Source organism: Macaca thibetana, chromosome 6, assembly GCF_024542745.1.
Source record: "Macaca thibetana thibetana isolate TM-01 chromosome 6, ASM2454274v1, whole genome shotgun sequence".
Lineage (NCBI taxonomy): Eukaryota > Metazoa > Chordata > Mammalia > Primates > Cercopithecidae > Macaca > Macaca thibetana.
In genome coordinates this window covers 175,764,212-176,721,289 of record NC_065583.1, presented here as the reverse complement: position 1 = coordinate 176,721,289, position 957,078 = coordinate 175,764,212, and the positions used below count along the sequence as shown (strand labels likewise).

Sequence of the window (957,078 nt, the reverse complement as noted above, 5' to 3'; positions counted from 1 at the left end):
TCCCCATTGGCGCCACAGACCAGCTTTACCAGTGGGGATGGCCGTGCTTTCCAAGTGCAAGCCCTTAGGAAGGTAGAGGTGGGCAGGTAGGGAGGAGGGAAGATTTAGGAAGGAAGAGGAGCTTCAAGAAGGCAGCCTTTGTCTTCCAACCAGAGCTGCTGAGGCTCCAGACCATCCTCTCCTGTGCCCCACAGTGGCTATTTGGGTCCTTACCACTTCCTGTCCCCCTCCTGGCATCTCACAGGTATTCAGGCAGCTTAGCATCCTGGGCTTCAGTTATTTCTGCTGTTGAGACCACTCACGCTCCGTGGTGTCAGCAGCCACGTTTGACTTGCTCATGTGCTAGTGGGTTAGAAATGGGGAGCATCTGCTGAGGGATCTGTCCTATGGCCTGGCCTGGGTGTGGACGGCTGTGGTCCCCCAGGGCTTCGTGGATGTTGCGTCTGAGAAGACTGGAAGTTGGCCAGAGGCCTCATGGGGACAGTCTCAAGGTGACAGAGGCTGCACCCCGAGCGCGGCCTGAACTGGAGAGGCACCTGCGCCTCTGACATGGCTTTGCATAACACGCAGCATCTTCACACCTGCTGTGTTCTGCTGGTTCCAGGCCAGTTGCCAGAGCTCGTACAGATTTGGTGGGGTCCTCCCTCTCAATGGCAGGTGTCGAAAGAACCTGTGGACATGGTCATAGCCACCCCAGACGTTCACTCCCTACCAATTCCCTGGTAGTTTCCCCAGCCTTCCCCCATCTGTACTGAAGAACTGACATCCACCATCTGGTTTTAAAATGTTTCGAATTTGTAATAATTTTATAGATACATATTTTCTAGAGAGTGATGTAACATCCATAACAATCTAAAAACAGATTTTCTAGGAAGTTACCGTGAAATCTACAAAGTCAATAAAACATTTCATCTCAGGTGCCGAGCTTTGAGGAGAGTATCAGGGTTTGGGCTCTGCTGCCTTTCCCCAAAGAACTCACTTGGGAAGCAGTCAGGTACGTGGCATCCTGGGGCCTGGCTGGCATCAAGCTTGTCTGGTACTGTTAGTTTCAGCAGCATTTCTTCTTTAGCTAGGCTGTTGGAAGATAAAAGGGGAAGGAGGAATTTCTGGGCCTTGGTGACTGTGAGGAGCTGCAAGTGATGCTGAATGCGATCTTCCAGCTGGCCTGGGGCCCTGGTGGAGACTGAACATGGAACGAGAGGCAGGTTTTGTAGGTAGACAATGGCTTCCATGAGAACTACTGAGTAGGCAGAAAGAAAGATGGGTCTGAAGCTCAGGAGAGAAGTGGGGATGGAGGCATGCATTCTGGAATCGTAGACAACAGCAGACATACTTGTTCAGCAGGAGGAATACGCAGGTGGTTCATCGTCTCATCATCAGTCATCATTGGACTTTGCTTTTGGCTTAGGGCATCGTTTCTTTCTCCACTGTCCCGTGATGGTGGCTTTTTACATTTTATATTTGGGGAAGCTAAGATTCACAGTCAGGTTGCTGTTCAGTGAACCATTAACTATTATTGTGCATGGGCACTAATGTGGACATTTTAATTGTCATGTATCTTTAAATATTTTCTATTTTTCAGATTAGAAGATAATTCTGAAACAAATGCCAGCCACTCTTTAATTACAAAAATGACGGATGAGCTGTATCACCATGTGCCTGAGAATCATTGTGTTTTAAAGGACTTGGATCATCTTCCTACTGAGACGTAAGTTCCAGGACATCCTGACAACTGTTGAAACATTGATTCTGCAGATTAGCATAGCAAACTTAGACATTTTCTATGTTTTAGATTTTATAAAGTAGTCTTAGAATACCACTGTTACTACTCCAAGAGGAATTATGAGATCAGTTTTGACAATCTCTGTGAAAGCGTGGCACATCTGATGAGGCTGTGAATATCACATTCTGTTTGCCACAATTCAGTGTATTTAATTAACACTTGCCGTATGTCACGGTTGTCCCTGCAGACCCACCAGTGATACGCAGCTAGCCCTGGCTCCCAGAAAGCCGCAGCCTTGCAGGTACAGGAGAGTGAGGTACAGGTGAGGGTCACAATGCCTGCTCCGAGTCTGGCTCTGTTTGCAAGTGGCCCCAGCTGCTCTGTGAGCTCTGCAGTACACCCTTTCCTACCCTCTTCTGCCCCAGGATTGTGCTGGAAGTGCTGGTTGTGTTCCAAAGCATCAGCAAGCAGTGTCACCACGTGTCTTGCCTTGGAGCTGAGACACAGGCAGTGGGTGGAGAGGATGCTGCCGTCTCGCCAGCGGCTGAACTACCTGCGTATGTGGAGTAGGTGCGCGCTCACTTTCCTGTTTTGGAGGGACACTGTGGGGCAGGAAGTCATCACAGATGCAGTTCCAGTCCCCACTGAAGACACACACAGTAGGCCCCTCACTGAACCCATCGACAGGTGTTGATATACTTGGAGTTCACAACTGATAGTATGAACCCAACGTATCTGAGACAGGTCTCAATCCTTTTAGAAAGTTTACTTTCCCAGGGTTAAGGATGTGCTGTGACAGCCTCAGGAGATCCTGACAGCATGTGCCCCAGGTACTTGGGGTGCAGCTTGCTTTTATACATTTTTATACATTTTAAGGAGACATAAGACATCAGTCAGTAGGTGTAAGGTGTACATTGGTTCCATCTGGAATGGCAGGAAAACACAAAGGTGGGGGGCTTCCAGGTTATAGGTGGACAAGAGACAAAGGATTGCATTGTTTTGAGTCTTTCATAAGCCTTTCGGTGAATACACAATTGACTTGTGAGTGGGGGTAGAGGAATAGTGACTTACACCTCAGTGTGGCTCAGTGAAGCTGCATTTTACACAGGGCAGAGGAAGCAATCATATAGGTATTTGTCTCAGGTGAGCTGAGGGATGACGCCCTGTCCCACCCCTGGGAAGATCAGCTGGCAACTGCATTGCCAGGGTGAAATTCAGCAGAAGTCTTTCTGGGTAGAGATCTTGAGGCCCACGAGGCATTTCCTTGTGGACAAACTGTGAGGGAGGTCTGTATGTAGCTTTTTTCTCTTGTAGCCACCTTATTTAGGAATAAAATGGGAGGCAGGTTTGCCTGAGGCAGTTCCCAGCTTGACTTTTCCCTTTGGCTTAGTGAGTTTGGAGTACTGATATTTATTTTCCTTGCACGGTGGAAACAAAAGTTAAGTTCCCACAGCATGTTTCTGGTCATAAAAATATTGCCAAACTTCTAAAGAAAGACCCAAAACACTTACAGTGTTAAACATTGAGGCACATGTGAGCTCTATGGACATTTAAGAAAGATGAATAAAAACAAGTGAGAACTACTCAGTGTTTGGCGAGGCAGTGAGTGACGGCAGTCCTGTGGTGGTTAAATGAGGCAGTAAATGTTTGCAGAGCGAGACCTCCCCAGGCCCGCCCCCTTCCCCCCACCCACAGCTCCAGCACCAACAGAAACAAATGTGTGGGTCACTGAGCACTTTTGTACCGACATGCACTGTCGAGCACTTGTATGATGATGGTAGACTTTACAAGTTCTTATAATTTGTATTCATTCATTCATTCATTCATTCATTTTCCAACCTGTTCATTCCAGTTCAGAGTTGTGGGTGGCTGGAGCCTATCCCAGCAGCTCCGGGTACAAGGCAGGACCCACCCTGGATAGGACATGGTTCCTTCGCAGGGCCAGTCACACACCCACACTCACTCTGGGACCATGGAGATGCGCCAGTTCACCTAATGTGCACGGCTCTGGGATGTGGGAGGAAACTGGGGGATGGGAGAAAACCCATGCAGAACGTGCTTCTCCACACAGACCGTGGCCCTCACGGTGTATCGATTTCCTTTCTCACTGATGTTGTGATGAAACAGTGTTGAATGAAATGATGTTATCTGAGGACTGTGAGGACTCCCCATGCTGATTTTCATAGAAAGTTATAGTACATACTATTTTAAGTAGTGCTTGTAATTTGGCCTATGGAAATGTGGGTTCTATCTACCTAAATAAATATTTGGATTTAAAGTATAACAGCAGATTAACTGGATTTGGATTTAAAATATAACAGCAGATTAACTTAATAGCAGATTAACAGCATTATGGTTCCTTCACTTACAGTGTATATTTTAGAATGTGCTACATCCTTAAGAAATGACCATTTTGGATACATTTCTAGAACTTTTGGGTTTAGTGGTATCTGTGTTTTTAAAGCTTTAAATAGATATCACTGGATTCCCCTCCAGAAGGGTACTACTTAATTTACACTCTTACCAGCAGTTTATAAGACAAGGTCATTCTCTTATTACCACTCTCCAAAACCAGAATATTTTTAAATGTCTCAACTAGTTTCATGGGAAAAATAAGATCTTACTTTAGTTGGGATTTCTTTAATCTGGTGGCATTGAGCCTGCTTTTGTATTGAGGCCATTTGTTTTCCTCTGGTGAGAGTCTCTCCCTAGATGTCAGAGGGCAGGTAGCAGGGGGGCTGCTGGGCGCAGACTGGGCCTGCCTGGTGCCCCGTGAGTGTGCAGAGCCCCTGGCAGCCCTGACGTAGACCGTCAGATGTCTGAGAGTCTCAGATGATGACTGATGAGCAAGGAATGCGGATGTGCAGGATGGGCCGGGAGCAAGGGCTACACGGGGCACTCCCGCCAGCCACGGGCCTGGGGGCTGGAAACAGGTATTGGGCTCTGAGGATTAGGATAATTATTTTTTGAGAAGTTGGGACTTAAGGATGTTGATGTGGTGAAACATCTTTTTCCTGATGAAGGTGGAAAATACCAACGTTCCTCAGGTTTGAATTTCCTTTCATCTGTTTTTAGTATCAGACTACTGTCCCCTGTGCTCAGCCTGATCCGGTTCCTCATTACGCTGGAGTTGGTCAATGGGAAGAATGCTGTTCATGGGAAGAATGCGCGTGAGTATCAGCAGTACCTACAGTGAGTATGTTCCACTTCTCTGTAGTCGCATTGCATCGTGGGCCAGATTGGGGGTGAGCCTGTAGGAGTGAGACTGGGGCAGCATGAGGGCCACCATGTCCTTGGTGGCCCCACCGCCATCTCAGGCAAGGGTCTGACAACTGACCTACAAGAAGAACTCACACAAATGTCTCAAAACCACATTTTGTTTGTTTGTTTGTTTGATTTTGGAGACAGAGTTCCATCGGAAAAAGGCAGGAAAACACAAAGGTGGGGGCTTCCAGGTTCTAGGTGGACAAGAGACAAAGGATTGCATTGTTTTGAGTCTTTCATAAGCCTTTCGGTGAATACACAATTGACTTGTGAGTGGGGGTAGAAGAATAGTGACTTACTCCTTAGTGTGGCTCCGTGAAGCTGCATTTTACACAGGGCAGAGGAAGCAATCATATAGGTATTTGTCTCAGGTGAGCTAAAGGATGACGCCCTGTCCCAACCCTAACCCTAACCCTAACCCTAACCCTAACCCCTAACGCTAACCCTAACCCTAAAACCCTAAGCCTAACCCCTAACCCTAACCCCTAACCCTAAACCTAACCCTAACCAACCCTAACTGTAACCCTAACCCTAACCACCCTAACCCTAAAACCTGACCCTGACCCTGACCCTGACCCTCACCCTCACCCTGACCCTGACCCTAACCCCTAACCCTACCCCTACCCCTGACCCTGACCCTAACCCTGACCCTAACCCTAATCCTCACCCTCACCTAATTTTTTTTTTTAATTTTTTTTTTAAGGAAAGCTATAGCTATTCTGGGTTATCAGATTCTAGTCTTGTTTCTTGTTTTGGGGCTATTTTTACCTCTTTGTAAACTGGATCCTGCCATCTGATGAATTTTGTCCCACAATGATACTTGTGGAATAAGAAGCCAAGTATTGTCTCTCCTACTAATGTATCTATTGTCAGTTAATTTGAAAGTCTCCAACCCTGGAACAAAGTTAGAAGAGGTAAGTTTTGCTCCCCAAAATGCATAACCAAACTGTGGTACATTCATGCAATGGAATACTATTTAGCCATAGAAAGGAACAAGCTATCAACTCACACAAAGACATGAGTGAATCTTGTATGCACATTGCTAAGTGGAAGAAGACAGTCTGAGGAGAATACACACAGTGTGACCTCATTTAATGAGACACTGCAGAAGGCAAACTACACAGATGAGAAACCATTGGCTCCATGGGGTGGGGGTTTGAAGCATTCCATATGATACTTTAATAGTGGGATATCTACCACAATGCATTGGTCAAAATACGCAGAATTTTACAACCAAATGGGTAAATCAAACTCTATTCAAATTAAATAAAATTACTCAGGATGTGGAGTATCCTAGAACAGAATACATCATGTGAAAAATAATGTAACTATGCTACAAATTACTATGATTTGGATGTGGTTTGTCCCTGCAAAAACTCGTGTTGAAATTTGACCCCCAATGTGGCAGTGTGGGGCGGTGGGGCCCAGTGGAAGGTGTTTGGGTCATGGGGACGGATCCCTCATGAATAGATTAATGTCCTCCATGGGGATGAGTGAGTTCTGCTCTCACAGGAATGGATTAATTCCTGCAAGAGTAGGTAGTTAAGAAAAGTCTGGGTTCCTTGGCTTCCCTCTTGCTTTCGTTCTTGCTATGTGATATCTGGTGCGCCCCTTGCTCCCCTTCCACTTTCCACCATGAGGTGAAAAAGACTGAGACTCCACCAAATGCAACTGCCCAATCTCAGACATTCCAGCCACCAGTATTTTGAGCCAAAAGGACCTTTTTTACTTACAAATTACCCAGCCTCAGGTATTCTGTTACAGAAGCACGAAACAGAGTAAGACACAAATGTAGGAAAAAACTCAATGAAGATGTAGGGAAAATGGTGTTGACCTAAGTCACTTTGAAAATGAATAGAATCCGTATGCTGAAGGCAAACGAACTATACTTCATCACTGGATTCTATTTTATAAAGTTCTTTCCAACAGAAGCAATTGTGAACAATTGTAAAACCACAGTATCTGTATCTGGAATAAAACAATGACTTCCATAAGTCACAGATGGTAGGAACCAGGTCTCTCACTGTTGAAGTGGGAGGTTACAAATTACAAGGGGAGAAGGCTAGAATGATTCATTGATAGTAGATCAGAGGTAGAGACATGAATGAAAACTTATGTTTAGTTTAATATACACACAGTTCTACATAGAAAACTTTATAATTAGGTGTGTATAGGTAGGTTAGACCCACACATATACTTCCTAGCATTGCTAATGAGGAAAAAGTGCTCATTCAACAATGTGCTCATTCGGCAGCCAGATGTAAGTTTTCCTACCATTCTGAAAGGAATCAGGCTCTTTGAAGAAATGTCTGATACTAGAACTGGGACAGTAAATATACGAGTCGGGATAATCTTGAAGTATCAGAAAGTAAGTAAGTACTAAAAAAAATTAAAATATATCAAAGAAAAATAATAGCCAATAAAAACAGCTACTGATGGCCAACACAGGAATGAATTGTAGTGTTGAATAATAACTAAAGCTGAAAGTAATTATCTAGGTGTCTCTATTTGTATACACAGGTGAATAAGAAAACAGAGTTGATAGAAATCTCCTTTGCAAAAGAATTCCAAGTAATTGATGTAGACACTCAGCCATCAATAATGTGGAGCCAACTCCTCACTCCGTAAGTGTGGGCTCTGCACAGTGACTTGCTCCAAAAGAACACATGCAGTATGGGCAAGGAGGAAAAATAACTTCACAGTGGAGAAACCTGACAAACAGTAGCTCTTCCAAATGATCCAAGTGAACATCAAAGGTGACAGTTCACCTTGAGAATATGCAGTGACAATGGGGGACATTCTGCAAAATTCTTGACCAATCCTCCTCAGTACTATCAAGGTCATCATGACATGGAAAGCCTGACACACTGTCACAGCCAGGAAGAGCCCACAGGGACGTGATGACTACATGTCATGCGGGATCCTGGATGGGATCCTGGGTCAGAGTAAGACAGAACCAAGGGCATCCAAATGAAATATGAACTTTAGTTAATAATAGTCTATCAGTATTAGTTCATTAAGTATGACAAATTATGTAAGATATTAATAAGCCATGTGAGACACGCTGATAGAAGATGTTAATAAGAGATGAAACTAGGTTGTAGCTACATGGGAAATCTCTGCATTTTGGGGGGGGGCAATTTCTGAGTAAGTAAAAAAAAGATGTAAAATAAAACTTTATTGAAAACAGTTATATTTTTTGAACACTTCCTTGTTTAATTATTTATACCACGAATTACTAGTAATTGACACTGTTAACTAGTACTGTTTTTTTAAATAAGAGCATTTACGACACAAAAAAATTAACAGTGCAGATTGATATATAAATCAAAACAAATGCCCTTTACATGTTTTCTGTTAGAGTAGTCACACATATGTGTAAACTTAATTATCATATTTTTTTCTTGTGCTGTAGTTGTGTCCTGGGTTCATTCTCTAAAATGCTGTTCGCCTTAGACCAGGAAAAAAAAAAATAACCTTACAGACTCTGTTTCAATTCATGGCTAAATATTTTCAAAACAGTGACTTTGTAAAAATATGTTCCAATGGAAAATTGATTCATTGTGATGGGATCACTTGTTCCAAAGAATTCTTGTCTTTATTTCGTGTCCATGGCTACCTTTTAGCCATAATACAACAGAATCAAATATTAGCCACTGGGAAAAAATATTCAAAGAAAGAAAGTACGTGAAGAGAACTTATGACCATGATGATTCAATGTTTTACCACAATGCTTTCTAAAACACAAGAGTGTAAAAGGATATTCAAAGTCAATTTCCTCAGTAAGGCTTTGCAGAAAATGAGGAAACTAGAGAAACAAAAATGGCAGGACATCCTACAGGTGATTTTAGATGTTGCTATGTTTTATGGGAAAAAAATACTTTTACCTTTTAAAGAATCACAAAGAATTATTGGAAACCCAAACTCTGGAATGTTTGCAAATTTAGTTGAGCTTCTGTGTAATTATGTCTATATAGCTAGCCACAAAGTTGATTATTTTTTTTAAATCTGTGCCTTATTTGTGTAATAAAATACACAATGAATAATTAATGCTCATAGGAAACCATGTTAGACCTTGTGAAAGGAAAATCAATCTTGGGGACCCAAAATCACTAAACTAAAGGGAAAAGTCAAGCTGGGAACTGCTGAGGGCAAATCTGCCTTCCATTCTATCCAAACTCACCCATCTGCTCACTGAGAGAAATGCATATCTGATTGCCTCATTTGAAGAGAGTAATCAGCAACGCAAAAGGATGAAACCATTTGTCTCTTACCTACCTATGACCTGGAAGCCCCCTGTCTGGCCTTCTCAATTTTCTGGACTGAACCAATGTACATCTTACACATATTGATTGATGTCTCATGTCTCCCTAAAATGTATACAACCAAGCTGAGCCCCTGCCACCTTGGGCCCGTGTTGTCAGGACCTCCTGAGGATACATCACAGGCGTGCATCCTCAAGCTTGGCAAAACACACTTTCTAAAAAATCTGAGAGCTGTCTCAGATTTTCAGGGTTCACACATGTAATGTAGGAGGTCAATGTTTATAAAACAGACATTGTTCTATCTACTATTACAAATATGCTGCCAATTAACCTTAGACTTTCTCAACAAAATAAAAAATGTTGATGAGGTACAAATAATATATTTAAACTTAAATAATGTTGCAAGTTTTAATATGGCTACTTTTCAATTTTTCAATACTATTTTTTACTACTTTAACACTGTAAGAAAAATTAGTAATTAAAACATGAATAAAAGTGTTTACAGCGGGGTGCACATGTTTCCTCCAGCCTCTGCCCATCCCCAGCTTTCATCCCAACTGTCCTGATGGTGGCTCTAAGCATTGCTCCTTTCTCTGTACCAAGATCTCTCCCCAGAAACAAACCTAAATCTTACCATACGTTATGGCACGCTGTGATGATGAGCAGCGACGAGCAGCCAAAGCCTCAAGGCAGGGAGGCTTTTCTAAAACAAGACTTGTAGAATGTAACATGTGAAAGTAAAGCCCATAGCAGAGCTCCCTCCTCAGCACATGGGGAGCAGACAGGAAGCTTTTGCCTCACCTTCCTCAATGGCCTGCAGCCACATCTCCCTAGGTCAGTCTTAAGGACAACGAAACTCTGGTCTTCAAAGTGGACACGCTACTAGGTGCTCCAAAGCCATGGTGACCCACTCTCGGGTGGGTCCCGAGGAGAACAAAGCTCTGGTTCTAATCCTAACCCTAACCCTGTCCAAGACTTCGACCCTGAACCTAAACCCTGATCCCTACCCTGGTCCCTAATTCTGATCCTTACTTTGACCCTAACTTTGATCTTGACCCTGACCATGACCCCACCTCAAGCCATACTTCTGGCCCTGACTCTGAGCATAATCCCTGTTATTATGTTTACGATCCATCTCTAGTCTTACCCTCTAGTGGTAAATAGCTGTACCCAAATGCACTTTTAAATTATTTAACTTCTTTTCCTTGAATTCTCTAAGGACATCCTAAAGGAAATGTCGTTATGTATTTTGTAGTCCCTCTGAGTGGCATGGCTTCAGATAAGTTCTAATACTTTGCAAGACATAAAAGGTTTAGAGAGTGACAGCACTGGGTTGTTTGGGATGCATGTTGGCATTCATGATAGTCATTGGTGCTGTTCTCTAAATATTTTTAGTTCACTTTTTATGAATGCATTCTGACTGTTCCATCCCACCTACTTAAATTTTCACATGGCCACATGACTGTGTTTTTTTTTTTTTTTTTTTTCTTTGCCAATGGAGGTGAGAAGAAAATAACATGTGACTTTTTCAGGAGCAATTTCCAAGAAACAGAGTTCTACTCCACATGCTTTTCTCTCTTTTCTGTGGCAATGGGGATCTTATTGATGGTCCCTTCTTCCGTCTGGATTCCTGTGTTAGGATGATACAGCACAGAGCTACCTCTCACCTGACCCATGATGAGATGTATATAAATGAGGAAGAAGATTTTTGGGCCACTGAAATTTGGAGGTTGTCTGTCACCACAGTTTAACCTAGCTCCCATTGACTGATGCAGGGCTGAAGAATGAGTCCAAACTGGATCTGGACAAGACATGTGAAGAGCACTCCAGGTTGAGTAAAATTCAAGTGTTGTCTCAAGATAACAGTGAGCATGACATGTTATTGGGTGGGTGTGGGATAAATAAGGTATATCAGCTGAGAATAATGAGAAACTCAACTTTAAAAGACGGTGCTGATTTGGACTGTGGAGAGATTCAAATGCCCTGCTTAGCATTTGAGATTGTGATGATTGAACAAACTAATTAAAAGCCCTAAATGAAGACTTGGGATAAATATCTGAGGGTGTCTAATATCCCAATTTTTCATCCTAGAATCGGCAGAGTCCTTCACCCCATTCTAGTGAGACTTCCAAAAGAAAAAAGACCTACATTTCTTCAACAACCCACATCGAGAGACTTTCCTGCACTTTTGACCTGTGGCTAACACTCCTCACCTTTCATTCTGTCATCAGCATTTTGGAGAAACACCTTTAACTCTCTATGATTTACAGGTTATTAAGTGGCCCTTATAATTCCCTCCAGAGGTGGAAAGGACTAATGATGATGGTGTCTGAGCTCACAGCAGCAAGCAGGCATGTGTGCTCAGCAGTCACGTGGCTCATCTGCTAGGAGCTTACTAAATACATATTGTACAACGTTGCTTAACACAAGGGGAGACGCTCCTGACTCAGAGGGTTTAATTGTTCACCAACTTCTTTTTCTGCGCTCTTGGGCTCCTAAAATGAAAAGAACCCTGGGGTGATAAAAATGAGTCAAAGGGGTGCCAGCTGTATCACAGCAAAATAGATTCCTAAAAAATCCCTGGCCTAAGATGACAGCCTTGGCTGGATAAGTTTGAATGTGCTGATAGCGGACATGAGAGAGTGAAGGTGGTTGAAATGTTCATATTAAAGAATTTCCACCCAGATTGCAAGAAAAGAGAGAGGAATGGAGATGGCAGCATGAGTTCCTACAATAAAAGCAGATGTTCTGAGATCACTTATATTTGTTCTGACAAAAATAAAACACAGAAACCAAAGTTTAGCCTGAGGCTACAATTAATTGGGCAATAAGCCAGAGGCACATATGGCATACACGGATTTAAACATTTCTCCCTTATATTAATACAAATACTAAACTTACAAATAAATTGATTCCAAATAAAACAAATATTTAAAAAATTTGATGAATAAACACTGGGGTCTACAGTAGTATTTGAAGGAGATCTCAATGACAGGTTTGGTTTTTGAAGGTTAGAACTGATGGTCTAGAGAATTCATTTCATTCCAGAGAGAGAAAGGAGGAATTTCTTGGGTTCCTTCAGGAATGAGTCTAGCTTTGCCTCATCTTTGTTTGAACTATGGATACGGCAGAAGAAAACACGATGATTTCACCGATTTAAGGTGCAAAAAGTCACTGGGTTCTCTAAGAAACCTGGGATTCTTCTGCTGGAAAAATAAGTTTGTTGAGAAAAAATGAGTTGAGGAGGCTGTTACTGAAGTGAAGCTGAATTGTTTTTACATAATCTGCTCATTACCCACTCTGTAGTGTGGATAAAAATTATTCCAGCAAAAGGTCCTCTTACTGTTCCTGGAATGCAGTGGATAGAGAACAGATTAGTTTTTTCCCCTCAGAACACAACCACTAGAAACATTCTACCTCAGATGAGATATTGCCTAATTATTTTCAAAAGACAGTGAAAAATGATGGATGTAAATGTTTGCTACAAAATAAATACATGCTAGAAACAGAAGCATCTGGGTCACAGTTATATTAGAGCTACCTGTGTTCCCCTATCACTGAGATTAAAACAAAAATGTCCAATACAATCATTCACAGCATGGGAGAGGGGAAGGTGAAGGATGGAAAGGCCGGTCATAAAAGGATCAGAATTTCAGTCAATAAGGAAGTGGCTTTGTGCATTGTCTGTTGCTGTGTGCAAGGTGAAGCCTGGGGCAAGAAAACGTGCAGTAACAAGGGCTCCTTTGTCCATCTCACCTCTCTAGTTACCAGGTTGCAGACATGTTGCATTTTAATTGAAAGGTTGATATAATTTTTTTAAAAGAACACTTGCAGTGTTTGAAGTGACAAAGGCTGCTGTGACAAAAAAGCAGGGAAAGGGATTAAAAAAAAAAAAAAAAAGCAAACAACAACAACAAAAACCCCACAAAAAAGCAAACAACAAATAAACAAAAAACAGAGGAGGAAGTCGGCTGTGACTACTTCCAGGAAGGGACTCAAAGAGGCAATTAGAAATTTTATTTGCTTTGCAACTGTGGGTTTTCCAGCCTGCTTCCTTTCTAAAGTATATTACTTTGTTTTTGGTTCATGAAGTTATCCCTTTCTGTTTTCTGGAACAGCTATGTATTTTCTTTATCTATCATCTATCTACCTGCCTATCATCTATCTATTTACTATCTATCTTTTCTACCTTTCACTATCAAGAGCTTGGGTCAAGCAGGATAGAATTGCAGTGTATGTTCACTCTACCATTTAAAACAAGAACTCTCGTAGGCATTCTCCATCATATCACAAACCTGAGCTTTCTAAAACAGGGTATGGCAAACTACCAGGCATGGGCCATGTCTGACCCAGTCTGCATTTGTAAGTAAAGTTGTACTGGGACACAGCCACATACATGTGTTATATGACATCTCTGGCTGTTTTTATGGTACAATGGAAGAGCTAAATCATTAACAGAGAGACCATATGGCTTGGAAAACTTAAAACGTTTAACATTTAGCCCTTTGCAGAAAATATTTTCTGACTCTTGTTTTAAAAGATCTTTGTTTAGAATGCTACCTATTGCCTTCTGGATAGAATCACAACTCTTTACCACAATAGACACAGCTTGAACCCTGCTTCTATATCCAGCCTCATTTATTATTTCCACTTCTCCTTTTTTTCCTCGTGGCCATGATGATGGATTGTCAGCTTCCCAGATGTGCGAGAATCTCTCGTCCCTTCCTGACATTCTCATGTTCTCCCTCTGCCTCTAGAGAACTTCCTGTCCCATCTCTCATGACAAATCCCTTCTTCAGCCCCTTTGTTCCTTCCTTAAGGATACCCGTTTGGCTCTATTTTGGGTGACATGCTCCTTCTGCATCTCCCAGAGCCATCCTGTGTCTGTCAGCTACTGCATTTCTTTGCATCTCTGTGTCATATATCACCAAATCTGCCTAAGCTTTCATGAGTCACTGCATGACAACTTCAGACTCCACCAGCATTGTCCCCACTAACCACCAGGCTTAGACATTTGTCGAGTATGCTCAGAGTTGTGGGGTAGTAGCAGTAACCAGCCGGGGAGAATCATCTCTTACATCAGAATCAAATCTGTAGATCTCTGCCATTCATAAGTATTTGGAGTTTAAAATTAGCATAAAGATTTTCCTTAAAATAAGAACAAATGGCTTGAATAGGCTTTTGAAATGTATGATTTTTCCTCTGGTTCATTTCGGTGTTCAGTATTCAGACATGAATCTAAACACAACTCTGCTCTTAGTAGCTGTGTGACCCTGGGAAAGTCGCTCAATCTCCCTCTGCTAAATTGTGTTGTGTGAATAATGAGAAGAGAGTTGTTATTTGTATTTAGTGAATAATAACAAACAAAAAGCATTTAGCTTTCTGGAACCTGGCATGTAGATCCTCATGAAATACCAGCTCTGTTGATAAAACTAGACGAAAAGGAGCTTTCAAAGTCAACAACAACATCATGCAGTGAAGGACATAGATGAGAAGCTGCTGCTGCAGCCTGGAGCTCCTGGGGGCCCGTTTTGTCCGTGATTTAGCAGGAATGCACTACCTTTCCATGAGGAGACACTGCCCACAGAAACCAAGGCCATTCTTTGAAGACAAACATGTTGTAATAGTGTTTACGTTGTGTAATTGTATAATATAAATAATAATTATTACCAATGTAAAATTGTTTACATTATTATGTTACGACTATTGTACAGACCTTTATACCTAGATACTCTGAAGTTGGTGGTCTGTGACTGGCATTGAGTGATGACTGACACACTCTGACCTGGGATAGAACAACACGTGCCCCTGCAGTTTGCTGAATTTCAGGGCATCACCACCTTTTTTCAAGAGTGTGTTTTCCTATCCTCTAGAGTTTTGCCCACTTAAGCCAATGGCTCCAAGGATGAGAAGGTAAAAAAGCCTTTTCTTTTCTTTTCTTTTCTTTTTTTTTTTGGGCCAAGAGAAAAAATCACATTTCAAACTGTCTCGTGCTGGTCACTGGAAAATTAGAAGTGAACACACTCCCCTCCCAGCCCAATCACAGCTACTAAATAACCAAGATCTCCTGCAGGTGCCTTGGCTTTGTGAGCCTGGAGTTGCTGGCTGGTACTGGGCAGCAGGCAGCAGAGCTGGTCCCATTTCTCCATGCTTTCCCCATGCTGTGGGGGATACAGGCACATTGAATAACCTGGGTCCTAGCCTGGTGCTGGCTGGGAAGATATTTGATGTCAGGTTCATAGTGGACTTCTGAGTTGAAAAGAGAGTATGGGTCACCCAGCCCCACTTACTCATTTTACAAAGAATGAAAATGGGGCTCTATTCCAGACATGAGAGTACATATTGTAAGACTGTGCAAGCTTGCTGCACTTGTATCCGCTCAGCACACACTTACTGAGTGCTGAGTGTCTCCAGCATGAGAGGGGCTCTAGTCCCTGGGGTCCCACCCTCCACAGACAACAGCAGCACTTCGAGGGACAGAGGTGCAAAGAACAAGGTAGGGGCCCTTCTGTTGGAGAGGCAGCTAGGGAGGGTCCTTAGAAGAAGTGACAGCTGAGCTGTTCTCTGAAGGGTGAAGCTGAATTACTTGAAGTTTAGGACAAAGGAGTGTCTGGGGAAGTGGAGCCTATGAGCCAAACGCATAATGACTTGTCCAGAGAAGCGTAACAAGTTCCATATTGTTTCTATGCCAAATATGAACAGGAATCAACATAGGAAAGAGCAGGATCCTGGAGCCAGGGCCTTGGATTTCACCCGCTGGCAACGGGAATGTTCACTGTGAATTTTGGGGGTCAAAACATTAGTGTTTTCTCTTATCTCCAATTCTCTGTGTCTCTTTCTGTCTCTCTCTCTCTCCCTTATCTTTAATTTTTGTATTATCCTAAGAACACACAGATGTATCAGACATGGGGATTAGCAGCTTGCCTCTTTCTGGATGACTTCAGGGGAGCACTTTGGCCTATGTGAGCTTATTTACAATAATTCAAGAATCTTGCAAAAAAAAGTCATGGTAGCAGAGGTTAGAAAATCTCCTAGTATTTCTTCTGATACTTTGAATTTATGATTAATATGTTTAATCTTCATCTTCTGAAAAGTCACTAGGTGCACAGTGAGACCGTAAAGGGATTCTGTTTCTGTGGTTTGTGTCTTCAACAGTTGGTAGTTTTGCAGCAACAGCACTGCATGTGGGTTTTAGGCTGATGATGCTCAACAGTGGACAATTCTCTTCACCTGCCTGGGCCCCACTGCCCACCCTTCCATACAGTGCAGGGTCACAGCTGAGCTCTTCGAGACACCTCGCAGGATCTCAGCTTCTGAACTGTCAAGTGTCTTCTAGGTGAGGCTTAGTCTCATAGCCTTTGTGGCTTCCTCCAGGTAACACTTGGTTTTTTGACCTAACCCTGGTATTTGTGTTACACAAGTGTGAATGTGCTCCCTGTGGCAGCGCTGAGGAAGGATTCAGTCATCATAGATGCTGAAACGCAAACGCAGTGTGTTTTTTTCCATCATCTCCAGTCCTATATTATTTTTACACATCAGCCCATTTGAAAAAGAAAACAAAAAAGCCTCCTGTTAGAATTAAATCCCTTCTGGAGATAAAGGGTATCTTTTAAATCTTTAATTTTGTTTATAGTCACATTTGCTCCCAGTGCCGGCCAAGATCCACTAGAGGGCAGACACACCCGTGTGTATTTGTGTGGTGCTGGCTGAGTGGTAATAAGACCAGTGCCTGCCAGGATCCACTGGGGGCAGAGACACCAGCGTGTATTTGTGTGGTGCTTGCTGAGTGGTAATAAGAACAGTCCCTGCCAGGATCCACTAGGGGGCAGAGACACCAGCGTGTATTTGTGCGGCGCTGACTGAGTGGTAATAACAGTGCCTGCCAGCATCCACTAGAGGGCAGGCACACGCATGCGTATTTGTGCGGTGCTTGCTGAGTGGTAATAAGAACAGTGCCTGCCAGCATCCACTATAGGACAGACACACCCGTGTGTATTTGTGTGACACTGCTGAGTGGTAATAAAAAGAGACACCCTGCCAACCTGGAGTCAACCTCCAGTGCCCAAGCCAGCGGCAGCAAGTAAGAAAACCTCAGTTTCCGTATCTGCATCAGCTACACAGTGCTCGCACACAGGAGGCATCAGCCAGTTTTCTCAGTTAAAGAGACAGAAGCAAAGTGTGTTCTCACTACTTTTTCCTTGTACCATGTTATCTAATGTTTTAACTTAATTGAATGAATAAACTCCCTATGCATCTGGACACACGCATGGAAAAGTCACAAACACAAAAACACAAAATAGAATATTTTGCCAAGAGAAAATTTCTTTGATATGTAAATTTCACTTTTTTCTACCTTTTGGTGATTTTAATGTAATGAAATTGAGAAGTCTGTGCCTGTAAAAGACTTTTTAAAGAGCATGATAGTTCTCCATTTTGAAAAAAAATGGTAAAATATCTTCTACTATAGATAGAAGTTAATTGGCTGAGAGTAATAAACAGAAGATTTAAAAATGACTTTTACCCCTGCTATTTTGTCAAGGGCTACAGTGAATTACACACCCTGGCTTGGGTTTGCACACTACGTGCTGGAAGCCGGCAGTCATGCAGGCCATGCTCTCCCACACTTAGAAAAAAAGCCCATGAGAAAGAGCTCCATCAAGTTCACACAGAATGACCTCCAGCAAGACCTGGAAAATGCTCAGTTCCACAAAATACCTGTGTCCAAATCCTTTCAGCGCACAGCTCTGGCATCAGGTTCCCGTGAGGACAGACCCCGAGATGGATTTCTGGTTGGAGGCTGCTGCCAGAGGAGACAATGTGACCACAGATGGCTCATGCTGCTCCCACGCTGCAGGGACCAGTGACTTGAGGGTCCTGCTCACTGTCCTGTTGGGGAGCTGCAGAGATTCACCCCAGCTGGGTGGACTCTGCTGTGTCTCCTGTCAAGAAGCTCCTCAGTTTACCTTGGTTTTTCCTTTTTAAAATTCTCTGGTGTTTTCCTCTCCAGTGGGGGCTGCATCTCACCTTAGAAGAAAGGATTTTCCAGTCGGGCGCCGTGGCTCATGCCTGTAATCCCAGCACTTTGGGAGGCCGAGGCGGGCAGATCACGAGGTCAGGAGATCGAGACCATCCTGGCTAACATGGTGAAACGCTGTCTCTACTAAAAATATAAAAAATTAGCCGTCTATGGTGGCGGGCACCTGTAGTCCCAGCTACTCTGGAGGCTGAGGCAGGAGAATGGCGTGAACCTGGGAGGCAGAGCTTGCAGTGAGCCAAGATCGAGCCACCGCACTCCAGCCTGGGCAACAGAGCGAGACTCCATCTCAAAAAAAGAAAAAGAAAAAGAAAAGATTTTCCAACTAGGGGCTGTCTTGGTAGCTGGTCCAGAAGAAGGTTTCCCCTCTCTGGAGTGAGGTCCAGCCAAGTAACTCCAGCAAGAACTCTCACTGAGTGGGGCTGCATCTGCCCTGTTCTCCTCCCATCCTCATGCAGACTGTGGAAACCCATCCATGCCCTATGTAAAGTCCTGCATCTTGGACTATAAAATGGCAAAAGCCGAATTTAAAATAGATGATTATATTGACTCTATGAAGAAAAGAAAGTTCTGAGGTAGACAATTGGTAAGCAAGCAATTATGTGTAACTTGTTAGAACACTAGGGTGTTTATTTCTCTCACTGATTATTTTCTGTTTAACAGGAGGGAGCCAGAGGGAGAGAAAGCTGACTGGGAATTGAGAGGCATAAGATCACCTCAGTCCCAACAATTCCATGTAAATGATGATGCGAGGTGGGCTACTGGCAGGAGTCCCTGGAAATCCTCACAATCTCAGCTTTTAACTTCTGTAAAACATTATGTCATTTATGATCTCTTTAACAGATAACTTTTTTTCTAATTATAAAAGTGTATAATCTCTTTGGAGGATCTTTGGTAAATATAAAATGAGTTATAAAAGAAAGAAAAATTATTCATAATTTTATCACTCTAATTTTGAAAATTATATTCCTGCATTTTTAACTAAATGTAGACATTTTAGATTGTACTATACATTAAATATCGTATCCGTTTTTCATTCAATATTAGATTATAAATGTTTTACATAGTATAAACTATATATGTAAATCAGCTATTTCCACACCTGGATGCTTGATTTAACCCTCCTTATACTGTTAGCCATTTAAATGATTTCTACTTTATCCTATGAATAACACTTCAACCAGTCATTATTCTTATATATAGCTCATTCAGTCACTCATAATCTTGTTGAGCATTTATTTATAATTTAATTGCCTATTACCTGAGTGGATTGTGGTTATATGTTTATATGCTTATTCCAAATACAGTGCTAAGATCAGCATCAGAGACAGGAAAATATTCACGGGTTTTGAAACTAGAAGGAGCCAAACAAATCCATGATCCAGCTTCACATACTCTCACCCAGCCTTAGTTCTCTCACACAGAAAATGAACACAATGCTGTTTGTCTTGTGGCATCACTGTGAAGTTAAAGGAGACACCGACTGTACTTGCAGCATTGCACGGACAGCGGGAGGCTGGGCCCCCACCAGCTCTAAGGACAATCACCAGTGGATGCCCCACAATCCTACTGTCAGGATGTTCATATGCCATATGCCCTGTGAGTGTCACTTACCCAGTGAACACATATTTGTTGATTATAAATTACTCCCATGCTCTTTACATGTTCACAAATCTATTTTTTATAAAAGGTACAATTATGAAATTAAAAGTTAACTAAAGGGGGATGTTTTCATTATCTCTGAAATTTAACCCCCCAAATCTAGATTGTAAAGCAAGGAAATGTGTTACGGCCCAACACGTGTCATCAATACTTTTTCGATGTTAGTGGGCAGGGGAGGGTAGTGGAAGAGAAGGAATCAGAGCTCTGATGGGTGCACGTTGTCTTCCCTACAAATCCATTTCTTGTCCGGCCTTCCTTCCTCAGTGGGGCTGCTCTATCCTTTTACACACATTTGAACTGCTCCCCTGTGGGCCATTCTCATTTGCTTTACTTCCTAAATTCCATGGGACCAGCATTTAAGAGGAGAGGGGAACCACTCTGGAACTGGAGGAAGTTCGCCTTACGTGATATGCCTGCCTCCTTCCTCTACAGTGAATGGTCTCTGGTGTCCCTGGGTGTTCAGTTTCTTTCCACTCATGTGTTACTCTCTGTTCAGGTGGCAAATGGCCCATGACCTTTATGGTATTAAAGACAAAAAAAAAAAAATAGAAAGTTGTGTTTCTTTTAACTTTTTATTTTAGGTTTGGGGGTACATGGGAGGGTTTGTTATATAGGTAAACACATCTCACAGGGGTTTGTTGTACATGTTATTTCATCATCCAGGTATTAAGCCCAGTACCCAATAGTTATCTTTTCTGTTCCTCTCCCTCAAGTAGACCCCAGTGTCTGTCTCCTTCTTTGTATTCACAAGTGCTTATCATTTAGCTCCCACTTATAAGCGAGAACATGCAGTATTTGGTTTTCTGTTCCTGAGTTACTTTGCTAAGGATAATACCCTTCAGCTTCATCTATACTAATGCAAAAGATTTAATCTTGTCCTTTTGTATGGCTGCATAGTATTCCATGGTATATATGTAGCACATTTTCTTCATCCAATCCCTGATTGATGGGCATTTGGGTTGATTCTATGCCTTTGCTATTGTGAATAGTGCTGCAAGGAACATTTGCATGCATGTATCTTCATGGTAGAATTATTTATATTCTTCTGGGTATATACCCAGTGATGGGATTGCTAGGTTGAATGGTAGTTCTGCTTTTAGCTCTTTGAGGAATCACCATACTGTTTTCCACCATGGTTGAACTAACTTACACTCCCACCAACAGTGTATAAGTGTTCACTTTTCTCTGTAACCTTGCCAGCATCTGTTATTTTTTGACTTTTTAGTAATAGCCATTCTGATTGGTGTGAGATGGTGCCTCACTGTGGTTTTGATGAGCATTTCTCTAGTGATCAATGATTTAGAGCTTTTTTCCATATGCTTGTTTGCCATGCTTGTGTTTTATTTATTTATTTATTTATTCTTTTTGAGACAGAGTCTTGCTCTGTCACCCAGGCTAGAGTGCACTGGCACTATCTCCACTCACTGCAAGCTCCGCCTCCCGGGTTCCCGCCATTCTCCTGCCTCAGCCTCCCAAGTAGCTGGGACTACAGGTGCCTGCCACCTCGCCCGGTTAATTTTTGGTATTTTTGGTAGAGATGGGATTTCACTATGTTAGCCAGGATGGTCTCGATCTCCTGTCCTCTTGATCCACCAGCCTTGGCGTCCCAAAGTGCTGGGATTCAGCCTCAATCTTCAGCACATGGCTGGCCAGTTATCCCAGCATCATTTATTGAATAGGGAGTCTTTTCCCCATTGCTTGTTTTTGTCAGAAAAGCTATGTTTCTAAGGCTTTGCCCAACATACTTTTAACTTTTGACACATCTTTTCCCCGGTCAATAGGCTCCAGGAAATGCGACAGGATTCTTGGAAATAAAGAGCTGACCCGGCCAGGCGCGGTGGCTCATGCCTGTAATCCCAGCACTTTGGGAGGCCGAGGCGGGTGGATCACGAGGTCAGGAGATTGAGACCATCCTGTGAATGATGAAACCCCATCTCTACTAAAAATACAAAAAATTAGCCAGGCGTCGTGGTGGGCGCCTGTAGTCCCAGCTACTGGGGAGGCTGAGGCGGTAGAATGGTATGAACCCAGGAGGCAGAGCTTGCAGTGAGCGGAGATTGCGCCACTGCACTCCAGCCTGGGCCACAGGCGAGACTCCATCTCAAAAAAAAAAAAAAAAAAAAAAAAAGAGCTGACTCTGAGACAACACAGGTGAACACAGCCAACCTGCTGCATAAGAAGTAAACAAAATGTGTGTCTTTCATTCAATATTAAACAATGATAGACTGAGTATGTAAGCATGTTACCATCACAGGTATGGAAGTGCCTAACTATGACTTAAATTGTAGAGCCTCAGATTTTAGATCTGGAAGAGCCAAGGGTTTTAATCCATGCTGGGAGAGGCTCAAGGTTACTCTGGAGAAACACGCAGTTTGGGGAGGCTGGAGACTGAGGGGTGGGCTCCCATTCCCCAACTCCTTCAATGAGTCTGATCTGTTTTATAAATCAGTTACTGGAAAATGTTTCAAACATGTCAACCCAATTCCCTATTATTTGGTCAAAGCCATCAGCCCTCAGGCTTCTTGCCACTGCAGCTGTGGGCTCCCACTCTCCTCCTGCTCTCCTGCTCAGGTTGGGGCAGCCAAAGACCTTCTCTTGCTGGGGAGAGAGGTTAGGGAGGGACCATTTTTCAATTATTTGAGGGTGTGGTTCAGTTGTAAACAGTGTAAGTTTTAGAATTTGTGTTATTGTGATGGCGATGACCAACTGCAAAATATTTCCCATTTGCCTTGCAATAACAAGAGCATGTATTTTACGCAATTGAAGTTTTTGGATCCTACTTATTTACTTTATTAAGAATAGTGACATTTGAGCAGAGAAGAGTTCTAATTTTGCATCAGAGTCAAAAGTGAAAATGAAAGGAACTGACCCATTAAGGAACAGGTATGAGCTGTTTACTTCATTCCTGCCCGTCCTGGTTGATGTTCAGCTCTGGCCCTGCATCCCACTTTCAAACGTGGTGGATGCCTCACCTAGGAAAGGCCCTCCCCACGCTGGCTCCCTCTGCTCACCCGACTGTAGTTACTTCTCTTAATCCCCCATGAACACTGTTTTCTAAGTTGGGTGTGTTTCCTGTAATAAAAAGGTATTGTTGCACCACTTATTGAGGACTTTTTGGATGCAATGCTAAGCATGTCATAGTCACGAGCTCATTGTACAAACTACCCTTTATAACACTCCTATGAATTTATATTCCCATACGAATTGGTCTGAGGAAGTGGCATGCTGGAGAGATTAAGTAATTAAATGACAGCACACAGTTAATTACTGAGAGGATTTGGGTTTGGACCTGGATCTGTGATTCAAACACTCATGTCTATAATCACAAGTGTTGCCATATCATTTGCATTAGGATTTAGAATCTCTGCTGGCAGGCCAGCAGAGGTAACCAATAAGAGGTAAATGCCACATTTAGTTCTGCACACAGTGCAGAACCACTGCACTGCCTCTCAGAGAATGCCAGGCGCTCCTGTGTTTGTCTCAGTGTCTCCAGCTTGAATTGCTTCACCCCTGGCTCTCGGCAATGCTGCTCCTCTTTCCTGCATGGATCACCTGTTCCTGGAATTCCTTTCTCCCATTTCTTAGGTTGCCACTTTACTGTGGCTTCCTGATCTAAGGTCAAGCTTTGATGCTGTGCATGTCCCAAAATGCCTGTGCACTATTCTCACACTGGGTTGATGGTTTAGTTGGGTTTAAAATATATATATTTCTCTCAGAATGTGAAGGCCAAATTTCATTTTCTTATTATATCTAGAATTTCAGCAAAAAACTTCAGTGCCATTTTCGTTCTTGATTCTTTGCAGGTGATCTTTTCCTTTCACCTCTCTGGAAGCTTTTCAGATCTTTATCTCTGATGTTATCAAATTTCACAATAATGTGTTTAGTGTAGAAGAACTTTGAAATTCATTTTGAGGGGAACTCAATAGATCTTTTAAATCTGAAAATCATAAACTTTATTTCTGGAAAATGTTCTTAAGTTGAGATATAAGTCACACACTACATTTTACTCATGTAAAGTGTTCAATTTAGTACTTTCTGGAAGTAGCACAGACTTCACCACTACTTAATTCTAACATATTTTCAGCACCCAAGAAAGAAACTGCACTTTCCATTTTTTCCTCCTCCAACCTCTGGCAATCATTCCTTTTTGAGGCTGAGTAATATTCCATTGTGTGGAAATACTTCATGTTATTTATTCGCTCATCAGTTGGTGGACGTTTGGGTTGTTTCTACTTTTTGGCTATTATGGATAATGCTGCTCTACAAGTTTTTGTGTGGACATATGTTTTTAATTCTCTTCAGTATGAAGACTTGAATAGAATTGATGGATCAAAGAGTAATTCTATGTCTTACTTTTTGAGGAACTGCCAGATTGTTTTCCAAAGCAGCTGTACCATTTAAATCCCATTGATTTCTTTTCTGGCATTTTTATTCTTTCCGTCTGCTTTTATTTTTTTCTTTTTGTGAAATTCTATTTTAAACTCCGAAGATGAATTGGGAAAATCAAAGCAGCTTCTTCAACAAATAAATTACAAGAAAATGATATACAGGAGATACAGGGGAAAGGTATAAATTATATAGACTTAAAAACACATCAGCTAATCATGATGTATGAATTTTATTTGGGAATATAGATGGAACAGAATCGTCCATGTGTTTCTGGTTATTCTGAAGGGTTATAGATATACAGGGGTTTGTTATATTCATTGTTTATTAACATATATGTTTAAAATTCTCCATATAAGGGTTTTAAAAAATTCCATTGGAAGCCTTATGTTTTAAAATGTACTCAGAATTTGTTTTAATCAGGGATGTTAAGACCTGCAGACATGGAAGTGACTGTCCCATGGAAATATGTTCATACTCATAGATCCCTAGAAATAGGAGGCACAGGGACGCCCCAGGCAGAGGCAGGAGAGGGGAAGGCACGGGCAGGATCCTCTGCTGTGCTCTCTGTGGGACAGCAAGGGCAGGCAGGGCAGGCAGGCTTAGGCTGTCCAGCATGAATAGCTTCAGCAGACTCTGGGGCATAGGGGCCATTTCTAGTTGCCTAGTACCTCACCCTGGGGTGATTAAGGAAGGGCGGTATTGTTTCCTACAGTATCAGAGCCAGATAAAGTAGGTGGTTAGGAGTATGGGTTCTCAATTGGTAGTTTAATTGGCTGGCCCTGGGAAAGGCAATCTTTTCCCAGTAAACACCAGATGCTAGAGCGTCAAGAAAACAGAAAATAAGAAAATATAATGAACTCATTCTGTGTGCACAGATGGAGTCTTCTTTTGCTTCCCCAAAGGAAGCGTCCACAGGAGCCTGGCACTCCTGGACCTGAGGAAACCCTGAAAATGTTGGTATCTGCAGATCCTCTCCAAAAAGAGGTCGCCAATCTCCTAAGACTACAAGCTGATCCCAGCATTCTGGGAGCCAAGAGGGAAAAAGAGTCCGCTGATCTCCCTGCTCAGTAAATTGGCTTTCACTAAATACTGTCTTTGCATAAGCAGCATTATCCAGTGTCCCGGAGCTTAGAAAAGTTCTGTTTCAGTATCTGAAGAAAATAAATTGTTTCTTTTCCCGATGTCAGGGAGGAGCATTTGACTGCCAGTGTGGACTGAGGGGTCTTGGGATCACAGTCTTCCCAATGTGCTTTGAACCGACCCTCTGTGTCTGCCTCACCGTCTCCTCAGCTTACCTAGACACTTGGGAACCCTAACACAAGCCCTTCTAGGAGTCTGTGGTGTGGCTCAGCTGCCTCTGTAGGCATCTCTTGGGGTTAAACATTTTCCACTCTGCTAAGTCAGTGCCATCTGTTCTTTGGCTTCATCTTCAGAAGACCCTGAGCCCTTCCCCACCCTCCTTGCCCCACCCTCCACACCAAGTCCGTGGTGCCCTTGAGGCCACAGGGTTGCTGCCATAGGATTTTTGTATTGAGTGCTCTCATTCCAAGCAACTGTGAGAGATTTCTATGGCAGGGCCTCCGGGTTCCTGTCAAATTAAATTGTAGTTGAGTGGTGGGTGCTATTCAAGAAGCATCCCCCTTTCTCCTCCCTAACAGAGCCCTGAATTATTCAGTCACGTGGTTTGAAACATGGGGTGGGTCCTGGTTGACTTAACCTAACCAGTACTGTCTCACCCTATGTCACAGTTACTGGTTCCAAGGTGGGTGCATAACTGAGGCTCATGCCAGGTGCCACACAGCACTCCCTTGGTCCCCCTAATGGACTTGGGGATGGGCAAGGGCCTGAGTTGTTCCAATTAGAGTCAAAATCAAGTTGTGCTAGGTCGTTAAGAACAAGAATGTGGCCGGGCGCGGTGGCTCAAGCCTGTAATCCCAGCACTTTAGGAGGCCGAGGCGGGTGGATCACGAGGTCAGGAGATGGAGACCATCCTGGCTAACACGGTGAAACCCCGTCTCTACTAAAAATACAAAAAACTAGCCGGGCGAGGTGGCGGGTGCCTGTAGTCCCAGCTACTCGGAGGCTGAGGCGGGAGAATGGCGTGAACCCGGGAGGTGGAGCTTGCAGTGAGCCGAGATCGGGCCACTGCACTCCAGCCTGGGCCACACAGCGAGACTCCGTCTCAAAAAAAAAAAAAAAAAAAAAAAAAGAACAAGAGTGTGCTTGTTCATGCTCCCTCTTTGGTGAAGAATGCAACCTCAAAAATTGTTCCTGGAGATTTTGCCACACGCAGAATTATTCTGACTTCACTGAAGGCAGAGCAGAAAATTGGGAAGAGACTGAGTCCTGGTAGCATCCATGAGCTTCTGTGCTCAGATTCACCCTGAAGCCTGGCCTGCTTCTGAGCTACCCACCTGAGTCAATAAATTCCCTTGTATTTAAAGTCAAATTGAGCTGGATTTTTAGTTACTTGCACCTGCAGGTGTTCTGTGAAGCTGGTACTGTGAGTTTGCATCTGAGAATATTTACAGTGTTTCTCTCATGGTTGAGTCAATCATTTCAAGGATGCTCTGAGGGTAAAAAGAACGATCAATTGTGAAGCAGTGAATTGTGCTGCCAGGCACAATTCATTGGACAATAGAAAGCCTCATTTCCTGGGCAGTAGAAAGTTTCATTGTACATAAATTACATATCTCGTTTCTGTCTCAACCTCCTATTTTTTCATATGCAAAGGAGATAAGAAAATCCAAATAAGTCCAGCAGCTAATATGCCTCTCAGGCATGATCCAAAACAGAATTGAATTATGTAAGCCTTGTTAAAATTCATCATCATCATTCATATTTCTGAATATTTAAATTAGAAAGTCTGAAAAAGTAGTTTGTTTCAGAGGTAGTTTGTATGTATGTAGGTATTTTTTCAGGATCAAAAGTTTATTTTTTATTATCTAATTGAGTTTAATTTACATATAACAAAATTTAGTAATTTTAAGTGTACAAATCAATGCATTTTGACAAATATACATATAGTCATGTACACAACACTACCATTAAAATACATTTCATTACCCCCAAAATTCCCTTGCATGCTGCTGTAGTCAGTGACCCCTGCCCCACACCACAGCTCCCAGCAGTTGCTTTCTTACACTCTAGTTTTGTCTGTCTTAGAATATGATACAGGCCACATGCAATGACTCAAGTCTGTAATCCTAGCACTAGATTGAGAAGGGGGGATCACTTGAGCTCAGGAATTTGAGACAAGCCTGGGCAACGTGGCAAAACCCCATCTCTAAAAAAAAAAAAATACACACACACACAAATTAGCCAGGTGTGGTGGCACACCCCTGTGGTCCCAGCTACTCAGGAGGCTGAAGAATCACCTGAGCCTGGGAGGTCAAGGCTATGGTGATCTGTGATCACATCACTGCACTCCAGGCTTGGTGATAGAGTGAGATGTTGTCTCAAAAAAAAAAGAATTTGATATAAATGGAATCATATAAGAATATTCTCTTATACCTAGTTTCTTTCATGTATTCTAATGCCTTTGAGATATGTCTATGTGGTTTCCAGTGTATATGTCATTCTTATGTTGGGCAGTAACCATTGTAGGAATATATTACAGCTTATCTATTCTTCACTGATAGGCCATTTTAAAAATATTTGGCTATTAAGAAGAAAGTTGTTATGAATACTTATATTCAGGCCTTTGTGTCAACAGATTTTCATTTCTCTTGGTTGAAAACACAGGAGGAATTTTTTTTTTAAGTTATGGATTTTTAAATGATTGTCAGTTGTCAGTTACTTTAAAAAAATGTAAATTCTTAAATTTAAAAGTTTAGGATGTCTGACTACCCTGACAAAAGCAAGCAATGAGGAAAGCATTTCCTATTTAATAAATGGTGTTGGGAAAACTGGCTAGCCATATGCAGAAAACTGAAACTGGACCCCTTCCTTACACTTTATACATATATTAACTCAAGATGGATTAAAGACTTAAATGTAAGACCTAAAACCATAAAAACCCTAGAAGAAAACCTAGGCAATATCATTCAGGACATAGGCATGGCCAGACACTTCATGACTAAAATGCCAAAAGCAACTGCAACAAAAGCCAAAATTTACAAATGGGATCTAACTAAACTAAAGAGCTTCTGCACAACAAAAGAAACTCTCATCAGAGTGAACACGCAACCTACAGAATGGGAGAAAATGTTTGCAATCTATCCATCCGACAAAGGGCTAATATCCAGAATCTACAAGGAACTTAAACAAATTTACAAGGAAAAAAAAAAAAACCCAGCAAGAAGTGGGTGAAGGATATGAACAGGCACTTCTCAAAAGAAGACATTTATGTGGCCAACAAACATATGAACAAAAGCTCATCATTACTGGTCATTAGATAAATGCAAATCAAAACCACAGTGAGATACCAACTCATGCCAGTTAGAATGGCGATCATTAAAAAGTCAGGAAACAACAGATGCTGGAGAGGATGTGGAGAAATAGGAACGCTTTTACACTGTTGGTGAGAGTGTAAATTAGTTCAACCATTGTGGAATACAGTGTGGCAGTTCCTCAAGGATCTGGAACCAGAAATACCGTTTGACCCAGCCATCCCATTACTGGGTATATACTCAAAGGATTATAAATCATTCTTCTATAAAGATACATGCACACGTATGTTTACTGCAGCACTATTCACAATAGCAAAGACTGGGAACCAACCCAAATGCCCATCAATGATAGACTGAACAAAGAAAATGTGGCACATATACACCACGGAATACTATGCAGCCATAAAAAAGGATGAGTTCATGTCTTTTGCATGGACATGGATAAGTTGGAAACCATCATTCTTGGGAAACTAACACAGGAACAGAAAAGCAAACACCACATGTTCTCACTGGTAAGTGGGAGTTGAACAATGAGAACACATGGACACAGGGAGGGGAACATCACACATGGGGGCCTGTTGCAGGGTCGGGGCCTAGGGGAGGGATGGCGTTAGGAGAAATACCTAACATAGATGACGGGGACAGGTGCAGCAAACCACCATGGCACATGTATACCTGTGTAACAAACCTGCACGTTCTGCTCATGTATCCCAGAACTTAAAGTATAAAAAAAAAAAAAGTCACAGGATGTTTGTGATAGTATCTATTACACTGATGTTGACATCACACATGGCTGACTATTTGGAGACTCCAAGTGAAATTTCTTGCAGTTCTCAGTGCCAGGAAAGTATGTATTTCTGGATAAAAACTCAAAAATTTTAGAAAAACATCCAAGTTTCACAGTCTAGAGCTCTAACACTGGAATATTTTCCAAATTTAAGGATTAATGATTTACCTAAATCTAAAAATAGTAGGTTGCAGATGTATTTAAACAGTGTGCCTAGGTAGTATGTTTATATATTAAGATTAAAATCATCTTCTAAAGTTTATTAATTCTAATATAACCTTTATTTTTTCATGTAGACATATCTTTCTGATTCCCAGGATAATTTAAACAATTAATTCAAAGTAACTATTAACTTAGTTCTAGATTGGGATATCTATTTATGCATTTGAAGCTTTAGATATGTATTTCAAATAAAAAATGTGTGCTGGTCATGGCAAGTTGTGACTTAGAGACTCGGGTAAGTTTTTTTTCATGTGAACACACCGCTTCCAATTGTTGTTATGCCCAGAGCAGACAATTAATAAATACCCCTGGAACTGAATGAGTGATTAACTGCAAATATCACAATACATCTTCTTAGTGGGCATGATAATTAGACATATTTAGTCCTTGCTGTGACCTAAGAAAGGAATTCTTTTCATTAAATGTTTAATGTCTCACCCTGTTCATACAGCTGGAGTTACTGATTCAGTTTGATGTGAATTTAGTCTTATAATAAAAGGCCCATCATTATAACCTGCACTTATGCTTCCTATAGTATTGGAACTTCCAACTTGTAGGCAAAATAGATATGCTTCATATTCTAAAAAAACCACAAGAAATGTCTCTTTATTCATAATAAACACAGAATTAGGTATTCTATTAAACTGAACAATAGAACTCACTGGCCATGACTGCATAAACTATATCACAAATTGTCTGAGTATCTGGAAAGGTCAGTGGGCCATTTCGCTCCACGCTGTGCCATGGGCCAAACACGAGGGCTGTCAGTGACTCACTGCGTGGGTCACCTAGGGCATGTGGTGTTAACCCCTAACATCAAGCTAAACCCAAATCCCTAATCCATAAATCGAACCCTTAATCCCACACCAGCCAAATCACAACCCCAACCCCAACCCCAAGCCTAGCGCCAGCCATAACCTTAACCTCTAACCCTAACCACTAACCCTTAAACCTAACCCCTACCCAAAACCATTCCCCAATACTAACTTTAACCCTATACCCTACCCCTACCCCTACCCCTAACCCTAACCTCAACCCCAACCCTAACCCTAAACCCTAACCCCAATTCTAACCCCAACTCTAACCGTAACCCTAATCCTTACCCCTAACCCTAACTTCAACCTAACCCAACCTCAACTCTAACCCTAACCCTAACTTTAACCTCAAACCCTAACCTGCCAGGGTGCTCACTTCCACACCCATTCAGGTGCCGGGTCTCGCCTCTATTCACCTTGTCCCTCGTCCGTGCCCCTCTCACTCCAGCACCCGGCTGCTGCCCCACTCGCTTCGGTGCTTGCACCCTCACCTACCCGGGCTCCGGGACTGCCTCTGCTGACTACTGCGCTAAGACCCACGCTGTCGCCGCGTCCCCGGAACTCCGCGGAGTCCCCTGCGCACTGGGCCAGGGACGCTGACCCGGCGACCTCAGCTGCCCGGTTCCCGGGGACCTGCCCTGTCCAGGGCTCCCGGGGCGAGAGAGGGGCGGTGGCGACGCTGCAGGACGCAGTCTCCTCGGGCCTCGCCCTCTCCGTCGCGGCGGGGCCGGGGTATCCCCCCGAGGCTCAGAGGGGCCGGCCTGGGTGGGGCATCTCCCCGGTCTGCAGTTTTGGTTGTCCTTTTGTGGCTCAGTTGTAAGCATCCCACTGATCTTATATCTTCCCCCCTTTTCCTGAAGGTCTGTTTTTCATCCTTCATTCCTTTTCATCATCTCCCCTGTTTTCAAATGGACTCTTAAACCATGCGTAATGCGTTAATGTTATCACTTCCATCTACTCAATGGCAACGTTTTATCGCGTGTTGTTGTGACTTCCATTTTTGTTGTGTATTTGGTTCCTTGTTCTTTTTCTTTTCTTCCTGGGCTGGTTCCTCGTTCCCTCTTTCTATGTATGAGCGGGCGGTTCATTCTGGCTTGTCGAAATCTTCCATCTTTCGGGGTGGGCGGTGCTGAGCGGGCCCCAGGTGTGCGCCCTGCTCCTGCGAGGGGTGTGAGCGCTCATCGCGCCCATGGCCCCTGCGGCCTCTGTCTTGCCGGCTCCCCGCAGGCGGGCCTGGTCCCCACGCTGTTTCTCCCGCTTCACCTCCTCCAGAGCAGGTCCCGGCTGCCTCTGCCACGTCTGGGTGTAGACCCGCGGTGTGGGCAGCCCTTCCTTTCGCTGCAGTCGAGTCTTCGCTGTTACCGTTCAAGTTGTCCCTGGGTGGATTCCGAAAGGACAAGGGGGAAACGGCCGCTCTACTCCACGGCATGTCACTGACCTTCTGTTACATTTTATTTTGTGTTGCCTTTGGCAGTTTTGAAACTGACCAATCCTTTTTTGGAAATAAGAGAAGGTATAAAACCAAAAATGTTTTTTCAGTTCCTTTCCGAAAATGTGTTCATTTTGGAGCCACTTGCGAGGACAAAGAGTTTGGAAAATTTAAGTGTGTTTGCTTCTTCACTGTGTTTTGCTAACAAGAATAAAAAAAAAAAAAAAAGCATCAAAAATGGCCTTAATAAACGTCTTCCAACCTCAAACAGGATTATGTTATCAGGTTGTTAATTTCAACAAATCTTAAGTTCCTACCGCAGTGGAGAGACTTTAGCTCTGTAAAGAGCAATTGAGGCTGGGCACGGTGGCTCACACCTGTAATCCCAGCACTTCGGGAGGCCGAGGCGGGCGGATGACCTGAGGTCAGGAGTTTGAGACCAGCCTGAGCAACATAGTGAAACCCCATCTCTACAAAAAATACAAAAATTAGCCGGATGTGGTGGTGCACGCCTGTAATCCCAATTACTCGGGAGGCTAAGGCAGGAGAATCGCTTCAATCCGGAGGCGAAGCTTTCAGTGAGCCGAGATCGCGCCACTGCACTACAGCCTGGGAGACAGCAAGACTCCGTCAAAAAAAAAAAAAAAAAAAAAAAGAAAAAAAAAAGCAGTTGAAACACTTCCTCGGCAAGAAATGCACCGTCATGCGTGGTGGGGGAGAGTCAGGGCAACGGGGGCTTCCCGAAGCTCATCGCCCAGAGAAGCAGAGTTTCAAGTTTGTTTTTCTTTCTTTTTTGGAGACAGGGTCTCGCCCTGTGGCCCAGGCGGGAGGGCAGTGGCGCGATCTCAGCTCACCGCAGTCTCCGCCTCCCGGGCTCAAGCGATCCTCCCGCCTCAGCCTCCGGAGTAGCTGGGACCACAGGTGAGCCAGGCAAATTTTATTTTTACTTTTTGTAGAGAAGGGGGTCTCACTATGTTGCCCAGGCTGGAAGTTTATTTTTAAGGAAATGGCGTTTACCTAAACACCGTGAAGCCTGGCCCTAGCACTGCTGCGCCTCCACCTCGGCCCCCACTGCACCCGCACAGGTGACGGTGCTCCGGAAAGGCGCCTGGGGCCCGGCTTCTTCATCTCCAGCCTCCGCACCTGGCAGAGGGAAGGGCTCGCGCCTAACCTGAGGTCAGAACTTGGTCGGGACCGCGGGGTGCAGACAAGGACGCGGGAACAAAACCTATGTGTGTGTTGGGGGGTGTTGCTGCGAGAGGGGGCAAGGGCGGGGACGCCGCGCCGGGCTCAGGGCCGCGGGTTCGGGTCCTGCCGGGCGTCCCACGCGCCGGGGACGGGCACGAAACCGTCCACCTGCCTCAGACCTCGGCTGACCTCTGGGCCGCAGGAGGGCGCGGGGGTCTCTTCCGCCTCTGCTCGCTGCTGTGTCCCCAAGGTCAGAATCCCGGCGGCGGGGGCTGCGCAAACGCCCCCCACCCCCGCCTCGCTGCCGCCCCGAGTCCCCTTCTCTGGCTGTGGGAATTGGGGTTGGGCTTTGCGAGCCCAACGGGGCGCCGCCAAGAGAAGGAGAACCTCGGAGCGCTCGGGGCAGGCGGGCCCAGCCCAGGCTCTTCCCACCCCTGCCGGCGTGTGAGGGGCAGCGGCGGGAGGACTAGGAGGAGGGGGGTGTTAAAGAGGAGAAAGAGGCGGGCGGGGGGTGAGGAGGAGACGGGCCGGGGCGGCCCCGCAGGTTTCCGAGCAGCTCCAGTAACTGAAACGTGAAGGGGACCTTGGCGCCCGGAGCTGCTGCCCAGGTAACGGCGCTGCGCCCGGCGGGCAGATGCGGGGTGGTGGCCCCAGTCCTGGACTCTGCGAGGGGGTGCGGGGAGTCCACGCTGCGGCCGCGCAGACCGGCGGGGCGGTTCCTTCCTGCGAGCGCCGGAACCGGGGAGGGGGCTGGTGAAGAGGACGGGGCGGGGGGGCGGAGTGCGAAGTTTCCAGAGGGAGGATTTGAGCGGCTGAGACCCGGGGCGTGCCTGGGGACGCCGGAGATCCGCTGCTCCCCCCGACGCTCACCTGCTGCCCGGCGCTGCGGGAGGAGAGCGCAGAACCGGGAGCCCTGGAGCCCCCGCCCGACTGCTGAGCGCCGCGTGGGTCCTACGCTCCCGCGCCTTTTAGGGAAGCCCCTAAAGTTGGTGAGCCCCCTAGAAAGCAGTTCCTTTGTGGCTACGTCCAGTAACAAACAGAAACCGCCCCCGCCCCCCAAACCCCAATTGCCTTCTTCTGTTTCCACCTGTTTCAGCCCCCACGCTCCTGTGTGCTAGGGGGGCCTGGTCAGACTGCAGACCCCGCCCAGCAGGAGGAAGAGGAGGCGGCCGCCGTGGCCCGGCACCCCAGGGGGAATGGAAGTCGGGTCCATATGAATATCGCAGAACGTGAAGGGCCAGGCAGCGCCCCCACCCCCCAACCCACGACGGCCGGGCTCACGGGCAGCCCCTTATATGTAACCCCTCGTGTTCACAGGCAGCCCCTCGTGTTCACAGGCAGCCCCTCGTGTTCACAGGCAGCCCCTCGTGTTCACAGGCAGCCCCTCATATGCCGTCCTTCATAGCCTGACATTTGTGGGGGAAGTCTCTGCCCACACCTAACACCTTAGCCTCTCAGGTAGGAGGGGCAACTTGTGCGGGGGTCGCTGAGGGGTGGGGGGCGTCAACTCTGGAAGAGACCACAGCTCTGGCCAGGACCAGGATTGCCTCCCGGCCACGTCCGGCTTCTGGGGGATTCCCTTTTCTTTGCAACTGGGGTGGGAGTGTACAGATGACCGGCTCTAGGCCTGCGCTGCAAACCCGAACCCAGGTTCCTGTGGAAATGAGGCTCGTAGGCCACATGGACTCGTGTGCAAAGGCCTGGAAAATTAACACTTTGAACAAAATCAGACACGTTTGAGCATTTGTGGCGAGTTTCGGTTGCCAGGGGCCCCTAGCAAAGGGAAGGCTGGACTGCGGCTTGTCTGGCCTCCCCCGTCTCCCTGTGGCTTCTGTAGGCGATGTGACTGAATCACAAAACGTAGGTATCTTGCAGTGCTGTGTAAAGAAATATAAGTACCGTGAACAGTTTCCAGCATGTGATGCACGAAAAGCCGGGTTCCCACGCTGGCGTTAACCGGGGAAGGGTCAGTCACGGCAACCCCGGCCTTGCACCCTCTGTTCCCAGGATGGCCACGTCACCCTGAGGACCCGTGTCCGCACTGGCTGTTGGTTGGGGCTGTGAGGGACTAAGGTTGTCTGGGGATTGGAAACGCAAGTGCGTGTTGGAGGCTTGGCACACTGGGGACCTGGAGTGGGGGCAGAGGCTCTCCAGGACCTCCCTGTGGCTCCAGAGCAGCAAGTGGCCTGGTCTTCTGCCAGGCACAGCCGGGCACAACTGGGCACTCCCAGCCGGCCCACGTGGACTGTATCTTTCTCCTTGTATTTGCTTTCTCCTGAGCTGTGTATCTTGAGTTTTTGTTGTTTGTTTTTGCTTTACCTGCATTCATTTTCTGTTCTTTCTAATTCGGCATGCTTTTTGCACGCTGGTGCTTTCTGCAGCAGGGGATGGGGGTGAGAGGTTTTGTGTGGATTGTGTCTGAGGCAGTGCGCCCACAGAGCATGCAGATCAGGAGAGATCTGTGAGGAGGGCCAGGGTCAGGGCGTGGTGTGTGGAGCTCTTGACCCTGGGGACTGCCAGTGTTCATGTGGGTTGTGTGACGGTGTGTTTGTGGGGCGGTGTATCTTATGGGGTGTGTTGCAGTGTGAGGTGAGTGAGGTCAGAGGGGGTTGGGGGGGACGCTTTTGAATCTTGAGACCTTCTATCAACCCAGAGCTAACAGTTTTATCACGGAAAGATAATCTCCTGATAACATTGTGTATTTGTGAGTGATGTCACATGGGGGAGATGGTGCCTGCCGCCTGCGCCCTGCCTCTCCGGGAACAGCGCGTCAGGGGTGTCATTTCCATGACAGTAAATGTAGATGTGCGTTGTTGTTTTTCATGTTTACATAGACGAATTTGGGTATGTACTAAAAATAATTAACACCTACTTCTCTCTATTGGTGGAGTTTTAGGGTGTTTTATTTTACATTCAATGGAATTTCTAAGGAATATTAGTATATCTTACAAAGAAAAGATATAGATAATTTTAGGACAAGTGATAAAATGTGCTTTTAAGAGGCTTAATATTTTATTTCCTAGAGGTTCACAAGAAAAGATAATGGAATAACTCAGTTTGGATGTGTCCATGATTGCCTAGCATTCAGTTTTGGTTCCTTTACCCCATTTTGGAGAGGTTCCTGATACCAGACAGGCAGTCCAAAAGCCAACAGGATGACAGATTGTCTCTGGTTCAGTTCCTCTATGTAAGTGTTAGAAGCAAAGACTGTGCATTTCACCCTTAATTCTAAATGTGATGAAAGGAGAGAATTTGCAGTGATTTAATTACTACAATAAAATGTACTAAAGTGACAGTTGACAAACAAAAGGGGACTAACCACTCTATATTGCCCAGATAATTCCCATTTAGACTCGACACACATACACAGAGACACACACACTTCCCCATGGAAAACAGGTCCAGCTTAGAAACAAATTAGTAAACTACAAGAGGGCCTGGGACTTCCAGCATGACTGAGGAGCTTGGCAAATTCTCTTCCCCAAAAGCAACCACAAAGCTGAACAGAATTTCCAAAAACAGTCATTTCAGGATTCTGGAAATGGACTAAAGGCTTGCAAGAAACAGAAGCGTTGAAACCCTTGGCAAGAACAGTGGGAGCCTGTGGCATTTCAGCGGGGACTGCTCCTGTTTCCCCAGGTCCATGGCATGGTAGCACTAGAGGGGAGAGCAAGACACCAGGAATGCTGACTGATTTGGGGGAAAGTGTGGAAAAGTCCATGGCCAGCTGTTGTCAGAAACAGTGGAGTGTTGGGCAGACAGCCGAGGAAGGCCAGCATCAAGGCTGCTTGAGGTCATGCTGCTGTTTCGGGCAAGCAACAGACCAGTAGATCAGGTAGAAATTCAAAGAAGAAGCAACCCTGTTCTCCAGTGGTTCTGGGACGCTGGGAAAAAGCACAAGGCTTCATGTAAGCTCAGGGGAAAGCAGGCGGGGTTCTAACGACTTCTCATTCCTAGATGGATGTGCAGACTTACACAAGCAGAAAGCGAAGGTCAGGACGGGCTTGTAAACTTTCCGTGGGGTCCACACATGACACTGACATCCATCAGCAAAGAAAGAAGGCCTTTCCAGCTCAAGATGTTTGTTATCAACTGACTTGTGTCCCCCAAAATCCATATATTGGACCCCCTAATCCTGAATCCCCAATGTAACTGTGTTTGGCAATAGGGCTTTTTTTTTTTTCCAGTCGAAGTCTCGCTCTGTCACCAGACTGGAGTGTAGTGGCACGATCTCAGCTCACTGCAGCCTCCGCTTCCTGGGTTCAAGCGCGTCTCCTGCTTCAGCTTCCTGGGTAGTTGGGACTACAGGCACACGCCACCATGCCTGGCTAATGTTTGTAATTTTATTAGAGACAGAGTTTCACCATGTTGGTCAGGATGGTCTCGATCTCTTGACCCGGTGATCCGCCTGCCTCAGCCTCCCAAAGTGCTGAGATTACAGGCATGAGCCACCATGCCTGGCCAGTGATAGGGCTTTTTAAGAGGTAATTAAGGCTGCATAAGGTCATAAGGAAGGGCCCTGATCCAATAGGACTGGCATTCTTATAAGAAGAGGAAGGGACACCAGGGGCCACACAGAAGACTATGTGAGGACATTGCAAGAGGCGGTCATTTGCAAGCCAAGGGGAGGGGCCCCAGGAGACCCCAACTTTGCTGATACCTTAATAGTGGACTTCTGGCCTCCAGAACTGTAAGAAAATACATTTCTGTTCTTTGAAACACCAAATCTGATATTTTGTTATGGTGGCCCTAGATAACTAACATAATGTTTAAGCACAACCTCTGACTCACCACTGGCGTGGGCAGATTCAGAAGAAAAAGACCCAGACTGAACAGGGCTTCCCTTAGACTGTAAGCAGAACAGAGGTGGGGGCTGGGTCTTAGTTGTTTCTCTCTGTATATGCAACAGCCTCACAGAACTCAGCACACAGAAGCTGTCCTGTAAATGTCAGATGGACAGATAAACAGGTGAGACAAGGACTAACTGGAGGCTCTGCCCACATCAGGACCTTGGAGAGCTCCAGACTTCAAGATGGGATCTCCCTCTGCTCAGGATTCCAATGGCTTCAAGGTCCTTCTCAGATCAGCTTTGCCCTCTTCTTTGATTGATACTAAAATTCGATACTTTTACCTAAGATAGAGGTCACAAGGAGCTTCGTTTCAGGACTCGTGAAAAGATGGTAGGCCCAGAACGTTTAAGTATATGGCAGGATTCGATCCCTGTGGATAATCTCAATGCCTCAGACTCCAATAGGGTTTGATATGGCATCCATATTGGTATTTCTCCCATGTAGGAGCCCTGAAGGTGTTTCAAAACAGATGGATAGATGCAACATTTGCGCATGTAAGGGCATCATGAAAAACTAAATTATGACATGGTTTGAAATAGGTAGAAAATGGACAATTTTGTGAATAACTTATTAAAAACAAAATGATGATCCCAATACCATTGGATGAGAATCTATAAAATATAACTGAGTTATATAAACTGCTAGCCAGATGGTGGAGCCCAGAGGGGCAAGGGCCAGCACTTTCATGTCTTTTGAACAAGGAAGGTGGTGCCTGTCAGGTAGGAGAGCCCTGCCTCCTCTCAGAAACCCCCCCAGTCTTCGTCCCATTTGGTCCTGCTGTTCTTACCTGTTGCCTCTCCATATCTCTTCTTGTTCAGTTTGGTCCATCTCTCTCTGGAGTTGTTCCCCATCTCAGTCTCCCTGGTAACTCTTTCCTGTCTGTGTGTGAGAGTCCCTTGGAGAGAAGGCAGCTCCACCTTCTGCAAGTGGTCCCTGAAATACCCTCATCCCTACCTGCCCCAGCTCCCATGTTGGTATATAAAAATATCTTTACAGTAAAAACAGAGCACACTCAGCCCCATTGCTGTTTGATGTCCTGCACAGCCTCAGGACTCTGCAGGTAGTCTCCACCAAGAAGAAGGCCCTCACCAGATTTGGTCCCTCAACGTTGAACTTCTCAGCCTCCACAACTAATTGTACTAATCATCAGTTTATTCATGAAGCATGACTTGGACTGAACAACATAAGCTGGGTCAAGCATCTGAAGATGCTTTTGAGGTACTGAGGCAACATCCAACTTTAGATCCTCAGAACTCCTGATTACAAAAATTACCTGTCTTTCATCAACTGTTGTCTTCATATCAGAGGAAATTCCAGCTGCTATGAGTGTTGCCTAGAGAGGAACCTGTCTACAATTGGAGAACTATAATGGCAGGGCTGTGGACTTCTATTTTAAAGGAAATATTTATCAACCTCTGCAGAGCGTAACTGAAAACCAGCTGGTACAACCTGCTCTTCTCCAGCAAGAGGAAGAAAAGGCAGGAAGAAGCTCTGGCTATTGAATGCCTTCACAAATCCCTGTGTAATTCTGAAATGGCATCTTGACACCTTTCAGTTTGTAACAAAAAACAAGGAAACTTCCAAACTTTGGAGGAAGAGAAAAGGCAATCAGAATACCATGACTTTCCAGAAATGGCCAGGGCACTGAGGAGCTGTGGAGGAACTGGGGAAATCACCAAAACCCAGTGCCATTTCAGTGAGGCTATTCTCCAAAAACTCTCTCCATCTTATTTCTTGGGGAAAGAGTTCTTCTACTTACAATATGATCAACGTGATCAAGAATATATTGGTTTCTATAACTGTGATACAGATTATAACTATACAAATGCCAATTACCAGAAGCTAAACCACCCTGATTCCTATAGTCTCACATTTCATGGTTTCCTGGTATCAGAAATTGCTAGGAGCCTGAGATTTTTTCCCTTGAAGCAAATACTGAAGATAAAAAACCAATTAACTTCATTGTTGCTATCTTGTATCCAATGGCATAAAATCTATACTAACTTGATTAGAAATTCTGCCAATGAACAACTTTATTGTTTCAAATGATGAAACCCATTCGATAATATAGGCTCAATGGCCTTGCTCTTACTGTTCTCTATGCAACTTTCTTCTGCACTAAAGTGCCAATACAGATACTGAAGACATTGATTTCAATACATAGATATATAAGTAGATATTTAAATATGCAATATACAGATACTTTATATATTGATTTAAACATTTTCCTCTCATAGATGAAGAATCACTCTAACATATATTGATGGCTTCACAAAAAATCTTTTACAAAAAATAATTGCATGTGATATAGTGTTTGTGCCAAAATGTGTTCATGGCTTTAAAGACTTCAGTGGAAATGTCTATTCAGGTCCCTAGCCCATTTTTGAATTGGTTTCTGTTTCCTTGCTAAGTTTGAGCTCCTTATAGATGTTGGATATTGACCCCTTATAGATGTTGGATATTGACCCCTTATAAATGTTGGATATTGACCCTTTATAGATGTTGGATATTGACCCCTTATAGATGTTGGATATTGACCCTTTATAGATGTTGGATATTGACCCCTTATAGATGTTGGATATTGATTGACCCCTTATAGATGTTGGATATTGACCCCTTATAGATGTTGGATATTGACCCCTTATAGATGTTGGATATTGATTGACCCCTTATAGATGTTGGATATTGACCCCTTATAGATGTTGGATATTGACCCCTTATAGATGTTGGATATTGACCCCTTATAGATGTTGGATATTGACCCTTTATAGATGTTGAATATTGACCCCTTATAGATGTTGGATATTGACCCTTTATAGATGTTGGATATTGACCCCTTATAGATGTTGGATATTGATTGACCCCTTATAGATGTTGGATATTGACCCCTTATAGATGTTGGATATTGACCCCTTATAGATGTTGGATATTGACCCCTTATAGATGTTGGATATTGACCCTTTATAGATGTTGAATATTGACCCCTTATAGATGTTGGATATTGACCCTTTATAGATGTTGGATATTGACCCCTTATAGATGTTGGATATTGACCCCTTGTGGATATATGGCAGGTGCTTTTTCCCAGTATTTAGGTCATCTCTGCACACTGTTGATTGTTTCTTTTGCTGGGTAGAAGTTTTTTGGTTTGATGTAATCCTATTTGTTTAGTTTTACTTTTGTTGCTTGCACTTTTGGTGTTAAGTCCAAAAGAAAACTGCCCAGACCAATGCCATATAATTTTTACTCTCTGTTTTCTTCTGGCAATTTTAGAGCAAGTTTATCCAACCTGTGGTCTATGGGCTGCATGCAGCCCAGGACAGCTTTGAATGTGACTCAACACAAATATGTAAACTTTCTTAAACATTATGAGATTTTTTTGGTGATTTTCTTAAAGCTTATCAGCTATTGTTTCTGTGTATGTGTGTGTGTGTGTGTGTATTTTTTTTTTTTTTTTTTTTTTTTTTTTGAGACAGAGTCTTTCTCTGTCACCCAGGCTGGAGTGCAGTGGCATGATCTCGGCTCACTGCAACCTCTGCCTCCCAGTTCAAGCGATTCTCCTGTTTCAGCCTCCCAATTGGCTGGAATTACAGGTCCGTGCCACCACACATGACTAATTTTTGTATTTTTAGTAGAGAAGGGGCTTTTAAAAAAAAAATACTTTAAATTCTAGGATACATGTGCACAATGTGCAGGTTTGTTTTATATGTATACATGTGCCATGTTGGTGTGCTACACCCATTAGCTCGTCATTTACATTAGGTATTTCTCTTAATACCATCCCTCCCCCCTCTCCCCACCCCACAACAGGCCCCTGTATGTGATGTTCCCCACCCTGTGCCCAAGTGTTCTCATTGTTCCATTCCCACCCATGAGTGAGAACATGCGGTGTTTGGTTTTCTGTCCTTGTGATAGTTTGCTCAGAATGATGGTTTCCAGCTTCATTCATGTCCCTACAAAGGACATGAACTCATCCTTTTTATGGATGCATAGTATTCCGTGGTGTATATGTGCCACATTTCCTTAATCCAGTCTATCATTGATGGACATTTGGGTTGATTCCTAGTCTTTGCTATTGTGAATAGTGTTGCAATAAACATACGTGTGCATGTGTCTTTATAGTAGCATGATTTATAATCCTTTGGGTACATACCCAGTAATGGGATCGCTGGGTCAAATTATATTTCTAGTTCTAGATCCTTGAGGAATCACCACACTGTCTTCCACAATGGTTGAACTAGATTACACTCCCACCAACAGTGCAAAAGCATTCCTATTTCTCCACATCTTCTCCAGCACCTGTTGTTTCCTGACTTTTTAATGATTGCCATTCTAACTGGCATGAGATGGTATCTCATTGTGGTTTTGATTTGCATTTCTCTAATGACCAGTAATGATGAACATTTTTCTCATGTGTCTGCTGGCTGCATAAATGTCTTCTTTTGAGAAGTGTCTGTTCATATCCTTTGCCCACTTTTTGATGGGGTTGTTTGATTTTTCCTATAAATTTGTTTAAGTTCTTTGTAGATTCTGGATATTAGCCCTTTGTCAGAGGGATAGATTGGAAAAATTTTCTCCCATTCTGTAGGTTGCTTGTTCACTCTGATGATAGTTTCTTTTGCTGTGCAGAAGCTCTTTAGTTTGATTAGATCCCATTTGTCTATTTTGGCTTTTGGTGCTATTGCTTTTGGTGTTTTAGTCATAAAGTCCTTGCCCATGCCTATGTCCTGAATGGTATTGCCCAGGTTTTCTTCTAGGGTTTTTATGGTTTTATGTCTAACATTTAAGTCTTTAATCCATCTTGAATTAATTTTTGTATAAGGTGTAAGGAAGGAATCCAGTTTCAGCTTTCTACCGATAGCTAGCCAGTTTTCCCAGCACCATTTATTAAATAGGGAATCCTTTCCCCATTTCTTGTTTTTGTCAGATTTGTCAAAGATCAGATGGTTGTAGATGTATGGTATTATTTCTAAGGGCTCTGTTCTGTTCCATTGGTCTATATCTCTGTGTACCATGCTGTTTTGCTTACTGTAGCCTTGTAGTATAGTTTGAAGTCAGGTAGCGTGATGCCTCCAGCTTTGTTCGTTTTGGTTAGGATTGTCTTGGCAGTGCAGGTTCTTTTTTGCTTCCATATGAACTTTAAAGTAGTTTTTTTCCAGTTCTGTGAAGAAAGTCATTGGTAGCTTGATGGGGATGGCATTGAATCTATAAATGACCTTGGGCAGTATGGCCATTTTCATGATATTGATTCTTCCTATCCATGAGCATGGAATGTTCTTCCATTTGTTTGTGTCTTCTTTTATTTCATTGAGCAGTGGTTTGTAGTTCTCCTTGAAGAGGTCCTTCACATCCCTTGTAAGTTGGATTCCTAGGTATTTTATTCTCTTTGAAGCAATTGTGAATGGGAGTTCACTCATGATTTAGCTGTCTGTTTGTTATTGGTGTATAGGTATGCTTGTGATTTTTGCACATTGATTTTGTATCCTGAGACTTTGCTGAAGTTGCTTATCAGCTTAAGGAGATTTGGGGCTGAGACAGTGGGGTTTTCTAAATATTCAATCATGTCATCTGCAAACAGGGACAATTTGACTTCCTCTTTTCCTAATTGAATACCCTTTATTTCTTTCTCCTGCCTGATTGCCCTGGCCAGAACTTCCAATACTATGTTGAATAGGAGTGGTAAAAGACGGCATCCCTATCTTGTGCCAATTTTCAAAGGGAATGCTTCCAGTTTTCACCCATTCATTATGATATTAGCTGTGGGTTTGTCATAAATTGTTCTTATTATTTTCAGATACATCCCATCAATACCAAATTTATTGAGAGTTTTTAGCAGGAAGGGCTGTTGAATTTTGTCAAAGGCCTTTTCTGCATCTATTGAGATAATCATATGGTTTTTGTCTTTGGTTTTGTTTATATGATGGATTATGTTTATTGATTTGCATATGTTGAATCAGCCTTGCATCCCAAGGATGAAGCCAATGTGATTGTGGTGGATAAGCTTTTTGATGTGATGCTGGATTCAGTTTGCCAGTATTTTATTGAGGATTTTTGCATCAATGTTCATCAGGGATATTGGTCTAAAATTCTCTTTTTTTTGTTGTATCTCTGTCAGGCTTTGTATCAGGATGATGCTGGCCTCATAAAATGAGTTACGGAGGATTCCCTCTTTTTCTATTGATTGGAATAGTCTCAGAAGGAATGGTATCAGCTCCTCTTTATACCTCTGGTAGAATTCAACTGTGAATCCATCTGGTCGTGGACTTTTTTTTGGTTGGTAGGCTATTAATTATTTCCTCAATTTCAGAGCCTGTTATTGGTCTATTCAGGGATTCAACTTCTTCCTGGTTTAGTCTTGGGAGGGTGTATGTGTCCAGGAATTTATCTATTTCTTCTAGGTTTTCTAGTTTATTTGCATAGAGGTGTTTATAGTATTCTCTGATGGTAGTTTGTATTTCTGTGGGATCAGTGGTGATATCCCCTTTATCATTTTGTATTGCATCTATTTGGTTCTTCTCTCTTTTCTTCCTTATTAGTGTTGCTAGCGGTCTATCAATTTTGTTGATCGTTTCAAAAAACCAGTTCCTGAATTCACTGATTTTTTGAAGGGTCTTTGTGTCTCTATCTCCTTCAGTTCTGCTCTGATCTTGGTTATTTCTTGCCTCCTGCTAGCTTTTGACTGTGTTTGCTCTTGCTTCTCTAGTTCTTTTAATTGTGATGTTAGGGTGTCAGTTTTAGATCTTTCCTGCTTTCTCTTGTGGGCATTTAGTGCTATAAATTTCCCTCTACACACTGCTTTAAATGTGTCCCAGAGATTCTGGTATGTTGTGTCTTTGTTCTCTTTGGTCTCAAAGAACATCTTCATTTCTGCCTTCATTTCGTTATTTAGCCAGTAGTCATTCAGGAGCAGGTTGTTCAGTTTCCATGTAGTTGTGTGGTTTTGAGTGAGTTTCTTAATCCTGAGTTCTAATTTGATTGCACTGTGATCTGAGAGACAGTTTGTTCTAATTTCTGTTCTTTTACATTTGCTGAGGAGTGCTTTACTTCCAACTATGTGGTCAATTTTGGAATAAGTGTGATGTGGTGCTGAGAAGAATGTATATTCTGTTGATTTGGGGTGGAGAGTTTTGTAGATGACTATTAGGTCTGCTTGGTGCAGAGCTGAGTTCAAGTCCTGGATATCCTTGTTAACTTTCTGTCTCGTCGATCTGTCTAATGTTGACAGTGGGGTGTTAAAGTCTCCCATTGTTATTGTATGGGAGTCTAAGTCTCTTTGTAGGTCTCTAAGGACTTCCTTTATGAATCTGGGTGCTCCTGTTTTAGGTTCATGTATATTTAGGATAGTTAGTTCTTCTTGTTGAATTGATCCCTTTACCATTATATAATGGCCTTCTTTCTCTCTTTTGATCTTTGTTCGTTTAAAGTCTGTTTTATCAGAGACTAGGATTGCAACTCCTGCTTTTTATTTATTTATTTATTTATTTATTTTTGTTTTCCATTGGTAGATCTTTCTCCATCCCTTTATTTTGAGCCTATAGGTGCCTCTGCACATGAGATGGGTCTCCTGAATACAACACACTGATGTTTCTTGACTCTTTATCCAATTTGCCAGTCTGTGTCTTTTAATTGTGGCATTTAGTCCATTTACATTTAAGGTTAATATTGTTATGTGTGAATTTGATCCTGTCATGATGTTAGCTGACTATTTTGCTCATTAGTTGATGCAATTTCTTCCTAGCATCGATGGTCTTTACATTTTGGCATGTTTTTGCAGTGGCTGGTACTGGTTGTTCCTTTCCATGTTTAGTGCTTCCTTAGGAGCTCTTGTAAGGCAGGCCTGGTGGTGACAAAATCTCTCAGCATTTGCTTGTCTGTAAAGGATTTTATTTCTCCTTCACTTATGAAGCTTAGTTTGGCTGGATATGAAATTATGGGTTGAAAATTCTTTTCTTTAAGAATGTGGAATATTGGCCCCCACTCTCTTCTGGTTTGCAGTGTTTCTGCTGAGAGATCTGCTGTTAGTCTGATGGGCTTCCCTTCGTGGGTAACCCGACCTTTCTCTCTGGCTGCCCTTAACATTTTTTCCTTCATTTCAACCTTGGTGAATCTGACAATTATGTGTCTTGGGGTTGCTCTTCTCAAGGAGTATCTTTGTGGCATTCTCTGTATTTCCTGAATTTGAATGGTGGCGTGCCTTGCTAGGTTGGGGAAGTTCTCCTGGGTAATATCCTGAAGAGTGTTTTCCAACTTGGTTCCATTCTCCCTGTCACTTTCAGGTACACCAATCAGACATAGATTTGTTGTTTTCACATAGTCCCATATTTCTTGGAGGTTTTGTTCATTTCTTTTTGCTCTTTTTTCTCTAAACTTCTCTTCTTGCTTCATTTCATTCATTTGATCTTTAATCACTGATACCCTTTCTTTCACTTGATCAAATCAGCTACTGAAGCTTGTGCATGTGCCATATAGTTCTCGTGCTATGGTTTTCAGCTCCATCAGGTCATTTAAGGTCTTCTTTATGCTGTTTATTCTAGTTAGCCATTCAACTAATCTTTTTTCAAGGTTTTTAGCTTCTTTGTGATGGGTTCGAATATCCTCCTTTAGCTCAGAGAAATTTGTTATTACTGATCTTCTGAAGCCTGCTTCTGTCAACTCATCAAAGTTATTCTCTGTCCAGCTTTGTTCCATTGCCGGTGAGGAGCTGCATTCCTTTGGAGAAGAGGCGCTCTGATTTTTAGAATTTTCAGCTTTTCTGCTCTGGTTTCTCCCCATCTTTGTGGTTTTATCTACCTTTGGTCTTTGATGATGGTGACCTACAGATGAGGCTTTGATGAGGATATCCTTTTTGTTGATGTTGATGCTATTCTTTTCTGATTGTTAGTTTTCCTTCTAACAGTCAGGACCCTCAACTGCAGGTCTGTCGGAGTTTGCTGGAGGTCCACTCCACACCCTATTTGCCTGGGTATCACCAGTGGAGGCTGCAGAACAGCAAATATTGCAGAACAGAAAATGTTGCTGCCTGATCCTTCCTCTGGATGTTTCATCTCAGAGGGGCACCCGGCTGTATGAGGTGTCAGTCGGCCCCTACTTGGAGATGTCTCCCAGTTAGGCTACTCGGGGATCAGGGACCCACTTGAGGAGGCAGTCTGTCCATTCTCAGATCTCAAACTCCATGCTGGGAGAACCACTACTCTCTTCAAAGCTGTCAGACAGGGACATTTAAGTCTGCAAAAGTTTCAGCTGCCTTTTGTTCAGCTATGCCCTGCCCCCAGAGGTGGAGTCTACAGAGGCAGGCAGGCAGGCCTCGTTGAGTTGCGGTGGGCTCCACCCAGTTTGAGCTTCCCAGCTGCTTTGTTTACCTACTCAAACCTCAGCAATGGCAGATGCCCCTCCCCCAGCCTCGCTGCTGCCTTGCAGTTCCATCTCAGACTGCTGTGCTAGCAGTGAGCAAGGCTTTGTGGGCATGGGACCTCCCAGCCAGGCTCGGGATATAATCTCCTGGTATGCCGTTTGTTAAGACCATTGGAAAAGCGCAATATTAGGATGGGAGTGTCCCGATTTTCCAGGTACCGTCTGTCACAGCTTTCCTTGGCTAGGAAAGGGAATTCCCCAACCCCTTGTGCTTCCCAGGTGAGGTGATGCCCTGCCCTGCTGCGACTCACACTCCGTGGGCTGCACCCACTGTCAAACAAGTCCCAGTGAGATGAACCCAGTACCTCAATTGGAAACGCAGAAATCGCCTGTCTTCTGCGTCACTCGTGCTGGGAGCTGTAGATCGGAGCTATTCCTATTCGGCCATCTTGGATTTCTGCCTCGAGAAGGGGTTTCATCATGTTGGCCAGACTGGTCTCGAACTTCTGACCTCATGATCCGCCTGCCTTGGCCTCCCAAAGTGCTGGGATTACAGGTGTGAGCCACCGTGCTCAGCCTGTTAGTATATTTTATGTGTGACCCAAGACAATTCTTCTTCCAATGTGGCCTAGGGAAGCCAAACAAGTGGATACCCATTTTAGAGTTTCTGGTGTTATGTTACAGTCTTTGGTCCATTTTAAGTTGATTTTTGAATATAGTGTGAGATAGGGGTCCACTTTCATTCTTCTGCATGTGGAAATCCAGTTTTCCCAGCATCATTTATTGAAGAGAATGTCCTTGTCTTCTTGGCACCAGTGTTAAAATCAGTCACCTGTACATGCGTGGGTTCATTTCTAGGCTTTCTGTTCAGTTCCATTGGTTAACGTGTCTGTTTTTCTTCTTTTTCTGGTCAATTTTGTGCTATTTTAATTACTATGGCTTTGGCGTATACTCTGAGGTCAGGTGATGTGATACCTTTTTTTTTTTTTTTTTTTTTTTTTTTGTATTTTTGTAGAGTTGGGGTTTCACCATGTTAGCCAGGATGGTCTCAATCTACTGACCTTGTGATCCGCCTGTCTTGGCCTCCCAAAGTGCTGGGATTACAGGCGTGAGCCACCACGCCCAGCCGGTGGTGTGATACTTAACAACTTTGTTCTTATTGCTGTTGGTTGTCCTGGCTATTGACGGTTTTATGAGATTGTATATGAATTTTTTATTACTATTTTTTATTTCTATGAAACAGACATTGAGATTTTGTTAGGGATTACATTGAAATTTTAGGTTGCTTTGGGTACTATGGACTTCTTAACCATATTAATTATCCAATCCACGAATATGGGATATCTTTCTGTTTATTTGTGTCATCTTCAATTTATTTCATCAATGTTTTATAGTTTTCATTGGCAGGTCTTTCATCTCCTTGGTTAAATTTATTCCTGGGTAGTTGTTTAAAGCTATTATGAGTGGGATTGTTCTCTTGATTTCTTTTTCAGATAGTACATTGTCAGTATATAGGGAGACTACTGATTTTCGTGTGTTGATTTTGAGTCCTTCAGCTTTACTGTACTTGTTTATAAGTTCTGAGAGTGTTTTACTGGTGATATAGTGTGGCTATGTCCCCACCCAAATCTCCTCTTGAATTATAGTTCCCCATAATCCCCATGTGTCTTGGGAGAGACTTGCTGGGAGATAATTTAATCCTGGGGGGTTACACTCATGCTGTTCTCGAGATAGTAAGTTCCCATGAGATCTGATGTTTGTTTGTTTGTTTTTGAGACAGAGTCTTGCTCTGTTGCCCAAGCTGGAGTGCAGTGGCACAGTCTTGGCTCACTGCAACCTCCACCTCATGGGTTCAAGCGATTCTCCTGCCTCAGCCTCCCAAATAGCTGAGATTATAGGTGCATGCCACCACGCCTGGCTAATTTTTGTATTTTTACTAGAGATGAGATTTCACCATGTTGGCCAGGCTGGTCTTGAACTCCTGACCTCAGGTGATCTGCCTGCCTTGGCCTCCCAAAGTGCTATGATTACAGACGTGAGCCAGCACACTCAGCCCCGAGATCTGATGGTTTTATAAGGAGCTTTTCCACCTTTTGCTCTGCACTTCTCCTTCCTGCTGCCATGTCAAGAAGGATGTGTTTACTTCCCCTTCCAACTGAGTGTAAGCTTCCTGAGGCCTCCCCAGCCATGCTGAACTATGAGTCAATTAAACCTCTTTCCTTTATAAATTACCCAGTCTCAGGTATGTCTTTTATTAGCAGGGTGAGAATGGACGAATACAGTAAGTTGGTACCACAGAGAGTGGGGCACTGCTGTAAAGATACCCAAAAATGTGGAAGCAACTTTGGAACTGGGTAATAGGCAGAGGTTGGAACTATTTGGAGAACTCAGAAGAAGACAGGAAATGTGGGGAAGTTAGGAACTTCCTAGAGACTTGTTGAATGGCTTTGGCCAAAATGCTGATAGTGATATGGACAATGAAGTCCAGGCTGTGGTGGTCTCAGATGGAGATGAGGAGTTTTTTAGGAACTGCAGTAAAGGTCACTCTTGCTATGCAAAGAGGATGGTGGCATTTTGCCCCTGCCCTAGAGATCTGTGAAACTTTGAACTTGAGAGAGAGATGATTTAGGGTATCTGGCAAAAGAAATTTCTAAGTGGCAGAGCATTCAAGAGGAAGCAGAATATAAAAGTTTGGAAAATTTGCAGCCTGAAGATGTGATAGAAAAGAAAACCCCATTTTCTGGGGAGAAATTCAAGCCAGCTCTGGACATTTGCACAAGTAACAAGGAGCCAAATGTTAATCACCAAAACAATGGGGAAAATGTCTCCAAGGCATGTGAGAGACTTCCACAGAAGCCCCTCCCATCACAGGCCTGGAGGCCTAGCAGGGAAAAATGGTTTCATCAGCTGGGCCCAAGGCCCCCCTGGTATGTGCAGCCTAGGGACTTGGTGCTTTGTGTCCCAGTCACTGCAGCTGTGGCTAAAAGGGACCAAGGTACAGCTTCAGAGGGTGCAAGACCCAAGCCTTGGCTGCTTCCCCATGGCGATGAGCCTTCAGGTGCACAGAAGTCAAGAACTGAAGTTTGGGAACCTCTGCCTAGATTTCAGAGGATGTATGGAAACACCTGGATGTCCAAGCAGAAGTTTGCTGCAGGGGCAGAGCCCTCATGGAGAACCTTTGCTGGGGTCGTGTGGAAGATAAATGTGGGGTTGGAAGCCCCATACAGAGTCCCCACTGGGGCACTGCTTGGTGGAGCTGTGAGAAGAGGGTCACCATCCTCCAGACCCCAGAATGGTAGTTTCACTGACTGCTTGCACCATGCACCTGGAAAAGCTGCAGACATTCAATGCCAGCCCATGAAAACAGCCAGGAGGGGGGCTGTACCCTGCAAAGCCATAAGGGTGGAGCTGCCCAAGGTCATGGGAGGCCACCTCTTGCATCAGCATGCCCTGGATGTGAGACATGGAGTCAAAGGAGATTAATTTGGAACTTTAAGGTTTAATGACTGCCCTTTTGGATTTTGGACTTGCATGGGGCCTGTAGCCCCTTGGTTTTGGCCAATTTCTCCCATTTTGAATGGGCGTATTTAGCCAATGCCTGTACCCCCATTGAATCTAGGAACTAACTTGCTTTTGATTTTACAGGCTCATAGGCAGAAGGGACTTGCCTTGTCTCAGATGAGACTTTGGACTTGGACTTTTGAGTTGATGCTGGAATGAGCTAAGACTTTGGAGGACTGTTGGAGGGGCACGATTGTGTTTTGAAATGTGAGGACGTGAGATTTGAGAGGGGCCAGGGATAGAATGTGTCCCCACCCAAATCTCATCTTGAATTGTAGTTCCCATAATCCCTGCATGTCTTCGGAGGGACCCAGTGGGTGGTGATTTAATTGTGGGGGCAGCTACCCTTATGCTGTTCTCATGATAGTGAGTGAGTTCTCATGAGATCTGATGGTTTTATAAGGGGCTTTTCCCCCTTTTTCTCTGCACTTCTTGCTGCTACCATGTGAAGAAGTATGTGTCTGCTTCCCCTTCTGCCATGATTGTAAGCTTCCTGAGGCCTCCCAGCCATGCTGAACTGTAAGTCAATTAAACCTCTGTCTTTTATAAATTACCCAGTCTCAGGTGTGTCTTTATTAGCAGTGTGAGAATGGACTAATACAGGTGGAGTCTGAGTTTTCCACATGTAGGATCACTTTGTCAGTAAACAATGGCAGTTTCACTAGCTCTTTTCTTATTTGGATGTCTTTTGGTTTTTCCATGCCTGATTACCCCAGCAAGGACTTCCATTTATATTAATATATTGCATGGATATAGCAAGAGTGGGCATCCTTGTCTTGTTTCAGATCTTTGAGGAAAGGCCTTCAGTTTTTCAACATTGAATATAATGTTGACTGTGGACTTCTCATAAATGGTCTTTATTGTGTTGAGGTACATTCTTTCTATTCTTAATCTGCTGAGTTTTTAACAGGAGGGGATGTTCAGCTTTATCAAATGCTTTTTCTATGTCTAATGGGGTAATCGTATGATTTTTCATTCTGTTAATGTAATGTATCATATTTGCTGATTTGCCTATGTTGAACCATCCTTGCATCCCAAGGATAAAGACATTTCTCAAAAGAATACATACAAATGGCCAATAGATATCAGAAAAAAATGCTCGACGTCATAGTCATTAGAAAACTCAAATTCAAACTACAATGAGATACCATAGCTCACCTGTCAGAATGCCTTTTTTTCAAGAAGATGAAAGACAAGTGTTGGCAAGGATGTGGAGAAAAGGGAACCCTTACACATTTGGTGAAAATATAACTTCGTACAGCCATTATGGAAATTAGCATGGAGGTTCCTCAAAAAACTAAAAATAAGCCATTGCACTCCAGCCTGGGCAACAGAGAGAGACCTCATCTCCACAACAACAACAAAACCTAAAACCAGAATTACCCTGTGATCCAGCAATCCCACTTCTGGTTATTTACCCAAAAGTTGTGAAATCAGTTTATCAAAGAGATGTCCGCACTGCGGGTGTTTGAATAGTGTTTATTGAAGCACTGTTCAAAATGGCCAAGTCATAGAATCAAAAACAGCAGCAGGTGAAATGGATAATGAAAATGTGCATATACATCATTGAAGACTTTTCTCCCTTAAAAAAGAAAAAAATTCTTACATTTGTGTTGACATGGATATAACTGGAGAACATTATGCTAAGTGAAATAAGCCAGGAATGGAAAGAGAAATACCACATCTTCTCACTTACATGGGGAATCCGAGACAACTGGACTTACAGAGGCAAAGAGCAGACTGATGGTTACAAAGGTTGGGGGGATGGGAAGTACAAAATCTCAGAAAGAATACATATATTTTTCTTTTTTGATTTATATTGCATAGTGTGGCGAATCTAGTTAATAACAGTATTACACATTTAAAATTGCTAAGAAAGTAAATTTCAAGTGTGCTCAACACAAAAAATGTTAAGTATTTGAGGTGCTGGATATGTTAACCAGCTTGATTTAATTATGTCACATTGTATTCATAAATTACAACATCACTTTATACCTCATACATTGACACAATTTTTAAATAAAAACAAAAACAAAAACAAAACAACAAAGATCACAGTTGCAAAGAGGCAAAAAGGCATAAAACCAAGTCACAAAAGTAGTAGAAACATCCAGCAATGATATGAAATGAGTGTTCCAAGGACTTCAGATAGGCAGCTTTTTCTTTCCTTCCCAGGGTCTGGCTCCTTTCAGAGTTCCGGCCTCTCGAGTGATTTCTCCAGAGCCCACTCAGTGACACCTCTTTTTGACACATGCCTCTGCCTGTATATTCTGCGACCAAACAGGGTTTTACTTGTGTTTGGTTTGGTTCAGATGCAAAAGAGAGCTTGGCATATATGCCTGGGAAATGGAAATGTTGGAAAATCTGGGCCTCTGAAATAAGGATTGCTCAGAAAGTCAGTATTTCTTCCCACAACCAGGGGAGCCACAGCTAACTGGCCCTTCTCTATCCAGACAGGCCTGGTCCTATGTGGATTTTAGTGGCTGTTATGGACCCCTCTGAGTCAAGGGCAGGGGGCCCTTCCCCTGGTCGCGTTGGCCTTTCCAGGCCCTTTCCCTGCCCTGTGTCCTGTGGTGTGACAGTGACGACCATGTTCCTTTTGGAGCAAATGCTGTGAGCTCAGGAGTGGATTCAGGCTCAGCTTTGAGATACTCGGCACAGGCTTTTAAAACCCACTCTGTCCTAATAACATCACCTATATATTCGGGCCTGGAGGAGCCTCAAGACTGCAGAGGCCAAATGTTGTGTATTTTTTGTGTAATTTGTGCCATGAAGAACCACCAGGGTCTGAACATTGTAAAGCAAGAGGCAGAGCTCCTGATTCTCTGGGAATGTTGTTCTTAGGAGGGTTTACAGAAACACTCGCTGGAGGCAGGTAACTTCATCCGGCTATTTCAACATGGTGAAGGACACAGCATTATTTTTATTTTTAGAGAGCACCAGGTGCCATTAGCAAACTGTATTTGCCTTAATCTCTTCCGCAGTGGGTAGGGCTGGCCAGATGCGCCCGGCTTCTGACTTCCTCTTGAGTCAGACCGACGTGGGGGCTCTGATGCTTGGGAACAGAGACGGGCCTGGGACATAGGAGCCACTCCTTGTCCAGAATATGAAGTTCCCACCTTCAAGGGACTTTCTGAATTGGTAAATATGAAACACCATGAAAACAAACCAATAAAAACATTTTCACATCTACTTAAGCTGTAACTGGGAGCGACAATGACGTGCTGCTGAAGCAAATCGCCCCTTTGATTTCTGTGCAGCCGACCGTGTCCAGATGCCCAGTGTCTGTGTGCTCCGAGGCCGGGGAAAATAGGGTGCATCTAGCGAGTCCAAGCAGAGTCCACCTTTGCCGTTCCACCAGACACCGCAGAAAACCCGCCCTGAGGCTGCCGCACCGCCTGCCCGCATGGCCTGGTTCTCCCTCCACTGAGCAGATTCCTTCAGCGCCACGTGCAGCAGAGAGGGAACGTGGCGAGACGTGGGCCGTGAAGCTGCTCAGTGCAGCCCTTGAGTCTCGTCCCACCCCACAGCTGCTGTCTGGTGGTGCGGCTCCAGCATGAGGGGCTGGCCTGAATCCCATGTCTCCATCAAGTTGAGCCCCAACCCCCATTCCCCAGGAGGCCCTGAAACACAGGAGCCCGGTCACACTCATTGTCCACTCCCCAGGAGGCCCTGAAACACAGGAGCCCGGTCACACTCATTGTCCACTCCCCGGAGGCCCTGGAACACAGGAGCCTGGTCTCACTGTCCACTCCCCGGAGGCCCTGGAACACAGGAGCCCGGGCCTCACTCACTATCCACTCCCCGGAGGCCCTGAAACACAGGCGGCCCAGTCTCACTCACTGTCCACTCCCCTGAGGCCCTGGAACACAAGCGGCCCAGTCTCATTCACTGTCCACTCCCCAGAGCCCCTGGAACACAGGAGGCCGGGTCTCATCACTGTCCACTCCCTAGAGCCCCTGGAACACAGGAGGCCGGGTCTCATCACTGTCCACTCCCTGAGGCCCTGGAACACAGGAGCCCGGTCTCACTCACTGTCCACTCCCCGGAGGCCCTGGAACACAGGAGCCCGGTCTCACTCACTGTCCACTCCCCGGAGGCCCTGGAACACAGGAGCCCAGTCTCATTCACTGTCCACTCCCCAGAGCCCCTGGAACACAGGAGGCCGGGTCTCATCACTGTCCACTCCCCAGAGCCCCTGGAACACAGGAGGCCGGGTCTCATCACTGTCCACTCCCTGAGGCCCTGGAACACAGGAGCCTGGTCACACTCACTGTCCATTCCCCGGAGGCCCTGGAACACAGGAGCCCGGTCTCACTGTCCATTCCCCGGACGCCCTGGAACACAGGAGCCCAGGCCTCACTCACTATCCACTCCCCGGAGGCCCTGAAACACAGGCGGCCCAGTCTCACTCACTGTCCACTCCCCTGAGGCCCTGGAACACAAGCGGCCCGGTCTCATTCACTGTCCACTCCCCAGAGCCCCTGGAACACAGGAGGCTGGGTCTCATCACTGTCCACTCCCCAGAGCCCCTGGAACACAGGAGGCCGGGTCTCATCACTGTCCACTCCCTGAGGCCCTGGAACACAGGAGCCTGGTCACACTCACTGTCCATTCCCCGGAGGCCCTGGAACACAGGAGCCCGGTCACACTCACTGTCCACTCCCCGGAGGCCCTGGAACACAGGAGCCCGGTCTCACTCACTGTCCACTCCCCTGAGGCCCTGGAACACAGGAGCCCGGTCTCACTCACTGTCCACTCCCCTGAGGCCCTGGAACACAGGAGCCCGGTCTCACTCACTGTCCACTCCCCAGAGGCCCTGGAACACAGGAGGCCAGTCTCACTGTCCACTCCCGGAGGCCCTGGAACACAGGAGCCCAGTCTCACTGTCCATTCCCCGGAGGCCCTGGAACACAGGAGCCCGGTCTCACTGTCCATTCCCCGGACGCCCTGGAACACAGGAGCCTGGTCTCACTCACTGTCCATTCCCCGGAGGCCCTGGAACACAGGAGCCCGGGTCTCACCCACTGTCTACTCGCTGGGAAGCCCTGAAACACAGGCTGGGTCTCACTCACTGTCCATTCCCCAGAGGCCCTGGAACACAGGAGCCAGGGTCTCACCCACTGTCTACTCGCTGGGAAGCCCTGAAACACAGGCTGGGTCTCACTCACTGTCCGTTCCCCGGAGGCCCTGGAACACAGGCGGCCCAGTCTCATCACTGTGCACTCCCTGGCAGGCCCTGGAACACAGGCGGCCGGGTCTCAACTCCCTCGATCCTCTGCTTTCAGGGCCAGAGCCTGGAGCGAGGCCTCACCTCACTCACAGATCAACCTGCCTGGCCCCTGCCCCAGGAGATCTGCAGGGTCAGGCCCACATGCCCGTTCCTTCCTAAATGGCTTGTCACAGACTCCCCACCTTCCCTGGGTCTTCCCCGGGCCAGAGGCCCTTTAGGCTTGTGCTTTTGTGGTCCAGTGTCTCCGGGTAGTGCCAAGGGTTGCTGAGATTGGACCTGAGGCAGCTCAGCATTTCAGGAGGAGTGTGAGGCGTGGAGTGGGGGACACCAGGGCTCCCTCTGCACGCAGGCAGATGACCAAGAGGCATTCTCATAGTGGGGCCTCAGTGTCCTCATGTCTCAGAAGGGGGGCTGATGACAAAGTCTCTAAGTCATTCCAGCCCCGGCGTTCCTCAGTGCTCTCCCAGGCCAGGGTCTTTGCTGGGGAACTGGGGAGCTGTTGGAAGGTGAGGAGCTGTGAAGAGAGGAGGCTGGGCTGTGGGGAGCTGGTGCAGGGAGAGGCTGAGCACAGGCCCCAGGAACAGCTTGGCCTGACCCAATCCCAGCTCCACCACCCGCTCCGTCTCGGGCCTCACCTGTGTAACATGCGGTGCTGAGAGTCCGTTCTCTTGAGTGCTGTTGTGAGAGTTAACTGAGGGGATGCGGGGTCGGAGCGCAGCATAGGACTTCCGTCCTCCATCGGGGAGCCCTTGATAACCCTGTGGCTGTCATCAGGGAAAATCCATGTTTCCACCGAGGGGAGCAGAAAAGACGCCTCCAGGACACAAGGTGAGAAGAGATGCAAAGCGGGGGCCCCAGGATGTGCATCCAGAGGTCGGGAGGGTGGTTTGTGGAGTCTGCCCCCCACCTTCCAGGCCACCCCAGGCAGAAGGCAGAGTGTGTGTATACACGCGTGTTTGGGTCTTGCTTGTATGCACAGGTGTTGTGTTTGTGTCTGTGGGGGGCAGGGCAGGCCTAGGGATTTGGGAAATGGATCCAGTTCCCATCCCGCCTGTCCAGCTGCAGGGCTGCAGCCTCAGCCCTCAATCCACAGAAAGTCTCCTGGCATGGTTTTTGTTCTTCCTTCTTTTTCCTTTGGCCTCATTTTTTTCCTTCTTTTTTTCCTTTCCTTCTTTTCTTCCCCATCATTTTAACAATTTAGTCTCTCTTATATTCATCTCCTTTTATAATAATAACACCTGTTTGGCCGGGCGCGGTTTAGTCTCTCTTATATCGAGACCATCCTCCTTTTATAATAATAACACCTGTTTGCAAAATACCACGTAGGTTTTCCAAGGATGGCCCTGCCCAGTGTTCCAGTTCCCAGGACAAGAGTTCCTTTTCCTCTATCCCCAGCCCCCGTGCCCCCTTCCTTTATGGCAACACTAGTGCCACCATATTGGGAGTAGAAACTTCCATAAATGCTTCCTCGTTTGATCTTCCCAAAATCTGGGGACAGAACTGGTAGACGGGTGATCACAGCATCCTGCTGCTCTGGGGGGTCCTGGGCCCATCTGTCCTCTCCTTCAGACCTGCACAGGGCCTCCTCCTCTTCCACGTCCTCCTCAGGTGCACTGGGGACTGCAGAAAAGTCCTGGCTGCAGAGGGCAAGGTGGGAGGCGGCAGAGGGCGAGGTGGGAGGCGGCAGAGGGCGAGGTGGGAGGCGGCAGAGGGCGAGGTGGGAGGCAGAGGGCGAGGTGGGAGGGCAGAGAGGTGGGAGGCAGAGGGCAGAGGGAGGCGAGGGGGAGGTGGGAGGCGGCAGAGGGCGAGGTGGGAGGCGGCAGAGGGCGAGGTGGGAGGCGGCAGAGGGCGAGGTGGGAGGCGGCAGAGGGCGAGGTGGGAGGCGGCAGAGGGCGAGGTGGGAGGCGGCAGAGGGCGAGGTGGGAGGCGGCAGAGGGCGAGGTGGGAGGCTGCAGAGGGCCAGGTGGGAGGCGGCAGAGGGCGAGGTGGGAGGCGGCAGAGGGCGAGGTGGGAGGCGGCAGAGGCTGAACACACCTTCCTGATGCAGAGCCTTCCCTGTGGCTTCTCAGCCTGCGTTCCGCCCTCCTGGGAGAGAGACAAACCTCACAGGGTTTGCTATGAAAACACCGGGTGGATGGCGGCCAGACCTCACATGGAGATAAAGGGCCCGAGGAAAGGAGCACACTTTGGGCAGGGGAGAACTCTAGTGCTTGCAAACGACTGAAACCCTGGCGTGGCAAAGTGTTCTCCGGCCAGTAGAGAGCGGCGTGATGGCCATTTAAGCTGGTGTCAACCTGAAACCTGGAGCAGTTTCACTGTTAGAACATCTGTTACATGGCACGCAGGCACCCCTAGGAGCCCAGATGGGGCCTTTGGCACATCCTGCTTCCAAAACATGATTATCCATAGAAGGACTTTCTGCAGCTTAAGCGAAGCTTGATTTTCTCATTTCCAGCCTTTGCTTGCTCCTCTGTCATTGCAACCCAGTGTGGCCTCGTTTTGCACCACGGGGATGTATAATGAGCATTCAGCCCACAGGAACATTGACAACATACCCACACTCTCTGCCGCTTTTGTGGCTTTCACTCAAACAGGAGCCAGTGGGGAAACCCCGAGGTTTATGGCCTCCCATAATTACAGGCGTGTTTCACGCTGCGGCATGTGGACCTCAGCTATTAACAGAAGTTGGAGATAAAGCCTAAAAACCAACTCTGCTGTGAGGTGGAGGTCAGGGACGGGTCTGGGCGGGAGCCCACCTGCTCACCTCCCTCACGCTCTCCTGCAGCCTCCAGGCTTCATTCTCTGCCATGATGAGTTTTCATTCTCATCGAAGAGGTGGAGATTAAATGGTGTCCTCACCCCAAAAGGTGCCCTGCCTTGCCATTTGACCACAGAGGGCTGCTGGGAGTGAGGAGGTCTGGCATCGGTCACGGCAGTGAGTCAGAAGACACAGGGTCCCTGCCGGCTTTCTGAGTATCGGCTGCGACCCAAGAACTCAGTCACTGAGCAGCTCCTCTGTCGGGCATCGCCACCCCTCACTTCTGCTGCTGGGGAAACCTGTGTGCTGGAGACATAAATACGAGGAGGAGGAAGAGGTGGGGGCTGGCTGGGAGACTCCATGAAGAGGAGGCCTAGGAGGGACGGGGTCAGGAGGTTTCCTCAGCAGAGCCTGCTGGCAGCGGGGGAATTAGCCTACACCAGGAGTGGCAGGGTGCCACACGGAGAGGTGGAGGATGGAGGATGCACTGGGCAATGTCTTAAAGCCCCAGTTAACTGGGGGTGCAGTGAGGAGCTGTGGAGGGTTTCATGAGCTGGCGCTGCCCCAGATGCAGGGTCGACACCACCCTTCTGTGTCTGTTCCCCTGTGCTTAGCGTCCTGTGTGACCCGGAGTGGATGCCCCGTGTGCGTGACGATGCTGGGTAGGTCAGCCTCGTGTGCTGCAGGGTGAGTTGACTGGCAGAGCCTCCTGCAGGTGTCTGGGCAAGAGGGGACGGGGCCGAGCTAGTTGGGGCCAGGGCCATTCATCACCGCCCCAGCATACCGCAGCCCCTGGGGACACAGAGAGGAGGAAGGGGGAAGGAGAGAGGGTCAGAGGCTGTTCGTGTTGTGGACAGAAGTAGGTGTGTGGCCCCAGCAGGTTGGGTCTGGCTCAGGGGAGCAGTAACGTTGGAAGGAATAGCAGCCCCTTTGAAACTGCCACCTGCAGACCTCCCTGACGGGCTTGGGATGAGGCTGTGCAGGCAAGAAAGATGAGAGTCCAAGGAGGGCTTTTCCTTTTTGTCCAGTGGGGAGAGACACTGAGAGAACTTCCTGTTCATAAGGAAGCGGCCGCAATCCAGTGACCAACTTGAAGGAGGATGCGCACAGACAGGTGTTAGCATATCTTGCTTTACTCTGAAGGGTGGAAGTTCATTAGAGTGACTTGTGGTGGATTCAACAGCATTAAAATGCCAATGAATTAAGGTAATGGCATGACACAGTTATTCATTTGTTGTTCACACGGTCATGGCAGGTGTGTGGCCTGCAGGTGGTTCTTTCCTGTGGGCCATTTAGAGACCCAGGTCTCTTCCTGCCTGTGACTCTGCCTTCCCCGGAGCAATGGCATCTGTGTCCCGGTGAAAATGGGAAGAGGGCATGGAGGAGGCACACCTGGTCCTCCCACAGGAAAGACCTGTGTCCCATAGCCGCACGACAGCAGGGGAGGCCACAGGCCTGGCTGGACAACTCGCCGTTGCTGCCCAGCTGCCTTGCCATGAAGTTCCCAAATCTGAAAGCCATTCATCAAAAGTGCAGAATAATGTTCTGTAGTTAAATGTGACTTTAGTTAATAATCTTTGCTTGTCTTTAAATATTTAATAATCTTTGCTTGTCTTTAAATATTTAATAATCTTTGCTTGTCTTTAAATCTTTAAATATCTGTAGATTAGAAAGGTGTTTTTGGTCAAAAGTAAAAATCTAACCTGGTATTTTGCATTGCACATTAGCGTTGCTGTCTCATTTGTGTTGCTGTGAGGTGCTGGGATCTGCGTCACTGTGTGTCTGGGGGCGTGGAGACTGCTGGCCCCAGGACTTCTTTGCCATTGTTCTATTAAAAATTCCTGACATTCCCAGAACACTGCAGGGGTTTCTCACCCCTGTCATGGGTTTTCTAAAGGCTGATTCCAGGCTGGCTCCAGGCACTTTTGTCCAGGGGCAAAGAACTGGAACCTGCCAAGCCTCCCAGGGCCCCTTGGAGGCAGGAGGCCCCTCCCTGGCAGGCTCCAAGTGCCTCCCCGCCACCACCACCATTATGCAGCCTGAAATGGGGACAGAACCCCTGGTGTTGTCCGCCAGGGCCCCCAACTCTGGGCACTTCAGAAAAGCCCCTCCAACCTAAGGGAGGAAGGAGGAGGACATCGGTGCGTCTCTGGCCTCTTGGCAGAGTCTTGCTTGTGTAGGACGCATCAGGTCGGGAAACTCCAGACACATCTTCCACGGCAGCTCAGGTGGCCTGGAGCCTCCTCTACCAACCCGTTTCCTCCTGTCCTGTTGGCTGCCCTCAGGTTCTTGAGTGGACCCACCTCACATGTGCTGGGAATTGTCATCCTGTCCTTCTGCATCTAGGGCTGCCTCGAGGTCACCCGTTCACCCTGGAGGAGGCCAATGCTTGGGGCTTTGTGTGAAGCCAGCAGCCTTGGGTGCTGCCCACTAGGGGGTGCATGGGGGCTGAACAGATGCCATCTCCAGGCGGCCCTCTACTGACCACGTTCCCCCAGCAGCCCTCCCCAGGCCGCCCTCCGCTGGTCACCCTCCTTGACCCTCCTCCGCTGACCACCTTCTCCTGGTCGCCCTCCCCAGGCCACCCTCCTTGACCCTCCTCTGCTGATCACCATTTCTTTTTACAGGGCAAAAGGTGGCAAAGCTGTGATGCCAGTCCCAGCAGGTTCCTGTTAGGAATCAGGGTTCCCAACTCAAATGCCAGTGTGGAGGCCCTGCCTCACGTCTGCCTGCTCAGCACCTCTCTTCCCCTCTATGACTTGCATTAATTAGGCATTGAATTTATATTCTAAAGCGGTTCTAAAGTTTTGGATGCATTTTTTCCTAGTATATCTGGAATAGGTTACCGGGGATTGCAGTTAAGTGTTGAGTACATGCCATTTTTTAAAAGATGACAGTGTAGGAGCTGCCTAATGTATCAAATCCAAATAACGAAGATGAGATGGTTTATGGCAGAGAGGAGAGTGTGGATTAGTAGTGAAAAGAGTGAGGGTAAACCTGGATGGACCGGCCTCGGGTTAGTAAAGAAAGACGGAAACGCAGCAGCCTGCCACCAGGACCAGCAGCAAACCTGGGGTCCTGCCACCCCAACAAGAGAACAGCAGGCTGTTCTCCTCTGTGTAGTCTCAGGCGTGCCCGCAGAGGCGGGCAGGGAGCTGGGCTGAGCAGGGTTAAGGGGAGGGAGAGCCCTGGTTTCCGTGCCACCATCTCTCCCATAACGCTGTGCGGTGTGTGTTCTTTGCCCGGTGTCTAGATCCTTCTGAGCGTAGGTGCAGCCAGCCTCACAGTGCAGAAGGCCCTTTCCTTTCAAGGCTGCAGAGCCCTGGCTGCTGCATCTGCTGAGTCTTCAGTGCCCTGAAAGGGATGCCTGAGGAGAAGAACCAGTGGGGTGGCTGCCAGAGCCTGCCCCTGCCCAGCCCGTCTGACAAATGTCAAACAATGTTTGACATTTAGGACATGGTGATGATTCCAGATTGGAGAGCCCGGCCCGCAGGAGCCCCACGTGTCCTTCCCACAAGGGCCATGGCGCAGGGCACCCTGCCACTTCGTTTGTGCTCAGTAATCTCGAGGAACGGGGGTTCCTGTGTGTCTTTTTATATTTCCAGAATAGAAACCTTCAAGAAGTTGGAGGGGGCCATTTTGGAAGGAAGCAATGGCAGAGGAAAGAGGGTTGTCCTAGGTAGCATGGGATGCAATTACCAAACAATAGTGGTTTTCATGAAACTAATTAGATCATCTTGCAAATAAAATTCCCTAGGGTAGACATGCTCACTCTGCCCTGAGTGGCTGTTAAACTGTGCTTTGGTTCAGAGTGGGGGACGGGAGTGTGTTTCTCTGACAGGTTCACAGTGTGCGTTTGCCGGTGAGCCTGGCTCGTCAGTACCTGCATGGGATCCAGGGGACTGGCAGCAGAGGGGCCAGGACCTGGCTGGGAAGGGAGGGTGGTTGGGACTGGGCTTGTCCCCAGGTCGGGGTTCAGGGTGGGGTCCCCACCACCCCAGCAGACCACAGAGTGGAAAGGCCGGAGGGACCTGGCCCGAGGCCCCTCTGTGGCTCCTGCCTTCTGGGCCAAGGGCAGTGGACGAGCTGTCAGCCTGCAGCATCCAGGATGAGTCTGTTGAGCAGTGTGGCCGCTCTATGGCGAGAGGCACCAGGAGCATAACGGACAGACGACACTCTCAGATCAGTGTGAAAGGGTGCAAAATAACTCAATAATTTTTATATCGATCAGGTATTGCTACGACAGTATTTTCTTTATGTTGGGTTACATAAAATATATTTTTCAAGTTGATCGGTTTATGTTTGCCTCTGTTTATCTTTTTAAGATGAGGCTCATAGAAACTTTCAGTGAGGTGCTTTGAATTCTCTGTCTAGGCCCACACTCTTGGGGGAACGGGCTGCCCTGGCCAGTCAGTCCAGATTGTGTCCTTGGAGCTAGGTTGATTCCAGTGGTGACTTGGACGCTTTGTGCACACAGGACAGGTTTACCGATCCTTATACAAAGCAGAAGGCATCCGCGCGGGCGGCCCAGGAAGAGCCCTACAGGATGTGACCTGGGGGTGCCATCCTGGCCCTAACACCCACGACCCACCACAGCTTGGACATGTAGCAGAAAAAAGCGAACACTGGGCTCCCCGCCCCCATCCTGTAGTAGCGAACACTGGGCCACCCCGTCCTGTGGTAGGATATGAGGGCACTGGGCTTTCACCCCGTTCTCTAATAGGATATGGGGAGCCCTGGGCTTTTACCTCATCCTGCAGTGGGTGTGAGGGGACATTCGCTGGACTCAGTGGACCTTCCTCACATCCTGCATCCATCTATTCCTAGAGGGTTTTTTTTCAACTTGATAAATAATTCACATTTGTTCATACAAGAAAATTACACCATAGCTGTGTTGTGGGATGGCATTCCTGGGTCCTGTGGATCACCTCATTCTCCATTGATCTCCTTTCTATGGTGACAGCTGCCGGGTCAACGTGCAAGGCAATTACAATACGTTTCTGCCTTTCTTCATCCAGTCCCTTGTCCCTGTTCCTCATCCATCTTTCCTCCCCATCGTTTGCCTCATTTTGCTTCCTCCTCCATTTTTCACCTCCCGCCACCTTTGCCCAACAGGGAACCTCGGCAGAAACATCCCAAATCCACTAACAACAATTTTGTTCTTGTGGAAGAACATACAGGACGCTTTCCTTTGTGTTCCTGTCCCGGGTTCTCAGCTCACGGGTCCCAAGGAGGGCCCCTGTGTCCTGTGTGTTCGACTCCCGTCTCAGGTGTGCTGCAGTCAAGTTTCGGTCACTGTGTGAAGGCAGCTGCAGGTTCCCAGTATTCTCCAGGGACCTCGTTTTACATCATGTCCAATCTTTCCCTGTCACATGGTCCCACTGACATGTGTGCCCAGGGAGGAGGGGCACTGGGTCTTGGTGACTGCTGAAGACCCCACAGGCCCTCGGTGTTGGCACGCTTTCCCCCCCGGAGACCTACACATCCACCCGTTTTCCTTCAGGACTTAGCACCTCCCACCTCCAGCCTCCCTTTCTTGTGTCCCACTCCTCAGGTGCCTTCCCATCCCCCATTTCTGCTCTTGGCCAAGCCCATCTTCCTGGAGAAAGCTGGTCATGCCCAGCTGCGCAGGCGCGAGAACAAATGTGGCGAGTGCCCAGGCCTGCATCCGCGGCCACGCCGGGGTAGCACATAGGGCAACCCCTACCCCTCATTCTGGGCTTCTCAGGCCACTGCTGACCACAGCTGGCTGTCCACCTGGGACATGGCACTGTGGCTTTCCCTACCAGGGCCCCCTTTTACCTTGTTAACCCCCAGCAGGTCCCTTGGACCATGGCTCACTCTCTCGGAAGATGGGTCAACGGGCTTCCCCGCTGAGCACAGCTGCACACTGTGTGCTGGTCACGGCTCACTGTGAAGCGGCTCTGTTTGCATCTCCACTGACTGCACGGTCAGCACTGTGGACCCAGCAGCAGCCTGCCCTCTGGAGCTTGAGCCCTAGTGGAGAAGCCGGATGCTACCCAGACAACCACAGTATTCACATGAAACTTACACCGTGACAAGTGCTACCCACCCACAGCCTAGTGCAGCAGGTGCCTGGTCACAGAGAGCCCAGGGCAGGCTTCCGGGGGATGGCTCTGGCTGAGTTCTGCAGGGAGCCAGAGCTGGATGGCACCCGAGGGAATAGCCAGTGCCCAGGGTGGGGCTGGTCTCCCAGTTCCTTGACCTGCAGAACGGGAGTGTGGCCCTTCGTCCAGGTCCATCCAGTGTGTCTTTCCCTTGCACTCCACTGAAGGCAGGGCTGGTGGCCTGGACTTAAGGACGGCGAGGAAATGTGTGTGGAAGTGGTTTTTGAGTCTTCCGGCAGTGTTGGAGCCCAAACCCCACAGCAACTGCCAGGCGGAATGCACTGCAGTGTCTGACCCTCCCTGTCTGTCACCGGCCGGCTTGATGTGTGGAGACACAGAGGCTGCCCCGAAATAACTCACATTCCAGGGCAGGGTGGAATGTTTGCCTCCCTGTGCGGGTCTGTGTCTTGCTTTGTGCTGGGCTGCAACCCCGTGCATAATGAAGGAATATGAGCAGACTGTGCCCTAGTCTCCCACTGAGCTCCCTGGAGGGGCGATGGGTCTGCAGGGTAAGAATAGGTAGATTTTTGCTGGCACTGTCTGGTTTTAACTATTTTTACCTGAGAAAAAACTTCAATTCATGTGCTCCATGAGTATGGGGCTAGTGATCAAGGGCTTTGTTCCTACATGTACCTCAGAAGAGGTGGCAAATTCACCTTAGAAACTTTTATTTTAACATGTTTCATTTTTTTTTTATTTTACTGCTCTTGCAGTTTTCACGTTTGTTTAAATTTGAAATGCCAGTGGTTTGAGGAAAAACACGTTAAGCGTGGAAGCAGAACTTCGGCAGATGCGGCTCTTTTCCTGTCTGACTTTAGTGAGGCTTTGAGCTGCCTCGCACAAGCAGGCAATGATCCGGCCCTCGCCCATGTTTACATGGGGTCCTTGTCCGCTACGTGTGAGTTCCCCTCTCTGGTGTTGCTGGAGGGGATTTGCTGAATACTAAGTGTCATTCTTAAGGGTTATACAAATTATTTAGTAATGCGCAGTGTTTCTCAGCAGCCATGTGCAACTAATACCGCATGAATTCATGAGTATTTCTGGAACCAGGAGACTTTTTAAGATCATATATTCGTTCATTCAACGAATCTTTATGGGTGTCTGTTGTGTGCTGGGCACCATTCTAGGGGCTAATATTCCAGTGGGAGAGAGAGATGCTAAACATGAAACTATAACTGGATATCAGCATAAGTGATTCACAGGGTGTGTTACAGGGAAGCCTGGATGAGAGGCAGTGGACAGGGAAGCCTGGATGAGAGGCGGTGGACAGGGAAGCCTGGATGAGAGGCCGGTGGACAGGGAAGCCTGGATGAGAGGCCGGTGGACAGGGAAGCCTGGATGAGAGGCCGGTGGGCAGGGAAGCCTCGATGAGAGGCAGTGGACAGACACATTCAGGAGGGAGGGGTCGGGCTAGGCAGAAGTCAGGGAGTGTGTGCAGGGCAGAGGGAACCGTGGGTGAAGTTCTGTGTCTGAGTGGCATGTGGAGAGGCCTGTGGCTGGAGGAGAAGCACTGGGGCCTGGCCCCGTCTCTCACACTCACACACGCCTGCTGCTCCAGCCACCATCCGTGGGTTATGGATGCAGTAACATTCGCGACACTACAGAGTCCACACCCCGGGGCCCTGGTTCTGTTTGTCCCCAGAGAAAAACAGGCTGGCCCTGAAACACTCCTGTTTCTTCCACGGCTGACGCTGGCGAGGACACCTGCAGTGTCTGTGAGGGTGCTGCCGTCTGTCACTGAGGGCCAGGCCGGGGCAGGTGCCATATGTACAATGTGAGGGCTCAACACACAGCCATTTCCAAGGCTGCGCTGACTCCACGGGAGCGTGGGGGTCTCTGAGATCCCACATCCTGTGGGTGGCCACAGCGTCCTGGATGGACCAGTGCTGCAAGAGCTAGTCTGCCAGAATGTTTCTGCAAACTCAGAAAGATGTTTTTGCTTTTTCATGAAATTACAAATTTTAAAGTATCTACTCCACCCATATTCAAGAAAAGTATAACAATTCCTCAGTATAGGACAAACAGACTTTCCACTCTGATAGGTCAGGAAGGGGGCGTCTGATACCCCACCTCCTTCTCCAGATGCTGCACCGTTTACTCCCTTTGTAGAAAGTCGGTCTCCTGTCTTTCTCTGTCTGCCTCTCCCCACTCTCCTCCCCTTCCCCCCTCACCCCTCCCATGATCCCTTCCCTCTCTCCCCCGCACTCTCTCCCCCCCGCCACCCTCTCCCAGGATCCCTTCCCTCTCTCCCCCCACTCTCTCCCCCCCCCTCCCCTCCCCCCCCTCCCTCCCTCTCTCCCCCCTCCCCCTCCCTCCCCCCACTCCCCCCCTCCCAGGGTCCCTTCCCTCTCTCCCCCCGCTCCCTCTCCCCCTCCCACTCCCCTCCCCTTCCCCCCCCCACCCCTCCCATGATCCCCCCTCCCCCCCACTCCCCGCTCCCTCCCCCCTCTCCCCCCCCCTTCCCCCCCCCCTTCCCTCCCTTCCCTCTCCCCCCCACTCTCTCTCCCCCTCCCTCCCCCCCCTCCCCCCTTCCCCCCCACCCCCCTCCCACCATCCCTTCCCTCTCTCCCCCCACTCTCTCCACTCTCCCCCCTTCCCCCCCCACCCCCCATCCCCTTCCCTCTCCCCCCCCCCCCCTCTCCCCCTCTCCCCCCCCCCCCCCCTCCCCCCCCCCCCCCCCCCCCCCCCCCCCCATGATCCCTTCCCCTCCCCCCCCCCATTCTCTCCCCCCCCTCCCCCCCCCCCTCCCTCCCCTCTCCCCCACCCCTCCCAGGGTCCATTCCCTCTCTCCCCCCACTCTCCCCCCCCTCCCCCCCCCCCCCCCCCCCCCCCCCCGCACCCCCCTCTCCCCACCTCCCCCCCCCTCACCCCCCCAGGGTCCCCCCCTCTCCCCCCACTCTCTCCCCCTCCCTCCCCCCCTCTCTCCTCCCCTTCCCCCCTCCCCACCCCCTCCCAGAGTCCCTTCCCTCTCTCCCCCGCACTCTCTCCCCCTCCCTCTCCCCCCTCTCCTCCCCTTCCCCCCCCACCCCTCCCACGATCCCTTCCCTCTCTCCCCCGCACTTCTCTCCCCTCTCCCTCTCCCCTCCTCCCCTCTTTCCCTCTTCCCTCTCCCCCCCTCACCCCCCCCTCCCAGGATCCCTTCCCTCTCTCCCCCCGCACTCTCTCCCCCCCCTCCCTCTCCCCTCTCTCTCCCCCGCACTGCTCCTCCTCCCCTCCCCCTGTTTCCCCTCCCCTTTCTGATTGGCTCTGTCCCCTTCACATTGAGCAGCTGTCCCCACCACTCTGTGGATGCTGCTCTGAGGTCACCAGTGATCTATCTGTTGCCAGTTCTCCGTTCCCGTCTTGATAGACCAATAGCATTTGGCCAAGATTTGTCATTCTCCCCCTTTTAAAACACTTTCTTCCTTGGACCTGGGACATCATTGTGTGTAGAGACCACATATGGTTCATCCATTCTTCAGTTGATGGACACTCGATTTGTTTCTGTCTTTCGGCAGTAGTGATTAATGCCATGAACGTTGGTGTACAGATATCTGTTCAAGTACCTTTCTTCCTACCTCACTGGCTGTTCCTTTGCAATAGCCTTGTTGGTTCATCCATATTTTGGATTTTGCAACCAAAGTTTTTATCTAGAAATCTGTCATAATAGCGCATTATGTTTTATAATCAGTTATAATTCATGATTGGGTGGTTACAGTACTGCTAGTATTTTGTATTGTGGTAGAGTATATGCAATAATTACAATTCTAACCATTTGTTGAGTGTACCATTTAGTGGCATTTAAATACATTCACAATGTTGTGTAACTATCACCACTATCTATACCCAACACTTTCCCTATCCCAGACATCAACTCTGTACCCGGGTGAGAACTCCCCATTGCTCTCTTCCCCAGGCTGTGATAATGTCTATGTTCTCTCCCTATGAATCTGCCTGTTCTAGTTCCTTTATGGAAGTGGGATCATACAGTATTTGTCCTTTCATGTCTGCATAAGGTTTTCAAGGTCTATTCAATTCATGCTGTCACAGATCTCAGCATTTCAGTCCCTTTTATGACCAAATAATATCCCATTGTGTGTAGAGACCACATATGGTTCATCCATTCTTCTGCTGATGGACACTTGATTTGTTTCTGTCTTTTGGCAGTAGTGATTAATGCCATGAACATTGGTGTACAGTTATCTGTTCAAGTCCCTACTTGCAGTTCTTTCGAGTCTGCAACTAGGAGTGGAATTGCTGGGTCCTATGGTACATCTATGTTTAACTCTTTGAGGCACCACCAGACTTTTCTGCAGTGGCTGCACCATCTTACATTCCCACCAACCTGTGGGTACCAACTTCTCCACATCCAGGCCAACACTCACTTTCCATTAAAAAAGTATATTATTAGAGCCATTCTAGTAGGCATGAAGTAGTATCATTATGGTTTTGATTTGTAGTTCTGTAATAACTAATGTTGAGCATCATTTCATGTGCTTATTTGTCTATCTTCTTTGCAGAAATGTCTATTCAACTTACTTGCCCATTTTTAAATTGGGTTGTTTTGTTGTGGAGTTTTAGTTCTTCGTGTATTCTGGAAATTAGGCCCCTATCAGGTACGCGATTTGCAGATATTCTCTCCACTTGGCAGACTGTCTTTTTGCTTTCTTGAGAGTGTGCCTCAATGCAAATCCAGCCACGAAGATTTACTGCAGTGTTTTCTTGGAAAGTTTTATAGTTTTAGCTCTTAAATTTAGGTCTTTGATTCATTTTGAGTTAATTTTTTACAGGTGTAAGGTAAGCTTTAACTTCATTCTTCTGCATGTGGATATCCAGTTTTCCCAGTGCCATTTGTTGAAAAGACTGTCCCTTACACAGTGAATGTTCTTGGCACCCTTGCCAAAAATCATTCGACTGTCTATGTTAAGTGTTTATTTCCAGGCTGTCTTTCCTATTCTGTTGGTCTGTAAGTCTGTCCTGACGCTCGTACTGTACTGTTTTAATTACTGTAGCTTTGGGGTAAATTTAAAATTCAGGAAGTATGTATGAGTCTCCTAATTTTGTTATTCTTTTTCCAAGATCATTTTTGCTATTTGGGGCCTCTTGCAATTCCACGTGAATTTGGGGACCTGCCTTTTCACTTCTGCAACAAAAGCCATTACAATTTTGAAAGAGATTGCATTGAATTTGTAGATCATTTTGGTTAGTATTTACGTCCTAGCAATGTTGTCTTTCTATCTATGAACATGACATTGGCTTTCCATATATTTGTTTCTTTAATTTCTTCCTCAATATTTTGTAGCTTTTAGCATATGAATCTTTCACTTCCTTGGTTAGACTTATTTCTAGGTATTTAATTCTTTTGGATGCTATTGTAAATGGAATTGCTTTCTTAATTTCCTTTTCGTATTAATTGCTGTTGCATAGGAACACAAATACCGATTTTCACATGTTAATCTTGTACCCTGTAACTTTGTTGAATTTTTGTATTAGCTCTAGTAGCTTTTTGTGTATTCTTTGGAATTTTCTCTATATACGAACATGTTACCTGTGAATAGAGAGAGTTTTACGTCATCCTTTCCAACCTGAAAGTCTTTCATTTATTTATTTTTTGTTGGTTGTCCCTGTTGCTGTCGCTGGAACTTGCGGCAGAGTGTTGAGTGGACATGGCAGCAGTGGGCACCCTTGTCTTCTTCCTGATCTTGGGGAAAATGTTCAGTCTTTTGCCATTGAGTATGATGTTAGCTGTGGGTTTTTCATAAATACTTTGTATCACTTGAGGAATTTTCTCCCATCCTTGTTTTCCAAGAGCTTTTTTACGAATTGAATTTTCAGAATTTTCAGAAGCCTTTTCTGCATCGATTGAGATGATCGTGTGGGTTTTCTCCCTTCGTCCTGCTACTGCAGTGCACGACATTGACTGATTTTCTTATATTGAACCACTCCCATGTTCCTGGGATAGATCCCACTCGGTCGTGGTGAATAGTCCTTTTAACATACTATTTCCTAACATCTTTTTGAGGTTTTTTGCACATGTAGTCATAAGGGATATTGGTGTGTAGTTTTCTTTCTCGCGACGTCTTCATCTGGCTTTGGTCTCCGAGAAGTGCTGGCCTCCTACCATATGCTAGGAAGCGTTCCCTCCATTCCAGTTTTTAAAAAGAGTTTGAGAAGGAGATCTATCACTCCTGTGACTTCTAAGCATGGACACATTCCCTAGCCCAGTCCTAGTTCCTCCTGCCCTCTGTCTGCACACGTAGTTCCACCTGTCTGGACACACCTGCATGGTAGATGGTTCTAGAACCACATCTCCAACCCAACTGCTACTCCAAGAACCAAACTCATACAGCAGGGAGTCCACTCAGTACGTTCAATAGGCAGCTCAGTCTTCATATGGCATTTCCTCCTGGACATGCTTCTCCAGTCTCTCCCATCTCAGTCAATGGCAACACCTTCCACCTGCTGGTCAGGCCCCAAATCCTTGAATTGCTGTGTTGCTGCTGACTCTTGACTGCAGACAGCAGAATCCGCTGTAGCTAATTTAAGCAGTGAAGGATATGTGTGAAGCCGTTGGGTAGATCATAGCATCCATGGGAGAGTCAGGAAACCAGAACAGCGAGAAACAACCACAACCCTGGAGAAACGCCCAGCCACGCTGTAGGACTGTTAGGGAAACCCCCACTCATTGTCCTCTGCTGCTCAGCACCAACAATGCCAGGGACAGGACCCAGAAGAACCGAACACCTCAACACCCATCTGCTGTGTCCAGCCCGATTCCTGGGTTCCTTCCCCATCTCACGTAGTGCATCTCCTGGCAAAAATGCGCACATCTGCACACCAGGTGCAAGGGATCCTGGAGTGTGGCATTGCAGCCTCCAACTTCTGCACACTGGAGGGCATACTAGGGGGTGGTGGCAGGGCCACTAATTCAGTGTCTGCCTCTATGCTGTTTGGGTTCTTTCTCTCCACAGCCAGTTTTTCAGCAGTCCTGCCCCCTCTGCCTTTACAGGTCCTGCTTTGACCATTTCCCACGATCTCTGTCATTCCCCCGTAACCCAACCTCATCACTTTCACCAAGGTCAGGCATCCACTTCCTAATCTCCTGCCTGGGCCTGCTGAGCTCTCTGAAATGTAAGTCATAACAGGTCGCCTCCTTTCCAACCCCATCCCCTCTCAGTGTCCCCACATTTGCTGTGATTGTGAGCTCACCAGATCTGTCCCCCCCATCCCACCCCACAGGGCCTTTGCGCAGGTGTCTCCTTTGCCTAGAAGTCCCAGGTAGCTTCCTCTCAGTGTCTGCTCTGCCTGCCCCATCAGAAAGGCCTTCCTTGACTGGATTTGTGTTTTCTGTCCATTGGCTTATTTCCCTCCACTGGAATGTCAGCTCCCCAAAGATGGGGGCTGTGCTGTGACTGACCAGTAGTAGTTGATGAGTAAGTACTTTTTAAATAAACCAAGCTATGTTAGTAGTCCATGTTTTGGAAAATCATCCGTAATACCATGGACCCATGGCAAAGAAGGAACCAGATCCGTAGAAACTGGGGCCGGAGAAGCTCACAAAGGACTCCTGGGCTGAGAAAGCCCCACACGGTCCTACTTTCTTTCTGCATAGTGGAGGCGTGGCAGGGGTGAGCTCCTCCAACTCCAGAAAGAGTGAGATTCCGGGCTGCGCCCTGACCAGGCGCCTGGGTCGCTGCTGACCGTCCTGGAGGTGCTGAACAGGGATGAAACCGTTTATTCCGGAGGCATGCCAGCATTCTTAGGTCCTGCTCTGGCAGGAGCTGTGGGGCCACACAGGTTTAGAAAGGTGGTTTCCATCCTGCACAGCACCCTGGGCAGTACTGTCACGGGGACGAGAGGAGGATGAGGCAGGGGTGTCGGGGCCATCAGGTAGGGGTCGGCACAGAGGGACACCCAGATGCCCAGCACAGAGGACAGGAGCAGGTCAGCTCAGGCTCAGGGATGGGGCTGGAGGTTCTAGGAAGCAGAGCAGGTGGGCAGGGCAGGGAACAGTGAGAACACAGGTGTAGATGGAGAAGCAAGGAGGGCGCAGACAGGGATCCCAGGGAGGAGTAGACAGAGACTCAAGGGAGGCTTGACAGGGATCCCAGGGAGGCTGCCTACTGCATAGGAGGGAGGCTCTCCGCTGTGTCCCTGACCTTCATCCACTCTTTAACCTGTGACGGAAACGGAGCATTATCTGTAAATGAGCACATCTGTGCTGCAGTTTTTGGGATGGTGCCAGGGTAGGGGTGAGAGACAAGAAGTTGAGGGAGGTTTCTAGATGGAGGTGAGGTCCCTGTGAGGCCCTCCTGGACGGGTGGACTCGATGAGACCCTCCCTAGCTGAGTTCCCAGCAGGAAGCCGGTGCCCAGAGCAAGAACCCTACAGCCGCCTCCCTGGACTAACGGACGGGAGAGGGACTTTGTTTTGGGAGGTTCTTTGTAGATCAAGGCATCAAAATTGCACCTTTGGGGAAAGCACGTTCCAGAGCGCCAGACACCCGAGGCGCCCTGAGTGGGGGGGTGGCGGAATTCGGGGCCCCAGCTAAAGCCCTCCATGCTCCAGGCCAGGCGCAGGGCGGCCCCTGGACGGAGGGGAGGGTCTGGGCCGTCCACACCTGCAGAAATCCGGCGCCTTTCGGCCTAGACCAGGGGAAATCGGGTCCCGTCCGCGTACACTGGCAGAACTCAGGAGTCAGATCCTCTGCCCTGGAACATTCGGATTTGTGCGTCCACGTTATGGAAACCAGGGGCCCGTCCGGGGGCGCGGGCGGCAGCCACAAAATGGCAGGTCCCGAGCTCCGGGCTCCGAGAGAACAAAAGCAGAAGCCGCGGCCGCCCGCGCTCGGGGAGGAGCCGCCCAGGTGGGCGCGTCCGGGGCCAGGCGGGAGCCGCACAGCCGGGTCCCGGGAGACGCCCCGCCCAGGCCGGACCCTCGGAGCCTCCTCGGGGAGACCCCGGCCCCGCCTCTCTCTGCCCCGGATCGGGCGGGGCCCCGGGAACGCGCGCGGCGAAGGCGGCGTCGGCCCAGCGCGCGGCGGCCTCGGCGGAGTCAGTTCGGGGGACTCGGGGCCGGGATGGGTCTCAGCGCAGCCGACGGCGGGGGCGGCCCGGGCGCCGGGGTAAGAGGGGGCCCCGGGGTATGAGGGGGCGCCGGGGTGTGAGGGGGCGCCGGGGTGAGAGGGGGCGCCGGGGTGAGAGGGGGCGCCGGGGTATGAGGGGGCGCCGGGGTATGAGGGGGCGCCGGGGTGAGAGGGGGCCCGGGGTGAGAGGGGGCGCCGGGGTGAGAGGGGGCGCCGGGGTATGAGGGGGCCCCGGGGTGACAGGGGGCGCCGGGGTGAGGGGGGCGCCGGGGTGAGAGGGGGCCCCGGGGTATGAGGGGGCCCCGGGGTGAGAGGGGGCGCCGGGGGGGGGGGCGGGGTGAGAGGGGGCGCCGGGGTGAGAGGGGGCGCCGGGGTGAGAGGGGGCCCCGGGGTGAGAGGGGGCGCCGGGGTGAGAGGGGGCGCCGGGGTATGAGAGGGGGCCCCGGGGTGAGAGGGGGCGCTGGTGGGGGCGGGCGGGGTGAGAGGGGGCGCCGGGGTGAGAGGGGGCGCCGGGGTGAGAGGGGGCGCCGGGGTGAGAGGGGGCGCCGGGGTGAGAGGGGGCCCCGGGGTATGAGGGGGCCCCGGGGTGAGAGGGGGCGCTGGTGGGGGCGGGGGGGTGAGAGGGGGCGCCGGGGTGAGAGGGGGCGCCGGGGTGAGAGGGGGCCCCGGGGTGAGAGGGGGCGCCGGGGTGAGAGGGGGCGCCCGGGGTGAGAGGGGGCCCCGGGGTATGAGGGGGCCCCGGGGTGAGAGGGGGCGCTGGTGGGGGGGGGCGGGGGTGAGAGGGGGCGCTGGGGTGAGAGGGGGCGCCGGGGTGAGAGGGGGCGCCGGGGTGAGAGGGGGCGCCGGGGTATGAGGGGGGCGCTGGCGGGGGCGGGCGGGGATCGGGTGAGGGCGGGTGGGGGCCCGGCGTGGGGGCGCGAACGTCCAGCCTGGGGGTCCCGCGGCGGCTGCTGCAGGAGCGGGAGGGAACTGCTTCAGGTGCCCTTTTCCTCGTAGCCTCAGGAATACTCGGAGGAGAAAGAGGCTTTCAGGACAGATTCGCCCTCTCGGTGCCTGAAGGGGAGCCGGGGGAGGGGAGTCTGTGAAATCTCGTCGCCAAAACTGAGAGTTGCGAAGTTACTTTTCAGTTCAGGCCGGTGGGACAGAGCAGTGACCTGTGGTGGCCGGAACAAAGAGAATTTTTACTTAAAAATACCAAGATTGACTTTTGTGTTGGAATGCCAGTTGATTTAAGTAAGAAACATTTCCTAGTGAAACAAGACAATTATTTCAGGTTTGGGGAAAGAGTGATAAAGCTGTTTTCAGGTTTTCATGTGAGTTGCAAAAAGTACGTTGGGTTTGCCTTTCCCTGTTCCGAGTGAAACTAAAGAGTGGTTGAGGTGTGGTAATTACACTCTACTTCTGTTACTCAACAGCACTTTTGCCTAAAAAGTTTAGTTGGTATGTCTAGATGTCTAATTAAGAATTAAAACCTATAATTAAAAAATTAAGTTAAATGTCATTGAAACGGGGCATAATGGATACTTTTGGCTGAGCCTTAGGCAGCGGGTGGGCCCTGAATCAGGATTCCTGGGAAGGTAGGTTTCTCAGCCTTCCGAAGAGATTTACTGTAAATCTTCATGTAATGTGGACAAAGGTGAGTTTTAGCTTTCAATTTCCCTGAGCCTGCCTCGAATTCACAAAATTCCAGGCTCTGTGGGTCAGGGGGAACTTGAGATCTTTTTTAGGAGGCCGACGTTTCCGAGATTCAGTGAGATATTCAGCATTTCCATTCCCTGTGGGATCACAACCCACTGGGCAGCAATGCTTGGTGACCCCCACCGAGAAGTGGGTTCAGACTTCTGTTTCTGAGGAGACACCAGGTTTTTATTTCACTGTGTGGCATCTGGTGTGCAAATGCAGGTGTGGCCTGGGCTGGGAGCACACAGGTTCTGACCTCGCAGCCAGCCAGGAGGCCAGGGCGTCAGGTCCCCTGTGTTAGCCAGAGGCCCCTCATCTTTTAGCCTGGTAGAGGGGCGCTGCTGGCCTTTCTAGTGGGTGGGTCTAGTCTGAAATCGCCTTTGTGGGCTCTGTGGCACTGGCTAGCTCGCCGGCCGGCCGGTGGTCTCACAGAAATTCTTCATTACCTGTAAAGTATCCAAAAAATGCTGAGCTGAGGAAGTAATTTGCCCCAAGGCTATCTGAGACCTGTGTTCAGAGGTTGTATCATCCAGCCAAACACAGGAGGCCCCAGATCCCCAGATCTCAGAGATTTTTGTGAGAAATCATTTGAGTCCAGCTCAGACACCTCTGCCTCCCTCCTTCCAAACAGAATGAGTTTGTTCTCTCTTTGCGTTTGAACAAAAGTCAGGCCATCTAGAGCCTCCTAACCCTCACCTCAGACCTCCAAGGTGGGGCTTCTCATTCTGTAGACAGTGGAAATTGAGGCTTCAACACCTGCCTGGCGTCTCCCTGCCGAGAAGCAGCAAAGCTAGGTTTGAGCCAAACTCAAGGCCCTGGTTCTCCTTCTCCCCTCAAGGTACCTGAAATGTTGGTGCCTCTCCTGGCTGACACAGCATCAGTGCTTCTGTGCCCTGGGGCAGCAGTTCTGTTCCCCACCTGGGTGCCCCCACACCTGGCACAGCCGCTGCTCCCTATGGACAGGCCAGTGCTGTTGGGTCCAGCCAAGACCGCAGGTGCCACGTGTGTGGTGAGGGGCTCCCTTCTTCCAGCATGCTGTTGAAGACGGAGCCTCAGACTTTGTCTGACCTGAGAACCCAACATGCTTCTGGGCAGGGGGGGAGTGAAGAGGAGTAGGCTGGGATGAGTGGGTGGCAGGTGGAGGGGGTTGAGAGGTGGCAGGTTCTGTCCCGAAAGTGTTGGTCCTGGGCCTGGGAGTCTGGACTCTGGTGAGCAGAAAGCACCCACCGTCTCCCTTTACCATATGGGGGGCCCTGGGGGTAGGTGTATGTGAAGTGGGTAACAGGCTTCAGACCCCGACCTTGTGTCCAAAGAACAGGCTTGGGATCTTGGAAACCAGCATATCCACCCTCCATGAGCTGTTGTCCTTTGGGCCAGTAGCTCAGCCTCTCTGAGCTTCAGTCTGTTCATTGTTTGCAGGAATCATCTGTGCCCCACCTACCTCTCCGAGTACCCTAGAGTCAAACTTGAAAAGAGATGTACACAAGCTGTTTACAAGGAAACAGTTGCACTCTTCACTTACTTTACCGTCCTTTAACACAGTGTTCCTGAATTGAAAGCTGCCTGTGTCGTGATATCTGGGACACTTTTCTGGGCCGCAGTTCACACCTGGGCCCAGGTTCTCAAAGACAAAGCTTTTGAATTATTTTAGATTGATCTTACAAAATTTTCCCTGACAGAAAATCACACTGTGCGAAAGAGATACTTTGTGGTGAATTTCTTTGACATGTTAAAACTGCTTAGGTTTCTGAGGCTGACACAGCGTGGATGTGGGTTCTGCACTGGAGTCGCTGCAGTCAGCCAGGTAACAAGAATACGCCTCCCCTGGAGAAGCTAAGCCTGCCCACATCCACCCTGTGCCCCTCAACTCTGGTACGCCTCACCTTGAGAGGGCTTTCCGGGCACCCTGCCTGCATCGTCAGCCCAAAGCCTCTCTGGCCCTGAGGAGGGTCTGCGTACGATGGTCGGAGCCCACGTCACCGTGCCCTGTCTCGTGCCAGACCCCGTGTGCCCAGGGAGCATTGCCGGTTGCTTCATTCCCCAGCTTCTGTGGTGCTCAGCAATCTGTCCATCGTCTCTGGTAAAGCCCGGATTCCCTCCCTTCCCAGCCTTATTCTAAGACAAATTTACCTTTGGTTGCTACGTAGATGGGCGGAGCCTGCCCTGTGGGACTCTCCTTGCAGGCTTCCCACCTGAACATCATTCCTGAGACTGTCAAAAATAGAAATGACCCTCCCCTTTGGTGTCTGGTGGAGGGAAAGACCCACTTTTCCAGTGTCTAGTGGAGGGGACCACCCACCCCTTTGGTGTCGACTGGAGGGGGATGACCTACCTCTCTAGTGGCCATTGGAGGAGACCACCCACCTCTTCAGTGTCTGCTGGTGGTGATGCCCTCACTCCCTCGGGGTCTAGTAAAGGAGGTACAGTTTGGTGGAAACTTTTGCTGAAGTTCTCACTTGCCTTTAGGCAGTGGCATATTTCCGTGCATTCAGTGGGACATCGGGGATTGGAATGAGTTTCTGAAAGCTCGTGGTCCCTAACTCTTGGTATAATAGAATGAGACATAGGACGTTTGGTGTGGGTGGTGGTGTTATAGTGCTTTGGGATTCAGGCTGTGCACACACTGGCCCAGGTCAACTTTTGGTTTCCCCAGTGAAAAGGAGGGGAAGGCCCTGGTCCTCACCTTAATCACCTTTAGTGTTGAGTGGTAATAGCTTTGCAGTGTGCTTAGAGCAGTGTGTGGAGCACAGGAACTGCTCAATAAATGTTAGCTATCATTCTATGATTCTGACATGAGAGAGAGGGAGATTTTTCTAGAAATAAGGAAAAAAGAATGAGTTCCAATTTTTTGTCAAAGGTCTTAGGGAAAAATATTCAATGAAATTATTTTCATGTTGTTTATAGTCAAAGATATCACCAATAAATAGGAATTACAACTATAATATGTAGTATTTTAGCAAAACAATCACGTAATATTTTAAAGAAGTATTTTGTAGAAGTGCCCAAATTATTAGGCGATGAACCCCACTGAGTTCCAGGGTTCCTGAGTTTTCTTTATGGATTGTTGAGAAAGATAAAAGAAGACCACCTTGGAGCCTGTAGGACCACATTGGACACAGGAATGAGTATTCGTGTGTCTGGAGGCTGGAGCATTCCATGGCAGCAACCCAGAGAGTCACAGTGACCACTAAAGCCTCCAAGACAAAGATACCCTCTCCCCAAAAGACAGCATGTGAGAAGAAAAGCATAGGGAAGGGGGTTGTTTGGGAAAGATTACAGCTAGGGTGGGAGTAATAAATGCAGGGAGAGCAACGGTTCCAACAAATGAGAAAAAAAAATTAGCACAATTTCCACAAGGTACTAGGACTAACTTCTTGAAAAGAATTTAGCAAAGTGAAATTTACATAACGTAAAATCAACCATTTTGAAGTAAACAGTTCAGTGGAGGTCAGTACATTCACAATGTTAGGCAACCACCACCTCCTTCTGAATCCAGATCATTTTCCTCATTCCAAAGTCAAAACCCTTTACCTGTCATTCTAGCTCCAGATCAATTTCATCATTCCAAAGTAAAAACCCCTTACCTGTCATTCTAGCTCCAGATCATTTTCCTCATTCCAAAGTAAAAACCCCTTACCTGTCATTCTAGCTCCAGATCGTTTTCATCATTCCAAAGTAAAAACCCCTTACCTATCAAGCCGTCTGTCCACATTCCGTCCTCCGCAGCCCCAGGCAACTCATCTGCCTTCTGTCTCTATGGATTTATCTATTCCAGACATTTCATATCAGCGGAATTGCACAATATGTAGGCTTTTGTGTCTGATTTCTTTCACTTAGCATGATGTTTGTGAACCTCATCTGTTGCAGCATGTATCAGTATTTCATATCTTTTCATGGCTGTATGACTCTCCGCTGAATGGATAGACCACAGCTTGTCCATTCATCTGTTGATGGACGTTTGGACGTTTTCTTTTGGCTTCTGTGGATAGTGCTGCTATGAACATGTGTTTATAAGTTGTGTGTGTGTATATATATTTGCATTTCTCTTGCATATATACCTGAGAGCGGAATTTCAAGATTCGATCATAGTTCTGTGTAACTTTTTGACAAACCACCAGACTGTGCCCACAGCAGCTGCACCATTTCCATTCCCACCAGCAACTGCACAGGTGCAGTTTCCCCACATCCTCACCAACACTTGTTCTTTTATATTTTTTACGTTATCGTTATAGCCATCCTGGTAGATCTGAACCATTATCTCAGTGTATCTATATATCTTTTGACCCATTTTCTATTATTCAGTTTATCTATATTTTCTTTTGTTGCTCATGCTTTCAGTGACTTTTTTTTTTTTTTTTTTTTTTTTTTTTTTTTTGAGACTGAGTCTCGCTCTGTCGCCCGGGCTGGAGCGCAGTGGCCGGATCTCAGCTCACTACAAGCTCCGCCCCCCGGGTTTACGCCATTCTCCTGCCTCAGCCTCAGGCGCCCGCCACCTCACCCGGCTAGTTTTTTGTATTTTTTAGTAGAGACGGGGTTTCACCGTGTTAGCCAGGATGGTCTCGATCTCCTGACCTCGTGATCCACCCACCTTGGCCTCCCAAAATGCTGGGATTACAGGCATGAGCCACCCCACCAGCCGAATGCTGTAGCTTTATAATAAGTTTTGAAATCAAGTAGTCTGAGTATTCCAACTTGGTTCTTCCATTTTTTTTTTCAAAAAAAATTTTTGGGGGGACCGGGTATGGTGTCTCACGCTTGTAATCCCAGCACTTTGGAAGGCTGAGGTGGGTGGATCATGAGGTCAGGAGTTTGAGACCAGCCTGGCCAACATAGTGAAACCGTGTCTCTACTAAAAATACAAAAAATTAGCTGGGTGTGGTGCTGTGCACCTGTAATCCCAGCTACCTTGGAGGCTGAGGCAGGAGAATTGCTTGAATCTGGGAGGCGGAGGTTGCAGTGAGCCAAGATCGCGCCACTGCACTCTAGCCCAGGTGACAGTGCGAGAGTCTGTCTTAAAAAATATGTGTATATGTATATATATATGTATATGTGTGTGTGTATGTGTGTGTGTATATGTGTGTGTGTACATATATATTGCAATTTTGAGGCCCTTGCAATTCTATATGAATTTGAGGATCATCTTTTTCATTTCTGCAAAAAAGACCATTGCAGTTTTGATGGGGATTGTACCGAATTTGTAGATCACTTTAGGTAGTCTGGACATCTTACATGTCAAGCCTCCCAATTCATGAACACATGATATCTTCCATTTACTTGTGTTTTCTTTAATTTCTTCAGCAATGTTTTGTAGTTTTCAGCAAGCAAGTCTTTTACCTTTATATTTAAATTTATTCCTAGGTATTTTATTCTTTTAGATGCTATTGTGAATGGAATCATTTTCTTAATTTCCTTTTCAAAGTATTCATTGCTGGTGTATAGAAGCATAACTAATTTTTGTGTGTTGTTCTTGTACCCTGCAACTTGGCAGAATTTATTTATTAGCCGTCTAGCTTTTTATGGATGTTTTATATCAAGGATTATGTCATCTGAACACAGAAATGGTTTTACTTCTTCCTTTCCAATTTGGATGCCTTCTGTTTCTTTTTCTTGTTTGATTACTCTGACTAGAACTTTCAGGACAATGTTGAATAGAGGTGTAGAAAGCAGGCATCCCTATTTTGTTCTTGATCTTGGGGAAAACTTTTAGTCTTTCACCATTTGCGTGTGATATTAGCTGTGGGTTTTTCATAAATACCTTTTACCATATTGAGGAAGTTTCTTTCTGTTCTTGGTTTTCTGGGTCTGTTATCTTGAAAGTGTGTTGGAGTTTGTCAGAATGCCTGTTCTGTGTCACTTGAGATGATCGTGTGAGCTTTTTTCTTTGTTCTGTTAATGTGGTGTATTACATTGATTGGTTTTCTTATGTTGAAGAACGCTTGCATTCCAGGAATAATTACCACTTGGTCACGGTGAATAATCTTTTTAACATGCTGTTAGATTTGGTTTACTAGTGTTTTGTGGAAGATTTAGAACTAACTTTTTGACTCCGCTCTTAAATCTCATTATGTTGTATGAAAATACATCTTAAGAACGTAAATTTTAAAATAAGAAATGACCTCTTTGAGAAACAAGTTTGTGCCAAAGGCCAAAATATAAAATTACTAGAAAGTCTGCAAAAGTTAGTAAAACGAATGCGTAAGACTTCAAAATGTAGCTAACTGGAAAAAAGTCTGTAGGGGAAAGACTGTTGTGAAGTTAATCCATATAAAACCCTCAAGTAGTCCCTGACATATACTAGAACTCACATCAGTTTCTGTCATTTTGTTACTGTTATGAGTATAATTAAGCTACATTTTTTAGGATTTGACTATATTTTGTAAATGGAAATACCACTACTAAAACCAGAATGCTATAAACATAATGATATCTTTTGTTTCCAAAGCTGACCTACTAGAGCAATGTAAAAATAATAATAAAAGCAAGATATTTTGGTGGCAAAGTTATCTCAGGGTAGACACTGCAACTGCCAGTGCTGCAGGCGAGTATTCTCGGGGCAAATGGATTAAACGTGTGGCACCTGCCCCGTCTCTCTTGCCCCTGCTCCCGCCTGTAAGACACGGGCTCCCCTGTGCCTTCCTCCATGAGTCAGAGCTCCCTGAGGCCTCCCCAGAGGCAGAGGCTGCCGTGCCTCCTGTATGGCCTGCAGAATGCTGAGCCAATTAAACATCTTTTCTTTATAAATTACCTAGTCTCGAGTATCTCTTTATAGCAGTGTGAGAACAGACTAATACAGACAGCACCGACACTAACACTAGCACTAATACTCCACCAATGGCTTGGGCCCCCTTGGGACTCCTAGGGTGCTCACGGATTTGGGGCCCTGCCTGGGCTGACACCTGTGTGACACATGACTTTTTTCTGCTGAGGCTGATGCTGGCTGTTTGTAACCCTCAGGTCTTGGAGCAGGTGGTTATGGTGAGCAGATCTGGTAGAGTCTTCTTGCTAGCACATCTGGCTGAGGCTCCAGGTGAAGCATCAGGAAATTTGCACCTCTCCATTGCAGAGTTACCACTCTGTTCTCTCCCTGGGCCCGATCCTTCCCTGGCCTAGAACAGGAGCCTTGCCCTGGGATAGCTGCAGCATTGTCTGTCTTCAGCCTTGTGAACTTAGAGCCAGTGCATGGGGTTGGACCAACACCACCTTCCCCCCCAGGTCCTGTCGCTCCCACCGGGCACGTCCTGTGAAGTTCAATGCCGTGTGAGTGGGTTTTCCCAAGTGCTTTGTTCTAATTTTTCCTTTCCCATCTTCGTTCATGGGCTGACACTTTTCTCAGGACTTTTTTTCTTTTTCTGCTTGGATTCAAACAATAAGCAATTGAGGAGAGAGTCTAGCAACCCCTACTCTGGTAGAAGAGGGAGTTCAGCCCAGCAATGATCAGAGAACACACCGCACGCAGTGGTTTCCCCAGTTTTCCCTGCGTTTGTCTTTATATCCCTGAAACTTGCTTGTGTACATAACTGTGTACATTGTCCCACCCTCAACTCTGGATATACGGCCATTTCCTTTGCAGAATTCCCGCCAGATCCTTTTCTGTTCCTTCTTAAAAATTGATACGTAATAGTTATACATATTTTTGGGTGCATGTGATATTTTGATACATGTATACAAAGTGCTATGATCAAATCAGGGTGGTTGGGATATTCGTCACCTCAAACATTTTTCTTTTGTGTTGGGAACATAGTGATTCTCTTCTAGCTATATACAGTAATCTATACAACAAATTATTAACTATAATTTGCTTACTGTGTTATAGACTACTAGAACTTATTCCTTCTATCTGACTGTATTTTTATACCTCTTAACTAACTTCTTTCATGTTCCCCTTTCCTTTCCCAGCCTCTGGTAACCACTAGTCTACTCTCTACCTCCATGAGATCCATATTTTTAGCTCCCACATGAGTGAGAACTTTTGAAGTTTGTTTCTGTGCCTGGCTTATTTCACTGAACCACAGCCTAGTCCCAACACCAGTTCCTAAACAGCCTCAGCCCAGTCCCAGCACTGATTCCCGGACACCCTCAGCCCAGTCCCAGCACTGATTCCCAGACCCGTCCCGGCACTGACACCCACCCTCAGCCCAGTCCCAGCACTGATTCCCACACCTCAGCCCAGTCCCGGCACCCGGACACCCTCAGCCCAGTCCCGGCACTGATTCCCGGACACCCTCAGCCCAGTCCAGGCAGTGATTCCCGGACACCCTCAGCCCAGTCCCGGCACTGATTCCCGGACACCCTCAGCCCAGTCCCGGCACTGATTCCCGGACACCCTCAGCCCAGTCCCGGCACTGATTCCCGGACACCCTCAGCCCAGTCCCGGCACTGATTCCCGGACACCCTCAGCCCAGTCCCGGCACTGATTCCTGGACACCCTCAGCCCAGTCCCGGCACTGATTCCTGGACACCCTCAGCCCAGTCCCAGCACTGATTCCCGGACACCCTCAGCCCAGTCCCGGCACTGATTCCCGGACACCCTCAGCCCAGTCCCGGCACTGATTCCCGGACACCCTCAGCCCAGTCCCGGCACTGATTCCCGGACACCCTCACCCCAGTCCAGGCAGTGATTCCCGGACACCCTCAGCCCAGTCCCGGCACTGATTCCTAAAGGCAGTGAACCCCTCAGCCCAGTCCCGGCACTGATTCCCGGACACCCTCAGCCCAGTCCCGGCAGTGATTCCCGGACACCCTCAGCCCAGTCCCAGCACTGATTCCCGGACACTGATTCCTAAACAACCTCAGCCCAGTCCCAGCACTGACCCTCAGCCCAGTCCCGGCACTGATTCCTGGACACCCTCAGCCCAGTCCCGGCACTGATTCCCGGACACCCAGTCCCAGCACTGATTCCTGGACACCCTCAGCCCAGATCCCGGTCCCGGCACTGATTCCTAAACAACCCTCAGCCCAGTCCCAGCACTGATTCCTGGAGCCCAGCCACCCAGTCCCAGCACTGATTCCCGGACACCCTCAGCCCAGTCCCGGCACTGATTCCCGGACACCCTCAGCCCAGTCCCGGCACTGATTCCCGGACACCCTCAGCCCAGTCCAGGCAGTGATTCCCGGACACCCTCAGCCCAGTCCCGGCACTGATTCCCGGACACCCTCAGCCCAGTCCCGGCACTGATTCCCGGACACCCTCAGCCCAGTCCCAGCACTGATTCCTGGACACCCTCAGCCCAGTCCCGGCACTGATTCCTAAACAACCTCAGCCCAGTCCCGCACTGATTCCCGGATACCCTCACCCCAGTCCAGCAGTGATCCCGGCCCAGTCCCGGCACTGATTCCCGGACACCTCAGCCCAGTCCAGGCAGTGATTCCCCGGACACTCAGCCCAGTCCCGGCACTGATTCCTGGACACCCTCAGCCCAGTCCCGGCACTGATTCCTGGATACCCTCAGCCCAGTCCCAGCACTGATTCCTGGACGCCCTCAGCCCAGTCCCAGCACTGATTCACTCACAGATGTGCATGTGCCAGTAATTTAATTGCCGGAAAAAACTCAACACTCTTAAAAGAAGACGACAAAATCCCTCTGTCAACATGCAGTGTCCACCGTATCCAGCACGTAATAAACATTTCTAAAATAGGGATCCTTCAAGGAAGAAAATCATTATAAAGGGGTGTAAATGTTCCAATATTAATTACGTTGACAACCAGTAACCTGATTTAAAGTGGTTTTAAAATAATTTTCTTCATCTCAATAGATAATAAACCTGATTTTTTTACACAATTTTGAAAAGAGGAAGAGGGCTCTATTAATCACTGTACAGTATACACAGTAATTATGATAATAATCCATTTTTCTGGTGAGCAAGGCCCCATGGCAGCCCTGCCCAGCCTCAGGCAGAGACTCTGGTAAGTTGTTTGACGTCCTTCCAGCTGCATTTCAACCACCAGTGCCGCTCGACTCAGATTAAAAGGTGAAAGATGCTTTAGGAAAAGCACAAGAATCATGCGTAGTTTAAATCATATCTGTGGTTTTTCACTAACACTATAAATTACAGCCTTCCTGCTGTAAGACAAAATCAAATCAGAACAAGATGCCAGCTCCCTCCACGGTGGAGGAACACTGCGCAGTGGGCGAGGGCTGTCCCGGGTTCTCCTGTCCTGAAGGTGGAGGAACACTGCGCAGTGGGTGAGGGCCGTCCCGGGTTCTCCTGTCCTGAAGGTGGAGGAACACTGCGCAGTGGGTGAGGGCCGTCCCGGGTTCTCGTGTCCTGAAGGTGGAGGAACACTGCGCAGTGGGTGAGGGCCGTCCCGGGTTCTCCTGTCCTGAAGGTGGAGGAACACTGCGCAGTGGGTGAGGGCTGTCCCGGGTTCTCGTGTCCTGTGTCCTGAAGGTGGAGGAACACTGCGCAGTGGGTGAGGGCTGTCCCGGGTTCTCGTGTCCTGAAGGTGGAGGAACACTGCGCAGTGGGTGACGGCTGTCCCGGGTTCTCGTGCTCCTGTCCTGAAGGTGGAGGAACACTGTGCAGTGGGTGAGGGCTGTCCCGGGTTCTCGTGTCCTGAAGGTGGAGGAACACTGCGCAGTGGGTGAGGGCCGTCCCGGGTTCTCGTGTCCTGTCCTGAAGGTGGAGGAACACTGCGCAGTGGGTGAGGGCTGTCCCGGGTTCTCGTGCTCCTGTCCTGAAGGTGGAGGAACACTGCGCAGTGGGTGACGGCTGTCCCGGGTTCTCGTGTCCTGAAGGTGGAGGAACACTGCGCAGTGGGTGAGGGCTGTCCCGGGTTCTCGTGCTCCTGTCCTGAAGGTGGAGGAAACACTGCACAGTGGGTGAGGGCCGTCCCGGGTTCTCCTGTCCTGAAGGCGGAGGAACACTGCACAGTGGGTGAGGGCTGTCCCAGGTTCTCGTGTCCTGTCCTGAAGGTGGAGGAACACTGCACAGTGGGTGAGGGCTGTCCCGGGTTCTCGTGTCCTGTCCTGAAGGTGGAGGAACACTGCGCAGTGGGTGAGGGCTGTCCCGGGTTCTCGTGCTCCTGTCCTGAAGGTGGAGGAACACTGCACAGTGGGTGAGGGCTGTCCCGGGTTCTCGGGTGACGGCTGTCCCTGAAGGTGGAGGAACACTGTGCAGTGGGTGAGGGCTGTCCCGGGTTCTCGTGCTCCTGTCCTGAAGGTGGAGGAACACTGCGCAGTGGGTGAGGGCCGTCCCGGGTTCTCGTGTCCTGAAGGTGGAGGAACACTGCGCAGTGGGTGAGGGCTGTCCCGGGTTCTCGTGCTCCTGTCCTGAAGACATCTCCATAAGGCTAATTCCCGTCGCGGCTGTGGATTCCCAGCTGTGACTGGGGGCCCTGCCCAGAGGCTGCTTTGGAAGCATGTTAGGTGAAATTTCAAATCCAGTCGTGCAAATACACAGCATACCTCCACTTACCACTTTTGTGTCTACTCCTATTTATATTGCTAAATGGAATCTGAAGGTGTTCAAAAGAAACCATGTTGATGACTTTGGTGGAATCTGCTGTCAGATCTACAATTTAGAAAAGTTAGTTTCGGTCATCCTGTCAATGGCATCATCCAGAATTAGTTATTTCTCTTTTGGAAACAAGCGTGGCAATGGTTTGGGGAGGCGAGGTGTGCTGTTTAAAGACAGGATCCCGACAGACCTGGCAAAGCAGCTGGCCTCAGACAAAACGGAATTCGCTTTTCGTTGGAAGTTGGTTGGTTCTGGTTTCATTCAGCAGTGCTGCTAGCAGCAAAGCCAGCAGACCCTTGGAGGAACAAGAATGCGTTTTTCCCTTTGAGATCTGAGAAGCTGTACGTGTAATTAAGCCGACACATTTTGAGGACATTTTTTTTTCTGCCTAATCGTCTTCAAGACAATGTAAGCAGGAAGGAATGGTTGTTGTCACCTGCTGTCCTGCAGAACTGTAACATACGGCAGCTGCAGAAGCTGGGGCCGTGGCCCGAGCGTGCACCCCTGCCTCTCTCTCCTGCACAGTCGTGGGACCAGGTCTTGATGGAAGCCAGCAAGTTCCCTGATTGGACACAATGATAGAAAAGTTAGATTTGGTATAATTGTAGTAAATTTTCTTTAGATTGGTGTGATCTTTTCTGCCTAGTCATGGTTTGGAATGAGCAAATCCTTACTTCCAGCTAAAGTCATGTTTTCGCATAAAGAATCCAGCTCAGGACTGATTGTGGTTAACATCAGTCTTGCACACTTCTTGTTGAGGGCCTTCACCACCGTAAAAATTCCGAGGACCTTTGTTTTGAGTGTGAAAGAACTGGGCGTGGTGTATTGTGGTTCTCCTCCTAGTTGTTTTCAGTTCCTTGGGAAAGCACGAGAGCTGCTGCCCCGGGAAGGGCATCTGGGCAGGTTGGGGTCCGTCTCTGAGGGCCTGACAGCTCCCCCATCCAGCCCTTTGTTTTGCAGAATAAGGTTCCAGTCCTCGGATTAAAATTTTGCTGTTTGATTTCATGATAGAAATTACCTTAGGCCTAAATACAGAGTTATCTTCAAATACTTGCATATTTATTTATTTATTTATTTCAAGGTATTTTGTTCTTAGTTTGGCAGAAAAATCTGCCGACGGTACTTGGCAGCCGATTTAATGAACATGTGGAACTCCACTTTGTAATTGTCCACAGTGCTCACATTTCAAAACCTGAAACAAATTTAAGGTAGAGGTTTTTCTCAGGACCCCGCTCTGCAAACTCCACGTGCCGCTGAATTCACAAATGGTTCCTCCTGCCGCAGGGTGAGGGCTGAGAGCAGATGTAGATGTGGAAGCAAGAGCCGGAGCCCAGGGTGGCTGCACAGGCAGGGGTGGGAGGAGTGTAGGTGCAGTTTCTGAGTTCTGTGTGCACGTGTGTGCCCACAGGGAGACCGAGGTGCCACCTGCCGCTTATGTGTGTGTGTGTGTGTGCACATGTGTGTGGTGAGAGACGAGGTGCAGGGCACAGTTCTCATGTGTGTACGTGTGTGCCCATAGGGAGACCGAGGTCCTGCGTGCAGCTTCTGTGTGTGTGTGTGTGTGCGACGTGTGTGCCCACAGGGAGACCGAGGTCCTGCGTGCAGCTTCTGTGTGTGTGTGTGTGCACGTGTGCGCCCACAGGGAGACCGAGGTGCCGCCTGCAGCTTCTGTGTGTGTGTGTGTGTGTGTGCGCGCGCACATGTGTGTGGTGAGAGACGAGGTGCAGGGCACAGTTCTCATGTGTGTATGTGTATGCCCACAGGGAGACCGAGGTGCCGCCTGCAGCTTTGTGTGTGTGCGTGTGCACGCACGTGTGTGCCGACAAGGAGACTGAGGTCCTGTGTGCAGCTTCTGTGTGTGTGTGTGTGCCCACAGGGAGACCGAGGTGCCGCCTGCAGCTTGTGTGTGTGTGTGTGCACATGTGTGTGGTAAGAGACGAGGTGCAGGGCACAGTTCTCGTGTGTACGTGTGTGCGCACGCGCAGGTGTGGAGGTACTGGATGTTACCCATGTGTGGAGACTCGTGCAGGGTGCAGTTCTTACCCGATTCTCTTCCTGCCACGGTCTGCTCAGTGCAGACGTGGGAAGAGGCTGGAATGTGCGGCTTCAAGGGCCGCCCGCTGGGACGTGCCGATGCAGACCCACCTCTCTGGGGCTTTAGGGTTAGCTCCAGGTCCTGCCCATCTCTGCCCGCTGGAGGAGGGTGCCAGTCCTGCTGAGGCGGCCCACGTACCCATCAGGCACAGTCCCTGGGGCTCACTGGACAGGGCCTACTTGATGTTTGCTGTCAGGGACCCTGGCCCCAGAGACCCCATGCTTGGCCCCTCTGGGGTCCACTGCTGTCCTGTGCTCTGGGCCCCATCCTGGGCACCCAGGCCCTGGCTCCACCCCGTCCTGCCATTGTAAGTTCCACAACGTTGCCCCTGAGGCCTCCAGCGAGCCTGGACAGCCCTGGCCTTCCCAGGAGGAAGGAGGGGCTGCCAAGCCTGAAGGTTCACCTGGGAGAGTCTTGGGTGCTCCCTTCCCCATCTCCTCACACAGCGAGACCTTCTCACCCTTGGGCCCTGCTCAGATGCCCGTTCTTCTGGGAAACTGGCCTGGACGCTGGGCGCTGCTGAGGACTCACCTGGGATCCCACCTGCCCATCCCTGCCCTGGGTCTGGCCTCACCCTGGACTGTGAGTCCCTGGAGGGCAGGGTTGCCCTGGGCAGGGGCTTGGTGGGCGTGTGTCAGTGAGGAGGGGAACTGAGCCAAGGCTTGCCCCGCACTTGCCCTGGTGTGGCCAGGAGCTCTGGATGGACCTCGGTGGGGCTCAGCAGAGGGCAGCTTGCATCACCACCTGGCACAGTAGCTCCCAATCCAGTGATCCGGGTAGGGCTGGGGCATCAGCCTGGGTTCGGGTGTGCCAGGTGTGTATACCTGGGCTTCGGGGAGACAGGAATTGGAGTGTGGTGGAGTGGAGCAGCACCTTTCCATTACCGTAACCACATGGGCTCAGGGAATTAGGAGAAGAGGCCTCGAAACAGAGGCTCCCAGCTTGACCCCAGACGCTGGAGCACTCGGCCATCCCCTGCCGCCAGGGCCTGCGTCTCCAGTGGGCTTCCCGAGTGGATTGGGTTGGATATGGGAATCGGAAAACCATTTCAGGGGAGTAAGACATTTGCTGGGTGAAGCTTTTCACCAGGACCTAGGAATCTTCATAAATCTACTCAGGTGATAAAGTCAGTACGTTAGGAACCGGGGATGACGTAGCTTTTGGTGATTGCTGAACTCTTCAAAGAGTGTAGAACAGAAACCCAGGGAGGCAAGGCGTGCTCCGTTCCTTCCCCCTTGCCATCCTTCGTATCCTTCCTAGCACCCTCTTGTACCAACTTTGGGCCAACGGAACCTTTAGTCTTAGAAGCATCTTCAGCATCCCCAGCGGAGATGGTGTATACAGACCAGGTGCAGATGGCTGGGTGTAGACAGACCGACCTGCACACCAAGCCTGTTTGAGACGAGGCTTCCTAGACAGGTTTTGATTCAATGATGATTTCTGAGTCTGCACAGACAGGAAACCAGAGATGGGCACTGGTACCTGGGCCGGATGCCAGGAGCCATCACTGGGTCCTGATGGGCCTGAGCTGCTGTGACCAGGTAGCAGCCCAGAGCGAGCCTCCTGGGGGGTGTGTGTTTCACACCTGGCCTTCTCACTCACCACCCTGCTGTGCTGAGAAAGTGGCCATTGATGGGAACTGGGGCAGAGCAGGGGCAGTGTGGATGCCCCCACTGTCCCTGGGGCCCTGCTTGAAGGAGCCATGGATGTCTGCTGCCCATGGATGTCCTGCTTTTTGCAGGCAGATCAGGAGGTCAGGAGTTTGAGACCAGCCTGGCCAACATGGTGAAACCCCATCTCTACCAAAAATACCAAAATCAGCTGGGCACGGTTAGTGGAGGTACACACCTGTAGTCCCAGCTACTCGAAAGGCTGAGGCAGGAGAATCACTTGAACCCGGGAGGCGGAGGTTGCAGTGAACCGAGATCACACCACTGCACTCCAGCCCGGGCGACAGAGCGAGACTTTGTCTCCAAAAAAAAAAAAAAAAAAAATATATATATATATATATATATATATATATATATATCCGGCCAGAGGCAAAGGCCACAGCAGTGAATTAGAAGTACCTGCCATGCCCCTCCAGGTACCACACCCTGGGCTGCAGCATCGTGAGCATCACTGTGTGTTGGTGCCAGAGGCACATGCTAAACCACAGGTGACACAGAAGCTGGGGCTGGGCCGGGCTGTGTCCGCTTTGGGCATGGAGCTGCGAGCCAGGGAATGCAGAGAGGGTGAGAAACAAGCATCTTGACTTTAAAATATCACCCTCCTTTCAATAAAATTTTAAACTTCATTGGAAAAATAAATCCTTTATTGAAGAGTGAAGCTTTAAGATGGGTTTTCAGACACCCTCTTCCATTCCTGCTCCACCACCACCGCCCCATTGGCCAAGTGATTACATAGAATTCAGGGCAAAGCTCAGCAAAGTGCCAAGGGACTGGCGGGCACTGGAACTGCACCAGCTGCTCTGCAACACACATGCACACACCGGCCGCTCTGCAACACACACGCAAACATCCGCACAATCTGCAACACACGTGCACACATCCGCACCGTCTGTGCCTCAGTGAGGCTCATGATCTTGTAAACTGGAAGGCCCTCGGGTTTGAAGTCAGCACACGTTTGTACATTTGGCAGAAACAAGAATCCTGAGTTCTACAAACACAAGAAATTGGGCTGAGCTGAGCTAGTGGGCGTGTGCTTGCAGGTCCCCTGCCCTGTCTGCTCCCTCTCCTGGCCCCGAGGCCTGGACACAGCTGGCAGGAGTTCCTCTGTCCACACACACCGCGCCTGGCCAGGCTCACACTCCTTCAGAGTCCTGCACACACACTGCAGCTCCCTCATCACAAGCAGCCATCTGCTGGCGGCACTCCCAAAGGCGGTCCCCAGAATCAGGGTGCTGCACACACCAGGCCAGGAGACGGTGCACACCCTGCCCTCGAGGGACACAGGACTCATGAGCAGTCGAAGGCTGCTATGAATAGACCTGGTTCGTGGCTCACTTGGCTTACTCAGTGCCTCAAGCTACCCGACTCTCGGTCTGCAGGCAGCTTCCCTGGGGCAGCTCTGGCCCAGGCCCTGAGTGGCCCCAGTGGGAGCCGTTCTGAGGAGGGGGTGCAGGTGGGACCTGCTGAGTGGAGCATGGGGCCTGCCCCAGTCATCGTGGAATCAGGCAGAGGCAGGGCCAGGGCTTGGCAGCGAAGTGCACCGGCCGTCTCCTTCCTCACGTCGGGCAGTTCAGACGGTGGCCCTGGACGGAACTCTGGGCTGCTGACCACATCTGGACTTGAGGGTGGGGGAGGAATGGGCCTGGATTTGGGGATCAGAGAAGTAGGAGGACGCCTCTCCCGGGACGGCCCAGGGCTGGCATTTCAGCTCCTGCGGAACAGGCCATTCAAGACGCCTGTCCTAGATCATGTTCCTCTTCCTTCCTGCCCATCTCTCATGTGTCAGTTGAGCATTTGCCCCACATCCCGAAGCACAGCCGTCCCGGTGCCCGGTGGGTGATTCTGTCCCCGGCCTGAGACAGGCCCACTCATTCTCGTGGACTGTGTGTTTGCTGTGTGGCTCAGGTGTGATCTGCGTTTTTGGAAATTAGATCACATCAGCATTTCTGCACAAACTCAGACTGTATTTAGATCATTCCTGTCAACAAGTAAGTGGCCCTGTCGGGTCGGTGGGAACGAGCCAGTGCGCGCGGGGAAGGGAGCTGACCCGGGGGGCGACGGGGCCGGCAGGGGCCTCTGCTGGTGGGATGCAGGACTCAGGACCCCAGCCCTGACCTTCCCCGACCCACGCAGTTTCCAGAAGCTGAGCTTGCTGCAGGCACCTCCAGTCGCAGGCCCGGCCGACAAGACAGACCCTTCTCCCACTGCAGGCCAGAGGAGTCCCTGTTTTATTTTCAGTTTCCTTAGGACATTATCTGTGTGATTAGCTATTCAGCGGCATCTCTGATGTAACTGTTGTGCCATTAAAAACTGATTTCACAATTTTTAACTTCTTTGGCTTTCACTGCCTGGCAGATCTTTTCCACACACGTGAGCCTTGTGGCATTTCCTCAGGGACTGTTACCTCCAAAAACAGCACTACAAATTTTTAAACAAGAATCATTGTCTCTTCATAAAAGCATGTTGCACGAAAATGCCAAGAGGAAATCAGTGGCCAATGATACTGTTTTTAGGGTGCCAAATGGGCACAATTCAGCAACCTTGAGGAAGGCACCCTGAGAGTTTCGCCATCAGTACTGTTTAAATGACAACAAAGTCATCAACACAATTAAAATGTATTTGCTGTGGATGAGCTTGTTTTCTGAGAACAAAGTGGCGCGCGGGCCAGCTCTGTCCTCCCCATGGGTGGTTGTCCCCTCCTCCCTGTACAAACCCAGGAGAGCCGGGAGGAGCAGCTCCCGCAGGACTCACAGGCCCACCCCAGAGACCCTATGCTGTTCAGGTGCAGGGGATGAAACTTACCCCAAATCCAGGCTTGGTTGTGCCTCAGTGTGATAGGAATGGCAGCCCATATTTACAGAGGTGGTATATAGAGCCCCCGCCCCAGGACAGGGCCACGGGTCTGCCTAATACGCCTGCCTCTCTGCCGTGGGACAGCACAGGGACAACCACCAGGAGCTCGCCCTGCACCATGGATTCGCTTGCACCTTTTGTCTTTCTCAGTTAACTCACATCATGCCAGACACAGGGCATGGGACTTCAGTGTGGATCCTTCAATGCCAGCCTTGGACCGTCGTGTGCACCTGTCTTGAGTTCTGTCCCTAAAGTTTGTGAATTCTCTCTTTCGTTTCAGGATCTGGAATCTCTTGATGCCTATATCCAGAGGACGCTCTCTGCCTTGTACCCACCTTTTGAAGCCACGGCAGCCACGGTGCTCTGGCAGCTGTTCAGCGTGGCCGAGAGGTGCCACGGTGGGGACGGGCTGCACTGCCTCACCAGCTTCCTCCTCCCAGCCAAGAGGGCCCTGCAGCACCTGCAGCAGGAAGCCTGTGTGAGTACCTCCCCTGTAGCTCTGAGACGGCGGGCAACCTGGAGGAACCTGCTCTTTCCCCTGGGATTGGGCCCATCAGGGCACTGGCTCAGTCCTTTCCTCTGGCTTCTGGCTCCTCCCACCGTTATCCCAATGAAGGGTCAAACAAGGCTGCATGTCCCAGAAACAAGGGTTTCTCAGGCTTTCCAGGAGTGTGGAGCCATCTTTGTCCCCCACCCCCAATAAACTTGCACTGCACTCTTTGAAGGAAGGAAACAAGTCATTCTCCAGAGCCGGCACCTCAGAGCTAAGTTACTGCGGCAGTCACTGTGCAGGCCCACCCGGAAGGGATAGTAGTGAGCACTTCAGAGCTAAGTCACTGTGCGGGCCCACCTGGAAGGGATTGTGGTCTCAGTTCCAGACCAGCAAAGTAAGGAGATACCATGCTAACGCCAGACACACAAAGGTTTTGGTTTCCCAGCGTGTATACAAGTTATGTTTACACTATAGTCTAAGTGTGCAATAGCATTAGGTCTAAAAACAGCATACATAACTTAATTTTAAAATAGTGATTAAAAAATGCCAATGTTGATGGCTGCTGGCCGATCACGGCCGTGGCAGCTTCTTAAAATGAGACCACAGTGAAGTTTTCCACGTTGACTCTTCCTTTTATGAACAATTGCTCCAGCAGGAAATACTGTTTGACAGCATTTTACCCACCATAGAACTTCTTTCAGAATTGGAGTCGATCCTCTCACACCCTTCTGTTTATCAACTAAGTTTATGGAATACTCTAAATTCTTTGTTGTCACTTCAGCGGTGTTCACAGTATCATCTTTTTTTTTTTTTTTTTTTTTTTTTTTTTTTTTGAGATGGAGTCTTGCTCTGTCACCCAGGCTGGAGTACAGTGGTGCAGTCTCAGCTCACTGCAACCTCCACCTCCCGGGTTCAAGCGATTCTCCTGCCTCAGCCTCCTGAGCAGCTGGGATTACAGGCGCCCGCCACCACACCCAGCTAATTTTTGTGTTTTTAGTAGAGACGAGTTTCGCTATGTTGGCCAAGCTGGTGTTAAACTCCTGACCTCAGGTGATCCACCCGCCCTGGCCTCCGAACAGATTCCATCTTAATCAACCATGTTCTTTGCTCATTCATAAGAAGCAATTCCTCATGCGTTCAAGTTTTATCCTGAGATTGCAGCAGTTCAGTTACATCTTCAGGCTCCACTTCTAATCCGAGTTCTCTTTCTGTTTTCCCCACATCTGCAGTTCCTTCCTCTATGGGAGGCTTGAACCCCTCAATGTCATCCATGAGGGTTGGAATCAACCTCTTCTAAACTCCCCTTCATGTTGATATTTTGGCCTCCTCTCATGAATCTTAAATGTTCATAGTAGCATCCAGAATGGTGAATCCTTTCCAGAGGTGTACAGTGTGCTCTGCCCAGATCCATCAGCGGAATCACTCTCTATGGCAGCTATAGTCTTACAAAATGTATTTCTTAAATAATAAGACTTGAAAGTCAAAATTACTCTTGAGCCTTAGGCGGCAGAATGGACGTTGTGTTACCACACATGGAAACAACATTTATCTGCTTGTACACTTCGTCAGAGCTCTTGGGTGACCACAGGTATTGTTGGTGAGCAGTAATATTTTGAAAGGAATCTTTTTTTCTGAGTAGTGGGTCTCAACAGTGGGCTTAAAATATCGAGTAAACCATGCTGTGAACAGACGTGCTGTGAACAGACGTGCTGTCATCCAGGCTTTCTTGTTCTGTCCATAGAGCAAGGCCGAGTAGACTGAGCACGATTCTCAGGGGCCCGGGATGTTCAGAATGGTCCATAAGCATCAGCATACAAGAATAAATAAAGATATTTATCCTCGAGGCCAGGATAAAACTGTAGTGATCGCCAGGTTGTGGGTGTTGCAGCGAGCTGCTGGAAGGTGCCTGGGTAGGTTCTAAAAAGCACGGCCTTTGTTAACCAGGACCACTTAGCACTCCACCGAAAGTGAATTAGGGCATTGTTTTGAAGCTACCACTGGGCCACTTGGTTTATTAGACTCCTTGAATGTCTTTTGGTTAGAATGACAGGGCTAGGGGAGGGGCCAGGCACAACCTAGATTTGCTTCCTTGTGTGAGGTGGTCTGTTCAGAAGACGTTTTCCTTTGTGAGGACGTATCTTTTGCACATTTCAAGGATGTCGACTGATGTGGGGAAGAAACAGAGGTGCCTGCCGGGAGGCTGGATGACAGCACAGGGAGCCTCGCTGCTTTCCTTGGGTCTGAAAATGCCTGGCTGCTTTCAAAGGCATGCCTGTTTCACCTGCTTTCCGGGAAGTTGCTTTTTGCTCTCATTTTAATCAAAACCATCCTTCTCCCCACCTACTGAATCGCTTGTCTTCTGGAAAAGTCATGTGAATTATGGTACTTTAATATGGATGCGTATGTATTAGTATTTAATAAGCACAACACAAAACTTAGAGACAGTCTGCTTGACATTTATATTACTTTTTGCTTTGGAATGATAAAAATTAAGTTTGTTCATTTCTATAACAGGAGAAAAATGCATTTACCTTGACTACTGTGAATATATGAATACAAACATATTTTAGTTAATATAAATTCAATTCTGTTTTTATTCATTTATCCACTATTGTCAAAATATGTGGTTGGGAAATCATTATTAATAATATTAATATTGAGATAAATGGTCATATGAAGCTAAGACTTCAGTGATTACTGTTGCCTGTCTCCCAACCCTCAGTCAATAAATGACATGCTTAATCACTTATCAAGTTATTTGCCACTTTGTTTCATCACAGTTTGGGACAAAAATGTGTCTGGAGAAGTTTAGAGAAAAGGGCTGGGCATGGCGGCTCATGCCTGTAATCCCAGCACTTTGGGAGGCCAAGGCAGGTGGATCATCTGAGGTCAGGAGTTCAAGACCAGCCTGGCCAACATGGCGAAACCCCATCTCTACTAAAAACACAAAAGTTAGCTGGGCATGGTGGTGGGCGCCTGCAGTCCCAGCTGCTCAGGAGGCTGAGGCAGGAGAATCGCTTGAACCCAACAGACAGAGGTTGCAGAGAGCCGAGATTGTGCCACTGCACTCCAGCCTGGGCAACAGAGTGAGACTCTATCTCAAAAAGAAAAAAAAATAGTTTAGGGAAAAGTAATCAGAAAAATATAGAAATAGGATGTTTCCATAAAAGAGAGACAGAAGTGATCTGGGAATTAGAATAAAAAAATGAAATCAATCAAATAGAAATCGGAAAAGGGGGAGGGAGTAAACAGAATAAAGCCATGAACAGTGAAAAGCACAATGTCTCTGACACAGGTCCAAGAAATAATAGAGCAGCAAAATTCAGAGGATTACTGGGGTAGCAATGTTCATAACAAACGAATATCATAAAAGGCGAAGTGCATCGCTGGGTCTAAAGAAGATCTTTCAATAATAATACTAGTGACAAAAAGCCAGGAAGACCTCAGCTGTGAGCCCCGAACAACATAGTCTGAAAATGTGTGAAATATAAATGGACAGAATTGCAAGGAGAAATCCAGAATTACCGTAGGAGATTTCACCTCTCTCCAAAGCAGACGGGGCAAGCAGACCACGCACTACTTGGAATATATGTTAAACACAGTAACTCTCTTCCACTAAGGGGCATACGTAGAGTGCTGAGCCCCACAGCTTTAGGATCCATATCCTTCCCAAGTACACATGGAACACTTTCCAAAGTTAACCAAAATCTGATAAAATTCTTGCCCATTTAAAAACATTTATCCCAAGGATACATGATTAGAGAATATTGGAGAGCCCACATTCTTCTTCTTCTCCTCCTCCTCCGTTTTTTTTGTTTGTTTGTTTGTTTTTTTTTGAGTCAGGGTCTCACTCTATCACCCAGGCTTGAGTCCAGTGGTACAATCATGGCTCACTGCAGCCTTGACCTCCTGGACTCAAGCGATCCTCCCGCCTCAGCTTCCAGACTAGCTGGGACTACAGGTGTGCACCACCACACCTGGCTAATTCTTTTATTTTAAAAATATTTTGTAGAGACTGGGTTTCACTATGTTTCCCAGGCTGGTCTCGAACTCCTGGGCTCAAGCGATCCTCCTGCCTCAGCCTCCCAAAGCACTGGGATTACAGGTGTGCACCACCATGCCCAGCCTACCTTCTTCTTAAGTGTACATGTAGCTTACCAGGATCGACCATTGTCCATAAAGTGTCAACAAATACCAAATAATTTGTATCTAAAGGCCACAGTGCAATAAAACTAGAAATCAACAAAAACAAGAAACCCTTACATTTGGAAAGTGTTTTAACCCATTTATGGCTAATGTTCCATTATTGGAACACTAAGCTTGTGGGAGTTATTTATATCCTACTGCTGAAGGTCATTGCCAAGGTCTGATTTTTCACACACACACAAATTTGCAACCTCCGGCACAAATGGGTTAATGTACTGCTAAATAAAGGATGACAAAACCCCCAAGGAAATTGTCGGAATATTTAGAGCCAAAGAACAGATGTGTCCGGTTACAATGTGGAGGAGCATGAAGACCTTTACCACCAAACAATGAGAAACCTAGAGAAGCCCACACCATTGCATCTTCCTTCAGAGCCACCCATGAGGCATGGATGTGGAAAGCACCTGAAAGGACCACACTGTAGAGAGACAGTGCCTTCCTAAACGAGTAAATAACAGAAGCCACTTTCGTGCCTGTGGCCAGTCACTGAGGCTGGAGGAGGGTGGAGAGGGGAGCAAGCCTACCAGAGAATGACCTTCTTTGCTGAGACAAGGAGAAATCAGCAAGATTTAGGAAACCTCTGAGCTGACAGATTAGCATCTGGAGGAGCCTTGAATGCAGGATAATCTTCTCTGCCAAGTAATTCTCTTAGAGGGAATTTTGCTGAGGAAGTGGAAATTGAAGGGGGGGACTAGAAAGCAAAAAGAAATCTCAGAGTCTTATAGTCACATGGGCCAGGTGCACTGGCATTATCATGCCTGTAATCCCAGCACTTCGCAAGGCTGAGGGGGAGGGTTGCTTGAGCCCAGGAGTTCAGTAGCATCCTGGGCAAGATAGTGAGAGCACATCTCTGCCAGAATTTTTTTTAAACTTAACCAGTCATGGTGGGTAGTGCATGCCTGTGGTCCCAGCTACGTGGGAGGCCCAGGTAAGAGGATTACTTGAGCCTGGGAGATCAAGGCTGCAGTGAGCTCTGATTGTACCACTGCACTGGGCCTGGGCAACATAGCAAGACCCTGCCTCAAAAAATAAATATAGTCATACAGTACCAAAGAGTTGTAATCTCCAACTCGTACAGTCTCCTGGTCTCAAAATCTCGTCGTCTAACAGTCTTAAAATTTCAATCCCATGGTTTCAACATGTCTCAGTTCTTATTCCAGGCTCCCCCTGGAGAGAGAGATGGACTCACCATCAGAGGATTTGAAACCAGAGATAGGCTGAAATTCATCAACCTTAAAACCAAACTCCACCCAAATAAAATCTGATAAGAAGGTCCTGGTGGCCAGTGACGTCTGAGGCTGGGCTGAAAAGTGGAGAGAGATCTCGTTGCACTCTTGTAGCTTTAATTCCAGGGCTTTCATAGAGGAATTAAAGCCGCAACCCTGCCCCAGTTTGGCTCTGTTTCCGAATGCATTACACTGATAAGCCCCTCACCTAACTGCCTAACAGAAGAAAGAGCATTTCCTCTTGAAAAGAAACATGCCTGCATTAGACAAAATCTCTGAGATAAAATTTAAGAATTGTGTGATTTGCAGAGGTGCCAGATTTTATCAATCCATAAACAACAGCAAAATTCTCAATAGAAACAGACCACCCAGGGGCTGGAATTATCAGGCAGAGACTTCTTAAAAATTATAATAAACTGGCCGGGCGCGGTGGCTCACGCCTGTAATCCCAGCACTTTGGGAGGCCGAGGCGGGTGGATTATGAGGTCAGGAGATCGAGACCATCCTGGCTAACACGATGAAACTTCGTCTCTACTAAAAATACAAAAAATTAGCCGGGCGTGGTGGCAGGGGCCTTTAGTCCCAGCTACTCGGGAGGCTGAGGCAGGAGAATGGCGTGAACCCAGGAGGCAGAGCTTGCAGTGAGCGGAGATTGCGCCACTGCACTCCAGCCTGGGCGACAGACGAGACTCCGTCTCAAAAAAAAAAAAAAATTATAATAAATATATTAAATAACTATAAGTAAATATGGCAGATGAAGTAGATGAAGAGGTGGAGAGTTTCAGATTTGGAAAGTATTTTGAAAGAAGAAAATGGGCTGGGCATGGTGGCTCGTGCCTGTAATCCCAGCACTTTGGGAGGCTGAGGCGGGCAGATCACAAGGTCAGGAAATTGAGACCATCATAACTAACACGGTGAAACCCCATCTCAACTAAATATACAAAAAAATTAGCCCGTTGTGGTGGTGGGCATCTGTAGTCCCAGCTACTCGGGAGGCTGAGGCCGGAGAATGGTATGGACCCGGGATGCGGAGCTTGCAGTGAGCCAAGATTACGCCACTACACTCCAGCCTGGGTGGCGGTGAGACTCCATCTCAAAAAAAAAAAAAAAAAAAAAAAAGAAGAAGAAAAAAATGGAAATCTCCAAACTAAAAAATACAAGATCTGTAATTAAAATGCTTAATGAATGGGATTAATGCAGATTGGGCACAACAAAGAAAGGATACATGAATTTGAAGACCTGTCAAAGAAAGTCATTCAAATGGAAGCACAGAGAGAAAGGAGAATGAGGAAAAAATGAGCAAAACCTTAGTCACTAGTGTGATTATCAAGCAGTCAAAATGTGTATAATTACATTTACAGAAGGGGAGGAAAGTGAGAAGAGGGCAGGACAAATGAAGAAGTATTGTTGGAATTTTTTTCAAATTTGTTTAAAACCAGAAACACCTGGATCCAGGAAGCTCGTCATCAGCGGACAGAGGAAAGAGGCAAACTGCACGCCGCAGGGAACAGTGAGAATGACGGATGACTTCCTCGGAAGCACTGGGCTTCCGAAGACAATGGAAAATGTCTTTTTATGTTGTCTTTTATATATGTCTTTTAAATGTTGAAAGAAAAAAATTCTATATCCAGCAAAAATAAATTTCTACATCCAGCAAAAATATCTTTCAAACATGAAGGCAAAGCAATGACACTTTTGGGTTAACAAAGGAATAGACCAGCAGAGGTGCAATACAAGAAATGCTAAGGGTGGTCTTTAGGTTGAAGGGAAATGATACTAGGTAGGTGAAGGGTACGAGAAAGGCTAAATACGTGAGTAAATATGAATGTCTTTAAAAGATTATTAACTACTTAAATCAGGGTATCATGGGGTTTTTAATCAATGTAGAAGTAAAATATATGACAACAAAAGCACAAAGTGTTGCAGGAAGTAAATGAAATTAGGCCACTGAAAGGTTATTACATTGTTTTGAATTTTAAAATATTAATTGAAGTGAGGCTGTAGTGAGTTAAAGATGCACATTGTAATCTTGAGAGCAAAAATAACACAGAGATACAACTCAATATTCAAGAGATAAAAAGAAACCCCAAAAATAGAAAGAGAAGATGAAAGGAAGAACAAAGAATAGATTAGACAAATAGAAATTATATAACAAGATGATAGATTTGATTCAACCATATCAATAATTATTTTATTTTATTTTTTATTTTTTAATTTTTTTTTTGAGACAAGGCTGGAGTGCAGTGGCGCAATCTCGGCTCACTGCAAACGCCATTCTCCTGCCTCAGCCTCCCGAGTAGCTGGACAGGCGCCCGACCCTGCAATTTTTTCTATTTTTAGTAAGACGGGGTTTCACCATGGTCTCGATCTCCTGACCTTGTGATCCGCCCACCTCGGCCTCCCAAAGTGCTGGGATTACAGGCGTGAGCCACCGCGCCTGGCCCAATAATTATTTTAAATGTAAACCAAACACACTCCATGCAAAAGGCAGGAATGGACAGACTCAAAAAAAGGCAAGAGCAACTAAACGTTTGTTGTATAAAATGCCCTTTATTTTTTATTATTTATTTATTTATTTATTTTTAGATGGAGTCTTGCACTGTCGCCTGGGCTGGAGTGCGGTGGTGCAATCTCAGCTCACTGCAACCTCCACCTCCTGGGTTCAAGCAATTCTCCTGCCTCAGCCTCCCGAGTAGCTGGGATTACAGGTGCGTGCCACCACGCCCAGCTAATTTTTTGTATTTTTAGTAGAGATGGGGTTTCACCATGTTGGCCAGGCTGATCTCGAACTCCTGACCTCAGATGATCTGCCCGCCTCAGCCTCCCAAAGTGCTGGGATTACAGACATGAGCCACCGCGCCCAGCCAAAATGCCCTTTAAATATAAAGACACACAAAGATGGAATCTAAAAGAATGGGAAAAATGCCACTAAGCATAAGAAAGTATGTGGTAGTATTAATATCAGATAAGTAAGATTTCAAGACCGTGAGTACTACCAGAGACAAATAGGGACAATTTGTAGCAGTGAAAGGCTCAATTTATCAACAGAGTGCCTAATAATAGAGCTTCAAAATACATAAAGCCAAATAATTGCTAGCAGTAATGTAGATTTTTTATACTCTCAGCAATTGGTAGAACAATTGGAAAAAAATCTAAGAATATAAAAAATCTGAACATTAGTAATAAACTTGACGTATTTGACGTTTATAGAACAATGTACACAACAAATGCAGAATATGCATTCTTTTCAAGCTCACACAAAATAAAGTACATACTGTAGATAATTTTTTTCAAAGTATCAATAATTTTCTAAGGACAGAGCTCATACAGAGTTTTTTTTTCTGACCACAGTGTTATTAAACCAAAGCTCAATAACATAAAAGAGATAACTAGAAACTCACAAAATACTTGGAAATTATGTATTTCTGAATAATCCATGGGTAGAAAAGATTACAATATCCATAAGGGATATTGTATCCATAAGGGATATTGGCCTGTATTTTTCTTTTGTCTGACATCTTGGTAATGCTTCTTCGAATGAGTTTCCCTCCTCTTTAATTTTTTGGAAAAATTAGAAAAGGAGTGGTGCTGTTCTTTAAATGTTTGGTAAAATTCACCAATGAAGCCATCAGTTCCAGGCTTTAAGAGATTTTTAAATTACTGATTCAATCTACTTAGCAGGCGTAGGTATATGCACATTTTAAATTTCTTCCTGATTTAGTCTTGGTAGGCTTTGTGTCTCTAGCAATTAATCTAGATTATCCAATTTATTAATGTACAGTTAATAATTTTTCATAATCCTTTTTATTTCTGTAGAATCAATAGTAAGTAATATCCCCTCTCTAATCTGATTTTAGTAACATAAATCTTTTTTTAGTCCACCTAGCTAAAGGTTTGTCAACTTTTTTTTATCTTTCCAAAGAACCAATTGTTGGTTTCATCCATTTTGTATCTCGTTTTTCTATTCTCTGTTTCACTTATCTCTGTTCTATATTGTTCCCTTTCATCTGCTAGCTTTGGGTTTAGTTTTTTTCTTCTTTTTCTAGTTCTTTAAGCTGTGAAGTTAGGTTGTTGATTTGAGATCTTTACTTTTTAAAAATATAAGCATTTATAGCTATAAATTTCCCTCAACACTGCTTGTGCTGCCTCCCATAAATTGTGATATATTATGTTTTTGTTTTCATTTCATTCTAAACATCTTTTCATTTTTTTGTGATTTCTTTTTTGATCCATTGTTGATTAATTTCCACAATTTTGTGAATTTTTCAGTCTTATTTCTAGTATTGACTTCTAACTTCATCTCTTTATGATTGGTGAAGATAATTTGTATGGTGTCTGTCTTTTTAAGTTTATCGAGACTGAATTTGTGGCCTAAGATATGTTCTACCCTGGAAGTTATCTCTCATGTGCACTTGAGAAGCATGTGTATATCCAGCAAAAATACCTTTCAAACATGAAGGCAGAATAATGACGCTGCTGGGTAGATGTTCTGCATGTCTGTTAGATTGAGTTGGTTTATGGTGTTGGTAAAGTCCTCCATTTTTAAAAATCTCTCTTCTGTCTGGTTCTTCTGTCCATTGACAGTGAAACAATGAGGTACTGAAGTCTCCAACAATTATTGTAGTGCTGCCTGTATCTCTCTTCAATTCTGTTAATTTTTGCTGCATACATTTTGATGATCTGTCATTAGGTGTGTAAATGTCTATAATTGTTATATCTTCTTGCTGTATTTAACCTTTTATTAATATATAAGGTTCTTCATGGTATCTTGTAACATTTTATGATTTAATGTCTATTTTATGTGATATTAGTGTAGTCATTCCTCCCGTCTCTTGGTTACTATTTGCATGGATATATTTTTCCATCTTTTTAGTTTGGATCTGTTTAATGTCTTTGAATCTCAAGTGAGTCTTTTGTGGACACCGTATAGTTGGATCATGTGGGATTTTTTCAAAAATCCATTTTGCAGACTGGATGTGGTGGCTCACACCTGTAATCCCAGCACTTTGGGAGGCCAAGGTGAGTGGATCACCTGAGGTCAGGAGTTTGAGTCCAGCCTGGCCAACATGGTGAAACCCCGTCTCTACTAAAAATACAAAAATTTAGCTGAATATGGTGATATGCGACTGTAATCCCAGCTACTCGGGAGGCTGAGGCACGAGAATCACTTGAACCCAGGAGGCAGAGGTTGCAGCGAGCTGAGATCATGCCACTCTACTCCAGCCTGGGTGACAGATACTTAAAAAAAAAAAAAATTCAGTTTTACCAGTCTCTGTCTCTTGATTAGATAACACATTTATATTTAAAGTAGTTTCTGATAAACAGGGGCTCCTGTCATTTGGCCATTTGTTTTCTATGTGCTGTATAGCTTTTTTGTCCATTTCCTGCATTACTGTCTTCTTCAGTGTTTAGCTGATTTTTTTGTAGTAAAAGGCTTAAATTCTTTCCTCGTTTCCTTTTGTGTACATTCTATAGCTATTTTCCTTTTGATTACCATGGGGATTACATTTATTATCCTAAAGTTGTAACACTAATTTGAATTTATACTAGCTTGACATTAATAACATAAAATAATTCTGTTCCTTTACAGCTCTGTGTCACCCCTTTTGGTTGCTGATGTCAGAAAATTACATCTTTATACATTATTAGTATAAAGTATTACTAGTTATTACTAGTAGTATAAAGTATTAAGCATAAAGCAATAATTCTTATAAATATATTAGTGTCTTAAGTCATGTAGAAAACAAAATGGCAGTTATAAGCCATTGTTACAGTAATACTAGCTTTCATAATTTGCATATAATTACCTGTATTGAGATCTTTATTTCTTCATAGTCCTTCAAGTTACTGTCTAGTATTCTTTGAGTTCACCCTGCTGGACTCCCTTGTATCCTGTAGGGTGGGTCTAGTGGTAACAAACTCCCCAGCTTTTGTTTATCTGGGAATGTCTTAATTTCACCCTAACTTTTGAAGCATAGTTTTGCTAGATATAAGAGTCCTTGTCAACAGGATTTTTTTCTTTTATCATTTTGAACGTTTTGACCCACTGCCTTCTGGACTGAAAGATTCTGATGCAAAATATGCCAACAATCTTATTAAGGATTCTTGTATGGGATGAGTCACTTCTCTCTTGCTGCTTTCAGGATTCTGTCTTTGTCCTTCAAAAGCTGGATTATAATGTGTTTTGCTGTGGGTCTCTTTGAATTCCTTTACTTGGAGCTTATCAGGCTTCTTGCATGTTTGTATTCATGTCTTTCCTCAAATTTGGGAAGTTTTCACACATTATTTCTTCAAATGTTCTATGCCATTTTACTCTCCTTCTGGAACTCCCACTTTACGTGTGCTGGCTGCTTGATGGTGTCGCGCAGGTCTTTCAGGCTTTGTTCACTTTTCTTTTTTCTGCCTGCTCAAATCTGCCTTTGAATCCCTTTAGTGAATTTTTCATTTCAGTTATTATACTTTTCAGCTCCAGAATTTGTTTGGATTCTTTTTAGGATTTTTAATATCTTTGTTGATATTTTCATTTTTTCATACATCACTTATTTTCTTCACATCTTTAGTTCTTTGAGCATCTTTAAGACTGTTCTTTTACAGTCTTTTCCTGTTAGGTCTGCTATCAGGGGCTTTTCCAGGGACAGTTTCTGATTATTTTTTCCATTGAATGGAACATACTTTCCTGTTTCTTTGAAGGCCTCGTGACGTTTTGTTGAAAATTGGACGTTTGAACCTAACTATGCGACCACTTTGCTTGTCAGATTTTCCTCCTCCCTTGGGGTTTGCTTTTTATGTTGTTGAAGCAGCATTGCTGTCTGGGTGAATACCCGGGGTTCGTCATCTCACAGCAGGATTAATGACACGGACACACGTGAGGAGTGAGTCTGAGAGTGGAGGTTTAATGGAAAATACCCGGGTTCGTCATCTCACAGCAGGATTAACGACATGGACACACGTGAGGAGTGAGTCTAGGAGTGGAGGTTTAATGGAAAAAAGAAAGAGAAAGGAGAACAGCTCTTACTGTCAAGACAGAGAGGAGTGCCCAGAAGGGAAATCTGGCCAGATGCAGAGAGCCCCAGATTTTACAGGCAGGCTTGAGGAGGTGGTGTCCCATTTACATGGGGGCCACCGATTGGTTGGACCAGGTGTGACATTTACATAGTGTGTGGGCTGGGGAGGCTGCCCACCCCACCCTAATCTTATTATGCAAATGGCCTTTCCGCTTGGCCAGCGCAATCTTGCCTGCTCCTTACTGTACACGTGGCTGGCAAAAGAAGGGAAGATGGAGCTGCCATTTTGAACATGTCTGGTCCCAGGTAGCCTTTTCCTATTGGCACAACTGCCAACATTCACCTGTGTGAGCTTCCAGCTCACTTGTCTATGTCTGCAGCTCGATTTTAAAGCTGCTATTTGTTAGAAAAGAAAATGATTTGGGAGCTGCTTTTCATTGAAAGGAAACATTACTAGACTTTCTTTCCCTCACTATCTGCCTAATTTCTTCTTAATTCCTAGATCATTGTTTCTGCTTATTGTTGGGTATTAATATTATTATTATTATAGGCTGCATCTGTGCCAAGGCCCAGCCCGAGGTGTAACCTTAAGGTCATTTCAGTTCCTTCTGAGCCTGGTCCTTTCTTTGAGCATACATGGTCATTTTCTAATTTTCCTTGTATATGCATTTTTTTAAAATGTCCTAGTCTTTAATGTCTGGCTCACAAAAGGGGAAAAGAGAAAAAAATGAAACGAGGGGCAAAAGGGCACCACCTCTTTAACCCCCGGAAGTCACTTCAGTGGCAGTGGTGGGTGGCGGCCGAGCGGTGGGAAAGGTGCAGCAGCACTGGGTGGCAGTGGTGGGTGGCGGCCGAGCGGTGGGAAAGGTGCAGCAGCACTGGGTGGCAGTGGTGGGTGGCGGCCAAGCGGTGGGAAAGGTGCGACCACACTGGGTGGCAGTGGTGGGTGGCGGCCGAACGGTGGGAAAGGTACAACAGCACTGGTCTTGCACCTCTTTGTCTGCATCTCTGTGGTCACCAGCCACGGTGATCAGAGCACTGTTAAGGAAAAGAGTCAAACTCTGTAAAATGTTTGAAGAGATTTATTCTGAGCCAAACACGAGAGACCATGGCCCCTGATACAGCCCTCAGGAGGTCCTGAGAACATGGGCCCAAGGCGGCTGGTGCAGCTTGGTTTTATACATTTTAGGGGTATTGAGACATCAATCAAATACATTTAAGAAATACATTGGTTTGGTCCAGAAAGCCAGGACAACTAAGGGGTTTGGTGAATTTAAACTTTTTCTGGCTGACAATGGGTTGAGTTCTTCTAAAGACCTGGGATCAACAGAACGGAGCTGTTCAGCTAAAGATAAAAGATTGTGGAGACAAAGGTTCTTTTGAATCTTATAGTGGCTGCCCTTAGGGACAATAGATGACAGATGTTTCCATTCAGACCTTTAAAAGGTACTAGATTTTAGTTAATCTCGTCAGGATTGGGAGGCCTGGAAGAAAAGGATCTAGCTATGTTAATAGAGGGTCTTCACAGATACAATTTTTCCCCCACAAAGGACAGCTTTGCAGGCCCATTTCAAAATATGGCAAAGAAACGTGTTTTGCGGTAAAATATTTTGACTTCTTTCTTTGTCACATGATGTTATGCCAGAGTCAGATGGAAAGTAAGTCGTGATCTGTAGGCTTAGATAAAAGGCCCATGATGAGAATTTATGGTTTGTAGGGCATGAGCTTCCCAGACCCCTCAGATAGGCATTTAGGCAAGGTAAAAAAAAAAAAAAAAAAAAATCAGAGCTTAGTCCTCAGCACTGATCCACTGTATTTGGATGACAGGGGTTTGTCTTTTTTGTTTCTTGGGGTTTTGTGGACACTTTGGTTCTTGCAGGCTGCTCCAGGAACAAATGTACAGCTGCCTGTGGGGCTAGAGGTGGGGCTGCCTGCAGGTCCAAGAGCTGGAAAGGACCACCATCAACCACTTTTAGTAGACGCCAGAGTTCCAGAACAGTGACGGCAGACAGATGCTGCCAGTGCAGGTGTTGTCCAGATGGGGAGACAGACTTCAGGTGTCTCCTCCTCCACCGTCTTCCCAGAATCCTCCTCGCAACTGGGATATTTTGGGGAAAAAAAAAAATCTAGACAGGTTCTACATTCATATTTCTTCCTTAAAGTTTTTAAAATTCTTGCTGCATTTTCAAGATACTGTAAGACAAAACAGTGTAGGTGTGGTTAACTCAAGAAAGATGGTAGAGCTCTTCAATTCAACAGATAATGCTTGGGGCCTCCTGTTCTCGTCAGGGTCCTATCAGGAGACAAACACCGCACAGAAATTTAGTCAGGAGAGCTTCATGCGGAGAGCTGTTATCTAGTAACAGGATGAACCATAAAGGGTGTAAACCAGAAATGAAATTCTAAGTCCCCAAACCAACTGAACAGACCCCCCACTCCCTTGGCCAAGGGGATCCCAAAGAAACTGGAAGAACGAGTTCAGGCCATGAAGGAAGGGGTTCAGACAGGCCTTGTCATTCTGTCATGCGCGTCCGTGTGGAGAGACCAGCAAACAGGCTTCGCGTGAGCAATGAAGCTTTTTAATCACCTGGGTGCAGGCAGGCTGAGTCCGAAAAGAGAGTCAGGAAGGGAGATAAGGGTGGGGCCGTTTTATAGGATTTGGGTAGGTAAAGGAAAATTACAGTCAAAGGGGGTTGTTCTCTGGCGGGCAGGAGTGGGGGTTACAAGGTGCTCAGTGGGGGAGCGTTTTGAGCCCGGATGAGCCCAGAAAAGGACTTGCACTAGGTAATGTCATCACTTAAGGCAAGGACCGGCCGTTTTCACTTCGTTTGTGGTGGAATGTCATCGGTTAAGGCGAGACAGGGCATTTTCACTTCTTTTGTGATTCTTCAGTTAACTTCAGGCCATCTGGGAGTATACGTGCAAGTCACAGGGGATGCGATGGCTTGGCTTGGGCTCAGAGGCCTGACACATCCCCCCTCCCTTTGGAGTTTAGGTACAACTGACCAGCATTAGTATTAAAATAGACATCAAAAGACTCACAAAACAGATTCTGCAGCAATAAGATACCAACTCTGAACCTGCGGCGTCACATGACAACAGGCCCTGAGGAAATGAAATTATTTTACTCCAAAATAGATTTATTTGCCATATTCTGAAGTGGCCTTGCAAAACTGTCCCTTGTGGGGGATATTTGCATTCTGTAGAGAGTCTCCTTCCCTTTCTAGGTCTTCTCCTCACCCAGGAGAGGGGTTTAACCAAGAGTCTGACACCTTTTAAGGTACAAAAGGAGACGTTTGCCGTCATTCTCACTGGAGCCTGCTGCTTAGAAGCTTTGTCGACAGAACAAGAGCCTTGGCTTTATCCCCCTTTTGTCTTAACTCGAGCGTTTCCTTCTGCTGACTTCAGTTCTTTGGGCAGAGCTTACCTCTTCCAGCCAGCCGCCAATCAGAAAAATTCTGAGTCCACCGCCCCCGCGCTCCCCCTTTGAGATGTCCTGCCTTCCTGGGTGGATCCAATATGTACCTTACATGTACTGATGTATGTCTTTACCTGTAACTTCACTCTCCCTAAAATGTATAAAACCAAGCTGTAACTAGACCAACTCAGGCACACGTTCTCAGGGTCTCTTGAGGGTGTACCCCAGGCGGTGGTCACTTACACTTTGCTCAGAGTAAGCCTCTTTAAATACTTCATAGAGCTTTGCTGTCTTCATCAACAAAGGTCAGTGAGAGCTATGAAGTATTCCCTAGGACTGAGGGAGAGCTCCCAAAGAGGAAGTAAGCCTTCCCTAGCCCCCATCAAGATAGTGGTGGGCGAATGTGCATTATGTATTTGAAGCTAAAATAAACTACTTAGGGTATGTACGACCATTCTTTTTCACTCATTGCCTGCCTTAATGAACTAATTGCCAGTCCTGACCACTCACAGCTGGAGGCTTCAAAGGATGCACAACTTAGAACGTTGCCAAGCAGGCAGTAAAATCAGTGGGCAAGAGGACAGGCTTCACCCGGAATGTGATCAAGAGTCACACATGCTCATAAGTCACTCAGGAAAATGTCTGTGTAGGTTTTCCCACCCAAGAGCACATTAAATCCAGATGTCAGAGTGAATATGGAGAGAGAGTGAGTGAGAGAGAGAGAGAGAGAGACAGAGAGAGACAGAGAGAGAGAGAAAGGAACATGCTTTCTCATCAGAAAAAGACCTACTTGGCTCAAGCAGACAGTGACACCACAAAGAGAAGGAAATTGGTTGATGGGAGAAACATCTAGAGAATTTACGATTCAAAAACATCAGAAGAAAAAACAAACCAAATGAAAGCTATTCTTTATATTGTCTTTGCCGAGGGCTTATAAGCATAAGCGAAACACTGAGAGCCAATAGAAAACTTGGCAGACTTGAAGAGATAATTTACAGAAGAGGTGTTACAATTTAACATCTAAAAAATACATAAGGAGATGGTAATGAAATAATATTAAGCCAAAAAAGAAGTGTAAATTTGTTTCATATCACAGTAGAGGGAAGCTCATCCCTTAGTGCCTCCTCATGCCCTGGGAGGTCACCTGTCCCATTGCCCAGAATGAAGCTGAACTTTTAGGAATACTCACATTCCTGGTGTGATATGCCTTTGTTGTGATCGAAGCCTGTTCATTGTCTCAGGAATTTCAGGCTCCTGGACAGCTTTGCGAAAGCTCGTTGTAAAGAAGGACCCTTTGCTTGTTTTTAGCAGCTGAGCTGCAGCACGTGAACAGTGAAGTCCAGTGGCCTCCTTTTAAATAAGAAAATCTAGTTCTGACACTCTCGTTGACGCTGTGTCGAAACAACATAGAGTGCACCACTTAGAGAAGGCATCAAAATGAGAGAGAGGTTGACCCTGTGTGATCTGTAGTTTTCTCAGGACTGGAGCTATTCAGAACATGACTACTAGATTCATCGTATCTGGTCTAATGTGGCAGCAATTCCAGGGTAGCCAAAAGATGTACAATCTAAACCATGGCTGGTTTGGCCGAGGAGAATCACAGAATTCTGAATTGTATTGAGGCAAAGAAGAATAGTGTTCTCTCTCTATTTGTTTCCTTTTCAAAGCCGTGATGTACATTCCACTTGGAATACTCTTGTCATAGTTCAGTTGTTCATGTTACGTACATTATTATGAAATCACGGCTGATGCCCCACCCCTCTGCAGGTTCCCCCTGAAGAAGCCGGTGCTTTTTTTTTTTTTTTTTTTTTAAATACTTTAAGTTCTAGGGTACCTGTGCACAACGTGCAGGTTTGTTACATAGGTATACATGTGCCATGTTGGTGTGCTGCACCCATCAACTCGTCATTTGCATTAGGTATTTCTCCTAATTCTATCCCTTCCCCAGCCCCGACAGGCCCTGGTGTGTGATGTTCCCCACCCTGTGTCCAAGTGTTCTCATTGTTCAGTTCCCGCCTATGAGTGAGAACATGCGGTTTTTGGTTTTCTGTCCTTGTGATAGTTTGCTGAAAATAATGGTTTCCAGCTTCATCCATATCCCTGCAAAGGACATGAACTTACGCTTTTTTATGACTGCATAGTATTCCATGGTGTATATGTGCCACATTTTCTTAATCCAGTCTATCACTGATGGACATTTGGGTTGGTTCCAAGTCTTTGCTATTGTGAATAGTGCCGCAATAAACATACGTGTGCATGTGTCTTCACAGTAGAATGATTTATGATCCTTTGGGTATATACCCAGTAATGGGATCGCTGGATCAAATGGTATTTCTGGTTCTAGATCCTTGAGGAATTGCCACACTGTCTTCCACAATGGTTGAACTAGTTTACACTCCCACCAACAGTGTAAAAGTGTTCCTGTTTCTCCACAGCCTCTCCAGCATCTGTCGTTTCCTGACTTTTTAATGTTCGCCATTCTAACTGGCATGAGATGGTATCTCAATGTGGTTTTGATTTGCATTTCTGTGATGACCAGTGATGATGAGCATTTTTTCATGTTTCTGTTGGCTGTATAAATGGAAGAAGCTTCTTCTGATCATCTCAATTGATACAGAAAAAGCATTCGACAAAATTCAACACCCTTTCATGATAAAAACAAAATACTCTAGGAATAAAAGGAAACCGTCTCAACATAATAAAATCCATATGTATAAAACCCACAATGAATATTGTCCTCAGTGGTGGGAGACTGAACGCTTTTCCACTGATATCAGGAACAAGGATACGCACTTTCACCACTTCTATTCAACATGGTATTTGAGGTTCTTCCCAGAGTAGCTAGGCAAGGAAAAAAAAAAAAAAAAAAGTAAAAGGCATCCAAACTGGAAATTAAGAAGTAAAATTATCTGTTTGTAGATGACATGATCTTATATGTGGAAAACCCTAAAGATTTTATAAAAACTTTAGCTATTAGTTCTTTGTTGGATATATAGATTGCAAAGATTTTCTCCCACTCTGTGGGTCATCTGTTTGCTGATTATTTCTTTTGTTGTGCAGAAGTTTTGTACTTTAATAAAGTCCCATCTATTTATCTTTGTTTTTGTTGCATTTGCTTTTGGGTTCTTGGTTATGAAATTTTTACCTAAGCCAATGTCTAGAAGGGTTTTTTCTGATATTATCTTTTAGAATGTTTATGGTTTCTGGTCTTAGATTTAAGTCTTTCATCCATCTTCAATTGATTTTTGTATAAGTTGAGAGATGAGGATCCAGTTTCTCTCTTCTACATGTGGCTGCCAATTATCCCAGCACCATCTGTTGAATAGGGTGTCCTTTCCCCACTTTCTGTTTTTGTTTGCTTTGAGGAAGATCAGTTGGCTGTATTTGGGTTTATTTCTGGGTTCTCTATTCTGTTCCATTGGTCTGTACACCTATTTTTATACCAGTCCCACGCTGTTTTGGTGACTCTGGCCTCATAGTATGGTTTGAAGTTGGGCGACGTGATGCCTCCAGATGTGTTCTTTTTGCTTAGTCTTGCTTTGGCTGTGTGGGGTCTTTTTTGGTTCCATATGAATTTAGGATTGTTTTTTCTCATTCTGTCAGTAATGATGGTGGTATTTTGATGGTAATTGCGTTGAATTTGTAAATTGCTTTTGGCAGTTTGGTCCTTTCACAGTGTTGATTCTACCCATTCGTGAACATGGGATGTGTTTCCATTTGTTTGTGTCATCCATGATTTCTTTCAGCGGTGTTTTGTAGTTTCCTTGTAGAGGTCTTTCACGTCCTTGGTTAGGTATATTCCTAGTATTTTAATTTTTTGCAGCTATTATAAAAGGGGTTGAGTTCTTAATTTGATTCTCAGCTTTGTCATTGTTAGTGTATAGTAGAGCTACTGATTTGCATACATTAATTTTGTGTCCTGAAACTTTGCTGAATTCATTTGCCAGTTCACGGAGCTTTTTGGATGAATCTTTAGAGTTTTCTAGGTATATGACCATATCATCAACCAAAAACAACAGTTTGACTTCCTCTGTACTGATTTGGATGCCCTTTATTTTTTTCTCTTGTCTGACTAATATCCAGACTCTACAAGAAATGCAAACAAATCAGCAAGAAAAAAAAATAAACAATCCCATCAAAAAGTGGGCTAAGGATATGAACAGACAGTTCTCAAAAGAAGATATACAGATGACCAACAAATATATGAAAAATGTTCAACATCACTTATTATCAGGGAAATGCAAATCAAAACCACAATGTGATACCACCTTACTCATGCAAGAATGGCCATAATCAAAAAATAATAGATATTGGCATGGATGTGATAAAGAGGGAACAGTTTTACAGTTGTTGGGAATGTAAACTAATAAAACCACTATGGAAAACAGTGTGGAGATTCCTTAAAGAACTAAAAGTAGATCTACCATTTAATCCAGCAAATCCCACTTTTGGGTATCTACCCAGAGGAAAAGAAGTTGTTATACAAAAAAAACACTTGCACACACATGTTTATAGCAGCACAATTTGCAACTGCAAAAATATGAAACCAGCTCAAATGCCCACCAATCAATGAGTGGATAAAATGTGAGAGATATATACCTATATGTATAGATATAGATATATATATATATATGATGGAATATATATGAGATGGAATATATATATATGATAGAATATATATAATAGAATATATATGATAGAATATATATAAATTTATATATGATGGAATACTACTCAGCCATAAAAAGGAACAAAATAATGGCATTTGCAGCAACCTGGATGGAAGTGGAGACCATTATTCTAAGTGAAATAACCAAGACTGGAAAACCAGACATTGTATGTTCTCACTCATAAGTGGCAGCTAAGCTATGAGAATGCAAAGGCATAAGAATAATACAATGGACTTTGGGGAGTCGTGGGAAAGGGTGGGAGGTGGGTGAGGGATAAAAGACTGCACATTGGGTACACTCTCCACTGTGATAGGTGCACCAAAATCTCAGAAATCACCACTAAAGAACTTATTCATGTAACCAAACACCACCTGTTCTCCGGAACACTTATTGAAATAAAAAAAAAAATGAAGGCCAGGCACGGTGGGTCATGCCTGTGATCCCAGCACTTTGGGAGGCTGAGGCAGGTGGATCACTTGAGGTCAGGAGTTCAAGACCATCCTAGCCAACATGGTGAAACCTCCTCTCTACTAAAAATACAAAAATTAGCTGGGTACGGTGGCGTGTGCCTGTAGTCCCAGCTCCTCGGATGGCTAAGGGACGAGAATCACTTGAACTTGGGAGGCGGAGGTTACAGTGAGCTGAGACCGTGCCACTGCACTGCAGCCTGGGGAACAGAGTGAGACTCTGTCTCAGAAAAAAAGAAAAAAGAAATACAAAAGAAAAACCTGTTAGAAATAGTAATTCATCAAAGTTTGAGGATACAAAATCAACACACAAAAATCAGTTGTGTTTCTATACACTTACAATGAGCAATCCAAAGATTAAGAAAACAATTTCAGGCCGGACGCGGTGGCTCAAGCTTGTAATCCCAGCACTTTGGGAGGCTGAGGCAGGCGGATAACCAGGTCAGGAGATTGAGACCATCCTGGCTAACATGGTGAAACCCCATCTCTACTAAAAATACAAAAAATTAGCCGGGCATGGTGATGGGCGCCTGTAGTCCCACCTACTAGGGAGGCTGAGGCAGGAGAATGGTGTGAACCCGGGAGGCACAGCTTGCAGTGAGCTGAGATCGCGCCACTGTACTCCAGCCTGGGCAACAGATCAAGGCTCCACCTCAAAAAAAAAAAATTCATTTATAATAGTATTAAAAAGAATGAAATACCTAGGAATAAATTTAACTAAAAAGTAAAAGACTTGTTCACTGAAAATACAAAACATTGCTGAAAGAAATTAAAGAAGATGTAAATAATTTTAAACACATCCCATGTTCATGAATTGGAAGACTTAATATTGTAAAATAGACTGGGTGCAGTGGCTCACGCCTGTAATCCCAGCATTTTGGGAGGCCGAGGTGGGTGGATCACCAGGTCAGGAGATCAAGACCATCCTGGCTAACACAGTGAAACCCCATCTCTACTGAAAATACAAAAAAATTAGTTGGGCGTGGTGGCAGTCGCCCGTAGTCCCAGCTACTGGGGAGGCTGAGGCAGGAGAATGGTGTAAACCCGGGAGGCGGAGCTTGCAGTGAGCTGAGATCGCGCCACTGCACTCCAGCCTGGGTGACAAAGCGAGACTCTGTCTCAAAAAAAAAAAAAAAAAAATATATATATATATATATATATAGTAAAATGTCAGTACTATCCAAAGTGATCTACAGATTCAGTGCAATCCTATTAAAGTCCCAATGGTGTTTTTTGCAGAAATAGAAAAGCCCATCTTAAAACTCATGTGGAATCTCAGGAGACCCCCAGATAGCCAAAACAATCTTGAAAAAAAGAAAAGTTGGAGGACTCACGCTTCCTGATTTTAAAACTTAGTACAAAACTACAGTAATCAAAGCAGTGTGACACTGGCATAAAAACAGACACATAGACCAGTGGAATGGAATAGAGAGCCCAGTAATAAACCCTCATGTATATGCCTAAGTGATGTTCTACAGGGGTGCCAAGACTATTCACTGGGGAAGACAGTCTTTTCAATCAGTGGTGCTTGGCAAACTGGATATCCACATGCAAAAGAATGAAGTAGGGCCCTTACCTAAACCCCGTTTACAAAAACTCACTCAAAATGGATCAAAGACCTAAATGTGAGAACTATATCTCTTAGAGTAAAACATAGAGGAAAAGCTTTGTGACATCTGATTTGGCAAAGATTTTTCAGATATGACACCAAAGGCACAACCATCAAAAGTGAAAAATAAATTAGGCTTCATCGAATTTTTAAAAAGGGTACCATTACATAAAAAGGACCTTATTGACACAGTGTAAAAGCAGCCCTCAGAATGGGGGAAATATTTGCACATTGTGTATCTGATAAGGGATTAATATCCAGAATGAATGAAGAACTCCAAAAGCTCAACAACAAAAATAATGCAAATCAAAAACGGGTAGAGGGCTGAACAGGTGTTTCTCCAAAACAAATATACAAGTGGCCAATAAGCCCATGAAGAGATGCTCAACATGATTAATCAGGAGGGAAACACAAATCAAAGCCTCAGTTAGACACCACTTCCCATCCATTGTGATAGCTACTGTTAAAGGAAAAACACCACTGGGAAACAAGTGCTTGCAACAGTGTGGAGAAATTGGGGTCCTTGTGCATGGTTGGTGATGACGTGAAATGGTGCAGCTGCTGTGGAAACAGTTCTTCAAAAGAGTGAACACAGAATCACCCTGTGATCCAGCAGTTCCACTTCCGGGCACCTACCCAAAAGAATGGACATCAGGGATTTAAACAGGTATTTGTCCACCTGTGTTGACAGCAGCATTATTCACAATAGACAAAAGGTGGAAACAACCCCAGTGTTCGTGGATGGACGAACAAAATGTAGTGTGTACACATAATGGAATATTGTGCAACGCTGTGGATGGGTGAATGGATAACAAAGTGTAGTGTGTACACATAATGGAATATTATGCAACGCTGTGGGGGTGAATGGATAACAAAATGTAGTGTGTATACACAGTGGAATATTATGCAACGCTGTGGATGGGTGAATGGATAACAAAATGTAGTGTGTACACATAATGGAATATTGTGCAACGCTGTGGATGGGTGAATGGATAACAAAATGTAGTATGTATACACAGTGGAATATTATGCAACCCTCAGAAGGAGTGCAGTTCCAATACGTGCTACCTGCGGCGTGAATGGACCTTGAGGATACTGTGCCAACGGATAGGAGCCAGTACTGGAAGGACAAATGTTGGATGATTCCACTTGTGGAAGTAGTTAGTCAAATTCATCAAGACAGGAAGTGGAATGGTGGGTACTGGGGGCTCAGGGGCAGGGGAATGGTGAGCTGGTGTTTGATGGGTTCACTGTTTCAGTTTGGGAAGATGGAAAGTTCTGGAGATGGATGGTGGTGATAGTTACATAACTGTGTGAATGTACTTAATGCCACTGAACTGTACCTCGTAATCATGGTTATGCTGGTGAACTTCACATTATATCTGTTTTAACACTCACACGTGCACACACACCCCCTCCTCCCCACAGTCTGACTTCCCTCCTGCTCTGGGCTGTGCCACTGCCTTTAACCCAGACCAGTTCCCTTCCACAGCGAAGAAACCCTATGCATGTTGGAAATAGGGTTTGGAAATAGGGTTTGTCTCATCAAATATTTGATATGTAGAGACTTGTAGACCCCTATGGGAGGGCAAAAGACATGCAAGGCTCCAACACCCTCCCACTTCTGTTTTCTAACACTGAAAAAAATCTGGTAGTGCAATTACAAGGACAAGTCACAATGATTTTTTCAACAGTCGTGCATTTTACATCAAATCACCTCTTCACGGGAACATGCCCTGGGCACCAGTACAGCTGTGCCAGGCAGTAGGATCGGGGACGGGCTCTGGGGTCAGACTCAGGGAGGTCCTCATGGACCAGCAGGTACCTGTCTCTTCTGGGGTGAAACCTGTGGAGAGGCCGGAGGTGGCCCCACCAGGTGTCCAGCCCAGGACACAGCTCCTCAGACAGGCTGCCTCGCAGCACCTGGGAGGGTGTCAGGGGGCTGCTTCTTGAATGGCTTGCTCACCAAGGTGAGGAACACGTGCAGACGTTTCTGAAAACTGGGTGGGCCGATGTCTGCATGGACTGTGGGTCTGGAGTGCAGCAGCTCCAGGGCCCGCCCTGACATCAGACGATTAAATGACCACTTGGATTTGCCAGTGGCTCACAGAAGACCCTGGGACGCACCCCCCATACCCCCCCCCCCAGCTAATTTCTTCCCTCTGAAGTAGATGAATATTTTCTAGTTTTCTGCATTACGTTACTTTCATCTATTCAGGTTATTTTCTGAAATGAGGGTGTAACTTTACATTCTTTAAGTCAGATTTGCCGTATCAATGATGGCTCCGTTTTATGCCCCTGTTCGGTATATCCTCCCCTTGAGTGAAGTTTGAGCTTAAATTCTGATAAAAGTTGAGGAACTTGTTTTCACTTCCCTCAGCCACCTAGGATGCTCATACTCGATTTTACATTCCAAGAATTCAAGCCCAGCAAGATGAAAATGATTAGAAAAAGGCTTTTGAGAATAACCTTTCACCATCTGAATATGGGTCCCTTTCAGTGGCAAATGCACTTTCAAGTGTTTAGTGCATTTTTATTGCCATTCTGGAAAGCTGGGATTGTGACTTCCGTGGAGTCCCTGAGGCCAGCATAGTAAAGCTGAGCTGCGAGTGAGAAAAGACACTCACATCTCAGGCCTGTTTGTTACCAGTGCAACACGTGATTGGTGGGTAGGCTGAACATGAACTTGGTATGAGATTCTCTAGAAGCAACTGAAACCCAGGCGGGGCTCTAGGCCCCAAGATGTTTACTGTATTTTAGTTTGTCAGAGCAAAATTTGGGGAAAATAAATACCCAACAGTTACGTGATCTGTCTGCAGTTTCTAACAGCACAGGAAATGCTCGTGAAATCACGCTGGGTGAAAATAGCTAAAGTACACAGTTGTAAATGGAGTGGGATCTCAGCTATTTAAAGGGAACGGAGAAAATTCTGAAGTGAAATTCACCAGCATCCTGGCACCCGCACTCCTCGCTGAGGAGGCCGAGGTAGCGCCCGCAGCGGCTGGGAGCCGCAGGGAACGCCGGAAGTGCAGAGGAGGGAGCCCCCCTTAGGGTGGTCCTGACCAGGGCTGGCAGGGGCAAGTGTGGACGCCCGGCCCCTTGCCCAGGCTGGAGCCACTCTGAGGGACAACTCACCCTTCAGAGCGCCTGGTGGGCTCTGGCTGTGACCCTCGAGCAGCCTCCTCTCCCCTGTCCTGCCCACCTACCCCCAGCCTCCAGGTAGAACTATACGATTGCTTTTATTTTTTTTTTTTTTTTTTTTTTTTTTTTTTTTTTTTTTTTTTTTGAGACGGAGTCTCACTCTGTCCCCAGGCTGGAGTGCCTCAGCTCACTGCAAGCTCCGCCTCCCGGGTTCACGCCATTCCTCCGGCCTCAGCCTCCCAAGCAGCTGGGACTACAGGCGCCCGCCACCTCGCCCGGCTAGTTTTTGTATTTCTTAATAGAGACGGGGTTTCACCGTGTTAGCCAGGATGGTCTTGATCTCCTGACCTCGTGATCCACCCGTCTCGGCCTCCCAAAGTGCTGGGATTACAGGCGTGAGCCACCGCGCCCGGCCTACGATTGCTTTTATAACTGACCCCTGAACCAAAGAGAAGCCCATGATTTTTCTAGTCCTAATGACCTGTTTTATGTTCCAAGGGACAGTGCATCCCAGTCCCCGTGAGACGCCTTCCCTGTGGGAGCTCAGTCACTGACCTTCCCCTGAGAGGTGGAGACCCAGGGCACGGAGGAGCCCAGGCCGTGGCCGTGCCCACCACTAACCTCCTTTCTCTCTTGTCTCAGGCCAGGTACAGGGGTCTGGTCTTCCTGCACCCAGGTTGGCCGCTGTGTGCCCATGAGAAGGTGGTGGTGCAGCTGGCGTCCCTGCACGGAGTCCGGCTCCAGCCCGGGGACTTCTACCTGCAGGTCACATCGGCGGGGAAGCAGTCAGCTAGACTGGTCTTGAAATGCCTGTCCCGGCTGGGAAGGGGCATAGAGGAAGTCACCATCCCTGAGGCCATGTACGGCTGTGTCTTCACGGGGGCATTCCTGGAGTGGGTGAACCAGGAACGGAGCCACGTTCCCCTGCGCACCTGCTTGCTGACCTCAGGCTTGGCTGTCCACCGAGCCCCCTGGAGCGACATCACCAACCCTGTCTTTGTCCCCAGCCCTGGAGCCATCCTGCAGAGCTGCTCCAGCTGCACAGGTCCCGAGCAGCTGCCCAGCAGCCCCTCAGAGGCCCCAGCCCCCACCCAAGCCATGGCAGGCCCCCATTTCCAGGGAAGCACCCCTTCCCCCGACACCCTGACCCCACCCTGCCGCCGAGGGCGTGTGGGCAGCGACCAGCTCAGGCACCTTCCTTACCCAGAAAGAGCCGAGCTGGGAAGGCCCCAGACCCTGTCTGGAAGCTCAGACAGGGACTTCGAAAAGGTCAGCCCCTCAGAGCAGGGCCCACGGATGCCCCCTGAGAACTGCGGGGGATCGGAGCAGAAGCTGGACCAGGAGGAGGGTCCCAAGACCCTCACCTTCCACACAGACCTGGACATCCCGAGCAGCAGGAGGCGGCCGCCAGGGGACTCCAGTTGTGTGCCACCTAGACGCTGGTTCAGGGAGTCGTACATGGAGGCCCTGCGGAACCCCATGCCCCTGGGCAGCTCTGAGGAGGCCCTCGGGGGCCCGGCCTGCAGCTCCCTGGCTGGAGCCAGCAGGGACCCGGGGACTGGGACAGCAGCCAGTGGGACTCAGGAGGAAACCTCTGGTCCCTGGGGAGACCCCCAGCAGACCCCGAGTCTAGAGAAGGAGAGGCACACGCCCAGCCGGGCAGGTCCAGGAGCCACGGGGCGGACCCTTCCCAGGAGGTCTCGGTCCCGGGAAAGGGCGCCCAGAAGCTCCGGAGGGGCCCAGGCTGCAGCCTGCCACACCTCCCACCACTCAGCCGGCGCCAGGCCTGGGGGCCACCTAGGAGGACCAGCTGTGGGGACCCCAAACTGTGTCCCAGTAGAGGGTCCCGGCTGCATCAAAGAGGAAGGTAAATGCTCCGTACCCCCTCCCCTGCACACCCCACAACCTCCCCCGCACACCCCACAACCTCCCCCGCACACCCCACAACCTCCCCCGCACACCCCCAACCTCCCCTGCACACTCCACCCCTCCTCTGCACACCCCACCCTCCCCTGCACACCCCCACAACCTCCCCCACACCCCGCCCCTCCCCCACATACCCCACAACCTCCCCCGCACACCCCACAACCTCCCCCGCACACCCCCAACCTCCCCTGCACACTCCACCCCTCCTCTGCACACTCCGCCCCTCCCCTGCACACCCCCTCAACCTCCCCCACACACCCCGCCCCTCCCCCACACCCCACAACCTCCCCCGCACACCCCCACTCCTCCCCTACACACCCCCACAGCCTCCCCCCCTGCACTGTCCCCCTCCCACCCTGTCACAGTTTTGTCTGGTCACTTGATCCACAAGAAGCCAGTCTCCACATTCGTGTTGGGCTCACGTTCTGGAGACCAGAAGTCCAACATCAAGCTGTGGGCAGAGTGTCCCCGCTCTGAGGTCCAGGGGCACCCGTCCCGCCTCTTCCGGCTTCCGGGACTCCAGGTGTCCTGGGCTATTGCTGCAGCACTCTGACCGTCCTCCCCTTTGCCTCTGACTCGAATCTCCCTCTCCTTGCTCTTGGGCATCCATCGCTGGATTTGGGGCCCCTCTAAACCCAGGACCACCTCACATCCAGATCCCCAGACTCAGTTTCCAACTGGAGGCCACATTCACAGTTTCCAAGGGTTAGGAGAGAAAATGGGACGATTTAAAGACTGTTCGCAGGGCATCAAGTAAGAAAAGAATGACAACATATTTCTTAAATATTTTTCAAATATTTTCTTTTGTTTTTCTTTTTGTTTTTGTTTTTGTTTTTTTTTTTTTTTTTGAGTAAAGAAATAGCCTGTGAGTAACACAACCAGTGATGTTGGAAACAAGGAAAACGTGAACATACTGATGTGGGCTCCAGCGAGCGGGGCCACCCAACCTCGCGAAATGGACGGGCTGAGCCCTCCTCTCCGTGGGCCGCCCGCTGCTGTGCCTGGAGACAGCCGCCTGGCCGCCCACCCTCTACCCGCCTGGCCTAACCAGGGGATCGGAGGCACCACGGCCGTTGGAGACAGAAGTGTGGCCCGGCCCGTTCCAGCCACCTCACGAGGGCCTTTCGCCTTCGAAGTCAGGCTGCTGTGCCTGGAACTTCTGACGTTCCCAGAGTGCCGCACACACGGGACCCACTGCAGAAAGAGCTTTTTTGTAACAGAAGCACTCGCTTGGGGCAGCGCTTCCTGGAAGTTTTCTGTGACCTCACTGCACTTCAGCTGAAATGAGAAGTCCCAGCCCCTCCCCGCGGTTTCCAGCCCCTCACCTTTCCTTTGTATTGATTTTCTTCCATTTGTACTGGGCAGAGAAGACACACAATCGTGCAGCACACCCCTCGCACGTCACACACACACCGTAACACACCACACACAGTCACATGCCTCACACGATCACACGCTCGAGTTCCACATACCACACACATGCACATGCAATCACACACCACATGCAGTCACATGCCTCACACGATGCACGCTCGAGTTCCACATACCACACACATGCACACACAGTCACACACCACATGCAGTCACATGCCTCACGATACATGCACACAGTCATACACACCACACAGTCACATGCCTCACACTATCACACGCTCGAGCTCCACATACCACACACATGCACACGCAATCACACACCACACACAGTCACATGCCTCACACTATCACATGCTCGAGCTCCACATACCACACACATGCACACGCAATCACACACCACACAGTCACATGCCACACTCACACGATCACATACCACTCGACACGTTCCACATACCACACACATGCACACGCAATCACACACCACATGCAGTCACATGCCTCACACGATCACACGCTCCAGAGTTACCCATATCACACATGCAGTCACATCACACGCAGTCACATGCCTCACATGATACACGCACATACACACCACACACGCAATCACATACCGCACAGTCACAGGCCTCGCATGATCACACTCTCCAGATTGACACACAGTCACACACCAGAGTTCCACATACCACACACAGTAACACACCAGTCACATTCACATGCCTCACACAATCACACGTGCCAGAGTTACACATACCACGCACGCACACGCAATCACACACCGCATGCAGTCACACACGCTGCACTTTGAGCAGGTGAGCAGGGATGAGATGACCCGTTCTTCCTGAGGGGTGTGCAGGTAGGGAGCTGTCTGTGAGCTGGAGAATCCGTCTCTATCTGTGATGACGCCGCGTGCCCTGTGCAGTGGAACATGCTTTCACTTCCCACGTGAACTGGGACAAGTTCTCATGGAACCGCCTATTTTCATGCGTGTTTCTGTCCCGTGGTGCGTAGCAAGCTGAGCAGAGCAGCTGCCTTCAACGCGCAGGAAAACCTTCATCTTTGACACAGCCTCTTTCCTTTGTCCAGACGTTCTTGCGTCCTCAGCCTACGTCAGCACAGACGGCGGCAGCTTCCATTGCCACAACCCCAGCGGGCTTTCCGATGCGCCTGCCCAGCAGCCACGCCCTGAGCAAGAAGGGCGGCCGCCGGGCACAGGGGACTTCCCCAGCCAGGTGCCCAAGCGGGTGCTGGACGTCAACCAGGAGCTGCTGCAGTCCGGGGTCATCACCCTCCCAGGTGAGCATGGGCTGCCGCTTGCCCAGGTGAGCACACACCAGGCTCTCCTGTCAGGGCCGATCTCACATCTAAGCCAACAGCACAGACCCAGCTCATCACCTCGTAGGAGTGAAACCCTTGGCAGCTGCCCTGTCTCTGTCTCCACAGGGACCCGAGACCGTCAGGGCAGAGCGGTGGTGCAGGTCCGCACCAGGAGCCCGCTCTGGACCAGGGAACACTTGTCCTGCGCCGAGCTGACCGAACTGTTGCTGTACTTCCATAGCATCCCCAGGTAGGACGGGGGGCCAGGCCCCACCCTGCAGACCCGTGGGACCCCAGCTGCATGTGTGTGGCAAAGTGGGGGGCACAGGGAGGTGCCAGCTTCCATGACCAGACTCTGCCTCTCCTAACCTCATCTTTCAAAACAGTCAGCACCCGTGTGCTTCCAGCCTTGATTTCTACACACCATTTCTTGTCTTCTGTACACATCCTTCCCAGTGACACCCAAAATTAAACACACCTGGCTACGGGGTGGGGAGGGCACACTCACTCTTTTGACCAGGACTCAGCCATCCGTGTGACGTGCAGCTTCTGCCGGCTTTGAGTCAGGGTTCTGTTGTGTCCTTGGCTACATGAGTGCTGTAAGATCAGCGTCCAGACACACAGCTTAATTAGAATGGGAATTAATCCTGGAATTAGAGCTGAAGAAGTTTCTCGGAGAACACACACACACACACACACACAACATTTATTTTTATTTTTATTTTTTTTAGACAGGGTCTTGCTGTCGCCCAGGCTAGAGCACAGTGATGCAATCACAGCTCACTGTAGCCTCAACCTCCTGGGCTAAAGCAATCCTGCTCCCGCCTCAGCCTCCCAGGTAGCCATAGCGCCAGGCTATATATATAGTTGTTTTTTGTTTTTTGTTTTTTGTTTTGAGACGGAGTCTTGCTCTGTTGCCCAGGCTGGGTGCAGTGGCGCAATCTCAGCTCACCGCAAGCTCCACCTCCCGGGTTCATGCCATTCTTCTGCCTCACCCTCCTGAGTAGCTGGGACTACAGGCGCCCGTCACCACGTCTGGCTAATTTTTTGTATTTTTAGTAGATGCGGGGTTTCACTGTGTTAGCCAGGATGGTCTCGATCTGACCTGGTGATCCACCCACCTCGGCCTCCCAAAGTGCTGGGATTACAGGCGTGAGTCACCGCGCCCGGCCCAGGCTATGTATTTTTTAAGACTAGTCAAGTGTAGTAGTGAGAAGGGGGGAAGAGTAGAACAAGGTGTTTGATCTGTAACTGCGTGAGCAATCAAATGAGATAACTCACTCCCTTCAGACCAGCCGAACCCTAAAATTTTGTAAAATGAATATATCAGCTCACCCAACCTACTCTTTTCTCCTATTAAATTTTGAAGTGAAGTTTCCAGTCACAATCACAGACACAAAACTTTTAAATTGGAGTTTTCAAAACCACGTGATGGTATTTTTAGTTTTAAAAGATGTTCTAACAGTCTTAGCTTGGCTCTGGAGAGTAAAGACCCTCATGACTGATCTCAAGCTTCCGTCTTGGGAACAGGCCGTCCACATCCCGTCAGAATCATCAGAATCACCTTCTGTGCTTACGTTAAAGCCCAGACAAATACACGAAGGCAAGAAGGCCCTGAAGCCCTTGCCCCCTTGATGGAGCAGGGCCCATTTCGTCCATCCAGGAGCATGGGTGGGCGTTTAGGGGAAAGTAGCCGCAGCCCCACGGCCGAGACTGTCTGACGTCACTGGCGGGTTAGCAAGAGGAACGACGGTGGTGCCTCCAGCCGATGGGCCTGCACCTTCAGGAAGTGGAAGGCTGATGTGTATAGAGAACCCCTAACTTCTAGAGCTGAAAGGAAACCAGTAACAACTAGTCTCGGAGGTGGAGAAACTCGTTTTTGTAAGAGGTTTCACCTTCGGTGGTTAAGACCAGCTGTCTTTCCGTCCCCAGGAAGGAGGTCCGGGACCTGGGTCTGGTCGTCCTGGTGGACGCACGCAGGAGTCCAGCCGCCCCTGCCGTCTCCCAGGCCCTCGCGGGATTGCAGGTATGGCAGGGTTGTCACGTCCCTTGGGTGTGCAGAGCATCTCGGGGCCGTGTGCCACTGGGGCCGCCCACATCGTGGTTCTGAGTAGCCAGTCCATAGGCTTAGTGTGAAGATTCAAGACAGGCCCCTGTGCAGAGCCCCCTCCTTCTTGGGGTCTTCCCAATGGGTCCAGCTCTTGCTCTCCGGGGCCAGAACACAGACAACACTGGGAAGGTGGGCTTGGCCCATCCACTGGGGACTTGGGGAAGCTCCATGCTGGGGGCAACTGCAAACCTAAAAAGCAAAGCCAGCCAGGCCCAGGTGGGGGGCACCTGTCCCAGGAGGACAGCACAGCCCCATCCCTGCCCAGTATGGCTGCCCCTGCTATGCCCCTCCAGGATGCAGGGCATGGCATTGTCCTTCAGACAAAGGACAGAGGAGGAAGGGGCAGCCATGGCTCACTGCAAGGATGAACCAGGGTGGGGACGAACCTGGCAGCCCCAGACAGGGTCAGTGCTATTGCTACAGGACCCTGTAGCCTCAAACTCCCAGGCTCAAGCCATGCTCCTGCCTCAGCCTCCAGAGTAGCTAGGACCACAGGCATGTGCCACCATGCCCAGCTAATTTTTTATATGTTTACTAGAGATGGGGTTTTGCCATGTTGCCCAGGCTGGTCTTGAATTCCTGGACTCAAGTGATCCACCCACCTTAGCTGCCTAGAGTGCTGGGATCGCAGGCATGAGCCACCATGCATGGCCTAGGGGCCCTGCATTGAACCATAAGCAACATCCAGAGGAGATGGGAAGCACTGCGGATGGGAAGATGTCACTGCCTGAGCAGGGACAGATGGGAGCCCAGAGACGGGGAGAGACCAGGGACGGGGTGTCCAGGGACAGGGACAGGGAGGGGACAGGGACAGGGAGGGGACAGGGACAGAACCCGGGGTGCCCTCTCCCATGCCCCACCTGCACTCCACAAAGCTAAACCCATTACGCTGTTGCTGTCCCTGCTGAAGATGGAGGCAGAGGCTCCTATACTCACTGAGGAAACTCAAGTTTAGGGACACCAGGTGGCAGGTTGTGCCAGGAAAGATGTCAGTCAGGGACAGTGCTGGCAGAACTCACTCCACTGTGGAGTCCTCCTTCCTCTCCCCCTCCATGGGCCTCCCTCTTCTCCCCACTGGCAGTCCTCCCTCCTCTCCCCCATTCTGCAGCCCGCCCTCCTCTTCCTTCCCATGGCACTCCTGTCTTTCCCTCTCCACAGTCATCCCTCCTCTCCACCCCCACAGTCATCCCTCCTCTCCACCCCCACAGTCCTCCCTCCTCTCCACCCCCACAGTCCTCCCTCCTCTCCACCCCCACAGTCATCCCTCCTCTCCACCCCCACAGTCCTCCCTCCTCTCCACCCCCACAGTCCTCCCTCCTCTCCACCCCCACAGTCCTCCCTCCTCTCCACCCCCACAGTCATCCCTCCTCTCCACCCCCACAGTCCTCCCTCCTCTCCACCCCCACAGTCCTCCCTCCTCTCCACCCCCACAGTCCTCCCTCCTCTCCACCCCCACAGTCATCCCTCCTCTCCACCCCCACAGTCCTCCCTCCTCTCCACCCCCACAGTCCTCCCTCCTCTCCACCCCCACAGTCATCCCTCCTCCTCTCTCCACCCCCACAGTCCTCCCCTCCTCTCCACCCCCACAGTCCTCCCTCCTCTCCACCCCCACAGTCATCCCTCCTCTCCACCCCCACAGTCCTCCCTCCTCTCCACCCCCACAGTCCTCCCTCCTCTCCACCCCCACAGTCATCCCTCCTCTCCACCCCCACAGTCCTCCCTCCTCTCCACCCCCACAGTCATCCCTCCTCCCACCCCCACAGTCCTCCCTCCTCTCCACCCCCACAGTCCTCCCTCCTCTCCACCCCCACAGTCCTCCCTCCTCTCCACCCCCACAGTCCTCCCTCCTCTCCACCCCCACAGTCGTTCCTCCTCTTCTCCCACCCTGCAGCCCTCCCTCCTCCCCACACCCTGTGACCCTCCGTCCTCCCCCCCGTGGTCCTCCATCCTCTCCCCCTCCATGATCCCCCTTCTCTCTACCCCCATGGTGGTTCCTCCTCTCTCACACACTGTAACCCTCCCTCCTCTCCCCACCATGGTCCTCCCTCCTCTTCCCTAACCCTGCAGCCCTCCCTTCTATTCACCCCTGTGATCCTCTCTCCTCCCCCCCACACAGTCCTCCCTCCTGTCCCCACTGTGGACCTCCCTCCTCTTCCCTAACCTAAAGTCCTCCCTCCTCTTTCCCCTGCAGTCCTCCTTCCTCCCCCATAGTCCTCCCTCCTCTCCCCCCACCCTGCAGTCCTCCTTCCTCTTCCCTAACTCTTGAGTCCTCCCTCATCTCCCCCCTCTTCTCCTCCCCCACAGTCCTCCCTTGTGTCCCCTGACCCTGTGGCCCCCCATCCTCTCCCCCCACCCTGCAGTCCTCCCTCCTCTTCTCTAACCCTGCAGTCCTCCTTCCTACCCCCCGCCACAGTCTCCCCTCTTCTCTCTCCACCCTGCTGCCACCACTTCTCTCCCCCACACTTCCCCTCTTGCATGGAGCCTGCCTCCCCTCGCCTTAGAGTGAACCTGCCTCTTGTCTCCCTCCTTACTGTCAGTCCTGCCTGTGATTTTTTCTTACTTTCGCAGTACATGGCTCTTCTTAGAAAATCTCAGTGTCCTACCTGATACTTGGAGGAGACAGGCTCAGTCATGACCCCCCTTACAGAGTAGGATCCACTCAGGTTGGGCCCCGTGGTGGCATCCTCCAGAACTGCCTGGCAGGGTGGCTGGGCCAGCAGAAATCGGCTGGCCTGGGAGCAAGTAACAGGGACCTTGGGCTGGGCAAGGGGCTGAGGTGACTCCCCGAGGTCAGGAAGGGGTCACTGGGAGGAGAGAGCACAGGCTGAGGTCCAGACAGGAAGTGCCACGAGTTGGGTTGCACCAGCTAGGCTAGACAGGAGTCCCCAGTGCACAGACAGTGTCAGGAAAGCCTCAGGGAGGCCCAGGGCCAGGGGAGGCATTGATCAGAGAGGTTCTGAGAGATTCTCAAGGCCTCCAAGAAAGGAACATGAGGCCCTGCACCACAGCATGAGCATGAGCTGTCCCTGGTTGGGCACCTGGGCAGTGGTCTGTGCTTCACCTAGACAAAGAAATGGCAGTCAAGGAACAGATTCTAGGGGAGGAAACAAAGCTGACCCAGAGGTAACCTGGGCACAAGAGGAATCTGGAAGAGCCCATACCTGCTTAGCAAACCTAAGGTAGTGACATCAGGGTGGAAAAAAGAATATATATGTTTATTACTAGCGTTCACCAAAAAAGGTTCACAATGCATTGCTCTAAAGCTCAGTTAACTTCTCTAACACAAGGTAGACATAGTGTGAAGTGCCAAAACTCAGTTTCCATAAAATATTTTACAAGCATGTAAGTTCCTTATTGACTTTTTCAAAAGAAATTCATGTAGGAAATACGTCCTAACTCATTCTATGATGCCAGCATGACCGTGATACTAAAGCCAACCAAAGACACTAAAAGTAAAGAACGCTGCAGAGCAATATCCCTTATGAAAGTTGATGCAAAAATCATCAACAAAATAATAGCAAATCAAATTCAGTAGCAGGTTGAAAGGATTATACACCCTGACCGAGTACAATTTGTTCCTGGAATGCAAGGATGGTTCAACACATGAAAACTGATCAGTGTAATATACCACACAAACAGAATGAAGGGGGAAAAACACATGTTCATCTCAATTGATGCCAAAAAAAGGCACTTGACAAAATTCAACATCTTTAGTGATGAAAGCACTCAATAAACTAGAAATAGAAGGAAATTACCTCAACATAATAAAGGTCATATGAAAAATCTACAGGAAATATCATACTCAATGGCAAAAAACTGAAATCTTCTCATCTAAAATCAGGAACAAGGCAATAATGCCCACTTCTATTCAACATATTACTGGAAGTTCTAGCTAGAGCAATTGGACAAGAAAAAGGGGTGGGGGGGAAGAGGCATCCAAACTGGAAAGGAAGAAGTAAAATTATCTCTATTCCCAGATGATGTGATCTTGTATGCAGAAAATCCTAACAGTTCCACAAAAAAGAAAGAAATAAAATAAGTTAATTCAGCAAAGTAGCAGGATACAAAGTCAACACACAAAAATCAGTCACACTTCTATACACTTAACAGTGAGCAATCTGAAAAGGAAATTAAGGAAACAGTTCATTTACAATAGCATCAAAAAGAAGAAAGTACTTAGGAATTAACCAAAGAAGTGAAAGACTTTTTCACTGAAAACTACAAGACAGCTGAAAGAAATTAAAGAAGATGTAAATAGAAAGATATCTCATGTTCAAGGATTGGAAGACTTAATATTGTATTGAAATATCAATACTACACAAAGTGATGTATAGATACAGTGCAATCCCTATCAAAATTCCACTGACGTTTTTTGCCAAAATAGAAAAACCTATCCTGAAATTCATAGGGAATCTCAAAGGACTCCAACTAGCCAAAACAATTATAAAAAATAAAAACAAAGCTGGAGGACTCACAGTTCTTGATTTCAGAACTTACTACAAAGCAACAGTAATCAAAAAAGTATGGCACTGGCATTAAAAACAGACATATAGAACAATTGAATAGAATAGAAAGCCATGTAACTAACAATCATATACATAAATGATTTTTGAAAAGGGTACCAAGACCATTCAATGGAGAAAAGACAGTCTTTTTTAACAAATGGTGCTTAAAAAACTAGATATCCACATGCAAAAGAATGAAGTTGGACCCTTACCTAAACACCATATAAAAAATTAACTCAAATGGATCAAAGACCTAATTGTAAGGCCTAAAACTAAAAAATGTTTAGAAGACAACATAGGGCAGAAACTTTCTAACATTGGATTTGGCAGTGATATATTAGATATAACATCAGAGGAACCAGCAACAAAAGAAAAAAAAGACAAATCAGACTTTTCAAAAATTAAAAAATGTTGTGTATCAACACTACCAGCCAGGTGTGGTGGCTCATTCCTGTAATCCCAGCACTTTGGGAGGCTGAGGCAGGAGGATCACTTGAGCCCAGGAGTTCAGGACCAGCCTGGGCAATATAGTGAGACTCTGTCGCTATGAAAAAGAAAATTAGCTGAGCATGGTGGTGCATGTTTGTAGTCCCAGCTACTTAAGGGGCTGAGGTGGGAGGATCACTTGAGCCAAGGAGATCAAGGCTGCAGTGAGCCATGAGCGTGCCACTGCACTCAAGGCAGCCCCGTCTCAAAACAAGTGAAGCCTAGGCCGGGCGCGGTGGCTCAAGCATGCCACACTTTGGGAGGCACTCACGAGGTCAGGAGATAGACCATCCTGGAACACCGTGACAGTCTCTAGAGAGACCCCCCAGTACTCCGGAGGCTGAGGCTCAAAAACAAGTTGTAAGCTGAGATCCGGCCACTGCACTCCAGCCCGGGCTACAGAGCAAGACTCCGTCTCAAAAAAAAAAAAAAAAAAAAAGACACTATCGACAGAGTAAAAAGGCAACCCACAGAATGGGGGGAAATTTTGGCAAATTATGTATCTGGTAGGAGGTTAATATCCGGAATATATAGAGAACTCCTAAAATTCAACAACAACGAAAACCAAACTGCCCAATTCAAAAATGAACAAAAGGCTTGAATAGACATTTCTCCAGAGAAGATATATACATGGCTAATGAGCACATGAAAAGGTGCTCAATGTCATTAATGATTAGAAAAATTCAAATCAAAACCTCAATTAAATACCACTTCCCCATGCGTTAGGTTGGCTATTGTAAAAAAACAACAAGTGTTGGCAAAGATACGGAGAAATTGGAACCCTTGTGCACTGTTGGTGGGAACAGTAAATAGTGACTCATTGTGGAAAATAGTTTGGCAATCCTCAAAAAGGTAAACATAGGATTACCATATGATCCAGCAATACTGTGTCTGGGTATATACCCAAGAAATTGAAAGCAGAGTTTCAAAGAGGTATTTATACAACTATGTTCATAGCAGCATTATTCATAACATCTAAAACACAGAAGCAACCTTAGTACCCATAAACAGATGAATAGATAAGCAAAATGTGGCCTATCCTTACAACGGAATATTATCCAACCTTAAAAAGGAAGGAAATTCTGACATATGCTGCAGCATGTATGAATCTTGAGGACATGCTGAGTGAAATAAGCCAATCACAAAAAGACAAACATTCCACTTCTAAGAGTACTCAGAGTAGCCCAGATCCCAGAGACAGAAAGTAAAATGGTGGTCGCCTGGTGCCAGGGGCAGAGGGTAATGAACAGTTTTTCTTTAACGGGTGCAGGGTTTTGGTTTTACAAGATGAAAAGAGTTATGGAGACGAACGGTGGTGGCGGTTGCACGACATTATGAATGTATCTAAGACTACTGAACTGTACACTGAAAAATGATGATAGTAGTGTTTCACCACAATGAAACAATTGAAAATATACACACAACCGATAAAGGACTTGTCTATAGAATATATACAATCTCAAAACTCAGTAATAAGAAAACAACCCAATAAAATATGGGAAAGGATTTGAGTGCTCTTCACTGAAGATGATACACAGATGGCAAAGAAGCACATGAAAATTTGCCGAACATCATTAATCACTGGGGAAATGCAACTGAAAACCAAAATGAAACACACAAAAACAGCAACAAAGCTTAACAATAACAAATGCTTGGTACTGCTGATGGAAATGCAAAATTGTACAGCCACTCTGGAAAACATGTACTTATCACATGAGCCAGAAATCCCACTCCTAGATATTTATCCAAGATAAATGAAAACTTGTGTTCACACAATATTTATAGTGACTTTACCCATGATTGCGAAAAACTGGAAACAACCCAGTTATCCTTCAGCCGGTGAATGGATGAACAGATTGTGGTGAGGCATACCGTGGAATACTGCTCAGCAAAACAGAGGAACACACCCTTAGTCTCCACAACAGGGACGAGTTCCTAACGCACAGCACTAAGTGAGAGAGGCCACTCCTGCCTTAGTCTGTTTATGTCTAGAAGAGGCAAGTCGGTGGAGACGAAAGCAGATCAGCAGTTGCCAGGGGCTGGGCATAGGGGAGGGCTTGACTACAAAGAGGCACAAGAGAATTTTGGGGTTGCTTAATAGTTCTTTGTCTTGATGGTGGTGATGATTACATGACTATGCTTTCGTCAAAACTTACAGAACTATTCACTGAAAAGGGTGAATTTTATTGTATGTAAATTATACCTCGATAAACCTGATTACATTAAAATTCATAAGAGCAAATAATTTACATTTCAGGGCAAAGTCGACTATGTTTTATGCACTGTAGGTACGCTGGGAAACTATGACAGAATTAGTACCAATCAAAATTGGGCAATTCTATTAATGAAGTTAAAAATTAGAAAGCTAATCAGTAATATTTATTTCTTATTTATTTCAGAACAACACATCTCCTATAATTCATAGTATCTTGCTGTTGATAGATAAAGAATCTGCATTTAGGCCTGACAAGGATGCAATAATTCAGGTAATGGTTTAGACTGTGGGATCCGGAGTGATAGATAAAATTAAACATTAAGGCACCTAGATGAGATTAAACACATGAAAGAATTTAGATAAGTTCTAATTGCATCCATGTGGGAGCCTGGAAACCTCCTTCCTACCCCGTAAGTTCTCGCAGGAGCCCTGCAGAGTATGCCATGAAAAACTAAAAAATGTGACCTTTCTTCTCCACCTCATGTATTTTCTTTCCTTCTCTTTCTTTGTATCGTTCTCTTTTATCGGAAAACATCTTCATTTGGCCTCATTCTGAAAAGATATTTTTGTTACATCTAGAATTCTGGTTTGAGAGGAGTTTTGCTTTTCCCCTCAGCACTTTAAAGATGTTGCTCTGTTGCCCTCTGGCCTCCGTAATTTTAGAAGAAAAGTTCATCATAATTCAGATCACTGTTCATCTCTATGAAGTGTGTTAATTTTCCTTTGGCTGTTTCCAAGGTACTTCCTTTCTTTTCAGCAAATTGACTGCAATGCGAGCGGGCTTGGTTTTCTTCATTATCCTGTTTTGGCTCGAACTCTTAAATTTGTGAATTCATGTCTATCACCACATTTAGGACCTTTTTAGCCATTCTTTCTTTCTTTTTTTTTTTTTCCTTTCGTGAGACAGCATCTAGCTCTGTCACCCAGGCTGGAGTGTGGTTGTGCAATCAGAGCTTACTGTAATCTCCAACTCCTGGGCTCAAGTGATTCTCCCACCTCAGCCTCCTGAGTAACTGGGACTGAAGGTGTGCACCCCCACACCAAGCTACTTTTTTTTTTTAAAGAGACAGGGTCTTGCTATGTTGCCCAGGCTGGCCTCCCACCTTGGCCTCCCAAAGCTCTGGGATTGTAGGCATGAGCCACAGTACCTGGCCTAGTTCTTAAAATTTTTTTTCCTGCTTTATTCTCTCTCTTCTCTCTTTCTAGTACTTCAATTGCATATACTAATATTGTCCCACAGATCTCTAAGAATCTGTCTTTTTTTAACTTTTTTCCTCTCTAGTCTTCAGATCAGGTTGTTCTATTGATCCTGTCCTTAGGGTCACTGGTTCCTTACTCTGTCATCTTTTCAGCTGTTAAGCTCACTAATGTGGCTTGGCTCTGTGTCCTCACCCAAATCTCCTATCAAATTTTAATACCCACGTGTGGAGGGAGGGACCTGCTGGGAGGTGACTGGATCGTGGGGGCAGATGCTGTTCTGATAGTGAGGATTTCTCATGAGAGCTGATGGTTTTAAAGTGTGGCCCTTCCTTACTCTGTCTCTCTCACCTGTGCCATGGAAGACGTGTCTTGCTTCTCCTTTGCTTTCTGCCATGATTGTAAGTTTCCTAAGGCCTCCTCAGCCATGCCGAATTGTGAGTCAATTAAACCTCTTTCCTTTATAAATTACCCAGTGTCAGGTAGTATCTTTATAGCAGTGTGAAAACAGACTAATACATTCTCCCAGTGAATGTTTTAGTTCAAATATTGTATTTTTCAGCTGTAAGATTTCCAGTGGATTTTAAAATATATTTTCTACATCTTTCCTGACTTTTCCTCTCCTTTCATAAATTGCAGGCATTTTTCCTTTACCTCATTGAGCACGGTTTTAATGGCTGCTTTGAAATCCTTGTCTAATAATCCAGCATCTGGGTCATCTCTGGGTTGGCCTCTGCTGATTGTCTTTCCCTGGAGAATAGATCCTATGTTTCTGATTCTTGATGTGTCACGTAATTCCGGACATTGTAAATATTCTGTTGGGGAGACTGGATTCTGTAATAGACTCACAGTGTTACTTTGATGTGCACGTAACATGGTTAGACTCAAACCAGAAGCTCTGTCACCCACAGTGCGTTCAGTTTAATTCTCTGAGTCCTCCCCATGCATGCACAGTTCAGGGTTAGCCAGAAACTTGGGCAGAGTTTACACACACACGACGGGGCTTCTTCCACAGCTGCCCCCTTCTGGGAATCTACTTTCACTTTCCAGGGGTGTGGCCACCCCATCCTCTGTCTCTTCTTTCTTCAGGCTAGAAAGATGCCCATTTTCTTATTGTTTTTATATTTTATTTATGTTTTTAAATAAAATCGAGCTCCATTGCTGAGACTGAATTGCAGTGGTGTGATCACGGCTACTTGCAGCCTTGACCTCCCCAGGCTTAGGTGATCCTTGCACCTCAGCCTCCTGAGTAGCTGGGTCTACAGGTGTGCGCTAGCACGCTCTGCTAATGTTTGTAGTTTGTTTTGTAGAAATGGGAGTTTTGTCCTATTGCACAGGCCGGTCTTGAACTCTTGGGCTCAAGTGATCCGCCTGTCTTGGCCTCCCAAAGTGCTGGGATCACAGGTGTGAGCCTCCACACCAGCCAGATGCCCCTCTCTTTTCCTTTTTTTTTTTTTTTTTTTTTTTTTTTTTGAGACAGAGTCTTGTTCTGTGTTGCCAGGCTGGAGTGCAGTGGCATGATCTTGGCTCACCGCAACCTCCACCTCCTGGGTTCAAGCGATTCTCCTGCCTCAGCCTCCCGAGTAGCTGGGACCACAGGTGCATGCCACCATGCCCAGCTAATTTTTGCATTTTTAGTAGAGATGGGGTTTCACCATGTTGGCCAGGATATTCTCGATCTCCTGACCTTGTTATCCACCCGCCTCAGCCCCGCAAAGTGCTGGGATTACAGGCGTGAGCCACCATGCCCAGCCCCTTTCCTTTCCTTTCTTTTTCTTTTTTTTTTTTTTTTTTTTTTTTTTTTTTTTGTTTACAAAGCCACCTGCTGTCAAAAGGATGCCTGTTTTCTGTTGGAGCTCAGCCACTTCCTGCTGGCAGCGGCCCTGAGGACGGAGCACAGCGGGAACTCGCCCCTGCTGGCCCCCCCTGCTGGCCCCGCATGCAAGCGTTAGTTGCCCCCACAATAAGCCTGACTTGTCTCGGCTGCTGGGGCTTTCAGGAAACTGTCCTTATATTTTGTCCAGAGTTTGTGGGTTTTATCTGAGAAGGGCCACCTCTGCCACACCGGGAGAACAGCCTTGACTCATTCATTCCCTTTTCCTTCTTCTTTCTCCCCCTTTTTTTTTTTTTTTTTTTTTTTTTTTTGGTTTTTCTTCACCAGGGCCTTTCCTTCATTTCTCTTTGCTCCCTGCTTTCCCGTCTTCTCACTTTCATTACTGCACCCAGACAGGTGCTGTTATCAGTGCCTCCAGCAAAGCAGGGGCGATACTCCCTGAGCCAGCCTCTCCGTCCTCCGAACCCAGGAATGAGCCATTTACAGGGTTTTCCCCCAAGAGATGCATCTGGAGCCATGACCAACGAGTGCCTCTTCTTGGCAGTGTGAGGTCGTGAGCTCCCTGAAGGCCCTGCACAAATTTGTCGACAGCTGCCAGCTGACCACAGACCTCGACGGCTCCTTTCCCTACAGCCATGGTGACTGGATCTGCTTCCGTCAGGTGGGTTCAGCCCGCAGCTGCTGCACATGCCACGGTCTCTGGGTACTTTCTCTCATGTGGACGTTTTTACTCAAATTTGAAAAGACATCACCATCCCTGATCTCATGCTTATTACAGTCACCATTCAGGTCTTGGTGTCTCCACAACCACACCGTGGTGCATCTGAGATGCCAAGCCTGGGTGGGAAGGGCACTGCTGCCCCAGAAGTGTCTGTAGATCTCAGGGACCTTCACACATGGAAGCTTCCCAACCCGAGATGGGTTTAAATGCAGGAACTGGAACTCACAGCTGCTTACTTTAGCATCTGACAGATCGGGTCCTTATAATCTCCTCCCTCTCAACTCACGCCAGAGGCTGGAACACTTCGCTGGAAACTGCGAAGAAGCCATCACTTTTCTACAGAATTCATTCTGCTCCCTGAACACCCACAGAACCCCAAGTACAGCCCAGGTAAGTCCCCACACTGGCAGGTAAGTTCACTTCGTGTGACAGGTAGGTGGGGGCAGAAAGGTTTAGCCAAACATGAAAATAAATATTTGGTTCACCGTCATCTGTAGCAGAGATTTTCAAATCCTTTTTCATTATCCTGTTTAGGCTTGAACTCTTAAATTCCCTCTCAATTCACAAAAGGCCATTTCCTCCCCTTTGTCACCAAAAACGTTCCACCGTACCCAGAAGGAAAACCGTGTCACTGCACTTGACGATGTGCAGCGGCGTGAGCAGCAGCGGCTGCCAGGAATGAGTCACTCCAACAAGACAGAGGCGGGCTGACCACAGGGCTCTTGACAGCCCAGCCGCCAGGCCGAGGGTCCCAGGGTCTGTGGGTGAGGCCTGCATGTCTGTCCCTGGTCTAAATGGCAGGTTCACCTCCTACAATTGAGCTTTGAGCCCCCTTCTTCTCCCTCCCAGGGGTCTTACCCTGGGGCTCACCCTCCCTGGGACAGTCTGGACCATCAGCTTCAGGAGTGGGCACGGTCGTGCCACCAGCTTGATATACGGAAACAGGAACGTGGGTCACGCTCCACATTCCTGCCACTGTTGCACTTGGGAGGACCTGCCCCTTGGAGGAGGGGGTTAAAGGCGTATTCCGCCCCACCCCATGCAGGAAGTCACCGAGTTAATTGACCAGCACGAGACAATGATGAAGCTTGTTCTGGAAAACCCACTGCTTGTGTCCCTCAGGCTGGAGGGGGGCACCGTCCTGGCACGGCTGAGGAGAGAAGAACTCGGCACAGAAGATGGCCGGTGAGCGCTCACGGGGGCCATGCTGGGCCCTGGCCCATCAAGGCGGCTGCTCAGGGGAGTCTGCAGCCAGGAGGCATAGCGCTCTGCTCCAAGGAGAGCCCTGTCTGTGCTGGGTCCAGACCTCCGTCCTGACAGCCACGCTTTGCCTGGTCCGAGCTTTTCTACATTTACAGGCTCCAAAGATCAAGGAGCCGGCTTCTGGGGACGCTCGGTGGGAGGTGGCCAGAGTGCGCCAGAATGAGCTCGTTCTTGACCCGTGCTGCCTGGGTAGCTGTGCCCACCTCCAGCAGTCCCCGTGTATCTCAGCTGCACGCAGCCAGTCCAGCCTAGGCTATGGGTCCTCTCTAGACGCCTGCATCCCAGGCCGGCCAGGATGTTGGCAGAACGTGTGCAGCACGTCTGTGTCCCGCCTGGGCTGTGGGCCTCCTCCTGGGGCTCCCGTTGCCTTCTGACATGAGGGAACGGAAAGAGCAGGGTTTTTACCTGGGGTTGTCACCAAGAGCAGATTCCTCCAGGGGCCGCCTGGGAGCCTGAGGACTGCCTCCTCTTCCTCAGGGACACCCTGGAGGCTGCCACCAGCCTGTACGACCGAGTGGATGAGGAGGTGCACAGGCTGGTCCTTGCCTCGAACGGTCGTCTCCGGCAGCTGGAGCGCCTCCGGGAGCTGGCATCGCTCCAGGACGGGAATGACCAGGTCAGAGCTGCAGGAAGAAGGCGGCCTGGCCAGCGTCCCCTCCAGGCCAGGCTGGCCAAGGCGACCCTCCCACCTTCACACTGCGTCTTTAGGGCCTTGACCTGATTTCCATCTGGAACGAAATTACGTCAGGATAGGGCATGCCTTGCTGCTTGTGTAAAAAGAAATAAATTTTATTTTTTACCTGAGAGATACTGGATCAGTGGAGAAAAAAATTTGTTTAATCCAGAGGAGGCCAAGGAGAAAAATAATTTCACACTGTGTCTTCTGATGTGACCGGTGCGAATGGCTGGGTGTATCATCTTCCGGATGCTTTCTCCACGTGCGTGTGCACACGGTGGCCGAGGAGCCGAGGTGAAACTGCACAGGTAGAGAGGGTCTGGGCTGAGGCTGAGGACGGCAGCCGGGAAACAACCTCCAGGTGACCTCAGGAAGTGGCTCTGGAGGCCACGGAGAGGCTCGAGGTTTTAAAGAAAAGAGGACGAGTCAGGAGGGGTGACGACAGAGGTGGCTTTTCATGATTCTCTGGGTCACAGAAATGGCATTGGTGGGTTGACCACACGCTGCTGGATGACAGGGTGTGAGTTGTGGTGTCCAGTGTGCAGCGTGGCTGGGGTTACTGATGGCCCTTGGTGGACACACTGCAGAATCTGCGGTCCATATAGCAGCGGCTCTGAAATGATTGCTTAGCTCGGGGGTGCCAGCAAAATGATTACTTAACTCGGGGGGTGCCAGCAAAATGATTGCTTAGCTCGGGGGCACGGACAGCACTGTTGCCTCACTCTGGTGCTCTTCTGGGCCTGACAGTTTAAGGGGCGCACGCTCAGATAAAACATTTCTCTGTTTTGTTGCATATAAACTCTTCAAAACTTGCACATTTTTATATAAATCCTTATTATTTTATCAACAACTGTTACTGCAATGAATGTGCGGGTGAAAGCCGGTAGCATGGAGAGGCGTGCAGCAGGGCTGGAGGCATCCCCAGCCCTCCCGTCTGCTGACAAGCTCCCCTGGCCTTCAGATCCATGCGCTCGCCCTCACGGGAGCCTCCAGACAAGGACGTGCGGCAGGGACGTGAGGCGGCATGCTCGCTCCCGGCCTCCCCACTACTGACCCCAGCTCCCAGGCGTTGGCCAGGGCCCAGCTGGTCGAAGCCCTGGGGTGGGAGCAGGAACCCCACACCAGGCAAGTGGAGTCAGGCAGAGCTGCAGCCACCAGCCAGTCCGGGCTGTCTCTGTGCCCTCTGTCCTGGGGGTCTCCCTCCATCTCCCCCCCTCCCTCTGTCCTGGGGGTCTCCCTCCATCTCCCCCTCCTCCCTCTGTCCTGGGGGTCTCCCTCCATCTCTGGGTCCTGGGGGTCCCTCCATCTGTCCTCCCTCCATCTCCCCCTCCCCTCTCCCCCTCCTCCCTCTGTCCTCTCCCTCCCCTCCTCCCTCCTGTCCTGGGGGGTCTCCCTCCATCTCCCCCTCCTCTCTCTGTCCTGGGGGGTCTCCCTCCATCTCCTCCTCCTCCCCTGCCTGTCCTCTCCCTCCATCTCCCCCTCTGCCCATCCTCTGGGGGGGGGTCTCCTCCCCTGTCTCCCTCCCCCTCCTCCCTCTGCCTGTCCTGGGGGGTCTCCCTCCATCTCCCCCTCCTCCCTCTGCCCATCTGTTCCCCTGTCCCCCCTCTGGGGGGGGTTCTCCCCCATCTTCCCCTCCTCCTCCTTCTGTCCTGTCCTGGGGGGTCTCCCTCCATCTCCCCCTCCTCCTCCTGTCCTGGGGGGTCTCCTCTGTCCTGAGGGTCTTCTTCGTCTTCCCTCTGCTCGTCCTGGGGGTTCTCCCCCATCTTCCCCTCCTCCTTCTGCCTGTCCTGGGGGGTCTCCCCATCTCCCCTCCTCCCTCTGCTCTGTCCTGGGGTCTCCTCCATCTCCCTCCCCACTCTGCCCCGTCCTGTGGGGTCTCCTATCTTCCCCTGTACCTTCTGCACTGGGGGGTCTCCTCCATCTCTTTTTTCATTTACTTTGGTGTTTTATGCAGAATAACTTCCAGGTCCTGGGGGGTCTTCCCAGCCTGTCCTGGGGGGTCTCCTCCATCTTGGCCTGTCCTGGGGGGTCTCCTCCATCTCTCCTCCTCCCTCTGCTCTGTCCTGAGGGTCTACCTAAAATTGTCCTCCTGGGGGGTCTCCCCCATCTCCCCCCTCCTCCACTGCCCCCGCAGTCACTTACAGTTTCCTCTTTTTTCATTTACTGGAATGCAGCTTCCTGCACCCCAGAGAACGGGATCTTGGGATGAGCATTTTTGAGGCCGTGGTACCTAAAAGTGTCTCTACTCCCGGCCTTCACGCCTGCAGCCCTCTTTCTTCGCCAGCTGGAAGCCCTGCAGAGCTTTCCGTGTTCGTCCTCGGGGCTTCTCTGGAATCTGAGGGTCGTCCTCGGGGCTCTGGAATCTGAGGGTCGCCCAGGTGCGCTGAGGGCAGGTGCGCTGAGGACAGGTGCGCTGAGGGCAGGTGCGCTGAGGACAGGTGCGCTGAGGGCAGGTGCGCTGAGGGCAGGTGCGCTGAGGACAGGTGCGCTGAGGGCAGGTGCGCTGAGGACAGGTGCGCTGAGGGCAGGTGCGCTGAGGGCAGGTGCGCTGAGGGCAGGTGCGCTGAGGGCAGGTGTGCTCTTTGCATCTGCACCGCGCTCCTCTTTTCTGGGAATTCTGTGACACGTCCTTCGTCCTTTGTGGCGCTTGCGTTTCCCACGGCTCCACACTTCAATCTGGTCCTGGAGTTTTCTGTCCTGTCGCCTCAGTTCTCCCCACCGCCAGCTGTGTGCTGTCCTTGTAAGGCAGACATTCTCGGCTTTACCCTCTAACTCTATTATTTTTTGTTTCTGCTCTTGCTTTTTAACTCCACGGGCTTGTTTGTTTTCTGAACGATCCCCTCTCTGTGCTAATCGTGACGAGTGCACGGCCTGTGGCTTCTGCGGTGTGTTCTGGTACCAGAGGCTTTCCTGGCCCCCCTGGTTAGGAGGCCTGTGGCCCACGCGTCTGTAGCATTTTCTCCCTGGTGATCTGATTCTTTTCCTCTAATCCCGGCCTGAAGCGGGTGCCTGGCCACAGCTCAGTGTTCACCTGCTGCACTGCCTGGATCACCCCAACCCGGGAACAGACCCCGGGCCCTGTGGAGCAGGCGCCCCGGCTCCTTCCCTCCCACACTCCCTCACGCCGTCCCGTGGAGTCTTGGGACTTCACCTCTGCTCTCCTCAGGCCCTGCCAGTCCCGCCTCCTTCCTGGCTCCAGGTTTGTGCCCTGGCTGCTCTCTGCCCACTGTGCTGAGGGTCACACACCTTGGAAGATGCTGGCAGGGCTTTGGTGGTGTCTCAAGAGGACACATATCTCGCTCTGCCGTCTTCACACAGAGACTCTACACGTGACCGGATAGGGGTCAAGCTATGTACAGGTGCACGTCTGTCTCTATATTTAACCTAAGAAGTGCGTGCACACTGTGGGAAAATTAGAAACAAATAGATTTTCACACACGGGATGATGCACGTGGCGGCCTCGGCACCCTGTGCGTGGGCGTGCGCTGCAAGCTGGGTCCCCGAGCCGTGTTCGCACTGATGGTCCTGGGCTCCTCCCTCTCTGTCGTTAGAAGCGTCCCCATGTTGAACATCTCTGTGTCTCTGCTTCCTTCACAGCCCGTGGGTGTTGACTCTGGATACATTCCTAGGCTCGGATGGCTGGGTCAGGCCATTCGTCTTTGGAGGTTTCCATGCATGGGCCGTGGCACTCCAGCCGCACCTGCCTCCTGCCGGCCACCCCGCGGGGAAATGGAGCCCCTCAGCAGTGTGCCCTCAGATTTTCTATGCTACAGCTGGACATTCTCTTCACACATTTATTATTTTTATTTCTGTAGTGAATCACTTGTTCATGCTTTAGACAGTTTTTCTAGGGTTGATCCTCACTTCTGTCTGTGTTATACGGATCCTTCACGTTCCACTTGTTTTCCCAGTTTTTCATTTGTCCTCTAGCTTTGCTTATCTTTTAAACAACCCTTTCTACTCTAAGGTTATAGAATTATTAGTATATTTCATCATAGAACCTTTACGACTTGAATTTTTGTATCTAAATCTTGAAACCAGTGACAGCCGATTTTCCTGCAAGGTTGGAGGCTGGGCTCTGGCTCTGCGCCACCCCCACTCGGCTCTGCCGATGCCGCACCTGCCCCTCACCTGGCAGCTCCAAGGCTCCGTCCATGCTCCTAAGAATCAAGGTGCTGTGATTCTCTTCTTGACTCTGGCTCTGTTTAAAGACAGCGTACGCACTGGTCTGTCTCTTCTCTGCTGCATGTCTGGGGTCATTGGGTACCTTTCTGATGGTTATGGATCCGGCCAGCTGTTCTCTTCTCCACAACAGGCCTCTCATCTCTGGGCATCTGACCCCCAGTCGCCCCTGGTGTTGCTGTTTAATGACAACATGAAGGGCTTACCTCTGACATTTCCACTGAGTCCACCGGTAAACGCCTCCAAAATAAGAACCTTGGTCTTGTCACCAGGGTGCGTAGCCACAGGCGCTCTGCCCAGCAGGGCTCAGCCAAGGGCTCCCCCGTCTTTCCCAGGCAGCCTCAAGGGGCCAAGCAGCCACTTGCCTGAAGAATATTTCTGGAATATGTTTACCATATTAACCAGTTTCAAAGTGGAAAGTCCTGGGTCTATTGTTCAATGATTTTAATGTCCATTTCCAAACAATGAAAATAGCCTGGAGCTTGAGCCTCAGAGGACTGTGACCACCTCTCATCAGTCGTGTCCATTCACGGGGGTTACGCAGCCAGGCCGTCAGCCCTGTGCAGCGTGTACTGAGGACAGGACCAAGACACATCCCTCCCTGGGTCCTGCTAAATCCTAGAGTGTGACTCCTTCATGCGTTTAAATGTAAATGTTCTTCCCCTGTGTAGATCAAATCACGGTTTGGAAAAGAACTAGAGAAATTCCTCGGTCCTTTGGTGCCTGCTCTTGAGAACGGGAGGCAGCGGCAGGCAGCACTGTGGGCCGTCCCAGCCTTGGTGTTGGTGGCTACACGCAGACCCAGCCCCCGCCTGGAGACACGAACGTGGAAGCGCCAGGCTTGTACTGATAATGTGTTCCTTGGGTGCAGCAATCCTGCCAGAAAGGACTGCAGCTGGTGAAGGAGAACCCGCATCATACAGAGGAAATGGTCCAGGATTTCAGAAGGGGCCTGAGCGCCGTGGTCAGCCAGGCTGAGTACAGGGAGGGAGAGCTGGCCAGGTGGACCCGCCCATCCGAGTTGTGCGAGACGGTAAGAGACCCAGTGGGTGTGCGTCCCAGGGATCCCGGCTCCTTAGGCTGTGGGCATTTACGCCTCCCCACACAAGTTGGAGAGGGTGGGCCAGGCTCTGGGACAGAGGCCGGGCGCCTGCGATGGAGCCCCTGGCCACTGCACCCACAGCTCTCTGGAGAAGGCTCTGAGTTGACCTGTGAAGCATTCGATATTGTACCAAACAGACCAGCCAAATTCACACACACATTTCTCTGTGTGTTTAGTGGCTCAGTTACAAAATTCCACTGACTGCCCAAAACCCCAAACAAGGGCTGCAGCAGATTGCAGGCCTGCAAGCTCCCCCGCGCCCGGGACCGCACGCCATTAGGAGCTCACCTGTCAAGACAGCATTTGAGGGGGTCATGGGGTGACCAGAGCAGGGTAGAGCCATCTGCCGCGTCATGCCTCTCTCAGCTCACAGGATGTGGCACCTACACGGTGTCTTCACGTGGTCCTAGGACATCCCCCATGGTGCCCTCTGGCGTGGAGAACAGACCCCGTGGGGTCAGATACAGCCCACCTGCCCTTCGGTTGAACCCGGCCACAGCCCCACTGGCTGGCGGGGCTGCCTCTCCCTCGGCCGTCTGGTCCCCTGTCCCTAACTAGGCTGACCTGGGAACAGCAGTGCCTGAGCTGGCTCTGGGGCGGCCCCTCCTCCCCTGCACTGAGCAGAGCCGTCCTTGTCCCACAGGCGAGCAGCTGGATGGGGCCCCCGGACCCGGAGGCTTATCCCTCCTCACCCGTGGCTGAGTGTTTGAGGAGCTGTCACCAGGAGGCTGCCTCGGTGGCTGCAGAGGCCTTCCCCAGGGCAGGTGTGGCAGCGCTGAAGCCTCAAACCCTGGGGAGACCGTGGGCATCGCAGCAAGACCTGGGGCTGCAGTGCCCTCAGACCCGGCTCCAGCTGGAAGACGCCCTTTCTGAGGCCGCCCCAGGCCCCAGCTTACCACCCCTTGCCCAGAGCCCCCCAAAGCATGAGTGTGCTCAGGAGGCCATGAGGAGGCCCCATAAGCCACCCTCAGTTCCCAGCACGGACACTGAGGATGGTGCCTGGGAACCTGGCCTCCCTGGACGAGCACTTCTGTGTGGACAGGACGGGGAGCCCCTGGGCCCAGGGCTGTGTGCTCCGTGGGACCCAGTGTCCCCCCTCGGGGGCCTTTCAGGGACAGCGGCCACCACGGCCCACCCGGAGGACAGCTCTGCCTGCTCCTCTGAGCCCACCCAGACCCTGGCCAGCCGCCCCAGGAAACATCCCCAGAAGAAAATGGTAAAGAAAATGCAAAGTTTCGAGATACCTCAGCCCGACAGTGGCCCCAGGGACTCCTGCCAGCCAGGCCATACCAGTGTCTTCAGCAAGGGCCTGGAGGTAACCAGCACTGTGGTCACAGAGAAGAAGCTCCTGCTGCAGCCGCAGGCCAGGAGCCCCCCGGTCACTTGGAGCCGGAGTCTGTCCTCTCCCTTGGGGCTCCACCCTGCTGAGGAGGACGGGAAGCGGCAGGTGGGCAGGTAAGGTGGACATCCCCCTCCTCTCGTCCTAGCAGCCCTTGGGTATCTAGAAACCCAAAGCCATTTTGGCATTAAACTCTCTTCTGCAAAGTAGAAAGTAAATCCACAGACATCCCTCTGGGTCCACCTGCCCGGTCCAAGAAGAAACCCAATTTTAAACTAGATATGAGTTACCTGCCCCCATGTTCAGAAGGGACCACTGAAAACTGCCTGGATGGTGTGTGTTAACCCGCACACACTCACTCTGATGGTTAAGTAACCGTGTGACCAACTCTAGCTATTTTCAGCCCACTTACAGAAAATTACAGGCAGCCAATCAACCCCCGATACCAAGAAGAGTTACCTTAAAAATACGTTTTAGAAAGTCTCTAAGTGTTAGGGTACGAGGCGCACCCGCGCGTCCATGGCCTCACTGAAGAGGCCCTTGTCACTTGTCGAGCCTGCAAAGGACGCGTCCACTCACAGGTAAGGGTGGGTGCGCTCGGCCCCTGCCTAGGCCGGACGCCGTCTGAACCTCCATCTTCCGCCCACGTGGTGTGGCCGTGAGGACCGGAGGTGGAGATGCTTTGTCATTTGGTTGGCTTCTGCGTCTTGGGTCAACAATCTCCAACCTTTTTGGCACCAGGGACAGGTTTCATGGAAGATGATTTTTCCACAGACCGCAGGGGTTGGGGGCATGGTTTTGGGATGAAACTGCTCCACTTCAGCCCATCAGGCTTTACATTCTCATAAGGAGCACGAAACCTAGACGCCTCCCGCGTGCAGCAGCGTCCGTGCTCCTCCGAGACCCCACGGCGGCCGCTGAGCCGACAGGGGGCGGAGTCCTTGCCCCTCCGAGACCCCCGCGGCGGCCGCTGAGCCGACAGGGGGCGGAGTCCGCGCCCCTCCGAGACCCCCGCGGCGGCCGCTGAGCCGACAGGGGGCGGAGTCCGCGCTCCTCCGAGACCCCCGCGGCGGCCGCTGAGCCGACAGGGGGCGGAGTCCGCGCTCCTCCGAGACCCCGCGGCGGCCGCTGAGCCGACAGGGGGCGGAGTCCGCGCTCCTCCGAGACCCCGCGGCGGCCGCTGAGCCGACAGGGGGCGGAGTCCGCGCTCCTCCGGGACCCCCGCGGCGGCCGCTGAGCCGACAGGGGGCGGAGTCCGCGCTCCTCCGAGACCCCGCGGCGGCCGCTGAGCCGACAGGAGGCGGAGCTCAGCTGGTAACTCGCTGCCTGCCGCTCACCTGCTGCTGGGCGGCCTGGTTCCGACAGGCCGCAGACGGGCACCAGTCGGTGGCCCCGGGGGTTGGGGGCCTCTGCCTTAAGCTCCATAGAAGGGGTTTCCTCCTCATGCCCTGATCGCAGGTTTAATCTGAACGGAGAAGGCCACAGAACACTCTTCTGAAACACACCTTTAGGTGCCAAACCTCAGTCTTGACCTTGTTAAGGTAAAACTCCAGGTAGAACATGAAGTTCTGGTTTTTACCATCGGTGTGAGTGATCCAGGGATATCTGCCGGCTGGGCCTGAGTACAGGCTGGCCCTTCCGAATCGGTAAGAGGAACGCCGAGCGCTGTCCCTGAGTCTCAGCAGGTGGCTGCACTGACGCTTCTGTCTCCGCTGAGCCCATGTTTCAGGTTTGGGAGGCAGCAGAACACAGGAGGGGGACCCCCGCCCACCCCTGTGTGATTTCCAGCTGTTGCTGCCTAGTGAGTACATTGTCCATTTGGTCAAGACCAAATCAAGACCATCCTCGTTCTGATTTTGTTTCTGGATATTTACTGAGAAGGCTTTTGTGTGGGTCACGACATCGGGCCTCGGCCTTCCCGCCCGTGCTGTGAGGGCCAGTTCCTGACCAGCCGGGAGGTGCTGTGTTCTCAGAAACAGTGAGAATCTGTCAGATCTGTGATGCAGGAGTGAAGGGGACAAGTTCTGCAGCTCTGCTGTGAATGGAATGTGCGTTCAGCAGCACGTCTGCCCACAGCTGTGCTTCCCATCATTAGCTGCTTTTAACTTTTTCCAACTTAAAAAACAAGTCAATACAAATAATGGTAGAAAAATAATCTTCCAACTCCCATTGGTATCATTAGGATCGAGTTATTTAAGAAGGTTGGGGGTAAGATGCTATCGAGTAGAGCAGAAAAGCCGTGTACCTCACTATTTATTAGGGAAGGGCCCCCGGGTCACCAGTGGCCCTTTGCAAGTGCAGTTGATGGGTGGTCAGAGCTGCAGAGCTGTGGGACATGCCAGACCCCACCCCAGCAGAACCCAGAGAACCTTCTCCCGGGGAGTCCCACAGCCCAGGCCAGGCTTTCGCATTCACGCTGCCGGAGTGTGGGCCCTGCCCTCCAGGCTCAGTTGCCGAGAGCGACCAGGTGGCCACACTCCAGCCAGCTCATGAAACCGAGCCACCAGCCTAAGCGCCCTGCATTTGTTTACGGTGAATGTAAAAGTGTTTTTGGATGCTTAGCATGTTTTTAGTGGTAAAAAAAAGAAAAATACACAAAAGAATAGCACCTGATTTGGGAAGCCCGGTTTGGGCCTCTGTGATCGCACCACCGCAGTTTTGCATGCGAGGACCCCCCCCGGCCAAGCTGACCACACCGGCCAGCCCACCTCTCCACTCTCTCGGGGCAACACGAGTGGGTCCTCCGGGTCCTGCCCAGCCTGAGGATACAGAGGTGGTGAGACTCCGGGCAGCCGCGGAGAAGCCCACATCTCCCGCAGACGTGTGTTGTCAGGACGGGTTCTTCGAAGACTCAGCAGTGCATCGGAGGCCTGCCCCTCATGGGAGCCCCTACAAAGCCTGCTCGGCGGCCCCTCCGCAGGACCCTCGTTCAAGGCAGGGAGACCCCAGCCGAGGGTGGGGCAGGGGGTTCCGTGGACGGCCGTCCCTGGGGCCTAGCCTGCTGTTGTCCACCTCTGGGCCGTCCTGCGCCCCCAGCCTTGCTCTCCGGCTGCTGCAGCCCCCGAGTCCCCCTGAAGCTGCTGTGTAAGGTGCTGAGCCCCTTGGGTCAGGAGTGACTGCCGTGGAAGCCGACTCAGGAAAATCTCCTGGTCGGTCAGCAGTGGGCGTGGATCCGAAAGCTGTTTTCTCACGAAATTTCCACCACAGCCTTCCTTGCAGAAGCGCTGCTGCTGGAAGTGTTTGAGTCGTGTTACCGCTAGAATCAAACCGGCTGGAACGAGAAACGTTACGTTCAGAGTTTCCGTTAGGGAGCCTGGGAATCTCTGTCTTGGTTTCCAAGGGGATCTTTCCTCTGAAACATATGGAAATGTTTCACGTGACAAGCTTCTTTTTGAAATATTGTCCTTATCTTTTCAAGTTACTGTGTATCAGGGGAGCCGCTCCAGGTAACAGGGAGAGAATGAGCCGGGTGCAGGTGAGTCACTCCCTGCTGAGGACGTGCGGTCGGCTGGAAGTTTCTTTTCTTTATTTTGAGACAGAGTCTCACTCTGTTGCCAGGCTGGAGTGCAGTGGCTCAGTCTCGCCTCACTGCAACCTCCACCTCCCGGGTTCAAGTGATTCTCCTGCCTCAGCTTCCCAAGTAGCTGGGACTACAGGTGCGTGCCACCTCCCCCAGCTAATTTTTGTATTTTTAGTAGAGATGATGTTTCACCATGTTGGCCAGGCTGTCTCTATCTCTTGACCTCGGGATCCACCCACCTCAGTCTCCCAAAGTGCTGGAATTACAGGCGTGAGCCACCACGTCCGGCCAGAAGTGTCTTTATTGTGAATCCCACATGTGCCCATGTGCCTCCGGTCCACGTATGACCGTGCTCGTGCCTCTGGGTCTCCATGTGTTTCTGTCTCAGGCATGAATTGCTTTTAATAACGTGTCCGTGGGGGGCCATGTGCCCCCGGGATCTCTGTGTCTTCCAGCAGCCGACTGAGGCACATCATGGCCGAGATGATCGCCACGGAGAGGGAGTACGTCCGGTGCTTAGGATACGTCATCGACAACTATTTTCCGGAAATGGAGAGAATGGACCTGCCCCAGGGCCTTCGGGGGAAGCACCACGTTATTTTCGGCAACTTGGAGAAGCTCCACGACTTCCACCAGCAGCACTTCCTCCGGGAGCTGGAGCGCTGCCGGCACTGCCCCTTGGCCGTGGGCCGCAGTTTCCTGAGACACGTGAGTGCAGGCCGTGGCGTGGACGACGGGTGACGTGGTGGGCGAAGCCGGTGTCGGGGAGGCGGGGCCTACAGCGCCCACGTGTCAGGCAGTTGGAGTAGCTTCAGCCCAGGCCTGGGAGCTGGTCCTGACGGGATGATTAGACCAGCCGACAAACAGACGCCCCGCATGGATAACCTGTGGGTCTCCAGTGCCCGGTGCTTTGCAGGTGGTGTGACCAACTGCCTCCCTGCTGCCCCTGGAGGCGGGGGCTCCGCGGACACCATCATACCTGTTCCGCCAGCAGCCTGCTCCTTTACCACTTCTGGCTGATAGGCCGGAAGCAGTTCCCAGAATCACCTTCTGGGGAGGGGCCAGGCCTCACCCCTTCGCAGGCCCCCTGCCCCTGGGTGCCCCGTTACCTGCCAGAGGGACCAGCCTGTCCCGTTCTGAAAATTCCCTGCGAGGCTTTCAACTGGAAGCACGTTGAATGGACGGACTCAGTGGTCTCCCCTCGTAAGTCGCTTCTCAATGATGAACGTGGAATCTCTCTGTATGAGAGTCTTTAATAAAGTTTTTAATTTACTCTGGAAGGAAACTGACAGGCTTTCAACCAGTGCTGAGAGCTGTGGGCAGATGGGACGTGTGTCCCAGACCATTGAGCACAAATTACCACAACGAAAACAGCCGTGGACAAAAGAAGCTCATGTTCCATCTTTTCAGTGTTCTTTCTTTTTTTTTCCCCTTTGATACGGAGTCTCGCTCTGTCGCCCAGGCTGGAGTGCTGTGGCACAATCACAGCTCACGGCAGCCTCCGCCTCCCGCGTTCAGGTGATTCCCTGCCTCAGCCTCTTTAGTAACGGGGACTACGGGTGCGCGCCACCGGGCCTGGCTAATTTTTGTATTTTTAGTAGAGATGGGGGTTTCACCATGCTGGCCAGGCTGGTCTTGAACTCCAGACCTTGTGATCTGCCCGCCTCGGCCTCCCAAAGTGCTAGGATTACAGGCGTGAGCCACCATGCCCGGCCTCAGCATTTTCTTAAAAGGTGCTTTTAGACATAAAGTACAGATTCATATTGACCATAATTGTGGCAATTTTAAATGTCTTGACAGCTTTAGCTCTTGGCCATTGACCAAATCGTTCCACTGCCCCCCACGCCCTCCCAGGCCCACTGCCAGCTGTATCCTCTTCCCCCCTCAACCCCCTGGAGTCTGTGTTTTAAAGACAAATTACAGAATTCTCAGCATTGAGGTTGCAGCTGGTAAACTGGTCACCTCTGGGGCCCCCTTGCTGGGGACACTGCGATAGTCTGTAATGAAGGGCTGAGTCTCCCTGTCACCTGGTCATGGTACGAACCGCACCTGGAGGGTCTTGGGACGGGAGCAGGTCCAAGTCTGACCCGGGCTGTAGGAGCCGTCTCCGGGCCTGTCACTCCCAAGTCTGACCCGGGCTGTAGGAGCCTGCCGCCTCCGGGCCTGTCACCCCCAAGTCTGACCCGGGCTGTAGGAGCCTGCCGCCTCCGGGCCTGTCACCCCCAAGTCTGACCCGGGCTGTAGGAACCTGCCATCTCCGGGCCTGTCACTCCCAAGTCTGACCTGGGCTGTAGGAGCTGTCTCCAGGCCTGTCACTCCCAAGTCTGACCCGGGCTGTAGGAGCCTGCGCCTCCGGGCCTGTCACCCCCAAGTCTGACCCGGGCTGTTGGAACCTGCCGTCTCCGGGCCTGTCACTCCCAAGTCTGACCCGGGCTGTAAGAGCCGTCTCCGGGCCTGTCACCCCCAAGTCTGACCTGGGCTGTAGGAGCCTGCCGCCTCTGGGCCTGTCACCCCCAAGTCTGACCCGGGCTGTAAGAGCCGTCTCCGGGCCTGTCACCCCCAAGTCTGACCCGGGCTGTAGGAGCCTGCTGCCTCCGGGCCTGTCACCCCCAAGTCTGACCTGGGCTGTAAGAGCCTGCCGTCTCCGGGCCTGTCACCCCCAAGTCTGACCCAGGCTGTAAGAGCCTGCCGCCTCTGGGCCTGTCACCCCCAAGTCTGACCCGGGCTGTAAGAGCCGTCTCCGGGCCTGTCACTCCCAAGTCTGACCCAGGCTGTAAGAGCCGTCTCCGGGCCTGTCACCCCCACAGCCAAGCAGTTGCCTCTGCTTTCCAGGAAGAGCAGTTTGGGATGTACGTGGTCTACAGCAAGAACAAGCCACAGTCGGACGCCCTGCTCAGCAGCCACGGCAACGCCTTCTTCAAGGTCATCCCCTCGGCCCACCCCCCGCAGCTGCCCGGCCCTCAGCCAGGCCGGAGCTGACCCTCTCCCCCTGGCCCTTGCAGGACAAGCAGCGGGAGCTGGGTGACAAGATGGACCTGGCCTCCTACCTGCTGCGGCCTGTGCAGCGCGTGGCCAAGTACGCGCTGCTGCTCCAGGACCTGCTCAAGGAGGCTGGTCGCGGCCCGGCCCAGGGGCAGGAGCTGGGTGAGCTCCGAGCCGCCGAGGTCGTGGTCTGCTTCCAGCTGCGCCACGGCAATGACCTGCTGGCCATGGACGCCATCCGCGGCTGTGACGTAAGTGCCCCAGGCGCTGGCAGCTCAGGCTAGCTGGGGGAATTGGAGGCCGCTGGTGAGAAAGTCTTGGCCCAGCAGCATCATTTTCTTGGTGATGTGCTGGCAGATTTGCCCCGGAGAAGCCCGTCAAAGCCTTCTGGAGGCTGCAGTGGAGGCCACGGGGAGGAGGGTCTTACCTGTCTGGGCGATGTCAGGGAGCAGCAAGGCCTGAGGCCCGTGGAGCCCCGGGGTTTGACAATGGCTGGCAGATATTGGCTGCAGTTGCACAGGACATGCAAAGCAGGCTCTGAGTGACTGGGAGTCTGCTTACCTGGGCTGCATTGAAAACAGGTGGATGTGGGCGCCGCACCCCAGCCCTCTGTGGGAAGGCACTAGGGTCAAGCCCCGATTCCATGGGTGTTGGGGCCCGAGATGGGCCTGCCTTCTCCAGCCGATGTGAGGCCCCACCCTCCACGCCCTGCTCTGCCACTGGGGTGTTGCCCATCCCAGGCCCGGGGACACGGCAGCCTGCCGGAGTGGAGCCGGCGCCCCCACCCACCAGCCATTTCCCAGCTCACCCATGGCCTTTGGGGCATCTGGGGTTGGGGGCAGCCGGGGCAGCCTTCACTACACTGAGCTGCACAACCCCCACGGCAGGGTCTGGCGAGACCCACACGGCCGGTCGCAGGCAGCAGTGTGTGCGTGAGCGGCCGTGGGCCCGTGTGAATGAGCCAAGGCCAGCCCCTTGGCTGTTCCTCTGCAGGTGAATTTGAAGGAACAGGGGCAGCTGAAATGCCAAGATGAGTTTATCATTTGCTGCGGGAGGAAGAAGTATCTGAGGCACGTGTTCCTCTTTGAAGACCTCATCCTGTTCAGCAAGACCCAGAAGGTGGAGGGCGGCCACGACGTCTACCTGTACAAGCAGTCTTTCAAGGTAGCACCCGCCTGGTCCGATCGGGCGCAGGCTGAGCCAGGCCCTCCCAGGGGGTCTCGGACCCTGTCTCACCTGAGGCGAGCAGAGGAACTGGGAGGGAGTGAAGCTGGGAGGAGCCAAACTGCGATGTTTTGATTTCTGTGGTTCTTGGGTAAATTCTTGAAAACGTTAGCCCCGAAATCGGCAAGGAGACGTGTGTCTTCTCCAGTCCCATGTCCAGTCCAAGGGCTGAGAAACAAGTGTCTCCTCAGTCAGAAACTGCATTGTGGATTCTGTACAGAGGTGAACACGGGACGGGCCTTCCCCTGGCTCTGGGAGGTGCACAGAGAGGGTGAACACGGGCACAGGGACGGGCCTTCCCCTGGCTCTGGGAGGTGCACAGAGAGGGTGAACACGGGCACAGGGACGGGCCTTCCCCTGGCTCTGGGAGGTGCACAGAGAGGGCGTTGCTGATGCGCCATGGTGGGCAGGTTCCCGCTTGTGACTCGGCTGTGCTGAGGGAGGCCAGGTCCCTCCCTTCTTGACAGAGGCCATGAGGGTGCATGGGCTCACACACAAGCAGCCTCCCACACTCGTGCATAGCCTTGCACACTCATGGGCAGCTGTCCTGCACACGCACTCTCCCTTGCACGCTCACAGGCAGCCTCACACAGTAGTGAGCAGTGAGGTTTTGCCCACCCTCAGGCATCCCACACGTTTGTCATTTGGTGTCTGGGTGACGTGACCGCCAGCCCTGAGGAATTGGGGTAGCCAGTCGTTCAGAGATCTGTGTTCTTGATGGTGCTGCCACGGGTGTTTGCTGACTGCAGACGGCCGAGATCGGGATGACAGAGAACGTCGGGGACAGTGGCTCGAGGTTTGAGATTTGGTTTCGCAGGCGGCGGAAATCTCAGGACACCTACATTCTCCAAGCAAGCTCGGCAGAGGTCAAGCGTGCGTGGACTGATGTGATAGGGAGGATCCTGTGGAGGCAGGCGCTGAAGAGCAGAGGTGGGAAGATGGGGGCCACAGGGCCTGCCCGGCTCAGGGGCACAGCTAGGGGCAGGAGTCAGGGGCTGGGGTGAGAGCCGGGGGCTGAGTCCAGGGGCCGGGGGCCAGGGGGCCAGGGGCCAGGGCTGGGACTGGGGCTGGGGCTGGGGTTGGGGACTGAGTCCAGGGGCTGGGGGCTGTGACTGGGGTGGGGGCTGGAGACGAGTCCAGGGTTGGGAGGCCAAGGCTAGGAGTGGGGCGGGAGCGGAGGCGTGGGTTGGGAGCTGGGCTATCGACCTTAATGCTGAGATTCAGGCGATATGGTTAAATATTGAGTTCACTTGAGCACAAAGTCTGGGGATGGTCACCTGGGAGGACACAGACTTCAAAGGGATGGGGTCATTGCCCCAAAGTGGGGAGGTTTAAGGGCCATTTGTATAGGCACAGTCTGGGGAAATGTAACAGGATCACATCATTTTCTATACAGGGCTGGGGCACAGTTACAGCAATTCGATTGACTACAGGCAGCATTTCTTTTTTGGTAGGGGTGAGGGTATATTTTGCATTCCACATTAGGGATGGAATAGTCAAGGGTCTTCTGTCTCAGGACTGTCTGGTCTGAGCCAGGAACAGGGAGGCAAGGAAATCTCTAACAAAAGGTCAGAAATTAAGGGGCTGAGCTCTGTGACTCGATCTCCAAAGTCAGCCTCCCTAAGGGTCTGATCACTCTGAGGATCCTCCAGTAGCTGGACCGTCCATTTTCTTCCTCATGGGCACCCAAGAGGCCCACCCTGTCTGGGGTACCTGGAGGCCCTCGGTCAGCACTTTACGAGAAACTTCTTGGGGCCGGGCGCGGTGGCTCAAGCCTGTAATCCCAGCACTTTGGGAGGCCGAGACGGGCGGATCACGAGGTCAGGAGATCGAGACCATCCTGGCTAACCCAGTGAAACACCGTCTCTACTAAAAAAAAATACAAAAAACTAGCCGGGCGAGATGGCGGGCGCCTGTAGTCCCAGCTACTCGGGAGGCTGAGGCAGGAGAATGGCATGAACCCGGGAGGCGGAGCTTGCGGTGAGCTGAGATGTGGCCACTGCACTCCAGCCTGGGCAACAGAGCGAGACTCCGTCTCAAAAAAAGAAAAAAAAGAAACTTCTTGGATCGGACCTGATGGCACTCACACACGTGTCTCTCATGTCCACAAGCGAACGTAAACAAGACACTACAGCCACCCCAGAGAGGGTCCCCCGCAGCTCTGGCTCCAGATTTAACCCTCTGGTTGACTTCCTGCCCCTGCCCTGCTGGTCTGGCCCCCATGGCCCTGGGAGGCTGAGCTCATGATCATGAGAGGGCCCTCCCCAAAGAACTCATCCCCCACCCTGAGACCCCTCCCCCAGGCCTCCTCCCTCCTCCCTCAATGTCCACCCTCATTTGCTCCCCCGTCCCCCGACTTCATCACTGGGTGTGCCTCTCTGTGCTTATTCCTCCAGCCTGGCGGCTGCGAACACCACCTTTACAGGGACCACCCCCCACCCCAGACCTTCTCCCACACTGAGCTCCAACTCCAGGGCCTTCCCCAGCACCTCACAGGTAGCCAAAGCCACTGTAAACCCAGCTGTCCACCTCTACCCTACAAGCCTACCTGGCAGCTCTGGCCTCTCAGACCTAAGAAACTGAGGCACCCAAGCTACAGACACAACCAGGGATCCTGCACGCCCACACCCCGCCTGAACCTTGACCCCCTCCAGGTGCAGCCACCGCCTCCCCACCAGCCCCTGAAACTCTTCGGAGCCAGCTCTGTCAGGCACAGGGGGCCCCATGGCCACCCCGCCAGCTCCCCCTCCGGCCCCAGCCTCCTGGCTACTCCACACCCCGTGGGCAGCAGCTGCTTGGTCAGAGGCCTCATCTCCAAGATGCCACCATCCTGAAGAGCCTTCCTGGCCTTTTTCCTTCCTTTGTAGCCCACTGGTCCTGCTTCCTGTTTGGGGTCTGCCTGACTGTGGTGCACAAAGCCTCCCTGGGGTCGATCTGTCCATTTCAACCCCTCCTGTGTTCCAAGCACCGGGAGCCTGCAGGAAATAGGCCCTGCCAGCCTTGAATAATCAGATTCAGAAAATAGAACTAAGCTGATTCAAGCACAAAGCATGGGAATGGCCACCCCAGAATGCAGACTCCAAAGGGACGGGGTCCGTGCTCCCGAGTGGGGAAGCTGAGGCTTCACTTACAGAGGCAGAAACGGCTGCAGCCAACTTGACAGCAGCTCGATTAGTCCAGGTTGCTACATTCTGTGAGGAGGAGGCATGTTCTGAGAGATTCTTACCTCTGGTGCCTCCCGGTCATCCCTGACCACTTACCAGAAAAAGCAAAAGTTGCATCTGATGCTCTGCGACTCAGGGCATTGCCGGGCTCCTCTCAGGGTTCAGAATATCTTACAGTTCTCACAGCATCGAGTTCAAGTTATTTAGTTTCACAGCCCTCCTCAACAGGGTCGGGGGGCAGCTGAGCACCGGGTATGCACACAGGACTCTGCCTGGCCTGGGGATGTGCGGTGTGGCCCACAGAGCTGTCCAGGCTCTGCAGGTACAGCTGGGTTGCCTGGAAAGTGGAACCTAATGCTTCTCAGGTGTGTCGAGGACCTGGCACCCCCTCCCCATCACCTCGTTGGTCACTTGAGCCCTCTCTTGACTTCTCCAGTTTTGCCAGGGATTTACCAAATTAGTCTTCCCAGAAAACAGAATTTGGGTTTAATGGATTATCTACACACTTATTTTCTATTTAATTAATTCCTACTCTTTGTTATTTCTTGTGTCTACCTTTTTCAGTGTTTCATTTGCTTTTCCTTTCTACCTCATTTCTTGAGGTGGATGCTTAGATCATTGATTTTAGCCTTTGTTTTGTTCTCGTTTTTGTGCGGTATTTAAGACTACAGACTTTCCTCTAGCTTTAGCTGCATCCCACAAGTTTGTATATGTCATATGTTTATTAACAGTCAGTTCAGTATATTTTCTAACTTCCACTTTAATTTCTTCTTGGACTCATCATGGATTATTTAGAAATGCATTACCTAATTTCCAAGATTTTCTAGTTAACTTTGTGATACCAGTTTTGAGTATAAGACCGCTTTGGTCAAATAATATACACTAGAGTTTGTTATCCGTGGAAGGTATCCAAGTGACCGGTGGCGAACCTGTACAGGTCTGCCACAACCTCAAATCTTGTCTCCTCAGAAGAAAGAATTTGACTGAGGGACATAAGGCAGAAAAAGAGACTGAGGCAAGTTTCAGAGCAGGAATGGAAGTTCATTTGAAAAGGCTTTAGAGCGGGAAAGGAAGAAAAGCACACTTGGAAGAGACCCAAGTGGGCGCTGAGATCGAGGGTCCCGTTTATCCTTATCCTAGGACTTCCCAGGCCGGCCCGTTTCCCGTGATTCTCCCCTTAGGCTGGGCTGCCTGCATGTGCAGTGTGGGCCTTTCCCTTGGGATGTGAGGATACTCTGATACTCCATGTACTTAGGAAGTTGTACGCATCCCCGTCTGAGGCTTTCTTCCCTTTTCTGTGGGGGGACCTGAGGACGCCCCGTGTACTTAGGAAGTTGTAGTTGTACGCATCCCCCTCTGAGGCTTTCTTCCCTTTTCTGGTGGGGGGACATGAGGATGCCCCGTGTGCTTAGGAAGTTGTATGCATCCCCGTCTGAGGCTTTCTTCCCTTGTCTGGCGGGGGGACGTGAGGACGCCCCGTGTGCTTAGGAAGTTGTATGCATCCCCGTCTGAGGCTTTCTTCCCTTGTCTGGTGGGGGGACGTGAGGATGCCCCGTGTACTTAGGAAATTGTATGCATCCCTGTCTGAGGCTTTCTTCCCTTTTCTGGTGGGGGGACGTGAGGATGCCCCGTGTGCTTAGGAAATTGTATGCATCCCTGTCTGAGGCTTTCTTCCCTTTTCTGGTGGGGGGACGTGAGGACGCCCCGTGTGCTTAGGAAGTTGTACGCATCCCCCTCTGAGGCTTTCTTCCCTTTTCTGTGGGGGGACGTGAGGATGCCCCGTGTACTTAGGAAATTGTATGCATCCCTGTCTGAGGCTTTCTTCCCTTTTCTGTGGGGGGACGTGAGGACGCCCCGTGTGCTTAGGAAGTTGTACGCATCCCCCTCTGAGGCTTTCTTCCCTTTTCTGTTGGGGGACGTGAGGACGCCCCGTGTACTTAGGAAGTTGTAGTTGTAAGGATCCCCGTCTGAGGCTTTCTTCCCTTTTCCGTTGGGGGACGTGAGGATGCCCCGTCTACTTAGGAAGTTGTATGCATCCCCGTCTGAGGCTTTCTTCCCTTTTCTGGTGGGGGGACGTGAGGACGCCCCGTGTGCTTAGGAAGTTGTACGCATCCCCGTCTGAGGCTTTCTTCCCTTGTCTGGTGGGGCGCCCCCAAAAGGTGACATTCTACCATTTTGTCTCTTAATGCACAAAGTTGGTTCTCCTGGCACCTGCCTTCAGTTAACACTTGAGTGCAGCAGGTGTGGACCATCAGGAAATGCCCTCTCCCTGGCACTGGCTGCCAAGGTACCCGTTTTAGAGAGGCAGTGTGGTATATGCCAGGCCACCACCCGACATTCCCAGTGGGTGGGGAGCCCTCTCCTGCCCCGCTCATGCCTGTCTAGCCACCTGTAACAGCTTCGGTTATTTGAAAAGTTGTATGTCCCAGCATTGTGGCAAATTTTCCACGTGAAGAGAAAGTGTGCTTTGTAGTTGTTATTGCAGAGTTCTGATCACGTTTTGAAAATTGTGTTGTTCAGATTTGTTATATCCTTATTGGCTTTTTGGCTGCCTATCACTAGGAAAAGTGTGTTAAAATCTCCCATGATGATGTAGATTTGAATTTGTCTAGTTTTCTTTTTGTTCTGTCAATTTTTGCTTTCTATGTTTCAAAGCTAAGTTATTAGGTGCATAGTAATGTAGAATTGCTATATCTTCCTAGAAACAGAGCCTCTTTTATGATAATGAAATGCATCTCTTTATTTTTAGGAATGCCTTTCACCTTAGATCTACAGCTGTCCCTCTGTGTCCATGGGGATGGGTTCCAGGACTCCCCCACGGATACCCAAATCTGTAGTTGGTCAAGTTGCTGATATAAAATGGCACAGTAGTTGCACATAACCTACACACATGCTCCTATATGCTGCAAATCATCTGTACATTACTTATAATCCATAGTACAATGAAAATGCTTATAAATAGCTGTTATATTGGTTTTTTATTTGTATTTTTAACTTTTATTGTAATTGCTTTTTGTTCCAATAGTTTTGATCCTTGGTGGAATCTGTGGATATGGAACCCACAGATACAGAAGGCTGACTGTGCTTCCTGTTAATGTAGCTATTCCAGTTTCCTTTTGCAAAGTTGTGTTTACACAACACATACTTGTCCATCTTCTTACTTGGAACTTTCGGTGTTCTTATATTTGAGATACGTCTCTTGTAAAAGGCATATGTTTGATTTCACTTTTATCTTTTTATCTAGTTTGACTGTCCTTGTCTTTAAATTGGAGTAGTGTGTTTACGTTTAATGCAATGCGGGCATAAATCTAGAGTATCTTACTCTTTGTTTTCTACCTGTTTGGTGAGAACAGGGAAGTGAGAGACGAGGGGAAGGCCATGGAGGGTGACTGATGGGCAGGTCCTTGCACACACCCTCTGGAAGACAGGCACACCCAGGCACTGTCCCACATGCTGAGGGACCCCCACATGCTGAGGGGCCTAGGTGTTTCTCTGCCAGCTCCTGTCCCTTATCATTGAGGCTCCTCCTGGGGTGTGAACCACCTGACCCTTCTGTCCCGTCCACAGGAAGTGGGGGAACACCCCCCAGGCAGAGAGACCTGGGCAGCCACCGCCATGAATGAGAGCAGTCTGGTTGCCCCCAGGCCAGCTGTGCTCTGATGGCCAAGGATGGCGGTCCTTGCCTGTGTCCCAGCGTGGGGTTAGTTCTGGAACATTTGATCACTTCTGCTCCGCTCTCTGTGCTCCACCTGGAACTCCGACTACATGTATGACCTTTCTACATGTTGCTATGTTTCTCGCGTGATTTCTGTGTTTCGATTACGTCTTCCCTGCTTTTATTTGATGGATTTCCGTTTCCTTTTGAGACTGTCTGTCCTGTGATCTACTTCCTGCCACATTAATCCTGGTTACCTCCACGGCCTGAGACATCCAAACCTTTATCTCGCGGATGTTTAAATATCTGGGGTTTTCCTCGCCCTTTCCTCATTTTGTCCTTTCTCCTGGTGTGCCTGATAATTTTTTTATTAAGTAGTAGATATGATGTAGGAAATGTGCAAGGGTCATCTGAGGCCCAGGCTGGTGGGCTTTATAAATCCAGAGGATTTATTTTTGTGGGAAGAGCAGGGGTGGGTCATCTGAACGCACTCAGGGGAGGGGCTGCATGAAGTCCGCCTCAGACCTTTGGGCAGCTGATCCAGCTTGTTTGTCCCACTCCTGGCAAAGTCCATGCTCCCTTTCCAGGTCCCCACTGAATGTCTGGGAGTTTCCCAGGCCCTTCCTCCCTGGCAATCCTCAAATTCCAGGTTTTATCTCCCTACCCTGTGCATTGTCCGAAGCTCTCAGCCTCCAAGCTCCGAGCTCATCGGCCACCAGCAGTGCCCTGAGGGGTTAGAAAGGTGTCAGGTGTCCAGTGGTCTGTGAGCTCCGCATCTGCCCAGGATGTTAGCCCTTTGAGGCTGGATTGCCTTGTCACCTCCAAAACACCTTCAAAACATGTGTCCAGCTTTTCTGGTTGTTCCCGGCCGCAGGCTTGGATGTAAGGTATACAGGCAGTCCCACTGCAGCCAGAGGAGGAAGCTGTCCCGCCTCCACGCACACAGCTCTAACCCTAAAACAGCGCTTCGGAGTCGGGGAAGAGCAACGTCCTGTTCGCTGCCCAACTCCAAGCCCTGCGTCCCGGGCAGCCACACTCAGCCCCTTCCCTGCAAGAGGGGACACTCACTCTTGATTAACCAGCTTTGCACGTTACCTGTTGGTGAAGGTGATCAGTAACTCTGTGCCTGCAGCACACACACACTACACGTCTTCCCGTTCTCCCAAGACCTCTGGAAATAATTCTTACTATAATATTCTTCAGCATATGCATTAGGACTACATAAATGTAATTATGTTTTCTATCCTCATATATTTACTTACAATTAATATCATCTTTTTTCTTTGCTTAATTTGACCAAGAATAAATTCATTCCCAAACTCTCACCTTATGCTTAGCTCACCTCTCAATATTCAAACTCCTAGAAACCTGCCACTTTTGTCTTTCCCATGGACACAGCTCCCAGGCCTTTGACCCCTGCTCTAACTGGGACCTGCTGTGGGGCCCTCTCCCGCTTACCAGCAGACAGGGACCCTTCCTCACCCCCAGGTTGGACACACCGTTTCCAAGGCCTCATGGCTTCCTTATTCTTGGTTACTGCCTTGGGCTCCCTGGGAGAGATCTCTATGAGGCTGAAAACTGGAACAGGAAGCCTCAGCATCCTGGACCCCCATGCCTCATGGGAGGCAGGGTGGGTAGGCCCTGTACACCCTCCTGGTTTGGGCTGAGGGCATTAGGGGTACTGGGCATCTTTGGGGTGGCGTTAGCCCCCGAGTTGCTTTGGAAACTGTCATACTTTCTTCTGTCTTAGAACTCAGAATCCAAGAAATGGCATCCATGGGGATAGGCAACCAGCCATTCATGGACGTCAGGCCCAGCAACCAGGCCCCCAAATGTACAGTGATAAGTGACCGGGCCCACAACAGCATCATCAAGGGCACAGGTACGGTGGCCTCAGCCCCACCCTCACTCGCCCTGCAGAGCGCACTGGGCCTGTGGCTGACACGGTGGGTTGGACGGGCATGACTGCAGGAACAAAGCCTGGTCGGCCTTTCGGACGGCTCTGATCCCGTTTCTGAACCTGGGCTGCACTTCTGGAGAGGAAGCCAGCCTGACCTGCTTTCTGTCCCTTTCCAGAGTCACAAATGAGAGGGCCCACCGCGGTGTCCTCCTCTGACCAGGCCACCCCCTTCAAGCGACCACACTCCACCATCTCGGACAGCAGCACTTCCTCTTCCAGCAGCCGGTCCTCCTCCATCCTGGGGTCGCTGGGCCTGCTTGTGTCCTCCAGCCCAGCCCACAGCCCCTGGTCATCTGACATCAGAGCCTGCATCGAGGAAGACGAGCCGGAGATGGGCACCCAGGCTGCAGTGCGTGAGGGCGCTCCTGCTGTGTTGTAAGCCACGCACGCCAGGCCTGACAACCATGGGGGTGGCGATGCCCATCGCATAGCTAGAACGATACATAGGGAGCAGCATGCCAGGCCTGACGACCATGGGGGTGGCAATGCCCATCGCATAGCTAGAACGATACGTAGGGAGCAGCATGCCAGGCCTGACCACTGTGGGGGTGGCGGTGCCCATTGGGTAGCTAGTAGGGACGATACGTAGGCCAGGCCTGAGCAGCATGCCAGGCCTGACGACTGTGGGAGGGGCGGGTAGCTAGAACGATACGTAGGGAGCAGCATGCCAGGCCTGTGCCCATTGCGTAGCTAGAACGATACGTAGGGAGCAGCATGCCAGGCCTGACGACTGTGGGAGGGGCGGTGCCCATCGCGTAGCTAGAATGATACGTAGGGAGCAGCATGCCAGGCCTGACCACTGTGGGGGTGGCGGTGCCCATCGTGTGGCTGGAACAATCCAGAGGGAGCAACACAGCAGGTGTCCAGGTATTTCCCAGGATTTTAGACACTCCCTAACATTTTCAAACAAATTTAAAATGTTGTCTTATTTGAAAAACAAACCTTCCACTTCCACCCAAGACAACATCATAGGAAACAGACCTAAAACAAGACAAAAAACGGACTAAACATGAAACAAAAGATGTCAAGACACAAGACATTTGGCAGCAAAGGACCATGATCCCTGAGAGACAGGAAAACGGGAGGTGAGCCTGGTGGTGGCCTCAGACCTCCCTCGCCTTGAGAGTTCGCAGGCCTCCGTGCAGGGAGGGGCCCAGGAAGAGCCCAGCAGCCTCCGTGAGTTGAAGAGACCAAGTCAGCAGGACTTTGCAGGTCGGAGTGCCAGAGAGAGATGCCTGCATGGGGAAGGACTCACCAGGTCAGCCGCTCCAGCAGCCGGTGTGGTGCTGCCATTCTCACACTCCGACAGGGAGGCTACCAAAGCTGGGAGAGACCTTTGAAAAGACCAAAGATCCATTTCTGGTACTCGTGGGCTGGGGACAGGACCCTCTCCCACCAGCCAGACTGGGAAAACTCGCGATCTGTGAGCATGAGGTGGAGTTCTCAGAAAATCTTGCCTCAGGAGTGGGGATAATTAGCCCTAGACTGAGCCCTGCTCCTCACCCACCTACAAAATCATAAAAGCAAGACCTGAAATGATCAGACCGTTCCCAGATAATTCACTCCATCCCAGAACAAAGCTCCAGACGATCTATAGGTTACCAAAGTGTCCGCACCCTGCAAGGTAAACTCTCAGTGCCTGACCTCCGAGTGCCAGGCGTGCAGAGGAGCAGCCAAGCGCAAACACGTCAAGGAGAGTCGCCCGGCAAAGGCAACCACCCGGAGCCGGCATCGGTGCTAGAGTCACAGAACTCAAACTGTGGTTGAAACCGCAGCCCAGACGTCCAGAAAGTTAAGAAATAACGAGGAAGAGATTAAGAAGACCCAGACCGACCTTACAGGGATGAGCAACTACAATACTGACAGTGAAAACTACCCTGGATGGGGTGACAGATTGGATTTCACAGAAGAGACCATGAGGCACCTTGAAGACGCATCAGTAGAAGCTATTTGCATTAGTCGGGCCTCCAGAGAGACGGAACCAGTAGGAGATAGATGATGATAGATAGATAGATAGACAGACAGACTGACAGATGAGAGGGGCCTTAGGGGCATTGGCTGACACAATTTTGGCAGGTCAAGAGCCCCACAATAGGCCACCCACAAGCTGGAGACCCAAGGAAGCTGCTAGTGTAGCCCAGTCCAAGTCCTGAAGCCTCAGAGCCAGGGAAGGCAATGGTGTAATTCTCAGTCAGAGGCCAAAGGCCTGAGAACCTGGGGGCCACTGGTGTAAATCTGGAGTCCCATAGACCCAGTGAACTCCAAACACAAGAGATGTGAGTGCACATCATAATCCAATTGCATAAAACCAGTGACAAACAGAAAATACTAAAAGCAGTCAGAGGACAAGGGCATGTTCTGTTGGGAGGCACAAAGCTGACGAGGATGGCTGACTCCTCAGAAGCAGCACGGGTGAGAGACAGTGGAATGTACTAAGGATAAAACTGCCAAATTCACATTCCGTACCTGACAAAATCTTTCCAAAACAATGGTGACATAAAGACATTTTCATACACACAGAAGCTAACATAATTTTGTCACCAGCAGACCTGCACTACAAGAAACGTTAAAGGATGTGCTTCAGGGAAAAGAAGAATGAAGAGCATGTGCACCATTCAAAATTTTCCTCTTGTTATTTAAATCCCTTTAACCCATCTCCCATTTGCCCCAAGAAATGAGCGCTGGCAGTGAGCTGCAGTTTTTTGGTTTTTTTTTTCTGAACGGGAAATGGGTTAAAAGATGAGTGGCTTGGCCGGGTGCGGTGGCTTATGTCTCTAATCCCAGCACTTTGGGAGACTGAGGCCAGAGGATCACTTGAGCCCAGGAATTGGGGATCATCCTGGGAAACATGGCAAGACTGCACCTCTATTAAAAATAAAGTTAACTGACTGTTTAAACACAAATATTAACGTATCTGCAGTTTGTACTATACGTATAGGTGAACTGTGTGACCACAGTGGCCTGAAGGCTGGGAGACGTTGGATGTGATATGTGAAGTAAGGTGGTATCACTTGAAGGTAGATCGTGGTAAGCTAAAGATGTACTTACAAACCCTTGAAACAACCACTAACAAAGAATTACAGCTTAATAGACTAACAGAGGAGATAAAATGGAAGGTTTAAAAGTCCAGTCCAAAAATATGTAGAGAAAGAGGGAAAGGGAAGAATGGACTTGGGGGTGACAGAAAACAAGTGGCGAGACTAAAGCAGCAGCGGCCGTCGCAGCAAACGGGGGCGTAGGATGTGAGTCACAGATAGGCCTGCTCTCTGGATTGGTGACCGCATGAGTCACTTCACAGGTCTGCTCTGTGTCCAGAGTTGTCAAACTGCATGATTTAAAGATGTGCAGTGGATCGTATGTCACTTAAATCCCAACAAAGCAGTACTTTTTTAAAGTACAATCATGCACACAGCACTTCCCCGCGGAGGCAGGGGCTGTGCCCACAGAAGTCGGTTACCTCTGCGTCCTGAGTGTGGACAGCCACCATCACACAGCCCCAGAGGCTGCCCAGGCTCTAGCCTCACTCTGGCACTGCCAGGGACAGGTCCCTCAGGAACCCAAATGCCATTGCCCCCGTGAAAGCCACTTTGAGAGTGTTGCCTCAAATCAGAAGGCGTCTGTGCCTGGTCAGAGGCTGTGGACGAGGAGGCTGCTGGGGGCCCAGGTGTGCAGGGGGCAGGGCCCAGGAGCAGGGGCACAGTTTATGCCTGTGGCCAACCCACTGGGGAGCAAGGCTGGGGATACACCCAGTCCAGCAGGGCCAGCAGGAGTGACTGCACCATCCTGAACACGTCCTTGGGCCTCCCAGGACCTTGGTGCCTCCCATCTGGGCTGGCACAAGCCTCCAGTCAAAAGATGGGTCTCTCTCCTTCCTGATAGCACGGAGCCTGGATGTGGGAATGGAGCCACAGCAGCCCCACGGGAGCCCCACGGGAGCCTCACGGCCCATCGGGCTGTGGGATGCATCCCCACGGCCGGGACCCCGCAGCCTGCGGCTTGGTCTGGGCAGATGCAAAGGCCACCCTGCAGGGCTGAGGTGCCTGTGGGGAAGGAGGTACCAGCCCTGGGAGGCCATCTTGCTCCTGCTTTTTATTTAACCCACGGGGCTCTTTGGCCTCATTTTCTGTTTTTTGAGTTTCACGTGCACAGCCAAACCATCCTGGAACCAGCCCTGGTGGGAAACGGAGGCTTCCTGCTGCCAGAAGAGGCCCACCGAGTTACGTCCACACCAGCTGGACCTGGGCACCTCTCTCTCTGGCCTTCTGTCCACACTGGGGTTTGGCTCCGATTTCCAGAAGGCAGGGTTAGGAAACACCTGTTTCCAGGCAGCGTGATGCTTCTGTCTGAATCAGGCCTCATGGGCTTCACCAACAGACACAAAGGTTTCATTTAGATGGAGAACACGCATTCTCATTTCTCTGAAGTCCCGGGCCCATGAGCTGAAGCAGGTGCTGAGAAGGAGAGATGGCCACTGTGTCCCTCAGGGTCACTCGCCCGGCCACATGAGGCCATTTCCACTCAGCACTGCAGGTGCTGGGAGCTGAGGGCCCCACAGGGGACGTGGGAGACAGCCCCAGTGCGTCCCTATCCACAGTGACACCAGCCTGGAGTCATCGCCGAGCACATGGAGGGACAGCCCTGGAGCCCTGGCCTGACCCAGCTTCTCCCAGAATGGCTTCCTGATGCCTCCCCAGCCCTGCCCAGGAGGGGCTTATGGCCACAGCCCCACAGCGGCCCCCTCGCCTCGACTGCCATTGCCTCCTTCCAAGCTGCCTGAGCAGTCCTGGGCGGTGAGCTCCAGGGCTCCCACCCACACCTGAGCACCAGGACCCCCAGGGAGGGTGTGGATCCTCCCCACCCCCAGCCCACACCTCAGCACTGGGACCCCACCCCCAGCCCACGCCTCAGCACTGGACCCCCAGGGAGGGTATGAGGATCCCCGCCCCCAGCCCACACCTCACTACTGGGACCCCCAGGGAGGGTGTGGATCCTCCCTGCCCCCAGCCCACACCTCAGCACTGGGACCCCGCCCCCCGCCCTCACCTCAGCACTGGGACCCCCAGGGAGGGTGTGGGATCCCGCCCCCAGCCCACGCCTCAACTCTGGGAGCTGGGAAGGTGTGTGATTTCCTCCCCCACCTCAGTACTGGGAACCCCCTAGAAGGGCGTGGGGTCCCACTATCCTGAGTGCTCAGGGCTGGTGGTCAGCGAGGTGGTTTCTAAACCAAGTCCTAGGAGGAGCCATCCTGGGACTCTGCTGTGGACAAGGCTGGGACTCCCACAGTGAGCTCTAGCCCTCCCCGGGACCCTCCCACGGCCCCAGGGTGCCAGCCTTCGGATTGGCCCCATTCGTGGGTGGGTCTACAGGGCTCCCCAGTGCCCAGCAAGAGTGTTTTTACATTCAGAGGCAAGGAAGGGGCGCCAGCATCTGCCCCAGACACAACTGGGCAGGTACAGAGGTCATCACCTCGGGGACAGCAGGAGGCAACTCAGGAGAGGCTGATAAGACAGGACCGCGTCCCTGTCACCTTCCAGAGAAGGTCTTTCTTGTCAGATGTCGTGAGGGCTGTGGGTTCCGCTGGGTCTGCGTCCATCCCCGGTTCTGGGGAGACACCCAGGCCCCTCCTGGGCGGCAGCAGCAGCGGAGGTTTGCGTTTTGAGGGAGCCCTGAGAAGCTGGGGGAGCAGGCCTTAGAGCACGGCACGCCCTGGAGAGTCCGCGTCCCCAGACCCCTCGCGCCAACACCGTTCCAGCCAACAGTTTTTCCCTGTGGTCAGAACAAACCCCCCAAGCCTCCGGCCTCAGGCTGGTTTTCCCAACAGGCAAAAAGCTCCTTACATAAGGAAAGACCTTTCCTGGCTGACCCTAAAGTAGCCGAGGGGACCTCACATCGCCTGGCCTGCACATCGCCAGGCTGCCTGACCAGCTCACCGCCTTGTTCCAGATGCTTCTGAAGCGATGCTTGCCTGGCCCCACCCCATCAGACGTCTGCTGGGCAGCCTCACTCCCCATCCCGCCTATAGCTCCCAACGGTCTCAAGCCCCGCCGCCCCGGTAACCAAGTGCACCCAGAGGGCTGGCAGGGTCACACGGTGGCAGGGGGCCCATGGTCCCAGGGCGGTCATCTTCCCAGGAGGCCCGCCTGGCAGGTCAGAGGACAACAGGAGGCCACCCCATCTCTCCGGGTTCCCTCGAGCATTCCTCTGTCAGGAGCGGCTCCCCCGGCACCCAGGCATCCCTGGCACCCCCTGCCCCCGCCCTGCTCTCAGGAGCCCCCTGCCAGGTGCTCTGACCACAGGAAACAGGAGCCCTCAGGGCCACTGCCAGAGGACGGATTCTGCTGCCAACCAGAGGTCCTGGGGCTGGCGGCGCTGGTGTGCCTGCCCTGGGCCTTCAGCAGCCCCCATAAGGAGAAAGCTCTGGCCTGGGGACACCCCTCTCCCAAGGTCCCCCACATGGGGGCTTTGTTACTCATGCCTCCCAGACTGCTTGCTGTGTCAGAGTTTTCACACCTGCCTGATGTCCTGGCGGGGCTCACAGAGGACCGACCCTGCAGGGAGATGGTGACCCACCCTGAGACCCAGGAGAAGAAAACAGCCAGGGCCCAGGCTGCTCCCACCATCCCTGGGGGATCGGCACCTTGGCTGAGCCTGAGCTGACCACCTGGGGCATAGGTCCCAGATTTAATTACAAAACGATGGGTGAATGTGGGTTCTGTGTGCCTGTGACATAGACTGTTTTCCACACCGCCTGTGAAATGACGCAAGAGCCTTTGTGTCACACGTGTAGCTGCTACGAGACTGACGCTCTTGTTCCAGATCAGAGCAGCAGACAGAACTGGCACGTTTTAGGGTCCAAACCCTGTTGCCCACGGAAGGCACCTGACACCGGCTGGGTGGTGCGGACCCCAAGGCCCCGCCCGGTCCGGCTGGGACCTGGAGCTCCCCTCAAGCTGCAGCTCCGCCCTGCACCACAAGGTGGCCTCGCAGAGGAGCCGCCCGAGCTTTGGAGCGGAGGCAGGTGCAGCGAAGCTCTCGGTGCTGCCGGGCCCCACCGTGTGTGTGAGGTCTCAGAGGCCTTGCTGGGTTCCAGGCCACATCTGTGCTGTCACCGCTTTGAGGGGCAGAGGGTCCTGCGGAGAGGCCTGTGCAACGTGAGTAACAGCCGTTTTTCTTTTGACAGCTGGGATGGAGGTGGGTCCTCCAGGGAAAGCCCGGTCCTCGAGAGCCAGACTTGTGCACGGGCCTGGAAATGAAGCTCTCAGGCAGGGGCTGTTCACACCGATGGTCAGCACTGCTGCCCAGGGCCTGCAGTCACCCGTAATGGGCCCTGCCCCCTAGGCCTGGCCTCTGCTTCCCTCCTGGATGGTTCCTCTACCCCTGGTCCAGCAGGGACCCAGCACTGCCTGCCAGCTGTAGACCCCCATGCTCCTGCAGCCTGGAACTCTCCTGTCCTCCAGAGGTCATGGGGTGACCCAGGGTGGGAACACCAGACCCCCCTGCTCCGTGTCCACCACCCATGGCTGGGCTCAGAGTGTCTCAGAGCCGGGGTGAGCCATCCTAGGACCAGCGTACCCATGACCTTTCAGACCAGTGAAGGCCAGTGGGCGCGATGGTCCAGGTGTGTCCCCCACACAGGTCTGGCCATCTCTGCACAGAACTGGAATCTCGGTTCATTTCGGTTTTAGCAGGTCCCGTGTAGTTAGCAGGACAGCACTTGAGTTAGGTCTGAGTCGTGGCATTTCCTGTAAGGAGCCCAGAGCCATGGCCCCAGGTTGGGACGGCGGCGCCAGAGCTGGGCCTGAGACTGATCCAACCTGTGCTGCTGGAATGGGAACCCCAAGAGGACCACCCCTCTCCAACAGAAGGGAAAACAGTAAGAGAGAGGGAGGCTGCAGGGCCCCAGACCTTGGCCAACCTTCCCAGCCATGGCCTCCGCCCTCCAAGACCCAGAGGCCCCGCAGCAACACCAGGGTGTTGGGCCACACAGAGCCCGGGTAGGTAAAGGAAGGTTCTGGAAACCACTTTTCAGAACCCAAAAGGTGTCTGGGAAATGGTGTTACCTGCTGCTGTTGTAAACTGTTTACTTTGTATCAATAATGAATTGTTAACAATTTTAATTAGAAAAATCAATGGAACATGTTTTTCTACTTGTCTTGGAAAGGGCCGTGTGTCTGGGGAAACCTCTTGCACACCTCCTGAGGGGAGCCCCAGGGCCCGCATTGGCCGGCTGACGGTGGCCACCCCGAAGGGTGGGGTTGGGGCCTACCCACCTCTTCACACACTCGTCCGCCTGCCGGACAGTGCCTGGGCCCCACCACGGAGCACAGTGTCTTCCGCATGGGTCACCTCCCAGGGAGAGGCACTGCTCAGGCTCAGTGAACAAATCAGGGAGGGTCAGACAGGGAGGCTGGTGGAGCACCCATGACCAGCACCCTCCAGGCTTGCTCAGCAGCCTTCCCCTCCCACTGCCATTTCTGTCTCTTTCTGTCCCCCCCTTTCTGTCTCTCTCTCTCAGTCTGTCTCTGCCTACCAGTCTCTCTCTCTCTTAGACTCTTGTCTCTCCCTCTCTGTCTCTCAGGCTGTCTCTTTCTGTTTCCCTGTTTCTCTCCGTCTCCCTCTCTGTCCCTCTCCCTCTCAGTTTCTGTCCCTTTGTCTCTGTCTCCACTCACTTCTGTCAGTCTTCCTCAGCCTCTGTCTCATGGCCGTGACCCTCCAAAGCCCGCGGACATGTGGTGCCCTGCAGTGATGTGTACAGTGAGGTGTGCAGCGAGGTGTGCAGCGAGGTGTGCAGCGAGGTGTGCAGCGAGGTGTGCAGTGAGGTGTGCAGCGAGGTGGGCAGCGAGGTGTGCAGCGAGGTGTGCAGCGAGGTGTGCAGCGAGGTGGGCAGCGAGGTGTGCAGCGAGGTGGGCAGCGAGGTGTGCAGCGAGGTGTGCAGCGAGGTGTGCAGCGAGGTGGGCAGCGAGGTGTGCAGCGAGGTGTGCAGCGAGGTGTGCAGCGAGGTGGGCGAGGTGTGTGCAGCGATGTATGCAGCGAGGTGTGCAGCGAGGTGTGCAGCGAGGTGGGCAGCGAGGTGTGCAGCGAGTATGCAGCGAGGTGTGCAGCGAGGTGTGCAGCGAGGTGGGCAGTGGGTGGGCAGCGAGGTGTGCAGCGAGGTGTGCAGCGAGGTGGGCAGCGAGGTGTGCAGCGAGGTGGGCAGTGAGTGCAGCGAGGTGTGCAGTGAGGTGTGCAGCGAGGTGTGCAGCGATGTGTGCAGCGAGGTGTGCAGCGAGGTGTGCAGTGAGGTGTGCAGCGAGGTGTGCAGCGATGTGTGCAGCGAGGTGTGCAGCGAGGTGGGCAGTGAGGTGTGCAGCGATGGTGTGTGCAGCGATGATGTGTGCAGCGATGATGTGTGCAGTGATGTGTGCAGCGATGATGTGTGCAGTGATGTGTGCAGCGATGTGTGCAGCGATGTGTGCTGACCCTGCCCCAAGTGGCAGTGTCACAGGGAGAGGTGAGTGCAGGCACCCAACAGCCATCCAACACAGTCAGTGCTGGGAGTGAACCATCAGGCACTGCCCCCCAACAGGCAGCGCCCCCCAACAGGCAGCACTCACAGGTGTATCCCATTCCCTGCAGCATTCCCTGCCATGCAGGTCGCAGGGTTGCAGACAGGACACTGCAGCTCAGAGACAGCTGGGGGCTCATCTAAGCCCATCAGGGAGGCTCCACCTCTCCCAGCCACTCGCTCCATGGAAAGTAGGGAATCACCCCCACCGGTTCCTTGGGGAGAATGAAAGGCACAGGGAAGGGGCGAAACAGCAGCTCCATTCCTGGCCACTTGTCTCACCCCAGATGCGAAGCAAAGTGTGGGAGCGGCCCCAGAGGCCACTGTGGAAAGGGAGCTCCTTACCGAGTGAGGAGGCTCAGGGGCCTGGCCTGTTCTCTGCCCGGTTGACTGTGGGGGGCCCAGGGCTGGGCAGCAGCCCCGCTTGGATGGTAAACAGGACCTGCCCACTGGCCTCACCGGCCACCAGCGCAACACCTACCAAGACTGGCTTTCCGAAGCATGGAGCACAGGCCTCTCTGCCCAGCCCTGCCATGGGCACGGGCTGCCCTTGTGTCGGCTGGGTGCCTGAGCCAAGCAACTCCCAACGGTTGGGTGCCCCGAGGCAGGGCAGACACAGGCGTCCCAGGACCAAAATAGCAGTCAGATGATCACAAGGCCCCATGGCAGGGCCCCCAGGGCAGGCTGCTCACAGCTGCTGCAGCTAAAGATAGACGAGAAGGGCACGCGTCTTGGGGAAAAGTCGTGGGGAGCGAGCACCGTCCTGTCTGGGGCCATGGGCACAATGAGGTCACTGCGCTTCATTTCTGCAGAAGCCCTGGTGTCCCACCCCCAGGTGGCCCGGCAGAGCCTGGACAGTGTGGCCCACAACCTCTACCCGCTCCTGTTCAAAGCCAGCTACCTGCTGGAGCAGGCGGAGGTGACGCGCGCTGTGCTGGGGCGCTGGCCCCTGGAGGAGTTCCGGCTGGGAGCGCTGCTGGGTCCCAGTGCCGACCACCCCCAGGACCTGCGCGACCGAGCCTGCCGGGCCTGCCTGGAGGCGCTGGTGCGCGGCCTGGCCGACCACGTGCTGCAGGACCGGAGCCGCCGGCGGCTGCGGGTGGCCGATCTCACGGGCATCCGAGACGTGCAGGTGCAGCGGTGCCCGTGCGGGAGGGCGCTGGGCAAGTGGGGCCGCACCCGGCTGCTGGCCAGGACCTGCTGTGAGCTGCAGGCAGAGCCCCTCGCAGCCGGGCGCCCCGTCGAGGTCCTCGCCGACCTCTTCGTCACTGAGGGCAACTTCGAGGCGGTGGTGCAGGCTCTGAGGCCAGCGGGCCCGGCCCCTCTGCGGGTGCACTGCCCCTCGTTCCGGGCGGACAGCCTGAGCCCCAGCCAGCTCCTGCACGTGCTGCGTCTGGCTGGCCCGGGTGCCCTGCGCAAGCTGGAGGTGGTGCACAATGTGCGGCTGCATGCGGGCCACGTGCACCAGCTGCTGGCCCAGGTGGGCTTCCCCCGGCTGGCCTCGCTCACCCTGCCCACCAAGGCCTTTGATGCACCCCCCGCCTGCGCCTCCACTCCCGACGGTGAGGACCGCCTCCTCGCCTCCATCGCCCGGGAGCTCAGCAAGATGACGCAGCTCACCGAGCTCAGCGTGGCCTTCTCCAGGCTGACCGGGAAGATCCCGACGCTGCTTGGGTGAGTCTCAGGGACAGGACTGAGGGCCGGCTGGTGGCTGCAGAGGCAACCAGAGATAGTCCAGGGACTGCTCACCTCCAAGGCCATGAGGCTGCGTGGCCCCCAGCCTCTCACTCCGGGTGTGGCCAGAGCAACAGGACAGTGCCCCGCCAAGGGGCAAGGGCACTGAAAGAGCCACCAGGAAAGAACCGGGGTGCCATGTGTGACTTAGGGATATGGAGAGAATGCCAGTTAAAAAAAGAGAATATGCAAATTACCAAATAGACAAAACGGAAGTCCCTACATGGTGTGGGGAGTTGTCTATTGTGGATTAACAAATCACCCCAGCACCTGGGGGCTTCAAACACGGTTTCAGCTCAGAAATCTGAGCCCCTCGGTGCCTGCGGCTCAGGGCTGCTGTTGGCCAAGGGTGCCAGCTCATCCGAAGGCGGGATCCTCCCAGTCTCCCTCGAGGGAGGCCTGGGCTCCATGCTGCATGGACCTCCCCATGGTGGGACAGGAGGCTCGTGCAGGATCCTCTCAGCAGTTCTGCGTGAAGCGGGCAGAGAGGGCAGCAGCCAGGAAGGGGCCAGGCCAAGGCAGCCTCAGGCAGTGGTGAGGGGGATGCCCGGCAGTGGGTCCAACGGGGGTGCCCAGCAGTGGGTCCTGGAGGGGGAGTGCCCAGTGGTGGGTCCTGGGGGGTTGCCTGGTGGTGGGTCATGGGAGGGTGCCCAGTGGTGGGTCCTTGGGGGGGAGTGCCCAGCAGTTGATCCTGGGGTGTTGTCTGGTGGTGGGTCATGGAGGGAGGGTGCCCAGTGGTGGGTCCTGGGGAAAGGGGTGCCTGGCAGTGGGTCCTGGGAGGGAGACTGGTGGTGGGTCCTGAAGGACAGGCACTTGGCAGTGGGTATTGGGGGGTCACTGGGTGATGGGTCCTGGTGGGGCAACCTAGCAGTGGGCCTGGGGGGTACCCAGTTTTGGGTCCTGGGGGTGGGACCTGGCAGTGGATCCAGGGGGAAGGGGCACCTGGTAGGTACTGGGGAAGCACCTAGTGGTGGGTCCTCAGGTACTAGGGGGCGTCTAGCAGTGGGTTCTGGGGGCTGGGGGCACCTGCAGTGGGTCCTGGCAGGGCGCTTGGCAGTGGGTTTTGGGGGGAAGTGGCTGGCAGTGGTGGGGGTGCCTGGTGGTGGGTCCTGAAGTGGGGGCACCTGGTGGTGAGTCCTGGGATGGGGGTGGCTGGCTGTGGGTCCTGGAGCGGCACCAGGCAGTAGATCCTGGTGGGGGATGCCTGGTGGTGGGTCCTGAGGGACAGGGGGCCCTGCAGTGGGTCCTGAGGGATAGAGGGGGCCTGCAGTGGGTCCTGAGGGACGGGGGGGACCTGCAGTGGGTCCTGAGGGATGGGGGAAGACCTACAGTGGGTCCTGAGGGACGGGGGGGGCCTGCGGTGGGTCCTGAGGGGCGGGGGGGACCTGCGGTGGGTCCTGAGGGGCGGGGGGGACCTGCGGTGGGTCCTGAGGGATGGGGGTGCCCCGTGGTGGGTCCTAAGGGATAGAGGGGACCTGTGGTGGGTCCTGAGGGATGGGAGTGCCCCATGGTGGGAACTCGGGCAGGGGGCGTGCCTGGTGGTGGCTTCTCAGGTGGGGCAGGGGCACCCCGCAGTGGGTCCCAGGCCTGGGAGGGGAGGGTGCAGGACATTCAGGTGGGCGCAGGTGCAGGTGGGTGGAGGGTGAGGCAGTCTCCGAAGGAGAGGGTGGGGATGGGGCGGACCCCAGCGGTGTCCCCCTGCTCAGCGAGGACAGTGAGGCCGTGTGCCAGTGCAGTACTGCTCTGGAGATCTCCCTTGGAGAGCTCAGGACCAGAGCAGGTCTCACTCCAGCTGCCTGTGTTGGAGCTGGGCTGCCCTACCAACCAAGTCAGAATATGGGATGTGGGGCAAGGGGGGGTTTAAGGGTTAGCAGGTGAGTCAGAGGCCGGACTGGAAGCCTCCACGGCCCTTCCCAGCTCTGAAACCGTGCGGGCTTCATCCTTGTCGGAGTGGGGCGGTGCCGTTCTGTGGCCTCACCGCCCCCGCTGTCTGCTTTCTGAGCGGAGGTTCTCATGGCCACAGGCACCACTTTTCTCAGACAACACAAAAGCAGTTGTTGACAAAACAAACTTACCGTTTAGGTGCTGAGGACAAAAGCCAGACCTCTGGGTACAGCTGACTTCACCACGCGGCGGCCGGCAGTCATGGCCCACACTAAGCGAAGGCACGTGGTTGTGCTCCGGTAAAATGTTATTTGTGGACACCGAGTTTGAATTTCATGTAACTTTCACGTTTCACAAACTATTATATAAACATAACAACCACTCCTAGCTCGTAGACTGTATGAAATTAGGTGGTGGCTGGACATGGCAGTGTGTTGACCCCGTGATGGACAAACGGGTTGTTCCCATTCTCCTGAGCTGAGGGCTCAGGCGAATGGGACCCTCTTCTCACCTGCGTTCTTTCCCCTGTGTTCTGCAGCCCCCTGCAGACCCCGCTGCGAGTGCTGGACCTGGCCAACTGTGCCCTGAACCACGCAGACATGGCCTTCTTGGCAGACTCTGCCCACGCTGCCCACCTGGAGGTGCTGGACCTGAGTGGACACAACCTGGTCAGCCTGTTCCCCTCGACCTTCTTCAGGCTGCTCGGCCAGGCTGCCCGGACGCTGAGGATCCTGACGCTGGAGGAGTGTGGCATCGTAGACAGCCACGTTGGCATGCTGATCCTGGGCCTGAGCCCCTGCCACCGGCTGCGCCAGCTCAAGTTCCTCGGGAACCCGCTGTCGGCCCGCGCCCTCCGGCGCCTCTTTGCCGCGCTCTGTGAGCTCCCCGAGCTGCGCTGCATCGAGTTTCCGGTGCCCAAGGACTGCTACCCTGAGGGTGCCGCCTACCCCCAGGACGAGCTGGCCATGTCCAAGTTCGACCAGCAGAAATACGACGAGATCGCCGAGGAGCTGCGTGCCGTGCTGCTGCGGGCGGACCGAGAGGACATCCAGGTCTCCACGCCCCTCTTTGGAAGTTTCGACCCAGACATTCAAGAAACAAGCAATGAGCTTGGCGCTTTCTTGCTGCAAGCTTTCAAAAACGCTCTAGAAAACTTCTCCAGAGCACTCAGACAAATAGAGTAGTTCCTCCACTCGCACCAGCGACAGGTCTTGCATTTCAGCCTGCAGGTGCCCTGGGCTTCGGTCTTGGATCCGAGGCTTGGGCCCAGCATTCATCCCCACCACCACCACCACCAAAAGCAGTTCTTAGTGAAAATTGTAGGCGTGCCCGTTAAGCGCTGTAGAAGAAGAGGCCTTCCAGGAGAGGCGCCATGCGGTGCCCTTTAGTGGCAGCAAAGCAAGGTCCTGGAGGCAGGGGAAGCCACCGAGAGTGACTGAGGGTCAGTGGGGGCAGATGCCACATGGCAAAGGGCAGAGAAGTCCGGGAGGTGTGAGGAGCGGCCGACCTGGCCTCCGCACATCCGGGCACTGGGCGCAAGATGAAGCCTCGGGGGACAGATGTGACTGGGCGCCACAGCAGGGAGGGGGAGGGGAAGAGAGAACGCATCACACAAACTGCACAAAACAAGCAGCCCATGAAAAACAACCGAGAAAAAGAGGTGAAAAATGAACAGCAAACCGGACCCTGCTTCCTCCAGCAGGAGGCTCCCACCTGCTGCTGGTCACATCCTGCTTTCTGCACCTGCCGCTTATGGGATGCGGTGGGCCTGCAGGGAATGCGGGGCTTTTGGTTGCTGTTAGCGACTTTTCTTCTCACTTTGTGTAGCCCCCCAGAACCGTGAGGGGCATCTGAGTGGGTGAGCACAGGCGTCCCCTGAAGCGCTGCCCGGACCAGGGCGTTCAGCGCTGCGGGGAGGCCTTCGCCCCACTGCTCCACTGTTTCTCGCCAGCATTCACTGTGTCCCACAGGGCTCCAGGCTCAGAGTGACGGGAGCTATTCTAAGTGTTTAATTGAAGGCCTAGCACTTGACCAGCCCCTGGAGAAGCTGACAACCACCTAAGACACATTTGGACTTGGTGTCCACCAAGAATGACTTTGTGCAAAGAAATGGCTGAGCACTAGAATAACTAAACGCAAATAAAACGTGTATTTCAGTGCAGTTCAGACAGGCGAGTGCTTGGTGTGGTTAAGTCCTCCTCAGACCCAAAACCAGGGATCTGAGTCACTGTGTGCCCATGGCTCCGCTCAGAAGTCATACCCCATGACAGCGCCCACCACGGGTGTGTCCCCACCCCAGGGTCCCGTGTCACCCCCTCCTCAGGTGTCACCCCCCTCCCCATGTGTTTCCACCCCAGGGCCCCCATGTCACCCCCTTCCCAGGTGTGTCCCCACCCCAGGGGCCCCGTGTCACCCCCTCATCAGGTGTCATCCCAAGTATGTCCCCTCCCCTGCTGCCCCCACCCCCGCTGCCCTGTCACCCCCTTCCCAGGTGTGTCCCCACCCCAATGGCCCCCGTGTCACCCCACCCCACGTGTCTTCACCCCAGCTGCCCCCAGGTCACCCCCACCCAGGCTTGTCTTCATCCCCTTTGTGCTTCTGCCCCAGGTGTGTCCAGATCCTTCTCTGCCCAGGGTAGGGGTTTGCCTAGGAGTTGGGTACCCAGCACGAGTGCCGTACAGGAGCCTGTCTCCCAGGGGCATGTCAGGAATGGACGGTCCCCCGCTGAGTGGACAGATATGGTGACTTCCACCTCCCCACATTCGTCTCTGCCTGCTCTGCAACTACCTAAGTCCCCTCTGCACACTGCAGGCAGTGCTTACTGGAGCCTCGTCCAGGGACATGAGCTTGATGTTGTGGCCAGCTCTTGCAAAGGGGTGGGGAAGGTGCTGGGCCAACGTTTTTAATGACTTCTAACTGTAAAGCACAGAGTGGCTGCCACTGCTTTATGTCTGAATTTTTATTGTAAGACTCAGCCTCTGGGCGGCATGGTGACCAACCTGAAGGCCTGTGGCAGTGGAGAAGGGCCCAGGGTGCTGGGTGTCCTGAGGCCTGGGATTGGGTGGGGCACACAGGAGCCCACTGGTGTCAGTGGGCAGTGCTGAGGTACAAGCTCCCAACATATCCGGCTCCACAGACTCCCAGGGGCTTCCCTACCAACAGCCCATTCTGATAAGGCCAGCAGGGCTGGGGAGCAGCACGGGCGGGATCAACGCCTCCCTCGCCCGTCCGTTGCACATCTCGCACTTGCTTCCACTGCACTGATGGGCCGTGTCCTGCATGGCCGTTCGGCGTTCGCCGGGTCTTTGTCTTTGCCCGATCTTGTGACTCCAGTTCTGGGCCACACATCCAGCGTCCCTGGGCCCAGGAGCACGCCTGCTGGGTTTTGATGGAGAGCACTTCTCTACCACAGAAACCACGGCCTCCCACACAAGGCAGGCTGGGGGGGGATCAGGCGAAACCATGAAGCAGATGAGAGTGCCGATCCGACCCAGCAAACGTCCATGGCAGTTGTGGCTGGGGTGCCCCTGGTGGAGCCTCAGGGTTCACCTGCCCAGGCCCTCCCCGGCTTTCCAGGGCCAGTGGGTGAAGTCAGCAGGGTCCCCACGGGGGCCGCCATCTGGAGCCACCGTCTCTGCCTCCCTCGGGTCTTCCACAGCAGTGTGGGCTGGCGCGGCTCCTTCAGAACACGACACTGCTTCCCGTCCACCATCCTGGCAAGGAGCGGGGGCCATTTTAGGGGCTCTGACTCAAGTCCTTTCTGCTTTAATGACTTGTTCCGCAGGTCAGGAAACGATGATCCTCTCGCAGGCCAAGGAGACAAACGCAGGCCCAGTGGCGCCCCTGTGTGGCGGACGTGGCCAAGGGCCCTGGAACGTCAGGGGTGCTCTCGTCCACCGGCGCTCTGCTGCTCTCCCTCTTCGGAGCTGAGCAAGGCTCCATCAGCTGTCATCTCTGCATCCTGGAGCCCACTCTCCGTCAGCCCCACACAGCCCCGTGGGTGGGGGCACCATGCTTGACGCCCCCAGCTCAAAGCCTGTCAGTCACCCCACCCACCCACCTCTGTCAACCCAGAGCCCCTCAGCCCAGATCCCGTTCTCTGGCACCACCAGCCCTGGCCCATGGGGAGCAGCCACCTCGGAGCTATGGCATGATGCTGTCAAGAGCAGGGCCCCAGCACCCCCACCTCCAGAGGAGGCCCCAGCACCCCACTCCCTGCCTGTCAGCCACCAACCAGCTTCGAGAGGCTCTCCCAGCAGGGATGGGCTCGGTCCCAGTGTCCCTGCTGGAACATTGAACAGAGCCGTCTGAGTGCCCCAGTGTGGCACCCTCTGCCCAACTGCCTTTCTTCATTAATCCTCCTCACCCCACTCCCGACACCCAGGCCAGGCCCTGCACCTGCTCCTGGAGCAGGACTTGACTCCTCCAGCTGGACCAGGCAGGTCCTGAAAGGCAGGGCACTGCCCGAGGGCTCTGCCAGATCCCCAGGTGAGGGGTGGGGGTGGCTGTGCTGGCACAAAGGGCTCCCGCGAATCTGGAGCTCACCCAGCAAACATCCAGGCGGCGGCGGCGGCTCTCAAGGGGCACTTGTGCTGTGAGCCGCAGAGCCACGTTCAGGCTCGTCTGGTCCTGCTCCCCGACAGCAAGACCCTTGGCCTGTCAGGGGGTCCACAGAAGATGAGCGGCCTGCGAAGCTGCCACAGAAGCCCTTCGGCTTCCACCACACGCCTGCTGTCGATGGTTGGCTGACTGAAGCCCTTTGTTTTCTCTTTTCAAGATTTCCCATGAAGCTAGCAAAAGCAACAAGCTCGGCAACCCTGATCTTCACTGTTCCCCCTCCGTTAGAACGCCGTGGCATGGTGGAGCCCAGCGCTTCCCCAACTCGGCCCCCGCTGGGGCAGGACAGGCAGGGGCAGGCTCATCCCACTCCGTTAGAACGCCGCAGGATGGTGGAGCCCAGCGCTTCCGCAACTCAGCCCCCGCTGGGGCAGGACAGGCAGGGGCAGGCTCAGGAGCTGTGGGAACCGCCATGTCCCACCACATGGCCAGAGAAGCTGGTTTGGGGATTGGCATGGCTATGCAGAGATATGACACAGAGTGACAAGTACTCCAAGGCCCCTGAGAATCCCTTATTTGCCTTTTTGGTTCTTCTCTGACATCTAACCTGCATTCTCCGTTCTTGCCCTGAAGTTCCGTGAGACAGCCTTAAATCCCTCTTTAACTTTCTAGGCGTGAAACCTCTGCTGCTTACAACCGGAATCCTAAATTAACAGAAATATGGCGAGAGGAGCCTTTTCAGCCTCAACCTATAAAACCCAGCGCAGTTACTCACACAGGTCAAGGCAGATGGAGCAAGCCCAGCGCTGTCTACACAGCAGGCTGCCCCCATCACAGCCAGCCAGTGTCTAGAGCAGCTGCTTCCCCAAACACCCCGGCTCCTCCCAACATCGCACGGCCTGTCCTCGTGCTGGAACGAGGCACTGCGAGGAGGAAGCAGCTGCCGCTGATGGCTGCACACACTGCCGTCTGGTCTCTGCAATGTCACAGGTGTAGTCTTCAGATTTGCTTTGATGTAGCGAACCTAACACATGAAAGTAACTAGAAAGCTGTTTTCTCCCTTCCCCTTAAAAAGATGATCTTAGTACACTATGAAGCAATCACTTTTTAAACGATCCAACATAGAAATAGTCCGTTACACATTTTAATCAGACATAACTTCTCTTTTAACGAACACACAGGTTATTTGGTGAAGATTTTCCGTTGAAACACCCTGTAATTGGTGCAAGGTTCGCAGAATAATTTTGTCCTTATGAAATCAACATCTGCCAGTTCACACATACACACACATATGCACACATATGAAATATATATGAGAATTATATATCCTTATCGGTGACTGTTAACGAAGGAGGAAAAAGCGCATCTACCAAATGAGCTAACCAGACTAGTAGAGAAGTGCCACCTCTTCAGTTTTGTTTTCGGAATGTCCAGGTCAATCGTGATGCCTTCTAATTTATTCCAAAGTCAAGTCTGAAGCAAGCGAAATTAGAAAGTGCAATCTCAATGCCTCCCTGAAAAAGTCCTTCCTTTTTAAGTCACTGCAGCTTCATATACAATGTTCACTACAGACAAGGATTACAGCCGCCGCCCCTCCTCTGCCCTGCAGCAAACCCTCCCTCTCCCTGAGGAACCTGGACCTGCTTCCGAAACCGAGGATCTCCCAGCGCTCCGCTCCTTACCCCGAAGGGTCCTCTCTGCCTTGCTGGCTCAAGGTTTTATAGTTACTGTGACCTCCAAGAAAGCAGCAGGACAAATAATGCTTTACTCTGATGTCGCTACAAACTCAGCACACACACCAACCAGCACAATGACCCTTTTTTGCAGCTTTAAACCACTTTGGTTGAGGAATGTTCTACCGTGAGCTCACCTTTCGGTACATCTGTGGAGTTACCAAATGGCACAGCACCGTGTAACTATTCCAAACCTAACACAATCCATTTCAAAAGGTGGTGACGTCACAGCGACACTCAAACTTGCTGATGGAAGGCAGCCATGCCACACAAACAGGAACTAATATCAACCCTATAGAAAGACCATCTTCCGGCCAGGCAAATATCAACCCTATAGAAAGACCATCTTCCGGCCGGGCAAATATCAACCCTATAGAAAGACCATCTTCTGGCCGGGCGAATATCAACCCTATAGAAAGACCATCTTCCGGCCGGGCGAATATCAACCCTATAGAAAGACCATCTTCCGGCCGGGTGAATATCAACCCTATAGAAAGACCATCTTCCGGCCGGGCGAATATCAACCCTATAGAAAGACCATCTTCCGGCCGGGTGAATATCAACCCTATAGAAAGACCATCTTCCGGCCGGGTGAATATCAACCCTATAGAAAGACCATCTTCCGGCCGAGTGAATATCAACCCTATAGAAAGATCATCTTCTGGCCAGGCGTGGTGGCTCACGCCCGTAATCTCAGCACTTTGAGAGGCTGAGGCAGGTGGATCACCTGAGGTCAGAAGTTTGAGGCCATCCTGGCCAACATGGTGAAACCCTGTCTCTACCAAACATAGAAAAATTAGCCAGGCATGGTGGCGGGCACCTGTAGTCCCAGCTACTCGGGAGAATAAGGCAGGTGAATCACTCAAACCCAGAAGGTGGAGCTTGCAGTGAGGGGAGATCGTGCCACTGCACTGCAGCCTGGATGACAGAACGAGATTGTCTCAAAAAAAAAAAAAAGAAAGAAAGAAAGAAAGCTCGTCTTCCTAACTCTGCAGGACCGGGTCAGCGGGTCAGTGTCCACACCGGCTTGAAGGCTCTGAACATATCTATCTCGCTATAGAAGTAAGCTAGGCGGCCGGGCGCGGTGGCTCAAGCCTGTAATCCTAGCACTTTGGGAGACCGAGACAGGCGGATCACGAGGTCACAAGATCAAGACCATCCTGGCTAACACGGTGAAACCCCGTCTCTACTAAAAAAAATACAAAAAACTAGCTGGGCGAGGTGGCGGGCGCCTGTAGTCCCAGCTACTTGGGAGGCTGAGGCAGGAGAATGGTGTGAATCCGGGAGGCGGAGCTTGCAGTGAGCTGAGATCCGGCCACTGCACTCCAGCCTGGGCGACAGAGCAAGACTCTGTCTCAAAAAAAAAAAAAAGAAGGAAGCTAGGCTGACAGCACCCTGGACATTAGAAACAGGATAAGGATTAACAATTCGCCTCAAAAATCATTCACCTACAAAGTAGCTGACTGTATTTTCTTCATTTGAAGACAAACATGGAGTGGTTCCCACGGGACACCCAGCACACCAGACTGCTGCGGTGTGGAGCCTGCACCACTCTCTAGGCAGGGGTCTGACGCATCAGGAAGTACGAACAATGAGAGGAAGAGTTTCGTCCAGATTTACCGAAAAAATGACTTTTTAGGGGCCGGGTGCAGTGGCCCATGCCTGTAATCCCAGCACTTCGGGAGGCCGAGGGCGGTGGATTACCTGAGGTCAGGAGTTCGAGACCAGCCTGGCCAATATGGTGAAACCCCATCTTTACTAACAACACAAAAATTAGGTGGGTGTGGTGGCGTGCGCCCATAATCCCAGCTACTCAGGAGGCTAAGGCAGGAAAATTGCTTGAACCCAGGAGGCAGAGGCTGTAGCGAGCCGAGATCACACCACTGCACACCTGCCTGGGTGACAGAGAGAGATTCCCTCTCAAAAAAATAAAAATAAAAATGAGTTTCTCAGATAAAGCGATGGTGGTAGAGCAGAAAGACACGCTAGCAGCCACTGAAGAGGAGCATCTGAGCACCCTTACAGGGCGTGGGTGCCGAGAGCAGAGCCTGCGGGAGGCCCGTGTCTGTTGCAGGCAGCGCACGTCGCTCTGAGCCCGCCTCTGCCGTGCTCACGGGGTTCCAAGGATTTCAAACAATGCACGAGTGCAAAGCGTGTACAGCTCAGGGTGTAGTAACATGTGCTCCAGGAATAGTGGCCCTCACACTGCCACGTGGGTTCTATAAGCTTAGGATTTTTAACAGTTTGTCCTATTCCTGTATAGACAGGCAGGCGGGGAGAACACAGCCCTTGAAAGCAGACGGACAACGCCGCTCCCGCTTCCGCCTGGCCACAAACTATCCGGTAACTGCACACAGGTTACTCTCGGTTCTGGAGAACAGGTGCCTGGGCTCAGACTGGCTCCAACACCACTACCTGCGTGGCCTCAGGCAGCTCAGCTCTTCCACAGCTCCGCAAAGTGAGGTGCGTGGGGACGAATTCACACGGCAGGCCCAAGGCTGTGTCCTACCAGGGCCTGTGTGCAAGGCTGGCCCTTGACTGACATCTGAGAACTCGGATTCTGGGCGAGTTCCCAGCACCATTAACTCCTACAAGTGGCTCTGTGCCCGCAGTGCTTGTGCACCTGGCACAGACCGCACCAAGCCCACCCTCCTTCCGGACAAGTCGGAAATTTCCACACAGGCCAGGCAGGGGGAACCATGTGACCAGCCCTTAGCAAAAGCCGGGTGCTGAGTCTCCAGCGAGCTTGTTCTTACAGTCAGGTGTGTCCTGTGTGACTCCAGGGAGTGGCCCCTGGGGCGCCCTGCACGTGGCTCCTCTGAGCACCACCCACACACCCTCTCCCTTTGCTGATTCTGCTTTGTGCCGAGTACAGCCCTGTGCTGAGTCCTGTGAGATCTCCCAGCAGGTTATGCAACCGGGGGCTGGCCTTGGGGCACCCCCGCAAAGAATAATAGTAATACCTACTTCACAGGATTAGACTGGGGATCCCATGAGCGAAGAGGTTACAGGCTCAGTTCCCAGCAGCTATGTGTGACACGGGGCGGTAATACCTGTCCACCACGTCGGTTGCAGTAAACAATGAGATAATATATATAAAAATATTTTGTAAAGAGTGAAGAATTACACAAATAAAAAGTGGCATTATTACTCATAAATGGCAAGTATTTTTGAGTATATATCATTGCTAATAAATATCTGCTTGCTGAATACAGACACAAGCCAAATTCCAAACACACATTAGGTACCAACTGGATACAAGAAACTCTTGATGTTTCCTTCCCCTTTATGGGAGAGAGATCTTTAAAATAAAAAACCTTGATAATATAATATTACTACTTTCTATTATCATCTGTTATGCAGTTCTACATATTATCTGACAGATTCTTAATGTAATCGGTGAGAGAAAAATAATTTGAGGAGAAAGTATTTAGGGAGTGATGAAACACAGAAAAGTACTTGTGGTAAGGACCAGTATTGTATTTGACTTTTTAAAAAACCATTTTTACCCTGGAGCTAAAATACGAGGTGACACTGTTCTGCTTGATACAATACGGGCAGCTTACAAATGCTTCAGAGAAACCACATCCCCAGCAGCTGCAGAGCGTCAGGAGGAAACCCTCCGTCTCTGAGGCTTCGGGCACTTCTGCTCCGAGGGTGGCGGGAGTGGAGGTCGCTGCTGAAGGGTGGTGGTGTGGCCATGGCACAGGCAGCAAGGGACAGACGACGCCAGAGGCCCAGAAGGCTCATGACTGCCTGGCCTCGCGTCGCTAAAAGCAGTTTTATTTCATCCTTGTCTTACTTTTCTAGTATGGCTTCCTCTACTCTCTTAAACTTCTTTAGTTCCACAACCAGTTCCCAGTATCTGAGATAGAGCCACATGAGTCTGCCATTCTGGCGTTTGTTGGTGTTCCAGACTTCACCACAGTATGTATCGTGCTGAAATATGTCGGTGAGACCGGCTGCCATCTCTAGGTCCGCAGCAACGGGGTCGACGGACGCTCGCACCAGTAAGCTCTTCTCTAGCTCCAGCCGCTTGCTGCGAGGAAGAAACAGACTGCAGTAGATGTTCTGTCTTTCCGTGAGAACAGCTTCAAACTCTTTCAGCAAAAGCCTGGCTCTCCTTTGCCAGTTTTCTTCCTTTTGCAGGCAGCTCAAATACGCATTTCTCAAAGGCTGCACCTGCCTTTTTTCTTGCATCACCTGGGCCCGTTCCTGTTCCAGAAGCTTCTTCTCTTCTACCAACTTGCGCCCCTGAGAGATAAGGGCTTCTCGATAACTAGCTGTTCTGTTCTGTTCCTTTTCGAGTTCCAAGGACAACTGAGCAACAGCACGCCGATTTTCTGAGATCATGGCATGGTACTTGGCTTCCAGATCCTGTTGAAAAGCAGTAGTTCTCTGACGGCAGGCTTCTCTCTCTTTTTCTATTTCTTTCTGGGATTCCCTAGACCAAATCCAACCTGACATGAATGGAGACAAATGCACAAAATGAAAAAGTTAGGGCTGAAGTTCTATAATTTTCACTTAAATCATAAGGCAGCTAAGGATGGCATTTCAATAAAAGCTTAAGACCTCAGCCGTACCAAGATCACTTCTGTACAAAAACGTGTCACAGGCCAGGTTCTTATCTTAAAATCAGGCAAGGGCTGGGTGACCAAACGATCCTAACCCTAATCCTTTCCGTCTTCTAATTGTTTGTTGCTAAGAAGATCTCCCACTGCTTTTTTCTCCTCTCAAACCCACCACCATTTGCCTGCTCTGGCTCTAGTACAACTGGCAAAGTTTAAAATATCTGGGGTCGGCTTCAACTACCGTTGGCCGGGTTCTTATAAAAGTTGTATTTAGCTTTGCCTGGTGGCAACGAGTCAACGGCCTGAGTTGGAGACACTGCTTACATTCTGATAAGGACACATGAAAATAAAGTGGGTTAAAAAGTTTAGCCTCAAGACACAGTGGGCTTCTTTCCTCAAACTGGAGACTGCCGGAATCTCACGAAAACGGGACGGGGACTGCTGGGAGGCTGCAGTGGGCATTGCCCGGCTCTGCCCCTCACACCAAGGAGCAGCAGGGCGGCCTGCGCTGCAGAGAAATCCAGTGCCTCTAAGACCTGATGACCCACAGAGCCTGCCGGCCAGCGTGCACCTGGCTCCAGATGGAGTCACCGACTCTTTGCCCGTCCCACAAGTAAGAGTTGGGTGTGTTTCAACAATAAAAAAATGACCGTGCGATAACAGTTCCATCCACATTCCGAACTGATGCTATTGCTCAATAATTTCATACACGTTAGAGCAACTACTGCTAAGTCTGTTTTTCCAAATAGCGATGCGTTCTGCTTGGACATTCTAAAAGCAGCACGGAATTGAGTCCTCTGGAAAACAGGATTGTATGTCAAATTTTCAAAGCCCAAGGCCCCAAGCAGCAGTGTGGGTTCCCTCGTGCGCTTCTATCCTGCAACCCATCCCCCACTAACCACTCTGTGGAATCCCTCTTCCATAGCCCCTTCTAGAACCACTGGAGTTTGCATCCACTTTCATGGTTCTCTTCCTCCTTTCACTGCTTCCCCCAACCCAGGCGGCGTCCTTGGCATTCAATTCTTTTCTCCCAGGTCATTAATGGTCACCTTTTTCTCCTGGGTCATTAATGGCCTTTGTGGGAGCAATTCCATGACAGCAAGATTTCCGTTAGCCTGAAAGCCAGTCTCCCTTGGATATGCTGTTGACACCTCACCGGGTAAGCACAAAACCAAACTCATCCTTCCTCAACCAAAAATAGCTGCTAGTCCTACTTCAGATGACAACTCAAACTCATGTCATCTTTATCTCCTCCCTTTGACAAGAGCTCACAGGCAGAGGCCTGACCAGGAAAGAAGCTGCTACAATGTCACTTGATAAGCACTGAGGGGTTTGCAAAGGTATGTGAGAAGAGAGAAGGGAAGGCTCGTCTGGTTTTGGTGAAGTCAAGGAAGGCTTCATAAAAAGGTGAATGAACAAAGTCTGGAAGGCTGAGCAGGAGCTGCAAGGAAGTTACCTGAAGTCAAACGAGCAGGGCAGACGAGAGCCTTGGAGAGCGAGAGGTTCCAGGAGCCAGATGTGCCTGGGGACGGGGCTTACGTCAAGGAGAAGCTGGCGCTGCCTTTGGAGAGTCACAGGTGCCAAATGAGAGGGGCCCCCAGGAGACCCGGAGAAGGAGCACGGGATGTGCTCTGCAGCCATGAGGAGTCAAAGGAATTAACGTGACTTAAGAGCATCCAGGAGGTGTGGAGGGCTGGAGGTGGGGCTGGGAGAGGTGGGGCTGGGAGGGGTGGGGCCAAATCAAGAGGAGACAGGCAGCTGCTCCCTGATACAATCTGGGGGCGATCTCAGTCAAGTCATATCATTGACAAGTAAAACCACTGGAAAACTAACACAGACAATGATGCATACAGTTAATCATCAGACCCCAGCACACAGGCTGTGGTTATTGGGAAGTTTGGGGCTGGACGGGGAGCCAGGCAGTGGAGGCTGCAGGCAGCTTTGCAGAGGAAAATGTGGCACGACAGGCTGGGCGTCAGGAAAACCTGAATTCCGAGTCTGACCCGACAGATGGCTCATGACTCTGGGCACATGCGACTTTTCAAAGCCTCAGTTTCAGGTGGGACTCCTGCTTCTGGGAAGACGGAGTAGACGTCCTCCCTATTCTTCTAAGAAAACTAAGAAGACACAGTAGATGTCCTCCCTATTCTTCTAATTGAACTAAAAATCCTGGACTTCATCGATAAAACAAGATGACTCTGAAAGGTAGAGAGAAGGGAGACTGGCTTGGGTCCCTGGGACCCCAGGAACAACATGGGGGCAAGTCCTCTAGATTTTCATTTTGCTTCATAGATCCCAGACTTGGAGCTGAAGACACAGGTAATTAGAAATCTCAACGGGTGCAGACAAAAAAAGAAACTCCAACAGAGCCTGCTATCTTGGCCCAAAGGACCATGATAGGGGCCTGGTAAGGGAGAAAACATTCCAACAGTAATCACTCTACATCAGCCAAGTAATACAGAAAAAACTGCGGCCCCCGCTCCCACCCAGCGGCAAACACAGGGTGGGGTCGGGGGGAGCCACGTGGGGAGCTGAGGCCTTCCCAGCCAGGGGCACCAGTAGAGGCCAGGGGGCTGGAACTCCCACCCTTTCCTCGGGGGCCCACAGGGGCCAGAGGCTGAGTGGGAGCCTGGACTTCTGTCCCAACCTGGCGGTAAGGAGGCTGCGTGGCCCTTCCCCGGCCAGGGTGTTGTTCAAGAACGCCAGCTAAAACTGAAGGTTTAAATAAAAACCAGTGTTTCATCACGTAACACCCAAAATGCCCAGGTTCCAGCAGAAAATCACTCATAGTACCAAGGGTTAGGATGGGTCATGCTAAATGAACAAAGATGACCAACAGATGCCAATAGCCGGATGAGAGACGGCAGTATTATCTGACGAGGACTTCAGAGCAGCTGCCATGACAGAGAGTCAACGAAAACAAACAGAAGACATAAAGAAGAACCAAATGAAAATTCTAAAACTGAAAAACAGAACAACTGGGAGGAAAACTGGAATGATGGACTAGACATGGAGAAGCAAGAGCAGCGCGCCCCGGGCAGAGGTTCAGGACTCCCCCATGAACACAGGAGCAATCCTTTGCAGCCTAGCCACAAACATAATTCCACAATATGTAAAAGGAATTCTACAGCATGGCCACGGGGGGATCGCTCCAGAGACAAAAGGCTGGTTCAATATTCAAAAATCAATGTAATCTAACACATTACTGGCCGGGCGCTGTGCACTTTGGGAGGCCAAGGCGGGCAGATCACGAGGTCAGCAGATCGAGACTATCCTGGTTAACACGGTGAAACCCTGTCTCTATTAAAAATACAAAAAAATTAGCAAGGCGAGGTGGCGGATGCCTGTAGTCCCAGCTGCTGGGTAGGCTGAGGCAGGAGAATGGCGTGAACCCGGGAGGTGGAGCTTGCAGTGAGCCGAGATTGCGCCACTGCACTCCAGCCTGGGTCACAGAGCGAGCCTCTGTCTCAAAACAAAACAAAACAAAACAAACAACTAACACGTTACTAAGCTGATGAAGAAAAATCACATGATCACATCAATTTATTTATTTATTTATTTATTTATTTTTTTTTTTTTTTTTGAGACGGAGTCTCACTCTGTCACCCAGGCTGGGTGCAGTGGCCGGATCTCAGCTCACTGCAAGCTTCGCCTCCCGGGTTTACGCCATTCTCCTGCCTCAGCCTCCCGAGTAGCTGGGACTACAGGCGCCGCCACCTCGCCCGGCTAATTTTTTGTATTTTTTTAGTAGAGACAGGGTTTCACTGTGTTAGCCAGGATGGTCTTGATCTCCTGACCTTGTGATCCGCCCGTCTCGGCCTCCCAAAGTGCTGGGATTACAGGCTTGAGCCACCGCGCCCGGCCGATCACATCAATTTAAACCAAAAAAAAGGACCAAATTCAACACCTATTCATGAAAAACAGGAATACAGGGGAGTTTCCTTGACTTCATAAACAGCATCCACAGACAACCTGCGGCTGACACTGTACTTAGCTGGGAGAGGCTGAGTGTGTTCTCTCTGGTCAGGGACCGTCCGACAGAGTCCCAGAAGTTCCAGCTACCGCCGGAAGGCAAGACAAGAAATCAAAGGCAAACAGGCTGGAAAGAAGAAATACAACTAAAGTCTTTTTTTTTTTTTTTTTTTTTTTTTTTGAGACGGAGTCTCGCTTTGTCGCCCAGGCTGGAGTGCAGTGGCCGGATCTCAGCTCACTGCAAGCTCCGCCTCCCGGGTTTACGCCATTCTCCTGCCTCAGCCTCCCGAGTAGCTGGGACTACAAGCGCCCACCACCTCGCCCGGCTAGTTTTTTGTATTTTTAGTAGAGACGGGGTTTCACCATATTAGCCAGGATGGTCTCGATCTCCTGACCTCGTGATCCGCCCGTCTCGGCCTCCCAAAGTGCTGGGATTACAGGCTTGAGCCACCGCGCCCGGCCAATACAACTAAAGTCTTATCCCTTATAACAAAATTAACTCAAATGAGTAAGTGCTTAAATGTAAAATGTAAAACTAAAACTCTAGGGAGAAAAAACCTTCAGGACCTAGGGCAGAATTCCTAGACTTTCCACAAAGAGTAGAGTTCATAAAAGGAAACGATGAGAAGCTGCCCCTCATCAAAAGTACCACTTTGACACTGCAAACGCCCCTCTGAAGAGAATGAACAGACAGGCTACAGACTGGAAAAGGATACTTGCAAGCCACATATGCAACTAAGGACTAGAACCTAAGACATATTAACAACTCTCAAAACTCAACGTTAAAAACAAACAGTCTATTAGAAAATGGCTGAAAGACAAGAATACTCATTCCATCAGGATATGCTGATGGCAATGAGCACATGAGGAGGTGCTCGACGTTGCACACTTGAGCCACGATGAGAAAAGATGCTCAACACTGCACAGCAGAGCCATGACGAGACAGCACCACACACCCATCAGGATGGGCAGACAGGACAGCAGTGTGAGCACCAAATGCCAACCAGGAGGTGGAGAACCCGATCAGCTCTGCATTGCTGGTGAGAACCTAAAACGGTGCAGCCACTTGTGAAACATTTCAGCCCTTTCTTTTTTTTTTTTTTTTTGAGACGGAGTCTCGCTGTGTCTCCCAGGCTGGAGTGCAGTGGCGTGATCTCGGCTCACTGCAAGCTCCGCCTCCCGGGTTCACGCCATTCTCCCGCCTCAGCCTCCCAAGTAGCTGAGACTACAGGCGCCCGCCACCTCGCCCGGCTAGTTTTTTTTTTTTTTTTGTATTTTTAGTAGAGACGGGGTTTCACCATGTTAGCCAGGATGGTCTCGATCTCCTGACCTCGTGATCCACCCGCCTCAGCCTCCCAAAGTGCTGGGATTACAGGCTTGAGCCACCGCGCCCGGCCCAGCCCTTTCTTAAAAAACTAAACGTGCAACTTCTATAACACCCAGTAATTTCACTTCTGGCCCTTTATCCCAGAGAAATGAAAACTTACATTGACACAAAAACCTACACAAGAATGTTTATGAGAGCTTTATTCATAACAGCTGAAAACCGGAAAGGACCCAGATGTCTTTCAGTGGTTAAACACACTGTGGTATGTCCATGTCATCAAACACCACTCAGCAATGAAAATATCTATGAACTACTGATACAGCAACAATCTGCCCGGACCTCAGGGGGTTACGCTGAATGAAAAAAGTCAACCCAACAGGTTATATACCGTTTGATTCCATTTATATAACATTCTTGAAATGACGAAGTTCTGGAGATGAAGAACAGATCAGCAGTTGCTGGGGGCTGTGGAGGGAGGGCGGAACACAGGGCAGCACGAGGGGCCCGGGATTGGGGGATCTTGACGGCATCCTGGCAGATGTCTTGGCTGCGACACTGCACTGTCATGTTGCAGATGCTTCCATTGGGGAAAGCTGGGTAGAGGGTACACGGGCTCTCTGTATTACTGATGACAACTGCATGTGACTTACATCACCCCAAAATAAAATATTTAATTAAAAGAAACTGAGTTGGGCCCCGTGAACTCAACCAGTCCCTTTCAGCCCTAAGACTATGTGTTTTCTAGGTCAGGAGAGGAAACGGGAGGAACAGGAACGCTAGAGGGGAGAAAGCATGGAGAGATGGGAAAAGCACGGAGGGGGAGATGGGGAAAGGGGAATCAGGAAGACTGAGAGAAAAGGGGGGAAAGCAGAATGACAGAGGAGGTGTGAAGAGAGAGAAGCCCACTGGAGCGCTGAAACACTGAATCGTCTCCCAGGGGAGCTACTCAGGGTAAGAATTTCTCCAGGGACTGCTCTTTCAGGCAAGCACAGTTACACACATTTCTATGTTATGTTAAGTAAAAATCTAGTAAATGGCCTGGGCACAGTGGCTCACACCTGTAATCCCAGCACTTTGGGAGGCCACGGTGGGCAGATCACGAGGTCAGGAGATAGAGACCATCCTGGCCAACATGGTGAAACCCTCTCTCTACTAAAAATACAAAAATTAGCCGGGCATGGTGGTGGGTGCCTGTAATCCCAGGTCCTCAGGAGGCTGAGGCAGGAGAATCACTCGAACCGGGGAGTCAGAGGTTGCAGTGAGCCGAGATTGCGCCACTGCACTCCAACCTGGCGACAGAACAAGGCTCCGTCTCAAAAAAACAAACAAACAAAAAATCTAGTAAATGTAGTAAGTGATCAGGACAAAACTGGCTTCTCATCAATAAATCAATCAATGGCGCTTATGAAGTATTCATACGTCTGCCTCTTCTTCTAGACTACACTAGGGGCTGGTTAACGCTCCTGTGTGCAACAGAACCTCAAACACATCATAACACACCTTTGGAGAATCCTTACAAGAATGCCAAGTCAACAATTATCTCTCACCACACTACCTCAGCAAAAAACCAAGAAGAAAAAATAAAATATTCTTCAACCCTTTTCAGCGACAGAAAGCATCATTTCAAAAGTCCAAGAAGGGGAGGTAAGAATTTCAAAAGTGAAAGTTACCGTGAAAGGCTATAAAAGCTGGAGATGAGTCTGAAAAACAAATGGAAAATGAGTCACTTCAGGGCCTCTCCCAGCCTCAAAGCCAATTAATTATTACATTAGTAAGAGTAATTTTTAACCTTCCAATCCACTCACCCTAGCCACAGGCAACAGTAGCCTCTCCAAGTGTTAAGTGTTTTTTTTCCCAAGCCTGCAGGCGAGTGAGCTTTTCACATGGCAGCCCCTTAGCACTGGATGTGGACCTGCCCTGTCTTTCACCAAGAAGCAAGCACTGTGCAGATCACTGAGTCATAAAAACCACCTGCTCTTACCAGCCTCCTCTTCCTCTACAGCAAAACTCCTGACCTGAGACATGGAAGCAGATAAAAAGCCTCTACGTAAAATGTACCACTACAGCTAGAGGGCAGTTTTGCCTTTCTTCCATTCAATTACTCAGTCTCTCATGTTCCTAAATGCCAGCCCAGAACCATGGAACCTGAAGAAACACAAAACGCACTCCTCTGCATCAGTGAATTGATTGTGTGGTGGGGATATAAGTCTGCATGTGACTGACAGGTCCCCAACGTGATGCCAAGTCAATCTAAACTAGAGAGAATTTCTGGTCAGGCCAAGCAGAGATTTCCTGGATGAAGTCTCCGAAGACTGATTTCCTAAACATTAAACATCACTGGTTTTCCAAAACTGGTTTTCTTTTTTTGTTTTTTTTAAACCCTGTTGCCCAGGCTGGAGGGCAAGTGGTGCCATCTCCACTCACTGCAGCCTCGACCTCCCAGCTCCACTGATCTCCCCACCTCAGCCTCCTGAGGAGCTGGGACTACAGGTGTGCATGGCCACAACTGGCTAATTTTTGTATTTTTGTAGAGATGGGGTTTTGCTGTGTGGCTCATACCGGTCATGCGATCTGGCTACCTGCGCCTCGCAGAGTGCTGGGATTACAGGTGTGAGCTACCATGCCCAGCCCACTGATTTGCTTTACACCCATTTTTTCCCTCATCAGTCCTTATGAAGGCACCTGAAACAAGGAACCGCCCCCCCTGAATTGAGAGCAGCAAAGCCTTGAGAGGGAACTTAGTTATTAAAACCCACCCCACACAAAATGCTTCTAAACGCCTTGGCTGACTTAATCCTTGCAATGTGCTGAGGTTAAGTATGATTATCCATCTCCTGTGAACAGGAAAACTGAGGCTCAGAGGTTAAGTGATTTGCCCACGGTTCACTGCATGGGATAAAACTCCGCTGTCCCTGACAGGTCCCAAAGTCACGGCCTTCAGGCTCCCACATCATGCTGCCTCCCTCACCGGGGCTCCACACTCTCAGCCTGGAAAACATGAATTTTAAGAAAACCATGACTTACGAAAAGCAGCCAGTCCCAGCATTGGAACCAACAGGGCATAATTCCATCTGCTTCCATCACCACCATCTGCCCTGGAATTAGGCCGGATATTCCAGTTTGGGGGATCATTGAGGTTATTCATGGAGATATACCTTGAAGTAAAGAATAAAAACGTTAACTAGTTTTATTCAAGAAATGTTCTTCAGTTTTAACTATGTGTGCACAGCATTGAGGCCCTATGGGATTCAAAGAAGGAAAAAACAAGACCAGGGTCGGGCGTGGTGGCACACACCTGTAGTCCCAGCTACTCGGGAGGCTGAGGCAGGAGAATCGCTTGAACCCGGGAGGTGGAGGTTGCAGTGAGCCAAGGTCACACCACTGCACTCCAGCCTGGCGACAGAACGAGACTCCGTCTCAAAAACAAACAAACAAACAAAAAAACCAAGAACTTAGAGGAAAGTGACTCACAATCTGGTTGGGGAAAGTGGAGAAAACAGACATGTCTTAAGCATCTGAAGTGCAGGTAGAATCAGGTAAGTTCTCTAGTACAAATATGTTTAAATGTATGGCTGCTGCGATGGTTAATTTTGTATGTCAACTTGACGTACCACGAGGTGCTCAGATACATGGTTAGGCATTATTTCTGGGTGTGTCTCTAAGGGAGTTTTTGGATGAGATTAGCATTTGAACCTTTAAACCAATTTCTTACATCTCTCCCCTCTATTGGTTGTTTCTCTGGAGAACCTCATACAGTTGTATCAAAGATACAGAATCAATTCGAAAGAAGTGGGCTCACACCAGACACTTTCATATGAGCTAGAGTTTGAAGAGTGAGCAGCATTCTGACAGGCAGAGAAAGAAGGAAAGGGTCTTCTCATCAGGAGGAAGACTGTGAGGAAGGCAGGGAGGGGTGATGTGGTGGGGAAGGTGCAAACAGTGCTAGAAGCTTCTCAGGCCTCCTGGTGTGGTGGTGATGAATGTAGAGATGACAGAGCTCTCTGCCTCAGGCTCAGCATGCACCCTCTATAGCAAGGCTGGGGGGCTAACGTTAATAAGAATTTACTAATTTACTGAGTACCTACACGAGGTTGCACGTTTTCACAAAGTAGAGTCACTTTAAATTTGTTTACATGTGACCTCCGCAAATACACACGATTACAAAATAGTCAAGGGATGTATAATAAACAAGAAATCCAATCCAATTTCTGAAAACTTTTCATGGGATTTTCAACAAATACTTAACATCTAAAGATAGAAAATTATGATAAGCAATAAAGGTATGACAAAAATATGTCTCGGAGCTTAATACTAAGGGGTTTGTGGTAATTATAGAATTAAAAAATTAAGGCCAGGCGCGGTGGCTAACGCCTGTAATCGCAGCACTTTGGAAGGCTGAGGCAGGTGGATCACCTGAGGTCAGGAGTTTGAAACCAGCCTGGCCAATATGGTGAAATACATATTTCACTCTACTAAAAATACAAAAATTAGCTGGGCGTGGTGGGGGTGTAGTCCCAGCTACTTGGGAGGCTGAGGCGGGAGAATCTTTTTTTTTTTTTTAGACAGTCTTGCTCTGTTGCCCAGGCTGGAGGGCAGTGGCGTGATCTCCGCTGTCCGCGGGAGAATCTCTTGAACCCTGGAGGCGGAGGTTGCAGTGAGCTGAGATCGCACCATTGCACTCCAGCCTGGGCAACAAGAGCGAAACTCCATTTCAGACAAAACAAAACAAAATTAGATAGATAACTCACCCAGCACCAAAACTGCATAACTAAAAAAAAAGTCTAGGAGGTACTATGTCCATTCCCTGCAAGCCAATAAAGGCCACGTCTGGGGCATACATCCAAGAAAATAATCCTAAAGATGAAGTTACGGTCACAAATATGTTCTGTACGGTGTTATTTATTAAGAGTAAAAATGGGAAACAACCCAAATATCAATAAAATGGGACTGAACCATTGCAAATTTACTAAAATAACTCAACATTGTTAAACATCTCGCATAAGAGAAAGATTTTAATAATTTAAAGTGAAAAGACAGGAAACAAAATTGCTAATGATTATTGGTTTATTTTTCATGCCACTTCATTCCACAAAAAGATTTCAGATATCTTACAAAAAGACACACTAGAAATATTAAAATACTCTCTGAACCTGAAGCAAAATCAGGGTAAGCTAGCAGAAAGGCGTATAAGCCAAAGGGATCTACGCATCTTTAAAAGCTGACCACGGCCCTGCGCGGTGGCTCCGCCCCTAATCCCCGCACTTGGGGAGGCCGAGGAGGGAGGATCGCTTGAGGCCAAGAGTTCGAGACCAGCCCGGGAAACACAGCAAGATCCCGCCACTGCAAAAAATTTAAAAATTAGCCGGAAGCCAGCAGCTAGGGACATGGCTGAGGATCGCTCCCGCCCCTCGGAGGCCGGAGACCGAGGGTCACTCCCGCTCAGTAGAGGCCGGAGGCCCCGGGTCGCTCCCGCCCACCTCCGCGGGCGAGCGCAGCCCCTCCGACCCCATTCCCTGTGGTCTGGATGTTCAGGCCCCCTCAGTCTGGGCGATCCCGCAGAACCACCCATGGCGCTTTAAAAATGTTAGTGCCCAACACCTCCCCGAAATAGGGCCCGCTCTACCTCGGTCGGGGAGCCCAGGACCTCCGCGTCCCCCCTCAACGCCTCCGTCCGCGGGTCCGCTTTGCGCAGGCGCGGCGCCCCCACTCAGCCCCCGCCCGGGCGTGACGTAGTGCGCAGGCGCGATGTCCCCCACTACCGCCCCGCTCGACCCCGGCGTGGTGCGCAGGCGCGACATCCCCCTAGCGCGACCCCGGCGTGGTGCGCAGGCGCAGTCTGCGCAGGGACTGGCGGGACTGCGTGGCGGCGTCAACAGTCATGTCGGGGGTCCGGAGACTGTCGCGGCTGCTGAGCACTCGGCGCCTGGCGCTGGCCAAGGCGGTCAGTCCGTACCGCGGACCGGGGCGGGACAGGCGGGGGCCGAGGCGGCGGTAGGAGCGGGACGGTCCCCAGCGGGTGCGAGCGGAGCGGGCGCCGGGTCCCCGCGCCCCCGCGCCCCCGGTCCGGGGATCGGGAAGGGGCTGGGAGAGCCCTGGGCCGGTGCGAGGCGGAGCCGCGGGGCGGACTCGGGGAACCGGGGAGCTCGGTCCTTAGCAGGTAGTCCGCGTCCCGGTGAAGGTCACGACCCCGCGGGCTTGCTGGTCGTCCCCTCTGCCGCCTTGGTCCGGGCCTGGGTCCGGGAACTCCGCGGGCTGAGGTGGCGCCTCGCCTCAGTGCCTGGCGGGTGGACTCGGGGAGGAGTCGTGTCTGCCCAAGGTCACTCGGGCGGATAGCGGCCGGTGGCCGTCCTGGCTGGGCTGGGCCTCTGCCGCCCTCTGTGCGGGTTGTCCCGAGGGGCCGCCCGCAGCCCGTGGGTGTGGCGGGCGGGGCGGGTGAAACCGCCCGGGTGGGTGCGAGGAGTGGCCGGGCTCGGCCAGTGGGCGTCCGGTGGGAAGAGCTGCGCGCTCGAGCTTGGGCTTGCAGTTCCGCTTTCCAGAAAAGCGCAAATCTGTGCGTGTCCACTTCGCGACCTTGTAAGTTAAGGGTGTCAACTTTGGGTCGTGTTTGGTGGCCCTGAAAATGTGCCAGTGTTTACAAGCAGCTGTGCCAGTTTTTAAAAATCAGACGGAGAGCTCAGCGCACTGACCGGGCGAGGACGCGGGACCGGTGCTTGCCTGTGCGCTGAGTGCCTCGAGGACCGGGCTCGGCTTAGTCCAGGATGACGGTCAGGGTTATACTTCCCTGAGCCCTCGCTCTCTGAGTTCGTCTGAATGTGCCCTCCACGATTGCATCTTCAGAATCGGCCTTCTAGGGTTTTAGTTCATCAAGCTGAATTGGATAGGTTTCGTTGCTTGGTTCTTTTGAATGAACTTACCCACCCACCTCCTTAATTACGAAGTAATTTTAAATTGCAGAGTAAAAATGTCAGTAGGAACCAAGGCATTCAGCAATATTGATTTGAATTATGTCTATAAATGTGCAGTTTTCTCCTTTTTGAAATAGTTATTAAAAACCTCGTTGAATTAAATGTGAAGATTAGTCATACAGCCATCCTGTCACATCAGAAAGCATGTAAACGTTCTAGTGTGTTGCTGTGGTTGGTGCTGACTGAGCAGAGATCCCTGCCGCATCTTGGGCTTTTAAGAGCTGCTAGGAGGGCGTTGACAAGCCAGAAGTAAAGCCCATGGTCAGTGGGGCTTTTTAGGGGAAATGTTAGCTTGTGATTGGAGAAAAGCTAGGGCTGGTGCCTTTGTCCTTAACCCAGATGGTGCCCAGTGTTCCTCCTGCAGCCTCAGACCCCGCCAGCGGCGGAGGCACCTCAGACAAGATGGCAAGATAGCGAAATTTAACCAAAATTTAGTCTTGGGTTTTGTAAAAGTCTTTTTATCTATGAACTTAGCTTTTCCTACAGAAATTCTGCCTGCAAGCAGTATATTTATCGGCATTTCAGATAGGCTTTTATTCTTGAAGAATTGGAGTTTACAAAGGAACAGCGTAATCAAATTAGCAGAAAAAAAATTCATGATAGCCAACTGAGAAATGTGTTTGGAAAACAGATGCTGAGGATAATTTCAGTAAAGTCCAGAGAGAATTTTTAAATCTAATTTTGGCCAGTTCTGTGGTGTTTTTGATCATTCTATATTTACAGCTGATTTCAAGTGACGACCTTTTCAGACTTATTTTGCTTTTGGTTTCTTTTTATGTCCTGGTGCACTGACACAGCTTCCAAACTGTTCGAAAGCAATGTAATCAGAGGAAAAGTAAAAACCAAGAAACTTAAATAGTTACTGGGTTAACTGTTTACTTCAGGTGAAGTTTTTCAAATCCCTTAATATGAATATCCAGTATATGGGTTCTAGGACAAATTGATTTCTTTGAATGGATTGTTCTGAATGCGTTTAATGGTGTTCTAGAAATACATTATTTAGGCCATTATAGTAGTAAATATTTGCTTTGCTTCTTGGGATAATTGTAACAACAGTGGCATTCCATTCTGCATTCTTCATGATGTTTTTGCTGATTTATTTGAAAAATTGTGGCTTGGTTTTGATATGAAACCTGGATATTAATATTAGTTGGGAGTCTCAGAGATTTTTCCCAAGGGTCTTTAGATGGGGGCCAAGTCCAGGATCCAGAGCCAGCTGACCTACTTGAATCCTCTCTGAGGTTCCGTCTTTCCGTGGGGTTAGTGGGGTTTCTGTGGGTAATGTTTGAAACCTTTGGTGGTGCTCTTGTGAACCAGGGCTCACAGCCTGTGCACAGTAACCATGTGTGAACTGTATTTTTTTTTTTTCTCGAGAGGGATTCTCACTCTGTGGCCCAGGCTGGAGTGCAGTGGCACTATCTTGGCTCACTGCAAGCTCTGCCTCCCGGGTTCACGCCATTCTCCTGCCTCAGCCTCCCCGGTAGCTGGAACTACTGCCATCACGCCCGGCTAATTTTTTTTGTATTTTTAGTAGAGATGGGATTTCACTGTGTTAGCCAGGATGGTCTCACGATCTCCTGACCTCGTGATCTGCCCGCCTCAACCTCCCAAAGGGCTGGGATTACGGGCGTGAGCCACTGTACCTGGCCTAACTGTATTTTAAGTATCCGTTTTTAAAATAATAAACACTGAAGTTCTAGTGAGAATAATTACACGTAGTTGTAAAAGAATCAGTGAGTATACCACCGCCCCCAGTTCATTTTCCGTGAAAGCAATTCCTGTTTCTGATACCGACTCCTGGTGTTTGCAAGACCTCTGTTTCTTTAGCGGATGTGCAGGTTGTGCAGGTGCATTTTTATCAGTTTTAGACTTCTTGCCTGGAGAGGGGATTTAGTTCACTTAAACTACCCTACTTCCGCTTCTTCCTGATACGGTCATGCGTGTTTAGGTTCTTCGCTGGCTGCTTTTGTGGTTGTATGGGTTGTACATGCAGATTAGTTTCTTGCTCATGATTTATAGTTGCATTTGATTAGATGAGGACCCCTCACTTTGCTAGATTTCGGAATTAATGTCTCTGCACTTCTTTTCCCCCTCCAGCTCCTAATTCAGTTGTCTGAAATTCCATATTGTTAAGCAAGGTCTAATATTCCTTTTATATATTCCCCATTTTTTTCTTAGAGGAAATGTTTGATAGTTTCTCCTAAAAAAATTAATAATTGGCACACAAGACTAGTCTTGTGTCAAAACTAGTTTTCAGTTTTATCTAAAGACTGAAATTGGCTTAAAGTTGGGCTTTCACATTCAAAACTCTGCCCCAGATTAGATTTAGACACAGAGGGTGAGTGTCCTTGTCCCCAAGGGGATGGCGTGATAATTTGTTCACGGTTGTGTTATGGGAGCTGCCCCTTCTAAGCTGGCTCTATGTGTGTGTGGCCGGGGCGGGCAGTGGGCATTCCATGTCAGCATCCGAGAAAGAACAAATAAACTTTAGTGATCTCACTGTTTCTACTTACAGTTGGTGTAATACACTGTTGTTATTGGTGCTGTTACCTGTGTTAATAGGGCAGTTTACAAAAGTTTCAAGAAAGTTTGTATTAAAATTATTTCAAAGACTTCTTTCTTAAAATATGATTTTACTTTGTCAAAAATTATACTAAGGTGGAAGAATATTTGTTCTTTCTCATTCATTTTCTGAAAAAAGAAAAAACTGAATTAGCTTATGTCAATAAAAACAGACTAGAAATTGGAGAAATGGAGAATAATTTTTTATTCCACATAATAAGTAATTTCTGAATTGCAAATATTTCTAAATACTTGAAGACATCCCTCACATCCCCTCTTCTGATTGCTGAGTGTATTATTTCCTAAAGCTTTTTTTTTTTTTTCTTTTCTCTCTCTTTTTTTTTTTTTTGGAGACATTGTCTCGCTCTGTTGCCCAGGCTGGAGTGCAGTGGCAGAGTCTAGGCTCACCGCAACCTCTGCCTCCTGTGTTCAAGCGATTCTCCTGCCTCAGCCTCCCAAGTAGCTGGGATTACAGGTGCATGCCACCATGCCCGGCTAATTTTTAGTAGAGACAGGGTTTCGCCATGTTGGCCAGACTGGTCTTGAACTCCTGACTTCAAGTGTTCCACCCACCTTGGCCTCCCAAAATGCTGGGATTACAGGCAGGAGCCACCGTGCCCAGCCCCTAAAACTATTCTTTATGATATTTCTGAGACTATTCAGTGGTCTTCTAAAATGCAGCTAGCAGAATGGAAAATGTATCCTCTAAATGACTGGCCAACCTTAGCATATGGACAGTGTCACCTCTCACACACAGCCGCTAAAAACTAAACACTAAAACCAGTTTTCTTGGGTAAAGGTTTCTAAGACGGAAAATTTAGGCAGCAAGATGTGTCAAATTGTAGACGTTGACCAGGAAAAAGCCAGGAGCAGCCAGGCAGGGGAGAGTGTGCATCCACCATCCTCCTGTGTGATGAAGGAATGACACCTCCTCCCTCTGGGCTGTCAGAATACAGATCTCCTGATTCAGTGTCCAGTGCCTTTTGAACTGACCACAAGCCCTCATGGACGACTGGAACTGTAATGTGGAAAGGACTATGCTGGAGCCAGTTAAAATGCTTCATTACTTGCAAAATACCACATACAGTAATACGATATAGATGTCTTCCCTTCTCCACTAAGTAGATAAATAAGACTTTACAGAGGAAGTGTGCCTTTTTCATGTGGCATCTGAGTCCGTGAGTGTCCTGTTTGGAAACAGGCTTCATCCTGGTTTTCTGGAGTGCCGAGTCGGGGCGGAAAGGAGGACCGGGGGCTCCGTCCTTCCTCGCCCCTTGGGCTGCCCTTCAGGGTTAAGTGGAGAGTCCCAGCTGAGCTCCCTGGATGCACAGGAGCACCTGGTTACCTAAGAAGGGGAACAGTTTGCAAGGGGAAGTTTAAATTACTGTCCCCCATAGCATCTGTTCCTTCAGGACACTAACCCTCTGCATGTGTCTTCTGTGTCACCAGTGGCCAGCAGTGTTGCAAACAGGAACCCGAGGTTTTCACTTCACTGTTGATGGGAACAAGAGGGCATCTGCTAAAGTTTCAGATTCCGTAAGTTCATGCTTTTTGTTCCATTATAAATGATTTTTTTTGGCTTGGGGGTAAGGATCTGTACCAGTTTCTTTTCATATGAGTCATAGACATAAGAGAAAAATTTCTCAGGTGTCCAACACATGCTGAAATTATTTTCAGTGTTATAATAATCAATTGCAAGTACAAACACAAACATAGATGTTAACATTTTTACTTATATCTCTTATGTATCTATAAACTAGATCTAAATTTAGATCAAGTAAAGCAATAAATTAAAATGAACAGTATCTGCTGTGACAGATGATAAAATTCCTACTGAAATGAGGACTGTGGGGCCACTCAGGTGTGGGTTCCTTGGTATTTGGCGTGCCTGTTCTCTCTGTTGGAAAACTGAAACTTGCTGAGACGTTCTTTTCTCGTAAGCTCACGATAGCGACTGAATACTCCTTGGCAGCTTCTCAGGCATAAGCAGAGGCGCGGCCCTGAAGTAGAGTTGTGGTCCTCAGTCTGATCCCATGGGACAGACCCTCTACCATTCATAGAATCTGATTGTCAGTCCCTTCTCCACGTGCGAATGTGCCCACTTCTCCCCGCACTGTTCAGGGCTCAGCCCCAGGACAGGATGGAGGCCCTGTGTGCCTAGCAGTTGGTCCTTTTGTCTTTGTCAAGCTCCTTCACTGTAACAAGAGTCTTCGTGGTTGGCATAGTGGAGCACGTGATTGACAGGTGCGTTTTTCTTTTCCAGATTTCTGCTCAGTATCCAGTAGTGGATCATGAATTTGATGCGGTGGTGGTAGGCGCTGGAGGGGCAGGCTTGCGAGCTGCATTTGGCCTTTCTGAGGCAGGGTTTAATACAGCATGTGTTACAAAGCTGTTTCCTACCAGGTCACACACTGTTGCGGCACAGGTAAGAGAAAGGTGCCCCACCGTGCTCCCACTCTGTGCAGGTCCCGCACAGCCTCGCGCTTTCTACCTGGGCAGCCTCCTGCCTCCTCCCCATGCTCCAGCCACATGGCCTCTTGCTGTGCCTTGCTCACTCAGCTCACCCTCTCAGCGGTCTTTCCCTGGAGCCTCTTCCCTGGAGACTTGGAAGGGCTGGAGCCTTGTTGTCACTCCTAGTTGGGACTCCAGTCACACTCGGGTTTTCTTTGACCTTCTCGCCTGCTTCCCTCCCCACCCACCCCCACCGCCCCAACACCTTAAGAAAAGGAGATCATCTAAAGAGGAGGAATCAGAATTTAGGGTGGGGAAGGAAAGGGCAAGGGTTTTATTTGTCCCCGTGCTGCTGTCCTCTGGGACTCTCTGAGGAGTAAGACGGTGGTGGGCACACGCAGCCAAAGGAAGCAGGGGTACAGGGGAGTGCGACTCTGAGTGTGGAGCTTATTACCTGGCAGGAAGCACTTCTGGTCTTTAAATCACGCCCGTAAGTGCCATTGGGAAGATTTGTTGTTAACATTATCTGGAAAGATTTGTTGAGTACCTTTTCTGTGCCAGATATGTTAGGTAATAAGCATATTACAGGTAGCCTGTCACTCACGGCTCCAGTCAGCCCTTCCTGGAGTTCCCTCTGTCTCCACCACACAGATGAGGAGGCTGAGGCTAAGGGATTGAATCACCGGGCGAGTCAGGGGAGGGTCGTGACCCAGAATCTGTGGGGCCTCGCTGCTCCTCTGCTGAGGTCAGCCCTCACTGGGAGTCACCGTGTGAGGAGTTGGCTTTCTCTGAATCCCCCAGTGGGTGGATCTGGGCCTGGAAGACAAAGCTGGGGCTCCTGTTTGTGGCTTGTAAGGAGTGGTTGGTGTTTCCAGGGAGGAATCAACGCTGCTCTGGGGAACATGGAGGAGGACAACTGGAGGTGGCATTTCTACGACACCGTGAAGGGCTCCGACTGGCTGGGGGACCAGGATGCCATCCACTACATGACAGAGCAGGCTCCTGCCGCCGTGGTCGAGGTGATGGGCGGGAGGCTCTGGGCGCCCTCGTGGTCTGTTTCTAGTCAAAAAGAGTCCTGGAAAGCATGTAAGCAATTGAGCCAGATGTGGCCGGCCGAAAGAATGGCGATGAGCAAAGCTCACAAGAGGAGTCTTTTTCCGTCACGAACTGTGCATTACACGTAACAAGAAGACTTCTCTTTGATGAAGTGTTGACATTTTCATAAAATAGGTTACTTTGGGTTTGCAGATTTGTGTTAAAGTTGTTCAGTGTAGATGAGCTATGAATATCTTGACTCCTTTAAGGTAATAAGGTTTTTGTTTGTTTTTATCTTTCACAGCTGGAAAATTACGGCATGCCGTTTAGCAGAACTGAAGATGGGAAGATTTATCAGCGTGCATTTGGTGGACAGAGCCTCAAGTTTGGAAAGGGCGGGCAGGCCCATCGGTGCTGCTGTGTGGCTGATCGGACCGGCCACTCACTATTGCACACCTTATATGGAAGGGTAAGGCTGCCCCCGGTCCAGCTGAGACAGGACATGTAGTGCTGGGGCTTATGGTGACAGCGGGGAATGGGTTAGCGTGCCCAGTGAGTCCGCCAGAGATTATGTAAAAAGCAACAGAGAACAACGGTGTAGGACACATGCAGCGACTGTTGATGTGAAAGGACCAGGCATGTGCTGTGAGAAGCTGTCCCTAAGGCAATATGTTACTTCTTGTATCTATTTTGGAAAGTTGAATTGATAATCTTATATACCAGATTTTTAACTTGGGGTATGTGACACTCAACATGTCAGAACCGAGCAAGCAGGCCAGGCACAGAGGAGGCCAAGGAGGAGGATCACTTGAGACCAGAAGTTTGAGACCAGCCTGGACAACATAGCGAGACCCTGTCTCTACAAAAAGTTTAAAAATTAGCTGGGCATGGTGGTACATGCTTGTAATCCCAGTTAGGAGGCTGAGGTGGGAGGATCACTTGAGACCAGGAGGTTGAGGCTACAATGAGCCATGTTCATACCACTGCACTCCAGCCTGGGCAACAGGAGACCCTGTCTCAAAAAAAAAGAATAGGCTGGGCACGGTGGCTCATGCCGTAATCCCAGCACTTTGGGAGGCCGAGGCAGGCGGATCACAAGGTCAGGAGTTTGAGACCATCTTGCCTAACACTGAAACCCCGTCTGTACTAAAAATACAAAAACATTAGCCGGGCGTGGTGGCGGGCGCCTATAGTCCCAGCTACTTGGGAGGCTTAGGCAGGAGAATGGCTGAGGCAGGAGAATGGCGTGAACCTGGGAGTCGGAGCTTGCAGTGAGCTGAGATCACGCCACTGCACTCCAGCCTGGACGACAGAGTGAGACTACGTCTCAAAAAAAAAAGAAAAAGAAAAAAAGCATTTTAAGGCTCTTTTACCACCTCTGAGTTCCTGAATGGATTGGTTTTGTTTGTTTTGTTTTGTTTTGCTTTGCTTTGTTTTTGAGACGGACTCTCACTCTGTCACCAGGCTGGAGTGCAGTGGTGCAATCTCTGCTCACTGCAACCTCCACCTCCCGGGTTCAAGTGATTCTCCTGCCTCAGCCTCCTGAGTAGCTGGGACTATAAGTGCACGCCACCATGCCTGGCTAATTTTTTGTATTTTAGTAGAGACAGGGTTTTTCCCATGTTGCCCAGGCTGGTCCCGAACTCCTGAGCTCAGGCAGTCTACCCGCCTCGGCCTCCCAAAGTGCGAGGATTAGAGGTGTGAGCCACCACACCCAGCCATGGATTGTTTTAATTTTAATTGTTATCACTGGACAAAGACTTGAGGTGACAATAGTTACTGGGTAATCAAGGTCAACTTTGGCATGGCCAAATAATATTCTGAACAGTATTGATTCAGAGTAGTCAGTATTCTGAAGTTTGTTGTTTTCTGATGAAGGGGGACAGACCATTAATTTGCAAGTTGTTAGAACACCAGTGCCTTCTCTGGCTGAGTGCATGGACGAGTGTGTGGTGGGAGGAGAAAGCAGCTCCGTCCGGAGCAGGAGCTGTCATGTGGGGAGCTGGCCCAGGCTAACGAGGGCAACTCGCACTGGCTGAGGGAACAGCAGGTCCAGGCGGGCAGCGCTGTCCAGTGCCTACCTTTCTGCAGTGCTGGAATCTGCTTGTCTGCAGCCGTCCGCGCTGGGAGCTGCCAGCCACATGTGGCTGTTGCTAATGTGGCAGGTGTAGCTGAAGAGCTGAACGTTTGATTTATTTTAATTAATTTAGTGGTTGTGTGTTGCCAGCAGCTCCCACCTGGGCTGTGACCCCATGGTCTGTGGACCTTACTCTGGCACCAAACTCTGAGCGGAGCTGCCTGTGGCCACCAGACAGTGTGGAGTGCCTCTTCGGGTTGTGTAGAAATAGGAAATGTGTCACCAAAGTAGGAGCTGTGGCTGCTGCGTTCTCTAGCGCACCTGCCTTGTCTGTGCTGCGCGGTGTGGAACGCCTCTCGGGCGCTGACAGCGTCCTTGACTCTGTTGCTGATCTCCTTGGATTTACCTGGTCCATTTGGATCAGGTTCTTTCACCTATTCACACGAGCAAATACCACCTTAAAACCTTACAGGTTGGCTTAACACTTCCTGCCCTTTTTTTTCCTTTCTTTTAGTCTCTGCGATACGATACCAGCTATTTTGTGGAGTATTTTGCCTTGGATCTCCTGATGGAGGACGGGGAGTGCCGTGGTGTCATCGCACTGTGCATAGAGGACGGGTCCATCCATCGCATACGAGCAAAGAACACTGTTGTTGCCACAGGGTAGGACTCTAATTTCTACTTTATTTCATTTATAAAAATGAATAACTTTCATTTAGAGTTTCTTTATTTTAATGAAAATAGAGGCATTGTAGAATAACGGTTCAGACACAGGCCTTGATATAACCTTGTGAGGGTGATGGCCTCTCCCAGCCGTGGTTCCTCACCTGTGAAGGGTAAGGACGGGAGCACCTGCCTCAGGCGGCGAGAAAGCATGGCCCTCAGTAGACGGGGGTGGCTGCCGTCAGGTTCACAGCTTACCTCTCCCGATTTTAGATGAGGAAACTGCAGCCCGAAGAGTCCCATGGGGGTTTCTGGCACAATCCCTCTTGTTTTAGGGGGTACTGTGTTAATACTGATTCCTGGGATGGGTAAGTCCTTCTTCTCCACATAACGAAAATAAGTAACTTTAATTTTATACACTGTCAGTTACTTTAACCATTTTCAAAGTAAAAACTGTCCGTACAGCGAAGGAAAAAATCAGCAAAACTACAGGTTGGGAAAAAATATTTTCCAAACCTTATATCTAATAATATCTTAGTATCTAAAATAGAAAAAAAAAACCCTACTAAAAACAACCTACTAAACCCAACTAAAAAACAACCCTACTAAAAATGGGCAAAGGACTTGAATAGATATTTTTCCAGAGAAGACAAACAAATGGCCAATTGATGTATGAAAAAATGCTCAACATCACTAAGCACCAGAGAAATGCAAATTAAAACCCCAATGAGACATCATCTCATCTCACTCCAGGTAGAATGGCTGTTACCAAGAGGACAAAAGAGAGCAAGTGTTGGTGAGGATGTGGAGAAAAGGGACCCTGTGTGCTGTTGGGGGAATGTAAATTAGTACAACTATTGTGGAAATTCCTCAGAATTCACAGGACTACCATGTGCTCCAGCAACCCCATTTCTGGGTGTATATCCAAAGGGCATGAAATCAGAAGCTCAAAGAGACACCTGGACCCCCATGTTCATTGCAGCGTTGTTCACAGTTCCCGAGATATGGAAAAAACCTAAGTATGTGTTGGTGTTTAAGGAAAATGTGGTGTGTATACGCAACTGAATATTACTCAGCTATGAAAATGAAGGGAATCCTGTCATTTGTGACAACAGGGATGAACCCAAAGTCATTATGTTAAGTGAAACAAGCCAGGCACAGAATGACAGATACTGCCTGTCACTTATATGTGGAATCTAAAAAAGTCAAAACTCATGGAAACAGAGTAGGACAGTGGTTGCCAGGGGCTGGGGGAATGCAGACTGCAGCGATGCTGATGAAAGGTGTGACTTCCCGTTACAAGGTGAACTTCAGAAGTTCTAATATACAACACGGTGGCTATAGTGAATATTATACAGCACGGTGGCTACAGTTAACATTATACAGCACGGTGGCTATAGTGAATATTATACAGCACGGTGGCTATAGTGAGTATTATACAGCATGGTGGCTATAGTGAGTATTATACAGCACGGTGGCTATAGTGAATATTATACAGCACGGTGGCTATAGTGAATATTATACAGCACGGTGGCTAGAGTTAACATTATACAGCATGGTGGCTATAGTGAATATTATACAGCACAGTGAGTATCATTAATATTATAACTTGAAATTTACAAACAGAGTAGACCTTAGGCGTCTGTATCTCCAAAAAAAAGGATAATTATATGAGGTGATATGAAGGGGGTGGCCTGCCCCTCCACACCTGTGGGCGTTTCTCGTTAGGTGGAATGAGAGACTTGAGAAAAGAAATGAGACACAGAGTCAAAGTATAGAGAAAGAAAAAGTGGGCCCAGGGGACCGGCGCTCAGCTTACAGAGGACCCACGTCGACACTGGTCTCTGAGTTCCCTTTGTATTTATTGATAATTATTTTTACCATCTTAAAGATAAGGGAGTGGCAGGACAATAGGATCATCGAAGGGAGAAAATTAGCAGTGAGACATATGGATAAAGATCTCTGTGACATTGTAAGTTCAAAGGAAAATGCTGTGCCTTGATATGCATATGCAGACATCTCCACAAACCTTTTAGCAGCATTGCGCCAGCAAGTCTCGACAGCAAGTCCCACCTTATGCCGTAAGGTGGTTTTCTCCTATCTCAGTAAACAGAGCATACAATCGGGTCTCACACCTAGATGTTCCATTGCCCAGGGACGGGCAGGATTTTTAACCAGCAAGCTGCCTTCAGGCACTTGTTTAACAAAGACACATCCTGCACAGCCCAAAATCCATTAAACCTTGAGTCACCACAGCACATGTCTCTTGCAAGGACAAGGTTGGGCGTAGGGTCACAGATTAACAGCATCTCAAATACAGAACCAAATGGAGTCTCTTATGTCTACTTCTTTCTATATAGACACAGTAACAGGCTGATCTCTCTTTCTTTTCCCCACAGTGATAGATGTGTATTAATTTGATTGTGTCATCAGTTCACAAAATATATCAAATCATCACATTGTACACCTTAAATATATACGGTTTTGTTTTTTTTTTTTAATTCATCAATCATACTTCAGTAAATTGGGGGGAAAAAAACAAAATCCATAAAAATTTTAAAATTTTCATTATAAAAGTAGTATATGCTTATTGGGGAAATCTTTTGAACAGCACAAAGCTAAAATACAAACAGGGCCAGACGTGCAGTGGCTCACGCCTGTAATCCCAGCACTTTGGAAGGCCGAAGTGGGAGGATCACTTGAGGTCAGGAGTTCAAGACCAGCCGGGCCAAATGGCGAAACCCCATCCCTACTAAAAATACAAAAATTAAATGGACGTGGTGGTGCACACCTGTAATCCCAGCTACCCGGGAGGCTGAGGCGGAAAAGTCACTTGAACCTGGGAGCTGGAGGTTGCTGTGAGCCGAGATCATGCCACTGTACTCCAGCCTGGGTGACAGAGTTAGACTCTATCTCAGAATAAATAAATAAAATACAAATGGAAGTCCCTTCTCTGATCCCAGGCTTCTATCCTACATGCATAGGGTAGCAGCTCCACTGGTGTGGCCCCCAGTGATGTGTGTGGGGTGTGCGTGAGTAGGGGGTTGTGTGCACTGAGAAGACGGTGCCCGGGGGCTGCTGTGTCCATTCTGTGATCTCACCAGACAGGAGGTCCGGACGTGGGCCGCTGTGTGCAGTCACTGCTGTCTGTTGTTTCCAGAGGCTACGGGCGCACCTACTTCAGCTGCACGTCTGCCCACACCAGCACCGGCGACGGCACGGCCATGATCACCAGGGCAGGCCTTCCTTGCCAGGACCTAGAGTTCGTTCAGTTCCACCCCACAGGTAGGGCAGGACACCTTGCCCGGCAGGTGTTCAGCTCATGTGTGTCTTGTAAGCGTGTGGTGCCTACTCATTGCTCCTCCATGGTTTTATGTAATAACATGGTGTTGAAGATCAGCTTCCTCAGCTCTCAGGTCCTCACTTCAATGTCGTTTTCTTAAGGAGACTTTTCCCACACTCTCCTTCCCCTAAGGCAGTTTGGGCCAGCGTTTTATGCATTTCTGAAGAGCCCTAAACCCTGCCTTGATCATACTTGTGCCAGCAGTAAAGCAGGGATTGAGGCCAGGCGCAGTGGCTCATGCCTGGAATCCCAGCACTTTGGGAGGCCAAGGCAGGCAGATCACCTGAGGTCAGGAGTTCAAGACCAGCCCGACCAACATGGTGAAACCTCATGTCTACTGAAAATACAAAAATCAGCATGGCGTGGTGGCATGTACCTATAATCCCAGCTACTTGGGATGCTGAGGTGGGAGGAATGTTTCAACCTGGGAGGCAGAGGTTGCAGTGAGCCGAGGTCGCACCCCTGCACTCCAGCCTGGGCAACAGAGTAGACTCTGTCTCAAAAAAAAAAAAAAAAAGTAAAGCAGGGATTGTTCAGTGTCCCTCTTCGCAACGAGGTCGTCAGCTCCTCGGGCAGGCAGGTCTTCTCATTAGCTGGGGTGGCCCATGCCCAGCACGTGGCAGGGTCTCCATCAGGGTTTGCTGAGTGAGCGTTCTGAGAGCTGGGAGAATGCCGTGGAACCCAGAAGCAGCACGGGCAGATTTCGGCTTTGTAGGAGAACACGGAGCTTCCGCGATAATGCGGTGTAAAGTTAGTGCACGGCCGTGACAGAACCTCGTGTGACGTTCGGACAGAAGCAGCACGGGCAGATTCCGGCTTTGTAGTGAAGACGGAGCTTCCGCGATAATGCGGTGTAAAGTTAGGGCACAGCCGTTACAGAACCCTGTGTGATGTTCGGACGTTGGGGCTCCGCCCACACGACCACTGAGGGAGCTTGTTGTGAGGAAGATGCGCTCATCTCGGGACGTCTGACGGTTGAGCTTACGAATGTGCAGTTTGGAGACATTAACACAGAAATGACAGTTGAAGTCTTGAGTTTGGGGGAGGTTCTTCAGAATGAGTCAGAGAGAGACACACACACATCTGCCTCTTGTTTGAAGTGACTCGTCCTGGACTTCTCTGGGTTGCTTTTCTGACCTGTGGACGATGGAGACCCCTGAAGTGGTGCTAAAGAACCAGACCTGTGCCTTCTCTTTCTCTGTCAGTGTCAGCTTTCTGGTCCCTGGAAGGGATGAAAATAAGAAATGAATTTGTTGTAGGTTTTTTTTTTTTTTAATTTGTTTAGAGATGGGGTCTTGCTCTGTTGCCCAGGCTGGAGTGCAGTGGAGCAGTCTTGGCTCACTGCAGCCTTTGTCTCCCAGGCTCAAAGGATCCTTCCACCTCAGCCTCCCAAACGGCTGGGACTACAGGCATGCGTTACCATGCCCGGCTAATTTTTGAGGGTTGTTTTGTTTTTGGTAGAGATGGGGTGTCACCGTTTTGCCCAGGCTGGTCTCAAACTCCAGGGCTTAGGCGATCCTCCTGCCTCGGCCCCTCAGAGTGCTGGGATTATAGCCATGAGCCACTGCACCTGGTCTGTTGTATTTTTTTATTACTTTTTTTAATCAATAGAATGTCACTGAGTCCCTGAATTCCCTCTGTAATTTGCTTAGAGCTCCACTTCTCATGCTTTGTCTTCAATATGTGAGAAGTAATCCACAGAAAAAAAGAGCATTGAAACTTAGAAAATCAAAAGACAGGCAAGATGCAAGAATCACATTCTCGTTTTAAAAGCAAGATTGCCCTTTTTGTATACTAATAAAAATTGTAGCTTTTGAAATACGTTTACTTTCGGGTTTTTGATCTCCTTTGTTAAAATTAGAGAGCTAGGCATGCCCTGTTTCTCATCGCCTTGAGGAGTCACAGAGCCGCTGTTTGGAGCACAGACCGCCAGACTGCCCAGGTTTGGGTTTGAGCTGTGTCCTCAACTGCATGACTGGATGTTACCAAGCGGTAATTTGCTGTCACTGAGAAAGCGGGTAGTACTACCCGGAGTTGTTGTAAGAGTTAAATGAGTTATGTGGAAAGCAGCTGGAACTGCCCCTAGCAAGTGCAGTGTGAATATTAAGTAAAATAATCATTATTACTGTCCTTGCCACTGTTTGGGTAATTTAGATATGAATTCTCCAAGCTCGTATTCTTAACTAGTTACCACAGTATCATAGTGCAAAAGAATGTTCAAAAATTAAAACAAAATTTGAGGCATGCAGCGTACACTGGGCTGTAATCAGAGTATCGGCCAGAGGTCTGTGGGCTGGCCTTTCTCCTCGCTGGGGACACTGCTCTGCCCCAACCTCTGCTGCAGCTGTCAGTCTCGTCAGTGCTTTTTGTTATCCAGACTTTCTACTGTATCTTAACTGTTCTTTCTATTCAGTTTTGCATATAATGCCTTCTGCATATCTTTTTCCTCTCTCCCCCAAAAAAATCTTGAAAAAAAATAATGCATTTGAAATAGAGACCTAGCAATTGTTAGGTTATAAATGTTTGTGGTTTTTTGCAGGCATATATGGTGCCGGTTGTCTCATTACGGAAGGATGTCGTGGAGAGGGAGGCATTCTCATTAACAGTCAAGGCGAAAGGTTTATGGAGCGATACGCCCCCGTGGCGAAGGACCTGGCGTCTAGAGATGTGGTGTCTCGGTCGATGACTCTGGAGATCCGCGAAGGAAGGTCTGTGTGATTTACCACCAGCATTGTCTGAGTGGGCACACGGGCCGGGGTTGCTTCTGTGAATTCCAGCACCGCTCGCCCTCACCTTCGTGTGCAGGCACACGTGCACAGCCACCTCTCTCAGCTGCTGACAGGCGTCTGTTAGTCTGTGGTATTTTCTTAAAGACCTACATTTTAAAAATTTTAGCCAGTTTCTTTCTCAGATCTGTGGAACAGAATTTCTCTTAGTGTGGGTGAGTATGTGACAGAGTACGGGAATGAGAGACGCACACGCAACCTGAAGTCGGCACGTGAGCCTTGGGTGTTGTGTCTGATGCCCACAGGTGTTTTTCGGTAGCTTTCAAAGGGTGTGGGTTATCTGGCTTTCAGTTAAACAAGTTGCAGCTCTTTCATTTCTGACCCTGTTCTTTAATGTAATATCTGCTGGTATGGCCTTTAGAGGTTTTACATTTTTATATTTAAAAAAACAGAGAAGTCAGGCCGGGCGCCGTGGCTCACACCTGTAATCCCAGCACTTTGGGAGGCCGAGGCGGGCGGATCATGAGATCAGGAGATGGAGATCATCTTGGCTAACATGGTGAAACCCCGTCTCTACGAAAAATACAAAAAATTAGCCAGGCGTGATGCTAGGCGCCTGTAGTCTCAGCTACTAGGGAGACTGAGGCAGGAGAATGGCATGAACCTGGGAGGCAGAGCTTGCAGTGAGCCGAGATGGCGCCACTGTACTCCAGCCTTGGCGACAGAGCAAGACTCTCTCAAGGAAAAAAAAAAAAACAAAAACAGAAAAGTCAAATGTTTTTCTGGAATATGGTGGCCGTCTGTACCCGTTGGTTCCACATGTGTGGTTTCAACCAGCTATGTATTGAAAGTAAAATTGCAACCTTACAAATATGCAGACTTTTTTTCCTTGTCATTGTTCCCTAAACAACACAGTTTAACAACTATTTACGTAGTATTTACATTGTATTAGGTACTGTGAGTAATCCTGGAGTTGTTGTAAAGCTTAAATGTAAAACTTTAAATGAGGATGATGTAAAGTATAGAGGAGGATGTGCATAGGTTACATACAAATACTCTTCCATTTTATATTAGGGACTTGAGCATCCACGGATTTTAGTATCCATGGGGGTCCTGGACCCAACCTGCCACAGATACGCAGGGACGATTGTGTTTGGCATAGAGCCCTTTCTAATGCACTTACCAAGGACAGCCGCAGCAGGCTGTGATCCCTGAGACGAGTGTGAGTTCAGGGAGGGCAGAGTTTTTGTTCTGGGTCTCAGCTGTGTCCCAGCACCTAGGATTGTCCCTGGCACACAGTAGATGCTTAGAAAGATTTGATGAGAGAGCGACCATAAATGAGGGGAAATTTTCCTCAGTATCAAAACATATTGAAACTCACATGCTTCCAAGATGGCGTATTCTCAGGTCTCCTGCCGTTGCCGTTCTCTGCCTTATGTGATGGTGTTTGTTCGTCTTCCCAGAGGCCGTTCTCTGCCTTATGTGATGGTGTTTGTTCGTCTTCCCAGAGGCCGTTCTCTGCCTTGTGTGATGGTGTTTGTTCTGTTTTCCCAGAGGCCGTTCTCTGCCTTATGTGATGGTGTTTGTTCTGTCTTCCCAGAGGCCGTTCTCTGCCTTATGTGACGGTGTTTGTTCTGTCTTCCCAGAGGCCGTTCTCTGCCTTATGTGATGGTGTTTGTTCGTCTTCCCAGAGGCCGTTCTCTGCCTTGTGTGATGGTGTTTGTTCTGTCTTCCCAGAGGCCGTTCTCTGCCTTGTGTGATGGTGTTTGTTCGTCTTCCCAGAGGCCGTTCTCTGCCTTGTGTGATGGTGTTTGTTCGTCTTCCCAGAGGCCGTTCTCTGCCTTGTGTGATGGTGTTTGTTCGTCTTCCCAGAGGCCGTTCTCTGCCTTGTGTGATGGTGTTTGTTCTGTCTTCCCAGAGGCCGTTCTCTGCCTTGTGTGATGGTGTTTGTTCGTCTTCCCAGAGGCCGTTCTCTGCCTTGTGTGATGGTGTTTGTTCTGTCTTCCCAGAGGCCGTTCTCTGCCTTGTGTGATGGTGTTTGTTCTGTCTTCCCAGAGGCCGTTCTCTGCCTTGTGTGATGGTGTTTGTTCTGTCTTCCCAGAGGCCGTTCTCTGCCTTGTGTGATGGTGTTTGTTCTGTCTTCCCAGAGGCCGTTCTCTGCCTTGTGTGATGGTGTTTGTTCGTCTTCCCAGAGGCTGTTCTCTGCCTTGTGTGATGGTGTTTGTTCTGTCTTCCCAGAGGCTGTGGCCCTGAGAAAGATCACGTCTACCTGCAGCTGCACCACCTGCCTCCGGAGCAGCTGGCCACGCGCCTGCCCGGCATTTCAGAGACAGCCATGATCTTCGCTGGTGTGGACGTCACGAAGGAGCCGATCCCTGTCCTCCCCACCGTGCATTATAACATGGGCGGCATTCCCACCAACTACAAGGGGCAGGTGATGGTGCTGGCTGCCCTCCCGCAGCTGGATAGAAGGCTGGGACAACGGGGCCCACCTTGCAGTTGTCTCTTTAGATCGTAGAGGAAAAGACAGATGTTTTCTTCAAGAAAGTTCTGTCTTGTTTTCTAGATTGTACTTTAAATTTCTATTACTGGAGGATGGAGGGGGCTTAATAATTTATTCCTCCTTAGTAAATTGTCATAGATGCATCATTTGCAGCCTTTTTTCCATTTTATAGTTACTTTCCTATATGATCTCGTGTTATTTCTTTTTTTTTTTTTTTTTTTTTTTTGAGACGGAGTCTCGCTCTGTCGCCCAGGCTGGAGTGCAGTGGCGCGATCTCGGCTCACTGCAAGCTCCGCCTCCCGGGTTCACGCCATTCTCCTGCCTCAGCCTCCCGAGTAGCTGGGACTACAGGCGCCCACAACTGCGCCCGGCTAATTTTTTGTATTTTTAGTAGAGACGGGGTTTCACCGTGGTCTCGATCTCCTGACCTTGTGATCCACCCGCCTCGGCCTCCCAAAGTGCTGGGATTACAGGCGTGAGCCACCGCGCCCGGCCGATCTCGTGTTATTTCTAATGATCTTGTACATCGAGGGATCTTTCTAATTCCTACCTTTGAGTGGTTTGCGGTTCACACGGAGCTTGTCAGTCACTTAGGCTCCTTGTTGGGCAAGGTGGGCGGCAGCTGTTACTTTCCCTGCATAGATGAAGAGGTGAACGGGGTAGAAGAGTCTGGAACATCAGTGTCACCTGCTGATGTTCCTCCACCTGCCGTGCTCCCGGGTCTGAGCCGGAGTGCAGGTGGTGAGGGCCTCGGGAACATGGGACACAGGGACAGTCGCAGACGCTGACATTAGGGGTCCTCTGACCTGCTTGTAACAGCAGGTGCTCAGGGCAGAGGGAAATGGGGGGACATTCGGAAGCTTCCCTCTGAAGAAGAGGAGCTATGGTCCTTACCTCCCTCTTAGATATGGTCTTTCCTTCCCTTTTTTTCTTGGAGATTCAGTCTCGCTCTGTCGCTTAGGCTGGAGCACAATGGCGCAATCTCGGCTCACTGCAACCTCCGCCTCCCAGGTTCAAGCGATTCTTCTGCCTCAGCCTCCTGAGTAGCTGGGATTATAGGCACTCGCCGTCATGCCTCACTAATTTTTGTATTTTTAGTTGAGACGGGGTTTCACCATGTTAGCCAGGCAGGTCTCGAACCCCTGACCTCAGGTGATCCACCCGCCTCAACCTCCCAAAGTGCTGGGATTACAGGCGTGAGCCACCGCGCCTGGCCTACTTCCCTCTCTTTCTCTGGTCTGCAGCACAGACACCCTGCTGGGGGAGGTAGGCTGGTGGAGGTATGGGCACCTTGACATTTCACCTGAAATCTTCCTTTCCACAGGTCCTGAGGCACGTGAATGGCCAGGATCAGATTGTGCCCGGGCTGTACGCCTGTGGGGAGGCCGCCTGTGCCTCGGTACATGGTGCCAACCGGCTCGGGGCAAACTCCCTCTTGGACCTGGTCGTCTTTGGTCGGGCATGTGCCCTGAGCATCGAAGAGTCGTGCAGGCCTGGTAAGTGTTTTCTTCAGGAGCCAGACTGTTCGAGAAGGCGCAGGAGGTTACAGTTGTTTTTCTTTTTTTTGAGACAGGTCAGCCCAGGCTGGAGTGCCGTGGCACAGTCATAGCTGCCTCAACCTCCCAGGCTCGAGCAGTCCTCAACACCTCCACCTGCAGAGTCCCAAGTAGCTGGGACTACAGATGTGCACCACCACACCTGGCTAATTTAAAAAAAAATTTTTTTTGTAGAAACAGGGTCTCACAATATTGCCCAGGCTGGTCTTGAACTCCTAGACCCAAGCAGTCCTTCTGCCTCAGCTTCCCAAAGTACTGGGATTACAGACATGAGCCACGGCACCCAGCCAGGTTACAAAGCCTCGATTTGTTACTGGAAATTTGCTTAGTGGTCATATAGAGGTAGTCTGGGTTTTTTCCCCTAGAAGTGATTAAACTGAGAAATCCGGAGGTTATGTGGTGGTAATGTTGAGACTAGATAGAGGCTGGTTGGGGATCTTAACAGTTAAGGTGACATTTTTGGGGTTACATTTTTTTTTAATTATTTTGTAGTCATTATGTTCTGCTTAGAAAAAGCACAATTAGGGGCCGGGTGCGGTGGCTCAAGCCTGTAATCCCAGCACTTTGGGAGGCTGAGACGGGCGGATCACGAGGTGGAGAGATTGAGACCATCCTGGCTAACACGGTGAAACCCCGTCTCTACTAAAAAAAATACAAAAAACTAGCCGGGCGAGGTGGCGGGCGCCTGTAGTCCCAGCTACTCGGGAGGCTGAGGCAGGAGAATGGTGTAAACCCGGGAGGCGGGGCTTGCAGTGAGCTGAGATCCGGCCACTGCGCTCCAGCCTGGGTGACAGTGCGAGACTCCGTCTCAAAAAAAAAGAAAAAAGAAAAAGCACTATTAGGAAGTTGTTATTTTTAGGGGAAGTTCATTACATATTACTTGCCTGATAAAAATCACTTATTTGCAATGAAATTTTTTAAATAGTTGGTGTGAATGAATATGTAACATGTACTTAGAAAAATAATTTAGGCCATTCTAAAAACAAAGTACAGCTAGCCTCTATTAGAGGAGAAGGGATGACTTACAGTGAACAGAATTCCCACTCTCTACGGACAGATTGGATTTCACTTGCTGGTTTTCTTTTCATGATAGCGTCAAATAATGTGTAGGAGAAGAAATACCATGTGTGGGAGTGTGAGTCTCATGTGCACTAAGAACAGGACAATTAGCATCACTCTCACCTCCAGAGATCTTCACGGTGGTTATCCAGCCTCATGTGCTCAGAACAGTGTGAGGTGGATGAAGCACCGGTGGATGTTTGTGTGGCAAGAATGGTGGGACCCCAGGCCCACATTCTTCCCGTTACCTTTCTCTGGTGTTAACTGTTTGGCATCATTTCTGCTGTTTTAATAGAACAGGTGCTTTTTGTGTGGATTCAAGTGAAATAAAAACTAGGACTGCTGTAACTTATAAACATGCCCGCTTTTATATCTGTAGTTAGAAAGGTACGGAGAGTATTAAAAAGGTAGCTTACTTCAGACACTCTGTCTCTGGATCTGACCACAGCTCGGGAGGCCAGCACACGCAGAGCTGGCGTCTTACCCCAAGTCGCTGCTGACCATGGGCGAAGGCGGAGTTCAGGTCCATCGCTCCTGACGCCACAGGTTGTGCTTGTCTCACTCCATAGCCCTGCACTTTGTAGCAGTGAGGACTGATACCACTTCTCTCAGAGCAATGTAGAAATTTTGAGCTTCTTTTTCTCTGAAAATGCAAAAAAAGAACATTTTGTAAGAATACCCTATACTTGGCCGGGCGCGGTGGCTCAAGCCTGTAATCCCAGCACTTTGGGAGGCCGAGACAGGCGGATCACGAGGTCAGGAGATCGAGACCATCCTGGCTAACACAGTGAAACCCCGTCTCTACTAAAATACAAAAAAAAAAATTAGCCGGGCGAGGTGGCGGGCGCCTGTACTCCCAGCTACTTGGGAGGCTGAGGCAGGAGAATGGCGTGAACCCGGGAGGTGGGGCTTGCAGTGAGCTGAGATCCGGCCACTGCACTCCAGCCTGGGTGACAGAGCAAGACTCGGTCTCAAAAAAAAAAAAAAAAAAAAGAATACCCTATACTTTACATCTGAGAAACCGCTCACGCATGCAGCATCTCACGCAGAATGCTGTGGAGTCAGACTCAAAAGGCTGCACACCTGTGGCTCTCTTAATACAACATTCTGGAAAAGGCACATCTAGGGAAGAAAAGGGATTGGTGGTTGCCAGAGGCTGTTTCCTGATACGGACACAGCTCTCTGTGTACTAAAATTTGAAAAACTACACTAAAAATGGTGAGTTTATTTTACTGTATCTTTGTGCTTTAATTTTTTAAAATGAAAAGGAAAGAAAAAATGCTTGTAGCATCACCACTTCTCCCCCACTCCCCAAAAAAAAGAATACATACATATATATATTTTTTAGAGATAGTCTCCCTCTGTCGCCCAGGCTGGAGTGCAGTGGTACGATTAGGTGCACGCCACCACACATGGCTAATTTTAAAAATATTTTGTAGGGACAGGGTCTCCCTTTGTTGCCCAAGATGGTCTTGAACTCCTGGCCTCAAGTGATCCTCCTGTCTCAGCCTCCCAAAGTGGTTACATGCATCTATACATGTGTTAAAGTTGGTAGAACTGAGGCTGGGTGCAGTGGCTTATGCCTATAATCCCACCACTTTGGGAGGCCGAGGCAGGCAGATTGCTTGAGCTCAGGAGTTCAAGACCAGCTTGGGCAAGGTGGTAAAGCCCCGTCTCTACAAAAAATACAAAAATTAGCTGGGCATGGTGGCTCACACCAGTGTAGCCCTAGCTACTTGGGAGGCTGAGGTGGGAGGATTGCTGGAGCCTGGAAGGCGGAGGTTGCAGTGAGCTGAGATCACACCACTGCATCCAGCCTGAGCAACAGAGGGAGGAGACACTGTCTCAAAGAAAAGAAAAAAGAAATTGTACAACGGTCCACTGAAAGAAAAAAGTCAATTTTACTGAATGATCAATTTTTAAAGCATTATAATCAAAAGGAAAAGAAACACCAGCAATCCTAGAAGCATTTGAGCAGGCCTTCAAGAGACCCACACCCTGGTCCCCTGGGGAGGTGGTGGGCGGGGCGGGGCCTGTTTGACTCCTGCATTTCATACCTCCTACCTTCTGCATGTATTACCTGTTGAAGAAAATATATATAATGTTATTTAAAAAACTTTAAAATTTTTTTGAAGACATCTTAGAAACACAAGAGTTGCAAATCTTGGCTGTGCACAGTGGCTCACACATGTGATCCCAGCACTTTGGGAGGCCGAGACAGGTGGCTCACCTGAGGTCAGGAGTTTGAGACCAGCCTGGCCAACATGGTGAAACCCCATCTCTACTGAAAATACAAAAATTAGCTAGGTATGGTGGCATACTCCTGTAGTCCCAGCTACTCTGGAGGCTGAGGCATAAGGATTGCTTGAACCAGGAGGTGGAGGTTACAGTGAGCCGAGATGGTGTCAGTGCACTCCAACTTGGGCTACAGAGCAAAATTCCATCTCAAAAAAAAGAAAAAAAATTGCAAATCTTGAAGTGTAGGTGAGAGCACACAAGAGTCCAAATCAGCAGGTGACTTTCAAGCACACAGCAGCCACCTTCCTTCCCCTTATGCGAAGGACGGTGGGGTGGCCGGCCCCTCAGGACCACCATCTGGAAGGTGTTTGTTTTTTCCCTTAGTGGAGTGACGTTTATATACACTTAATGTATATAAATTTGTATACATTTAACTTTTTTTTTTAAAACAGGGTCTCGCTCTTGCCCAGACTGGAGTGCAGTGGCGCAATCTTGGCTCACTGCAACCTCTACCTTTCGGGTTCAAGCAGTTCTCATGCCTCAGCCTCCCGAGTAGCTGGGATTATAGGCGCACACCACCATACCCCGATAATTTTTGTGTTTTTAGTAGAAACGAGGTTTTGCCATGTTGGCCAGGCTGCACTTGAACTCCTGACCTCAAGTGATCCACCTATCTCGGCCTCCTAAAGTGCTAGGATTACAGGCGAGAGCCACCGCACCCGGCCTTCATTTAATTTTTTAATTTTAGAGATGATTTCTAGTTTATTCACTCTAAGATAAGTTAATGGATATCTACTGTGTGCCAACAATTTTGCCTTTATGTATGTTCTTTAAAATTGGCCCCAGCTCAACAGATGGCCTCAGATGTAGGGTGGGCTGGCAGTGTGTTAGCTGAGAAGACTTTCGCAGTTTCCAAGCTCCTTGAGCGGCTGTGCTATGTATTTTTGTGTCATTCTAAATCCATTTGGTTTTTTAAAATAGTTTTGAAAAGTTAAATTCTAACTTTTTTTTTGTTTTAGGAGATAAAGTCCCTCCAATTAAACCAAATGCTGGAGAAGAATCTGTCATGAATCTTGACAAATTGAGATTTGCTGACGGAAGCATAAGAACGTCAGAACTTCGACTCAGCATGCAGAAGGTAAGAGCCTGGACTCGCTCTGGAGTGAGCAGGCTGGCTGCATACCTGGCCCTGCACTGGTTTTATTTTTTAAAAAATAGATTTAGGGGGATGCAGGTGCAGTTTGTGTGGATGTACCATGAGGTGGTGGAGTCTGGGCTTTTCACGTCACCCAAGTCGTGTATGTTGTACCCAGCAGGTAATTGCTCATCCCCACCCCTTCCGCTTTTTGGAGCCCCCAGTCTCTGTTAGTCCACTCTGTGTGGCCACGTGTACTCACCGTTCAGTTTCCACTTCCAAGTAAGAATGTGACACTTGACCTTGAGTCACTTCACTTAGGAGAGTGACCTGTTCCATCTGTGTGGCTGCAGAAGACATGATTGCGTTATTTTTTTATGGCTGAGTATTTCATGGTGTTTATGTACCACATTTTCTTTGTCCGGTCATCCGTTGATGGGCACTTAGGTTGATTCCATGACTTTGCTATTGTGACTAGTGCTGCGATAAACATACGAGGCTGCACCAGTATCGAGGTAAACAGCAGTAGGACGTACTCCTCACCGTATCAAGAATATGAAAGAGACCAGGAGGCCTGAACTATACAGAAGTGCACTTTTCCACATAGCAGGTCAGCAGGCTAGGGCAGAACTAGTGACTGCTTAGCATCCAGGACAGCCTTCTCCGGTTCACTCGTGTGTGCTTGGGCGTGACCTCCGTGCCCTGACCGTCGCAGGCTGTCATGGATGAGTCACAGCGTGGAGGAGAGGGAGCAGCAGGACCACCGGAGAAGCTCAGGCCCCAGCAGGGCAGCTTTCTCTTCGCAGGTTTCCTGGAGTTCAACATAATACTGGTGCTTACATCTCAGGCCCACATATTGATCATGTCATCATGCCTGACTTCCAGCAGCTTGGAAATGTCTTTAAGCTGGGCCTGTGGCTGCCCCTGAATATACTCAGAAGAGAGGGAGAGTGGGCGGTGGGTGGAAACTGATGTGTGCAGCCTGTGCTGCTGGGAGTCGGTCCAGTGGGACCGTCTGTGACGATGGAAATGTTCCGAGTGTTTGCCGTCCAGTATGGCAGCCATTAGCCACAGAGGGCTGTGGAGAACTTGATATATAGTCAGTCTGAGAAACTGAATTCCTCTAATAACAAGGATTCTTGTCCATGAATGAGATCTCTTGTCTACTATTTGCAAGAATTTCTGCGTATTTTCTAAAAAGAAGTCCATTGCTTTAGTCCTATTCTGAAAGGCATATGGTGTTAAGACACAAGAGAACAGGTTCCCTGCTGACATTTTCAGAGGCCTGTGCCCTTCAGTCTTGAAGTAAGATTGAGCTTGAGGGAGGCTTTCTGGAACGGTGAGAAGAATAGCGTGATTAAGGCACAGAAGGCCGAGTGATGCCTTGCAGTACTTTTGTAGGGTTGGAGGCCAGCTGTGAGAGAAGGAACCATTGTATTAGAGAATGGGAACATGCCTTAGGATACAGAAATGGCAAATCCGTGAGACAGTTTGAAGTAAGAATACTAGAAACATTCTCACCAAACAAGGTGTGTCTTGGTGCCTGCTGTATCGCAGGCTCCGTGAGATGCTGGAGTCAGCACTGAACAAAGCTTCCTGTGCTTGTGGAAATGCGTTTTGTTGGGGGAAGGGATTTTTCTGCTGACTCTGGCTATTAATAGTAAGAATCAAAAAAAGAAATGAGGTAAATTGTTGGGAACAGGCCCCCAAACTGGCCATAAACAAAATCTCTGCAGCACCATGACATACTCATGATGGCCATGACGCCCACGCTGGAAGGTTGTGGGTTTTCCGGAATGAGGGCAAGGAACACCTGGCCCACCCAGGGTGGAAAACCGCTTAAGTGTTTCTTAAACCACAAACAATAGCATGAGCAATGTGTGCCTTAAGGACGTGTGCCTGCTGCAGATAACTAGCCAGACCCATCCCTTTGTTTCCCGTAAGGAATACTTTTAGTAAATCTTATGACTGGCTTGCTGTCAGTAAATATGTGGGTAAATCTCTGTTCGAGGCTCTCAGCTCTGAAGGCTGTGAGACCCCTGATATCCCGCTCCACAAGCTATTTTCTGTGTGTGTCTTTAATTCCTCTAGTGCTGCTGGGTTAGGGTCTCTACGATTGAGTTGGTCTCGGCAGTAAATATTGAAAAGGAATCGATACAATTGCTATTATTTACAGACATAATTTCCAAAAAATTCCCAGAGAATAAACTGAAAAACTAACAGAAACAAAACAAGAATGCAGTAAGGTGTCTGGATAAGAGATTTGTATCTAAAAATTAGTAGCTTTGCGATGTGCCAGCAGTAATCTGCTTAGACATCAGTAAATATCTCATTCACATTTCAAACAAAAAATTAAAAATGCCTTGAAATAATGTAACCAGAAATACAAGAAAGGATATGAAAACGTGGCTGCTAAAGGACATGAAAGAATGTAATACTAGATTCTGAGATGCAACTTTTTTCATTTGTTCTTCCTGAAAAACCATTAGGTTGATGTGCATTGCAGTGTCATGATTATGTATGAGTCCAAGGAAAATCAGATGAAATGTCCAAATTAAACCATGAAGGTGCATTGGTAGAGGAGGAAACAATTAGGGTCAGTGGAGCAAAGCAGAGTTAGAGGGAGAAGCAAGGAGGAGGAGGGATCACGGAGGTGGTATCTGTCTGTCCCACAGGAAGCAAAAGCTGACGCCCGGTTGCCAGCACACCTACAGTAAACTTCAGGTCCACTGCATGGCACGTTTCTCGCCACAGTAAAACTATGAAGGAAGTCAGTGTATAAAAAGCTTCTACAAAATAGGCAGAAGACAGTAGCCAGATGGGCCAAGGGCCCCAGCCACCCACGCCCCTCCCTCTCACTGAAGACCTTTGGCTCCAACCCCACCATCACCAGGGCTCTGCTCAGCTCCTCCTAGTGTGTGTCACCACAGGGCTGCTGGCTTGTGTCACGTTCACCACCAGACCCCACGTCAGGAGTCCTGCCAGGGGCGTGGGGAGGCAGCGTTTCCTGCTTGGCCGCAGAGCCATGTGGAACATGGTACCTCACAGGCAGTCTGCTTGGAGCCCTGGAGCCTGGCTGTATCCCACTGGAAAGGATGTGTCTGGGTCTAAGATGTGTATGTAATAGAAACAGTATTCAGAAGCTTTAGTCAAAACTTCATTTTTAAGTTCAGAGTAATAAACTCATAGTCTGAATTTCCTAATTTTTCTGTTTAATTTACGTAACTTTTAAATGAAATGCAAAACAACAGGTCTAAAAGTTAAGCAGTTCTTGGTGTGGCTGCTTCTATGAATTAAAAGTTTACCAATAATATTTTGTGTCACAGTCAATGCAAAATCATGCTGCCGTGTTCCGTGTGGGAAGCGTGTTGCAAGAAGGTTGTGGGAAAATCAGCAAGCTCTACGGAGACCTGAAGCACCTGAAGACGTTTGACCGGGGTGAGCAGACAGCACAGCGGGCTCTGTGCAGTGTTGGGCCCTGCCTTCTGTAGGGTGGGCTGGTGTCTGTGCCGTCAGTGCTGACTTAGTTCCATGCTTGCTGTCCGGATCCACAGCCATAAAGCCACAACCAGTGGCTCCACGGACTAGCAGGCCCAGGCTGACAGCTCAGAAGGCCCCTGTGACGGGTCCCGCCTGCCCCTGATGGAACTTTTTGTGTCCCCAGGAATGGTCTGGAACACGGACCTGGTGGAGACCCTGGAGCTGCAGAACCTGATGCTGTGTGCGCTGCAGACCATCTACGGAGCAGAGGCGCGGAAGGAGTCACGGGGCGCACACGCCAGGGAAGACTACAAGGTGCGCCTTCTCGCCACACCCACCTGCACCTGCCTTTTCCTCCCACCTGGTGGGACTCAGCCCCACCCCTGCATTTTCTCTGCATTTTATTTCATTTCCCCAAAAGTAAATCCAAAAAACGCCTTTTTCCCCCTGGTAACTTTGATCCCTGGGTTCCCGCCATCCTCTGGATCACTGTGACCTTTTCCTTGCTTTGGGTCAGCGTCCACTGATGGCAGCAGTGGCATCTCCAAGCCAATGTGCTTTGCTGTTAGAAGGCCAAGTTTAGAAGTGCAGCCAGAGTGGCATGACCAGGAAATAAATGCCAGTTTATTAAGTAACGATTAAGCCACTGTGTCAAACGTGCCCTGTGGAGGAAATGCCAGTTTATTAAATAACGAGTAAGCCACCGTTTCAAACCTGCCCTAAGGAGGAAATGCCAGTTTATTAAATAACGAGTAAGCCACCGTTTCAAACGTGCCCTAAGGAGGAAATGCCAGTAATAACGAGTAAGCCACCGTTTCAGACCTGCCCTGTGGAGGAAATGCCAGTAATAACGAGTAAGCCACCGTTTCAGACCTGCCCTGTGGAGGAAATGCCAGTTTATTAAATAACGAGTAAGCCACCGTTTCAGACCTGCCCTGTGGAGGAAATGCCAGTTTATTAAATAACGAGTAAGCCACCGTTTCAGACCTGCCCTGTGGCTTGGAAAAGGTATTATAGAGCCTGCCCTGTGGTCACTTGTTCTTCAGGTGAACTGATTTTTGTGCAGAGCACACGTGTTGGATTCTGCCTGGTAAGAGTTTCTCACATACGATAGCAAAAAAACACGGAAAGGGAAGCTCGGGGCACAAATGCAAGTTCAGGATAAAGCACATCAGCGAAAGGACAAAGGCTGCACAAGGCAGGCACACAGGCTGGTTCAGGACCGTGTGTGGGCGGCGGCTGGTGACCTTTCCAGCCCGCCGAGCGCGGTGAGTGGGAGATCATTTTTATTCACCATGAAATTTCACCGATTTACCCTCCACTGGAATATGCTGATGGCTGTGATCACTGCTCGGAACTTGCTCTTGCCTCCTTGTACATATTAAGAGTCTTTCCTGCGAAGTATATGAATCCGTGTTTGCCAGAATACAAAATAATAATAAATTTATCACTTTTATTTTTATTTTTTTGAGATGGAGTCTCTGTCCCCCAGGCTGGAATGCAATGGCGCAATCTCAGCTCACTGCAAGCTCTGCCTCCAGGGTTCAAGTGATTCTCCTGCCTCAGCCTCCCAAGCAGCTGGGATTACAGACGCACGCCACCGTGCCTGGCTAATTTTGTATTTTCAGTAGAGTGGGTTTCACCATGTTGGCCGGGCTGGTCTTGAACTCCTGACCTCAAGTGAACCACACACCTCAGCCTCCCAAAGTGCTAGGATTACAGGCATGAGCCACTGCGCCTAGCCAGTAGTATAAATTCAGTTGGTCACAATGAGTTTTAATTAGAATAGAAGCCAGGTGCAGTGGCTCACGCCTCTAATCCCAGCATTTGGGAGGCTGAGGCAGGCAGATCACTTGAGCCTGGAGTTCTAGACCATCCTGGGCAACATGGCGAAACCTGTCTCTACACAAAAAATTAGCCAGGCGTGGTGGTACGTGCAGGAGGCTGAGGCAGGATGATTGAGCCTGGGAAGTCAAGGCTCCAGCAAGCTGTGATCACACCACTGCACTCCAGCCTGGGTGACATTGCGAGAGCCTATCTCAAAAGAAAAATTTTTTAAAAATAAAAACAGGCTGAAAGAAAAGATTGAGGTAGTAGGTAGTCTCCCAGCGCATGCAGCAGAAAGACAAAGTATTTGGTAAACTCTTAGGTACATAAAGGGTGTCTAAGGGAACGTGCGGACACGGATTACTCTGGACTCACTGCTGGCTGCACACCCCCTGACCAGCCATGTGGCCTCCTTGGGTTCTGAACATGTTGATGGTGCCGGGGCTGAAGTGGAAATGGAATGAGTTCTAGGGCATCTGTCTCTTAGATCATTTTAATGTTTGCTGTGTTTTTTCTGTATTGCTCTGTTAGAGTAATAAGATATGTGATGGTGTTTCTGGCCTCAGGTGCGGATTGATGAGTACGATTACTCCAAGCCCATCCAGGGGCAACAGAAGAAGCCTTTTGAGGAGCACTGGAGGAAGCACACCCTGTCCTATGTGGACGTCAGCACTGGGAAGGTCAGTGTGGAGCTCGTTCTCACCACAACCCAAAATGCGCACGGCCCTGCCCAGGTTCACGGGCCGACCTTGCTGATGGTGAACGGGGAGGAGCAGGCCAGATTTAAATCAACTCCTGACAGATTTGAGGCACCACTGAAAAAGGCCTCTGACAGCAGTCAGGCTTCTGGCTGGAAACAGAATCCAGCACCTGCAAGTGGTTCAGAGGAGCCTTAAGGAAGGGCTGCTCCGTGGTGTGGGCCAGATGGAAGTCACTGGGCAGGAGCAAGTGTCCAAGGCCTGGTGAGCGGGGAGGAGATGAGGATTGTGGACTTAGGGAGAAAGTCAGCGTCTGTGGGGTGGGGACACAGCCACTACCAGAAACCAGTCCCAAGCCAAGGGAGCCCAGAAGAGACCCCTCCCCTCTCCTCCCTTGGGCTGGCCCAGCTGGAAGCATCTGCAGGGGAGCCGAGGGGATGTGGTGCAGCGCTTAGCATCCCCTGGGCACTGAGCAAGCAGAGAAGGGAAGGGCAGAAATTGAGGAGGGGTTGGGGTAAGCAGAGGGGTTGTGGTGAGCAGTGTCCTGGGAACAGCCAGCCAAGGGTGTGGTAGGGGGGTTGCAGCCTTGTTCCACACAAGCACAGTTCACCTGTGTGGCATTTCCGCTAGGCATTAAGATTCAGAAATAATGAAGATAGAAAGCTTTTACCCTTAAGCTTTTCGTAGCTTGTAAGAGATAGTCGTATAATCACTTATCTGTGTCTGTGGAAGTTACCTGTGGACTCTCACTATCATCTAGTGTGTCTGTAATTCAGGCAGTAGGTCATTTTCAGAATTTATCATGAAGGCCATTTCCTGATCGTATATAGAAATCATACCTCACTCGCTTAGCACAAGTCTATTTTTAATGTTTCCGGGTTCGGGTTTTTTGTTTTTCTGAGACAGTCTCATCTCTGTTGCCCAGGCTGAAATGTGGTGGGTCGATCTTGTCTCACTGCAGCCTCAACCTCCCCCTGGCTCAGGTGATCCTCCCACCTCAGCCTCCCAGGCACACGCCACCATGCCTGGCTAATTTTTGTATGTTTTGTAGAGATGGGGTTTCGCCACGTTGCCTAGGCTAGTCTTGAACTCTAGTGATCCACCTGTCTTGACCTCCCCAACAGGCATGAACCAACACACTCAGCCAGTTTTAGTGATTTTTCAAGAAATACATACTCATTTCAGAAAGTACAAAGAGATTGAAATAAGAGCTCACAACCAGAGACGACCCATTATGGTTTAAATTTCTTTGTGTATGTGCCTACCTTTTCCTGTGTGTGCATTTTTAATATACAATTCCTTCTCTGAAATCCTTGGGACCAGAAGTGTTTCGGATTTCAGGCTTGTTCAGACTTTGGAATATCTGCATGATACTTACTGTCTGAGCATCCCAATCAGAAGATCTGACTCCATAGCACATTTCTTTTGAATGTCATGTTGGTGCTCAGAAAGCTTCAGATTTTGGAGAATTTCAGATTTTTGTATTAGGGATGTTCAACCTATGTAAATATTTACTTTGAACTGGAAGTAGATAGTTATAAAGTGTCTTGGTATAGACAAGGGTTCTCCCACTTTTCATGACGGGAGCATTTTTGTAAAGCACTGAGAATCTGGCACAGGGTCATTTCGTTGCTCTGTTCCACTCTACGGATCTGCTGCCATTTACAGTCCCCTGTTGCGCATGTAGATCATTTTTGAATTTGTTATTGGAAAAGACTGCGGCAAATACTTTTAAGTTCCCATGCCATTAATCTACTTTTATAGTTTAAATTTTTCAAAAGGAATACATGAGATGGCTTTTTGTACATTTTTATGCTTACCACTGATTCTTCTTTTCAAGGTCACTCTGGAATATAGACCCGTAATCGACAAAACTTTGAACGAGGCTGACTGTGCCACCGTCCCCCCAGCCATTCGCTCCTACTGATGAGACAAGATGCAGTGATAACAGAATCAGCTTTTGTAATTATGTATAATAGCTCATGCATGTGTCCATGTCATAACTGCCTTTATACGCTTCTGCACTCCGGGGAAAAAGGAGTACATTGAAGGGAGATTGGCACCCAGTGGCTGGTAGCTTGCCAGGAACCCAGTGGCCAGGGAACGTGGCACTTACCTTTGTCCCTTGTTTCATTCTTGTGAGATGATAAAACTGGGCACAGCTCTTAAATAAAATACAAATGAACAAACTTTCTTTTATTTCCAAATCCATTTAAAATATTTTACTATTATGACTTTAGTCATATTTGTTGACCTAAAAATCAAATGTAATAATCTTTGTATTCTGTTACATCAAAATCCAGATATTTTGTTGTGGTTTCTTTTTTTTCTTCTTTCTTTTCTTTTTTTGAGACAGGATCAGTGCAGTGGTGCAGTCTCAGTTTACTGCAGCCTCAAACTCCTGGGTGGCTCAAGTGATCTTCCCAACCCAGCCTTCTGAGTAGTTGGGGCTACAGGTGTGCACCACCATGCCCAGCTAATTTATTTTTTAATTGTAGGGACAGGGTCTCACTATGTTGCCTAGGCTGGTCTCAAACTCCTGGGCTCAGGTGATCCTTCCTCCTTGGCCTCCCAAAGTGCTGGAATTATAGGTGTGAACCACCGTGCCTGGCCTTATTGTAGTTTATTTCTAAGTTCAAATTAATGTTGGTGCCTGAGAGCGAATGGAGAAAACTAGTATTTCCTCCCTTTTCTTGGCAGATGGTTTACTAGGTCAGTGTGTCCTCGATTATTTAAATCAGGGGTCCCCAATCCCCAGGCCACAAATTGGTACCACTCCATGGCCTGTTAGGAACCGGGCCGCACAGTAGGGGGTGGGCAGCTGGCCAGTGAACATTACTGTGTGAGCTCCGCCCCCTGCCAGAGCATTACTCTGTGAGCTCCACCTCCTGTCAGATCATTACTGTGTGAGCTCCGCCTCCTGTCAGATCATTACTGTGTGAGCTCCGCCCCCTGTCAGATCATTACTGTGTGAGCCCCGCCCCCTGTCAGATCATTACTGTGTGAGCCCCGCCCCCGTCAGATCATTACTGTGTGAGCTCCGCCTCCTGTCAGATCATTACTGTGTGAGCTCCGCCTCCTGTCAGATCATTACTGTGTGAGCTCCGCCGCCTGTCAGATCAGTGGTGGCATTAGATTCTCATAGGAGTGGAACCCTGTTGTGAACTGCGCATGCGAAGGATCTAGGTTATGCGCCGCTTTTGAGAATTTAATGCTCATGATCTGAGGTGGAACCGTTTCATCTCCAGACCATCCCCACCATCCCCACACTTGTCCATGGAAAAAGTGTGTTCCGTGAAACCAGTCCCTGGTGCCAAAACGGTTAGGGACCGCCAGTTTAAATAGCCAAATACTAAAAGAACTGGCGTAGAAGTAAAATGGGCTGCTGCTTTATTTTTAGACTGTTCTTTTTAGAGAATAATGACAATTATTTCCAAGTTCGTCATTAGAAAATAATATTAGGTTGGTGCAAAAGTAATTGCAGTTTTTGCCATTACTTTCAATGGTAAAAGCCACATTACTTTTGCACCAACTTAATATGATAAATTTGTTCCTTAAAGTGTATTTTTGGTAAGAAAAACCTTTTGTTTTTCCTTCTATTAATTTTTTGGTTTTTTTCTTGGTAGAGACAGAGTCTTGCCATGCTGCCCAGGCTGGAGTGCAGTGGTGTGATCTCGGCTCACTGCAACCTCCACCGCCCGGGCTCCAGCAATCCTCCCACCTCAGCTTCTCAAGGAGCTGAGACTACAGGTGTGAGCCACTATGCCTGGCTAATTTTTATATTTTTTACAGAGACGGGGTTTCACCATCTCGCCCAGGACTGCTTGAGCTCAAACTCCTGGGCTCAAGCAGTCCTCCTGCCTCAGCCTCCCAGAGTATTGGGATTATAGGTGTGAGCCGCTGCCAGAAAAACTTTCCTAAGGCAAGGCAGGTTTTACATTATATTTAGATTTTTTTTTTTTTTAATGATGTCTTTTTTGGCAGTGTACAGCCAGAGAATAACACATCACACACAGGAAATAGTTGTGCTTATGTGATGGGGCCTCAGCACTAGGAAGGAGTGGACTGTTGGCACATGCAGCAGCTTGAATAAATCTGAAAGTCACTATGCTGCGTAAGAGAAGCCAAATAAAAAAGTGCATGCTGTGTACAGAGGGTGTCGAGAATGCCTCCTGTGTGACGGAAAGCAGATCCGTGGTTCCTGCAGACTGGCAGGAGCAGATTCCAAAGGCACAGGAAGAAGCTTGCAGGTAGAATGTGTTCATTACCTTCTGTGCATTACACCAAAAAAAAAGCTGGTAATAAAAATGCTAACCAAAAAAAAAGGTGAAACTAGGATGAAATTTCTTACCTGTGTGATTGGTAAACGTGCAGGTTTGCCATCATGCTTTGTTTATGAAGCTGTGGGGTACAAGGACTCTCATACCTCACTGTGGAATGCAGAACGTTGCAGCCTCGTGGAAGAGGATTTGGCAGCGTCTAACGAAAGTATGTAGCATTTGCCCTTTGACTCAGCAATTCTGGAATCTGCATCAAAAAAACTGGAAAAGAAATGAAAGGACTTTATGCACAGAGTTCTTTTGACAGCCTGAATGTGTTTGCAACCAAGTTCTTCACTGTGGCATTTGTAAAACCGGAAACAATCAAAATGTCCATCAGTAGGGGATTAGGAACATTAATTTGTACAGTGGGGAACTCAGTACCAGAAGGAGGAATGAGGAAGGCCTATTGATAAGGAGCAGAGTACATATAATATAATGCAGATATGTATTTGCTTTTTCTTAAAACAGTACAAAGATGGAAAACTAAAGTGGTTGCTGTGGAGGACAGGGGTCAGTGGTGGAAGTGAGACTGAAATAGACTCTGAAGTAATACCTGGACCTTGAAATTTTAAATGTTTTACATATTACCAAACTAAGTTTTTAAGATAGTCCCTAAAATTGAAAGAATAGTATCTGAAATGAATGAATCTAAATTCCTTGGATTGCATTCTACAGGCACCAACCCTGAGATCAAAATTTGGAAGGTGGCCCTGAGCACTAGCTGAAGGGAAGCAGGAGGTGGGACAGGAAAGAGGTGGTGTCGTGGGGCGTCCAGGAGCCAGGTCCCACAAGGGCAGCTGGGCCCATGCTCACTGTGGGAGCTGGTGCGTTCCTTCACCAGCCAACGCTCCACAGGTTCAGGACGGTCAATTCCAGGCACCCCCACCCTACTCCAGGATGTACTCCTGCCACCAGAGAAAGCTCCTAGGCAGCGTCCCGGGTGCTTGTGGTGTCAGAATCCAGTTGGAATCTGATGAGTGACCGGGGGCTGGCTGGGCTAGGCAGCATCATGGGTTTCTGCAGCCCAAGTGCACATCAGGCTGGTGACAGTCACACAGCCTATTCGTGTGTCGTCAGAACATCGCTAGAACACAGCACTTCAAGTGTGCAGATTTAGTGAGCCATAGTCTAAAGACAAATAGAGCCACTGAAATCCTAAATTTCAATCAATCATTGTTACTTGTCTTATTGGTATTAATCCTTTGAAATTATGTGGGGTGGGAGTTAAAGCTAATAACTAATTATGTTAATGCTAAAACAGATTTTTCTGGCCAGGTGCAGTGGCTCACGCCTGTAATCCCGGCACTTTGGGAGGCCGAGGCGGGCAGATCACCTGAGGCCAGGAGTTCAAGACCAGCGTAGCCAACATGGTGAAACCGCATCTCTACTAAAATTCAAAAATTAGCTGGGCATGGTGGCAGGTGCCTGTAGTAATCCCAGCTATTTGGGAGGTTGAGGCAGGAGAATCACTTGAACCCGGGAGGCGGAGGTTGCAGTGAGCCAAGAGTGAGCCATTGCACTCCAGTCTGGGCAACAAGAGCAAGACTCTGTCTCAAAAAAAAAAAAAAAAAAAGAATTGTCAAATTACCACCCCTAATGCCCTGGTTCTCTAACCTGTGTAAGAGGATCACCTAGAGGGACCCCACCCCAGACCTTCCGATTCAGTCCTGGGGGGACCCCACCCCAGACCTTCCGATTCAGTCCTCGGGGGACCCCACCCCAGACCTTCCGATTCAGTCCTCGGGGGACCCCACCCCAGACCTTCCGATTCAGTCCTGGGGGGACCCCACCCCAGACCTTCCGATTCAGTCCTGGGGGGACCCCACCCCAGACCTTCCGATTCAGTCCTGGGGGGACCCCACCCCAGACCTTCCGATTCAGTCCTGGGGGGACCCCACCCCAGACCTTCCGATTCAGTCCTCGGGGGACCCCACCCCAGACCTTCCGATTCAGTCCTCGGGGGACCCCACCCCAGACCTTCCGATTCAGTCCTGGGGGGACCCCACCCCAGACCTTCCGATTCAGTCCTGGGGGGACCCCACCCCAGACCTTCCGATTCAGTCCTCGGGGGACCCTACCCCAGATCTTCTGATTCAGTCCTGATTCGGCCTGAGAATTTGCATTTCTAACATGTCCAGGGACCACAGTTTGAAAACCTCCAATGGCAGACATGGTCCAATAAATGAAGGAATAATAACAGGTAGCAACCTCAGACAGCTTCATCCCAACCAGTAAGAAAGTAAATCCTTTTGTAAACTAAGAGGAAGTATTTTTTTTTTTTTTTTTTTTGAGACGGAGTCTCGCTTTGTCGCCCAGGCTGGAGTGCAGTGGCCGGATCTCAGCTCACTGCAAGCTCCGCCTCCCGGGTTTACGCCATTCTCCTGCCTCAGCCTCCCGAGTAGCTGGGACTACAGGCGCCCACCACCTCGCCCGGCTAGTTTTTTTTGTATTTTTTAGTAGAGATGGGGTTTCACCATATTAGCCAGGATGGTCTCGATCTCCTGACCTCGTGATCCGCCCGTCTCGGCCTCCCAAAGTGCTGGGATTACAGACTTGAGCCACCGCGCCCGGCCAAGAGGAAGTATTAATATGGACGTTTGAGCAGACATTTAAGTGTCGGGACAAAGAATTAAAAACTAGCACAGGCACCCCTGAAGCATGATAGGATGGCAACAGAAGGCTGATTTAGTTTCCAAGAAATAGCTGACAGGCAGTGTTGTGTGTGTGTCTACTGCTTAGGAACCCAAAACAAACCTTCAGACCGTTTTCATGAGTACTGAGACCAAGAAAACCACTGGGCAGTGGGTGGTCTGGAAATGTAAATGTTTATGGTACTCCACTAATGAGTCATGGAACCATGTTTCATACCGAAAATATTTTGTAAATGTGGGTTTCAAGGTTTCAAAGTGAACCCGTATGTGTTAGGAGAAAGGACACACCAAAGAAGTAAAATAATTGGGTCAATATAAAATGAAAGTAGAATATTGCCCAGAGAGAAGATGTGGGTAATTGCTAACACGGATCAAAGGCACCAAAAAGGTGAGCTGTGTTTAAGATATTCAGACCCGCACCATCCTGAGCAGTAGACACGGCGGCCGCTGTGTGTGAGATGCTCAGATCTGCCCCATCCCGAGCAGTAGACATGGCGGCCACTGTGTGTGAGATGCTCAGATCTGCCCCATCCCGAGCATTAGACACGGTGACCGCTGTGTGTGAGATGCTCAGATCTGCACCGTCCCGAGCAGTAGACACGGTGGCCGCTGTGTGTGAGATGCTCAGACCTGCCCCGTCCTGAGTAGTAGACACGGCGGCCTCTGTGTGTGAGATGCTCCCATCTGCACCGTCCTGTGCAGTAGACACGGCGGCCGCTGTGTGTGAGATGCTCAGACCTGCCCCGTCCCGTGCAGTAGACACGGTGGCCGCTGTGTGTGAGATGCTCAGATCTGCACCGTCGCGAGCAGTAGACACGGCGGCCGCTGTGTGTGAGATGCTCCGATCTGCCCCGTCCCGTGCAGTAGACACGGCGGCCGCTGTGTGTGAGATGCTCCGATCTGCCCCGTCCCGTGCAGTAGACACGGTGGCCGCTGTGTGTGAGATGCTCCGATCTGCACCGTCCCGAGCAGTAGACACAGTGGCAAGTAGCCTCCGCACTGGACAGTGCAGCTATGGAACGATGCTATCACCGGAAAGTTCCATCAGCCAGCACTGACGCAGACCTTTGCAAATGCCCCCTCACACCGAACAGCACCTATCTGATAGATTGTCCACTACTCAGTGAAAAGCCTGTGTTAAAAGCGGTATTTGGTAGAAGAGCAAAACGGGAAAAAATTAAAAGGGGCAGGTCATTGTCTTCCATACTGAATTCTGGCAGAAGAATGTTGCAAGGAAGACGGGAGCCACAGGAGAAAGTATCCTTGTCCCAAGACAGGAGGGGGTGCCAGGCACGGTTGGCTCTGTCCCTGGAATTCTATGGCTGGAATCTGGAAAAAGGAAAAGTGACTGGAAAAGGAAAGATTCTGTGTGCAAATGTCATGATGCAGCCGTCAGTAATCCTGAGAAAATAAGTGAACCAAAGTGGCTTTGGAGAGATGCTGCTGGATACATGTACAGACACAATGTACACTTGCGTATGCTTGTTCACATGAAGGACAGGATGGTCATCCGCTCATTCAGCAAATACTTGTCGAGGGCCTATATGTGCCAAAGACATCAGATGCACAAGAGGGTGCACTGTGGAACACACGCGCCCAGAAACGCTTAGAAAAATTCTAAGGAAAACAGAAAAGGCATTTTCAAATTAGAGAAATGAGACCACAGTAAAGACTGACCAGTATTTGGATCCATTATGTGATTAACCTTAACACAGGGAGGAAGGTGTTCTCTTTCAGTTAATTTCTCCACGTCTGGAAAGCTTAGAACAGACCTGGCTAGGAGGAAACGGAATCGGAGGCAGGTGAGATCGCGGTGCCTGGATGCTTCCAGCGATTGGGTCAGCAGAACCAGGGGTGGGAGATGGTCTCTCTTTTTGTTGGCAGATGGTGGTCTCCGCTGTAGCTTTGTCCCTGGTGACGGGACTCAGGCAGCATCCCCCATCAATGGCAAAACCCCCGCCTCTGAGAATGTGGAGAGCACTTGTGAAGACAATGTTGTCCCACCAGCACGGCCCATGTGCTGACAGGATTCAGAGCTAGAGGTTTCTTAGAGGGCAGGGTTGCGGAAGAGGCGTGGACTGCAGCTGCATAGTTTGTGTATATATCAGGCCAGGATCTCTTGTTCTAGACACATCCATTTGTGCATTCGTATGAGTATGCACGCAGGGTGTTTTTTTCTTTTTTCCTTTTCTTTTTGGAGATGGAGTCTCGCTCTGTCAGGGAGGCTGGAGTCCAGTGGCGCCATCTTGGCTCACTGCAAGCTCCGCCTCCCAGGTTCCCGCCATTCTCCTGCCTCGGCCTTCCGCCTAGCTGGGACCCCAGGCGCCGCCACCACGCCCCGCTAATTGTTCGTAGTTTTAGTAGAGACGGGGTTTCACCGTGTTAGCCAGGATGGTCTCGATCTCCTGACCTTGTGATCTGCCTGCCTCGGCCTCCCAAAGTGCTGGGGTTACAGCCGTGAGCCACCGCGCAGGCCAGGGTGTTTTTTCTTTAAACCTTAAATTCATAGTAATTAACTTCCCTTTCAAGAGTCAGCCCTGCTGCCACTGAGATGAAAAAGCACAAAAGGATCTGGGCTTGAATCTCCTCTTACTGCATGCTTGGCTTTAGGCAAGTTACCTTCTCAGAACTATAATTTTCTCTTCAGTAAAATGTGGATGTGGTGCCTTGGCATGGTGAGGATTAAACAAAGTCACATATTTAAATGTTAGAGTGGATTCTAGCTGGTTGCATTCATTAAGTGTGTCCTCTCTTGAATGAAGGCATTTTCTGCCCCTAGAACTAAGGGAAAGCATCAGGGAACACTCCTGGGTGCCATGGGTGATGATGGCTGTGGTACTCCAGGTTGGAGACTCGGCCAACAGTCAGTACAGCCCAACTCACTGTTGGGATATGGAGGCTGAGGCCTGCTGCGGTCACTGAGATGCTCCCCACTTTTTTTTTTTTTTTTTTTTTTTTTTTTTTTTTTTTTTTTTTTGAGACGGAGTCTGGCTCTGCCGCCCAGGCTGGAGTGCAGTGGCCGGATCTCAGCTCACTGCAGGCTCCGCCTCCCGGGTTTACGCCATTCTCCTGCCTCAGCCTCCCGAGTAGTTGGGACTACAGGCGCCCGCCACCGCGCCCGGGCTAGTTTTTTGTATTTTTTAGTAGAGACGGGGTTTCACCGTGTTAGCCAGGATGGTCTCGATCTCCTGACCTCGTGATCCGCCCGTCTCGGCCTCCCAAAGTGCTGGGATTACAGGCTTGAGCCACCGCGCCCGGCCTCCCCACTTTTTTAAAATTTAAAATAGCCCAAGCTAGTCTTAAAGTTCTGGCCTCACGCGATCCTCCCACCTAAGCCTCCCAAAGTGCTGGGATTATAGACGTGAGCCACTGCGTCCAGCGCTGAGCTGTTTCTTGCTGAGGTTTCCCTGTAAGAGGAACTTCCAGATTGGGTCACAAAATCATAGTTGTTAGTATTTTCAGAGTTCTGGAGAACAAAACAGGAGCCAGTGATGGGAAGGAGAATAAAGATGGACTTCAGAAACTACAGATCAAAGAACTGTGGAAGTTTCTAGAAAGGATTCTTCAACAAGTGATATGCTTTGTCAATGAAAAGACTGAAACTCTGTGAATACTTGCAGAGATTTATTCTGAGCCAAATAGAGTGGCCACGCCCATGACACAGCCCTCAGGAGGTGGTTGGGGTGCAACTTGGTTTTACGCATTTTAGAAGGTCATGAGACATCAATCAAATCTATTTAAGATATACCTTGGTTCAGCCCAGAAAGGCAGGACGACTCGAAGTGGGGGCTTCTGGGTTATAGGTAGATTTAAAAATGTTCTGATTGGCAATTAGTTGAGAGTTATTACCAACAGAAAGGAATGTCTGGGTTATAAGAGGTTGTGGAGACCAAAGTTTTATCAGCAGATGAAGCCTTGGGGTAGCAGGCGTCCCCTGAATTCCAAAAGGGGAGAGGGCATAGTCAGCCATGTCCCACCCCCGCTTCATGGTTTTCAGGTTAATTTGGAGTGCCCTGGCTCAGAGAAGGGGGTCCATTCAGATGGGTGGGGCCTTAGAATTTTATGTTTGGTTTACAACTTTATGAAGAGAACACTAGAAACCACTTGAATTTACTATATCATGAAAAAAAAAATCCACATTGTAGAAGAGGTTTGTAGATTAACACATTAAGTGAATGCCAAAGCCACAAAATACCTAAATTTCTTTGAGGAATTTGAAAACTCTCAGGTATATGCCTTGTGGACAAGAGAGACAGAAAAATGGGACAGAGGATGAGATAGTTTGGAGAATGGATAGCTGATCAGATCTATAGCTGTGCCTAGAGTGCTGAATAATGGATTTGCGTCCACAGGGAAGAAAGTCTCAGGTGCCACTGATAAAAGACCACGTCGTTGGCTCTGGGTCCATTCAACATCTTGGCAGGCAAATTAGTGAAAATTCAGAGACAACGCTTGGAGCTACGAGGATGAAAAGAGCATTAGTGGAATGAGGCACTGAAGAACCTGAAAAGCTGGAAAAACCCCACGAAATAATGAGAATAATTGTAGTATCCTGAACCAGGGCACAGGACACAGGACACAGGACACAGGACACAGGACTGGGGTGGAAGGCGGCAAAGATCCAGAGATCATAGTGGCCCAAAGCTGGGCACTTCCCAATTCCGGGGATTGGTGCTACAGGCACTCCAGGCTCCACCGCAGAACCGTGTCCAGCACGGAGGCAGTGCTGTCTCCGGGGAGACAGGGCTGCACCACCACCAAGGGGCGGGAAGGGACCGGGCAGGGAGGCGCCCAGTGTTGCCAGCTGCACGGCGTCGGGGGCGGCGCTGAGGCAGAGCGCGGGGGCGCAGGTTAAACCTAAAGGAGGGAAGCTTTTACGGGCGGAACAGACAACCGAGAACGCTGCACTGTCCTTCCCACCCGAAATGCGTTTTCCTTTTTTTTTTTTTTTTAGACGGAGTTTCGCTCTTGTTGCCCAGGCCTGGAGTGCAACGGCCTGATCTCCGCTCACTGCAACCTCCGCCTCCCGGCTTCAAGCAGTTCTCCTGCCTCAGCCTCCCGAGTAGCTGGGAATAGGCGTGCGCCACCACCCTCGGCTAATTTTGTATATTTAGTAGATACGGGGTTTCTCCATATTGGTCAGGCTGGTCTCGAACTCCCGACTTCAGGTGATCCACCGGCCTCGACCTCCCAAAGTCCTGGGATTACAGGCGTCAGACACTGCGCACGGCCTGCTTTTTTTTTTTTTTTTTTTTTTTGGCAGAGTCTGGCTGTCCACCGGGCTGGAATGCAGTGATCTCGGCTCCCTGCGGCCTCGACTTCCCGGGCTCAGGCGATCCTCCCGCCTCTGCCCATGGAGTAGATGGGACCACAGGGGCCCGCCACCACGCCCGACTATTTTCTGCAATTTTTGTAGGGATGGGGTCTGGCCACGCTGCCCAGGCTGGTCCGAACTGCTGGGCTCAGGAGCTCCGCCCGCCTCCGCCTCCCAAAGCGCAGGGATCACAGGCTGAGCTACCGCGCCCCGCCCAGAGTTTCCGACTGTTAGCCTGAATCACATTCACGTCAAAACTTCTTTTTATACATGAACTGAAAGGCTAACTAACTCCCTACTCCATCACTTCCCGTCCCGGGTCGCAGAGCCGGACATTTTCTCCAAGCGCCTTCCCAGCACCGGTAGCCGGCTGCCTGCTCCAGAGCTCTGGCTTTCTCCAGACGCCCCGGACCGCACAGGCCCCGCAGGCGCCAGGGCGTTGCTTGGTAACTGAGCTGCGAGGGGATTGGCCGCGAGGGACCCCGTGACCATCCCGGAGACTACGCATTTCCTGCGCCCCCGGAAGTGGAGGTAACGCCAGGCCCTGCCCCCGGCAGAGCCGGAAGCGGAGTCGCCCTGAGAGGTCTCACGTCTCAGTAGACGCCTCAGCCCAGCCGCGCGCCTTGGCCCATGGCCGCCTACTCCTACCGCCCCGGCCCCGGGGCCGGCCCAGGGCCTGCTGCGGGCGCGGCGCTGCCGGACCAGAGCTTTCTGTGGAACGTCTTCCAGAGGTGCGGCCTGGCACCGCCCCAGCACCTCCCGCCTCCGCTGCGGCCGCCCCCGACTCCTGCCCCCACCGCCGCGGACCCGGTTCACTGCCGGTTCCCCCGCGGCCTTCTCTGTCCCCTGTCGGGTCCCCCGCGGCCTCCCCCGTCCCCTGCCCCGACCCCTGCGGCCGCGCCCGTCCCCTGCCGGGTCCCCTGCGGTCTCCCCGGTCCCCTGTGGGTCCCCTGCGGCCGCCCCCGTCCCCTATGGGTCTCCCGCGGCCGCCCCCGCCTCCTGCCCGGTCCCTGCCCTGTGCGTTGGGCCCTTCCAGAGGTGCAGAGTAGCCGCTGCAGACCCGAGGTCGCGGCCACCGGCTCCCGGGCCAGGCCCTTTTTCTCGCCTCAGGAGCCGCCGGGCGGAGGGGTCTCCAGGGGTGCTTGTTCGGGGAAAGCAGAGACAGACAGCCTGGGCGCTGTTAAGTGTCAGCAGCCGAGGAAGCAGCAGCGACCTGGCGTCTGCTCGGGGCAGGTGACCTTTCCGGCGGCGCCTTCTGTCCCGGTCGCTTTTCCACGGAATGAATGACCGAAACTGTAGTGACTCATGGCCAGGGAATGCCTTAGTTATCTGAGGGAATCTTGTTTGTGAAAAAGGGAAACTGGTGCAAATGTGAATTCAGACAGGCCAGGAGAGGAAGGAAGGGAAGGATTGAGAGAGAAAGATGATTGGCCTCTTAGGGGAAGACCCCGCTTGGACGTGGGCTCCTGCGGCCCTTCCTTGATTCCCGTGTCCTCCTCAGCGGGATGGGAGAGGCGGAGGTTCCAGGAGGCTCCGAGCCTTCCAGAGTCAGTGCAGGGTTGACAGGAGACGTTTGTTTTGCTTTTCCTGAACTTTGGATCGCCAGCTTATTTGGTCTTCTTGATGTTGTAGGGTTGATAAAGACAGGAGTGGAGTGATATCGGACACCGAGCTTCAGCAAGCTCTCTCCAACGGTGAGTGGGCCCGTGGGACCTGGGTCGGGACCCAGAAGCCGCTGAGTGGGCCCGTGGGACCTGGGTCCGGACCCAGAAGCCGCTGAGTGGGCCCGTGGGACCTGGGTCCGGACCCAGAAGCCTGCTCTGCTCGCAGTGGATAACTTTCTTTCTGAAGTTCATTTTCCAAGGACAAAGGGATCATTAGGACAAAGTATTATTACTGCTTCATGGTGGAGATGCTTCTGGTTTCTGTTGTGGCTGCCGCTGTTATTTGGAGTGCCTCACCAAGCCGGCTAACAACTGCGTGCATGAGCACAGGGAAAGGCTTCTTGAGAAATGAAAACTAGGTTGTAGGTTTAGGAGGGAAATAGGAAGCTTAGCTCTGTACAGCCGGAAGCCTTTTGGTAAGTTGGAGGTCCTTGAATTTCCTCGGTGACTGCATCTTGGTGACTTCTCTGAATAGACCTTCGAGGGCATTGGGGGGTGGTGGTTGGAGGGCTTGGGGAGCTCAGGCAGCACTTGTGTGGGAACGTGGCTGTTACAGGAGCCGCAGACACGGGGACTGCATTCCTGGGGAAAGGATTGGGGGTGTTGGAGGCGCTGGCAGGGGAATTATGGGGAGGTGTTCTTATCAGTGTGCGAATACTGGACGTTCAGGCGGCGGAAATCCGGGTCCTTGGGTGTTGTGAGCTCCCTGCAGTTAGTTCTTGCCAGTTTCAGCTCAATTGATCCCCCTCCCCTGCGGTATCATTGGACACATTTTACTTCATTGAACACCTGACTGCAGCTTTTTCTGTAATCCCTTTGGGGCAGTCATCTTTTCCGATTCTGTGTATAGTTTCCCTTTCCAGATCCGTGCCATTTAAGCTAGAAAAGGGGTCGGTTTTGAGATGTTGTGAAAATGTTGAAAGGCTCCTCGTTATTAGTGGGAAGTACCTGATGTTGCCAGAGACTGGACTGGGACACAGGGAGCACTACGGCTGCTGGACACTGCCTCACTGCGCTGTGCGTGGGGGGATGCTTCATTCAGCCTTACTGCCTAATGATTTGTGAGGATTTGTGTTTTCACAGTAACATGTTTACCTTATATTCTGACATCAGTTCCCGATATGTGACGTGTGGGCCACAGATGCTGGTGTATTATTTCACATGCATTTATATAGATTGTTTTCAGGGAATTCAGAAATTCTATTATCGGCACTAGTGATTGTGCTTTCTTGATTTTTCTCTTTTCATTAGTCTTAAATCCTTTTTTCTGTTTGCATCTCGGTTCATTTATACTTGGGAAGTGCAAGACATGGCTACTAGAAAAAGATGTCAAGAGAACCTGGAATCTAGTAGGCTACAATTTGGCAAATGTTAGCTTAAAACGTCCTAAATGTTGACCACAGTGGATGCAGATGGCTCTGTGCATCATCTGTGAAATGTGGTCAGATGACCACCCAGGTTCAAGTGGTTTGTCACCAGGGTGGTACGAGCCACACAGAGTGCCCTCCCCAGAGGCCATGTCGCAGAGACATTTATTTTGAGTGGTTTTCCAGTGAGTGATGCAAGATTTATGATCCATTTTAACAGCCTGCTTTTTATGCGTTTGCTCAGGTTTTTAGATTTTAGGTTTAGTTTTAGGTTTTCTGTTAAACTTGCTCACCTAGGAGTGGTGGTCAAATACTGGACCTCATTAGCGTGAAAGCCTGCCCACCTTGGCAGGCTCCACTGGAGTGCTTTGGGGCCTGCCTGGATTCCAGTCCTGGCTCTACCAGTTTTGTGTCCTCGCCGTTACTGGGAGGGAATATTGAGGAAATGCATGCGAGGTGCTTCCCGTGATCCTGGCACGGAGCAAGTGCTCAGTGACTGTCAGCTGCGATTATTAGTAGTGGCTAATACACGACCACTGTTCTTGGCCAACAAGCCCGCTCAGAGCTTTAATGGTTTTCCGTCACCTAATGATGGTGATGATGATTTCCACTTACTGAACACTCACACGTTGGGCTAGGCACTTAAATCCAGGGTCAGCATTATTGTTTGGGGGTTGGGGGCAGACACCTCCTGCTCTGACTTGTGTGTTTGGGTTCCCATATTTTCACCAGAGGGTGTTAGTCCTGCCCCACTTCAGCTGGTCCTCAAAGCATATATAGCTCTTTAATAATCAGCAAGTATCTGTCAGAACATAATGTTGGTTTCAGCTGCTACTAAATATCTACCAGGAGCCTGCTTGAGAGAGAGAATTGCCTGACAGTTGCTGAGTCCCCCATTCCTGAGATACTTTGAAATCAATGTCTGGCTTAACCCAAGCTGTGCATCGGGACCTCTCACTGTGTTCCCAATGGAGTCACTTTTCTTAGGCACCCCCCTTTACCTTGGGTTCTGAGCTTCCTCTGCCTTTCATCTCTGTAGGATGAAGCCCACTTGCCCTTCAGGATGCAAAGCCCTCTTCTCTAAAGTGCCTGCCGGGCCAGGTGCAGTGGCTCACGCCTGACCTCCCAACACTTTGGGAGGCCGAGGCAGGGGGATCGCTTGAGCACAGGAGTTTGAGACCAGCCTGGGCAACATTGTGAGGCCCTGTTCCTTGAATTGCCCTGGGAGATTTCCTCAGCTTGTGCTGGGGGCATGTGGCCCCATGAAGCCCGTAGTCACTGTCCACCCCGAGGGACGCTGGCTTTGGGGCTCACACGCCTGCTGCGGGGCAGCCCCAGGAGATGGCCGCCCTGTTCCTCCCTGGAGCTGGAGCTGCAATGTGTGCTCAGCAGCTGTGGTGGCTGTTCTGTTCTGTTTGCGTCTTATAAACCATTTACCTGATTACATTTTCCTCTTCAATTTAGCTGCTGGAAAATTTAAAGTCCGGTTGGTGGCTCGCCAGTAATGAGAGTTTAGAGTAGAGGTAAACTTTATGACAGTCTTAGACCTCTTCACTTTCTCCTCAGCCAACGTGGTTAACATTTACTTTATTTTGCTGTACTGTGTCTTTGTGTTTCCTGAGTTCCTTCTGGAATAAGGTGGGTCATTAGTGAGCACAGGTTTCTGGTCGTCTCACAGCCTCGGGCAGTGGGCGGTGCTGTCCGTGCTCCCTTTCCGGTTGCCTGTGGTAGCTCTCAAGTTGCAGGGCTGCGATTTGAAGCCTGATGTAGTGCACCGTGTTTCTGTCGTGTTCTGTGGTGGTTTGCTCCTCACATGTGAGCATTCACCCTGTGGCCATGTGTTTTTCCACCACACGTCTGCATGTGAGACCCTGTTTCTACAAAAAGTCAACAAAATGAGCCAAGTGTGGTGGTGCACGCCTGTAGTCCCAGCTACTTGGGAGGCTGAGATGGGAAGATCACTTGAGCCTGGGAGGTTGAGGCTGCATTGAGCTGAGATCAAGCCACAGCACTCCAGCCTGGGAGACAGAGCGAAACCCTATCTCAAAAAAACAAAGAAAGTGGATGCGTGCTGCTCCTGCCATTGGGTCATCGCAGCATTTTTCTTTTCTCTGATGCGCACCTTTTTCCTCATCGTGGGGTCTCATGTTTTCGTAGTTCTCTCTCACTACAGGATTGTGAGCTGCGTGAAGGAAGGTTCATAGTTGTGTTGTATGTACAGGCACACAAAATTTGTCTTTGGACAGACACATATCAATCCGCTTCCTTCTCCTCTCTGAATTTCTTTATATAAAAAAATAATTAGAGATGGAGTCTCACTGTCTTTCCCAGGCTGGTCTCAAACTCCTAGGCTCAAGCGATCGTCCCGCCTCAGCCTCAGCCTATACTAATATGAATTCCTATACTAATGTGATTGAAATTAGTGTGACTTCTATAATAATTGTTCTCCCAGATTGGACTTCTGTTTTGATAGTAGAAGTAAATTATTAGGCTATTTCAAGAAATTAATATATTACTGGTAGAAAAACTGAAGGTACAAAATAGCCTGGTTTCTCACTTCAGTTAAATTTGTGCTTCTGAGTGTTTGTATTGTAGGTGAAATTGCACTGAGAAGGTATTTGTGGCCCGTACACTGATTCCTTGATGAGACTTGTTTGCACAGGAGAGCTGCTAAAAATTACTGCTCTCAGGGAGGTCTGTGGTAAACAGGTTTGAAGAAGAAAACTGTTCTCTGCCCTTCTTTTTGCAATAAAATGTTACAAACTATCTTGAGTTCGATCCCTTTCGGGTGTTTGGGTTTTTTTTTTTTTTTTTTAAACATTCACATATTTCTTGGAATCATAAGAAATTAACTTTGTGCTTCTGAAGTAGGTTTGCCTTAATATAACACTGATGTATTTGTAAGGGGCATTTTTAAAGCTGTACTTTAAAAAATAATCTTACATTCTTTTGAAGGTTTTTTTTGTTTGTTTTTGAGACGGAGGCTCGCTGTCTCGCCCAGGCTGGATGCAGTGGCGTGATCTTGGCTCACTGCAACCTCCGTGTCCGGGGTTCAAGCGATTCTCCTGCCTCAGCCTCCTGAGTAGCTGGGATCACAGGTGCCTGCCACCATGCCCGGCTAAATTTTTGTATTTTTAGTAGAGATGGGGTTTCACTGTGTTAGCTAGGATGGTCTCAATCTCCTGACCTCATTGTCTGCCTGCCTCGGTCTCCCAAAGTGCTGGGATTACAGGCGTGAGCCAGGTGGCCAATATGGTGAAACCTCATCTCTACTAAAAATACAAAATTAGTCGGGAATGGTGGTGTGCGCCTGTAATCCCAGCTACCCGGGAGGCTGAGGCATGAGAATCACTTGAATCCGGGAGGCAGAGGTTGCAGTGAGCTGAGATTGCACCACTGCACTCCATCCTGAGGGACAGTGAAACTCCGTCTCAAAAAAAAAAAAAAAAAAAAAAAGGAATAACCCTTGTTTAGGTGTTACAAAATCCAGGCCAGACAAATCTAAACTTAATCTCACACCCAGTTCCTAGATTAGTCTCTTCTCCAGCTCAGGTTTGGCCTAAGCCTCAGGGGTCCTTACTTGGTGGGCGCCACCTGCTCCCTTCCCCACCTTTGTTCCTGTTTTTCCTCTGCTGGCTCCTCCCGGGTTGGGTGTGTTCAGAGGCGGAGACAGGCTAAAGGTCTTTGGCTTTTAGGTTCTATTGATGGGTGAGTTCCAAATACCAGCTTTCTCTTGTAGGATATTTCATTTAGTTATCTATTAAAAATACTTATTTAGAACACACCATTCATGTGCCGGACACTGTTCCAGGCACTGGGGATAGGGTAATAAATGAGATCAACGGAAATACCTGCCCACGTTAAGCTCCTGTTCTAGGGAAGACGAAAAAGAGAGAAAATACAGGTGTCCTTAGTACGTTAGAAGGTTCCAAGTACTGTAAAGAAAAATAAAGCAGGCTGGACTCGGCGGCTCATGCCTGTAATCCCGGCACTTTGGGAGACAGGTGGGAGGATTACTTGAGCTCAGGAATTTGAGACCAGCCTGGGCAACATGGCAAATCCTGTCTCTACCAAAAGAAAAAAAAAATTAGCTGGGTGTGGTGGCGGGCATCTGTAGTCCCAGCCACTGGGGAGGCTGAGGAGGGAGAATTGCTTCAGCCTTGGAGGTGAAGGTTGCAGTAAGCCGAGATCGTGCCATTGCACTCCAGCCTGGGTGACAAAGCCAGACCCTGTCTCAAAAAAAAAAGTAAAGAAAATGAAAAAAAGAAAGCAGAGATGGGGCAAGCAGGGGAGAGGGCTGGGGACACAGGGGAGGGAGCTGGGGATGCAGGGGAGGGGTTGAGAACACGGGGGAGAGGCTGGGGACGCAAGCTTTCCTGAGTTCCCACAGTTCTCTTCCCCTCTCCTGTCACACAAGGCGTGGGCCCCCTGGGGCTTGTGGTGGTTTTGCGCCAAGCTAATATCTTGTTCTTCCCAACAGACAGAGGCCCACTGAGGCTTCTCTCTCCTCCACAGGGAACAGCATTGGCCTAAACCTGCAGACACCATTGCAAAGGGAAGTCAGCTCAGGCGAACCCGCTGGTGAAGAATGATCCCAATGTGGGGACACAGAGGCCGACATTTCTTGCCATAGGTGATTTAATGTTGGGCCTCAATTTTTCACTCTCCTGTAAGAGTATGACACAGCTCGCAGCTGCAGCCTAGCCAGGGCCCGAGGGAGGGTGGATGGACTTATCCATCCCACAGGTGTTGCTCGTGGCTGGGTGACTTAACTTCTGCCAACGAAATTTGCACGGACACGGCACAAGCAGAAGCCTGGAATGTGCGGGCACTGCCAGGCCTGCCCTCTAAGGCTCTTGATTTTCCCCACGAGGTGCTGCCAGGCCTGCCCTCTAAGGCTCTTGATTTTCCCCACGAGATGCGCGTGCCCCGGGGAACAGCGGCTCTGGCTGCAGGATGAGAGGTGTGTGGAGCACACATGGTTCCCATGCTCAGCCTGGAGTCAAGCCCAGACTAGATCAGCCTAAGCCCAGCCACGCCACGGGTGCAGGAGTGAAGAGCAAATGCTAACTGTCCATGACAGTGGCTTTCAAAGGGACGTGTCGTGTGCCTCATCCCAGCAACAGTGACGGCATTTCTCTGTCAGTCAGTCGGTAAATGATTATTGACAAGCAGTGTGCTGGGAAGCTAGAGTGATTTGAGTAGATTTGGCCTCTATTCTCATGCAGCTTCCTTTCTAGAGGGGAAGGCAGATGATAGATAAATATAAATGATTCTAATAGTTGGGGCAGCAGTCATTAAAAGTAATGGCAAAAAAAAAAGTGGGAAGGAGCTGGTGCTGCAGTTCGTTAATAGTAATGGCAAAAATCTCAATGACTTCTGCACCAACCTAACACAGTAATCACGGGTGTGCAAAATGTGGCAATGGGGAAGTTCCAAGTGCTAGGATGGCATCTGGCTTCCTGGAGTCAGGAGACAGGGGTTGGCAACCTAACCAAGGTTAAGCCCCAGTGAGGGGGTGGGCAGGGAGCGATATTTCAGTGGAGACTCCAAGGACGCATGGTATTTAGAGAGTAAACCCCGATAGTGAGAGGGAGAGTGTTTTTGTCACAGAGAAGAGCCTGTGCGAAGGCTGGTGGGGCGGGAGGACACCGTGTGTTCATCCACCTGAGGGGCGATCAGCAGGCTGGAGCTGAGTGAGTTAAGAGGAGGATGTGGAGCCGGGGAAAGGCACTCCAGGCAGAGGGCACAGCAGGGGAAAGGTTCAGAGTCAGAACTGAGCCTCTGTGGGGGAACTTGGGGGAACTGGCAGAGGGCACTGTCCTGTGGGCTGGGAGCTGGCATTTAAGGGAATGGGGCAGAGGGAAGAGACCATAGGCCAGGGTAGAGGGTGCAGGGCCGTGCCGGGCACTGTGGGGCTGTGGATGGGAGCTGGCACGTAAGAGGGGAATCCACAGACCAGGGCAGAGGGCAGGGCCATCCTGGACACCTTGGGCTGTGAATGGGAGCTGGCATTTATGCTTGAGTGATGGGAACATGTTAAAAGATTTTAAGGAGGGGAGTAACATTTGGGATTAATGTGTATTCTGGGAATCTCAACACAGTAAATTCATAGTTTGAATTTTCACAAGACTTCTGTACAGGCAGAGAGAAATAAGATCGCGTCTACGGCTGGGTGTTGATTATATTAAAAATATTTCTAAGTTTTTAAACGTCATTTCAACTGGTGTGTTTCTGTCTCACATTGGACATGAATAGATTGCAAGGTTAATGGAAAGTAGAAAAGTTAACTCATGAACATAAAAGATACATCGATTTGAAAACAAAACATTTATTCATTTACTTCCGCTGCAGTTTTCTTGACTGCTGAATTTCGTGAGAAGGGATAGTTCAGGGAGGGTTGTGGGGCTGAAGACCCGGACAGGAGCTGGTGCTACCGCTGTTCAAATCTGAGGGTGGTGGAGCTGGAGCCCTGGGGAGGAGCCGACGCTGCCTTTAAGTCTGCCTGAGAGTCGTTGAGCTGGAGGTCCACGGAGGAGCTGGTGCTGCCACTGATGTCTTAGGTTGTGGAGCTGAAGACAGTGAAGGAGCCGGTGTGGCTATTCCTCTGTGAGGGTCGTGGAGCTGGAGATCCAGGGGGAGAGGTGATCTAGTTTGAGGTTCATGCAGCTGCAGACCCAGAGAGGAGCTGGCGTTTCTTTAGTTTGAGGGTTGCGCAGCTGTAGAACCCAGGAGGAGCTGGCATTTTTCTAGTATTAGTGTCCTGCAACTGGAGAGGAGCTCATGTTCCAGTTTGAGAGCCGTGCAGCTAGAGACCCAGCGGGGAGCTGATGTTCCAGTTTGAGGGCTGTGCTGCTGTAGATCCAGGGGGAGCCGATGTTCCAGTTTTAAGGTCTGTGCAGCTGGAGACCCTACGGGGAGCTGATGTTCCATTTTTAGGGCCATGAAGCAGGATACCTGGCAGGGAGCTGATGTTCCAGTTTGAGGGCCATGCAGCTGTAGATCCAGGGGGAGCCGATGTTCCAGTTTGAGGGCCGTGCAGCTGGAGACCCGGCGGGGAGCAGATGTTCCAGTTTGAGGGCCGTGCAGCTGGAGCCCAGGGCTGAGCTGATGTTCCAATTTGAGGGCCGTGCAGCTGGAGACCCGGCGGGGAGCAGATGTTCCAGTTTGAGGGCCGTGCAGCTCGAGACCTGACGGGGAGCAGATGTTCCAGTTTGAGGGCGGTGCAGCTGGAGACCCGGGGGAGAACTGATGTTTTAGTTTCAGGGCCGTGTAGCTGGAGCCTGGGCAGGGAACTGATGTTCCAGTATGAGGGCCCTGCACCTGGAGACCTGGGGGGAAACATCAAACTGGAACATCAGCTCCCCTCCTGGTCTCCAGCTGCACGGCCCTCAAACTGGAACATCGGCTCCCCGCCTGGTCTCCAGCTGCACGGTTCTCAAACTAGAACATCAGCTCTCTTGCCATGTGTCCAGCTGCACGGCCCTCAAACTGCAACATCAGCTACCCCCGGGTCTCCAGCTGCATGGCGCTCAAACTGGAACATCGGCTCCCCGCCTGGTCTCCAGCTGCATGGCGCTCAAACTGGAACGTCAACTGCCTGCCGGGTCTCCAGCTGCACGGACCTCAAACTGGAACAGCTCAAACTGGAACAGTTTGAACTCGGTGGGGCAGCTCCTGTTCCAGTTTGAGGGCTGTGCAGCTGGAGCCCAGGGCTGAGCCGACGTTCCAGTTTGAGGGCTGTGTAGCTGGAGACCCAGCAGGCAGCTGACGTTCCAGTTTGAGGGCCGTGCAGCTGTAGATCTGGGGGGAGCCGATGTTCCAGTTTGAGGGCTGTGCAGCTGGAGACCCGGGGGGGAGCTGATGTTCCAGTTTGAGGGCCGTGCAGGTGGACACAGGGCAGAGAGCTGATGTTCCAGTTTGAGCACCATGCAGCTGGAGACTCAGCAGGGAGCTGATGTTGCAGTTTGAGGTCTGTGCAGCTGGACACATGGCAAGAGAGCTGATGTTCTAGTTTGAGAACCGTGCAGCTGGAGACCAGGAGGGTAGCTGATGTTCTAGTTTGAGAACCGTGCAGCTGGAGACCCGGAGGGGAGTTGATGTTCCAGTTTGAGGGCCGTGCAACTGGAGATTCAGGGTGGCGCCGATGTTCCACTTTGAGGGCGATGCAGCTGGAGACCCGGTGGGAGCTGATGTTCCAGTTTAAGGGCCCAGAAGCTGATGTTCCAGTTTAAGGGCCATGCAGCTGGAGACGCGGAGGGGAGCTCATGTTCCAATTTGAGGGTCGTACAGCTGGAGAACTAGGGAGGAGCTGATGTTGTTTTCCTTTGAGAGCCGTGGAGCTGGACACGTGGAGAGGAACTGGTGTTCTAGTTTGACGGTTGTAGAGCTGGGGATGCAGGGAGGAGCTGTTGTCTTTATAGTTTGAGGGCCGTGGAGCTGAAGACCCTGGGAGGAGCTGTTCTAGTTTGAGAGTCGTGCAGCTGGACACTCTAGGAGGAGCTGATGTTGTTGCAGTTTGAGTATTGTGCAGCTGGAGATCTAGTGGGGAAGAGGTCCTGTGATTCAAATCTAAGGGTCTCGGGGCTGGAATCTACGGGAAGAGCCAGTGCTGCCTCTCATGTCTTAGGCTGTGGAGCTGGAGACCCACGGAGGAGCCCGTTGCTGGTGTTTCTCATTGAGGGTTGTGGATACAGGGTGGAGCATTGTTTTCTAGTTTGTGGGTCGTGGAGCTGGAGACCCGTGGAGGAGCCGGTGGTGGTGTTTCTCGTTGAGGGTTGTGGAGCTGGAGATACAGGGTGGAGCATTGTTTTCTAGTTTGTGGGTCGTGGAGCTGGAGACCCGCAGAGGAGCCGGTGGTGGTGTTTCTCGTTGAGGGTTGTGGAGCTGGAGATACAGGGTGGAGCATTGTTTTCTAGTTTGTGGGTTGTGGAGCTGGAGACCCGTGGAGGAGCCGGTGGTGGTGTTTCTCGTTGAGGGTGGTGGAGCTAGAGATACAGGGTGGAGCATTGTTTTCTAGTTTGTGGGTTGTGGAGCTGGAGACCCGTGGAGGAGCTAGACTTGGTGTTTCTAGTTGAGAGTCGTGGAGCTGGAGACGCATGGAGGAGCCGGAGTTGGTGTTTCTAGTTGAGGGTCATCGAGGTGGAGATGGCGGAGTAGTCGCTGTTGATGTTCTTGTTTAAGGGTCATGGAGCTGGAGATACAGGGTGGAGCGTTGTTTTCTAGTTTGTGGGTCGTGGACCTGGAGACCCATGGAGGAGGTGTCCTTGGTGTTTCTGGTTGAGGGTCGTGGAGTTGGAGACACGCGGAGGAGCCATTGTTGGTATTTCTAGTTGAGGATCGTGGAGCTGGAGTCCCGCGGAGAATCTGGTGTTGGTGTTTCTTGCTGAGGGTCATGGTGCTGGAGACCTGCAGAGGAGAAGCTGTTGGTGTTTCTAGTTGAATGTCGTGGAGCTGGAGACCCGCCAGGAGCCGGTGTTGGTGTTTGTAGTTGAGGGTCGTGTCGCTGGAGACCCGCGGAGGAGCCGGTGTTGGTGTTTCTAGTTGAGGTTTGGGGAGTTGGAGACCCGTGGAGGAGCCAGTGTTAGTGTTTGTAGTTGACGATTTTGGAGCTGGAGACTCGTGGAGGAACTGCAGTTGGTGTTTCTAGTTGAGGTTTGGGAAGTTGGAGACCTGTGGAGGAGCCATTGTTGGTGTTTCTCGTTGACTGTTGTGGAGCTGGAGATATAAGGTGATGCGTTGTTTTCTAGTTTGTGGTTTGCGGAGCTGGAGACCCGTGGAGGAGCCGGTTTTGTTGTTTCTAATTGAGGATCGTGGAGCTGGAGACCTGCGGAGGAGCCCATGTTGGTGTTTGTAGTTGACGGTTTTGGAGCTGGAGACTCGTGGAGGAACTGCAGTTGGTGTTTCTAGTTGATGTTTGTGGAGCGGGAGATACAGGGTGGAGCATTGTTTTCTAGTTTGTGGGTCGTGGAGCTGGAGATCTGTGGAGGAGCTGTCGTTGGTGTTTCTGGTTGAGGGTTTGGAGTTGGAGACACACGGGGGAGCCATTGTTGGTGTTTCTAGTTGAGGATTGTGGAGCTGGAGACCCACGGAGGAGCCGGTGTTGGTGTTTCTAGTTGAGGATCGTGGAGCTGGAGTCCCGTGGAGGATCCGGTGTTGGTGTTTTTTGCTGAGGGTCATGGTGCTGGAGACCTGCGGAGGAGAAGCTGTTGGTGTTTCTAGTTGAATGTCGTGGAGCTGGAGACCCGCCAGGAGCCAGTGTTGGTGTTTGTAGTTGAGGGTCATGTCACTGGAGATCCGTGGAGGAGCCGGTGTTGGTGTTTTTATTTGAGGTTTGGAGAGTTGGAGACCCATGGAGGAGCCATTTTTGATGTTTCTCGTTGACTGTTGTGGAGCTGGAGATACAGGGTGATACGTTGTTTTCTAGTTTGTGCTTTGTGGAGCTGCAGACCCGCGGAGGAGCCGGTGTTGGTGTTTCTCGTTGAGGGTTGTGGAGCTGGAGATACAGGGTGGAGCGTTGTTTTCTAGTTTGTGGGTCGTGGAGCTGGAGACCTGCAGAGGAGCCGGTGGTGGTGTTTCTCGTTGAGGGTTGTGGAGCTGGAGATACAGGGTGGAGCATTGTTTTCTAGTTTGTGTGTCGTGGAGCTGGAGACCCGTGTAGGAGCCGGTGGTGGTGTTTCTCATTGAGGGTTGTGGAGTTAGAGATACAGGGTGGAGCGTTGTTTTCTGGTTTGTGGGTCGTGGAGCTGGAGACCTGTGGAGGAGCTGGAGTTGGTGTTTTTAGTTGAGGGTCGTGGAGCTGGAGACCCATGGAGGAGCTGGAGGTAGTGTTTCTAATTGAGAGTCATCGAGGTGGAGTCGGCAGAGTAGCCTCTGTTGGTGTTTTTCTTTGAGGGTTGTGGAGCTGGAGATACAGGGTGGAGCGTTGTTTTCTAGTTTGTGGGTCACAGACCTGGAGACCTGTGGAGGAGCTGTTGATGGTGTTTCTGGTTGAGGGTCGTGGAGTTGGAGACACGTGGAGGAGCCATTGTTGGTGTTTCTAGTTGAGGATCGTGGAGCTGGAGACCCGCGGAGGAGCCGTTGTTGGTGTTTCTCGTTGAGGGTTGTGGAGCTGGAGATACAGGGTGGAGCGTTGTTTTCTAGTTTGTGGGTCGCGGAGCTGGAGACCCGCCGAGGAGCCGGTGCTGGTGTTTCTTGTTGAGGGTTGTGGAGCTGGAGATACAGGGTGGAGCATTGTTTTCTAGTTTGTGGGTTGTGGAGCTGGAGACCCGTGTAGGAGCCAGTGGTGGTGTTTCTCGTTGAGGGTTGTGGAGCTAGAGATACAGGGTGGAGTGTTGTTTTCTTGTTCGTGGGTTGTGGAGCTGGAGACTCGTGGAGGAGCTGGAGTTGGTGTTTCTAGTTGAGGGTCGTGGAGTTGGAGACCCATGGAGGAGCCGGAGTTGATGTTTCTAGTTGAGGGTCATCGAGGTGGAGACGGCGGAGTAGCCACTGTTGGTGTTTTTCTTTGAGGGTCGTGGAGCTTGGGATACAGGGTGGAGTGTTGTTTTCTAGTTTGTGGGTTGTGGACCTGCAGACCCGTGGAGGAGCTGTCGTTGGTGTTTCTGGTTGAGGGTCGTGGAGTGGAGACACGCGGAGGAGCCATTGTTGGTGTTTCTAGTTGAGGATCGTGGAGCTGGAGACCCACGGAGGAGCCGTTGTTGGTGTTTCTCGTTGAGGGTTGTGGAGCTGGAGATACAGGGTGGAGCATTGTTTTCTAGTTTGTGAGTCGTGGAGTTGTAGACCCGCAGAGGAGCCAGTGCTGGTGTTTCTCGTTGAGGGTTGTGGAGCTGGAGATACAGGGTGGAGCATTGTTTTCTAGTTTGTGGTTCATGGAGCTGAGACCTGTGTAGGAGCTGGAGTTGGTGTTTCTACTTGAGGGTTGTAGAACTGGAGACCTGCAGAGGAGCCATTGCTGGCGTTTCTTGTTGAGTGTTGTGGAACTGGAGATAGAGGGTCCAGCATTGTTTTCTAGTTTGTGGTTTGCGGAGCTGGAGACCCGTGGAGGAGCCGGAGTTCGTGTTTCTAGTTGAGGATCGTGGAGCTGGAGACCCACGGAGGAGCCGGTGGTGGTGTTTCTCGTTGAGGGTTGTGGAGCTGGAGATACAGGGTGGAGCATTGTTTTCTAGTTTGTGGGTCGTGGAGCTGGAGACCCATGGAGGAGCCAGTGGTTGTGTTTCTTGTTGAGGGTTGTGGAGCTAGAGATACAGGGTAGAGTGTTGTTTTGTAGTTTGTGAGTCGTGGAGCTAGTGACCCGTGGAGGAGCCAGTGTTAGTATTTCTAGTTGAGGGTTGTGGAGGAGAAGACCTGCAGAGGAGCCGGGGTTGGTGTTTCTTGTTGAGGGTCGTGGAGCTGGAGACCCGCGGAGGAGTCTGTGTTCGTGTTTCTTGTTGCGGGTCGTGGAGCTGGAGACCTGCAGAGGAGCTGGAGTTGGTGTTTCTAGTTGAGGGTCATTGACCTGGAGACCCGTGGAGGAGCCGCTGTTGGTTTTTGTAGTTGAAGGTCATGGAGCTGGAGACCCACGGAGCAGCCGCTGTTGGTGTTTCTAGTGGAGGGTCGTGGAGTTGGAGAGCCGTGGAAGTGCTGCTGTTGTTGTTTCTAGTTGAGGGTCGTGGAGCTGGAGACCTTCCGAGGAGTTAGTGTTGGTGTTTCTAGTTGTGGGTTGTGGAACTAGGACCCGCGGAGGAGCCGTTGTTGGTGTTTCTCGTTGAGTGTTGTGGAGCTGGAGATACAGGGTGGAGCGTTGTTTTCTAGTTTGTAGGTTGTGGAGCTGGAGACTCGCGGAGGAGCCAGTGTTGGCGTTTGTAGCTGAGGGTCGTAGAGGAGGAGACCTGCAGAGGAGCCGGTGTTGGTGTTTCTTGTTGAGGGTTGTGGTGCTGGAGACCTGTGGAGGAGCCGCTGTTGGTGTTTCTAGTTGATGGTCGTGGAGCTGCAGACCCGTGGAGGAGCCAGTGTTGGTGTTTCTAGTTGAGGGTCGTGGTGCTGGAGACCTGCGGAGGAGCCGCTGTTGGTGTTTCTAGTTCAGAGTCGTGCAGCTGAAGACTTGCAGAGCAGCCAGTGTTGGTGTTTCTAGTTGAGGGTTGTGGAACTGGAGACCCACGGAGGAGCCATTGTTGGTGTTTCTCGTTGAGTGTTGTGGAGCTGGAGATACAGGGTGCAGCGTTGTTTTCTAGTTTGTGGTTTGTGGAGCTGGAGACCCGTGGAGGAGCCGGAGTTCGTGTTTCTAGTTGAGGGTTGTGGAGCTGGAGACCCGCAGAGGAGCCATTGTTGGTGTTTCTCGTTGAGGGTTGTGGAGCTGGAGATACAGGGTGGAGCATTGTTTTCTAGTTTGTGGGTCGTGGAGCTGCAGATCCGTGGCGGAGCCAGTGGTGGTGTTTCTCATTGAGGGTTGTAGAGCTGGAGATACAGGGTGGAGCGTTGTTTTCTAGTTTGTGGGTCGTGGAGCGGGGACCTGTGGAGGAGCCGGTGGTGGTGTTTCTCGTTTAGGGTTGTGGAGCTAGAGATACAGGGTGGAGCGTTGTTTTCTAGTTCGTGGGTCACGGAGCTGGAGACCCGTGGAGGAGCTGTTGTTGGTGTTTCTGGTTCAGGGTCGTGGAGCTGGAGACCCGTGGAGGAGACGGTGTTGGTGTTTCTAGTTGAGGGTCATGCAGCTGGAGACCCGTGGAGGAGCCGGAGTTCGTGTTTCTAGTTGAGGGTTGTGGAGCTGGAGACCCACGGAGGAGCCGGAGTTGTTGTTTCTAGTTGAGGGTCATGGAACTGGAGACCCGCCCAGGAGCTGGTGGTGATGTTTCTGGTTGTGGGTTGTGGAGCTGGAGATACGGGGGGAGCATTGTTCTAGTTTGTGGGTCGTGGAGTTGGAGACCCGCGGAGGAGCTTGTGTTGGTGTTTCTAGTTGCGGGTTGTGGAGCTCGATACCCGCGGAGGAGCGGTGTTGGCATTCCTAGTTGAGGTTCGTTGATCTGGAGATATAGGGGGGGAGCGTTGTTGTTCTAGTTTGTGGGCCCTGGAGCTAGAGACCTGGGGAAGAGCTGATGTTCTAGTTGAGGGTCGTATGTCTGGAGACCCAGGGAGGAGCTGGTTCTTCTGTTGTGTAAATCTGAAGGTCGTCGAGTTGGAGATCCAGGGAAGAGCTAGTGCTGAGGTTCAAGTCTGAGAGGCTCGGAGCTTGAGCCCCTGGGAGGAGCTGGAGCTGCCACTGTCTTAGGTTGTAAAGCTGGAGACCCAAGGAGGAGCTGGTGTTACTTTTGTAGTGTGAGATTTGTGGAGCTGGAGACCCAGGGAGGAGCTGGTGTGTTTCTAGTTGGATTGTCATGCAGTTGGCGACCCGGGGATGAGCTGATGTTGTCCTAGTTTGAGTGTCATGGAGCTAGAGACCCACAGATGAGCTGGTGCTGCTGCTGTTTAAATCTGAGGGTGGTGGAGCTGGAGATCCGGGGAAGAGCTGGTGCTGTGGTTCAAGTCTGAGGCTGTCAGAGCTGGAGCCTCCAGGAAGAGTAGGTACTGCCACTGATGTCTTAGGTTTTGGAGCTGGAGACCTAAGGAGAAGGAAGGCTGGTGTTGTAGTTTGAGGTTCGTGGAGCTGGAATCCTGGTCAGGAGCCAGTGATGCTGTTTAAGTCTGAAGTTTGTGGAGCTAAACATGCAGCTGATGTTGGGGAAGTAGAGAGAGAGAGAGAGAGTGTGTTACAGTACCCCACTTGAAACTGTACATGTAGCTGAATCCCAAGCAAGTTAAGCCTGGGAGCTTCTCAGTCCTCGTGATCATTACATTCCTTTTTCTTTTACAGAGTTTGTATTTGTTTTCTGTCTCATGAGATAGGAAGACCCTGATTAATACCCTCAGGAATTGAAAAGCTTAAAAAAAACTAAGTGATTTTGCTATAATCATAATAATAGAAATTAAACTATGATTATCCTGACAGACAAAATCAGACACCACACACAATATCTTTCAATCAGTTAGTAAAATAAAATATAAATTGAAAAATAGACCCATGCAAAGCTATAAAAGTTATTTCTTGGAGAAGCGATGGATGACAGAGATTAATCTGAGAGTTACTATTAATGGAGAAACTTAGAACTTACCATTTTTCCTGTGAGGTTTCGGTGCTGATACTGATACTCTGTGAGTTCTGGCCGCTGAGTCCGTTTGCACAGCCTGGCGATGCAGCAGGTTCACAGAAGGGCCCTGTCCCAGCTGCTCCTGCTCCACTATGATGGTGCAGCCTCTGCTCTGTGTCGTGAGGGGAGACCAGGCCTTTGATCACAAGCGTATCCATGGTGAGGTTCTGTGGATGGAACCTCATGGATGTTCCTTCCTGATGTTCATCGGCCATCTTGCTATTTAATGCATCTTGTTTATAACTGTCTTCTAAATATTGAATAGAAATAAAGCGTTGGTACAGTATGGGTAAAATATAAAGAATATCGACACATTGGACACAGAGGACCTCCACCAAGTTTAGGGAATGAATCTGAAGAGACATAACTTCAGATGTTCCCTGGAGGCCCTGCCTGAGTCCCAGTCCCTCCCCTTCTCCTACAGAGGGAATTACTTCCTGCTTTAGTCTTTATTGTTCCCATACTTTTTTTCACAGTACGTTTCTTTCACCGCGTATGTGTACACCCCCAAAATATGCCATTTAGTTTTTGAACTTTCTGTTTTCTTTTTGAGGCAGGGTCTTGCTCTGTTGCCTCGGCTGTAGTTTTGAACTTTGATGTGAGGAAATTCTCCTGCGTGGCTGCTCCTATGCTGCATGGCTCTGAGCATCTGCTCAATGTCTGTTTTTGTCTTCCATTCTCCCCCTGAGACCCACCCACACTGACGTGGTTCATTTTCATTGTGTGATCTCCCGTCTCCGTTCTCCCCCTGAGGCCCACCCACACTGACGTGGTTCATTTTCATTGTGTGATCTCCTGTCTCCATTCTCCCGAAGACCCACCCACACTGACGTGGTTCATTTTCATTGTGTGATCTCCCGTCTCCGTTCTCCCCCTGAGACCCACCCACACTGACGTGGTTCATTTTCATTGTGTGATCTCCCGTCTCCGTTCTCCCCCTGAGACCCACCCACACTGACGTGGTTCATTTTCATTGTGTGATCTCCCATCTCCGTTCTCCCCCTGAGACCCACCCACACTGACGTGATTCATTGTCATTGCTGCGTGATCTCCCGTCATCTGAGGGGAGCACGGGAAATGTCTTCATGTCCCTGTGAGTGAGTGTTTGACCAGGTTGGGGCCCTTAGGACTGTGTTTTGCTAGGAACGTTCTTGGGCATTTCTTTTTACACAAGTGCAAGTTTCTTCGGGTCAGTAGATTTCAAGTTTTAAAATTTCATCCCAGGTAAGAAATGTAATTTTCCTCATAACCCACAACACACACCCTTTCATATACAAGTGTAACAAAAATATATTTCATAACCATTCTTAGCAGTGCCTGGTGTTCCTGCTACTCTCCATTCTCCCCAACACTGGCATTGATTGGGTTGTGGGATTTCTGCCAGTCTGGTGGGTGTCACATGATATCTCCCCGTTGGGCTGAGCCCCTCTTCGTGTTTTCATTAGCCGTTCCTCCACATCTCCTCTTCTGTGGAGGGCCGGTTCAGCTCTTTTGCCCAGTTTTTGTTGTTTGAATTTTTGCACTTTTCTTTTATTATTCCAATTATTATGTTTTTGAGACAGAGTCTCACTCTGTCACCCAGACTGGAGTGCAGTGGCGTGATCTCAGCTCACTGCAACCTCCACCTTCTGGGTTCAAGTGATTCTCCTGCCTCAGCCTCCTGAGTAGCTGGGATTACAGGCGCACGCCACAACACCCAGCTAATTTTTGTATTTTTCCTAGAGATGGGGTTCCACCATGTTGTCCAGGCTGGTCTGAAACTCCTGACCTCAGGTGATTCTCCTGCCTCAGCCTCCCAAAGTGCTGGGATTACAAGCGTGAGCCACCATGTCCAGCCTGCCTTTTTCTTTTTCAAAAGGACTCTTTATAGATTATACCTATTCATTCCGGTGACTATCTGTGTGGCAAGCATGGGTTTGAATCCACCAGGATGAACATGGAGGATCTCCTCTCTGGTGGCAGAAGAGACAGAGAGGGATAGGAGGGGAGGGAGAATCAGAGCCAAGAGGAGGCTGAGTCAGGTGGGGGTTGCAGGCTGCTGTGAAGACTTGGCTGCTTCTCTGAGTCGGGTGGGATTAGCAGGGGATTTAAACAGAGGAACCACGGGATTTCCCCTGTGCATTTCTGCCATGGTTGGCTCAGCTGAACACACCTCTTGAACAAGACTTGGCCGTGGACACCCAGAGGCCCTTGGGTGAGGGTTTACCTCCTGGCATGGCCACTGACACATCCACGTTTGGCGCCCACACGACTGGGCGGCCCCGAGACCTGCTCTGCCTGGGCTTCCCCTTGGTGGCGTTTCTCAAGTTTGTCCCCTCTCAAGTCTGCCCCATCCGGAAAACCAAACACCTCTCTCTCCTACATGGAAACCCCCGTCAGAACCTCCCAACTCACGGCATCCCGTCAACATCACAGTCCCGACTTTCCCACACGGACAAGCCCATGGGACCCCCTGATGGACCAGGACAGCGTCAGCACTAAGACACGCCCTGAAACTCACAGAAAGAGCGGACCAAGAAGACGGGAACTGCACAGGGCACTGAGAGCTGCAAACACCCAAGATACTGTCAGAGACGGAAAAAGGTATGGCCGTGGCTGACACAAAATGTTACTCAACATTTATCACAGGCCTAAATGGAGAACACAACACTATAAAACCATTAGATAAAAACACAGGGGAAAATTTGTATGGCCTGGGGTTAGGTGAAAAGTTCTTAGACATGACACCAAAGGCATGATTCATAGAAGATTGACAAATTAAATTTAGTCATAATTTAAAATTATAATTCTATAAAGCAATATAAAAATCTTAAAAGAATGAAATGCAAACTATGGGCTAGAAAAAAAATACCGGTTAATCACACATCTCACAATGTACTGGCACGCAGAATATACGAAGAACCGTCAAAACTTAACCATAAGAAAGTAAAACCCCAGTATTAAAGAGAAGGCAAATATTTTAATGGAGCCCTCATCAAGGAAGGTATAAGGAGGGCATATTGCCCGAGAAAGAGGCTCAACATCATAGAGATGCTGGAGAAATGCCAGTCAACAGTAGCTCTGCAAATCTATTAAAATGGCTAAAAACAGACAAAAACCACGGGCCAACCCAGCTTCTAGTGACGATGCAGAGGAACCGGGACCCTCATAAGCGGCAGTGGGAATGGGAGGGATCCCGCCATGCTGGAACGTGGTCCGGGAGTTTCTTATTGAGTTAAGCACATCCTTACCACGTCATCCAGCAACCCCACTCCTGAAATTTCCCCCAAGAGAAAACTTAAACGTGCACACACAAACCTGCACTCAAGTGTTTAGGCCTCATTGCTCATTGCCAATAACTGGAAGAAAACAAATTGTCCATCGGCAGGAGAAGGCGTGAACCAACGCGGATGCTTCCACACAGGGGGCACCAACCAGCAGTGGAAACATGCACCCCAAATGCCCCAGGTCTCCCAGGCCACATGCCTGGTGAAGAAAGCTAGTTTCGGTGGGCACAGGCCGAAGGATGCCGCCACATGACACCTTGGAGAAGACAGTGCTACCGTGTTGGGAAGCAGGGCAGTGGTTTCGAGGGGCTACGGGTGGAGGGGCGAATGGAGGCGCTCTCTGGGGCGAAGGCTGAGCACCTGCACCTCACTGTGGGCTGCGGCTGAGAGGCTGTACAGCAGACACTGGCTTCAGTACATGCAGACTGAAGGAGGAAGGCGCCCACAAGTCAAAGACAGAGGGTGTCACCTTCATGAAACAAAAACATTAAAAAAAAAAACCTCCTAAAATTAAGTATTTCTTAAGCACGTTGGACTTTGAGTTGACACAATCTGCCTGGGAGCATGGAACAAACCACCGGCTTGGCGACCCCGGAGGGACAGGGTGGAGGGTTTAGACCTCAGTTGAAGGGCTCAGTACCTGGCTATAGGAAATAACAGATTTCAAAAGCGGCAGGGAGGAAATAATTTCTGCTGATGAGGTTGCATTTCCCCAGATAGCTGGCAGAGTAAATTAAAGCAATATTGTAAAACAATGCACATCTTGATGGAATCTCAGGATCACAAGGTTGTGTTGAAAGAGATTTGAACATGTCCAGGAAAGAAGACAAATGAGCTGAATCTTGCAGCTGCCCTTCAATGGGGGAATGGGCCGGGTGGCCATGATTCTCCGTGACATTGCAGGAATTCTCCTGGTTGGATCCTCAGGAGCCTTTTCTTCTTGTCCACACTCACCTTTGGGGGTTGGTGTGGGTCCTTGGTAGTCATGACTGCACTCGGGGCCGGGGGCCTGTTGAGGCTGCTCTCCATGTTTCCAAAATGCAGGGGTTTGTTCCAGATCCTACTGCTCAGCACACAGAAAGCCAGTCACTGAGACGATGGTTACTGCCAGTGAAGAAGGCATGCATCAGGAGCTGCAGGCTAGGAGATGGGAGGTCAGCCTCAAATGCATTTTCCTGACTGACTGTATAGCAGGGAAGAAATGTGACTATGTGTAAGGAAAACAGGAATTAGGGGGAGAGAGGAAGAGGAGTTGGTCAGGAGGAGGCAGGTGGCTGATCAGACAATCATGATGGGTGAAGGGTTTGTTTTTTTTTGTTTTGTTTTTTGTTTTTTTTTTGAGACGGAGTCTCGCTCTGTCGCCCAGACTGGAGTGCAGTGGCGCGATCTCGGCTCACTGCAAGCTCCGCCTCCCGGGTTCACGCCATTCTCCTGCCTCAGCCTCCGGAGTAGCTGGGACTACAGGCACCCGCCACCACGCCCGGCTAATTTCTTTTTGTATTTTTAGTAGAGATGGGGTTTCACCGTGTTAGCCAGGATGGTCTCGATCTCCTGACCTCGTGATCCGCCCGCCTCGGCCTCCCAAAGTGCTGGGATTACAGGCTTGAGCCACCGCGCCCGGCCCTGGGTGAAGGGTTTGGTGTCTCACTGACCAGATGCCGTGATCTGCTGAGTCTCTGTTCCTTCACACTACCTGGGAGGCCTGATGGTCAGTTTCCTGAGAAAGGAACTCAAATAAGACACATGTCACATTCTCAAGTTTCAAGACCACAAGGATCCATTTCTATGTTATTCAGAGAAACCATGAACATCAGTTCTCTGCGACAATCAGGTCAGCTCAACACCAGACCCGATCTGCCATGACGCCTGCTGCTCAGCCCTCAGATAAAGTCCAGAATCCAGTGTCCTCTCTCCAACCCCAGCCTGGTCCCACACCCACACCTCCCCGCTACGCCCTGGGCCTCATTGCTGTCCCGCCGCAGAGGGGTCAGGGAGCTGCACACGCCCCGCGTGCACCTGGGCATGTGGCATATTTCAGATGCACCTGGTGTCACTGTTCGCACAAACCTGAGTGGGAAGAGATCCAAATGCTCGTTCACGGCAGATGGATGAGGGCGTCCCAGCAAGTCCCTCAGGGGAGTCAGCGAGCACAAGGTGAGGGACCTCCAGAGACATGAATGGGTCTCAGACAGTGTGTGAGTGGACGAAGCAGCAAAAACACACACTGCTAGTTCAGTCAGTTCTGTTGAGCTCAGAATAGTCCACATCATGTTGATGTTTCTAATCTGGGGCTCACATTCTTCATTCAGAATATGGCAAGGACTTTAGAAGTCATCTAAAGTATCAACAATTTGAAGTCCTTTAATACAAAAAGTATAGAATATTACCTTTGTCACATAGCAACAGGGAAATGAAAAAAGAAAATTGACTTATGTTCTTTAATGGCTAGGAAAATATTCTTAAAAAGGTATCTCAAGCACAGGTGAATCTAAGAAATGACCAATTTCATTCTTTACATAGATAAATATAAGGTTAGATCCCTGTAAATAAATGAAGCCATTAAGGGTAGAGTCCCACAGATCACAGAACTGACCCAGCATCCAGCTCTGCTCACGATTTCAGGGAGTAATTTCCAGGCACAGGTCGAGCTGGAGAAGCTGGGGACCCTCGTGGCCCCACTGTCCTTCCTGCCTCACAGGGTCTCTGAGGGGTGCCTGGAACATTTCCTCTTGGGCTTTGAAGATCATTTCACTGAAACGCGACATTTTCTAGGTGCCACGGGCCTGAGCCCAGAAACTTCACCTGCGACAGTGGCTCCCCAGGAGTGAGCACCAGGCACTGTCAGGGGTTCTTTCCCAGCACATTTACAAGGACTTGATGGGTTCTTCTTCCTTCAGGAGCAATCCCAGTGGGCAGAAGGAGGGGACGGGAGGCCTGGCAAATGCTCCTCCCCAGCTCCGTTCCGAGCTCCATGGGGCTCTGGCAGGCCTGACGTCTCATGCAGATGAGGGATTAGGGTTCCTCCCCTGCCTCGCTGCTCTCAGGCCCTCATGGCACCCTCCCCACCCCCGTGCAGCCGGCGGACCCTGCTCCCACCCAGCTGTTCTCAGGACTCTCATCCTTCCAGGACGACACCCTACCTGGAGCACCCGTTCCTGTGGCGCCCCCAGTCCTGCACTGCAGCATTCACCCTGTCACTTCCATGGCGAGACCATCCTGGAACCGTGATCAGCCCATCGGTGTCATCCACTGTCCTCCTAGCCCATTTTCTGTGCTTGTTTCTCATTCCCAAAACATCCTGAAATTACAAGAAATTAACTTTTTTCGTCTCTGTGCTTCTGAAGTGGGTTTGGCTTAATATAACATTGATGTATTTTTAAGGGGTATTTTTAAAGCTGTACTTTAAGAAATATTTCTTACATTCTTTTGAAGTTTTTTTTTTTCTTTAAGACGGAGTCTCACTCTGTCTCCCAGGCTGGAGTGCAATGGCGTGATCTTGGCTCCCTGCAACCTCCACCTCCCAGGTTCAAGTGATTCTCCTGCCTCAGCCTCCTGAGTAGCTGGGAATTACAGGTGCGCACCACCGTGCCCAGTTAATTTCTGTATTTTTAGTAGAGACGGGGTTTCACCATGTTGGTCAGGCTAGTCTCGAACTCCTGACCTCATGATTCATCTGCCTTGGCCTCCCAAAGTGCTGGGATTACAGGTGTGAGCCACCACGCCTGGCCGGTTTTTTTTTTTGTTTTTTTTTTTTTTAATCAAATACAGTTGAGGCTCTCTTGGAGATCCCACATTAAAAAGAACTGAGACAAATCAGATCTCAGAGGCAGGACAGTGCCCTGTGAAGCACATGTCCAGTCCCATCACTGTCCTTCCCTCACGTGGGCCCAGGGATGTGGGTGATGGTATTTGTTGCCCCGGTGATGGAGCAGATTTGATCTGCCTGTGTGGGAAGGGGTTAACTCAACAGGCCTGGATTGATCAGACCCTGCACGTTCCCAGGAAGGGCCCTTGGCTGGCTCCTGGGAACTGAGCTCTTGCAGTGTTCTGACTGATAAGAGAGACTTGAGCCATGTTGCACTACTTTGCCTGGGTAGTTGACCAACAAGGTGATGGATGGTAAACACCTGCTTTCCCTGTGGGTGGCTGGAACTTCCCTGACTGACCCCCAGGTTCAGGAGAGCCTCCCTGGTCCGCACCACGGCACTAGCTGTCCCAGCTCCTTGCTGGAGGAATCCAGTGCACCCTGTGTGACTCCGCTGGGAGGGGCTCTGGAAGCGCCTGGCTTCCCCAGCAGCCCTTTCCCTTTCAAGTTGGAGGGTGGTCTCAGGGACCCCCATGCAGTCTTTCATGCTTGCTTTCACCAGAAACTCACCTTGGCAGGGCTTCAGGGGAAGGGTTGGGATTTGGTGACAAGTGACTCCATGGCCTGGGGCCAAGCACAGCATCTACTTAGGTTTTCAGGCAGATGCCCAGGTATGTCTAGCACCTAATGTAACTGAGGCATGAAATGTCTGTGCGCCACGATGCTTCAGCTTGTTACGGGCAGTTAGGCCTTGTGGTGGTTCTCTCTTGGTTTCTCTCTTGGTTTCTGTGGAGAAGCCAGACCCTGCTGTGGTTGGCAAGGAAGGTGAGTGGAGATAGCAGGAGTGTCCATCCCTCAGGAGCCCTTTCTAGTGGAGCGGCTGCCTCTCTCTGATCCTTGATTCATCCCAGGGCAACCTCTGCTCTCCTGGGCAGTTCTTAGAATACTCCAGGAGACCCCAGTACAGCTGTCCGGTTCCTCCTGGACCCCAGCTCTCAGGAATGCACCATCTCTGCACTCTCCATGCGCGCCCATCCAGACGGCACCTGAGCTTCCCCATGCCTGCGCTGCAGGGTTAACATCTTGCTTGTGTTTTAACCTGTGTTGCTTTGGTTTAAAACTTGTTTGGCCGTGTTTTTGCTGAGATGGCCCAGAGAAGCTTCTACTTATGATCAGGACACCTCACAGTGCAGCCTTCACTTGAGGACTTAGGTCTCATCCAGGTCCACACAGTCCAGGGCCACGGATGCAGAAGACAGAGGAGAAGAACCTCATGGCATGAAGACAGAGGATTGATTGCCCAGGAGGCTTCCAGGGGCTTTGGCTCCTGGGGCTCCTTGTCAGCACTGGGTCAGAGCAGGTCACCCTTGTGTGCAGACACTAGGTTCCTGTACACAGCAGTGAAGAATGGGGGAAGACCAGATGGATTTGGGTGAGGCAGGGATGCTCCTTGGTGTTTAGAGTTTTCCTCTTTCTTTGCCTTGTGGGTTCTCTGTAGCTTATCTTTGTTTTTTGTAATACTAGTTTCCAGTAATTCTGACCTTTCCGAATACCTCTGTATACATATGCCTGCCTACTCTCCCTCCAGCTACCTGTAAAGCCTGCAGAAACGTATTCCTGCAGATTATCACTCTATTCAGCCTAACAGATGCTCGTGGAGTGTTTGCTGTGTGTGTGCCACGGGTTCAGGGTTCAGGTGCACCTGCCTTTGTGGGAAGAGCACAGCTTCCCTGCATAACTGCTGGAGGGTGGGATCTTCCCAAGGGGAAGTTGGGAGGTGCTCAGGCAGAGTAAATGGATTTAACTTCTGGGCTGGGAGAACATGGTACCCCCGTGGAAGGCTCCCTGAGGAAGGAAAGGAAGGAGCTGGAGGGAGGGTATGTGCGTCTTAGGAGGGGACGCACTTCAGGTGAGAGCAGGCATGGCACTAGGAGGAGCCCCATGAGCCCAGAGTGATGACTCGTAGAGGCCTAAGGGACCGTGCCAGCACCAGAGTGATGACTCGTAGAGGCCTAAGGGACCGTGCCAGCACCAGAGTGATGACTCGTAGAGGCCTAAGGGACCGTGCCAGCACCAGAGTGATGACTCGTAGAGGCCTAAGGGACCGTGCCAGCACCAGAGTGATGACTCGTAGAGGCCTAAGGGACCGTGCCAGCACCAGAGTGATGACTCGTAGAGGCCTAAGGGACCGTGCCAGCACCAGAGTGATGACTCGTAGAGGCCTAAGGGACCGTGCCAGCAGACCCCACCGCCCGTGCTCCACCGGGAGCCTGACATTGTTCTCTGAGATCGAGGGCTGTCCCTGTGTGCTGCCCAGGACTGTGGCAATTTTGTGTATAGAAAAAACAACTGTGTGTCTAATACAGATGGGGTATGAGGAGAGCCACTGGTCTTTCCTGACATTAACAATATGTTTAGTTCATTTTCAGTGAGTATGGAAGTTATTGAAGGTACAGATCACTCTGAAAATAGGCTCTTGTGTGTGAAGGTCATCAGTGAATCTTCACCCTCATAGTTGGTAAATGGTTGTGAGCACTCAAGGGTATCAGATTCTACAGTGAATCCGAGGATAGCACAGTATTCCTATTCAGTTTCAGGGAAAATCATATAAAGCCCAGACCGTAATTTGTCAGGAATGTTTGCAGTGTGGTGATGGATGTCTTCACCGTGCTTTGGGATGATTGCTGAGGGAGAACGGAAGGAGGGGTCTGGTACTTGCACCTTTCGGTAGAATTAGTGTGAATGCCACAGCGACCGAGCTGTGCTCAGGTGTCTGCCGGCAGTGGTGGCCTTGACGATGGATTTTCTGAAATGGGAATTTGTGAAGTTCTCTAACAAAAGTGCAAACTTCTTAACTTGGCTGGTGGCTGCATCCTTGAAAAATTCCGTGTGTAAAATGATACAGAACCATTTCTCAGTTATCTGTTAAATAAGAGTGCGTGTCCAGCCACGATGACTGTGGACGGCCATGGAGGTCTGGCAGGCCACGGAGGACTCCCATACTCAGCAGGGTGTGACCCCACCACACAGTGCTTTGGCTCCTCCCAGGAGTCACGGCAGCTGACACGTCACCTGGAGTGTCTAGAAAACCACTACCCTAGAGCCCCTACTGCCTTTCCCGGGGCCTCCAGCTATAGACAAGGAACTCACTGTCCCACAAAGATTTTCCTTTTACTTTAACTCCTGTTGTTTGTTTTCAGGCATGTGGACTCCCTTTAATCCAGTGACTGTCAGGTCGATCATATGTAAATATCAGCAGATGGACACGCCTGGGCTTCTTTGTATCCGACCCGCTTGGGTACCCACTTGTGTTTCCTTTGTCTGTGGGTCCGTATCACTTTCCTCCCTTCTGGAATACCACTTAGATGAGCGTAGGCCCTTTCATCCCTCTCCCCCCGTCTCTGTACCTTTTCATGTCTCTCCGTGTCTGTTTGCTTTATTCTTTATTCTGATTATTGTTAATGTACTGTTTGTTTAACCTGTCCTTTCAGTTTCTAATTCTAAAGATTATATATATTTAAAATTTCTAAATTAGTTACTTTCACATCTTATCTGGGTGTTTTTGATAGACATTGCATATTTATTTTTGTGATTCCATCCTTTATTCGAATATTTCATATGATAGTCTTCAGTTTTAAGAACATGTTTTTATTGAAAAGTGCTAGGTATTTGTGACGTGGAGCTACTTGACAGTATGTTTGAAGTCCTTGGGAGGGTGGTCTATAGCTGATTGTTTTTCCTGCTCAAGCCCACACAGAGTAACCAACTTCCTTGATGTTTCTGTAATTTTTGTTTGTTTTGTGGGTCCATGTGTAGCCTTAATGTGAGGGTCTGCATCATTTCTTTGGGTCCAGGGTCTCCCCAGCTGTACAGGTAGCCGGGTTTTTGCTTGTTTCTTTTAAGAGACAGGGTCTCCCTGTGTTGCCCAGGCCTGGTCTGGAATTCCTGGGCTCAAGCAATCCTCCTGCCTCAGTCTCCCAAAGAGTGGGGATTACAGGTGTGCACCCCCATGCCCAGACGGTAGCTGGGGTGGGAGCTGCAGCTCCAGGGGCAGGCAGGTGTTCAGGAGAGTCATTCTGTGTCTCCATCCCCTGTAGCTGGGTGGGAGGTGCAGCTCCAGGGGCAGGCAGGTGTTCAGGGGAGTCGTGTTTCCATCCCCGCCCCACTTGATTTCTGGAAGGTTTCCTTTGCTGGGAGGTGCGGCCCCCTTCACTCCTCTTTAATATGGAATCCCAGGTTCAGTTCTGCCTCACAGGGACCACGGCAATGTGTCTCCAGGTTTCCCAGAGCAGCCTAGGGCTCATTCCTTCCTCTCCCATCCATGCATGCGTTTTAGTCTTGTGAGGATTCCCTGAGTTCCTTGCGAAGCCCGTGTGTGGTGAGGTGTCTGAGTCCTAGTGCTGGTGTAGCTGGGGGGCTTTTCCAGACGGTTGTGCCCGCTGGTCAGGCAAATGTCGCCACATCACACTGATGGAAGGAGAGAAAACCTGGAAGCATAGCAGTGGCAGGGCTCAGCCTTTAGTGCTAGAAAAGGTGTTGATAATGGGGAGCTACCTCCCCCCCAGAGAGGAAGGGCCTGGGAGCCACTCCTCTGCGGAACCCTCACCCTGGTGTGCAGCTCACCCAGCACCCTTCCCTACTGGTGTCTGGTGCACAGTGGGTCCTGCACGCACCAGCATCGTCCACACACACCGTGCACGTCGTGGAACAGTCCTGTGAAAAACAGCCCCTGGTTGCACACGGGGTTGTGGACTGTTGGGAGGAAGCATCGATGCTGTTTCTCACATGATTTTTCATCCTGTGGATTTTCATTCAGTTGTGACGTATTTCCAATGAAACTAGGAGTAGTCGTATTGCAGTCCTATATTAACCTCTGTTCTTGAAAAGAGACCACGTGATTTATCGTTTTCTCTGCAGCAGTAATTCAGATTGAATTTTTCTATGGGTTTTAACCATATTGCGACTACGTGTAAAGGTAGTTGCAGATTCTTTTGTATTTGGACCTGGAGTTAGACTGAAAGCAAATAGGATGTAGGCGAGGGTCTGTTTCTAATTAAAGCAGGTTTTCCTGACAGGGCTGTTCCGAGCCTCCACCAGTGCTCTGGGTCCTGGAGAGTCAGAGGGTCAGCTCTGGGAATTAGATTCGTGTTCTAGGCCGAGACCCAGGAGCCAGAGGAGATGGGGCCACTCACCCTCCGTGCGCCTCGGAAGCTGAGTGTGAAGCTCTGCTCTTCTTTCCGTCATGGCTGCGGCCGGATTTCCTCGCACATCCTATTGCACGGCCTGCCTCACAGCTGCAAGCGCACCTTCTCATGGGACTTAGGGGGCTAGGGCTGGGGGACAATCCCTCACACCCCCACCCAGGGCAAAAGTGACAAGACTTTTAGGGATTTCGTCCCTATTCACAGACAGGCATGCATTGCCCAGCCCCTGTTAGTGATCAGCAGTGGGGCCCCGCCAGGCTCCGAGGGCGGAGGTTTGGTGTGAAGCCTCGAGTGAGTTTGCTGCGACTGATCTTTTGTTGCTTGACTGTTCCTCTGTCTCAGCCATGTTTGACCGTGAGAACAAGGCCGGTGTGAACTTCAGCGAGTTCACGGGTGTGTGGAAGTACATCACGGACTGGCAGAACGTCTTCCGCACGTACGACCGGGACAACTCCGGGATGATCGACAAGAACGAGCTGAAGCAGGCCCTTTCAGGTTTCGGTAACTCACTCATCCTGGCTTGTGTAGCGTGTTTCATTTTGGAACCTAGGAGCCGTTGAAGTTTTTTAAACCTTGTTGAACTTAACTGATTGTCTAACCAGGCTATGTAAAGTTTTTGTTGACATCATGCAGGTTCGTATTTGATACTGCTCATGTCGGAAGGCGATCCTTGACACGGATACGTTTATGCAGTTTTTTATCCAAAATGAGATAAGGGCTATGCAAGCCATTCGTCTTTTGTGAAGTGGAATGATGTTACGAGCAAAACTGAGAATGTGGCTTTTGAAATCATTTAAAAGTGGATCCGTGAAAATACCGTGGGGCAGGGCAGCTTATATTTCATGATAGATCAAAGCGTGTTGAAAAGGTGACAGTCAACCTAAGAAACAGCTGTCAGTCACCAGGTCCAAACCGTGCGCCTCAGAAGGGGCGTCAGGCAGATTGCGTGCCCATTCTCAAGTGTGCTCGGCGTGTGTGTGCTCGGCGTGTGTGCGCACACGTGTGCCGTGCACCTCAGAACAGCATCAGAGAGGCGGAGCACGTGATCATTCTCAAGTGTGTTCCGCAGGTGCGTACTGTGTGCATGTGTGTGAACGCGTGTGCACACACGTGTGACAGTGTGCCGTGGGACTAGGAGTGTTTACAGGGCCCGTCCAGAGTGCATCCATAGGGCCTGTCCACGGGCTTCCTGTGCTAGTCTCAGGTCTGAGAGGAAGCAGGGGTTCTATTTACAGAGGAACAACGGACATGTTTGGGGCCAGCCTGAGGCTCTTGGTGGCTGCACCAAGATTCTAATCCAGGCGGATTTCATCTGGCCCCTGTATGAAGCCGCTTCCGTGATTTACTTAAAAGGCTCCTTAGAAACAGTGAGGAAAATTCGATTCTACTTGAGTACCTCTGAGATAACTGGAGTCTCACTTACCTAAGCACGCCGCCTCTCCTCGCGTTTCCTCCCAGCATGCACTTTATGGCTGCCTTTCTTTCTCTTCTCTTTCTCACCTTACAAGCTTGTCCACAGGGCTGGCTATGCACACTGGGTCTCAAGAAGCAGTTCTGAGCTGACCAGCTGCGAGCCAGGATTTGGGCTGGATGGCTCTGAATTGGCACTTGGAATGCAGCTGACCTTGCTGTGTCCTTGGGTGGGGGAAGTGGAGGGAACCCTGGCCGGCTCCTCTTCCCTGGAGCAAGTAAGGAAGGGCTGGAAGGGAAGGATGCCACCCTCCACAGAGAGCGGTCCTGGGGCCGGGGAGGCCCGTGCTGCCGAGTGCGGCCAGGACCACATGGACTTCAGGACCAGCCTGGAGTTATTTTTAGACAAGCGACCTCTGGTGCCACAGACATCTTTTCCCAACCTTGTCAGGCCCCGGAGCTCCCTTTGCCTCGTGCCGGTGACCACCGGTCCTCAGAATGCGCAGTGGAAGTTGCTGTGGACGGTGCTGCCTGCTCTCTGAGGCCCTCTTCGTCCTGGTCTGGCGAAGGACTGCCCAGAAAACTGTGCTGAGCTGTGGTGGGAGGCACGGCCGGTCACACAGCCTTCCTGGTGCCCCGGAGCGGGCAGGCCTCCTCGTGTTGCACGGTGGCAGAGCCCTTCCTGACTGCCAGGCTTTCCTGGGTGCGGTGTCCCATCGCAGCGTTGTCTCTGGTTACCCTGGCAAGTTTCCTTCTGCGCTTGGTTCTTGATGTCCAGGACCATCTCCCACATCTTCCGTGGAAAGGGGCATTGTCATCCTTTTTGTATTTTGATTATTTCAAAAGATTTCCTATAATAACTCTTAGGAAGTCGGCCCCAGAAGCAAAAATTCTTCTTTTGTCTTGGCCCTTACGAACAAGTGTTCTGCTCTCAGATGAAGCAGGGAGGCTGCACTTGAGCTCAGGGGCCGGCACAGGGAATCACCAGGTGGTGGAGCCTGCGAGATTTCTCCCCGGTGTCTCTGACGGGGCCACGTGTGGATTTTATAATCCACCCGTTCGTTTTTTAAGCCTTTATTGTTAACCTCAACTGTGTGCCACGCTCAGAGACCGGAAGTGAAAAGGTGAGGAAGGCGTCCGCACGTTCGGGCACCCAGCACCCGGCGCCGGGCCGGCTGACTCAGCACGTGCCGTTAGGTTGCCGTAAACAGCCAGCGTCCGCACGTTCCACCCGGCGCCGGGCCGGCTGACTCAGCACGTGCCGTTAGGTTGCCGTAAACAGCCAGCGAGACTCTCCCCTCTGGTGGGCAGTGGGTGTCTGAGAAAGGCAGTTGGGCGGAGAACAGCTCCGCCGCCGTGGCCCTTTGCCACTGTGCCAGGCCCCCCAGAGCTGGGGGAGCCCCAGGGAGCCTCATCCTGTTGAGTGGGGGCAGCTTGTATTTTCCCTGGAGGTGGAATGGATGAGATTTCCAAGGAGGTCACGGCTCTGCTTGCTGGTTCACAACATTTCAGCGAGTCCGAAAGAGGAGAATGACCTTGGAAACGGGTGTGTCGGGGGTGGGCCCAAGGGTGCTGGTCGTCTCACATGGGCTGACTTTCATTAACAGAAACTCAGAAGCAGTTGCGGCTGGGTTTTGGCTTCTCAAATAAACATTCTTCTTTTAGTTCGTTTGTTCTTCCCTCATTTTACTAGTCTGACTCTGCCTTTGTTTTCCCTTCACTGTTACTGATGACCAAGGACGCTGGAAGTTAGTTCCAGAGGCAGCGGGGTTGCTCCTGTTGTCTGTGCAGACTGAAATTCCTGGGCCTCTGTCAGCAGCTCTGCTGTCCTTCCCCAGCCTTGGCGGGAGGCCAGTAATGACCTCTGTCCCCTGTGCATTCCCAGACAGGAGTGTCCCTGTGGCCGTGTCCCAGCAGGCTGGGCTGTCTGTCCTCAGCAGGCCGGGCTCAGCCGCGGTACAGGTGCAGGGAGTGAGGAGGTGGGAATAGTAGGGACCAGAAGAAGTGGCAGCTGTTCACAACTCTGCCATCTCTTTCTGAATGTAACGGGAGGTCCTGTCTTCTCAGCTTGCAGGGAAGGAGGGTCCGAAGCAACTCCACTGTTGCACGTTTAGGGACCCCTGAACTTAAATGGCAGAACGCCCTGACCACTCTGGAAGGCACTGTGTTCATGTGTGTGTGCTTGACTCTTTATCCGTGAAGGGGCTGTTTGTGCAGGCGATTAACTGTGAGATTCAGACAGTAGGTGCACACATCCCTGCAGAGATTCCAGCAGGGCTGAAAACCAGTAAAAACAGATCGGCACCTGGATCTTGCCTCCTGAGTCAGTAAGGCTGCCACAGTCACGAAGGCAGTGGGATTTCGAGGGAGGGAAGGGAGGGAGGCAGGCGGGGCGTGCTCTCCAAGGTGCCCGAACACACCTGCTGCCTCCACACGTCTTCAGAGCCCTCTCCCTGTGGGAGGCCTTTTTCAGGACAGGCTCGGTGAACTGGAAACGAAATCCTAGCCCTTGGTGGCCCTGCAGTAACTTGGACCTTTCCGAGGTCACCCTGCCACTGTGCCCGTCAGTCCCTCATGGCGGGTGGGGCACATCCCCCAGACACTCCCATTTCTTGACATTGATACTTTGTATAACTGGAAACCTTCTGTGAAATTTTAGTTTTCAAAGCATTGTCTGGTGACAAGCAACCCAGGGCGGCGAATCATTCAGAATTTTCTTATCTAGGTTAATAAACATAATAAAATCAATAAGGACTTTGAAAGTAACTCCACTGGGTTCACGAACTGAGCATGGCCGTCCTGTGGGGTGGTGGTTGGTGAGTGCTTCCCTGGGGTGAGTAGTTAATTCACGAGAGTGACCGATGGCAACGTCCCACTCGCTCCTCCTTCCAGGGTCCTGGTCTCGAGGGGTCGCTCCATGCACTGCAGATGTGAGCTCATTACACAGCGACGTATTCGGGAAGCGTCTCAGTTCTGAGTGCCTTTGAGTGAATTTGCACTTCCGTTCGCACCCAGCCTTGCATCGTGTGTGTTAGAGGCTGTGGGCCTTGGGAGGGAGGGGTGGGCGTTGGCACATACCTCCCGTCTCTCCCAGCCCTCTCTGACTCCAACTTTCACTCTTCAAGGCTACCGGCTCTCTGACCAGTTCCACGACATCCTCATTCGAAAGTTCGACAGGCAGGGACGGGGGCAGATCGCCTTCGACGACTTCATCCAGGGCTGCATCGTCCTGCAGGTGACGGAGTGGCTTTGCCTGGGTTTGCTGTGGTGGTGGGAGGGGTTCGCTTGCCAGCGTGATGCACCTGACCTTCAATCCAAGGAGTCAGGCGTATGTAGAATTAGTTTTTGGAGCTTGTAAGACTGAGTCTCATCTTTGGAGAAGTAGCTGGTTAGTGGAAGTGTAGACAAACATGTTTTCCTCCCCTTGGAAATGGCATAGAGCAGCCCATCTGGAAGACGCTGTTTTTGCAGTATCTGGTGGGTTAGTTACACGTATGTTCTGGTGTTCTGATTTTTTTTTTTTTTTTTTTTTTTGAGACCGAGTCTCGCTCTGTCACCCAGGCTATGGCACGATCCCGGCTCACTCTCACCTCTGCCTCCCGGGTTCAAGCGATTCTCCTGCCTCAGCCTCCCCAGTAGCTGGGATTACAGGTGACACCCAGCTAATTTTTGTATTTTTAGTAGAGATGGGGTTTTGCCATGTTGGCCAGGCTGATCTCAAACTCCTGACCTCAAGTAATCCGCCCGCCTTAGCCTCCCAAAGTGCTGGGATTACAGGCATGAGCCCCTGTGCCTGGCCAATGATAGTGTATTTTTGCAAAAACTTTTATTCTGAGAAAAGGGACACGTTTTCTGTTGTGGTCATCACTGTGTCCTGCCGTCGTTGTGTGTGAGGTCAGCTGTGGAGCCTGTGGGCACTCGGGCTGCCCTCGGTGGGGTCTCCGCGCTCTTCCTGTGCACACCAGTGTCTGCAGGAGCTTGTAATGCACCCTGACCTGCAAGGCAAGCTCTTTGGTGACGTCTTTCCTGCTGGGCTCTCTCTGAGACGCACGGAGATGGAGAGCAGGGCTCAGGGGACCCGCCTGGGAGCTCCACACAGACCCCTGCTGCTGTGTGCAGGTGGAGATCCCGGTCTCCACCCAGATTCCTCAAGGTCCTGCCTTGGTGGCCGCGCAGTTCCGTGAGAGAGAGGAACAGCATGGGGTTTTTAGAAATAATGGGGAAATTCGGAAACGTTCCCAAATTGTTTATTCTATGTAACAATTAAAATGCTAGATCTGTAAAAGTGAGTTTCCTCTGGTTTATGGATCCATCAGTCCCTGCTCTTCAGGGATTTGTTGGAGAACCAGGTCTGTGAACATGGAAGCCTCAAAACTCGACAGTGGGGGAGCCTTTCCTGCCCTGCCTCTTGGGGTTCCTGCCACGTTGGATGACATTTTCACAATGTTCTCTGAACACTTTAAAAAAGTGTAGGCCGGGCCTGGTGTCACATGCCTATAGTCCCAGCTACTCAGGAGGCTGAGGCAGGAGAATCACTTGAGCCTAAGAGGTGGAGGTTGCAGTGAGCCAAGATCACACCACTGCACTCCAGCCTGGGTGACAGAGCCAGACACTGTCTCACAAAAAAAGAGGGAAAAGATGCAGTGTAAAATCTCGTTATGTACCGTGACTGAATTGCTGTAGGATTCAGATCTTCATTTGAGACTATGTTCTGTAAGTTAACGTTGATCTTGTGTGAGCTTTCGGTAGCTGGAGTAACACTGGCGGCCTCACAGTGACCTCTCCAGCGCCTTCCAAGGCACATCCGCAGCAAGCGTAGCTCCTCCTGGGGGGTGCTGCCTCCCCAAGGCCCGGCTCCAGACCGCGTGGGGAGGGCCTGACAGCCAGTTCCCGGGCTGTCCCCACCCTTGGAGAGTGACCCTAAACACTAGACAGATGGGGAATGGGAAAGAAAAGAAAGCTGCAGACCACAAGTTAAAATTCCCTCAAAAACGTTTTGATTCATCTGCTTTTTCCAAAAGGATAAAGGCTTTTCGAAAATTATTTTTTAACAAATAATATGAACACTTTTAGAAACTCTAGAAAAACACAAAGGATTCAAAATAGAAAGAAAAATTACCCATTATTCTTCAAGCCAGCATCATCCATTGCAGGTGTTTTTGGAGTTTGGTGAGGCCGTAGCTGCTGCCAAGTCCAGGGGCCTGGTGGTGCTGTGGCGTTCCTGCAGGGTGGTTTTTTTTCCTTTGAGATGGAGTCTTGCTCTGTCACCCCAGCTGGAATGTGGTGGTGTAAACACAGCCCACTGCAGCCTCGACCCCAAGTCTCAAGCGATCCTTCCGCCTTGGCCTCCTGAGTAGCTGGGATCACAGGCGAGAGTCACCACACCCTGTCCACGTTCTGATATGCGAGGACTGCTGTTTTCTTCCCTTGTCACATTTTCTTCTTCTTCTTTCTTCTTCTTCTTTCTTTTTCCTTCTCCTTCCTTTTTTTTTTTTTTTTTTTTTTTGAGAGACCCTTGCTGTCTGTCACCCAGGCCTGAGTGTGGTGGTGTGAACACGGCTCACTGCAGCCTCAACCCCCAGGCTCAAGCGATCCTCACGCCTTGGCCTCCCAGAGTGCTGGGATCACAGACGAGAGTCACCATGCTGGCCTGAATCTTCATGATAGTTTACGGCTGCCCCAAGTCCATCATCTAGAAGTGGCACTTACTTAACCATCCCTGTTAGGAGGGTGTAGGCGGTCACCCTGTCTCTGCTGCTGATCTGGCCTGGACCCTCGGCTGTCAGAGGGAGGGGTGGGCGGGGCTGAAGGAGCCTGAAGCCCTCGTGATGTCACAAGATCCCCCGCTGTGTCCTGAGCTCCACATAGCCCAGGTGGCCCCACAGCAGAGGCGAGCCACTGGAGGGTGGAGGGCCTCCACGGGACGGTCTTCAGGGGCGAAGGAAGGGCCCAGGCCTCCGGGAGACTCAGGAGACCAGGGCCTGGGATCAGGGGCTCGGTCAGGGGCTCAGCCAGGGCTGGACGTAGTGGAGCCAGCCCTGCAGCCCTGTGTTCTTCCCACTCCCACTGTCCGTGTGAACAGCTCCGGCCCCACCTGTGCCTCCCTGTGCTGGGCTTCATCAGGAGATGACCTGTGTGCTTCTGAGATTGGGTTCCTAATGACTTTGTCCCAGTGCACCTTGCTCCTTCCGTTCACTGTCGAGATTTAATGTGTGTTTTCTCCCCAGAGGTTGACGGATATATTCAGACGTTACGACACGGATCAGGATGGCTGGATTCAGGTGTCGTACGAACAGTACCTGTCCATGGTCTTCAGTATCGTATGACCCTGGCCTCTCGTGAAGAGCAGCACGACATGGCAAGAGCCGAAACGCCAAAGTTCCTGCCTGTGAGGGAATGGAACCCAGATGCAGTTAGATGCTGTTCTTCCTTTAGATTTTACCGTGTGGGGACCCAGCTGTACATATGTGGATAAGGTGATTAATGTTTTCCAACTGTAATAGTAGCTGCATCATTATAATGCAGACATTGGATTTGGTGACTGTCTCATTGTGCCATGAGGTAAATGTAATAATGTTTGAGGCATTCTGCTTGCAAAGAAATCTATCATGTGCTTTTCTAGATGTCTCTGGTTCTATAGTGGAAATGCTTTTATTAGCCAATAGGAATTTTAAAATAATATGGAACTTGCACAAAAGGCTTTTCATGTGCCTTACTTTTTTAAAAAGGAGTTTATTGTATTCATTGGTATATGCGACGTAAGCAATAAAGGGAATGTTAGACCTGTGGTCTGCCTTCAGCTCTTCAAATCAAATAGGTCCAAGAACCAGGCCCCATGCCCTGGTCCTACAGACAGTCACTGCGTCAGATGTGCTGGCTCGTCTGGGACCTCCCAGGGTCCTGGGCACCTTCTGGGACATTGTCCAGCCCAGCGTGCACAGCTCTGCTTGTGAAAAGCCAGAGGGACTCTCACCCTCTGTTCAAGAGGCTACGTTTCATAAAACTGCTCCGTGTGGATAAAGAAATCCAATTTGGTGTAGCAGGTTGCGCATTTCCATCATCAATGATTTAGCCACGCTATCTCCGCACGTGGCCTGCAGCACGTGGCCACCCAGCACATCCCCCTGCTCACCTCGGTCCACTGCCAGTGCTGCCCGGTCCCCCTCCCTGCCTCGCTGTGCAGCGCCGGGCCCCCCTGGGTTGACACTCCTGAGCCCCAGCCTCATTCTCTGGACGCTTCCCTTCTGCAGTGATGCGTCTGGTTTCGGGGCTGCAGCCTCTGCTCAGAACACCTGCCTTGACGCTGCTCGTTCCACACAGTTCTGCACGTCTTTTCTCTGTTTTGGTCTCTTGGGATCTGCTACCTGCTCAAATCCCTGCTTGGTGTGTTGAGGGGTGAGGGGCAGGGGGCGTGGTTTCCTGGAAAAAGCCCCAGTCTCAACACTGGGCAGGTGTGTGCTGTGTGTGTGGAGGGGTGGGGGGGCTGGGCTGCATCTGTGCTCCAGGTGAGATCTCCAACTGCCCACCTGCACTTGGCCTGGGGCCTCTGGATACGGATCCCTCTGGAGCAGGCGCTCCCGGCTCCCTGGGTATGGGAGGAGGAGGGATGTGGGCTTGGGGGCCTGGCTGCTCCCTCTGGCTACACCGCCAATCTGTGCTGGCCCCTTCTCAGGTGCCCAGGCCCCATGTGGCCCCCGGGTTGGTGTGGGGCCTGCACTGCGCTGTCCTCGTCTGCTCCTGGTTGGCTACTCTGCCGGTCACACCACCTGCCAGGCTGCGGGGGGTCCTTGCCCACAGCCATCTGTGCTGCCTGTAGCCTTGTGGTCTGTCCTGCGGTCCTGGCTGGTGTGTGTGTCCCCCGGCAGCACCTGCAGCCTCGCTGCCTGCATCCCCTCGCAACCCCCACCCCTCGTGCTGGCACGTGGCCTCCCCTAGAACCTGAAGCCAGAGCTTGTGTGGAAGAAGTGGGTGGGGTATTCAGATTTCAGATTTGGGTTCTGGTGGGTGTCACTGATAAGAAACTGGGGATCTGTTGGCCTGTGCTGGCCACGGGTGGGGCCTGGCACCGTGAGTTTCCCATCTGTGGTGCCCGTGGTTAGTGGATTAGAACATCACTGGACAGGAGGCCCGGGTGTGGCAGGGTCAGGCCCAAGGTATGTGGGGCTGGGACTGACCTTGTGACCTCAGTCATGGGGATCCCAGGGCGGTCTCTGAGGATCCCCAGCCATCCGCTGGGTGCCTCGCTAGACCTTGACACCCCCGTGACTCTGCAGCAGATGACCCCAGGCTCCACTCCGTGAGGTCAGCTGCCTTGCCCAGGCCCCAGGCTCCCAATTCCATGAGGTCTTCCTTCCTCACCCAGGCCTCCACGGCCAGGCTCCCAGCAGCTTCTCCCTCGCCTCACGGGCACCTGGACTCAGTGTCCAGTAGCTGCACCCACCCCACCCTGGGAGCTGCCCTCACTCCTTCTTCAGCCTCAGGCCTGTGAAGTCTCCGTGCTTGGGGTGAGGGCAGCTGCTGCAGCCACCTTGCAGCCCTCCCAGCCACATCTCCAGGCCCTTGCCCGTGCTGTCTCGCTTTGCAGCGAACAACCCCCACTCCACACCCGCAGCTTCTCTGGCCTCTGGATTCCTACCTGGGTCGGGGAAGCCTCTGCTACTCCGAGGAGCTGCCAGCCCTGGTGAGAGACACCTGCCTACAGGCACACGATCAGCGTCTGTCCTCCATGGATGATACGGGCCAACGGCTGATGCTGAGGCCGATGTGCTCATCCTGTGTATCAGCTGCCGGGGAAGGAATGTTGTATGTGTGCGGTTAGCTCCATATTCCTAGAAAGCAGACAAGGCAGGTGAGACGGAGACTTTTACAGAGAAAAGGTCAGATTGTGGATGAGGTTTCCTTCCTTTTCGCAGCAATGAGATGTTCCTCTGATGGAGATAAAGTGTTTCTCAGCACGTCACGTGCGTGTGGGACAGACGCACAGGTTTGTGGTGTGCTCAGGTGTGTGGCAGATTCACAGGTGTGAGGTACACTCAGGTGTGTGGTGCAGGGACCCTCAGCTACTCTGCACATGGCTGCCATGGGGGCTCCGGATCTGCAGGCAGACTCTGGGAGGCTGCCTTGGAGAGGGGCCTCCATGAAGACTCACGAGAACAAAAGCCGCTGAGAATTCGGGAGCACAAGTTCTTTAGCAGAAGGTGAGGAGGGTGCTGGGGCCGCTGCACCGCACGCTGGGAGGACCAGCAGGGGTAGCACGCTGGACAAACGCATGTCAGGCCGGCCTGCTGGCAAGGAAACCCCTGGATGCAGAGCCTGTGTCGGGCTGGTGGGCTGTGGCTGTCGGGAGGGGCATTTCCCCGGGAGCTCCCAGCCACCAGGAGTCAAGGGGAGGCGGTGAGGAGCATCTTGCAGTGGAATTGTGGAGGGGGGACTCCCCTGCTCTCCTGGTGGGAGTCACTGATACAAAACTGGGGGTCCCTGGAGGGCAGTGAGCTCACGAGTTGTGGAGGATTCTCTGGAGGGGGTGCCGTGCCCCCCGCCAGCCACACTGCCAGCCACACTGCCAGCACAGACCCCATCCTCAGGCGTCTGCAGGGAGGGCCCGTCAGCTGCACACAGCCTGGGCCACGTGGGGGCAGTGCGGCTGCACCACAGAGCTCCGGGAGCTGCTGGCTGACCGGGTGGCCCTGCCAGACACAGCCATGGCATTTGTAGCTGCAGAGACCACAGAGAGAAGGGCCTTCACCCTTTCAACTCTCCCTTGTCAGGCAGGCTGTGCCCTGTGACCCTTCAGAGCCTGGGTTTGGGGGTGGAGGGGGTGGACAGCTGACCAGGTGCCCCGCGCAGGCCCAGCATGGTGAGGCTGGGTCGGGGAGGCCAGGCCAGGCCAGTGTCGCTCGACCCCTGGTCTCAAGACCCAAGACAGCAGGACACGGGGGGCACAGCCATCTCTGGGGGCCGCTACCTCCCTCTGCTCTGGGTCCTCACAGTCATCAGTGCAGACATGGAGGTGCAGGTGCACGCCGTCCACCCTCACCTGGGGCCCCTGGCCTGTGCCTCCCCACGCTCCCTACCCTGCACCTCCCCCCACAGTCCTGCACTTCCCCCCATCCTGTACCTCCCCACTTCACCCTCCACCTCCCCCACACCCTGCACCTCCCCACATCCTTTACCTCCTTCCTTCATCCTGCACCTCCCTCCATCCCTCACCTTCCTCCTCACCTGGCACCTCCCCCCATCCTTTTCCTCCCCCCCTCACCTCCACTTCCCCCCTCATCCTGCACCTCCCCCTCACCCTGCACCTCCCCCTCCACCTCCCCCCTCACTTCCCCTGCTCACTCTCCACCTCCCTCCCGCACCTCCCCCCCGCACCTTCCCCCCGCACCTCCCCCCATCACCCTGCACCTTACCCCATCCTTCATCTCCCCCCCTCACCCTCCATCCCCCCACCCTGTGGCAGGCAGAGAGCTGACTCCAGCACAGTGAACTTGGAATGATGGAATGCACCCTGGAAGCAGGAGCTCTGACGGGTGCCACCGTGACTGTGCCCAGCAGGGAGCTACCTGGTGGTTTTTAACAAAAGACAAAATTCCCCAGGTCCTTCTCTGTCCTCCAGGAGAAAGTGGTATGGGAGAGGGAACCCAAGCATGACCAGGGCTGCCCACGCGGCTCCCTGTGAGGCATCAACGTTGCGAGCCACAGCTGTCGTGGGGAACCCGGGAAACCTAGCCACTGTCAGAGAGCCAGAGAGCCATAGACGCCTGCACCGGGTCCTGGCCCAGCCCGAGGGGTCCATGTACCCCTGTCTGCCTCTGAGGTCAGGGCCCTGGCGTCCTGGCCTGGTCTGCCTGTGGGAGGCAAAGGTGTGGCCAGGAGGGGGCAGTGGTGGTCACCACTCCTAGAGGCCCATGAAGAGCAGCTTTGCCCCCACACTTCTGGGAAGACAACTTGGTTGTGTTTGGGAGGGGCCTGGCGCTGCAGCCGGCCGTGGGCACCTGCCTTGTGGCCGTCCACTGGGGGCCGAGTCCAGCTCAGATGGCTCTGGGGACCCGCTGCACCCACGACTCCTTTGTGGGTGTACCCAGAGCTGGGGGTGGCTCCTTGGAGGCTTCCAGTCCTGCCCCAGCTGCCATCCCTGCCAGGTGTTAGTCCCTCTGGTTCAGAGTCCCAGGAGGACCAGTGGCCCAGGAGAAAGGGGTGTGTCTCCAGCTGCTGGGAGTGTGGGTGGGAGCCAGAGGCCTCAATGACAGTGGGGATGGCAAGTCCTGACTGGAGGGAGGAGACCTCCTGAACAGGGTCCCCAGCACAGAGGCAGAAAGGAGACTGTGAGTGGGGGTGTCAGCTGCATCTGGACCTTTGTCGTGGGGAGGCAGGCATGCCTGACAGCCCACCTGACCGGGAGGCGGCTCGGGGATCCGCCATTGTGCGGGTGGGGTGCCCAGAGACTCCAGGACTCCACGTGGGGCTCTGCCTGCTGGACCCTGAGACTTTAGGGGCAGTGCCTCCCACAGCAGGGTCATCCTCTTTCTGCACAGTCCCACTGGCTGCCCCAGGTCCTGCAGAGACCTGAGACTCTGGGGACAAGCACAGGGGACAGGGGGTGTGGACGGCCTGTGCCGGTCGAGGGCAGTGGGAGGGAAGGAGGAGCCGTTTCCTTGTGTACTCAGAGTAACAAAGTGTCTCATTCCAGTTGGTTCTGGTGGGACAGGGTAGGTGGAAGGGACCCGTGCTTGCCCTGAGACATGGGGGTGCTGTCTTCCTGTGCAGGGGGGTGTGGCTCACCACCATCACCTTCTACCCACAGGTTCTTATTTTAACAGATCACAGAGGAACTATGTGCTTCTTGCAAAAATTTACAGGAATTGTAGACTTTTTAAAAAGTAAAAAGAAATTAAAGTTCACCTGTAACCTCACAGTTATCCAACTACACATTTCCTGTGCATAATTCACTTTACAAAAATTGGATCGAGATACAACTAATGATTTTTAAAAACACAGCAATATAGTTGCGCATTGTTCCACATCAAAAAATAAATGGGTACACCCAGGGCTCCTGGCTGTCCCAGTGGCACAGTGGCTCATGCCTGTAATCCCCACACTTTGGCAAGCCGAGGCGGGTGGGTCACCTGAGGTCAGGAGTTCGAGACCAGCCTGGTCAAGATGGCAAAACCACATCTCTACTTAAAAAAAAAATAAAAAATTAGCCGAAAAAAAAATTAGCTGAGTATGGTGGCCTGTGCCTGTAATCCCAGCTACTTGGGAGGCTAAGGCACGAGAATCGCTTGAGCCCTGGAGGCAGAGGTTGCAGTAAATTGAGATGGTACCACTGCTCTCAGGCCTGGGTGATAGAGCGAGACTCTGCCTCAAAAAAAGCCCATTTACTCAGCCGACATTTTTGAGCCTCTGCTATTAGGAACCAGAGGTGAGCAGAGCCGACCTGGTGACCCCTGGGGACACAGCGGGAGAACGCTACAGTTCCGGGCTGCCCTGCAGGAGCTACAGCCTGGGAGGGGCGGTGGCCACTTGGGGGCAGGGTGGGCTTCTCAGCTGCGCCCACCCTGTGTCTGGGAGAGACTTCTCCTGAGCCGACAGCAGAGAGTGCAAAGTCCCCAAGGCCCACAAGCCTTATTCGGAGAACAGCAGGAGGCGCGGGGCGGGTTGGGGGCGTCAGGGAGACGGGGTTGCACTGAGAGCCTGGGGAGCGCCAGTGACAGCCTCGGCCGCGCTGCTGAAAACCGGCCGTGCGGGATGGGGGGGCGCGGTTGGCCCGGCTGGGATGAGGAGCGCGGATGCTGAGGAGCGGACTCCAGGGACCCCCGAGCGAGCGGCCGGGAAAGAAGGAGGGGCGGACGGCCCCATGGCCGGCCCCAGCGAGAGCGCGAACGGGTGGAAGCCGGCCAGAGTCTGTGGAGACGTCGGGGTGCGAGGCCAGGCTGAGGGTGTCCCCAGGGATCCCCGGAGGGTACAGGGAATTCGGCCAGGGCCTGCGCGCCGGGACGGAGGACCGGAGGGGGCCAAGGACCACCGGGAAGGGGAAGGAGAAGGCGCAGCCCGAGGTAGGAGGGGCCGGCGGGCGCTCAGAGGGCGCGGGGTGAGCCCTGGGGACCTGCAGGGAGGACCTGGCTCTCGGCCGCGTGGTCCCAGGTGCCGACCGGCGGGGTGGGCGGGGCTGGGGCGTCCAGGGCCGCGCACCTGCCGCGTGGGACCCTGAAAAGTCCGGGACGAGGAACTTCGCACGGGCGACCCTGCGGTGCCTGGCGCGCGTCCGCTTCCTGAGAAGTTCAGGATCCAAAAGTACCTTAATATTCTCTATGATTCGCAAAAACCATGACTCCTTTTACATTTTCGAAACGACCTCATGGGGCAGGCGATGGGGACTCGCTGTCCTCAGTTTACCTGTTCGGGTCTGCGCCACCCGGCTCTAGGGCCAGCGGCTCAGCACAGCCCGCGGCGAGCGCTGGGGAGGGGACGGGGGCGCGGGGAAAACCGAGGGGGCCCTGGGCGCACACAGACCCCAGGGGGAACGCAGGGCCTGGAGGGGCGCAGGCCGCGACCCCCACCTCGGGGCACGGAGACTCCGGGGGATCACTGGGACGCGAAGGGCGCAGGGCGGACCCCAGGGGAACCGGATGGCGTCTCGGGTTCGCTAGGGCAGCTGGGGCAGCCGGACCCAAGACAGCCGGACCCGCGGGCGCCCTCTGCCGCCTCCCGGCCCTGGGTGCTGCGGGGCGGGGCGGGGCGGGCGGCCCGCGTGCCGGGGTGGGGCAGTCCCTGGAGCCGCCGCGGGTCCCCGGGATGCGAGCGCCGGCACCCGCCGCCACAGCTCCTGGCCAGGGCGCGCTGCCCCGCGGGTGCGCCTGAGCCTCCGCGCCCCGCCGGCCCTGGGTAAGTGTCCTGGGCGCCCCGCCGGCCCCCGCCGCGTGCCGCCCGCAGTGGAGACGGGATGCGCTCCCGGGTGCGGGGCTGAGGGGCGAGCGCCGGCGTCGGGACCCTCCTCACGCCGCATCCTGGCGCCGTCAGGCCCGGCTGCCCCGGGACGGGGCGGACACTCTGGGGTGCGGCTGGCGGGTCTCACTTAAAACTCGGACCTTGGAGGGAGCCGCGGCGCGTCCACGGTCCGTGGTCCTCGGCGTCCGCTCGGGAGTGTTCTGAGCCCTCACTCCCGGGCGTTCCGTGCGGGCCGCGCTCCCTGGGGCTGGGCGGGTGCGGGCGGCAGAGCCGGGCCCCGCTGTCGGGCCGAGCGCGCCAGGCCCGGGGGTCTCAGCCCTGGGAAGGGCCCATGTTCAGACTTGGTTTCAGTAGCACCTAGAAATTTGTTCACTGAAGTCTTATTCTGAGCGGCCAGAATTCCCAACCGGATGCCCTGAGAGCGACGTGGAGCCTGAGTCGATGCTGGGACCCCTATTGGGAGGGGTCGCCACGGGCGCGTGACTGGCAGGGGCCACCCTCTGACCTCTTCTGGGAGGCCAGGGGCCTTGTGCAGAAGCGTCCACGGGCCTGTCCCACGGGCCTGTCCCGCTGTGGCCTCCGGGATGTCAAGGGCAGGCAGGGAGGGGCTTCCTCCCTGGACCTCGGTGCGGTCGCACAGGCCGTCTGCGGGGCCCTTGCAGGAGGGTGGGTGTGTGCGCGCATCCTCCAAACGCCACCCCCACGGGGCCCCACAGCCGCCCTGGCCTGGCAACTGTCACCCATTTTACGAATGAGGACATCAAGGCAGGTCACTCATCGAGCCTCCCAGAGCGAGTGACCGGTGGCGTCTGGACTCGGGCCGAGGGTGTCGTATCCATCCCGCACAAAGCCGGGGCTCGATGCGGCCCCAGAGTCGCTGAAAAGCCTTGAGTAACAAGAACTGGAGAACAACATAGGATGCTGACCGGGCGGACACTGCCGCCTGGGGAGGGGCTTCGACGTGGCGGACACCGCTGCCTGGGGAGGGGCTTTGACGGGGTGGACACCACCGCCTGGGGAGCGGCTTTTATTTTTGTTTTCTTACTTATCTGTATTTTCTAAAATGAACAGATATGAGTTTTACCACAGGAGAAAGGTTCTTATAAAAATTCAGATTTCTTAGAGAAATGCTGTCAGCTCACAGCCTGGTGGGGTTGGGAGACCCACAGATGGCCCTAGCCGACCCCTCCGTCCTGTGTGGGACCTGCCTGCGAGCAGCACCCAGGAGTCTGTCGAGGCCCCACCCGTGGTCCCCAGCTGAGCCCCTGACTGCAGTGGTAGGGTCCTCCCCTGTCCCCCAACTGCCTACAAGGCGTCTTTGACCCGTGTCCCAGGTGGAGAAGAACGCTGCCATCAGAAGGCCGGGGACACCTGAGTCTTGCCTCACAGGGCCATTTCTGTGGGGAGTTTGGTCCAGTCCCAAGGAGGCTCCATCTGGTGAGGTGAGTTCATGAGTATTTTGTAAAATGGGACAACCTATTGCGATAGGATCCATCCTCCTGTATTTAGGCTACATAGGGCAAGAACTGACACACACTTCCCTGCCACCCCCTCGCATCTCCACCAGTAGGGCCAGGAAGTTCAGATATGCTCAGGTGACCACCTGAACACCATGAGGCTTTTCCCTGAAGTATTATCAGCAACTATTTCTCAAACTACTTTATCTTGATCCTTGTGCCAAATTATTTATTTCCCGCAACTGTGAGGCCTCCTCCTTCATGTGGCCTGGTGTTCCCAGGAGCAGGCCTTGTGATCGGAGGGAGACGGCTTGTTGCTCAACAGGGTCTTCCCACCTTGTTCACCCGTGCTGGGTGCTGAGACGCCGGGGGAGGGGGAGGCAGCTGTGGTTCTAGCCGTGGTCATTTGCAATGCAGTTGGAGAGATGTGACTGGGTGGCCCTGACCAGTGTTAAGTGGTTAATACGACACAGAAGCGGGAAAGCACCATGTGGTCTGGGGTGATCAGGCATTGAACGAGACTCAGCGGAGCTCCTTGAGGAGAGTCGCCTCACAGACAGGCAGGAATGAATAGGCCGATCTGGCAGGGGCTGATGACTTGGGTAGGAAAGACTTGGAAGCCCTGAAACATCTTGCCCAGCTCGTTCTTTCTCTCTCTCTCTCTCCCCCTCTCTCTCTTTCTTTTCTTTGTCCCTCCCTCCCCCCCTTTCTTTCTTTCTTTCTTTTTTTTCTTTCCCTCTTTCTTCCTCTCTTTTTTTTTTGAGACACAGTCTTGTTCTGTCACCCAGGCTGGAGTGCAATGGTGCCTTCTTGGCTCACTGCAACCTCTGCCTCCCGGGTTCAAGCAATTCTCCTGCCTCAGTCTCCCAAGTAGCTGGGACTACAGGTGTGTGCCACCGCATCCGGTTAATTTTTGTATTTTTAGTAGAGACAGGTTTCACTATGTTGGCCAGGCTGGTCTTGAACTCCTGACGTCGTGATCTCCCCGCTTTGGCCTCCCAAAGTGCTGGGATTACAGGCGTGAGTCACCGTGCTCAGCCGCCTAGCTGTTTCAATGCAGTGAATTATAGCCAAAGGTGCTTCTGCTTGGAAATTTTTTTTTTAAATAAAAATATATTCATTTATATATAAAAAAAACTGAGGCACAAACAAAAACCTGAAACTGGGCCGGGTGTGGTGGCTCACACCTGTAATCCCAGCACCTTGGGAGGCTGAGGTGGGCGGATCACCTGAGGTCGGGAGTTCAAGACCAGCCTGACCAACATGGAGAAACCCTGTCTCTACTAAAAAAAATACAAAAATTAGCCGGGTGTGGTGGTGCATGCCTGTAATCCCAGCTATTTGGGAGGCTGAGGCAGGAGAATTGCATGAACCTGGGAGGCGGAAGTTGAGGTAAGCCAAAGTTGCACCATTGCACTCCAGCCTGGGCAACAAAAGTGAAACTCTGTCTCAAAAAAAAACAAACAAAAAACAGGCCGGGCGCGGTGGCTCAAGCCTGTAATCCCAGCACTTTGGGAGGCCAAGACGGGCGGATCACGAGGTCGGGAGATCGAGACCATCCTGGCTAACACGGTGAAACCCCGTCTCTACTAAAAAAATACAAAAAACTAGCCGGGCGAGGTGGTGGGCGCCTGTAGTCCCAGCTACTCGGGAGGCTGAGGCAGGAGAATGGCGTGAACCCGGGACGCGGAGCTTGCAGTGAGCTGAGATCCGGCCACTGCACTCCAGCTTGGGCGACAGAGCAAGACTCCGTCTCAAAAAAAAAAAAAAAAAAAAAAAAAACAAAAAAAAAAAAAAAAACCAAAAAAAAAACAAAAAACAAAAACGAAATTGGTTATTCGGGGGTCACTGGCTGTGGGGAGGAGGCAGGCAGGCCGGCTCCTTGGATTTCCTCTGGGCCCCTCCCCTACACCACCCACAGGGAATATTTATCAGCTCCTGGTGATTTTTACCAGAACTCTTGATTTTAGGGCCTTTCCAGCACTGAGCTGGAGACACCCAGGAGAATGTGGCTTTGCCCGGGCGTTGCAGAGCGAGTAGTCACTGGTGTGTGAGGCTGAGGAGGGCAACGAGGCTTCCGTCTCAATTCTGGCTACTCGGAAGGGAGTTTGGGATGTTGGGGACAAGAAGGATCTGCACTAGCCCCACCTCCGACAACATCCCCTGCCCCCCTTCATCTTCCCAGCTGTCCTGCCACCCCCCGACCCGCTCCTGCCCTGTGGCTCTGCACTCATTTGGGGACGAGGGTTAGTTAGGCTGGTGGTGCCAGGGTTCAGGGTCTTCTGGGGCTGGTGTAGGTCACCCTATCCCCTTCACCTTCCTTGACCTCAAGGGGTGGTCGAGTGGGTTTGCTCTATGCCCGGCCCGCCTTGGGGTGCTGGGAACCGTCCCTGGTCTATTCTCCCCACCAGGCTGGGGCCAGGCTTGGGTGCGGCTTGGGAGTTTCCTGTTTGAGTCGAAAGGCCTTGCAGTTCTGATGGGATGGCCTTGCACGCTGGCCTCCAGCCACCAAGTGCCCAACCTGGTTTCTCGGAGAAGTGCACTGGGCCAGACACGCGGCCATGACGGAGGGGAGGCTGGGCATCCCACACCACCTCGAGGGGAGGGTCGGACCCTTCCGAAGCATCCGTCCCACCCGCCCACACCGCCTCCACCCACTCACGGGCATCTGTCCCTGCTCCAATCTGCCATTTGCTTTCTTTCTTAACATTCCAGAGATTTTACTTATATTTATTTGTAAATTTGTGTTCTATGTGTTACGTGGTGTTTTTTGTTTCTTTTTTTTTTTTTTTTTCCTTTTCTTCTTTCTTTTTTTTTTTTTCTTGAGATGGAGTCTAGCTCTTGTTGCCCAGGCTGGAGCTCAGTGGCGCAATCTTGGCTTACTGCTACCTCCGCTTCCTGGGTTCAAGCGATTCTCCTGCCTCAGCCTCCCGAGTAGCTGGGATTACAGGCACCCGCCACCACGCCAGGCTAATTTTTGTATTTTTAGTAGAGATGGGGTTTCACCATGTTGGTCAGGCTGGTCTGGAATTCCTCACCTCAGGTGATTCCCCGCCTCAGCCTCCCTAAGTGCTGGGATTACAGGCGTGAGCCACCGCACCCGGCCTCTATGTGTTTTCGTGTTGAGGTAAAATGCGTATAACATCAAATTAACCGTTTAAAAGTGAACAGTTCAGGGGCATTTAGTACATTGACAAAGTTGTGTAGCCACCACCTCTCTCTAGCTCCAAAACATCTTCATCACCTCTGGCAGTGCCCACCCACCGAGCAGTCACTCCCCAGTCCCCGCTCCCAGGTCCTGGCTGCCATGAACCTTTTAATCTGAGTTTGCCTACTCTGGATATATCATGCAATGGGGTCAGTGTGTGGCCTTCTGTGTCCGGCTTCTTTCACGCAGTGCAACGTTTTTAGGGTCCCTCCACGTGGCAGCATGTGCCAAGGCTTCCTTCCTTTTCACAGCTGAATAATATTTCATCATATGAAGATGCCACGTTCTGTTTACTGGTCCCTCAGTTGATGGACATTTAGTTTGTTTACATTTTTTGGCTACTGTGAATTATGGGCATTTGTGTGCAGGTTTCTGTTAGAACAAATGCTTTCACTTCTGTTAGGTGTGTACCTAGGAGTGGAGTTACTGGATCATATAGTGATTCTGTGTTTAACTTTTTGAGGAAACACCACACTTTTCCACAGCAGGTGCACCATTTTACATTTTCACCAGCAATGCACCAGAAACAGTTCCAATTTCTCCATAGCCCCACTGACACTTATGTTCTATTTAGAAAAAATGATAGCTGGCCCAGTGCGGTGGTTCACGCCTGTAATTCCAGCACTTTGGGAGGCTGAGGCAAGCGGATCACCTGAGGTCAGGAGTTCGAGACCTGCCTGGCCAATATGGTGAAACCCCATCTCTACCAAAAATACAAAAATTAGCCAGGCGTGGTGGCATGCGCCTATACTCCCAGCTACTCAGGAGGCCAAGGCAGGAGAATCTCTTGAACCCAGGAGGTGGAGGTTGCACTAAGCTGAGATTGAGCCATTGCATTCCAGCCTTGGCAACAGAGCAAGACTGTCTAAAAATAAAAAAGACATAGCCATCCTAGTGGTATGAAATGGTATTGAATTTTGGATTTTTGTTTGCTTGCATTTCCCTAATGGTTTACAGTGCTGATAATTTTTTCATGTGTTGACCATTGTGTATATTCTTTGGAGAAATGTCTCCTCAAGTCCTTTGAACATTTTTTAAATTGTACACATTTATAGGGTACATGTCTAATTTTGTTACATGCATAGATTGCATAGTGATCAAGTCAAGGTTTTTAGGGTAGCCATTACCCAAATAATGTACACTGTACCCCTTAACTAAAATCTCATCAGCCAGGCCCCTGTCACCCCCTCATCCTCCCAGGTCTCTGTCGTCCATCATTCCACTCCCTACATCCATGTGTATACAATTTCAGCACCTACGTGTGAGTGAGAACACGTGACATTTGACTTTCTGTGCCTGGCTTGTTTCACTTAGGATAATGACCTCCAGTTCCATCCATGTTGCTGCAAAAGGCATGATTTCATTCTTTGTTAATGGCTGAGTAATATTCAATTGTGTATATATACCACATTTTCTTTTTATTGATCCACTAATGGACACCTAGGTTTATTCCATCTATTTGCTATTGTGAATAGTGTTGCAATAAACATATGAGTGTAGGCGTCTTTTTGATATATTGATTTCTTTTCCATTGGGTATAGACCTAGTAGTGGGATTGCCGGATTAAATGGCAGTTCTATTTTTAATTCTTTGAGAGATCTCCATTCTGTTTTCCATAGAGACTGTACTAGTTTACATTCCCGCCAACAGTGTATGAGTTCCCTTTTCTCTGCATCCTCACCAATATCTGATTTTTTTGTTTGTTTTTTGTTTTTTTGAGATGGAGTCTCCCTCTGTCACCCAGGCTGGAGTGCAGTGGTGCAATCTCAGCTCACTGCAACCTCTGCCTCCCGGGTTCAAGTGATTCTCCTGCCTCAGCCTCAGAGGTGCCCACTACCATGCCAGCTAATTTTTGTGTTTTTGGTAGAGATGCAGTTTCACCATGTTTGTCAGGCTGGTCTCGAACTCCTGACCTCAAGTGATCCACTCACCTCGGCCTCCCAAAGTGCTGGGATTACAGGCATAAGCTATTGCACCTGGCCGTCTTTTTAATAATAGCCATTCTCACTGGGATAAGATGATATCTCATTGTGGTTTTAATTTGCATTTCTCTGATGATTAGTGATGTGGGGCATTTTTTTCATATACCTGTTGGCCATTTGTATCTCTTCTTTTAAAGTGTCTATTCATGTCATGTCCTTTGCTTACTTTTTAATGGGATCACTTGGGTTTTTTGTTGTTGTTGCTGTTGTTCAATTGTTTGAGTTCCTTGTATATTCTGGTTACTACTCCCCTGTTGGATGAATAGTTTGCAAATATTTTCTCCCATTTAACAGGTTGCCTTGTCACTCTGTTTATTATTTCTTTTGCTGTGCAGAAAGTTTTTAGTTTAAATCCCATACTACAGTCTGTGGTGTAATTTGAAGTCATGTAGTGATATGTTTAGGTTTTGTGTCCCCACCCAACTCTCATCTTGAATTACAATCCTCAGGTGTTTAGGGAGAGACCTGGCGGGAAGTGATTGGATTATGGGGGCAGTTTCTTCCATGCTGTTCTCGTGACAGTGAGTGAATTCTCATAATATCTGATGTTTTGATAAATGGTAGTTTTTCCTGCACTGACACACACCTCTCTCTCTTTTTTGGTCCTTATGAATTTTAGGATTATTTTTCTTTTTCTCTTTTCTTCTCCTCCTCCTTCTTCTCTTTTTTTCTTCGAGATAGGATCTTGCTTTGTCACCCAGCCTAGAGTGCGTTGCCACAATCATAGCTCACTGCAACCTCGAATTCCTGGGCTCAAGAGGTTCTCTCGCCTCTGCCTTCTGAGTAACTGGACTATGGGTGTGTGCCACCATGCCTGACTAATTTTAAATTAAAATATGTTTTTGTAGAGATGGGGTCTCACTGTGTTGCTTGGGCTGGTCTCAAACTCCTGGCCTCAAACAATCTTCTTGCTTTGGCCTCCCAAAGTGCTAGGATTACAAGTGTGAGCCACCATGCCCGGCCTGAGATTGTTTTCTCAAATTCTGTGAAAAATTACTTTGGTATTTTGATAGGGATTACACTGAATCTGTAGGTTGGTTTGGGCAGTGTGGTCATTTTAATGATGTGAATTCTTCTGATCTATGAACATGGATATTTTCCTGTTTGTTTGTGTCATCTACAATTTTCTTTCATCAGTGTTTTGTAATTTTCCTTGTAGAGATTTATTCCCATGTATTTTTTAATGGTTATTGTAAATGAGATTGCCTTCTTGATTTCTTTCTCAGCTAGATCATTATTGGTGTATAGAAATGCTACTGATTTGGCCGGGCACGGTGGCTCAAGCCTGTAATCCCAGCACTTTGGGAGGCCAAGGCGGGTGGATCACGAGGTCAGGAGATCGAGACTATCCTGGCTAACATGGTGAAACCCCGTCTCTACTAAAAATACAAAAAACTAGCCAGGCGTGGTGGCGGGCGCCTGTAGTCTCAGCTACTTGGGAGGCTGAGGCGGGAGAATGGCGTGAACCCGGGAGGCGGAGCTTGCAGTGAGCCAAGATCACGCCACTGCACTCCAGCCTGGGAGACACAGCGAGACTCCGTCTCAAAAAAAAAAAAAAAAAAAAAAAAAAAAATGCTACTGATTTGTGTATGTTGATTTTGTATTCTACAACTTTACTGAATTCACTTATCTAAGAGTTTTTTTGGTAGAATCTTTAGGTTTTTCTAGATACAAAATCATATTGGCAGATAGGAATAATCTGACTTCCTCTTTTCCAGTTTGAATGCCTTTTGTGTACTTTGTCCTACCTGATCGCTCTGGATAGGACTTTCAGTATTATATTGAATAGGAGTGGTGAAAGAGGGCATTTTTATCATGTTCCAGTTCTTAGGGGAAATGCTTTCAACTTTTCCTCATTCAGTATGATGTTAGCTGTGGGTCTGTAATAAATAGCCTTTATTATTTTGTGATATGTTCCTTCTGTGCCAATTTTTTTGAGGATTTTTATCATTAAGGGATGCTGAAATTTATTAAATGCATTTTCTGCATCTATTGAGTTGATTGTATGGTTTTTGTCCTTGATTCTGTTTATGTGATGTATTATGTTTATTAATTTGCATACGTTGAACCATCCTTGCATCCCTGATACAAAGCCTACTTGACTGTGGTGTATTATCTTTCTGACGGGCTGTTGGATTCAGTTAGTTAATATTTTGTTGGGGATATTTTTTGAGACAGGGTCTCACTCTGTCACCCAGGCTGGAGTGCAGTGGCACCATCTCTGCTCACTGAAACCTCTGCCTCCTAAGTTCAAGCAATTCTCATGCCTCAGCCTCCTGAGTAGCTGGGATTACAGGTGCACACCACCACGCCCTGATAATTTTTGCATTTTTAGTAGAGATAGTATTTTGCCATGTTGGGCAGGTGGCTGGCCTGGAATTCCTGGCCTCAAGTGATCCACCTGCCTTGGCCTCCCAAAGTAGGATTACAGTGTGAGCCACCGTGCACCGTGGAGGATTTTTGAGTCTATGTTCATCAGGGTTATTGGTCTGTAGTTTTCTTTTTCTGTCGTGTCCTTGTCTGATTTTGGTATCTGGGTTATATTGGCCTTCTAGAATGAGTTAGGGAGCATTCTCTCCTACTCAATTTTTTTGAACAGTTTCAGGAAGATTGGTCTTAGTTCTTTTTTTGTATGTTTGGTATAATTCAGCTTCTTTTTTTTTTTCTTTCTTTTTTTTTTTCTTTCTTTCTTTTTTTTTTTTTTTTTTTTGAGACGGGAGTCTCGCTCTGTCACCCAGGCTGGAGTGCAATGGCGTGATCTTGGCTCACTGAAAGCTCTGCCTCCTCCCGAGTTCATGCCATTCTCCTGCCTCAGCCTCCCGAGTAGCTGGGACTACAGGCACGCACTACCATGCCCAGCTAATTTTTGTATTTTTAGTAGAGATGGGGTTTCACCATGTGGGCCAGGATGGTCTTGATCTCTTGACCTCGTGATGCGCCCTCCTCAGCCTCCCAAAGTGCTGGGATTACAGGCGTGAGCCCAGCTGGTTGTGGGCTTTTCTTTTGGGGGAGGTTTTTAAATTACTGATTAAATCTGCTTTTCATTACTTATCTGTTCAGGTTTTCTATTTATTCCTGGTTCAATCTTGGGAGATTGTATGTTTCCAGGAATTTATGCATTTCCTCTAGGTTTTCTAATCTGTGAGCATGTAGTTGTTCATAATAGTCTCTGATGATCTTTTGTATTTCTGTGGTGTTAGTTGTAATGTCTCCTTTTTTATTTCTGATTTTGTTTATTTGGTCTTTGTTATTTCCTTTCTTTTGCTAATTTTGGTTTGGCTTGTTCTCGCTTTTCTAGTTCCTCGAGGCACATAATCTTTCTACTTTTTTGATATAGACATTTAATGCTATAAACCAGGGGTCCTCAACCCCCAGACCTCATACCGGTACCCATCTATGGCTTGCTAGGAACCAGGCCAAACAGCAGGAGTGAGTGGTGGACAAGTGAGCATTACTACCTGAGCTCTTCCTCCTGTCAGAGCAGCAACATTAGATTCTCATAGGAGCACAAACCCTATTGTGAACTGTGCTTGTGAGGGATCTAAGTTGCACGCTCCTTGTGAGAATCTAATGCCTAATAATCTGAGGTGGAACAGTTTTATCCCAAAACCATCCCTACCAACATCTGCAGTTGGTGGAAAAATTGTCTTCTACAAAACCAGTACATGATGCCAGAAAGGCTGGGGACCACTGCTATAAACTTCCCTCTTAGCACTGTTTTTGCTGTATCCCATAGGTTTTTAAAGTATGTTGTGTTTAATTTTCATTCGTTTCAGCAATTTTTAAATTTCCATCTTAATTTCTTTGTTGACCCAGAAGCATATTGTTTGATTTCCATTTATGTACAGTTTCCAGAGTTACTCTTGGTATTTATTTATGATTTTATCCCACTGTGGTTTGAGAAGATACTTAATATAATTTTAATTTTTAAACATTTGTTAAGAGGAGGAGAAGGAGGAGGAAGAAGAGGAAAAAAAGAAGAAAGAAAAATCTGTTAAGACTTTCTTTCTTTTTTTTTTTTTTTTAAGATGGAGTCTCACTCTGTTTCCCAGGCTGGAGTGCAGTGGCACGATCTTAACTCACCACAACCTCCACCTCCTGGGTTCAAGTGATTCTCCTGCCTCAGCCTCCCGAGCCACTAGGACTACAGGTGTACACCACCATGCCTGGCTAATTTTTGTATTTTTAGTAGAGATGGGGTTTTACCATGTTGGTCAGGCTGGTCTCGAACTCCTGACCTCATGATCCACCGGCCTCAGCCTCCCAAAGTGCTGGGATTACAGGTGTGAGCCACCGTGCCTGGCCAAGACTTGTTTTGTGGCATAACATATAGTCTATCTTGGAGAACGTCCCATGTGCTGATGAAAAGAATGTATCTTCTGCAGTTGTTGGGTAGAATATTCTATAATGTAAATGTCTGTGGAGGCCTAAAGTCCAGCTGAAAACCCATGTTTCTTTGCTGATTTTCCATCTAGCTGATCTGTCTAATGCTGTGAGTAGTGTGTTGAAGTCCCCACTATTACTGTATTGCTCTCTCTCTCTCTCTTTAGTTCTAGTAATATTTGTTTTAAATCTGGGTGCACCAATGTTGGATGCATATGTATGTAGAATTGTTATATCCTCTTGCTTAATTGATCCCTTTATCATTATATAATGACCTTTGTCTTTTTTTTTTTTTTTTTTTTTTTTTTTACTGTTTTTGACATAAAGTCTGTTTTATCTGATATGAGTATAGCTACTCCTGTTTGCTTTTGGTTTCCATTTGTGTGGAATGTATTTCCCCTCCCCCCCCCCCCACTTTACTTTCAATCTATATGTATCTTTTTAAAAAAATAGAGACAGGGTCTTGCTATGTTACCTAGGCTGGTCTCAAACTCCTGGCCTCAAGCAATCCTCCCATCTTGACCTCCCAAAGTGCTGAGATTACAGGCTTGAGGAACCATGCCCAGCCTATGTGTGTCTTTAGTGGTAAAGTGAGTTTCTTGTATGCAGCAGATAGTTGAATCATGCTTTTAAAAATCCATTCTGCTAATCAGTGTCTTTAAAGTGGAACATTTGTCTTGGCACGGTGGCTCATGTCTGTAATCCCAGCACTTTGGGAGGCAGAGGTGGGTGGATCACTTGAGGTCAGGAGTTCAAGATCAGCCTGGCCAATATGGTGAAACCCTATCTCTACTAAAAATACAAAAATTAGCCAGGAGTGGTGGTGCAGGCCTATAGTTCTAGCTACTCAGGAGGCTGGGGCAGGAGAGTCACTTGAACCTTGGAGGTGGAGGTTGCAGTGAACCAAGATTGCACCACTGCACTCCAGCCTGAGTGACAGAGTGAGACTCCATCTCAAAAAACAAAACAAAAAACTGGAGTGTTTAACCTGTTTACATTCAAGGTTAATATTGGTATGTAAAGTTTGGTTCCTGTTGTATTGTTAATTGCTTCCTAGTTGTTTTATAAGTTCTTTGCTTCTTTCTTTTCCTCTGGCTGTTTGTCATTGTGGCTTGGTTGAATTCTGTAGCAGTGCCATTTGATTCCTTTCTCTTCGTCTGTGATTGCTTTATGAGTGAGTTTTATACTTTTGTGTGTTTCCATAATGGTGAATGTCATCTTTTCACTTCCAAGTTAGGGCTTCCTTGAGCAGTTCTTGTAGGACTAGTGATGATGAATTCCCTCAGCATCAGCTTTTCTGGGAAAGACTTTATTTCTCCTTCATTTATGAAGGTTAATCGTGCTGGATATCAAATTGTTGGCTGAAAGTTTTTTTCTTGCAGCGGTTTGAATATGTCACCTTATTCTCTTCTGGCCTGCCAGGTTTTTGCTGAGAACTCCACCGTTAGTCTGATGAGGTTTCCTTTATAGGTAACTAGATGCTTTTCTCTTGCTGTTTTTAGAATTTGCTCTTTCACTTTGACTTTGGACTGATTCATGGTGCACTGTGGTAGTGTCTTTTTTGCACGATGTTTTCCTGGGGATTGCTGAGCCTCCTGTGTCTGGATACTTAGATCTCTTGCTAGACTTGGCACGTTTTCATATATTACTTTGTTAAATAGGTTTTCTAAGCCTCTCAATATCTCTTCACCCTCAGGAAGACCAATAACTTGTAAATTCAATCACTGTATATAGTCCCAGGTGTCTCACAGGCTTTGCTCATTCTTTCTCATTCTTTTTGCTTTGTTTTTGTTTCATTGGATGATTTCAAAAAGCCTGTCTTTTAAGTTCTGAAATTATTCTGCTTGGTCTAGTCTATTGTTGGAGCTTTCAGATGTATGTTGTAATTCTGTTTTTGTTTTTGTTTTTTTTTAAATACATCTATCTCCTTGGTAAACATCTCATTCATATTCTGAATTAATCTTCTGAGTTCTTTGTATTAATTTTCAGACTTCTCACACATCTCATTGAACTTCTTTAAAATCAATATTTTGAATTCTTTATCTGGGATTTTGAGGTTTCTTTTGGTTGAGATTTATCTACTGCTGGAGAACTGTGTTTCTCTGGGATTGTCATATTACCCTGCTTTTTCATGTTTCTTGTGTCTTTATGTTGCTTTCTGCACATCTGGTATAATAGTTGCTTTTTCTTATTTTGGGGTTTACTTTTGTTGTTGGAGGGCACCTTTTACTGGAGATGTGACTGGGATGTTGTTTGGGTAGGGCCCTTTGGATTTACTTCTGAGGCATGCAGCAGTGAAGCCTCTGTATGATTTATTTGGCTATTAGCAGTGTTAGTGGTATCTGTGGCTTCCTTGGTTAGGGTGTAGTTATTGGTGGCAGCTGTGGTGAAGTTGTGCTGGGGACTGGGATGCTGGGTGGGCCCATCTTCAGGCTTTAGTGGTAGCAGTTGTGAGCTAACCATGTGTATCCTTGTGCCCCATGGTGGCACACACTGGCACCTGTGTTGGCAGTAACAGGCAGGTTGATTCTTGGGCCTCTGGGTGGCTTTCTCAGAAGCTGGTTATAGTAGCAGTGTACCGTGCAAGTGAGCAGACTTCCTAGTTTCTGGGCAGCCAGAGTGGTGTGGGCAATGGTGGTAGCAGTGGTGGTGAGATGCACTTTTGGGTCCCAAGCTGTGTGCATGTGTTGGCAGTGGTTGCAATGGGCTGTGCTGGCCAGCCTCCAGGCCAGCAGCTGGCACTTGCAGGTAGATGCCAGCTGAGGTGGTAGTGACAGGGTGTCCCCTGGGAGAAAGGCTCAGTGTTCCAGATGGTGGACTGGGTTGTGGATCCTCCTGGTCCCTGGATCCCACACTCTGTCTTGTGGGCAGGCTGGGGAAGGGGGATGCCAGGCAAAGCTGGACCAGGCAAGCTTGCTTTAGCCCCCTGAGTGCATGTACCAACTGTGACAGGTGCCACTGGGTGATTTTCAGGGCCCACGGCAGAATGCCTGGATGAGGGGCAGCTGCCACAGGGAGGGTGGGGCCAGTCCCAGCAGCCAGAGCCTTGGCCATGGATGGAAGACCTGCATCCCTTTCATGCCCCAATCCCCATGTGGCTTGCTCCCCCATCCTGGCTGTTGGAGACAAAAGCTGTTCCATCAGCCTTGGCATTTTGTGCCTGGCCCACAACTCAGCTCCAGGCTGTAGACCCTGCACAGCTCAAGACCAAGCCCCCATGGCAATTCTCATCTTGCTCAAGTCCTGGGGGTGGTGCCTGCTTCCAGTGCTGGGAGCTGCAGCCCATGCCACATTTGCCTCTTAGTCCTGGTCCACTCTCACACCTCAGTTCCACAAGCAGCAGTCCAAGTCCAAGTTTCCCTAATGCCTCGGATTGGCACTGCTTGTAACAGGAACATGCACCATCTGCTAAGAACTAGGATGGAGAACGGTGTCTTGCTCTAGCTGCTTAAATTTCAGAAAGGGTGTGAGACCCAGGGCATGTTCCCTCCCGGAGCACTTCCTTCTTGGTCTCCCTAAATCCGATGCAGAGATTGGGAGGGTGGAGTTGCTCTCCTGTGTCAGGGACTGCATGAATCTCTAGTGGGAAAGTGGACTGCGGGAAGACCCGCCCTTACCCTCTCATACTGGGGAGTCACTCCCAGTTCCCAGCCACTCTTGGCCACATAGGCTGCCTGCTTTCCTTCTTCCTAAGTTTTGCTTTTTCCTGTCACTTTCCTGCTGAACTCCCATGTTGTCTCTTGGAAAATAGATTCAAAGTGTGATCATCTACACATTATTTTGGTTCTTCTAAGTGGATGAGATGTGCTTGAAATGCTTCTAGTCAACCATCTTTTAAAAAAAGGCTTTGCCCATTTTAAAATTGGGTTGTCTTTTTGTTGTTGAATTGTAAGAGTTATTTGTCTATTCTGGATACTAGACTCTTATCAGATACATGATTTGTAAATGTTTTCTGCCATTCTGTGGGTTGCTTCTTCACTTTCTTGGTAATGTCTTGTGACGCAAAAATTTTTAGTTTTGATGAAGTCCAATTTATCCATTTTTTTTCTCTTATTACCCGTGCTTTTTGTGACAAATCTAAGAATTCACTGCCACATTTAAGGTCATTATCCAATCAAGGCCATTAAAGATGAATTCTTATGTTTTCTTCGAGAGTGTTATATTTTTAGCTCTTACATTTAAGTCTTTAGTCAATTTTAGGTTAATTTTTTCGTATTGTGTGAGGTAGGGATCCAACTTCACTATTTGGTGTGTGGCTTTTTCCACCCCCACCCCCCCAATCTTAGAGACAAGGCCTTGCTTGCTGTGTTGCTCAGGCTGGCCAGTTATCTCAGCACCATTTGTTGAAGAGATTGTTCTTTCCCTGTTGAACAGCCTTGGTGCAATTGGTCATTGGTCATAATCAGTTAGTATCTCTATTCTTATGCCACAGTTTCTTTCTTTTTAATGTTTTTTTTAAAGCCAAACATTTTATTATGGCACTTTTCAAATATTTTACAAAAGTGGAGAGAGAATTATATAAAGAGCTCAATTTTGTCATCAGCTGGCATAGGTAATCAACTATCAATATTGGCTGATTCAGTTTCATTTAAAGTCCAGTCTGCCAGCCCTAGACCATTTAGACTCCACTGTCCTCCCCACTTTATAGAGAAGCAAATCCCTAACATGCCATTTATTTCATATGTGTTTTAATGTGTATCTCTAAAATGTGGATTTAAAAAAATCAGCTCTCTCTCTCTTTATGTGTATATATATATACACACACATACATACAGGGTCTTGTTCTGTCACCCAGGCTGGAGTGCAGTGGTGTGATCTTGGCTCACCACAGCCTCGACCTCCCAGGCTGAAGCAATCCTCCTGCCTCAGTCTCCTAAGTAACTGAGACTACATACATGTGCCACCATGCTTGGCTAATTTTTAAAAATTATTTTTTGTAGAGATGAGGTCTGATCGTGTTGGTGTTTTATATTTTTAATTTAATTTTTTATTTGAATTGAGAAACTTTAATATTAAGAAGTATTGATAGCAACAGTGGCGCAGCTATGGGGGGGAGAGGAGAACTCTGGATGGTGCTCTGGGGCCCTGGAGGCCCCTAAGGAGCGCACTTGGAAGGGAGCTCCCGTCCCAAGGCTGGGGCTCGATCCTCATTGGAGGAGGTGTAGCTCCGTCCCCTGGAGGGCAGGGAAGTTTGCTGAGTTTCCCTGTCTATGGCAGTGGTGAGCAGGAATACAAAAAAGTGGGAAGCACTGGAACCAAGAGAGTCTCCTTCTTCCTGCAGGGCTGCTCCAGGGCCGTATTCAGGCCAGTGCAACATCATGCCCTCTATAGGAAAAAGTGCTGAAAGACTGCGGCTTATTAATGCAGAGCAGGCAGGACGGGGGGTCTGGAGGCTAGAGGCAACAAACGGGCAGCTGGCACAGCTTCTGAGTACTGTCGCCCCACTTTGTGAACGCATGTCTCCCCTCCTGGGTCTGTGTAGCTGCCATATACTTTATGTCCACGTTTGTTGTGAACCCCACAACATGCTGTTATTATTGCTGAAATAGTCACTTATCTTTCAAAGATATCTAAGCAATAAGAACAAATTATGCATATTCAACCCTCTAGTAGTCAGTTCCTGCGCTTTTTGTGCCACGTTGTAGACACATTTTACAATCTGGTATCATTTTCCTTTGGCCTGTAATATTTCTTACTGTGTGGGTCAGCTAGTGATGATTTCTTTCAGCTTTTGTGCATCTGAAAGCTCTTTATTTCACCTTCACTTATGAATGATGTTTTCATAAGATGTAGAATTCTAGGTTTCAGGGTTTTTTCTTTCAGCTTTAAAGATGTTGCTCCACTACCTTCTTGTTTCTGATGAGGAATCTGCTGTCATCTTATTTTTTATCCTTTGTACCCAATGCCTGTTTTCTCTGGCTTTTAATATTATTCTAGGCCAGGTGCGTGGCTCATGCTTGTAACCCCAGCACTCTGGGAGGCCAAGGTGGCGGATTGCTTGAACCCAGGAGTTTGAGACCAGATTGGGTAACATGATGAAAACCCATCTCTACAAAAAATACAAAAATAAATATTATTCTACTTGTTACTGGTAATGAGCAATTTGATTATGATATACGTTGGTGTAATTTTCCTGTTTCTTGTGCTTGGAGTTCACTAAGCTTCTTGGGTCTGTAGGTTTACAATTCTCATTACATTTGGAAAAAATTTCTGCGGTTTCTTACATTTTTCTCTTATCTCCTTTCCCCTCCTATTCATTAGGGGTCCAGTTACACATATATTAGGTCTCTTGAAATACCTATTTTATTTTTATTGGGGTACTATTGTAAATGATATTAGTTTTTAAATATCTGAATTCTAGTTGTTCATTGCTAGTATCTAGAAATACAATTGATTTTTGTGTTATTATCCTTTTACTGTGTGACCTTGCTGGTCTCAGTAAATAGTTATAGGTGATTGGTTTTAGTAAAATTTTTGGAATTTGCTCTCTCTCTTTTTAAGAGACAGGGTCTTGTTCTGTCACTCAGGCTGGAGTGCAGTGGTACAATCACAGCTCACTGTCACCACAGCCTTGATGTCCTGGGCTCAAGTGATCCTCCTGCTTCAGACTCCTGAGTAGCTGGGACTACAGGTGTGTGCCACCACACCTGGCTAATTTTTTTGAAAAGTATTTTTTGTAGAGATAGGGTCTTCCTACATTGCCCAGGCTGGTCTCAAACTCCTGGGCTCAAGTGATTCTCCTGCCTTGGCCTCCCAAAGTGCTGGGATTATAGGTGTGAGCCACTTCACTCAGCCTTTTTGGAATTTTCTACATGTAAAATCATGTCTGCGAACAGATAATTTTATTTTATTTTTATTTCCCAGTTTTATGACTTTTATTTATTTCCCAGTTTTGAGACTTTTACTTATTTTCCTGACTTATTGCCCTGGCTAGTACACAAATAATTTTAGTGGGAATGGGGATACAGCACAGCTTTGCCTTGTTCATGGTCTTGGGGGGAAGCATTTAGTCTTTCACCATTAGCTGTGATGTTAGCTATAAGCTTTTGTAGATGTTCTTTATCACGTTAATTAAGTTTCCTTCTGTTCCTAGTTTGATGAGAGGTTTTTTGGAAAAATTATTATGAATGGATTTGGATTTTGTCAGATGTTTTTCTGAAAGATAGAGATGATCATGTGCATTTTCTTTTTAGTTTATTATTATAGTGGATTACAGTGATTGGTGTTTGGATGTTGAAGCTGCCCTGAATTCCTTGGATAAATCCCACTTAGTTGTGATGTATCATCCTTTTTATATATTGGTGGATTCTATTTGCCAATACCTATATTTAATTGAGGATTTTTGTGTCTATGTTCATGTAGGATGCTGGTCTTTAGTTTTCTTTTCATGCAATGCCTTTGGTTTGGCATCAGAGTAATGCTGAATTCATAAACAAGTTGACAATTAAAAAAATTTTTGATATTTTTTGCCAAGGATTGCAGATAATTGGTATTATTTCTTTACATTGGTAGATATACCAGTGAAACCATTTAAGCCTGGGTTTTTTGATGTTGTTGGAATAGATATAGAGCTATCCAGATTATCTGTTTTTTCTTGAGTTTTGATAGATTGCGCCTTTCTAGGAATTCCTCTATTTCTTTTTTTTTTTTTTTTTTTTTTTTTGAGAGGGAGTCTCGCTCTGTCACCCAGGCTGGAGTGCTGTGGCCGGATCTCAGCTCACTGCAAGCTCCGCCTCCCGGGTTCACGCCATTCTCCTGCCTCAGCCTCCCGAGTAGCTGGGACTACAGTCGCCCGCCACCTTACCCGGCTAATTTTTTGTATTTTTTAGTAGAGACAGGGTTTCACCGTGTTAGCCAGGATGGTCTTGATCTCCTGACCTCGTGATCCGCCCGTCTCGGCCTCCCAAAGTGCTGGGATTACAGGCTTGAGCCACCGCGCCCGGCCGAATTCCTCTATTTCATCTAAATCATTTAATTTTTCAGATAGTATTTGTCTTATTCTGCTTGGGCTGCCATAACAAACTACCATAGACTGGATAGCTTAAACAACAGAAATTTATTTCACACCATTCTGGAGGCTGGGAAGTCCAAGATCAAGGTACTGGCTGATTTGGTTTCTGGTGAGGCCTCTCTTCCTGCCTTACAGATGGCTGCCTTCTTGCTGCATCCTCACATGGTGGAGAGAGAGAGCGCTGATGTTTCTTCTCTTTTTATAGAGCACCAGTTCTATAAGATTAGGGCTCCAACCTTATTATCTTAATCACCTATGAGGGTACGGGCTCTATCTCCAATACAGTCACATGGAGAGTTAGGGCTTAACATAGGAATTGTGGGTGGACACATTCAGTTCACAGCGGTATTCTCTCTCTCTATATATGTGTGTGTGTGTGTGTGTGTATATAGGTATATATGCATATATATGTGTGTATATATATACGTGTGTGTGTATATATATACGTGTGTGTGTATATATATACGTGTGTGTGTGTGTGTGTGTGTGTATATATATATATATATATATTTTTTCTAAATCGAGTTTTGCTCTTGTTGCCCAGGTTGGAGTGCAATGGTGTGATCTTGGCTCACTGCAACCTCTGCCTCCCAGGTTCAAGCAATTCTCCTACCTCAGCCTCCCAAGTAGCTGAGATTACAGGCATGCACCACCATGCCCGGCTAATTTTTTGTATTTTTAGTAAAGATGGGGTTTCACCATGTTGGCCAGGCTGGTCTCTAACTCCTGACCTCAGGTGATCCTCCTGCCTCGGCCTTCCAAAGTGCTAGGATTACAGGCTTGAGTCACTGCACCCAGCTCTATAATTTTTATTTTTCTTTTCTTTTCTTTTTTTTTTTTTTTTTTTGGCCAAGTCTTGCTATGTTGCCCAGGCTGTAGTGCAGTGGTGCGATCTCGGCTCACTGCAACCTCCGCCTTCCAAGTTCAAGCGATTCTCCTGCCTCAGCCTTCCAAGTAGATGGGACTACAGGTGCATGCCACCATGCCCAGCTAATTCTTGTAATTTTAGTAGAGACAGGGTTTCACCATATTGGTCAGGATGGTCTCAAACTCCTGACCTCAGGTGATCCACCTGCCTCAGCCTCCCAAAGTGCTGGGATTACAGGCGTAAGCCACTGCGCCTGGCCTCAGCTCTGTAATTTTTCTTTTAATGTCTGTGGGATCTGTAGTGATGTCCTCTCTTTCATTCCTGATATTGGCAATTTGTCTTCTCTGTTTCTTGATCAGTATGGCAAGAAGTTTATCAATTTTGTTGATTTTTTCAAAGAACCAACTTTTAGTTTAATTTATTTTTCTTTTTCTTTCTTTCTTTCTTTCTGTTTCTTTTTTTTTTTTTTTTTTTTTTTGACAGTCTCACTCTGTCTCCCAGGCTGGAGTGCAGTGGTGTGATCTTGGCTCACCGCAACCTCCATCTCCCAGGCTCAAGCAATTCTCCTGCCTCAGCCTCCAGAGTAGCTGGGATTATAGGCATGAGCCACCAAGCCCTGCCAATTCTTCTTTTTTTGTGTTTTATGTCTTATAGACTTATTTTTATTATTTCCATCCTTCTGCTCAATTTGGGTTTATCTTCTCTTCTAGTTACTTGTTAGAAGCTTAGATTACTTATTTTAGACCTTTTATTTTCTCAAATATAAGCACTTAATGCTATCAGTTTCCATCAAAGTACTGGTTAGCTGCATCCCACAAAGTCTGGTATGTTTGTATTTTCATTTTTGTTTAGTTCACAATATTTTTAAACTTCTTTGTGACTGCCTCTTTGATCCATGCTTATTTAAAAGTGGGTTGCTTTCCAAATATTTGGAAAATTTCTGGATATCTTTATAGTTTAATTCCATTATGTCAAATAACATACTTCGTACGATTTGTTTTTTAAAAAAAAAAAAATGTTAAGGATAGCTTTAAGTCCCAGAAATATGGTCTACTTGGTGAATGTTACATGTGCAAAAACCAGATACTCTTCTGTTGTTGAATGGAGTGTTTTATAAATTTCCATCAATTCAAGTCTGTTGTTGTTGGATATCCTTACTGATTTTATTTACTTGTTCTATTGATTACTGAGATAGAAATGTTAATGTCTGCCATGAATTGTCCTTTTTGGTTTTATTAGTTTTTGCTTCATGTGTTTTGAAGCTCCGTTGCTAGGTACATTTACCTTTAGGATTGTCAGATCTCCTTGGAAAATCGATGCCTTTACTATTATAAAACACACCTTTTTGTTTCTGGTGATATTCCTTGTTCTGAAGTCTCCTTTGTCTGGGACTCATGCAGCTGCTTCAATTGATTAATGTTTGCATGGTGTATCTTTTTCTATCCATTTACTTTATCTACCTAAGTCTTTATAGTCAAAGTGGATCCATGACACATTTTTGACATTTTTATGGCACTTTCCCACCAGGTGGATATTGTGTGAGTCTGCCTCCTCTTCCAGGCTGCACTCACTTCAGGTCAGGTGAGGGCTCCTTAACTTCCTCCCCAAGGCTTTTGGCCCAGAGCCTGGCATGGGATGGTTACTGCACACAGGTCTGCAGGACATTTGTGAGGGCTCAGCTGCACCCAATGCAAAGAAAATCAAGATTCCCAGAAAAGAAGGGTGATTCCCTCTCTAAGACAGGTGACAGGCGAGCTGACCAGCCTGGGCACAGATACTGGACTGCTCCTCAGGGGCCCCGCTGGGAGGCACATGCCTGTGTCCAGCACTGTTGGTGGCAGCTGGTGGGTGTAGTCAACTGGACTCAGGGTGCTGTGAGCTAGTGACCTAAGTGGAATCCCAGGACTATAGAGTGGAGTAGAATTTTACATAGAAAAGAGGAAGCCTGTTGTCCTAAAGCACAAGGCTATCAAGGGCAGAGATGAGAAGAGCAAGACCTGCTACAAACACCACAGGGAGATCACACCACAGAGAGGAGATTATACTGCTGCCCTGCATGTGCTCTCGGGGATGATGGGATCATGTGGCCCCGTGTGTCCTCTCTGGGTGACAGGAACATGGGACCCCACATACCTTCTCAGGGTGACAGGAACATGGGACCTGAGTACCCTCTTGGGGGTGACAGAAACATGGGACCCCACATACCTTCTCAGGGTGACAGGAACATTGGACCCCACATACCTTCTCGGGATCATGTGAACATAGAACCCCACATACCCTCTCAGGGGTGACAGGAACGTGGGACCCCACGTACCTTCTCGGGGTGATGAGAACACGGGACCCGTGTACTCTCTTGGGGGTGACAGGAATGCGGGACCCCACATAACTTCTCGGGGTGATGGGAACACAGGACCCACGTACCTTCTTGGGGTGACGTGAACATAGAACCCCACATACCCTCTTGGGGGTGACAGGAATGCGGGACCCCACATACCTTCTTGGGGTGACGGGAACACAGGACCCACGTACCTTCTTGGGGGTGATGGGAACACGGGACCCCAAATATCTTCTCGGGGGTAACGGGAACACGGGACCTGCGTGATGAGTGTTTGGAGGCTGCAGGCTGCCCAGGCCTTGGCCGCGCCCCGCCCGTGCGTGGCTTCCTCGATGGCTTCCTCCTCAGGACGTCTCCCGCCATGGCGCCCTGAGCCAGGCTCCAGAGCAGGCCGCTTCTCTGGGGGAGGCCGGGACCCGCCTGCCACCGAAGGGAGGCCCAGGCGTGACCCAGCCCCGGTGCGTTCTCAGTGCGGGGTGCTGGAGAGCAGAAGTCCCGGGCCAGGGGGTCCCACGAGGAGGAGGGGGTGGGGGCCTCGCGGGGTCGCGGGTGTGGGGCTCCCGGACCGCGCTGAGGGGCCCGGGGCGTCGCGGCGGGACCAGGGCGCATGTGGCGCTTTCCGGTGACCGGGTGCCCGGTGTTTTCCAGGCCGAGGACGATGATCCCGCCGGGGGAGTGCACGTACGCGGGCCGGAAGCGGAGGAGGCCCCTGCAGAAACAGTAAGTATCCCGCCTTCTGCTTGTGTGGGTTATTTTACCCATGGAAGGATTGGGGTTTGCATTGAAAACGGAGTTTTAGGAACAGGGCGAACCAGGAAGGCTTCGGGAGCCTGGCGGGCCGGGGCTGCGCTCTGGCGCGGGGGAGGAAGGCGCGGGCGGCGCCGGCGTCCTCACCCCGCAGCCTCCCGGTGCCCGGAGCCCCCCAGCGAGGCTGGTCCCTGCGCCCTCGGGGCCCTGAGCGGTGGAGCGAGGCGGCGGGCACCGTGAGGGGCTGAGGCCAAGGACGCGGGCGGAGCTCCGGGCGGCGGAGGCGGAGGCGGAGGCGGCGGCGGCGGGCCCATGGCAGCTTCCCAGGCTCCGCAGGCGAGACCGCCACCCGCTGGGACGGAGGGTGTGGCACAGCTGGGTGTGTGCGTGTGTTGTGGCTATGAGGCTGTGTGAGGCTGTGTGTGTGTTGTGGCTATGTGAGGCTGTGTGTGTGCGGGGTGTGTGTGAGCCTGTGGGGGGCTATGTGGGGGGGCTGTGTGTGTGGGGGGTGTGTGCGCGAGTGTATGGGGGGCTATAGGGAGCTGTGTGTGGGGGGGTGTGTGTGGTATGTGTGAGACTGTGTGCGGGTGTGCAGTTGCGTGTGGAGGGCTGTGGGAAGCTGTGTGTGTGGGGTGTGTGAGGCTGTGGGGGGCTGTGTGGGGTGTATGTGTGTGAAGCTGTGTGTGAGGCTGTGGGGGGCTGTGTGTGGGGTGTATGTGTGTGAGGCTGTGTGTGAGGCTGTGTGTAGGGGGGCTGTGTGTGTGTGTGGGAGGTAAGAGGCTGTGTGTGTGCGGGGGGGAGGGGGTGCTGTGTGTGTGCCGGATGATGTCCCTGGCTGTGTGTGGGGATGTGTGTGTGGGGGGGGTGTGTGTGGGGGGGGTGTGTGCCGGATGATGTCCCTGGCTGTGTGTGGGGATGTGTGTGGGGGGGGGGGTGTGTGTGGGGTGTGTGTGTGTCGGATGATATCCCTGGCTGTGTGTGGGGATGTGTGTGGGGGGGTGTGTGTGGGGGGGGGTGTGTGTCGGATGATGTCCCTGGCTGTGTGTGGGGATGTGTGTGGGGGGGTGTGTGTGTGGGGGGTGTGTGTGTCGGATGATATCCCTGGCTGCAGGGGCTGTAGGATTCTGTGCAGATTCACAGCAACACCGCCCTCACCACCCTGATACCTGCTGTGATGCTGAGGTTAGGCCCCTGGGTGCCTGGATGTGTCAAATGCTGGGCCTTAGTGTGTGGCCATGGTGCCTCCAAGCACTGCAGGGCCCAAGGAGGAGCTGGGGCTGGGAAACGGGGAGGTAAGGCCTCCCTTGGGAAGAAAGGATCTTATTTACTGTTTACATCTTGTTTAGGTGTCTTGTTACGGTAAACAATAGAGCCCTTGTCCCACAGGGAGACCTTACCTTGTCCCTTAAGGCTGCAGTTTGCGGCCAAGGCCTCGCACTCTGTGCATCGAACACCAGCATGCAGTAGGCTCAGTGCCCAGGCTAACGCTGGCCCAGCAGTGAGCACATGCGCAAAACCACGCATGGGGCCAGGCACTCAGCTGAGGCCGGGACCAAGGGCTGCAGAAGAAACACAGCACAGCCCTGCACTGATTGCAAACAAGCTCTAGGGTGGACGGCAGTAGATACGGATGCTGCAATTCATATATAAAGGGAAGAAACATAAATACTATGCATACACATTTGCTAGTTTATTCATGAAATGTCTCCCGACGGAGTCACAGAAAACTTAAAATCAGCTGTCTCTAGGCAGGGAGCCAGCCTGAAGACACTTTCCTCTGAGTTTTGAAATAGGGGAGCACACTAGCCATTCAAAACACCAATACATAAAATGCAAAGGCCTAAAAACTCCTTTCTCAGGCCTTTGCAGTGGAATAAAAACACAAAGTAGGAAATTTAGTTCTGATTCTTCCCTAGACTGCCCTACCATGGGGACTGTATTTGTAGCTGTGTGGCAAAGCTATTTCCTCTCCTTATTTAATGTGACAAATACATCTGCTACCCAAATCTCTCAAGTGCACAGGCTCAGGAGCACATCCCATCGCCCACCCCTGAGGGACACAGCTATGGAAGCGTCTCGCCCCTTCCGGCTCCCTATGTACACCCCGCTTCATCCTCCTTGGCCCCCAGGGATGGCCACCCTTCACCTGCAGACCTCGGCCTCACCCTGTAAAAAGTTCAGTCTTCCTTGGTTGCTACAAGAACCCACTGCACATGCAGCGTCAGCCAGGATGCTTCCAAGTCCCGGGACTTGGGGACCTGGGTGAATGATGAACACGTGGAACTCACGTGGCTTGCTGTGCCGTGAGTTGTAAGCCCTTTGTCTCTGCCTCTGGGGTCTCATGTCTTCTTCCAGGATCCACGAAACAGAAACGAGTTGTTAGCTTGCAGGAGGTAAAATCAAATCCCCCACACTCACATACTGGGAGGATGAAAACCTAGATGTGGAATTGCTCAGCTAAAACACGGGCATTTGTAATTTCAATAGTTGTTCCCAAACCTCCCAGCATAAGAGGTTAGGGTTAGAGTTCCTCATCAGTGCCTCCTCCCCATGCCCCAGCACTTAGTGTATTTCAGATACTGGTGATTTTAATTTGCATTCTTGTATCGTAAGTGAGGTTTAAGAGTGACTTGCATCTCCTTTTCTGTGAACCGTGTTTACATCTTTTGCTCATTTTTCTAGTAGATTGTTTATGTTTTGTGCCTCTTGATTTGTAAGAGCTTGCAAACTAAGGAAATTAATTTTTGAATGGGTTTCAAATATTTTACCCCAGTTTTGATTTTACATATAGTGTTCTTTGCCATGCAGAAAAAAAATGAATTTGTATGAAGTTTAATTTGTCAATCTTTACTTTTTTGGGTTTTTTTTTTGAGACAGAGTCTTGCTCTGTCGCCCAGGCTGGAGTGCAGTGGTGCCATCTCGGCTCACTGCGAACTCCGCCTCCCGGGTTCACGCCATTCTCCTACCTCAGCCTCCCGAGTAGCTGTGACTATAGGCGCCAGCCACCATGCCTGGCTAATTTTTTGTATTTTTAGTAGAGATGGGGTTTCACCGTTAGCCAGGATGGACTCGATCTCCTGACCTCGTGATCCGCCTGCCTCGGCCTCCCAAAGTGCTGGGATTACAAGTGTGAGCCACCGCGCCTGGCCTCAATCTTTACTTTTGTGGCTAATTTTATATCACGATTAGGAAGATCTCCTCTACTTCAAGTTTATAGGAGAATATTCCCATTAGTTCTTTGAATACATTCCTTAAAATATATGTATTTATGTTTAAAACTTTTCAGCACTTGGGGAAGAAAGAGGAAAAAAGAGGGAAAAAAGAAAACCAGTTGTAATTTGAGGGGCAATGAAAGACAATGAATGACTTGAACAGTCATGAAATGTTTTCCAACTCAGACACACACACCCACTACACGCACACACTAGGTAAGGTGATGGAGGCTGGCATGTCCAAGCATGGGCATCTCTGAAGGCTGCTGTGTCTTTCTCCATGGAGGGGCTGCTGGGCATGTGCAAGGGTCTTGGGAACCCCTCTAGGGACCTGTTCTGGGAAACTGGAGGCCAAAACACTGTTTTGATGTTGAGTCTGGGCGCCCATCCTGCACCCCCTGCTGGGGTGGGGGCCCCCTCCACTCTGGCCATCCCAGTTGTGGCCCCTGATGCATCTGAGGGCCGTGTCCAGCGCTCTGGTCTGACTGGCTCCTCTGCGGTGGTGGGGGATAGGTCTGTGTGTGCCCCAAATTTTGTTTGGAAGGGGTGGCTGGTGAAGGCCGTGGAGCATGCCATCGGAGGTGGAGTTGGTCTAGAACCTGCCCCTGAGAGGCCCCCGCAGGCACTGAGTGAAGGGGGCAGCTGATGTGGGGAAGCTGAGCAGCCGGCTGAGACGGCCCTCCCCTTGGCATTGCCCTTGACTCCCCCCCAGCCTTGGTATCCTGTGGGTGACGTGGGTGATCCTGGATTCACAGCGCTCTCCCAGGAGTGAATGCCCTGTGCCACCAGAAGCCTGTTTGATGCTCCTTGTCTTTTGGGATTCCCCAGAGTCCTCAGCAGGGACAGTGCCTTCAGCTCACGACACTGTGGAAGCCACAGGGATTCCTTTTTTTTTTTTTTTCCTGTGTTTTGATGTTTATTGGGTATAATTGAAGTACACGTATTTCAGCTGACCTGCACGTTTAAGGTATTCATCCATGTTTCTAGCACCAGCCATTTGTTCTTTTTTATTGCTGCGAAGTGTTCTGTTGTATGGATAGACCAAATCTGTTTATTTACCTGCGGATGGAAGTTCAGGTTCTCCGTTTTGGACTATTACAAATAAAGCTACCATGAACATTTTTGTACAAGTCTGTATGTTTTTATTTCTCTTGGATAAATACCTAGGAGTGCAGTTGCTGCGTGACACAGCAGGTGCATGTTTAACTGTTTCCAAAGCAGTGGTGTCATTTCCCATTCCCAGAAACTGTGTGTGAGAATCCCAGTTTCTCTGCACCCCCACCAGTGCGTGGTGTGCTCAGCCTTCTTGGTTTTGACCGTCCTCATGGGTTGGTGGTATCTCATCAGGGTTTTAATGTGCATTTCCCTAGTGACTAATGGTGTTGAGGGTATCTTTATGTGCTTCTTCGCCATCCATGTATCTTGTCTGGTGGTGTCTGCTTAAATAATTGCCCGTGTTCTTATTGGCTTCTTTGTTTTCTTATTATTGAGTTGTAAGAGTTCTTCACATATTCTGGATATAAACCCTTGTTGTGAATATTCCAATCTAAGGCTTATCTTTTCAATTTTCTTAATATTGACTTTCAAAAGACATTTGGAAACCTTTTGAGGAAGACCAACTTGTGAGCTTTTTGTCATTTTGTGTTCTAAGAGTCCTGTGACTACCCCCAAAGTCTGAAGGATTTTTTCACATTTTCTTGTAAAATTTTACAGTAGTTTAAACCACTGTGAAGTCTAGACTCCTTTTCTGAGTTAATTTTTGGGTATGACATGAAGGTAGAGCTGGTGTCCATTTGTTTTCTTGGATATACCGTTGATCCAGCACCATTTATTGAAGAGATTTTCCTTTCCCTATTGAATTGCCTTGGTATCTTTGTGAAGTAAATTGTCTAGTGAAGACCCAAAGAAGACCCAAAGAAGTCTATTTCTAGACTCACACCATTCTTTTCTATTCATTTCTATTTCTATGTTTTCTCTAATAAGCACATCATCTTTAATACTGTGGCTTTAGAGAGGGCTTAAACTCAGTAGGGTAGTACCCAGCTGTGCCCTTCTCTTTAATTGGCTATTATGGGTCCTTTGCATTTCCATGTCAATTGTAGGATCAGCTTGTCAATTTCTGTAGAAACTCCTGTTGGGATTTTAATGTGATTACACTGAACGTATAGATCAGTTTGGGAAGAACTGCCATCTTAACAATATTGAATCATCCAATCAAAGAACATGTTATATCTTTCTGCGCATTTAGATCTTTAAATTTTTCTCAGCTGTGGTTTGAGTGTCTTTTGTTAGGTTTGTTCACAGGCATTGCATATTTCGGGGCCTCTCTTTCCGCCTGAGCTGGCTTGGGGCTCCTCCGACACCTGTTTCTGTGCCGGCGGGCCTTGGTGGATCCTCCTGCAAGTCTCCTCTGCTCTGGAGTGAACTGGAGCTTCTCCTGCATGCCCTCAGCGCTTCGAGGCTTCTCGTATCCTGTTGTGCCCTGCGTCCTCCTGGCTGTCCTCTCCCCACTGCCACTGGCCATCTCCCCATCTCTCTGGTGCCCCCATTTTGTGGCCTCCCCCAGCCGCTGTCTGCCTACTAAGGGCTCCCCTTGTTTTCTGGGGAGGCCTTGGTTGTCCTTCACTGACAGGTGGGCCCCTCCAGCCAGGGGATGCCACTGCACATGATTGCAGGTCCAGGTCATCCCCAATTCTTCTGCCTATTTACATCTTGGCTGGCAGCTTGAGTAATTTTTGGTGGGTGTGACATTAAAAAAAAAAAAAAGAAAGCAAACCAGAAAGAGGAGAGGGAAAACACAGAATGGGAGACAATAAATACAAATCATATACTCAGTAAGAGCCTGGTATCCAGAGTATTTCAAGAATCCTTACAACTCAAAAACAAAAAGATAAACAACCCAATTTAAAACTGGGCAAAAGACTTGAATAGCCATTTCTCCAAAGAAGATATAAAAATGGACAACAGGGCCGGGTGCGGTGGCTCACGCCTGTAATCCCAGCACTTTGGGAGGCCGAGGCGGGCGGATCACGAGGTCAGGAGATCGAGACCATCCTGGCTAACACGGTGAAACCCCGTCTCTACTAAAAATGCAAAAAATTAGCCGGGCGAGGCGGCGGGCGCCTGTAGTCCCAGCTACTTGGGAGGCTGAGGCAGGAGAATGGCGTGAACCCGGGAGGCGGAGCTTGCAGTGAGCCGAGATTGCGCCATTGCACTCCAGCCTGGGCGACTAAGCGAGACTCTGTCTCAAAAAAAAAAAAAAAAAAAAAAAAAAAAAAGGACAACAGGCATTTGAAAAGATGCTCAACATCGTAAGTCATTAGAGAAATGCAAATCCACACCCACCAGAATGGCTGTAATCAAAAAAACAGAATATAACAAGTGTAGGTGAGGATGTGGAGAAACTGGAGGCCCGCTACATTGCTGGTGGAAAGTAAAATAGTGCAGCCACCATGGAAAGCAGTTTGGTGGTTCCCCAGAAAATGAAACAGAATTAACATATGACCCAGCAACTCTACTGCTCAGTATATGCTCAAGAGAATTGAATATATATATTCAAACAGAATCTTCTAGATGAGTGTTCACTGCACCGATATTCACAGCAGCCAAACAGAGGAGACGACGCAAACGTCCATTAGCGGGTAGACGGATAAAGCAACGTGGCCTATCCATACACGGGAATATTACTCAGCCCTGAAGAGGAAGGAAGCACAGACAGCTGCAGCAATGTGGATGAACCTTGAAAACATTAGGCTGTGAGAAAGAAGCTGGCCACAGAAGGCCATGTCTTGATTCGATTTCTACCACATGCCTTTAGTAGGAAGGTCCACGCTGAGAGCTGACTGGGGGCTGCCAGGACTAACAGAAGGGGAATTAGAGAGACTGCTGATGGGTAAAGGGTTCTTTCAGGGCTGGAACTAAATAGAGGTGAGGTTTGCACGGCTTAGTGGCTGCCCTAAGTGACATTGAACTGTTCACTTTTAAACAGTTACTTTCATGTTATGTGGATTATATCTCAACTGAAAACAATAGCTCTGGGTTTGGCGCTGTCAGGCTGCTCTGTGACTGGTTTACGGCCTCGGTCGTTAGACAGTGAGAAATGGAGTTTGTGCCGTGGAGTTCCTGACAGACCAGATTGTTTCAGACCTACAACTTGCATGTGTCAGCTCACTCATAAGTGCAAACGCCTTGGAAAAATAAGGAACTCCTCGACAAAAGAGACCCAAACCCCTGGAAACAGCAGGCTCACTCCTGTATGTGCCAAGGTCCCAGGAAGGGTTAGTGTGGAAAGTCAGGTGGCCACATTCCTGTGGTCCTGCTGGTACCTGGCCCCTGCTCAGTCTCAGACTCCACACTGTGCCATGCTTTCTTTCAGATGATTGCATGTGGGCATGATGTCTAGAACGAGATGTCAGTTGAAGTGGCTTCTGTGCAGTGATGGTTAAATGGGTCAGCCATAGGGGACGGTCACTGTGAGGTTAAATGGGTCAGCCGTAGGGGACGGTCACTCTGAGGTTAAATGGGTCAGCCGTAGGGGACGGTCACTCTGAGGTTAAATGGGTCAGCCGTAGGGGACGGTCACTGTGAGGTTAAATGGGTCAGCCGTAGGGGACGGTCACTGTGAGGTTAAATGGGTCAGCCGTAGGGGACGGTCACTGTGAGGTTAAATGGGTCAGCCGTAGGGGACGGTCACTCTGAGGTTAAATGGGTCAGCCGTAGGGGACGGTCACTGTGAGGTTAAATGGGTCAGCCGTAGGGGACGGTCACTGTGAGGTTAAATGGGTCAGCCGTAGGGGACGGTCACTGTGAGGTTAAATGGGTCAGCCGTAGGGGACGGTCACTGTGAGGTTAAATGGGTCAGCCGTAGGGGACGGTCACTGTGAGGTTAAATGGGTCAGCCGTAGGGGACGGTCACTGTGAGGTTAAATGGGTCAGCCGTAGAGGACGGTCACTCTGAGGTTAAATGGGTCAGCTATAGAGGACGGTCCCTCTGAGGTGAGAGGCTCACATCAAGCTCCTGTCATTTTAAGGTAGGTTGGGTGAGTGGGGTCAGCTCCCTCCCTCTCTGGGCTCCGTGGTGTGGAAGTCCCACAGGGTGGTCCCTTTTTGTGGGTAGAGCAGGCTGCCATGGCTTATTAGGAGAATTGGGTAATGGCCCTCACTGCCCCTTTGTGGGGCCCCAGAGGGGCAGGCACCCGGTCTCATTTGCCCTGGGGAGTCCCTGAATATTCTCCCCTCAGCCCCAACATGTACAAGAGAAACCGAAGCTTGGAGTGGCCTTGGGCGCCTCGAAGTGCAGGCCTGGCAGCTGCACACCCCGGCTGATGCCAGGAGGACCTTTTCATGTTTTCTGGAATGTGTTAGGTTTTGTTTAGACACCGAGCCAGCCTGGGGCCAAGCGTCCTCCTCCCTCCTTAGGGATCCGTAGTGGAGAGGTGGAGAAACGTGCCCGTCCCACAGCCAGGGGTCGTGCCCTGTCTCTGTGCTCTGAGCGGCAGTTCTCGGGCTGGTTTGCTCCTTCTCTCCGCGTCCCCTCCAGACACCGAGCTGTGCTTGGCTGCCGTGCACCGTGGTTTTTAGTGTCTACGTCTGAGGCATGGGTGAGCTTTAGTCCTCTTCCCGCCTTTTGTCCTGGCAGCAGCTTAGATGCTCCTAGTAAGGTCACTGCAGAGGATGGTTTCTGCCCCAAGGGGCCTGTGGCTTCTGGTGGAGAAGCCCACCTGACCCAGACCATCTCCCCACAGGAGGCCCGCCGTGGGGGCAGAGAAGTCCAACCCCTCCAAGCGGCACCGGGACCGCCTCAACGCCGAGTTGGACCACCTGGCCAGCCTGCTGCCGTTCCCACCTGACATCATCTCCAAGCTGGACAAGCTTTCTGTCCTGCGTCTCAGTGTCAGTTACCTCCGGGTGAAGAGCTTCTTCCAAGGTAGGGCTCTCACCTGCGCCCACCCGTTCACTTGAGTCGGGTTGTGTCTCCCCTGAGTCCACCTGGGGCCCGTGTGGCCAGGTGAAATGTGTCTGCTGGGTTGCACCATGTGCACGCCCTTCTTCCCCCACGCTACCCCCGGACTTACCTGGAGACCTGGTCCCTGGCTGGGCTGTCGATTTTCCCTGGTGCCAGGTCTGGCCCTAGCTGTCCTCGACACTCTCAGGGTGCCGCAGTTTGCTGGGATGGGCCAGTTTGCTCCTCGGGTCCTCGGTTTGCTGAAGCTGCGCAGCTCCTGTGGGAGGGGCTGGGACTGTTCCTCCCCATGCTGGGCCTCACTGGTGCTTCCCCACAGACCCCAGCTCCAGGGAATGGGGGGTCGGCTTCGTGAATGAGCAGGGCTGGGCATGGTCAGGAGGCCGAGGCAGCTGACTAGGTGGGACCTGGAGGCTGCCCTGGGGTGCCGGGCACCTCCCCCTGCCCATGCCAGGCCCTGCCCAGACACAGCTGCTGGGGCTGCCCTCTCATGGGGAGGGGCTTCCAGGGCTCCTGCATCTCGGGTGAGGCCTCCCCAGGCCTGTGCCCCGTCTGTCCTTGGAAGCGTGGCATTTCCTTAGATTTCCGGTTGTTGCTGCCCCGGGAGCTGGGATCTCCCCAGAGAACTCGCAGGTGTAGACTGTGGGGCCTTTGGCGTTGCGGGAGGGTGGGAGAGAAGCTGCTTCCATCTTCTGTGTTGGGTGACGTGCCTGCACGTGGTTTGATTGCAGCACTTTTAGAATTAAAAACCCTGTGACCAGCAGCGTGTGGCAGTTGTGCCGGGCACCTGCACTCCTGAGTTTGAGTCAGGGTGGGGGCCTCCTCTAGGTGGGGGCATCTGTCTCGGCGTGCGAGAGGCTGTCAGTGCCTGGGCCCCTGCAGGCCTCTGCACATCCTCAGACACCCCCAGGGAAGGACGCGGCCCATGGGATGCGGAAAGGAAAGCCACAGTGACACTCAGCATCACCCCGCATCCTGCTGGTGCTGGCCCCACACTGAGGGTCTTCCTGGGTCCTGGCTGGCCGCAGCCTCCATGGAAATCAAATCCCACAAAACGTTAACAGAGCTTATCTGAGTGGTGAGGTCACAGCAAGTTTTAGTTTTACATTCCAGGTTTTCTAATTTTATGTCAAAAACTATTAATTTTATATTTATCTCCGTTCCCAACCTGGGCCTCCCGGTGCTCGGGGCTGCTGGGTGGTGTTGGACTCAGTTTACCTGAGAGACCCGGGTTTGCCGCACGTGCAGGATGGCAGCTTTTCCAGGAGGGTTAAGATGTGGTGCGGTTGGTGTGGTCTGGTGTGGTGGAGCAGGCACCACCCTGCACGCACCCGGGCATGGGCGCCAGCGTGGAATCGAGGGCAGGCTCCCAGGTTTGCCCTGTGGGGCGCGCCTTTCATGGATGGGGCAGTGTGGCTCAGCGGCGCCAATGGCAGGGGGCAGTCCCCGTGTCTGGGCAGCGCGGGAAGGGCTGGGGCAGCCGGTGGGGAGGCTGTGTCCCGAGCTGAAGACGTGGTGCATCGGCTTCCTGCCGCTGACACCGCACAGCCTCACCCTCTCGCTAGGAGGTTGGAGAAGAGGCCAGGTCACTTCCTCTCCGCACAGGTCCCACGGTGCCCAGCCGGGCCAGGGGTTGATGGCCTCAGAAAGTCTTTGATTCTGATGTTTCCAGCAAGTTTGGACACCTGGTTCTTCTTAACCTGCCAGTGAGTGAGCTTCCCATCCTGCGCCCCGAGCCGGGCGATGGCACTGATGGCCATCCTGTGCAGGGGCACCCTGCATGCTTCCTGTTGCCCTGCCGGGAGGTGCCCCCCTCTGCCACAGCTGCAGTGACTCTCAGGGAGCCACCGGCTTACAAGAGTGCTGCAGCTTTCACAGGGAAATAAACTTCCTGACTTTTCTACCAAGGATTGGGATTTTTGTGATCCCCTTCAGGCTGTACATTGTAGAGGAAATTCTAAAAACTTTTCTGAAGTCATTTCCACTGTATAATTAGAAACAAGTCAAGCTATAAAAGTTGGATCTTAAACTGTGCCTCTTGACTTAGAGATTACGGCTGCCATAAAAAGTTGCCTTTGGGAAGGACATGAACCAGGAGCTTTCACCTCAAAGGGTGATGATGGCCTGAGCATTTGCTTATGATGTTTAATGTTGACCTTCGTGGCTTTTTAGAATGCAGTGGGTTTATTTTTGTTTGGGGATTGGCACTTTAAGTTATAAAACTCTTAGCTTCTACCCTTCTCCTGGGTGACTGTTAAGGTTGGGATTTTCCACTCTGGGGGATTTTACTATTCACACCAGGGGAAGTCAGGCACAAAATAAGAGGGAAGGAGGTGGCGCGGAGGAGACAGTGGCTGCCGCCTTGACAGAGCTCTCTGCCCTCCTGTTGTGGGGCAGGGAGGGGAGTTGGGCCCCTTCTAGGCTGAGCCCTGGTCACAGCCTGGGACGTGGGACCCTAACACTGACCAGGAAGTGTGTGGAAGCCCCGGCTCTGTTGCTGAAGCCCAGCTGTGGGTCAGGCCACCCTCCCAGAGCTCCCTGGGGGTCCCTGCATTTCCCAGGACCCCTGCAGTCAGCGACTGAGGAAGAGTGCCCGGGAGTGGAGGCCCTCAGGCGCGGAGTCCATCCAGGCCTGGCATGGGGCTGTGTCCACCTCCACGCGTGGGGGCCGGAGCACTGACAGGGCACAGACGTGTGTGTTCTTGTTGCTGTGTAGAGAAGTGGGGAGTAGAACAGTCCCAAAAACAAAGCAGCGAGGAGAGAAAGTGGCACAGCCTCACTCTGAAAGCCTGGGGATTTTCCTCTCAGGATGACACGGCTCCCTGCTCCCTCCACTCATCACCCGCAGCGGCATCAGAGTCCTCTTGTTCCTTTGCATCCGCCGTGCTCCACTGTGGGGCCTGAACACAGGCCTGTGTCCATCCTGGAGCCCCTCCTGGGGTCAGTCCTGGCTCTGAAGCTCCCCCAGAGCTGAACGGGCACATCCGCTTCACCCCACCCTGGGTGGGCCGGAACAGAGGCCCCACAGCGCCATGAGGTGTCCTGGGATCCTGAACTCTGGAATCCCACGCTTGCTAGTAGGTCGAAAGTTCTATGGTCCTTGAGATTATGAGTGAGTGTGTAAACCTAGGCCTGAAGTTACACGTTATTAAGCCAAATCGTGCTGATTTTCAGCTTTCGCTGAAGATTTACCTTTTCCTTGATGATCGTTTTATGGACTGGATGTTTATCTCATTCCTTCACCTATTCATATAGTGAAACCCTAATCCCGGTGTGGCTGTATTTGTAGGTGGGGCCTCTTAGGAAGAAATTAAGGTTAAACAACGTCATAAGTGGGGGCGGCCCTGAACTGATAGGACCGGTGTCCTTAAAAAGGAGACACAAAAGTACTCTCTGTCCGCCTCTGTGCTGAACAGCCCCCCGAGAAGGGCTGTGAGAGCACACGGGGAAGGCGGCTGTCTGCAGGCCGGAAACAGCCCTCACCAGAGCCAAACTAGCTGCACCCTGATGACAGGCTTTTAGCTCCAGAACTGTAGGAAAACCAATTCCTGTTGTTTAGGCCCCCAGGCGGTGGCGTTTTATTATAAGCAACCCAAGCAGAGAAGTGGGGTGCCCCGCGTTACATACCACATACCTAAGAATGTGGAAGTGACTTGCAGCTGGCTGATGGGTGGAGGCTGGCGGAGTTTTGAGGTGGGTGCTAGAAAGAGCCCCGATGGCCGTGAAGCAGTTGTTGGTAGAACTATGGGTGTTAAAGACGTTGTTGGTGAGGGCTCAGAGAGAAGAGCATTGTAGAGAGAGCTGTGGTCGTAGAGAACACACGTACCCCACGAACAGAACACTGGTAGAAACGTGAGCATTAAAGCCGATTCTGGTGAGGAACGTGCCTGTGGAATGCGAGGAAAGTGGTTCTCGTTATAAAGTGGCACGTACTTGGCTGGACTGAGTTCTAGCATTTTGTGGGAAGTGGAACTTGCGAGTGATGAAATGGGATGTTTTGCTGGTGAGATTTCTAAGCAAAGTGTTGAAATCCTTGCTTCTCCTTACTGCTTATAGTGAAACGTCAGAGGAGAGACATACATTGAAGGAATTGCCAAAAGAAAAGGAACCAGAGCTTGAAGATTTGGAAAATTACCAGCCTATCCACACTGCAAAAAATGAGAAAGTGAGCCGGGCACAGTGGCTCACGCCTGTAATACCAGCACTTTGGGAGGCCGAGGCGGGTGGATCACAAGGTCAGGAGTTCAAGACCAGTCTGGCCAAGATGGTGAAACCCCGTCTGTACTAAAAATATAAAAATTAGCCGGCCATGGTGGCGGGCACCTGTAATCACAGCTACTTGGAAGGTTGAGGCAGAGAATTGCTTGAATCCGGCGGGCAGAGGTTGCAGTGAGCCAAGATCTTGCCACTGCACTCCAGCCTGGGCGACAGAGCGAGACTCTGTCTCAAAAAAAAAAAAAAAAAAAAAAAAGTGTCTGGACAGATTTGCATGCGATGGAACCATTTGATGGGGAGACTGGGTGTGAGCCAGGAGCCCAACCAGGAAGCCTCCTCAGCAGAGGCCAGGAGTAGGGATGGGACCAGGCCCTCAGAGACACTGTCAGCTTGGCCTAAGGAGAAGAGGAGGTAGCGCTCTCCAGCGCCTGGCATGCTTCATCTTTCCAGAAAGGGGAGAGTGTGCCTGGGGGTGACTCAGAGGTAATTGGGTACCTCTTCCACCATAGGCACAGGGCAGGGCTGTCTCCCCCTGGGTTTCGGCGGGTGGGGCCGCTGAGAGCTGGGAAAGAGGCTGGGCCTCTGGGCAGAGCATGGAGCCGAAGAGGATTGTCCCCAGGCCTCCAGGTCTCAGGGGCTTTGTCTTGCTAGATGTGTGACTTGCTTGGGACCCGTCTCCCCTCTCTTCCTTCTGTGACCTGCCTTTTGCAATGGGGAGTTCCATCCCATGCCTGTTCATTGTTGTATTTTAGAAGACCATGGCTTGCCTGGCTTCGCAGCTTCTTAGCTGGAGAGCAGGTCTGCTTTAGGAGAAATTGTACCTTGAGTCTTACCCATTTCTGATTTAGACGGTAGTTAAATGAAACTTTGGCTTAGACTTTAGAGTTGATGCTGGAATGGGTTAAGACTTTTGGGGCTGTTGGGATGGGATTAATGTATTTTGCATGTGAGGACATAAATTTTGGAGGCTAGGATTGAATGTTATAAACTGAATGTTTGTATCCCCTAAAACTCATATGTTGAAGCCTTAGCCCCTGGTTTAGTTGTATTTGGAGAAGGGGTCTCGAAGGAAGTGAAGTTTAAGGTTAAATGCAGTCATAAGGGCAGAGCTCTGATCTGATGGGATTAGCACACATATAAGGAGAGACATCGGAGGGCTCACGCTGTCCACAAGCACAGCAGGAAGTTCATGTGAAGATGCAGCAAGAAGGTGGCTGTCCACAAGCCCAGAAGAGAGCCCTCACCAGAAACTGAATGTGGTGGCACCTTGATCATGGGCTTCTAGCTTCCAGAACTGCAAGAAAACAACTTTCTGATGTTTAAATCATTTTGTCACAGCAGCCCTAGAGGCTGAGGCAAGCCCTCATGGCAGGACCACAGGTCTGAGACGCGATTTTTCTCATCCTGCGGCAGGCATGAGCACATGTGGGTCGTGTGCCTTCCAGCTCTCCAGGCTGTGCTCCAACCCTTTCTCTCGCCCCCTTCCTCTCTGTCACTGGTGCCTTCTGGAAGATGACTTCCCCTTGGGGAGCATTTCCTGCAAAGACTCACAAGTTTAAAATAACTTAGGGTATTTCTCTGTACTTGAGAGCCAGGAGAGGATGAGAGCTGGTCCTGCCCTGATGTTGTGAGGCCACTCCTGCCTCAGACCCTGAGGCCCCCAGGAATGGTTTCCCCAGCACTGTTGTAGTTGTATGGCAAGATCACTCTGATGATTTTAGGAGCTGATTTTACTTTTCCTACCTCTTTTAACTGCTTCCAAAAGATGAATCTGGCCAAGAAGAGCAGGGGCTCATTCACTCATTTACTCACTCATTCCTGGTGCTTGAGTTTATTCCTGAAGGAAGCTGGCCAAGGGTTGAGAGAAAACAACTTTGATTTTTCTCATGTCTGCCCAGCAAACCTCCTCTGTGGACTGATTCTCCTTCTGTGCCTGGAAGAAACCGGAATAATCCCAGGACTCTTCTGGTCCCTTCTAGGTAATTTAGTGTCTTCCACTAATGTGGCCCCAAGCAGGCTGGGCTTGTTGATTACTATAGGTCCAGCAAAACAGTTAAAACTCTACTTGTCTTCCGCATGTGAACCTCTTCTCAACCTCACCTGGTGCTGTGGCAGGTGGGAGGCTGGGTGCCAGGCTGGCTGCTGCCCCCTGGGTCCTCCCCCACCGGTAACTATGGCTTCCAACCCTCCGGTGGGAGGAGCAAGAGGGATAAAAGGTAAGGACAGGAGAGGTTCTGCATGGCTGGCATGGCAGAGAGCTGGCACATAAGGCTGGCAGGGAATCCAGGGGGCTCCGGGGGCATTCTCATGGTCTCCTGAGTGACCACTGTACCCTGGGGTGTCTCTGCCACAATTCGCCAACTCAGGCGGTGCATCCTCTCCAGCTGGTCCCTTATACTCACTTCCTTAGCCCCAGGTGGCCGTGGTACCTCTAGCCTCTTGCCAAGGTCTGCCCTCACATCTCCAGGAACCCTTCTGGGCAGGATTTAAGACATCCCAGGCCAGTGTTCAGGCAGTACGACCCCACCTGGTCCACAGGAAATGTGCACCTTTGATCTACTGGGTTAGCGTTAATTTCTGCATGCAGCCCAGTTGCCTACTGGGAGCTCCAGGAGTCTCCTTTTGCCCTTTGCATTTCTTGAGTGTAAGAGGGACACCGGGTCTCAGTGCCCCCCACCAGCCTCAGGAGGCTCACAGTAGGTGTTTGCAGGCCTCGTGAAACCCCTCTTGGAATGAAGTGAGGAGAAAGTTGTCCATCCCTCTCATGGTGCAGGTGGGGTGGGGACAGACTGAGAGTGCAACGCCCCCCCCCCAAGGAAGCCCTCCTGTCAAACTTGAACTTCTGTCATCTTCAACACCTCCTCTACCTAGGTCACCTAGAATTTCACTTGGGAACAATTGGCACTTCTTGTCCTGGGGCCTCAGCTAAAATTCAGACTGGAAAAGTTCCATATTAACGTCCTGTTCTAATGCAAGTAAAAAAAGAGCTGCTATGGTCTTTGCTTCCTGGTATTTAGAGTCTAGTGGGAGAATATTGACTACTTAACACAGTCTCTTCCATTTTTAATATGTAACTGAGACATCCTTCTACTGATAACAGCCAAAACTTCAAGATAAAATATTTTAAGCCTTTAAAAATACATTTATGGGCTGGTAGTAAATTAAGGACTACTCAGAGACAAAAACTAAGTGAAGCTGAGAACCCAGAGATAACTTTATTAAAGGACATTATTAAAGATATACTTCATGCAGAAGGAAGAGAATTCCAGGTGGAAGATTTGAGATGCAAGAGGGAATGAAGAACAAGAAGGTGGGGACTATATGGGTAAATCAAATCAAATCAAACACATTGTGTAAAATAATAATGGTGATGTAAGAATTTTAAAAAGATAAGTATATAGTCATAATATCATACAAATTTGAAGAGGATGATGAGTTAAAAAGTTCTAAGATTCTTGTATTAACTTTGGAGGATGGTTATCTAATTTATAATAAAATTTTTAGGATAATCAACCATAGGAATGGGGTTGAAATTTCAAACTAATGGAAATAAAAAAGAGTGAGAAAATATAATCAGTCAAAAGGAAAAGACTAGGAAGGGAAAGGAGAAAAGAAACACAAAAGAGGTGGAACAAAAGTCCAAATATATCAGTAACTACAATAAATGTAAATAGAATAAACATAACAATTAAAAGATAAAGATTATTAAAGTGGATTACTATATGCTGTTTACAGAAAACACATCCACACTCTCAGGTACAGAAAGGATGAAAGTAAAAGGATAGGAAAGGGTATACTGGGGAAATATAAACTGAAGAAAATACGATGAATCTATATTAATGTAACAAAATTGATTTTGGGGTAAAAAGCACCACTGGAGATAGAGAAAATCAATACATAATGATTAAACAATTCATTTCATCAAGCAGATAATATAATTTTGAATTTTTATGCTTTCCATAACATAATTTCAAAATCTATGAAGTAAATATTGACAGAACTATAAGAATATATAAATTCATCATCAAAGAAAAATATTTTAAATACTGTAACTCAGGATTTTATAGAAGAAGTAAATAAAAGCCAGTAAAGGTTATAGAACATTTGAACAATGCAAAGGAAAAAAAAAGGTTAATTTAGTGGACGTACATAAATCAGTATACCCCCAAACTACAGAATTCATGTATTTTCAAAGCCCACATGGAACTGGTAAATATATGGAAACCTTATTGGCCAATAAAGCAAGTCTCAGTAAATTTCAAAAGATAAAATATTGAAGAATAATGAGGTGGGAACTCAATGCAAACAAACTAGAAATCTGTAATAACAAGATAACTTGAAAACCCTTATATTTGGAAATAAATAAACACTTGTAAATAACGCATAGGTCAAAGAAGAAAACATGATGTAATTTAGAAATATTTAAAATGTGTGGGATGTAGCCAAAGCAATACTTAGAAATAAATAATCTTAAGTGTTTATGTATAAAAGAAGAAAGGCTAAATGTTAATGAGCTAAGCATTCAATTAAGTAGTTCTGATAAATAACAGTAAAATAAAAAGAGTCAAATAAGGAAAATAATAGAAGATATTGATGAAATGGAAAAGAAACATACAATAGAGTTCTTTTAAAATGATAAACTTTACAAAGATCTGGGAAACTGATCAAGGAAAAAAGAATAAGCAATATTAGGAATATAAAGAGAAGCTCTTATGAACAAATTAATGCCAATAAATTTGAAGTTTGAAAACATAAATGAAAAAATTCCTAGAAAATATAACTTATTAAAACTGACTCAAGAAGAAATAGAAAACCTGAATGTCAGAGGACCATTAAAGAAATTGATTTAGTTGTTTAAAATCTTTGCACAGAGAAAGTCTAGGCTCAGATAGCTTTAAAGCAATTTCTACCAAATAGTAAAGAAAAAAACAATTCCATTCTATTGAATCCTGTGATGTTGAATTGGAATTGGAGGTATTGGTGTGAACTCATGGTTTTCAATATATAAAGAGAGACATGAATATGTATGTAAAATGTGTATACACTCACCCCCCCAGCCCCCCTCCACACACACTGTCACCTGAGAGGGCCTCGGAACAGTGACACCCCAGCAGCAGCAATCACGCTTAACATTCAGATGTTGGTTTCTAAATGCTTCTTGCCATTAAAAGGAACTAGGGCTTTTGGGGGCTCTTCAAGAGCTGGAGCAGACGAAGTACAAGGTACTTTATACTTACCTCACGCCAGAAAGCAAGGCAGTGGTCACCAGCGATGAAGATGTGTCACAGGACACAGAAGCCATCTTGAAGGGGCTCCCACTGGCCATGTCTGGGACAATTTAAGCATTAAAATGAATAATGATAGTAATGGGCTATACCCCAGTGAATAAAATACGATTTTATAGGGTCACACTTACATAAATGAAGGAATAAATAAGTAAGTTTTTCCTCACAACAGGCTAATTAATCACTATAAGAAGAGAGATGACTATAGAAAGAAGAGGTGAATTGCAAATCAAATTTGGTAACCACTACAGTCATAATTCAGGCAAGAAATATCAATTAGTGCTAAAATTGGTGGTGAAAATGGGGTGAGACAGAATTTTTGTAGTCTCGAACAAAATATCTATTAATTATCAAGCAGAAAAGCCCAGCATTCACTGTCCTAAGTGATTGATCTGACCCTGCCAATAGTGGAATAAGCCGGCATTGTGCACCACCCAACAGGATGCATGAGTGGAGCACGGCATTGCTTTGCTGATACTCCGGCTGGAGGTGCATAACTTCAGTCAAATCACAAGGAAACACCAGACAGACCCAAACTGAAGGGCAGTCTGCAAAATAACTCACCTGTAATCTCCAAAAAACCCGGCAGGCCATGAAAGCCAAGGAGATACTGGAAAGGATGGAGAGGTGGCAGGGACTAAGGCAGCATGGCGATGGCTGCTGCCGCAGTCCAGCACCACCTTGGCTAAAAGGATGTTATTGGGACAGTGGTGAAACTCATCCATGGACAAGGGGTATCTGGGTGCTTTATATTATTATTATAGCTTTTCTGTAAGTTTGATGCTGTCTGAAAGCATAAACAGGAGGAACAAGGAAAACCAAAATGGAGAAGTTGCAGGGTGTTTATATGAGCTCTGAAGTGAGTCCTTTGGGGGGGTGCAGCAGAGCCCCGGCCACTCCCACCCGGGAGAAGCTGGGGGGAAGAGCAAGTGCCCAGGGAGGCGGGGGAGAACGGGAGGTCGTGGGCATGCAGTGGGCCCTCAGCATAGCCGGATGTGGGACAGCATCGTATGCATTTGAGGTCACGGGCACGCAATGGGCCCTTAGCATAGCCAGATGTGGGACAGCATGGTGTGTATTTGTATGTTTGTGAGGCAAGTCACGTCTTTTAGGAGCACTTGTCATGTTGGGCAGCTGGGCCTTTTGCAAAGAGAAATACAAGAATAACCAACACCTTCCTCAGCGCCCATCACGACCACCCTGCCCCATAGACACGGGTCTGAGCCGCAGTGTGTGGTCAAGGGCACAGAGGAGTGGGCAGTACTGACCGTGGGGACTGGAGAAGCCAGCCTGGTGGGGCTTGAATATGGCACGGCCAGGCAGTGATGCTCCGTGGGCCTTGCTGGGGGCACCATCCGAGGCTCGGCACACCTGTAGCTTTTGAAGGCCATGCCCTCCTTCTGGGTCTCTTGTCTTCACCCCTCAGGAGGTCTTCCCCGGCCTCATTTTTAACATCACAGCCTCTGCCCCTCTGACCTGACACTGCCCCCTCTGCTGCTCGTTCTCTCCTAGTGCTTAACTTGTGTGGTGCTGGGCTCTGTCCCCCTCCTTCTCTGTTGTATGCCCAGGACAGGGGTTGGCAGTGGCAGATCCCGAAGACGTGGATGACCACGCGGGCGAACGAAGGCCCATGTCCTTCAGGAGGCCCCAGGCATTGGACACCAAAGGCCCTGAGACGTACTCAGTTCGGTCTGCATCTGTTGATGGTAAATATTGCAGGACTGATGGCCACTGACTGCCTGTAGTGATGTGTGAGGACAGTGAAGGCAATGGTGATTCACAGGCAGGTCAGTCCCATGTAAGTGTTAGCTGTAAATTCATAGTTACATAACTTAATAAATTTACTTACAAATTCATTATTTATAAACAAATCAGAGACTCTGACAGCTGAGCTGGCACTCCTCGTTGATGTGAAAGTTGGCAAGCGAGGCAGCATCCATACCTGTGGGTAGACGGCAGAGGACTCTGTGAAGGTTTGGCGCCCTTTTCCGCGGTAGGAGAGGCCGGCGGGGCTGCTCATGAAGGCTCCCTGGGCGTGCACCACGGCACTGTATTCTGCCTGAGGGCGTGGGCCAGGGCTCTCTCCGGCTGCGGCCGCATGGGGTTAGTGGCCTGCAGTGTTGCCTGCTCACTCGTCTGTACACCTGTGCACTGCACACTGATTCACTGAATATTTGATGGTTAAACAGCACCCAGCACAGTTTTTTGGGTTTTGTTTTACAAAATGTTTCTTGAACCCTTGGCTGGTCCCTGCTGTGCTTTTCTTTGATATGTTGAAATGTAACAAGAATGCCCAAATAGTTTGCTTATGCCAGATGTTTCGCATCATGAAGAGAATATGGATTTGCAATGTGTGCAAGTATTCTTCTTTCCCCAGAGAGCTATTTTTGGTTGCATCTTCCACGATAACATGGGGTTCCAAGGCTAGGGTGTGTTTTCCTCTGCAGGACGAGCGTGCGACTCTGGTGACCGCAGAGCCCCCCCGAGGCTCCCGGGTTCTGTGATCTCAGAAAGTGGTTAGAGGCGCATTCTCTTGACCAGAGAAACGCGTGGGCACTGCCAGCTGCAGCCTCCCCAGTCTCCGCGGGCTCAGAGGAAATGCATTTTTTTGTGGTTCATTTTGCGCTGTAAGGAAGTGTGAAATCTCTAAAGCTCTCTGATGCTTTTTGAAAAATCTAGAAATTCTTGCTATAGGAAATTCAACAACTTGACGCAGTATAGGTCTTACGGGTGCCCCCCGTTTTATAAATATCGTGTCTGTGTGAAATGAGTGTGTTTATTTATACTCCTGATGCTTTTTCTTGCTGAGGGGAATTTGGGACTTTGAAGGGCATTTTTAACCCCCTCTGCCCCACAAGTTGTGGATTTTGGAAGGACACTCGCCCACCCAGCACTCACTTGCTGGAACCCCTTCTCATGTGCTGCTTCTCTCTGCCCTCAGTGAGCACCTCGAATGCATTCCCTCACACTCCGTTAAATATACACCCGCCTGTGTGTCAAGAGCAGCACGGCACAATCATCTGCTTCTCACACTCTTCCTCACACCCTCTCTCTTCCTGGGCATTCTGTCTTAACCCCCCAGCCTGGTGCCTGCTGTCTTCTGGGATGCCTGAGGGCTCTCCGGGACCCTCACAGTCCTGGTTCCCTCCCGCCCACAGCCTGACGGGGCAGCTTTGTCCCACAGGGTGGACTTGCCTGCTTTGCAAGGCTGGGGCGCATGCTCCTTGCAGATGAACAGACCCACATCTAGGCAAGCACGCAGCACAGCCTGACTCAGGAGCTGAGGCCTCCCACTGCACGAGCCTGAGCCCCCTGGCTCCCTGGGCTCCCTCTGTGGGCACTTGCTTTGCTCTGAGTGTTTGTCACCTGCCTGAGTGCTCCTGATGCCTCCTGGGCCACTGGGGAGAGCTGTGCTTGTCCCACGCTCCGGCACAGAGTGTCCGTCCCAAGTGTTTCCTTTAAACCTTTCCTGTGCAGAAGCTGGGACAGAATTCTGTGCGTCCCAGTGCAGAACACGCCTGTTCAGAAAGTAACTGCATGATACAAATACAACTTGTAGCCATCAAGAATCACTAAATGACATTTTCTTCCAGAATGTACATATTACATTTCATCTTCAAAAGGCCAAACGGTTTTGTCATCCAGTTCTTGAGAAGTGAAGGAAGGGAGAGTTTGAATATTTGAAAGCCTTGAGGCTGTGGTACCCTCATTTGACGTAAAACTTGCAAAGGCATTTGTAGAAACGGTTGGGGTGTGGGAGCAGGGGTCAGAGGTGCCCTCCTGGGAATGTCTTGGCTCTGAGAGCACTGCCCCGTCCTCCCGGGCCCTCGCTGGTGCCCCGTCCTCCCGGGCCCTCGCTGGAAGCCCCGTCCTCCCGGGGCCTCGCTGGTGCCCCGTCCTCCTAGGCCCTCACTGGAAGCCCCGTCCTCCCGGGGCCTCACTGGTGCCCCGCCCTCCCAGGCCCTTGTTGGAAACCCTGCTCATTTACTTCCCTTGTTACTGTTGTGCTGCATTTCCTGGATCCACAGTCAGGTCAGGCAATTCTGGCGAAAGCAGGCATCGGGGAAGGGTTGGGTGGACGTCCCAGGCTTCTCAGAGCATCTCATCCAACTCCTCCATCCAACTCCTGGATGGGAGAGTGTCTTAAGGGTCTTCAGGAGGGAGCCTGAGCTGGGAGCAGGGGCAAGTGAAATCAGGTTCAAGGGAAATTTTCATCAGGGTTATCCACCACCCCCAGGACCCTCAGAGTCTCACAGTGGGTGCAGCCCCAGGCAGGTGGTGGTGCCCAGGGGACAGCCCCCTGGAAGGTGCAGGTGATGGGGGGACAGTCCATGGGAAGGCGGGGGTGAGGGGGGGACAGCCCATGGGAAGGGGGGGTGATGGGGTTGGGGACAGTCCATGGGAAGGCAGGGGTGATGGGGGGACAGTCCATGAGAAGGCAGGGGTGATGGGGGGACAGTCCATGGGAAGGCGGGGGTGATGGGGGGACAGTCCATGGGAAGGCGGGGGTGATGGGGGGGACAGTCTATGGGAAGGCGGGGGGGTGATGGGGGGACAGCCCATGGGAAGGGGGGTGATGGGGTTGGGGACAGTCCATGGGAAGGCAGGGGTGATGGGGGGACAGTCCATGAGAAGACAGGGGTGATGGGGGGACAGTCCATGGGAAGGCGGGGGTGATGGGGTTGGGGACAGTCCATGGGAAGGCGGGGGTGATGGGGGGACAGTCCATGGGAAGGCGGGGATGATGGGGGGACAGTCCATGGGAAGGGGAGGTGATGGGGTTGGGGACAGTCCATGGGAAGGCACGGGTGATGGGGTTGGGGACAGGTCTTGGGAAGGCACGGGTGACAGTGTGGGGTGGAGGGGCAGCCCACGGGAAGGTGCAGGTGTCCGTGGGGGGAGGGGGACACGGAAAAGTACGGGTACGTTCCCGTCATGCTTGTCCGACCTCCCTGGGTGGCTGGAGGAGGAAGTGATCCAGAGGAGGCCTGCCTTGGAAGTACCCAGATCACAGAGGCTGGGCCTGGTGCGGAGCTCTCGGCTGACCTTGGGCCCGGCTTTGCGGGGCATGTCAGTTAGGGCTCTGCAGTAAAACACAACCGACCGGAGACAGATATGGGAAGGCTTATTATGAGCAGGTGGCTCAGACAACTGCAAGCTGGAGACCCAGGAGAGCTGAGGTATAGTTCAGTCCAAGGCCAGAGGCCTGCGGGCCACGGGCGCTGGCGTAAATTCCAACCCGTGGCCGGAGAAGGGGAGATGGGCTGATCCGGCTCAAGCTGTGAGTCAGGAAAAAGGGGTGACTCCTCCTGTCTAGTTGTCTCCAGTCCCCCCACGGACTGCCCACCCACACTGGGGAGGACCGCTGGCTTCACCTAGCCCATGGATTCAAATAGGACCCCCATCTGGAAACACCTCCCAACACAGAAGGCAGGATTATTTAATCAGAGCACCTGGTGCTGCAGGTGGTTGACGTGTGACGTCGGTCAGCACACTGGGCCTGTGTCCTCATTAGCTCGAGGGCCGGCTGTGACTGCCAACAGCAGCTGCCTGAGTCGGGGTTTCAGCCCAGCCCTGCTCTAGGCTTTCTGAGGGAGTCTCTGGGGCTCTGAAGTAATGGGCTTGCAGGTGGTGGGAATTCTGCATCCCATTCCCTGGGCAGGTGCAGCAGGGACTGGCAGGCTGCCTCATGCATGGGTAAGCCCTTGTGTGTCCCACAGTAGGACTGAGCATCTGGGCCCACCTGTCCTGGGCTGACCTGTCCTGGACTGACTGTCCAGGACGGTGGAACCGACTCCCGTGGTCGCTGTTGAAGCCCTCTGTGGTGAAATGCTCCCAGGAGCTGCAGATTGCCAGGCAGCTTTACTTAGGACGATTCCCTAGAAGGAGTCCTAAACCAAGTCAGCCTGGGGGCCGCCTGCTCCTCTCTCCCTTACGCCCCTGTCTGTGGAGTTCTGTCCCTTCGAACGAGGATGCTTAGGGTCGATGTGCCTGTTAAGGACTGGGTGAAAACGATGGAGAAGAAAGGGATCCCGGGCCTTCCTCTCATTTGGCCGCTTTCACCACTCAGGCCCTGCTGAGGGCTCTGCGGAGAGGCGGGGCAGTCCTGCCACTAGGGACCTTCATGAAGCACCCACGTTCCTTACCACCTTCTCCAGCCCTCACAGGAAGGAAGCGGCAGGGTTTCTGCTGGTTGAGCTCCTCCTCCAGGCTTCCTGGATAGGAAGCAGTGGTGCTGCTCAGCACACAGCCCCTCAGGGCCTTCCCTCCTGCCCCAGGGCTGGGGTAGGCTGGGGGGGCCACCCCTGCTGATCCATCCCTTGGCTTCTGGGCCCAGCTCCCCTGACTGCACAGAGGGGATTGTGGAGCTGTGGGCTGGGGCCTCATGGAGGCTTGTCCTTCTTCCCAGCCAAGGTGCTGGGATCCTGACTGTCACCTGCCCCAAATCCAGGCTGGGCCCTGTCCGCCCTGGGATGGGTCACAGGAGGCCTGAGAACCGGGTCCAGGCTGCGGTTTGGGTGAAGGACAAAGGGACGTCTCTGCCCGTTTTGCCTGTTCTGCTGCTTCTGTTTCTTCATCTCTCCTCCTTTTCAGCTCCCCCTGGGCCCAGCTCCCTGTCCAGCACTGAAGACCTGAAGTGGACCTTACTCAGCCCTGCACATAGCAGGGAAGTTCAGCCGCAGTCGCTGCACAGGGCTGGGGTGTGTGATCTCCAATTGCAGGGCTGACCTCCCGCCCTCCATCTGCACCGCCTCCCCCACCCCTACTAGGGAATTGGCTTCAGGGGACTGGGAGCAATGTGGCTTCGTTTCTGGGCATCACAGCATCACCCAGACACAGAGCTGGACCCGCCTTCTGGCTTCTCCTTCACCAGGGACAGTGGGTCAGACCAAGTCACAGGTCCAGGTGCCCGTGGTGGGGGCCAGATGAGGTGGCCCTGGGTTCCCGGTGACACCTTGCTCTCAGTCTCCTCTGTGTGAAGAAACAGAGGGCCCTGAGCAGGACCCCATGGGAAGCCTGAGCCTCCAAGGGAGCCACTCTGCTCCAGCCCTTGCTGTGGGCACAGGGTCACCCGAGGCCTCGGTGCTGACTTCACATTCTCGCTATTCCAGATGAGCCCCTTCTTGGTTGCAGTGAACTCTGCAGCCGTGGGCGGAGGGCTGGCAATGGCCCTGAGAATCTCTGACTTGGCTGAGGTTCTGCGCGGTAGGCAGAGTGCTGGCAGGACACAGAGGGTGCCCAGGCTACAGATTCGGGTTCAGGCCCAGCCGTGTGGCCTGTTCACCTCTGAGAGGGCCGCCCTGCCCGCGCCCGGCTCATCTGACACGCGGCCCTCCAGCTTCTCACTGCCCGCAGGGCGGGCCCTGGGAGTGGTCCTGGCAGGGCCCCTCTCTGTAGACCCTGTAGGACCAGCAGGCCGGGCCGTGGCTGGGAGGCAGGGGACAGGTTGGCCTCTGCAGTCTTGGGTGCACAGAGCTCCTCCCGCCCTGGCCCTGTGGCCCCCTCCTGCTGGCCCAGCTGTGCCTTGTGAGGGCCACGGTGATGGCCCATCGTTCTCACCAGCCCCCAGGGACTACACCGCTCTCCCAGCTCCCTTCCTCCCCAGCCCGTCACCACCGGCAACTGCGGTGGCGTGGGTTGGGGGAGTCTCTCCCTACATCACAGAAGAGGAGACTGGAGCTGGAGAGGTGGGGGATGGGGGCTTCCTCCCGGGGCGGACCCTCAGGTGGGACCCCCAGGCGCAGGAAGGGCGGGGGGACCTGGGGAGGCCGCGGCCGGGTCCGCCCGCCTCGTGTGCACCTGGAGCGCCCGCGCGGACCCGGAGCCCCCTTCCCCGCCACGCGCCTGGCGCTCCCGGCGCTCCTGGGGCTCCTGGCGCCCTGCCCGGGCGGGCGGGGGCGGGAGCGCTGCTCGCACGCGAGGCCTGGCGGGGCCCCATCGCGTGACGGCGCCGGCGGCTGCGGGGGAAGTGGGGGGAAGTGGGCGGGCGCCCGCGGGGGGCACGCGATGCTGGGAGAGGCGCGCCCCCGCCCCCGCACGTAGGAGTTTCTCGGGGAAAAGGCCGGGGCTGCCGGTCTGCATTGCTGGTGGGGCGGGGTCGGCTCTGATGCGGGAGCGACCCCTGCAATGGGGTTTGGCTGCACCGGCTGCCTGGGTGGTGGGAGTCTGTGCGCGGGTGACGGAGGCTGCGCCCCCAGCCGCGCCGCCCCAGCCCCCTGGACCTCGGCGGGGAGCGCCCAGGGCCAGCACGGGGGTCTCGCGGGGCGACCCCAGCAGCGCCTATGTGGGGCCGCTTCTGCCCGGGTCTCTCCCCAGCCTCGGGGTCATCTGCTGGGACATCCAGGGTGCCTCTTGCGCTGGCTTCTCCTGGGTCTGCACTTGGGAGAAAGATCTTGATTTTCATTGTTAAAAGCTTTCAGCTTTCTGAACATGCATGTTGTATGAACTGTGGAGTCTCTGGCTGAGCCTGGAGGGCAGGAGGCTGAGATGCTGGGGTTTCCAGGTGGGAAGAGGCCGCCCCTATCCCAGGGATGCCCCCCCTCGGCGGACTGTTCATGCTTCCTCGGAATCGTCCTGCTTTGGGGCAGAAGAGAAGGGGCCTTTCTTGTTACATTTAGTGCAGTGAACAAAAATCCAGTTTTTACCAGGTATGGGAGTTCAGGGAGAAGTGAGGGCTCAGAGACCAGGGAGGGAGGGGGACAGAGAGACCAAGTCCCAAGGACGCCCCGTGCCACTGTCTCCTGGCTCCTGGCTGCCTCACCGCCTCACTCAGGCCCTTGCCCCCGAAGGACACCTTAGCTTGTCAGCATCTCTGCAGCTGGCACCTCAGATTCTGAATCAGTGGCTCCCAGCATGGTCTTTCTGGTGGAGGGTGGGGTGGTAGCCCAACCCAGCAGCCGGTTCCGGGGTCCTGGCCTGATGGGGAGCAGGTTAACCCAGCGTCTGAGCTCCACCTGTGCTCACCACGGCCTGGGGACACCACAGACACTGGTCCTGGGGGTCTGGGGGCCCAGGGACTGCGGGATGAGGAGAGCTCAGAGGAAAGTGTGAACCATTTTGACTAGCGGGTGGATGACTTCACGGAAGTCCAGGAGGATGACCAGGAGCAGGAGACAGTGACCCAGGATGAGGTTCAGGCCACAGCATTTCAGAGCACTCTCAGGTGACACAATGCCACTGGGGCTGGAGAGTGGAAGTCCAACCCATCCTGAGTGAGACATTAAGCTTTTATTCAAGTACTTATTCTATTTCTTAAAATATCCAGCAGCCTTACGTCGTTTTGGGACTGTGATGGGCTACAAATAGACACACATGTACTTTTCGATGAGGCTGTGCCCCTCAAACTTGATTTTCTGTCTGGTTTGGGCTCTTCCTGAGCAGTGGGGTGGAGGCAGCCAGGAGTCTAAGCCTGGCCCCGTGGGGAGTCAGGGTGGTGGAGGGGCTGCTTTGGAAGCGGCTGTGTCTCCGTAACCCATGGAAGTGGGCGGATCCGGTGAAGAATGGCAGCCTGGGCTGGGCCACACCGGCGACCAGCCTGCGCTTGAACGGGAGCCCTGCACAGCCTGCCCACCACAAAGGATGGCGTGCTGGCCTTTAGGTGCCATCTCAAGGTCAGAACCCGTGGCAAGGTCGCATCTTCCTGAGCGGATACCACCTGGGGCTTCAGCTGAGGATCCGGGAGACATGGGAGCGGCAGGTGCCCCCCGGTCTCGCTGGGGTGTGCTTTGGTCCACGCACTGGGGCCAGCTGCTTGCCGGGACACCCTTGCCCCTCGGTCCTCTCAGAAGCTGGGGAGGGGCATCCCTCCCGTGTCTCCAGTGCTCATGAGGACACTGAGTGGGCAGTGGGCACCTGCACTGGGTTCAGAACTCAGCCCTCAGCCAGCTGGGAGGTGAACATGTCATCTGTCCCCTTCTGCACCCGAAAATGGAGAATGCACCGTCCTCAGGAGTGGGGGTGTCCTTGGGGGCTGTGTGCAGTCACCAGGAAGGGGGTGGGACTGGTGGCTGTCCTGGACCTGCCTTTTCCTGCCCTGCAGTGCTCTGCAGCGCCTGGGGGTGTGGGGGCCTGGCCTGCTCCTTTCCAGGGAGGGGGCTGCGGGGGTTCCAGGAGGCAGAGGTGATGCAGGTACAGCCCCTGGGGGCGTGGGGCCTGGCCTGCTCCTCAGGGAGGGGGCTGCAGGGTTCCAGGAGGGAGAGGTGATGCGGGTGTGCAGGGCACAGAAGAGCCAGGTGGATGCGGGGGGCCTTGGCCCAGCCCTTAAAGGGGTGCAGCCCAACAGTGCTGTGGGTCTCATGAGAGGGGCCGCAGGGACCCCCTGGGTGGCTTCAGGGGGATCTGGCAGGAAGCTGGACTTTGTCCCAACACTGGGTGTGTGCTCTGGGGGGTTAGGCAGGAGGGGACAGAGAGCAGTTTCTGCGGAACAGAGTGGGGGTTGGGGTGTCCTCAGGTCATTCTCTGCCTCCATGTCCTGGTGTCCCCTGCCCCTCCTGGCTGACCTGGGACCTGTGTATTGGCTCCTCCTGGCCCACCTTGGACCCTCAGGACTGTGCTGTGGAATGCTGCGTGGCCTGCAGAGGGGTCAGTGCAGCCCAGGCCAGCTGTCAGGCGAGAACTGTGGGGTGAACGTGGGGAGGCACAAGAAAGACGTAAATGAAGAAGAGTGGCCAGGCCGGGGGTTGGGGTGCCTAACGTGTCTGTTCTTCTCTGACAGTCGTGCAGGAGCAGAGCTCACGGCAGCCGGCGGCCGGTGTCCCCTCGCCCAGAGATAGCCGTCCTCTTGCAGGGTCTGCCGTGCTGGAGGGAAGGCTGCTGCTGGAGGTGAGTGCCACCCTTGGTACCTCAAACGCTTGACACTTGGTACTCCGTGTCACGCATGTTCAGACCCTCACCCAGGAGGCCCTTCGGTTGTGATCTTCGTAACTATCAGGACAAGTAGACTCCAGAATGTGTTGAAGAAGGGTGTCCCTGGGTCGGAGTCAGCCTCGGGTGTGAGCCTCGTGGGCTGGGACAGGGAAGGCAGCCGGAGAGCTCTCGGCCCTGTGTGCTGCACCAGAAAATCATCCTCATTCTGCACCGTCTGCTTTTGCTTGTCAATGAGAGAACCTTGTACAAAATTAAGCTTTTTTTCCCCTAAAATGAAGGATATGGTCAAGTCTGCATTGGGCTTCCCTGGTGTGGTTTCAATCTCGGGGTGGCCTGTGTGACACCCTGGAAGCTCTGGGCCTGGGCAGGAAGCTCCGTGATGAGGGGGCTTTTCACCCCATCTCCCCCATCCCCCCGACTCTGAAGTGCTGGGTTTTCCTGTGCTGTAACGCGGGGACTGTTACTCCTCTGGGAGGGGAGACTGTGGACCATTTTCCTAAACAACATAAGATGGTGGCGTGGAGCCTCCAGGGTGAATCCATTCGCCATTTTGAAGATAAAGGGGGTTGCTGCCTCCACCAGTGGCTGAAGAGACATGGGGCTGGGTGGTCCCAGGATGGGGCTGGGTGGGCTTGCAGGGAGGAGGTGGGGACAACATGGCACTTCCTGGGTAACAGGGTGGGCTCCAGCCAGAACTCAGGACCCCTGGGTGGGGCAGGAGGGCACCAGCCAACCTGCTCCAGATGAGGGTACTGGCTCCCGGATGGCAGGCTGCCCCACAGCCAGCAGCCTCTGGTCTCCCGCGGAGCTGTGCACCCCTGGTGTGTGGGAGAGGCTGCTCGACCCCTGCCGCAGGTCCTCCTGTGTGTCTCCGGGTCAGTTCACAACCCCCAGCTCGCTCTGCCCTACCCTGCTAGTGAATGGGTCTTAGCTCCTGGGGCCTGGGAAGCCTGGAGCCTAGGGGAGGGAGGCCTGGGCCTGGTTCCCTGCTGCTGGACTTCCTGTCCTGCTCCCAGCAGTGTGGGATATTTTGGAGCTACCCTCAGGGCGGACTCTCCAAGAAGGCTTTGGAAGAGGCACGGAGGGTCAGGGTCCGTCCGCCCGTCTGCTCCTGGCACTGTGGCCCTCCTGCTGCCCGGCCTGACTCCCCTGCCTAGCCAGAGCGCTGGTCACACTTACTGTGTTTCGGGGGAGGTTGAGTAGTTCCTGAAGTCTCAGTCCACCGCATCTGGTTCATGTCCTCTGGCCCACAGAAGTGTCTGGAAGTTTTCTTAGATTGCATCTGGTAGGTTATATGGTGAGGGTTCCTCATGGCATTGATAGGGCAGTGAAAGGGATTATATGCTGTTTTTGAAGCTTAAAAGTATTCAAACAGGGCAAAATAAGCAAAGCAAGCAACAGCAACAGCAAATCCCAGCTTTTAATTCTAATCTTCAATCTCTTCACAATAAACTGAAAAAAAGGGAAGTTTATGGCAGGGCACCCTAAATCCATAAACAGCCTTGAGCTGGCACAGGCTTCAGAGTGGCTGTGGCCATGGTCTGTTGATTTAAGATGAGGAAGTTAAGGATTGGAGCCACCAGGTGCCCTTTGGGGCTGAGCCGGACCCAGCATTTCTGTTTGTTTGTTTATTTATTTATTTGAGATGCTCCACACGTTCAGAGAAACTTTAGTAATGATTTAGAAATGACTCCTGAGAGTGTGGTCTGGACCCGGCGTTTCTTTGTCTTGAGTTCATTGGCTTGTCCTCCAAGCCCCCGCCTTCTCCAGGGAAGCCAAGACAGATGGGCCACAGCCTGTGGCTTCCCCTGGTGCACATTTTGGTGCAGGTGCTAACAGTGGGAGGATGGAGGAATGGGGAGAGGTGGGAGACTGGAGAGGGAAACAAGGGGGAGGGATCCAAAGAGATGTGAGCACCCAGAGCAGGCCCCGAAATGCCTGTACGATACGAGTCAGAGGTTTTCATTCTATTTTTTAGGTGGGCTACAGGGCTATTGGGTTTAGCAGGACTCATTAGTGCCACGGATGTGGTCTGTCTCAGGCTGGGATGCTGTCACTGACTGCTTAACTTCAGCTAGAATTCAAGTGTATGGTTACTGCAGGGGACATTTTGTAACACTTATTTAAAAATTTACGTACACTAAAGTTCATTCTTTTCAGCATTCAGTGAGGTGACTGACACTGTCATGAAGATTCGGAGCCATCCCATCCCTAAACATTTCTCCTTTGCTGCTGTTTTCAGTCACAGCCCCCTGCCCCTGGCCACGGCTGATGTGTGCTCTGTCCCTGCAGCTCCCCCATGCCTTTCTGTGGATGTCCTGCACACGGAGTCACACGCATGGCCTTTGGAGGTCAGCTTCACTCAGCACAGTGCTGTTGAGATTTGCCCACGGTGCTGCGGGTCACCAGCTGGTTTCTTGTTATTGCTGCGGGTTAGGGTTAGGGCTCATCCACGGTGCTGTGGGCCACTGGTTTGCTTCTTGTTATTGATGAGGTGTGGACCGACTCCATGTGTCATTCAACTTTTGAGGGATATTTGGGTTGTTTTTGGGTTTTGGTGTTTATGAATAGAGCTGCAGTAGACATTCACATACAGGTGTTTCTATGAGCGCAGGTCTTCGTTTCATGAATAGTAAGCATGTTTTTAACTCGTATCCCTCAGCAGTGAATGAGTGTTTCAGTTGTTCAGCATCTTTGGGTTTGCACTTGGTATTACTTTTTTCAAAGCCATTTTAATACTGGAATCTTGTTAGGGCTTTAGTTTGGATTTCCCTGTGACTAACAATGCTGTGTATCTTTTCATGTGCTTATTTGCATCCATGTGTCATCTTTGGTAAATGGTCTTTCGGATCTTTTGCACATTAAGAAAACCAGGTCATTTGCTTGTTTTCTATACAGTTGAGAGAGCTCTTTATATATTCTGGAAACATGTCCTTTCTCATATGTATGATTTATAAATATTTTCTCCTAGTCTGTGGCTTGTCTTTTTATTCTCTTGACAGGATATTCCATTTTGATTAAGTTTAATTTATCAATTTCTCTTTTTGTAGATTGATTTTGTTGCCACATCTCATTACCTAACCTAAGGTTACAAAGATTTTTCTTTTATGCTTTATTCTAAAGTTGTATAGTTTCATGTGTTACATTATGGTCTATGATCCACTTTTTGTTAACTTTGGTATAAGATGTCTGAGATAGGGGTCAAGATTTATTGTTTTTGCATGTGACTGTCCAGATGTCTCAGCACTATGTATTAGAAAGACTATCCTTTCCATACTGAATGGCCTTTATACCTTTGTGAAAAATCAATTGGCTGTATTTTTGTGGATCTGTTTCTGGACTCTGTATTCTGTTCTATATATCTGTATTTTAAGTCTTTCAGTAATACCACATTATCTTACCTACTGTAGCTTTAAAATAAGTCTCGATATCAAATAGTGTGAATCTTTGAATTTTGTTCTTCCTCAGAATTGTTCTGGCTCTTCTAGTTCCTTTGTTTTTCCATACAAATTTTAGAATTAGCTTATTGACTGATATCTATAAAAATCCCTGCTGGAATTTTGATTGAGATTGTGATATATCAGTAAATCAATTTGGGGAGCATTGGCATTTGAGCAATACTGACTCTCCCAATCCATGAACGTGGTATGTGTCTCTATTTAAGTTATCTTTAATTAAGTTCATCAGTGTTTTGTAGTTTTCAGCATACATATCCTGCATATTTGTTAGTCATGTTTAAGTTTTATATTTTTGTTCTTACTGTAAATGAGACTTTTTTTTTTTAATTTCAATTTTTAGTTCATTCCTAGTGTATAGAAGTACAATTTATTTTTCTAGGTTGACTTTGTATCCTATGACCTTGCTAAACTCATTAGTAGTCCTTAGAGCTTTTTAAAATAGATTCCATGGGATTTTTTAAAACATAGATTTTATTAGGAGTCTCCAGAGAGACAAAGCCAATAGGTTATATGTGAGGGGCCTTATTAAAGGAATTGGCTTAGAAGATCACAAAGACAGACAAGTTTCACAATAGGCTGTCTGCAAGCTGGAGAACCAAAGAAGCTGGTAGTGTGGCTCAGTCCAAGTCTGGAAGCCCCAGAACTAGAGAAGCTGATGATGCAGCCCCTAGTTCAAGGTCAAAGGCCTGAGAGCCCCCAGGAGGCCACTGGTGCAAGTCCTGGAGTCTAAGAGCTGAAGAGCCTGGATTCTGATGCCCAAGGGCAAGAGGAGAAAAAGGCATCATTCCCTGGAGGGGAGAGAAAGAGAGAACAGAAGGCAAATTCTCCTCTCCTTGTGCCTGTTTTCCCAACTGGGCCTCCAGCCAATGCAATTGACCCACATTGAGGCTGGTTCTTCCTCTCTCAGTCCACTGAATCACATGCCAATCTTCTCTGGAAACACTCTTAGAAATAATTCTCCACCAGCCATCTAGGCATCTCTCAATCCAATCCAGTTGACACTTGAAATGAACCATCACGTAGATTATAACTGTTGTCTGAGAATAGAGACAGTTTTATATTTACTTTTTCAATCTACGTGCCTCATTTTTCTTTCTTATTGTGCTTATAGGATGTCCAGTACAGTGTAGAGTAGAATGGGAGTGGTCAAAGAGGCCATCTGCCTTGTTCCTGATTTTAGGGGGAGACCTTTAGTCTTTCAACATTCAATATATTAGCTTAGATTTGCTTTTTTTTTCTTTTTCTTTTTTGAGATGGAGTCTCACTCTGTCACCCACGTTGGAGTGCAGTGGTGCAATCTTGGCTCACTGCAACCTCCACCTCCCAGGTTCAAGCAATTCTCTGCCTCAGCCTCCCAAGTAGCTGGGATTACAGGCATCTGCCACCACACCCAGTTAATCTTTTATATTTTTAGTAGAGATGGGGTTTCACCATGTTGGCCAGGCTGGTTTCGAACTCCTGACCTTGTGATTCACCTGCCTTAGTCTCCCAAAGTGCTCAGATTACAGGTATGAGCCACTGCACCCGGCCTGCTTTTTTTAGTTTTGTTTTGTAAATCCCTCATATCAGATTAAGAAATTTCTCTTTCATTTCTCATTTTCTGAGAGTTCTTATTGTGAATGGATGCTAAATCTTGTAAAATACTTTTTCTGCATTTATTGAGATGATCATGGTTTTTCTTCTTTAGACTGTCAATGTTGTGCATTACATTGATTTTAAAATGTTGAACTAACCTTGCATTCTTAGGATAAATCTCATTTATATTTTGCCCAATTCAATTTGCTAATATTCTTTGGGGACTTTTGTGCCTATGCTCATGAGAAATACTTTTTGTGGTTTTCGTGTAATGTTTTTGTTTGATTTTGATGAGTTTGAATATCATGGTAATGCTGGCTTCTTAAAATTAATCGAGGGTTTTCCCTTCTCTTCTATTTTCTGGAAGACATTGTGTAGGAATTGATATTATTTTTTCCTGACATGTTTGGTAGAATTCATTAGTTAAAACATCTTACCTGGGAGTTTTCTTTGTTAGAAGATTTTTTTTTTTTTTTTTTTTGAGACAGAGTCTTGCTTTGTCACCCAGGCTGGAGTGCGGTGGCGCGATCTCCACTCACTGCAAGCTCAGCCTCTTGGGTTCACACCATTCTCCTGCCTCAGCCTCCCGTGTAGCTGGGACTACAGGCGCCTGCCACCACGCCCGGCTCATTTTTTTTTAAATATATTTTTAATAGAGACGGGGTTTCACCATGTTAGCCAGGATGGTCTCGATCTCCTGACCATGTGATCCGCCCATCTCGGCCTCCCAAAGTGCTGGGATTACAAGCATGAGCCACCGCGCCCGGCCTGTTAGAAGATTTTTAAACCATGAATTCAGTTTCCTTGAACTGATGAAGTTATCTATTCTTAGGTGAATTGTACTAGTTTGTGTCTTTCAAGGAAATTGGTTCATTTCATCTACTTTATTGAATTTGTGATCAGAGTTCATGACATTACTATGTTGATCTTTCAATGTCTGTAGGTTCTGTGGTGATGTCTCCTCCTTCATTTCATTGGTAATTTGTGTCCTCTCTCACTTTTTCGTAGTCAGTTTAGAGGTTTATCAATTTTGCTGATTTTTTTTAGAGAAGCAGCTATTGGTTTTATTTTTTATTTTCAATTTGATTGATATCTGTTCTTATCATTATTATTTTCTTTTCTTTGATTGGTTTGGATTTAATTTCCTCTTCTTTTTCTAGCATTTTAAGGTGGAAGCTTAGATTATTGAATTTGTCTGTTTGTCCATTTTCCATTTCATTAATTTCCACTCCTCTTGTTTGTAATTTATTTCCTTCTACTTGCTCTGGTTTTAAATATTTTATTTTTCTTTAGATACTTAAGATGGAAGTTTAAATCACTGATTTTTTTTTATTAACCATTCTTACTCTATAATGTAAGCATTTAATGCTATAAGCTTCTTTAAGCACCTTTAACTGTATTACCCAATTTTTGGTATGCTCTGTTTTCATTTTCATTTAGTTCAAATTGGTTTCTAATTTTCCTTGAAACTTTCTCTTCAACTTGTGTTATTTAGACGTATGTTGTTTAACTTACCAGTATTTGGACATTTTCCAGGTATGTCGATGCTATTGAATTCTGGCTCAATTTTGTTATGGTCAGAGAATATACTTTTTAATGATTTCTATTCTTTTATATTTGTTAAAGACGATTTTAATATGGTCTGTCTTGATGACTGTTTCACTGCACTGGGAAAATAGGAGTATTCCACTGTCATTGTGTGAGTTGTTCTGTAAACATTAATTATATCCAGTTGACTTGTTGTGTTCAAGTTATCCTTGATTTTCTGTCTAGTCTCAACCTGAGAGAAGAATGTCAGCATCTTAAAGTACAATTGTGGATTTTTATATTTCTCTTTTTGGTCCTTTCAGATTTTGCATTATGTATTTTGGAATTCTGTTGTAGGGTACATACTCATTTAGGATATTACTATGTTTTCTTCATGAACTGACCCTGTATGTAAAATGCCTCCTTATTCCTGGTAGTTTCCCTTGTTCTGAAGTCCACTTTGTCTGGTACTAATATAGCATTCCAGCTTTCTTTTCTTTTCCCTCCCTCCCTCCCTCCCTCCTTCCTTCCCTCCTTCCTTCCTTTCTATAAATACAGACAGGGTCTTGCTCCGTCACCCAGGCTGAAGTGCAGCAGTGTGATCATAGCTCACTGTAACCTTGAACTCCTGAGCTCAAGAGATCCTCCCACCTCAGCTTCTTGAGTAGCTGGGATACAAGCATGTACCACCATATCCAGCTAATTAAAATTCTTTTTTATAGAGATAGGGGTGTCCCTTGTTGCTCAGGATAGTCTCAAACTCTTGGCCTCAAGCAGTCCTCCCACCCTGGCCTCCCAAAGTGTTGAAATTACAGGTGTGAGCCCCCACACCCACCGCCAGCTTTCTTTTGATTAATGTTTGCTTGGAGTATCTTACTCCATCTTTTTACTTTTAGTCAATTTATGTCATTATATTAAAAGTTTGTGTTTTGTTGGCAGTGCGTAAGTTGGGCCTTGATTTTTTTTTAAATCGAGTCTGACAATCTCCATCTTCTAATTGGTGTATTTGGGTCATGTATCACGTGTGCTGACCCTGTATGTAAAACGTCTCCTTATTCCTGGTATTTTCCCTTAGTAATCATTGATATTATTGGATTTAAGTCTACTGCTTTATTATTTTTCTATTTTTTTGTTCTCCTCTTTCATCTTTTCTGCCCTCTCTTTGCTTATTGGAATATGTATTGGTATTACATTTTAGCTTATCTATGGGCTTTTGGGGGTATGTTTTCTTATTTTTTAGTAGTTGCTGTAAGGATTATAATATATAAATCCTACTTTTAACAAAGTTAAAATTTTACTACTTCAAGTAGAACCTCAAAACCTTAAGCCACATAAATCCTCTTACACTTTTGCCTTATATTTGTCATATGTATTACGTCTATATACATTAAATCCTCCAGACAATATAATTTTTTTTGAGATGGAGTTTTGCTCTTACCACCCAGACTGGAGGCATGATCTTGGCTCATTGCAACCTCCACCTCCTGGGTTCAAGGGATTCTCCTGCCTCAGTCTCCCAAGTGGCTGGAATTACAGGCATGCACCACCACACCCAGCTAATTTTCATATTCTTAGTAGATGGGATTTCACCATGTTTGCCAGGATGGTCTTGAACCCCTGATCTCAGGTGATCTGCCTGCCTAGGCCTTCCAAAGTGCTAGGATTACAGGTGTGAGCCACCATGCCTGGCCCAGACAATATAGTCAGAAATATTTTAAATAACTTGAGTTTAAAATAGTATATATATTTTCCCAGATATTTGCCATGTCTGTTGTTCTCCTTTGGTTCCTGAGGTTTTACATTTCCCTCTGGTATCAATTCTCTTTAAGAACTCTCTTTAGGCCGGGTGCGGTGCTCATGCCTGTAATCCCAGCACTTTGGGAAGCTGAGGCAGGCGGATCACAAGGTCAGGAGTTCCAGATCAGCCTGGCCAACATGGTGAAACCCTGTCTCTACTAAAAATACAAAAATTAGCTGGGTGTGGTGGCGCACACCTGTAATCCCAGTTACTCAGGAGGCTGAGACAGAATTGCTTGTACCCAGGAGGCAGATGTTGCAGTGAGCTTAAAAAAAAAAAAAAAAAGAACTCTCTTTAGCACTTCTTATAGTGCAGGTCTGCTGTTGATGAGTCTTTTATTTATCCTTGTTTTTCTTTTGAGACAGGGTCTCACTCTGTTGCCCTGGCTGGAGTGCAGTGGATGATCGTAGCTTACTGTAACCTTGAACTCTTGGGCTCAAGAAATCCTCTTGCCTCAGCGTCTCAAATAATTAGGTGCACACCACCATGCTCAACTACTTTTCAAATTTTTTTTTTCTTTTTTTCTTTTTTTTTTGAGACGGAGTCTCGCTCTGTCGCTCAGACTGGAGTGCAGTGGCGTGATCTCCACTCACTGCAAGCTCCGCCCCCCGGGTTCACGCCATTCTCCTGCCTCAGCATCCCGTGTAGCTGGGACTACAGGCGCCCACCACCGCGGCCGGCTAAATTTTTTGTATTTTTAGGAGAGATGGGGTTTCACAGTGTGAGCCAGGATGGTCTTGATCTCCTGACCTCGTGATCCGCCCGTCTCGGCCTCCCAAAGTGCTGGGATTACAGGCGTGAGCCACCGCGCCCGGCCCTTTTCAAATTTTCTATAGAGATACAGGGTTGCTGTGTTGCCCAGGTCAGTCATAAACTCCTGACCTGAAGCAGTTCTCCTGCCTCAGCGTCCCAAAGCGCTAGGATTACAGGTATAAGCCACCATGCCCAGCTTTGCCTCTATTTGTGATTAATACTTTTGCTGGGTATAGAATTCGGGTAGTTATTTTTTGTCTAGCACTTTAAATTTGTTGTCCACTATCTTCTGGGTCTCTGTGGTTTCTGATGAGAAATTCACAGTCATTCAAATTATCATTCCCTGTGTGTAATGTGTCATTTTTCTCTGGTTACCTTTGTGACTATTTCTTTATCTTTAATTTTAATTTTGATGCTTAATTATGATGTATCTGAGCTTAGATATTAGAGATTGTCCTGTTTAGGGTTCGCTGATCTTCTTGAACCTGTTCATTTATTTCACCAAATTTGGGAAATTATTCTTTATGTCACCCATCTTTTTCTTCCCCTCCATTTCAGAGACTCAGTTGATGAAAATGTTAGATTTTTTAATATTTCCTCACAGATCTCTGAGACTGTGTTTGTTTTCTTCAATGTTTTCTTTCTCAGACTAGATAATTTCAGTTGAACCGTCTTTAACTTCACTGATTTTTTTCTCTGTTACCTCCATTTGCTATTAAACGCATCCAATAAAATGTTTACTTCATGTGTTTTATTTCTCAGTTCTAAAATTTCTGTTTCATTCTCTTTTACAGTGTCTGTGTATCTGCTGGGACTTTTTAGCTTTTTTGAAATTTCAAGAGTCTTTACCTTTCCCTCATGGAGTGTGGTTATATTGGCTCTTTAAGATCCTTAGCTGTCGTTATACCGTCTGTGTCATTTCAGAGGTTATTCTCTGTTTATCATCTTTTCCCTTCAATATTAGTCCCATATTCTGGTTCTCAGGATATACAGTCCTTAGGATTGTGTGACAGACAGAATAATGGGCCCAAAGATGTTCACATGCTGATTCCCAGGGCCTGTGAATGTCACTTTATGTGGTAAAAGGGGTCACGCAGATGTCATCGAGCAGGTCCTGAGGTGGGGAGATTATCCAAGTAGGTTCAGTGTAATCACAAGAATCCTTAAAAGCAGAGAACCTTTCTCACTGGGCCAGAGAAAGAGATGTGGCAACGGAAGGGTCAGAGTGATGCTGCATAGCTGGCCTTGGCCCTGAGCGAATGTGTGACGCGCAGGCAGCCTCTCGAAGCTGGGAAAGGCAGCAAGGTGGTTCCCCCAGGCCTGCAGAAGGAGCACGGCCGTGGGGCTCCTTGCTTTAGCCCACAGAGATTGTTTCAGGCTTCAGCCACGGGCCTGTCGGGAATGTGTTTGTGGTGTTGGAAGCCATGAGTGTGCAGTAATGTACTACAGCAGTAACAGGGAACTAACCCAGACTTCATCCCGGACGCTTTTCACCTGTGCCCTGAGGCTCTGGGTCCCGCGGCACCGTCTAGGGAATGTGGGTTATTTTTTGTTTTGTCTTAGTCATAGCCAGCCCAGTAGTGAGGCTCAGCTTGCAGGTTCTCTCTCCTTCTGGGAGCCTCGTTTCCATATCGGTTTGATTGTCGAAGCCTCTGCTGCACTGGGTGGGTCGGCCCGTGACAAGCAGTCCTTGGGGCCTTGGGCACAGGTTCACGTCAGTGCAGCCCAAAGTGCTTTACGCTGCGTCTCTGGTGTGTTCCACACCTGCAGCTTGGGGTGAGCCAGGACGCACGTTAGTTTGTACACAGAAGCGGGGTCCTGTCTCCTGCTCTGTCCTCTGCTTACGTCCCCCACCCTGCTGCCTCCTGGGGACTCCTCCTGGTCTTCTGATGAGAAAGACGATGTTTCTCATGGGGTCGTAGCGGCCATTCCTGCTGCGTGGTTCTGTGCAACAGGCTTGCTGCCAGGGCAAAGCGGTGAGAGAAAGGGAGGAAAAAATAACGAGAACGAGGATTGCTCTCTCCTTGCACAGCAGGGACCCCATTTTGGGGGTTCTCTATCCACAGGGATGGATTTTCTCTCCAGGTGCTTATGTGCACATAAACCCTTGCCACGGCAGGCACAGCAGCCACACAACAGCCACGCAGCAGTCACGCAACAGCCACGCAGCACATCCCTCCACCTGCCTTTCACTCTGTCTGCTGAGGGATGAGGCCCTGTTGGAGGTCCTGGGCTAGGGCCCTGACCTCCTCAGCCTCTTCTGTGGCCTCTGACAGCAGCAGTGGTAATACCGGTAACACATAGTGGTGATGGTGGTGGACGCTGGTGTGTTCTCAGTGTGATTATGTGCCCAGACGCTGTACCTGCCGGAACTCGGTGACACCATGTCAGCTTCCTGGGGCAGCCTTAATGAATGACTGCAAACCACGTGGCTCAAACAATAGGGGCTATTCTTCACAGCCTGGAGGCCAGGAGCCAAAACCAGCGCCACTGGGCTGCAAGCGAGGTGTTGGCAGGAAGGGCTCTCGCCGAAGGCTCTTGGGGAGAGTGTACTCCACACCCCCTCGCTTCTGGAATGTTCTTCCTGTGAATCTCTGCATCTCTGTCAGTGTGTCTGAGTGCAAATCTCCCTCTTATAAGGACAACAGTCATATTGGATTTAGGGCCCACACTAATCCAGTGTGACCTCATCTCGGCTTCACGACGTCTGCCGCTGTCCTATGTCCCAATACAGGAAGGTCACATTCATGGGTTTGGAAGGAAATGAATTTTGGGGGACACCACTCAACCCAGTACCACTGTGCTTACCTCACAGCTCTATTGTACCAGACAGGGGAAAGCTCAGGTTGGAAGAGCTCAGGGTTGGGGCAGAAACTCAGGCTTCCCCCACCTCCTGAACCCAAGCCCTGAACTGCTGTTGTACTCAGAGCTCAGCCCTACTCCGCCTGATGCCGCCTCAAGACTGTGAAGCTCATGGACTCACGCAGCCATCGATGACCCGGCGGGGAGGGCACCTGACATTACCTCTGCTTATGCATGGGGAGACGGAGGTGCTGTGAGGTTGTATCTGTCACACCTCGTAAGGACGGAGCCGGGGTCCCCACTGCTGCTTCTCTCTCAGGGGGAGCCTGGAGGAGCGGGGTTTTGACTCCTGGCAGGTCTCTTCCAAACCAGGGCATCCGTGGTGGCCCTGAGCCGAGGCTGCTTCATGCCAGGCAGCCCTGAGGGGCCGAGCAGACTGGAGGGGCACAGCCTGGCATGGCGCTTGGTGACGAGGGGCAGGGGTGTCAGAGCCAGGGGCACCGTCCTCCCATCGGCCAGGACGAGGACTCAGCTGTGACCCCTCTGGGCCCTGAAGAGCATTTCGGGGGACTTCAGTTTCAAACCTCGAAGCCACTGGGCAGAGGCTGGGTGGCAGTCACAGAGACCTGAGGTCCCGCTGGCCGGACGGAAACAGGAAGCTGGCAGGAGGACAGTGTGGCTGGGCCAGACACCTGAGGATGCAGTGCTCACGACAAAACCAGCAGGTGCAGAGGGTTTCCGCCGGCGCCTCACACAGGAGAGAAGAGGGAGCCAAGTGGAGACCCAAGAGTGAAGGGCCCCAAGCAGTTGTCACCTGAACGGAGGGCTGGCTGGGCCTTGGGGCTGTCCTGGGGGCCCTGCTGGGCCAGACGCCCCCATGAGCCACATGGCACAGTCTGGGCGTGATTCTCGCTCCTCAGGCAGACCGTCTGGGTAGGGACCAGCCGCCCCGTGAGTCAGGTGGCCGTGCTGACCATGCCTTGGTGGAGACGAGCCCGGGGGTCCAGTGGGGTTGTGGGGTTGTCGAAGGCGGGGATGAGGGAGGGGGCGAGCTGGGGCTGGACAGTGAGCCGAGGCTGCAGCAGATGCAGCTGAAGGAACAAACTTTAAGGGAAGAGGCTGTGAACCAGGCAGCATCCGCAGGGCATGAGTCCACGTAAAGCCCTGAAAACCAGAGAGATCGCTGGGAAGTGGCACAGTGGCCACCGGTGCCTGAATGACTCGGATCGCGTTCTCAAAGTGAATCAACGACACCAGCATCAAGCCACATTCGACGTGAGGGGCCACGTGCTGCGTAGCGGGCGTCCCCGCGTGTGCACGCAGCTGGACGTGCTTCGGAAGCTGCTGAACAGGCGAGGAGTCCTTAGCCACCCAGGCCCCCCATTCTGTGGAAGAGCTCGAGGGGGTCTTCCTCAGCCCTGCAGAGGTGGCAGCTGGGCGACTTGGACACTGAGCTTGGGCCCTTCCCCCAGACCAGCGTCAGAGCACTGGGTGCCTCCACCGCAAGGCTTCTGGGGGTCTGACGGCCCAGAGAAAGGACCGGGGCACAGATATGGAGGCCCCCAGGACACACGGCACAGGCTCACTCTGGCACCCGCGCCAGCATTGCTGGGTTCTTAAGGAAGGAGGCCACCATGAAAGACGGGAGTGAGCCAACCTGAGGAGGTGAGCTGGAGGGAGCAGAAATGCACGGAGTGAAGAAAAGACAGAGGCCGGAAAGGACAGAGATGCGTGGAATGAAGACAAGACAGAGGCCGGAAAGGATAGAGACGTGCAGAATGAAGAAAAAACGGAAAGGAGAGGGGAGGGGAGGGGAGGGGAGGGGAGGGGAGGGGAGGGGAGCAGAGGGGAGGGGAGGGGAGGGGAGCAGAGGGGAGGGGAGCGGAGGGGAGGGGAGGGGAGGGGAAGGGAAGGGAAGGGAAGGGTGGAATGAAGAAAAGACAGAGGCTGGAAAGGCCAGAGACGCTCGGAGTGAAGAAAAGACAGAGGCCCGGCATCTGCGGCACAACGTGGGGACTGCAGTCAACGGTAACTTAATCGTACATTTAAAAATAACGAAGAATGTAATTGGATTGCTTGTAGCACAAAGGGTAAGTGCTTCGGGATGGACACCCCATTCTCCATGATGTGACTGTCATGCGTCGCACGCCTGTATCAAAACGTCTCAGGCATAAATATATACACCTACTATGTACACACAAGCATTAAAATAAAAAAATTATCTTAAAAAGAAAGACAAAGACAGCTGACATCAGGGTCTTTGGAGACCAGTGAAAGCACAGCTCTGGCCACGTGAAAATCAGTCGCTGCAGAAAGGAAATTCAGACATGAAAATGGCTCAACAATTAAAAGCACGAGAGCAAAAGCCCTAACGATCCCAGAGAAGGGTTTGACGTTAAAGCTGAAGAGGTCTTTCCATGAGTAAAGGAAAAAGAGGAGGAAATAATAAAGTCAGGAAAATGAGCAGAGCCCGAGAGACGCCGGGGGTCAGAGCTCCAGGAAGATCGGACGTGAGGGAGTCATCGAGGGGGAGGCTGAGCTGGCTTCCCAGAGCAGAGGGCATGAGTTTCCGGGTTGGAAGTTCCTGCTGGGATCTCTGTGAGATTCCACACCCTCGGGGACAAGGAGAAGATCCTAAATGCTCCCAGAGAGGAGGGGCGGGTTTCATGGAAAGGATCCAGAGACCTGGACGCAGGAGGCCGGGAGGAAACGCACAAGCGCCTTCCAACCTGGAGCTCACGCACACAAGCGCCTTCCAACCTGGAGCTCACGCACACCCAGGGGCGCGGTCTGAGGTTTTCTTCTTTCAGGTTGTTTCTTGGGAAGCCCCTGGAGGGCTTCTCCACCAGAACCGGCCACAGAAGGGGTTGGGGTGGGGATGGGAGCCCCTCCAGGGGGCGGTGGGAGAGATGGGACCCACCACCCCAGGCAGAACGTCCTCAGACAGAGCGGGAGAGGCCCCAGAGAGGCTGGATGGACAGGAGCCAGGGCAGAGAAGGTGCTTTCAGCTGAGAGGCTTGTGGGCTACATCAGTGGTGTGAGTGAGCGAGCGCCTGGGAAAACGAAGTCAGCAAAGATGCAGCAACTCCAGGCCCACAGAGCAGCTCAGGCAGAGTGGGGGATTCACAGGCCATGCACACCCGGGTGACAGGAGCTCTGCAGGGGGAGCTGAGGCGGTCACGACACAGCCAGATTAGGAAGGTGGGGCCAGAGTGTGCACGGGCACAGGGCAAGGCGGGCGCAGGGCAAGGTGGGCACAGGGCGAGGCTGGCCCAGAGCGTGCATGGGCACAGGGCGAGGCAGGGCCAGAGCGTGCACGGGTGCAGGGCGAGGCCGGTGCAGGGCGAGGCGGGTGCAGGGTGAGGCGGGCTCAGGGCGAGGCGGGCTCAGGGCGAGGCGGGCTCAGGGCGAGGCGGGCGCAGGGCGAGGCGGGAGCAGGGCGAGGCGGGAGCAGGGCGAGGCGGGCGCAGGGCGAGGCGGGCTCAGGGCGAGGCGGGAGCAGGGCGAGGCGGGAGCAGGGCGAGGCGGGTGCAGATACGGCAGGTGCAGACTGGCGTCCACAGCCAGGCCTAAAGACGGTGTCTGAAGCTGGGGAAACCCGGCAATGACTCGTTACATAAGCGTGTGACTTAGCAAGACAGAGGAAAATGCCCAAACCGCCGGTGAGAAGGACTCAAAGCAGCCGCTCAAAGCAGCAGGAAGTTATGTGGTGGGAGGCTGGTGTTAGGGACAACGGCTGGGTTTCGGTGGAGGTTCCCGTGCCGTGTGACTCTTCAGACCTGGCACAGTTCACGTCGACTCTCCTTGCCCATTGCGTTCGTTTCGTCAGGCCTTATGGTGGTGACCTCAAGCTTGCTTTGGTTCCGGGCTGCTTGGACTGTCTCCCCCGTCCCTTCATTTTCAGCGTTCCCTTCTCGGTGTAGGTGTCTCTTGCAGGCGGCGGGTCAAGGGATCTCCCCCAACACCAAGCACCTTCTTTAACTGGGTCCACCTACTTCTTGTGATTCTTTAGGAGCTGATTTCTGTAATCCTATTTCGTATTTTCCATTTACTGCATGTCCTTTGGTTTCTTTTTTTCTCCCCCTAACCCTCTGTTAGACAAATTGAGCTTTCTTGAACTAAAGGTACACATTCCGCTTTTGTTCTCATGGGGATGCCTTTGAAATGAGAGCTTTGAAATGAGAATCAGGTTGATTTGCTACTTCTCAGGCTCTTCTGTCGTGATGTTCCCGCAGCAGGGCCTGTGCTGGCACAGACACGTCCTGCAGCCCTCCCCGCGTTGGTAGCACGTTAACTGTGTCTGAAACTTAATCCCGATGTCACAGATTCTTGTCTTTGCACCTAATGTTAGGTGTCCCCTGCAGCCTGGGGCACCCGATCACATCACTCACTAACCGATCGTTCCTCCTCCCAAGTGTTCCTCCAGCGGTCCGCTGTGGGCCTCACTGTGAAACCTTCTGGACGCCCTCGCGAGTGGGAGAATGCTGCTGTGTCTTCGTGCGTGGGCGGTAGCAGGCTGCGCTTAGAGCCCCAGGCTGAAGCCTTTCTGGAGTCTGCAGGGCCACGTGGCCTTGCTGCTGAGCCTGGCGGGTCTGGATCTGCTCTTTTCTTGCTCTCCTGGGAGCTGTTGCAATGGTTTGTTTGTTTGTTTATTTATTTATTTATTTTGAGACGGAGTCTCACTCTGTTGCCCAGGCTGGAGTGCAGTGGCGCGATCTTGGCTCACTGCAAGGTCTGCCTCCCGAGTTCAAGTGATTCTCCTGCCTCAGCCTCCCAAGTAGCTGGGGTTATAGGTGCGTGCACCACCACGCCCGGCTAATTTTTGTATTTTTGGTAGAGATGGGGTTTCACCCTGTTGGCCAGGCTGGTCTCCAACTCCTGACCTTAAGTGATCCACCTCCCAAAGTGCAGGGATGCCAGGCGTGAGCCGCTGTGCCCGGCCTGGTTTCTTTCTGGTGGTCGAGAGTTTTGCGGCGACGTGGCCTCTGGTTTTCCTGCTGGGGGCTCTGCGAGCTCTTCCCAGCCGAGGTCTCTCACGTCCGGGTCTGGACGTTCTGTGTCTGTTGCTGCACTGGTGTCGTCCCTCTCCATTCTTGGTTTTATCTTCTGGACCTGCGGTTATCCAGGCAGGGTCCTTCTGCAGCCACCCTCCCGGCTCTGGGTTTCTTGCTGGCTCCGTCTGGGTGGCAGGAGGGAGGCCCTGCAGGGAGCCTCCAGGCTGCAGCTTTGTGCTCAGCCTCATTCCTGCTGCCATGCTTTTCTCTGCCCCGGGGTATCTCCTTTCCTCCCTGTGTGCTGGAACCCTCTTGTCTTTGCCCGTTGCTTGGCTCCACTTTCCTGGCTGTGGCTCCTGCGCTCCAGTCCCTGTGGGCGCAGGCTCCGATTGGGCCTGTGTGGGGCCGGGCAGGGCTGGCCCTGGTTGCGTGGAGGGCAGAGGGGAGGGCAGGCGGGCAGGGCTGGCTCCTGGGTGAGGAGTTTACCTCTGAAGGGAGCACCGTGGTGGGGAGCACTTTTGCCCCGAGTCCTCCCCAGCCTGGAGGTTTGCACAAGAGGAGGAGGGTGGGTGCTGGAGCAGGCAGTGCGACTGTGTCAACCTCTCGAGTCTCCAGATCTTGCCCCTCAGGGCCCTGCCTCAGCGTCCTGCTGTCCCCCCCCCCAAGCAGGGCTGTCCCAAGGCATCTTGGGAGGGCGGAGGCAGAACAGGAAAGTGATTTCTCCCTCCTGTGTTTTGACTGGGACCCCCCCAAGCCCCGCCCTGGGCTGTGGCTCCCAATCTCCTCCACACCCTAACCCCAGATAGCCCAAGACTCCTGGGATTCCCTTGGCTTTTCTGGGGATCCTGTCCTCAAGTCCCCCTCCTGCCAGGTGGCCGACACTGGCTGCCCTGCATCCCCGTTCCCTGAAAGACACTGGTGTGGAATGCAGGCAGCAGCGGCCTGGGAGACACGAGCTCTGGTGGTGGGATGCAGCTGGCCGAACACCAGGCTGAGCAGGGTCCGAAAATTAGGGGAATAAAAAAGTCCCAGGAGAGGACGAGGTGGTAAACAGGAAGGGCAGCTGACTCACCAGCCCAGAGCAGGGGAATCTCACCGGTTCCCTGAAACGGAGCTTCTCAGCTCTGGGGCTGGACAAGCAGCTTCCCAGAGGCCACTGCAGGCCAGGTCATCAGAGGCGCCTGCTCCGGCTTCCACCCTGCCCTGTGCCCAGTGGCAGCCGAGCAGGGCCTCACAAAAACAGCTGTGAGAGCAGCCTTGCGTGTCTGGAAGCCCCCAGCCGCTCGGCAGACGGTCACCGGGCCGCGCTGCTGCTCTGGTGTGGTTTCTGGAGAAGCATCCGCAAATTCCTGAGAAGTCCCCAGGAACCAAAGTGTCCAGCATTTGAAATTTAACAAGTGGGGTGATGCTCATCCGCCGCAGGCTGCTGTCCTAAAGAAAGGCCTAGAAGCCCTTCTGGCGAGGGCTGCGCACACGTTCCTGTGAGGGACACTTTGGGAGAGGATTGAGTGAGGGGGACAGGAGGTGAAGCAAAAGGGATGAGGGTCCCCTTTCCTCCAGCTTCCTCCACGCAGTGATGCTGCCTGGCTCTAAGGGGCCCCGGTATGAAGATTAGGAGGCCATGGGTCGTCCAGAAACTCAGGCCAGAAGCGAAGGTATGAAACACCAGATGGTAACACAGGACCACAACTCAGAGGGCTCTGGGAGCACAAAGCCGGGGTACAGGGGAAACCAGTCCAGGAGGGTAAGAGAGGGATGGGGCAGCGGGGCCCTGCACCCCAGGAGCTGGGGAGTCCCAGCCCCCATGACAAGGCGGCAACCCAGACAGAGGGGCCCCGGGCCTTGGGCCTGTCCTGGCCGGGACAAATGCAGGGTATGCCCTCCTGCCCCGCCTCTGGGCCTGGCACCCTCGTCCTCAGGGGAGGCATGGGGGCTGGAGAGGACGGCCGTGCAGGGACAGCAGGCTGGGAGGGGGCATCCCACACCCACCTCTGTCCCTGACTTTAGAAGTGATGGGGGTGGAGAACCGAGCCCGCATGCCATGGCCGGGGTCTGCGTGTCTGGGGGTACTGAGGTGGGTGGCCCCAGCCTCACCCTGGCACCTGCCGGCCACTGTGGAGAGAGCTCCCTGACGCCTGAGCCTGCTCCTAGCTCTGTTCTGGGCACTGTCCCACAAGCCCCACAGAACACACTCGGCCTCCTCTCCTGGCCTGGCATTTTCTGCGGCTGCTTCGGCCTTTCTGCTAAGAGAATCCACGTTTTACCGTCTGTTGTCGCTGCTGGGCCTGATGTTCCGAAACTCCTTGGAAGTGGCTTTCGTTTCAGGAGTTCATGAGACGTATTCAATAAACAAAGGCATAGCCAGAGGCTTCACTAGGGAGGAAGTGTGCCGGCCCCGCAACCGGCCTGAGAGTGGGCACAGTGGGAGGGTAGCCCAGCTCCCCTTGCACCCACCTGCCCACCCTCTCCCCGACCGCAGCCCGCCTCTCCCACCCATCCACAGCCCAGGCCAGTTCTGGGAGGCTGGGGACCCTTGCACAGCGGGGTCAGAGTGCCCAGCTCCTCGCCCCCCTCGGAGGCCGCTGCAGGTGTCCGGGACGCACATCGGGCTCTCTGTGACTTTTACATCCCCAGGACTCTCCACCATTTACCCCTGACTGTCCACCTTAGCCCCTGACCGTCCGCGTTAGCCCCTGACCATCTGCGTTAGCCCCGACCGTCCGCGTTAGCCCCTGACTGTCCAGTTAGCCCCTGACCATCTGTGGTCACTGAGCCAGGTACACAGAGCTCTATTCAGTGGTGTTCACTTGGCCCCTGCTCTGCCCTCGGCTCAGCTGGGCTTGGACCTTTGCATCCCAGGCTCTGCCCAGCGGGCGACTTCAGCACGGGTGAGGGTCCTGGGCCTCCCTGGTGGAGGGAGTGTTTGTGCCAGCCCGGGTTTCAGGTGCCATGCGCTGTGAGCGGGGTTGCACCCGCTTGGCTGCGACTCCGTTTTAAGCTGCCGACACTAGGAGGAGGCAGTGCCGTCGTCACGGATGGGCTCGTGTGAGAAGGGCTGGGGCTTGCAGGGCCTTCTGCCCCCAGGCCTGGGTCCTGCAGGCTCCGGAGGCTGTGAGTGGCCCTCAGTGAACTGTGGGTCTGTGTGTGGCCCTGGCTTCAGCAGCCGCCCCGGTCTGTTCTGGGTGGATTTTCCCCACCCGAGGTCACTGGTGCACCCCGAACCCCCCCGCCAGCCTGCTCAGCACCACCGTGGCGTACCTCGTTCCTCCCGAACCCCACCGGCAACCTGCTCAGCACCACCGTGGCGTACCTCGTTCCTCCTGAGGACCAAGCAGCCGCAGCTCCCGCTCAATGCCCACCTCTTGGCCTCACGGCAGCTGTCTTACTATTGGTTTCCTACCAGGTGGTTCTTATCCCCAAGCCACCTTCCTTGTCTGCTCTGAGGCAGCCAGGTCAGCACGGAGCCCCCTCGGGCTCTCCTGGGTGTGGAGCTGCGGGTGCAGAGGGACGGCCCAGGCCAGCTCTGGCCCCAAGGTCTCCGAGGCCAGGGCTGGTGGCGCAGGACACACCCAGGGCGCAGGGTCCCAGGCTTAGGGATCAGCAGGGATGGCTCCCCGACCACCAGGACCCCGGCAGGATGGGCCTGGAGCTTCCGCAGGGAGATTCACTGTGAAAACGTCAGCTGCGTTTGTTTATGAGTTGTGACTCTGCTTCTGGTGAAGTAAGTTTCACACTCGGGTGTTTGCATTCAGAAAGCAGATCCCAGTTTTAAAAACCTAAGTTTTGTTCTCTAGAAAATGACATCAACTTTAGACATCAGATTGCCTGCCCAGCACAGCCGTTTGCCCTCCAGTCACAGTGACAGCGGGTGCTGCCCTGATCACTGGAGAGTGCCTGGTGCTGCTGCTCACCACGCCCTCACAGACGCTCACTGTCGCCGTTCCGTCTTCCACAGGAGGAAACCAAGGCCCAGAGAGGTGAATTAACTGGCTAAGGGCCCACAGCAAAGGCGAGGGCGGAGGCAGCATCGACACAGGCTGGTCTCTCTCAGGCAGAAGGGGGCCCAGGACACTGGGTTAATCGAGCGGGGCTGCGGTGGGCCGGGGCTGCGGTGGGCGTCAGGAGGGACTGCCCGGGGGCCGCCGTCTGCCTGCTCTCCCAGGGCCCCGGGGCTTCAGTCGGCCTCCCGCTCTGTGGCCATCCGGCCAACCACCAGCTGCATTCTCAAGAACTGTTTTCAAACGCTGGAGCTGCTTGGTGGAAGAGTCAAGGCTGCGTTTACTGTTTGTGGGATCTATAAACAGCCAGTTATTCAGCTCCCCAAGCCAGAGCGCTGCCTCGCACGCACGCAAGCCCCATGGAGCGGCCCCTGCGAGTGATCTGGCTCCAGGAGGCCGGGCCAGCTGCCCCGACGCCCGCCCGGTGCCCGCTCGCGTGACTAGCCGCCGTGTTGTGGCTCCGTAACCGTGGCAACGGCTCTCAGGGGAGCACAATGCTCCCAACTTCCCTTTACTCCAAGGAGGGGCAGCCAGGGGGCTGTGGAGGGTTGTTCCTTTTCCCTCATTTTCCCTCTGCCGTGACCTTGACAAAAATAATCTTTGAAGTACTTGCCGGCTATTTTTTTCTGCCCTGGAACTGTAAGAGATCAGGATATTTAAAGGTTTTGACAGAAGAAGTCCGGCTTTCTCAGAACATTTGCCCCGTTCCCTGTGGTGCCTGGGGAAGAGCACGGCTCCGGCCTCACCTGCCCTGGCCTCACCTGCCCCGTCCTCAGGCTCCGGCCTCACCTGCCCCGGCCTCAGGCTCCGGCCTCGCCTGCCCCGTCCTCAGGCTCCGGCCTCGCCTGCCCCGGCCTCAGGCTCCGGCCTCACCTGCCCCGTCCTCAGGCTCCGGCCTCGCCTGCCCCGTCCTCACCTGCCCCGTCCTCAGGCTCTGGCCTCACCTGCCCCGGCCTCACCTGCCCCGTTGTTCTTGCGAAGTGGCAGGTGTGCCGTTTCCTGACGTTCAGTAACAGCACATAGATGTGATCTTTTTCCCCTTAAAAAAAGTGCAGCCTTAACCTTAGAGCCAAATCCTTTTTTCCATTTGGAAAAGTGATCTCATTTTCCATGGACCATGTTAAAAAAAAAAAAACTTTTGTAGGATTAGAAAGGCAGAGGAAGAGAAAACAAACAGACTCTCGAGATGCATATTTGAAAGATGGGCCCACATGTGTAAAAGTATTTGGCGTGACAGTGCTGGACCAGAAGTCAATCTGATATTGAATCCATATGACACAGCAAACAGCATTTTATGGTCTTTAAAAAAAATTCTGCCTTGTGAGTTAAAATTAAGGTTGCTTTTGGTTGTGACTAATCTCATAAAATCTTTTTCAAGAAGACATTTTATATACTCAAGCCTTGAAAATGTCTTTGGTCTTTGAACTATTATTAGTAGGACATCATCAGTATGTGGCAACCGCTGAATTGGGAAAAGCTGTAGCAGGAGCTGGCGGGCACAGACCCTTCCCGGCAGTGCCAGGAGGGCTGGAGGCGGAGGACCCGAGGCCCTGTGCACCCCCCCAGCCTGTGCAGGCCGGAGCGAGGCCCCTCAGTGTCACCACTGCCCGGCTCAGAGCAGGCGGCTGATGGCAACTCCGTTGCCTTTCAGCAGACACCCCCCAGGCCACACGACCACGGCTGCTTCACGTTCTCACCTGTTTTCTAATGACCCCTTGGTGCACCCCACGTCATCTCACCCTGTCTCTGCCTAAATCCCAGGGGAGGGAGGGGCTGCAGGGGTCTGAGGGGCGGGTGCCAGCCTGAGGCACAGTGGTGGTTTGGGTCCCCCAGTTCCGGACACAGCTGCTGACCCCTAAGATGGGAGCCGCCATACAGAAGGGCGTCGACGCCATGGGTGCCGGCTCTGGGCCAGGCTTTCTGGGTTGCCCGGTGTCTGCATCACCACATGGGAAGGGGGTGGGATTGGCCCGTGGTCCCTCCGTGGCCACGAAGTCCGTGACCTCCATTGGCACCAGCCCAGGGCCCGTATCTTGCTGAGCACAGGCAGGGATGATCCTGGGCCCTCGTGGATACTCCCCACGGTCATCTCCAGGCAGGACAAGAACTCTAGGAGTTCCAAGGTGAAGCTGTGAACCCAGCACAGGCAGGTGCGGTGGCAAAACGCAGGTCAAGTGTGCCTGGCACCATCGTTCCACAGGATGCCAGCTCTGCGGGACACAGAGTGTGATTTAACCCTCACCACAGCCTCTGAGTCACCTTTTATCCCAGCTGGGGATTGCAGGGAAGAGCGAAGTGTCGTGAAGTGATTTCAGCCTTAGATATCTTCCTTCTGGAAGTGCAGCCGCAGCAGCAGTGTTCCCAGCCAAAGCAAGGCGGCAACCAAGCCTCCGCTGACAGGTGGGCGGGTGGGCACGATACGGCATCTACCTACAGAGGGCAGTATTCAGCCTTAAAAACGGTGGGGCAGTAAAAGAGAACTACACAGACAGGACCACACCAAACTGAAAAACTTCTGCCCAGCAAAGGAAACCATCCACAGAATGAAGAGGCAGCCTACGGAATGGGAGGACGCATTTGCCAACCATACGTCTGACAGGCGGCACAGACCCCAAATACATAAGGAACGCAGCCAACTCAAGAGTAAGAAAACAACCCGATTAAAAACCAGGCAAAGGACCTGATAGATGCTTCTCCAAAGGAGACACAGAATGGCCGGCTTGTACGTGGAAAGGTGCTCAGCATCACCAGGTACGGGGAAGTGCAAATGGAAACCGTCAGCGAGCTCATCTTGCACCATCAGGATGGCTGTTTCAAAAAGATGAAGGCAGTCGTTGGCGAGGGTGTGGAGAGAAGGGGACTCGTGCACTGCTGGCGGGAATGTAAATTAGTGTAGAACGATGGAAGGCTGCATGGAGCTTCCTCGAAAAATTAAAAATGGAACTTCCGTGTGACCCAGCAGTGCCTCTGCTGAGCATTTACCCAAAGGAGCTGAAATCAGAATCAGAGACTCCCTTGCCCCCGTGCTTGTCGAAGCAGTGGCCGCAGTAGCCAGGACGTGGAGACAGCGTGCACGTCCACCAGTGAATGCACAGGTAAAGAAAATGTTCTGTGTCTACACCGTGGAATACTATTTTACCAGAAAAAGAAGGGAATCCTGGTATTTGCAAACCACGGATGAGCCTGGAGGACATGGCGCTGAGTGAAGTAAGTCATGGACAGACAGTTCTGTGTGATCTCACTCATATGTGGAACCTGAAAAAGTGGAACTCATAGAAACAGAGAGTTGATGGTTACCAGGGGCGGGGGGTGGGGTCGGGAGGGGGCTGAAAAAGGAAGGAAGGAAATGGACAGGCGCTGTGGCTTGGATCCACCTAGAGGACCCTGCCGAGTGAAACAAAGTCAAAGCCTGCTTGATTCAGCTCAGATGAGGTCCGCAGTGGAGGCAAATTCACAGAGGCAGAAAGCGGGTGGGACGCACGGGGCTGGGGAGGGGAGTGGGGGCACGTGTTTAATGCGGACAGTTTCGGTTTGGGAGGGTGGGAGTGTTCTGAAGGTGGATGGTCATGATGGTTGCACAACGATGTGAATGTGCTTAAGGCCGCTGAGCTCAAAAGGATTGAAATTTAACCACTTAGGTCAGACACGAGGGCTGACGCCTGGAATCCCAGCACTGTGGGAGGCCAAGGCGGGTGGATCACCTGAGGTCAGGAGTTCGAGACCAGCCTGGCCAACATGGCGAAACCCTGTCACTACTAAAAATGCAAAAATTAGCTGGGTGTGGTGGCGAGTGCAAACCTGTAATCCCAGCTACTCGGGAAGCTGAGGCAGGAGAATTGCTTGAACCCAGGAGGGGGAGGTTGCAATGAGCCGAGATCGCACCACTGCACTCTAGCCTGGGTGACAGAATAAGACTCTGCCTCAAAAAAAAGAAAAGAAAAGAAAAAAAAAAAGTACCACTTAACCACTTAAAAATGGTTAAAATTGTATTTTTTTTTTTTTTTTTACTTTCAGAAGCATATTTGTCTTTATTAAAATTACTGATGCAGAACATTGGATTCCTTATCATTTCCATGGTCTTTGTTCAAAGTGTCTCTTTCCTGAGTCTCTTGAGTTTCTTGATACGCCTTCTCTTCCTTTTTGCTCAAAGGACGAAGAACGCACATTAAAACTTTTCCTCCTTGAACAGCTCGTGGTCTAGATGAGAATGGAGCTATTCCAGGCACAGTCTGGAGTATTTGATGAAATATCCCCCAGGCGCGGTTCGGGGTGTTGGATGAAGTATCTCCCAGGTGCAGTCTGGGGTATTGGATGAAGTATCTCCTAGGCACGGTCTGGGGTATTGGATGAAATATCTCCTCCACTTTATTTTCTTTTTTTTCTTTTTCTTTTTTTTTTTTTTGAGACGGAGTCTCGTTCTGTCGCCCAGGCTGGAGTGCAGTGGCGCGATCTCCACTCACTGCAAGCTCTGCCTCCTGGGTTCACGCCATTCTCATGCCTCAGCCTCCCGTGTGGCTGGGACTACAGGCGCCCGCCACCTCGCCCAGCTAATTTTTGTATTTTTAGTAGAGACGGGGTTTCGCCGTGTTAGTCAGGATGGTCTCGATCTCCTGACCTTGTGATCCGCCCATCTCGGCCTCCCAAAGTGCTGGGATTACAGGCGTGAGCCACCGCGCCCGGCCCTCCACTTTGTTTTCTGACTCATCTACATTTTCTCCTTTCTTTATAGTTATTCAAACTTGGTGTTTTTATTAATCTATGGCTGAATCTGTTTAGTCTTTGCGTCCAAATCATGTTGTCCAGCATTTGAAGAAACAGTCAGTTCCTTTGTCAGGGCTGGTCCAGTTTTGGGGTTACCGTTCTCCATCTCACTCAGCCTCCGCCGTTCCTGGTGAGTCTGCATTCCTGTCGTGAGCTGTCTTCTGCAGGCTCCTTTGAACCCGTCGCAGCTCTCGCTCATCCATGAGTCTAATCACATCTGCTCCATGCATGTTCCCAAATCATTACCCTTCTCATCAAATACTTGAATAATTCGCTAATTTTTCTTCCAGTGTTACTAAAAGCTGTTTCACTCTTTTTTTTCTTTTTTCCTTCACTCTGGGTGTCTTCAGTGGTACTAAAGGCTTTTGCATGCTTTAGGAAGGAGAGTCTTGGGGCAGAAGCAATAGGGGACCACTGTGGGGTGCTGTCTTTTGCACACTGTGTTTACCAAAACATCTAACACAACTATTTTCAGACTTTACGGTTTGTAGCGTTAACCTCTTTAGAAAAAGAGCAGCCATCCTGTGCGGGGCAGGCGATTGGTACTAAAATGATCATTTTTATGTTATGTATATTTTATTATAATTTTAAAACTTTTTTACAGTTTGGAAAAAACTGTCATAAAAATTCACTCTCTTGGTTGGGTCAGTAATACGAGGGACAAGGATGTCTGACACCTTGGGGGTCCCAGCCTGGTCACATGAGCTAAAACTAAAGTCCCCAAAAATCCTCCAAGAAAGATTTCTTCCAGCTGGCGGGAGGCTGGATGAGAAGGTGTCATGTTTTTAGGTGAAAATCCGAGGCAGCACAGGACATGGTGAGATGATTATCCAGCTTGCTAATCTGCCGGCAGGCACCACCTGCCATTCCTCCTCCGTGCCTTCGAGTAGCGGGCTCAGTCCGTTTCGGGGAGGCTGGCATGAGGCTGTCTTCACACCCCCTGCAGGGTCCATTTCATGTCGGGCTGATTAATCCAGTTACTGGGAGGAAAACAGTGATTTCCTTTCTGTGGATCTTCCCGTGGACGCATTGGATCCTTTATTCAGTGACATAAACAGCTAAGTCTCAAGTGTTCCATAGCCGCCTCCCCCAGAGAAATGCAGCAGGTCTGAGAAGAGAGCCCCTCGGGGAAATCTGGGCAAACCGAGAGCTTGTAAATAGCCCCGAACGGGTCCAGGCAGATTCACCAGACTTTCTGCTCGTGACCCAAAGACGTTAGTATGGAACCAACCTTCTTCCTCGGAGCTGCACGGGAATGAATATGTACAAATACCGCAGTTTGTGGTAGCTCCTTAGAGGCTCCCATGGATGCAGATGTCCTGTGGGGTCAATTTCCCTCTCTAGAAACATGGTGGAGTTCAGGGTGACTGGTAACGACGGGCTTCTTGTCTGACGCCAAACCATATAAAGTGTTGGCCTATTTTGTCATCATGGAGCAGCCTGCGGTGTTGCCCGCTGTTTTGTTGTGACAGCTGGGCAGGGGCTTCCTGACGTCTTCCTCCGAGTGGGAGGTGCTTTGTGAGACTTGGGTTTCTTGTTCAGACGCTCAACACAGAGTTCAAATCCCATTGTGAAGTCATCACCTGGCACCTGCACCTCTGTATCCAGAACCAAGCGGGCGGCACACCCTTCAGGTCGGTGGGAGAGAGGGCCTTCGGGTCGCCGGCACCTGACTTTCCAGCAGCCTTGTCCCGCCGCCTGCGACCACCAGCTCCTCCGCTCTCTCCGTCGGTCATAACATCTTACTGCTCCCCTCACCCACTGTTGAGTTGATCTTTGACAAGCGTTTATTTTGTATTTTCACGGCACCTGTGACTTTTCTTTTTGGAGACTTTACTGATCGAAAAACGTGGCTTTGCAGCCCAGCAAGCCTCTAGGTCTGAGGCTGCATCCTTCTGGTGTGGCTTTCCTCCTGAATCAGGCGTGGTGTGATGGCATCTGGGGAAGAACACGCAGCCTCTGGTTTGAACTGGACCCTGGATAGTGGTTCAACCTTCCCACACCTGTGACAGCCAACAAGATAGACACAGATGTGTGAAACGCTCTACAGCCACCTGAAGAAGGTAGAAATTCTACAACAAAATTAACTGGGGAAAAAAACCTAGGGAGAAAACAGGAAAGGAAAGGTGTTGCCCAGAAGAAGCCTCTTGCAGTGTGGATGGGAACCTGCCACAGCTGGGCTTGGGCCAGGGGCCCACGGTGTTGCTGGGCACTCGGGCCCCTTCTGCTGTCCCCAGCCCCGCTTCCTTCCAGCCAATGGCTCTGTGAGCTGCCTTTTGTCTGCATTTCTTGCAGGAATATGAAGGGACCAGACCAGGATCGCCCCATGTCAGGAGAAGAGCGTCCCCAATCCCCAGCCCCTACCTCATGGGCTAAATCACCCCACGTGGGAGGCTGGGAGGCACATTTTTGTGTGAGTGAACTACTCTGAACAGAATCATAATTGCACTGGTAAGGAAGAATGGAAAGTTGTCTCAAAATAAAGGGGGATCAGGTGTCTGGTCCACTTGTTTTTAGAAGCGTATTTCAGGAAAACATTAAGAAACAGAAAATACTCAAGCTGGTTAAGCCATTCAAGAGCCTAGAAAGGGATGGAAAGCTGTTCAGTTAATTCTGAGAGGTTAGGAAAACGCTGGTGCAAAAATACGATGCAGGCAGCTCAAAGGAGAAACGCAGCCTCTTCTCCCCTGTGAAACTGCACAAAACAATTCCAGATAAAATAATAGCAACTGACTCCCATCTGTGTTATAAAAGCACGGGCCGCTGCAGTTACAGTGGTCGAGGAGTAAGGTGAGACTCCGATGTTGGGAAATACCCATAAAATTAACTTAGCAAATTAATATACTAAAGGAGGAGAGTGGCAGCTTGTAGATGATCCTGATTAAACAGGCAATAATAATGTTTCTTAATATAGGCACCAGTTATTGAAAAGCTTATCTCTGTCCCAGTGATTTGAGGTGACAGCTTTTTCAGGCATCAAATTTCCATTTCTGCTTGGACCCGTTTCCGGACGTCCCATTCTAGTCCATTGGTTGATGTGTCTGTTCATGCTCCACGATTTAATTATAGAGGACTGACAGTATTTCTTAGATGTTGAATAAGATGCTCCTGTCTTCTGGCTTTTTTTTTCTTCCTGTGCTTTTGTAGCTATTGTTGCATATTTATTTTCATATTTAGTATAAACCTACCAGCTGCGTAATCAGTTTGATGCTATGTTTATTAATTAGTATTACAGCATATTGATGGATTCACTCAGGAGGAACAGGCGTCTGTAGGATGTTGACTCATCTTGCGCACTGAGGTGTGTCTTCCCATTTGTTCAAATATAATTATGCAAGATTGAGGTGTGTCTTCCCATTTGTTCAAATATAATTATGCAAGATTGAGATATGTCTTCCCATTTGTTCAAATATAATTATGCAAGATTGAGGTGTGTCTTCCCATTTGTTCGCATATAATTTTTTGTGCCTCTGGAGATGTTCTGAAGTTTTCTTCATATAGGTTTTGCACACGTCTTAAGTTTATTTATAAGTACTTTAGCTTCTTTGATGTTTTTGTAAATGGGGCTTTATCTACGATTGTGTATCCTAATCTGGCCGTTTTCTAGTTTGTAAAGGTTATGGATATCTGTATGTTAATTTTGTACTGAATTATTTTATTGGGGTTATTTTATTTTATTTTATTTTTTTGAGACAGAGTTTCACTCTTGTTGCCCAGGCTGGAGCACAGTGGCACGATCTCGGCTCACTGCAACCTCCACCTCCCAGGCTCAAGCCATTCTTCCTCCTCAGCCTCCCTAGTAGCTGGGACCACAGGCACGTGCCTCCACACCCAGCTAATTTTGTATTTTTAGTAGAGACGGGGTTTTTCCATGTTGGCCAGGCTGGTCTCGAACTCCCGACCTCAGGTGATCTGCCCGCCTCAGCCTCCCAAAGTGCTGGGATTATAGGCGTGGGCCACCGTGCCCGGCCTTATCTGGGTTATTTTATCATGGATTCTCCTGGGTTTTCCAGATGTACTATGATGTTGTCTGCAAAGAGAGACAGTTTCACTTCTCCCCAGTCGTTGTACGTCCTGTTGACTTTTCATGTCGAATTGCATCAATCCATACCTGCAATACCATGTCCGATGCCGTGGGAGGGAGATGGCAGGCTGCTGCTTTAAAGGCCCACATGGCGAATATTTTAGGCGTTTTGGGCTGGGCTGTCTCCACCCTTGGCACCCCACTTTGCGGTTGTCGTACAAAAGTATCCATAGACAGTGAATAAACGCGTGGGTATGGCTGTGTTCCAGTGAGGCTGGGTTTACAAAAGCACGTGGCAGGCCACAGTGGGTGCCATGCTGGAGGCCATAGTTGCACCCCTTGTATGGGTGGTGGTGGGAACCCCTGTTCCTTGATCTTACTGGAAACACCTGGAGTATCTCCCTATGAAGTCGCTGCCTTAGGAATGAGGTGCACACACACACCTGTTACCTGTGAAGAAGGTATTCAGTAATTCTATTTTCTCGAGCCTTTTTCTTTTTTTTCAGGAATAATTGTTGAATTTCATTGAGGGCTTTTTCACCATATACGGAGATAATCATTTTTCCCCTCAGATCTGTAAATATGGTCTATTACATTAATGGACTTCCTAATACTGAACCAACTTTTCATCCTTGGATTATATCTGCTTGGTTATTGGTGCATTATTTTCCTAATGTGAAACTGGAGTCTATTTCTTAATATTTTGTTTAGCTCATTTGCATCAATATTCAAAGGTGATATTGGTGTGTCATTTTCTTTTTTAATTTACTCTCCATATCAGAGTTAAGTGTCAATGTTACACTTCTTAAAAGGACTAGAAATTTTCCTTCACTTTCTGTGCTCTGGAACCATTTACGGGGCATTGAAATTATCTGATCTTTGAAGATTTGGTGGAATTCCATGTTACAACCATCTGGGCCAGGTGCATTTTTGTGGGGGTAATCCCTTGATAACTTTCTCTATTCCTTCTACAGGAGTTGATCTTTTAAGCTTGCTATCTCTAATGGAGTCAATTTTTATAAATTATGTTTTCCTAGGGAAATATATACTTTAGGTTTTCAAATGTATTTGTATATAGGTCTTTCTCCCACTTTTATTCAATCACTTGCCCTCTGCCACACCCAGGGAACCACTTTCTGATATTTATTACTGTAGATTAGTTTGGCCTGTTCTTAGGTGTCATATAAATAGACTCTTAAGTTAATGAACTTTTGCATCTGATTTTTGTTTAACGTAGTGTTTTTGCAATTCATTAATGTTTTTGCATAATCAGTAGGTTTAAAAATTTTTTAATTGTGTAACAGTATTCCATTTTATAATTATTCTGCAATTCATTTATCCATTATCCATTATCCATTTGATAGTTGCTAGAAATAAACCAGCTTTATTTCTAGCTTTTGATTATTATGATCAAGGCCACTGTGAACATCCTTGTTCCAGGCTTTTTGTGAACGTGCACATTTCCCTTGATGAAATACTAAGGCTGGAACTCCTGGGTTGTAGGGCAGATGTGCACTTGCCTTTATGAGAAACAGCAGGACAGTTTTCCAAAGTGACTGTAGCATTTTACATTCCCACCAGTCACACTCTCGCCCTTCAGTATTCCGTACTGTCGGTCTTTCTGACAGTGGCCACCCTGGAGTGTGGAGCAGCATCTCGATGAGGTTTTAACTTGCACGTCCCTGGTGGCTAAGGATGCCGAGTGTATTTTCATGTGTATGATGGGTGTTACTCTATCTCTTTGGTAAAGTATCTGTGCAAACATTTGTCCCATTGTTTAAAATTTTTTTTTTAAAATTGTTGATTTGTAGCAGTTCTTATAGATTCTGGATAAAGTCCTTTATCAATGTGCTGTGCATATTTTTTCTCTGTGGCTTATCTCTTCATTTTTTACGGGCATTTTAAAATAAAGCCCAATTTATCAAGTTTTTTCTTTACAGGTTAGGGTTTTTGTATCCTACCCAGATCCACCGACCTCAAACTCGTGAGGGCATTTCCTGGGTTTCTTCTGGAAGCTTTGTGGTTCTGGGCTTTGTGTTTGTGTCTGTCATAGGTCTTGAGTTAATTTTGTGTGTGTGGCATGAGATAGGAGTCGGGGTTCATTTTTCCATACGAATCTCCAGCTGTCCCAGCCACGCTGTTTCAGACCTTCCTTCCCCACTGACTGACCTAGTGCCTTGGCTGAGGGTCAGCTTGTCTAGCCTGACCTTGTCCTGCTGACCAGAGCTTTATAGGAAGCCATGAAGTCAAAATAATTTCCACAATTTTGTTCTTTTTTTTAACAGGATTTCTTTCTTTTTTTTTTTTTGAGATGGAGTCTCACTGTGTCTCCCAGGCTGGAGTGCAGTGGCGTGATCTCGGCTCACTGCAAGCTCCGCCTCCCGGGTTCACGCCATTCTCCCGCCTCAGCCTCCCAAGTAGCTGGGACTACAGGCGCCCGCCACCACGCCCGGCTAGTTTTTTTTTGTATTTTTAGTAGAGACGGGGTTTCACCATGTTAGCCAGGATAGTCTCGATCTCCTGACCTCGTGATCCACCCGCCTCAGCCTCCCAAAGTGCTGGGATTACAGGCTTGAGCCACCGCGCCCGGCTTAACAGGATTTCTTTAGCAAGGCTAGTTCTTTTGCAATTCCATAACTATTTTATTATTTTATTATTGTAGAGACAGAGTCTCACTCTGTCACTCAGGCTGGAGTGCAGTGGCGTGATCTCAACTCACTGCAACCTCAATTTCCCAGGCTCAAGCAATCCTCCCACCTCAGCCTCCCAAGTAGCTGGGACTACCGGTGTGCACCACCATGCCCAGCTAGTTTTTAAAGTTTTTGTTGTTTGTCTTTTGTAGAGATGGGGTCTCACTATGCTGCCCAGGCTGGTCTTGAACTGCTGGGCTCAAGCAATTCTCTCACCTTGGCCGCCCAAGGTGCTGGGATTACAAGCATGAGCCACCACGCCCAGCCATAAAAATTTGAGAATCAGCTTGTCACTTTCTATAAAAAGAAAAAAAAAAAAACCTTTAAAATTATGATTGGGATTGCATTATATCTACAGATCAATTTAGGGAGATAGGACAATCCTAACTACATTGAGCCTTTCAGTCCAGGAACACCGTATATCTCTTAGTTTATTCAGGTATTTTCTCAGTGATGTTGCATTGTTTTCAGTATACCAGCCTTGCACATCTTTTGTTAGATTTATTCCTAGGTATTTTATGTTTTTTGATTGGGGCCTGGAGTTTTCTTTGTGGGAAAGTTTTGTTTAGAAATTCAATTTATTTAATAGATATTAGGTTATTTAGATTTTCTAGTTCTTCTTATATCACTTTTGTTAATTTGCATATTTCAAGGAGTGTTTCCTGTTTCACTTAAATTGTTTAATGTGTTAACTATCATTTTTAGTATTTTCCTGCTATCCTTTTAATATTTGTAGGACCTGTAGTGATGTACTTTTAAACTCCTGGTGTCAGTGATTTCTTTTTTTTCTTGGTGAGTCTTGCTAGCAGATTATCCGTTTTATTAATCTTTTCAAAATTTTCAAAAATTCGAGTTTTGGCTCTGTTAATGGTCTCTATTATTTGACTGTTCTAAGCCATTTTCATGGATTTTTGACTCTTACCTTTATTTTTTCTTTCCTTTTCCTTACCTTAGATTTAACTGACTCTTCTCTCTCTAGTTTCTTGAGGAGGGACTACATACTTTTGAAACAGTCATTTTAAGCTCACTGGGATTTGATGCTGACTCTTTTGCTTGTGTACAATTGGAAGTTTGTTACACTTCCTGTGTCCTCATTATGATGCAATTTTGGGTCTGTGTAGCCGCACTTGTTCTTACCATTCTCCATCATTTTGTGGAATGTGCGGGGGGAATTTGGATTTAGGTAACTGCCATTATCCTTGGCTGCCTGGGAGTCTTCAATACCGGTATTTCAAAAGCTCTTAGAAATTGATATTTATAAACCCTAATAGAAAAATTAGCACATGACATACATAGGGCAGTTTACCAAAGAAGAAATACAAGTTACCAGTGAATGTAGGAAATGTGTTTCAATCTCATTAGTAATCAAAGAAATGAAAACTATAACGGTAAAATAATTTATCTCTTTTCAAAAATAATATATCTGTTTTCAAATTGGCAAAGATTTCAGAAAAAGAAAGGAAAATAAAAGTACCCAACATGGTCCAGATTTGAGGAAATTAGTGTATAATATACGGCTGATAGCCACAAACATCATGGGAGTCTCCGAATGTCTGTGTTTTAAAGACACAGATGGAAACATTTATGAAAGCCGTGTCCAGGTGACTCTGCCCCCTCACCCCTGCCTCACGCAGGATGTGAGACTGGGCGAGACATTCCACCTGGTAGCCTGTGCTTGCTCAGTGCCAGCGGCCGTTGCTGCCGTGGACAGATCCTGCGGCTCAGAGGCCACCGTCTTTCCTGCATCCTCACCAGTGACGGCCCCGGGAAGCTGCTGCAGGGTGGGGCTGCGCGGCTCGCTTCTCAAATAAAGGAAAACGTCACATCAAGCACAGCACAGCCACATCCTTGCCTTCTCCATCTGCTCCCTCCAAAATCCCACAATAGTTACGGCTGTAACTAAGATGTAATAATCATACAAATATTGTGAATAACATACACGGCTGAATTTAACATCAAAATGAAATGAATTTCTAGAAAGTATTTTAAGATGCCATAGTTAATGTAAGAAAAAATAAAGAACTTGCATACACTAACAATAAATAAATCAACGTGGTGTTAAAATCTGCCCCGTTTCATCTACCATCTCCGCAAAATGTGCCCACACTAGAGGGTCTTCAGAGTGAGGTGGACCAGGCCTTCCAGAAGCACATCACCCTCATCTTAAGTGGGTCCAGAGAATGGAAGGAAAGGGGCAGGAGTGACTCATGTCTTGATGGTTGTGTATACCGTGTGCAAAATACGCAGAGAAACTACAGGCCAAGTTTAAACATAGATGGATAACCCCTAAGTGAGATTAATCAATTCCAAGAGCATATTAAAAAGTCATGATTAAAGAAGCTTACCTCATAAAGTACAAGAATGATGCACCATCAGAAAATCTGTCAATCACACACAAAATAAAAATTGTGATTGTTTCAGTAGATGCAGAAAAACACTGATGGAGTTCAATATTTTTCTCTCTCTTTTTTCTTGAGACAGAGTCTCACTCCATTGCACAGGCTGTAGGGCAGTGGTGTGACCTCGGCTCACTGCAACCTCCACCTCCCGGGTTCAAGCAATTCTCCTGCCTCAGCCTTCCAAGTAGCTGGGATTACAGGTGTGCACCACCACACCCGGCTAATTTTTGTACTTTTAGTAGAGACGGGGTTTCACCATGTTAGCCAGGCTGGTCGATGGAGTTCAACATTTTTCATAATAAAAATCCTTAGAAAAGCAAAGAGTATTCCAGACAGTGTGTGGAAGGAGGTACATGGGGGGAAACGTCTGCAGAGGAAAACGGAGAGCTCCTGCCTTGTCTTAGGTACCAAGTCTCACTGTCGCGCCAAGACAAGGTGCATATTTTATAACACATAATTTTATATTTATTAGAAAAGGGAGGCCAGGCGCGGTGGCTCACGCCTGTAATCCCAGCACTTTGGGAGGCCGAGGCGGGCGGATCACAAGGTCAGGAGATCGAGACCACGGTGAAACCCCGTCTCTACTAAAAATACAAAAAATTAGCCGGGCGCGGTTGTGGGCGCCTGTAGTCCCAGCTACTCGGGAGGCTGAGGCAGGAGAATGGCGTGAACCCGGGAGGCGGAGCTTGCAGTGAGCCGAGATCGCGCCACTGCACTCCAGCCTGGGCGACAGAGCGAGACTCCGTCTCAAAAAAAAAAAAAAAAAAAAAAAAAAAAAAAAAAAAAAAAGAAAAGGGGCCGTGTAAACCATGGCTACCTTCTCATGTTGCCTGTTAACTTGGAGCCTGTGACAAAATGGTAATAAATAAACAAAAAGTGGGCATTTCTAGAGGTTATGAATATGGACTACAAAACAGAAGAATATTGTTGAAAATTTAAGCAAATGATGCTTGCACTTTTTCATTTTGGGTGAGCCAATTTGATTTTTTTTTGTTTTTTCTTCTAGTCTCTTAATGGCTTTGCTCTGGTCGTGAGTGCAGAAGGGACGATATTTTATGCGTCAGCAACGATCGTGGACTATCTGGGCTTCCATCAGGTAAATGAAACCAGAATAACCCTCCAGTCTGTTAAGTGCTAGGCTCTCTTCCCTTTGTAAATGTTTGTTGTCTTCAAGGTTTGACAAATGTCTAAAATCGGGTTTGTCCTATCACTGAACTCTGAACTCTTACCAGATAAAGATCTCCACACTCCAGCTTTGTCCAGGGCAGTGTTTCTTCCAGCCTGGGTTCGGGGTCTCGGGGTGAGGCCGCTCAGTGTCGGGGTGTTCTGGTCTAAGGGAGCCGCGGCGCCCGGACAGCAGCCTGGTCTCCTCTGGCTCGGGCACTCCGCTAGGTCCCCTGCCCCAGCAGCGCCATCCCGTTCATCCACTCCCAGTCAACGTCTTAACGTCTTCCCGGTGCACTCAGGACACAGCTTGTTCTGGAAATGCCCTTCCTGACGTGGGAGTGGTTCGCTTGGAGTGCTGCCCAGTCAGCCCCAGGTGGATGACTCCAGACTTCCAGGCCGAGAATGGGGTTGAGGCCTCGTCAGATACCAAGCCCTGGAAGGGTAACTCACCCAGGAAAAGGTACGATAAAAAAATCCCACCCGGTCAGGCGCAGGGACTCACGCCTGTAATCCCAGCACTTTGGGAGGCCGAGGCGGGTGGATCACCAGGTGAGGAGATCGAGACCAGCCTGGCCAACATGGTGAAACTCTGTCTCTACTAAAAATACAAAAATTAGCTAGGTGTGGTGGCAGGCACCTGTAGTCCCAGCTACTAGGGAGGCTGAGGCAGGAGAATAGCGTGAACCCGGGAAGCAGAGGTTTGCAGTGAGGTGAGATCGAGCCACTGCACTCCAGCCTGAGTGACAGAGTGAGACTCCGTCTCAAACAAACAAACAAACAAATCTGACTCGAGGCCAGGAGGGGAGCAAGGGAGCTGTTTTTCTGTCTCGAAAGGAGCTGGGGTCCCTCACGGAAAATCAGATGCCGGTTGTAGAATTAAGATTTCTCCCACTGCACGGCAAGGACTCCCAGGATCTGGATCTCAGGCATACTGCAGACTGATGAGATGACTGGAGAACCCAAAGAAGCAAAAATGGGGCCCTTTATCTGCACTTTCACAAGCCAATCCCACAAAAATACCCACCCTGCAGATGAGCTCACGGTGCGAGTAATAAACCCAAGGAAGCCATAGATGGTGAGCAGGAGCCAGCAGACAGGTAAACAAACCCTGATTCCTGGAAGAACTTAAGGAACAAAGCCGTCCAAAGGAAACTGGCAAACAAACAGATTTAAAACAATAAAAGATAAAAGCAGCAGTATAAAGAAAGCACAGCATATGATGAAAAAAATAACAGATATGTTTGAGAAAGATCAAAACAAAACTTTGAAAAATAGAGAGTTGTGTATTAGGGTTCAGTCTGGAGACAGAAACTCTGCAGAAATTTGAACAGTTTTATATAGAAAGACTTACGATGGGTTTAGTGTAAGGAAGTGTTAACCAGTAGCACCAGCTCAGCAACAAAGGACTAAAAGGACTCTGAGGACACAGATACAGCAACAGAAGGTCAGCAGTGTGCACAGGGCCCAGGCAGGGGCCATCTTGGAAACCCCAGCCCCACTGAGGCTGAGAGCCAGACCCTCGGTGGCACAGGCTGGGGCCATGACCTGGGCAGTGGAGAAGTTCCCAAGATGTTCAGGCCAGGGCTGGCTGGTAGGAAGCTTCCCTTTGGGACCCAGGTGAGATGCGCACCTGGAGGCTGCTGGGCGCTGGGGGAAGCTGTGACACTGCGGGGTGCACACCAGTGGAGCGGGAGGCCCCAGGGGAAGCCCTGCCCCCTGCAGTGCCCAGCACCTCTGCCTGTGAGGAAATGGTCCCAGAGCCAGCATTCACGCCGAGCGAGAGGCAGCACATGGGGTGATTAAAGTGAAAAATCCCCCTGCTCAGGTGGGAAGCCTAGGGCTGAATCCCCCCGTCAGGTGGGAAGCCTTGGGGCTGAATCCCCCTAGTCAGGTGGGAAGCCTCGGGGGTGAATCTCCTGGTCAGGTGGGAAGTCTAGGGGCTGAATCCCCCCAGTCAGGTGGGAAGCCTCGGGGCTGAATCTCCTGGTCAGGTGGGAAGCCTATGGCTGAATCCCCCCGGTCAGGTGGGAAGCCTCGGGGCTGCATCCCCCGGTCAGGTGGGAAGCCTCGGGACTGAATCCCCCGGTCAGGTGGGAAGCCTCGGGGCTGAATCTCCTGGTCAGGTGGGAAGCCTATGGCTGAATCCTCCCGGTCAGGTGGGAAGTCTAGGGGCTGAATCCCCCCGGTCAGGTGGGAAGCCTACGGCTGAATCCCCCTGGTCAGGTGGGAAGCCTTTAGGGGCTGTGCAGGGCAGCAGTCAGTGGAAGCCACAAACCACCCCGCTCACCCACACTAGTCCCTGACAAGTCATTAGAATTCATGTCTGCCCAGGCCCTGAGGCTGCACAGAGTTCTATCCAGTTTCCATGAGAGCCAGGATTTTGAATTTCCCCACAGCTGAAGTCACTGCTGCCTGCTGGTGACTCTGCAAAGCAGCTCCTCTAGTCTGCCCCTAAGTCCAACCTCCTGCCTCTGAGCCCAGGCCGGTCTCCCTGTGAACTGCAGGGACCGTGTGACCGCCGGGCTCATTGCAGTGAGCTTGTTTTCTGCACCGTGGCTCTCTCTGCACACTGGATGCCTCCTCCGGATGGCCTCTCCCCCAGCGTCCACGTGAAGGTGCAGCTCGTCAGCACACCTGGGCCGGCCCTAGTGGAGGACGCAGGGGGACATGGCTGTGTGCAGGGCGAGGAAGCACCGTGCAGTGGGCATGGCTGCCAAGGGGTGTCCAGGCCACTGTCCTGTTGGGAACGCAGTGCAGGTTGGAGACACAGCTCTGCTGTCCCAGTAGCGACCTCGATGGCTCTGAGCCTCATTTCCTGTGCCCACACCATGGCCAGCAGCGGTGTCTGCCTGCCAGGCTGTGGCCAGACCACAGGGCCACTGAGCAGGGGAGTGCTGGAAAAAGCCCTGGTGCCGGGCGCTGCGTCTCCCACCACAGAGGGACATCACTCTAGGCGGCTGCTGTTGACACCGCGTGACCACAGGCTTTGTTGAGTGTGCCCTGGTGTCTGTAGTTGGGGCACTTTCATCTCCTGACGTGCCCTATGAGAGGGGACCTGGAGTGACGACTGGTGGGTCCCTCATTCCCACAGATGGCACGAGCATCTGGGTAGCCACCCGGCATTCTCTTCATCTCCATCTTCTGTGCTCCAATCCCATGGAGCTGCCCGTGGGATTTTTCCTTTACACGCAGAGAGCTGTGGAGTGAGTCCGTATGCGTTTGCTGGGCTTTGGTGCATCCTTCACTGAACAGGGGAGCACTCGAAGGACAGGACGTGGGCAGACATGAAGGTGTGGCTCGGTGACTCTGTCAACCTAAGCAGAGCAGCTTCGGCGTGGTCTGTGTGTGCAGGGCCTGAGTCTAGAGACGGCCGCTTGCTCTGCCTTTTGCATGCTCAGAATCACCGTCAACTCTAGTCACTGCATCCTGAGCTGCCCTGAGTTCTCCAGTCGCACCCAGAGCCGCTGCCTTTAGCCATGGCTCGATGGTCTCACTCCGGGGTTCGGCTCTGGGGACAGGGGCAGGTGCCGTACAGAGCAGCTCTGATTCCAGGTCAGAGCTTTTGCTAATTGGGCTTTCTGTTTTCTTGGCGCTTGGTCATTTCCCCCCAAGCATGAGAAGTTAAAAAAAGAAAAAAAGTTTCGCCTTGATTGTGAGGAAATTGGTTCCAAATGCCATTAAATCAGGCATTGTCTCTAGTTTATGCAAAATATCTCATGAAAATATTAGAACAGCTTTGTGCTTGTGTGAGTTTATTGTGCAAAACGCTTTACAAAAAGTCAGGAACCAATTATTCCCGGTCACAGCGTGAGTGCATGATTTCAGTGTCTTCAAGCTCAGCAAGCTTAGTGAGGAATAAATGGCTTTAGGTGTATATTTTAGTTGCCATTGCCACTTGTTGATTCAAGAAGTTGTTCGTTCTCTCAAACATTAGAGCTCGTCAATCAGAGCAGTTAGAATCCCACAGGCATGGTTAGCCGATGTGTGCAAGCTTTTGCACAAAAAGGTAAAAATGTTAGCTGCTAGAGTGAGCAGCATATTAAAATTGGAAATGATTTTGTTCTAAACTCCCTAAGTGGTGGTGTAAAGCTAAAATAAAGACTGTCTGTACTTGATGAAAGGAGGGTTTGTTTTTGTACGATTTGGATAATGTTAATGTCGTGCTCTCCCCCTCCCACTTCTCCCACCGTGTATCTTGATGTCACTTTGTAGGAATCAGACTTTAAAAGATTAAGACAGACTTAGGGCAGACATGCCACACTGATGATTAAAACACAGAACTTTGTTTCCTCAACCTAAACAGGATTTACGTTTCACCCTGTCTTCAGATTTGCCTCAGTTGGAGAACTCTTTCCAGCTCTGCTGCGCACGCCTGTCTTGAGCAGCAGCCCTTTCTCACTTGTTGAATTCCCTTTCGTTACCTGACTGCGGGGTTGGAGATGATGGATGAGGCACTCGGGCAGGCCTGGGGCTGCTCAGGGAGGGTGCTGGGGGTTCACCTTCCGGGGGCCTACAAAGCTCAGGGTTGCCTGTGGAAACTCATGCGAGGACCATTTCGGTGTGGGGCAGCATGGGGTCGCCAGCACGGGGCTGCGGCTGCTCTGGTGCAGGAGGAGGCGCACTCCGCGGTGAAGAACTGGAGAGCGAGCGAGCTCCGGAAGATGCAGGGCCTCATGATCTGGTGCAGCACCAGCTACTGTGAGGACAGCCGGGTGCCCATGCAGCAGGTGCACCCAGGCCTCCAGCACTGCCATGTGTCTCTGGTGCAAGCCCAGGCCTTGGTGACTGGTGAGTTGGAGAAGTCCCAGGACCGCTGGGCTTGGGGCACCAGGCCTTGCAATGACAAAGCCGGATTCCCAACATGCAGGGAGTGAGGGCTCCAGGTGAAGCAGCAGCTGCCAGCCACGTGACCATGGTTGCAGATGACCTCGTGTGCCTCACCCTGACCATGACCGCAAAGATGGAGGAGGCTCTCTCTTCTACTGGGAAATAAGTCTTTGCCTGGGGCCGTTGGGGCTGAGGACAAGCATCTATTTTTTAAAAGGAATGGGAATTTTTTTTTCTTTTTTGTTTTTTTGAGACAGTCTTGCTCTGTCATCCAGGCTGGAGCGCAGCGGCACAATCTTGACTAACTGCAACCTCTGCCTCCTTGGTTCAAGCAAGTCTCCTGCTTCAGCCTCCTGAGTAGCTGAGATTACAGGTGTGCGCCACCAGACCTGGCTAATTTTTGTATTTTTAGTAGAGACAGGGCTTCACCATGTTGGCCAGGCTGGTCTTGAACTCCCAACCTCAAGTGATCCGCCCACCTTGGCCTCCCAAAGTGCTGGGATTACAGGCATGAACCACTGTGCCTGGCTGGGAGTTTTAGTCTTTTAAGCAACATTTATAAATGAAGAAATTAGGGATGGCAGCAAGTGTAAGGGGAATGTCGGTTGCCTCTGGACACTGGTTCCTCTGCGTTTCAGTTTTAAAAAGCTGGCACTAAAACATGTCAGAGCTCACACAGGAGTGTTTGGAGCCGTGTTTCCCATTGTCCTGGCAGAGCCGGGGCCCTCCAAGGTGCCCAGCTCTTACTGCACGGGGACCAACAGGCTGGCCGGCAAGAGCTGATGGGGTTGGTGTTTCTGTTTGTTGCCAGCCCCATTTACCGGAAGTGTCCCCACACCATTTTCCATAAGCTGTGAAACAAATGTCGTAAGATCTCTAACTCAGAAGGGGAAAGAAACCTGGGTCTTTGTTTCCTTGGTTTTGTGTTACGTATGCCCGGGTGGAACGTGGATTTGTGTTACGTATGCCTGGGTGGAACGTGGATTTGTGTTACGTATGCCCGGGTGTAACGTGGATTGGAAGATGTGGAACCCAGAGGTAGAGTGGTTTGGATAAGAACTCTGAAACGTTCCTTGTGGATCCCCTTTTCTGGCCATCGGGTTGTGGATGTGTATTTGTTAAACTTCTCACACGCTGCATCCTTCAGCCTGGAGACCCTGCGGAAACAGGAGAGGCGACGCCGCGGTAGGGGACGCCATGGTGGTTATGTAGCTAAGCTCCCTCTGACGGGCCCTGAGGCTGCCGCCATAGAGCAGCAGAACCGTGCAGTTCCTGGAGGAGAAGCGGGTTTTGATTGCGAAATATTCCAGTATCCGGAGTGAACACTAAAGGAGGAGCTGTGGCTACTTGATGATAAGAGAGCTGTGAAGTCCTGGGTTTGGGAAATCCTGTTTTCGTGGAACAGGATGGGATGGAAGCCTAAACCCCGCATTGCTTCCTAGCCCCTGAATTAACAGAGCCCTAGGAAGACAATCCCCTGGTAACAGGAAGTCAAGGAGAAAGAGGGAGCCCTGAGGCTGGGAGGAGCTCACCAGACACTGGCTGCCGGGGCATTGGCAGCTGAATGGAGGCGGCGCTGCAGGCGCTGGGCGAGCTGCATCCCTGCAGGAGGAAGCCGGTCTTGAGTCCTGGCTCACACCACAGACAGCTTCAGGGCATGATGGAAGTTTCCAGAAGTAACAGCAGAGCTAGATCTATGAGGAAAGATTTCTCAGGAAAAAGCCCTCCCCACGCAGAGAGGACGGTGGGTTGGGCCTCGTGGTGTCCATCAGGAGGGCAGGATGGCAGTGGGACACCTTGCATGAAAGGCGGCCCAGAAAGGACTGGGCAAGGCAGCTGGACAGCTCAGTGGGGATTCCAGAAAGAGACACCTCCGGGCCGCAGGCATGCACCCACGGACGCACACGCCCATGCACGCACGCACCCACGGACGCACGCACGCACGCACGCACGCGCCCCTGCACGCACGCACCCACGGATGCACGCACGGACGCACGCACGCACCCAGGGACGCACGCACGCACCCACGGATGCACGCACGCACGCACTCACGCAGGCACCCGCGCACCCACACACGCCACACACGCTGGCACTGCTGAACACGTGAAATATACAAGATGGTCCTTCTTATGGTTCAGGACTTGGAAAGTTGAAACCGTAGCAAGAAGCATGGCCTATCCACCGCAGTGACTAAAAGATAAAGAGGAAAAGGACAAACACTGGCCAGAAGGTGCAGCCGCTGGAGTGTTCGAGCCTTAACTGGAAGAGGAGCTTCCCCGCCTGGGAGGCTGCGGCTGGCGCCCGGCTGTGCCGGTCAGGAGGCCCTTGCAGACCCAGGGCCTCCTTGTGCACAGCGCCCATCCCGCGGTTCAGCAGCTGCCTCACGGTCGCGATGCCGATGCCGGGCAGGGGGATGCTGGCGGGTACCCTCCCTCCACGTGGAGTCCGCGGCGCAGAACCAGCCCCCACACGGAGGGCGCCCGACTCAGAGGCAGAAACAGCCTTGCGGGTGCCGGCGACGCCCTGTGGCCTCATCTGGGTGGGGTCCCGCGGGGTGTTTTCTTGAAGGTGACTCACCCAACTGTGTGTTCCTGATTGGGCGCTTGTTGGCCTAGGTTACTCTCCAGTTACGAGTCCTTAGAAAGGCCCTGAAGGCAGCCGCGAGGAGTACACGGGGTCGGGGGGAAGCTGGCGCGGCCCGTTTCACCTGGAGGGGTCTCCGTTCCTCTGTATGATGGCAGAGCCCGGAGGAGTGCACTGGGGGGAGGCTGGCGCAGCCCGTTTCACCTGGAGGGGTCTCCGTTCCTCTGTATGATGGCAGAGCCCGGAGGAGTGCACTGGGGGGAGGCTGGCGCAGCCCGTTTCACCCCGAGGGGTCTCTGTTCTCTGTACTCGGCTCGCCGTGACAGCGCATTCTCAGAAGGGAACTGCGGAGGCACAGGCGGTTGGAGTCCAGGCCCTTGAGTGAGGGCCTCCCCCTGCCAGCCTCCTGAGGCTGTGTCTCGTCTTGTTCCGGGAGCCCCGCGGGTCCTTCCCACTGGGTTGCCTGAAGATGCTCGTCCCTTTAGCGTGAGTTTATTATGTTCCTCTGAAGTCTTGATTCTTAAGGAGCTTCCCCTCCAGTTAGGAAGAACCACTTGGTTATTATCATGATAACAAATGCCACTTAGAGTTAGGTCACCCTGAAAGAGTCCTGAGGTTCTAGCAGCCCCTGGCAGGGTTAATTATTCGGGGGCGGGGTGGGAGTGTGCGGGCCAGGCTGCAGGTGCAGATGCCTGACTTTCTTCAGTTAGGAGAAGGGAGAGGGTGGTGGGATGGCCGGCCTTCCTCAGGCGCAGACACGCTCACGGGCAGTGGTGACAGTTGGGTCCCCCTTGAAGTCAGTCTTCGTGGCACACAGTGTCAGCCTCTGTCGCCGGACATGGACCCTGGGTGCCTGTGAGGGTCAGCCTCTATGTCAAGGCCCAGATTTGCTTCTGAGCAGGTGGAAGGATAGCGGACTAGAGAGAGGCCTGTGAACTGTCCTTGAGACTTCATGAAAGTGGGTGAAGGTTGAGGCCTGGGTGTCAGGAAGGAGGAAACCACCAACCATAAGATGTGAAGTGATGGGAAACGGAGTCACAAAGAGTCTAAGTCGACAGGAAAGTGGATGTCTTGGCCCCACAGTGTCTGTGGCCCAGAAGATGCCCATCTCTTAGCCTCCCGCTTGCCCTCAAAGGCTGGATGTGGGCACCACTTGGTGGGCAGACGGATGGGCAGGTGCTCCAGGCAACTCAGACAGGCGTCTTCCCAGGAGGGAGCGGGGGCTCGGGGTCAAGTGCTGTCTTTTCAGTGGGATTCTTTCCCTGTGGCTGTGACTTGCTTTGACAAGTGGAGTGGAAGTTTTTCGGTTACTCATCAGTGGAATAAAGTGTGTAAAGCCACTTGGGGTAAGGCTGAAATAACCTTGCTGCGCTATTTCAGACAGACGTCATGCACCAGAACATTTACGACTACATCCACGTGGACGACCGCCAGGACTTCTGCCGGCAGCTCCACTGGGCCATGGACCCTCCCCAGGTGGTGTTTGGGCAGCCCCCGCCCTTGGAGACAGGTGGGTGTCTGGGGTCCAAGTGAGTCACCAAAACCTAGAGCAGGTCACATAACACGTCACTGCCTCTGGAAATGACCCTGTCGTGCCTTCTTGGTGTGCTTTGCCTTCCACATTGACCTTAGCGCCACATTTCACCTTTCTTCAGAGACCTCCTCCCGTGTCCCTCGCTGTCCTCTGGTTGGGCTGCACCAGCTCCGTGTGGCTCGAGTGTGCTTCACTCCTGGTTGCTTGCCTGGGCTCTGCCAGGCTTGAGGTCACCGCCATTCTTGTCACCTCATCACGAGCTGCAGTCCTGGCCTCTTGTTTTGCAAACTCCCCTCAAGTCTCATGTCTGCCAGGAAGTTTCTTTGCTTCATACTAGAGTTATCCGATAAAAGTCCCTGAAAGATGGTTGCTACTCAGAGTCGGTTGCCCCTTTTCACAGAAGACCTCTGCACAGGGCTTGCCCCCAACCTCCCTGTGGCTCTGACTGGTAAGATGAGTCTGGCAGGTGTGGAGCTCCTTGACAGGCAATGACAGGCAGGGGCTCTGCTGGGACAGTTGCATCTGGGCTCTGAGGAGAGGCGACACCTGCCTGGGGTCCTGTGCAGAGGGTGACTCCTGGGTTCTCTCACATATATCCACAGAAGCCTAAAATAATTCACGAAAAGTTTCCACCACTACCTCATGTGACAGTATGATTGACCTTAAATCAAACAGCAAAGCCCAGGCACCTACATGGAAGACCCTTTTATAAAGCTAAAAACAAGCAAGATGAAACCATCGGTCCATCGTCGTGCATGCGCATGTACTTTAAAGGCAAGGGATGATGAAGGCAAAATTTGTCCGAGCGACGTCTAGAAGGATGCTGGGCGCATGAGGTGCGCGCAGTGATAGGGTTTACATGACCTTGCATATGAGAGCCATGGGTGTGTTTGTTGCGTGCTCTGCGCATGCAGTTGTGCGTGTGACCTGTGTGTTTTGGCTTCTCCCACCACCACGCCCCTTGGCCACTATGGTCTGCAGGAGATGACGCCATCCTGGGGAGGCTTCTCAGGGCCCAGGAGTGGGGAGCAGGCGCACCCACCGAGTACTCAGCCTTCCTGACCCGCTGCTTCATCTGCCGTGTGCGCTGCCTGCTGGATAGCACCTCGGGCTTCCTGGTGAGTGTGTGGGCCCCTGGCAGGGGGCTCCCGACATCTGGGGTGCATTCTGCCCTGGGGCGGAAGGAAACAGAGGGCAAGAGGAGGTGGGGGCGTTAACCCACGTGTCCCTGGTAGAGGGGCGAGGGCTGGCGCTGAGCTCTGTGCACGCTGGGATGGTGCGGGGCCTTGATGGCTCTGAGCATGCGAGGGGATGCGTGATGAGTCAACTGTAAGGCCTGCTGTGGTGGACAAGCCAGGTCGATGAAAATGTAAAACTCTGCAGTAGGTTTATACTCTAGTAGTTTCTTTATTTGTAACTTATTAAAATATTTTTTAAAATGTGCCCCACCTCTGCCAAGGGCTGGCAAGCTGGGAGAGCCTCTGGCTGTGGCTGGCATGAGTGGCTGAGCCCACGGCTTCTGCTGAGCTTTTTGGTTTCACCCTCTTCTCTTGCAAACGGATACTTGGGATTTTCACTTGTGCTATTTGACTATTTCTTTTTCCAGCTCCTCATTGAATCAGAGAAATCCTCCCCATTGGACATGTCAGGGCAAAGGCCTCCCACCCTGTCCCAGACGCCTGCCGACCTTTCAGACCCCTGAGGCACTGTACTTCCCCTGGGTCGCAGCACAGTCAACCCTGGGTCACGGCCCCTGAGAGGCCCAGTGGTGGCCCCTGCTGTCTCCTGGCTGCAATTCAATGCCACAAGGCCCTCTCACCCCAGCACCCTAGCTGGGCAGGCCCCTTGGGCTCAGCTTTCCACCCATATGTGGACCCATGACCTCCTGGGGACCTCGGGTGCCAACCATCCCCACGGCAGAGGCACCTGTGGGTCTGCCTGTTTCTGTCTCTTTCCCACCCACTGGGTGCCTGGTGGAAGGACCAGCTCTCCACAGGCCCTAGATCTGCTGCCACAAACATGCCCCAGGGCACAGCTTTCATTTAGGTAACTAGTGACAATAAAGTTTTTTTTTTTTGAGACAAGAGTCTCGCTCTGTTGCCCAGCCTGGAGTGCAGTGGCGCGATCTCAGCTCACTGCAAGCCCCACCTCCCAGGTTCACGCCATGCTCCTGCCTCAGCCCAGCCTCCCAAGTAGCTGGGAGTATAGGCACCTGCCACCACGCCCGGCTAATTTTTTGTATTTTTAGTAGAGACGGGGTTTCACCATTGGTATTTTGTTCTATATTTTGTGGAAATTAAGATACTTACTTTTATTGGCTAAGGAATGTTGTTCATTTTTAAAAATTATATAACCAATTCATGGTTAATTAAAAACTCTTATTTCTAGATGACACAAAATTGGAAGGATTTTACTGTGCAGCCAGTGGAATATAGTTTAAAATGAAATTGTCAAAGAACTGAATGGAGGAAATAAGCCAGAGAAATTAGATTGACGCTAAAATGTTGCAATGAGGTTTATATGAATAAGTGTCTGATTCTGTTTTCCCATTAAAATCCATTCATCCACAGCACCATAAAGGGCTCCTGTATTGACAGAGAACATACCAAGACTCTGCAGGACCTCACAGCTCTTCCCAGCTTCCACCCTAAGTGGTGCAGTCTGGGCAATGCGGGTGTCATGGAAGCTCCCTCATGCCACAGGGCCAGCTGAAAATGGTAGTCTTTGAGATTCGGCTGAAATTAACTGGGGAGCTTGAAGTCAGCCGTGTTGGGAATATTTATACTAAAGAAATTAGCAAACGCTGCATATCTGGGAAGTTTTCCCCCGGAGAGCTAGATGTTAAACATTTTCCAGCACACCACTGCCTTGAATCCCCCACACCAATTATGTGAGTGCTACACAGCAGGTGTTTATTATTTGTTTAATATATCCATGGACAGATGGAAAGATGGATGAATGGATGGGTGAATGGTTGGATAGATGGGAAGATGGATGGATGGATGGATGAATGGATGAGTGGGTGGATGAATGAGAAGATGGATGGGTGGATGGATGGATGGGAAGATGGTGGATGAATGAGAAGATGGATGGGTGGATGGATGGATGGGAAGATGGTGGATGGATGGATGGATGGATGGATGGGAAGATGGATGGGTGGATGGATGGATGGACAGATGGAAAGATGAATGGATGGATGGATGGATGGATGGATGAGTGGGTGGATGGATGAGAAGATGGAGGGATGGATGGATGGGAAGATGATGGATGGATGGGAAGATGGATGGGTGGATGGATGGATGGACAGATGGAAAGATAGATGAATGGATGGATGGATGGTTGGATAGATAGGAAGATGGATGGATGGATAGATGAATGAGTGAATGGATGAATGGGAAGATGATGGATGGATGGATGGATGGGAAGATGATGGATGGATGGATGGATGGATGGATGAGTGGATGAGTGGATGGATGGATGAGAAGATGGAGGGATGGATGGATGGGAAGATGATGGATGGATGGATGGATGGTAAGATGGATGGGTGGATGGACACATGGAAAGATAGATGAATGGATGGATGGTTGGATAGATGGGAAGATGGATGGATGGATGGACAGAAAGATGGATGAATGGATGGATGGATGGTTGGATAGAGAAGATGGATGGATGGATGAGTGAATGGATGAATGGGAAGATGACGGATGAATGGATGGGAAGATGATGGATGGATAGATGGATGGATGGATGGATGAATGAGAAGATGGATGGGTGAGTGGATAGATGGACAAATGGAAAGGTGGATGGATGGACAGATGGATGGATGGACAGATGGATGGGTGGGTGGTGGGTGGATGGATGGATGGATGGATGGATGGATGGATAAATAGACAGATGGGTGGATGGATAAATAGACAGATGGGTGGATGAATGGCTAGACGGACAGATTGATGGGTGCATAGATGGATGGGAAGATGATGGATGGATGGATGGATGGATGGATGGATAACTAGACGGATGGGTGGATGAATGGCTAGATGGACAGATTGATAGGTGGATGGATGGATGGACGGATGGATGGATGGACAGATGGATGGGTGGGTGGGTGGGTGGATGGATGGATGGATAAATAGACGGATGGGTGGATGGATGGCTAGACAGACAGATTGATGGGTGCATGGATGGATGGGAAGATGATGGATGGATGGATGGATGGTAGATGGGAATATGATGGATGGGTGGAAACATGGATAGATGAATGGATGGGTGGATGGATGAATGGATGGGAAGATGAACAGATGGATGGGAAATGGATGGATGGAAACATGGATGGATGGATGGAAAGATAGATGGATGAAATAAGGATAGAGAGGGGGTGGAGCCACACTGTGGGGTCATTCTTCCATAGAAGGCAGTACCCCTGAAGGCCTTTGGTAAACAAGTAAATGATACATCAGCCTTCCGTTTGTAGAGAGATATTTTATTTTCTTTTATAACAAACTCCTAGGTTACTTGCTGGCTTTTAAAATCACACTGTACACCCTAGATAAATAAAACCAAGTTGTGCCTAAATTTTATCATTACAAATGAAGAATTCAAAATTTGTAAATGGCGTGTTAAAGCTGAAACAATCTTTGGAGATAATCCACTCCTGCAAATTCCTGCCAGAGGGTTGGCCGCTGGCCCAGCTGTGGGTGGGTGGCAGGTCCCGCAGGTGCAATTCATGCCCACCTGTGCATGGCGTGGCGCACATGAACGTGCACAAGCACACACGCAGGAATGAACCGGTCAATCAAAGGCAGTCGCCACGACTCCAGAGAAACTGGGAGTGGGGGATGGTTTCAGGATGACTCAAGCACATGGAATCACTGCGCAGGCCCTGGAGTCGCAGGCTTGGCAGCTGCTGCTCTGCTGTCCCTAGCCGCTCATGGTGAGCTGCCTCCCTGTGAATTCCAGCCACTGTCACATCCTTGAGTTCTGTGTCCTGTGACCACCTTGCCAGGGCACTTTGTGAACACGCCTTCCTCTCTATCTTTAAAACACCAGACGATGCAGTTTCAAGGAAAACTGAAATTCCTGTTTGGACAGAAGAAGAAGGCACCGTCGGGAGCCGTGCTCCCCCCGCGACTGTCGCTGTTCTGCATTGTGGCGCCCGTTCTCCTCCCCTCCACAGCGGAGATGAAAATGAGGAGTGCACTTCTGAGGGCAAAGCCCAGGGCAGACACCGTAGCCACCACAGATGCAAAGTGAGTACAACTCGCCCTTCACAGCCGCATGGTGCCTGCTGGCAGCCACCACAAAATGCCTCCATGCTCAGTACTTTCTGTGTCTTCTTTCTTCATTTCCAGCCAGTAATAAAGTAAGTTTTGTGTTGTAAAAGTCATCACACAACATAGGCAGCAACGATTAGGTGAAACAATGTTTTTCAAACTCATTTGCAAACTGGCCCCAAACGTTGCCTGTATCGATTCATTCCTAAATCATCCTGTTACAGAACCAGTTTCAGAATAAGTGGCCTGACCCTGTGTCCTCAAGGGAATGGGAGGTTTGCTGTGGCCCCTGCCTTTCTCCACCTCTGGGCTGCCCGCTCTTCGCACTGTCTGTCCATGGACAAGTGGAGGTGGTTCCTGGCTGCAAGAGATGCCGGAGAAATGCGTCCCTGGTGGGCAGATGGAGGGTCAATGGCACAGCTGCCCTCCAGCTGGTCCTCGTCCCTGGCCAAGCCAGTCCTATCCCACAGCTTTCTCAGCCTTTCAGAAGTAGAAAACACCCTGTGGGTCCCCGAGCTTGTTGGTACTAGGGACCAGTTTAGTGGAAGACAATTTTTCCATGGACTGGGAGTGGGGAGATGGTTTCAGGATGATTCAAGCACATTGCCCTTACTTACTGTGCATTTCATTGCTGTTTTATTACGTTGTAATATATAATGAAATAATTATACAACTTGGCATAATACAGAATCAGTGCTAGCTCTGAGCTTGTTTTCCTGTAACTAGGCGGCCCCATGGCGGGGGGTGATGGGAGACAGTGACAGATCATCAGGCATTAGATTCTCATAAGGAGCTCGGACCTAGGGCCCTCCCTCACATGCACAGTTCACAACAGGGTTCACGCTCCTGTGAGAATCACGGCCCAGCTGAGCTGACAGGCGGCGGAGCGCCAGCGGTCGTGCGAGCAATGGGTAGTGGCTGGAAATACAGATGAAGCTTCACTCGCTTGCCCATGGCTCACCTCCGCTGTGCAGCTTGGCTCCTAGAGGCCATGGACGGGTACCCATCTGTGGCTGGGGGCTGGGGACCCCTGCCCTCGGGGATTCATGTCTGCAGTTTCCTAGAATGCGTTAAGTCTGTCTTGCGTGCTGAGAGAGATGTAAATGCTGTGTGTATAGAAACTGTGTGTTCTGCCTGCTGGGAAGACACCAGTGAGGTAGGGCTGGGGCTGCCAGGATGCCAAAGATCCAACTTCCTCTCAGAGGATTGTGCAGGACACCTTCCCCGGCCACCTGGGGGCAAGTCACTGCTCTTGCCACTTCCTCCTGGGACAGCCTGGTGGGGTGGGGGCTGAATGCAGGGCGGGGGCTGAATGCAGGGCAGAGGGGTGGTCTGGGCTGGCCCTGCCCCCTGGCCCCTGGCCCTCAGCCCCCGGGTCCTTGGCTGTTGGTGAGGTGCTCCTGCTCTGTGACTCCGAGACCCCCCGACTTGTCCTACTCGGCGCTGCAGGCCCAGGCCCTGGTAACCAAGCGCAGCTCAGCCTGCCCTGCGATCCTGCAGCCGCTATTGGGCAGCCCGCTTTGTTCATGGCCTCCCCACTCTGTGGGTAGCAAATACCGAGTGGGAAAGAAATGTTAGCAGGCATCGAATTCAGCTCCCCAACCCGGTGGGAATCTCTGCCATGGCCCCCAGGAGTGATTGGCTGAGGCTGCACAAACCCCACACAGAAAACATTGCTGGGTCCAGACAGAACCTTGAGAACAGATTCTTCCTGGTGTGACTCGAATCTCACTGCCTGGGGTTGCCATGGCCCTGTCTTGGCTGAGCGCTCTCTGCTCTATTTGCCTTGCCCCTGGGTTATGGTTTCCAGATATGTCCTGATTCCGATGCTTCTCCTCTGCGCGCGGACAGCACCCGGGACGTTCACAGCAGGTGGAGCCGTGCGGACTGGAGACGTCCCCGCCCTGTTCTGGGCACTGGCTTCACTGATGTACCTGCTGTGGCACGCGCGTTAGGGCGATCCTAAGTTGCAGTGACGTGCATGGCCTTGTAGTCTGACTTTGGATTCTACCTGCATTCCTTAACTTCCCTTAGTATTAAATTTCATTCTTTTAGATGCAGTCTCGATTGACCTTGTCAGAGTCCAGGCTCCCGAACTAGTTTGAGATCTGGGACTCAGCAGCACCCAGCACGCTGCCGTCCCTCCCGTTCTTTGGCGCCTTTGACGGGCCAGTGCATCCTCTGTATTCACACCCGTGCCCTCCATGGGAGCCCCAGGACCCACCACTGCGACCCCTCTGGGAGGACCCCGTCACACACCTGCTGGCTTCCTGATGCAGAGGATATGGCCGAGGGCCCTTTCTCCCCTGGGTGCCTGCAAAGGAGGACCTTGGAGGCTCTGGGGCCGCCGGCTCAGTGTCCAGGGTTGACCGTGAAGGGCTTCCATTGCAGGCCCCGAGGCCGCCTTCCCGGCACTCACAGTGCTCTCTGTTGTGGGCGTGAGTTCCATCCTCACCTTTGACCGCTCTAAGATAACCATTTAGACAGCTCTGCAGTCTGACAGCAGCAGCCGTTATTTGAAGGTTTTCACGCTGCGTTGGTTTCCACGTTCGTTATTCATTTCTGCTCATGAGCGGCTTCTGCCTGGGCCCTGCCAGCCCCACCTCACTGCTGCTGTCTGAGGGTGGACAGAGGGCAGCTCCAGGGACGGCCAGGACATGGGCCAGCCTGCTGAGGCCCACACATCTCTGCAAGGTTTTAAATTAAATGCATGTACCTCATTTTAAAGGATGGAAATGTAAAGTGCAAGAGATAAAGGGGAAAGAAGTAAATGCTACACAGGCACACAGAAAGCCCTGGGGTCCCTGCAGGGCTCAGGCCCAGGTCCTCCGGCACCTACAGGGACCACCCAGACCCTGGAACACTGTCCTCTGCTTACAGTCACCATGGAGTTTCTGCTGCACACGTGCAAGCCTGGTCTTCCCTGGGAGTTCCCAGCCATAGAAGCAGAGGGGACGCAGCCCCCTGGTGTCAGAGCCAGGCAGGGCAGGCCTGGCCCCACCTCACTGTGTGTGCGCACAGCCCTGTCGTCCTGGCCCTGGGGTGGAGCGTAGGTGTGGGATTACAGGCACAGGTATGGGGCCGAAAGTCACAGCACTCCAGCGGCCTGGACGACGAGACCCCCTGTGGGGCTGTGAGGGCGGGGTAGAGCCCAAGGCACATAAAGCTGGCACACAACTTCAGCTCAACAAACATGTTATTCAAACTCAGAAGGGGGAAGAAAACCAAGAATACTGACTCCCACGCGCTGAAGGTTTTTGGAATTCTCCCCACCCTGCTCTGAGCTGGATTCAGAAGCCAGCTTTCGGGATACACCTTGTGGTCCACCAGTCCTGAGCGCCACAGTGGTGCAAGGTGCAAGGTGCATTCTGCAGAATCAGAGCCCTGAGGCAGCGGCAGCAGCCTCCAGTGGCCCCCAGCAGCCACCCAGTCTTCCACAGCTTTTCCCACAGGGGTTTTGTGACATGATCTTGATCTCCCTGTTCCTGAGGCCCATTCTGTGAATTCCTCTGCTCACCGTAATTCACTGGGACCCCCACGTCAGCACACCCTGTGCTTTGCAGCCATTCATGGCCATACATGGGGCATTGTGAGTCTCGTGTTATACCTGGGCCCCCACTCAGCCTCTGGTCCCGGCCCTCCTGGAGGTGCCGAGAGGACAGAGAGGAGGGCAGCGCAGGGGCTGTGGCTGTGGGGCCAGTCAGATGGGTTTGAACTCAACTCTGGGACCTGCTGGTGGGGCAGTGCCACTTACTGTTTCTCTTTTGAAAAGCAAAAGCAAATAGAATCTACCAGGGTGAGTTGTTGGGACTTAAGATTCGGATCAGTGTGATGCGTATGTGGGTACACACACGTGTCCCATGTGAGTTGGTCTCCAACTCACCTCAGTGTTCACTTTCTGGAACATTACTACCTGGAGTCATGAGAATGGACTGTATTTTCTTTCTGGCCATCCAGGAAAAAAACATAAGCTCTAAAAATCATCCTATGATTTTATCCTTCCACTTTCTGAAGCAAATTCATTAGCCCTTCATCGGCCTGAAAAGTGACATGACTTAGTATTTTCAGTAACTCTATAGCTGAGAAAATAACTTTCCGCGCTGTAAAGAATTAAACAAGAGCCAATTATTGTGTCTGTCTTCACTGCTCAGGGGCGACAGCAATACCTGTCCTTATTAATTTCTACCATCGACGCGTGTTTAATCCGTACGTCATCTTGCTGTTGTCTGTGTTCCTCACAGAGTAAAAGCCGCCACCAGTCTGTGCGAATCGGAACCGCGTGGAGAACCCAATTACTCAGCAGGTACTTAGAACATTTCTTACCTGATCTTTTCCACGTGGGTAAAATGTGTTTCTGCCCCTTGGAGAGCTTCCCTGCCCAGCGGAGATGTCGGCGTTTTCCACAGAGAAGCCATTTCGCAGAGATTCGGAGTCTGCCCTGCCGTGGACCAGTGCTGTTCCTGGGCTCTGGTCTGTGCGTTTCTGAGGAGCCGACGGGTCCTGCCTTGCTGAGAACAAGCAGCCGTCTTCCAGGAGCTCCTCAGCTCGCACCGTGACGGCTTCCTCCCCCTCTAAACCCCAACAGGAAGGAGCAGCAGAGAAAGCGGCGTTTTGGTGCTCAGGGAACAGACTGACGCTGGCCGATGGGCACAGGTTCCCACCAGGGCTCCGTGCCTGTGCCTCCGGGGCAGCCCCAACCTTGTCCTCGACCCCAAGGGGTGCTCAGGGTAAGTGGCGCCAGGCAGCCTCCCCCAGCCCTGGCAGCTCCCTAAGTCACCGTGGAAGCCAAAGAGCAGGTGGAGGAGTGATTAAGAAGAAAAAAAAAAAGACGGTGGTGGCCTTGACCACCACGCGAGCCACAGCTAACCTTGCTCTCTGTGGAGCTGCCCACGAAGCTTCCTGGGCTGGAAGTCACGTGTATCGCTGAGGACTGACCCCGGGCAGCAGTGGCCCAGGGATGATGGGACCGAGGATGCCCAGTGGGCTCTGGGACCCGCACTCACCTGTCGCCTGGACCCCGGGTCACCCAACTCCATCCTGAGCTTGCCTTTGCTCAGAGCCCTCTCTCCTCCCTCTCCCTCCCCAGGGCCTGCCTGCCGCCCAGGTGGGCCTCCTCCCCTTTCCTGACCAGCCCAGCTGTGCACCACGGGTCTCTCCCCACCCTCCAGGTCACCATCTCACAGTCATGCAGTGCCAGTCCCAAGGCATGTGGTGTCCTGTTGGTCAGTAACAGCCTGGCCACAGAAACTGCTGGACATGGTGTTTTCTGCTGTGCAGTTCCATGGGACCATTTGCACCGCCCCTCCCCACCCCTAGCGCTAGTGACTGGTGTGGCTGACACTGGACAGCTGGCATAGGCCTCACAGAGACACCTCCCTGAAGCCTGCACCCTCACCCCACCCTGGGCCCTCCTCACTCACCCCCGGCACACAGTGGGGGTGGGGGTGCTGGCACGGCCTCCTGGGCTGCTGGGTGGGTTAGAAGGGACAGTGCAGTGTGGGGTCGGTGTAGCAGCCCCCGCAGATTCAGCCTCATCCTAATTTAGTAACCTCCCTTAGAGACCCCCACCCAAGGCAACCAGACCTGGTGTCTTCAGCTCTGTCGAATGGGCCCCGTCTTTTCTCTGCAGGGACAGGGAGGAGGAGCAGCACAAGATGCTGAGCAGGGCCTCCGGAGTGACAGGGCACAGGGAGACTCCAGGACCCACGAAGCCCCTGCCCTGGACAGCGGGAAGGCACGGTGAGGATGGTGCCAGGCCGAGGCTGCAGCCCAGCAAGAGTGACCCACCCTGCCTGCGCCCCACGCCCCGCGGCTCCTGCCTGCCCTACTCGTGTGTCCAGGGCACTTTCAGGAACTCGCCCATCTCTCACCCGCCGAGCCCATCCCCCAGTGCCTACTCCAGCCGGACCAGCAGACCTGTGCGGAATGTCGGTGAGGACCAGGTGCACCCTCCCCTCTGCCACTTTCCCCAGGGGAGCCTGCAGCACCGGCTCCCTCAGCCTGGAGCTCAGCGTTTTGCCACGAGGGGCTATCCCATGGAGGACGTGAAGCTGCAGGGTGTGCCGATGCCTCCGGGGGACCTGTGCGGTCCGACGCTGCTGCTAGATGTGCCCATCAAGATGGAGAAGGACTCTGGGTCTGAGGATGCTGCAGACGGCTGTGTGCCCAGCCAGGTGTGGCTGGGGGCCAGTGACAGGAGCCATCCAGCCACCTTCCCTACCAGGATGCACCTGAAAACAGAGCCAGACTCTCGGCAACAGGTGTACATCTCGCACCTGGGGCACGGCGTGCGGGGGACTCAGCCTCATGGCAGGGCCACTGTTGGGCGCAGCAGGGAGCTGACCCCTTTCCACCCTGCACACTGTGCCTGCCTGGAGCCCATGCACGGCCTTGCCCAGCCAGAGCCTCCCCACCAGCTCTGTGCACGGGGCCGAGGCGAACAGTCCTGCGCCTGCAGAGCTGCTGAGGCCACCCCTGTGGTCAAGCGGGAGCCCCTGGACTCACCCCCGTGGGCTACTCACAGCCAGGGAGCGGTGCCTGGGATGTTTCCCAAAAGTGCCTTGGCAACGCTGGTCCCGCCCCAAGCTTCGGAGTGCACGTTCCTCCCGTAGCACAGTGACCACCGCCCAGGCCCAGATCCGTCCGTCTACGCTCAGATGCGTCAGTGGCTGGGCTGCCCTGCGCCTGGTCAGGCCAGAGCCCATCCTAAGACGCGCTTTGCAGAGCTGTGCATGCGCACTCTGCTAGTCTGTGTGTGCAGGATTTGCAGTAGCGTATCCTGAGTTTTGTAAAATATCCCAATAGTTCTTAAATGCAAACTGGCCATAAATCTGTTCAAGCATGACAGTATTTCTCTTTGAGGAATTAAAATCTTTAGGAAAGTGATCACGGCTGGACAACATCATCCCGTCCCACGGCCGCCAAGTCCACAGTCGGGATGAAGCGGTTGGGTGACCTACCTAGCTCAGCCCTCCCAGGCCACCTGCAGCTCCCGGCCTGTGCTGTGCAGGCAGAGTCAGCCCATCGCCACAGTGTGCTGCAGAGGCCAGCACACTGCAAATTAGAAATACAACTCGTGGAGAAAGGATCTGTGAGCCCACTCATGGAGGAATCTAGAAAGTTCCAGGCAGCAGAGGCTGGCAGCGTGGGTCCCACACTGTGTGGCACCATGACAGAGTGTGAGGCCAGACCTGGACTGGAAATTGACAGGATAGCCCCTGTTCCTTCTGGACATCTCCCGAGTTCTCAGTGGGTCTCCGCAGACGGTTCTTACTAATCCGCCTCTTGGTGCATCACGTAATGCAGAGTTCACAGACTCCGGGTTTGGAAGTACAGAGAAACACAACGTAGAGAGAAGACACAGGAAACTGTGCTGTCTGTGGGGTTTCTCTCTGGCTGGCTGCCTCTACGGTTCACTCAAATGAGGGTTCCCATTGCCATCCTAGGAGAATAATTAGGGACAAGACGGACAAGTATTAACAGCATTAAAACAGTGGTAAAGGCGATATATTCTGAGAGGAGGAAATTTGGATACAAAAGCGTAAGTCAGAAAGTGAAGGTCACCAATCCACCAACCCGGGTAACTTACAGCTGCTGGTACAGTTCAGGCTTCCTCCGTGGTGTGGCCTGGAACCCCACCCGGCTGGTGCAGGCATCGGATCAGGGTGTAGCAGTCACCGCCGGGCAGTGAGGCCCACCTGTGTGGGGGCGGGAAGGCCCCTCTCCTCAGGGACAGGGCATCAGTGCCCTGACGTCAGCTCCACTGGGAGTGGCAGGAGCCACGGGAGCCGGTGGATGAGGGACCCACTACCCCGTCGCACTGTGCATTCTGCCTCCCGTGTGGACCCTGCTATGTTGTCGGCGGCTTTGGGGGATCTGTGCTTACTTAGCCCCAGGTTTAATGCTGAAGCCATTTGATAAATGCACCTTCAGTTTGTCAAAACCCAGGTTTGGTTGGCAGGACTGGGTCTTCTGCCCAACGCCAAGTGCCTGCACCTCTCAGTGGCCTGGTTCTTGGACAGTTTGCCCCCATGTGGCAGGGATAGGGATAAGGATCTCCTCTCAGAACTGAAAGAGAACAGCCAACCACCTGAGCCCAGAGTCCCAGATCCATGGTGGCCTCCTGTGACCCCCAAGCCCTGCCGAGGGGACACTCACTGACTGCTTAGCCAGGGGGCGCCTTTCAAAGCTGCCCTCCGTGCTGTGCTGTCGTGGGTGTGAGACGTGCTCATGGCTTTCCACCACCGTCTCTCCCTTACCTGATGCCTAACTCATGATGGGACAGAGCTACCCAGGGGCCAGCCATGGGTGACCAGCCACTTAAGGGTCAGTCACCTGTGGAGAGCAGGCACCTGTGAGGACCAGGCACCTGAGGACTGGCCCCTACTTCCCACTTTGGCCCTACGCTAGCACAGAGCCCCTCTTTATTCATTTCTCATGCTGAGCATCGCACACCTCTGGCCTCGGGGCGTTTATGGATTTAAGACCAGGATGGTATTTCAGAAGTTTCCCACTTCCTTCCTATTCTAACCAAGTGCCCAGCTCCTTTGCTGATTATGGAAACACCCTTAATAATGAGACCTGCAGGCCAGGCGCAGTGGCTCATGCCTGTAATCCCAGCGCTTTGGGAGGTCAAGGTGGGAGGATTGCTTAAGCCCAGGAGTTCAAGACCAGCCCAGGCAACATAGCAAGAACATGTCTCTACAAAAAAATTAAAAATCAGATCTGCTGTATCCCTGAAAAAGTCTCAATCAACATGCATGTTCCACTCTTGGAGTTCCCTGTCCTGAGGGCCAGCCACGTCCTGTGTCCTGGAACTCAGCCCTCAGCAGCTCCCTTCAGCCTGGGCGCTGCCTGGGTCCCAAACGTGGCAGCTGTTCTTCCAGTCTCAGGGCCGAGGAGGGCAGGGAGCTCAGTGACTGAGAGTCTTGTGTATCACAGGTCTTGAGTGTCCTGGAGCCAACGGCTGTCACTGGGAAAAACACCAGGCCCCAAAGATCGAATCAGAGATGTGGCTGTGTGTTTGCAGATTATAGCCGGGCCCTTCAGTGCCATCAAAGGAGCACCGGGGCCTCCTTAAGCACAGACGGCAGCCCCTGCCCAGGAGGCTCCTTCACCATGTCCTGCCCTGCAGCCTCCCAGACCTTTAGACGCGCCCCCACCCAAGGCCCTCCTGGTGCCAGGTGCCAGATTGAATGGTGGGTTGCTGCCGGGCAGGCCATGCCGTGCTGGTGCTGCACTCAGCACATGGGTGTCGGCTCTGCCGGTTTTGTGGTGTGGGGACCCCACATGATGCTGCGGCCCTGAGAGCCTGGGGTCAGCGAGGTGTCCAACATCCCTTCCCTGGTGGCAAGAAAAACTCCCCAAGTCAGCACTTTCCTTATTTCATAGCCACAACCCTCTTGGAAAACAGTGGGGAAGACGATGGAACATAGAAGGTGTGGACGTGTCACTTCTCTCTAAAATGTCATTGTTAGCACTATTACAGGTTCATGTTTTTCTGTTTATGTAGCTTTTCCCTATATAGCTGAAAAAGTATTAAAGTCAAATATGAGGTGGGAATGGGATGGAAGGAAGATCAATACAACTTACATTTTTGCAGTTTCTACTGGAAGAAAAAAGTTTTCAATACCTAGACCAACTTGTTGAATTTTTAAAACCTATGCACTATAAATGCAACTCCCTACTGCTTTCTCAGTGCCTTTAGGAAGCTTTCAAATATTTTTTGTACTGTGGTTTGTATTAAATTTGCAATATTGATATAAAGTACATGACATGCTAGTACATGTTTAGCAAAAATTGAAATATCTGTGAATGTCTGTGTGATTTTCCAAATGAAGGCACTTTATTTCCTTTAAAGAGTGTGCTGGTTAATCTGCATTCTAAGACAGCCTTTCACCACTAAATATAAGGCAGCAATAAAAATAAAACTCTAGAGCTGCAAGCCTCGTGAAGGAGGAGAAAATGCCTGCCATTTCCCTGCTCCTGCCCAGCGGCACTGCATCTAGAGAGGGTCTAGGCCCCCCTCCCATGTCACTGAGGGTCAGGGCCCCTCCCGGGTGCTCTCAGGATGCCCCAGACCTGACCCATTCTGTAAGAAGCCAGGAGGGTAGAGCTGAGAGCACTGTGGGTCCGGGGTCATGCAGGGTCCGCCCTGCCTGGCACAGGACCTGCATGACAAGCCCATGGGAAGGGGGAAGGGGGTCACCGGCCCAGGCAGATTGTGGCCAGATCCCCCAATGCCATAAAAAAATGCTGGGGTCTAATTAAGCACAAATGGCAGTCCAAGGCCCAGGGAGCTGTGCTTTTGTTTCCTTTCAGGCAGCTTTAGAGTCTGCGCAGCCCCTGCCAGACCTCTGTCACACCCTGCAGCCCGTCAGCAAACCCGTCCTGGTCACTGGTGTAAGACTCCCATGTCCTCCCCAGGGACCAGGCCAGCCCTCCCATCTGTGGCCCCACACCTTGCCCCACCCCGCCCCCCATACCCTCTGCTCTGTGGCCTCAGGCAGACGGAGTTCCTGCATTTTCACTCCTCACCCCCAGTCTGGCTTCTGCTGAGTACGCCTGTGTGGAGTTAGGACGCATACAATTCCTTTTTTTTTTTTTTTGAGACGGAGTCTCGCTCTGTTGCCCAGGCTGGAGTGTGGTGCAATCTTGGCTCACTGCAGCCTCCACTTCTCAGGTTTAAGTGATTCTCCCACCTCAGCCTCCAGAGTAGCTGGGACTACAGGCATCCACCACCACGCCCAGCTAATTTTTGTATTTTTAGTAGAGAGTGGGTTTCACCATGTTGGCCAGGCTGGTCTAAAACTCCTGGCCTCACGTGATCAGCCTACCTCGGCCTCGCAAAGTGCTGGAATTACAGATGTGAGCCGCCATGCCTGGCTGGACGCACACAATTTCATCTCACTAGGCGCTGCCCAGCATCCTCCAGAGGGCTGCACCCACTTGGCCTCCCTTCTACCAGCCACACCTCCTGGGCTCCTATCCTTCCCCCACACTGGGACCTGTATGGAAAGACTTTTTCAGTCTTGGGCTTCTGAAGGGATGAAACGGCAGCTGTTTTATGTACATTTTGTTGATTCATTCATTCAGCATTATTTTTTTAGTCCATGTTGAATATCAGGCTCTGGGCCAGTGCTGGGGATGCATTCAGGAGAAAACGATGCAGACATCAGTGCTGTCCCAGAGCTGACGTCTGCACTTGTGTGGTGTGCGGTGTGTACCCATGTGCAGGGGGAAGGGGGGCAGGCAGCTGAATGTGACCATGAGAACTCTGCGAGGCATGGAGAGGACTGGTGCTTTGCAGGTGCACAGAGCTGCGGTTAGGGGTGGCCAGGTCTTTGGGGCAGTTTTATGTGGAACGTATGGACAGCTGGAGCTGAACGGCGAGTGGAGGCGGCAGCACGGCCGCAGTGAGGTCCGAGTGACAACAAAGCAGGGCCTGGGTGGAGACGCCCTGGTCATGGCTCAGAGGCTTGAGCAGGGCCCCGTGAGCAGGGTGTGGGGACAAGGTCTCCCTGATGAAGGCCGAGGGAGGCAGCTTATTCTCTGGAGCCAATGGCTCTTGTCCTTTACCTGTTTCTTGTTGCACTTGTTTGCCCTTTTAGATTGATTTGCAAGAGTTGTTTTTATTCTGGATAGCAATCTTTTTGTCAGTTACAGATGTTGACAATGTTTTCCCTCAGTCTGTGGCTTGGCTTTTCACTTAAGGATTTAAAAAATACATCCCACAGGAGTTTAAAATTTTAGTACAGCAACTTTTATATTTTGTTCTTTATGGAATATGCATTTTGCATCTTAGGAAAATAACTATCTTTGACAGTGGCTTTTGACCAAAAAGCCAGGTTGTCTGATATTCATATCACCACACCAGCTTCTCAGGCCTCGCTGACCCACGTGTGAAAAGCCCAGTTCTAATCGTTGTTTCTTGATGCTTTAGATGTTCTCCTATGAATGTTTCAGTTTCTAATCCACTTACTTGTGTTCTCATTACTGATACATTTGAACACAGGGTCCTCCTCATCTTCTTCCTATAGTCTGTGGTGTTGCCTGCATTTTCTCTCTTCCTGTTTCTCTTTCTGTAGTAGCTAACCTTAATGTGGGTATTTAACAAGGTCTAAGCAGGAGTTAAGCACGGTCTCTCTTCTCCCCAGCAGGGCCAGGACTGTGGGCGCTTCAGTGCCCCCCCCCCCCATCGCCCCTCAAGCTTGCTCCTGTCAAGGCGGAGGATCCCTCTAGCAATGACCCTGGGTTGGCTTCTGCTGAGGGCTGAGTTTAGGAACAGTCTCCAGGCTGTTGTTGTTTTCCTAGTCCACCCTTTCACTGAGGATGCACCCCCTTGCATATCTGTGCTTCACACAGGAGTCTCTGTCCACCTCCTGCCTGCTGGGAGCCTTAGCTTCATCAGCTGTCCTGCTTCAGTGTAAAACCCAACCCCTGGGCCGCAGGACTCGCACCCTACCCACCCAGCGGCCTGCTCTAGGATGGCAAGCATCTCTGCTTCTGACGTCCTCTCCCCTTTCCACATTTGTCCCTGGTCACGTCCTTGCCTGTTCGTGAATCCACTTGTGCAATCAACATGATGCTTGTACTCAGCAGTGCCCCTGGGTGTTGGCACAATGTGGTCTGCCGAAAACAGAAGTCAAGAAACATCTTTTTTTTTTTTTTTTTTGAGACAGAGTCTCCCTCTGTCGCCCAGGCTGGAGTGCAGTGGTGCCATCTCAGCTTACTGCAACCTCTGCCTCCCAGGTTCAAGCCATTCTCCTGCCTTGGCCTCCCAGGAAGCTGGGACTACAGGCATGCACTACCATGCCTGGCTAATTTCTGTGTTTTATTGGTAGAGATGGGATTTCTACCAAAAAGACCACGTTGTCTAGGCTGGACTCAAACCCCTGGGCTCAAGGGATCTGCCCTTCTCAGCCTCCCAAAGTGCTAGGATTACAGGTGGGAGCCACTGTGCCCAGCCAAGAAAGACTTTTTTTTTTTTTTTTTTTTTTTTGAGATGGAGTATCACACTGTTGCCCAGGCTGGAGTGCAGTGGCACAATCTCGGCTCACTGCAAGCTCTGCCTCCCAGGTTCACGCCATTCTCCTTCCTCAGCCTCCTGAGTAGCTGGGACTATAGGAACCCACCACTACGCCCGGGTAATTTTTTTCTTGTATTTCTGGTAGAGACGGGGTTTCACCATGTTAGCCAGGATGGTCTGGATCTCCTGACCTCGTGATCCGCCCGCCTCGGCCTCCCAAAGTGCTGGGATTACAGGCGTGAGCCACCGTGCCCCACCAAGAAAGACTTTTAATGTTAAGAAGTTACTAGACAGTCCATCCAAATTCACTACCAGACATTGAATAACAGTATGAGTCTTTAGTTCATAATACTCAATGTTACTATATTTTGAAGAGTCCTAAAAGCTTTGGTAATTTTGGCCATTTTTTTTCCTTCATTAGTTTCAAAATTAGTCATAATTTCTAACATAATTTTAACTTTTTTTAAAAAAATTTTTTCATTGCTCAACTTGTTGCTAGATTTTCAGAAATTACAAGGAAAAACGGAAATAACAGAGCCGGGGTGTTAGCATCAGCAGGGCACGGGGCAGGGCTCCTTGTGGGAGTGGCAGCGGGGGCTCCCACAGCTCCATCTCCATCCTGTGTGACCCCGCCCTATGCTGCTGCCACTTTCCTTGTCTCTGCTGGCTTCTCTGCCACCTTCCAGACCCTTCCTTTTGTGTGGCCGATTTTCGGGAGGGGCCAGGGGCACAACCTAGCAGCTGCAACCTATGAAGGACTTTCTTGTTAGTTGGTGCATCCTTTATCAAACAGACAAACCCCGAATGCTGGTGGTTTAGCACGTGCTTTTTCCTCCTGGTGAAGCCAAATGCTGGCCATGGGCCTCTCTTCCAAGCAGCGACTCAGGACCGGCCCTCTGCAGCAGCGGCCCAGTGACACACATTCATTCTCCAAGACCCGCGCCGCTGGGCCTCTGAGGGGCCCCAGAAACATCCCGTGGCCACCCATCCCAGGGCATTGTTCCCACGTGGGTGCCGATGACTGCGCTCCTGCAGGGGCTGAGTTCGTGTTTGGGTCCAAGGGGTACCCAAAGCCGCTAGTCTGCTGGTGGCAGGCAGACAGACGCTTGATTCCCAACTTTCCCCGCTTTCGTTTCCTCGTTTACTGAATGCTCGGCGCCCACCTCAGTCCGCGGCAAAGGTGGGACGCCCCTGCCACACTGCAGTGCGGACGGCAAGGCCAACATAAAGACATGAGGCGTCAGCAGAGGACGGAGCCACAGCGGCTCTGGGGCTGTCTTCTCTCCGGAGGTCGGGAAGGGAACGGAGAGAAAACGCAGGCAGCCACGCTGGGCGGAGGCTTCCAAGACTGCGCCGGCCCTGGGGAAGGGCGCACGCGGGGGTCGCCGGAGGCAGCGAGAGGGCCTGAGTTGGGGGGGCTGGGACGGGCAAGGAGACCCCCACCCCGGCAGTTACCATGTCCTGCTGGGGAGCGGCCACGGGGCAGGTCCCCGAGCTGAAGTCGCTCGGCCAAGAGACGGGTACCCGCCCCGCCCGGAGGGCCGGACCCATGCTTCCGGCGCCGTTGCCGGAAGCGGAAGTACCCGTTCGCTGTCCACTTCCGGGACTCCGGAGGCGGCGGCTGAGGCTGCGGCGTAGGCTTAGAGGGTGAGTCGGCGGCAGGTCCGGACGGCCAGCGGGTCCCTGGGCGGTGGTCGCCGTGTTTCATCCTTGCTCTCCCTGTCTCTGGCTTCCGCGGGGGCGCGTAGGGGGAGGCCGGACCGGGACCTGGAGGGTAGGGAGGCCGTTCCGGGTCCCGTGGAGTATCCCGCTCGTGCGAGTGTCCTCGGCGCAGGTGTTCCCTCGGCGCAGGTGTCCTACCCGGCACATGTGTCCCCCCAGGCACAAGTGTCCTTCCTGGTGCAGGTTTCTCCTTGACGGTGTCTCCCCCGCACCAGGCGCAGGTGTCCTTCCTGGCGCAGGTGTCCCCCCTTCGGAGCAGGTGTCCCTCCTTGGGGCAGGTGTCCCTCCAGGCACAAGTGTCCTTCCTGGCGCAGGTGTCCTCCAAGGTGCAGGTGTCCCCTCAGGCACAGGTGTCCTCCCAGGCACAAGTATCCTTCCTGGTACAGGTGTCCCCTTGACGGTATCCGCCCCCCCAGGCGCAGTTGTCCTTCCTGGCGCAGGTGTCCCCTCTCGGACCAGGTGTCCCTCCTCGGAGCAGTGTCCCTCCGGGCACAAATGTCTTTCCTGGTGCAGGTGTCCTCCAAGGTGCACGTGTCCCTCCAGCGGAGGTGTCCCCTCCGTGAGGTGCCCCCCAGCACAGGTGTTCCCCTCGACGCAGGCATCCCCCCGGTGACGTGTCCCTCCCGGCGGAGGTGCCTGCCCGGCAGAGGTGTCTCCCTGGTGCAGGTGTCCCCCTGCCGCAGGTGTCCCCCTGGGTGCTGATGTTCCCCTCAGTAGGGTGTCCCCCCCGCTCGGTGGAGAGACTCACAGCAGAGCCAGCGCCAGGGAAAGGCAGTCAGAAAGACCCTGGTAGGGGTTGAACCTGGGTTTCTATTTGTGGCTTCTGAGTTCCTCTTTGGCTTCTTGACCCAAAATCTTTAGTCTTCAGGCTGGGATGAAAACCTCTGCGTTGTGTTTTTTAACTTAAGGTTTTCCCTTTTCCCACATTAGTAGCTTTGTTCTGACTCCAAGGTGAGCCTGCTTCTGCTTCCCAGCTCTTCACTCACATCGCCTTGGCTTCCACCCACAGCATGACAGACTTCACTCCAGCCTGGAGATGGGTCCAGTCACCTCACTGTGTGCACCAGCAGAGTGCTGGGTGTCCACTTCTTGGGTTGTTATCCAGTCCTATAATCAAAACCATGCAGACTTTAATGTCAATGGAAATGCTGATGATAATATCCAAACAAAATAAGAAAACAAAAGTGTGCACCTGCGAAGTCATAGAAGCAATGGAATCTTAGCTTTAAAAGAAACTCAAAGGGAAAAAACTGGAAGGAAACAAGCCCTGTTGGAGGGAGTTGCCCAAGTGTCAGGATTTAAGGGGAGTTGCCTGAGTGTTGGGATTTAAGGGGAGTTGCCTGAGTGTCAGGATTTAAGGGGAGTCGCCCCTGAGTGTTGGGATTTAAGGGGAGTTGCCCAAGTGTCAGGATTTAAGGGGAGTTGCCCGAGTGTCCAGATTTAAGGGGAGTTGCCCGAGTGTCGGGATTTAAGGGGAGTTGCCCGAGTGTCGGGATTTAAGGGGAGTCGCCCTTGAGTGTTGGGATTTAAGGGGAGTCGCCCTTGAGTGTCGGGATTTAAGGGGAGTTGCCTGAGTGTCGGGATTAAGGGGAGTCGCGCCCGAGTGTCGGGATTGAAGGGGAGTTGCCCTTGAGTGTCGGGATTTAAGGGGAGTTGCCTGAGTGTCGGGATTTAAGGGGAGTCACCCCTGAGTGTCGGGATTTAAGGGGAGTTGCCCTTGAGTATTGGGATTTAAGGGGAGTTGCCTGAGTGTCGGGATTTAAGGGGAGTCGCCCCTGAGTGTTGGGATTTAAGGGGAGTTGCCTGAGTGTCGGGATTGAAGGGGAGTTGCCCTTGAGTGTCGGGATTTAAGGAGAGTTGCCTGAGTGTCAGGATTTAAGGGGAGTTGCCCGAGTGTCGGGAGTTAAGGGGAGTTGCCCCTGGGTGTTGGGACTTTGTATTTTTGTCCTGTCCAGATTTTGTACATTGTATGCCTAATTTCGTAATCAGAAAATAAAGAGAAAGGAAAGGTTGCAATGTAGGTCCAGATGAAAAAGGAGAAGAGATGGGTCTGAAAGCATGTGGGCACGGAGAATGAAAAATTCCAGGAGAAGGCGAATCTTGTTAATATTCATGAAGATGAAAATCGAACAGCTGAAATCAAGGGGAACAGGTGTATCAGATTCCCGCATTGACCAGATGCTCACCAAGCAGCTGTCTTAGCTCCCCGAGGAGGACGATGGTGGAGGGAGCATGGAAGGCAGGCTTGCCTGCCATCTGAGCACCTGTGGTCTGCATCGGACCTGCATAAAGGAGGGAAGCGCAATGTTTTCTATGGCAGTTAAAAAAGGGGGAATTGGGGTTTTGGATACCCAAGACAGTAATGAGTTTTTTTGTTGCTGTTTGTTTGTTTGTTTTGTTTTTTGAGACAGAGTCTTGCTCTGTTGCCCAGGCTGGAGTGCAGTGACGCAATCTCAGCTCACTGCAAGCTCCACCTCCTGGGTTCATACCATTCTCCTGCCTCAGCCTCTTGAGTAGCTGGCACTACAGGCGTGCGCCACCATGCCCGGCTAATTTTTTTTTGTATTTTTAGTAGATACAAGGTTTCGCTGTGTTAGCCAGGATGGTCTCAATCTCCTGACCTGGTGATCTACCCACGTCAGCCTCCCAAAGTGCTGGGATTACAGGCGTGAGCCACCGGGCCCGGCTGACAATAGTAACTTTTATAGGGAATTGTGGGGCTTGTGCTGGGCCTCCAGCTGTGGTACCTGTTTGGGGGAGATGTCTGTGCTGCATTTGTCTTCACTGAGGGTCCTGGTACAGCTGCCCACAGGCCTGGCCAAGGTGCTGGGGGAAGGCTCCCGAAATGAGAAACCAGCCCTATCTTGGGGAGAGATGTGCCTTGGAGACTGACATCTACATGGTGGGTGGTTTGGGACCCACATCTAGAATCTTCCAAATGTCCATATCTCTCATGCCTATGAAACGCACCTGCTCTCCCCTTAAAGGTTTAACTTCCCCAGGTTTGTGTTACGAAGGTTTGTTTATCTTATCAAGGAGTTCCTCATCCTAGTTCAGCTTTCTTTGAGGTTTCCTGGATTAATGATCTCAGACGCTCTCCTTGTAGCTCCATTGTGATCATCTGATTGTTTGGGGGGAGGTTTTGTACCTACCATTTCTAACAACCTAACAACCCCTGCAGTTCACACAGAATACCTCTAGCATGAACACTGTGAGGATTCCACCTGCTTTTTGACCATGAAGGAGACAGACCGGGAGGCCGTTGCGACAGCAGTGCAAAGGGTGGCTGGGATGCTCCAACGCCCGGACCAGCTGGACAAGGTGGAGCAGTATCGCAGGAGAGAAGCACGGAAGAAGGCCTCCGTGGAGGCTAGATTGAAGGTAAGGCCACCTGCTCCACTCCCAGGCAGCACAGAGCCATCTGTCTTGGGCTTCAGGTTCCTGCTTGACATCACCATGCTGATTTTGCTAAACTAGCCTTTGTGGTGATGTGCAAGGAGGCAGAGCTGGACTTTCTTGAGCAGTTAGTTACTTTCAGCAGTGCATTACCAATCAGTAGCTTTGCTTAGAAGACAGTGGGAATGGTGAAAACAGCAAAGGAATAACCTTTTAAACACCCTGAGGCCGGGCACGGTGGCTCATGCCTGTAATACCAGCACTTTGGGAGGCCGAGGTGGGCGGATCACCTGAGGTCAGGAGTTCAAGACCAGCCTGGTCAACATGGTGAAACCCTGTCTCTACGAAAATACAAAAATTAGCCAGGCATGATGGCGGGTGCCTATAATCCCAGCTACTTGGGAGGCTGAGGCAGGAGAATCGCTTGAACCCAGGAGGCACAGGTTGTGGTGAGCCGAGATTGTGTCATTGCACTCCAGCCTGGGCAACAGAGTGAGACTCCGTCTCAAAAAAAAAAAAAAAAAAAAAACCAACCCAGAAACAACAACAAAAACAACACCGTGAAAGTGACTATTAACTTTTTTGTTTTTTTTTTTGAGACAGAGTCTCGCTGTGTCGCCCAGGCTGGAGTGCAGTGGCCGGATCGCAGCTCACTGCAAGACTATTAAGTTTTTAAACAACACCAGAGGAATGAGAATTAGTCTTATTTAAAGCTCTTCTACAGAGCACCACTGGAGGGCATTTTGTTCAGATTGTTTTAACTCACCTTTAACACAGAGTGGATCTGAAGCTCGGGTGCCGATTCTTTCCTGTGGGTCAGCTGTCCTGAGGCCAAGTATGGTCCTGGCTGAACAGCAGGAACCCCCCACCCCAAGCCAGTGAAGTCCTGACCGTTCTCTCTGCCTAGATGAGACCTCTTGGGAAACTAGGGTGCCTGGGGAGAACATGGGTGACATCCTTCTGAAGGTACCATAGCAGGCCACGGCGCAGGGCAGACCCGTGGTGGTGTCCGGTGTCACCAGGTGTGAGGCTAGATGAGGAGTGTCCTGACGTTTTCTCATCAAAGCTTTAAAATGCATCATTTTTCTGTTCCCAGGCAGCAGTGAAACAAAAAGTTACATTGTGAATCAATTAAATCCTTGTTAATTTTATTCTCTTTTCTGGGTATTGACTATTTCCTGCTACTCAGTGGCTCTTTCCTGAACTTGACCCTCCCGGGGAAGATTGTTCTTCAGGAGGCAGCACATGGCTGTCACTGGCTCTTCTCACCCGTGTGGCGTCTCTCCTCAGGCCGCCATCCAGTCACAGCTGGACGGGGTGCGCACAGGTCTCAGCCAGCTCCACAACGCCCTGAATGACGTCAAAGACATCCAGCAGTCACTGGCGGACGTCAGCAAGGACTGGAGGCAGAGCATCAACACCATCGAGAGCCTCAAGGATGTCAAAGATGCCGTGGTGCAGCACAGCCAGCTCGCCGCAGCCGTGGAGAACCTCAAGAACATCTTCTCAGGTACCAGGCAGATGCTCGAGGCACTTGCCATGCTCACACCTGTCTCTGCATGACTCACTGAGTGCTCTGTGTGCAGTGTGCTTTGCAGCCCGCACTGTAGACCTATAGACGGTAAGCGTGACTGTTGTCTGCTCAGCGTCTTTTTTTGAACGTGGATGGAAGTGATGAGCTGAGCACGTAAAGGCTAGAAGAAGGCTTGTAGTTCAGTGTCAGGACAGAGGCCCAGCAAACGCAGTGTAGAGGGAGTCCCTGGCTGAGTGTCGTTGCCTTGCCTGCGATGTGGCTGTTAGACTCTGTGAGTGCAGAAGAGTGAAGGTGCCGCGGCCCATGCTTAAAAGGAGCTGTGGGAGAAGCCGCCCTGCACATGGGACAGAGCAAGCAGATTCCAGAGCAGAAGGGATGAGGCGAGCAGCAGCTCCCAGGCGGCAGGAGAAGCATGTGTGCCCAGGCCAGGGCAGAGCTGGGGCTCAGTGCCATGGGGGTGTGACCCTTTCAGTCTTCTCCCTGAACGCCTCAGAAGGATGCCAAGGGCCCAGTAACCTGTCCCTGAAAGGTGCCAGCTGGCCCTGGGTGGTGGCTCCCAGCATTTGTGTTCACAGTCTCTTCCCACTTGCTGTGACGGGAGCTGCTTCCACAGCCTCGTCCCTCGCCTTGGTCCCCACTCTGTGTCAAGGTCAGCAGCATCCTTCAAGTCCCCAACCTCAGAAGCCTTGGCAAGGTCTGATTCTTTCCCTTTCTTTGTTCCTATCTGGCCTCTTGGCAAGTTCTTCCTGTTCCTCTACCCAACGTCTCTGCCCTGATGTCTGCATGACACTTCCCCGCCCGCAGCCGTCACGGGCCCCAGCTTGCCCTCCACACTGGCTGTGCTGCATCATCTGATGCTCGTCAGCTCCCGAGGCCACGTGTGAATTGGCACGGTTCTCCCTAGCTGCCCACAGCACACCTTGGTAACCTGTGTCCTGTCCACCCCGTCCCCTCCGCCCTCCTCTTATGCTTGTGGCTGCAGCATTGCTGAGCACCTTGTCCCGTTGCTTTGTGTGTGCGCCCTTCTTCCAGGGCGTGATCCGCAGGGTGACATGTTTGGCTGTGGTCTGCATCTCTTTGTGCATGCCCAACACAAATGCCACAGTGCTGCCAACTCAGAAAGCAGCTCTTCTTGGTGACTGTGGACCGCCTGGAACTGGAACAGAGTCCCTCGACGGAGTCTCCTTGGTGATGCTCAGCTGGCACCTTTCTAGTTCATTTCCTCTTATTTCGTATTGGCTGGCTACATTTCCTTCTGGTCTTTTAAACTAATGCCTAATGACCAAAAGGTGCATTACTGGAATTAGTTTTTTTTTTTTTTGTTTTTTTTTTTTTTTGTTTTTGTTTTTTTTTTTTTGAGACGGATTCTTGCTCTGTCGCCCAGGCTGGAGTGCAGTGGCCGGATCTCAGCTCACTACAAGCTCTACCTCCCGGGTTTACGCCATTCTCCTGCCTCAGCCTCCCGAGTAGCTGGGACTACAGGTGCTCGCCACCTCGCCCGGCTAGTTTTTGTATTTTTTACTAGAGACGGGGTTTCACCATGTTAGCCAGGATGGTCTCGATCTCCTGACCTTGTGATCCCCCCGTCTCGGCCTCCCAAAGTGCTGGGATTACAGGCCTGAGCCACCGCGCCCGGCCTGGAATTAGTTTATCTACAGCAGTTGGAAATAATTTCCTTTCCTTGGTGAACAAATGAGCCTACGTGGTATGCATGTTTTTTGTTACGGATACATTTTCATTGAGAAGATGTGCTTTGGGTCCCTTCAGACTTGTCTCATTGCCTATAATTCAGTAATGCGGTGTACACAGCTCCCCTCCTGCATTCTTTCTTGTGCTAAAATGTACATACACAGTTTGCCATCTTCACCATTTTTAAGTGTACAGTTGGGGACTATTAAGAACGTTCACATTGTTGTGCGACCATTGCCACCTCCATCTTCAGAACTCTTCATCTTGCAGACGTGAACATCTGCACCTATTAAACACTGACTTGGCACCCTCTGCCCAGCTCCTTTTCCCCAACGTTCTGCCTTCTGTCTCTCTGAACTAGATGACTCTGAAAACCTCATAGAAGTGGCATCACATATTATCTGTCTTTCTGTGACATGCTTATTTCACTCAGCATGATGTCCTCAGGGTTCTTCCATGCTGTAGTATTGTAGAATTTCCTTCACTTTTAAGGCTGAATAATATTCCGTTGTATGTATGGACCGCATTTTGCTTCGCCGTTTGTCTGTTGGTGGACACTCGAATTGCTTCCACATTTTAGCCATTGTGAGTAATGCTGTAGTGAACGTGGGTGTACAGATATTTTACTTTTATTTATTTCTGGTATGTACACACAAGTGTAACTGCTGGACCGTGTGGTCATTTATGTTTAAATCTTTGAGCAGCTGCCAGACTGTTTCCTCCAGGGGCTGCAGCATTTCAGTTTTCCACCAGGAATGTGCGAGGTTTCTGATTCGTCTGCATTTTCATTCTTCTCTAAGTTTTTAAAAATGTCCCTTATGGTTGGGCGCAGTGGCTCATGCCTGTAATCCCAGCACTTTGGAAGGCTGAGGCGGGCAGATCACCTGAGGTTAGGAGTTCGAGACCAGCCTGGCCAACATGGTGAAACCCCATCTCTACTAAAAATGTAAAAATTAGCCGGGCATGGTGGCGGCAGGTGCCTGTAGTCCCAGCTACTCGGGAGGCTGAGGCAGGAGAATCGCTTGAACCCAGGAGGCAGAGGACACAGTGAACCGAGGTCATGCCATTGCACTCCAGCCTGGGGGACAAGAGCGAGACTTTGTCTCAAAAAAAAAAGTCTCTTATGTTTCCTTTTTTGCCTCATTAATTGTTTAAGAATATGTTGTTTAATTTCCATAAATTTTTGGTGAATTTTACAGTTTTCCTTCTGATACTGATTTCTAACGTCATCTGCTGAGTTTGGAGAAGGTACTTTGTATGATATTTATCTTTTAAAAACCTGAGTCTTAATTTGAAGCCTAATCCATGGTCTGTCCTGAAGACTGTCACATGTGCATGTGAGAATAGTGTGTGTTCTGTTGTTGGGTGTTCTTTCTGTGTCTGTTCAGTCTGGTTGGCTTGTTGCATTGTTCAAGTCCTCTCTTTCCTTGTTTAGCTTCTGTCTACTTGTTCTGTCCATTATTGAGAGGGAGATATTGAAGCCTCTTTTAGCTTCTGTCTGCTTGTTCTGTCCGTTATTGAGAGAGAGTTATTGAAGCCTCCAACTGTTACAGAAATGAATGTTTCTCCCTTCAGTTCTATCCATTTTTGCTTCATGTATTTTGATGGTCCGTTAGTAAATGCAGAAATATTTGTAATTGTTACATCTTCTTGCTGAATCTTCTATTAATACATTATGGCCTTCTTTGTGACTAGTTTTTTTTTTTTTTTAAGTCTATTTCATATTTATTAGTATAACCACTCCTTTTCTCTTTTGGTTATTATTTACGTGGAATATCTTTTTCCATCCTTTTACTTTCAACCTATTTGTGTCTTGGGCTCTAAGATTAGTCTCTGGTGAACAAGTAGAGTTGAATCATGTTTTATTTTTTAAATCTGTTTTGTCCACCTCTTCTGATTGAAGAGTTTAATTAATTTTGCCTACCTCTTTTGATCGAAGAGCTTACATTTAAGTGATTACTGATAAGAAGGGACTTCTGTCATTTTACTGTTTGTTTTTTATATGCCATATAACATTTTTGTCTCTTATTTCTGCATTTCTTTTTATTTGTGCTTTTGATTATTTTGGTAGTAAACATTTTAATTCCCTTCTTGTTTCTTTTGTGTATATTCTATAGCTATTTTCTTTGTGCCTACCATAAAGATTACACTTAACATCTAACATTATCTCACTTTAGTTTGAATTTATATCAACGTAACTTCAGTAACACACAAAAATTGTCCCTATGTGGCTTCATCTCTACTAGCTTTGGGTTGTTCATTTCACAGAATTACATCTTTATACATTGTGTGTCCAAAAACATAGACTAATAATTGTTTTTTAATGCATTTATTTTAAAAAATTAGGTAGAAAAACAATGTGGAGTTAGAATCCAAAGTTACAGTGTTACTACCTTTTAGACTATTTTTTAATGTATTAGTTTCTTTTTTATTTGCCCCTTTCAACCAGAAAAATATTAGTCTCTTAAGTCATGCAGAAAACAAAGTGATGAGTTAAAAACTGAAGTGTTAATAATACTAGATTTTATGATTGTCCATGAATTTACCTTTTTTGAGACCTTTACTTCTTCACATGGCTTCCAGTTTCTCCCTAGCATTCTTTCTTTTCAACCAGTGGGACTCCATTTAAGCATTTCTTGCAGGACAGATCTTGTGGTAACAAGCTTTTCAACTTTTATCTGGGGATGTCTTAATATCACTGTCACTTTTGAATGACAGTTTTGCTAGATTTAAGGTTCTTGGTTGACAGTATTTTTCTTTTAGCGCTTCGAATATGTCATCCCACTGCCTCTGGCCTCCAGAGTTTCTGGTGAGAAATCTGATCTACTCATAATCTTATTTGGGAGCCCTTGTTTCTGACAAGTTGCTGCTTTCAAAATCTTTCAAAAGTTTGATTAAGTTGTATCTTAGTGTGGACCTCTGAGTTCCTCTTGCTTGGAGGGCATTGAGCTTCTTGGATCTTCATATTCATGTCTTTCATCAAATGTGGGGAGTTTTCAGCTATTATTTCTTCAAATAATGTATTGCCCATTTCTCTCTTCTCCTTCTAAAAGTCCCACTAAGCATATGTTGGCCTGCTTGATGGTGTCCACAAGGTCGCTGAGGCTCTGTTCACTTTTCTTCAATCTTTTTTCTTTCTGTCCCTGATACTTGATATTTCCCATTGTCCTGTCTTCACTTTCACTGATTCTTTCTTGCACCTGCACAGATCTGCCTTTGAATCCTTTCAGTGAATTTTTCATTTATTGTACTTTTCAGCTTCATATTTTCTTTTTTGTTTCCTTTTGGATTTTGTCTCATTATTGGTATTTACATTTTGCTCATACATGTTTCTTTCTTCACATCTTTTAGTTCCGTATACATCTTTAAATAGTTGTTTTAGAGTCTTTGTCTAGTAGATCTGCCATCAGATCTTTTACAGGGACAGTTTCTTATGTTTTCCTTTGAATGGGCCATACTTTCTTCTTTCTTTGTGTGCCTTGTGATGTTTTTGTTGTTGAAAAATGGACACTTGAATCAAATAATGTGATAACTCTGGAAATCAGATTCTTTCCCCTTCCCAGGTTGATGATTCTTGTCTTTGGTTGTTGTAGGCTTTCTGTGCCAAGGCACAGCCTGAAGTGTGCACTTCAAGGTCATCTCAAGTCTTTTCTGAGCCTGTGCCTTTGCCTGGGCATGCATTGGCCACTTCTGAATTTTTCCTGTAAATGCAGTTACTTTTGAATGTCTTTATTTATATATAAATATCTGGCTTTCAAAAAGGGGGACAGATGAAAGAGGTGGTGAAGACATTGGCCCTTTAAAATTCCCTGGAGGTGTGCGGGGGCGAGGAGGGGCCTGTGAACAGGGGAAGATGCAACAGTGGCTGCTCACCTCTTCGCACCTCTGTGGTCAGAAGCAGCAGTCAGTGATCAGAGTACAGATCTCTGGTGTGGAGGACAGGGTTGTTTTTGCCCAGCTAGGCTGCAGTCTGTGTGTAGGCAGCTCCAGGAACACATCAGTACATGCACAGCTGCCTGCGGGGCAGGACGTGGGGCCTGGGTAGCCACTGCCTAGCTGAGAGCTGCAAATGCCCAGAGTTAACCACAGTTTACAATTTATGCCTTCAGTAGACTCCAGAGTTCCAAAGATAGTTACCTCAGACACATCCTGCCATTGCAGTTGTTGTTAGCTAGGGAGATGGCTTCCTGCTCTGCCGTGTTCCTAGAATGCTGCACGCAGGCAGCCTTTTATGTGGTGGTGGTGGTGGTGGTGGTTTATGTTGCTGTCTTGTGCCTTTTCTCTAGTGCCTGAGATTGTGAGGGAGACCCAGGACCTAATTGAACAAGGGGCACTCCTGCAAGCGCACCGGAAGCTGATGGACCTGGAGTGCTCCCGGGACGGGCTGATGTACGAGCAGTACCGCATGGACAGTGGGAACACACGTGACATGACCCTCATCCATGGCTACTTTGGCAGCACGCAGGGGCTCTCTGATGAGCTGGCTAAGCAGCTGTGGATGGTGCTGCAGAGGTCACTGGTCACTGTCCGCCGTGACCCCACCTTGCTGGTCTCAGTTGTCAGGATCATTGAAAGGGAAGAGAAAATCGACAGGCGTATACTTGACCGGAAAAAGCAAACTGGCTTTGTTCCTCCTGGGAGGCCCAAGAATTGGAAAGAGAAAATGTTCACCATCTTGGAGAGGACTGTGACCACCAGAATTGAGGGCACACAGGCAGACACCAGGGAGTCTGACAAGATGTGGCTTGTCCGTCACCTAGAAATTATAAGGAAGTACGTCCTGGATGACCTCATTGTCGCCAAAAACCTGATGGTTCAGTGCTTTCCTCCCCACTATGAGATCTTTAAGAACCTCCTGAGTATGTACCACCAAGCCCTGAGCACGCGGATGCAAGAGCTTGCATCGGAAGACTTGGAAGCCAATGAGATCGTGAGCCTCTTGACGTGGGTCTTAAACACATACACAAGGTAAAGCTAACCTGGCGCCTGTGTTGTCTCTTAGGTAGAAGCCGTGTGTGAGAGGGGTTGGCAGCCACTTGCCGGAGAGCCAACCACAGGGCGTCACTCTGGGCAGGTGCTCGGGGCCCACGGCCTTGGTTTCTGGCCAAGGGGCGTCTTCTTTCTGGTCCACCTGCTGGTGCCCAGCCTCTGGTGTTTGAACACTGTTGTGCTTGGGAGGGATCTCTGCTCTTGGCCTCCAGCCCCGTTGAGCTTGACAGGGTGCAGCTCCGGGCTGGGCCATTATCCTGTCTCACCGTGTGCTCACTTGTTTCCTTACGGTGACACCCCGAAGCAGGCGTGTTTTTGCCCATTTTACAGGTGAGGACACATGGTCCCAGGTGGGGCTGGGACTAGCACATGGCCACCCAGCTGGGGAGGAGACCACCACATCACCTCCCTGGCTTCCAGCAATCCTGGGTTTGGTTTCTCTTCACCAATATCCTATAGCAGTGAGTCTTTCAAAAATAAACAGTTACAAGTCTAGATAGTTCGAGAAAACTCTATCATCCTTTTTGTATCCTAGCACGAGGCTTTGTCACTTCACATAAGGGAACATGAACCACTCTGTGCATAGATTAATTGGAAGTAGTGTTGAAAACGGTGCAGTGGTGGGGGCATTCTGAAACTCTTTTTTTTTTTTTTGTTTGAGACGGAGTCTGGCTCTGTCACCCAGGCTGGAGTGCAGTGGCCGGATCTCAGCTCACTGCGAGCTCCACCTCCTGGGTTTACACCATTCTCCTGCCTCAGCCTCCCGAGTAGCTGGGACTACAGGCGCCCGCCACCTCGCCCAGCTAGTTTTTTGTATTTTTTAGTAGAGACGGGGTTTCACCGTGTTAGCCAGGATGGTCTTGATCTCCTGACCTCGTGATCCGCCCGTCTCGGCCTCCCAAAGTGCTGGGATTACAGGCTTGAGCCACCGCGCCCGGCTCCTGAAATTCTTTAAGATTAGGTAGCTGCAGTGAAAATTTATTTCAATTTTCCATGGTTTCATAGATAGAAAATAATAATAAGTCATGTATTGGAATAATTCTTTTTATTTTTTTGCCTATCTTATCACTGCAGTGGAGAAATTGAATAAACCTCCTTTTTTTTTTTTTTTTTTTTTTAGCAGTGAGGCATTTTTTTTGGTGCTTTGTTTGTTTACTGGTATCTGCTTATAGAGAATTTGCATTTCAATACAGAAAGACAGAAGAGAAAGGAAGCACCCCCTGCAGAGAATGGTCACCGTGGCTCTCTGCACAACCGTGGCTCTCTGTGCAACCGTGGCTCTCTGCACAACCGTGGCTCTCTGTGCACAACTGTGGACTCACCTCCCTGGCTCTGCCACTCATCCTCATGGCCGCCCATTCTGTAGCCTTGACCGTGCAGGCCTCCCGCTCCGTGCCTGGTGTGTCAGCAGCCCCATGAGGCAGGAGGCAGGGGATAATGTGCCCAGGTCACACAGCCAGTGAGTGGGAAGCTGAATTCCAGTCCTGTCCCTGGGCCCTCCCCAGCCGTGGCCACTAGACTAGGCCGTGCATGGGAAGCTGGATTCCAATCCTGTCCCTGGGCCCTCCCTGGCTGTGGCCACTAGACTGGGCTGTGCGTGTGTGCACCTTGCACAGTTTGCGTCTTGATTTTGTCTTTCCACGTTGTGAGTGTTTTTCTGTCCTTGGGGAGTCTTGTGAGTTCCATCACCCCGGCCTTTCTCAGGGGAGGTTGAAGTGCTCCCACTGGAAACATTCACACATGGAATTGAGGTTCTTGGGCAAAAATATCCAGATTAAATAAAAGTCTTTTAAAATGTGCAGAATTTTAGGAAGCACTTTTTTACTCAGGAAGCTCTTGGATTTCTTATAGTGGACTGGCCCTTAATCATTTTATTCAGTGTTACTCTGAGAAAGTATTTAGGGTACATAGCATGAGGCATGTTAGTTGAATTTTCTGAGTGGTCAAACCTTAAACTTAAAAAAATGTTTTAATTTTAATTTTTGTGGGTACATAGTAAGTATGTCAAACCTTAGCCTTTAAAGAGCCCAACCTCATACACAGATAATAACTTTTTATTTATTTATTTATTTATTTGAGACGGATTCTCACTCTGTCGCCGAGGTTGGAGTGCGATGGCGTGATCTCGATTGACAGCAAGCTTCGCCTCCCGGGTTCATGCCATTCTCCTGCCTCAGCTTCCTGAGTAGCTGGGACTACAGGCGCATGCCAACACGCCCGGCTAATTTTTTTGTATTTTTAGTAGAGATGGGATTTCACCATGTTGGCCAGGATGGTCTTGATCTCCTGACCTCGTGATCTGCCCACCTTGGCCTCCCAAAGCGCTGGGATTACAGGCGTGAGCCACCGTGCCCGGCTGATAATAACTTTTTAATGAAAACTTTTCCTGAAGTGTAGCACGTATTTCCTGTCTTCTGGGCAGTAGACTGGATGTAGTTTAGGCTGTTCTTGCAGATACATTTTTATCAGTAATGTCCTGTATTCTGCTTTCCAGTCATCACCCTCTGCAGAGCACAGTGATGTTGACTGCAGTGGCTTGTTTCCAAAGTACAGCACAGCTGCCCCTCCATACCCAACGGGGAGGGATTCCAGGAGCCCCCTTGACTATCAAAATCCTCTGAAGCCTAAGTCCCCTTTATAAAAGGGTATAGTGTTTGCATGTAACTTGTGTACATTCTCTTTCCTGCTCTAAATCATCTCTAGATTACTTATAAAATTAAATACAGTGTAAATGCTATGAAAATAGTTGTTGGACTATATTTTTTGAAATTTTTATTATTTTTTATTGTTGTTTTTCCCAAATATTTTCAGTCTGTGGTTGGTTGAGTCAGTGGACATGGCGCCCATGGCTGTGGGGGCCGGCTGTGCTTGTTGTTGTTTTGACTGAGTGCGTTTGTTTATTCAGTGCCTCCTGTTTGCCAGGCCCTGCCTTGGCTCTGGAAGTGCAGTGAATAGAACACATGTCTTCCCCACAGGGAAGTCTCTTCCGCATTTGAGCCCTAGCACCTTATGAAGCTGGCACAGCAGGGTGAGGCTGGGGTTGGAGGGACTCACGTGGTCTCGCAGCCAGTGGGTGACGCCACGGCGACCCCAAGGCCCTTGGCCCCTGCCCTGCACTTTCCCCGGTTGGAGGGACTCACGTGGTCTCAGAGCCAGTGGGTTGACCCCACGGAGACCCCAAAGCCCTCGACCCCTGCCCTGCACTTTCCTCTGAGCCGTGGGCCGGCTGTGACCAGGAAGTCTCCAGGGTGGGTGGACGTTCATGTGTCAAGTGAAACAGCCTCGACACACTTGGATGTGCTCTTCTATGTCTGTCGTGGTTTGTCATTCACGTTCCTGGTTCCCCCATAGTACGGAGATGATGAGGAACACAGAGCTGGCCCCGGAAGTGGATGTCGGCACCCTGGAGCCATTGCTTTCTGCACACGTGGTCTCTGAGCTGCTTGACACGTACATGTCCACACTCACTGTGAGTAGGGCCGGCCTGTGTGCCATAGACCACCGTGCTGGTTGTACAAGTAATTGGGCTTGGCAGCAGGCAGGAGGCAGGGTGGGAAATGCCTTCGCATTGACTTCCTAGGGTACGTTGCTCAGTTGCCCAGGCTCTGCTTCTAGGCCCTGACAGGTCCGTTTGCTAGAAGAGGAGAATGGCCTCTTCTCTGGGCCTGGATCCGAAGCTTGTCCTCTGCTGGAGATGTGAGCCTGTGCCATCCTCGGCAGGCTGGCCAGGGCCCAGGATGTCTGAACCGTGTGTGGCGGCACCTGCCAGCTCTCGGCTCTGAGTCCCAGGGTCAGGGGGGGTCAGTCAAGGACCAAAGGGCAAGTCCATTTGCAGCTTGGTGACCACCAGGTGGTCTCAGAGTGAGAGGAGGGGGTCAGCAGGGTCTGCTTCTTAGACAAGGGTGTGTCCACCTAGCAAGGCAGCATTGTGACCAGAAGCAGAGGTGTCCTCAGGAGCTGGGGAAGGAGTGCTGTCTTCTCTTGGGACATGAGCTGCTGTGGTTGCTGAGTCTGGGCAGAGGAACAGGCCTGACCGGACCTGACTGGACCTGGTCAGCCTCGTTCTCTGTACACCTGGGACTCAGCGGCCTTGTCCTCCAGCATGAGGTGCAGCCAAAAGGGCATCTAGTTTCTTCTCCCTCTTTATCTGTACAAAGGTTCCAGTTAAATCCCTGCAGGCTGCCGTGGGCCCTGCCTCCCATGGGGGTGGCTCCTGGGTCCCTGCTCTGGAGTCCTCATTTGGGAACGAGGACTCTGGTGCCGTGTGTCTGGTTTCTGGAGCTGTGCATGCAGCCGACCAGGTGATTGGCATGACCCTCAGGCACCTGCTCTTCTCTCTTCTCTTCTCTTCTCCATCATGCTGAACTTCCTTTAGTCAAACATCATCGCCTGGCTGCGGAAAGCACTGGAGACAGACAAGAAAGACTGGGTCAAAGAGACAGAACCGGAAGCCGACCAGGATGGGTACTACCAGACCACACTCCCTGCCATCGTCTTCCAGGTATCAAATGCAGGGGATTGGCACAGTTCCATTTCCTAGTGGATAGTAGGACCTATAGGTTTTACAGAGTGACACAGATACCCGGGATCTTCATCCGCAGAGTGTGGTGAAAATATTGAGAGCCCTGCCTGGTGCATCTAAGTCCTCTGCTGTCTCTGTCTCTTTCTCTCTGAAGCTGCAGAAACCTGGGACGATACTTACCAAATAGTTTTGCCCAAGGTCACTTTACTTTTCTGACTGGGTCTTTATGGGTTTGGACTAGAGCCTAATTATATGTTATTTATGTGCGACTTTCAAATGTGAGTTTGTTTGGTTGATATCCAGGATTTGTCCTAAAAAATGGCACATGATTGAGTCTAAACAGGTAGATTTTGGGAGCGTCCATTATTTGTTTTGAGACGTAGTCTCACTCTGTCGCCCAGGCTGGAGTGCAGTAGCACACAGTCTTGGCTTACTGCAACCTCCACCTGGTGGGTCACGGCGTCCATTGGCTTTTAAAGTTGCTTTCCTGTTCGTTGGTTAAGGTTCTAAGTATTAGACTCACTTGCATTTTTACCACAGATTCACTTTCCAATGCCCGAGCCTCACTAGGTGTTAGACCCAGTGTGTTCTCACCACGGATTCACTTTCTAGTGTTTGACCACCCTGTGTCCTGTTTTTCCTGCTTTTTTTTCTTTTGGCTCATCATGTGTTTTAATTTGAGTGGCATTGCTGAGGGATGGAGCCCAGTTGTGTTAGAATCCTCACTCAGGACTCTGGTCAGGCAGGAGTGAGGGCTGGTGGGTGACATTTCTCTCTGAATGATACCGTTGATTATTGACAGGCTAGTCCAAACCCATTCCTTTGTTTGGAAACGGATGCTGTGAGAAACTCTGTGAGGAGAGCCCAGTGAGCTCTGTCCCCTTGTCCTTCCTCTGCCTGTGTCAGCTGCTGGCAGGGCCTGGCACACCCCAGGTCCAGATTCTTTTTTTTTCTTTCTTTTTTTTTTTTTTTTTTGAGACGGAGTCTCGCTCTGTCGCCCAGGCTGGAGTGCAGTGGCGCGATCTCGGCTCACTGCAAGCTCCACCTCCCGGGTTCACGCCATTCTCCTGCCTCAGCCTCCGAGTAGCTGGGACTACAGGCGCCCGCCACCACGCCCGGCTAGTTTTTTTTTGTATTTTTAGTAGAGACGGGGTTTCACCATGTTAGCCAGGATGGTCTCAATCTCCTGACCTCGTGATCCACCCGCCTCGGCCTCCCAAAGTGCTGGGATTACAGGCTTGAGCCACCGCGCCCGGCCCAGGTCCAGATTCTTAGGAACTCTGCATCATGACGGTCACAGGGCCAGGGAAGGTGAGTCAGCCGCCTGAGGGGCGCCATCCCTGGTGAGGCTTCACTCCACACATTAGAACTCCAGTCACGTAGTGTGAGGACTGACATGGCCCCCATGGGAGAAAGCAGTTTGCCAGGAATTAAGAAATGAGTCACTTGGTACTTTCCCAGGTGAGAAAGTTGTTTTTGTTTTTTTGTTTTTTGTTTTTAAAACTAACTTTGTTACTTTTCAGGTGGTTTCATTTTTTTTCTCTGAATTTGTACTATCCTAAATGCCACTTAGCAAACGCGGGTTTTATATAACAGCAAACCTGCACTCTTAGTACACTCCTGTAAGATTATACCAGAATTAATAAGTTCTCCGATTTTTAGATGTTTGAACAGAATCTTCAAGTTGCTGCTCAGATAAGTGAAGATTTGAAAACAAAGGTACTAGTTTTGTGTCTTCAGCAGATGAATTCTTTCCTAAGCAGGTATGTCTTTTTGCCAGTGTGCTAATGTACAAATTGAATGTTTTTAAAAATTAGAAGCAAACATTTTTTGATCCTACTATGCCTGTTATTAAAAAAAAATTAAGCCTATAGATTCCCCACGTGTCACTCCTGTGTTCTTCAAAAGCAAAGGGAGGGAGCGGAGCTTCTGGATCATCTTCCCCTTGAGTGGACCACATGCCTCCTTGGGCTCCCAGAGCCTATGGGTTGTGACGTCCTTAGTGATGCACCGGATGACACCAACTCTGTTGGAGTCAGGCTCCTCCCGTCGCCTGTTCTGAACTTCCTCGGGGTAGGGGTGGCGACTCCTGCTGCAGGGCCCACTTCGCAGTGGGGAGGGCGTCCTCGGCCGAGCTGGCCTTCCTCAGAAGGGTTCCAGGCAGCCATGACCTGGCACACCACCCTCCCCATGAGTTGTTGATGATAATTTTCAAACCTATACAGATGTGGAAAGAATGGTGTAAAAAACTGCCGTGTTCACCATCGTGCAGTCCAGAAGCCATCCCCTCCAAAGCCCCCTTGCCTAAACTGTTCTCCCCTGCCCATTCTGCTCTCTCTGCTGAAATACCTTGAGGCAAACCCCAGGCACTGTGGCATGGTATTTATGACCCTCTCTCAAGCCACTGCAGTGCCATCAAGTCAGAGACATGCACAGTGACTCCATGGGGTCATCCAATGCCAAGTCTGCATTTGGGTTTTATCTCAAATGTGTCTTTCGATAGTTGTGAATCAGATCGGACTGCATCACATGAGGGCTTAGGGTTCCTAGGCCTCTGGTAAGCAGAACAGCCCCTTCCCTCCTTAAGCTGCTGCTTGTAGATCTCTGTAGAGAGATGTCCCTCAGCCTCGTCCTCAGTCTGCCATCAGCTCCCGAGCCAGATACTGGCTCCGCAGGCTTGGATCCCACTTATTGGCAAGTGTGTCTTCCACAATGTGGCACATCAGGAGACGTGGCATCTGTAGGTCCTGTCCTGGTGGCTTAGATACTAAGCCACACTGCCCACTCAGAGTTCCCATCTGCCATCCATCGATGGGGGTCATGCCCAAGTCCCCACTGGCAACCCGTCAACAGGGGTCACAGCTGAGTCGCCACTGGCCCTCCATCCATAGAGGTCTTAGCCAAGTCCCCACTGGCCAAGTCTTAGCCAAGTTCCCATTGGCCGTCTATCCACAGAGGTCATGGCCAAGTCCCTATTGGCCATTTGTCCATGGGGATCTTGGCCTGAGTTTGTTTCTTTGGAGGTCATTGTCATGAGGTTAGATTCTTCTATAAAGAGACCGTCCCTGATCACCCTCAGCTTTTTCATGACCTGAACCACACTTTGGACAGAAATGCTGACTTCTTTCCCTTTAATTGCCAGCTTTCAGTTTGCTCCTTTCTTAACATCTCTTAGAAATAGAAACAGTGTTTGTTGTACAATTCTTCCACTCCCATATGTGCTTGAGAATGCCCACAATAAGTTTAAAAATAGAGCGGGTCACTATCTCTGTGTGTTTTCTTGACGTTTCAAGTGTGTTTTTAATTGGATGACTTCAGGGACAGTTTCTGAAAGGGACATTTTACCTGACATTTGGTGATGTTCTTAACACTATGAGTTTCTAGGTGAAGTGTACAGTAAATAAGATAAAGCTTTCCCAGTTCCTCATAATCAAATATGTAGTATATTTTTACAATCAGAATGCGGAACCATATTTTTTCTTTCTCCTTTTTTCAGTTATTTTTTACCAACTCCTCAAAATTTTTATATTTTTAAATTGTTTTTTAAGAGACAAGGTCGGCCGGGTGCGGCGGCTCATGCCTGTAATCCCAGCACTTTGGGAGGCCGAGGCGGGTGGATCACGAGGTCAGGAGTTCAAGACCAGCCTGGCCAATATGGTAAAACCCCGTCTCTACTAAAAATACAAAAATTAGCTGGGCGTGGTGGTACACACCTGTAGTCCCACCTGCTTGGGCAGCTGAGGCAGGAGAATCACTTGAACCCGGGAGGTGGAGGTTGCAGTGAGCCGAGGTCGCACCACTGCACTCCAGCCTGCGTTACAGAACAAGACTCCATCTCAAAAAAAAAAAAAAAAAAGAGATAAGGTCTCATTAGGTTGCCCATGCTGGAGTGCAGTGGTAGTTCACTGCAGCGCAGCCGGCAGCCTTTGACTCCTGGGCTCAAGTGGTCTTCCTGCCTCAGCCTCCTAATGAGCCATATTTTAAAGCCTGAATTGAAGTTATTTTTTGATCCATTTAAGTGATCAGCCTCTCTGTCCTTCCATTAGTCTGGATCGTCTAAAGATTGTTTTATTTTTAGAGGCTCATCCGGTCAGATGTTAGTGATGTGAAATATCAGGCCAGGCATGACGTCAGCATGGCATTTGAAACAGCTCCATGTTGTCCTTAGTGCTGTTTGACCGAAGCCTGTCTGTCCTCAGATATAAGGATGAAGCGCAGCTGTATAAAGAAGAGCACCTGAGGAATCGGCAGCACCCACACTGCTACGTTCAGTATATGATAGCCATCATCAACAACTGCCAGACCTTCAAGTGAGTGTGGCCGGATGCTGTGGTGGGGGACCAGTGGAGGCTGGCCTGCCCAGCCGCTGTGTTGAACCTGAACCATTTCCTTGCAGAGAATCCATAGTCAGTTTAAAAAGAAAGTATTTAAAGAATGAAGTGGAAGAGGGCGTGTCTCTGAGCCAGCCCAGCATGGACGGGATTTTAGATGCCATCGCGAAGGAGGGCTGCAGCGGTTTGCTGGAGGAGGTCTTCCTGGACCTGGAGGTGGGCCTGGCTCTTTCCTTCTACCGTTTTCGGGGCCAAAGCATGGTGATTCCTGACTGCCCTCTGGGACACAGGCTGTGAACTGTACCGTGCGGACGCCATCCGGGGAGCCGGGCTGTGCACTTGCATTCAGGTCAAATCGCTCAGAGCGCCTCCATTTTCTGTGATGCTGCATGCTTCGTATGATGCAGGGTCCTTATGCACAATTCAGTAGGTTCACCCAGTAAGTATGAGAGATATCAGACAATTTAGTGGATTACAAAATAGAAACAGATATGTAGGGACCTGTCAAAAAGTCAAATTGAGAGTGCATACACACACACACACACATCATCTCCCATAGATCAGTTTCGCTTTTGAATATAGATACACAAAAATCATTAATAAAATGAATTTAATATTGTATCAAAGGCATAACCTACCATGAAACGTAGGGGATATTTCAGAAACATAAAGATGGTTTAACATTATTTAGATGTATTGGCAAAAGTCAGAATATATTTTAAAAATAAGACCATGTAGGCCAGGTGCGGTGGCTCACGCCTGTAATCCCAGCACTTTGGGAGGCCGACATGGGCAGATCACCTGAGGTTGGGAGTTTGAGACCAGCCTGACCACCATGGAGAAACCCCGTCTCTACTAAAAATACAAAATTAGCCGGGTGTGGTGGCGCATGCCTGTAATCCCAGCTACTTAGGAGGCTGAGGCAGGAGAATTGCTTGAACCCGGGAGGCGGAAGTTGTAGTGAGCCAAGATCGTGCCATTGCACTCTAGCCTGGGCAACGAGTGAAACTCCATCTCAAAACAAAACAAAACAAAACAAAAATAAGACCATGGCCATCTGGTGGTCCTGCTAGAAAGGTGTTCCTGGGATGAGGGGTGGGATTGGTTGCTGATTTCATCAGTGTCTGGTTGTGCAAGAGAACGGAAATGTGTGTGAAAGTGTCCCCAAAGAGGCAGACACTTGTAACTTTCGCAAAAATGACTTAGAAAGCAAGAAGGAAATATTTACATTTGAAATTATTTCAAAATTTAAAAAGAATATATAGAAAAATGGACGAAGGACATGAACGGCCACCTCACATTAAAAGCAACACCAGTGTCCTCACCATGAAAGTAGATGCCCAATCTTATCCTCGAAGCAATGAATGCTCAACAGGACCTGCCTCTCAGTAGGATGGCAGGAGCCGGAGATGCGGATGCCTCTCAGGCTTGTTGAGGGCGCGAGAGAAAGGGGCTGTTTGGATTCTGTGTGGGCCTGAACTGGATTGGGTTTTGGAGGGCAGCTTGGAAATACAGCCATTGTAGTTTTAATTTGTAACTTTTACTGGAGTTTTAATTTGTATACTTCTATTGGAGTTTTAATTTGTATATTTCTATTGGAGTTTTAATTTGTATACTTTTATTGGAGTTTTAATTTGTATACTTTTATTGGAGTTTTAATGTATATACTTTTTGACTGAAAAATTCAACTTTAAGGAATTTCATCAGTAGAATTATACAGATTCACTGTTGCATTATTGCAAAATGTGAAAAAAATTTAAATGTCCATCAATAGAGAATTGGGCAAATAAATACAATAAATATATGTAGCCATTAAAGGTAAAACGTATACATGCACAGATATTTCCATCTTTAACATGTCATTTTGTGAAGCTCATCACAGAAATTGTAGTATAAATCTCCTATACTTAAAGTACACATTTGCAGATTATATAATCGAATCTTTACCTGAGTGCGCACTGCTGTTGTAATTAGAAAAGCAGTGCCATGTAGCAAAGGCGCACGGAAGTGCCTCCCTCCCACACGCACTCAGCCCTTGTGGGACGTTGAGGTGATGATTTCTATGATCTGTTTCTGCTTTTCAGCAACATCTGAATGAATTGATGACGAAGAAGTGGCTGTTAGGATCAAACGCTGTAGACATTATCTGTGTCACTGTGGAAGACTATTTCAACGATTTTGCCAAAATTAAAAAGCCATATAAGAAGGTAAGAAGGTGGGACCTAGTCCCCTAGTCACCTTCACGGAGGGCTCACCTCTCACCCTGCTCAGAATTCAGCATCCAGTGAGCCCCTCCGTGAGTGAACGTTCACTCGTTGTCCTGTCAGCTCAAGGGAGGCAAGAGGCTCTGCGGACGCCGCCTCCCTGGGACGCGGCTCTGGTAAAAGTGGCGGGGGCCCTGTGGCGCCCACTCGAGGTGGAGGGAGCTGTGGTTCCCGGACAGGCCCGTGTGCCCCATCTTCTTGCCCCTCCACGCACCCCAGGGGTTTCTTTCCACTTCAGACCCTCCTTCCTGCAGGACCTAGGTTCCTCTTTCCTCCAAAATGTCTGCCACGTTTGGCAGATGCTGCCGTCGTTATCAAAGGCAGCAGCAGCCACTGACACCGGCCCGTCTGTGGACCGAGTGCTGCTGCGCAGCACGCGCCTCACCCACGTCTGTCCTGCTGGTGCAGGGCTCCGGGTCACGGTCACTGTTCCCCCCCCCCCCGAGCCCCCGCTCCTCCTCTGCGGTGAGATTCCCAGAGCCGTGGCGAGCGAGGAGTGGGCCCAGCCTCCGGGGAGCCGCTGGCAGCCCCGACCTGGGTTTAAATGGAAGTGCTCGTGGCCGCCACAGCCGCGGAGCCTGCCGCTGACCGCGTGTTTCTCCCCAGAGGATGACGGCCGAGGCGCACCGGCGCGTGGTGGTGGAGTACCTGCGGGCGGTCATGCAGAAGCGCATCTCCTTCCGGAGCCCGGAGGAGCGCAAGGAGGGCGCGGAGAAGATGGTGAGGGAGGCGGAGCAGCTGCGCTTCCTGTTCCGGAAGCTGGCGTCCGTGAGTGTCGCGCCGTGCGGGGTGGGGAAAGCCCGCCGCCCCGCAGCCCCGTTCAGCCTCCGCCCCGGACTTTGAGCCGGTAGATGAGAGTGCGTGTGTGTGTCAGGCGGGGCCCTGGCTCCGGGTCCTGCCTGAGCTTGTGGTTGAACACGAATGACCGCGGAGGCAGGCGCGGCGCGGGCTCCCTGAGGGACGCTTCCGTCTGTCCCGTGCTGCGAGGCGCTGGCCGCCTCCCACTGACGCGCCCTCACCCAGACCCAGGCCGTTCCTGAGCTTTCAGAGTAGATCCTGAGGAGTCAGGGGCAGAGGGAGGTTCCCAGTCAGGAAGGGGCTCGGCCAGAATCCGGCCGCTCCCGGGGCGGGGGGACAGCCCAGGGCGGCTCCTCACATTCCTGCTGCCTTCCAGGGTTTCGGGGAAGACGTGGACGGATACTGTGACACCATCGTGGCTGTGGCCGAAGTGATCAAGCTGACAGACCCTTCTCTGCTCTACCTGGAAGTCTCCACTCTGGTCAGCAAGTATCCAGACATCAGGTAAGGGATGCACGTCTGCCTTAGGGTCCTTCCTTCCGTCGCGGGGTGGGTGAGGCTCCCGGTTGGCCAGGTTAACCCTGCAGCACGGCAGGGGTTCAGGTGCGGGGAGCAGAGCGGCTCCTGTGTTGCCTTCCGTCGGGCCTGGGCTGCGGTATGGGTGGATGGAGCTCGCGGGGCACACCCGGGTGGGGACAGTGGGGGCAGGGGTAGGGTGGGGGCAGGGCTGTGACAGCTCTGCTGTGTCTGGTGGGGAAGATTTGGCCTGTGGAGTGGCCTGAGCGGGGCGAGTTTAGGAAGTTTCCTCTGTGCTCATGGTGGACTCAGTAGGGCCCAAGTGCCGCTCAGACCGGACACCCTCCGAGGACGTGATTACAGGGAGTCCCCAGTGCCAGGCTCAGGGAAGGGGACCCACGCACGTCCCCCCTCTGCCATGCTGGCTCCAGGCTCCAGGCCAGCCTTCGCAGCCCCCATCTCAGGGCACCTGCCACTTCCCCAAGGGGCCACTTCCGTGGCTGCAGCTGTGCCACCTCTGTCCCATCATTTTGCCATTTCTGGTTAAACGTGGAAAACGGGGTCTTGAGCTCTCCACAGTCTCTGCTCTGGTTGGGCGGGAACAAAGATTTATAAAAGCAGTGTTGAAAAATCTTTCTGCAACTGGATTGAGAAAAGGCCGAGTAAGATGAAAACGCAGGCTTGTCTCCCGCTGAGAAGGGAGAGGCGCCGTTTGTCTGCAGCTGTCCTCACCCCCTGCGTTCTGTGGGCTGGGGTGGTGAGGCTGTGAGCCCCTGGCAGCGTGGTGCATCATGGGGGTGCTAAGCGGGCATGGGCTGACGCCTCCCCATCCCCAGGGACGACCACATCGGTGCGCTGCTGGCTGTGCGTGGGGATGCCAGCCGTGACATGAAGCAGACCATCATGGAGACCCTGGAGCAGGGCCCGGCGCAGGCCAGCCCCAGCTACGTGCCCCTCTTCAAGGACATTGTGGTGCCCAGCCTGAACGTGGCCAAGCTGCTCAAGTAGCCTCCCACACGCCCGTGCACAGCCCCAGTCCCTGCCCTCAGAAGCGCGGGAAAGCCGATTGCTCTCCTTGGCCACATGTGCTGCTTTCAGCTGCACGGCCTGTGCTTAGGCGCCAGCTTGATACACCGGGTATGCGTGGAGTGAGCGTCCCGAGGCCACGTGCAGAGGCCCCTCATTGTGCTCTCAAAGCCCTGTGTGCGCAGGGCTCTGCCACATAGCCTCTCTGGGGTGCTTGTTTGTTGCAGTGGTTGAAGGCGTGTGGGGCGCAGGGGACGTGCACCTCCGTGCCCCTCTCCTCCCTGGGCCTTCACTGCACCCCATCTGCTGTAAGTGCTCGAAACCCTGTCACCTAATTAAAGTTTCTCGGCTTCCTCAGAGAAATGAAAAGGCCACGCATTCTCTTTTCTGGTGAAGGTTTTCTGACTAGTGATCTAGCAGTGCCCAGGAACTGTGGTCAACCACAGTAAAAGTCTTCCCTCAGCTTGGAGGGCACCCTCCTGGTCTCCTCCTGTCTGACATCCCCAGACTTACTCCTTGGGTTCTTTGAGAGATGAGACACTCACCAGCTGCACCCAGGAAGCCCTGTCCCCACCCTTAGGTGAGCAGACCTCTGGCACCGGGTGGTGCCAGCCAAGTCAGCCGTACCTGGTAGACGAGCAATGGCAGGAGTGTAAATTTTAGTAAAAGTAAATATGAAAGTGAATATTTACTTGGAGTACATTTCAAGACCTGTGAATCATGCTTTTCCTGATACAGAATCCTTTAAATTCTTTTCCAAAATGTACCCATCTCTCTACAGCATCTGCCTTCAATGGTAGCATCATTTTGCACGTTAATCTTTAATTTTTTTCCAAAGCTAATCAAGGCATTACCCCAGAGGCCGGGCGCAGTGGCTCATGCCTGTAATCCCAGCACTTTGGGAGGCCAAAGTGGGTGGATCATTTGAGATCAGGAGTTTGAGACCAGCCTGGCCAACATGGTGAAACCCCATCTCTACTAAAAATACAAAAATTGGCCAGGTGTGGTGGTGCATGCCTGTAATTCCAGCTGCTTGGGAGGCTGAGGCAGGAGAATTGCTTGAACCCTGGAGGCAGAGGTTGCAGTGAGCCAAGATTGCACTACTGCACTCCAGCCTGGGCGACGGAGCAAGACTTTGTCTCAAAGGAGTGGGGATATTACCCAGGATGAGCAGGGAGCCCTGGGTCCTGGTGTTCCGAGGGGCAGACTCCTGTGCTTTCTTAGTTTTCAGAAAAGTATTGATTCGGTTGAGTGAGTGAAAGGCATTGACCTTCATTCCTCCTCTTACCTGTGTATACAGCACCTTGTTCCCTCCATCCCTGTCTCAGAGCCCCAGGGACTCGCAGGTGGGAGAGGTGGGGGTGTCAGTGGGCCCATCTGTTCCTGTGAGGACCCCGCAAGTCTGGCCCATGGGCCCCGTGCAGTGCAGGTGGGTGTGAGGACCTCCCGCGGCTACCCATGGGCTGCAGGTACTCCAGCCTGAGGACACGCTTTGTTAGCTCTCAAGATGTTTTTGAGATGGCAGAGTTGACATTTTACTTTTATTTCATCCTCACAAGATGTGAAAAATTCACAAATGAGACTTTTTCTTGAAATAATCAAAACTTAAGTGGAGTTAAGTAACCGAGGAGCAACAGGGACTCAGAAGGGGGTGCTCTTCCCAGAACATCCAACAGGCGTGCTGTTCCATGTGCCTCTTAACCCAGCTTCCCGCTCAGCAGCAGGCCTTGAGTGCACCTGGCATACGGTAAGTGCTCAGTAAATGCATATGAATTAATAAAATTCATAGTGTTCACAGTCATCAGAGTGCCCCTTATAAGAATGAAAAATGTGTTTATTTTCCCACTGAGAGGGAATTCTTGTTACTTCTGGAATGAGTCCCCAGGGCGAACAGTGGTGAGTGTGCAGCCCTCACTGGTGTTTTGCTCTATTTCTGTGTGAGGGTCACCACTGGGCCCCACGGTCACTAGTCACTGGTCACATCCACTTCAGGGGTGCCTGCAATAACAGTGAATCAAGCATTTGGCTACTCGGCCTCGGAGGCCACGCTGAAACCAGACAGCAAGCTCTGGGACCACTAATGTGCATGATTTGGGGGACAGGACGCCAGCCAGAATGTGCGGGAAGGTGTGGGAATGCCTCTGGCAGAGGCAGTGTTTGGTGCCTGGGCAGTGGGTGTCCACCCTGATACCAGGGGAAGGTTGTCTCCACCCCACGTACTACAGGACGCCGGGGTGAGGCCTGTGGCCACCTCCTAGTAGGAGAGCAGTGGCCACCCAAACGGAAGGCCAGTGCCTGCTGCCTGCGTGGGAGCGTCTGGTTGCAAAGTGGCCATCAGGGAAGTGGATGCACAGGTAGGGCTGGTGTGGCTGCAGCTCATCCCGGGGACCGTGGACCCACGCCCCTTCCACCGGGTGTGGCCTCCAGGCCACTTGGCCCTTGGTCGAAAGGGTGTCTTTCAAGTTAGGGCAGCTCCCTGATCTCCTCTTACCCAGGGGCAGGCGGGAGGTTTCAGTGAGGGATTCCCATGTCTCTTTAACGATGAGGCTCTGCTGCTGTTCATGGACTCAGCCCCCACGTCTGTCGACTGCAGTCTCAGCTGCTGTAAGGGCACCCCCAAAACGCGGGGCCCTGGCACATGGGGTTCCTTTTTGTCCAGAGGAAGCTGGCAGGCATCGCCTTCCCACCTGGGGAATCCTGGTTGCCCCCAGCCCCCAGAAGGGTCAAGCCATCCAGGCTCTAGACTCTCAGCCCACCTCTCTCCAGCCCCAGGCCCACCTGCTCTAGGCCACTTGAGTGTCTCAGGCACCTCATCCTCCTGCTTAGGCCTGGGTGAGCATTGTTCCCACCACCCGAATCCCAGCCTATGCCTTAGCTACTCCCTCACACCCTCCCCAGGGGGCTCTGACATCTGTCTGCACCGGAGGGGCTGTGCTCAGATCCAGGGGTCGCTCCACAGCCATGTCCAGCGGCTTCCTCACACCAGCTAGGAAGGGCAGCAACAGCACACGCACACACACGCACACATGCACATGTGCATGCACACGGGCACACACACATGCACACGTCTCTGTCAGTGCTAATTTTTGGGCAAAGTGATGTCTGCCTACAGGAGACTGCTCCTTAAATTCTCGTAGGTAGATGATTTCTCATTTATAAACAAAGTTTGCACCCAAAATGCCTTGAAATGTTTTTAATAGAATTGGTCTAGCAATCATTCAGGATTTTGGTGATGGGCCCTCCCTGTCTGGACACTGCCAACCCACAGCTGAGGGGCATTTAAGGCACGTCATTTTGTGATTAGAATTACACAAAGTTTGATTAATATTACAGCTGCAAAATTAACATACACAGTTTTCACTCATTTAAAATATTTTGTTTTGATGAAATTCTTTGCTTTCACAATAATCAATAGTACACAGTATATTGACTCTGTAACAAAATTATTTTTGAGAAAATACAGAAGTGAGAAATAGTGATTTCCTCAATTTGTTTATAGTCTATTACAAAGTAGGCCAAAGTTCAGTATTAAATAAATAGATATCCTAATAAAAGTTTTTACAAGTTTTCCTAAGGAAATACATTCATAAGACTGTTTACCTTCTGTTTGACAGCAGTGACAGGAACGTGGGGATTCCCAATCATGACGAGTCCCTAGCACTCGGCTCCTGGCACCCACAGCCCAGGCGCGCTGCATCACCTGGTGGGGTGCAGCCTGGCTTTTGCGAGTGAGGTTTTCTCATTGGAACTCTGGTTCCATGTTTGTGCTTAGCCTGTGTGCGGTTCTCGTAAACACAGAACGCCTGCCTGCCCACCCCGGGTGTGAAGACTGACGGGTCAAGGAGGTGTTGGTGAGACTGTTTTGTTCACCATGTGGAGATCAGGTGGTGATTACCGCATCTTCTTTGCTGACTTTGGTAACTGGGTGTCCAGTGGGGAGCGACCGGGAGTGGCCAAGCTGTTGCCTGGACTCAGCTTCTGACTCTGCAGCCAGGAGTCAGATGCAGGCCCAAGGGTCCAGGGGAGTTGTTCAGCACCTGGAATCATGCACTGCGCTGTGGGCCACGCGACGATTCTGGCTTGTTCTCCCAGGCAGACAGGCACTTGGAAGGCAACTTTGCTCCTCTGGTCACCCGGAGACCTCCTAGCAGTGCAGATGGGACAAACTGGAGGCCTGTGGGAACACCCACTCATGCCCGGAAGGCCAGGCCCCAGCCTGCTCCGGTGAACGTCAGGATAGTGGCTGCAGCAGGGAACCAGGGCTGGCCTTGGATCTGTCCAGCAGAGTCACTGACCGGGCAGGCTTTGCTGCATAGAGGATGGCTGCATTTTGTGCTCAGAGTTGGTTGAAATGGCTGCAAAGTGTGGACAGTGACCACTGAATCCCAAAAGTCACTGCACTTGATCTGACCCAAATACCAGTGACTGCAGTTAGGGTAGAGAGCTTCTCCGAAGCAGGGGTCATGGAGGCTTTTGTGTGGCTGAGGCTTCCCTTTTTCACAACAGTAAGAAGCTATCAATGGGAAATTGTGGACTTTTCCCACCAGGGACTCAATGTGCAATATTCAGTCAATATAAAACTCTTAAGAACTCCTCCTTACTGGTGACTGTCGACACTGGATCTAAGACGTGAATAGTCTAATTTTCCTGAGCAAGGAGCTGCAAGTCTGGCTTTAGAAAAGCCCTTAGGAGTGTCCCACCTCCACCGCGCAAGCAGGTTTCAGGTGGGGTGGACCCTGTGGGACTTGCCCTCTGAGGGATGGATGGACTCAGAGCCCCTCCCCGGCTCAGCACCCGCGGCCTCCGCCCACTCAATGGACTGCGCCTCCCAGATCTCAGGCTGGATGATCTCCCTGCAGAGGACCAGAAGCTCTGTCCAAGGCCTCGGCCTGGGATGCTGGAAGGGGTGGGAAGGGTCCGGGGTCCAGGACAGGCCCAGGGGTCTCAGCAGGTCCTCCTTGGAGGGCCTGAGCCTGGTGAGGGGGACGGTGCCCTGGGCCCCTCCATGCCCCCTTGGTTCGCCCTGCTTTGTTAAGGGGGCCAGAGCAGCTGCTGGGCCCCACAGTCCACTTAAGGAACGGCCATGATTCTTGGAAAGCGCCGCCCGCCAGGCCACCTTTCACCCAGCCAGGGCCCCCGGGGCGACCTCCGGGCCAGGTGCGACAGGTCAGGCCGGAGACCTCGTCTGTGGGGGACGGGCAGTGCCCGCGGCCGCCACCCTGAGACCGGGCGCGGGCAGGACGGAACCTGGAGGGGGAACGAGGCAGGTGCTGGCTCTAGGAGTCTAAATCCCCAAGCGCTGAGTAGACGGAAGACGTTCCCGCCACTTTACCTGCAGCTCAAAGACCTGGCGAGGGCCTGGAAACGGCGCTCGGCCAGGGCCGCTTGCGGGGACGGGCCTGCAGCCGCTGCAGGTCTGGCCCTGAGTCCTGGCGCTCGGAAGGTCCCTGAGTCGGTCCCCGGGGAGAGGTGCGGGGCTCGGGGGTGGGGGCCCGGAGCCTTGGGCTGGTTTCACGCAAATCCGTTTTGGGCGAGCCTCGGTTTCCCGGCAGCTGTGGGAAAGGGCGCGAGCGGCCAGCCACGGCGCGCGGGCCCTTCCCGCCCGCGGCTTCACAGCGGCGTCTCCTCCTGCTCCAGCGCGTGCGGCGGTGCGTGGCACGAGGGCGGCAGCGACGCCAGCTTCAGCAGGGCGGGGCGGCGGCGCGCGCGGGGCCGCTGGAACGAGCGCCGGCTGTGCACGCGGCGCGCCGCCGCCGAACGCGCGTGCGCACTCGGCAGTCCCCGGCGCTCCGGCCCCGGCCCCGCCCCCGCCCCGGGTGTAGGCCCCGCCCCCGGCTCGCGCTCCTGCGGCTCTGCGGGCTCGGCCGCGGCGCTCTCGGGGTTCTGCGCGGGCGCGGGCGCGGGCTGGACGGGGCTCGGGGCGCGCGGCCGCTGTAACCGCGCGGGGATCAGGGGCTTCTCCGGGGCGGCGGCGGCCGCGGCTGGCGGCCCGTGGCGCGGGGACGAGCGTCCGGTCAGCGGCGTGTCGGAGCCGGTGTCACCTGCGGGAGAGCAGGGCGTGAGCGGCGCGCGGAGCCCGGGCGCTAGGGCGGGAGGGGCGTCTCCGGGCGGTTTAGCTCTCCCCAAGCCCGGCGGCTCTCGCCTCCCCTCCCGCCGCGCACCCAGGGTTCGGCGTCCGCCGGGCCCTCCTCCCAGGACCCGGTTCGCAGGACAGAGGCGGAAGCAGCAACAGCGAAGCCCCACCCTGGCCCAACCACGTCCCACCGCCGGGGGTCCCGGGACAGCGGCCTTCTCCGTGCAGGAAGGTCCCGCCCCTGGCCGTGCAGCGCGGGAGGTCAAGGTCCCCAAGGGGGAAACCTGCTTCCTCCATCTTAAACCGCCCTGGCGTTCCCCGGGTGCCTCCCAGGCCCCCAGAGGGAGCTCACAAAGCCCAGACCCTGTGGCGCGTCCTGAGCTGGAGGCAGAGCCCGGGTCTGCGGGGCCGGCCCTCCCGGTATCCCTGTGGGAGGATAGGGGACCCGGGGCGTCTGGCTCCCCCTAGCCCTGCTCTCAGCTCCGTGGGAGCGCAGGAGTTGGACTCGCGGACTAGCTTTCGGAGCCACCTAAAGGAAATCACAGGCGGCCCTGGGGCTCTCAGCTCCGTGGGAGCAGCAGAGACGCCAGGGTCTGTCCGGGCTCCTGAGGGAGGTGCGGCCAGCAGGGCGCTAGAGGAGGAAGAGGGGCTGCTGGAGAGAGAGAGAGCCAGGTTCAGGTCCAGGGAGGAGGAGAGAGAGAGCGCGAGGCGGAGACCTGGAGGGAGAGGAGCTGCGGAGAGAGGGGTTAGGTGGCAGGAGGCCCGGGAGCGTTACATGTGTGTGGACTCGGGGAGGGCGGCGGGGGGCCGCTCCTCGGGGCCGTCTGCCTGCAGGAAGGAGTCCACCGACTTGCTGCTGAGGCGGAAGGGCGTCAGGCGGCGGAAGGTGCTGGGAGAGTGGGGAATCTGCGTGCGGGCCCTCTGCGAGGGGACCACCGTCTCCCCGGGAGACAGCCAGGGCGGCAGCCTGGCCAGGAGGCTGCGGTCCAGGGCCTCATCCGGAGAAAACACAGGGTTGTCAATTCCTAGGAGAGAGGGCAGCGGCCGGTCAGCCTCCTGGGAGCCCTGGGGCGGCAGGGGAGGCCTCGCGGGGGCCGTCACCTGCTGCGTGCCCTGGAAGGTTAAGGTCACCTGGAATAGGATCACCGGGAAGGTTAGGGTCACGTGCCTTTCAGGTTGCAGGCCCTTGCCCCACATCCATGACCCCACACACCACAGGCAGCACAGGCGAGGTCTCCCTTCCCTCAAGACACACCCCGTCTGCTCCCTGCCCGGCCCACGTCTCCTGGGACAGCAGCCTCCGAGTTGGTTGAGGAGGCACTCGAGGTGCCAGGCAGGGCCCTTGAGAACCCACAGGAGACCCCCCCCCCGCCAGGTCCCAGTGCTCCTGGTCCAATGACTGAGCTCCCTCCTGGGGCAGCAGGAGCTGCCCCTCCCTGGGCCACGACGCCTGTGCCCTGTCCCCACCTGCAGGGGAGTCGGATGCTGTGTCCTTGGTGACACTGGCCAGGAATTCGATTCCCCCGCTCATCTCCTCATCATAGTTGGGGTGCTCCTCGGTGTCTGAAAGTTCCAAGTCTGGAGGAGACAGGCTGGGATGAGGACTGGGGTCACTAGGGGGCTGTCCTCACAGCCGGTCAGCCGTGTCCATCAGCTCTGTGCCCAGAGGTGCAGGGGGTCGGGACCCACAGAGAGAAGGGCTAAACCGCAGGGCTGGGGGAGGGCAAGGAGGGACCCTACTTGGAGGGCAGCACCCCTGGAACCCCATCCTGGGTGGGTCTGCAGCTGGGGCCCTGACCGTGCCTTCCTGCCTGGGTGGCTGGAGGGTCCTGAGAGGGGAGGGCCCCGAGAGGGGAGGGCTGGGGCTGGGAGGTGGTGGCTCCCAGCATTTCCCGCAGGGCCCCCAGCGCACCTTTCTCTTTGATGGTGAAATTCTGCACAGAGTTCTCCATGGGCAGCTTCCCATTGGGGATGCTGCTGTTTCTCTGTGGGGCAAACGTGAAGCTGCTCACAGACCTCAACACAGCCACACCCGGCCCGGACTGCCCCCGCTCCAGGCCCCAGCCCCGTCGAGCCTCCTGGTGACCCGGCCTCACCCGCTTCTGGGCACGCTCCCGCTTGTACATCTTGGCTGCCTTCTTGTTCTGGTTGAGCCCCAGCTTGGTCGACTTGAAGGACTCCAGGCGCTTCCGCATGGTCCTGTGGAAGATTTCCCGGTCCTGCTTCTCGTCCTCCGTGGGCGTGAGCTCGTGCCGGCTGTACAGATGCTTGTACTGCGGGGTTGGGCACGGAGGTCACAGCTGTGCCCAGCACCAGACACTCCCGCCCTCCTGCCGCAGGGGCTGAGCAGGGATCCCCCATGGTCCTGGGAGGGGACGAGGAGGCCACCCTACAGGGGTCCCTGTGGGCGTGTCCAGCCCCCAGCCTGCGGGGCCCACCTCCTGCCGCGGCTTGTACAGGTACTGCTGCAGCGTGTGGTGCGTGACCATGTCCTCTGCGTCCCGGATGCTCCGCCGCCGCTGCTCCAGAGACTGCATGTCCAGGCAGACGGCGCTGACATTCTCTCTCCTGCATGGGGACCAGCGCTGAGCCACACAGGCTCCCTCAGGGTGGGGTCTCCTGTGCACCCCTCGCCTTCCCAAGGCGGGCATCCGGCTGGGGTACGGGGACACCTGGCCACCTGGCCAGCCCCTTCTCCCCTCGGGGCTTAGGCTGACTCCCCACAAGGCCTTCCCGGCCTCCTTTCTGAGGTGGATCCCCCTCCTCACTGGTCCCCCTCCAGAGCCCTGGCTGTGAGACTTGGGGACCCTGGCATCTGCACACCTGGCAGAGTGGACCTCCCATGAGAACTGGCCGTGAGCTGTGGAGCCCATGGCTGGAAGGGCAGTAGGGGTGGCATGGGGACCAGGACAGGCTGCTCCTGGCCGGGGGCAAACACGTCAGGCCCGGACCCCAATCCGCTGCTGCCCCTCCCTTTCACCTTGCATCCAGCACTAAGGGAGTCTGGCCACCGCATAACACAGGGGAGCGCTTGCTGGAGGGGACACCCAGCCCCTCTTTCTGCACCCCTCCACTCCCCCATGCCACCCCCAGGCCAGGAGCCACCCCAGCCCCGTCTGTGACCCTCAGCTGGGTTCTTCCCCAGGGAAGCTGCATGACCGTGGCCACGTACAGGAGGTACGAGACAGAGGCCTCCACGGTGGATGATCGTGGCGTGAAGTCCACGTTGACCATGTTGTCGGTGCTGGGGGAGCGGATGAAGGCCAGGGACCCACGGCGCTCTCCCTATGGTCAGGAAGCAGCCCGGTCAGTGGCCTGAGCAGCCAAGCCCTAGGTCCCGGACCTGCGGCAGCTGCTGCTGTTGTGTGCCCTGGGGGGAAGCGGGGAAGTGCCCAGAGCTCGGGGCCCAGGGAAGGCCTTGAGACCTGAGCCCCAGGTTCTCCCCTCACACCTGCAGAGGGGAGGAGATGCCAAAACCACGAGATCAGATTTTGAGCCTCTGTCCATCTGTCTGAGGCCACAGCCAGACTGCTGCCTGAACTGGGCAGAGGTAATGCTTGTGGGAGGACACAGTGGTCTGAGTGTGAAGGGGTAAAGCTGCCTAGGACTTGGGGGGTGTCGGGAAACTGTCGATATGCGGAATCAGAAGTGGCCCCTGTCCCTGCCAGAGGCCCTAAAACCCCATTGGCCTCATGTCCAGAAATGAATCAGGTCGAGGGAATGGAGCAGAGCCCGATGGGGCACAGAAGCCGCACAGCTGAGTGCCAGAGGACGGGAGTGGGGCTGCCTGTGTGTCCTCAGACCCCACCCGCCTGATGGCAGGCCTGGAGAGTGTGAGGCTGTGGAGGAGTACAGGGCAGGGTGGGCTTGTGGCTGGAGTCAGGGTCTCCAGGGCCAGCGGGGGCACAGGTGTGGAGGGAACGTCAGCTCACTGCGCTCAGACCTTGCCAGGTGGGCACCCTTGCCGCCTTGCAGCGGCAAGACGCTCCCAGGAGAGCCCCCGGGGTCGGGCGGGGGCCGCTGCTCCCACTGAACATGTGGCCCCCACTTCACTGCCCACTCTGGGGGGCTCTGAGGGTCATTGTTCTAAGGGCCCTCTGCCTGCTCTTTTGCTTCTAAATCCAGCGTCTTCTGTATGACCTTTGTCCCTCTGTCCCTCTCCTGCCGTCCCGTGAAGACAGCCGTGAGGGTCGGGGGAGCCACAGTGCCAGCTGCCACTCTGGGCAGGCACAGGCGAGGGCTGGAGCACCTGGGCACATGGGGTCTTTGGAGGGGCTGTTCCCCACACCACTTCCCCTGCCCCTGCCGAGCCCCACACTGTGGGGTGGGGGGCGCAGGGAGAGAGAGCAGCTGCCCTGTGTGAGAGCCAGGAGGGACATCGGGCAGGCGGACGCCACCCCAGGTGTGGAGACTCAGGCTACTGAGTGACCAGGAGGCACCCACGGGCTCCCCACATGCAGCTGAGCCCAGGGTCGTGGTCATGGGTCATGGGTCATGGGTCAAGGATGGTGGCTGGTGGGGTTGGGGGAGAGGTTCAAGGCCCGCCTACTGACCAGGGTATCTGAACTTTCTCTCGCTTCCCGGGCCTGTGGTTTGGGGGTTTGTGTGGAGCCTGGTCCAGGGGCCCTCCTTCCTGATCTGCACTGGCTAGCCCTCCTGACAGCCCCAGGCCCCCATGCCCTCTGCCAGGAGGCGCCTTGCCACGCCCCAGTCATGGGTGGCACATCTGGGGTGAATGCACGTCGGTAGAGGCAGAATCATTCTATCTGAATGAATGGAGTTTCCCGGCCCCCGCCAGCCCTCTGTGTGAGGGTCTGCAGGGTTTGGCAGGACAGGCCTTTCCCTCTCACGAGAGCACCGACCCCGACCAGCTGCTGGACGAGGGCACCAAAGCTCACTAGGGAGGACTCTGTCCTTAGGGAGGAGCTGCAGGGCCCAGAGGGAGCAGAGTCCCTGCAGCTGTGCCCCAGGCCCTGCGTTGCGCGATTCCTGCAGCCAGAGCGCCCCTGGGGAGGTCAGGGCAGGCCGGGGAGGCTGAGGCCCACCTGCCATGGTAGGCAGGTGCGGGAGCCAGTGGCGGCAGTGGCCCCGGGTCTGGGTGGGGCGCCTGGCCTCTGGTCTCTGGAGCAGATGGGCTCTGCGGACACCAAGGCCTGCTCAGAGTGGACTGGGAGATGCTGGGGCAGCCTCAGAGCCACGGCCGTCCACGGCGGGAGACAGCCCTGCTGCTGCCCCTCCGCCTGTGCATGTGGGTCTGTGGGCATCTGTGTGTGCTGGGGCAGGCCCAACTGTGTTAGGACCAGGTCCCATAACAGCCTGCCTGCTTACCGTCCACTCCCATCTCCAGGGAAAGCAAGGGAGCTCAGGGTCCTAGGACCTAACCTCAGCGCTCACCCCCACCAGCACCGCAGTCACCAGGACTCTGTGACTCAGTTTATCCCACGTGACAGCCAGCTGGGATTCCCAGGGCATCAAAGGCCCATCAGCCTCCTGTGAACTTCTGGGGTGGGCCTGGCCTTGGGACGCGGGTGCAGGGGCCTCTCCTCATTGCCCCTGTGGCGCCCACAGCCAGTGCCCGAGCCTGCTGCACCCCGACCCGACAGAGGGAGCAAGCGGCTCGGCTACCTCAGCCACGTAGCTGATGGCGTCCTTCAGGTTCAGCTCGTGGAAGACATTCAGGATCCGGTCTCGAGACTTCTGGGCCGACCGTCTCATGAGGACCCTGCTGAGGAACTTTCTGTCGAAGTGGGACCACCTGTAGGGACAGACCTCAGGTGTGAGTCTCAGGCGACAGGCGCCCTGGAGCCCAGACCGTGGCCGGCCACTTCTCTCCTGAATTTTATTTGCTGTAACGACCCTGCAGGCGCATTTAAAATGAGGGAAGCAGCCCCTGCCACGCGCCCAGGCCATCGTTCTCCCGCCTGTCCTGTTGGATGGAGGCCATTGGATGCACGTGAAACTGCATTCCGCTTTCCAGCGGCCGCCGCCTCCAGAGGGTGGCTCAGGAGAGGGTGGGCATCAGGCCTGGTCGGGCAAGGGGGCTCCAGCCACGTGGGGGGCACTTTTCAGCTGCACAGGAGGAAAGGCAGGGGCGGACAGACGTCCTGAGCCCTTAGACTTGCGAGAGCCAAGCTGACCAGAGTGAGGTTTTTTAGCCTAACAGAATTAGAGTATTTGCCGGTTATCCGGATCAGAAGGGATGGTGGCCTGACTGGACGTAGAGGAACCTTTGGGGCACAAGAAGGTGATGCCTGTCACTCTTGAACATGGGCGCAGCCGCCAGAGCTGCCCCTCAGGGCAGAGGGTGGGCCCCGGTGAGCTTGTGTGCTCACACCCGGGCAGGCCCCGTGGCAGCAATAGCAGCTCTCCTGTACAGGTTGAGTTTCAGCCACACCAGGAAGTCAAAGCTAACTGAGGCCTTCTGAGACCCCTGGGATGGCCCCTGGGCGGCCAAGGAGTCGGGTACTGGGTACCTGGAGCAGAGTCACTGTGGCCACAGAGAACCGCAGCTGAGCTTCGTGAAGCCACATGGCCACACCTCCCAGTGCCTCCACCCCCACCAAACACAGACCACTCAGAAAATAGGAACCCAGGGCAAATTGTATGTGCTACTTACTGGGTTTATTATAAGTGTCAAATGTATTTTATAATAAAACATAGGTGATTTCAGCTTAATGGACAAAATCTTTTTTTATTTTGAGACGAAGTCTCGCTCTGTCACCAGGCATGAGTGCGATGGCACAATCTCAGCTCACCACAGCCTCCACCTCCCGGGTTCAAGTGATTCTTGTGCCTCAGCCTCCTAAGTAGCTGGGACTACAGGCACCCGCCACCACCCATGGCTAATGTTTGTAGTTGTAGTAGAGACGGGGTTTCACCATGTTGGCCAGGCGTTTCTCCAACTCCTGACCTCAAGTGATCTGCCTGCCCCAGTCTCCCAAAGTGCTGGGATTACAGGCTTGAGCCCCGCCAGACAAAATCGTTTTAAATGTTGACTGATACTAACCCTATTTATGACTTGGAGGAAATAATCTATTTTCCTGACTTTCACTTCCTACATAACTTAACAATCTGGAATTAATTGGGCCACGTGAGAGGGCGTCTCTATTCCCTAGAAGGAGCACAGGGAATTCAGCTTCCATCCCCTCGCTCGGTGGCCCCGACTGCTGCCGCCAACTCCTTTCGGCAGCACCTGTGTGTCTGGGGGCACACCTGGCACCTGGCCTCACGGGGCACCTGTGTGTCTGGGGGCACACCTGGCACCTGGCCTCACGGGGCACCTGTGTGTCTGGGGGCACACCTGGCACCTGGCCTCACGGGGCACCTGTGTGTCTAGGGGCACACCTGGCACCTGGCCTCATGGGGCACCAGAGCCCTGACCAACCCTGGACTCAGACAGCTACGCATGTGGCTTCCAGCTCTTCTAAGTGGAGGATGTTCCCAGAAGCCGAGCTGTGTGGCACAGCCAGGGAAGTCCCAGTCACTTACTTGTCTCTGAGATAATTGTGCCCTATCTGTCCCGATATGTCCTCGATGGCCGAGAGGATGTGGTCGAAAGCCTTTCAAGAGAAGAAAGATGGGAGCGTCTTGGGGCGGCCAACCGGGGAACATGACGTGCCCCCCTCCCTTCCCGGCCCAGCCCCGAGGAACCCACCAGCCCCACTCACGAATCCCCCAGCCCCAGACGCAGCCTCCCCTCCCCTCCCGGCCCAGCCCTGAGGAACATGCGGTGCCCCTCGCCATCCCCCGAGCCCCGGACGTACGCGGCCGTGCAGCTTCTCGTTGAGCCGGGGTTCCCGGTGCTCACTCCTCTTCACCTTCAGCCACTGCACCAGGGGCTTGATGGTCAGGCCCTGGAGGACGGGGTCTCGTGATCCTGGTGCCAGGCAGCCCCCCACATCCTGCTGACCCCACTGGGTGCACCACACAGAGCTGCCTGCCCCGGGGCTCGCAGATGCCCTCCCTGCTCTCCGGGCGCCCAGCAACCTGCGCCCCTGCTTTGCAGAGGAGGAAGCAGCAGCCGGGGCCTCATCCACCAGCGAAGGCTCGGGAAGAGCGTTTTTAGGACAATTATGCTTCCTCCCCAGTGGGGCCACGTGAAAACCTACAAAACGGCTCCCAGTTACTAAAATTATAAAACCCAATTAGGGTCTGGAGCCTGGAAATGCTCGTCCTGAAGTGCAGGATGGGCCCAGACGCCGCTTGCGGGCCGGGCCGAGACCCCAGGGCTGGCTGGGCCGGGCCTCACCTGGAAGATGACAGTGAAGAACACTACGATGATGGTAGTGCTGACAAACAGGTTCTTCTCCTTGACCTTCTCTCCATCCAGAAGCACCACCAGGGCAAAGGCCACGGCCCCGCGCAGACCCCCATAGGACAGGACCACCTGGTCAATAGGCTCCAGCTGCACCATGCGGTAGCGGTTGAGGAGCCAGGTCTGCAGGACCACACCTGTGGGGGGATCACACCTGTGGATGGGACCACACCTGTGGGGGATCACACCTGTGGATGGACCACACCTGTGGGGGGATCACACCTGTGGATGGGACCACGCTTGTGGGCAGGACCATGCCTGTGGACGGGACCACGCCTGTGGGCGGGACCACGCCTGTGGACGGGGATCACACCTATGGATGGGACCACACCTGTGGACGGGACCACACCTGTGGATGGGGTGGCACTCAGCTCCCCAGCCGCCCTCCCAGCTGCGGGACCCCAGCCCGTCTGGGACAGCGTCTTGGTGGCCAAGCGTGTGCCGACGAAGAACAGTGGCAACCCTAGATACGGCGTCCCCATGCCACGTCCCTTGTCACCATGCACCCGGAGCCACACGCTGCCTGGTGTCTCCCCCACACGCTCCGTGCATCACACACACGGGTGCTGGGGGATGGGGCTGGGCGGGGGCAGGGCCGTCTTGCCTCCTGTTCCATCTCCCAAGCCACTGACCCTGTCTTGAGGCACATCCAGGGTGAGTCAGTGGGAAACCAAGTGGTTTCCCTTGGGGTTCCAGAGCCTTCCACCCCAGCCCCGAGGCCACCACCATTGGTCCTCCTCTGCCTCGTGTGGGGCTGCGCCTCCATCTCACTGGGCCCAGTGGAAAGCCTGCACCTTCCCGGAGATGGTGCCGGCCCATCCGTGGTCCCACGGCCGCAACCCAGCCCCGCCTCACCGATGGCCCGGTACACGGAGATGAAGACCAGCGTCAGGAGCACGAAGGCCGTGTTCCAGGTCCAGATGAACGGGTTCACGGCCGAGATACCCAGGAACATGAAGATGATGGTCTCAGCACCGCTGGCCAGCATCTTCATGGTGTAGCGCACGGTGGTGGCCGACTGCTCCGAGATGTTGGCCTTCACGTACTTCTGACAGCAGATGCCACAGAAGGTGATGCTGCAGGGACAGACGCGCTTCAGGACATGGCCACCTGGCCCGGCGCCCCAGGCCCCTGCATCCGCCCAGCCCCCCACAGCCTGGCGCCTGCAGGCAGTCCCAGTCGTCTGGTTACAGGGGGGCCTCTCCCTCCCGAGCCAGGCTGGGCCGCCAGGGTTCCTGCCCACGGCTCTGCGGGGCCACAGGCGGCTGTCATCATCATGCAGATATGGGCACCAGGGCTGCCTGCCAGCAGGGATGGCAACAAAGGGTTCCAAAGTCCCTCACCGCCTGACCTGTCTCAGGGTGGGTACTGCTGTCAGCCCACGGACAATTCAGTGGAAACGCCAACTCCTTATTTTAAAATTTAAATAAACCAAATTCTTCGCCCCACACTGAACTCCCAGTCAGCTTGGGAGCACCCACAGAGCGGGCGAGACGACAGACGGAGGGCAGGGCAGGCCTTCCACTTCCCCTTGCTGGGGCTCATGGGGAACTTGGTGATGCGGAGCCTGGGGCTCCTGCCATGCACACCCCCCGTGTCCAAGCAGCTGGCACTGCCCTCCGCACCTGGGTCCCCGTGGCTGGCACCGCCCTCCGCACCTGGATCCCCATGGCTGGCACCGCCCTCCGAGCCTGGGTCCCCGTGGCTGGCACCGCCCTCCGCGCCTGGGTCCCTGTGGCTGGCACCGCCCTCCGAGCCTGGGTCCCCGTGGCTGGCTCGCCCCGCCGGGCCCAGGAGGGCGTGGAGAAGCTCGCGTGTGGGGGAGGGACTCACGCGAGGATGGCCGACAGTGACAGCATCTCAGACGTCAGGTAGGACAGGTAGGAGATGACGAACACGAAACCGGGCTCGATGATGCGCACGTGCTTGGTGAAGCGCGTCACCAGCGACAGCAGGAAGGCGAAGACCACCCCCACCAGCGTGCCCCCCAGGCTCACCACGAAGAAGGACACTGGGGAGAGGATGCCCTTTGTGGCCGTGTTGGCCTTCCGGGCCCTTCCTCGCCAGGGGCCGCCTGGTGACTGCGCGGAAGTGCTGGGAGCCCGGGAAAGGGGGTGGGTTCCTCACTCTCCTGGAGACTGGGCCTGGTCTCAGCACCTCTCAGGGGAGGGGACCCTCCTGTGCCCCCGGGAGCCTGGCCCCAGGCCCCATCCGGCCGTCTCTCCCAGGGAGACCTGGCTGCCCTCATCCCTGTTCCGGGAAACACCCAGGAACCCCCAGGACTGTTTCAAATCGTGTGTGAATCGCTCTGGAAGGGGACGTGACATGGACAGAGGGCCCAGTGCAGCAGCTTTGAGTGCAAAGCTTTTCTCTGCATGGGCTGCGGGCCAGGTGTGGAGAGAAGAGAGTCGGCCCCAGAGGAGACACAGCCGCCCACTCCCCCGACCCACGGCTACACACCTATGCCTTTCACGCAGTCCACGCCAGTCACATTGTCACCTCCCAGCGCCACGAAAGATTCAAACACATTGTACAGGACCTGCGGGGACAGAGACGGGCAGGGCGTTGGGTGGTCCTTGGTCAGCGCCACCCCCTCTCCGGGGCCTGGGCCTCCCCAGACATGGCCTGAGTGTGGAGCCCACGGCACCCGAGGCCGTTGGAAGGAAAATCATCACAGGGCAATGGCCCCCAAAGGGGAGAAGGCCAGAGCCCAGAGCCCAGAGGCCAGGAGGACACAGGGGGCAAAAGACTGTTCTGGAGGGGACTAGAAGCTTCGGGAGCAAAGCTGGCCTCTTCCTATCCTCTGCAAAACAGGGGCAGCCGCAAAGCTCACCTGCCATTCGAATTCTGAGTCTCATTTACGGAGACAAACCCAGGGTTTCAGTTTGAGTGACTTCACTGCTGTGCTGGTTCTAGCCCCTGCTGTCTTCGCGTGTTTTTAAACCTTAGCCCAGCAAGACCCGGAGATAAAATGCGGGGAAACCTTATCCACACCCTGGGCTCCACGCCGAGCAAAGCGACGATGCAGGTGGGACCTGCCGGGGGCCGTCCTGGGTGGGCCGAGGCCCCTGGGGAGAACCTGGCTGAGCCCAGCTCTGTGTCTCTGGCTCTGGTCAAGGTGGGAGAGGACCCTGAGGCAGGCGTGTAAGTTGTGTTTGCAAATGCAGGGTGGGGCGGGGGGTGCCCATGAGGGTCCCGGGGTCTCCTGGGGCCTTCTCGGAGCTGGGCTTTTTAATGAAAATCCAGCTGGGAGGGAAGACAACCTCTTGGGAGACTTACTTCTACAGGGACGGGAGCTGCAGGGCTGCGGGGCACACAAGGCTTTGTATTCCTTGTGCGATTAAGTCCCACTTCCCAGATTCCCCTGAGGATATCTTTGCAATCTGGTGTGTGACACCCACAGGACTTTCCTCTTCCCAGAACCCTAAGGGAACATGAGAAGCTGCCGGGTTTCTTAGAGAAGCCGCAGGCACTTTTAGAGGGGAGAGGAAACTGACCACATGCTTCCTTCCGGCTGTGCCTGCAGGGTCCTCGGGGCTGGGGGAGGACGGGCAGGGGCGACGCGGGGCTGGGGCAGTGTGGGGGCTGCGGTGGCGCCAGGGCCGGGCTCAGGGCTGGCCTCACTGACGGTTCCTAAGAGGTCTGCTCTGCACGTGCCCCTCTGGTCGCCCCATGACTCACTTCCGGGAGGCAGTGGCCGCATTTGATGGGATTGGCTTTGAAACGTCACAATTGCCACTGTGAAGTGGCAACCGTGTTCCTCAGGGTTCCTGAATCTTCTCCTGGCCTTGCTGAGCGCTGACGTGGCCTTTGGGCCTCTGTGAAGGCACCATCCATCCCCCCCACCCACCCACAGAGCCTGGCAAGCTCCTGGAACGCCGTCTCCTCGAGGGACCACACACCCTCCGTGCTCTGCCGTCAGCACCAGCTGTTTCCCTCCCTTCACCTCTGTCGTGGGCCAGATTGTGCCCCTGAAATTCCCACATTAAACTCCCCAGGACCTGGGCATGTGAGTGTTAAAGAGGGGAGTACGGCACAGTGAGGTCACCGGGGTGGACCCTGATCCAATCGGACCCATGTCCCTGTAAGAGGAGGAGATTAGGGCACATTCGCACAGGGACAGCCATGTGAGGACACAGGAAGGCACCGTCTTCAAGCCCAGGACCAGGGTCCCACAGGAGCCCACTGCGCTGACACCGTGATCCAGAACGGTGCAAGAATAAATGTCGTCCAAGGCACCAGACCTGTGGTACTTTGTTAGGCAGCCCTGGCAGATTACACGGTTCCTGTGGGATTTTGTTGTTTGCTTATGCATGTATTTATTTTATTGGAGATGGAGTCTCACTGTGTCGCCCAGGCTGCAGTGCAGTGGCGTGATCTCCACTCACTGCAACCTCCGCCTCCTAGTTTCAGGCGATTCTCCTGTCTCAGCCTCCTGAGTAGCTGGGATTATAGGCACCTGCCACCACCCCTGGCTAAGTTCTGTATTTTTAGTAGAGATGGGGTTTCACCATGTTGGCCAGGCTGGTCTCGAACTGCTGACCTCAGGTGATCCACCTGCCTCAGCCTCCCACAGTGCTGGGATTACAGGCGTGAGCCACTGTGCCTGGTCATTCACGTATTTTTTAGGAACTCAGGAATGGGTGGCAGTAACTATGGGTCCAAAGTCACAGACGCTCTGGGGACCAGGAGGGTGGGATTTCAACAGCAGCATCATTAACCCTGAAGCTATGGAGTGGGCAGGCCAGGCCTAGGAACTGAAAGCCCAAAGAAGCCTGGCGAAAGCCGCCTGTGGTTCTGAGCTGGGAGGAGGGAGGTGGAGGGATGGGACGCCCCCGGGAGGGGAGTTTGGGGACAGAGTTCCACACCCTCTTTGCTGACTGACTGATGAGGGGTGAGACGGGGCCTAGGCCTCCCACGGCTTGGCTGCTGTGGAGCAGTGGTTCTGTTGCTCACCACGGTGACTGCGTCATTCAGCAGCGACTCCCCGAAGACGATGATGAACAGGACCTCGTTGACGTGGACCTCCTCAAACACAGCCAGGACGGCCACCGGGTCCACAGCAGCAATGAGGCTGCCAAAGAGGAGGAAGTCCAGCAGCCCGATCTTCAGGTCGCCTGGAAGACAAGCCGGGCCGTGGGGCAGCTGCAGGACCCGCCACCAGAGAAGGAGGGCCCTGGGGAGAGGCTCGGTCGGGGGTCTGAGCCTGTCTGGCTGGCGCTGGTGGCATGAGGAGCTGGGTCAGCCTCCTGCATCCCTCCCACAGGCCCCAGCGCCCTCCAGGGAAGGCTGGTGTCTTCCTAGGGGGCCTATCCCATCTGAGCAAGACAGACAGACAGACAGACCAACCCTGGCCCTCTCCTTCGTATTTGGGTGGATGGGGGCCTCAGCTGGCACAGCGCAGCCTAAAGAGAATCAAGCCCCTCCCGCTGCAACACCAGGGTTCCCAGCCCAGCAGTGAAGGCGTCTGAGGCAGGTGGGTGCAGGGGGACTGCATGCCGGGGAGGACGGGGGCCCATCACCTGGAGTGACGTCCCAGGAGGAGCAAGTGGGGCTGACCTAGGACAGGCCTGGAGCTGGGACACACAGCACCGTGGGGCACAGCCAGGGAGGGGCAGGTGGGAGGGCTGTTGGGGATGTGGGGGAAGACTGTGGGGATGAGCAGGGCTGCGGTGGGAGCAAGGGACCTGAAAGACATGGGTCCATGTGGTCCCCAGCTCCCGGCTGGCTTCCCTCCCTGCATCTGCCTGTGGGCTCTGGTGCACCTGCCTGTGGGCTCTGGTGCCCCTCACTGGGGAGGTTTTACTGAAATGCAGCCTCATCCTTCACAAGTCTTTGCCATTCAACCCAGGGTTCAGGCCTCATGGAGGCCATGTGGAGGTGCCAGGCTCCAGGGGACCCTCAGGGAACTGAGTGTGGCCGCATGGCCCCGAGAGCCTGCCCTCGTTCACGGCCGCAGGGCTCAGAGGACACTGGGCCTCTCTGCTGCCTTCCCGGCCGTGAGGGTCCAGGGACCAGGAGACGTGAGGGTGTGGGAGAGGCCACCCAGGGAGGGGCTGCCCCCAATGAGCCCCCCGCCCACACACAGCTTCTGCCTCTCTGCTGGGCTGGAGTGGAACCCACCACCCCTCTGGCCTGAGGCTCGGGCTTGTGGGGGGTTTGTCCCTGGAGCCAGACGGGCCCCAGGAGACAGCAGAGAGCAGCCTGACCAGGGGTTTCTTTGCTAGCGCCTGGGTGGGGACAGATTGGGGTCGTCTCTGCGGTGACTAAACCCCGAGTTTGCTGTGAGCTCCTAAGCGCCGGCAGCCTCTGGCCAGCATCACAACACCCCGAGGAAGTGACAGATGCCAGAAGAACCAGCGTTCGGGGAGTTAAAGTCTTCGCGTTGGAATGGGAACCACACAAGCCTTCTCCACCTCCACGCTCAGGCTTCAGGATGCGAATCCCCTTCAAGGTCATCTTTAAACTCAGCCTCCTGGCTCTGCCACCCCCAGGGCACTGATGGCCCTGGTGGATGTCCTGGGACTCCAAGCAGGCAGGGGTCCTGGGGTCAGCTGCGTTCAAACTCCCCGGCCAGCAGCCTTCCCGTCTGGGCAGTTGCCCATGTGCTGGCCATGCCAGGAGGGTTCATGCCACCAGACTGTGTGTTCCAGGCCTCTCTCCACCATGTGCTTTGCCTGTGCAAGGGCCTCTGATGCCTGAAGCTCCCGTAGGGCCTGTCCCCATGCTGCCCGGACAGCCCCCAGGCCAGCACTGCCATGTCGACCCTTTCCCGTGGGGCACATCTGGCCTTGAGACGCTCCACAGGGCTTGGTCAGTCGCAGCCTCCCAGCTCTCTAGGACTCCCAGGAATGGGACGGACCTGCCGGCCATGGGCATCTCTGTTCCAGGACCTCAAGCAGCACCCAGCTTTGACCACCTGGGCCCCGAGGCTGAGCGCAGGCCTCCAGCATCCATGTCACCTGGGGAGCGGCCTCCCTCGAGAGGGCACAGTGATGGCCGGGACACGTGTTTCCCACAAGCAGCGCTGTTGGAGGACAGTGGAGCCCAGTGCGGCGAGGGGCAGGGGTGGGCCAGGGCCGACGTCCTGGTGTTGCGAGTCCTCCAGGCTTCATGGTGCAGGCGCAGCAAGGACGTCCTCCTCCAGGCTCGGCCAGTCGCACTGAGGACATTCTGCTTCGTACAAGGGAAATCCGGCAGTGTCTGGCCAGTGCTAGGCGGGGACCATCGGGACCAGCAGCCACGGAGCCATGGAGTGTGCCTGGCTCTCAAAGGAGTGGCCCTGACGGCCAGACTGGTCAAAGGCTACTCCGTCCCACACTCGACACGGCTGGGAGGAAGCGCTTGGCTGGGATCTCATGGGCGAGGGGCCATCTGGCAAGGTAGGCATGACCCTCGAGGGGCCGCAGGTCCAGGAGTCTGCTACAACCCCTGAGGCTTTCCCTTGGGTCCGGTGGCGAGGGCGGCTGCCCTGTCTGAGGTGTGTCCTGACACCTATGGCATTGCCCACATGACGGGTGACACCCACAGCGCCGGCCCGAGCCTGCCATCCATGAGCCTGTCTGCACCCTCGGCAGCTTTCCCTGGGCTGCGCCTGGTGGGTGATGCCGGATGGCAAGGGCTCCAGGGAGGAGTGAGAAGGCCCCAGGGGACCACATGCTGGGGAGGGGTGGCCCCAACCCGGGAGCTCCTCTTTCTCCACTGTGGTCTCAGGTTTCAGCCCCTTGATTCCCATGGAGAGGCCGGGCCATGCTCTCCCTTGAACCAGACGGAAAATTGGCAATTCTTGTGAGTCCGGTTCAGCTGGTGGACATGTTTGAGGCTGAATTCTCCAGACAGGAGGGGAGGCCAGATGAGGGCAGCAGGTACCGGAGGCCTGTGCTCAGCTGTGGGGCCCAGCTGGTCAAAGCTGTAGCATCTCCGGCAGCAGCGGCGGGCATCAGGGCTGCACCACACCTGGCATATCGGGAGGTTCCAGCCATGCATGATCCGGCTCCAGGGTGGGAGGCGGTGCCTGAGAGACAAAGCACCCAAGACCAAAACCACACAGGCCGCTGTGGCTCCAGATATGGCTGCAGCCACATGGGTGCAGTGGTAGCCGAGCGGCTCCGGCACACAGGCTAGGAGGAACGATGCCCGATACACCAGGCTCTGCAGTCCTCCTCGTCTCCCTGGGACCTGGAGGCCGGTGAGTGTGGACGGACCCCGACCTCTGGCCAGTTGAGAGGCAGCCCCCAGCCACCTACAGCCCCCCAGACGAGCTGCTGAGATGGGAACGCCTCCCCAAGCAGAAAGTGTGCTGGGGGCTGGGGACGCGCAAGGGACCGGCCTCGGCCACGAGGGCCTATGGGGCTGCCAGTCACATTTCTCCCCCGACACTTACCGCCTGGAGGCCTGGGTGCGGCACCTCGACCTCTCTGAGCTGAGTCAGCCCGGCCCCTCCCGGGCCCCACCCTGAGCCCTGGCCGGGGCAGCGGCGGTGCAGACTCACCCATGAGCCCGCTGAGGAACACGCCATAGAGCGACAGGCCGGTGGTGGCCGCGTTCCACACGGTGCCCACGACAGCGTACAGCAGGATGGTGCCCAGGTTGCCAAAGAAGAGTCGGTTGGGCATGAAGTAGCCGGCGTCCAGCACAATGGGAGGCAGCAGGTAGAAGAAGAAGACGGTGGGCGTCAGTGTGAAGGACGCGATGTGGTCGGCCGCCCAGACGATGCCGCCCAGCACCAGGCCCAGCACGATGAGCAGGGCGCTCTCGGGAACCACGCTGGTGACCTTGTGGGACAGGTGGAACCCTGCGGGGGAGGGAGGGAGGTCAGGGCTGGGCTGCAGGGGAGAGAGGGAGGTCAGGGCTGGGCTGCGGGGGAGGGGAGGGAGGTGTGGGGACCCGTGGGGGAGGGGAGGAACGTTGGGGCAGGGCCTGTCGGGGAGGGGAGGGGAGGGAGGTCGGGGGGACTTGTGGGGGAAGGGAGAAAGCTGGGGGGGACCCACAGGGGAGGGGAGGGAAGTCGGGGTGGGGCCTCAGGAGAGGGCAGGGAGGTGGCGGGAACCCGCGGCGGAGGGGAGGGAGATGGGGGCACCTGCAGGGGAGGGGAGGGAGGTCAGGGGGGACCTGTGGGGGAAGGCAGGGAGGTGGAGGAAACCCACGGGTGAGGGAAGGGAGGTCAGGGCAGGGCCCTCGGGGCAGGGGAGGGAGGTCCAGGTGACCAGGTCCCACGGGGCTCAGAGCTGCAGGCCCCCCCGACTTTTCAGGGAGCCCAAGAGGGCTGGGAAGGAGGAGGCTACAGGGGCAGTTGCTGGCGCCCCCAGAAGGGAGTCCGTTGGAGGAGGGTGCGGGTGCTACGGGGTGGAGGCCTGTGCTGGGTGGACGGTGGGGGCCTCTGAACTGCCGTCCCCCCGCCCGGCTGGTTCTGGTCCCCCTGGGTCCCTGATTCGCTCTGTGCCTTGTGCCTCGGTGACCAAGGTCTGAGCTCACGCTGACTGTCCCTGAGGTGGCCAGAGTCTGCTCCCACTTGAGGCTGGTGTTTCAGACCCCTCCGGAGGTTGTCACCTGTCACCCCCTCTCCTCGTGCCCCCTCTCCTGGGATCACAGCCCCTGGGTGGGGCCTTCTAGGAAGGGTCTCTGGGTCCCACCAATGACGACCTACTCCACTCCCCACAGGTGAGCTTGAGGGTGGACAGCAGGCCCTGGGGACCCCCCATGGAGCCAACGTGCTTCACCCCGTCCCCCAGCACCATCGCCCCTGCCAGGACCTCGGAGTTAGAGGCTCTGCCCTGCCCTGTGGGTGGGGGTGCAGGCACCTATCTGGGCCACATCTCCTGTGTTTTAATTGGACTCAGAAAAAAAAAGGGTGATGAGAATTCCTGCGCTCGGCCTGATTTCAAAATAGTGGGAAGGCTGACAAATGAGGTGTGTCCTCCGGCTTAGGTGATGTAAGGGATAATGAGCTTCTTCATTCCCTCAGCTGCTGGTTATTAAGTCTTCCTTGAAATTTAAAGAAAAGTTGTCTCCTGAGATGGCCGAGACCCCATTTAAGCACAGAGCAGTGGGAACAGGGAGGCTCCCTCGCAGACCACCTGCCTCCGAAGAACGTGTCAGCACAGCTGGAGGCAGCGGCCGTGTCCCCCCCTTCCCGACTGCGTGGCCCGGACGAGCTCGGCCCTCCCTGCCTGTTTTTCCCCTTGTAATTATGGAGTTCTTGCGGGGCCAGGTGCTGGCCCAGAGGAGGGAGCTGCTGTTTTGGATTTGCTGTCCCTTCCCCGTAGATGGTCTTACACCAAATACCACAGGCGGCATGGGCCCCTCTGGGGAGGGTGGCAGGCACAAGCCCCACACCTGTCCAGCCACCAGCACTGCACTGCGGTCTCCCAACCCCGTCCCAAGGACAGCAGCTCTGCCTGCTGCTCCAGATTCCAAAACACCAGCTCTGGGAGGCATCAGGGTTCAGAGGTCCCTGCTTTCAGGATCGGAGGTCCTGCTGTGGACCCCTGTCCCCACCATGTGCCCCACAGGCTCTCTGAGGCCCCCGATGGCCCTAACGCGTGCCCCGACAGCCCACTCCTCAGCAGCACCCTCCCCAGATCTGGGCTCACGGGGCTGGCAGCCCAGCAGGAAAACTGGGGCCCTTCTCCTCCTCTGGGCTCCACGGCCTGGTCCCTGTGGTGGCCAAAGACAGACCTGGCCTCACAGAGCTTTTGGGAAGAGACATGGGTGGCACCTTCCAGGCCTGCGAGAGGAAGTCTGTGGCCTCTGCTCAGGGCAGCCTGGGGCCCTCTCCACACCCGGAACTCAGCAGGTCCTAGGCTGGCCTGGGAATCTGCACACTAAGGGCTCCGAGGCCTTTGGGAGTCCTGCTGGGGGGTCCCTGTGGTGCAGGAAGGCCTGGGGCAGGTGTTCCCACATCTGCAGCCTCCTGATTTCTTTATTAATGTCCAGAGAGAAGTGGAGTTTACCACCTTCTGTTCCTTCCTGAGGGTTGTAAATCCTGGCCTTGGTATCCCGAGCTGTGTTAGGAAGACCAGGGTGGTCTATGCCCAGTGCCAGCGCCTGCCCACCCACAGGCCAGCCTGTGCCTCTCACATCTGTCTTTGGTGACGTCGTCACCTCCACTGCTGCCCCACGAGTGCCTAGCAAAGCCTGGCACAGCCGTGGTGATGGTGACCCCTGGAGGCTGCCCAGCCCCTGGCGAGACCCACCCAGGCCGCTGTTTTCTACACGACGCACATTTTTTGCCTCTGCCCACGTCCCAGGCTGGCTCCTGTAGGGGTAACCGGCTCACCTGTCCTCCCCTTTCCAGGGTCACAAGACCCAGGAGATGGTGTTTGTCCAATAGGGCTTGTGGAGCAGCCAGTGGGGCACTTGTGGCCCCTCAGTGCCCGCCGGCATGTGGGCCGCTTTGAGGATAAAATCCAGTGACCACAGAGACCGTGCACCCCCAGGTGGGGGCACCGTGGCCGAAGGTCAGACCTGGGAAGCAGCAGGAGCCTCGGAGCTCCAGGACACACTCGCCCTTGGTGGCTGCAAACACTTGGCCCAGGGCCTTTTTTTTCAGGGCTTGGGTCTTTTAGCCACAGTCTTTCAAAATTAGATTCACAGCGATCACCACCATTGTGAAGCTACCCGAGACAACTGCGGGGCCAGCAGGTCAGGGATGCAGGGACCAGCTTTGTCTTCAAAAACAACAACGCAACTCTGTGCCCTGGGGACTCACACCTGGGTGCTCCCGGCACCACTGCGGACCCTCCGCCACACTGCAGTGCGGCCGCTGGTTACGGTAAAAGCCTGTTAACTGGGACACGGGTGGGTGAGGGACAGGCTGGCTTCAGACCAAACACTCCTGCTCAGAAGTAAGCCCTGAAAATCCACAGAAAACATCCTCTGACCTTGGTAGTCACTGAGAAAATATACATACATACGCACAAACGCCGCGTAGGCGAGATGGCGGTGGTTTCCAACATTCTGCCATCCGGGGTTGGAAAGAGTGTTGGACACGCCTTTTCCCATGTGCTGCGCATCGGAGGGCAGCTCCTGTAGTCTTCAGGGTGTGTGCGTGTTGAGTTGGGAGCTCACCTGTGTCCCTCTGCATGGGACGTGCCGGTCCCACCTGCCCACGGGGGAGGAGCCGCACCCATTCCCACCGTCCAGGCAGGCGTGAGCCGCATCTCCTGAGAGGCCCAGCCTAACAGCCTCTGACAACCTGTGGGTGACGCGTGAGCAACCCCCTGTTCTGTGAATGAGTCCAGTTGACTTGCTCCCCTGCTGGGCACTGATCCTTCCTACCGACACGAGGTTCTTTGTCAGCTGGAAAATCCAGCCTTTGCTTATGGGGCCAGTGTGGATGGGGCCGGTATGGATGCGGCTGGTGTAGATAGGGCTGGTACGGACTGGGGTGGTGTGGATGGGGCCGGTGTGGACACCAGGCTGGTGTGGACTGGGGTGGTGTGGACACGGGGCTGGTGTAGACAGGGCCAGTGTGGACAGGGCTGGGGGCCAGTGTGGACACGGGGCCAGTGTGGACGGGGCTGATGTGGACAGGGCCAGTGTGGACGGGGCTGGTGTGTACACGGGTCCGGTGTGGACGGGGCTGGTGTGTACACGGGTCCGGTGTGGACGGGGCTGGTGTGTACACGGGTCCGGTGTGGACGGGGCCGGGCCCTGAGTCCGTCTGCCGCAGCCTGTGTGGCTTCCAAACAAGGGGACAAACCTGGAGACATGCAGGCCCTTAGGTAACTGATTGCCGAGGCTGGAGAGTCACAGCTAATTAAGCACACAATGGCTTGGCGGCCTGATGGTTACGACAGGGGACAGACGCTTTTAGTTCTAATTACAAACCCTGTGCCTGGAGGAGGAAGGGCCGGCGCTGGCAAACCGGACATTTCTGGAGTGGGCGCCGGAAAGGGCTTCTCTCTGGGCCCCGGGGGCGCTCAGGAAGGCCACAGCCGACGCATGTCACACCCCTCAGAGCACAGAGGGACGGCGCTTGGTTAGGCCCGGGGCCTCCGCTGCCTCCAAGGACCCTTCAAGGTGACAGAGATTCAGCCGAGTCCACAAAAATGCAACAGCGCAGTCAATCCTGTGGTTTTACTTTAACAGGAGCATGTCCCGGAGGGTTAAACTCTGCCTCCCCGAAACAGCCCGGCTGAGCGGGGGGGCAGCGAGGCCAGGAAGGCGGGCGGAAGCACAGGTACCCACTCTCCGGGGCACAAGCGGCCGGGGCGTTCCACAGGCAGGCGCAGACACATGCAGGAACACGTGCACGCACAGACTCGTAGAGACAGAGACGTGCAGGACGCACAGAGACACAGAGATGCACAGAGACCCACGCAGGGCCCACCCCATTCTCCTAGCAGAGCCGTGGGTCTGAGTTCTCCGCCACCCGCCCCTGCAGGTCCAGCGGAGCTCACCAGTGCACTCTGACCTCAGTTGACCTCAGTATCACTTTGCCCGCCTGCGGGGCACCGGCGAGGAATCCCGGTAAATGTGTCGGCCGTCAAGCCCAGGGCAGAGGTAAAGGTGCTCACGGCGTCCACCGTGCAGCCTGGCAGATGTGCCTGCGTGACCCCACGCGTCCCTGCCTGTGGGTGCGGTTCCCAGTGGGTGCTCGGTTGGTGTGGGACAGGGGAGCCGGCTCCCGGGGGGCTGGGCGGGGACCCCTTCTCCGAGCAAGGCCGGGCCTCGGGGCCGGGAAGCTGCTTCCTGCCAGATGAAGTTCACACAGCACCGAGAACAGCCCGTTCGGGATTGGGCTCTGCGCTCAAGTCACAAGGTGTTTTTAGACATTGTACATTTACAACACTCAGGCAAACCTAGTCGGGTTTTACATGGAAACATGAACATTGCCAGCGGTTCCCTAGAGAACCAGGAGATCCTTCAATTCCAAACCACCCTGAGCAACAGCGCTGGGGCAGAATGAAGGCAGCCTCAGAGCCAGCCGGCCTCTGTCCAGGACGCCGGGAAGACCCCACACCCCTTCCTCTCTGGGACCCAGCCGCTCCGCCCCCTCCGAGACAGCCCCGCCCCCTCCGAGACAGCCCCGCCCCCTCCGAGACAGCCCCGCCCCCTCTGAGACAGCTACGCCCCCTCTGAGACGGCCACGCCCCCTCTGAGACAGCCACGCCCCTCTGAGACGGCCCCGCCTCCTCTGAGACAGCCACGCCCCCTGTGAGACGGCCCCGCCCCCTCCGAGACGGCCCGGCCCCCCTTATTAGCAGCCTGAGAACAGATGAATACAGGCAGGTCCCAAGCTGCCCACAGCAGCGAAAAGACCTGGCTGCAGATCCCAGCTGCCACCATCTCAGGGCTTCGCTCAAAGCAGCAACAAGCCTCAGCCACCGGAGGCCCAGTGGCGCCTTCCAGGGACCACAGCGGAACACAGGCCCCAGCAAGACACCGGTCCCAACGTCCTGGGGCAACCCGAGTCACGAGACACGTGAAGAAGAGGGAATGTGGCCCAGCTCAAATCAGAGGAGAACTCAAGATGGTCAGACCCTGGAATCAGCAGACAAGGGCCTAAAACAGCTGCTCAAGGATAGAAAAGAAACGTCCTCATAATCACTTAAAAAGGACAAACCGCAGCGGTGCAGTGGAACAGGGCTTGGCACGTTTTTTCTTAAAGGCAGATTGTCAGTATTTCAGGTTCTTCGAGCTGCCAACAGGAGGATCGCTTCACAACCACTCACTACCACTGTGGCTGAAAGCACTGTAATGACACAGATGGGCGTCGAAAGCTGCCGTAACGACACAGACGGGTGTTCCAGTTAAACTTTGCAAAAACCAGTGGGCAGCCCACGGGCTGTAGTTTGCTGACACCTAAAATAGAACTTATTAAAGAGAACCAAGTGGAAACCCTAGAATCTCTGACATAAAAACTCAATGGATAGACTTACGAGCAGACAGAAATGACAGCAAAGAGAGTGAACTGGAAGACAGATCAATAGAAATCATCCAATCGGAAAAACAAGGAGAAAAAATACTTTTTAAAGTGACCGGAGCCTCGTTGGTCTGTGGGGCAAAATCAACAGCCTGTAGCCGCAGCACTCTGGGAGGCCAAGGCAGGAGGATCGCTTGAACCTAGGAGTTCAAGACCAGCCTAGGCAACATAGCAAAACCCCGTCTCAACAAAAAAATTTAAAAATTAGCTAAGCCTGGTGGTTTGTGCCCATAGTCCCAGCTACTCAGGGGGTGAGGCCAGAGGATCCATTGAGCCTGGGGGGGGTCGAGGCCACACTCCAGTCTGGGTGACAGACAGAGCGAAGTCCCATCCTCCCCAGAAAAAAGCCTAATGTATGTGTAGCTGGAGCTCTGGAAAGAAGGGAAAATGGGGCAGGGGAACCTTGAAGAACGAATGGTAGAAAATGTCCCAGTTTGTTGAAAGACACACATTTATAGGTTTGAGAAATTTTGCAAACCCCAAGCTATGCAAATATGGGGAAAATCATACCTATGGGCACGTCATAGTCAAACTGCTGAAAATCAAAAGCAAGCAGAGAATCCTGCAATGTGTATAATGTGTGTGTGAGTTACTAATAAAGAACTTTCTTCTTGTTCCATGAAATGGGCAAGAAAAGAAGACGTGTCCACTGGAAATCTCATCCACGGCAGTGGTTTCTCCTGAATCGGCGAATTGTCTGCGCGAGGCTGGGGCCTCTGGACAGACACCTGGGCTCCCAGAGCTCTTGGGGGGCTCCCATCTTCACCCGGTGCCTGGATTCTCAGGGTCCCACCCACCCCCACCTTCCTCACACTTCACCCTCTCTTCTGTCTTGCCCTGTAAAATCATTCATTTCAAAGTAGAAATTATGAAAAACCCTCTTGATCAATCACAGAAGTTTAGCACTCCCTGTGTTTTTGCCTTTGGTTTATCAACAACTAAACAAGGGAAGGGAACAAGCTTCTGTGGAAGCTTCCAGCAAGCGAGACAGTGTCCTACGTGAGGCGCCTGGGGAGGGAAGGTGCCAGAAGCCATCGCTGCGGGGCTTCCTCTGCTCCGAACCCCGGGGAACCCAAGGGGCACGCGTCTCCCCATGTTCTTGCAGCCCCCACATCCTGTGACCCACCCAGGAGGTGTGACCTGCCTTCCTTGCCTCAGGCTCCCCTCTGTAAAGTGAGGACACAGCCCCCCGGGGCTGCAGCGAGGGCCCAGGGCGGTAGACGTGCAGGGTCCAGGACTGGCTGAACCTTGAGCCGCTGCAGGGGCCATGGGATTTGGCCCTCAGGAGAGAACTCCGTGGGCCTCCTCTGGTGTGTCCGGTGGCAGCGGCCAGATCTCAGGCTCCCCAGGCTCACGGCCCCACTGGCTCCTCCTATTGCCCTTGGGTGAGGGCTCGGGGTGGGGACAGCAGACAAACCCTCAGCTGCTGGGCAGTGTCTCCCTCGGGGGCTGTGGGCACCAGGACCTGTACCCCTCAGAGCTGTGAGGCTACTGTCTCTAAATGCGGGGGCTGAAGGAGAAGGGGTGTTCGTGCCCAGCTCCTGGCCAGCCACCGACGTGGCCCCTGCTTGGGGGCCAGGCCAGAGTCTCAGAGGGCAGGGGTGCGGATGGTTGGGTGGCACACAGCGGGGGCTCACACCTCAGCTAGCAAAGTGGCTCCCAGACCCGATGCCTGTGCCTGGCAGAGCAGCAGACGCCTGCGGGGCACAGCGGCCATGTGGGCGCCACACGGAGCACAGCGCTGAGAAGCAGGGGCCAGCAGCAGCCACCCCTCCCCTGCTTTCCCTGCACAAAAGGGAAAAGGCCTCAGAATGGCATGGATGCAGTGACCCCTTTAATAGAATGAGGGGATGGCGGCCCCGGTGGCTGGAGACCTGGAAAATGAGAAACAGCAGCCTCCTCAGTTTTCAGCTTCAGAGGCTCTTAAGGGAGGGAGGCTGCTGTGGGAGGAGCATCTGGACATGTGCTGGGGGTGACCTTTGGAAGGGGCGGGGAGTGACCATGGTGGGGAGAGTGACTGTGGGGGGAGAGTGACTGGGGGGGATAGTGCCAGTGGGGGGTGTGGGGAGTGGCCATGGGCGGGAGAATGACTGGGGGGGTGGGGAGTGACCATGGCAGGGAGAGCGACTGGGGGGTGGGGAGCGACCATGGCGGGGAGAGTCACTTTGGGGGAGGTGGGGAGCGACCATGGTGGGGGGAAGAGAGTGACCATTATGGGGGGTGGGGAGAGTGGCCGTGTTGGGAGGGGAGTGACTACCATGGAGATGAAATGAATGTGAACCACTGAGGCAAAGGCATGAGGCCTCCTCACTTTGGGGTGGGGTTGGGGTGCAGGTGGAGCCTCTGAAAGGCTTCGAAGAGTTTGCAAATGCCCTGCAGGGGGGCAAGTTCGGGTCTTGCTGACCTTTCTCCCTTAGGAGAGGAACTCCAGCGGGGCTGTGCTCTCCGGGAAATTCTTTTGTGCAGGTCGACTGTGTGGGCAGGTTCCAAGCCTGCTAACTGCTCACGTGGCCACGGACACCACCACTATCAGGGAGCCATCCTCCTCTACCTGTCTATCCACCACTATCCTGCTCGCGAAGCCAGGACTTTGTCACGAGCTTCGCCTGGACGCAGGAGCAGGGGGCGGTTGGGAGGATTGATTCTTGATACTGATGCCACCTGGAGAGGACAAAGGTGGAAAGACACGCGAAAGGCACCTAGAACCGGGGGCCCGAGATGGGGGCTGGAGACGTGCGGGACTGACTGAGCTGCAGAAAAGGTGCCGGGGCACGCAGCACGGCCAGGGCAGCCCGCACAGGGCACATTCTTACGTGAGGTGTGCCCTGTGTCTCCGTCATTTGCCCCAAATGCAGGAGGGCCCAGGGTCCTCCCAAGGGCCCCCACACTGCTCCCTGTCCTGTGGGGCCGCCCCACCAAGTGAGGCACCACTCCAGAGCCCGGACAGCCGCAAACCAGAGCCAGACCCCGGGGGTTCCCCACCCTCCGGGCGCTGCTACCAGGGACCTGTCTGGCCACTTCCCAACAGGCTGTTTTAACCCGTGCAGATCTGGTTTCCTCATGGAAGGTGATAATCTTGACTTTTCTGGGCAGTTGTGAAGATTAAAAATCAGACTCCTTCAGAGAGAGTGGGTTGACTTTGTTCTCAAACCCGAGGAAAACGAAAGATAAGACGTGTTACTTATTATCCTTGTTTTTAAGTTTTCGGGTCAGGTCAGAAGGAGGGGTCCAGCTGCTTCTCTCTCTCTCTTTTTTTTTTTTTTTTTTTTTAAATAATGTCTGGCTCTATTGCCCAGGCTGGAGTGCAGGTATGCAGCCTCCACATCCCAGGTTCAAGTGATCCTCCTACCTCAGCCTCCCTAGTGGCTGGGACCACAGGCAAGCACCACCAGGCCTGGCTAATTTTTGTATTTTTTGTAGAGATGGGGTTTCACCATGTTGCCCAGCCTGGTCTCAAACTCCTGGGCTCATGTGATCCTCCAGCCTTGGCTTCCCAAAGTGCTGGGATTACAGGTTGAGCCACTGCACTCATCCTGGGGGGATCCAAAGACACTGGCATCCCATCCCCAACCCCAACACCCGAGTCCCCGCCCCACAGACACCCGAGTCCCCGCCCCGCAGACACCCGAATCCCCGCCCCGCAGACACCCGAGTCCCCGCCCCGCAGACACCCGAATCCCCGCCCCGCAGACACCCGAGTCCCCGCCCCGCAGACACCCGAATCCCCGCCCCGCAGACACCCGAGTCCCCGCCCCGCAGACACCCGAGTCCCCGCCCACACCCGAGTCCCCGCCCCGCAGACACCCGAGTCCCCGCCCACACCCGTGTGGCTGCAGTTCTCCTTCAGCTTCCTGGCGCCCGCCCCTCACACCAATGGAGCCAGGAGAAGGGGTGAGGGGTGCTCAGCCTCGGAGCCCAGCTGCGGAATCACAAGCAGCCCAGAGCGCGCCCGGGGATGGAGACACCGCAGGGAGACGCAGGCCTCAGCATCACCATCGCCCCCACGCGGTAAGGGCAAGGCCATTAGAGAGGAAGACCTCCCGGGAGTCAGACGTGACAGCTAAAGTTTAAAACTCAACAGAGGAGTTGAAAGAGGAGGTTAAGAATTTCTCTCGGGCCGGACGTGGCGGCTCACACCTGTGAACTCAGCACTTTGAGAGGCAGAGGCGGGAGAATAATTTGAGCCCAGGAGTTCGAGACCAACCTGGGCAACGTAGTGAGACCCCATCTCTACAAAATACCAAAACTAGCCAGGCATGGCTTGCCTGTGGTCCCAGCTACTTGGGAGGCTGAGGCAGGAGGATCACTTGAGCCTGGGACGTGGAGGCTGCTATGAGCTGAGATCACACCACTGCATTCCAACCTGGGTGACAGCTATGAGCTGAGATTGCACCACTGCATTCCAACCTGGGTGACAGAACCAGATCCCGTCTCAAAAAAAAAAAAAATTATCTCCAAAGATAGAGAAAAAAGACACATAAAGAAAATGTAGGGCCAGGCATGGTGGCTCACGCCTGTAATCCCAGCACTAGCACTTTGGGGGACTAATGGTGGGGTGGATCACTTGAGGCCAGGAGTTAAAGACCAGCCTGGGCAGCATGGTGAAACTGTCTCTACTAAAGTAAATTACAAAAATTAGCTGGGTACGGTGGCCCACGCCTGTAATCCCAGCTACTCAGGAGGCTGAGGCATAAAGAATCACTTGAAGCCAAGAGGTGGAGGTTGCAGTGAGTCGAGTGCATGCCACTGCACTGCAGCCTGGGCAACAGAGCTAGATGGAAGGAAGGAAGGAAGGAGGGAGGAAAAGAAGGGAGGAAGGGAGGAAGGGAGGAAGGGAGGGAGAGAGGAAGGAAGGGCTTGAGGGCAGAGTAGGCTGGACACATGTGGGCTGAATGTGGAACCCTGGAACTCAGGCGTGGGCAGAAGATGGAGAACCATGGACAGGAACCGCCACAGCCGTTCCCAGAACCAAGCTTGCGTTTCCAGACTCAGTGGCCCGCCAGGGACCTGGCACAGCAGGTGAAGTTAGCTACACCCCAAAGCACTTCAGGGAGTGAGGAGAATGGGGCGCGGGGAGGGGGAGGAGGCCCCCTGCAAAGCAGCAGGAACGAGGAAGGCCTCCGAGTCTTGCATGGACGCCAGAAGAAGCTGGCGCAGGGCCTGATGATTTGTAAGGGAAACCAGTTCCCGCGGCGTGAATCAAGCAAGGCAAAGGCATCTCAGAGGGGCTGTGGGGGCAGCTGGCATTGGCCCCCCTGCAGTCAGCGCTCAGCCGCACAGCACTCAGCTGGCTTCCCAGGGCCTGAGCAGGGATGGGGGAGGCTTCAGGAGAAGAGGGGCTCCGGCGATGTGGAGGAGAGTGTGTCGGGGAGACAGGTGCTGGGCTGGACAGGGGGAGCCGCTGGAGGTCTGGGGGCATTGGAAGCAGGCGGATCCCCAGGTGCTTGGGCCCCTTGCAGAGTGTAGCAGCTTGCTGGGAGCAGAGCCACTTGCTGGACGCTCAGAGAAGGCTGCCAAGAGCAGCAACAGAGAGCATGGTTCCCTCCAGGCACAGCCAGATGCTGTGTGGGGAAGCAAACATGGCCATACACTGCCACCGAGCTCTAAGGTGTTCGTGGTGGGAAGGCCAGACCCCGCGGGACACACCCCAAGAGCCGGCACCACGCTTGGTCCCGGCCTGGAGACAGGGGCCGGCGCAGTCAGGCTGTCTCCAAGCCCGGGGTGGAGACCTCATTGGGCTTTACTGTGGCGACCGCAGGGGAGCAGGGCCCAGGGGACAAGGTGGGCATAGACTGCTGTTTTCTTGAGTGAACCCTAGAACCACTTGATTTTTCATCTGACAAAGCTAACCGAGGAAAAGATGAGGCCCATGGATGCATGAGCTCTCTGCCTGGCAGGGGAACATGCCCAGTGCATTTTCAGGTATTTGCTGAGGGCCCGCTACCCACGGGCTGAACAGACTCAGCCGGGAAAGGCCCAGGCAGGCGTCCGTGGGTGCCATCTTCTGTGAGTCAATGGGTTCAGCTGCCTGGGGAATCCTACGGGGGGAAGGCAAGGGAAACGGAGGTGAAGGAGCCGTGGGAAAGGCCAGGGCTGCTGGGTGCAGGGGTGCGTGGGAAGACGCGCCAGCAGCACACGCAGCTTTCTCTGGGCACTGCTGTGCTCTGAGACCTCCCATGGCTCACACTGTCTCAAAGCTGTGCCTGGACACCTGCTGTCCCACCAGGTCTTCCCGTGTCTCCCCTGGCCTCAGCCCTTCTTCCTGTCTCTGCAGGTTCCACCCTGCATTCTTGTAACCTCCCATCACGATTCCCTCCAGCCTCATAATAAGGGGTCAGATACCTGCCCATCCACATGTGAGATCCTAAAATATCCAACACGCACCAGCAAAACTGTGAGCCACAAGGAGAGCACTGTGGTCCCACTGGCCTTGCTGGGCAGGGGCAAGAGTGTCTGACTGTTCTCGGATGGCAAGGCTGGCATTTAAGTGTACAAAAGACCTAAATGTAAAACACAGAACTATAAAATTTCTAGAAGATAGCATGGAAGAAAAGCTACATAACCTGGGGTTTGGTGATGAATTTTTCGATCAACACCAAAAGCATGAGCGATAAAAGAAAAAAATGATAAATCGGACTTTATTAAATTAAAAACTTTTTCTCTGCAAAAGAAGACATCTGCAAAACATGTATCTCCTAAAGAGTTTATAATTCAAAACACACAAAGGACTCTAAAAACTCAATAGGAAAAATAAACAACCCGCTGAGAAATGAGCCAAACATCTGGGCAGACCCCTCACCAAAGACAGGCAGACGGCAGATAAGCCCCTGAAATACGCACGGCAGCCCATGTCATGGTGGAGCCGCAAATTAAAACACACGGAGACACCATCACGCCCCCGTTAGCGTGGCTGAAACCCAGGACACGGATAGCACCGAAGGCCGGCGAGGATGTGGGGTCACAGGAGTGTGCCCTCAGCACTGCTGGGGGCACAGGGTGGTGCAGCCACTTGGAAGAAAGCACGGCAGTTTCCTACAAACCTAAGCAGGCCATGACCCAATGGTCAGGCCCACAGGATTGAAATCCTCCGTCCACACAAGAGCCTGCACATGGAGGTTTATAGCAGCTTTATTCATAATCACCAAAAAACCCTGGAAGCGACTGAGATGTCCTTCAGTAGGTGGATGGATCCAGATAGTGGAATCTCATTCAGTGCTAAGAAGAAATGAGCTGTCAAGCCATGAACAGATACGGAGGAAACACAGATGCAATGAATAAGTAAAAGAAGCCGCTTTCAGAAGGCTGCACGCTATAGGTTTCCAACTACATGACATTCTGGAAAAGGCACAACTATGGAGACAGTGGTTGCCACGGGTTGGGGGAGAGAGGGATGAACAGGCAGAGCACAGAGGATTTTTAGGGCCGTGAAGTTCTCTGGATGAGACTGTAATGCTGGATCCATGTCATTGTACCCGTGTCCAAACCCACAGAAGTGCAACACCAAGAATGAGCCCTAATGTAAACTGTGGACCTCAATTAATATAATGTATCAAGAGTGGCTGCATCATGACAAAGGTATCACACCAATGCCGCCTGTTAGCAGTAGGGGGGACTGGGGGAGGGAAGGGCTGGGGTGTGGCTAGAGGGAACGTTATACTATCAGCTCAATATTCTGTAAATCCACAACTTTACTAAGAAACTTAAGTCCATTCATTTTCTAAGAAAGGGCGTCCCCGAAGCTGTGGGGGGGGGCGCTCCTTTTGGGGTGGGCTGGAGAAGGCCAGGCTGAGGGGATGAGGACAGCATTCCAGGCAGAGAGTGTGTGCGGTGGGCAGGCGGAGCCCAGGCAGAGGCACCCCTGGAGGAAGGGCCAGGCGTGCAGAGGCCTGGCGGCCAGTCTCCTCTTGACCCACCTATCAATTCTGACTCCACGGTGCCGACACTACTGTCCAGCGTCACCAAGATCAGAGCAAATACCAGTCCCACTTTTCACTAGAAGATAAAAGGGGGAAAGGCGGTTACAGAGGTTTCCACTGCAGCAAAACCCAAGAGAGCGGAAACTGAGGCTGGAGAATTGCCTCCTGCAGCGACACTGAGACTTCGGAACCTGGACACCAGGAGGGTGAGGGAGGGGGGTGTGCACCTACTGTGGGCTGCGTGGTGTGGGCTGGGACCACTGAGACCCAGCTGCTGAGACTCCAGCAAACCACAAAGCCAGGGATGCTTCTGGAACACGACAGTGGCACTGGTTACAGCCGGGACGCAGCAGCCCCTTTGGGGTTTTGACTGGCAACATTTACCTCGGGCAGTGTCTGGGAGCTCCATTTTGTTGATGCTTTTTGGGGAGGAGAAAGGCTGGGAGGAAGGCTGGTGCATGGCACAGCCGCTGTGCCGGGACGCAGGTGCTAGATGGGCCCTCACACACGGGAGCCCCACCCCCTGCTCTAACAGAGCCCAAGTGCCCCCTAAAAGCATGTGGCCCCTCTGAGGATGCGGAGTGGGATGGGAGGAGAGCGCCAGGCGCACGAGTGATGCCCAGGGTCTGTGCCACCGGGGTGTGTGAGGCAGAGAATGCGTCAGCCCCGTGGGCAGTTGGGTGGGTCCTGACCACAGGGTTCCTGAGACACGGTGGATGCTGAGACGGCCACGTCTGACTTCCCAGCACACACCTGCCGCCTCCATGCAACACATGTGCTCCTCAGGGGCCCAGGGACAGCTCTGGTGGGCAGACAGCAGCCCTGGGCCCCCCTCGCCTTCTCCCCCTGTGATGTTGGTACACAGTAACGCAGCTCTCCCATTTGTCGGCACCTCTGGCAACAGGGCTGTGCCCGAGGGCTCCTCTCCCTCCGAAGGCAGGCGGGCCACACACAGCCACTGGAGCTTCTCCTGGGAGCAGCGCTCAACCAACCCAAGCCAGTTCCACCTGAAGAGACTCCCCCACTGTGTGCTGGGTGTGGGCGGCAGGCAAAATCCAGAGAAGCAGAGACGATGGTGCCTGGCAAGGCCCCAGCCCCGGCTCGGGAGGGCACCCTGCTTTCTGGGAAGAGGTTACTTCCCTAATCACAGTTGACTCTAACTAATCCTAAAATTAACCTTCAGATCTTGAGAAAACCAGGATTAAGACAGAAACCTGGAAGTGGCGCTCACATGGGTAAACCCTTGGGGAGGCGTGCTCAGGCCGTCCCGGTGCCGATTCCCAGACGCTTCACACGCGTGCTCAGGCCGTCCCAGTGCCGGTTCCCAGACGCGTCACACACGCGTGCTCAGGCCGTCCCGGTGCCGGCTCCCAGACGCGTCACACACGCGTGCTCAGGCCATCCGGGTGCCGGTTCCCAGACGCGTCACACACGCGTGCTCAGGCCGTCCTGGGTCCGGTTCCCAGACGCGTCACACACGCGTGCTCAGGCTGTCCCGGTGCCGGTTCCCAGACGCGTCACACACGCGTGCTCAGGCCGTCCTGGGTCCGGTTCCCAGACGCGTCACACACGCGTGCTCAGGCCGTCCCGGTGCCGGTTCCCAGAGGCTTCACACACTCCCTCTTCCTCCCTGACCTGCGGTCTCCCAGGCTGTGTGCCGCCAGGGCTGTCAGTCCAGGGGCTCTGTCCCTCGGGGGGCTCTGAGGCCCAGCCTCCAGCCTGCGCCCTCCCTCCCCAGCTCCGCAGAGTCACCCAAGACCAGTGGCCACTGGCTCCACCACTCCTGGGGCCCACCTGCCCCCCGAGGCCCATCGGGCCTTGCCTGTCGGGGGCTTTGCTCACTGTGGTCCCTCGGGCAGCCCTGCCCAGTGGGTCCCACAGCCAGTAGGTGGGGAAGGAGTGCTATGGCCCACTGAGGGCCTCTGAGGACCGGGTTCTAAGGGGAATCTGTCTTCACTGTCCGGTCAGCCCCGTGTCCTCTGCACCAAACATCTGAGGCTGAATCTGAGGACAGAGCCCCCAGGAGCTGCTGTTCTTCCGCACTTTGTATCACCCCCAAAGCTCTTAGAAACAGGTGTTTTCAACTTTCGAATTCAGACTTGCAAGAAATCTTTTCCCAACAGAGAGCTCAAACCCTTGGACTTTGGCATGGCAACTCAGCAGGCGGTGAACTTGGAAGTTCCCTGATCCGAGGAGGAAGGAGAAAGGAGGAAGCTGCTGGTGCCCCCAGGCCCAGCTCCTTCCCTCTGCCCTAGCCCTGCACAGTCCAGAAGGGGACCCTGGCTTTGTCCCTGCCCAGGGCTGGCTCCCAGAACCAGATAGGGGGGACTGGCTGGGATGGCCCAGCACAAAGCCCTCAGGGATGCACTCAAAGGCCGCCCTCCAGAGACCAGGGTCTTGGCACGGGTCACCTGGTCTTTCCCGAAGGCAGAGCCTTCCATGAGGAGACGTGGGGAGATTTCTCGGCCCCCCACCCCCCACCCCAGAGTCCATGCCATCAACCTGGAGTCGCAGTCGCGGCCCTAACCATCCTCCCCAGCACAGCAGCACCAACGGCCAGGCCCACTCCCAGGATGTGCCCCTCCTGTTTCTGGAATTCCCCCTGCCCGGGGCAGCTATTACAGCCCCTCCTGCTCTGCCCGCCCCTCCCTCCTTCCTTTCAGGCCCCTGTGGACGGTGCACACATGGGAACCCCTTGGGCACCCCAGCTGCTCTCCTGACTCCGCCTGGGCACGGCCCCAGGCTCCATCTCAATTCTTCCTAGACTGACAAGAAGAGGCTTTGGAAATGGACTTGACACACAGCCAGCCCCAAGGGAAGGCCGGCAATCGGACAGAGCAGGGAGCCCAGAGCTCAGGCTGGTAAAGGTACTCGCCAACGTGAGGGAGCCACCCAGAGCTCACCCCAGCTCTGAACATGGTCATCACATGGCCAGAGTGCAAGGACCACCTTCCGCTTCTCCTCCACGGGTTCCCCTGCTCCCTAGACACACACATTCCCTGCTGCTCCTCAAACACCCACACATTACTGCCTGCCACTCACACACCCATGCACAACCCCACCACTCACACACCCACATACACTCCTCCGCCCCTTACACACACACACTCCCCTGCCACTCACACACACTCCCCCGCCACTCACACACCCATGCACAACCCCACCACTCACACACCCACATACACTCCTCCGCCCCTCACACACACACACACACTCCCCCTACCCCTCACACACACTCCCCCGCCACTCACACACACACTTCCCCTACCCCTCACACACACACTCCCCCTACCCCTCACACACACACACACTCCCCCTGCCCCTCACACACACTCCCCCGCCACTCACACACACACTCCCCCTACCCCTCACACACTCACACACTGCCCCCGGCCCTCACACACACACACTCCCCCCCGGCCCTCACACACACACACTCCCCCCCGGCCCTCACACACACACACACCCCCCGGCCCTCACACACACACACACACACCCCCCGGCCCTCACACACACACACTCCCCCCGGCCCTCACACACACACACTCCCCCCCGGCCCTCACACACACACACACTCCCCCCGGCCCTCACACACACACACACCCACACACACACACACCCCGGCCCTCACACACACACACACACACACACACCCCCGGCCCTCACACACACACACTCCCCCCGGCCCTCACACACACACACACTCCCCCCCGGCCCTCACACACACACACACTCCCCCCGGCCCTCACACACACACTCCCCCGGCCCTCACACACACACACACACACACACACAACCCCGGCCCTCACACATACACACACACACCCCGGCCCTCACACACACACACTCCCCCCGGCCCTCACACACACACACACTCCCCCCGGCCCTCACACACACACACACACACACACCCCCGGCCCTCACACACACACACACACCCCGGCCCTCACACACACACACCCCACCCCCCGGCCCTCACACACACCCCCCCCACCCCCCGGCCCTCACACACACACTCCCCCTGACCCTCATCCACACTTGTTGCCTCAGGCACTTGACTCTGGCTATTCCTTCCCTGAACATGCTTCCCCCAACCCACAGGGCTGTGGCTGCCGCTCCGCCCCAGGGATGGCTTCCTGGCTGTCTTTGGTCCTTGGTGTCCTCCCAGGAGTGCTGCCCCCTGGGATATTTGGGTCTCATTTGAAGTGGGATCCCCACTGCCTATAGGGCGTGGTGGGCACTGAATGTTTATTGAGTGAATATTAAACTGGAGAGCGCTCCTCTATTGCCCAGAGCTCTGGCTGCTGCAGAGTCCTGCTTGACTTTGCATACCTAAAAGTGGTTGGCATGCTAAGGGTATTGGCTGCCTGTGACCCAGGTTCCACTCTTTGTCCCAGGAGGGTGCCAGGTTGGGCAGTCCCAGCACCAAGTCAGGGCCTGCCCAGGGTGTGTCTGCATCTTCCCAGGCCTGGCAACATCAGGATGGGCTGGGTTTGTCTGTCTTATTCCAGAAGGCATAGCTAAGGCATAGCTAAGATTTCAGCTGACAGTAGAGCATGTTTTAGGCCAGGTGAGTGTGGTTTCTCTCCGGGCACATGACCCACTCCTGGGAAAGCTCTGTGTGGGGCCGATGGTGCTCACCATGCTGAGCCCAGATCTGCCAAAGCTCTGAGCCGATGCTGCAATTGCTTGTCAATGATCCCACTTTGCAGGTTAAGTCTGCCACTCCTTGGCAGGCGGCGCCTCTAAAGCCATTGTCATCCGGAAGTAGGTGTGCTGCTCACTGGAGGCGCTGTGGTAATTTAAGGAAATAGTTTAGCCAAGGAGCTGAGACAGCCTCTTCCTGGGCCCAGTGTCCAGATGGTTTTGGATGAAGCTTATACATGGTAAGCCAATGTTTATCCCTCCACTCCTTTACTCTCCCATGCGTGCATTCATCCATCCATTTGTCCATCTACTCATTCATTCATTCCTCCTTGTGGGTGCATCCATCCATCCACTCATCCATCCATCCATCCATCCATCCATCCATCCATCCATCCATCCTTCCACACATCTACCCATCCATCTGCCCATCCATCCATTTACTCATCCATTCACCCATCCACTCACTCATCCATCCATCAATCCACTTATCCATCCACCATCCATTCACTCATCAGCCATCCACCCATCTGTCCATTCACTCACTCACTCATCCATCCATCCATTCACTCATCCATATATCCATTCATTCACTCATCCATCCATCAGTTCACTCACCCATCCATCCTTCAGTCCACTCATCCATCCATCCATCCATTCACTCATCCATATATCCATTAATTCATCTGTCTATCCATCCATCCATCAATCCACCCATCCATCCATTCACTCATCCATTCATCCAAGCCATCCATCCATTCATCCATCCACCCACCCATCCATTCACTCATCCATCCATCAATCCACTCATCCATCCATCCATCCACCCACCCATCCATTCACTCATCCATCCATCAATCCACTCATCCATCCAGCTATCCATTCACTCATCCTTCCATCAATCCACTCATCCATCCATTCACCCATCCATCTATCCATCCATCCACTCACTCATCTATCCATCAAACCACCCATTCACTCATTCAGATAGCCATTTATCCATCCATCCATCCATCCACCCACCCACCCATCCATCCATTCACTCATCCATTCACCCAAACCATCCATCCATCCATCCATCTACCCATCCATCCATCCATTCACTCATCCATTCACCCAAACCATCCATCCATCCATCCATCCATCCACTCATCCATCCATCCATCCATTCAACTCATCCACCCTTGCATCCATTTGCTCATCCATTCATCCATCCATCAATCCACGCATTCATCCATCTATCTATTCAGTCATCCATCCATCCAGGTGTCCATTCACGTGCTCAGATCTGCAGGGCCCTGCTGGGGACAGGCACTGGGGACACAGGAGGAATAAGACAGACAATCCCTGCCCTTGTGGCACCAACTTGGTTGAGCCAAAAGACCTTAGAGGAGGAGGTGCCCTCAGGAACTGGGAAGAGGAAGGCTCTGAGCTCAGGAAAGGAGGGGCAGGAGAGATGCTGAGTATGAAGGGATGAAGCTGGGGTGGGTGCATGACTTGGGGGAGGATGGCGTCTGGCACCCCAGGACCTGGTACCCTGAGACCTGGCACCCTGAGACGTGATACCCCAAGATCTAGCACCCTGAGATATGGCACTTCATGACCTGGCACCCTGAGACCTGGTACCCCAACACCTGGTACCCAGAAACCTGGCACCCCAACACCTGGCACCCTGACACCTGGTATCCCAAGACTCTTGTCTCAAGGGTGGATGGGGAGAGCCTTGGCAGCTTCATCGTGCACTGAGACTCCTGGGTGTGGGACTCGGCCCAGATGCTGGGCAGATGATGTGCAGGATGGGAACCCCAACTCTAAGCATGCCCCAGTGCAGCCCCTGGCTCCTGGAGAAGCCGGTGGTAGGGGCGGCCACGCTAGGGGAGTTCAGCCATTTCTGCGGTAGACATGAGACTGCTTAGGTGCTGGAGCTTGGGCTCAGACAGGCATCTCAACAAGCCTGTGTGGTCACAGGGAGCGCCACACACGCCCAGAGGCGGGGAGCTCCCAGGGTGGCAGGGAGGGGTTGGGGGAGCTGGCAGCCAAGAGTGACTCACCATCCCTCTCTCTCTCTGGGCCTCTGGCAGAGCTGCCAGGTACCCACAGGGAGCCCTGGTGGTTCCTTCCCTGCCCCAGATGCTATCAGCACTTCCCAACCTTTGCCCCTTTCCTCAGGATTCTCCTGGGCGACACCTTAGCTCCAAATGCCATGGATTGTTTTACAGCCTACAGCTGATTCTCCTGTGGGCAGCTCCTGGAAAATGAGACTTCACCCCTTCAGGGCCAGACCCTCCCCTGTGGAGACTCCTGGGAGAGTCCTTGCTTCCAGGCCTCCTGTGAGGGCTCCTGACTCCAAACCCACTGAGTGCACATCTCCTGCCAGGACTGGGATCCACGGGGCCCTCTCACTGGTCCTCTCCTGGGAGGGCTGGGTCCCCTGGGGACTCTGCTGCCCACCCTGGCCTTCTAGGCCGTCCTTGTCCCCAGACCCTCCTTTCCTATGCTTCTTCAAGGAGAATCTAAGGGCAGTTCAACTGGAGTGGGTAGCAGATATGGTGGGGGGTAAGCGCTGTGCGCATTGAGGGATTCCTGCCTCCAGGACCAGAGCACGTGCAATAAAACCATCCACCCCAGGAGGTGAAGATGACCCCACAGCTGCCCTCACAGCCTGGGCACCGAGTGCCTGGTAGAGGGCTGCACCTTGGAGAAATCCACAGCTTAGGCAGGTGGTCTAGGCAGTATCACACCCCCAGTGGCAGAGACCCCCTGGGACACCCTGGGTTAGATAGCGGGGGTCCGGGATCGAGTGCCGGGTTAGGGCAACCTCCTGCACCCCACTCAGACAGCAAGGAGGCACCTGGTGCCTCAGATTTGGGACCCAGAGCAGGGAATCTGGCGCTCAGGGATCTGGGTCTTGAGCCCTGTCCAGTTAAGGAGGAGGTGCTGCAACCCCAAGGCTGAAGCTCCTGCGGAAAAGCATTCCCACACTCCCACAGGAGAGGTGCACCGCTCAGAGATGGGGAGGCTGCTCTTCTGACCCTGCGCCCCAGTGTCCTCCCGACCCTCCTATGGCTGTGCGAGGCACTGCAGACTCCAGATACCCGTCTCGCTCCCACCTGCCCTTCCAGCCAGGGCTTGTCAAGACGTGGGACAGCCTGGGCCTCCCCCCTCAAACCCCTCAGCAACACGAACTCCTCTTCCAGAGCCTGTCCCACCTGCCCGCCCCCACCCAGCCCCACTGTCCTGGTTTCCCCGTGGGCCATCACTGCCGCTGCTCAGGTCCTACCCCCTCAAGGCGCCACCTCCCTGAGCCAGCGCTGCCCAGCTCTGGAGTTTGGGTCCATGAGATGTCGGCTCCCACACCTCCTGTGCGTCCACAACCCAAGGGGTCCCCACGGCCAAACACTTGGGGACAAATAGACGCAGCTGGGCTTAGAATCCACTCCCAGCCCCAGCCCCTCCCCAGTCTCCAACATCTCAAAATTTAACTCCCCCAATTCCCTTTTGGTCGGGTCCTGTTGCTCGTGTGTGGCTGAGCTGCGAGGCGAGGTCAGTGCAGCAGAGTCCCCCCAAGGGTTGAGAACAGGATGGGACCAGGAGATCTGGCCCCTGCTGTGTCACTGATGACCCTGTGACATTCCCACCCCTGCCCCAAAGAGGCCCTGCGGTCCACCGCCCTGATGCCCAAGGGAAGCTCCTCACTGTCTTCCCAGAATCTCCCCAGTGCCATTCTCTGCCCCATGGCCAGTCGTCTGAGAACCCAGATCTGACCACATCCACTCCTCACCACGACACTAGGTGGGGACCAAAGTCCTCCAAGGCCCGTAGCTGAGTTGCTTGGGCCTCCCCCTGCCTCCCTCTGCTTCCCCAGGGACCCTCCTTGGGCCTCCCCTCTGGCTTCTGACACCCCCATCTCCCTCTCCTTCCAGGGGCCCATTCCTGGCAGTCCTGACACCTGCTGCTGCCTGAATCCCACCCCAGGGCCCCCACCCCAGGGCCCCCACCCAGTGCTGCCGGGCCTGGCGGTCTCTGCAAGGCGCAGCCTCAGCCCCCAGAGGAAGCCCAGGAAGGAAGGAAAGCCTGGCCCAGGGTCCCCAACGCGGACGGTGCAGGGTGAGGCGGGGATCTGGTGGGCACCTAAGGCCTAGAGTGACCCTGGTGTGGGTGGCTACAGGCTGGGGGCCCCCAAGGGGCACAGGAAGAAGCCCCCTCACCCTGCCTGAAGCAGACACTAGTCCCTGCCGCCTCCACTGCTAAAGACTTCCTCATCCTCTCAGTCTGGGAGGTCTGGGCTGTGGACTGGCTCCCTGGCCTTGGCCCCTGCCTCCCCTTCTGCATTTTAAAAAGATGCTGTAACAGGCAGGGGAACCCCCAGTGCACACAAATAGGGGACTTGTGGGGAGCCCCTGACGGAGCCCAGACACGCAGCCTGAGGCTGGTGGGCCAACAGCAGCACCGGTTCCTTGCCCAGGCACCTGGGCCACCTGCTGAGGCCCCAGCCCCAGCATTTGCTTGGGGCAGCTCTGGCCCTCTAGCCATCCTCTGTCCCAAGCTGCCTGGAGTAGAAGCCTCCTGGGATCAACATTGCTGTGGGTTTCAGGATCCCGGGACTCTTATTTCCCCAACTAGGTTACAAATTGAAGAAGCCTGTAGGGTTTTTATGGTATTAGGTCTAACATTTAAGTCTCTAATCCATCTTGAATTAATTTTCGTATAAGGAGTAAGGAAAGGATCCAGTTTCAGCTTTCTACTTATGGCTAGCCAATTTTCCCAGCACCATTTATTAAATAGGGAATCCGTTCCCCATTTCTTGTTTCTCTCAGGTTTGTCAAAGATCAGATGGCTGTAGATGTGTGGTATTATTTCTGAGGACTCTGTTCTGTTCCATTGGTCTATATCTCTGTTTTGGTACCAGTACCATGCTGTTTTGGTTACTGTAGCCTTGTAGTATAGTTTGAAGTCAGGTAGCGTGATGCCTCCACTATTCACAATAGCAAAGACTTGGAACCAACCCAAATGTCCATCAGTGACAGACTGGATTAAGAAAATGTGGCACATATACACCATGGAATACTATGCAGCCATAAAAAAGGATGAGCTTGTGTCCTTTGTAGGGACATGGATGCAGCTGGAAACCATCATTCTTAGCAAACTATCACAAGAACAGAAAACCAAACACCGCATGTTCTCACTCATAGGTGGGAACTGAACAATGAGATCACTTGGACTCGGGAAGGGGAACATCACACACCGGGGCCTATCATGGGGAGGGGGGAGGGGGGAGGGATTGCATTGGGAGTTATACCTGATATAAATGACGAGTTGATGGGTGCTGACGAGTTGATGGGTGCAGCACACCAACACGGCACAAGTATACATATGTAACAAACCTGCACGTTATGCACATGTACCCTAGAACTTAAAGTATAAAAAAAAAAAAAAAAAAGAAGCCTGGGGCTGTGAGTTAGAAACACTCAGGACGTGTGAGAAATTCAGCAAATGTTTGGAAAAGCAACAGGAATGCAGCTCTTTTCTGTTGGAAGAGACATTTCTGTTTGTGTAACTTGAGACTGAAAGAGTTTGGCCAATCCCTGATCATTTTAAACAGCAAAATGTGCCAAGCAGTTTAGTAGGTTCGGACCCTGGTCTGGGGGCTGTGGGCATGTGAAGGAGGCTGGGTAAAGTGGGAGAAGTCCCGCTGTGGTGCAGGCTCAGGCCCCGGCGTCTGTGAAGGCCTGGATGTGAGGGTCCGCTGGGAACACAGGTCGTGCACCCGAGGCTGGCTGCACAAGGAGGACGGTCTGGGCCAGCAGAATCTGAGAAGTCCAGAGTTCACAGGGGAGGGGTTGGGGGAGGAAGCACACAGGGAGGGCCAGGGGCTGCGTTCAAGAGGTGTGGCTGGCAGAGAGGGGATGGAGGGTGGGACAGCCTGGGGGCCAATCAGGGCAGACCCAGGGCAGACCTCAGCTGTGACTGCCGGGGCTGCAGCTTGGACAGTGGGTTGAGGGGATGACAGCGAGTGTAGAGGGAAGGTCTGGAGAGGTCTGTGCCGGTGGGATGCTTCGATGAGCTCTCACAGCTGCGCGAGGCGAGGCTCTTGCCTCCCAGGTGGGGCCAACAACCCCGGGACAAAGACAGCCGCTCACTCGGTGCTATCAGGGTGGGCCTTCGTAAAGGGCCAGCTCCCCAGGAGATGCATTCTGGGACCGCCCTGCCCCCGGGACTTGCTGCTGGAGCCGGCAGCTCCTTGCCCTCAAGGACGTCTTTCCAGAACCAGTCCAAGTGTCTGGGAGACCCGAAGGCTTTTCCTGGTGAATAACAAACTCTGAGGCCAGGCAAAGCCCCGGTCAGTGTGCCCTCCCTGCGGGCTCCCAGGCGGGGCTGGCTGGTGCCTGGTGGCTGTCTTCGGACCTTCAGATGCCAGATTCTGACTCTGTACACGGGGCTGAACTGGGAGAGGCCCCAGATTGTACAGAAATTACATATTCAGGACCAGGCGCGGTGGCTCACGCCTGTCATCCCAGCACTTTGGGAGGCCGAGGCGGGTGGATCACCTGAGGTCTGGAGTTCAAGACCAGCCTGACCAACATGGAGAAACCCTGTCTCTACTAAAAATACAAATTAGCCGGGCTTGGTGGCACATGCCTGTAATCCCAGAGAGGCTGTGGCAGGAGGTGGAGGCTGCAGTGAGCCGAGATCGCGTCATTGCACTCCAGCCTGGGCAACAAGAATGAAACCCCGTCTCAAAAAAGAAAAGAAAGAAAAGAAATTACCTATTCAGTTTACACCAGCGGGACACGCCCGTCAGAGGAAAGCAGGGTGAGCTTTAGGACTGGGCGACCGCAGAGCCCAGGTTGAGGCTGGACCTCCCTGATGCCCCAGGGGACCTTCTCAAGGAAATCACCTGTAGGAGGCAGCCAGCCTCAGAGACTCCCCCACGGCCAGCATCGCAAGCCCCCAGTGGAAAGCACAGCGAGGCCAGCGTGAGCCCGGAGAGCAGGCAGCCCAGGCCGGGAGCTGAAAGACACCGGGGTGAGGAGGAGGCTGCAGAGAAGGGAGGAGGCTGCAGAGAAGGGAGGAGGCTGCAGAGAAGGGAGGGCGCGGGAGGGCTCAGAAGAGCACTTAGGAGACAGAAAGCAAACACTCAAGGGGCCTGGAGGGGAGGGGAGACCCTGGCATAAATAGGGCAGGCGGCAGGCGTCACTGAAGGAAAAGGCACCTTCTCCAATCAAGCCTGCTGGGCGTACCAGGTTCCACCAAGGCCAAGGTTCTCTCAGCTGTTCTCCCCGAAGCCTGTCCTTCCCCTGTCCTGCGTGGGCGCCCCTCCTCGGCCCCAGCATCCAAACCGCCGCCCCCTGCCCACCCTGCCCCAGTCCAAAGCCGCTCTGGAAACCTGCGGCGGCGCCTGCTGCTCTGATCTTGCTTCTCCTGGCCCCACTCGTGTCCCCTAATCCCCCCTCTACACAAGTGACCACCTCTCCGCCACCCCTGGAGAGACCCTCCCCTGTGGGCCAACACATGAAACTTTGATCCCCACGAGCTCCTCAGGAAGCTGACCTTCCTGTCACCTTGCCAGGAGCTACCTGCCGTGCCCACATTACTGGTTCATTGGCGCAAGTTAAGGAGAAGAGAAATCTGACCGACCGGGATTTTCCAAAAAAAAAAAAAAGGAGGCCCGCCAATGGGAACGCTGCGCCGGTAGGGAGGATTCTGCTGGGTTTCATGCGGGTGGCACCGCTTTTCCTTTCTGCCCTTGTAACGCACGAAAAAGCGCCATCACTCCAAGGACGTTTCTCTAAAAAGATTGAGTACCCCCAAGGAAACCCGGCCCCAGGGACTCCCCGGGCGCGAGCAGCCTACAGTCTGCGGGGCTCGGAGCGGAGGCCGGACGGAGACCCCACAGGGACCCGGGAGCCGCGAGCCAGGGGCTCCGAGGCTGTGCCCCCGCCGGGTAGGGGAGACCCTCGGGACCCGCAGGGGCGGCTTAGCGCGGCCAGAGTCGCTCCCGAGTCTCGCTCTGCTGGACCGGAGAGCCAGACTCTCCCGAGCCGCGGCCGCCCGGCTCCGACCTGATGGGCGCGGCCACAACGAAGCCCCCAGACCCGGCAGAGGCGGCCGCAGACCCCGCGGGCAGACCCGGAGACCCCGGGGCCACCTACCGATCTTGGCCACGCTGGCCACGAGGATCCAGAGCGCGATGACGTAGGGATCCTGCACGTGGGCCCACTTGAAGGTGACCACCTGGAAGCCCCCGCTCTCGCCGTGCGCGTCGCCGGGCTCCACCTCCACGCCCCCGGCCCGCGCCAGCCCTCCCAGCGCCAGCGCCAGCAGCAGCCCCCGGCCGGGGCCCCGGGACCCGAGTCCCCACATCGCCGCCTGCTTAGTGCGGGGCTGGGACGCGCATGTCGCGGGGGGTCCCGGCTGGGCTCGGCCGTCGCGCGGGGCTGGGACCCGGCGAAGACCCGGCGCGCTCCGGTGCCGGTGCCTGCGACAGTCCGATCCCCGCCCGCCGGGGTGGCCTTTAATCCCGCGGCCCCCTCCCGCCCCGGGGCGGAGCCTGCCCGCCCCCGCCGCGCACTCGCGAGCGCGGACACCGCAGCAGCTCCCGGCACGCCCGCCCCGCCCGCGCACGCCCACCCGGCGCTCCCCAGTCCCCACCCTTCCCCGGAGCCTGCGGCCTGGAGGTCCGGGAGGTCGCGGCAAGAGCGAGCCCGGGACTGCGCGACCGCCTCCCTGGGGCTGGGGGCGAGGGGAGCACAGCGCGGGGCGGCGGGACAGGCGGTTCCCCGCGCCTCTCGGCGTCCGCTCAGCTCGTGGGGTGCCCGGGCAGCTGCGGGTGCGCTCGCCCCAATCCTTCATAAACGCGGGCCCTGGGGCTGCGCAGACCTCACAGGGCGGCCCGAGGGTGCACGGGGCCCCCGGGCCTCACGTCTCGCTGTGTCTTCAGCAGGAACCTGCATTCCGCAGCCGGACCGGCCACTTACCAGAAACCGGGGACGCCCAGACCTGGCGTGGTGCGCTGGGAAGTCTCTCTGCCCCTCCCCTCGCCGGCCGCATCCCCCACCCCAGGCTCTGTGGCCTCCACGCCCCGGCCCCTGCCTTCTGACCTCCACCCAAAACACTTCGATACCCCCAGGGCTTCACACTGATGCGGGGCCTCTGCCCACAGCCCACTCTGGCAGCACTGGCTCCCTTAAGCATCTCAGACTCCACTATGCAAACCACACCCGTTTTCCTCCAAGCCCACCCTGCAGCCTTCCAGCCCCAGACCTGGGAGGCACGCGGACTTCTTTCGCTCACCAGGGGTTTCCAAGCTCTTAGCATATGTGCTCTACCTTCAAAATTCGCACAAAACCAGCAGCTTCTCAGAGCCTGCCTGCAGCCACTTGCAAAGCCTCCTGCTGGGCCCTTTGCCTGCCCCTTCAGTCCCTCCTATTGGGACCCTCCCTCTCAGAGGAAAGGCTCAACTTCCCCCAGGAGCTCTGACCCCAGCCACTGCCTAACACCCACCCCCATGCACGCCACAGCCCACACTAGCAATCGGCCTTTGCACACCCTGCTCCCTCTGCTTGGACAGCTCTTGCCTGCTCCCTTCCTCGGCTCCCCAGGGGTTTGGCTCCAATGCCACCTTCTTGTCCCACCCCCCACCCACTCAGCTCACAACTGTGGCTGCTGAGTTCCCGCATCCCCTGCTTACTCAGCCGGGGCTCAGCTCACCTCTCAGCCCTGGGGGCTGCTGGCTTTGACCTTGAGCTGTCTGCCCTCACCCTGGGAATGTCTGCTCCACGAGCAAGGGGCTCACGCATGCATCCCCTGAGCTTAGAAGAGAGCTGGGCACACAATAGCACTCGCAAGATAGTGGCTGAGTGGATGGATGATAGGTGGACGGAGGGCAGGTGGGCGGTAGGTAGGTGCGGATGGAGGATGGATGTGTCTTCTGACATCTGAGTGTCTGTGGGGGCTGCGGGGGCTTGAGGAGGACAGTGCTGAGTTGGATGACTTCATCCTGCGAGGGCCCCAGTTTCATGCTGATGGAAGTGGCCTGTGTAGCACAGGCAAGTTGCCTTCAGATGGTGCTCACCTGGTGACTCGGCCGCTGAGTGGCATGGAGGGAGGGTAGTCCTGGGCTGGGCCGCCGTAGGGTCTGGACAAGGCACTGGGGGACTGGAAGTGTGTGACAAAGCACTGGGGGAGTGGAAGTGTGTGACAAAGCACTGGGGGACTGGAAGTGTGTGACAAAGCACTGGGGGACTGGAAGTGTGTGACTGGCCACTAGGATGGTCTTATGAGGTGGGTGCATCGGAGTCACTCTTGGCCTGTGTCCTTGCCCCACCTGCCTCTGTCCCCCACTCCACTATCAGCCTCTTGTCCCAGAGAAAAAGCCAGCAGGACAAGAACAGGATTCCCTCCAGTCATGGTTCCCGGGTGGAGCCTTTAGGAAAGACATCCTCTCTGAAGATGTTGCCCTTGCATTCCACAGGAAGGCCAAACTCCCACCGGACCAGTGTGTGCCATGATGCCCGCTGGCCCTCTGGCCACCCCACCCCCCAACCAGCCTGTCCTAAGAGCCAACAACCTTTCTCCACAAAGCTGTTCAAAGGGCAGAGCAGCAGTCACTGCCTGGACGTACAAATCCAGAATGGACACCAGTGCCAGGCGCTGGCTCAGGTGGTGTGCTGCCCATACCACCACTGCCCCCCACAGCAGGAAGGGCTGCCTGATGGAGAACAGAAAGGCAATGAGCCCCTGAAGTGGCATGGCCAGAGCAGGGCACACCCCACTGCCCACAAGTCCCTGCACAGGTGAGAAGTGTGGCTTTTTGGCAGCATCTCAATCTGTGAGCATTTGGAGGATGAAATGCAACTGCATTCCACAGTTGCTGGAGGGCTCTGGGCAGACGGGCGCTGCCCCAGCCTGCGATGGGCATGGCTGTGAGGATGCCAGCCTCATGCAGAAGCCAGTCTAGGGGATTATACAGGGTGTGGACATCCACTCTTCTACCCGCAGACTGGGGCCACGAACCCCGCCCTCTAACTGGGTTGTGGTTTTAGACAGGGCTGTGGCACCCCACCACTGCAGGGCCACCATCCATATCAGGTGGACTGTATGAACCATGCCCCTTGGAATTGCACAGTGTACAACCTGCACATCCTCATGGCCAAACAGACCCAGAGACGTGTGTGTGTGTGAGAGGGGGGTCTTGGGAAGTGTCCTAAAGACATTCCTGTCCTGTGGGTGGTGATGATCTGGTAACTGCCCTACCACCTCCTGCCTCAGGCAGGCACGCACAGCATTCTGGATCCTTCCACCGTGGCCAGGAACCCTTGTGGTCCCAGGACCCTCTGTAGGTATGGGGGTATGGGAAAGGGCTGTGGCTGTAAAATGTATTTTAAAATGTGGAAATAATGAAAAGCCAGTCCAAAAATAACTGTAATCTTATACCTAGCTGCCACAGCATCTGAGCTTCAGGATTAATAAAACTGAATACACCTAGTCCGTCACATTAATTTCCTGCCATGAATTTCACCGTATGGCTTGTGAAAGTGTCTTGTGGATAAAGAGGCGCATCCATTCATCCTGTCGTTAACAATACTCAAGAGAAGAAAGTTTTTTTAAGTAACTTCCAATGCCTGAAGCCAGGCAGGAGATGGGCATCACCGCCCACTCCAAGTTTATTTTCGACCCAGACTTGTCAGGTGCCCAGTCTTCTTAAGGAATGTTTTATTCCACTGGGAGCTGCACCTGCTGGACTTCCCTTCTTCCACACCTGCTGTGAGCCAGGCACATCTCAGCTTCAGGCAGGAGGCCCGTCTGGGGGATGCTCTTCCAGGAAGGAGACCCCCACCATGCCACCTCCCCTCAATGCCACACTTATTGGTTGTTGGATCCGTGGGATACAAATGTCTTTCTCAAAAGCAGATTTGAGCTCAGCCCTTCCGTTTCCCGGGTGCCTCTGAGGCCTCAGGTGGGACCTTTCCTCTTCTTCGGAGATGGACACACTCTTGACCAGCCTGGAGCTGGAGGCCCTGCAAGACTTGAAGCCCAGGGCTCTGGTCCGTCCTGCCCGGGTTGGGCCTGGGGTCTCCTCACCCACGGAAACTCACCTTTCCCAGCTTCCTGAGGGCACCGGCCCGGGTTGGAGTCAGACCCCCACTGTGAGACCTCTGCCGGGGTAGCTCAGGGCCTGCGTCTGAAGCGGCAGCTCCGCCCGTGGGTTGATTGGGGAGTTCAGGGGCCCCGGCGCTGGGTGGGGAGCTCAGGGCCTGTGGGCTGCGCAGGGAGGGGCGAGGGGCTGGGGGCGGCGCCCCAGGAGTGTCTCTGTGCCCCACGGTCCACCCCAGGGCGATCGCGCTGGGGACCTGGCAGGGCTCGGCCGGCTGCGGGGGGTCGTGCGCTCCCTCCCGGCACCGTCCCTGAGCGCGGCCCCCGCCGGCCCGACCCCCGTCGCCCGGAGCCCCGTCGGTGCCTGTCGGGGTTGCGCGTCCTCCCCTCCGCCCTCGGGGACAGCCCGGCAGGCCACGCCACTGAGCGCCCGTCTCCGCATCCGCATCCGCATCCGCATCCGTCCCGCTGAGCGCACAAACCCTCTCCGCTCCTGTCCCCCCGCCCCGGGCGCCTCTGCTGCGGTGTCTTCGCGGTCCGCGGAGAGGCGACCCCCTCCCCCGTGGACGCCCCTCTCCCGGCCCCCGCCCGGCACCGCGCCCGGCTCCCCCGCGCCCCTAGGTTGAGACCTCCCGTCTCTTCGCCCCTCCCCACCCGTCGCCTCGCCACGTCTCCCGCCACGAAAGGTGCTGCGGACCTGGCGGTCATGGGCGAAGCGGGCGGCCTCCCCCGGCCCGGGGCTCCGGGATCCAGGCACCAACAGACCCGGAGGGACCGCGCCGCCCAGGGCAAATCCGCCCACCCCATCGCCCAACACAACGGGAAACAGAAAACCGAATCCAGCCATGTGCAGAGACCAGCCCAGCTCTCTGGGAGACCAAGGCGGAAGGATCACTTGAGGCCGAGAGTTCGAGACCAGCCTAGGCCACATAGTGAGACCCTGTCTCTAAAAAGCATAATAAAAAACAATAGCCGGGTGATGGCGCTCACCTGTGGCCCCAGCAACTCGGCAGGGGAAACGCTTGGCAAACAAAGAGTAAAAGCAGATTCCTTTAAGCTGATAGGTAACATCTGTAAGGCCGGCAGGTGCTGGCACTCAGGAAGGCTCCTCTGAGGCAGGAACGTTGGCCACCTGCCCCCACCCTCAGCCTCATCTTTGGAGCAGGTGCTGGCACTCGGGAAGGCTCCTCTGAGGCAGGAACCTCCGCCGCCCGCCCCCACCCTCAGCCTCATCTTTAGAATGAAAGCAAGCACCTGCCTGTGGGCAGCTCAGAGGCCGCTCCTCGCACACTCTCAGAACTGGCAAGAGTTAGCTCAGCAAGGCTGCCGGCTACAAAGCCAATATTCCACCATTAATTGGATTTCTATGCACGAACAACACACTTTTTAGAAAATGGAAACATTTAATAGTACTATTCATGCAGCATCAAAAATATGAAATACCTAGGAAAAATAATCTAGCAAGGAGTGTGGCAGAAATTTGTAGGATAATTCAACAGTGAAACCAAATGGACATGAGCTTTCTTTGTGAAAAGGTTTTAAATGATGGATTTAGTTAATAAATATTAGGTGGTTTGGACTTTTTGTGTCCATTTTGATAAATCGTATTTTTTTGACTTTTTGTGTTCATTTTGATAAAGTGTGCTTTTCAAGAAATGTGTTCATTGCATCAAAAATTCATGTTTATTGACGTAAAGCACGTAATGTGATTGTCACCTCCCCTATGTCCATAAGACTCTACAGTGATGTCTCCCTTTTGTGCCTCCTGGTGATAATTTTTGTCTTCTCTTTTTTAATGATCAACATTGCTAGGAGGTTTATCAACTTTATTCGTCTTTTCACAGAACCAGATTTTGGTCTTGTTGATTCTCTCTAATTTATGTCTTTCTTCTCTTTCATACATTTTACTATTGCTTCCTTCCTTCTACTTTGTTTGCCTTTATGTGATGTCCTTTTTCTAGTTTCTTGAACTGAAAGCATAGGTCACTGGTTTCAGAATTTCCCCTTTTTAAATGTGTAACTTTTTCAATAAGCTGTGGATTTCTCCTTGGTGACTAGTTTTGCATATCCTGGAGGCTTTCATATGCTGTGTGTTCCTCATTGAGCTCAAGACATTTTCTGATTTCTACCGTGGCTTCTTCTTTGACATATGGGCTATTTAGAAGTGTGTTGCTTAATCCACAATTGCTTAATTTCTAGACATTTGGAGATTCTCCTCTTATCTTTCTGTTACTGAATCAACTGTAATTCCACTCAGCCCAGAGAACACAGGCCGTGGGACCTCAGTCTGCTTATGTTTGATGAAAGGCGCTTTGCAGAAGGAATCTGGCCCTCAGTCCTCTTGCGTTTGGTGAAAGGTGCTTTGTGGGGGGAACCTGGTCTGTGTGGGTGAATCTGCCTCAGCCTTTGATGCAGTTCTGTGTTTTGTGCTCTGCTCAGACTTAACGGGACTTGTAGGATGCAGGGACACGGCGTTCTAGGTGTGCCGGTTTGTTCCCGTTGAGTCTGAAAATCTTTATCTTCCAATGCCTTTTCTTAGTTAGTATCATCCAGACAGACGGCTGATGGCAGCCCCCCAGCATCCTCACGCTGCAGCTGGCCCGCCTGTATGGGCAGCAGGGTTTCTCCCTCTCATTGCCCCCGTGCCCGCCATGCTCAGGGATGTGGCCTGTGCGCCCCGTCACTGCTTCAGACCTGCTCAGAGGAAAACGAGCTTGCTCTGCTCTGTGTCCTTGGATGAGTTTTCTTCTGCCTCTCGGACTCGGTTCATTCCCCACGTCGTCTTTATCATTTGCGTCCCTTCAGCAAATATTTGCTTGAGCCGTGTTCATTACTGCATGAGGCACAGACATACCCTCTGAATGCAGGCAGTGCACGGGAAGCAGACCCTCGAGGGGGATGGATGTCAGAGGAGCTGCGCAGGCAATCCGTGAGCGTGGAGTCATCAGGAAGGAGAGATGCGGCCGGACTGGATGCCACATCCCACCACCCAGGCCGGCTCACCTCTGCAGGGCTGCGTTCCAAGTCATTGTTCACACAGAATTTGGCTGCAGTGGGTGTCCTTGAGTCTCTCACACTTGAGTAATCATCCAGGTCTCCTCCGGCTTCCTCTGAGGCCCCGGCCCCCTGGGGCTCCAGCGTGTGTCCCCAGCAGACACGGCCTGGCCTGCCTGGCTCGGCCTGGCATCTGCCCCCAGTGTGCGTTTGCCCCTCCTCCAGGAGATGTGCCCTTGGCCTCCCTCTCCTCCCCTCCAGGGACCCTCGTTCACTGCCTGGAGACACAGCAACAGCCCTCGCCACTAGCCTGAGGCTGGTGCTGGTGAGGGGCCTCAGGCCCACCCCCGGTCCTCAGACCCCTAGAAACACCCGGAAGTCAGGTGGAGCTGCAGGAGCTGAGACCTGGAGCAGGTGGCTGGCTGAGCTCGCACTGCCCTCACTCGGCATGGACCAGTCTTACCGTGCCTTGGAGCACCCCCCACAGAGCGAGGGTGGTAAGTCCCTTGGTCACAGGGCTGGGCATGCTCTAGGTAGTCGACACGTGTGTGCACTGGGTGTGTGGCGGGCAGGCACCATCACTCTTGCCGCTGTTCACCGGTGGGCATTCCCACTGGCCAGTGGAGGTGGCTCTGGTTGGGGTCACCTCTGTGCCTGCCCCACAGCCCTTTCACTCTGCCTCCATAGAAACAGCTGGAGATGGAGAGAATTGCTCTCTCAGGCAGCTGTTCAGTCAATCTTAGCTCACACTGGATCCCAGATCCATCCCTTCCCAGGAGCGCTCAGCTCTCCACTCTGCCCCATCCTGTGGCTTCGGCTTTGACCCAGACAGGCCGGGAGATCCCTGATATTTCTGGTCAGATGCCTGCTATGGGGAGAAGAAGAAAATTCTGGAGCTGGCTAGGCCCAGGTTCCCACCAGCCTTGGGCAAGATCTCTTGGACATTGACGGGCCTCAGTTTCCCCATGTGGCTATGGTGGCACACGCTGTGAACAGCTCTGAGCTGGACCAGGGCCTCAGTTTCCCCATGTGGTTGTGGCACATGTGAGTGGCTCTGAGCTGGACCAGGGCCTCAGTTTCCCCATGTGGCTTTGGCACACTCTGTGAGTGGCTCTGAGCTGGACCAGGGGCCTCACCCATGCCATGTACCTCAGCGCATCCCTGAAACTGTCAGAGTGGCCTGAGTGACCTGTGTCAGGCAGTGACCGCTCAGCCCTTGCACCTCAGACCTCCTGGATGGAGAGGACACTCAGCTCACAGGGCAGCCCGAGGAGAAGCCTCTGGAGCTGTGGAATGGCTCAGGCTGCCAGACTGGGGTCAGGTCCCCTTGGGCCTGAAAACAGTCACCATCTCAACCGGCCAGGAGCCCCACCTTGCCTGGAGTTACGTGGTATCAGGCCAGGCTCAGAGCATACACGGCCTGAAAGCCGTGACAATGGGCTGCTGAGCTGGGCTTTGTCTGGGCTGATGCTAGAGGACTTAGGGAGGCTCTCAGGTTCAGAGCCAGGGCCCCTCCTGGCACCGCTCAAAGTGCATCCTGCTCCCGGATACCCCCATTCATGGGCTGAGCAAAGGGCTCGGGGGTTGGCGAATTTGCCCCCATCTGTGGGGGCGAACACAGCTCTGTTGGCACAGTCTCTACCAACAGCATTTCTTCTCAAAAGAATCCAAGAGATTTCTCCAAAGAACAGCAGCTTTGTTCATGGGAATAAGTTCAGAACTCCTACTGGTGTGCACTGAAAACTGGTCATTCATGTTCTCATGCATTTGCCGCTATAGCCACATTCTTGAGTGTGAGCAAAGGCTGGGCTTGCTGTCCCTCCAGACGTTTGGGGAATTGGGGGCCACGCTGAGCCCCGGGGTGAAGTGGAGCCCTGGCGGTACTGGGGACCCACTGCAGGGGCAGGCCCATGCCTTCAGCTGGGTGGGTCACAGCCTGGCCCCCTCCTGACACAGCCTCGAAGGGCCTGAGAGGTGGGCACCTGTGGCGGCAGGAGGAGGGCTGGTTGCTGCCTCAGGATGTGTGGGGGGCTTAGCTCCTCTCACGACCGTGGAACCTCCATTGGTTTTGCTTTGAAAGTGGAGCCGCCTAGACTGGCAGGGCTCGGAGCAGCCAGAATTGGCCCCGGTCACCCTCGAGGCCCAGAGCCGTCGGGTAGGGGAAGGGCTGGCTTGTCACAGCCGTCTTGGCCTGTGTAGGGCTCTCCCTGTCTGGGGAGGCTGCATGGCCCTGCCGGGGGTTCTGTTCATACTGCTGGGCTGGGGACCAAGGTCGTTCACGGGCAGAATCTCTGACCCGAGTCTCAGCACCAAGGCCCCTGTGGCCACCCCTTCACCAACGCATAAACAGTGAACCAAGTGCCCGGGGTCAGTGGCCTTGTGGCCAGGGGGTTCTGACCTCCTCAGGGTCACCAGGCCCAAGCCCCCTCCCGGCTCTGACCACCTCGAAGGAAAAGGTGTTGCCTAAACCTGGAGACGGCGCTGGATGCCCAAGTGCACTGCTCCTGAGTGGAAAGTTCCCACAGAGAGGACTGCCTGCAGCCGGGGGACGCGGAATTCCTAGGCAGAGCGCAGCACTCATTTGCACACATTAGCCTTTCAGATCTGGACACCGCTCATGCCAGACCGGGTCGGCACAGAACAGCGGCTGGGGCAGGACTCCGTGTCCCTGAGCTCAGAGTCAAGGGCCTGGCACTCAGGGTCCCCCCAGGCTCCCTTCTGTCCCGAAGCCTCTCCCTTTACAGTCCCTGGACCCCACCGGCAGGTCCACAGGGAGGTGCAGGGCCGACGCCACCCGGTCACTCTCGACTTCACGCAGTGTCTGCACCGGATGCTGAGCCACGGCCTTCACTGTCTCTGGCCTAACCCTTCTGCCAGTGCCAGCAGCGGGAAGAGCAGTTGTCCACGGAGCTGCGTGGGAACTCACCACACCTGTGCTGACCCCAGCACACGCCTCAACCTCCCGCAGGCGGGGCTGGCTCAGCACAGGGTGGGGGGTGACTTGCCAGAGCCCGGGCAGGATTTGTCTCCCAGCCGGGTGCACCATGGCCCCATCCAGCCTGTCCCGGCCACTGCTCTGTGACCTCCCAGCCCTGTGGCCCTGCAGAGGCAGTTGGGCACAGACGGGGCAGGCCTGAGGCGACGCGCAGAGGGAAGCTGGCTGCTGGGACACTGCTGGGTACCAGTGCTCTCCTCCCTGTCTGAGTGGGGCCAGGTGTCCCCTTCAGGCCTGGCCTGTGACCCTGGCCTGTGACCCTGTAGCTCATGCACGAGGATATCCTGAGTTGACCCAACCTGCCCCAGTCACCTGCTTGTCCAGACTCCTGCGAGAAAACCCAGAGTGGAAGTGAAGACTCCGGTCAGCACCCCCATAGGAAGGGGGGCCTGGGGTGGGCGTGGAGCTGAGGGAATGGCGTTCCTCAGCAGTGCTGTGGGTGGTGCAGCCCCCTTCGCATCCCCTGGTAGCTAGCAGGACCCCACAGGCTCACTTCCGGCCCCCAGCTGTCCCTGGCTCCAGTCCTGGCAGGGCCCCTGTCTTCTTGGGGTGTGTGTTGGATTTTAGGTGTACGGAGGCCACAGATGGGAGTAAACTAGGCCCTGAGGATGGCTTGGAGATCTGCAGTGGGGTGGGGCCCTTGTCTTCAAGGCACATCTCCCTGAACCAGCCACCGGCAAGGCTGTGTGGACAGCCGGGACCACCAGGCTGGACCCCAGCAGAGGGCTGGTTTCAGCCACCTCCTATCCCTGGCCCTCACTTCACCCTTGCCCCGGCCTCCCCAGGGGCAGGACCCCTCCTCCCAGTTGAGAACCTAGAGGCCTCCCCCTTGGGGGTCGTTGTGGAGAACCCAGAGGCCAGTGAGCCTGAGGCCTCCTGTCTCTTTGCAGTTGGACACCACTGTGGGCCGCTGGCACACACCCTGCAGCCGGCGCTCGGTCCCGAAGGCATCTGTGCTCCCCTGTGGGCTCCGTGACCCTGGCCGCACCCAGCAATGCTCAGGTCTGCCGTGTGCACACAGAGCCCTGTGCTTCCCGCTCACCTCGCATGGGGGACTTGTGTGAGAGGTGTGGACTGTGGGGCCTGAAATGTGCTCCGGGGGCGGCTGCAGCCAAGGCCCCCTTCCCAAGTCCCGCTGCCCCTCCCAGACTGCACCGTCCTGGATGCCATCGCTGGGGCCCCACCACCGCCCACCCCACAGGACCGAGCCCGCAGCCCCCTCATGTGCTCCCCCCCTTCTGCCCACCCCACGGAGACCTTGCAGGACGCAGCCGTAGCCCCACCACACACTCCCCCAGGCACAGGCTGTCCTAGAGTCAATCGGGCTGTGAGGGAGACTTGTCTGGTGGTGGACGTGAACCCTGACTCTTCTTCCCAGAAAAGGAAGCCGCCAGGTTTATGGGGTGTAATACGGAGCAAGAATCAGTACGCTGGAGTGTTCTGAGTCACCGTTTAGTGGCCACTCCCCACCCGCAGCCCACCTGGGCAAGGTGAGCCAGGGACACAGGTGACAGCTTTGGGTGGAAGACAATATGCAAATCAGGACGTTTTTCCTCGTGGTTCAGAAGTGCTTCCTTGACAGGGCTTCAGCCAAGCCCCAGGCAGACGCCGGAGCCACAGATCCAGAGGCCCAAACAGCCTTTGCTGCCAGGAAACGCCCCCTGGATGTTTAGATTTCGGGAATAATATTTTCAAAAATCAATCTGGGATGTGTCTGTTGTTTTGTCTGTGACAATGAGGGTGTTTTCCTTGGATGTGTGCACAGGGTCCCCAGCTCCCTGCACAGAGGGATCCCTCGGCAGAGACAAAGTTGCCTCTGTCGCAGCCCTAATGAGCCGAGAACCCACTGGCTCGCCACCTCCTAGCCAGGCCTTTTCTCCCTGAGCGTCTGCGTTAGGGGTTCTGTGACTCTGACCCCTGAGCGTCTGCGTTAGGGGTTCTGTGACTCTGACCCCGCACAGGTGGGTGATGCTTTGCTTACGTCGGCTCACCTCTCCTGGACGAAAGCCCGCTCAACAGCGTCTGCAGGGCGCTGCCCACCCCACCGCGGGACTGAGGCACCTTCCCTAGCACGGCCTTGTGTCTATGGAAAGCCGCTGAGAAGTTGCGTGGGGTCCGGCGCTGCCCACCGTTCTCCAGCCGTGCTGGCCACCACTGGGCTCCCGGACCAAGGCCCATGGACCGTTCCCCATGCCTGTCTACTGTGAATACACTCATTGTTCTGTCTCTAACTTCCCTATTTAGAGACTGGGTATTATACACGCAGAAAAATAATAACAGCTGACGGCTTCTGGCCCCTTGTGGGTCCCCACCTGGGTTTTATCTGATACCTGTGGGAACCTGGTGCGGCTAGCCTGGCATTCACCTTCACTCCTAATCCCATTTTAAAGCAAGGAAGTGGAAGGCTTCAGTGGCCTGCCACGGGTCACGCGGTCGCAGAGCCAGGCCCTGCTCCCTGCCAGGCCCCGCTCTGCCAGCCTCGCTGTGGACGTTCTCACTGAGTGGCAGCCGTACCTGCATTGGCCCGAGGGCCTGCGGGAGTCCCATCCCCACACTGGTTGGCTGTGCTGCCTCTGGGGAGTCACTTGGTCTCTCTGTGCCCAGCGTCCCCGTCTGTCAGGTGGGGGTCACACTGCGCCAGCCCACCACTCCCAGGGAGGTCCGGGGCCCAAGGCCAGTGAGTGCAAATGTGGGCACAGCTGCCCTGCACAGGAGAATGCAGCTCTGCGTGGATGGAAGGCTGTGATGGTCACAGTTGAACCGCTGCCCAGGCGTGGGGCCAGCACAGAGCTGAGCCGGAAGGAATCCGCTCAGCCCGCGAGCTCGGGGTTGGTTGGTGGGCCAGTGGGAGGCTGGTGATTTTGGAGAATAAGGTCACGGATGCTAACAGTGTATTAGTTCACTGATTTACCCATGGTCCTGGGTCACAGGCATTCCACTAGTGGCCAGCACACCATCAGCCAGGTTTCCAGGTTTTTGGCGTGCGGCGCCTGCGGGTCTCACCCCCTTCGCAGGGAAGTCCCCAGATTCTCCTCCAAAGCCCAGAGTCACCGACGGCAGAAGCAGGGCTGAAAGGGCACCTGGATGGCCAGGTGGGCGGGCGGCTGTCGGGATGGGGGACCCTGGAACCCCACTGGCCTTGGGCAGCAGTCTTGGGGATTTCAGTAGATGCACAGAGGACAGCGGCTGGGGACGCTCAACTCTGTCCCATCACCTGTGCCTGCCTGACGATGCCGCCTCAGCCGCCTAGGGGTCTCTCAGGGAGAACGTCGCCAAGTCTGACGACTCGAATGAATAGCCGTGCCTCTGGGAGATGGCGTCCCTGACTTGGCTGCAGCACCAGGCTGGCCAAGGGACTGTTTAAACACTTGCTGAGGAGCACAGTTGCCATTTCCTTCATGCCACACCTGCCCCAGCGTGTGTCTGTGTAACGGCGTGCTTCGGGCTGGCAAGAGGGGCACGGGCACTTGTGTGTTTGCTCCAGGGTCTTCCTGAGACCCTGCTGGCACAGGCCTGGCTGCAGTCAGTTGGACGGAGTCGGGGAAGCGGCCGGCACAGGACCAGCATCTGGCCTGCACTTGTGCCTCCTGAGCCCAGCCCTACATGCGTCTCCCAGCCAGCCTGGAGCTCAGGAGACACAGAAGACAGGCCGGGAGTCAGGTGTCCTCGGTGGGACCAGGTGATTGAAATAAAGCATGTTGGCATGTGTGCATGCGTGTGCGTGTGCATGTGTGTGTGTGTGCGCGCGAGTGCGTGCACGTGTGCATGTGTGCGCATGTGTGCAGTGCATATGTGTGCATGTGTGTATGTGGATGTGTGTGCATGTGCATGCACATGCATGAGCGTGTGATGTGCATGCCCGTGTGTGTGTGCATGTACGCGTATGTGTGTGTGCACGTGCGTGTGTGTGCACGTGCGTGTGTGCGTGTGTGCATACGTGTGCGTGCGTGCATGTGTGTGTCCTCGGAAGAGACACCAGCTCTGTGTGTCTGCAGCTCTAGAGCAGGGACCTCGGCTGGGAACCTGGCACCTGTCCCATGGGCTCGCTGGGACAAGCGCTGTGCCCACGCAAAGCTTTCCCTCTCCTTCCTGCATCAGCTCGCCTGGGAGGGGCTGTGCACAGAAGAGCTGGCCTCCGGGCTCTGTCTGCCACCTCGGCAACTGCAGCCCAAGACTCCTGGCTTTGGAGCAGTCACTGCATGGATGGGGGACCAAAGCCCGGAGGGCCCGGCTGGGAAGAGGGGCTCTCCGGCTGGCTGCTTTTCTGGAAATGAAATCCTCTGCACCCTGGAAGGCAGACTCGCACCACTGGTGCCCCTGCCAGCCTGCTGACCATGCGTGGATAGCCGCACCTGGCCTCTCAGATGAGCTGGGAGGTGAGCCCAGTGATGACACCTCTGCCCTCTCCGGCTACAGTGACGGGCCTGCAGGAAGGAACTGCCTTACTTTGCCTATCCCTGACTCCCTGACCTTGCCTCCCAGTGCTGTCTGTAAGCCAAGAAAGAAAAGCTACCATGTCGGGGTGCTGTCCTTGAGGTCGCTGTGTGGATGAGCCCCCCATGGCTGGAGTCTGCACAAAACATCAATAGTAATGTGATCCCCAGCAGAGCTGTCACTGAAGTGGCCACAAAAGCCCCTTCCCAAATGGGGTGGGTGCAGGCATCAGGGCTGCACCAGGGCCTGGACACCGGGGCTCCCTGCAGCGGGTCCTGGGTGTGCGGCCGAGGTGTGTCTGCTGTGCCCCCCCAGCCCCTCCCCACCCGTGATGTCGGCATTGATCACAAAAGGAAAGGCTCTTATCAATCAGTGCTTTCCTGTCCTTCTCATTAAATCCTTATCAAGCAACAGCTCTGCACTGGGCGACACTGTGGGGTGTGAAATTATTCATTAACTGGTGCTAATTAATGTTTATGTAGACATTTATGGTGCTGGGCACCACGCACTGCCAACAGCCACCCAGAGGCCTCCATTCAAGGGGGCTGTCCTGGCTGTGTCGGCAGCTGCCTCTGCAGAGCCCCCGCCTCCCTGACGGGCCAGGCTCCCCCTCTGGGCCCCTCGCCTGCTCTGGGAAGCTGCCCGGATGCCCTCTCAGCGCCCACTCTGAGAGCACAGGGGCACTCCCCTCCCCTAAATCCGCTCGTGATCTCCACACCAAGCCCCATCCTCCCTCCCATCTCCACGGCCTCAGCCTCTGCTCTGCGCCCCTCCCCTGCGCCCCTCCTCCCTCCACCCAGAGAGGTCCAGCCTGGATGCCCACGCCTCCCGTCTTCTCACTGATCTGTCCCCACGACATGGCTCTGCCAGGGTCACCGAGGCCTCCGTGCCGCCTCATGGCAGGGCTGGAGCTGGGACGGCCTCTCTGGATTCTGGGCCCGTGGCTCTCACCCTCTGCCTCCTTCCCAGCCCTTCACCCTGGAGCGGGGTAGCCTTGGTTCTCCTGACTTTCTGGTCATGGTCTCTCAGGCCTTGGGTCCTCCCTGACTCAGGGATATCAGCTCGGAGCCACCTCCTCCGAGAAGCCTCCCAGGCTGCACCCACTTCAGGCACCCTCTGTCCTAATGCCCATCTCCCTCCTGGGCCTGCTGCCCCATCCTTCTCTCCAAGATGGCTTTGAAGCCATCCCAGAAGTGCTATGATTTCATCCCCAATAATAATAATAAAAGCAACAATGTGTGCAACTGAGGGGTCCTAATGTGCAGTGCAGGGCGTCACAGGAGCTTGGACCATGCTTGGCCTTGGACGGACACAGCCAGGAGGGAAGCATCCCGCTCCTCTCAACATTCGGTGACCCGCAGGCTCTGCAGGACATGCCAGCTCTTCTGCACAACCTCCTGGTGCAGCAGGGGGGTGTTGAGGAGTCAGGAAGGGTTTGGTCCCCTCCTCCACTCCCTCTGAAAAGCCCCTGAAAAGCCGGCGTGCCCACCGCATCTCTGAAAAGCTGGCGTGCCCACCACATGGCGTTCCCACTGCATCTCCCCAGGTGCTTTATGTCACCAAGGTCATGCCTAGGCCCTGCCTTGACAGCCCTCAGTGCCCCCAGTGTGTCCCCTGGGAGCACAGCCTCCATGGGTGGCCTGGCTCCAACCCTGTGGGTCCTTCCTTCTGCCGAGGGCACTTCCCAGGGTTGGGTGCACAGGGCTTGGGGGTGTGGCTCCCGCCTGGGACCCACTGAGCCTTGAGCTGCACCAGGCCTCGACCTCGGGGCTGGGGTCTGGGTCATCCTCTCAGGGAGGGTCTGGGAGACCTCAGGTCAGAGCATCCCACAGACCCCACGAGTGACATCCCAGCTCCTCAGGCCAAATCTCCTGGACCCCAGAAGGAGCATCTGTGTCAAGAGAAGGGCTTTGGTGACGCTGCTTGCTGCAGGGACGAGGACTGCTCCGTGTGGCAGAGCCAGTGCGAGGAGCTCAGGTGCAATGGGGAAGCTTTGGCAGCGGGAGGCAGAGGCACGGGACAGCGAGAGGGAGGGTCTGGTGTTCTGAGTGCTCAGTGGAGGATGGCTGAACGTGCCTAGGTGGTGACAGAAAAGCCATCAGGGCAGAGGGACAGGCCGAGGCCCTGGCATGCGAGGAGCAGGCGGGTGTGCGGGGTGCAGGGACCTGGGGAGGACACAGAAAGGTGTCAGCTGAGGGTCCTGGTGTGTCTGGGGTCCCCTGTGGAGGAAGGTCCAGGGGAGGAGCCTGCTGCAGGGGGCTGGGGAGGGTCTCAGCACCACGGCGGCCGGGGCCTGGGCTGGGCGGCAGGGCCAGGTGGGTCCAGCAAGTGTGCTCAAGCCGCCTCGTGGAGGGGAACAGGCGGAGTGCTGAGCAGAAGCCAAGGTGCCACCGCTCGAGGGGCCGGATGCTGCTGTCCCAAGAATGGTAAAGTGGGGAAATAGGACAACAGCGTGGGAGCCGGCGTTGGGCTTAGTTGGAGCGGCCCAAGGAGGAGCAGAGCCTGGGGTTGAGGCTGTAGCGGAGGCCAGAGGGAGCCAGGCTAGGGAGGAGGGTGCACGGGTTCTGGGGCATCACCCTGTGGGCATTTGAGGTCCCCAGGACAAGGGCAGGACACGAAGGCCAGGTCTTGAGCACAGGCCTGGGACAGCAGCTCTGGCCCATGAAGGCTGTTGTGCCCTTGGAGCCCGGGGGGCTCTGGGCAGGGCCCACGGCTGGGGTGGAGGGTCCAGGACAGACACTGGGAAAAATCGCCCATGGTGATCCCTGCCTGGCCCCGTGTCCCTTGGTGGCTCAGAGGAGGCCCGAGGTTGCACCCAGGCTCAGTCGTCTCCTCAGCCCCATGTGGTTTACCACGTCCTCATCAGTCAGGGGGCGACCAACTGCCAGGAACCACTGGCAAATGGCACCGAGGGTGGGAGCCTGTCCATCCTCTGAGCCCACGGTCCAGGCCACCGCAACAGCTTTCCAGACCACAGGCTCCTGTCGGGGATTTCAGAAGATCCGGAAATCATTTTACGACCGATTACCTCTAGCTGGCCGTGCTCATTGGAAGGAGGTGAAGGTTTGGGGAAGTAAATGCAGCCGCAAAGCCCCAGCCCTGTGCTCTGCCCGCAAGGCCGTGGGAAGAGCCGGCCTCACTTCCACTTCCACTCCTCGTTTAATTTTCACAGGCTTTGAAATCACACAGGCAGAGTGGGGAGGGCGGGCGCCGCCCTACCAGAGGGGGGTCAGATGCAGGTTCACAGATGGAGCCTGGCACATCCATCCCCGAGAGCGAGCAAACAGCGCCCCGGGCCCCGTTGTCCGTTCCTTGGGCTAGGAGGACAGGAGCAAACGAGGACACAGCAGCTTCCTGCTCTCACATGCTGAGGTGCCGGGGCCAGGCCTCTGCACACCAGGCATCCCCTCAGTAGGACTCAAGGCAGTGCACACCCCTCCAGGGGTCTCCTTCCTGCCTCCGGTCAGGCTGTGGGACCTGAAGCTCTCTAGGGGCCTTGTCTGGCCTGGCTCTGAGGTGGGTCCTGGCTGTCACATGAGCCTGGTGAGGCACAAAACCCAAACAGGGCCAGGAGACCACCAGGGAGGTCAATGCTCTTGGGGTGTGGGCTGGAGGGGCTGAGCCACTGGAACCAGTGTCCCTGCCTGCTGGCCATGTTGGGCTGCCCACTGCCATGTTGGGGTGCCCGTCTCCTGCCACCTGCTTGCAGGCCAGGGATTGTCATTGTATTTCCTCCAGGTCCTGTGCTGCTCAGGACTCCCTGACCCACTGGAGGGGAAGAGTGGCCGAGGACAGCTCTGAGGAACCTGGTCAGCCTGGGTCCTGCCCTGCCACCTTCAGCCGCATCTCCTCACCCGGTGAGAGGTGAAGCCAGCTGGACTTCCCGGGTCGAGTGGGGACTTGGAGAACTTTTCTGTCTTACAAGAAGATTGTAAAATGCACAAATCAGCACTCTGTAGCTAGCTAGAGGTTTGTAAAATGCACCAATCAATGCTCTGTAAAAACGCACCAACCAGCACTCTGTAGCTAGCTAGAGGTTTGTAAAATGGACCAATCAGCACACTGTACAACGGATCAATCAGCAGGACATGGGCGGGGACAAATAATGGAATAAAAGCTGGCCACCCCCACCAGCCAGCAGCGGCAACCCACTCCCGTCCCCTTCCACACTGTGGAATCTTTGTTTTTGCCCTCTCCACAATAAATCTTGCTGCTCACTCTTTGGGTCTGCACCACTTTTAAGAGCTGTCACACTCACCATGAGGGTCCGTGGCTTCCTTCCTGGAGTCAGTGAGACCACAAACCCACCGGAAGGAACAAACTCTGGACACGTGAGGGCCTGTCTGTGCACGAACGCAGCTGTGTGTGCTGTGAGAAAAGCAGCTCTGTGGGACAGGAGCTCTGGGTGTGGGGGTCCCAGCCAGACGACCTACTGGGACCCATGGGCCCCGCAGCCAGGCCTTAGTCAATGCCACTCAAACTAGCCAATTAGAGGCCCTTCCCGCCGGACATGCTGCCGGACTTGTCTCCCCTTCTGGACCGAGGGCCTGAGGCCTGAGACTCCTATGACCTACGGGTCAGCACTGGCCAACCACCTCAGTGGACGGAGCCTGGAGGCTGGATGTGGCCAAGGGCCTGAGTTCTGGGGGGCCTTAGGCACCCTGGTGCCTGTTTCCATGGGGTGGGCCAGGCCCGCTGGAGACTGAGGTGTCGAGAGGTGCAGGACACACGGCAGGGCGGAGGGCAGGCTCCTGGTGGCCACAGTGGCCCCTGACCCCTGACTTTACAGAATGTGGCAACTTTGTGGAGGGGGAAGAGGGAAGCCGCCTCTGCCGTGGCCTCTGGGGGTTGGCGTCCGTGTCGCGTACGGGATTGTGCTTCAGCATCCTCGGTGGGGCCTTCTGTAGAGCACTCACTTATCTGCCTCAGGCCTTCGTCTCGCACAGGCTCTTCCACGGGGTTTTGCTCCCCCAGGGCCCAGCGGCTGAAAGCACAGCAGCCTCCCTGGCTCATCTCGAGGCATCTGAGGAGGGTCAGCGTCCGAGGAGGGCCAGCGTCCGAGGAGGGCCAGCGTCCGAGGAGGGACTGCAAGGGCTGCAGGAGGGACAGCGTCCGAGGAGGGACTGCAGGGGCTGCAGGAGGGCCAGCGTCCGAGGAGGGCCAGCGTCCGAGGAGGGCCAGCGTCCGAGGAGGGACTGCAGGGGCTGCAGGAGGGCCAGCGTCCGAGGAGGGCCAGCGTTCGAGGAGGGACAGCGTCCGAGGAGGGACTGCAGGGGCTGCAGGAGGGCCAGCGTCCGAGGAGGGACAGCGTCCAAGGAGGGACTGCAGGGGCTGCAGGGAGCACAGGCAGGGCCTCCACCCTCGCCCACCCGCACAAGCAGCCCTGGAGCCTGGGGGAGTGCCTGCTACGCCGCAGGCTAGGTCCTGTTCCAGCCCCAAGCTTCCTCTCCTCCTGTCCTGGCCCCTGCAGGTCACGGTGGCTCTGGGAGTTCTGGGAAGGCCCAGGAAGGAGGAGGTCAGGGAAAGTGACTTTGCCTGTCCCTGCCGGGGTCTGGAGCAGCTGCCAGGGCTTATCAAGGGGAGTCTACCTGAGGTCACACCTGTCCTTGTGTGGTCCCAGCACTGACATTGGGCAGTCCTATGACCGTGCCTGCCAGGGGCTTTGTTCAGAAGTGGTGCTAGCGCCAGGCTGTGACTCCAACACCAGCTGCCCTGCCCTGTGAGGCCAGCCCTGGGGTCTCTGGATGGCCTTTTGCTGTCCTCTGCCCTTTACCCGACTGGAGGCTGAGGCTTGGATGTCTTAATCCCTGAATGGCCTTGCTCTCGGCTGGGGCGCCATATACTTGGGGCCAAAACCGGGTTAAGGATGGGGCGAGCGACTCAGAAGACAGCCCCTCCTACCAATAAAGTTCACGGAATTATGGGGCTTGGACTTTGTGACACTTGATTATGTCTGTTGCAACACCCACTTCCTGCTCCCAGAAAACTGAGGCAGGAGAGGCCACCCCACAGTTCGTGGGGCTTGAATGGCCAGGAATACGGTTCCCACCTGCTGCTGCCTCTGCCCAAAGACAGGATGGGGGCTGGGAAGCCTCGTGTTTAAAACCTGGACTCAGAGGGGTGAGGGTCCGGAGACCCCCAGGCAGAAGGGAAAGCCCAGGGGGCAGAAGGGACTCTCCCCAGGCGGTCTCCAAAAAGTCACGAGGACCTCACCAGACGGGGGGCCTCCCTCCTGCCCACCCGGCCCTGGGGGAGCAGCAGGGCAGCCTCTGGGGGGAACAGGTCAGCGCCACAGCCCCTGCCCCCGAGACCCTGCCCACCCTGGCCCTCCAGGACATTCTCCAAATGCAGGGTGAGGGGATGGAGCTACCTATAAGTGCAGGTTGGAGTATTCTGGGGACGGGATGTTTCCATCACAGAAGGAGGGCTCTTTTGCATCTATGACAACTGAAGCGGAGGACCCTCTTTCTCAACAGCACCCTGGGCTCTCCTCTGTGACCCAGGCTGCCCTGGGGGTGCTGGCTGGACCGTCCAGACCAGCAGCCCATGAAGCTGCTCTCGGAGGTGGGAAGGGGCCAGGCTCTTCCTCTGGACCAGGTCAGGAGCCGGGGGTCAAGGCTGATCCCCTTTCATAACCAAAGGGGGCAAACTAGGCTCTGGCCAGTGGGAACCAGGCGTGCTGCTCTGGAGTCAGAGTTGCTTCAAAGTGGGGGCCGCAGCCTGGAGGCCTAGATGATGGCTGCCGGGCTGACCGGGCAGTGGACAGGATGAGTACTGGAGGCACCGAGGGCAGCACCGGGGCCTCAGGAGCAGCTGCCCAAGGATGACTCTTCCTGGACCCTCATAGCAGGCCAGCCCCGCTCCTAGAGACCCAGTGGGCTGCAGCCTGTCCAGGTAGGGTGGGGCTGGGGGTGCAAACTGTGCAGCCCTCAGAAGCCGCAGACCTGAGTCCACGGCCCCCTCTCTGGGGGTCTTGGCACAGGAGATGGGCAGGGCCACAGGGGCCAGGCGGGCAGGGCCACAGGGTCCAGGCAGCCAGGCCCACGACCTGGTGTGGTCTGTCCAGGACAACCCTCCCACACCGGCCCACCCCTGGACCACCTGCCACCATGAATCCAATGCAAGGCTGTTGTGACACTCCCTTCCTGCTCCCAGATAACAGACAAGAGAGGCTACCCCACAGCTTGTGGGGCTCGATGGCCAGGAACGGGGTTCCCACCTGCTGCTGCCTTTGCTTTGCTTGCCTGAGGCTGAGGCACCAGGTTGGAGGAAGCCCTGGCTCTGTGGGAGGATGCAGGAGCGGGCGCCCCACCTGCCTGCTGTGTGTCAGGGCTGGTGTCATGCCTCCCGCCAAGAAGGGGGCTGGACGTGCGGGGCAGTGGCAGGACAAACCGCCGGTGCTGGATTCCACGTGGGCTGTGCTCTGTGGGTTCGTGCTGCGTCTGCCCAGCGCAGGCAGACGAGTCCAGCTCTGCCCGTACAGGCCGCCTCGCACCGGGAGCAGAGCCTCGCCAGGACGCTGCACATGGCGCCTCCTCCCTCCCGTCTCCGCAGGTGCCGACTCGCTGGTGCTCATTAGCCAGAAATGCACAGTGAAGAGGTTTCCTTGGATTCCAAGGAATAAATACCACTTCTTGTCCCACTTTAATATGCCACACAGTAATGTCCTTGGGTTGGGATGCAGCTGATGTGAGACACCTTGCTAAAGTCAGGGCTGTCTCCCTCAGTTCTGGTAGCTTCAGATCCCGCTGCTCTGAACCAGCAGAGACTCCAAGTCACAAACCTCCCTGGGAGCCACGAAGCCGTTCCCTCTCTCTCACAGGAGCCCGTCCATTACTCGTGTTTGAGACACAGCCTCCTCAGCATGTCTCCATGCTGATTCCCACTGCCCTGAGCCCTGGACGGGGGAGCCGCGGGGGCCTCTCACCCCCAGGCAAGGCCGAGCCAGTGTGAGCAGCAGCCAGGCCTCTGCTTTCGAGGGTGCGGAGACACAGCAGTAAGGAGACTGGACGTCGCTCTCGGAGAGCTCCTGATCTCTGCACCACACACCACAGATGCGTCAGCTCCCGTGGGCCCCAAAGAGAGAGAGCACTCGGCTTAGGGGAGGCTTCCTGGAGGAGGTGATGCTAGGGGAGAGTCCTGAGGGCAGGATTAGCAGGCAAAGGAGGAGGGAAGAAAGTGGCCCAGCAATCCGTTGATTTTAAACGGTGACTCATTTTTCTGCACCACTCACACTGGCAGAAAGAACGAACTGTGGTGCCAGCTTACCATTCTCCAAATGCCCAGCAGGTTCTCATGCAACCTCGGGTGGAATCATCCATTTCCCATGGGCTGGCAATGCTGTCTCGGTGATATGCCATTTCCATGTACCCCTGAGTCTAGTTCTAGAATTCAGTTTCTCTTCCCTTGATCCATTTTCACCTTCCGGTACCAATCGACCTGAAATTCTACCGGCTGAAATGGTCAATTATGCAAACCCAACAAGTGAGAAGTTATAAATAAATGATACTTCAATTTGAGTTTTAATGACATGGAAAAATGTTCTCTGTGTGATGTTAAGGAAAAAATCAAGATCTACGTATGTAAATTGATGTATCTTGTGATTGTCTGAGGAATATTCTACATGCACAGAAAAGTGACTGGGCTGAAATGTGATTGGGTCTTAACAATGCTCTAGATAGTAAGATTTGGGATGGGTTTTACTTTATTAACTTTTAGTTTTCTATAGCTTCTAATTTTTTTTTAATAGTGAACACACATGGCATACACACAAATGAATAGAGAGTTATTTTGAAAAGTGAGACTGGGCGCGGTGGCTCATGCCTGTAATCCCAGCACTTTGGGAGGCCGAGGCGGGCAGATCATGAGGTCAGGAGATCGACACCATCCTGGCTAACACGGTCGGTTAGCCACGGAGACCTAACCCGTCTCTACTAAAAATACAAAAAATTAGCCGGGCATGGTGGCAGGCGCCTGTAATCCCAGCTGCTCAGGAGGCTGAGGCGGGAGAATGGTGTGAACCCAGGAGGTGGAGCTTGCAGTGAGCTGAGATGGTACCACTGCACTCCAACCTGGGCGTCAGAACGAGATTCCATCTAAAAATAATTAAAAAAAGAAAAGTGAGTTCACTTCCTCCTCCAGCTATGACAGAGTCACTGGGGCAAGTTTACCACCTGCCGGAAACAAACCAACTAGAAAACAATACGGGAAACAAAGGTTTTCAAGACACTGGACATCAGACAACATAGGACAGTCATCCCTAAGACGGGGGAAGCAAATTAACAATGTACTACGGGATTATATTAGGTTGGTGCAAAAGTAATTGCGGTTTTTTGCATCTGTGGGAAGAATGCATGGCTGAAATAGCAGGAAGACTGGGAGGAAAGAGATGGAAGATGCTGCTGTAAGGTTTTTAACTGGTATAATATCAATGAAGGTAGGTGGTGATAAACCAAAGATGTATATTGTAAACCCTAAAGCAACCGTTTAACACAACAAAGAATAATAGCTAAAAACTGAACAAAAGAGAGAAAATGGAATCTTAGAAAAATAATCCAAAGGAAAACAGAAAATAAAAGGAGGAGGAGAATGAACACAGATAGGACAAATAGAAACAAATAGAAAAATGGTACATTTATTTTTATTTTTTGAGACAGACTCTCACTCTGTTGCCCAGGCTGGAGTGGAATGGCATGATCTTGGCTCACTGCAACCTCTACCTCCCAGGTTCAAGTGATTCTCCTGCCTCAGCCTCCTCAGTAGCTAAGATTACAGGCGTATGCCACCACACCTAGCTAATTTTTGTATTTTGAGTAGAGACAGGGTTTCACCATGTTTGGCAGGCTGGTCTTGAACTCCTGACCTCAAGTGATCTGCCCGTCTCCACCTCCCAAAATTCTGGGATTATAGGCATGAGCCACCGCACCTGGCCTGAAAAATGGTATATTTAAACTTAACCTTATCACCAATCACATTAAATATAAATGATCTAAATATCCCAATTAAAAAGCAAAGTTGTCAGATTGAATAAAACAAATGAACCAAAACCTAATTGTGTGCCGCTTTCAAGAAACACACTTTAAATATAAAGGCACAAATAAGCAATAAATAGAAGACTGGGCAAAAACACACCATGCTAATCCTAATCAAAGAAACCTGGAGGTGTTAAATTAGTATCAAAGTTGGAAACAACTCAATGTGCCTCACCAGGTCTGGGGATAAGTAGATTGTGGTATACAATGGTACACAGCTGAGCTCTAAAAAGGAATGAAATACTGATACATGTAAAACCACAGATAAATGTCAAAATTGTTTTCTGAGTGAAATAAGGCAAACCAAAGAGAGGTAGTTAGTGTATTATTACATTTCTATGAAAGTTATAGAAAATGCCAATTAGTCAATAGTGACAGAAAGCAGATCAGTGGCTGCCCGGAGGTTGGGAGGAGACAGGTGTTGCAAAGGCGAACGAGACATCTCTGGATGGATGGAAATTGTTCTTTATCTTGTTTATGGTGGTGGTTTTACCAGTGTGGGCACATGTCAAACCATCAAATTGACACTTTATATAGTTTATTGTATGTCAATTATACCTTAGTAAAGCTGTTAAACAAAAAGTGTATGCATGGAAAGTTTTATAGTAGATCTTGTTAAAAAAAAAAAGATGATATTCTAAATTTAGGTGATACTCAGTTCTGAGTGGCTCTCAGTTGGTTACCTCACCAGAATCCATGGTTTTTCATTCCTGTCCTAGAGCAAGCCCCAGAAGCTGGAAGATTTTCATCAAGAGGCCAGGCGCGGTGGCTCATGCTTGTAATCCCAGAACTTTGGGAGGCCGAGGTGGGTGGATCACCTGAGGTCAAAAGTTTGAGACCAGCCTGACCAAAGTGGTGAAACCCTGTCTCTATTAAATATACAAAATTAGCTGGGCATGGTGATGCATGCCCATCATCCCAACAACTTGGGAGGCTGAGGCAGGAGAATCACTTAATCCCAGGGGGCAGAGGTTGCAGTGAGCCGAGATCACGTCATTGCACTCCAGCCTGGGCAACAAGAGTGAAACTTTGTCTCAAAAACAAACAAATAAATAAATAAGATATATACAAAAGATTTTCATCAAAAGATGTCACATCCAGGACCCAGGCTTGACCAGGAGAAATAAAGGGCCGCTGGGCGGGTTGTGAGGGGACTCAGGGCGGTGGACCCAGGAGAAGCAGCTACAGTGGCTGTAACTTCAGAGGCAGAGAAAACACCATATGATGACAGAGAGATTTCTGATCTCTCAGCGACAGGTGATAGCGTCAGTCAGAGAAAAATGAAAACTGCAGCTACAACCTCACATCTCTAACAAGCGTACAACCTCGTATCTCTAACAAGCCTACAGCCTCACATCTCTAAGAAGTGTACAGCCTCACATCTCTAACAAGTGTACAGCCTCACATCTCTAACAAACATGCAGCCTCACATCTCTAACAAGCCTACAGCCTCGCATCTCTAACAAGCCTACAGCCTCACATCTCTAACAAACATGCAGCCTCACATCTCTAACAAACATGCAGCCTCACATCTCTAACAAACATGCAGCCTCACATCTCTAACAAACATGCAGCCTCACATCTCTAACAAGCCTACAGCATCGCATCTCTAACAAGCCTACAGCCTCATATCTCTAACAAGTGTCACATCTTTAAGAAGCCTACAGCTTCCCATCTCTAACAGGCACACAACCTCCCATCTTTAACAAGCCTACAGCCTCCCATCTCTAACAAGCCTACAGCCTCACATCTCTAACAAGTGTCACATCTTTAAGAAGCCTACAGCCTCCCATCTCCAACAGGCACACAACCTCCCATCTCTAACAGGCCTACAGCCTCCCATCTCTAACAAGCCTCACATCTCTAACAAATCCACGGCCTCGCATTTCTGACAAGTTTCCTTTTGGATCTGGGATCACTTGGACAGTCTTTACAAAGTATTTGATTACAGACTGAACTACAAGCAGTGGTCACACAGTTCAGGGAATATCAGGAGTCAGATAACATGGGGAAAATCGGTGCCACATTCAGGGATTCCTGGTCATTTCCTTCCTGGCTGAGAGCCTCGTATGCAAATCTCCAAACATCACACCCGGAGCGGAGTGCACCAGAGAGCCGAGTGAGGCCCTGCCCGGTAAGCTGCTTGCCAGGTTTACACTCAGGGTGATTGTAGCATTTTTATGGCAAGGAAAATAAACGAGCCATTACCTTTCACCAAATCGCACTGTATTTTATTCATTTAGGGTGTACACACCTATCTGCTTTTCAAAGGAATTTTGGGTAGATTGTAAAATTATGCTCAACTTACAACAAGGCAACTATAAATAGAAAAGCAGCACTGAGGTGCCAGTGCTGGGGGTAAGTACGGGAAAAACCAGGGGTGGGTCACGGGATAAACCAGGGGTGGCGGCTGGGTCACGGGATGAATGGGGGGATGGGTCACGGTATGAACCAGGAGCAGGTCACGAGATAAACCAGGGCCGGGGGGGCGGGTCACGGGATGAATGGGGGGGTGGGTCATGGGATGAACCGGGGGTAGGGGCTGGGTCACGGGATGAAGTGGGGGTGGGGGCTGGGTCACAGGATGAACCAGGGCTGGGGGGGCTGGGCACGGGATGAATAGGGGGGTGGGTCACGGGATGAAGCGGGGGTGGGGGGGTGGGTCACGGGATGAAGCGGGGGTGGGGGGGTGGGTCACGGGATGAAGCGGGGGTGGGGGGGTGGGTCACGGGATGAAGCGGGGGTGGGGGGGGGTGGGTCACGGGATGAAGCGGGGGTGGGGGGGTGGGTCACGGGATGAAGCGGGGGTGGGGGGGGGGGTCACGGGATGAAGCGGGGGTGGGGGCTGGGTCACGGGATGAACCGGGGCTGGGGGGGCGGGTCACGGGATGAATGGGGGATGGGTCACGGGATGAACTGGGGGTGGGGGCCGTGGCAGGGGATGAATGGGGGGCTGGGTCACGGGATGAATGGGGGATGGGTCACGGGATGAACTGGGGGTGGGGGCCGTGGCAGGGGATGAATGGGGGGGTGGGTCACAGGATGAACCGGGGGTGGGGGCTGGGTCACGGGATGAATGGGGGGGTGGGTCACGGGATGAACCGGGGGTGGGGGCCGGGGCACGGGATGAACCGAGGGGTGGGGGCCGGGGCATGGGATGAATGGGGGGTGGGTCACGGGATGAACCCGGGTTTCTGAGGTCACAGGGTGGCTTCCTTGCCCCATGACCTCGCTGAGGCTGGTTAACTGCAGAGCAGCCTCGACTTCCTCACCGGCGCCCCGACTGGTGCCGCCTCCTCACACTGCAGTCCTGTGAATGTTCCACGCAGCCACAAGCTCAGGTGGTTCAGGGTGTGGTGGGGCCGCTCAGGACCCCTCCCCATGGGGACCAACCCCTGTTCCACAGCTGGGGAGGGCTGGTGGCTGACACTGCGGAGATGAGGCTCTTAACAGTTGCTTCTGCCCTCAGGAGGGTAGCCCGGCACCCGCTGGGGGAGGAGCCTGACCACCAGCTGGCCCATAGTGGGCACGTCAAGCCCTGGGCCTTGACACCAAGGGGGTGATGGGCTCCAGAGTGCCCATCACCAATGCCCAGCCCTGCCCTCAAGTGTGAGTCCCTCGAGCCCCCCCCATAAACCTCTGTGCGCCAGAACCTGACAGGGACTCGAACACAAGGGTGAAGTCGACAGTCACGCTCCCTGGAATGCCTGTGCGCACACAGGCTCCCTTTAGAAAAGAAACCGGCTGCGTGCAAGGTAGTTAAAATGCAGAGCCTCTCCTGAGTACAAACAAAATCCAGGTGCGTGTCCATACTGGGCTGCGCGGAGGTCGCAGGAGTTGCAGTGTGGGCCATGGGTGGCTCCCTCCCGTACCAAAGGCCGGCGTGAAGAGAACAGCACAGGCAGGCAGACGGCAGTGAAAAACAGCCAGAAATGGACGGGGGTTCGAGGGGCCGAAGCCTGACCCAGGGTGCACCTTCTTCCACCCGGGGTGCTGGGACTGCCAGGGAGGGGTGGGCCGAGAGGTGGGGATGGGTACACGGAGGGTCCTGGGCCCTTGGGGTCTGGCTGGTAGCACTAGGAGGAGGTGACAAGCAAGGCTTGTGAGGGCTCAGCGCCCAGAGCTGCAACTCTGCAGACTGCAGCGGGGCCTTGGATCCACATGTGCTTCTGGTCTCGGCTGGCCTGACAGCCACTGGGTTCCAGGCAGGCCTGGATGGTGAGGACGGGGCTGGGCTGCAGCCACCAGATCCACGGCTTCCCTGGAAGATGACGGGTCAGCCGGACACTCTGGCTGAGTCAGGGCCTTTCTAGGTGTTTCTACACCCTGGACATGTGAGTCCCCCGAGGGGAGAGCCTAAGGAATGCTGAGACGCAGCACAGGCGGGTGAGGGGAGCGGAAAAGTGTCGGCTCACAAGCTACCATCTTTTTTCTTTTTTTTTTTTTTGAGATGGAGTCTCGCTCTGTCGCCCAGGCTGGAGTGTAGTGGCACCATCTCGGCTCACTGAAAGCTCCGCCTCCTGGGTTCACACCATTCTCCTGCCTCAGCCTACCGAGTAGCTAGGACTACAGGCGCCGCCACCATGCCTGGCTAATTTTTTGTATTTTTAATAGAGACGGGGTTTCACCATGTTAACCAGATGATCTTAATTTCCTGACCTCGTGATCTGCCTGCCTCGGCCTCCAAAAGTGCTGGGATTACAGGCATGAGCCACCGTGCCCAGCCACGAGCTACCATCTTAATGCAGAGTGTCGAAGCCTCTCTCCTCGCTGTGCCCAGCCTGGGGTGCCAGGCCGGGGTCTTGGCCTCTGGAGGCTGCTCTGCCAGGGCAGGACTTCCACGTCTCTGGAGCTTGGCCCTGTGGGCGCAGGGTAGCATCAGCAGGGGTGGCCCTCACGCCCCGGGGCTGCCTCCTTCTGCCCTCGGTAAAGGCGGTCTGTGCCACTCTGGGCCTCCACGGTCCCGCCAAGGAGCAGGCAGCAGCCCCGTGGGACCCAAGGAGCTGCCGTTCCCCTCTGTGCCTCTCTGCTGCGGACTCTGACCTTCTACCTTATTTCTGATTAAGTCTAAAAAAAGACAGGAAAAACCAACATGAGCACATCACGTCACTGAGATACAGGGCAGCGGTCAGGGCTGTGAAGTCCTCGGCTGTGCAGAATCCAGTGAGGACAGCAGTGGCGAGGGTGGACCTGTGTGCAGACGTGACCGCCTGCCCCCGCCACCCAGCAACCCCCAGCCCAGCAGACGTGACCGCCTGCCCCCGCCGCCCAGCAACCCCCAGCCCAGCAGACGTGACCGCCTGCCCCCGCCGCCCAGCAACCCCCAGCCCAGCCAAGGTCAAGGCCAGTGGGAGGAGCCGCGGGTTTCTGGACAACACCCAGCAATCAAGGTCCCACTGAGGTCGGTCAAACCACACCCTCGGATCCTCTAGCCGTACTCAACAGCACTGCCAGGAAAATGGACGGAGCATGATGTCTCTGCCAGCACCTTCACCTCTGCCCCAGACGAAACACTGTTCAGATCCCTCACCCTGCCAGGCTCACCACCCTACCTGGACCAACACCCTACACAGACCACCACACTGCCCGGACCACCACACTGCCTGGACCACTCACTCTGCCCGGACCACCACACTGCCTGGACACTCACCCTGCCTGGACCACCACACTGTCTGGACCAGTCACCCGCCCAGACTACCACACTGCCCAAATCACCACACTGCCTGGACCATTCATCTGCCCAGACCAGCACACTGCCTGGACCACTCACCCTGCCTGGACCACCACACTGCCCGGACCACTCACCCTGCCCGGACCACCACACTGCCCGGACCACTCACCCTGCCTGGACCACCATACTGCCCGGACCACTCACCCTGCCTGGACCACCACACTGCCTGGACCACTCACCCTGCCCGGACCACCACACTATCTGGACCACCACACTGTCTCGACCAGTCACCCGCCCAGACTACCACACTGCCCGAACCACCACACTGCCTGGACCACTCATCTGCCCAGACCAGCACACTGTCCGGACCACTCACCCTGTCTGGACCACCACACTGCCCAGACCACTCACCCTGCCTAGACCACCACACTGCCCAGACCACCACACTGCCCGAACCACTCACCCTGCCTGGACCACCACACTGCCCAGACCACCACACTGCTTGGACAACCTGCATTGCCACCCATGATGGTAAGTGCAGGAGTCATGAGGGCCCTTTCTGTAGTAAATGGGGGTTGGTTTGAGAGGTCTGGGTGATTTTACCTTCCTTGGAAAAGAATTTCCTCTCCGTCTGGCAGGGAGCTGGCCTGGGCAGACCCCTAAATCCAGTGATAATCAAATACGGTATGCCCTGAACCCCAGGGATCTTATTTAAATGCAATTCTGTCCCAGCAGGGCCAGGTGGGCCTGGGACTCTGCACTTCCCGCAGCTCCTGGGACACCGTTGCTGCTGGACCGTGGGGCACACTGAGTCACAAGGCCTGGTCTGGGCAGGATGGTGGCGAACCCTGTGGCCTGGGTCCTGGAGAGTGCAGACCTTTCTGGTTCTCCTGCCACTTTCAGGGTGTGAGTCAGGGACCAAGGACTCAAAGGCCCACAGAGGTGCTGAGTGTTTGGCAGCCTGGACGCGGCTTCACCTCTAGTCTGTTTCCTCCAGCGCCCTGGACGCTGAGCAGGCTTTTGCCTTTCCAGCCCCTTTTCTGGTGGTTCTCATGGAGGATGGGCCACCGCGGCTATAAACACGATTCAGGAGGGGCTTTGTTTCCTTGGAGGGTGGCAGGATTTTAATAACAGATCCCATTCTTCGGTGGTTATAAAACGGTTTGGATTTCACGTCTTCTTGATTGACAGCTTATATTTTGCGAGGAAATTGTTCGTTTTGTGTGTGTGCGCACATATATGTGCATCTGTACATGAGTTATGCATGCAGGACACACACACGGAGATACTGAGTTTCTGCCGGGTCCCTTCGCTCCCATTTTTGTTTCCAGCATCAACCATTTGTGCTTCTCCTTTTTCATGCCAGCGTGTCATGTCGTCTGTTTCATTATTTCAAAAACCAGCCAGGCTCCATGAGGCTCCACTGATTCTCACCATCCTGAGCCTCAGGGAGCACAGCAGTCAGAGCTCTCTTCCTCTGCGGGGCCACCACGTGGTGCATTTTAATTGGTGGAATATTTATTACTCCTCTGTGGGTTGGCATTTCCTGTCCTTTGTCTAGCATTTTTTTTTTTTTTTTTTTTTTTTGAGACAGGGTCTTGCTCTGTCACCCAGGCTGGAGTGCCGTGCTACAATCTCAGCTCACTGCAGCCTCGACCACCCTGAGCTCAAGCCATCCTCCCACCTCAGCCTCCCCAGTAGCTGGGACCACAGGCATATGCCACCACGCCTGGCTAATTCTTCTTATTATTTATTTTGTAGAGACATGGTTTCGCCATGTTGCTCAGGCTGGTCTTAAACTCCTGGCCTCAAACGATCCTCCCACCTTGGCCTCCTAAGGTGCTGGGATTCCAGGTGTGAGCCATCATGCCTGGCCTTGTCCAGCTTCTTTTTTTTTTTTTTGAGACAGTGTCTCACTCTGTTGCCCAGTCTGGAGTGCAATGGCACGATCTCGGCTCACTGCAACCTTTGCCTCCCAGGTTCAAGCGATTCTCCTGTCTCAGCCTCCTGAGTAGCTGGGACTACAGGTGTGCACCACCACACCCAGCTAATTTTTGTATTTTTAGTACAGACAGGGTTTCACCATGTTGGCCAGGATGGTCTCAATCTCCTGACCTCCTGATCTGCCCGCCTTGGCCTCCCAAAGTGCTGGGATTACAGGCCTGAGCCACCGTGCCCGGCCTGTCCAGCTTCTTAAGCTGCTTGTTTTGCTTATTAACACGGCCATCTCATTTTCTCATGCAGTTATTAAGACTGTAAGACTGTGAACATCCTTGAAGGGTCACTGGGCTCTCACGGATCACATCTATAGTCTCCCCAGGAGGCAGTGCCCACGTGGGGTCTGCCCTGCAAGGCCTTGCCCAGAACTGCCTGCCCTCTACGTCCAGCCATCTCTCTCTGCCCCAGCTTTCTGTCAATCATCTATCGTCTATCACCTGTCTGTATCCATCTGTCCGTGTCTGTCCTCTGTCTGTTTACCTCCCTCTATCGACCACTTACCTGATCATCTCCCAACCAGTTTCCCTCCTGTCTGTCCATCTATCATCTATTCATCTGTCCGTTTACCCATCGGTCTATCATCCGTCTTGATTTCTGTATCCATGAATCACCCGTATCTTCATCTTTACGTACATCTGCCTCTCTCTCTATCTCTATGTCTCTTCATCTCTATGTTTATCTACCATCTGTCTACCTCACTGGCTGTATAATCTGAGGCAGGAACGTTCTGGAAGGTACTGGGCTTATTTAGCCATTCCTCGATCCTTGGCTGACCTGTCAGCTGTCCGGGTTTCTACCGTGACACGAGCTGCAGCTTCGGTTGATGTTCGGGTCTCTCCGCCTCGGCCTGCAGCCCTGCACCTTCCTGTGGCAGAAACTCGAGGTCTGGGTGGAGCGGCCCCCGGCTGGCCCCGCAGCGCACGCAGCCTGGGGAGGAGTCTTGTGGCCAGGACACGAGGCGATGTGTCGTCTTCCACAAACCCTGGATGTGCAGGGCGTGTTTCCTTCCTGCCCAAACCTCTGTTTAAGGGACATTGTTCATTTTTGTTTTCACCAGGCTCTTTTACAAGGTACGATAATTATTTGAAAAAAAATGTATTCTCTGCTCATCTGTGAGGTTCCAGAAAGGGGAGAAAGCCATCCCAGCTGTAGGTCCAGGGTCTCTGAGTGACCCCAGAAGAAAGGCGGCATGAGCATAAGACTCCAGACGGGGTCCCCAAACCCGGGGACGGAAGCCCTGTTCTTGAACCCCAGTTCTTCCTCTCTGGGGTCTGGGGAAGCAGACTCAGGGCCCTCAGTTTCCCCATCAGCAAGACAATGGTCCTTGGAGTCCCTTCCCAGCATCGCGGCTGTGGCTGTGCCATGGGCCTTTCGCCAGTTCAAAGGGAAAGACAGGAGGGAAGCAAACACTTGTGCTCAGTGTTTTGGTACATGAAGAAAATGTACCAGCTGCCCAGAGGCCCTGCAGACCAGTCCCCGGGACGGAGTCCTCTCCCAGATGGAAGAGAGCCCGGGTGTGTCCGCTCCTGAGAGGTGAGAACACTAGGCAGGCGGGGCAGGGTGGAGATGCCCCAGCCACTGGTGCCAGGCTGCACATGCATGGCTGGTGGGTGCCAGGTCCCTCCCCACACGGATGACGGGATGGCGCCAACACAGGCCCCTGCAGAGGTGCACAGCTACATTTCCATGTGGCCCCAGCAGCCCTGGGCTGGGTTGGAGGACTCCAGACTCTTGTGTGCCTGCCCCACAAGAAGAACAACCCCAGGGGGTGCTGCGTGTGCAGGGCTGGGTTCCCAGAGTGCTGCGTCCACTTGCTTGCAGCACGCCCGGTGAAGCAGGTGCTGCTCCTGCACTATTTTACAGGTGACGGGACAGCCCTGGGCCACCTCTGTGACCCAAGTGATGGGTGCAGTGTGTGACTGGAGGGTCCTCTCTGTCCCTGATAACAAGACACTGAGCTCTTACTCTGGGCAGAGCTGGTCCAGGGGCCTTTAAGCAACAAGGTGACCCCTCCCAGGATGAGGTGTTATTTCACACACTTTAAATATTACCCAATAGCTTATAATTCACTGGCTAAAAGCATACAAGTTTGCTAAGACAATAACTAAGTATCACCCATGTAATCTCCAGGGGAGGAGGAATAGCTGAAAAATACCATCAATAAAAAGTTAAAAACTGAAAGGATAGGTCTAACAGTAAATTACTTTCCAGCTTTCAACACTTCTCTTTAAGAAAGCATACTGTAAAAATGAGAGAAAAAAAGATCTTGACCAGAAGGCATTTGCCGCTCATAAAACTTACAAAAAATTGTATGCAGAAAAACAAAACTCTGTAAATCAATATGAAAAAGACAAGCAACCCACATTTTTTGTTTGAAGAAAGAATATGATGTTGTTTGCCAATGCCTGAGCCAACGTAACACTGTCTTAATAAATGGTTGATAATAAATCTTGGCATCTGGTGTGCTCTTTGCACACTCATCCTGGCCGTTCTTGATCGTTTATGCCTCCTTGTAAAATTCAGGACCAGCCTGTTCATTTCTATTTGAAAAAATCCTATTGGGATTCTGATTGGAATTGTATTACATTTATAAATTGTTTTTGGAACTTATCTTCAAAGAAGCAACGAAGGATTCACAGCTGACTTTCAATGAAACCATGGGAGCCTGAAGAAGATTGAACAGCATCTCAGCAGTGGGGAAAGGAGAGAAAGCTGCCAGCCCGCAGTCCTGTGCTCACGGAAGCACCCCAGACACGAAGGAGAAGTAAAGGCATTTTCGGATAAGCCAAGGCAGATCTGTACCACAAGACATAACTAGGGCATTCTTAGGCTGAAGGAAACAGCCCCGGGTGAAAGCGCAGAGAAGAGCCTGCCGAGGGGCCAGAGAGTGGGTGACGTCATGCCGTAAAGCAGCACCTCAGTCCATGGGGACACGGGACAGGCGTCCCCAACACCGTCACAGCCAGTGTGTCGCCTCGGTCCATGGGGACACGAGATAGGCGTCCCCAACACCGTCACAGCCAGTGTATCGCCTCGGTCCATGGGGACATGGGACAGGCGTCCCCAACACCGTCACAGCCAGTGTATCGCCTCGGTCCATGGGGACACAGGATAGGCGTCCCCAACACTGTCACAGGTAGTGGCACAAAACAGGGAGGGAGAGAGACTGGAGTCAATGGAGAAAGCAAAGCTGGCCTGGAGATCCCAGTGGGAAGTGAGGGGCCTTAGGGGCCACAATCTTATTCTCTCTGGTTTCGGTGTCTAATGGAAAACCCCATAATAAACTGCAAAACTCACCTAACGAGCCACCACTTCAGACTCATCATATTGGAAAACATTTGAAAATCTAAAAAGACTAAAACATGGGCAAGAATATGAAGTAAAAGGGGCCGATGGGGGTGAACAGTCACAGCTGGTTTGAGGAGGGCCTGGCAATCTCACTGCATGCCTTCTGCAGCCTGGCACTCCTTCCTGACAAAGTACCACAGGCCGGGTGCTTGACACCACCAAAGTTTATTTCCTCCCAATTCTGGAGGGTAGAGTCCAAGACTGAGGTGCAGCAGGGTTGGTTCCTCCTGAGGCCTCTCCTGGGCTTGCAGACGGCACCTTTTCCCTGCATCCTCACAGGGCCGTCCCTCTCTGTGTGCCTGTATCCTCATCTCCTCTTCTTATAAGGACATGGGTTGGACTGGATTAGGGCCCACCCTCATGTAACTTAGTTATATCTGCAAAGACCCCATCTCCAAATATAGTCACATTCTGTGAGGTTCTGGGGGTTAGGATTCCAACACAGGAATTTTTGGGGGACATGATTTAGCCCATAACAATGTCCAAGAATTGGATGCACATACGTGTACAATTTCCACACATGCACAATATCCATGCGTATATAATGTGCATGCATATACAATTCCCCTGCATGTACAGTACCTAAGCCTGCACAATATCCATGCACGTACAACACCCATGTGCACAAGGAGACATTTACAAACCTCATGCAGCATTGTCTGTAATAACCAAAGATTGAGAACAGCTTAAGTGTTAACTAACGGGACAGTAAGTAGTGTAGAGGTCACGCAATAGCGTGATTAGTGGAAAGTAATTAGTGGAATTTTAAAAGGCTGCATTGAACAATCCGAAGGAATTGTTCAGTCCGAAGGAAAACTGAAGAAGATACATTCAGCACATTGTTGAAAAAGTGTTTTAAATCACACAAGAACAGCATCATGTGCTGCTCAGGAATTTATTCAAAAGTGTGGAAAAGACGAAAATGATGAACACCCAGTTTGGCAGACGGTGTGGGCATGGGGACCCTAACAGCTTCAGCTGCCTGTGGGGTGCAGCTGCTGGGCTCCCTCAGGCGTCTTGCCCCTGGGCAGGCCTGGGGGAGCTCAGAGGGGTCCCAGCGTGCTGGGAGCATTGGGTGAGCTGCAGGCCCAGGGCCATCCCAGGTCTGGGGCAGCAGCGGAGCCGTGCCTGGATCTCTACGGACGTGAGAGATCCTGGGGCGGCAGCGTCCAGCGCAGGCTCTGACTCATCAGGGACTGGGTGGGAGCAATTGTTGTGATAAGATCTCATAGTTAGCTCATAATAATAATAATAAAAAGCTAGAGAAATTCGTCTTAAGAAAGTTTTTGAAATTTTAAGTCCTTTGTCAGTACTGTGGGAGGTCTTAACACGATTAAGGAAGAAAACATTTTCTAGCTATAACTGCTATGGTTCAAGTGTTCATGTCCTTCCAGAATTCATCCGCAAAACCTGATTTTTAAAAAGGGCTTAAAATGTGTTTAATCAGGAGTTAGGCTAGAGCTAGTTCTAGCTGAGGCTATAGTTACATTTTAGTCTGTAAAGGAGCAACAAATCATTGTGGGATTTGTATTTAAAACCTTGCTGTGAATCAGTACAAATACAATCTTGCCTTTGGGGCTAGATAGAATTTATTGATAAATACACAGGTAAGGGTTTATGAGCCAGACATTCACGTACTTGAAAAGAACAGTCCTGGAAACGTGGATGAGGTGGCGTCTGGGGGTCGGGGACCCACCGGACCGAGCACAGAACACTGAGGCCTGTGCGTCGCTCCGCAGCCCCCAGAGGACCCCACAGCAGAGGATCCGTCCGTTGTCAAGGAGACCAGACACCCATCACAGCTTGCTCAGTGAGCCATCAGCAAAGCGACTGGGTGTTGGGATGGGGGTGACGTGTGGCCGGGCAACGCCCCCGCCAGGGCTGAGCTGGCATTGCCACTGCTGAGTGTCCACCGGCTCACGCAGAGGCCTAACCCGAGCCTCCGAAGACGAAGCATCCTAATGCCTGTGAGGAATGGGAGGTGCCTAATGCCGGCTGATCAGCCAGCGAACCCTCCCCTTATGGCAAGGGCTGTGCTTTGCCCTCAAAATGAGCTCAGACGGCACGTTCCTGGGTTGGAAGACTCAACACTGTAAAAATATGTTCTGCTATTGATTCCATGCAATCCCAACCGATTTTTTGCAAACTCATCCCGGACCTGATGGAGACAGACCAAAGTCCCTGAACGCCCCGAACATCCTTGTAGACAGGGAGGCAGGGGAGTGTGGCCTGCCTGGCACTGCACCTTGTAAAACCACGGTGTGGAGACCGTCCCACGCTGGCATGAGGTTAGATGAGTCGAGAACTGAAGAGAACAGAGAACCCTCCAGGAGGCCCACGGTGTAACAAAGACTCTTAACAGAGAGTCCTGGGAAGGGCCGCCTTTTCAAACTGAGGGTGCTGGCACCACTGAGTGTCTACACAGGAAAAAGGAGCAGGCGCCCAGGTAGGAAGATTTCTCAGATAGGACACAAATTACATTACCACAAAGGAAAAGGTTGATGAATTTGATTTCGTTAAAAGTAAGAAACCCTGTTTAACCAAAAGACATGATTTTATGGGAGTGAAAGTTGAGTGAGAGTCAGGGAAGGCGCATGACGGCCACGGCACTGGAGGGCAGTGAGTGCCCAGGCCACGCAGAGAACGCCAAGAACAATGACTGGGCCACGGCACCGGAGGGCAGCGAGTGCCCAGGCCACGCAGAGAACACCAAGAACAGAGAGAGAGAGAAGTGGACGGAAGACTCAAGCGGGCAAGTCACAGGAACATCCGTAAAGACGAGAATGGGTTCATCAGCGATGGGAAGACAGAAACTAAAACCTAAAACCCACGAGACACCATAGAATACCCACAATTCAGACCTGCTGGCACCAAGAGCAGCGTGCAGCCTGGCGTGGAGGTTCCCACACCGAGGACGGGAATCGGTGACCCTCCTCGAGCTGGGCAGGATCTACTCAGGTCCAAGGCTCACACGCCCAGCGTCCAGCGACCCCAGCTGCTAGTGACCCTCGCACACACCGTAGGCCATAAACAGGAACCCACAGCGGCTGGCAGGAGGCAGGACATGGCTCCATGGCTCAGGGAAGCCAGGAGACAGCACCGGTGCCAGCCTGGCCCACCTGCCCTCTAGCCACCGCCCCTGCAGGCCTGCACCCCAGCAACGCTCGCCTGTGGCTGAGGGGCTGCCTCCCCGAGGGGCCTGGGAGCGAGGTTGCTGCAGCTATCTTCTGCCAGCAGCCAGGAGGCCTCTGCAGCCCTGCCAGACCCCCAGAGAGTCCATCCCAGAGACAGCATGGCTGCAGGTGGAGCCTTGTGCTCCCCTCCCGCGGTTGCTGTTGTCTGAACAGCCGCACCCATAGCAATGGTTCAGGGATTCCTGGGGCCTTTTCCCTCTGGGTCTTCCACCTGTCTTACGGGGTCAAGGAGAGGGCTGCACTTGAGCATGGGTGTGCCCCACCATCCTCCTCTCACAGTGGAGTCCCGGGGCCTCCTAACCGCACCCAGCCCTGAAGCCGTTGTCTCTGGCTGCAACCCTCCTGGAAGCCACAGCTTTTCCCCGTTCCCCATCTCGAAGCTCTTCACCACTTCCAGGCCACCCTCCCTTCCTCTTCCCTAAACCCTAGGTCATCGTCAAGCCGCCCCCCGCGCCCGTGACGGGCATCCCCTCCTCGCTCTAGGGTTTCAGCTCCTGCCTCAAAGCAGCTCTCCACGTCGACCCGCACCTCCGACCCACACCTCAGTTACTGGCAATTTCAAAACGTGCACAGAGCCCCCCTTGAACTTGGCTTCTCAGGTCCCCGAGCCCCTCCAGGGGTCCTGTCCTCCACCTGCCTGGCCCCTGGCCCCTTATTCACATCCCAGACACATCACCGCAGCTCCTGTACCCGCCTCACCTTGGGGGACCTTCTGCTCCCTGAGTGCCGTGAGCCGGCCCTATGGCTGCTGGCCCCTGGCCCTCCTGGTGCCTCCTGCCCCTTCGGCTCTCCCATTTCTCCTCTCCATCATCTCAGCAGCCCTTTTGCAAATAGACCCTTGGTCTGTTGGGGCCCCTCAGGCACGGCACAGGCTCGCCTGTGGGTGTCTCTGCAATGGCAAAGCGCCCACCTCCATTTCCACACCTGCCCCTCCCACTGACCCACGTTCCCGGTTGACCCACCATTGCCTGAGGGTCAGTGGTCCTAACATTTAGAAAGACCACATGGCGCCCGGTGTCCAGGTGGGGCTGGAGCCAGGTCCTCAGCCCCCAAACCCCTTCCTCCTCCCACCCTGGTCCCGGGCGACAGTCCTGAGTGCAGACGCTGGTGCCACAGGGACGTCCCAGCTGGGTGAATTCTTTGTGTAAAGAAGAGGTCCTCAGCATCAGCTCTAACTGTCATGCCCTCTTTGTTTATCTTCATCTTAGTCCTTGCTGGGCGATCAGTTCTTTGTTAAGGTTGATACCGAGCCCCAAATCTGATTTGCCCCGAGAGATGAATGATTTTCTCTGCAGTTACTGGGCGGCTTTCTTAGGACTAGAGAGTGGTGAGTGGTTGACATTAATCTCCGCAAAATCAAAATAAAATTGGAAACAAATGTACCAAGAGCTGCAAGGCAATGGCTGAGCCTCCCCTACACGGGATCACAACCTCTGGTGGCCATCTGCGCACAGCCAGGCGGGGCCAGGCCCCAGGGTCCCTCTCTGACGGCAGCCGATGGGCTCCCTTGGGCCTGCGCAGTGCAGCCTGGACGGCATGGGCTTGGGTGGCCATTTCACCACAAAGTCCCTTCAGAGGCTCAACAGGTTTTCAGGCACAGCCTCCCTCCTCCAGACCCTGCTGGCCGGCCGTGTGGACTGAGAGCTGAGGGCGTCTGGGTCTCTGAGGGGCATCGGGGAGGGAGGCCCAGTGGTGGCCTTGGTGGTTCACTCGCCACAAGAGGGCCAGCGCTTACTCAAAGAAGATTGAAAACACACAAGGAATCGGGAAACCAAACCAGAAAAGTCCTGCTGACCGAGCCGCCCCTTCTGGAGGCCAAACAGGCACGGAAGCCCCGAGCCAGCACAGGCACTTACCCAGCAGAGAGAAGAGGGCCACCAGGGTCCACACAGCCACCAAGAAGGGGGTCCGCACAGGGAGCCACTGCAGGCTGACCACCGGGATCCCGCTGCTGTTCCGGGCAACGTGGGGCTCTGGCCCCGGGCCCCGGCCGACAAGTGCACAGGGATGGGCTCTGCCCACCAGCAAGGCCAGCAGCGTGAAGGCACAGAGTCCAGACCCCCCGGGCCGCATGCTGGGGGCGCGTGGCACCGACAAGGCGCCACGTATCCGCCTGGCTGTTCTCAACTTTTGGGGACCTGGTCTCTGCAGGGAGCCACCTCGTTAGTCCCTGGTGACCCCTAGAGCTGTGCCAGCTCTTCCTGCCTCACCCCAGCGCCTTCCCTCTGCTACCCAGACTTGTCCTGGGCAGCCTATGGCCCCCAGGCCGTCAGCAGATAAGCGCTCCGTGTGGCCAGAGGGCCTTCCTGGGTCCTTGACCTCCCCAGCGGGAGTTCAAAGCCCTTGCCCATTTTCCTGTGCTGGGAACAGAAGCGGCCCGCCCATCCCCTCTGTGAGATTAGGTTCTGCCTGTCATGTAAAATAAAAGCTGATGAAGAAACAGGGTTTAATTGGTTTCTTATCAGGTGTTTCGTCCTTGTTTGGAATTCTGCGTGGATGGGGGAGCCATGGGATTACACCCAATAAGGTCACCTGCAAATCAGCAGTGCAGCCTCCGTGGGGTCTGCACCCAGGTGTGTGCTCCGCAAAGCCCCCTCTGGCTTCAAGGCAGCAGTGGGTCCTTTGTCCCGGGCCCTCCTGCTGTCCCCACGTCTCCTCTGGCTCCTGGGCCTCACCTCCACTGACTCCCGAGAGGTTCTTCCTCCTGTGCACCTGTGCCCGGGTGGCCTTGCCCACTGCAGGTGCCGAGCCCCTACGTTAGCATCGGAGACCCCAAGGCTGGTGGGGGTGGGGTGTCCTGCAGAGTCAGCCCCAGCCTGGGGCGGGAGGCCAGGGCCTGGTGTGGCCTCGTGGGGAATCAGAGCCCTTGTCGGCAAGGGCTGTCTACACAGCAAGGGAGCCGAGCCCAGGCCAGATGAGAAGGGCGTCTCCAGTCGGGGATGGTCACCTACGGGGATTGATCCAAGATGCAAATGTGTCAGAGGCCTTGGGAGCTGGTTTTATTGTCAGAGTTTCAGAGCTTGAAAAGAGAAAACTGTCACAAACTCTGACTTGGATTTGGTTTGGAGGCATCTGTGTGAATCTAGAATTTGCAAAATGAGTAGGTGTGTATAGAAATAAATACAGCCTGCTCCACGTCCCCAGGTTCCACATCGCAGACTCAACCAAGGATCAAAGATACTTGGAAAAGAATAAAAAATAACAATACAGGAAAAAAATACAAATAAAAATAACAACACAGTGCAACAACTATTTACATAGCATTTCCATTGTATTTGGTACAATGAATAATCCAGGGACGATTTAAAGTACTGGGAGGATGTATGCAGGTTACTTGCAAATCCGACACCATTATACATCAGGAACTGGAGGTCCTGCAGGTGGGTTAACCTCTGGGGTCCTGGAACCCATCCCTTGAGGACTGCAAGAGATAAGCATATAGGTGTCAGTGACAGTCCCAAATCATGGCCCCTGGAATAAAGCTGGAACCCACGAGCCCATCCTTACATGATAAAGATGTGGAAGACTTTAGGGGTCCTTTGCAGCATCTCAAGGTGCCTCGTGACTGTGCCGGAGTAGACCCGTAACTGTTCTGTGAAAATGCTTGACAGCAACAGCTGACTCTACGCGGATCTGGAGCTGCAGCTACGGGCAAGGGCAAAAACTCCTGTGCGCAGCGTGGGAGAGGCTCAGCTGTGCCTCGGGTGCTCCTGCCACAGGCTCATAGCCTGATCCCGACTCGAGAAAATGCCTGACACACCCAGAATGAGGGTCTTCACCCAATAAGTGCCCTGTAACCATCTCGGGAGATGAAGAGGCCAGACCGCAGAAGACCATGCTTGGTTTCGATGGGACAACTGGATTCGCTCCGAGGGCTCTGAGGTCAGCAGGCGGCTGCCAGTCACACCGATGTCCTGACCTGGGAGCACGCAGGACAAGGAGGCACCCAGTCAGCAACCTACCCCCAGATGGTCAGAGAGATATTCCTGTGCTACTCTTGACACCTTTCTGTAAAAGAAAAAATTTAAATAATACATTACTTAAATAAATTAAAAGTTTGTATTTAAAAAATACACACAACTTCTGCTTCCAGCTACAATGCAGAAAGTCTCAAGAGACTATTTTCACCAAATAACCTAAACAAGCCACATAAGCTATAAATTCGCAGTTAAAAAAAAAACCCGCCGGAAAGCTGAGGATACACAGACACCCGAGTGAATTAAGCCACCAGCAGTGAGGAGCCCCCAGGGGAAGGGCGTGACTGCTCACTGCCCTGCCAACTGATGTCAAGAGAAGATCCTAAAGGCCAAAGAAAAAAGACACAGGGTCACTAACAATGTTGGAGGACGCCGTGCGGAGACAATGGGGTCTGAAAACGAAAAGGTGGCTTCTGCGAGCTGATGAAACCAGACACCACCAATAAACAAAGCCCAAATCCGCAAACCCAGAATTTTATACAGAACAAAAACGTCCTTCAAACATGAAGGGTAAATACAGATAATGTCAGACGATAAAAAGCATTTGTTGCCAGCAGAATTCAATGTGGAAATCATAAAGGAAACTGTTCAGCTGAAGGAGAACAGCCTTGGGCTGGGAACAGCAAAGGGCCGGGTCCCTATGCGGCAAACTCAGCGCCAGCAATTACTCACCGGCTGAAGCAAGCGTGTCCTCCTCCTGGCCCATGGGCTGCATGTGGCCCAGGACGGCTTTGAATGTGGCCCGAGACACATTTGGTAAACTTTCCTTAAAACGTTATGAGATTTTTTGTGATTTTTTTCTTTTAGCTCATCACCTCTCGTGTTAGTGTGTTTTATGTGTGGTCCAAGACAGTTCTTCTTCCAATGTGTCCAAGGGAAGCCAAAAGATTGGGCACCCCTGGGCTAAAGGAACTTCAGTGACAGTGCTGGGTTGTCACGTGACATTTGTATGATGCCAACAGCAAAAATGGTAGAAGGGTGAACGGGCATGAGCCATCCTCTCCGGCACGGCCAGTCTTCCCTGACACCGTAACGCTGGTGAGGAATCGCTAGGATAACCAAAGACTTCAAATCTACATGAAGGAAACTTTAAAATGCGACTGAGAGGGCCAGAAATATGTGACCAAATCTAAGGGCATAGAATACCTGGACAGAAAGACTTTCTTCAGAAAGATCAAGTTACAGCTGACTCATTCTGTAGGTTTAAGGTCCCAATAAATGGCCCAAAAGAATATTTTTAAACTACATCAACTCTTTTTGAAGTTTAAATAGGGAAAACAAAGGAGTTTCTGGCTAAACAGATCATTGGCAGGGCGCCTTTGGAAGAGAAGCAGCCATCGGGGGTCTGCCTTGTCACACTCAGGCCTGTTATGGAAACAAGGGTTATGCCTCGGGTGGCTCAGGCTGCAGAGGGGAATGAACGTCTAGAAAAAGACCCCAAAACACCAAGACTTTGGGCTATGACCAAGGCATCATTTCGAGTTAGTTGAGAAGACATGGTGGGAGACAGGGTTCGTTCTGTTCGTATAAAACAAAGAGAAAGCGTGTGTACCCCTGACAGCTCTGGAAGGGCCCGTGGAGGCCCCAGGGTCGACTGCTCCGGGAGGGAGCTGTGTGGCCAGGAGACCCATTCGTGTCTGTTTTCTATCAAACGCGTGTGTTGTTGTTACACGTTAAAAAACAACCCCCCCAAAAAACAACAAACAAACAAACAAACAGACAAAACAAGTGCAACACGACTTTTTAAAGCTGGGCCTGAGAGTCCTGGGGAGAGCCGGGCCCGGGTTCCTGGTGGGACGCTGAGCTGCAGAGCCGGCTGGTGGCTGGGGGGCCATTCTCCCTCCTGGGCCCTGTGCCTCCTCCAGAGCAGAAGCCTCCCCAGGTTCTCCTGCAGCTTCTAATCCTGGCGCCTGGCATGGAAATCGTCCAGCGACAGGAGGGGCCCCTGCTGCTGCTGCTGCTGGTGAGACTGTGTTTACAGTGCTGTTGGAAGGCCCAGATCCTGGCCAGGATCCGAGAGGCCAGAGGCCCCTTCCCACCTCCTGGGGTCTCCCCAGGTGGGAAGGGAGCAGAGGGGCTGGCGTGGAGCCACATGCGGCCCGGCAGGGTTTGACCTTGAGTGCCGAGATCCTTCATGAATCCGGGCTCCGCTTTCATCAAAGGGCACCATCCTCCAAGGGAGCTCCCCGACGAGAGGCGTTACGGAGGGTCCACAAAGGTGACCCCTGTTGCTTGTCATGGGCTTCTTTTTCTTTTTGTTTGGCTCCTAGTATATTCCGGGGTGTGTGCATCTGTCACCACAACGCATTTTAGAACATTTCATGCCCCCTACCCGCCACCTCAGCGTTCACCTCCTCCCACCTCCCCCGTCCCCGGCCGATTTGCCTCCATGGATTAGCCTGTCCTGGATGTTTCTGTGGCAACACCGTAGGTGTGTGGCCTTCATACCTGGCTTGTCACTCAGACGACATTTCCAAGACTCACCACCTCGTGTCGTGTACCAGCGCTGCATTGCATTGTGCGGGTGTACACGTTTTCATGCGTCCGTGTATTTAGGCTGTTTCTGCTTCTCGACTGTTATGAATGATGCTGCTATGAACATTCTTTTTTTTTTTTTTTTTTTTTTTTTTTGAGACGGAGTCTCGCTGTGTCACCCAGGCTGGAGTGCAGTGGCCCGATCTCGGCTCACTGCAAGCTCCGCCTCCCGGGTTTACACCATTCTCCTGCCTCAGCCTCCGAGTAGCTGGGACTACAGGCGCCCGCCACCACGCCCGGCTAGTTTTTTGTATTTTTAGTAGAGACGGGCTTTCACCATGTTAGCCAGGATGGTCTCGATCTCCTGACTTCGTGATCCACCCGCCTCGGCCTCCCAAAGTACTGGGATTACAGGTTTGAGCCACCGCGCCCGGCCTGCTATGAACATTCTTATACAGGCTAATGCCTGAACGTGAACTCATTGCTGATAGGTGTGTACTTAGGAGTGGATTTTGTACAATCTACTGATGACTTCCATTCCTCCACGATGCATTTATTCTCCTCAACCACTTAAAAGAAATCTCCCCTTCCCATAACGTTGTTTCACCTGAAAGGAGTGAGATACTAATTTGACCTTAAGTGGGCTTTATTTATCCCTTCAAGGTGAGCAGTTATTCCGATTAGACTGGAAAATAGTGACCAGAAATATTAGGCCAACTGCATTCTAAATAGTGTATTTTTGGTCTTAGGAACAGATAGGGTATCCCCTTAAGAGGCCTGGATTTTGCCTAATAACACTGAAAAAAGGAGACCCTGTGGTCTGCATGGTGATCAGACTGACAGCCAACTTCTCACCCACAACAACAGAGGTCAGGAAGCAATGCAACAGTAGCCTCCACGTGCGAAGGGCAGGTGACACCAACACCGGACTGTCAGTGCGAAGAGCAGGTGACACCAACACCGGACTGTCAGTGCGAAGAACAGGTGACACCAACACCGGACTGTCAGTGCAAACAGCAGGTGACACCAACACCAGACTGTCAGTGTGAAGAACAGGTGACACCAACACCGGACTGTCAGTGCAAACAGCAGGTGACACCAACACTGGACTGTCAGTGAAAGCGTCATTCCAGGGTGCAGTAAAACAAAGGCACTTAGAACACATGAAGGTCAAAAAGGAGACACAAAACTCACAGACCATCCCTGAAATAAGTACGAGACGTGCCCTTCACCAAGGAAAGACACCCCAGGAGGAAGGCATGGAACAAAAGAAGCAAAGACGTGCAGAGAAAACCCAGCAAGCTGATCAGCAAACATAAACAGCCATTGGTTATTTTAGGAAGAAAACTTGTGCACAGGAAAACAGCATGGGGAGTTTTCCTCTCGAAATGGCAGGATGGCTCATATCAGAACAACCTTTCCGTGAACAATAATTATAAGCTCTGGAAAAACTATAAAACACTATTGGAAGCTAATGGAGAGCAAACAAAGATGGCAGAGACTCAGTGTGGCAGCCCTTGAAAGCAGGAACTTCTGTGGGCGAGCTTCACGTACAGCTCACACCTGATGGTGCACCTTGGTCACCGAGCTGGGGTGGCATCAGCAGAGCACTGCAGTCTCACTGGCTGGACACATAGGAGGCCAGAGAAGGAAGGGTGGAACCCCATAAGGAGGGAGCCACAGACAACAGGGCCCTCAGCACTGTGTGTAAATTGCATCTTAATCCTGTCCTGGACTGAGCACCCTGGGTGAGATGCTGAGGGTCCCTGCAGAGAGGCGGCAGCTACTGCCATGAGGGAAGGTGGAACGTGGCAACAGTGCATGGGCACATGGCCTGCAAGGGTAAGAGTGACATCTTCCAGCACAGGAAACATAAGCCAGAGTCTCTGTGTCGTATTGACAACAACAGTCATACTGTGGCTGACAAAAAAGCTTCCAGACATGAAAAGAAACAGGAAAATGTGACCTACATCTGAAAGAAACAGCAGTCAACAGAAATGTGCCTCAAGATAATGAAAGATGATAAAATTAGAAGACAGACTCTTTAGTATGTTCAGGGAATTAAAGGAAAATATAGTCACAATGAATGAACAGAGAATCTTGGTAGAGAGATGCCAGTCATCTTTTAAAATAACCCATGAGAGGAAAATAGAATCTTAGGACCCCAAACTCATGGTGCTCAAGGGAAAGTAAAGCTTGGGAGTGGATTCTCATGGAAACTGCCGTCCTTTTGTTCTGAGAGAGACAGCAGTGATTTCCCATGCTCTCTCTATCTCATGTAAAACTCAGACTCACTGGGCACTGATCAGAGCCTCACAGAACAGAGCCATGTGCCTCACTGCCCACTCCCCTCTTTTTTTCTTTCCATCCTGTCTGCTCTTTCCCTTTCAATGTTGACGTTCCCCAAACTCTCTTCAGAAACAGCACAGGACACAGACCTCAGAGGGACTCATGTTTCTTTTTCCTGGGCATGTCCTCAACCTTGCTAAACAAACCTCTAATTGACTGGTATCTGTCTCAGGCAGGTTTCCCAAACCAAATGGAAATTCTGGAACTGGAAAGCACCACAGACCATACAATGGGTCAGAAGATAAATCTCAAATGTTTCCAATAATTGAAATGATAGAAAGGATGTTCTCTGATCACAATGGAGTTAAAAGAGAAATCAATAATAATCATACATCTGGGGAAAAACACAAATATTTGCAAATTAAAGAAAATATCTAAATGACCTATGGGTCAAAAGAACCACAGGGGAAATTTGAAAATATTTCAAACAAATAATAGTGAGCACAAAACATATAAAAATCTGTAAGATTGTGTCCGGATTTCATTCCTTCCAGTGGGGTCTTGGTCTTGCTGACTTCAAGAATGAACCTGCAAACCTTCGTGGTGAGTGTTACAACTCTTAAAGACAGTGGGTCCAGAGTTTGTTCCTTCAGCTGTGTCTGGAGTTTCTTCCTTGCAGTGGCTTCATGGTCTCACTGACTTCAATAATGAAGCCACAGACCTTTGCAGTGAGTGTTACAGCTCTTAAAGGTGGTGCAGACTCAAAGAGTGAGCAGCACCAAGATTTATTGTGAAGAGCAAAAGAACAAAGCTTCCACAGCATGGAAGGGGACCCAAACAGGTTGCCGCTGCTGGCTGGAGTAGCCAGCTTTTTATTCCCTTATTTGTCCCCACCCATATCCTGCTGATTAGTCCATTTTACAGAGTGCTGATTGGTGCCATACAATCCCTTAGTTAGACCCACAACACTGATTGGTGCATTTTTACAGAGTGCTGATTGGTACATTTACAATCCTTTAGCTAGACACAGAGGGCTGATTGGTGCATTTTTAGAGAATGCTGACTGGTGCATTTACAATCCTTTAGCTAGACACAGAGCACTGATTGGTGTGTTTTTACAATCCTCTAGCTATACAGAAAAGTTCTCCAAGTCCCCACTTGACCCAGGAAGTCTAGCTGGCTTCACCTCTCAACATGAGCTAAAAATAAGTTTAGAGGGGAGACAATAGCTCTAACTGCTCACATTAGCAAAAAGATTTTCAAAGAAATGATCTAAGATTCCACTTTAAGAAGTTTTAAAAAGATAAGCACATTGAATCCAAAATAAAGTCAATAAAGACAAAAGCTGTTTTTTGAACAGGTTAGTAAAATTGATAAAACTACGACAAGACTGATCAAAGAAAAACTGTAATAATCAACTACCAATAAAACTCTGACAAGACTGATCAAAGAAAAACTGCAATAATCAATTACCAATGCCAGGAGAAAAGAGAAGACATCACTACAGACCCTACAGATGTTAACAGGAAATATCATAACATCACTAATTATTTTCTGCTGATAAATTTGAGAGCTTATGTAATGAATTCTTCTGAAAATAAAACTTACCAAAATTGACACAAAGTGGAATAGAAAACTTGGATATTCCCATATCTATTCAATAAATGAACTTGTCATCAAAAACTTTTCCAGAAAGAAAACTCCAGAGCTAGATGATTTCAATGATGAATTTTATCAAATAGTTGATGAAACAACATAATGTCAATATTTAATAAAACATTTCAAAACTTGGGAGAAGGAAAGAGAAGAGAACCATTCCTAGCTTTTTATGAGGCCAGCTTAACTCTGATGTCAAAACCTGGCAAAGACATTATAAGACATGAAAATTACAGATCAGCATCCGTCATAAAGATAGATCCAAAAAATTGTAAACAAATTATTAGCAAACTGAATCCAAAAACTTATAAAAAAGATAATACATCATGACAAAGTAGGGTTTTTCCAGGAATGCAAGATGAGTTTGGTGTCTGAAAACCAAACCAATGTAACTCACCATATTGATGGAATAAAGGCGTAACCATATGAAACATCAATAGGAGCAGAAACAGCTTCTAATGAAATTCAAAATCCATGTGAGGCAGAAGCTCTTGGCAATCGAAGGCATCATGTATAAAACCTACACCCACATCATACTCAATGGTAAGACACCAGGCGCTTCTCCCCTAAGACCAGGGACAAGGCAAGGAAGTATACTCCATTTCCACACCACCATTTACTCCAGGTTGTAGCTGGACAACAAAGGGAGAAAAAAGAGGAAGAAAGATTGATTGGGAAAAAGTAAAATTATCTCTAATCACAGATGATGCAATTATTTACAAGGAAAATTTTAAGGAGTCTTCAGAACTACTGGAACGAATGTGAGATTCACAGGGTCTCAGAACATAAGATCAGTACACAAAAATCAGTTTTGTATCTCTTTTTTTTTTTTTTTTTTTTGAGACGGAGTCTCGCTCTGTCGCCCAGGCTGGAGTGCAGTGGCCGGATCTCAGCTCACTGCAAGCTCCGCCTTCCGGGTTCGGGCCATTCTCCTGTCTCAGCCTCCTGAGTAGCTGGGACTACAGGTGCCCGCCACCTCGCCCGGCTAGTTTTTTTGTATTTTTTAGTAGAGACGGGGTTTCACCATGTTAGCCAGGATGGTCTCGATCTCCTGACCTAGTGATCCGCCCGTCTCGGCCTCCCAAAGTGCTGGGATTACAGGCTTGAGCCACCGCGCCCGGCCACAGTTTTGTATCTCTATACTAGCAGCAAATAATCTGAAAATAAAAATTTAAATTATTCAGTTTGTAATACCATCAAAACCATAAAATACTTATGACTAAATTTAGCAAAAGACATCATCTATAAAATGTTGCTGAAAGAAATTAAAGACCTGAATAAATGGAGAGACAGCCAACACAGATTAAAACATTCATTACTGTTATGATGTCAAATTCTGCCCAGATTCAAATACAGTTTCCATACAATCCTGAATATGATCCCAGCGGGTGAGCACAGAAGGGCTGAGTCCAGGATGGGGAGTGAGATGAAGCCGGGGTGAGGGTGAGCAGAGAAGGGTTGAGTCCAGGATGGGGAGTCTCAGGTGACCTTGATTTTTAAAAACCAGTCCTTTGAGAAGAACAACTCATGGTGCCAGGCAGCGCTGTAGCTTCTCACGGCTCAGCCTGGGACCCCTGGCACCCGGGGACTGTGGCCACCGCCCTCACATAAGGACACCGAGGCACCGAGAGGTCATGTGACCTGGCCAGAGCCGCACAGCCAGATGGAGGCTGGGCTATGCGGGGACGCCACAGCGTGCTCTGACTTTACACACACAAATGTCACCACTTACATTTTTATTTCCCTGTCACTGTCTTGTTTCTCAAAGGACTTAAGGAGGCTCATGGCAGCACAGGTAGGCAACTGTGTTGAGTTCTCTGGCTGATCTTGGCCTGTGGCCTCTCTGTAAAGATCCAGGGTCCTGGGGGCGGCTGTGGTAGCATCTGAGATGGCCCTGGCGTGGGCTGCCTCAGATGCTGGCCTTGGCTCAGGGGTGGCACTGGCCTTGGCTTAGGGGTGGTCCTGCCCTTGGTTCAGGGGGTGACCCTGGCTTTGGCTCGAGGTGTGGTCCTGGCCTTGGCTCAGGGGTGCCCCTGGCCTTGGTTCGGGGGGTAGTCCTGGCCTTGGTTCGGGCGGTAGTCCTGGCCTTGGCTCGAGGGATGGTCTTGGCTTTGGCTCGGAGGGTAGTCCTGGCCTTGGCTCGGGGGTGACCCTGGTTTTGGCTCAGGGGGTGGTCCTGAGTGCTCCCTCCACAGCCCTCTTCCTGATGTGGCTTCAACCTGCCCAGTCCAGGTTTGGCCCCAGTTTCCCGTGAGCTCCAGGGTAATCCCTGTGCTGGCTATGATAGGGACATCTGCCCCAGTGGCCTCCAAGTCCTCCCCTGCCCAGGACTCCTCACTTGGTTCCGGGGAGCGCTGCACACCCTGTGCCTCCAGGCAGAACAGGGTTGTAGGCTTGCAGGCGGCCTCAACCCAGCCTGGAGCTCCTCCACAGCAGCAGGGCCACGGCCCACTTGTTCCCTCACACCCAAGGCAGAGCTGGGTGCACAATAGGTGCTCAAAGGTGGCTTTGCTTTGCAAATAAGAATCTTTGGCAAAGCCCCAGGATCCGTGCAGGGGCCCGCCAGAGTTCACCGCATGAGAGCACAGGTGTTAACCCAGTGCGTGAGCATCCTTTTAACATGATCCTTAAGTTGGTAGCAGAATTTCCTTCTCCGATAAGCTCTGCCATGTTTTGAATTTCGTCTTGCCTCCCGGTGTGTGTTTTAAAGATCTCTTTACGTTTGCTCTGCCCAGGTAGAGCATTCATGGAATGCCAAGACCAAGGCGCTTCCTTCTTTGCTCTTAATTCTTAAATTCGGCTGGTATTTAATATTTTCAACTTTCAAACATTCACACGCGGATCTTTACTAACCTAGATCAGATTCATTTGTGTTCCTGGTTCCTACAGAATTAGAAATTCAGGAAGAGAATGAACAAAGTAACTCATTTCCGGGGCAGGTTCCCCAACCCTGTCTTCACGTTTCAGCTGTGGATGGCAGGGCCTGTCTGCGTGGTGCAGACCCGAGCTGCCCAAGTCACCTCAGAAGGCGAGAGGATTCCGGACTTTTGCGGCCACAGCGAGGTCACGGGTGGGCGGGGAAGCATGGGAATTGAGGAGGGTGAACACACATACACCATGCGTAGTTGTAAGTTTTCAGCACGTTTACATCCAAAGTCACTTAGGAAATTAGTAACTTTGTTATTGGAGGTAAATGTTCAAGCTGCTGGTTGGACCTGGCATTTTGTTGTTGAAGCTCTAGATGGAGGCACAAGCAGCCGGAACTCAGGGACAAAACCCTCTGCCATTTTCAGTTCGTGAGGAAAACAAGCCACAGACAGACAGGGAAATGCTGCTTGGTGCAAAAGGAAAAGAAAATGAATACAGAGATGAGCGCATACCAGACCTGTTTCTGAAAGGAAGAGTGAAGAGCAAAACCTTGGCAGGGCTGACCTGGCCAGAGGCTGGGCAGGTGCTGCTGGTTTCTCTTCATGCCTCTCTAGGTTGAAGCTCCTGGTATCACCCACCTGCACTTGATTACTTTCTAAAGACAAGAGCAGAAGTTTTATAAAGAGTGAGGTACTGGTCTACTTTTTGTTTTCTCTTTTGTACCTCTCTGAGTAAAGGACGCTGAGCCAGCATCCCCACAAATGCTGAACGTATACTGAGCCAGCATCCCCACAAAGGCTAAATGCATGCCGAGCCACCTTCCCCACAAACGCTCAGTGCATGCCAAGCCACCATCCCCACAAACTCTGAATGCATGCCCAGCCAGCATTACCACAAATGCTGAATGCAACACACACCTCAGTTGGTAGAAGCCATTAGTCTGCATTTCCGGGACAATGGGAAAAAGTGGGTGTGGCCTGGGGATTGGCTGATGTGAGGGAATCGTGCTTGTTTGGGGCCTACCGTATTGGGCTCCATAGGAAACAGGACTTATTCTTTAGAGACATCTGCTCTGCTGAGTTCCCGAGGGGTCTGATGGCGTGCTGTCTATAAGTCGAGCCAGGTCCCTCCACCAAGATAATAGGTGAAGTAAACACAGCCAAATGTGAGTGTGTTAGAGTGGCTGGGTGCGGGGTGGGCTGGCTCTCTCTGCCTCCGTGTATGTTAGAAACTTTCCATAATTAAAACTTTCTGGCTGGGTGCAGTGGCTCATGCCTGTAATCCCAGCACTTTGGGAGGCAGAGGTGGGTGGATCACCAGAGGTTAGGAGTTCAAGACCAGCCTGGCCAACAAGGTGAAACCCCGTCTCTAGGAAAACACAAGGCATGGTGGCAGGCGCCTGTAATCCTAGCTACCCGGGAGGCTGAGGTGGAAGAATCGCTTGAACCCGGGAGGCGGAGCGGAGGTTGCAGTGAACTGAGATGGCGCCACTGCAATCCAGCCTAGGGGATGGAGTGAGAGTCCATCTCAAAACAAAAACTTTATTTTGCCCTCTGTCCAGTGGATGCAGCCAGACCCTGGCATAGAGGCTGCCTCCCTCTGTCCCCTGGTTCCCTTGTGTCCGGAATTGGTTCCTTCCAGTGGGTTCTTGGTCTGACTTCAAGAACGAGACCGCGGACCCTCGTGGTGAGTGTTACAGTTCTTAAAAATGGTGTGTCCGGAGTTTGCTCCTTCAGATGTTCAGATGTGCCACAGTTTCTTCTTTCTGGTGGGTTCGTGGTCTCGCTGACTTGAGGAGTGAAGCTACAGACCTTGTCAGTGTTACAGCTCTTAAAGGTGGCGCCTCCAGAGTTGTTTGTTCCTCCCGTCCTCCCGTCCGGAGTTGTTGGTTCCTCCGGTGGGTTCGTGGTCTCGCTAGCTTCAGCAGTGAGCCTGCAGACCTTCACTGTGAGTGATACAGCTCATAAAGGTAGTGCGGACCCAAAGAGTGAGCAGCAGCAAGACTTACTGCCAAGACCAAAGAACAAAGCTTCCACACCCTGGAAGGGGACCCTGGCAGGTCACAGCTGCAGGTGGCCAGATGTTATTCCCTTATTTGGCCTCAGGCACATCCTGCTGATTGTTCCATTTTACAGAGTGCTGATTGGTCAGTTTTACAGAGTGCTGACTGGTCCGTTTTTACAGAGTGCTGATTGGTCAGTTTTACAGAGTGCTGACTGGTCCGTTTTTACAGAGTGCTGATTGGTCAGTTTTACAGAGTGCTGACTGGTCCGTTTTTACAGAGTGCTGATTGGTCAGTTTTACAGAGTGCTGACTGGTCCGTTTACAAACCTTTAGCTAGATGCAGAGTGCTGATTGATCCGTTTTTACAGAGTGCTGATTGGTCCGTTTTTACAGAGTGCTGATTGGTCCGTTTTTACAGAGTGCTGATTGTTCCATTTTACAGAGTGTTGATTGGTCTGTTTTTACAGAGTGCTGATTGGTCCGTTTTACAGAGTGTTGATTGGTCAGTTTTACAGAGTGCTGCTTGGTCCGTTTTTACAGAGTGCTGATTGGTCAGTTTTACAGAGTGCTGACTGGTCTGTTTACAAACCTTTAGCTAGATGCAGAGTGCTGATTGGTCAGTTTTACAGAGTGCTGATTGTTCCATTTTACAGAGTGTTGATTGGTCTGTTTTTACAGAGTGCTGACTGGTCCGTTTACAAACCTTTAGCTAGATGCAGAGTGCTGATTGATCCGTTTTTACAGAGTGCTGATTGTTCCATTTTACAGAGTGCTGATTGGTCCGTTTTTACAGAGTGCTGATTGTTCCATTTTACAGAGTGTTGATTGGTCCGTTTTTACAGAGTGCTGATTGTTCCATTTTACAGAGTGTTGATTGGTCAGTTTTACAGAGTGCTGCTTGGTCAATTTTACAGAGTGCTGCTTGGTCCGTTTTTACAGAGTGCTGATTGGTCAGTTTTACAGAGTGCTGATTGGTCCGTTTTTACAGAGTGCTGATTGGTCCATTTTTACAGAGTGCTGACTAGTCCGTTTACAAATCTTTAGCTAGATGCAGAGTGCTGATTGGTGCATTTACAATCCTTTAGCTGGACAGAAAGGTTCTCCAAGTCCCCACCTGATCCAGAAGCCCAGCCCGGTTCACCTCTCACAACCTTCTGCAGTTTCCCACCATCGGCAGGGCTGCACGTTGACCACCAAAAGCCCGGGCTGGCCACGACTGCATCTCATCCCCTGCCTTTCCCGCCACTTTCCTTCACCCACACTCACTTCTTAATTGTGCGGCTCTCTGTGTCTATTTTGCCTCTTCAAATGCTTTTGACAGCTAAACAAAAGTATGTGTTTCCTATGTCAGCTTTACCCAAGAAGCACCCACGACTGGGGATCACTCTGTCCTTGGCACAGGTGTCTCTGGCTGCGAGCAGCCCGCCTGTTCAGGGCTGGCAAAGGCTCCAGGTGTTGAAGTGGTAAAATCATGAAGCTGCCCGGCCCATCTCTTACCCCTGCTCTCCTGTGCCGCTTCCTCCTCAGGCCACCCCACCCAGCAGCCTTGCTATAAAGATTTTCCGAGGGGTCCAGCAAGACTGTGGCTCTCACTCAATTACTTTGCGTTGCCCACTCCTGGTGCCCTTGGACACCTGTGGACAGAGAGTGGGAGAGGCAGTCCTGAAGGAAATTCGAGGAGCTGACACCAGGAAAAAGGCAATGGATGCTGGGCTGGTGGACACAGCATGTGTGTCGTGATGGTGAGGGGTGAAGAGGAGTCACTCCAGTGTGAAGCACATAATCTGAGAACTCCAAGAGTGAGCGCAGGGCTGCGGGGGGCTGGGGCAGTGTGTGGGAGGTGGAACAAGCAGGGGATGTGTCAGGAGCTTTCCCTGCAGGCGGGCAGTAGCAACTGACGAAGGCTTGCAAACAGAGGCAAGTGTACATGCTGGGGAGGTCACTCTGACTGCCAGAAGTTTATAACATCAGCAAGTGTGCAAAGCTTGGCACCTAGTAAACCTTTAATAGATGGATGAACAGAGAGGTGAATGGGTGGGTGAGTGGGATGGTAATGAATGGGTGGATAATGGATGCATGGATTGCATGGATGATGGATGGATGATGGATGGATGATGAAAGAATGAATAAATGGGTGGGTGGGTAGATGAATGGATGGGTTGATAAATGGATGAATGGGTGGATGGATGGATGGTAGGTAAATGGGTGGATAAATGGGTGAGCAGGTAGATGGGTGGGTGGGTTGGTGGCTGGATGAGTGGTTGAGTGGCTGGGTGGATGGAAGAATGGGTAGGTGGGTAGATGGCTGGGTAGCTGGATGGATGGGTGAGTGGATGGGTGGGCAGGTGGATGGATGGGTGGCTGGATGGGTGGGTGAGTGGGTGAGTGGATGGGTTGGTGGGTGGATGGATGGGTGGATGGTTGGCTGGGTGGGTGAGTGGATGGGTGGACGGATGGGTGGGTGGCTGAGTGGGTGGATGGGTGGATGGATGGGTGAGTGGGTGGATGGATGGGTGGATGGTTGGCTGGGTGGGTGAGTGGATGGGTGGACGGATGGGTGGGTGGCTGGGTGGGTGGATGGGTGGATGGATGGGTGAGTGGTTGGTTGAGTGGGTGAGTGGGTGGGTGGATGGATGGATGGGTGGGTGACTGGATGGGTGGATGGATGGATAGATAAATGGGTGGGTGAGTGGATGGATGGATGGATGATGAATGAGCGGCTGACTGGCGGGGTGAGTGGGTGGGTGAGTGGCTGGCTGGCTAGGTGGGTGGATGGATGGGTGGATGGGTGGGTGGGTGGATGAATGGGTGGCCAGATGGATGGGTGGCTGGGTGGGTGGGTGGGTGGATGGATGAGTCGCTGGATGGGTGAGTGGCTGGCTGGCTGGGAGAGTGGGTGGGTAGATATATGGGCAGCTGGAAGGGTGAATGGGTGGATGGATGGATGGGTGGGTGGATGGATGAGTTGCTGGATGGGTAAGTGGATGAATAGGTGGCTGAATGGGTGAGTGGCTGGCTGGTTGGGTGGGTGGGTGACTGGATGGGTGGGTGGATGGGTGGGTGAATGGGTGGCTGGATGGGTGGGTGGATGGGTGGGTGAATGGGTGGCTGGATGGGTGGGTGGCTGGATGGATGGGTGGGTGGATGGGTGGGGGCAGATGAATGGGTGGGTGGGTGGACGAATGGGTGGCTGGAAGGGTTAGTGGGTGGCTGGATGAGTGGGTGGGTGGATGAATGGGTGGCTGAATGGGTGGGTGGGTAGATGGGTGACTGGATGGATGGATGGATAAATGGGTGGCTGGATGGGTGGATGGATGGATGGAAAAGTGGGTGGCTTGATGGGTAGATGGATGGATGGATGGATGGGTGGGTGGGTGGATGGATGGATGGATGGATGGATGGATAGATAAGTGGGTGGATGGATGGGTGGATGGATGAGTGGCTGGACGGGTGGGTGGGTGGGATGGATGGATGGATGGATGGATGGATGGATGGATGGATGGATGGGTAAGTGGGTGGCTGGATGGGTGGGTGGATGGATGGGTGGATGAATGGGTCACTTGATGGGTGGGTGGGTGGATGGATGGATGGATAAGTGGGTGGATGGATGGGTGGCTGGATGTGTGGGTGGGTGGATGGATGGATAGATGGATAAGTGGGTGGATGAATGGGTGGGTGGATGGGTGGCTGGATAGGTGGGTGGGTGGATGGGTGGATGGATGGATGAATGGATAAATGGGTGGGTGGATGGATGGATGGATGGATAAGTGGGTGATTGGATGGGATGGATGGATGGATGGATGGATGGATGGATGGATGGATCGCTGGATGGGTGGGTGGATGGATGGATGGATGGATGGATGGATGGATGGATAAGTGGGTAGATGGATGGGTGGCTGGATGGGTGCGTGAGTGGATGGGTGGGTGGATGGATGGGTGGCTAGAAGGGTGAGTGGATGAATGGATGGCTAGAAGAGGGAGTGGATGAATGGATGGCTAGAAGGGTGAGTGGATGGATTGGTGGCTAGAAGGGTGAGTGGGTGGCTGGATAGGTCAGAGAGTGGGTGGGTGGGTGGATGAGGGAATGAACAGGTTGAATGGTTGGACTCAGGGATGGATGAGAAGGCAGTGAGGCATGAAGAGACCATGGACTTGGACAACATGCTGATTTGACCCTGGCCGTGTCACTCACTGGCTGTCCCATCTGAGACAGACCTGCAGCTCTTGGGTCTCCATCTCCTCATCTGGAAAATGGGATAATATTTCTGCCCTGGCAGGACTTGATGTAAAGGTAACGGGGTTATGCAGAGCCTGGCACCCAGCAGGTGACTGAACACGGGGGCAATGGCACTCTAAGAGTGCTCTGCTCCAAACGCAGCACTAGGGGGTGGGGCATGGGGGGGAGGTCAGGGTGTGTCCCCGCTCCCCCCCATCAGCTTCAAAGGCAGGACCCTCAATCACACAGAACTCTAGGGAAAGAGCCTTGGCCGAGGTCCCCTCCATCCAGAGGTGCTGAGGCTGTGCCCCTGAAAACACACATACTGAAAGTCAATGTTAGAGGTGGTCTAAATCTCATCCTGAAAAAACTCCAGTCAGGCGTGGCAGCTCATGCCTGTTATCCCAGCATTTTGGGAGGCTGAGGTGGGTACATTGCTTGAGCCCAGGAGGTTGAGGCTGCAGTAAGCCAAGACTGCACCACTGCACTCCAGCCTGGGTGACAGAGTGAGACCCTGTCTCAGGGAGAAAGAGAGAAGGAAAGAAAGAGAAAGAGAAGGCAGGAAGGCAGGAAGGAAGGAAGAAGGGAGAGAGGGAGGGAGGAAGGAAAGAATGAGAAAAGGAAGGAAGGAAAGGAAGGAAGGAAGGAAAAGAGAAAGAGAAAAAGAAGGCAGGCGGGCAGGTGGGCAGGCGCAAGCTCCATGCAGTATCATTAGGAAAAGAAAAGGTGAAGCGTAGTTTGTTGTATGAAATCTTTTGTGTAAGATGGGAGGAGGGTGATGAACTTGCACAAGCGTTCACTTGCATTTGCAAAAGTAATTCTGGAAGCCTGAACATGAAAGCAACAGGCACAGAGTCCAGAAGGTGTGAGAGCTGTCAGGGGATGGGGCGGCAGTGGGAGTTAGGCTGCTGACTGCATAACTTTTTACTGTTTGATTATCAAATCACACAAATGCATTGCCTTTTGTTAAAATCAAAGAAAATTAAAACCGCATCTTCCATTTGAGGGAGCAGTTAGCAGGGGTTGAGCCACTGAGGCACGGCTCACTGCACTTTCCGCTGAGCCCCTGGGGTCAGGGCCCTTTCCTGGCTAACCTTGCACCACCCCCTGGGCTTCTGCTGCAAGGTGGTGGGGGTGGGGAGGGCAGCGTGTGAGGGTGCGGGCAGCTCTGACTCACTGTTTAGAATCATTTCTCCATTGACACCCTCACCTTCTGCGTCCATCCTGATGTCCAGCTGCAGCAGCTCAGTGGGCGCCTGCCCCTTCTCTGTAGCTCCCACTGGCCCAAGTGCCCTCTCTGTGCCCGCTCTACAAGGTGCTCAGCCCTTTGGCTCTGCAGGGGCAAGCAGAGCCTCATAAATGCTGAGCTGACTGTGGGCTGCACACTCGACAGCATCTTTTTGTCAAAGATCCTGGTTTCATTGGCCAAGTGGTGCCCAACAGGCCCCCTGCCCTCCTGGTGGATGACATTTGTGGTACAGGTGCTGGCTGAACATCCTCAAGCTGGCATGGTGCCAGGCCTTGGGGGACAGAGTCCTGCCCATCCCTGCAGAGACCTGATCCCGGGGCAACCAGACCACGGGAGGTGCCCTGGACAGCCTGACTGGGTCAGAGTCCTGGGAGACTGGCTGGGCACCGTGCAGGGTCTGTGGCACCTGGGGCTGCTGTGTGGCCTCTGGGTGCTGCAGCTTTGGGGACAGCTTCACCCCTGAGACCCACAAGGCAATGACATCACTCCATAGGTGTTTTTAGAAAAATTAGTAGACTTTATTTTTGGAGCAGTCTTAGGGTTATGGTGAGCAGGAAGACAGAGGTTCCCATGTACCCCTCCCTCCCTCCCTCCCTTATTAAATCTTACGTTTGTGTGGAATGCTGGTTAGATGGATGAGCCAATATTGGTAAATTATTATTAATAGACATTGCACCTTATGCAACAGTACACACTATTCTGAGCTAATGGGTGCTCTTACTTCCTGGGCCTCCCAAGGCTGCGGCTTCTCAGGGTGGGGTGGGGCCCTCTCCGTACCCACCTTCCTGGAAGAGCGTCTCAAACATGGAGACACGAGTGTTGAGCAGACTCACCTGATCAGGATGCCAGGCGCCCGGCTCCTGCTCCGCCCCCACCTGCTTGTGAACTTGCTCTTCCGGATCCTTCCAGGCCACCTTGCAGTGCACAGAGCAGGCCCTGACACATGGAGGTGGTGTGTTCCATACGTGGAGGTGGCACGTTCCATGTGTGGAGGTGGCATGTTCCACGTGTGGAGGTGGCGTGTTCTGTGTGTGGAGATGGCATGTTCCATATGTGGAGATGGCATGTTCCATGCCAGGCGGTGGTGTGTTCCATATGTGGAGGATCTGTGTTCCATGCATGCAGATGGCATGTTCCATACGTGGAGGTGGCCTGTTCCATACATGGAGGCCCTATGTTCTGTATGTGGAGGTGGTGTGTTCCATGCATGGAGGTGGCATGTTCCATACGTGGAGGTGGCCTGTTCCATACATGGAGGCCCTATGTTCTGTATGTGGAGGTGGTGTGTTCCATGCATGGAGGTGGCATGTTCCATACGTGGAGGCCCTATGTTCTGTATGTGGAGGTGGTATGTTCCGTGCATGGAGGTGGCATGTTCCATGCATGGAGGCCCTATGTTCTGTATGTGGAGGTGGTGTGTTCCATGCGTGGAGGTGGCATGTTCCATGCATGGAGGCCCTATGTTCTGTATGTGGAGGTGGTGTGTTCCATGCGTGGAGGTGGCATGTTCCATACATGGAGGCCCTATGTTCTGTATGTGGAGGTGGTGTGTTCCATGCGTGTGTTCCATGCGTGGAGGTGGCATGTTCCATGCATGGAGGCCCTATGTTCTGTATGTGGAGGTGATGTGTTCCATGCGTGGAGGTGGCATGTTCCATACGTGGAGGTGGCCTGTTCCATACGTGGAGGCCCTATGTTCTGTATGTGGAGGTGGTGTGTTCCATGCATGGAGGTGGCATGTTCCATACGTGGAGGCCCTATGTTCTGTATGTGGAGGTGGTGTGTTCCATGCATGGAGGTGGCACGTTCCATACGTGGAGGCCCTATGTTCTGTATGTGGAGGTGGTGTGTTCCGTGCATGGAGGTGGCATGTTCCATGCATGGAGGCCCTATGTTCTGTATGTGGAGGTGGTGTGTTCCATGCATGGAGGTGGCATGTTCCATACGTGGAGGTGGCACGTTCCATACGTGGAGGCCCTATGTTCTGTATGTGGAGGTGGTGTGTTCCATGCATGGAGGTGGCATGTTCCATACGTGGAGGCCCTATGTTCTGTATGTGGAGGTGGTGTGTTCCATGCATGGAGGTGGCCTGTTCCATACATGGAGGCCCTATGTTCTGTATGTGGAGGTGGTGTGTTCCATGCATGGAGGTGGCATGTTCCATACGTGGAGGTCCCATGTTCTGTATGTGGAGGTGATGTGTTCCATGCGTGGAGGTGGCATGTTCCATACGTGGAGGTGGCCTGTTCCATACGTGGAGGCCCTATGTTCTGTATGTGGAGGTGGTGTGTTCCATGCATGGAGGTGGCATGTTCCATACATGGAGGTCCCATGTTCTGTATGTGGAGGTGATGTGTTCCATGCATGGAGGTGGCATGTTCCATACGTGGAGGTGGCCTGTTCCATACGTGGAGGCCCTATGTTCTGTATGTGGAGGTGGTGTGTTCCATGCATGGAGGTGGCCTGTTCCATACATGGAGGCCCTATGTTCTGTATGTGGAGGTGGTGTGTTCCATGCATGGAGGTGGCATGTTCCATACGTGGAGGCCCTATGTTCTGTATGTGGAGGTGGTGTGTTCCATGCATGGAGGTGGCCTGTTCCATACATGGAGGCCCTATGTTCTGTATGTGGAGGTGGTGTGTTCCATGCATGGAGGTGGCATGTTCCATACATGGAGGTCCCATGTTCTGTATGTGGAGGTGATGTGTTCCATGCGTGGAGGTGGCATGTTCCATACGTGGAGGTGGCCTGTTCCATACGTGGAGGCCCTATGTTCTGTATGTGGAGGTGGTGTGTTCCATGCATGGAGGTGGCATGTTCCATACATGGAGGTCCCATGTTCTGTATGTGGAGGTGATGTGTTCCATGCATGGAGGTGGCATGTTCCATACGTGGAGGTGGCCTGTTCCATACGTGGAGGCCCTATGTTCTGTATGTGGAGGTGGTGTGTTCCATGCATGGAGGTGGCCTGTTCCATACATGGAGGCCCTATGTTCTGTATGTGGAGGTGGTGTGTTCCATGCATGGAGGTGGCATGTTCCATACGTGGAGGCCCTATGTTCTGTATGTGGAGGTGGTGTGTTCCATGCATGGAGGTGGCCTGTTCCATACATGGAGGCCCTATGTTCTGTATGTGGAGGTGGTGTGTTCCATGCATGGAGGTGGCATGTTCCATACGTGGAGGTCCCATGTTCTGTATGTGGAGGTGGTGTGTTCCATGCATGGAGGTGGCATGTTCCATACGTGGAGGCCCTATGTTCTGTATGTGGAGGTGGTGTGTTCCGTGCATGGAGGTGGCATGTTCCATACGTGGAGGTGGCCTGTTCCATACATGGAGGCCCTATGTTCTGTATGTGGAGGTGGTGTGTTCCATGCGTGGAGGTGGCATGTTCCATGCGTGGAGGTGGCATGTTCCATACGTGGAGGCCCTATGTTCTGTATGTGGAGGTGGTGTGTTCCATGCATGGAGGTGGCATGTTCCATACGTGGAGGTCCCATGTTCTGTATGTGGAGGTGGTGTGTTCCGTGCATGGAGGTGGCATGTTCCATACGTGGAGGCCCTATGTTCTGTATGTGGAGGTGGCATGTTCCATGCGTGGAGGTGGCATGTTCCATACGTGGACTTGCATGCAGAGCTCTGCACAGTTCACACAGAGACTCAGGTGCATCCCTTGCTGGTTGGCTCATCCGGACAAGGCAGTGAAAACCAGGCCCTGGATTTATCAAGAGGGTGGGAGTCCGGGGTGCGGCACAGACCCTTCGGTCTCGGCCTGTCTGTCCTTCCAACATTTGTCAGGCAGCAGACAGGGCTGTTATGGGAAAGATGGAAGCATGGTCTTGCAGCCACCGTGTCCAGTAACAACCTCATTCCATCACATTTGCTGGAGAACATGCTCCTGTGAGTTGCCCCAGAGCACAGCGGTGGGTACAGCTGAGATTCTAGCCTAGTTTTACGTCTTGCCCCAGTGGCCAAGCCTCCTGATACTAATTGTTATTTTTGTCAATTATCTTACATTGTTTTTATGGACGCATCATTCACACACGTGTCTTCCTGCAGAACACCTGCCAGTGCTGTGCTGTGTTTCTGCGACACGTCAAAATGTTGTGTGGGCGAAAATGAAGTGGTGACAAAGATGTTCTGTTGAGGTTTCCTAGGAAATCTTTAGGGGAGGGCACAGGTGTGAGGCCTTCTGTGTCTGTCGAGGCATCAGGGTCAGAAATGATCATGATGTTTTCAGTCTATAACCTTGAAATAAAAATAAACACGGAATCATACCTGTCCCCAAATCCACAGAATGCCCCAGGCTGCTCCCTGCACATGTGTGGAATGGAGCCCAGGCTGTGCCTCGTTCTCTGAGCAGCAGCCCTGAAGTGGCAGTGGACTCACAGCCCATTCAGGCTGGAAAGTAGAGGGTGTGTGTTATTCTCGGCACCCACCACACCCACAACTGTCAGCACATTGGGGGGTCATCCTGCAGTTCACCAGCTCTGGAATTTTCTGCCCCAGAAAGAGGAAAAGCTAACTCCACACTGTCTGACACTGAAGCCTCCAGGAAGGCATCCTCAGGAGTGCCAGGCTCAGCAGATGCTGCTTTCTCAACCATGAATTCGAGTCAGGTGTTTTCTCGATTTCAGGATGACGTGATCTATGTCCTTGTCTTGCAGTGACACCATTGCCTTGCTAAGCCATAAATAATGTGATCAGGAACACATTTTGGCTTTGAAGACAGAAGCTCCCAAACCATCATTCATATGCAAGAGGGAGAGGAAGGCATCAGCTGCCCACATAGTTCACGCCTCCACCTCGGCTGCACCCTAACTGTCCTGTTGAAAAGTGTATCCGTTATCCATGGCTGTGTAACAAATCCGCACAGCTCAGCAGCTTGAGCGACAAGCACTCACCATCTCACAGTTTCTGTGGGTGAAGAAACTGGGAGTGGTGTAGTTGGGTGGTTCTGTCTCAGGGGCTCTCACATGGCTGCTGTCCAGCTCATGCCTGGGGCTGTGGTAATTTGAAGGCTCGACTGGGGCTGCAGACCTGCTTTTGAGGTCTCTTAAATGAGTTTGGCAGGAGGTGCTATTAAAATATCGAAAATAATGGCAAAGACTGCAATTAGTTTTGCACCAACCTAATAGTTCCTCTCCTTAAGTATCTCCCAGAGCCAGTGATGTGAGAGTGAGCGTGGAATGGAGCCATGGTCTTCCATAGCCTGATCTCAGAAGTGACACCCACCACATCTGCCACTGTCATTTGTCATCACAACCTAGTGTGATGAGAAGTGAATACCAGGAGGCATGGAGGCATGGTCAGGTTGTGGCACCATGGAGGCTGCTAGCACCAAAGTGAGCATATTCAAATGCACTTCCTCTTGTAGTGGTTTTTTCTCACGCTGCTATAAAGAACTGCCTGAGACTTGGTAATTTATGAAGGAAAGAGATTTAATTGACTCGCAGTATCACAGGGCTGGGGAGACCTCAGGAAACTTACAATCATGGTGGAAGAGGAAGCCAACATGTCCTTCTTCACATGGCAGCAGCAAGAAGAAGTGCAGAATGAAGGGGAAGCCCTTTGTAAGACCATCAGATCTTGTGAAAATCACTCACTATCATGAGACTAACATGAGGGTAACTGTCCCCATGATTCAATGACTTCCCACCAGGTCCCTCCCATGACATGTGGGGATTATGGGAACTACAGTTCAAGATGAGCTTTAGGTGGGGACACAGCCAAACCATATCACCTCTGTTGTAAACATTTACTGGCTGCCTGATGTATTTCTAATGTGTTGAATGCTATAGCAAAAAGTCATATATCTGACAAGACCTGAACAATTATGCTGTTTAATTTTCCAATTTTGCTGCAGAAGGAACTTGCCTAAATGAGAGGGACAGAGACTTGCCCAAGATACAAGACACAATTAGCTAGTGATAGAGTTGTTATCAGAATTTTTGTCTCTAATTCCCATTTCTATTTCAGTCCACAAAATTCCAAAGGAAAAAGCACAATCCTTGCCTTTAAGAGTCTGAAAATATTCTTAGGATGATAAATGCTTTTTAAATAAGTTAATGAATCATGGTTATAGTATTTTCCATAAAATCTCAGAGTTTCCTGTAACCAAACAAGCGAATGTTAGGTATAATTAGATATGTTCCCCCAATATCCTAAAAGAATTTTCTTTTAAGAATGTTGATGTGTTGTCATGAATACATTATTTATACTGGAAAATATAGATTACCATTTTAGTCAATAACAGGTTGTCATGAACCCCACATATCAGTGAGGGCACAATCAAGAGACAGAAACCACAGCAATTATTTGAGTGCAGAAAACTGAAATGAAGGATTGTTAAGCAGGCTTGGAGTTTAGCAGGTAACTAAAAGATATCTTGAAGGCAGAGGCTACTAGAGGAAGCTACTATGCCTGTGGCTGGGGGAACAAAGGGAAAATATTGGAACTACTACTGTTTTAAAACCAAGAACTCTGACAAGGGGCACCTGCCAGCTTTAGCTGTTGTCTCGGGGTTCAGAAGGGGGGCCCATGTCAGGTGGAGGTTGCATTTCATCCATGGCTCCATGGAGGAGACATAAAACTGACCATTTTCTGAAAAGATTGTTTTTTCCCCCTACTGCTTTGCCAGCATCTTTGTGGTTCTCTCAGTTTTGTTTTATTTTGTCTTTGTTATAAAAATAGCTTTATTTTAAATTTGTTCTTGAATGATATTTTTACTTGGTGTAATATCCTAGGCTGGGAGTTATTTTTTCTTTCTCACACCATTTAAAGATTTTATTGCATTGTCCTCTGGCTTCCATTGTTTCTGCTGAGAAGTTGGATGTCTATCAAATTTTTGCTCCTTCTAAAGTAATCTTACTTTGTATGCTGGTTGCTTTTATGATATTTATTTTTATTTTGGCTTTCTGTAGTTAACTGTAGTGTGTCTAACATGTGGATTTCTATTTATGCTATCTATTTCACTGGAGATTTTTCCCTTCAAATCTTGTATCATTTTAAAAAAATTCATAAGTTGGACTTCACCTTTCTCTAGTAACTCCTTGGTTAGCTTAATAATAGACCTTCTGAATTCCTTTTCTGACACTTCAGGGATTTCTTACTGGTTTGGATCCATTGCTGGTGAGCTGGCATGATCTTTTGGGGGTATTAAAGAATGTTGTTTTGTTGTATTACTCAAATTGTTTTTCTGGTTCCTTTTCGTTTGGTAGACTATGTCAGAGGGAAGATCTGAGGCTCAAGGGCTGCTGTTCAGATTCTTTTGTCCCACAGGGTGTTCCCTTGAGGTGGTGCTCTCCCCCTTCCCCTAGCGATGGGGCTTCCTGAGAGCTGAACTGCAGTGATTGTTCTGCTCTTCTTGGTCTAGTCACCCACTGGAGCTACTAAGCTCCAGGCTGGTACAGGGGAGTGTCTGCACAGAGTCCTGTGACGTGCTCTGTCTTCAGGTCTCTCAGCCACGCATACCAGCACCTGCTCTGGTGGAGGTGTCAGGAGAGTGAAGTGGACTCTGAGGGTCCTTGGTTGTAGTGTTGTTAAGTGTGCTGGTTTGGTAGAGGTTGGTCTCCAGTCAGGAGGTGGTGCTTTCAAGAGTGCATCAGCTGCGGTTTTATAGAGAAGATACAAGTTTGTCCTAGAGCCTGCAGGAAATTATGTCCTTTGTCTTCAGCTACCAGGACCGGTAGAGAAAGACCACCAGGTGGGGGCAGGGTTAGGCATGTCTGAACTCAGCCTCTCCTTGGGTGGGCTTGCTGCAGCTGCTGTGGGAGATGGGGCGTGGTTCCCTGGTCAATGGAGTTATGTTCTCTGCTGTGTCAGACAGGTCGTCAGGGAAGTGTGGGGAAGCACTCAGTGACAGGCCTCAACCCACTTCCACACAGCCAGCAAGGCCAGTCTCACTCCTGCCACTCACCCCCACCCCCAACAGCACAAAGTCTCAAAGTCTGTCTCCAGGCAGTGGGTGAGCAGGGCTGCAAACCTGCCCCAGGCTACCTGCTTCCCAGCTGAGAAAGTAAGCAGAGTTTTAGGGCTTCGTGCCTCCCCACCTAGACACACCAGCGGTCTGGGAACACTAACCCAGCATCAGGGACGGGGTGTCCTGGAGTTCCCAGGTGACTTGGAGTTGGGCTGCGGCCCCTGGCAGGCTGCTTGACCTCAGTTCACCTTTTATGCCCATGAAGAGCTATATAGGTTCTCTCCTCAAGCAGGGGGTGCAGAGCAGAAACTTTATTCCTCCCGGGTCTTTGTGCCAACATTTGTCCCCTGACCCCAAAGTACTTTCAAAAGGAAGGCGCTGGGGCCGGGCGCGGTGGCTCAAGCCTGTAATCCCAGCACTTTGGGAGGCCGAGACGGGCGGATCACGAGGTCAGGAGATTGAGACCATCCCGGCTAACACGGTGAAACCCCGTCTCTACTAAAAAATACAAAAAACTAGCCGGGCGAGGTGGCGGGCGCCTGTAGTCCCAGCTACTCGGGAGGCTGAGGCAGGAGAACGGCGTAAACCCGGGAGGCGGAGCTTGCAGTGAGCTGAGATCCGGCCACTGCACTCCAGCCTGGCGGACAGAGCGAGACTCCGTCTCAAAAAAAAAAAAAAAAAAAAAAAAAGGAAGGCGCTGATTTTCAGCCACTGCTCCTGGAGTTGGCATGGCCCATAGAAGGCATGTCCCCAGATCCCAGGCTCACCCACCTACAGTTACATTTCTCTTCCCTCACTACGGGCCAGGCATCTCTACACTACTTGGTTGGCTTCCGATGCCTTCAAGAATATGGTTCTATTTTGTCCAAGTGTTCCAGTTGTCCTTGGCATCTGGGTGGGTATAGATGACCTAGACTTCCATTTTTGGAAGTGGAATTTCCTGGGTTGATTTGTTTTCCAGTTTAATATATAAAGATGCACTGTGGGCCATGGGCGGTGGCTCACACTTGTAATCCCAGCACTTTGGGAGGCTGAGATAGGTGGATCGCCTGAGGTCAGGAGTTTGAGACCAGCCTGGCCATCATGGTAAAACCCGGTCTCTACTAAAAATACAAAAATTAACTGGGTGTGGTGGTGCGTGCCTGTAATTCCAGCTACTCAGGAAGCTGAGGCGGGAGAATCATTTGAACCAGGGAGGTGGAGTTTGCAGTGAGCTGAGATTACACCACTGCACTCCAGCCTGGGTGACAGTGAGACTCCATCTGAAAAACAACAACAAAAACAAAAAGACACACCATGCATGTCCCTGGCCCAGGGCAGAAGTCACAGCCCAGCCTGTTGCCATTAGACACTCTGTTCTGTGACATGTCCCACTAGTCCCACACATTGCCCAGGCCAGATCTTTACTGACCACTGGAGCCACCTTATGGCTGCAGGATGTGGCTTTGCTGACGTTCCTGTGGAAGAGGCACTGCCCCATCCATGGGCCACCCTGTGCTGTGATGGGGAGCCTGGCAGCTACACTCACACTCGGGGTGGAAAGCAAAGCCTGACCCCTCATTTAGCTAGTGGGACTCAGGAGCAGGCCATTCACTCATTCAATTCTGTCCATGCTGAAGAGACCTCGGGCCCCTGGTGAGAGGTTGCTTCCCTCAGAACCTCTCCTGGGGACAAGTTCCTGCTGTCCCTAAGCCAGCAATGAGGCTGAACCAAAAAGCAATGTGGCTGGGCCAGGGAAACCTTCTCTTCATGACCAAGAAGTGGGAATCTGCATCTTTGGCCAAAGCAGGCCTATGGGATTTAAGGACAAAGAGGCTAAATACACAAAGAAAAGTGTGTGTATGTGTTTCCTAGGACTTCTATAACAAATTATTGCATACTGCATGACTGGAAACACTGGAAGTGTATTCTGTCACTGTTTCAGAGACCAGATGTGTAATTCAAGGTGTCCACAGGACCATGCACCCTCCAAAGGCTCCAGGGAGGAACCTTCCTTGCCTCTTTCCCTTTCTGGTGTTGTCCACAATCCCGGGTTGTCCTTGCCTTGTGACAACATCACACTATGCTGGCCTTCCTTCTCTGTGTGTCTGTGTGTCCAAATCTCTCCCTCTTATAAGGGTGTCATCATTAGGCTCACTCCAGTCCAGTGTGATCTCATCTTATTTAATGACATCTGCAAAGACCTGATTTCCAAATAAGGCACTGGGAGTTGGGATTTGGACATACCTTTTGAGGGGGGACACAATTGTACCCACAACAGCGTGCCTCCTCTTTTGCACAAGCTGGGGAATGGTTCCCTCTCTCTGGACCTGATACTGCTCTTTCCCCAAAGGTCATTGATAAGTCAACATGCTCCCTGGGGCTCATGTCAGCCAGGGAGGGCAATTGATTTCTAACCACCTGTCAACATCTGCTTTACCCCCTGGGCTGAGAGCTGAGTTTCCCACAGTGACAAGGAGGTGATAAAAGACAGGTGTCCAAGTGTTTGCTGGAGAAAAAGCATTGGTTTAACTTATTTAATTAGTTCCAGAGAAGCAGTCAGACAGAAATGACACATCCCCTACAGGGCACAATAATCCAGACTGCAATTTCTCATCAGATGCTGTGCAGACCAGGATGTGGAAGAACATTGAAAATGAGAAACCAAAGGAAGCACCAAGCCAGAGTTGTGCATCTGCAAGAATTTCAGAAATGGAGGAAAAATCGAGGTGAGAATACCCTTCAGAAATGAAGGACAAATCGAGGCGAGAATACCCTTTGGAAAAGGACAAATCGAGGCGAGAATACCCTTTGGAAAAGAAGGAAAAATCGAGGTGAGAATACCCTTTGGAAATGAAGGAAAAATCACCCTTCAGAAATGAAGGAAAAATCGATGCAAGAACACCCTTCAGAAATGGAGGAAAAATCGATGCCAGAATACCCTTCAGAAAAGAAGGAAAAATCGACATGAGAACACCTTTTAGAAAAGAAGGAAAAATCGATGCAAGAACACCCTTTGGAAATGGAGGAAAAATCAACGTGAGAATACCCTTCGGAAGTGGAGGAAAAATCGACTTGAGAATACCCTTCAGAAATGAAGGAAAAATCGAGATGAGAATACCTTTCAGAAAAGAAGGAACAATTAATGCAGGAGCACCCTTCGGAAATGGAGGAAAAATCAAGGCGAGAATACCCTTTGGAAATGAAGGAAAAATTGATGTGAGAACACCCTTTGGAAAAGAAGGAAAAATCAAGGCGAGAATATCCTTCAGAAATGGAGGAAAAATCAACATGAGAATACCCTTTGGAAACAAAGGGAAAATTGACTCAAGAATACCCTTCAGAAATGAAGGAAAAATCGAGGCGAGAACACCCTAGGAAATGGAGGACAAATCGAGGCGAGAATACCCTTTGGAAACGAAGGAAAAATAGACACAAGAACACCCTTCAGAAAAGAAGGAAAAATCGAGGTGAGAATACCCTTAGGAAAAGAAGGAAAAATCAAGGCAAGAATGCCCTTGGGAAATGGAGGAAAAATCGAGGTGAGAATACCCTTAGGAAAAGAAGGAAAAATCAAGGCAAGAATGCCCTTGGGAAATGGAGGAAAAATCGAGGTGAGAATACCCTTGGGAAATGGAGGAAAAATCAAGGTGAGAATACCCTTCAGAAAAGAAGGAAAAATCGAGGTGAGAATACACTTTGGAAAAGAAGGAAAAATCGAGGTGAGACTACCCTTTGGAAATGGAGGGAAAATTGACATGAGAGCACCTTTCAGAAATGAAGGAAAAATTGAGGCGAGAATACCCTTCAGAAATGAAGGAAAAATCGAGGTGAGAATACCCTTCGGAAATGAAGGAAAAATCGATGCCAGAATATCCTTCAGAAAAGAAGGAAAAATCGACGTGAGAATACCCTTCAGAAAAGAAGGAAAAATCAACACAAGAATACCCTTTGGAAAAGAAGGAAAAATTGAGGCAAGAATACCCTTCAGAAATGGAGGAAAAATCGACATGAGAACACCTTTTGGAAATGAAGGAAAAATTGATGTGTGAATGCCCTTCGGAAATGGAGGAAAAATCAAGGGGAGAATACCCTTCGGAAGTGAAAGAAAAATTGACGTTCTCCAGTGAGGATGCACTAAGATAATTTGTAGCCAGGACACCTGGTTTAAAAGATACTAAAGCAAAGTACTTCAGCCTGAGGGAAGATACCAGAGGAAAACCTACAACCCCAAGAAGGAAGAAAGGGCAAGACAAGCAGTAAATATCCAAGGAAACACAGCATACTATTGTTCTCCTCTTTACCCCGAGTGACTTTCTTGCTCTGAGTCTATTTTGTCCAACATGAATAGAGCTGTTTGAGGATTTTTGTGTAACTGATGTTGGTCTGATAGGTCTTTTCCCATCCTTTTACTGTGAAACAGTCTATATCATTACATTTAAAATGGATTTCTTGTAGACAGCATGTAGATGAGTCTTTAAAGTACATATGATTGTTGAAAGTGACAATGAACAACATTGTGTGGTGGAATTTTCAATATGTGCAGACGTGATACAATGACTGTGACAAAGGGCACAGTGAAGGGGCCTCGGTGGGGACAAGATCCCAGCATTCCAGCCAGAAGTGGTAAAATATTAATTCTGCATAGACTGGAAAGGTGAGGAGGAGTTAGAATGTATATTGCAATCCTTAGAATGATAATACACAGAGATAGAATTCAAGGAACCATATAAATCAAAATGAAATACTACAAAATATCCCAATAACCCAAAAGAAGGCATGCAAAGGGGAAAAGAGGAAAAAATCAGAGGCACCAAATAGAGGACATGCAAGAAATGCTGGACCTGAATTCAGATGCATCAGTAATGAATATAAATGTAGATGATCTAAACATACTGACTAAAGGCAGAAATTATCAGACTGGGTAATGGCAAGTCTTATCTACAGGCTGTCTACAAAAACCCTCTTTAAATACAACATATAGGCAGATTAAACGTAAAAGGATAGAAAAAGATATGCCAAGCAAACACCAATTAAAAAAACTGGAGTGACAAAGCAGATTTCAGAGCAAGGAAAATTACTAAAAGAGGGACGTTGCATAATGACAAAGGGTCAACTCCCCAAGAAGACCTAGTAATCCTAAATACATAAGCACCCAACAACAGGGCTTCCAAATACACAAGACAAAGATGGTAGACCTGAAAGGGAACAGGCAGCTCCACACTGGGATTGGTGACCCCAACATTCCCATCTCAGTAGGCTGGGGCTGCCATGTCAAAATACCACAGACTGGGGCCTTAAAGGGCTAAAATTTGTTTTACTTGTTTTCTCACCATTCTGGAAGCTGAAGGACCAAGATGAAGACTAGTGAGGTTGACTTCTCGGTGTTCTCATACGGTAGGGGTTGACTTCTCGGTGTTCTCACATGGTATTTTTTTGTGCTGGTGTGGAGAGTGAACGATTCCTGGCTTCTTTCCGTCTTCTTATAAGGACACAAGTCCTATTGAGTCAGGCCCCCTCATATGACTTCTTGCAACCATAATCACCTCCTTACAGGCCCCGTCTCTAAACACAGTTACATTGGGGGTTACGACTTCAACGTGTGAATTTTGTGAGACACAATTCAGTTCATAACAACTCCTCTCTCAGTAACTGATAGAAAAGTGGACAGTAAATTAGCAAGGATATGGAAGAACTGACCAGCTCCAGGAACCAACTGGACCCAACTAACATTTATAAAATGTTCTGCCAAACAACATCTACATACACTTTCTTTTTGGTCATAAAATGCATGTGAACAAATTTACAATAACAAAAAACCTACAATGGAGTGAAACTGGAAATCAATAACATGAAAATGCCTAGAAAACCTCCAAATAGGTGGAAATTAAACAACACACTCGCTAGACAATGCAAATGTCGAGGAGGATGGCTCAGAAAACTGGAAATCACTTGAACTGAATGAAAATGAAAAATATAATATAGCAAAATGAAACAGGGCTTAGAGAGAAATTTACAGAACTAAATGCTTATATTAGAAGCATTTAGTTAGAAAAGAATGAAGAAATGCTAATACTAAAAACAGAAGAAAATTATAAATCAACAATCTAAGCTTCCACTTTAAGAAATTATAAAAACAGGAGCAAATTAAACTGAAAGCAGACAGAAGGAAGGAAAGAGTAAAGATAAGAGAAATCAATGAAATAGAAAACAGAAAGACAACAAAGAAAAATCAATAAACTAGAGGCTGGTTCTTTGGAAAGATCAGTAAAATTGATACAGCTTTAACCAGATTGATTAGCGAGGAAGAAAGAGAGAGAAATTACCAGTATCAGTAATGAAAGAGGATATATCACTATTGACCCACAGACATTAAGAGGGCAAAACACGAACATTATGAATTACTCTGTGCACATACATCTGACAACTTTGAAGAAATAAACCAATTCTTTAAAAGCCACAAACTACCAAAACTTGCTCAACAAGAAATAGATGGCCTGAACAGCCCTTTTGTATTAAAGTAATGAAATTCATAGCAGAAAAACTTTCTGAAAATGAAAATTCCAGACACTGACGGTTTCATTAGCAGATTTTATGAACATGTAATGAAGAAATATTACCAATTCTGCACAATCTCCTCCAGAAAATAGAAGAGAAACACTTTCCTACTCATGTTATGAAAACAGGATTACTCCAGTGCCAAAGCCAGACAAATGACAGTACGAGAAACAAAACTATGTACGAATATCTCTCATGAACATAGATGCAAAAGTCAGCAATATAGAAGAACCAGCACAAATTGTGACAGTAGCATGCAAGGCTAAACATTTGAAATTCAGTCGGTACTCTCCACTGTATTGACAGACCAAAGAAGAAAACACACATGATCATCTTCAATGATGCAAAAACAGTGACAAAATTCAAGAATCATTCACGGAAAAAGTCTCAGCAAACTAGGAGCAGTGAGGAACTTCCTTAACCAGATGGAGCGTATCCATTAAAAACCCGCAGATGATATCACGCATAGTGGTGAAAAACTGGATACTTCCTCCCTAAAATCTGGAATGAGAAGAGGAACCCCACTCCCATCCCTGCCAACATCATCCTGAAAGTACCAGCTAGTGCAATAAAGCAAGAGAAGGAAATAAAAGGCATTCAGACGGCCAGGCGCAGTGGCTCAAGCCTGTAATCCCAGCACTTTGGGAGGCCGAGACGGGCGGATCACAAGGTCAGGAGATCGAGACCGTCCTGGCTAACACGGTGAAACCCTGTCTCTACTAAAAAATACAAAAAACTAGCCGGGCGAGGTGGCGGGCGCCTGTAGTCCCAGCTACTCAGGAGGCTGAGGCAGGAGAATGGTGTAAACCCGGGAGGCGGAGCTTGCAGTGAGCTGAGATCCGGCCACTGCACTCCAGCCTGGGTGACAGAGCGAGACTCCATCTCAAAAAAAAAAAAAAAAAAAAAAAAATTCAGACAACAAAGGAAGAAAGAAAACCATCTCTATTTACAGAGAGCATAATTGTTTATGTAGAACATTCCGAGGAATTTACTGGAAAAGACACACAAACCTCACCGATAACTAGTCCATGAGTTCGGCCTTGTCGCTGGATACAAGATCAGCACACACGTGTCCACAGCATTTTTATCTAATAACAGAGAACACGTTGGAATTGAAGTTTAAGTCAGTCTCACTGACAGCCCTGCCAAGACAACGGAACACAAACACATTTAACACAACGCAAGTAGATGAATAATGGGGCAAAAGAGGGAACAACTCATTCACCAAAGACATTTGCATGGCAGATAAGAACATGAGCTACTCGACATCGTCAGCCACGAGGGAATAAAAACATACACTACTGGCGCGTGGAACCACGACACACCTCTGAGAACAGCACAAGGAAAAGGCAACGCGTGGCCACACCCAGCGCTGGCGAGGATGTGCAGCAGCTGCTCCAGACAACAAGGTGGCAGTGTATTTTAACATTATGTCTACACTTCCCTCGGGAGTGAGCAACCCCCTGCCTGGACATGCACTCTGGAGAGATGAAAGTCTATTTCACGGGAAAATCTACACATGACCGTTTATAGCGGCCTCACTCCAGGAATTAGAAAATGAACCATTTACTTGAGTCCAATGAATATTCACCAAAACAACCAATCAACTGACAAATGTGTAAACAACAACTTTGAGACCTACGTGAAACAAACAATACCTGCTTACATATTTTAACTGTTTGCCCGTTTTGCCTCTGTGGACTTCCATTTCAATTCTTTATCCTTCCAATACCTACGACTGTTTTTATTTAAGGTGTTAAATGAAACGTTTGACTGATCAAATAACTGATATGACATTTATCTTACTTTACTTTTAAAATTTCAACTTTTATTTTAGTTTTAGCAGGCACCCGTGCAGATTTGTTACATGAGAATATTGCGTGATGCTGAGGTTTGGAGGAAGCGTCCCATCACCCAGATGGTGAGCATCATACCTGAAGGAAGTTCTTTAATCCCCATCCCCAACCCTCCAGGAGGCCGCAGTGTCTTTTGTTCCCATATTTTTGTACACGTGTCCTCAATGTTTAGCTCCCACTTGTAAGTGAGAACATACCGTATTTGGTTTTCTGTTCCTGCATTAATTTGCTTAGGAGAACGGCCTCCAGTTGCATCCATGTTGCTGTAAAGGACACATTTTCATTCTTTTCATGGCTACGTAGTATTCCACAGTGTATACGTACCACATTCTCATTCTTTTCATGGTTGCGTAGTATTCCACGCTGTATACCTACCACATTCTCATCCTTTTCATGGCACGGCTGTGCGGCACTCCACGGTGTATACCTACCACGTTTTCTTCCTTTGCATGACTGCGCGGCACTCCACGGTGTATACCTACCACGTTTTCATCCTTTGCATGGCTGCGCGGCACTCCACGGTGTATACCTACCACATTTTCATCCTTGGCATGGCTGTGGCTGCGCGGCACTCCACGGTGTATGCCTATCACGTTTTCATCCTTTGCATGACTGCGCGGTACTCCACGGTGTATACCTACCACGTTTTCTTTATGTAGTCGTCTACCATTGATGGGCACCTGGGTCGGCTCCATGTCTTCCTATTGTGAATAACACTGTGATGAACATATGTGTCATTTTGGTAGAATCCTTTATTTTCTTTTGGGTATATACCCAGTAATGGGATTGCTAGGTTGAGCAGTAGCTCTGTTTTAAGATCTTTGAGGAATCTTCAGACTGCTCTCCACAGGCCTGGGCTAATTTACATTCCCACCAGCAGTGTGTGAGCATCACCTTTTTTCTTTGGCTTCACCAGCATCTGTTGTTTTTTGACTTTGTAATAATCGCCATTCTGACTGCTAAGCTGGCATCTCATTGGGGTTTTGATTTGCATTTCTCTGATAATGAGAATTTTTTCTTATACTTGTTGGTCACTTGTATGTCTTCTTTGGAGAAGTATCAGTTCCCGTCCTTTGCTTATTTTTTAATGGGGTTGTTTTTTGCTTGTCGATTTAAGTTTCCTATAGATGCTGGATATTAGGCCTTTGTCAGATGCATAGTTTGCAAATATTTTCTCCCATTCTGTAGGGGTCTGTTTCCTCTGCTGGCAGTTTCCTCTGCTGTGCAAAAGCTCTTTCGTTTAATTAGGTCTCACTTGTCTTTTTGTTTTTGTTGCAGTTGCTTTTGGGGACATAGCCAGAGTTCTTTGCCAACGCCAACGTCAAGAAGAGCATTTCCTAGGTTGTCTTTCAGGATGTTTATAGTTTGACATCTTGCATTTGAGTCTTTAATCCATCTAGAGTTGATTTTTGTCTATGGGGAAGGGTAAGAGTCCAGTTTCCTTCTTCTGCCTGTGACTGAGCTGGTTATCCCAGCACCATCTCTCGGACAGGGAGTCCTTTCCCTGCGGCTTGTTTTTGTTGGTCTTGTCAAAGATCAGATGGGCATAGGTGTGCAGCTTCATGTCTGAGTTTTCTATTCTGTTCTATATGATAATGAAACCAAATAAATGTCTCTGCTCAGACACCTTCTGACAAGGTCTGTGGCGCCCAGCACCGCGTTAGGGCCGCAGCCGCCTGCCCCATGTGCCTGGCCAGGCTCTGCCCAGTTCCCTGCAGCTGCACCAGTGTGTGCTGTGACTCATGCTCCTGGTTTGTCATCTGCCCCCTCAGTAGACACCATGGCCCTCAAGCTTTCTCCACTCCGTGACCAGCACCTGGGATGGGACCAGCAGTGCCTGTGGCTCTGGATTCATGCTTGTTGAAGGACTGACTGAACAGAGCCTCCCTTACAGAAGTGATCGGCGTGGCCCTCCCTGAGTCCCGGCCTCGCTCTGGATACCAGAGAGCAAGGCGGTCAGGGATCAGAGGCTGAGGCTAAGATGCTAGAGCAGGGAGATTGCCTGGGCGGGGGCTGGCGGGTGTGGTGGAACTGCAGGTTCTCGCCTTGACCTGCTTGTGGGGGAGCCTTTCTCGGCCCTGTCTCCGCTGGTTTTCACCCTTCGGCGTTTTTCTCCCTGGTGCATGCCATGCCTTGCACCCCACCCCAGTGATCCAGGAAGGGGACGTGTCGGCCGAGTGAGAGCCTATTTCTGAACACTCTGTGAAGTTGGTGAGAATTCAGGTGCCTATCGGCCGGGCTCCACCTGTGCACCAGGTGTGGCCGCCTCACTGTGACTTCAAAGGACCCCAGGGAGGAAGGAGGCTCCCAGCCGCACACAGGTGAGCCAGTCCCATTGTTCTGCGCGTCTGAAAAATCAATCGGGTCCAAAGTAAAAATATTTATTTAATGAGCAGAAATGTATGGCCAATCGGTTTTTAAAGGATATTGCTTCCTGCTCCTTGATACTGAAAAGCGGCCTTTGACAAAATTCATTTGCAGGGATTGAGTTCTGGGTGAAATAAGGACAGAAAATAGCACAGCACTCACCAAACACAGCTCATTCTCTTCCTTGGGGTGCTGGGAGACATGGACACCCCTCAGGGGCAAGAAGATCCCAGCGGGAGGACACTGGGCACTGCGTGAAGTCTCCCCTGGGAGCCCCAGAGAGGGGCAGGCGACGGCCCTGGGTGTCCCTGGGTCTCCCAAACGCAGGCCTGGGCTTCTCTTGGAGGAAGACTCCACCCTGCAGAAAAGAAGGGTCTGGGTCAGAACCCAGTGAGTCCGGGGCTCCCTCTGCCTCCTTCACTCCCTGTGAGATGGGCACAGAGCCTGGTGGTTCTCGGCTGAGATGGCACCCTCGCGGCACCTGCCGGGGACATGCCTGCTGGCCACCACCGAGCTCCTGCAGCTCCGGTCTGTGGAGAGCACTGCCCCGATCCCTATGGCTCGGAGAACCCATGGTGTGTTTTGTAGCATCAGCATTTGAGTACTGGGTCTGCTGCGCTCCCTTCCTAGCGCAGCTCCCCATTCAGCTCCTTGCAGGCGTCAAGACCTTGCTGCATGGCTCCTCTTCCAAAACCCACAAGGTTCTGAGTTCCTGGGGCTTTGTCCCCCAAGTCTGTGGCCGCCGCAGGGCCTCCTCCTGGACCAGCCCGAAGGGCACATGGAGATGGCGCCTCAGGGCTCAAGTAGCGAAGGCCGCACAGACATCCCGAGGACCCTGGGAGCGGCCGTGTCCTGCCTCTTGGTCCCTGAGCACCCTGGGCCTTCCTGGCAGTGGGGGCTGGTGTCTCCCGCTCTGTCCAGGTGCAGGCCAGCGCACAGCTCCTGAGGGGAGCGAGGACCCAGGACTCCGTGACGGTTCTGGACAAGGCTCTCCAGGCGCCAGGCCTCAGGTCAGAACAGGACTCAACTAAATGCCTTCGGAGCTCTGGGTGAGACGCGCAGCACCCGTCACAGTCAGTCTTTGTGTGTTGGGGTGTGACGGAGACGATGTCTCAGCCCTATGTTCTCGCCAGGCTGTGTTTGGGACGTGTCAGTTTCCCGTGATTGCTGGAACAAGTTACCCCAGCTTTAGGGGCTGAGAACAACACGCAGGACCCTCACGCTTCTGGGACACGGCCCCCACTCCCTCTGGAGGCTCCGGGCCAGGATCCTCCCGTTGCCTCCAGCTTCTGCTGTATCTCTCCACGGCTGGCTCCTCTGTGCCTCTTCTCTGTGTCTCTCTTCTGTCTCTTACAAGGACACGCATGATTGCATTTAGACCCCCCACCCCCCCGATGACCCAGGAAAAGCACCTCTCAAGGTCCCTGCGTTTATCACAGCTTTTGCCTCATAGGTGACATTCAAAGCGCTGGGGTTTTGCACAGATTTGAGGGAAGGTCTTAATCAGCTCAGGTGGCCGTAGCAGAAAATCACACACGGGCGACCTGAGCTGCAGGCACAGGTTTCCCGCCAACTCTGGAGTGGAAGCCAGAGATCCGGGCACCAGCTGACTGGCCTCCTGGTGAGGGCCCTTCCTCGTTTCCTGGTGCAACAGAGCAAGGGGAGGGCAACTCTCTCCTATGAGGGCACTGATCCCACTGGGAGGGCCCTACTCCACACGCCGCAGCACTGGGGTTGGGCTTCCACCTGTGACTCCTGCGGGAGCACAAACCTGCAGCCAGTACACCGCGTGCCTCTGGGCAGCAAAGGTCCCCTCTCACCCGCACTTCATTCTCCTGGTGCTGCCTCTAAGGACAAGGCTGGCTCCAGCAGTCTCGGTGCTGACTACCAGGAGGCAGGAGGCCCGCGCGCTCACCGTAGCCGTGAAGCCAGCTGATTACACTTCAGGCTTTTGTTTGTTCCCCACCCCGACCGGCTCCTTCATCCACACAGACTGCTCGGACCTGGACTCAGGCCAGGCTGGACACCGGGCAGACAGAGGGATGTCCCCAGCAGCCAGCACTCTCTGTCTGAGCAGACAGAAGGATGTCCCCAGCAGCTGGCTCCCCTGTCCAAGCAGATAGAGGGACGTCCCCAGCAGCTGGCTCCCTCTGTCCAAGCCCTGGGAAGGTGGGGTCCTCCAGAGCTCCCCTCCGCAGCTCCAGCCACTCCCATGCTCCAGCTCCTGCCCCCTCCTGGGGCTCTATCTCCCCATGGAGAAAGGGGGTCCCTCGGCTGGGCAGGCACAGCCTCCTTCCAGGCCTTCTTACAGGCACCTTCACATGTGCCTGTGCCACCTACGCTGTGCCCACCACCTCGGCGGATGCCAGGGTCCACAGGAAGGCATTGGGCACAACAGTCACTCAGCTGTCGTGTTTTCTTTCTCTTAGCCGCAGTCTAGGCCTAGCAGCAGTGGCCTTGGTTTGGAGCCCAGGTTGGGCACCTCTGTGATGCCAATTTTCTTTGCCTTCATCATCCCAAGGCGGCTGCTGCAGTTTCAGACATCACAGCTCTGTTCAGCGCAAAGCAGAAGGGGGACAGGGTATGTGCCACTTACACTTGTTTCTTCTTCTGGAAAATCTAAACTTTACCCCAAAATGCCACCGTAGCCTCATGCTTGCTTCTCACCAGTCTGAGCTGTAACAGATGCCTCCATCCTCTACACCAGAAATGGGCAAGGCCCAAGAGGGCTGGGAACTGCCAGTCCCCTCGAGGGCCCTCTTATTTTTACTTTTTAGAGATGTGAAGACTGGAGTTCGGAGATGGGCTTGTTCATGGCCACACAGCCAGGGAGCCTGCTCACCCCAGTGTGTGCCCAGCCGGAAACCTGTATCTGGGCCCCCAGAGCCTGGGATCCTCACAGTGAGGACCCTCCATGTCCACTGCCTGCAGGATCCGACAGAGGCTGTGATGCTGAGCCCCGGCCTCAGCGACAAAGCTCCGCCCAACGGAATGCACCCAGTGGCAGCCAAAGTGGCCCTGGAGCCTGCGGGGTTGAGGCGGTGCAGCTTGGTCAGCGGGGGGGGGGGGGGTGGGAGGGGGGACGTGGCCAGGGGCCAGTGGCCAGGGAGCAGTCAGGGCTTGTTGGCTGACCAGAGGCTCAAGGAAAAGGTGAGCTTTGAGTGACGGTCACTGGGCCATATGGGGTGGGGCGGCTCTGGCTGTGAGAGAACTCCTGCTTGGAGGAGGCCTTGGGCTTCCTGAGGCTGGTGGCCCCCAGGCAACACTCCGCCCTGGCCCTAAGGGACTCTGAGCTCTGGGCTCCCCGAAGCCTCAGAGATGAGGAGCAAGCAGCTGCAGGTCCCCAAGCCATAGTGGGGTAAGCCTGGGACTTGGCAGAGGACGCCAGGTTATATCTGATGCTGGCCGCTGGTCCTGATCAACCTGTGTTTAACAGCAGATGGCGGAAAGAGAGGCAGAGGCGGTGTACTAGGCCGTTCTCGCATTGCTATAAAGAAAACCTGAGACTGGGTAGTTTATAAAGAAAAGAGGTTTAATTGGCTCACGGTTTTGTAGGCTGTACATGAAGTATAGTGCCAGGATCTGCTTCTGATGAGGCCTCAGGAAGTTTCCAATTGTGGTGGAAGGTAAAGGGGGAGCAGATGCATGGCGTTGTGAGAGGGGGGCAAGTCAGAGGGAGGAGACAGCTCTCATGGTGAGAGGCAGAGCAAGTCAGAGGGGGGAGGCACCTCACATTTTGAGAGGGGGAGCAAGTCAGAGAGGGGAGGTGCCTCACATTGTGAGAGGAGAGCAAGTCAGAGGGGGGAGGTGCCTCACATTGTGAGAGGAGAGCAAGTCAGAGGGGGGAGGTGCCTCACATTTTGAGAGGGGGAGCAAGTCAGAGAGGGGAGGTGCCTCACATTGCAAGGGGGGAGCAAGTCAGAGGGGGGAGGCACCTCGCACCTCACACTTTTTTAAAAAAGAAATTGAGATGGAGTGTCACTCTGTTGCCCAGGCTGGAGTGCAGTGGCATGATCTCAGCTCACTGCAACCTCTGTCTCCCAGGTTCCAGCAATTCTCCTGCCTCAGTCCCCCAAGTAGCTGGGATAACAGGTGCACACCACCACACCCAGCTAATTATTTTTGTGTTTTTAGTCAAGACAGGGTTTTGCCATGTTGGCCAGGCTGGTCTTGAACTCCTGACCTCAAATGATCCACTCGTCTCAGTCGCCCAAAGTGCTGGGATTACAGGTGTGAGCCACTGCACCCAGCCACCACACACTTTTAAACTACCAGAACTACCAGAGTGAGAACTTACTCGTCACTAACGGGATGACCCATGCCATTCATGAGGCACCCACTCCTGTAATCCAAACACCTCCTCCAGCCCCCACCTCCAGCACTGACAATTCCATTTCAACATGAGATTTGCGGGGACAAACATCCAAACCATATTGCGTGGGCTCAGGAGGCAGCAGCCCTGGAAGATGCCAAGTGCCTGGGAGGTCAGAGAAAGATGCTGGAGTTCACGGGTGCCACGTGCAGGCGCAGCTCCTGCCAGGTGGCTGAAGACGCGGCTCCAGGTGGTGGCAGTGCCTCGGCCCCACCCCTCCTTCCTGGGGAGAGGGTCACGGCTCAGTGCCTGAGGGGCTGGGGGGCTTTTCTGAGAGGGGTGCATGCCCGCCTGTCAGGCACTTTCGGAAAAAGCTGGAAACCAAGATTTCCCTGAGAAGTCCTGGGCTTTCCGGTGTTGGAAACTGCAGGAAACAGCTGGCCTCTACCTCCCCCCAGGGTCCAGGAGAGAATTTGTTCTGGACAAACCCCTGTAGGCCACGTGCTTGGGGCACCTCTGACCTCGCCCAGTGCCATACCCCCAGCTGAGGCCCGGCCCCTGCTAGGGAGTGGTTCAGGGATGTGGGGCCTGGCACCGGTCTGCAGGCCTGTGGGAGCCCTCTGGGCCCCTGGCAGAGTGGGGCAGCAGTTGGCCGAGGACTGCAAGGGCTGAGCTGTCCTGACCCAGTCCTGCGATAGCAGAGCCTCCCACCCTGCCTCGGGGCTCCTGGACATCTCCTGCAGCCATGCCACTCATAGCTGGGCTCTATGCATGCTGTCAGTGCAGCCCCAGCAGCCCAAAGCGGTTCACAAGCTCCCAGACCGACTGTACCTGCTCCAGGGCAACTCCTATGAGGGCACTGAAACTTCCCATCGTTACAGGGCTCCGGCCCACAGCCATGGTGATGCCCCTTCCCACACCAGCTCCTGCAACTAGAAGGCTGCGGGCCACTCCCTCTGAGGTCTCTCCTTTCCAGACACAAGGGCAGGAGCCAAGGGCAGTGGCAGCGTCCCCCAAAGAAGTCGATGGATGGTGTTTCAACCTAAACCGGACAGCCGCAGTCTCTCCCTGGCCACACAGCGGGACAGAGACCAGGACACAGCAGCCCACCCGCTGCCCTCACACTCCCTTCCTCCATGGTGTGAACTAAACTGCACACATGGCCTGTCACTCAGACAAGGCTGGAAGGTGTGGCCCCACCCCCTCCTAAGACGTTATGATACAGGGAACCCCCAAGCCCACCCTCAACTGTGCTCACCTGAAACGGCCCAGCAAGGGCTACGCGTGCCTTCCCGTCTCACATTTGGGAAGGTCAGTGGGTAAAATGCGATATTGACAGTTCTCAAATATTGATGTTGATCTTAACTGCTAGAGATACTGTGAGGGAAAAGAGCGCTTTTGTTCAACATTTATGAATGGATAAAGGAGGAACCGAAACCAACAAAGGGGCGGCTGGCCCTGGACCAGGTTTAGGAGCTGTGGGCAGGGTGGGCCGGCACCTCCTTTCCTCTCGAGAAGGATGTGAGCAGCCGGTGGCTCGTACCCCCTGTCTCCTCAGCCTCGTTTATGCCTCTGCACTACCCGCTGGGCTCCTGCCACCCAGGGGTGTGGGGAGAGGCCTTGGCATGGGATAGAGGTCCACGTGTGGGTGTGTGACGGGTACTGGTGGATGGAGGTCCACGTGTGGGTGTGCAACTGGGTGTGAGACTGCGTGTGGGTGTGTGAGCGTGTACACGGGTGTGCATGTGCTCGTACACCTGTGTATGTACGCAGTGTGAGCAGGTGTGTGAACTGACTGTGCTGTGGCTGTGAGCGTGTACACACGTGAACTGAGCGTGACAGTGCGAAGGTGTGTGCCGCGAGTTCCACTGGCCACATGAGCACGGGCGAGGCCGCTCTGCTAGCCTGTGGATGTCCAGCCTGGCCACGCTGGACGCCCGTGTCTTCTTCTCAACACAGGGTGGAGAGAGGACAACGCAGGACGCATCTCCGAGCTTGGCTCAGGCGCCCAGCGGCAGCTGGGGTTGGGTGCAGCCGCTCTACGTAGCCCTGGCTTGGATGCTGTGAGCTGGGTGGGCCTGGGGTGAGTGCCCGTCCCTGGGGTGGGTGGAGACCCCCATTTCCCTCTCAAGTCCCCTCACTGCACATTGAAGCCTCCTCCCACCCCCACTCCATTTAAAGGTCAGAGGCGGCCCCTCAGGCTGCACCTCCAGCCCTCCTCTCTGACCACGTGGGTCTCCCTGTTTCCTTCCGCTGGCCTAGTCTCTGTAGGGCCCACTGAGCCTGCAGTCTGGGACCCACAGGCTTGAAGATTGAGGCTCAGGGCCTGGGAGCCTCCCTGGAATGTTCTAGAAAGCTATGGAGGGGCACCTGTTGGGGAGACAGCACACGGAGAGCCTCTCCTGCCTGGGTCCTGCCACAGCAGCCTGGGCCTGTGGGCCTAAAGAGCTGCTCCAGACTTTAACTGGGTCTGAGGGCTGGTGCCCTGTGAGGAACCCAGGTTAGAACCTGGGGACAGAGGCCTCCATTAGTCCTTGGGAGTGGCAGGTAGCCCATGGGGTCATTGTGATCATGGTGCGTCATGGGAGCGCGTGCTGGGATGGGGAGGGGTCATGGTGATCATGGCACAACGCACTTTCCTCTGATCTAGGTTTAGGGATGCCAGCGAGACCCGCTGAAGCATTGGGGCCCCACCCGAGGTGAGGCGTGCCCAGGTCTGGGGACTCCTGCCTTGGGGCCCCTCCCAGGAGAACCAGCCCCCTCCTCTGGCAGGAAGCCCCCAAAGCCGTGGAGGAGCCCTGGGCCCACAGACAGCATCCCTGCTGCTGGGGACCTCAGGCCTGTGCAGGTGCCGCTGCCACGGGGCTGATGGGGCCCAGCCCAGCTACCTCAGGCCCTGTTTCCGCTTTCCAGGCTTCTCCGCGGCTCTCTGCTTTTGCAGCCCCACTCCAGGCCAGAAGGCTCCCGCGCCTCCGTGGATCTTCACGATGTGGACAACCAAGGTGAGCACCGTGAGGAAGTGGCGACAGACACAACGTTTAGCCGCAGAAGACAGGATAATAAAGTTGGGTTTGGTTTATGATCTAACGTGACCATTAAAAGTGTTTAATAAACAACGTTGAAGACTACACAGTGGCAGATACATACGGCAATGCTTAGCATAACCTCATGACTGTCAATACGCACAGGCTTGAGAAACACCTGCAGGATACATGTGGGCACGTTAGTGTGGGTTAACTCAGTAGGGCGGCATATCGAATCTTGGTGCCCTTCTGTAGTGTCTATGTTTTCTTTTCTTTTTTTTTTTTTTTGAGACGGAGTCTCGCTCTGTCGCCCAGGCTGGAGTGCAGTGGCCCAATCTCGGCTCACTGCAAGCTCCGCCTCCCGGGTTCACGCCATTCTCCTGCCTCAGCCTCCCGAATAGCTGGGACTACAGGTGCCCGCCACCACGCCCGGCTAATTTTTTGTATTTTTAGTAGAGACGGGGTTTCACCGTGTTAGCCAGGATGGTCTCCATCTCCTGACCTCATGATCCGCCCGCCTCAGCCTCCCAAAGTGCTGGGATTACAGGCGTGAGCCACAATGCCCGGCCTGTAGTGTCTATATTTTCTACAGTGAAGCTGGGATACTTGCATTGTTTTCAAAGTTCCCATCGGCACTTCCATCACATCCCTGTGTGGTTCTGTCCTGGACCGGCTGCCCACTGAGGTCCCACTCACCCCTGCCCTGCCCTGTCTGGCCAGCCAGGTACCTGCCCAGGAGGAAGAGGCTCAGTGTTTGGGGCCTGTATTATGCCCTGAAAATCCACTGCTGTTGAGTGAGGGCCCATGAGGCCTTTAGTTTGCCGCTGTGTACTTCTGAAGAGCTGGGATGCTCTCCACTATTCTCTGTCTCCTGGCTGGACAGAGTTCCACTCAGTGCACACCAGGAGCAGTGATGGGGCTGGGGGTGTGAGGGCTCAGCTGTGCCCTGAACTCCTTCACAGTCTTGCAGGAGGGGTCATGGAGCCATATCTGGGTTTGCAATTTTTGGGAAGTTACGTGACAATCTGCATACAGGAATGCTGAGTGCTCAGCAGGCCCCATGAACGATGATTAAATATGACGCTGTGTGTCCCACAACCTAAGGGCTGTGGCAGAGACCAGGAGGGCCATCAGCTCCCACAGCTCTCAAGTCCAGCTCAGGGATCCTCCTTGCTGACCTCCCTGGATTGTCGGTGGAGACAGCCATCCTCCCACAGAGCACCTGCCTGAGATGGGCCAGGCTGCCGTGCCTTGGCTCTTGCTGCACATGCTGAGGTCAGCACAGAGGCACCCTCGGACACTAGCATGCCCTCGGGTTTGCAGCTTGTCAAATATCTGATGAGGCAATCTGGCCAAATGTGCTCTAACACCACTGGACCAAGAGAATGTCCTGGGCTGACCAGATGCAGCCTTGCATCCACCGTCTGCCACCACCCACTGTGTACACCCCCTGCACACACCTCTGTACACACTCCCCCTGCACATAACCTCTACACACAGCCTGTGTACACTCCTGCACATATCCCCTGCACACACCTCCTGCACACGCCTCTTGCACAATCCTGTGTATACCCCCGGCACACACCTCTGCACACACTCTCCCTGCACACAGCCTCTGCACACAACCTGTGTACACTCCCTGCACATATCCCCTGCACACACCTCCTGCACACACCTCTGCAGACACCTCCTACACACACCCTGTGTATACTCCCTGCACGCACCTCCGTACACACCTTCACACACCGTGTATACCCCCTGCACACACCTATGCACACATCTCCTGCACACACCCTGTGTATACCCCTGCACACCCTCTGCACAAACCTCCTGCACACACTGTTGCACACACCCCCGCACATAGTCCCTGCACACACCCTGCACAGACCCTGTGTGCATCCTCTGTACACACTCCTTGTGTATACTCTCTGCACACACCCCCTACGTGTACACCCTCTGCACACTCCTCCTGCATACACCCCATGTACACCTTCTGCACACACTCCCTGCACACATTCTGAGTACACCTACTGCACACCCCATGTACAACCTCTGTACACACCCGCTACACACTCCCCTACACCATCCACACACACTCCCTGCAAACATTCTGAGTACACCTACTGCACACCCTGTGTACAACCTCTGCACACACCCGCTACACACTCCCCTACACCATCCACACACACTCCCTGCACACAACCCCTACACACTCCCCTACACCATCCACACACACCCCCTACACACTCCCCTACACCATCCACACACACCCCCTACACACTCCCCTACACCATCCACACACACTCCCTGCACACAACCCCTACACACTCCCCTACACACTCCCTGCAAACACCCCCTACACACTCCCCTACACCATCCACACACACCCCCTACACACTCCCCTACACCATCCACACACCCCCTACACACTCCCCTACACCATCCACACACACCCCCTACACACTCCCCTACACCATCCACACACACCCCCTACACACTCCCCTACACCATCCACACACACTCCCTGCACACAACCCCTACACACTCCCCTACACTCCCTGCACACACCCCCTACACACTCCCCTACACCATCCACACACACCCCCTACACACTCCCCTACACCATCCACACACTCCCTGCACACATTCTGAGTACACTTACTGCACACCCCGTGTACAACCTCTGCACACACCCCCTACACACTCCCCTACACCATCCACACACACTCCCTGCACACACCCCCTACACACTCCCCTACACCATCTGCACACAACCCAGTGTACAGCCCCTGCACACACCCTCTATACACACTCTGTGCACACACACCCGTGTACACCCTCTACACATATCCCTACACACTTCCTGTGTACACCCTCTGTGTATACCCTCATCTACTACCACCATACGTACCCCCACTACCCTGCCTTGTGTATGACTCCCCAGGCTGTGAAATACCAGGGACGTTGCCAACGAGCTGGTCTAATCTGAGGTGAGGGTTTCTGGGTGCCCCCTAGACACCAGGAGAAAGGCAGGGAGGGGACACCCCTAGGGCTTTGGACTCACTCCATGAGGCGCTGGGTCACAGTGGTACAGTGACACAGTAGATGTCCTGAGCGGGATTAAAGTCTTCCCAATGAACAGGCTGAACTCTGTCTTCCTTGAAAGCTCTGTAGAAGGACCTCACAGGGATAAACACAGGGAGACCCTCCAGGGCGCGGTCAGCCATGAGCCACAACGCTGGGCCGGTGACATCTCTGGAGGTTCTGGGGTGCAGAAAGACCGGCTGTGGGGAGTGACTGGCTGGGGAGCAGCTCAGCTCCCGCCCACCTCTGCGAGGCCCGGGGCTGGACGGGTGGTGCAGCAGACAAGGCCCCGGGCGGGTACTGGGGGGTCTGGAGGGGTCCCTGCGTGGGGGTCGGGTGGCGGGGAGTCTAAGAGAGTCGGGGATCCCCGGGGCGCGGGGTTCAGGGTGGGAGCGGAGTGTGAATGGGGAAGGGTCCCCATGCGCACCAGCAGCCGCGATTCCACCGCGCCTACTAGGGCTTTCCCCGGTAGGACACGGCGTGTGTCAAGGACCCGGGCCTAGAAGGCGGCAGCGCCCAGGGAAGCCTAGACGCGGCGCTATCTGGGGCGGGGGCTGGGGTGGCGGAGCCAAGTGCCTGGGAGAACCGCCATTCAGGAGCCCCTCCCGGCCAGGCTCTTGGTTCCGCCCACGCAGGTCCCGCCCCCTAGCCCGGCCCCTCTCCCCGCCCCGCCGCGCAGGCCCCGCCCCGTCCCGCCAGACTCTTGGTTCTGCCCACGAAGGTCCCGCCCCTCTCTTAGCCTTGCCCTGCCCGCCGCGCAGGCGCCGTCCGAGGGCTTCGTTTGAAACATGGCGCGGGCTGGTCCGCGGCTGGTGCTGAGCGAGGAGGCGGTCCGGGCGAAGAGCGGACTAGGGCCTCACCGCGACCTGGGTGCGCCAGCGGGCGGGCGTGCAAGCGTGAGGGTGGCGGGGGGTGGGTACCGAGCTTCCCGGGGCGGCCGCGCCTGGTTGCCTGGGCGGCAGACCGTGGGCAGGTGGGGCTCCTCTGCGCAGGCGCCGCGGGCGTCCGGAACGGTCTCGGGCGGGAGGGCGGGGCGCGCGCGCCCAGGTGAGGACCCCGCCCCTCGTGCCCAGGTGCGGCCCCTGCCCGCGTTCCGGTCCCGGAGTCGCGGCTCCTGCTTGTCTATCGGGTCATTGTGGTACCGTGACTGGCGGTTATATCCGCTGAGGAGAGAGCCAGCCTTGCTCTCCAGGAGCGCAGCCCGCCCTCCCGCTGGGGACCCCTCTCCCGGGTTCTCCTGGGCCCATTATGCTGATTGTTGGGCTTGGCCTTCTTGAGGATGTTGGTGGCCGGTTGCCTTCTTTTTGGCCTGTTTTTGTCTGGTTTTGGCGTCAGGGGGAAGCCGAGCTCATAAACTGTTGAGAAGTGTTGCGTTCTCATATTTAGAAGAGGTTCTGTAGAGTTTGTGCTCATTGTTTGAATGTTTTGTGGAATTTTCCAGTGAAACCATATGGACATGTCAATTTCTGGTTTTGAAGCTTTTAAATGACCAATTCTGTATCTCTGGTTGTCAGAGAACCGTTCGTATTATTAGTTCACCTTGAGTCTTGGCTGTGTGGGGTTTTGCGGAGTTGGCTTATTTGAGCTAACTTGTGGAGTGTGTGTGCAGAGTTGTTCCTGGGGTTCTGTTCTCAGCCTGTGAATGTCTCTGTGTGGTCTGCAGGTGTTACTGGACCAACAGGTTCAGTCAGGTGCTGTGGGGCCACAGGCCAATACACTGAGACAGCAGGGTTTGCAGCAGAGAAAGAGTTTAATGCTGGCAGGAGCCCAGCAGGGAGGTGGAAGGAGGCCTCAATCCATCTCCCCAAGGAGATCTGAGCTGGGTTTTTTGGTTTTTTTTGAGACGGAGTCTCACTCTGTCGTCCAGGCTGGAGTGCAGTTGCATAATCTCAGCTCATTGCAACCTCCACCTCCCAGGTTCAAGTGATTCTCCTGCCTCAGCCTCCTGAGTAGCTGGGATTACAAGCGCACGCCACCAAGCCCGGCTAATTTTTTGTATATTTAGTAGAGACAGTGTTTCACCATGTTGGCCAGGCTGGTCTTGAGCTCCTGATCTCAGGTGATCCACCTGCCTTGGCTTCCCAAAGTGCTGGGATTACAGGCATGAGCCACCACGCCCAGCCTGAGCTGGGGTCTTGAAAGGAACAGGATTGTGAGGGGCTGGAAAATTGATGTTGTCAGTTGGTCGAGGTAAGGGCCATGGAATTATCAGGGTGTGGAAACTGCATTCTTTGGTGAATCCGCTTGTGGAGTCCTTTAGACCAGATGGCATCAGTCCCCAGGTCCTCAAAGAATATCTCAAATGGAAAACTTAATGTTTTATAATGTCCAATAATCTGTAGAGTAGTTCTCTGTGGAGTGGTTAAGGGGAACAGTAACATCGTGACAAAGTCCATGTGATCCTGAGGCAGTGATTTCTGATTTTTAAAATTTCGTTCTTTCTGCTTGCTTTGCATTTATTTTATACTTTTTCTAGATTCTTGAGGCAAAAATGTAGATGATTGGTTTGAGACTTTCTTATTTTCTATTATAAATAGTGCCACAAGTTTCTCTCTAAGCACTACTTTATCTGTATCCACAAATTTTGTTATGTTGTATTTTAATTTTCATCCAGTTCAGCATATTTTAAGAGTTTCCCTCGATACTTCCTGTTTGACATGTGGTTTTATTTATTTATTTATTTATTTATTTATTTTTTTTATACGGAGTCTTGCTCTGTCACCCAGTCTGGAGTGCAGTGGCACAATCTTGGCTCACTGACAGCTTTTTTTTTTTTTATGTTTATGCCATTCTTCTGCCTCAGCCTCCTGAGTAGCTGAGACTACAGGCGCTCCCTACCACGCCTGGCTAATTTTTTTTATTTTTTATTTTTTAGTAGAGACGGGGTTTCACTGTGTTAGCCAGGATGGTCTCAATCTCCTGACCTTGTGGTCTGCCCGCCTCTGCCTCCCAAAGTGCTGGGATTACAGATGTGAGCCACCGTGCCTGGCCTGACCTGTGGATTTTTAAGGAGTATGTTTTTAAGGTTCCATGTGTTTGGAGATTTTCCTGTTATTTTTCTGTGTGATTACATTATGGCTAGAGCATAATCTGTATGATTTTAATTCTTTTAAATTTGTCAGGGTTTGTTTTATGATCCAGCATCTGGTCTATATTGTTGAATGTTCCTGCCTCAGCCTCCCAAGTAGCTGGGACTACAGGTGCCCACCACCATGCCCAGCTAATTTTTTGTATTTTTTTTTAGTAGAGATGGGGTTTCACCGTGTTAGCCAGGATGGTCTCGATCTCCTGACCTTGTGATCCGCCTGCCTCTGCCTCCCGAAGTGCTGGAATTACAGGCGTGAGCCACTGTGCCTGCCCTTCTTTACAGTTTTACGGTTTTCATCTGTCATCTCCATTTTGCTATTAAACTGCTCTTGTGATCTGTATGTTTCTCTGTTCTGTTATTTTTTCTTCATTCCACGATGCTCTAGGTTTCTTTCTTTTGTCTTTCCTTTATATTTGAAAAAATGTCTTCAGCGATTGTCTTAGGGCCGGTCTGCTTGTGACAGGTTCTCTTAGTTTTTCTTTAGAGTTTTTTTTTTTTCTTGAATGTGTGTGTATTCTGTTGTTGAGTGGACTGTTATGTAAATACATAAATATCAATTAGATCCTGTTTGTTGATGGCATTGTTCAATTCTTCTGTATCCTTGCTGATTTTCTGTCTAGTGACTCTATTAATGACTGAGAGAGGGGTCTTGAACCCTTAACTGTACTTGTGGATTTGTCTATTTCTTTTTTCACTTTATATGTTTTGAAGCCCTGTTATTTGTTGAATTGAATATCTAGGATTTTTATATCTTCTTAGTGGACTGACCCTTTTAGTATATGTAGTCTTCCACTTTTTTTTTTTTTTTTTTTTTGAGACAGAATTTCCTCCTTGTTGCCCAGGCTGGAGTGCAGTGGCACGACTTTGGGTCACTACAACCTCTGCCTCCCAGGTTCACACAATTCTCCTGCCTCAGCTTCCCACGTAGCTGGGATTACAGGCACCTGCCACCACGCCCAGCTAATTTTTGTATTTTTAGTAGAGATGGGGTTTCGCCATGTTGGGCAGGCTGGTCTCGAACTCCTGACCTCAGGTGATCCACCGGGCTCCCAAAGTGCTGGGATTACAAGTGTGAACCACCGTGCCTGGCTCTTGGTCCTCTTTTTTCCTGGTAGTTTTGTTTGTTGAGACATCTGCCTTATTTGATATTACTGTAGCTTCTTTTGATTGGTTTTTGCATGGCATATCTTTTCCTATCCATTTACTTTGAACTTTTAACCTACCTGTATCTTTATATTTGAAATTAGTTTCCTGGTTCATTATTTTTATTCACTCTGCTAATCTCTGTCTTGTAGTAGTGTTTTAGGCCATTTACATTTAATATAATTGTTAAATATTAGAACTTAAGTGTGCCATTTTATTGTTTTTTGATTGTTTCCTGTGTTTTTTCCTTCTGTGTCCCTTTTCCTGCCTCCTGTGACTTACTCGAATATTTTTAGTATCATAATTGATTTATCAGTTATGTTTTGGTGTATGTCTCCTTGTATGGTTTTCATAGTGGTGGCTATACAAATTACAATATACTTATGTAATTCAGCACAGTTTACTTGTACAGACATTTTACTACTTCTGAGTGAAATATGGAAACTTTATCACCATTTAGGTCTCTATCCTCTCCCCTTTACAATTTAGTTGTCTGAAGTATTTTCTCTGCATACCTTGAGAACCATATTAATATTATGATTTTTTTAAAAACACCTAGCCTTTTCAGTAACTCAGGAGGAAATGTATTTATCTGTATGTTTCTCTGTTCCGTTATTTTTTCTTCATTCCACGATGCTCTAGATCTCTTTCTTTTGTCTTTCCTTTATATTTGAAAAAATGTCTTCAGCGATTGTCTTAGGGCAGGTCTGCTTGTGACAGATTCTCTTAGTTTTTCTTTAGAGTTTTTTTTTTCTTTTTTGAGACAGAGTCTCACTCTCTCTCTCAGTCTGGAGTGCAGTGGCACGATCTCAGCTCACTGCAAGCTCTGCTTCCTGGGTTCATGCCATTCTCCTGCCTCAGCCTCCCAAGTAGCTGGGACTACAGGCACCCACCACCATGCCCAGCTAATTTTTTGTAATTTTTTTAGTAGAGATGGGGTTTCACCATGTTAGCCAGGATGGTCTCGATCTCCTGACCTTGTGATCCACCTACCTCTGCCTCCCGAAGTGCTGGAATTACAGGTGTGAGCCATTGTGCCCGGCCTTCTTTACAGTTTTATGGTTTTCATCTGTCATCTCCATTTTGCTGTTAAACTGCTCTTGTGATTTTTTGTTATTGTATTTTTCTTTGAAATTTCTATTAGTTTCTTCTTTATATCTTCTATTTCTTTGCTAAGACTAGTTTTTCCTTTGTCTCAAGTGTTTGTAATTGCTCTTTGAAGTATTTTTTATGACAGTCACTTTAAAATCCTTGTTAGACCTGAATTCTGTGTTCTCTGTTGGTGGTATCTGTTGATTGACTGTGTTTTCTCATTCAAATTGCCATTTTTCTGGTTCTTGGTCATTTTTTATCGTATTGTGGACATGCTGGGTATGATGTCATGAGGCTCTGCTTCCTGTTTAAATCCATTACTTGAGAAGATTCCTCACTCAAGCCTGCTGGGTGCAGCCTCATTGCCGGGACAGTCGTGGGGCTCCTGCCTCACCCACAGGCTCTGGTAGACCCTACTGGCTGGGAGGGTGAAGGGCACCACCTCGTTCTAGCCAGCCGGGACAGCAGTCAGGATCCATTCTCACACCCCAGTGCTGGCTGCTACGCAAAGCCAGGTGGACGAGGGGTGTTTGTGTGTGTGTGTGGTTGTGTATGTGTGTGTGGGTTTGCTTGCAGGAGGGCTGGTGATGTGAAGAGACTCTGTCCTGCCAGGCCCCTCCTGGTCCTTTGGCCATCGAGAGCAGGCTTATGGTTTTTGGTCTTTTGGTGTTTCTGGGCTGCCAGCTTTTGTGGCACCTGGAGTGGGATGTGTAGTAAACAAACATAAACAAAACCCCAGAGTCAACCCAGGGCCTCAGTGCTGGGTTACCTCTCGAGTGCCGAGGCCCGTGGCCGGTTGGCTTCTGTTCATTGCAGTCTGCCAGTGCTTGTTCCATATATTTTCCTCCAGGGCGGTGGGTCTGATATGCGAGAGGAGCAGGGTGAAATGTGTCCCCTCCATCTTGCCTGGAACTGGAGGAGCTCAAACCAAATTGTAAATTTAATCAGAACATATTCTGGTTGGGCGTAGTGGCTCATGCCTGTAGTCCCAGCACTTTGGGAGGCTGAGGTGGATGGATCACTGGAGGTCAGGAGTTTGAGACCAGCCTGGCCAACATGGTCAGGAAACCACAAGACTGTCACGGAATGCTTTTCTTTCGGGAACATGAGCCAAAAGTCACTGCACCTTGTCCCCTCCTGACCCTGTCCTGGTGGCAGGGTGTAGGGGACAATGAGCTGCTTGTCCTGTGTGCCTGCAAGTGGGGCAGAACCACGCAGCGTCCTGCTGTTTAGCTGCGTCTGAGATGATGCCCGAGGGCTACGTGAGGAAACAGGGAAACATGGGGTTTTAGTAGAAACCCCATCTGTACTAAAAACACACAAATTAGTGGGATGTGGTGGCACGTCCCTGTAATCCTAGCTATTCGGGAGACTGAGGCAGGAGAATCACTTGAACCTAGGAGGTGGAGGTTGCAGTGAGCCGAGGTCACACCACTGCACTCCAGCCTGGGCAGCAGAGTAAGACTCCATCTCAAAACAAAAACAAAAAACCCAAAATATATTCTAAAACATAAATGTTCCTGGGAAAGTGTTGGTGTATTCAGATCTAAACTGTCTTTTTGATTGTGGAAACTTTGATCTTGTAGTTAACGTTGATCTAATGACTGCTTATGAGTGCACGTTGCAGAGGCTTGCAGGGTGCATGGAGCTTGCACAGCCCGACCACAGGTGTAAGAGGAGGCCAGCAGACAGGCTACCCGACTAGTGGGTTTCGGATGGTGATGGCTGCAAGGTGTGACGGAACTCAGCAGCCGGAGTGGGGGCGGGAGATGAATTGGGGGTTCCTGGGGAGAGGTGGTTTTGGAGGCAGTAAAGGTGGGAAGAAGCGTGTGGCCTGGAGGTACTGCAGAGATAAACATAAGCTGAAACTTCAGGTACATTCCTTGCTCGTCAGTGCTGATAGTCCAACTCCAAAGGAGTTGTACTGGGTTCTAGGTGCCTTTTTCAGATTACGAGGATACATATCTCTCTAAGAAAAGCTGAAAATACAGAAATGTGTAAGAGGGAAAGTAAAGGGATTTATTCCACAATAGGACACGTGTTAGCTTTTGTCTCTCAGTCTTTACGTGTACTGTTGGAGGAAGAAATGTTCTGAATGACCCTCGTCAGGCACGGGGAGGAAGGCTTTATTCAGAGCCATCGAGGTGGGCCTGGGGTCACAGTGCTGGGATTTTGCAGTGGGGAAGAGAGATGGAGCTCAGCTCCAAGTACAGCAGCGACCAGGGGGAGTTCATAGCCGAGGATGAGGGCAGGGGCAGTGGGTGGAAAATGACTGAGAGGACACATGAGGAGTAAGGGGATTTGAGCTAAACCGACTGGACGGGATTATTGCAAAAGAGAGGCCAGGGTGACCAGACACCACCTGTGGGATCTGGGGATAGGGAGCCTGAGCAGATACGGAGGGTGGGGGTTCTGGCCGCACTAAACTGGACTTTACAAGGAAGGGCGCAGATGGCCGAGGAGAAGGTTCGGGAGCCTGAGTGAAGTTGAATTAAACCAGGAATCTGTGTCAGTGTCTACTCTATATCCAAATACCAAGAACTTGACCTTTATTATAATAATTGTTTTCAAAAGAAAAGATTAAAATCTCATAATTTTTTTTTAATTCTCAGCTGAGCTTCAGTCATTGTCTATTCCTGGAACTTACCAAGAGAAGATTACCCACCTGGGACATTCTCTGATGAGTTTAACAGGTCTGAAATCTTTGGATCTCTCACGCAACTCCTTGGTTAGTCTGGAGGTAAGTTTTAGGTCTCTTTCTTAAAAGAAGATTTATTGCTATCAACCTCAGTGGAAAGTCCATTTGCAGCAGAAACGGTGTGTGTTTTGTAACCCTCTGTTTACACCTGTAAACCGTACACTTGGGGTTGTGTTTTTTTGTGTTTACCGTGGGCTACATTTCATATACATCGCGTTACGTTGTGTTGTAGCCCTCTGATGATGATGGTTATATCTTTAAAGGAAATGCAATGAGACCCCAGAGACTTACTGAGTGGCAGCACAGTGGGCCTGGGGCTGCCTCTAGGCCCCTGGCAGGGTCACCCCGGAGGGAGACGCCTAGGTGGTGGTGAGGGGAGCTGTGCACACCTGCCATGGCCTGATTGGCCCTGACAGAACCGTGGGATGCGCCTGCCCCGAGCCTGGTGCCTGAGCATTATGGAGGCCGCGTCTGACACCAGCTTGGGAGTTTGCTCCAAGTCAGATGCGGACCCCACCCAGGCTGCACCCAGTGCTGCCTCCTCTTTCCCCCTTCCCAGACCTCAGCTTTCTCATCTGTGAAGGGCAGACCCTGACAGTTCTCACCCTGTAGAGCGGTGTGTGGATTAAATGAAATTGTGTGTGTAAATCACTCAGCTTGGTGCACACTGAGGCCTCAGTAGATATTAGATGTGCTTAGTTGCATCACGCCATGGCACATGTGGCTTCCCTAAACGATCATCTCACCGCGTGAGGCCCAGAGAACTTCATAGATGAGAACGTGCTTCATTTTTCTACTTTTCCTGGTAACAACGTGTTTATTGCAAATGCGTTCATGAAGTTTGTTGGTCAGTGTGTGTTGCTGGCTTATTTCACTGCATGTTTCTTTTCTAAAGTGTGAACGAATTCACTGTGTTTTCCTGTTGACAGGGCATCCAGTACCTGACTGCATTGGAGAGTCTCAATCTCTACTACAACTGCATCTCCTCTTTGGCAGAGGTGTTTCGGCTCCACGCCTTAACCGAGCTCGTGGACGTGGACTTCCGGCTGAACCCCGTGGTGAAGGTTGAGCCTGACTACCGCCTGTTTGTTGTGCACCTGCTCCCCAAGCTCCGGCAGCTGGGTAGGCGTTAGGCAGGGCCGTGCGCATGCTTCCGCCCCGCGGGGTGTGGGAGTCGTGGGTGTCTGTGTGCTCAGCGTCACGCGCTTGGTTCCTCCTGGAACCAGGAGTTGGTTTTCTACGTGGATGGCTTGAGTTCCTGCAGACTCACAGCTCTAGTGGCCCTGTGTCTGGACAGGACAGTACTGGAAGGTGAGCAGCCTGGGAAGGCGCAGGGCTGGGGCCGTGGGAGCACAGCCCTGGACCAGGCTGCTCTGTCCTGTTCCGGCGCTCCGCATCGTGGCTGTTGGACTTGGGCACGTTCCGAACATCTCCTGTCCTGTTTCCTTGCATAGCCACCAGGCATCACCTCAGGTGCAGCTAAACAGCAGGACGCTGCCTGGTTCTGCCCCAGGACCCAGGAAGCACACAGGACAAGCAGCGCATTGTCCCCCACACCTGCCGCTGGTACAGGGTCGGGAGGGGACCTGAAAGAAAAGGGTTTCCATGACAGTCTTGTAGGCAGAACTTCCAGGGCCCCCACAGTTGTGCCCAGTAGGGAGGGTCTCTGGGTTGGGGCAGCTGCAGGTCACCTTCCCGTCTGCCTCCTGTCTCCCCGGAGGTATCGTTGCTGTTGCTGTGAGCACCTGGTGGTGTCTCTGCTGACCCTACCCCGAGTCACAGATCCAGGAGGGAGAGCTGGGGCCTCAGCCCAGGGGCACACTCCAGAGTCCATGGGGGAAGAAGAGGATGCAGGGTCTTTTACCTCAGTCCTCCTGTGTGAAGTGGGGGGATAAGAATGCCATGTGGACATGTCGTGGTGGGGAGACCTGAGTTCATATCTGTAAGCTCCCAGACTGCCCTGCCAGGGGCCTATAAACGTTCACTGGTTATTTCTGTTGTTAGGGTCAGACCTACCATGCACTGCTGTTCAAAACCTGCCCCTCCTCCTGAACCTAGGACCTTATCAAAAACAGAAGAATCACAGAGTCCCGACTATCTTGTTAGAAAAAAGACCAACAGAATCACAGAGGACGGAACACTTTCCCCCACTGCGAGTGCCCTGAACAGGCTGTTTTCCACGGCCGTGGGGAGCGTTCAGGTTCTTTTAGAGAACTGAGATTCTTATGTCAATTTCAAGTCAACAGCAGCTGAAGGAGGCCCCACAGCTAAAGCACCTCGGTGGGTGATGTGCCCGGCCCCTGGGTACTGTCCGTCGTGCCCATCGGGACTGAGGGCCAGCTGGGGTTTTGCCACACACCAGATGAACACCCAGCAGACCTCACCCTGTCAGCCCCGTGAAGTCCGTGTGATGTCAGTGAAGCTACACACGGGAGGCGGGAAAATAGGTGGAGGAACGCCTGAGCGCCTCAGTCAGTAGACCGGGTCGGCCGTCTTTGGCCATCGTGGAGCCCATGTGGTGCCTTGTCACCTCATCACAGGGAGGACTGGCCTGTGGTGTCTTGACGGTGACGTGATCACACGTGTTTGTAAATGGAATTCTCACAGTTTATTTTAGGTTATTTTTGAGACATAGTCTCGCTTCATTGCCCAGACTAGAGTTCTGTGGCGTGATCTCAGCTTACTGTAATCTCCGCCTCAAGCAATACTCCTGCCTCAGCCTCCCAAGTAGCTGGGATTACAGGTACATGCCACCATGCCCTGCTGATTTTTGTCTTTTTAGTAGAGATGGGGTTTTGCCATGTGGGCCAGGCTGGTTTCGAACTCCTGGCCTGAAGTGATCCGCCTAGCCTGGCCTCCCAAAGTGCTGGGATTACAGGCTTGGGCCAGAGGCTGGCCAAATTCTAACAGTTTACACGGCACTGCTTTGCTGCTTGGAGAAGTTTCTGGAGGTGCTGGAAAGAGCTGTCTGTCAGCATGCAGCACACACACCCTCTGTTCCCCGTTTGGTGACAGTGTAGGTCAGTAGTATGGATTGAAATCTGTAAAGGAGTCCTCTTGTGAGAATGCCCCAGTCTGCCACAGTTTGACCATTTTTTAGTAACTAATGATCAAAACAACTTTTCTCTGACCTTCTAAAAGTGACTCGAGGAGCTGACAGCAGGCCTGGGTCCTGGTGGACTTTACTTCTGCAGGAGCTCAGCCACCCTGGGCACTGGGGGCTGGCAGCTGGCAGTGGAAGGAGCATCGGATGGGAGGCCAGTGACTGGGGGTGCGTTTGCTGCTCTGCAAAGGCTGGGAGGCGCTCAGGGCGTCTCTGTGGCCAAAGTGAGACCTAGCTCCCAGCATCACTGTCAGGGAAGACCCTGGCTCACCCGCTCATGTGGCAAGTGCTGGGCCCTGGACAGGCCCTGCTGCTGGCCTTCCAAAGCCTGAGCAGTGTGGATAGAGCTCTGTGCTGCAGCTCTTGGCAGCGAGGAGCGCGTCCTTGGGAGCGTGTGGTGCATGCGTGGTGCGGGCGCCTGAGAGCCTGGCTGTGCTGCCTGACACTCTTCCGACTGGGACGGGGCCGTGGCATTCACAGTGGACCCCCCGAGACACAGTGTCTGTTTCCAAACCCAATGAGGATTTCACTGTTGAATTGTGAGAGACATTCACGGTGGACTCCCCAAGACACAGTGTAGTTGGGAGAGGATTCACGGTGGACCCCCCCGAGACACAGTGTAATTGGGAGAGGCATTCACAGTGGACAGTGGACCCCCCGAGACACAGTGTAGTTGGGAGAGGTTGGGGGGAAAAGCACCTGTTTTGTGGCATTTATTTGGCTGATTAACCAAGTGACTCGTAAACACTTGAGTTTGTCTGTTTCAGAAGCTGCTGTCCTTACTCTGGGTAAATTTTGGAATCTTCAGTTCTAAATCATCGCCTCTGTCATCCAGGTTTTAGATTCAGAATCTTAGTGTTTCTACAGAGAAGGAACACAACAGTCTTCCTGCACACGACAGATGCTTCCAGCAGTGGCGCTGGCAGTCAGAGGCGCTGCGGGAACCTGGAGGTGCTGGGCCCCGGGACGGCCTCCCGCCCCGCATGGTGCCTCCCGGAGGGGGCTCAGTCCTTGGCTCCACGTGGGTCATGGAAAGGCCCTGGTGGTGGAGGAGGCAGATAGCAAGGGCCTGTGTGTGAGGTGGAGGCAGCATTTGGGGAGACTGCGCCAGCAGGAGAGGCTGGGTTTGGGGTGGAGGTGAGTTTGCATTTGGCTTCAGACATGCCGCCTTAGAATTTATACAACAGTCCAGAGAAATGTTCTTGGAGTGCGGGATTTGGAACTGACTCAGAAGTGAAGCGAAGTCTTGGTGGGCAGAGAGCTGTGCGTCGTTAGCGCGGGGTGGGTGAAGGCCGGGGTGGAAAGGTTGCGGGAGGGCAGGTCTCCTGGTGCCCATGTCTCCTGGGGGCGTCATGTGTGCTGGGTGGAGAGCGCCCCAGGTTGCAGAGGCCTCTGACTTGGCACCTTTGTGTGATTTTCAGAACTCCTCTGTTTTTCTGCTTTGCACATTATGTTGTGCTGTTACTCATTTCTTACTGTAATTATGTAGTTTTCGAGGTGTGCTATAGGCTCAATGGAGGCAACTGGGAACTTGTCACAGATTTAACATTACGAGGCCGGGCGCGGTGGCTAAAGCCTGTAATCCCAGCACTTGGGAGGCCGAGACGGGTGGATCATGAGGTCAGGAGATCGAGACCATCCTGGCTAACACGGTGAAACCCCGTCTCTACTAAAAAATACAAAAAAAGGCCGGGCGCGGTGGCTCAAGCCTGTAATCCCAGCACTTTGGGAGGCCGAGACGGGCGGATCACGAGGTCAGGAGATCGAGACCATCCTGGCTAACACCGTGAAACCCCGTCTCTATTAAAAATACAAAAAAACTAGCCGGGCGAGGTGGCGGGCGCCTGTAGTCCCAGCTACTCCGGAGGCTGAGGCAGGAGAATGGCCTAAACCCGGGAGGCGGAGCTTGCAGTGAGCTGAGATCCGGCCACTGCACTCCAGCCCGGGCTACAGAGCAAGACTCCGTCTCAAAAAAAAAAAAAAAAAAAAAACAAAAAAAACTAGCCGGGCGAGGTGGCGGGCGCCTATAGTCCCAGCTACTCGGGAGGCTGAGGCAGGAGAATGGCGTGGACCCGGGAGGCGGAGCTTGCAGTGAGCTGAGATCCGGCCACTGCACTCCAGCCTGGGAGACAGAGCGAGACTCCGTCTCAAACAAAAAAACAAACAAACAAAAAAAACATTACGAGTAGGGGCTAAGATGTGTTACAAGTTCCAGAGCACCAAGGTTGGAGGCCTGGGGACCTTCTTATCTCCAGGGATTTACATAAGGAAGCTCCAGAAGTTCTGGGTGGGCCTGGGCATGCGTGTCCCTGAGGTCCAGCCCTAAGCACAGACCCTAAAGGCCCCCTGGAAGGTGCAGCCTCACGAGCCGGGCAGCCTCCCTCCCTGGAGGCTTCTCTGGGTTACCCAAGTGTGACTTAAGAATCCCACCTCACACCCGGCGTGCACTTTAGAGAAAGGGTGTGTGTGTGTGTATGCGTATGTGTGTATGTGTGTGTAGGTGTGTATGCATGAGTGTGTGTGTATGCGTGTGTGTACTGTGTATGCGTGTGTGTACGTGTGTATGCGTGTATATGTAAGTGTGTATGCGTGAGTGTGCGTGTATGTGAGTGTGTGTGTATGTGAGTGTGTGTGAGCCTCATCCGTGTGCGGCTGCTCCTCTGAGCAGCAGTGAGCTCTGAGGGACAGGCGGCCTCTTGGCACCACGCTGGGTATCTCCGGGAAGCTGTGGGACCACCAGAGCCCAGCATTCCTGTACTAGGTCAGCAGGAGCAGGGCTGGCCCTGAGGGGATGGACACCCTGCCCTGTGCAGATGCCCCAGGGTGGACGCAGCCGCCCACTGCTTGCCACCTGCGCAGTCTTCTGTGGCCTTTTCTTCTAGATGATCGCCCCGTGAGAGAGAGCGAGCGGAAGGCTTCCCGACTGCATTTTGCATCAGAGGACTCACTCGACTCAAAAGAGAGCGTCCCAGCTTCTTTGAAAGAGGGCAGGTATGAACAGAAGTGCCATGGATGCCCAGAGTGTTTCTGACTGGCCTGCTGTCAGGAGGATTAACTGAACGTCGTTCGCTGTGTGCCAGTCCTCCAGGGGTGGACGCCAGGAGGGAGGAAAGCAGAGCCCGGCTGGCGGGGACTCAGTGGAGGTGGGACGGGGCCTCTCTCCCGTTCTCCGCATTGCTAGGAGTTATTTCTAATATTGAAACTGTTGATTAAGGTAATATGTGTGAAATCAACCCAGGAAAGGGCTTGTCATGTCCCTCTTCCCAGGACTGCAGTTCTCACATCTGTGATCGCCTCTGCTTGTAGCTATTGCTTCAGTTACTTTCTTAGCCGTCCATCCAACCAAATCCCATTTCTGGCCATGAGCACATTCAGCAGGACCCACCTGCCTGGATAGAGGAGGACTCCTTCCTCCTCCACCTTTTCTGTGACGGTGCTGGGATGCGCCCTCCTGTCTCCCTCCCCATGGCTGGTGCTGGTGAGGCCACCTCCGGGGACCATGGGCGTGTGTGTGAGCCGGGCCTGCTTCCCCTTGCAGCCCCAGCTCTGCTGCCTGCATTTCTGTGTTGGGTTGATAGTATCTACGTGTATCCCAAAACCCTAGAGAGACTTTTTTGTTTATGGGTTGATTCAAGGGGCAGAAATCAGGGGACTCTGTCTGCGTCGCCGTGGGAAGTGGTTGGATTATACACTTTCTTGAGCGCTGTTTGTCTTGTCTGAAGCTTTTAATCAAATCATTTTTTTTCTTGTGTGAGATGCTTTCACTCATTTTAAACTCCTAGTGCAGGGGTCAGTCAGCCTTTTTGTGTGAATGTTTTGGGCCCTGGAGGCTGCGTGACCTCTGTCCCATCTTCTTAGCTCTGCCTTTGCAGGGCAGAGGCAGCCATTGGCAGTATGGAAGCCAGGACGCTGTGCCCGTAAAATGCCTGCCCACAGCGCAGGCAGGGGCCCGATTTGGGCCATTCTTTGCTGACTTCTGTTCCGGTATGGCTCTGCATCCTCAGGATCTCCTCTTCCCTCAGATACCCGCCCTGCAGCCCGCACCACCCCATTTCAGATCAGACCAGTTGCTGCCTGGACAGCGGCACTCTAGTACCTGCACCTTTGCTCATGCGGGCCGTGCGGGAGAAGCTGTTCCGGGCCCCTCCTGGCTGCTGGTGGTCTACGCAGCTGCTGGCGTTGTCTGTCTCAGAGGGCCTCCCTCCAGCCTTGCTCTCACAAGCCGTCGTCCCCTGTGTCTCTTCACAGAATCTCTGCTCCGTGCCTGTCTCTCTACAGGTTTCCCCCTCTTAGAAGGACACCAGTGGTCGTGGATCAGGGCCCACCTTAATGGCCTCATGGTAATTTGATTGGCTGTTTCCAAGACCCTGTTTCCAAGAAAGGTTGCATTCCGAGGCAGTGGGCTAAGGACTTCAACATGTCTTTGGGGCGGAGGGTCGGGGGCCACAGCGCCAGTCCTGACACCTGGAATCCTGCACGCTGGCTGTCATCACTTGTTAGTTTCATGAGGTTTTCTTGTGGATTCTTTGTTATTTTTCACATAGAAAATCATGTCATCTGGGGACAGTTTTATTCCTTCCTTCCGAATCTGTGTACCTTTTATTTCCTTTTCTTGTCTTACTGCCTTATCTGGGGCTTCCAGCGTGATGTTGGGAAGTCTGGTGAGAGGGAGCGTCCTTGCCTCGCCCTCAGTCTTGCTGGGAGCGTCTGGTTTCCAGCGTAGCCTTGCGTCTGCTGGCCGTGGACGATGGGTGCTGTCTTCATGTGGAGAAGCCTCCCTTCTTCTCCCAGTTTGCTGAAAGGATTCATCATGAAAGGGTATTAGATTTTGTCAAATGCTTTTTCTGCATCTATGATGTGATCTTGTGATTTTCTCCTTCAGCCTGTGGCGTGAAGGATTTTCAAACGTTGAACCGGGCCAGGCACAGTGGCTCACACCTGTAATCTTAGTGCTTTGGGAGGCCAAGGTAGGCGGATTGCTTGAGGCCAAGAGTTTGAGACCAGCCTGGACAACATAGCGAAACTCTGTCTGTAAGAAAACTTTTTTTTTTTCAATTAACTGGTTATGGCGGTGCGTGCCTGTAGTCCCAGCTACTCGGGAGGCAGGAAGACCCCCTGAGCCTGGGAGTGTGAGACTGCAGTGAGCTATGATGGCACCCCTGCACCCTAACATGGGTAACAGAGTGAGACCCTATCTGTAAGAGAAAGAGGAATAAATGTTGAGCCAGCTGTACATCCCTAAAATAAATCCTGCCTAATTGTGGTGTGAAATTCTGTTAGATTGTTGGATTCAGTTTGCTGATTTTTTTGTTGAGGATTTTTGCGTCTGTATTCATGAGAGATACTGGCCTGTGGTTTTCTTGTATTGTCTTTGGTTTTGGTTTTAGGGTCATGCTGACCGCATAGAATGAGTTAGGAAGTCATCTCTCTGCTTCCATCTTCTGGCAGATACCGCAGAGAATTGGTATGATTTCTTCTATACAGTGAGCCCATCCGGCCTGGTACTTTCTGTTTCGGAAGGTTATTAACTTGACTTGATTTCTTTAATAGAACCCTCTACAGTTTGTCTGTTGTGGCAGATTGTTTCTTTCAAGGAATTGGTCCACCTCATCTGAGTTGTCACGTTAGTGGGCACAGATGTTCATCACATTCTTTCATTTCCCTTGTAATGTGTCTGGAATCTGTGGTGATAACCCCTTTCATGTCGGTTACTCGTGTCTTCTCTCTTTTTTCTTAGTTAACATTTCCTTTGCGTGTTACGGATTTTGAACTTTTGGATCAGGGCTGCTAAACCTGTACATGGAACTCAGGCTGGCGTTTCCACAGCTACTCTTGAGCTGGGAGAGGGGAGTGGACGCGGCAGGTTAGAGTATCAGTCACGGTCTGTACTGAAAGCTGGCTGTTTTCCTGCACAGTTGCTAGCTGGGTTCTGAGTTCCAAAAAAGCTCATTCTGATACCTTTTCGTGTTTTTTATATAGTTGCTTTTTATGGAGTGCTAGAATTTGGAGCTCTTTTCTCTGCCATTTTTTGCTGACACGACTCCAAATACATTTTTATTCTGATTTACGAGATCATTTCAAACTTTTTCTCTTTTGTTGTAATACACATAGGAATAAAGGAAGCACTTATTCCGTGTGGTTGGAAATGCTGTATTCTAGTCAAAAAATAGCTTATTAGTATTTTACTTGGCTTCAGATTTACTTATATTAAAACTTTACAGTAGTATTTGATTGGTGTAAAAGTCACAAACTTCACAGAAACTGATGAAGAGAAAGGGAGTAAAAGTCTTCCGCCACCGTTCACGCTGCTGACGACGACCAGCGGCCGCGTGTGGTGCACTTTCCTGCTTTCTCCGGGTGCGTGCAGACACGTGGCGCAGCTTCACGTAAGATTACTCTTCATACCACACGCGACTTTAACCTCTAGATGATGAGAACAGAATATTCTTCATACTGAGCAGCACAGACACGAGGGTTAGTGATTGACATGCCCCCGGGTCGTCTTTGTGGACGTTCAGAATCATTGTGTCCTGGCATGGAAGCCTCAGTCATGGATTTTCTCACTTGAGATTGTCCACAGTTCCCGTCTTTGATCATCTCAAGACTGAATTATCATGGAGATGAGAGTTCAAGATGATGTGGGTCAATGTCCGTATCACACAGAGGAGGTGGGGGATGCCCACGGAACTGTGCTCAGTGTCGGGCTTCAGGGAGGTCTGGCCCCAGGACCCAGGCCCCCTTCTTTGTGCAGTGCTCTGGAGAACTCAGGTCACAGGCCCCAGGGAGTGGGACTGGCCTCGGGTGGACCAGGTGTCGTATCATGAGCCACTCACAAAAGCAGCGTTCCTGGTCACTGCCCTTGGGTTTGTTTTGTGTAGACATCTCTTAACTGCCTTCGTTAGAAACAAGGTCCCCTTTGAGCACATTCTCCTCTGTATAGAGGGTCACCAAGCCAAGGCGGGTCGTATTGTGACACACCTCCGATTTCAGCCATTATGGAAACATTTTCCCTGAATGTGAAAGTGGGCATTTGGAACACTTAACTTTCTTGATCACGTGTATCTCCTTGTGGATATGCTAGGAAAAGCGTAATTTGAATTTTAACCTGCCAAAACATAGCAGAACAGAACCTTCCAGAACTTTAAGTTTTGAACCAATCCTAGTGGTGTTCTGTCCAGTGCTGGGATTTGGACCAGTCCTGGAGGGATTCTGTCCAGTGCTGGGATTTGGACCAGTCCTGGAGGGATTCTGTCCAGTGCTGGGATTTGGACCAGTCCTGGTGGGGTGTGTTCAGTGCTGGGATTTGGACCAGTCCTGGAGGGGTTCTGTCCAGTGCTGGGATTTGGACCAGTCCTGGTGGGATTCTGTCCAGTGCTGGGATTTGGACCAGTCCTGGTGGGGTTTGTCCAGTGCTGCGATTTGGACCAGTCCTTTTGGGGTTTGTCCAGTGCTGGGATTTAGACCAGTCCTGGTGGGGTCTGTCCAGTGCTGGGATTTGGACCAGTCCTGGTGGGATTCTGTCCAGTGCTGGGATTTGGACCAGTCCTGGTGGGGTTTGTCCAGTGCTGGGATTTGGACCAGTCCTGGTGGGTTCTGTCCAGTGCTGGGATTTGGACCAGTCCTGGTGGGGTTTGTCCAGTGCTGGGATTTGGACCAGTCCTGGTGGGGTTTGTCCAGTGCTGGGATTTGGACCAGTCCTGGTGGGTTCTGTCCAGTGCTGGGATTTGGACCAGTCCTGGTGGGGTTCTGTCCAGTGCTGGGATGCTGTCATGTTATCACGTGACCTGGCCATTGCTCACCAGTCATCCTTGGTGAGTCCCTCTTCAGCATCACCGCAGTGGAAGCAACAAGACCCGCTGCCCCATGGTTGCACCAAACTGCTCCCCTCGGAGACCATGCAGGTATTTTCCTTCGCGGGGTCTGCGTGGGCCGGAGTGTACGGCTGGCTTGAGTGATGCGGATGCGTTTGCTTTTCCTTACAGACCGTGCCGCCCCAGAGCTAAGTGCACCGAGGCCTTGGCCAAGCAGAGCCTGGTCATGGACGCGGATGACGAGGCAGTCCTGAACCTCATTGCAGAGTGCGAGTGGGATCTCGGCAGGCCTCCCGGGAGCACGAGCTCCAGCCAGAAGGAGCGCGAGGCCGACTCTCGTGGTTCCCAAGGTGCGCTGCTCCCCCGCCAGGAGGCCAGTGGGGCCGCGGGCTCTGGGATGTGGTGTCACTGGCCTTGGAGTGCACAGTTGCGCTTTTCGTGGGACTTACCTTTAAGGGTGGGATCTTCATGATGTCTTTGTGTGCTTTCGAATGCCAGCCATTTGGACTACAGATTTATAAAAGGACAAAGTTAACATATTTGAGTATAGTCATACTGCATGATGGGTTAAATTGTGTCCTCCTGAGATCACGGGAAAAGGCAAACTGTCTACAGTAGACAAGAAGCCTGGTGTTCTGTGGCAGGTGGGGCTGACGTCTGCGGCAGCCGCAGGGGGCAGAGTCACTGAGCTTGTGGGAAACCCTGAGCTCAGGCTGCCGCGTGTAGACCTTCAGATCCCAACACGGGTGTCACGGAGACTCCATCGCCCGGCAGTGCCGCCCTCCACTGGGACGTGCTGATAGACTTTAGCTTCATTTATTTCACCTCCATTGTGAGTTTCTGAGAAATTTTCATGGAAACAACAGGTGGAAACCTGAGTTTGGGCTGAAATCTTAGGTTCATCTGTGCCAGGACATCTGCCCTGTGGCAGCAGTGCCCGAGCTGCCTCCTTGCCAGCACTGGGCGCTGAGTCCTTTAATCCTAGCTCCTCTGTCAGGGGGTTGTGGTACCTGTTTATGGCTTTAATTTGCATCCCGCTGCTGTTGAAATACTGGCCGTGTCTGTCTCTTCTCTTCTCTCCAGGTCTGCCCACCTTTGTTCTGGGGTTGCTTCTCGTAGTATGGGGTCCTCAGAGGTCTTGGTGGTTTTGACACAAGCCCTTTCTCAGGCACAAGTGCTGCCAGTTTCCTCCCTTCTGTGGCTTACCTTTTCATTTTTGGACCAGTGCTTTGAAGAGCACAAGTTTTAATTTCAGTACAGTCCAGTTTATGAAGAGCACAAGTTTGTTCTGTGTTTTGTTTTTTTCGAGGTGGAGTTTTGCTCTGTCGCCCAGGCTGGAGTGCAGTGGCGCAATCTCGGCTCACTGCAACCTCTGCCTCCTGGTTTCAAGTGATTCTCCTGCCTCAGTTTCCCGAGCAGCTGGGACTGCAGGCACCCGCCACCACACCTGGCTAATTTTTGTATTTTTAGTAGAGATGGGGTTTCACCATGTTGGCCAGGCTGGTCTCAAACTCCTGACCTCAGGTGACCCACCCACCTCAGCCTCCCCAAGTGCTGGGATTACAGGGCAAGCCACCACACCCGGCTGAAGGGCACAAGTTTTAATTTCAGTACAGTCCAGTTTTTGAGTACTTTCCTTTGATGGTTTGGGCTTTTGTGTGCCCTGTAAAGGAAGCTTTGTCCACCGCATGATCATGAAGATTTTCTCCCGTATTTCCTTACAGTTGTCCCATAGTCTTAGTGTCTAGGTGTACAATTCACTTTTTGGAGCTTTTGTGTGTATTGTGAGTTAACGAGTCAAGACATTCCCCCTACATGTACAGTTGTCTGTTTGTATCCACTGGTTTTGAATCTCTGGAGTCAACCAACCGTGGATCAAAACTATTTGGAAAAAAACAAAAAAATTTACAATACAGCAATTAAAAAATAATACAGTATAACTATTTACACAGCATTTATTTATTCTGTATTTTTGTAGAGATGGAGTCTTGCTATGTTGCCCAGGCTGGATTCAAACTCCTGGGTTCAGGCGATCCTCCTGTCTCAGCCTCCTGAGCCTCCCGGACTGCCAGCACGTGCCACCGTGGCCAGCTACGGTAGCATTTATGTTGTGTTATGTATCGTATTGTAAGTAGGCAAGAGATGACTTAAAGTACACGGGAGGATGTGTGCGGATTATACACAGATACGCCATTTCACGTAAGAGAGTTGCATGTCCTTGACTCCTGCCATCCCTGGGGGTTGCCCAGAACCAGTCCTCTGTGGGACTGAGGAATGACTGTACATCCAGTTGTTCTGTTGCCTGTCATTTACAGAAGTACATTCAGTTGTTCTGATGCCTTTTGTTGAAAAGACTCTTTTTCCTCATTTAGTTACTTGACACTTTTGACCTGAGACTGTCTGGACTCTATCTTCTGTTTTGTGCATCATTTTGTCTGACTTTGCTCCACTTCATGTGGCTTGATTCTTGCTGCCTTGTCCTGAGTCACGCAGGCGAGTGGTGCCAGTTCCCAGTTCCCAGCTCTCCTGTTGTTAGGAGTCACTGTGGATTCACTCCAGTGTCACCAGCACGTGATTAATCCCTCAGTCTAACAGATACCATATGCTATTCAGAAGCTTAAAATGTAATTTTTAATGAAATAAAATTTTTACAATACTCTATGAAATGTTTTATTTACAATATTTTAATAAAACAGAATCCAGACATCTATTGAGCCCGCAGTTGGTACAGTACCAGTGTGGGGACTCCGGGAGGCAGGGCCATGAGACGAGGAGGAGCAGCTGCAGAGGGTGCTGTCTGGAGAAGACGCCGTGGAGCCGGCCCCGTGGAGAGTTCCTGCCACCTTACGGAGCAGAGCTGGAGGCCTCCCGGCCTCCCGGGCCACACATGTACTTCACCCCAGACCCAGGTACTTACACGTGTCTTAGTCTGTTTTCTGCTGCTGTAACAGAAAACCGTGGACTGAGTAATTTATGAAGAGCAGAAGCTTATGTGGCTCGTGGTTCTGGAGGCTGGGAAGTCCAGGAGCACAGTGCTGGCACCTGGTGCTGGTCCTCCCGTGGCGCAGGTGGCAGCAAGCTCAAGACAGAGAAATGGAGCCAGGCTCATCCTTTATTAGGACCCCAAACCTGCAATACAGCATTCCTACCTCCCTGAGGGCTGGCCCTGTGACCTGATCACCTCTTAAAGGCCCTCCACTTAATACTGTTACAATGGCAATAAGTTTCCAACTTAGGAACTTTGGGGGATTCGTTCAAACCGTAGCAACATGAAATCCCTGTCAACTTTTATTCCCTTCAGTTCCTTTTTAAGTAGTTAAATATTTTTCACAATGTTTGCTTTCACTATGAAATTTCTCCTGTTCTCTTGTATTTGTTTGTGGAACCCTCCAAAATGTCTTTGGAAAGAATGCAGCACATTGAAAGTTATAATCCATTCATGGTTTAGATTCATGGTTGGTAAATAGGTGCTTTTTCTCTGCACGTGTGTGTGTGCACACCCTCCCTCTTCCCTACCCTCACCCCTCACCAACGCACACACACTTTCTTTTATGTGTATGGGCCTAGGTTATGGCTGTAACTACATTTTGAAAATCAAAGGCGAGAAAAGTTAACCGAGAGCGTCACGTGATACCATGTGATGCTCACCTGTGTGGAGTAAGTATCAGAAAAGCTCCTGCCGCAAGCAGACCGGACACAGTGGCTCACGCCTGTAATCCCAGCATTTTGGGAGGCCGAGGCAGGCGGATTATTTGAGGTCGGGAGTTTAAGACCAGCCTGGCCAACATGGTGAAACCAGGTCTCTACTAAATATACAAAAATTAGCTGGGCATGGTGGTGGGCACCTGTGGTCCCAGCCACTCAGGAGGCTGAGGCATGAGAATCGCTTGAACCCAGGAGGTGGAGGTTGCAGTGAGCAGAGATGGCACCACTACACTCCAGCCCGGGCAACAGAGCAAGACTCCATCTCAGAAAAAGAGAGAAGCCTCGTCTCGAGTGACCCTGGCACCTCTTGGAAGCTCGCTCATGCCCGGCTGGTGAGGAGCAGGGGACTAGCCAGGTTGTCTCTCAGCCACTGCAGGACGTGGTGGGTCATCTTGAGTTGTGCAGGCTGTGGTGGAGGCCAGGGCTGTGCCCGTTTGGTGCCTTCTCCTGCCTTCATTGTCCTTCCACAGACAAGTTCACCCTCCCCTGGGGCTTGTGTGTCCCGGGGCCTTCGTGGTCAGCACTGTGCACAGGACCCACCACTTTATGGACCGTTGAGTCTGTCGCCTGTCTTCAGAGATGGATGTGTCCTTAGATGTTGTTTGGAACGCTTTGTTGAAGCGTATTGCATGTCAGTCATCAGGGGGTGGACACGCTGAGCTGGGCGGTCCCTGTCTGCTTCATCCAGACTCCCCCAGAGTTCGCGTGTTAGCATGTGTGCTCCAGTGTGCCCCTTCCTCCCTCGGCACCCTCCCTCTGCGTGTGTCTTTGTGCAGGTGGACGGATGTGTATATGCACATGGATGGGTATGCGTGTACATATGTAAGTGCGTGTGTGTGCCCGTGTGCGTATGTACATGGGCACACGCATGCCTTTTAAAAGTTACAGTGCCGAACACTGCACCCAGAGAATTTGGCCTGACGCGGGCCCCGTCCTCTCTGTATTACAGACTCTGTGGATACTGAGGACTCGGCCTCTTCTCAGAAGTTGGATTTGTCAGCGGAAATGGTGCCTGGTTCCCTGCCAGCCCCCGGAAAGTGCAGGAAGCGAAGAATGCCTGGTGGAAGATTCCAGGCATTTTCGGACCAGGAGGGTCTGGGCTGCCTGGAGAGAACTCACGGGTCCTCCGTGGCCGAGGAGAGCCTGAGCAGACAGAACAGCTCAGGAAGCAGGAGCGGGAGGACCTTGTCTCAGCCTGAGGCCTCAGAGACTGAGGAGCAGAGGTCTCGGGGCATGACCGACACCAGAGAGGTGAGAGAAGGGCTGGGGGGCAGAGGCCCACGGTGCCCTGTTCCTAATGTAGGGGTGGTACGGCTTTGGCAATGCCGTGATTACGCCTATGGCACTGACCGTGTCCCAGGATAAAGGGAACCATCACACTTAGGTTTCCAGGGCGCTTGCTGCTGGGTTTTGTTGGACGTGTGCCTCTGTGCCACACGTTGCCCCTGCAGTGCTGTTCTGAGTGGAAGCCTGTGGTGGAGAGGGGGGACTCTGCCTTATGGCGTACGGGGCGTTTGTCTCCAAAGTTGGAGTCGGGCATCTTGGCCGGCTGAGCCACTGATGACCCTGTCGTGAAGGGAGGATCCTGGAGGTCATTGTGATGAGAGACCGAGTTCCTCCGTCCTCAGGGTGGCCTAGAGGCCGGGGGGACAACTGGCACAGGCCCAGTCAGAGGCGTTGAGACACACCTGCTGTAGACACGCGCGCAGACCCCCCAGAGGGGAACAGGCAGGGGCTGTTCACTTGGTGCTTACCACAACGAGGGCTTCAGACTCCCGGGCAGGCAGAGGAGCGGGAAGGTGCGGAATTGTGGGACGGGGAGGGAGGCATGGCTGGAGCTGGAGGCGGCTCCCTAGCAGCACGGGTTGGGGGGTTCCAGAGCTGGGTGGGGCGTGTTTGACGTCCCCGGCAGGTCCTGAGCTGGAAGGGAGGCAGAAATGGGGGAGGCGGGTGGTCTGTTTCAGGGTTATTGTTTGACTCTGGGCCGTTGCTGGGGACAGCGTCTGGCACGCTGCCAGCCTGACCGTGGGCGCCTGACCGTGGCCGCAGGCTGCTTCCAGGGCGGCTCCCTTTCAGCGCAGGCTCCGACCATGGCCTGGGCGTGTCTTCCGCTTCCCTGTCTGGGTTGAGGGAAGGAGTCTGGGGCCTGCTTGAGTTGGGAATGTGTGGGCCCCGTCCTGTTGTGTCATCGAGACCTCACTCATCCAGGACCGGTGCACCTGGCTAAGCCTCACTGGGCAGGCACTGCTAAGCCGCCCTCCACCTAGCTCAGGGCTGGGGCCTCACAGCACCTGCCCTCCCCTCCGTGGTGCGAAGGCATCCCAAGGTGTGCTCGGGGCACCTGCTGGCATTCAGGACCTCAGTTACCACACTGACTCACTGGCCTCATGATTTTGTTTCCATCACAGCCATCTCCTGGGTCACGCTCGGCTCTACCCGGGAAGAAGATGACCCTGCAGGCGGCGCTCCTGGAGACGCTCTTGGACCTGGTGGACAGGAGCTGGGGCGGCTGCAGGTCCCTGCACAGCAACGAGGCATTCCTCAGTGAGTCAGGGTGGCCGCTGCTCTTGCCCTCCAGGCAGCGTCTGTGTGGGTTCTGGGGTCCTCGGCGTGTGGTGACCTGAGAGTCATCTCAGCCCCCGGTGTCCTGTGTCCCCTCCCACAAGCGTGTGGTGGTCCCACACCTGGACCCTCCCTGGCAGTCTCCGCCTCTCACAGCGGCCAGGGCTCTTGGGAGGCACCACATGGGCCTGGGCCTGTGTGTCCCCTGCTGTGGTCTGGGGTGTTGGGGGCCTGTGACCTTGTTTTGCTCAAAATGCTGTCCAAAGGGGCTTGGTTCTGAAGGTTGTGTTCACGTGGGGATTTGGAGTTTGGAAGCTGCTCAGCATCTTCTCCCCTGACGTGGACGTGTGGCCTGTGCTGGGCCTGGACTGCAGAGCTTTTGGTCGGGGTGGGGCCCAGGAGGGTGGTCCCTCCCCAGAGAGGACTTGGGTCTGTTTGATTCTGCCAGGCAACCCGTACATGAGCACACTGGGGCCTCCCTCATCCGGGGTCACACTGGGAGACCAGGAGATGCCGTGTCCCTGGGGGCACCTTCTCTTTGTCCTGCAGCCTGGGGTGTGGCTGTGTGTGTCCCTCAGGAGCCTTGCCAGTGTGCTCTCCCGGCAGACCCTGGGCACAGCTCTGAGCTGTCTGAGTGCCTCTCGCAGTGTCGTAGCCCCTCGGCTCCTAGAATGAGGACGCCCTGCAGTCGAAGCCCACCCGGACCCCAGCCCCATAAACCTCCCCTCTCCCTAGGCTGGTGTCCTGCCGGAGCCTCCTGAGCTTGTCGTTGGTGGCAGGGGGACTGTCCCAGGCCCAGGCCACTGTCCCAGTGTGGGGTTGCCAGCTGGCGTCTGCACTGCGGTTTCCACACAGGGGCGGCTGGTGCTTGTGGAAGATGCAGCGAGTTGCGGCGGTGCCTCTGAAACCTTGAGACGCAGCGGCCCCTATTTGCCCCTTTTCTTGGGGTTACCTCTTCTCTTTCTTCAGTTCCCACCCTGCCCGCGTGTGGACGCACAGAGCCTGAGGTGGTTTTGTGGCGCCAACACCCCGTTGCCCCCTCCCTGCCTGCCGTCTTTTTGAAGCATCGTCTGTGAGATTCAAAACATACTGAGCTGATTTTGTTTATATGTCATCTTTTAAGCCTGAGTGCTAATGTAATACTTGATTTTCACTCCTAGCTCAGGCAAGACACATCTTGTCATCTGTTGAAGAATTCACAGCGGCTCAGGACGGCTCTGCGACGGTGGGTGCAGACGTCGGCTCCCTGGCTCTGGAGAGTAAGTCCCTGCAAAGCCGCCTTGCTGAGCAGCAGCAGCGGCACGCCCGGGAGATGAGCGAGGCGACGGCAGAGCTGCAACGCACACGCCAGGAGCTGGTGAGCCCGCCCTGGCACCACGTCCGTGTCCATGTGATTGGGGGAAACACGGCTTTGACTTCCAGGAACGAGGGCAGCTCCTTGAGGCCACATTGTCCCAACCACCCTCTCTGCAGCCCCACGTCTCCCCTCCCTGCCCAGGACCCGGCCACCCCCAGGAACGTGGCCTGCCCTGTCTCACAACAGGCCTGGAGCACTTTGGAGACAGCAGTGGCGCTGGCCACTTTCTCTCCTTGGAGGGGCGGGGCTGGGGAGGCGGGCAGGGGTGATGCCAGCTGGAGACGATCTGTAGTCCCCTGTCCTCTGGCACAGTCTCCCCCGTCCCCTCCCGAGAGGTCCAGTGTACCAGGTGATCGCAGGGTCCCTGCTGCTGCCCTGCCTGTGCGTCCTCCCCTGGACCACCCCCTCCCGAGAGGTCCAGTGTACCGGGTGATCACAGGGTCCCTGCTGCTGCCCTGCCTGTGCGTCCTCCCCCGGACCACCGGGCGCTGCTGGGCGCTGCGGGAGCCAGGCCTGGACGTGACTTTGTCTTGCTGACCCGTCTCTCAGGGCCTCGAATTGGAGACAGCTGAGGCCACTCTCCTTTTACGAAGGAGATGACGGCCAGTGTTCCATGGTGAGCTGGGGCTACAGGGCAAGTTACCCCAAAATGAACAGCTGAAAACCCACATTTATCCCCTTGGATTTCTGTGGGTCGGGCCTGAGGCTCAGCTCAGCTCAGCCAGGCGCGTTTGGCTCCGTCTCAGCCGTGGGCCAGGGCCACCGTCTCGTCTGAGGCCTCATGGGGCAGGATCCTCCCAGGCTCCCTCCACACTGCAAGGGCCTCCCCATGGGCTGCTGGCGTCCTCAGGACAGGGAGCTGGTGGTCAGAGAGCCACACCCAGACAGAAGCCGCCCTCCGGGAGTCCTGGTATGAGGGCAGAGCCGTGTGAGGAGGTGCACACCCAGAGGGGCCTTGTTAGCCTCTGTAAAATGGGAGTGAAGTCGGCCCGGGACGGCTTTGAAAACTGCCTCTGAATTTATCTGACAAGTACATACTATCTGTTTCATGGGAACCTACATCTGAGAGATCCCACACAGCGCTTCCTCTTTAGAGAAGAAAAAGTACAGATGACAAAACAACACAGGCAGTCTCTGATTAAACGCACATGCCCCGCCCACCCTTGCCCCCGGCCGGGTCTGGAAGCCTCTGTATTTCAACACACGTGGGTCCCCGTCCCCCCATCCAGAAGCCTCTGCATTTAAACACACGTGGCCCCCGTCTGGAAGCCTCTGTTTAAACACACGTGGCCCCCGTCTGGAAGCCTCTGTTTAAACACACGTGGCCCCCGTCTGGAAGCCTCTGTTTAGACACACGTGGCCCCCGTCTGGAAGCCTCTGTTTAGACACACGTGGCCCCCGTCTGGAAGCCTCTGGATTTAAGAACATGTGGCCCCTTCTCTGGAAGCTTCTATTTAAACACATGTGGCCCCCGGTCTGGAAGCCTCTGTTTAGACACACGTGGCCCCGTCTGGAAGCCTCTATTTAAACACACGTGGCCCCTGTCTGGAAGCCTCTAAACACACGTGGCCCCCGTCTGGAAGCCTCTGTTTAAACACATGTGGCCCCCGTCTGGAAGCCTCTGTTTAAACACACGTGGCCCCCGTCTGGAAGCCTCTGTTTAACACGTGGCCCCCCGTCTGGAAGCCTGTTTAACACGTGACCCCCGTCTGGAAGCCTCTGGATTTAAGAACATGTGGCCCCTTCTCTGGAAGCTTCTGTATTTAAACACACGTGGCCCCCGGTCTGGAAGCCTTTGTACTAACACACGTTGGCCTGCTGTCTGGAAAGTGAGCTGGGCGCCATCACCGGTGATGTCTTTTCTGTGGGACGCAGCCGGGCACACCCCTTGCCCTTCTGAGCCTGAGACCAGACGGAGCCGACAGGTGGAGCCCGAAGGTGTGCTGAGCGCCAGTGTCACCAGGGGTGAGAGTCACGTGCAGCTGTGGCTGCTGTGGACGCCTGCTTTTTCGCCCTCTGCAGTTTGCCCAACCCTGTCCCTTGGGGCAGCCCTGGGCCACAGGACAGAGCAGCCTCGGTTCCCTGTCAGGACGAGTGATCGGAAGGATCTGGCAGCCCCAGGCCCCATGGGTAAGGAGCAGTCAGTACAGTCAGGAACCCCGCAGAGGGAGCAGCCAGGCAGGCTGGTGGGCGCTGCCTTCCAGGGAGGCGCACATCTGTCACTCCAGAAGTACCCAAGTTTACTCTGCCACGTGAGGACGCTCATCCCTCGGTCGCATCAACCTCGAACGTGCTTCCTTCGGAAGCTGCAGTCCAGTGTCCTGAGGCAAAGGTGGCCCCACTCCCAGCTGCTGTGCCTGGCACGGCCTCCGAGGCAGATGGGCTGCGCCCAGCCTGGGTGGAGTCAGTCCTCTGTTCCCTGCGCCTGCTGTGGCCTAGACTCCAAAAAGTAAAAATTAATTAGCTAGGCGTACTGGCACGCTCCTGTCATCCCAGCTGTTTTGGGAGGTAGAGGCAGGAGGCTCAGGAGTTGGGGGCTGCAGTGAGCTGTGATTGCTCCACTGACCTCCAGATTGGACGACAGAGCAAGACTTTGCCTCAAAGAAACTAATGAAAAAGAGCTGGGAGCTCACAGCCCTGCCTTAAGAGCTCACTGCGTCCTTGGGAGGCAAAACCATGAGACGTGACGCTGCCAGGAGCTTTCTGGACGACCCAAAGCACCGCGTGGAGGGCAGGTCGTGCTGGTTGGCACCACTGCAGCAGACACCTTGGCAGAAGCCGTGAAATGAAGAACTGGCCAGGATAAGCCTGAGGGGGATGGTCTCAGACCCAGTGATCAGCTTTCACCATGGGCATTGGGGGCCTGGCGGGCGCGTGCGTGCTGAGGGGGCTGTCGGCGGGTGGGCTCCTGAGTGGAGGACAAAGTGGAGACACCCCCAGCACGAGGCTTCTGCTGTACAGACTCAGGCGCTCCCTCCCCTGGTGGCAGTGAGTTGGGGTCTGCTCAGCACCCCCAGCCCCAGGATGTGCCTGCTGGTGCCTGAGAGAGCAGCAGCCTGGTGAGCCTGGATCCCTGGGGACCCTGGACGCAGCTGCTGGCAGCTTGGATGGCTCACACCTCACCAGGCACCCTGGGGCCAGCTTGGATGGCTCACACCTCACCAGGCACCCAGAGGCTGCCGTGTGGCTACAGGCATGGCCCTTTCCCCTCCTTGATGACAGCTCGTCCTGTGCTCTGGGTCTTCTCCATACTTTGAGGATGTGAAAGGAGCCAGAACAAAAGGGGGTTCCTGCAGGGCCACCTGTGCCTTACACTGGCACCAAGGCCTGGGACCTACAGTGTCCGTGAGGGCGTCCTGGGAGAGGCAGGGCTCCCCCAGCCACCACCCGCTGCCCTGCCCAGCATCAGGCCTGCGGGTCCTGCTGGAGCACATGCTTCAGGGAGACTCAGGAGTGGGGCTTTCACGGGGCTGGGGCGCTCCTTTCCATCCCTCTGCTCACTCACCCCCTCCCCTGAGGGTGCTGCAGGGCTGGGCAGGCGGGCTGGGGGCAGGGAGATGTGCCATGAAACCGAATTATTGCCTTTCACATCGTGACTCCAAGTATGCAGAAGGAACCCTCTGGGGATTCACAGAAGGTTTCAGTTTTATTTTCTATACACATTTTACTGAATTTGACTTGTGCATTTTAAGTGTATTTTCTGTGTCCCCAGGATGATTTAAGACAACATTTAGATAAATCTTTGGAAGAGAACAGTAGCTTAAAATCGCTTTTGTTGAGTATGAAAAAGGAAGTGAAGAGTGCAGACACTGCAGCCACGTTAAATTTACAGATTGCTGGTAAGTTTGGTCATTTTATAAACTGTAAGCGTTCAAATGTGCCTAGGTAACGAGGAAGGCAAGCAGCAGCAGACGCAGTTGGTAAGTGGGGAGCCGAGTCCCTGCCTTGCTGGCTGGCATGGAGGCTGCCTCGGCCAGAGTTTATGGCACACACGCGTGTCTGGGGCAGTCCTGGCGTGGATGTGGGAGGCAAGGCCACCTCTGTCCTCCCCCTGCCCGGCCGTCCTCCCCTCAGCACAGGGTGTCAGGGCTGCAGCTGCTGGAGCGGCCTGGTCACTGTGGGATTCGCTGCTCCTGTCTGGTGTCCTCCCACGGTTATGCTGCCGTCGAATCGGTGAATGAGCCTGTTGCCCAGCGTCTCAGCGTTACAGATTCGGGTTGCATTTCTGGTGAACCCGTGTTTCTCCCGAGCAGGCCTGCTGTGGTCACTGTTTCATCCAGATCCAGATCTTTCTCATTTCCCTCTCTTCACTTTTTTTGTTCTGTTTTGCTATTTTTACAAAAGTGTTTTCAGTATTTCAAGTTCAGATACCTGGATTTTAAATAAGGAAGTGCCGATGGAGTTTGCTGTCCATGGTAACCTTCTCGGTGTGGCATGGAGTTTCTTGGAAGTTTTAACTCATACTTCCCTGAGAATGACCAGTGGAGCATCTTTTCCTGGTCTAACCTCTCAGGGGCTCACAGGCTTTTTCTTAAAGTCCAGGTAGTAACTGTTTCAGGGCGCGTGGGCCTCATGGTGTCTGTCCCAACCAGCCGTGGCCTTTGTGGCAGGGAGGCAGCTGCAGATGAGGCCTGTGGCCGCTCTGTCCTCTAGGGCAGCATCTCCTCACATCTTTCGCCTGTTGGTTTTTATTGGGTGGTTTTATTGAGTGGCAAGAGTTCCTTAGAGTCTTCTTTTTTATTTACAAATTTTGCTTTTCTATCTTCTGTTTCTTTAAGACATTGTTATGTTTACAACAGGTCCTTGAATAACTGTTCATTCAACATCATTTCGTCGGAAAGGTGATGAGAAAAAACAATCGGTTCTCTGCCCGGGAGAACTGTGTGTGTGGCTTGCTCTCCCGGCTCCGTGGTTTCTCTGGGGGCGCTGGTGTCCTCCCATGCCCCGAAGCCGTGCACACCAGGGCGTTGGCGTGTCTGACCCGTCCCGTCCCGAGTGAGCGCAGGTACGAGCCGCCCGCCGTGCGATGACGTCTGATCAGGGCTGGTCCCCGCTTCATGCCCTGAGCCGCTGGGATGGGCTGCAGCAGTAAATTATGATCTAACTTGTCTATTACTCGGTCTTAAATGTATGCATTGCTTCCATTTATTTTAATGTTTACTATTGGAGGTGTTTTGGTCTTTGGCGGTTTGGTGACGTTCTTGTGACTAGAAATTGCTGTGGGAGCGTCACTCTTGCTCCCGTCGGCAGCCTGTGTGGATGGTGAATTCGGCTTCGTTCTACGGTGGTTGCTTTGCTTTGTGGCCGTTTCCGGAACCATCAGCACGAAGCGAGGACTTGCTGGACTTTCCCTTACACTCCTTCTTAGCAACTTCACTTGCCGTGTGAATTTTTTATTTTATTGCTAATTCTTCCCCGAGTTCAGACCTCTCTTTTCTGACATTTCTGATTGTGACTTACGTTGTTTTTCGTTTCTTCTGTCATTTTCTTTTTGTCTTCAGCTTATTTTGAAACAGTGGTTCTGGTGTGGGTCCATTCTGGGGGTGTGGCTTTCACTGTGGTAGGGCTGTTCTTGTGCCCTGACCTTTTGCCTTACAGAAACTGGGATTTGGCTTCAGTACTTTCTGCTTCTTTTTACATGAAAATTATGCTTCTGAATTTCAAGGAGGCAGGGTCAGGGCACCTTTTCTGACCTCATGGATCAAGGATAGGGCAGTCTCCTTTTGGGGATTCTCAGGCCCTGTTCTCTCCTCCACCCTTCTCTGATGCCGTCGTCCTGGTTGACCTTGACCCTGACCCCACACCAGCTGTTCCTCTTGGTGCAGGCTCTGTTGTAGAAGGGACCAGGCAGGTCAGCTCTGGGGGATCGCAGGGCTGCCTCAGCTTTTCCAGACTGCACGGGGGCCCCTGGCTTCACCCTCATGGGAGGGGCAGGGCTGTGGTTTCCTGGTTGGCCCACTGGGTTTCCCAAGAGGGCAAGGGCACTTGGGGGCTGTCCCGTTCTCAGAGCTGATGGCCACGGCCACCCCCTGCTGATGGCTGCCTCACCCCCGCAGAAGTGGACGTGATGTGTGACTTGTGGCCGTTGGGGGTTTGTCCCAGCCTCTTGTGTTTGGGGTCCCAAGGCTTCCTTGTCCCTGGGATGCTGTAGTGTTGTCCTTGGGGTTCTGGTTTTGCCATCTAAGGACTCTTGATTTGACCACCATGGGGACTGGAAGGTCCCGAAACTCTGCCACCCTGCGTTTCCTTCATTCCTGCCCTCTGTGAACATGTCTGTGGACATAGACTCCACGTGGCGTGGCCTTTACACTGTGGATGCTGCTGCGGCACTGCTGCCTCGTGGGTGAGAAGAGCCTGCCATCGGTGTCACCATCACCTTTGCCCACCACCTTCCCCCCCCGGCTCTCTCACTGCCTCTGTCATGTGTGGTTTTGCAAGAGTGTGTCTACGTGTGGGTTTATTTGTATCCCATGTTTGGATCTGGGGAGCCACTAAATAGTATCTCTCTTTTCCTCTTGCGCTGGAAATCCAGAAGCAGGCGGGAATTAGTAGATGGAAACCAGCCACATTTTCAGTCACTGATGGATGCAGAGTCAGAGGGCACTTGGGAGACCTGTGCCACTGTGGGCTGCTTAGTGCTTTTCCCGAAACCCACAGGCCCTCCCTTCAGGGGTAGAGTGTGCTTCCTGGTGGAGGAGAAACCAGCAGACAGGCCAGTGGAGGGGCTGCCAGCCAGTGCTGCCTCTCCCTGCCCTCACACAGGGATGTGGCTCCGTGGGGGCCTGTGGAGGGCAGACCACACAGCTTCAGCCTGGGGAGGGCCCAGGGTAGAAACAGCACAGGGTGGGGCCGTGGCATTCATGCTTGCCCTGTCTTTGAGTCTCGTTAAAACTGATCTTTTCCAGCTATATTCTTTTTCTGGTAACCAAGATCTAGTTTAAATGTAGAATTCATTTTCAAAATGCATGAATGAGTTTTACTAAATAATGGTACTTTTTATTTCTTTCTCTTTCAGGACTTCAGACAAGTGTGAAGAGGCTGTGTGGTGAGATTGTGGAACTGAAGCAGCACCTGGAGCACTACGACAAGATCCAGGAGCTCACGCAGATGCTGCAGGAGAGCCACAGGTGCCTGCCCATGAGGCTTGGGTGGGCCCCGGAGGGGAGAAGGCCCAGGCACAGGGACGGTGGGGCCGGACTGGGTCACACCCAGAAGGCACAGAGGAGCAGCTCCTGAGTCTTGGCCGATGATATCCAGGACCCACTGCTGATTTGAAACTTCCATAAACTTTCCTCTCTGAAAACTGAGGCCCTTCCTGCTGTTGGATGTGTGAGGCATGGATCATGAAGTGTGACCCATGAGGTGTGACTGTGAGATGTGGATGTGAGTTCTGACCATGAGGTGTGACTGTGAGGCATGGACTGTGAGATGGGACTGTGAGGTATGTGACCGTGGGGTGTGGGCTGTGAGGTATCGACCCTGAGTGTGAGGTGTGAGTGTGAGGTATGACTGTGAGGGGCGTGGACTGTAAGATGTGACCGTGAGGTGTGACTGTGAGGTGTGACTGAGGTGTGACCGTGAGGTGTGGACTGTGAGGTGTGACTGAGGTGTGACCGTGAGGTGTGGACTGTGAGGTGTGGACCGTGAGGTGTGGACCGTGAGGTGTGACCGTGAGGTGTGGACCGTGAGGTGTGACTGTGAGGTGTGGACCGTGAGGTGTGGACCGTGAGGTGTGACCGTGAGGTGTGGACCGTGAGGTGTGACTGTGAGGTGTGACCGTGAGGTGTGGACCGTGAGGTGTGACTGTGAGGTGTGGACCGTGAGGTGTGGACCGTGGGGTGTGACCGTGAGGTGTGGACCGTGAGGTGTGGACTGTGTGGTGTGACTGTGAGGTGTGGACCGTGAGGTGTGGACTGTGAGGTGTGACTGTGAGGTGTGGACCGTGAGGTGTGGACTGTGAGGTGTGACTGTGAGGTGTGGACTGTGAGGTGTGACTGAAGTGTAGACCGTAAGGTGTGACTGTGAGGTGTGACTGTGAGGTGTGACTGTGAAGTGTAGACCATGAGGTATGACTGTGAGGTGTGACTGAGGCATGGCTGTGAGGTGTGACTGAATTGTGAATGTGAGGTGTGGAGTGTGAGGTGTGGACTGTGAGGCATGACTGTGAGTTGTGACTGAGGCATGACTGAATTGTGAATGTGAAGTGTGGACTGTGAGTTGTGGACTGTGCAGTATATGACCTGCATGCAGTGTGACCAGGGGAGACAGGCATATGAGAGATGGTCGGGCATGGCGGGGCAACCTGGTTCCCCTGGGCAGCTGTGCTTCCCCCTTCACTGCAGTTCGTGTTCAGTTGGAAACATGGAGATTTCACCTTTACTCCCTGGCTATAGGGAGATGGGGAGAAGGGGGCTGGGTGTGAGGGGATCTTCAAGGCAGAATCTTAGTTCATCTTTAAAGAATTGTGTGCTGGGAAGTGGTTGGAAGCTGGGTGCAGAAAGGAAGAGGCGAGCTGCTGGAGGAGGCAAGCACAGGTTGCTCTGGGCGGTTTTGTGGGTGCTGTTGTGTGAACCCCTGTTCCTGTGGCCTCAGCAGGGAAGGCTGCTCTGGTCAGTTCCTCCCCCTCCCCCTCCCATTCCCTCTTCCTTTCCCCCCATCTCCCAATCCTCCTCCCTCCCCCAGTCCTCAGGCTGAGGCTGCCACACTCACCTGGGTTCGAATACAGTCTGGACATAGGTGTAGCCAGGCTCTGCCCCTTCCGGGATAAAGGCCACAGACCCCCGTGGGCCCATCACAGTTAAGTTATAGAGGGGAAGGGTCCTGAAAAGACTGGGCCAAGAGGAGATGCAGCGGCGCGGAAGGCAGGGGACTGTGGCGGCCATGGGTGCAGTGCACACGGTTGTCGGCGGGGCCGCGTCACTCCCTGGAACCTGGCGGGCCTGTCTGTGGCAGGTCAGGGTGGAGTTGGGGGTCATGCTCCTTGAGCACTGTCCTGGACGTGGACAAGGTAGGGTCACGGCTCCCAAACACAGTGGGATCAGGCTTCTGCCCCCAGGATTCATGCTAGCTTCATCCAGTCCTGGCCTGCGGCTCTTCTGGTGTTCAGGCAAACAGGGCCTGACCCTGCACAGTGGTCCCGTCAGGGGGGTGCCCATCTCTGCGGCTAATGTGGCCGAGGTCAGTGGGCCTTGCCTTGTCTAATACTTGTAATGCCCTGAGTGTTCTCAAGTCATCGCTGACTGGGTGAGCAGGGCAATTTGGAAATGACAAAGTTGGTAAAATGCAATAGCACTTTATTTCTAAAATAAAAATGGTCAAAAGCATTAAAAACTAGGACTCTTCTATTACACTATTACAATGTCAAAATTATTATATTTGACTGGGAATTAGAAATATTTCAGTCCCTGTATCCTTTCTCGAATTAGAACATTGTTTTGCTAGCCATGAAGTTTATCATCCTCTTCTCATAAAACTGGGTGTAGCTGGAATAGCAGAGGTGCCATTCAGTCACTCATTAGCCCGTTCAGCTCATTCATTCATTCCATAGGTGTGAGCAGCACCTCCAAGGCTGCTCCCAGGGGTCAGGGCAGTGGTTGGGAAGGGAGGAGGCAGGTGGGCGGTAGCCAGTGGGACACAGAAGGTGATGGGGCCACAGAGACAGGTCTGTGTGCAGGGCCAGGGCAGCTTCGTGCCCGTGCAGGGAGGTGGGCAGGCCCAGCAGGTGAGGACGACACCACTGGAGAGGACGGAAGTGCCAAGAAGCCGCTTCGCTGTCGTTCTGCAGCTCCCTGGTCAGCACCAATGAACACCTGCTGCAGGAGCTGAGCCAGGTGCGGGCGCAGCACAGAGCCGAGGTGGAGCAGATGCACTGGAGCTACCAGGAGCTCAAAAAGACCATGGCCCTGTTTCCACACAGCAGCACCAGCCAAGGAGGCTGCCAGGCCTGCTGACTCCTGCCGAGAAGCTGGGCCGCCCCTTAAGCTCCCTGCTAAAGCGACATCGTCTGCACCTTGGTCCTTCTTTACTGAGTGTACTGGCTGGCAAGAGTTCTCTCTTCTGTTTGTAATTATTTAGGAGTTTTGGAATGTATTCAGGGCCTGTAGCATGGTTTTCTAAAGCACTTCCTAAAATGATATGATTACTCCAAGCCCTTTGCATGTTTTCAGACAAAACACATTGACATATTTTGAGACAAACTGACCATTAATCTTTTATCCAGTATCCTGAGATGAAGTAAATGCAGTGTTTTACTGCCTGATGTGAGAGAGAGCTATGTATGATCATTAAAGAAAATAATTTTCTGTGTAACAAGCAATCTTTAATAAACCAATACATTGTTCTGAAAAGTTACTTTTTAAGTGGCTGTATACAAATTGTAACTGAGTTTGTCATTGAGTTATTTTATAGAACAAGCTGTGCACCATGATAGGTGAGCGGGAATAATTAAGTTCAAAGACTTAACACAAGTAACACTTATAGATGTGGGGGAAAAAAACCTTGAAAATACTGTCTTATGATATTAACATATCACAGCAAAAACATCTACCCAAGCCCTGGCGCTCTCTTTTGTTTGCAGTGTAGTTCTGAAAATTACATCATAATAGGACACTAGATTTTTAGTTTGGAAACTTCGTATCTTATGTCATACTTGCTGTGATTGGTAAAACAAGGTCATTTTTTTTAAATGACGTTTAACTGATACTGGGAAGAATGAGCAGGCCTAAGAAGAAAATGCTGTGTGCTAGCTGTGTGCGCACTTGCTGTGTGTGTGCACTTGGTTTGTGTGTGTGTGCTAGTTCTGTGTTCGTGCGGTTACTGTGTCAGCCGTGTGTGCGCTTGTATGGGTGTGTGTGCATGCATTCGCCTTATCTGTGTGCTAGCTGTGTGTGTGCACACGTGTGTGTGTGCTGTGTGTGCACACGTGTGTGCTGTGTGCACACTTGCTGTGTGTGTGCTAGCTGTGTGTGCTGTGTGCACGCTTGCTGTGTGTGTGCTGTGTGCACGCTTGCTGTGTGCACACACGTGTGCTGTGTGTGCACACGTGTGTGTGCTAGCTGTGTGTGCTGTGTGCACGCTTGCTGTGTGCGCACACGTGTGTGCTGTGTGTGCACACGTGTGTGTGTGCTGTGTGCACACTTGCTGTGTGTGTGCACACTTGCTGTGTGTGTGCTGTGTGTGTGCACACTTGCTGTGTGTGTGCTAGCTGTGTGTGCACACTTGCTGTGTGTGTGCTAGCTGTGTGTGCACACGTGTGTGTGTGCTGTGTGTGCACACTTGCTGTGTGTGTGCTGTGTGTGCACACTTGCTGTGTGTGTACACTTGCTATATGTGTGTGTGCTGTGTGTGCACACGCTGTGTGTGTGCTAGCTGTGTGTGCACACTTGCTGTGTGTGCTAGCTGTGCTGTGTGTGCACGCTTGCTGTGTGTGTGCTGTGTGCACACTTGTATGTGTGTGTGCTGTGTGCACACTTGCTGTGTGTGTGCTAGCTGTGTGTGCACACTTGCTGTGTGTGTGCTGTGTGTGCACACTTGCTGTATGTGTGTGTGCTGTGTGTGTGCGCGCTTGCTGTGTGTGCGCTTGCTGTGTGTGTGCACCTGGTTTGTGTGTGTGTGCTAGCTGTGTTCGTGCGGTTACTCTGTCAGCCGTGTGTGCACTTGTACGGGTGTGTGTGCATGCATTCGCCTTATCTGTGTGCTAGCTGTGTGCACACGTGTGTGTGTGCGCTAGCTGTGTGTGCTGTGTGCACGCTTGTGTGTGTGTGCTAGCTGTGCTGTGTGTGTGCACACTGTGCTAGCTGTGCTGTGTGTGCACACGTGTGTGCTGTGTGCACTTGCTGTGTGTGCTAGCTGTGTGTGCTGTGTGCACACGTGTGTGCTAGCTGTGTGTGCACACGTGTGTGCTGTGTGCACTTGCTATGTGTGTGCTAGCTGTGTGTGCTGTGTGCACACGTGTGTGCTAGCTGTGTGTGTGCACTTTGTGTGCTAGCTGTGTGTGTACACACTGTGTGTGCACTTGCTATGTGTGTGCTAGCTGTGTGTGTGCACTTTGTGTGCTAGCTGTGTGTGCTGTGTGTGTACACACTTTGTGTGCTAGCTGTGCTGTGTGTGCACACGTGTGTGCTAGCTGTATGTGCTGTGTGTGTGCACACTTGCTGTATGTGTGCTAGCTGTGTGTATGCACACTTGCTGTGTGTGCTAGCTGTGTGTATCTGCTAGCTGTGTGTGCATGCGCTCGCAGTGTGTGCTGTGTGTGCTTGTGTGTATGCTAGCTGTGTGTGTGTGTGTGTGTGTGTGTGTGTGTGTGTGTGGATTGTACCTCTAGGGAAGTCAGCGGTGGGACTCTGCTGTCTCTTCCCCAAAGAGGACTTCCTGGTTTTCAGGCTGCCCTCTTGTGTCACCTCTGTCCAGTTGTGGTCATAACTCAGCAGGAAAATGTGTCATACCAAATTTACTTTCTGTAGGGTTGGGATGGGGTTGTCATCACATAATTTATGTATGTAAAAGTATTAGAAGATGTTACTATTAGTCCACCTTAAGCTTATAGATGCTTACCTCGTTTGGGTTTCATTGAGCTTCTTGGACCTGTGAGTTCATATTTTTCATCAAATTTGGCAAAGTTTCAGCCACTATTCATATTTCTTGTCTGACCCCCTCTCTCTCTCACTCCTCCCTCCCTGCCCCTGTCTGGGGGCAGCTTTCTGTTAGATTGTGATACTGTCTCACGGGTCACTAAACTCGATGCTTTTTCATCCTTGTTCTCTCATCCTTTCCTTGACGGTTTTATTGTCCTGTTGAGAGGCTTACTAATCTTTTCTTCCACTTGCCTAATTTGATGTTAAGCTTGTATAGTGAATTTTTTACATCAGAAATTAGATATATTTTTAGTTCTAAAATTCCATTTGAGGCTGGGCAGGGTGGCTCACACCTGTAATCCAAGCACTTTGCGAGGCTGAGGCAGGAGGATCGCTTGAGGCCAGGGGTTCGAGGCCAGTGTGGCCAACCTGGCAAAACTCCATCTCTGCTAAAAATGAAAACTAGCCAGGCGTGGTGGTGTGCACCTGTAGTCCCCAGATTCTTGGGGGGCTGAAGCAGGAGAATCGTTTGAACCCGGGAGGCGGAGGTTGCAGTGAGCCGAGATTGCACCACTGCACTCCAGCCTAGATGACAGAGCAAGACTCCATCTCAAAAAAAAAAAAATCCATTTGATTCTTTTTATTAGTTTTATATCCCATTATTTTCATGTTTCCATTAACTCCTTAACCTCGTTTTTAACAGGCTTACTAGACATTCCCAGCTGTTCCAAAGTGGTTGTACCAGCAGGCCCGACTGCTAGTTGTGTATGACCACGTCTGCCGGTCCATGTTCTCAGCACCCATTGCCTGAAGTATTAGCACCTTCACTCTGGAGGGTGTGGGGTAGACCTCCTGGTTTCATTGGCTTCTCTCTGTTCAGCACCTTTTCACAGGATTTCCTGTTTGTAAAGTACCTATTCAAGTATTTTCCCTACTTTTCTATTGGATGGTCTGTCTCATTTATTTGCATGTGTTATTTATGATTCTGGATAGTAGGGCTTTGTGAGTTACATTTGCAAACAGCTTTTCTTGTCTTTTTACTTTAATGGTGTCTTTTAAGATAAATTTTAAACTTTAATGTGGCCCAATATATCAATATTTTGTTTCATGATTAAAGCATTTTGGATACTAATTTTTAATAATCTTTACTCTGCCTTAATCATAAGGATACTCTGTTATCTTCCAAAAGATTTTACAGTTTTGCATATTTTGGATTTTAGATATAGATTCTACCCAGAATTGATTTCTGTGCCTGTTTTGAAGGTTAAGGATCCAGTTTCATTGTGTTGCAGACATAAGCCCAGTTTCCCCAGCCGTGGCCGCTGAAGATTCCTTTGTCAGGATGATTTGTGTCTGTTTCTGCATCTCCTTGTCTGTCTCTGCCGATACCACACACTCTCGGGTGCATGCTTCCATCTTACGTTAGGGTGTCTTGGCTGTTTTTGACCCTTTACATTTCATACATTTTAGAACTAGCTGGTTGAGTTGGGATTTTGTTTGGGATTGTATTGAGCCTGTAGATCAACTTGGAATCATTGACATACTTGCAATACTGGGTTTTACAAACCCTGAATACGGTATCTGTCTCTCCAAATGATAGCTCTCCTTCAGCGGGTGTTAATACAGCCTCATACTTTTCACAGTGGTCTCGTATGTCTTTTGTTACATTTAATCCTAGGTCCTTGTTATTTTGTGATGCTGTTTTTAAAAATGTGCTTGGATTTCATTTCCTTTATGTGTTGCCATTTCATGGAAATTCAATTTTTGTGCATTAATTTGTATCTAGCAATCTAGTAATTTTAATCATTTGCCTGTAGCTGTTTTCTCATTTTTAGGCACACAGTCATGTTTTCTATGAGTAATGGGGTTTCTTTCCCATTCCTGTTACTCTGGATTTTTACTTTATGTTTTTATTTTTGTTTTGTTTTTTGCTTCTCTGCACTGGTCGGAACCCCTAGTGCAATGCTGATTAGAGGTGGTCACAGAGTGGGCGGCGGCGTCTTCTTCCTGATATTCAAAGGGGTGATAAATTCTCACCATTTATCCACTTGTAATAGATTTTTTTTGTTTTAAAGCTGCTTCTATCAATAATTCGCATCAAGAATGGATGAATTTTATCACTTTTTCTGCAAGGATTGAGATGACCGCATGATTTTTATCATTTAATGTATTGATGTGGTTAATGACCATAATTTGCTGTTGTTAAAAATAAACCTTGGCCGGGCGCGGTGGCTCAAGCCTGTAATCCCAGCACTTTGGGAGGCCGAGACGGGCGGATCACGAGGTCAGGAGATCGAGACCATCCTGGCTAATATGGTGAAACCCCGTCTCTACTAAAAATACAAAAAACTAGCCGGGCGAGGTGGTGGGCGCCTGTAGTCCCAGCTACTCGGGAGGCTGAGGCAGGAGAATGGCGTAAACCCGGGAGGCGGAGCTTGCAGTGAGCTGAGATCCGGCCACTGTACTCCAGCCTGGGCGACAAAGCGAGACTCCGTCTCAAAAAAAAAAAAAAAAAAAAAAAAAAAAAATAAACCTTGAATTTCTGAGATAAATCCAACTTAATAATTATGGATTTTCTTTTACATACATATTGTTGTATTTGTTTTGTTAATATTTTGTTTAGCATTTTGTGGCCCAGCTATACCACCTACCACCTGTGTTCGGGCCCTGATTTCCTCGTCTATAGAATGGGGAAATAGTGCCTTCCTCACAGGGTTGTTGTGAAGGTAAAATGAGTTAGTATGAATAGAACTCTCAGGCAGCGTCTGGTGCATCCTGAGCACTGGGTAGCTGCGTGCTCTAATACAGCAGTTAGTATCTCTCTTCACGGGTGACAGCCACTTACGATTTTCCTTTGTAATGCTGTTCTTGTCAGGATTCGTGTCTTTACACCACTGTAAAATGAGCTACATTGTGCATTCTTTCTACGTTCTCTAGGAGAATTTATTTAATATTATAATTATTTCTTCCATGGATGTTTGATGGAATTTGCTGGTGAAGTCACTTGTGCCTGGAACTTTCTTTGTCAGGAGGTTTGACTGCTGATCCCGTATAACTCAGTGTTCCAGGATGTGGCAGAGCTGTTCACACAGACCATCCTTATGTCCCCCTTGCCTTTATGCTGCATATCCGTGAGTTGGGTTGGGCCGTGTGACTGCTGAGCAGCAGCCTGTGCGTGGGACTGAGGTGAGTCATTTCAAGGCCAGAGCAGTGGGAGCTGGTGCGTCGCGTTGATAGCTTCCCTACCAGTGACCTGGGCAGCCGCATCACAGGATTAGGAAGCCAGTTTGTCTTCTGTTGCAAGAGATCTCTTGTTATTCCCGAAGTTGGACGTCGTGTGAGTAATAAATTTTGTGTGTCCGGCCACTGAGGTGTCGGGTTTTCTACCGTCGCTGGCAGTGACTTCCCCTAAGTCGCAAGGCTGAGCAGGCTTTCCATTTCTTTTGGAGTTAGTTTTTATATGTTATGTGTCTCTAAGAATTGGTCCATATTGTCTTAATTTTCCATTTTGGGGGATATAACACACATAATTTGAATGGCTTCAGCATTTGAAGTTGTGTGTGTCCCTGTGGCAGAGACGTAGGGACAGTTGTGTCCCTTCAAGCAAGACCTTGCTATCTAGGGGCAAGGAGCGTAGGGACAGAGACCATCTCTAGCCGCCATGCTGTCAGGCTGTGCCTGGGCTCTGGAGCTGAGGACACACTCATCCAGGCAGCCGCAGCCGGTGTCCAAGCAGGCAGGGCCTGGACCTAATGCGAACCACAGGGAGCTCCCTAGCAGGCCATCTCCAGAGCCTCCCTGAGGCCTCCTGGCCACGCTGCCTCCTCCCCTTGCGCTGTTCAGGGGCATTCCTCATCAGTGAGCCTCTTGTGATACAAAGGCCACCTCAGCATCTGCCTCCCGGGGACCCAGCCCATTCTTGGCCATTCTTCATATTCGTTGTTTGAACTTTCTCTTCAGTTCTTTCAAAAAAACACCCTTTGCCTCCATTTTCTTTTCAATTTCTGATCTGATCTATCGTTAGCCATGCTGAAATAACAAAATATTATTTTATCGATTTCCCTGTTCTGTTTCTTTCTCTTGTTTTATCAGTGAATCTGATTGATCCGCCATCTAATTAGTTTTAATCTGCCATCTTATTTTGTGCTGTTTGTTCTATTCCATGATTTTTTCCCTCTCTACTTTTGCCACTTTTAGATGATCTGTCATCCCACATGTCCCTCTGCTCATTTGGAGACTGTGTACTCGCTTCTGTTCTGTTCTTACGGCATGTGTGCGTTTAATCCGTGTTCTGACCCACCCCTGGGGTTCCTTGAGCGCAAGACGCGCGTCCCTCCCCATGCTCCTGTTCTGCTCACCTGTGGGGGTTCCCAGGTATTTTTATGGAACATTTTAACCTCGCAAAGTATTGATATAGTCACTGTTAATTTGGAGTTATTGACCTATTTATTCTGTCTGCTCCACTTTCTTCACAAACCAGACATGCCATTTGAGATCACCTTTGCTTTCTGCATTTAGAATTTCTCTTAACATCTGCTGCTGGCAAATTCTCTTTTCATTGTCTAAAAATGCCTTTATTGTATCCTCATTTTGGAAAACTGTTTCACTGGGCTAGTATCTCAGGTTGGCAGCCTGTGATGACGTCGCCCTGTTTTGGGGGCTACGGTGGTGTTCACAGTGTTCATGTATCATGTCCATTCCCTTTGAATTAGACCCCACCCAAGGCTGCACCAGTGGTAGACCAGGACTCACAACTGACAGATGGCTGGTCCGCCTGCTCCTCCTTCACAGTCCTCCTGTCTAGATGAGGAAGCGAGAGGCTCCGTTAGGCAAAGGGGACACAAGGCTCTCAGCCCTGTGAGCTTCAGCCCAGTGGAGGCACTCAGCACACTCCCTACCTGGGGCCCCTCCAGTACCCATCCCCTGTTACCATCTGTTACAGATATGTGTGCTCTGAGGAACAGAGAAATCCACGTTTTAAAACACCTTTATTTGTCACTTTACCAACTGGACACACAATGTTAATGACAGCAGACACACAGGGGCATGTGCACACAGACATGAGCTGTTTCACTACAGGTTTGCAAGCCAGGCTCAACAGCAAGTCCAACAGGCGACACCACGCCTCTCACCTGCAGAAGGGACAGCACAGCCACCCCACCCCACAGACGTTCCCAGTGAGTGCGGTTTAGACGTTGGCAGAAGTGCCTTTCAGAGTCAGAACAGCCATGACATGGACATCACCTGTCACACTGATAAAGTGATACGCTCAGTACTCCCTTATGTTAATCACACAGTGTAAAAATATATTGCACATATATATATATAAATTTGTTTCCCTTTCTTGAAAAAAACTTAGTACAAACTAGTAGTTACACGATCCCTTTCAAGTTTCTCTTAAGTTGTGCAGATTTCCTTTGTGGTTTGGCTTAGTTTAGTTTTTTAAGAGGTCAAAAGAAAGAAGTCAAGCATCTCGCTGTGCCCATTATTCCCCATCACAGGCCAGGGGACAAATGCCACACCCTGGACCACCAGAGCTCACAAAGTGTTCAGTAGTAAGAGGAGGAAAGATGCAGGTTCAGTGTTTGAAGGATGTTCTGGCCTATTGATAACATCACCGTCCAGCCTCATCGTCCCCCTGTGCCATCCCCTCATGGTGTGTGGTGTGGGGTGGGAGGGTGGCCAGTGCACACGTGATTGCCCAAAGGAGGAGATTGAGCTGGGCCAGTAGAGGGACAGATAAGTGTCCAGGGCCAAGGCGTCTCCATCTCAACTCCTCCCCACTCCAGTTGTACAGCAGAAGGAGCCACAGGCATGTGTGAACACACAGGACAGGCCCTGTGCCAACAAAACACCATTCACAAAAGCAGGCAGCCACAGCAGCCCAGGGCGGGGGCCGGGGTAGGAGGTGACGCCCACGCAGGGCTGCTGTGGTTGGCCCTGAGCTGGCACCCCTGGGGTCTGGGATGGAGCGGCACCGACAGGCAAGTGGGGCGGCCACAGCACATGATGCCAGCCCAACTCCACCATCTGTGCCCAAACTTGGGACAGGATATTAGAAGGTGTAAAAATAGTCCAGTATAAACATATATCTTCTGCTACAATATTTTAAACATATAATTTGAACTTTAATTTTGGTAAAGCTAACTGTTATGAACACTACCTGGTTGCTTATCCTATAGCAGTAAATAAAAATGAGTAAGTACTCTGGTGTGAACAGTCTTCTCAATGCGCTCCCTCTGCCTTTCTCCTTTCCTGATGCTGACACACGATCAGCGCTGTCCTCCCAACAGAACCTGTCCCTCTCTCCTGGTGTCACCCCCGACAGAACCTGTCCCTCTCTCCTGGTGTCACCCCCGACAGAACCGGTCCCTCTCTCCTGGTGTCACCCCTGACAGAACCTGTCCTTATCTCCTCTTGTCACCCCCAACAGAACCTGTCCCTCCTCCTGGTGTCACCCCCAACAGAACCTGTCCCTCTCTTCTGGTGTCACCCCCGACAGAACCTGTCCCTCTCTTATCTCCTCTTGTCACCCCCTTATCTCCTGTCACCCCCAACAGAACCTGTCCCTCCTCCTGGTGTCACCCCCAACAGAACCTGTCCCTCTCTTCTGGTGTCACCCCCAACAGAACCTGTCCCTTTCTCCTCTTGTCACCCCCGACAGAACCTGTCCCTATCTCCTCTTGTCACCCCCGACAGAACCTGTTCTCTCTCCTGGTGTCATCCCCGACAGAACCTGTCCCTCCTGATGTCACCCCTGACAGAACCTGTTCTCTCTCCTGGTGTCATCCCCGACAGAACCTGTCCCTCCTGATGTCACCCCTGACAGAACCTGTCCCTCTCTCCTGGTGTCACCCCCAACAGAACCTGTCCCTCTCTTCTGGTGTCACCCCCAACAGAACCTGTCCCTTTCTCCTCGTCACCCCCGACAGAACCTGTCCCTATCTCCTCTTGTCACCCCTGACAGAACCTGTTCTCTCTCCTGGTGTCATCCCCGACAGAACCTGTCCCTCCTGATGTCACCCCTGACAGAACCTGTTCTCTCTCCTGGTGTCATCCCCGACAGAACCTGTCCCTCCTGATGTCACCCCTGACAGAACCTGTCCCTCTCTCCTGGTGTCACCCCCAACAGAACCTGTCCCTCTCTTCTGGTGTCACCCCCAACAGAACCTGTCCCTCCTCCTGGTGTCACCCCCGACAGAACCTGTCCCTTTCTCCTCTTGTCACCCCCGACAGAACCTGTTCTCTCTCCTGGTGTCATCCCCGACAGAACCTGTCCCTCCTGATGTCACCCCTGACAGAACCTGTCCCTCTCTCCTGGTGTCACCCCCGACAGAACCTGTCCCTATCTCCTCGTGTCACCCCCAACAGAACCTGTCCCTATCTCCTTGTGTCACCCCCGACAGAACCTGTCCCTCTCTCCTGGTGTCACCCCTGACAGAAACTGTCCCTCCTGGTGTCACCCCTGACAGAAACTGTCCCTTTCCTGGTGTCACCCCCAACAGAACCTGTCCCTTTCTCCTGGTCACCCCCAACAGAACCTGTCCCTATCTCCTTGTGTCACCCCCGACAGAACCTGTCCCTCTCTCCTGGTGTCACCCCCGACAGAACCTGTCCCTCTCTCCTGATGTCACCCCCGACAGAACCTGTCCCTCTCTCCTGGTGTCACCCCCAACAGAACCTGTCCCTATCTCCTTGTGTCACCCCCAACAGAACCTGTCCCTCTCTCCTGATGTCACCCCTGACAGAACCTGTCCCTCTCTCCTGGTGTCACCCCCGACAGAACCTGTCCCTATCTCCTTGTGTCACCCCCAACAGAACCTGTCCCTATCTCCTCGTGTCACCCCCGACAGAACCTGTCCCTATCTCCTTGTGTCACCCCCGACAGAAACTGTCCCTTTCCTGGTGTCACCCCCAACAGAACCTGTCCCTATCTCCTTGTGTCACCCCCAACAGAACCTGTCCCTCTCTCCTGGTGTCACCCCCGACAGAACCTGTCCCTCTCTCCTGGTGTCACCCCTGACAGAAACTGTCCCTTTCCTGGTGTCACCCCCAACAGAACCTGTCCCTTTCTCCTGGTCACCCCCGACAGAACCTGTCCCTCTCTCCTGGTGTCACCCCCGACAGAACCTGTCCCTCTCCTGGTTTGCAGGCTGTGCAGTTTCTGTTATTCACAAATACACATTTATTTTCTGTTGAACCATGGTTAGTAGAAGCTGATTGGCAGTGCATAAAAACATGCAGAAGAGAACACACACCTGCCTGAATTCACAATATTCAGAAACTGACTGAGGAAGATGCACGGGTCTGTTACGTGCAGTGGGGCTGCTGTCCAAACAATGTTCTGTGTTTGGAGGCGGCACACAGATGCAATCACAGATTCCACAGACAAACTGTAACTGACAATGGTGACCACTATGCCCTCGTGACTTAATTTTTGCTACCCCTCCTGGCTAGGTGACAGAAACGGGAGCAGAGCGGGTGTTTTCAAAGATTCGCTTTGGAGCCGAGTGGAGAAGGGTGCTCTCCTGGCTCCCGCATGTCTGAGGAAAGCCTGGGGGCCGTTGAGGGAGGGCGGGACACTGGGGAGGCCGTGCCTCTGACTCGTGGGCACAACCCTGGAAGTGTGGAGGGAGAGCGGGGGTGTGGGGCCTCTCCCTCCAGGAGCCCACGGTGCTCCAGGCTAGGACGGGCTGGGTGCCACAGCAGCCTCGATCTCATTCACGAAACCCACAGGGGCGTCCTAGGGTTCGGAATGCAGGCCACGACTTCCCTCAGAGTGAAGGGTCCGCTTCTGCGAAGGAGCTCACCTCCAGGGGCCACGATGGGAGCCATGAGCCCCGCCGCTCCGGTCACTCCAGCCAGGTCTGGGAAGGGCTGTGGTGAGTCGGTGCTGGCCGCGTGGACGAAGTGCCCCGTCGGTGAAAGGGCCTGTTCCCTGCGGGGTCGGGTGGTGCCCGGGCCGGGTGGAGACGCTTCTCGTGCTCAGGGCCGGTGTCTGGTGTGCTCCCGATGCGCTTGGTTCTTGAGGCCATTCTTGTCTGAGGCCACCCAGTGACCAGGAGTCGGAGTCCTGGTGCTTCTCTCCTCAGTGTCCCTCATCCCCACAGACCGCAGCAAGGCCTGGCGAGCCGCTGTGCCTGCCGCGCGTGTGGGGACCTGCGGACCCCAACCCGCCTGTCCCTCCGTCCTGACCCGGCGCCAGGCTCAGCTCCAGGGCGAGGTCCTCTGGAGTCACGTTCGTTCTGTGTGACTTGGCTGTGACTGTGGGGACCGGGCTGCCCACGGACAGAAGAAGGAGAAACGCAGCCTTGGACCAGGAGACGCGGCCCAGGGTGGAGGCGCGCTGGGGCCAGGGAGGCTGAGGAGGGCAGCAGTCCGAGGGTGTAAGGGTGCCAGAGTCCTTCGGGTCTCAGGCTTCGGGACCTGGGGAGCCGCCCTGTTCGGTGACCGCTCGTCCTCGGCCTGTTCAACACAAGGGCTTTGGAATTGTGATGGGCTGTGATCTGCCGATCCCGGCGACCCGCTCGTCTGTGATCGGGCGATTCCGGCGACCCGCTCGTCTGTGATCGGGCGATTCCGGCGACCCGCTCGTCTGTGATCGGGCGATTCCGGCGACCCGCTCGTCTGTGATCGGGCGATTCCGGCGACCCGCTCGTCTGTGATCGGGCGATTCCGGCGACCCGCTCGTCTGTGATCGGGCGATTCCGGCGACCCGCTCGTCTGTGATTGGTGATTCTGGTGACTGCTCGTCCTCGGCCTGTTCAACACAAGGGCTTTGGAATTGTGATGGGCTGTGATCAGCCGATCCCGGTGACCCGCTCATCTGTGATCGGCCGATCCCGGTGACCCGCTTGTCTGTGATCGGCCGATTCCGGTGACCCGCTCGTCTGTGATTGGTGATTCTGGTGACCGCTCGTCCTCGACCTCTTCAACACAAGGGCTTTGGAGTTGTGATGGGCTGTGATCAGGCAATTCCGGTGACCGCTCGTCTGTAATCGGACGATTCCACACTGCACATTCAGAGTTGTTTTCAAATGTTTCCATACGTTAGTTCTGCCTTTCACACGTGGTCCAGCCAGGTTCAGTGGGGGCACAGGGCTGGGCTTGTGCACCCCCCGCCTTCCCCAGGCCGGTGAGGTGACATCCTAAAGGAGCCACGAAGCCTGAGGTTCATTTTTCCTTGGTCTTTATTGCCAGACACCATGAACTTCCCAGCCCTGCCATGAGAAGCTGCCTGCCAGGTCCTCCCCATCCTCAGGTTGGGGTCTACCTGGGGATGAGCCTGTGGCAGTCTGTTGAGGGGCCTCGGAGACCCCCAACTTTCAGCGGACCATGCTGTCTGGGAGCTCCAGCCCTGCGGCTCCTGCTCTGCTCAGGTAGGGGGAGTCCTTCCACAGGCTGTGGCCGCAGCAGGTACACTCTTGGGAGTCAGGGGAGGCGGGTGGCGCTCATGCGTGCCAGTGAGGGAGGGCCTCACCATCCTGTGCTGTGAGCCTGGCCCTGGGCGGCCCCCTGCCCTGGCCAGAGCCTCACCGTAGCCACGGGCTAACAGGCTCTGGAAGCGTTTCCCCAAGACTGCCACAGGCTCATCCTCAGGTAGACTCCAGAACCACAACCCAGCAGGTCACACGCGCGGCTGTGGCTGTTTGCGTGCCAAGGGACAGTGGCAGTGCGCCATTGTGACAGTGGGTAGCCACACCCTTCAGCCTCCCCAGGAGGGAGCAGGAGTGCCAGCTTCTCCCCAAGTGCATAGGCAAGAGCAGGCCACCTGGGTGTGTCCTGGCAGTGTGGAGGGTCCTGGATGGGCTCTGCTTGGCCGTCTGCTGGCAGAGAAACCCCCACAGACACTGCAGGCTTGGGTGTCCTCTCTGGTGTCCTGCTCTCCAGGGGGAGGGGCCGGGAGAGGTGAGGCCGAGTCATTTCGGGAGAGTTGAAGAAGGCGCTTGGGCTGTGGCAATGGGAGGTCTGCAAGCAAGCAGGGTGCAGCTAGTGAGGATGGGCAAGCAGGAGGGCCGGGCAGAGGCCCTGTCACGCAGTGAGGCGAGGAGTGTCTCAGCACTTCGTGTCTCTTGCCTGGCAACACCACGGGGACCAGACATTCCGAATCTTCCTAGACCTGCTCTGAGAACACAGGCAGCCACCGCGTCTACTCAGGAAAGCAAAGGGAGCTGACTCCACCCTCACAGTCCGGGCCACTGTGGTCAGCCGGGAAGCCGCCCACTGCCCCCCCATAGCTTTCCTTTTTCCGCCGTTGCCCTTGGCACAGAGCTGGCCTGTAGGCATGTGTGCACACTTGTGTCCATGTGACCGGCTTCCCCACACATGTGCCAGGTGCCCAGCACCCCCGCCAGGTGGCCTCACTCTGCCCTCTGCCCAGGAAAGCGGGAAGGCCCTGTGGTGTCCACTGCATGCAGTACAGGTCTCGGGCCCCACAGACACCTCCCATGTCTGGTGTGGGGCCAACTCCGTGTTAGTTGCCTGCTTGTTGGGATTAGCTCCTGCCACCCTCAGGGCTCCTGGAAGGTGTCTGCCAGTCAGGAGGTCAGCACAGCCTGCTGTTGCCATGACAGCCAGCTCCTTTAAAACACCCCTTTGACCTGCAAACCACATGCCCAATGTGGTGTGATCCGGGAGACACTTTGGAAACGGTTGAGGACGCAGGTGTGTAAGGAGGGTCAGTGAACTGGGGCCCAAACCTGGTTTGAGAGGGGAGTGCTGGGGGCATCTGGCAGGAGGAGGGGCAGGAGGGAGGCCTGGGCCTGGCCTCCCCCCAGCCCCCTCTGGGGCACCCATCTGAGTTCTGCCCGAGTGAGCACAGGAATGTAATGAAGTGCGAGGTGACAGAGTCCCTGCTCCGGGGACACCGGCAGTGCCGCGGGGCATGGAGCGGGGGCTACTTGCCCCCTTGCACCTTCTGGTCATAGGTGCCCGCGTGCTTGTAGCCAGACACATAGCCTGACTCGTCCACCAGGTCCACACGGCCAGCCTTGCCCTTGCCCTTGCCAGAGGGGTCGAAGCGCTCCTTGTGGGAGCCCGTGAACTTGGTGGTGTCTGTGAGCCTCGACACTGTGGGCGACGAGATGGCTTTCTGCAAGAGGAGCGGGAGGAAGGGGACAGGTAAGTTGCCAGCAGGTGAAGTGGCTGTGCCCTGGGCAGGTCTCCCAGCGGTGGGGCGGTGGGCAAGGGGCAAAAACCCTGGGATTTATGCCCCTTTTAATTTTAATTCTTATTTTTACCTCTTGTGGCCCCGGGGCAGGCTTGGGCCTGCAGGGTGCCACGACCCTAACAATTGCCCTGGTCCACCTGGTGTTTATGCAGCTGGGGACCCCACCACCTGCACCCTCAGAGGGAAGGGGCTGTCAGGACAGCCAGGCCCTACCCTCCAGGCTATGGCCCCCCAACCCATGCCCCTTTTGACCAAGCCTCCCCAGACCCTACCCCAGGCCACGCCCTCCCAACCACGCCTCCCAGGACCCACCCTACTCCCCCCCGGGCCTAGCCCCCAATCCATGCCCCTTCTGACCACACCTCCCCAGACCCCACACCAGGCCATGCCCTCCTGACCACGCCTCCCAGAACCCAACCCAGGCCAAGCCCCCATCCATACCCCTCCTGACCACGCCTCCCCAGGCCCCACCCTCCAGGCCACGCCCCAATCCATGTCCCTCCTGACCACACCTCTCCAGGCACCACCCACCTGCCAGGCCCCGCCCCCAGCCCCCCTCCAGGCCCCGCCTTCCATCCCCGCCCTACTCACCGTCACCCCTGAGATAATGGGCGCCTTGCCCTCAATGAGCCTGTGCACCTCGCGAACCGCCTCCTCGCTGCTCTTGTCTTTGAATCGCTTCTTGGCGAGCTCCTCCAGTGCCTCCTGGAACTGCTCAAAGGTGATGGTCCGGCAAGACTTCCCTCTGCAGGGGCACAGGCAACTTAGGGCTGGGCGCAGGCCGGCCCAGGGCTGCCCGCGCCGGCGTGGGTCCGAGCAGAGCTGGGCGGCCATTGCCCAGCAACTCATAGGCTTCACCCGCAGGCGGCCGCCCTGGTAGCGCTGCAAATCCAAATTGTCTTGGAAGAAAGCTTGGCGGAAGCAGGTCCTCTATAAAGCTGGATGCTCACACGGCCCTGCAGGCTGCTCTGACACTGGGTGCCTGTGGGTCTGCACTCTGCTGGGGCGGTGGGGGAGGCCATTAGGGAGCAGAGCCCACCTCCTCTTCCGGGGGCCACCACAGCCCCGCCCAGCTGCGCCAGGAGTTGGAGGTCCTAGGACCTGCTGGGGCCTCCGCTCTGCCTGTGTGTATTGGGGTCCCAGGTGGAGGTGTCCCCCACACAGGAACATGGTCAGGAGGGGACGCCGCCCCCCCCCCGACACTTGGTAGCATGGGCACAGGCCCACACTTCAGACCCCCTGGCTCCAAAACCCGCCAGGCGGCCCGCTGTGCCCCTGCGCTGCCCTGGCCTCAGAGATGCAGAGCCAGATGCGGGAGGTGTGGTGAGCAGCTCCTGGTCACACAACACAGCTGCATCTAAACACACTCCACACCTTACAACATCCTCCCACCACAGGCCATTCAGGCAATTTCAGAGGGTTCTAAACTGATGCTTGGTCTCTTATATAATAATTCTAATTAGAAAACATTTTTCTCCTCTGATCAGATCTACCACAACTAACCCAAAGTAGGGTTTTTCATTGTTTAAAACAAGAGATCCTGTGGATGAGGCTCAGTTCTGCAAAAGCCACCTGCATTTCACCAGGGAAGCCTCTGGAACAGCGCGAGAAGGGCTGCACCCAGCAGGTCAAGCATTCCAAGGGCACTCCCAGCTGCAGAATCCACCACAGTGACCAAGATTCAGGAGACAAATGACCCATAAAACCCCAGCAAGCCTTTCCAGAAGTCAATGAACAGAGGGCCTAGAATAGCCAAAACGATTTCAAGAAATGAGAAAAATCAGAGGACTGACTACCCAACTCCAAAGCTCATCCAGGCTTCACTGCAAAGTGGCAGTGACGTGGGCATGGGCACACTGCCAGCCCCGCAGCCCGGGGAGTCCGGCTCAGCCACACGCATGCCATCCGCGGATGTCCACAGGTGCAGAGGCAAGCCAGAGAGAAAGGACTGCCTCTTCCACAAGTGGAGCTGGAGCAACTGGTGATCCCTGTGCAAATTAAAATGCACTTTGGTCTATACTGCACACTATATACAAAACTAACTCAAAATAGAGGCCAGTCCTAATTATGAAACTAAAACAAACTTCTAGAAGAACACCAAAAGAAGACCTCTGTGACCTGAGGTTAGGTGAAGATTTCTTAGAAATGGCAACAAAACATGGCCTATAGTGGAAAAAATGGATGAACTGGACTTCATCAAAACGTTCGAAACAGTGCTCTCAGAAGATACCCTTAAGACAATGAGAAGACAAGCCACAGAGTAGGAGACATGCCTGAGAAAGGACTTGTCTCTCAGATACACAAAGGAACCTTAAAACTCAGCAGTGAGAAAAAAAATTCCATGTGAAAAGACGGGCAGAATATTTGAAGCAGCAATATTCAGAGAAAACACGTGCATGCAGGCAAGCACACGGAGAGGCGGCTGCCATGGCGCCCTCAGGGAAGTGCTGACAAACACACGGAGAGGCGGCCGCCATGGCGCCCTCAGGGAAGTGCGGGCAAACACACGGAGAGGCGGCCGCGTCCGCGCCCTCAGGGAAGTGCCCACAAACACACGCAGAGGCAGCCGCCTTGGCGCCATCAGGGACGTGCCGACAGACAAGCACACGGAGAGGCGGCCGCGTGGGCGCCCCCAGGGAAGTGCCGACAAGTACAGGGAGAGGCCGCCGCGATGGCGCCCTCAGGCAAGTGCCGACAGACAAGCACACGGAGAGGCGGCCGCCATGGCGTCCTCAGGGAAATGCCGACAGACACATGGAGAGGCGGCCGCCATGGCGCCCTCAGGGAAGTGCGGACAGACAAGCACACGGAGAGGCGGCCGCGATGGCGCCATCAGGGAAGCGGGGACAGACAAGCACACGGAGAGGCGGCCGCGTTGGAGACGCGGCGGCCGTTGGCGCCCTCAGGGAAGTGCGGAGGGAAACCACAGCGAGACCCTGCGCACCCTCCAGGGAGCACAATCAATCAAATAAACAAACTGCCAGCACCTCGAGCTGAGCAGGCCGCCGGGTGGGGGCGTCCTCATCCACAGCCGGCGGAGCAGCATGGCAGAGCCACTGTGGACAGCTTCTGTCACAGCCAAAGAAGGCCCAGCAGTCACGTTCCTGGGTCCTTGCTCAAGAGAAATGAAAACGGAGGCTCACACATAAATGCAAATGTTTACTTGGGTCCTTGCTCAAGAGAAATGAAAACGGAGGCTCACACATAAATGCAAATGTTTACCGCTGTTCTGCTCGTCATCAAACCCCAGACAATCCAATGCCCTGCAGTGGCTAGACCGCAGTGCTGTGATGCGTGCGCACGTGGACGGCACCCCACCCCTGAGAACAAGCCCAGGATAGGCACCCCACGCGGTGGGTGCCAAGCGGCCAGGCTTGGAGCCAGACATGCAGGTGCCGCTGGGTGGTTCCCAAACCCCAAGGCGGATGCTGTGTTTAAACAGCACCTGAGGGTTCCCACACACTTTTCAGGCGTGTCCTGAAGACACAACAGACACCATCAGGAACCACACTGTGCCAGAGGAGAAGAAATCCCACTCAGAAACACACCAAGCGCTCGGGGTCCCACAGCTCAGACCCCCACGCCTCATGGGGTCCCAGGGAGGTGAGCGGAGGCCTCACGCTGTGGCAGGAGGGGCTATGGGGAGACAGAGCCCCAGGGCGGGGCCTGGACTGCTGAGGACAGCCAGGCAGGGCACATTCCAGAACCGCATGTTACAGGGTGCTGCTGTTCAGCGGCATCCCCCAGGGGGCGCTGGTGAGCCCGGTGAGCCGGAGAGGCCGTGAGCCACTCCATGGCTTGGGGGTGCACAGTGTTGGGGGCAGGTTTAGCCCCTTGACGCGCTCAGCCTGGACACCCGCACCATTCCCTGTGGTGCTGGAGGAGCCAGGCCACCCCAGGCAGCTCAGCAGTGCCTGGAACTGACAGTGCCCATTGGGCCCTGTGGGGGGTGTTGACTCTCTAGGGCCCTTGGGGCCTCTCTGTCAGTCCCGGACCATCAAAGGCGCTCTCTCTTCTATTCACACCCTGCCCAAGCTGACATGCGGATGCCAGGCCTGACTGCCAGCTTGGTGACCAGTGCTGGGGCACGCAGCCCTTTCTGACTGCCTCGGAGCCAGGCACCACCAGCATGAGTCACTCCGCGGGGAGGGGGATGGCTGAGGGGGCTCCCCCATCAGAGGCGACATTCAGATCCGGACACCTGCTTTGCCTGTGCCCCGAGTGTCTTGGGGAAAGGGCGCCTGGGTCTCTGCTCCATGCTGGTGGGGAGCTCTCCCCAGGAAACCCGGGTGCCCCTGCCTGGGGCAGTCCTAAGAGTTCTAGAACAGTGGTGCCTGCGTCTTCCCCAGAGACACTTAGTCTGGTCGCCTGGCTCTCCCGACACAGAGTGGGCCTGTTCTCCAGATACCAGGGTGCTGGAGGAGCCTCCGAGTGCAGAGCTCGGCATCTTCGTTGCCCGTGTGCTCCCCAGCCCCGCGCCCTGCCCGGAAGCCGACCCAGCCGGGCGCTGCCACTGCTCACACACGATGCCCTGTGGGGCCTGGACTTACTTCCCAGGCTCTGAGTCCCCTGGCCTCTTAGCCTGGCTCGGTCTCTCAGGGGACACTGGGACCCGGCCTGGGGCCTCCGGGAGCTGGGCTCAAGTCAGGACAGCCCTCTGAGGACCGAGGCCTGTTCCTCCGGGGCGGACATCACAGGCACTCCTGGCTCGGGACTATGCATCCAGCACCCTTGTGAATCAGGAATGCCCTCCCAGGGTGACCTCTCTGAGGCGCAGGGGCCAGCGGGTGGGGTGACAGCTTGCTGCTCGGGTTCCAGAGAAAGCTACCAGCTCCCCTGGGCTCTCTCGGCCTGCAGCTGCTGTGGCTGGAGTGCCCTGTCCAGAGGCTGCCACAGGTGGGAAGCTGGGGGCTGTGGAGGGGAATCTCAGGGGAAACAGCCTCTCCCTGTACTTAGGCGAGTCCAAGAGTGAGGGGCTGCGGCTCTCCTAGGGCACCAACCTCTGGGATCTTCCATTAGCTCCTGAGACCTGAGGAGGCTGGGAAGGAACCCCTAGCTGGTGGGTCCCGCGGGGGCAGTGGGGGCTTTTGGGGAGGCTCCTGCCTGGTAGGGACATGGCCTTAGGGGAGCCCTGTCTGGCATCGCCATCGTGCACGTCAGCTCCGAGTTCTCACTGCTCCAGGAGGGTCCAGTGGTCCTGGTCCTGCAGGACCCAGCCTGGGGGCCCCCTGCCTCCCCCAAGCCCCAGCAGGATACAGAGGACCTAGAGCAAAGTTTCCTGGGGCCGGCCGTGGTTGGTGGCAAGCCCTCTAGGCCCTGACCATTCTCCCCTGGCAGGTGACTCCACCAGTAACTGAGCACCTGGGGGCAGGTGAGGTGATGTCTGGCCACTTGGGAGGGCTTCCCCCCTCATCTCTGGAAACCGGAGCCCTTCCTGCACCCCACTCAGCTTAGCCGATGGATGACAATGTCCACTGGGCCACGGCAGCTCAGGCCCTGGGGTGGGCTGAGAGCCAGGGCCCTCCCATTGCTGCACCAGCTCTAACCCCAGGCAGGACCACCATGAAGCCCCCACACAGCGGGTCGGTGGGGTGCCTGAGCTCTGGAGGTCTGGCTACTGAAGGTCCCACCCTACCTGAGGGGCCGCCTGTGATCCGCCCACTGTTTCCCTCTGAGTGGGACACCCTAAGATTCCTCCTAATTTTGCGTTGCCGCCAGCCTTTTTGTTTTCCTGGGAAGGGGTGGGGGTGGAGCATGTGTGGTCACCGCCCTGTGGATGTCACCAGGAAGAGGTGGCCCTTGGTGGGACGTGGACTTGGGGCCCAGAGGGACCCCGGGCAGATGTGAGGGGCCCGACCTTCTCTAGGGGCCCTCAGGGGCTGGGCTGCCTCCATCTGCCCTAGTCTCCGCCCTGGCAGGGCTTGGGTCTATGCACCTGAGGTCAGTTTCTGGCTGTTTGGAAGCCACCCTCTCACATGACCTGTGCTGCCTGGCCAGGCTCATGGGGCAAAGTGGACAGCCAAAGCCACACCCACCACTGGCCGAGCACCACACAGTGCGCTGGGGAGAGCAGAAGAGATGGGTGCTTGTCACCACGCAGTGCACTGGGGATTGCCGGTACTGCACCTGCACGTCACAGGAGCCACAGGCCTTGACTGCGAGGCCACAGTGCCACGAGCTCATGAACCCTCAGTCACAGACGCACCCACGGTCAAGGGACACCCCTGCCAGGGGCTCCACTCTGCAGAAGCCACTGTCATCCTGCACTTCCAGGGGTGGCCACTAGAGGCTCCCCAAAGACAGAACTGGCCAGAGGGCTCCAGAGCTGCCAAGCACCAGCCCGGGACAGGGTGGCACCCACAGTAATGGAGGGACAGGGTTGGGTGTGGGGAATGCAGCCCACCCTTCCCCGCGGCTGGGTACCACGGGGGAGGGGGAGGGGAGCAATGCTGCCCTGAGGCTCCTGGCCCTTCCAGGGGAACTGACAACTGCTTTTCTGAGATGGACAGACAGGAGGACATCACACACAGCGCTCTGAGGACCTCACCTGCCCTGTGGTGGCTGCCCTCCAAACACGCAGTGACCTGGATTCTCTCCAAACCTGGGTCTTGCTCCTGGGAGGTGGCTGGATCGGCTTCCGTACTGGGAACAGTCTGCAGACTTTAGGACAAAGTGTCCTGCCAGCTCTCCATGCTCGGGGTGACCATAGACCCCAGTGCTGGCTGGCCTGGGGGGTGTACCAGGCTCAGCAGTCCTCCCCATTCGGGGCGACCACAGACCCCAGGGAGCCTGACCCTGCTGTTCTCAGGCCCCCACTGGCCCTGGTTTCCTCCTAACCTGCGTCCAGGTATCAGTCCCCCAAGCCAAGCCACCACCCAGTCTCCGCCTAGGTGTCTGCAGGAAATATCAGTGCATTTACTTGGGAAAACACACCACACCCAGCACACAAGCGTGGGCCCTGGGGGAGGCTGGGGCTCCCAGCGAGCTGAGACCCCAGCCCAGCCCTCCTTCCTCTGCCTCATCAGATGGGTGCCCCCACCTGGGCTAGCTGGACCCACAGGGGGCCCAGTGAGCAAGGCTGGCAGACCCTTGTCCAGAGGCTGGTGGTGTTTGGTGCAGGTGGGGAGGCAGCGGCTGAGCCTGACCCCAGGGGTCCCGAGGCACCCATGGCATGGGCCCCTCCCCAGGCTCGAGGAGGTGCCAGAAGATTCACTGTCCATGGCCCTACTGGGCCCCACTCCCACCGCTTGTGGTCCGATCCTGCTTGTGCACCTCATGCCTCCATTAATTAATTTTTTTTTTTTTTTTTTTTTTTGAGACGGAGTCTCGCTATGTCGCCCAGGGTGGAGTGCAGTGGCCGGATCTCAGCTCACTGCAAGCTCCGCCTCCCGGGTTTTTACGCCATTCTCCTGCCTCAGCCTCCCGAGTAGCCGGGACTACAGGCGCCCACCACCTCGCCCGGCTAGTTTTTTGTATTTTTTAGTAGAGACGGGGTTTCACCGTGTTAGCCAGGATGGTCTCGAACTCCTGACCTCGTGATCCGCCCATCTCGCCTCCCAAAGTGCTGGGATTACAGGCTTGAGCCACCGCGCCCGGCCCATTAATTAATATTTTGAAGCTGCCAGTGCGTGCTCTTTGCAGGAGGGAGTCATTGTCTGGGTTAACGGTAGTCTTCAACAAAAACCTGGCATACGGCTGCAAGAAATTTGTTTAAGATTTAACACATAGTAACATCAAAACAAACAAGCGCTGCCATGGCAACGAGGACTAAACAAAGGCTCGCAGATACCCCGAGCTGGCGCCACGCCGGTGGAGCCATGGCAACCTGCCCCGAAAACAGAAATCGGTGGACTTTTTCTCTGCAAGTCCTGTCAGAGTCAGCAGCTTTCTGCGGTACCTAAGGCCACTTCCTCGCGGTCCCCAGGCTCCTGAGGGAGGCAGAAGCTCCCACAAGTGACAGTGGGCACCCCCCTCTCCAAAATGCAAAACAAAAGCAAGCCAATACCCCTCAGGCCTGCTGCCCGCCACCCCTTGCTTTTCCTGGAGATTAAAGGAAAATCTCTAGTGTCGCCAGCCCCTCCTGGTGGCCCTGCCCCCCTCTGTCTTCCTGAGACAAGTGTGTGAGTTTAGGCCCCTTGCTCCTGCACACCTGGGAGGTCAGGACCCCGTGCCAGGATCACAGGGACCCTCCCCTGAAGGGAATCTAGGCTGCAGGAGGGAAGGACAGTTTGAGGGTGGGAGAGATGCGGAGGCAGTCCTGGGGGAAGCCCGGGGTCACAAGGGTCTGCGGCTGCAGGTGAATTGGGAGGCGGGGAGGTCAGAATCCCTCAGCCTCCCCTCAGGCCACGGTCCCGGTCCTGGCCACCTGAGCTGCTGCCCACAGGACAATCTGCCACACGGCACCCACCCACAGTGCCCAGCCAGCCGACCAGGCTGCCCAGGACTGGGTCTCAGCCTCAGCCCCTCCCTGGGCTCGGGCCACAGCTGTCTGCTCCCCCAGACCTTGACCCTCATGGCCAGCCAAGGCTGGCACACCCCAAGGCTGGTCCCAGGTTCTGCACTGGGGAGGTGGCCGTGCTGGAGCAGGGGGCCAAGCTTTAGCCCCCAAGTGCCTGAGCAGCTCAAGCCCTGGCTCTGGGAACAGGCCCAGACCAGCTGGGGCTCCTCTGGCCTTCTGGGGTGCCAGCACCCCCACGAGCAGGCAGGGCTCCCATCATTCTCCAAATGAGCCACAGCCGCCAAGCCCCAGCCACCACAGGGAGATCTCTGCATGTGTGTGCAGGTGTGTGCAGGCGTGTGTGTGCACGTGTGGCCATGTGCACGCACACATGCGCCATAGTTTGAAGGCCACTTTCTGCAGAAGGAATCATACCTGGCACCATACTTGGTGTGTCCGGGCAGTGCCAAGGCTGTGCGCCAAGGCTGCGCGCATGGGGCTGGCCCTGCAGGGCTGATGGCCCCTGGACAGGCTCTTCCCACCTCCCGCCCAGCCCTTCTAGGAGCTTCACCCACAAGCACCGTCTCCACACTGCTTTGCCCTGGGTCTGCTCCTGTGTATCCCAGAGCACACATTGGGCGGCACAGAGGGCACCCAGGGACTCGTCCCAGATGCGCCCACATGCCCAGGCCTGCTGAGGAGCAGCTGCCAGGGCCCAGGAGCACGGGGCTGGGATCCACGAAGGGGCTGGGTCCCCTCCAAACAAGGACACCTGAGGGGGAGGAGGAGCACTGGGGGACACATGGGCCCTGGCGGCCAAGGGGAGGAGCCAGCCCTGCCAATGTCCACACAGGCTCCAGACACCATGGCCGCTCTGCGAACCCCACCTGCCGCTGTATGGGCTAAATATAGCCAACCCAGTTTCCCTCTCCTGGTCTGTGTGCCTGGGACACGTCCCTTGGCAAAGTGAGTTCTGGGCTCAGGACAAGGGCACTGTCTGTGCCAGAGGCTCTGGCCCCCGACCTCCTGGCACAGCGCAGGTCAGCGCCGCCTGCCCATGGCTGTTGACCCACCAGAGCGGCCCTGGTCACCAGGACCTGCCAGCAGCTGGCTGGGGGTGTCTACACAAGCCTACACTGCATAGCCCGCTGCTGCAGGAGGCTGCAGGTTTCCAGCAGGGATGGCGGCTGGTCTGTCTTCCAGGCAGCAGCTGGCACGACAAGCCCTGTGGGTGATATGGGAGCCCCAGCAAGCCTGTGGGAGCTGCCTCTCGCCAAAGAGCCCACAAGTGGGGTCTGGACCTCTGAGTCAGGTGCCAGTCGCCTCAGCCACAGTACCATTGGAGGTGCGGCCCCGAGAGTCAGTCCACGAAGGATCTGTGGCCGGGGGTGCAGTGTGTGGGGTGCAGTGTGGCCAGGGGTGCAGTATGGCCAGGGGTGCAGCACAGGCAGGTGTAGTGTGGCCAGGGGTGCAGTGTGGCCAGGGGTGCAGCACAGGCAGGTGTAGTGTGGCCAGGGGTGCAGTGTGGGGGGTGCAGGCTGTCAGACGGACCCTCGCAGGCCAAGCCCCAGCCCTTGTCGGGCCCTTCTGGTCCCCTTGCCCTGGCAGGCTCTTTGTGCCTTCCTGGTCTCCAGAGGCCCCAGGGATGAGTGATCCTGGGTTAGTATGGGCTCCAACCACCAAGGTGTTGGCAAATGATGGCCCTGTCCAAGGCTGGGGAGCGCAAGGCTACGTGACTACCTGCCCAGAGGGGCCAGCCACAGCCTCCTCTCACACCGGCCGATGCCTAAGCCCATGAGGACGCTGAGGCTGGGAAGCCACAAAGGAGGTTGGCAGGGGCCACTGGGTCTGGACAGGGTCAAGGGTGAGACCAGCTTGCACCCGGGTCCCCGGATGGACCCTCCCCTCCAGTTTCTCTAGGACTGAGGCTGCGAGCTGTCAGGACGACGAACAGGACTTGCTGGCCCTGGTTGCCCCTGCCATCCCCTAGAGCTGGGGGAGCCTGCAAGGCAGTCAGCTGGAGAGAAGATCCGGGTTCAGGCATCCTTTTGAGCGGTTTCATGGCTTTTCTGGCATAACTTTCTAAACTCAAAATGCCCTCAGATGCACTCAGATGTGCCGTACACAACAGGAAGCTCACCAGGACATGCACAGTCCGGGAACACACACGACCCAGGAGACACCCAAGACCCAGGGGACATGCATGACCCGGGAGACACATGTGACATCGCCACAGACCACAGCAGAGACAGCACAGCTGCAAAGGCCACGGTGCCCATCCAGAGCTGGTAGACGGGTGCTGACACCGCAGAGGTGGGCCCCAAAGCCTTCAGCATGGGGGCATCTGACCCACGGCCCAGCCCCTTGCAAAGCCAAGGCGCCGAGGGGGAAGGCAGCAGGAGCTCTGAGATGAAAGAGTAATGAGGTTGTGGCAACGTAGGAATCTGGCCGCAAGTGGACGCGGGTGCAAACCGCCAAAATAAAGCCATTTCTACACAGGTGGACAGGACAGGGCTGGACACGGGGCTGGGGGAGAACCACTGCTTTTCTCAGGCGCGATCATGGTGGGGTGTCGGGACATGAGGTGAAATGTGCCGGGGTGGGTGAGGGTGCCTCAGTGTGCTTCCCGGCAATCATCCAGGAGAAAACAGGCAACGTGTGACACAGCAACAGGTGTGTGCACACATGACACAGAAATGCACGTGCATATGTGCACACACGATGCAGAAACATGCACACACGTGCACACACGATGCAGAAACGCATGCACACGTTCACACACGACGCAGTAACGCACGGGCACACGTGCACACACGACAAAGAAACACATGCACACCTGCACACACGACGCAGAAACACACACACATGTGCACACAGGACGCAGAAACGCACGTGCACACACGACACAGAAACGCACGCACACGTGCACATACGACACAGAAACACGTGCACACATGCACACACGACGCAGTAACACACGGGCACACGTGCACACACAACACAGAAACACACAGACGTGCACACACGATGCAGAAACACACACGTGCACACAGGATGCAGAAACGCACGAGCACACACGACGCAGAAATGCGCGCACACGTGAACATACGACAGGAACACTTACACATGTGCACACATGACACAGAAACACGTGCACACGTGCACACAGGACGCAGAAACACGTGCACACACGACACAGAAACGCACACCCACACATGCACACACGACGCAGAAACACGCACACATGCACACACGACGCAGACAAAGCAAACGGCATGATGCTGTTTTGCAGTGATGGCCAGAGCTGCATCCTTGGTGCCCTTTGCTGTTTCGGCACCTGTGGGAATCCCGGGGCAGAAGTGGGGCAGCACAAAGGCTTTGGGAGGGGCTGGGGGACACCTGAATGGCCAGCTCCATGCATGGGGACACAAGCATCCAACCTCTGAGACTCAGCCCCTGAGTCAACCCATGGAGGGTCAGGAACTCTGCCTGCCAGCAGCCAACTGCCTCTCCAGGCTTCAGGCAGGCACTGTCCCCACTCCTGGGGAGGCCCAGTGATCCCAGCCACAGCTCCCTGACTCTGGAGAGCAACATTCACCCTGAGTCTGCTCCGAGGCCAGACAGCCCCTCATAGGCCACCTCCCATGCCAAGACCCCGCACGACCATGGGGCCAGGAGAAGCCAGGGCTGCCACTCAGGACTCAGAACCGCGAGGTCCTGGAATGCCCGGACCCCTGCTTCCCGGAGGCCCAGATGGCACATTCAGACTCCCATGTCTGGGCTGCTTCTGAGAAGGGCGGGGTCTTGAAGCACAACCCCCTCGACTCCCCATGGCCCACTCCCCACAGAACCCACCCGGGGGCTCAGGGTCACAGACCCCCATGAGCCAGGTCCCTCAGCCCGTGAGCCTGGCGCACTCACTTGATCTTGCTGAAGACGATGTCCACGTCGGTGACCGTCACGTTCCTACCGTCGATCACCTGGCAGTCCTTGCACAGCTTCGACCAGTTCTTGCCATGCATCTCCCTCCCCGTGGCCCTGGTGTCCCCGTGCACCGCAAAGCGCCGGAAGGCCTCCTCCAGGGCACTGAGCTCGGGGGCCGCGGCTGCACCCTCACCGGCACCCTCTGACTCCAGCGACAGCCTCTTGGCTGCCCGGTCCTTCGAGGGGTCCCCCGGGGACTTGGGGGGCGTCCTGTTGGCAGCTTTGGCGGGCTTCGCCTTGTCAGCCATGTTGCTGTGGAGGAAGGAGAGGAGAAAGGTGTCACCCGGGCCATGTCTCAGCTGACCTGGGTGCAGCCCAGGAGACCCACCATACCAACGAGCACCAGGACGTGGCTGAGACAGGCAGGGGCGACGTGGCAAGGGCTGAGACGGGCAGGCCCTCCCGGGGCGACGTGGCAAGGGCTGAGACGGGCAGGCCCTCCCGGGGCGACGTGGCAAGGGCTGAGACGGGCAGGCCCTCCCGGGGCGACGTGGCAAGGGCTGAGACGGGCAGGCCTTCCCGGGGCGACGTGGCGAGGGCTGAGATGGGCAGGCCCTCCCGGGGCTGGGCGTGAGGCCCCTCAGACCCTCAGAGCCAGCTGCCCTGGAGGCACGCGTGTCCAGCTGCCAGGCAGAGTGGAGCCAAGCAAGGCCTTGCCCACTTGCCGTCATTGGGCCAAAGACCCCCTAAGTCAGATAAAGCCAGCAGCTTTAGGGTGGGAGCTGAGCTGGGTGCCAGGGGCTCCAGGCCGAGCAGGCTCAGGGTGTGACTGGCAGCATCACAGCCCATCCCGGGTCCTCCCCACCGCCACACTTTTCCACTGCCCCTCCTGTGGACGCCCGCTCTGCAGCTCTGGGGGACACCTCAGGACCACACCCTCCCCAGGGTCTGTGAGGGGACGCCTTCCTCCGGGAGGGTCCACAGCGGTCCTGAGACAGCGGCTCCCACCCCAGTGCAGAGCCTCTGACCATAGATGGAGCTTTGGGTTGGGGGGGTGTGTGTGGTGGCCCTGGGGGCACCTGAGGATGCTCTGCCCAGGTGCCCTGGGCCTGCCGAGCCCACGGTGCCCCAGCCAGGGGAGGGGACTGCGAGTGTGCAGGGTTGAGGCAGTGGTGGGGTCACGGGCATCGGGGCGCAGGGACGCACTCTGGACTTTGCAAGGCGCCCACCCCCAGAGCAGGCGGCTGGGCCGTGGGGTTGAGAAGACTGAGGGGTGCCGCTCAGGGAGGGTTTGGGGACGCAGGGCTACGCCACAGGGCGGGGCTGCCGAGGCCGCCTCCCCACCACGCATGGTGAGACCCACGTCAGGCCCTGAAAGACTCAGAGTGAGGTGCTGGCCTCCACACGACAGCCGCTTCCCCAAGGGGCCTGGACGCCAGGTCGGCCCTCAGCACTGCACTGAGAGCTGAACGTCTCCTCGGCCCACAGACACAAGACCCCGTGGGAGGGTCGGTGCCGAGGACACAGGTGGATGTCCCAACCCTGGGACTCAAGGAGCCCTCTCAGATCTGGAGTTCTCAGCACCAGTCATGGCCAAAGTGTGGCTCTGTCATCCTGGGGGTCCTGAGTGTGGCCCCTGCTGACCTTGAGATCCCACAGATTCCCCCTAAACAGCTGGAAAAAAATCCAGGGGTGCTGCCTACACTGAGGACCTTAAGGGCCTCAGGCCCCTCCCATTCACCCCTTTCCTGGAAGGCACCGAAAATGCAGATGCCAACCCAGCGGAGGACGCAGGGGCAGGACCCAGTCGGGGCAGGACCAAGTGGGGCAGGATCCCGGCGGGGGCGGGGCCGCGTGGGGGCAGGATCCTGGGGGTAGAAGGGCTGGGTCAGGTGTCCAGCCAGGAACAGTCTCCCGTTTTATCGCTGACACCATTTCTTTGTCTGAAACAGGAGCTTCTCACAGGCCTGGCTTGTGTTTCCACTGGGCCTCTGCAGCAGGGGACGCTGGGCAGGAGGAGCGGTTGGGAAATTCCCAGAAGCAATGGTGGGTTTTGTGAGCACCCAGAACAGTGGTGGGCGTGCGGGTCAGAGGAAAAGAACCTTCTGGGATGCTTCAAACTCAGGGCCACGTTCTGTGGTCTTATCTCCTGTGGGGACGCGCCTGAACAAAGACCCTTGTTCACACACCTCCGTGAGTCATCTGAGAACCTGCACCCCGTGGGACCCGCCTGGGAGCAAAGGGATGAGGGAAGCCCCTCGGAGCCACCTTCAGGGCTCACGCAGGACGTCCCACCCATCAGCGCGTGCTTTGCAGGAGTTTTTAATAAGCTTGGAGGTTGGCCTTGGAAGGCTGAGCGGGACATAAAGCGTCCTGCCCTCGTGAGGCCTTCAGTTGGGGCAGGTGATAAACAAATAAACAAGTAATGAAACATCAGGCAGCGAGGAGTGAAGAGGAGAAACTGAGGCAGGTCAGAGGGAGGCCAGCAGGCAATTTCAGACCCGGCGGAAGCGGACGCGCGTGAGCAGAGATGCGGGCAGGCGGGAGTCACGGTGCGTGAGGACGGTCCAGCGCAGGGCCCCTGCGCCCAGGTACCCCTGCACCCCTGCTGGGCAGGCACCACCTTCACTGGGCTCAGCCCCCCTCAGCACAGCAACAGCATGAGATGGCACGAACGAGAGCACTGTGGGGTCCGCGGGGCAGAGGGCAGAAAGGAACAGGGGTCAGGCCATCGCCAGATCTACTGAAGACGGACACTGGCTTCAAACGTTCTGAGGAAAAATGCTTCCGGCCGGGACTTGGATACCCTCGTCCACTGTCCCCACTCAGGCTGAGGGGAGGGAGGCCACCTGCAGTGGGTGTGAGCTCAGAGACGTGGCCACACCCCCTGCGGAGGTGCTTGGTACTGGGCTTCCCAGGAAGACGAAGGCGACAGCCGTCAACGGCCGAGAAGAAGGAGTAGATGCAGGAACCCACGGCCGTCATGGGAGGGCCGAGGACCAGGCCCAGGCAGTTTTGGAGGGAAAAGCGGAATCCGTCCCAACTCAGCCCCAGCCTTTCTGCACCAAGGCGTGGAGAGGTGCCGACCTCAGACGCCGGCTGCCACAAATGCTTCCAGAGCCGGCTCTGCGTGGGGTGCACGCTCAGGGATCTCACACGGGGACTCGCCTCAGAGCCCATCTGAGCTTTGCTGTTCTAGGTTCTTGTAGTTTTGTTTTACCTCAAACAGGCATTAGCTTAGCAAACTATTTTTTAAAAGGTTTTTAAATTAAAATAGACAAAATGAATCAGGCGAGACGTGCTGCTGTGGAAGACAGCCAGGCTGCTGCTGGGTCTGGAGGAGAAGGACGCGGCGGCCAACCCCGAGCGGCAGCAGAGGAGACGGGAGTCGCACTGTCTGGATCGCTTCACGAGACCCATGTGCTGTTTCCACAATGACGGTAATAGAATACATTTAATTTAAGAGAACGTGGAGGTGTCAGAGGGACAATGAGCCTGGGCGGGCACCTCTCCCTTGGCGCTCACCACCAAGTGTAGTACGCAGCTGTGCCAGCTGCTTCTCCTTGGACGGGCGGAGGCCAGGCGTCCTCCACTTTCTCACAGTTTCTGGACGCAGCGCACCTGAGCCCTGGGTGCAGACCCTCACACCGTTTCCCCCGGAGGCTGTGCTCTGTCACCGTGAGGGAAAAGAAGGTAGTGTAGCAGAAGAGACTCCAGGAAGACAAACTGCTCACCCAGGGATCAAAGGACAAGCTCCCAGGCATGCACCCACCATCTCCAGATGTGTGCCCTGAGTCCCCAGGGGGTTGCTCTGCACTCCCAGGCCTGTGCCCACCATCCCACATGTGCCCTGAGCCCCAGGGGGGTCACCCTGTACTCCCAGGCCTGTGCCCACCATCCCAGCTGTGCCCTGCACTCCCAGGCCTGTGGCTTGCATCCAGGTGTGCACCTGCACCCTCTCCTGCTGGCCGGTGCCTCCCTGGTAGGAGGGACATGCCCAGCCCTGCCCTGACCCAGGTTCCTGCTCACAGCACATACCCCTTCCCTGGCTAGACCCCACGGGAGCCCAAGTGGGGCCCGGCCAGGACCTGCTTGGAGGCTGAGCCCACCCCACTCATGCCCCCACCCCCAGGGCCTCCCCAGGGAGTCAGGAGGATGGCGCCTATGGGCTCACCCACGGGTGGGCCGCACGTTGTTGTACAACTGGCATTTTCAAAACAGGCTTGGAGAGGGCAGAAGACAAGGGCAGAGGTGGTACCACAGACCTCAGAACGGGGCAGGCAGAGGCAGACCCCAGAGGGCGACTGTCCTGGGGAACAAAGCATCCCCACTGGCCGGGAAACGCCTGCCCCAGGTGCGTCGCCAGCTCCAAGGACTTGGCCGCCCAGGCACCCCAGGCCACCTTGCCCCCAACCCCATGGGCTGTCCCTGTTCCCAAGAGGCCCCACGGAAAATCAACTGGGCCCAATTTGTCAGAATGAATCTCCTGGGAAATACCTTAAGACTGGATGCTGGACTGCCCGAAGCCAAACTTACAGAAAAGCTGACAGAACAGAAGTGACAAGTCTGGAGAAACAGCAGCCGGCCTCTGATCACAGAGCTGTCCAGGGGCTGGAAACCCGGGTGCCCACGTGGCATCAGTAAGCGGGGCCAGGGGCAGTCACTAGGACCGACCACGGCTCTGTCACTAGGAACAGGGGTCTCTCACTAGGACCTGGGGTCTGTCAGTCACCAGAGCCGGGGCCTATCCCTTGGGTCTGCAGCCTGTGGCTAGGACCTAGGGTCTGTCACTAGCGCCAGGGGTCTGTCCCTTGGGCCTGGAGCCTGTTACTAGGGTCTGGGGTGTGTCACTAGGGCCTGGGGTGTGTCACTAGGGCCAGCTGCTGTTTTAAAGGTAGCAGCAGCCTCGGTGCTCCCTTGTTCACTGCCCACGCCCACGGGGGGGTGGCGCCGACAGAGCCCACACGACCGCTCTCCACGTGGATGGCTGTGGGGTGGCTGAGCCTTGCTGGCAGAGGAGGCTGGTGGACAGGCCGTGCTCACATCAACAGGAGTGCCGGGTCAGAGGTTGAGGCAGGAGCCACAGAGCCAGTGGGAGCCACCACCCCTCTCAGCTCATCACCCCTCCCTGGGGCCTGAGACCCCAGAGTCAGCCCTCGGCCCTGCTCAGGCTCTGGCCTCCCTGGGAACCTCTGTCCTGGTCGCAGGTGTCCTGCAGGCCCCTTGGGTTGTGCTGGGCTGGACCAGGCCGGGGGTGACCTCTGAAGCTCCACCTGCCTTGGAGAAGCCACCAGCAGCTTCTCCAGCTGCACCCGCTGACCCAAAACAAAGCTGGCAGTTTCTGAGTCTGTGCACTTCCCCCTGCAGCGGAAGATGCAGGATGATCAGCCACTCAAGCCCAGCGTCCCCAGGGCACACTCGAGAGCACACCCCACCCAGAGGCCAGGCAGGCGCACACGGCCAGGTCTGCCCCAGGGTGCCCGTCCAGAGAGGTCACAGTCCTGAAAGGCCACGGTCCTGAGAGGTCCCCATTGTGAGAGGTCCCCAGTCCAGAGAGGTTGCCAGTCCTCAGAGGTCACTGTCCTGAGAGGTCACTGTCCTGAGAGGTCACTGGTCCTGAGAGGTCATCAGTCTTGAGAGGTCACTGAGAGGTCACTCGTCCAGAGAGGTCATCAGTCTTGAGAGGTCCCCAGCACAGAGAGGTCACTGTCCTGAGAGGTCACTGTCCTGAGAGGTCACTGGTTGATCCTGAGAGGTCACTGGTCCAGAGAGGTCGCTAGGATGGGGTCTCCAGGCCTGGGCTGAGGCTCTGCCCCAGAGAGGACCTGAGGTCGGGCTCCTGCTCTTCAGGGACCCTGAGGGCCAGAGCCAAGCCCAGGCTGAGTGCAGTCCCCAAGGAAGTGGGAGGAGGAGGGCAGGGCCGAGTCCTGTGGCAGCGCCCGCAGCACACCACACTTGGACCCTGGTCGTCTCACGTGGCGTCCTCCGGCCATCCTGCACGGGGCCATCGGGACCCCTGCCACTCACCACAACCGCGTGGCCTCAGACCCGGGCAGGACAGGGCAGGCTTCACACTATCCTAAGTCCCATGGGGTGGGAGGGACCCTGCACAAAGAACCTTCCGGTAAGGGGGGCAGGGGAGCAGGGGCTGCGCGGCCCCAGCCACCTCCACTCACTCTCCGCCCTCAGAAGAAGAGAGATGGGTGCACGGGAGCTTCTCGGGTCAACAGGGTGCACCCAGCACCCAGCCCCTGGTGCCCTCTGCCTCTGGGAACCACATCTTGGCCCCCATCTGCAGGATGTGGTCCCCGCAGCCCTCAGCACGGCCACTTTGGGGACGGCCACCGGAGCCCATCTGCACACAGGTGTAGGGATGAGAAGGCGGGGAAGTCACAGAGAAAACCCTCCCAGGCTACAGAGCAAACCCCTTCTGAGTGGGAGACTAAGGATTAAGGATGACAGGGAGACACAGGAGGGAGGATGGAACATTCCAGAGCACTAGGGCCGAGTATCCAGGCCACAGACGCCGGGGCCGTGGGCACCAACTTTGCCACCGAATGGCCACCGTGGGACGGAGGTGCAATGGGGCTCCCGGACTCTGCAAAGGACACTGCAGCGGAGACTCATCCTGGTCTGAGACGGCTGTCCGAGGCCCAAGTGAGAGTTAAACCACATCCCCAGTCAGTGCCCACCACCCACGCCAACACCATTTCTCTAAAGCACCACACAGAACATTCCGCCAACAGAGCATCCCAAAACGGAATAAAATAGATCCTGGCTGGCTCATCCCATCAACCACGTCCGAGACTCGGCAGCTGCAGATACGGTGAGACAGGCCTCCATTAAAGGCATATCCCATGGGGACAGCCAGGGCTCTCACGGGGGGCACAGCAGGTTAGAGAACACAGCTGGGGCTCTCACGGGAGGCACAGTGGGTTACAGGAGAAAACAGCCGGGGCTCTCACAGGGGGCAGAGCAGGTTACAGGACACGGCAGAACCAGGGGCTGGTCCCTCATCCAGCGCAGCTTCACTGAGCGCCAGATGCACGAGGACCATTCCCCACCCCAGCCCAGTCACTGCCCTTGGGTTGCCCTCAGGGCTCCAGGTCCAGGGCACCTGCAGGCAGCTGGGACCAGGCCAGCTCTGGGCCAGCGGTGGCCCCATCTAATCCCCAGAACCTGTGAATGCAACCTTGTTTGGAGAAAGGATCTGGAAATGAGATCATCCCGGATTATCCACGGCTGAGCCCTAAATCCAATGGTGAGTGTCTCTACCTAGAAAAGGCAGAAGAGAAGACACAGAGAAAAGAGGAGAAGGTGCTACAGGCTGAATTCGTCCCCTCCAAAATCCACACTGGAACCTAATCCCCACTGTGGTGGCATTAAGAGTTAGAGTCTTTGGGGGATGAGACTGAGCTATGGGGGCCAGGTTCCGAGGAATGACTGAGTGCCTTATCAAAGGGCTAGAGCATGAGGACATGGCAACCAGGCCCTGTCTTGGAAGCAGGGAAGGGCCCTTGTCAGACGCCAAGCCTGCCGGTGCCTTGATCTTGGACTCTCCAGCCTCCAGAATTGTGAGAAGTGAACATATCATTTCATAAATTACCATGCCTGGTTTTGTTACAGCAACACCCACGGACTAAGACAGTCGCCGTGAGGCTGGGACTGGAGTGACGCAGCCACACGCGCAGGACAACTGGAGCCACCAGGAGCTGGAAGAGGCAGGGAGGGTCCCCCCAAGCCTCCAGAGGAAGCTGACCCCTGAGATGCCTGGACACTGGGCTTCTGGTCTCCAGGACCATGGGGGAATGCGTTCCTGTTGTGTTAACCCCGGACTGTGTCAATTGTCAGCGGCCTCTGGACACAGTGACACAGTGGGTGGGACCAGAAGGCTCAGCATCCCTAATGGGGAACAGAGTCTGCGGAGGCCCTCAGGTAGCACTGAGAGGCCACAGGGGGCTCCAGAGGCCCCTGGGGGTCTGCTTAAGCCAGGATGGGTGTTAGGCCAGGGCTGCCAACAGCACCTGCCTTCTGAGACCCATCCAGCCTCCAGTTGCCCATTTTTAGGTGGAGAAAATGAAGGGTGCATATGTGGCTGGCGTGAGGAAAAGTCAGTTGATGGGAATTTGTTGATTTAAGGGAAGGTTCAGCTGTGTCTGCATGCTAAAGGTTGTCCTCCAGATCAGATCGAGAAGCCTCAGGAAGGTCATGCAAAAGAATTTCTGATGTCCTTGGCGTGGGGGAAAATTGTTACACGGACACAGAAAGCCTTGGCCCGCAGGAAAAGATTCTTAGAAGGCACCAGATTAAAAGAAAGGACTTCTGTTCATTGAAAAAATGTCATCAAGAGAGTGAAAAGGCAAACCCTAGAGTAGGAGATGTTTGCTACACACCACAAATGTTGGCTTGTCTCCAGAATATATAAAGAAACTGTACAGATCAATAAGAATTCAATACACAAAGCGCAGCTGGCTTGAAAAGGCCCCTCGGGGATGGGGTATCCAAGTGCCCAGTGCTCGGCGGGAAGCACTCAGCTTCGTTAGTATGACCAGGAAAATGCAAATCATAAGGCTTCCACACAGCCTTAGAAAAGGCTAAGACATTGCAAAGGCTGACAGTGGCAAGTGCCAGCAAGGACACGGGCCAACAGGAAACTGTGTGGGTGAATGGCTTCGACCCCTCTGGGAACTGCTTGGCATCATCTGATGAATGTAAAGACACACATGATCCCGGATCCAACGGCTCCACTTCCAGATTGACCCAAGAGACTCCTGCCCACATGCCCCAAAGAACATCCCAGGAATACCCACGACAGCTTCATCCCTAGTTGCCAAGAAAGGGAAACCGCGTGGACAGGCGCCTGCTGCCAGTATGGTGGTCTGAGGGACAGCGGGCGTCCCCGCGAGAGTGTGGGCAGCATAAGCGCGAGCGCCTGGGGCTCCTCGATGCAGTGTGGACGGACACTCGTGCACACTGTTGACCACGGTGAGCCGGCACAGCAGAGTGCCCACTGCGTGGCTTCTGGTTAAACGTTAAAAACACAGGCAAAGCCAGAGCACAGTGCTCAGGAATTGGTGATTCGATGAGAAAACAGACAGTGAGTAAGACCCCATCCCACTCCTGGAACACGAAGAGAGGCAGCCCACAACGACTGGCACTAGAACTGCAGGTGGACTGTGCCAGGTGCCAGCTGGGGCCCTCACAGCAGGCAGCCTGGGGACACGTGGGCACTGGCGAAGGTGGCAGGAATAAGCCTGGTGGGAGGTGAGGCTGAGATGAGCTTCACCCCAGTGGCTCCGCCCATGGCCCAGGCTCCTCTGGCACTGAGAAGGCAGAGGTGCCACCCCGCCGAGGAGCAGAGGAAACCGGCATTTGGGCAGCCTTAGGAGAAGCGGGGGCTGGTGTGCACAGGAGAGGATGGACGCCCCAGAAGCAGCCACGGTGGCCAGGTCACCTGTGAGACGCCATGGGTGGGAGATGCAGGTGGCTGTGCACAAGGCAGAGGGTGCTGGGAGCTCGCCTGTGTCATACGTGAGGGCACTTGGGCCAGGGCCTGGGTTGGAAGCCACGTCCAGACCCCATACGGGTGCTCGCTGCTCCTGTCCCCACTGACTGATGACTGATGGCCAGAGGGAGGCAGCGGGTGTGTGAAGTCGCCTGGCAGGTGCGGCTGTTGGTGGCATTCCCTGGGCAGAGGTCACATTGGACGTTTGTGAACAAATGAGCAGGTTGGGGTTACAGGTTATGGAATCTGGGAAATGTGGTCTGTGACGCCATGCGCACTGGGGGATCACGTGGAGCCCACATGGGTGGGCACCTTTGATCATGCCAAGAAGTCAGACGTGGGACACAGAGCCGGCCCGGAGGAACACACGCACCAATCCCTTCCCTGAGCCACGCTGAATGGGGAAAGGGCTCCAGGTGGCCTTAACCGCTGGGCTTAAAGAAAGGTTAAGAACCTCCCTTCCCTTCCAGAACCTCACTTTTCAACGACGTCAGCACAACTGGGGTCCTCAGAGGAGGCGCTCACCCTTCCACGATGGAAGGGAGAAGCCCAGCTTTCTGAACGGATGAGGCTGCAGAAGGCAGCTGGTATGATGAAAAGACAGAAAGCTTTGCCTGCTTCCACTCTTTTGAAAGATTTTTTATATTTCTTCCCCAAAGAAAGTCACACATTTGGACGTTCAGACATTAAATTACAATTCACAATTAAGTAGTGCTTAAGTTAAAGGAGCAACATGGAACCCAGAACAGTCTTAATTTGCATATCAGGAAATAAGATTTAGGGACAGCTGATGTTTTTCTTAATTCTTTTTCTGAGAACCGCGTGCCACTTTCCTGCGGGGTGCTGCCCTTCCCCAGGCGTGATTCCAGGGGGCTGCAGACCACAGAACCCGCCCCTCCCCTGGATCCAGCAGGGCCAATCAAAGCCATTCGCAGGCAGAGCCCTGCAGCACTGGGGAGGGGCTGCCCCACTGAGGAGGTGCTGCTGAGTTGATGTGCCCTGGAGGCCCTGGCAGGGAGACGGCCTGGAGGTGAAATGCCCAGGATGGGGAAGCCCTGGAGGGGGGAAGTCCTAGGGAGGGGTAAGCCTTGGGGGAGGAAACCCTGGGAGGGATGCCCTGGGGAGAGGGAAATCCCCTGGTGGGGGGAATGTGCTGGGGAGGGGGATTTCCCAGGGAAGGGGATACCCTGGGTGGGGATGGCATGTGCAGAGGAAGCCCTGGGTGGGGGGTATTCCCTGGGTGGGGGGATGCCCTGGGTGGGGGGGATTCCCTGGGTGGAGATGCCATGTGGGGAGGATGCCCTGGGTGGAGGGATGCCCTGGGTGGGGGGGTGCCCTTGGTGGAGATGCCATGTGGCGGGGATGCCCTGAGTGGGGGTAGATTCCCTGGGTGGAGAGGCCATGTGGGGAGGATTCTCTGGGTGGGGAATCCTTGTGGACGTTGTCCTGGGTGGTGGAGTCTTGGGGAAGGAATGGCCGAGGGGGTGGCTCTGGGAGGGGGGGTGGCTCTGGGAGGGGGCAGCTCTGGGAGGGGGATGTCCTGGGAGGGGGATGTCACCTTAGGGGGAAACCCTGTTGCCAATGCCCTAGGAGGGAATCCCTGTGTGAGAGATCATCTGGGTGGGGGCTGCCTCAGGTGGGGGATCATCTGGGTGGGGGCTGCCCTGGGTGGAAGATCATATCAGGGGCATGCGGTGGGTTATGGCCCTGTGGCACCCCCTAACACACACACACCAAGAAGAAAGTGGTCTCCCTAGGAGGAGGATCCATGCAGGGCATCTTGGGGTTTGGCTCGTGGATGCTGGGGACCAGGTCTGAGCCCCAGATGTGGCTGGGCCTGACCCAGGCAGCTCCACCCCTTCCTTCCCAGGAAACACCTTTTGCTCCAGCAGTAGGAACTAGGCGTGTGTAGATTCTGCTGCCTGATCCTGGCTCCTGGCTGAGGGTTTGTGGGCTCAGATGGACTTGACACCCGGCCGCAACCCTCCTGGGCGCAGCTTTCTGGCTCCCCCAGCCCAGGCGGAGGCAATGACTGACTCTCCTCACCCAGAGTGTTTTCCCGAAGGCACTTCTGCCTGAGGGCACCAGGCTGGGCCAGGTACTGCAGGGCGCTGACCAGCACTGGCCTGGGGCCCCCGAGAGCCCCAGATGGCATCCCTCTCACACAGTCCTCCTGTCTCACCACCAGCTATAAATAGACTCGGCTCTCTGCTGGCACAGCGTCTCCCAAGGAAGCTTTTAATTCTCAGCGTCCTCTGCAGGGAGTGGCTCCCACAGGCCTGGGAGGGAACAGACTGCCTGCTCTCCAGAGAGCTTCCCAGTCTCCATCTACGATGGGTTATCCTAATTTTCTTTAGGAAGTTCTGCTGAGCCCTGCGTGTGGCGCTTTGGCCTTTGTGCCCACGGAGGCCCCCTGCAGCCCCTCCCTCCCCGAGGCAGACCCTGCCCCCAGGCCTAGGGCAGCCACGGTGTGCAAATGAACCCTGTTGGGTCAAAAGATTTAGACCCAGGCCTAGGGCAGCCACTGCCAGTGTGAGGCTTGCAAATTAGGGTAGAGGGGTCAAAAGGAAGCCCCTTTTAGACCATTTCTATGAGCATTTCTATGCGCATTTCCACAATGAGCATTTATAACCTTGTATAATCGTTAAAACATGTATTGAAACTTCAGGGAATTCGGGAAGATGGACCAACCCCAGCTGTAAAATGAAAATGCAGCCAGTGACCAGGGAGCTTCCTCCACGCACACGCGGTCCAGTCCCCGTGACTTCATGCTTTGTGAAGATGCAGAGCGAGTTCATGCCGGCGCCTTTCGGAATCAGGGATCCCATTAGAAACCATGAAAGCTGCAGACCCCTCCCGGGAAACGCACACACCCTCCTGGAGCTCGCCTTCTGCAGCCGCTCCTGGAGCCCGCCCCTCCCCCACAGGCCCTCCGAGGATCACGTGGTGGGGAGGCGCTGGCACCCAGCTGCTGACAGGCGGGAGAGCCCAGTTCAAGGCGCCGGCATCAGGCTGCAGCTGCCTCACTCCCCTCCACTTCCTGCCCCTTCCAGGCCTCCGTCCAGCCCCATCTCCTAGTCCCAGGCCACAGGGAGCTGGGTCACCTGCCAGGGGCAGGGGCTGGCTGGGCGTGGGGGGAGACCTCTCCCCCAGAGAAGTCGGGCGGGCAGGGGTGGCCGGGGTGGGCTGAGGGGCCCAGTCCTCTATGGGTCTCCCAGGGGCCCTGCACGCAGAAGAGCCAATAAACATGCCAGGTGGATCAGCGGTGACACTGAGAGGGAACGCAAACCCCCACCCAAACAGCAGCGCCCAAACCCCATCCAAACAGCACCCCCGCAACCCCCATCAAAACAGCAGCCCCCCAACCCCATCCAAACAGCAGCCCCCAACCCCCATCAAAACACCAGCCCCCCAACCCCCATCAAAACACCCAAACCCCATCAAAACAGCAGCCCCCCAACCCCCATCAAAACAGCAGTCCTCCAACCCCCATCAAAACACCAGCCCCCAAACCCCCATCAAAACAGCAGCCCCTAAACCCCCATCAAAACAGCAGCCCCCCCAACCCCCGTCAAAACACCAGCTCCCAAACCCCCATCAAAACAGCAGCCCCTAAACCCCCATCAAAACAGCAGCCCCCAACCCCCATCAAAACAGCAGCCCCCAAACCCCCCATCAAAACAGCAGCCCCCACAGCCCATCCAAACAGCAGACCCCAAACCCCCATCAAAACAGCAGCCCCCAAAGCCCATCAAAACAGCAGCCCCCCAACCGCTATCAAAACAGCAGCCCCCCAAACCCCCATCAAAACACCAGCCCCGCCACGGCCGGGGAGGGACGCGCTTCTCACCTCCCTCGGCTCCGTTTACGTAACCGAAACCGCAGAATAAAGGGCTCCTCAGATCCTCGGGCGCTGCTCCCAGGGGTGCGGGAAGGTGTCCCGGCAGCGCCTCTCCATCGCCACAGGCCCGCGGGCGGTAGCCAAGGCCCGGGGAAGCCCGAGGCGCTGCGGGGGACGGTCTGACACCCCCACCTGCCGGGACGCGGTGGTGTCAGGACCCCGAGACGGCTCATTCTGGGCCGTTTCTATGGCCCGGGATCTCTCAAAACCCGCTGTGGGCTGTGGCTTCATTCCAGCCCTCCACGCCCTAATTTCCCACGCCTCACATTGGCGGCGGCCCCCTAGGCCTGGGAATAGGGAAACGGTTCGAGTCCCGGGCTGGGGAGGGCCTGGAGGGAAAGGCTGCAGGGGCGTCCCCGGCAGCGAAGAAAGGCCAAAGCGCCAGGCGCAGGGCCCGGAGACGGTGACAGACCTGTCCCTGGCGCGGCGGACGGTGACCCCCGCCCGCGGCCTTTGCGAAACCTCCCTGCCGCCTCCGGGCACCGAGCGCGCTGCGCTGAACTCCGGGCATCCCAATCCGGGGGCGCCAGGACGCGCGGGACGGCCCGGGAAGGGGGCTCGGGTGAGCGCGGGGGGCAGGGGCTGCGGCTCAGGTGGCTGCTGGGGCTGACGGGCCCAGTCTGCGCCCCTGGGTGTCCCCGCGCCGCGCCCGCAGGACCGAGCCCCGCGCCCGCTTACCTTGGAGACGCAGCGATTGCAGCGGCGGCGTCTCCGCGACTCGGCCGCGCGCGACCTGGTGCTCAGCGGAGCGCTCCCGCCGCGGCCCCGCGCCAGCCGGTCCCGCCCAGCCCCGCCCAGCACCGGGCCCGCCCCCGGCCCCCAACGTCCCGTGCCCGCCCCAAGCCCCGCCCCGCGCGCTCATTGGCAGCCCCGCCCCCGACGCCCCACCCGGCTCGGGGAACGCGCGGGGCGCACTGTGGCCTCTGCCATACAAGGCCGGTTCCGCGCAGGCCCCGCTGGCCACCGGGTATCCGCTCAGCGCAGGGCGCGGTCGACCCTCGGGCCGTGGGAACCGCTGGGCAGGGTGCGGCGGGGCCCCTCACCTGGTTCCGGGCCCCCCCGGGGACGACCGGACCCCGATCTCTGCGCCCCGCAGGACGCCCGTGGACGGTGCGGCGGGGGATGGATGGATGAGCGCGGACGCGGCATCCTGGGGTGGGGTGGGTTGGCGGCGAGGGGCGCGAGGACAGTGCTGGGCAACCCCCGACCGCGTCCAGTTCTTTAAAGAGCTGCAGACGGTGCAGGGAAGCGGCAGGGCCGGGCTGTGAAGGTGCTCGGACCCCAAGGCTGGGCGCAGGCCGGGGACTGGGCGCCCAGGTGGGGCACCGCGGCCGGGGGTCGGCCTGAGCAGGGAGCCAGGTCCATGCCGGGCGCGGAGCGCAGCTGCCTGGGACTGGGCCGCCCTTCCCGCAGAAGCGGAGAGCAGAGCGCGCATCCCCGCCCTCGGCCTCAGCCTCTGTTCTCCCTGCAGGGCGCCCGTGTGCAGCGCCACCATCCCGGCAGCTCTTCTAATCTCGCCTTTCTCTGGGCACCTGTGGCCCCGCGCCGCTAGACAGGCTTTGCGGAGGGGGCTCATTCTGCCCGGGGCTGACCGGCCCTCCGCAGGAGTTGGCTCCGCACAAGGTTCTGGGCCGAGCTGACAGGGCGGTTCTGTGGTGCCGGGTGCTGGGACTTGAGGGGCACAGGGGCCCCTGCCTTGAGGAGGCCGAGGCACAGCCCCCCAGGAGGAAGGGGTGCCTCTGGTGACTTCCAGCTCCACTGTGTCTGGTGCAGCTGAGCTCCTACCCCAGCCCCGACTCTGTCCCTACACCAGGTGTCCAGCAGGCCCTGGAGCCCACAAAGGCAGCAGGGGAAGTTGGGGTGCTGGGCAGGGGGTGCTGAGGCCTCAGAGCCCGGCGGCTTGGCCCCCACCCACCCCACGGTGGTCTCGGGCCCCACACTTCCTCTCCTCTCCTGTGGTTTCTCCTTCCACTCAGAACTGACCAGAGATGGGCTTCTGTGTAATTCTTCTGAGAAATTCCGCACTCAGAGCAGGGAAGTTGGGAGACCCCCCAAAGCTGTGCGGCGGCCAGGCTGCGGCTCCTGCTTCCCTCCTGCTCGGTGCGGGCTTGACTGCCTTCTTGTACCGCGGAGCCCGGGGCGCCTCCCCCTCGGGCAGTTCCTACTAACAGCATCAATGAAATAATGAAATGGTGTCTCCTTGGTGTGTTCTTACTGTCCTATTAGGCACAAGGTGACTCTTCAGTGCATTTTTCGAAACCTGTACAAACTCTCTTGACATAAACGCAGTGATTTTACAATAAAATTGCAGTGGGAGGTAACGTCAGGCTTCAGAGACAGACATGGTCCTGGAGCCTTTGTGAGGAGAGGAGAGGCAGGGGGCGCGGGGCGGCGTCCAGGGGGCTGAGCGAGGTCTCAGCAAGAGGACAGAACTGAGCCTTGGGCTGCCCTGGCCCCTGCGCAGGACACACAGTGACCGGGGCTGGGGTGGGCACCTGGTTCTACCGTCGGGAGTCGGGTGTTCATGGAGTCTACTTCCTTGTCTGCGGGTGAAATTTTGGTTTGGGGTCACGGATGTTATTTCCCAGCGGCAGTCGGTTCAGTCAGCACTTACAAAATCACCAGAAACGGGGGCACAGGATCTTGCCCAGTCGGGAGAGGTGGATCCTGATTCGGGACTCCAGGCTCTTCACCTGGCCATGGCTGCCTGTCCAGTGGCCCTTCCTGACCCCAGCTCTGGCTACACCACCAGACCTGGATGGCCTCCATTTACCCTGCAATTACTGAAAACTGACGCACAGCCAATGATGTGATCCACGCACAGTGTCCGGTTTTAAGACGTTTCCTGGGCTCCTGAGAAAATCACTACAAATGGGTTGAACAACAGGGGTTCCGTCCTAAGGCTTAGGAGGCCAGAAGTCCGATATCAAGGCCTGTGCGCTCAGGAGGTTCCCACCTCTTCCAGCTTCTGTGGCTCCAGGTGGTCCTGGGCGGTGGCCCCATGGCTCCACCTCCGCCCCTGTCCTCACGGGGCCTCCTTCCCAGAGTTTGTGTCTGTCTCCTCCTTTGCTTATCAGGACACCTGTCACTGGATTTAAGGGCCACCAGGATAAGCTGGGATAATCTCAAAATCTTTAATGGAATTACATCTACAAAGACCCTATTTTAAAGGTCTTACTCTGAGGTTCTGGGTCGATGTGGAATTTTTTGGGTGGGGAGCACTACCCCCGCAACACCAAAGCTTTTCCCAGCTCCACCTGTGGCGCCGCGCCAGTGACCAGCAGCGTTCACCGAGGCGCCAGTGACCAGCAGCGTTCACCGAGGCGCCTGCCTGCGGCTGTTTCCACGGTTTTCTGCACAGGTTCTGTGTCCGCAGTTGGGAGCACCAGGCCAGGCAGCTGTCACATAGGAGGAGGCCGGCTCTCAGGGACAAGCCCCTGCTGCCCAGCACCCTCCCCCACCCTGCCTGGGTTTGGCGTTGGGTTTTGTGGGCAGAGGTTCAGGCTGACAGTGGAGGTTGGGCAGGGCAGACACAGCGTGGTGGGTAGCACTGGAAGCCCTGGGCGGAAGCGATGGCGGAAGACGCTGGGCCATCCGGGTCTGCAGTGGGAGACCAGGACAGGAGCCCAGGTCCGTTGGGAGGCCCCATGCTGAAGATGGAAGCACAGGGAGTAGGGGGAGGAATGGACTCCTGGGGACAGACAGCAGCAGACATGAAAAGGCTTCCGACACCAAGTATGGGGATGCCAGGTCCCAGCAGCTGAGGTGGAGCCGCTCCCACCAGGCCTGCAGCTGGACCTGTCAGGCGTCCACCCACCCCTGGCAGCTGAATGTCCTTTGATGGCCTATGGGCTGAGCAGCTTCTTTGGGCCCCGTGGGGGTGTGGCCCACAGCAGGTGAGCAGTCACAGCCCCTTGAGAACCCTAAGCAGCTCCTGTGTGGGTCCTGGGCTGGGGACAAGCTACAGCCTGGGTGCATGGGGCCTGAGGGGGTGGTCAGTGTGACACCTGTCACTGAAGGAACGACATGCCTGCCTGGGTGTGGGTCCTGGAAAGGCTCATGGGGGTGTTGAAGTCACTCCCACGGGTCCTTGGCAGCTTAGGTAAAATGTCTGCGGGGATGTGGGTGTGCACGTGAGTGTGTGTGCACATGCATGCGTGTGTTTGTGTATTCCTGTGTGTGAATGTGCACCTGTAGGTGTGAGTATGCATGCTGGTGTATGTCGGTGTGTGTTCAGCTGCGTTATGTTCAGCTGTGTATTTGTGTGTCTCTGTGTGTTTGCACGAGTGTGTGCGTGTGCTTGTGTCTCTGTATGTGTGCATGTGTTTGCACCTGTATGTCCACCTGCTTGTGTGCCTGTGTGTGGATGTGTTCACATGCCCGTGTCTGTGTGTTTGTGTGTGTGCACGTGCCTGTGTGCCTGTGTGTGCCTGTGCCCGTGTGTCTTTGTGTGTGTGCATGTGTGTGTGTTTGCACCTGTGTGTGTGCACGTGCCTTGTGTGTTTGGGCTATGATTGCATCTGCTTATATTGTTTAAAGAAGCCAAGTTCAATTTTGGGGTTGGAATTGCTGTGGAACATGGAATGAAAGTGCAGGTTCTGGGTCTTGCTGCCAGGGAGCGACTCTGGCTCCGCTATCACACACCTGTGACCCAGAGAAGGGCATTTGAGCCTTGTGGCCTCACTGTTGCCACTGGTCAGATGCTGATGAGGAGGGGAAGCCACATGGGGGGTGTTCAGCCCTAGGCAGAGCTGCTTGGAGCACATTCTTAATATGCCAGCCATTGCTACCTCAGTTCCACAGCCGATGCTAGGGAAGAAGGATGCGGGGACACGGCAACAGGACAGTGTGCTGGGCAGAAAAGATGTGGACGGGAGCCCATGCCTGGCAGAGACACGGAGGACCAGAGAGAGGATGGCGTTGCAGAGCTGAGGGCCGCAGAGAAGGGGGGCGCTTGTGTCTGCAGTGGAGAGGACACACCCCAGCTGGCCGGGGCAGGGGCGGAGGCCCTGGGTGTGGCTGTCAGAGGCAGTGGGCAGTGAGCTCTGTGAAGCCGAGATGGCTCCAAGCAGACCACACGGAGCCTGGTTCGCTTCTGTCCCTGCAATTGTTTTCTCCGCTGCGGGAAGTGGCTTCACTTGTTGTGTTAATGCCCTGCACTCAGCCCAGGACTAGATGGATTCACAGCCAGATTCTACCAAACATATGAAGAACTAAAACCAATCCTTCTGAAACTATTCCAAGAAATTGAGAGGGAGGATATCTCTCTTTTCTATGAGGCCAGTATCACCCTGGGACCAAAACCAGACAAAGACAGAACAAAAAAAGAAAACTCCAGATCAATATCCCTGTGAATATAGACGTAAAAATCCTCAACAGAATACCAGAAAATAGAACCCGACAGCACATCAAAATGATAATGCACCTTGATCAGGTGGGATTTATCCCAGGGATGCAAATCAATAAATGAGACATGGCACATGAACAGAATTAAGGATAAAAACCATATGATCATCTAAATAGATGCAGAAAAAGCATTTGATCAAATTCAGTCTCCCTTCATGGTAAAAATTCTCAAAAACTAGAAATAGAAGGAACATGCATCAACATAATAAAAGCCTTACATGACAAATCCACAGCTGACATCATACTTAACGGGGAAAAGTTGAAAGTATTCCCTCTAAGAACTGGTACAAGACCTGGATGCCCACTTTCAGCACTCTTATGCAACATAGTACTGAAAGTCCTGGCCAGAGCAATCAGGCAAGAGAAAGAAATAAAGGGAATGCAAATTGGAGAAGAAGGAGCCCAAACTCTCCCTTTCTGTTGGTGAAATGATATTCTGTATAGAAAACTCTAAAGACTTGTATTAGTCCATTTTCACACTGCTGGTAAAGACATGCCTGAGACTCAGTAATTTATAAACAAAAAGAGATTTAATGGACTCACAGTTCCACATGGCTGGGGAGGCCTCACAATCATGGGAGAAGGCAAAAGGCACATCTTACCTGGCAGCAGGCAAGAGAGAGAATGAAGGCCAAGTGAAAGGGGCTTCCCCTTATAAAACCGTCAGATCTCGTGAGACTTATTCACTACCATGAGAACAGTATGGTGAAAGCTGCCCCCATGATTCAATTATCTCCTACCAGATCCCTCCCACAACACATGGGAATTATGGCAGCTAGAATTCAAGATGAGAGTTGGGTGGGGATACTGCCAAACGTATTAAGACTCCACCAAAAAACTCTTAGATTTGATAAATAAATTCAGTAACATTTAAGGATACAAAATTAATGTACAGAAATCAATAGCATTTTTATACACCAATAACAATCTGGCCAAGAACCAAATCAGGAAGGTAATCTCATTTATTATAGCTACAAAAAATTACCTAGATATATATTTAACCAAAGAAGTGAAAGATCTTTATAAGGAGAACTACAACACATTGTTTAAAGAAATCATACATGACACAAACAAATGGAAAAGCATCCCAGGTTTATGGATTGAAAGAATCAACATTGTTAAAAATTATCATACTGTTCAAAGGAATCAACAGACCCAACACAGTCTCTATCAAATTAGAAAAAAAATCCTAAAATTTACATAGAACCCAAAAACAGCCCAACTAGCCAAAGCAATCCAAAGCTAAAAGAACAAAGCTGGAGGCATCACATCACCTGACTTCAAATTATATTACAAGGGTATGCTAACCAAAACAGCATGGCAGTAGTACAAAAATAAACATATAGATTAATGAAACAGAATAGAGGACTCAGAAATGAAGACACAAAGTCCATAAAAAGATACATTGAGGAAATGACACCCTTTTCAATAAACGGTGCTGGGAAAACTGGATTGGCATATGCAGAAGAATGAAACTGGACCAACACCTCTCACCATATACGAATGTTAACTCAAGATGGATTGAAGACCTAAACGTAAGACCAAAATCTGTAAAAATCCTAGAAGAAAACTTAGGAAAAATTCTTCTGGACATTGGCCTAGGCAAATAATTTATGACCAAGTCCTCAAAGCAATTGCAACAAAAACAAAAATAGACAAATGGAACTTAAACTAAAAACCTTCTGCACAGTGAAATAAACTATCAACAGGGTAAATAGACATGGGAAAATAGTTGCAAAGTATGCATCTGACAAAGGGCTAATATCCAGAATCTACAAGGAAGTCAAACCAAATAACCCCATTAAAAAGTAGGCAAAGGATATGAACAGACATTTTTCCAAAGAAGACACAAAAGTGGTCAAAAAATATGAAAAAATGCTCATCACTAATTATCAGAGAAAGGCAAATTAAAATCACGTGCGATATACCATCTTAGACCAATCAGAATGGCTATTATTAAAGTCTAAAAACAAGAGATTTTAGTGAAGATGTGGAGAAAGGGGAATGCTACTGGGAATGTAAATCAGTATAATCTTTCTGGAAAACAGTATGGAGATTTCTCAAAGAACTAAAAATAGAACTACTATCTGGTTCAGCAACTCTACCACTCGGTATATACCCAAAGGGAGAGACTTAATTATATGAAAAACCACCTGCACTTGTATGTTTATCACAACACTATTCACAACAGAAAAGATAATGGATCAACCTAAGCATCCATCAGTGGAGGACCGGTTAAAGAAAATGTAGCATATATACACAAGGTAATACTATCCATCCATAACAAAGAATGAAATCATATCTTTTGAACAACATGGATAGAGGCCATTATCCTGAGTGAAATAACTCAGAAACAAAAAGTCAAATACCACATGTTCTCACATATAAGTGGGAGCTAAACAATGTGTACACATGAACATATGGAGTGGAATAATAAGACACTGGACACTCCAAAAGGTGGGAGGGTGGAAGGGGGTGAGAGTTGAAAAATTACTTATTCAGTACAATTGTTCACTATTCAGGCGATGGGTAAACTAAAAGCCCAGATGTCACCACTATGCAATATATGCATGGAAGAAATCTGCACTTCTACCCCTTACATCTATAAACACTTTAAAACTCTGTTCTTAAATAACTGCATCTCAGAATGAGATTTTATCTTATCTGCATCCCCGAATAAGATTTACCTAGGTGTGGATTCCTTCTTTTTATTTATGCAGCTTAATTAACTCATCATATACCTGTGGATTTGTGTCTTTTGTCAGTTCTGTGAAATCCTCAGGAATACTGATAGGACTCCAGAAATATCCAACACCAGAGAAGGCAACAATTTTTGACATCCAATCAGAAATATTAGGCATACAAACAAGTAGGAAAATAGGAGCCACAAGAAGACAAATTAGTCTATTAAAACTGATCCAGAACAGACTCAAGGGCATTAAAACAATATCAAAACTCTATTCCACATACTGTAAAAGTTAATTTGAGGCATGGAAGATATAACAACACTCTGGATCACTGTTCTAGAGGTGAAAGCTACAATGTATAAAATAAGAACTGCACTGCATGGGATTAATGGCAGATTAGATGTTAAAGAAGAAAAGATTATTCATCGTGAAACCATAGCAATATAAACTATCCAAAATGAAACCAAAAGAAAAGAGGATTAAAAAAATTTAAGCTAAATTATCTGTAATCTGTCGGACAACTTCATGTGGCTTAATATATATTTAATTGAAGTCCCTGAAGGAGAGAAGAAAACATGAGGAATGAGGGTAGTGCATTAAAAAAGATGTTTGGGGCCGGGTGCGGTGGCTCAAGCCTGTAATCCCAGCACTTTGGGAGGCAAAGACGGGCGGATCACAGGGTCAGGAGATCGAGACCATCCTGGCTAACATGGTGAAACCCCGTCTCTACTAAAAAGTACAAAAAAAAACTAGTCAGGCGAGGTGGCGGGTGCCTGTAGTCCCAGCTACTAGGGAGGCTGAGGCAGGAGAATGGCGTGAACCTGGGAGGTGGAGCTTGCAGTGAGCTGAGATCTGGGGACTGCACTCCAGCCTGGGTGACAGAGTGAGACTCCGTCTCAAAAAAAAAAAAAAAAAAAAAAGACGTTTGGAAAAATAATGACTTCTTTTTCCAAATTTGACGTAAACTATAAACCTACAGATGCAAGAAGTTGAATGCACCTCAAGCACAAGTACCATTGAATAAAATTACATCATGTCTCATTATAATCAAATTGCTTAATCCCAGTGATAAATAGAAATGTTAAAAGCAGACAGGAATAACTGTCAGACAAAATATGTAAAGGGAAACACTGGTCCATCCCATAGAAGTTATTTGAGACTTGTTGAAGCCAGCAAGCAGTGTTTTGGGCAATATTCCTTGTGTGACTAAGGAGAACGCACATTTTCTATTAATAATAAATGTGCTTCCAGTTCCACTGCTGTCCAATAAATCAAGCCTGTTGATGGTGTTGTCCAAATCTATAGTTTTATTATTTTAAAAATATGGTTGACCTAACAGTGATTGAGAGTGGCACTGAAAACTTCCACGAGTGATAGTGAATTTCTAAAAATTATTCCCTGTAGGCTCTGTGTTTGCTTTACACATTTTCCATCAATAAAAACATCTTTTTTGATGTCCCATAGTGTAGGATTGTTGGTGGTAAACTTGGCTTTTATTTATCTGAAAATATGATTAATTTGCTCTTTTTCCTAAAGATAGTGTTGCTGGATACATAATTCTAGGTCAAAAGTGTCTTTTGTTGTTGTTGTTGCAACATGATTTATCTATCTACTGTTGTTACGATTAACACATCTGCTGTCTAATTGCTTTCCTTCTGTGGATGATTTGTTGTTTCTTTCTGGTTATTTTTAAAGTTAGATTTTCTTCTGTGTTCCGCCTTACCCTACAATGTATCTAGGCCTGGATTTCTTATTTTCATTTGTGTAGCTTGTCATGAATTATTCATCATGAATACCTATGGATTCAGGTCTTTTGTCAGCAATTACCCAGGTTCAGTTATTTCTTTATAGCAATGCAACAATGGGTTCATTCAGAAAATTGGCACTGAGGAGCAGGACACTGCTCTAAAGATACCTGAAAATGTGGTAGCAGGTTTGGAACTGGGTAATGAGCAGAGGTTGGAAGACTTTGGAGGGCTCAAAAGAAGACAGAAAAGTGAGGGCAAGTTTGGAACTCAGTGACTTAATAAGTGGCTGGAACCAAAATGCAGATAGAAATATGGATAATGAAGGCCAGGCTGACAAGGTCTCAGATGAACAGGAGGAAGTTATTGGGAACTGGAGCAGAGGTCACCCTCCTGTGCCTTAGCAAAGAGCTTGGCTGCATTGTAATTGTGTCCTAGTGATCTGTGGAAGTTTGAACTTAAGAATGGTAACCTAGGGTGTCTGGCAGAAGACATTTCTAAGCAGCTAAACATTCAGAAGTGGCATGGCTGCTTCTAACAACCTGTGATCAGATATGGGAGCAAAGGAATGACTTCAAGTTGGAATTTATACCTACAAGGAAAGCAGGGTGTAAAAGTTTGGAAATTTTGCGGCTTAGCCATGTGGTAGAGAAAGGAAAAAATGTTTTCAGGACAGGAATCCAAACAGGCTGCAAAGCAACCACTTAGAGAGATTTGCATGGCTAAAAGGGAGCCAAGTGCTAATATCCAAGACAATGGGAAAAAGACCTTGAAGACATTTCAAAGATCTTTGCAGCAGCCCCTCCCATCACAGGCCCAGAGGCCAAGCAGAAAACAATGGCTTAATGGGCCAGGACTAGGGCCCTGATGCCCTGTGCAGCCTGGGGACACTGGTACCTGTATCCCAACTTCTTCAGGTGGTTCAGTGGTGGTTCAACAGTCTCCAGGTACAGCGTGGACTGCCGCTCTAGAGGGTAAGCCTTGGTGGCTTCCAAGTGGTGTGAAATCTGCAGGAACACAGAACGCAAGAGTGAAGGGGGATTGGCGGCTTCCCTCTAGATTACAGAGGATGTGTGGGAAAACCTGGCTGCCCAGGCAGAAGCCTGCTGCAGCAGCAGAGCCCTCACAGAGATACTCTATGAGGGCAATGCTGGGAGGAAATGTAGGGTTGGAGCCCACATAGAGTCCCCACCAGGGCACTGCCTCGTGGAGCTGTGGGTAGAGGGCTTCTGCCCTCCAGAGCCCAGAATGTTTGATCTACTGGCAGCTTGCAGCCTCAGCCTGGAAAAGCCACAAGTACTCAACTCTAACCCATGAGATTGGCTGCAGGGGCCACAAGCTGCAAAGACACCGGGGTGGAGCTGTACAAGGCCTTGGGAGCCCACGCCTCACACCAGTGTGCCTCATGGAGTCAAAGGAGATTATTTTGGGAACTTTAAGGTTTAATGTCTGCCCTGCTGAGTTTCGGACTTGCTTGGGGCCTGTGGCCTCTTTCTTTTAGCCAATTTCTTCCTCTTGGAATAGGTATGTTTACCCAGTACCTGTACCATCATTGTATCTATTGTATCTGGGAAGTAAATAACTTGTTTTCGATCTCATAGGCTCATAGGTGGAAGGAACTCATCTCCAGGGGAGACTTTGGACTTGGCATTTTTGATTGAGTTGATCCTGGAATGAGTTTAGACTTTCAGGGACTATTGGGAAGGGATGATTGCATGTTGCAAGGTGAGTTGGACATGAGATTTGAGGGACCAGGGGTGGAATAATATAGCTTGGATTTTTGTCCCCTCCAAATCCCATGTTGAGATGTAAACCCCAGTGTTGGAGGTGGGGCCTGGTGGGAGGTTTTTGAATCATGGGAGCAGGTTCCTCATAAATAGTTTAGTGCCATCCCCTTGGTGATGAGTGAGTTCTTGCTCTGGTAGTTCACTTGAGATCTGGTCATTTAAAAATGTATGCCCGCCCCCAACCCCACCACTCTCTCTTGCTCCTGCTCTCACTACATGATGTGTTGGTTGCCAACCTACCTTCTGCCACGATGAAAGCTTCCTGAGCCTCACCAGAAGCCAAGCAGATACCAGCACCGTGCTTCCTGTACAGCCTGCAGGGCTGTGAGCCAGTTAAATCCGTTTTTTTTTTTTTAAATAAATTACCCAGCCTCAGGTATTTCTTTATAGAAACACAAAACAGCCCAATGCATGTAGTAACTTAGAGATATATTTAGAAAACGGATTATCTTTTAAAATATGACTGCAGACTAAAATGCAGAGTTCATTAAAATACAGATGATGACTGTGGTTCTCTGGTCTTCTCTTGACTCTTGTTGTCTACTAAGATAAGAAGTCTGGGCTAGGCTGAAGAACTCAGAATCCAGGTCTGGGGTTTCGCAGTACTGTGCTCCCATTTCTCAGTACTGCACTCCATCTCCCAGTACTGTGCTCCCATTTCCCAGTACTATGCTCCCATTTCCCAGTACTGTGCTCCCATTTCCCAGTACTGTGCTCCCATTTCCCAATACTGTGCTCCCATTGCCCAATACTGTGCTCCCATTTCCCAGTACTGTGTGCTCCATTTCCCAGTACTGTGTGCTCCATTTCCCAGTACTGTGCTCCCATTTCCCAGTACTGTGCTCCCATTTCCCAATACTGTGTGCTCCCATTTCCCAGTACTGTGTGCTCCATTTCCCAGTACTGTGCTCCCATTGCCCAATACTGTGTGCTCCCATTTCCCAGTACTGTGCTCCCATTTCCCAGTACTCTACACTCCCATTTCCTAGTACTGTGTGCCCCCATTTCCCAGTACTATGCTCCCATTTCCCAATACTGTGTGGTCCAATTTCCCAGTACTGTGTGCTCCAATTTCCCAATACTGTGTGCTCCCATTTCCCAGTACTGTACTCCCATTTCCCAGTACTGTGCTCCCATTTCCCAGTATTGTGTGTTCCCATTTCCCAGTACTGTGTGCTCCATTTCCCAGTACTATACTCCCATTTCCCAGTACTGTGTGTTCCCATTTCCCAGCACTGTGCTCCCATTTCTCAGCACTGTGCTCCATTTCCCAGTACTGTGCTCCCATTTCCCAGTACTGTGTGCTCCCATTTCCCAGTACTGTGTGCTCCCATTTCCCAGTACTGTGCTCCCATTTCTCAGCACTGTGCTCCATTTCCCAGTACTGTGCTCCCATTTCCCAGTACTGTGTGCTCCCATTTCCCAGTACTGTGTGCTCCCATTTCCCAGTACTGTGCTCCCATTTCCCAGTACTCTGCACTCCCATTTCCCAGTACTGTGCGCTCCCACTTCCCAGTACTATGCTCCCATTTCCCAATACTGTGTGGTCCAATTTCCCAGTACTGTGGGCTCCCATTTCCCAGTACTGTGTGCTCCCATTTCCCGGTGCTGTGTGCTCCCATTTCGCAGTACTGTGTGCTCCCATTTCCTAGGACTGTGCTCCCATTTCTCAGCACTGTGCTCCCATTTCTCAGTACTGTGCCCACAGGTGTGAGCCAACGTGCCCGGCCCATCAGCTCTTCTTGAGCAGCAAGAGGCCCTGCAGCTGGCTGGCTGGCTGGACAGCACAGTTAAGCAGGTGGCCGCATCTCTGCAGTTGCTGGCAGCCCATCGTCCTGGAGATGTAACCCCGCCTGCCAGGCTTGCTCTTCTTTGGTTGTGATGAAGATGATGACAGTGATGGATGCTGGGCTGTGAGGGTCCTGGTTCCTTCGAAGGACATACAGGGGCTTCTGAGATGATGGGCTCTGGCTGCTGGCCTGTGGCATGTGTAGGAGCAGGAGGCTTTGCAAGGCTCTGAGATGATGGGCTCTCGTTGCTGGACTGTAGCATGTGTAGGAGCAGAAGGCTTTGCAAGGTAGACTCTCCAGGCAGGACTTTGATGCAGGGTGGGGTTTCAGGGTGGAAGACTGGATCACAGGCACCTCCACTTCTGCAGGACAAAACAAAGTCACTCTCTGAGCAGCCACCAGGGACGGAGCTCAGGTCTCCTTGTGATGGAAACCCACCAGTGGCTTTTACCCCACCCTCTTCCCTGGAGAGGCAGGGCTGGCTTCCGGGAGGATCATCACCTTGGCTTAGCCCCACTTCCCAGCTGGGTCTAGTGAGAGTCCTCCTGAGCAAGGCTCCTGCCCTCCCCATCCTTCCAGAAAGCTTAGAGATGAGTGCATCACCAACATAGGCCATTTTCTATTGTTCTTCTTGGGAAATGCATCTTTTTGAAAGACAACCCATCTTTTTTTTTTTTTTTTTTTTTTTTGAGATGGAGTCTCGCTCTGTCGCCCAGGCTGGAGTGCAGTGGCCGGATCTCAGCTCACTGCAAGCTCTGCCTCCCGGGTTTATACCATTCTCCTGACTCAGCCTCTCGAGTAGCTGGGACGACAGGCGCCCGCCACCACGCCCAGCTAGTTTTTTTGTATTTCTTTTAGTAGAGACAGGGTTTCACTGTGTTAGCCAGGATGGTCTCGATCTCCTGACCTCGTGGTCTGCCCGTCTCGGCCTCCCAAAGTGCTGGGATTACAGGCTTGAGCCACCGCGCCCGGCCAAGACAACCCATCTTTTATCACTAGATATTTTAAAAAATATTTCTCTGGCCGGGTGCGGTGGCTCACACCTGTAATCCCAGCACTTTGGGAGGCCGAGGCAGGTGGATCACGAGGTCAGGAGATCGAGACCAGGAGATCTGGCTAACACAGTGAAATCCCGTCTCTACTTAAAATACAAAAAATTAGCTGGGCGTGGTGGTGGGCGCCTGTAGTCCCAGTTACTCGGGAGGCTGAGGCAGGAGAATGGCGTGACCTGGGAGGCGGAGCTTGCAGTGAGCCGAGATCATGCCACTGCATTCCAGGCTGGGGTATAGAGCTCTATATATATATATAGAGAGAGAGAGAGAGAGAGACTCTGTCTAAAAAATATATATATACATAGATTATATATATATTTCTTTGTTTAGGGCATTTATCAATTGAATTATGTTGTGTCTAGAATTTTATTTACCCTTCTTGGATTCACTGCACTTTATAAATCTGTGAGTTGGTGTCTTCTAACAATGTTGGCAAATTCTCAGCCAAATCTCCTTAAATACAACCTCTTGCCAATTTTCTCTTTTCTCTTTCTGGGACTCTAACTAAACATAACATAGTCTTCAAACGGTATTCTCATTAATGTTTTCGACATTTCGCATTTCTGTCACTTTGTGTCTATTTCAGTAATTTGTTCAGCTCTAGATTCTAGTTCTCTAATTCACTTTTCAATTGTGTCTAATTTGTTGTCAAATCCATCCATCAATTTAAAAAATTTGTATTAGTTTTATTTGGTATTTTTCTCATTTGTATTAGTTTTATTTGGTATTTTTCCAAATCTGCTTGGTAATTTAAAAAATAGTTTTCTGTTCTCTCCAGATATTTTTGAGTTTGTGTTTTCTTTATGTTTTGGTCAGCCAAATTCAGTATCTGAAGTATTTGTGTGTCTGTTTCTACTATGGTTTCTGTTGCTTCTCACTCATAGTGCTTTGTTTTCACGTGTGGTGAGTTATTTTTCATTGAGAGTTGCTCATTTGCTTGTAGTTTTATTTGTAAGAAATCTTTGAGCCGTAGGATGAAGGTTTGTTACTCATAAGGAATGATGCTTGGCCCCTGGGAATGATCAGTGCAGAATCACTCTACGTTAAACTCTCCGCTTGGGGAGTTTCAGTCACTCACCTCGCACACAGTTAGGGACAACCTGTTGCTCCAAATACTCGGCAGTGTTTTTTCTCTCTTTCTTTCAGCTCTAGGGCTCGAGATGACTGATCACTCCTGATTTCTTTGCGGGTGGAGAAGTGAGTTGCTTCTACTTTGCCACTGCAATGAGGGTACCGCCATCTGGGGGTGCCAACTTTAAGAGATTACTGATTGGCTTGCCATTTTGGCTGTGCTCTCAGCTTGATCTTCTCTTTTTGTCTCTTGTAAAGCTGAAAATGAAGTTCACCAGGTTTCCCAAACGCCCTCGGGGCAAAGGCCAGCTGCACTCCCCACTGGGTTTCTCTCTGGGTTCCTCTGTGCCTTCAGTCCCGGCCTGAAAATTCCTTATGTCGCCTCAGTTCATTGATGCCTTTAAGAATACTTACCCTCACACTCACATGGACGCGGACACACACGCGCACACACCCCCTAACTTCTCGCACTCACATGTACCCGGACACGCACACGCGCACACACACAACCCTAACTTCCTCGGACACGCACGCACACACACAAGCCCCTAACTTCCTCAGTTTTCAGAGCATTCTCCGATCCTCGTAAGTGACTTGCCACATGACTAGAACCTCAGGCTTCATATCACTACCTTCTTTCTTTCCCCTTCCTTTTCCCTTTATGCCATCAGTCTGTATTCCACGATCTTTAAAATCTACCTTAAGTCCTTTCTGGGATTACATAAAAATCAGACAACTCTCTTAGCCACCATCTCCTTTTCTAGAGATAGGAGTGACTGACTCCTACCCACAGGCACTTTGAGAAGGGGAAGGCATACTGAAGACGTGTTTCATGTGGGCTACAGTAATTCACAACTGTAAGATGTTATCACAGCCAACATCTGCTTAAAACCTTAGTGGTGAATACTTTTTTTTGAATGAGGCTAAATCATTTCAAAAGCACCCCAGGAAGACCACATGCTTTAGAAATGATTTAGCCTCATTCAAACATAATACAAACGATAAAGAACATGCAAACAATAAAGAATGTGACCTGAAATTATCCATAACTTCAGCAGACAAGCTGTGGTTGGCTGAGTTTGAGCTTCCATAAAACACACTGAATCATCTTGTTTCAATCACTAATCAAGCTCTGCCATGGGAACTTGCTGTTTGCTATGGTTTGGACATCTGACCCTTCCAAACCTTATGTTGAAATTTGATCTCCAGTGTTGGAGATGGGGCCTCATAGGAGGTGTTTGTGTCATGGGGTGGACCCCTTACGAAGAGAGTAAAGCCCTCCCTCTGAAGGGAGTGAGTTCAGCTCCAGTAGTTCTTGCTCTAACCAACGCATGGGCTCTTGTTGAAAAGGGCCTGGAGCCTCCTCCACCCCTTCGCCTCCCCTCTCTCCATGTGATCTCTGCACATGTCAGCTCCCTTCACCTTCTGCTGTTGGCGGAAGAAGGCTGAGACCATCACCACATGCGGGGTTCAATCTTGAACTTTTCAGCCATCAGATTCACAAGCCAAATACATTTTTTTCTTTATAAATTACCCAGGGTCAGGTGTCTCTTTGTAGTAACACCAATGGACTAAGACACCCCTTGTGTCCATCAATGTTAGCCACTGTTGCTCACGGCAGGGAGTCCACGGCTCCATTTGATGCTCACATGGAAGGATGTCCACAGCAGCTGTCAGTTGTTTGCAGATGATTTGCAAGTTGACGCATCAGCCAAGTGTCCAGCTCCACTTCTCGGGCTCTGCTACTCCTCAGCCGTTTCACTGTTGCACACAGAGGGAATGGTGGGAGAAGCACGTAGAATCAGGTGCTGTTCTGTAGACATTCTACATGAACTCAAGTTGTAGCTTCTTAAGTTTGTCCTCCATATGACTGAGACAGTTTTTTACAGCACCACTTTACTTCATCTTTCCTTGAAAGATTTTAATTTTGCAATACATGGTCAGTTTCTTGCAATCTTTCCATATCTCATTCAGCTCCCCTTTGATCTCAGGGGATTTGTCTTCTCATCTCAGCTTGTCTCCAATTATGATTTTGGCTCCTGCCTCATTAAGCCCCTGTGCTATGCATCTCAAACACTGTTTTTCTAGAGAACAATTTTCCTAGGTTTGCTGTCTCTCTGGGCTTTCCTGGTGATGTCTATTCCCAGTTCTGCAACATTTTCACAGGATATACACAGAACCATCAGTCCTGCCCTCTTGTCCTCTAGGGTGCTGGTCAGGGCTGTGCTGCTGGGAGACCTTGACCTTCCTCAGGGCTCCAAGGCACCCAGCCAGCTGTGGGAAGCTGCCGGGAGCACAGGAACTCTGAGGATCCCAGGGCTCTTGATGTTTTCCCCAATCACAGGACTTTTCTTGTATGGACTTTTCATGCCTTTGAGGATTCAGTGTGCCCTATACCCTTTTCCTGTCCAGCTGGTTTTTGCGAGGTGCTTCTCTGAAGCATTGTGAGACAGCAGGTACTGAATGGTAGAGTTCAGGGTGCAAAGGAGCTTGCCTTGCCTTGGAAAGCACAGGTAACAGCTTAGAGAAAGGGCTGAGGTCTCATTTTCAGATACAATCATGTCTCGTGTTTCTTAGCTGAGGGGATATAGAAGTGGAGGGACAGCATGCTCCTCTGTTTTCAAGTGCTCAGCTTCCTATTCTGATGGCAGAGCATGGCTGGATGGTTTCCCAACTCATGTGTGTGCCTCATAGCAAATTCCTTTAGCCTTCTAGTGAGTAAACTTTCCCCCTGATTCTGGAAGTCAATGATCATTTGTTTCACAGTTAAATTTCGCTGCATTCTATGGATCGTCCTAAAGGTTTGAGCAGAAAGCTCGGATAGGTAGGGTCAGAGGCTTCTAATAGAAATCATCTTAAAATGGCAGGTGTTCATTATTTAAAATTCTTAGATAAGTACAATTGGGTGAAAATAATTCTTAGTTTAGACTTAAAGGCAAGTATGAAAATGAGCGGTCTACAATTTATACATTGTTTACTGCCGAGAAAATAAAGATGAATTGATATTTTCATACCTCGTCTGCCATGCACTACTTCTACAGACGGACACGTGGCTCACATTCTGGGGTTACTGTTGACATCAAGAGACAAGGAAACAGCAAGCATCCTAGCCCTTGAGTTTGCACTGGTGATTTTTTTTTTTTTTTTTTTTTTTTTTTTTGAGACGGAGTCTCGCTCTGTCACCCAGGCTGGAGTGCAGTGGCCGGATCTCGGCTCACTGCAAGCTCCGCCTCCCAGGTTCACGCCATTCTCCTGCCTCAGCCTCCCGAGTAGCTGGGACTATAGGCGCCCGCCACCTCGCCCGGCTAGTTTTTTGTATTTTTTAGTAGAGACGGGGTTTCACCGTGTTAGCCAGGATGGTCTCGATCTCCTGACCTTGTGATCTGCCCGTCTCGGCCTCCCAAAGTGCTGGCATTACAGGCGTGAGCCACTGCGCCCGGCCTGCACTGGTGATTTTTTAAAGAAGATACTGCACTCTCTAGAGAACCAAACCTGGGCAGATTTCAACACGACCCGTACTGCCACATACGTTACCTGAATCTCAGGCTTCACTTTCAGCACTGTCGGTTTTCATGGGCTGTCTTCTTTCTTGTTGCAGCCTGTTTGCAGTATTCAGAAAGAGAAACAACAGAGAACGTGTGATGTAATATTTGTTATACTGCCGAAGTGGACAAAATGTGTCAACGAGAGTACAGTTTAGAGATGAGCTTGTGACGGGGGCAATCGCTTCACCTCTCTGAGTTTCGGAGCCTTCGTTTTTGTGAAGATGGTGATAAGACCGCACTGCTGGAAGAATGTTGCTTTCTTCTTCTGCATGTGTGCTGATACAGCGAGATAAAGTGTGTTTTCCCTGATCAATAAGAGGGTCTTGTGGTAGCCAAGGAGGCTAGTTTGGATTTCTAGCATGAAAAGTGGGGAAATATGGGCCCACAAGAGGTCATCCCATGCCTGGCACCTTCTCACAACTCTTGCTTGATTGTGGCGAGTTCTGGCTGTCAGGGAGCCTTAAGTGTTTTTACACCCACATCTTGGGTACAGGTGTTTTGCTCTCTGCCCTGATGCGACACCAGCCCAGCCAGCCAAGGACTTGATGGTTTATGCATGCTGGCCAGCTGGCAGGAGAAGTGACCGTGTTGCTGCCCAGACTCTGCAAAGGTTTGGAGTTCGGGCTTATCTTAACTTGCAATGCTGAATGTGTCAGGAATTAGAGACCAGAAATGTGCAAAATCTTGCTGTGAAAGTTTTTGAAAGACCCACAAGCAAAAAAGTCACTAGGAGACTTCTAAATCAAAACAGCGTATCTATCACATGCTATAGTCTTCCTTCTCTGATCCAATCCTTAAAAATTATAATCGGCCAGGCGCAATGGCTCACGCCTGTAATCCCAGCACTTTAGGAGGCCGAGGCGGGCAGATTACGAGGTCAGGAGATCGAGACCATCCTGGCTAACACAGTGAAACCCCGTCTCTACTAAAGAATACAAAAAATTAGCCGGGCGTAGTGGTGATCGCCTATAGTCCCAGCTACTCAGGAGGCTGAGGCAGGAGAATGGTGTGAACCCAGGAGGCGGAGGTTGCAGCGAGCCAAGATTGCACCCCTGCACTCCAGCCTGGGCAACAGAGCAAGACTCCATCTCAAAAATAAATAAATAAATAAATAAATAAAATAAAAATTATAATCAGGATATAAATGGATCCATAAATGAGTAAAGACAGGACATCAAAGAAAAGCAAGAAGGGAAACCTTTGTTGGATCAGAAATGATGACTCCTAGAAGGAAAGAATGCAAATGGAAGCCGATGCAGAAGGTTCGGTCAGGACGTGCTGCAGAACCTGGAAGAGCCCCCCAGGAATCGCCAGTGAGGAGCAGTGGATGCTCCGCTGGGCAGGGCTCCTGATGGGACAATTAGCTGGGGGACTTGCAGGCTGAGCAGCCAGGCAGTGACTGCTGCTGCAAAACTTCCCACACCATAGGCAACAACGGGAGTGTCTGCCACCAGATTATTGCAGTGGGCGCAGTAGTCTTAGTAGACACAGAAAAGTGCAAGGAAAAAATGTACAGAAGGAAGTGACAGGACTCAATAAGCAAAGGAGAGCTAAGGTACCGCCAAACTAATCCAAAAATTACTGAGAATAAAGAGAAAATAAAATATTAATTTGAAATGAAAATAAAAGCATGGCAAAGTATGACAGGTGAAATGGTGGAGGATTTTGAAATGGAAGTTGGTGGGGAAGAATGTAGATAACGTTGTAAAACTGTGTTTAAGTCTGTATATAAAAATGCAGAAGCAGTTTACCTAAGGACAAAATGGTATTGTAGGAAGCTATAGAGGCTGGTCCTTCCACTAGAACAACCATTGAGCTATAAAGAGTAATTGCAATGAATTATTTGGAAACTCTGGAACCGGGTCAGGCATCTATGGGAGAATGCTTGAAGACAGGAGAAGCTGGGCCTGGAGCGGTGGCTCATGCTTGTAATCCCAGCACTTTTGGGAGGCTAAGGTGGGCCGATCACGAGGTCAGGAGATCGAGACAATCCTGGCTAACACGGTGAAACTCCGTCTCTACTAAAAATACAAACAAAAAAAAAAAAAAAAAAAAAAAATTAGCCGGGTGTGGTGGTTGGAGCCTGTAGTCCCAGCTACTCAGGAGGCTGAGGCAGGAGAATGGTGTGAACCCAGGAGGTGGAGCTTACAGTGAGTGGAGATTGCGCCACTGCACTCTAGCCTGGTGACAGAGCAAGACTGTCAAAAGAAAAGAAGAAAGAAAGAGAAAGTGAGAGAGAGAAAGTGAGAGAGAGAGAGGGAGAGAGAGAGGGAGGAAAAGAAAAGAAAGAAAGAAAGAGAAGAAGGAAGGAAGGAAGGAAGGAAGGAAGGAAGGAAGGAAGGAAGGAGAAGCGGCTGGTCCTTTGTGAGTGGTGGACACGAGCCAGCTACCACCTCCATTTCTTAGTCCTGCTGTGCCTATAAGAGTAGCAACCCACATTCCTGGAGCAGCTGGCTGATGTCAGAGTGAGCATCAGGGACCTTGTCCTCAAAAAATTTGACGTGGTACATTTTGGTCAGTCTGGTGGTGCCTGAGGGATCAATACGGAGACTGCCTTGGTTTTGATCCACTTGGCAGCAGTGGCTTCCTCCAGCAGCATCCACTGGAAGATTTAAAGAGACAGACCTTCCCCCTTGTTTGTAGCTGGATATTTGAGGAAATCTTTGGTAGTTCACTAACTGGTCGTATAGTAGATAAAGGAAGAGCAACTTCAGTGACAAGAAATACACATTTTGCAAAAGCAGTTTGAAAAAGTCAGAAACTGATGGTTCCAGCCTTTAACAAGAGAAAATCCAGAGTCCCAGAGGAGGAGAAGCACCTGATTTTTAGAGTTATCACATTATGATACTCATAATATCCAGTTTTTAACAAAAAATTATAGAACATGTAAAGAAATAGAATAATATGGCCTATTCACAGGAGAAAAAAACTTGGCATAAACAATGTCTGTGAAAGCTCAGACATTTGAATTATTAGCCAAAGACATTAAAGCAGCTGTCTTAAATATTCTCAGTGAACTAAAGGAAGTCGCTGACAACTAAATAAAATAGGAAAATGACATATGAGCAAATTAGATTATTAATAGAGAGAGAAATTATATATTTTTTAAAAACCAGAAAGAAATTGGAGCTGAAAAGTACATAACTGAAACAAAAAGTTCATTAGAAGAGTTCAACAGACTTGAGCAAGCAGAAGAAAGCAGAAGACAGTGACACGCGGTATGGACAGACCTCGGCAATTCAGTATTAAGCGAAAAAAGTGATTCCCCAAAGAGTCCAGATATTACATACATACAACGTCCTTTCTGTTAAAAAGAAAAAAAAGAAAAAGTTACCAATGTATTGCATGTATGTACTCTTTAGGAATATACATCTATATCTATATAGATATCTAAGGAACAAAATTTAAAGGAAAGCAAGAGAATGAAGAACATGAGCGGGGTGCAAGGACTTGGAACGGGGGCCCTGACAGCAGACAAAGACGATGTCAGACTCTGCTTTTGTTTTTGGTGCTTCCTCCATCATCATAAATAAACAAAATACAGAGTCAGTGAAGGAAGCAGGTCACTCAGATCAAGGATGAATCAGTGTTCCTACCCAGGATTGGGATTAGTGTGACTCTGGGCACCTGGGATCCAAAACAAGGGGAAAGAGGCAACCACCATTCGCTACGCCAGACCCTGGCAGTGACGTTCACAACTCCAGGGGCTCACACATGACCTTCTTGGGAAGCGATACGAATATCCCTCATATCCTTGTGAGGAATAGGGGCTCGGAGTGGATTAAAAACTTATGAGGTTACAGAACCAGCAGCATCTCCACACTGGCCTAGAACCCAGGTCTGTCTGATGCCAAAGTCCAAATGCAGGTTACGGTGCCAATTAGCTCCTGATCACTCTGCTAAGAGGAGCTTTGGATTCCTGCAAAGAGTGAGAGAGGGGGGCCTGGGATGCCTCTGGGGGATATCAGAGCAGCAGGATCAGACGCAGGTCCTGGACTGAGCCTGCAGCTAAGAGAAGCAGCTCACAGGCCGGGTCTGGGGGTGCAGGCCAGTCCCCATCAGACTCTCCGTGACTGTGGCCACTGGAGTTAAGGGCCAGGGTGTGACCTTCCATGGTCAGAATGGGGCTCTCCTAAGTGGAGTGAAAGACAAACCTTAGATCTTCAGGTGGGTCCTTCTGAATCTCTGGGGCCACAGAAGGAAAACTGGGCACTGCAGCCTGATGGGGATGGGAGGGGTCAAGTTGTGCAGCCTCCCTCTCGCTGCGCAGCCTCTTGGGAGCGAGCGCGTGGGACGTCTGCGAGGACCTGCGCCCTTAGCCTTACACCCTTTGCTGGGTGTGTGAGTGCTCAGCTCTCAGTGCAGACGTGGGACGTCTGTGAGGACCTGCGCCCTTAGCCTTACACCCTTTGCTGGGTGTGTGAGTCTCAGCTCTCAGTGCAGACGCGGGACGTCTGTGAGGACCTGCGCCCTTAGCCTTACACCCTTTGCTGGGTGTGTGAGTGCTCAGCTCTCAGTGCAGACGCGGGACATCTGTGAGGACCTGCGCCCTTAGCCTTACACCCTTTGCTGGGTGTGTGAGTGCTCAGCTCTCAGTGCAGACGCGGGACATCTGTGAGGACCTGCGCCCTTAGCCTTACACCCTTTGCTGGGTGTGTGAGTGCTCAGCTCTCAGTGCAGACGCGGGACATCTGTGAGGACCTGCGCCCTTAGCCTTACACCCTTTGGGTGTGTGAGTGCTCAGCTCTCAGTGCAGACGCGGGACATCTGCGAGGACCTGCGCCCTTAGCCTTACACAGTGCTCAGCTCTCAGTGCACAGAGACAGCCCGATGGTAGCTGCATCTGCCCTCCTTTCCTCTCCGAGCTCCTCTGCTCTGCCCGAGCTGACCTCCAGGTGTGGGTCCAGACCTGCCCACACATCCTGTGCTGTGTCCTCAGTGCTCCCAGCCCTGCCCCACTTGCAGGCTCCCTCACTCAGTTCCCCTTGGACGTCTGCAAGTGTCTCCAACACACTCCCATGCTCCATCGTATTTATTTATTTATGTATTTATGTATTTTGAGACGTAGTCTCACTCTGTCACCCAGGCTGGAGTGCCGTGGCACGATCTTGGCTCACTGCAACCTCCACCTCCTGGGTTCAAGCAATTCTCCTGCCTCAGCCTCCCGAGTAATGGGATTACAGGAGCATGCCACCAAACTCCGCTTTTTTTTTTGAGATGGAGTCTTGCTCTGTCGCCCAGGCTGGAGTGCAGTGGCGCGATCTCGGCTCACTGCAAGCTCCGCCTCCCGGGTTCCCACCATTCTCCTGCTTCAGCCTCCCGAGTAGCTGGGACTACAGGCGCCCGCCACCACTCCCAGCTAATTTTTTTGTATTTTTAGTATAGACAGGGTTTCACTGTGTTAGCCAGGATGGTCTCGATCTCCTGATCTTGTGATCTGCCGTGTTGGCCTTCCCACATGCTCCATCTTTTGACCATCAGTAGAATGGCCATAATTTAAAAAATAAAGAAAGAACAGATGTTGGCATGGATGTGTTGAAAAGGGAACACTTTTACACCGCTGGTGGGAACGTAAACTAGTATAACTACCATAAAACACAGTATGGAGATTCTGTAAAGAACTAAAGGTAGAACTATCATTTGATCCAGCAATCCCACTACTGGCTACCTACCCAGAAGAAAATAACTTATCTTACGAAAAAGATATTTGCACCCACATGTTTATAGCAGCATAATTTGCAATTGCAAAAATATGAAAGCAGCCTAAAACAAATCAGTGGATAAAGAAAATGTGACATATTCTTGTGATCTGTACATATGTACATACCACGGAATACTACTCAGCCATAGAAAGGAATGAAATAGCGGCACTCACACAACCTGGGTGGAGTTGCGGACCATTATTCTAAGAGAACTAACTCAAGAATGAAAACCCCAACATCATACTGTCTCACTTATAAGTAGGAGCCAAGCTATGAGGATGCAGGCATAAGAATGATGTAATGGTCTTTTGGGACTCAGGGGGAATGGTGGGAGGAGGGTGATGGATAAAAAACTACACATTAGGTACAGTATACACTGCTTAGATGGTGGGTGCACCAAAATCTCAGAAATCAACACTAAAAATCTTTGCCATGCAACCAAACACCTTGTTCCCCAAAGTTCATTGAAATAAAATAAAAATAAAAAGTATAACTAGGCCGGGCGCGGTGGCTCACATCTGTAATCCCAGCACTTTGGGAGGCCGAAGCGGGCAGATCACAAGGTCACGAGATCGAGACCATGCTGACTAACATGGTGAAATCTGTCTGTACTAAAAATACAAAAAATAAACAATTACCCGGGTGTGGTGGTGGGCGCCTGTAGTCCCAGCTACTCGGGAGCCTGAGGCAGGAGAATGGCGTGAACCCAGGAGGTGCAGCTTGCAGTGAGCCGAGTTTGCACAACTGCACTCCACCATGGGCAACAGAGTGAGACTCCATCCCAAAAAATAAAAATAAAAAAATTATAACTACATAAGCAAAGAGTATTGGAGGATATTTGTATAACCCTAGAGTAATTAAGGCTTTTTAAAGCAAGACAAAAGGAAAGGAAATGTTGTCATATTTGGCTTCGGAAAAGTTCACAACCTCTACACTGTGAAAGATCCCATAGGGTTCCTAATATGCAAAGAGTCACTATGTTTGATAATCCAAATAACCCAACTGGTAATTCACACCAGAAATGTTAATTCACACCGGAAAATTTGTAAAATGGTCAAAACATGAAGAAATCTTCAGTCCTAATGGTAGTAAGCAAATGCATATTAAAATATTACATATTTTCTTTGAATAAAACTAAACATATTGTTAGTATCTCACGCCGAAAAGAGTGACAGGGTTGAATGAAGTGTGAACTGCTCCACCCTTTGGGGAAGTCATCAGAAAGAGTCTGTGAAGACGGAAAATGCACATGCCCTTTGACTCTTAGCCTCCAAAATAAAGCGACCTGCACTGCACAACACTGGCTCAAAGATGCTTCCTGAAACCCTGTTTGTGAAGCCAACCCTGGCCCTGCTGGGCGGGGCTCCAGGGTCACGGCGCCCCCAGAGCTCCCATTTACTTACCACTTTGACTCAGGAACGGGTTGGACTCTCAGAGCTTACAATTTATACGAAACACTATTAGAGATCATCAGAAATACATTCAGACTCACAACTACACATGTGTTCATGGAGAGATGTAGAAATAAATAAGGGGGTCTTATCCTTGTGCTTTAGTTTAGATGTTAGTTATGAAGAAGGGAGTGAAGAATGTAGTTTCTGCAAGTAAGACAAGCACATCGAGATAGATGATTTGGTATAATTTAACAAAGTTAAACAAAACTATTTTATCTTCTACTGCATCATCCCATGATGCCAAAATGTCTCATCATAGGTGAATTATTTTCCAGTCATTTGAGTTAAGAAAAGAATACAGCTATTCTTCAGTGACCAAGCAACTGCAGGAAGCTGGCAACTTACCCCTGTGCAGATGAGCCCAGGGCGCCGTCTCCTTGCTGTGGGGTAAACGAAAATTCGTAACATGAAAAAAGAAGTTATTGACATGCAGCTGATTCTTACATAAAAGTCAAGTCTATTATTAGTGGGTTTTGAGGAACGGTACCTGGAGTTCTCTTGGGTCCTGAGTTCAGGTCTCAGAACCACTTACGTGTACACGCATTTTCATTTCTCTGGTGAGAAACTGGGAGTGGGATTCCGGTCATAGACATTTATCTTTTAAAGAAATGCCAAACTACCTTCCAAAGTGGTAGCACTTTACACCCTCATTTAACACTAGCAATGCAGGAGACCTCTACAGCTTCACTGACCCTTATTTAACTCCCACTAGCAGGCTGGAGTGCAGTGACTTGCAATTTCCCGGGTCTTCTCAGCTTCCCGAGTAGCTGGGACTACCCGCCCGCCAGTGGTTTTTTGTATTTTTTAGTAGAGACGACCGTGTTAGCCAGGATGGTCTTGATGACAGGCATTCTCCTTACAGGCTTGAGCCACCGCGCCCGGCCGGTGTGTGTCTTTTTGATGACAGGCATTCTCCTGGTTGTGGTTTTGGTTTTAATTTGCAGCTGCCTGATGTAGAACGATGTTGACATTTTTTTCCATGTGCTTATGTGGCATCCATATATCTATGTATCTACCTTGGTAAGGAGTTTGTTCAAATCTTTTGCCCATTTTATGTATGTATGTATGTATTTTTATTTATTTTTGTAGAGATGCCCAGGCTGGTCTTGAACTTCTGGCCTCAAGCAATCCTCTTGCTTGGCCTCCCACAGCAGTGAGATTATAGGAGCTTCCCATTGTGCCCCGCTCTCTTGCTCATTTGAAAAACTAGGTTTCTTGTTTGTTTGTGTGTTTTTGTTTGTTTTTTACAATTGCACTTTGAAAGCTCTTTTGTGTCTTTGTGTACTCCGGACATCAGTCTAAGACCTGAAAATATTTTTGTTTGTCTGTGGCTTGCACAGGAACGAACACCTTGCTTTATTGTGCTTTGCTTTACCGCACTTCACAGATGCTCTTTTTGTTGTTGTTGTTGTTGTTGCTGTTTTTACAAATTGAGGGTTTGTGGCAACCCTGGTCAAGCAAGTCTATCGGCGCCATTTTCCCTGCACCATGTGCTCACTTTGAGTGTCGGTGTAAGCAGCTTTCAGCAATAAAGCACTTTTAATTCAGACACATAGTTTTTAGACATAATGCTGTTGCACACGTGTCATGTAAACATAGCTTTTATACGCACTGGGAAACCAGAAGTTCACGTGACTTGTTTTACTGAGAAGTTCACTTTATTGTGGTTTTCTACAACCAAACCTGCAATCTCTCTCATGTGTGCCTGTATTTTTATTTTCTTAATGGTGACTTTTGAAAAGCAAATATTTTCCAATTTGGTAAAGTCCAAACTATGATTTTTTTCTTTAATAGGCAGTGATTTTGGTGTCATATCAAAGAAAAGCTTTGTCTCACTAAAGATCACAGAGATTTCATTCTATGCTTGCTTCTAGAAGTGCTCTATGTTCAGCTTTTAAGTTTAGGTGTCAGATGGATTTGGGACTAATTTTTGTGTGGGGAATGAAGTGGTCCTGGGTAATCTTTGTACAGGTATGAAGAACTCAAATCATTCCTTTTTCTTTTCCATGTGGATATCCAATTGTTATAGTACCACTTGTTGAACTATAATTTCTCCCCATTTAATTATTTTAGTACAATTATTTAAAGTCAATTGACCATAAATGAAAGGTTTAACTTTGGACCTTTCTTCTGGTCCATTTCTCCACATCTGTCTCTACATCAGTGCCACACTGTTTTTATTACTGTAGCTTTATGTCTCTCTCTATGTCAGCGCCACACTGTCTTTAGTGCTACAGCTTTATAGCAAAATTTAAAGTCTCATTGCCTAAGTTCTCTAATTTTATTTTTTCTCAAAATTGTTTTCGCTTGTATAGTAGTCTAGGTCTTTTGAATTTGCATATACATTCTACGACCACTTTGTCATCTCTGCTAAATCAGAAGCCTGCTGGGGTTCAGCAGGGATTGTGGTAAATCTGTAGATCAGGTTTGGAGAAAATTGCTCTTTCAATAGTATTTTTTTCCAATCTATGAATGCTGTATACCTTTTCACTCAATAGAGTATCTCGACTTCTCTCAGTCATGGTGCGTAGCTTTCAGTGTATATATCTGCACAAGATTTGTCGAATCTATTCTTTTTTATAAGATTGTGAAAGGAAGTTTTAAAAATATAACCCAGATTTTTCATTGCTGGTGGACAGAGATGTGTGAGGATGTATTTTAATATATGCCCCACATCCTTGTTAAGCGATTTTATTATCTTAACTGGGTTTTAAAACATACTTTTAGGATTTTGTTTTCTGCAAATAAGCACAGTTTTACTTTGTATTCTGTGTGCCTTCATTTTCCCTGCTGCGTTGGGCTGGCCGGAATGTTCCGGCAACGTCAGAAGTAGGAGGAGGGGGCGTCATCGCCTGTGCCCAGCCTCAGAGAGAGGGTCACCAGCCTTTCACCAGGAAATGTCATGTCAGGTACACGGGGTGCTTTCCTGTCATTCCTAGGTCACTGAGATTTGTTAAAAATCATGAATGGGAACTTGCTGGTAACAAACTCTTTTCTGCATTGATTGGCTTGATCACATGGTCACTGTTCTCTATTGGACGAACGTGCTGAGCTGTAGTAATTGATTTCTAGGCCTTAAGCCACTGCTTACCCCGGAGTGATATCACTTGGCCACAGTGCATGGTCCTGCCCGGTGCTGCTGGATTTGGTTTGCCAAGGTCTTATCAGTGGTCTTTGACTGTGTCTCCTGAATGTATTGGCTTACGAACGCCTGGCTTTGGTGTCAGGTTGATGGTGGCATTGCTGAATGAGCTGGGAAGTGTTTTTGGTGTCAGGTTGATGGTGGCATTGATGAATGAGCTGGGAAGTGTTGCTTCCTTCTCTGTTTTCTGAAAGAGTCTGTGTGTAGTTGGTATTATATTTTTTTCTTAAAATCTCTGCTAGAATTCATGCATGAAGATTTCAGGGCCTGGGATTTTTCTTCACTGGGAGATTTTAAATTAGTAGTTCAGTCTCTCGGCAGCTCTATGTCTGTTGAGATTTTCTGTGTCTTCTTGAGTTAGTTATAATAATTCATGTCACTTAACTAGAAAGGGAACTAACTTCCTTAAGTTAAAAAGCGTGTTTCAGGCCAGGTACAGAGGCTCATGCCTGTAATCCCAGCACATTCGGAGACCAAGGCGGGCGGATCACCTGAGGCCAGAAGTTTGAGACCAGCCTGGCATGTCAAAATCACGTCTCTACTAAAAATACAAAAATTAGCCAGGCATAGTGGCACACATCTGCGATCCCAGCTACTTGGGAGGCTGAGGCAGGCAAATTATTTGAACCCAGGAGGTGTAGGCTGCAGTGAGCCGAGATTTCACTACTTCACTCCATCCTGGGCAACAGAGCGAGACTCTGTCTAAAAAAAAAAAAAAAAAAAAGATGCAAAAAGCACATTTCAACCTTAGAAGAGTTAGAAGATGTATAATGAAGTATAGAAATGTTTAGGAGACCCAGTTCCATTACTCTCTTTGCACTAGGAAGTCATTGGTGCATTTCCGGTATTTAAGTTCACAAAGACACACAGACACACCCATGCACATAGCCTCACACACAGACACACACACACTACACACACTCACAGCAGTGTCCACAGGCTGTACCAGCCCTGAAGCAAAGGAGCATGGCTGACAGGTCCCAACCACAGAGTGACCTTAGACATTGTCCCAGGCCTGAGACATGGAACAGAGACACAAGCAGTACCTGGAGAAATCCTTCCTCCATTTGCGTGCATGGATCTTTCCTCGCCGCTTGGTGTTTTGAACTCTCTTCTTTGCGGGTCTTAATGAGATACTCAAAGGTGGTCAGCTTCTTGGCCTCTGGAAAGCGGAAAGGAGGAACAGGACAAGTTACCAGCCCTGCAGCTTTGCGCAGCGCCCACAGGACAGTTCAGAAAGGCAGCCAGCGCCACTGACTCAGCCCCTGCGCAGGGAGCGGTGCTCCGCCCACCACGCAGGCCCTGTGAGGCCAGGATGGGTGCAGGCGCCTCATGGGTCCAGCTCCACAGCTAGCTGATGGGCAGCAAGAGAGGTCTGCAGCTGTGACCTGGGGACCGGCACCGCTCCACACCCCCCTGCCCACCAAGGCCTCACTGAGCTGCACGTCAGTGGTGTCAGAAGAGAAGCTGCCTCTCACAGACCTGGGTCCCCCATACCATCCCCCCCATACCATGCAGCCTGAGAGGTTGCTCCAGATCCCCTGGGAACACTGGCGGGGGTCAGAGGCCAGCTCAGGAGGGGCCGCTCTGTCTGAGGGTCCAGGTGGCCTGAGGGATTCCTCACATCTTGACACGGGGTGGGGCACACCTTGGGGGATTCACAGAGACCCCGAAGTCAGAGGATGACAGTGCGGCGGCCACCCCGAGGTGCTGGCTAGCGGGTCCTGGGACCACACACTGCTGCAGGCGCTCAGAGCCCCAGGCCCAGGAGGTGAACACGAGCGCCATCAGTGCCACTCAGCACAGCCTCTGATGGGGCCGAGACAGGTCACATCCCTGCAGCCCTGCACAGAGCCCACCTCAGGAGGCCGACCAGAGCCCCATCCACCCGGCCTGCACTGCAGGCAGCAAAGCAGCGCATCAAAGCAAAGGAAAACCTGAGACACCCGTTTATCTAAAAGACTCGTCTTAATAAACGTTAATAAAATGGGCTCTGCACCTATTTCAGCCACGAGCTTCCGGGGAGGTGCCAAAATCTCCATGCTGCTTTCCCTAAACACCAACACCGTGAGAGCTGATGTCTCGTGACTATTTCTGGAGACTGGGGCAGCCGCCCAGAGGCCTATTTGCAGTGAGGAGCAGATGGCGGTGGGTGCCCTATGGAGTTGCCTGCAGCCAGCCCAGCCCGTCCCTGCAGTGTTTTGGGTGTTAGGCCCTGGCCGGGCCTTGAGCTGCTTCACATGGCTCGGGCTAGTCCTCCACGCCCCCCAGAACCTGTCGTGGTTTGAGCACACAAACTTGTGCTTGTTTATATTCAAGTTAAAATATATGTTCTTTTGCCCAGGTTTGCACAAATACCATCAAAACCAGATTTTCAGCGTGCCCTGTGGCTCCCAGAGGCCCACTTGGTGCGGGTGAGCTCTGTGGGAAACAGTTAACCTGAGCGTCATGGTGAGGCTGAGGGCAGGGAAGCAGCAAAACCTCCCAGGCGGGCCCAGGGTCTCCAGCATGGCCGGGGCTCCCTGGCCGGCCGGGCAATGTGGGGAAGGCTGTGCTTCCCTGACCTCATCAAGCAGGTTTTCTCTACAATCTACCGTGAATGTGGCTCCCATCCATCTCTGGAAGGCAGCCCCACATCACTCACCTGCTCAGGGAATTGTGCCCTCACCACGAGCACTGAGGACTCTCCAAGGTCCATCCTCCAGCTTCAAAATGAAGTCTGAAGGCCGGGCGCGGTGGCTCAAGCCTGTAATCCCAGTACTTTGGGAGGCCGAGGCGGGCGGATCACAAGGTCAGGAGATCGAGACCACAGTGAAACCCTGTCTCTACTAAAAATACAAAAAAAATTAGCTGGGCGCGGTGGCGGGCGCCTGTAGTCCTAGCTACTCAGGAGGCTGAGGCAGGAGAATGGCGTGAACCCAGGAGGCGGAGCTTGCAGTGAGCCGAGATCGTGCTACTGCACTCCAGCCTGGGCAACAGCGTGAGACTCCGTCTCAAAAAAAAAAAAAAAAAAAAAAAAAAAAAACAATGAAGTCTGAGTGGCCAGCTGCTTCTGACACAGCTCCCCATGGCCCCCCACCTGACACCTGCCCCCAGATGAACAGAACACACATGCAGGCCAGGCTGCACCTCCAGGAGCCTGCACAGGAGACTGGCGACCTTGGCCTGAGGACCACCCTCCACAGCTGCCTCAGCCTCACGGAGTGGGAGACAGATGGCCTCTCAGGCCTCTGGAGGAGACACAGCGACGACCAGGCGGGTGGTCCCAGCCCTCCTTCCTGGTGTCCTGGTTCCTGACGCCGCCAGTGCGCTCTCCTGCCAGCGCTGAGCCTGGGAGCCTGGCCTGCATGTGGCCGCGCAGTGCGGAGGACGTGGCGAGGCCTTCCATGCCCAGCCTGGGTTTCCAAAGCAGCAGCCCCTCCAGGCAGCCTATATGCCCTACCCTGCCCCCAGTTCCTCCTGGGCTTGAGCCCACTTGTGGGGAGTAAAGACCCCTCATCTTCATCCCACTGTCTGGACAGGACATGGGGATGGACAGGAGCCCATGTCTGTGGTGGGTGCGGACGCCAGAGCGTAGACCACCCCCCAGCCTTCCTGCACCAGCCTCACTCTGGGCAATGGCCCTGGAGGAGGCCGCACCTGCCCTATGGTTCCAGGACTTGAGGCTGGGGGCTTGGATCCCACCTGTGCCTATAGGACCTCCCTTGCAGCCGAAAGCAGCCCTGTAGCCACCCCCTAGGCCATCACGGATGTCCCCAGGGCCCCTGGAGACACTGGAACCCTTCCCTCCCTCTTTCCCTGGGGCTTGCCTTGAAAACCCCCAAGAAAGACAGCGCTCTCTTGCCCTGGGATCACAGGGGAGGGACCTCGTGCACGAAATCCACTGAGGATCAAACATGCCTGAGTGCCACCGCGTTCCGTTCCAGGGGAGCAGCGGGTCACCTGCAGGTGACAGACACAGCCCTCCAGCCTCAGCCCTGCCTGCAGAGGAGTTGGGGCGGCCTGGCACTGTGCCCCCTTCACAGCGCGATGAGGGGCTATCCGCCCACAGCCACAGGGCCGGTCCCTGGAAGCTCCATTAGCGTCAGCTGTGGCCATGGCAGGGGCCCTGTGGGGCCAGCAGTGACCTAAGCCCCTGGGCCCCTGGAGGTGACCCTGACAGCGCGGGGCCTCGGCGAGGGTGGGCACTCACACGGTGACCTTGCACAGGTGGCAGAACTGGTTCTGGATCACGTGTACGTGTTTTGATCTGTCGAAGATCGGCATGGGCTGAGAGTAGTTCTTCATGAGTCTGACATTGAAGTCGGCCGGGTCGATGCAGGAGGCAATCAGGTGGACAATGAGGTAGAAGAAGAAGATCCTCCCGGTCACCTGGCACGTCAAGGAAGAACCTGGCCCAGGGCCTCGTTGGCCTGGTCAGCCTGGCACGAGGCGTCCCCATGAGGCCCAAGGGCCCAGGGGAGATGAGGCCGCCAGTCAGCCCTACTCACCCAGCCCTACACACCCAGCCCTGCACACTGAAGCCCAGCTCAACCAGGCTTGGCCCTGCTCACCCAGCCCTGCACACATGGCCCTGTACACCTAGGCCTGCAGAGCTGAGCCCTGCACACCCAGCTCTGCTCACGTGGCCCTGCAAACCCTGTGCTGCACACACAGCCCTGCTCACCCAGGCCTAGTGGAGACAAGGCCACCCATCAGCCCTGCACACTTGGCCCTGCACACCCAGTCCTGCCCACTCAGCCCTGTTTACCCAGCGCCACACACACAGCCCTGCTCACCCAGACCCAGAGGATACAAGGCCACCCATCAGCCCTGCTCACCTGGCCCTGCTCACCTGGCCCTGCTCACCCGGCCCTGCACACCCAGTCCTGCCCACTTGGCCTGTTTACCCAGCGGTGCACACACAGCCCTGCTTACCCAGGCCCAGAGGAGACAAGGCCACCAATTAGCCCTGCACACACAGCCCTGTGCCAGGCGGGGACCGGGATGGCTGCCCCCATGCCCTTTTTGTTCATCCCTGTTGGACACAGGGCAAATCCCCCACAGAATGCACCGCACCCCCAGAGGCTCAGCCAGCCCAGCCAAGCACAGTCACCCCAAAGCCCTTTACACCGTGAGGGATAGAGCAGGGCCGCAGGAGGGACGCCCGGGTGTAAACACAGCCAGACGCAGCCCCAAAGGCCGGGGGGGAACCTGGTTCTTTCATACCAGAGACCCGCGAGCACTGGGAGAGAAGCACAGCCTCAGACAGAAGGAGGGGGGAGGAGGCAGGGAGCTGCACAATCTACCTGCTCCCTCTAGACCCCAGACGGCTCGCTCAGGGACCCTCTCCCCGAGACTCGCTCAGGGAAGCCCCCGCTAGACTCGCTCATGGACCCCAGACTCACTCAGGGCCCTTCTGGACCCTGTCAGGGACTCCAGACTCTCTCAAGGACCCCAGACTCACCTGGGCCTCTGTCTCCGAGCCTGGCTGCGGGGCCACTGGGGAGAGGGTCCTTGTCCCCTGGAGCCAGGAGAAGCTGGGCTCCCCATGACCGGGACATCAGCTCCCGCCCTCAGATCCTGGCTCCCTCCTCCTTTCACCCTGGGACCAACACAGACTCCCCATGGCAACCAAACAGAAGGGGTGGAGCGCGGGGCCCTCCCGTCACCCTGCCTGGCCCCTGGACCGCCTTCTAGCCAGTTCAGGGTTGACAGCCGTCTCCGCGGGGCGGCCCAGAGGCCCTCACCGTGTGGCCTAAGCTTGGCATGGAAACCCAGGCTGCCGACCTGTGGGGCACAGCGCTGTCCTCCTTGGCACAGGGGCGAGGAGGGAGGTGCTGACCTTGTGCAAAAGGCTGCGCAGGGAGTTTAGCAGAAGGCTGCCAGCAGGGCGGGTCTGGCGCCAGGTCAGGGGGCTGCTGTTCCTTCAGACAGAGCCTCTCTCTGGAGCCCCCTCAGGCAACGTTGGGACAGCTTCGCTGCTGCTGGGCTCACACTCCGCCTTGTCCTGGCACCACCCTGGGGCATGGGGTCAGGGTTTTTATGCAGCAGCCCTTCCCTGACGAGGGCCCCGTAAGAAACGTGCTGTAATGCATGGGAAGCCTGAGTGTGAAGCTGGTTCCGACCGAAACGCAGACACAGGGGCCGAAGCCCTCAGCAGGACACGGCACACACCCTGCATCTTCCAGGCCCCCCGCGGCCCCGGCCCCGGGTGCTTGTGAGCATGAGCTGAGGAGGAGGCTCTGTGGTGCAGACATGGCTGCAAGGAGGACAGGACAGAATGATCTGGATGCCAAGGGGATGGGACTAGGGAGCTGCTGCCCAGGCGGGGGTGCGGTGGGAGTTGGACAGTGCGGCTGGAGGCCAGCCAGGCTCTGGGGAACTCACATGGGGGCCAGGACTGATCGGATCAGTGGCCACTCTGATCCCACCATGCCAGAGGAGAGGCCTGCAGGGGCCCCGCCAAACGGGAGTGGACTGAGGCTGCAGGGCTTACTGTCCAGCTGGTGACACCGACGTGACGAGGCTGCATCCCGGCTGCTGTCTCGTGTACCCGCTCCCTGCAGGCTGAGCTGGGGACGCTGCACTATTTACGTGGTTGCCGGGGCAACGGAGAGCGCATCTGGAGCCTTGGGATGCTCTCAGTGGCCGCTGAGGACAATGAGACCAGGCAGGAAGCTGCACCGTGGCCCAGGAGAAGCCCCTTCCTCTGCAGAGCTGGAGCAGCACTTCCCTCGCTGGAAACCGGTGGGCAGGGAGGGCGGGGCCAGGCAGGGCCAGGCAGGGCCTCTGCCCGGGCAGCAGGTGAAGCTCAGGCTGAGGACGCCCACCCAGGCCCTTGGTCGCCACATCCAACTGCAGCCTCACATTCTCCAGGCTTTGCACACAGAAGCCCACTGCCAGGGAGACGGTGCTGCTGCAGGGGGCCACCAGGAGACAGCCTGGAGATGGTGTGGCCCTAACCAGGACCCCTTGACTTCCATGTGGAGGAGCTCAGGGCTGTCCTGAGCCTGAACCTGCCAGGCAAACCCGTGGCGCTCCCGAGCCAGTCCCCAAACCTGCAGGCGCCGAGACCGGGCGGTCCCCCTGAAGGCATCCACCCAGAAACAAGGGTTCAGCTGGCAAAGGACACCCCCGCTAAGATTCCAGGGCAGTGTCTCCCCCTGGACAGCTCCCTGGACTCAAAGCTTTTCTCATGAGAACCAGGTTGAAGCAAATCTTTCACTGCACACTACGGTGCCCTGCTGTCCATCGGCCGCACTTCGGCCAGTGAGGGCCGCGCTCTGCAAGAGGATGTCCTCCTGGGACATCCATCACCCACAGGAATGATGCTGGTGACCTTAAGTTGGCTACGTTTTGCCCAGACTGACCCAGCTGGCCACTCTGCCCATCACCCACCCCCGCGGGTGACCCTTCCTGAGCTGGCAGGAGCCCCAGGATAGGAGACACTGGGTACTGTATTCTCAATTTTCTCTGCTTCTACTTTCACACTTAATTTTATCCTGGTAGTGCTTTATGTTCCAACGAGCAATAAACAGTAAAAGAAGTAGAGTAAGTGTCTCCCTTTCACCACGCAAACCGCCTGCCCTCTGGAAGTTTCGGTCTCAAGCTGTCATGAGAACCTAGCTATGCCGGAACCTCCCCTAGCAACAATCTGTATTTTGTAAACAAACAGTGCCGCAGCACCAGCCCAGGACACACGCCCTGTGCCCTTTGTAACACTGCTAACCTTTTCCCCGCCCTGTTCTGCAGGCAGGAAAAGAGAGGAGGCGGAGAGTGAGCCCACAGCCCCTGATCCTGGGGCCCAGCGCAGTCCCCGTCACGTCTTGTCACCTTATCAGTCCCTGCGGGGCTCAGAGCTGACACGTGCTGCTGAAGGTGCAGCGCCTCTCTGTGCTGGTGAATCTTCCCGCGCGGCCGCCAAGCTCGTGCTGCCCTGGGCCACAGCACAGGACTTTGCTGGGAAGAGATTTCTCCAGATTAAACAGAGTTACACAGATTCCAATCCCTTCCACACACCAGGCCCTATGGACGTGGCGGCAGCGGAGTCTGCTTCCCTCTGCAGAAGAACAGATGCGGCCACGTGTGCCCTGAGGCACGCTCTGGAAGGGCTCAAGCACGAGGCCACTGACCGTTGGCCAAGCCTGGCACTCAAATGTCCGCCTAACCTGGGGTCTTTACTCCATTTCTTCCCCGCTGTCCACAATACAACATCCCTCACCCTGCACCTGACCTCCCCCAGGGTCAGGGGCTGCAGCCACGGGGCCTGGGTGGTCACTTCCCAGACCCGCCCAGGTCCCTGAGGTGCCAGATAGCGTGGGCACCCTCCAGTGGCCACAATGGAAAGCCACATGCTGCTGGCCCAGGGGGTCGAGGGGGTCGCTGAGGCACGGGCACGGGGGGTGCAGCTGGGGAGGCCGTCCTGAGCCTGGCGCTGGCCAGCGGGAGGGGCAGCATGGACGAGGGCTGGGACACCAAGGGCTCTGTTAGAAATGGAGATCCAGGTGTGGAGTGGGGGGTACAGGGGAGCCACAGAGGGTTCACCTACCAGAGAGCAGGTGACAGCCCAGAGGCACATGGCCAAGCCACAGGCCAAAGGAAGAGTGGAGAGAAGGGATTCTAGCAGCGCATAAGGAAATAGCCAGGTGTGGAGGGTCAAATCATCCCCCACATAGGTCCAAGCCCTGACTCACAGCACCCGTGGCTGTGACCGCAGTTGGAAATAGGGTCTTTGCAGATAGTCCTGTTAGGGCAAGGCCGTTTCAGGTAGGCCCTACTCCAATGACTGGCATCTTTACAAAAACGGGTACCCAACAGCCGCAGACACACACAGAGACAAGACGGCGTGAACACCAGAAGACGAGCCACGGACAGCGGCCGGAGCCAACCCCATCCCCTCTAGTAGCTTCAGCGGGAACAGGGTGCAGCCAGCACCCGATTCCACATGGCCGGAGCCACCCCCTCCAGCAGCTTCAGCGGGAACAGGGTGCAGCCAGCACCCGATTCCACATGGCTGGGGACCCCGGGCCCCGGAACTGTGAGACCAGATATGTCTGCTGTTGCAGGCACCTGGTTTTTGGTGCTTTGTGATGGCAGCCCCAGGACGTGCTGCGGCCACCTGGTGATGCTGAGGGAGAGAGACAGACGGTGGGCAGAGCGGCAGGGGAGGGCGCCTTCCTCTGCAGAGCGTCCACTGGGCCATGCAGTGGAATCACAGACGGAAACACAGCATTTTACACCCCTAGCGTAACTGTGATTCAGATGAGGGTTGCAGCGGAAAGCAATATACCTGAGACCCAGAGTCCACCTGTGCACCACTCTGGATTGGCAGGGGCAGAGACCCGGCCCACCCTCCCAAGGAACTGCTGCATCCCCACCTACTGGGCCTCCAGACAGAGCAGTGGGACAGGCCGACGCCACCTGCGCCACGTTCTTCTGAAACTGCTCAGCCTCAACCACACAGACCCCCAGATGGTGGAGCAAGACGCTGGTCTGGACACGCCGTGATGCTGTGGTCAAGGAGACGCCAGCAGCTGCCAGGAAAAGGCAGGCGGGCACTGTGCTGACCTAAACACACCCAGAGACTCGGTCGCAACATGCCCAGAACCTTGGCCAGATTCTGGATTAAAAATCCTATCAAGTGCATCTGGGGGCTGTTGGAGAATGTTGATGTGGACTGCCTCAGGCATGGTCCGATCACAGCCTGTCTTCTCACCTGCCATGAAGGTGCAATAAAGGAGGACACCCATGTCTGGAGGGCATGTGCTGGAGCAGGGAGGCGGGCCGTGCAGCACACGGTCAGTGACTGTGGGCTTCAGTGGCATCCTCATCCCTCACTGCAGGACACCTGGGGCCAATGGCGCTGCCATGCAGCTCTGTGGGTCTGTGGGTTTCCGGGCCCTGGAGGTGGGGGAGGCCATCTGGGACCCAGGCCTTGGGGGTGTGGGGACTCGGGGCTGTAGGTGGAGAACTCAGACGCTGGGCCACAGCAGAAGCTCGGCCAATGGCAGGGGATCTTGGGGAATGCCAGCAGGGCCATAGGGCACATCCTGGGCCTGGCAGAGACAGGCCACTACTCAGAACTATGATCTGTCCTGATGAGTGGAGGGGTGCAAGACTGGCAGTGTGTGCCGGGTGGAAACATGGGTTGCCACATTCCAGCACCCCCCATGGTAGGAGCCCGACCCCCCACACGTGTGTCCAGGCATGGTCTTAGACCCCACGGAACCCCCACTCTGGTGACTGGGCACACTCAGGGCCTCTCAGCAAAGGCCTCCTCTTGGGAAGTGAGCACTGCTTCCCTAAATCCCCTAGGACTGGGGAGGCCAGGGAGCAGACAGGGGGACACAAAGTCTTCTACTCACAGCCCCAGACGGTCACTCGAAGTCCCAGTCAGTCACTCACAGCCCGGACGGCCACTCACAGCCCCGACGGCCACTCACAGCCCCAGAGAGACATTCCCAGTCCTGGACGGACACTCCCAGCCCTGGACGGTCACTCGCAATCCTGGAGGGCCACTCATAGCCCCAGACAGACATTCCTAGTCACAGACAGACACTCCCAGCCCTGGACAGCCATCCCCAGCCCCGGATGGTCACTCCCAGCCCCAGACGGTCACTCGCAGCCTGGACGACTACTCACAGCTCCAGGCAGACACTCCCAGCCCCAGACAGACACTCCCAGCCCTGGATGACACTCACAGCCCCTGAAGGCCACTCACAACCCCAGATGGCCACTCACAGCCCTGGAGAGCCACCTGCAAACAGGACACAGGTTGCAAGACGGATGGAGCCAGAGAGCACCCAGGATGAGTCAGCACTCACGTCTCTCACTAAAGCACATCCTTGGACCCCTGGCAAGGCTCTCTGCGAGGCCAGCTGGGCCCAGCCCATTTCAGACTTGTAGATAGGGTGTGGCCTGACCTCCCAAGGGAACTTTAGCCACACAAGGCACCCCAAGACCCAGAGACTGAGCCTCAAATCCCTGGGGAGACACCCTTGAATCACTGAGCCAAACAGGGTTGGTTGAATGAGAGGCCAAAAGCCTTACTGGCAGTGTGTGTCTGTCTGTGTGTGCCCGGGTCCGCATGTGTGCTTACAGAAAACACATGTGTGCGCCCGGGTCCACGTGTGTGCTCACAGAAAACACATGTGTGCCCGGGTCCGCGTGTGTGCTCACAGAAAACACACGTGTGCGCCCGGGTCCACGTGTGTGCTTACAGAAAATATATAGCTTTAAACATACATTAAAAAGTGAGAAAGGTCTACAATCAATGACCTAAGTTTCCATCTTAAGATGATAGAAAAAAGAGCAAAGTAAACCCAAGGTCAGTTGAAGGAAGTAGTAAAAATAAAAGCAGATTTTTTTTTAAATAGAAGAAAAACAGGCAAACGATAGAGAAAATTAATAGATTAAAAAGCTGATTCTTTTCAAGATGAATGAAAGGGATAAACCCCAGGAAGACTGATGAAGGAGGAGGAGGAAGACACAAAGGGCCAGGATAGTGAGGAAGGAGGGTGCAGCACTTCAGACCCTACAGATGGGAAAAGGCTAGCAGGAAACACTGTAAACACCTGTATTCCAAGCAATACGACAACCTACGTGCAATACTCCAATTTCCTGAAAAATACAACTTATCAGCTGGGTGCCGTGGCTCACGCCTGTAATCCCAACACTTTGGGAGACCGAGGCGGGTGGATCACAAGGTCAGGAGTTCAAGACCAGCCTGGCCAACATGGTGAAACCCCGTCTCCACTGAAAAATACAAAAATTAGCAGGGCGTGGTGGCGTGCACCTGTAGTCCCAGCTACTCAGGAGGCTGGGGCAGGAGGATTGTTTGAACCTGGGAGGCAGGGGTTGCAGTGAGCCGAGATCACACCATTGCACTCCAGCCTGGGTGACAAGAGAGAGACTCCATGTTCGAAAAAGAAAAAAAAGAAGAAAAATACAACCTATGAAAATAGAAACAAGAAAACAGAGAAACAGAATAGCTCTTTATCAAAGAAATTGAATTCATTATCAAAAGCCTTCCCACAAGGGAAACTGTTGCACTTGGGGAAAAATCCAGCCAACTCTAGACTGAGGGGCCTCCTGTGGGCAAAGGCACCAGTTTCTCTGACCAGTCAAAGGCCTGGGAGCAAAACGGATGGAGGAAGGGGGGCTTCAGGGACACAGCAGCCCCAGGCACGTGGCTCCCGATGTGAGCCATGCATCTGCAGAAAGACTTGTTTAGAAAATTGGGGAAATGGCCATACGGAGAAGAAGGAATATATGATGTTAAGAAATGGCTATGTAATTTTTAAGTGAGATAAAGCATGGTGTTATAAAAATAAAAATAGTTTTTCAGACACAAACTGGAGCATTTACAGGTGAAATTTCACGATGTCTGAGATTTTTTAAGGTTACTCCGGTACACATGTGTGAGATGTAAAACAAGGTTAGCAAAAGCTTACTGTTGAAGCAGGTGACTGGCACCTGTGGGTCTGCTTGACTGTAGTCTCTACCTCTATAAACTGAAAGACACCACAGGAACAAGTTTCAGGAAAGAGGGACATGGCCTTGCCGGTGGCTGAGGTGCTCAGGCTGGCGGGCTGCACACCTGGTCACTCTGCATCCGGCCCCTACACCTCCCTGTCTGTGCCGCAGCAACACACACCAGGCTCGCCATTCACCAGAGACCTGCCCAGGATGGCCCAGCCGGAGGACCACACAGTGGTGTCACCGCTTCCCCACTGAGGCAGGCTCTAGTGAGGAGTGACACATCCCACTTTTAGAAATAGGGTACCCAGGCACCAAACGCAGGCCAACTGTCCCCAGGCCCCTTTGTCCTCACACACTCATGTCTCAGCAACCCTAGGGGGCCGGGGTTTCTTGACTGAATGACATGGTCTGCTGGAGGTAGGGCAGAGCCCACATGCTCCACAGACATGCACCCTGGGAGATGGGAGCAGACGCAGGCTCCTGCCTGCCGGAAGATGATGGGAGCAGATGTGAGCCCCCACCTGCTGGGAGATGACAGCAGACACAGGTCCCCCACCCACTGGGAGATGGGAGCAGACGGTCTGACATGGGGTCAGTGACTGCCCTGTCCACCCTGACCCTGAGCCACACAGGAATGGCCTAATGTTGGGTTAGCAGTTGTCCTGTCCACCCTGATCCTGAGCAGGGGCTGCACAGAGCACCAGTGGCCACTGGGCCCACCTGCAGGCTTGGGGGACATAGTCTGGCCCAGGGCAGGTGACTGGTGCCACCGGGCAGCCATGGACCAGATCCCAGAGCCAGGTCCACTGCAGGGTCCTCCAGGCACCCCTCCCGCTCAGACCGTGCCACGGTGAAAAGGATACCACGTAGGCGATATATTTCCACACATGAGGCAGGAGGGGAATGAAGATCCCGAAGGTGGCCGAGGAAAGGCCCAGGAAGACAGCCCAGGTCACCACCTGGAAGTAGTGCAGGGGTAACGACCAGCCGTTCACTCTGGAGATGCGGGGCGGCAAGACCAGATCTCCGTTGTTGAGCACGGCTTCTGGGGCGACGGAACACTGGCTCCCGGAGCGGGTGTCCATCTGCAGGATCCAGAAGGGGAGACCAGCCCCGTCAGCCCCAGGGAGGGCTGGCCCCGCCCACTGTCAGGGAGACCTCAGGGACTGGGAACATCATCCCCAAGGACCAGCACTGAGAGCCAATGGCCCAGCACTGCCTGGGGCCGCGTCCCTGGGAGCGGGGCTGGGATGGAGCCGGTACAGGGCCTGCTCAGGGGAATGAATAGACACGCTGCAGAATCTGACCCCGGCCACAGCCGAGCGGCTACAGAAAACGGCTCTCCAGGGTGTGGGGGCCCCTGGGCGGAGGACCTGGCCAGGCACCCGGTGCTGGTGCTACCGCCCCTCAGTTCCCCCGAGGATTTAAGTTCTGGGGAGCCCTCGACAGCCCCCACACAGCGATAGGTCCCAGAACCCATTCACGAATACACAGGCTCACCCAAGACTCCCCAGGTGCCAGAGGAAAACCCACATCAGAAAGAGGCCACACGGAGCAGAGGGGTGCGCCTGAGAGAAACTGAGGCAATGCCGGAAGAGCTCCTGAGCCGATACTAACTGCTGCAACACTGAAATCTCCCAGATCATCCCCGAGAAGCCTCCCTGAGCTTCCCAGAGGAGCAGGACCCGAGAGCTCACTTCACGGGGTCCTGTGTGTCTCCCCTTCCACAGGACAGGGTAGCCCGTCCAGCCACACGGGGCTGGGGCCTGTCCAGGTGGGCAGTGGCTGCGAGGTTCTGAACGCACACTGCGGCGGCTCCTGGCCAGTCAGGCGGGGAGGCAGGCAGGGGAGGGAGGGACGTGGTGTCAGGAGAGGGAGGAACGTGGTGTCAGGGGAGGGAGGGACGTGGCGTCAGGGGAGGGAGGGAGGGGCAGTGAAAGGCACTCAATGGCTGCTATGGGGTGGGGGATCTGGAGGGGCTGGGCGGTCTCAACAGGAGTGTTAGGAAGCTTCCCCCCGTTATGCCTCGTGCAAAGCCCTTATTGTCTCTTTGGGAAAAAACCTTCAGAAACTGAAGTTGGTATTGCATGTACTACTTTGGGAAGAGAGACACTGAGAACTAGTTCACAATTCTTCTTCCTTGCAGTCGTGAACGTCCACGATTCAGTGGCTCTGCGCTGCCTTTGGGGCTCCTCCCTGGTCCTCCAAATGTGACGCCAGGCGGATGCGGGGCCATAGGGCCCTGGGGCTTGAGCCACACAAGAATGTCTCAGGGAGACCCGAGAGACTCACAGCTGTGAAACAAGACCATGGTGCCTGGGCCGGGCGCGGGCTCACCCTGTAATCCCAGCACTGTGGGAGGCCGAGGCGTGCGGATCACCTGAGGTCAGGAGTTCGAGACCAGCCTGGGCAAAATGGCGAAACCCCGTCTCTACTAAAAATATGAAGATTAGCAGGGCATGGTGGCACATGCCTCTAATCCCAGCTACTCGGGAGGCTGAGGCACGAGAATTGTTTGAACCTGGGAGGTCGAGGCTGCAGTGAGTCAAGATTGTGCCACTGCATTCCAGCCTGGGCAACAGAGGGAGACTCCATCTCCAAAGAAAAGAAAAGGAGGGGAGGGGAGGCGAGGGGAGGGGGAAAGAAAAGTCCAAAGGTGCTAAGGAAGGAAACAGAAACACAGAAAGACAATCTTGTACATTAAAAACACAATTCCCAATTAAAAACAAAACCCAAATGAAAGTGCCAAGAAACAGAAATGATGTTGCCAAAAATCACATTGGTAAAACCCGGACGATCACATCCAGGAAGGACCACAGATCTCAGAGAGGAGGAGAGAGGAATCGCTCAGCAGCCTGGAGCCTGGAGCCTGACCCTGTGCATCTGTCAGGCTTTCAGAAGAGGAAGGTAGAGCGTCTGTGAGAGAAGAAAACACTGAAGAACTTTGAGAAGATTGAAGGCTTCAGGTCCACACTGTGCACAAGGGCCAGAAAGGATGATTGGAAAAAGAAATACATCCACACCGGTGAAAATGTGAGCGGCAAGGATGTAGAAAAAAATCCTGCAGTGTTCTCAGAAGAAAACACGAGGGAGATTCATTACAATATATGGATACCTGCAAATTGTACTGCATCCGTTTTTTAGACATAGAGCAATTCTTCAGGTTCTGAGAGCATTTTAATCTAAAATGCATCTGGCCAAAGGATAATCAAAGTTTGAGACAAAACAGATTCTTTCGGAATGTGTGAATATTCAAAGTACACCAACCATTAATCATTTCCAAAAAGAATTATTTAGAGATTTACTCCATCAAATAAATTATCACAGATAAAACATGGTGAGCAAATTAATCTAAAATTATATCTAAATTAAATCCAAAACAAAACCAAATCTAAGTGACAGACGACAGAACCATGAACCTGCACCACCGGCCGCAGGCGCGGAGCGTTGGGGTCGCGCTGTTCCACGGAGCCACGCGCGGGGGCGTGGGAACTCCATGCTGGCCAGCACCCAGCCATCTCCTCACAGGATCTCGGTGCGGCCCAGGACAGCGGAGCAGCCCAGCAGCAGGGGCCGCACCTGCCCCACGGAGGACAGCGAGCCGGGGAGAGATACCCCACGGAGGACAGCGAGCGAGTGGGACAGACCCCACGGGGGACAGCGAGCCAGGGAGAGATACCCCACGGAGGACAGCGAGCTGGGGAGAGATACCCCATGGAGGACATCAAGCGAGTGGGACAGACCCCACGGAGGACAGCGAGCTGGGGAGAGATACCCCACGGAGGACAGCGAGCGAGTGGGACAGACCCCACGGGGGACAGTGAGCAGAGGAGAGATACCCCACGGAGGACAGCGAGCCGGGGGACAGACCCCACGGAGGACAGCGAGCCGGGGAGAGATACCCCACGGAGGACAGCGAGCGAGTGGGACAGACCCCACGGGGGACAGCGAGCCGGGGAGAGATACCCCACGGAGGACAGCGAGCCGGGGAGAGATACCCCACGGAGGACAGCGAGCGAGTGGGACAGACCCCACGGGGGACAGCGAGCCGGGGAGAGATACCCCACGGAGGACAGCGAGCCGAGGAGAGATACCCCACGGAGGACAGCGAGCGAGTGGGACAGACCCCACGGGGGACAGCGAGCTGGGGAGAGATACCCCACGGAGGACAGCGAGCGAGTGGGACAGACCCCACGGAGGACAGCGAGCCGGGGAGAGATACCCCACGGAGGACAGCGAGCCGGGGAGAGATACCCCACGGAGGACAGCGAGCGAGTGGGACAGACCCCACGGGGGACAGCGAGCCGGGGAGAGATACCCCACGGAGGACAGTGAGCGAGTGGGACAGACCCCGCGGAGGACAGCGAGCCGGGGAGAGATACCCCACGGAGGACAGCGAGCGAGTGGGACAGACCCCACGGGGGACAGCGAGCTGGGGAGAGATACCCCACAGAGGACAGTGAGCGAGTGGGACAGACCCCACGGGGGACAGCGAGCCGGGGAGAGATACCCCACAGAGGACAGTGAGCGAGTGGGACAGACCCCATGGGGGACAGCGAGCCGGGGAGAGATACCCCACGGAGGACAGCGAGCCAGGGGACAGACCCCACGGAGGACAGCGAGCCGGGGAGAGATACCCCACGGAGGACAGCAAGTGAGTGGGACAGACCCCACGGAGGACAGCGAGCCGAGGAGAGATACCCCATGGAGGACAGCGAGCGAGTGGGACAGACCCCATGGAGGACAGCGAGCTGAGGGGACAGACCCCACGGAACACAGCGAGTCGGGGGCACGGACCTCACAACAGCCAGGGAAGACTCCAGGACAGCTCCTTCCCCTCAGGCCCACGCTCAGCCTCGATACCACCGTGGCCTGTGAGCACATTCACAACCCACACACCACACACCACACACCACAGGTCACATACCGCACACCACAGGTCACACACCACACACCACAGACCACACACCACACAACCCACACCACACACCACACAACCCACACCACAGGCCACACATCACACACCACATACCACACAGGTCACACACCACACCACACAGACCACACACCACACATCACACCATACACACACACACACACACCACACACACACCACACACACCACACACCCACACCACACACCACACACCACAGACCACACACCACACACCCACACCACACACCACACACCACACAACCCACACCACACACCACACAACCCACACCACAGGCCACACATCACACACCACATACCACACAGGTCACACACCACACCACACAGACCACACACCACACATCACACCATACACAACACACCACACAACCCACACCACACACCACACACCCCACACCACACACCACACACCACAGACCACACACCACACAACCCACACCACACACCACACACCACACAACCCACACCACACACCACACAACCCACACCACAGGCCACACATCACACACCACATACCACACAAGTCACACACCACACCACACAGACCACATACCACACATCACACCATACACAACACACCACACAACCCAAACCACAGGCCACACACCACATACCACACAACACACCACACACCACACCATACAGACCACACACCACACACACCACACATCACAGCATACACAACACAACACACAACCCACACCACAGGCCACACACCACACAACACACCACACACCACACCACACAGACCACACACCACACCACACACACCACACAACACACACAACACAACACACAACACATGCCACACAAACCACACAGACCACACACCACATACCAGACTACATACCATATACCACATAGAACCCACACCACACACCACGCATCACACACCATGCACCACAGAGACCACACAACACACCACATACCACACAGACCACACACCACACACACCACACAACCCACACCACACACCACATATCACACAGACCACACACCACACACACAACACACCACACACACACACACACACACACACACCACACAACACATACCACACAAACCACACACCACATACCACATAGACCAAACAACCCACACCACATACCACGCACTACACACCATGCACCACACAGACCACACAACACACCACATACCAGACCACACACCACACACCACATACTGCACAGACCACACACCACACACACCACACCACACAACACACACCACCACATAACTCACACCACACACCACAGACCACACACCATACAACATATACTACATAGACCACATAACACACACACACCACACAACACAAATGACACAACACACAATACACACCACATACACCACACAACACACACCACAGACCACACACACCACACACCACATACACCACACACCACATACCATACTACACAGCACACACATCATACAACACAACACAGACCACACACAACACAAACCACACAACACAGAAACCACACAACACACAACACCACACAAGACACAACAAACACTACACATCACACAGCTCATACACCACACACACCACATACCACAAAACATGCACCACAGAGACCACACAATTCACAACACACACACACCACACAACACACAAAACAGACCACACACCACACAACAAACTCCACAAGCCACACACCACACAAACCACACACACACACCTCACGCCACACTGCACACACATATGTAACACAAGCAAAACACAAACACCACACAAATCACACACTGCACATGCACCACATGACACGTACCAGACACCAGCCACAAATACATCACACTCCACACACCACACATGCACACATCACACACTACACATGAACCACATACAACACAGGGACCACACAATACACACAACACACAGCACACTGCATACACACCACACACCGCACACCACACACCAAACCACACACCACACACCACACCACATACTGCACACATACCACACCCCCCACAAAATACCACACAACACACCATGCTCACATTCTCACACACACCACACAATGTACACATACTCCCACACACCACACAATGTACACATACTCCCACACACCACACAATGCTCATATTCCCACACACACACCACACAATGCACACACTCCCACACACACCACACAATGCACACATACTCCCATACACCACACAACGCACACACACTCCCCCACACACCCCACAATGCACACACATTCCCACACACACAACGCACACACTCTCACACACACCACACAACGTGCACACACACACACCACACAATGCACACACACTCCCACACACGCCACACAATGCACACACACTCCCACACACCACACAACGCACACACACTCCCCCGCACACCACACAATGCACACACATTCCCACACAATGCACACACTCTCACACACACCACACAATGCACACACACACCAATGTACACACACTCCCACACACACCACACAATGCACACACACTCCCCCACACACCACACAATGCACACACACTCCCACACACCACACAACGCACACACACTCCCCACCACATCCCACAATGCACACACATTCCCCCACACACAACGCACACACTCACACACACCACACAACGCGCACACACACACCACACAATGCACACACACTCCCCCACACACCCCACAATGCACACACACTCCCACACAACGCACACACACTCCCACACACACCACACAATGCTCACACTCCCCCACACACTACACAATGCACACATACTCCCACACACAATTCAAGCGAAAGGAGCATCTGTGAGTCATGCCACTGAAGACTTGTGATGTTGGGTTCAGGAAGTGAGCACAACTGAGGATGGATGGGCCCCCCGTGTTATGACAACTGGCAACTGGACTGAAGCCCGGGGAACTGGCTGCCGTGCACCGGGACCGGCAGCGCAATCCTGTGTGGTGGACCCCAGGCGCCTCCTGTCTGCCCCCATCTGTGCATGTGGACACGGCCCCCTTCTCAGACTGGGCCTCCATCCTTCTCTGCACGAGGACCAGCCCCTGACACGCACCCCAGAGACCACAGGTGCCCATCCCACCCTATCAGGTCTTTAAGATGCCATGGCCTCCTGAGCCTTTCCTGTTCCCATCTTTGTATATGTCACCAGGCCCCGAGAGTCTGTCCCGGCCCTGTCCCTACGTTTATGACTCCGTGGTCCCCCGAGTCTGTCCTGGTCCCCGTCCTGTCTTGATGACACCAGGCCCCGAGAGTCTGTCCTGGTCCCGTCCCTGTCTTTATGACACCGAGGTCCCCCGAGTCTGTCCTGGCCCCTGTCCCAGCTTTATGACACCATGGTCCCCCAAGTCTGTCCTCTTCATCCCTGTCCCTGCCTTTATGACACTGTGGTCCCTGAGTCGGCCCTCACCCTGTCCCTGCCCTTATGACAGTCTGGCCCCCCTGACATGTCCTCGCTCTCCTCCAGCCCCCAAACGTGTCCTCATCCCCCTCTGGGCCTGCTCAGCCACACTTTTTCCACGGGGACCCTCTGGAAGCCACTCCACCCTGGTGAAACCTTCCATTCCTGTACTCCACACAGCGGAAACGGCCTTTTCTGAGGCCCCTTAGGAGACAAATCCTCATTGCCCGAGTCCCCGACGGTCTTGCTGTGTCGCCTTTACTGCTTGACTCCTTCAGGGTGCAGGGATTGCATCTGCCTTTTGGGAACACGGGAAAGTAAGCCCCCACTTTCCTTACCGCCAGAATCCACAGTTCCCTCTCACGCCAATCACATCACAGGTCCAGGCTGAAGAGCAAGAGAAAAGCAGCGTCGCTCTCGCTCACTCCAGACCAAAGTGAGAGGTGGGTGGGCCGCCCTGGTCGACACGGTAGCCACGGAACCTGTAGCAGGACGAGCCGCAGACAAAGCTCCTCAGACACCGGATTAAAGAAGGAAGAGGTTTTTATTCGGCCAGGAGCGTCGGCAGACTTGCGTCTTAAGAGCCGAGCTCCCCGAGAAAGAAATTCTCAGCCTTTTTAAAGGCTTACAACTTTAAGGGGTCCACGTGAAAGCGTCGTGATAAATTGAGCAGGCGTGGGGAACGTGGCCGGGGACTACATGCATCAGCTAACAGAACAAAAAGTTTTACAACGCTTTTTTCATACAGTGTCTGGGATTTACAGATAACACAAGCAGTTTAGGTCAGGGGTTGATGTTATTATTATTACTTTTTTTAGCTCCTAGGGCTGGGTGGTGGTGCCAAGGTTGTCTGGCTATTTACCTTACTTTTGTTTCTTTCTAACTTTTTGCTTTCTCTCTTTCCTCTCGTCTTGTGAACTAGGCAAGGTGGGGGGAGGAGGGCAGCAGGAGTAGTAGTGGTCTCCTTCCTTAAACCCAGGGCGCCTCATAAAGCCATGGCAGTTGGGAGGATGAGGGGACAAAGGGGCATGAGGAGGAGGGAAAGCGTGAAATGGACTCGGGCATTGGTGAAATAATGCATGCAGTGGTCTATTTCCAAGACAAGGTGCCTTGAACCGGTTTAGGTCAGCAAACTACAGAAAAACAGGATGTGCTAGGCCCCTGCTTGGATTGCCGATGCCTGCTTGTCGGCCTCTCCTTCCCCACCTTCCTACCTGCTTAGCTGCCCTCACCTGAACCAAAGAAGTTTAGTCTAAGATCAAAGTTTACTAACCTGCAAAAGAGCTCGCTTTGTCTGTTATCAGTCTGCCCAGCTACTCAGCTCCAAAGTCAAATACCTGAAAGCCCCTGAGCTGACTAGGATTGCAATGCACTGTGGTCCGCAACAAAATGCAGCAAGACAACTGTAAAAAAAAACCACCTAAAACCCGACAACCAACAGGCAACGTCCAGGAAGACTGCGACCCCAGAGTACTCAGCCTAGGAGGAGCCAGGAAGACTGCGACCCCAGAGTACTCAGCCTAGGAGGAGCCAGGAAGACTGCGACCCCAGAGTACTCAGCCTAGGAGGAGCCCAGGGAGGGACCTCCGCAGCTGGTTCTGAGCAAAGACGTCAGCCACCGTGGCTCTGACTGAATTCGGTGCGTTTCTTCTCAGTCTCACAAGTGGAGGGAATTTCAGCATTTTAGCAAGTTGTTTCATTGGCCGTCCTGTGAGCTCAGGAATTCGGTCACTGGCTTAACTCAGGGCACAGTTTCACCATGACCCACGCCAAGGAAGGGTTTCTCCTGAGAAGGGCCAGCAAGTGTGTTGAAGGGCATCCTCCCTCCCGTCCCTGCAGCCCTCCTCCCTCCCGTCCCTGCAGCCCTCCTCCCTCCCGTCCCTGCAGCCCTCCTCCCTCAGCACTCAAGGCATTTCCAGTTCCTGTCAGCTGGGGGTCTCCACTGACTCCTATCTGAATGCCTCCGATGCAGGTCAGCTGCTGACGCTGCCTTTGGGGATGAGGATGGGAAGGTGGACAGGGATGCACCCCTTTCTGTTAGCAGGAGCCCCTCCAGGACCCCCACCGTGAGGAAGTTGCCCACAGTCAGGGGCCCTCTTGCCGGCTGAATCCTGCTGGGTCTCACTCTGGTGCCCGGAACCTGCAGTGGCCAGAGGTCTGCTGCCCATGGACATCCTGTCTGTCAGGGGCACACACGAGGTACGCAAGTACGAGGAACAGCTGGGCTGGGGCAGGTGCCCAGGATGACACGGGGAAGGGGCAGGAAAGCCTACCTGACAGTTCTCCAGCACTCGGGAGCCTCTGTGCACTGTCCATCCAGATCTGACCTCTCTGCTCAGGACAATAATTGCTCTGGAAGCTGAGTGGACGAGTTCACGGCAGACAGGCGGACAGGCCTGGAGGACAGACATTACCCTTAGCAGTGAGCGAAGGGAAGGCAGACGCCCAGGGTCCTTTGCTCCAGCAAAGCATCAGACAAGACCCAGCACTGCACAGACCAAGTCATGTCACGCACAGACACTGTGGAGGGATATGGCCACAACCCAGGATGGGCCTGGCGCGGGCTCCTGTCCTCAACACACAAAGGCCAGACAGCTGGATGGAGGGTGCGAGAGGCCTGCAGACCCTAGTACCCGCCCAGCTCACTGTGGAGCAGGTTCCAAGCCACAGCCATCAGGGACCCAGAACGTCCAACTGGCAGGTGGAAAGGACGAGCTCCCAGCCCACGCCTGGACCATGCACCAGACATGCCAAGAGCCTGTACGCAGGTCTGTGGTCACCTGAGCCCCACCAGCCAGGGCCTCCAGTCAAGTCCTGGGAAAGGTGCAGCCGGACAGGGGACCAGCTTCACCCTCCTCCGGGGTGGCTCTGGGCTTACCCTGACAATGTCTGGGGAAGGTCCCACAGAGTCTAAGCCACTTCTCAAACTCTGAACAAAGGCCGCCAGGTCTCAAAGGTGTGTAAGCAGACCCATCACCCGACGGCGCCAACTACAAATTCCACCTGGTATCCAGTAAATGATTCCCATACACACAAGGGGGCAGGAAAACACAGCCCAAACCAGGGGAGACTCAAAGCTGAGATCAGGGAATCAGCAGACAAAGTGTAAGAACGGTGACTACAGACATGCTCTGTAGAACTGGGTAATGGGCAGAGGCTAGAACAGTTTGGAGAGCTTAAAGACAGGAAGATGAGGGAAAGTTTGGAACTTCCCAGAGACTTGCTGAATGGCTGTGATTCAAATGCTGATAGTGACATGGACAGTGAGTTCCAGGCTGAGGTGGTCTCAGATGGAGGTGAGGAACTCAATGGGAATGGGGGCAAAGGTCACTCTTGCTAAGCTTTAGCAGAGACTGACAGCATTGTGGCCTTGCTCTAGAAATCTGTGGAACTTTGAACTTGAGAGAGATGATTTAGGGCACCTGGTGGAAGAAATTTCTAAGCACTAAAGCGTTCAAGAGGTGACCTGGCTGCTTCTAAAAGCCTATGCTCACTTGCATCAACAAAAAAATGACCTGAAACTGGAACTGACATTTAAAACTGGAACTGACATTTGAAGCACAGTGTCAAAGCTTGGAAAATTTGCAGCCCAGCCATGTGGTAGAAAAGAAAAAAATCATTTTCTGGAGAGGAATTCAAGAAGGCTGCAGACATTGCGTAAGTAAAGAGGAGTCAAATGTTAATAGCCAAGACAATGGAGAAAATACCTCAGAGACATTTCAAAGACCTCTGCACAGTCCCTGCTCAGGCAAGCCTGATGGTCTACGAGGGAAAAATGGTTTCATGGCCAGGCCCAGGGCCCCAATACTCTCTGAAGCATTGGGACATGGTGCCATGGTGCTCTGTGTCCCAGCCATGGCTAAAGGGACCAAGGCACAGCTTGGGCCAATGCTTCAAAGGGTGCAAGCCCCAAGCCTTGGTAGCTTCCACGTGGTGTTGGGTCTGTGGGAAGGCAGAAGGCAAGAGCTGAGGTTTGGGAACCTCCACCTAGATTTCAGAGGATGTATGGAAAAGCCAGGGTGTCCAGGCAGAAGTCTGCTGCAGGGGCGGGGCCTTCACGGAGAACCTCTGCTAGGGCAGTGCAGGGGGGAAATGTGAGGTTGGAGCCCTCACCCCACAGAGTCCCCACTGGGGCACTGTCCAGTGCAGCTGTGAAAAAAGGGCGACCATCCCCCAGACCCCAGAATGGTACATCTGACAGCTTGCACCATGTCATCTGGAAAAGCTGCAAGCACTCAACACCAGCCCGGGAAAGCAGCCACAGGGGCTGTACCCTGCAGAGCCACAAGGACGGGGCTGCCCAAGGCCGTGGGAGCCCATCCCTTGCATCAGTGTGGCCTGGAGGTGACACAAGGAATCAAAGAAGATTATTTGGGGGCCTCAAGATATAATGACTGCCCTGCTGGGTTTCAGATTTGCAGCCTGCAGCCCCTTTGTTTTGGCTGATTTCTCCCTCTTGGAATGGGTCTATTTACCCAATGCCTGTACCCGATTTGTATCCTGGAATTAACTAACTTGGTTTTGATTTTACAGGCTCACAGGCAGAAGGAACTTGCCTTGTGTCAGATAAGACTTTAGACTCTGGACTTCTGAGTTAATGCTGGAATGAGTTAAGACTTTGGGGCACTGTTGGGAGGGCATGACTGTGTTTTGCAATGTCAGAAGCACAAGAGATTCGAGAAGAGTCAGGGGCAGAATGATCTAGTTTGGCTCTGTACTCCCGCCCACATCTCACGTTGAACTGTAATTCCCAATGTTAGGGGAGGGTCCTGGTGGAAGGATCATGGCAATGGATTTCCCCCTTGCTGTTTTCCGTTCTCACGATAGTGAGTGACTTCTCATGAGATCTGGTTGCACTTCCCCTTTTGCACTCTCTCCTGCTCTGCCATGTGAAGACACGCATGCTTCTCCTTCATCTTCCACCATGACTGTAAGTTTCCTGATGCCTCCCAGCCAGGCCTCCCAGCCAGCCTGAGGAACTTAAACCTCTTTTCTTCACCAATGACCAGTCTCAGGTGGTTCTTTACAACAGTGTGAGGACAGACTAACACACCACAGCACTTCAGCACCGAGCTGCTGAAAAGTAGTAATAAGGTCAAAATCTCAGAAGCGCTGAGAAAAACAGCCGCTGTGCAGAAAAGTGCTGTCACAGCAGCCTGGGGCCAGCGTCCCCTGGAAGGCGAGGCCACTCACGGCTGGCGTCTGGGGTCCCCCCACTGTGCTAGGGATTGTTCACAGCTCCAACGACAGGCACAGAGCGGTTTATGCTAAAGCTCACCTTCCCTCTGGGGTCTGGATTTTGGTACCTGCCTGGCAAGGGGGTGCCCTGTGACCAGACCCCAGTGACCCTGGGCACCAAGCCTCTGATGAGCTTCCCTAGTGGGCATTTCACACGTGTTCTCACAGCTCACTCCTGGGAATTAAGCACGTCCCATGTGCCTCTGCTGGGAGCAGATCTGGGCCTCACGCTGGATTCCCTTGGACGTCACCCACGCTCTTGTCCCTCTGCTGCTGTTGGCGCCCATCCCCTATAATAAATCATGGCCATAAGTGCCTGAACAGAGCCAGTGGAGACAGGTGGAATGTCACCATGGGAACCAGTGGGACCCATGGATCCAGGCTCCACAAATGCCGCTGGAGGTCAGAACAGCTGGGAGGCGCTGCACAGGCAGCCTTCCAGGTGAGGGCTCAGTCTCCAGGACTGCCCCACCGGCTGATGCCAACTGAAAGCCACACACAATCCACGCAAACCACAACTTCCCAACACGAGCCAGACAGACCACAACTTCCCAACACACAAGCCACGCAGACAACCTCCCAACATGTGAGCCACACAGACATGACCTCCCAACACGTGAATCATGCAAACCACAACTTCCCAACACATAAGCCACACAGACGCAAGCCATGCAGACCACAACCTCCCAACACATAAGCCACACAGACCACAACCTCCCAACACATAAACCACACAGACCACAGCAGCTTCCCAACACACGAGCCACGCAGACAACCTCCCAACACACAAGCCACACAAACAACCTCCCAACACACGAGCCACGCAGACTACAACTTCCCAACATATAAGCCACACAGACAACCTCCCAACACGTGAATCATGCAGACTACAGCAACTTTCTAACACGTGAGCCACGCAAACCACAACTTCCCAACACACAAGTCACACAGACCACAACTTTCTAACACATGAGCCACACAAACCACAACCTCCAAACACATAAGCCACACAGACCACAGCAATTTTCCAACACACGACCCATGCAGACCACAACCTCCCAAAACACAAGCCACACAAACAACTTCCCAACACATGAGCCATGCAGACCACAAATTCCCAACACATAAGCCACACAGACCACAGCAACTTCCCAACACGTGGGCTATGCAAACCACAACCTCCCAACACGTGAGCCAAGCAGACCACAACCTCCCAATACACAAGCCACGTAGACCACAACCTCCCAATACACAAGCCACGCAGACCACAACCCCCCAACACGTAAGTTATGCAGACCACAACCTCCCAACACGCAAGCCACGCAGACCACAACATCCCAACACGCAAGCCACGCAGACCACTGCAACTTCCCACCAGGTGCAGGCAAACAGAAGCAGACGCCTCTGAAATGCCCCCACTTCAGCATTCTTTACATCCCATCCTATGTGCACTTTGAAGACTTAATATGAAAAAAAAACATAAAGTTCAAGTTAATGTTTTCTACAGACTACATGTTGAGAGGTGAAATAAAACCTGCCAGGATTAATGTCACCTGCATTGCTCTACTTCTCTTATCAGGGCTAGTAGGAAACCTGAGACTGCAGACAGCCTGTGCTGTTTCCATTGGAGACACTGGGTCTAGAACGTCTCCTGCCAGAAAGGAGAGTGCAGTCAGCTGAGTGGGCTCTACCACCACACAGACCACCTGTGGCAGGAGCCACGGGAACAGGGTCGGTGGCCTATCATGGACCATCTGTCGGATCCAACACCAGCCTACAGACCCCATGAGCCAGGTCCCTCGGCCCGTGAGCCCAGCGCACTCACTTGATCTTGCTGAAGACGATGTCCATGTCGGTGACCGTCACGTTCCTGCCGTTGATCACCTGGCAGTCCTTGCACAGCTTCGACCAGTTCTTGCCGTGCATCTCCCTCCCAGTGGCCCTGGTGTCCCGGTGCACCGCAAAGCGCCGGAAGGCCTCCTCCAGGGCACTGAGCTCGGGGGCCGCTGCTGCACCCTCACCGGCACCCTCCGACTCCAGCGACAGCCTCTTGGCCGCCTGGTCCTTCAAGGGGTCCCCTGGGGACTTGGGGGGCGTCCTGTTGGCAGCTTTGGCGGGCTTCGCCTTGTCAGCCATGTTGCTGTGGAGGAAGGAGGGGGGAAAGGTGTCACCCGGGCCATGTCCCAGCTGACCTGGGCGCAGCCCAGGAGACCCACCATACCAACGAGCACCAGGATGTGGCTGAGATGGGCAGGCCCTCCTGGGGCGACGTGGCGAGGGCTGAGATGGGCAGGCCTTCCCGGGGCGACGTGGCGAGGGCTGAGATGGGCAGGCCTTCCCGGGGCGACGTGGCAAGGGCTGAGATGGGCAGGCCCTCCCGGGGCTGGGCGTGAGGCCCCTCAGACCCTCAGAGCCAGCTGCCCTGGAGGCACGCGTGTCCAGCTGCCAGGCAGAGTGGAGCCAAGCGAGGCCTTGCCCACTTGCCGTCATTGGGCCAAGAACTCCCTAAGCTAGATAAAGCCAGCAGCTTTAGGGTGGGAGCTGAGCTGGGTGCCAGGGGCTCCAGGCCGAGCAGGCTCAGGGTGTGACTGGCAGCATCACAGCCCATCCCGGGTCCTCCCCACCGCCACACTTTTCCACTGCCCCTCCTGTGGACGCCCGCTCTGCAGCTCTGGGGGACACCTCAGGACCATACCTTCCCCAGGGTCCGTGACGGGACGCCTTCCTCTGGGAGGGTCCACAGTGGTCCTGGGACAGCCGCTCCCACCCCAGTGCAGAGCCTCTGACCATAGATGGAGCTTTGGATTGGGGGGGGTGTGCGTGGTGGCCCTGGGGGCACCTGAGGATGCTCTGCCCAGGTGCCCTGGGCCTGCCGAGCCCACGGTGCCCCAGCCAGGGGAGGGGACTGCGAGTGTGCAGGGTTGAGGCAGTGGTGGGGGCACCGGAGTCGGGGCGCAGGGACGCCCTCTGGACTTTGCAAGGCGCCCACCCCCAGAGCAGGCGGCTGGGCCATGGGGTTGAGAAGACTGAGGGGTGCCGCTCAGGGAGGGTTTGGAGACGCAGGGCTAGCCAACAGGGCGGGGCTGCCGAGGCCGCCTCCCCACCACGCATGGTGAGACCCAGTCAGGTCCTGAAGGACTCAGAGTGAGGTGCTGGCCTCCGTATGACAGCCGCTTCCCCAAGGGGCCGGGACGCCAGGTGGCCGTCAGCACTGCACTGAGAGCTGAACGTGGCCTCGGCCCACAGACACAAGAGCCGGTGGGAGGGTCGGTGCCGAGGACACAGGTGCATGTCCCAACCCTGGGACTCAAGGAGCCCTCTCAGATCTGGAGTTCTCAGCACCAGTCATGGCCAAAGTGTGGCTCTGTCATCCTGGGGGTCCTGAGTGTGGCCCCTGCTGACCTTGAGATCCCACAGATTCCCCCAAAACAGCTGGAAAAAAATCCAGGGGTGCTGCCTACACTGAGGACCTTAAGGGCCTCAGGCCCCTCCCATTCACCCCTTTCCTGGAAGGCACCGAAAATGCAGATGCCAACCCAGCGGAGGACGCAGGGGCAGGACCCAGTCGGGGCAGGACCAAGTGGGGCAGGATCCCGGCGGGGGCGGGGCCGCGTGGGGTCAGGATCCTGGGGGTAGAAGGGCTGGGTCAGGTGTCCAGCCAGGAACAGTCTCCCGTTTTATCGCTGACACCGTTTCTTTGTCTGAAACAGGAGCTGCTCACAGGCCTGGCCTGTGTTTCCACTGGGCCTGTGCAGCAGGGGACGCTGGGCAGGAGGAGCGGTTGGGAAATTCCCAGAAGCAATGGTGGGTTCTGTGAGCACCCAGAACAGTGGTGGGCGTGCGGGTCAGAGGAAAAGAACCCTCTGGGATGCTTCAAACTCAGGGCCGCGTTCTGTGGTCTTATCTCCTGTGGGGACGCGCCTGAACGAAGACCCTTATTCACACACCTCCGTGAGTCATCGGGACCGTGGGCACCAACTTTGCCACCGAATGGCCACCGTGGGACGGAGGTGCAATGGGGCTCCCGGACTCTGCAAAGGACACTGCAGCGGAGACTCATTCTGGTCTGAGACGGCTGTCCGAGGCCCAAGTGAGAGTTAAACCACATCCCCAGCCAGTGCCCACCACCCACGCCAACACCATTTCTCTAAAGCACCACACAGGACATTCCGCCAACGGAGCATCCCAAAACGGAATAAAATAGATCCTGGCTGGCTCATCCCATCAACCACGTCCGAGACTCGGCAGCTGCAGATACGGTGAGACAGGCCTCCATTAAAGGCATATCCCATGGGGACAGCCAGGGCTCTCACGGGGGGCACAGCAGGTTAGAGAACACAGCTGGGGCTCTCACGGGAGGCACAGTGGGTTACAGGAGAAAACAGCCGGGGCTCTCACAGGGGGCAGAGCAGGTTACAGGACACGGCAGAACCAGGGGCTGGTCCCTCATCCAGCGCAGCTTCACTGAGCGCCAGACGCACGAGGACCGTGCCCCACCCCAGCCCAGTCACTGCCCGTGGGTTGCCCTCGGGGCTCCAGCCCCAGGGCACCTGCAGGCAGCTGGGACCAGGCCAGCTCTGGGCCAACGGTGGCCCCATCTAATCCCCAGAACCTGTGAACCCGACCTTGTTTGGAGAAAGGATCTGGAAATGAGATCATCCTGGATTATCCATAGCTGAGCCCTAAATCCAATGGTGAGTGTCTCTACCTAGAAGAGGCAGAAGAGAAGACACACAGAGAAGAGGAGAAGGTGCTACAGGCTGAATTCGTCCCCTCCAAAATCCACACTGGAACCTAATCCCCATTGTAGTGGCATTAAGTGCCACCAAGGACACGGGCCAACAGGAAACTGTGTGGGTGAATGGCTTCGACCCCTCTGGGAACTGCTTGAGATCATCTGATGAATGTAAAGACACACATGATCCCGGATCCAACGGCTCCACTTCCAGATTGACCCAAGAGACTCCTGCCCACGTGCCCCAAAGAACATCCCAGGAATACCCACGACAGCTTCATCCCTAGTTGCCAAGAAAGGGAAACCGCGTGGACAGGCGCCTGCTGCCAGCATGGTGGTCTGAGGGACAGCGGGCATCCCCGCGAGAGTGTGGGCAGCATGAGCGCGAGCGCCTGGGGCTCCTCGATGCAGTGTGGACGGACACTCGCGCACACTGTTGACCACGGTGAGCCGGCACGGCAGAGTGCCCACTGCGCGGCTTCTGGTTAAACGTTAAAACACAGGCAAAGCCAGAGCACAGTGCTCAGGAATTGGTTATTCAATGAGAAAACAGACAGTGAGTAAGACCCCATCCCGCTCCCGGAACACGAAGAGAGGCAGCTCACAACGACTGGCACTAGAACTGCAGGTGGACTGTGCCAGGTGCCAGCTGGGGCCCTCACAGCAGGCGGCCTGGGAACACGTGGGCACTGGCAAAGGTGGCAGGAACAAGCCTGGTGGGAGGTGAGGCTGAGATGAGCTTCACCCCAGTGGCTCCGCCCATGGCCCAGGCTCCTCTGGCACTGAGAAGGCAGAGGTGCCACCCCGCCGAGGAGCAGAGGAAACCGGCATTTGGGCAGCCTTAGGAGAAGCGGGGGCTGTGTGCACAGGAGAGGTCGGACGCCCCAGAAGCAGCCACGGTGGCCAGGTCACCTGTGAGACGCCATGGGTGGGAGATGCAGGTGGCTGTGCAGTGGTGCCCTGGGCTCAGGGGGAGGGGCTGGGTCAGGTCCCTGGGGCTGGCTGGAGCCTGGACATGGCTCCCTGGCCCTGAGGTACCAGCAGCACTGCTGAGTGGGTGGGACTGACCTGGTCTGTTTCTGGGCGGGGATCCAGTGTGAGCGGGTGAACGGCGAGTGGCAGCCATCGGCATGGTGAGCTAAGCACACTTGGCACACCACTGTGGGCCAGGAAGGTGTGTCACACACTTCCTGACAACGCAGAGGGTGCTGGGAGCTCGCCTGTGTCAGACGTGAGGGCACTTGGGCCAGGGCCTGGGTTTGAATCCACATCCAGACCCCATGTAGCAGGACGAGCCATAGACAAAACTCCTCAGACATCCGATTAAAGAAGGAAGAGGTTTTATTCAGCCAGGAGTGTCGGCAGACTCACGTCTTAAGAGCTGAGCTCCCTGAAGACAGAGTTCCTGGCTTGTTTAAGGGCTTACAACTCTAAGGGGTTCCATGTGAAAGGGTCGTGACAGATTGAGAGCACATGTGGTTAGAGTGGGGGGTTAATCTTTTAACCTCAGGCCTGGTCATCAGTGGCACCTGCTGGTCTTGCCACTGACTTCATTTCTATTGTTTTTCAAATTTTACTTCCTCCTCCTCTTCAGAGACAGGAGACAGTAAGAGAAATGGCTTCTCTCCTCACCCATACGGGTGCTCGCTGCTCCTGTCCCCACTGACTGATGACTGATGGCCAGAGGGAGGCAGCGGGTGTGTGAAGTCGCCTGGCAGGTGTGGCTGTTGGTGGCATTCCCTGGGCAGAGGTCACATTGGACGTTTGTGAACAAATGAGCAGGTTGGGGTTACAGGTTATGGAATCTGGGAAATGTGGTCTGTGACGCCATGCACACTGGGGGATCACGAGGAGCCCACATGGGTGGGCACCTTTGATCATGCCAAGAAGTCAGACGTGGGACACAGAGCCGGCCCGGAGGAACGCACGCACCAATCCCTTCCCTGAGCCGCACTGAACGGGGAAAGGGCTCCAGGTGGCCTTAACCGCTGGGCTTAAAGAAAGGTTAAGAACCTCCCTTCCCTTCCAGAACCTCACTTTTCAACGACGTCAGCACAACTGGGGTCCTCAGAGGAGGCGCTCACCCTTCCACGATGGAAGGGAGAAGCCCAGCTTTCTGAACGGATGAGGCTGCAGAAGGCAGCTGGTATGATGAAAAGACAGAAAGCTTTGCCTGCTTCCACTCTTTTGAAAGATTTTTTATATTTCTTCCCCAAAGAAAGTCACGCATTTGGACATTCAGACATTAAATTACAATTCACAATTAAGTAGTGCTGAAGTTAAAGGAGCAACATGGAACCCAGAACAGTCTTAATTTGCGTATCAGGAAATAAGATTTAGGGACACCTGATGTTTTTCTTAATTCTTTTTCTGAGAACCGCGTGCCACTTTCCTGCGGGGTGCTGCCCTTCCCCAGGTGTGATTCCAGGGGGCTGTAGACCACAGAACCCGCCCCTCCCCTGGATCCAGCAGGGCCAATCAAAGCCATTCCCAGGCAGAGCCCTGCAGCGCTGGGGAGGGGCTGCCCCACTGAGGAGGTGCTGCTGAGTTGATGTGCCCTGGAGGCCCTGGCGGGGAGACGGCCTGGAGGTGAAATGCCCAGGATGGGGAAGCCCTAGGCAGGGGAAGCCCTAGGGAGGGAGAAGCACTGGGTGGAAGAACCCTGCGGGTGGGGGATGCACTAGGGGGCGGGATGCACTGGGGAGGGGGAAATCCCCTGGTGGGCATACGCTGGGGAGGGGGATTACCTGGGGAAGGGGATACCCTGGGTGGAGATTCCATGTGGGGAAGAAGCCCTGGGTTGGGGGGGATTCCCTGGGTGGAGATGCCATGTGGGGAAGATGCCCTGGGTTGGGGGGGATTCCCTGGGTGGAGATGCCATGTGGGGAAGATGCCCTGGGTGGGGAGATGCCCTGGGTGAGGGGGATGTGCTGGGTGTGGGGGGGTGCCCTGGGAGGGGTGGTGCCCTGGGAGGGGTGGTGCCCTGGGTGGGGGAGTGCCCTGGGTGGGGGGGTGCCCTGGGTGAAGATGCCATGTGGGGAGGATACCCTAGGTGGGGGGGATTCTGTGGGTGGGGAATCCTTGTGGGGATTGTCCTGGGTGGTGGAGCCTTGGGGAAGGAATGGCCTAGGGGGTGGCTCTGGGAGGGGGTAGCTCTGGGAGGTAGAGGTATTGGGAGGAGGATGTCACCTTAGGGGGATATCTGTTGCTGATGCCCTAGGAGGGAAGCCCTGTGTGGGAGATCATCAGAGTGGGGGGTGCCATGGGTGGGAGATGCAGTGAGTGGAAGCTGCCCTGGGTGGGTGTTCTACTGTGTGCAGGATCACCGGGGTGGGAGCTGCCCCAGGTGGGGGATCATCCGGGTGGGGGATCATCTGGGTGGGGTATGCCCTGGGTGGGGGATCATCTGGGTGGAGGCTGCCCTGGGTGGGGGCTGCCCTGGGTGGAAGATCATATCAGGGGCATGCGGTGGGTTATGGCCCTGTGCCACCTCCTAACACACACACACCAAGAAGAAGGTGGTCTCCCTAGAAGAAGGATCCATGCAGGGCATCTTGGGGTTTGGCTCGTGGATGCCGGGGACCAGGTCTGAGCCCCAGATGTGGCTGGGCCTGACCCACGCAGCTCCACCCCTTCCTTCCCAGGAAACACCTTTGGTTCCAGCAGTAGGAATTAGGCGTGTGTAGATTCTGCTGCCTGATCCTGGCTCCTGGCTGAGGATTTGTGGGCTCAGATGGACTTGACACCCGGCCGCAACCCTCCTGGGCGCAGCCTTCTGGCTCCCCCAGCCCAGGCGGAGGCAATGACTGACTCTCCTCACCCAGAGTGTTTTCCCGAAGGCACTTCTGCCTGAGGGCACCAGGCTGGGCCAGGTACTAGAGGGCGCTGACCAGCACTGGCCTGGGGCCCCCGAGAGCCCCAGATGGCATCCCTCTCATACAGTCCTCCTGTCTCACCACCAGCTATAAACAGACTTGGCTCTCTGCTGGCACAGCGTCTCCCAAGGAAGCTTTTAATTCTCAGCGTCCTCTGCAGGGAGTGGCTCCCACAGGCCTGAGAGGGAACAGACTGCCTGCTCTCCAGAGAGCTCCCCAGTCTCCATCTGCGATGGGTGATCCTAATTTTCTTTAGGAAGTTCTCCCAAGCCCTGCGTGTGGCGCTTTGGCCTTTGTGCCCACGGAGGCCCCCTGCAGCCCCTCCCTCCAGACCCTGCCCAGCCCGAGGCAGGAACCCTGTTGACCGATTCCCAGGCCTAGGGCAGCCACTGCCAGTGTGAGGCTTGCAAATTAGGGTAGAGGGGTCAAAAGGAAGCCCCTTTTAGACCATTTCTATGAGCATTTCTATGCACATTTCCACAATGAGCATTTATAACCTTGTATAATCGTTAAAACATGTATTGAAACTTCAGGGAATTCGGGAAGATGGACCAACCCCAGCTGTAAGATGAAAATGCAGCCAGTGACCGAGGAGCTTCCTCCACGCACACGTGGTCCAGTCCCTGTGACTTCATGCTTTGTGAAGATGCAGAGCGAGTTCATGCCGGCGCCTTTCGGAATCAGGGATCCCATTAGAAACCATGAAAGCTGCAGACCCCTCCCGGGAAACGCACACACCCTCCTGGAGCTCGCCTTCTGCAGCCGCTCCTGGAGCCCGCCCCTCCCCCACAGGCCCTCGAGGATCACGTGGTGGGGAGGCGCTGGCACCCAGCTGCTGACAGGCGCGAGAGCCCAGTTCAAGGCGCCGGCATCAGGCTGCAGCTGCCTCACTCCCCTCCACTTCCTGCCCCTTCCAGGTCTCCGTCCAGCCCCATCTCCTAGTCCCAGGCCACAGGGAGCTGGGTCACCGGCCAGGGGCAGGGGCTGGCTGGGCGCGGAGGGAGACCTCTCCCCCAGAGAAGTCGGGCGGGCAGGGGTGGCCGGGGTGGGCTGAGGGGCCCAGTCCTCTATGGGTCTCCCAGGGGCCTCGCACGCAGAAGAGCCAATAAACATGCCAGGTGGATCAGCGGTGACACTGAGAGGGAACGCAAACCCCCACCCAAACAGCAGCCCCCTAACCCCATCCAAACAGCAGCCCCCCAACCCCATCCAAACAGCAGCCCCCCAACCACCATCAAAACACCCAAACCCCATCAAAACAGCAGCCCCCAAACCCCCATCAAAACAGCAGCCCCCAAACCCCATCAAACAGCAGCCCCCAAACCCCATCAAAACAGCAGCCCCCAAACCCCATCAAAACAGCAGCCCCCAAACCCCATCAAAACAGCAGCCCCCAAACCCCATCAAAACAGCGGCCCCCAACCCCATCAAAACAGCGGCCCCCAAACCCCATCAAAACAGCAGCCCCCCAAGCCCCATCAAAACAGCAGCCCCCAAACCCCATCAAAACAGCAGCCCCCAAAACCGCATCAAAACAGCAGCCCCCAACCCCATCAAAACAGCAGCCCCCAAAGCCCATCAAAACAGCAGCCCCCAAAGCCCCATCAAAACAGCAGCCCCCAAACCCCCATCAAAACAGCAGCCCCCAAACCCCCATCAAAACACCAGCCCCGCCACGGCCGGGGAGGGACGCGCTTCTCACCTCCCTCGGCTCCGTTTACGTAACCGAAACCGCAGAATAAAGGGCTCCTCAGATCCTCGGGCGCTGCTCCCAGGGGTGCGGGAAGGTGTCCCGGCAGCGCCTCTCCATCGCCACAGGCCCGCGGGCGGTAGCCAAGGCCCGGGGAAGCCCGAGGCGCTGCGGGGGACGGTCTGACACCCCCACCTGCCGGGACGCGGTGGTGTCAGGACCCCGAGACGGCTCATTCTGGGCCGTTTCTATGGCCCGGGATCTCTCAAAACCCGCTGTGGGCTGTGGCTTCATTCCAGCCCTCCACGCCCTAATTTCCCACGCCTCACATTGGCGGCGGCCCCCTAGGCCTGGGAATAGGGAAACGGTTCGAGTCCCGGGCTGGGGAGGGCCTGGAGGGAAAGGCTGCAGGGGCGTCCCCGGCAGCGAAGAAAGGCCAAAGCGCCAGGCGCAGGGCCCGGAGACGGTGACAGACCTGTCCCTGGCGCGGCGGACGGTGACCCCCGCCCGTGGCCTTTGCGAAACCTCCCTGCCGCCTCCGGGCATCCAGCGCGCTGCGCTGAACTCCGGGCATCCTAATCTGGGGGCGCCGGGACACGCGGGACGGCCCGGGAAGGGGGCTCGGGTGAGCGCGGGGGGCAGGGGCTGCGGCTCAGGTGGCTGCTGGGGCTGACGGGCCCAGTCTGCGCCCCCGGGTGGCCCCCGATCCGCGCCCGCAGGACCGAGCCCCGCGTCCGCTTACTTTGGAGACGCAGCGATTGCACCGGCGGCGCCTCCGTGACTCCGCAGCGCCCGACCCGGCGCTCAGCGGAGCGCTCCCGCCGCTGCCGCGCGCCAGCCCCGCCCCGGCCCGCCCCTGGCCCCCAGAGTCCCGCGCCTGCCCCCACCCCTGCGCTCCTTGGCATCCCTGTCCCTGCCGCCCCACCCGGCAAGGGAAACGCGCGGTGCGCCCCGAGGCGTCTGCCTTACAAGGCCGGTTCCGCGCAGGCCCCGCCGGCCACCGGGTATCCGCTCAGCGGAGGGCAATTACTGAAAACTGACGCACAGCCAATGATGTGATCCACGCACAGTGTCCCGTTATGTTTCCTGGGCTCCTGAGAAAATCACTACAAATGGGTTGAACAACAGGGGTTCCCTCCTAAGGCTTAGGAGGCCAGAAGTCCGACATCAAGGCCTGTGCGCTCAGGAGGTTCCCACCTCTTCCAGCTTCTGTGGCTCCAGGCGGTCCTGGGCGGTGGCCGCATGGCTCCACCTCTGCCCCTGTCCTCACGGGGCCTCCTTCCCAGAGTTTGTGTCTGTCTCCTCCTTTGCTTATCAGGACACCTGTCACTGGATTTAAGGGCCACCAGGATAAGCTGGGATAATCTCAAAATCTTTAATGGAATTACATCTACAAAGACCCTATTTTAAAGGTCTTACTCTGAGGTTCTGGGTCGATGTGAATTTTTTGGGTGGGGGGCACTACCCCCGCAACACCAAAGCTTTTCCCAGCTCCACCTGTGGCGCCGCGCCAGTGACCAGCAGCGTTCACCGAGGCGCCTGCCTGCGGCTGTTTCCACGGTTTTCTGCACAGGTTCTGTGTCCGCAGTTGGGAGCACCAGACCAGGCAGCTGTCACATAGGAGGAGGCCGGCTCTCAGGGACAAGCCCCTGCTGCCCAGCACCCTCGCCCACCCTGCCTGGGTTTGGCGTTGGGTTTTGTGGGCAGAGGTTCAGGCTGACAGTGGAGGTTGGGCAGGGCAGACACAGCGTGGTGGGTAGCACTGGAAGCCCTGGGCGGAAGCGATGGCGGAAGACGCTGGGCCATCCGGGTCTGCAGTGGGAGACCAGGACAGGAGCCCAGGTCCGTTGGGAGGCCCCATGCTGAAGATGGAAGCACAGGGAGTAGGGGGTGGAATGGACTCCTGGGGACAGAGAGCAGCATACCTGAAAAGGCCTCTGATGCCAAATGTGGCGATGCCAGGTCCCAGCAGCTGAGGTGGAGCCGCTCCCACCAGGCCTGCAGCTGGACCTGTCAGGCGTCCACCCACCCCTGGCAGCTGAATGTCCTTTGATGGCCTGTGGGCTGAGCAGCTTCTTTGGGCCCCGTGGGGGTGTGTCCCATAACAGGTGAGCAGTCACGGCCCCTTGAGAACCCTAAGCAGCTCCTTTGTGGGTCCTGGGCTGGGGACAAGCTACAGCCTGGGTGCATGGGGCCTGAGGGGGTGGTCAGTGTGACGCCTGTCACTGAAGGAACGACGTGCCTGCCTGGGTGTGGGGCCTGGGAAGGCTGATGGGGGTGTTGAAGTCGTTCCCACAGGTCATTGGCAGCTTAGGTAAAATGTCTGCGGGGATGTGGGTGTGCACGTGTGTGTGTGCACATGCATCCGTGTGTTTGTGTATTCCTGTGTGTGAATGTGCACCTGTAGGTGTGAGTATGCATGCTGGTGTATGTATGTTGGTATGTGCTCAGCTGTGTATGTTCCGCTGTGTGTGTGTCTATTTGTGTGTCTCTGTGTGTTTGCACGAGTGTGCGTCTGCATGTGCCTGTGTATGAATGTGTGTTTGCACCTGTATGTCCACCTGCCAGTGTGCCTGTGTGTGCTTGTGTGCACATGCCCGTGTCTGTTTGCGTGTGTGTGTGTGCATGTGCCTGTGTGTGCCTGTGCCCGTGTCTTTCTGTGTGTGCATGTGTTATGTGTTTGCACCTGTGTGTGTGCACGTGCCTTGTGTGTTTGGGCTATGATTGCATCTGGTTATATTGTTTAAAGAAGTCAAGTTCAATTTTGGGGTTGGAATTGCTGTGGAACATGGAATGAAAGTGCAGGTTCTGGGTCTTGCTGCCAGGGAGCGACTCTGGCTCCGCTATCACACACCTGTGACCCAGAGAAGGGCATTTGAGCCTTGTGGCCTCACTGTTGCCACTGGTCAGATGCTGATGAGGAGGGGAAGCCACATGGGGGGTGTTCAGCCCTAGGCAGAGCTGCTTGGAGCACATTCTTAATATGCCAGGCATTGCTACCTCAGTTCCACAGCCGATGCTAGGGAAGAAGGATGCGGGGACACGGCAACAGGACAGTGTGCTGGGCAGAAAAGATGTGGACGGGAGCCCATGCCTGGCAGAGACACGGAGGACCAGAGAGAGGATGGCGTCGCAGAGCTGAGGGCCGCAGAGAAGGGGGGCGCTTGTGTCTGCAGTGGAGAGGACACACCCCAGCTGGCCGGGGCAGGGGCGGAGGCCCTGGGTGTGGCTGTCAGAGGCAGTGGGCAGTGAGCTCTGTGAAGCCGAGATGGCTCCAAGCAGACCACAGGGAGCCTGGTTCGCTTCTGTCCCTGCAGTTGTTTTCTCCGCTGCCGGAAGTGGCTTCACTTGTTGTGTTAATGCCCTGCACTCAGCCCAGGACTAGATGGATTCACAGCCAGATTCTACCAAACATATGAAGAACTAAAACCAATCCTTCTGAAACTATTCCAAGAAATTGAAGAGGGAGGATATCTCTCTTTTCTATGAGGCCAGTATCACCCTGGGACCAAAACCAGACACAGACACAACAAAAAAAGAAAACTCCAGATCAATATCCCTGTGAATATAGACGTAAAAATCCTCAACAGAATACCAGAAAATAGAACCCGACAGCACATCAAAACGATAATGCATCCTGATCAGGTGGGATTTATCCCAGGGATGCAAATCAATAAATGAGACGTGGCACATGAACAGAATTAAGGATAAAAACCAAATGATCATCTAAATAGATGCTTTTGATCGAATTCAGCCTCCCTTCATGGTAAAAATTCTCAACAAACTAGAAGGAACATGCATCAACATAATAAAAGCCTTACATGACAAATCCACAGCCAACATCATACTTAACAGTGAAAAGTTGAAAGTATTCCCTCTAAGAATTGGTATAAGACCCAGATGCCCACTTTCAGCACTCTTATGCAACATAGTACTGAAAGTCCTGGCCAGAGCAATCAGGCAAGACAAAGAAATAAAGGGAATGCAGGGAATGCAAATTGGAGAACAAGGAGCCCAAACTATCCCTTTCTGTTGGTGAAATGATATTCTGTATAGAAAACTCTAAAGACTTGTATTAGTCCATTTTCCCACTGCTGGTAAAGGCATGCCCGAGACTGGGTAATTTATAAACAAAAAGAGGTTTAATGGACTCACAGTTCCACATGGCTGGGGAGGCCTCACAATCATGGTGGAAGGCAAAAGGCAGATCTTACCTGGCAGCAGGCAAGAGAGAGAATGAAGGCCAAGTGAAAGGGGCTTCCCCTTATAAAACCATCAGATCTCGTGAGACTTATTCACTACCATGAGAGCAGTATGGTGAAAGCTGCCCCCATGATTCAATTATCTCCTACCAGATCCCTCCCACAACACATGGGAATTATGGCAGCTACAATTCAAGATGAGATTTGGGTGGGGACACTGCCAAACCATATTAAGACTCCACCAAAAAACTCTTAGATTTGATAAATAAATTCAGTAACATTTAAGGATACAAAATTAATGTACAGAAATCAATAGCATTCTTATACACCAATAACAATCTGGCCAAGAACCAAATCAGGAAGGTAATCTCATTTATTATAGCTACAAAAAATTACCTAGATATATATTTAACCAAAGAAGTGAAAGATCGTTATAAGGAGAACTACAACACGCTGATGAAATAAGTAATACATGACACAAACAAATGGAAAAGGATCCCATGCTCATGGATTGAAAGAATCAATATTGTTAAAAATCATCATACTGTTCAAAGGAATCAACAGACCCAACACAATCTCTATCAAATTAGAAAAAAAATCCTAAAATTTACATGGAACCCCAAAACAGCCCAACTCGCCAAAGCAATCCAAAGCTAAAAGAACAAAGTTGGAGGCATCACATCACCTGACTTCAAATTATACTACAAGGGTATGGTAACCAAAACAGCATGGCAGTAGTACCAACACAGACATATAGATTAATGGAACAGAATAGAGGACTCAGAAATGAAGACACGAAGTCCATAAAAATATACACTAAGGAAATGACACCCGTTTCAATAAATGGTGCTGGGAAGACTGGATTGGCATATGCAGAAGAATGAAACTGGACCAACACCTCTCACCATATACGAATGTTAACTCAAGATGGATTGAAGATCTAAACGTAAGACCAAAATCTACAAAAATCCTAGAAGAAAACTTAGGAAAAATTCTTCTGAACATTGACCTAGGCAAATAATTTATGACCAAGTCCTCAAAGCAACTGCAACAAAAACAAAAATAGACAAATGGAACTTAAACTTCTGCACAGCAAAAGAAACTATCAACAGGGTAAATATACAACCTGCAGAATGGGAAAATAGTTGCAAACTATGCATCTGACAAAGGGCTAATATCCAGAATCTACAAGGAAGTCAAACCAAATAAGCCCATTAAAAAGTGGGCAAAGGATATGAACAGACATTTTTCCAAAGAAGACACAAAAGTGGTCAAAAAACATGAAAAAATGCTCATCACTAATTATCAGAGAAAGGCAAATTAAAATCACAATGCGATACCATCTTAGACCAATCAGAATGGCTATTATTAAAGTCTAAAAACAAGAGATTTTAGTGAAGATGTGGAGAAAGGGGAATGCTACTGGGAATGTAAATCAGTATAATCTTTCTGGAAAACAGTATGGAGATTTCTCAAAGAACTAAAAATAGAACCACTATTTGGTTCAGCAACTCCACCACTTGGTATATACCCAAAGGGAGAGACTTAATTATATGAAAAACCACCTGCACTTGTATGTTTATCACAACACTATTCACAACAGAAAAGATAATGGATCAACCTAAGCATCCATCAGTGGAGGACCGGTTAAAGAAAATGTAGCATATATACACAAGGTAATACTACCCATTCATAATAAAGAATGAAATCATATCTTTTGAGCAACATGGATAGAGGCCATTATCCTGAGTGAAATAACTCAGAAACAAAAAGTCAAATACCACATGTTCTCACATATAAGTGGGAGCTAAACAATGTGTACACATGGACATATAGAGTGGAATAATAAGACACTGAACACTCCAAAAGGTGGGAGGGTGGAAGGGGGTGAGAGTTGAAAAATTATTCAGTACAATGTTCACTATTCAGGCGATGGGTACACTAAAAGCCCAGATGTCACCACTATGCAATATATGCATGGAAGAAATCTGCACTTCTACCCCTTACATCTATAAACACTTTAAAACTCTGTTCTTAAATAACTGCATCTCAGAATGAGATTTTGTCTTATCTGCATCCCCGAATAAGATTTATCTAGGTGTGGATTCCTTCTTTTTATTTATGCAGCTTGTCATAATTAACTCATCATATACCTGTGGATTTGTGTCTTTTGTCAGTTCTGTGAAATCCTCAGGAATACTGATAGGACTCCAGAAATATCCAACACCAGAGAAGGCATCAATTTTTGACATCCAATCAGAAATATTAGGCATACAAACAAGTGGGAAAATAGGAGCCATAAGGAGACCAATTAGTCTATTAAAACGGATCCAGAACAGACACAAAGGCATTAAAACAATATCAAAACTGTATTCCACATATTGTAAAAGCTAATTTGAGGCATGGAAGATATAACAACACTCTGGATCACTGTTCTAGAGGTGAAAGCTACAATGTATAAAATAAGAACTGCACTGCATGGGATTAATGGCAGATTAGATGTTAAAGAAGAAAACATTATTCATTGTGAAACCATAGTAATATGAACTATCTGAAATGAAACCAAAAGAGGATTAAAAAAATTAAGCCAAATAATCTGTAATCTGTGGGACAACTTCAAGTGGCTTAATATATGTTTAATTGAAGTCCCTGAAGGAGAGAAGAAAACATGAGTAATGAGGGTAGTGCATTAAAAAGGATGTTTGGAAAAATAACGACAACATTTTTTTCCAAATTTAATGTTAACTATAAACCTACAGATGCAAGAAGTTCAATGCACCTCAAGCACAAGTACCATTGAATAAAATTATATCATGTCTCATTATAATCAAATTGCTCAATCCCAGTGATAAATAGAAATTTTAAAAGCAGACAGGAAAAACTGTCAAAGTATGTAAAGGGAAACACTGGTCCATCCCATAGAAGTTATTTGAGACTTGTTGAGGCTAGTAAGCCGTGTTTTGGGCAATATTCCTTGTGTGCCTAAGGAGAATGCATATTTTCTATTAATAATAAATGAGCTTCCAGTTCCACAGATGCCCCATAAATCAAGCCTGTTAATGGTGTTGTCCAAATCTATATTTTTATTATTTTAAAAATATGGTTGACCTAACAGTGATTGAGAGTTGCATTGAAAACTTCCATAAGTGATAATTTTTTCTAAATTATTTCCTGTGGGCTCTGTGTTTGCTTTACATGTTTTCCCTCAATAAATACATCTTTTTTGACGTCCCATTAGTGTAGGATTGTTGGTGGTAAACTTGGCTTTTATTTACCTGAAAATATGATTAATTTGCTCTTTTTCCTACAAACAGTGTTGCTAGGTACATAATTCCAGGTCAAAAGTTTTTTTCTTTTTTTTTTTTTTTTTGGTCACACTTTGTACATATTACTATTTATCTACTATTGTTACTATTAATACATCTGCTGTCTAATTGCTTTCCTTCTGTGGATGATTTGTTGTTTCTTTCTGGTTGTTTTTAAAGTTAGATTTTCTTTTGTGTTCCGCCTTACCCTACAATGTATCTAGGCCTGGATTTCTTATTTTCATTTGTGCAGTTTGTCATCAATTACTCATCATGAATACCTATGGATTCAGGTCTTTTGTCAGCAATTACCCGGGTTCAGTTATTTCTTTATAGCAATGCAACAATGGGTTCATTCAGAAAATTGGCACTGAGGAGCAGGACACTGCTCTAAAGATACCTGAAAATGTGGTAGCAGGTTTGGAACTGGGTAATGAGCAGAGGTTGGAAGACTTTGGAGGGCTCAAAAGAAGACAGAAAAGTGAGGGCAAGTTTGGAACTCAGTGACTTAACAAGTGGCTGGAACCAAAATGCAGATAGAAATATGGATAATGAAGGCCGGGCTGACAAGGTCTCAGATGAACAGGAGGAAGTTATTGGGAACTGGAGCAGAGGTCACCCTCCTGTGCCTTAGCAAAGAGCTTGGCTGCATTGTAATTGTGTCCTAGTGATCTGTGGAAGTTTGAACTTAAGAATGGTAACCTAGGGTGTCTGGCAGAAGACATTTCTAAGCAGCTAAACATTCAGAAGTGGCATGGCTGCTTCTAACAACCTATAATCAGATATGGGAGCAAATGAATGACTTCAAGTTGGAATTTATACCTACAAGGAAAGCAGGGTGTAAAAGTTTGGAAATTTTGCAGCTTAGCCATGTGGTAGAAAAAGGAAAAAATGTTTTCAGGACAGGAATCCAAACAGGCTGCAAAGCAACCACTTATTAGAGAGATTTGCATGGCTAAAAGGGAGCCAAGTGCTAATATCCAAGACAATGGGAAAAAGACCTTGAAGACATTTCAAAGATCTTTGCAGCAGCCCCTCCCATCACAGGCCCAGAGGCCAGCAAAAAACAATGGCTTAATGGGCCAGGACTAGGGCCCTGATGCCCTGTGCAGCCTGGGGACACTGGTACCTGTATCCCAACTTCTTCAGGTGGTTCAGTGGTGGTTCAACAGTCTCCAGGTACAGCGTGGACTGCCGCTCTAGAGGGTAAGCCTTGGTGGCTTCCAAGTGGTGTGAAATCTGCAGGAACACAGAACGCAAAAGTGAAGGGGGATTGGCAGCTTCCCCCTAGATTACAGAGGATGTGTGGGAAAACCTGGCTGCCCAGGCAGAAGCCTGCTGCAGCAGCAGAGCCCTCACAGAGATACTCTATGAGGGCAATGCTGGGAGGAAATGTAGGGTTGGAGCCCACATAGAGTCCCCACCAGGGCACTGCCTCGTGGAGCTGTGGGTAGAGGGCTTCTGCCCTCCAGACCCCAGAATGTTTGATCTACTGGCAGCTTGCAGCCTCAGCCTGGAAAAGCCACAAGTACTCAACTCTAACCCATGAGATTCGCTGCAGGGGCCACAAGCTGCAAAGACACCGGGGTGGAGCTGTACAAGGCCTTGGGAGCCCACGCCTCACACCAGTGTGCCTCATGGAGTCAAAGGAGATTATTTTGGAACTTTAAGGTTTAATGTCTGCCCTGCTGAGTTTTGGACTTGCTTGGGGCCTATGGCCTCTTTACCCAGTACCTGTACCATTATTGTATCTATTGTATCTGGGAAGTAAATAACTTGTTTTCGATCTCACAGGCTCATAGGTGGAAGGAACTCATCTCCAGGGGAGACTTTGGACTTAGCATTTTGATTGAGTTGATCCTGGAATGAGTTGAGACTTTCAGGGACTACTGGGAAGGGATGATTGCATGTTGCAAGGTGATTTGGACATGAGATTTGAGGGACCAGGGGTGGAATAATATAGCTTGGATGTTTGTCCCCTCCAAGTCCCATGTTGAGATGTAATCCCCAGTGTTGGAGGTGGAGCCTGCTGGGAGGTGTTTGAATCATGGGAGCAGGTTCCTCATAAATAGTTTAGTGCCATCCCCTTGGTGATGAGTGAGTTCTTGCTCTGGTAGTTCACTTGAGATCTGGTCATTTAAAAATGTATGCCCGCCCCCCAACCCCACCACTCTCTCTTGCTCCTGCTCTCACTACATGATGTGTTGGTTCCCAACCTACCTTCAGCCACGATGGAAGCTTCCTGAGGCCTCACCAGAAGCCAAGCAGATACCAGCACCGTGCTTCCTGTACAGCCTGCAGGGCTGTGAGCCAATTAAACCTGCTTTTTAAAATAAATTACCCAGCCTCAGGCATTTCTTTACAGAAACACAAAAACAGCCCAATGCATGTAGTAACTTATAGATATATTTAGAAAACTGATTATCTTTTAAAATATGACTGCAGACTAAATTGCAGAGTTCATTAAAATACAGAGGATGCCTGCAGTTCTCTGGTCTTCTCTTGACTCTTGTTGTCTACTAAGATAAGAAGTCTGGGCTAGGCTGAAGAACTCAGAATCCAGGTCTGGGGTTTCCCAGTACTGTGCTCCCATTTCTCAGTGCTGCACTCCATCTCCCAGTACTGTGCTCCCATTTCCCAGTACTATGCTCCCATTTCCCAGTACTGTGCTCCCATTTCCCAATACTGTGCTCCCATTTCCCAGTACTGTGCTCCCATTGCCCAATACTGTGTGATCCCATTTCCCATTTCCTGTGTTCCCATTTCCCAGTACTGTGCTCCCATTTCCCAATGTGTGCTCCCATTTCCCAGTACTCTGTGCTCCCATTTCCTAGTACTGTGTTCCTATTTCCCAATACCATGTGCTCCCATTTCCCAGTACTGTGCTCTCATTTCCCAGTATTATGGGCTCCCATTTCCCAGTACTATGCTCCCATTTCCCAATTCTTTGTGCTCCCATTGCCCAGTAATGTGCTCCCATTTCCTAGGACTGTGCTCCCATTTCTCACTACTGTGCTCCCATTTCTCAGCACTGTGCTCCCATTTCTCAGTACTGTGCCCACAGGTGTGAGCCAACGTGCCCGGCCCATCAGCTCTTCTTGAGCAGCAAGAGGCCCTGCAGCTGGCTGGCTGGCTGGACAGCACAGTTAAGCAGGTGGCCGCATCTCTGCAGTTGCTGGCAGCCCATCGTCCTGGAGATGTAACCCCGCCTGCCAGGCTTGCTCTTCTTTGGTTGTGATGAAGATGATGACAGTGATGGATGCTGGGCTGTGAGGGTCCTGGTTCCTTCGAAGGACATACAGGGGCCTCTGAGATGATGGGCTCTGGCTGCTGGCCTGTGGCATGTGTAGGAGCATGAGGCTTTGCAAGGCTCTGAGATGATGGGCTGTCGTTGCTGGACTGTAGCATGTGTAGGAGCAGAAGGCTTTGCAAGGTAGACTCTCCAGGTAGGACTTTGATGCAGCGGGGGTTTCAGGGTGGAAGACCTGGATCACAGGGCACCTCCGCTTCTGCAGGACAAAACAAAGTCACTCTTTGAGCAGCCACCAGGGACGGAGCTCAGGTCTACTTGTGATGGAAACCCACCAGTGGCTTTTACCCTCTTCCCTGGAGAGGCAGGGCTGGCTTCCGGGAGGATCATCACCTTGGCTTAGCCCCACTTCCCAGCTGGGTCTAGTGAGAGTCCTCCTGAGCAAGGCTCCTGCCCTCCCCATCCTTCCAGAAAGCTTAGAGATGAGTGCATCACCAACATAGGCCATTTTCTATTGTTCTTCTTGGGAAATGCATCTTTTTGAAAGACAACCCATCTTTTATCACTAGATATTTTAAAAAACAGTTTTTGGCCTGGTGCGGTGGCTCACGCCTGTAATCCCAGCACTTTCAGAGGCCAAGGCGGGTGGATCACAAGGTCAGGAGATTGAGATCTTCCTGGCTAATATGGTGAAACCCCATATCTACTAAAAATACAAAAAATTAGCCGGGCGTGGTGGCGGGCACCTGTAGTCCCAGCTACTCGGGAGGCTGAGGCAAGAGAATGGCGTGACCCCAGGAGGTGGAGCTTGCAGTGAGCCGAGATCACACCACCACACTTCAGCCTGGGTGACAGAGCGAGACTCTGTCTAAAAAGAAAAAAAAAAAAGATTGTATATATTTTTTTTCTTAAAAAATACATATGTATGTATATAAATTTTTTCTTTAAGGCATTCATCAATTGAATAATGTTGTGTCTAGAATTTTATTTACCCTTCTTGGATTCACTGCACTTTATAAATCTGTGAGTTGGTGTCTTCTAACAATGTTGGCAAATTCTCAGCCAAATCTCCTTAAATACGACCTCTTCCCAATTTTCTCTCTTTTCTCTTTCTGGAACTCTAACTAAACATAACATAGTCTTCAAACTATATTCTCATTAATGTCTTTGACATTAATGTCTAATTTGTTGTCAAATCCATCCATCAGGTTAAAAAAAATCAGTGATATTTCTCATTTGTATTAGTTTTTTTGGTATTTTTCCAAATCTGCTTGATAATTTAAAAAACAGTTTTCTGTTCCCTCCAGATATTTTTGAGTTTGTGTTTTCTTTCTTTATGTTTTGGTCGGCCAAATTCAATATCTGAAGTATTTGTGTGTCTGTTTCTACTATGGTTTCTGTTGCTTCTCACTCATAGTGCTTTGTTTTCACGTGTGGTGAGTTATTTTTCATTGAGAGTTGCTCATTTGCTTGTAGTTTTATTTGTAAGAAATCTTTGAGCCTTAGGATGAAGGTTTGTTACTCATAAGGAATGATGCTTGGCCCCTGGGAATGATCAGTGCAGAATCACTCTACATTAAACTCTCAGCGTGGGGAGTTTCAGTCACTCACCTCGCACACAGTTAGGGACAACCTGTTGCTCCAAATACTCGGCAGTGTTTTTTCTCTCTTTCTTTCAGCTCTAGGGCTTGAGATGACTGATCACTCCTGATTTCTTTGCGGGTGGAGAAGTGAGTTGCTTCTAGTTTGCCACTGCAATGAGGGTACCGCCATCTGGGGGTGCCAACTTTAAGAGATTACTGATTGGCTTGCCATTTGGGCTGTGCTCTCAGCTTGATCTTCTCTTTTTGTCTCTTGTAAAGCTGAAAATGAAGTTCACCAGGTTTCCCAAACGCCCTCGGGGCAAAGGCCAGCTGCACTCCCCACTGGGTTTCTCTCTGGGTTCCTCTGTGCCTTGAACCCTAGCCTTAGAATTCCTTATGTTGCCTCAGTTCATTGATGCCTTTAAGAATACTTACCCTCACACTCACATGGACGCGGACACACACGCGCACACACCCCTTAACTTCTCGCACTCACATGGACTTAGACACGCATGCGCGCACACACACAACCCTAACTTCCTCGGACACGCACGCACACACACAACCTCCTAACTTCCTCAGTTTTCAGAGCATTGTCCGATCCTTGTGACTTGCCACATGACTAGAACCTCAGGCTTCATATCACTACCTTCTTTCTTTCCCCTCCCTTTTCCCTTTATGCCATCAGTCTGTATTCCACGATCTTTAAAATCTACCTTAAGTCCTTTCTGGGATTATGTAAAAATCAGACAACTCTCTTAGCCACCATCTCCTTTTCTAGAGATAGGAGTGACTGACTCCTACCCACAGGCACTTGGAGAAGGGGAAGGTATATACTGAAGACGTGTTTCATGTAGGCTGCAGTAATTCACAACTGTAAGATGTTATCACAGCCAACATCTGCTGTTTAAAACTTTAGAGGTGAATATTTTTTTTTTAATGAGGCTAAATCATTTCAGAAGCACTCCAGGAAGACCAGTTGCTTTAGAAATGATTTAGCCTCATTCAAACATAATGCAAACGATAAAGAACATGCAATTATCAGTAACTTCAGCAGACAAGCTGTGGTTGGCTGAGTTTGAGCTTCTATAAAACACACTGAATCATCTTGTTTCAATCACTAATCAAGCTCTGCCATGGGAACTTGCTGTTTGCTATGGTTTGGACATCTGACCCTTCCAAACCTTATGTTGAAATTTGATCTCCAGTGTTGGAGATGGGGCCTCACAGGAGGTGTTTGTGTCATGGGGGTGGACCCCTTACGAAGAGAGTAAAGCCCTCCCTCTGAAGGGAGTGAGTTCAGCTCCAGCAGTTCTTGCTCTAACCAACGCATGGGCTCTTGTTGAAAAGGGCCTGGAGCCTCCTCCACCCCTTCGCCTCCCCTCTCTCCATGTGATCTCTGCACATGTCAGCTCCCTTCACCTTCTGCTGTTGGCGGAAGAAGACTGAGACCATCACCGCATACACAGCTCAATCTTGAACTTTTCAGTCATCAGAATCACAAGCCAAATACACTTTTTTTCTTTACAAATTACCCAGGTTCAAGTGTCTCTTTGTAGTAACACCAATGGACAAAGACACCGCTTGTGTCCATCAATGTTAGCCACTGTTGCTCACGGCAGGGAGTCCATGGCTCCATTTGATGCTCACATGGAAGGATGTCCACAGCAGCTGTCAGTTCTTTGCAGATGATTTGCAAGTTGACGCTTCAGCCAAGTGTCCAGCTCCACTTCTCGGGCTCTGCTACTCCTCAGCCGTTTCACTGTTGCACACAGAGGGAATGGTGGGAGAAGCACGTAGAATCAGGTGCTGTTCTGTAGACATCCTACATGAGCTCAAGTTGTAGCTTCTTAAGTTTGTCCTTCATATCACTGAGACAGTTTTTACAGCACCAGTTTACTTCATCTTTCCTTGATTTTAATTTTGCAATTTCATGGTCAGTTTCTTGCAATCTTTCCATATCTCATTCAGCTCCCCTTTGATCTCAGGGGATTTGTCTTCTCATCTCAGCTTGTCTCCAATTATGATTTTGGTCCTGCCTCATTAAGCCCCTGTGCTATGCATCTCAAACACTGTTTTTCTAGAGAACAATTTTCCTAGGTTTGCTGTCTCTCTGGGCTTTCCTGGTGATGTCTATTCCCAGTTCTGCAACATTTTCACAGGATATACACAGAACCATCAGTCCTGCCCTCTTGTCCTCTAGGGTGCTGGTCAGGGCTGTGCTGCTGGGAGACCTTGACCTTCCTCAGGGCTCCAAGGCACCCAGCCAGCTGTGGGAAGCTGCCGGGAGCACAGGAACCCTGAGGATCCCAGGGCTCTTGATGTTTTCCCCGATCACAGGACTTTTCTTGTATGGATCATGCCTTTGAGGATTCAGTGTGCCCTATACCCTTTTCCTGTCCAGCTGGTTTTTGCGAGGTGCTTCTCTGAAGCATTGTGAGAAGGCAGGTACTGAATGGTAGAGTTCAGGGTGCAAAGGAGCTTGCCTTGCCTTGGAAAGCACAGGTAACAGCTTAGAGAAAGGGCTGAGGTCTCATTTTCAGATACAATCATGTCTTGTGTTTCTTAGCTGAGGGGATATAGAAGTGGAGGGACAGCATGCTCCTCTGTTTTCAAGTGCTCAGCTTCCTATTCTGATGGCAGAGCATGGCTGGATGGTTTGCCAACTCATGTGTGTGCCTCATAGCAAATTCCTTTAGCCTTCTAGTGAGTAAACTTTCCCCCTGATTCTGGAAGTCAATGATCATTTGTTTCACAGTTAAATTTCGCTGCATTCTATGGATCGTCCTAAAGGTTTGAGCAGAAAGCTCGGATAGGTAGGGTCAGAGGCTTCTAATAGAAATCATCTTAAAATGGCAGGTGTTCATTATTTAAAGTTCTTAGATTAGTACAATTGGGTGAAAATAATTCTTAGTTTAGACTTAAAAGCAAGTATGAAAATGAGCAGTCTACAATTTATACATTGTTTACTTCCTAGAAAATAAAGATGAATTGATATTTTCATACATCATCTGCCATGCACTACTTCTACAGACGGACACGTGGCTCACATTCTGGGGTTACTGTTGACATCAAGAGACAAGGAAACAGCAAGCATCCTAGCCCTTGAGTTTGCACTGGTGATTTTTTAAAGAAGATATTGCACTCTCTAGAGAACCAAACCTGGGCAGATTTCAACACGACCCGTACTGCCACATACCTTACCTGAATCTCAGGCTTCACTTTCAGCACTGTCGGTTTTCATGGGCTGTCTTCTTTCTTGTTGCGGCCTGTTTGCAGTATTCAGAAAGAGAAACAACAGAGAACGTGTGATGTAATATTTGTTATACTGCCGAAGTGGACAAAATGTGTCAACGAGAGTACAGTTTAGAGATGAGCTTGTGACGGGGGCAATCGCTTCACCTCTCTGAGTTTCGGAGCCTTCGTTTTTGTGAAGATGGTGATAAGACCGCACTGCTGGAAGAATGTTGCTTTCTTCTTCTGCATGTGTGCTGATACAGCGAGATAAAGTGTGTTTTCCCTGATCAATAAGAGGGTCTTGTGGTAGCCAAGGAGGCTGGTTTGGATTTCTAGCATGAAAAGTGGGGAAATATGGGCCCACAAGAGGTCATCCCATGCCTGGCACCTTCTCACAACTCTTGCTTGATTGTGGCGAGTTCTGGCTGTCAGGGAGCCTTAAGTGTTTTTACACCCACATCTTGGGTACAGGTGTTTTGCTCTCTGCCCTGATGCTACACTAGCGCAGCCAGCCAAGAACTTGACTGTTTATACGTGCTGGCCAGCTGGCAGGAGAAGTGACCGTGTTGCTGCCCAGACTCTGCAAAGGTTTGGAGTTCAGGCTTATCTTAACTTGCAATGCTGAATACGTCAGGAATTAGTGACCAGAAATGTGCAAAATCTTGCTTTGAACGTTTTTGAAAGACCCACAAGCAAAAACGTCACTAGGATACTTCTAAATCAAAACAGCGTATCTATCACATGCTAAAGTCTCCCTTCTCTGATCCAATCCTTACTAATTACAATCAGGATATAAATGGATCCATAAATGAGTAAAGAGAGGACATCAAAGAAAAGCAAGAAGGGAAGCCTTTGTTGGATCAGAAATGATGACTCCTAGAAGGAAAGAATGCAAATGGAAGCCGATGCAGAAGGTTCGGTCAGGATGTGCTGCAGAACCTGGAAGAGCCCCCCAGGAATCGCCAGTGAGGAGCAGTGGATGCTCCGCTGGGCAGGGCTCCTGATGGGACAATTAGCTGGGGGACTTGCAGGCTGAGCAGCCAGGCAGTGACTGCTGCTGCAAAACTTCCCACACCATAGGCAACAACGGGAGTGTCTGCCACCAGATTATTGCAGTGGGCGCAGTAGTCTTAGTAGACACAGAAAAGTGCAAGGAAAAAATGTACAGAAGGAAGTGACAGGACTCAATAAGCAAAGGAGAGCTAAGGTACCACCAAGCTAATCCAAAAATTACTGAGAATAAAGAGAAAATAAAATATTAATTTGAAGTGAAAATAAAAGTATGACAAAGTATGATAGGTGAAATAGTGGAGGATTGTGAAATGAAGGTCGGTGGGGAAGAATGTAGATAATGTTGTAAAACTGTGTTTAAGTCTGTATATAAAAATGCAGAAGTAGTTTACCTAAGGACAAAATGGTATTGTAGGAAGCTATAGAGGCTGGTCCTTCCACTGGAACAACCATTGAGCTATAAAGAGTAATTGCAATGAATTATTTGGAAACTCTGGAACCTGGTCAGGCATCTATGGGAGAATGCTTGAAGAAAGGGGAAGCTGGGCCTGGTGCAGTGGCTCATGCTTGTAATCCCAGCACCTTGGGAGGCCGAGGTGGGCCGATCACGAGGTCAGGAGATCGAGACCATCTGGCTAATATGGTGAAACTCCATCTCTACTAAAAATACAAACAAAACAAACCAAAAAAATTAGCTGGGTGTGGTGGCAAGTGCCTGTAGTCCATGATACTCAGGAGGCTGAGGCAGGAGAATGGTGTGAACCCGGGAGGTGGAGCTTACAGTGAGTGGAGATTGCGCCACTGCACTCTAGCCTGGGTGACAGAGCAAGACTGTCTTTAAAAAAAAAAAAAGAGAGAGAAAAGAAAGAAGAAAGAAAGAGCGAAAGAGCGAGCTGCTAGTCCTTTGTGAGTGGTGGACACGAGCCAGCTACTGCCTCCATTTCTTAGTCCTGCTGTGTCTATAAGAGTAGCAACCCACATTCCTGGAGCAGCTGGCTGATGTCAGAGTGAGCATCAGGGACCTTGTCCTCAAAAAATTTGACGTGGTACATTTTGGTCAGTCTGGTGGTGCCTGAGGGATCAATACGGAGACTGCCTTGGTTTTGATCTACTTGGCAGCAGTGGCTTCCTCCAGCAGCATCCACTGGAAGATTTAAAGAGACAGACCTTCCCCCTTGTTTGTAGCTGGATATTTGAGGAAATCTTTGGTAGTTCACTAACTGGTCATATAGATAAAGGAAGAGCAACTTCAGTGACAAGAAATACACATTTTGCAAAAGCAGTTTGAAAAAGTCACAAACTGATGGATCCAGCCTTTAACAAGAGAAAATCCACAGTCCCAGAGGAGGAGAAGCCCTTGATTTTAAGAGTTACCACATTATGATACTCAGAATATCCAGTTTTTAGCAAAAAATTATAGAACATATAAAGAAACAGAATAATATGGCCTATTCACAGGAGAAAAGAACTTGGCATAAACTATGTCTGTAAAAGCTCAGACATTTGAATTATTAGTCAAAGACATTAATTAAAGCAGCTGTCTTAAATATGCTCAGTGAACTAAAGGAAGTCGCTGACAAATAACTAAATAATATAGGAAAATTACACATGAGCAAATTAGATTATTAATAGAGATAGAAATTATATATTTTTTAAAAATCAAAAAGAAACTGGAGGTGAAAAGTACATAACTGAAATAAAAAGTTCATTAAAAGAGTTCAACAGATTTGAGCAAGCAGAAGAAAGGATCAGCTAACTTGAAGACAACTGAAATTACCCTGTCTGAGGAACAGAAAAAAAAAGCATGAAGGAAAATGAACAGAGCGTGAAGGATCTGTGAGATACCATCAAGGGTACCAACATATGCAACACAGGAGTCTCCAAAGGAGAAGAGAAGGAAAGAGGCAGAAAAATACAGTGTTCCCCCATTATCAGCCGTTTTGTTTTCTGCACTTTCAGTTACCTTTGGGCAACCACAGTCCAATAATATTAAATGGAAAATTCCAGAAATAAACAATTCACAAGTTTTAAATTGTGTGTAGTTCTGAGTAGCATGATGAAATGTCATTCTGCCCTGCTCTGCCCACGCAGGACATGAATAATCACTTTGTCCAGCATATCCATGCTGTATACACTATCTGCCCATTAATGTACAGGAAAAAAAACATACTGTATAGAGTGTGGTACAATCTACAGTTTCAGATATTCACTGGGATTCTTGGAACGTATCCCCCACAGATAATGGTGGAGCAGGAGACTACTGTATTTAAAGAAATAATGGCTGAAAACTTTCTGAATCTAATTAAAGAAATGAATCTACACATCCAAGGAGCTCAACGAATTCCAAGCAGGTTATACGCCAAAAGATCTATGCCAAGACACATTACAGTTAGATTGTCAAGACATATACAACGAGAGAATTTTGAAGGCAGGGAGAGAGAAGTGACTAATCACAATCAAGGGGTCCTTAATAAAATTATAAGGTGATTTCCCAATAGAAACTAAGGAGGCTCAAAGGCAGTGGGGTGACATATTTAAATGCCCTGGAAGGGGGAAAATACCTGTCAACCAAGAATTCTGTATGTGACAAATCTATCCTTCCAGAATGAAGCAATAACTAAGACATTCTCAGATAGACAAAAGTTGAGGGAATTCATTACCAGTAGACCTACCCTAAAAGAAACGTTAAAGAAATTATTTAGTCTTAAATGAAGAGACACTAGACAGTAACTCAAAACCATACAAATAAACAAACAACATTGGTAAAGAAATAGAGAACATAGGTAAATATACAAGTCAATAATATTGTACTTTTGGCTTATAACTCTTTTTTTTTCTATAAAATTTAAAAGTCAAATGTATAATACAATAACTATAAACATTGTTAATGGGCACACACTGTATAAAGATGTAATCATTGACAACAGCAATATAGAGGGTGATGGATGGAGATGGATAAAAGCAGTGTTTGTGTACTATTGAAACTAAGTTGGAGCTGACTGTAGTGGCTTACACCTGTAATCCCAGCCTTTGGGAGGCTAAAGTGGGAGGATCGTGTGAGACCAGGAGTTCAAGTCCAGCCTGGGCAATATAGTGATACCCCATTTCCACAAAAAACAATTTAAAATTAGCTAAGTGTGGTGATGTGTGCCTGTAGTCCTAGTTACTTGGAAGGTTGAGGTGGAAAGATTGCTTCAGCCCAGGAGTAGGAGGTTGCAGTGAATTAAGACTATGCACTCCAGCCTGGGCAACAGACTGAGTCCTGTCTCAAAAAAAAAATTCTAAGTTGGTATTCAAACTAGGGTGTTATAAGTTTAAGACATTAATTATTATCCCCAATGTAACCATTCAGAAGATAATTAGAAAATGTACAAAAAGGAAAGAACAAAGGGATCAAAATGGAACATTACAAACATTCAACTAAAGAATTTTTAAATGGGCAGGAATTGAGAAATAAAAAATATATATGATATACAGAATGCAAAAAGCTAAATAGCAGAAGTGAATCATTTCTTATCAGTAATTACTTTAAACATTATATATATATAGCTTGAACTTTTTAATTAAAAATCAGAGATTGGGAGATTGGATTTTTAAAAAGCTGAATGTGGACAAAGATGCTGAGTTAAAGGAGGTTGTCTTCCCTACCAAGTAATGGAGAAGCTCCAGGGCCCCAAGATACGGTGGGTCCCAGGGGAAAGGGGGAGGAGTGAGGATGGGGTTGGGATGTGAGGTTAAGCACAAGGGTGGTAGCTAAGTGTCCATATATGGAACATGTTGCTGACCCCACACAGCAAGCAGCTAGCCTCTGCCAACCCACAGGAGATAAGAAGGGTCTGATGTCAGGATACCAGAGGTATGGCAGGTGGGAGAATGGGGGACGCGCTAGAAAGGAAAGAGTGGGATTTGTGACCATAATACTGAATAACTAGAGTCTTTTGTGGGAGAGAGATGAAGTACTTACTTCTCAGAACTTATGAAGCTATGGGAAGTAAGATGACAAGAAATTAGTGCAGGGATAGACAAACTGACAAGTGGAATTGACTACACAGCCCAGAAATAGACTCAAGAATGCGCATAAATGGAGCTGAGGACATAGGTAGCTTTTTATGCCAGTGGGGATCAATGAATGGAGCTGGAAACAATACAAATCCATAGAGGAAAGAATGAAGTTAGATCTCTACCTCACACCATACACTGAAATCAACAAAAGATAAAGACTTGGCTCTCAAAATCAAAACTTAAAACCTTTAGTAGAAATAACAGATGGCTATCTTTTAGATATTTTGGTGGAAAGATTCATTAATCAAGAACTAAAAGCATTCCTTTTACAATATGAATAAACATGACTATATTGTAATGCATGATCTGGTTTCTAGAATGGTATATTAAATTAAGCATGGAGTTAAGCTGCACATGGACAGACTCTATCTGTAATTCACCCAACTGACAAAAGGTGTGTATAAAGAATATATAAAAACTCATATAAATCAATGAGAAGCACAAAGAGTCCAATGGAAAAATGGACTAGGGACATGAGCAAGTGCTTCATGGAAGAGAAAACTCGCATGGCTCACATGTGTTCAGATTCATTAATAATCAGGAAAATACTGGAGGAGGTCACAATAAGCCACCAGTTCACACTATTCGACTGTCAATTCCAAGTGTGGAGAGGACACGAAGCAATAGGACTTCTTATAGCCTGCTGTGAGAGTGTAACATGTGCAACACCTTTAAAAAATAGTGGCCTTATCTCTGAGAGCTGGACATTCTAGCAATTGCACCACTAGGAATAGCCCCGGGAGAAATGGTTGCACCTGTACAACAGGAGATCTGTCAAGATTGAGCTGCACAGCTGGGTAGCGAAAAACTGGAAACCGTCTCCATGCCCAACCATAGCAGAGCGGGTAATTAAGTGCGGTATGGGGTGGAACAGCCACAGAAGCAAACGCGAACAGACTACAGCGACACGCAGTATGGACAGACCTTGACAATTCAGTATTAAGTGAAAAAAGTGATTCCCCAAAGATTCCAGATATTACATACATACAACGTCCTTTCTGTTAAAAAAAAAAAAAGAAAAAGGAAAAAGTAACCAATGTATTGCATGTATGTACTCTTCAGGAATATTATACATCTCTTTCTCTATACACACACACACACACACACACACACACACACATCCATCTAAGGAACAAAATTTAAAGGAAAGCAAGAGAATGAAGAACATGAGCGGGGTGCAAGGACTTGGAACGGGGGCCCTGACAGCAGACAAAGACGATGTCAGACTCTGCTTTTGTTTTTGGTGCTTCCTCCATCATCATAAATAAACAAAATACAGAGTCAGTGAAGGAAGCACGTCACTCAGATCAAGGATGCATCAGTGTTCCTACCCAGGATTGGGATTAGTGTGACTCTGGGCACCTGGGATCCAAAACAAGGGGAAAGAGGCAACCACCATTCGCTACGCCAGACCCTGGCAGTGACGTTCACAACTCCAGGAGCTCACACATGACCTTCTTGGGAAGCGATACGAATATCCCTCATATCCTTGTGAGGAATAGGGGCTCGGAGTGGATTAAAAACTTATGAGGTTACAGAACCAGCAGCATCTCCACACACTGGCCTAGAACCCAGGTCTGTCTGATGCCAAAGTCCAAATGCAGGTTACGGTGCCAATTAGCTCCTGATCGCTCTGCTAAGAGGAGCTTTGGATTCCTGCAAAGAGTGAGAGAGGGGGGGCCTGGGATGCCTCTGGGGGATATCAGAGCAGCAGGATCAGACGCAGGTCCTGGACTGAGCCTGCAGCTAAGAGAAGCAGCTCACAGGCCGGGTCTGGGGGTGCAGGCCAGTCCCCATCAGACTCTCCGTGACTGTGGCCACTGGAGTTAAGGGCCAGGGTGTGACCTTCCATGGTCAGAATGGGGCTCTCCTAAGTGGAGTGAAAGACAAACCTTAGATCTTCAGGTGGGTCCTTCTGAATCTCTGGGGCCACAGAAGGAAAACTGGGCACTGCAGCCTGATGGGGATGGGAGGGGTCAAGTTGTGCAGCCTCCCTCTCGCTGCGCAGCCTCTTGGGAGCGAGCGCGTGGGACGTCTGTGAGGACCTGCGCCCTTAGCCTTACACCCTTTGCTGGGTGTGTGAGTGCTCAGCTCTCAGTGCAGACGCGGGACATCTGTGAGGACCTGCGCCCTTAGCCTTACACCCTTTGCTGGGTGTGTGAGTGCTCAGCTCTCAGTGCACAGAGACAGCCCGATGGTAGCTGCATCTGCCCTCCTTTCCTCTCCGAGCTCCTCTGCTCTGCCCGAGCTGACCTCTGGGTGTGGGTCCAGACCTGCCCACACATCCTGCGCTGTGTCCTCAGTGCTCCCAGCCCTGCCCCACTTGCAGGCTCCCTCACTCAGTTCTCCTTGGACATTTGAATGTGTCTCCAACACACTCTCGTGCTCCACCTTTTTTAAAAATTAATTAATTAATTAATTTTGAGACGTAGTCTTGCTCTGTTGCCTAGGCTGGAGTGCAGTGGCACGATCTTGGCTCACTACAACCTCCACCTCCTGGGTTCAAGAGATTCTCCTGCCTCAGCCTCCCGAGTAACGGGATTACAGGTGGTGCCATCAAACCAGGCTAATTTTTTGTATTTTTAGTAGAGACAGGGTTTTGCCATGTTAGCCAGGATGGTCTCGATCTCCTGACCTCGTGATCTGCCTGCCTAGACCTCCCCACATACACCATCTTTTGACCATCAGTTAGACGCGCGCACACACACAAACACACACACATTATTTAATCCCACTTGTCTCCTATATGCACAGTTTTCCCAATATTTTATTAAAATTTCAAACATAAACAAGACTGGAAAAGGCTTTACAGAAAAAAAACAAAAAACAAAAAACAAAAAAACCTGAACCCAGCACCTGGATGCCACCAGGGCTAACGATTGTCCTCCGCCCCATCACATAACTGCCCGCCCATCGCCCTGGTCTGCCGCATTTCAGACTGGTTGCAGACGTCCACACATCTCGCTGAGATGCACACACGGTACTTCCGGCACTGCAACACCTATTTTTGTGTTCTGTCTGCTTCTGTCACACACACACACGTGTTTCATAGTTGAAAATATTTTCTGTCCCCGACTTTTTCTTCTATTCCACACCCGTCTTTGATGTTGTTCCACAGGACCCTTCCTGTAGACGGAGTGCCCGTGTCCCCCAGATTCACATGCTAAAGTCCTAACCCGAGGGTTGTGTGTCATAAAGCAGAGCCTTTGGTGTCAGCTCACGAACGAGGGACCCCGATGACAGGATTCGTCCAGTGTCTTTAGAACAGGCATCCGAGTCGGACCTCACTCTCAACTCCCTGTGTGTGAGGACAACCAGAGGAGGCCATCGGAGGACCAGGAAGGGGCTCTCACCAGACACCAGATCTGCCGGCGCCTTGACCTGGGACTTCCCAGGCTCTGGAATGGTGAGAAATACATGTTTGTTGCCTAAGCCCCTGGTGCGTGGTACTTCTGTGGAAGCAGGCGGAACAGACTAGAACACCTATGAATGCTTACAATTAGTCAAACAAGCAACTCAGAGTATTGTTGCAACCTCCACTGTGGAGGAAGACTGCTTGGTGCTCACTGGAGGGAAGAGACCAGCAGCTTTGGGGATACCCCAGACGGCAAGGTCCTTTCTAGATGCCAAACAGCGGCAGGACTCAGGCTCAAGCCCTGGCGGGGAGACAGGAGCTCCTCATGATCCCCTCTGCTAGGAAGCAGAGAGGAAGGAAAGACCACCTGTCAGCAAAGCAGAGTCTTACTTTGGCGGGGAGCTCACAACAGGCCATGAAGGCTCCAAAGTTCTGCAAGCACCATTACCATGGTTTCTGCTTGTCAGCAGATCCCAGGAACAGGTAGCTCCTGGGAGGTTGTGTGAGTGCTCAGAAGTGTACCACACAACAGACACCACCTGGGCATGAGTCTCACATGGAAAGCACCCTTGATGCTTGCTAGTGGGATAATACAAAGGAACGGCCCCAGCCTCCAGTGGAAAATTAATACAAGCCACTGAATGAGGCGCTGGGGATTAGGGTCTTCACAAGGGCAATCCTGCTCCCTATTCCCACTTTCATTCCAGCTGGTCAGCCTGAATCCACCCATTCCCTTCAACATCCCACAGCAAACACGCAGACCAGAATATCCCCATAAGTCTGTCTAATATCCACCACTAGAGACACTATAAATTCCTACACATTTCCCACTAAAATAGACCTGTGATTAGCAACATCACACCGCACAGGCACTTAATGGATGGATTTTCCCCCTGTGGCAAAGCGTGACACGATTTAAACAAAGTCCCTGATCGCTACAAACTGATGTTTGTAATGTGTCCAGTGCCCAGCAGGCAGAGCCTGAAATAAAAGGCTGTGAGGGAGTCTATAAGGTGGACCAGCTGGATCCAAACTGTTAGGTGACCATGGAAGCATTTTCTGTGACAAGAAAAAGGGTTAATGGCAAGTTATCGCCTGTTGCATCTAGAGGCTTTGTAAACTTATGTGTTGTTAGTGTAACACTTTTCACGTTAAACGAGGTTAGGTTAGCTCATTCTCCTATGGAGAAGACTCGATTGAAATGAAGACAGCTTCCAACAAAGAGGAGTATGATTTAAGGATGGAGTGGTTTATGCCCATCAGACAGAACAATGTAGAGTTTAAAAAGCAGGTCCTAAAGAGGTGTATAACATGATTATAATTTCATTTAGAAAATGGGTCTCATACACAGAAAAAATGTTAAAAGGGAAGCTGCAGGAGGTGCCAATCAAAATGCCTGCAGTAGCCATTGGTGGGTGGGAGGACTGTGAGTGAGTTAGGTTTTTACACCAAGAATTTTTGTTTTCCATTTTGAATGTGTACTGATAAAACATATATATTTTTTCAAAGTGAAAATTTACAATCCTGGTCACAATCAATTTTCTATCATTCTTGCCAGAAACGGATCAAAGAGAAAATGTCTTAGTTTTTACCTAATATCAGAACCATAGTCAGGTTATACTTCGAAGTAAAATTCAGCATAACCTGGATTCACTAAATCAAAGAAAACCAATTTAGAAGAAACATTAGTGGGTTGTGTGAAAGAGCATTTTCACACTAAGTGATATTTAATCCTTGATGGCTGAAACCAGGCACAACTCTTAAGCAATTCTCAGGTTTGAGAAACTGATGAACGGGGCACATCTCCTGGGCGGCCTTTCTCTGACCCAGGAAGCTGCCTGCCTCTTGAGCTGCAGAACCCGGCTGGCCTTCCCTGGCCTGGAACTCTGGCACTGCCCCCAGAGCGTTACCATGAAGGGCAGAGCTTCGGGGGCACTCAGGAAGAGCAAGACAGGAACTTCTGTCCTCTGCTCAGCTGGGGGAGACTGACTTACTGGGGCTCCCTGTGGAGTTGGGATGCAGGGAAAACACTATGGGCCGCTCTCAAAATAAGGTGTATGTTTAACACAACTTTGCTCCAAATTCCAGGTTTCCTGGAACTGAAACAAAATGTATTTTCCATATAAATTTTAAATAAACTTACATGAAAAAATTAACTTTAAAAATTGTCAGAACTTTTAGAAATGAAAAAACCTGAGAATGTGCCTGTCAGACATTAAAGTGTAGCTCAGGAAGGTCCAGTAATTAAAACAGCATGGTTTAGGACACAGATCAACAAGACAGAAATAAACGTGTAGAAACAGATCTGAGTCTAGTGCTTATGGCAAGCACTAGAAAAGGGGGCCTTTGAATTAGATGGGAAAGGTGTATTGTTTCATAAACAAGGTGGTAACCATTAGTTAAGTCTTCGAGATAAAATAACCTTAGCTCTCTCCCTGTATGCAAAAGTAAGTTCAGGATGGCTCGAAAATCAAAATATAAGGAAAACCAAAAGAGAAAAATTATGAAAATATCAGCAGAGAGTTCTAGATGATATTTGTACAACTCTGGAGTAAGAAACACTTTTTAAAGTAAGACAGGAACATTTGACAACTTTGACTTCAGAAAAATTTATGACCTTCACTTTGCAAAAGACATGATAAACACAAAATTTTAAGAGACAGACTGAAAGAAATACATTGGAAACACATAGATCACAGAAGTATTATCCCTAATGTGCAAAGACCACTTAATATTGACAATACAAACAACTCCATTTAAAAGCGTGCAAACATTTGAAAAGCTAATTCATACAAGAGGAACTGTGAAACAGTAAAAAGAGAATGACAATATGTTCAGTGTCATTAGTAACAATTAGAGAGAGAACAGTATTGTCAGTGTCTGCCAACACTGGCACAAAGGTGCTTCTTGCAATTTTGTTTGCAAAACCTAAACTTGGCCATAAACTTAATATCCCGTAGTGAACAACGGTTGACTAAGCCACGGTATATGCACATCATGAAAGAGGGTGAAGTTCCTCACAAGAAGAAAACACATCTCACATCTCTGTGAAACGCCATGCACGTAAAATCCATGCCAGCCACGCACGTAATCCATGCCAGCCACGCACGTGATCCATGCCAGTCACGCACGTGATCCATGCCAGTCACGCACGTGATCCATGCCAGTCACGCACGTGATCCATGCCAGTCACGCACGTGATCCATGCCAGTCACGCACGTGATCCATGCCAGTCATGCACGTGATCCATGCCAGTCATGCACGTAATCCATGCCATACTGTTGAAGAAATCAAAAGAGGAAGCTGCAGAATGATTCATATGGTGTACGGTAACCTCTCAACGTGAGTGAATATGTAGAGAGAAAAAACATGTATTTACCCTCTATTATTAAAACGGCATTTTGAGGTGGTATTCAGGAAGGGAGGTGCAGAATATTTTTAACTTATGTACTATGGTATTTAAACTGATACAATGAGCATGTCATAAGGTTTTAAGTTCTAAGTATAAGTTAGGTATTCAATTCTCCCCCATCTAAATGTTGCTCCACGGCCAGACACAGTGGCTCATGTCTGTAGTCCCAGCACTTTAGGGGGCTGAGGCGGGCAAATCACTTGAGCTCAGGAGTTTGAGACCAGCCTGGGCAACATGGTGAAACCCCATCTCTACAAAAGTTGGCTCAGCGTGGTGGCATGAGCCTGTGGTCCCAGCTACTTGGGAGGCTGAGGTGGGTGGATTGCGAGAACCCAAGTGGCAAAGGTTGTAGTGAGCTGAGATTGTGCCACTGCACTGCAGCCTGGGTGAGACAGTAAGACCCTGTCTCAAAAAAATAATAAATAATAATTTTAAAAATGTTGCTCCATGATCCAGGGCAGCTGGGTTGGGAGGATGAGGCCAGCTGGGTGCACTGATCAGTGAGGGGGAGACCCAGGAGGCATGCGGTGACCTCAGCAGTCTGGGGTCCCAGGTGCCTCTAGAGGAACCCCGAGCAGCTCTGAGCCATGAGGTGTGGGTGCTCCTTCTTCCAAGCATGAGGAGCCTCCCTCACACACCCTCCCTGAATAATGTCGGTCCTGTCTCTGGGCGTATGTCCACTGGGCCCTCCATGGTTTGGCCATCTGGCCCCGCTCAGCAGCATGACCTAATGGAATGGTGGCAGAGACCCCAGAGGACCTGGGCCAGGACAGCTGCAGCTGCTGGGTGCCCAGAGTAGAGGACGGGGCTGTTCTGTGCAGGCTGAGGTGGGCGCTTCCCCTGTGGGGCCAGCTGGGACTCCCTGCAGTGACAGGAGGAGTATGGCAGGCAGGGTGGGGACCGGGATGTGATGTGAGGGCAGGAAGGAGGCTGTGTCAGTGTGAGAGAGAGTGTGTGTGCATTTGACTGTGTGCGAGAGAGAGTGTGTGTGTATGTGCACACGTGCATGCCTGTGTCTGTGCACCTGGAGTGCTTTGAGACAATGATTCTTATCTTTCCATTTCATTTCATTTTAGACTGTATTAAATGGTTCTGGATGAAACTTATTGTAGAGGGTAGGAGTGCAATATCTAAACCCTGAAACCCTGGGAAATGATGTATAAAGTTGCTTTTTAAAATATAAAGTTAGTATGTCTTCATTTTATGGAAAGGAAAATGAAATTGCAAACAAAGAGTAAATAACTTAGCATCATGTGTGAGTAGATTTCCTATTACTCTATGTTCTGTGACAAGTGTATCCTGTACTTGAGATTCTCTGTACTTGAGATATCCTGTACTTGAGATTCATAACAAATGCATAACAAAAGAATATGCATTTATTATGGCTGCACAATATTATTTCATCAAGGAACAGGGTACCCTTTAGAATGTATGCTTAAAACCGGATCATGGTCCTCTTTATAATGGTCCTCTTTCAGCTTTCGTAGTTTGGAGGGTGAAAAAGTGGTGTGCAGTTGGGCTGGAATTGTGCAGTGTTGGGGCAGAGCTGTCATTAGTGGATATATTTAGAGTTGAAACGACAAGACCTAATTCTCAATGAATCCCTATTAGAAACATTAAAATACATTCAGGCTCACAACATTACATGTGTTTAAAGAAAGAAAATAACTACACTTGGCCTTATTTTTGTGTATACGTTCAAATGTTATTTATGAAGAATTCTGTAATTTTTTTCAAGTAAGATAAGTGCAATACGCTACATGAATGGCTATAAATGTTAAGTGAAACATTTCTACTTTCCATTATGTCATCAGCTTCTTGGAAGACATTAAATAGAGGACACACTTTCCTAAGTAATTCTAGTTCAGGCAAGGGTACAACTATGTTTCAGACAGATAAAACATTCCCATTAAACTTACAAACTTACCCAAGTGAAGATAGACTTGGGGCATCATCTGTTTCCTGTGGGAAAGTGAAGCAAAATTCATAGGATGAACAAAGACCTTGTTGACATTCAACTTATTCTCAAACAAAATTCAAGTTCATTACTAGTCAGTTCTGAGTAACGGTACATTAAGAATGCCTGGACATGGAATAGGATCTCAGTGGTGGGACATCACCCTTCCTCCCAATCCTTGTATTATGGGCTGAACTATATCCTCCTCCAAATTCATAGGTCGACATCCTGACAACCAGTGACCTAGAATGTGGCTGTATGAGGAGACAGGGTATTGAAAGAGGTAACTGATGTTAGATGAGGCTATTACGGTAAACCCTAATCCAGAGTGACTGGTGTCCTTATAAGAAGCAGAGATGATGACAGACACACATACAGAGGGAAGACTGTGGGAGGACACAGAGAACAGGTGGCCATGTACAAGGCAAGGAGAGAGGCCTTGGGAGAAACCAACCCAGCAGACACTGTGCTCTGGGACTTCCAGCCTCCAGATATGTGAGAAAACACATTTCTTGTTTCAACACCCCATGTGTGGTTCCTGCTTGTGGAATCTCTAGCAAAGAAAAACACCTGTTATATGTGCACACACATTGTTTTCAGTGCTCTTGGGTAAGAACCTGGGAGTGGGAGTGCTGGGTTATATGATAAGTATATGCTCAGCATCTGAAGCTTTGCCAGAACGCCTGCCGACGTGGCATCATCTTTCATCCCCATGAGCAATGGATGAGACTTTCAATTCTCCCACCTCTTCACCAACACTTGGTATTGTTCATCTTCCTTTTAATTTTTTTTTTAGAGACAGAGTCTTGCTTTCATTGCTCTTGGGTAAGAATCGGGGAGTGAGAGCGTTGGGTCATACCAAAAGTACCTACTCAGCATCAGAAGGTTTGCCAAACTGCTTGGTGATGTGGCATCATCTTTCATCCCCATTAGCAATGGATGAGACTTCCAGTTCTCCCACATCTTCACCAACACTTGGTGTTGTTCATCTTTTTAAAAATCTATTTTTTTAGACATAGGTTGCCCAGGCTGGTCTCAAACTCCTGGCCTCAAACAATCCTTCTGCCTCCTTGGACTCCCAAAGTGCTGGGATTTCAGGTGTGAGCCACTATGCCTGGTTTACATTGCAAATCATTTTTTATTGTAGCCTTTCTAACATGGGTGCCATGCTATCTTAATGGGCTTTTGCTTGTGGATCCCTGATGGTAAATGATGTTGAGCACCATGTGCTTTGTCATTCATATTACGGCCTTGGGGAAGTTTTGTGTTCAAATCTTTTGCCCAATTAAAAACAGAGTTTTCTTGTTACTGAGTTTTGAAAATTCTTTAAATATTCTGGATACAAGTATATGACTTGTAAATATTTTATTTCAGTCTGTGGCTTATATTTTCGTTCTCTTAATGGTGTCAATTGAAGGGAAATTTTTAAATGCTTAAAGTCAAATTATTCTTTTTTTCAGAAATAGTGTTTTTGGTATCTATCAAAGAAAACATTGCCTAACAGAAGATCACAAAGATATCCTATGGAGGGAGACGCAGAGGTGGACAAGATGGCGGCAGCAGCTGCCCAGGCAGGAGGCACCGCAGTGGTGGTGGTGGCGGTGGTGGGGCTGGCGGGGGTTCCAGCTGTGGGACAGGCAGAGGCTGTAGCGGCATGTTGGATAAATGGAAGATAGATGATATGCCTGTAAAAACTGACAAGTGGGATGGATCAGCTGTGAAAACTCTGGATGATTCTGCCAAAAAGGCACTTCTGGAAAAATACAAATATGTGGAGAATTTTTGTCTAATCGACGGTCACCTCACTATCTATACAATCTCCTGTTGCTTTGCCACAGTGGCTGTGACTTGGGATTATACGCATCCCTTTCCAGAGTCCAAGCCCGTTTTGGCTTTGTGCCTCATATCCTGTTCTGTGATGATGGGAATTCTGACCATTTAGACCTTATCTGAGATCACCATCTTTCTCGTGGCCCACAGAAAAGAGCCTACAGGAGTGGATTCTGGTGATATCTGGGAGCTGCCCTCCAGTCTTAAAAGGTTTGATGGCAAATACACCCTGAAGCTGACCTTCATCAGTAGAACAAAACAGCAGCGGGAAGACCAGTTCACCAAGTCTATTGCTGAGTTTTGACCCGAGTGGGACACTGGTCATGGATGCATGAGCCTGCAATGTCCAGGCTCCATGACAGTCTCACCATAGGAAGAAACATTAAATAGCCAATTCTAAAGGTAGTCCTCTTTCTGCTGGATCTTGCTGAATTACTGAACTGGGTGGTGGGGGAGATAAAAATAACTTAAAATGGGTAAAGTAAGAACTGTTAAAAAGTCCATGTTTTGTCCTGAAATTTTAGTCTATTCTGGATAAACACGATTTTCTGACACAGATATGAGAAGTTGTAGCTCTGATGTCTAGCTGTAGTCACCTCGGTATTCTGTTTGCATTATTTTAATTTGCTTTTCTGCAAAAGCATTTTAGCTAAAAGTTGTACAGACTTTTCCCTTTGTACCTACCAATACTTTATATACTATAGCTTTGTGCCATGCAGCATTTTAAGATACAATTTAAAAAAATTATTAATGTGGGCCAGGCGCGGTGGCTCAAGCCTGTAATCCCAGCACTTTGGGAGGCCGAGACGGGCGGATCACGAGGACAGGAGATCGAGACCATCCTGGCTAACACGGTGAAACCCCGTCTCTACTAAAAAATACAAACAAACAAACAAACAAACAAAAAACTAGCCGGGTGAGGTGGCGGGCATCTGTAGTCCCAGCTACCGGGGAGGCTGAGGCAGAAGAATGGCGTAAACTCGGGAGGCGGAGCTTGCAGTGAGCTGAGATCCGGCCACTGCACTCCAGCCTGGGCGACAGAGCGAGACTCCGTCTCAAAAAAAAAAAAAAAAAATTAATGTGTTGTTGACACTATTAATTCCTAGTTGAACAGTTAATGTGTTACTGACTCAATTAATTCCTATTTCCTGTTTCCTTGAAGAATTCAGGACACAACTCCTTCTGCATGACAGCTTTCCTTCACACACTATTTTTGTGGGTGTGTATATATCTCACTTGGGGAAAATTTTAAAAACACATTTCAAAAACACATAGCTTTTTAATTTATTTGAAACAGACCTTCTGCCTGTTACATTTTGTGCTCTTAGCCAATTTAAGAGGTCGACTGTATACTTAGTGTTAAAAAAATATATTCTATGAGTTTTCTAGGGATGTTAAACTTTTCTCTAAATATGAGGTCTGTGATGGATTCTGCATTGCTTTCTACGTGGAACTGAGCTGTGAGTGTTTGGCATGTGGTTATCAAGCTGCTGCAGCACATTCATTAGAGATGCTTCCATTTCTCGCCTGGGCGCGGTGGCTCAAGCCTGTGATCCCAGCACTTTGGGAGGCCGAGACGGGCGGATCACGAGGTCAGGATATCGAGACCATCCTGGTTAACATGGTGAAACCCCGTCTCTACCAAAAAAAAATACAAAAAACTAGCCAGGCGAGGTGGCGGGCGCCTGTAGTCCCAGCTACTCGGGAGGCTGAGGCAGGAGAATGGCGTGAACCCGGGAGGCGGAGCTTGCAGTGGGCTGAGATCCGGTCACTGCACTACAGCCTGGGTGACAGAGCGAGACTCTGTCTTTAAAAAAACAAAAAGAAAAAAGAAATGCTTCCATTTCTCCCCATTGCCTTGTCTTGGCACCTTCCATTTAAGCCAAACAGCAGAAATGTTAAGAAGGGCTTGTTTCCGGAGTTTCCAGTTTGTTCCATTCATCTACTCAGGGTGTCTTCTTGGAACAACGTTGTCTGCAGCTGCAGGCCCACTCCAAGGGGAGGGGATGGACTGCAGGTCTCTGGAGCGCAGCACAGGGCTGTGCCACGGACGTGGGTGCCAGTGAAGTCACGCTCATTTTCAGACGGAATTCTCCTCCCTGATGTGAACAATGAACCAACGGAGTCTCTTCCATAGGATTGTCTGTAGCCCACAGAGATGCGGGCTTGGGATTCAACCTCATGCTGAGCGGATCTTCTCTGCTTCAGACCAAGCATCATGTGGCTTCACGCGAGAGTGACTGTAAATCATCATCTACAGCGAGACGCTGTGGAGAGACCGGGGGGACTCACAATTGCACCCGGGCAGCAGGTGTCCACGCGGACGATCGCAGGCAGAGAAAATCCCGTGAGCCCGTGTGCCACATGGAGTGAGGGAACTTTGGTGGCTGAGTCTGGGTGGGGGAGGGCTGGGGGCTCGATCGGTTTCCACTGAGTGTGTCTCCAAATCTTCTCTGGAAGTGCAGGCAAGGGGCAAGGCTTGGACGCCAGCGTCGCTGTTCCTCCAGGCTGGGCTGATCCCTTTTCACTTCCAAGTCTCAAGAGCCTGTTCCCTGAAGTCTGGGGAAGTGTGGTGAGGTGGCCCTGCCCCCACAGAGAAGGGGAAGTCACCTGTAACCTCCAGAAGTTGGCCGCCTCACAAAGCCTGCTCAAAAGAATTTCCCCACAGCCTAGCACAGTGGCTCATGCTTGTAATCTCACTGCTATGGGAGGCTGAGGCCAGAGGCTTGCTTGAGACCAGAAGTTTCAAATCAACCCGGGCAACAGAGTGAGACCCCATCTCTTAAGAAATAAAAAATAAATTGGCTGGGTGTGGTGGCACACGCCTATAGTTTCAGCTACTCGGGAGGCTGAGGTAGAAAGAACACTTCAGCCTGGGAGGAGGAGGCTGCAGTGAGCCCTGATCCCACCACTGCAATCCATCCTGGGTGACAGAGTGAGATCCCATCTCTAAAAATAAATAATGACCCAGCAGAAACCACTGGAATCCAGCCCCAGAGCAGGAACAGAAATACGTGGCCCTAAAGCCAGCAGCCGTGCTGGTCTTTTCCTGTGAAGGACAGACACGGAGTCCATGTAACATACACACACCATTCACACACACACACGTGACCACACACCACACACAAAACCACACCCCCATAAACACACACCCCGACATACCTGCACATGTGTCCACACACACATCTCTATCCCCATCTGTCTCCTACACACAGTCCTTCCTCAGCATTTTATTTTAAAAACATAGTACATGGATTCTGCCATGGCTAACAATTTCCCTCCATCCTTTATGACAGCACTGTCGCTCGCTGTGTCTTCTGGGCACTTCAGAGACTGCCCTGGGCATCTGCCCATCACCGCAGCCTGACGGTGGCGCTCCAGTGCTGGGGGCTCCCGCTTTGGTACCCGTCTGTGTCTCTCACCCACAGCTGGGAAGCGTTCCTGCCTCTCACTCCATCTCTCTTCCGTGCTCCACCCACCATCATTCCCATGGGAGCAGCACCTTTGGACACAGAGTGCTTCCATCTGAATACTGCCTTAACCTCAGCTTGGGGGACCTCAGACCACACATTCTGCACACGGCCCTGTTCTCGGGTTGCAGCACTCGTGCCTGCAACTTACCTGTGCCGTCGAACCCCCTTCCGGGTGAACAGTACGGGAGAACGGACTGGGGCGCCTGTAAATCTGCAGGGAGTCCCTGGCATTGACTCTGGTGGGGCAAGCAAAAGGAGAGAAACACATCTCAGCTTTGTCGGGGGCTCAGGGCAGCACTGGAGGCCACAGAGTGTCCTGTAAGCACCACTGCTGTGAGACCCACATGTCTCAGAACCTGGAGACGAGCAGCTCCCAGGAAGTTGTGTGAGTGCTCCCGGGCTACTGCACATTGGGAAGCAGAAGGAGTTTTTGGTGTAAAGGACCAGGACTCCTTCCCACTTGGATTCTGTAAAGCAGTGCCTCCCGCAGTGTGACAGCCCCGCCCTAGACCAGAGCCTTGGACAGGTTGTGTCCTCAGTCAGTGTAGCTGGGCTACAGTGAGCTACAAGGTGACTGTAATTTTATAAAACAGCACATCACGCATGTCACAGGGGCTTCAGGTGGGCCAGGTGACTTTCATTTTTGCCTAGGAATCTTTGCCATTCCCACATTTTCTACAATATATATACATTGATGTGGCAATCATTACACAATTTTTCATTTTGTTTTGGCTTTCTTTTTTTTTTTTTTTTTTGAGACGGAGTCTCGCTCTGTTGCCCAGGCTGGAGTGCAGTGGCGCGATCTCGGCTCACTGCAAGCTCCGCCTCCCGGGTTCACGCCATTCTCCTGCCTCAGCCTCCCGAGTAGCTGGGACTACAGGCGCCCACAACCGCGCCCGGCTAATTTTTTGTATTTTTAGTAGAGACGGGGTTTCACCATGGTCTCGATCTCCTGACCTTGTGATCCGCCCGCCTCGGCCTCCCAAAGCGCTGAGATTACAGGCGTGAGCCACCGCGTCCGGCCTTGTTTTGGCTTTCATAGAGAAAGTTTGCAATTCTGGTTATAGTTACGTTCCTATTAATTTTGATAAAAATGCATCACAGAGAAAGCATTTTTATATTTTACTTAAAAGACCACAGTTAGATGGTAGTTCAAAGTGAAATCCAAGTGCTTCAGATCGACACAGTAGTTCTGCCAATCACCCTTCTGAGAAAAGCAATTTCATAGAAGACTTAATGGGTCGTTTGAAAGGGAATGAACTTTTCCCAGTAAGCCGTACACCTCGACTGCTGAACTAAGCAAAAGTCTGCACGAATTCTCTGCAGGTGTGATAACTACCAACAGGGCCTTGTCCAGATCCAGGGAAGTCCTTCGTCCCTGGCTGTGCAGTAAGGGACGGTGACTTTTCCAGGGACACAGGCCCTGTCTCTTCTGCCCAGGAAGGTTTGGGCCGAGCCCCTGCTGGTGTCTGTGAGGGCTGGGGCTGGTGCACACCTGGGGAAGGGGGGGGCTGCGTGCCACTTCCTGGCCATGGTGGGGGACCTTTGCTGCTTCTCTGTGGGGGCTGTGATGTGGGCCCCTCCCTATGGAGAGTGTGTAACTAAAGTAACTGCAACTTGAATTCCATGTGTCTAGGAACTGGGCAAGGCCTTTGAAAGCTCATATGGAAAAATAAATGTGTAAGAATCGTTGAAAGTAAATGAAAAATGAAAAAATCTTTAGAGGCTTATTTGCCTGCAGGATATTAAAATATAGTAGCTAAATAAGGTTCCATAATTCAAACAGATGGTGCAGCTCCAGGACATAGACCCATGAGACAGAGACGACCATCCAGACACAGACCTGGGCCTGTGTTTAGGGAATCACAGTGAACCATGAAAGGGGTCTTTCAATTTGAGGGGGAAAGGCGCAATATTTAATACACAAGGTAAAAACCACTAGTTACTTTGTTGGGATAAAATAACCTTATCTCTTATCTCCCTGAATACAACAATAATTCCAAGTGGTCTGAAAAATCAAAATGTAAAAGAAACAAATCAAAATATGAATAATGTCTTCATCCTCCTCCAGCCCCTCTGCAAAGAAATAGAGATCACAAATAAAAAACAATATGCTCTCTGCTGCTCCCCCCGGGGCAGTAGAAGAAGGAAGAGGGCCGGGGGTCCCCTGCCCGCACTCTCCATGATGCCAGAGACGGCAAGGTGGCCAGGCGGCAACAGTGCAAGGCAACACTAGAGCGACCTCAATTTCCACTGTGCCTCCCCCCAGAGCCTAAGCAGCTCCAAGCCTGTGGCGCCCAGCACTGAAACAAGGAGATGGCGGCTCAGCCAAGGCATTTAGGATGGAAACCAGTTAGTTTCAATATTCAGGACGGCATCTTTGCTGCTGAAGGGGCGTGAACTACCCTTCTGATCTCCACCACACAACACAACTGTTTTGGGAAGCAAGTGAAAGCGTGCAGGGCCGATGGCAGATGGGAGACAGTGCTGACGTGCAGCTCCCACCAGGACAGAGAGAACAGCATGTGGAGACTCACACTGCAGACTTCTGCCCCAGGAACCACGACAGGACCGTACCAGAAAAATAACAACAACAAATCACAGAGCCTTGAAAGAAGCCGCAGGCTGCTGCCATTCCACAGGACAGGTGACAGTTTTGCTGCCCTCTCGAAAGTGCTACCTCCCGGCTGGAGGCCAACCAGCTCGGGACATAACAGCAACTCATGACAGAACAACCCTGCTCCTTGGAAGGAGAAAACGAGAGCTAATTCCACCTCCTGCAGCATCCTGGATAACCAGAGGTCCTGAGTCTGTCCACGTGACAACTTCACTGCTAGAATAACCAGCCTCTGAGAAAGTCAGCACAGTAAACCTATCGACAGTCGAGGGGACCCCCACAGTGTCCACTTCAGTCCCCTTTCGCCTCCACCGGGGCAGGTGCTGGCATCCACAGCTGGGAGACCTGAGGACGGATCACATCACAGGCCTCTGTGCAGACACTCCCCAGCACCAGCCTGGTAGCCCTGCTGGGTGGAGAGACCCAGAAGAACAATAGCAATCACTGCTGTCTGGGTTGCAGGAAGCTCCATCTCCAGGGGAAGGGGAGTGCACAAGTCAGGGACCACCCCTTGGGATTAAAGAATCTGACCAGCAGCCCTTGAGTTCCAGATCTTCCCACTGAAATAATCTACACACATGAGAAGGAATCAGACAAGTGATGCTGGTAATACGATGAAACAGGGTTCTTGTCAACCCTCAAAAGACTACACTAGCTCCCCAGCAATAGATCCAAACCAAGAAGAAAATCAGAATTCCTGGAAAGAATTCGGAAGGTTGATTATTAAGCTATTCAAGGAGACACCAGAGAAAGGTGAAAACCAACTTAAAGAAATTTAAAAATCAGTACAGGTTAGAGATGAAAAGTACTGCAAAGAAATAGAGATCACAAATAAAAAACAAACACAATTTCTGGAAAAGAATGACACACTAAGAGAAAAACAAAATGCATCAGAAAGTTTCAACAGTAGAATTGAATGACTAGAAGAAAGAACTTCAGAGCTCACAAACAGGGCTTTGTAAGTAGACCAATCAGAATAAGGGGAAAAAATAAAAAGAATTTTAAGAAAAGAACAAAGCCTCCAAGAAAGCTGGGATTAGGTTAAATGGCCATACCCAAAAATAATTAGTGTTCCTGAGGAAGAAGAGAAATCTACAAGTTTGGAAAACTTATTTTATGGAATAATCAACACAACCTTCCCTGGCCTTGCTAGAGTTCTAGACGTCCAAAGACAAGAAGCTCAAAGAACACCTGGGAAATTATTGCAAAAAGATCATCACCCAGGCACATAGTCATCAGGTTATCTGAAGTCAAGACATACGAAACAAACGGAAGAGCTGTGAGGCAAAACATCAAATAACCTATAAAGGAAAACCTCTCATATTAGCAGCAGATTTCTCAGCAGAAACTCTATAGACTACAAGGTATTTGGGTCCTATCTCTAGCCTCTTAAAACAAAATAATTAACAGCCAATAATTTTGTATTCAGCAAAATTAAGTTTCCTAAATGAAGTAGAGATAAAGTCATTTTCAGACAAACAACTGCTGATAGAATTAGCCACTGCCAAGCCAGTAGTACAAGAAATGCTAAAAGAAGTTCTAAATCTGAAACCTCAAAATACACCAAAATAGAACCTCCTTAAAGCATAAATCTCACAGGGCCAATAAAACAATAGAACAAAGAAAACCACCACAACTACCATGATGAATAAAACACTACCTCACATTTCAATAGTAACATTGAATATAAATGGTCTAAGTGCTCCACTTAAAAGATACAGAATAGCAGAATGGGGAAGAATATATCAACCAAGTATCTGGTGTTTTCTAGAGCCTCACCTAATACATAAGGACTCACATAAACTTGAGGTAAAGGGGTAGAATAAGATATTTCATGAAAATGGAAATCAAAAGCAAGCTGGAGTAACTATTCTAATGTCAGACAAACAGAATTTAAAGCAACAACAGCTAAGACAGACAAAGAGGGACATTATATCATGATAAAAGGATCACTCCAATAGGAAAATATCAGAATCCATGCCGGGCACGGTGGCTCAAGCCTGTAATCCCAGCACTTTGGGAGGCCGAGACGGGAGGATCACGAGGTCAGGAGATCGAGACCATCCTGGTGAACACGGTGAAATCCTGTCTCTACTAAAAAATACAAAAAACTAGCCGGGCGAGGTGGCGGGCGCCTGTAGTCCCAGCTACTCGGGAGACTGAGGCAGGAGAAAGGCGTAAACCTGGGAGGCAGAGCTTCCAGTGAGCTGAGATGCAGCCACTGCACCCCAGCCTGGGCGACAGAGCGAGACTCCGTCTCAAAAAAAAAAAAAAAGGAAAATATCAGAATCCTAAATATATATGCACCTAACATGTGATGTCCCACATTTATAAAACAATTATTATTAGATATAAGAAATTAGAATGACAACACAATAATAGTAGGGGACTTAATACTCTATGGACAGCCCTAGACAGGTCATCAAGACAGAAAGTCACCAAAGAAACAATGGACTTAAACTATACCCTAGAACAAACGGACTTGACAGATATTTACAGAAAATTCTGCCCAATAGGCGCACTATGTACACTCTTTCCATCAGTACATGGAACGTTCTCCAATATACATCATATGACAGATCACAAAACAAGTCTCCATGAAGGTAAGAAAATAAAAATTATCTTAAGTATTTTTCCAGATCACAGTGGAATAAAGTGGAAAATGACTTCCAAAAGAAACCCTCAAAACTACAGAAATACATGGAAATTAAATAATTGCTCCTGAATGATCTTTGGATCAATAATCAAATCAAGAGGGAAATTAAAACATTCTTCCAACTGAACAATAATAGTGACACAACTCATCAAAACCTCTAGGGCTGGGCGCAGTGGCTCATGTCTGTGATCCACCACTTTGGGAGGCCGAGGTAGGCGGATCACCTGAGGTCGGATGTTTGACATCAGCCTGACCAACATGATGAAACCTCACCTCTACTACAAATACAAAAATTAGCTGGGTGTGGTGGCGCACACCTATTATCCCAGCTACTCGGGAGGCTGAGGCAGGAGAACTGCTTGAACCTGGGAGGTAGAGGTTGCAGTGAGCTGAGATTGCACCATGGCTCTCCAGCCCGGGCAACAGAGCAAGACTCCATTTCAAACAAACAAACAAAAACACCTCTAGGACACAGCAAAAGCGATGCTAAGATGATCATTCATAGCATTAAATGCTTCTATCAAAAAGTCGGAAAGAGCATAAACAGACAATCTAAGGTCACACCTGAAGTAAATAGAGAAACAAGAACAAAACAAACCCAAACCCAGCAGATGAAAAGAAATAACAAAGATCAAAGCAGAACTAAATGAAATTGAAACAAACAAACAAACAAACAAAAATCCCACAAGATAAATTAAACAAAAAGCTGGTTCTTCGAAAAGATAAATAAAATTGATAGACAATTAGCAAAACTGACCAAGGAAAGAAGAGAGAAGATCCAAGGAAGCTCAATTAGAAACGGAATGGGAGATACTACAACTGATACCACAGAAATACAAAGATCGTTTAAGGCTACTATGAACACCTTTTTGCACACAAACCAGAAGATCTAGTGCAGATGGATACATTCCTGGACATATACAACCCTCCTAGACTAAACCAGGAAGAAACAGAAATTCTTAGCAGATCAATAGCAAGTAGTGAGATTGAAACAGTAATTTAAAAATTGCCAAAAAAACAAGTTCAGGGTGAATTCACAGCATTCAAAGAAGAATTAGTGCCAATCTTACGGAAACGATTCCAAAAGATAAAGAGGGATTCCTCTGTAAATCATTTCATGAAGCCAGTAGCACCCTAATACCAAAACCAGGAAACGACATAACAAAAACAGAAAACTACAGACCAATATCCCCCATGAATATGGATGCAAAAATCCTCAACAAAATACTAGCTAGCCGAATCAAACAGCATAACAAAAAGATAACACACCATGGTCAAGCGGGTTGCATAACAGGGATGCAGGAATGGTTTAACACATGCAAGTCAATAAATGTGACACTTCACATAAACAGAATTAAAAAAAAAAATCCGAGATGATTTCAATAGATGCAGGAAAACGATGTGACAAAATGTAGCATGCTTTTATAATTAAATCACTCAGCAATTTCAGCAAAGAAGGGACATACCTCAAGGTAATCAAAGCCCTCTATGACAAACCCACAGCCAACATTATCCTGAATGAGGAAAAGTCGAAGGCCCTGCCCCTGAGAACTGGAGCAAGACACTTGTTCACTTTCATCACTTCTATTCAACACAGTACTGGAAGTCCTAGCCACAGTAATCGGAGAAGAGAAAGAAATAGGTCTGGAGTTTGAGACTGGCCCGGCCAACATGGTGAACCCTGTCTCCACCAAAAATACAAAAGTTAGCTGAGTGTGGTGGCGGGTGCCTGTAATCCCAGCTAAACGAGTGGCTGAGGCAGGAGAATCACTTGAACCCAGGAGGCGGAGGTTGCAGTGAGCCAATATCATGCCATTGCACTCCATCTTTGGCAACAAGAGCGAAACTCCATCTCAAAAAGAAAAAAAAATTTTTTTAAGAGAAAGAAATAAAGAGCATTCAAATAGGTAAACAGGAAGTCAAACTGTCGCTATTCTCTGACGATATGATCATATACCAGGGAAACCCTAAAGACTCATCCAAACGCTAATAGATCTCACAAATGAATTCAGTCAAATTTCAGGATACAAAATCAATTCACACAAATCAGTAACACTGCTATGTGCCAACAATGACCAAGCTGAGAATCAAATGGAAAAGTCAATCCCTTTTGCCACAGCTGCAAAAGAAACAAAGAAAAAAAACAAAAAAACAAAAACAACTTAGGAATACACCTAATGCAAGAGGTGAAAGAGCTGTACAAAAGAAGTACAAAATACTGCTGAAAGAAATCATAGACAACACCAATAAATAGAAACACATCCCATGCTCATGGTTGGGTAGAATCAGTATTGTGAAAATGACTATTGTGCCAAAAGCAAACTAAAAATTCAATGCAATTCCCATCAAAATATCATCATCATCCTTCACATAACCAAAACAAAAAACAAAACAAAACAAAAAAACGTAAAATTCTTATGGAATGAATAAAGACCACACATAGCCAAATAAGACTAATGAAAAAGAACAAATCTGGAGGCATCACATTACCCAATTCTGAACTATACTACAAGGCTATAATTACCAAAAGAGCATGGTACTGATATAAAAATAGGAATGCAGACGAATTGGACGGAATAGAAAACTCAGAACTAAAGCCAAATACTTACAGCCAACTGAGCTTCGATAGAGCAAACAGAAACATCACGTGGGGAAAGGACACTCTATTCAACAAATGGTGCTGGGATCATTTGCAAGCCACATGCAGAAGAATGAAGCTGGATCCTCAACTCTTTCCTAATACAAAAATCAACTCAAGATGGATCAAAGACTGAAATCTAAGACCCAAAACCATAAAAATATCGACAAGAGAACATTGCAAAAACTCTTCTAGACACTGGCTTAGGCAAAGAGTTCATGACCAAGAATCCAAAACCAAATGCGACAAAAACAAAGATGAATTGATGGGATTTCATGAAACTAAAAAGCTTGTGCACAGCAAAAGAAATAATCAGCAGAGTAAGCAGACAACTCACGGAATTGGAGAAAATACTAACAATCGATATATCCGACGAAAGACTAATATACAGAATATAAAAAGGAACTGAAACAAATCAGAAAAAAAAAAATCATCCAGTAGGGTGTGCTGGCTCACTCTTGTAAGCCTGGTCCTCTGGGAGGCTGAGATAGGTGGATCACTTGAGATTAACAGTCGAGGCCAGCCTGACCAACGAGGTGAAATCCAGTCTCTACTAAAAATACAAACATTAACTGGGTGTGGCGGTGGGCGCCTGTTATCCCAGCTACTCAGGAGGCTGAGACAGGAGAAATGCTTGAACTCAGGAGGCAGAGGCTTCAGTGTATCATGATCACACCACAGCACTTCAGCCTGTGCAACAGAGTGAGACTCAGTCTCAAAAAAAAAAAAAAAAAAAAAAAAAAGAATCCCATCAGAAAGTGGGCAAAGTTCATGAAGAGACAATTCTCAAAGAAGATATGCAAATGGCCAACAAGCATATGAAAAAATGTTCAACATCACTAATTATCAAGGAAATGCCAATAAAATCCTCAATGCAACACCATCTTACTCCTGCAAGAATATTCATAATGTAAAAACTCAAAGAATAACAGATGTTGACATGGATGTGGTGAAATGACACTGTTGGTGGGAAGGGAAACTAGTACAACCACTGTGGAAAACAGTATGGAGATTTCTTAAGGAACTGCTACTACTGTGCAACACATTGGAGCAATGAGCGTGCAACACAGTGAACAGCAGTAAGAACGAGTTGGGATTAAATCTTCCCCATGTACATGCTGTTCCATACCCAGGGCAGCTGGGTTGGGAGGATGAGTCCAGCTGGGTGCACTGATCTGTGAGGGGGGAGACCCGGGAGCCACGCGGTGACCTCAGTAGTCTGGGATCCCAGGTGTCTCTAGAGGAACTCCGAGCAGCTCCGAGCCATGAGGTGTGGGTGCTCCTTCTTCCCAGCACGAGGAGCCTCCCTCACACACCCTCCCTGGATGCTGTCCCTGTCTTTGGGCTTATGTCCACTGGGCCCTCCCTAGTTTGGCCATCTGGCCCCCCTCAGCAGCATGACCTCCTGGAATGGTGGCAGAGACCCCAGAGGTCCTGGGCCAGGACAGCTGTACCTGCTGGGTGCCCAGAGTAGAGGACGGGGCTGTTCTGTGCAGGCTGAGGTGGGCGCTTCCCCTGTGGGGCCAGCTGAGAATCCCTGCAGTAACGGCGGAGTACAGCAGGTAGGGTCAGGACCAGGACGTGATGTGAGGGCAGGAAGGATGCTGTGCCACTGTGTGTGTGTGTGCGTGAGCGCATGTGTATGAGTGTGTGTATATGTTTGTGAGTGTGTCTGTGTAGGAATGTGTGCGTGTGAATGTGGGTATGTGTGTGGGGTGGGCGTGCACACCCGGGATGGATTCAGTCAATGACTTTTATCTTTCAATATCATTTCATTCTAAATTGTAGTATATCACTGCAGATGAAAAGTTCCTCAGGTTAGAAGGCAGAAGTGCAATATCTAAACCCTGAAACCCTGGGAAATGTTGTCTAAAGTAGCTTTTAAAATACAAAGTTAATCTGTGTTCATTATATGCAGAGGAAAATGGAACAGGAAACAAAGGTTAATAATTTACTCACCATCATGTGTGACTAGATTGCCTGTTACTCTGTGTTCTGGGAGAAGTGTATCCTGACTTGAGGTTCTCTGGGAAGAATCTGTACTTACCATGGCTGCAAAGAAGTTTCATTTCCTCATGGAAACAGGTTAGTGGTTAAAATGTGTGCTTAAAACTGGGTCATGACCTCTATAACGGTCGTCTTTCAGCTTTTGTAGTTTGGAGGGTGACACAGTTGTGTTCAGTTGGGCTGGATTTGTGCAGTGTTGGGTCAGAGCTATCATCAGTGGACATGTTTAGAGGTGAAATGACAAGACCTGTGTCTCAACGAAACACTATTAGAAACATTAAAAAAATACACAGACTCAGCCATTACATGTGTTTAAAGATAGACTTAGAAAATAACTATGCTTGGCCTTATTTTTGGTCATGAGTTCAAATGTTAGCTATGAAGGATTCTATAATTTTTTCAAGTAAGACACAAGTGCAATAAGTTACGTGAATGGATACAAATGTTAAGTGAAACGTTTTGATTTTCTACTGTGTCATCAGTTTATTTAAAGACATTAAACAGATGACATATTTTCCTAAGTAATATGAGATAAGACGAGTGTGTAACTATGTTACTGATGGATAAAATAATCCGATTAAACTTACAAACTCACCCAAGTGAAGACAGACTCCGGACACCATCTGCTTCCTGTGGGGAAGTGAAGCAAAATGCATAGGATGAACAAAGACGTTGTTGAGGTTGAGCTTACTCTTAGAATTCATGTTCATTACTAGTCAGTTCTCAGTAATGGTACTTCAAGGATGCCTGGATCATGGAATAGGATCTCACTGGTGGGACAGCACCCTTCCCTTGAATCCTTGTATTATGAGCTGAACGCTATCCTCCTCCAAATTCATAGGTTGACATCCTGATTCCCAGTGACCTAGAATGTGACTGTATGAGGAGACAGGGTATTGAAAGAGGTAACTGACGTTAGATGAGGTTATTAGGGTGAGCCCTAATCCAGAGGGACTGGTGTCCTTTTAAGAAGGGGAGATTATGACAGAGACAAAAACAGAGGGAAGACTGTGGGAGGACACAGAGAACAGGTGGCCGTCTACAAGGCAAGGAGAGAGGTCTTGGGAGAAACCAACCCTGCAGACACTGTGCTCTGGGACTTCCAGCCTCCAGATATGTGAGAAAAGACGTTTCTTGTTCCAACACCCCATGTGTGGTTCCTCCCTGTGGAATCTCTAGCAAAGAAAAACACCTGCTACATATGCACACATGTTGTTTTCCATGCTCCTGGGTAAGAACCTGGGAGTGGGAGTGCTAGGTCATATGATAAGTATACGCTCAGCATCTGAAGCTTTGCCAGAGTGCTTGCCGATGTGGCATCATCTTTCATCCCCATGAGCAATGGACGAGACTTCCAGTTCTCCGATGTCTTCACCAACACTTGGTATTGATCATCTTCTTTTTAAAACATCACAAGGACATTCTATTATTTTTGTAGGAATGTTAAGTTGCTCCTTCTAAAAATGAGGTCTGTGATGGATTCTGCATTGCTTTCTATGTGGAACTGAGCTGTGAGTGTTTGGCATCTGGTTATCAAGCTGCTGCAGCACATTCATTAGAAACGCTTCCTTTTCTCCCCATTGCCTTGTCTTGGCACCTTCCATTTAAGCCAAACAGCAGAAATGTTAAGAAGGGCTTGTTTCCGGAGTTTCCAGTTTGTTCCATCCATCTACTCAGGCTGTCTTCTTGGGACAATGCTGTCTGCAGCCGCAGGCCCACTCCGAGGGGAGGCGATGGACTGCAGGTCTGTGGAGCGCAGCATAGGGCTGTGCCACGGACGCGGGTGCCAGTGAAGACACTCAGACGGAATTCTCCTCCCCGATGTGAACAATGAACCAACGGAGTCTCTTCCATAGGATTGTCTGTAGCCCACAGAGATGCGGGCTTGGGATTCAACCTCATGCTGAGCGGATCTTCTCTGCTTCAGACCAGGCGTCACGTGGCTTCACGCGAGAGTGACTGTAAATCATCATCTACAGCGAGACGCTGCGGAGAGACCGAGGGACTCACAATTGCACCCGGGCAGCAGGCGTCCACGTGGACGATCGCAGGCAGAGAAAATCCCGTGAGCCGGTGTGCCACATGGAGTGAGGGAACTTTGGTGGCTGAGTCTGGGTGGGGGAGGGCTGGGGGCTCGATCGGTTTCCACTGAGTGTGTCTCCAAATCTTCGCTGGAAGTACAGGCAAAGCACAGGGCTTGGATGCCAGCGTCGCTGTTCCTCCAGGCTGGGCTGATCCCTTTTCACTTCCAAGTCTCAAGAGCCTGTTCCCTGAAGTCTGGGGAAGTGTGGTGAGGTGGCCCTGCCCCCACAGAGAAGGGGAAGTCACCTGTAACCTCCAGAAGTTGGCCGCCTCACAAAGCCTGCTCAAAAGAATTTCCCCACAGCCTAGCACAGTGGCTCATGCTTGTAATCTCACTGCCATGGGAGGCTGAGGCCAGAGGCTTGCTTGAGACCAGAAGTTTCAAATCAACCCGGGCAACAGAGTGAGACCCCATCTCTTAAGAAATAAAAAATAAATTGGCTGGGTGTGGTGGCACACGCCTATAGTTTCAGCTACTCGGGAGGCTGAGGTAGAAAGAACACTTCAGCCCGGGAGGTGGAGGCTGCAGTGAGCCCTGATCCCACCACTGCAATCCATCCTGGGTGACGGAGTAAGATCCCATCTCTAAAAATAAATAATGACCCAGCAGAAACCACTGGAATCCAGCCCCAGAGCAGGAACAGAAATACGTGGCCCTAAAGCCAGCAGCCGTGCTGGTCTTTTCCTGTGAAGCACAGAAACAGAGTCCATGTAACACACACACACCATTCACACATATACACGTGACCACATGCCACACACAAAACCACACCCACGTAACCACACACCCCCACATACCTGCACATGTGTCCACACACACATCTCTATTCCCATCTGTCTCCTATACACGGTCCTTCCTCAGCATTTTATTTTAAAAACATAGTACATGGATTCTGCCATGGCTAACAATTTCCCTCCATCCTTTATGACAGCACTGTCCCTCGCTGTGTCTTCTGGGCACTTCAGAGACTGCCCTGGGCATCTGCCCATCACCACAGCCTGACGGTGGCGCTCCAGTGTGGGGGCTCCCGCTTTGGTACCCATCTGTGTCTCTCACCCACAGCTGGGAAGCGTTCCTGCCTCTCACTCCATCTCTCTTCCGTGCTCCACCCACCATCATTCCCATGGGAGCAGCACCCTTGGACACAGAGTGCTTCCATCTGAATACCGCCTTAACCTCAGCTTGGGGGACCTCAGACCACACATTCTGCACACGGCCCTGTCCTCGCGTTCCAGTGCTGGTGACTGCAACTTACCTGTGCCGTCGAACCCCCTTCCGGGTGAACAGTACTGGAGAACGGAGAGAGGCGCCTGTAAATCTGCAGGGAGTCCCTGGCACTGACTCTGGTGGGGCACGCAAAAAGAGGGAAACACATCTCAGCTTTGATGGGGGCTCAGGGCAGCACTGGAGGCCACAGAGTGTCCTGTAAGCACCACTGCTGTGAGGCCCACGTGTCTCAGAACCTGGAGACTAGCTGCTCCCGGGAGGTTGTGTGAGTGCTCCCGGGTTACTGCACAGTGGGAAACAGAAGGAGTTTCTGGTGTAAAGGACCAGGACTCCTTCCCACTTGGATTCTGTAAAGCAGTGCCTCCCGCAGTGTGACAGCCCTGCCCTAGACCAGAGCCTTGGACAGGTTGTGTCCTCAGTCAGTGTAGCTGGGCTACACTCAGCTACAAGGTGACTGTAATTTTATAAAACACCACGTCACACATGTCACAGGGGCTTCAGGTGGGTCAGGTGACTTTCATTTTTGCCTAGGAATCTTTGCTATTCCCTAAATTTCTACAATGTATATACATTGATATGGCAATCATTACACAATTTTAGTTTTTCCTTTTGCTTTGGCTTTAGAGTGAACATTTGCAAGTCTAGTTATAGTTATGTTCCTATTAATTTTGATAAAAATGCATCATAGAGAAAGCATTTTTATATTTTACTTAAAAGACCACAGTTACACGGTAGTTCAAAGTGAAATCCAAGTGCTTCGGATCTACACAGTAGTTTTGCCAATCACCCTTCTGAGAAAAGCAATTTCATACAAGACTTAATGGGTCGTTTGAAAGGGAATGAACTTTTCCCAGTAAGCCGTACACCTCAACTGCTGAACTAAGCAAAAGTCTACATGAATTCTCTATAGCTGTGATAACTACCAACAGGGCCTTGTCCAGATCCAGGGAAGCTCTTCATCCCCTGGCTGTGGAGTAAGGGACGGTGACTTTTCCAGGGACACAGGCCCTGTCTCTTCTGCCCAGGAAGGTTTGGGCCGAGCCCCTGCTGGTGTCTGTGAGGGCTGGGGCTGGTGCACACCTGGGGAAGGGGGGCTGCGTGCCACTTCCTGGCCATGGTGGAGAGTCTGGCTTCTGGGACCTTTGCTGCTTCTCTGTGGGGGCTGTGATGTGGGCCCCTCCCTATGGAGAGTGTGTAACTAATGTAACTGCAACTTGAATTCCATGTGTCTAGGAACTGGACAAAGTCATTTGAAAGCTTGTATGGAAAAAATAAATGTCTAAGAATTGTTGAAAGTAAATGAAAAATGAAAATATCTCTAGAGGGTTATTTGCCTGTGTTTAGGTAAACACGGTGAACCATAAAAGGGGTCTTTCAATTTGAGGGGGAAAGGTGCAATATTTAACACACAAGGTGAAAACCAATAGTTACTTTGTGGGATAAAATAACCTTATCTCTTATCTCCCTGATTACAATGATAAATCCCAACTGGACTGAAAAATCAAAATGTAAAGGAAACAAATCAAAATATGAATAATATCTTCACCCTCCTCCAGCCCCTTTGATCTCTGCTGCTCCCCCCGGGACAGTAGGAGAAGGAAGAGGACCAGGAGTCTCCTGCCCGCACTCTCCATGATGCCAGAGACGGCAAGGTAGCCAGGTACCAACAGTGCAAGGCAACATTGGAGCGGCCTCAATTTCCACTGCGCCTCCTCCCAGAGCCTAAAAAGCTCCAAGCCTGTGGCGCCCAGCACTGAAACAAGGAGATGGCGGCTCAGCCAAGGCATTTAGGATGGAAACCAGTTAGTTTCAATATTCAGGACGGCATCTTTGCTGCTGAAGGGGTGTGAACTACCCTTCTGATCTCCACCACACAACACAACTGTTTTGGGAAGCAAGTGAAAGCGTGCAGGGCCGATGGCAGATGGGAGACAGCGCTGACGTGCAGCTCCCACCAGGACAGAGAGAACAGCATGTGGAGACTCACGCTGTGGACTTTTGCCCCAGGAACCACCACAGGACTGTACCAGAAAAATAACAACAAATCACAGAGCCTTGAAAGAAGCCGCAGGCTGCTGCCATTCCACAGGACAGGTGACAGTTTTGCTGCTCTCTCGAAAGTGCTACCTCCCGGCTGGAGGCCAACCAGCTCGGGACATAACAGCAACTCATGACAGAACAACCCTGCTCCTTGGAAGGAGAAAACAAGAGCTAATTCCACCTCCTGCAGCATCCTGGATAACCAGAGGTCCTGAGTCTGTCCACGTGACAATTTCACTGCTAGAATAACCAGCCTCTGAGAAAGTCAGCACAGTAAACCCGTCGACAGCCGAGGACCCCCACAGAGTCCACTTCAGTCCCCTGTCACCTCCACCGGGGCAGGTGCTGCCATCCACAGCTGGGAGACCTGAGGACGGATCACATTACAGGCCTCTGTGCAGATATTCCCCAGCACCAGCCTGGTAGCCCTGCTGGGTGGAGAGACCCAGAAGAACAATAGCAATCACTGCTGTCTGGTTTGCAGGAAGCTCCATCTCTAGGGGAAGGGGAGTGCACAAATCAGGGACCACCCCATAGGACTAAAGAATCTGACCAGTGGCCTTGAGTTCCAGATTTTCCCGCTGAAATAATCTATACTAATGAGAAGGAATCAGACAAGTGGAACCTAAACAGGGTTCTAGTCCACCCTCAAAAGACTACACTGGCTCCCCAGCAATAGATCCAAACCAAGAAGAACATAGGAATTGCTGGAAAGAATTCAGAAGGTTGATTTTTAAACTACTCAAGGAGAAACCAAAGAAAGGTGATAACCAACCTCAGAATTTAAAAAATCAATACAGGATATAGATGAAAAATGCCCCAGGGAAATAGAGATCCTAAAGAAAATACAGTCACAACTTCTGGAATGAAAGATGCACTAGGAGAAATACAAAATGCACTGGAAACTTTCAATAGCAGGATCTAACAAGTAGAAGAAAGAACTTCAGAACTCAAAAACAAGGCTTTTTAAATACCCCAGAGAGACAAAGAGGAAAAAAACAATTTTAAAAAAGAACAAAGCCTCCAAGAACTTAGGGATTATGTTAAGCAGCCAAACCTAAAAACAGCGTTCCTGACAAAGCACACAAATCTACACGTTTGGAAAACTTATTTGAGGAAGTAATCAAGGAAACCTTCCCTGGCCTTGCTAGACTTCTAGACAGCCAAAGACAAGAAGCTCAAAGAATGCCTGGGAAATTCATTGCAAAAAGATCATCACTGCAGCACATAGTCATCAGGTTATCTAAAGTCAAGACAAATGAAAGAATCATAAGAGCTGTGATGCAAAATATCAGGTAACCTCTAAAGGAAAACCTCTCATACTAGCAGCAGATTTCTCAGCAAAAATTCTACACACTAGAAGGGATTGGGGTCCTATCTCTAGCCTCTTCAAACAAAATAATTAACAGTTAATAATTTTGTATTCAGCAAAACTATGTTTCCTAAATGAAGTAGATATAATGTCTGTTTCAGAAAAATACATGCTGAGAGAACTAGCCACTACCAAGTCAGTCCTACAAGAAACGCTAAAAGGAGTTCCAAATCTTAAAATAAAACCTCAAAATACACTAAAATAGAACCTCCTTAAAGCATAAATCTCACAGGACTGAGAAAACAGAAACACAAAGAAAAAAACCAAGGTATTCAGGCAACAACTAGCACGATCAATAAAACAGTACCTCACATCCAAATGCTAACATTGAATGTAAATGGCCTAAAACCATCATCTAAAAAATACACAGTGGAAGAATGGAGAAAAATCCACCAACCAAGTATCTGCTGTCTTCAAGGGATGCACCTAATGTATAAGGACTGAAATAAACTTAAGGTGAAGGGGTGGATAAGAGATGTGAAACAAATGGAAACCAACAGCAGGCAGGAGGAACTATTCTGATACCAGACTCAACAGACTTTAAAGCCACACAGTTAAGAAAGACAAAGAGCAATATTATACAATGATAAAAGAATCACTCCAAAAGGAAAATATCACAATCCTAAATATACATGCACTTAACGAGGGACCTCCCAAATTTATAAAACAATTACTACTAGACATAAGAAATGGGACAGATAAAAACACAACTACAGTGATGGACTCAGTGCTCCACTGACAGCAGTAGACAGGTCGTCAAGACAGAAAGTCAACAAAGAAACAATGAACTTAAATTATATCCTAGAACAAAAGGACTTGATATTTACAGAACATTCTACCCAACAACTGCAGAATGTACATTCTTTTCATCAGTACATGGAACATTCTCCAAGATACATCATACGATAGGCCACAAAACAAGTCTCAATGAATTTAAGAAAATCAAAATTACATCAAGTATCTTTTCAGACCACAGGGGAATAAAATTGGTAATTAACTCCAAAAGGAACCTGCAAAATTACACAAATATGTAGAAATTAAATAATTGCTTCTGAATGATCTTTGGGTCGACAATGAACTCAAGAGGGAAATTTAAAAATTCTTCAAACTGAATGATAACCGTGACACAACTTCTCAAAACTTCTAGGACACAGCAAAAGCGATGCTAAAAGGAATGTTCAAAGCATTAAAAGGCCACATCAAAAAGACGGAAAGAGCACAAACAATCGAAGGTCACACCTGAAGTAACCAGAGAAACAAGAACAAATCAAACTCAAACCCAGCAGAAGAAAAGTAATAACAAATATCAGAGCTGAACTAAATGAAATTCAAACAAACAAACAAAAATACTACAAAAGATAAATTAACAAGCTGGTTTTCTGAAAAGACAAACAAAATTCATAGAACGTTAGCAAGATTAACCAAGAAAAGAGAAAAAAAGATCCAAATAAGCTCAATTAGAATGAAATAAGAGATAGTACAATTGATATAACAGGAATACAAAGGATCATTTAAGGCCAATAAGAATACCGTTATGCACACAAACTAGAAAATCTAGAGGAGATGGATAACTTCCTGGAAATATACAACCCACCTAGATCAAATCAGGAAGAAATAGAAACTCTAAACAGATTAATAACAAGTAGCAAGATTGAAACAGCAATAAAAAGATTGCCAACTAAAATATCCAGGAAGTATTCACAGCTGAATTCTATCAGGCATCCAAAGAAAGACTGGTACCAATCTCATGGAAATTATTACAAAAGATGAAGAGGGAATCCTCCATAAATCATTCTAGGAAGCCAGTTTCACCTTAATACTCAGACCAGGAAAGGACACAGCAAAAAGAGAAAACTACAGACCAATATCCCTCATGAATATAGATGCAAAATTCCTCAACAAAATATTAGCTAACTGAATCAAACAGCATATCAAAAAGATAAAACACCATGGTCAAGTAGGTTTCATACCAGGTATGCAGGAATGATTTAATATATGCAAGTCAATAAATGTGACACTTCACATAAGCAGAAATAAAAACAAAAAATCAGAGATCATCATAATAGATGCGGAAAAAGCATTTGACAGAATCTGCCATCCCTTTATAAAGAGGAAACTCACCAAAATCAGCACAGAAGGGACATACCTCAAGGTTATAAAAGCCCTCTATGACAAACCCACAGCCAACATTATACTGAATGGGGAAAAGTTGAAAACATTGCCCCTCAGAACTGGAATAAGACAAGGATGCCCACTTTCACCACTTCCCTTTGACACAGTACTGGAAGGCCTAGCCAGAGCAATCAGACAAGAGAAAGAAAAAGCATCCAAATTGGTAAACAGGAAGTAAAACTGTCCTGTTCAATGATGATATGGTCGTATACCCAGAAAACTCTAAAGACCCATCCAAAAAGCTCCTAAATCTGATAAATGAATTCAGTAAAGTTTCAGGATACAAAATCAATGAACACAAATCAGTAACATTGCTATGTGCCAACAATGACTAAGCTGAGAATCAAATGAAGAAGTTAACCCCTTTTGCAACAGCTGGAAAAATAAATAAATAAATAAATAAAACTTAGGAATGTACCTAACCCAAAAAGAGAAAGATCTCGACAAGGAAACTACAAAAACCTGCTGAAAGTGAACACAGACAATGCAAATAAATGGAAACACATCCCAGGCTCGTGGATGGGTAGAATTACTATTGTGAAAATGACCCTACTGCCAAAGTGATCTATAAATTCAACGTAATTCCCTTCAAAATAAAATCATCATTCTCCACAGAATTAGAAAAAACAATCCTAAAATTCATATGGAACCAAAAAAGACCCCAGATAGCCAAGGAAGATTACATCAAAAAGAACAAATCTGGAGGCATCACATTACCTGAAGTCAAACTATACTACAAAACTAGAGTTACCAAAACAGCAGGGTACTAATACAGAAATAGGCATGTAGATCAATAGAACAGAATAGACAACACAAAAATAAAGCCAAATACTTACTGCCAATTGATCTTCAACAAACAAACAAAAATCATCAAGTGGGGAAAGGACACCCTATTCGATCCATTGGCGCTGGGATAATTCACAAGCCACATGTGGAAGAATGAAGCTGGATCCCCACCTTGCACTTCTGACAAACATGAACTGAGGATGGATCAAATACTTAAATCTGAGACCTGCCTGAAAGCAAACAGAAATCTACAAGATATCATCAGAAAAACTTTTCTAGGCATTGACTTAGGCAAATAGCTCATGACTAAGAATTCAAAAGCGAATGCAACAAGAACAAAGATAAATAGATGCACTTTATCTTAATTTATTTTTACTTTATCCTAAATACTTTCTGCACAGTCAAACAAGTAATAAGCAGACTAAATAGAACTCATAGAAAGGAAGAAAATATTCACAATCTATACATCCGACAAAGGACTAATATCCAGAATCTAAAATAAACTCAAATCCACAAGAAAAAAAATCTAATCATCCAGTTGGGTGCGGTGGCTCATGCCTGTAATCCCAGTCCTTTCGGAGGCTGGGGTGGGCGGATCACTTGAAGTCAAGAGTTCAAGACCAGCCTGGCCAACATGGCAAAACCTTGCCTCTACTAACAATACAAAAATTAGCTGGGCGTGCTGGTGGGTGCCTGTAATCCTAGCTACTTGTGAGCCAGAGTCAGGAGAATAGCTTCAACTCGGGAGGCGGAGGCTTCAGTGAGCCAAGAACATGCCATGGCACTCCAGCCTGGGTGACAGACAAAAACAAAACAAAACAAAACAACCAACCCACCCCATCAAAAAGTAGGCAGAGTTCATGAAGAGACAATCCTCAAAAGAAGATATACAAATGGCCAACAAGCATATGAAAAAATGCTGAACATCACGAATTAACAGGAAAATGCAAATAAAATCCACAATGTCATATCACCTTACTCCTGGAAGAATGGCCATCATTTAAAAAATAAAGAAATAACAGACGTTGGCTTCAATGTGGTGAAGACAGAACACTTTTACACCGCTGGTGGGAACGTCAACTAGTACAACTACTATAAAACACAGTATGGAGATTCTGTAAAGAACTAAAGGTAGAACTATCATTTGATCCAATAATCCCACTACTGGCTACCTACCCAGAAGAAAAGAACTTATCTTACGAAAAAGGTACTTGCACCCACATGTTTATAGCAGCATAGTTTGCAATTGCAAAAATATGAAAGCAGCCTAAAACAAATCAATGGATAAAGAAAATGTGACATATTCTTGTGATCTGTACATATGTACATACCACGGAATACTACTCAGCCAAAAAGAGGAATGAAATATCGGCACTCACACAACCTGGGTGGAGTTGCGGACCATTATTCTAAGAGAACTAACCCAAGAATGAAAAACCAAACATTGTACTATCTCACTTATAAGTGGCAGCTAAGTTATGATGATGCAAAGACAAAATAATGATGTAATGGGCTTTTGGGACGCAGAGGGAATGGTGGGAGGAGGGTGACGGATAAAAGACTGCACATTGGATACAGTATACACTGCTCGGGTGGTGGGTATACCAAAATCTCAGAAATCAACATGAAAATCTCCGTGCAACCAAACACCTTGTTCCTCAAAACTTCATTGAAATATAGTAAAAAAGAAAAAGAAAAAAAGAAAGAAAAGAAATATAACTAGGCTTGGCGCAGTGGCTCACGTCTGTAATCCCAGCACTTTGGGAGGCCGAGGCGGGTGGATCACGAGGTCAGGAGATGGAGACCATCCTGACTAACATGGCGAAACCCCATCTCTACTAAAAATACAAAAAAAAAAAAATTAGCTGGGTGTGGTGGCGGCTGCTGGGTAGCTGGTAGTGCCACCTACTGGGGAGGCTGAGGCAGGAGAATGGTGTGAACACGGGAGGTGGAGCTTGCAGGGATCCGAGACCGCGCCACTGCACTCCAGCCTGCGCGACAGAGTGAGACTCCATCTCAAAAAATAAAAAATATATGTAACTATATAAGCAAAGAATATTGGAGAATATTTATACAACCTTAGAGTCATGAGGGCTTTTTAAAGCAAGAGAAAAAGAAATGTTAACAAATTTGGCTTCAGAAAAGTTCGCAACCGCTACACTGTGAAAGATCCCATAGGGTTTCTAATACACAAAGAGCTGTTGCGTTTGATAATCCAAATCATAAATTCACACAAGAAAAACTGTAAAATGGTCAAAACATGAAAAAATGCTGTCTTACAGGTAGTAAAGAAATGCATATGGAAATATTACATTTTATTTGAATAAAACTAAAGTTAGTATCTCAGGATGAAAGAGTGACACAGTTGAAGGAAGGGTGAACTGCGCCATCCTTTTGGGAAAGTCATTATAAAGAGTCTGTGAAGATTGAAAATGTGTGTGACCTTTGACTCTTAGCCTCTAAAATGACCTACATGGCACAACACTGGCTCAAAGAGGCTTTTGGAAACCCTGGTTGTGAGGCCAACCAGACGACTCTGGTACAGATAGGTAAAACATTCCCATTAAGCTTATGAACTTACCCAAGTGAAGATAGACTCGGTTCATCATCGGCTTCCTGTGGGGAAGTGAAGCACAATTCACAGGATGAACAAAGACCTTGTTGACGTTGAGCTTAAATTCAAGTTCATTACTAGTCATTTCAGAGTAATGGTACTTCAAGGATGCCTGGATCATGGAATAGGATCTCAGTGGTGGCACAGCACCCTTCCTCCCAATCCTTGTATTATGGGCTGAACTATATCCTCCTCCAAATTCATAGGTTGACATCCTGACACCCAGTGACCTAGAATGTGACTGTATGAGGAGACAGGGTATTGAAAGAGGTAACTGACGTTAGATGAGGTTATTAGGGTGAGCCCTAATCCAGAGGGACTGGTGTCCTTTTAAGAAGGGGAGATTATGACAGACACACAAATAGAGGAAGACTGTGGGAGGACACAGAGAACAGGTGGCCAACTACAAGGCAAGGAGAGAGGCCTTGAGAGAAACCAACCCTGCAGACACTGTGCTCTGGGACTTCCAGCCTCCAGATATGTGAGAAAATACATTTCTTGTTCCAACACCCCATGTGTGGTTCCTTCTTGCGGAATCTATAGCAAAGCAAAACACCTGCTACGTGTGCACACATGCTGTTTTCCATGCTCTTGGGTAAGAACCTGGGAGTGGGAGTGCTGGGTCACATGATAATATATGCTCCGCATCTGAAGCTTTGCCAGAGTGCCTGCCGATGTGGCATCATCTTTCATCCCCACGAGAAATGGATGAGACTTCCAATTCTCCGATGTCTTCACCAACACTTGGTAGTCATCACCTTCTTTTTAATTATTATTTTTTTTAAGAGACAGGGTCTTACTATGTTGCCCAGACTCATCTCTATCTCCAGGCCTGAAGGCATCCTCCTGCCTCATGGGCTACCCAAAGCTCTGGGATTTCAGGTGTGAACCACCGTGCCTGGGTGGTATCGTTACTCGTTTTTGTAGCCATTCTAATAGGGGTGCAGCGCTATCTTTTGGGGTTCCCTGTTGTCAAATGATGTTGAGCACTATTTTGTGTGCTTTATTTCTCGTGGATATGGTTGCCTTGGTGAAGAGTATGCTCAACTCATTTGCTCATTTAAAAACTGAGCTGTTTTCTTATTGTTGAGTTTTCACGATTCTTTAAATATTCCATATCCAAGTATATGACTTGCAAATATTTTATTTCAGTCTGTGGCTTATATTTTCATTCTCTTAATGGTGACAATTGAAAGAATAATTTTAAATGTTTAAAGTCAAATGTATCTTTTTTTTGAAAATTTGTTTTTGGCGTAAATAGAAGTTTGCCTAAAACATAACAAAGACATTCTATGATTTTTGTAGGAATGTTAAGTTATTCCCTCTTAATATGAGGTCTGTGATGGATTCTGCATTGCTTTCTATGTGGAACTGAGCTGTGAGTGTTTGGCATCTTGGTTATCAAGCTGCTGCAGCACATTCATTAGAAATGCTTCCATTTCTCCCCATTGCCTTGTCTTGGCACCTTCCATTTAAGCCAAACAGCAGAAATGTTAAGAAGGGCTTGTTTCCGGAGTTTCCAGTTTGTTCCATCCATCTACTCAGGCTGTCTTCTTGGGACAATGCTGTCTGCAGCCGCAGGCCCACTCCGAGGGGAGGCGATGGACTGCAGGTCTGTGGAGCGCAGCACAGGGCTGTGCCACGGACGTGGGTGCCAGTGAAGTCACGCTCATTTTCAGACGGAATTCTCCTCCCCAATGTGAACAATGAACCAACGGAGTCTCTTCCATAGGATTGTCTGTAGCCCACAGAGATGCGGGCTTGGGATTCAACCTCATGCTGAGCGGATCTTCTCTGCTTCAGACCAGGCGTCACGTGGCTTCACGCGAGAGTGACTGTAAATCATCATCTGCAGCGAGACGCTGCGGAGAGACCGAGGGGACTCACGATTGCACCCGGGCAGCAGGCGTCCACGTGGACGATCGCAGGCAGAGAAAATCCCGTGAGCCGGTGTGCCACATGGAGTGAGGGAACTTTGGTGGCTGAGTCTGGGTGGGGGAGGGCTGGGGGCTCGATCGGTTTCCACTGAGTGAATCTCCAAATCTTCGCTGGAAGTACAGGCAAAGCACAGGGCTTGGATGCCAGCGTCGCTGTTCCTCCAGGCTGGGCTGATCCCTTTTCACTTCCAAGTCTCAAGAGCCTGTTCCCTGAAGTCTGGGGAAGTGTGGTGAGGTGGCCCTGCCCCCACAGAGAAGGGGAAGTCACCTGTAACCTCCAGAAGTTGGCCGCCTCACAAAGCCTGCTCAAAAGAATTTCCCCACAGCCTAGCACAGTGGCTCATGCTTGTAATCTCACTGCCATGGGAGGCTGAGGCCAGAGGCTTGCTTGAGACCAGAAGTTCCAAACCAACGTGGGGAACAGAGTGAGACCCCATCTCTTAAGAAATAAAAAATAAATTGGCTGGGTGTGGTGGCACACGCCTATAGTTTCAGCTACTCGGGAGGCTGAGATAGAAAGAACACTTCAGCCCGGGAGGAGGAGGCTGCAGTGAGCCCTGATCCCACCACTGCAATCCATCCTGGGTGACAGAGTGAGATCCCATCTCTAAAAATAAATAGTGACGCAGATAAAACCAGTGGAAGCCAGCCCCAGAGCAGGAACAGAAATACGTGGCCCTAAAGCCAGCACTGTGCTGGTCTTTTCCTGTGAAGGACAGACACAGAGTCCATGTAACACACACACACCATTCACACACATATACATGTGAACACACACCACACACAAAACCACACCCACACAAACACACACCCCGACATACCTGCACGTGTCCACACACACATCTCTAACCCCATCTGTCTCCTATACACAGTCCTTCCTCAGCATTTTATTTTAAAAACACAGTACGTGGCTTCTGCCATGGCTAACAATTTCCCTCCATCCTTTATGACAGCACTATCCCTCGCTGTGTCTTCTGGGCACTTCAGAGACTGCCCTGGGCATCTGCCCATCACCGCAGCCTGACGGTGGCGCTCCAGTGCTGGGGGCTCCCGCTTTGGTACCCGTCTGTATCTCTCACCCATAGCTGGGAAGCGTTCCTGCCTCTCACTCCATCTCTCTTCTGCGCTCCCCCCATCATTCCCATGGGAGCAGCACCCTTGGACACAGAGTGCTTCCATCTGAATACTGCCTTAACCTCAGCTTGGGGGACCTCAGACCACACATTCTGCACACGGCCCTGTCCTCGCGTTCCAGTGCTGGTGACTGCAACTTACCTGTGCCGTCGAACCCCCTTCCAGGTGAACAGTACTGGAGAACGGACTGGGGCGCCTGTAAATCTGCAGGGAGTCCCTGGCATTGACTCTGGTGGGGCAAGCAAAAGGAGAGAAACACATCTCAGCTTTGTGGGAGGCTCAGGGCAGCACTGGAGGCCACAGAGTGTCCTGTAAGCACCACTGCTGGGGCCCACGTGTCTCAGAACCTGGAGACTAGCAGCTCCCGGGAAGTTGTGTGAGTGCTCCCGGGTTACTGCACATTGGGAAGCAGAAGGAGTTTCTGGTGTAAAGGACCAGGACTCCTTCCCACTTGGATTCTGTAAAGCAGTGCCTCCCGCAGTGTGACAGCCCCGCCCTAGACCAGAGCCTTGGACAGGTTGTGTCCTCAGTCAGTGTAGTTGGGCTACACTGAGCTACAAGGTGACTGTAATTTTATAAAACACCACATCACACATGTCACAGGGGCTTCAGGTGGGTCAGGTGACTTTCATTTTTACCTGGGAATCTTTGCTATTCCCTCATTTTCTACAATGTATATACGTTGATTTGGCAATCGTTACACAACTTTAGTTTTTCATTATGGTTTTAGAGAGAAAGTTTGCATTCTGCTTATAGTTATGTTTCTATTAATCTTGTCCAAAATGCATCATAGAGAAAGCATTTTTATATTTTACTTAAAAGACCACAGTTACGCGATAATTCAAAGTGAAATCCAAGTGCTTCGGATCTACACAGTAGTTTTGCCAATCACCCTTGTAAGAAAAGCAATTTCATAGAAGACTTAATGGATTGTTTGAAAGGGAATGAACTTTTCCCAGTAAGCCGTACACCTCGACTGCTGAACTAAGCAAAAGTCTACATGAATTCTCTGCAGGTGTGATAACTACCAACAGGGCCTTGTCCAGATCCAGGGAAGTCCTTCGTCCCCTGGCTGTGGAGTACGGGACGGTGACTTTTCCAGGGACACAGGCCCTGTCTCTTCTGCCCAGGAAGGTTTGGGCCGAGCCCCTGCTGGTGTCTGTGAGGGCTGGGGCTGGTGCACACCTGGGGAAGGGGGGCTGCGTGCCACTTCCTGGCCATGGTGGAGAGTCTGGCTTCTGGGACCTTTGCTGCTTCTCTGTGGGGGCTGTGATGTGGGCCCCTCCCTATGGAGAGTGTGTAACTAGTGTAACTGCAACCTGAATTCCATGTGTCTAGGAATCGGACAAAGTCTTTTGAAAGCTCATATGGAAAAACAAATGTGTAAGAATTGTTGAAAGTAAATGAAAAATGAAAATATCTCTAGAGGCTTATTTGCCTGCAGGATATTAAAATATAGTAGCTAAATAAGGTTCCATAATTCAAACAGATGGTGCAGCTCCAGGACACAGACCCATGAAACAGAGACGAGCATCCAGACACAGATTGGGCCTGTGTTTAGGGAATCACAGGGAACCATGAAAGGGGTCTTTCAATTTGAAGGGGAAAGGCGCAATATTTAATACACAAGGAGAAAACCAATAGTTGTGTGTCCAGAATTGGTGGGTTCTTGGTCTCACTGACTTCAAGAATGAAGCTGCGAACCTTTGCGGTGAGTGTTGCAGTTCTTAAAGATGGTGCATCCGGAATTTGTTCCTTCAGACGCTCAGATGTTTCTGGAGCTTCTTCCTTCTGGTGGGTTCATGTCAGGTCTCACTGTCAGGAGTGAAGCTGCAGACCTCTGCGGTGAGTGTTAAGAGCTCTTAAAGGCAGCGCATCTGGAGTTGCTCCTTCTTCCCGGTGGGTTCGTGGTCTCGTTGGCTTCAGAAGTGAAGCTGTAGACCTTCGCGGTGAGTGTTACAGCTCATAAAGGCAGCGCGGACCCAAAGAATGAACAGCAGCAAGATTTATTGCGAAGAGCGAAAGAACAAAGCTTCCATAATACAGAAGGTGACCCGAGAGGTTGCCACTAGCTGGCTTGGGTAGCCTGCTTTTACTCCCTTATCTGGCCCCACCCACATCAGCTGATTGGTCCATCTGACAGAGAGCTGATTGGTCTATTTTACAGAGCGCCGATAGGTCTGTTTTGACAGCCTGCTGACTGGTGCATTTACAATGCTTGAGCTAGACACAGACTCACAGAGTGCTAGTTAGCTAGATACAGAATTAGCTAGATACTGTGTACCAACTGGTGTATGTACAAACCTTGAGCTAGACACAGAGTGCTGATTGGTGTATGTACAAACCTTGAGCTAGACACAGAGTGCTGATTGGTGTATGTACAAACCTTGAGCTAGACACAGAGTGCTGATTGGTGTATTTACAAACCCTGAGCTAGACACAGATTGCTGATTGGTGCACATACAATCCTCAGGCTAGATATACAAGTTCTCCAAGTCCCGATCTGGTTCAGGAGCTCAGTTGGCTTCACCCCGTGAATCCTGCACCAGGGCTGCAGGCAGAGCTCCCAGCCAGTCCCCAGCCGCGTCTGCACTCCTCAGCCCTTGGGCTGCCCATGGGATTGGGCGCCACGGAGTAGGGGACCGCGCCAGGGGAGGCTCAGGCTGCGCTGGAGCCCACCGCAGGTGGGGGAGCTCAGACATGGCGGGCTGCAGGTCCTGAGCCCTGCCCCCGCACCGCCCCGGGGGAGGCAGCTAAACCTGGCGAGAATCTGAGTGCAGTGCCGGGTGGGCAGGCAATGCTGGGGGACCAGGCGCAACCTTCGCAGCTGCTAGCCTGGGTGCTAAGCCCCTCACTGCCTGGGCCGCTCTGTATGTGGCGCCTGCCAAGCCCGCGCGGAGGGAACTCACACGGGCCGCGAGCACAGCCCCAGTTCCGGCAGGCGCCTCTCCCTCCACACCTCCCCGCAAGCAGAGAGAGGAGGTTCCGGCCTCAGCCAGCCCAAAGAGGGGCTCCCACGGTGCAGTGGCGGGCTGAAGGGCTCCTCAAGCACCACCAGAGTGGACACCGAGGCCGAGGAGGCGCTGAGATTGAGGGCTGCTAGCACACTGTCACCTCGGTTACCTTGTTGGGATAAAATAACCTTATCTCTTATCTCCTTGAATACAATAAATTCCAACTGGCCTGAAAAATCAAAACGTAAAAGAAGTAAACAGAAATATGAATAATATATTCACCCTCTCCAGCCCCTCTGCTCTCTGCTGCTCCCCCCTGGGGCAGGAGGAGAAGGAAGAGGGCTAGGGATCCCCTGCCCGCACTCTCCATGATGCCAGAGACAGCAAGGTGGCTAGGCGGCCACAGTGCAAGGCGACACTGGAGCGACCTCACGGTGACCTCAATTTCCACTGTGCCTCCTCCCAGAGCCTAAGCAGCTCCAAGCCTGTGGCGCCCAGCACTGAAACAAGGAGATGGCGGCTCAGCCAAGGCGTTTAGGATGGTAACCAATAAGTTTCAATATTCAGGACTGCATCTTTGCTGCTGAAGGGGTGTGAACTACCCTTCTGATCTCCACCACACAACACAACTGTTTTGGGAAGCAAGTGAAAGCGTGCAGGGCCGATGGCAGATGGGAGACAGTGCTGACGTGCAGCTCCCACCAGGACAGAGAGAACAGCATGTGGAGATTCACACTGCGGACTTTTGCCCCAGGAACCACCACAGGACCGTACCAGAAAAATAACAACAACAAATCACAGAGCCTTAAAAGAAGCCACAGGCTGCTGCGATTACACAGGACAGGTGACAGTTTTGCTGCTCTCTCGAAAGTGCTACCTCCCGGCTGGAGGCCAACCAGCTCGGGACATGACAGCAACTCATGACAGAACAACCCTGCTCCTTGGAAGGAGAAAACGAGCTAATTCCACCTCCTGCAGCATCCTGGATAACCAGAGGTCCCAAGTCTGTCCACGTGACAACTTCACTGCTAGAATAACCAGCCTCTGAGAAAGTCACCACAGTAAACCTGTCGACAGCTGAGGGCCCCCACAGAGTCCACTTCACTCCCCTGTCACCTCCACCGGGGCAGGTGCTGGCATCCACAGCTGGGAGACCTGAGGATGGATCACATCACAGGCCTCTGTGCAGATATTCCCCAGCACCAGCCTGGTAGCCCTGCTCGGGGGAGAGACCCAGAAGAACAATAGCAATCACTGCTGTCTGGTTTCCAGAAGCTGCATCTCTAGGGGAAGGGACAGTGCACAAATCAAGGGACCAATCCATGCGGCAAAAGAATCTGATCAGCAAACCTTGAGTTCCAGATTTTCCCACTGAAATAATCTACACTAATGACAAGAAATCAGAAAATTAATTCTGGTAACAAGAAAACACAAGGTTCTAGACCTCCCTCAAAACACCACAGTAGCACTCCAGAAAGAGATCCAAACCAAGAAGAAAATCTCCAAATTGCTGGATAAAGAATTCAGAAGGTTGATTATTAAGCTATTCAAGGAGATACCAGAGAAAGGTGAAAACCAACTTAAAGAAATTTAAAAATCAGTACAGGTTATAGATGAAAAAAATACTCCAGAGAAATAGAGGTCACAAAGAAAAAACAAACACAATGTCTGGAAATGAAAGGCACACTAAGACAAATACAAAATGCACTGGAAAGTTTCCGCAGTACAATCGAACAACTAGACTTCAGAGCTCACAAACAGGGCTTTGTAATTAGTCCAATCATAGAAGGGGAAAAAAAGAATTTTAAGAAGAAAGCCTCCAAGAAAGTTGTGATTAGATTAAATGTCCAAACCTAAAAATAATTAGTGTTCCTGAGGAAGAAGAGAAATCTACAAGTTTGGAAAACTTATTTGACAGAATAATCAAGGAAACCTTCCCTGACCTTGCTAGAGTTCTCGACATCCAAAGACAAGAAGCTCAAAGAACACCTGGGAAATCACTGCAAAAAGATCATCACCCAGGCACATAGTCATCAGGTTATCTAACGTCAAGACATATGAAACAAATGGAAGAGCTGTGAGGCAAAACATCAAATAACCTATAAAGGAAAACCTGTCATATTAGCAGCAGATTTCTCAGCAGAAGCTCTACAGACTACAAGGTATTTGGGTCCTATCTCTAGCCTCTTAAAACAAAATAATTAACAGCCAATAATTTTATATTCAGCAAAACTGTTTCCTAAATGAAGTAGAGATAAAGTCATTCTCAGACAAACAAATGCTGAGAGAATTACCCACTACCAAGCCAGTACTACAAGAAATGCTAAAAGGAGTTCTAAATCTTAAAACTAAAATATACCAAAATAGAACCTCCTTAAAGCATAAATCTCACAGGGCCTATTAAACAATAGAACAAAGAAAAACACCACAACTACCATGATGAATAAAACACTACCTCACATTTCAATACTAACATTGAATATAAATGGTCTAAATGCTCCACTTAAAAGATACAGAATAGCAGAATGGGGAAGAATGTACCCCAAGAATCTGCTGTTTTCAAGGAACTCACCTAATACATAACGACTCACATAAACTTGAGGTAAAGGGGTGGAATCAGATATTTCATGCAAATAGAAACCAAAAGCAAGCAGCAGTAACTATTCCTATGTCAGACAAAACTGACTTTAAAGCAACAACAGCTAAGGCAGACAAAGAGGGACATTATATCATCATAAAAGGATTACTTCAATAGGAAAATATCACAATCCTAAATATATATGCACCTAACATGTGATGTCCCAAATTTATAAAACAATTATTACTAGACATGAGAAATTAGATGACAATACAGTAATAGTAGGGGACTTAATACTCTATGGATAGCACTAGACAGCTCATCAACACAGAAAGTCAACAAAGAAACAACAGACTTAAACTATACCCTAGAACAAATGAACCTGACAGATATTTACAGAAAATTCTGCCCAACAAGTGCATACACTCTTTTCATCAGTACATGGAATGTTCTCCAATATAGATTGTATGACAGATCACAAAACAAGTCTCCATGAATCTAAGAAAATAAAAATTATCTCAAGTATTTTTCCAGACCACAGTGGAATAAAGTGGGAAATGACCTCCCAAACCCTCAAAACCACACAAATACATGGAAATTAAATAATTGCTCCTGAATGATCTTTGGGTCAATAATGAAATCAAGAGGGAAACTAAAAAATTCTTTCAATTGAACAATAATAGTGACACAACATATCCAAACCTCTAGGGCTGGGCGCCGTGGCTCATGCCTGCGATACCAGCACTTTGGGAGTCCAGGTGGGTGGATCACCTGAGGATGACTTGGGAGTTTGACATCACCCTGGCCAACATGATGAAACCCCACCTCTACTACAAATACAAAAATTAGCTGGGTGTGGTGGTGCACACCTGTAATCCCAGCTACTCGGGAGGCTGGGGCAGGAGAACTGCTTGAACCTGTGAGGCAGAGGTGGCAGTGAGCCGAGACTGCACCATGGCTCTCCAGTCCGGGCAACAGAGCAAGACTCTCTCTCAAACAAACAAACAAAAACACAAACAAAAACACTTCTAGGACACAGCAAAAGCGATGGTAAGATGAACATTCATAGCATTAAATGCTTCCATCAAAAAGTTGGAAAGAGCACAAACAGACAATCTAAAGGTCACACCTGAAGTAAACAGAGAAACAAGAACAAAACCCAAACCCAGCAGAAGAAAAGAAATAACAAAGATCAAAGCAGAACTAAATGAAATTAAAACAAACTAACAATAAAAAAAAAGCCCCAAAAGATAAATGAAACAAAACAAAATTGATAGACCATTAGCAAAACTCACCAAGGAAAGAAGAGAGAAGATCCACATAAGCTCAATTAGAAATGAAATGGGACATATTACAACTGATACCACAGAAATACAAAAGATCATTTAAGGCTACTATGAACACCTTTTTGCACACAAACCAGATCTCGTGCAGATGGATAAAATCCTGGAAATATACAACTGTCCTAGACTAGACCAGGAAGAAATAAAAATTCCTAGCAGATCAATAGCAAGTAGTGAGATTGAAACAGTAATTAAAAAATTGCGAACGAAACAAATTCAGGGTGAATTCACAGCTGAATTCTATCAGACATTCAAAGAAGAACTGCTGCCAATCTTATGGAAACGATTCCAAAAGATAAAGAGGGATTCTTCCATAAATCATTTCATGAAGCCAGTAGCACCCTAATACCAAAACTGGGAAAGGACATAACAAAAACAGAAAACTACAGACCAATATCCCCCATGAATATGGATGCAAAAATCCTCAACAAATTACTAGCTAGCCAAATCAAACAGCATAACAAAAAGATAATATACCCATGGTCAAGCAGGTCTCATACCAGGGATGCAGGAATGGTTTAACACATGCAAGTCAATAAATGTGACACTTCACATAAATAGAATTTTTAAAAATCCGAGATGATTTCAATAGATGCAGGAAAACGATCTGACAAAATCTAGAATGCTTTTATAATTAAAAGACTCAGCAAAATCAGCGCAGAAGGGGCATACCTGAAGGTAATAAAAGCCCTCTATGACAAACCTACAGCCAACATTATCCTGAATGAGGAAAAGTTGAAGGCACTACCCCTGAGAACTGGAACAAGACAAGGATGCCCACTTTCACCACTTCTATTCAACACAGTATTGGAAGTCCTAGCCAGAGCAATCAGAGAAGAGAAAGAAATAGGTCTGGAGTTTGAGACTGGCCTGGCCAACATGGTGAACCCTGCCTCTACCAAAAATACAAAAGTTGGCCGAGCGTGGTGGCGGGTGCCTGTAATCCCAGCTAATCGAGTGGCTGAGGCAGGAGAATCACTTGAACCCAGGAGGCGGAGGTTAGAGTGAGCCAATATCATGCCATTGCACTTCATCTTTCGCAACAAGAGTGAAACTCCATCTCAAAAAGAAAACAAACATTTTTTTTTTTTAATGAGAAAGAAAGAGCATCCAAAGTGGTACACAGGAGGTCAAACTGTCACTGTTCTCTGACGATATGATCATATACCTAGAAAACCCTAAAGACTCATCCAAAAGCTCCTAGATCTCATAAATGAATTCAAATTTCAGGATACAAAATCAATTCACACAAATCAGTAACACTGCTATGTGCCAACAATGACCACACTGAGAATCAAATGGAAAAGTCAATCCCTTTTGCCACAGCTGCAAAATCAAGAAAGAAAGAAAAATAAAACTTAGGTATACACCTAATGCAAGAGGTGAAAGATCTCTACGAAAAAAACTACAAAACACTGCTGAAAGAAATCATAGACAACACCAATAAATAGAAACACATCCCATGCTCATGGTTGGGTAGAATCAGTATTGTGAAAATGACTATAGTACCAAGAGCAATCTACAAATTCAATGCAATTCCCATCAAAATATCAACATCATTCTTCACAGAACTAAAAAAAGAAAAAAAAAAAACCATAAAATTCTTATGGAATGAATAAAGACCACACATAGCCAAATAAGACTAATGAAAAAGAACAAATCTGGAGGCATCACATTACCCGATTCTGAACTATACTACAAGGCTACAGTTACCAAAAGAGCATGGTACTGATATAAAAATAGGAATGTAGACGAATTGGACGGAATAGAAAACTCAGAACTAAAGCCAAATACTTACAGCCAACTGAGCTTCGACAGAGCAAACAAAAACATCAAGTGGGCAAAGGACACTCTATTCAACAAATGGTGCTGGGATCATTTGCAAGCCACATGCAGACGAATGAAGCTGGATCCTCAACTCTTTCCTAATACAAAAATCAACTCAAGATGGATCAAAGACTGAAATCTAAGACCTAAAACCATAAAAATATCGACAAGAGAACATTGCAAAAACTCTTCTAGACATTGGCTTAGGCAAATAGTTCATGACCAAGAATCTAAAACCAAATGCAACAAAAACAAAGATGAATTGATGGGATTTCATTAAACTAAAAAACTTGTGCACAGCAAAAGAAATAATCAGCAGAGTAAGCAGACAGCTCACGGAATTGGAGAAAATGCTAACAATCGATATATCCGACAAAGGACTAATATACAGAATATAAAAAGGAACTGAAACAAATCCGGAAATAAAAAAATCATCCAGTAGGGTGTGGTGGCCACTCTTGTAATCCTGGTCCTCTAGGAGGCTGAGATAGGTGGATCACTTGAGATTAATAGTACGAGGCCAGCCTGGCCAACATGGTGAAATCCAGTCTCTACTAAAAATACAAAATAGATGTGGTGGTGGGCACCGGTTATCCCAGCTACTCAGGAGGCTGAGGCAGGAGAATCGCTTGAACTCAAGAGGCAGAGGCTTCAGTGTATCATGATCACACACAGCACTTCAGCCTACACAACAGAGTGAGACTCTATTTAAAAAAAAAAAAAAAATTCCCATCAAAAAGTGGGCAAAGGACACAAATAGACAATTCTCGAAAGAAGATATACAAATGGGCCAGGCACGGTGGCTCAAGCCTGTAATCCCAGCACTTTGGGAGGCCGAGACAGGCGGATCATGAGGTCAGGAGATCGAGACCATCCTGGCTAACCTGGTGAAACCCCGTCTCTACTAAAAAATACAAAAACCAAGCCGGGCGAGGTGGCGGGCGCCTGTAGTCCCAGCTACTCGGGAGGCTGAGGCAGGAGAATGGTGTGAACCCAGGAGGCGGAGCTTGAAGTGAGCCGAGATCTGGCCACTGCACTCCAGCCTGGGCGACGCAGTGAGACTCAGTCTCAAAAAAAAAAAAAAAAAAAAAGGAAGATATACAAATGGCCAACAAACATATGAAAAAATGCTCAACATCACTAATTATCAGGGAAATGCAAATAAAAACCTCAATGCAATACCATCTTACTCCTGCAAGAATGTTCATAATGTAAAAAATCAAAGAATAACAGATGTTGGCATGGATGTAGTGAAAAGGGGACACTTTGACACTGTTGGTGGGAGGGGAAACTAGTACAACCACTGTGGAAAATAGTATGGAGATTCCTTAAAGAACTGCTACTACTGTGCAACACGTTGGAGCAATGAGCGTGCGATGCAGTGAACAGCTGTAAGAACGAGTTGGGGTTAAATCTTCCCCATGTACATGCTGTTCCATACCCAGGGCAGCTGGGTTGGGAGGACGAGGCCAGCTGGGGGCAGTGATCTGTGAGGGGGAGACCCAGGAGCCACACGGTGACCTCAGTAGTCTGGGATCCCAGGTGCCTCTAGAGGAGCTCCGAGCCATGAGGTGTGGGTGCTCCTTCTTCCCAGCACGAGGAGCCTCCCTCACACACCCTCCCTGCATGCTGTCCCTGTCTTTGGGCTTATGTCCACTGGGCCCTCCCTAGTTTGGCCATCTGGCCCCCCTCAGCAGCATGACCTCCTGGAATGGTGGCAGAGACTCCAGAGGTCCTGGGCCAGGACAGCTGTACCTGCTGGGTGCCCAGAGTAGAGGACGGGGCTGTTCTGTGCAGGCTGAGGTGGGCGCTTCCCCTGTGGGGCCAGCTGAGAATCCCTGCAGTAATGGGGGAGTACAGCAGGTAGGGTCAGGACCAGGACGTGATGTGAGGGCAGGAAGGATGCTGTGCCACTGTGTGTGTGTGTGCGTGAGCGCACGTGTATGAGTGTGTGTATATGTTTGTGAGTGTGTCTGTGTAGGAATGTGTGTGTGTGAATGTGTGTGTATGTGTGTGGGGTGGGCGTGCACGCCTGGGATGGTTTCAGTCAATGACTTTTATCTTTCAATATCATTTCATTCTAAATTGTAGTATATCACTGCAGATGAAAAGTTCCTCACGTTAGAAGGTAGAAGTGCAATATCTAAACCCTGAAACCCTGGGAAATGTTGTCTAAAGTAGCTTTTAAAATACAAAGTTAATCTGTGTTCATTATATGCAGAAGAAAATGGAACAGGAAACAAAGATTAATAAATTACTCACCATCATGTGTGACTAGATTTCCTGTTACTCTGTGTTCTGTGAGAAGTGTATTCTGACTTGAGGTTCTCTACGAAGGATTTGTATTTGTCATGGCTGTACACAGTTTCATTTCCTCATGGAAACAGGTTAGTGGTTAAAATGTGTGCTTAAAACTGGGTCATGACCTCTATAACGGTCGTCTTTCAGCTTTTGTAGTTTGGAGGGTGACACAGTTGTGTTCAGTTGGGCTGGATTTGTGCAGTGTTGGGTCAGAGCTATCATCAGTGGACATGTTTAGAGGTGAAATGACAAGACCTGTGTCTCAACGAAACACTATTAGAAACATTAAAAAAATACACAGACTCAGCCATTACATGTGTTTAAAGATAGACTTAGAAAATAACTATGCTTGGCCTTATTTTTGGTCATGAGTTCAAATGTTAGTTATGAAGGATTCTATAATTTTTTCAAGTAAGATAAGTGCAATAAGCTACATGAATGGCTATAAATGTTAAGTGAAACGTGTTGATTTTCTACTGTGTCATCAGTTTATTTGAAGACATTAAACAGATGACATATTTTCCTAAGTAATTTGAGATAAGACAAGTGTATAACTATGTTACCGATGGATAAAATAATCCGATTAAACTTACAAACTCACCCAAGTGAAGATAGACTCGGTTCATCATCGGCTTCCTGTGGGGAAGTGAAGCACAATTCACAGGATGAACAAAGACCTTGTTGACGTTGAGCTTAAATTCAAGTTCATTACTAGTCATTTCAGAGTAATGGTACTTCAAGGATGCCTGGATCATGGAATAGGATCTCACTGGTGGGACAGCACCCTTCCTCCCAATCCTTGTATTATGGCTGGGGGGTGGGGGGAGGCTGAACGCTATCCTCCTCCAAATTCATAGGTTGACATCCTGACACCCACTGACCTAGAATGTGACTGTATGTGGAAATAGGGTCTTGAGAGAGGTAAGTGATGTTAGATGATGAGACTATTAGGGTGAGCCCTAATCCAGAGAGACTGGTGTCCTTTTATGAAGGGGAGATTATGACAGAGACAAAAACAGAGAAAAGACTGTGGGAGGATGCAGAGAACAGGTGGCCGTCTACAAGGCAAGGAGAGAGGCCTTGGGAGAAACCAACCCTGCAGACACTGTGCTCTGGGCCTTCCAGCCTCCAGATATGTGAGAAAATACATTTCTTGTTCCAACACCCCATGTGTAGTTCCTCCCTGTGGAATCTCTAGCAAAGAAAAACACCTGCTACATGTGCACACATGTTGTTTTCCATGCTCCTGGGTAAGAACCTGGGAGTGGGAGTGCTGGGTCATATGATAAGTATACGCTCAGCATCTGAAGTTTTGCCATAGTGCTTGCCAACGTGGCATCATCTTTCATCCCCATGAGCAATGGACGAGACTTCCAGTTCTCCGATGTCTTCACCAACACTTGGTATTGATCATCTTTTTAAAACTATATTTTTTAGAGGCAGGGTCTTGCTATGTTGCCCAGACTGGTCTCAAACTCCTGGCCTCAAGGGATCTTCCTGACTCATGGGCCACCCAAAGCTCTGGGATTTTAGGTGTGAAGCCTTGTGCCTGGATGGTATCATTAATCTGTTTTCTTGCAGCTATGCTAATGGGGTACAGTGGTATCTTAGTGTGGTTTTAGCTGCTGGTTCCCTAGTGGCAAATGATGTTGATAACCATTTTGTGTGCTTTGTTTCTCATGGATATGTTTGCCTTGGTGAAGAGTGTGTTCAAATCTTTCACTGTTTAAAAACTGAGCTGTTGTGTATTCCTGAGTTTTCATGGTTCTTTAAATATTCTGTACAAAAGTGTATGACTTGCACATATTTTACTTCAGTCTGTGGCTTATGTTTTCATTCCTTTACTGGTGACAATTGAAGAAATAATTTTAAATGCTTAAAGTCAAATGTATCCTTTTTTTGTGAAATAGTGCTTTTGGTATCTATTGAAGAAAAGTCTGCCTAACACAAGACTCTGAGGATATTCTATGATTTTTGCAGGAATGTTAAAAGTTTCCCCCTCTTAATATGAGGTATGTGATGGATTTTGTGTTGGTTTTCCAAGTGGTGCTGAGCTGTGTGTTTGGCATGTCGTTATCCTCCTGCTGCAGAACACTCAACTTACCTTTGCTGACGAGTCCCCGTCCGGGTTTACTGAAGTGCAGAAGTGACATGGGCTCTTGTAAATCAGCAGAAAGCTCTTGACCTTGGCTCTGGTGGGACAGGAAGGAGGAGAGAAACTCATCTCAGCTTTGTGAGGGGGGTGCTCAGGGCGGCACCGGAGGCTGCAGCGCGTCCTGTCAGCACCACTGCTGTGGCGCGCATGTGTCTCAGAAACGTGGAGATCAGCAGCTCCCGGGAGGTTGTTAGAGTTCTCCCGAGTTATGCGCAGTGGCAAACGTAAGGAGCTTGTCGTGTAAAGGACCATGACTCTTTGCCACTGGGACAATGCAAAGCAGTGCCTCCATCCACCGTGAGAGACCTGCCCTACACCAGTGCCTAAGACAGGTTCTGAAGGGTGATGGCAGATGGGAGTCGGGGCTGATGTGCAGCACTCACGTGGACAAACAGAACAGCATGTGGAGACTCATGCTGCGGACTTTCATCCCAGGAACCACAACGGCAGCACACGAGAAAAAAAACAGAAAAAGTAACAGAAACTTTGGAAGACACCATAGGCCACAGCAAATTCCACAGGACAGGTGACAACTCTGCTGCTCTCTCGAAAGTGCCACCTCCTGGCTGGAGGCCAACAAGTTCAGAACATAACAGCAACTCATGACAGAATAACTCTGCTACTAGGAAGGAGAAAACAAGAGCTTATTCCACCTCCGGCAACATCCTGGATAACCAGAGGTCCCGAGTGTGTCCACATGACAACTTCACTGCTAGAATAACCAACCTCTGAGAAAGTCTGCATATTAAAACTATCGACAGCTGAGGACCCCACAGAGTCCACTTCAGTCCCTGTCACCTCCACCGGGGCAGGTGCTGGCATCCACAGCTGGGAGACCTGAGGACGGATCACATCACAGGCCTCTGTGCAGATATTCCCCAGCACCAGCCTGGCAGCCCTGCTGGGTGGAGAGACCCAGAAGCACAATAGCAATCACTGCTGTGTGGTTTGCAGGAAGCTCCATCTCTAGAGGAAAGGGGAGTGCACAAATCAGGGACCACCCCTGGGACTAAAGAATCTGACCAGCAGCCCTTGAGTTCCAGATTTTCCCACTGAAATAATCTACACACATGGGAAGGAATCAGACAAGTGATCCTGGTAATATGTTGAAACAGGGTTCTAGTCCACCCTCAAAAGACCGCACTGGCTCCCCAAGCTCCCCAGCAATAGATCCAAACCAAGAAGAAATCAGAATTGCTGGAAAGAATTCAGAAGGTTGATTATTAAGCTACTCAAGGAGATACCAAAGAAAGGTGACAACCAACACAAAGAATTTAAAAAATCAATACAGGATAAGATGAAAAATGCTCCACGGAAATAGAGATCTTAAAAAACAAAACAAAACAAAACAAAAAAACACAGTCACAACTTCTGGAATGAAAGTCACACAAAGAGAAATACAAAATGCACTGGACAATTTCAACAGTAGGATCCAACAAGTAGAAGAAAGAACTTCAGAACTCAAAGACAAGGTTTTTAAATTAACACAGCCAGACAAAGGGGGAAAAAAAGAAGAATTTAAAAAAGACAAAGCCTCCAAAAACTTAGGGATTATGTTAAATAGCCAAACCTAAAAATAGTTAGTGTTCCTGAAGAAGAAGAGAAATCTAGAAGTTTGCAAACTTATTTCAGGAAATAATCAAGGAAACCTTCCCTGGCCTTGCACGAGTTCTAGACGTCCAAAGACAAGAAGCTCAAAGAATGCCTGGGAAATTCATTGCAAAAAGATCATCACTGAGGCACATAGTCATCAGGTTATCTAAAGTCAAGACAAATGAAAGAATCTTAAGAGCTGTGATGCAAAAGCATCAGGTAACCTCTAAAGGAAAACCTGTCATATTAGCAGCAGATTTCTCAGCAGAAACTCTGCACACTAGAAGGGACTGGGGTCCTATCTCTAGCCTCTTCAAACAAAATAATTAACAGCCAATAATTTTGTATTCAGCAAAACTAACTTTCCTAAATGAAGTCGAGACAATGTCTGTTTCAGAAAAACACATGCTGAGAGAACTAGCCACTACCAAGTCAGTCCTACAAGAAATGCTAAACGGAGTTCCAAATCTTAAAACCTCAAAATACACCAAAATAGAACCTCCCACAGGACTGAGAAAACAGTAATGCAAAGAAAGAAACCAAGGTATTCAGGCAACAACTAGCATGATCAATAAAACAGTACCTCACATCAAAATACTAACATTGAATTTAAATGGCCTAAAAGCACCAACTGAAAAATACAGAGTGGAAGAATTGAGAAAAATCCACCAACCAAGTATCTGCTGTCTTCAAGGGATGCACCTAATGTATAAGGACTGAAATAAACTTAAGGTGAAGGGGTGGATAAAAGATGCCAAACAAATGGAAACCAACAGCAGGCAGGAGGAACTATTCTGATACCAGACTCAACAGACTTTAAAGCCACAACAGTTAAAAAAGACAAAGAGCAACATTATACAATGACAAAAGAATCCCTCCAAAAGGAAAATATCACAATCCTAAACATATATGCACCTAATGAGGGACCTCCCAAATTTATAAAACAATTATTACTGGATGTAAGAAATGAGACAGATGAAAACACAATTACAGTGATGGACTCAATACTCCACTGATAGCACTAGACAGGTTATCAAGACAGAAAGTGAACAAAGAAACAATGAACTTAAACTATACCCTAGAACAAAAGGACTTGACAGGTATTTACAGAATGTTCTATCAACAACTGCAGAATGTACATTCTTTTAATCAGTACATGGAACATTCTCCAAGACACATCATATGATAGGCCACAAAACAAGTTTCAATGAATATAAGTTATCAAAATTACATCAAGTATCTTTTCAGACCACAGGGGAATAAAACTGGTAATTAACTCCAAAAGGAACCTGCAAAATTACACAAATATGTAGAAATTAAATAACTGCTTCTGAATGATCTTTGAGTTGACAATGAAATCAAGAGGGAAATTTAAAAATTCTTCAAACTGAATCATAACCGTGACACAACTTATCAAAACCTCTAGGACACAGTAAAAGTGATGCTAAAAGGAATGTTCACAGCACTACATGGCCATATCAAAAACACTGAAAGAGCACAAATAGATAATCTAAGGTCACACCTGAAGTAACCAGAGAAACAAGAACAAAGCAAACCCAAACCCAGCAGAAGAAAAGTAATAACAAACATCAGAGCAGAACTAAATGAAATTCAAACAAACACAAAAACTGCAAAAGAAAATTGAAAAGCTGGTTTTCTGAAAAGACAAACAAAATTCATAGACCATTAGCAAGACCAACCAAGAAAAGAAGAGAAAAGATCCAAATAAGCTCAATTAGAAATGAAATGAGAGATAGTACAACTGATACCACAGGAATACAAAAGATCTTATTTAAGGCCAATATGAACATCTTTATGCACACAAACTAGAAAATCTAGAGGAGTTGGTAAATCCCTGAAAATAAAACCCACCTAGATTAAATCAGGAAGAAATAGAAACTCTTAACAGATTAATAACAAGTAATAAGATTGAAACAGTAATAAAAAAAATTGCCAACTAAGATGTCCATGACGTATTCACAGCTGAATTCTATCAGGCATCCAAAGAAAGGCTGGTGGCAATCTTATGGAAACTATTCCAAAAGATAAAGAGGGAATCCTCTGTAAATCATTCTATGAAGCCAGTTTCACCTTAAACCAGAAAAGGACATAACAAAAAGAGAAAACTACAGACCAATATCCCTCATGAATATAGATGCAAAAATCCTCAACAAAATACTAGCTAACTGAATCAAACAGTGTATCAAAACAATAATACACCATCATCAAGCAGGTTTCATACCAGGTATGCAGGAATGGCTTAACATATGCAAGTCAATAAATGTGATACCTCAAACAAACAGAATTTTTAAAAAACCATAGATCATCTCAATAGATGCAGAAAAAGCATTTGACAAAATCTACCATCCCTTTATAAATAGAACACTCATCAAAATCAGCACAGAAGGGACATACCTCAAGTTTATAAAATCCCTCTATGACAAACCCACAGCCAACGTTATACTGAATGGGGAAAAGTTGAAAACATTGCCCCTCAGAACTGGAATAAGACAACGATGCCCACTTTCACCACTTCTTTTTGACATAGAACTGGAAGGCCTAGCCAGAGCAATCAGACAAGAGAAAGAAAGAGCATCCAAATTAGAAAACAGGAAGTCAAACTGTCCCTGTTCACTGATGATATGGTCGTATACCTCAAAAACTCTAAAGACTCATCCAGAAAGCTCCTAAATCTAATAAATGAATTCAGTAAAATTTCAGGATACAAGATCAATAGACAAAAATCAGCAACACTGTTAAGTGCCAACAATGAGCAAGTTGAGAATCAAATGAAGAAGTCAATCCTCTTTGCAACAGCTGAAAAAACAAAACAAAACAAAACAAAACAAACTTAGGAATATACCTAACCCAAAAAGTGAAAGATCTCGACAAGGAAACTACAAAAACCTGCTGAAAGAAATCATAGAAAATGCAAATAAATGGAAACACATCCCAGGCTCGTGGATGGGTAGAATTAGTATTGTGAAAATGACCATACTGCCAAAAGCGATCTACAAATTTAATGCAAGTCCCATCAAAATACAATCATCATTCTTCACAGAACTAGAAAAAACAATCCTAAAATTCATATGGAACCAAAAAAGACAACACAAAGACAAGCAAGACTAATCAAAAAGAACAAATCCCAAAGGACTTTAAACCCAGTCCTTTGGGAGGCTAAATCATTTGCTCTTTATGATTTTGGGAGGCATCACATTACCTGAATTCAAACTATACTACAAAACTAGAGTTACCAAAACAGCATGGTACTAATATAGAAATAGGCACATATAGATCAATGGAACAGAATAGAGAACCCATAAATAAAGCCAAATACTTACTGCCAATTGATTTTCAGCAAACAAACAAAAAAATATCAAGTGGGGAATTGACACCCTATTCAATACATGGTGCTGGGATAATTCACAAGCCACATGTAGAAGAATGAAGCTGGATCCCCACCTCGCATCTTTTACAACATCAACTGAGGATGGATCAAAGACTTAAATCTGAGACCTGAAAGCATTCAAAAATCTACAAGATACCATCAGAAAAACTTTTCCAGGCATTGACTTAGGCAAAGAGCTCATGACTAAGAATCCAAAAGCAAATGCAGCAAGAACAAAGATAAATAGATGCAATTTATCTTAATTTTCTTTATTTTAAACTAAAAACCTTCAGCACAGCAAAAGAAACAATAAGCAGAGTAAACAAGACCCCAGAAAGGAAGAAAATATTCAGAATCTATACATCTGACAAGGGAATAATATCCAGAATCTAAAATGAACTCAAACAAATCCCCAAGAAAAAAACAAATCATCCAGTTGGGCATGGTGGCTCATGACCGTAAACCCAGTCCTTTGGGAGGCTAAGGAGGGTGGATCACTTGAAATCAAGAGTCCAAGAGCAGCCTTGCCAATATGGCGAAACCCTGCCTCTACTAACAATAAGAAAATTAGCTGGGCGTGCTGGTGGGCGCCTGTAATCCCAGCTATTTGGGAGCCTGAGGCAGGAGAATCGCTTGAACCTGGGAGGTGGAGGCTTCAGTGAACCATGATCGTGCCACTGCACTCCAGCTTGGATGACAGAGTGAGACCATCTCAAAAAAAAAAATCATCCCATCAAAAAGTGGGCAAAGTTGATGAAGAGAAAATTCTCAAAAGAAGATATACAAATGGCCAACACATATGAAAAAATGCTCAACATCACTAATTATCAGGGAAATGCAAATAAAATCCACAATGCAATACCACTTTTTACTCCTAGAAGAATGGCCTTAATTTTAAAAATAAAGAAAGAACAGATATTGGCATGGATGTGTTGAAAAGGGAAACTTTTACACCGCTGGTGGGAACGTAAACTATTACAACCAATATAAAAAACAGTATGGAGAGTCTGTAAAGAACTAAAGGTAGAACTATCATTTGATCCAGCAATCCTACTACTGGCTATCTACCCAGAAGAAAATAAGTTATCTTATGAAAAAGATACTAGCACGCACATGTTTATAGCAGTATAGTTTGCAATTGCAAAAACATGAAACCAGCCTAAAATAAATCAGTGGATAAAGAAAAGGTGATATATATTTGTGATCTCTATATATGTACATACCATGGAATACTACTCAGCCATAAAAAGGAATGAAATATTGGCACTCACACAACCTGGATGGAGTTGCAGCCCATTATTCCTAGTGTAAGTAACTTAAGAATGAAAAACCAAATATCACACTATCTCATTTACAAGAGGGAGCCAAGCTATGAGGATGCAAAGGCGTAAGAATGATTTAATGGGCTTTTGGAACTCAGGGGAAACGGTGGGAGGAGGGTGACAGATAAAAGACTACACCTTGGGTACAGTGTACACTGCTCGGGTGGTGGGTGCACCAAAATCTCAGAAATCAACACTGAAAATCTTTTCCATGCAACAAACACCTTGTTCTCCAAAACTATTGAAATAAAATAAAAATAAAAATTATAACTATATAAGAAAAGAATGTCTGAGGATATTTATATAACCTTAGAGTAATGAAGCTTTTTAAAGCAAGACAAAAGGAAATGTTAACAAATTTGGCGTCAGAAAAGTTTACAACCTCTACATGGTGAAAGATCCCATAGGGTTCCTAATATGCAAAGAGCTATTACATTTGATAATCCAAACAATCCAACAGTTGAACATTAATTCACACAAAAAAAACTGTAAATGGTCAAAACATGAAAAAATATTGTCTTAATGGTAGTAAAGAGATGCAATTGAAATATCACATTTTATTGGAATAAAACTAAACATAATCTTAGTATCTCAGGCTGATAGAGTGACAAGAGTTGAAGGAAGGGTGAACTGTACCAACCTTTTGAGACAGTCACCATACAGAGTCTGTGAAGATTGAAAATGCACATGACCTTTGACTTTGAGCCTCCAAAATAAAATGACCTACACAGTACAACACTGGCTCAAAGACACTTCTGGAAATCCTGTTTGCGAGGCCAACCAGACGAGCGTACAACTATGTTACCGATAGATAAAACATGCCCATTAAGCTTACAAACTTACCTAAGTGAAGATGGACTCGGTTCATCATCGGCTTCCTGTGGGGAAGTGAAGCAAAATTCATAGGATGAACAAAGACCTTGTTGATGTTGAGCTTACTCTCTAAATTCAAGTTCATTACTAGTCAGTTCTGAGTAACAGCACTTCAGGGATGCCTGGATCATGGAATAGGATCTCAGTGGTGGCACAGCACCCTTCCTCCCAATCCTTGTATTATGGGCTGGACTATATCCTCCTCCAAATTCATAGGGACATACTGACACCCAGTGATGTGACTGTATGTGGAGACAGGGTATTGAAAGAGGTAACTGACGTGAGATGAGGCTATTAGGGTGAGCCCTAATCCACAGTGACTGGTGTCCTTTTAAGAAGGGGAGATTGTGACAGAGACAAAAACAGAGGGAAGACTGTGGGAGGACACAGAGAACAGGTGGCCGTCTACAAGGCAAGGAGAGAGGTCTTGGGAGAAACCAACCCTGCAGACACTGTGCTCTGGGACTTCCAGCCTCCAGATATGTGAGAAAAGACGTTTCTTGTTCCAACACCCCATGTGTGGTTCCTCCCTGTGGAATCTCTAGCAAAGAAAAACACCTGCTACATGTGCACACATGTTGTTTTTCCATGCTCCTGGGTAAGAACCTGGGAGTGGGAGTGCTGGGTCACATGATAATATATGCTCCGCATCTAAAGCTTTGCCAGAGTGCTTGCTGATGTGGCATCATCTTTCATCCCCACGAGGAATGGATGAGACTTCCAATTCTCCGATGTCTTCACCAACACTTGGTATTGATCATCTTCTTTTTAATTATTATATTTTTAAGAGACAGGATCTTGCTATGTTGCCCACACGTCTCTATCTCCAGGCCTGAAGGCATCCTCCTGCCTCATGGGCCACCCAAAGCTCTGGGATTTCAGGTGTGAACCACCGTGCCTGGTGGTATTGTTACTCGTTTTTCTTGTAGCCATTCTAATAGGGGCACAGCGGTATCTTATTGTGGTTTTAGCTTGCGATTCCCTGATGTCAAATGATGTTACACACTATTTTATGTGCTTTATTTCTCGTGGATATTGTTGCCTTGGTGAAAAGTATGCTCAACTCTTTTGCCCACTTAAAAACTGAGCTGCTTTCTTGTTGTTGAGTTTTCACGCTTCTTTAAATATTCCCGATCCAAGTATATGACTTGCAAATATTTAATTTTGGTCTGTAGCTTATATTTTCGTTCTCTTAATGGTACAATTGAAAAAATAATTTTAAATGTTTAAAGTCAAATTTATCTTTTTTTCTGAAATAGTGTTTTTGGTGTATATCAAAGAAAACATTGCCTAAAACATCATAAAGATAGTCTATGATTTTTATAGAAATGTTAAAGATTTCCCCTCTTAATAGGAGATCTGTAATGGAGTTTCCAGTTTGTTCCATTCATCTACTCAGGCTGTCTTCTTGGGACAATGCTGTCTGCAGCCGCAGGCCCACTCCGAGGGGAGGCGATGGACTGCAGGTCTGTGGAGCGCAGCACAGGGCTGTGCCACGGACGCGGGTGCCAGTGAAGTCACGCTCATTTTCAGACGGAATTCTCCTCCCTGATGTGAACAACGAACCAACAGAGTCTCTTCCATAGGATTGTCTGTAGCCCACAGAGATGCGGGCTTGGGATTCAACCTCATGCTGAGCGGATCTTCTCTGCTTCAGACCAGGCGTCATGTGGCTTCATGCGAGAGTGACTGTAAATCATCATCTGCAGCGAGACGCTGCGGAGAGACCGAGGGACTCACGATTGCACCCGGGCAGCAGGTGTCCACGCGGACGATCGCAGGCAGAGAAAATCCCGTGAGCCCGTGTGACACATGGAGTGAGGGAACTTTGGTGGCTGAGTCTGGGTGGGGGTGGGCTGGGGGCTTGATCTGTTTCCACTGAGTGTGTCTCCAAATCTTCCCTGGAAGTGCAGGCAAGGGGCAAGGCTTGGACACAAGTGTTGCTATTTCTCCAGGCTGGGCTGATCCCCTTTCATTTCCAAGTCTCAAGAGCCTGTTCCCTGAAGTCCTGGGGAAGTGTGGTGAGGAGGCCCTGCCCCCACAGAGAAGGGGAAGTCACCTGTAACCTCCAGAAACTGGCCGCTTCATAAAGCCTGCTCAAAAGGACCCCCCTGCACCCTGGTGGGGGGGGTTAACTCCTGTAATCCCTGTGCTATAGGAGGCTGAGGCTAGGGGCTCACTTGAGACTAGAAGTTCCAAACAAGCCTGGACAACACAGTGAGACCCCACCGCTTAAGAAACAAAAAATAAAAAATAAATTGGCTGGGTGTGGTGGCACACGCCTGGACTTTGAGCTACTCAGGAGGCTGAGGTGGGAAGATTGCTTGAGCCCAGGAAGTAGAGGCTGCAGTGAGCCCTGATCCCACCACTGCAATCCACCCTGGGTGACAGAGTGAGATCCCATCTCTAAAAAATAAATAATGACCCAGCAGAAACCTCTGGAAGCCAGCCCCAGACCAGGAACAGAAATACGTGGCCCTAAAGCTGGCAGCCGTGCTGGTCTTTTCCTGTGAAGGACAGACACGGAGTCCATGTAACACACACACACCATTCACACATATACACGTGACCACACACCACACACAAAACCACACGCTTTTGGCTAACAATTTCCCTCTATTGTTAGGGAATAGACACGGCTAACAATTTCCCTGCATCCTTTATCAGAGCACTGTCCCTCGCTGCGTGTTCTGGGCACTTCAGAGACTGCCCTGGGCATCTGCCCATCACCGCAGCCTGACGGTGGCGCTCCAGTGCTGGGGGCTCCCGCTTTGGTACCCGTCTGTGTCTCTCACCCACAGCTGGGAAGCGTTCCTGCCTCTCACTCCATCTCTCTTCCGTGCTCCACCCACCATCATTCCCACGTGAGCAGCACCCTTGGACACAGAGTGCTTCCATTCTGAATACCGCCTTAACCTCAGCTTGGGAGACCTCAGACCACACATTCTGCACACGACCCCATCCTCAGGGTACATTGCCGGTGACTGTAACTTACCTGTTCCGACGAGCTCTTGTCCGAGGGTAAGGGAGTGGAGTGGTGATACAGGCACTTAAACATCAGCAGAGAATTCTTGGCCTTGTCTCTGGTGGGACGGGCAGGAGGAGAGAAACTCATCTCAGTTTTGTGGGGGTCTCAGGGCGGCACTGGAGGCTGCAGCGTGTCCTGTAAGCACCACTGCTGTGGGGACCATGTGCCTCAGGACCAGGAGACCAGCAGCTCCTGGGAGGTTGCCTGAGTGCTCCCGGGTTACTGCACAGTGGGAAACACAAGGTGCTTCCTGTGTGAAGGACCAGGACTCCTTCCCACTTCGGACACTGCAAAGCAGGGCCCCCTCCCACTGTGCGGGCCCCGCCCTAGACCAGAGCCTCAGCCAGCGTGTGTCCTCAGTCGGTGCAGCCTGGCTCATTGGCAAATGGACAGAGTGGCACTTTGGAGTCCACAGTGTTACCCATTCGTGGCCATCTCTTGCAGCAGACAGAGGACACTAAGACAGGAGGAGGGAACTGGATTATCCACACAGGCCCCATGTAATCACCTGAGCCTCAAAAAACAGAAATGAGGAGGAAGAACCCAGACACTGAAAGCAGGGGTAGGATGCGACACCCAGTGCTGACAGGAAGTTCGAGGGGCTACATGGAGCCCGAGAGAGCCATGATTCCCACTGGGTCCTGAATGAGCTTGGGGCAGATTCTTCCGCAGGAGCCTCAGAGAGGACTCTGGCCACCGACCGCGCCTCCTGCCCTGCAAGGCCCTCGGCACAGACCCGCTGGGCTAGCCAGGCCTGGACCCATGGAGCTGACTTGGAGTGCTTGCTGAATGCCTGGATTGGTAGTAATTTGCTGCGGTAAATGGGAAGCTAACACCAGCCACCTGGTGGACACGAACTGATGGGAACCCCCTCAAGTTAGACGGGAAGCCTGTGGGGCCCTGCTGTGTCCACGTTTGCATCCTGTCTGCTCCGCATGAGCACACCCCGCATTGAAACACCCGAAGCAGCGCAGAGGAAACACGGGCTGTGATGGACCGTTTCGAAGAAATGCTCTCTGTGAACCGGCCTGATAGCTACCATTGCAGCAGACACCGTGCACCCTTCCCTAAGCTCCCCCTAAACTCTGACTGTGCTTCACATCTCTCTCTCCACAGGCATTTAGTGACAGGATTTTTTTGGTGTTGGCACAGTGCCATAGGATGCAGATGTCTTTCCCGATACGGAGGAACTCTGTGATGGGCGACGCCAGGCTTGCAGTGAAGACCATGGCTGTGAGTGGTTAGCTGTCCATGTGGCAAGTGTTCCAAACTGCCAGGTGGCCTGCAAACAGTTCCCACAACAGAAGGTGGGCGATGGGTGTCTTGGTACCCATGGCATCTAGAGGACCTGTCAACTTGCACTGTCTTTATCCTACTTGCAACATCTTAACCCTTTCCGCATGAGGTTAGCTCATCAGTCTGTCAGAAAAGCACAGACTGGACTGAAAATCAAACACACTATTCCAGAAATGGGGACCGTAACAGATCCCAAAGACGGGATGATTTATACCCATACAAGCCATTCTTTTTTCCTTTAAGAGAACAATGCTCACAATATTTGAAGTTCAAAAGCAGGCTCCAAAACAGTTGTACAAGGTGACTAGAATTTATAAATCAGCACTTCATGCACATCGTACACAGAAAAATCATTCAAAAGGACGACCGGGAAGACACCACGCCAGGTGCCCACAGTGGCTAAGGGTGAGTCAGGGACTCTACATGACTTTCATTTCTACCTGGCAATCTTTGCCATTCCCAAATTTTCTACAATGTATATACGTTGACTTGGCAATCATTAAAATTTTTTGTTTTTCATTTTGTTTTGGTTTTCGAGTGGAAGTTTACAATTCTGGTTATACTTAGGTTTCTATTAATCTTGTCCAAAATGCATCACAGAGAAAGCATTTTTCTATTTTACTTAAAGGACCACCGTTCCATGATAGTCCAAAGTGAAATTCAGACACTTTGCTGCTTCTCCGTGGGGGCTGTGATGCAGGCCCCTCCCAAGGGCAGGCCTGTGGCTAATGCAACTCCAGTTTGAATTTCATGTTTCTTGAAACTGGACAGAGTGATTTTAAAGCTCATATTTAAAAACAAATGTGTAAGAATTGTTTAAAGTAAATGAAAAATGAAAAAAAATCTTTAGACAGAGGTTTGCCTGCCAGATACTAAAATACAGTAGCTAAATAAGGTTCCATAATTTAAACAGATGGTGCATGCAGCTCCAGGACACAGACCCATGAGACAGAGACGAGCATCCAGACACAAACCTTGGTTTGCGTTCAGGGAAACACAGCGAGCCAGGAAAGGGCCTTTCAGTATGAGGGGAAAGGAATATTATCTAATACAAGAGGTGAAAACCAACAGTTACTTTGTTGGGATTAAATAACCTTAGCTCCTCTGTTACCAAATACAAAAATAAATGCCATCTGGCCTGAAAAGTCAAAATGTAAAGGTAACAAACAAAAAATAGGACTATATTAGCAAAGAGTATTGGAGGATATTTGTATAACCTTAAAGAAGACTTTTTAAGGCAAGATAAAAGGCAATTTTCACAAATTTGGCTTCAGAAAAGTTTACAACCTCTACACGGTGAAAAGATCCCATAGGGTTCCTAATATGCAAAGAGTCACTATGTTTGATAATCCAAATAACCCAACTGTTGAACGTTAATTCACACCAGAAAAATGGTAAAATGGTCAAAACATGAAGAAATCTTCAGTCCTAATGGTAGTAAGCAAATGCATATTAAAATATTATATATTTTCTTTGAATAAAACTATACATACTATTAGTATCTCATGCTGAAAAGAGTGACAGGGTTGAATGAAGTGTGAACTGCTCCACCCTTTTGGGGAAGTCATCAGAAAGAGTCTGTGAAGACGGAAAATGCACATGCCCTTTGACTCTTAGCCTCCAAAATAAAGCGACCTGCACTGCACAACACTGGCTCAAAGACGCTTCCTGAAACCCTGTTTGTGAAGCCAACCCTGGCCCTGCTGGGTGGGGCTCCAGGGTCAAGGCGCCCCCAGAGCTCCCATTTACTTACCACTTTGACTCAGGAACGGGTTGGACTCTCAGAGCTTACAATTTACACGAAACACTATTAGAGATCATCAGAAATACATTCAGACTCACAACTACACATGTGTTCATGGAGAGATGTAGAAATAAATAAGGGGGTCTTATTCTTGTGCATTAGTTTAGATGTTAGTTATGAAGAAGGGAGTGAAGAATGTAGTTTCTGCAAGTAAGACAAGCACATCGAGATAGATGATTTGGTATAATTTAACAAAGTTAAACAAAACTATTTTATCTTCTACTGCATCATCCCATGATGTCAAAATGTCTCATCATAGGTGAATTATTTTCCAGTCATTTGAGTTAAGAAAAGAATACAGCTATTCTTCAGTGACCAAGCAACTGCAGGAAGCTGGCAACTTACCCCTGTGCAGATGAGCCCAGGGCGCCGTCTCCTTGCTGTGGGGTAAACGGAAATTCGTAACATGAAAAAAGAAGTTGTCGACATGCAGCTGATTTTTACATAAAAGTCAAGTCTATTATTAGTGGGTTTTGAGGAATGGTACCTGGAGTTCTCTCGGGTCCTGAGTTCAGATCTCAGAACCACTTACGTGTGTACACGTTTTCATTTCTCTCTGATGAGAAACTGGGAGTGGGATTCCGGTCATAGACATTTATCTTTTAAAGAAATGCCAAACTGCCTTCTAAGGTGGTAGCACTTTACACCCTCATTTAACTCCCACTAGCAATGCAGGAGACTTGCAATTTCTCTACAACTTCACTGACCCTTAGTGGTGTCTGTCTTTTTGATGACAGGCATTCGCCTGGGTGTGTGGTAGTATCTGATTGTGGTTTTAATTTGCAGCTGCCTGATGTAGAACGATGTTGACATTTTTTTCCATGTGCTTATGTGGCATCCATATATCTATATATCTACCTTGGTAAGGAGTTTGTTCAAATCTTTTGCCCATTTTATGTATGTATGTATGTATTTTTATTTTTGTAGAGACGCCCATGCTGGTCTTGAACTTCTGGCCTCAGGCAATCCTCTTGCTTGGCCTCCCAAAGCACTGAGATTATAGGAGCTTCCCATTGTGCCCCGCTCTCTTGCCCATTTGAAAAACTGGGTTTCTTGTTTGTTTGTGTGTTTTTGTTTGTTTTTTACAATTGCACTTTGAAAGCTCTTTTGTGTCTTTGTGTACTCCGGACATCAGTCTAAGACCTGAAAATATTTTGTCTGTCTGTGGCTTGCACAGGAACGAACACCTTGCTTTATTGTGCTTTGCTTTACCGCACTTCACAGATGCTGTTTTTTTTTTTTTTTTTACAAATTGAGGGTTTGTGGCAACCCTGGTCAAGCAAGTCTATCGGCGCCATTTTCCCTGCACCATGTGCTCACTTTGAGTGTCGGTGTAAGCAGCTTTCAGCAATAAAGCACTTTTAATTCAGACACATAGTTTTTAGACATAATGCTGTTGCACACGTGTCATGTAAACATAGCTTTTATACGCACTGGGAAACCAGAAGTTCACGTGACTTGTTTTACTGAGAAGTTCACTTTATTGTGGTTTTCTACAACCAAACCTGCAATCTCTCTCATGTGTGCCTGTATTTTTATTTTCTTAATGGTGACTTTTCAACAGCAAATATTTTCAATTTTGGTAACATCCAAACTATGATTTTTTTTCTTTAATAGGCAGTGATTTTGGTGTCATATCAAAGAAAACCTTTGTCTCACTAAAGATCACAGAGATTTCATTACATGCTTGCTTCTAGAAGTGCTCTATGTTCAGCTTTTAAGTTTAGGTGTCAGATGGATTTGGGGCTAATTTTTGTGTGGGGAATGAAGTGGTCCTGGGTAATCTTTGTACAGGTATGAAGAACTCAAATCATTCTTTTTTCTTTTCCATGTGGATATCCAATTGTTATAGTACCACTTGTTGAACTATAATTTCTCCCCATTTAATTATTTTAGTACAATTATTTAAAGTCAATTGACCATAAATGAAAAGTTTAACTTTGGACCTTTCTTCTGGTCCATTTCTGTATATCTATCTCTACGTCGGTGCCACACTGTTTTTATTACTGTAACTTTATGTCTCTCTCCATGTCAGCGCCACACTGTCTTTAGTGCTACAGCTTTATAGCAAAATTTAAAGTCTCGTTGCATAAGTTCTCCAATTTTATTTTTTCTCAAAATCGTTTTGGCTAGTATAGTTTAGGTCTTTTGAATTTGCATATGTATTTCAGGACCACCTTGTCATCTCTGCTAAAACAGAAGCTTGCTGGGGTTCAGCAGGGATTGTGGTAAATCTGTAGATCAGGTTTGGGGAAAATTGCTCTTTCAATAGTACTTTTTTCCAATCTATGAATGCTTTATACGTTTTCACTCAATAGAGCATCTCTGACTTCTCTCAGTCATGGTACGTAGCTTTCAGTGTATATATTTGCACAAGGTTTGTCGAATTTATTCTTTTTTATAAGATTGTGAAAGGAAGTTTTAAAAATATAACCCAGATTTTTCATTGCTGGTGGATAGAGATGTGTGAGGATGTATTTTAATACGTGCCCCACATCCTTGTTAAGCGATTTTATTATCTTAACTGGGTCTTAAAACATACTTTTAGGATTTTGTTGCCTGCATATAAACAGTTTTACTTCGTATTCTGTGTGCCTTCATTTTCCCTGCTGCGTTGGGCTGGCCGGAATGTTCCGGCAACGTCAGAAGTAGGAGGAGGGGGCGTCATCGCCTGTGCCCAGCCTCAGAGAGAGGGTCACCAGCCTTTCACCAGGAAATGTCATGTCAGGTACACGGGGTGCTTTCCTGTCATTCCTAGGTCACTGAGATTTGTTAAAAATCATGAATGGGAACTTGCTGGTAACAAACTCTTTTCTGCATTGATTGGCTTGATCACATGGTCACTGTTCTCTATTGGACGAATGTGCTGAGCTGTAGTAATTGATTTCTAGGCCTTAAGCCACTGCTTACCCCGGAGTGATATCACTTGGCCACAGTGCAAGGTCCTGCCCGGTGCTGCTGGATTTGGTTTGCCAAGGTCTTATCAGTGGTCTTTGCCTGTGTCTCCTGAATGTATTGGCTTACGAACGCCTGGCTTTGGTGTCAGGTTGATGGTGGCATTGCTGAATGAGCTGGGAAGTGTTTTTGGTGTCAGGTTGATGGTGGCATTGCTGAATGAGTTGGGAAGTGTTTTTGGTGTCAGGTTGATGGTGGCATTGCTGAATGAGTTGGGAAGTGTTTTTGGTGTCAGGTTGATGGTGGCATTGCTGAATGAGTTGGGAAGTGTTGCTTCCTTCTCTGTTTTCTAAAAGAGTCTGTGTGTAGTTGGTATTATATTATTTCCTTAAAATCTCTGCTAGAATTCATGTATGAAGATTTCAGGGCCTGGGATTTTTCTTCACTGGGAGATTTTAAATTAGTAGTTCAGTCTCTCGGCAGCTCTATGTCTATTGAGATTTTCTATGTCTTCTTGAGTTAGTTATAATAATTCATGTCCCTTAACTGGAAAGGGAACTAACTTCCTTAAGTTAAAAAGCGTGTTTCAGGCCAGGTACAGAGGCTCATGCCTGTAATCCCAGCACATTCGGAGGCCAAGGCAGGCGGATCACCTGAGGCCAGAAGTTTGAGACCAGCTTGGCATGTCAAAACCACATTTCTACTAAAAATAAAAAAATAAAAATTTGCCGGGTGTAGTGGCACACATCTGTGATCCCAGCGACTTGGGAGGCTGAGGCAGGCAAATTGTTTGAACCCAGGAGGTGGAGGCTGCAGTGAGCTGAGATCTCACCACTTCACTCCACCCTGGGCAACACAGCGAGACTCTGTCTCAAAAAAACAGAAATGTTTAGGAGACTCAGTTCCATTACTATCTTTGCACTAGGAAGTCGTTGGTGCATTTCTGGTATTTAAGTTCACAAAGACACACAGACACACCCATGCACATAGCCTCACACAGACACACACGCACTACACACACTCACAGCAGAGTTCATAGGCTGCACCACCCTGAAGCAAAGGAGCATGCCAACCAGAGCGACCTTAGACATTGTCCCAGGCCTGAGACATGGAACAGAGACACAAGCAGTACCTGGAGAAATCCTTCCTCCATTTGCGTGCATGGATCTTTCCTCGCCGCTTGGTGTTTTGAACTCTCTTCTTTGCGGGTCTTAATGAGATACTCAAAGGTGGTCAGCTTCTTGGCCTCTGGAAAGCGGAAAGGAGGAACAGGACAAGTTACCAGCCCTGCAGCTTTGCGCAGCGCCCACAGGACAGTTCAGAAAGGCAGCCAGCGCCACTGACTCAGCCCCTGCGCAGGGAGCGGTGCTCCGCCCACCACGCAGGCCCTGTGAGGCCAGGATGGGTGCAGGCGCCTCGTGGGTCCAGCTCCACAGCTAGCTCATGGTCAGCAAGAGAGCTCTGCAGCTGTGACTTGGGGACCGGCACCGCTCCACACCCCCCTGCCCACCAAGGCCTCACTGAGCTGCACGTCAGTGGTGTCAGAAGAGAAGCTGCCTCTCACAGACCTGGGTCCCCCATACCATGCAGCCTGAGAGGTTGCTCCAGATCCCCTGGGAACACTGGCGGGGGTCAGAGGCCAGCTCAGGAGGGGCCGCTCTGTCTGAGGGTCCAGGTGGCCTGCGGGATTCCTCACATCTGGACACGGGGTGGGGCACACCTTGGGGGATTCACAGAGACCCCGAAGTCAGAGGATGACAGTGCGGCGGCCACCCCGAGGTGCTGGCTAGCGGGTCCTGGGACCACACACTGCTGCGGGCGCTCAGAGCCCCAGGCCCAGGAGGTGAACACGAGCGCCGTCAGTGCCACTCAGCACAGCCTCTGATGGGGCCGAGACAGGTCACATCCCTGCAGCCCTGCACAGAGCCCACCTCAGCAGGCCGGCCAGAGCCCTATCCACCCGGCCTGCACTGCAGGCAGCAAAGCAGCGCATCGAAGCAAAGGAAAACCTGAGACACCCGTTTATCTAAAAGACTCGTCTTAATAAACGTTAATAAAATGGGCTCTGCACCTATTTCAGCCACGAGCTTCCATGGAGGTGCCAAAATCTCCATGCTGCTTTCCCTAAACACCAACACCGTGAGAGCTGATGTCTCGTGACTATTTCTGGAGACTGGGGCAGCCGCCCAGAGGCCTATTTGCAGTGAGGAGCAGATGGCGGTGGGTGCCCTATGGAGTTGCCTGCAGCCAGCCCAGCCCGTCTCTGCAGTGTTTTGGGTGTTAGGCCCTGGCTGGGCCTTGAGCTGCTTCACATGGCTCGGGCTAGTCCTCCACGCCCCCCAGAACCTGTCGTGGTTTGAGCACACGAACTTGTGCTTGTTTATATTCAAGTTAAAATATATGTTCTTTTGCCCAGGTTTGCACAAATACCATCAAAACCAGATTTTCAGCGTGCCCTGTGGCTGCCAGAGGCCCACTTGGTGCGGGTGAGCTCTGTGGGAAACAGTTAACCTGAGCGTCATGGTGAGGTTGAGGGCAGGGAAGCCGCAAAACCTCCCAGGCGGGCCCAGGGTCTCCAGCATGGCCGGGGCTCCCTGGCCGGCCGGGCAATGTGGGGAAGGCTGTGCTTCCCTGACCTCATCAAGCAGGTTTTCTCTACAATCTACCGTGAATGTGGCTCCCATCCATCTCTGGAAGGCAGCCCCACATCACTCACCTGCTCAGGGAATTGTGCCCTCACCACGAGCACTGAGGACTCTCCAAGGTCCATCCTCCAGCTTCAAAATGAAGTCTGAGTGGCCAGCTGCTTCTGACACAGCTCCCCATGGCCCCCCACCCGACACCTGCCCCCAGAGGAACAGAACACACATGCAGGCCAGGCTGCACCTCCAGGAGCCTGCACAGGAGACTGGCGACCTTGGCCTGAGGACCACCCTCCACAGCTGCCTCAGCCTCATGGAGTGGGAGGCAGATGGCCTCTCAGGCCTCTGGATGAAAGCACAGCCCAGAGCCCCAGTGGACACCTCTCCAGGGACCCTGGCAGAGACACAGCTCAGAGGTGCTGGCCTCTTGACCACAGAGGCTGAGGTGATGATGTGCTGCACTGAGCAGCTACGTTATGGGGCAGTTTTACCACAACTAACAATAACCAATCTACCCACTTTGTCCTGGAAATCTATTCTTTGATGTCTAAATACCCTAAAATCAACACATTCAGCCCTGGCTCCGTCAAGGTCTGAGAGACCCGTGGCCCGTGTTCCGCTCATGGAAGCACTCATCACTCCAGTTGCCTGGGTTGGGACCCAGGGGCCCGCGGAGGCCCCGTCCTCACGTTGACCTCAGTGGGCCTTTAAGTGCTGCTAGTTTGGAGTCCCAGACAGCTCCCCAGGCCACCCTTCCTTGTGTTTGCAAGCTCGCCATGATGTATGGATGACTCTGGAGGCTGCCTGCCAGCTCTGTGTCCCTGGCTTCCCTCTGGGATGTCGGGCACAAGGTGGCCCGTGTTTCTCACGGCCTGCCCTGCCCACATTCAGATCCTCGGGAAACGCCTCGGTGACCAGGACCCCTGACATGGTTTCTGTGGCTTCTCTGGCTCAGCTGGGATGTCTCCACACTAGACAAACTCACACAACCACAGCAGGTCACCCCGCACCACCTCCTCCTGGAGGCCACAGGCAGCCACAGGATGGGTGGGTGGGGACTGAGCCGCATTTTAGCAGGAGTCCAGGGTCTTCCTTGGAGCCTCAGCAGCTGTTTGGGAAAGGGAACTCTAGCCCATGCCCAGAGCCAGTCTCCCAGGTCCAGGGGCAGCTGACCAGCCAGGGGCAGGTGCCTAAGGTTGCCAGTACGTACACCGGGGGCGAGGCCCTGCAGAGGGAGAAGGTCCCATCAGCTGCTCTGCACTGGCCTCTTCCACACCACACAAGCCCTGAGCCAGCTGGGTGGGCTCGTGGCCACACCTCCCTGCTGTGTGCAGGTCCCCTCCTTGGCATGACTCCTCTGGGGGCCCTTCCCGAGCCCCTGGGGCCAACTGGGTGACCAGGAGAGGCTGTGGTGAGACACCTCCTGCATCGACGGTCTCAGAGGCCAAAAGCAAGGGAGGCTGGGAGTCGCCTGGGGCTGTGGAGCCGGGAGCCCTGCCAGGTAGAGAAGCAGCTCCCAGCTGTCCTGGAGTCACTGCCCAGGGAGGCTCCGGGTCATGGGGGCGGGACTAGGCCAGGGCGTCGTGCCTCCAGGCATCATGCTGTCTGCTGTGGTCGTGGGGGTTTGTCTGCCCACAGCACCCACCTGCCTGTCCTTTCATGTTTCTGCCACACCTGATTTGGGTTTTGTGTTCAAGGAGCCCGTTGCAAACGCAGTGCCCGGCTCGGAGGACAGACCAGGCCATCCCTCCCAGCCCTACATGGCTTCAGGCCCACTGCACTTCCCTGCTCTCCCCAGGCCTGACATAGCCTGGCGGGGGCATCTCCTCGCTGGTCTCTGATGTGGGGAAGGTACCACTGCAGGAGACAGGAACAAATGGCTGATGCCCCCAGATGGCAAAGGTTCGTCCTCTGGGACTTCACACCCTTCAGGAAGCAGTCTGTGTGTGGGCCACGCCTCCCCAAATGCCAGCAGCACAGGCTTCCACAGCACCAACGGTGCCACATCCAGGGCCAGCGTGGGAGTCACGTGCGGGTAAGAAACCTTGAGAAAGGAGAGGTACACGGTGTAGCCGTCAGCGGCGCCCCTGAGCTTGGTCCCAAATGCAGGGGCGAAGCAATAGGTGGTGTCTGCACCTATGGTCAAGCACACAGGTAACCACTTTGCCTCCAGGACCACAGTCAGGCACCCAGGAGCAACAGGGTGCTGGTGTCGGCCCTCGGGGTGGGCCATGTGCTGGGGGCCTGGCCTTCTGCCCCTCATATGCCCACTGAACAGTGCATGTGTGAGCGGCAGCCAGCTCCTGGCATGCTCTGCACTGTGTGGCCGTGGCCAGGGCTGGCAGAGTCACTCGGGCACAGAGTGCACCAGGGGTGGATGGCCTCTCGGGCTCCAGCACCTTCCATGGGTCAAGCTTCCTCTGGGGGCTTCTGGATCCACCATAAGCAGGAGAGTCCCGGCGACGCCCAGGTCAGGCACAGTCTCCTTGGCCCCTGGGACCGCACCCCCGTGCCTGCTGCTGCCCCCTGCTCCTCCGCCGCCTGAGGCGAGGGCCAGCTTCTTCACAGCACAAAGGCCGTCCACACTTGTTCCTGTCTCATTCTTCATCCTCTCGTCCCAGCGTGCAGGTGACCATGCCTCGCCCACAGAAGCCTGCAGCCCCCTCACGTGCTCAGCACACAGTTGGCATTGACTATTTTAACCCAAGGAAACATTTTGTGCACAAAGCTGGAAAAGAATGACAAGTGCAGACTTGGTACCACTGGGCAGTTTGGGCGTCCGTTAATCTGCGGCACGTGTGGAAAAGACCACGTGGGCTTCGGCCCAAGCTTGGCCGATTCTCGTGTTGTGGGGGGACTTGCCCTGACTCTGAGCCTCTGAGGGCGAGAGATTTCCTGATAAGGAGAGATGATGAATTCTGGGTGGAGTGAAACTCCAGGAAAGCCTTTGTGGTAAACCCAAAAATATTTAAATATAAGAAAGATTGCTAGATAATTCTAGAAAGTACTTTTAAAAATATTCCTGATTCTAAGGGGGGTGGAGAGTTTTGAAGGAGGCCCAAATGACTTCTCACGCCTAACGGTTTAGGCTTCAGGAACGGGCAGCCTGTGACATTCTACAAGGCAGAAGCGTGTCTCTGTGAAGTTACATCTGAGGCTTTAGTTCCATTCCATTCAGTAAACACATCCTAAGCACCTACTCTATACAGGAAGTGGTCTTGACGTCCAAAATTAAAATTCTGAAAACACCACATTCAGCACTCTGTCCGTAGGATTTAATCCAGTGATCTTCACTGCACTTTCATTTAAAAAAAATTCAACCTTCAGGCAAGACAACAGTGACTGCAAGATGTGCGTTAGAGGTGTGTGTTATAAAACATTCCCAGGGTTGTGTGGGGACGGTGGTTTGTAGGGTAACCTTTGGTTATGAACAACAAGCCTCTTGGTGGTGCATGTTCATTCTGAGCTGGGCATTCTCACCACAGCTGCAGACGGGCTGCTCTGCAGACGGAGGTGAGCCCAGAGGCTGACCCACCCGACTCCCTCCGCCCTGACCAGGGGTTGGCCAAGCTGTTGGGAGCAGGGCATTCTTGGGGGCTGGCCTGGACACATTCTGCTGCCCGGGTCCAAAGAAACCCCCTGAGAGGCCACAGCCTCAGGGCCACCACTGCTCAGAGAATGGAAGATGCTTTGCAGCTGGCCCACCATGACCAAAACGGCTGATGCCAAGAGCAGGGAGGTGGTTGTTACTTCCAACAACAGGTTTCCCTGGGGCTGGAGAGTTTACCCTCCCTGGTTCAGCAACATGACTGACCACCTACTGCTGTGCCCGCTGTGAGACTCAGCAAGACCACCAACTCTCGCTTCAGTTGTCTGGTTAGTGGATGACCTACCTGCCTGTAACATTTTTCATTGTTAGAATTTCTACTTGCTGCTTTTCTAAGTCCACCTGTTCTTATTTCATAATGTCCTATTCTTATTTCATAATGTCTTGTTCTTCTCTAATAGATCCCATTCCATTGTCTCTGAACATTTTAAACTTGTTACTTCAAGCACCCGGCACTGCTCCTGCAGGTCTCTGTGTGAGTTTAGCTCCTTGCTGGGCCTGCTGGGCCCTCATGGCTTTAATTTCTTCCTGTGATTTGCCCCTTTTGCCCATGATCTCATTTCTGGGACAGGTTGACCCTGAACACATGCGAACACAGGGGGCAAAGACACCGGCCCCAGGCATGGGGGGCTCAGGGTGGGGAACATACTCAGGTAGATGCATAAGATGAGCAGCTCTGACCACCCAGGCTTGGGGGAATCGGGGGGCTTAGGGTGGGGGACATACTCAGGTAGATGTGGAAGATGAGCAGCTGGCCCAGCTGCACCAAGCCAAGCAGGTCCAGCAGGAGCACGACCATCCCGATGATCACGACTATCAGGGTCTGCACCTGCACCGGGAACAGGGGAAGGAACAGCAGCCACGTGTTCGTATTCTTGACATCTGTCGAGACAAGAGAGAGACACTGTGTCCAGCACCTGTTGACGGGCGCCACATCAGGTGGACGTCGCAGACCAGAGCTTGCTGGGGATGGGGCAGCGTGGGGACAGCCGGCGCAAGGGAAGCCTCCCTGCCCAAGTGGACGCCTCCCGTACCTGAAGGCCCTGTGGGTCCTGCTGCCTGCGGTTGGTTTTTATGATCCCTGCTTTATGGATCTAGGAGGTGAGGCTCCGACAGGGTCACTAAGTGCCAGGGCCCCAGCACTCACCCCTTCCTCACTAAGTGCAGGGGTCACAGCGCCTGCCAGCTCTGCCGGGCCCCAGCACCCATCCCTTCCTCATGGCCCACGCTATGTCCCTGGGCCCTCTGCACCCTAAAACAGCCGCCTTCGAATAGAACAGGAAAGCCACAGCTCTCGCCTGGGGTCATTTCTAAGATACGGTCCTCTGAGACACTGGGCTGCCAACACTCAAAACCACACCACTTCCAAAAATCAGGCGTAATGCAGAATGGCAGAGGGTCAGACAAGGTAGAATGGGAGAGGGTCGGGTAAGGCAGAATGGCAGAAGGTTGGATTCAGCGTGGATGTCATGTCTTTGGGTGACGGACCCTCTCTGGAACTGGTGGCCTCGGGGGCCATCTAGGAAGGAAAACACCACAGTCGGCCAGATGGGACCGCAGCTCAATGTGTCTGGGCCAGGCTGGACCCCACACGGCCCCCTTAGCCGTGACATCACGACGAGTCCAGCCCATGGTAACAAGGAGCTGCTTTGCTCAGGGCCCTGCTGGTTTTAAAGTCCTGCAGAATCATCTGGAACAGCAAACCCAGGAAATCATCAGTCCACAGTCACTGAACTCACACCGAGCCACTGGCACTGCCGTGTGGAAGCAGCATGATCCGGGAGAGAAGCCAGCACACGCCGTCTCGGCCACCTCTTGCCTCTCACTCTCTCCTGGCATCCCCCATGGTGACGGCCCAGACAACGTGGAGGCTGCTGGGGAAGGTGACTTGCTCCGGGGGGAAGAAGAACACAACAGGCATCGTCCTGGGCTTGGGCCTGCTGAGGTCAGGGCCTTGCCAGGGTGGAGCTGGCTTTCAGGAAGTGCTTCCGAAGCGGCTGTGAGGCCCGGGTGGCACCGGTCACGCTTCCAAGTGGAAGGAGGAGCTTTAGGGCCTTCCACACGGAGCTGGCAAAGCTCATCCTTGAAAAAAAAGTCACACCGTGTTGGCTCTGGAATGTTCTGGAACAAGGGGCAGGCAAGTCCTGCCTCTCTTGCCACCTGGGCCGTGTGCAGTGCAGGCGCAGCCACGCCTGGGGCCGAGACTGGCAGTCTTGACCCACACCCCAAGGGGCTGCTCTGGCCCAGGTCCTCCTGGTGAGGGTCCCGGCGCTGCTGCGATAAATACAAGTGGCGGCGGGTGCGGGCAGCTCCCACGGCAGACTCTTGCGGTCCGAGGCAGGGCTCTGACATCCAGCTGGAGGACAGGCAGGCACGCCGCCTCTGCATTCCACAGCAGACTCTTGCAGTTGGAGGCAGGGCTCTGACGTCCAGCTTCAGGACAGGTGGACACACTGCCTCCACAGGGTCCAGGGAGGTCCTCCCACCTCTGCCAGCTCCTGGGGCTCCGGGCGACCCTGGGCTGTGGCCGTGTGACTCCAACCCTGCCTCCATCCTCACGGGGCTGCCTCCCCTCTACGTCTCTCCTTTCTCTTATAAGCCCCCTCATGGCTGGATTTGGGCCTCCTGGGACCACCCAGCATGAGACTCCCACCTCAGATCTTAAGTCACAGCAGCAGACCCATTTCCTGAGGACACTGGCATCACGGGGTCCGGGTTTGGCGTGGACTTGCCGCTGGAGCCCAGTCCCCCCCGCCACGTCTCTCCTGTGGCTCAGTGGGGGCATCCCAGGCTCCGGGCCCACTTGGCCAAGAGCCTCAGCGCTCTGCAGACTACAGCCCAGAACCCTCAGCGCTGCCTCTGCTCTCTCTCCCCGTGGGCTGCTCCTGCTGGACAGACACCCCCACTGCCCCACAGCCACGTGGCCCCACAGGACGGCGTGACAGGTGCTGCAGGGCTGACTGTGGACGGCAGGGGCAGAGCCGGACCCCACTGTCTCTCACCTGTCGCAACCTGCAGCATTCACAGAGCAGTGCGGCCAGTGCCTTCCCCAAGCCTGCCTCCTGCACGCTGGGGGCTGCTGGGCTGTGTGGACCCTGGGCTACTGCCTTCGGCCCAGGTCAGAGCCTGCCTGGTGCTGCCCACCCTGGCCTCTCCCTGGGGCAAGAGGGGCCGACCACCTCCAGATCCGATACTACTGCCCGGAAAGATGGCTGGAGGTGAGGCTGAGGCCCCCCAAGAGTGGCGGCCACGTACCTTCATAGTTGGGGTCCGTGCGGAGCACCCCGGGGTCCACAAAGTACTGGACGAGGATGTACAGCAGGATGGTGATCAGGCAAAGCATGCCGGCTGTGGCTGAGGCCACGGTGCTGAAGAAAAACCTGCCAGGAGACACACACGCAGGCATGAGGGGTGGGGACATGAGAGCAGGGGGGCATGGGGGCAGGTGTGGGGGGAATGGGGGCAGGGGGTGTGCAGGGGCAGGCCGGGGCAGGTGTGAGGGCACAGGAGCATGGGGGCAGGTGTGGGGGCCACAGGGGCAGGGGGCTTGGGCAGGTGTGGGGGGCGCAAGGGTGGGGGGTGTGCAGGGCAGGCAGGGGTGGGTGTGGGGGTACAGGGGCAGGTGGGGAAGCACGGGGGCAGAGGCAGGGACATGCAGGGCATCAGGGGCAGGGGCGGGAGCATGCAGGGCAGGTGGGGGGGCACGGGGGCAGGGGTGGGTGTGGGGGGCGTGGGGGCAGGGATGCGCAGGGCATCGGGGGCAGGTGGGAGGGTGCGGGGGCAGAGGCAGGGACGCGCAGGGCTTCTGGAGCCCACAGGGTGGAGGCGACAGCTCAGCGTGGGCATCCACTAAGAGAGGGCCACTGGCCACCGCCCGACACTGGCCTCAAACCCCGCTCCCGACCGTGCCTGGAAGCTCAGGCTCCTGTCTCTGTCCCATCCTGTGACGCCCCCGGGTCTCCAGGCCTCTCACTGGAGAGGGGTGGCCATGGGACATTCCCACCATCTCACACTGCCCGACAATTCAGGCAGCACTTCTTGCAAACTTGGTTTCATTTACTCCCCACAAGGAACAAGGAGATTGTGAGGAGGGGAACTAGCCCTTCTCACAAGTGGGGAAACTGAGGTCAGAGACACGATGCGACTCGCCCAAGCCCACCCGGCCAGTGGAGCGTGAGGGTCACACCGCGTCTCCAGCGTCACGGCTCCGGGGCCTCTGCCCGCACCTCCGACTCCACCTCATTCAGATAGGGCTCCCTCCCAGCCAAGGAGCACGCGGGGTCCACTCAGGGCGCCCTGAGCATGGTCTGTGTTGGGGTCTCCATGGCACCATGCTAGGCAAAGGCACTGAAGCCAGGGAAAGAGAGAGCCATGATTGCACCGTGGTACCCAGGAGGGCCTGCAGGCTCAGGGACCTGGATCACTGCACCCAAAGGGAACTCGGGCTGAGGAGGCCCTGGAGGAGCCCGGCTGCTCCTCGGCTGCAGTCCCCCCTTCTCCGAGGCTCTCGTGCACAATTGAGCCAAAAGTGACGTGCATACTGTAGACGTGAGACCAAAACCACTCCCAGCCTCTCGTTTTTGCTCAAAAGATGGAGAGAATAATCCATCCAGAAAAAACAATTCTGGACAGCGGTCCCTGGAACATACTTTGACTAAACCGTCTTCCTTGGTCTTTCTGCCATTATTATTTTAATAAGGATCCTTTAACCTCCTTTAACCTTTTCCAGTGTATTCTGTTCACCTAAGTTCACTGAAATCCCTTTTTGTATTTTCAACTGGAGGCCAGAGCATGAATGCCGCAGTCTTCCGAGGAGGTGGTGCGGGGACAGCTGCCTTCCGGGCGCTCCTCTCCCTCCAAGAGTCTTCTGGATAATCCAGGGGTGAGGGGTGGCTCCGGCGTGAGGGGTTCCCTGACTGCTGCTCCCGTGTGCTGGCTTCCCTCTCACAGCGACGACCAGGCGGGTGGTCCCAGCCCTCCTTCCTGGTGTCCTGGTTCCTGACGCCGCCAGTGCGCTCTCCTGCCAGCGCCGAGCCTGGGAGCCTGGCCTGGATGTGGCCACGTAGTGCGGAGGACGTGGCGAGGCCTTCCATGCCCAGCCTGGGTTTCCAAAGCAGCAGCCCCTCCAGGCGGCGGACGTGCCCTACTGTGCCCCCAGTCCTCCTGGGCTTGAGCCCACTTGTAGGGAGTAAAGACCCCTCATCTTCATCCCACTGTCTGGACAGGACTCCCCTCTTCATCCAGGAAGGAAGGCGGGTCTCTAAGACCACAGAGACCAAAGCCCATGGGATGGGGCAGAGCCATTCACGTGGGGCCTCCTCTGCCCGCAGCCGCCCAGGGCCGCTCTCCTCCTGGTTAGCACAGCCTCCTGCCCCTGCTGCCCATGTTTAGCCCGCACAGTCTGAGGCCAGCGCTCACGGTCTTCCCGGGACACCAGGGCCGCCTGCTTCTTTCCATCCCCTTCCTCTTATCACGACGAAGTAGGCAGCCTCCCTCGCGGGGCTCTGCCATCAGCTCCTCAACTTTCCTCATCTTGCTCTCAATGCCGTTGTTCTCTCCGCCTCTGGCGGATGAAGGGACAGAAGTGAGGTTGGCACAGATGCCGGCGTTGGCTACTGCTTGGAGCTCAGGGCGCCCATGACCCCAGCCCTGCTCTCCTGACGCCCCTTTCTCACTCGCAGGCGGCGTCTACACTTGGTGCCCACACGGTGCCTCTCCAGCGCCCCTCCTGAGGAAGGCAAACCCTCTCCTTGCCACCTGACTGTGGGCCCTCACCCCCCTCACCTTCCCCGCCAGGCCCCGCCGGATTGAGCCAGCTCGAGGCACCAGAGCATAATGAGTCCAGAAGGAAGCGGCACCCGGGGCTAGCGTGACCCAGAGGAGCCGGCCACACCTCGGCCGTCCTGGAGCTGCTCCACTCCTGGGGAGGCGGCGGGTGGGTCTCCCCCGCCCCTACCATCTCTTGCAGCCTCGGGACTCGCTCTGCAGTGACGCAGCCTCTCTGTCCCTGCCGGGCTGCTCAGCCACTCTGGACACACACTGTGCTCAAGGCGGGATGGCAGGGAGGCAGGGCAGGGACCCCACGGCACGTCCTGTGACACCAGACGACGTTGGTCCCCACTCCCACCCACACCACGGCCTCTTTCAGGTCAGCAAAGAGTAGCTGGGGGCATATGTGATTCTTTTCCCTGGTGATCTTCACAACTCAGGGCTGCTGACAGCCGGGGCTCAGAACACCGGGCCTTGAGAGTCCCTGGATCCTCCACCGCACTCAGGGGACACACCTCTCGTCAGTCCCCGCTGGATGCCCACTGCCCTTCGGTGGCCCCACCCCTGTGCTGGATGAGCCTCAGCCCGGGTGGAGAGAAGGCAGCCTGGCCCAGGACAGCGCGGTCAGAAGGCCTCAGCCAGGGCAGCCCAGCAAATGCCCACGCTGGGCCTCCAGGGACTTGCTCTGTGCGGATGACCTTGTCCAGGGACGGCCGCACCACAGCCCCAGAGCCAGACAGGAGGCCGGCGCACGCACGCACCGAGCGTCACCGCATCAGGACAGGGACGCAGCCCCAAGACGACCCTCTACCCTTTCACCACGAGGACCCCTCCCTTCCGAATTCCCCCAAGCCTGGCCCGCGCCGGCCATCCCCGCTGTGCCCCTCACCAGTAATTACGGCTTCCCACGCAGTTGTTGATCCACTTGCAGTGGTGGTCGAAGCCGGATACACACTTATTGCAGGAAATGCAGTGTTTGGTTTTCTTGTTCCTGGATGGATGAATCGGGGAACGGCTGTCAGGCCCCAAGTGCGCAGGCTGGGCCAGGGCCGGAGCCCCATCACCGGGAGCCAGGTGCCTCGGGGGAACCAGCGCTGTGTGGCCTGGGGAGTGGGCGTTCAGTGGGGAATGGGAGGCTGGGGGAGGGAGTTGAGGCCTGTGGGGAGGAGGAGAAGCAGGGCAGCTCTGGGCAGAGGTAGCCACAGAGCAGGAGGAGCCCATGTCTGTGGTGGGTGCGGATGCCGGAGCGTAGACCACCCCCCAGCCTTCCTGCACCAGCCTCACTCTGGGCAATGGCCCTGGAGGAGGCCGCACCTGCCCTATGGTTCCAGGACTTGAGGCTGGGGGCTTGGATCCCACCTGTGCCTATAGGACCTCCCTTGCAGCCGAAAGCAGCCCTGTAGCCACCCCCTAGGCCATCACAGATGCCCCCAGGGTCCCTGGAGACACTGGAACCCTTCCCTCCCTCTTTCCCTGGGGCTTGCCTTGAAAACCCCCAAGAAAGACAGCGCTCTCTTGCCCTGGGATCACAGGGGAGGGACCTCGTGCACGAAATCCACTGAGGATCAAACATGCCTGAGTGCCACCGCGTTCCGTTCCAGGGGAGCAGCGGGTCACCTGCAGGTGACAGACACAGCCCTCCAGCCTCAGCCCTGCCTGCAGAGGAGTTGGGGCGGCCTGGCACTGCGTCCCCTTCACAGCGCGATGAGGGGCTATCCGCCCGCAGCCACAGGGCCGGTCCCTGGAAGCTCCATTAGCGTCAGCTGTGGCCATGGCAGGGGCCCTGTGGGGCCAGCAGTGACCTAAGCCCCTGGGCCCCTGGAGGTGACCCTGACAGCACGGGGCCTCGGCGAGGGTGGGCACTCACACGGTGACCTTGCACAGGTGGCAGAACTGGTTCTGGATCACGTGTGCGTGTTTCGATCTGTCGAAGATTGGCATGGGCTGAGAGTAGTTCTTCATGAGTCTGACATTGAAGTCGGCCGGGTCGATGCAGGAGGCAATCAGGTGGACGACGAGGTGGAAGAAGAAGATCCCCCCGGCCACCTGGCACGTCAAGGAAGAACCTGGCCCAGGGCCTGGTCAGCCTGGCACGAGGCGTCCCCATGAGGCCCAAGGGCCCAGGGGAGATGAGGCCGCCAGTCAGCCCTACTCACCCAGCCCTACACACCCAGCCCTGCACACTGGATCCCAGTTCAACCAGGCTTGGCTCTGCTCACCCAGCCCTGCACACATGGCCCTGTACACCTAGGCCTGCAGAGTTGAGCCCTGCACACCCAGCCCTACTCACCCGAGCCCTGCTCAGTCAGCCCTGCACACCAAGCCCTGCACACCCTGCCCTGCACACACCACCCTGCACACCTGGCCCTGCTCACCTGGCCCTGCTCACCCGGCCCTGACCACTTGGCCCTGTTTACCCGGTGGTGCACACACAGCCCTGCTTACCCAGGCCCAGAGGAGACAAGGCCACCCATCAACCCTGCACACACAGACCTGTGCCAGGCGGGGACCAGGATGGCTGCCCCCCATGCCCTTTTTGTTCATCCCTGTTGGACACAGGGCAAATCCCCCACAGAATGCACCGCACCCCCAGAGGCTCAGCCAGCCCAGCCAAGCACAGTCACCCCAAAGCCCTTTACACCTTGAGGGACAGAGCAGGGCCGCAGGAGGGACGCCCAGATGTAAACACAGCCAGATGCAGCCCCAAAGGCCGTGGGGAACCTGGTTCTTTCATACCAGAGACCCGCAAGCACTGGGGGAGAAGCACAGCCTCAGACAGTAGGAGGGGGGAGGAGGCAGGGAGCTGCACAATCTACCCGCTCCCTCTAGACCCCAGACGGTCGCTCAGGGACCGTCTCCCCGAGACTCGCTCAGGGAAGCCCCCACTAGACTCGCTCATGGACCCCAGACTCACTCAGAGCCCTTCTGGACCCTCTCAGGGACTCCAGACTCTCTCAAGGACCCCAGACTCACCTGGGCCTCTGTCTCCGAGCCTGGCTGCAGGGCCACTGGGGAGAGGGTCCTTGTCCCCTGGAGCCAGGAGAAGCTGGGCTCCCCATGACCGGGACATCAGCTCCCGCCCTCAGATCCTGGCTCCCTCCTCCTTTCACCCTGGGACCAACACAGACTCCCCATGGCAACCAAACAGAAGGGGTGGAGCGCGGGGCCCTCCCGTCACCCTGCCTGGCCCCTGGACCGCCTTCTAGCCAGGAGTTCAGGGTTGACAGCCGTCTCCGCGGGGCGGCCCAGAGGCCCTCACCGTGTGGCCTAAGCTTGGCATGGAAACCCAGGCTGCTGACCTGTGGGGCACAGCGCTGTCCTCCTTGGCACCAGGGGCGAGGAGGGAGGTGCTGGCCATGTGCAAAAGGCTGCGCAGGGATTTTAGCAGAAGGCAGCCAGCAGGGTGGGTCCTGTGCCAGGCCAGGGAGCTGTTGTCCCTCCTGACAGAGTCCCTCTCTGGAGCCCCCTAAGGCAATGCTGTCCTGCCCACCCTGACCCTGAGCAGGGGCTGCACAGAGCACCAGTGGCCACTGGGCCCACCTGCAGGCTCGGGGGACAGTCTGGCCCAGGGCAGGTGACTGGTGCCGCCGGGCAGCCATGGACCAGATCCCAGAGCCAGGTCCACTGCAGGGTCCTCCAGGCACCCCTCCCGCTCAGACCGTGCCACGGTGAAAAGGATACCACGTAGGCAATATATTTCCACACATGAGGCAAGAGGGGAATGAAGATCCCGAAGGTGGCCGAGGAAAGGCCCAGGAAGACAGCCCAGGTCACCACCTGGAAGTAGTGCAGGGGTAACGACCAGCCGTTCACTCTGGAGATGCGGGGCGGCAAGACCAGATCTCCGTTGTTGAGCACGGCTTCTGGGGCGACGGAACACTGGCTCCCGGAGCGGGTGTCCATCTGCAGGATCCAGAAGGGGAGACCAGCCCCGTCAGCCCCAGGGAGGGCTGGCCCCGCCCACTGTCAGGGAGACCTCAGGGACTGGGAACATCATCCCCAAGGACCAGCACTGAGAGCCAATGGCCCAGCACTGCCTGGGGCCGCGTCCCCGGGAGCGGGGCCTGCTCAGGGGAATGAATAGACACGCTGCAGAATCTGACCCCGGCCACAGCCGAGCGGCTACAGAAAACGGCTCTCCAGGGTGTGGGGGCCCCTGGGCGGAGGACCTGGCCAGGCACCCGGTGCTGGTGCTACCGCCCCTCAGTTCCCCCGAGGATTTAAGTTCTGGGGAGCCCTCGACAGCCCCCACACAGCAATAGGTCCCAGAACCCGTTCACAAATACACAGGCTCACCCAAGACTCCCCAGGTGCCAGAGGAAAACCCACATCAGAAAGAGGCCACACGGAGCAGAGGGGTGTGCCTGAGAGAAACTGAGGCAATGCCGGAAGAGCTCCTGAGCCGTTACTAACTGCTGCAACACTGAAATCTCCCAGATCCTCCCTGAGAAGCCTCCCTGAGCTTCCCAGAGGAGCAGGACCTGAGAGCTCACTTCACAGGGTCCTGTGTGTCTCCCCTTCCACAAGACAGGGTAGCCCGTCCAGCCACACGGGGCTGGGGCCTGTCCAGGTGGGCAGTGGCTGCGAGGTTCTGAACGCACACTGCGGCGGCTCCTGGTCAGTCAGGTGGGGAGGGAGGCAGGGGAGGGAGGGACGTGGTGTCAGGGGAGGGAGGGACGTGGCGTCAGGGGAGGGAGGGAGGGGCAGTGAAAGGCACTGAACAGCCACTGCTGGGTGGGGGATCTGGAGGGGCTGGGCGGTCTCAACAGAGGAGTGTTAGGAAGCCTCCCCCCGTTATGCCTCGTGCAAAGCCCTTGTCGTCTCTTTGGGGAAAAAACCTTCAGAAACTGAAGTTGGTATTGCATGTACTACTTTGGGAAGAGAGACACTGAGAACTAGTTCACAATTCTTCTTCCTTGCAGTCGTGAACGTCCACGATTTTCGTGGCTCTGCGCTGCCTTTGGGGCTCCTCTCTGGTCCTCCAAATGTGACGCCAGGCGGATGCGGGGCCATAGGGCCCTGGGGCTTGAGCCACACAAGAATGTCTCAGGGAGACCCGAGAGACTCACAGCTGTGAAACTAGACCATGGTGCCTGGGCCGGGCGCGGGGCCCACTCTGTAATCCCAGCACTGTGGGAGGCCGAGGCGTGCGGATCACCTGAGGTCAGGAGTTCGAGACCAGCCTGGGCAACATGGCGAAACCCCGTCTCTACTAAAAATACGAAGATTAGCAGGGCATGGTGGCACATGCCTCTAATCCCAGCTACTCGGGAGGCTGAGGCATGAGAATCGTTTGAACCTGGGAGGTCGAGGCTGCAGTGAGTCAAGATTGTGCCACTGCATTCCAGCCTGGGCAACAGAGGGAGACTCCATCTCAAAAAAAAGAAGAAAGAAAAGTCCAAGGTGCCAAGGACGGAAACAGAAACACAGAAAGACAATCTTGTACATTAAAAACACAACTCCCAATTAAAAACAAAACCCAAATGAAAGTGCCAACAAACAGAAATGTTGCTGCCAAAAATCACATTGGTAAAACCTGGACGATCACATCCAGGAAGGACCACAGATCTCAGAGAGGAGGAGAGAGGAATCGCTCAGCGGCCTGGAGCCTGGAGCCTGACCCTGTGCATCTGTCAGGCTTTCAGAAGAGGAAGGTAGAGCGTCTGTGAGAGAAGAAAACACTGAAGAACTTTGAGAAGATTGAAGGCTTCAGGTCCACACTGTGCACAAGGGCCAGAAAGGACGATTGGAAAAAGAAATACATCCACACCGGTGAAAATGTGAGCGGCAAGGATGTAGAAAAAAATTCCGCAGTGTTCTCAGAAGAAAACACGAGGGAGATTCATTACAATATATGGATACCTGCAAATTGTACTGCATTCGTTTATATAAAAATACAACATAGAGCAATTCTCCAAGTTCTGAGAGTATTTTCATCTTAAAATGCATCTGGCCAAAGAATAATCAAAGTTTGAGAGAAAACAGATTGTTTCGGAATGTGTGAATATTCAAAGTACACCAACCATTAATCATTTCCAAAAAGAATTATTTAGAGATTTACTCCATCAAATAAATTATCACAGATAAAACATGGTGAGCAAATTAATCTAAAATTATATCTAAATTAAATCCAAAACAAAACCAAATCTAAGTGACAGACGACAGAACCATGAACCTGCACCACCGGCCGCAGGCGCGGAGCGTTGGGGTCGCGCTGTTCCACGGAGCCACGCGCGGGGGCGTGGGAACTCCATGCTGGCCAGCACACAGCCATCTCCTCACAGGATCTCGGTGCAGCCCAGGACAGCGGGGCAGCCCAGCAGCAGGGGCCGCACCTGCCCCACGGAGGACAGCGAGCCGGGGAGAGATACCCCACGGAGGACATCAAGCGAGTGGGACAGACCCCACGGGGGACAGTGAGCCGGGGAGAGATACCCCATGGAGGACAGCGAGCCGGGGGACAGACCCCACGGAGGACAGCGAGCCGGGGAGAGATACTTCACGGAGGACAGCGAGTGAGTGGGACAGACCCCGCGGGGGACAGCGAGCCGGGGGACAGACTTCACAGAGGACAGCGAGAGGAGGACACAGATCCCACAGGGGACAGCAAGCCGGGGAGAGATACCCCACAGAGGACAGCGAGCCGGGGGACAGACTTCACAGAGGACAGCGAGAGGAGGACACAGATCCCACAGGGGACAGCAAGCCGGGGAGAGATACCCCACAGAGGACAGCGAGCCGGGGGACAGACCCCACGGAGGACAGCGAGCCGGGGGAGATACCCCACAGAGGACAGCGAGTGAGTGGGACAGACCCCACGGAGGACAGCAAGTAGGGTAGAGACACCCCACGGAGGACAGCGAGAGGACACAGATCCCACGGAGGACAGCTAGCCGGGGAGAGAGAGCCCACGGAGGACAGCGAGCCGGGGGCACAGACCCCACAGAGGACAGCAAGTTGGGGAGATACCCCACGGGGGACAGTGAGCCAGGGAGAGATACCCCACGGGGGACAGCGAGTCGGGGGCACGGACCCCACGGGGGACAGCCAGTCGGGGGCACGGACCCCACGGGGGACAGCGAGTCGGGAGAGACAGACCCCACAGAGGACAGCGAGCTGGGGGGACAGACCCCATGGAGGACAGTGAGCCGGGGGCACGGACCTCACAACAGCCAGGGAAGACTCCAGCACGGCTCCTTTCCCTCAGGCCCACGCTCAGCCTCGATACCACCGTGGCCTGTGAGCACATTCACAACCCACACACCACACACCCCACACCACACACCACAGGTCACACACCACACAACCCACACATCACACCATACACAACACACCACACAACCCACACCACACACCACATACCCCACACACCCCACACCACACCACACACCCCACACCACACCCCACACACCCCACACCACACCACACAACCCACACCACACCCCACACACCCCACACCCCACACCACACCACACAACCCACACCACACAACCCACACCACATACCACAGGCCACACACCACACAACCCACACCACAGGCCACACAACCCACACCACACACCACACAAACCACACCACACACCACACAACCCACCACAGGCCACACACCACACAACACATACCACACAGACCACATGCCACATACCACATAGACCACACAATACACACCACACAACACAAACCACACAAAACACAACACACACCATACATACACAACACACAACAGAGACCACACACAACACACACGACACACACACCACACTACACACTACATACCACATACCATGCAATACACACCACATACATCATACAACAGATCACACACACGACATACAACACAAACCACACAACAGACCACGCACACACCACACATCATACAGATTACACACCACACACACCACAAAACACACCAGAGACTACACAATCCACAACACACACCACACAAAACAGCGCACACACACCACACAAAACTCCACGCACCACACCCCACACACGCACCACACACCACCCAAACCACACGCACACACCTGCCACACTGCACATGCATATGTAACACAAGGAAAACACACACACCACACAACCCACCACACACTGCACATGCACCACATGACATGTATCAAACACCAACCACAAACACATCACACTCCACACACCACACATGCACACACCACACACGAACCACACACTACACAGGGACCACACAATACACACAACACAGAGCAAACACAGAATACACCACATACACACCACACACACCAAACCACACACCACACACACCACTTACTGCACACATACTACACCCCCACAAAATACTCCATACACAACACACAATGCTCACACTCCCACACACAACCCACAATGCACACACACTCCCACACAATGCACACTCCCACACACACCACACAATGCTCACACTCCCACACACACCACACAATGCACACACACTCCCCCACACACCCCACAATGCACACACACTCCCACACAACGCACACACACTCCCACACACACCACACAATGCACACACTCCCCCACACACCCCACAATGCACACACACTCCCACACAACGCACACACACTCCCCCACACACCACACAATGCACACACACTCCCACACACAATTCAAGCGAAAGGAGCATCTGTGAGTCGTGACACTGAAGACTTGTGATGTTGGGTTCAGGAAGTGAGCATGAATGAGGATGGATGGGCCCCCCGTGTTATGACAACTGGCAACTGGACTGAAGCCCGGGGAACTGGTTGCCGTGCACCGGGACCGGCAGCGCAATCCTGTGTGGTGGACCCCAGGTGCCTCCTGTCTGCCCCCATCTGTGCATGTGGACACGGCCCCCTTCTCAGACTGGGCCTCCATCCGTCTCTGCACGAGGACCAGCCCCTGACACGCACCCCAGAGACCACAGGTGCCCATCCCACCCTATCAGGTCTTTAAGATGCCATGGCCTCCTGAGCCTTTCCTGTTCCCATCTTTGTATATGTCACCAGGCCCCGAGAGTCTGTCCCGGCCCTGTCCCTACGTTTATGACTCCGTGGTCCCCCAAGTCTGTCCTGGTCCCCGTCCTGTCTTGATGACACCAGGCCCCGAGAGTCTGTCCCGGTCCCGTCCCTGTCTTTATGACACCGAGGTCCCCCGAGTCTGTCCTGGCCCCTGTCCCAGCTTTATGACACCATGGTCCCCCAAGTCTGTCCTCTTCATCCCTGTCCCTGCCTTTATGACACTGTGGTCCCTGAGTCGGCCCTCACCCTGTCCCTGCCCTTATGACAGTCTGGCCCCCCTGACATGTCCTCGCTCTCCTCCAGCCCCCCAAATGTGTCCTCGTCCCCCTCTGGGCCTGCTCAGCCATGCTTTTTCCACGGGGACCCTCTGGAAGCCACTCCACCCTGGTGAAACCTTCCATTCCTGTACTCCACACAGTGGAAACGGCCTTTTCTGAGGCCCCTTAGGAGACAAATCCTCATTGCCCGAGTCCCCGACAGTCTTGCTGTGTCGCCTTTACTGCTTGACTCCTTTAGGGTGCAGGGATTGCATCTGCCTTTTGGGAACACGGGAAAGTAAGCCCCCACTTTCCTTACCGCCAGAATCCACAGTTCCCTCTCACGCCAATCACATCACAGGTCCAGGCTGAAGAGCAAGAGAAAAGCAGCGTCACTCTCGCTCACTCCAGACCAAAGTGAGAGGTGGGTGGGCCGCCCTGGTCGACACGGTAGCCACGGAACCCAGGGCGCCTCATAAAGCCATGGCAGTTGGGAGGATGAGGGGACAAAGGGGCATGAGGAGGGGGGAAAGTGTGAAATGGACTTGGGCGTTGGTGAAATAATGCATGCAGTGGTCTATTTCCAAGACAAGGTGCCTTGAACCGGTTTAGGTCAGCAAACTACAGAAAATCAGGATATACTAGGCCCCTGCTTGGATTGCCGATGCCTGCTTGTCGGCCTCTCCTTCCCCACCTTCCTACCTGCTTAGCTGCCCTCGCCTGAACCAAAGAAGTTTAGTCTAAGATCAAAGTTTATCAACCTGCAAAAGAGCTCGCTTTGTCTGTTATCAGTCTGCCCAGTTACTCAGCTCCAAAGTCAAATACCTGAAAGCCCCTGAGCTGACTAGGATTGCAATGCACTGTGGTCCGCAACAAAATGCAGCAAGACAACCCTAAAAAAAAAAACACCTAAAACCCAACAACCAACAGGCAACGTCCAGGAAGACTGCGACCCCAGAGTACTCAGCCTAGGAGGAGCCAGGAAAACTGCGAGCCCAGAGTACTCAGCCTAGGAGGAGCCAGGAAGACTGCGACCCCAGAGTACTCAGCCTAGGAGGAGCCAGGAACACTGCGAGCCCAGAGTACTCAGCCTAGGAGGAGCCAGGAAGACTGCGACCCCAGAGTACTCAGCCTAGGAGGAGCCCAGGGAGGGACCTCCGCAGCTGGTTCTGAGCAAAGACGTCAGCCACCGTGGCTCTGACTGAATTCGGTGCGTTTCTTCTCAGTCTCACAAGTGGAGGGAATTTCAGCATTTTAGCAAGTTGTTTCATTGGCCGTCCTGTGAGCTCAGGAATTCGGTCACTGGCTTAACTCAGGGCACAGTTTCACCATGACCCACGCCAAGGAAGGGTTTCTCCTAAGGGCCAGCAAGTGTGTTGAAGGGCATCCTCCCTCCCGTCCCTGCAGCCCTCCTCCCTCAGCATTCCAGGCATTTCCAGTTCCTGTCAGCTGGGGGTCTCCACTGACTCCTATCTGAATGCCTCCGATGCGGGTCAGCTGCTGACGCTGCCTTTGGGGGTGAGGATGGGAAGGTGGACAGGGATGCACCCCTTTCTGTTAGCAGGAGCCCCTCCAGGACCCCCACCGTGAGGAAGTCGCCCACAGTCAGGGGCCCTCTTGCCGGCTGAATCCTGCTGGGTCTCACTCTGGTGCCCGGAACCTGCAGTGGCCAGAGGTCTGCTGCCCATGGACATCCTGTCAGGGGCACACACGAGGTACGCAAGTACGAGGAACAGCTGGGCTGGGGCAGGTGCCCAGGACGACACGGGGAAGGGGCAGGAAAGCCTACCTGACAGTTCTCCAGCCCTCGGGGCCTCTGCAGGGCAGCCTGCTATGGCCGGAGAGGCCGAGACGGTGTTGCTGGACCACTAAGGGTGAGAGCAGGTCCCCCAGGACAAATGCCCCATCTCGTAGCCTGGACTGGCGGCGAGGGCCTCTTCCAGGGGCTTTCTTGCCCAACTCAGGACAACTGGCTTTTATTCACCAAGGTCTACAGTTAATGTCCCCTGACACCTGCAGGTACTGTGACCCCAATGCCGTCTAAAGATTGAGGCAAACACCCTCAAACACACCTGCACACCCTCCCCCCACCACCTGCACACCCACTTAGTCCCCATGTGCTGCTGTAACAAAATACCTGAGACGCAGTAATTTTAAAGAACAGAAACTTATTTCTCCCTGTTCTGGACGCTGGAAGTCCAAGATTCAGGAGCCAGCAGGTCTGGTGACTGGTGAGGGGGGCGCTCAACTTCCAAGGTGGTACCTTTCTGCTGCATCCTGCGGAGGGGACAGACACGGCGTCCTCACGAGGAGGCGCTGGGAGGGCGAGAGGTCTCTGCTGACTGAGGCCTGGTCTGCAAGGCCCTTCATCCCCTCCATGGCCTAACCACTCCTAACACCATCACACTGGCCATTGGGTTACCACGTCTAAATTTTAGTGGAGACGAAACCCACAGCACACCCACACCCCCCAACCCCCCATAGCACATACACCACGCACTTGCACACCCACACACCCCACACCCGCACCCCATACGCACCCACACACCCCATATCTGTACCTCATACACACCCACACACCCCACACCCGCACCCCATACACACCCACACCCCCCATACCCGTACCTCATATACACCCACACACCCTACACCTGTACCCCATATGCACTCACACACCCCATACCTGTACCTCATATACACCCACACACCCCACACCTGCACCCCATATGCACCCATACACCCCATACCCATACCTCATACACACCCACACCCCCCACACCCGCACCCCATACACACCCACACACCCCACACCTGTACCCCATATGCACCCACACACCCCATACCTGTACCTCATACACACCCACACCCCCCACACCCGCACCCCATACACACCCACACCCCCCACACCCGCACCCCATATGGACTTGCACACACCCCATAGCTGCACCCCATACACACCTGCACCCCGTACGCACCCACACCCCCCATACCTGCAGCCCATGCACAAGTGCACTCCCTGCCCACAGACTGAGACCTCGGAGGAGACCCCTTTGCCCCCCTCTGCCTCCTGATTCAGAACAGGAGACTGAGCTTGGGGAGGTGTCAGGCAACTAAAAGTTGACAAGCGCCCAAGATTAACAGCTGGTGGGGAAGGCTCAGCCACAGTCAGAGGACCTAGGGTAGTTCTGGATGACGGGGCATCTGCCTCAGTATCCCCATCCACAACAAAGCCCTGAGGGCACCACGGGGTGAGCAGATCATGGATTCTGCAGGCCCTAGAGCAGCCAAAGGGTGGGAGGGGCTGGACAGAGGTTGGAAGTGTGGCAAGCCAAGCCCAGAGGATGCCACCTCACACACAGCAGGTCCCACCACCCTCCTGCTTCCTGGCTCAGACAAGCACGGGCGTGCAGGGCCCTGGCTGGGGATGAACAGCTGCTGGCCCTCACGCCCCACAGTCTGCAAGTGGCCCCTGTCACTGCCAGCCTCTGTTCTCAGCCGCCTCCCCCTCCCCTGCCCAGGTTCTGCCCACATCAGCTGGGGAGCAGGGTGTGGGGGGCGGGGGGCAGTGACTGTCCCTGCCTGCACTGGGAGAGCTGGAGCTGCACCCCGAGCTGCTCCCCAGGCTGACACACAGCCATGTCTGTGGGGCCTCCCTGGAGAGCTCTTGTGTCCTATCGGACACAGACGTGGCAGCCTGTTCCCCTCTGGCCCTCCTCCGGCCTCAACGTGAGATGGCTGGCACAGCAGCAGTCACTGTGTGACCACAAGGGAAGGGCCCAGGGACCAGAGAGATGCTGAGCTCAGGGAAGGCCCCAGCCCCTACTCCCTTCACCATGGCTGCTCTGTGCCCTGGCATGCAGGCTTGGGGACACCCAAAGGTGATGTACCCACAAAAGAGGGTAGAGTCCCACAGGCTGCCAGCAAGAGCAGAGGCTGCCGGAATCCCGGGAGGCCACGCACGACTTCCCTGGACGGTTCCGGCCACCACCAGGGCCCTCTAAGTCCTGCAGGTTCAGCTGGCCTGGGTGGCCCCGTATCTCTGCAGCCCAAGGGGCAGTGGGAAGAGCCCTGGCCCCTCCACCCCACTGCCATCTTCTGACCTGAAGGGAGCCTCTCAGCCTGTAGGCCACCCGTAGGCCTCTTCAAGACGTCCCCTCACTGCACACTAAGACTGAAGCCATGTGGCGGCTGCTGCCCAGTGCCCCCCTCTGCTGGGACCCCATGGACCAACAACGCCGCCCACAGGGACAGCCAGTTTTGAGGGCTCAGGGATTGAGGGGTGCAGGAACAAGGGCCACCAGGAAGCGGGGCAGGGTGGCCGCCTCCTGCAGCTCAGCACTGCCTGTGGGCTGCACCTGACCTCCACCCAGGAACTGCTTCAGAGAGGGCTAAGAGCCCGGAGAGACAGCCGCCCACGCCTCCCCACCATGAGAGCACAGCTGTGTCATCTCGATAAAGGCTACTTTGCGCTGCTCTAACACAACGCCTGAGACTGGCTCACCTGAAAGACACGAGGCTTATTTGGCTCATGGTCCTGGGGCTGGAAAGTTTAAGACGGGCCCCAGCATGTGGCGAGGGCTCCTCCACTCACAGTGGATACGGAGGGAGGTGTTCAGAGCTCGGATGGTGGGAGGAAGCCCGACTCCACAGCAACCTGCTCTCAGGAGCCACGCTGTTCCCGAGAGCCCAAGCTCTCCAAGGCCGTACCGAGGACCTGGCTGTGGGAAGTGTCTGTCAAGGGAATCCTGGCCTCTGGAGCCCCAGTGGAAGCGGGGTGCAGTACACAGCCCCACTGAGCTTGGGACTCCAGATGCTGCCTTTCCCAGCCTCCCTGCAGCCAGGGTGGCCTCCCAGAGTCGGGGGTGGGGAGCAGAGCCTGCAGGCAGCCACTGGAACGGGTGCACGTGGCGGCATCCAGTGCCAGGACGGCAGGTGCAGCTCTGCGGACACCTGTGGAGTCTGCTTCCCAGCCAGCACGGAGGGTGCAGCCCAGGCTCTGACGCTCGTCTGAGCCCTGTTCACGGACTCTTCCTGTGAATCAGAGGCTGTGGCTTCCTCATGCTCTGTCCAGAGGAAATGGTTTTGCTCCTACTTCCACCAGGGCCCAGAAGGGACCTGGGAATGCTCACCCACGCCACACACAGCACCGGCCACCCTGCTCACCCGGCGTCAACGGCCTGCGAGGGTCAGCCCTGGGGTCCCGTGGTGTGAGGGCCCAGGCACTGCATACTGCCCCCGGGGCCTCTTCAGAGTCACAAACGCCTCTGCCTGCAGGACGACTGAGCTCCCATCTGTGCCTGGCCTCTGGAAGGTGTGGCTTCTTCACTTTCAAGCTCCCATGGTCACAGAGCAGGGCACCCTGCAGGAGGTGCGCTGGGCGCACAGGCGCACCCGACATCGCTGGGCACGACAGCCGGGCCAGAGGACCACCACCAGCTGGCAGGCCACAGCACCCTTGCGTGTGGGGAGCAGTCGGGTGCGCTTTGGCGCTCTGTGTCCTGTGATTGGGAGCTGTGTTTATGGCATTTTGCAAAGACTAATATGAACGGGCACCCAGTAGACACATCCAGTTAGAAAACGTTTTATGGACACGGAACGCTCCACTGTAACGGGCAGGCAGAAGCACTCCTTTCTCAGGCTCATCAAATGAACAGAAAACGGGGGGGCTCTCCTCACCCCAGCCTGGCCCTGCGCTCCCCACTGGCCCCTGCGAGGCCCCTACCACGGCCTGCCTGGGAAACACGAACGATGAGAGGAACACGCAGGACTGATACAGAAGGCGGCCAGACGCACCCATGCCCGTGCCTCCCAAGAGCGACCCCAGGACAGGGGGGCAGACAGAGGTGTCTACACTGGCAGAAACAAGGGCTGGAGCCACATGTGATATTTGGACACAGATTGCACACAGTTCTGCGGCCCGGCCATACGCCCTTCACGCATGACTCCACTCCCCTGGGTTCACGGGGCTGTGCAGAGACTCTCTCGCTGACATGATACCTCAGACAATTCGTTACCTCCCCAGGGTTGCTTCCCGCATGCCAAAGGGGGAAGATCAAAGTCCTTGTCCGATGACAAAAACTCTACACATGCAAAATAAAACTAAAAAAATGAAACAAAAGAGCTGCAGGTGGTCTAGAGTTAGGTCTTGGTGGAGGCCGCAGGCTCTGGAGACTGAAGAAACTCATAGGGGTCGTGGGTGACATCTGGCTGCTCCCCGACACTCAGGCGAGAAGGGCTTCCTGCAATTTTCAGAACACAGGACTTAACATACAGGACAGACCCACAGCACACGTGGGGCTCCTGGAGCCCAATGTCTGCTTCATGACCCACCGCCAGGGCTCAGGGACTCCCAGGACACAAGGGCACCTCTCACTCCCTGCCAGGGAGGGCTGTGTGTGGAGACCCTGGAGCGAGGGGTCGGCCCTGACCCGGCACACAGCACGGATGCCGCTCCTGAGGGAGAGAAAGCTCCTCGGCCAGCAGTCCCTCAGACCCAGCCCAGACCCCAGGGCAGTTCCTCAAAGTCACACTGGGATATCAGGGGCCTCAGACTTTGACCCACAGCCCTCCAGAGCTTGCTCCATGCACTGTTTAGTTAACACCCTGATCGTAAGGTTAATGGGATCGAAATACTGGTCCTTTTCCAGATGGTTGTAGCTAAACCTCTGCAGCTGAAAAACTGTCAAGATTAACTCAGTCGATGGAGTGATTCAGTGTTTACACGTGAGAACAAACCCCCCACCCACCACCACCAAAACCCCTACAGGACACACGGCCAAGGAAGCCATGCTCTCTCTCCAGCAGAAACACTGGAACCAGGGTCCACAGAGGGCACAGGGGTGGACACAACTGGGGACGGAATCTGGCAGAAAGCCTGTAATCCAGCGTGCAGCCAGGCCAGCATCCCAGCTCCTGCTCCGGCTCTGCACCCTGAGGCTGGGACCTGAGGAGTCTGTGGAAACCGACCTCCACAACAGCACAGCTGCCTCTGCAGCCTCCAGCCTTTCCACAACGAAAATGCTGCCCACTACCTTGTCTAGACGTCACATTGACCGTGCTGGGGTCTCTGGGGATGTGGCGTGGGTGGGGGCGTCTCACCCAGGTGGTGCTGGTCCCTCTCGGAGGCGTTGGACAGGGAGCTGAGGTTGGACGACGGCCGAGAGCCGCCGCGCTCTGCCTGTGCTTCGTGCAGATCCTGCAGGAGCTTGGCTGTCTCATCCAAGTTCAAATGGCTGTCGTCGGGGTCCAGCTCCTTCTTCACCTTCCCTGTATAAATAGGACAAGACCCGACGTCAGCTAAGCTCAGCCGGCCCATCCACCCTAAGGGCAGGAGTGCACTGCCCATCCAGATCTGACCTCTCTGCTCAGGACAATAATTGCTCTGGAAGCTGAGTGGACAAGCTCACGGCAGACACAGAGTCCCCACTGGGGGACTGCCCAGTGCAGCTGTGAGAAAAGGGCGACTGTCCCCCAGACCCCAGAATGGTACATCTGACAGTTTGCACCATGTCATCTGGAAAAGCTGCAAGCACTCAACACCAGCCCGGGAAAGCAGCCACAGGGGCTGTACCCTGCAGAGCCACAAGGACGGGGCTGCCCAAGGCCGTGGGAGCCCATCCCTCGCATCAGTGTGGCCTGAATGTGAGACAAGGAATCAAAGAAGATTATTTGGGGGCCTCAAGATATAATGACTGCCCTGCTGGGTTTCAGATTTGCAGCCTGCAGCCCCTTTGTTTTAGCTGATTTCTCCCTCTTGGAATGGGTCTATTTACCCAATGCCTGTACCCGATTTGTATCCTGGAATTAACTAACTTGGTTTTGATTTTACAGGCTCACAGGCAGAAGGAACTTGCCTTGTGTCAGATAAGACTTTGGACTCTGGACTTCTGAGTTAATGCTGGAATGAGTTAAGACTTTGGGGCACCGTTGGGAGGGCATGACTGTGTTTTGCAATGTCAGAAAGACAAGAGATTTGAGAAGAGTCAGGGGCAGAATGATCTAGTTTGGCTCTGTACTCCCGCCCACATCTCACGTTGAATTGTAATTCCCAATGTTAGGGGAGGGTCCTGGTGGAAGGATCATGGCGATGGATTTCCCCCTTGCTGTTCTCCGTTCTCATGATAGTGAGTGACATCTCATGAGATCTGGTTGCACTTCCCCTTTTGCACTCTCTCCTGCTCTGCCATGTGAAGACACGCATGCTTCTCCTTCATCTTCCACCATGACTGTAAGTTTCCTGACGCCTCCCAGCCAGCCTGAGGAACTGTGAGTCAATTAAACCTCTTTTCTTCACCAATGACCAGTCTCAGGTGGTTCTTTACAACAGTGTGAGGACAGACTAACACACCACAGCACTTCAGCACCGAGCTGCTGAAAAGTAGTAATAAGGTCAAAAATCTTAAAACTGCTGAGAAAAACAGCCGCTGTGCAGAAAAGTGCTGTCACAGCAGCCTGGGGCCAGGGTCCCCTGGAAGGCGAGGCCAGTCACGGCTGGCGTCTGGGGTCCCCCCACCGTGCTAGGGATTGTTCACAGCTCCAACGACAGGCACAGAGCGGTTTATGCTAAAGCTCACCTTCCCTCTGGGGTCTGGATTTTGGTACCTGCCTGGCAAGGGGGTGCCCTGTGACCAGACCCCAGTGACCCTGGGCACCAAGCCTCTGATGAGCTTCCCTGGTGGGCATTTCACACGTGTTCTCACAGCTCACTCCTGGGAATTAAGCACGTCCCATGTGCCTCTGCTGGGAGCGGATCTGGGCCTCACGCTGGATTCCCTCGGACGTCACCCACGCTCTTGTCCCTCTGCTGCTGTTGGCGCCCATCCCCTATAATAAATCATGGCCATAAGTGCCTGAACAGAGCCAGTGGAGACAGGTGGAATGTCACCATGGGAACCAGTGGGACCCATGGATCCAGGCTCCACAAATGCTGCTGGAGGTCAGAACAGCTGGGAGGCGCTGCACAGGCAGCCTTCCAGGTGAGGGCTCAGTCTCCAGGACTACCCCACTGGCTGATGCCAACCGAAAGCCCCAGGCTGTGGTCTGTGCTTCCGACTAACCAGCTACCAAATGGCGTTGCCACAAGTCCTTACTTGAGTTCTATGAATTTGCTAGAGTGACTCACAGAAGTCAGGGAAACATCTGTAAACGAAAAATAAAATGCTAAGCCCCACGGACTGAACGGACTCCCACTCTAGGCTACGGGCACTCCAAAGTCAACCCGGAACATGAGTTCAGGCCATGATGTGAAGCAGGATTGGACCTGCCTCATTATCCCCCTTTTGGAATTCAGGCACAGCTGACCAGCATTAACATGAAAACAGAAATCTTAAGGCTGACAAAGCAGACTCTGTGGTAATAAGACACCACATTCCAATCCAACTCCAGTACGGCATCACGTGATAGATGGCAGGCCCTGAAAGAAACTGAGTATTGTAACTCAAAATATATGTCTTTGACATAGTTTGAAATGGCCCTGCAAAGCTGTCTCTTATGGGGAAAATCTACATTCTGTAGAGAATCTCCTTCCCCTTCCAAGTCTCTTCCTGACCCAGGAGAGATTTAACTAAGAATCTGGTACCTTTCAGGGCCTGATAAGCGACATTTGCCATCTACTCTATTCTTTTTGAAGCCTGCTACCTGAAGGCTTCATCTGTGTGACAAGAACCTTGGCTTCTACAAACCCTTATCTTAAGCACGCACATTTCTTTCTGACTTCAGCTCTTCAGAGCTTAACCCTTTCAGCCAAACGCCAATGAGGAAATCTCTGAATCCACCGATGACCCAAAGTTCCTCACTTCAAGTTGTCCCACCTTTCCAAAACGAACCAATGTAACACCTGACATGTACTGACCGATGTCCTCTGTCTCCCTAAAATACATCAAAACAAGCTGCAGCCCAGCCCTCCTGGGCAAATGTTCTTGAGACTTCCTGGGACCATGTCACAGCCACGGTCTTCATATTTCCCTCAGAAATAATCTCTCTAAATACTCTGCAGAATTTGACTCTTCTGTTGAAACACTCGGCTTATTATGCGGGGTGGCACCCAGGATACGGATCAGCCCCAGGTGGGAGCAATGCAAAGGGGGACCCGTGAGAAGGGGCTGCCTTCTTCCCAGGGCCTCCAGGCGTCCAGCACTGAGGAGCAATGCAAAGGGGGACCCGTGGGAAGGGGCTGCCTTCTTCCCAGGGCCTCCAGGCGTCCAGCACTGAGGAGCAATGCAAAGGGGGACCCGTGGGAAGGGGCTGCCTTCTTCCCAGGGCCTCCAGGCATCCAGCACTGAGGAGGCTCCCAAGGGAACCCCAGCTTTTGGGATTTCATGGAGGTGGTAGGCAACACTGATGAAATCCACAGCCACTGGGGATCGGCCAGACCCCATCCTGAGGTTACCCAGGGGCTGCAACACTACTCATTAGCTTAAAAAAGCCACTTAACGCTCAGGAGATTCCAAAGGTTTTAGGAGCTATGGGCCAAAAACCTGGGACAACCACCAAATACTGTAACAAAACATTTTCCTTGCATCCTGTCTAGTCAGGAAGGGAGAAGAGGTGGAGGCCAAGTGTTTTCTTTCTCTCTCGCACTTTCACCAGGTCGCGGGGGAAAGCCCCTGCTACAACTCACCCAGAGAGCTGAGCATGGAGATATCCACAGAGACGTCGGGATACGACTTCAGCGACATGAAATCCAGAACAGAGCCACTGCTGTCTCCTAGGGCGTCCCCAACCTGGGGGGGCAGACACGCATCAGGTGCAAATGGAACATCAAACGAAAAACGAAATGTTAGTTAATACTCGCTACTGAAATCACTCTATTTGCTAAACGTGAATCCACCCCTCAGTAAGTGACAAGAACAACCGTGTTCACTGCAGCTGCTGTTCAAGGGACTGTCAGGATTGAGCTCATGACGTAAATCCACATCAAAGGAAAACCTACTCAGACCAACAATGCGAACTAATAATCCTTTACTAACTTTTTGGGGCTCAAGAAATTGGGGAGGGACATTATGCAACAGGAAGACACACGGAATTTAAGGCACTATTTTTCAGGCGCTTCACAGAGCATACCACGTTCCCTTTCCTTTCCCAGCAAGGCGTGTCCTCAGGGCTAGACTACAGCCACACTAACACACACTCTCTCATCAGCTCCCGGCAGCCCGGCCTCTGCCCTCGGACAGATGGTAAGGGGTCTCTCCAGGTTTCCAGGGACCTCAGACCAAAGCCCATGCCTGCTGACTCCCAGAGACATACGCCTGCCAATCGGCAGGCGCAGCAGTCTGGGCTCACAGCACTGCCCTGCTAACACTGGCCCCAGAGCCCACTGTGCTTGGGACACCTCCTACTCACCAAGCAGGTCCCGAGCAGGCCCATCCTGCCCACCCCTTGCAAGGGTGTCCCATGAGGACAGCACCCAGCGGGGCCAACCGCTCTGAAACCACCATTTCTGAATTTGGGAGAACGTACTGCGCTTCACACCACTCACCTCAAGTCATGAAAAGAGCAGGAGAAACACCTGATCTCACTGATCAGAAACGGACTCCGTTTCTAAAGGCCATTGTACACACAGTCCTTCCCACCTCAAAGGCTGGACACAACTTTCCCTACAGGAATCCTAGCATTAGGCTCGCCCTTCCATGTTCAAAAACTCACCTTGGCTTCATCTGGAGGTTTCATGGGAACGTTTCTTCTCTGCAAAGTAAATGAGGAGAGAAACTAGTTTTTCCAGAGCGACTGTATAGAAACGGACAATTCACTGACATTACACACACGTAAAAACGGCTGGTGCACTTCTGCCAATTCTGCTCCCCAGTCACGCCATCGTCATGGATTCAGGCTGGGGGTCCTGCAAAGCTTCTTCATCACCAGCCACTGACCCAACCACGGCCAGCCCACTCCTCAGCGCCAGGACCGTGTGCCCGGGAGAGCACTTCACGGGGTGAGATGGAGAGGAGAGAGAGAGAGGACGCCGACGCTGTTTCAGCAGCCTCGGGTGGCTTCAAACAAAAGAAAAAAGATGTGCCTAGATCCTGTGGGCAGCTTAGGGTAAAAAGGGCCTGGTGGGTTCCACCTGGAACACGGCCAGGTGTCTGAGACCAGCTCGAGTCCTGCAGCGGTGGATTTACCCACGAGCTTCCTGGCCCTCCTTGCTTGGCGCCCTGCAAATACACGTCTCCTTTCTACCACAACAAAACCTCGGCGTGGGTGCCTGGGATTCCTGCACCAGGCACGTGGACCCCAGTTCGCCTGTAACAAGCACAGATGAAACCGTGCGGTCAAGGGACTGACCACTCCTTGGGAGCCACGAGCCAAACGTTCTCAGAGCCTGCGCGGGACAGAGACTCATCCGAACTCCACCCACAGCAGAGACTGCGCTGAAAAGTCAGGGCCCGAGAGCTCGCCAAAGGGCCACTCCTGAGGATTAAGGCCACACGAACCCTAGAATAAGGCTGCCCTGGACCCACCCCAGACAAGCCCGGCATGATCAGGACATCCACGAGTAACAACTGCCAAAATGATCCTCAATATTCTCTGGAAGAGGGCAAGAACCCAGATCAGCCTTGCCCAGCAGACATAACGCGAGCACACACCTCATTCTCAATGCTTTCTTTACCTTTTTTGAGACAGGGTCTTGCTCTATTGCCTGGAGTGCAGAGGTGCCTCCACCTCCCGGCCTCAAGTGATCCTCCCACCTCAGCCCCCTGAGGAGCTGATCACAGGTGCACGCCACTGTACCCAGCTCTTAAAATTCTAGCTGCCACATTCAAATTACTCTTAACATTCAACTAACTAATGCATTTTACTTAGACAAATTTATTGAAAATGTGTTTATTCCAACATGTAGGCCGTAAGAAATCGTTACTCATATTTTTACGTTTCTTTCTGTATTAGTTTTTTAAGATCTAGTTTGTAGCTCACACATCACATCTAAATTCAGACTGGCCACATTCCAATTTCCCATCGGCCATGGGAACAGTGCTTTTTTATCAGACAGCGAGGGTCTGGACTGTCCACCAGGCGCGTGCACAAAGGCCCACAGCTCCAAGTGCAGCAAAGTGGCAAAGAGAAACAGAACCAGAAATGGCAGAGGTGACAGAGTCAGTGACTGAGGACTTCAAAAGCATCTGCAATTAATATGATGAACATTGCTCAAGGATGTAAGGGAAAACATACACATAACACGAGAGAAGAGAAGATACACAAAAGCAGCAAACAGAGCCCCAGCGGTGAGCAGCGAGGGGCAGCATCACCACTGAAAACTGAACTGGGATAACAGGTTCAGGTGTGGCCAGAGAACACATTAGTGAACTTAGCCCACAGCATCAGCAACTAATCTGCACCTGCCTGGTGCAGCAGCAGTGTCTGTGCCATGTGAGATAACACGAGCTGTCCTCAGCGTGCCACAGTCCAGCAGGAGGAGGAAGAGGCAGTGGTGGAAAATGACATTTGAGTAATGGCTAAAAATCCTCCAAATATGATGACAACTACAGACAGATCCAAGAAACAACAAATACTATGTAGAACACAAAGAACCTGGAAAATACAATGCTGAAAATCACTGATAAAGAAAGATAAAGGTTTAAAAGCTCCTAGAGCACCGGCCAGCACCCTGTCCTGCCTAGGGCCCAGGAGGGAGTAGCCGAGGCTCTGCGAGGCGCACGCTGCCTGCAGCATCTTCTTCCTTTTTTCTTTAAACAGCCTTTTAAAGATGCAAAAGACTTTCTTGGTTTGTGGCCTGTACAAAAGCAGACTGCAGGTCAGATCTGGCCTATGAGCTGCAGTTTGCCAAAAAGACACATCACATGTGGAAAACAAAGATGAGAATGACTTCAGATGCTTTTTTATAGCAAAGATGCAAGTCAAATGTATTTTACAGTAGACAGGAAAAAAGATCATCTAAAATTCCACACCCAGGCAAAATGAAGGTGAAATAAAGACTCTCAGACAAGCCAATGCTGAAGGTTCACTGTCAGTAAGCCTGAACTACATGAAGTATTCTTTTAAATTCTTCAAGATGAAGGAAAGCGACAGAGATGAGAGATGAAGATGGGAATAGAGAGTTACGAAGTGCGCTGGGAGTGGTGAGCACACAGTCACGGTCTCGGGGGCACGCCCGCCCGTGCAGAGCAGCGCGCAGATCCTGACGAGGAGCTGGTCTCTGAAGGATGGACGCCCGCCCGTGCAGAGCAGCGCGCAGATCCTGACGAGGAGCTGGTCTCTGAAGGATGGACGCCCGCCCGTGCAGAGCAGCGTGCAGATCCTGACGAGGAGCCGGCAGCAGAGTCCCTGCGACAGCTCCTCATCCCTGAGAGCCTGGTCAGACCGCAAGCTCTTCCCACCAGCAGCACCCCAAGGGCACCTGCCCCTCCCCAGTGCGAGTGCAGCCCACCTGCTTCAGCTGGAAGAGCGTCCTGGAGTGGTCTCCACCTGTGATCTGGTCCAGGAGGTCATCCACCACTTTCTTGCTGTAGCTCCCAGCATCCTTCACAAACTCCTGCAGGCTAGAGGGGCCGCAGGAGAAGCATGCTGAAAGGCAGGCTGTGTGCTCCACGCCAAGCCCTTGCTGCCTGGCCCTCGCGGCGGCCCTGATCACAGAAGCCTGCCGTGCCAGCGTAGCTCCTCAGTCCCTTGTGACCCTCCCAGAGTGGGTATTTTTGGGGGAGTGGCTGATAGTTCTCATTAGATTTTCAAAGTGGTCCATGACCCAAAAAGGTTAAAAAGATCTCTGAGGGGGAGGGGGAGAACAGCATGAATACACACACACACAGCCTAGAAACACGCGTGCTGTGCTATCATTTGTAAAAGCACACTCCTATCTTTCCACTAGTTATGCGTTTAAATACACAAGTGGGTGTGGACGGAAGCACGGTGGCGGGCAGCGTCTGCCGGGGAGGAAGGGGCACGTGGGGCAGGGGTGGGCCGAGACTTCCAAGGCTCTCCTTTTAGCATCATCCTGACTCTTGGCCATATAAATGAAACAGCTTAAAAAGTAAAATATAACACAATTTCAAAAGTAGGCCAGGAACAAAAATGCGTAATCTTAGAATCAAAGCAACAAGCAAGGGCCTCAGAAGGGCTCCCCAGACTCCAAAGACCTTCGCAGAGAGGAACAGGGACGGCTGCCAGTCAGAAGCTGAACCACGGTCACAGGAGGCAACAAGCAGACTCCACGTCTTTGTTAAAACACCCACAGCCCAGGCCAGGCCAAGCTCAGCACTCGCAGTGTGCTCGGGAAAAGCACTCGGGGGCAGAGGATCTGGGTGTCTGTGCACCGAGGCTGGCGAGGGACCACACAGCCCACACCAGGCCCTAGAAGATGTGCTTCTGAGTGTCTTCCCTGCAGCCGCAAGGCAGGGGGATCAGAATGATCTTTCTTCACAGAACATGGAACCTGACGCGTTCTAGGAGCACACAGCCGGGGAAGGTGGGGGGAGCGCACAGCCGGGGAAGGCGGGGGGTGCGCACAGCCGGGGAAGGCGGGGGAGCGCACAGCCGGGGAAGGCGGGGGGAGCGCACAGCCGGGGAAGGGGGGGGAGCGCACAGCCGGGGAAGGCGGGGGGTGCGCACAGCCGGGGAAGGCGGGGGGCAGCGCACAGCCGGGGAAGGCGGGGGGAGCGCACAGCCGGGGAAGGCGGGGGGAGCGCACAGCCGGGGAAGGCGGGGGGTGCACACAGTCCACTGATGACGCACCACATGGACAACAGATGACTGATGTCCTGAAAGAGCCAGGATCTGTGGACAGGGGAGCCAACTGCGGACAGGATGGCACCAGGGGAGCTGCAGCCTTGGCCCAGGCTGGGCAGAGGCCCCACAGCAGGGGTGAGGTGAGGGCTGGCGGAAGGGCAGGCGGCGACCAACTCTTTAATTTCTGAGTTATGACGCCATCGTCTCCTACTAGAATTTCCTCTTCATTTTCCACGTTTACTTCCTTTTTTGACACAAATATCGGGGTCAGGTTTTCACTTATTTTATGAAGCGCTAACTGGATTATTTATTTTTCAAATGTATTCTGCATTCTTGTTGGAATAAAATGAAGACCTGATGTCAAGATTCCATTTCTTAGAGGCTAGCAAAATTAAGTTGCTTTCCCTATAACAAACTGCCAAAATTTTACAAGAGTGACCCACATTTATTTTGCCACAGAAAACAAAAAATACACATGACAACATTCTATGGAAAAGCAGCTACTACATTTGTGATTTTTGTTATTATACTTTAGTCTGCCACGGCCTGAACTATGTCTCCCACTCAAAGTTTGCAAGTTGAAATCCTGACCCCAGTGCCTCCAAATGTGACTATACTTGAGGCCTTTATGGCCTTCAGAGGTAACTGCAGTGACATGAGGCCATTAGGGTGGCCCTGATCCAATATGACCAGGGTCCTTGCACAACGGTTGGGTCTCCAGGAGAGCTGAGGACACAGGACGGCTCTGGGAAGGCACAGGGAGAAGACAGCCCCTACAGGCCCAGGAGAGAGGGCTCGGGAGGAACCAGCCCTGCCCACACCTTCATGGTGGACAGCAGCCCCCAGGACTGTGACCCCAGTCTTTGGCACTTTGTCACTACAGCCTGAGCTGGCACAGTCACTTAAGAAACACAATTCAAAACCGTCCAGTGCGCTGAACACACCCCCAACCCCTTCACAAGCTACGTCCTGATCACCGCCTTCTTGCAATTCTGAGTTACCCAAATTTCAGGACTGGCCTGTGGCAGACCTGGGTGGGTGACGGAAACAACAGGAAGACCTGAGCTGCCATCTGGACGGCCGCGGGATGGCTCTTCCCCCACCCGCACACATGTGGGGCTCTGGATCCCACACCAGGATGCAGCTCAAGCCGCACGGCAGCCAAGGGCTCCCGGGGGCCGACACTTGCCTCAGCGCACACTGCACGCCTGTCTCATCTCCGTAGGCTGAATACAGCAGCTCCATCTCGTCCGACTTCAAGTCACCAAATACTGAATTATTCTGCATCGAAAGCGCAGTAGTGGCACTGGAGAGAAAGGTGACTGGGAGGAAGAGGAGAAAGACAGCATCACTGGGCTCACTGGAGGGACTCGGTGTGCAGGCCCCATCCTGCTTCTGCAGGGGCTGAGGGACCGCCTGGCTGGCAGTCAGCACCCCAGTCTCGCCTCACTTGCTCTCCACAAAATTCTCGCTCATGAGTGTAAGTTTTCCATGTGTTAGTAACCAGCAGGGGTGTAATTCACCCTCGTTTTACTTCTGCAGGCCAAAGACTGCAGGGAAATGAGCTCTCTGCAAAGAGGTGAGCTCCACAAGTAAAAGAGCTGCGTGGAGACGTGGGCAGAGGGCACCGTCCGTCAGTGTGGAGGATCCCAACCAACACACACCGCAGGGAGCACGCCTGCCCAGGGCCAGCTCTCTCTGCGGGGCACACGCACCAGCTGTGCTGTGCGGAGTCCCATAGGGCGTGAAGCAGCACCCCTGGCGTCTCCCCACCAGATGCCAGCAGCACGCCCCACCCCACCGGGACCATTAACACGTCTCCGGACGCTGCCAAACGCCCCCAGGGACAGAAGTGCTGCGGTTGACAACTGTGTTAGAGGATGAGAACGAGGAGTGTGTCAAACACAACGAAAAAAGTATCAACAACCATAAGAGCCCCAAAAGGAAGCGGGGAGCAGGGGCTGATGAACGCAAGTGGTCAAGGCGAGAGGATCCTTCCCTGTGGAGGGACCGGGTCCTTTAACAGGAGACCCAGACCAGGCAGAATTCCAGCACCTGGAGCTGGAGGAAAGAACATTCCAGAAAGAAGGAAGCTCTTGGGCCAAGGCCATGGTTTGAGGGAGCTGTCCCATTAGCAGATGGTGTGAGTGGCTGAAGGAGAAAAGGCCGGCAGGAACAGCGTCCACGCAGCTGTCTGCACAGAAGGGACCCAGCAGAGACGGAGAAGTGGAAGGTGGGGCCGTACGGGAGGTCCCAGCAGCAGCACAGCCAGGAGACAGCCGTGCAGATGGAGAACAGAACACACAGGCCAGACCCGAGGCCCAGGGGCCACACATTCTGATCCCCGAAAGGATGTTCAGTAAACGCGACAGGGACAGAAACACAAGGGCGGCACAGCACTGACCAAGGTGAAGTCCAGTGATGCAACCAAGGTGCCCGCTGTGTGTGTCCCCAGCAAACCATCCAACACAAGTTTTGTTCCTGTCACTGTAACTGATCTCAATCCTACCCATGTGAAAATAGGAATCCAGGCAAGTGAGGAAACCCTGAAGCAGGCATCAGCAGTATTTGCCATCACTCCCCTAAACCCCTGCTCCAGCCGGCTCCTGGGACAGGACTATGGATTTACCTTTGTTTCTTCTCTCATCTTTGAAGCCCAGCGTGGTGAAGCCTGGGAGCAGCTTACTGGAGAGCGAGCTCAAGTCCACCGGGTGGGTCTCCTCCTCTGCAACACGGACATGGCGGGCCGTGAGCGGCAGGCGTGACCCCAACGCGGTGCCCCGTGCAGTGCCACGAGCCCTTTCTTCCACATCACAGTGGATTTGATTGGTGGGAGTGGAGGGATTTTAGAATGATCACCTGAAAATGAATTTGCAAAAGCCAACTACCATTCTCAAAACTAACTGCATTTCAATTTCATTTCTTTATCACCCCAAAGTCAACACAATAAAAAATATCGCATCTTAGGCCACCACACCAGCAATACCTTGAGAACATTTTCAAATAGATCACTCAACAACTCCAAGAAGAAATCTTGTCCTATGTGCTCTAACAGCGAAATGGTGGCGTGTGCAACCGGAACGCATGAATCTGACAGCACGTCTGCCACGCTCAAGTCACCATCCACACACCATTCGTGGCATCAGAGCAGGAGTTCCTCAGTTCCCAACCGGTACCTCGGTCTCAACACTCTCTTAAGCTAAATATGGATCAACAGTCTATCCTCTTTATGAAAATAAACTGGAGATTAAATAGATCAGCCAGTTTATATTCTTCACACACTGGCACGTTGGAGCGGGTGAAAGACCACCAGCAGGCATGCGAGTGAGACTGAGGGAAGCGGAAAATCTAAAGGCAACCCTTGCCGGGCTGCGTGTTCCTCGTGTGAGCCTGTGCGTGGTTTCAAACTCAAGTGCGTCACACTTTTATTCAAAGGACAAGCCTCTTCATTACTTCCAGGCCAAGAAAGCGCCCCTGACGGGCTGGACAGGCCTAGTGTGCGCCATCCTTCAACACTGTCCTGGACATAATCATGTAACAGCTCTTTTTTTCCTAAGACTGCTTTCCAGATTCAAGCAGCAAGGTGGGCCGGCACTCTGGTCTTTGCTGAAGACAAAGCTCGGGGTGTGAACCCTTCCTGATGCTAGTGAGGTTCGGCCTTAAAGGCCTCTCGCCAGCTTTTCAGGAATGAGGCTCGAGTCTCCCTGCTCCCAAGGAGCCCTGACCGAGGTATGACCAGCACCCCAGCCCTGCGAGACAGCCGTCCATGCCTCTACTCGGAGCACATGTGTCACGTCGGGGTGTGCGCAGGGACGGGAAGCCGGGCAGCTTCTCATGCTGCCCCCTGGCCAATGGCTCGGCTTTTCATCACAGAACATGAATGGAGGCCCGAAAAACAGTGTACAGACAGCAGAAAGCCAGCCCCGAGCGGGCACCCACCATCAGCGTCCGGCTCGGCCGTGTTGACCACGCTGTAGAGCAGGCTCCCGTCCCCGTTCCTCTTCAGATAGCCCATCTGGAAGGAAGCACTGCCTGAGCGTCTGTCCCTCAGGAGGGGCAGCGCAGCTCAAATGAAACGAAGGCCAGCAAGCAGGGCTTAATGGGGGTAAAACCAAGTGTGTCCAAGAACAAACACCAGAGGGCCCCACACGGTATTCCCTGGAATTTGACTCACCGGCAACAGCAGAGTACACACAGGCAGGAGGAGAACTCTTAGGCTCCCCATGGCCCTGCTAAAGGGGGAACAGCTGAAACAAAAACCTTCACCCACAAGCATTTAAAATTGCTCAGGAGCCTTGACAAATGGAATGGTCGGCAGGTCAGCATGGCACTGCCCTGACGGCAGGCAGCTCCGGCTCTCAAGCATGTGCGGTACTGGTTTTCATTTAAAAACCCGCCACCCCCACCCCAGTTCTGTGTACAGGCCATCAGGAGGATCCAGGCAGAGGAGGCACTGGTGTGTGCAGATGTGGGGGTCAAGGGGGAAGACAGCTGTCACGCAGGGGTTGGCTGGGCTCCAGTGCAAGGGTCACGTCCATGCTGTGGGCAGGGCAGCCACCTGGCCTGAAAGGAGCCAGATGTTTGTGTGGGGGCAGCTTCCCACCGCCGATCCAGGCAAAGTATCAGAGCCCACAGGGTGGCCAGGGCCCTGGGGGAGAGGTGGAAGATCAGGTACAATGGGACACGGATTTGATACAGAGATTAGGGAGTCAGGTCCTCAGGGTGCAGATACAAAACTGAAAGGGAAGAAATGGGGTGGACCCACAGTGCAGGATGGAACTGGAAGTTTCACTGTAAAAAGTTTTCAACACATGTAAACACAGGTGCCAACAGAATCCGTCTGCACAGTGTTCACATATGTGGTGCAGACACGTGCACAGGCATTTCCCAACTCTATCTGCAGAGAGGGCTTCAACCAGCACCCAGGTCTTGGCTTCTAAACAAGGCTCTCTAGTAAAGAAACCAGGGCTCCTTGGAGAATGTGGCAATTCCAGGGCTGAAGCACAGAGTGCAGAACAAGGCTGTCCAAAAGAACTACAGTGCAAGCCACGCAGACCACAATCTCCAACAGGCAAGCCATGCAAACAATTTCCCAACATGAGCCACACAAACCATAACTTCCCAACACAAGCCACGCAGACCACAGCAACTTTTCAACACGCGTGCCACATAAACCACAACCTCCCAACACACAAGCCACGCAGACTGCAACCTCCCGACACACGAGCCACGCATACCACAAGCTCCTGACACACGAGCCACGCAGACCACAACCTCCCGACACGCGAGCCACGCAGACCACAACCTCCCAGCAAACGAGCCACACAGACCACAACCTCCCAACACGCGAGCCACGCAGACCACAACCTCCCAGCAAACGAGCCACGCAGACCACTGCAACTTCCCACCAGGCGCAGGCAAACAGAAGCAGACACCTCTGAAATGTCCCCACTTCAGCATTCTTTACATCCCACCCCATGTGCATTTTGAAGACTCACTATGAAAAAAAACCATAGTTCAAGTTAACGTTTTCTACAGACTACATGTTGAAACAAAACGTTGGATATAGAGGTGAAATAAAACCTGCCGGGATTAATGTCACCTGCATTGTTCTACTTCTCTTATCAGGGCTAGTAGGAAGCCTGAGACTGCAGACAGCCTGTGCTGTTTCCATTGGAGACACTGGGTCTAGAACGTCTCCTGCCAGAAAGGAGAGTGCAGTCAGCTGAGTGGGCTCCACCACCACACAGACCACCTGTGGCAGGAGCCACGGGAACAGGGTCGGTGGCCTATCATGGACCATCTGTGGATCCAACACCAGTCCCCGCTGGAATAACATGAGGCGGTGCCTCACGTCAACACCCAGTGACAGAGACATAGAAGTCAGCATTCACTCCAAGAGAAAGGATGAGCCTGCAGCAGGGCCTCCATCAAGGAAATGAGGTCAGTGACCACGAGGCCTCCATGATGCGTGAAACACCAGCGGCGGCCCTGCCAGAGGCACCCGGACTCCAACTGAAGAGACCAGCCTTGTGTGTGTCTGACCCAGGCCTCCCGTCGGGGCCCACGCTGACCTCTGGATCCCGGTGGCTGTGCTGGATCACACAGCACCAACCCAGAGGGAGAGGCACACGAAGAGTCGGGGGCCACGCAGCACCCTCTCTCGGTGGCCAGAGAGCACTACCTTGCCGCCTGGGAGGAACCGGTTGATCCTGTCCCGAGCCTCGTCAGCTGCGTGCTCCACCAGCGCCAGCACGTGCTCCTCTGCGGTACTGTCCGTCAAGCTGCAGGCGTTCCCTTCAGGCTCAAACATGCAGCTGTGAGGTGGGGACAACCAAGTCACCTGGAGGCAGCGTCCCCACTGCGCACCTGCGCCCCACGCACTGGCACCTAACCCAGCCTCTGTGACCCTGCCCTCAGACACAGAGCTGGCAGAGCGTACCTATCTCCTTTCAGGTCTCAAAGCATCCCTTTCACCCTAACCAAGCAACAAAATAAGACACTTGTATTAAAATACAGAGTGAGTGTAAGCCAACTAGACAGACTCCCTGTTTTCCAATGCGGTGAAAACTCAGTTAAAGTGCAGTCACTTTAACAACAAAAGCAACAAAATAACAGATGCACGCACTGGTTAGTCCTTAAAGCCCTCATCAGAAAAGCGACTGGAAAAGCGCCCGTGACTACGTGACTACGCAGGGCTCACAGCAAGGCCTGCAGGATGGGCGGGGCCGCTCGCCTGAGGTCTGATGCTGCTGGGCTGGATGGACAGCAGCCCCCTCTGCTGTGGCCGCTGGGTGGCAAGAAAAACACACAAGGACGTCAGCAAGTGGCCCCAGGTTCCACCTGAAGCAGTTCTCAAACAGCTGAGGGGTGCAGGCTGCAGCACCCAAGGAGTGTGGAAGGTTCTAGAAGCAAGCGAGTAGGCTCCTTTCCACCCTGGGCACTTGCCTGGGTGTGGGTCTGAATGGCCTAGGGACAGGTGCAGACCGAGGGCAAGCCCTGCCCATGACAGCGGCCCTGGCCTTGCCTGACCTACAGCGCCAACCTGGCAACCCGACACAGGAGTCAGAGCCCCATGAGCTCCGCGGGAGGGCTCCACTCAGGCAGCTGCATGAGCCCATCGCCGATGCACACTCTGTGACACCACGTGAAGGTAAGGGCCAGAGCTCGGCACGCTCTGCCGACTGCAGACTGACAGCTGGAGATCCATCTAACGGGCCTGGATGCCACAGGCAAGGGTGGGGCCACAGCACCAGAAATACCCAAACTCAACCTGGGGCGGGTCCGCCAGGACACGACCCCCCACGGCCGAGCATGCTGGCCGACACCAGCTTCAATTCCCCCTCAATGCTCAGCCACCATGAGGCGGCAAAGGGCGGCCATGAATCCCTAACCCTGAAGGCCAGCAGCGCACTCGAGTTGGGGGCTGAGGTCAGACACAGCCACCAGCCAACCACGCAGCGAGTGTTCGCATGGCAGCAGCGTGGGAAACACACTGCACGTGGGGAGACCACCTGAGGAGACTGTTGGCCGTTGCCAGGCAACACGCTCTGGCCGCAGAGCACCCTCCGTCTCCTCAGCCAAGGCTGCAGGACCTGAGGGGCTGGTCTCAAGACGGCTCTCCCTTTTGACTGTTGGAGGGAGCTGCTCAGAGCAGAAGCACCGAGCCCAGCACTGCTGCTGCCCCACCTGTTAAATCCACGCGAGTCCCACATACACTGTCAGAAGGAAACAAACAATGGAGGGCCATGACCATCAGAATGGCCTCAAGGACATTCAGCACCAACTCCAGACGGTCCCTGACTTTCCACAAGACGGCACAAAAGCAGTACGCTTCAGTAGAAACCATCCTTCAAACCTGATCTGTCCCAGGCTGGCAACAGGCCACCGTCCTCTCAGGACAATGGGAAGTCAGCGAGCCACAGTGCTGTCAGACACACGGCCACGAGGACGGATGTCCCGAGACCGCACTCCCTGAGGCCTGCATTCAGCAAGTGACATGTGACGAAGCAGGGTCTGTGCCAGGCGCCTCTGCCCACTGCAGGCTATGGTAAGTGCTCTCGGAGCCTCTAAGGCCCCTGGAGATACTCTAGCTTTCTTTGGTCCTATCAGGCGGCCACCTCAGGCAGGTGGAGGAGCATCTACAGGAATGACATGCGACAGACTTTGACAGATCTCAATGCTCAGCCACTGTGAGACAGAGAGGCCCCATGAAAACCACTGTGGGGTTTAGAGAAAAAGGAAGAAGGTTCCCTGATGGACCACCCAAGTCAGCTGCTCCCTGTGGGAGGGAGCAGAGCTACAGGGAGCTGCGGCCTGCAGTCCTCACCTGCTTCCCCTGCAGCATCCACACCTTCCTGACCACCGGGCTGCACCTGCTCCACTCCAGCATCCACACAGACACGGAAGTGAGCAGTTCTGGGGTGGGCATCTGCCCCATGGCAAGAAAGAAGCCCCCTGCCAATGCTGGCTGCCCAAAGTGGGCCTGCTTGTGCGGCACAGTCTGGGACAAGGGCACAGCCTTGGCTGCCAGCCGGTGGTGTGCAGGAGAGGGAGGGGCCGGTGATCTTAACAAACGGCGTGTGGAGACAGAGACCACCAGTCAGTAGCAGACAGGGGCAGCGGTGAGAGGACGGGCTAGGGTACCACACCTGGGTCAGAGTGCATGTGGCCGGTGGGCGGGAGGGGCCGTCTGACCACACTCCTCCTGCTAGAATAAGCCCCTCCAAGGATGTCTAAGTGACATGACATCCATTCTCCCACTCACTCTCTCTCCCCCACAAAGCACCTGCTTTCCTGGTTGTGGTGCTCAACTCCAAAAGCAAACGCGGTTTCCACACAGCCTTTACCTGATCACTTCTCTACTCGGCTTTTTGGATTTCTTGGCAGTTTCTACTTGTACGGGTACAACTTCAGGGACAGGTTCCTCAACAGCTGTATCCTCATTGCCCAGAAGAGCTGCCTGCTGAGAAAAATCCATGTCCTGCATAAACGACATGCTGCGCTTCAAAGCTAACAGCCGCTCCTAGAATCAGAAAGGACAGAGCAGCAGGGATTTACCTCTCCCTCACAGCCAGGGCGCCGTGACGATGGGATGGGATGGGGATGGTCACAGCCTCACCTAGCCTAAGAGCTAACTTTCGACGCGGAGCAGAGGGAGGTGGTTGCGGGGGCTGGACCCACTGCCAGAGTGCGGCAGGCACCGCGCCTCCCCTTTACCTTCACCTACGTGGGACGCATGCAGCCTGGCTCACGGCACAGATCTGGGAAGCCACTCAGGATGGCCAAGGAAGACAAGGATGTCCCATCTGGATTCAGTGAGGTAGCCACGCAAAACAAGCCCGCAATGCTGGCTGCCATCCAGCAAGACTGACACCCAGGCTTAAGAACAAGAGATGCGGAACTTTCCACCAACCCTAAATGAGACGTCACAACTAGGTCATGAGCAGAGAGGGCGGCCGGGGACATCTACCCTAAAGCAAAGGGGGCAACACCATGAGGGTGGCGGGTGGATGGAGCATGTGTTCACTGTGAGGCTCCCCTCGGGCACAAGCGACGGGGGGCAGAGCCCCTGCTTTCCGTAGCTCGCTGCTGCCACTGAGTTTCTTACTTTGCTCATCATCTTAAAGCCTGCGTGAAGTATCTTCTTCGCCAACTTGTAGTACACGGTATCTGGCCTATTGTATGTCATTGCATTATCACACATCAGTTTGAAATCTGCCTGAAAAGAACACAGGAAAGACTTACCAAGTTTGAAATGCCACAGACAACAGCAAAGCCCTAGATGACTGTCAAGAGACCAAAAGGAAAAAGCTACAATTGAGTAGGAAACAATTCAACTGGGCTCTCTGTTCTAAAAATAATGTTTAAGAACTTAGAGAAATTTTCTTAGTTGCACGTCGGTCTTGCATGAAAAATGTTACAATGAAGAGTTAGCCAAGCCTGTAACTTCTAAGCATCACATACAAACTCCGTGCGAGGAAAAAGGAGCATTTACTGCGCTTCCTGCATTTCTCCAGAACAGAAATAGGAACAAGAAGCAACAATCCGATTCTTTCAAGTCAAAGTCGAGAGATAAAGGCAAGCACGGGGCACAGTGATATCCTCTATCTCTAGAATTTCTCCACAGAATAGAATTTAAAATTCTGTCACCAAATAGTTCCCTCAAACTATCAGAAAAAGACTTTGCCCCTCAAAAGGAGAGCCTTATTTTGTAATTTATGGTAAAAATATGGAAATATCAGTATTTTATTATCATAATCAGTTTCCTCAGCACAGGCCTCTCACAGGTGAGTACCAACGTCAGGCTGGAGCATGGCCCTACAGGCCGGCCACCCTAACTGAGAATGTGCCATCTGGACCCTCCCCAAGCCCCGGTTCTGGAGCCAGCGGCCCCAGGGCCTGGCCTGAGGCCATGGAGCCCACCGCAAGACTCTACTGCGGACACTCCATGGAGTGAGTGCTGCTCCCCTTCTCACTTTGTTGCTAGGAATGGCCAGACTGGGGCCCAGAGCAGGGAATACCGAGGGCTTTAGCGCATGGAGTGCTCTGAACATCTGCCCTAAGGCGCTGCCTGATCCTCTCATCAAGTTTCCTTTTCTCCCACTCTCCTTTAAGTCTGTTCTGTTGTGTTTCTGGGAGTCAGCAAACCCTTCAGTAAATGTAAAATAAATGAAAATAGAAAAGTCAAGCTTTCCCAAGCGGAATGGAACCTAAGAGAGAGAAACCTAATGCCTTTCTAAACTACACTAATGCCAATTTATCAAGCATCTATTTTACTTTCTTCCCCTGGGTTGCAAAAACAATGCGCAGTTGCTGATTCTCATAGCCAGTAGCAAGAAACAGAGTTAAGAGCAAAGTACTCAGGAGACAAAAAAACTTACTATGCTAAAAAGACTACCTGCTCAATTAGTATAAGACAAAATCAAGAATTAAAAATAAGCATGTTTTAAAAAATGTCTAGTCTCAAACTGTGCCACACCGGACACCTCATTGCTTGAAACATGTCCTATTTACGCCAGTGCAGTAACATAGAAAAGAAACAGCGTGCAACCTGGCCTAGTTTCTAGACCAAAGCACAAAGAAAATGTTTATGACCAATCATTTCCTTAATGCTGTGTCTGTAAATAACACCCAAACACAGAAACACCTGTGAAAGCTCAAAAACTAGAAATGACCTACGTTGAATGAAGTCTTCACGAGACATAAATACACAGAACTATGCCACAATTACTTCGGGCAATGAAAGTAACTTACCTTAAATTCCGTAACTGATTTGTATTCATTAGCTACAATTTTGTCTTTCATGGTGCCAAAATCCATGGGATGTTTTATTATCATTGAATATCCGGGAGCAATTGCATCCGTGACAGGAAAAGCAAAAAATCCATGGGGATCCTTTCTGAAAGCAAAGATATCTTAAAGTGGAAAAATCTAGATTTCTAAATGATACAAAATCTTCTACAATCCAAAAATTGGATACAAGTGACCGAATTTTGTTTCTTAAAAATAAAAAAATTACCAGGGTTTTTTAATTTATTGTGATAAGTATTTCACACATAATAAAAATTTCCCCCAAAGCATCCTGGCGGCTCAGTGTCCCAGCTCTAGCCTTGACTTCCCTCACCCTATTCTGACTTCAGAGTGAGCCACTACCGAGTCCATGAGCTCCTCCTGCCCACCCCGAAGTGGAGTGGGAGTCACCAAGAGAAGGTGCAGGGTCTGTTTCACAGCTGACAGGGCTGGGGTGGGGAACAAGGCCTCAGAAAAGATGACACCACACACCCCCAGACACAGGCTCTTCAGAAACGCCCAGGTTTACCTCTGGAGCTGGCGGAGGAAGTGTTCCAGGAGTTGCTGAATAGGTGTGCTCTCATTTTCGGCTGACAATTTAAGGGAAAAAAAAAAATTGAATACAAAGACTTTGGTATCCCTTCATTAGAGAGCTCCAAGTTCACAGTATCTGTCCGTATGGTGTCTCACAGCATTTTAAGCTCCAGCAAGAACTAGGGATATAAAGATACACCCAACTCAGCCTTGGCTCCCACAGAGCTCAGCTGGGTGGGAAAGGGCACCCCCCTCCCCGCAGCAGGAGTCATAAAAACCCCTTATAATAACCAGTAGCCCTGACATCAACAATGTACGGTGATCACTTATCAATGTTTTCGGCTCATACCACTGCTCTAGACAAGGAATGAAGGACGGAACAAAGGCTCTGGACATAAGGGTTGATCCTATATTCACCGATTATTATTTCACTTGAGGTCCCTTAAAATTCAACAAAAAGTAAATAAATAAATGGCTGGTGTGGTGGTGCATGCCTGTAGTCCGAAGAGGCTGAGGTGGGAGGATCGCTTGAGCCCAGGGTTATCTGAGCCCAGGAGTGAATCACGACACTGCACTCCAGCCTAGGGGACACAGCAAAACCACGTTTCAAAAATAAATTAAAAAAAGAAAGTGCCTGAAGAGCCAAATGACCACAGAAGCTCAGAAGACCACTAGCTTTCCAGAACTTTCCTTCAGTGGAGCCAGCAGGGCTCAGATGGTTTCTGATGGCCTGAATGATTGCAGCACTAGCCTCCTCACTCCCTGATGTCCCATGTCCCAAAGCCCAGCTGTCTAAGTTTCCCTATAATCCAGGAACCACTAGATGCTGAGAGATGCCAGGAAGAGACACCCCTTGTCTTAAGTACAGACGCCTCATCACTGTGAGCTGTGCACAGGAAGGCTGGGGACAAGGAGAACCCAGAGGGCAAGTCCTTGTCAGCTGGAAATTCCAGCCCAAAGCCATCCTTGGCAGACGGTGCCCATGACAGAAATTCTACTGAAGGCCTTCAGCTTCCTTTGTCTCAGCCTATGGTCACTTTCAGCAACTTCAGACCCATCATTTGGGGTTTCAGGTCCCCTCTTCCCAAGAGGAATTACCTGCGTTTTCACTGACATGCATCTCTCTCACCAGTCTGACCCATGTGGGGCTACTCTTCTGATGCTGTTCTCTTTGGGTGCTAAGTGCAGACAAAACCAAACTTATAGACCCAGGGCTGGCAAACTTTTTACATAAGGGCCAGACAAAAAATAGTCCAGGCTTTGTGGGTCACATATGATTGCTCTCTGCAGACATGCCTTTTTTTTTTAACGAACCCTTGAAAAACATATAAACCATCCTTAGGTAACAATAAGTTACAAAACAAAACTTAACGGCACCAGTGGTAACTGGCCAAGCCTTGCTCTAGACATTCAGAGACACTGGAGGAAACCTCAGATCCAGAGGACACCCGGGATGAGGCCCTGGAAATACCAGCTCTCCTCCCTCCCATGCTTCTCCCCAAAGCAAGAGGACACGGTGCCGACCCTCATTTACAATGACGAGCTGTGAATACCAGGAGAGTCTCTAAAGGTCCACCCTTGCCTGGCTGTGTCCGGCACGCTCGGACTGGCCGATCTGGGGGCGGCTCCACCTCCACCTTCTTCCCAGGATCAAAGTCGTCAGCCTCTCCCTCCGTGTCACAGTGCTCCCTCTCTCGCTTCCGCTTCTTCTCTTCCTGGGCGGCAGAGTCAAGGGAGTGAGAAGGGCACGAGTAGGTGGGATCCAGACACGTCTGCCCAATCCCCTCGCAGTTCTCAGGGGAGGGACAGAGCTAAGGGAAACCCCCTCCGAGACCCTCCTCAAGCCGGGCTCCCTCCTCACGGAGACCCTCGCAGGGTCCGCTGAGGAACAGCACACCCAGGATCCTGGAACTGAGTCTGCTGGCCTCAGCGGTTTGCGTTTTGCTACCAACGGAACACCCCTCCCCTCCTCCAGCCACGCAGGCGCACTCTGCCTGGGTCCTGTGACCCGGCTCCCCATGGGGTCCTCGTGGGGGGCGTCCGGGCCAACGCCGCTGCCGCTGCTCCTTTACCTTTCGCTTTCTCCTTTCCTCATCGTCCAGATGCTTCTCTTTCTCGGATTTCTTCTTCTTCTTCTTTTTCTTTTCTTTGTGCCTCTCTCGCTCATGGTCTGACCTGTCATCATAGTAACTGGAGTCGTGGCCGGATCCTGAGAGTTCAGTCACTTCACTTCCTCCGACTTTGAGGACTAGCTTCAGGGGCTTCTCCAGGGGCTTGTCGGCATAATCTGCACAGACACAGACTGAGTTCCACCCGCGTGCTCAGGTGCAAACGCCACGCAGCCAGGTGAGACATGAAGGTGCTAAGAGGTAAAGGCCGCCCTGAGGAGTACAGCGGGGCTGCCAACCACCAGGGAAAGACGGAAGGGAAGACCACAGTGGCGGCATGTCACTGCCTCCTTGTTCTCCCTTTCCCTCCACAGGGAGCTTCAGGTCCCTTTCAAGTCACGGTGTCCTCACCAGAGGAGGCCCTGTGGGATGTTCACATCACTCGTTCAAGAAGATGGATTAAGAGGGAACTGGAACCCCGGAGCCCGATCTCCCTCCTAGAAACCCCCAGCACTGCGGTTCACCCTCGCCTGACTTCCTGCAGGCGCCCGTGCTGCCCGCTGACACCCATGGAGCTGCTGCGGGAGTAAGGGAGAGGGAGGGAAAGGCGGGAGAAAGGGCAGCCTAGCTTCTCCCTTAGCTCCACACAAAAGCCAGCACAGACGCTTCCCTGGTCTCCAGGACCGGGGTGAGTGGGCTTGCAGCCTCGAGCCCAGAACCCTCTACCAGGACCCCTCGCGGTTCCCTGCCCGAAATCTCAGGACCACCTCCCGCGTGCCCGGAACCCCTCCCCGGTGGCCGGGACCTCGCCCGGTGCCCAGGACCCCCGTCCGCGTGCCCGGAACTCCTCTCCCGAGCCCGGGACCCCGCCCGCCGCGCGTCACAAAGCGCCGCCGCCTCACCCTCGTAGGACGAGCGCCACTCGGCCTTGTGCTTCTTGTGCTTCTTGCCCATAGCAGCGCCGGCGGCAGGCCCGGAGCGGGGGCCGGGAGCAGCGGGAACCCGGCCGGACAGTAGCCGCCACCGCCCCCTGGCCCTGGTTGGCCGCCCGCGCTCACTGCGCCGAGGTTGCCGAGCCCGCGGGACCGCGCCGGAAGCAGGGCGGGGCGGGGCCGCGGCAGGAAGTGGTCCTACCGGGCCCGAGCGCTTCCGGGTCAGGGGGTGGTGCGCCTCGCGCGGCAGATTCGAAGCTAGGGAGGGGCCCGCGGGCTGAGGCGGCGGCTGTGGCGGCGACGCTGGGCGTGAGGTGGCGGCGGCCACGCTCCAGTCGGGTCCCCACTGCTCTCGGGGGCGCCATGGACGAGGCCGTGGGCGACCTGAAGCAGGCGCTTCCCTGTGTGGCCGAGTCGCCGACGGTCCACGTGGAGGTGCATCAGCGCGGCGGCAGGTGAGCCGGTCCAGCCCGACACACCCTCTGGGCACCCACCAGCCCCGACCCCAGCTCGTGCACCGAGCCCGGACCCAGGGGCGCTGACCCGCCCCGACCCCAGCGCACTGACTCCTTTGCGACTGAACCCCAGGGAACTGACCCGGCCCGACTGGACCCCGGCGCGCAGGCCTCCGGGCCCCGACCCGATCCCAGCGCAATGACCCAACCCCACCCCAGGGCACTGACCCTGCCGACCCGAGTCCTGCGCGCAGGATCCCAGCTCTCCGACCCGACCTCAGCCCACGGACCTGGCCCTGACCGTGCCCGGCTGTTCTCCCGTGCACCGATCTGACCCTGAGTCACACGTTGGAGGATAGGATGGCCGCGCATTATAGAGAGCTCTAAAGTCGCAGCCGAAATTGGGTTGTTCTTTGAGCCATTATTTCTCACACCCTTTAATTGTTCCCGTTCCTCACAGACTTGATGTTAAATTTTTAGGGTTCAAAGCAAATCCCACTCATTTGTGACCGAGTCAGTTCATGGGATGGTGGGGCCTATGGGCTGTGCTGCTCCCTGGAGTTGGGGGAGCTCAGCAGCGGGGCCAGACCTTCACAGACCCTCCTCATGACCATGGAGGGTGGATTGAGGTCTAGTGAGACCACCAGCCTCAGAGGCGATGCAGAGGAAGAAACCTTTCCTTTAATAGAACAGTTGTTGACTGGTCACTTTCTAGGTGCTGGAGTTGAGACACGTCAGCATAATTGCACCAGGGCCCAGAGACATCTGCACAAAGCCCCAGCACAGCCTTGTGACCCTGTGTAAACACCTTAGAGCTCAGAGACACCTGTACACAGTGTCACCGCAGCCTGGAGACACCCCATGTACAACCACCCCTGGGCCCAGAGACGCTAGGCATAGTCACATCAGAGCACAGCTGCACCTAGAGGACAGACACCTACGCACAACTGCCCCAGAGTTCATAGACACCTGCACACAACCACGCTATCTATGCATGGTGGTCGCTGCCTTGTAGGGTGCTGGGATGATTGCAGAGGGGCCACAGATCACCTGCCTGGCTCTGAGGAGCCTGTCCAGGAGGGAGGGGAGCCTGTCAGAGGGAGGCAGACATTAAATAGAACCTAAAGGGTGACTGCAGTTGATCAACCCAGTAAGCTGGGACAGTGCACAGCGGGGCACAGAGCTGTGATCCAGGACCAGGTCACTGTTGTAGAAAGGGGAGGTGTCAGGAGGAGTGCAGCAAGGTGGGCCAAGGGAAGCCCTGGATGCCAAGCATAAAGCATTAGATTTTCTCAGCACAAATCACAGCTATTGAAGACTTGTTACAATGCGGACCCCAGGCCTGACCCCACAGCTGTGGAACTTCCTTAGTAATAGTGAAAGCCACCATTATTGACTGCTTACTTTGTGCCAGGTATCGTCCTAAACACTTTGAATGTATTAATGACTCTTCACAGTAGCCCAGCATAGCAAGGACTCTTACTGTTGTCCCCTTTTTCTAACTGGGAGCTGGGGCACAGCTTCTTCAGGGCACAGCTGGTAAAGGACCCATAGGCAAGGGGTGGCTCTAGATTTGGTCTCCAGGCAGGCCAGTTCCAGCCTGTCCTCCTAACTACTGCACTTTCTTATGTATTGTCTGAGTTTTTGAAAACACTTAATTTTAACATTTTGTTTTTGAATGAAAATCATTTATGTGTGTTTTGGTGCTTTTGTTGTTGTTGTTTTTGTTTTTGTGGTTTTTTGTTTGTTTGTTTGTTTTTTAGCACTGCAAAGAAAGAAGACATTAACCTGAGTGTTAGAAAGCTACTCAACAGACATAATATTGTGTTTGGTGATTACACATGGACTGAGTTTGATGAACCTTTTTTGGCCAGAAATGTGCAGTCTGTATCTATTGTTGACACAGAATTAAAGGTTAAAGACTCACAGGTAAGTTACTAATTTGCTGGGCCAAGAACAGTTAGCTGAATACAAAGGCTGTATCATGAATGTCTTGCCGTTTTCATAGCTTGTTTTCAGAAACGGGTTCACTTCTCTGTTGGTTTGGGTGGCTAGACAAGTTCTTCTCACTAGCTGTCAGGAGCCAGGTGCTGGGAGCAGGAAGTGGCCCTGATGTCAGGGTGCTGTCAGTATAGCAGGGGACAGATCGGAAACCAGGAATGAGAATTCAGTGTTGTAGAATGGTGGACTGTGCTGGTAAGGCCTGTGTACGGGTGTCTCATTCTTACAGTCAGCAAATGTTTGTGAAGTGCTCACTGTGTGCTAGGGCCATAGGAGGTGTGGGGGCCACAGAGATGAGGAGATGGGCTTGCCTTGTAGAAGTCCTTCATCTCATCCCATGCATGGCCACCTCACCCACCTTGGAGTTCATGTGTGTGTGTTAGAGGAGCTTTGTGTGGGGCAATTCTGGCACCAGTATAAAAACAACCTGAAACATATTTCTAGGGAAGACGTATCACAGCAGTACAATTCCTGTCCTGTAAAAACCAGCTGTGAAGGACAGGCTTGGTACTAAGTTCTGCTCATGAGGTGGACCTCCCCATTCATACATTAGGACTCATGTTTGTGCATGCTCAGAGCTTTGTGCACACTGAGATCTGATACTGCCATGGTTTTGGCCAGTCTGAGGGAAGGAAGAGCTTCCCACACTGTTGTGGAGGGATGGACACCCTAACTGGAGGGCAGCGGGGCTGCCCAGGGTAAGTTCTAATGTTCTCTATCTGACTGCAGATTCACCTGTAGGAATTTATCTTAGCTGATAATTCTGCAATTTTGTAGATCTTTCTGAACAGATGTTTGTTAGATGCTGTTAATAATAGCCAACAATTTGAAGTATTTTAACTGTCCACCAAAGATCACTTAATGAATGTATGAATTTCATGTATCTACACTATGTACAATGCAGCCATTAAAAAGAATGAAATAGATTTTTGTCTACCGATGTAAACATTTCTCTGAGCTATAACAACTGTAAAAAGACACAGTTAGGAAGCCGGCCGGGCAAGGTGGCTCATGCCTGTAGTCCCAGCACTATGGGAGACAGATGGAAGGATCACTTGAGGCCAGGAATTGGAGACTGGCCCGGGGATCATAGCAAGACCCCATCACTAAAAAGAGTTTTTAAAAATTAGCCAGCATGGTGGCGCACACTTGTAGTGCCAGCTACTCAGGAGGCTGGAGGTGGGAGGATCACTTGAGTCCAGGAATTTGATGTTGCTGTGAGTTGTGATCGTGCCACTGCACTCCAGCCTGGGTGCAAGATCTTGTCTCAAAAAATAAGTTAATTAAAAAAACAAACAAACAAAACCCTATGTGGTAAAACTCCATTTTTGGTCCAATCTGTGTGAGTGTATCTATAGACTATGGTAACATCCCAGAGGTTGGATTTAGGGCACTTTTTCATTCTGTAGGTAAATGTAGGGCCCAAAGGGCAAGGGATGGGTATTAGCTTTCAGAAGAGCTAATCCTCAATCTGAAATAAAATAACAGCCTTCTCATCTAATCTGAGAACTAGTTTTTATTGTACTATACATTCAGTTTTTATTTGTGGACCTTAACATCTAATTTGTATGGTTGGAATTAAGTGAGAGATTATAAATGTGTGTGGATTTATTTGGCTTTTCCCTCATTTTAGCCCATCGATTTGAGTGCATGCACTGTTGCACTTCACATCTTCCAGCTGAATGAAGATGGCCCCAGCAGTGAAAATCTGGAGGAGGAGACAGAAAACATAATTGCAGCAAATCACTGGGTTCTGCCTGCAGGTATGGGGTGTGATGGAAGATGAGGGGGAGGCCGAGGTCAGAGGACTGCATACTCCATGCCATGTCAGTTCCCGGGGGGTTCTGTTTGTCCGTTTGTTTTGTAGGATTTTAGGATGTTTTCTCTCTTATGAAATGGAAAGTATATCACAAAAGAGGAAAGTAGAGATTTCTAGGGTGGGACCATACTGTTCCTTTGGGCGGGTACCTCAGAGTTCACGGCTAATGGAGAGTGCCCATGTGCTCTTCTCACATGCCCGGTTGGTCTCTTCTGCTGAGTGGCTCTTTGCTATCTGCTTGATGCTTCTCCATAGGTGTCGCTGATGGGCTCCAGCAGGCCGAGCCCAGGGCTTCGTTCAGTCAGCCTGTGGAGAAACGGGTGGATTTAGTGTCTGAACTTGTGTTGAAGCATGGGTAAAAGACAATTGAAAATGGTCATGATCATAAATTTTATAATGTGTTTACCACCAAAAAAATGATAGTTTAATGAAAACATATTGTAGGGATTATGATATACATAAATGTAAAATAAATGACAACAATATTATAAAGATGGGTGGGAAGTTTAAAGTTTTTTTAACAGACCATTGCACATGATAACGAGACATAAAGTGTAATTCTTTGACTCCAATTATCTGCCAAAAGTTATATGTGACTGACATTTATTTTACATCTTTGATTTTAATAAAAACTAAAATTTGAAGAAAACTTTGCAGAATTTATACTTTCCTGTAATTGGAATTGTAGTCTTACGCCGTGCAGCATAGTGGGAAGCTCAGGCTTAGGCTCAGGGGAGACTGGGGTGGCTGCAATTGCATTCCTGAAATCAGGTCTTTGTTTAATTCTGTCACAGCTGAATTCCATGGGCTTTGGGACAGCTTGGTGTACGATGTGGAAGTCAAATCCCACGTAAGTTGCTGTGCCTTTTCCCAGAATGCCCTGTTATTTGAAGAGGAACCGTTACTGTTTTGCTCTCCAGCACCCCCGAGCAACTTGATGCAGGTGGATTTTTGGGAGCCCCTGTCTGCTGGCAGCCCTTGTCCTGGACATCTGTCCTCTAGGATTGCTCCAGAGTAGAGCTGGTCTCTGGGGAGCTCCCTGAGGGAGAAGAGGGAAAGGGAGAATGTGAAGGCAACTTAGAGAATTGAACCCTCTGGAGATGGGAGGAGACCTGGTCCGCACAAAGGAAAGGCTAGTGTGTCTTAACCCCTGCACCCTCTGCAACAGGAAGGGTCCTTCCCACACAGGCAGCTTGATAGAATACCATCACGCAGCTGTCCCAGGCTGCTTCTCTACATTGTGGCTGTTGATATTTTGCGAATAATAACTGCTGTATCATTCTAGAGGAAGGAGCTTACTCATTACTTGATAAACAAACCCCTTAGTGGTTTTGTTTAATGTTGGCACTTTAAATAAAAGTGATCATTTTGTTTCTCTTCTTATAAAAGTAATAGCCAGTGTTTTTCCTTTTCCCTTTTTGAAGCACCTTCTCTTCTGAAATGAAAGCGTTTGGAGGTGATGATCTCTTAGGAGGCGGCCTTGCTTCCTTTGCTCCCTCTTCTCATGTAGGATCAAGCCCTGGGGGGTCATATTTCTTGGGGACCTTTGCCTTGTTGGTACCTTTATCTAGTTCTTTTTCTTCTATCAGCTTCTTGATTATGTGATGACAACTCTACTGTTTTCAGACAAGAACGTCAACAGCAACCTCATCACCTGGAACCGGGTGGTGCTGCTCCATGGTAAAGCATGCAGGCTTTTATTTGACCAGATAAGTGGCGTGAAATTCAGCCTTTACTTTTACCTTTGTTCTTCTGCAAGGAGTTCCAGCTTTTTGTTTTCTGAAGGAGCCACAGCTGTCCTAGAATGTCCCCTCTCTGTGAAGCAGATCCAGCTCATGACACTTGGGACATTTATTTTTTATTGTTTTTGAGACGGAGTCTCGCTGTCATCTAGGCTGGAGTGCAGTGGCGATCTCAGCTCACTACAACCTCCACTTCCCAGGTTCCTCCAAGGTTCCAGCAACTCTCCTGCCTCAGCCCCCTGAGTAGCTGGGATTACAGGCATGCGCCACCACACCCGGCTAAGTTTTGTATTTTTAGTAGAGATGGGGTTTCGCCATGTTGACCAGGCTGGTCTCAAACTCCTGACCTCAGGTGATCCACCCGCCTCAGCCTCCCAAAGTGCTGGGGTTACAGGCGTGAGCCACTGCTCCCGTTCCTTGGGGTATTTATTACTTCATACTTCATCAAGTCTTCCTGTGGGGTGGCGCATTCCAAGACATCCTCAGATGCCCCAAATGTGGATAGTACTGAACTCTGTAGACTGTTTTTTCCTATACAGACTTTCCTATGATAAACCTTAACTTATAAATTAGGCACAGTAAGAGATTAACAATAATAACCAATAGGAAAAGGGAACAGTTATAATAACTTACAAAGTTATTTTAAACTTGTGAATTGTTTATTTTTAGAGTGTTCCATATAATATTTTTGGACCGTGGGTGACTGCAGGTAACTGAAACCTTGGAAAGTAAAATCTTGGATAAGGGGGGACTATTGTGTTATTAAACTTTTCCAAAAATTCTGCCTTGTTTCCCCAGCTGATTGTAATTCTTTAGAATTCTGCCTGTTTCCCGGCTGATTGTAACTCTTTAGAATTCTCCGTTGTAGGCCAGGCGCAGTGGCTCGCTTGTTGTAGGCCAGGCGCAGTGGCTCAGCACTTTGGGATGCCGAGGCAGGTGGATCACAAGGTCAGGAGATCGAGACCATCCTGGCTAACATGGTGAACTCTCATCTCTACTAAAAATACAAAAAAAAATTAGCCGGGCGAGGTGGTGGGCGCCTGTAGTCCCAGCTACTTGGGAGGCTGAGGCAGGAGAATGGCGTGAACCCAGGAGGCGGAGCTTGCAGTGAGCCAAGATCACACCACTGCACTCCAGCCTGGGCGACAGAGCAAGACTCTGTCTCAAAAAATAAATAAATAAATAGATAGAATTCTGCCTTGTTTCCCAGCTGATTGTAACTCTTCTTTAGGATGGAAACTTCCTTATATTTCTTTGTAGTACTCAGCTTTACTTTGTGAGGAGTAAACTGAAAAGGCCATATTTTAAAGAAATTCTGTCTGGTTCTTCTCAGGAGAAAATATTGATGATTTGTTGTTTTGTTTTGTTTTGTTTTCAATATCACTGGGTAGAATGGGGACACAGGAATTGAGTGGACTCAAGAGTATGAAACTGTAGCAAAGTGTTAAATAGAAACTTGAAGAGTACTTAACTCCAGTTAAGATTGCGTGACGACATGCCCTTAAAACACAATGTTTTTTTAGATAGCAGATATGCCCCACATACTGTCCTCACAGCACGATCAGAGTAAGCAGCGGGTGTTTTAATTAGTGAATAAGTTGTTTCTGTTTGGAACCAGTTACGTATTTCCTCTTTAATCCTTGAAAATGCTTGCAGAAAGTGAGAGGTGCATGTCTCCATTTTCTGTTAGATGCTTTCCTTTTTTCCTATTGGTCATCTCACAGCTTCTGGGAGGCATCGTGCTAGGGGACGCTTGGCAGGCAGGCGTGCAAGAAGAGCACTGGCCTCTGCCACTCTTCGAATTTAGTGTGGGGTACTAGCCCACTGAGAATCGTCTTAGGAAAGAGGGTGGTTCTGGGGGCAGCAGGAACAACACATGTCAGTGCCTGAGGAGGGTAGGACCCTCCACCTCCATTTATCAAGAAAGGTGTGTTTGGCCTCTGAAAGGTGCCTTGATGAGTGGCTTTCATAGAGGAAGTGTGGGGACAAGGACAGGTGTCAGCAAAGATGTAGGCTAGAAAATGCAATGCTCACTCCCAGTGCTAAGCGGGACTGCAGGCGAGTGCTGGGGGTGGGGAGGTGATAGAGGCTGAGACTAATTTAGTACAAATTAGTAAGAAAGAGGGGGAGACGTAAGTGTATTGGTAATATTTCACAGCATTTAAGCTTCTAAGCAGACTTCATTGTAGTAATCACATCAATAGCTTTTAACTGTGTTCCTTATATTTTATGGAAAATGGAAGTTACTGTTGTTTTAAGAATTTGTTGCAGCACTGACTAAAAAACATACTTGCTCTGATCTTTGTCACAGGCCCTCCTGGCACTGGAAAGACATCCCTCTGTAAAGCGTTGGCCCAGAAATTGACGATTAGACTTTCAAGCAGGTAACTTGGTAATTTGTGAGAGGAGAGCCGTGGGAATGGGATTTATAACAGGAGGTTGTTTTCTTCCTAAATCATTTTACACAAGTAATAGATTCCTTCTCTCCTTCACTGTAAGTCACTTGATTCCTCTGTATTCAGCATAGTTTTGAGTTATGATTTCAGTCTTTTAAGATTTGAGACTTATTTTATTGCCAGCATAAAATACTGCTGGTGAATTGCACTTCAGAAGACTATCCTTTCTCCGCTTGCTGGATGGAGTGTTCTGCAGATTTCAGGTCAGGATACTTGGTAGCTTTGCTGATTTTCTGTTCACTCGTTTTGTCCATTACTGAGAGAAGAATGTTAAGTCTCTAATTATGGATTTGTCTTTTCCTTTTGAGTTCTGTTTGGGGCTTACGGTTTTCGTCATACTTGGAAAATATCTGGTCACTATTTCCTCACCGAATTTCCTTGGCCCTCCCCTTTATCTGGGACTCTGTCTATTTTCATGTTAGACTGATGTTGTTCCACAGGCCACTCATGTGCTTTTTTGTTTTTTTCAGTTCTTTAGAAATATCTGTTTTATTCTAAAGTTTCTGTTGCTGTATTTTCAAGTTGACTGATTTTCTACATCGTCTAATCTGCTTTTAATTCCATTCAGTGAAGTTTTTATGTCTGATAGTGTATTTTTCTGCTTTGAATGTTCTGATTCTTTTTATACTTTTCTTTCGTTATGTTCTTGTTCACATCTTGAACAACTTTATAATAGCCGTTTAAATGTTCTGTCTGCTAATTCCATCATGATTGTCATTTCTGATTCTGTTTCTATTGACTGGTTTTTCTTCTCGTTATGGGTCACATGGTTTTGCTTTGTTGGCATGTTAGGTAGTGTTGGATTAATGTTGAACATTGTGGTTTGAAGTGTGTGGATTGTGTTTTCTTTAGTGAGTGTTGAGTTTTGTTCCGTTAGGCCTTTCCATTACCTGTGATTTGGTGTGATCCTTTGAGGTTTGGTTTTTTTAAGCTTTGATTGGGAGGAGTTTAGGTTTAGTGTTAACACTAAATTGTGGTCCTCTGGGGTCTACACTGAGTGTTCTGAAGGATCGGTGAGCGCTCTCCACCCCAGCGGTTGGGATGCACTCCTCCCAGCCTGCGTGAGGTCCAGGAGCCCTTCAGCTCACAGATCGTAGGCACCCTTTACGTAGCTGCATGGAATGTCCCCGGCTTATACGCACTTGAGTATTCATCCAGGACACCGGGGGTGCCATGAGGATTCCTGGGCACTCCTTCTGAGGTATTTCTTCATATTTCCTTCCCCTCTGGAATTCTGTTTGCAGCCTTCAGTCACCTCAGACTCCCTGAACTCCATTCTCTGTCTCCTTGACTCAGCAAGTGGCCATACTCCACTTGGGTTCCCTCCTGTGCCTGTCGTTGGAAGACACCTCCCGGCAGACAGGGCATTTGTAGTGGGTCCCTGGTCTTCCGACTCAGGAGTCCCAGCCCCACTGCCTGTGTCCAGCAACCTTACCAGATGGTGTTTCATCCATTTTGCCTGAAATGAGGTTTTCTTATTTAAGATTAGATGGTAAATCTGCTTCCTGTTACTCCAGTATGACTAGAGGAAATCCTGTGAGGTTTAATTTCATATACATAATTTTAGTTCTTCAAAAATGTCTTGTAAATGTTTTTACATAGGGAAGTTGCTTTATTTTGACCCCTTAGGTTATGTTTAGCAACTTGCCCTTTGCTTTGACATACTGAAATACATGTGTGTTTTCAAGATCTCTAGGGGCATGCCAGCATGGCGGCTCACGCGTGTAATCCCAGCACTTTGGGAGGCGGAGGCAGATGAATCGCTTGCAACCAGGAGTTTGAGACCAGCCTGGACAACATGGAGAAACCCTATCCCTACAAAAAAGTACAAAAAATTAGCTGGGCGTGGTAGCACATGCCTGTGGTCCCAGCTGCTCATGAGGCTGAGGTGGGAGGATCACCTTAGCCCACTAGGTCCAGGCTGTGGTGAGCCTGGGTGACGAGAGTGAGACCCTGCCTCCAAAGAATAACCAAAAAAGATCTCTAGGGGCAGAGAGGGAAACACAAGAGAAGGAAAATGTTATTATTTGGAATATAACTTCTTCCAGTAGAAAGATCTGGAAATATGCTTTGGTTTTATGACTTAGAAATGACAAAAAGAAGTCTTAGCAAGCCTTTGTTCCTCACTCTATTAAAGAACCAAAATGTTATATAATTAATTGTTTAATGTTCAACCTAGTTTTTGTTTTGTTAGATTGTCTGTATCCCTTCACTGTTTTATAAACAGTATCAGTAAATGGTCTCTCTCTTTTTTACGTGGAATGCCAGTGATGCTTTTTGAATGTAATTCTTTTTCTTTTGTGGACTTTTGATGTGGAGGAAACTGAAAAGAGGACTTGGAAGTCAGCTTTTCTCTGGCCTCAGTCTTGTTCTCTGGTGATTTAGTCAGCAGCTAAGCGCGCCCAGATCTGTCTGCAGGCTTCTGAACGGATAGGGGAGTGTTCTGGGTTCCAGTCCGTCTGTGTGTGTTAACGTTAACTTTGGACCACCTGAGCATTCCTGGGCTCTGGGGTCTGTGCTGGAAGGCAGATTATCGTGCTCTTTAGGGTTCTGTGGATGGAGGGAAAAATGCTCAGCTTCTGCCAAAAGCTCTTGATGCTTCTGTTTTGTTTTCTATGTTATATTAGTACTGCTAGTATTTTTAAACATAGAAATATAATTTGTAAATAGATTTAAAATAGGAATTTTTACTCTTTAACTTAATTGGTACAGTCTAGAACTACTGATTGAATCTTGTTAGACTTTTTCATAATTATTTAATACACAGAGGGCTGGATTCCTCGTTTCTTTGTCAGTAGCTGTAGTTCCCCCGATGCTGGACACTCGAGATGTTGCATTCAAAATGCGTGAATAGCTGTCGCTGAGGATCCACAGGACCAATTAGTAATTCTCTCAACTCCTTTTTTCTGTCTCAGGTACCGGTATGGCCAATTAATTGAAATAAACAGCCACAGCCTCTTTTCTAAGTGGTTTTCGGAAGTAAGTTAAATATTCTAATTATCTGGATTGTGTAGCTGAAAAAATGTCTTGTATATTAGGCAAATCCTCCTCCAGAAGCTTCAGGAGAGAGCTGGGTGGGAAAGGTGTGTGAGGATCAGGGCTGACTGTGATCAGAGAAGGTTCCGGAGCTGGGCCGCCCGGGGACCCTCCCTTGGTTCTCCCCAGACCTCCGACTGGGTGGGATAGGGCATTTGATGGACTTTCAGGAGGGCAGGACTGGTACTCAGGGGACTGCAGCCCTGCCACACATGTCCTCGGTGCTCATGCGCCCTAGTGCTGTGAGCTGAGGGGGTCAGACAAGGTGATGTCACAGGTGATTCTTATGTCTCAGGAGCTGTGCCCAAGTCACCTGGCATCCGCACATCCCTCTGGTGAGGTGAGGTGGGACCAGGCACACAGGGCACAGGAGAGCCTGTGAGGAATGCATCCCAGCCTGTTTGCATCTGTGGTCTGTCTCTTTTCCTCATCAGAGAGGACATACAGGTAAAGCAGAGGTACAGGTCACCCTCACTGTGCCGCCCTGGGCAGGGCAGGTATGGTCTCAGGTCTCAGCACCCTGGCATTCAAAGCCGAGGGCAAGAGTATTAGGCTGGCCTCCTCGCATGCTGCCCTGGCTTCTCTGATTTAGGGAGCTTTCTGAGGGGCCGTCAGGAGACAGTGGGCTTGTGGGGACAACCAGGGCAGCAGGCCACGTCAGGGTCCCCCTGTGCACCTGGCGGTGTGGTCCCTACACGTTGACACTAAAAGGGTATTTGGGTTCCAGAGTGGCAAGCTGGTAACCAAGATGTTTCAGAAGATTCAGGATTTGATTGATGATAAAGACGCTCTGGTGTTTGTGCTGATTGATGAGGTAGGCATTTCCAGATAAGGACATTCATGACAATCGCCTTTTGCTGTTGTGGGGACACAGCCTGTTGCTGATGCTCTTGGCTTTGCCCTCCTACGGCCGGTCCGCCCTCTAGCCCTCCCTGCATTGTGTGCCTTTCCACCTTCCCGCAGCATCTGCAGGCCAGGCATGGGAACACCCATTCATTCAACTTTTTCACGTGCTCAGGGGGACGTATCCCCATAGCTGCCTGTGAGGTGCCAGGCCCTGTCCTTTTTGACCCCATTGCTCCCTCCCAACAGGTGGAGAGTCTCACAGCTGCCCGAAATGCCTGCAGGGCAGGCACTGAGCCATCAGATGCCATCCGCGTGGTCAATGCCGTCTTGACCCAAATTGATCAGATTAAAAGGTAACCAGGACATGCAGCGATTTTCCCTGAGAAGTGATGAGAAGTTTGTTGCAAAGAAATGCGTGATACTTGTACAACTCTAGATCTTAGTCCCCAGTTCTTTTACCTAAAAGTGCATTTGGCATTGAGTATTGACTCCTTTTCCACATTGGAGGCAGCATATCGTAAATGCTTTTTAAAGAAATTGTTTTTAGTTTATTAAAAATGTAAAAGAAGGCTGGGCATGGTGGCTCACGCCTGTAATCCCAGCACTTTGGGAGGCCGAGGCGGGCAGATCACGAGGTCAGAAGATCGAGACCATCCTGGCTAACACAGTGAAACCCCGTCTCTAGTGAAAACAAAAAAAATCAGCCGGGCGTGGTGGCAGGTGTCTGTAGTCCCAGCTACTTGGGAGGCTGAGGCAGGAGAATGGTGTGAACCCAGGAGGCAGAACTTGCAGTGAGCCGAGATAGCACCACTGCACTCCAGCCCGGGCAACAGAGCAAGACTCCGTCTCAAAAAAAAAAAATGTAAAAGAAAACTCAGGCATGCTAAGAATTTTATGTAGCACAGAAAAGCATGAAATGAAGAACTGCTACATTCAGGCCTTATACCGCCCACTTCTCTCCTATCCCACCCAGTGTCTGCACCAACTGGTGCAGCTCGTAGATGAATGGCTGTCCCCTGCTCGCCCTGCTGGCCCAGGACAGAAAGCTTCATGGGCGGATGGTCCACATCTCCACAGTCCAGCCTCACAGGACCAGGGCCTGGTCAGTGTAGCCCAAGTTGATCAAGCTTAAGGAGGGACAGCTGCTGGCCAGATTCCCAAGGAAGTGATGGGCAGGCTAGAACCTGTCTGCGCCTGTGTGGTGCTCAGCCAGGACTCAGGCTCCTTCTCCGAAGTGCTCTTTCTGCCCTCAGGGTGCCTGGGGAGTCCCGGGCATTCTCAGAAGCTGGATTGTTGAGTGTGGGGTGACAGCAAACTGAACTGTGCAGAGGAACATTTTGTCCAGGCCATGACCACTGTCTCACCACAGAGAACGTATCTGGCTTCCTGAGAAGCGCTCGTCTTGGGGTCAGCTGCAGGAGTGTGCAGGTCCTGGAGGGGGCCTTCCCTGCCTCTGACTTCCTTCTCCTTGTGTCCACTTCCTTCCCTACCCGGCTTGTCCCTCAGTCTGCTGCAATCTGGCTCCTACCCCCACCACAGCCCCGCAGCCCCGCATTCACACGCGTGCTCACGTTTCTCTTTCTGGAACTTTGCACAGCGCCGATGCCCTGATGGCCCCTTCCCTGAGTCTCTTTGCGCCTCCCTCCCTGGCCTCCATTCTCCTGTCTCCCTGGTTTATGCTGCTGGCATCTCTCCGCAGGGAGGAGTCTACACAGCTTGGCTGAGGCCTTCTCTCCTGGCATGTGTGTGTTCCTGGTGTGTGCCCCTTCAGCGTAGCTCAGGGTTCTGTGGGGGGAATCCCAGACCTGCACATCCACCTGTGACCAGACATCACGGCTTAGATGCCCAGGATGTCAGGCACACTCCCACACTGCTCATTGGGCCCCAAATCCCTCACTTCCTGGGATTCTGTGTGACACTGACGGCCTCACTGTGCACCTACCACTCAACCAGAGGATGGAGGTCACCGTGACTTCCCTGTCAGTCACAAGGACGTGTGGCTCAGGAGGAAACAAGGAGACACCCTTGCCTCTCTTGCCTTCACTCCCTCGTGCTCCTGGTTCCAGCCCCTCTCTAGAGGACTCTTCCTTTCCCCCGCCAGTCCTGTCTACTCCTGCGTCTCTGGATTGTCAGCCCCTGGGTCGTGATCGCCAGGCCTAGGCCTCCCTCTGGCCCTTCCTGCAGCCGCACCCTCCTGGTGCTGGACTGAGCAGCTGTGAGCCCACCCGGCCTCTGTACCTTGTTGTCTCTACCGGGGATCCATATGCTCCCTGCCCTGCCTCTGATTAACTCACCCTGGCTCACAGGCACAGGGCCTGCCCTCCCTTGTCCAGGGTCTAGGTAAAGCTAACCTTCCCCAGGCAGCAAGGGCAGCACTGCCACACATGCAGCCAAGCCCCACCGGGCCTGCACAGTATGTTCCCTGGGGACACCTTGTGCCTGCTCTGTGCTGGCTCATGCTGGGCCCTTGAGACCAGACAATGGGCTGTTTCTGTGGAGTTTCGACACTAGAGGGGAAAGCAGATCATAAACACGGGAAGTAACTCAGCTCTACGGTGTGTCCAGGGATGATGAATGGCCATGCCCAGGTGGATAGTGGGCACCAGAGCCTACAGTAGGTGGCGTAGTCAGGAACACTGTGCAAAAGTGAGATCTTTGCCAAGGTTGAAGGCAGTGAGGGAATGAGCCAAGTGGGGCTGTAGGAGAATTCCCGGAAGGCCAAGTGGCAGCAAGAGCAAAGGCTGGGGGCATCTGTGTGACCTGTGTTGGCACAAGGCCCCTTTCCTTCCTGTTGGCAGCCTGCTGATCATCGTCCTGCCAACCCCCTTGCCAGATAGGATAGAATTGGGTCGCCGACAGCCATGATGACTGTGGTGCTTGCTTCTCGGCCACAACAGGCATTCCAATGTCGTGATTCTGACCACTTCCAACATCACCGAGAAGATCGACGTGGCCTTCGTGGACAGGGCTGACATTAAGCAGTACATTGGGCCGCCCTCTGCAGCAGCCATCTTCAAAATCTACCTCTCTTGTTTGGAAGAGCTGATGAAGGTACGTTTATCTTTTTTTTCCTGTTGATACAAATGGATTTCTTATGTGTTCTTAATTAAGATAGCTTAAAATAAGCTTGTTCCAGTATGGAGGATTTCAACATACGCATTAACTCCCTTCTTAAATTGAAAACTAGTTTTGTATGTGACAGGTTGAGCTGATAGTTGAAACTGGGGCCACCGACTCAATATTTTTGTTCTTTTGGCACAATACAGTCATCATTGTTCATTATTTGAGGTACCAATCAATGTGGGGCACATCAGTGACCGGCTGTGCTCACCAGGCTGGCTGCACAAATCCTGGTTCTCAGCTTACTCTGGGCTTTTCCAATGCCCTGCCTCTTGCGGGCCTGGATCCTTACCTGAAAGAGCAAGTAAGGGCATAGTACGAACTGGCAGTTGTGGTCACGGGGTCCATGTGATGTCATGTTCTTGAGTCGCCTGTTGTGATGATAGGAACGCCATCACCCTGGGCACAGTGACACATGTGGGGAGTGTGTGTGAGTCAGGGACGCCGTCCCCACGGGCACAGTGATGTGAGCGGTGTGTGTGAGTCAGGAACGCCATCACCATGGGCACAGTGACGTATGCGGGGAGTGTGTGTGAGCCAGGGACACCGTCCCCACGGGCACAGTGATGTGAGCGGTGTGTGTGAGTCAGGAACGCCATCACCATGGGCACAGCGGCGCGTGCGGGGAGTGTGTGTGAGCCAGGGACGCCATCACCATGGGCACAGCGGCGTGTGCGGGGAGTGTGTGAGTGTCAGGGAAGCCGTCGCCCTGGGCACAGTGGCGCGTGCGGTGTGTGTGAGTCGGACACCATCGCCCTGGGCACAATGACGCGTGCGGGGAGTGTGTGTGAGTCAGGAACGCCGTCGCCCTGGGCACAGCGGCGCGTGCGGGGAGTGTGTGTGAGCCAGGGACGCCGTCGCCCTGGGCACAGCGGCGCGTGCGGGGAGTGTGTGAGTGTCAGGGAAGCCATCGCCCTGGGCACAGCGGCGCGTGCGGTGTGTGTGAGTCGGACACCATCGCCCTGGGCACAATGACGCGTGCGGGGAGTGTGTGTGAGTCAGGGACGCCGTCGCCCTGGGCACAATGACGCGTGCGGGGAGTGTGTGTGAGTCAGGAACGCCGTCGCCCTGGGCACAGTGGCGCGTGCGGTGTGTGTGAGTCGGACACCATCGCCCTGGGCACAATGACGCGTGCGGGGAGTGTGTGTGAGTCAGGAACGCCGTCGCCCTGGGCACAGTGGCGCGTGCGGTGTGTGTGAGTCGGACACCATCGCCCTGGGCACAGCGACGCGTGCGGGGAGTGTGAGACAGGGATGCTGTCACCAGGGGCACCGTGGTGCATGTGGTGAGTGTGAGTCTGGAACACTTTCGCCATGGGCACAGTGATGCGTGTGGTGTGTGTGAGTCAGGCTAACAGGGAACTGCCCCGTGCTTGTGTTTCTGCTGCTCTAGCCCCTGTGGGAACAGGCCTGTCCCAGACAAATCATCCTGTGGGAGCGTACTTGGACCCTTCGTTTAGGGGAGTTGGACAGTAACCAAGCAAACCAGTGAATGGGGATTTAAACAGTGATGAGTTTAATGCCGTTGTTTTCACTTGTGGGTACCACAGAGCAGGGGCCTTAACAAGGACGGCACTGCCTGCTTGGACTGGGAACTGGTCTCAGCCATGGACCCACGGGGCCTGCCCGGGTCAGCACTGTCCGGGCATGGTTTTCTCAGGGGTTGGGGAAAGGAGACAGAGCTCTGTGGAGATTTGGCTGGAGAACACCAGTGATCTGAAGACTGATTTTACAGCAGTTTTGCTGCCAAGGAGCCCACGTGATAGCAGATCCTGTGAGGAAGTTGTGTGTGTTGGGGGTCCTCACACACCTTCAGTGTGGGTTACAGCCTCGCAATGTGACATTTATACACTCATACACTTGTGCTGTGAATCTAGGGGATGTTTAAAGTTTTAGCTAAGAAGGATGGACTTTTTCTGGGACAGTGTAGGACAGAGGTAGGGTTTTTCTGTTGGTTTTTTGTTTGTTTGTTTTGAGACAGAGTCTCACTCTTGCCTAGAGCTGGAGTGCAGTGGTGCGATCTTGGCTCACTGCAACCTCCCCCTCCTGAGTTCAAGCAATTCTCCTGCCTCAGCTTCGTGAGTACCTGGGATTACAGGTGCAAGCCACCACACCCGGCTAATTTTTGTATTTTTAGTAGAGACAGAGTTTCACCGTGTTGGCCTGGCCGGTCTCAAACTCCTGACCTCAAGTGATTCGCCTGCCTCAGCCTCCCAAAGTGCTGAGGTTACAGGTGGGAGCCACCGCGCCCAGTGATGGGGTAGTTTCTTATTTTAGGCAGTTTATACGAAATTCAGACATGCAGATGTCACGGTGGATATTGATCTGGTCTCGAAAGCTGTGGGCATGGAAGTGGGGACCCTGCACTGTTGAGGCCAGCAGGGCCTGGAGAGGTGTCGAGGGGAGGCCCAAGCACTCCAAGCACAGACAGTGTGTCTTCATTTTGCTTACACCCCTCAACAAACCTCCAAAATGTTCAGACGATGCTGTTTTCTTCCTTCTCCTGGTTCCTGAGTCAGAACGGTTCATATTGGAATTCAGTCATAGTAAGTCAGTGTGCCCACCTGACTGTTGGCAAGGCTACTTGGAAAAGCATGACTTCCAAGAAAACTGATCTCTGAGGTGAACTTCTGGTACCCAGCTCCTCGGTCAGTCAGACACTGTGTCGTGCCGCCAAACAAGCCTCACCCTTAAAACAGACAAACTAGGACCCTGCTTTGGAAGTCAGTGGAAGTCCTGGCTCTGAATCCCAGCTCTGCCCACTGTGGGCTCTGACGTCTCCGAAGGTGACAGAGTGGACTGAGTGCCTCCAGGTCCCTTCCCTTCCTGACACACAGGGAGGAAACGTTTTGGCCCGAAACACAGAGGAGGCTGTGTTGCTACTGGTTTCTGAGGCATGTTCCGTTATTTGTATTTGTTTGAAAAAGCAGAATGTGTACGCTGAGGGGCATGAGAGAGCAAGCTTGTTCACTATTGCAGCTGTGCATCTTGAGTCATCACTGTCTGCATTTCTGTGAGACGTGACATGGTTGACACTTTACCTGCAGGTGCTGTCCCTCTTGCCGACGGTGCCTACGCTCAGGCCTCTGTGGACTCTGCTAACCGCCTGTGCCTCTGTCTCCCCAGTGTCAGATCATATACCCTCGCCAGCAGCTGCTGACCCTCCGAGAACTGGAGATGATCGGCTTCATTGAAAACAACGTGTCAAAATTGAGCCTTCTTTTGAATGAAATTTCAAGGTGCAAATTGACCTCATTTTTGTAATCAGGACAAATCCATTTGTGATATTAACTAGGGAGTCATTGTTTCCTTTGAGGAGACCAGGGAGGGCTCTGGGTGTGAACTCTCAACACCCAGTACAGGTGTGAACGTGCATGTATGTGTGCGCGCGCGTGCACGCATGTGAGTAGAAACACTCAGCACAGCCACCTCCTTCCAGACGTGTAACCCGTGAGCCCGGAGGGCGCTGGCTCATGCACTGGAAGCCTGCGACCCTACGGCTGACGGCACTTCCAAGGATTCCCAGAGTCCACAGAAAGGAAATGGCTTTGGGGGTCCGGAGAGGGTGGAAGGGAAGATGGGGAAAATGATATGGTGCCTTGAAGGATAGAGTTTGGTTCCAACAGGAGAGAAATCAGGAAGGCTGCTGGAGCAGTGTGTTCAGGTAACCTCCTAGTGGGTTGCAGTGCAAAGGCTAGGGAGGTGCCGGAGAGGCGGGGGGTGGAGTAGACAGAGCCTTGGGTTTCTGGCCAGAGTTTTAATTTTATTTTGAAGTTGGCAATAGTGTGGAAGGCTTTAAATAAGGGATAACATGAAGAATGCAGTATTTTTTAAGGATTTGGATTATCCGTTGAAGAGATTTAAATCAGTTAAGATGAGAACGAAGAACAGTTCAGAGACTTCTACAAAAATTGAAGATGTGAATCCACCCATTATTTGGGGAATCTGTGCCTCCTGACCATGTGCCCGCTGCGTCGTGCCCTACGCCTGGTGCTCCCAGGCAGGTGATACATTCCCTGAGCGCGAGGACGCTGGCCCTGGGCCAGGGCACAGAGCTGTGCCTTGGGTGTGCTTCAGAGCAGCGAGGACACTGCCTCCCGAGCAGGAGCTGAGGACGGGGAGAGACCGGCAAAGGGATGATCACAGGACAAGGCTGAGGAGACCAGTGAGGGGCAGGAAGTGCCCTGTGAGCCCCAGGGTGTGCCTGGGGCGCTTTGGCTTGTGTTCCCAGGGATGCCTTAGCCAATGGGGAAAATTAGTCCTGAAACATGTGATTGCGTAAATTGCTGTCTCTGAACTGGTTTTTCTTGACACAGGAAGAGCAAAGGCCTCAGCGGCCGGGTCCTGAGAAAACTCCCCTTTCTGGCTCACGCGCTGTTCGTCCAGGTGAGTCTCCACTGCGGTCCTCCAGCACCCACCCTGTCCACAGGTCTCAGCCTCGCTGGAAACTCCACTTAGTAGCCCTGGGGTATCAGCCTTATTTTATCTCAGTTTCCAAACCACAGGGTCCTGGGGCAAGAGGAGGAGCTGACCTTGGCACCGAAACACTGGGGCTGTCAAGTCCTTTGGGAGAGGCGGCTATGCCACGTGCCTCTGCGCACACGCACGCATGCACACACGTGCACGTCTGCCTCTGTGGTGTGCTGAGCTCGTGGCCGGGGTCCTCGCTGGCCTCGCCAGAGGTTTGTGCTCTTGCAGTCTGGGCTCAGCCCACACAGAGCAGGACCTGGAGCCACAGCTTCACCCACTGGGTGCTGGGCCCGTTGCAGACGCTTCGGCCCGGGGCACTCACCCCTCTCCTGCACTGTGCCCAGCAGCTGGTTGGGGTGAGGACTCAGTGTCTGGCAGAGCAGATACACTTACATCTGAGAAGAGAAAACCCCCATCTTGGAATGGTTCCTTTCGAATCAGAAGTGACCCAGGCTCTGGTCAGTAGCAGCCTCTGAGCTGGACACGGTGCTCAGCACAGAGGTGACAGTGGCCATGGACCATGAGTGGGAGCCTTTTGAGGCAGGGAGGTGACAGCTCTGGGCACCGGGACCATGGGAATTCTCTGGTTATAAGCCCGGGACATAGGGTGGGTCCTTTGGAAAGGACTCCAGGGTCTGCTCCCAACAGCTTCTCATCCTTCTCAGTGTGTGGGTGGCTGCCTTGGTGCCCCCCTGCCCACCCCCACGGCTGTTTCTGACCTGTAGGACGGGGGGAGGGTCACGTAGCCACCTTGTTCGCCCTTTCTGAAGTAAAGGGCATGGCTCATCTGTGCCCTGGATGTGTGTGGTGTGCACTCACTGCTCAACCCATCAGCTGCAACCCCCTTCTGCGCTGTCTGCACTGTGGGTGGCGGCAGGGGCTGTGGATGCCAGGTGGCCCCACTAACGGTGAGTTGAGCCCTTCCAGCGATGACCGTGTACCTTCCAGGCCCCCACCGTCACCATAGAGGGGTTCCTCCAGGCCCTGTCTCTGGCAGTGGACAAGCAGTTTGAAGAACGAAAGAAGCTTGCGGCTTACGACTGATCCTGGGCTTCCCCATCTGTGCTTTTCCCATGAAGAACACACAGCCAGTAAGTCAGGTGGCCCCACATGGCCGTCTCCCAGGGAATCCCTTCTGCAAACATTGCTTAGACTGCAAGCTAGAAAGCCACCAAGGCCAGGCTTTGTTAAAAGAAGTATGTTTTATTTATGTTGTTTTAAAATGCATACTGAGAGACAAACATTTTGTCATTTTCACTGTTTGTAAAAGATACTTCAGATGGTTTGTCTCCTTGTGAAGAACCATCGAAATGTGTTTGTTCCCAGCCCACTTGCAGTGGATGGGATGCGTAATGCCAACAAGTTTTGTTTAACAGCAAAAAATGAAGATTAATGCAGGTGTTATAGAAGCCAGAAGAGAAACTTTGTCATCCTAAAGAAGCATATAATCATAGCATTAAAAATGCACACATTACTCCAGGTGGAAGGTGGCAGTTGCTTTCTGATATCAGCTCGTTTGATTTAATGCAAAAATGTTTTCAAGACTATTTAATGGATAAGAAAAGTCTATTTCTATATTATACCAACTGAGAAAAAAAGGGTCGGTAAAGTATTCTTTCATAATAAATCATCAGACATGGTCCCATTTGCAGGAAAAGTGCAGACTCTGAGTGTTCCAGGCAAACGCATGCCGAATGTCCCTTGTCACCCAGTGTGGGCACCCCTGCATTGCTGAGATGTTTCTGCCCATGGTTTTGTTTGTGCAATAACGTTATCACATCTCTAACGAGGATTCACATTAATAGAATATAAAATAAATGGGTCAGTTACTGGTCTCTCAGAATATTATGTTTTGCTTTTATCTCACACTAAAATAAATATCATTAATGCTTTGCATGTGAAATTCACTTTCGAAAGAACATGTTACATTTTGTTTTAGAACTTTTTAAGTATTAAAATATTTTTTAGAATTTTCTTGTTTTGATTCTAAGTATCTCTTCCAAGTGCTTTTAATTTTACTGAAGATTACTCACATGATTACTCAACTTTAAGCCTGATTTATGCTATGAGGACCTTATGGTGTAACTGCATCTCCAGAAGAAGCTGGGAAGGTGCCAGCGACCCAGGTGCAGATTCAGGAGGAGGATCACCAAGGCCGAGGCATAGGCAGGTTCTGGTCACTGCGCCGTCTGCTAGGCCCTGGGGGTGGCAGGTTGAGAAGTGGGCCCAGTCCTTGCACGTCGGTGCTGTTAAAGGATCTTTTCACCAGTGGGTACGACCCTAACAGCTCCCCACCTCCACTCTCCAGGAGTCAGCTTGGGGTCCACAGTGGCATGCGGCCTTCATACGCAGAAGTTCTTTGAGAAATTTAAAACCGTTGGGGTGGGGTATAGTGAATAAGCCAAAAGACTCATCTGAGAGTAAAGGCAGTGTATTAGGGTTCTCTAGAGGGACAGAACTAATGCAATAGATAGATACATATATAAAGGGGAGTTTATTAAGTATCAACTCACATTATCATAAGGTCCCACATTAGGCCATCTGCAAGCTTGAGGAGCAAGGAGAGCCACTCCGAGTCCCAAAACTGAAGAACTTGGAGTCCGGTGTTCAAGGGCAGGAAGCAGCCAGCACAGGAGAAAGTTGTAGGCTGGGAGGTTAGGCCCATCTCGCCTTTTCACATTTTTCTGCCTGTTTATGTTCTAGCCGCACTGGCAACTGATTTGATTGTGCCCACCCAGATTGGTGGTGGGTCTGCCTTTCCCAGCCCGCTGACTCAAATGTTAATCTCCTTTGACAACACCCGCACAGACGCACCCAGGATCAATACTTTGTATCCTTCAATCCCATTGACATTTAGTATTAACCATCACAGGCAGACACATGTCTAGAAGACAAAAGGTGCAGTATTTTTGCTGCAGAAGAAAAGAAAAAATTGCCAAACCTTAATTGCCGAGAAGGACATAGCTTGGAAGGCATAACAAGGTTCCCTGCAGTTGTGGAGGGTGAGTGTGGGTGAGGTGCTGTGGACCCCAGCTCCAGTATCACCGGGCAAGTCTTGACAGGACACCGAGGTCATGGAGGTCAGCCTTGTGGAGCCCACTCTGCTCAGATGAGATCTGCTGGGTCCAAACAGCTCAGGCCATCTGAGTTTGTGCTGTTTGATTTGCTTGTTATATAAAATCAATCAAAAGATAGATAAGTGATAAACGTACCATTTCATTTACACCACTTCTGGAACCGCACTTGAATTCTGGAGACCGCGCTGGCTCGTGCGTCTCAGGCAGGCCCACTAGATGTGGTGGGACTTGGCAGTGGCAGGGACTTATCATGGAGTCATCGCGGGTGTCAAGTTCCTGAAAATAAGATAACCTGTGGCAGGGAAACCAGGCTGTGTCCTTGAAGTCCCTTCAGGCTATTAACCAGAGTGGGAATTCAGGGAATTTCACATGTCAACAGTAGGATGATTGTTGTGTTTAACTGCATGACCTCTGCAAAATGGGGATAAGAGATCAACTGATAACAAAGTACTTGCCGGAGTTCAGAGACCTACCACAGCACAACTTCACTAAGAAATAGAGGTTGAAAATGGCAATTTCAGTATAGAAATAAAACTTTTAAACATATTCTAGTAGTTTTTTCATAGCGTTCTTAACGATTTTTTATGCACTTAATTGTGCCAGCTGTGCATAAAGACAATTTGCTTATTTTTTTAATCTGTATGTTTTGTTTTGTTTTTTCCATTTTCTTGCCTTGCTGCATAGGCCATGACAAGTATGAGGTTGAATAAAAATGCCATAGTGGATGTCTTGGCCTCTTTCCTTCTGTCTGTAAGCTCTGGAGCAATGTGCCATTTTCATTCAAGTACCAGCTTTAGGTTTCAGAGATTTTATCTATTGTTTGTTTTCTATTTTATTAATTTGGCCTTTAACTTTCTTTTCTTCCTTCTACATATGTTAGATTTGTCCTTTTCCCAGCTTCTTAAAGTGGAAGCTGAGCTCCTTGGTTGAGAGCTTTGTTTCTCAGCATTGAAAACATTCTGTTTGCACATTGCACAGCTGCTTCCCACAGATAGATGGAAATGTGTGACTTTTCATTCATCCTGTTCAAAATATTTTCCAATTTCCCATGTAATTTCTTCTTGGACCTATGGGTTATTTAGAAGAGAACTGTTTCATTTCCAAATACTTGGGGATTTTCCAGATAGCTGTCTGTTACTGATTTTCTTTAAATTGGTTGTGGTCAGATAACATGTTGTATTATTCTAAATCTTTTAAATGTATTGAGAGTTATTTGGTGGCTTAGCATGTGGTGTGCTCTGGAAAGAATGCACCTCCTGCCGTCGGGCACAGTGGTTCCTACATGCCAGTCAGGTGTCATGACCTGTCACTGATTTTCTTCCCCGTACTCTGTCAACTGCTAGGACAGAAGTGTTGGAACCTCCACTGTGAGCGTGGATTTGCCTGTCTTCTTTCAGCACCATCGGCTCCTACACTGTATTTTGGAGCAGTCGGGTCGTAAACATGTGGGACTATTGTCTTCATTGTAAATTGGTGCTTTATCAAGGGATTTCCCCTTTTATCCCTTGTTCTAATGTCTACTTCCATACTAGGTTAGCCATGCTGGCTTTGATTAGCATTTACGTGGTATCTCATTTTCCATCCTTTGACTTTTAACCTATCTGCTTTTATATTTTAAGTGAGTTTGTGGTAGTTAGCATATAGTTGGGTCTCATATTTTTATCCAGTCTGACAGACTGCCTTTATTTAGAGTATTCACCATTTTTGCTATTCATTGTTCTTTGTTACCTCTTTTCCTGCCTTCTGTATTAATTGAATATTTTGAAGTATTCCATTTTATCTCTACTATGGATTTACTTCCTATGTATCTTGTTGTATTATTTCGGTTGCTCTAAGACTATACTGTCTGATGTGGTAGCCACTAACCACAGGTAGCTGCATAAATTAATTAAAATTAAATTTAAGTTCAATTTCTCTGTTATGCTAGCCACATTTGAAATGCTCACATGTGGCTAACAACTACCAGTTGATCTTGTCACACAGGTGATTGAAATGTTCATTTATTTTTAGTCTTTTCTCTCTTTGCTTCCAGTGTGAATACTTTCTATTACTGTCTTCAAGTTTACAATCTTTTTTCTCTCTACAATGTCTAATCTGCTGTCCTGTCAGTGAGATTTTCATTTTGTGTAGTTTACTTTTCATTTCTAGAACTTGTTTGGTTTTTTGTTATATCTCCCTTTTTACTTACATTCGTGTTTTCCTTTATATCCTTGAGCATAAAACAAGCATTTCTCTAAACTCTGTAATGTCCTTGTATTCTAATCTCATCATCTTTATTATTTCTGGATTATTTCTCCTGACTGAATTTTCTTTCCTTCAGTTTATATATCACAATTTGCTACTTCACATATCTAGTAATTTTTTACTGGATGCCAGACATTGTAAACCTTATATTGTTGAGGGCTAGTTTTGTCTTCCTTTAAAGAGTGTTCCGCTTAGTTCTAGCAGGTAGTTTGGTTACTTGTGGGTCCATGTATGCCCTTAAGTCTTGTTTTCAAGCCTTGTTGGGAAGTCTCAAGTAGCTTCTCCTCTGGAGCTGGTTTAGCCCACTTTCAAGACGTGGCTCCTCTGGGTATCCACTCTTGATCCTTGTATACTCTTGTTCTTGGTGTATGCCGAGCCCTCCTGACTCTGGCTGCAGGACCTGGAGTGCTTCCTGCCCTGTGTAAGCTCAGTGGATCACTTTGCTTACTGCTTCTTGGTACAGTTGTCCTCTGTATCTGTGGGTTCTGTGTCTGTGGATTCAACCAACCACCGATCGAGAACATTTGGGGGAAAAGCAATTAAAAATGCAATGCAACAAGAAAAAACAATACAAATTTTAAAATAGCGTAACAATTATTTACATAGCATTTACATTGTGTTAGGTATTAGAAGTAATCTAGAGATGGTATAAGGCAGCAGTCCCCAGCCTTTTTGGCACCAGGGAACCCGGTTTTGTGGAAGACATTTTTCCACCAACCTAGGGGTTGGGGATGGTGGGATGGTTTCAGGATGAAACGGTTCCACCTCAGATCATCAGGCATTAGATTTTCATGAGGAGCACCCAACCTTGGTCCCCTGCATGCGCAGTTCACCACAAGGTTCATGATCCTGTGAAAATCTGCTGCTGACCTGACAGGAGGAGGAGCTCAGGCAGTAATGCTCACCTGCCATCGCCTGCCACTCACCTCCCCGGTGTGTGGCCCAGGGGTTGGGGACCCATGGTATAAGGTACATGGGGGGATGTGTGTAGGTTATAAGCAAATACTACACCATTTTATAGCAGGGATTTAAGCATCTATGGACTTTTGGTATCTGAAATCCCCTGTGATACTGAGGACCAGTTGTAACTATCCTTTTCCCAGGAGCTGTTTTCTGCCTGGCCTTGAGGAGTTTTATCCCACTCGTCCGAAGGCCCATGCCGCTGCCTGGAGCTCACTCTCTGGTTTCTGGCTCTCTGGTACTCTGCCCCCAAGTTCCAGCAGCCCTGTCCTTACTGAACTCTGACCTCTGTGCCTCCTCTCCAGAGAGGCTTCTGGGCAATGCTTGCCCCTCTGCATCAGACTCCACAAATCACATCCAGGTGATGTGATCGTAGGGCCCCCACATCACAGCCCTGTTGCTGCTGCCAGTGTCTACAGCAGCTTTTCCATGTGTCTCTCCTGGGTTTCTGGTTCTTTATGGCGGGGAGGTAAGTCTGGACTCTGAACTTTCATGGCTGGTAGTAGGAGCCCTCGTCCATGTTTTATTTGGTGAGATGATGACATTTCCAGGTGCAATTCCCTCCACTCTGCCTTCGATGCTGCCTTCATCCTCAAGCCAGCCTCGCTCATGGTCATGCATGATAGTCAGCAGCCCCAGGGGTCCATGCTTCCTTGCTCGTATCTTGGGGTAGAGAAGGGAATGGCATCAGCCCCTCAAGCTAGACAGGCCACCTCTGAGTCCAGAATGCACACCTTGGGTCTCTGGACCAGCTGCTGTGGCCCGGGACAGCACCTTCCTGATTGGCTGGACCCAGGGTCAGCGAGCTACAGCCCTCAGCCTGAGTCTGGCCTGTTCCAGGTGTGGGGACACACAGCAGCAGCCCAAGGTGTCTGGGTGACTCCAGGGTGGAGCTGGTTCCATGAGCAAAGTTTTCTGGACACGGCCACACTTGGTTTGAACAACAGCAGCAGCGTCAAGGGGCTGACAGAAGTCACGGCTCACAAAGCCTAAACTGCCTGCAGTCTGGCTCTTTAAAGAAACATTTGGTAAACAATGCTCACAGTCACGGAAGGCCATGGGCAACCGCTGGGCACCCGTTCCTCAGCGTGGCCTCAGAAGAGCTGCCATCCAGAGCCACGCCTGTGCCCTGTTCCCTTCCAGCCCCTCCACCTCCCACTGCAGTCAAGGCCCCATCTGCACCATTTGCCATGGCGTGCACAGGGTGATTCACACCTTTCCCACTGTGCCCTGTGGTCACTGGTCAGGGACGAGGTCATGTCCTCAGACCTCAGAGACACAGCTGCTGAGGCCATGGCCCTTAAGGAAGGCCCCGCCAGAGTGGCCTGGGGATGTCCAGGCAGTTCCGGAAGGAGTCCAGAGCAGCTGCCCTTGAGAGGGAGGTGGATGTGCCCTGAGGAGGGGCAGGAGAAGGGGGTGCTGGGGGCAGCCCTCAGGTCCCCATGCATGGGCCCAAGGACCAGAACCAACTTGCACCCAGGCCCTCCCAGCCAGTGCCCAGCCCCTGGCACTGCCGCCTGTGAGTGAGGACAGTGATGCCAGCCAGAGAACAAATGGGATGCACAGGGGGTCCCCGTGCCCCCCAAGGGAATGAAAGAGGGGTCTGAGGGCTCTCACAGGAGATGGGGGGCGCCCCACGCTGCCCAGGTCCTCGAACCCAGGTGGAAGGAGGAGGCTGGGGACTGAGGGGAGGAAGGAGGAGACAGGCCTGTGGACAGACAGGCGGACCCGGACAGGCCCAGATAGGAAGCGCGTTGTGGTGTTTCTGCTGCAGGACCCCTTTCCCTCGCCCGCTAGAGGGCGGCGCCGCCCCAGAGACGCACAGCCGGCGGCTCAGCCAGGGCCCCAGCACCAGCAGCCCTGGGCCCTGCCCTGACCCTGTGCTGACTCTCTGGTGGCCTCAGCTCCGAGTCTGAGTGTCTGTCATCTGAATTATGATTTATGACTAAAACCTTTCTCTTTCATGTGAGTTATCTGTGACTGGAAGCTTTCTTTCTCCCCTGAGTTATCATTTATGACTAAAACCTTTCTCCTACTGCCTCTGGGTCATTTTTTACTAAAACCTTTCTTTATCACCTGAGGTATCACTTGTGACTGAAAACCTTTGTCTGTCACCTGAGTTATTTAATTTTGATTGAAACTTTTTAAATCATACCTATAATAATCATAAATTATCATTTATGATAACTCAGGCCCTAGCACCTGAGTTACCACTGTGGCTGGAAACCTTCCTCATCACCTGAATTGTCATGTGTGGGTGACACTTTCTTTTCTGTCACCTGGGTTACAATTTTTGACCAGAAATCTTTCTTTCTCTCACCTGAGTTAGCAATTATGACTGGTAGCTGTATTCTTTCTAGCAGCTGAGTTCTATTTATGACTAAAAATCTTTCTTTCTCTAGCATCTGATTTAACCCTTATGACTGGAACATTTCTCTATCACCTAATTATCATTCATGACCTCAAGACTTCTTTCACCCAACCGAGTTCTTATTGAAAAACCTTTCCTTCTTCACCTGCGTTGACTGATGACAAAAATCTTTCCTTCTCTGTCCATTGCCTGAGTTATAACCTGTGACTGGAAAACTTCACCCAGTTTTCATTCATGACTGACAACCTTTCTTGACCATCGAAATGATCATTTATAACTTGAAAACTTTGTTTTTCTATCCCTTGAATCATAATTTATAACCAAAACCTTTCCTTTTCTACCACCTGAGTTATCACTTATGACATAACTGTATGAATCACCTGAGCTATAATTTATGACTAAAACTCTTATTTCTGTAGCAGATGTGTTATTTATGACTAGAAATCTTTCTTATTACCTCAGTTGTTATTTGTGACCTTGCTCTATCATTTCAGTTACCATTTGTTACCTAGAACCTTTCTATTTCTCCCATTTTCTGTCAGAATCCTTTCTTTCTCTATTATTTATGACTAAAACTTTTTTCTATTACATGAGTTACCCTTATGGCCAGAAGCCTTCTCTCTCTGTTATATGAATTGTCACTTATTACTAAAACCTTTATTTCTCTTTTAGCTGTGTTATCCTTTATGACAGGAAACCTTTCTTGATGTATCACCTGAGTCATATATGAATAAGGCTTTTTTCTCCATTATCTGAGTAATTTATGACTAAGCCTCTTTATCACCGGGTTTATCATGTATTAATGACCGAATACTTTATTATGTGATCAGTCTTTCTCTTCATCTGTGTGATGGTTGGAAACCCTTTTTCTCTTATCACTTTAGTTTGATCTTTTGTTCTCTGTCATTGAGTTGTCATTTGGTACTGGGGCCGTCTTCCCCATCCCCTGAGTTCTGCTTTATGACAGCACCTGTCTTTCTCCAAATCGTGTTGTAGTTTAGGGTTGGACACCTTTCTCTGTCTCCTGAGTTGCCATTTATGATGAGAAATCACCACTCATCTATTGCACTTGTTCTTCGTTTTGGAAGCCTCCTTTCTCTATCACCTGATTATTATTACTGGAAATTTCTGTCTGTGTCACCTGAGTTATGGTTTTCCTCTGGCGTTATTATTTTTACTGGAAACCTCCTTTCTCTGCCCCGTCCGAGCTGTTCTCGTGGCCGCAGCCTCCTCCTCCCGCCCTGCAGGGGCCGCCATGCCCGCTCCCCGCCCGCCCTTCCTGGCCCCCTGGCCTCCCCGTTCCCTGTCAGCCGAGCTTTATGACTGAAGCTTTGCTGCGTCTGTCATCTTGGTGTCCTCTACGAAAACCTTCCCAGAGCTCTTCACAATCCACACATGGTTTTTTATTTAGTGTTTTTTTTTTTCCTACCTCCACAGCGTTTTCCTGGGGAAAGCAGGCACCGAGAGGTTCCAGAGGAACGTGGCGCTGTGTTCCCGCGTCCTCGACTTCCCTGTTGTACAGATTTATTTTTTCCTCACTTTGTGTTTTTTTTTTTTGCCGTCAGCTGGAGAAACGCTCTCTGAATATTTCCCGGGGAGGACGGACTTAAAGGCCGCGCGAGGCACCAGACGGGAACGGGCGGAAAGGGAGGAACGGCTGGATGGCGCCTGCGCCTGGCGACCCCGCGTGCCCGAGGCCGGAGGGACCCGCCCCAGCCTGTGGGCTGTGTCAGGGCCGCTCTCAGGGCGGCTTCGTGGGGACTCGGGCCCTGCCCCAGGCCGGGCAGGGTGTGACCGCCCCAAGTGCGGGAGGCCGCGTCTACACCCGCGCCGAGGACCCTGGATGCCAGGTAACTGGCCCCACCCCACGCACCAAGTCCACGAAGCCCGCGCCCCCAGCCTCGCCGGCGTCCAGACCTGTCCTGAGGTCCTGTTGTCCACGGCTCTGGGTGGGCATGGGTGGCGCTGGGGCGACCCCAAATCCAGGCCACAACCCCAAATCCAGGCCAGGACTTCACATCCAGCCCAGGACCTCAAATCCAGGCCAGGACCCCAAATCCAAGAAACAATCCTAGCCCAGCGACCTGGGGCTTCCCTTGGGCCAGTGACTGACTCTGCACTGGCAGTGCTGTTCCAGACCCTTCTGGCCTGCCTCTCCCCCCACGCCTCTCCCCCTCCCCCCACCTCTCCCCCCACCTCTCCCCCCACCACTCCCCCCACCTCTCCCCCCACCACTCCCCCGACCTCTCGCCCCACCTCTCCCCCCACCTCTCCCCTCACCTCTCCCCTCTCCTCTCTGGAGGCCCCTCCCCTGGCCTTTTCTGGCAGTCTCTCCTTCTGGCCTTTGCCCACGCAGCCTTCATGTCCTCTGGAGCCAGAGCAGGGATGCCTTCACTGGGAGAATCTGCTCAGAGCTGATTTAGCTATTGATGAGTCCTTCTAACAAAATATTATTTTACACTGATTTGTTAGTTTTTTTTAAATGTGCTTAAGCCAGGAGCCTTTTTGGGATATCTTAACTTCTGCTGCTCAACAGCCATCTAAGAACTTATAAATCTTGATATCCAGTTGTGTTTGGGGCTAGAGAGAGTGCTGGGTAACAACATCAGTGACATCCTCAACAGATCTCTATTGACAATGCTTAAAAGTTGCTCTTGTCAACCAACAGGTAGGTACTTTAAGACCATCGCCAACATTTAGTGTTAGAATTTCACACCTGCCTTCATGATGTCCAGGGAGCGGAATACTACAAACAGGCTGATATGCTTTGGATTTGTGTCCCCACCCAAATCTAATGTCAAATTGTAATCCCCAATGTTGGAGGTGGGGGTTGGTGGGAGGTGATTGGATCATGGGGGCTGATTTCCTCCTTTGGTGCTATTCTGATAGAGTTCTCCTGAGATCTCCTTGTTTAAAATACATGCTTCTCCCTGCATCTTCCTCCTGCTGTGGCCATGTGAAGACATGCCTGCTTCCCCTTCACCTTCCACCATGATTGTAAGTTTCCTGAGGCCTCACCAGCCATATATTCTCTACAACCTGTGGAAACATGAGCCAATTAAGCTCATCATTTCTTTATAAATTATCCAGTCTTGGCCGGGCATGGTGGCTATAGCCTGTAATCCCAGCACTTTGGGAGGCCAAGGCGGGTGGATCACCTGAGGTCAGGAGTTTGAGACTAGCCTGGTCAACATGATGAAACCCTGTCTCTACTAAAAACACAAAAAATTAGCCGGGCCTGGTGGTGGACACCTGTAATCCCAGCTACTCAGGAGGCTGAGGCAGGAGAATCACTTGAACCCAGGAGGTGGAGGTTGCAGTGAGCCAAGATCGTGCTACTCTACTCCAGCCTGGGCAAAAGGAGTGAAACTCCATCTCTAAATAAATAAATAAATAAACAAACCAGTCTCAGGCAGTTCTTTATAGCAATGAGAGAATGGCTAATACAGAAAATTGGTACCTGGGAGTGGGCATTGCTGTAGTGATACCTGAAAATATGGAAGTGACTTTGGAACTGGGTAACAGGTAAAGGTTGGAAGAGTGTGGAGGGCTCAGAAGAAGACAAAGATGAGGGAACTTCTTAGGGATTTGTTAAATTGTTGTGACCCAAATGCTGATAATGATACGGACAATGAAGTCCAGGCTGAGGTGATCTCAGATGGAGATGAGGAACTTATTGGAAACTAGAGAAAAAGTCACTTCTGTTATGCGTTAGCAAAGAACCTGGTGACATTTTGCCCCTGCCCTAGAGATCTGTGGAACTTTGAACTTGAGAGAGATGATTTAGGGTATTTGGCAGAAGAAATTTCTAAGCAATAAAGCTTTCAAGAGGTGATCTGGCTGTTTCTAAAAGTGTACACTCATATGTGTAAAGAAAGAGATTATCTGAAACTGGAACTTGTATTTAAAAGGGAAGCAGAGCATAAAAGTTTGGGAAATTTGCAGCCCAGCCATGTGGTAGAAAAGAAAAACCCATTTTCTGGGGAGAAATTAAAGCCTGCTGTGGAAATTTGCATAGCATAAGAGGAACCAAATGTTAATAATCAAGACAATGGGAAAATATCTCCAGGGCATGTCAGAGATCTTCACAGTAGCCCCACCCATCACAGGCTCAGAGACCTAGGAGGGAAAAATGGTTTCATGGCCCAGGCCCACAGCCCAGCTAGCTCTGTACAGTCTCAGGACAAGTTTCCCTGTGTCCCAGCTGCTCCAACTCCAGCTGTGGCTAAAAGAGGTCAAGGTACAGCTTGGGCCATGGCTTCAGAGGGTGCAAGGCCCAAGCCTTGGTGACTTCCACATGGTGTGGGGCCTGCAGGTGCACAGAAGTCAAGAGTTGAGGTCTGGGAACTTCTGCCTAGATTTCAGAAGAGGTATGGAAATGCCTGGATGTCCAGGCAGAAGTCTGCTGCAGGGGCAGAGCCCTCATGGAGAACCTCTACTAGGGCAGTGCAGAGGAGAAATGTGGGGTTGGAGCCCCCACACAGAGTCCTCACTGCAGCACTGCCTAGTGGAGCAGTGAGAGGAGGGCCACTGTCTTGCAGATCCCAGAATAGTAGATCCATCGACAGCTTGCACCGTTTTCCTTTCCATAAACTCAGCCAAAGAGAGTCAAAGGCTTCCTTTAAGACACTCTCTTTTCTGTATTTGGACCTGCAATGTGGCCTCTGGGAGGTGGACAGTGACTTCACTCTCAGCTTACAGCATCCTTGTGCTCTGTGTCAGGGGAGCAAAATCCCATGTGGACTGAGCACCCTCCCTTTCCACAGACATTAGCCCCCAAACGTGAGAGTGGGCTCCCAGCCACCTGGAAGGCAGCAGCATCCATGCCACTGGAGCTGGTGTCTGGGGAGCAGATGGCATGAACAGGCTTCTCCCTTCAGGCATCACTATGTCCTGGGAAGGAACAGAGAGAGGAATAGGAGGGTGATGGGAGTCAATTCAGTAAATCCAAGTGGGACATTAACATGCCAGCTCTCTGCTCACCGAGGGACAGAGTGGTCTGCCCAGAGGAAGCACAGTGGCCTGGGCCCGAGTTGCGGGACTGAGTGGCTGCCCTCCTGAGACCCACCTTCCTCTGTCCAAGAGCAGGAGCTGCATTCAGCTGGGTGAGGCTGATGGCTGAAGCCTGGCTGCTGGTGCCTGGGAATAAATCAGAGGCTGACAATGGTCATTGGAGAAGAACAGCAACAAGGCATCAGTAACAACTGCCACCTGTCAGTCACGTCCTCAGGACCACATCCTGAGCTGAGCCGTGACTAACTTGACCTCTGCACCTCCGTGAAAAAGGATATGGCTGTCCGTTTTCCAGCAAGGAATGAGGACTGAGGGCAGCTCTTGGCTTTGGTTGGCCAGGGCTTGAACCTTCTGTTTCTGGGCAGAGTTAGAGCCATGAGGGGTGATCCAAAGGGAAGCCAATTCCTGGATTCACCCATAAACTCATAACAGAGTTGTTATACTTTCTGCTGAGATAAATTACTTATTTCCCTTTTGGAGAACAATTGCCCAATGTTCCGGCTAGTTTTTATTTGGCTTAAATTTTGGAATAGAAGGAAAGTATGACCCATTAGTGAAGTTGGATGTGAAGATGGAGAAACTGTGTATACCTGTGTCTTCATGAGAAAGACAAGACTAAGAAAGAAATACTAACCCCTGAGCAGCAGGTCAGGCCCTCTTCTGGAAATGAACCTAAAGTTAGGTCTCTGTGTACTTTCCAATTATATTAGTCTGTCTTCACACTGCTATAAAGAACTACCTGAGACTGGGTAATTTATGAAGAAAAAAGATTTAATTGACTCAGTTCTGCAGGCTTAACAGGAAGCATTACTGGGAGGCCTCAGGAAACTTATGGTGGAAGGTGAAAGGGAAGCAAGGCACATTTTCCCATGGTGGAGCAGGAAAGAGTGAAGGGGGAAGTAAAACACACTTTAAAACTTTCAGATCTCATGAAAACTCACTCACTGTCATGAGAACAGCAAGGAGGAAGTTGGCCCCCTGGATTCAGTCACCTCCCACCAGGCCTCTCACCAATTCAGCATGAGATTTGGGTGGGTACACAAATCTAAACCACAAAATTTGACCCCTGGCCCTTCCCAAATCTTATGTCCTTCTCACATTGCAAAATGCAATTATCCCTTCTCAACAGTCCCTGAGTCTTAACTCATTTCAGCATTAACTGAATTGTCCACAGTCCAAAGTCTTATCTGAGACAAGATAAGCCCCTTCCAGCTATGAGCCTGTAAAATAAAAAAGAGTTAGTTACTTCCAAGATATAATGGGGGTATAGGCATTGAGTAAATGCTCCCATTCCAAATGGAAGAAATTGGGCAAAAGAAAGGGGCTACAGGCCCCATGCAAATCCAAAACTCTAAGCAGAGCAGGCATTAAACCATAAAGCTCCAAAGTGATCTCCTTAGACTCTGTCCCACATCCAGGCCACTATGGTCGCTTTGATCCAGGAGTTATTTTGAATGTGTTTTACGATTTCAGAAAGCATTTTAAATAGTTATTTTTGCAATTCATTTTCACACTTTTCCTCTCTCTCCTCTACCTCTCCCCTCTTGGATCTCTAGGAATGCATAGATTTTTAGAAATTCAGTGTTTTATAATCCATTGTCTTCATTTTTTTTCTGTTGCCCAAATTGTTCTGAATTTGGTCCATGGGAGCAATGTAGAGATAGGAAATTTGTCTCTTTATCATATTTCAGGGATCGTTTATGTTTTTCTAAAATAAAAAGTAAACTTTTTGAAGTATAACATACATAGCAAAAAAAGTATACATATCCCAAGTTTATAGCTTGTTTAATTTCACAAAGTTAACCACGCTTGTAACCAAACCCAAAATAGAACATGACTGGCACCTACAAGCCCCTGCCCCAGTCTTCCTACCTGTCACCATCTATCTCAGTCAGCTTGGGCTGCCATAACAAAATACACCTGGGGGACTTCTAGACAGCAGAAATGTATTTTCTTCTGTTTCTGGAGGCTGGAAGTCCCAGGTCTAGGTCTGCTAGGGTTGGGTTCTGGCGAGGAACCTCCTCCTGCCTCACAGTCCTGTCCTCACTGGCATGCGGAGGGCGGGGAGAGACAGAGAGGCCACCAGTTTTATAGGGTTAAGGCCACTCCATGACCTCATTTGACAGTTACCTCCCAAAAGCCCTGTCTCTAAAGACAGTCACACTTTGGGTTAGGGAGTCAGCACACAGAGTGTGGAGGGCCCAGCCCACTCCATGGTCCTGCTCCATCCCACAGTGAGGGCAGCACCCCTCTGAATTCTGACACTCTCCATGGGTGTGACCTGCCTGGGGCTGTCTGTAAACAGGGTCGTGCAAAAAGCTTCTTCCTTTGCTCCTTTGTGAGATCCAGCCGTGGTTTTGCATGTAAGGAGGTTCCGTTCATTCTCAAAGGTGCCGTGGGGTGAATACGTGGCTATTCATCCATTCTGCCGTGGATGGACATTTGCACTATTTAAGTATGGGGCGATTAGGAGTCGTCCTATGAAAGTTCTTACACAGTTTTTTGGTGAATAAAGGTTTTTTTTACCGGGTATACCTAAAGAACGGAGTTGCTGAGTCATAGAATATGCATATATTTAATATGAGAACATGCTACCGAGCTGCTTCTAAAATCCTAGCCTAACATTCACTATAATATAAATATAACTTGAGCATTCTGAGGTTTAAAGAAGTATATTTTAATTCCCTCCCTTATTTCCAATCAACTCATCTTGAGTTATATGCTGTTAATGTCCAGTATTCTAGTTCTATTTTCTTTTCTTTAACTTCCAATAATGTTTAATTTCTATTGTTTTGTACAGTTTTTTGTTTGTTTGTTTGTTTTTGAGACGGAGTCGTGCTCTGTTGCCCAGGCTAGAGTGCAGTGATGTGATCTCAGCTCACTGCAACCTCCACCTCCTTGGTTCAAGCGATTCTCCTGCCTCAGCCTCCCAAGTAGCTGGGATTACAGGCGCCTGCCACCATGCCCAGCTAGTTTTTGTGTTTTTAGTAGAGACGGGGTTTCACCATGTTGGCCAGGCTGGTCTTGAACTCCTGACCTCGTGATCGGCCTGCCTCAGCCTTCCAAAGTGCTGGGATTACAGGCATGAGCCACCGTGCCCAGCCGTACAGCTAATGTTTAACGACATTGACCATGTGTCTCTCTCTCTCTTTTTTTTTTAAGTTCTGGGCTACATGTGCAGGATGTGCAGGTTTGTTACAGAGGTAAACATGTGCCATGGTGGTTTGCTGCACCTTTCAACCCATCACCAAGGTATTAAGACCAGCGTGCATTAGCTCTTTTCCCCAATGCTCTCCCCACCCACACTTCCTGGACAGGCCCCAGTAAATGTCGTTCCCCTCCCTGTGTCCATGTGTTCTCATTGTTCAGCTCCCACTTATAAGTGAGAACATGCGGTGTTTGGATTTCTGTTCCTGCGTTAATTTGCTGAGGATAATGGCTTCCGGCTTCATCCATGTCCCTGCAAAGTACATGATCTCATTCCTTTTTATGGCTGTGTAGAATTCCATGGTGTATATGTACCACATTTTCTTTATCCAGTCTATCACTGATGGGCATTTGGGTTGATTCCATGTTTTTGCTATTGTGAATAGTGCTGCAATGAATATACATGTGCATGTATCTTTATAACAGAATAATTTATATTCCTTTGGGTATATGCCCAGAAATGGGATTGCTGGGTCAAATAGTATTTCCAGTTCTAAATCTTTGAGGAATAGCCACGTCATCTTCCAAATGGTTGAATTAATTTGCATTCCCACCGACAGTGTAAAAGCATTCCTATTTCTCCACAGCCTCACCAGCATCTGTTTCTTGACCTTTCAATAATCACCACTCTGACTGGTGTGAGATGGTATCTCATTGTGGTTTTGATTTTCATTTTTCTAATGATTAGTGATGTTGAGCCTTTTTTTCATGTTTCTTGGCCGCATGTATGTCTCTTTTTGAGAAGTTTCTGTTCATATCCTTTGCCCACTTTTTAATGGGGTTGTTTGTTTCTTATAGATTTGCTTAAGTTCCTTGTAGATTCTGGATATTAGACCTTTTTCAGATGGAGAGATTACAAAAATTTTCTCCCATTCTGTAGATTGTCTGTTTGCTCTGATGATAGTTTCATTTGCTGTGCAGAGCTCTTTAGTTTAATTAGATCCCATTTGTCAATTTTTGCTTTTGTTGCAATTGCTTTTGACAATTCCCTCATAAAGTCTTTGTCCATGCCTGTGTCCTGAATGGTATTGCCTAGATTTTCTTATAGGCTTTTTATAATTTTGGGTTTTACACTTAAGTCTTTAATCTATCTTGAGTTAATTTTTGTATAAGGTGTAAGGAAAGGATCCAGTTTCAATTTTCTACATATGACTAGCCAGTTCTCCCAATTTCTTTTTTATTTTTTTTTTTGAGACTGAGTCTGGCTCTGTCCCCCAAGCTGGAATGCAGTGGTGCGATCTCGGCTCACTGCAAGCTCCGCCTCCCGGGTTCACACCATTCTCCTGCCTCAGCCTCCCGAGTAGCTGGGACTACAGGTGCCCGCCACCGCGCCCGGCTAGTTTTTTTGTATTTTTTTTAGTAGAGACGGGGTTTCACCGGGTTAGCCAGGATGGTCTCGATCTCCTGACCTTGTGATCCACCCGTCTCGGCCTCCCAAAGTGCTGGGATTACAGGCTTGAGCCACCGCGCCCGGCCAAGTTCTCCCAATTTCAAATTTTATTCTTTGCCGTTCCTTCTGATATCTCAATTATCATTTAGGGATCTTTCTCTCCTTCCTGAAGTTTGCCCTTGGAAACTCCTTTATGAAACATCTATTGATAGTAAACTTGCTTTTTTTTTTCTTTTTTGAAAAACAAAATTATCTTCAGCCCTCATTCTTGAAAAATGGCTTTGCAGGATATAGAGGTCAAGGTCAAAGTATTTCCTTTCAGTCCTTGAAGGTATTATTCTGACCTCTGTTGTTTCTGTTGAAAAGTCTGCTGTCAGTCTAACTGGCATTCTTTCCAGGAGGTCTGTGTCTTTTCTCTATGGTTACTTTAAAGATGTTCTCTTTGTCTGTATTCTATAATTTCACTAAAATGTGTCTAAGTTTGACTTTCTTTTATTTGCCCTGTTTGGGGTTTATCAACCCTTCAAAATTCTCAGCCATTATCTCTTCAACATGGCCTTTCTCTATTTTCTTTTTCTAGAAGTCAGATTAAATGAACGTTCTTCTTCTTTGCTCTGTTCTTCATGTCGCTTATCTTGAACCTGTTTAGAAATCTCTTTGTCCTGCAGATTTGTCTTCCAGTTCACTAGTTCTCCCTGAAACAGTGTCATATCCTCTGTTAAACACACCATTGCACTTCTAATTTCAGCTATAATTTCTTTATACACACACACACACACACACACGGCGTTATAAGTTCTGTTTATCTCTCTTTCAAATCTGATTGATTATTTTGGGTAATCTTTTGTTCCTTAGTCATATTTTTTATATCCCCTCCCATATATAAATATATAAAGCATACTTATTTTTTAAAAAGTAATTTGTATCCAATGTACATAGGTCTTATTCTGCTGTTTGCGCCTTCTGGTGAATCTCACTCATGTTGGGTAGTTTATCAATATATTCTGTGATTTTTTTGAAGAGGAATTCTTGTTGAATAGAGTTCTATCTGGGAGAGTCTATGAGTCTGGCTTGGGGTGGGTTTTTCCAGAAACAACTCACATAGGCTGCCAGATGCCTTGGAATACGACAAACTGGAGCCTCTATTAGCCTCATTCTCAGCTTGAGTTTAGGACACACAGGAAACATAAATTCTGATGTGGAGGCTGCATGAATATGGGCTTATAGTTAGGAATTATTAGAAAAGTCCTTCCCTGCCCCTTCCCAGAGCCAGGGCTAAGGCAGGCAAGTTTCCTTATTGTCTCCCTTGATAAGCATTTTTTATTAAGTTGTTCATCGAGGGTTTCACCTTGTGGAGGTGCCGGCTCCCTGTGGCACTCTCAGGCCTCAGTTTCCATCCTGCGTGGTCTCAGATTTTGATGCCGTTCTGCATCCAATGCGCCTGGCCATAGGCGACTGCTGTGGCTCCTCTCGCCTTGACCCCACTTCCCTCTTTGAACTTCTGCTCACTCTTGCCCGCTCAGCCATGCATTAAAACAGGAAAAAAATAACTTTATTCAGTATTTTACGTGTTTTGTACCAGGGGTGTTTTTCTAGATATCTAATCTGTAATAGTGCATGAATGAAAGTCTCTCATGGCTTAATGTTTTGAAATTCGATCTGGTGTTGGCATTTTTTGTGAAACAGATGGCATCCTGAAAGCAGAGACCATCAAAGCCATCCTGACCAGACATTCCTTCCTAAGTTCAAGAAACAAGCAGCACAGGAAGAAACAACTGTCTTACAAGAGTAAATGCTTCTGAGAAGAAGAAACTCTACTGAAAATGTCCGCATAAAGAGGTTATAGCAAACCAAGAAAAGAAGCACAAAAATAATTCAGAACTCACAGAATCAAAGCGGAGAGTTTAAGAAGTGGGGCTGAAGAGGCTGACCTGGCCCGAAGCAGGCATCTGGAGGTTCTCATTAGTGACAAGGGGTGGAGGTGGCTCCGGAGAAGCAGGAAGCAGAGAGAGAGAGAGGGAGGGAGGATGGCAGGAAAATGCAGGGAACTTTGTGCTCATTCAGAAGAAACCCCTCTCATTTTTAAGGATCTGGCTCCTTGAGAGAAAAGCACAACCTCAAATCATAGAGGCTCAAGGTAGAAGCAGAGTTCAGTGGGGCCCTGGGAAGGTGTCACCCAGGTGGATGAGCAGCCCTCACAATCTGGGGATCAGGAGGGCCAAGGGCTATAGGGAACTGCCTGGTGCCAGTGGGGAGGGTCCCCAAGGCCACAGCTGTTGTGCCCTCCGGGTGGTGGAGGCCACACACGTGCCCAGGGCTGTAACTTCCAGTGCTCTTCATGTTCCCCACCTGGGCAACCCCAGGGCTCCTTGTGCTCCTCAAGTGCCCTGCACTCCCCTGCTCTCTGTGCTCCCTGCTCTGTGCTCCCCATGCTCCTTGTGTGCCGTGTGCTTCCAGGACTCCTTGCATTCTCCATGCTCTCCCTGCTCCACATGTTCTCTGTACTCCCCTGCTCCTCGTGCTCCGGGTGCTCCCCGTACTCCTCATGTTCCCTATACTCCTCGTGTGCCCTGTGCTTCCAGTGCTCCTTATATCTTCATGCTCCCCATGCTCTCTGTGCTCCCCATGCTTCCCATGCTCCCCATACTCCTTGTGCGCCCTGTGCTTCCAGTGCTCCTTATATTCTGCGTGCTCCGTGTGCTCCACATACTCCTCATGCTCCCCATGCTCTCCGTGCTTCTTGTGTGCCCATGATCACTCTCCATGCTCCTCCTGCCACGGGGGATGTGGGCCAGGGAGGAATTGGAGTGGAAGGAGAGTGCGGTCTTGTCCGACTCTGGTTGAAATTTCTCTTTTTTGCTCATCACTGGGATGTAACTGTGGGAACACTTTGCTAAGGTCCCTCCCAGGACGTGTACATGTGCAGCCTCTGGTCTTTGTGGTTTTGCATAAGTGCATTGCCCCATAAAAAGCAGGTTCCAAAGGGTCAATTGCCATCAATGTGAACTAAGGTTATTAGGAAAATGTGGACTCCACATTGCTGTCTGAGACTCAGATTGGGGATCTGGCTGGTGCTGCGCAGGGCTTGGCAGATGCTTCCTGGCCACGCTGACCCTGAGAGAGACAGAACCCACAGATACCGCAGGGTGCTGACCACAAGGGCAGTGTGTTGGAGGCACCAGCCCTCCCCACAACTTGATGTACTGTGTGTTGCTGTTGGTGATGTCCCGATGGCATCAATTCAACCCACCACCAAGGCACTCCTCTTGGAGAGTGAGTCTGCAGAGATCTGAGACCAGGTGTGCTCCAGGACGGAGTTAGGCTGACTGGCTGCTGCTGCTGGAACTCTCCTGGGGAGCCGGAGCTACTGGGTTGGAGAGGCCTGGCGGGGCTGCCCGTTCAGCTCTGGAGCCCGGCAGGAGTGCCAGCTCCACACAGCAGCCCACGTGTTCTGTGGCTTCAGCTCCGTTTGTCAGGGTGCAGGGTGGCGGCTGGCTGACCAGTGTCCCCCTTGGCCGCGGCTTCTGCCAGGAGCGCAGAGAGGAGCATCAGCATAGCTCTGGCGGATGCCCCAGGTCCCACTTTATCACCTCTCCCCGTCTCCTGCCTGGACTGCAAAATGAAAAATGCTGAACTGGAAAACCTGCCAGCAGATGTCCTGGACGCCTGTGAAAGCATCAACCTTCAAGGCGCCAACGGGGTGCAAAGTGTTCATTAAACTTCGTGGCCCCAAGCTCACATGTCTGTGCCAGGAACACAGCCGCCACCCTGGAGCTGTCCGGCTCTGTAATCAATCTCAGTGCAGAACACAGCAGCCAGACGCAGAGCTTTCAGTAAAAGTGTGGTCTCATGGATGTGCCCTGTAGTGCTCAGCAAAGGGCTGCTCTCCTGGGGAGAGACGCACGGGACAGCCTGGTTTCCCTGGTTCCTCCACCGCAGGCTGCTTTGGAGCAGGAAATAACAAGAGCTGGCGATGCAGCCTCGCCTCAGTAGAGCCAGGCGTTGTTCTGCACCGTTTTGGAGGAGGGTAAACCTGGGTAAACACAAAGCAGATTGGGAGCATGTGTTCTGAGCGCTGTCGTCCACAGCCTGCTGCAGGCGCTGAAATGTACCTTGGCGACTTTTTAAGGTGACCCCATTGTTCCCAGGCTGCTTTTGTAACTGGAGAGCTGTAGTGCTTCTTTGCTACATCATGGAAACTGCTTTAACAAAAATAGACTTCTGCATCCAATTATATGGTTTTTAAAGCCTCTTTCTCCAAATGAGGGCCATTCAAAGGGAACCGCCCTCAGCCCTCACGGGGCTCAGCTTCTCCTTCCAGCTCTAGGGGTCTTTACAGCACCATGCTGGGAGTGGCTCTGGGGTCCCCTTGGTCCACCAGGAGCTGGGCATCTGAGGCTGTGTTTCTCTGGGGCCGGGTTTGCAGCTGCTGCAGAAACTGCCTGTGCTCAGCCTGTGCGTTTGGGTCTCCTGAGGGCAGGCGGCATCGCCCGTGCTGTTAGGATTGCATGTGGATTCATGCTCCTCAGTGTGACCTTGGTCAAGCCAGCGAGGCCAGGAGGGATGATGGAGGAAGCTCCAGCTCTGTGCTCCTGGCCCCAGCCGAGTCCCTGTTCTGATGTCTCAGAAGTGAGGCAGGCGGTAGTGAAGGATCCAGCTCAGGGCCGGAATCGGGCTGGGCTGACCTTCAGCCTCGATGCCTGCTGGCTCTGTGGGCTCTGGCACCTTGTGTGACTCCCCTGTGCCCTCGCGGCCTCTTTCTAAAATCCAGCTGGAACTCACAGGTGGAAGTCTGTGTGGTTCTGCTGGGCCCCAGAGCCTGCTCTGAGCTTTCTGTTGACTCCTGGCACACAGTGCGCACAGCACTGGACACACACTGACCCTCCAGGTGTGGGTGTGGGGCCTGGAGACAGACATGGCTTCCTGTGGTCACACAGCCAGGACAGGAACCTTGGGCTCCCCAGGCTCTCTGAGAGCCGGGACTGTGGAGTCTCTGCCCTGCTGTCTCAGGTCCCTTCCAGCCCTGCAGCTTACACCCCCAAGTCCACCACAGTCCAAGCTCTCTTCCCCACAGGAGTGAGTTAGCACCATGGGCAGGGCTGGGGTCCGATCAGAACTCAAGAGGAACCATGGGATACTGGGGCGGGCAGGGACTGCAGGCTGATTTAGTTCAAAGACTGTATTTTTCTGGTGTCAGTGGAGGTCCAGAGAGGTTGAGTGACTTTTTCTGGGGTCACACAGCCGGGGAGTGGATAGGAAAATGTTTCAGATGTAATATCTGGTCCTCAAAACCTGGACCAGTTTCCAGACATGGGTGTGGGTGGCAGAACATGTCTGCAGTGCCTGAGTCTCTAGGGACTGTGATGGGCACTGCTGCTAACCGCTTCCCTGTCGTCACCTCTGCAGAGACCACACAGATCCCTCCCTGGAATCTGATTCAGACAACAAGACCTGTGGCAATTCCCCCCCCCCCCCGCCACCCCCCGCGCGCCCACACACACACACACACACACACACACACACACACACACACACACCAGGAGGATGTGAAAAGCTTCATTCCTCACACTGCGATGCTTCTGGGGAGAGCAGGTGGCTCCGAGCTGCCCTGAAGATGGATTGAGAGAGTGGGGCGGGGAGGCGGGCCTGGGTTCCCACGGCTCAGGGCTGGGATTGGATGAGGGTCCTGCCTTGTGTGGTCCTGCCAGAGGGAGCGGCCCAGGCGTGGGAAGGAGGAGGAAAGGCTGGGCTTGACAGATGGCAGCCCAATGTCAGAAGAGAGGTGGGACTCCCACACCCCCAGAGGGCCCCTACGGGTCTTCACCAGTGGCACTTACAGCAAGGAAAGTGCCTGGTGGGAACTGATGTGCTCCATGGGGTGTCACTGTGGGCGTCACTCGTTGGCACCCAGGAATGCAGGCTTCTCAGTGGAAAATGGCAACGGCTCTTCTCTGATCTCGAGGTCTCTTAGCAGACTCCAGAGGGAGCCAGAGAAGCCTCGCTGCTCTATCGAAATACCACCACCGAGTCATTCTGGCCCTACTTGGTGAAGGCATGCCGGCAATGCCGGTTCTCTCATAAGCACCCTTCGCCTTGGCCTGGGGCTGGGGGACCTGCTGGGCCTCCCAGGCTGGTCGTCATCTCAGAAAGTTGCCCTTTCTTGTCTTTAATTGCATCATACAGCCCAAAGGCCATGGTTTTAAAACAAAACCCCAGTGGGGCTTGGAGTTCCTTCTGACGCGTGGGAGGCGGGGGGCTGACGCATGCTGTGGGATCCAGCATCTTCTGCTCAACTTCGGGTTTTCAGGGGGTGCGGAGTGGACGGTGCAGGTGCAGGTTCTGCCCCCAGTTAGTCCCATTCATCCAGAGCCACACGTGAGCTTGGCACAGGCCTCGGTCTCTCACTGCGTTTCCCATTACCTCACGTCCTGCTGAGCTGGCCCTGCCCTGCGCGATCCTCTCCTGATGGTTGGATGCAGAGCTCTGGCCCCCGTGGGCCCCTCCTCACTGGCCCATGCCTCTGCCACCACCTGCACCACCAGAACAGGCACCACGCCCACGGCTGAGAGACGGGAGGGATGGAAGTGGGGCTTTGAGGAAAGCCAAGTGAAGTCACCCCCAGAGCACCTGGGTGAGTGAACAGGAGGTGGGGAGCTCTGAGCAGGCCTGAGGACCAGGCAGACCAGGCCTGAGGGTGGCTCCAGTATTGGGGATACCTGATTCCCAGGTGAGGGGGCAGATGGTTGCTCCCCCGAGAGGTAAACTGAGCAAAAGAAGTCTTGGCCTGGGAGGAGAAATTAAATGTAAGGGATGGCAAGATTTGAACACCTCGGTGGGTCAGGGCAGCCATTTAGCATGATCCAGGGTCAGAGCTGGAAGGGTGCCCAAGGACTCGCTTATCCAGTTATCGTTTTCCACAGATGAGGAACCTGAGGCCCAAGGGGCTTGGGAGATGCTGTCAAGGTCCCAAGACTGGACCCAGGGCCTGGGTCCTCCTGCCCACTGCTCTGTTTGGGCCTCTTCGTTCCATATGGACAGGTGGCCTCTTTCCCCCAGCCCAGTCCCACACATGCCTCACCCTTCCTTGTTACCCTAAGGGTTGCTTTTCTAATTTTTAGCTTTAAACACATTTTTTCATTTATTTCATTTTCACTTCTAGAATTTTTATTTCTTTTTGAGCATGTTTATTTCTCTTTGAAAATAGTTTGCCATCTTTTCATCTGTATATTTAAAAATATATTTTCTCCTATATTTGAAAAATGTATTTTTTATTTTAAAACCGTTTTGAAGCTATAGAAAACCTGCTAGGATACTACAGAGAACTGGTATACTCCTTGCACTCAGGATTTCCCTACTGCTGACGTCTTACATTCATTTGCTAGATGTGTCCTAATTAGTGAGCCAATATTGACACGCTGCTATTAACAAAAGCCCATAGCCTATTCACATTCCCTTGGTTTTTACCTCATGTCCCTTTTCTGCCTTAGGGCCCTGTGCAGGATCCCACATGACACGTCGTGGTGACAGTTTATCAGGCTTTCCTTGTTTTTGATGATTGTGAGTACTGGTCAGGTGTTTTGTAGAATGGTCTTCAAAAAAGATTTGCCTGATGTTTCTTCATGATTAGGCTAGAGGTAAGTGTTTTCGGGGGGAACGCCCGAGAGGCGAGTGCTAGTTTCACTACGTCTCACCATCCCGAGGAGAAGTCCAGTGTCACTTCCGCCTCTGTCCCCCTAATACCGAGGCGTTTTACCCTCCGGCTTCTTTCACCATTTTCTCTCTGTCTTTGGCTTTCTGTCATTCGAATATGATATACCAAGGTGTAGATTTCTTGAGATTTATTCTGTTGATCTCTGAGTTTCCTGGATCTGGATCTGTGGTTTGGTGTCTTTCATTAGCTATGGACTGTTCTCAGCCATTATTACTGCAAATATTTCTTCTCCCTTCTCTCTTTCTTCTCCTGGTATTCTAATTATGCATGTGCTACACTTTTAAAAATTCTTCCTGCAGTTCTTGGATGTCCTGAATTTTCCCCATTCTTTTCTCTCTTCGTAAATTGAAGTTTGGGATATTTCTGTTGGCCTATTGTCAAATGCACTAATTCATTTTCAGCTTTGTCCCATCTACTGATAAGCCCAGAAAAGGCCACCTTTGGTTCTGTTACAGCTAATTCCTGGCCTTTCCTTATGATTCTTTCTTAGAGCTTCCATCTCTCGGCTTACGTCACCCACCTGTTCCTGCATGCTGTCCGATCTTCCATGAGAGCCTTTAACATATTACTTTACATTCTCTGCCTGGTAATTCCAAAACCTCTGCCACATCTGAGTATTGTTCAGATGATTGTGTTTGCCCTTCAGACGGTTTTTTCTTACCTTTTGGCATGCCTTGCAATATTTTGTTGAAAGCCATACGTGATGCATTGAGTAACAGGAATGGGGGAAAGTGGGGATTTAGAGTGAAGTTTTATTTTAATCTGGCTAGAGTTAGGCCACGTGTAATATTTTCCATAGCTCTAGGTGCCAGAGACTTCAGATTCCCCTAATGTCCTTGCGTGTGTCTCTTCTTTTGACTTTGGACTCCCCTAGGTCTTCCTCCTTAAATAGAATCCATGTCTGGTAGCTCACTCAGCTACAGCCTGGCCATAATAGAACCCTGGTTATGTGGTAGTCAAGCGTGTGGGAAGGGAGCATGCTACAATCTTGTAATGAAGTCTCTGTCTTTCATGGGGTCTGCCTCTTGGCCTGTGGCCTTCACTAGTGTTTCTTCAGTAGCATATTGTCCCCCACTGCGGTGAGACAGGAAAGCTCCAGGGGGCTGGAGTGGGAGGAGTGCCTTTTGTCCAGGTGGGATAAGGCCCTGCTAAGGTCTGTTTGCCCTGGAAAGGCAGTTGCTGTGCTGAACGCCCTGGCTGTGCTCCACAGTGATTCCTCCTCTCCTCCCCTGCCAGACCCAGATCTTTTTGGATCTTTGAGAACCCAGCAGGGTTCCTGAAAGTAAAACCCATAAATGTGAGAGCCCCAGGACTGCAGCTCCAGGGAGATGCTCACCCTCACATGTTCCATGCCTGGCCTCTGCCACCTCCTCAAAGCCATCATTTAAGTGTCTGCACTAGTTTCTGGGTCCAGTGGATCTGGCTTTAGGTGAGCAGATCTCAGCTGTGACACTCTGTGTTCACCTCTTTCTCCAGGTGTCAGGTGGCACTCTGCCCTTTGACCTTGTTTCTTTGACAGGTCCAAGACAAATTGATGATTCTCACTTTATGGTTTCCAAGCTCTTTACATGTTGGAGCTGAAGGGAAAGTTCATCCTGGGATTTTGGTCAATGTTCTGGAAAACGAGCTCCCTCCTGGCTCAGCCAGCCCCTCCCCTGTGAATTCCTAATGGTCAGCTCCTGAGGCAAGGGAGGAAGCCCAGAGGCTGCCAGCCCCTTCCCACAGGCCCTGTTCCCACCCCCCCGTTCCCTGGGCAGAGTCAGGGACACGGGCTCTTCCCACAGGCTCCTTTGAGGAGTCCTCGTTCAGACACCGTGACTGGGGCTGAGCTATACGTGTGTACTGCTGTCCTGGCAAGACCCTGACCCCTGGGTGGGCTCATGTGGCCCTGGGAGAGCTGGCGGCAGGACAGGAGAGGTCTTGGCCGCCTCCCGCCTCCCTCCCTGGCTGTTCCCCAGCACTGCTGTTGTCCTTTCCACATCTGCTGGTGGCTCCTCCACACATGGGCCCTTTTGGCCTGCAGCCTGGGCCAGAGCTGACCCTACACCCACAGTTCCCAGGGCCTTGGCTGTGGCTGTGGGTACCTGTGAGAATGATCCTCTTCCCAAGGCCCCAGGCAAGGGGTGGGAACGGCCCTGCCCCTGTAGGGCCTCCCTGAACCTGGTGCCCCTGAGTCAGGAGCACAGGCCCCTGCCCTGGATGTCCTGTGGAGAAGCCGAGCATGGTTCCACCTGCTTTCTGGGGTCCAGAGTCTGCCCCCCAAGGCTTTGCCCTGGAAAGATCAGGCGGCTCCACCTTCTATGCCCACTCTGCCTTCATGGTTACTCCCTCAGCCCCTGTTCTCATTTAAGCCTGTTCCCCTCTAACCACGGGCGGGGAACCAGAGGCTGTCATTCACACTCAGCACAGAGGCCTGGGCAGGGTGTTGGGGCCTCTTTAGGGCAGGAGCTGAGACACTCCTGCTGGCAATGGCCCTCCTGTCCAGTGAACACAGGCCCCGGGCTGGGAGCACAGGGGGCTCCAGGAGGACAGCCCTGTGGCTCTGAGCATGCGGAATGCACCACAGGGGCAGGTGTCCTTGAGCCAGGACAGACATCCTTGAGCCAGGACAGGCCTGCAGGGTCTCTGCACAGGGAACAGGCACACATCCTGGGCACGAGTGGAGGTTTGGGTCTCACAGGTCATGCCAGGGAGCAAAATGTTCAGTGCAAGGCAGAGTTCGTCTCCCAGCCAGGGCCCCTGAGCCAACTTAGAGAGCCTGCGGCTGGCTTGGCAGCTCCTGCTTCTGGGGTTACAAGCCTAGGCCTGAGTGTCAAGTGCAGAGGGCACAGGCACGGGGGCTGCTGACCCCTGAAACCGCCGCTCAAAGCTGGAGGTTCTACAAGTGCAAACGGGCCAGGGTGGGAAAAGGCAGGAGGGGAAGAAAAGGCAAAATGCTTCAGCAACACCCTTTATGTTTTGCTCACATGCTGGCATAATATTTGTTACACTGGGTTAAACAACACATATTACAATTAATACCTGCTTCTCTTTTCTTAGTGTTACTTAGCTACTAGAAAATGTAAAATGTCATATGTAGCTGGCAGTGCATATTCCATCGAATGAATCCTAGTGCAGCAGAAACACCATCTGGGCAGCATCAAATCGCCCTCACCTGTGATCTGTGGGCGAAGGGACGCAGCAGGAAGGAAGCACGGAGGCTTTGCTGAGGGTGTGCAGTCCCGCCTGGAAACCCCTGGCACAAGTTCACTAAAATGCAAGCACTATGCACTTCCGTAAGAATTCGTACCTTGAGGCAGGGCTGGCCGGCAGGGACTGTGCACACACTTTCCCCGCAGGGTGTCCAGGGCTGTCAGATAAGCAGGGCCCACAAGCACACGGCCTTGCTGAGAGAATCCAAGGAAGGGAACCCAAGGGGAGCCCACGACCAGGGCTGCTGATCCGTCCCAGGCTCTGCAAGACTCAAGTGCGATGACTAGGAGAGAAGGCAGGCGCCCCCAGCCAAGTCCACTCACGTTCTCTGATGAATTAGAGACGCTCTCAGGTTGTGGGACCCTGAGGTTGCCGTCATGGAGGGTCTCTGAGAACATGTGGCTGAGGTGGAGGGGGTGCTGGCCTGGCTACCAAGCCTGAGCTAGACGGGGCCCCCAGAGAGAGAGCCTATACTCCGGAGGACCTTCGCCCCACTCCTCAAGGTGAGTCAGGGGAAATGTGTGGGAAACGGAGGCCCAGACTGCAGGATAAAGTAAAAAGTAAAAATGCAACACACACCACACACACACACCACAACAACTCGACCTCGTACGCATGCGGCTGACCCTAGCCTCAAAAGAGCAAAACACATAGATGGGCCGTGCCAGAGTACCAGTCCCCACAGCAGAAGGGGCAAGCATCCCTGAAAATTAATTCCTTCATCCATTCGGTACCAGAAAAGAGATGCAAAGTCATGCTCTGCTGCAGATAACACGCTCCACATCAGAAAATTCACGCAATAGACAGGGAGCTCCACCCACACCATCAGTCAGGAGTGATGTGGGGTGGGGGAGGGAAGACAATGAACAGGTCTCTCAGGAAAGTTTTATGTTTTCCTCAATTGTTCTGTGCATCTTTTATCGATTTTTAAATTTTAAATGCTTTTTTCAGCCAGGCGCGGTGGCTCACGCCTGTAATCCCAGCACTTTGGGAGGCCAAGGTGGGCAGATCATAAGGTCAAGAGTTCAAGACCAGCCTGGCCAACACGGTGAAACCCCGTCTCCCACTAAAAATACAAAAATTAGCTGGGTGTGGTGGCAGGCACCTGTAATCTCAGCTACTCAGGAGGCTGAGACAGGAGAATCATTTGAACCTGGGAGGCAGAGATTGCAGCGAGCCAAGATCATGCCACTGCACTCCAGCCTGGGCGACAGAGCAAGAACCTATCTAAAAAAAAAAAAAAAAAAAAAAGCTTTTTTTCTGGATGATGGAATTATGATTGATTGATTGTGAATGCTGGGTTTGCATCCAACGTACTTGCTACTTTTTATTATATCTAATAATATAAGTGTAAATCCTTTTAAATTTCTATGTTTATCTGTTTCTTATCTGTGTTTTTTTCTTTTCATTTTGTTCATTTTCTCCCTGACTTTTATAACTATACTGCTGTAGTCGGTATTGAGCTTCCTCCACAACCAAATTAATTTCTCAGGAGGGCCTCACCTCTTAACACTCTGCCTCCACTCTGCACCTCATCTGGAAAACGGCAATTAAGTTTCAACATGAGTTTTGGGAGAGACATTCTAACCACAGCAAATGCCATTTGTGAAGAACATTTCTCTTTTAGTCCAGATATTGTTTCATTATCTCCCTGCAAATGCCTTGTCTCTCTCCTTGTCTCTGTCTCTCTCTGTCTCTCTGTTTCCCTATGTCTCTGTCTCTGTTTCTCTCTGTTTCTGTCTTTCTCTGTCTCTCTGTGTCTCTGTTTCTCTCTGTATTTCTGTCTCTGTTTCCCTATGTCTCTGTCTCTGTTTCTCTCTGTTTCTGTCTTTCTCTGTCTCTCTGTGTCTCTGTTTCTCTCTGTATTTCTGTCTCTGTTTCCCTATGTCTCTGTCTCTCTCTGTCTTTGTCTGTCTCTCTGACCCTGTCTCTGTCTCTCGGTCTCCTATGAATGACAGCCATAGCCTCTCTCAGAATGCTAAACGGAAGCGTTGTTAGAAGGCCTGCCTACTGTGTTCTGGTCTGAGGGGGACAGTTTCTCTGTCTCGCCATTTAGCGCCGTACTGTATTTGCTGAAGGATTTTTAAAAAACCTTTTATCCAGTGAAGGAAATTCCTTTCTATTCTTAGCCTGCTGAGAACTTTTTCATGAATGGTTGTTGAATGTTCCCAGATGTTGTTCTGCGTTTGCAAAGGTGGCCACGTGCTTTTCTCCTTGACTGTGCTAGCGTGAGCTCCAGGAAGGCAGGTCTGTCTGTGTGTTCGCTGCTGAGCCCGCCTGGAAGGCACTGTTTACAAAGCACCTGTGCGTCCGGCTCGGTTCTGCACCCCGGCTTCCTCATCTGGAAAATGTGTCCATCTCGGTGATCTGGGCTGGAGACCTGGGACTCTGGGCAGTGCCAGCTGGGCCCCAAGTGCAGGTGACAGCCGGGGACCAGAAGGGGCTACCGCATAGCCGGAGAGTGAGGGGCTGGTGCTGGCCAAGGCGTCTCTGACTGACCTCTGCTCTCTCGCCAAGTACCCAGGAGATGTTCCAGAAAGGACGGCAGCTGCACCGAGATCTTGAACCTCAGAGACCCCTTCCCAGGGCTCTGACACGAGGTGTCCATGGGGTCTTCAACTCACCCGTGAAGACCTGGTACCCTCTGAGGGCGACTCCACCCCACCTTGCAGTTCCACAGCAGCCGAAGCCCAGGCGGGGCTGGGGGCTGACGACCCTCCAGAATGGTTCTCAGGACCTCGGAAGGGGCAGGGGAGGTGGGCTCCCTGCGGGAGATGTTGGCACTCCCCAAAAGACTCTTTAGGGTTGGGGGTGGACGTGAAGGGAGGAAACCCACTCACCCTGCTTGAATTCTGAAAACGCACACAGATCTCACTTCCACCTCCCTTTACAGTCTGTTCAGGTCCTGCTCCACCTTGCCCATGAGCAGGGCAGAAATTCCCAGCATCGTGGCGGGGAAAGTCAGCGGGGCTCAAAGCTCCAGCCGAGAACAGCCCTGCATCTGCCTGGTTCTCTCTTCAGTCGGCGTTTCCACAGCCAGGACGCTGGCATTTCATAAATAATTACACATTCCTTAAACTCTCGCAAAGCCAAGAGAAAACAAAACCGCAACGCTGAGATTCCTGGAATGTTTTCCAGTTATCTGGGCCAAGCAGAGGCCCGGTTGGGGCTGTGCAGCGCGCTTAGCCTGGGACTCGGCGGCAGTCCCCTTTTTTGTGGCATTTTAGTTAAAAGACCTGAAAGGAAAATGAAAGGTGCTTTATGACTGTGGTGTTCGTCAGGGTCCCCAGACAGCGGGGGAAGCCCGTCCAACCCTCAGAGCTGGCACGGGGTACTCCCATGGAGCGGTGCCCTGGGACTGACCTCGGGTCAGTCTCAAAGGCTGAGGTCTCCATCCGCTGTTACCCCACCAGGGTTGATTTAGGTGTGGCGCCTCCTCCGGACGCCCCAGGATTGCCCGTGCGCCCCGGTCCAGAGCTCTTGTTCTGAGCAGGGAGCATCTCTGGTCCCTGCCCTCATTCCTTTGAGGTTTTCTGTGGCGCACACCACAGTTTAATCCGACTCACCCCAGCCGTGCTGGGACTGGTTTCCTGTTACAAACACAGGCTTAGTTTTAAGATCAAACAACTGTTTGGGTTCTGGTCTGACCTCGCAGGGGATGTAGCTCGGGGCCGGGTGCAGCCTGGCCAAGGGGTGACGTCAGGTCATGCTGGCTTCATTTCCTGAGCACTGTGGCCTCCTCTGTGTCCCCCGTCCCTGCCCACCCGGTCCCCTGAAGCCGCTGTCCAGCCCGGGTTGCATTCAGCAGTGGCTCATTGGCCCCTCTGCCATCCTCGCCACCGATGCCCAGCTTTACTTATTTGGGGTATTTCTGGGCCATTCCACCCACTCCTCTTGAGGGCACCCAGCATGTCCCCTGCCCTGTGTGGTTGGCGCCCACCTCTGAAGTGCAGGAAGCAGGAAGCAAGGCCTGCTCATGGGAAGGACCCACAGCTCTGGCTAGAATGGCTTTGGCCCTAAGCCAGAACCTAGGGTGTGGGGAGGCAGGAAATCCAGTGTGGAAGCCATTTCAGACGTCAAATCAGTGGGGCAGAGGCTGCTCACACAGAGTCGTCTTATTGTGACTTTTTGGGGGCTTCCTTCTACCCTCCTTCTCTGGTGAGCTTTCTAGGCAAGCCTGCGACATGACATTCTCATTCTGTTTGGAGCAGGATGAAGGGTTTGTGCCTAACACCGTGAGGTGTGGACGGGGCTGAGAACTGGCGCACGGCTGTCACCTGCTGTGGTGACCACCAGGAGTCTCCCTCGCAGGCTCTCTGGCTCGAAGGGTGACCAAGTTCCAGCCACAGGGTCCCTGCTCAGCCCTGAGGACACCCACACTGGCACAGGGTCTTAGCAAGAGACTGCAGCACTCGGGTCTAAGGTCCACACCTCCCCACATTGGCACAGGGTCTCAGCGAGACACTATGGCACTTGGGGAAAGGCCATTTTGTCATTGACTGCAACTTTCTCAAGAAAGCATTTTCCACTTGCGTTTCCACAGAGGGCGGTTTTGCTGGAAACTCACAGGACCCTGTCCTCCACCAGACACGCAGTGTGCAGAGGCGTGTACCCAAAAAGCGAAGTGTGGCATCACGTGGTTCTTTAATCTTGAGCCAAACTCCTGGGAAACAAACCAGACAGACGCAGGTACGTGCTCAGCTCTGCGGCTGTGGTTTGGTTCAGGGCTAGGGCCGTGCAGATGCCTGGCAACCCAGCTGGGCCTCGCCACGCCTGGGGGAGGACGCAGTGCTGGGAGCCCGCGGGCCGGGAGCAGGCGCCTGGGGAATGCTTCGGTGGTTCTGGAGGGACTGGATGTTCCCGCCGTGGCGTTGCTGTCCAGGGGGACAAAAAGCAGTGTGAATGGGAAACGGAGCACTCTGTCCAGTGAATCCACATGTGGGCGGCTGTGTTCTGTGCTCCCTGGCAGCGGGACCGTAAGCCATAAGCCGGACACCACATTCCCAAAGCCAGGAGGGCCACGACACCTGCGTGCAGTGTCCAAAGGCCAAACCAAGGCTGTGGTCCCTGCCAAGCAGGCAGTGATTCACACCTGGAGAAGCGATGTGATTGGACTTCTACTCAAATAACATAAGCGTTAGGGACAGAGAACGCCAGCGCTTACACTTGACAAATCTCTGGGCATTTTGCTGAGGGCCAAGCTCGGCTCCCCACTCCCAGCCCTGTCCCCCACATGACAAGGCCTCATCAGCAGCAGAATCCAGGCTGCTTTCGTTTTCTCCAAGGAGTGCAGTTGGGTTCGGACAGTTTGAGCTCAAGCATTAGGTCTCTGTGGCTCTAAGCTGTGAAGCAGGATCACAGCTAGTTATTGGGAAATCACCAGAAACACATCGATACACAATTCTAGGTTCCTAACAAGAAGAGAAAGAACACGTTCACCTTTAAAAGAAGGAAGATACAAAGCCTGGCAATGGACAGAAGTTTACAGAACAGAAAAATATGGGGTTGTAAACAGCCAACGGAGTCTTCCTAATTCTCATTCAGAGAGGGTGGCATAAAAGCCAACAGAAATCGATGGTGATAGGAAATGAATGTCACTGGAGAAGGTGAGGGGATCTGCAGTGGGAGTACTATTATTTGGGAACTGTCACAGCATGGCCGTTTTTAAACTTATGTTTACAGCGTCTCTCCTCCTAAGCAAGAGCATGAAGAGCACAGAGAATGTCTGTTTAGTGGCCGACAGCCATCACAGGGTCTCTCTGTGCCGGCCAGTCCTCACCTCAGTTTGCGTGCATGTATGAACTTAGTCCTCCCTCTTCACCATGAAGGGGTCCTTATTGTCCCGTTTCACAGGCGTAGAGACAGAGGCTCGAGGGGAGAAACAGCCCTGGCAGGCAAAGGCAGAGCTGAGCTTCCGAGAAGTGCGTTCGGAACTTCCAAAGTGGAGGCAGAAGTTATCCTGTGGGAGGGGAGGGAGAAACTCCCAGATTACAGGAGTGAGCTGCGGCCTTGTGCTGACATCTACAATGGGACCACGGCATCTAGGGGCTTCTTTCTTGCGGAAACACCAAGAGCAGAAACAGGCAACCGTGGTTGTCTCTCGCACAGGATTAACTGTTGCTTTTCAGCTTTTTTACACTAATTCTTTTTTAACCTATGGTCACTATACTTTTTTTCTCTGAAATAATGTTAGACTTACGGAAGAGTTGCCAAGATTGTCCAGGAGTCCCCGCCCCCTTCAGGCAGCTTCCTCCTATGTCAGCACCTTGTGTACCCGACCTTGACCACAAGGATTGAGGCCAAGAATTAATACAGGCGCAATTAACCACACCGTAGCTTGATTCTGATTCCTCCAGTTCTCAGTAACATACACCTCCTGCTTTAGAAACAACACTGGGTTCCATGAGCACGCAGGCGTCATCTCCCGGAGGCTCCAGCCCGTGACAGGTCCCGTCTTTCCTTGCCTCCCACAGCCTTGCCACACGGAAGAGCACTGGCTGGGTGTTTTGAAGAATAGCCCTCAGTTCGAGTTTGTTATTTCATCATGTCTGGATCAAAGTCACGTGTCTGTGCCAAGAAACTGGCCGAAGCCCCATGCCCTGCTCAGCGTCCACAGCAGCGACTCACGGGCCCGATGCTTCGCCTCATTATGAGTTGTTTTGGTCACCTGGTGATGGTGGGATCTGCCGGCTTCCCCCATTGTAACATTACTATTCTTCATTTGTAATGTATTGATTTGTATTTACTTATTTTGGAACGGGGTCTCTCTCTGTCCCTCAGGCTGGAGTGCAGTGGTGCAATTTCAGCTCACGGCAACCTCTACCTCCCGGGCTTAAGCGAGCCACTCGCTCAGCCTCCCAAGTAGCTGGGACTCCAGGTGTGTGCCACTGCACCCAAGTAAGTTTTGTATTTTTTTAGAGACAGGGTTTCACCTTGTTGCCCATGCTTCTCTCAAATTCCTGAGCTCAGGTGATCTGCCACCTTGGCCTCTCGGGGAAGATACTTTGAGACTACAAGAGTATCCTATTTCTCCTCAAAGTCTTTTCCGATAATTTTAGCATCTGTTGGTGGGTTTTGTCTGCAACAATTACTGCCATGGTGTTCTGAGGTGATTTGTTTCCTCACCACTCTGCTGGAATTTCTCGGGAGGAAGGACCGCCCCTCCCCTCACTGATTGATTCAATCAGGTGTGTGCCTCCATGTGAACTTGTGCGAATTTTTGCTTTGGGTGATCATCCTACACTGTCATTATTTACTTAGTTGCTCAAATTTACCTAGCTCTGGCCGCTGGGCTCTTCCAGGCAGGCCCTCTGGAACCCTCCCATCCTTCGGGAGCACCTTGTCACTTTCTGGCATAACCCCAGACTGCCCTGGTTTTTCCCCCAGACCTGGAATCTTTTCCCCAGCCCTGGAATCCATCACTTCTCCAAGGAGCTCTGCTCTTTTCTACTGGAGAATGAGCTTTAGAGACCAAGGTCAGGGCACTAGCTGTGCTCATTGCTGCTGGGGCGTCATTGAGAAAAGAGAAACGTGAATAGCAAATTAGCCTATAATTATTAATAAATATATATTGATGGATAAATGAAGGAATGAATGAAGGAGGAATTATTCAAAATACTCAAAAGATGGATGTTGAGTAAGACAACTTCCTCCCTGTGAGAAATAATTTAAATGTAAATGTACATGTACCTAACTTACACCAGGGGCCGTGCCTCTCAGTGTTTTCCTGCGTAACACGTGAAAAACGGAGGGACACCCAGAGGCAACGAGAAATGCTGAACGACACAAAGCAAAACAAAAGCAAACATTTAAAACAAACTTCTAAGTTTACAAGAAAGAAAGAACAGACTCGGAAAAGATACCCACCTGTCAATAAAATGAGACAAACTGACCACAGATGAGCCTGCTCGTCAAACAGTCTGGGATCCATATTTACATTATTTCTGTGATGCTGGAACTACCAGGGTAAAAAGAAAAACAAACAGAAACGGTCCCAGGCTGGTGACAAGCCAAGACTGCCTGCCAAAAACCAGGGCCACCTGCTCTGAAGGGGCACTCCCCCACCTGCCTCCTGCAATTCCCACAGTCAAAGTTCCCCCGAAGACGATCCTACAGTCCTTGTGATGAAACACCCAGGGAAGCCAGCCCCACAGCCAGAGCTGCCAGAGGCCGCCTGTGCCCAGACATGAGCCCTGGAGTTCATCTGTAGTGACCAACTTTAAAGTTATTAACTCTAGAAGAAGGGTTCAAAATCAAAGGAAAACATGGGACACCATGAAAAACACAAAGAGTTTTAAAAGAATAAAATAAGGCTTCTAAAAATGAAGTGTACAGCTACTGAAATTTCTTTTTTTTCTTTGAATGGCCAAAGGGGGTACTTCCCTTGGTCTGTGGGTTTTCAGCAGTTTCCCTGGGATTTTCGATAGGAAAAGAAACAGATTCGGCACAGCTAAAAGATTTCCCCTACAAAATAGCCCACAATGTCCACACAGAGAGGGAAGGAGGTGAGAACAAATGAGAGATGAAGACGCACAGGGGAGAGAATGAAAAGCTTCCACTGGTTGTTAACGGGATTCACAGGAGAGCAGGAAATCAAATGTTATGGGCTGGCAATAATAGAACAAGACAGATAAACTCACATCCAGACACATTGCAATGAAACCACAAAACACAGAAGACTGAGATCTTTAAAGCAAAAAACAATTGTATTAAGGTCCACTAACTACAAAGGGGTATTTGAACTGATGGAGGCTTCCCAAGAGCAGAAGCAGGACAGAGACACAAAGTTCCTTCCACACAGTGGGGGAATGGCAGTCAGCCTCAAATTCGATACCCAGTTTGTGGGGTGAGAGGTTTTTCTCATTATCTTGATTGTGATAATGGTTTCATGGGTTTATATCTATATTTCAAAACCTACCAAACTGTAGCCTTTCAATATAATCATCTTTGTATGCCAGTTGTTCCTGCATAAGGCTGTAAAACCAAAACCAAAAACAAAATAAAAAATAGAAGAAGAAAAGAAAGACAAACCCTAATAGACAGGCTTCACAGCAGATTAGACACAATCGAGGAGGAGACTGGGAAGCCAGACCATGAGGCACTGGAAAGCATCTAGACAGAAGAACAGAGAGACAAACCTAAACCCTAAAATAAAATCCAACAATTTAAAAGATGGAAGACATGTTGGAAACGACTAGCAGCAGCGAGGTGTTTGTGGAGTCCTGGAAAGAGGGCCAGGAAGCGTAGCCATCCTTGAGCCAGATAAGAACAGAGGGAATGGCGTAGACAAATCACAGGAGAACTGCTGGGAACCACAGACCAGGGGAAATATCCCTGAGACATTCAAAGAAAAGAAATGCCATTTTACAAGAAGCAATAAAATGATGGAATCCAGGAAAGAAGGGACTTCCATCTTCCTAATGTGAAGAGAACACAACTGCCAAGCCAGGCTTCCCTGCCCAAAACAAACATTCTCCATGAGTGAAGGTGAAACAGACATTCCTGATTAAAAAACAAATCGAAAAACAGGAAAAACTCTTTGGCAAGATCCTGAACTGAAGAAGACGCGATATGAAGTTACTCAGGCAGAGGAAGTGTATCACAGATGGAAGCAAGAAAGTGCCAGACGGACTGCAAAGCACAGGAGGACAAATGCAACACAAACCCACACACTGGCAAGTGCTCCAAAGCAACTCTGTGCGTCAGACTGCGTGTGGGTAGAATGGGACAGACAAACTCACATCCAGATACATTGTAGTGAAACCACAAAACACGGAAGACTGAGATCTTTCAAGCAAAAAAAAAAAAAAAAAAACAATTGTTTTAAGGCACATTAACTACAAAGGGGCATTTGGACTGATGGGAGCTTCCCAAGAGCAGAAATGGGGCAGTTAAAGCACACAGCCACCAAAGCACAGAAGGGGCTGTGCACATCGGATGCCACGAGCTCCACTGCATGAGCCAGGATCTGTGAAGGAGGCACTAAGCTGTGTTTGACTAACAAGTTCACGGAGGGAAACTGGAATATGTAAAACACGACAAGGTTTCTTTCTACTTAGTAAAGTCAGATGATCAATTTAAATACAAATATATTAGGAATTGCACTAAATACTCTCGTTAAGAGGTAAACATCTCCAAGGTCAGGTTGGACTTGAAACAAAACAAAAACTTATGCATGGCTTTTGAGAGATATGTCTTAAATATAAGTATATTAAAGGTGAAAAGTAAGAAGGTAGAAAAAGACATGCTATCCAAATTCCAAAGGGAAGCTGTCACAGCTGCACCACTGTCCAAGCTGATGTTAGGACAAGAGGCATTCATGGTGATGGGGGACCAGTCCCCTAGGAAGGCATAGCAATCTCCAAGTCGTGTGCACCTAATCACATAGCCTTACTATAGGATGTAAAATTTAACAGAATCTACAATCATTGTAGGAGTTTTAAGCACAGGATTCTCAGTAATTGTTAAACCTGCTAAGAAATTGTCAAAAGATACTGATTTGTAAAACATCATTTACATAATCAACAAATATAAGGCCCTGTATTGAATGTGTTAAACGAAATGCTCATGTGCACACAGAACGTTTAAACTAAATGACAATAAACTGTTCACGAAGCAAGACGACACTGTAGGATTAAAACCATTTAGGATGTTTTCTCTGATCCCAATGCAATAAAGAAAACCTAAATTTTAAAAACCATCAAAAAAAATCAGTGTTTGAAAATTAAACAATGACCTTCTAAATAGTTCAAGGGTTAAAAAATAAATCACAACAGAAATTAAAACATATTTGAATGAAACAATAAGAATATGACAAATTAAAACTTGAGAGATGTAGTGATTTTATAGCCTTAAATAAATATTTAGGGGGAAAAAAAGGATTTAAAAATAGTGACCTATTATCCATGTTAGAAATTAGATTAAAAAGGCAAATTAAAGTCAATGAAAGCAGTAGGAAGGAAATAATAAAGATAAGAACAGAAGTTAATAAAATAAAGGAGACACAATAGAGCATCTTGAAAATAAAAGATGATTCTCTGAAAAGAACAAAAACACTAATAAAATCTTGCCAAAGGTAATAAAAGAAAAAGAGAAAAGGCATGAAGTAATAATTTTAAAAATAAAAAGAGAGATGTTACTGTATATTCTGAGGATACTTAAATATAATGAGCTTATTTTGAAATAATGTCCCATTATACTTGACAATATAGAGGAAATGAATTTCAGATAAACACAGTTTTTCAAAACTGAGGCAAGAATAAAAGAAGACTTGAAGAAATTAGAGAAGACACAAGCAAGTGGAAAAACATCCCATGCTCATGGATAGGAAGAATCAATATCATTAAAATAGCCAAACTGCTCAAAGCAATTTACAGATTCAGTGCTATTCCCATCAAACTACCAACAACATTCTTCACAGAACTAGAAAACAACTATTTTAAAATTTATATGGAACCAAAAAAAGAGCCCAAATAGTCAAGGCAATCCTAAGCAAAAAGAACACAGCTGGAGGCAACACATTACCTGACTTCAAACTATACTACAAGGCTACACTAACCAAAACAGCATGGTACTGATACAAAAACAGGCACATAGACCAATGGAACAGAAGAGAGAGCCAAGAAATAAGACCACATATCTATGACCATCTGATCTTCAACAAAGCTGACAAAAACAAGCAATGGGGAAAAGATTCCCTATTCAATAAATGAATGTGGGATTACTAGCTAGCCATGTGCAGAAGATTGAAGTTGGACCCTTCCTTACACCATACACAAAAATCAACTCAAGATGGATTAAAGACTTAAATGTAAAATCTAAAACTATAAAAACCCTGGAAGACAACCTAGGCAATACCATCCTGGACATAGGACCAGGCAAAGATTTCATGACAAAGACACCAAAGGCAATCACAACAAAAGCAAAAATTGACAAGTGGGATCTAATTAAACTTGGGAATTCTGCATAGCAAAAGGAACTATCAACAGAAAAAACAACAAACAGAATGGGAGAAAATATTTGCAGACTTTACACCCGACAGAGATGTAAGATCCAGCATCTATAAGGAACTTTAACAAATTTACAAGAGAAAAACAATCACATTAAAAAGTGAGCAAAGGACATGAACAGATACTTTTCAAGAGAAGACATACAGCCATAGAAAAGAATGAGTTCATGTCCTTTGCAGGGACATGGATGAAGCCGGAATCCATCATTCTCAGCAAACTAACACAAGAACAGAGAGCCAAACACCACATGTTCTCACTCGTAAGAGGGAGTTGAACAATGAGAACACGTGAACACAGGGAGGGGAACATCGTACAGTGGGGCCTGTCTGGGGTGGGGGTCAAGGGGAGGGAGAGCATTAGGACGAACACCTAATGCATGCAGGGCTTAAAACCTAGATGATGGGTTGATAGTGCAGCAAACCATCATAGCACATGTATACCTATGTAACAAACCTGCATGTTCTGCACATGTATCCCAGAACTTAAAGTAAAAAAAAAAAAAAAAAAAAAAGACATACATGCAGCCAACAAGCATAGGAAAAAAAGCTCAATGTCACTGATCATTAAAGAAATGCAAATCAAAACTACAGTGAGAAAACATCTCCCACCACTCAGAATGGCTGTGATTAAAAAGTTAAAAAAAAAAACAGATTCTGGTGAGGTTGTGGAGAAAAGGGAACGCATGATTATACATTGTTGATGAAAGTACAAACAAGTTCAACCATTGTGGAAAGCAGTATGGCAATTCCTCAAAGAGCTAAAAGCAGAACTACCATTTGACCCAGCAATCCCATTACTGGGTATATACCCAGAGGAATACAAATCATTCTACTGTAAAGACACGTGCACACGAATGTTCACCGCAGCACCATTCACAATAGCAAAGACATGGAATTAACCTAAATGCCCATCAGTGACAGATTGGATAAAGAAAATGTGGTACATATACACCATGGAATACTATGCAGCCACAAAGAAGAATAAGATCATGTCTTTCAAGAGAACATGGATGGAGCTGGAGGCCATTATCCTTAGCAAACTACTGCAAGAACAGAAAACCAAATACTGCATGTTTTCACTTATAAGTGGGAACTAAGTGATGAGAACACATGGACACAGAGAAGGGAACAACAGACACTGGGGTCTACTTGAGGGGAGAGGTGGGAGGAGGGGGAGGAGCAGAAAAGATAACCATCAGGTCCTGGACTTGATGCCTGAGTGATGAAATAATCTGTATAACAACCCCCTGTGACACAAATTGACCTATGTAACAAACCTGCACATGTACCCCTGAACCTAAAATAAAAGTTAAAAAAATAAAAAATCAAGATTATTTCATGGTGTTCTAGCACCTTGAAAAAAAGAATTTAAAAAAAAACTGAATAGATTCCTTTAAGAAATGGAATCTGGGCTGGGCGTGGTGGCTCACACCCATAATCCCAGCACTTTGAGAGGCCGAGGTGGGTGGATCATGAGGTCAGGAGATCAACACCATCTTGGCCAACATGGTGAAACCCTGTCTCTCCTAAAAATACAAAAAAATTAGCTGGGTGTGGTGGCACACACCTGTAGTCCCAGCTACTCAGGATGCTGTGGCTGGAGAATTGCTTGAACCTGGGAGGTGGAGCTTGCAGTGAGCTGAGATCGCGCCACTGCACTCCAGCCTGGTGACACAGCAAGAGTCCATCTAAAAAAAAAAGAAAGAAAAAAAAAGAAAAGAGATGGAATCTGTAATTTAAAATTTTACCACAAAGAAAACTCTAGACCAAAGTGGTTTTACTAGTGAATTCTTCAAAACATTTAGGAAAGAAGTAAAACCAAACTTGTACAGTGCTTCCACAGAAGAGAAGCAGGAAGGATTTCCCAAATAATTCTGTGAGGCTTGCATACCTCCATGTCCAACAACTAGACAAATTACAAGAAAAAATATTACAGCTCAATCACTCTCGTGGTCATGAATGCAAAAATCCTCAACAAAATATTAGCAAACCAAAGTCAGATTTATATAAAAGGCATAATATATAATAACCAAGACGTATTTTTCTAGAAATTCAAGGTTGGCAATTTAACATATTAATAGACTAGAGGGGAAAAATCATATAATCATTTCAACTGATGATTTTTAAAAAGCATTTAATACAAGGCAACCCCACTCATGAAAAAATGTTAAGTAAACTAGAAATAGAATGTTACTGCCTTAATTTGATAAAAAGCACCTATAAAGCCCCGCAGTAGGCACGATGGGAAGACACGGTGCGCCTTCCATGAGATTGGTCGGCTCTCACCAAGTCCACCCAGCAGGGTGCTGGGGTCCTGGCCAGTGCTGACAGGTAAGAAAAAGAGAAAAAGAAGTAGCACAAAATAAAACTAGCACTTGCCGAAAACACAACCATGCCAGTAGAAAATCCAAATGAATCTATGGATCCTCAGAATTAATACATTTAGCAAGGTTATTGAGTACAAGGTCAACGTACAAGGTGTATTTTTACAAATGAGCAGAAGCAAACAGGAAGTGTTTTAAAATGTAAGGTTTTATAAATGGCAGTGCGCCCATGAAAAGATGCTGAGCCTCACTCATCAAGAGGGAAACTCAATCAAAACTACAATGAGATGCAACCTCATGCCCATTAGAAGGCAAGAAATAATAACAATAATAATACATGCTGGGGAGGAAGTAGAGAAACTGGAACCTTGTGCACATTTCCTGGGAATGTCAAACAGTGCAGCTGCTGTGAAAAGTATTATGGCAGCTCCTCAAAAAATTACGAATAGAACTGCCATATGATCCAGCAATTTCGCTTTGGGTCCGTACCCAAAAGAATTGAAGGCAGGGTCTAGAACAGACATTTGCACACCCATGTTAATAGCAATAGTACTTGCAATAGCTGAAAGGTGGATGCAACCCCAGTGTCCACCAATGGATGAATGGGTACATGCAACGTGATCTATTCACACAATGGACCATCACTCAGCCCTTCTCCATCAATGGAAGAATGGGTACACACATTGTGGTCTATTCACACAATGGACCATCGCTCAGTCCTTCTCCATCAATGGAAGAATAAGCACACACGGTGGTCTATTCACACAATGGGACCATCACTCAGCCCTTCTCCATCAATTGATGAATGGGTACATGCCTCATGGTCTATTCACGCAATGGAGTGTCACTCAGTCCTTCTCCATCAATGGATGAATGGGTACATGCATCATTATCTATTCACACAATGGAGTCTCTCAGCCCTTCTCCATCGATGTAAGAATGGGTACGCGCATCGTGGTCCATTCACACAATGGAACATCACTCAACCCTTCTCCATCAGTGGAAGAATGAGCACGCACATCATGGTCTATTCACACATGGACCATCGCTCAGCCCTTCTCCATCAGTGGATGAATGGGTACGTGCAATGTGGTCTATTCACACAATGGACCGTCACTTAGCCCTTCTCCATCAATGGAAGAATGAGCACGCACATCGTGGTCTATTCACACATGGACCATCGTTCAGCCCTTCTCCATCAGTGGATGAATGGGTACGTGCAACGTGGTCTATTCACACAATGGAGTGTCTCTCAGCCCTTCTCCACTGATGTAAGAATGGGCACACACATTGTGGTCTATTCACACATGGACCATCGCTCAGCCCTTCTCCATCAGTGGATGAATGGGTACGTGCAACGTGGTCTGTTCACACAATGGACCGTCACTCAGCCCTTCCCCATCAATGGAAGAATGGGCACGCACATTGTGGCCTATTCACACACAGACCATTGCTCAGTCCTTCTCCATCAGTGGATGAATGGGTACATGCAACGTGGTCTATTCACACATGGACCATCGCTCAGCCCTCCTCCATCAGTGGATGAATGGGTACGTGCAACGTGGTCTATTCACACAATGTACCGTCACTCAGCCCTTCTCCATCAGTGGAAGAATGAGCACGCACATCGTGGTCTATTCACACAATGGAACATCACTCAGCCCTTCTCCATCAGTGGATGAATGAGTACGTGCATTGTGGTCCATTCACACATGGACCATCGCTTAGCCCTTAACAGGAAGGAGATTCTGACACAGGCTACCACATGAACAAACCCTGAGGACGTGATACTGAGTAAAATGAGTCAGTCACAAAACTACAAATTCTGCATGATTTCACTTACAGGCGGTCCCTGGGGTTGTCAAATCCACAGAGACAGAAGGTAGAACAGTGGGTGCCAGGCTCTGGGGGAGGCAGATGGGGAGTTAGCACTTATGGTGACAGAGCTCCAGTTTTGGAAAATGAAAATGTTCTGGAAATGGTTGTTGGTGATGGTTGCATGGAATAATAATGTCACTGAACTGTGTACTTAAAAATGATTTGGATGGTAAATTTTATGTTTATGTATATTTTATCAAAATTTAAAAAATGGGAAACTATCACATTTTGAGCTGCATAAAATGCTATGGCAAATCTAGCTAAACTTGCATCTAAACAGAAAATGACAAGGTCTGATTGAGGGCCACAGGCTATTCAAGGAAAAGGGTTTCTGGGGGCAGCAAGCCAGGGGCCCAGGAGCCGGGCCCATTTGAATTCTCCTTTGAAAAGAGGGCCAGGAGAGAGCTGCCCCAGAGGCCCCTCTGCAGGGCTGGAACACATTCCTACAGAGCAGGATGGAGCCGAGGCAGTGGCCCCTCCTCCGGGGCCTGGTGGTTCCCAGGTTCTGGGACCTCCTTACCTCGGGCAGGGTTTTTCAGCGTGGGAAGCTGGAGGCTCTGGGAGATGGGAGGCTGGGGGTTCTGGGCAGCTGTGCCACACAGGCCTGGACCGCTGGGTCCTCAGGAAGCTTTCGCCCTGCGAGGACATGTGGGCTGTGTGGCTGGAGAAAGAGGACTAGGGCTCAGGACATGAAGCGGCCTGGGACATGACTCAGGGGTTCCACGGCCCCACTGTTGCCTGCTCTCCACAGAGGCCCCGCTGCCCACCTGACACTCCTGGTTTCACCAGGGACTCACTCCTTCCACACACATCCTCAGCATGGGCGCTAGTCCCTTGCCCAGGACCAGATGCTGAGCCCACCCTCCAGCTGTGGCTCTTGTGACCCCAGTGAAGGCCACAGAGCCACCCCTTGTGGTGAAACCTAGAGCACGTCTCGATTATACCAACGTCACTGACTGGGAAAGGCCAGCCCCAGAACATAGCACCCGTGAAGGAGCCGCCATGGGCCAGGGTAGTGGCTCTGTGGACATAGGCCCTGGGCTCAGGCCACCCTCTTCTGTGGGAGTCAGCACGGGGACCAGCCCTTCCCTCTTGGACCTGGGTGGACCCTGTGGTATGTGGGGTGGCACTGGCTGCCTGAGCACAGCTCTCAGCGGGAGGGTCAGGTCCCAGGAAGTGAGGCAGGGGCTGCCAGGCCCCCACAGGCCACCTCCCCTGCAGCTCCTCTTTCTGGCCCTCTGCACGCAGGGAAGTGGTGGTCAGAGCAGGGGCACACGGGCGGACTGGCAGCCGCCCTGTCCCCATGCCCCCACTCCAGATTTTCCCCTTCCCATCCTTCCCAGAGGACCCAAGGGAGGACCGCCTTTTAAAATTATTTTTAATTTTTTGGATACATAACAGTTGTACATATTTATGAGGTGCGTGTGCTATTGTGATGCATGCACATAACACCTAACGATCAATTCAGGGAAACTCGAGCGTTGATCATTCTTTTCTGTCAGGAACATCCCAGATCCTCTCTTCTAGCTATTATGAAATAAACGATAAATTATTAACTATAGTCACCCTACTGTACCACCAAACAACAGGTCCTATTTCTTCAACCTGGCAGCATGCCTGCAGCCCTTCATCTCCCCCTTCCCTTCCCAGCCTCCATGGCCACCAATCTACTCCATGAGACTCACTCTCAGCTCCCACAGGAGGGAAGCGTGGGCTTCATTCCAGTTCCATTCACACTGCTGAGAATGGCAGGATTTCGCTCTTTTTAGCTGGAGAGTAACCCACGGTGTCCACGCACCTTGTTTTCTCTGTCCACGCATCTGCTGATGGACAGACACCCAGGCCAATTCCGCATCTTGGCTATTGTGATTAGACTGAAGTAAACCCAGGGCGCAGGCATCCCTCCATAGACTTCTTTCCTTTGGATGGGTGCCCGGCAGTGAGATTTCTGGGCCCTGTGGGAGCTGGGTCTTTAGTTTCCAGAGAAGCCTCCATACCATTACCTCCCTGCCAAAGGTGCTCATGGGTTCCCCTTTCTCCACACCACGGCCAGCACGTTTTCTGCATGTGTCTCTGTGTGTGCATGTGTGTGTGTGTGTCTCCATGTGTGCGTGACACACGGATTTTTTTAATCGCTTTATTAAAGTTTGTAAAACTGGGTTTAGAAGCAGTTCTTGAAGAAAAGCTCTAAACGCTGTGACTGTTTCCCTGTAAGCTGAAGGCGTGGGTCACTGTTTTGGGTGGAAGCAGGTGGGGCTGGCTCATGCTCTGGGAAGGTGGGATTTGAAGACATGGCTTACGGAAGGTTCCTGTGGGTCTCCTTCAGGAAATGGGGAATGTCCTTGTTCCCACCCCCAAGAGACACAGTCTGGAAGAAGGGAAACAGACAAATTGGTTACAATCCGCAATGTGGGCGCCAGGCCCTCGCGAGCTGAGAGGAGGTGAGAAGGGGGGAAGGGAAGCCAGAGGAGCTGCGGGCACGTGGGCGGGACGACGCCTGCACTGAGGAAGGCCAGGACCCCAGACAAGGACACCTTTTTGGGTTAAGCTATAACTCCCTGCAGGAGCCCCACGCCTCCAGGAAGCCCAGCTACACAGTGGCCTTCACTGTCCCCTGACAGCCAGGTGTCCGTGATCCCTCATCTGGTGGCCTTTGTGACAAAGGAAAGTGGGCTGGCTGTGAAATAACAGCAAATGGATAGCAAGTGTCAGAAGAACTGTATTCCTATGCCCATGTACACACACATGCACACACACGCACAGAGACACACGCACACACGCACGCACACATGCACACACATGAACACATGGAGACACACACATGCACACACATGCACATATACACATGCACACACATGCACACATGGACATACACGCACATACAGACACACGCACACACATGCACACACAGAGATACACACACATGGAGACACACACATGCACACAGATATACACATGCACACACATACACACACATGCACACATGGACATACACGCACACACATGCACACACATGCACATGCACACACATGCACCCACACACACATGCACATGCACACACAGACACACACACATGCAAACACACATGCAATACACGCACATGCAGGAACTCCACCTCCCCTTCCCACTTTGTCAAAAGCGAGCCGGATGAGAAGCCGGGAAGGTTTGAGTTCTGTCTCCATGACGGTAAGTCTGAAGCCACACAATTGTATGATGGGTTGTGTGATCTTCCTGACAAGGAACCTGTTGAGGGCTGCTGACTGGGAAGCTGTGCCCACGACCGGCCATCAGGATGTGCCCGAGGTAGGAGCAGCCCTTCCGGGTTGACTGGGGCTGTGGCACCCAGCTTGCCCCACCCTGGCAGAGCCCAACACTCCTCTGGCCTGACGTCATAATGACAGGGGATTGGGGTGCGCAGCCAGCAGGTGCCCCTACATTGCAGGGAGGATTCAAAGCGAAACCACTTCAGTTTGCTTCCAGGAAGGGGTGAGCAGGCTCCTGGCACCTCCAGACCTAAGCCAGCCTGGGAGGGGCTCGCTCCAGAAGGCAACACGGAGCCAGGAGATAAGGAGAACCCTCACCATCAGCACCACTTCCAGCGAGGACACCAGGGGACAAGTCCCAGGAGCAGAAGGGGGCTGGCTCCATCCACATGGGCTCAGGGCCACTGCCAGGCCAGGCTGAGAGGACAGAGAGACCCGTGTGCTCCACTGTTTCCCACTGCAGCGTGGGACAGGGGCTGTCAAGGGCAGCAGCTGTGGCTGGGACCCTGGATGGTGCTGGTCCTCCTGCAGCAGAAGCAGTTCAGGAGATGCTGGGCGCAGTGCAGGGCCGCTGCACAGGCGGGCAGAGGTGGGCAGAGGCGGGCGAGGACCGACCCTTCTCTCCCTCCTTTCTTTGCTTTTCTCCTTCTGAGCTCCCTGATCTTTTACAGCAGGAACTGTCTTCCTGATGACTTCACTTCCACCCCAGTGCCTGGTATACAGTGGGCGCTCAATAAATGTTGGTGGAGTGAATGGTCACTGGCAAGAGCAGATGCCATAAAGAGGAGAGATTTTGGGCCTCAGCCAAGAGCTCCTGGCCACCGTGGGGCCTCCTCGCTCACCACACAGGTCCTCCCACCTGGCCTGGGCGAGGGATTGTGGTGTGAGTGTGGACTAGGCTTGGGCGAGGGGTTGTGTGTGAGTGTGAGGGATTGTGGTGTGAGTGTGGACTAGGCCTAGGCGTCCTGAGACCTCAAGTTCCCATTTCCTCAGGAGGGAAGTCAATCCCGTGAGGGCCCCAGGGCTCAGTATTCGCCTTCCGAACTTGGGGGAAGAAAAACCAGTCCAAGTTACATCCAAGGAGTGCTGTTGAGACACTTGGTCTGGGAGGACAGTGATAATCAAAGCCTCGCGTCCCTGGCGGTGCGACTCCACAACTGCTCAGCCCCACACAGACACAACATGTGGGCGGGTGATTCAGTTTTTGTGGAATTGACTTTGTGTGTGGATGTCATGGAGACACTTCCTGGCGGGCGCCGAGAAAGGGGGCATTGTTCTTCCCGCCGGAGAAAGGAGGGCATTGGGGGGTCCTTGGGCAGTCCCCTCCGTGGCCAGAGGAAGAGGCTGGGAGGCGTCCCGGGGGCCTTTGATGCTGGGCGATTTGGGGTGCCAGAGGCCACTAAAGCAACGGCTCACTGCCCAGTTTATGTGTGTGCTAAATCACGACCATGATTTCTGCGTGTTTTCTAGAATAATAGCCAGCCATAAAACACAGGACGTGGTCTCATAATGTTCCAGATTCTAAACATTTACAATCAATCTCTATGCTTTTTAACCAATATCTCATAAAATTAAACTCATCTTTTTAATATATTTTTAGTGTTCTGGCTTCCATTTCTGTTTAGGCACATTTATCATGGCAAAGCCTGGAGCTGCAGTTATCAGAAACGTCTAAAAGTTCAGAAGTTGATTGCTTTTAAAAGTAGCAGAACTAAGACAAAAACCTAACACCAGGTTGCTACATTTTGGGACGTGTCTCCATGTGGACTCCTAAATTATTGTTTGAGGTCTGCTTACTCCAAGAGGCATTTCTCTTTTTAGAAAATTAAAAACATTAAGTACTCCATCTGGACACAAAGCGTCTCCATATGACAGAGTTTTGTTACTGTGGGGAGAGGACAAAGTGCCAGCCACACCCCTCATTCCACAGCCTTTCCCAACCCTCCCCTCGAGATGAAACGCCGGCCATCTGTAGCGCTTCACCTCTGAGCTGGAAACAAGCTTGTTTCTTTTGCTTTGATGAGGTTCTGCTGGTTTTGGTGGGACTTTGAAGTTTATTTATTGTCATCAAATTGCATTAATTATTTTTGAAGTTTATAGTTTTGTTCACAACTTTAAGACTTTGTGAAGGGCATAAAATAAGCATAAATTCAAAAAATTCCAAGAAATGGATCCAACAGTTACTTTTAATTGGCAGCAGAATACAGCCCCCAATTTATTACAAACTTACATGCAATGGTTTAGAACTAATTTTAACTTCCCCTTGAAGTTGGAATTCAAAACCTCACTGGTGGCTTGACATGGTATTATCCAAGGAGGATGTTTGTTTCATAATTTGAAACAAGAACCTGGATCTTTTATGAGGTCCAATATTATTTCCATATGAGGGAGCAGAGTGGGAAGAAGGCAGCTGGAACAGACGCCAGGGCCAAGCTGGGATCTGGGGCCCTCTTGATCTCCCTTATTATCGGTGCTCCTTCCCCAAGGGCCAGCCAGGGGCCCTGCACAGCGCAGTCTTTTGGCTGGGGTCAGAGAAACCTTATGGGCAAGGGCAACAATAAAACTACCACCTTACCACCCCCAGAGTGCATTCCCCTGAGCAGAGACCCCAGACTGCATCAGCCCCACCCCGAGCAGAGACTCCTGCCTGCCTCAGTCCACCTGTGCAGAGACCCCGGCCTGCATCAGCCCCACCCCGAGTGGAGACCCCAAGACCCCAGTCTGCCTCAGTCCACCCATCCGGACACCCCCTGCCTGCCTCAGCCCACCCTGGGCAGAGACCCCCAAACCCCTGGCTGCATCAGCCCACCTGGAGCAGAGACCTCGAGACCCCTGCCTGCATCAGTCCCACCCCGAGCAGACTCCAAAACCCTGGTGTGCCTCAGTCCACCTGTCCAGAGACCCCTGCCTGCCTCAGCCCACCCCGAGCAGACTCCTGCCTGCCTCAGCCCACCCCGAGCAGAGACCCCAAGACCCCTGGCTGCCTCAGCCCACCTGGAGTGGAGACTCCGAGACCTCTGCCTGCATCAGCTCCTCCCATCCAGAGACCCCCTGCCTGCCTCAGCCCACGCCAAGCAGAGACCCCAAGATCCCTGCCTGCATCAGCCCCACCTATCTGGAGCCCCTGGCCTGCCTCAGCCCACCCATCCCCTTCATTGCATTGGTCTCCATTCCTTTCTCCACAGCTTCCCAGCACTCCTGTGCCAAGGCCTTTCCCCAGCTCCAGGTCCAGCTGCAAGTGAGGTTCAGGCCTCCCTTGGCCTGTGCCACGGGGAGAGGCAGTCACCTGGCGAGGATGCCCGGGTGTGGAGGAGGGACCTGGACTGGGGCTGTGTCATGGGGAGGGACCGGGGATGCCCCCTAGCGGACCAGGATGGGGACTCTGATGCAGGGATGTGCGGGGAGGTGGTCGCAGAGGCAGAGGGAGGGCAAACGGAGCTGGAAACGGGGAGGGGAAAGGCCCCTCACACTGGGTGCCCGCCCTGCAAGTGTTGTGCTGGCCAGGATGAGAAGCTGCGGCCACTCAGCAGCCCTGGAGCAGCCCATGGACGGCCCAGGCCACTGGGGAGGCTCCAGGGAGGGGCTGGCAGGCAGAGGCCCAGAGGCAGGACCCACAGCTCAAGTTGAATGGGCACCAGGGCCACAAGGAGGCTGAGGCCGAGGTCGGGGCACTGTGGGACCCCTGCCCACAAGGAGGGGTGTGCCCCGTGGGCTGTGCAGGGCTGGGTCTTGCTGTTTTGGCCCGTGCTTTCCCTCTGTGCCTCTGCCTGTTCGGAGCCCCTGGAGCTCTGAAGGAAGGTCTGGGGGCAGCAGGGGACCTGGATGGCTGGGGTGGAGTGGGAGGGGAAGGTGGGGTCCAGGGTTTTCCTCTTAGCCCAGAGAGTTGGCCGCGGGTTTGGGGGACAGAGCCCTGACAGGGACATGAGGCATTGGCTATGAACTCGAGGGGACATGCTCATGGGGGCCAGGGCAGAGAGAGGGGAGGCTTGGAATTGCAGTCTGGGGCCTCTGGGAGAGGAGGTGGCTGGTGAAGAGGTCCAGGGTGAGGGCGGGGGGCATGGCTGCAAGCAGAAGGACCCCTCCCCACTGACCCATGCCGCTCATCCACAGCAGAGGCTCAGACCCCATTCCACATGGGAGGTGGAACGTGCTGGGAGGAGGGGAATGGCAGCCCAGGTGGGGACAGAGGGGGTCCAGCATCCTTGCCCCGCCCCACCCCCCAACCAGATCCCAGGGGTTCAGCAGTCCCCTTGCCTCTGACCAGATCTCAGGGTCCAGCAGCCCATCTGCATCACAGGGGCAATGTGTGGCTTTTAGGTTTTGGTGTGTGTGGTGTGTGGTGTGTGTGTGGTGTGTGTGTGTGTGTGGTGTGTGTCTGTGTGTTTGTGTATGCACATTTCTTTGGTCCTGGCCTTTTTTAATGGTGGCAACAAACTTTACAAGAGTTTAGTTTTCATCTTTCTTTCTCTCTTCTCATATCTCTCGCAGCTTTTCCTGGATTTGTTTTTCTTTTCATTTTGAGGTTTTCTCCAGAAATGTTTTCATTGTGGGTTTTGTTGGCAAATCTTCTGAAGCCTTATGAGACTATTTTTATTATACCCTCAAAATACTCCTTTCTTTCAACTATTGTATTTTTTTACAGCCACTATTTCCACTTTGTTCTTTATTCAGGACATTTTTCTTTTTCACACCACTAACATTTTTTCTTATTATGTTAAATATGAGCATCCTACTCATTTTAAGTCATGTGTCTATTCTAACACACCTGCTTCAGATGTTATACACCTTCCAGTTCATGGCTTTTTCTTTTGTGACATTTAAATGGTTTGGGTGTTTAGTTCCCTTGACTCAAGAGCTCACCTTCCTTTACAAGTGGGTTTAATCACCTTTGGAGGAAGATACATCCTCCAAAACTTCTATTTTTGTGCATAGCATCCAAAACACAAACTTCCAGCTACGCCAATGAATGCTTCCACCCTTTAGCATAGAGCTTGCTCTTCCAAAGGCCATGAGGAGTTTTAGACCCTGGACCCCAGACATGTTCCAAGACTCTTTTACATTATGTCAGACATGCAAGCCCTGCCTCAGCTTCTCCCAACACTCAGCTTTCCTCCCAACATTAACAATATCAGAAATGAAAATGGAGACATCACTAAAGATCCTACCGATACTAAGTTAATAATAAAAGAATATGCTGAACAATTTATGCCAATAAATGTGACAATTTAGAAAAATTGAACAAACTCTGAAAAACACAACTTGCCAAAACTGATGCAAAAAAAATTTATGAGTCTGAACAATCTTATTTAAAATGTTCCCACAAAGAAAACTTCAGGTCCAGTTGGCTCCACCGGCAAACCATTCTTCCAAACATTTGTGGGAGAGAAAAACACCAATCTTACACAAACTCTTCCAGAGAAGAGAAAAAATGAGTACTGCTTTGCGACTTTATTTAAAAGACTAGCTTGACTTTGTTATTAAAATCTGATGAGATCACTGCAAAAAAGAAACATTGCAACAATCTCTGACATGTGCATGGACCAAATATTGTCTAAAAATGAGTGAATCACTGATAAATGAATTCAGTGAAGTCTCAGGTTACAAAATCAATGTACACAAATCAGTAGCACTGCTATACACCAACAATTACCAAGCTGAGAGTCAAATCAAGAACTCAAGCCCTTTTACAATAGCTGCAAAAAATAAAATAAAATTCCTAGAAATAACTTGACCAAGGGGTGAAATATCTCTACAAGAAGACCTAGCAAAAACTGCTGAAAGAAATTGTAGATGACACAAACCAATGGAAATATATCCCATGCTCATGGACTGGAAGAATCAATATTGTGAAAGTGACCACACTATCCAAAGCAATCTATAGATTCAATGCAATTCCTATGACAATACCAACATCGTTTTTCAAATAATTGGAAAAACAATTCTAAAATTCATAGAATTAAAAAAATGCCTGAATAGCCAAAGTAATCCTAAGCAAAAAGAACAAAGCTGGAGGCATTACATTACCTGACTTCAAATTATCTTACACGGCTGTGGTAACCAAAACGGCATGGTATTGGTGTAAAAGTAGATACATAGACCAATGGAACACAATAGAGAACCCAGAAATAAAGCCAAATACTTATAACCAATTCATCTTCAACAAAGCACACAAAAACAAAAAAATGGGGAAAGAACACCTTATTCAATAAATGTTGCAGAAAAAAATTGGAAAGCCAAAGGTAGAAAATCGAAAGTGGGTCGCTATCGCTCAGAATATACAAAAATCATCTTAAAATGGATTAAAGACTTAAATTTAAGACCTGAAACCATAAAAATTCCAAAAGATAACCCAAGAAAAACTCCTCTGGACATTGGTTTAGGCAAAAAATTCATGACTAAGACCCCAAAAGCAAACGCAACAAAAACAAAAAGAAATAAATGGGACCTAAATAAGCTAGAAGGCTCTGTGCAGCAAAATAAATAATCATCAAAGTAAACAGACAACCCACAGAGTGAGAAAAAAATATTTGCAAACTATGCATTTGACAAAAGACTATATCCAGAACCTGCAAGGAACACAAACAAATCAGCCAAAAAAACAATCCCATCCAAGGGTGGGCAAATGACATGAATAGACACTTCTCAAAAGAAGACATGCAAATGACCAACGAACATGTGAAAAAATGCCCAACACCACTAATTGTAGGAAATGCAGTTTAAAATCATAATGAGCTACCACTTTACCCCAGACAGCATGGCCATTACTAAAAGGGTACACTTATACACCACTAGTGAGAATGGAAATTAGTACAACCTCTGTGGAAGACAATATGGATATTTCTCAAAGAACTAAAAGTAGATCTACCATTTGATCCAGAAATCTCACTACTGGGCATCTACCCAAAGGAAAAGAAGTCATTATATTAAAAAGACATCTGTACACATATGTTCATCGCAGTACAATTCACAATTGCAAAGATATGGAACTTACCCAAGTGCCCATCAACTGATAAGTGAATAAAGAAAATGTGGTGCATATACACCATGGTATACTACGCAGTCATAAAAAGGATGAAACAATGTTTTTACAGTAACTTGGATGGTGCTGGAAGTCATTATTCTAAGTGAAGTAACTCAGGAATGGAAAACCAAATACCGTATGTTCTCACTTATATGTGGGAGCTAAGCTATGGATACAAGGATACAAGGAAGGCCTACAGAGGAGCATAATAGACATTGGAGGCTCAGAAAGGGGAGGGCAGAAGCGGGTAAAGGATTTAAAAAACCCTGCATATTGGGTACAATGTACAGAAGCTATTGAAATAAAAAAATTTAACAATTAGCAAATCACAGTCAGCATATAAAAATATACCGCAGCTAATTAAGGCATAATCCAGATATATAAGAATGGTAAAAATTTAAAGTAAATAAATACAGATAACATATATTGAAATGTAAGTAAGAAAATAGCACATAATTATCTCAACAGATACAGAAAAGAATTCTTTTTTTTTTTTTTTTGAGACGGAGTCTCGCTCTGTAGCCCAGGCTGGAGTGCAGTGGCTCAATCTCCACTCACTGCAAGCTCCGCCTCCCGGGTTCAGGCCATTCTCCTGCCTCAGCCTCCCGTGTAGCTGGGACTACAGGTGCCCGCCACCGCGCCCGGCTAATTTTTGTACTTTTAGTAGAGACAGGGTTTCACTGTGTTAGCCAGGATGGTCTCAGTCTCCTGACCTCGTGATCTGCCCGTCTCAGCCTCCCAAAGTGCTGGGATTACAGGCGTGAGCCACCGCGCCCGGCCAGAAAAGATTTCTTTAGAAAACTGACCTCCCATTCAATATGGTAACTGTAAAAAAGGAAAGAAAAGCAGGTGAATTCCTTAGCATGATGAAAGGCATCACACACAGCACCCAATGTGGAGATTCTGGGGGAGCCTCACACCACAGCCAGGACCACACGGTGAGCACCAACTCTTAGCACTTTAAGCAAATGCTCTACTAGAGGCTCTTCCCGGTAGAAGAAAACAAGATAAGGAGATCAAAGGAATTTGGTTTGAAAAGAAAGATAAAAGTATTAATTTATTGACAATATATAGAATATATACAAGAATCTATTAAACTATTTGTGTATATTTCAGCAAGTTCACTGAATACAAGGCCAACCTATAAAAATTGTTATTCTATATGTTTGAACAAATAAGGAAATTTGAAAAAATTAGGAAATGAAATTTTAAGGAGCTAAACATTACAAAAGTATTTTTTTAAAAACACTCCAGAAAAACTCTTTTTGGCAACAGGCACAATCTTGAGCTTGTCCCAGTGACTTGAGGGGCTGAGGTGGGAGAACCACTTGTGCCCATGAGATTGAGGCTGCCATGAACTATGATTGCATCACTGCATTCCAGCTTGGGTGACAGAGCAAGACCCCACTGGAAAGAAAGAAGAAGGAAGGAAGGGAGGAAGGGGAAGGAGGGAAGGGAGAGAGAAAGGGAAAGAAAGAAAAGAAAGAAAGAAAAAAGTAAAGAAAGAAAGAGAGAGGAAAGAAAGAGAAAAGAGAAAGAAAGAAAAAGACAGATGGAAGAATGGAAGGAAGGAAAGGTAGAAAGACAGGAAAGAGGAAAGAAAGAAAGAAAAGAAAAAAGAAAGAGGAGAGGAAGAGAGAAAGAGAGAAAGAAAGAGATAGAGAAAGAGAGAAAGAAAGAGAAAGAAAGGGAAAGAAATCATTCCAGTGGAAAGCCCCATGTTAGAGATTGACTGGTGGTTTCTGATTACCTGAACTACGACCATGAACACTGAGTTGGACTTTGGTTTGCTGGAGTTGAAACCCAAGGTGCTGTGGTCACCTTAGTCTAATAATCTCCCAGTTAATTATTTTAACCTGTGTGTGTGTTTACTATGTGTACTCACACAAGTACAACTAAGAAGAACTCAAATTCAGAATAAAGAAATTCTACAGGCTGGGCGCGGTGGCTCAAGCCTGTAATCCCAGCACTTTGGGAGGCCGAGACGGGTGGATCATGAGGTCAGGAGATCGAGACCATCCTGGCTAACACGGTGAAACCCCGTCTCTACTAAAAAATACAAAAAAAACTAGCCGGGTGAGGTGGCGGGCACCTGTAGTCCCAGCTACTGGGGAGGCTGAGGCAGGAGAATGGCGTGGACCTGGGAGGCGGAGCTTGCAGTGAGCTGAGATCCAGCCACTGCACTCCAGCCTGGGAGACAGAGCGAGACTCCGTCTCAAAAAAAAAAAAAAAGAAAAAAAAAAGAAATTCTACAAATCAATAAAAGACAAAAATCCAATTTTTGAAAATGCCAAGAGAGTATCCAAATTGCCAATACGCATATACAACTGTGCTCAACTTCAACGACTGTGGGAGCAATGAGTATCAAAAACACAATAAAATACCAATATACACCCAACAGAATGGCTAAAATTTACAGCTGACAATTGCAAGTGTCAGCAAGGGTGTGGGGCAACTGGAACTCCCGTAGACTCTTGGAGAGTGTCAGTTGGCACAGCAACTCTGAAAAGCCATTAAGCAGTGTTTGATAAAGCTGAGCATGTGCATACACTATAACCCAGCCCTTCAACTCCAGTGTATGTTCCACATCCGTAAAAGAATTCCATTCACCACAAAGTACACATGAGGCTGTTTGTGACACCCTTACTCACAACAGGTAAAAACTACTATGATTAATGGAACAGATAATCAACTGTGTTCGCATGATGGAATACTACAAGGCCACTTATATAAATGAATCACAACAGGTAAAAACTCCTGTGATTAACAGAATGGATAATAAACTGTGTTCACATGATGGAATACTATAAGGCCACGTATATGAATGAACCAGTGCTGTGTTCAATAGCATGGGTGAATTTCACACTTATATGAAGTTCAAGAAGAGCTGAAGCTAATCTGTGTGTTAAAAGAGGGGTTGTGGAGCCCTACTGGGTGGAGGATTCTGGGGGCTGGGGTTGTTCTGCGTCCTGGTCTTGGTGGTCTTGATGCTGTAACAATTCACCATAATTTTCTTATGCATAGTATACTTCAAAAAATTGCCTAAAAACAATAAAAGAGTTAGGAAACTAAATAAATAAAATTAAATTTAAAAATAAATTCCCGGCTGGGCACAGCGGCTCACACGTGTAATCCCAGCACTTTGGGAGGCCAAGGCGGGTGGATCATGAGGTCAGGAGATCAAGACCATCCTGGCTAACACAGTGAAATCCGGTCTCTACTAAAAATACAAAAAATCAGCCGGGTGCGGTGGTTCACGCCTGTAATCCCAGCACTTTGGGAGGCCAAGGTGGGTGGATCATGAGGTCAGGAGTTCAAGACCAATCTGGCCAACATGGCAAAACCTTGTCTCTACTTTAAAATACAAAAAATTAGCCAGGCGTGGTGGTGGGCACTTGTAATCCCAGCTACTCGGGAGGCTGAGGCAGGAAAATTGCTTGAACCCGGGAGGCGGAAGTTGCAGTGAGCTGAGATCACACCACTGCACTCCAGCCTAGGCAACACAGTGAGACTTCATCTCAGAAAAAAAGTAATACAAAAAATTAGCCAGGCATAGTGGCGGATGCCTGTAATCCCAGCTACTTGGGAAGCTGAGGCAGGAGAATTGCTTGAACTAGGGAGGCGGAGGTTGCAGTGAGCTGAGATCATGCCACTGTACTCCAGCCTGGGTGACAGAGTGAGACTCCATCTCAATCAATCAATCAATCAATCAATTCCCACATTGATTCTTTTGGGGGGAAAAGCAATAAAATGCATGAACAGGCAAACAGACTAATGGAATAAAAGAAAGTGCCAAAAAGGGCCCCCATTTATGGGAACCCCAATATGACAGGACCATCACCTACGGGAACCCCCCTATGATGAATGTGGACCCCACATCCCTGGAGAAAAGGTACCAGGGCCAGCATGAGGGATGAGAGCTGCCTCACCGCCTGGGAAACGTGAAGGTGGATCCCTGCCTCATGCCCGATTCAAGAGGGGAAACTGGGACCAGGTGCAGTGGCTCACACCTGTAATCCCAGCACTTTGGGAGGCTGGGGTGGGTGGATCACCTGAGGTCAGGAGTTCAAGATCAGCCTGACGAACATGGAGAAACCCCGTCTCTACTAAAAATACCAAATTAGCTGGGCATGGTGGGGCATGCCTGTAATCCTAGCTACTCAGGAGGCTGAGGCAGGAAAATTGCTTTAACCTGGGAGGCGGAGGTTTTGATGAGCCGAGATCACACTAATTCATTTCAGCCTGGGCAACAAGAGTGAAACTTCATCTCAGGAAAAAAAAAAAAAACACACACACACACACACACAAAAAAAGAGGGGAAGCTGGTTTCAAACCTAACGTGAAATTAAAGCCTTGAAGCTCACAGGAGAAAACGTCACGTAGCTTCACAACCAGAAAACCTCACGCCACGCGGTGAAAAACCACTGGGTACCACCAGTGGGCTTATGTATTCCACAAAGGACATTAACCACATCATGCCTGCACAGCAGACAGAGGGGCCGTTTCCAGATCCAAACCCTGCAAGGGACTCATCTCTATGACACACAGCAGCATCCGTGAACCATGAGCAAAAGGCAGCCTCTCAGTCCACTTCATGCTGCTTAACAGAATTCCAGTCTGGGTAATTTATAAAGAACAGAAATGTATCCCTCACCAATTCAGAAGCTGAGAGTCCAAGCAAGGCACCTGCATCTAGTGAGGTCCTTCTGGCTTCACCATCCCAGGGCAGAAGGCAGAGGGTGGAAGTCACGGGCATGGGTGGGCATCCAAACTCATCCTTTAATCAGGAACCCCCTCCTGGGATAACAGCACTCATCCATTTATGAGGGCGGAGTCCTTGTGGCCTCACACTCCTTAAATGTCCCACCTCTTAATACTGCTGCAATGGTAATTAAATTTCAACATGAGTTTGAGAGAGGACAAACATTCAAACCACAGCAGATGAGAACTAGCATTCGGGCAGAGGATAGACATGGACGATTCACAGAAGGAACAACCGATAGGACTCACCTCAGCCTCTGTTCAGCCTCCTGTGATGGGTGAGTGGGAAACGCTCAGCCTCCCGTGACAGGTGAGTGGGTGAGTGGGAGACGCTCAGCCTCCCCTGTGACGGGTGAGTGGGTGAGAGGGTGACACTCAGCCTCCCGTGACGGGTGAATGGGTGACGCTCAGCCTCCCGTGATGGGTGAGTGGGTGAGTGGGAGACGCTCAGCCTCCCCTGTGACGGGTGAGTGGGAGACGCTCAGCCTCCCCTGTGACGGGTGAGTGGGTGACACTCAGCCTCCCCTGTGACGGGTGAGTGGGAGACGCTCAGCCTCCCTTGTGACGGGTGAGTGGGAGACGCTCAGCCTCCCGCAACGGGTGAGTGGGTGATGCTCAGCCTCCCGCGACGGGTGAGTGGGTGACGCTCAGCCTCCCCTGTGACGGGTGAGTGGGTGATGCTCAGCCTCCCGTGATGGGTAAGTGGATGGCACTCAGCCTCCCGTGATGGGCAAGTGGGTGAGTGGGAGATGCTCAGCCTCCCGTGACGGGTGAGTGGGTGACGCTCAGCCTCCCGTGACGGGTGAGAGTGGGGCCTCCCGTGACGGGTGAGTGGGTGACACTCAGCCTCCCGTGACGGGTGAGTGGGAGACGCTCAGCCTCCCCTGTGACGGGTGAGTGGGTGACGCTCAGCCTCCCCTGTGACGGGTGAGTGGGAGACGCTCAGCCTCCCTTGTGACGGGTGAGTGGGAGACGCTCAGCCTCCCGCAACGGGTGAGTGGGTGACGCTCAGCCTCCCGCAACGGGTGAGTGGGTGACGCTCAGCCTCCCCTGTGACGGGTGAGTGGGTGATGCTCAGCCTCCCGTGATGGGTAAGTGGATGGCACTCAGCCTCCCGTGATGGGCAAGTGGGTGAGTGGGAGACGCTCAGCCTCCCGTGACGGGTGAGTGGGTGACGCTCAGCCTCCCGTGACGGGTGAGTGGGTGACGCTCAGCCTCCCGTGACGGGTGAGTGGGAGACGCTCAGCCTCCCGTGACGGGTGAGTGGGAGACGCTCAGCCTCCCGTGACGGGTGAGTGGGTGACGCTCAGCCTCCCGTGACGGGTGAGTGGGAGACGCTCAGCCTCCCGTGACAGATGAGTGGGAGATGCTCAGCCTCACCTGTGACAGGAGGCCGGCAGGTACACTCACACTAACTGAATGTTTCGTAAATCTGGGTACCGCATGCTGCTGGTTGCTGTTAGAGTGGGGTCTTCCCTCCACGGTGTGTTTGACAAGTCCTACTTTCCCCCCAGCAGTTCAGGAGCCTTGCAGCCATGCAGCACTGGCCTCTTCACATGCCAGTAGCGTTCCTGTCCACTTTGCGGGTGGCCTGTGCTGCCAGGTGAGCCACAGCCGTGGTGGGCCCTGCTTTCCTTCTCACAGCTCTGCCTCCTTGGAGGGCACAGATGCCTCAGAGCCGCTCAGCTACAGCAAACCGCTGCCTTCCTCCTTGGGTGGCTGTTGCAATGCAGCCTCTGCTCAAGACCCTGTGCTCGTCCATGAGACCCCCGGGTGGAGGGCAGGTGGGTGACAGGATGGTCTAAGCTTGGCGCTCAAGACCCTGTGCTTGTCCATGAGACCCCTGGGTGGAGGGCAGGTGGGTGACAGGATGGTCTAAGCTTGGCATTAGCTGATAAATCACTTGATTCCACGGCTTTGGCATCAAATCTTTTCTTGTCTCTGTGGGCACTGCCTGTTGGCCCTGCAAAAATGTGTTGCACTGCCTTTTGAAATAGGAGTAAGGGCCGGGCGTAGTGGCTCACGCCTGTAATCCCACCATTTTGGGAGGCCAAGGTGGGCGGATACGAGGTCAGGAGATGGAGACCGTCCTGGCTAACACGGTGAAAACCCGTCTCTACTAAAAATACAAAAAAATAGCCGGGCATGGTGGTGGGTGGCTGTAGTCCCAGCTACTCAGGAGGCTGAGGCAGGAGAATCGCTTGAACCCCAGAGGCAGAGGTTGCAGTGAGCTGAGATTGTGCCACTGCACTCCAGCCTGGGCAACAAGAGTGAGACACTGTCTCAAAAAACAAACAAACAAACCAAAAAAAAAAAAAAAGAAAAAACAGGAGTAAGTTTAAAATGTTCTAGTTTACTTGCTATGTTTTCTTTTCCTCTTGATTTTGATGGAAATAATTTCTTATTCCTGAAATTGATATTTAATAAACAGCTTATGTGAGAACTGAGAAGTAACAAAGGAGACAGGCAGTGGGGAAGCAAGACAGTGCCAGGACACGGGTTTAAAAAATAGTAGAGCTGGAAATGTCTAAAAGAAAAGGTTCGATTGTGCCTTATTTATTTATCGTATACTGTCTTGGCTGGTGCGTCTCATTAAATGCTTTCCCGAGGGACGATGCATTCTTCTTTCAGAGCAGGCCATGGAAGTCTCGTGGCCATAAATGGTTTTCTGCAGAGTCTGTGGCCCCAGGTCTGCGGGTGGCAGGTGGGGGTCCTTTCTCTGGGCCACAGCAGGATGCCAGGGAGGTGGAAGAACCAGTTGCCCTGAGGAGGTCTCTTCTGCGCTTCCCTGCAGACAGTGGGTGATGGGTTAATCTGCGCCCCCCTCCCCCCGCAGGACAGCACTGGGGACGCAGCCTGCAGGGGCTGTGGACACCACGGTGACACCAGGAAGCTCTTCAGGGGCTCCTGCATTCCCTGCCCCGAGCTTAGTCCTGCTCAACCTCACAGGCCTTCCTCCCAGGAGTGAGCTCTGGAAGGTGCCACAGAACCCGCTTCCCCCAATATTTCTCCAGGCATGTAGGTGGCCCGAGCCACCTCCCATAGTGACCCTCTTGTGACAACCTTGCTCCCACCCCCTTTCCATCCATGCAGCCACTTCTAACCATGTCTCTCAAAACCCAGGTCCCTCCAAGGCCAGGCCACCCAGACCCGACCCCACCCACACCCCACTCCTGCCGAGCCCCAATAAAGAGTTCAAGGCCGGGCGTCACAGGGGTGTCATCAACTTACCCCCACCACTGGCCCCACACCGGCTTGACATAGACTGCCCCACCTCTAGAGGGGAGGCCTCCTGTGTCCTAACCTCAGTCTCAGAGAGAGATACAGACAGACAAGGAGAGACAGAGACAGACACAGAGAGAGACATGAAAACATGCCTCTCCCACCTCCTGTGGCTGTGGGTGTGCTCATTCCCAGTCTCCCCACTGTTCATGCCCTGCCTTTAAATACACGCACTTCACATCCCATTAAGTGACTCCTCTGTGGAAGAAGATGCGTTGACTGTAAGTGACAGCAAAGTAAGGGACCGCCTCCCATGACAGCAAGTCCACCTCAGGGTGGGTTTCAGGCACAGGGTGCTCAAGGCTCCAGCTCTGCCCCTTCGCCCATCAAGCTGTGGAGCCCCTTCCTGTCCTCCGCCTGTCTCTTCAACACTCCGGCTCTGTTCAGCTCTGGGATTAGCTTTGTCCTCAGGCTGGCTTCCTCGAGAGGGCAAAGTGGCTGTCAGTGGCAGCTGCAGCAGCACACTCCCTCACCGCACACTCCAGGGAGGACAGAAGAAGGGGACTGCCCACCTGCTGTCCCTGAAGCAGTTTCCTGGAAGCCACAGAAGTCCCCTCCCTGAGTCTCACTGGCCAAAAGCAGACGTGGATCTTATGCCAATTCCAGAACAAAGATTGGCAGGGGAAATGGTGTTCCCAAGATTGGCTAAGGGTAGTGGACCAGGAGAGAGAGAGAGAGACAGAGAAAGTGAACTTTGGCCCACACTTCACGTGATTAAAATAAGTTTAAAATGGATCTCAAACCTAAGTGGGAATGCTGAGAAGGTGAAGCTGTGGGAGGGCAGGGCCCCCACCAACGTCCAGACGCACCCACCCCACGGCCAGTGGCACCCGATGTGAGAGACTCCACAGGCCACCGACAGCCCCAAGCACGAGTGTCCTCCGTGCCGCCCCCACACCACCACCAGGCGGGAAGCTGCCCTCGCAGCCAGCAGCAGAGAGAGAAACCGGAGCCATCACGCCAGGCCGCCCCCGCAGCAGGACAGCCAAGAGGAGGGGGCAGGTGTAGTTGTGTCTACCTGAGGCCAAGGCACAGCAGAAAGCAGTGCGGCCGCAGTGGAAGCAACCATGGGGGTGTCTGGTGGGGGGCCCACGGTGCCCCCAGGGATGTCTGCACCACTCTCTGTCTTGACCTGGGAGTGGGTAAAGAGACGGATACACAAATGCCATGGACTGTGTGTCTGTGACACACCCCCCCGCCACGAAATTCACATGTGAAGCCCGCATGGGACAGCCTGGCAGGCCGCAGAGAATCGGGCTGGGATCCGCTCCCCTGGGTTAAAAGCGACTGGGAAATAAAAACAATGCGTGAAAACTTTCCCAGGACTGCATCGCCAACAGCCAGTTCTCACACCTGACACGGGCCACGACGGGAAAGCAAGCGACAGGCTGTTCCACCAGGGTCTCCCTGCCCCCGACACCCCGGGACCCTCCCCACACAGAGCCAACCCTCCCAACACCCCGGGACCCTCCCCACACAGAGTGTTGGCAGGAGTGGGGAGGAGCCTATGGGGGAGGCTCCTGCAAAGCCATTGGGTGAGGAGACATGGCCACTCCACCTCTGTGTCTTGCTGTATGTCTGTCTCTGTCTCTCTCTTTCTGTCTCTGTTTCTATGTCTCTCTTTTTTTGTCTCTGTCTCTGTGTTTCTCTGTCTCTCACTCTCTGTCTCTGCTTCTTTTTCTGTCTCTCTGTGTCTCTCTGTTCCTCCCTGTCTCTCTGTCTCTGCCTCTGTCTCTGTGTCTCTCTCCAGCCCCCTCAGGATACCCCGCAGTCCTAGCACATGGCTCTCACAGGCCCTTTCTGGAGAAGTGAAGATGGGGACTGAGGTCCCAGGAGCTGCAGAGACGGGTGTAAGGGAAGCAGGGGTGGAGAGAGTAGGTGTGAAACTTGGTGGGAGGAGGGCCCAGGAGCTCTGGCTCCTCTAAGCAGCTGGGGGGCAGCCCTGCTGCCCCTGAGTCCAGAACCCTCTTGTGCACATTCTCCAACATCATTTTAGGTGGGAACAAAAAACCAAGTGATCAGCCTGGTGTGATCGGGAGGGACGTCCACATCCTGATTATGTCAGGTTCTACAGCGCCGCGGCTGCCACTCACCCGAGTGGAAGTGAGGACAGGATCCCAGGGGCTGCAGGCGGCCCAGGGTGACCACCGGGTCCTTCTAAGCAGGAGAGAGTGGGAAGGAAGGGTGGGAGGAGGGCTCCAGGGGCCACTGCTGGTGGTGAGGATGGAGGACAGGCCACAAGCCTGGCACCTTGGGAGTTAGAAGAGGCGAGGAACGGAGTCTCCCCTGGGTACTCCAAGAGGAGACAGCCCTGTCCAGATCTGGACCTCAGCCCAGTGAGACGCACTCTGGACCTCCAGCCTCCAGACTATGAGAGAACACGCGTGTGCTGTTCTGAGCCACCGAGTCTATGGCAACTTATCATAGCATCTGGCTGTGAGGGCTGAGTGCAACCGTTCCCCTCCCAGGAAGCTCCTACAGGAGCAGGCCTTGGAGCAGCGTGGGGGAGGGCCGTGGACCTGTCCTGGCTGCAGCCGCACCAGCTCTGTCACCAGCCCCCTTGGTCTGGGCTGTGGAGGAGAATTCCTGTTCCCACAATCGCTGGGGGCTGGCTCTTGCTTTTGGAATTTGGGGCGAGGCTGTTAGCTTTGGCTCTAGCACAGAGAAGACCGCAGAGGTGGGGGTCCCTGGGGAGGGGGTGCAGGAAGCCCTCTCCATTCTTAGGGCCTGAAGGTGCCTTTGCTTCCTGCCTGCCAGCAAGGAGCAATGGGGCGACCTCATTGTGCACACAAATGTGTGTGCATGCATGTCCATGTGTGTACAGGTGTGTGTGTGCTGAGCCATCCCAACTTTCCCTCTGGGTCATGCTGCTTTCAAAGCTCTCTGGTGGCCACCCTGCTCCTGGTGTCCTGGAGCGTGTGGTGGAATGAACCACAGGGGAGAGACTTGTCCCCTGAGGAGCAGGGCTGGGAGCCCAAACGGTGGGAAGGACATGAAGTGACCGGGTGAGAGGCGGTGGCATGGGTGGGAGGGGTGGGGAGAGCCAACAGGCAGAAGCTTTGACATGGGGTCTTGTCCACTAGGCTGGGGACCCCCTGGGGCCTGTGTGGTAGGAGGGTGGGGGCTGGGGGCCCCTGGGAAAGGCCGTGTGAGGCAGGGGTGTGTCGGGGCTGCCCCAGCAGCCAGGAGCGTGGGGTGGGCCATGGTGGGAGGTGGGGTCCTGTGGAGGCTGGTGTGGTGTGAGGGGCTGGTGCGGGGCTCCCACCATGCTTGGGAAGAAGGTTCTTGTGGCTGCCCCGGGTCCAGAAGCCCCTCCTGTGCTTTTTGGGATCACAGTCGGCACGGAGTCACTGCCCGTTGAAAAGCGGAGCTGGAATCGGAAGCGCTCAGCCTCACCTCACCCGCGCCTCCTTTGCCAAACAGTGTGAATAGGAGGCAACCACCTGAGCTCCGCAGCTGTTTATAAAACCTGCTGAGTGACACCCAGAGTCCAGTCACGCAGAGCTCAACCCGGGGACATCACTGGTACCGGGCAGGAGGAAGAACCCGGCAGGCTGGACTCTCCTCTTCACAGCTCAGCTGCATCCAGGACAGACTAAGCCTCGGAGTCTTCGTGAGACGCCCTCTCCTTGCATAAGACAGTGGTCAGCGAAGGTCAGAAGCGTGGCCTCAGCTGGAGGTCTGGACTGAGTGTGGAATTCCTGCAGGGTGAGATGCAGATGCCAAGTGTGCCCTGTCTTCCCTTCAGTGGGCTTTGTCCCTGGTCACAAAGTCAGTGGAAGCGCAGCCCCGAGGCAGGCGCCATGCTCGCTCTCTATCTCATGTGGGCCCCCCAGATGTGGGCAGAGGCTCGGCCCTGCGGCCTGGCAGCTTCTCCCTTTCTGGCCCCAGGGCCACCTTGCTGTGGGTTCCTGAGGGGAATGATCACCCCTCTTCTCGCTCCATCTTCCCAGGTTTTCAGGTGCACATCCAACGCTCGCTGAAGCTAAACGGCATCTCAGTGAGCTTCCAAAAATGCCTGCCAACCGCCTTCCTTCTTCACCAGGCCAGGCAAGGGCTCAAAGCACTTTTCCTGCAGGAACCGAGGCACTAGCTCCTTTAACAGCCACCAGCGAGTCCCACCTCCCCCTCCCCCTCTACCAGACATCCCCTTTCATCCTCAGGGGAAGCACCCAGCCCCTCCTTGGCCTGGGCCCCCTGGAATGGGCTGCCTGGTGCAGCTGCATCCTGTAGGAGCCCGTGGGTGGCTGGCGCTCCGTGTCTTCCAGGCACTTCTGTTGAAGGCATTTTGAGGAGGTTGGAAGATAAGTGTCTAGTTAGGCATTAGAGAGAAGTCTCCCTTCACGGTGGCAAAGTTAGGCTGTGTGTCTTTTCCTGTCTCGGGAGCAGCCGCTCTTGCCCCAGTTGTGGATGCTGGGAGTGAGCAAGGCCTTCAGGCTGGCCATGGGCTCTGTTCAGGCTTAAGGGGGAGCCATTGACCTGCAGCCTCCCAGAGGAGGGGCACGAGGTCTGCCACTGGCCTTTCCAAGTCGACTTCCTTCTTTTGTCCTGCCAATTTTCTAGGGAAGAAAGCTGCCTTTTCTCTGGAGGCTGGCAAGAACTGTCTGGGAGACTGAAATACAGCCCCTTCCTTTCTGTCTTTAATTTCCCTTCAAAACTGAGCAGGAGAAAATGATGCCTTTTGGTCTGGGGCCCTTGCAGGCAGCATCAAGCCCCCAACACCCCTCCCCTCCCCTCACTGTGCTCTGAGCGAACCCCACACGTACACGAGAAAAGGCGGGAGAAAAAGGTTCGAGAACAAAAGAACAGGATGTTCTCCTCTTCTTCAACTGTCTTTGAGTCGGAGCCACTCGTCTTTAGAGCCAGAGAGAAGCTCTGTTTCTCCTTTTTTTTTTTGCTGAAAGAGAAAACACTGTTCCAGCATGCCTGCTTAGAAAAGAGAGATGTTTTGTGCCAGCTGATTTTCAAAACCACCTGGAAAAGCAAAGGACCTGCTCCTGGAATCTGTCCCCAGCAGACCCTCCTGCCCCACCTGCACTATCCTGAGCAGTGCGGGGGGCACTTCTGACCGCAGCCCCCAGCCCCACTCCTGCCCACCCTGCGCTTCCGACAGCAGCTCTCGGGTGTCTGATGGGCCCAGAAAAGAGGAAGTGGCCCAGATGTTTAGATCTGGATGTGCACCCGGAACGCCATGATGTCATGTGGTCAGGTTTTAATGTGGATGTTGGGTGGGAGAACCGAGTGCTTATTCTACTTATTCCTTTCAAGCAAATTGATTGATGAAACAGCACCAGGCTGTCTAGGTTCGGTTTCCACAGAGCAGTCTTTGAAGAAAACGAAACATCTCCAGAAACATCTTTACCAGGCCCTTTCCCTAATTTCCACTTTTCCTCAGGTGAACCATCTTTCCCTACCTGGGGCTGCAGAGACTCAGCCAGTTACCTCGGAACCACAGCAACCCTCCCGAGGACCAGTGAGGTGGGCCTGGCCACCAGCATGGCCACAGAGGGGTCCTCGCCCCAGAACAGCTCACGGGGGGTTTCTCAGAGTGAGTACGACATGCACCTTGCCATCTGCCTTCCCTTCAACTTTTAACTTTTGAAAAGTTTGTCCCCATCTATTTAAAGTGTGTTTATTGTCAAAAATAAAAGTTCAGAACTGAAACAAGAAAAATTCCCGTCCTCCTTGTAACAGCAGTCACTTCTGTTAACACTTTAATATGCACCTTTTGAGACATTTGCTCGGCATGTACAGTCGGAAACATTTTTATGTAGATGGAATCATGTCAAAAATATGTTCTGAGATTGGCTGATTTCATTTAACCATTAGCCCTGGACATCCTTCCACTGGAGTCTGGCTAACATCGTGAAACCCCGTCTCCACTAAAAATACAAACAAAAATTAGCTGGGAGTGATGGCAGGCACCTATAGTCCCAGCTACTTGGGAGGCTGAGGCAGGAGAATGTCGTGAACCTGGGAGGCGGAGCTTGCAGTGAGCCGAGATCGCACCACCGTACTCCAGCCTGGGCAACAGAGCGAGACTCTGTCTGAAAAAAAAAAAAAAGAAATGAACAAAATAGGCCAGGCACAGTGCCTCAGGCCTGTAATCCCAGCACTTTAGGAGACCAAGGCAGGCGGATCACCTGAGGTCAGGAATTCAAAACCAGCCTGACCAACATGGTGAAACCCAGTCTCTACTAACAAAACAAAAATTAGCTGGGCTTGGTGGTGGCTACCTGTAATCCCAGCTACTTAGGAGGCTGAGGCAGGAGAATTGCTTGAACCTAGGAGGCTGAGGTTGCAGTGAGCTGAGATTGCACCATTGCACTCTAGCCTGGGTGAAAAGAGTAAAACTCCATCTCAAAAAAAAAAAAAAAGAATAAAAAGGGAAGAAGTTATCTGTTCAAACATAATTTTCAATTAAAATATTCTGTACAACATGTTTGCTTCCAGGCAAAATGGAGTAAAGAGACCAGATTTACCCTCCCAACTGAAACAACTAAAATATCAGACAAAATATATGAAATATTGGTTTTCAAGACACTGTATGGAAGGCACCAAAGGAGAGCGATACCTAAGAGATCGAAAATGAACAAGATGAGCCTGTGTTCACCCTCAGCATACTTTCTACAAGTGTCAAAGTTGCAGGGCGAGGCATGGTTACCCGAGAGGATCCAGCAGACTCCCTGAGTTAAGGAGGTAAATGTGGGAGTCTGGGTGTGCTCAGGATGCCAATGGTCACAGAAGACTATAGGAGACAAGAGGGCTTTACAGAGAGAAGGGTTGGGAGATGAGCACATAAAGAAAAAAGACTGAAAAAGTGAATCCAGCACAAAAGAACAGTGGAAAAACTGGAAGTGGACTATATGTGTGAAGTGTAATCCTAAAGGAGGGAAGGATATATAATTTAAATTTGAAAAAACAATGGCTGAAATATTTCCAAATTTGATGAAAACTATAAACTCATAGATCTGTGATCCTTAACAAACTCCAAGTGCAATAAACAAGAAGAAAGCTATACCAAGGTAATGCTTAAAAACAATACTAAAGAGAAAATCTTAATAGCAATCACAGAAATAAGTCACATGATGTAGAACAATAAATATTGGATGACAGCAGATTTCTTGCTGAAAACAATTCAAGCAGGAAACAATGGAGCAAAATTTTTAAAGTGCCAACATTAAAAAGCAATCAAGCTAAAATTCTTTTTTTTTTTTTTTTTTTTTTTTTTTTTGAGACGGAGTCTCGCTCTGCCGCCCAGGCTGGAGTGCAGTGGCCGGATCTCAGCTCACTGCAAGCTCCGCCTCCCGGGTTCCCGCCATTCTCCTGCCTCAGCCTCCCGAGTAGGTGGGAGTACAGGCGCCCGCCACCGCGCCCGGCTAGTTTTTTGTATTTTTTAGTAGAGACGGGGTTTCACCGTGTTAGCCAGGATGGTCTCGATCTCCTGACCTCGTGATCCGCCCGTCTCGGCCTCCCAAAGTGCTGGGATTACAGGCTTGAGCCACCGCGCCCGGCCTGAAGCTAAAATTCTTTACCCAGTGAAATTGTCTTCTGAAAACAAAAACAAAATAAAGATTTCTTCAGACAAAAGCTAAAATAATTAATCACAGCAGATCTGCACTACAAGAAATGTTAGAAGAAGTCCTTCAGATGGAAATCTGGATTTTCACAAAGGAATCAAAAGGATCAAAAGTGGTAAGTGTGTGGCTAAACAGAGACTTTTTCTCATTATATAAGTCTTTATAAAAAGATAATCAACTGTTTCAAACAAAAATGATAGCAATGTACTTGAGATTTGTAACATATGTATAAGTAATACAATACCATCACCATAAAGGTCAGGAAAGGAGATATGGAAGTATAATGTAAGGCCCTTACACTACACATAAATTGATATGATATCACTTGAAGATAGACCATGATAAGTTAAAGACGTATGCTGTAACCTCTAAGGCAAACACTAAAATAACGAAATTATAGCTAATAAGCCAATGAAAGAGACAAAATCATAAACAATATTCAATTCATCCATAAATAAGTCAAAAAAATGAAAAAAAATGAATGAAAAACAGATAGGACAAATAGAAAACAAATAGTGAAATGGAAGATTTAAACCCACATATCAATAGTTACATTAAATGTAAATAGTGTAAACACCCAAATTAAGAGGTAGAGGCTGGGCCGGGCGCGGTGGCTCAAGCCTGTAATCCCAGCACTTTGGGAGGCCGAGACGGGCGGATCACGAGTTCAGGAGATCGAGACCATCCTGGCTAACACGGTGAAACCCCGTCTCTACTAAAATACAAAAAAAATTAGCCAGGCGAGGTGGCGGGCGCCTGTACTCCCAGCTACTCGGGAGGCTGAGGCAGGAGAATGGCGTGAACCCGGGAGGCGGGGCTTGCAGTGAGCTGAGATCCGGCCACTGCACTCCAGCCTGGGCAACAGAGCTAGACTCCGTCTCAAAAAAAAAAAAAAAAAAAAAAAAAAAAAAAAGAGGTAGAGGCTGTCAGATTGGATAAAAAAGCAGAGCCAAATATACGCCTTCTTTAATTAAAAGGGCACAGATAGTTTAAAATTCAAGGAATGGAAAAAAACTCCAGCTAGTCCAATCAAGAGAGGGCTGGAGTGGCAATATTAATTTCAGATAAAGTACATGTCAAAGCAAAGAATATTACCAAGGGTAAAAAACCAACGTTTCATAAAGAGGCAATTTATCAAGATGACATAGCAGTCCTAATTATTTATGCACGTAATTACAAAGCTTCAAAATACATGAAACAAAATTGATAGAACTGCAAGGAGAACATTTTAAAATCACAATTACAGTAAGAGATTTCAACACCACTCTCTCAATAATTGAAAAAAGAGCAGGCAGACAAACTGGCAAGAAAGAACACTGGACAACATCGATCAGTATGACCTGACTGATGCCTGCAGAACCCTCCAACCAGCCACAGAGGAATTCGTGTTCTTCTTACCAGAACACCTGACTGATGCCCATAGAACCCTCCCCACAACCACAGAGGAACTCATGTTCTTCTTCTTTTTTTTTTTTTTTTTTTTTTTTGAGATGGAGTCTCGCTCTGTCACCCAGGCTGGAGTGCAGTGGCACCATCTCAGCTCACTGCAAGCTCTGCCTCCCCAGTTCAAGTGATTCTCCTGCCTCAGCCTCCCGAGTAGCTGGGACTACAGGCGCCCGCCACGACGCTCAGCTAATTTTTTTTGTATTTTTTAGTAGAGATGGGGTTTCACAATGTTAGCCAGGATGGTCTCTATCTCCTGACCTCATGATCCACCCACTTCAGCTTCCCAAGGTGCTGGGATGACAGGTGTAAGCCACCGCGCCCGGCCGATTTTTAGGTTTATAAGGAGTGGCCGTCCCTGGAGCTCAGCTATGCTTGGGAAGCTGAGCCTCCCAGTCACATGGGGCAGGTGCAGACAGGCTTGTACCAGGGGAGGTTGGCTGTCATGTCCTGTCCCCACCACTGCCCACAAGCTGTGGGGCCAGGCCTGGGGTCCTACCACACCTGGTCCACCAGCTACGGACCACAGCCCATGGTGAGCTCAGGGAGGTACGTGAGACAGATGGAGCTCGGCCCTGGGAGACCTCCGCTTCCTCCCCCAAGGTCACCCCCACCCCAGGAGGGGTAGGGACCAGTGGGCAGATGTAGAGCCACTGGATGCTAGAGCAGAGGAGCCTCGAGATGAGACCCCGCACGCCCATCACACCCTCTGATTATCAGAACGAAACCAATGCCATCCCTTCCTGGGCTCTCAGCCCTTCCAGGACTTCTCACTGGTGCAGAATTCCACCGTATGCCTCATCTCCATCCTGGCCCAGGGTTAGCCCTGAAGATCAGGGAGCCCAGCCCAGATACTTCCTGCTCCCCACAGTGATCCCATGGGACTGAGCCAAGAGGATGCCCTGGCAGGGGGGCTTCTGGAACCTAGTGGCCTTCACCAAGCCCATCTGCACTGCCTCTCTCTGCAGGCTCCCAGGCAGCATCAGGGTCTGTCTAGCCCAAGGGGAGGTGGAGTGCCCAGACCTCGGTACATGGGCAAGTGAGGACTGAGATGCGTGGACAGCAGACCAAGCCCATCTTCCAGGGAGAACAAAGAAAGTTGCACTGTGCTCACCTGGGCAACCCCTCCTGCACAGGTCCCATCAGAAGAGGCATGGCGCCACCCCTAGCCTCTGCAATAAAGAAATCAAGATGACCTAAGTTGTACAAGGTCGGGCATCCCTCAGTGGCACAGGAACAGAACCACAGGTCTGTCCTGTTGTGCTTTTTTGTTTTGTTTTGTTTTAAATAAAAGTGGTGGTTTTTAACCCCCTCGATCCAGAGCTCTTCTGTCTCGGTTGTGGTCCCACAGAACATTCTCTGTCTCCTGACTCCTCAGTGAGACTGAAGGAATGGCTGCCAAGGAGCAGAAAGGCAGCTCTGGGGACTGAGCCCCATGTGCAGCTGACAGGCCATGAGCTGAGATATCCAGTAGGGTTGGGAAATAACCAGGAATAACTGGCAACTAGAATCCCAGGAGAGGGGCTTATCTTTCATGAAGTTCCCGGAAGTTATAAGCGTTAAAATTAAAGAGGCAATTTCTGCTGGGTGCAAACTGTTTAGCACCAAGTGTCCATGCGCTTGCGAGAGAGAAGCCCAGGACGGAAACACCCAGGGGTAGCACAGCGATGCTGTTTTGTCCATCACTGCCGAGCAGCCAGCAGCCCCTGCACTTACTGGGGAGAAGCAGGTGGCCAGGGCAACAGGCAAGGGAGGGAGGGTTTGTGTAGAAGAGGAGCTGATTTTTTTAAGTGCATTCCCACTTGGGACATATCTATGGACACTTGGAAAACCCAGGAAAGAGAACAGGTCAGCTCCATTCTACAGTGCAGCACGGTTACTAAGCACTTACTGCGTGCCCTGAGTAAGATGGGGTCCCTGCTCTCGGGAACGGTGGGACATGCTCGGCAACTTTGAGTTACCAGGGAGTGGGGAAGGGTTCTGCAGTTCCCAGCCTCTGAGGACTGACTGTTGATGGAAGGCCTGGGCCACATCAGGTGTTCACCCTGAGGACCCTTGTCTAGTCCTGGGATCCCATGAAGGAGAATCCTGGATTTGGGGTCTGTTGTTCAGAAGAAAATGACCCGAGATCAGCCGGGCATGGTAGCTCACGCTGTAATCTCAACACTTTCGGAGGCTGAGGCAGGGGGGATCTCGAGGTCAAGAGCTCGAGACCATCCTGGCTAACACAGTGAAACCCCATCTCTACTAAAAATACAAAAGATTAGCTAGGCATGGTGGCAGGCGCCTGTAGTCCCACTACTCAGGAGGCTGAGGCAGGAGAATGGCGTGAACCCGGGAGGTGGAGCTGGCAGTGAGCCGAGATCGCACCACTGCACTCCAGCCTGGAGGACAGAGTGAGACTCCTTCTCAAAAAAAAAAAAAAGAAAGAAAGAAAGAAAGAAAAAAGAAAAAAAAAAATGACCCCAGATCGTGAGACCCGACTGAGCAGCCGTGAGCAGCTGGATGGGCACAGAGCCATCTCCTGGTCCTCGCCCAGGCTGTTCCCGAATAAACCATTTCCGGGGTGAGTGCAGAGAGGACAGCCCACCCTCTACTCCTAGAGAAACAGCAGGGAGGAGAAGGCTGGAGTTCAACCTCCACCCCCACTCCCTGAGTGTCAGCCAGGATGATGGAATCTGGTCATTTCCAGCAGAGCTTGTGCAAGCAGGAAGCAGCTGGATAGCAGCAGCGACCTCTTTAAACCCATTTCTTTAGACTTGGTTGATAGAGAGTACTGGAGTTGAGCTAGCCCCACCTCTCAACCCGTTGCTCTCAAGTTGCCCAATGTGGAAGAGACATGGGGTCTGGAGGAACGAGTGACACAGGTTCAGCAGGGCCAATGAGTCAGCGGTGGGACGGGAATGACAGCCAGGACCCAGCATAAACTGCCCCCTCACCGGGCTTGGTCCCAAAGGCTGAACTCTGCAAATTGCAGAGACCCTTACACAGCAAGAAAATTTTATAAATGGGAGGCACCTGCAGGCTCCAGGGGAGGAGGGAAGGGAGGAGAGGAAAGGAGGGAAGAGAGACAGGAGAGGAGGAGAGAGAGGAGAGAGAGACAAGGGGAAAGAGGAGGGAGGGGAAGGGAGAACGAAGGGGAGAGAGGAGGGGAGAGGAACAGGGAGCACCTGGCAGGGCTGATGCCCATTCTCATCCAGGAGCGAGGAAGGACCAGCTCCCAGGCTGGCCTTCTGTTAGGATAGATCCTGCTGCATAAGAGGCCATGGAAGCAGGACCTGCCAAGAAACTTCCAGGACCCAGGGCAAGATGTCCATGTAGGGCCGGCCCCTTGTTCAAAAGTTAAGAATTTCAAGACAGCAACAGCAGAGCATCAAATCAAGCTCAGCTCAGGGTCCAGGAAGTGGGGCATGTTACATGCAGAGGGCAATGAAGCCCTTGAAAATGCAAAAGGCATCTACCCCTGTGCACAGGCTCTGTGTGTGCTTGTGTGAACATGCATATGGGTACATGTGCCGTGTGCACGCGTGTGAACGCGTGTATGCATGTTTGGAGGGCAGATGTGTGTAGAAGTGTCATCAGGTACAACCCTCCTCTACCTCAGTGGACCCTGGGCTCACCCAGACCCTTGGAGAAACATGGTGAGGGCCCCTCACATAGGGCCCTTCAGGACCCAGCCACATCCCAGCCAGCCAGGAGCCCACAGTGTCCATGCCCAGGCCCCACGCAGTGTTCAGAGTCCATGCAGGGTGCTGCCCATTGGGTGGGCCTGAGGCTCCAGGAAACAGACATAACAGCCCATGGGCAGGTGGCCTTCTGGTCAACAGCCATGAGGAGGCCTCAAGAGAAAGCTGCCTGGCAACCCCTTTCATCTGGGACAACTGGTCTAGCCCAACTGACAAAGAGCCTGAACTTGAGGCTGCCTCCTGCCAGAGGCTCCCTGGGTACCAGAGGCCAAGGGGAGCTCCACCATCCCCTTTCCTGGGAGGGGCAAGTTGGGCCAGCCAGCCTCACTGTGGCCGCCTGGCAGGGCTACAGGCCTGCCCCTTGCACCTCCCCACAGCCTTCTGGAGGGAAACACTAGAAAGGCCACTTCCTACACCATGTCCCACTGGCTTGGGGTACTTCAAACCTGGAAACTAGTGTGGCCACAATCTCCTTTTGCAGCCCAAGAGTTGGAGGCTGGTTTCTAAGGAGACAGCTAGTGCCTGGGGTGGGTGGCAGGTGGGCTGTTTGCAGGAGGAAACCTCAGTGGGCCTGGGCCTGCCTGCAGGAGGGCATTGTTAGGAAGGCCATGGAAGACTCTCAGAGCCTGCATCTCCATTCAGGGGCAACTTCATCCACCCTCATCGTCCTCTCTCCAACTGGCTGTCCTTACCTCCAGCCCAACACCAAGCCAGCTCCGCTGCAGGTGCAAAGGGGCCACCTGTCCCAGCCCAGCTTCCACATGTGAATGTCCTGTGCTCTGGACAGCCAGGACCTGCTGCCACCTGCTTACAGGGGCGGTGAGCACCCTCAGGCATACCTGTTCATCACCCACAGGTGCCCAGCCCTGCGCTTACCCCACAGCACGTGCACACAATGCCCTCTAGATGCCACAAATAATTTCTAGCAGCAGATGAGTCAGAAGGGAATGGACCCAATGTCTAGACCCCACCCCACCCCCATCCTGCTGAGGTTGCTAGCTCCAGGGGAGCAGAGGCAGTTGAGGACATGGGCCATGGCTGGTCCCTGGCAACCTTGCAGCACCACCTGGGGGCCCAGCAGTGAGCACAGTGCTTGAAACACCACTGGGCAGGAAACACCACTGGGCAGGTATCACCCACACCTACACCGTGGAGCAGCCCATTCCAATGGCAAAGATTCCCAATTACACTATTAAATAAGAAAAGAATGTACTTTGTTTTTCTTTTACTACATATAGATGTTAAGCTTCTGTAAATCAAAAAACAGGACCGGGCATGGTGGCTCATACCTGTAATCCCAGCATGTTGGAAGGCCAAGGTGGGCAGATCACCTGAGGTCGGGAGTTCGAGACCAGGCTGGCCAACGTAGCGAAACCCTATCTCTGCTCAAAATACAAAAATAAGCCAGGTGTAGTGGCATGCGCCTGTAGTCCCAGCTGCTTGGGAGGCTAAGACAGGAGAATGGCTTGAACTCAGGAGGCAGAGGTTGCAGTGAGCCAAGACTGTGCCACTGCACTCCAGCCTGCGCAACAGAGCGAGACTCCATCTCAAAAAATGAATCAAAAAACAAATAAATGTAATAGCAAACTGGGTGAATGTTTGCAGCAAAATTACAGAGAAAACATATCCTTCACAGAGGAAAAGCTCTTACTAATCAAGAAAACAACATCATAACGGAAAGAGAAATATAACCATAGACATTCAACATAGATGTCAACCTTGCCCATGGCCAAGGAAACAAACACTGAAGCCATCATGAGACTTCGTTTTTCAGTTTGCTACAGTTTGGAAAGGCAACGAGCTTGCCCCTGTGTGGCTGGTGGGCATGTGGGCTGGCAACAGCTTTCTGAGCTGCTGCTCCTCTAAGAACAAAAGCAGTTCCATCCCTCTTCCAGGGAAGCTCAGGAATCACTTACAAACATAAACAGGAATTTGTGAAGGAGGCCATCCAATACAATGTTACCTGCAATGGCAAACTAAAAACAATGTAGCTGTTTCATGGAAGGAAATGGTGAAATCCATGTCCCTACATTTGTACCTTCCAGCACCAGGCAGAAGTGTAAATTGAACTTTTAAAGAATATTTGAACATTGAGAAATAAAAACACAATCCCAAGACTTCCAACTGACTAAATGAACCCCTTCTTGGCCAAGGGGGCTCCAGAGAAACCTTAAACACTGGGTTCCCAGCCATGAAGGGATGAAATGCCGGACATGCCTCATTATGCCCCCTCCCTCACTAACCACTGCCATTGAGTTTCTTTCTTCAGGATAAACAGAAACCCTTTTGAAAGATTTGCCAGACTCCCCACCCCTCATGCAGTTTTGACACAACCACCAAGCAGCATTCCTTCCTGATAACAGACCCCGACTGGGGACTGGCTCTGGCTGGTGTGGAGGCTGCACACAGGATGCCTCTGTGTCCTTCATTTCACCTTTTGACCTACAGAGCCTCATTTCAATGCACTTAAATGTTAAGTCTCTACCCCAAAGTGAACACGGGACACATGTAACCACACATGTGAGCTCACCATGCATGCGTGCCCCTCACTCTTGTAGAGTACTCACAGCGCCTCCTGTAGCCTCTCAGCCACCCTGGTCAGCACGTTCCTGTCTCATCCTCTCCACCCTCAAAGTACCTGCTTCTGGTTTAGGGCGGAGGCCACGCCTCCCAGCCTGTGGATGGTTACTTGCAGGCTTCAACTCTTTAGAGAAATAAAGCTCTCCCTTCCATGTTTATGAATCTCATGAATCTTCAGTTGACAACATATAAAGAAATGAGCATGAAATGATTTTCAGTAAAATAAGTAGGAAACAAAACTGCAGATAATTAGGTGATTATCTTGGGAAATGGGAATCTATGGGTCGGGGGAGGGAATTTTTATTTTCCTCTTCACAATTTTCTACATTTTTCTAATTTTCTAATTTTTCTAAAAAATTTTCTAATTTTTTTTTACAATGATCATACAGCACTTTCATAACAAAAACTAATAAATATTTTATTTCACAAAACTACAACCTGGAAAAGGTGTGATAAATGTGTATGAGCAAATATTCCATAGCATTTAGAATGGATGAGGCATTTTTATCCACACAGCAGATCTTCAGAACATGAGGCACTGCTACCGGTACTGGGCATGGCTTTGGATGCTCTCCCAGTGGAGGTCTGAGGTGACCCTGAGCCATCTGCCCTCACCTGGCTCTGGGGCAACAGGGGCAGGGGTGGGAGAGGCATCAGGTCTGGGAAAGGGCACAGTCCACAGGCTCCATTGGATCAAGGCAGTGCCCTCCACCCCATCGGGCCTGAGTGGAGATGGCCTCACTGGCTTAGCTCTGCCCAAGCAAATCCACCCTAGTGTTGACTCCAGGGCATCCACCAGGTCCCCACCTCACCCCCTGCCCCAATTACTTATGTTGTTCTTTTTATCAGAAAAACATTCGATGTGGCCGTATTTTCAGTAACAGCTTGAGTCAGTCTCACTTGGCTGTGATAACTCGGAAGACTGGTGATCAGAGAGGAGGAAAAGGGGGATGGGGGAGGGGGGAAGAGGGAGGGACGGAATAGAGAGGGAGAGAAGAGGTGGATGGTGGGAGGATGTTTCTTGGCATGATTCCTGCTGGTTCAGACCCAGTCCAAGTTTTCTGAATCCGTGTTCTGGAGTGTCTGGCGCTGCCACAAGATGAGGAGGAGGCCCAATCACATGCGTGAGGACATGGGTGCATTCTCCTTATGGCCAACCGGAGTTCCCACCAGGCACACGACTTCGTTAACAGAAGCAGCTTCTCAGGCAAATCACATGGCACCCCCAGCCCCTGCTGAAGTGCCTCCTCCTCCTCTCCAGCTTGCCCAAGGAGCCAGAGCTCCAGCTGCATTGGTGCTGGGGGTGGCTTCACCCCGTGAAGGTGACACTCCGTGGGCCACTGGGAGGTTGTTGTGCAGTCCTGGCCAGTTTACAGCACAGAGATCCAAACTTTCATCTAATACATAAGACAGGAGCCATTTTCATTTGACCAGAGAGGGCCCCAGTGGGAGCCTCTTGGCTCCCTGGCATGAGCCACCACGCCTTGCTGGGCCCTCAGCTCCCAGGAAGAGCTCCTCTCCCTGCGGCATCCATGGGAAGTGCCTTCAGTTGCTCCAGTTCTTCACCCCTCTCTGTATCTGCCCTATGCCTGCAGCTTGGCAGGGTATTTGCTGCTTACATTTTGAGACTGTCAGAAACAAACTGTGCCTTCAAAATACACAGTGGAATCTGACACCAATGATGCAGTCCAGAATGCTTTCTTGCCCTGGTGACAAACTTTCCGAGTATCTTACGTTAGTTTAGTGGGGCCTTCCAGCAGCTGTCCCAACTCAGAGATAGACCTGCAGGCCCATGGGGCAAGACAGAGCCCTTCCCCACCAACCTTGAGCTTGGATGGAAAGTATCATCCCTATGTTTGCTGCAAGTGTGTAGTATGATGACGGATGTGTTGGCAGAGCCAGGACCATGCTGTCCAGGGAGGCATCAACACTTTGCGATGTCAAGACAGTTTACAAGACTCAAGAATGCTGCTCCCTTGGTGAGACAACTACCTTGTGCTATAAATCCCCTGACAAGTCACCAAGACTTGAAGGGAGGAGGCTCTCTGGAGTGTGAGCCCACTCTCCCAGATGCTAACTTGGATGGCTGCGAACCCAGTCCTGCCTCAGCCATGGGCAGTCTCTTCCTTGGAATCCAAGTACATTGCTGCCACCTGTGCCCATGGTTGCACAGACTCAGGATGCCACCCGCAGGAGAGAGTTGCAGGAATGCCTGGCCTCACTGCCCTGGGTAGGGAGCTGGATGTCCAGGGCAGGGAGGACTGGCTCTCACATTCTGCAGAAAAGACTATTTGTGTACACCTGGGGCCCTGTGTGGGGTTGGGGGGTCAGAGATGCCTCAATGCAATTCACTGTTCTGGCAATGGGGAGGGAAGAGCCTCTTTTAGTAACTCCCAAAACTGCCATTGAAGAGGGGATCCTGGACATAGCCAGCCTGACCCTCTGAGGTGAGAAAAGAAACTATAACACAAGGACTGCTGCAGTTGCTCTCTAAGCAATAGGCTTGACCCAGCAGGCACTGTTTAGACAGCCCAGCAAGCTCCCCTGTTGCCAGGAGAATCCCAGAGACCCTCTGGGACCCTCCAGCACCCAGCTATACCAGCTCCACTCCACAGCTCACCCAAGATGGACATGAGGACTTCAGATCATGATGTCCAGTTTTAACTAAACTAACTCCCCAGAAACAGGACGCGTGACTTCACAAGGCTTTTGCCGAGGAGCCCTTGGCTGCAGGGAACGTAAATGGGGTAGGTGTACCCAGGCAAGGATGTGGGCAGACCCTCCAGTCTCTTGTGGTCTGGGTCTGCCCTGGGAAATGGCCAGCAGGATTCTTGTCGGAGGCAAGCTGGAGGTTTCTAGGTCCTGGGTTGGAGGGAGAACTATGTGATTCCCCTCAGAGACCTGGGGATGGAGGGATTGGACCCTTCCAGCCACCTGTGCTGAGCCCATCTGCTGCCTCCTAAGGGGCTCCTAAAGGGCTTAGGGTGGAAGTCTCCTGGGCCATGCCCTGAGCAGACACCACCCTTTCTGCTCCTTTGCAAAGATGCCTCTCAGGATCAGAGCTGGTGGCCCGGTCCCTCCAGGAGGGATGGGAGGGCCAGCTTCCTTCCCTGACAGCTGTGGGAAGCTGGATCCCAGTCCAGGGCTTGAGTGCAGTTCCCTGACCCTCATGGTAAGCGCCATGCCTGGTCCCCTCATCTCTCTGGGGAAGAGGTAATAAACACTGTTGGGTTTCCCCGACTCAGGCACAGTGACTTACACATCCTTGTCACAACCTGGGCTGTAAACGCTGCACCACACGTTCCCAGCATGAGTGAGGGCTGCCTTTCTTTAGGAGATGGAGGCACAGCCGCCTCTGGGGGTCCTGCTGCCTGTGGGCACCCATCAGGATAGAACTCACAATCTGCCCACCACTGCCTACCATGTGGTCCCTCAATATCCCCAGGCCTCCTCCCACCAAGTACCCTCAGGCTTCTGTGCCCACTGCAATCTCATCGTAGTGACATCCATGATGTGGTGAAGACTTGAAGAAAAAGATGTTAAATGAGGGGTTCCTTCCTCAAAGTAGAATGCCCCTTTTGTGGGCTGAGAATTGAAAACTGAGGACAGGGTTCATTCCTTGAGTCCACATCTGCTGCTGCAAGGAAAATCTGCAGTACAACCCCAACCCAATCTGCCTGGCATCTACACCTGTGCACTGGGCAGGGGAAGGAGTGGGTCCTTGCGACTGGGACCCCAGGGAGTCCCCAGCGGTGGATGAGATGGACCATGGAAAGGGACTCCCCCACCACAAGAGCTGCACAACCTGTTAAAGGGGCTGAGGCCTCCATCTTAAAGATAAGTGGCTTTAGGCTGGGCTCGGTGGCTCACGCCTGTATCCCAGCACTTTGGGAGGCCGAGGTGGGTGAATCACTTGAAGTTAGGAGTTCAAGACCAGCCTGGCCAACATGGTGAAACTCTGTCTCTACTAAAAATAGAAATCCAAGCTACTCGGGAGGCTGAGGCAAGAGAATTGCTTAAACCCAGGAGGCAGAGTGAGACTCTGTCTCAAAATAAATAATAAATAAAAGATAAGTGGCTTTGTGAGCCCAGGGCTGGGGACTGTCCTGGGCAGCTACGAGGCAGTAGACCCAGCTGGCCTGCTGTCCCTGGGAACTTGGGACTTGGGCAGGTAATAGCAGCATATCTCAGCACTGCCCCAGGTAGAGGAGTGGACAGGGAACCTTCCTTCCTTCTCGGGGATGATTGGCACACACAAAGCACCTTCTGTATGCACACAGGCCCATGGACAGGGCAGGAGGCAGGGCAGTCAGGGGCGGTGGCAGGTGTCCTGGCAGGAAGGAGGATGCACCCCTGGTGAGAACCATCAGGAGACAGTTTGGCATTGCATGACCAGGCTGGAGAAGGGGAAGCCCGCGGGACCAGGCCACAGAGGGGCATCTTGTGGCCCACCAGATGGCAGAGACTTCCCTCAGGCAGCATTCCCTGCACACTCACTGACAACACCCACGAAGGCATGCGGATTCTTCCAGAAGCAGCTCAGAGCCACACAGGGAAGCCTGCAGTGCAGTGGAGAAGCAATTCTCTGGGTTTCTCAGGGGCAGGCAAAGAGGTGTGTGAGCCCCCTGGGCTGTGGACAGCGGGACACCTAACGGCCCCCCAAGCCTCTGCAGAAGCACCAGTCACCATGCCCAACGATCACATCCCCTGTCCCCAGGTGAGGCCTGCGTAGGAAACAGGTGTCCACAGAAATCCCTGAGCCAAGGTCCCTTTGTGATCTTTTCTGACTTCCCAGTGAAATTTCACCACAAACTGCACATTTGGAGCATGGCTGCTGCAGCTTAGGCAGAAGCAGGCCTCGGTGGTCGGGTGCAGAAGCTGTTGGAGTTGCCATGTCTCAGGCCACCTCCGGCCTGGGCACCCAAGGCTGACCACATGCTGCGTTGAGTGGAGGACGAACCTGAGCCCCTTCACCTGGAAGTGAGAGCAGTAACTCACTGCTGATTCACTTTAATTTCCAGCTGGGAGAGACTTTCCTCCAAGCTAGAGCTGATAAGATACAAAGACTAAGACTAAAACTCCCCAGGTTGGGGTAAGATAAATATCACTAAATTACAGTGAGTGTTTAGGTGGAGAGCACCTCAATAATCATAATTGATTCCCACACGTTTCTTGGCAGTTGGGCTTCCTTTACTGCTCACTCAGATTCCTGGGTTATTTAAAAACTCACGGCCAGGAGTGGTGGCTCATGCCTATAAATCCCAGCATGTTGGGACGCCGAGATTGGCTGGGTGGGGGGAATCACTGGAGGTCAGGAGTTCAAGACCAGCCTGGCCAACATGGTGAAACCCCCTCTCTACTAAAACCAAAAATTAGCTGGGCATAGTGGTATGCACCTGTAATCCCAGCTACTCGGGAGGCTGAGGCAGGAGAATCACTTGAACCCAGGAGATGGAAGTTGCAGTGAGCCAAGATCATGCCACTGCACTCCAGCCTGGGTGACAGAGTAAGATTCCATCTCAAAACAAAAACAAAAACAAAAACAAAAAACTCATGCATACAAGACCCTGGGAAGGCATCTTCTCACTGTCACTGCTGTCTGCCCTTCTACACATGATAGCTGTGTTTCACATGTTCACCGGTGTGTACGCCTGGGTGTGCTTCGAACTGAGGAGCCAGGAGCTCAGGGCTTCTCTGCTGCCCACGAATCATGCCTTCCTCTTGCCCCCGCTGCCCAGCTTGCAAGGCCCTTTTACTGAACTTACTTTATTTTGATTGTGATAAAAACCAGTAAAACCCAAAAAACAAGTGCATACAAAAGTATGCCCAGTACACCTTTGGAAAACCATTTTCTGAACTGGGTGGTTTTTTCCCTTCTGGGTCTCTAATCACAAATTTGCCTAAAAGATTTGCACAAATATTTACCTGAAACTGGAAGAGGTGTTTCCTCAACTATGAATCGTGGCCAGTCTGGGTCCCTTTGAGGCATTTTCCCTTGAGAAATTCATGTTATTAAATTTAATAGGGCAGATGATTCATCTTTTGGATGCGGTCAGAATGATGGCTGAAGATAAATGTAGAATTATCCTTCTAAGTATCCAGTGGTCTGGCAACGTTCCAGGTGTGCCAGGAAACAGGTAGGCATGCTTCACATCCACCTCCTTTTTAATAGTTTTAACAGTCCATGAACCAGAGGTGATATCACAACCACCCTGTAATTCAAAATAAGCGTCGTGTGGCAACACCCGGCGGGGGAGGGGGGGTGCGGGGAGCAGGTGAAATGCAAGGCACTTGGGTGTGGCAGCCACTTGAACTTCCTGTTCATGCCTTAGAAGTCATGTTCATGCCAAAGCGTGTGTCTGCAGGGAAACTCGGGGCACGTGGGAGGCACAGCCAAGGCTTCAGGAGTCAGCATGGCAGGCAGAGGCTGCACAGACAAGGAGAGGTGGACTCAAAGGCTGCCTAGGGGGCAGTGTGCAGGCGACATCCAGGGGATCTTGTGCACTTAAAAACGCAGTGATCCATTTGCAAAGTGAAGAGCACGCAACGGGAGCACACATCCGGACCCGGAGTCGCCATCCTCCCGCGTAGGGCAGAACCGCCAGGGCCAACGCAGCATGGGCAGGGAGGGGAAATGGCCCCAGCAGGCTC

General features: G+C 51.4%; 16 protein-coding genes, 3 long non-coding RNA genes and 5 pseudogenes across 112 annotated transcripts; 13 read left to right on the top strand and 11 right to left on the bottom strand.

The window, feature by feature from the left end:
• Positions 1-34,288: 34,288 nt before the first annotated feature.
• On the top strand, positions 34,289-230,681 carry SDHA (succinate dehydrogenase complex flavoprotein subunit A). Its single transcript, XM_050795356.1, has 16 exons — positions 34,289-34,292; positions 198,003-198,115; positions 203,151-203,237; positions 203,965-204,126; positions 205,028-205,171; positions 205,492-205,656; positions 207,779-207,927; positions 211,088-211,212; positions 213,810-213,978; positions 216,235-216,430; positions 217,824-217,995; positions 222,372-222,490; positions 225,814-225,925; positions 226,152-226,282; positions 228,361-228,474; positions 230,333-230,681. The coding sequence occupies exons 2-16, from the start codon at positions 198,053-198,055 to the stop codon at positions 230,417-230,419; spliced, it is 1,995 nt and encodes a 664-aa protein (XP_050651313.1). The 5' UTR covers positions 34,289-34,292; positions 198,003-198,052; the 3' UTR covers positions 230,420-230,681.
• PLEKHG4B (pleckstrin homology and RhoGEF domain containing G4B) lies at positions 74,089-163,419 on the top strand. Its single transcript, XM_050795373.1, has 20 exons — positions 74,089-74,153; positions 94,150-94,347; positions 120,746-121,970; positions 124,487-124,696; positions 124,844-124,967; positions 126,650-126,743; positions 134,218-134,304; positions 137,609-137,725; positions 138,077-138,175; positions 138,831-138,970; positions 139,526-139,664; positions 144,778-144,939; positions 145,652-146,463; positions 150,323-150,575; positions 152,700-152,789; positions 152,870-153,100; positions 153,843-154,013; positions 154,823-155,003; positions 162,643-162,774; positions 162,969-163,419. Exons 1-20 carry the CDS (start codon positions 74,109-74,111, stop codon positions 163,229-163,231), a joined length of 4,773 nt encoding a protein of 1,590 aa, XP_050651330.1. The 5' UTR covers positions 74,089-74,108; the 3' UTR covers positions 163,232-163,419.
• Positions 150,817-279,437, top strand: PDCD6 (programmed cell death 6). The gene is made up of 7 exons (XM_050795363.1): positions 150,817-150,826; positions 241,332-241,510; positions 242,412-242,473; positions 269,237-269,281; positions 271,583-271,741; positions 275,776-275,885; positions 278,878-279,437. Exons 2-7 carry the CDS (start codon positions 241,410-241,412, stop codon positions 278,974-278,976), a joined length of 576 nt encoding a protein of 191 aa, XP_050651320.1. The 5' UTR covers positions 150,817-150,826; positions 241,332-241,409; the 3' UTR covers positions 278,977-279,437.
• LRRC14B (leucine rich repeat containing 14B) lies at positions 172,952-178,175 on the top strand. Its single transcript, XM_050795358.1, has 2 exons — positions 172,952-174,070; positions 176,553-178,175. Exons 1-2 carry the CDS (start codon positions 173,043-173,045, stop codon positions 177,196-177,198), a joined length of 1,674 nt encoding a protein of 557 aa, XP_050651315.1. The 5' UTR covers positions 172,952-173,042; the 3' UTR covers positions 177,199-178,175.
• On the bottom strand, positions 185,584-602,790 carry CCDC127 (coiled-coil domain containing 127). 3 transcript variants are annotated; one of them, XM_050795359.1, is made up of 4 exons: positions 602,781-602,790; positions 197,798-197,870; positions 195,199-195,329; positions 185,584-186,764 (listed from the first exon to the last, which is right to left on the bottom strand). In XM_050795359.1, the coding sequence occupies exons 3-4, from the start codon at positions 195,317-195,319 to the stop codon at positions 186,103-186,105; spliced, it is 783 nt and encodes a 260-aa protein (XP_050651316.1). In that variant the 5' UTR covers positions 195,320-195,329; positions 197,798-197,870; positions 602,781-602,790; the 3' UTR covers positions 185,584-186,102. The 3 variants fall into 3 exon arrangements, with proteins under 3 accessions (XP_050651316.1, XP_050651317.1, XP_050651318.1); XM_050795360.1 differs by lacking the exon at positions 602,781-602,790 and adding an exon at positions 474,463-474,472; XM_050795361.1 differs by lacking the exon at positions 602,781-602,790 and adding an exon at positions 270,042-270,054 and having other exon boundaries at positions 197,798-197,855.
• LOC126957448 (uncharacterized) lies at positions 251,745-257,281 on the bottom strand. 8 transcript variants are annotated; one of them, XM_050795371.1, is made up of 3 exons: positions 255,591-255,680; positions 254,463-254,563; positions 251,745-254,361 (listed from the first exon to the last, which is right to left on the bottom strand). In XM_050795371.1, exons 1-3 carry the CDS (start codon positions 255,677-255,679, stop codon positions 254,096-254,098), a joined length of 456 nt encoding a protein of 151 aa, XP_050651328.1. In that variant the 5' UTR covers position 255,680; the 3' UTR covers positions 251,745-254,095. The 8 variants fall into 8 exon arrangements, with proteins under 8 accessions (XP_050651328.1, XP_050651327.1, XP_050651325.1 ...); XM_050795370.1 differs by having other exon boundaries at positions 251,745-253,790; XM_050795368.1 differs by lacking the exons at positions 254,463-254,563; positions 255,591-255,680 and adding an exon at positions 256,942-257,281.
• On the top strand, positions 284,412-429,471 carry EXOC3 (exocyst complex component 3). The gene is made up of 14 exons (XM_050795354.1): positions 284,412-284,421; positions 403,918-403,962; positions 407,219-407,418; positions 408,724-408,943; positions 414,943-415,624; positions 418,997-419,114; positions 420,021-420,146; positions 421,830-421,930; positions 424,367-424,477; positions 424,564-424,714; positions 426,583-426,705; positions 427,369-427,530; positions 427,937-428,064; positions 428,913-429,471. The coding sequence occupies exons 3-14, from the start codon at positions 407,275-407,277 to the stop codon at positions 429,082-429,084; spliced, it is 2,238 nt and encodes a 745-aa protein (XP_050651311.1). The 5' UTR covers positions 284,412-284,421; positions 403,918-403,962; positions 407,219-407,274; the 3' UTR covers positions 429,085-429,471.
• On the top strand, positions 286,466-399,088 carry AHRR (aryl hydrocarbon receptor repressor). Its single transcript, XM_050795374.1, has 11 exons — positions 286,466-286,534; positions 309,490-309,561; positions 318,545-318,726; positions 338,977-339,083; positions 374,914-375,003; positions 383,865-383,994; positions 385,000-385,136; positions 389,065-389,264; positions 393,530-393,591; positions 393,874-394,015; positions 394,918-399,088. The coding sequence occupies exons 2-11, from the start codon at positions 309,500-309,502 to the stop codon at positions 395,897-395,899; spliced, it is 2,094 nt and encodes a 697-aa protein (XP_050651331.1). The 5' UTR covers positions 286,466-286,534; positions 309,490-309,499; the 3' UTR covers positions 395,900-399,088.
• LOC126957445 (translation initiation factor IF-3, mitochondrial-like) lies at positions 364,071-365,350 on the bottom strand (annotated as a pseudogene).
• Positions 401,027-404,639, bottom strand: LOC126956209 (basic salivary proline-rich protein 1-like; annotated as a pseudogene). The gene is made up of 2 exons (XR_007726250.1): positions 404,437-404,639; positions 401,027-404,342 (listed from the first exon to the last, which is right to left on the bottom strand). The product of XR_007726250.1 is annotated as a basic salivary proline-rich protein 1-like (transcript).
• Positions 432,281-479,469, bottom strand: SLC9A3 (solute carrier family 9 member A3). The gene is made up of 17 exons (XM_050795353.1): positions 479,132-479,469; positions 451,981-452,283; positions 448,446-448,606; positions 445,950-446,028; positions 445,323-445,500; positions 444,345-444,565; positions 443,424-443,626; positions 442,939-443,028; positions 442,664-442,734; positions 440,801-440,930; positions 438,348-438,460; positions 437,614-437,743; positions 437,272-437,448; positions 437,088-437,160; positions 436,643-436,753; positions 435,951-436,200; positions 432,281-435,143 (listed from the first exon to the last, which is right to left on the bottom strand). The coding sequence occupies exons 1-17, from the start codon at positions 479,340-479,342 to the stop codon at positions 435,140-435,142; spliced, it is 2,505 nt and encodes an 834-aa protein (XP_050651310.1). The 5' UTR covers positions 479,343-479,469; the 3' UTR covers positions 432,281-435,139.
• Positions 557,326-557,933, bottom strand: LOC126957449 (uncharacterized; annotated as a pseudogene).
• Positions 568,273-604,477, top strand: CEP72 (centrosomal protein 72). Of its 2 annotated transcripts, none has more exons than XM_050795357.1 (12): positions 568,273-568,442; positions 575,508-575,635; positions 576,523-576,715; positions 581,579-581,687; positions 586,679-586,857; positions 589,204-589,416; positions 591,162-591,463; positions 592,621-592,756; positions 593,935-594,131; positions 597,844-597,970; positions 601,147-601,258; positions 603,916-604,477. In XM_050795357.1, exons 1-12 carry the CDS (start codon positions 568,361-568,363, stop codon positions 604,079-604,081), a joined length of 1,944 nt encoding a protein of 647 aa, XP_050651314.1. In that variant the 5' UTR covers positions 568,273-568,360; the 3' UTR covers positions 604,082-604,477. The 2 variants fall into 2 exon arrangements, 1 of the variants encoding a protein (XP_050651314.1); XR_007726772.1 differs by lacking the exon at positions 603,916-604,477 and adding an exon at positions 598,931-599,136 and having other exon boundaries at positions 568,344-568,442; positions 601,147-601,227.
• A 634-nt stretch (positions 604,478-605,111) lies between these two features.
• LOC126957452 (uncharacterized) lies at positions 605,112-606,245 on the bottom strand. Its single transcript, XR_007726773.1, has 3 exons — positions 605,998-606,245; positions 605,171-605,931; positions 605,112-605,124 (listed from the first exon to the last, which is right to left on the bottom strand). It is a non-coding gene; the product is annotated as an uncharacterized LOC126957452 (long non-coding RNA).
• Positions 606,246-611,672: 5,427 nt separating this feature from the next.
• Positions 611,673-645,018, bottom strand: TPPP (tubulin polymerization promoting protein). 50 transcript variants are annotated; one of them, XM_050795231.1, is made up of 9 exons: positions 644,589-645,018; positions 631,231-631,545; positions 619,464-619,617; positions 614,628-618,794; positions 614,245-614,524; positions 613,674-614,147; positions 613,471-613,535; positions 613,336-613,370; positions 611,673-613,300 (listed from the first exon to the last, which is right to left on the bottom strand). In XM_050795231.1, the coding sequence occupies exons 1-4, from the start codon at positions 644,810-644,812 to the stop codon at positions 618,600-618,602; spliced, it is 888 nt and encodes a 295-aa protein (XP_050651188.1). In that variant the 5' UTR covers positions 644,813-645,018; the 3' UTR covers positions 611,673-613,300; positions 613,336-613,370; positions 613,471-613,535; positions 613,674-614,147; positions 614,245-614,524; positions 614,628-618,599. The 50 variants fall into 50 exon arrangements, with proteins under 50 accessions (XP_050651188.1, XP_050651182.1, XP_050651180.1 ...); XM_050795225.1 differs by having other exon boundaries at positions 613,336-613,535; positions 613,739-613,803; positions 613,839-614,147; XM_050795223.1 differs by having other exon boundaries at positions 613,336-613,535; positions 613,674-613,738; positions 613,839-614,147.
• On the top strand, positions 620,282-622,006 carry LOC126957423 (uncharacterized; annotated as a pseudogene).
• Positions 645,019-656,674: 11,656 nt separating the features above from the next.
• Positions 656,675-823,694, bottom strand: LOC126957414 (probable palmitoyltransferase ZDHHC11B). Of its 28 annotated transcripts, none has more exons than XR_007726747.1 (18): positions 823,090-823,694; positions 815,369-815,590; positions 813,555-813,733; positions 812,577-812,678; positions 809,174-809,298; positions 806,645-806,800; positions 800,802-800,917; positions 797,120-797,154; positions 793,642-793,729; positions 790,617-790,651; positions 783,420-783,507; positions 755,543-755,577; positions 745,178-745,265; positions 739,697-739,731; positions 725,897-725,961; positions 660,185-661,938; positions 657,190-658,416; positions 656,675-657,101 (listed from the first exon to the last, which is right to left on the bottom strand). XR_007726747.1 is itself a non-coding variant. In XM_050795212.1 (16 exons), exons 2-15 carry the CDS (start codon positions 815,588-815,590, stop codon positions 725,904-725,906), a joined length of 1,362 nt encoding a protein of 453 aa, XP_050651169.1. In that variant the 5' UTR covers positions 823,090-823,693; the 3' UTR covers positions 656,675-658,416; positions 725,897-725,903. The 28 variants fall into 28 exon arrangements, 3 of the variants coding, with proteins under 3 accessions (XP_050651169.1, XP_050651171.1, XP_050651172.1); XR_007726748.1 differs by having other exon boundaries at positions 656,675-657,152; positions 657,375-658,416; XR_007726749.1 differs by having other exon boundaries at positions 656,675-657,043; positions 657,375-658,416.
• On the top strand, positions 673,939-800,055 carry LOC126957434 (uncharacterized). Its single transcript, XR_007726768.1, has 3 exons — positions 673,939-674,036; positions 799,752-799,820; positions 799,965-800,055. It is a non-coding gene; the product is annotated as an uncharacterized LOC126957434 (long non-coding RNA).
• On the bottom strand, positions 695,304-706,127 carry LOC126957427 (tubulin polymerization-promoting protein-like). The gene is made up of 4 exons (XM_050795277.1): positions 704,000-706,127; positions 701,878-702,192; positions 697,088-697,210; positions 695,304-696,993 (listed from the first exon to the last, which is right to left on the bottom strand). Exons 1-3 carry the CDS (start codon positions 704,158-704,160, stop codon positions 697,150-697,152), a joined length of 537 nt encoding a protein of 178 aa, XP_050651234.1. The 5' UTR covers positions 704,161-706,127; the 3' UTR covers positions 695,304-696,993; positions 697,088-697,149.
• LOC126957425 (signal peptidase complex subunit 2-like) lies at positions 741,277-742,048 on the top strand (annotated as a pseudogene).
• On the top strand, positions 745,344-771,029 carry LOC126957435 (uncharacterized). Its single transcript, XR_007726769.1, has 3 exons — positions 745,344-745,409; positions 758,518-758,767; positions 770,934-771,029. It is a non-coding gene; the product is annotated as an uncharacterized LOC126957435 (long non-coding RNA).
• A 2,824-nt stretch (positions 823,695-826,518) lies between the features above and the next one.
• Positions 826,519-851,676, bottom strand: BRD9 (bromodomain containing 9). 7 transcript variants are annotated; one of them, XM_050795187.1, is made up of 17 exons: positions 851,464-851,655; positions 850,526-850,740; positions 850,036-850,168; positions 848,449-848,509; positions 847,884-848,028; positions 846,238-846,348; positions 845,477-845,652; positions 842,812-842,944; positions 841,186-841,275; positions 840,567-840,642; positions 839,257-839,352; positions 837,817-837,949; positions 835,333-835,444; positions 832,596-832,634; positions 831,571-831,673; positions 828,051-828,218; positions 826,519-827,191 (listed from the first exon to the last, which is right to left on the bottom strand). In XM_050795187.1, exons 1-17 carry the CDS (start codon positions 851,513-851,515, stop codon positions 827,091-827,093), a joined length of 1,944 nt encoding a protein of 647 aa, XP_050651144.1. In that variant the 5' UTR covers positions 851,516-851,655; the 3' UTR covers positions 826,519-827,090. The 7 variants fall into 7 exon arrangements, with proteins under 7 accessions (XP_050651144.1, XP_050651139.1, XP_050651142.1 ...); XM_050795182.1 differs by lacking the exon at positions 841,186-841,275 and having other exon boundaries at positions 851,464-851,676; XM_050795185.1 differs by lacking the exon at positions 841,186-841,275 and having other exon boundaries at positions 845,477-845,592; positions 851,464-851,676.
• Positions 851,501-873,407, top strand: TRIP13 (thyroid hormone receptor interactor 13). Its single transcript, XM_050795217.1, has 13 exons — positions 851,501-851,948; positions 853,712-853,877; positions 855,583-855,712; positions 856,563-856,618; positions 857,358-857,448; positions 859,822-859,894; positions 862,882-862,945; positions 863,730-863,816; positions 864,095-864,201; positions 866,746-866,899; positions 870,094-870,206; positions 871,284-871,353; positions 872,386-873,407. Exons 1-13 carry the CDS (start codon positions 851,857-851,859, stop codon positions 872,479-872,481), a joined length of 1,299 nt encoding a protein of 432 aa, XP_050651174.1. The 5' UTR covers positions 851,501-851,856; the 3' UTR covers positions 872,482-873,407.
• A 5,753-nt stretch (positions 873,408-879,160) lies between these two features.
• LOC126956208 (uncharacterized) lies at positions 879,161-907,326 on the top strand. The gene is made up of 5 exons (XM_050793015.1): positions 879,161-879,237; positions 879,493-879,612; positions 881,527-881,939; positions 905,146-905,291; positions 907,076-907,326. Exons 1-5 carry the CDS (start codon positions 879,161-879,163, stop codon positions 907,253-907,255), a joined length of 936 nt encoding a protein of 311 aa, XP_050648972.1. The 3' UTR covers positions 907,256-907,326.
• The last annotated feature ends 49,752 nt before the right edge of the window (positions 907,327-957,078 follow it).

Excerpts from the sequence above, each read along its gene's own strand:
- PLEKHG4B (XM_050795373.1), top strand. The coding sequence starts at position 74,109 with ATGGGTCTCAGCGCAGCCGACGGCGGGGGCGGCCCGGGCGCCGGG. Across the intron at positions 124,697-124,843 it reads CGGGGTCATCACCCTCCCAG|GGACCCGAGACCGTCAGGGC; the intron begins GTGAGCATGGGC and ends CTGTCTCCACAG. Across the intron at positions 150,576-152,699 it reads GCCGCAGTTTCCTGAGACAC|GAAGAGCAGTTTGGGATGTA; the intron begins GTGAGTGCAGGC and ends TCTGCTTTCCAG.
- LRRC14B (XM_050795358.1), top strand. The coding sequence starts at position 173,043 with ATGATCACAAGGCCCCATGGCAGGGCCCCCAGGGCAGGCTGCTCACAG. Across the intron at positions 174,071-176,552 it reads AAGATCCCGACGCTGCTTGG|CCCCCTGCAGACCCCGCTGC; the intron begins GTGAGTCTCAGG and ends TGTGTTCTGCAG.
- CCDC127 (XM_050795359.1), bottom strand. The coding sequence starts at position 195,319 with ATGAATAACCTCAATGATCCCCCAAACTGGAATATCCGGCCTAATTCC. Across the intron at positions 186,765-195,198 it reads GCTGGGACTGGCTGCTTTTC|GTTGGATTTGGTCTAGGGAA; the intron begins GTAAGTCATGGT and ends CATTCATGTCAG.
- SDHA (XM_050795356.1), top strand. The coding sequence starts at position 198,053 with ATGTCGGGGGTCCGGAGACTGTCGCGGCTGCTGAGCACTCGGCGCCTG. Across the intron at positions 213,979-216,234 it reads CTGGAGATCCGCGAAGGAAG|AGGCTGTGGCCCTGAGAAAG; the intron begins GTCTGTGTGATT and ends CTGTCTTCCCAG. Across the intron at positions 222,491-225,813 it reads TTCGACTCAGCATGCAGAAG|TCAATGCAAAATCATGCTGC; the intron begins GTAAGAGCCTGG and ends TTTGTGTCACAG.
- PDCD6 (XM_050795363.1), top strand. The coding sequence starts at position 241,410 with ATGGCCGCCTACTCCTACCGCCCCGGCCCCGGGGCCGGCCCAGGGCCT. Across the intron at positions 269,282-271,582 it reads GACTGTCAGGTCGATCATAT|CCATGTTTGACCGTGAGAAC; the intron begins GTAAATATCAGC and ends CCTCTGTCTCAG. Across the intron at positions 271,742-275,775 it reads GCAGGCCCTTTCAGGTTTCG|GCTACCGGCTCTCTGACCAG; the intron begins GTAACTCACTCA and ends TCACTCTTCAAG.
- LOC126957448 (XM_050795368.1), bottom strand. The coding sequence starts at position 254,163 with ATGGGTCTCCAACTCTCCAAACCTCAAATAAAAACACCAACACCGGCT.
- AHRR (XM_050795374.1), top strand. The coding sequence starts at position 309,500 with ATGATCCCGCCGGGGGAGTGCACGTACGCGGGCCGGAAGCGGAGGAGG. Across the intron at positions 389,265-393,529 it reads GTAGCCACCACAGATGCAAA|AGTAAAAGCCGCCACCAGTC; the intron begins GTGAGTACAACT and ends TGTTCCTCACAG. Across the intron at positions 393,592-393,873 it reads AGAACCCAATTACTCAGCAG|GAAGGAGCAGCAGAGAAAGC; the intron begins GTACTTAGAACA and ends AAACCCCAACAG.
- EXOC3 (XM_050795354.1), top strand. The coding sequence starts at position 407,275 with ATGAAGGAGACAGACCGGGAGGCCGTTGCGACAGCAGTGCAAAGGGTG. Across the intron at positions 426,706-427,368 it reads TTAAAAAGCCATATAAGAAG|AGGATGACGGCCGAGGCGCA; the intron begins GTAAGAAGGTGG and ends GTTTCTCCCCAG. Across the intron at positions 428,065-428,912 it reads AGCAAGTATCCAGACATCAG|GGACGACCACATCGGTGCGC; the intron begins GTAAGGGATGCA and ends CCCCATCCCCAG.
- SLC9A3 (XM_050795353.1), bottom strand. The coding sequence starts at position 479,342 with ATGTGGGGACTCGGGTCCCGGGGCCCCGGCCGGGGGCTGCTGCTGGCG. Across the intron at positions 444,566-445,322 it reads TCACTGTCGGCCATCCTCGC|CATCACCTTCTGTGGCATCT; the intron begins GTGAGTCCCTCC and ends CTGTCCCTGCAG. Across the intron at positions 443,627-444,344 it reads CTCCGTGTACCGGGCCATCG|GTGTGGTCCTGCAGACCTGG; the intron begins GTGAGGCGGGGC and ends ATCCCCCCACAG.
- CEP72 (XM_050795357.1), top strand. The coding sequence starts at position 568,361 with ATGGCGCGGGCTGGTCCGCGGCTGGTGCTGAGCGAGGAGGCGGTCCGG. Across the intron at positions 589,417-591,161 it reads GTACTTCACCCCAGACCCAG|ACTCTGTGGATACTGAGGAC; the intron begins GTACTTACACGT and ends TCTGTATTACAG. Across the intron at positions 592,757-593,934 it reads CAGCAACGAGGCATTCCTCA|CTCAGGCAAGACACATCTTG; the intron begins GTGAGTCAGGGT and ends TTTCACTCCTAG.
- TPPP (XM_050795237.1), bottom strand. The coding sequence starts at position 644,812 with ATGAGCCGTCTCGGGGTCCTGACACCACCGCGTCCCGGCAGGTGGGGG. Across the intron at positions 631,546-644,588 it reads CGTAAACGGAGCCGAGGGAG|CAACATGGCTGACAAGGCGA; the intron begins GTGAGAAGCGCG and ends CTTCCTCCACAG. Across the intron at positions 619,618-631,230 it reads ATCGTCTTCAGCAAGATCAA|AGGGAAGTCTTGCCGGACCA; the intron begins GTGAGTGCGCCA and ends GTGCCCCTGCAG.
- LOC126957427 (XM_050795277.1), bottom strand. The coding sequence starts at position 704,160 with ATGTGGTTTAACTCTCACTTGGGCCTCGGACAGCCGTCTCAGACCAGA. Across the intron at positions 702,193-703,999 it reads GGTCCCGATGACTCACGGAG|CAACATGGCTGACAAGGCGA; the intron begins GTGTGTGAATAA and ends CTTCCTCCACAG. Across the intron at positions 697,211-701,877 it reads ATCGTCTTCAGCAAGATCAA|GCCTGTCCGCCTGTCTGCCG; the intron begins GTGAGTGCGCTG and ends TCTGTCCTCCAG.
- LOC126957414 (XM_050795215.1), bottom strand. The coding sequence starts at position 815,590 with ATGGACACCCGCTCCGGGAGCCAGTGTTCCGTCGCCCCAGAAGCCGTG. Across the intron at positions 793,730-797,119 it reads CTGGGCTCATCTGCACAGGG|AGACAAGGCCAAGAATTCTC; the intron begins GTAAGTTGCCAG and ends CCGTCCCACCAG. Across the intron at positions 739,732-745,177 it reads AAGGGGGTTCGACGGCACAG|GAAACAGATGATGCCCCAAG; the intron begins GTAAGTTGCAGG and ends ACTTTCCCACAG.
- BRD9 (XM_050795187.1), bottom strand. The coding sequence starts at position 851,515 with ATGGGCAAGAAGCACAAGAAGCACAAGGCCGAGTGGCGCTCGTCCTAC. Across the intron at positions 848,029-848,448 it reads TTCCTCCGCCAGCTCCAGAG|AAAGGATCCCCATGGATTTT; the intron begins GTAAACCTGGGC and ends CTTTGCTTTCAG. Across the intron at positions 845,653-846,237 it reads GCTTTAAGATGATGAGCAAA|GAGCGGCTGTTAGCTTTGAA; the intron begins GTAAGAAACTCA and ends TTCTGATTCTAG.
- TRIP13 (XM_050795217.1), top strand. The coding sequence starts at position 851,857 with ATGGACGAGGCCGTGGGCGACCTGAAGCAGGCGCTTCCCTGTGTGGCC. Across the intron at positions 851,949-853,711 it reads GTGCATCAGCGCGGCGGCAG|CACTGCAAAGAAAGAAGACA; the intron begins GTGAGCCGGTCC and ends TTTGTTTTTTAG. Across the intron at positions 853,878-855,582 it reads TAAAGGTTAAAGACTCACAG|CCCATCGATTTGAGTGCATG; the intron begins GTAAGTTACTAA and ends CCCTCATTTTAG.
- LOC126956208 (XM_050793015.1), top strand. The coding sequence starts at position 879,161 with ATGCATGGGCCCAAGGACCAGAACCAACTTGCACCCAGGCCCTCCCAG. Across the intron at positions 879,613-881,526 it reads GACCCTGTGCTGACTCTCTG|CGTTTTCCTGGGGAAAGCAG; the intron begins GTGGCCTCAGCT and ends CTACCTCCACAG. Across the intron at positions 905,292-907,075 it reads AACAAACCAGACAGACGCAG|CCTTGCCACACGGAAGAGCA; the intron begins GTACGTGCTCAG and ends TGCCTCCCACAG.